Genomic DNA, 1153433 nt, shown 5'->3' with positions numbered 1-1153433 from the left:
TAAGAGACTGATTGCTGTCTTGTTCATGGGTGTGGATTTCAAACAGTCCTCCAAGTAGAATTTTTTTTCCACAAAGTATCTGACATCTGACCCATACTTTGCTTCACCCTCTCAGGTTGAATGTCTGAGATCAAAAATAGCAACTGCAGGGGAAGGACTGTTTCCAAAAATGCTCACTCTCATTTGGTACTCTACAATGTCTTCTTGGGTTATTGTTGCAATACCAGAAGAACCTCAAGTAGTTTCTATGTTCTTCCTTGACGACGAAGCAGTGGAACATCTGTTGTATGTCGGCCATAAATGCTGCAGAATCTCTTTGAAAGCGTAGAAGCACCTCCAGAAGTCTGTTGTTGAGGTCTGGACCAGACAGTAAGACATCATTTAGCGAGACGCCTTGTTCGTTCTGGAATATTCTTTCCATGAAGGTAAATACATTCTCTAGTGTCCTCTGAAGTTTGTGTTTGAGGGAGATAAATCAACTGGAGACAAGTTCTTTGTTGTTAGGTAAGTGTCGTCTGTAGTTTAAACAGTAAAGGTGCAACCCAGCTTTTTGACTTTTTTTTTACTATTCCTTGATCCATGATATCCAAGAACAGCCTGTATTCTATGGACATTGCGACCCTGTTGTCTTCTCTTGTCCTGTGGAAGACTGGGCACCCTAAATGATCTTGCTCACCATCACAGGTGTGGTCTTCATAGAAGGTATCTGTGAAAGTACAAGGCACAGGAGCTCTGTGTGGCAAGTCTTTTTTCAGGAAACTGCTTGGCTAAAAAAGGAAGGATTTCCATTTTCAAGTGTGCTGGTGAGCATACTGCTGACTGAGGTCAGCTTGTGTGCTCCTCCTAGACAGAAGTCCCCTATGATGACCCATCCTAGGTCAAGTCTCTGGGCGTAAGGAGGGTTTTGAGGACCATTGATCTGTCCTCTAGCCTTATAAACTCGTAGTATGTCTCTTCCAAGGAGTAAAACTATCAGGGCTTTTGGGTCCAGTTCTGGTGTCAGGTGAGCTATACGCTTCAGGTGGGGGTGGTATGCCGCTACCTCTGCTGTAGGTATCTCAGAACGGTGGGTCAGGAATGTGATTGCACTCCAGTATGGTTGGCAGGGGCAAGCACGTCTGACCATCTATGGACTCTACCTTGTGTCTAGTTGCCTTTCTCCCCGCCGTCACAACGGTATCAGCACATGTCCTTAAGGAGTATGGAGAACCTAGCCCTACGATGTTGAAGGTGTCGAAGAAGATGGATTTAGCTAAAGACAGGTTGCTTTGATCATCTATAATTGCATACCTTGATTGCTTTATCTCAGTGGCCGACCGGATAAACTCTGACAAGGCAGATTTTTGATCAGAACTTCCCTCTTGCGAATCCTTTACAGATCTCTGTACAGTGAGAAGTGACTACTGTGGGGTCTATGTCAGTGTCTATCTGCTTCCCGTCATGCTCCTCTGCTTTGGGTAATACCTGAGAGGGTGGTCCATGGTGTAAAGCCGTAATGTGTTCTATGCTACCACATATGCTGGGTTGCATCAAAAGGGGCATAGATGCCCGTGATGAGAACATAGTCCTACCACTTTACAAATAATTAGTCAGACCACACATGGAGTACTGTGTACAGTTCTGGGCTTCTGTGAACAAGGCAGACATAGCAGAGCTGGAGAGGGTCCAGAGGAGGGCAACTAAAGTAATAACTGGAATGGGGCAACTACAGTACCCTGAAAGATTATCAAAATTAGGGTTATTCACTTTTAAAAAAAAATACGACTGAGGAGAGATCTAATTACAATGTATAAATATATCAGGGGTCAGTACAGAGATCTATCCCATCATCTATTTATCCCCAGGACTGTAACTGTGACGAGGGGACATCCTCTGCATCTGGAGGAAAGAAGGTTTGTACACAAACATAGAAGAGGATTCTTTACGGTAAGAGCAGTGAGACTATAGAACTCTCTGCCTGAGGAGGTGGTGATGGTGAGTACAATAAAGGAATTCAATGGGGGCCTGGATGTATTTCTGGAGTGTAATAATATTACAGGCTATAGCTACTAGAGGGGTCGTTGATCCAGGGAGTTATTCTGATTGCCTGATTGGAGTCGGGAAGGAATTTTTTATTCCCCTAAAGTGAGGAAATTTGGCTTGTACCTCACAGGTTTTTTTTTTTTGCCTTCCTCTGGATCAACTTGCAGGATGACAGGCCGAACTGGATGGACAAATGTCTTTTCAGCCTTATGTACTATGTTACTATGTTACATTCTGTGCATGTCCCACTGACATTACAGTTCCTGGCGAAGTGTGATGTTGTAGCGCAGCACCTGAAGCAGATGTTGTTTTATTTGAGTAATTCTTTGCGGTCCTCTAAAGACTTCTCCCTAAAGGCTCTGCATTTTAGTAGATGATGTGGTTTCTTGTGCAGGGGGCATTGTTTGGTAAGATCTTCTTGAGAAGACTTAAACGGCCTGTAAGGATAACCTTTGGAGGCAACGTTAATTTTGTGGACTGCCACTGTTGTTTTATGAGGTTTGACACCAGGGGTAGTGGGACATAATGTAAAGTCAAAACTGGGATCATTTCTGATCCTTGCCTGTTCACTGACAAAGTCTACAAACACCATAAAGGGGGGGATGTTACATTGTGAACCTGTTTATAATGGGAACCATGCGTGATCCACTTCTCTTGTAGATTATAACAGAGTTTTTGGACAATCGGATTGACACCTCTGGTGGTGTCCAGGAATGTTATCCCTGGTAGATCTTCTCCTGCTTGAGCAAACTGTACATCTATCAACAAGTCACTTAGTTCCCTGAGCTTCTGGTAACCCCTACTTACTATTCTGGTAAAATTATTAATTCTGCTATATAAACCATTTTCTTTAGCCTCTATTGATCCATAACACTCATCAAGTCTTTCCCACACCATCTTTAGGCCTTTGCCCTGATAGTTTATGTTAATGTCTCTGATTCTTTTGGCATGTTCAGAAGACTCGCTTCCAAGCCACTTTACCAAGAGATCTAACTCCTCACTACAGGAAATATCTAAGTCCCTTATGGCTTTCTGGAAGGAGGCTCGCCTTGCCCTATAGTTCTCGGGACGATCGGTGAACTTTATAAGTCCTTTGGTAACCAGCTCCCGTTTAGCAAAGAACTTAGTGAGAGCCTGGTTAGCGCCAATATTACCCAGTGTGTTGTTGTTATGCTGCATGTGTAGTGTATCACCATATCTTTTAGGGGTTTCTGGCTCAGAGAAGTCTGTATAATACTGTTCTGACGTGAAAGTTGTCCCTTTAAGTCGAAACAAAGGCATCGCTATGCTTGGCACATGGTGGTAATCTGCCAAGTACCGCATGTACTTGAGCGCCATGCTCTAGTCTCCTCCCCGCACGTTTCACGGCTGCTAAGCAGCCAATAAAACTACAGGTAAGTACTGTCATCACTGTAATGCCAGTAGCCATGTTGGCTACTGGCATTACAGTGATTTGCTGGCCGGGTTTGGCTCATTGGGAGTTAGGAAGAGCTGCGCTTAGGAAGGAACAGATAGTGTAGGGAGTGTGATCGCAATATATTTAACCTGAAAAATGTTTCAAAGACCCAAAAGTCCCTTTAAGGACTATTGTGTGTGGTGGCAGGCTATCAGCAATATAAATTAGCCAGCAATTTTTTTTTCCATACTTTGCATTACTTTTTCGAAAGAGGGTGCCTGCAGTGACTTGTGACAACTGTGCTGCAATACCTTCTGTGTGTCAGGGCCAGACATTGGGAAAAATATTAGCAAAAACAATCATATTTTTCCACAATGTATCCACACTTTGTCTATAAACTGTGTCTGCAGTGAATTGTCACATCTGCGCTTCAATAGCGTCTGTCAGGGCCAGATATTGGGAAAAATATTAGCGAAAACAATTATATTTTTTTCCATAATTTATCCACACTTTGCTTATAAACGGTGTCTGCAATGAATTGTCACATCCGTGCTGCAAGATATTGGGAAAAATATTGGCGAAAACAATTATTTTATTTCCATTTATCCAAACATATAACTACAGTTGAGCGGATACCTGGATGTTCGGGATCGACGGGTTTGGCCGAACTTCACAAAAAGTTTGAGTTAGGGACCCAAACTTGACCTCGATCACAACCCCAATGGAAGTCAATGGGGACCTGAACTTTGGAGCACTAAAATGGCTCTAAAGTCATGGAAAGGGCTAGAGTGCTGCAAATGGCAGCAACATGTGGTTAAGAGCATGGCAAGTTCTCTGCAAACAAATGTGGATAGGCAAATGACTTAAAATAACATAAAATATATAAAAATAAATTAATCTTGATCTTGGAGGACAAGGTCCATATGGAGTATGAGGTGTAGGTGGAAGTGACGGTGGAGGAAGAGGAGGTAGCCTATACTGCTTTTTGGTTTTATTTTTATTTGTTTAAATTAGGGTACACCCCCAAAACATTGGGAAATATAACCTGTCATAACTCCCTCCAGCCGTGCTAAACAAACGTTCAGACAATACACTGGCTGCAGGGCAGGCCAGCACCTCCAAGGCGTAAAGGGCAAGCTCAGGCTATGTGCCCAATTTGGAGACCCAGAAGTTGAAGGGGGCAGACCCATCAGTCAGCACGTGTAGGCGTGTGCAAACATACTGCTCCACCATGTCGCACGTCCCCGTGATGTCCACGATCCAATTGCATATCTTCTCTATCAACATTCGATATTCTTTTATGCGCCTACCATGGTGATAACGGGTAGCAGGGAATCAGGGTTCCAGTCTGGAGAGGGAGCCTGAGAAAGGGATATCACATCCAAGGAAGGTCAATGGATGAAATGAAATGTAATCGAGCGGAAATGTGGGACAAAGTATTGAAGCAGAAGGTTCCAAGTTAAGAAGGGTGCATGCGGCAATTACCATCTCCCGACTTGGGGAAGTACTGAAGATAAATAACAATACAGGAATCTTAAGATGCCCTGTTATTGGAATGAGAAAAAAAAATTATAGGGAATGTCACTGGGGCATTTTGGATTTTGAAACGTTAGCGGCGAATGAGGGTTCCACGCCGGAGAGGGAGCGTGAGAAAGAGATACCACATCCAAATGAGGTCAATGGCTCCAATTGTGATTGAGCGGAAATGTGGGACAAGTTGTTAAAGTTGAAGCATTGAATAAAAGGAGGGGGCACGCGTCAATTAAAGACCATTTTTTTTTGAAATTTTATTCCTTGTCACCGATGCAGAGCAGGGGTTTTTTATTGCCAAAAATGGGTTAATGTCACCCACCAATGGAACAGACGATTTGTTAAAATTTTGGTCCCTGTCAGCTATGCAGAGCAGGGGTTTATTCATGGCACAACTGTGTTCATGTCACCCACCAATTGACATGAATATTAGGTCCCTGTCAACTATGCAGAGCAGGGGTTTGTATACGGCAATATTGGTAAAATGTCACCTGACAATGTAACTGACGATTTTTAGAAATTTATGTCCCTGTCACCTATGCAGAGCAGAGGTTTATTCATGGCAAAAATGGTAAAATGTTACCTCCGAACTAGACAGGTCACTCGCATGACCTTGATTCCATGTGGGGTCTAGTATCTCATCATCCTCCACATCATCTTCCACCCAGTCTTCACCCCTGCCCTCCTTGTCGGTCTGCACACTGTAGAAAGCAACAGTAGTTGGCACCTGTGTTTCGTCATCATCCGAGACGAGCTGCGGTGGTCCTCCCATGTACTCATCTTGAAACATAAGTGGTTGGACATCCGTGCACTCAATCTCTTTCACTTCTGGGGCAGGGCTATGTGGATGGCCATGGGAAAGCCTGCTATCAGAGTCATCAAAAAGCAGAAGAGACTGCTGCATGACTTGGGGCTCAGACTGCTTGGCTGGTTTGCAAGGGGGTTAGCTGAAAGACTGATGGACATCAGCTGCAGGTGCCAACTCTGATCTTTCAGCAGGAGACTGGGTGGGAGACAATGTGAAGGAACTGGAGGCACTGTCAGCAACCCAATCTACTATCGCCTGTACTTGTTCTGGCCTCACCATTCGTAGAGCCACATTAGGCCCGACAAAATGACGCTTAAGGTTCTTATTATTGCAGTATTTCAAGCTTGTATTTCACACTGAAAAATGCAGCAAAGGCCCCAGATGTAGGATATTGGCAAAATGGCAGTTTTTTTAAACCAGAATATAATTGCAATATTTCAAGCTTGTATTTCACAGTGACAAATGCAGCAAAGGCCCCAGATGTAGGGTATTGACAAAAATGGGTGTTTTTTTTAATCCAGAATATTATTGCAGTATTTCAAGCTTGTATTTCACACTGACAAATGAGCAAAGGCCCCAGATGTAGGGTTTTGACAAAAATGGGTGTTTTTTTAAACCAATAATATTATTGCAGTATTTTAAGCTTGTATTTCACACTGTCAGAGGCAGCAAAGGCTGCAAATGTAGTATTTTGCCCAAAATGGGTGTTTTTTTTAATAACAAAAATGTAACAGCAGTATCTAACGCTTGTATTTCACACCAACAGATAGAGCAAAGGCCGCAAATTTAGTATTTTGCCCAAAAGGAGGATTTTTTTTAATAACAGAATATTGTTGTAGTATTTCAAGCTTGTATTTCACACTGACAGATGCAGCAAAGGCCCCAGGTGTAGGTCTTTGCCAAAAATGGGTGTTTTTTTAAACCCATAATATTATTGCAGTATTTCAAGCTTGTATTTCAAGCTTGTTTTTCACATTTTGTATAGGTAGTAGATGTATTGATTATATTTGCTCAGATAACACTCCCCTACAGCGGGAGCCTCCAAGCGTATATAGATTGGACGGATCTGACCACTAGCGGCTCCATTCAATCTACAATAGCTTATTATGTACTCTTAGCGACCATCACTAGTTTTATATTTATTGTTTAGTATAATTTTATTGTGTATTTTATTGGGCAATGACAGGCTTGTATTTTATACTGTCTGAAGATATTAACTGATAGTTCCTACACCAAGCGCTTGCACTTTTGGCACGATTCGAAATTTTCTCTACTACAACAGTGCGAGAGGCCGCGGTCGGCGGATTCGACTCGGGACCCTCACGCTGCTTACACACTCTGAAAAGGCTTACCCGCACTTACTAAAGTGGCGACCCCTCTTGGGGGCCACCACACCAAGCACTTGCACTTTTGGCACAATTTGCAATTTTCTCTGAACGCACCTGCACTTTGCGGAATCTGCCTAAGAACACCCCCAAGCCCGGCTCCAGCGCCGTGGCACGCCAAGGGGAGGGGCGGAGCCGACAGAGGGACAGCGTTCGGCGTCTTTACGCCGCCTCACACATAAAAAATGTACACGTACCACAGACGGGTCCGGCGGACGGGTCCGGCGGTCCAGAGGACACGCCCGTCTGAGCCCGTATGGGCCAGGAGGGACCAGAGAAACCAGAGCGGTCAACCTGGGTCTCATACCTCAGATCTGCGAATCAAGTATGATTCACAACAACTGTTGGCACTACAAAACAGGGGCACAGATATCCCTGGTACTATTTTAACCAAAGCTTTTAAACTTAAGATTTTAAAAACACCTATTTTTAACCATTCGCCACAAACCATAGATAGCACAGACCCAAAATATCCAGAACAAAATAAACGGCCCCCGAAAAGAAAATCCCTCCACACTGACTTAAGATGTGCCTTAATAAACGCCAGATCGGCAGTTAAGAATAAATATGAAATTCGCGATTTATGCATAGATAGAAATGATGAATGTCTGTTCATTATGGAATCATGGTTTACAGAAAAGTCCAGGGTAGACATCGGGGAAATGCTCCCACCAGACTACAAGATCATCATAAAGAACAGACCTAACAAACAGGGGGGAGGGATAGCGATTGTACATAAAAACACAATAAAAATAACAGAAATTAACCTTCCTACGGAAAACCCATCATGGGAAACACTCACAGCACGTTTGACGATCGAAAATAAATACACAATAATAATAGCGTTATGTTACAGACCCCCAGGACCCCGCACTCATTTCACAGACAACTTCATAGAATGGGCCACGGATCTCACAATAAAACATCATAGACTCCTTATTCTAGGGGACCTTAACCTTTGGTTCAACGATAAGCAAGATACCCCAGCCCAAAAAGTTATCACACAGCTCGACTTAGCCCAACTCACCTTAAGGGTCGACAAACCCACACATAAAGCGGGTCACCTGCTCGATCCGATTTTTGAAAAAAATCTAAACTTAACGGTAGAAGATCCAGAAGAATTGCTCTGGACCGACCATAGACTCATAGCCTTCGAACTCCACATCCCGATTAACATGAAGCAGCTAACCACAGGAGAAAAAAAAAATTGGCGAAGAAATAACAACAACCTGACATATGACAAAATCCTACCTACCCTAGAAGAACACATCAGTAAAATCGACTTCAAACTGCCCTGTGAGAAACTCACATTACAATTTGACGACATCGTCAAAAAAACGGCGGACCAACTTGCCCCCTTGATACTGGTAAAGAAATCAGGGAAAAAAGGCACCGTGGTATACGAGAGAACTAAAAATAGTGAAAATAGAATGCAACAGACTAGAGAGGGCATGGAGGAAAAATCCGATAGAAGAATCACAGCTAAAATATAAGACCCAACTGACGATTTACCACAAAGCAATCTTTAAGGCCAAACAAGATCATTTTGCTAGCGAGATCGAAAACGCTGCTCAAAAGCCTAAAAAGATCTTTCAGATCATTTTCGATCTGGCTAACCCCGATGGCCTCAAAACCACCATCCCCGAATCCCAAGACCTCTGCAACGACATCTCGAAAAATTTTTAACAAAAAGTCGACGATATCCAAAACAACATCCTGCTAGCTCAACAGGCAACTGTCCCCCCCATAGAGAACAACGTGACAAACCCTACTCACACCTTCACCCTATGCCCATTAAAACTTGAAGACCTAACAAAAAGCATGAAAAACATGTCCAAAGCAACTTATCCCCTCTCCAATATCCAAACTAAATCTCTTATTGAATGCACGACCACCATTGCCCCGTTAATTCTAACAATTATAAATGACTCCTTTCTCAGTGGCAACGTCCCTGAGACTCTCAAGTTAGGAATCATAACTCCCCTCCTCAAGAAACCAGGAGCAGACATAAATATAATGGCCAACTTCAGACCGATTACCAACATCCACCTAATAGCTAAAATCATGGAGACAGCAGTGGCAAGCCAACTCCAGCTGCACGTAGAAAAGCATCGACTTCTAGATGAACACCAGTCGGGCTTTAGGCCAACACACAGCACGGAATCAGCCCTGGTCAGCCTATGGGATGAAGCCCTAGGGGTCGCAGACGAGGGAGGGGGGACCTGGTTGGTCCTCATAGACATGTCGGCAGCTTTTGACACTATCAGTCATCCCATCCTCCTAAATAGATTAAAAGCTGACATCGGAGTAGATAGCCACGGACTTACCTGGTTTGACTCCTTTCTGAAAAACAGAACTCAGAGAGTCAAACTGGGCTCATTCTTTTCCCCAGTCGAGAAGGTGGAGTGGGGAGTCCCTCAGGGATCTCCCCTCTCGCCATTACTCTTTAACATATATGTCCGACCTCTGCTCGCTATTCTGAAGGAGTATAACATCAGCTATGAGTCTTATGCGGACGATACACAGATTCTTTTGAGAGTATCGAAATCCGCTGATGACAACAAGCTCACGCAAGAAGGACTAAATAAGGCCAGGAACTGGCTAGCACATAACCACCTCAAACTCAACCCGACCAAGACTGAGCTTATTGCACTACATAAAACACCTGAGGCTGCCGCCCCGTCTATCTTTGGGGAAAACGTTGCCATCGCCACACAAGGAAAGAGTCTGGGGATAATCTTGGATCAAGAAATGAGCCTCCGTCCCCAGATTAAAGAAGTAATACGGAAAGCAAACTTCGCCCTATTCCTTCTAAAAAAAGCCCTACTGTTTCTCCCCAACACATGCAGACAGGTCGTGGTGGGAGCTCTAGTCAACTCCCACCTGGACTATGGTAATGCAATGTATGCGAGGCTGCCAGAGAAAGATCTGGGAGCTCTGCAACACTGTCAAAACAGAGTCATCCGGCTCATCAAGAAACTAGACTGGACAGATTCTGCGACAAAAGCACGCAGGGAACTCCACTGGCTCCCAGTGAAAGAGAGAGTGCAGTTTAAGCTGTGCTGCTTAACACACAAAGCTCTCTACAAAACAGGTCCCATCTACCTGCAAAAAAAGATAACACGTCACCATCCTCCTAGAGAACTGAGATCCACCTCAGCCTCCCTTCTGTCGGTGCCAAGAACCCGCATCAAGACAAGGGGGGACAGACGTTTCTCAGTATTGGCCCCCAAGATCTGGAACTCCCTCCCAGAACACATTAGAACAACATCAAATTACCTGGAATTTAGGAAGTTGGTTAAGACCTGGCTTTTTGTGTAGGATGACGTAGGGGCCCACCAATATAGCCGTCGACAAGCGCTTCGATCGGATTGAGTTCCTCTAGAGCGCTATACAAGGACTTAGTAACATAACATAACTGTCAGAGGCAGCAAAGTCTGCAAATGTAGTATTTTGCCCAAAATGGGTGTTTTTTTTAATAACAAAATATAACAGTATCTAACGCTTGTATTTCACACCAACAGATAGAGCAAAGGCCGCAAATTTAGTATTAGTAAGTTCGTCGCTTTCTTGGCGCTTTTTGAAAGGCTGCAAAGCAGCCAATCAACAAGCGTCATACTACTTGCCCCAAGAGGCCGTCACAGCCATGCCTAATATTGGCATGGCTGTGATTGGCCAGAGCACCATGTGACCCAGCCTCTATTTAAGCTGGAGTCACATAGCGCCGCCCGTCACTCTGCTCTGATTAGCGTAGGGAGAGGTTGCAGCTGCGACAGTAGGGCGAGATTAGGCTGATTAACTCCTCCAAAAGACTCCATCCAATGATCGATCTGCAGCTGTGGATGATTGAACTGCTGCTATTGTATTGCTCACTGTTTTTAGGCTGCCCAGAGCGTTTTCCAGTCACTTTTTTCTGGGGTGATCGGCGGCCATTTTGTGTCTTGTGTTGCGCCAGCACAAGCTGCCACCAAGTGCATTTAACCCTCAATGGTGTGGTTGTTTTTTGGCTAAATCCTACATCAGGGTGAAGCTGTCACACCAAGTGCATTTAACCAGCAATAGTCTGTTTATTTTTTGGCCATATACTACATCAGGGGCAAGCTGTCACCAAGTGCATTTAAACCTCAATGGTGTGGTTGTTTTTGGGCTAAATCCTACATCAGGGTGAAGCTGTCACACCAAGTGCATTTAACCAGCAATAGTCTGTTTATTTTTTGGCCATATACTACATCAGGGGCAAGCTGTCATCAAGTGCATTTAACCCTCAATGGTGTGGTTGTTTTTTGGCTAAATCCTACATCAGGGTGAAGCTGTCACACCAAGTGCATTTAACCAGCAATAGTCTGTTTATTTTTTGGCCATATACTACATCAGGGGCAAGCTGCGCCTGTCATCAAGTGCATTTAACCCTCAGTAGTGTGGTTGGTCAAGCTGTCACACCAAGTGCATTTAACCAGCAATAGTCTGTTTATTTTTTGGCCATATACTACATCAGGGGCAAGCTGCGCCTGTCACCAAGTGCATTTAACCCTCAGTAGTGTGGTTGGTCAAGCTGTCACACCAAGTGCATTTAACCAGCAATAGTGTGGTTATTTTTTGGCCATATCCCAGTCTAATTCTGTCAGTAAACGTATACCTGTCACCCAGCGCCTAAATACTACGCCTCAAATTTATATCCAGCTAAATCTGTCGTTTCTGCTGTACTGTTGTGGCTGGGCAAGTTATTTAGTGTCCGTCAAAGCACATTTTTTGTTCTGGGTTGAAATACAATTCCCAATTTAGCAATTTCCTAATTTAGTGGTTTCTGCTGTATCAGAGCTATTTGAAATCTATCCCTAAAAGGGTATATAATATTCAAGGTGCACATAGGGTCATTCTGAATAACTTCACACACACGCTACTGTGCATTTCTAAGTCTAATTCTGTCAGTAAACCTATACCTGTCACCCAGCGCCTAAATACTAGGCTTCAAATTTATATCCAGCTAAATCTGTCGTTACTGCTGTACTGTTGTGGCTGGGCAAGTTATTTAGTGTCCGTCAAAGAACATTTTTTGTTCTGGGTTGAAATACAATTCCCAATTTAGCAATTTCCTAATTTTGTGGCTTCTGCTCTATCAGAGCTATTTGAAATCTATCCCTAAAAGGGTATATAATATTCAAGGTGCACATAGGGTCATTCTGAATAACTTCACACACACGCTACTGTGCATTTTTAAGTCTAATTCTGTCAGTAAACTTATACCTGTCACCCAGCGCCTAAATACTAGGCCTCAAATTTATATCCAGCTAAATCTGTCGTTACTGCTGTACTGTTGTGGCTGGTCAAGTTATTTAGTTTCCGTCAAAGCACATTTTTTATTCTGGGTTGAAATACAATTCCCAATTTAGCAATTTCCTAATTTAGAGGTTTCTGCTGTATCAGAGCTATTTGAAATCTATCCCTAAAAGGGTATATAATATTCAAGGTGCACATAGGGTCATTCTGAATAACTTCACACACACGCTACTGTGCATTTCCAAGTCTAATTCTGTCAGTAAACCTATACCTGTCACCCAGCGCCTAAATACTAGGCCTCAAATTTATATCCAGCTAAATCTGTCATTACTGCTGTACTGTTGTGGCTGGGCAAGTTATTTAGTGTCCGTCAAAGCACATTTTTTGTTCTGGGTTGAAATACAATTCCCAATTTAGCAATTTCCTAATTTAGTGGTTTCTGCTGTATCAGAGCTATTTGAAATCTATCCCTAAAAGGCTTTATAATATTCAAGGTGCACATAGGGTCATTCTGAATAACTTCACACACACACTACTGTGCATTTCCAAGTCTAATTCTGTCAGTTAACCTATACCTGTCACCCAGCGCCTAAATACTAGGCCTCAAATTTATATCCAGCTAAATCTGTCGTTACTGCTGTACTGTTGTGGCTGGGCAAGTTATTTAGTGTCCGTCAAAGCACATTTTTTGTTCTGGGTTGAAATACAATTCCCAATTTAGCAATTTCCTAATTTAGTGGTTTCTGCTGTATCAGAGCTATTTGAAATCTATCCCTAAAAGGGTATATAATATTCAAGGTGCACATAGGGTCATTCAGAATAACTTCACACACACGCTACTGTGCATTTCCAAGTCTAATTCTGTCAGTAAGCCTATACCTGTCACCCAGCGCCTAAATACTAGGCCTCAAATTTATATTCAGCTAAATCTGTCGTTACTGCTGTACTGTTGTGGCTGGGCAAGTTATTTAGTGTCCGTCAAAGCACATTTTTTGTTCTGGGTTGAAACACAATTCCCAATTTAGCAATTTCCTAATTTAGTGGTTTCTGCTGTATCAGGCCTACTTTAAATACATCCCTAAAAGGGTATATCAGAATCAAGGTGCTGATAGGGTCATTCTCAATAACTTCACACACACGCTACTGTGCATATCCCAGTCTAATTCTGTCCGTAAAACGTATACCTGTCACCCAGCGCCTAAATACTAGGCCTCAAATTCATAGTCAGCTAAATCTGTGGTTACTGCTGTGCCTGTATTAGTGTAATACGGTACCTAAATAGATAGCCAGATAGTGTTAGGTGTGTGTAAAAAAAGGCCTGAATTTGAATTCAATACATTGGGCCAAATAATATTTTTGTTGTTGTGGTGAACGATAGCAATGAGGAAAACATCTAGTAAGGGACGCGGACGTGGACATGGTTGTGGTGGTGTTAGTGGACCCTCTGGTGCTGGGAGAGGACGTGGCCGTTCTGCCACATCCACACGTCCTAGTGTACCAACTACCTCAGGTCCCAGTAGCCGCCAGAATTTACAGCAATATATGGTGGGGCCCAATGCCGTTCTAAGGATGGTAAGGCCTGAGCAGGTACAGGCATTAGTCAATTGGGTGGCCGACAGTGGATCCAGCACGTTCACATTATCTCCCACCCAGTCTTCTGCAGAAAGCGCACAGATGGCGCCTGAACCCCATCAGTCTGTCACATCACCCCCATGCATATCAGGGAAACTGTCTGAGCCTCAAGTTATGCAGCAGTCTCTTATGCTGTTTGAAGACTCCGCTGGCAGGGTTTCCCAAGGGCATCCACCTAGCCCTTCCCCAACGGTGGAAGTCATAGAATGCACTGACGCACAACCACTTATGTTTCCTGATGATGAGGACATGGGAATACCACCTTAGCAAGTCTCTGATGATGACGAAACACAGGTGCCAACTGCAGCGTCTTTTTGCAGTGTGCAGACTGAACAGGAGGTCAGGGATCAAGACTGGGTAGAAGACGATGCAAGGGACAATGAGGTCCTAGACCCCACATGGAATGAAGGTCGTGCCACTGACTTTCACAGTTCGGAGGAAGAGGCAGTGGTGAGACCGAGCCAACAGCGTAGCAAAAGAGGGAGCAGTGGGCAAAAGCAGAACACCCGCCGCCAAGAGACTCCGCCTGCTACTGACCGCCGCCATCTGGGACCGAGCACCCCAAAGGCAGCTTCAAGGAGTTCCCTGGCATGGCACTTCTTCAAACAATGTGCTGACGACAAGACCAGAGTGGTTTGCACGCTGTGCCATCAGAGCCTGAAGCGAGGCATTAACGTTCTGAACCTTAGCACAACCTGCATGACCAGGCACCTGCATGCAAAGCATGAACTGCAGTGGAGTAAGCACCTTAAAAACAAGGAAGTCACTCAGGCTCCCCCTGCTACCTCTTCTGCTGCTGCCGCCTTGGCCTCTACTGCTGCTGCCGCCTCGGCCTCTTCTGCTGCTGCCGCCTCGGCCTCTTCCTCCGCCTCTGGAGGAACATTGGCACCTGCCGCCCAGCAAACAGGGGATGTACCACCAACACCACCACCACCTCCGTCACCAAGCATCTCAACCATGTCACACGGCAGCGTTCAGCTCTCCATCTCACAAACATTTGAGAGAAAGCGTAAATTCCCACCTAGCCATCCTTGATCCCTGGCCCTGAATGCCAGCATTTCTAAACTACTGGCCTATGAAATGCTGTCATTTAGGCTGGTGGACACAGACAGCTTCAAACAGCTCATGTCGCTTGCTGTCCCACAGTATGTTGTTCCTAGCCGGCACTACTTCTCCAAGAGAGCCATGCCTTCCCTGCACAACCAAGTATCCGATAAAATCAAGTGTGCACTGCGCAACGCCATCTGTGGCAAGGTCCACCTAACCACAGATACGTGGACCAGTAAGCACGGCCAGGGACGCTATATCTCCCTAATTGCACACTGGGTAAATGTAGTGACAGCTGGGCCCCAGGCGGAGAGCTGTTTGGCGCACGTCCTTCCGCCGCCAAGGATCGCAGGGCAACATTCTTTGCCTCCTGTTGCCACCTCCTCCTACTCAGCTTCCTCCTCCTCTTCTTCCACCTGCTCATCCAGTAAGCCACACACCTTCACCACCAACTTCAGCACAGCCCGGGGTAAACGTCAGCAGGCCATTCTGAAACTCATATGTTTGGGGGACAGGCCCCACACCGCACAGGAGTTGTGGCGGGGTATAGAACAACAGACCGATGAGTGGTTGCTGCCGGTGAGCCTCAAGCCCGGCCTGGTGGTGTGCGATAATGGGCGAAATCTCGTTGCAGCTCTGGGACTAGCCAGTTTGACGCACATCCATTGCTTGGCGCATGTGCTGAATTTGGTGGTGCAGAAGTTCATTCACAACTACCCCGACATGTCAGAGCTGCTGCATAAAGTGCGGGCCGTCTGTTCGCGCTTCCGGCGTTCACATCCTGCCGCTGCTCGCCTGTCTGCGCTACAGCGTAACTTTGGCCTTCCCGCTCACCGCCTCATATGCGACGTGCCCACCAGGTGGAACTCCACCTTGCACATGCTGGACAGACTGTGCGAGCAGCAGCAGGCCATAGTGGAGTTTCAGCTGCAGCACGCACGGGTCAGTCGCACTACGGAACAGCACCACTTCACCACCAATGACTGGGCCTCCATGCGAGACCTGTTTGCCCTGTTGCGCTGTTTCGAGTACTCCACCAACATGGCCAGTGGCGATGACGCCGTTATCAGCGTTACAATACCACTTCTATGTCTCCTTGAGAAAACACTTAGGGCGATGATGGAAGAGGAGGTGGCCCAGGAGGAGGAGGAGGAGGAAGAGGGGTCATTTTTAGCACTTTCAGGCCAGTCTCTTCGAAGTGACTCAGAGGGAGGTTTTTTGCAACAGCAGAGGCCAGGTACAAATGTGGCCAGCCAGGGCCCACTACTGGAGGACGAGGAGGACGAGGATGAGGAGGAGGTGGAGGAGGATGAGGATGAAGCATGGTCACAGCGGGGTGGCACCCAACGCAGCTCGGGCCCATCACTGGTGCGTGGCTGGGGGGAAAGGCAGGACGATGACGATACGCCTCCCACAGAGGACAGCTTGTCCTTACCCCTGGGCAGCCTGGCACACATGAGCGACTACATGCTGCAGTGCCTGCGCAACGACAGCAGAGTTGCCCACATTTTAACAAGTGCGGACTACTGGGTTGCCACCCTGCTGGATCCACGGTACAAAGACAATGTGCCCACCTTACTTCCTGCACTGGAGCGTGATAGGAAGATGCGCGAGTACAAGCGCACGTTGGTAGACGTGCTACTGAGAGCATTCCCAAATGTCACAGGGGAACAAGTGGAAGCCCAAGGCCAAGGCAGAGGAGGAGCAAGATGTCGCCAAGGCAGCTGTGTCACGGCCAGCTCCTCTGAGGGCAGGGTTAGCATGGCAGAGATGTGGAAAAGTTTTGTCAACACGCCACAGCTAACTGCACCACCACCTGATAAGCAACGTGTTAGCAGGAGGCAACATTTCACTAACATGGTGGAACAGTACGTGTGCACTCCCCTCCACGTACTGACTGATGGTTCGGCCCCATTCAACTTCTGGGTCTCTAAATTGTCCACGTGGCCAGAGCTAGCCTTTTATGCCTTGGAGGTGCTGGCCTGCCCGGCGGCCAGCGTTTTGTCTGAACGTGTATTCAGCATGGCAGGGGGCGTCATTACAGACAAACGCAGCCGTCTGTCTACAGCCAATGTGGACAATCTGACGTTCATAAAAATGAACCAGGCATGGATCCCACAGGAACTGTCCATCCCTTGTGCAGATTAGACATTAACTACCTCCCCTTAACCATATATTATTGTACTCCAGGGCACTTCCTCATTCAATCCTATTTTTATTTTCATTTTACCATTATATTGCGAGGCTACCCAAAGTTGAATGAACCTCTCCTCTGTCTGGGTGCCGGGGCCTAAATATATGCCAATGGACTGTTCCAATGTTGGGTGACGTGAAGCCTGATTCTCTGCTATGACATGCAGACTAATTCTCTGCTGACATGAAGCCAGATTCTCTGTTACGGGACCTCTCTCCTCTGCCTGGGTGCTGGGTCTAAATATATGACAATGGACTGTTGCAGTGGTGGCTGACGTGAAGCCTGATTCTCTGCTATGACATGCAGACTGATTCTCTGCTGACATGAAGCCAGATCCTCTGTTACGGGACCTCTCTACTCTGCCTGGGTGCTGGGCCTAAATATATGCCAATGGACTGTTGCAGTGGTGGCTGACGTGAAGCCTGATTCTCTGCTATGACATGCAGACTGATTCTCTGCTGACATGAAGACAGATACTCTGTTACGGGACCTCTCTCCTCTGCCTGGGTGCTGGGCCTAAATATATGCCAATGGACTGTTGCAGTGGTGGCTGATGTGAAGCCTGATTCTCTGCTATGACATGCAGACTGATTCTCTGCTGACATGAAGACAGATTCTCTGTTACGGGACCTCTCTCCTCTGCCTGGGTGCTGGGCCTAAATATATGCCAATGGACTGTTGCAGTGGTGGCTGATGTGAAGCCTGATTATCTGCTATGACATGCAGACTGATTCTCTGCTGACATGAAGACAGATCCTCTGTTACGGGACCTCTCTCCTCTGCCTGGGTGCTGGGCCTAAATATATGACAATGGACTGTTGCAGTGGTGGCTGACGTGAAGCCTGATTCTCTGCTATGACATGCAGACTGATTCTCTGCTGACATGAAGACAGATTCTCTGTTACGGGACCTCTCTCCTCTGCCTGGGTGCTGGGCCTAAATATATGACAATGGACTGTTGCAGTGGTGGCTGACGTGAAACCTGATTCTCTGCTATGACATGCAGACTGATTCTCTGCTGACATGAAGCCAGATTCTCTGTTACGGGACCTCTCTCCTCTGCCTGGGTGCCAGGGCCTAAATATCTGAGAATGGACTGTTCCAGTGGTGGGTGACGTGAAGCCAGATTCTCTGCTATGGGACCTCTCTCCAATTGATATTGGTTAATTTTTATTTATTTTATTTTTATTTTAATTCATTTCCCTATCCACATTTGTTTGCATGGGATTTACCTACATGTTGCTGCCTTTTGCAGCCCTCTAGCCCTTTCCTGGGCTGTTTTACAGCCTTTTTAGTGCCGAAAAGTTCGGGTCCCCATTGACTTTAATGGGGTTCGGGTTCGGGACAAAGTTCGGATCGGGTTCGGATCCCGAACCCGAACATTTCCGGGAAGTTCGGCCGAACTTCTCGAACCCGAACATCGAGGTGTCCGCTCAACTCTAGTCATTACTAAAAATTGGTGTTTTTTTTAAACCCAGAATATTATGGCAGTATTTCAAGCTTGTATTTCAAAGTGACAAATGCAGCAAAGGCTGGAAATTTAGTTTTCTACCCAAAATGGGTGTCTTTTTAATAACCAAATATAACAGCTGTATCTAAGGCTTGTATTTCACATTGACAGATGCAGCAAATGCAGCAAATTTAGTATTTTGCCAAAAATGGCAGTTTTTTTTATAACAGAATATGCAGTATTTCAAGCTTGTATTTCATACTGACAAATGTAGCAAAGGCCCCAGATGTAGGGTATTGCTAAAAAATTGTGATTTTTTTCATCCCAGAATATAATTGCAGCATTTCAAGCTTGCATTTGACTGTCAAAAAAGCACATATGCTGTGCTGGTGCACTGAACTTGCATAAAATGGCTACCGATGCCCACCTAACTAACAGAAGGATAATTAAATATAATTTCCAATTCTCTCCCTCACAGCAGCAGCATCCTATCCCTACACTAATAAGAGCAGAGTGAGGTACAGCGCTACGTGACTTCAGCTTACTTAGAGGCTGGGTCACATGCTGCATTGGCCAATCACAGCCATGCCATTTGTAGGCATGGCTGTGATGGCTTCTAAGGGCACACGAGTTAAACTCTTGTTGATTGGCTGCTCTGCATCAAAAAGTGCCATTAACTCGCCGAACTTTTACTGAAAAGTACTCAAAAATTCGAAAGTTTGGTACGAACCAGAATATGAAGAAGGCGAGCATTAAAGGGGTTGTCCGAGTTATTTTGTTGTTCTTTCTATGTTCCTAACTAGGCAAATATAACAACTTTACAATTAACTCACTTTATCTGCAGTTCCTGGTTTATCAGATTTGACTGAGGGTCACATGACATGTGATGTCAGCTTCTCTCCCTGCTCTGATAAAGTTTGTTGCACAAGCCTGTAAACGAGACGTCACTGTGCTGGCCACGCCCCGTCACTGACGGGCTGTCTGCTCTCTCCTAGGATTCTTAACCCCTTCAGCTGCACAGACTGGGTAGCTGCAAGCAGTGAGGAGACAATGCTGGGCACTGGAGCTGACAGACTAGAAAGAGCATTGCACAAAAAGGTAGGGGGAAGACCCCGTGTGTATTAGCAGTGTCATTATACAGCTGGGACTTGTAGTTCTACACATACAAGTTGCTGTTGATTCTCCCAGCACTCAGGGCAGCTCTTGTATCCACTCCCTTAGCAGTGTCATTATACAGCTGGGAATTTTAGTTCTACACATACAAGATGCTGCTGAGTCTCCCAGCACGCAGGGCAGCTCTTGTATCCACTCCCTTAGCAGTGCAGGGGGAGGGGCAGAGGTTGTTGTTATTGCATGTAAACAAGGGCCAGTTGAGAACCAGGGAAATGAGGAAATATATGCCTGAAACTTGCTTAACTTAGTTATATATTGCTGCCCATCAGATTTTCAGTGCTATATATTTTTTTTTCATAACTAGGACAACCCCTTTAAGGGACGGGCATGTGGCTGTGATGCTGATAGTGCACGCAGTGGCCGTGGCCCTAGGCACGGTGAAACTGTGTCTGCTGCCAGAGCACAAGAAAAACAATCATCCAAGATACCTAGCTTTATGTCCCAGTTTGCAGGGCGGCGCAGGACACCACTCTTGAAGTCAGCCCATTGTGAGCAGGTCGTCGGTTGGATTGCAGCAGATAGTGCTTTCAGTCAGTTAAGCACCACCCTGTCTTCCACCAAGTCCAGTCTCAGTAGCCAGGAGTCTGTTCCACACAATCCTCACCCTGATCCTCCTTCCTCCCACCATTTACAGTTGGCGAAACAAGTGATCCCACACTTGGATATTCCGAGGACCTCTTTGCATCGCCATTAATAGATTTTACCCTCTCGCCAAGCATGCTTGGAGAGGGACCTGAGATCTTGTGCCCCGATTCCCAACCTCTTGAGCATCCAGAGTCACAAGAACATGACGCTGGGTAACGGCAATTAGTGTTTAATTAGGTGGATGATAATGAGACACAGTTGCCAATGACAATTTACTGTCTTAAGAGGTTGAGGAAGAGGATGACACACAGTTGTCAATCACTGAGGTTGTCGTTAGGTAAACAAATTAGGAGGATGATCAGAGTGAGGAAGTAGAAGAGGAGGTGTTGGACGATGAGGCACTGACCCAACCTGGGAAGGTGGCAAACAGTCGAGCGAGGAGAGAAGTACAGAGGGCAAGGGATCTGCAGCACTGCAACAGGCTGGAAGAGGCAGTGGGGTTGCAAAAGGTAGAAAGCAGGCACCACTGAACAGGCCTGCAACTGTCCCACGGAACACCCCCTTGCGGTAATCTCCCTTGCCAAGGGGTAGGTGTTCAGCAGTCTGGCGCTTTTTTGAGGAAAGTGCGGACGACAAAAGAATAGTAGTTTGCAACCTGTGCCACACCAAAATGAGCCAGGGCGTGAACACTAGCAACCATATCACCACCAGCATGACCAAAGCACCCTAATAGATGGGCCGAACGCCTGGGTCCACAATCAGTGTCTGCGGGTTACACCACTGCCTCTTCTTCCCCTGTGTTATGTGCTGGCTAATCCCCTGTCTAAGAAGCATCCCGCCCTGCACCTGGACCTTTGCAAGCATCATCAGCGACCACATCCACTTCCTTGTCCCAGCGCAGAGTCCAAATGTCATTACCCCATGCATTTGAACGCAAGCGCAAATACCCAGCCACCCACCCACAGGCCATAGCACTAAATGCACATCTTTCCAAATTACTGGTCTTTCAAATGTTGCCATTTAAGCTTGTGGACACTGAGGCCTTCTGCAGCCTGATGTCGGTGGCCATCCCTCGTATAGCAGTCCTCAGCCGCCTCTATTTTTCAAGGTGTTCCGTGCCAGCCTTACACCAACATGTGTCCCTTAACATCACACGTGCCCTGACCAACGCAGTTACTGGGAAGGTCCACTTACCCACGGACACATGGACAAGTGCTACATTTCCCTGACAGCACACTGGGTAAATGTTGTGGAGGCCGGGAGCGACACGTACCCTGGAATGGCACAGGTGCTAACGATGCCAGGGATTGCGGGCCCCAATTCCATCAGGGTTTCTGCCACCACCTACATTAGTGTCTCCAACCCCCACTTCTCCTCCTCCGCCCCCTCCTCCACTTCCACATCCAAAGTATCCGCGTGCAGCACCAGTCAGTCATCAGTCAGTAGCTGGAATCAGTGCAGCACTGCAGTGGGGAAGTGTCAACAGGCCGTGCTGAAGCTGATCTGCCTTGGTGACAAAGAGCACACCGCCGCAGAGCTGTGGCAGGGGATAAGAGACCAAACTGAGCTGTGGCTCTAGCCACTCAACCTAGAACCAGGCATGGTTGTGTCTGATAATGTCCGTAACTTGGTGGAGGCTTTGGAGCTGGGCAACCTTAGACACATCCCATGCCTTGCCAACATATTCAACCATGTGGTTCAGCAGTATCTAAAAACATACCCCAATTTGCCTGAGCTATTGTTGAAGGTGTGCCGCGCATGTGCACATTTCCCCAAGTCACCGACAGCTTCAGCGTTTTAAATTGCCAGCTCACCGGCTGTTGTGCGACATAAGCACGAGCTGGAACTCCCCGTTTGACTTGTTGGCCAGGCTTAGTGAGCAGCAGAGAGAAGTTGTGGAATACCAGCCGCAATTGCTCCAAAATTTTCCACCTGACAACGCTGGCGGCGGAGTCCATATTTTCTTGGCCAACCGAGGAGGGGAGACAAGGGGGACACACAGCAGCTCCAACAAAAGCAGGGCAAAACTCTCCAAAGCCTGGGACAGTTTCATGACACCCCGCCAGCACCCTCACCCTGTGTGCGGCCTAATGCCACAAGGAGAGAAAATTTTTGGAAGATGGTGAAGGAGTACATAGCAGACCATGTCAGCATCCTCAATGATCCCTCAGTGCCTTACAACTGGTGCCACTGTTTTGTCTGAACGTGTATTTAGTGCTGCTGGTGGCATTATAACAGATAAGCATATCCGCCTGTCAACTGAAAATTCTGACAGGTTGTCTCATATAAAAATGAACAAGACCTAGATTAACCATGACTACAACTCCACCAGAGGAATGCTGATGAACATAAAGGCACTTTACATGTGTCAGCTCAGCTGAGGGCCCCGCAACTCAAATCTTTTACAGGGTCAGCTCACATGTAGGTGATCGCATATAATTTTTAAGAGGGTCAGCTCACCTGCAGGCCCTCAAATATAATGTTTTACAGGGTCATTACAGGATCAGCTGACCTACAGGCCCGCAACTCATGTTGGCTTGCTTTGAAATAGTAGCCGTTTATCAGGCTTCCTCTCCATAATCAAACAATGATTCCACATTACCGGTGGTCACCATGTTAGGCGCATATAAGAACATCGAAAGTTGATAGAGAAGATATCCAGATGGATCGTGGACGTCACAGGCATGTGCGATCAGGCAGAAGTTATCTATAGTCAAAGCGGCAGCAGGGCCTCTACTGTATAACGCTTCCTCATCCAAATGCCGCAGTGACATTCCCTGTCATTTTTTATTACTCATTCCAATAACAGGGCACCTTAAGAGTCCTGTATTATTTATCTTCACTACCTCCACGAGTCGGGAGTGTGTGATTTGCGCGCCACCCTCTTGCCTTCCCTCTCCAAAACCAAACACTTATTCCCCATTACACGTGGTTTTCAGCTAACAATTACATCAACAGTTGATAGGCCAGACATCCGAATGGATTGTCGCCGTCACGGAGACGTGCCATCGACCCCAAGTTAACTAGAGTCACCAAAGCAGCAGGCCACCACCCATAATGTTTTAGATGGTCAGATCAGCAGGCCATTGCTCCTAATGTTTTTGAGGGTCACCAGCAGGCAATCAATCACAATTTTTAAAGGGTGTGTATGATGCCCTCCTTTATATGCAACTAAGGGTGTATTTGAGTGCCTCCTCCTTGTAATTTTTGGCAGCACTTGCACTTTATATACAAGTAAATATTCAGGAAAGAATGTTTTCTATACATTTTTCCTCTAAAATTTATTTTTTTTACCCCTTGGCTTTGTGCGCATTATGGTCATTATGTAAAAGTTATGTACTATTTGGACAACATAGTTCGAAGCAGCAACCAGCGAGTCCAAGATGCATCCATACATCATCCCTATACTGTTACAGAACCATTTCGGTGGTGCTACCAACAATTTCTGACATTTTCTTATAAACCAGGCACCCTCCCCTCTTCAGAGCAGGGGGTACCTGGTTTAATGCTCGGGTTCTCCTATTGACTTCCATTATACTGTGTTCGGCCCGAGCCCCCAAGCACCCAACCACTACGGTGCTCGATCAACACTAGTGTCAGCATCGGTTTGTCACATACTGTCCTGCTCAAGGTACTGTGGTTCAAAGTAGGATCTTTGACACTCTGTATAGGCTGTTTGATATTCTGAATCATAGTCATCATCTGTCTTAGTATGCTGATGGACGTATTCTGAGACACGCTGTGTTGGATCTTGTTTATCTAGGTCTGGCCCAAGTACTTGGCTGTGTTTCTCAGATTCGGCAAACCCCAAGGCTTCTAGGAACTATGCTTTGCCCACTGAGGCTGCGGCTTCTTTCTCTGCGGGGAGTTTTTCCAGTGACATTTGTAGGCATGCATTCTCTTCATCCAGTGACGCTTGCAGGAGTGCTCTCTCTTTTTCCTTTGATGCTTGCAGTCATGCTTTCTCTTTTTACCTTGATGCTCTCTATTTAGTTGCATCTCTTGTGCAGCAAAAGACCTTACTTTTGCAGCCTCAGTTTCTGCATGGGCAAGAGCAGCCTTTTCTTTTATTGAGGACTTGCTAGAGCAGCTTGCTCGTGACTTGGTCCTGTATGATGATGCCTGGCTAGCAGCCATTGTGTGCCTTTTGCTGGCTGCATAATGTCTCTGTGCAGACTCAGTCTTGGTAGGAACGAACCTCAGCGTGGTATGGATTGTGCTGTACTTGCTGGGGGCTGCACTCTCACTTTTTGTGACTGTATGGCAGCTGCTGAAACCTTGTACGGAGGACCGCATGTGTGATGGTGGCTCCATATAGTCAGATCCACTATTGCTGGGGACTAGCATCTGTTTTACTGTTCTGTCTCCATACACATTCACATAGTGCGCAGTCTGACATCCAGCAGAAACCATTCCTGTCTTCCAAATAAGTGGACTGTTCTTTGTAGTCTAACTTGTTTATTGGTAAAACAGGATTGTTGATTGACAAAACAGGATTGTTTGCTAAAGCTACAAGAATACAAATAGCAAGTATAAGTATAAAGCATAGATAGCATGTACTATAACATTTGCATTAACACTGAAGCACATGGTAAAATAGAGACTGGAGGATTCTCTTTCCCAGGATGCTTTGAACTCCCACAATGCTTTGCACAACCCACAATGCAGTCATCTTTGAAACAGGAAAAGCAAAGTGTAATACAACCATATATATAGAAGGCAGGTCCAAACGGGCCCCAACATGCATATAGAAGACAGGTCAAATCCTGCTCTATCTAATAATTAAGTTAACTATCTAGCCCTCTATATATAAAAATAATGATCCTATTTACCCCAATACCAGATCTTCTCTGTGTGCATGGTCTGGTTTGTACTTACCCAGAACAGCCACATGGGTACTGACTTAATAATAAGTGTTTAAATACAAACATGACAGTAATCAAAAAATCGCATTATAACACTCAGGATAGACAGGGTTAACATATTCCCTCCTGTGAGTGTCACTATAGATATTTCTTAGTAAATTAAACTGAGCCCATAATGACATCCAGCGATCTCCAATATTGCTATACATAGAGCCGGCCGGAGACGCGGTGTGAGATCCCCATGACAACTAGTCACACCCAAGTACCACGTCACTTCGGCCTTACAGCGGAGCATAGCAAGGCCGCCCGATCCAAGAGGCGGAATCCTACTGCGCATGTCTCTGCTCAGAAGTTGACAGGTAACTGTGTGGGGGGGATTTACTAGTGCACAGCGCTCATACTAACTGATTGGTCAACCTAATTATGGGTGGAGCGGGACGCACTTAAAAGAGACGCACAAGCACAACCAAGTTGCCACTGCCACATGATCGTTACAGGTGCAGAGCCACTGCCTCCAGCGCCTGGACATCCTTTCTCCCTGAAGAGCCAAACCTGGCGAAACGTGTCGGGGGATGACACAGGACATCAATTTTAGAGAGGGAAGAGCATAGGGATCTTTAGTACAGGGCCAAGGTTCCTGAGGCTGGGGGTCGTCCTTTTAAAGACGAGTGCCCTGACTACAGCCATTTAGGCATTCACATTGACTAGACTAGGTCAAGTAGGGCAAGCGTATAGGGAGATTTAGCAACTCAATTAGGCTCCTCCCCTATACATTTAATACGCCTACCATACGGGAACACTACTTGGCCCATTTCTATGCACCCTGACCCTGTCCTCCTTCTCTAAAAAAAAGCGCAGGAGTTCCCTTTACTCCATCGTCTCATCTTATTTTAAATGATAGAAATAAAAGTTAAATCTTAACTTAAATATAACAAGGCATACTCGGTAAACAATACATACCGTAATACTACTTAACAACGCTAGATGGTGCTATAACCACACTAATCACTACAGAAATACCAAAACTGAGGCAGACATAATCTGTAATGATTCTCAGACTCTACTGAGGAGAAGACAGGGTTCTCTAGCAAAGCTTAGTCAGGGGCTTCTGCCCCTCCCAGTTTACCATTATGCAGGGGTCAAACACTCTTAGAAATTGGTGAGCCCTGTTTTCCACATTGACTAACACATTTACATATTTTTAAATTAAGTCAAAGTCATTTTTAATGAAAAAAATATATAATTAAAAAATGTTGCCCTCCATCTCACCCACTTTATCCAACTTCTATCTTGGAAAAAGTAGAGCAGTCAATTATTCTGGACACAGACAACTGGCATAAAAACATTGATAAATCTCCATGATACATCTGTACTGTATGTATGCTGCTTCCCTTCAGTATGTGATAAAACTGGCTGCCTGCTGCCACCACTAGAGGGAGCATAGGAATTTCTTTATTATTAGGGATGCTACAAAATGTAAAAAACTTCAATAAAAATTATTGTTCAAAAAAAAAAAAAATGTAATTGCACTGAGCTCTTCCTAGAGGTAGTTGCTAGAAAATGCAGTGGATTAATATCAGAAAGATAAGCAGGGGTTTAATGCTGCCCTCCTCCCCCAGGCCCTGTAGCAATCATGTGGTTTGCCTCCATGATAGTTATGACACTGATTTTGGGATACTCTGATGTGAGATGCATATGTTAATTGTGTATATGTGTGTTCAGCCAGTGGTTGCAAATTTCTGACTGTCAAGTGATTACTATTGCACATAATGCTAATGCATTTAATTTGTACCTGTAATTATTTGCTACTCTGCTGTGATGCTGGCAAAGACTAGGGAGTGGAGTCTAAGGGATTCCCATATTTTAACCTTTTAACCCGTATAGTTATAGTACAGAAAAACCTATTAGTAGAAGAAGTAGCATGTGCAAATGAAACATAGTCTTAACCATAGCCTAGGTTCATTACCAGAAGTATTGCAGATGTATCCTACTAGAGCCTATATTTAATATGAGAAGTGCTACAGATGTTTTCTCATAATATTTAGAAGATGAGGCTGGGCCACACTGCATGTGTATGGGCAGAAATTTAGTGGGGTTAGGGGTGTAGCTTAAAAAAAAAAAATTACACTTCTAATGTTGTACAGCATTGGCCAGAGTTTTATATGAGCTTGAAAGACTATGAAATTAAATAAAAAAATACTCTATTTTCCGCAAAACATATCCTTGAAGAAAAGATTTAAAAAATCACAGCGACCACCATTTTGAACTGCTTCACTACAAAAATTAGCATGCTGTACAAGTCAGTATTGATTCCAGACTCACAATGTCTATAAAAATGTTGATTTTTTTTAATTGTAGAAAGTGCTGAGTAGGACTCCATTTGATTGAATCGATGGGGCTCTGTTCATTATGTACAGTATAGATGCCTTCAAAGTAGCCTACATAATTTTAAGGTGCTTTGAAGTGTTAGTCTGTGGATATAAAGCACAAAAGGAGGTTGTATTGTACATGCAAGGTGCTGATCATTCTCAATGGGCTTTTTCTTTAAGAATTCTGCTGCCAGTTTGTAATTTAATAAGAAAGAAAGTCTAATTAGTGATTATGCTTATAGTCCTCCTTGATGTGTCTGCAACACCACATGTAACATACAGTATATTATAAATTTTTTAGGTTGCCTGTAGTTTTGAAAAATTAGATTCGGATGCTTCACGTTATCGGTGACCATGTTTCCAATCTTAAGTTGATGAGACAGCCAGGATTTGATTTCTTGGTTGATGAGGCAGAGCAGTTCCTCCCCGGTTTGACTCCATTCGCCCAGGCTGGCCAGGCGCAGAACAGCCTGACACAATCGTGATCTGCATAGGTGGTATGCTGGAGGACCATTTTGCATTGTGCCTACAGTGGAGGCTGAGAATAAGGTGCAAAGGAGGACATTGGTGCCAGAATCAAAGCATGAGAACACGAAGGAGGCATTGCCATCACCTGGCCAAATTGCTGGTATGCTTGGGCAGAACCACATTTACACATTGGCCCGTAAAGGACATATATTGCTCTTGACCATAGTTTCAACTTCACATATTGGTGCTGCCATGAACTGTACCAGACACTGACAGGCTCAAGAACTGGCCCACCTTCTACAGTACATATGTATTCAGGGCTTGGGACCCTCCATTTGGCTCGACACAAGTCATCAGTTCTCTGAAATGTGCAGAGTCAACCACATGGAGGGACTGTAGTACCAGCAACTTGACCGTGTGCACATTCAGCTTTACTGCCACTGGATGAGTGCACGCATACTGTTGTCTTTATGCAATCACTTAGGTCATGGATGGGCAAATTGCGTCTCTCCAGCTGTTGTAAAACTACAACTCCCAGTATGTCCGGTCTGCTTACAGCTATCAACCTACAGCAGGGCATGATGGCAGTGAGTAGCCAGAACCTGGTCCTGAAAGACGTTCCCTCCGCCTACAAGGCCTTCCAAATAGTCAGCAGGCTGCTGGGGAAGAAGTACAAGGAGATGGATGACCAGCATGTAGATCCTGTATCCTACTGTGGGATGGCTCTCATGAATCCTGCACAAAGGGAGAGCAATGTCCCGGCTGACCCTCTGGAGGGAATGCAAGAAGATAAGGAGTCTGTTATAGACCCTGGTGTTCCCCGTACCTCCAATCTTGATAAGAAGGAAAAGAAGAAGTTAAGAGGGCCGGTATATAATACCCTGTCCGAGAAGGATGAGAAGGCTCACAAAGTGAGTGGAGCCAACAAAGAGACAACAGCTGAAAGAGCTAAGACCAATGACTTGGAGTGGGACAAATCATCAGATGTTGCAGGGATCAACGAAATGGCTGAAGGAGAATCTGCCGAGTGGAAAAAGTCACTGAGGAAGCAAAAGACTCTGAAACTGCCGCCAAAGCTGAGGAAACCACTGCTAAGTTAAAGGATGAACTTGAAAGTGGAACTTATGGTCGTTACAGAGCTAGCAAGTCTAGAAGCAGAAATGCAAAAAGAAAAAAATTTAAAAAAAAAAGAATAGTGACAAAGTGGAGGTTCCCGGAAGGACACGGGCGAGAGCAAAAGAAACAAAGAGAGCGAGACCAGAGAGTAAAACAAAAGTGTTGGGCCATTAGATGGGCAATCGAGTCCCTTAGATATTTTCTACTAGGTAGAAAGCCAGTATTAGTGGCAAACCAAACTTGGCTGTCCTGGGCAGGGCAGAATAAGGGTAAAAAGGTGATACTAACCACATATTTCAGCGGGAACATTGAGCCAGAAGGTTGTAGGATAGGGCGGATGCCCTGTCACGAGCATCCGGTGGGAGCAAGTGTTCACCCCCCACAGGTTTGAACAAAAACGGGTGGGGGGTGGGGGGGTTATATGGTGATGTGAATGCTAAAGTGAATAAGGATCCCGGAAAAGGGGTATATCTTACCCAGGTTCCTCAACTGGGTTAGATAAGCTCTAGAGTGGTGTTGGCTTTAGCAAGACATAGTTTCTGGAGCTATTTTGCTTAGTATTTAAGGGCTGGATTTTACTTGGATTGGGAGCTAGGTTGGTAGAGGAGGCTGCCAATACACCCCTCCCATTCCAGGGCAGGATTTCCCTAGCATAAGGAATCCCCCGGTGTAATCACCTGGGATCATTACTGGGGAGTAAAAGCGATGCCAGACTGTCAGTCGGGGGCGTGGTTGAAAACAGAGGACGGTTGAGGCTAGGCTGAGAGACCATGAGGCTGGGACATAGCCTGGACTGACCGTGTTATAGCCTGGTGGGCTGGTATACAGTTGGCTGAGAAAGCCGGACCTGACACTGTGTCTGAATAGCAGTCTATAGGTGAGTCAGGGATTCTACCATATGTTTAGTTAGAGCCAAGCCGGGCAGCTGCTTGTTTTGTATTATGTTTTTTTTTTGCTGAGGTGCCAAATAAAATCAATATTTGGTCCTTAAACTTGGTGTCTGGCGAAGAAACTTGTGTGAATGACACCCGGAGAAGAGCTAATCCCCCACAGTTGGAAGATGAATAAAAATCCTAATTAGAATTCAAGGGGTTCTGGTTCCTTAACTTGAAACAATAACCATATTATTCAGAAAAATTATATAATGTCTGTGAAACAGAGCTGCAATATAGCTTGAGTTTTAGAGCACTGACGTATATGGCACTTATTTAGCTTTTAATTCATTTCTTTTTCATATATTCTAACTGCAAATAGCTTACAGACAACCTGCTAAATAATATGTTAATTGTTTTTCTTGACATATGCTTGAAGAAATTGAGAATTCCCCAATGTGTTCACTTATCTACATCTGTCTATTTATTGGCTGAACCAGCCTGACCCCCAAAAAGCCTTTTTTAATCCAATGTTAAACATTAAAATTGACTAAGGCACCATGCTTCATTTATATATTTACTTTTACTACTAAGCTGTCTGGCTTTAATCACTCTACGACAAGGTTAGTATTCCTTGGTCCCTGATGTATTATGCCTGTTAGATTCAGCACAATGCTGAGGTTAAAAACTGTTTCAAAAGCAACCATGGCCGTAGATCACAATAAAAAGCTTCCTTGGTGTTCAGACCAATAAATAAATTAGAAGGAGGGCTTTAAGCGCTGCATGATAAAACAAACTGAAAGTGGGGCAGGGAATGAACAACCTCTGCACTGAGTCTCGCCCCGGGCTAGAAAGAATCAGACGTTCTTTTGTATAACAATGTATGGTGCTATAACAATACAAAGAGTTGGTGACTGAGATTTTCACAGCCTCGGGATAGAGGTGATTTGGCAGAATATAATGATATTGATGGCCAGAAATTCACTAAACAAATCTTGTCTTCGCGACTCATATTTTCAACCTGCAGCTCCAACAAGAATAGAAGTTTTCACTTGATGTGTTTATCGCCGCGAGCATGGATATTCTCATTATACTTACAGTATCTCTAGAAAACATAAGATAGTTTTTAGTGTGATTTAAAAATGTTATAAAAAGAAATGAGAAAATTAATGACATGTGACATCATTTTAGTTTGGGTGTGTGGGAAGTAAAAACTAGCTGAATATGAAAATTTTGAAAAAAAGAATTACCTTTCCAAATATAATTTGTGTAATCATTGTGTCATAAAGTATCAGAAGTACTTTTTCTGTTCCTAAAATACTAGAAATGATAAAATAATTGTAGTAAATATTGATTTCTTTATCAGTGAGAGAATGATTCCCACACCAGTCTGAATGCTTTATAGAGTGGGTAAAAAATCTGTAGAACTGTAAAATGTATCACCGTTTCCAGTGTCAGTAAATTTCCCATAAGCTTTTTAACAATAAAATATATATTATTTTCATTTTTTTTAATGACAATATTATGTCTGCTGAATTGTTTATTTATTTAATATCTAAGAAAAAATTAAGCCTCCTAAAAATATTTTAAAATAAGGGTACTTTCACACTTGCGTTTTTCTTTTCCGGCATAGAGTTCCGTCATAGGGTCTCTATACCGGAAAAGAACTGATGAGTTTTATCCCCATGCATTCTGAATGGAGAGTAATCCGTTCAGTTTGCATCAGGATGTCTTCAGTTCAGTCGTTTTGACTGATCAGGCAAAAGAGAATACCGCAGCATGCTACAGTTTTCTCTCCGGCGAAAAAAACTGAAGACTTGCTTGAATGCCGGATCCGGCATTTTTTCCCATAGGAATGTATTAGCGCCGACCGGTAAAAATGCGCAGACCGGTAAAAATGTGAAAAAATATCCAAGACGGATCCGTCTGTCCGCATGACAAGCGGAGAGACGGATCCGTCCTTGCAATGCATTTGTGAGACGGATCTGCATCCGGATCCGTCTCACAAATGCTTTCAGTCAGCGGCAGATGGGCGGATCTGGCGGCCAGTTCCGACAACGGAACTGCCCGCCGGATCACACTGCCGCAAGTGTGAAAATAGCCTTAGACTAGCATCGTTGATCGAGCACCAAAGTGCTCTGGTGCTCTGGTACTCGAGTAGAAAACTTTGAGCTGCTTGGGTGCTCTACAGAGCACAATGGAAGTCAATGGGAGAACCCGAGCATTAAACCAGGCACCCCCTGCTCTGGAGAGGGGAGGGTGTCTGGTTCACAGGAAAAGGTCATAAATTGATGTAAACACCACTGAAATGGTTCGGGAACAGCATGGGGAGGATGTCTGGATGCATCTTTGACTCCCAGGTAGCTGCTGGGAACGATGTTGTCCCAGTAGTACGGAAGTTTTACAGACTGACAATAATACACACAAAACCGAAGATCGATTTTAGAGGAAAAATTGTTAGGACAAATTCTTTCCTGTATATTTATTTATATATATAAAGTGCAAGTGTTGCCAAAAATTACAAGGAAGAGGCACTCCGATACATGCTGTATATCACATAAAGGAGGGCCTCATTCACATTGTGGTACAATTGCTCAGGTAGTTGGACTCCTACACTCATAAAGCATATGCACTAAGTAAAAGAGCTGCCAAAAATTACAAGAAACCAGCACTTCAATACATCCATTATTACACTTAAAGGAGGGCATCATACACACCCTTTAAAAATTATGATTGATGGCCTGCTGCTGAGCTGACCCTCTAAAACATTAGTGGTGAGGGTCTGCTGCTGAGCTGACCCTCTAAAACATTAGGGGCGAGGGCCAGCTGATGATCTGACCATCTAAAACATTATGGGCGAGGGCCTGCTGGTGACCCTCTAAAACATTAGGAGTGAGGGTCTTCTGCTGAACTAACCCTGTAAAACATTAGGAGTGAGGGCAGCCTAATAAGCATGTTGATATGATGGAGGAGAAGGAGGACGACGAGAAAAGGAAGATTAAACCATATACCCTTTTTTGTGGTGGAAGGGGTGCATGGGAATACAGTGAATTCAATACACCATAAAAGCCACATTTAAAGTGCCTTTATGCTCAGACTTTTTTCCTCTGGTGGGGTAGAGAATTCAGGGGCAATCCAGGCCTTTGTTCTTTTTTTTTTGAGTCAACCTGTCAGCATTTTCAGTTGACAGGCGGATGCGCTTATCAGTTATTATGCCTCCAGCAGCACTAAATACCCGCTCTGACAAAACACTGGTGGCAGGGCAGGCCAGCACCTCCAAGGCTTAGAGCGCCAGTTCGGTCCACATGTCTAGCTTGGACACCCAATAGTTGTAAGGCACAGAGGGATCACTGAGGACGCTAACACGGTCTGCTACGTACTCCTTCACCATCTTGCAAAACGTTTCCCTCCTTGTGACACTAGGCCCCGCATTAGGGTGAGGGTGTTGGCGGGGTGTCATGAAACTGTCCCAGACCTTGGAGAGTGTTGCCTTGCCTCTGTTGGAACTGCTGTGTGTTCCCTTTGTCTCCCCTCCTCGGTTGCCTAAAGAACTACGTACTCTGCCGCCAGCATTGTCAGCTGAAAGTTTTTGGAGCAATTTTTTCACAAGGACCTTCTGGTATCGCACCATTTTGCTAGCCTTCGCCACCACAGAAATGAGAGATGAGAAGTTCTCTGCAGCAGGGGTTGAGAAGGGTGAACAACCAGTAATCGGTGCTGTTCTTCTTATTATTATTATTTATTATTAAAGCGCCATTCATTCCATAGTGCTGTACATATGATAAGGGGTGCACATACATAATATAGACAATTGCACTAATCATAAACAAAATGAGTTACAAACTGGTACAGAAGGACAGAGGGCCCTGCCCGTGAGGGTTTACAATCTACATGGTATGGGAGAAGGACACAGTAGGTGCGGGTTAAGTTGGTCATGGCGGTATAGAGGCAGCAGGGTCATTGGTTGTAGGCTTGTCTGAAGAGGTGGGTTTTCAGGTTTCTTTTGAAGGATTCCACTGTAGGTGAGAGTCTGATATGTTGGGGTAGCAAGTTCCAGAGTATGGGGATGCACGGGAGAAATCCTGGAGTCGATTGTGGGAAGAGGCAATAAGAGGAGAGGAGAGAAGGAGGTCTTGTGAGGATCGGAGAGTGCGTGTGGGGGTGTATCGGGAATTTAGCTCAGAGATGTAGGGAGGGGACAGGTTATGGACGGCCTTGTATGTATTTGTAAGTACTTTGAAGTGAATTTGTTGGGCAATGGGGAGCCAGTAAAGGAATTGGCAAAGGGGAGAGGCAGAGGAATAATAGGGTGAGAGGTGGATTAGTCGGGCAGCAGAGTTGAGGATAGATTGGAGGGATGCGAGAGTGCTAGATGGAAGGCCACAGAGGAGACTGTTGCAGTAGTCCAGGATGGAGATAATGAGGGCATGTACAAGTATTTTCGCAGATTCAAAGTTAAGGAAAGCGTTGATGCGGGAGATGTTTTTGAGTTGGAGACGGCAGGTGGTGGAAAGGGCTTGAATGTGCGGTCGGAAGGAAAGGGCAGAATCCAAGATCACTCCAAGGCAGGGAGAGTGTGCAACCATTGATCCTGATAGATAGGTCTGTTGGGGGGGTCGAACAAGATGGGGGAAAGATTATGAATTCTGTCTTATCCATGTTAAGTTTAAGAAAGCGGGAGGCGAAGAAGGATGATATAGAAGATAGACATTGTGGGATTCTAGATAGTAAGGTGGTGATGTCTGGACCAGAGATGTCTGTTCAAAATTAGCATAAGGCGAGGGTCACAGGAAAGGCAGCATAACTGTAACGGGGAGCCGGCTTACTCTTTGTGAGCCCTCCGGCATCCCCACATCTGTGCATCCTCGTCTCCATGGGGACCAGGGGATGGGGAGGACCTGGCCGCAAAACGCCTCCTCAGGGCGGCCAGAATCCTCCTAGCTGAAAGAGGTACTGAGCGCCAATCACAATTTATTGGTGCTCAGATGTTTGGGCTGGACTTGGGTCACGTGACGTTGGCCAGATCATGTGACCCACTTGTTCTGCTATTTAAACAGCCAGTCTGCTGGCCACAGGTTGCCTGTGAATGGTCTTGCTACCCTCACCAGCATTCACATATTGTGCCTTATGTGTGTTTTTGACCTCGGCTCTGTTTTTGACCTCAACCTTGTGACCTCCCTGGGATTGATGTTACCTCTTGGCTTCACACTCCGGATTGTGTTTTGACTTATTATCGTATTGCTTCCTGTGTACCTGCGTGACCTCCTGGCTTTGACTTTGGCTTGTCTGACTCTGTTACGGTACTTCTGTTATCTTCTTAGGCCCCTGCACATATATTAGCGAGGGACCTCCGCCAAGTTGTACGCCGTCGGTTAGGATGGGCCGTGCAAGTAGGCAGGGACAGAGGTGGGGTTGCGTTTAGGACTGCACTTATTCCTACCCCCTGTGGTGGCAGATTCACAGGCCTTACCTATACTATGGACCCTATGCGAGTCCTCACAGGCCAGATACATAGTCTCGTCCAAATGGTGCAGGATTTGGCGGAGAGGCTACAGCGGCAGGAATTGCACTAGGCCCCACTTGTAGTGGCCTCCTCCTCTCAAAATCTTGAACCTCATATCAAACTGCCTGACTGTTTTTCAGGGGATAAAAAGTATTTCCTGACATTTAAAGAAAGCTGCAAACTTTATTTTCATTTACATCCACATTCTTCGGGTTCTGAACAGCAAAGGGTAGGCATTATCATCTCTTTGTTGCAGGTAGATCCACAAGAATGGGCCTACTCCCTCCCCGTGGACTCCCCCTGCCTAACTACTGTTGATGTAGAAATACAAAAAGAGGATTACGGTACAATTTGAACTCTCTGGTCCTAGGAGCAGACCAGGAATTGCGAAAAAGGTACCTAGAATAGAGGCTATCAGAGGCGCCAAGGGGTGGAGATGAGTTCTATAGAGAACAATGTATATATATATATATATATGTATATGTAGGTACTGCGCGACTTGTACTCCCTATTACTTTCTCAATCAGAATGGCACCATGAAGATACGTAATGGTTATAGCAGGGACTTACAGTTTGGTTGTGATGTCTTAATCCCAGATGCTCCTCTGTGGGTGCTGTTCTCCTGCGTCTTTCCAATTTTCTTCTTTTCTTTTTTTCTTCTTTTTTGTTTTTGGTGCCGTTCGGGATCCCGAACGGCACCAAAAACAAAAAAGAAGAAAAAAAGAAAAGAAGAAAATTGGAAAGACGCAGGAGAACAGCACCCACAGAGGAGCATCTGGGATTAAGACATCACAACCAAACTGTAAGTCCCTGCTATAACCATTACGTATCTTCATGGTGCCATTCTGATTGAGAAAGTAATAGGGAGTACAAGTCGCGCAGTACCTACATATACATTACTTACATCATTCACTTGATATCAAACGGTGGCGATACCGTTGCGGTACCGCTGCGTCAGCTAAACTCATTGCAAGCGCCGGTGTACTACTATAATATATATATATATATTTACAGTACAGACCAAAAGTTTGGACACACCTTCTCATTCAAAGAGTTTTCTTTATTTTCATGACTATGAAAAGTGTAGATTCACACTGAAGGCATCAAAACTATGAATTAACACATGTGGAATTATATACATAACAAAAAAGTGTTAAACTACTGAAAATATGTAATATTCTAGGTTCTTCAAAGTAGCCACGTTTTGCTTTGATTACACTCTTGGCATTCTCTTGATGAGCTTCAAAAGGTAGTCACCTGAAATGGTCTTCCAACAGTCTTGAAGGAGTTCCCAGAGATGCTTAGCACTTGTTGGCCCTTTTCCCTTCACTCTGCGGTCCAGCTCACCCAAACCATCTCGATTGGGTTCAGGTCCGGTGACTGTGGAGGCCAGGTCATCTGGTGCAGCACCCCATCACTCCCCTTCATGGTCAAATAGCCCTTACACAGCCTGAAGGTGTGTTTTGGGTCATTGTCCTGTTGAAAAATAAATGATGGTCCAACAAAACGCAAACCGGATGGAATAGCATGCCGCTGCAAGATGCTGTGGTAGTCATGCTGGCTCAGTATGCCTTCAATTTTGAATAAATCCCCAACAGTGTCACCAGAAAAGCACCCCCACACCATCACACCTCCTCCATGCTTCACGGTGGGAACCAGGCATGTAGAGTCCATCCATTCACCTTTTCTGCGTCGCACAAAGACATGTTGTTTGGAACTAAAGATCTCAAATTTGGACTCATCAGACCAAAGCACAGATTTCCACTGGTCTAATATCCATTCCTTGTGTCCTTTAGCCCAAACAAGTCTCTTCTGCTTGTTGCCTGTCCTTAGCAGTGGTTTCCTAGCATATATTCTACCATGAAGACCTGATTCACACAGTCTCCTCTTAACAGTTGTTCTAGAGATGTGTCTGCTGCTAGAACTCTGTGTGGCATTGACCTGGTCTCTAATCTGAGCTGCTGTTAACCTGCGATTTCTGAGGCTGGTGACTCGGATGAACTTATCCTCCGCAGCAGAGGTGACTCTTGGTCTTCCTTTCCTGGGGCGGTCCGCATGTGAGCCAGTTTCTTTGTAGAGCTTGATGGTTTTTGTAACTGCACTTGGGGACACTTTCAAAGTTTTCCCAATTTTTCAAACTGACTGACCTTCATTTCTTAAAGTAATGATGGCCACTCGTTTTTCTTTACTTAGCTGCTTTTGTCTTGCCATAATACAAATTCTAACAGCCTATTCAGTAGGACTATCAGCTGTGTATCCACCTGACCTCTCCACAACGCAACTGATGGTTCCAACCCCATTTTTAAGGCAAGAAATCCCACTTATTAAACCTGACAGGGCACACCTGTGAAGTGAAAACCATTTCAGGTGACTACTTCTTGAAGCTCATCAAGAGAATGCCAAGAGTGTGCAAAGCAGTAATCAAAGCAAAAGGTGGCTACTTTGAAGAACCTAGAATATGACATATATTTTTAGTTGTTTCACACTTTTTTGTTTTGTATATAATTCCACATGTGTTAATTCATAGTTTTGATGCCTTCAGTGTGAATCTACAATTTTCATAGTCATCAAAATAAAGAAAACTCTTTGAATGAGAAGGTGTGTCCAAACTTTTGGTCTGTACTGTATATATATATATATATATACAAAGGAAAAATGGCGGCACTGGTACGCAGTCTAATGGAAATAGGGTGCACGTCTCCAGGGGATTAGGCTTCTTACCCCAATTTTGTAGTCCAGAAAAATGGGCGGCACTCCAAGAAAAAGTACATGTGAACTTTATTCACCCAGGTGGTGCAACGTTTCGGTTCTGCACTAGAACCTTTTTCAAGCAGAATTACAACTCAAATCACAGCATTTTATACAGGTGAAACAATTAGCTAGCTGAACATGTGATCACACTCCACCCTGTGGGTGTGTTACAAATCTTGATCATCCAATAAAAAAAGGGAGATATATACAACAAAAATAAACACAATACAGATGCAGTGAAGCATATATGTGACAGAATATATGAGTGACATATACATGTTTACACATAGTGTATAAATGACCACAGAATGTATCGATCATTTATAAAATCGATCTGTCCGATCGGTGCACTGTGATGTGATATATTTTATAAAAAAGAGAGAGTAGCAAAGAGGGGGGAGGGCGATCAAAAAAACACATACCAGAGGGACAAAAGGAGCCTGTCATGCCGTTGTTTAGTGTTGTTTGTTGTTCACTACGCACCACTCTGAGATGTGCCGGCCGGAGACCTCTGATGTCATCAAGTCGGGCCGCAGCGTCATCTTCCCGAGTCTCACCCCATGCGCATGCTCAGTGGATAGAGACTGCTCCCAGCGCCATCTTGCTTAATGGAAAACAGATCGCTACGCCAATTCACTAAGTGTAATGCATCCAAGCCACTTGTTCAAGGGTAACAGCACATCAGAAAGAGAGGGACAATCTAGAAACCAGAATGTCACCCCTCATACCCACATGAAGCCATGCTGCGGCCACGGAATCCGCGGCCCCTGCAAAGGCGACCCTATGGTTACTGAGTGCCCTCATACCCGGGAGGGATCTCCTCTTCTGGGCATAAGGATGTCACAAAGTGTGGACAGTAGCTGGGTGTCTTGTCGCTCAAGTTTCACATGGTGCTTATCAAAAGTAGGCATACGGCACTTCAAAAATTGTAATACAGGTATCAGAAAAACAGTAAAATCAATCATGTGGGGCAAAAACGTCCCACATAACCCTCTGGTATATGGTATGTCACGATCAGCCCAACCGCCTCCGCCAATCTTCCAGTAGTGAAATGTGAATGATCTGTGTAGAAAAAAGAAAAATAAGTTAATAGGGCAAGAAAAATATTGGTTGAGTTAATTAACTCTCTTAGTGTACACATGACGGGCCTAATTGCACCCAACCTGACACAAGGGGCAAACCACCCTACATCACATCCCCAAAGTTATAATCTACATTTAAGCCTTGAGGCTTCAAACTGCCTAACCTGTGAATCCAGCTAAGCTCTCTATGTCTCAATACCTTAGATCTATCCCCACCTCGCCTAGGTTGGGGAATCTGATCCACTATCCAACATCTCAGGTCGCCTTCCCTGTGCTTGGCTTCCATGAAATGTTTGGATACCGGTAAGTCCATCCTCTTTTTTCTAATACTCAAACGATGGTTGTTGAGGCGAGTCTTAAGCTCTGTGGTCGTCTCCCCTACATACAGTAAATTGCATGGACAAGATAGTACATAGATAACGTAGCTGGAATCACAGGTTAGGTGAAATAAAATTTTGAAAGATTCACCGGTCCCAGGGTGTACAAAATTCTTCCCCTTACGAATGTACTTACAGTTGACGCAGTTGAGGCAGGGATAACATCCCAAACCCAACTGTGCCAACGTGGTCTGTTTCAAGGATCCTTTTGAACCAATATCCGCCTTTACCAACTGATCCTTCAAATTCCTGGACCTACGGTAGGAGAGAAGAGGAGGACGCTGAAATTCAGAGATCTCACTAAAACATGTGCCTAATAGGCCCCAATGTTTTTTCTGGACTATATATATATATATATATATGTGTGTGTGTATAGGAGTTATGCTCGTCTACAGTTATGGAACAAGATAGGCAGCTCAATAGGCAGCTCAAGGATAACCCTTGCCCACTTTTGGAGAGATAGAGGCGGTGTGGAGAGGAAAAAGAAAGAGAAGCCCTTCACACCCATGGAAAAAAGGTTGAAACATGTACTAGGCGCCAAATCACTGGGTCATTGATCGTGATGAAGATACAGATTGGATCTTGTTTGTATATAAGATATAAAAAAGACCCTCACCTGGGTCTGGTAAAAGAGCTAAGAGTTTAGAAAGGGCACCACAGCTCTATAGTGGTGATGTTAGAGATCATAAAATAATAATAATAAAATCAAATGCACTCACTTCACAGGGGGGCAGTCACCAGGATAAGCTCAAGACACCTGGGACTATTTCCTCCCCTGGCCAGGATCGCATGTAGAGATATAAATAATTGAACGCCGCCTACACACGTGGCTTCTGGTCAATCATTTTAATAATATAAGGCTCAACGCGTTTCGAGGGTCTGAAGCCCTCTTCTTCAGGAGCAATAAATACATTTGGTTACAACAGAGAAAGGAGAAAATAAAATAAAACAATTATTTTACATAGACAAAATAAAATAGTAGTATAAATATATATATATATATATATATATATATATATATATAAATATGTATATGTATGTATATGTATGTGTGAGTGTATACACACAAAACACACACATAACCATACGTCCACACCCGTGTGGGAAGTGTTTTGCCTCAAGTTCTTCATTGGGCACATTAAATGGATCATGAAAATATATATGTATAAAATATAGTATATGATATATATCAAGCTTATTTATAATATATGAGTAGGGATGAGCGAACTCGAACTGTATAGTTCGGGTTCGTACCGAATTTTGGGGTGTCCGTGACACGGACCCGAACCCGGACATTTTCGTAAAAGTCCGGGTTCGGGTTCGGTGTTCGTCGCTTTCTTCGCGCTTTTGTGACGCTTTCTTGGCGCTTTTTGAAAGGCTGCAAAGCAGCCAATCAACAAGCGTCATACTACTTGCCCCAAGAGGCCATCACAGCCATGCCTACTATTGGCATGGCTGTGATTGGCCAGAGCACCATGTGACCCAGCCTCTATTTAAGCTGGAGTCACATAGCGCCGCCCGTCACTCTGCTCTGATTAGCGTAGGGAGAGGTTGCGGCTGCGACAGTAGGGCGAGATTAGGCAGATTAACTCCTCCAAAGGACTTGATTAACTGATCGATCTGCAGCTGTGGATCATTGAGCTGCTGATCCTCAATTGCTCACTGTTTTTAGGCTGCACAGACCGTTTGTCAGTCACATTTTTCTGGGGTGATCGGCGGCCATTTTGTGTCTTGTGGTGCGCCAGCACAAGCTGCGACCAAGTGCATTTAACCCTCAATGGTGTGGTTGTTTTTTGGCTAAAGCCTACATCAGGGTGAAGCTGTCACACCAAGTGCATTTAACCAGCAATAGTCTGTTCATTTTTTGGCCATATACAAAATCAGGGGCAAGCTGCGCCTGTCACCAAGTGCATTTAACCCTCAATGGTGTGGTTGTTTTTTGGCTAAAGCCTACATCAGGGTGAAGCTGTCACACCAAGTGCATTTAACCAGCAATAGTCTGTTCATTTTTTGGCCATATACTAAATCAGGGGCAAGCTGCGCCTGTCACCAAGTGCATTTAACCCTCAATGGTGTGGTTGTTTTTTGGCTAAAGCCTACATCAGGGTGAAGCTGTCACACCAAGTGCATTTAACCAGCAATAGTCTGTTTATTTTTTGGCCATATCCCAGTCTAATTCTGTCACTAAATCCATACCGGTCACCCAGCGCCTAAATACTAGGCCTCAAATTTATATCCAGCTAAATCTGTCCCTAGTGCTGTAGCTGGGCGAGTTATTTAGTGTCCGTTCAAGCACATTTCTTGTTCTGGGTTGAAATACAATTCCCAATTTAGCAATTTCATAATTTAGTCGTTTCTGCTATATCAGAGCTATTTGAAATCTATCCCTAAAAGGGTAGATCATATTGAAGGTGCACATAGGGTCATTCAGAATAACTTCACACACACGCTTCTGTGCATTTCCAAGTCTAATTCTGTCACTAAATCCATACCGGTCACCCAGCGCCTAAATACTAGGCCTCAAATTTATATCCCGCTGAATTTGAATACAATACATTGGGCCAAATAATATATTTGTTGTTGTGGTGAACCATAACAATGAGAAAAACATCTAGTAAGGGACGCGGACGTGGACATGGTCGTGGTGGTGTTAGTGGACCCTCTGGTGCTGGGAGAGGACGTGGCCGTTCTGCCACATCCACACGTCCTAGTGTACCAACTACCTCAGGTCCCAGTAGCCGCCAGAATTTACAGCGATATATGGTGGGGCCCAATGCCGTTCTAAGGATGGTAAGGCCTGAGCAGGTACAGGCATTAGTCAATTGGGTGGCCGACAGTGGATCCAGCACGTTCACATTATCTCCCACCCAGTCTTCTGCAGAAAGCGCACAGATGGCGCCTGAAAACCAACCCCATCAGTCTGTCACATCACCCCCATGCATACCAGGGAAACTGTCTCAGCCTCAAGTTATGCAGCAGTCTCTTATGCTGTTTGAAGACTCCGCTGGCAGGGTTTCCCAAGGGCATCCACCTAGCCCTTCCCCAGCGGTGAAAGACATAGAATGCACTGACGCACAACCACTTATGTTTCCTGATGATGAGGACATGGGAATACCACCTCAGCATGTCTCTGATGATGACTAAACACAGGTGCCAACTGCTGCGTCTTTCTGCAGTGTGCAGACTGAACAGGAGGTCAGGGATCAAGACTGGGTGGAAGACGATGCAGGGGACGATGAGGTCCTAGACCCCACATGGAATGAAGGTCGTGCCACTGACTTTCACAGTTCGGAGGAAGAGGCAGTGGTGAGACCGAGCCAACAGCGTAGCAAAAGAGGGAGCAGTGGGCAAAAGCAGAACACCCGCCGCCAAGAGACTCCGCCTGCTACTGACCGCCGCCATCTGGGACCGAGCACCCCAAAGGCAGCTTCAAGGAGTTCCCTGGCATGGCACTTCTTCAAACAATGTGCTGACGACAAGACCCAAGTGGTTTGCACGCTGTGCCATCAGAGCCTGAAGCGAGGCATTAACGTTCTGAACCTGAGCACAACCTGCATGACCAGGCACCTGCATGCAAAGCATGAACTGCAGTGGAGTAAACACCTTAAAACCAAGGAAGTCACTCAGGCTCCCCCTGCTACCTCTTCTGCTGCTGCCGCCTCGGCCTATTCTGCTGCTGCCGCCTCGGCCTCTTCCTCCGCCTCTGGAGGAACGTTGGCACCTGCCGCCCAGCAAACAGGGGATGTACCACCAACACCACCACCACCACCTCCGTCACCAAGCGTCTCAACCATGTCACACGCCAGCGTTCAGCTCTCCATCTCACAAACATTTGATAGAAAGCGTAAATTCCCACCTAGCCACCCTCGATCCCTGGCCCTGAATGCCAGCATTTCTAAACTACTGGCCTATGAAATGCTGTCATTTAGGCTGGTGGACACAGACAGCTTCAAACAGCTCATGTCGCTTGCTGTCCCACAGTATGTTGTTCCCAGCCGGCACTACTTCTCCAAGAGAGCCGTGCCTTCCCTGCACAACCAAGTATCCGATAAAATCAAGTGTGCACTGCGCAACGCCATCTGTGGCAAGGTCCACCTAACCACAGATACGTGGACCAGTAAGCACGGCCAGGGACGCTATATCTCCCTAACTGCACACTGGGTAAATGTAGTGGCAGCTGGGCCCCAGGCGGAGAGCTGTTTGGCGCACGTCCTTCCGCCGCCAAGGATCGCAGGGCAACATTCTTTGCCTCCTGTTGCCACCTCCTCCTTCTCGGCTTCCTCCTCCTCTTCTTCCACCTGCTCATCCAGTCAGCCACACACCTTCACCACCAACTTCAGCACAGCCCGGGGTAAACGTCAGCAGGCCATTCTGAAACTCATATGTTTGGGGGACAGGCCCCACACCGCACAGGAGTTGTGGCGGGGTATAGAACAACAGACCGACGAGTGGTTGCTGCCGGTGAGCCTCAAGCCCGGCCTGGTGGTGTGTGATAATGGGCGAAATCTCGTTGCAGCTCTGGGACTAGCCAATTTGACGCACATCCCTTGCTTGGCGCATGTGCTGAATTTGGTGGTGCAGAAGTTCATTCACAACTACCCCGACATGTCAGAGCTGCTGCATAAAGTGCGGGCCGTCTGTTCGCGCTTCCGGCGTTCACATCCTGCTGCTGCTCGCCTGTCTGCGCTACAGCGTAACTTCGGCCTTCCCGCTCACCGCCTCATATGCGACGTGCCCACCAGGTGGAACTCCACCTTGCACATGCTGGACAGACTGTGCGAGCAGCAGCAGGCCATAGTGGAGTTTCAGCTGCAGCACGCAGGGGTCAGTCGCACTACAGAACAGCACCACTTCACCACCAATGACTGGGCCTCCATGCGAGACCTGTGTGCCCTGTTGCGCTGTTTCGAGTACTCCACCAACATGGCCAGTGGCGATGACACCGTTATCAGCGTTACAATACCACTTCTATGTCTCCTTGAGAAAACACTTAGGGCGATGATGGAAGAGGAGGTGGCCCAGGAGGAGGAGGAGGAGGAGGAGGAAGAGGGGTCATTTTTAGCACTTTCAGGCCAGTCTCTTCGAAGTGACTCAGAGGGAGGTTTTTGGCAACAGCAGAGGCCAGGTACAAATGTGGCCAGCCAGGGCCCACTACTGGAGGACGAGGAGGACGAGGATGAGGAGGAGGTGGAGGAGGATGAGGATGAAGCATGGTCACAGCGGGGTGGCACCCAACGCAGCTCGGGTCCATCACTGGTGCGTGGCTGGGGGGAAAGGCAGGACGATGACGATACGCCTCCCACAGAGGACAGCTTGTCCTTATCCCTGGGCAGCCTGGCACACATGAGCGACTACATGCTGCAGTGCCTGCGCAACGACAGCAGAGTTGCCCACATTTTAACCTGTGCGGACTACTGGGTTGCCACCCTGCTGGATCCACGCTACAAAGACAATGTGCCCACCTTACTTCCTGCACTGGAGCGTGATAGGAAGATGCGCGAGTACAAGCGCACGTTGGTAGACGCGCTACTGAGAGCATTCCCAAATGTCACAGGGGAACAAGTGGAAGCCCAAGGCCAAGGCAGAGGAGGAGCAAGAGGTCGCCAAGGCAGCTGTGTCACGGCCAGCTCCTCTGAGGGCAGGGTTAGCATGGCAGAGATGTGGAAAACTTTTGTCAACACGCCACAGCTAACTGCACCACCACCTGATACGCAACGTGTTAGCAGGAGGCAACATTTCACTAACATGGTGGAACAGTACGTGTGCACACCCCTCCACGTACTGACTGATGGTTCGGCCCCATTCAACTTCTGGGTCTCTAAATTGTCCACGTGGCCAGAGCTAGCCTTTTATGCCTTGGAGGTGCTGGCCTGCCCGGCAGCCAGCGTTTTGTCTGAACGTGTATTCAGCACGGCAGGGGGCGTCATTACAGACAAACGCAGCCGCCTGTCTACAGCCAATGTGGACAAGCTGACGTTCATAAAAATGAACCAGGCATGGATCCCACAGGACCTGTCCGTCCCTTGTCCAGATTAGACATTAACTACCTCCCCATAACCATATATTATTGGACTCCAGGGCACTTCCTCATTCAATCCTATTTTTATTTTCATTTTACCATTATATTGCGATGCTACCCAAAGTTGAATGAACCTCTCCTCTGCCTGTGTGCTAGGCCTAAATATATGCCAATGGACTGTTGCAGTGGTGGCTGACATGAAGCCTGATTCTCTGCTATGACATGCAGACTAATTCTCTGCTGACATGAAGCCAGATTGTCTGTTACGGGACCTCTCTCCTCTGCCTGGGTGCTGGGCCTAAATTTATGACAATGGACTGTTGCAGTGGTGGCTGACGTGAAGCCTCATTCTCTGCTATGACATGCAGACTGATTCTCTGCTGACATGAAGCCAGATTGTCTGTTACGGGACCTCTCTCCTCTGCCTGTGTGCTAGGCCTAAATATATGCCAATGGACTGTTGCAGTGGTGGCTGACGTGAAGCCTGATTCTCTGCTATGACATGCAGACTGATTCTCTGCTGACATGAAGCCAGATCCTCTGTTACGGGACCTCTCTCCTCTGCCTGTGTGTGTGCTGGGCCTAAATATATGCCAATGGACTGTTGCAGTGGTGGCTGACGTGAAGCCTCATTCTCTGCTATGACATGCAGACTAATTCTCTGCTGACATGAAGACAGATTCTCTGTTACGGGACCTCCCTCCTCTGCCTGGGTGCTGGGCCTAAATATATGCCAATGGACTGTTGCAGTGGTGGGTGACGTGAAGCCTCATTCTCTGCTATGACATGCAGACTAATTCTCTGCTGACATGAAGCCAGATTGTCTGTTACGGGACCTCTCTCCTCTGCCTGTGTGTGTGCTGGGCCTAAATATATGCCAATGGACTGTTGCAGTGGTGGCTGACGTGAAGCCTCATTCTCTGCTATGACATGCAGACTAATTCTCTGCTGACATGAAGACAGATTCTCTGTTACGGGACCTCTCTCCTCTGCCTGTGTGTGTGCTGGGCCTAAATATATGCCAATGGACTGTTGCAGTGGTGGCTGACGTGAAGCCTCATTCTCTGCTATGACATGCAGACTAATTCTCTGCTGACATGAAGACAGATTCTCTGTTACGGGACCTCCCTCCTCTGCCTGGGTGCTGGGCCTAAATATATGCCAATGGACTGTTGCAGTGGTGGGTGACGTGAAGCCTGATTCTCTGCTATGACATGCAGACTAATTCTCTGCTGACATGAAGACAGATTCTCTGTTACGGGACCTCTCTCCTCTGCCTGTGTGTGTGCTGGGCCTAAATATATGCCAATGGACTGTTGCAGTGGTGGCTGACGTGAAGCCTCATTCTCTGCTATGACATGCAGACTAATTCTCTGCTGACATGAAGACAGATTCTCTGTTACGGGACCTCCCTCCTCTGCCTGGGTGCTGGGCCTAAATATATGCCAATGGACTGTTGCAGTGGTGGCTGACGTGAAGCCTCATTCTCTGCTATGACATGCAGACTGATTCTCTGCTGACATGAAGCCAGATCGTCTGTTACGGGACCTCTCTGCTCTGCCTGTGTGCTAGGCCTAAATATATGCCAATGGACTGTTGCAGTGGTGGGTGACGTGAAGCCTCATTCTCTGCTATGACATGCAGACTGATTCTCTGCTGTCATGAAGCCAGATTGTCTGTTACGGGACCTCTCTGCTCTGCCTGTGTGCTAGGCCTGAATATATGCCAATGGACTGTTGCAGTGGTGGGTGACGTGAAGCCTCATTCTCTGCTATGACATGCAGACTAATTCTCTGCTGACATGAAGACAGATTCTCTGTTACGGGACCTCCCTCCTCTGCCTGGGTGCTGGGCCTAAATATATGCCAATGGACTGTTGCAGTGGTGGGTGACGTGAAGCCTCATTCTCTGCTATGACATGCAGACTAATTCTCTGCTGACATGAAGCCAGATTGTCTGTTACGGGACCTCTCTCCTCTGCCTGTGTGTGTACTGGGCCTAAATATATGCCAATGGACTGTTGCAGTGGTGGCTGACGTGAAGCCTCATTCTCTGCTATGACATGCAGACTAATTCTCTGCTGACATGAAGACAGATTCTCTGTTACGGGACCTCTCTCCTCTGCCTGTGTGTGTGCTGGGCCTAAATATATGCCAATGGACTGTTGCAGTGGTGGCTGACGTGAAGCCTCATTCTCTGCTATGACATGCAGACTAATTCTCTGCTGACATGAAGACAGATTCTCTGTTACGGGACCTCCCTCCTCTGCCTGGGTGCTGGGCCTAAATATATGCCAATGGACTGTTGCAGTGGTGGGTGACGTGAAGCCTGATTCTCTGCTATGACATGCAGACTAATTCTCTGCTGACATGAAGACAGATTCTCTGTTACGGGACCTCTCTCCTCTGCCTGTGTGTGTGCTGGGCCTAAATATATGCCAATGGACTGTTGCAGTGGTGGCTGACGTGAAGCCTCATTCTCTGCTATGACATGCAGACTAATTCTCTGCTGACATGAAGACAGATTCTCTGTTACGGGACCTCCCTCCTCTGCCTGGGTGCTGGGCCTAAATATATGCCAATGGACTGTTGCAGTGGTGGCTGACGTGAAGCCTCATTCTCTGCTATGACATGCAGACTGATTCTCTGCTGACATGAAGCCAGATCGTCTGTTACGGGACCTCTCTGCTCTGCCTGTGTGCTAGGCCTAAATATATGCCAATGGACTGTTGCAGTGGTGGGTGACGTGAAGCCTCATTCTCTGCTATGACATGCAGACTGATTCTCTGCTGTCATGAAGCCAGATTGTCTGTTACGGGACCTCTCTGCTCTGCCTGTGTGCTAGGCCTAAATATATGCCAATGGACTGTTGCAGTGGTGGGTGACGTGAAGCCTCATTCTCTGCTATGACATGCAGACTGATTCTCTGCTGTCATGAAGCCAGATTGTCTGTTACGGGACCTCTCTGCTCTGCCTGTGTGCTAGGCCTAAATATATGCCAATGGACTGTTGCAGTGGTGGGTGACGTGAAGCCTCATTCTCTGCTATGACATGCAGACTGATTCTCTGCTGACATGAAGCCAGATTGTCTGTTACGGGACCTCTCTCCTCTGCCTGTGTGCTAGGCCTAAATATATGCCAATGGACTGTTGCAGTGGTGGCTGACGTGAAGCCTCATTCTCTGCTATGACATGCAGACTAATTCTCTGCTGACATGAAGCCAGATTGTCTGTTACGGGACCTCTCTCCTCTGCCTGGGTGCTGGGCCTAAATTTATGACAATGGACTGTTGCAGTGGTGGCTGACGTGAAGCCTGATTCTCTGTTATGACATGCAGACTGATTCTCTGCTGACATGAAGCCAGATCCTCTGTTACGGGACCTCTCTCCTCTGCCTGTGTGTGTGCTGGGCCTAAATATATGCCAATGGACTGTTGCAGTGGTGGCTGACGTGAAGCCTCATTCTCTGCTATGACATGCAGACTGATTCTCTGCTGACATGAAGCCAGATTCTCTGTTACGGGACCTCTCTCCTCTGCCTGTGTGTGTGCTGGGCCTAAATATATGCCAATGGACTGTTGCAGTGGTGGCTGACGTGAAGCCTCATTCTCTGCTATGACATGCAGACTAATTCTCTGCTGACATGAAGACAGATTCTCTGTTACGGGACCTCCCTCCTCTGCCTGGGTGCTGGGCCTAAATATATGCCAATGGACTGTTGCAGTGGTGGCTGACGTGAAGCCTCATTCTCTGCTATGACATGCAGACTAATTCTCTGCTGACATGAAGACAGATTCTCTGTTACGGGACCTCTCTCCTCTGCCTGGGTGCCGGGGCCTAAATATCTGAGAATGGACTGTTCCAGTGGTGGGTGACGGGAAGCCAGATTCTCTGCTATGGAACCTCTCTCCAATTGATTTTGGTTAATTTTTATTTATTTAATTTTTTATTTAATTCATTTCCCTATCCACATTTGTTTGCAGGGGATTTACCTACATGTTGCTGCCTTTTGCAGCCCTCTAGCTCTTTCCTGGGCTGTTTTACAGCCTTTTTAGTGCCGAAAAGTTCGGGTCCCCATTGACTTCAATGGGGTTCGGGTTCGGGACGAAGTTCGGATCGGGTTCGGATCCCGAACCCGAACATTTCCGGGATGTTCGGCCGAACTTCTCGAACCCGAACATCCAGGTGTTCGCTCAACTCTATATATGAGCACATAAAACCAATAGAATAAATATAGAGAAAATCCAATAAGATATTAATAGAAAATAAATATCCATGTGTATAAGGATGAACAAACATATGCTGTACACCAAGGATATGAATATAGATAAATTGTAAAAATACATGTACATAAAATCTACATAGAAAAAACCTAAAAAAATTCTAGATTAATAAATCCAAAAAAGATTAAGTTGATCTGTACCTTCAGGAGTGCTTAAACAGATTTAGAGACCAGTCTGGAGTACTTGGGATGGGTTATTCTGGTGGAGTATTTATAGTTTGCACGTGTATTTCAGCTAGGGTCTCTAGAACCTCTGACTTCCTGTTTGTGTGAATCAAACTAAATCTTTTTTCTCGGGTTGTCTGGTTTATATCTGGTTTGTGATCTTTTATTCTGTTTAACTAAGGTAACCCTCATAGGCGTGCGCACGGGGTGTGCCGGGTGTGCCTGGGCACACCCTAATAGCCACCTTCGTGCTCACTGCCCGCCGCTGATTCCCCTGTCTGTTATGCTGGCTGCCGCCGCCCGCCGCACTGTAAATTAATTTACAATACCTGGCTGTGGGCGGGCGGCGGCTAGTATTCACATAGGGGGTGGAGTCCTGGACCCAGCGGAGGCAGAGAGGGAGCCGTACGGTGCGTGCTGTGCGGCGCAGGAGTTGACGTCATGTCACGTCACGTCACACTGCGTCTGTGTGCACCTAGCGCGCCTGCAAGTTGGTGAGGTGAGGTGGGGGTGAGGGCTGAGGCGGGCACATAAAAAAAGAAGTATGTACCTTTGTAACCCCCTGTCCCACAGTGCTACGCCTCCTCTGTTGTCCCCTGTTTTACCCTGATACCCCTCAGTTATATAATATATCTGAGGGGTATCAGGGTATATTATACAGGGGGTAATATAACTAGGGGTATCCGGGTACATGAGGGGTAATATAACTGAGGAGGGCTAGGCTACTATCAGACATTATACAGGGGTAATATAACTTATATTACCCCTCACCCCTGTATTATGTCCCTGATAGCCCTCCTCAGTTATATTACCCCTGTATAATGTACCCTGATACCCCTCAGTTATATAATATAACTGAGGGGTATCAGGTTAAATTATACAGGGCAGGGTAATATGACTAAGGGGTATCAGTGGACATTATTATACAGGGGTAACATAACTGAGGAGGGCTATCAGGGGACATTATACAGGGGTAATATAACTTATATTACCCCTGTATAATGTCATTGATAGCCCTCCTCAGTTATATTACCCCATGTATAATTTACCCTGATACTCCCTGGTTATATTACCCCATGTATAATTTACCCTGATACCCCTCAGTTATATTACCCCCTGTATAATATCCACTGATAGCCCTCCTAAGTCATATGTAATCCACAGGTCCCCCATATCAGTGTGTCATCCACAGATGCCCCCATAACAGTGTGTCATCCACAGATCCCCCATAACAGTGTGTCATCCACAGATGCCCCCATAACAGTGTGTCATCCACAGATCCCCCATAACAGTGTGTCATCCACAGATGCCCCCATAACAGTGTGTCATCCACAGATCCCCCATAACAGTGTGTCATCCACAGATGCCCCCATAACAGTGTGTCATCCACAGATCCCCCATAACAGTGTGTCATCCACAGATCCCCCATAACAGTGTGTCATCCACAGATGCCCCCATAACAGTGTGTCATTCACAGATGCCCCATAACAGTGCACCTGCGCACTGAGGAGAGACTGAAAGCAGGGGAAGATCCGCGGAAGCAAGCAGAGGAAGGCACAGCAGACGACTGAACAGCTTCTTTTGTAAGTAAATTATTTTATTATAGTGATGAAACGCTTTAAACTCTAAAGAAAAGTTTTGGAGAGTGTTTCTCTCTTTCTCAGGTCTGAAGCAATACCGCGGAAGAAAGGAAAACTCTTGAAAGCTTGTCTTTTAAGTATTAGGATAGTACAATAAAAAGGTATCCCTGCGTACCGCAATACTCTCGTATTTTGTAATCTTATTTATATATACTTATTTAGTTTTTTTCAGTAGTATGATTAAGTGGTAAAAATTATTAGTGACCCCCCCATTTTTGACTGTGGTATCTTATGTGCCCCCCCCTATATATTGTTCCTAGGCGCAGAGGCGGAGTCACGACAACACTAGGGTGAGGCCCGGCCTGTGTGTGTATGTATATAATATATATATATATATATATATACACACACGTGCGCGGGGCGTGTGTGTTTGTGCTTTAGGGTGCACACCCTAATGCAGTAGGCTGCGCACGCCTATGGTAACCCTCCACCCAGAGTTGTCCACCCATCCAATGCAATCTCAAGGGAAAATCCTCTTTTTATCCCCTAGAGAGCAGGGGAGCTCACATAGAATGCTTCTACAATATAGTGCTGGAAGATTTAAAGACTGCACTCACTGAACAAAAAGGAGATAGTAAAAAAGGTCCCTCTGACCCATATTTAAAAACACCTAGAAAAAAAACTAGATTCAAATGAACAGAAAGCACTAAAAAGCCTTAAGGCCAATAAAGAAATTGTTATAAAGAGTGCGGATAAAGGAGGAGGGGTGGTAGTTATGAATTCTATCTGACTCTGACTACTATAAACCATTAAAAGAAGATCCAACAAAACCCTTCAAGAAATCTTTATTTGATCTAATAGACTCAGGATACTCCGGGGGAATTATCGACAAAAAACTAAGATCTTTTTTAAAAACTGCACATCCGTCAATATCTAGGTTTTACTTTCTACCCCAAATCCATAAAAATCTCCAAAACCCACCCGGAAGACCGATCATTTCAGGAGTGGGCTGTCTGACCACTAATCTTTCTGCCTATGTAGATAGTTATATACAGAAGTTTGTACCCCTACTCCCATCGTATATAAGAGATACATCACACCTCATAGATTCTTTAGAATCTTTTCAGTGGGAGGATAACTATATCTAGGTTACCCTTGATGTTTCAGCTCTGTATAGCAACATCCAACATATTCTAGGTATTGCTGCCATTTCCCAGACCTTACTTCAGGATCCCCTTATGCCAGATCATCAAAAATAATTCCTTCTTAAATCAATCGAATTTATACTCCAACACTAAGTTTGCCCCATCCTATGCAAACCTTTTTATGGGGGTGTTCGAACAGAGATTTGGCTTGCTAACACATCCACAAATTAGGTTCTACCTTCCATTCATAGACAACATCATCTTCATCTGGCAAGGAGACAGTAATGACTTAGTCAAATTTATTTAACATATCAATTCCAACCATTGGAATCTCTCATTCACTATGGAACAAAATCCAGAGGAGGTGGTGTTTCTTGATCTACATCTAAGTATTAGAAATAAGAAAATCATCAGTAAAACCCACTTCAAAAGTGTAGATGCCAATAGCTTTCTTGACTATAGGAGCTGCCACCATTCCAAATGGAAACGCAACATCCCCTATGGTCAAATGGAAAGGATCAGGAGAAACTGCACAGATGACCGAACTATGAAGACCCAGGTTAGGGAATTAAAGGAAAGGTTCAAAGAAAAAGGCTACCCAAAAAAACTGCTAATGGATTCCAGCAAGAGAATATACCAAATTTCACAAAAGGAGAGTCTTAAACCCAAACCCAAATTCTCCACACTGGAAAAAACTAAAAATAATGATAAGTTTCAGGGTTCAAGTCTAATTACTCGTTATAATTCCCAACACTCTCTTATCAGGCAGACCCTATAAAAAAAATTGGACAATCCTACTAAAGGACCCCATATTGGGAAAATTGATTCCCCCGACACCTATTCTGATATTCAGAAGGGCAAAAACCCTGAAGAATTTGTTAGCCCCTTCTTGCCCAAAAATAGAGAGAAGCCCCTCCCATTGCAAAAAAGAACATCGTAAAAATGTCAAAAAAACCTTTGGGAAATTTCAAATGCAACAACATAAGATGTAAATGCTGCAATATGTTAACGGTAGAGAAGAAGTAACCATTCCCTCCAACAATGAAGTTTTTAACATTAAACACAGGTTAGATTGTGGGTCAACTAATGTCATCTATCTCCTACGCTGTCCCTGCAACCTTTTCTATGTAGGACGTACCATTCAATCTGCACGTGAAAGGATGGACGAACACCGTTCGAACATTGCGAGGAAGGTCACAACTCACAGTGTATCAAGGCATTTTGCTATGTTTCATGAGGGAGACCCATCAGGCCTAACAGTCACACTACTAGAAAAAGACATGAAATCCTACCAATCTCTATGCCGCAGGGAGATGTATTCGATCTTTCGTCTCAACACCTTAACACCATTCGGTTTGAATGAATCACTTGAATATATAAACTACTGAAAATAATATCTGACCTTCATAATATAACAAATATCTGGTTTCATTTATTATTATGTAGCACAATTCCCTATGGTGTATATAGTTCATGTGTCTGTGTCACGACCATGTTTATGGCCGTGACTCCTTGGGAGCCGCATAAGTTGCCCGCGGTTTGGTTTGTTGTGTCAACCGCAGCTGGGGGCAATTTGCTGTCTGCCTCATGTGCGGTTGCCGCGGACAACACAAGTTTGTGTGTATTTCCCTTTATGTGGTCTCACTACACTTCCTGGTGTTGGAAGGGTTAATTCCCTTCTGTGTGTGTGAACACTGGGTGTGTCTGTGTGGGTGTGACTACTTAGGCCTATAAAGCCTCAGTGTATATGTCTAGTCTGAGGGGTACTTCAGCCATGACTAGCTGGAGTAGACTCCTGTGTTATTTCACCTGCCAGTGGGCGCCACCCTTGTGGTCATAAGTTTAAGTTTGTGTGATGTTAAGTTGATGTTTTCCTTTATTATTCAGTGCAGCTATGGATCTGGGTTCCTGTGTGTGGATGTGTGTGTGCTGAGTTCTGTTTGTATTGTTGTGGACTTCAGCTTGCCTACACACGGATCCAGTCAGCAAGGCTGTGGCAGGTGGCTGGAACTAGTGCAGTTCACCTGCCATATCCATAGGCCTGTTTCTGTTCCCCTTTTTCCTGCAGCTTGGCCAGTGAGACTCCTGTTCCTCCGTGTCCATAAGGAACAGGTTATCTTACCCTTCACTCCTAGTTCAGGGACCGGCAGAGGGTAAGTAGGGATAGGAGGTTCCTGAGCATGGGCACTCATCCTTCAAGGTCGGCCCGTGCAGCTAGGAGTTAGGGACGGATTAGGGATGCGTTAGGAGGTGACCTGCTCCCTAATCCTCTCGTCCTGGCCGAGCAGTGGATTACATCTTCTGGCATCGCACGGCTGAGGGTTTTCCCCCTCCTCAGCCGTAACAGTTTGCCTTCTATATATAGATGTACTGCATATATAGTATATGTCCATCAATGTGTCTATACACATGTATATTAGCACTATTGCCATTTAACCTGACACTCTGGTATAAACGGCTGACATCGCTGCGATGTCAGCCGTTTCACTCTTTCTATACCGCGGTCCGTACGGACCGCGGTATGGAAAGGGTTAAGTCAGGGAACCCCCCCCCTCTGCCATCAGGAGGCTGCTGTGCCTTTGCAGCCCCCAGATAGATGGGGGGACAGAGGGAGGGAGCTCCCCTCCTTCCCCTTCCCCGTCTACTCAGTTGTGGCAGACGGGAAAGGTTCCCATGGCAACAGAACGCCTTCTCACGCGTCCTATTGTCCATGGTGCTGAATAGATCTATGCTAAAAGCATAGATCTCTTCAGTGTAAGTAAAATACAGTACAGCACAATATATATTGTACTGTACTGTATTATACAGACATCAGACCCACTGGATCTTCAAGAACCAAGTTGGTCTTGGTAAAAAAAAAAAAGTAAAAAAAAGTAAAAATCAAAAAACACATTTATCACTGAATAAAAATTACAAAAATAAAATACACTACACATATTAGGTATCGCCGCATCCATAATGACCTGATCTATAAAACGGTCATGTTACTTTCCCCGCACGAAGAACGCCATAAAAATAAAAAAATAAAAATATCAGGAAATTGAAATTTTGCCCACCTTACTTCCCCAAAAAGGTAATAAAAGTGATCAAAAGAGTCGCATGTACGCCAAAATAGTACCAATCAAACCGTCACCTCATCCCGCAAAAAATGAGACCCTACATGAGACAATGGCCCAAAAAATTAAAAAACTATGGGGACACTATAACATGATTTTCTTTTTGTTTCAAAAATGATATTATTGTGTAAAACTTACATAAATAAAAAAGTATACATATTAGGTATCGCTGCGTCCGTATCGACCAGCTCTATAATAATATCACATGAGCTAACCCCTCAGATGAACACCGTAAAAAATAAAAACTGTGTAAAAAATGCCATTTTTTGTCATCTTATGTCACAAAAAGTGTAATAGCAAGCAATCAAAAAGTCATATGCACCCCAAAATAGTGCCAATAAAACCGTCATCTCATCCCACAAAAAATGAGACCCTACTTTAGATAATTGCCCAAAAACTGAAAAAACTATGGCTTTCAGACTATGGAGACACTAAAACATATTTTTTTGTTTCAAAAATGAAATCATTGTGTAAAACTTACATAAATAAAAAAAATTGTATACATATTAGGTATCGCCACGTCCATGACAACCTGCTCTATAAAAATACCACATGATCTAACCTGTCAGATGAATGTTGTAAATAACAAAAAAAAAAAGGTGCCAAAAAAGCTATTTCTTGTTACCTTGTCTCACAAAAAGTGTAATATAGAGCAACCAAAAATCATATGTAACCTAAACTATTACCAACAAAACTTCCACCCTATCCCGTAGTTTCTAAAATGGGATCACTTTTTGGGAGTTTTTCTGGGGTGCATCAGGGGGGCTTCAAATGGGACATGGTGTCCAAAAAAACTGTCTAGCAAAATCTGCCTTCCAAAAACCGTATGGCATTCCTTTCCATCTGCGCCCTGCCGTGTGCCCATACAGCGGTTTACGACCACATATGGGGTGTTTCTGTAAACTACAGAATCAGGGCCATAAATAATGAGTTTTGTTTGGCTGTTAACCCTTGCTTTGTAACTGGAAAAGAAATAGTAAAATGGAAAATTTGCCCAAAAATTGAAATTCTGAAATGTCATCTCTATTTGTCAATAACTCTTGTGGAACACCTAAAGGGTTAACAACGTTTGTAAAATCAGTTTTGAATACCTTGAGGGGTTTAGTTTCTTACATGGAGTCACTTTTATGGAGTTTCTACTCTAGGGGTGCATCCGGGGGGCTTCAAATGGGACATGGTGTCCAAAAAAAACTGTCTAGCAAAATCTGCCTTTCCAAAACCGTATGGCATTCCTTTCCTTCTGTGTCCTACCGTGTGCCCGTACAGTGGTTTACGACCACATATGGGGTGTTTCTGTAAACTACAGAATCAGGGCCATAAAAATAATGAGTTTTGTTTGGCTGTTAACCCTTGCTTTGTAACTGGAAAAGAAATTGTAAAATGGAAAATTTGCCCAAAAATTGAAATTCTGAAATGTCATCTCTATTTTCCAATAACTCTTGTGGAACACCTAAAGGGTAAGCAACGTTTGTAAAATCAGTTTTGAATACCTTGAGGGGTGTAGTTTCTTAGATGGAGTCACTTTTATGGAGTTTCTACTCTAGGGGTTCATCGGGGGCTTCAAATGGGACATGGTGTCAAAAAAATAAACTGTCTAGCAAAATCTGCCTTTCAAAAACGTATGGTATTCCTTTCCTTCTGCGCCCTGCCGTGTGCCTGTACAGTGGTTTATGACCACATATGGGGTGTTTCTGTAAACTATAGAATCAATCAGAGCCATAAATATTGAGTCTTGTTTGGCTGTTAACCCTTGCTTTGTAACTGGAAACAAAATATTAAAATGGAAAATATGCCAAATAAGTGACATTTTTTAATTGTATCTTTATTTTCCACTAATTCTTGTGGAACACCTAAAGGGTTAACAAAGTTTGTAAAATCAGTTTTGAATACCTTGAGGGGTGTGGTTTCTATTATATAAGCCTCACAAAGTGACTTCAGACCTGAACTGGTCCCTAAAAATTGGTTTTTTGAAAAGTTCAGAACAATTTCAAGATTTGCTTCCAAACTTCTAAGCCTTGTAACATCCCCAAAATATAAAATATAATTCCCAAAATGATGCAAACATGAAGTAGACATATGGGGAATGTAAAGTAATAAATATGTTTGGAGGTATTACTATGTATTATAGAAGTAGAGAAATTGAAACTTGAAATTTTTTTTATAAATATAATTTTTTTTTTACTTCATTTTACCAGTGTCATGAAGTACAATATGTGCCGAAAAAACAATCTCAGAATGGCCTGGATAAGTTAAAGCGTTTTAAAGTTATCACCACATAAAGTGACACTGGTCAGATTTGCAAAAAATGGCCTGGTCCTTAAGGTGAAAATGAGTCGGGTCCTTAAGGTGTTAAAAAAAAATATATATATAAGACTTCTACTGTAGGTAACTTTGATACCTAGTGTACATACACATGACAGCTGCCCCAGCACACTGTGTATGGATGTAGCAGAGCTGGGTGTGTTGGGGCAACTGTCATGTGTATGGTTGTACACTATCAAAGTTATCTACAGTAGAAGTCTAATTTTTTTTAAGTAACTGGGTGTACAGCTCTTATGGTTGTGTGGTTAGGTGCTTTGCTTCTGATACAGAAGGTCATGGGTTGAAATCCCATCTTAAACTTTTCTGAAAGACAGGCTAAACAGGAACACTAGAGGCTGCTCGCCGACGTGGAGGTAAGTAGATTTTTTTTTCTTTTTTTAATACCGGACTGTTACTTTACTGGCACATGGAGGGGGGAGGGGGAGGAGAGAGTCACTTGATACTGGCACATTAGGGAGCAGTTGGAGAGGATGGCACTAGGATATTGGCACATGGGGGGGGGAGAGGAGAGAGGCACTTGGCACTTAATACTGGCACATTAGGGGGCAGGGGGAGAGGATGGCACTATGATACTGGCACATGGAGGGGGGAGTAGAGAGGCACTTGATACTGGCACATTAGGGGGCAGGGGGAGAGGATGGCACAGTGGCACTATGATACTGGCACATGGAGGGGGGGAGGAGAGAGACACTTGATACTGGCACATTAGGGGGCAGGGGGAGAGGATGGCACAGTGGCACTATGATACTGGCACATGGAGGTGGGAAGGAGAGAGGCACTTGATACTGGCACATTAGGGGGCAGGGGGTGAGGATGGCACTATGATACTGGCACATGGAGGGGGGAGGAGAGAGGCACTTGATACTTGCACATAAGGGGCAGGTGAGAGGATGGATCAGTGGCACTATGATACTGGCACATGGAGGGGGGGAGAGGGGCACTTGATACTGGCACATTAGGGGCAGGGGAGAGGATGGCACAGTGGCACTATGATACTAGCACATGGAGGGGGGGAGGAGAAAGGCACTTGATACTGGCACATTAGGGAGCAGGGGGAGAGGATGGCACAGTGGCACTATGATACTGGCACATGGAGGGGGAGGAGAGAGGCACTTGATACTGGCACATTAGGGGGCAGGGGGAGAGGATGGCACTATGATACTGGCACATGGAGGGGGGAGGAGAGAGGCACTTGATACTGGCACATTAGGGGGCAGGGGGAGAGGATGGCACTATGATACTGGCACATGGAGGGGGGGAGGAGAGAGGCACTTGATACTGGCACATAAGGGGGCAGGGGGAGTGGATGGCACTATGATATTGGCACATGGGGGGGGCAAGAAATGGACATGAATCATGAGGGGTAGAAATGTGAAATTTAGGGGGGGGGGGCACCAAAATGTAGATTCACTACCGGCCCTGGATAGGTGTATAGTGTGAATCCAGCACTATGTGTGGTGTGTGTGGTGTATGTAGCAGAGCTGTATGCGACAGAGGCATGTATAATGTGCACATCACGGCTGTGTATGTAAAATGTATAACACAGTGATATATAATGTGCCACTCAGAGCTGTGTGTGTAGCAGAGCTGTGTATGTAAAATGTGCAAAAACCCTGATGCTCTCAAAAAGAGCAAGCAATATAAAACATTGTAGTTTGATACCTTTTACCCCTTAAAGACCGGGCCCATTTTCATTTTTACATTAGCCATAATCTTTTTATTTTTCCAGTCACATGAGGGCTTTTTTTGTGTGGGACAAGATGCATTTTTAAAATTTTGCCACTTAATTTGCCATGTCTTGTATCAGAAAGCAGGAAAAAAAATAATTCTTTGTGGGTTAAAAAAACAAACAAAAAAAAAAAACACAATTCCGCCAAGGTATTTGAGGTTTTGACATCATGGCGTTCACTAAAAATGACGTCTTTATTCTGTGGCACAATATGATACAAAACTTGTATTGTTTTTATTTGGTTTAATTACTTTAAAAAATTGCTTTTCTATATTTCGGTCTATGTGAGGGCTTGTTTTTGTGTAACGATCAGTAGTTTTCTTGGGGGGGAGGGCGCCCATACAAAAATTTGCTTATTAAAGATTGTGTAGGGTGTGGCTGGAGGCGGGGCATGGAGGTGGGACAAGGGTGGGGCTTGCAGCAGAACATGGGTGGGGCCTGTAAGGGGGTCCTTGATTTATTTTGCCCGGGGGCCCTGAGGGTTCTCAGTCCGCCCCTGCCTGCTCTCAAGTTACCACTCTCCCACCCGCTGCCACCACCACCACTACCACCACAGCCACCCCAGAAGCTTCACTTGATCCCTCAGAGGAGTTATTTACACATCAGTTGGATGAAATTAGTGATGCGCAACCATTATTGCCAGAGGATGTAGATAACAGGGATATGTCTCAGTCAGGCAGCATTACACACATGGACGTATAGTGTGATGATGATGATGATGATGATGATGTTGTACCCGCTGCTGCTTCCTTTGCTGAGGTGTCAGATACAAGTAAAGTGGTTGATGATGTGTCCGTGGATGCCACGTGGGTGCCTGCTCGAAGAGAAGAAGAAGAGGGGAAAAGTTCAGAAGGGGAGACAGAGAGAAGGAGGAGACGAGTTGGAAGCAGGGGGAGGTCGTCGCAAGGAGCTAGTGGCACAGTCAGACAGCATGTATCGGCACCCTGGGTCAGCCAGACGGCACGCCAATCAACGCATGCTGTTGCCACCACCAGAATGCCATCATTGCAAAGCTCAGCAGTGTGGCATTTTTTTGTGTGTCTGCCTCAGATAACAGCGATGCCATTTGCAACCTGTGCCAAAAGAAACTGAGTCGTGGGAAGTCCAGCACTTTCCTTGGTACAACTGCTTTGCGAAGGCACATGATCTCACATCACAAACGCCAATGGGATCTACACATGAGTACAAGCAGCACACAAACTCAAAGCCACCATCCTCCTCCTGGTCCAGCATCTTCAGCCACGTCAACCACTGCTGTCCTCCTTGCCCCCTCTCAACCACCCGCCACTCCGCTTCTCACCTTCAGCAGTTCCATCTCATCTGCCCACAGTCAGGTGTCTGTGAAGGAAATGTTTGAGCGTAAGAAGCCAATGTCACAGAGTCACCCCCATGCCCGGCATCTGACAGCTGGCTTGACGGAACTCTTAGCCTGCCAGCTTTTACCATACCAGCTGGTGGAGTCTGAGGCCTTTAATTTGTCGCTATTGGGACACCACAGTGGAAGGTACCCGGACAATTTTTTTTTTCAAAAAAAGCAATCCCAAACCTCTACTCAGTGTTTAAAAAAAGGAAGTCATGGCTTCTCTGGCATACAGTGCTGGGGCAAGGGTCCATCTGACCACTGATACCTGGTCTGCAAAGCACGGTCAGGGCAGGTATATCACCTACACTGCGCATTGGGTCAACCTGCTGGCGGCTGCCAAGCATGGAATGCGTGGCTCTGCAGCGGAGTTGGTGACACCGCCACGACTTGCAGGCAGGCCTGCTGCAACCTCCTCTACTCCTCTTACTCCATCCTCTTCCATAACCTCCTCGGCTGAGTCCTCTTCTGCTGCGGCGTCTGGCTGCACATCAACTGAATGCCCCCAGCTCCCCAGGGGTTATTCCACATCCCGGATATGACAGTGTCACGCTGTCTTGAGGTTGACTTGCCTGAAAGCAGAGAGCCAGACCAGCACTCCTGTCTGCCCTGAACACACAGGTGGATCAGTGGCTGACCCCGCACCAACTGGAGATTGGCAAAGTGGTGTGTGACAATGGAAGCAATTAGAATTTGGGCAAGTTGTCACATGTGCCGTGCATGGCACATGTGTTGAATCTCATCGTACTACACTTTGTGTTTAAGTACCCAGGCTTACAGAACGTCCTCAAGCAGGCCAGGAAGGTCTGTGGCCATTTCAGGCGTTCCTACATGGCCATGGCGCACTTTTCAGACATTCAGCGCCGAAACAACATGCCAGTGAGGCTCTTAATTTGCCCGACACGTTGGAATTCAACACTCCTAATGTTTAACCGCCTGCTCCACAAGAAAAAGCCGTCAACTAGTATTTGTATGACCGGGGTGCTAGGACAGCCTCTGTGGAGCTGGGAATTTTTTTGCCACGTTACTGGACGCTCATGCGCAATGCCTGTAGGCTCATTCGTCCTTTTGAGGAGGTGACATACCTAGTCAGTCGCACCGAAGGCACCATCAGCGACCTCATCCCATTTGTTTTCTTCCTGGAGCATGCCCTGTGAAGAGTGCTGGATCAGGCTGTAGATGAGCGTGAAGAGGAAGAGTTGTGGTCACCATCACCACCAGAAACAGCCGTGTCATCATCGCTTGCCAGACTTGCAGCAACGCTGGAAGAGGAGTTTGAGGAAGAGGAGTCAGAGGAGGAATGTGGCTTTGAGGAGGAGGAAGACTGTAACGGACCGTTTCAGCAGACAAGGGGTTAAAATCCGTTTAGGCGATATGCCCCTTTCCGAGAGACAGGCACAGCTACTGCAGAACACCAACCTCCCGAACTGGATACAAAATAGCACTCCAAACTGGAACCTCGCAAATAGCTGTCAGCAGACGAACAGGAAAAGCGTACAGTCAGCTTACACTCCTGGCAATCAGTCTCCAACAGCATACAGGGAATCCCCCCAATAACGAGACAAGGCTCTGTCTTGAGGGTCAGCAGTGGTCTGATGTGCTGGCACACCCAGCCTGGTTTTTATTGCAGTTTTGCAAATACAGAACAGATACAACACATCCCCACAATGCATCATGGTTTCCTCCTCTCTGTCCCAGAGACAACCGAAGGCAATCCAATTATCTCTCAGGACAAAGGGAGATCACCAATACACATGTGGACAACAGGACAGACATCACCATTTAAACACACAATGGCACACCCCCACAGCAAACACAGACATTTAACATATCCCCAGATAGCTCAAGTCTGAGTGCATATCATTAGGTGAATGGCACTCAGAATACACGAATACAATAATATTAGCTATCTGGGTGCCCTCACATAACATACAATTTAACCGAACGCATAATAACATAAAATACAATTCTACAGACAGATTTAAGCTGTGCGGCCTGTCTGTTTTCTCCTTTAAAGTTACTATGGGCCATAATCCTGAGGCAAGAGGCCTTCAAACAGCCCCAAAAATCCAGTGGCGAGGTTGGTTTCGCCACAAAGACCAACCACAGCAGGCATCCCAGGGTGCTCGTTGTTGTCACCTATCTGGGACCCATCTGACTCTAGCACACAGTCGCGGTTCAGAGGTGGGCAGACTTGCGCCATTCCATCGCTGGTGTTCTTGGTGATATCAGACATTGGGCTGCCCTCACTGGGATCACATAGGCGGAAGGGCGGAAGTTCCAGATACGCCATGCTAATGAACTATCGCGAAGCGCCGACAACTGAGCAGACGTATTTTTGATCACATGGAAGCTATGGAGATAGATCATTGGCTGTTAGGAAAATTAAAAATACCTCCATGGAAATAGTGTAGCCACTCCTCCTGAAGAAGCTACCGCGAAACACGCGTAGAGGGGTACGCCAGCTAGCGATTGAGAGCCATCACACATACCAGAGTGACTAGATAAGAGTGGATAGGATTGTGCAGTTATATTCCAAGGATACGTTTTGGATGCATGAGTATACTGGTGAGAGTGGTCCCGGTCTGCGTGGACTAATTAATCAGTATAGATATAGGTTATGATGCACTGAATAGGGCAATTCCTGTGCTCTTTGTAGTCCTATATGACATTACGGCATGTTAACTATATATGGCTACATAGTAAGTCTGAGAGGACATAGACATATGTTAGAGATATAGGGTTTGTATTATCACACTACATGTTGTTACATCGATAGTATGTGGAGATTCTCCTATACTATGAGATAATTTATGGTAGTAAATTGTGATTTGACTCACCCATACATAACTCTTAGATATTATATTTACGATGAAATTTACGATTTCAGATAGTATGATATTATATTATGGTGTCGTAGGATAGATGTGAGCAATCGCTTGTTGGCACTTTATTTGTTTCCACGTTATTGTATGTATGTATGTTTTTTTTTTATGAGAATATAATAAATTTTGACATGTTTATGGGTATATTGGTACTTTATTTATTGTGTTGAGGAATATTTGGAGTAAGTACAACCGTGTACGCACCTGCTATATTGATCCAGTAGAACAAGATAATACATTTGCTGCCTTTACTGCATTTATGACAGTCCAATATAAGCGTTAAATATTGCTGTTATATTCTGGTTTTAAAAAAACAAACAACCATTTTGTGCAAGATCCTACATTTGGGGCCTTTGCTGTACTTTTGACAGTCCAATACAAGGTTTAAATGCTGCTGTTATATTCTGGTTTAAAAAAAAACACTCATTTTTTGTAAGATAATACATTTGGGGCCTTTGCTGCATTTGTGACAGTCCAAAACAAGCTTTTAATACTGCAGTTATATTCTGGTTCTAAAAAGACACCCATGTTGTGCAAGACCCTACATCTGGGGCCTTTGCTGCATTTGTGATAGTCCAAAACAAGCGCTAAATACTGCTGTTATATTCTGGTTTAAAAAAAAAAGAATACATTTTTCCTCTTTATGACACCGGCACTGCCTTACTGTCAGTGAACCTAATTGCTGACTATTGGCTGTTACATAGTCGCCTGACATAAACCATCTGTTAGTTTGGTTGGTAAACACAAAGAATGAGGAGAGCGTCAAATAAGGGACGTGGCTGTGGTTGTGGTGCTGCTGGTGTTGGTGGATCTCCTGTTTCAGCAAGAGAACGTGGTCGATCTGTGCCTGCTTAACACACAAGTGAATCTCCTTCCTTAGGTGCGAGTAGGTGACAGAACCTTCAGCGTTATTTGGTCAGGCCTAATGCGGCTCTGCGAATGGTGAGGCCAGAACAAGTACAGGCGATAGTAGATTGGGTGGCTGACAGTGTCTCCAGTTCATTCACATTGTCTCCCACCCAGTCTCCTGCTGAAAGAACATAGTTGGCACCTGCTGCCCATGGCCATCAGTCTTTCACCTCACCCCCTTGCAAATCAGCTAAGCAGTCTGAGCCCCAAGTCATGCAGCAGTCTCTTCAGATTTTTGATAACTCTGCTAGCTGGGTTTCCCAGGGCCATCCTCATAGCCCTGCCCTAGAAGTGGAAGAGATTGAGTGCACTGATTCCCAACCACTTCTGTTTCAGGATGAGTACATGGGAGGACCACCGCAGCGCGTCTCGGATGATGACGAAACACAGGTGCTGTGGCTTTCTGCAGTGTGCAGACCGACAAGGAGGGCAGGCGTGAAGACTGAGTGGAAGATGATGTGGAGGACGATGATGTCCTCGACCCCACATGGAATCAAGGTCATGCAAATGACCTGTTTAGTTCAGAGGAAGAGGCGGTGGTCGCACAGAGCCACCAGCACAGCAGAAGAGAGAGCAGGGTGAAAAAGCGGAGCAGCCATCCCCTAGACAGTACACCTGCTACTGCCCACTGCACCATGGGACCGAACACACCAAAGCCAGCTCCAAGGAGTTTCCTGGCATGGCAGTTCTTCAGACAATGTGCTGACGACAAGACACGAGTGGTTTGCACACTGCTCAATCAGAGCCTGAAGCGAGGCATAAACGTTATCAACCTGAGCACAACCTGCATGACCCGGCATCTAAGTGCAAATCACGAGCTGCAGTGGAGTAGATAACTCAAAAACCAAGAAAGGTCTATGGCTCCTCCTGCTTCCTCTTCTGCTGCAGTCTCAACCTCTTCACCCCCCTCTGGAGTGACAGTGGCACCTGCCACCCTGCAAACAGAGGATGTGCCAGCAACTCCACCACCTGGGTCACCAAGCATCTCCACAATGTCCCATGGAAGTGTTCAGCTGTCTATCTCCCTAACACTGGAGTGAAAGAGGAAGTACCCCCCTATCCTTCCGCAATCCCTAGCCCTGAATGCCAGCATATCAAAATTCCTGGCCTTTGAAATGCTTTAATTTCATCTGGTGGAGACAGAGTTTTAAAAGCCATATTGTGGTGGCTTTCCCACAGTATGTCGTTCCCAGCCGCCACTACTTTTCCAGGCGAGCCATCCTTTCCCTGCACAACCAAGTGGGGGACAAAATCAGGTGTGCACTGCGCAACGCCATCTGTGGCAAGGTCCACCTAACTACGGATACAAGGATCAGTAAACACGGTCAGGGACGTTATATCTCTCTAACTGCACACTGGGTAAAGCAGTCCTTCCACCACCGAGGATTGCAGGGCGTTTCTCTTTGTCTCCTGTTGCTCCCTCCCCTTACTCCGCTTCCTAATCCTCTACCGCCTCCTCATTCGGTCAATGTAACACCTTCAGCACCAACTTCAGCACAGCCAAGGGTAAACGACAGCAGGCAGTTTTAAAACATATCTGTTTGGGGGACAAACCCCACACCGCACAGGAGCTTTGGATGGGCATTGAACAACAGACAGATGAGTGGTTGGTGCCAGTGACCCTCAAGTTTGGCTTGGTGGTGTGCGACAATGGGCAAAATCTCATAGCAGCTCTGGGCCTAGCCCGTTTGACGCCCATCCCTTGCCTGGCGCATGTGCAGAATTTGGTGGTGCAGAAATTCCTAAAAAAATTACTGGGTCTCCATGCAAGACCTGTGTGCCTTGTTGTGCTGTTTAGAGTACTCCAGCAACATAGCAAGTGCCGATGATGCCGTTCTCACCATTACTATCCCACTTCTATGCCTCCTTGAAAAACCACTTTGGGTGATGATGGAAGAGGATGTGGCACAGGAGGAGGAGGAGGAAGATGGATCATTTCATAGGGTTTCAGGCCAGTCATTCACAAGTGGCTCTGAGGGTGGGTTTCTGCACCCACAAACGCCAGGTACAAAATTGTCCAGCCAGGGCACAGTTCTGGAGGATGACGAGGTGGAGGATAAGGAGATGGAGGAGGAAGAACTGCGTTCACAGCAGGGTGGCACCCAAACCATCTCATGGCAATCACTGGCGCGTGGCTGAAGAAATACAGAGCACACATACGATACACCTCCCACAGAGGACAGCTTTTCGTTGCCTCTGGGCAGCCTGGCACACATGAGCGATTAAATGCTGCAGTGTTTCTGCAATGACCGCCGAGTTGCCCACATTCTAATTTGTGCTGATTACTGGGTGGCCACGCTGCTGGATCCCTGTTACAAGGACAACATACTGTCCTTAATTCCATCACTGGAGCATGATTGTAAGATGCGCTAGTACAAGCACATGCTGGTAGACGCGCTGCTGGTGGCATTCCCACCTGACAACAGGGGCACAGTGGAAGCACTAGGCGAAGGCAGAGGAGGAGGAAGAGGTCACTAACGCAGCTCAGAAGGCAGGGTTAGCATTAGTGTTGAGCTCGAATATTCGAATATCAAATTTGTTTTGCGAATATCGGCACTTCACTAATTCGCGAATATTTCAAATATAGTGCTATAAATTCGATATTTCGAATATTCATTTTTTTTTTGTTTTTTCTTTTTTCTTTCCCACTTCCCTAAAGTTGTTCTTACCTGTCCTTTGGATTCCTGGCTTCCTGGCTGCTCCAGTCAGTGCCCGTTGCCGCTTCTGCCGACTTCCGTGCTCATGGAGCGTCCCCATCACCATGGGAACGTCTCTATATACTAGAATGTACTGTCGGATTTGAGAATTACGTTGAAATCGCAATTCGATTATTTCAAGTTATAATAATCGAATTGCGATTTCAACTTAACACTGCTATATTCCATATTCGTTAATTCTAGTCCAATATGGAATCGTCCAAGTTGAAATCGTAATGTGATTAATATAACTCGAAGTAATCGCATGGCGATTTCAACTTAGTACTGCTATATTCCATATTCATTAATTCTAGCCTGATATGGAATATAGCAGTGCTAAGCTGAAATCACATTTCGATTAATTCAAGTTATAATAATCGAATTGCGATTTCAACTTGGACCTGGTTTACTATGGTTGGCTTGGTAGAAATTAACGAATATGACGAATGTATTCGTCATATTCCACAAAATGAAGATAACGAATGTATTCTGCATCTTCGTTTTAGCTACCTATTCGTCAACTTCGCTAATTCTAGCAATCATATAGGAAAGTTGACTATAGAGACAGCTAAGTTTAAATCGCTATGCGATTATATTACTTTGCTTTTTTTTATAAATAGAATAATTATAATAATTATCAGGTATTATAATTATTCTATTTATTTTTAAAAAAAGCAAAGTAATATAATCGCATAGCGAATTAAACTTAGCTGTCTCTATAGTAAACTTTCCTATATGATTGCTAGAATTAGCGAAGTTGACGAATAGGTAGCTAAAACGAAGATGCAGAATACTTTGTTATCTTCGTTTTGTGGAATATAACGAATATATTCGTCATATTCGCTAATTCTACCAAGCCAACCATAGTAAACCAGGTCCAAGTTGAAATCGCAATGAGATTAATATAACTCGAAGTAATCGCATGGCGATTTCAACTTAACACTGCTATATTCCATATTTGTTTAGAATTAACAAATATGGAATATAGCAGTGTTAAGTTGAAATCGCAATTCGATTATTATAACTTGAAATAATCGAATTGCAATTTCAACGTAATTCTCAAATCCGACAGTACATTCTAGTATATGGAGACGTTCCCATGGTGATGGGGACGCTCCATGAGCATGGAATATAGCATTACTAAGTTGAAATCGCCATGCGATTACTTCGAGTTATATTAATCGCATTGCGATTTCAACTTGGACCTGGTTTACTATGGTTGGCTTGGTAGAATTAGCGAATATGACGAATATATTTGTTATATTCCACAAAACGAAGATAACAAAGTATTCTGCATCTTCGTTTTAGCTACCTATTCGTCAACTTCGCTAATTCTAGCAATCATATAGGAAAGTTTACTATAGAGACAGCTAAGTTTAATTCGCTATGCGATTATATTACTTAGCTTTTTTTTAAAAAAAAATAGAATAATTATAATACCTGATAATTATTATAATTATTCTATTTATAAAAGAAAAAAGCTAAGTAATATAATCGCATGTCTGTTCCATGTATAGCTTGGCAGTGCTCCACTGCGTCTGTTCCTATCCTGTATATGTTCTGCCTTCATGAGAGGACTCCTGGGTTTTCCGGAGGGAGGACACTTAGTCTGTGTGCAGCTCTGCCTGTGACCGCTATGGTCTATTCCACCTGGGGCCCAGGCGTCTGCATATGTGCTGGTTCCTGTTTGTCTTGTCTGATCCATGTTCTGAGTTTGTTTGGGTTCCAGTCATTCTGTTGTTGTCTATGGTTCTCTGCTGGTAGCTGCAAAGTATACCGGGACAATCCTGGAGGTGCGACTAGTGAGCCCTCGGCCAAGTTCAAGGTACACTTGGTTCAGTGGTAGTGCTACCACTATTGCCTACCTGCTAGTCCTGCATTACTGTCATGTTCCTTTATTATATGTGTAATAAAGTATTCAGTTGGTTCCTGGTCTGCCATTGTCCTGTTTGTGAGACGTTCCGGGGGTCTGCTCGGTCCTCCAGAACGTGACATGCGTGTTCAACACATTGAACTAGCTCATGCGAAACCAGCCTTACTTAGTGCACATATCATAGGTGGCAACAAAATGCAGAACATCCTGTCATAGAGTAGGCCAAAAATAGTTCTTGGAGATGACTTCATTGGTCTTATCAACCCCTGGATGAAAAGCCACTTTAAATGTATGCACCCAGTGCAGTACGCAGCCCTGCAGGGTGAGCGATGGTGAGGTCACAGGGGTAGTTACTAACCAAGGGTGTTTTTGGTACTCACAGTTTTTTATATAGCTTGGGCAGGCGTACAGCAGTGATGGAGAGGCTGGCACATGGATCCTCTGGGCCACTCTCTATGTATAGGGACCAGGACGGGTGGTAGGTGTGGTGCCTTGGGTGTTGCAGGTTTAATGTGCCGGTGGCAAGATCCCTTTAAGTTTGTGACGCCAGTGCCGGTAATGGTGACACACTGATTTGTTGTAGGAATAATTGAGGAACACAAGTTGCAGTGAACCAGAACTTCCTTTTACTGAACAGTTCAACTATTTACAGTCTTTAGTCAGTTCCGCATGTAAAAGGTTGTGACAGGCAGGCTTTATATAAAACGGCAGGCAAAGTCCTTGCAAGATACTCAGAGGGAATAACACCTACAGATCAGGCTGTATTTTCCTCAGTTCCTGTCTGGCCCTCCTACCACCAAGGTTGGCTCATACTGTCACGGCTGGCGGTGGGGGAAACCCCCAGCCGTGCGGTGCCAGGAGAAGGTAGGGTTACCCCTTGGCCGGGACCACAGAGTTAGGGAGCAGGTCACCTCCTATTGCGTCCCTAACGCCGACCCTGTCTCCTGTCAGTATGAGCCGACCTTGGTGGTAGGAGGGCTCATACGCCGGAACCTAAGAGTCCCTGCAAGCCCTCAAGTCGGCCCTGAACTAGGGGACAGAGTAAGACGACCTGCTCCTCCTAGACACGGAGGAGCAGGAGTCTCAACGGCCAAGCAACACAGGGGATACAAAAACAGCTATGGCAGTGGCAGTCAAATGGAACCAACTCATCACTCACCTGCCACAGACAACACAACCAGGAACCCATGTGCAGGTGCTGTAAGTACAAGACAACAACGGACACAGCACACACCAGACATCACACAGGAACCCTGGACCATAGCTGCAATAACACAAAACCCCACACACACCTAGATAACACCGTGTAACAAAGGTTTTAAACTTATGACCGGAAGGGTGGCCCTTACAAGAAGGATGGAATCCACAGGAGGCTGCTTCAGCCAAGCATGACTGAAAGCAACCTACTGAGCTGTGCTCCAGACACAGGCTTTATAGGGCAAAGTGGCCACACCCACCGGTCAACCACACCCAGTGACACAACACACACACTGGGAAGGAAGTTAACCCTTCCAGCACACAGAAGGGAAAACACACATACAGGGGAAGTGACCAACCTGATCACCCTGTGGCTGTTGCCGCTGGCAACAACATGGGTGGCAGCCGTCCTGGGAGACAGCCCGAAGGCCGAGACACTGCCACCACATGTACATAATACCAAACGTTGCCACGGGCAGCCACAGTGAAAGGACGATGTCCGTGCGCACCAAACAACAACACGTGCATCCACACACGCACACAACTCCCCGGGAACCGCACACATAGCTGTTGTCCGCGGCAACCGCACTGAGGCCAACTACAATATGCCTCAGCTGCGGTTGAAACAACAACCACAACCGCGGGCAACTGTATGCGGCTCCCAAGGAGTCACGACCATAACCGTGGCCGTGACAGCACTGTACTTTTAAGGGAACTTCAGGAGGCAAACTCTTCCCCTGGATGCAAGCTAGAACCCTGGACTATTAGAAGCTGCACTTCAGCTAACCTCTAGCTAAAGTGTCCAGTGGCTTCTAACTAATACACTCCTTCACTCTGGACTGACTCTTTCCTGTCTGGGCCTACCTATATATACTAGGGGGTTCCCTAGCTCCCTCTACTGCCTAGGAGGAGGAACTACCCCTAACAGGCCTGGTACAGGAGATAACAGGGAAAATACACATAAAAAATACCATATAAAATACAATGACCCTGTTCCACAGAAGGTGGGGAACAACGTAGCCCAATTGACCCTTGTGTAGTGCCCACATTTACCTAGTGGGACACTACACCTGGAATATGCATTTGTTTGGCCAAAGCAATATATTTTTTCCACAGAGGGAGCTGCTTAAGCTCTACTGGAGCAATATAAACAATGTGGGCTAACTGGTCAGCAAGCTCAAATGAGCAAGCATTAGCCTTTGTATTCTTGTTGGCTGGATGGACAGTGTAGATTATAATTTAATGACTGATGCCTTCTAGAAGGAGACACCACTGTCTGTAGTAGTTGTGAAGCCTAAGAATCACTGGGCAGCATGCAGACCAGAAGGATGAGGACAATCCAGAGAGGCAGAGAATTTCTCAGAATCCATTTCTATGCTTTGGTCAGATAACATGTTGTCCAGAAAGTGAAGTTTTTTTTAAAGAAGCACTTTGCACATTTTAGCATAGAGTCTATTTTCTCTCAGGAGCTGTGAATACATGTTTCCAGTGTGAGATCAGATCAAGGTAAAATACCGAAATGTTGTCCAAGTAGACCACTACATAGGTATACAAGAGATGATGGAAAACATAATTCACAAATTCCTGAAAAACCACAGGAGAGTTACTTAGGCTGAACAGCATGACTAGTTATTCTTAGTAACTGTCTTGAGTATTAGGCCTCTCGCACACAAATGTTTTTTCTTCCGTTTATGTTCATTTTTTTGCGTTCCAAATACGGACCGTATATGGAACCATTCATTTCAATGGAACCACAAAAAAAATTGAAGGTACTCCGTATGTCTTCCGTTTCCGTATTTCTGTTTTTCCGTTCAATTCAAAAATAGAACATGTCCTATTATTGTCCGCATAACGGACAAGGATAGTACTGTTATATCAGGGGCCAGCTATTCCGTTCTGCAAAAAACTGAATGCACACAGACGTCATCCGTATTTTTTGCGGATCCGTTTTCTTTGTGGACCGCAAAATACTGAAAAATCCATAGGCCTCTTATACACAGGTGAGATTTCCACGCCGGTGCAATGCGTGAGGTGCACCCGCACTGAATCCGGACCCATTCATTTCTATGGGGCTGTGCACATGAGCAGTGATTTTCACGCATCACTTGTGCGTTGCGTGAAAATCACAGCATGCTCTATTTTGTGAGTTTTTCACGCAACGCAGGCATCATAGAAGTGAATGGGGCTGCGTGAAAATCGCAAGCTTCCACAAGCAAGTGTGGATGCGGTACAATTTTCACGTATGGTGGCTAGAAGACGATCGGGATGGGGACCCAATCATTATTATTTTACCTTATAACATGATTATAAGGGAAAATAATATCATTCTTAATACAGAATTCTTAGTAAAATAGTAATGGAGGGGTTAAAAAATAAATAAAACATAATTTAACTCACCTTAATCCACTTGTTCGCGCAGACCGTCTTCTCTTCTTTCTTCTTCTTTGAGAAAAAGGACCTGTGGTGATGGATCATGTTAGAGTGCAGTGACATCACCATAGGTCCTTTTCCTCAAAGAAGAAGAAAGAAGAGAAGCCGGGGTGTGCGAACAAGTGGATTAAGGTGAGTTAAATTTTATTTTTATTTTTTAACCCCTTCATCACTATTTTACTTAGCATTCTGTATTAAGAATGCAAATTTTTTTTCCCTTATAACCATGTTTTCATTTTTTGTTCATTTTTTATTTTTTTATTTCATTTGCCTACTTGGGGGGGACACAGGAGGACCTATTAGGGAAGATAAATCGATTACATGGGGGGGAATGTGGGGGCTGTATGGGGCCAAATTATTATGGGAGGGAATACTATGTGGGGGCAAATTACTAGATGGGGCAGTGTGGGGGCAAATTATTATGAGGGAATACTATGTGGGGGCAAATTATTATAAGGGAATACTATGTGGGGGCAAATTACTAGATGGGGCAGTGTGGGGGCAAATTGCTATGTGGGGGCAGTGTGGGTGCAAATTATTATGAGGGAATACTATGTGGGGGCAAATTACTATGTGGGGGCAAATTATTATGAGAGGGACTACTATGTGGGGGCAAATTACTAGATGGGGCAGTGTGGGGGAAACTATTGTGTGGGGGCAAATTGCTGTGTGGGGGCAAATTATTATGGGAGGGACTACTATGTGGGGGCAAATTTCTATCTGGGGTAGTGTGGGGGAAACTATTGTGTGGGGGTAATTGCTATGTGGGGGCAAATTACTATGTGGGGGAAACTATTGTGTGGGGGCAGTGTGGGGGAAATTACTATGTGGGGGCAGTGTGGGGCAAATTACTATGTGGGGGCAGTGTGGGGAAAATTACTGTGTGGGGGCAAACTACTATATGGGGGCAGTGTGGGGCAAATTACTGTGTGGGGGCAAACTACTATATGGGGCAGTTTGGGGGAAATTACTGTATGGGGGCAAATTACTATGGGGGATTACTATGTGGGGGCAGTGTGGTGGAAATTACTATATGGGGGTGTTGCTATTGGGGAGGCACTATAGGGGCAATTCTATTATTTCTGGGGACACTATACAGGGATTATTGCCTGGAGCACAGTAGAGGGTGGTATTATTACTGGGGGTCTCTAGGGGACATTATAGCTGCTGTGGACACTATAGGGACATTTGGGGTAATTTATCAATCTGGTGTAATGCAGAACTGGATTAGTTGCCCATAGCAGCCAATCAGATTCCACCTTTCATATTTGACAGCTCTTTTGGAAATCCAGTTCTACTTTACACCAGTTTGATAAATTACCCCAATTATATCTAATAGGGTCACTATTTTTTCAGCAGTATAGTTCCTGGGACATTGGGGAGCACAACGGGCACAGTATTGGGGGTGGCAGGATGACACTGTGGGGACACCAGGATGAAGAGGTTGATGGAAAAATTTAGAAATCTAATGTCTGTGTTACAAACTGTAGAGACGAGATGCGGCTAAAAGAATTTGCCATGGTGGTCTGGGTCAAATGGAGGAGAAGAGGAAATAGAAGGTCTACATGACAGGAGATGTCACTGGATGTAACAGGTATGTGGTGCTGTATTCTCCTCCATGTCTTTTTTATTACAATTATATGTATTTTAAATTTGACGACCACATTTTTCAGTTTAGGACCAATTTGGGGTATTTTTTTTTTGTCTGAAGATGTCATATGGCCTAAGAAGAGACTGTGGCGCCCATGAAGCTCCGCAGCCTCTTCATACAAAAAAAAAAAAAAAAAAAACTAAACTAAAATGGAGGGGGGCCCAAGTTGGGTAGACAGCCCAGGGCTTATCATGCACTTAATCCGCCCCTGATACAGTCGTGTGCAAGAGGCCTTAAAAGCTTTTTATTCAGAATAGATTGTAGGCCCCTGCAAGATCCAATTTGGTAAACATTAGGGCTGCGCAGAGCCAATCAAAGATCTCAGGAATCATTGGTAGAGGGTATTTGTTCTTTATGGTGATTTTATTAAATCTACAGTAATGAATGCATGGACAGTGACCTGTCCTTCTTTTTGGCAAATCCAACTGGCAAATGGGACTTTCAGATAAAATCTTTGTCAAGATTCTCTTTTATGTAGTCAGATATAGCCTGAGTCTCAGCTAAGGACAGCGGGTAGACCAGGTGATGTGGTGGAGTAGTCTCTGGCAACAGGTCAATAGGGAAATCATAGGGATGATATGGTGGCAAGGTCTCCACCTCCTTTTTGGTGAAGACATCACAGAAACTGGCGAAGGCAGGAGGTAATCCCAGAAGATACTATGGAACTTTCCTAGTATCTGCCTAGAGCTACAGTCAACGACAGGACTATGCAAACCAATCCAGGGCAGTGCCAGCAGAAGAGGGCTGGTGGACATAGGCAGGACATAAAATAAGATCTTCTATGTATAAATTATTCCCACTTGAAGCTCCATAGGCACATTGACATACTGTATGGAATTCTGGAAGTGCCCTCCCACAGATCTCACCACCAAGGACTTCTCTAAATGCAGGGTTGGTATGTGGTATTTGTTCATAGAGGCCTGATACAGGAAGTTTCCTGCCATGCCAGAGTCCAGGGAGATCTGCGCGGTAATCCTAGTTTCACCACAAGACAGAAGTACAGTCTCTGTAGTCTTAGAAATCTCCTTTCACATACAACCGCCTTGACAGATTCTCTGAATCAGAGGTCAAAGTAGGTAGCTAAAGAAATCAAGTCATCTGATGTAGATGGGATGTCATGGCCTGTCAACATAGTAACAGTTTATATGACTGAAAAAAAACACATCTGTCCATTCAGTTCAGCTTGTTAACCTGCAAGTTGATCCAGAGGAAGGCAAAAAAACAAAACAAAAAAAAACCTGTCAGGTAGAAGCAAATTTTCAGCACTTTAGGGAGAAAATAATTCAGAATAACTCCAATCAGAATAATTTCCTGGATCAACAACCCATGTCTAGTATATATTATAACCTGCAATATTATTACACTCCAGAAATACATCCAGGATCCTCTTGAACTCTTTTAGTGAATTCACCATCACCAAAAAGTAAGGCAGCGGTTGCAAGAGATGGAAAAAAGGATTCCCACCCTAGAGAAATCCGTCCAGAAATTAGAGAAGGAGGTGACACTTTTAAAACAGACAAACGCCAAGATGGAACAAAAATTGGTAGACCAGGAGGATAGATCAAGAAGGTCAAATATAAGATGTGTGGGGCATGGAGAGAGAATTCCTTATTTATTTTTTTTCTCCCCCCGGATAGATGGTTAGGGTCCTTTCATTGAATGTGAGAGGGCTCCGTGAGAGGGTTAAAAGGTTTGCTATCCTTGAGTGGATCAAGAGGTTTCTGCCAGCCGTCATCTGCCTCCAGGAGACACATTTAGATAAGGAATCAGTAAGGTGGTTGGAGAGGAGATGGATGGTGGCGGGATATCATTCTGTATATACTACCTACTCCAGAGGGGTCTCAATTTTGATACATAACAAGATTAAATTTGAGGCTCTGGCATGTGAGGCCGATGATTGTGGCAGGTACCTCTTTTTACATTGTTATGTAGATGGGGAAAAAAACGTACTCGCAAATATATATATTCCACCACCATATAAATCAGATGTTTTGTATCAATTGTATAGATTTATGCTGAACAAACAGGAATGTATACTGATTGCGGTCGGCGATTATAACGCGGTTATGGATCCACTCAGGGATAGGATGTCTAGTAGAAGGGGAGGAGCACAAAATGTAGAGTTATGTAAATTAGTACATGAATTTAATTGGGTAGCTGTTTGGCGGGTGCAGAACCCGGATGAAATTAACTATTCTTGTTATTCAAAAACACACCAAACCTGGTCGAGAATAGATATGATTCTTGGAAACAAAAATCTAATATCTCAAAATAGGATTAGGATAAAGTACATACCCATGGCTCTGTCGGACCATAGTGCAATGGTAATTGAGTTGGATCTGAATAAAAATAATACTTTGCCGTTGTTTAAGTTTAATCCCCATTGGCTATTATTAATCTCAGATAAAGAGAGTATAATAGAGGAGTTAAAACTCTTTTTCATGGAAAATAATGGTTCTGCCGGTAGACTTGTGGTTTGGGACACTTTTAAGGCATTTTTGAGGGGAGTACTGTTTAAAAAAGTAAACTACTGGAAAAAAAATACTAGAGAGAACGGGAAGGTATTGGAAAAAAAATTACAAGAGGCTGGAATGGTATGTATGAGATACCCTACCGTACTTAATAAGAGAGTTTGGGAGGAAGAACAAGAAAAGTTGAGGATATATCAATTAGAAAAAAGTGGGAAAGAATTGCTCCTTCAGGGGATTAGGCTGGCCTTGGAGGGTGAAAAGGTCGGTAAAATATTAGCAAATATAGTGAGAAATCAAAAAGGGAAATCATGGATCGGCGCGATTAAAGATAAAAAGGGGAAATTACTTACCGTACCTGAAGATACTCTTGGAAATAGTCCCCTGTTTGGGGACTATTTCCAAGAGTTATATAAGTCCAGGGTACAATACTCAAAACAAGAGTTAGATTCATATTTAGATAAGATTGCTTTTAATAGGATATCTGAGGTCCAAAAAGAATATTTGGAAAAAGAAATAACGGTGGCAGAAATAAATTTAGCTCTGGGTAAGGTTAAACTTGAGAAAACACCAGGTGGAGATGGGCTCCCCTTTGAAATATATAAAACCTTCTCCCAGGTATTAGTTCCAGAATTAAAAATAACACTGGATGAGGCCCAAAATTAGGTGATTTACCGAGTTCTATGAAGGAAGCAATTATTACATTAATTCTAAAAAAGGGGAAGGAACAAACAGATCCCGGCTCATATAGGCCTATATCCCTCTTGAATACGGATGCGAAAATTTTGGCAAAAGTTTTAGCAGACAGGCTCTCAAGGGTTATTAAAGAAATAATAAACAAAGATCAGACATGATTTATACCGGGTAGAACAATATACTCTAATATAAGAAGGTTATTCCTTAACATCGAAGCTAATAGATTAGATGCAGGGGAGAAAGCGATACTCTCATTGGATGCCCAAAAGGCATTTGATTGCATTGAATGGGAGTATCTATGGGCAGTATTAAGGAGGTTTGGCATAGGGGAGGGATTTATAGGGTGGATTCAGTTAATATATCGTAACCCTAGGGCTAGAGTGGTGGTGGATGGGAGCTTGTCCCTGCCGTTTGCCCTATCACGTGGCACAAGGCAGGGATGCCCTCTCTCCCCATTGCTATTTGCAATTGCAATTGAACCCTTGGCAAATATAATAAGAAATGATAGGGAGATTAAAAGTTTTACATATGTGGGTGGAGAAGAAAAACTGTTGATGTATGCAGATTATATTTTACTTTTTTTGCAAAACACTGGGGAACAGTTTAACAAAGTGGTAAAGATAATAGATAAGTTTGGGTTCTTTTCCAGTTTAAACATTAATTGGGGAAAATCACACATGTTATTATTAGGAGATGGGCAACTACAGAGAGATACACGGGTGCACGTTCTAAAAAGACACGAAAATTTCAAATATCTTGGTATACAAATCTCCGGAAACATAGAAGAATATGAAAAATTTAATGTTCTCCCTCTTAATAAAAGAATTAAGAACTAAAATACACATATGGAAAAGATTACCAATGTCAATGCAGGGTAGGGTAAATTTAATAAAAATTATCTTTCTCCCAAAGATACTTTATGTACTGCAAAATGCCCCAGTAAGAATACCACAGAATATTTTCAAATTATTTGATAGATTAATGGGGGACTTTATCTGGAAGGGTGCGATTCCTCGGATAAAGAAGGAAGTCCTTCAGCTCCTAGTGCAAGAAGGAGGACTAGCGCTTCCCAATCTGTTCTTTTACTATTTAATAACACAATATGGGAATATAAAGGATAGTTTAGATAGTCAGATGGGTAGGCAATAACTAAATAGATGGGGATGGAAAGAGGAATTTAATCACTTAGAGGTGTTGGAGTCAGGTTTTTTTGGGAAAAAAAATACTGGTAATAGGATATTAAATTTGGTAGAATACGTATGGGGGGAAATTAAGAAGATATTGGAGATTAAAGGGTTTTTGAAGTATACACCGATATGGAAAAATCTTAATTTAAAGGAATTGGAAACAATAAGAGATTATATAGATTGGGAGAAAAAAGGAGTGAAATATCTAGATCAGATTTTCGAGGAAGATAAGCTGAAGGACTTTAATATAATGGTGTCGGAATTCGGGATCCCCCATAGTGACATGTATAAATATTTCCAGCTTAGGAATGCATTGCGGATAGTGGCACAGGAGGATAGGTACAGAAGGGAAAGATCAGATATGTTGGATAAGTTTATTGTAGCAGGGGAAGGAGGTGGAATAACTGCAAAGAGATATAGGATTTTGATGGAGGAAAAAAGAAAAACAATTACAATGCTTGCCGCGAAGAAATGGGAGAAAGATCTAGATTCCTTTACAGAGGAAAAATGGAGAGATGCCCTTAGAAATTATGCGACAGTTTCGGATAGGGGTTCGCATAAGATTTCACAATTTTTTATAATGCATAGACTACATCGATCTCCATGGATGCTAAAAAGAATGGGGGTGAGAGCAACAGATAAATGTCCAAAATGTTGGGAGGAGAGAGCTGATTTGATACATTGCTTTTGGAGGTGTCCCAAGCTTCACAGATATTGGACAGAAATTACGGAAATTGTGTTTTTGCTCCTGAAGGTCCGGTTGCCAAATGATCCAGTAATTTGTATTTTAGGGGCAACTGAACATTTGAAATTAAATAAAAAAATACGATTGGTTTTGAACAAAGTATTATTTCAGGCTAGACTCCTTATACTTAGGAAATGGATAAAGGTAGATCCACCGACGGTGGGACAGTGGAGGAAAGCAATAGACAATCTAATTAAAGAAGAACGTGGGAGGAAGAATTATACCAAAAAGTCACCAAATCTCGACCAGGTCTGGAAAAATTGGTTACTTTAGATTTTTTTTTTTTTTCTCTCTACGCCCCACCCCCCTCTCTCTACGCCCCCCCTCCTCCTTTTGAGGGGTGGGAGGGAAATGGGAGGGGGGGAGATGGGAGGTGGTTGGGACAGGGGAGAAAGAAAGAAAAAATGAACAGCAATTATCAACTGTCAATAATTATTTTTTCATGTATTGTTGGAGCAACGTGTTTTTTCTATGGATGTATTTATTGTACGAAATCAAAATAAAGATATATAAGAATAAAAAAAAAGAATTCACCATCACCATCTCCTCAGGCAGAGAGTTCCATAGTCTCACTGCTCTTACCGTAAAGAATCCTCTTCTATATTTGTGTACAAACCTTCTTTCCTCCAGACACAGAGGATGTCCCCTCAACACAGTCACAGTCCTGGGAATAAATTGATGATGAGAGAGATATCTATACTGACCCCTGATATAATTATAAATAGTTATTAGATCTCCCCTTTAGGCATAGCTTAGGGTCCCCTTCATAGAAGGAGGGAGTGGCAGATGTAACCGGAAACCTCCAAAAGCTGCAATTGGGTTACAGATGTGGTGGCTGGAGGTTGTAGTACCACAGTAGAAGAGCACAAGGTATCCAAGTGGGCATAAATATTATACAGATTGGACAGGAGATGCTCCTGGCATCTGTGCTGGTTTTCCCACATCCTTAAATATCTCAGGCAGACCCATCTAAGGTGGGCCTGTGTGTTCTATGGTCTGAGTAAACCATCAGGGTAGTAGGTGTGACTTTGGGCTATTCCTAAGAGCATTATCCAAGCAGTCCCCTGGATTGCACCCTTTACAGGTATCTGTACTTCGCTGTAGAGGAGCCACCAGGTCTTTATCTCCTGGAATAATCCCTGTGTGGTTGACAGATGACCCAGGGGTCATAGACACTTTTGCATAGCACTGTGGGATCATGAATAGAGTTGAGCAGAAAAAGTTTGAGTTCGGGACCTAAACTTGACCCGAATTTGACCCCGAACCCCATTGAAGTGAATGGGAACCCGAACCTTTGAGCACTAAAATGGCTGTAAAATGTCATGGAAAGGGCTAGACGGCTGCAAATGGCATCAAAATGTGGTTAAGAGCATGGCAAGTGCTCTGCAAACAAATGTGGATAGGGAAATTACTTTAAATAACATAAAAGAAAAATATTGATCTAGGAGGACGAGGTCCATATGGAGTAGGAGGTTGAGGAGGCGGTGGATGTGGCGGTGTAGGTGGAAGCGGCGGTGGAGTAGGAGGTAGCCTGGTTTTTTGTTTTAAATTAAATTTTTTAAATTAGGGTACACCCCAAAACATTGGGAAATATAACCTGTGATAACCCCCTGCAGTTGTGCTAAACACACGTTCAGACAACACACTGGCTGCAGTGCAGGCCAGCACCTCCGAGGGGTAAAGGGCAAGCTCAGGCCATGTGCTCAATTTGGAGACCCAGAAGTTGCAGGGGCTGACCCCTGTCAGTCAGTTCGTGTAGGCGTGTGCAAACTTACTGCCCCACCATGTCGCATGTCCCCATGATGTTCACGATTCAATTTGATATCTGCTCTATCAACTTTTGATGTTATTTTCTGCGCCTACCATGGTGATAACGGGTGGCGGGGAATCAGGGTTCCACGCCAGAGAGGGAGCGTGAGAAAGAGAGACCACATCCAAAGGAGGATTAATTTTTTCTAACTTAAAATTATAGAGTTGAAATATGGGAGAAATGATTAAAGCAGAAAAGTGTGACAACTTTTTAAAGATTAAGCATTAAATGAAAGGATGTGGCGCGCATTAATTACTGAAGAATTTATTAAATTGTATTCCCTGTCAACTATGCAGAGCAGGGGTTTATTCACATCTAAAATAGTATAATGTCAACCCAAGAATGTAACAGAAAAATTTGTGAAATTTGTGAAATGACAGAAAAAAAATGTTTATTGTCACCCGAAAATGTTAAAGAAAAATAATTGAAATTTGTTAATCGGTCAACTAGGTAGAGGAGGGGTATATTTCACCCAAAAATGTAACAGACAATTTTTTTATTTTTTTTTACCTGTCTACTCGGTATAGTGGCAGTAGTAAATCACACCCAAAATTCGGTGAATTTCACCAGAAAATGTAACTGACAAATTTATATATATTTTTTTAACCTGTGTGGTATAGCAGTGGTACATCACAACAATTTCAACTGAAAATGTAACTGACTTTTTTTTTTTTTTAACCTGTCTACTAGGTATGGCTGTGGTACATCACACCCAAAAATTGGTGAATTTCACCAGAATATGTAACTGACAATTTATTTTAATTTTTTTTACCGGTCTACTACGTATAGCAGTGGTACTATACACACAAAAATTGGTGAATTTCACCCAAAAATGTAAATGACAATTTATATTTTTTTTGTTTAACCTGTCTATAGCAGTAGTACTATACACCCAAAAATTGGTGAATTTCACCAGAATATGTAACTGACAATTTTTTTATTTTTTTTTACCGGTCTACTAGGTATAGCATTGGTACTATACACCCAAAAATTGGTGAAATTCATCTGAAAATGTAAATGACAAAGTAGTGAAATTACATAAAATAAAATACATACAAATGAAAAAAAAATTGATTTATGAGGTGGAGTTCCATATGGAGTAGGAGTTTGAGCAGGCGGTGGACGTAGCGGTGTAGGTGGAAGCGGCGGTGGAGGAGGACAAGGTAGCCAACACAGGTTTTTGGTTTTAATTTTATTTTTCAAAATTAGGGTACACTGTAAAAGAGTGTGAAATATCCAGAATACAAGAATGAGCAATTGCGCTGCAGTATAACAAATGGCTGGTTAGTGCCAGTATAAATGTGTATTCTGCACAAGGTACGGACAAGTCCTGAGGGATTCATGCCTGGTTCATTTTAATGAACGTGATCTTGGCCACATTGGCTGTGGACAGGCGGCTGCGCTTGTCTGTGATGATGCCCCCTGCCATGCTAAACACACGTTCAGATAATACACTGGCTGCAGGGCAGGCCAGCACCTCCAAGGTGTAAAGGGCAAGCTCAGGCCATGTGCCCAATTTGGAAACACAGAAGTTGAAGGGGGCAGAACCGTCATTCAGTATGTGTAGGCGTGTGCACACATACTGCTCCACCATGTTGGTGAAATGCTGCCTCCTGCTAAGACGTTCCATGTCAGATGGTGGTGATGGTTGTTGTGGCGTGCTGACAAAGCTTTTCCACATTTCGGCCATGCTAACCCTGCTTTCTGAGGTGCTGGCGGTGCCCCAGCTGCGTTGGCGACCTCTTCCTTGTCCTCTGCCTTCACCTTGTGCTTCCACTGTGCCCCCACTGTCAGGTGGGAATGCCACCAGCAGCGCGCCTACCAGCGTGCACTTGTAGTCGCGCATCTTACGATCATGCTTCACTGAAGGAATTAAGGACGGTACGCTGTCCTTGTAACAGGGATCCAGCAGCGTGGCCACCCAGTAATCAGCACAAGTTAGAATGTGGGCAACTCGGAGGTCGTTGCAGAGACACTGCAACATGTAAACTGTGGGAGGTGTATCGTCTGTGTCCTCTGTATCCCCCCAGCCACGCACCAGTGATGGCCATGAGCTGGTCTGGGTGCAACCTTCCTCCATCTGGTTCCTTCTCCTCCATCTCCTCCTCCTTATCCTCCTCCTTGTCATCCTCCAGAACTGTTCCCTAGCTGGACAATTGTGTACCTGGCGTTTGTGGGTGCAGGAACACACCCTCGGAGCCACTTGGGAATGACTGGCCAGAAACCATATGAAATGATCCTTCTTCTTCCTCCTCCTCCTCCTATGCCACATACTCTACCATCATCGCCAGGAGCGTATTTTCAAGGAGGCATATAAGTAGGATAGTAACGCTGAGAAAGGTGTTATCGGCACTAGCCATGTTGGTGTAATACTCAAAACAGCGCAACAAGGAACACAGGTCTCGTATGGAGGCCCAGTCATTGGTGGTAAAGTGGTGTCTTCCGCTGAGCGACTCACCCGTGCGTGCTGCAGCTAAAATTCCACTATTGCCTGCTGCTGCTCGCACAGTCTGTCCAGCATGTGCAAGGTGGAGTTCCACCTTCTGGGCACGTTGCATATGAGGCGGTGAGCGGGAAGGCCGTAGATACGCTGCAACGCTGACAAGCGAGCAGCAGCAGGGTGAGAACGCCGAAAGTGCGCACAGACGGCCCGCACTTTATGCAGCAGCTCTGACATATCGGGGGAATTTTAAAGGAATCTCTGCACCAACAAATTCAGCACATGCGCCAGGCAAGGGATGTGCATCAAACCGGCTCATCCCAGAGCTTCTACGAGATTTCGCCCATTATCGCACACCACCAGGCCAGGCTTGAGGCTCACTGGCACAAACCACTCATCGGTCTGTTGTTCAAGGCCCGTCCACAGCTCCTGCGTGGTGTGGGGTTTGTCCACCAAACAGATGTTTTAAAACAGCCTGCTTTAGTTTACCCCTGGCTGTGCTGAAGTTGGTGGTGAAGGTATTACGCTGACCTAATGAGGAGCCGGTAGAGGATGAGGAAGTGGAGTAGGAGGAGGAAGCAACAGGAGGCAAACTGCACTCCTCGTGGTGGAATGACATGCACAAAACTGCTATCTGCCTCAGGCCCAGCCGCCACTGCATTTACCCAGTGTGCTGTTACGGAGATATAACGGACCTGACCGTGCTTACTGGTCCACGTATCCGTAGTGATGTGCACCTTGCCACAGATGGCGTTGCAGAGTGCACACCTGATTTTGTCCTCCACTTGGTTGTGCAGGGAAGGTATGGCTCGCCTGGAAAAGTAGTGTCGGCTGGGCACGACGTACTGTGGGACAGTCACCACCATAAGGCCTTTGAAACTATCTGTCTCCACCAGATGGAATGACAGCATTTCAAAGGCCAATAATTTTGAAATGCTGGCATTCAGGGCTATTAATCGCGGGTGGGTAGGGGGGTACTTCCTCTTCCTCTCCAGTGTTTGGGAGATGGAGAGCTGAACCCTTCCGTGGGACATTGTAGATATGCTTGGTGACCCAAGTGGTGGTGTTGCTGGAAGATCCTCTGTTTGCAGGGTGGCAGTTGGCACTGTCACTCCAGAGGTGGATGAAGAGGCCGAGACTGCAGCAGAAGATGAAGCAGGAGGAGCCAGAGACCTTTCTTGGTTTTTGAGGTGTCTACTCCACTGCAGCTCATGCTTAGCACTTAAATGCCTGTTCATGCAGGTTGTGCTCAGGTTGAAAATGTTTATGCCTCGCTTCAGGCTCTGATTGCACAGTGTGCAAACCACTTGTATCTTGTCGTCAGCACATTGTCTGAAGAACTGCCACGCCAGGGAACTCCTTGGAGCTGGCTTTGGTGTGCTCGCTCCCTTGCTGCGGTGGGCAGTAGCAGGCGTTCTCTCTATAGGACGGCCGCTCCGCTTTTGCACCCTGCTCTCTCTTTTGCTGTGCTGGTGGCTCTGTGTGACCACCGCCTCTTCCTCCGAACTACATAGGTCACTCGCATGACCTTGTTTCCATGTGGGGTCTAGGACCTCATCGTCCTCCATATCATCTTACACCCAGTCTTCTCCCCTGACTTCCTTGTCGGTCTGCACACTTTCACAAGCCCCAGCAGTTGGCACCTGTGTTTTGTCATTATCCGAGACGTGCTGCGATGGTCCTCCCATGTACTCATCTTGAAAGATAAGTGGTTGGGCATCGGTGCATTCAATCTCTTCCACTTCTGGGGCAGGTCTAGGTGGATGGCCCTGGGAAACCCTGCTAAAAGAGTCATCAAAAAGCAGAAGAGACTGCTGCATGACTTGGGGCTCAGACTGCTTGGCTGATTTGCAAGGGGGTGAGGTGAAAGACTGATGGACATCGGCTGCAGGTGCCAACTGTGGTCTTTCAGCAAGAGACTGGGTGGGAGACAATGTGAATGAACTGGATCCACTGTCAGCAACCCAATCTACTATCGCCTGTACTTGTTCAGGCCTCACTATTTGTAGAGCCGCATTAGGCCCGACCAAATACCGCTGCAGGTTCTGTCGCCTACTCGCACCTGAGGAAGGATTTTCAGTTGTGCGTGTAGCTGGCACATATCGACCACGTCCTCTCCCTGCAACAGGAGCTCCACCACCAGCACCACGACCTGGGCCACGTCCTTTATTTGAAGCTCTCCTCATATTTCTTGAATTTAGAATCTTGCCCTAAATGGGTGTTTAATTAATAGTAGAATAGAACGACAGTGTATCTCACAGGGCCTGAACCAGACTAGGCCTCAATTAGATTTGTTTGCCCAAAATGGCTGTATTTCAAATACCTAAATCAAACCCCTGTATTTAAAGGGTGTATTTCACACGCCCTGAACCAGAATAGGCCTCAATTAAAGATTTGTGCACCAAATGACGGTATTTCAAATATCTGAATAGAACCACACAATGTAAAGGCTGTATCTCACAATGACATATGCAGCAAAGGCTGCAAAAAAAAACTTTTGTTTGCCCAAACGGGTGTTAATTTATTAACTGAATATGACATCAGTATTTAACCCTGGAATTGCAAACGTCGAGATGCTGCAAGGCCTGAAAAATTGTGTATTGTGCCCCAAAAAGGGTGTTTTATTAATAGAAGTATATACGCCCTGTATATACAGGGTGTATCTCACATGGCCTGACCCACACTAGACCTTAATTAAATTTGTTTGCCCAAAATGGCTGTATTTCAAATACCTGAATAGAAGCCCTGTATTTAAAGGGTGTATCTCACACACCCTGAACCAGACTAGGCCTCAATTAAAGATTTGTGCACCAAATGGCGGTATTTCAAATATCTGAATATAACCCAAATATATAAAGGGTGTATCTAACAATGACATCTGCAGCAAAGGCTGCCAACAAAAATGTTTTGCTGATGCTGCAAGGCCAGAAAAATAGTGGACTCTGGCAAAAAAGTGTGTTTTTAAAAACTGTAAGGGATCGTTTACTTTTAGGGGGTCGCCATCACAGATTACTTCACCAGACAAGGGTAGAATGTACAAACTCGTGTTTTATTACGGACGTTTCAGCAAAACAGGTTATAAAGTTGCAGCTTCAACTTATCACGTGTGACATCCACACAAAAATACAAACCCTGACTCACATAAGTGTATCCCTGACTCACCTAGAGAGCCCTGTTCACACATGGAACACAAATGCGGCTTTCCTCAGCCATTCAGTCCAGCAACCTCCAGGCTGTAACACTTAAATACCTTTTGGGGGATTGTAGCCCAGTAGTCCTCCCGACTTTGGCCTCGTGATCCTTGTTTCACAGGCGTCACCGCATCCCCCAAAGTTCAGGCTATCACCTAGCCTCGTGGCCCCTAAGCCCACCCGGCTGAGACCACTCCCACAGAGCCTCACCACCAGGACTCTGCTTCACCAAACACTCCAGAGTGAGTCCCACTCAAGATCCAGTAGCAGGATTAAATAGGATCCCTGGACATGAGCATGCCCTAAGTCCTGGACTTCTGCATGGGGAACAGGCACCCACCCAAAACATTGACTGTTCCCAGTAAAAGCACGCCCTGAAATAGCTGAACCAGCTACACTATCTATATGGTGTCCCCCAACTACTTTAGTAGACACCTGAACTAGGGTTTTTACTCCACCAAGGCCGGGCCCCTTGGCGATACGCTCCTAACGTACAACACCCCTTTTATCCTGCTTCCCCTGTGACTTTACTGCACACCTCAATGTTCACATTGCCACAAAACCCAGAAAATGATGGCTGTATTTCTAGTTTAAATTGCACACTGACTAATCCAGATGTTGTATACAGGGAGTGCAGAATTATTAGGCAAGTTGTATTTTTGAGGATTAATTTTATTATTGAACAACAACCATGTTCTCAATGAACCCAAAAAACTCATTAATATCAAAGCTGAATATTTTTGGAAGTAGTTTTTAGTTTGTTTTTAGTTTTAGCTATTTTAGGGGGATATCTGTGTGTGCAGGTGACTATTACTGTGCATAATTATTAGGCAACTTAACAAAAAACTAATATATACCCATTTCAATTATTTATTTTTACCAGTGAAACCAATATAACATCTCAACATTCACAAATATACATTTCTGACATTCAAAAACAAAATAAAAACAAATCAGTGACCAATATAGCCACCTTTCTTTGCAAGGACACTCAAAAGCCTGCCATCCATGGATTCTGTCAGTGTTTTGATCTGTTCACCATCAACATTGCGTGCAGCAGCAACCACAGCCTCCCAGACACTGTTCAGAGAGGTGTACTGTTTTCCCTCCTTGTAAATCTCACATTTGATGATGGACCACAGGTTCTCAATGGGGTTCAGATCAGGTGAACAAGGAGGCCATGTCATTAGATTTTCTTCTTTTATACCCTTTCTTGCCAGCCACGTTGTGGAGTACTTGGACGCGTGTGATGGAGCATTGTCCTGCATGAAAATCATGTTTTTGTTGAAGGATGCAGACTTCTTTCTGTACCACTGCTTGAAGAAGGTGTCTTCCAGAAACTGGCAGTAGGACTGGGAGTTGAGCTTGACTCCATCCTCAACCCAAAAAGGCCCCACAAGCTCATCTTTGATGATACCAGCCCAAACCAGTACTCCACCTCCACCTTGCTGGCGTCTGAGTCGGACTGGAGCTCTCTGCCCTTTACCAATCCAGCCATCTAGCCCATCAAGACTCACTCTCATTTCATCAGTCCATAAAACCTTAGAAAAATCAGATTTTGAGATATTTCTTGGCCCAGTCTTGACGTTTCAGCTTGTGTGTCTTGTTCAGTGGTGGTCGTCTTTCAGCCTTTCTTACCTTGGCCATGTTTGTGAGTATTGCACACCTTGTGCTTTTGGGCACTCCAGTGATGTTGCAGCTCTGAAATATGGCCAAACTGGTGGCAAGTGGCATCTTGGCAGCTGCACGCTTGACTTTTCTCAGTTCATGGGCAGTTATTTTGCGCCTTGGTTTTTCCAGACGCTTCTTGCGACCCTATTTTGAATGAAACGCTTGATTGTTCGATGATCACGCTTCAGAAGCTTTGCAATTTTAAGAGTGCTGCATCCCTCTGCAAGATATCTCACTATTTTGGACTTTTCTGAGCCTGTCAAGTCCTTCTTTTGACCCATTTTGCCAAAGGAAAGGAAAGGAAGTTGCCTAATAATTATGCACACCCGATATAGGGTGTTGATGTCATTAGACCACACCCCTTCTTATTACAGAGATGCACATCACCTAATATGCTTAATTGGTAGTAGGCTTTCGAGCCTATACAGCTTGGAGTAAGACAACATGCATAAAGAGGATGATGTGGTCAAAATACTCATTTGCCTAATAATTCTGCACGTAGTGTATTGCCAAAAAATTGTTTGTTTGGTAACAGAACATAAAAGCTGTATATATTAAACTTGAATTTAACACTTGCAGATCTGTAAAAAAAGTGTTTTTTTGGCAAAAAGTCAGTTTTTAAAAACCCAGAAAATGATGGCTGTATTTCTAGCCTAAATTGCACACTGACTAATCCAGATGTTGTATATTGCAACAGAATATGAAAGCTGTATATATTAAACTTGAATTTAACACTTGCAGATCTGGAAAATAGTGGCAAAAAAAAAAGTGTGTTGAAAATGATGGCTGTATTTCTAGCTTAAATTGCACACTGACTAAGCCTGCAAATGCACCAGATGTTGTAAATTGCCCAAAAAATTATGTTTTTAAAGCTTGGTTTCTATGTCCCAAAAGCTCAGATGCAGTGCTGGTGCACTGAGCTTGCATAAAATGGTCGCCGCCCACCTAACTGACTTATAAAAGTTTTTTTTTTTTCCGTCACTGGGCTCAGGGCAGGATAAAAAAATTGTGCCCTGCACCCACACAACACAATATATGTAGATCGCTGAGTCAGATTCACGTTTTGAGCAAAGATTCTCTCCTATTCTCCACCTGAAATAACCAGCAGCATCCTCTTCCTACACTAGTAACAGCAGAGTGAAGTGCAGTGCTACGTGACTCCAGCTTATATAGAGGCTAGGTCACATGCTACACTGGCCAATCACAGCCATGCCATTAGCAGGCATGGCTGTGTTGGCTTCTAATGGCACATAGTTAAACGCTTGTTGATTGGCTGCTCTGCAGCCTTTCAAAAAGCGCAGAGAAATTGCCGAACACCGAACCCGAACTTTTACTGAAATGTTCGGGTCCGGGTTCCAAAAATCCTAAAGTTCGGTACGAACCCGAACTTTACAGTTCGAGTTCACTCAATCCTAACTATTCAATATGGTAATCAGGCAGATGTCAGGTCAGTCAGGGGAGAATCAGAACCAGGAATCATGCAGAGATCAATACACAGGCAGACAAACGGAACACCACATCTTTACAAAGGTCAACAAGCTAGATACTCCTATTGCTCAGGCACCCTCCCACAGGGGAAAGTGTCTAAAGTATCCCAGGGATGCTATTCATTGGTTGGTGAACATTAAGTTGCTTATGTGCTAAGTCCTTCAGAGCTGTGGAGCTTGCACATGTCCTTAGGGCAGACTGGAGAGGCCTGCAGCAGGAAAGAGAACATGGGAAGCTGGTGGCTGGAGTAATGGGGTAAGAGGAGCAGGATGGCCAGAGGCTTGTGCCCAGTCCAAAATTATTCATACCCTTCTCAATAATCAATAGAAAAGCCTTTATTGGCTATTACAGCAATGAAACACTTCCTATAATTGCAGACTAGCTTTTTGCATGTCTCCACAGGTATTTTTGCCCATTCATCTTTAGCAATGAGCTCCAAATCTTTCAGGGTGGAGGGTCTTCTTGCCATCACCATGATCTTTAGCTCCCTCCACAGATTCTCAATTGGAATCAAGTCTGGACTCTGGCTGGGCCACTCCGAAACTTTAATATTGTTGTCTGCTAACCATTTCTTCACCACTTTTGCTGTGTGTTTTGGGTCATTGTCATGCTGAAATGTCCACTGGTGCCCAAGACTAAGTTTATCTGCAGACTGCCTGATGTTGTCGTTGAGAATCCTCATGTATTGCTCTTTTTTCATGGTGCCGTTTACTGTTATTAGGGTCCCTGGTCCATTGGCTGGAAAACACCCCCAAAGCATTAGGTTCCCACCACCATGTTTGACATTAGGTTTGGTGTTCTTTGGGTTGAAGGCTTCTCCTTTTTTACGCCAAATGAAGGAAACATCATTGTGACTAAACAATTCCATTTTTGTTTCATCTGACCATAACAGTCTTCTTCTTTGTCCAGATGAGCTTTTGCAAAGGCCAAGAAGGCTTTTGTGTGCCTGGTATGCATCCGTGAAACCCAGCAGTGTGCAGTGTCCGTTGGATTGTCTGCCTTGAGACATTGCCACCAGCAGAACCCAGATTCACCAGGATGGCCTTGGTGGTAATCCTTGGATTCTTTTTCACTTGTCTAACTATCCTCCTGGCCAGCGCAGGTGTCATTTTTGGCTTCCGACCACGTCCTCTGAGATTTTCCACAGTGCGGAACATCTTGTATTTTTTGCTCAAATGTAAATAAGAGCTGAGAAATGTTTTTTTTCCCCCACAATAATGCCTCTTGTACATCGTCTTATTATCTTTTGGGAGACACCTATGTCATTTCCCATCAAAAAGTTACTTGCTGGTTGAATAAAATTTACTTTAAGTCAAAATTTGCCAGGGGTATGAATAATTATGGGCAGCACTGTATATACACACATGCACTCAGCTTTATATATTAGAGAGAGAGAGAGAGAGAGAGATATAGAGAGACACTTTGCAGATCTTTATTATACAATATCCTTAGCATGGCTCCCCTCTCCTCAGTTTCCAGCATAGCTCACCTCTCCTTAGTCCCAGCTGAAGTTGAAGCTGAAAGCTATAAACCATATATTTTTTTTTATTTTTTTATAAGAATAATGATATATTAGTAAGAGATAAAAGCTGGCCAATATAAGATCACTGCCAGAGCTTCTATTATAAATTTGACTTCATATTTCCATTGAAGCTTTACCTTTAAAATCATTGAAATATATACATAATGACTGCTTGAAATGTATTGCTCTGTTTCATCTAATAAAAAAAACTGTCTCTTGTAAATATAAAGATCAGAAAATTAATTATTGCAATAAATTACTTTGCCGTAAGATGTAACCTTTTCAGCAGACGGCATATGAGGAAAATGTCACAGAGCATGCTGTTTTTTGAGCACTGGCAACAGTATTTACTACAGCTGTGGAAGTAGAATCACCTGTCATCAGAGAGCTTTGTTATCTAATTTGCCCTGTTTGATATTATTGACCCTGCTCTTTACTGATCCGTTAAAGAATCTTAACACTTTCCAAGCTGCAGAGTTCCCCAAAACTTTATGAATACTGCCTTGTTCTAGTGTTATATGAAGGTATTAATCACCTCTATAGATTTTTATGTGAGTATTGAAGATTTTCACCTAGTGCAATTTCATTTATGTATTAGCTGGAGGAAACTGTCTTTCTTGTCACTGAAGTGAGAAGAAACCAAGTTTTCTTAAATGGCATTTGCTAATTTGTCACAAAGTGTCCCTAATGTCTGCATTCCTTGAGCAAATGTATGATCTTGGTATAAATCCTGCCTTTAAGATAATCTTGTCTGTTGAAGTGGAAAGAAGTTTAAGGGAATGGCTTAGAAATTTATAGCAGCAAATAAAACATATAGATAAGAACACAACCTAACCCAATGTAAAGCTTGTAAAACTTTTCTGTGACCACAAATGAAATCACCTTTCACCCAGAGAAGTAACTACCATATTACAAACTCAACAGTAGCTATAGGCCCTTCCAGCTAGAGGACCCTTCTAAATTCCTACATGTCCAAAGATAAAATATTCTCTCTCCCTAGACTATGTAGTGAATGTATAACTGCAATATTAGCAGTCATCGACAAAAGATAAAAGAACATTCCTGGGAAAACTGATAAACTATGTTTAAAGCAAGACCGCCTCTGGTCTTGCACTGGGCTTAGCAAAGTGTAGTATGTAGCATTCCTGCAGGGTTTCTAATAAACAAAACAAAACAAAAAAAAAACTTAAGAAGTAGCACCATGGACAGAAGCAATTAGAATTGTAGCCTTGTAGTGAAATTTGTATGCTCTACTGTGTTTCCACACAATTACAAATCATACTGAAGTGTTAAAGTTAGTGTTGATTGAGCACCAAAGTGCTGGTTCATAGGAAAAGGTCAGAAATTGATGGAAACACCACCAAAATGGTTCGGGAACAGCATGGGGAGAATGTCTGGATGCATCTTGGACTCCCAGGTCGCTGCTGGGAATGATGTTATCCGAGAAGTACGGCACTTTTACAGACTGACAATAATGTGCACCAAGCTGAAGATAAAATTGATTTTAGAGGGAAAATTGCCTGTATATCACATAAAGGAGGGCCTCATTCACATTGTGGTACAATTGATCAGGTAGTGGGAATCCTACACTTAAAAAGCCTACGCACTAAGTAAAAGGGCTGCCAAAAATTATAAGCAACCAGCACCTCAATACATCCTTTATTACACATAATGGAGGGCATCATACACACCCTTTAAAAATGATGAATAATGGCCTGCTGGTGACCCTCTAAAACATTAGGGGCAAGGGCCTGCTGATCTGACCATTTAAAACATTAGGGGCGAGAGCCTGCTGCTGATATCACCATCTAAAAAATTAGGTGTGAGGGTCTGCTGCTGATCTGACCATCTAAAACATTAGAGGTTAGGGTCTGCTGCTCAGCTGACCATCTAAAACATTAGGGGTGAGGGCCTGCTGCTGATCTGACCATCTTAAAAATTAGGGGTGAGGGTCTGCTGCAGAGCTGACCAACTAAAAAATTAGGGGTGAGGGTCTGCTGCTTATCTGACCTTCTAAAACATTAGGGTTTACTGCTGATCTGACCATCTAAAACAGGGATGTCAAACTCGTGGCCCTCCAGCTGTTGCAAAACTACAACTCCCATCATGCCTGGGCATACTACAGCTATCAGGGAATGATGGGAGTTGTAGTTTTGCAACATCTGGAGGGCCATGAGTTTGACATCCATGATCTAAAACATTAGGGGTGAGGGTCTGCTGCTGATCTGACCATCTAAAACATTAGGGGGTGAGTGCCTGCTGTTGGTCTGACCATCTAAAAAATTAGGGGTGAGTGTCTGCAGCTGAGCTGACCATCTACAAAAATTAGGGGTGAGGGTCTGCTACTGGTCTGACCATCTACAAAATTAGGGGTGAGGGTCTGCTGCTGCTCTGACCTTCTAAAACAATAGGAGTGAGGGTCTGCTGCTGATCTGACCTTCTAAAACATTAGGGGTGAGGGTCTGCTGCTGAGTTGACCATCTAAAACATTACGGGTGAGGGCCTGCTGCTGATCTGACCATCTAAAAAATAATGGGAAAGGGTCTGCTGCTGATCTGACCATCTAAAACATTATGGGTGAGGGCTTGCTTGCGTCCCTCTAAAGCATTTGGGGTGATGATCTGCTGCTAAGCTGACCCTCAAAAACATTAGGAGCGAGAGCAGCCTAATAAGCATGTTGATATGATGGAGGAGGAGGAGGACGAGAAAAGGAAGATTGAACCATATACCTTTTTTTTGTGGTGGAAGGGGTGCATAGGAATACAGTGTATTCAATACACCGTAAAAGACACATTTAAAGTGCCTTTATGTTCAGCCGCTTTCCTCTGGTGGAGTAGAGAAGCCAGGGGCAATCCAGGCCTTCATTTTGATAAAATTCAACCTGGCAGCATTTTCAGCTGACAGTCAGATGCGCCCAGCAGCACTAAATACCCACTCTGACAAATCGCTGGCGGCAGTACAGTCCAGCACCTTCAAGGCGTAGAATTTGTACCACATGTTCAGCTTGGACGCCAAATAGTTGTAAGGCACAGAGGGATCATTGAGGACGCTGACACTGTCTGCTACGTACTCCTTCACCATCTTCCAAAACTTTTCTCTTCTTGTGACACTAGGCCGTGCATCAGGGTGAGGGTGCTGGGGGGGTGTCATGAAACTGTCCCAGGCCTTGGAGAGTATTGACTTGCCTCTGTTGGAACTGCTGTGTGTTCCCCTCATCTCCCCTTCTCGGTTGCCCAAGGAACTACATACTCTGCCGCCAGTGTGGTCAACTGGAAATTTTTAGAGCAATTTTTCACAATGACCTTCTGGTATTGCACCATTTTGCTAGTCCTCTCCTCTCCACCACATGAATGAGAGATGAGAAGTTCTCTTTGTAGCAGGGGTCGAGAAGGGTGAACAACCAGTAATCTGTGTTGGCCAAAATGCGTATAACGCAAGGGTCACTGGAAAGGCATCAGAACATAAAGTCAGCCATGTGTGCCAGAGTCCCAACAGACAAGAATTAGCTGTCTTGATCAGGAGAATGACTCTCAATCTCCTCATCCTCTTCCTCCTCTTCGGCCCATCCATGCTGAACAGATGGAATAAACCTGCTATGGGCACTACCCTCTGTAGCAGAGGCAACTGTCTCCTGTTCATCTCCATCCAATTTGCGCTGAGAAGACAAACAGAGTATGGTCTGGCTATCACCCTGTGTACTGTCTTCCCCCATTTCCACCTCTTCCACATGCATAGCGTCTGCCTTTATAGTGAGAAGCGAGCATTTCAGTAGACACAGAGGTGGGCTGATTACGCTGAAAATAGTGGCATCGCCGCTCACCATTTGTGTTGATTCCTCAAAGTTATGTAAAACCTCACAGAGGTCAAACATCCATGCCCTTTCATCGCTGGTTGTAGGTTGTGGTGAGGGCCACAGCTCTGTCTGGTCCCTTATACCCTGCCACAGCTTTGCGGCGGTGTGCTGTTTGTCACCATAAGCAAATTAGTTTCAGCGTGGTCTGTTGCCTCTTCCCCACTGCAGTGCTACACTGCTTCCAGCTACTGACTGAGGGCTGACTGGTGCTGCAAGATGAGAGTTCAGAGGTGGAAGTGAAGGAGGAGGTGGAGGAGGAGGGACCGCGATCCTTGGCGTCGGTAGAACCTGTGCCATCCCAGGGTATGACTCGCTCCCGGCCTCCACAACGTTCACCTAGTGTGCCGTCAGGGAAATGTAGCGTCCCTGGCCTCAAGCACTTCTCCATGTGTCAGTCGTTAAGTGGACCTTCCCAATTACTGCATTGGTCAGGGCACGGGTGACGACACCGAGAAAAATAGTGGCGCTAGGGACTGAGTAACGAGGGAAGGCCACCACCATTAGGCTGTGTAAAGCCTCGGTGTCTACAAGCCTAAATGGCAACATTTCCAGGGCCAGCAATTTGGAAAGGTGCGCATTTAGTGCTATGGCCATTTAATGCTATGGCCATGTGTGGGTGGCTGGGTATTTCCAGTTTTGTTCAAAGGCCTGGAGTATGGACATCTGTATGCTGTGCTGGGACACAGAAGTGGATGTCATAGATGATGGTGCTTGCGAAGGTCCAGGCGCAGGGTGGGAGGCATCCAGGCTTGGATTGGACAGGGGATTGGCCAGCACGTAACACAGGGGAAGAGTAGGCAGTGGTGTGACCCGCAGACACTGATTGTGGACCCAGGCCTTCGTCCAACCTATTAGTGTGCTTTGATGCCATGTGGTGGATCATGCTGGTGGTGGTGAGGTTGGTAGTGTTCACGCCCTTGCTCATTTTGGTACGGCAAAGGTTGCAAAAGACAATTCTTTTATCATCTGCACTTTTCTCAAAAAAGCACCAGACTGCGGAACATCTATTTCTTGGCAAGGGAGATTGCCACAATGGTGTGCTTTGGGGAACAGTTGCGGGCCTGTTTGGTGTGGCCCGTCTTCTCCCTTTTGCCACTCCACTGTCTCTTCCAGCCTGTTGTAATACTGCGGATCCATCCCCCTCTGTACTGCTGTCTTTGCTAGGCTTGTCACCTTCCCAGGTTGGGTCAGTGATTTCATAGTCCACCACCTCCTCTTCAACTTCCTCACTCTGGTCATCCTCCTGACTTGTTGACCTAACAAGAACCTCACTTATTGACAACATCAACCTCTTGAGAAACTAATTGCCATTGACTTATTGGCAACTGTGTATCATTATCATCATCCAGCTTGTGAAACACTAATTGTCATTCCCCACCATCATCTTTTTCTGACTGTGGATGCTCAAGAGTTTGGGAATCAGTGCACAAGATCTCCTCATGTCCCTCTTCAAGCGGGCTTGGCGAGAAGGCCAAATCAGGGAATGGCACTGAAAATAGTTTGTTTCCCAAGATTCTCCATGGTTGGAGGAAGGAGGATGAGGGTGAGGATTCTGTTGACTGTTGGCTACTGAGACTGGACTTTGTGGAACACAGGGTGGTGCTTAACCGACTGGAAGCATTATCTGCTGCAATCCACTGCTGCAATCGCACTGGTATGATGTCGAGAGTGGTGTTCTGCGCCGCTCTGCAAACTGGGACATGAAGCTAGGTATCGTGGATGAGTGTGTTTCTTGTGCTCTGGCAACAGAGACAGTTTCACTGCGCACAGGGCCCCGGCCTCTGCGTGCACCATCAGCAGCACGGCCACTTCCTCGTCCATTACTGCTCGCCTTGAGCATATTAAATGGTATATATGCTTGCAAGTATGTCACACGTACAGTAGCGCAGGTTTTGTAAGTGTATGCGCAAATAAATTTGACGGAATGTCACTGATATTTAGGATGGGCAAACATTATACAGGAGATTTGGCACAGGTAATATCGCTGCCACCAGCAGCAAAAAAATTAGACTGATTGTCGCTGATATTTAGGATGTGCTAAAGTTATACAGGAGATATAGCGCAGGTAATGTCGCTATCACCAGCGGCAAAAAAATTACACTGAATGTCCCTGACGTTTCGGATGCGCTAACGTTATACTGGAGATGTAGAGCAGGTAATGTGGCTGTCACCAGCGGCCCAACATTTGCCCTGAATTTCACAGCCAAATGTAACACAACAGATGCAGAGGTTGTGTCACTGTCAGCAGCGGCCAAACAATTGCACGCAATGTAGCGCAGGTTGCGCTAATAATATATATGGCAGCCAGATAAAACAATAGTCCTTAAAAGGACTTTTGGGTCTCTAATACCTTTCAACAGTAAAACCTGCCTAACAAACAAATCAATTCCTGTCCCTTCACTATCTGTCCCTTCTGCTGCAGCTCTCCCTGACTAAGACTGAGCCGAAACCACGTGACATCGGGTGCTATATAACACCCGATGACGCGTTCCGCCAGCCAATCACTGTAATGCCAGTAGCCAACATGGCTACAGCATTACAGTGAGTGCCAGTACCTCCAAGCACGTTTATTGGCTGCATAGCAGCCAACAAACATGCGGGGAGGAGACTCGAACATCGTGCTCCAGGGCTCGCGGTGTTCGGCAAAACACTGCAATGTGTCAAGCATCATATTGCTTGAGTAAAAAAGTGCTCAGCCAAGCATGCTCGCCCAACACTCGTTAAGGGGCTTGTCCAGTTGGTATAAACTAAAAGAAATAAAAGTCATACTTACCTCCACTGATCCGCAATTTCTCACTTTCAGACACTCCTCAGATACCAGATGGTCTCTACTTTGTGGTCGCTTTAGCACTTTTGTGATTGCCTGAGGAGCGCCACTGCAGCAGCCAGTAATCGGTTGAATGACCATTTCAAGAGGGAGCAGAGACCAGCGGGAGCCAGAGACCAGCAGGAACCAAAAATGTGTCAGGGATCTTTGGAAGTGAGCATGACCTCTTTTTATGTCACTCTGAGCCGTTTAAAAGGTAAGGGCAGGCAAACCCTTTAATTTGGAATTTAGATTGTGAGTAGGGATAAGCGAACCCGTCGAATTTTGGGTTCGCCGGGTTTGGCCGAACTACAGCTTTCCCTCAAACCCAGATTTCATTAAAGTCAATGGGGACCCAAACTTCAGTTTATTATTTTTTGCTATAACATGGTTATAACGTAAAATATTAGCATTCTTAAGACAGAATGCTAAATAAAATGGCCATGGAGGGTTTAAAAATAATATAAAAAAACTCACCTCATCCACTTGATCAAGCAGCCTTGATCGCACAGCCTGCGAAACGACCTGCAATGATGTCACTGCGCTAACCACGTGACGAGTGCGGTGACATCAATGCAGGTCCTCCTGAATGAAGATAGAAGATTCTATCTTCATTCAGCAGGACCTGCGGTGACGTCACCACGCTCACCACGTGGTGAGCGCTGTGACGTCATCGCAGGTCCTTTTGCAGGTCCTGAAGAAAGGAGACCTGCGCGATCAAGGCTGCACGATCAAGTGGATGAGGTGAGTTTTTTTGTTATTTTTAACCGCTTCATTGCCATTTTATTTAGTATTCTTAAGAATGCTATTATTTTCCGTTATAACCATGTTATAACGGAAAATTATAAAATCAACTGAACACCGAACCCAAACCCGAACTTCAGTGAAAAAGTCCGGGTTCGGGTCCGGGTACCTGAACTCGCATAGTTTGGTACGAACCCGAGCATTGCAGTTTGAATTCGCTCAACCCTAATTGTGAGCACTAAGGAGTAGTGATGATCGAGCATGCTCGGCCGAGTACCGGTTTGGCTCGAGCATCACTATGCTCGGCAGATCCGAGCTCTCTGCCGAGTACCACATGTGCTCGAGCGCCATGCTCGAGTCTCCTCCCCAAACGTTTGGCGCCTTCTAAGCAGCCAATAAACATGATCGTAAGTATTGCCATCACTGTAATGCCATTAGACATGTTTTCTACTGGCATTACAGTGATTGGCTGGCCGGAACACGTCATCGGGTGCTACTCGGGTTCGGCTCATTGCGAGTCAGGGAGAGCTGCTGTTAGGAAGGGACAGAGCGAGTGTAGAGCGAATTTGATCTCAAACCTTTCAGGGACCCAAAAGTCCTTTTAAGGACTATTGTTAGAGGTGGCAGCAAAATTTATTTTGGGGGAATTATTTTTTTGTGTCAGGGCGACTGTTAGTGGCATTCATTTTCTGCATTTTACAAACGCTGCTTGCTGTGACCAGTGAGAACCAAATCAGCACTGATATCTAGGCCGTGTGTGACGCCTATATTTAATCCAAATTGCAGTTACAGTCAGTTTCTGTATTATACAAACTCTGCTCGCTGAGACCAGTGAGAAGCAAATCAGCACTGATATCTAGGCCATGTGTGACGCCTATATTTAATCCAAATTGCAGTTACAGTCAGTTTCTGTTTTGTTCAAACTCTGCTTGCTGTGACCAGTGAGAAGCAAATCTAAACTTATTTCTAGACAGTGTGTGAGGCCTATATTTAATCCAAATATCAGTGACATCCAGTGTCAATATGAAGAAGGCGAGTATTAAGGGACGGGGAAGTGGATGTGATTCTGATGGTTCACGCAGAGGCGGTGGCTCATGGCGCGTTGCAACTGTGCCTGCTGCCAGAGCACAAGGAAAACAGTCATCCACGATACCTAGCTTCATGTCCCAGTTTGCAGGGCGTCACAAGACAACACTCTTGAAGTCAGACCAGTGCGACCAGGTGGTCGGTTGGATTGTAGCAGATAATGCTTCCACTGGGTTAAGCACCACCCTGTCTTCCTCCAAGTACAAAGGCTATCACTAAGCCGAAACGTTGCATCTGGAATAAAGTTCCGCTTTTTGGACATGCTGTCTCAATTTTTTTATTTTTGGGACATCTATGAGTTGTTATTTTTGGGGGTCTTTTTACCACCTCCCTTGGAGACGAGCACCCGCAGCATCATTACTTAGGAGTGCTGTTCACCCGTGTTTTTTCCACCAAGTCCAGTCTCAGTAGCCAACAGTCTGGTCAACAACACAATCCTCACCCTGATCATTCTTCCTGCCACCATACAGAGTCTGGCCAAACAAGCGATCTGGTACTCGGATGTTCCGAGGAGCTATTTTCACCCCCATCAATTTGCCCTCTCCCCAAGCACTCTTGAGATCTTGTGCCCTGTTTCTCAACCTCTAGAGCCTTCACACTCACAAGATGATGTGTTTAAGGAGGTGGATGATGACGAGACACAGTTGCCATCAAGTCAACCACAATTACTGTCTGCAGAGGTTGATGAAGAGGATGCTATACCATTGTCAATCACTGAAGTTGTGTTGGGGTCAGCAAATGAGGAGGATGATCGGAGTGGGGTAGTTGAAGAGGACTTGGTGGACAATGAGGTCACTGACCCAACATGGGAAGGCAGAAACACGAGCGAGGACAGCAGTCCTGAGGGGTAGCAATGTGCAGCACTGCAACAGGCTGGAAGAGGCAGTGGGGTGGCAACAGGGAAAAGGCAGGCCACGCCAAATAGGCCCGCAAGTGTTCCACGTAGCACCCACTTGCGTAAATCTCCATTGCCAAGGGGTAGGTGTTCCTCGGTAATGCGCTTTTTTGCGGAAAGTGCAGAAGTGCAGACGACAAAAGGATAGTAGTTTGCAACCTGTGCCACGCCAAAATGAGCCGAGGTGTGAACAGTAGCAACCTCACCACCACCAGCATGATCCGCCACATGGCAGCCAAGCACCGCAATAAGTGGGAGGAACGCCTGGGTCCACAATCTGTGTCCGCGGGTCACACCACTGCCTCCTCTTCCCCTAAGTTGGGTGAAGACTGTAAAAAGGCGCAGGCCCGGGGATAAAAGACCAGACTGAGCTGTGGCTCTCACCACTCAACCTGCAACCAGGCATGGTTGTGTGTGATAATGGGCGTAACTTGGTGGCAGCTTTGGAGCTCGGCAAGCTCACACACATCTCATGCCTAGCCCACGTCTTTAACTTAGTGGTTCAGTGGTTTCTGAAAAGCTACCCCAATTTGCCCGAGCTACTGGCGAAGGTGCGCCGTGTGTGTGCACATTTCCGCAAGTCATCAACAGCTTCAGCCGGTCTGTTGACGCTACAGCAGCGCTTGAAATTGCTAGCTCACCGGCTGTTGTGCGACGTGAGCACGCGCTGGAACTCCACGTTACACATTATGGCCAGGCTTTGTGAGCAGCGAAGGGCAGTAATGGAATACCAGCTGCAGCACGGTCATCGCCTTTCCAGTCAGCTTTCGCTCTTCACAAGCAAGGAGTGGGCATAGATGTCTGACCTCTGTGAGGTGTTAAGAAACTTTGAGGAATCAACACAGATGGTCAGCGGCGATAAAGCTATTGTCAGTGTAACCATCCCACTTCTGTGTCTACTCAAATGCTCGCTGTTCACAATTAAGGCTGACGCGGTTCGTGGGGAAGAGTTGGAAATGGAGGAAGAAGACATGACCCTGGGTAATATCCAGAACACCCTCAGTTTGTCTTCTCGGCACGTATTGGAGGAGGAGAAGCAGGGGACGGTTGCCTCTGAAACACCGGGTAGTAGCCATGGGTGACTGGGCCGGGCGAGCCTTGCGTAGTCAGATTAAGCCGCATCTCCACTCCTGGTGGTGCCCTTCCATCAATTAGTTTAAGTTTCAGCTTTGCAATCATACTCCCCCCGGAACCCAAAGACTTTAGTTTCCCAGAAAATGCTTGGCGGGAAATGGGAATAATGCTGCTGGGGATAGTCTTCGAACCTCCAACTTAAGTTGTTGATTAATGAAAACATTCTTGGCAACAAAGGTTTCGGCTGTAGTTCGACTTGCTCCGGTCCAAAAATTTCACCTCCACAGGTGCAATACGGATGCCACCGGCCGTTCCTCTTCCAATGAGTTCAGTTTGATCGTCCCAGAGTCCGGTCAACATAATCTAAACCACCAGCCGTCCCTCTTAGTCATGGCCCCAGTTCCCAAAATCACAAAATTTTTGGTCTGAACTTGCTCTTTATATAAAAGTAAATATACAGGAAAGAATGTTTCCTACCAATTTTTAATCTAAAATAGCTTTTATCTTCGGTTTTGTGAGTTTTATGGTCAGTCTGTAAAAATGGTGCACAACTCGGGCAACATTGTTACCAGCAGCGACATTGTAGTCAAAGATGCATCCAAACATTCTCCCCATGCTGTCCCCGACCCATTTCGGGGGTGTTTCCATCAATTTCTGACCTTTACCTATGAACCAGGCACCCTCCCTTCTTCAGAGCAGGAGGTGCCTGGTTTAATGCTCGGGTCCTCCCATTGACTGCTATAGGGCTCGGGTGCTTGGTAGAGCACCCAAGCATCTCGGTGTGCTCAGGCAGAGCACCCGAGCATCGGGGTGCTCGATCATCACTACTAAGGAGGACAGGAGCCAATGCGAGAGATAATCTCTGTATAGCACTGTGGAATATGTTGGCATTACATAAATTAATAAATAAAGCATGGAGCACCTATTGACCAAAGTACTACGAGTGCTAGAAAGGGTATAAAGTAGAGTGTTTGAATAGTTACTTTTGTTTAGTATGGTCAATAGGCAGAATCGTGACTTGGGCATGGCAGTGTATTTGGAGGCTGATGTTATAGGTGAATTGGCACGCTTAACCCCTTACCAATCAGTTCCATACATGTACGGCGCTGGCAGCATGCTGCCATCGTGTGCCTGCTGTTTCATACAGCATACACCTACGACTAAAGACTGCGACCAGCGGTAATGCCAGTCGCTGACTTTTAACCTTTCAGATGCCGCAGTCAAATGTGGCCATGGCATCTGAATGCTCTAAAACCCGGAAGCAAAGCCCTCTGGATCAGATCAGTGGAGTGGATGCATTGTGGGCCACTTCCATCCTCTGGAATGAACTGAAGCTGCTACACATTAGTTTCTATGACACTCCTGCCTGTGGCAGGGCTCAATAGGAATATATTGTAATTGTCATACACTCGAATGCTAATGGATTAGAGTGTATTAGAGAAGAAATCTAATGATAGCTTGTTATAGGTCTCTATGGAAACTATAAATAGTGTCAAATTTTTCTTTTAAATAAAAGAAATATAAAAATTCAAATCAGCTGCCCCTTTCCCCAAAATGTCAATAAAACATGTAAGCAATAATAATAAAAATAAGTATCATGGGTATTAGCGCATATGAAAATGCCTGTACTATTAAAATATGAAAATAATTTTCCTATACAGCAAACACAAAACGGAAAAAAAAAGTCAAAATGGACAATTAGCATTTTTGGGGGGTCGCTTAACCTCTCACAAAAACTTAAATAAAAAAGTTAACAAAGGATCTAATATATCTGAGAACGGTATCAATGAAAAGAACAGATCACCCTGTAAAAAATGAATATGGCGATGAAAAGAAAAGAAAAATTCCAATTTTTTTTATATGCAGCTGTGGATCATTGAACTGCTGCTATTCAATTGCTCACTGTTTTTAGGCTGCCCAGAGCATTTTTCATTCACTTTTTTCTGGGGCGGACATTTTGTGTCTTGTGGTGCACAAGCACAAGCTGCCACCAAATACATTTAACAATCAATAGTGTGGTTGTTTTTTGGCTATTTCCTACATCAGGGTCAAGCTGCCACCAAGTGCATTTAACCATCAATAGTGTGGTTATTTTTTGGCCATATACTACATCAGGGGCAAGCTGAGCCTGTCACCAAGTGCATTTAACCCTCAATAGTGTGGTTGTTTTTTGGCTATATCCTACATCAGGGTCAAGCTGTCACCAAGTGCATTTAACCATCAATAGTGTGGTTATTTTTTGGCCATATACTACATCAGAGGCAAGCTGAGCCTGTCACCAAGTGCATTTAACCCTAAATAGTGTGGTTGTTTTTTGGCTATATCCTACATCAGGGTCAAGCTGTCACATCAAGTGCATTTAACCATCAATAGTGTGGTTATTTTTTTGGCCATATACTACATCAGGGGCAAGCTGAGCCTGTCACCAAGTGCATTTAACCCCCAATAGTGTGGTTGTTTTTTGGCTATATCCTACATCAGGGTCAAGCTGTCACACCAAGTGCATTTAACCATCAATAGTGTGGTTATTTTTTGGCCATATAATACATCAGGGGCAAGCTGAGCCTGTCACCAAGTGCATTTAACCCTCAATAGTGTGGTTGTTTTTTTGGCTATATCCTACATCAGGGTCAAGCTGTCACACCAAATGCATTTAACCATCAATAGTGTGGTTATTTTTTGGCCATATACTTCATCAGGGGCAAGCTGAGCCTGTCACCAAGTGCATTTAACAATCAATAGTGTGGTTGTTCTTTGGCTATATCCTACATCAGGGTCAAGCTGTCACCAAGTGCATTTAACCCTCAATAGTGTTGTTATTTTTTGGCTATATCCTACATCAGGTTGAAGCTGTCACCAAGTGCATTTAACCATCAATAGTGTGGTTATTTTTTAGCTATATCCTACATCAGGGGCTTGGCTGTGCTTGCTATTTTATTGAGGGGTGAAATACAATTGCCAAAATAGCAGTACCCTAAATCTGGTGTTTCAGCTGTGACCAGCCAATTGTAATACTGTCTGATGTCTGACAAAGGATATATTTTTGTTCAGGGTTGAAATACAATTCCCAACTTAGCAATTTCCTAAATTAGTGGTTTCTGCTGTATCAGGGCTACTTTAAATCTATTCATTAAAAGGGTATATAAGATTCAAGGTGCAGATAGGGTCATTCTCAATAACTTCACACACACGCTACTGTGTATTTCCAAGTCTAATTCTGTCTATAAACGTATACCTTTCACCCAGCGCCTAAATACTAGATCTCAAATTTACATTCATCTAAATCTGTGTTTATTGCTGTGGCTGGTCAAGTTATTTAGTGTCCGTCAAAGCACAGTTTTTGTTCTGGGTTGAAATACAATTCCCAATTTAGCAATTTCCTAATTTAGTGGTTTCTGCAGTATCAGGCCTACTTTAAATCTATCCCTAAAAGGGTATATAAGATTCAAGGTGCAGATAAGGTTATTCTCAATAACTTCACACACACGCTACTGTGCAATTCCAAGTCTATTTCTGTGTGTAAACGTATACCTGTCACCCAGCGCCTAAAAAATAGGCCTCAAATTTATATTCATCCAAATCTGTCATTATTGCTGTAGCTGGTCAAGTTATTTAGTGTCCGTCAAAGCACAGTTTTTGTTCTGGGTTCAAATACAATTCCCAATTTAGCAATTTCCTAATTTAGTGGTTTCTGCTGTATCAGACCTACTTTAAATCTATCCTTAAAAGGGTATATAAGATTCACGGTGCAGATAGGGTTATTCTCAATAACTTCACACACACGCTATTGCGCAATTCCAAGTCTAATTCTGTCCGTAAACGTATACCTGTCATCCAGCGCCTAAATACTAGGCCTCAAATTTATATTCAGCTAAATCTGTAGTTACTGCTGTGCCTTTATTAGTGTAATACGGTACCTAAATAGATAGCCAGATATTGTTAGGTGTCTGTAAAAAAAAGCCTGAATTTGAATTCAATACATTGGGCCAAATAATATTTTTCTTATTGTGGTGAACGGTAACAATGAGGAAAACATCTAGTAAGGGACGCGGACGCAGACATGGTCGTGGTGGTGTTAGTGGACCCTCTGGTGCTGGGAGAGGACGTGGCCGTTCTGCCACAGCCACACGTCCTAGTGTACCAACTACCTCAGGTCCCAGTAGCCGCCAGAATTTACAGTGATATTTGGTGGGGCCCAATGCTGTTCTAAGGATGGTAAGGCCTAAGCAGGTACAGGCATTAGTCAATTGGGTGGCTGACAGTGGATCCAGCACGTTCATATTATCTCCCACCCAGTCTTCTGCAGAAGGCGCACAGATGGCACCTGAAAACCAAGCCCATCAGTCTGTCACATCACCCCCATGCATACCAGGGAAACTGTCTGAGCCTCAAGTTATGCAGCAGTCTCTTATACTGTTTGAAGACTCCGCTGGCAGGGTTTCCAAAGGGCATCCACCTAGCCCTTCCACCTAGTTTCCCTACGCACAACCACTTATGTTTCCTGATGATGAGGACATGGGAATACTACCTCAGCACGTCTCTGATGATGACGAAACACAGGTGCCTACTGCTGCGTCTTTCTGCAGTCTGCAGACTGAACAGGAGGTCAGGGATCAAGACTGGGTGGAAGACGATGCAGGGGACGATGAGGTCCTAGACCCCACATGGAATGAAGGTCGTGCCACTGACTTTCACAGGTCCGAGGAAGAGGCAGTGGTGAGACCGAGCCAACAGTGTAGCAAAAGAGGGAGCAGTGGGCAAAAGCAGAACACCCGCCACCAAGAGACACCGCCTGCTACTGACCGCCGCCATCTGGGACCGAGCACCCCAAAGGCAGCTTCAAGGAGTTCCCTGGCATGGCACTTCTTCAAACAATGTGCTGACGACAAGACCCGAGTTGTTTGCACGCTGTGCCATCAGAGCCTGAAGCGAGGCATTAACGTTCTGAACCTTAGCACAACCTGCATGACCAGGCACCTGCATGCAAAGCATGAACTGCAGTGGAGTAAACACCTTAAAAATAAGGAAGTCACTCAGGCTCCCCCTGCTACTTCTTCTGCTGCTGCCGCCTCGGCCTCTTCTGCTGCTGCCGCCTCGGCCTCTTCCTCCGCCTCTGGACGAACGTTGGCACCTGCCGCCCAGCAAACAGGGGATGTACCACCAACACCACCACCTCCGTCACCAAGCATCTCAACCATGTCACACGGCAGCGTTCAGCTCTCCATCTCACAAACATTTGAGAGAAAGCGTAAATTCCCACCTAGCCACCCTCGATCCCTGGCCCTGAATGCCAGCATTTCTATACTACTGGCCTATGAAATGCTGTCATTCAGGCTGGTGGACACAGACAGCTTCAAACAGCTCATGTCGCTTGCTGTCCCACAGTATGTTGTTCCCAGCCGGCACTACTTCTCCAAGAGAGCCGTGCCTTCCCTGCACAACCAAGTATCCGATAAAATCAAGTGTGCACTGCGCAACGCCATCTGTGGCAAGGTCCACCTAACCACAGATACGTGGACCAGTAAGCACAGCCATGGACGCTATATCTCCCTAACTGCACACTGGGTAAATGCAGTGGCGGCTGGGCCCCAGGCGGAGAGCTGTTTGGTGCACGTCCTTCCGCCGCCAAGGATCGCAGGGCAACATTCTTTGCCTCCTGTTGCCACCTCCTCCTACTTAGCTTCCTCCTCCTCTTCTTCCACCTGCTCATCCAGTCAACCACACACCTTCACCACCAACATCAGCACAGCCCAGGGTAAACGTCAGCAGGCAATTCTGAAACTCATATGTTTGGGGGACAGGCCCCACACCGCACAGGAGTTGTGGCGGGGTATAGAACAGCAGACCGACGAGTGGTTGCTGCCGATGAACCTCAAGCCCGGCCTGGTGGTGTGCGATAATGGGCGAAATCTCGTTGCAGCTCTGGGACTAGCCGGTTTGACGCACATCCCTTGCTTGGCGCATGTGCTGAATTTGGTGGTGCAGAAGTTCATTCACAACTACCCCGACATGTCAGAGCTGCTGCATAAAGTGCGGGCCGTCTGTTCGCGCTTCGGGCGTTCACATCCTGCCGCTGCTCGCATGTCTACGCTACAGCGTAACTTCAGCCTTCCCGCTCACCGACTCATATGCGACGTGCCCACCAGGTGGAACTCCACCTTGCACATGCTGGACAGACTGTGCGAGCAGCAGCAGGCCATAGTGGAGTTTCAGCTGCAGCATGCACGGGTCAGTCGCACTGCGGAACAGCACCACTTCACCACCAATGACTGGGCCTCCATGCGAGACCAACATGGCCAGTGGCGATGACGCCGTTATCAGCGTTACAATACCACTTCCATGTCTCCTTGAGAAAACACTTAGGGCGATGATGGAAGAGGAGGTGGCCGAGGAGGAGGAGGAGGAGGAAGAGGGGTAATTTTTAGCACTTTCAGGCCAGTCTCTTAGAAGTGACTCAGAGGGAGGTTTTTTGCAACAGCAGAGGCCAGGTACAAATGTGACCAGCCAGGGCCCACTACTGGAGGACGAGGAGGACGAGGAGGAGGAGGAGCTGGAGGAGGATGAGTATGAAGCATAGTCACAGCGGGGTGGCACCCAACGCAGCTCGGGCCCATCACTGCTGCGTGGCTGGGGGGAAACGCAGGACGATGACGATACGCCTCCCACAGAGGACAGCTTGTCCTTACCTCTGGGCAGCCTGGCACACATGAGCGACTACATGCTGCAGTGCCTGCGCAACGACAGCAGAGTTGCCCACATTTTAACGTGTGCGGACTACTGGGTTGCCACCCTGCTGGATCCACGGTACAAAGACAATGTGCCCACCTTACTTCCTGCACTGGAGCGTGATCGGAAGATGCGCGAGTACAAGCGCACGTTGGTAGACGCGCTACTGAGAGCATTCCCAAATGTCACAGGGGAACAAGTGGAAGCCTAAGGCCAAGGCAGAGGAGGAGCAAGAGGTCGCCAAGGCAGCTGTGTCACTGCCAGCTCCTCTGAGGGCAGGGTTAGCATGGCAGAGATGTAAAAAAGTTTTGTCAACATGCCACAGCTAACTGCACCACCACCTGATACGCAACGTGTTAGCAGGAGGCAACATTTAACTAACATGGTGGAACAGTACGTGTGCACACCCCTCCACGTACTGACTGATGGTTAGGCCCCATTCAACTTCTGGGTCTCTAAATTGTCCACGTGGCCAGAGCTAGCCTTTTATGCCTTGGAGGTTCTGGCCTGTCCGGCGGCCAGCGTTTTGTCTGAACGTGTATTCAGCACGGCAGGGGGCGTCATTACAGACAAACGCAGCTGCCTGTCTACAGCCAATGTGGACAAACTGACGTTCATAAAAAAGAACCAGGCATGGATCCCACAGGACCTGTCCTTCTCTTGTGCAGATTAGACATTAACTACCTCCCCTTAACCATATATTATTGTACTCCAGGGCATTTCCTCATTCAATCCTATTTTTATTTTCATTTTACCATTATATTGCGGGGCAACCCAAAGTTGAATGAACCTCTCCTCTGTCTGGGTGCCGGGGCCTAAATATATGACAATGGACTGTTCCAATGTTGGGTGACGTGAAGCATGATTCTCTGCTATGACATGAAGACTGATTCTCTGCTGACATGAAGCCAGATTATCTGTTACGGGACCTCTCTCCGCTGCCTGGGTGCTTGGGCCTAAATATCTGACAATGGACTGTTCCAGTGTTGGGTGACGTGAAGCCTGATTCTCTGCTATGACATGAAGACTGATTCTCTGCTGACATGAAGCCAGATTCTCTGTTACGGGACCTCTCTCCTCTGCCTGGGTGCCTGGGCCTAAATATATGACATTGGACTGTTACAGTGGTGGGTGATGTAAAGCCTGATTCTCTGCTATGACATGCAGACTGATTCTCTGCTGACATGAAGCCAGATTCTCTGTTATGGGACCTCTCTCCTCTGCCTAGGTGCCTGGGCCTAAATATATGACAATAGACTGTTACAGTGGTGGGTGACGTGAAGCCTGATTCTCTGCTATGACATGCAGACTGATTCTCTGCTGACATGAATCCAGATTCTCTGTTACGGGACCTCTCTCCTCTGCCTGGGTGCCTGGGCCTAAATATCTGACAACGGACTGTTCCAGTGTTGGGTGACGTGAAGCCTGATTCTCTGCTATGACATGAAGGCTGATTCTCTGCTGACATGAAGCCAGATTCTCTGTTACGGGACCTCTCTCCGCTGCCTGGGTGCCTGGGCCTAAATATCTGACAATGGACTGTTCCAGTGTTGGGTGACGTGAAGCCTGATTCTCTGCTATGACATGAAGACTGATTCTCTGCTGACATGAAGCCAGATTCTCTGTTACGGGACCTCTCTCCTCTGCCTGGGTGCCTGGGCCTAAATATATGACAATGGACTGTTACAGTGGTGGGTGATGTAAAGCCTGATTCTCTGCTATGACATGCAGACTGATTCTCTGCTGACATGAATCCAGATTCTCTGTTACGGGACCTCTCTCCGCTGCCTGGGTGCCTGGGCCTAAATATCTGACAACGGACTGTTCCAGTGTTGGGTGACGTGAAGCCTGATTCTCTGCTATGACATGAAGACTGATTCTCTGCTGACATGAAGCCAGATTCTCTGTTACGGGACCTCTCTCCTCTGCCTGGGTGCCTGGGCCTAAATATATGACAATGGACTGTTACAGTGGTGGGTGATGTAAAGCCTGATTCTCTGCTATGACATGCAGACTGATTCTCTGCTGACATGAAGCCAGATTCTCTGTTATGGGACCTCTCTCCTCTGCCTAGGTGCCTGGGCCTAAATATATGACAATAGACTGTTACAGTGGTGGGTGACGTGAAGCCTGATTCTCTGCTATGACATGCAGACTGATTCTCTGCTGACATGAAGCCAGATTCTCTGTTACGGGACCTCTCTCCGCTGCCTGGGTGCCTGGGCCTAAATATCTGACAATGGACTGTTCCAGTGTTGGGTGACGTGAAGCCTGATTTTCTGCTATGACATGAAGACTGATTCTCTGCTGACATGAAGCCAGATTCTCTGTTACGGGACCTCTCTCCTCTGCCTGGGTGTCTGGGCCTAAATATCTGACAATGGACTGTTCCAGTGTTGGGTGACGTAAAGCATGATTCTCTGCTATGACATGCAGACTGATTCTCTGCTGACATGAAGCCAGATTCTCTGTTATGGGACCTCTCTCCTCTGCCTAGGTGCCTGGGCCTAAATATATGACAATAGACTGTTACAGTGGTGGGTGACGTGAAGCCTGATTCTCTGCTATGACATGCAGACTGATTCTCTGCTGACATGAAGCCAGATTCTCTGTTACGGGACCTCTCTCCGCTGCCTGGGTGCCTGGGCCTAAATATCTGACAATGGACTGTTCCAGTGTTGGGTGACGTGAAGCCTGATTCTCTGCTATGACATGAAGACTGATTCTCTGCTGACATGAAGCCAGATTCTCTGTTACGGGACCTCTCTCCTCTGCCTGGGTGCCTGGGCCTAAATATATGACAATGGACTGTTACAGTGGTGGGTGATGTAAAGCCTGATTCTCTGCTATGACATGCAGACTGATTCTCTGCTGACATGAATCCAGATTCTCTGTTACGGGACCTCTCTCCGCTGCCTGGGTGCCTGGGCCTAAATATCTGACAACGGACTGTTCCAGTGTTGGGTGACGTGAAGTCTGATTCTCTGCTATGACATGAAGACTGATTCTCTGCTGACATGAAGCCAGATTCTCTGTTACGGGACCTCTCTCCTCTGCCTGGGTGCCTGGGCCTAAATATATGACAATGGACTGTTACAGTGGTGGGTGATGTAAAGCCTGATTCTCTGCTATGACATGCAGACTGATTCTCTGCTGACATGAAGCCAGATTCTCTGTTATGGGACCTCTCTCCTCTGCCTAGGTGCCTGGGCCTAAATATATGACAATAGACTGTTACAGTGGTGGGTGACGTGAAGCCTGATTCTCTGCTATGACATGCAGACTGATTCTCTGCTGACATGAAGCCAGATTCTCTGTTACGGGACCTCTCTCCGCTGCCTGGGTGCCTGGGCCTAAATATCTGACAATGGACTGTTCCAGTGTTGGGTGACGTGAAGCCTGATTTTCTGCTATGACATGAAGACTGATTCTCTGCTGACATGAAGCCAGATTCTCTGTTACGGGACCTCTCTCCTCTGCCTGGGTGTCTGGGCCTAAATATCTGACAATGGACTGTTCCAGTGTTGGGTGACGTAAAGCATGATTCTCTGCTATGACATGCAGACTGATTCTCTGCTGACATGAAGCCAGATTCTCTGTTATGGGACCTCTCTCCTCTGCCTAGGTGCCTGGGCCTAAATATATGACAATAGACTGTTACAGTGGTGGGTGACGTGAAGCCTGATTCTCTGCTATGACATGCAGACTGATTCTCTGCTGACATGAAGCCAGATTCTCTGTTACGGGACCTCTCTCCGCTGCCTGGGTGCCTGGGCCTAAATATCTGACAATGGACTGTTCCAGTGTTGGGTGACGTGAAGCCTGATTCTCTGCTATGACATTAAGACTGATTCTCTGCTGACATGAAGCCAGATTCTCTGTTACGGGACCTCTCTCCTCTGCCTGGGTGTCTGGGCCTAAATATCTGACAATGGACTGTTCCAGTGTTGGGTGACGTAAAGCATGATTCTCTGCTATGACATGCAGACTGATTCTCTGCTGACATGAAGCCAGATTCTCTGTTATGGGACCTCTCTCCTCTGCCTGGGTGCCTGGGCCTAAATATCTGACAATGGACTGTTCCAGTGTTGGGTGACGTGAAGCCTGATTCTCTGCTATGACATGAAGACTTATTCTCTGCTGACATGAAGCCAGATTCTCTGTTACGGGACCTCTCTCCTCTGCCTGGGTGCCTGGGCCTAAATATATGACAATGGACTGTTACAGTGGTGGGTGACGTGAAGCCTTATTCTCTTTTATGACATGCAGACTGATTCTCTGCTGACATAAAGCCAGATTCTCTGTTATGGGACCTTTCTCCTCTGCCTGGGTGCCGGGGCCTAAATATATGACAATGGACTGTTACAGTGGTGGGTGACGTGAAGCCTGATTCTCTGCTATGACATGCAGACTGATTCTCTGCTGACATGAAGCCAGATTCTCTGTTACGGGACCTCTCTCCTCTGCCTGGGTGCCTGGGCCTAAATATCTGACAATGGACTGTTACAGTGGTGGGTGACGTGAAGCCAGATTCTCTGCTATTGGACCTCTTTCCAATTGATATTGGTTAATTTTTATTTATTTAATTTTAATTTTTATTCATTTCCCTATCTACATTTGTTTGCAGGGGATTTACCTACATGTTGCTGCCTTTTGCAGCCCTCTAGCTCTTTCCTGGGCTGTTTTACAGCCTTTTTAGTGCCAAAAAGTTCGGGACCGGGACGAAGTTCGGGTCGGGTTCGGATCCCGAACCCGAACATTTCCGGGAAATTCGGACTAACTTTTCGAACCCAAACATCCAGGTGTTCGCTCAACTGTAGTAATGATATATTTCTCACCCATTTCTTCCTCTATTTCTTGTCTTTGTTCTACAGTAAAGATTAGGCCACCGTATTTCAACTATAGAGATATAACTAATGGGGTCCACATAGTACCCACTATTTTTTTTTTCCAATCACAGTTTCCTAATAGTGCCTAGAAGTATGCCCCAAAAAGTTGGTGCCCACATGGTGTCCCTCAATACCATTGTCAACCAGAATTCATGCATCAGAAATAGTGCAAACAGTATTCCTTAAAATAATTGTTCTAATCATAGGAACCCGAATAAAATTAGTGTCTACTTAGTGCCACCTGAAATAATTGTACCAAAGTAGAGGTCCCACATAGTGCCCCAACATTAATACTGTTCATAAGAAATAGTTCCCCCCAAGTAAAGTGCCTAACTCTGTGTTCCAAAAAGAAATGTTACCTAACCAGTCAGTCTGGAGATTTGATCTAGGATAGGGAACGGTGAACTGAGCCACTGAGCAGATAACTCCTGAGCTTTGCCATATATTTAAAGTCCGTCTGCATTCTGAGGATGAGGATAATATTAATGCTTCTTGGCCTGTGTTCTACGCAAGATCTAATGACGTTTGACCTGCTGATCACAAAGGACAGGTTGCCAAGCCCTGGTTTAAAGAGGACCTTTCACCGATCGTGACATTGTGAACTAAGTATACAGACATGGAGAGCGGCGCCCGGGGATCTCACTCCACTTACTATTATCCCTGGGCGCCGCTCCGTTCTCCTGCTTTGCCCTCTGGTATCTTCGGTCACTAAGTTATAGTAGGCGGAGTCTGCCCTTGTTCTTCTGTAGCGCTGGCTAATTGCATTGCAGAGCTCACAGCCTGGGAGAAAATAACCTCCCAGGCTATGAGCTCTGCGCTCTGATTGGCCAGCGCTACAGCAGAACAAGGGCAGACTCCGCCTACTATAACTTAGTGACTGAAATCTCCGCCTACTATAACTTAGTGGCCGGAGATACCGGAGGGCATAGCGGGAGAATGGAGCGGCGCCCAGGGATAATAGTAAGTGCAGTGAGATCCCCGGGCGCCGCTCTCCATGTCTGTATACTTAGTTCACAATGTCAGGATCGGTGAAAGGTCCTCTTTAAGCTAATAAATTATCAAAGCTTCCATTTAATTAACACTATCAATGCAATGCAGGATGCATTGAATCTATTTTTCTTTCTTTTCCATTATTATTGTAATAAAATATATTCTACCACATAATACTTGGGGAAAAAAATAAAGTAAATGAAATTGCATTGTCTGGCTTGTACCAAATCAGATAGGTGATTGCAAAGTAGGAAAGATGTAATTGAATTTCCTCAGGCATGTGTGTATTCAAGCAAAGAAAGTTTAAGCCACTTGCCATCCACAGACATTTGACTATGGCAAGCAGCTAAGACAGGATTTTCGTTCTGAAAGCTGTATGAAGTTGTTTGCAGTTTTTATATGCAAAATATATTGCAATAAAATCTACCACATCATAACAGTAATAGCCCTGGAAATATACCCAATCAAGAACGGGAAAGAAAACACACAAAAGCTTATGTGTGTTTGTAGATTATTATGGCTTTTTTTTCGCCAACACAGTGATAACATACACATTATACACATAATAATTTTAAGACCATTTTCCTATTTTTCTGAATCAGACGGCCTGAAAAGCTGGAATAATTTCAGATAGATCATCATCACTCAGGCAGTCTGAAACTACAATCACAAGTATAAATTTAAAGGCACACAGTATAGTATAAAAATGTACATTAACCGCCTCCGGACCGCCTAACGCAGGATCGCGTTCCGGAGGCGGCAGCTCCAGGCACAGTCACGCATATACGCGTCATCTCGCGAAACGCAAGATGGCGTGCTTTGCCAGCCCGTGCATGCGCATCGCGGGCCGGCAAAAGTTAGAGGGGGGTCACGTCACCAGCCTGCCAGCGAATGATCGCTGCTGGCAGGCTGGCGATTTTTAAAATCTCAAATCAGAAGCCATCTAACACATTATATTTGTAAATATGATGTGTTAAATGGCTTCCCTGCTCCTCTGCTGGTCCTTTTTCGTCGGTTGGTCTCAGCAGAGGAGCAGGCATCACAGTGAGTAGCAGCAAACAATTCACTTAGCCCCAGATCACCCCCCCCAGCATCCAAATTAACCCCTTCATCGCCCCTGTCAATCACCTAGTGAAAGGAAAAAAGTGATCAGTGTAAACTGTTTTTTTTATTTTTCACTGGTATTGACTGTTAGGTTTTAGGGATAGTTTAGGCCCCTTGGTTAGGTAGTTTAGCGATCGTTTAGCGCCCAGCCCACCGCACCGCAGTCACTTATTCGCTGATTAGCGTATCGCTAATCAGCTTTTGTACTTTTATAGTATCTGTAAGTGATCAAAACTGATCACAGTCAGATCTATAATAGTATTAGTGTCACCTTAGTTCGCCCTCCACCCAAAACACAGTGTTCGCCCACACGTGCATTCACACACGCCTGCCCCGCCGCAGTGACAAAAAAAATATTTTTTTTGATCACTGCAGAATCACTTTACAAGTGCTGCGGCGATTAAAAAATCAGTTTTGATATTTTTTATCAACCGCAGCGGCCTCCGGTACTTCGCTAGCCTCCCATTTGTAAGACAGGCTTGCTTTTTTTCTTGGGTAGTCTCAGGGAATACCCTTAAATTTAGTAGCCCAAATGTCAAACAGGGGGTATTCTTCTGAAGAGGCCTACAGGCTTCTCACCCAGTCGGATGAGGAATGGGAACCCTCATCTGATGAATCTAGCGGGTCAGAATATGAACCTGTAGAAAGCAGTGGCAGTCTGACCCAAAGTTCTGACGAGGAGGTTGCGATCCCTGATACCACCAGGCGCACCCGGCCCCATGTCGCTAGACCACAGGTTGCGCAGGATCCGCTTCAAGGGCAGCAGAGTGGGGCTGGCGCTGTCGGATTACGTGGTGAGGCATACACCAGCAGCGCAGCCCTCCCTGGACCTAGTACCAGCACTGCCGTACAACATGGTGAAGTGGCGAGCACCAGAAGGGCAGTTGAAGCTGGTACGGTGGCACGTGCAGTAGTTACCCCGTCGCAGCCACCGCACAGACAGGCCCGTAGACCCCCTAGAATCCCTGAGGTGCTGGCAAATCCTGATTAGCAGTCCCCCAACTTCAGCTGCACCATTAGTTCCCCCTTTCACCGCCCAGTCTGGAGTTCGGGTTGAGACAGCTCAGATCGGTTCGGCCCTGGGATTTTTTGAGCTGTTCTTGACTGCGGAGCTCTTGGACTTAGTTGTGGCAGAAACAAACCAGTATGCCACTCAATTTATATCCGCCAACCCGAGAAGCTTTTATGCCCAGCCTTTCCGGTGGAAACCAGTCCAAGTTTCCAAATTAAAAAAATTTCTGTGCCTTCTCCTCAACATGGGTCTAACCAAAAAGCATGAATTGCGGTCATACTGGTCCACGAACCCAATTCATCACATGCCCATGTTCTCTGCTGCTATGTCCACGATTTGAGGCCATCCTGCGTTTCCTGCACTTTAGCGATAACACCACCTACCGTCCCAGAGGCCACCCAGCTTTTAACCAGCTCCACAAAATTCGGCCCCTCATAGACCACTTCAACCAGAAATTTGCAGATTTGAATACCCCTGAGCAAAACATCAGCGTAGACGAGTCCCTAATACATTTTACCGGGCGTCTTGGCTTCAAACAATACATCCCAAGCAAGCCCGCCCGGTTTGGGGTCAAATTGTATAAGCTCTGTGAAAGGGCCACAGGCTATACCCACAAATTTCGGATCTATGAGGGAAAAGATCAGACCCTGGAGCCGGTCGGTTGCCCTGACTACCTGGGGAGCAATGGGAAGACTGTCTGGGACTTGGTGTCACCCTTATTTGGCAAGGGGTACCATCTTTATGTGGACAATTTCTACAAAAGTGTGGCCCTCTTCAGGCATTTGTTCCTAGAACAGATTGGCTGCTGTGGTACCGCGCAAACTAGTCACGCGGGCTTCCACCAACGGCTCGTTACCACCCGTCTTGCTAGGGGGGAGAGGGCTGCCATGTGTAACCAAGAACTGCTCGCGGTGAAATGGAGAGACAAGCGTGACGTTTACATGCTCTCCTCCATTCACGCAGACACGACAATCCAAATTGAGCGAGCAACCAGTGTCATTGAAAAGCCCCTCTGTGTCCACGGCTATAATTTGCTCATGGGAGGGGTGGACTTCAATGACCAGATGTTGTCTCCGTATTTAGTTTCCCAACGCACCAGACGTTGGTATAAGAAGGTGTCTGTATATTTAATTCAATTGGCTGCATATAATAGTTTTGTTCTCTATAGTAAGGCTGGGAGAACAGGATCCTTCCTTTCAGGAAAAGATCATTGAGAACCTCCTGTATCCAGGAGGTTCCGTGGCCCCATCCACCAGTGTAGTTAGCCATCTACACGAGCGACATTTCCCCAGTGTCGTTGCCGGTACCTCAACCCAACCGTCACCCCAAAAATGATGTTGTGTCTGTAGCAGGAGTGGAATAAGGCGTGACACCTGCTATTTTTGTCCTGACTGCCCTGACCACCCTGCCCTATGCTTTGGAGAGTGTTTCTGGAAGTACCACACACAGGTACACTTAGCATAGGGATCACATCTCACAGGACAGGCACACAGGGCTATTAGGGCCCATTCACACACAGCTGCTGCAAACCTCTCCTTTCACCTGGGACAAAGTGCATAACGCACTTCGCCACATCTTTGGGCGATTTGCGCTTTGCAGATTGTCCCATGAGGAAGGAGAGGTTTGTCCTATAAAGATAAAAAAAAAACACCAGTAAGCAAAAAAGTTAACGTTCAGTTTCAAAAGTTAAAAAAAGTTTATATGTTCTATTCAAAAGTTATTTTAAAGTTAATAAAATTTATTGCATTGCGGCCTGTTTTTTTCTTTTTTGTTATGTTTTTTTTACCTTCCAGGTGGACCAACCGATCGACTAGCTGCAGCACTGATGTGCATTCTGACAGAAGCATTGCGCTGCTGTCAGATTACACAAAAGTCGGTGTATGCGGCACTGCAAGACGAGATTTCTCCTCTGCAGTAAAAGATACGTTTGCCGAGGCATATAAGCTGAGGAGGCGGCGGTGTCTAAAAATGCCCTCCTAAAAGGAATTTGTGCACCTTTGCGCATCTAGGCTGCAAAAAAGTGTCACACATGTGGTATCGCCGTACTCAGGAGAAGTTGGGGAATGTGTTTTGGGGTGTCATTTTACATATACCCATGCTGGGTGAGATAAATATCTTGGTCAAATGCCAACTTTGTATAAAAAAATGGGAAAAGTTGACTTTTGCTGAGATATTTATCTCACCCAGCATGGGTATATGTAAAATGACACCACAAAACACATTCCCCAACTTCTCCTGAGTACGGCGATACCACATGTGTGACACTTTTTTGCAGCCTAGGTGGGCAAAGGGGCCCACATTCCAAAGAGCACCTTTCTGATTTCACAGGGCATTTTTTACTGATTTTTATTTCAAACTACTTCTCACGCATCTGTGCCCCTAAAATGCCAGGGCAGTATAACTACCCCACAAGTGACCCCATTTTGGAAAGAAGACACCCCAAGGTATTCCGTGAGGGGCATGGCAAGTTCCTAGAATTTTTTATTTTTTGTCACAAGTTAGCGGAAAATGATGATTTTTTTTTTCTTACAAAGTCTCTTATTCCACTAACTTGTGACAAAAATTAAAAACTTCCATGAACTATGCACCTACCATGGTGATCACGGGTGGCGGAGAATCAGGGTTCCAGGCTGGAGAGGGAGCGTGAGAAAAAGAGACCAAATTTAAGGGAGATAAATTTATTTTAAAAATTTGGGATCGAGCAGAAATGTGGGAACAGCTATTGAGGTGCAAATGTGGGACAAATTACAGAAGCCCAAATGTGTGCCAAAAGAGTCAAGCAGAAATGTGGGAAAAGGTATTGAGGCGCAAATGTTGGCCAAAAGAGTATAGCAGAAATAGTATAGCAACTTGTTTAAGTTTAAGCATTGAAACAAAGGAGGTGGCGTGCATCAATTAAAGAAACATTTCAGAAATTTTATTTCCTGTCACCTATGAAGAGCAGGGGTTTATTCACATCTAAAATTGTATAATGTCAACCCAAGAATGTAACAGAAAAATTACAGAAATTTATTAACTAGTCCACTTGGTAGAGCAGGGGTCCATGACAGAAAACAATTGTTTATTGTCACCCGAAAATGCAAAATAAAAATTATTGAAATTTATTCAGCTGTCAACTAGGTAGAGGAGGGGTATATTACACTGAAAAATTGGTGAATTTGACCCCAAAAATTGCTGAATTTCCCCAGAAAATGTAACTGACAATTTTTTTTATATTTTTTTTTACCGGCTACTAGGTATAGCAGTGGTATTTCACAGCCAGAAATTGTTGAATTTCAACTGAAAATGTAACTGACAATTTTTTTTATTGTTTAACCTGTCTACTAGGTATAGCATTGGTACTTTACACCCAAAAATTGTTGATTTTCAACTGAAAATTTAACTGGCAATTCTTTTTTTCTTAACCGGCCTACTAGGTATAACAGTGTTACATCACACCCAAAAATTGGTGAATTTCACCCGAAAATGTAACGGACAATTTTTAATTTTTTTAATTTTTAACCGGCCTATTAGGTATAGAAGAGGTACATCACACCCAAAAATTGTTGAATTTCGGACTGGCTGACCTTTATTTCTTAGAGTAATGATGGCCACTCGTTTTTCTTTACTTAGCTGCTATTTTCTTGCCATAATACAAATTCTAACAGTCTATTCAGTAGGACTATCAGCTGTGTATCTACCTGACTTCTCCACAACGCAACTGATGGTCCCAACCCCATTTATAAGGCAAAAAATCCCACTTATTAAACCTGACAGGGCACACCTGTGAAGTGAAAACCATTTCATTTGACTACCTCTTGAAGCTCATCAAGAGAATGCCAAGAGTGTGCAAAGCAGTAATCAAAGCAAAAGGTGACTACTTTGAAGAACCTAGAATATGACATATTTTCAGTTTCACACTTTTTTGTTATGTATATAATTCCACATGTGTTAATTCATAGTTTTGATGCCGTCAGTGTGAATCTACAATTTTCATAGTCATGAAAATAAAGAAAACTCTTTGAATTAGAAGCTGTGTCCAAACTTTTGGTCTGTACTGTATATGACAATATTTTAATTTTTTTTACCGGCCTACTAGATATAGCAGTGGTACATCACACCCAAAAATTGGTGAATTTCACCCAAAAATGTAAATGACAATTTTTTTTTTTAAATGGCCTACTAGGTATAGCAGTGGTACTATAGACCCAAAAATTGGTGAATTTCACCCAAAACTGTACAGCGCATCCCTCGCCTCCCACCTAACTGCTCTTTGCGGACTCCTCTGGTACTTCTCTACTCTCCTGGTATTTGAGCCCGGCTTCTCCTGACCATTCTTTGCTTAACCCTTTGTACTGCGTAGCTCTCTTGGTTCTGACCCGGTCCGTTAACGTTCTGTATTTTGTCTTGTCTGTCTTCCCTGCACATATCCTAAGTAAGGGACTGTCGTCCAGTTGTCCCCTGTCATCAGGACTCGTGAGGCAAATAGGCAGGGCTAGTGGTGAGGGTGGGGCGCTGTGTGTGTGTGGACATGACCGTTACAGTATAGCAGTGGTACTATACACCCCACAATTTGTAAATTTCACACGAAAATGTAAATTACAATTTATTATTTTTCTTTCACCGGCCTACTAGTTATTGCAGTGGTACTATACACCCCAAAATTGGTGAATTTCACCCGAAAATGTAAATGACAATTTATTAATTTTTTTAAACCTGTCTACTTGGTATAGCAGTGGTAATATACACCCAAAAATTGCTGAATTTCATCTGAAAATTTAACTGACAAAGTAGTGAAATTATATAAAATAAAATAAAAACAAATAAAAAAATATTGATTTATGAGGTGGGGTTCCATATGGAGTAGAAGTTTGAGGAGGCGGTGGACATAGCAGTGTAGGTGGAAGCGGAGGTGGAGGAGGAGGTGGAGGTAGCCAACACAGGTTTTTGGTTTTAATAATTTTTTTTTAAATTAGGGTACACTCTTTGCCTTGTGCTTCCACTGTGCCCCCGCTGTCAGGTGGGAATGATACCGGCAGCGCGTCTACCAGCGTGCGCTTGTACTTGTGCATCTTACGATCACGCTCCAGTGACGGAATTAAGGACGGCATGTTGTCCTTGTAACGGGGATCCAGCAGCGTGGCCACCCAGTAATCAGCACAAGTTAGAATGTGGGCAACTCGGCGGTTGTAGGCGGAGACACTGCAGCATGTAATTGCTCATGTGTGCCAGGCTGCCCAGAGGCCACAAAAAGCTGTCCTCCGTGGGAGGTGTATCGTCTGTGTCCTCTGTATCCCCCCAGCCACGCACGAGTAATGGCCATGAGCTGGTCTGGGTGCCACCCTGCTGTGAACATGGTTCCTCCTCCTCCATCTCCTCTTGCTCATCCTCCACCTCGTCATCCTTTGGGTTTGTGGGTGCAGGAACCCACCCTCGGAGCCACATGGGAATGACTGCCCGGAAACCCTACAAAATGATCCCTCTTCCTCCTACTCCTCCTGTGCCACATCCTCTTCCATTATTGCCAGGAGCGTTTTTTCAAGGAGGCGTAGAAGTGGGATAATAACGCTGAGATCAGCATTTTCGGCACTCACCATGTTGGTGGAGTACTCGAAACAGCGCAACAAAAAACATAGGACTCTCATGGAGGCCCAGTCATTGGTGGTGAAGTGGTGCTGTTCCGCTGAGTGACTCACCCGTGCGTGCTGCATCTGAAACTCCACTATCGCCTGCTGCTGCTCGCACAGTCTGGCCAGCATGTGCAAGGTGGAGTTCCACCTTGTGGGTACGTCGCATATTAGGCGGTGAGCGGGAAAGCCAAAGTTACGCTGCAGCGCTGACAGGCGAGCAGCAGCAGGGTGAGAACACCGAAAGCGCACACAGATGGCCCGAACTTTATGCAGCAGCTCAGACATATCGGTGTAATTTTAAAGGAATCTCTGCACTACCAAATTCAGCACGTGCGCCAGGCAAGGGATGTGCGTCAAACGGGCTAGTCCCAGAGCTGCTATGAGATTTAGCCCATTATCGCAGACCACCAGGCCAGGCTTGAGGCTGACTGGCACAAACCACTCATCGGTCTGTTGTTCAAGGCCCGTCCACAGCTCCTGCACGGTGTGGGGTTTGTCCCCCAAACAGATAAGTTTTAAAACTGCCTGCTGTCGTTTACCCCTGGCTGTGCTGAAGTTGGTGGTGAAGGTGTTACGCTGACTGGTTGAGGAGCTGGTAGAGGATGAGTAAGCAGAGTAGGAGGAGGAAGCAACAGGAGGCAAACTGAAGCGCACTGCAATCCTCGGTAATGGAAGGACATACACCAAACTGCTATCCGCCTCAGGCCCAGCCGCCACTGCATTTACCCAGTGTGCTGTTATAGAGATATAACATCACTGACCTTGCTTACTGGTCCTCGTATCCGTAGTGAGGTGCACCTTGCCACAGATGGCGTTGCGCAGTGCAGACCTGATTTTGTCCCCTACTTGGTTGTGCAGTGAAGGGATGGCTCGACTTGAAAAGTAGTGGCGGCTGGGCAGAGCAAGGGATCGTGGGTGGGTAGGGGGGTACTTCCTCTTCCTCTCCAGCGATTGTGAGATAGAGAGCTGAACTCTTCCTTGGGACATTGTGGAGATGCTTGGTGACAGGTGTTGGTGTTGCAGGCAGATCCTCTGTTTCCGGGGTGGCAGATGGCACTGTCACTTCAGAGGTGGATGAAGAGGCTGAGACTGCAGCAGAAGAGGAAGCAGGAGGAGCCAGAGACCTTTCCTGGTTTTTGAGGTGTCTACTCTACTGCAGCTCGTGCTTTGCACTTAAATGCCTGGTCATGCAGGTTGTGCTCAGGTTGAGAACATTTATGCCTCGCTTAAGGCCAAGGGCGTACACAGAAATCATTGGGCCCCATAGCAAGAATTTAGATTGGGCCCCCATGCCCGTTCCTAGTCCCTCCTACTATGCACCCTGGCTCCTCTCACTACCCTCCCTAACTTCTCCCCTGCCCCACCTCATGCAGAAGTATTTTGTTCTACAAAATGGCAGTACTCATGCCGGATCCCAACAGACCCATTAGGGTACTTTCACACTTGCGGCAGGACGGATCCGACAGGCTGTTCACCATGTCGGATCCATCCTGTGGCTATTTCGCCGTGCCGCCGGACCGCCGCTCCGTCCCCATTGACTATATGGTGCACGGCGAAAGTGGCCGGACTAAAAAGTCAGACATGCAGTATCTTTTAGTCCGGCGGCTTTCGCCGTGCACCGCCATGCTGCGCCACAGCTCCGCCCCCGTTATAGTCAATGGGGACGGAGCGGCGGTCGCGCTAAATAGCCGCAGGACGGATCCGACATGGTGAACAGCCAGTCGGATCCGTACTGCCGCAAGTGTGAAAGTAGCCTTATAGAGAATGGGATCTGATAGGTCCCGGCGGTGTTCAGCATATATTGACAAGTATCTGGGGCGTTACATGATGTAATACCACCCAACTTTCCTGCTGTCCAGCATGGCACATGCACATGCGCATAGACATGAGAAAAGTTTGAGGAAGCAAGTGCCCCCCTTCCCATATCCTCTGTGTCATGCAGGACAGCTGGGAGACACTGTCATTACTCGCTATCCTGCATGACACATGTGCAGAGACAGGAGTCTCTGGGAAAGCTGGGTGAACCCCTCCCCCCTGCCTTTCCATGTTCTTATTATCTGCATTTATGCCTTGCAGGATAGCAGGAAATCTGAGTGACATTACATGATGTAATAGCACCCAGCATTTTTGCTGTCCTGCATGGCACATGTGGAGAGACATGAGAATAGTCTGAGAAAGCTGAGTGACACTACTCCCACCTCCCCTCATATCTTCTCAGGCCTCTGCACTTGTGCAATGCAGGACATCAGGAAAGCCGAGTCACATTACATAATAGCACCCAGCTTTCCTCCTGTTCTGAATGACATATGTGCAGAGGAATAGCCTGGAAAAGCTGAGTGACCCCCGCCCCCCCCCACCCCCCCTGCACTGTCCTCACCAACAAGTGGTCACTTACTTCATTACTGGTGGGGTAGTGGCAATCCAGAGAGGAATCAGGCATAATGGAGCTAACATGCGGGAGGCGGAGCTAGCCGACGGGAGGCGGGGCTAGGAGGCGGGGCTAGCAGACGGGAGACAGTTAGGAAGATAGACGGGGCGGGGAATTCTCCTCCACTGCGGGCCCCTCTTCCTCACGGGCCCCATAGCAGCTGCGTGGTCTGCCTATATGGTAGGTATGCCCAGTGGCGTACACAAAATCCATGGGGCCCCGGTGCGAAACTGATCCATGGGGCCCCCTCCCTGTCGCCCACCCCACCTTCCCCCCCAACCCGTCGCAAGAATTTACTTGGGCCCCCTGGATTGGGATTAATAATGCTCCGTGCCTCTCTGTGATCTCTTTACTACAAAATCACAGTGAGATAAAGTTGTCACTGTGATTTTGTAGCAAATAGATCACAGAGAGACAAAGAGCATTATCAATCATGTTAGTGCTCTGTTTCTACGCTGTCCAGTACGGGGCTTGGCTCTCTTTCACACAGCGGATTACCCGCACAGGATCTGCTCATGTGAAAGAGCCCTGAGCCCAACGCATTGCTACACTCACCCAGTCCTAACTAATAAAATCTGGTCCTACCTCATCCAGGGTGTCGCTGGCGTGATGTCCACTGGATCCAGAACAAGGTCCCTGTGGTGATAGAGAAAAAAAAGAATAATCACATAAGGAAGGGACGGTGACTGCCCCTGTGAAATCACCAGCAGGGGGCGCTGTGCTGGCCTGTGACACTGAGCCATGCCAATGTATAGCATGCATTTCCCCTAAGTACTACTACACAGTACTAATGCCCACCTTGTGGTCCCTTTAAAATAGTTATGTCCTCCTTGTGGCCCCTCACAGTAGTTATGGCCAGATATATGCCCCCCTTACAGTAGTTATGGCCAGGTGTATCCCCCTCACAGTAGTAATGCCCAGATATCTGGCCCCTCACAGTAGTAATGGCCAGATATATGCCCCCCTTACAGTAGTTATGGCCAGGTGTATCCCCCTCACAGTAGTAATGCCCAGATATGTGTCCCCTCACAGTAGTTATGGCCAGAAATATGCCCCCCTTATAGTAGTTATGCCCAGATGTGTCCCCCTCACAGTAGTAGTTATGTCCAGATATGTGCCCCCTTACAGTAGTTATGGCCAGATGTGTCCCCCTCACTGTAGTTATGCCCAGATATGTGTCCCCCCTAGGACAGCGGGCAAAATGGAATATATATATAGCGGAGGCAAAAAATGGAATACATACACAGGGGAAAAATGGAATATATACAAAGGGGGCAACATGGATATATATACAGGGGCCCTGTGTATATATATATATATATATATATATATATATATATATAATATATATATCCATGTTGCCCCCTTTGTATATATTCCATTTGTCCCGTGTATGTATTCCATTTTTTGACTCTTCTGTATATATTAAATTTTTGGTATTACTATTTTGCCAAGTATTTCGGGTCGGGCCCCTATGAAGGATTTGCCGCACTGCCAGATGCTCCCTGTGTTCCCTGTGAGCCGGCACATACAAAAAAAAATTAAAAAAAATTACTTACCTACTCTGAACCTGCTCTGCTCCCGCCGTCTTGTTCATAATCCCTTCTTCTGGCGTGCGTCGGCCGCGTCATACCGTCAACCGGCGTGATCCCGCGAGACTTGGCGCGAGGCTCACGGGTCTGGAGCAAGGGTGGAGGAGGGGCCGTCGCGTAAGGTAGTAACTGCGAGTGCGCAGTGCTGCACTGCCGGCCAGACACAGAGGCCGGGGCCCAACCGGCCATATACTCTTAAAACCTTTTTCAAAATCATTTGCGGTGGGGCCTTGGGTACAGCACTACTGCAGGGGCCAGGGGTCCACAGGCGGCCGGGCCCCCTGGAGTGCCGGGCCCGGTCGCAACTGCGACCGCTGCGACCCCTGTATGTACACGCCTGGGTACGCCACTGCTTAAGGCTCTGATTACACAGCGTGCAAACCACTCGTGTCTTATCGTCACTACATTGTCTGAAAAACTGCCACGCCAGGGAACTCCTTGGAGCTGGCTTTGGTGTGCTCGGTCACTTGCTGTGGTGGGCAGTAGCAGGTGTACTTTCTAAAGGACGGCCGCTCCGCTTTTGCACCCTGCTCCCTCTTCTGCTGTGCTGGTGGCTTTGTGCGACCACCTCATCTTTCTCCGAACTACATAGGTCACTCGCATGACCTTGATTCCATGTGGGGTCGAGGACCTCATCGTCCTCCACATTATCTTACACCTAGTCTTCACCCCTGCCTTCCTTGTTGGTCTGCACACTTTCGAAAGCCGAGACGTGCTGTGATGGTCCTCCCATGTACTCATCTTGAAAAATAAGTGGTTGGGCATCGGTGCATCTCTTCCACTTCTGGGGCAGGGCTAGGTGAATGGCCCTGGGAAACCCTGCTAATATAGTCATCAAAAAGCAGAAGAGACTGCTGCATGACTTGGGGCTCAGACTGGTTGGCTGCCATGGCAAAGACCTAGAGGAAAGAAAGAGACAATGCAGCAGCACTCTGCAAATCAGACAAAGTACAACAATGCTTACAAAAATTATTGTGCTAATACTGCGCTTATTATAAAGGCGTCTAACAGAGATCGCCTTGACGTTCGGCAGACGGGCTTAGATGGTTTTGTACAAAATGCATTGTCCAAGCATCTCGCTTTTATAAATAGGCGTAGTATTAGCACAATAATTTTTGTAAGCATTGTTGTACTTTGTCTGATTTGCAGAGTGCTGCTACATTGTCTCTTTCTTTACTCTAGGTCTTTGCCATGGCAGCGTGCACCTGCGCACTGGGAGGTGCTGACTGACCCCCTTTTTTTTGCTGATTTTCAAAGGGGTGAGGTGAAATACTGATGGACATCGGCTGCAGGTGCCAACTGTGGTCTTTCAGCAGGAGACTGGGTGGGAGACAATGTGAAGGAACTGGATCCACTGTCAGCAACCCAATCTACTATCGCCTGTAATTGTTCAGGCCTAACCATTCGTAGAGCCGCATTTGGCCCGACCAAATACCGCTGCAGGTTCTGTCGCCTACTTGCACCTGAGGAAGGGTTTTCACTTGTGCATGTAGCTGGCACAGATCGACCACGTCCTCTCCCTGCAACAGGAGCTCCACCAGCAGCACCACGACCTGGGCCACGTCCCTTATTTCACTCTCTCCTCATATTTCTCGAATTTCGGATCTTGCCCTAAATGGGTGTTTAATTAATAGTAGAATAGAACAACAGTATGTACAGGGTGTATTTCACACGCGCTGAACCACACTAGGCCTTAAATAAATTTGTTTGCCCAAAATGGCTGTATTTCAAATTCCTGAATTAAATCCCTGTATGTAAAGGGTGTATTTCACACGGCCTGACCCACAGTAGGCCTCAATTAAAGATTTATTTGCCCAAAATGGCTGTATTTCAAATGCCTGAATCAAATTCCTGTATTTAATGGGGTGTATTTCACACGGACTGACCCACAGTAGGTTTGAATTAAAGATTTGTTTGCCCAAAATGGCATATGCAGCAAAAGCTGCCATTTTTTTTTTTTTTCCCAATCGGGTGTTTGTTTAATAACTCAATATGGCAGCAGTATATAACCCAGAAATTTCAAATGTGCTTATGCTGCAAGGCCTGAAAATATTGTGCATTTTGCCCCAAAAAGGATGTTTTATTCATGAAAGAATATAAGCCCTGTATATACAGTGTTTATCTCACACGGCCTGACCCACAGTAGGCCTGAATTAAAGATTGGTGCACCAAATTGCGGTATTTCAAATCTCTGAATCTAACCCAAATGTATTAAGGGTGTATCTCACAATGACATCTGCATCAAAGGCTGCCAACAATTTTTTTTTTGCCCAAACGAGTGTTTGTTTAACAACTGAATTTGACAGCAGTATATAACCCAGGAATTTCACACGTGCTGATGCTGCAAGGCCTGAAAATAGTGTTTTTTGGCAAGAAAAGTGTTTTTTTTAAAACCCCAGAAAATGATGGCTGTATTTCTAGCTTAAATTAAATAAAATAATCTTGATGTTGTATATTGCCAAAAAAGTGTTTTTTTTGGTAACAGAATATGAAAGCTGTATATATTAAACTTGAATTTAGCACTTTCAGATCAGGAAAATAGTGTTTTTTTGGCAAAATAGTGTGTTTTAAAAACCCAGAAAATGATGGCTGTACTTCTAGCTTAAATTGCACACTGACTAATACAGATGTTGTATATTGCCCAAAAAATTTGGATTTTCAATGTCCCAAAAGCTCAGATGCAGTGCTGGTGCGCCGAGCTTGCATAAAATGGCCGCCGCCGCCGCCCACTTAACTGCCTTATTAAAGTATTTTTTTTCGTTCAATGGGATCGGTGCAGGAAAAAAAATGGTGCCCTGCACCCACAAAACGCAATGTATGTAGATCGCTGCGCTAGATTCAGATTTTGAGCAAAGACTCTCTCCTATTCTCTCCCTGAAATCACCAGCAGCATCCTCTCCCTACACTAAGCACAGCAGAGTGACGTGCAGCGCTACGTGACTCACGCATATATAGAGGCTGGGTCACATGCTACACTGGCCATTCACAGCCATGCCATTAGTAGGCATGGCTGTGATGACTTTTAAGATCAGACAGTTAACCGCTTGTTGATTGGCTGCTCTGCAGCCTTTCAAAAAGCGCCAAGAAAGCGCCAAACACCGAACCATAACTTTTACTGAAATGTTCAGGTTCGGTTCCGGGATCCCAAAATACTAAAGTTCAGTACGAACCCGAACTTTACAGTACGGGTTCGCTCAACCCTAGTGATGAGCGGCAAGTTTCATATTCAAATTTGTGATATTTCGCAAATATTTTGTAGAATAATCGTCATATATTCACAAATTTGTATATTCGTTATATTCTACATTCTTTTTTGCGCAAAAATTGGCAAGGCAATGATTGCGTAATATGTGGATATTGTGCGCTCAATGCAGGTGTGGGTCAAAAACGAATATATAGCACTATAGAATATAGTGTTCTATATTTGTTTTTAGAATATTCATCATTTTTTCTATCTGAACATATGATTCCTCCCTGCTTCTTGCTTGTGAGCCAATGAGTCATTGGCCCACTAGCAACTTAAGCAGGGAGGAATCATGACTTCAGATCGAAAGAAATTATGAATATTCTAAAAAAACTAATATATAGCACTATATTCAATATTTTTCGAACATTCGTCATATTTTTCCATTAGAACAGTGTTCACTCGACATGGCCTTAGTTTTTTATTTTATTTTTATTTTTTATTTTTTTGTTGCTTTCATAATACAAAATTAAAATACAATTTGACAATGCAAAGTCTGAGTGCCTCTATATACCATCACCAAGAATAGCCATTACAACAAGTTACAAATCACTATAAACAAAAATGGTACAAAAGATATTAAACAATCTGTTCAATTTTAGGGGATTACCAGACTCCCCTCTAAACACTGCATTAGTTGGGCTCAGACTTCTCATTGTCTATCCAAATTATCCCCCACCTTAAATCAACCCCCCCAAAACCCCCACCCCATGATGGTTGTCTCGGTGGGCATCATAAACGATCCCCCATAAGGGGTATACCTTATTTTCTATTATTTTTTATCTCTCTCCCCTCCTCCAACCAACCCCCCACCAATCCGGGGCAACAGAACCGCCCTTAAGCAACTGCTTACACTGCTTCTTGCATATTCCTCAAACCTTTCGATCTTTACCAATAGGTTTTTCCACTCAATAATATTGGGCACTCTTTTGGAACCCCACTCTCTTGCGATAGTCACTCTTGCCGCCATAAGACCTCTTATCCAAATATTTTTGTTCCTTTTTTCCCTAATTGACGATGGAATACTTCCCAGAACAGCCACTTCCGGTTTCAGTGGGAGGGATACTAGGGACTCTATGCTTATAAAACCGAAAACCTTTCTCCAAAAGGATTGCATTTTTGATCAAGTCCAAATCATATTCATATAATCTGCAGCTTCTTCTATGCATTTCCAACAGTTTGATTTTTGTTCTTTATAAATCTTACTTAACAATAATGGAGTCATATAAATTCTATGGCCAATATTAAAGTAAATTATCCTAACATTACTAGAAATCGTTGCCCTTTTTATATTTTTATATATATTTTCCCATTCTATTGTGTTTATTCCTATATCCTTTCCCCATTTTTCCTCACTGTTGAACTTTACTATTTTACCCAACCCCTTCCTTATTATCCTATATTCTTGAGAAATAGTGACCCTGGTTGTAGTGCATTGATAACAAAAATATTGTGATAAAATATTCCCTATTTTGTGTAGCTTCAAGCATGTTTTAATTGGTGATACCAAAACCAACTCGTTGAGTCTAAATGTATTCCTGGGCATATTACTCCATTCTTAACTAACTGTGATGTTTAAATAATACCGTACTTTTCCCAATACTTGTGTTCTGCAATTAGTTGAAATTGTCTCATATTGTTATTACACCACAAAGGTGAAAACTGTGAAGTATTTAGGATTCCTAGTATTCTTAAAATTTTTCCCCAAGCCAAGTCAACCATTCAACATATTGGACACTTTTTCCCTTTACTAAATAAATAATAAATCCTGTCTCTAAGATACTAAATATATTGTATTTTGGGCCATTTAAGCCCCTTTCTAAATATTCTTTTATATTATTTCCCCCAGATTTTAACCACTGAACTTGGGAGGCCAAATAGTATCCCTAGAAAAAGGGAACAGATAGCCCCCCTTCCTCTTCCGCTAACCACAGATATTTTTGTTTTAGTTTCACCCTTTTTCTTCCCCAGATTAAGTCATTCAGCAGCCGTGCCAGATGGTTGAAGAAACAGTCCTCTATCCAAATGGGACAAGCTGCCAATATATCCAAAATCTGGGGAAGTAACACCATTTTTATTAATGCAATTCTATCCGCTTGTCCTATCGGTAACTTCTGCCAGACACTTATTTTGCTTTTGCATCTAATCAGCAAAGGGAAAACATTTAGAACAGTGTTCACTCGGCATGGCCTTAGTTAATCTTACATCCTGTATGTCTTTCCTCCGCACTATGATATAATCAATTAGATGCCAGTGCTTGGAGCGTGGGTGCATCCAGCAAGTATTTTTGTGAGTAGGTAGACAGAAGATGGCATTAGTAATAACCAAGTCATGAGCAGCACATGTCTTCAATAGTAACAGATCATTGCTGCTACATGTGCCGATTCCTTTTTTGCCAATGACGCCATCCCAGGAATCCAATAAAGGATTCACTAGAGATGCTGCCGCTACCTTTCTTCATTTGCCATCCCAGGTGGAGTGATCGAATCTCACTCTCGCATTAAAATCATCAAGTAGAATAATTCTGTCAGTGGGCTTCACAGATAAAAGTAGGGCATCGAGATCATTATAAAACTTGTCCTTTATTTTATCAGGCTTTGTCATTGTGGTTGCATAGGCACTGATCAGCGTAGCTTGTTTTCCACTTAGTAATGTAAATTGCAGTGACATCAGACGAACATTTACAACCTTAGGAAAGATTGGCAAGTTGGTGAGCAAGATGATTCTAAACCGCAAAGCCAACTCCAGACTCACGACGTTGGTCACTGCCATGTCCACACCAAAATAATGTATACCTGCCTCTTGTTTCTGTTAGTTGACCTTCATTTGCTAAGCGAGCTTCACACAGGTCAGCAATGTCGATGTCAAATCTTGCAAGCTCTCTAGCTAACAGAGCTGTTCTTCTTCTGGGAAATCTGCTAATGGGTTGTCTTGAAGCGTACGTACATTCCATGTGCCAATAGTAAGAGGTAATACCTTTTGCCCCATTTTGGGTTTTGTATTTTGACTGCATAAAATGGGATTCCCTCCAGCCGCGGAAAGCTGGGCAGGGTTTTGAGAGAAGCAACAATGTTTAGGGCATCTTTTATAGCCCCTTCCTCATACTACGAAGGTGAGCAGTGTTATACTAAAGAAGGCTGCTCAGTCACTAAGGTAGACGCCGAATCCAGCTGTTGATTCGTCAGCATATAACATTTCTGTAAAAGCATCCTAGGAATCCATGAACTGTGATTTTGGACATGGCTAGACAACACCTTGAATGGAAGCACAATGCGTTGATCTCAGAGTTTTCTTTCACTGTAAGTAGGAAAGGTTACTTGACATCCCATTTTTTCTATATCTTTTAATATTTTTTAAATAGTTTTGTTGCTTTATTTTAACTCTTTTTAGTGTTTTAGGCTTTGCTTTATTTTTGGCTAATTATTTTGATACCACTTTATTAACTTTACTCGATTATTTTAATGGAAATTAGAGAGAATCTATTACCTGGAAATGGCACAAATTAATTAAAATATGTAATGTTTTTCTTTTCTACTTGCATTTATTTGCAGTAAGTCTACAAATAGTCTGTGCACTATATACTAATATATACAGAGATGAGAGAAGTTTGAAAAATTAGTTTTGGGTCTGATTCGCCAAATTAACCAATAAATTCTATTCGGACCTTCTGCAGGATGCAGGTAAGAAGAAAGATAAAATTTACGTATTCTGAATTGTTTGGTCCTTTGAAGTACCCAGCCATTACAGTAGTTGATATGGTGGCTCTGTGCTACTAAAGTCTAATTAGATAATTTAAAAAAGGTGGTCTCTTACTTTTACACACTAATGTATGACTTGAGAATGCAAATCTTTTCTCAGACTGTATGAAATTTGACAATTTGAATAAATCTTTTAAATGGTTGTTCCTTCGGTGCGATGTACTTTAGAAGAAGCCAGTAAGCAAATGGCAACTACATTAGCGACTAACTTATGTTGTATTCAACAGCAAAAAATTTGAATGAATGATTGAATATTTAAATCCAGATGGAGATGTATCATGAGAGGGAGCTCCTGACTTATTAAAGTTCTGCCCCACAACAAATCTCTTAATGCAATAAATACTATTTCTGAAAGCTCATGCAGATCAAAACAGCGCTTTGCCTATAGAAAGAAATTTGTTGTGTCATTTCCTAGTTGAGTTTAAAATGAAACATCTGCTTTTACACTATACTACCACTTACTCCCTATACTAATTTTCATAAATGCACCGAGTTAAAATGTAACTCTCGAGTAAAATTATCAAATTACTCTAATTTTGCAAGTTCTTATGTTTATATTTTGCTTTAAATATTGTTATATATAGCCTTTAATCCTTTCTACCCAGGGCCAGTTTTCACCTTCCTGCCCAGGCTATTTTTTGTAAATCTGACATGTGTCACTTTATGTGGTAATAACTTTGGAACACTTTTATTTATCAAAGGCATTCTGAGATTGTTTTCTCATGACACATTGTACTTCATGATAGTCATAAATTTTAGTCAATATATTTTACCTTTATTTAGGAAAAATACCAAATTTTCCAAAGATTTTGAAAAATTTGCAATTTTCTAAATTTTAATTTCTCTGCTTTTAAAACAGAAAGTGATACCGCATAAAATATTTATTACTTAACATTCCCCATATGTCTACTTTATGTTGGCATCATTTTATAAATGTCATTTTATTTTTTTAAGATGTTAAAAGGCTTAGAATTTTAGAAGCAATTCGTAACATTTTTATGAAAATTTCTAAAACCCACTTTTTAATTACCAGTTCAGGTCTGAAGTCACTTTGTGGCGCTTACATAGTGAAAACTCCCCATAAATGACCACATTGTACAAACAAAGAAAAAAAGAGGAATGCAGCAGCACCCTGCAAGTCAGATAAAGTACAGTAATGCCATAGTCACAAAAATTATTATAGTGCTAATGCTACACTTATTTATAAAGTGAGATGCTTGGCAAATGCATTTTGTACAAAACCATCCGAGCCCATCTGCTGGAAAATCAAGGTGATCTCTGTAAGACGGGTCCTAACACTAAATACTACCTGTTATGCACCAGAATGGCCGCCATAAAAATCAGGGAGTGTTGGATCCATGCCGCTGCATTCCTCTTTTTTTTCAGCCATGGCAGCGTGCACCTGCACACTGGGAGGTTCCGACTAACCCCCTTTTCTTTGCACATTGTAGAAACCACACCCCTCAAGCTACTCAAAACTGATTTTGCAAACTTTTTTTAACCCTTTAGGTGCTCCACAAAAATTTAATGAAAATGGAGATTAAATTTAAAAATTGCACTTTTTTGGCAGATTTTTCATTTTAATCCATTTTGTCTTTAACACATCAAGAGTTAACAGCCAAACAAAACTCAATATTTATCAACCTGAATCTGCAGTTTACAGAAACACCACACATGTGGCCGTAAACTGATGTAAGGGCGCACTGCGGGGCTCAAAAGAAAAGGAACACCATATGGTTTTTGGAAGGCAGATTTTGCTGGACTGGTTTTTAGATGCCATGTCCCATTTTAAGCCCCCTGATGCACCCTTACAGTAGAAAGTCCCAAAAAGTAACCCAATTTTGGAAACTAGGGGATAAGGTGCCAGTTTTATTGGTACTATTTTGGGGTACATATGATTTTTAATTGCTCTATGCTACGTTTTTGTGAGGCAAGGTAATAAAAAAATGGCTGTTTTGGCACCATTTTTATTGTTTGCAACATTCATCTGACAAGTAGATCATGTGCTATTTTTATAGATCAGGTTGTTTCGGATGTTATCAAATATGTCTACCTTGTTTGTTTGTTTGTTTCAGTTTTGCATAATAAAGCATTTGTGAAAAAAAGTATGTTTTTGTGTCTCCATTATTCCGAAAGCCCTATTTTTCTTAGTTTTCTGCCGAAAGTATTGTGCAGGGGCTCGTTTTTTGCAGGAAGAGTTGACGTTTTTATTGGTACCATTTTTGGGTACTTATGATTTTTTGATCATTCATTATTACACTCTATGGGGCAAGGTGACAAAAAAGGTAATTTTGGCACAGTTTATATATATTTTTTTCTCAGCATTCACCTGAAGGGTTAGGTCATGCAATATTTTTATAGAGAAGATCATTACGGATGTGGCAATATTTAACATATAATGTTTTAGTGTATCCATAGTCTGAGAACCATAGCTTTTTTATTTTTTGCCGGATTGTCTTAGGTAGGGTCTCCTTTTTTGCGGGGATGAGGTGACACTGTGGTTCTATTTTGGGGGACATAAGTCTTTTTGATCGTTTGGTGTTGCAATTTTTGTGAAGTATGTAACAAAAAATAGTTTTTTGGCACTTTTTATTTTATTTTTATTACAGTGTTCACGTGAGGGGTTAGGTCATGTGGTATTTTTATAGAGCAGGTTGTTACAGACACAGCAATACCTAATTTGTCTACTTTTTTATTTATTTCACTTTAACACAATAATAGCATATTTGAAACAAAAAAATGATGTTTTAGTGTCTCATGTTCTGAGAGCTATAGTTTTTGTTATTTTTCTAGTGATTTTCTTATGTGGGGGCACATTTTTTGCGGGAGGAGGTGACAGTTTTATTACTATCATTTTGTGAGACATGCAACTTTTTGATCACTTGGTGTTGCACTTTTTTATTTTTTTATGGTATTTATCGGACGGGTGGATCATGTGATAGATTTATAGAGCCAGTCGTTACAGACGCGGTGATACCTAATATGTGTGTTTTTTTCATATTTTTTACATTATAAAATCAGGAGAAAAAGGGCATTTTTCTTTTTCCACTTGAAACTTTTTTTTATTAAAAACACAGTTTTTACTTTTTTTTTACTTTACTTCTGACTTTAACATTTTGGGGTCTGATCCCCTCTGCAATGCATTAGAATACATCTGTATTGTAATGCATTGCCTGTTAGTGTATAACACAGAGTAATACACTAACAGGTTGCCTAGGAGACCCAGCCTGAGGCTGTATCTCCTAGGCACCCGGAGAAGGCAGGTCCTGATGCCGTGCAAGGCATTGAGCAGCTTCTGCATGGCATCGGGCTGCATTCTCACCCATCTGGTCCCCGCCACAGCAGCACGGGGACCCGATGGGATTCCTCACCCGGAGCAAACTCCCCCTTCTATGGCGCGGTCAGCAGAAATCCGGCTAACAGGAACATCCGGTCCCCTGCAGCTGATTGGGCGGGCGCAGCTCCCTCACCCGCCCGATCAGCGGGCCGTAATAGTACGGCGCTTGGCGGCAAGTCACATCTCGCTGTGCAGTACTATTACGGCGCTGGTCGGGAAAGGATTAACCAATAACATTAGGGCTTATATATTCTATATGTAATATATTCTAATATTTTTTGCTTTACCGAGTAAGTTTTAAAAGTAGCTATATTATAATCATATTCAAGGAAGAAAGGGATAGTTCTGAGAGCAACATTATAAATGCTTTTAGTCAGCAAAGAGTCTGTGAGCCAACAGGGAGTATAGTCTGCAGTTTTATAGAAATCCGTACTCTCTATCTTAGCTGTAAAGCCTCAAAGGCCTCTGTAAATCACACTTTGACAGAATTATATATAATATTAAAAAAATTTTAGTAGAAAATGTTACAGCCAGGATAAGAATAGTGAATAACAAACTGAAGGCCATTTTGTACTCACAAATTTCTCTGCTACACATCCACACTTAACATAAAATAAAGTGCAATTTAATACAGCCATTAAATGTCATATGCTTATTTGTTTCATAAGATATAACAATATATTTTCTACAAAATTATGAATTTACTTTTGAGATCTGTTTCTTGAGTACTGAGTAGATAATATGCACATAATTAGGTCTATCATTTCCAATACTGCATCAGCAATTTGCTAGGAAGCAGCAGTAAGAAATATTTTCAGGATGTTCTAATGTGCATTAACAAATCTCATGCATTTTATTGATTATGTCAAGGTTCAAGTTATCACATGAAGTGACAGTTGGAAAAAATGATCTCACGGAAATGTTTAGTTGCTATTGATCCTTTTGATTAACATTTCCAAAAGAAGTATTTAAAATTAGATGTCAGGAATTGTCGTTAATTCTAAAATTTGTAAATATCTCTGTAATTTATTCACTATTACACAGTAATAAAAAAAAATCCAACACATTGAACCTTTGGATGACCTTCCATCACATAAATTCCTGTTAGTAAACAGAAAAGCTAAAAGTTAAAGGGAAGAAAACTTGAGACACTTTGAGTGAGTGAGTGAGGAATCCTGGCCACCACAAAAATAAAAAGAGTTGACTGCACTGTGCAAGCATGCCCACTATTCCTAGATTGCAGTGGTCATAATCCCATGACAATGAGTATTCTACAATGGGGTATCATATTAACATATTAAAAATGTATAACGTTGAAAAAAGACATATGTCCATCCAGTTCAGCCTGTTGTCCTGCACAATTGAACCAGGGAAAGCAAAAGAATCCTCATGAGGTAAAACCCAATTTACCTCAATTTAGGGGACAAAATATCATACCGTCTTCAGTCACTCAGAATAATTCCCTGGATCAACAACCCTTCTCTAGAATTCTAGTAATTATTACCTGTAATATAATTACACCCCAGAAATACATCCAGACCCCTCTTGAACTATTTTCTTGAATTCACCATCACCACCTCCTCAGACAGAGAGTTCCATAGTCTCACTGCTCTTAGCATAGAGAATCCTCTTCTATGTTTTTGTAGAAACCTTCTTTCCACTAGTTGTAGTGGATGTGACCTTGTCATGGTCACAGTCCTAGGTATATCCAGTCCTGACCTTTGAAATATGTATATATAGGTACTAGATCTCCCCCTCAGTCATCTTTTTTCTAAACAAAATAATGTTTTTTTTTAAAAATCTTTCTGGGTACTGTAGTCCACCCATTCCAGTCATTACTAGAGTTGAGCGGACACCTGGATGTTCGGGTTCTAGAAGTTTGGCCGAACTTCCCGAAAATGTTCGGGTTCGGGATCCGAACCCGATCCGAACTTCGTCCCGAACACGAACCCCATTGAAGTCAATGGGGACCCGAACTTTTCGGCACTAAAAAGGCTGTAAAACAGCCCAGGAAAGGGCTAGAGGGCTGCAAAAGGCAGCAACATGTAGGTAAATCCCCTGCAAACAAATGTGGATAGGGAAATGAATTAAAATAAAAATTAAATAAATAAAAATTAACCAAAATCAATTGGAGAGAGGTCCCATAGCAGAGAATCTGGCTTCACGTCACCCACCACTGGAACAGTCCATTCTCAGATATTTAGGCCCCGGCACCCAGGCAGAGGAGAGAGGTCCCGTAACAGAGAATCTGGCTTCATGTCAGCAGAGAATCAGTCTTCATATCATAGCAGAGAATCAGGCTTCACGTCAGCCACCAATGCAACAGTCCATTGTCAGATATTTAGGCCCAGCACCCAGGCAGAGGAGAGAGGTCCCGTAACAGACAATCTGGCTTCATGTCAGCAGAGAATCAGTCTTCATGTCATAGCAGAGAACAGGCTTCACGTCAGCCAACACTGCAACAGTCCATTTTCATAAATTTAGGCCCAGCACCCAGGCAGAGGAGAGAGGTCCCGTAACAGACAATCTGGCTTCATGTCAGCAGAGAATCAGTCTTCATATCATAGCAGAGAATCAGGCTTCACGTCAGCCACCAATGCAAAAGTCCATTGTCAGATATTTAGGCCCAGCACCCAGGCAGAGGAGAGAGGTCCCGTAACAGACAATCTGGCTTCATGTCAGCAGAGAATCAGTCTTCATGTCATAGCAGAGAATCAGGCTTCACGTCAGCCACCACTGCAACAGTCCTTTTTCATAAATTTAGGCCCAGCACCCAGGCAGAGGAGAGAGGTCCCGTAACAGACAATCTGGCTTCATGTCAGCAGAGAATCAGTCTTCATATCATAGCAGAGAATCAGGCTTCACGTCAGCCACCAATGCAACAGTCCATTGTCAGATATTTAGGCCCAGCACCCAGGCAGAGGAGAGAGGTCCCGTAACAGACAATCTGGCTTCATGTCAGCAGAGAATCAGTCTGCATGTCATAGCAGAGAATCAGGCTTCACGTCAGCCACCAGTGCAACAGTCCATTGGCATATATTTAGGCCCAGCACCCAGGCAGAGGAGAGAGGTCCCGTAACAGAGAATCTGGCTTCATGTCAGCAGAGAATCAGTCTGCATGTAATAGCAGAAAATCAGGCTTCACGTCAGCCACCACTGCAACAGTCCATTGTCAGATATTTAGGCCCAGCACCCAGGCAGAGGAGAGAGGTCCCGTAACAGAGGATCTGGCTTCATGTCAGCAGAGAATCAGTCTGCATGTCATAGCAGAAAATCAGGCTTCACGTCAGCCACCACTGCAACAGTCCATTGTCAGATATTTAGGCCCAGCACTTAGGCAGAGTAGAGAGGTCCCGTAACAGAGAATCTGGCTTCATGTCAGCAGAGAATTAGTCTGCATGTCATAGCAGAGAATCAGGCTTCACGTCACCCAACATTGGAACAGTCCATTGGCATATATTTAGGCCCCGGCACCCAGACAGAGGAGAGGTTCATTCAACTTTGGGTAGCCTCGCAATATAATGGTAAAATGAAAATAAAAATAGGATTAAATGGGGAAGTGCCCTGGAGTACAATAATATATGGTTAAGGGGAGGTAGTTAATGTCTAATCTGGACAAGGGACGGACAGGTCCTGTGGGATCCATGCCTGGTTCATTTTTATGAACGTCAGCTTGTCCACATTGGCTGTAGACAGGCGGCTGCGTTTGTCTGTAATGATGCCCCCTGCCGTGCTGAATACACGTTCAGACAAAACGCTGGCCGCCGGGCAGGCCAGCACCTCCAAGGCTAGCTCTGGCCACGTGGACAATTTAGAGACCCAGAAGTTGAATGGGGCCGAACCATCAGTCAGTACGTGGAGGGGTGTGCACAAGTACTGTTCCACCATGTTAGTGAAATGTTGTCTCCTGCTAACACGTTGCGTATCAGCTGGTGATGCAGTTAGCTGTGGCGTGTTTACAAAAGTTTTCCACATCTCTGCCATGCTAACCCTGCCCTCAGAGGAGCTGGCCGTGACACAGCTGCCTTGGCGACCTCTTGCTCCTCCTCTGCCTTGGCCTTGGGCTTCCACTTGTTCCCCTGTGACATTTGGGAATGCTCTCAGTAGCGCGTCTACCAACGTGCGCTTGTACTCGCGCATTTTCCTATCACGCTCCAGTGCAGGAAGTAAGGTGGGCACATTGTCTTTGTAGCGTGGATCCAGCAGGGTGGCAACCCAGTAATCCGCACACGTTAAAATGGGGGCAACTCTGCTGTCGTTGCGCAGGCACTGCAGCATGTAGTCGCTCATGTGTGCCAGGCTGCCCAGGGGTAAGGACAAGCTGTCCTCTGTGGGAGGCGTATCGTCATCGTCCTGCCTTTCCCCCCAGCCACGCACCAGTGATGGGCCCGAGCTGCGTTGGGTGCCACCCCGCTGTGACCATGCTTCATCCTGATCCTCCTCCACCTCCTCCTCATCCTCGTCCTCCTCGTCCTCCAGTAGTGGGCCCTGGCTGGCCACATTTGTACCTGGCCTCTGCTGTTGCAAAAAACCTCCCTCTGAGTCACTTCGAAGTGACTGGCCTGAAAGTGCTAAAAATGACCCCTCTTCCTCCTCCTCCTCCTCCTGGGCCACCACCTCTTCCATCATCGCCCTAAGTGTTTTCTCAAGGAGACATAGAAGTGGTATTGTAACGCTGATAACGGCGTCATCGCCACTGGCCATGTTGGTGGAGTACTCGAAACAGCGCAACAGGGCACACAGGTCTCGCATGGAGGCCCAGTCATTGGTGATGAAATGGTGCTGTTCCGCAGTGCGACTGACCCGTGCGTGCTGCAGCTGAAACTCCACTATGGCCTGCTGCTGCTCGCACAGTCTTTCCAGCATGTGCAAGGTGGAGTTCCACCTGGTGGGCACGTTGCATATGAGGCGGTGAGCGGGAAGGCCGAAGTTACGCTGTAGCGCAGACAGGCGAGCAGCGGCAGGATCTGAACGCCGGAAGCGCGAACAGATGGCCCGCACATTATGCAGCAGCTCTGACATGTCGGGGTAGTTGTGAATGAACTTCTGCACCACCAAATTCAGCACATGCGCCAGGCAAGGGATGTGCGTCAAACTGGCTAGTCCCAGAGCTGCAACGAGATTTCGCCCATTATCGCACACCACCAGGCCGGGCTTGAGGCTCACCGGCAGCAACCACTCGTCGGTCTGTTGTTCTATACTCCGCCACAACTCCTGTGCGGTGTGGGGCCTGTCCCCCAAACATATGAGTTTCAGAATGGCCTGCTGACGTTTACCCCGGGCTGTGCTGAAGTTGGTGGTGAAGGTGTGTGGCTGACTGGATGAGCAGGTGGAAGAAGAGGAGGAGGAAGCCGTGAAGGACGACGTGGCAACAGGAGGCAAAGAATGTTGCCCTGCGATCCTTGGCGGCGGAAGGACGTGCGCCAAACAGCTCTCCGCCTGGGGCCCAGCTGCCACTACATTTACCCAGTGTGCAGTTAGGGAGATATAGCGTCCCTGGCCGTGCTTACTGGTCCACGTATCTGTGATCAGGTGGACCTTGCCACAGATGGCGTTGCGCAGTGCACACTTGATTTTATCGGATACTTGGTTGTGCAGGGAAGGCACGGCTCTCTTGGTGAAGTAGTGCCGGCTGGGAACAACATACTGTGGGACAGCAAGCGACATGAGCTGTTTGAAGCTGTCTGTGTCCACCAGCCTAATTGACAGCATTTCATAGGCCAGTAGTTTAGAAATGCTGGCATTCAGGGCCAGGGATCGAGGGTGGCTAGGTGGGAATTTACGCTTTCTCTCAAATGTTTGTGAGATGGAGAGCTGACCGCTGCCGTGTGACATGGTTGAGATGCTTGGTGACGGAGGTGGTGGTGTTGGTGGTACATCCCCTGTTTGCTAAGCGGCAGGTGCCAACATTCCTCCAGAGGCGGAGGAAGAGGCCGAGGCGGCAGCAGCAGAAGAGGCCGAGGCGGCAGCAGCAGAAGAGGTAGCAGGGGGAGCCTGAGTGACTTCCTTGGTTTTAAGGTGTTTACTCCACTGCAGTTCATGCTTTGCATGCAGGTGCCTGGTCATGCAGGTTGTGCTCAGGTTCAGAATGTTAATGCCTCGCTTCAGGCTCTGATGGCACAGCGTGCAAACCACTCGGGTCTTGTCGTCAGCACATTGTTTGAAGAAGTGCCATGCCAGGGAACTCCTTGAAGCTGCCTTTTGGGTGCTCGGTCCCAGATGGCGGCGGTCAGTAGCAGGCGGAGTCTCTTGGCGGCGGGTGTTCTGCTTTTGCCCACTGCTCCCTCTTTTGCTACGCTGTTGGCTCGGTCTCACCACTGCCTCTTCCTCCAAACTGTGAAAGTCAGTGGCACGACCTTCATTCCATGTGGGGTCTAGGACCTCATCGTCCCCTGCATCGTCTTCCACCCAGTCTTGATCCCTGACCTCCTGTTCAGTCTGCACACTGCAGAAAGACGCAGCAGTTGGCACCTGTGTTTCGTCATCATCAGAGACATGCTGAGGTGGTATTCCCATGTCCTCATCATCAGGAAACATAAGTGGTTGTGCGTCAGTGCAGTCTATGTCTTCCACCGCTGGGGAAGGGCTAGGTGGATGCCCTTGGGAAACCCTGCCAGCAGAGTCTTCAAACAGCATAAGAGACTGCTGCATAACTTGAGGCTCAGACAGTTCCCTGATATGCATGGGGGTGATGTGACAGACTGATGGGGTTGGTTTTCAGGCGCCATCTGTGCGCTTTCTGCAGAAGACTGGGTGGGAGATAATGTGAACGTGCTGGATCCACTGTCGTCCACCCAATTGACTAATGCCTGTACCTGCTCAGGCCTTACCATCCTTAGAACGGCATTGGGCCCCACCATATATCGCTGTAAATTCTGGCGGCTACTGGGACCTGAGGTAGTTGGTACACTAGGACGTGTGGATGTGGCAGAACGGCCACGTCCTCTCCCAGCACCAGAGGGTCCACTAACACCACCACGACCATGTCCACGTCCGCGTCCCTTAATAGATGTTTTCCTCATTGTTATCGTTCACCACAACAACAAAAATATTATTTGGCCCAATGTATTGTATTCAAATTCAGCTGAATATAAATTTAAAGCCTAGTATTTAGGCGCTGGGTGACCGGTATAGATTTACTGACAGAATTAGACTTGGAAATGCACAGTAGCGTGTGTGTGAAGTTATTCTGAATGACCCTATGTGCACCTTGAATATTATATACCCTTTTAGGGATAGATTTCAAATAGCTCTGCTACAGCAGAAACCACTAAATTATGAAATTGCTAAATTGCGAATTGTATTTCAACCCAGAACAAAAAATGTGCTTTGACGGACACTAAATAACTTGCCCAGCCACAACAGTACAGCGGTAACAACAGATTTAGCGGGATATAAATTTGAGGCCTAGTATTTAGGCGCTGGGTGACCGGTATGGATTTACTGACAGAATTAGACTTGGAAATGCACAGTAGCGTGTGTGTGAAGTTATTCTGAATGACCCTATGTGCACCTTGAATATTATATACCCTTTTAGGGATAGATTTCAAATAGCTCTGATACAGCAGAAACCACTAAATTATGAAATTGCTAAATTGGGAATTGTATTTCAACCCAGAACAAAAAATGTGCTTTGACGCACACTAAATAACTTGCCCAGCCACAACAGTACAGCGGTAACGACAGATTTAGCGGGATATAAATTTGAGGCCTAGTATTTAGGAGCTGGGTGACCGGTATGGATTTACTGACAGAATTAGACTTGGAAATGCACTGTAGCGTGTGTGTGAAGTTATTCTGAATGACCCTATGTGCACCTTGAATATTATATACCCTTTTAGGGATAGATTTCAAATAGCTCTGATACAGCAGAAACCAATAAATTATGAAATTGCTAAATTGGGAATTGTATTTCAACCCAGAACAAAAAATGTGCTTTGACTGACACTAAATAACTTGCCCAGCCACAACAGTACAGCGGTAACGACAGATTTAGCGGGATATAAATTTGAGGCCTAGTATTTAGGCGCTGGGTGACCGGTATGGATTTACTGACAGAATTAGACTTGGAAATGCACTGTAGCGTGTGTGTGAAGTTATTCTGAATGACCCTATGTGCACCTTGAATACTATATACCCTTTTAGGGATAGATTTCAAATAGCTCTGATACAGCAGAAACCAATAAATTATGAAATTGCTAAATTGGGAATTGTATTTCAACCCAGAACAAAAAATGTGCTTTGACTGACACTAAATAACTTGCCCAGCCACAACAGTACAGCGGTAACGACAGATTTAGCGGGATATAAATTTGAGGCCTAGTATTTAGGCGCTGGGTGACCGGTATGGATTTACTGACAGAATTAGACTTGGAAATGCACTGTAGCGTGTGTGTGAAGTTATTCTGAATGACCCTATGTGCACCTTGAATATTATATACCCTTTTAGGGATAGATTTCAAATAGCTCTGATACAGCAGAAACCACTAAATTATGAAATTGCTAAATTGGGAATTGTATTTCAACCCAGAACAAAAAAATGTGCTTTGACGGACACTAAATAACTTGCCCAGCCACAACAGTACAGCGGTAACGACAGATTTAGCGGGATATAAATTTGAGGCCTAGTATTTAGGCGCTGGGTGACCGGTATGGATTTACTGACAGAATTAGACTGGGATATGGCCAAAAAATAACCACACTATTGCTGATTAAATGCACTTGGTGTGACAGCTTGACCAACCACACTACTGAGGGTTAAATGCACTTGGTGACAGGCGCAGCTTGCCCCTGATGTAGTATATGGCCAAAAAATGAACAGACTATTGCTGGTTAAATGCACTTGGTGTGACAACTTGACCAACCACACTACTGAGGGCTAAATGCACTTGGTGACGGGCGCAGCTTGCCCCTGATGTAGTATATGGCCAAAAAATGAACAGACTATTGCTGGTTAAATGCACTTGGTGTGACAGCTTGACCAACCACACTACTGAGGGTTAAATGCACTTGGTGACGGGCGCAGCTTGCCCCTGATGTAGTATATGGCCAAAAAATGAACAGACTATTGCTGGTTAAATGCACTTGGTGTGACAGCTTGACCAACCATACTACTGAGGGTTAAATGCACTTGGTGACGGGCGCAGCTTGCCCCTGATGTAGTATATGGCCAAAAAATGAACAGACTATTGCTGGTTAAATGCACTTGGTGTGACAGCTTGACCAACCACACTACTGAGGGTTAAATGCACTTGGTGACGGGCGCAGCTTGCCCCTGATGTAGTATATGGCCAAAAAATGAACAGACTATTGCTGGTTAAATGCACTTGGTGTGACAGCTTCACCCTGATGTAGGCTTTAGCCAAAAAACAACCACACCTTTGAGGGTTAAATGCACTTGGTGACAGGCGCAGCTTCCCCCTGATGTAGTATATGGCCAAAAAATAAACAGACTATTGCTGGTTAAATGCACTTGGTGTGACAGCTTCACCCTGATGTAGGCTTTAGCCAAAAAACAACCACACCATTGAGGGTTAAATGCACTTGGTCGCAGCTTGTGCTGGCGCACCACAAGACACAAAATGGCCGACGATCACCCCAGAAAAAAGTGACTGACAAACGTTCTGGGCAGCCTAAAAACAGTGAGCAATTGAATTTCAGCAGCTCAATGATGCACAGCTGCAGATCGATCGATTAATCAAGTCCTTTGGAGGAGTTAATCTGCCTAATCTCGCCCTACTGTCGCAGCCGCAACCTCTCCCTACGCTAATCAGAGCAGAGTGACGGGCGGCGCTATGTGACTCCAGCTTAAATAGAGGCTGGGTCACATGGTGCTCTGGCCAATCACAGCCATGCCAATAGTAGGCATGGCTGTGATGGCCTCTTGGGGCAAGTAGTATGATGCTTGTTGATTGGCTGCTTTGCAGCCTTTCAAAAAGCGCCAAGAAAGCGTCACAAAAGCGCCAAGAAAGCGACGAACACCGAACCCGAACCCGGACTTTTACGAAAATGTCCGGGTTCTGGTCCGTGTCACGGACACCCCAAAATTCGGTACGAACCCGAACTATACAGTTCGAGTTCGCTCATCCATAGTCATTACTTTATTTGCCTTTCTCTGAAACTTCTCCAGATCTGCTATGTCTTTTCTTGTGCACAGGAGCCAAGAACTGTCTGACTAGTGATTTTTGAAGTGTCAGGATTATGTTCTCATCGTGTACATCTATGCCCTATTTTATGCCACCCATAAGCTGATTGACCTTGCCAGCAGCTGTCTGACACTGGTTTTCCATAGTCTGTCCACTAAAATTCCTAAGTCCTTTTCCATGCCCATTGTTTTGCCGCTTAGTGTGCACTGGCGACATGTATTTTCCCTTCCTATATGCATAACCTTACATATATCATTGTAAAAGTTTAAATGTCTTTTTTTTTGGTAATGTGCAGGTGAAGTGATACAGAATATTTATTTTATATACTTTTACTGAAATTGCACATTTCTATTGGGAAAAATAGCTCTAAAGTGGTCCAGTTTGAGATTTAGCCATGCCTACCTATCTTCTGTTTACTTAACATAGTCAGTGTTGAGCAAATATCCACAGTTAAGTAAACAGAAGACAGTGGAGTGTTGTTTTACAGCTTTTTTTCTGATGCACAATCAGTAATTAAAGTAATTACAAAAATGGTCAGTATCACTTTAGTATCACTGCCCCACATTAAAAAATAAAGATTGTGTTACAGTTTAACCAACCTCATTTGCCACTTCTCTGCCAAGTTGTCAATCTATCCAGATCGATCTGTAGCAGTATACTGTCCTTTTTTGTGTTAATTACTTTACATACTTCAGTATTGCCTGCAAAATTTAATATTTTACTATGCTGCCCATCTACAAGATCAGAAGGAGAGATTTCCGCTAAAAATATCATTTAGGAAGGGCCTTCTAATAGTTTGGGCTACAGGATGGCTATGGTTTGCTCTCCGGTATGAGAACGGAACATAATGCATTTTGGAGCATTCTGCTCTATTCAGTTATGTTTTGTCCCCATTGACAATGAATGAGGACAAAACTTTTTTTTTTCTGGTATTGAGACCCTATGACGGATCTTATTACCGGAAAATAGAAACACTACTGTGAAAGTAGCCTTACACCTTAAAAATATTGTTAATATGACAATGACAAGCTAATGTTTCTGAGAGCAGTACCACTATCCCATGACATCTGATACTGGCAAAAATAAGTACATTATGTTACAATTTAATATTTATACTTTAAAGAAAGAAGATGAACTATAGGTGCCTGGCATAATAAATACATGACTGGGGGAGATATAGAAGGAGGGACTAGAACAGCTCAGAAGGAAAATTGAAGGGTAAAACATATACATAAACCTCTTAAACGTATGCATACTAATGCCAGAAGCCTGACTAATAAAACTGGGGAACTAGAATTAGTGATGTGTGAGGAGGACTATGACATAGTGGGAATAACTGATACATGGCTGGATGTACAGGGTTAAAGTCTGTTTAGAAAGGAACGCCAAAACCGGAGAGGGGAATGGGTCTGCCTTTATGTAAAGGATAACACCTCTTATATGCACTGATTGTATTTTTCAATATATACTTTTGCACTTGCACTTTATTTATATGAATTGTAACTGCCACACATCTGAAGTCTAACTGATAATTTAAAATGTTCTTAATGTCTGCGAGGCCAGAAATGGTCATAACTCTGTAAGTACTAATAAAATTGATGATTATTTAAAAGTAATGATTGATGGAGTTATGATTTGTGATTCAATTTGATCTATGTATCTATGGATTGGTTGCGCTAATGGTGATACTGGATTGCTGATATAGCAAGTTTAAGGGAAACAAGTGTTGGTTGTTTATGTATATTTCTTGTATTTTAGGATTCCCCAAATAGAATGGATTTTCGTGCGAAGGAAAGTGATTGGCTATCACAGGTCACCACAATATTCAGGAATGGTGCTGCATTGACAAGTAACACTGCCCAACCGGATGTGTTTGAGACACAAAAACTACTGAAATATTTATATAAAAGTCGCACCAAGACTTGGTGGAATAAAGTCACATTGGAGCAATATCTTATTAAGGACTTAACTCCACGTGGTCTCCGTGTAAAGGTATATCCTTCATTTCCCTTGGAAGATGAGACATTAAAACAAAGATGGGAGGGCTAACGCCAGAGCCGGATGGCTGTGTGATGTGAAGCTCTCCTGACAACGATTCCCTCAGAAGCTTTAATCTTCAGCTATTCAAGCTCAAAATGGTCAAGATCGGGGGCCCTAGATCTGCTGACACCCCAGAACCGCCCAGATCGACTTCTCAAGCGGGCGGCATGGAGAAATTTATAAAGAAAGCGGCTCAGTCCTATGCGGCCAGAGACTCCAAAATGGCGCCGGAACCGCCACGCACGCCGAGGAGTAAGCAGCAAGCCGAATGCACCGCTGAAAAGGTGAGGGACGACTCCCCTGAGGCTGACACGCTTGCGCTCTCTCGTTCCTTCCTAAAGAGAGCACTATCAGAGGCCCTGGAACCGCTTAAGTCCGACCTCAGCACCATTAAGGAAGATATGAGGCATATTGGCAGACGGGTGGAGGCACTGGAGGAAGCGAATATTGCCCTTACCTCGCACCAGGCTGCAGTCTCTGATCACTTAAGCGCTCATCAGAAGCACCTTAACACCCTCTATATTCAGCTAGAGGACCAAGATAACAGAAGCAGGAGAAATAACCTCCGCTTCAGAGGAATACCAGAATCAGTAAGCACTGAAGAGATTCCTGAAACGGTGATGCAGATATGTATGAAGCTCCTGGGCCCTGACTCCACACATGAAGTTCTCATGGAACGAGCCCACAGAGCATTGCGCCCCAAGCCTCAGACCACAGAACCGCCCAGGGACATAATCTGCAAGTTTTTGCATTTTCCTGTCAAAGAGGCAATCTTAAATGGGGCAAGAAACACCCCTCTACTGTCATGGGATGATAACCCAATCTCCATATTCCAAGACCTAGCCCAATCCACGCTTAAAAAACGTAAAGCCTTGAAACCGCTCACCGACCTACTGAGGAACAAGAAAATCACATACAGATGGCTATTCCCGTTTGGGCTATCCTTCTTTCACAACGGTCGCAGAATCTCCATTCAATCACACATCGATTTGGAAAGAGCCTATGACGCCCTGCAAATCTCAACGCTCCCAATTGAAAACTGGGACTTAGTACAAGATATCTCTGAGCTTTCTACCCTGACGTCAGACGGACCGTGGGAGACCCCTCGCACCCAAAGGTCTCAAAAGACGAGAAGAAATCGCCAATCATCTTCCTCCAAGAGACTGACACTTACTGACGACTGACCAACATCAGGTTAACCCTCCCAATCCCCAAGTGGGGAAAAGTTATCTTATCTGACTTATATGCAGTAATTCCCCTGATAGTTAATATACCACTAAGGTTAAGTAAATGGTTGAAAGAAGATCATTACTGAATATTCTTACCCCTTATTCTTACTCAGAAGTGTTATATTTCTCTTCCTAACCTTAGAATATTATTTTGACTGTAACTGGAGCTTGTATTTTTCTCCTTAAAGAGGGATCGTAGTAGTTGCACTCTAATAAGAGTAATGCAATACCCCCCCTTGCCACTAACCATAGCTGGCTTTCACAGTTTGGTGCCATTTTGGCGCTATTTTTGGTTATGTTTGTGTTTTTCCTTCTGTTTTGTTAACCTATTTTTGTCCCCAGATAGGTCTCAAGAATACATTACTATGTTTGTTCCATTTGCCGATATACATCTGCTGATCTGCGACACCCTCTTCCTTCTCTGGAGTCATCGCTTACCTCGAGGTGGCACCCTCCCCTCACTCTGGTCAGTTGATTATACACATTTTCCTCTTGCACTTTTAGATTCACCTATATTTTACATCTCTTATAAACATGTCGGATTTGAGAGTTGTAACTTATAATGTGAAGGGGTTGAGGTCCCCATCTAAGAGATGTCAGATTCTATCTCAACTAAACAGAGAGAGATGTTCGGTAGTTTTCCTACAGGAAACTCACTTTAAGCACGGCAATTACCCAAATCTTTCCTTTTCTAAATTTCCTACTTGGCACCACTGTGGGGCTGGGGGTGCCGCCTCGAGGGGAGTTAGTATTGGCTTCCATAGAAATTTACCCTTCCTCTATAACTCCCATGTGCAAGACCCTGAAGGCAGATTTTTAATACTTAAAGGTATGATAGGATGTTCACTTTATACACTTGTGAATGTATATGCACCCAATACGGAACAGATCAGTTGGTTAGCTACTCTACTATCGCTAATAGAAGCTCACAGAGAGGGCATTCTAATTATAGCCGGTGACTTCAACATAGCCTTTAATCCGCTACTGGACACCACTTCCAAGAAATCAGCCATCTCCCAAAAAGCCCTGGGTTTTCTTCAGACTGAACTTCTGGAGCTCGGCGTCTCTGACATATGGCGTTGTCTTAACCCACAAAGCTTAGACTACTCCTTCTATTCCCCCGCTAACAGATCCTATAGTAGGATTGATTATATCCTTATTTCAAAAGAACACCTACAACTATGCTCGCATGCTAAGATTGGTGACATAACACTCTCGGACCATTCCCCTATTTTCTGTGATATACACCCCCCCATCAGATCCAATAGAAAGTCCAATTGGAGGTTCAATGAATCCTTGCTAGGGAATGAGAGACACATTACCCATATTTCCGCCCTCCTCGTTGAATATTTCTCAATCAATAATACTGAGGATATCTCCCCCCATACACTTTGGGATGCTCATAAGGCTTTTATAAGAGGCAGACTGATTAGCCTATGCTCTTTCCTGAAAAAACAGTCTGAGAAAAAACTTTCCATTTTGCTATCTAAAATCCACATGCTGGAAAAAACGCACAAACAGTCTCTATTAGCCCAACATCTTTCAGAACTCACCTCCCTTAGAACTGAATTAAAAAATCTCCTTAATGAGAAGTCCGCTAAGTACTATCTCTCTGCACAGCAGAAAGTTTTCGCCCATGGAAATAAAGCCTCTAAATTTGCTATTCAAAGAATTAAACAGAGACGAACCTACCGTTATATTCAAAGCATTAGATCCCCTCAGGACTCCTTATTGTTTAAAGCTAATGAAATAGCTGACCAATTCAGAAAGTTTTATGAGTCTCTATATAATCTCCCCCCCTCAGTACTCCCTGACCCCTCACTAAATAGACATTCTAATATCAATACCTTCCTATCTTCCCTCAGACTGCCGTCATTATCTATGTCCCAAAAGGAATCTCTGTCCAAACCATTTACCACTTCGGAAGTAGTAGCTGCCATCAAGGCGACCCCCAAAGGGAAATGCCCAGGTCCGGACGGGCTTCCTATAACTTATTACTCTACGTTTAAAGACACTCTCCTCCCCTTTTTGCTCCCAATCTATAACCTGGCCTTAGACGCTTTCTGCAGATATGACTAAAGCCACAATCACCGTTATCCCCAAACAGGGCAAAGATCCCACCTCATGTTCGAATTATCGCCCTATCTCCTTATTAAATGTGGATCTTAAATTACTTTCGAAAATGTTAGCCACTAGACTGCAATGCCTTGTACCTCAATTAATTAAACCAGACCAAGTCGGTTTTGTTAGAGGCAGAGAAGGCAAGGATAATACCACCAAAGTTTTAAACGCATTATATTATGCCTCCCACAGATCCTCCCCCCTAGTTTTGCTTGGCACAGACGCCGAAAAAGCATTTGATAGACTAGACTGGACATTCATATCTTTAGCTCTATCAAAATTCCAAATACCAACACCATTTATTAATGCTATTTTCGCTATGTACAATCATTCTTCGGCGTCTGTGTCAGTCAACGATACACTATCACCTAGTTTCCCCATTAGAAATGGGCCAAGACAGGGCTGCCCACTTTCTCCCCTTATTTTTGTCCTAGTGATGGAAACTTTATTACAGTCCCTTAGACAAAACCCAGATATTAAAGGCCTGAGGGTTGGTGGCTGTGACTTTAGATTGGCTGCATTTGCAGATGATTTATTAATTATTATCACTAACCCACTTGTTTCCATTCCCGTAATTTTATCCAGTCTCAACCATTTCGGTGCTTTGTCTAATTTCAAAGTTAATGCATCCAAATCCCAGATAATCCACATGGGCCTCTCCTCGCAAACTCTCTCATCTCTAAAAAGGAACTCTCCTTTTAATTGGCAAACCCAGCAACTGACTTACCTGGGAGTGAAGATATCCCCGAATCTAGGTGAACTATTCAATCTTAACTACAAGCCTCTTTTATCATCATTAATTTCCCAACTGGATTCCCTAAATTTTCCCTACTTGTCTTGGTTTGGGAGAAAAAACATTCTTATGTCTCTGGTAATACCTAGACTCACGTACTTGATGCAAGTACTTCCCATTGAAATCCCCAAATCCTACTTTTTCTCCCTAAACAAACACATTCGTAAATTTATATGGCAGGGGAAAAACCCCGTATTTCTTTCGAAACCCTAACCAAGCCAAGATCCGATGGAGGAATTGGACTCCCTGATCCAGAGACCTACATGAAGGCAATACAACTGGCTAGAGTAATAGATTGGATTAGGAATCCCCCTCACAAATTGTGGTTAGCGTTAGAAAATGCTTTCCTACCCTCCCCTATTAGGGCCCTCGTTCTGGCCGATAGACCCCCTTTAGCCCCTAGCTTTATACCAAATCCATTGATTCGAAATACTCTAAAGGTCTGGAGGTGGTTCTCGGCCAGCATGGGTGCTCTGACTCTCCCTTCTCCTTTCATCTCTATTAAAGATGTAATTGCACTAGCTCCCAAGGATTTGAGAGATAGCTGCCCCCTCTCCCTTGTGAATCTAGGGCTTGAGGTGTCCAAACTTTTCAAGGAGGATGGAGGTATCCTTTCGGATCAAGAAATTTGTAGCCTTTTCAAGGTTACTATTAAAAATCCCTTTCTCTTAAGCTTTATTAGAAAGGAATCACTCCTTATTGCGAAAAAAACCTCACCAGCCCAAGACCTTCTGTGGTTTGACAAGATGATCGGAGCTTCTTTGTATCCCTCTAAAGCCATTTCAAATATATATAAACAGCTTAAGTCTCCCCCCCTTTCTGTCAAACCAGCCGCGATTGGGCTCTGGGAAAATGACTTGCAGCGGAAATTAACACCCTCTGAAATATCAAATTTATTGATCACCCCGCACAAAATTTCCAGATGTATTCTCATCCAAGAAAATAGTTACAAAATCCTGATGCGCTGGTACAAAACCCCGGTTAAGACATGTCTTTATAATGCCAACTTCTCTGACATTTGCTGGAGATGCAGCAAAGACAGGGGTTCTTATTTTCATGTTTGGTGGTCCTGTTCCCTGATCCAGCCTTGGTGGTCCAATATTGTCAACCTCAGTAATCGGATTTGCCAGACCTCTTTCCCTTGCATTCCTGAGATCGCTTTGTTAAGCCTGGGTCTGAAGGGAACTAAGTCTCGGAAATCAGCCCTTTTTTCTTTTATGATGGTAGCCGCTAGACTGTTGATTCCTAAACTCTGGCTATCCCCAGACATCCCTAGTCAGGAACACTGGATTAGTAGGCTTGACCAAATATATCGGCTAGAAGAAATCTCCCACTGGGAACAACGGACCAGACACATCTTTCTCCAGATTTGGACCCCGTGGAGGGAATATAGAAAGTTCTCTTAGACTCCTGGAGTCATTCCCTGCTTTATCAATTCCGAACAAATACGAATTTTACACTCCTATACACCCAGAGAGGTCTGATCCGAAAAGGCGGGTAGGTCTCTACCCTACCTCACTGGGATATACACTAACAGGTGTGCTTCTGATAAAAATTGTGACTTGTACATAGAGATGTATCTTGAGTGTCGTTAATTGCCTATCATATTGAGACCAACTCGGTCCCCTTCTTAGTTTATGTTTCTTTTTATTTTCTTTTGTACATTTTGTTGTCCTGCTTTTATTTCTGTGAAGATTGTGCTGTTTTATTGCCTGGTCTAATATTATGGATCTTTACTGATTGTCTGTACAATCTAATTGACCATTGTCATACTTTTTTGTGTATGTACTATGAAAAACAATAAAAATTGTTAATATAAAAAATAAAAAAAACAAAGATGGGAGGATGCATGTAGAGTATGTTCTCGTACATTTATAGAGCTTTTAATTGGATATGAGAAAAAACATCTGGAAGAAATTGAGAAATCAATCAGCCCTTTACAGGAGAAATTGCATGGCCTTGTAGACACTGAGGCATTAAATCACTTTGTACAAGAACTGAACTCTGATCATGGAAGTTGGGATAAGGAAATCCAGGATATGAAGGCCAAGAAATTTCAGCGTGATGTTGCGGACCACCAACAAAGTAAGGTATTCCGCTGGCAATATAAACGTAGTCTGACAGCCTCTGACAATAGCTCTTCAGTATCTGTAAACAGCAACATATCTCAATAATCCCAACGATCCCAAATACCACCTCAGGATGGACAGAGATTGAATGCTCCACCCCAGGATCTATCTAGGCAGTATCATGCACGAACACCTGTGAAACGCAAATACAACTCTGATGATAATCGTGGTGGTGAATTAAAGGTAATTAACCTGTCTGATGCACCACTAACCGCGGCACAGGTGGAGGTGTTATCACTTGGACTGACTTTCAGTCCGGTCCCCACCTATGACAATTTTGCTGCAATTAAGGTTACATTCCTTTTTGCACCCAAATTGATCTATAAAAAACATTTCTCTAAAAATGATCATGATGTCTTTTCAGCTCCGGAGGAATTGGAGGTGCTTCGAGCGTTAGAGTCACTACTTATGGAACAAGAGGTAGGCATACCCAAATTTCCTCCCTTTACCCGTGGTCGGTCAACCACATTTCCACCCTTGTCTTGTAACTCCGCCATTGAAACATTTGTTAAGATGGTGTTGCAGGAGCTGTATAAATTGCCTGCAAGGAGGTCCTATGATAACATCTCTAGAAACCAGCGGTTAGCTATGCAGGAACTTAAAAAGATGAAGAACGTGGTGATAAAAACAGCCGACAAGGGTGGAAATGTGGTCGTCTGGCCGACAGAAATGTATGAGACCGAAGTCTTTAGACAAATGCATGATAGGGCATGTTATGAACGGTTGCCTAACAGTCCAACCATTGGGTTTAAATCCCAGCTGGAGGATATCTTGATAGGGGCGGTGGAAGATGGTACCATCACAAAATCGGTATATCACAGTCTCTTAATAAAATTTCCGGTTATTCCAACATTGTACATACTGCCAAAAGTTCATGAATCAACCACAAAACCCCTGGGGAGACCGATTGTCTCCGGCTGTGGTGGTTTGAACGAACCGGTATGCTGGTTTTTGGATTATTATCTGAAGCCCTGTGTAGAAAGTTTGCCCTCATATATAGAGTTTAGCGAACACCTGGATATTCGGGTTCGAGAAGTTCGGCCAAACTTCCCGGAAATGTTCGGGTTCAGGATCCGAACCCGACCCGAACTTCGTCCCGAACCCGAACCCCATTGCAGTCAATGGGGACCCAAACTTTTCTGCACTAAAAAGGCTGTAAAACAGCCCAGGAAAGGGCTAGAGGGCTGCAAAAGGCAGCAACATGTAGGTAAATCCCCTGCAAACAAATGTGGATAGGGAAATGAATAAAAATAAAAATAAAATAAATAAAAATTAACCAATATCAATTGGAGAGAGGTCCCATAGCAGAGAATCTGGCTTCACGTCACCCACCACTGTAACAGTCCATTGTCATATATTTAGGCCCCGGCACCCAGGCAGAGGAGAGAGGTCCCGTAACAAAGAATCTGGCTTCATGTCAGCAGAAAATCAGTCTTCATATCATAGCAGAGAATCATGCTTCACCTCAAACAACACTGGAACAGTCCATTGTCAGATATTTAGGCCCAGGCACCCAGGCAGAGGAGAGAGGTCCCGTAACAGAGAATCTGGTTTCATGTCAGCAGAGAATCAGTCTGCATGTCATAGCAGAGAATCAGGCTTCACGTCAGCCACCACTGTAACAGTCCATTGTCATATATTTAGGCCCAGGCACCCAGGCAGAGGAGAGAGGTCCCGTAACAGAGAATCTGGCTTCATGTCAGCAGAGAATCAGTCTTCATATCATAGCAGTGAATCATGCTTCACGTCAGCCACCACTGTAACAGTCCATTGTCATAAATTTAGGCCCAGCACCCAGGCAGAGGAGAGAGGTCCCGTAACAGAGAATCTGTCTTCATGTCAGCAGAGAATTAATCTGCATGTCATAGCAGAGAATCAGGCTTCACGTCACCCACCACTGTAACAGTCCATTGTCATAAATTTAGGCCCCGGCACCCAGGCAGAGGAGAGAGTTCCCGTAACAGAGAATCTGGCTTCATGTCAGCAGAGAATCAGTCTGCATGTCATAGCAGAGAATCATGCTTCACGTCACCCACCACTGTAACAGTCCATTGTCATAAATTTAGGCCCCGGCACCCAGACAGAGGAGAGAGGTCCCGTAACAGAGAATCTGGCTTCATGTCAGCAGAGAATCAGTCTTCATATCATAGCAGTGAATCATGCTTCACGTCAGTCACCACTGTAACAGTCCATTGTCATAAATTTAGGCCCCGGCACCCAGGCAGAGGAGAGAGGTCCCGTAACAGAGAATCTGGCTTCATGTCAGCAGAGAATCAGTCTTCATATCATAGCAGTGAATCATGCTTCACGTCAGCCACCACTGTAACAGTCCATTGTCATAAATTTAGGCCCCGGCACCCAGGCAGAGGAGAGAGGTCCCGTAACAGAGAATCTGGCTTCATGTCAGCAGAGAATCAGTCTACATGTCATAGCAGAGAATCATGCTTCAAGTCACCCACCACTGTAACAGTCCATTGTCATAAATTTAGGCCCAGCACCCAGGCAGAGGAGAGAGGTCCCGTAACAGAGAATCTGTCTTCATGTCAGCAGAGAATTAGTCTGCATGTCATAGCAGAGAATCATGCTTCACGTCACCCACCACTGTAACAGTCCATTGCCATAAATTTAGGCCCCGGCACCCAGGCAGAGAAGAGAGTTCCCGTAACAGAGAATCTGGCTTCATGTCAGCAGAGAATCAGTCTGCATGTCATAGCAGAGAATCATGCTTCACGTCACCCACCACTGTAACAGTCCATTGTCTTAAATTTAGGCCCCGGCACCCAGGCAGAGGATAGAGGTCCCGTAACAGAGAATCTGGCTTCATGTCAGCAGAGAATCAGTCTTCATATCAAAGCAGTGAATCATGCTTCACGTCAGCCACCACTGTAACAGTCCATTGTCATAAATTTAGGCCCCGGCACCCAGGCAGAGGAGAGAGGTCCCGTAACAGAGAATCTGGCATCATGTCAGCAGAGAATCAGTCTGCATGTCATATCAGAGAATCAGGCTTCACGTCAGCCACCACTGTAACAGTCCATTGTCATATATTTAGGCCAGGCACCCAGGCAGAGGAGAGAGGTCCCGTAACAGAGAATCTGGCTTCATGTCAGCAGAGAATCAGTCTACATGCCATAGCAGAGAATCATGCTTCACGTCACCCACCACTGTAACAGTCCATTGTCATAAATTTAGGCCCCGGCACCCAGGCAGAGGAGAGAGGTCCCGTAACAGAGAATCTGGCTTCATGTCAGCAGAGAATCAGTCTTCATATCATAGCAGTGAATCATGCTTCACGTCATCCACCACTGTAACAGTCCATTGTCATAAATTTAGGCCCCGGCACCTAGGCAGAGGAGAGAGGTCCCATAACAGAGAATCTGGCTTCATGTCAGCAGAGAATCAGTCTGCATGTCATAGCAGAGAATCAGGCTTCACGTCACCCACCACTGTAACAGTCCATTGTCATAAATTTAGGCCCCGGCACCTAGGCAGAGGAGAGATGTCCCGTAACAGAGAATCTGGCTTCATGTCAGCAGAGAATCAGTCTGCATGTCATAGCAGAGAATCATGCTTCACGTCACCCACCACTGTAACAGTCCATTGTCATAAATTTAGGCCCCGGCACCCAGGCAGAGGATAGAGGTCCCGTAACAGAGAATCTGGCTTCATGTCAGCAGAGAATCAGTCTGCATGTCATAGCAGTTAGCTGTGGCGTGTTGACAAAACTTTTCCACATCTCTGCCATGCTAACCCTGCCCTCAGAGGAGCTGGCCGTGACACAGCTGCCTTGGCGACCTCTTGCTCCTCCTCTGCCTTGGCCTTCCACTTGTTCCCCTTTGACATTTGGGAATGCTCTCAGTAGCGCGTCTACCAACGTGCGCTTGTACTCGCGCATCTTCCTATCACGCTCCAGTGCAGGAAGTAAGGTGGGCACATTGTCTTTGTTCCGTGGATCCAGCAGGGTGGCAACCCAGTAGTCCGCACAGGTTAAAATGTGGGCAACTCTGCTGTCGTTGCGCAGGCACTGCAGCATGTAGTCGCTCATGTGTGCCAGGCTGCCCAGAGGTAAGGACAAGCTGTCCTCTGTGGGAGGCGTATCGTCATCGTCCTGCCTTTCCCCCCAGCCACGCACCAGTGATGGGCCCGAGCTGCGTTGGGTGCCACCCCGCTGTGACCATGCTTCATCCTCATCCTCCTCCACCTCCTCCTCATCCTCGTCCTCGTCCTCCTCATCCTCCAGTAGTGGTCCCTGGCTGGCCACATTTGCACCTGGCCTCTGCTGTTGCAAAAAACCTCCCTCTGAGTCACTTCTAAGAGACTGGCCTGAAAGTGCTAAAAATGACCCCTCTTCCTCCTCCTTCTACTCCTCCTGGGCCACCTCCTCTTCCATCATCGCCCTAAGTGTTTTCTCAAGGAGACATAGAAGTGGTATTGTAACGCTGATAACGGCGTCATCGCCACTGGCCATGTTGGTGGAGTACTCGAAACAGCGCAACAGGGCACACAGGTCTCACATGGAGGCCCAGTCATTTGGTGGTGAAGTGTTGCTGTTCTGCAGTGCGACTAACCCGTGCTTTCTGCAGCTGAAACTCCACTATGGCCTGCTGCTCCTCGCACAGTCTGTCCAGCATGTTCAAGGTGGAGTTCACCTGGTGGACACGTCGCATATGAGGCGGTGAGCAGGAAGGCCGAAGTTACGCTGTAGCGCAGACAGGCGAGCAGCGGCAGGATCTGAACGCCGGAAGCGCGAACAGACGGCCCGCACTTTATGCAGCAGCTCTGACATGTCGGGGTAGTTGTGAATGAAGTTCTGCACCACCAAATTCATCACATGCGCCAAGCAAGGGATGTGCATCAAACCGGCTAGTCCCAGAGCTGCAACGAGATTTCGCTCATTATCGCACACCAGCAGGCCGGGCTTGAGGCTCACCGGCAGCAACCACTCGTCGGTCTGTTGTTCTATACCCCGCCACAACTCCTGTGCGGTGTGGGGTCTGTCCCCCAAACATATGAGTTTCAGAATGGCCTGCTGACGTTTACCCCGGGCTGTGCTGAAGTTGGTGGTGAAGGTGTGTGGCTGACTGGATGAGCAGGTGGAAGAAGAGGAGGAGGAAGCTGAGTAGGAGGAGGAGGCAACAGGAGGCAAAGAATGTTGCCCTGCGATCCTTGGCGACGGAAGGACGTGCGCCAAACAGCTCTCCGCCTGGGGCCCAGCTGTCACTACATTTACCCAGTGTGCAGTTAGGGAGATATAGCGTCCCTGGCCGTGCTTACTGGTCCACGTATCTGTGATCAGGTGGACCTTGCCACAGATGGCGTTGCGCAGTGCACACTTGATTTTATCGGATACTTGGTTGTGCAGGGAAGGCACGGCTCTCTTGGTGAAGTAGTGCCGGCTGGGAACAACATACTGTGGGACAGCAAGCGACATGAGCTGTTTGAAGCTGTCTGTGTCCACCAGCCTAATTGACAGCATTTCATAGGCCAGTAGTTTAGAAATGCTGGCATTCAGGGCCAGGGATCGAGGGTGGCTAGGTGGGAATTTACGCTTTCTCTCAAATGTTTGTGAGATGGAGAGCTGACCGCTGCCGTGTGACATGGTTGAGATGCTTGGTGACGGAGGTGGTGGTGTTGGTGGTACATCCCCTGTTTGCTAAGCGGCAGGTGCCAACATTCCTCCAGAGGCGGAGGAAGAGGCCGAGGCGGCAGCAGCAGAAGAGGCCGAGGCGGCAGCAGCAGAAGAGGTAGCAGGGGGAGCCTGAGTGACTTCCTTGGTTTTAAGGTGTTTACTCCACTGCAGTTCATGCTTTGCATGCAGGTGCCTGGTCATGCAGGTTGTGCTAAGGTTCAGAACGTTAATGCCTCGCTTCAGGCTCTGATGGCACAGCGTGCAAACCACTCAGGTCTTGTCGTCAGCACATTGTTTGAAGAAGTGCCATGCCAGGGAACTCCTTGAAGCTGCCCTTGGGGTGCTCGGTCCCAGATGGCGGCGGTCAGTAGCAGGCGGAGTCTCTTGGCGGTGGGTGTTCTGCTTTTGCCCACTGCTCCCTCTTTTGCTACGCTGTTGGCTCGGTCTCACCACTGCCTCTTCCTCCGAACTGTGAAAGTCAATGGCACGACCTTCATTCCATGTGGGGTCTAGGACCTCATCGTCCCCTGCATCGTCTTCCACCCAGTCTTGATCCCTGACCTCCTGTTCAGTCTGCACACTGCAGAAAGACGCAGCAGTTGGCACCTGTGTTTCGTCATCATCAGAGACATGCTGAGGTGGTATTCCCATGTCCTCATCATCAGGAAACATAAGTGATTGTGCGTCAGTGCATTCTATGTCTTCCACCGCTGGGGAAGGGCTAGGTGGATGCCCTTGGCAAACCCTGCCAGCGGAGTCTTCAAACAGCATAAGAGACTGCTGCATAACTTGAGGCTCAGACAGTTTCCCTGGTATGCATGGGGGTGTTGTGACAGACTGAGGGCTTGGTTTTCAGGCACCATCTGTGCGCTTTCTGCAGAAGACTGGGTGGGAGATAATGTGAACGTGCTAGATCCACTGTCGGCCACCCAATTGACTAATGCCCGTACCTGCTCAGGCCTTACCATCCTTAGAACGGCATTGGGCCCCACCAAATATCGCTGTAAATTATGGCGGCTACTGGGACCTGAGGTAGTTGGTACACTAGGACGTGTGGCTGTGGCAGAATGGCCACATCCTCTCCCTGCACCAGAGGGTCCACTAACACCACCACGAGCATGTCCGCGTCCGCGTCCCTTACTAGATGTTTTCCTCATTGTTACCGTTCACCACGATAAGAAAAATATTATTTGGCCCAATGTATTGAATTCAAATTCAGGCCTTTTTTTACAGACACCTAACACTATCTGGCTATCTATTTAGGTACCGTATTACACTAATAAAGGCACAGCAGTAACAACAGATTTAGCTAAATATAAAATTGAGGCCTAGTATTTAGGCGCTGGATGATAGGTATACGTTTACAGACAGAATTAGACTTGGAAATGCACGGTAGCGTGTGAAGTTATTGTGGATGACCCTATCAGCACCTTGAATCTAATATACCCTTTTATGGATAGATTTAAAGTAGGTCTGATACATCAGAAAACACTAATTTAGGAAATTGCTAAATTGGGAATTGTATTTCAACCCAGAACAAAAACTGTGCTTTGACGGACACTAAATAACTTGACCAGCCACAGCAATAAACACAGATTTAGATGGATGTAAATTTGAGGCCTATTATTTAGGCGCTGGGTGAAAGGTATACGTTTACAGACAGAATTAGACTTGGAAATGCACAGTAGCGTGTGTGTGTAATTATTGAGAATGACCCTATCTGCACCTTGAATCTTATATACCCTTTTAGGGATAGATTTAAAGTAGGTCTGATACAGCAGAAACCACAAAATTAGGAAATTGCTAAATTGGGAATTGTATTTCAACCCAGAACAAAAACTGTGCTTTGACGGACACTAAATAACTTGACCAGCCACAGCAATAACCACAGATTTAGATGAACGTAAATTTGAGATCTAGTATTTAGGCGCTGGGTGAAAGGTATACGTTTACAGACAGAATTAGACTTGGAAATGCACAGTAGCGTGTGTGTGAAGTTATTGAGAATGACCCTATCTGCACCTTGAATCTAATATACCCTATTAGGGATAGATTTAAAGTAGGTCTGATACAGCAGAAACCACTAAATTAGGAAATTGCTAAATTGGGAATTGTATTTCAACCCAGAACAAAAACTGTGCTTTGACGGACACTAAATAACTTGACCAGCCACAGCAATAAACACAGATTTAGATGACTGTAAATTTGAGGCCTATTATTTAGGTGCTGGGTGAAAGGTATACGTTTACAGACAGAATAAGTCTTGGAAATGCACAGTAGCACCTTGAATCTTATATACCCTTTTAATGAATAGATTTAAAATAGCCCTGATACAGCAGAAACCACTAATTTAGGAAATTGCTAAGTTGGGAATTGTATTTCAACCCTGAACAAAAATATATCCTTTGCCAGACAGCAGACAGTATTACAATTGGCTGGCCACAGCTGAAACACCAGATTTATGGTACTGCTATTTTGGCAATTGTATTTCACACCTCAATAAAATTGCAAGCACAGCCAAGCCCCTGATTTAGGATATAGCCAAAAAATAACCACACTATTGATGGTTAAATGAACTTGATGACAGCTTGCCCCTGATGTGGGATATAGCCAAAAAATAACCACACTATTGATGGTTAAATGCACTTGGTAACAGCTTGCCCCTGATGTAGGATATAGCCAAAAAATAACCAACTATTGATGGTTAAATGCACTTGGTGACAGCTTGTCCCTGATGTGGTATATAGCCGAAAAATAACCACACTATTGATGGTTAAATGCACTTGGTGACAGCTTTCCCCATATGTAGGATATAACCAAAAAACAACCACACTATTGAGGGTTAAATGCACTTGGTGACAGCTTGCCCCATATGTAGCATATAGCCAAAAAATAACTACACTATTGATGGTTAAATGCACTTGGTGACAGCTTGACCCTGATGTAGGATATAGCCAAAAAATAACCACACTATTGATGGTTAAATGCACTTGGTGACAACTTGCCCCTGATGTGGGATATAGCCAAAAAATAACCACACTATTGATGGTTTAATGCACTTGGTGACAGCTTGAACCTGATATAGGGTATAGCCAAAAAATAACCACACTATTGATGGTTAAATGCACTTAGTGACAGCTTGCCCCATATGTAGGATATAGCCAAAAAAATAACCACACTATTGATGGTTAAATGCACTTAGTGACAGCTTGACCCTGATGTAGGATATAGCCAAAAAATAACCACACTATTGATGGTTAAATGCACTTGGTGACAGCTTGCCCCATATGTAGGATATAGCCAAAAAACAACCACACTATTGATGGTTAAATGCACTTGGTGACAGCTTGCCCCTGATGTAGGATATAGCCAAAAAATAACCACACTATTGATGGTTAAATGCACTTGGTGACAGCTTGCCCCTGATGTAGGATATAGCCAAAAAATAACCACACTATTGATGGTTAAATGCACTTGGTGACAGCTTGCCCCTGATGTGGGATATAGCCAAAAAATAACCACACTATTAATGGTTAAATGCACTTGGTGACAGCTTGCCCCTGATGTGGGATATAGCCGAAAAATAACCACACCATTGATGGTTAAATGCACTTGGTGACAGCTTTTCCCATATGTAGGATATAACCAAAAAACAACCACACTATTGAGGGTTAAATGCACTTGGTGACAGCTTGCCCCATATGTAGCATATAGCCAAAAAATAACTACACTATTGATGGTTAAATGCACTTGGTGACCGCTTGACCCTGATGTAGGATATAGCCAAAAAATAACCACACTATTGATGGTTAAATGCACTTGGTGACAACTTGCCCCTGATGTGGGATATAGCCAAAAAATAACCACACTATTGATGGTTAAATGCACTTGGTGACAGCTTGAACCTGATGTAGGATATAGCCAAAAAATAACCACACTATTGATGGTTAAATGCACTTAGTGACAGCTTGCCCCATATGTAGGATATAGCCAAAAAAATAACCACACTATTGATGGTTAAATGCACTTGGTGACAGCTTGACCCTGATGTAGGATATAGCCAAAAAATAACCACACTATTGAAGGTTAAATGCACTTGGTGACAGCTTGCCCCATATGTATGATATAACCAAAAAACAACCACACTATTGAGGGTTAAATGCACTTGGTGACAGCTTGCCCCATATGTATGATATAACCCAAAAACAACCACACTATTGAGGGTTAAATGCACTTGGTGACAGCTTGCCCCATATGTAGGATATAACCAAAAAACAACCACACTATTGAGGGTTAAATGCACTTGGTGACAGCTTGCCCCATACGTAGGATATAGCCAAAAAATAACCACACTATTGATGGTTAAATGCACTTGGTGACAGCTTGCCCCATATGTAGGATATAGCCAAAAAACAACCACACTATTGAGGGTTAAATGCACTTGGTGACAGCTTGCCCCATATGTAGTATATAGCCAAAAAATAACCACACTATTGATGGTTAAATGCACTTGGTGACAGCTTGACCCTGATGTAGGATATAGCCAAAAAATAACCACACTATTGATGGTTAAATGTACTTGGTGGCAGCTTGTGCTGGCGCACCACAAGACACAAAGTTGCCGCCGATCACCCCAGAAAAAAGTGAATGAAAAACGCTCTGGGCAGCCTAAAAACAGTGAGCAATTGAATAGCAGCAGTTCAATGATCCACAGCTGTAGATCGATCACTGAATTAAGTCTTTTGGAGGAGTTAATCACTGCCTAATCTCGTCCTATCGTCGGAGCTGCAACCTCTCCCTACACTGATCAGAGCATAGTGACGTGCGGCGCTACGTGACTCCAGCTTAAATAGAGGCTGGGTCACATGCTGCACTGGCCAATCACAGCCATGCCAATAGTAGGCATGGCTGTGACGGCCTCTTGGGGCAAGTAGTATGACGTTAGTTGATTGGCTGCTTTGCAGCCTTTCAAAAAGCGTCAAGAAAGCGACGAACACCGAACCCGAACCCGGACTTTTACTAAAATGTACTATACAGTTCGCTCATCCCTACTCCTGACCTGAACCCCATAGAGAATCTGTGGGATATTGGGAAGAGAAAGTTGAGAGACGCAAGACCCAACACTCTGGATGAGCTTAAGGCCGCTATCGAAACATCCTGGGCCTCCATAACACCTCAGCAGTGCCACAGGCTGATTGCCTCCATGCCACGCCACGTTGCAGCAGTCATTTCTGCAAAAGGATTCCCGACCAAGTATTGAGTGCACAACTGAACATAATTATTTGAAGGTTGACTTTTTTTGTATTAGAAACACTTTTCTTTTATTGGTCGGATGAAATATGCTAATTTTTTTAGATAGGAATTTTGGGTTTTCATGAGCTGTATGCCAAAATCATCAATATTAAAACAATAAAAGGCTTGAACTACTTCAGTTGTGTATAATGTATCTAAAATATATGAAAGTCTAATGTTTATCAGTACATTACAGAAAATAATGAACTTTATCACAATATGCTATTTTTTTTAGAAGGACCTGTATATATATATATATATATATATATATATATATACATATATGCTCATTGACAAAAATAACACACCCAGGTAGAAATGCTGGCTTGCTGCAAAACTCAGCATGCAGTTATGTCTCACACAGATATGTTAACAATACAGGTATGATCTGATTAAACACTAATGTCTTGCAACAACAGGACGTAAAAGTGTGTCTCCACACTGCCCTATAAAAAAAGCATTCAGAAGATACTTTTTGGTAGTGTATCTCTTCGTGAGAGATTGTTGTCTGCTATGACACTCAAATACATTTTGCCCAGTTGACAGAATTTGAGTGGGAGAGCATCACTGGATTGAGAGAAGCAGAATGGTTGTTTCAATGAATTGCCCATCATCTAGGCCATTCTGACTTACCTGTTTGGAGATGTTGGGATCAATGGTTACATGAGGATATTCACACACTTCAAATAGGCTCCAGATGGCCCAGACAGACTACCAGTAAAGAGAGTTATTTGATCTGCTGATAAGCATGAGCAGCTACCACTGTTTTATAATCCACAATTCAAAGGTACACACCCCTGTCATCAGTTTCCATCTAATTAATATTTATTAGATCAAACACTCATGTAACAAGGGAGGGAAGAAGAAGAACATTCCACACATCTTGCTGGCTGCTCTGTAGATGTTGGGACCTCCACAGATAAAGTGCCATAGAGGAGTTGGTAGTGCAGGAGAATGAGGCTGAGGATGATGAGGACAACGATACTGGCCATGATGAACAACAATGTAGTGGGGGTCAGAACTGGAAAAACACTGTGTCCGTGTGCACACTGGAGAGCATTTCAAGCTGTATAGTTGCTTGCTTATGTTCTGACAGGTGTTAGTATGAATAAATCTGATGATTAATAGGTAGCGATGAGTTTAGACCCTTACTAGTGTTGATCGGGCATGCTCGGCCAAACACTAGTTCAGCTCGAGCATCTCGATGCTCGGCAGATGGCGGTACTCAGCCGAGTACCGCATGTACTCAAGCGCAATGCTCGAGTCTCCTCCCAGCATGATTCTTGCCTGCTATGCAGCCAATAAACGTGCAGGGAGTTACTGGCACGCACTGTAATGCCATACCCATGTTGGGTACTGGCATTACAGTGATTGGCTGTCCAGAACGCATCAGTATTCGGCTCAGTCTTAGTCAGGGAGAGCTAAGCATAGGAAGGGAAAGACAGTGTAGGGAGTGTTATTGGAAGATTTTTATTACAAAAACTTTTCAGAGAACAAAAGTCCTTTTAAGGACTATTGTGTGTGACAGCAATATATGTTTGTAGCTTAACCTGCGCTAAATTGCTCAGTCTTAGGCCTCATGCACATGACCGTGCATTTTTCCGCAAACCGCGGATCCGCAAAAAATCGGAAAATGCCTATTCTTAGCCGCAAAGAGCGGAGAAGAATAGTACATGTTATATTTTTTGCGGATACGCAGAACGGAGTGCTGTCCGCATCTTTTGCGGCTCCATTAAAGTAAATGGGTCCGCATCTGAGCCACCAAAACAGTGGCTCGGATGTGGACCCAATCAACGGCCGTGTGCATGAGGCCTTAAGGAGAGCTGTCCATGGGAAGGGACAGAATGTAGGGAATGGTAATGGGAGATTTTTATTATAAAAACTTTTCAGAGACCCAAAAGTCCTTTTAAGGACTATGGTGTGTGACAGCAGCGGATCCTGCGCTAAAATAGCGTCTAATAGGCTGCTGCGGACAGTTAAATTATCCGCGCCACTTCTCTTGTGTAAAGTGTGTGCATCACTAAGATATCAGTGACATCAAGTGCACTTTTTCTGTAGACGGTGTCTGCTATGGACAGTTAGATTTTCCGCGCCACATCTCCTGTGTAAAGTATGCGCATCCCTAAAATATCAGTAACATCCAGTACACTTTTTTCCGTAGACGGTGTCTCCTGTGGACAGTAAAATTATCCGCGCCACATCTCCTGTGGAAAGGGTGCGCATACCTAAAATGACTTGCAGTGTACTTTTTCTGAATACTGTGTCCGCTGCGGACAGTTAAATTATCCGTACCACATCTCCTGTGTAAAGTGTGCGCATCCCAAAAATATCTGTGACATCCAGTGTACTTTTTAAATAGATGGTGTCAGCTGCGGACAGTGAGATTAGCTGCACCACATCTCCAGTGTAAGATGTATGCATCCAAAAAATATCTGTGATATTGTCATCGCCAGATCTCTGAGAAGTTCTGCTAGACGTTCTTCAGTACCTCCTGCATGATGTTCTTTTGTTTTGGTTTCGCTTTGACATCTCTTCTCCCTCTCCCAGTTGTCATCTATTAGCAGTGATTGCCTCCCTTTATATCCCCTCCCATACTGCCTTCACTTTGAGGTTTATACTACTTCCTGGATTGTGCTCACTGCTAGAAGTTTGCTACTGCTGGTTTCTCAGATAAGTCTATCCCTTTATTTTTGTTTTCCTGTTGGCTTGATTCTAGGTGACCCTGACTCCCTCCGTATTAAGTGCAGGGAGCCGGTGGTCGTGTCCCTTCACTATTATAGGGTTTTCAGGGGTCACTCAGTCTAGGTACGTGGACATGCAACTTTCTATCACAGAGATCTTTGCATGGGCTGAGCAGTCAGGGAGAGCTATAGGGCTTTAATAGGGCTCACCCTTTTGTTCCTTAGTTTGGGATCAAGTCAGTCGGATCATTATTTGTTACTTCTGATTTTTTTGCAACACCATCCGTGACAGGTATCCAGTGTACTTTTTCAGTAGATGGTGTCAGCTTCTGACAGTGACATTACCAGTGCCACATCTCAAGAGTAATGTGTGCGCCTAAAATTTTTATCTGTGACATACAGTGTACTTTTTACGTAGACGCTTTGGACAGTGACATTACCGGTGGTACCTCTCCTGTATAATGTTTCCTCATCCCAAATACCTGTGACATTCCCTATAATTTTTTAATAGCCGCTGATGACAGCATTGACATTTTCTGTGGGATATCTTCTGTGTGACGTTTCCACATCCCAAATACACTTCCAAATCCTACGCTACTGTATGTGTGACATACTTTCAAGCATATATCATATTTAAAATTAAGAAGGTGAGCAGTAAGGGACGAGGAAGTGGACGTGATGCTGATGGTGCATGAAGAGGACGTGGCCCTGGGCGCGGAGAAACTGTCATCCACGATACCTAGCTTAATGTCCCAGTTTGCAGGGCAGCACAGGACACCACTCCTGTAGTCATACCAGTGCGACCAGGTCGTTGGTTGGATTGCAGCAGATAATGCTTCCAGTCGGTTAAGCACCACCCTGTCTTCCACCAAGTCCAGTCTTGATACTCCTTCCTCCCACCATGGAGAGTCTGGCCAAACAAGTGATCCCACACTCGGATATTCCGAGGACCTCTTTTCCTCGCCATTCCTTGATTTGGCCCTCTATCCAAGCACGCTTGAAGAGGGACAGATGTTCCGGCCTGATTCCCAAACTTTTGAGCATCCACAGTCACAGCAAGATGACGATGGGGAATGGCAATTGCTGTTTAATGAGGTGGATCATGATGAGACACAGCTGCCAATAACTCAACAGCAATTACTGTCTCAAGAGGTTGAGGAAGAGGATGAAACACAGTTGTCAATCACTGAGGTTGTGGTTAGGTGGACGATTAAGTCACTGACCCAACCTGGGAAGACGAGCGAGGACAGCAGTACAGAGAGGGAGGGATCTGCTGCACCACAACAGGCTGGACGAGGCAGTGGGACGATGCAGGTCACACCACTGCCTCCTCTTTCCCTGTGGTACGTGCTGGCCAATCCCCTGCCCAAGACGCAGGCCCGGATGCCTCCCGCCTGGCACCTGGACCTTTGCAAGCACCATCAGTGACCACATCCACTTCTGTGGCCCAGTGCAGTGTACAAATGTCCTTACCCCAGGCAATTGAAAGCAAGTGCAAGTACCCAACCACCCACCCACAGGACATAGCACTAAATGTGCAGCTTTCCAAATTACTGGCCCTGGAAATGTTGCCAATTAGGCTTGCGGACACTGAGGCCTTCCGCAGCCTGATGTCAGCGCCCATCCCGCTTTACACAGTTCCTAGCCGCCACTATTTTTCAAGGTGTGCTGTGCCCGCCTTACACCAACATGTGTCCCATAACATCACACGTGCCCTGACCAACGCAGTTACTGGTAAGGTCCACTTAACAACGGACACATGGACAAGTGCAATTGGCCAGGTATGCTACATTTCCCTGACAGCACACTGGGTGAATGTTGCGGAGGCCGGGAGTGAATCTGAAATGGCACAGGTGCTACTGACGCCAAGGATTGCAGGCTGTGCTGAAGCTGATATGCTTAGGGGACAAACAGCATACCACTGCAGAGCTGTGGCAGTGGATAAGAAACCAGACTGAGCTGTGGCTCTCGCCACTCAACCTAGAACCATGCGTGGTTGTGTCTGTTAATGGCCGTAACTTGGTGGCGGATTTGGAGCTCGGCAAGCTCACACACATACCATGCCTAGCCCACATATTAAACTTAGTGGTTCAGCGGTTTCTCAAAACCTACCCCAATTTGCCTGAGCTACTATTGAAGGTGTGCCACGTGTGTGCACATTTCCGCAAGTCATCGGCAGCTTCAGCTGGTCTGTCAACACTGTAGCAGTGCTTGAAATTGCCAGCTCACCGGCTGCTGTGCAACATGAGAACGAGCTGGAACTCGACGTTCCACAAGTTGGCCAGGCTTTGTGAACAGCAGAGGGCAGTAGTGGAATACCAGCTGCAACATGGTCGTCACCTTTCCAGTCATCTTCCACTATTCACAAGCAATGAGTGGGCATGGATGTCTGACCTCTGTGAGGTTTTAAGAAACTTTGAGGAATCAACGCAGATGGTGAGCGGCGATAGTGCTATTATTAGAGTAGCCATCACACTTCTGTGTCTACTTAAATGCTCGCTGCTCACAATTAAGGATGGCGCTTTGCACGTGGAAGAGGTGGAAATGCGGGAAGACATTACACAGGGTGATTGCCAAACCACCCTCATTTTGTCTTCTCAGTGCAAATTGGATGATGATGATGATGATAAGGAGTAGCAGTAGACGGTTGTCCTCCACTACAGAGGGTGGTACCCATGGAAGTTTAATTCCATCTGTTCAGCGTGGGTGGGCAGAAAAGGAGGAAGTGGATGAGGAGATTAAGAGTGATCCTCCTTATGACAACAGTGAAGCCTCCGTGTTAGTACTCTGGCACACATGGCTGACTTCATGTTAGGCTGCCTTTCCCGCAACGCGCACGTTATACGCATTTTAGACAACACAGCTAGAGTTGAGCGGATGCCTGGTTTGGTCGAACTTTGGGAAAAAGTTTGAGTTTGGGACCCAAACTTGACTCGAACTTGACCCCGAACCCGAACCCCATTGAAGTCAATGGGGACACAAACTTTTGAGCACTAAAATGGCTGTAAAAATGTCATGGAAAGGGCTAGAGGGGCATAAAAATGTGGTTAAGAGCATGGCAAGTAATCTTGATCTAGGAGGGCGAGGTCCATATGGAGTAGGAGGTTGAGGAGGCGGAGGATGTGTAGGTGTAGGTGTAGGTGGAAGTGACAGTGGACGCTGCTTTTTGGTTTAAATTTTAAATTTTATTTTTTATTAGGGTACACCCCAAAACATTGGGAAATACAACCTGTGATAACCCCCTAAACACACGTTCAGACAATACACTGGCTTTTTCTCTTTAACAGTCTACTAGGTATAGCAGTGGTACATCATACCCAAAAATTTGTGAATTTCACAGGAAAATGTAACTGACAATTTTTTATTTTAACCTGTCTACTAGGTATAGCAGCAGTACTTCACACCCAAAAATGTGTAAATTTCACCCGAAAATGTTACTGTCAAAGTAGTGAAATGACATAAAATAAAATACGTACAAATAAATAAAAAAAATGATTTATGAGGTGGAGTTCCATTTGGAGTAGGAGTTTGAGGAGGCGGTGGACGTAGCAGTGTAGGTGGAAGCGGCGGTGGAGGAGGACGAGGTAGCAAACACTGGTTTTTGGTTTTAATTTATTTTATTTTTATTAAATTAGGGTACACTCCAAAAAGAGTGTGAAATATCCAAAATACATGAATGGCTGGTTAAGGCCGGTATACATGTCTATTCTGCACAAGGTACAGACAAGTCCCATTGGATCCATGCCTGGTTCATTTTAATGACCATGAGCTTGTCCACATTGGCTGTGGACAGGCGGCTGCGCTAGTCTGTGATGACGCCCCCTGTCGTGCTAAACACACGTTCAGATAAAACACTGGCTGCAGGGTAGGCCAGCACCTCGAAGGCATAAAGGGCAAGCTCAGGCCATGTGCCCAATTTGGAGACCCAGAAGTTGAAGGGGGCAGACCCGTGTGCACACATACTGCTCCACCATGTTGGTGAAATGCTGCCTCCTGCTAAGACGTTCCATATCAGCTGGTGGTGCTGGTTGTTGTGGCGTGCTGACAAAGCTTTTCCACATTTCGGCCATGTTAACCCTGCCTTCTGAGGCGCTGGTGGTGCCCCAGCTGCGTTGGCTACCTCTTCCTCTGCCTTTGCCTTGTGCTTCCACTGTGCCCCCGCTGTCAGGTGGGAATGCCACCAGCAGCGCGTCTACCAGCGTGGGCTTGTACTCGCGCATCTTACAATCACTCTCCAGTGACGGAATTAAGGATGGTACGTTGTCCTTGTAACGGGGATCCAGTACCGTGGCCACCCAGTAAACAGCACAAGTTAGAATATGGGAGCAACTCGGCGGCCATTGCAAAGACACTGCAACATGCAATCGCTCATGTGTGCCAGGCAGCCCAGAGGCAACGAAAAGCTGTCCTCTGTGGGAGGTGTATCGTCTGTGTCCTCTGTATTCCCCCAGCCATGCACCAGTGATGGCCATGAGCTGGTCTGGGTGCCACCCTACTGTGAACATGAATCCTCCTCCTCCTCATCCTCCACCTCCTCATCCTCCTGAACTGTGCCCTGGCTGGACAATTGTGTACCTGGCGTTCGTGGGTGCAGGAACCCAACCTCAGAGCCACTTGGGAATGACTGTCTGGAAACCCTACGGAATGATCCCTCTTGCTCCTCCTCCTCCTGTGCCACATTCTCTTGCATCATCGCCAGCAGTGTTTTTTCAACAAGGCATAGAAGTGGGATAGTTATGATGAGAACGGCGTTATCGGCACTGGCCATGTTGGTGGAGTACTCGAAACAGCGCAACAAGGAACACATGTTTTGCATGGAGGCCCAGTCATTGGTGGTGAAGTGGTGTGCTGACTTGCTGCTGCAGCTGACACTCCACTATCGCCTGCTGCTGCCCGCACAGTCTGGCCAGCATGTGCAAGATGGAGTTACACCTTGTGGGCACGTCGCATATAAGGGGGTGAGCGGGAAGGCCGAAGTTAAGCTGCAGAGCTGACAGGTAAGCAGCAGCAAGGTGAGAACGCCAAAAGCGCGCACAGACGGCCTGCACTTTATGCAGCAGCTCTGACATATCGGGGTAATTTTTAAGGAATCTCGGCACCACCAAATTCAGCACATGCGCCAGGCAAGGGATGTGCGTCAAACCGGCTATTCCTAGAGCTGCTACCTGATTTCATAAGGCCTTTTTAACTATCCGTCTCCACCAGACGAAATGACAGCATTTCAAAGGCCAGTAATTTTGAAATGCTGACATTCAGGGCTAGTGATAGCGGGTGGGTAGGGGGTACTTCCTCTTCCTCTCTAGAGTTTGGGAGAAGAAGAGCTGAACGCTTCTGTGGGACATTGTGGAGATGCTTGGTGACTCAGGTGGTGGTGTTGCTGGAAGATCCTCTGTTTGCAGGGTGGCAGGTGGCACTGTCACTCCAGAGGTGGATGAAGAGGCCGAGACTGCAGCAGAAGAGGCAGCAGGAGGAGCCAGAGACCTTTCTTGTTTTTTGAGATGTCTACTCCACTGCAGCTTGTGCTTTGCATTTAAATGCCTGGTCATGCAGGTTGTGCTCAGGTTGAGAACGTTTATGCCTCGCTTCAGGCTCTGATTGCACAGCGTGCACACTACTCGTGTTTTGTCATCAGCACATTGTCTAAAGAACTGCAACGCCAGGGAACTCCTTGGAACTGGCTTTGGTGTTCTGCAGTGGGCAGTAGGAGGCGTACTGTCTAGAGGATGGCCGCTCCGCTTTTGCACCCTGCTCCCTCTTTCTGCTGTGCTGGTGTCTCTGTGCGACCACCGCCTCTTCCTCTGAACTACATAGGTCACTCGCATGACCTTGATTTTTTATGTGGGGTCGAGGACCTCATCGTCCTCCACATAATCTTCCACCCAGTCTTCACCCCTGCCTTCCTTGTCGGTCTGCACACTTTCAAAAGCCCCAGCAGTTGGCACCTATGTTTCGTCATCATCAGAGACGTGCTACGATGGTCCTCCCATGTACTCATCTTGAAAAATAAGTGGTTGGGCATCGGTGCGCTCAATCTCTTCCACTTCTGGGGAAGGGCTAGGTGGATGGCCCTGGGAAACCCTTCTAACAGAGTAATCAAAAAGCAGAAGAGACTGCTGCATGACTTGGAGCTCAGACTTTCAGCAGGAGACTAGGTGGAAGACAATGTGAAGGAACTGGATCCACTGTCAGCAACCCAATCTACTATCGCCTGTACTTGTTCAGGCCTAACCATTCGTAGAGCCGCATTAGGCCCGACCAAATGCCGCTGCAGGTTCTGTCACCTACTCACACCTGAGGAAGGGGTTTCACTTGTGCGTGTAGCTGGCACAGATTGACCACATCCTGTCCCTGCAACAGGAGCTCCACCAGCACACCACGACCTGGGCCACATCCCTCATTTGACACTCTCCTCATATGTTTCAAATTTAGGATCTTGCCCTAAATGGGTGTTTAATTAATAGTAGAATAGAACAACAGTATGTAAAGGGTGCATCTCACGCCTGAACCAGACTAGGCCTCCATTAAATATTTATTTGCCCAAAATGGCTGTATTTCAAATGGCTGTATTTCAAATGCCCGAATCAAACCCCTGTATGTAGAGGGGGTATCTCACAGGGCATGAACCAGTGTAGGCCTAAATTAAATATATTATTCCCCCAAATGGCTGTATTTCAAATGGCTGTATTTCAAATGCCTGAATCAAATCCCTGTATGTAGAGGGTGTATCTCACATGGCCTGAACTAGTGTAGGCCTAAATTCAATATTGATGCACCAAATGGGGGTATTTCAAATGCCTGAATCTAACCCCTGACTGTAGAGGGTGTATCTCACACGGTCTGAACCAGTGTAGTCCTAAATTAAATATTTCTTTGCCCAAAATGGCTGTATTTCAAATGCCTGAATAAAACCCCTGTATGTAGAGGGGGTATCTCAAATGGCATGAACCAGTGTAGCCCTAAATGAAATATTTCTTTGCGCAAAATGGATGTATTTCAAATGGCTGTATTTCAAATGCCTGAATCAAACCCCTGTATGTAGAGGGAGTATCTCACAGTGCATGAACCAGTGTAGGCCTAAATTAAATATGTCTATGCCCAAAATGGATGTATTTCAAATGCCTGAATAAAACCCCTGTATGTAGAGGGGGTATCTCAAAGGGCATGAACCAGTGTAGGCCTAAATGAAATATTTCTTTGCACAAAATGGATGTATTTCAAATGGCTGTATTTCAAATGCCTGAATCAAACTCCTGTATGTAGAGGGAGTATCTCACAGTGCATGAACCAGTGTCGGCCTAAATTAAATATGTCTATGCCAAAAATGGATGTATTTCAAATGACTGTATTTCAAATGCCTGAATCAAACCCCTGTATGTAGAGGGGGTATCTCACAGGGCATGAACCAGTGTAGGCCTAAATTAAATATGTATTTGCCCAAAATGGATGTTATTCAAATGTCTGTATTTAAAATGCCTAAAACAAACCCCTGTATGTAGAGGGGGTATCTCAAAGGGCATGAAACAATGTAGGCCTAAATTAAATATTTATTTGCACAAAATAGATGTTTTTCAAATGGCTGCATTTCAAATGTCTGAAACAAACTCCTGTATGTAGAGGGAGTATCTCACAGGGCACGAACCAGTGTAGGTCTAAATTAAATATTTATTTGCCCAAAATGGCTGTTTTTCAAATGGCTGTATTTCAAATGCCTGAATTAAACCCCTGTATGTAGAGAGGGTATCTCACAGGGCATTTGAAATACAGACATTTTGGGCAAAGAAATATTAAATTTGGGGTTTACTAACAATGGTATGAAAAGGGAAAAACATCCAGTATGCGGAGGTCCCCCAAAAATTGTGATTTGCAATGTTCCAAATGCTCAGATGCAGTGCTGGTGCACTGAGCTTGCATAAAATGGCCGCCACCGCCCACCTAACTAACAGAATTATAAAAGTTGTTGTTTTTTTGGTCAATGGGCTCAGGGCAGGGTAAAACGATTGTGCCCTGCACCCACACAACTATTTATCTGTAGATCGCTGAGTTAGATTCTCTCCTATTCTCTCCCTGAAATCACAAGTCCAGCACACTTGTAACAGCAGAGTGACGTTCAGCGCTACGTGACTCAAGCTTATATAGAGCCTGGGTCACATGCTGCTCTGGCCAATCACAGCTGTGATGGCTTCTAAGGTCAGACAGTCAACCGCTTGGTGATTGGCTGCTCTGCAGCCTTTCAAAAAGCGCCAAGAAAGCGCCGAACACCGAACCCGAACCCAAACTTTTATGGAAATGTTCGGGTTCGGGTCCAGGGTCCAAAAATCCTAAATTTCAGTATGAACCTGAGCTTTACAGTTCGGGTTCGCTCAACCCTAGTGATATACCACTGCTTTACCTAGTAGACAGGTAAAAAAATGGCATTAATTTGTCTGTTACATATTCGGGTGAAATTCACCAATTTTTTGGTGTGATATAACTCTGCTCTACCTAGTAGACAAGTAACATTTCACTAATTTGTCTTTTACATATTTGGGTAAAATTAACCCTTTTTGGGTGTGGTATACCCCGGCTGTATCTAGTAGACAGGTAAAAACATTTTACTAATTTGCCTGTTACATTTTTGGGTGAAATTCACCAATTTTTGTCTGTGATATACCACTGCTATACATAGTAGAAAGGTTTAAAAAAAAATCATTAATTTGTCTGTTACATATTTGGGTGAAATTCACCAATTTTTGGCTGTGATATACCCCTGCTCTACCTAGTAGACAGGTTACAAAATTTCACAAATTTTTCTGTTACATTCTTGGGTGACATTTTACCATTTTTGCCATGAATAAACCCCTGCTCTGCATAGGTGACAGGGAATAAAATGTGTAAAATACATCTTTAATTGGCCCTTTCATTCGATCCTTCTGCTTTAATAACTTGTCCCACATTTCAGCTCGATCACATTGCAGCCATTGACCTCCCTTGGATGTGGTATCATTTCTCACGCTCCTTCTCTGGTGTGGAACCCTGATTCGCTGATAACCGTGATCAACATAGTGGGCTCAGAATAGAACATCAAAAGTTGATAGAGAAGATATCCAAATAGATAGTGAATGTCAATGGGACGCGCGATCAGGCAAAAGTTATCTAGAGTCAAGCGGCAGCAGTGCCTTACCTGTCTAACGTTTCGAAATCCAAATACCCCAGTGACATTCCCTATAATTTTTTGTTAATCATTCCAATAACAGGGCATCTTAAAAGTCCTGTATTATTATTTATCATCACTAACTCCCTGAGTCAGGAGTGGGTAATTGCCGCGCGCCCCCCCCCCCTTTCCTTCAATTCTTCTGCTTTAGTAATTTGTCCCACATTTCCACTCATTCACAATTAAATTTCATTTATTGATCTCCCTTGTATGCGGTCTCTATTTATCACGCTCCCTCTCCGGCGTGGAACCTTGATTCGCTACTAAACGTGATCAACATGGTAGGTGCGGAAAAGAACATGGAAAGTTGATAGAGCAGATATCCAATTGGATCGTGAACATCACGGGGACGTGCGACATGGTGGGGCAGTATGTTTGCACACACCTACACAAACTGACTGTTGGGTCTGCAACTTCCGGGTCTCCAAATTGGGCACATGGCCTGAGCTTGCCCTTTATGCCTTGGAGATGCTGGTCTGCCCTGCAGCCAGTGTATTGTCTGAACGTGCGTTTAGCACGACTGGAGGGGGTTATCACAGGTTATATTTCCCAATGTTTTGGGTGTACCCTAATTTAAAAAAATATAAATAAATTTAAAACCAAAAAGCAGTATAGGCTACCTCCTCCTCCTCCACCGCCGCTTCCACCTACACAGCCACATCTACATCCTCCTCAATCTCCTACTCCATATGGACCTCGTCCTCCTAGATCAAGATTATTATTTTTTATTTTTATGTATTTTATGTTATTTAAAGTCATTTCCCTATCCACACTTGCCATGCTCTTAACCACATTTTGATGCCATTTGCAGCCCCCTAGCCCTTTCCATTACATTTTTACAGCCATTTAAGTGCTCAAAAGTTCGGGTCCCCTTTGACTTCAATGGGGTTCGGGTTCAGGGTCAAGGTGTCCAAGTGTCCGCTCAACTCTAGTCAGGGGCAATCCAGGCCTTGTTTATTTTTTAAAGAGTCGACCTTTCAGCATTTTCAGTTGACAGACGGATGCACTTGTAAGTTATTGTGCCCACAGCAACACTATATACCCGCTCTGACAAAACGCTGGCGGCAGGGCATCCCAGTAGCTCTGAGGCATAGAGTGCAAGTTTGTGCCCCATGTCCAGCTTGGACACCCAATAGTTGTAAGGCACAGAGGGATCACCGAGGATGCTGACACGGTCTGCTATGTACTCCTTCACAATGTTTCCCTCCTTGCGACACTAGGCTGCGCATCAGGGTGAGGGTGCTGGTGGGGTGTCATGAAACTGTCCCAGGCCTTGTAGAGTGTTGTTCTGCTTCTGTTGGAACTGCAGTGTGTTCCCCTCATCTCCCCTCTTGGGTTGGCTAAGGAACTACATACTCTGCCACTAGCGTTGTCAGCTGTAAATATTTCTGCAATGACATTCTGTTCTGTTATTATTATAGTTTTTTGTTTGTATTATAGTTGGTATTTTAATTGTTATTATGGTTTTTGGTTGTAAAAAATGTTATGGTTATTTATGTGTTAATTAACAGGCCCTGCCATTGGTTTACCTACAGTCTCTGCCTCTACTGTTGTCATATGGAAATTTTCTAAGCAATTTTAAAACAAGGACAATCTGTTATTACATTGTTTTGCTTGTCCTCTCCACCACAAGAATAAGAGATGAGAAATCCCCTTTGTAGGAGGGGGGGGGGGGGGGGGTCGATAAGGGTGAACAACCAGTAATCCGTGTTGTCTAACATGCGTGTAACGCACGGGTTGCGGGAAAGGCAGCCTAACATGAAGTCAGCCATGTGTGCCAGATTCCCAACAGGCAAGACATCGCTGTCGTCATCTGGAGTATGACTCTCATTCTCCTTATCCTATTCCTCCTCTCCTGCCCATCTATGCAGAACTGATGGAATAAACCTGCTTTTGCTACTACCTTCTCTAGCATAGGCAACTGTATATAACAATAAAGATAACCAAAGAATTGGACTAGACCACATGAGTCGTACAGCAAAAAATGGATGGATGATCAATATAAAACGTAACTTTGAATTTTATCAGATAAGAAAATTTGGCCCCAAGATAATTAGATAATACAATGTACACATATCATACAATATTAAATCAAGGTAGGTCACCCCACAGATGATTGTGGCACTAGGTGGCCAGAAAATACTTATAATGGAAAAAGTGCTCGGCAGCACCAAAAAGTGTAAACTGATGGTCCTACCGCTACGATGAAACGTTCCTTATGCAATGATTGCCTCACCAATGATGTCAGTACACAGAGACTGGAAACAGTTGCAAAAGACGGGGTTAGGGATACTAGCCTAGCTTGCTCTAAAGATGTCCTGCAGGAACCTACACTAGCCCTGGTGACTTGATCACAGACCCCAGTAGACAACTGTCTCTTGTTTCTCCTCCTCATCATCATCCAATTCACACTGAGAAGCCGAACTGATGGTGTTCTGGCTATCACCCTGTGTAATGACTTCACCCTCTTTCCACCTCTTCCACATTCATCGTTAGCAGCCAGCGTTTCACTAGACACGGAAGTGGTATGGTTCGGCTGATAATGGCGGCATCGCCACTCACCATCGGTGTTTATCCCTCAAAGCTGCATAAAACCTCACAAAGGTCAGACATACAAGAGTATGTTGCAGCTGATATTCCACTACTGCCCTCTGCTGCTCACAAAGCCTGGACCACACGTAGAATGCAGAGTTCCAGTGCGTGCTCATGTCGCACAATTGTCTGTTAGCTGGCAAATGCAAGGGCTGCAGCAGCATTGCCAAACCGACGGCAACTGTAGATGACTTTTGGAAATGGGCATACACATAGCACACCTTCACCAGTAGCTCAGGCAAAATGGTGGAGGTTTGGAGAAAATTGAGAACACGTGGCCTAGATATGATATGGCCGGATACCGGACATTGAGGTGGGATCCACATGGCTATATCAGCATGTGCCCTATATAAAATGTTACCTTCTTCACTGGGCAGAGGTTGTTTTCTGCCCCTGTGATGGCCCTGATTCGCTGAGGGCTGGGCCTGTTATGTTCCAGGGTTTCATGTTTGATTTTCAGACTAGGCTGTAAAATAAAATATGTTATGGTTATTTGGTTATTTATGAGTTCTTAAAAAGCTCATGCCATTGGTTTAACTCCACTCTTGTTTGTTAGGTTTTTAGTTATATTAGTGTATAGGTATACGGATGTTTGTTGTGCATGGTACATATATGCTGTATGACTGCCATGTGTGTGAGCTTGCCAAGCTACAAATCTGCCAACAACGTATGGCTATTATCAGACACAGCCAACCTGGTCCCTTTTACCCTGCGGCGGTGTGCTTTTTGTCACCCAAGCAAATTAATTTCAGCTGGGCCTGTTGCCGCTTCCTCATGAAAATTCAGAGTTTGCAGTGGAGAAGGAGGTGGAGGCGGAGGAGAAGAAGGGGGGTTGCTTCCACTAATGTAGGTGGTGGCAGAAATCCTGATGGAAGTAGTGCCCTTTAAATCCGCGGCGTCGTGGCACCTGTGCCATCCCAGGGTCCGACTCACTAACGGCCTACACAATGTTCACCCAGCGTGCCGTAACGGAAATGTAGCGTCACTGGCCAAAGCACTTGTCCATGTGTCAGTCGTTAAGTGGACCTTCCCAATAACTGCATTGTTGGTGTAATGCGGGGACGGCACACCATGGAAAATATCGGCGGCTGGGGACTGAGTAATAATGGACGGCCGCCGCCATGAGGCTGAGGAAAGCTTCAGTGTCAGGGGTTCGGCCCACCATTTAGGGTTCTGTGATGCCATGTGGCGGATCATTCTGGTGGGGTTGAGGTTGCTACTGTTCCCACCCCTACTCATTTAGCCTCCAGTGTACAGTGAAATGTTGAGTTCTTATTTAGGTATAGCACAGTTACAGTTAGCAAATTCCAATTCTTTTATCATCTCCACCTTCTTCAATAAAGCCCCAGACTGCGGAACACCTATCCCTTGTCAAGGGAGATTTGAACAAGGGGGAACAGTTGCTGGCTTGTTTATTGTGGCCCACCTCCTCCCTTTTACCACAACACAGCCTCTTCCAGCCTGTTGTGGTGCTGTGGATCCCTCCCCCTCTGTCCTGCTGTCCTCGCTTGGATTTCCACCTTCCCAGGTTGGGTCAGTGATGTCATCGTCCCCCATCTCCAAATCCACTTCCTCACTCTGTTCATCCTCCTAACTTGTGTTGACCTAACAAGACCCTACTTATTGACAACTGTGTCTCATCCCCATCATCCACCAAGTGAAACACTAATTGCCATTCCCCACGTCATCTTCTTCTGACTTTAGAGGCTTAAGAATTCGGGGATCAGTGCATAAGATATCCTCATGTTCCTCTTCAGGGAGAGTCAACTCACCTGCAGGCCCTCACCTTCAATTTTTTGGGGGGTCAGCTGATATGGTATATTATTTTCTATGTTTCAGACTTGGAAGGAAACATAATTTGGTTTTCTTTCCTTCAGTGGTGAATCTTTCACGCATGTGTTTTTTACAGGATTCAGTTTTTTATATAGTGGCACAGGGGTAAATATTTAAATGTTTTTTTTTTAATATGTCAGGCTTGACTCCATTTTCTCCTCTCCCTATTGCAGATGCCTTTTCAGAAGATATTAGACCCTTTCGCATTTGGGGCCTGGAGCAATTACAATTGTATTCCTTTTTTTCATTGTATATGCCACTTTCCTTAGATCTTTCTTTGGGGTAGACAATTGAATTCCAAGATAGTCAGATAGCAGCTTGTAATTGTAGTACAGTTTCATAATGTAAAGAGGCAACAAATGCTGTCCGCCATTCTCTGCTATGTGACGTTCTCTGGAACCCAAAGGAACATTACGAATAGAAATTGGTCATTCTTTCTTGGTTGCCTGTGCTGACTGCCTTTCCCTGTGCTAACTCTGCTATGTGATGTTCTCTGGAACCCAAAGGAACATTACGATTAGAAATTGGTCATTCTTTCTTGGTAGCCTGTGCTGACCAGGTCAATTAACTTCTAAGGTGGTCAGATCAGCAGGCCCTTGCTTCTAGTGTTTTTCTAGTGTTCTAGTGTTTTTGAGGGTCAGCAGCAGGCCATCAATGATACATTTTAAAGGGTGTGTATAATGCCCTCCATTATGTGTAATAAAGGGTGCATTGTAATGCCAGTTCCTTGTAATTTTTGGCAGCCCTTTCACTTAGTGCATAGGCTTTATGAGTGTAGGAGCCCCACTACCTGAACAATTGTAGCACCATGTGAATGAGGCCCACCTTTATATGATATACAGGCTGTATCTCTTCTTCCTTGTAATTTTTGGCAGCATTTACACTGTACATACAATTGAATCTACAGGAAAGAATGTTTCCTAACAATTTTTTATCTGAAAAGGATTTTTTTTGGTGGGGGAGTGGTTTTGTCAATTTTTTTTCTCAGTCTGTTAAAGTGGCGTACAACTTGGACAACATGGTTCCCAGCAGCGACATTGGTGTCCAAGATGCATCCAGACATGGTCCCCCTGCTGTTCCTGATCGATTTCAGAGGTGTCTCCATAATTTTTAGACCTTTTCCTATGGTCCAGGCACCTGCCCCTCATCCGAGCAGGGGGTGCCTGGTTGTTTCCTATTGACTTCCATTATACTCGGGTGCTCGGCCGAGCTCACGAATATCGCAATGTGTTCGGACCGAACACCCGAACACCCTAACACTTTGGTGCTCGCTCATCACTAGTGACAACCTGTGCTCCTTTAGACCCTGCTAGTGCAAAGTCCGACTGTGGAGGCTCATTTTTATAAATAGTTGATCTAAACTGTAAAGGTCAATATTAATTATATTCAAAGTTGCACGTGAAAGACACTGTTTATTCAGAACATTCAGTTCTGTGTTTTTAAATATTTAAAAGACAGTATAGCTCTTTTAAACAGTTGTAAAATGTTTTCTCTTCCCTGAATTACACTCATTTCGTTTTCAGAATTTTAACAATGATACCTATTTTATCTTTGATCTCCAACACCATGAATTTAGGGGGATATTGATATCACTACCCAAAACAGCTTTGTTTGTGGTAAATGTTACTTTATAGAGGTGGATTGTCCATAGCTCTACCCCAAAGAGCTTTTTGAGGTAACTGCAACTAAATCTAATTTAGGGACTAGTTGTCAGTAGCTCTACACAACAGCTTTCTTTGGTGTAATGCTAGTAATCTTATCATTGTAAACTCTGAAGTAATACTGTTATTACTGAAACTAAATATCAGCATCAAATAAGCTTTATTGGCAGGACTAAATACATTGTAGCATTGCCAAAGCAAGTGGAAAAAAATTGGATAGGGTTGGGGGATGGGGATATGTACAGGGTGGGGGTATAGGAGTCCATGGTATATCAGGCTCCTCTCAGTCTATGGCAGGCAGTAATATATTGTGCTGCTGTAGCCTCTGTGTTCTCCTCTTCCCCCAGCAGTATGGAGAGTATCTCTTCCTCCTCCATGGAGATAAAGTCTGGACAGAGATCAGACAGTCTCCTGATATGAATCTCCCTCGCTGCTGAGTATTTGGGGCACCGCAGCAGGAAATGAGCCTCATCCTCCACGGCCTCCTGGTCGCACTGCTGGCACAGTCTGCTCTCCCTGGGCATGTACCTCTGTCGGTGATGCCCGGATTCAATGAGCAGACTGTGGGCGCTCAGTCTGTACCGACTCAGGATCTGTCAGTCTTTTGGATTGGGGAGTTTCTCCAGATATGGGGCCAGTTTGTACTCCCTCTGCAGGCTCTGGTATACTGTCAGCTTCTGGGATGTTCTTATGTCGTTTCTCCAGACCCTAATATACTCCTCTTTGTACTTGTGTATCGTCCTCTGGATTTCGCCCTTTGTCAGGCTATATTGGTTGGTGACTTGGGCAGGCTGGGTTTGGGTGACTTGTTGCAGGGTGCTTTGTTTTTCTGGGGCTTCTTGGTGTAGCAAGGCTTTGTGATGGTAGGAGCTGGGACTGCTGCTATAATTATGGGCTCTGAATGATAGCGCCCTCTTCTGTACAGAAAAGTAGAGTGGGAATCTGCCCAGTTCTGCTCAACAGGAGCTGCTTGAGGTGCTCCTGTGGACCTGGACAAAGTGTTTCCAGAGTTCTAGGTGGAATAGTTCTGTTGGCCCAGAGTCCCACTTTGCCCGGTCTGGGTATATGTCTGGGCCCTAGACTTCACTGCCATACAGGAGGATTGGGGTGATGATGGTGTCAAGGATTTTAAGCCAGACAGTCACTGGTGCTTTAAGGTGATACAGACGCCGTCTGATGGCGTAGAAGGTTTTGCTCGCCTTGTCTTTCAGTGTTTACATGATGTTTTCTTAAAACTCCCTGATTGGCTAGATCTTTATTTGTAATATTGTCATATACTTGAGCTAAATCTAAAAGCAATTGCAGTGGATCTCCCCAAGCCTCATAGATGTCTCTACTTGAGATAGATGTCAATTCAGTCCCTGCTGAAATAGCCTTGCACTCTTCTATTAAACCATCTGAGTTAGAGTGTGAAGCAGTGGTGATAGTAACTCTTGTGTAATTTAGTTCAAGCCATAATAACTAATTTCTACTTGGTTGCTATAAAGAAGAAAATTTGACCTGTTAATGAAAATACAGTTTCTATGGCAATCACTGCTTCTTAAAACAGCTTTTTACTGCATTGGTAAATGGAACAATAATACACTCTACTAAAATTAGTAGTTGCCATATACTGCAGTGAGTGATAATGAAATTACTCTTCCTCAACTTATTCATCTATAACTGAAGTATTGACCTTGATTAAAGATAATAAAATGTACAACACACAATTTGAAGAAAAATTTAAGAATATATATATATATATATATATTTTTTACATATAATTAAAAAAAGGAACAGCACCTCCAGAGATAATTGCAGGTGCAAGCTACCAAGGCAACAATGTAGAAAAATGAAAAAAGTAGCAGCACACCACTAAATGCACTAAGAAAGGGTACACAAGTGAATGTGTGAACAGGGTCAAATACATGACTCCCATACTTATTATTAAGCGAAGTAGAAGTTCTTAGTGCATATAATTGATCAAAAATATGTCGGGCCCATCTACCAGATGTCAAGGTGGCTTCTCATCAGATGGGACCTGTTTTTTATTATATGTATATATGGTAGAGGATTGTGCATCCTCTGTGGAACTTAGCACTCCCCCCCCCCCCCTGGTGCTTTTAATCAGAGTAACAATGGAGCTGGACACTCCGTGTTAGAGTAAGTCCCATCTGATGAGAAGCTACCTTGACGTCTGGTAGATGGGCCCGACAAGCCTTTCTCAAGCTTCATGTTGGAGCCGAAACGTTGCATCACCAATGGGTGAATAAACCACTATTTTGCACATTATCCTGGAGTGCTGCTCTTTTTTTTGTACTGGATTTTTGGGTAAGCATGCCCTTTTGAGCTTGCACCCGCAGTATTGTTTATAGGTTGGCTTACTTTTTCTATTATAAATATATATATATATATATATAGATATATATATATCTATATATATATATATATATATATATATATGTATATATATACACATTTTCCCCCAAAACAAACTTATGCTGCGGTCAAGAAGAAAACTCAATGACTGGCTATTAAAAGCTACTATCAATAAAACAGCAAGCATTATTCTTTGCAAGTTCAATTTCCATTAATGCTCATGAATGGAAAACTATTTATTCTGTCTACATTAGAAAGTCAAAAGTGTTTTCATTTTTAAAGTTTTGAGTTTCTGGGGTGCCAGCATACGATTGCAAATGGGTTTTAGGCCTCTGGCTGTGTCAAATATATTTCAATGCATTTTAATTTGTACTTTGTTCCAATAGGATGTCACAAAATATATTGTTAAAACCAGAAGGTGTACTAGTTGAACAGTAAAAGTTCTCTTTCTGAATGAATATTATTTTAAAAGTATGATTTATCAGGCATTGTTGTGGAATCTGAAAGGATATTTTTTTTGAGCAATTATTTTGATGAGGAAAGCACCATTTCGTGTTTTTGCATATTTCAATGTAATAGTGGCTGAATGGAGCTATGACTGCACATTTTCTTAATTATTATTTAGGAACATTAGCTGTATTGAGTGTTAAGTAATGAAAAGTATAATTCCTCTCAGTTTTACATATGGGATTGACCATTATGTCATTGTTTCTGTGGAAACTGTATTGTGTTATATGGACGTTATGTTAATATTTACAACAAATATAAAAAAAAATCCAATAACATTTCATCACAATGGCTGAAGTGCAAAAGCTAACAACAGTACTCTTCAATCACTGACTATATGAATTATACATTTTACTAATGCTATATTCACTACATTAATGAACGAGGTACTTAGCAAATACGTTATCTTTTGATCATCGCCACATAATAAAAGTGCAGCCAGGTACTGCCAAGGGGTTCAAGAACATGCTTTTATGTGGTAAATGCATTCCTGTATTTATATGCACATTGTGTTAATAGATTATATCTACATCCAACACTGGATGGGGCTGTTTCCTACCCTTATGGGAAGGACAAGTTATAAGCCAGTCCTGGATTAGATAATAGTCAGAATAATGCAAGCGAAAAATAACTTTATATAATCGAAAAGTATATCAGTCTTGCAAGGAGGTGCGAGTAGTAGGCCTATATACATAAACTGCTTGACAAGAAGCTTATAAGCTCTAAGGTAAATTGTTGAGATGTTTAAAGGCTTCTGACCCTGGACAAGCTTAAACAGGGCAGAAACTGGATACAATCACCATACTACATCCCTCAGAGGAAACCTGTAGTAACTTTAACTTTGAGCACGGCATGTAAAGTCTAGGGAAATGCAGTATGAGGATAATCTTCTTGGCATATTAGCCACCTGGGCAGTTGTCTAACTTGTAAGATCTGTGTAACATGCACTTGTGTAACATCTGCCAGTCCGTGCATACTGAGAGCTGTAACTGATGTGCTTGTACTTGATTCTTCAGTAAGGCACTGTTCAACTGCACAACAGCCTCATCATTGCCTCCTCCACCACTGCAGGGGACCCTGACTTGCTCCTCACAATTCATCCCTATCAAGATAACCCTGAACCACCACCAGGCAGGAGAAAAGTGTGCACTTCCTGTTACTCAATTGTCAGAGTGGGTAACAACTACAACCACAAATAAATGCACAAGTAAATTGCTCTTTCTCTGTCTTCTCTTTGATTGTTCTGGAGATCACATTGGCAATGTCATGAAGAGGCCTTCACAGGGGAATGTCACACCATCCTACTCCTGGGATTATGGTATGGTGTGGCATTTTTTATAGTAGCTGGACCCCTCTAGTCTTCATTTAAGATACACTGTAACTCTGTGTTACATTAGTTTGTTACATTACTCAAAAGTGTCCTAGGAGCAGTTTTTTAACAGCAACATCTGGCCTAAACATACAACCATGGTCTGCAGAGTCTTCAGACTTTTCTCCTCTGAAGCATTATTGGTTAGCAACTGCAAAGGGAGCTGCCAGCAGCAAATCTTGATAATTTGTGTGCACAAGTGCATTCAGTGGGAAGAACATTCCTTAGGTAGCCATTAAAAACCTCACTGATAGCATGCTAAGGCATGTAAATGTGTGTATTTATGCGCTTATACTCGATACTAAATAAGATGATATTTTTTCTATTTGCATATCATTAACATGTCTATCATGTCATTTACATAATTATATTCTTAGTGTTGCAGTTTCAATGCTGAGCAGTGTATATACAGTTACAATTCTTAAACAGTCCAGCACTTATTAGACATTGCACCATTCTAAATTACTAGGAAAGCTCTAGAGCAAACTGAGTGCTAGTAAAATAATAGGTAAAAAAAAAATATAATATGCTTTTCATCCTCATACTGTAGGGTATAGAACCATACATGAAAAAGGTTTGATTTTATATTGTCCTGTACCTGTAATGTATGAATGAGTGCCATTCAAATATTGAAGTCAGTGGGCCAGATTTATCATGACTCTGACAGCTCACTCCACTTTCACATATGGCTAAAGTCAGTTTTAGCCAAGTCAGATTTATGATCGGCCCTTTAAGACTGTAATAAATGTGGTTTGACGGTAGCAGTTTATCCGTCAGTAAGCGGCTTTACAAAAGTCGCACATCTTTACGAAAAAGTTGCAAGTTTTTATGAAAAAGTTGCATGTTCTATTAAAAAGTCTCATACGATAAGCATGGTCCTCACTGGAGTGAAATTGCGCATTTTTGGGGACTTTTTTGGGACTTTTTAAATAGTCCCAATAGTAACTCTGTCTAGAGATTAATTTACATAGGAAAACACACCCACTTTCAGAAAACTGGTGAGCATAGTGCAGAGCAGAAAAAAGTCGCAAATTTGTGCGCAGTTTTAGCGATTGCGCCAAAAATTGCGACTTTTTCACTCCATTATTCTGACTTGAGCTAATGATAAATCTGGCCCAGTATGTGTAGCCATACGTGGTCACTGGATAAAATAATTCACTGTACTTAGAAGCCATGTCAGGCTCTACACATTACTGTACAATATCTGGTAAAAAAATAAAAATAAAACATAAACCTTAGGGGTTTTATACTATTTCAGAATTCATACAATATCCTGCTCCTTAGCCACAAGGAAGAATAACAAGATATAACATATGCACTTCAGCTGGGGTTGACACTGATCTGCAAATAAAAGAGCTGAGTCAAGTTATACATAGTGCATTGTATTAATGATCACAGGACCTAAAATAGAAATTCTCTTTTAGAGAATGATCTAGAGAGTTAGCGAAAAGGACCTGATGAAAGTGAGCATAATCTGAAAGAAAGAGAGCTAATGGAGTATTGTATGCAGGTATTGTAACATCACCATCTTTTTTTAAGACAAAAATACATTATTTATAAGGCCATTTTTCTTTTTTAAGCACAGCACAAAGCTTATTCTTCACAAGGAAAATTACTTACATACATACTCATAGATTATTATGTCCATACTGTGTATTGGGGATTGCAGTATAAGCAATTATTCATGCATTGTTACAAAAGTGTGGTCTAAAGTTTAGGTTTTCCTTTAAAAAGAAAACTTATTTCTCTCAATTAAAATTCTGTCAGATGCAAATGACAAATTCTGTAAAAAATGGCAGTTTGTTAAAGGGAGTCTGTCACCAGGCACAATGCCTTGTAGGACTACCTCAATTGGATGTAATGATAGCCTTCATTTAGCGATCTGTTGTCTCTCTCTCTGGAGAAAGACTCCCTATAATCCATACTGTATGTAGATGAGCAGTTAAGTTCCCCGAGAGTGGATCCTCAGCCATTCTATGCCCTCTGCTTCTGCTGCCAGCCATTTAGTCTAATTTACATGACCAGGTTCATGCACAGTCACCTGCCTGGCCCTGTCACTAGCCATCCTATCCCATTCTCATATAGAAGGTAACTATTTTCTGCCTACAATGATAGATGCCTCTTTACTGTCTTGATTCCACCCAAAGAGTACCTATTAACAGAGTCAACTCTATCAAACAAGACATACTGTCTGGTAGGCTTGATCCTGTTGATTTAACTTATACCTGTCTAACCCTCCTGTGCACTTCAGCTTCTTAGCTTCCTAGTGCCCACCATTCTCTTCTGTGCACTGAAGCCCTCATTTACATAATGAATGAAAGTCTTTTTTTCTCAGGAATACTGCTACTGATTTTCACAAGACAGGTTACATATCATTTTAAAAAGCAGGATCCACCCTACCAGACAGTATGTCTGATTTAGTAGGGTTGGTTCTATTCAAGTATAATAGTTAGCAAATGGTGGGTGACCTTAGTAAAACTTAGCTTTTAATAAATAAATCAATTTAACCGCCTCCGGACCCCCTAACGCAGATCTGCGGTCCGAAGGCGGCAGCTCTGCGCAGAGTGACGCATATATACGCGTCATCTCGCGAGAGCCGAGACTTCCTGTGAACGCGCGCAAACAGGCGCGCGCGTTCACAGGAACTGAAGGTAAGAGACAGGATCTCCAGCCTGCCAGCGGCGATCGTTTGCTGGCAGGCTGGAGATGTGATTTTTTTAACCCCTAACAGGTATATTAGACGCTGTTTTGATAACTCTCTGGTGGTCCCTTTTGTTTGGATTGACCACCAGAGGACACAGGTAGCTGTGTAAAGTACCACAAAGCACTACACTACACCCCCCCTGTCACTTATTAACTCCTTATGAACCCCTGATCACCCCATATAGACTCCCTGATCAGCCCCCTGTCATTGATCACCCCCCTGTCATTGACCCCCCCCCCTGTCAGGCTCCGTTCAGACGTCCGTAAGATTTTTACGGATCCACGGATACATAGATCGGATCCGCAAAACACATACGGATGTCTGAATGGAGCCTTACAGGGGGGTGATCAATGACAGGCGGGTGATCACCCATATAGATTCCCTGATCACCCCCTGTCATTGATCACCCCCCTGTAAGGCTCCATTCAGACGTCCGTATGATTTTTACGGATCCACGGATACATGGATCGGATCCGCAAAACGCATACGTACTTCTAAATGTAGCCTTCCTGGGGGGTGATCAATGACAGGCGGGTGATCACCCATATAGATTCCCTGATCACCCCCCTGTCATTGATCACCCCCCTGTAAGTCTCCATTCAGACGTCCGTATGCGTTTTGCGGATCCGATCCATGTATCCGTGGATCCGTAAAAATCATACAGACGTCTGAATGGAGCCTTACAGGGGGGTGATCAATGACAGGGGGGTGATCACCCCATATAGACTCCCTGATCACCCCCCTGTCATTGATCACCCCCCTGTAAGGCTCCATTTAGACATTTTTTTGGCACAAGTTAGCGGAAATTGATTTTTAATTTTTTTTAGTTTTTTCTTACAAAGTCTCATATTCCACTAACTTGTGTCCAAAAATAAAATCTCACATGAACTCACCATACCCCTCACGGAATCCAAATGCGTAAAAATTTTTAGACATTTATATTCCAGACTTCTTCTCACGCTTTAGGGCCCCTAAAATGCCAGGGCAGTATAAATACCCCACATGTGACCCCATTTCGGTAAGAAGACACCCCAAGGTATTCCGTGAGGGGCATATTGAGTCCATGAAAGTTTAAATTTTTGTCCCAAGTTAGCGGAAAGGGAGACTTTGTGAGAAAATACTAAAAAATAAAAAATTTCCGCTAACTTGTGCCAAAAAAAAAAATTTCTATGAACTCGCCATGCCCCTCATTTAATACCATGGGATGTCTTTTTTCCAAAATGGGGTCACATGTGGGGTATTTATACTGCCCTGGCTTTTTAGGGGCCCGAAAGCGTGAGAAGAAGTCTGGGATCCAAATGTCTAAAAATGCCCTCCTAAAAGGAATTTGGGCCGCTTTGCGCATCTAGGCTGCAAAAAAGTGTCACACACCTGGTATCGCCGTACTCAGGAGAAGTTGAGCAATGTGTTTTGGGGTGTCCTTTTACATATACCCATGCTGGGTGAGATAATATCTTGGTCAAATTCCAACTTTGTATAAAAAAATGGGAAAAGTTGTCTTTTGCCAAGATATTATTCTCATCCAGCATGGGTATATGTAAAATGACACCCCAAAAACACATTCCCCAACTTCTCCTGAGTACGGCGATACCAGATGTGTGACACTTTTTTGCCGCCTAGGTGGGCAAAGGGGCACACATTCCAAAGAGCACCTTTAGGATTTCACAGGTCATTTTTTACACATTTTGATTTCAAACTACTTACCACACATTAGGGCCCCTAGAATTCCAGGGCAGTATAACTACCCTACAAGTGACCCCATTTTGGAAAGAAGACACCCCAAGGTATTCCGTGAGGGGCATGGCGAATTCCTAGAATTTTTTATTTTCTGTCACAAGTTAGCGGAAAATTATGATTTTTATTTTTATTTTTTTCTTACAAAGTCTCATATTCCACTAACTTGTGACAAAAAATAAAAACTTCTAGGAACTCGCCATGCCCCTCACGGAATACCTTGGGGTGTCTTCTTTCCAAAATGGGGTCACTTGTGGGGTAGTTATGCTGCCCTGGCAATTTAGGGGCCCATATGTGTGAGAAGTAGTTTGCAATCAAAATGTGTAAAAAATGGCCTGCGGAATCCGAAAGGTGCACTTTGGAATATGTGCCCCTTTGCCCACCTTGGCTGCAAAAAAGTGTCACACATCTGGTATCGCCGTACTCAGGAGAAGTTAGGGAATGTGTTTTGGGGGGTCATTTTACATAAATTCATGCTGGGTGAGATAAATATCTTGGTCAAATGCCAACTTTGTATAAAAAAAATTGGAAAAGTTGTCTTTTGCCAAGATATTTCTCTCACCCAGCATGGATTTATGCAAAATGACACCCCAAAACACATTCCCCAACTTCTCCTGAGTACGGCGATACCAGATGTGTCACACTTTTTTGCAGCCTAGGTGGGCAAAGGGACCCACATTCCAAAGTGCACCTTTCGGATTTCACCGGTCATTTTTTACAGATTTTGATTGCAAACTACTTCTCACACATATGGGCCCCTAAATTGCCAGGGCAGTATAACTACGCCACAAGTGACCCCATTTTGGAAAGAAGACACCCCAAGGTATTTTGTGATGGGCATAGTGAGTTCATGGAAGTTTTTATTTTTTGTCACAAGTTAGTGGAATATGAGACTTTGTAAGAAAAAAAAAAAATCATCATTTTCCGCTAACTTGTGACAAAAAATAAAAAGTTCTATGAACTCACTATGCCCATCAGCGAATACCTTAGGGTGTCTACTTTCCGAAATGGGGTCATTTGTGGGGGTTTTCTACTGTCTGGGCATTATAGAACCTCAGGAAACATGACAGGTGCTCAAAAAGTCAGAGCTGCTTCAAAAAACGGAAATTCACATTTTTGTACCATAGTTTGTAAACGCTATAACTTTTACCCAAACCATTTTTTTTTTGCCCAAACATTTTTTTTATCAAAGACATGTAGAAAAATAAATTTAGCAAAAAATTTATATATGGATGTCGGTTTTTTTTGCAAAATTTTACAGCTGAAAGTGAAAAATGTCATTTTCTTGCAAAAAAAATCATTAAATTTTGATTAATAACAAAAAAAGTAAAAATGTCAGCAGCAATGAAATACCACCAAATGAAAGCTCTATTAGTGAGAAGAAAAGGAGGTAAAATTCATTTGGGTGGTAACTTGCATGACCGAGCAATAAACGGTGAAAGTAGTGTAGTGCAGAAGTGTAAAAAGTGGCCTGGTCATTAAGGGGTTTCAGCTAGGGGGGTTGAAGTGGTTAAAATAGGCCCATAAAGTATATCTCAAAATTATACAAAACATGGTGCAAAACACACGCATGCATGAAGTGTTCCTGCATAAAAAAAAAAAGAGAAAAAAAGACTGAGAGGGGAATATGGAATAGTAAGTTGCATTGAGGAAGAGAAGTTGGTGGAACACAGATGCTGGGTCTCTTCTCTTATGTGTCCCTATACCTTCCTCCAATTACCACCTCTCCAGGTGTCCCTGATTGTCCCTGTATAGTGGCGATGACTGCCCAGCGTTCGTCAGGGAAACAACAGATCAGGGGTACACTCATGCCAACTCCACATGACGTTCCAACTCTTTTCAATGGCCCACAGCCAAATCATCAGGGGACTGGTACAACAACATTGGCAACCAAGTGCCCAATAGCCACAATACAAACCGGTCTCACAAAACAACAGTTTCAGAAATCAAGAATCAGCTATGATCAGTAGAGATGGCCTTAAGGTTAATCCGGCGGTCGTTTTGCAGCGAACTTTGCTCATTTGCAGTTCGCCGAACAGGCGAACATATGGCGATGTCTGCCGGAGCCATATTCTTTGCATTAAACAGAACTTTGACCCATGACACATCCATCAGGTTGGACAGGGCAGCCAATTGAGAGGTTTCAGCACATAGACATACCCCCTACCCTAAAAATAAACCTGATCTGGCAGCCATTTTACATTCTGTTTTTTGCCAGTGTAGGAAGAGGTTGCTGTGTGGAGCAGGGACAGGCTGTTAGTGACACCAAACGATAGCTAATAGGGCCACAAAAGTCCTTTTAAGGACTGGTATAGGTGTGCTATTGATAGGTGTGACTTACAGAGGAGTGTGATATGCAGTTCACAGTTTGTGGAAATGTTGTAAATAGAATAAAACAAAAAATAGAACAAAGTTTATTAGGAATACATTAAAATGAAGGGGAAGGGTATGCAAGCCCTACCTCAATGTGTACAAACAAGCGCACCACACGAGGCACATGCCGTTCTATATGTTTGTATGTCCTGAACTCCGGTTACCTAGCTCCTGATGAGCCTACAGAACAAAACGTAGGGCAGTGAATAGGGTACAGGTTCAGCACAACCCCTTTATGGGGACATAGGGTAGATAGCTGCTATGTTCTTGTAGCCAGACAATCCTACTGCACAACAACAGAGGCAGCGAGGGGACTAGACAGCATTGGTGGGGAGGCTAGTTTTGTGTTACCCACTGATTTCAAGTACATCCCGGCCCTGCAGTCTATAGGTGTCTGGTGACTTGCTACTCTTGAACTGACAGTGGCTGGTAATATGTTGAAGATACACTGCGTCAAAGCAGCTTCATCAATAGATAGCAGTTTGTATACACTGTAGATTGTAGTGCGTTATTCAGCTGCATACACTCTGGGTTATATCCCTTTAGACAGCCAATAATCCCACTGTTGTTAAGAAAGGGAACTCTGAGGGGATATTTGGTGGTCTGTCATTACAGTTCAGCGTATCGACCAGTTTAGTGTTGTTTTTTTGTTTGTTTGTACACATTAAGGTATGGCTCGCATACCCTCCCTCGTCATCTTAACGTATACCTAATGAACTTTGTAGTTTTATTCTATTTACAACATTTCCACCCACTGTGAATATGATTTAACTGTGAAACGTAACTTGTATTACCAATTCAGTGTCGAATATTATAGTGTGATATACTTATAAAATACATTCTAACATAAATAAATATATTATAGTGCATTTGTATTGTGCAGCAGTTGTGTGCGCTTCTGCTGCAATACTGCAGCTAGATAGAGGGACAAACTCTATTGGCATAACTAATTGCAATTGATGTGAGATACCTGTTGACCCCCCCAAAAAAAACTGATTAAGGGGTGTTATATACCTATAATATACCTTCTAACATAGAAAGTATATTATAGTGCATTTGTATTGTACAGCAGTTGTGTGCGGTTCTGCTAAGATATCGCAGCTAGATAGAGGGACAAACACTATTGAAATAACGAATTGCAACCGGTGTTATATACCTGTTTGCCCCCAAAAAAATCTGATTGAGGGGTGTGATATACCTATTATATACCTTCAAACATAGACAGTATATTATAGTGCATTTGTACTGTGCAGCAGTGTGTGGTGCTGCTGAGATACCGCAGCTAGATAGAAGGACAAACGCTATTGGAATAACTAATTGCAACTGGAGTGATATACCTGTTGCCCCCCAAAAAATAAAACATATTTAGGGGTGTGATATACCTATTATATACCTTCAAACATAGAAAGTATATTATAGTGCATTTGTATTGTGCATTAGTTGTGTGCGGTTCTGCTGAGATACCGCAGCTATATAGAGGGACAAACGCTATTGGAATATCTAATTGCAACTGGTGCGACATACCTGCTTACACAATTTACTGATTGAGGGGTGTGATACACCAGCTTCCACAAAATATTGATTGAGGGGTGTGATACACCGGATTCCACAAAATATAGATTGAAGCCTACCATATACCAGCTTCCACCAAATATTGATTAAGAGGTTTGATATACCAGCTTCCAGGAAATATGCATAATTGGGTTCTATATGCCTGTTTCCACAAAATACTGATACAGGGTATTGATATACCAGCTTCCACCAAATATTGATTGAGGCCTGCGATACACCAGCTTCCACCAAATATTGATTGAGGGGTTCGATTTACCAGCTTCCAGCAAATACTCATTATTGGGTTCTATATACCTGTTTCCACCAAATGCTGATACAGGGTATTGATATACCGGCTTCCACCAAATATTAATTGAGGCTTACAATACACCAGCTTCCACCAAATATTGATTGTGGGGTTTGATTTACTGGCTTCCAGCAAATACTCATATTTGGGTTATATATACCTGTTTCCACAAAATACTGATAGAGGGTATTGATATATTGGCTTCCACCAAAAATTGACTGAGGCCTGTGATACAGCAGCTTTCACCAAATATTAAATAAGGGGTTTGATATACCTCTTCCAGCAAATACTCATTATTGGGTTCTATATGCCTGTTTCCACAAAATACTGATACAGGGTATTGATATACTGGCTACCACCAAATATTGATTGTGGCCTGCGATACACCGGCTTTCACAAAATATTAATTAAAAGGTTTGATTTTCCGCCTTCCAACAAATACTCATTATTGGGTTCTATGTACCTGTTTCCAAAAAATACTGATAGAGGAGATTGATATGCCAGCTTCTACAAAATATTGATTGAGGCCTATGATATACCTGCTTCCACAAATACTGCTCTTCTATAGGTAATTTGTCACAGGGTCATTTTGAAAATGACAGGCAGAGCAAGAGGCAGGCTATTCCACAGGGGTGGCAGGGGTCGGGCAGGTGCACCAGGCCAGAGCCTAAGTGGGAAGTTGGAGAAGATGAGTGAGATTACGTCAAAGGATGTACCAGAGTTGGTTTAGTGGCTCACTCAGCCTTCCGCTTCTGCACCCTCCTCATTCTCTGTATCAGCACCCTCCTCACTCTCTGCTGTGTGCACCCCCAAAGACACCATCACCACCATAGACCCTACACCCGAGTCAGAGGAATTATTTTCCCATTCATTCCCAGACCTTACCAATGTGCAGCCATTCTTGGCATCGGATCAGGAAGAGGAGGCAGCAACGGCTGCCACCCAGTGGTCTGACAACAGTACCCAGATAAGCCCAAGGAGGGTGTTCCCCGCTGTTGCTGCCTATTACAAGATCTCTAATGTTAGTGGTGGTGAAGGTGACGATAATGACATGTCGATGGACGTCACGTGGGTGCCCACAAGAGAGGAAGAGGAAGCGTGTTCAGAGGGAGAGACGGAGCAGCAGATAGGGAGGAGAAGGAGGAGAAGCAGGCAGAACTCGCAGTGCATAAGAGGCAAAAAGCAGACTGCAAAGGTATCTGGAGCGAGCTATTCACCATGCACGGTCATATCTGGTGCTTCCAGGATGGTGGCACATGGCTACGCAGTGTGGACTTTTATTAACGTGTCAGCTGCTGACAATAGTGTTGCCATCTGCAGTCTGTGCTGTCAACGCATAAGTCGTAGTAAGCCCAACACTCACCTAGGGAACAACCACCTTAAGAAGGCACCTGGCCTCTCATCACCGAGCCCAGTGGGAGCAACACCATCAGAACCCACAAAGCCACACTCCTGGCACTCCACGTCCTGCCTCATTTCCTTCTCCTCTCTCCTCTCATTTGTCCTCCACTCCACCTTCCACCGTACCGTCGTCACATTCATCAGGCAAAAGGCAGGCTTCCGAGGCCCAAATGTTTGAAAGTAAAAAGTTGATGACACCAGATAACCCTCTTTCCCAACGGCTGACCGCCGGCTTTTCGGAACTGCTAGCCCGTCAACTACTGGCATATAAACTGGTGGACTCGGAGGCCTTTAGAAAATTCATGGCCATTGGCACACCGCAATGGAAGGTCCCCGGAAGGAACTATTTCTCCCAGAAGGGGATCCCAGAGCTATATGTCAATGTTCAGCGGCAAGTGAATATATCTCTGGCACACAGTGTCGATGCCAAGATACATCTGACCACAGACACTTGGTCTAGCAAACACGGTACAGGGCAGGTACATAACTTTTACTGCCCACTGGGTGAACCTTCTGATGGCTGTCAAGCGTGCAACCCGTGGCACGCGTGTGGATTTGGTGTTACCGCCATGGATTGCATGGAGGCTCTTCTTCTCCTCCTCCTGCTCGATCCTCCATCTCCTCCTCGACTGACTCAAACTATTCCACTGTTAACTGCCTATTCCGCTGCACCCCCCCAGCTCCCCAGAACCTATTTGACGAGCCAGGTCAGATGTTGCCATGCTGTGCTGCGGCTGTTGTGCCTGGAAGCCCAGAGCCACAGCGCTCCTGCACTCCTTTCAGCTCTGAGGTCACAGGCCGATCAGTGTCTAACTCCGCTCAATTTGACAGTTGGTAAAGTGGTGTGTGACAATGGTGCCAATCTGCTGAGCATGCTGAAACAGGTAAAAATGACACACCGTCAAGGAGCATGGCACACATCCTGAACTTAGTCGTGCAGCAATTCGTTGCCAAGTACCCCGGGATCCAGGATGTCTTGCAGCAGGCCAGGAAAATCTATGGCCATTTTGAAGATCTTACACAGCCATGGCTCGCCTTGCTGACTTTCAGCAGTGACACCACTTGCCTGTCAGACGTCTGATTTGTGACTGCCCGACGCGGTGGAACTCCACCTTTTATATCCTTGATAGGCTGCAGAAATGTGCCGTTAATGACTACCTGTACGAACTCTTCGGCAGGACAGGTTCTGGGAGCTTGGTTTTTTCACCGCACCAGTGGCTGCTCATGCACGACGCATGCAGACTTCTGCGGCCATTTGATGAGATCACCAATCTGATCAGTCACAGCCAGGGTGCCATCAATGACATTGTACCTTACGCCTTCTTTCTGGAGGGTGCATTGCGTTGTGTCATTGATCAAGCCGTCAAGGAGCAGGAGCAGGAAGATGAGGAAGTTATAATGCTGAATGAATTCCCAGGGGGGCTACTCCATCTGAGACAAGTCAGTAGGAGTCTGACATAGAGTAAGAGGAGTATGGTGCCTGAGGGGAGGAGGAGGAGGAGGAGGAGCAGCAAGAAGAGAAGGCTTTAAACTTTTCTGGGATCCCTGGTGTTGTCTGTGGCTGGGGGAAGTAGACCGAGGATGACATTCTCCTGGGCGGACATGTTACCAGCATCACAGAGGGCTTTCAGAATGCAGCATTTCCAGGCCTTGCTTTGAGAGATGCTGCATTCTGCTGTTGCGGGTGCTGGCAGAGGAATTTCAACCCACAGAGGAACAATTGCGGGTACCAATCCCACAGCGCATGCAAGAAGAGGGCAGTTTGAAGATATGTTGGTCACTTCGGATATGAGATCATTCTTGCAGCCAACCCATCGACAGACGCCATCTGGATCCAGCCTCAGTGAATGCCTAGACCGACAAGTGTCCGACTACATCGGGTTAACGGCCCTTGACTACTGGGTGTGCAGGCTTGACCTGTGGCCAGAGCTGGCACAATTTGCCATGGAACTCTTGGCTTGGCACTCGTTGAGTGTCTTTTCTGAAAGGACGTTCAGCGCAGTAGGGGGGATCATGACCGATAAGCGCACTTGCCTACCTCACAAAATTGTTGACTACCTCACATTTCAAAAAATGAACGAGGTATGGATCTCAGAGGAAATCAACATCTGAGACGACCACGTTTAATTGAATTTCTTTATGCCAGTGCACACATATCCACCATCACCCAGAACAAAAAATGGTCTCTGTCTTATATAAATACAGTGGCATAACAGGTCTTTCTGTCCTGTGAATGCCCAATTTTTGGGGTAATGGAGGAAAACATATTTTTAATCCAATTTTAAATTTTTTGTTCTTTTAAGCATATGTATTTGACATATATTTGTACTGGCCCGCAGTAAAATTGATATCCAATGACCATCTATTATACCTCCAGCCACATAATCACTTGTTCTTTTCTGTAAGTTGAATGAATAATTTTTGGGGCCTGTACTCCACTGGCCTGAAGTAAAATTGTTATCCAATGACCATCTAATATATCTCCAGCCATTTTTGGGGCCTGTAGTTCACTGGCCTGCAGCAAAATTGATATCCGTCGACCATTTGTGACACTTCGCGATCTCAGAAATACGAAGAAATTGTGATTGTGTCTGGTTTTAAAATCACACAAAAACACAAGAGCCCTCTCCTGCACACAAAGAGTTAAAATCTTTTTTTTTTCAAGCCAGAAGTAATTCGCCTTGCTAGCACAGCTCACAGATCAGAGTCAATTAGCACCTCCGTGCCAAAAGAAATTTCCTAGATTGAGGAGCAGCCCCTGCCAGGTTATACATCCATCACTCTGATATCATCATGACAAAACCTCATAAAAAGTGTATCTTCCCAGTCTGTGTGGCTCCTGCATCCCAGGAGGTATCACAACTTTAGCATGGGCAGCGAACTTCAGAAGAAAAGGACAGATCCTTATCACACAGCTGGTTGGTACAAGAAGGAAGATGACTTAAAAGTCACCTCCAATCCATAGACTTCATATTATTCCCATATATTCCTCATATTTCATGGGTTAGGAAAATATGAAAGCAACCATCTCTTTAGAAGTTGTTCGGGTTATTCTAACACTTCCTGGAAATCCGCAAACAAATCGGAAATTCCCTCTCTGAGATATGACGGTTCCCAGACACACTGTATTATCTTTCAGTCATATTTGATATTAGATGATGCGCAAAATTGTCCTGATTATAAATATGAACTTTATTTCCTAAATTGACCTACGGGTACAGAAAAACTGGCAAAGCAATGATGCTGCCAGATTTTCTCCCTCAGGGCAAGGACTGCCCCTCTTCCAATTACACAAGACTGGACTTGTGCGTGTCACAGCCACTCCCAGCTCCAGAGTGGGTAAAACAGAGTGACCCACGCAGATCCTGGTGCTTCACCTACCATCTGAAGTTGATTAACATCACAACCGCCAGCTGGACACGGGCACCCCACCATCTTGGATTATTCCTTCAAAGACTATCTTTTACTGGACTTTACCACAGTAATTCTGAATTTACAGACATTCTATTCTCTTCCACCTCTTACCTATTTCTATCCAACCAATCTGTTCGACTGGCAGGTATATCAGGTTTAATGTATATATTTTTGTGTATAGTTTTTTTAGAATAAAACTAACAATTTAATTGTTCCAGTTTTGCCCTTGTTACTTGATTATCTGGTCTGTGACAGAAGAGACATACTACCGCATTGACTTAATTTTATAAATTGTTAATTGTTTAGCTAGGTTGCAAATAACCGTTTTTTCCCTTTAGGATTAGCTGGGATCTCTTTGCCTCAATTCAATATGAAGAGTGGTGGCAGCAAAGTAATTTGATTTCCAGCACAAAATAAATCATTTTATTTTACCAATTGTACATACAATCGTGATTGTATCATGTATGCGCACACCAACCAATCTTAAATGTCTGCTGTGCTTACAGTGGATTCGCCTCCAGAAGTCTCAAGTGCAGGAGACCTGTATGGCAACTGTGGCATAGTACAACGGGATTGGCGGGTGGTTGTCACACTGTCTAATATACCTCCAGCCACATAATCAATTGATCTTTTATGTACGGTGAATGCATAATTTTTGGGGCCTATAATCTAGCTGGCCAACAGTAAAATTGTTATACGGTGACCGCCTAATCTACCTCCAGCCACATTATCAATTGTTCTTTTTTGTACAGTGAATAAATAATTTGTTTTGCCTATAGTCCACTGGCCTGCAGTAAAATATGTGGGCATAGCAATGTGGGAATAGCAGGAGGATGTTCCTATATATCCCTGTATGACCCTAGGGACCCTACAATAGCCCTATTGGCCTAGCCACGGAGTATCACACTAGTTGGGCCCCCGTCCGTAACCTAACCTAAAACTGTTTAGGGTTGCAAAAAGGCATCTATTGTTGCAAGAAGTCTTAAAAGAATGTTTTTTGAATGTGACATATCATAGGGGAAATGCAAGCTTGACCAAACAGACTTAACAGGACGCTGAAAATACCCCGCATAAGAAGAAAAAAACCTGTTAAAAGTATATCCTGTTAGCTCAGCGAGGTGAAGCTTGTTGGTTGAATTCCCAAGCTCACTGGTTTAAAATGAAAGCCTGAGGCACTGTCGAGTGCTCAGCTCCTGCAGAATCCGCACAAGTCATCTAATCCCAATGCATATAAATACTGTCAGAAGAACTCTGACAATGATCTATTATTCCAATGTCAGATTGATAGGGATAGAAATGTCAGTGTATTTTCCATGAAAGAGAAACAGTAGTAAGTCTTCAGTGTGGTCAGTGACGACAGGCAGGGAGAGATAATTACTGCACCAGCAAAGTGTGAAGGGGCAGCAGTCGGGAGATGAAATGTAACTTATTGTTTTCTCACTATGTATCCCGGTACAGTGTATGTCGAGGATTTCTACTTATTCTATTTACATTAAATCTACTCCACTTAAATGCCACTCATACCAGAAATAAACAATATATATATATATATATATATATATATATATAATACTTTGGACTCTTGAATAGGGATGAGCGAACTCGAACTGTATAGTTCGGGTTCGTACCGAATTTTGGGGTGTCCGTGACACGGACCCGAACCCGGACATTTTCGTAAAAGTCCGGGTTCGGGTTCGGTGTTCGTCGCTTTCTTCGCGCTTTTGTGACGCTTTCTTGGCGCTTTTTGAAAGGCTGCAAAGCAGCCAATCAACAAGCGTCATACTACTTGCCCCAAGAGGCCATCACAGCCATGCCTACTATTGGCATGGCTGTGATTGGCCAGAGCACCATGTGACCCAGCCTCTATTTAAGCTGGAGTCACATAGCGCCGCCCGTCACTCTGCTCTGATTAGCGTAGGGAGAGGTTGCGGCTGCGACAGTAGGGCGAGATTAGGCAGATTAACTCCTCCAAAGGACTTGATTAACTGATCGATCTGCAGCTGTGGATCATTGAGCTGCTGATCCTCAATTGCTCACTGTTTTTAGGCTGCACAGACCGTTTGTCAGTCTCATTTTTCTGGGGTGATCGGCGGCCATTTTGTGTCTTGTGGTGCGCCAGCACAAGCTGCGACCAAGTGCATTTAACCCTCAATGGTGTGGTTGTTTTTTGGCTAAAGCCTACATCAGGGTGAAGCTGTCACACCAAGTGCATTTAACCAGCAATAGTCTGTTCATTTTTTGGCCATATACAAAATCAGGGGCAAGCTGCGCCTGTCACCAAGTGCATTTAACCCTCAATGGTGTGGTTGTTTTTTGGCTAAAGCCTACATCAGGGTGAAGCTGTCACACCAAGTGCATTTAACCAGCAATAGTCTGTTCATTTTTTGGCCATATACAAAATCAGGGGCAAGCTGCGCCTGTCACCAAGTGCATTTAACCCTCAATGGTGTGGTTGTTTTTTGGCTAAAGCCTACATCAGGGTGAAGCTGTCACACCAAGTGCATTTAACCAGCAATAGTCTGTTCATTTTTTGGCCATATACAAAATCAGGGGCAAGCTGCGCCTGTCACCAAGTGCATTTAACCCTCAATGGTGTGGTTGTTTTTTGGCTAAAGCCTACATCAGGGTGAAGCTGTCACACCAAGTGCATTTAACCAGCAATAGTCTGTTCATTTTTTGGCCATATCCCAGTCTAATTCTGTCACTAAATCCATACCGGTCACCCAGCGCCTAAATACTAGGCCTCAAATTTATATCCAGCTAAATCTGTCCCTAGTGCTGTAGCTGGGCGAGTTATTTAGTGTCCGTTCAAGCACATTTCTTGTTCTGGGTTGAAATACAATTCCCAATTTAGCAATTTCATAATTTAGTGGTTCCTGCTATATCAGAGCTATTTGAAATCTATCCCAAAAAGGGTATATAATATTGAAGGTGCACATTGGGTCATTCAGAATAACTTCACACACACCCGCTACTGTGTATTTCCAAGTCTAATTCTGTCACTAAACCCATACCTGTCACCCAGCGCCTAAATACTAGGCCTCAAATTTAAATCCCTCTAAATCTCTCGTTACCCACCGCTGTACTGTTGTTGCTGGGCAAGATATTTAGTGTCCGTCAAAGCACATTTTTTGTTCTGGGTTGAAGTACAATTCCCAATTTAGCAATTTCATAATTTAGTGGTTTCTGCTATATCAGAGCTATTTGAAATCTATCCCTAAAAGGGTATATAATATTGAAGGTGCACATAGGGTCATTCAGAATAACTTCACACACACGCTTCTGTGCATTTCCAAGTCTAATTCTGTCACTAAATCCATACCGGTGACCCAGCGCCTAAATACTAGGCCTCAAATTTAAATCCCTCTAAATCTCTCGTTACCCACCACTGTACTGTTGTTGCTGGGCAAGATATTTAGTGTCCGTCAAAGCACATTTTTTGTTCTGGGTTGAAGTACAATTCCCAATTTAGCAATTTCATAATTTAGTGGTTTCTGCTATATCAGAGCTATTTGAAATCTATCCCTAAAAGGGTATATAATATTGAAGGTGCACATAGGGTCATTCAGAATAACTTCACACACACGCTTCTGTGCATTTCCAAGTCTAATTCTGTCACTAAATCCATACCGGTGACCCAGCGCCTAAATACTAGGCCTCAAATTTAAATCCCTCTAAATCTCTCGTTACCCACCGCTGTACTGTTGTTGCTGGGCAAGATATTTAGTGTCCGTCAAAGCACATTTTTTGTTCTGGGTTGAAGTACAATTCCCAATTTAGCAATTTCATAATTTAGTGGTTTCTGCTATATCAGAGCTATTTGAAATCTATCCCTAAAAGGGTATATAATATTGAAGGTGCACATAGGGTCATTCAGAATAACTTCACACACACGCTTCTGTGCATTTCCAAGTCTAATTCTGTCACTAAATCCATACCGGTGACCCAGCGCCTAAATACTAGGCCTCAAATTTAAATCCCTCTAAATCTCTCGTTACCCACCGCTGTACTGTTGTTGCTGGGCAAGATATTTAGTGTCCGTCAAAGCACATTTTTTGTTCTGGGTTGAAGTACAATTCCCAATTTAGCAATTTCATAATTTAGTGGTTCCTGCTATATCAGAGCTATTTGAAATCTATCCCAAAAAGGGTATATAATATTGAAGGTGCACATTGGGTCATTCAGAATAACTTCACACACACCCGCTACTGTGTATTTCCAAGTCTAATTCTGTCACTAAACCCATACCTGTCACCCAGCGCCTAAATACTAGGCCTCAAATTTAAATCCCTCTAAATCTCTCGTTACCCACCGCTGTACTGTTGTTGCTGGGCAAGATATTTAGTGTCCGTCAAAGCACATTTTTTGTTCTGGGTTGAAGTACAATTCCCAATTTAGCAATTTCATAATTTAGTGGTTTCTGCTATATCAGAGCTATTTGAAATCTATCCCTAAAAGGGTATATAATATTGAAGGTGCACATAGGGTCATTCAGAATAACTTCACACACACGCTTCTGTGCATTTCCAAGTCTAATTCTGTCACTAAATCCATACCGGTGACCCAGCGCCTAAATACTAGGCCTCAAATTTAAATCCCTCTAAATCTCTCGTTACCCACCGCTGTACTGTTGTTGCTGGGCAAGATATTTAGTGTCCGTCAAAGCACATTTTTTGTTCTGGGTTGAAGTACAATTCCCAATTTAGCAATTTCATAATTTAGTGGTTTCTGCTATATCAGAGCTATTTGAAATCTATCCCTAAAAGGGTATATAATATTGAAGGTGCACATAGGGTCATTCAGAATAACTTCACACACACGCTTCTGTGCATTTCCAAGTCTAATTCTGTCACTAAATCCATACCGGTGACCCAGCGCCTAAATACTAGGCCTCAAATTTAAATCCCTCTAAATCTCTCGTTACCCACCACTGTACTGTTGTTGCTGGGCAAGATATTTAGTGTCCGTCAAAGCACATTTTTTGTTCTGGGTTGAAGTACAATTCCCAATTTAGCAATTTCATAATTTAGTGGTTCCTGCTATATCAGAGCTATTTGAAATCTATCCCAAAAAGGGTATATAATATTGAAGGTGCACATTGGGTCATTCAGAATAACTTCACACACACCCGCTACTGTGTATTTCCAAGTCTAATTCTGTCACTAAACCCATACCTGTCACCCAGCGCCTAAATACTAGGCCTCAAATTTAAATCCCTCTAAATCTCTCGTTACCCACCGCTGTACTGTTGTTGCTGGGCAAGATATTTAGTGTCCGTCAAAGCACATTTTTTGTTCTGGGTTGAAGTACAATTCCCAATTTAGCAATTTCATAATTTAGTGGTTTCTGCTATATCAGAGCTATTTGAAATCTATCCCTAAAAGGGTATATAATATTGAAGGTGCACATAGGGTCATTCAGAATAACTTCACACACACGCTTCTGTGCATTTCCAAGTCTAATTCTGTCACTAAATCCATACCGGTGACCCAGCGCCTAAATACTAGGCCTCAAATTTAAATCCCTCTAAATCTCTCGTTACCCACCGCTGTACTGTTGTTGCTGGGCAAGATATTTAGTGTCCGTCAAAGCACATTTTTTGTTCTGGGTTGAAGTACAATTCCCAATTTAGCAATTTCATAATTTAGTGGTTCCTGCTATATCAGAGCTATTTGAAATCTATCCCAAAAAGGGTATATAATATTGAAGGTGCACATTGGGTCATTCAGAATAACTTCACACACACCCGCTTCTGTGCATTTCCAAGTCTAATTCTGTCACTAAACCCATACCTGTCACCCAGCGCCTAAATACTAGGCCTCAAATTTAAATCCCTCTAAATCTCTCGTTACCGCTGTACTGTTGTAGCTGGGAAAGTTATTTAGTGCCCGTCAAAGCACATTTTTTGTTCTGGGTTGAAGTACAATTCCCAATTTAGCAATTTCATAATTTAGTGGTTCCTGCTATATCAGAGCTATTTGAAATCTATCCCAAAAAGGGTATATAATATTCAAGGTGCACATTGGGTCATTCAGAATAACTTCACACACACGCTTCTGTGCATTTCCAAGTCTAATTCTGTCACTAAATCCATACCGGTCACCCAGCGCCTAAATACTAGGCCTCAAATTTATATCCCGCTGAATTTGAATACAATACATTGGGCCAAATAATATATTTGTTGTTGTGGTGAACCATAACAATGAGAAAAACATCTAGTAAGGGACGCGGACGTGGACATGGTCGTGGTGGTGTTAGTGGACCCTCTGGTGCTGGGAGAGGACGTGGCCGTTCTGCCACATCCACACGTCCTAGTGTACCAACTACCTCAGGTCCCAGTAGCCGCCAGAATTTACAGCGATATATGGTGGGGCCCAATGCCGTTCTAAGGATGGTAAGGCCTGAGCAGGTACAGGCATTAGTCAATTGGGTGGCCGACAGTGGATCCAGCACGTTCACATTATCTCCCACCCAGTCTTCTGCAGAAAGCGCACAGATGGCGCCTGAAAACCAACCCCATCAGTCTGTCACATCACCCCCATGCATACCAGGGAAACTGTCTCAGCCTCAAGTTATGCAGCAGTCTCTTATGCTGTTTGAAGACTCCGCTGGCAGGGTTTCCCAAGGGCATCCACCTAGCCCTTCCCCAGCGGTGAAAGACATAGAATGCACTGACGCACAACCACTTATGTTTCCTGATGATGAGGACATGGGAATACCACCTCAGCATGTCTCTGATGATGACGAAACACAGGTGCCAACTGCTGCGTCTTTCTGCAGTGTGCAGACTGAACAGGAGGTCAGGGATCAAGACTGGGTGGAAGACGATGCAGGGGACGATGAGGTCCTAGACCCCACATGGAATGAAGGTCGTGCCACTGACTTTCACAGTTCGGAGGAAGAGGCAGTGGTGAGACCGAGCCAACAGCGTAGCAAAAGAGGGAGCAGTGGGCAAAAGCAGAACACCCGCCGCCAAGAGACTCCGCCTGCTACTGACCGCCGCCATCTGGGACCGAGCACCCCAAAGGCAGCTTCAAGGAGTTCCCTGGCATGGCACTTCTTCAAACAATGTGCTGACGACAAGACCCGAGTGGTTTGCACGCTGTGCCATCAGAGCCTGAAGCGAGGCATTAACGTTCTGAACCTGAGCACAACCTGCATGACCAGGCACCTGCATGCAAAGCATGAACTGCAGTGGAGTAAACACCTTAAAACCAAGGAAGTCACTCAGGCTCCCCCTGCTACCTCTTCTGCTGCTGCCGCCTCGGCCTATTCTGCTGCTGCCGCCTCGGCCTCTTCCTCCGCCTCTGGAGGAACGTTGGCACCTGCCGCCCAGCAAACAGGGGATGTACCACCAACACCACCACCACCACCTCCGTCACCAAGCGTCTCAACCATGTCACACGCCAGCGTTCAGCTCTCCATCTCACAAACATTTGATAGAAAGCGTAAATTCCCACCTAGCCACCCTCGATCCCTGGCCCTGAATGCCAGCATTTCTAAACTACTGGCCTATGAAATGCTGTCATTTAGGCTGGTGGACACAGACAGCTTCAAACAGCTCATGTCGCTTGCTGTCCCACAGTATGTTGTTCCCAGCCGGCACTACTTCTCCAAGAGAGCCGTGCCTTCCCTGCACAACCAAGTATCCGATAAAATCAAGTGTGCACTGCGCAACGCCATCTGTAGCAAGGTCCACCTAACCACAGATACGTGGACCAGTAAGCACGGCCAGGGACGCTATATCTCCCTAACTGCACACTGGGTAAATGTAGTGGCAGCTGGGCCCCAGGCGGAGAGCTGTTTGGCGCACGTCCTGCCGCCGCCAAGGATCGCAGGGCAACATTCTTTGCCTCCTGTTGCCACGTCCTCCTTCTCGGCTTCCTCCTCCTCTTCTTCCACCTGCTCATCCAGTCAGCCACACACCTTCACCACCAACTTCAGCACAGCCCGGGGTAAACGTCAGCAGGCCATTCTGAAACTCATATGTTTGGGGGACAGGCCCCACACCGCACAGGAGTTGTGGCGGGGTATTGAACAACAGACCGACGAGTGGTTGCTGCCGGTGAGCCTCAAGCCCGGCCTGGTGGTGTGTGATAATGGGCGAAATCTCGTTGCAGCTCTGGGACTAGCCAATTTGACGCACATCCCTTGCTTGGCGCATGTGCTGAATTTGGTGGTGCAGAAGTTCATTCACAACTACCCCGACATGTCAGAGCTGCTGCATAAAGTGCGGGCCGTCTGTTCGCGCTTCCGGCGTTCACATCCTGCCGCTGCTCGCCTGTCTGCGCTACAGCGTAACTTCGGCCTTCCCGCTCACCGCCTCATATGCGACGTGCCCACCAGGTGGAACTCCACCTTGCACATGCTGGACAGACTGTGCGAGCAGCAGCAGGCCATAGTGGAGTTTCAGCTGCAGCACGCACGGGTCAGTCGCACTACAGAACAGCACCACTTCACCACCAATGACTGGGCCTCCATGCGAGACCTGTGTGCCCTGTTGCGCTGTTTCGAGTACTCCACCAACATGGCCAGTGGCGATGACACCGTTATCAGCGTTACAATACCACTTCTATGTCTCCTTGAGAAAACACTTAGGGCGATGATGGAACAGGAGGTGGCCCAGGAGGAGGAGGAGGAGGATGAGGAAGAGGGGTCATTTTTAGCACTTTCAGGCCAGTCTCTTCGAAGTGACTCAGAGGGAGGTTTTTTGCAACAGCAGAGGCCAGGTACAAATGTGGCCAGCCAGGGCCCACTACTGGAGGACGAGGAGGACGAGGATGAGGAGGAGGTGGAGGAGGATGAGGATGAAGCATGGTCACAGCGGGGTGGCACCCAACGCAGCTCGGGTCCATCACTGGTGCGTGGCTGGGGGGAAAGGCAGGACGATGACGATACGCCTCCCACAGAGGACAGCTTGTCCTTACCCCTGGGCAGCCTGGCACACATGAGCGACTACATGCTGCAGTGCCTGCGCAACGACAGCAGAGTTGCCCACATTTTAACCTGTGCGGACTACTGGGTTGCCACCCTGCTGGATCCACGCTACAAAGACAATGTGCCCACCTTACTTCCTGCACTGGAGCGTGATAGGAAGATGCGCGAGTACAAGCGCACGTTGGTAGACGCGCTACTGAGAGCATTCCCAAATGTCACAGGGGAACAAGTGGAAGCCCAAGGCCAAGGCAGAGGAGGAGCAAGAGGTCGCCAAGGCAGCTGTGTCACGGCCAGCTCCTCTGAGGGCAGGGTTAGCATGGCAGAGATGTGGAAAACTTTTGTCAACACGCCACAGCTAACTGCACCACCACCTGATACGCAACGTGTTAGCAGGAGGCAACATTTCACTAACATGGTGGAACAGTACGTGTGCACACCCCTCCACGTACTGACTGATGGTTCGGCCCCATTCAACTTCTGGGTCTCTAAATTGTCCACGTGGCCAGAGCTAGCCTTTTATGCCTTGGAGGTGCTGGCCTGCCCGGCAGCCAGCGTTTTGTCTGAACGTGTATTCAGCACGGCAGGGGGCGTCATTACAGACAAACGCAGCCGCCTGTCTACAGCCAATGTGGACAAGCTGACGTTCATAAAAATGAACCAGGCATGGATCCCACAGGATCTGTCCGTCCCTTGTCCAGATTAGACATTAACTACCTCCCCATAACCATATATTATTGGACTCCAGGGCACTTCCTCATTCAATCCTATTTTTATTTTCATTTTACCATTATATTGCGATGCTACCCAAAGTTGAATGAACCTCTCCTCTGCCTGTGTGCTAGGCCTAAATATATGCCAATGGACTGTTGCAGTGGTGGCTGACATGAAGCCTGATTCTCTGCTATGACATGCAGACTAATTCTCTGCTGACATGAAGCCAGATTGTCTGTTACGGGACCTCTCTCCTCTGCCTGGGTGCTGGGCCTAAATTTATGACAATGGACTGTTGCAGTGGTGGCTGACGTGAAGCCTGATTCTCTGCTATGACATGCAGACTGATTCTCTGCTGACATGAAGCCAGATCGTCTGTTACGGGACCTCTCTGCTCTGCCTGTGTGCTAGGCCTAAATATATGCCAATGGACTGTTGCAGTGGTGGGTGACGTGAAGCCTCATTCTCTGCTATGACATGCAGACTGATTCTCTGCTGACATGAAGCCAGATTGTCTGTTACGGGACCTCTCTGCTCTGCCTGTGTGCTAGGCCTAAATATATGCCAATGGACTGTTGCAGTGGTGGGTGACGTGAAGCCTCATTCTCTGCTATGACATGCAGACTGATTCTCTGCTGTCATGAAGCCAGATTGTCTGTTACGGGACCTCTCTGCTCTGCCTGTGTGCTAGGCCTAAATATATGCCAATGGACTGTTGCAGTGGTGGGTGACGTGAAGCCTCATTCTCTGCTATGACATGCAGACTGATTCTCTGCTGACATGAAGCCAGATTGTCTGTTACGGGACCTCTCTGCTCTGCCTGTGTGCTAGGCCTAAATATATGCCAATGGACTGTTGCAGTGGTGGGTGACGTGAAGCCTCATTCTCTGCTATGACATGCAGACTGATTCTCTGCTGTCATGAAGCCAGATTGTCTGTTACGGGACCTCTCTGCTCTGCCTGTGTGCTAGGCCTAAATATATGCCAATGGACTGTTGCAGTGGTGGGTGACGTGAAGCCTCATTCTCTGCTATGACATGCAGACTAATTCTCTGCTGACATGAAGACAGATTCTCTGTTACGGGACCTCTCTCCTCTGCCTGTGTGTGTGCTGGGCCTAAATATATGCCAATGGACTGTTGCAGTGGTGGCTGACGTGAAGCCTCATTCTCTGCTATGACATGCAGACTGATTCTCTGCTGACATGAAGCCAGATTCTCTGTTACGGGACCTCTCTCCTCTGCCTGTGTGTGTGCTGGGCCTAAATATATGCCAATGGACTGTTGCAGTGGTGGGTGACGTGAAGCCTCATTCTCTGCTATGACATGCAGACTGATTCTCTGCTGTCATGAAGCCAGATTGTCTGTTACGGGACCTCTCTGCTCTGCCTGTGTGCTAGGCCTAAATATATGCCAATGGACTGTTGCAGTGGTGGGTGACGTGAAGCCTCATTCTCTGCTATGACATGCAGACTGATTCTCTGCTGACATGAAGCCAGATTGTCTGTTACGGGACCTCTCTGCTCTGCCTGTGTGCTAGGCCTAAATATATGCCAATGGACTGTTGCAGTGGTGGGTGACGTGAAGCCTCATTCTCTGCTATGACATGCAGACTGATTCTCTGCTGTCATGAAGCCAGATTGTCTGTTACGGGACCTCTCTGCTCTGCCTGTGTGCTAGGCCTAAATATATGCCAATGGACTGTTGCAGTGGTGGGTGACGTGAAGCCTCATTCTCTGCTATGACATGCAGACTAATTCTCTGCTGACATGAAGACAGATTCTCTGTTACGGGACCTCTCTCCTCTGCCTGTGTGTGTGCTGGGCCTAAATATATGCCAATGGACTGTTGCAGTGGTGGCTGACGTGAAGCCTCATTCTCTGCTATGACATGCAGACTGATTCTCTGCTGACATGAAGCCAGATTCTCTGTTACGGGACCTCTCTCCTCTGCCTGTGTGTGTGCTGGGCCTAAATATATGCCAATGGACTGTTGCAGTGGTGGCTGACGTGAAGCCTCATTCTCTGCTATGACATGCAGACTGATTCTCTGCTGACATGAAGCCAGATTCTCTGTTACGGGACCTCTCTCCTCTGCCTGTGTGTGTGCTGGGCCTAAATATATGCCAATGGACTGTTGCAGTGGTGGCTGACGTGAAGCCTCATTCTCTGCTATGACATGCAGACTGATTCTCTGCTGACATGAAGCCAGATTCTCTGTTACGGGACCTCTCTCCTCTGCCTGTGTGTGTGCTGGGCCTAAATATATGCCAATGGACTGTTGCAGTGGTGGCTGACGTGAAGCCTCATTCTCTGCTATGACATGCAGACTAATTCTCTGCTGACATGAAGACAGATTCTCTGTTACGGGACCTCCCTCCTCTGCCTGGGTGCTGGGCCTAAATATATGCCAATGGACTGTTGCAGTGGTGGCTGACGTGAAGCCTCATTCTCTGCTATGACATGCAGACTGATTCTCTGCTGACATGAAGCCAGATTCTCTGTTACGGGACCTCTCTCCTCTGCCTGTGTGTGTGCTGGGCCTAAATATATGCCAATGGACTGTTGCAGTGGTGGCTGACGTGAAGCCTCATTCTCTGCTATGACATGCAGACTGATTCTCTGCTGACATGAAGCCAGATTCTCTGTTACGGGACCTCTCTCCTCTGCCTGTGTGTGTGCTGGGCCTAAATATATGCCAATGGACTGTTGCAGTGGTGGCTGACGTGAAGCCTCATTCTCTGCTATGACATGCAGACTAATTCTCTGCTGACATGAAGACAGATTCTCTGTTACGGGACCTCCCTCCTCTGCCTGGGTGCTGGGCCTAAATATATGCCAATGGACTGTTGCAGTGGTGGCTGACGTGAAGCCTCATTCTCTGCTATGACATGCAGACTGATTCTCTGCTGACATGAAGACAGATTCTCTGTTACGGGACCTCTCTCCTCTGCCTGTGTGCTAGGCCTAAATATATGCCAATGGACTGTTGCAGTGGTGGGTGACGTGAAGCCTCATTCTCTGCTATGACATGCAGACTGATTCTCTGCTGTCATGAAGCCAGATTGTCTGTTACGGGACCTCTCTGCTCTGCCTGTGTGCTAGGCCTAAATATATGCCAATGGACTGTTGCAGTGGTGGGTGACGTGAAGCCTCATTCTCTGCTATGACATGCAGACTAATTCTCTGCTGACATGAAGACAGATTCTCTGTTACGGGACCTCTCTCCTCTGCCTGTGTGTGTGCTGGGCCTAAATATATGCCAATGGACTGTTGCAGTGGTGGCTGACGTGAAGCCTCATTCTCTGCTATGACATGCAGACTGATTCTCTGCTGACATGAAGCCAGATTCTCTGTTACGGGACCTCTCTCCTCTGCCTGTGTGCTAGGCCTAAATATATGCCAATGGACTGTTGCAGTGGTGGCTGACGTGAAGCCTCATTCTCTGCTATGACATGCAGACTAATTCTCTGCTGACATGAAGACAGATTCTCTGTTACGGGACCTCTCTCCTCTGCCTGGGTGCCGGGGCCTAAATATCTGAGAATGGACTGTTCCAGTGGTGGGTGACGGGAAGCCAGATTCTCTGCTATGGAACCTCTCTCCAATTGATTTTGGTTAATTTTTATTTATTTAATTTTTATTTTAATTAATTTCCCTATCCACATTTGTTTGCAGGGGATTTACCTACATGTTGCTGCCTTTTGCAGCCCTCTAGCCCTTTCCTGGGCTGTTTTACAGCCGTTTTAGTGCCGAAAAGTTCGGGTCCCCATTGACTTCAATGGGGTTCGGGTTCGGGACGAAGTTCGGATCGGGTTCGGATCCCGAACCCGAACATTTCCGGGATGTTCGGCCGAACTTCTCGAACCCGAACATCCAGGTGTTCGCTCAACTCTACTCTTGAAACATTGGAAAATAGCATTTATGGAGAAAAAAAAATCTAGCCTTTACACATAAAGGCAGGTATGCTCATTTTATTGTTTCTTAGCAATGGAACTCAATTTTTTTTCTTAGAGTTGTTCAGTAAAAAAATAACACATGGAGGAAATGTATCATTGTTGGTATATTTGAACTTAGCTTTAAAGGGATTGTGAAGCCAGTACATATTGATGACCTATCCTCAGGATAGGTCATCAATATCTGATCGGTGGATGTCTGACTCCCGGAACCCCCGCTGACCAGCTGCTTAAAGAGGATTAGGTGCTCGTGCAAGCACTAGTTCTTCTTGAAGATTACATTGCACATCCCCTTGGAAATCTCTGCGGTGCAGTGTATTTACAAGTGCTTGTTCCAGTCACTTGGATGGAACAATCACTTCTAATAACAATGTGTCACCACTGTAAGTGAGACGAAACGCAGGGAAATCTTGAAGAGGAGCCAGCGCTTATATAAGCAGCTGATCGGGAGGGGGGGTGCTCGGAGTCAAACCCGCACCAAACAGATATTGATGACCTATGTACTGGATTCACAACCAGTTAAAAAAATATATATAAAAGTAGTCCATGGTTTTAATAAATTCAGCCCAAGTGCAATGTTGTTGCACCTATTTTAGCGAAAGTATGCTGGGGGGAGGGGTTAGCTGGCATGGAGTTGTGACTTACTGTTTGTAACAGCATTTAAAAAAGCATGATGGCTCAGTGGTTAGCACTGGTGCCTAGCCTCGCTGGGGTCCTAGGTTCGAATCTGACCAAGAACAACATCTGCATGGAGTTTGTATGTTCTCCCCATGTTTGTGTGGGTTTCCCACACTACAAAGATATACAGTACTGATAGAAATCTCAGATTGTAAGCCCCACTGTGGACAGCAAGTGATACTAAATCTGAAAGCGCTATAAGTGAGTAAAATAAATAAAGATTGAGATATGGTTACACCACAATTCTAAGGTTGCAGATTTAATCAATGTGCTCCATAATTTTAAAGTATATCTAATGTAGACCTTGGCCCCCTGGTTTCTCATGCCTTCACTTCAGAATTCTGGCTTCAAAAAGTTGAAAAATGTGGCTTTTGTGAGTTTTTGAGCTCACGCAAAAAAAAATTGTGACTTTTTGCCTTTTTACACCACTCACTCCTGTTCTGAAATATCAGTGGGAAAGTGAGCATTGCTAGCTATTTTAATGAGTTTTACTCCAGATTTATCACTAATTTTTTTAAAGTCTACACAAAAGTGTTTAAGGATAAAACAAATTATTCAAACAACATGCAATACCTGATAAATGTGGCATCAAGTACGCCAAAACGGACATCAGCTATTTCCCTCATGATAAATTCTCTCCATAACTTTTTTTCATTGTTCATTTGCTTTCTAAAGATTTTACCTGGGCAGATTCATCTCTGTAATGAGTGCCAATCAATGACAGAGCACTTGCAGATAACTGGCTAAATGAACAGCTGCCTGACTGATCATTCACACTTACATAGTTGTGTGACCGTTCATTTGCATTACCTTCGGAACATCCCCAGGTTACACAGGGTGATACACGGCAAAAAAAATAAGCATTTTGTACTCTCATGTAAAAGATCCACTCAAATGAGCAAGCTCTCATTTGCCAGATGATCGGCCGATGCTTAGACATATCATAAATAGGGTGAATGAACTCTCCAATGAACATTTGTACCCATGTAAAAGGCCCTGAAGTGCAAAATGTGTAGTAGAATATGACTCGTGCTGTTGCTTCTGACATTGGGCAGCACTCTGTTCCCAGTTGCTGCTGGCTCTGTCTGCTCTCCCTCCATCTGTGATGGTAGTCCACTATTAGAGATTGCAGTAAGAGAGAGGAGGTTGTACACAGCAGATCAAATCATAGAGATGGAAATCATCCAAGTCTTCAAGGGAGAAGATCACACAAGTTGTACTGCAACATTTAGATAGAGAGAAGAGCAAACAAAGCAATCTGCCTGGAGAAGAGAGGCAAGATCACACAGGCAGTGAATTGGTTCAGAGAGAGAGGAAAGCACCTAGGGAAGACTGCAGGGCTGGGGAGGGGGAAATCACACAATCTTTAGCATCAGTGTGTGTCAGCATAAAGGAGAACATATCTCATAGGCTCTAGATAGGGGAAGCAGTGCAGGAATAGAGCTGTTCTATAACATATACCTTAAAACAGAGCACACCCACACGAGGAAAGTCTGAAACTAGGAGCTGGTTGAAAATGTTTTTTTTAGGGTGTCTGAAATGAATAAAGGCATGGCAATTTCAGTCTGATGCTTACTGCAATCTAACTTCAGGAAACCACTAACATATAAAATATCCATGGTTATAGAATGTATATATACAGTATATATATATATATATATATATATATATATATAAACAGTGGCTACCAGATAAGGATGGTTATGGTGCTATTATTTCCCAGACACACATTATCCATTGCATTTGAAAAATGTTTCATTTTATAATGAAATTCTTTAATGGTTACATGAATTATTTAGCATCAGATCCACTAAAAATACTATAAATAATTTGTACTTTTTTATTTTTATTAAATCATGTTGAAATGTATTACATAAATGGTTAATTGGATAAATTAATTTGTATTGTAACACCATATTGGCAATATTGATATGACAATATGTAGCATTTTAAAGAAGTTCTCTCCAAAGCTCCAAAGTACCTAGGGAAGAAAAGTCACTGTCAAAAACTAAAGTAATGTCGGACAGTTGAAAACAAAGTCAGTGACAGTAACTGACAGAGCATCTCCCATAGCCCACTAAAGAAAACAAATGTGACACAGCAATAAGCCAGGGACTATTATCACATGTTACACCAATGTAACTTGCTCCATTGCATCTAATGATATATATATATATATATATATATATATATATATATATATATAATTAATTCTCTATAATAATTTTGTATTATTTCAAAAGTATTGTCAGCATTTGCTAATGTGCTTTATGTTTTCCATGATGATATCAATTACATATTTGCTGTAGCTGTTGACTGCCAACAAAATTAAATATCACAGCAAAAATCTAAAAATGTCAGGTTTTCAAAAATAAAATTGTTAAATATGTTTTGGTGTCTGTTCATGCAGGTTCACACTGCATGATGTATTCTTGCTAATCAGAGTACTTTGATGCTGAGATGTTGAGGTTACTGATTTTTAATGGCTAAGTGGCAATGGCCAATACAAGGTATAATGTAATCCACAGTCCAGCACCTGAATGTCAGTAATGAGAAAGTGTTGCACCCTGATAAGGTAGAGAAGGAAGATAACAAATGTGCGTTTTTCATCACCTAGAGGCTACATCTTTTTATAAATAAGCTTTTAAGCTTTTTTTGCCATGATAAGGGGATTTAAGTCCTGAAAAACTGTTTTGGATACTTACTAGACCTTGCTAGATATGTGTTAAGGTGGATACGACACTCATTTTATCTTATATATTGTTTTACATCAAACTTTAAGTTATATAAATCAAGTAGTAGTATTTTACTGTATACTGTAAGCAACAACCCCTGTAAAGTGACTGTTTATAATACTTTCAAGGTTTTCCTATGCATACTGTAAATGTCTACTATAATTACTGTAACTGTGCAAAAACATTAAACAATTATAGATAGAATAAAGCAACTTTAAAAGAATCATTAAAAGCAAAATGTCAAAGAACAAATGTGCACACAATGTAAAATTTTTGGGGGGAAGATTTACCAATGCTGTCTAAGTAAGATAGTGTAAACATGTATCAATTTCACGGGAATTGTGATTTTGTCTGTTGTGTCAGATGAGTTTGCATATACATCAGATTTATTATGCATATATGCCATTTTTAGTGGCGTTTGTTCACAGCAAATTGCATTTACTAAGGGTCAAACAAATGTTTCGTGCGTGGGGCTTAATTTTTAGCTAGATTTATGATCGTTACTTTTTGTCAACACAAATAGCAAGTCATGTCAAAAAGTTTCAAGTGTACTTCTGTCCCCTAGTGGACTAATACAAACTTGTATAATAAATTTAGATTTTAGACCGAAAAATCTATAGGTATTCCATGTGACAAATGTAACAAATGGCGTGCAATATTTTGTAAATCAGTCACAAAAATTACAACCCATGACAAACACTCCAAAAACATGGAAGCAAAGATTCACATGTTAAGAAATTAACACACTTAGACAGACAGCCTTAAACTGCACCATATTTATCACAGTGGCTGATGCTGGGTGATAAATCTGGCACATCGTTTAACTGTCTAGTCTCTATACCAACTACTTGTTGGCTTAGTTTTATTTTTCCAAAAATGTACCAAATTACTAGCACACAATGTGTCATTTAAGTCATGCCCCTAGAAAATAGTGTCTAAATAGTGTTATTAACTGCAGTGATAGACCTCATGCACACGACCGTTGTTGTGTTCAGTGTCCGTTGTTCCGTTTTCCGTGATTTTCTGCGGACCCATTGACTTTCAATGGGTCAGTTGAAAACTCGGAAAATGCACCGTTTGTCATCCGCGTCCATGATCCGTGTTTCCAGTCCATAAAAAAAATAGGACCTGTCCTATTTTTTTCACGGACAACGGTTCGCGGGCCCATTTAAGTCAATGGGTCCGTGAAAAAACACAGAGGCACACAAGATTGTCATCCGCGTCCATGATCCGTGTCCGTTTTTTTCCTATCATTTGAAAGGCAAACTTGACTTAGATTTTTTTTTTCACTTTTCATGTCTGGTGATCCTCCAAAAATCAAGGAAGACACACGGAAACAGAAATGGATCACGGAACAACGGAACCCCGTTTTGTGGACCGTGAAAAAATACTGTAGTGTGCATGAGGCCATAGTCAGGTTTATTTTTCATTTTTATTTCTTTTTTTGCGCATTTTAAATATTACAACTGTCCCACTATGTTTTAACCACTTTTCGACCAGCACCGTACATGAAGGTAGCTATTCAGGACTTTAAATATGGCACAACTTGCAAGCATGGTGGGCACCATAGCCCTGGGTGCCTACAGTTTTAAGCAGCATAGACCAGGGACTAATGTATGCAATTGTCAATAACGTTGATTGCATACTTTTAACCCCTCACATTTGACCTAGGCCCCTGCAAGTATCCAGAAGGATACATTTCTGGGTTTGTACTGGCTATGGGAACTATAAAAAATAGTGTAAAAATAAATAAATAATATATATATATATATATATATATATATATATATATATATTCAAATAACCCCACTTTCCCAAAATAAAAATACATAAACAATAAAAAATAAATATCACGGGCATCGCCGCATACAAAAACGCCCATACTATATAAATATGTGGTTTTGCGGTCCGTTTTAAACGGATCCCTTTTTCATTTTTCTGTTTCAGTAGTGTTTCTGTTTCAGTTTCGCTTCTGTTCCGTTTTGCCGTTCCATTTTTTCATTTGGTTTCTGTTTGTGACCCATTTTTTTGCGGATCGCAAACAGAAACGGAAGCATACAATAATATTTAAACAGTAAGTATATTAACAAATTAGGCTGGGCATACATTTTTGAATAGATGGTTCCGCAAAAACAGAATGGATACGGAAGACATACGGATGCAGTTCGTATGCATTTAGTTATTTTTTGCGGAACCATCGACTTGAATAGAGCCACGGAATGTTATTGGCGGGCAATAATAGGACATGTTCTATCTTTGAACGGAACGGAAATATGGAAATGGAATGCATACCGAGATTCCACATACGGACCGCAAACAAAATCCACAAAAACGGAATGGAAACGGAAAAAATAAACGTTCGTGTGCAAGAGGCCTTAAAGGCTTCGTTAGATTTCCACACAAAAAAAATGAGCCCTCACACAGCTCCGTATACATAACTATAAAAAGTTATAGGGGTTTAGAATATGGCGACGAAAAGATTTTTATTTATTTTTTTAAAGGTTTGGTATTGGTATTTCACCTCATTTGGAATTTTTTTCCAGCTGCCCACTACATAGTATGTAACGTTAAATAGTGGCATTAGAAAGTGAAACTTGTCCCACAAAAACCAAGCCCCAATACAGCTATGTCAACAGAAAAATAAAAAAAGTTATGGCCCCGGAAGGCAGGAAGTGAAAACTGAAAACGCAAAAATGAAAAAACCTCTGGGGCTGAAAAGGTTAAAAGGAATATTAACATAAGGTCATATCACAGTATTATAGAGTAACAGTTATATAGAGTAAATTTGCAACACAATCGTTGAATTAATCACTGAATCATTGAATGACCTATTGATCTGTTACGGTAGCATATAACAAGAAGAATTTATATTTGTTAGGCTACTTTCACACTAGCGTTCGGGCGGATCCGTTCTGAACGGATCCGCTCATAATAATGCAGACGGAGGCTCCGTTCAGAACGGATCCGTCTGCATTATTTTTAGCATAGAACAGCTAAGTGTGAAAATAGCCTAGTACGGATCCGTCCAGACTTTCAATGTAAAGTCAATGGGGGACGGATCCGCTTGAAGATTGAGCCACATTGTGGCATCTTCAAACGGATCCGTCCCCATTGACTTACATTGAAAGTCTGGACGGATCCGCACGGATCCGCACGCCTCCGCACGGCCAGGCGGGCACCCGAACGCTGCAAGCAGCGTTCAGCTGTCCGCCTGTCCGTGCGGAGGCGAGCGGAGCGGAGGCTGAACGCCGCCAGACTGATGCAGTCTGAGCGGATCCGCCTCCATTCAGACTGCATCAGGGCTGGACGGCTGCGTTCGGGTCCGCTCGTGAGCTCCTTCAAACGGAGCTCACGAGCGGAAACCCGAACGCTAGTGTGAAAGTAGCCTAAAAGCCACAAAAGAACCATGGTTACTAAAGGACTTTTTTTGGGATTCAATTTAAGCCTGGAAACAGCATATACAATATTTCACAAAAGAGAGTACACCCTTCACATTTTTGTAAATATTTTATTATATCTTTTCATGGGACAACACTGATTATATGACACGTTGATACAATGTAAAGTAGTCAGTGTACAGCTTGTATAACAGTGTAAATTTGTTGTGCCCTAAAAATAACTCAACACACAGTCATTAATGTCTAAACCGCTAGCAACAAAAGTGAGTACACCTCTAAGTGAAAATAGCCAAATTGTCAATATTTTGCGCGGCCACCATTATTTTCAAGCACTGCCTTAATTCTCTTGGGCATGGAGGTCACTAGAGCTTTACAGGTTGCCACTGGAATCCTCTTCCACACTCGGCACATCACAGTGTTTGGCCAAATACCTCGTGAGCGATCCTTGAGTTAGTGTATTTAAATCCAATTTATCCTCTATTCCTGAAAAGCTTCTGCTGGGATTTGAACTCACAACCTTCTACATTGGAGGCAAGGACTTCAACCACTCAGCTATAAAGCTGAATGATAAACTATATCAGAAAGAACTTATAATAGTTTGTCATGTAGTACGCATTCCTATACAGCAGAAGTATCATTTCATATTTAACTGTAGGTAAACATGTAGCTGTATAGAGTAGCGGTTAAGGTTCTTGGCTCTAATGTAGAAGGTTGTGAGTTCAAATACCAGCAGAAACATTTCAGAAATGAAGTCAAATTTAATTTATATGTTTTCAGCCATGATATATTTACTTATATTTTTATATAAAAAACATATAAACATCAGTAGTAGTTTCCCACATATTATGCATTCACATATATATCAGAAGAATAATTTAATATATATATATATATATATATATATATATATATATATATATATAGTAATTACATTTATTTTGTGCCATACATTTTTTACAATTACAAAAAATATATATAAATTAAATTTTAGCCTCTTTTTCTGAAATGTTTCCACCAGGATTTGAACTCACAGCCTTCTACATTAGAGCCAATAACTTTAACCACTATGCTATACAGATACATGTTAACCTGCCCTGAAATATGAAATGAAACTTCTGCTGTATAGAAATACTTACTACATGTAGTTTTTCTGACGCAGATTATCATTCAGCTTTATAGCTGAGTGGTTAAAGTCCTTACCTTTAATGTAGAAGGTTGTGGGTTCAAATCCCAGCAGTAGCTTTTCAGAAATAGAGGATAAATTAGATTTAAATACACTGGGTGCACCCAAGCACTGACTCCATATATGGACATAGCTATATATGGAGTCAGAGCATGGACTCCTAAGCCATGGATTTACACTGGGAGCTTCCCTCACTGTACAGCGATCTTCTGCATAGACCTCAGTGAGACCTGGCACCCTCCCCTCTTCAGAGCAGGGGTTGCCTAGTTTAATGCTCGGTTTCTCCCATTGACTTCCATTGTTCTCGGGTGCTCTGCAGAGCATCCTAGCATCACAAAGTGTTCTACCCGAGCTCTACCTGTCCTCGATTAACACTAGACATTATGTTGGAATACTTCCCTGCGGCCCAGATTCTGAAGGGAGGGCATCATACTCTGCTTCCGTATGTCACAGTACATGTTGGCATTCATGGTTCCCTCAATGAACTGCAGCCCCCCACAGCCGGCAGCACTCATGCAGCCCCAAAGATGACACTACCATGCTTGACTGTAGGCAAGACACACTTGTCTTTGTACTCCTCATCTGGTTGCTGCCACACACGCTTGACATAATCTGAACCAAATAATTTAATCTTGGTCTCATTAGACCTCAGGTTCCAGTAAATCTGCTTGTCTTCAGCAAACTGTTTGCAGGTTTCCTTCTGGGACAACAGCCGTGCATGCCAATTTTATGCAGTGTGCGGCATATGGTCTAAGCACTGATAGGCTAACCCCCCAACCCTTTAACCTGTGCAGCAATGCTGGCAGCACTCATACGTCTGTTTTGAAAAGACAATCTCTGGATATGATGCTGAACACACACACTCAACTTCTTTGGTCGACCAAGGCGAGGCTTAGTCTGAACTGAACCTGCCTTGTTAAACCACTGTGTGATCTTGGCCACCTTGCTGCAGCTCAGTTTCAGGGTGTCGGCAATCTTCTTATACCCCAGGCCATCTTTATGTAGAGCAACAATTCTTTTATTCAGAGCCTCAGAGAGTTTTTTGCCATGAAATGCCATATTGAACTTCCAGTGACCAGCATGAGAGAGTGCTAACACCAAATTTAACACACCTGCTCCCTATTTACACCTGAGACCTTGTAACACTAACGAGTCATGTGACACTGGGGACAATGAATGGCTAATTGGGCACAATTTGGCCATTATTACTTAGAGGTGTACTCACTTTTGTTGCCAGCGGTTTAGAGGGCACACCAAATTTACAATGTTTTACAAGCTGTACACTGAATACTTTATATTGTATCAAAGTGTCATATCTTCAGTTTTATCCCATGAAAAGATATAATAAAATATTTACAAAAATGTGGGGGGTGTACTCACTTTTGTGAGATCATATATAGGTAAGAGAGTGAATTCTGAGGAGAGCAATTGGATTCTAAATATATTGAATTCATCACAAATTTCACAAAAAAATCTTCATCCAAATGAATCCAAAGGCTATTTGTTTTGGACAAAATGCGCAAAATAGTGCTTGCCATTTTATTGTTTATACTGAGTACACTAGTATTGGAAATGGGACATGGAAGATGAATACATATAATCACATGACCTAGTGTTGCTGACAATGCTTTGCAATCAGCCTAGGAGGTCGGATATTGACTCGTCTATGAGAAAAATAGTTTATACGATGAAAAAAAGACATGTGTCCATCCAGTTTAGGCTGTTATCCTACAAGTTGATCCAGAGGAAGGCAAAAAAAAAACCTGTGAGGTAAAAGCCAATTTTCCCCACTTTAGGGGGAAAAAAATTCCTTCCCGATTTCAATCAAGCAATCAGAATAACTCCCTGAATCAACGACCCCTCTCTAGTAACTATAACTATAACCTGTAATATTATTACACTCAAGAAATACATCCAGGCCCCTCTTTAACTCTTTTAGTGAATTCACCATCACCACCTCCTCAGGCAGAGAGTTCCATAGTCTCACTGCTCTTACCATAAAGAATCCTCTTCTATGTTTGTGTAGAAATCTTTTTATTCACATTCCTGGGAATAAATAAATGATGGGAGAGATCTCTGTACTGACCCCTGATATATTTATACATAGTTATTAGATCTCCCCTCGGTAGTCTTTTTTCTAAACTGGATAACCCTAATTTTGATAATCTTTCTGGGTACTGTAGTCCACCCATTCCAGTTATTACTTTAGTTGAACCGTCTCCAGCTCTGCTATGTATGCCTTGTTCACAGGAGCCCAGAACGGTGCAGAGTACTCAATGTGTGGTCTGACTAGTGATTTGTAAAGTGGCAGTACTCTGTTCTCAGTAAAGATGAAGAGGGTCACGGCACTCCAAAAGCTTGTTCAATGTTCTTTAATACACCAAAAGTTCAGCAGCAACGTTTCGACAACAGTCTTTATCAAGCTACCAAGCTGGTAGCTTGATAAAGACTGTTGTCGAAACGTTGCTGCTGAACTTTTGGTGTATTAAAGAACATTGAACAAGCTTTTGGAGTGCCGTGACCCTCTTCATCTTTACTGGTATTTTTGGGGTCTCTGAGGCCGAGACCTGACGTCACGAGCACCGCCGCAAAGCCTCTTGAGTGTATCCAAGTAAGTGGTGCTGTCCTACCATTCATTTTTTGTTTAGTACTCTGTTCTCATCACAGGCATCTACAGTGGGATGCGAAAGTTTGGGCAACCTTGTTAATCGTCATGATTTTCCTGTATAAATTGTTGGTCGTTAAGATAAAAAATGTCAGTTAAATATATCATATAGGAGACACACACAGTGATATTTGAGAAGTGAAAGGAAGTTTATTGGATTTACAGAAAGTGTGCTATAATTGTTTAAACAAAATTAGGCAGGTGCATAAATTTGGGCACTGTTGTCATTTTATTGATTCCAAAACCTTTAGAATGAATTATTGGAACTCAAATTGGCTTGGTAAGCTCAGTGACCCCTGACCTAGATACACAGGGGAATCCAATTATGAGAAAGAGTATATAAGGGGGTCAATTGTAAGTTTCCCTAGTCTTTTAATTTTCTCTCAAGAGTAGTAACATGGGGGTCTCAAAACAACTCTCAAATGACCTGAAGACAAAGATTGTTCACCATCATGGTTTAGGGGAAGGATACAGAAAGCTGTCTCAGAGATTTCAGCTGTCTGCTTTCACAGTTAGGAACATATTGAGGAAATGGAAGACCACAGGCTCAGTTCAAGTTAAGGCTCAAAGTGGCAGACCAAGAAAAATCTCGGATAGACAGAAGCGACGAATGGTGAGAACAGTCAGAGTCATCCCACAGCCCAGCACCAAAGACCTACAACATCATCTTGCTGCAGATGGAGTCACTGTGCATCGTTCAACCATTCGGCGCACTTTACACAAGGAGATGCTGTATGCGAGAGTGATGCAGAGGAAGCCTTTTCTCCGCCCACAGCACAAATAGTGCCGCTTGAGGTGGGCTAAAGCACATTTGGACAAGCCAGCTTCATTTTGGAATAAGGTGCTGTGGACTGATGAAACAAAAATTTAGTTATTTGGCCATAACAAGGGGCGTTATGCATGGAGGAAAAAGAACACAGCATTCCAAGAAAAACACCTGCTACCTACAGTAAAATATGGTGGTGGTTCCATCATGCTGTAGGGCTGTGTGGCCAGTGCAGGGAATCTTGTCAAAGTTGATTCTGGAGACCAATGTCCAGGAATCAGTGACAAAGCTGAAGCTGCTCCGGGGCTGGATCTTTCAACAAGACAACGACCCTAAACACTGCTCAAAATCCACTAAGGCATTTATGCAGAGGAACAAGTACAACGTTCTGGAATGGCCATCTTAGTCCCCAGACCTGAATATAATTGAAAATCTGTGGTGTGATTTAAAGAGAGCTGTCCATGCTCGGAAGCCATCAAACCTGAATGAACTAAAGATGTTTTGTAAAGAGGAATGGTCCAAAATGCCTTCAACCAGAATCCAGACTCTCATTGGAACCTACAGGAAGCGTTTAGAGGCTGTAATTTCTGCAAAAGGAGGATCTACTAAATATTGATTTCATTTCTTTTTTGTGGTGCCCAAATTTATGCACCTGCCTAATTTTGTTTAAACAATTATAGCACACTTTCTGTAAATTCAATAAACTTCATTTCACTTCTCAAATATCACTGTGTGTGTCTCCTATATGATATATTTAACTGACATTTTTTATTGTAACAACCAATGATTTATACAGGAAAATCATGACGCTTAACAAGGTTGCCCAAACTTTCGCATCCCATTTTGATACAACCCATTTTCTTATTTGGGTAAATAGTATAGATTTATAGTGGCTCACCCTTCTGATTACCAGGGTAGGTGCTCTAACTAAGATGTGGTTCACCCTGACCACACAAGGAGTTAACAATAAGGAAATAAATTATAGTGAGCACTCAATATCTGTTGCTATACATCAGGTCCAATATGTTACAACTCATTTATTAAATCATAAAATTATGCATACAGTAAAATAGAATAAGATAGAAAAGAACAGTATATAAATGGACAGTATATGAAATATATGGACAGTATATAAAATATAACTTGGTCTTTTACATATGATATAAAATGATATAAAATCACAGTTGAGTTATATATTATTAAGAACGATCATATGTCCTTATGAGCGCTAAAACTTTGTTCCTGACGTTACAGAGTCTCAATTGTATGTTGCGTTAAATGAAGAAGATAGTTCACTGGTTTGTGCGGTATATCCGTGAGTATCTATATCCAGTAGTACTCACTATTTGAAGTCCGGATTGTGTATAACTGTCCGTGGTGGCGTCCCACCACAGGTCAGTGCACTCACCCGGTTTCCTTGTGGAACTATGGGGTATCTCCCGATGCTCGGTGTCCGCGGTGTCATTACGGTAATTTAGAGACCTGCTCCCAAGTAACTGCTGTGCGTCCCACGTGTAGCTGGCGTCCTGCGCTTTTGCCGGCACTTCACGCAATCAGGGTGCCGGGGAAGTCTTTGCCTGTTAGTTGGTTCAAGGCTCCTATGGTGAGTCAGGGATAATCTCGATCACCGTCTTTGCTTTTATGTCCGTAACTGCGCGTGCTGATCAGCTCCAGTGTATTAAGGTGTCTTGTCCACTATAAGGGTCCCACCCGCTAGCGCGTAACTGCGCTAGCGCGTAACATCCGCTAGCGCGTAACTGCGCGTGCTGATCAGCTCCAGTGTATTAAGGTGTCTTGTCCACTATAAGGGTCCCATCCGCTAGCGGATGGGACCCTTATAGTGGACAAGACACCTTAATACACTGGAGCTGATCAGCACGCGCAGTTACGGACATAACCGCACAGACGGTGATCGAGATTATCCCTGACTCACCATAGGAGCCTTGAACCAACTAACAGGCAAAGACTTCCCCGGCTCCCTGATTACGTGAAGTGCCGGCAAAAGCGCAGGACGCCAGCTACACGTGGGACGCACAGCAGTTACTTGGGAGCAGGTCTCTAAATTACCGTAACGACACCGCGGACACCGAGCATCGGGAGATACCCCATAGTTCCACAAGGAAACCGGGTGAGTGCACTGACCTGTGGTGGGACGCCACCACGGACAGTTATACACAATCCGGACTTCAAATAGTGAGTACTACTGGATATAGATACTCACGGATATACCGCACAAACCATTGAACTATCTTCTTCATTTAACGCAACATACAATTGAGACTCTGTAACGTCAGGAACAAAGTTTTAGCGCTCATAAGGACATATGATCGTTCTTAATAATATATAACTCAATTGTGATTTTATATCATTTTATATCATATGTAAAAGACCAAGTTATATTTTATATACTGTCCATATATTTCATATACTGTCCATTTACCGTATTTTTCGCCGTATAAGACGCACCGGCGTATAAGACGCACCTAGGTTTTTGGGGAGGAAAATAAGAAAAAAAATATTTTTAACCAAAAGGTGTGCTGTGGGTTTGGAACTAGGTGGTCTGTGGATGGCACTATTACTGGGGATCTGTGGATGACGGACACTGTTATGGGGGGATCTGTGGATGACGGACACTGTTATGGGGGGATCTGTAGATGACGGACACTGTTATGGGGGGATCTGTGGATGACTGACACTGTTATGGGGGGATCTGTGGATGACTGACACTGTTATGGGGGGAACTGGGGATGACGGACACTTATGGGGGGATCTGTGGATGACGGACACTGTTATGGGGGGAACTGTGGATGACGGACACTGTTAGGGGGGAACTGTGGATGACGGACACTGTTATGGGGGGATCTGTGGCTTTCACTGTTACAGGGGGATCTGTGGCTGGCACTGTTACAGGGGGGGATCTGTGGATGGCACTGTTATACATGTGTCATCCACAGACCCTCCCAGCCCATAACTGTGCCATCCACAGATCCCCCGCCGCTCCTGTATACTAATATAATATGTCTTATTCAATTAATAGTTATTAAATATGCCTCTTTATTCCTAAAAGTACCTTAAATCCGAAGCGCTTCAGTACAATGCCGGCAGGCCGGGCAGCCGGCGCGGCGCGGCGCGGCGCGTCACTCACTGACGTCACTTGCCTGCGCCGCCTGCTTCATTCATAAAGTAAGCGGCGCAGGCACGTGACATCAGGGAGTTACGCTGCCGCCCGCCCAGCCTGCATACTACTGAAGCGCTAAGGATTTAAGGTACTATTAGGCATAAAGGGGCATATTTAATAACCATTCATTGAATATGACATATTTTATTAGTACACCGGAGCGGCGGGGCGGGCCTTTAGTACAGTGACTGCACCGCCCCGCCGCTATTGCCGGCCCCAGCTCCTCCTCCCAGTCCCTCCCCGAGTCCTCGCTCTCTTTACATCGCTGCCAGCGATGTAAAACTGACTGCATTCGCCGTATAAGACGCAGGGGCATTTCTCCCCCATTTTGGGGGAAGAAAAAGTGCGTCTTATACGGCGAAAAATACGGTATATACTGTTCTTTTCTATCTTATTCTATTTTACTGTATGCATAATTTTATGATTTAATAAATGAGTTGTAACATATTGGACCTGATGTATAGCAACAGATATTGAGTGCTCACTATAATTTATTTCCATTTTCTTATTTGCCTTGACATCAGTTGACTGACACCGGCTTCAACAGTTTAGTTTGCTGTCCACTGAAATTCCTAGATCCTTTTCCATGTCAGTGTTACCCAGTGTTTTACCACTTAGTGTGTACGGGTAACATGCATTACTCCTTTCCATATGCATAACCTTACATTTTTCAGTGTTAAACCTCATCTGACACGTCTCTGCCCAAGCCTCCAACATAGCCAGATATATCTGTAGCATTATACTGTCCTCTTCTGTGTTAATTACTTTCCACAGTTTAGTGTCATCTGCAAAGATTGCCATTTTACTGTGCAAGCCTTCTACAAGATTATTAATGAATATATTGAAGAGTATAGGACTCAATACTGACCTGTGGAAGCTCACTAGTGACGGTGACCTAATCTGAGTGTGCACTATTAATAACCAACCTCTTTTTTCAATCACTGAACCAGTTACTTACCCACATACAGACATTTTCTCCCAGTCCAAGTGTTCTCATTTTATATACTAACCTTTTATGTGGAACAGTATCAAATGCTTTGGAGAAGTCAAAATATGTGACCTCCATTGACTCACCAAAGTCAAGTCTAGAACTTACCCCTTCATAGAAACCGATTAAATTAGTTTGACATGACCGATCCCCCATGAAGAAATGCTGATTCCATGTTATTCATTTTTTTCACTGAGATACTCCAAGATAGCATCTCTTAGAAAACCTTCAAACAGTTTACTCATCACAGATGTTAAAACTTACCAGCCTATAGTTTATCTGTATTTGACCCTTTTTTATATATATATATATATTGGCACCACATTTAAGTGCCAATCCTGTGGAACACTCCCTGTCAACATATAGTCTTTAAATATCAGAAATAAGGGTCTGCCTATGACATTACTTAATTCTCTTATGATACAAGGGTGTATGCCATCTGGTCCCGGCGATTTGCCTATTTTAATCTTTTTAAGATTCTGCTGCACTTTTCCTGGGTCAGATAGGGCACTTCTAATGGGAAATTTACTTTCTACAAATTCTACATTTCATCTGACAGTTTATTTTCCTCAGTAAATACAGTGGAGAAAAAATATTTAATAGGTTTGCTTTTTCCTTATTAGTCTCTGCAACTCCCCCTCATCATTCTGTAAAGGGCTAAGACCTTCACATTTAGACTTTTTACCATTTAAATAATTGAAGAACATTTTAGGGTTAGTTTTATTCTCTTTGGCAATGAATCTCTCTGTCTCCAGTTTGGCTGCTTTTATTTGTCTTTTACACATTCTATTTTTTTTCCTTATAGTTTTTCAATGCTTTCTTGCTACCTTCCTGTTTAAGCAATTTAAATGCTTTCTTTTTGTCCTTTATTGCCTCCTTTCTATTTATCCACATAGTTTTTTATTTTTTTTCTTATTCCTCACCTTTTTATTCTCATAAGGTATATACTTCTCACAATCAGAGTTTAGGGTGTTTTTAAAAATATCCCATTTTGTGGCTGCATTTTTATTTTTGAGGGCATTATCTCAGTTTGGGCTTGTTCACATCACCGTTATGAATTCCGCTAGAACGGAAAATAACAGAATCCATAATACTGAAATCAAAACGAAAACCTTTAGAGGTCATCCATTTTGATCCGTCATAATCAAAGTATATGGGCAATCATAACGGATCCGTCTGGTTTCCATTATGCTGGACGGAAAATAAAGTTCAGATGCTGCACATCTGTTGTTCTGTCAGGCCTATTGGTTAGTACTAAGTCCAGTATGGCCGTCCCTCTAGTCGGATCCTGAACCAGTTGGGAAAGGTAATTGTCTTTGGTTATTGCCAAGAACCTGTTCCCTTTATGAGATCTACAGATTTCAGTTTCCTAGTCTATATCTTGGTAGTCCCCCATAATAACGACCTAATCTATTTAGTTTAGTAGTACATTTTCTGTGGACTCAGGTATATTAGGTGGCTTATAACAAACTCCTACCGGTATTTTATTATTGTTTTTTATTCCATTTACTGTATTTCTACCCACAGTGACTCCACATGTTAATTTCCCTCACTAATATGTTCCCGGAGTATGGGCTATAGACAAGACTTTACATAAAGTCAAACCCCTCCCCCTCTCCAGTTTTAATGATCCTTTCTAAACAGACTGTAATCCTGTATGTTAACTGCCCAGTCATAGCTATCACCCAGCCATGTGTCAGTTATTCCCACTATGTCATAGTTCTCCTCAGACATTACTACTTCCAGTTCACCAGTTTTATTAGTCAGGCTTCTGGCATTAGAATATATACAATTAAGAGGTATTTGTATATTTTTCACCCTACACCTTTCCTTATGAACTGTTCTAATCCCTCCTTCCACTCCTCCCCAGTTTTATTATCTTGCCCCAGGTTTCTATCTGCACCTCCTATAATGTAATTACCCTCCACCCAGTCCCTAGTTTAAATACTCCTCCAACCTTCTAGACATCTTTTTCCCTAAAACAGCTGCACCTTCCCCATTGAGGTGCAGCCTATCCCTATGATAGAGCCTGTAGCCGCCAGCGAAGTCAGCCAAGTTCTCCAGGAACCCAAGCCTCTCATTTCTTCATCATTTCTTGAGCCACTTGTTAACCTTCTTAATCTCCCACTGCCTTTCTGGTGTGGCTCGTGGTACAGTAGTATTTCGGAAAACGACTACATTTGAGGTCCTTGCCTTGAGCTCATGACCAAAATCCCTAAAATCATTTATAAGGATGCTCCACCTACCTTTGTCATTAGTTACAATATGGACCATGACTGCTGGTTCTTCACCAGCACCTCCCAGTCACTTGAGCGCCAGGAAGACAACACAGCGTTCAATGATCCTGGTCTTTGTGACAAATTCAATCTCCCACTACCAGCACTTGTCTGGCCTGATGTGGACTCATGGTCCCCTGCTTACTGGAGCTCACATTCCCCTAACTCGCAGAGGATGTGTCTTGCTGTAACAGTGCTATCCCTGAACTGACAACCCCCTCATCTGCCAATCTTGCAAACTTGTTGGGGTGTGTCAGATCCAGGCTAGCCTCCCTGGCATTCTTCCATCTACCCCACTTTCTAAGGGCTCATGCACATGGCTGTTGGTCAACCCTTCCTGCGTGGGCAACATCCGTGTGGATTCTGCAGATGGATCCAGAGTTCTGTCATCTGTCTGCACCACAAATAAATAGAACATGATATTTTTTTTATATTTTTTTGCGGTGCGGAGGCACGGAGAGAAACCCCACGGAAGCACTCCATAGTGCCTCCCTGGCAGTCTTCCATCAACCCCACTTTCTAAGGGCCCATGCACATGACCGTTGGTCAATCTTTCCATTCATTGGGGACCTTAATTTGTGGTCTCCAATGCACGGACAACATCCGTGTGGATTCTGCAGATGGATCCAGACTCGTTCAACTTGATTGTGTCTGTGATCCATCCACATCACAAAAAAATAGAACATGTTCTATTTTCTTGCAGTGCAGAGGCACAGAGAGAAACCCCACAGAAGCCCTCTGTAGTGCTTCCCTGGCAATCTTCCTTCTACCCCACTTTCTAAGGGGTCATACACATGGCCGTTAATCAACCTTTCCGTGCCTTGAGGACCGCAAATTGCAGTCCCCAATGCACGGGCAACATCCGTGTGGATTCTGCAGATGAATCCAGACTCATTCATTTTGAATGGGTCTGTGATCCGTCCGCACCACAAAAAAATAGAACGCATTGGACCTTCCAGATTGCGGACCCTTTCAAGTGAATGGATCCGCATCCGTAATGAGGGGTGCACACGGCCGGTGCCCGTGTATTGCAGACCCGCTGTTTGTGGGTCGCAATATGGGCACAGCCGGGCAACGGCTGTGTGCATGAGCCTTTACTGTTATCCAGCTACCTACTTCACTTTCCTGAGCTTCCATGCTACCACCCTCCACCGCATCTACCCCATAGAGTGCCTGCTCAGTGAGCAGCAAACTCTTTTCCAAATGGCCAACGCTTCTCTGTGTCGAAAGTCGCTCGTTTAGATACACAATGTGCAATTCCAAACAAGCAATTTGCTCACACTTTGAACAAAGATATTTGCCCTCAAATGGCTGTTCCAGGACTGCATACATTTGACAAGATGTGCACTGGACTGTGTTGTCAATAATGGAACACTTACTAATGGGGATTACACAAGAAATGTGAAAGAAAAAATACAATAATAAAATGCAATGATAAGCAACTGAATTACTGTAGTTTTCCCCCCAAGTCCCTGAATCTCAAATCACTTAATCTAAAGTCAGACCCTTAAAACAAACACACACTTTAAATCAAACACGCAAACGTTCACAAACTCGCATTGTTTGTCTGCTTGTATAGGTAGGTAATGCTCCCAAACAACTTCAAACCAGACTGCAGTTTTTTTTCCCTCTCCTGCATTCAAAGGCCTGAGCTTCCTTAAAGACTGGCTATTTAGCTTCTCTTAATTAGACAGCTACACCCTAATTACTCACCTGTGCAACACAGTGGAGGAGGAGAAAAAAAAACCTGTAATATACTGTAATATATTGCAGCATATTCTGCAAAATTGCACAGTTTGCAAAGATTATACAGTTTACACTTGTGCAATAAGCATATTCACTAGTGTTGATCGAGCACCAAAGTGGTTGGGTGCTCTGGCCGAACACATCGGTATGCTCCTGTGCTCTACCGAGCACCCGAACACAATGGAAGAACCCTAGGCACCCCCTACTCAGACGAGAAGAGGGTGTCTAGTTCACAAAAAATTTTTAGAAATTGTTTGGAAATAGCATTAAGAGAATATCTGGATGTGTCTTAGACTCCTATTATCTGTGACATACAATAGACAACCACACAAAGGCTATATGCCAAGAGCCAGGTCTATGCAAGCCATCAATCTATCCATGAGACAGATAACAGGCTTAGTCAGCATACCTTACAATGGCAGCCTTGCGCACTATGAGACATTCCAAACCAGCTCTCATCTGACAGAGACCCAGTAAGCCTCAGATTTGTTGGATGGCTTGGGTGGACCTGCGCACGTAGATCAATATCATTAGGGAGACAAAAAGTTTTCTGATTGTCCTAACATAATATTCAATAACCTTTCTATACAGTTTTGTCATGTAAAAACTTATTTGCATAAACATGGGCATATGGGAAAGACATGCAAAGACAGAATCTGCCTTGTTTTTCAGCTGGAAAAACATTTGCATGGAAAATGTGCGATCTAGACTACTCATGAACAGCGCCATCTATTGGTTTTATAGTTTTATGACATGAGTAATAGTCTTGTCATAAGACTGAATCCAATAGATGGCGCTGTTCATGAGTAGAGTATTGTAATCGCAAAATTTTATTTCAAATTTTCCATGCAAAAGGCTACACTATTTATCTTGTCATAAGACTATGAAACCAATAGATGGCTCTGTTCATGAGTCATTACAAGCAGGACAATAGTCCTCAGATACACCCTAGCAAGCTAATATTACCGCAGATAAAGTGCTAGAAGATGTGTGAATGATAGCAGCAATCCGATATACACCTCAGTGTTAGCACATGCTATTATAGGCTAAGTGCTACAAGGTGTGTGGACTCTGTTGAGCAGTGTGCCCCACTTACTAGCGCCCCAACAAGATGAACAGCGTCATCCATTGGTTTCATAGTTTTATGACAAGAGTAATAGTCTAATCATAAGACTATGAAACCAATAGTTGGCACTGTTCACAACTCATGAACAGCAGCATCTATTGGTTTCATAGTCTTATGACGAGACTATTACTCTTGTCATAAAACTATGAAACCAATAGATGGCGCTGTTCATGAGTAGTGTAGATCACAAATTTTCCATCCAAATGGTTTTTCAGGCAGATTCTGCTCATTTGTATGTCTTTCCCATATGCCCATGTTTATGCAAATTAGTTTTTATATGACAAAACTGTATAGAAAGGTTATTGAATATTATGTTTGAACAATCAGAAACCTTTTTTCTCCTTAATGATATTGATCTAGGTGCGCAGGTCCACCAAAGCCATCCAATAGATCTGAAGTAACTTTGAGGCTTACTGGCTCACAGTCAGATGAGAGCTGGTTTGGAATGTCTCGTAGTGCACAAGGCTGCCATTGTAAGGTATGTTGACTCAGCCTGTCATCTGTCTCATGGATTGATTGATGGCTTTCATGTACCTAGCTTTGGCATATAGCCTTTGTGTGGTTGTCTGTTGTATGTCGTAGATAATCGGAGTTCAAGACGTATCCAGCCATCCTCTTGATGCTGTTTCCAAACCATTTTAATGGGGTTTCTAAAATTTCTAAACTTTTTTTGTGAACCATATACTCTCTCTTCTTCAGAGCAGGGGGTGCCTGGTTTGATGCTCGGATCTCCCATTGACTTTCATTGTAATAAATTGTACTCAAGCAACTGCAGTATTTGGTCGAGCACTCGGATGTGCAGAGCATAGCGATGCTCGAGCCGAACAGCAGTTCAGCCAAGCATATTCGCTCAACACTAGTATTCACCGTCAACTATGCATTTACCCATAGTTATATACAGTACAGACCAAAAGTTTGGACACACCTTCTCATTCAAAGAGTTTTCTTTATTTTCATGACTATGAAAATTGTAGATTCACGCTGAAGGCATCAAAACTATGAATTAACACATGTAGAATTATATACATAACAAAAAAGTGTGAAACAACTGAAAATATATCATATTTTAGGTTCTTCAAAGTAGCCACCTTTTGCTTTGATTACTGCTTTGCACACTCTTGGCATTCTCTTGATGAGCTTCAAAAGGTAGTCACCTGAAATGGTCTTCCGACAGTCTTGAAGGAGTTCCCAGAGATGCTTAGCACTTGTTGGCCCTTTTGCCTTCACTCTGCGGTCCAGCTCACCCCAAACCCTCTTGATTGGGTTCTTTGTAGCGCTTGATGGTTTTTGTGACTGCACTTAGGGATACTTTCAAAGTTTTCCCAATTTTTCGGACTGACCGACCTTCATTTCTTAAAGTAATGATGGCCACTCGTTTTTCATTACTTAGCTCCTTTTTTCTTGCCATAATACAAATACAAATACATTCTAACAGTCTATTCAGTAGGACTATCAGCTGTGTATCCACCTGACTTCTGCACAACAAAACTGATGGTCCCAACCCAATTTATAAGGCAAGAAATCCCACTTATTAAACCTGACAGGGCACACCTGTGAAGTGAAAACTGTGCAAAGCAGTAATCAAAGCAAAAGGTGGCTACTTTGAAGAACCTAGAATATGACATATTTTCAGTTGTTTCATAAGTATATAATACTTATGATAAGTATAAAATTCCACATGTGTTAATTCATAGTTTTGATGCCTTCAGTGTGAATCTACAATTTTCATAGTCATGAAAATAAAGAAAACTCTTTGAATGAGAAGGTGTGTCCAAACTTTTGGTCTGTACTGTATGTCAGTGTCAATCTGACATTAATTATTATTGTTGTCTTTCAGTTAAAGAGATTCAAGCCCTTCTTTAAGCTCTTTAACTCAAAGACAACAATAATTAATGTCAGATTGACAGATTGAGGGAGAAAGAAAACATTTGGAAAAACATAAAAGCACTTTTGATTTGGGTAAAATCAATTAAGACCAAAATCAAATATTCTGACTTGTTAGAATCAGACCCAAAATGAATTTCAAGAAATTGGCTCATCTCTAATTCTGACCTTGAAGTCAGATGTTTTCCCCTTACTTCACACTATAGCATTGCATTGTTAATGTATGGGTTTTCAGTTTCCACCCATATGACCACATGACCAACTGGAAAAAACTCTCCGCACAAGTTCTTCCTATTTATGCAGTTTTGTACCAGGTAACCTACTACCTCAATGATGTCAACCATGAATTACTGAATTACACTCCAGAATTTGTCATTTGAAGCTTTACATGTATGATAATTAAGATTTTAAAGAAACACACTAGTTTTAAACATGGAAGACAAATATTAAACTAAGAGAAAATGAGGTGCTGGATGAATAGGAGAGATGACTGAGAAGAAAGAAAGTTACATACACACCAGGGTCTGCTGGTGACTGCAGAGCAGCGGTATACCGCAAAACTGGGATTAAAACTGTATTTCTTGTGTATTTCTGTATATATGTATGCACAAGGTATTAATAGGCCATATATACACCCACCAACCACTAGTTGGTGCTGTTCTTCTTCCCTATGGGGAAATGTGAGTTAGTGTCTGGATAGCAAAGAAAGCAGATGCAAAATGTAGTGCTGACAAAGCCACCCCAGGACCTAAGTATCAGCCAGGGCAAGACCAGAAAGAACTTTACCTGGAAAATAAATCCAGAAGAGAGAGAAAGAGAGAGATTGGAAGATGGAAGAACCCTAGCATTAAACCAGGCAACCCCTGCTCTGAAGAGGGGAGGGTGTCTGGTTAATAGGAAAAGGTCAGAAATTGATGGAAACACCACTGAAATGGTTCGGGAACAGCATGGGAGGATTTCTGGATGCATCTTGGACTCCCATGTTGCTGCTGGTAACGATGTTGTCCGAGTAGTACGCAACTTTTACAGACTAACAATAATACGCACCAAACCGAAGATAAAATCGATCTTAGAGGAAAAATTGTTAGGAAACACTCTTTCCTGTATATGAACTTGTATATAAAGTGCAAGTGCTGACAAAAATTACAAGGAAATGGGCCAATACAACCTGTATATTACATAAAGGAGGCCTCATTCACATTGTGGTACAATTATTCAAGTAGTAGGACTCCTACACTCTTAAAGCCTATGCACTAAGGGAAAGGGCTGCCAAAAAATACAAGGAACCGGCACTCCAGTACACTAATTATTACATATAAAAGAGATCATCATACACACCCTTGAAAAATTATGATTAATGGCCTGCTGGTGACCCTCAAAAACATTAGGAGCAAGGGCCTGCTGCTGAGCTGACCATCTAAAAAATGTTGTGGGCGAGGGCCTGCTGCCGAGCTGACCATATAAAACTTTTTTTTGGCGAGGGCAAGCTGTAGGGCTGACCATTTAAAAAAAATTGTGAGCGAGGGCCTGCTGCCGAGCTAACCATCTGATACATTTTGTGGGAGAGTGCCTGCTGCCAAGCTGACCATCTAAAAAAAATTGTGGGTGACAGCCTGCTACCGAGTTGACCATCTAAAACGTTTTGTGGGCGAGAACCTGCTGCCGAGCTGACCATCTAAAACATTTTGTGGGCAAGGGCCTGCTGTTGAGCTGACCCTCTAAAACATTATCGTTGAGGGACTGCTGCTGAATTGACCCTCTAAAACATTATGGTTGAGGGTCTGCTGGTGACCCTCTAAAACATTATGAGTAAGGGCCCTCTGCTGAGCTGACCCTCTAAAACATTAGGAGCGAGGGCAGCCTAATAAGCATGTTCATAAGATGGAGGAGGATGATAAGGGAGATTGAACCATATACCCTATCCATTTAGTGGTGGAAGGGGTGCATGGGAATACAGTGTATTAAATATACCATAAAAGCCACATTTAGAGTGCCTTTATGTTCAGCCACTTTCCTCTGGTGGAGTAGAGAAGTCAGGGGCAATCCAGACCTTGTTAATTTTCATAAGAGTCAACGGGTCAGCATTTTCAGTTGACAGGTGGATGCGCTTAGTTATTATGCCCCCAGCAGCACTAAATACACGCTCTGACAAAACGCTGACAGGGGGTCAGGCCAGCACCTCCAAGGCGTAGAGCGACAGTTTGTGCTACGTGTACAAATTGGACACCCAATAGTTGTAAAGCACACAGGGATCATTGAGGATGCTGACACGGTCTGCTACGTACTCCTTCACAATCTTCCAAAATGTTTCCCTCCTAGTGACACTACGCCGCGCATCAGGTTCAGGGTGCTGGCGGGGTGTCATAAAAACTGCCCCATGTCTTGGAGAGTGTTACCCTGCCTCTGTTGGAACTGCTGTGTGTTCCCCTCATCTCCGCTCCTCGGTTGGCCAAGGAACTACTTACTCTGCAGCCAGCTTAGTCAGCTGTAAATTTATGGAGCAATTTTTCCACAAAGACCTTCTGGTATTGTACCATTTTGCTTGTCCTCTCAACGACAGGAATGAGAGATGAGAAGTTCTCTTTGTAACGGGGGGCGAGAATGGTGAACAACCAGTAATCGGTGTTGGCCAAAATGGGTTTAACGCGAGGGTCATGGGAAAGGCAAAAAAATCACAGAATGAAGTGGCCTAAATGGGAGGAAGTGCTCAAAACCCCAAACACTGTAGAGTGTTTATACCCGGGGGAAGCAATCCCTCCACATGTGATCCACTGCTTACGGCAATACCCAGCAAAAATGCATACAATGGAGGATGTCGGCAGCGGACCACATTCACCACAAAAACATCCTGCACAAGATGGAATAATGTGTGTATAACAATATAAAAATCCATAAATCAGTGCAAAAAGTGCACCACAATAATATGCAACTGACAATACTGGCCAAACCCTCACGCTGATGTTAAAAACTGAGACTTTAGCCAATATATTCCAGTCAGGAACATATCGGAGCCCAAGGCACCCTGTCAAGGTATCTCAGTGTGGCATGGGTCCTACCACTAACCTACCTACAGTGTGTTAACACAGTCCGATAGGCGCTGATGCTGAGGTCCGACTCACAGCCAAACTCCCACATATCTCCATAATAAGATCACTAATACAGTGGGAGGGTAGGAGGAGGCTGCGAGCCCCACCTCAAACAGGCCATGTGACATAGGCTACCAGGTGCACAGAATGTTACCAACGATAAACTATCAGCTTTTAACATGAGTGTGAGGGTTTTGCCAGTATTGTCAGTTGCATATTATTGTGGTGCACCTTTTGCAGTAATTTATGGATTTTCATATTCTCATCCACACATTATTCCTTCTTGTGTAGAATTGTTTTTCTGGTGCATGTGGTCCATTGCTGACATCCTCCAGCGGATCACATGCGGAGGAATTGCTCCCCCGGGAATAAACATGCTACATGGTTTGGGGTTTTAAGCACTTCATTCCATTTAGGCTACTTCATTCTGTGATTTTTTTCTTGCTATACTGTATATGGAACGTGCCATAGTTTATCGTTGGTAACATTCTGTGCACCTGGTAGCCTGTGTCACATGGCCTGTTATAGGTGGGGCTCGCAGCCTCCTCCTAGCCTCCCACTGTATTAGTGATCTTACTATGGAGGTATGTGGGAGTTCAGCTGTGAGTCGGACCTCAGAACCTATCGGACTGTGTTCACACACTGTAGGTAAGTTAGTGGTAGGACCCATGCCACACTGAGATACCTTGACGTGGTGCCTTGGGCTCCGATATGTTCCTGACTGTGTCTCATCCTCATCATCAACCTCTTGAGACACTAATTGCCATTGACTTATTTGCAACTGTGTCTCATCATCATCATCCACCTCGTGAAACACTAATTGCCGTTCCCCACCGTCATGTTCTTGTGTCTGTGGATGCTCAGAGTTTGGTAATCAGGGCATAAGATCTCCTCATATCCCTCTTCAAGCGGGCTTGGTGAGAGGCCCAAATTAAAGAATGGCGATGAATATCCGAGTGTGGGATCACTTGTTTGCCAAGACTCTCCATGGTGGGTGGAAGGAGTATCAGGGTGAGGATTCTGTTGACCAGACTCTTGGCTACTGAGACTGGACTTTGTGGAAGACAGGGTGGTGTTTAACCAACTGGAAACATTATCTGCTGCAATCCAACCAACCACCTGGTTGCACTGGTCTGACTTTGAGAGTTGTGTCCTACGCCGCCCTGCAAACTGGGACATGAAGCTAGGTATCGTGGATGAGTGTGTTTCTTGTGCTCTGGCAGCAGGCACATTTTCACTGCGCCCATCTGCGTGCACCATCAGCAGCACGGCCACTTCCCCGTCCCTTACTGCTCATCTTGCGCATATTAAATGGTATATATGCTTGCTAGTATGTCACACGTACAGTAGCGCAGGTTTTTTATGCGCAAATAAAGTACAGAGAATGTCACAGATATTTTCAGGATGCGCACATGTTAAACAGGAGGTATAGCGCTGTCACCACCGCCTAATAAAAAATTACACTGAATTAATTTCATTGATATTAAGGATGGGAAAATGTTATACTGGAGATGTAGCGCAGGTAATGTCGCTGCCACCAGCAGCAAAAAAATTAGACTGAATGTCACTGATATTTCGGATACGCAAACGTTATACTGGAGATGTAGCGCAGGTAATGTAACTGTCCACAACAGACCCCGTCTACAGAAAAAGTACACTGGATGTCACAGATATTTTTAGGTTGCGCACATGTTACACAGGAGATATAGCGCAGATAATGTCACTTTCACCAGTGGCGAACACTGAATGTCACTGATATTTCAGATGCACTAACGTTACGTAGGAGATGTAGTGCAGGTAATGTCGCTGCCACCAGCAGCAAAAATTTTAGACTGAATGTCACTGATATTTCAGATATGCAAACGTTATATAGGAGATGTAGCGCAGGTAATGTAACTGTCCGCAGCGGACACAGTCTACAGAAAAAGTACACTGGATGTCACAGATATTTATAGGCTGTGCGCATATTAGACATGAGATGTAGCGCAGATAATGTCGCTGTCTGCAGCGGCCAAACTGCAAGCTATTTAGCGCAGGTTGCGCTAAAAATATATATTGCTGCCAGATACAACTTTAGTGCTTAAAAGGAATTTTGGGTCTCTAGCAAGTTTTAGCAATTTAGTGCAGGATATATATATATATATATATATATATTGTAGGAGAGTCCCCGGAATAATAATGGACGGACGATACGTGCCACCAGAGGTCCTGGCCTCGGTGGAGTAAGAACCGGATCATTGTGGTTACAGCGGCGAATGCTGCTGGCGCAGCGTGTCCGGGCCGGTTCTTACTGGGAACAGGTAAACAGTGGGGGGGTGCCTGTTCCCCACGGCCAGCCCAGGTTTTTGGTGGAGCTGGGCCTTTAAGAACCCAGCCTGCGGATGATGGGGGTGGGGTGTGTCTTGCTGTGCTAGAGATTTCCACAGACAGAGTGAGTGCTGGTGGAGGAGAGTCTGGGCGCAGCACACATTGAAGGATAGCCCTGGGACCTGTGGTGCTACGAGCCGAAGGGGCTCTGGCCTGAGGGAGACAAAGGCTGTTAGCCTAGAAGCCTGCAGAACTGCTGTGGTCTGTCCAAAACAAGGTGACTCAAACCTGCTGTTTATTTTCTATGGAAGGACTTTTGTTCTATGCACTATGTGGATATGCACCTGTGTGGTCTGCACATTGCCTGTTATGCCGTTGGTGTGAATAAAGTCACAGTGTATCACAAAGACTGTCTATGATTGCCTCAATACTGCTGCCGCTACCGTAGCCTACCACGAGCACATCCCCACAATTGGTGGCTTGGAGCGGGCATTCCTGCAGTGAGGCAGGCCTGAGGCAAAAGTTGTGTTGGACTGCATGTCATATATCAGGCCTGCAAGTTTTATGGTTCCTGACAAGATGGAGGAGGCCATTAAGCACCTGATTCAGAGTAATGTACAGCAGCAACAGGCATTGCAGGCTCAGAGGGAAAGTAATGAGCTACAGCAAAAAAGACATGAGGAGGCTATGTGTGCACAGCAGCAAACAAACACTCTCCTAATGCAGCAGCTGGTAGCCATGCAAGAGTCGGTGCGAACATCCCTGCAAGGAGTTTTAACTGCGACAACCCCGACTGTGTCTACCGCCAGGGACAAAGTCCGATCCGCCCTGAGGAAAATGGGTCCGGGAGATGATATAGAGGCATTCCTGATGGTATTCGAAAGAACCGCGGAGCAAGAGAGGCTGCCGTTGGAGCAGTGGGCCGAGGTGGTGGCGCCTTTTCTGGTGGGGGACGCACAAAAGGCCTATTTTGACCTCAGCTGCGATGAGGCCAAGGACTATGAGAGGCTAAAAGCTGAGGTGTTGGCCAGGTTGGGGGTAAACACCTATGTGCGAGCGCACAGGGTGTATCAGTGGGTGTTTGCCGAGTCCCGACCCGCCCGGTCACAAGCCTATGACTTACTTCACCTAGTAAAAAAATGGCTTCAGCCTGAGATATTGAGCCCTTCTCAGATGGTTGAAAGGGTCGAGGTCGACAGGTTCGTGCGTACCCTCCCGAGAGCCATACAGCGCTGGGTGGGACAAGGCGATCCAGGCAACCTGGAACAACTGGTTAGCCTGGTGGAGAGGTATATGGCCACTCAGGATTTGGGGCGGGACTCAGCGGTACTACCGAAGTCACGTCAGCCCCCGCTGCCGACCCGGGATCCTGAAAAAGGGATCCCACCACATAAGGAGGGGAGTGGATCTCCAGTCCGTGGGAGGAATACCCTGGGGAGGAGGGAGGCTGCGAGGATCAGATGTTGGCATTGTCAGGACTGGGGACATGTGGCATCCAACTGCCCTAGGGCATCCGAACCCATGGACTGCGGGTTCGCTCGCCGGTCCTCTTTTTATGCCCAACCGGTGTATATAGCTGACCCCCTGCTGGCGGCGGACAACCCTCCGGTGTGTGATGTCGTTGTTAATGGACACTCCGTGCAGGCCCTGCTGGACTCTGGGAGCCTGGTAACTCTGGTCCATGAGTCGCTGGTAACGGAAAAACTCCCAGAAAGGCGAACCCTTACCATTGTCTGTATACATGGGGATCGCAGGTAGTATCCCACCACTAAGGTTACCCTGGCAGTGTGTGGAAAGGAGGTACCACATGTCGTCGGGGTGGGGAGACGGCTCCCTTATGCCGCAATATTGGGGAGGGACTTTCCCCTGTTCTGGACTTTGTGGAGGAACGGGTTGCCTACCTATGGGGAAGGAAAATGTCCAGGTCCCGAGCCCGAGGACCCCGAGGCAGGGACCCCAGCTGTAGGGGTCACCGTAGAGGAGGTAGAGTGTAACCCTGACCGGTTTCCCCTAGAAGTATTGGCGGGTGAGACAGTAGAAAGTTCGTCCATCCTGGATCTGGAGGTACCCCGAGAAACCTTCGGGACCGCACAGCTCCAGGATTCGACGTTATTGCGGGCTAGAGAAGGTGTGTCGGTGGTTAATGGTGTTGCCCAGCGTCCCGGCGCCGATACCGTATTTCCTCACCTGGCCTATAACCAGGACCTGTTATATAGGGTAGACAAGGTGAGGCAGGAGGTGGTGGAACAACTGGTGGTGCCCCAGCCTTACCGGCAAATGGTCTTGGATTTAGCGCATGCGCATGTGTTGGGTGGTCATCTGGGGGTTAAGAAAACGCTGGAGCGAATTCTACAACGGTTCTATTGGCCTGGGATATATGAGGAAGTCCGGAGGTTCTGTCAGTCCTGTCCAGTGTGTCAGCTGACTAGCCCCCAACCTCACTATCGCAGTCCACTGGTACCTATGCCCATTATAGAGGTGCCCTTCGAAAGGATCGCCATGGATCTGGTAGGCCCCATTATTAAGTCAGCCCGAGGTCACCAACACATCCTGGTAGTGTTAGACTATGCCACTCGCTATCCGGAGGCGGTCCCATTGCGCCATACGTCGGCCAAGGTAATAGCTAAAGAGCTCATGAGTATGTTTGCTGGGTGGGGATACCAAAGGAGATTCTGACGGACCAGGGGACACCCTTTATGTCCAAAATAACAAAGGAATTGTGTAAGCTATTAAATATTAAACACCTGCACACGTCCGTCTACCATCCCCAAACCGATTGAAGGATAGCCCTGGGACCTGTGGTGCTACGAGCCGAAGGGGCTCTGGCCTGAGGGAGACAAAGGCAGATAGCCTAGAAGCCTGCAGAACTGCTGTGGTCTGTCCAAAACAAGGTGACTCAAACCTGCTGTTTATTTTCTATGGAAGGACTTTTGTTCTATGCACTATGTGGATATGCACCTGTGTGGTCTGCACATTGCCTGTTATGCCGTTGGTGTGAATAAAGTCACAGTGTATCACAAAGACTGTCTATGATTGCCTCAATACTGCCGCCGCTACCGTAGCCTGCCACGAGCACATCCCCACAATATATATATATATATATATGTATTGTGGCACATCTGGTGTCAGGTGTGCCACAAATATTAAGAAGTGCATGCCTGTGGTGCACACTTGCAGGTCTATGCCGCAAAACGAAAATCTGCACCAGGTGTAGATTTTTCCTATAATTAGAATTGATTATAATAAATGTGCCAGGCTGGATATAGCCACCCCTGCACTGACCACTGCCTGCCGACTTTGCCCACTTTTTGGAGAACCGCCAAAAAGCCACAAAATTTTGAGTAACCATAACATGCATAAAACTGCAACTGCATTTCGGAATAACTGCCCCCCATAGTGTATTATAAAAGACATTATGGATGTAAAGTAAACTAAAAAACAAAAAAAGGAACTTGAAGTATAGTAAACTATAACAAGCAATGTGAATGGTATGTGAACCTACCCAAAGTCCGGGGATGTGACTATAGGGCAGAGGTGAACAAACTATGCCACTCTGGTGACTGCGCAGATGTTTCTTCCATATCAGAAAGAAGAGGAGTGGCAAAGAAGGATTTCACACAATTCCAGGAGCAGGGACAGATAAGTACTAATGGTGAACTGCGTGACTGGGACTAAAGCAAGGCACTGCATGGCTGGCACTAAGGGTGTGTACTGTCTGGTTTGCAATATGGGCTTTGAACCCTGTTTCATGCACTACCCCATTGTGCTCTGCACTAAATATAATATGGTGCATACATTTATACCCAGATTGATTCTTTTAAGGGTTACATTTATTGCAAACCACAGAATATTCCATAAATATGTTATAAGTGGGAGTCTGATCTCTGGAACCCCCATATATCAGGGCTTCTCTAAAGGGATCTCAGTATATATATTTTTTCTTATTCTACCTACTTAAATAGTGCCCACATATTCCACAGGGCTTTACGGACATTTTCATCAAGTGCTATCCCTAGTGGAGCTCACAATCTAAATTCCCTATCAATATCAGTTTTGGTGTGTGGGAGGAAACCTATGCAAACATGGGGAGAAATACAAGTACATTAGGATGACATATTTGCTCAGAGTCAAACCTAGAACATCAGCACTGCTACTGCTAACCACTGAGCCACTATGTTGCCCAATGACATGATCTGATCTCTTCCTCAGGCTTGGGCAACCGGTGCCTAAGGAACAGGTTGATCCTGTTTTCCCAAAAATATTTCTAGAGATCATTATTATCTCTCTACTCTGACATCACTGTGTATTATCCCTGTACAAACTGTGTGCATTACATTTTCAGTTTATCACTATTATGCAGGGATGGGATTTAAATTATTAACAACAGGTTCCCTACTTAACAGCAGACACGACATATACACTGTCACTGTCACGACATATACATATACCATATATATACAGCACACATACTCAAAAATACACCATATGTATGGTACACATACATAAATACATTATATATACACACTATACACATACCACCCAACTAAGGAGCTAAACTGTCAGCAAAGCAATGGAAGCGAACATCTCCAGCTGCCCTGCCACCGCCAGAGCACCGGATCGGGAGTCAGCCAGTAACATGGTTCATGTTACTGATCCAGTTGTAATTTTACAATCTGATCCAGTTGTAATTTTAACAACCGGATTAGGAGAATTGGAGGGAACTGGCTGAATCCCATGCCTGCTATTGTGCCTATGCTGTGAAGTTACTGTGTACATTGCCTCTATGCTACGCTGTCACATAGTTATTAGCAGTGAGATTCCAATGTGTAATATCCCTGTTCTGTGACATTATTTCAGTTTTATGACATCAGTGTTTGTATCTTGTAACATTACCTTACTGTGTCTTTACAACTTTTTTTTAATCCATGTTTCACCATGAGATCCCCTTCATTGATACTCCGGGCATTATGACATTACTTTGTGCATTAGCCATGGAAACTGATATATTGTGAATAATCACTGTGTTGTGGCATCACCGTAACTCTCATTCCTGTTAATTCACTTTTACCTATGTGATGTTATATGATTATTTGTTTTCTGACATCACTGTATTTACTGTGTCTATTATTCATATGTAGAGATGAGCGAATTGAAGTTGACAAAGTAGAATTCGATCCAAATTTTAGGAAAAATGTGATTTGCACCTAATCCGAATTTCCTCACACTTCGTGGTAACAAACCACAGTCTTTTTCTAAAATGGCTGCTGCATGTGTTAGGACATGGAGAAAAGAAATCTGGGAATGAGGGATCACCCACAATGCCATGTATGCAGCCAATCAGCAGCCAGCCAGCCCCTGTGATGTTACAGCCCTATAAATAGCCTCAGCCATCTTGGATATATGTTCTAAAGCCTTTTTCGGTGTGTATTAGTGCCCAAAAAATATATATAACCAAATGTAGAAGAAAACATGAAAAAGAGGTCAGCACTCACCACTGCTGAATCTAATTAAATCCTTTATTCTTCATGGATAAAAGCAGTTCGGCAAGAGCATAGCAGCAAAGTATCACGGACACAAGAGTGGTGACGGCCGTTTCGCATGAATTTGCGCTTTGTATGGCCTCTGACCTCCTTGCGCTGGTATGCATCAGTATTTATTGTCACGGTGTCCAGTTGTGTCTTTATGCATGCTTTGTGTTGTTGCAAGTAGAATTAAGTGTTTCAACCTACAAGCGTCTATGTTGCCATAACAACTGGACGCCGTGTCAATACTGCCGCATACCAGCGCAGTTAGGTCAGAGGCCAGACGAAGTGCGAATTCGAAATAAAAAATATATATTATTTGCCGTTCAGCGGAGCAGTATTTGTTCTAAAACCCTTTTTGGCATGTGTTATTGGCAAAAAAAATATATTATTTGCAGTTCAGTTATATGTTCTAAAGCCTTTTGTGGAGTGTATAAGTGGAAAAAAATAAGGGCATATTTGCCATTCAGCAGTGCAATTATATGTTTTAAAGCCCTTTTTGGCATGTATTAGTGGCAAAAAATATATATTATTTGCCGTTCTGCGGTGCAGTAATATGTTCTAAAGCCTTTTGTGGGGTGTATAAGTAGAAAAAAGTAAGGGCCTATTTGCCATTCAGTGGTGCAGTTATATGTTCTAAAGCCTTCTTTGGCGTGTATTAGTCAGAAAATTACAGACTTTTTTGGGGTGTTTAATTTCCATTTTAATTTATTTATTTGACCTAACAGTATGTCAGACAGAGAAGTGCCAGGCCCTGCACAGCAGAGTGGCAGAGGCCTAAATGTTTCTGGCGCAGGCACAGGTCGCAACAGAGTAAGGGGACGTGGCAGCAGGAGTCACAGCGGGAGGCCTGAGCTCCAGTGTCATCTAGCGATAGTGTCTTGACCAGCAACCCAGCAGTTCTTAGATGGTTAACTCGGTCATCCATTTCATCCTAAGTGACATCAGACACCCCCAGCCAAGATTCGGTGGGTTCGTCAGACAGAACCCTTAGTTGGCATGGCCTGGGAGTAGGCCCTGTGCCCTCACCTGTCCTCAACCTGCCTCTGTCCTGTTCCCTCAGCCAGACAAGTGTTATATGCTGTGGGCTCAGCTCCACTATACAGCAAGGACGAGCTACTATAGGACAGTCAGCAGCTACTGGCCAGGAAAGATGTGGAGGAGACATACTCCGCTTCCTCCGGTAGGCGGGCAAGTAGTGATAAGGAGAGTGGCGTGGGAGCTGGTGTTGTGAGCGTCATGCTCCTGACTCAGAGACCATTGAGGAGGACATCAGTGACATGCAGACAGTACTCGATGATGATGATGTAGCCAATCACACTTGGGAGCCAGATGAATTAGGGGCTTTATCATAATTGGGAGAAGAAGGTGGCAGCTTGCCCGTGAGGCAGCGGCAGAGCCTGCAAGTCACTAGCATGGCCGGGAGTCAGCAGGGTGGCAGCAGTGGGAGGTTGGGAGCCAAACGTGCCCGGGGTAGACCACCTGGTTCACAGGAGCCTACCTGCCCAGAAAGTAGTTGTGCAGGTGTTCACGGAAGCAGCAGCAGTAGCAGTCAGTCAATGCGGAGTGTTGGGGGTAAAATCACCTACTTGGCGGTGTGGCAGTTTTTTGTTAAGCCATCAGAGGAGGAGGTGAACATGGCCATTTGTAGAATCTGTGGGCAAAAGGTGAAGAGTGGCTAGGGTGCCAATGTTGGAACCATGGCCCTGCGTCAACATATGCAGCGTCACCATAAAGTGGCCTGGGAGAACCATGGCTCCAATGTGGTGGTCCAGCCTGCCGCAGCAACCGCTGCATCACTTAGTGGTATGCACCTGAATTTAGGCAGACAAGGCTCTACCACCTCAGCCGAAGGGAGATGTCTGTCCCTCCTATCATCTGCTGGTGTTGGTACTCCTGCTTCTCTTCCTACTACTTTTCAGTTATTCCATCAGCAATCGATCACCGAAGCGATTGCCAAGAGACAACTGTATGCATGCACTTATCCAACGACACAGAAGCTGAATGTGCTCCAGGCCAAGTTGCTGGTGCTGCAGTCCCATCCTTTCCAAGTGGTGGACCTTTCAGAGAACAGATGGCTTGTGCCGAGCCGAGGTGGAGAGCCCAAAGCCGTCATTTCTTTGCCAAAAAGGCATTACCAGCCCTGTACACGTATGTAGAACAGAAGGTGGGCCAGTCCTTGAGCCTGTCGGTGTCTGCCAAAGTGCATGACAGCACTGACGTGTGGAGCTTTAACTGCAGTCAGGGACAATACATGTCCTTTACAGCCCACTGGGTGAATGTGGTTCCTGCACAGCCACACCAGCAAGGTAACTCCACTTCTGCCTCCGCGTTCTCATGCTGTTAGTCCTGAGAAAATGTCCTGCCTCTCCCTCCTCCTCTCCCGCCTCTCCACCATGTCCTTAGCCTCCACTGCAGGGACAATTCACAGTGCTTCTCCAGCATACCACATGTGCAGGGCACGGCAGTGTCACGCTGTTCTGCACCTCGTTTGCCTGGGCAAACAGAGTCACACAGTGGAGGAACTGCTCCGTGTCCCTCATCAAGAAATCAAAACCTGGCTTTCTCCACAACAACTCAAAATCGGAACCATGGTGACCAACAACAGGAAGAACATGGTGTCAACGCTGCATCAAGGAGGGCTGAGACATGCGCCCTGCGTGGCATACGTGTTCAATCTGGTTGTCAAGCGGATCCTGAAGTCTTCCACCCATCTGCAAGACATCATAACAATGGCCAGGAAACTTTGCATGCACTTCAGCCACTCGTACACCGCAAAGCACACCCTCCTTGAGCTGCAGAACGGCATCCTACAACATAGGCTGATATAGGACGTTTCCACCAGTTGGAATTCCACCATCCATATGGTGGACCGACTATACGAACAGAGAAAGGCCATAAATGATTTATTGATGATCCAAGCAGACAGGAGTTCTCCCCTGTGTAACTTTGATGTCAGCCAGTGGCAGCTCATGAGTGACACCTGCCGTTTGCTCAGGCCCTTTGAGAAGGCCACGTTATTTGTCAGTCGCCAGAACTGTGGGATGAATAACATCTTTCCACTGCTTCATGTCCTGGAACAGATTCTGGTAAATCTGGCTGGTCAGGGAACTGGAGACATGGCCACATGAGCCCTGTGGGTGCTGAACTGGAGGAAGAGGAGGAGGACATTGGAGCACAAGCAATGTGTAGTGGTTTTTATACACAGGTGACAGGAGAGGAGGAGCAGGAGCAGCCAGAGGAGCTACAGGGTGATGAGGCGATGAGGCAGATGAGTCAGAGAACCGAGACACACCGTGGCACCATGGCAATATGCAGTGGAGATGGAGGCAGGGAGTCCCTCCGAGTCACTTGCACAAATGGCCCGATGCATGCTCACTTGCTTGTGTAGTGACAGCTGAATTGTCAGCATTCAGCAGAGGGATGACTTCTGGCTCTCCACCTTGTTGGACCCTTGCCACCGATCCAAAATAGGGGCCTTTTTTACACCCGCTGAGAGGAAGGACAAACTGAACTACTATAGAGACATCCTATGTAGTCAGTTGGCTGCTGTCTCTCTGCGCCATCATCCATCCTCTTGCAGGTCTGGCCGGGGGGCCCTCTGCACTCACATTCCTCTGCCATGGCTTCTGTGGCAAGGTGGGGAGGTAGCAGCAATTCCAGCTCCATCAGCAACAACTTAGTCGCTGATGGGAAGCTTTCTTCACCCGCCTAGAGAATAAACTACTCACCAGCAGCAGCTAGACCTGGAGCAGGACCTGAACCAGCAGGTAGTGGCATACTTGGACAGTACCCTGCAACCCCACATTAAAGATCCTCTGGACTACTGGGCAGCCAAACTGGATTTGTGGCCGAAACTAGCAGAGTTTGCCATGGAAAAGCTGTACTGCCCGGCCAGTAGTGTGGCATCAGAGCGGGTGTTTAGTGCGGCGGGGGCCATTGTTACCCCAAAAAAAACTCGCCTGTCCACCCAAAATGTGGAGAGACTGACCTTTGTCAAGATGAATCAGGCGTGGATCAGCCAGGATTTCCACCCACCAATGCCTGATGCATCACACTAGATCATTGATGGCGAACCTTTTACAGACCGAGTGTCCAAACTGCAGCATAAACCCACTTATTTATCACAAAGTGCCAACACAGCAATTTACCTTGAATACTACAGTCTAATATAGAATATCTTCCATGTACTTTATCATTTATCTACAATAGCCTGCCTACATTCAGTGCGCTGCCTGTGCTGTTCATAGTGCGCCCTGCGCTGCTGAATGGCAGGAAAAGTCTAAGGCATATTGGTACACCATAGACTTTTTCCAGGGTGTGGGTGCCCAAAGAGAGGGCTCTGAGTGCCGCCTCTGGCACCCGTGCCATAGGTTCGCCATCACTGCACTAGATCATCCATGGTGCCACACAAACACTTTGACAAAAGAGATGTGTTTCTTCTGGCTGCCTGCCACAGCTACTATTCTGATGCTGCCACCCACCTTATGCCACACATCTGATGCCAAGTGCTCCTTCTTTCACCCACCATCTTCAGCTGGTACTGGTATTGTCACCCAACTCCCCACTCTGTCACTAGGTCACTCTGTGGTCTTCTGATGCTGCTGCCACCTCCACACTATGTCACCTTGCCACTCTGTGGTCTATTGGTGCTGCTGCCACCTCCACACTTTTTCACCTTGCAACTCTGTGGTCTCCTCATGCTGCTGCTGCCGCCGCCTCCACACTATGTCACCTTGCCACTCTGTGGTCTTCTGATGCTGCTGCCACCTTCACACTATGTTACCTTGCTACTCTGTGGTCTCCTTATGCTGCTGCCACCTCCACACTATGTCACTTTGCCACTATGTGGTCTCCTGATGCTGCTGCCACTTCCACACTATGTCACCTTGCCACTCTGTGGTCTCCTGATGCTGCTTCCGCCTCCACACTATATCATCTTGCCACTCTGTGGTCTCCTGATGCTGCTGCCACCTTCACACTATGTCACCTTGCAACTCTGTAGTCTCCTGATGCTGCTGCTACCTTAACATTATGTTACCTTGTCACTTTGTTGCCTCCTGATGCTACTGCTACCTCCACACTCTGTTAATGTGCCCCTCTGTGGTCTACTCATGATCCTTCTTCCATCTCAACACTGTCATTGTGCCACCCTGTGGCCTCCTTCTGATACTGATGCTGTTGCCACCTCCACACTCTGTCATTGTGCCACTCTGTGGCCTCCTGATATTTCTGCCATCTCCACACTGTCATTGTACCACCCTGTGGCCTCCTCCTGATGCTGCTGTTGCCACCTTTACACTCTGTCATTGTGCCACTCTGTGGCCTCCTGATGCTGCCGCTGCAGCCAACTCCACACTGTCATTGTGCCACCCTGTGGCCTCCTCCTGATGCTGTTGCTGCCACATCCACACTTTGTCATTGTGCCACTCTGTAGTCTCCTCATGCTGCTGCTGCTGCCACCTCCACACTGTCATTGCACCACCCTGCGAACCCTCATGATGCTGCTGCTTCAGCCACCTCCGCACTCTGTCATTGTGCTACTCAGTGGCCTTCTGATGCTGCTGTCACATCCACACTGTCATTGTACCACCCTGTGGCCTCCTCCTGATGCTGCTGCTGCCATCTCCACGTTCTGTCATTGTCCCACTCTGTGGCTTCCTGATGCTGCTGCTACCTCAACATTATGTCACCTTGCTACTTTGTGGCCTCCTGATTCTGCTGCCACCTCCATACTCTGTCAATGTGCCACTCTGTGGTCTATTCATGATCCTTCTGCCTCCTCCACACTGTCATTGTGTCACCCTGTGGCCTCCTCCGGATGCTGCTGCTGTCGCCACCTCCACACTCTGTCATTGTGCCACTCTGCAACCTCCTGATGCTGCTCCTGCCACCTCCACACTGTCATTGTGCTACCCTGTGGCCTACTGATGCTGCTGCCGCCACCTCCACCCTCTGTCATTGTGCCACTCTGTGGCTTCCTGATGCTGCTGTCGCCACCTTCACACTCTCATTGTGCCACCCAGTGGCCTCTTCCTGATGCTGCTGCCTCCACTTCCACACTCTGTCATTGTGCCACTCTGTAGTCTCCTCATGCTGCTGCTGCTGCCTCCAAACTGTCATTGTGCCACGCTGTGGCCTCCTGATGTTGCTGCTGCCATCTCCACACTGTAATTTTTCCACCCTGTGGACTCCTCCTGTTGCTGTTGCTGCCACCTTCGCACTTTGTCAGTGTGCCTGTGGCCTTCTGATGCTGCTGCCACCTCCACAGTTTCATTGTACCACCTTGTGGCCACCTCCTGATGATGCTGCTGCAGCCACCTCCAAATTTTGTCATTGTGCCTCCTGATGCTGCTCCTGCCACTTCCACACTGTCATTGTGCCACTCTTTGGACTTCTCATGCTGTTCTCACCCTCCCCACTTCATGACTGGACCACTATTTTACCTTTCGGCCTCGCTGGCATCATCATTTATTTTACCCTTCTTCTGATCTGTTAGAAGGAAAGAAAAATGAGACGCACAACGGATCTTGTCTATGTAACAGCTGTAAGGCCTGCATGACATGGTCCCTATTTTGCATCAGAATTGGCTTATGATTTGGTAGCCAAAAGTAGGAGTGTTTACAAAACACAGAAGACATGCAAATATTCCATTCACGTGTCATCTCTGTTTTGGATCCACTCCTGTTTTCTTTGGCTTTAGCAATACTGATGGATTACTTACCAAATGCTGACCGAGTGACGGCGGATGCTCCACAGACAGAATCCGTTTTTTCGTGGTTATTGTTCTAATGGATCAGAGGAAGGGCAAAATAATAAGTGATGTCAAAACAAACTTACTGCTGACACCCACTCCACTCTGTAGGGGGGGCTCTACATGTATAAGCGTTTAATAGAACAGGTTCTGTAGAAAACTATGTGGAATCAGTTAATTGGTGTAAAAGGAGTGCACTCTTTCACGCTATCATGGATCTTGTGGCCTCTGCATGGTTCTTTATACCTGGGGCTAACATTGCCCTGTAAGTCTGAGTTCACACCTGTGTTATTTGGTAAGTTTTGGCCCCATAACTGCCCAAATAAGTGACGTGTGCAGAACGATGCCTGTCATCTACATGTCATACTGAGTCACAATATTGTTTCACTTCCACAGAAGACTCCCTATGCTTGTTACTGCAAGGCACAGTCTTCTACACCACTATAAAGACTCTCTGCAGCCAGGAAATAGCAGTTTTTAACGCGATTAGCCACAAACAAATTCGGATCAAACCAAATTTTTTGGGAAAATGTGGCAAACCGGCAGAATTGAATTTTTTTGAAATGTGCTCATCTCTATTCATATGCATTACACCTGTATTCAGACACACTTTGACCACGATTACTATGTGTATTGACCCATCAGCATTATTACAGTCCTACATACCCATTCATGCTATGGTATCATTACATCTCTTATCCTTGTGATAAGATATGACTGTTTATTATCTTTATATTGTGACTTCACTGTGTTTATTTTCTCTGGGCTGAGATATCATTGTGTGAATCACCTATATTCTGTGACATAACTATAAAGATGCATTTACACTGTGCAGATGAACAACGATTGTCAAGAAGAAAGCATTCCTTCCCAACAATTGCCTGCTCGTTAGTGAAGGTGAAGTGCTGCATTTACATGCAACAATCAACTCCACAGTATGAGGACAAACAATGGCTACTGTTATCGCTTGTTCTCATACAGCTACCTTATTTCTGTCCAACAGATGACTGTTCACGCAGCACAATTTGCTGCCCAGAAACTGATGATTGAGGTGTCCACAGTCACTTATGTAGCATTTCTGTTAATACTTGATAAAGAAGTATTTAGGAACTAAAAGATAAATAAATATTTAAGGAAACACTCCAGGATATTTTTACTTTGCCTGTATAGTGCAGGATAGGCCATTATTTAGGAGTAAGATAGAGGATTTTGTGTGTGTAATTGGATGTGTAAATTGTGGATTGGCAGCCATCTTGATTCCGTCTCCCCCTCAGATATGGTTTTCCTAATGAATCCTACATTTCCTATCAAGTCTGGCTTTGCAGAGACAGAGGGGCAGAGTCTCCACACTGTACTGTCAGCTATGACACAGAATTGCTGTCCCTTCACACTGCAGGATCTCCATGCTTTACTATGTGATGAAGTTTGAGCCTGTCTGCCCTGTCAGCTCTTACATTCAGGAGGCAGGAGACCAATGTGAAGTTACTTCCCATAGAACTACAATGGAAGGATAGTACACATAGGCAGTGTGAGTCGGGAGGTTTATATAACTGCAGTTAATCACTGTATACACTCACTTTTTTATATCTGCCCTTCTGGTTCTTTAAATAGTGGGGACATTATATATTCAACAACGTACAGGGATATACAGAGGAATTTGGAGGGTGGGGAGGGGCCTGAGAGCTGCTAGGAGGGATTTGATTGGTGATGACGTCATCCTGTAATTCACAGGAAGTCAGCGACAGGGGAGAGACCAAGTTCCTGTTTACACATTAGAGCGAGCTCTAGGTTGTTGGTATGACTTGAATCACATAACTAGGTTCTCATAATGAAAGGGTCCCAAATGCATGGATGATACTAAGTTACGGTGAGACAAATAAAAATGAGTTTTAAAAAAAATAAGAGAACATTTTAAATGTATGTGGATATATTTTGACTCATTTTTCTATGGTTATTTCATTGTGTCTAGTTACAGAACAAACTGTAGACTACCTAAACCATACAGTAGGTTAAATGGAGATGGGATAATTCAACTTTCATCTGCTTCTGTCTAATTTGTTACCAGGATATGATTCCATTAGCACAGTAAGACCAGCTGAAATAGAACATCATGAAAGATGCCTTGTAAGTGATGCCAAGACTCTCATCAAGATATAAACCTTTCCAGGCATAGTCACTATGACTGCTTAGCATTGGTTGGTAAAGAATGCTTTCAGCTCACTCACCAGCTACTACAACGTAGAAAGATATTAACTATGTGTGCAAGGCCTGTGCTTATCAGTAATACACTATAAAACCATAGCGTGTAGCATGCAGCATTTCATCCAGAAAGATCTCTGGGCTGGAAAGTCTTGACGCATATGTTGTCAATCCGTCCAGGTTAACTAACCCTCAGCATACATGAGAAACATATATTGGCTAACATATCAAATGTATTGACAATGTTACAGTTCAGGATGTTCAACCATTGGGTATCTATGGATTTTTCATGTTTTTTGTTTTTAAATATCAGCAATTAAAATAAGGGTGCTTTCACGCTACCATTATTATTTTCCGTTATTGAGTTCCATCCTAGGGGCTCAATACCGGAAAAAAAATGATCAGTTTTATCCTAATGCATTCAGAATGGAGAGAAATCCATTCAGTATACATCAGGATGTCTTTAATTCCATCCCTTTTTACGGCTTTTGGCAGGAGAAAATACCGCAGCATGCTGTTTTTTTTCTCCGGCTAAAATTCCGGAACACTTGCCGGCATACATTTCCATTGAAATGCATTAACTCCGGATCTGGTACCAAATGTTCTGCGTCGTTGTCTCTGATTTTAAAGTCTGTGCCTGCGCCGGGATATAGGAGGAGCTGGTGGCGCAGCTTCCTCTTTGTCTCTTTGCTCCAGCCTGTGACTTAGGAGGAAGCACAGCATTGAAGGTGAGTACAACATGTTTTTTTTTTTCTTGTTGCAACAATAGAAAAATTTAATATAAGAAGATCCTATGTACTTATACATAGGAGCTGTATGCTATAAGTACATAAGGGATGCTAGGAGTAGTAGTACCAAGAAACTATGACTCCTAGCATCCCTTATGAACCTATGATACCTGTAGTCCCTATGTAAAAGTACATAGAGATTGCAGGTAGTATAAGAACATAGTGGATGCTAGGAGTAGCAGTCCTAGGTAGTGCTACTCCTAGCATCCACTATGTACTTATGCTACCTGCAGTCCCTATGTACTTTTGCATAGAAACTGCAGGTATTATAAGTATATAGGTGATGCTAGGAGTAGTAGTTCTTGGTATTACAACTCCTAGCATCCACTATGTAATTATACTAACTGCTGTCCCTATGTACTTTTGCATAGGGACTGCAGGTGGTATAAGTAGATACTTGATGCTAAGAGTAGTAGTCCTAGGCACTGCTACTTCTAGCATCTACTGTGTACTCATACTACCTGCAGGCCATATGTACTTTTGCATAGGGACTGCAGGTAGTATACCTATATAGTGGATGCTCCGAGTAGTAGCCTTTGGTACTACTACTACTAGCATCCACTATTTACTGAAAGTACCGGCAGTCCCTATGTACTTTTGCATAGGGACTGCAGGTAGTATAAGTAAATAGTGGATGCTAGGAGTAGTAGTCCTAGGTACTTCTACTCCTAGTATCCATTATGTACTTATACTACCTGCAGTCCCTATGTACTTTTGCATAGTGACTGCAGGTAGTATACAGTCATGGCCAAAATTTTTGAGAATGACACAAATATTAGTTTTCACAAAGTTTGCTGCTGAACTGCTTTTAGATCTTTGTTTCAGTTGTTTCTGTGATGTAGTGAAATATAATTATACGCAATTCATACGTTTCAAAGGCTTTTATCGACAATTACATGACATTTATGCAGAGTCAGTATTTGCAGTGTTGGCCCTTCTTTTTCTGCAATTCGACTGGGCATGCTCTCAATCAACTTCTGGGGCAAATCCTGACTGATAGCAACCCATTCTTTCATAATCACTTCTTGGAGTTTGTCAGAATTAGTGGGGTTTTGTTTGTCCACCCGCCTCTTGAGGATTGACCACAAGTTCTCAATGGGATTAAGATCTGGGGAGTTTCCAGGCCATGGACCCAAAATGTCAACGTTTTGGTCCCCGAGCCACTTAGTTATCACTTTTGCCTTATGGCACTGTGCTCCATCATGCTGGAAAATGCATTCTTCTTCACTAAACTGTTGTTGGATTGTTGGAAGAAGTTGCTGTTAGATGGAGTTTTGGTACCATTCTTTATTCATGGATGTTTTGGTGCAAAATTGTGAGTGAGCCCACTCCCTTGGATGAGAAGCAACTCCACACATGAATGGTCTCAGGATGCTTTACTGTTGGCATGACACAGGACTGATGGTAGCGCTCACCTTTTCTTCTCCGGACAAGCCTTTTTCCTGATGCCCCAAACAATCGTAAAGAGGCTTCATCGGAGAATATGACTTTGCCCCAGTCCTCAGCAGTCCATTCACCATATTTTCTGCAGAAGATCAATCTGTCCCTGATGTGTTTTTTTGGAGAGAAGTGGCTTCTTTGCTGCCCTTCTTGACACCAGGCCATCTTCCAAAAGTCTTCGCCTCACTGTGCGTGCAGATGCGCTCACACCTGCCTGCTGCCATTCCTGAGCAAGCTCTGCACTGGTGGCACTCCGATCCCGCAGCTGAATCCTCTTTAGGAGACGATCCTGGCGCTTGCTGGACTTCCTTGGACGCCCTGAAGCCTTCTTAACAAGAATTGGACCTCTTTCCTTGAAGTTCTTGATGATCCTATAAATTGTTGATTGAGGTGCAATCTTAGTAGCCACAATATCTTTGCCTGTGAAGCCATTTTTATGCAACGCAATGATGGCTGCACGCAGTTTCTTTGCAGGTCACCATGGTTAACAATGCAAGAACAATGATTTCAAGCATCACCCTCCTTTTAACAGGTCAAGTCTGCCATTTTAACCCAATCAGCCTCACATAATTATCTCCAGCCTTGTGCTTGTCAACATTCTCACCTGAGTTAAAAAGACGATTACTGAAATGATCCCAGCAGGTCCTTTAATGACAGCAATGAGATGCAGTGAAAAGGTTTTTTTGGGATTAAGTTAATTTTCATGGAAAAGAAGGACTATGCAATTCATCTGATCACTCTTCATAACATTCTGGATTATATGCAAATTGTTATTATAAAAACTTAAGCAGCAACTTTTCCAATTTCCAATGTTTATGTAATTCTCAAAACTTTTGGCCACAACTGTACATACATAGTGGATGCTAGGAATAGTAGTCTTTGGTACTACTACTCCTAGCATCCAATATGTACTTATACTACCTGCAGTCACTATGTACTGATTGAGGGCTGCAATATACCTGCTTCCACAAAATACTGATTAAGGGGTTTGATATACCTATTTCCACCAAATATTAATTAAGGGGTTTGATATACCTGCTTCCACAAAATATTGATTAAGGGGTTCGATGAACCTGCTTCCATCAAATATTGATTGAGGCCTGCAATATACTTGCTTCCACAAAAAAATTGATTAAGGGGTTTGATATTCCTGCTTCTACAAAATACTGATTGAGGGCTACGTTATAACTGCTTCCAGAAAATACTGATTAAGGGGTTTGATATGCCTGTTTCCACCAAATATTGATTAAGGCCTGCGATATACCTGCTTCCACAAAATACTGATTGAAAGGTTTGATATACCTGCTTCCACAAAATAGTGATTGAGGGCTACAATATACCTACTTCCACAAAATATAGATTAAGGGGTTCGATATACCTATTTCCACCAAATATTGATTGAGACCTGCGATATACCTCCTTCCAAAAAATATTGATTAAGGAGTTTGATATACCTGCTTCCACAAAAATACTGATTGAGGGCTACAATATACCTGCTTTCACAATTATACTGATTAAGGGGTTTGATATACCTGTTTCCAACAAATATTGATTGAAGCTTGCAATATACCTGCTTCCACAAAATATTGATTAGGGGTTTGATATATCTGCTTCCACAAAATTCTGATTAAGGGCTATGATATACCTGTTTCCACAAAATACTGATTGAGGGCTACAATATACCTGTTTCCACAAAATAGTGATTAAGGGGTACGATATACCTGTTTCCACCAAATATTGAGCTAAACTATACCTGCTTCCACAAAAAAACTGATTGAGGGCTGCAATATACCTCTTTCCACAAAATATAGATTAAGGGGTTTGATATACCTGCTTCCACAAAATAATGATTGAGGGCTGCGATAAACCTCCTTCCAAAAAATATAGATTAAGGGGTTTGATATAAATGCCTTCACCAAATATTTATTGAGGGCTAAGATAGGCCTGCTTCCACAAAATACTGATTAAGGGGTTTGATATACCTGCTTCCACAAAATATTGATTGAGGGCTGCAATATACCTGCTTCCACAATATATTGATTAAGGGGTTTGATATACTTGTTTCCACCAAATATTGATTGAGGCGTGCAATATACCTCCTTCCACAAAATATTGATTAAGGGGTTTAATATACCTGCTTCCACAAAATACTGATTGAGAGCTACAATATACCTGCTTCCACAAAATATTGATTAAGGGGTTTGATATAACTGCTTCCACAAAATATTGATTGAGGGCTACAATATACCTGCTTCCACAAAATATTGATTATGGGGTTTGATATACTTGTTTCCACCAAATATTGATTGAGGCCTGCGATATTCCTGCTTCCACAAAATATTGATTAAGGGGTTTAATATATATGCTTCCACAAAATACTGATTGAGAGCTACAATATACCTGCTTCCACAAAATACTAATTAAGGGGTTTGATATAACTGCTTCCACAAAATATTGATTGAGGGCTACCATTACCTGCTTCCACAAAATACTGATTAAGGGATTTGATATACCTGTTTCCACCAAATACTGATTGAGGGGTTTGATATACTTGTTTTCACCAAATATTGATTGAGGCCTGCAATATTCCTGCTTCCACAAAATACTGATTAAGGGGGTTTGATATAACTGCTTCTACAAAATATTGATTGAGGGCTACCACATACCTGCTTCCACAAAATATTGATTAAGGGGTTTGATATATCTGTTTCCACCAAATATTAATTAAGGCCTATGATATACCTGCTTCCACAAAATACTGATTAAAAGGTTTAATATACCTGCTTCCACAAAAAACAGATTGAGGGCTGCGATATATCTCCTTCCACAAAATATAGTTTAAGGGGTTTGATATACCTGCTTGCACAAAATAATGATTGAGGGCTGCTATATATCTTTTTCCACAAAATATAGATTAAGGGGTTTGATATACCTGCTTCCACAAAATAATGATTGAGGGCTGCAATATCCCTCTTTCCACAAAATATAGATTAAGAGGTTTGATATTACTGCTTTCACCAAATTTTGCTTGAAACCTGCTATATACCTGCTTCCACCAAATATTGATTAAGGGTTTGATATATCTGCTTCCACAAAATACTGATTGAGGGCTGCGATATACCTGTTTGCACAAAATACTGATAAAGGGTACAATATACCTGTTTCCACCAAATGTTGATTGAGGGCTAAGATATACCTGCTTCCACAAAATACTGATTAAGGGGTTTGATATACTTGCTTCCACAAAAAACTGATTGAGGGCTGCGATATATCTCCATCCACAAAATATAGTTTAAGGGGTTTGATATACCTGCTTGCACAAAATAATGATTGAGGGCTGCAATATCCCTCTTTCCACAAAATATAGATTAAGAGGTTTGATATAACTGCTTTCACCAAATTTTGATTAAAGCCTGCGATATACCTGCTTCCACCAAATATTGATTGAGGGCTAAGATATACCTGCTTCCACAAAAAACTGATTTAGGGCTGCGATATACCTCCTTCCACAAAATATAGATTAAGGGGTTTGATATACCTGCTTGCAAAAAATTATAATTGAGGGCTGCGATATACCTCTTTCCACAAAATATAGATTAAGAGGTTTGATATAACTGCTTTCACCAAATTCTGCTTGAAACCTGCGATATACCTGCTTCCACAAAATATTGATTAAGGGTTTGATATATCTGCTTCCACCAAATATTGATTGAGGGCTAAGATATACCTGCTTCCACAAAATACAGATTAAGGGGTTTGATATACCTGCTTCCACAAAAAACTGATTGAGGGCTGCAAGTATACCTCCTTCCACAAAATATAGTTTATGGGGTTTGATATAACTGCTTCCACAAAATATTGATTAAGGGGTTTGATATACGTGTTTCCGCCAAATATTGACTGAGGCCTGCGATATTCCTGCTTCCATAAAATATTGATTGAGGGGTTTGATATACCTGCTTCCACAAAATACTGATTGAGGGCTACAATATACCTGCTTCCACAAAATATTGATGAAGGGGTTTGATATACCTGCTTCCATAAAATATTGATTAAGGGGTTTGATATACTTTTTTCCACCAAATATTGATTGAGGCCTGCAATATTCCTGCTTCCACAAAATATTTATTAAGGGGTTTGATATACATGCTTCCACATAATACTGATTAAGAGTTACAATATACCTGATTCCGCAAAATACTGATTAAGGGGTTTGATATAACTGCTTCCACAAAATATTGATTGAGGGCTACCATATACCTGCTTCCACAAAATATTGATTAAGGGATTTGATATACCTGTTTCCACCAAATATTGATTGAGGTCTAAGATATACCTGCTTCCACAAAACATTGATTAAGGGGTTTGATATAACTGCTTCCACAAAATACAGATTAAGGGGTTTGATATACCTGCTTCCACAAAAAAACTGATTGAGGGCTGCGATATACCTCCTTCCACAAAATATAGTTTAAGGGGTTTGATATAACTGCTTCCACAAAATACAGATTAAGGGGTTTGATATACCTGCTTCCACAAAATACTGATTGAGGGCTACAATATACCTGCTTCCACAAAATATTGATTAAGGGGTTTGATATACCTGCTTCCATAAAATATTGATTAAGGGGTTTGATATACTTGTTTCCACCAAATATTGATTGAGGCCTGCGATATTCCTGCTTTCACAAAATATTGATTAAGGGGTTTGATATACCTGCTTCCACAAAATACTGATTGAGAGCTACAATATACCTGATTCCGCAAAATACTGATTAAGGGGTTTGATATAACTGCTTCCACAAAATATTGATTGAGGGTTACCATATACCTGCTTCCACAAAATATTGATTAAGGGATTTGATATACCTGTTTCCACCAAATATTGATTGAGGTCTAAGATATACCTGCTTCCACAAAACATTGATTAAGGGGTTTGATATACCTGCTTCCACAAAATACAGATTAAGGGGTTTGATATACCTGCTTCCACAAAAAACTGATTGAGGGCTGCGATATACCTCCTTCCACAAAATATAGTTTAAGGGGTTTGATATAACTGCTTCCACAAAATACAGATTAAGGGGTTTGATATACCTGCTTCCACAAAATAATGATTGAGGGCTGCAATATACCTCCTTCCACAAAATGTAGACTAAGAGTTTTTATATAACTGCTTTCACCAAATATTGATTGAAGCCTGCGATATACATGCTTCCACAAAATATTGATTTGGGGTTTGATATATCTGCCTCCACAATATACTGATTGAGGGCTACAATATACCTGTTTCCACAAAATACTGATTAAGGGGTACAATATACCTGCTTCACAAAAAAATATTGATTGAGGGCTAAGATATACCTGCTTCCCCAAAATTCTGATTATGGGGTTTGATATACCTGCTTCCACAAAAAACTGATTGAGGGCTGCAGTATACCTCCTTCCACAAAATATAGATTAAGGGGTTTGATATACCTGCTTCCATAAAATAATTATTGAGGGCTGTGATATACCTCCTTCCACAAAATATAGATTAAGGGGTTTGACATACCTGCTTCCACAAAATACTGATTGAGGGCTACAATATACCTGCTTCGACAAAATACGGATGAAGGGGTTTGATATAACTGCTTCCACAAAATATTGATTGAGGGCTACAATATACCTGCTTCCATAAAATATTGATTAAGGAGTTTGATATACCTTCTTCCACAAAATACTGATTGAGAGCTACAATATAACTGCTTCCACAAAATACTGATTAAGGAGTTTGATATAATTGCTTCCACAAATTATTGATTGAGGGCTACCATATACCTGCTTCCACAAATTATTGATTAAGGGATTCGATATACCTGTTTCCACCAAATATTGATTGAGGTCTAAGATATACCTGCTTCCACAAAATATTGATTAAGGGGTTTGATATGCCTGCTTCCACAAAATACTGATTGAGTGCTGCGATATATCTGCTTCCACAAAATACTGGTTAAGGGGTTTGATATACCTGCTTTCACAAAAAAACTGATTAAGGGGTTTGATTTATCTGTTTCCACCAAATATTGATTGAGGCCTATGATATACCTACTTCCAGAAAATATTGATTAAGGGGTTTGATATACCTGTTTCCACCAAATATTAAGGCCTGTGATATACCTGCTTCTACAAAATAGTGATTAAAAGGTTTGATATACCTGCTTCCACAAAATAGTGATTGAGGGCTACAATATACCTACTTCCACAAAATATTGATTATGGGGTTCAATATACCTGTTTCCACAAAATTTTGATTGAGGCCTGCAATATACCTGCTTCCACAAATTATTGATTAACGGGTTTGATATGCCTGCTTCCACAAAATACTGATTGAGGGCTACAATATACCTGTTTCCACAAAATACTGATCAAGGGATTTGATATAACTGCTTCAACAAAATATTGATTGAGGCCTACAATATACTTGCTTCCACAAAATATTGATTAAGGGGTTGATATAACTGTTTCCAGCAAATATTGATTGAGGTCTAAGATATACCTGCTTTCACAAAATATTGATTAAGGGGTTTGATATACCTGCTTCAACAAAATATTGTTTGAAGGCTGTGATATACCTGTTTCTACAAAATACTGATTAAGGGGTACAATGTACATGCTTCCACTAAATATTACATAGTTACATAATTAATATGGTTGAAAAAAGACAAATATCCATCAAGTTCAACCAAGGGATAGGTGGGGATGCGAATTCCAGAAGGAAGTGATACTCAGATTTCTACACATTTTCATAAGCATTTATGTTTTTTACTTTTATGAATTTGTGTAAACCAGTGATGCCCAAATCAGGCCCGCGAAGCTGTGTTATGCAGCCCGTGCAGTTACCGAAGACAGAGCTTGCGACGCTGTCATCTATACAGGGGGGTGCAGTGCTGCCAGCATCAGGAAGCGAACTGTGAGTGAGAGAGCATCTCGGCTGGCCATTGCCATTCAGTGAATCTTTTACTGAATGGCTCAGGCTTGATGAGAGCAGCCAGCAGTGACAGAGGAGGGGAAGTCACGTGGGCAGCTCTGCAGCAGGGGGATCAGCCTATGAAGTAGCGTGTGTGCTCTGAGTCAAGGAGATTGTGCACACCTATCTCACTCACTTGTATGCTTGCCACCAGCCGCAGCTCACCCTCCTCCAGGTAGTGAAAAATTCCATCTTTGCAGCCGCTTGCTCGATCCAGTACTCCTCTCTAGTACTCCTGAAAACGGCTGTGTGCCTTGTAGTGAATTGAAGTGACCACCAGTGTTGTGTGTCACAGACCATGTGTGCAAATATAAACTGTAGCAGAGCTGAGCACGCTGCTGCTTCAGTTAAAAACACCACTGTGGTGTGTGGGTGTGTGACCGTGCATTTTTGCTGTGAAGGGGACACAGAGGACACTATTACTATTAAGGGGGCACAATGGCCATTATTACTATGGAGGGGGAACCATGGGCATTATTACTGTGAAGGGGGCACAGATGGAATTATTAATATGAAGGTGGCACAGAGGGCATTACTATTATAAAGGGGGTACAAAGGGCATTACTACTAGAAAATGCCCAGATGTGCCCCTTCACAGTGGTAATGCCCTGATATGCCACCTTTACAGTGGTAATAATCAGATGTTCCCCCTTCACAGTGGTAATGCCCAGGTGTGTTCCCTTCACAGGGGTAATGCCCAGATGTGCCCCTTTCACAGTGGTAATACCCAGATGTGCCCCCTTTACAGTGGTATTGCCCAGCTGTGCCCCCTTCACAGTTGTATAGCCCAGATGTACCCCCTTCACAGTGGCATTGCCCAGATGTTCCCCCTTCACAGTGGTAATATTCAGATGTGCCCCACTCACGGTTGTAATGCCCAGATGTGCCCCTTTCACAGTGGTAATGCCCAGATGTGCCCCCTTTACAGTGTTAATGCCCAGATGTGCACCCTTCACAGGGGTAATACCCATATGTGTCCCCTTCACAGGGGTAATGGCCAGATGTACCTCCTTCACAGGGGTAATGCCCAGATGTGCACCTTCACAGAAAAAATGCCCAGATATTTGCCCCTTTACAGTAGTAATACTCACACATGCCCCCTCACATTTCTTTCAGGCAAAGCTACCTTGTTCTGGTCCGCTAAATTTATACCATGTCTAGTGCGGCCCTCAGGCAAGAAAAGGCTGGACACCACTGGTCTAAACCCTTTTTGAAACTGTCCACTGTTCCTGCTGTGACCACGTCCTGAGGAAGTCTATTCCATAGATTCACAGTTCTTACAGTAAAGAAGCTTTGACGCTTTTGGAGACTGAACTTTTTCTTCTTCAGTCAGAGGTAGTGCCCCCTTGGCTTTTGAGCGCATTTTACATGGAACAACTTTTCTACGTATTTTTTGTATGGCCCATTTATATACTTGTATAGGTTAATCATGTCCCCCCTTAGACGTCTCTTCTCAAGACTAAATAAATTCAATTATTTTAATCTTTCTTCATAACTAAGACCCTCCACACCCCTTATCATTTTAGTCGCTCTCCTCTGTACTTTTTTCAGATGCAGTGTATCCTTTCTATGTACTGGTGCCCAAAACTGGACTGCGTATTCCAGATGAGGTTGCACCAGCGCTTTGTAAAGTGGTAGTATTACATCCCTGCCCCGCGAGTCCATGCCTCGTTTAATGCATGACAATATCGTGGTGGCCTTAGAAGTAGCTGATTGACATTGTGTGCTGTAATTTAATCTACCATCCACAAGGACACCCAAATCCTTCTCTATAAGTTACTCTCCCAGTGCTACATCACCTAGGACATATGAAGCTCAGAGATTATTACAACCAAGATGCATAACTTTACATTTGTCCACATTGAACCTCATTTGCCAAGTTGATGCCCAATCACTCTTAGTGTCATCTGCAAAAATAGATATGGTGCTATTAATCCAGTCCTCAATATCATTAATAAATACATTAAATAAAGGGCCCAGCACTGAACCTTGGGGATACCACTTATAACCTGTGACCATTCTGAATAGGAATCATTGACCACAACTCTTTGGACACGGTCTTTCAGCCAGTTTTCAATCCATTTACAAACTATACTTTCCAAGCCAATAGACCTTACTGTACTTATTAAGCATCTGTGAGGGACAGTATCAAAATCCTTTGCGAAATCCAGAAACACTACATCCACAGCCGCCCCATGTTGCTATGGCTGAAAACAACACTGTAAAACAAAACATGCAATACAACAGCTCTCTGCAAACCAAATAAAGTACAAAAATGCATAATAATTGCTAGTGCTATACTTATAAATTAGAGATGCTTGGCAAATCATTTTGTACAAAATTATTTGAGCCCGTCTGCCGCACATCAAGGCGATCTCTGTAAGACGGGTTCCTAACACTAAATTCTACCTGTTGTGTGCCATGACGGCTACCATACAATTCAGGGAGTGTAGGTTCCACATGCATGCTGGGCCTGCTTTAAGTTCTGTCATCTTTGGTGCCAAGATGGCCTCTATTATATCCAAGGAATGCAGGTACCAACATGCATGCCGAGCCCACTCCGCACCACTCCTGGTGCCAAATGGCGACCAAAGAATGCAATGAGAGTCCACACTATACCTCTCCTGGTGCCAAATGGCTTCCAGTGAATGAGGGAGAGCAGGCTAAGCTATATACTCACACTAAACGAGCTGGTCAGTAGTGCACGACTGAGGTGTCAGCCACACCTCCAGTGCAAACTGCAAAGAGCTGGTTATCACTTATTATTTAGTCACATACTCCTGTATAAATTCCTTAAGATTCCTTCAAGCATTTTTCCCACAACAGAAGTTAAACTAACTGGTCTATAATTACCTGTGGAGGACCTTGATCCTTTTTTGAATATGGGCACCACGTTTTCCTTGCGCCAATCACTTGGCACTGTACCAGTCCCTAGAAAATCCTTAAATATTATAAACAGGGGCACAGCAATGACTGTACAGAGCTCTTTAAGCACTATTGGGTGTAATCCATCTGGAACCGGAGATTTGTTCACATTTACCCTATTTAACGTCTCTTGGACCATATCTACAGTTAGCCAATTAAGTATATCACTGGATGTACTAACAACCCTGGCGCCACAGATATCAGCTCCTTTCTTTTCTTTTGTATTTACAGAGCTATAAAAGCTATTTAGGAACTCTGATTTTTCCTTATATTTAGAGATTACCCCCCCTTTACAATTATTTAGGGAACCTACCTGCTCAGACCTAGGTTTTTTAGCATTTATATATTTAAAAACTTTTTAGGATTTACATAGTAACATAGTACATAAGGCCGAAAAAAGACATTTGTCCATCCAGTTCGGCCTGTTATCCTGCAAGTTTATCCAGAGGAAGGTAAAAAAAAAAAAACTGTGAGGCAGAAGCCAATTTTCCCCACTTATGGGGAATAAAAAATTCCTTCCCGGCTACAATCAGGTAATCAGACTAACTCTCTGGATCAACGACCCCCTATAGCAGTTATAGCCTGTAATATTATTGCGCTCCAGAAATACATCCAGGCCCCTCTTGAATTCCTTTATTGTACTCACCATCACCACCTCCTAGGGCAGAGAGCTCTATGATCTCACTGCTCTTACCATAAAGAATCCTTTTCTATGTTTGTGTACAAACCTTCTTTCCTCCAGACGCAGAGGCTGTCCCCTCGTCACAGTCCTGGGGATAAATAGATGATGGAATAGATCTCTGTACTGACCCCTGATATAATTATACATATTAATTAGATCTCCCCTCAGTTATCTTTTTTCTAAAGTAAATAACCCTAATTTTGATAATCTTTCGAGGTACTGTAGTTGGCCTATTCCAGTTATTACTTTAGTTGCCCTCCTCTGGACCCTCTCCAGCTCTGCTATGTCTGCTTTGTTTACAGGTGAAAAGACTGCGCAAAACTAAAGTTTATAGGCATCCAATTATGAAAAATAGTTGTATTTTTTTGTTACAAAATCAAAAATAAATAAATTACTGTAAAAAAAGGGGGGATAAGGAGCAGGAACACCATCCCGGCAGTACAGATCAATAATTACAGGTGTATGCGTATTAAAAAACATACATATATAATCCTTAAATGCATGAAAAGTGAGTCCTAGTGAATACGTCCAGAGAATACTGAACAATACAGCTACTAAATTACAGACAATGCTCACAGAGGATATTTATAATGAAACGCAACATAGACCTCCGGTATGTACCCTCTAGAGCACATACAAATTGTATGTAACAACACATGAATGAAGATAACATGGATTCACCAAAAAATCGAGACCTGAGGAGGAGGGACACAGAGCGCGGCCCCGCGTCACCGCACGTGCCATGTCAGGCAAGTGAATCAATACCCGAGGTGCACAGTCTGAAAATCAAACAGAGCACCATATATCAAGATGGAACATATAGAAAGCCATGATTTATAGATAAATAATCATAGAAATATAATATAATATACAGTACAGACCAAAAGTTTGGACACACCTTCTCATTCAAAGAGTTTTCTTTATTTGCATGACTATGAAAATTGTAGATTCACACTGAAGGCATCAAAACTATGAATTAACACATGTGGAATTATATACATAACAAAAAAGTGTGAAACAACTGAAAATATGTCATATTCTAGGTTCTTTAAAGTAGCCACCTTTTGCTTTGATTACTGCTTTGCACACTCTTGGCATTCTCTTGATGAGCTTCAAGAGGTAGTCACCTGAAATGGTTTTCACTTCACAGGTGTGCCTGCCAGGTTTAATAAGTGAGATTTCTTGCCTTATATTTGGGGTTGGGACCATCAGTTGCGTTGTGGAGAAGTCAGGTGGATACACAGCTGATAGTCCTACTGAATAGACTGTTAGAATTTGTATTATGGCAAGAAAAAAAGCAGCTAAGTAAAGAAAAACGAGTGGCCATCATTACTTTAAGAAATAAAGGTCAGTCAGTCCGAAAAATTGGGAAAACTTTGAAAGTGTCCCCAAGTGCAGTCACAAAAACCATCAAGCGCTACAAAGAAACTGTCTCACATGCAGACCTCCACAGGAAAGGAAGACCAAGAGTCACATCTGCTACGGGGGATAAGTTTATCCGAGTCACCAGCCTCAGAAATCGCAGGTTAACAGCAGCTCAGATTAGAGACCAGGTCAATGCCACACAGAGTTCTAGCAGCAGACACATCTCATGAACAACTGTTAAGAGGAGACTGTGTGAATCAGGCCTTCATGGTAGAATATCTGCTAGGAAACCACTGCTAAGGACAGGCAACAAGCAGAAGAGACTTGTTTGGGCTAAAGAACACAAGGAATGGACATTAGGCCAGTGGAAATCTGTGCTTTGGTCTGATGAGTCCAAATTTGAGATCTTTGGTTCCAACCACAGTGTCTTTGTGCGACGCAGAAAAGGTGAACGGATGGACTCTACATGCCTGGTTCCCACCGTGAAGCAGGGAGGAGGAGGTGTGAAGGTGTGGGGGTGCTTTGCTGGTGACACTGTTGGGGTTTTATTCTAAATTGAAGGCATACTGAACCAGCATGGCTACCACAGCATCTTGCAGCGGCATGCTATTCCATCCGGTTTGCGTTTAGTTGGACCATCATTTATTTTTCAACAGGACAATGACCCAAACACACCTCCAGGCTGTGTAAGGGCTATTTGACCATGAAGGAGAGTGATGGGGTGCTGCGCCAGATGACCTAGCCTCCACAGTCACCGGACCTGAACCCAATCGAGATGGTTTGGGGTGAGCTGGACCGCAGAGTGAAGGCAAAAGGGCCAACAAGTGCTAAGCATCTCTGGGAACTCCTTCAAGACTGTTGGAAGACCATTTCAGGTGACTACCTCTTAAAGCTCATCAAGAGAATGCCAAGAGTGTGCAAAGCAGTAATCAAAGCAAAAGGTGGCTACTTTGAAGATCCTAGAATATGACATATTTTCAGTTGTTTCACACTTTTTTGTTATGTATATAATTCCACATGTGTTAATTCATAGTTTTGATGCCTTCAGTGTGAATCTACAATTTTCATAGTCATGAAAATAAAGAAAACTCTTTGAATGAGAAGGTGTGTCCAAACTTTTGGTCTGTACTGTATATATATATATATATATATATATATATTATATATATATATATATCCCGTAAGTGCAATTCATCTACAGGTTTCATACAGTTTATAAATACATATGCATATAGTGCCATTACATATTCAAGTATCAGGTATATTCATAGAGCCCATCTTACAAAAACCAAATACAACATATTTAGTCTCACATATCATGGCACTGTTACAATAAGCAAATGTGAAATAAAATGTAAAATTAACTGTAATAATAATAATAAATATGAATATGAATAAAAATAATAATGAAAATAAGAATAAATATGAAAATAAATAATAAATAAATAAAAATGGTAATAAATGTTGCTAAAAATGCAGATAGGTGCTAGTCAACATGGAATTCATGAATAATAAATAAATATGCGGATAAAAAATCAAAACATACATGTGTTGTATATATACGTGAACAGCATACATTATCATTCAATAGTACGATCCATTGTCTAATATATATATATATAAAAATGATGATGTAAAAAAATACCAATTCACCAATTTTAACTATAACGAAGGGTGAAAAGGGTGAGATGAATAAAAAGGCGGAATATTTATGAACTAATCCAAGAGAGGAACTCTAGGAAGGGTGAAAATGTGAGCTCACCATAAGGTCAAAAAACTAGGTGAAAAAAATGCAGGAAATTGCAGAATATAGAAGTAAAAAAAAAATGACTATATTTATGCTACATCTAAGTGCCAGGCAATGGACCGAAGTGTAATGAACAGTGAACAGTGAACTACGGTGTACATTTACAAAAATATTTCAGAGATGCAAATAGGTATTAAGTGAACACTAAAAAAAGAAGAAAGGAAAACAAACAACCCAAGCAAAAAATTAAAAATTCATAAAAATTGACTCAATAATACAGGCAAAAAAGTCCATGGAATATGTTATCTACTACAAACACCCGCTCTAGATAGATCTAGGGTGATGCAGAGCACAACCGCTAATGTACGTATGAACATCCGACGCAGAAAAGTTGCCGATGATATAGGTTAACACCAATTGCTAACTTCACTGATAAATGACCTAAGGCAAAGAGAAAAGAGAAGAAAAAAAATAGTTAGACAATAAAACCTTAAAAATGTGGGAGGAGAGAGATGAACTAACGAAGATTTTGGTGATAGCCCTGGAGAAAGACATCATCTCCAAGGAGCTACATGATGTCCTTAGTACTCAGGAACCCACTATTCCGACGCTATATTTACTTCCCAAAATTCACAAAAATCCTTGCATACCACCAGGTAGGCCAATAATTTCGGGCCAGGGAACTTTAGTAGATGGCATTTGCAAATTTATAGACCATCATTTGAAACCTATGGTGGAATTACTACCATCCTATATACGGGACACATCTGATTTGTTACAGAAACTGCAAGGGATATGTCTAGAGAAGGACACTTTACTTGTAACATGTGATGTGGAGTCCTTGTATACTAGCATCAGGCATTCTGATGGACTCCAGTCAGTTGAGTTTTTTCTCAGGGCGAACAATGTTGATCAGGGAACAGCGTCCTTTTTATTACAGTTGATTCAGTTTGTGTTGGCCAGGAATTTCTTTACATTCAATGGATCCTTCTTCCTGCAGCTCCAAGGGACAGCAATGGTGGCGGCCTGTGCGCCCTCATATGCTAATTCGTTCCTGGGGCTGTGGGAGAGAGACCTATTTATGTCAGATGGACATGTCATCATGGACCGCAGCCTTTTTTGGGGCGTGGTAAATAGACGACGTCTTCCTTATCTGGCAAGGAACTCCTGCACTCCTACAGGAATTTTTTGAGATCCTCAACACAAACACACGTAATATTAGACTCACTTATGTATATCATAAGGACAAAATAGACTTCCTGGATGTCTTCCTGAGCAGAACTCACGTGGGGGAATCAGCCTTCAAAGTTTTACTGGGCATGGCAACCCCCTTAAAGGGAATCTGTCAACAGAATCATCACCATTAAACTAAAACTATTGTCTTGTAGCACTTACTACCTCCTGTCTAGATGTGCTTTTATTTCCTTGCTGCTTGATTTCTATCTTGAAAACATCCACTTTATTCCTTTTGCAAATGAGGCAGTAAGGTGCCCATAGGGGTGTCATTTTTGTTCAAAGGTGCCCAGGAACACCCCCATTGAGTGCCCAGGCCCACCCTCCAACAGAGCCAAAGCACGCCTCTGCTCGGCTCACACTCTATGCCCCCAGCAGCGCCGTTGTCCCCTCCCCCACTATATCACTGACAAATCTCGACGCATTCTCACAGCAGAGGATGAAACAGTCACTGGGCTCAGCGCATGCCCAGTGAAACATTTGAGGCTGATGCCCTAAGTTCCAAACACTGCCTGCGCCTCCACTCCTTTATTTCAAGTGGGGGAATCAGCCTCCAATGTTTTACTGGGCATGCGCCGAGCCCAGTGATGGATTCATCCTCTGCTGGAAGAGCGTGGTGAAATTTGTCAGTGACACTAAAGGCAAGGGTGCACGGGGTTCTCTGCTGTTAGTGAAATAGTGGGGGGAACAACGGTTCTGCTGGGGGCATATAGATGAGCCGAAGAGAGGCGTGCTTGGGCTCTGCTGGAGGGCGGGCCTGGGCACTCAATAAGGGTGTTCAGGGGCACCTTTGAACAAAAATAATGCCCCTCTGGGCACCTTACTGCCTTATTTGCATAAGGAATAAAGTGGATTTTTTCAAGATAGAAACCAAGCAGCAAGGAAATAAAAGTACATCTAGACAGGAGGTAGTAAGTGCTACAAGAAAATAGTTTTAGTTTAATGGTGATGATTCTGATGACAGATTCCCTTTAAGGGGTTTGATATACCTGTTTCCACAAAATATTGATTGAGGCCTACGATATACCTGCCTCCACAAAATACTGATTTAGGTTTTCATATACCTGTTTCCACCAAATAATAATTAAGGTCTGCAATATACCTACTTCTGCAAAATCCTGATTAAAAGGTTTTATATACCTGCTTCCACAAAATAGTGATTGAGGGCTACAATATACCTGCTTCCACAATATACCTGCTTATTGATATGTGGAAGATATACCAAATATTGTTTGAGGCCTACAATATGCCTGCTTCAACAAAATATTGATTAAAGGGTTTGTTATACATGCTTCCACAAAATACTTAATGAGGGCTGAGATAAACCTGTTTCTAAAAAATATTGATTAAGGGGTACAATGTAAATGCTTCCACTAAAAATTGATTGAGGCCTACGATATACCTGCTTCCACAAAATACTGAATAAGAGGTTTGCTATACCTGATTCCACAAAATAATGATTGAGGGCTGCGATATAACTCCTTCTACAAAATATTGATTAAGGGGTTTGATATACCTGCTTCCAGCAAATTCAGATTAAAGCCTGCTATATACCTGCTTCTACAAAATACTGGTTAAGGGGTCTGATATACCTGCTTCCACAAAATACTGATTAAGGGGTTTGACATACCTGCTTCGACAAAATACTAATTGAGGGCTACGATATACCTGTTTCCACTAAATACTAATTAAGGGGTACGATATACCTGTTTCCACCAAATATTGATTAAAGGGTTTGATATACCTGCTTCCAGAAAATACTGATTGAGGGCTGCGATATACCTGCTTCCACAAAATATTGATTAAGGGGTTTGATATACCTGCTTCCATAAAATGCTGATTGAGGGCTACAATATACCTGTTTCCACAAAATACTGATTGAGTGCTGCGATATACCTGCTTCCACAAAATTCTGATTAAGGGGTTTGCTAAACCTGCTTCCAAAAATTCTGATTACGTGGTTCGATAAAACTGTTTCCACCACAAATTGATAAAGGTGTTTGATATACCAGCTTCCAAAAAATACTGATTAAGGGCTGCAATATACCTGCTTCCACAAAATACTGATTACAGGGTTTGATATACCTGCTTCCACAAAATATTGATTAAAGAGTTTGATATACCTGCTTCCAGAAAATACTGATGGAGGGCTGTGATATACCTGCTTCCACAAAATTTTGATTATGGGGTTTGATATACCTGCTTCCACAAAATACTGATTGAGGGCTACAATATACCTGCTTCCACAAAATACTGATTAAGGGGTTCGATATACCTGGTTCCACGAAATATTGATTGAGGTCTAAGATATATCTGCTTCCACAAAATATTGATTAAGGGGGTTGATATACCTGCTTCCACAAAATACTGATTGAGTGCTGCGATATACCTGCTTCCACAAAATACTGATTACGGGGTACGATAAAACTGCTTCCACCACATATTGATAAAGGAATTTGATATAGCAGTTTCCACAAAATAATGATTGAGGGCTGCGATATACCTGCTTCCACCAAATACTGATTAAGGGGTTTGATATACCTGTTTCCACCAAATATTGATTGAGGCCTACAATATACCCACTTCCACAAAATACTGATTAATTTGATATACCTGTTTCCACCAAATATTAATTAAGGCCTGCAATATAACTGCTTCCACAAAATACTGATTAAAAGGTTTGATATACCTGCTTCCACAAAATAGTGATTGAGGGCTATAATATGCCTGCTTCCACAAAATACTAATTAAGGCGTTCGATATACCTGTTTCCACCAAATTTTAATTGAGGGCTGAGATATGCCTGCTTTCACAAAATATTGATTAAGGCGTTTGATATACCTGCTCGCCCAATATACTGATTGAGGGCTGCGATATACCTGTTTCTACAAAATATTGATTAAGGTGTAATCATTTTTTTATTATCTGTTATATAAAAAACATATACAATATCAGACCACCCAAAGGTCCATATTACAATAATCAACAATATATTAACATTTTTACCCCAAATACCCTATCCCCCACCCATTTGGAGAGAGAGAGAGAGAGAGAGAGAGAGAAGAAAAATATATATTTCAAACACCTCGGCCCTGGTTCAACCATTTCTTCCATATTTTTTCAGTTTTTTTCAGGTCTATCACTATATCTCTCGGTCACCCGTTCCAATTCAATCAGATTAAATACTGCTTCCTGCCACTGTCCCACTGTGGGGGGATCTTTATTTATCCATTTCCGGAGTATGAGCAGTCTAGCCTGAAAAAGTACTTTACTTAACACTGATTGTATCTCTTTCTTTAGTTTAAGATGTTCAATAGCCCCCAAAATACAAACTACAGGATCTTCCAAAACTTGAATACACAAAGTTACTGATGTAATCTCTAGAATCTATTTCCAATACCTTAAAAGTTTAGGACATCTCAAAAAACAATGTATAAGATCCGCCTTCTCACCCTTGCATTTTGGGCACTTATCCAAGGTTCTAACCCCCATTTTCTTTAACACCCAAGGAGATCGATGTAACCTATGAACTATAAAAAATTGGGAGATTTTATGTGAGGCCCTTTCCGACACCTTAAAATAACTTCTAAGGGCATCATTCCATTTTTCTTCCGTGAAAGACGAAAGCTCTTTTTCGCATTTACCTCTGGCTAGTATTGTAATCCGCTCTTTTTTTGCATCCATCAAAATCCTGTATCTTTTTGCCGTTATTCCTTTTTTTTCTCCTCCGTTGGTAAATTTATATATTCTATTTGATTGTTCTTTTCTATATTTATTTAAATTCGCTGGTATCCTAACAGCATTTTTAATCTGAAGATATTTATAGCTATCCTTTTGGGGGATTTCAAACTCCATTACCAGGGTAGCAAAGTCCTTCAGTTTATCTTCCTCGAATACTTGACCTAAATCTTTTACCCCTTTTTTTCCCCAGTCTATATAAGGCCTAATCCTTTGCACTTCCTTTAAATTCATATTTTTCCAGATAAGTGTGTACTGCAAATACCATTTAACATCCAGTGTTTTTTTTAACTTCCACCCATATGTATTCCATTAAATTCATTATCCTATTTCCTATAATATTTTTCCCCAGTGTTCCTGACTCCAACACCTCTAAGTGGTTTGTGTCCCTAATCCACCCCATTTTTGTTAATTCCTCTCTCTCCACTAATCCTTTTAAACTTTTAAAAGCCTGCAATATATCTACTTCCACAAAATACTGATTAATGGGTTTGATATAAATGCTTCCACAAAATACTAATTGAGGGCTGCAATATAAATGCTTCCACAAAATATTAATTATGGGGTTTGATATACCTGATTACACAAAATAATAATTTAGGGCTACGATATACCTGCTTCCACAACATACTGATTAAGGGTTTGATATACCTGCTTCCACAAAATACTGATTAAGAGAATTGAAATACCTGCTTCCACAAAATTTTGATTGAGGGCTGCGATATACCTTCTTTCACAGAATACTGATTAAGGGGTTCGATATACCTACTTCGAGAAAATAACAACAAAGGGGTTGAATATACCTGTTTCAACCAAATATTGATTAAGGGGTTTGATATAACTGGTTCCACAAAATACTGATTGAGGGCAGCGATATAACTGCATACAAAAAATAATGATTAAGGTGTTCAATATACCTGCTTCTACGAAATATTGATTAAAGCCTGCAATATACCTGCTTCCACAAATTATTGATTAATGGTTTTGATATACCTTCTTTCACAAAATACTAATTAAGGGGTACAATATATATGTTTCCAATAAATATTGATTGTGGCCAACAATATACCTGCTTCCACAAAATACTGACTTGGGGTTCGATATACCTGTTTCCACCAAATATTAATTCAGGCCTGCAATATACCTGCTTCCACAAAATATTGATTAAGGGGTTTGATATTCCTGCTTCCACAAAATACTGATTATGGGGTGCGATATACCTGCTTCTAAAAAATACCAATAAAGGGGTTGAATATACCTGTTTTCACAAAATATTGATTGAGGTGTGCATTATACCTGCTTCCACAAAATGCTGATTAAGGGGTTTGATATACCTGCTTCAACAAAATACTGATTGAGGGCTGAGATATACCTGCTTCCACAAAATATTGATTAAAGCCTGTTATATACCTGCTTCTACAAAATACTGATTAAGGGGATTGATATTCCTGATTCCACAAAATACTGATTGAGGGCTGAGATATACCTGCTTCCACAAAATATTTATTAAGGGTTTGATAAACCTGCTTCCAGAAAATACTGATTGAGGTCTGTGATATACCTGTTTCCACAAAATACTGATTAAGGGTTACAATATACATGTTTCCACAAAATATTGATTGAAGCCTAAGATTTACCTGTTTCCACAAAATACTGATTATGGGGTTTAATATACCTGCTTTCACAAAATACTGATTGAGGGCTACAATATACATGCTTCTACAAAATCCTGATTATGGGGTTTAATATAACTGCTTCCACAAAATATTGATTGAGGGCTACGATATACCTGCTACCACAAAATATTGATAAAGGGGTTTAATGTACCTGCTTCTACCAAATATTGATTGAGGGCTACGATATAGCTGCTTCCACAAAATACTATTTAAAAGTTTCATATACCTGCTTCCACAAAATACTGATTGAGGGCTGTAATATACCTGCCTCCACAAAATCCTGATTAGGGGGTTCGATAAAACTGCTTTCACAAAATAGTGATTGATGGCTGCGATATACCTTCTTCAACAAAATACTCATTAAGGGGTTTGATATGCATGCTTCCACAAAATATTGATTGAGGGCTACGATATATCTGCTCCCACCATCTCGTGGTCGTGGAAAAGATTTTAGTCTGTTTCAGAAGGGTCAAATCATTGGCATGCATCAAGCAGAGAAAACATCTAAGGAGATTGCAGAAACTATTAAAATTGGGTTAAAAAGTGTCCAACGCATTATTAAAAACTCAAAGGATAGTGGGGACCCATCGTATTTGAGGAAGAAGTGTGGCGGAAAAAAAAATCCTGAATGATCGCGATCGGCGATCACTTAAACTTTTGGTGAAATCAAATCGAAGAAAAATAACAGTAAAACTCAGGGCTATGTTTAATAGTGAAAGTAAGAGCATTTCCACACGCAAAATGCAAAGGGAACTCAAGGGATTGGGACTGAACAGCTTTGTAGCCGTAAGAAAACCACTAATCAGTGAGCTAAACCAGAAAAAAGGCTTCAATTTGCTAGGGAGCATAAAGATTGGACTCTGGAGTAATGGAAGAAGGTCATGTGGTCTGATGAGTCAATATTTACCCTGTTCCAGAATGATGGGTGCATCAGGGTAAGAAGGAAAGACAGATGAAGTGATGCACCCATCATGCCTAGTGCCTACTGTAAAAGCCTGTGGGGCCAGTGCTATGATCTGGGGTTGCTGCAGTTGGTCAGATCTAGGTTCAGCAACAGTATGTGCTCCAAGAATGAGATCAGCTGACTACCTGAAGATACTGAATGACCAGGTTATTCCATCAATGGATTTTTTCTTCCCTGATGCCACGGGCATATTCCAAGATGACAATGCCAGGATTCATCGGGCTCAAATTGTGAAAGAGTGGTTTAGGGAGCATGAGACATCATTTTCACACATGGATTTGGCACCATAGAGTCCAGACCTTAACCCCATTGAGAATCTTTGGGATGTGCTAGAGAAGGTTTTGCGCAGCGGTCAGACTCTACCATCATCAATGCAAGATCTTGGTGAAAAATGAATGCAATAATGGATGAAAATAAATCTTGTGACATTGCAGAAGCTTATCAAAAAAATGCCACAGCAAATGTGTGCCATAATCAAAGCTAAGGACGGTCCAACGAAATATTAGAGTGTATAACCTTTTTTTTGGTGGCCACTTTTTTTTGGACAGGCAGTGTATATCAGGGGTCAGTACAGAGATCTCTCCCATCATCTATTTATCCCCCGGACTGTGACTGTGACAAGGGGACATTCTTTGCGCCACAATGAAAGAAGATTTGTATACAAACATAGAAGAGGATTTTTTTCATTAAGAGCAGAGAGACTATGGAACTCTTTGCCTGACGAGGTGGTGATAGTAAGTTCACTAAAATAGTTCAAGCTGGGCCTGGATGTATTTCTGGAGTGTAATGCTATTAAAGGCTATAGCTAGTAGAGAGGGTCGTTAATCCAGGGAGTTATTGTCACGGCCTTTGGTGTGTTTTGTGACACTTTCCTTCACTTGGTTGCCCGTGGCAACGTGTGGTGTTGTGTGCATGTGGTGGCAGTGTCTCAGCCCTATGGCTGATCCCCAGGACATGGTTGCCACGCATGCCGTTGCCCGCGGCAACAGGTGAAGTATATGTTTATGTGTGTACTTCCCCTTTAAGTGGCCGTCTTCCCTTGCCTGGTTTTGGAAGGGTTAAATCCCTTCTGTGTGTGTGAACACTGGGTGTGTCTGTGTGGGTGTGGCTACTTGGGCCTATAAAGCCTCAGTGTATATCACTAGTCTGAGGGGTACTTCAGCCATGGCTAGCTGGAGCAGCCTCCTGTGTTATACCATCTGCCAGTGGGGGCCACCCTTGTGGTCATAAGTTCATGTATGGTGTTTAGAAGATGTTTGTTTGGTCTCTTTGTTATTGCAGCATATGGTTTCCTGGGTTCCCATGTGATGTCTGTTGTGTGCTGTGTCCTTTGTGTTTTTGTGGACAGCAGCACTTGTACTTGGGTTCCAGATTGTGTGTCTGTAGCAGGTAAGTGTGGTACTAGTCTCACTTACCTGTCATTGCCATATGTCTGTTTATGTTCCCCTTTCTATGTAGCTTGGCCAGTGAGACTCCTGTTCCTCCGTGTCTAGGAGGAACAGGTCGTCTTACCCTGCTCCTAGTCCAAGGCCACCCTGAGGGCTAGCAGGAATATCAGGTTCCGGAGTATGAGCCCTCCTACCATCAGGGTTGGCTCATACAGGCTAGGAGACAGGGTCAGAATTAGGGCTTGTTAGAAGGTGACCTGCTCCCTGATTCCTGTCCTGGCCTTGTACTGACCAACCATCTTCTGGCATCGCACGGCTGAGGGTTTTCCCCATCCTCAGCCGTGACAGTTATCTGAATGCCTGAATGGAGTCAGGAAGGATTTTTTTTTCCCCTTTAGTGGGAAAAATTGGCTTCTACCTCACAGGGGTTTTTATACCTTCTTCTGGATCAACTTGCAAGATAACAGGTCGAACTGCATTAACAAATGTCTTTTTTTGGCCAGATATACTATGTCACTATGTTACTATGAGGGCTGCAATATATCTCCTTCCACAAAATACTGATTAAGGGGTTTGATATACCTGCTTCCAGAAAATACAATTTGAGGGCTACGATATACTTGCTTCCACAAAATATTAATTAAGCGGTTTGATGTAACTGCTTCCACAAAATACTGAATGAGAGCTGCAATATACCTGCTTCAACAAAATACTGATCAAGGGGTTTAATATACCTGTTTCCAACAACTTTTGATTGGGACCTGCTATATACCTGCATCCACAAAATACTGATTGAGGGCTGCGATACACCTGCTTCCACAAAATATTGATTAACGGGTTTGAAATAGCTATCACTAAATACTTAACAAGTTTTAAATAGCTGCTTTTGCTAAATACTGATTGAGGGCTGCGATATACTTGCTTCCACAAAATACTAATTAAGGGTTTTGATATACCTGCTTCCACAAAATACTGATAGAGGGCTGCAATATACCTGCTTCCACAAAACACTTATTAAGGGGTTCGATATACCTGTTTCCATCAAATATTGATTGAGGCCTGTGATATATACAGTGCTGAACATAATTATTCATACCCCTGGCAAATTTTGACTTAAAGTTACTTTTATTCAACCAGCAAGTAATTTTTTGACGGGAAATGACATAGGTGTCTCCCAAAAGATAATAAGACAATGCACAAGAGGCATTATTGTGAAAAAAAATACATTTCTCAGCTTTTATTTACATTTGAGCAAAAAATACAAGATGTTCCGCACTGTGGAAAATCTCAGAGGACGTGGTCGGAAGCCAAAAGTGACTGTGCTGGCCAGGAAGATAGATAGAGAGGTGAAAAAAAAATCCAAGGATCACCACCAAGGTTATCCTGCTGAATCTGGGCTCTGCTGGTGGCAATGTCTCAAGGCAGACAATCCAACGGACACTGCACATTGCTGGGTTCCACGGATGCAGACCAAGGAGGACGTCACTTCTCCAGATAAGGCACACAAAAGCTTGCTTGGCCTTTGCAAAAGCTCATCTGGATTAAGAAGAAGACTTCTGGTCTTCTGTGCTATGGTCAGATAAAACAAAAATTGGTTTGGTCACAATGATGTTTCCTTCATTTGGAGTAAAAAAGGAGAAGCCTTCAAACAAAAGAACACAATCCCCACTGTCAAACATGGTGGTGGGAACCTAAAGTTTTAGGGGTGTTTTTCAGCCAATGGACCAAGGAACCTAATCACAGTAAATGACACCATGAAAAAAGAGCAATACATGAGGATTCTCAACGACAACATCAGGCAATCTGCAGAGAAACTTGGCCTTGGGCACCAGTGGACATTTCACCATCATAATGACCCAAAACACACAGCAAAAGTGGTGAAGAAATGGTTAGCAGACAACAACATTAACGTTTTGGAGTGGCCCAGCCAGAGTCCAGACTTGAATCCAATTGAGAATCGGTGGAGGGAGCTAAAGATCAGGGTGATGGCAAGACCCTCCAACCTGAAACATTTGGAGCTCATTGCTAAAGATAAATAGGCAAAAATACCTGTGGAGACATGCAAAAAGCTGCAATTATATGAAGCGTTTGATTGCTGTAATAGACAATAAAGGCTTTTCTATTGATTATTGAGAAGGGTATGAATAATTTTGGACTAGAAACTTTTAGCTCAAATGTAAATAAAAGCTGAGAAATGTTTTTTTTCCACAATAATGCCTCTTGTACATCGTCTTATTATCTTTCGGGAGACACCTATGTCATTTCCCGTCAAAAAAATAATTTCTGGTTGAATAAAAGTAACTTTAACCCCTTAAGTACACATGACGTACCGGTACGGCATGTTTTGCCGAGTCCTTAAGGACACATGACTTACCGGTACATCATGTGTTGTTCTGATCACTGCCGCCCGGCGGGCGGTGATCGGAACAAGCTGCCTGCTCAATTCATTGAGCAGGCACCTCAGCTAAATGCGCGGGGGGTCCCGTGACCCCCCGTGTCGGCGATCGCAGCAAACCGCAGGTCAATTCAAACCTGCGGTTTGCTGCGCTTTCTGCAGTTTCTGATCGGGGATCAGAAACTTTAACATCCCCAAAATAGGCTGACATCTGTGCTCAGATGTCAGCCGTTTAACCCTTTCCATACCGCGGTCTGTACGGATGGAAGAGCAGAGGTTAACAGTTGAGAGCTCCCTTTGCAGCCCCCAGACAGGATGGGGTCACAGAGGGAGGGAGCCCCCCTCCTTACCCTTCCCCGTCTGCGCAGTTGTGGCCACAACTGAGCAGACGGGGAAGGTACCCATGGCAACAGGACACCTTCTCAGGCATCCTGCTGTCCATGGTGCTGAACAGATCTGTGCTAAAGGCATAGATCTGTTCAGACAAAGTGTAAGTAAAATACAGTATAATACACTATATATTGTACTGCACTGTATTATACAGACATCAGACCTACTGGATCTTCAAGAACCAAGTGGGTCTGGGTCAAAAAAATGTAAAAAAAATGTAAAAAAAGTAAAGCAAAAAAACACATTTATCACTGAATAAAAATTTTAAAAAATAAAATACACCACACATATTAGGTATCGCCACGTCCATAACGTCCTGATCTATAAAACGGTCATGTTACTTTCCCCGCACGGTGAACACCATAAAAAAAAAAACTATGAGAAAGATGAAATTTTGCCCATCTTACTTCCCAAAAAAAGTAATAAAAGTGATCAAAAAGTCGTATGTATGCCAAAATAGTACCATTTAAACTGTCATCTCATCCCGCAAATATCATACCCTACCCAAGATAATCGCCCAAAAGCTGAAAAAACTATGGCTCTTAGACTATGGAAACATTAAAACATGATTTTTTTTGTTTCAAAAATGAAATCATTGTGTAAAACTTACATAAATAAACACAGCGTGTGGCAAAACATGTCGGGAGGGGTGGTATAGTGTTACATGTTTTAATACAGTGTCTGGTTCGCAGGGAGAAACAGTTTTCAGTACGCTGCAGCAGCAGCATAGTATACAAAGGAGAGTGTTAGAGCGAGCCTAATAGGTAATCACAGCGCTAACTGAGACCTCTATGAATAGTAATAGAGGACCCAGCAGAGTTTGAGAAGAGAGAGATAGAAGGGAACTAGTAGAGAGAGAGGGAGACTAGTGATTTAGAGGCAGCCCTGTGTTAGAGGCAAACAGTTAGCTGCATGGCTATCTTGATCACAGAGGCAGATAATAGAGATTCTCAGCAGGAGCGATACCCTCACTAGTACACCATATGTGATCACAAGAAAACAACAATTATCACAACTGCTAGTGTGAATACCACCCTATAACAAAAGGTGGGATGAGTCACACCCACCAAGGGATCCCATGAAATAAAGGTGAATGCAATTACACTACTCCGGATCTATCCCATATGATACTAGACACTGATAATTTTAAAAGAATTTTTTCTTCAGAGTGTGTGTTTCCCTAAAATTTATTTTTAAATAAATAATTAATAAAGAAAATTTTTTAACATTAGTTAGGGACACCTACAGGGATTCTAGGTCTCAATAGACCAACGTTGTATTAATAATAATATCCCGAGGGTCTCTAAAAGGGATTTTGACTAATAAATTCTATTATGTGAGCCTCAGAAAGGTGACTCCAGACCTGAACTGGTCCCTAAAAAGTGGGTTTTTGAAAATGTCTGAAAAATTTAAAGATTTGCTTCTAAACTTCCAAGCCTTGTAACATCCCCCAAAAATAAAATATCATTCCCAAATTGATCCAAACATGAAGTAGACATATGGGGAATGTAAAGTAATAACTATTTTTGTAGGTAATCCTACCGCACCTGCAAGAAGATGGCGGTTTGAAGATGTGTTGGTCACTTCGGATATGAGATCATTCTTGCAGCCAACCCCTCGACCACTGCCCTCCAGATCCAGCCTCAGGGAACGCCTAGAACGACAGGTGTCCGACTACATCGGGTTAATAGCCAATGTGGACGCTCTGAGAAGCGAGGAACCCCTGGACTACTAGGTGTGCAGGTTTGACCTGTGGCCAGAACTGGCACAATTTGGATTGTGACCGATAAGCGCACTCGCGTAGCTCACGACATTGTGGACTACCTCACACTTCTAAAAATGAATGAGGCATGGATCTCGGAGTAATTTAACACCTGTGACGACCACGTGTAATTGAATTTCCTCATGCCCACACATATCCACAAGAATGGTCCTTGTCTAATGTATATACAGTGGCATAAAAGGCCTTTTCTGTCAGGTGAATGCCTAATTTTTGGGGCCTGTACTCCAGTGGCCTACAGTAACATTTTTATCCAGTCTGACCGCCTAATGTACCCCCAGCTACATCATCACAAGTTCTTTTCTCTCAGGTGAATGCCTAATTTTTGGGGCCTGTACTGGCCTACAGTAAAAATGTTAGCCAGTGACCGCCTAATGTACCTCCAGCCACATCATCACAAGTTCTTTTCTGTCAGGTGAATGCCTAATTTTTGGGGCCTGTACTCCAATGGCCTACAGTAAAAATTGCATCCAGTGACCGCCTAATGTACCTCCAGCCACATCATCACAAGTTCTTTTCTGTCAGGTGAATGCCTAATTTTTGGGGCCTGTACTCCCGTGGCCTAAAATAATTTTGTAGGCTCCAGCAGGGCTAATTTTTGATAGTTTTCCTTTAAGACTCTAATGACCCCTGATTAAAATACATATTTTTGTGGGAATTTTTGCCAATGATTCCCCTCTGGTATGTCACTGTCCATGTTGTCGGACTATTTGTGCTCTTCTAGTAAGTATTTGGTGGCTGCAAATATGACCTGAAGGTTTTTCAGGTTCCCCTGCTATTAAAGTCAATGGGGCCTGCCGCAAACAAGCGGTTCGCAAACATTTGATCGCGAATTACGCATTTGCATTTGCGAACGGTTCCGGTCGATGTTTGTCCATCACTATTTTTTACTAGTACCACTTACTTTTCCAGCCTTCTGTTGGCCTGGCCACAACTTTTTTGAGATGCATTGCTGCCATCAAGTTCTAAATAAGAAAATGTTTTCATGAAATGGTAAAGTGCCTCACTTTCAACATCTGATATGTGTTCTAAGATTGATTGTGAATAAAATATGGATCAATGGGATCTGCAAATCCTTGCATTCTGTTTTTATTACATTTGTTTATATTTTATACAGCGTCCCAACTTCTTTGGGGTTGTATATTCTGATTCAGTTCACTCAACAAATGAAGACACTTGGAAATGTGTTATTACTTGAGCCACAATGCTAATTAATAGCTTGGCAGGTCAGTGTCACTCGGCTTGTCTTCTAAATCCCAAGTTGAATATCATCAATCAGTATGATGTTAGTCATTTATGAAAAGTAATGATTAACAGACCAAGCGAGCTTAATTCTATAAATATAAATACATAGAAAATGATTTTGCCATTAATTACTGGTGTCACAAATGCATTTTTATTTTATTTGTGGAACTATTATATACATCCTTTCTTTCTAAGTATATTTTGTATATTTAAATTGTCATTTAGTTTGTTATTTATTTGTCTTATGGTTTATTAGTGAATGCTTGTTATCTATAAATGGACTACAATATATATTGTGGAAATTACGTTACTTGGTTATAATGAGAAAAAAAGTTATGTTTTTAACTGAGCTTGCACTTTATTACCCCTTGTAAATCAGCAGTTACTATAATGTATAATTAATCAGTATTAGTCCCATGCTGTTACAGAACTGCTGGACTAACATGAGCCACTGTCTATTTAATAACCAGAATCCTCGTTTCTCCATGCAGTTTCTGGCATTTTCTGCATTTCTCTGAAGAAATGTATTGGTAGCAGGTTTATACTTTTTATTGCATACATAAAGATTTTAGTAAGGTATTGAATGTTACAGAATAATCCATTAAAACATGGTAATATTGATGCACATAAATTAGTAATATATGGTGTATTATTCTATTATTTATAATGTAACTCACTGATGTTCTAGCCACATGAAAAGTGGGGCTACCCTAATATATATATATATATAGATATATACAGACGTGGACAAAATTGTTGGTACCCTTTGGTCAATGAAAGAAAAAGTCACAATGGTCACAGAAATAACTTTAATCTGACAAAAGTAATAATAAATTAAAATTCTATAAATGTTAACCAATGAAAGTCAGACATTGTTTTTCAACCATGCTTCAACAGAATTATGTAAAAAAATAAACTCATGAAACAGGCATGGACAAAAATGATGGTACCCCTAACTTAATATTTTGTTGCGCAACCTTTTGAGGCAATCACTGCAATCAAACGCTTCCTGTAACTGTCAATGAGACATCTGCACCTCTCAGCAGGTATTTTGGCCCACTCCTCATGAGCAAACTGCTCCAGTTGTGTCCGGTTTGAAGGGTGCCTTTTCCAGACTGCATGTTTCAGCTCCTTCCAAAGATGCTCAATAGGATTGAGGTCAGGGCTCATAGAAGGCCACTTTAGAATAGTCCAATTTTTTCCTCTTAGCCATTCTTGGGTGTTTTTAGCGGTGTGTTTTGGGTCATTGTCCTGTTGCAAGACCCATGACCTGCGACTGAGACCAAGCTTTCTGACACTGGCTAGTACATTTCTCTCTAGAATTCCTTGATAGTCTTGAGATTTCATTGTACCCTGCACAGATTCAAGACACCCTGTGCCAGACGCAGCAAAGCAGCCCCAGAACATAACAGAGCCTCCTCCATGTTTCACAGTAGGGACAGTGTTCTTTTCTTGATATGCTTCATTTTTTCGTCTGTGAACATACAGCTGATGTGCCTTGGCAAAAACTTCGATTTTTGTCTCATCTGTCCACAGGACATTCTCCCAGAAGCTTTGTGGCTTGTCAACATGTAGTTTGGCATATTCCAGTCTTGCTTTTTTATGATTCGTTTTCAACAATGGTGTCCTCCTTGGTCGTCTCCCATGTAGTCCACTTTGGCTCAAACAACGACGGATGGTGCGATCTGACACTGATGTTCCTTGAGCATGAAGTTCACCTTGAATCTCTTTAGAAGTCTTTCTAGGCTCTTTTGTTACCATTCGGATTATCCGTCTCTTAGATTTGTCATCAATTTTCCTCCTGCGGCCACGTCCAGGGAGGTTGGCTACAGTCCCATGGATCTTAAACTTATGAATAATATGTGCAACTGTACTCACAGGAACATCTAGTTGCTTGGAGATGGTCTTATAGCCTTTACCTTTAACATGCTTGTCTATAATTTTCTTTCTGATCTCTTGAGACAGCTCTTTCCTTTGCTTCCTCTGGTCCATGTCGAGTGTGGTACACACCATATCACCAAACAACACAGTGATTACCTGGAGCCATATATATAGGCCCAATGGCTGATTACAAGGTTGTAGACACCTGTGATGCTAATTAGTGGACACACCTTGAATTAACATGTCCCTTTGGTCACATTATGTTCTGTGTTTTCTAGGGGTACCATCATTTTTGTCCATGCCTGTTTCATGAGTTTATTTTTTTACATAATTCTGTTGAAGCATGGTTGAAAAACAATGTCTGACTTTCATTGGTTAACATTTATAGAATTTTAATTTATTATTACTTTTGTCAGATTAAAGTTATTTCTGTGACCATTGTGACTTTTTCTTTCATTGACCAAAGGGTACCAACAATTTTGTCCACGTCTGTATATATATATTTTACTTTTTTTTTTGCAACTTATGAGGGCATAATATTTGAGCTTTATTCAGGCAATAGATAAAGATGATGTACTGTAAATTAATAAAAAATCACAACATGACTTAACAATCATTTATAACATCACCTAAATGCCTAAAACTAGAATTATTTTCAAATGATTAGAGCATTCTTAGAGGTGACATTGGCCATGACAAGCATCACGCAACCAAAGATCACTGTGTAGCACTGCCTTTATCGTAAGTAATGTAAGTGAGTTGAGTTATGGCAGCTACAACCCTAGAATCACAAAAAAATCCTGCAGTGTGTTTGCGGGGTCGTGGGAAATTTGCTGGTCACCCCATTCAACTTGCATTACTTCCAATTCAGGCAGTGCTACATTGTATCTGTTTTTGTGGTCTGAAAATCTTTCATCCGCAAAACACGTCCACTGGCCGTGTGCTTCCTGCATTTTCCCCTTCCACAGGTCCCACGCTTTTATAAGTGCCTATTCTTGTCTGCAAAGTGAATAAGAATAGGACAAGTTATTTTTTTTTATTTTTATTTTTTTGCGGGGCCAGGAAACAGATGCTGGATTTTTTTATTCAAGGAATCTATTAGAAAAACAACCTGTGCAATTATGCATCATATAACATATTACGGAGGCATTGTCCTGATAAGTTTTGTTTCCAGGAGAGAAAATGGTCAGTTTCTGAGGCACAATACAGGAAGAATACAAATCTGAAGCTTCTGTGCCCCATTGCAAAATTTATAAAAGCCTCCCTACTTGTATTTATAATACTGGTGTCTTAAGTGGTAGAAGGGCTTTAGGACCCTCAATGTCCAGGATCTGAGAGCAACTGCTTAATCTGTATCCCCTCTAGCTCTCTTGAAAATGTGTGCATATACACTGACCAATGCATGGGTCTTTGCAAATGGAATAGGTATGTGGATGAGCCCCTATATCACAAATCACCCCACATTTATCCAGAATATCAAAGACTGTATTGTACCTAGCCAAACTACACAATTTTACTGGGGTTACAATAGCAAATGTTATTTTAAAGGGGGTGTCCGGGTTCAGAGCTGAACCCAGACATACCCTTATTTTAACCCAGTCAGCCCCCCTGAGGCTAGCATCAGAGCATCTCATGCTCCGATACACTGCCTTGCCCTGCTCTAAATCACGCAGGGCACGGGCTCTTTTGTTTACATTAAAACTCTGCAGGGCGGAAGCTTCCACCGGGCAGTGTGTTTGGGGGCGTCACCGGCTGTGATGGGCGAGCTTTAGTGCTGGCTTAGCCGTTTTACTGGCTAGGGCAGTGCTAAATCCCGCCCATCAGTGCCAGTGATGTCACCGGGCTTCATGGCAGCCCCATGGAGAGCCTGGTACATCACCGGATCTCCAAAAAATGCCTTTGCCCTGCTTCGATGCTCAAGTCAGGGGGGCTGCCTGGGTGAAAATGGAGGAATGTCCGGGTTCAGCTCTGAACCCGAACAACCCATTTAATGTATTATTTATTTAGGGTTTGAACTGTTGATTTTGTGTTTAAAATAACGAAGGAGAGATTGTTTGATAATAGGCCATATGTAGACTTCTTATTCAGAGTGTGTGCTCATCATCAATATTAATTTAATTCACTTTAAAATTCTGTTTAATTTTTTTCTCAAGGATAGATTGCAACTGAACATTTAATTATGCTTTACTCTGAGATATTAATGATATTATTTAAAACAGGACAATGTTAATATCTGTTATTAATATTGTACAGATTGACGTGTAAATGTTAATATGTGTTATTAATATTATACAGGTTGACATATACAGCTAAATATTTCATCTGCCGTAATTATCTATGTAGACGTTCATGTTTCTTAATAAATATATTTATTTCATGTAATGCATATATTTAATCAAGTTATGCATACATTAATTGACTCTGTCACAGATGGTCATTTTGCATATAATATAAATATAATGTTAGAATAGCTGCAAAACCAGACAGTTTATGCCTCATTTCAATATCACAAGCCCATACCCTATATCATGTGAACTTTTAACACTCCACTTTGACATATGATGCCACAACTACCAATACTGATAAGGATTTTTAAGCACATTTTAGTTGAATTAATTCAGTTTTTATTTTTTTAGCCAAAACTTGTGTGTAATATGACAAGTAACATATTAACACAAACTGACGCTACTGAAAATTGAATTAAAATGCTATGTAAATTAGGCTTTTTGATAATCATAAACTATTCAATAAGCCCTTTAAAGATTAACACAGCTTAAGGACGTGTTGTTAACTACTGTAGGATAGCACTTAGCATTAGAGACGCCAAAGATAACAAATTTCCCTTCTTTAGAAGATCAATTCCTATGTAATAAACTTACATGGCATGAGTCTTTTATATATGGTATGCTTAGATAATATTACCATATTCTATAGCATTACAAATAGATCCTAGGAGGGATGAAATGCAAAATGAGCTCTTAACAAGCTTTGCCTCTAATGCCACCAGATGTAAGGCAGCTATCCTATAAGTCAATATTCAGCTCTTAAAATAAGCCTTGATACATGACTTGGATATTAAATAAGCCAGCACCTCATCTGCAGACAGCTGTTTCGGGGTGATTGCCCCTCATTAGAGGCAAAGCTTGTTAAGAGCTCATTTGCATTTCTTCCCTCCCAGAATTCCAGAGGAGCATGTATGGCATATAATTCTCCTCACACTGATTAAGGTGCTCTCTCCCTAAGGAGAGTGACTTCCCCCCTTGCTTGAAATAGATCCTAATCACTCACATGAGTCCCTGTCTCCAGTGGAGCTTACAGTCTAAAAACACACTAAAGTTCTCTTTACATGTGCCAATGATCTGGGCAGGAGCGTAGAAGTGCTCGTTCTCGATAACTGCTCTGTGACAACAATCAACTGTTAAAAGAGGAAACGCTCATTCATCAAGTAAAAGCATGTGGTCACCTAAATCATTGTTACTGAATAGAAGATCGTCCTGACTAAACAGCAACCCGCTGGTCATAAATAATTGAAAAACACCCGCTCTGATGCCACACTACTGATCGGGCAGGACAGATTTTCCAGGGCAAACTCGGCCACAAATCCCAGTAGTCAAGCGGATCTTCAATGATAGCTGGAAGGGTGCACTCCAAGTATGCCACCACCTGTTGGTTCAGATTCTGCTCTGTCTAGGTGCTGGTGAGTAGTTTCTTCACTATGCTGGGGGAAGAAAGCTGCTCATTAGCGACACATTCTGCTGCTGATGGAGCTGATACTGCTCTTGCCAACCCACCCCTCCCTAGCAGTCATGGCAGTGGAACGTGAGCGCAGAGGGCCCCCCCGGTCAGACCTGTGAGCGGATGGACAATGGTGCAAATAGGAAGCGGCCAACTGACTATATAGTATGTCTCTATATTAGTGTAAAAAAAGGCCCCCATTTTGGACTGGCAGCGAGGGTCCAACAAGGCAGAGACCCAGAAGTCATCCCTCGGCCGAATTGTAACAATTTGGATGTCACTACCCAAGAAAGTGAGCATGCAGTGGGCAATTTGTGCAAGTGACTTGGAGGGACTCCCTGCCTCCATCTCCACTGCATACTGCCACAGTGTTTCTGGGTCCTCTGCCTCGTCTTCCTCATCACTCTGTAGCATCTTTGCCTGCTCCTCCCCTCATGTCACCTGTGTAGAAAAACTACCCAATTCTCTACACATTGCTTGTGCTCCAATGTCCTCCTCCTACTCTTCCAGTTCAACTCCCACAGGGCTCATGTGGCCATGAGATCTAGGCGCCATGTCTCCAGTCCCCTGACCAGCCATATTTACCAGCATCTGTTCCAGGACATGAAGCAGTGGAATGACGTTGTTCATCCCGTAGTCCTGGTGACTGACAAATAACGTGGCCTCCTCAAAGGGCCTGAGCAATCGGCAGGTGTCACGCATGAGCTGCCACTGGCTGACATCCAAGTTACACAGGGGAGTACTCCTGTCCGCTTGGATCATCAGGAAATCGTTTATGGCCTTTCTCTGTTCATATAGTTGGTCCAGCATATGGAGGGTGGAATTCCAATGGGTGGAAATGTTGCATATCAGCCTATGTTGGGGGATGCCGTTCTGCCGCTGCAGCTCAAAGAGGGTGTGCTTTGTTTTACTGTGTAGGAGTGGCGAATTGCATGCAAAGTTTCCTGGCCATTTTAAGGATGTCTTTCAGATGAGTGGAAGACTCAGGAACCAATTGACAACCAGATTGAACAAGTCCGCTATGCAGGGCACATGGCTCAGTCCTCCTTGATGCAGTGCCAACACCATGCTCTTCCTGTTGTCGGTCACCATGGTTCCGATTTTCAGTTGTCGCGGAGGATTTGATTTCTTGATGAAGGACCTGGAGCAGTTCCTCCCCTGTGTGACTCAGTTTGCCAAAGCAAACAAGGTGCAGAACAGGGTGACACTGCCGTGTCTTGCACATGTGGTATGCTGAAGGGGCACTGTGAATTTTCCCTGCAGTGGAGGCTGAGGACATGGTGGAGGATGAGGAGGCAGAGGCAGACCAATGACGTGACAACGTAGAGGCGGAAGGGGCGTCACCTGGTAAAGTTGTTGGTGTGGCTGTGCAGAAACCACATTCACGCAGTGAGCCGTAAAGGACATGTATTGTCCCTGACTTTAGTTACAACTCCACACGTCGGCGCTGCCATGCACTTTGGCAGGCACCGACAGGCTCAAGGACTGGCCCACCTTCTGTTCTATATGTGTGTGCAGGGCTGTTACTGCCATTTTGGCAAATAAATTATTGCTTGGGACTCTCCATCTCGGGTCGGCACAAGCCATCAGTTCTCTGAAAGGTGCAGAGTCCATCACTATGAAAGGGAGGGACTGCAGCACCAGCAACTTGGACAGGAGCACATTCAGCTTCTGCGCCATTGGATGAGTGCACGCATACTGTTGTCTCTTGGCAATTGCTTCGGTGATCAATGGCTGATGGAATGACTGACGAGGAGTAGGAGGGCGAGGAGCAGGAGCATCAGGACCAGCAGATGATGGGAAGAGCAGACTACTCCCTTCATCTGAGGTGGTAGAGACTTGACTGCCTGAAATTGGCTGCGTGCCACTGGGTGATTAGCGGTTGACCACCACATCGAAGCCACGGTTCTCCCAGGCCACTTTATGGTGATGCTCCAAATGTTGGCACAGGGCCATGGTGTCAACATTGGCACCCTGGCCACACTTCACCTTCTACCCACGGATTCTACACATGGCTATGTTCACCAACGGCGGCTTAACAAAAAACTGCCACACCACCGAGTAGGTGATTTTACCCCCAACACTAAGCACTAACAAATTGCTACCGCTGCTGCCTCTGTGAACCCGTGCACAATTATTTCCCGGGCAGGTAGGCTCCAGCAAAGCGGGTGGTCTACCCCGGGCATGTTTGGGTACCGACCTCCTACTGCTGCCACCTTGCTGACTCACGGCCACTCTAGCAACTTGCTGGCTCCACTGCTGCCTCATGGGCAAGCTGCCACCCTCTTCTCCCGATGATGATGAAGCCCCTTCGTCAACCGGCTCCCAAGTGCGATCAGCTACATCATCATCGAGTACTGTCTGCACATCACTGATGTCCTACTCAATGGTCTCTGTGTCAGGAGCCTCACCGCTTGCAACACCAGCTCCCATTCCACTCTCATCATCACTACTTTCCTGCTTAGCAGAGGAAGCAGCGGATATCTCCTTCACATCTTGACTGGCCAGTAGCTGCTGAGTGTCCTCTAGTAGCTCGTTCCCGCTGTATAGTGGAGCTGAGCAAACAGCATATAATACTTCTCTGACTGAGGGAACAGAAAAGGACAAAGACAGGTTGAGGACAGGTGAGGGCACAGGGCCTGCTCCCGGGCCATACCAACTTAGGGTTGAGGCTGACGAACCAACCGAGGCTTGGCTGTGGGTGTCTGATGTCACTTGGGATGAAGTGGATGACCGAGTCAACCATTTAAGAACCACTGGGTTGCTGGTCAAAACACAACCGCTAGATGACACCGGGAGCTCGCTCAGGCCTCTCGCTGTGACCCCTGCTGCCACGCCCTCTTACTCTGCTGCAACCTCTGCCTGCTCCAGAAACATTTAGGCCTCTGCCACTCTCCTGTGCAGGGCCTGCCACTTTTTTGTCTGATATACTGTTAGATAAAATAAATAAATAAAAAGGAAATTAAAACACCCCAAAAAACTGTAATTTTCTCACTTCAGCACACAATGACTAATAAGCCCTTTTTTACCACTAATACACCCCAAAAAGGGCTGTAATTTTCTCACTTTAGACACAACGGCAAATACTTTTTTGTGCCACTAATACACGCCAAAAAGGGCTTTAGAATATATAACTGCACTGCTGAACGGCAGATAGGCCCTTATATTTTTCCACTTATACACGACACAAAAGGCTTTAAAACATATAACTGCACCGCTGACCGGCAAATATATTTATCTTTTTCCACTAATACACGCCACAAAAGGCTTTAGAACATATAATTGCACTGCTGACCGTCAAATATATTTTTTCATTTTCAACTAATACATGACAAAAAGAGCTTTACAACATATAACTGCAGTGCTGAACGGCAAATATATTTTACTTTGGCCACTAATACACGACAAAAAGGGATGTCATTTTAGCACTTCACCACACAACGGCTAATAAGCCCTTTTTTCCCACTAATACAAGCCAAAAAATGCTCTAGAACATATAACTGCACCGCACAAAGGCAAATAAGACATAGAAATATTGATTTGCAATAAACCCTGTTAGTGCCTGTTTCAAACAGCACTTGCACTCTAATAAGAACAGTTTTCTGGAATTGCAGAGCTGTATAATGCCAATTTGGAACCCCAGTCAGTGCAGCAAGGTGTAATAGGATTGTTCCTATTACCCAAACTGTAACCTCCCCTACTGAACCCTGTTCAACATAAATGCTGTGGAATGATTCCTCCCTATCCTTTCCCTACACCTTGAGTATTCTTTCCCTGCACTTGTAAATAGTTTTTTTAAGCACAATGACGTTTTTTCTAACACTAGCTCTAGCGCCTGCTGACGTCTCTCCCTGCACTAAGTAGACTGGTAAATGGCAGAATCTCAGCTGGCTCACGCGATTTACAGGGCTGTGACATCATAGGGCTGGCTGGCTGCTGATAGGCTACATGCATGTCATTATGGTTGATCCCGCCTTCCCAGAGTTCCTTTCTCCTCGTCCTCACATGTGCAGCAGCCATTTTAGGAGAAAATACGATTCGTTTACACGAAGCGAGAGGAAATTCGGCTTTGGTGCGAATCCAATTTTTCCTGAAATTCGATTCCAATTCCCCTTCATCAGCTTTGATTCCCTCATCTCTAATTGTAGTACATAGCAAGCACTAAATTCATATTTAAACCTTTCAAGACCGGGTTATTTTCTGTGGTTTTGCTTTCAGTTTTACCCCCAGCCCTCCCAAAGCCATACATTTTCTTTCTTTTTTTCATTCACATTGCCGTCTGAGGGCTATTTTTTCGCGGGACAAGATGCAGTTTCTAATGGCACAATTTTCAGTTGCATACAATGTGGTGGGAACTTTAAAAAAAATTGTGGAGTGGAATTATTAAAAAACACCATTCCACCAGTTTAATTTTTTTGTTTTTTTTTCACACCATTTACACATTTCCTATGCGTTAAAACTGACCTATTACTTTCGATTACAAATATATCACATATGTATTTTTCTTGCATTTTTATTTAAAAAAATTAAAAACTTTGGAAAAAAACTTTTTTTATGTGTAGATCTGTTTTAGGGCTCATTTTTTGCTAAATTCTCAGTATTTTTCATTGATACCATTATCATGTGTGTATGACTTTTTTATGAGAGGTGAAGCAACCAAAAAATGGCAAATCGTTTGCCATATGGGATAAACATTTTTAAAATTGTAATAGTACAGGCATTTTTACATGCAGCAATGCCCATGATGTTCATTTTTTGAATTATTTATGTATTTTTATTTTTGGTAAAGAGGGGTGATTTGAATTATAATTTTTTTATTTTTATTTTATTTTATTTATTTTACACATTTTATAGTTCGCCTAGGGAACTATAACAAGCAATTATTAGATTGCTTCTTCATAGACTCCAATGCACTGGATCGGGCTCACCCCATCCTCGCTGGGGGGAGCTAGAGAACAGCTGGGAGATGCTGTGGTCCCGATGTCCCGGTACTTAAAGACACCCTGTGTCGGTAATCGGAACAAAATTCATTCAGTAGGCACTTGTAACCCCCCCGTATCGGCGATCGCAGCAAACCGCAGGTCAATTCAGACCTGCGGTTTGCTGCATTTCTGGGTTATTCGGGTCTCTGGTGACCTGATAACCCGGAATAGGATGGTGATCGGTGGTGTGAAGATACCCCACCAATCACCATCCTTAGATCCTGAGAGGTGATGTTGACATCACCTCTCAGGATCGCTTCCTATTGGCTGCACGGATGGGCGGGGGGGTTGACTTCCCCCAGCTTGGCTCTCCTCCTCCATTTTGCGACCTGGAGCCGTGGAGAGAAGAGCCTTGTTGATCTCTGTGCCCAGCACCCCCATCTGAGCCACCACAGGTACCTAGGGATAGGTTTAGGGACAGCTTAGATTAGGCAGGGAGATTAGGGAGAGTTTAGGGGCTGTGTGACCCTAGACCCCACAGGGGTGCTACAGCTTCCCCCCACACACACTTTTTTTGGGTGCAAGCATTTTTGTTTTTTTGTGTGCGTTGACTGTGGCCGGCACGCTTAGCTTCCGGCCACTGTTAGCGCATCGTCCATTTGAATTATTTATTTATTTTTTTCACTTTTTTGGGGCTTTCATTTTTTAAATTTCTTTTTCTGTTAGGTTTAGGGATAAGTGTACGTGAACACCCGTCCCCCCACACACACTAAATAAAGTTTTACACACACACGCACCCACACACTCCCCTATGGCCCGCCAGACGTTCTTGGCCGAGGAGGCATACACCCTGCTTGCCTCCGACTCTGAGAGCCCCAGTGAGGGCGAGGATGACCCCACTTTCCTCTCGTCATCCGCATCCTCCTCATCATCTAGCGGAGCAAGGGGACCCCCATGCCAGGGAGCCTGTGGCCCACACCTAGGGCTCGTACTAGTTTTCCGGCCCACCAGATAAGTCCACCTGAGCCCCCTACTGGTGAACTTGCATGGTGTACCCCAGAGGATTTTGAGCCCATGATTCTTGACTTTGTTGGCCAAAGAGGAATCCAGATTCCCACAGTAGACTTCACTGAATATTACTATTTTAGTTTTCTTTTTCAGTGACAACTTTGTGAATCTGATGGTGGAGCAAACAAACTTGTACACCCAACAGTTCATTGCTCAACACCCGGGCTCCTTTTTGGCTAGGTCCGGTGGCTGGAGTCCGGTCAGTGCAGCCGAGATGAGGATGTTTTGGGGCCTCGTGCTGCACATGGGCCTAGTAAAAAAAAACTGTGTCAGGCAGTACTGGAGTGGGTACGTCCTCTACCAGACCCCACTCTACTGTATGGCCATGACACATTCCTGTTTTGAGGCCATTCGGAAATGCCTGCATTAGGCAGATAATGCAGCATGTCGTCATCCCCCAAGGTGATCCTGCCTATGACCACCTGTACAAAATCAGGCCGGTCATCGATCACTTCGGAGCCTATGTACCTGGAAAGGAGGTCGCTGTTGATAAGTCTCTCATTGCCTTCAAGGGGAGACTCATTTTCTGCCAGTATGTTCCCTCTAAGCGGGCAAGGTATGGCATGAAGCTGTACAAACTTTGTGAGAAAACCTCAGGGTACACTTACAAGTTTTGTGTGTATGAGGGGCGAGATTCTTGTATTGAACCCCCAGAATGTCCCCCCCCCCAACTCTGGGTGTTAGTGGGAAACTTGTGTGGGACCTTATGCACCCACTGCTAAATAAGGGTTACCACCTGTACATGGATAACTTTTATACTAGTATCCCCTTGTTCCAGTCCCTCGCCGCCAGATCCACGTCCGCTTGTGAGACCGTGCGGAAAAATCAACACGGCCACCCTACATACCCCCTCCAGGTACCTACCCCCAGGGGTGAGACCCATGCCCATACCAGTGGAAACCTGGTGCTGGTCAGATATAAGGACAAGAGTGATGTCCTTGTACCATCCACAATGCACGGTAACGGCATCACCCCTGTCCCTGTGTGAGGTACCGCGGCAACGGTCCTCAAGCCCGATTGTATTGTCGACTACAATCGGTATATGGGAGGAGTTGATCTCTCTGATCAAGTCCTCAAGCCATATAACGCTATGCGCAAAACCCGGGCATGGTACAAAAAAGTTGTGGTCTACTTGGTACAGGTTGCCTTGTACAACTCTTTTGTACTGTCCCAGAGCACTGATAACACAGGGCGATTCCTGCAGTTCTATGAGGCAGTCCTCAAAGCCCTGATCTTTTCTGACCAGAAAGGAGCAGGCGGGAGTACCTCGGGAACTCGAGGCGCCCGGATCGTCCCTGGCCAACACTTTCCAGGTGTGGTTCCCCCATACTGGAAAGAAGGGATGGTCCCAAAAAAAAGTGCAGAGTATGTCACAGCAGGGTGATACGGAAGGACACCACCACTCAGTGTGACATGTGCCCCGATCATCCGGGCCTCTGCATTGACGGTTGCTTCAGGGAGTACCACACTTCCATGGAGTACTAAATCTATGATCCACTTCCCCAATTTTTATTTTATTTAGCCACAGACAATCGTCCAGAAAAAAATAAATAAAAAAATAAATAAAAATAAACTATAGCTCTCCGACTTTGGAGACACTAAAACTTTTTTTTTATTTTTTTATATTATTTTGTAAAACAAAAATAAATAAAAAAGTAGACATATTAGGTATCGCAGCGTCTGTAAGAACCTGTAAGAACCTGAACTATAAAAATACCCCATGATCTAACCCCTGATGAACACAGTCAAAAAAATAAAATAAAAACAGTGTAAAAAAAGCTTTTTTTTTGGTCCCCTTACATCACAAAAAGTGAAATAGCAAGCGATCAAAAAGTCATATGCACCCCAAAATAGTGCCAATAAAACTCCTCTCATCCCACAAAAAATTAGCCCCTAACTAAGACAATCAGCCAAAAGATGTAAAAAAAAAAACTGACTCTCAGACTATGGAGATACTAAAATGTTTTTTTTTTGTTTAAAAAAGGATATTATAGTGTAAAACCTAAATAAATTTAAAAAAGTTGACATATTAGGTATTTCCGCATCCGTACGAATTTGCTCTATAAGAAAAAAATCCCATGACCTAAGCAAGGGTTAACATCCAAACAAAACTTAATATTTATTGCCCTGATTCTGCAATTTACAGAAACACCCCAAATTTGGTCTTAAATTGCTGTTCGACCAAATGGCAGGGTGCACAAGGAAAGAAGCACCATATGGTTTTTGGAAGGCAGATTTTTGGACTGGTTTATTTACACCATGTCCATTTGAAGCCCCCCTGATGCACCCCTAGAGTAGAAACTCCATAAAAGTAACCCCATCTAAGAAACTACACCCCTCAAGGTATTCAAAACTGATTTTACAAACGTTGTTAACCCTTTAGGTGTTCCACAAGCGTTATTGGCAAATGGAGATTAAATTTATGTAAAATCTGGAGATGAAATAAAAAAATCTGTTTTTAATACCTTGAGGGGTGTAGTTTCTTAAATGGGGTCATTTTTATGGAGTTTCTACTGTAGGGGTGCCTCAGGGGGTCTTCAAATGGATCATGGTGTAAATAAACCAGTTCAGCAAAATCTGCCTTCCAAAAACCATATGGCGTTCATTATCTTCTGCGCCCAGCAGTTTACGACCACATATGGGGTGTTTCTATAAACTACAGAACCAGGGCAATAAATTGTGTTATGTTTGGCTTTTAACCCTTGCTTTGTTACTGAAAAAAATGGATCTGGAAAAGTTCTTGGCCTTCTGTCGGATGTCAGTGTCTACCTTTGATTGCCTGCTGTCATCTCTACGTACTATCCTCAGCTTCCAGGACACCAACATGAGGCGCTGCATTACTCCTGAGGAAAGGCCACGCTGAGGTAAGCAATATGTTCTTTTATTGCTAACAGTAATGTCTAGGGCTTCTGTCATTAGTAACATGGTTCTTAAAGTGCCTGATGCTAGACATGTGCTAATGTCAGCTCAAGTTACCAGTCTTTGTCCCTTATTTCTTTGTGTCATTGCCTATTTCAATGTTTTATTTTATTTTAACAGCCAAATGACATGCAAAGATTAAAGGTAGTGTTGTCTGAGAAGCTCTGTTGTTTTTTTTCTTTGGGCACGCCATCATCATGCTGATAGAGTGTACAGATCATCCTGTGTTGTCCATACATTCTGCATGAAAATAGCATGGCCACAGTAGGCGTAAAATAGCCTGTAGGAGTAGGGCCCACAACCCCATTGTTGTTAGTGTTTCATTCTGTAGTACAAATTTTCGGTATTAAATTAGGCAAAAAAAAAAACAACCTGATGCCAAAAACCTTAGCAAGCTAATTATTAATCCTTTTTTTCCCTATAGATTCCTGGCAACTGGGAACTCATTTGCATCCCTGCATGTTGAGTTTATTTTGGGAACCTCAACGATTTCTCAGATTGTGTGTCACACTTGTCATGTCATCTGGCATAGACTCTGAGAGGTGGTGATGCCAAAGGCGGAGGATTGGGCTCGAATCACTAAGGGCTTCAATGTTTCTGCACAGTTTCCAAAATGCATGGGGGCACTGCATGGCAAACACATTAGTGTTAAGAAGCCTCCTCATTTAGGGACACAATTCTTCAAATATAAACAATATTTATCGGTAGTGCTTTTGGCTTTGGCTGACAGTAACTACCGGTTTATAATAGTTGATATTGGGGCCTATGGAAGCACATCAGATGCTCGCATCTTTAGTGCTTCTAGATTGGGTAAGCGGCTTCATGTCAACCAGCTTGCCCTGCCCGAGTCCAGAAGACTGCCTGGATATGCAGGTCCGCCAGCTCCTTTTGTCATTGTGGCTGATGAAGGGTTTGCATTGACTCCCCATATTATGCGGCCCTTCCCAAGATGTGGTTTGGATGTCAGGAGGCGTATTTTCAACTACTGGTTGACTTGTGCCCGTCGGTATGTTGAGTGCACTTTCAGAATACTCTGCAGCAAGTGGAGAGTGTTCTTGTCATTCATACAGATGGATCCGGAGAATGCTACCCTGGTCATTCTAGCTTGTGTTGTTCTACACAACTTCACCAGGATTTACAATACCTCCTCTTCTGTTGACCAGAACCAATTTCCAACATCAGGTGTGGGTTTGGATCTGACCCTGCATAGACAACCTGGTACTGGAGGCATTGCAGTTTGGGAACTCTTTGCAGACTTCTTCGGCAGCCCAGAGGTTGCCTTGCCATGGCAGATGGATACTATTTGTGGCAGGGTTTGATATCTTCTGGATTCAGTATTTTTTTTATTTATTTTTTACAGATAGCTTCTTGAATTTATGTTGTAGTTGAGTGTAGGGACTCGCAAGGAAATGAGGACCCTTGACGTGGGCTTGCGGGCTGAGGTTTTTGGCCATAAAACAATTAAATCTGAAGATAATTCCTAAAGATGCATTTCAAAGTGTACTTTGGAATCCATCATTAATCTATTTGAAATATGGGCCAAAAAACCTTCTAATACCTAATTGAAAGATTACTACTTTTCAAAGTATGTTGCTTATTAATCTTATAGTATGTGTGTGTCTATCTTATGTTGAAACATGTAGAAATGATTAAATAAGTTTGGTAATCAGCAAGAACATTAGCCAAGCCATTTAGAAATTTGCGTTTTACTTGCCCTAACCCCCCAAACAAAAAAATAAAGACAAACCATCTCTCAAATGTGACAATATACATAAATAAAATAAATTAAAAATACACAATCACAAATCTAACAGATCCATTGTAAAGGAGGTTAGTCCATATGAGGGTCCAGGCCGAACATTTCTGGGATCCGGGGCCCCTCATTTATAAGGGGCCGGATAATTGTCATGAACAAAGGGGGGGGGGGTTGTTTTAGGGACATGGGCAAACGTTAGGGCTGGACAGATGGACCTTGGGCTGGGGGCTGCCAAGGTGGATAGCTGTTGGGGATTGGATTTTGGAGGAATATCACCTGGCTCCTTACTCTGTCAATTAGAAAATGTATGTCCCCTTGGTACGGGGAGGCATACATCTCTAACACAAGGGCAATTGAGGACATACAAGTGCTCTGCCTCTTTGGAGGTACCCGATACAACAATGGAGCCACCCCCCTCATAATTATTTCCTCCTGCACTTCATCTCTCTTCCGGGCTAGGTAGTCAATGACTTGAGCATCTATCAATTCACAAGTACCTAGCACAGAAGAGAGCTGAGTGTCACCCCTCCTTCGCCTCATCTGTGGCCGGGGTGCTAGTTCAGGGCTCCATTCCGCAGGCCTAGAAGTTTCCCTTGGCTGGTGTTCGGGATCTTCAGCCGGGGTCTGTGTGGGAGTGAATGCTGGGGAGAACAAGGCTAGAGTTTCAGCACCTTCCACATTAGAACTCTGGGATTCCTCCGGCTCTGGATCCTCAAGACTGTCCACAGTACTGTAGGGCAAATCAGATAAAAATATATAGTACAATAGACAAAAATGACATTCAAAATACAATGCAATTATGGCAAGCATAGTGGTGCATGTCCACAATAAGGTGAGCCTGCACAGATCCAACAAGGTTTACAAATGTTCACAATTGCCGGACTGTTGCTTTGTACAGTGTTCAAATAGCACCAGAACATTTTGTAGGCTGCTGGGTGTTTAGAGGTGTCCAACTCTAACCCTAAGTTTACACTTGAGCGTTTTACAGCGCATTTGAACGGGCTGTAAAACGCCCGACGCATAAACAAGTTCTTGAGCTTTTTTTGGGGCGTTTGTGGCGCGTTTTGGCCATAGACTCATTGGACAACACTGCAGTCAATCACACAAACGCGCGTCAAACGCGCGTTTACTATTGCAAAAAACACGCATAAAAACGCGCGACAAATATGCACGTAAAACTCGCGTCTCAGAAACACAGGGTAAAACATTTAGACACATTCAGGAGCTAACCAACTGCTGAAATTCTCTCAGTCTGTAAAGGGAGAGGGAAAATCGCATTGCCTGCTATACTTTGCAAACAGTGATTTGGGAGACTTTGTTACTGGTGGGTTGGAAGCCAACCTTAAAAAGAACTGGCAAGCATCAAGTAGAAATCAGCACAAACCCAAACTGTGCATCCTCTATAAAAACAAGAGAATCTGATAGATAGGCCACTGCCATCATATATTGCAGATAAAACCCCAAAGAAAGGTCTGCAAATATTCTTATAGTGGCCACTGACATATAGTTCAAAACGTGATTGATTTGGGAAAAAAAAACTTATGGCCTCAAATCCATAACTGGTCAAAAGAACCGTAACTGCTGAGTGTAGAAATACAGCCTTTTTCTTGATCCATTATCACCACTGCGCCCCATGTCAGTTAATTCCCGAGGGAACTGATCCGACAACTATTCCATCAAGTTTTTGATTCTTGACTGTGGGAACATAATATATATATTTTTTTTAATGATATAAGTTATATAGAAATCAATTCAAACATTACAAGTAACATCAAATGATAACCCCTAAACAAAAAAAGGTTGAAAACCATGCTAAAAAAGGGGAGAATGAACAGCACATGGTACAGTAGGGCATAGCTCACTAACAGCCCACAACCTACATATCAGTCACAGATGTCCATGGACGGCCCACAATAACTACACGGCAGAGGCATGTCCCAGTCTGAGTTTGTTATGTATACACAGCTAATGATTTTCAACATCGTCTAGCAGGGATTAGTATGCTCACCGCTTACACTGTAACCTCACCAGGCCGAATTCCACAGCAGCAAAACAATGTCCTGTCCAACATGGCGGGGCAGGTATGGGTATCAACAGCGTTTGAAAACGTATATGAGCTTCAAACGTTTCAGAAAATACACACCAGGGCAATGTCAGACAGTACATTGTGGTACTGATGTTGAGCAATGGATACTAATGTGAGAGAATTGGATGAAAGAGGTGAATATTTTGTCTAGGCCTTAACAATAATATTTTATGGGAAGGGGAAAGATGTTGCCATATCAATTAAAAACAGGGCCACATGTGTCGTCCAAAACTCTAAAGGTTGCATGCTGTGTACACATTACTACTGTGTGCTGGTGCAATAAACATGTTGGTCTTCACACATTTTAAAACACAAAATGTATAACAAAAATGTGCAGGCCAGACCAGAATTACCCTATCCACAAAAGAGACACAAATATGACCTCATGGGACTACTAGCAAAAGAATTAGGGAAAACACAGGGGCAGAACACGAGGGACAGGACAAAAAACAACATAGCTTGCACTAATCTAAATCAGCACGACCTCTGCTGTCTGATCTGTCCCATTTAGAAGGCTTCATGCGTTGAGCCACTTCCTCCTAGGACCTATCTTTTTTTATATGGTCACGGTACACATTGGTCCTGGTGTCTCAGAGCTCTGGCCGTTCCTGGACAAATATTATCAGCTTCTCAATATCCCAACAGGGCATTATTTCCAAAGACTGACAACCACTCTTCTCTAATGTCAAAACTCTGGCAAAACTGAGTTTTAACTTCCTGTGGACCCATTGACTTGAATGGGGCCGCGGACCGTTTATTGCGGACAAGAATAGGACATGCTTTACTTTTTTTGTGGAATGGAACCACGTTCGACAGACACGGAAAACACATGGTTGACTATCCGCATTTTCAACGGCTCCATAGAAATGAATGGGTCCGCATCAGAATCGCAAAATATGCGGAACGGATGCGGAAAAAAACTACGGCCGTGTGCATAAGGCCTTAAATGTAGGTTCTTTTGGGTCTCTTATTTAACTGCAAGAATAAGGGTGCAGGCTATGCTATTCTTATCATAAAAAATAAAAGAAAGCATGATACAAAAGACTAAATAAACCTCCAAGTCTTAGCGTGAACAGAAGCTAAAGATAATGCACAGTGGTGTAGATAAAGGGCTGCATAAATAGCAGTCACATACGGGCACTGGTATCTCTGGAGGCAGCTACTCTGCCACCTAAGAAAATGCATATAAGGTGGGAGTAAAACATGTTGAAGCTTTTGCATATGCTTTGATAAACACTTTTCTCTATTTGCAAAAGTATGCAAAATGTGTGTAATTTCATCCACCCTTAAAACATATTGATTCTAAGACATTAGTTTAAAGGGAACCTGTCACCTAAAAAACGCCTCCCAAACCGCCAGCATTGCCTTAAAGTAGCCAGCAGTATGTTCCTAAAGATCCTTTTCTTCCTCCGACCAGAAGCACCAAAATCTTGAAAAACAAACTTTAATCCCCTGCATGTGCTATGTAACAGCAGAGTTTGAAGTCAAGGGGGCAGCGGCCTCCTCGATTCAAGTCAGGATAACCACACCCCCTTTCCCTGCCCCTTCGCCTCTGATTGACAGCCGCGTACGTGAACGTCTGACGCGTACTCACACTCGGACGGCTTTGCTGAACAGCCGAAAGCTATCGGATGTCAATCAAAAGCGAAGGGGCATGGAAAGGGGGCGTGGTTATCTTGACTTTAAGTTAGGAGGCTGCTGCCCCCCCCCCCCCTTCCTGTTACATAGCTCGTGCAGGGGATTAAAGTTTGTATTTCAAGATTTTGGTGCATATGGCTGGAGAAAGAAAGGGATCTTTAGGAACATATTGCTGGCTACTTTAAGGTAATGCTGGTGGTCTGGGAGGCTTTTTTTAGGTGACAGGTTCCCTTTAAATTCATACTAAAAGCATGATGCCATCTTACAAATGTCATGTGTACGACAGGTCAGAGCTTGTGCCATTCTCAGTCTTCAGGTTTTGAGTCCATTATTAGGAGTCGTAAGAAATAATTCACATATTGACAGTTTACTGTAGCACCAGAACTTACAGATATTATTGTTATGTTTCCCTACTGTTCTGTGAATCACAGACATTTGCACATACAAGTACTCATTTAACACATGCTTCTATGGTCAGGGTTGTTCCTTACTCTATTTAATATTTTTACAAGCTAAACTCTTTATTTTTTTATTTAACCAAGAAAAATATACACATGTATTGCATTTTTCTTTCAATTCTAATAATTGAAATGTATTTATTTATTGTGAATGGGATAGTTTTTACAAATTCAGAACTGGATATTTCTATGATATCTACATGATGTCCATTTGGAAGCTCCCATGTGGTTCCCTTAAGGGGCTACATGCAGTATTTAGAAATGAAACCTGTGAATTAAACATATAACTAAAAATATAATGGGATACCTGGGGACATGTTTCTAAATTTAGATTCCAGTAGAATTTTAGTGGCCTAGTTTTTTTTATCTATATTTTGGGTTATTTGCCATTTTTTTCTTCTAATGTATAGCTAATATATAGCTAATATGAAAGATTTCATTTTTTTGTTTCAAACTTGTTTTGATTCTTGCTATTTTTTTTAAACACACAATTGAATGTCATATATAGTGTATTAGCTTTGTATTTTTAAGTCTTATTTACGTATGATTTCTGTGTAGTAAAACTTGAATACTTGCAAATACAAAATCTAATAATATTTAATGTGACTTTTTTCACCATTTTTTCATTTATTGTTGGTGACATACCATCGTCGATAACATCTTTTTGATGCACATATATTAATTTCCTCTTTTTGACATACTGGGGAATATTTTGTAACTCTGGCACATTTCACTCCCATTCAGCACATGTCATATAAATGTAGGGTTAGGTAAAAACAGGGGGTCATTTACTAATAGATATATGCCACTTTTGTAGTACATCTGTCGCACATTGGGGCGCAAAGGTTATTTGCGCTTCAATCTGCAACTTTTCCCAGCTCACACCAGGTCTAAAAGCAGCGTGCAATGGGCGGGATGGGCCAGTAGGCTCATCTCATTTATCATTTTCTACTCCTGTTTTAGGCTCACAGGAGATCCTCATATATGATGTATTTTCCACTATATTTATTCCAGAAAATTACTTAAATGTAAATAATCTTTAGCAGTGAATTTACAGCAGCTTCTTCCTGCAAAAAGGCATACTATTACCTCCTAACCTTGGCTGTTTACTAACAGCAAAAATTACCTGTGTCCTGGTCATTTAATGCCATAGATGTCACAAAAGGAGTTTGATAGAGGGATAGGGATCTCTCCATCAGTGCCTTGTTCTGCCATTGGTATTAGCCTATTAAGCCAAACCAGAGGAATTGCATAATAAATTGCTTGTCAGTGACAGATAATAAACCAATATTGACCACACCCCCATTCTAAAGGGGCCCTCCCATGGTCCTGGACTGTTAGGTCATTAATGGTTTTCAGTAGAAATGAACAAATTTCTTGAAATTAGTTTTGGGTTTCAATTAGTCAAAAAGTTAGGTTTAAGTACAAATCGATTTAACCAGAATCAAAAGTGCTCCAACTGGCCTGAAAATTGGTGTATGATATTACAATGTTAATTATGGACTCATATTCTTTCTCTTGTGTCTTTGTCTCTCTCTCTTTTATCTTTTCATTTTTATTTATTTTTTCGCCCCTTTCCTTTGAAGCTCTTTAACACAATGACAGCAATAGTAAATAATGTCAGAGTGACATTGACCTATATAGCTATGGGTAAACACAGTGGATGATACTAACCAACAGGCTGTTTAAAAGTACGCTGTGTCATCTGATTTGATATGCTTTTTAAAACTGGCTTTAAAAGTGACTTGTGACAAAAATTATGCCTTAAAGAGGACCTTTCACTGGTCCTAACATTACAATATTGGTGCCTGGCAGTGTAGGGCATGATGAGTAGATGTCATTGTGCATTTTGTTTTAGATGTGTTGCTCAAAGTGTCACACTCTAGTTAGCTAATTAATCCATACCCCCTGAGCAAAGGGTACCTCAAAATTGTGACTTTGGGGTTTCATAAGCTGTAAGCCATAATCATCCAATTTATAACAAATAAAGGCTTGAAATATCTCACTTTGCATGTAATGAGTCTCATATATTAGTTTTACCTTTTAAGTTGCATTACTGAAATAAATGAACTTTGCATGATATTCTAATTTTTCGAGTTTCACCTGTATATTCAGTTTACACATGGTTGGTGTTTAAATTGTTTTGGATTGTTAAATTTAATTTAACCAGCATATATATCTGATTACTACAAGACACGAGGTATAGCAGCAATCTACCAGTGTATATTAACGAGAAATTGAGCGTCAAACCTCAATAGTCCATTTACTTATATATTTCGTTTCCATACAATTGCAATAAAAAAATTTTTGTGGATTGTTAAATTTTATTAAATCAATATAGATATGATTAACTACATGACAGGGTAGGGCAGCAATCTACCTGTGAGTAATAACGAAATAACTGAGCATGAGGCCTGGCCCTTAATCATCCGTTAACATTCATTTATTTCTCCACAAGGTTGTAATTTTTTGGGACTTGTTAAACTTAATTAAACCAGCTTGTAGGTGATCAGTTCACCAGTAGACAGGCTAGGATAACAATTTATCAGGGAATATTAACACAATATTAAGGGTCAGACCTCAATGGTCCGATTACATATGTTTAGTTTCCACACACTTGGAAAGAAATAATATTTTCTTGGGACTTATTCTATTTAAACAGTGATTATTACATTAATAAGCAATGGATAGCAGCAATCTACCTGTAACTGATAAAGTGAAATTGATTGTGAGGCCTTGCCCTTAATCACCCGTTAACGTTCATTTATTTCATCACATAGTTGCAATAAAAAAAATATATATATTTTTTTTTTTTGGGAGGGTTCAATTTAATTAAGCAGCAGATATATGTGTTTACTACACTAGTACACAGGGTAGTAGCAGCACCAACTATCCAGCCGGAAATAGCAGTAGTAGTAGGCTGCAGTTATCCCTGTTAGCTTCGGAAAGGCATAACATTATAGTTGAGGACAAAGAGGATGAGATTGTGGATTGGATGGTTCACTCCTTCGTTCAGTCACAGCAAGACGATCTGGAGGTGACTTCAGAGTTTGACACAATGCCATGGAGCTAGGGGTTACAGTGTTTCTCCTGCTGCTCCTCCTTGCAGACCCAAAGAAGGTTTTCAATGGAGTCCTACCAGTCTTCATTACCCCTTTCTAGATGGGCACCTTCCTTTTTTTCCTAAGAACTGACAAGAAGATCCTGAGAAGGTTCGAGAGGAGGTTGGTGACCCCATGCAAACCTATGTTGATGGTGGTGGTAATAGTGGCACCTATAGCCACAGCATTAGTGGTGGGGGCAGCAACACTGGCAACAAGGGAAAGCGCAGAGCAGGGGAGGGCTGCCCAGGAGCCCATCATGATATCTTACAGTCTGATAAAAGTGGCAGGGAGAGTGAGGACAGGACCTAGGACCTTAATCAGGGTGCTGAGGAGAAGGCAATATCAGTGGAGAAGGGCGGTGGTAGCAGCAATAAATAGCAGAGGCCATGTACCTCCCAAGCCGCTAGAGCCACGTCTGCTGCAGGATCTAGTTCTGCCGCCAACACTGTGAGTGGGTTAGTCCCAAAACGTGCCAGAGCTAAGCCCAGCTTGGCTGCCTGTGCCATGGTGGACACCTGGAGCAGCTGTTATGGGCAGGGACAGTACATGCCTTTCATGGCCCACTGGGTCAATTTTTTTTTTTTCTGGCAGTGGAGAGACAGCAGCCCAGCAACATGGCCAGGTCCTTTTTACCACATCCCACCATATCATGGGGCTGGCTCCCACAGCAGGCACTTATCTGCCTCCTCCTCCATGGAAATGGTCCCATCACCTTCAGCAGCAGGGCACAGCATTGCTCACAGTACCCATCCTTCCTTTCACATATGTCAAGTCAAGCATTGCCATGCTATGTTGGAGCTGATCGGCCTGGGAGAGAGTAGCCACACTGAAGTACTGTTGCTCAAGTATATCACGCAGCAAACATCCCACTGGCTGTAACCCCACCGAATCCAACTGAGCAAGGTGGTCAGCGACAATGGGTGGAACATTGGGACTTCCCTGAACCTGGACAAAAAAACACATGCCTCCCTGTATGGCTCATATCATCAACCCAGTGGTGCAGCACTTTCTAAATAATTTCACTGGCTTGCACAAGGTGCTGGCAAAGTCCAGGAGCATTCAGCCACTCTTACATGATGAGGAACGCTCTCCTGAACCAGTCAGCAAGACGACACCTCCCACCTCAACACCCAGGTTCAATTTCTTTAAACAACATATGTACCTGCTGCATGCTGCGGCATGCATCATCCCACTAATGCCTCTCAATTGTCAGTTTACGTGTATTCAGTTTCCATACAGTTGAATTTTGAACATTTTTGGGAGAGAGGGGGTTGAAATTTTATTAAGCAGTATATGTACATGATTACTGCATCAATACGGACATTTTCTCACAGCTCAGGATGATTCTGACCTTGTTTCGCTGGCTCTGACCCATCTTACCGCTGTTGCTGTCTGTGTGCCTTCCATTACATTCTGTAGGGCTGCTGCTGTGGAATGCCACCAATGCCTCAGTGATCCATTTACATATATACAGTTTTCACACGGCTGAAATTAAAAAAAATAATAGTTTTTTTTGGGGGGGGGTTAAATTTCATTAGGCAGCATACCTACGTCATTACGGAATCAATCAAAACACTTTCTCACAGCTCAGGCTGATTGCAATGAATATGATTATCTTAAGTATGATAATCTTGTAGACGTGAATGAGACGGAACTGTTCTCAGTGGTCTGATTTTAAGGTATCAGCGGATGACCTTGAAAAACGGTTTGTTGAGAAGGGGTACCCTAAACCCGTTTTGAAAGAGGCCTATCAACATGTGGCTGCACAAGGAGATGCGTGCACTGTTGACTTAACACTGGGAGATTTTAAAAACTGACCCAGATGTCGGACATTTAGTAGGTGGTTATCCCATGATCACATACCGTTGTGGTGGAAACATTAAGTATAAGGTGGTCCATAGTGCCTTTAACTCTCCTATGAATGAGACCTGGTTAGGGGCAAATATACCAAATGGCACATATAAATGTGGGAACTGCATAGCCTGCAAAGTGATCTTAAAGGGTACACATTTTACGAGCTCAACCACAGGACATGAGTACAACATCAAATCCTTTATTTACTGCAAGACAGTAGGAGTGGTATATCTTGCGACCTGCATTTGTGGTTCACAATATGTAGGGAAAACTAAGCGTGAATTTAGGAGGCGCATGGGGAACACTTATTGAAGATCAGAAACTCTGGTGATACCCCCCATTGTGCAACACGTGGCAACTTGCCATTCCAGAACAACAGATTGCTTTAAATTTCAGGGCATCGAACATGTAAGACCACCACCCAGGGGAGGTGATATTGACACACTGCTTCTCAGAAAAGAGGCACAGTGGATCTTCACATTAAACACTGTCAAGCCAAAAGGTTTAAATGATGCGATTTCATTCGCATGTTTTATTGAATGAAGGACTTTTCCCTCCACTCCTGCTGGCCAGTGTATGAGATTCATCCTCTGTCTCTAACCTGAATAGATATTTTGTCCCCTCTGATGACTCTCCTCTACTGTGATCTCTCCCTATTGATTATATATGGAGACTATCCACGAATTGGGACCCAAATGTGTCCCTATTGTCCTGAGTATGTCCACAAAGTGGGACCTAAATATGTCCCTAATGTCCTTAGTATGAGTGTCAGTGGTTGACGCTTCTGCGATTTATGGGGACTTTTAAGGGACTGTATGCATATCTTAAGCAGGATTTGTTTCTATATTTTTTCTGCTTCAGGCAGGATTGATTTTCTCTGCTTATATTCTGGTAACCACTTATGACAGTAAATATTCTTATTTGTTCTGATTATCTATGCACTGGCTTTACCTGGACATGAAGAAATCCTATGGATTATATGTCCCAGCCCAGATGGTGACTCAAGCAAACGTCACGACTATTCACTCCCCCTTGTCATAGCGACGAATGATGATAGGAGCAGGCGGAGTCAATGCTAATGGCTGTGCAATGGGCTGTCTGTCCACGGGTGATGTGTCACGGAAGGTGTTAAAGAAAACTAGAAGACACAAATGAAGATCCGACTGACTTGATCCAAAACTAAGGAACCAAAGGGTAAGCCCTGTAACAGCCCTAGCTCTCTCCCTTACTGCACAGCCTATGCAAAAATCTCTATGGTAGATAATTGCATACCCTCGTTCCTTGACTGTATGACACCTGAACGACCTATAATAGTGAGGGGACACGACCACCGGCTCCCTACACTTTATACGAAGGGAGTCAGGGTCACCTAGGATCAAGCAAACAGGAAAACACAAATAAATGAACAGACTTATCTGTAGAAGCATCAGTTGTAGCATCCAGCATGCACACACTTCAGGAAGTTGTATAAACCGCAAAGTGATGCAGTATGGGAGGGGATTTAAAGGGATGCAATCAGTGCAACTAGATGACAGCTGAGAGAGGGAAACGAGATGACAAAACGAAAGCAAAACAAAATAACCTCAAGCAGGAGGTTCTGAAGAACGTCTGTCAGAGCTTCTCAGATGTCTGGCGGTGACAGTACCCTTCCTTCTACGAGTGGAATCCGGACACTCAGAGCCCACCTTCTCAGGATGGGACCTATGGAAAGCCCTGATGAGACGAGTGGCCTTAATGTCCGTCACTGGGACCCACATCCTCTCCTCAGGACCATAACCCTCCCAATGAACGAGGTACTGGAGAGAACCGGAGGAGGAGGCAAAGAGAAGGGTACAATGGGTTGGACATAAGGTTTTAATAGGGACTTTAATGAAAAACATTATGGATCTTCCAAGTTGGAGGAAGATCAAGACGGTAGGCAACAGGATTGATGACGGAGGACAAGATTTTGTAAGGCCCAATAAACTTAGGACCCAACTTCCAGGAGGGAACCTTCAATTTGATATTCTTAGTAGACAACCACACCAGATCACCAACATTCAGGTCCGGACCAGGCACACGTCTCTTATCCGCCACACGCTTATATCTCTCACTCATGTCTTTAGATTATCCTGAATCTTTTTCCAAATAGATGACAAAGACGAGGAGAATCTCTCCTCATCAGGTAAACCAGAAGACCCCTCTCCAGAGAATGTCCCAAACTACGGATGAAACCCATATGCACCAAAAAATGGTGACTTATCAGAGGACTCCTGACGACGGTTATTTAAAGCAAACTCAGCAAGGGAGAGACAAGAACACCAATCCTCCTGATTCTCCGCCACAAAACAGCGCAGATATGTCTCCAGATTCTGATTGACGCACTCCGTCTGGCCATTCGACTGTGGATGGAAAGCAGAAGAGAATGACAACCGAACCCCCAAGCGAGAACAGAAAGCCTTCCAGAATCTGGAAACAAGCTGCATGCCCCTATCAGAGACTATGTCTGAAGGAATACCATGCAATTTGACAATGTGATCAATAAATGCCTGCGCCAGCGTCTTAGCATTGGAAAAACCAGGAAAATGGATGAAATGCACCATTTTGCTAAAACGGCCCACCACCACCAGAATCACAGTCTTCCCCGAGGAACGAGGCAGGTCCGTTATGAAGTCCATGGACAGATGTGTACAAGTACGGGAAGGAATGGGTAAGGGAAGGAGAGGACCTGATGGCCGTGAATGAGGGACTTTGGCACGAGCGCAAGTCTCGCAGGCTGCCACAAAACCCTCAACCGACTTACGAAGCGCAGGCCACCAGAATCTCTGAGCGATGAGATCCACTGTGGCTCTTGCCCCCGGGTGCCCAGCAAGGACCGTATCGCGGTGTTCCTTAAAAATCTTTCTGTCTTAAAGCGAGAGGCACAAACAACCTCCTAGGAGGACAAAGATCAGGAGCGTCTGACTGGGCTGCCTGCACCTCTGCCTCCAATTCAGGAAAAAGAGCAGAGACCACCACACCTTCAGCCAAAATGGGACCCGGGTCTTCAAAATTCCCACCTCCCGGAAAACAACGTGACAGGGCATCTGCCTTCACATTCTTAACCCCAGGGCGGAACGTGACAACAAAATTAAACCTTGAAAAGAACAAAGACCATCTGGCCTGTCTTGGGTTCAGACGCTTGGCTGACTCCAAGTAGGCCAGATTTTTATGGTCAGTAAACACGGTAATAGGGTGTCTGGCTCCCTTTAGCCAATGGCGCCATTCCTCAAAAGCCAACTTGATGGCCAACAATTCCCTATCTCCCACATCGTAATTTCTCTCTGCGGAGGAGAGTTTCTTTGAGAAAAAGGCACACGGTCGCCATTTGGCAGGAGAGGAACCCTGAGACAAGACCGCACCCACACCCACCTCAGAAGCATCAACCTCAACTATGAAGGGTAGAGAAATATCAGGTTGTACCAAGATGGGAGCGGAAGCAAAACTCTCCTTGATATTAGAAAAGGCCTTACGCGCCTCTACCGACCAGGAAGAAAAATCTACCCCCCTTTCTGGTCATATCAGTGAGTGGTTTAACAATAGAGGAATAATTCAAAATAAACTTCCTGTAATAATTGGCAAAGCCCCAAAAACGCCTTCTGATTCTCAGGAAGCTCCCACTCAAGCACAGCGCGGACCTTCTTGGGGTCCATGCGAAAACCAGAAGCGGAGAGAAGAAACCCCAGAAATTTAATTTCTGGAACCGCAAACACACATTTTTCCAGTTTTGCGTATAATTTATTCTCCCGCAGGATGAGCAAGACCTGACGTAAGTGTTCCTTATGAGTTTTGAAATCAGGAGAAAAAATCTAAATGTCATCCAAATACACTAATACAAATTTTCCCATTAAATGATAAAAAATGCTGTTCACGAAATGCTGAAAAACGGCTGGGGCATTCATCAAACCAAAAGGCATAACCAAATTCTCAAAATGGCCCTCAGGGGTATTGAAGGCCGTCTTCCATTTGTCTCCTTCTCTGACCCTGACCAGGTTGTATGCCCCTCTTAGATCTAATTTGGAAAAGACTTTAGCCCCAACAATCTGGTTAAACAGGTCCGGGATCAGAGGAAGCGGATAAGGGTCACGAATAGTGATACTGTTCAGCTCCCTGAAATCCAGACAAGGTCTTAAAGAACCATCTTTTTTCTTAACAAAGAAAAAAACAGCGGCAACAGGTGACTTCGAGGGTCGTATGTGTCCTTTTCTCAGACTCTCAGAGATATAAGCACGCATAGCGACCCTTTCAGGTTGGGAAAGATTGTATAAACGAGATTTAGGGAGCTTGGCACCTGGGATGAGATTAATAGGGCAATCGTACTCCCTCTGAAAATTCAGAGAGAAAAGGTGGGACAGTCTTAGTAGAAACCTCAGAAACAGATGTCGTGAGGCAATTCTCTCTGCAAAAGTCACTCCAACCATTTATTTGCCTCGCTTGCCAATCAATGGTGGGGTTATGTTTAGTGAGCCAGGGTAGCCCCAACACAAGAGGAGTAGGTAATCCGCTAAGGACGAAACATGACACATCCTCAACATGAGCATCACTCACAATTAAACGAATATTGTGAACTATGCCCTTTAATGATTTCTGAGAAAGTGGAGCGGAATCAATAGCAAAAACAGGAACATCCTTTCCCAAAGTGCACACCTGGAAACCATGAGTTATCGCAAAATGATTATCAATGAGATTGACAGCTGCTCCACTATCTACAAAAATCTCACAAAAAATGTTCTTGCTCTCTAGCGCCACCCTGGCAGGCAGGACAAAACGGAAACTACAAGCAAACGAAAACCTTCAATTTCCGCCTCAACCCTGCCAATAGTAACAGATGGGACATTTTTAAAAGATTTTTTCCTTTTTGTTTCTTTATTACTCCCAGAAAACTGCCTGAATCCCCTAGAGGGACAAACATTTGCCAAATGATTTATACCTCCACAACAAAAACAAACCTTCCCATGCGGGCTGAATCTTCTATTGTCAGAGGCAATCAACCCCAGCTGCATGGGCTCCTGCTCAGAAGGGGCTGACAGCGACTGAGACCCCTGCGCATAGAATGAGACCGCTGCACTGTCCTGGGACTGAGTATGACAGGAAGGAGAGATCTCTCCTCTCTCTCTAAGACGCCTGTCAATACGAACGGCCTGAGACATAGCACAGTCCAAGGAGATAGGCCTCTCATGAAAGGCAAATGCATCTTTCAATCCCTCTGAAAGACCATGGCAAAAGTGACTTCGGAGTGCAGCATCATTCCAACCAGTATCAGCTGCCCATCTCCGAAATTCTGAGCAGTATATCTCTGCGGATTGTTTACCCTGGCATAACAGACGTAGTCTAGACTCAGCCAAAGCAACACAATCCGGATCATCATATATCTGACCCAGGGCTAAAAAGAAATCATCCACTGAACGGAGGGGCCGTGCCCCCACCGGCAGCGAAAAGGCCCACGACTGAGCGTTACCCCTGAGCAGCGATATAATGATCCCCACCCTCCGTTCCTCATCACCAGAGGAATGGGGAAGAAGGCGAAAATGGAGTTTGCAAGCCTCTCTGAAACGCACAAAATTCTCACTACCCCCGGAGAACGTATCCGGGAGCGAGATCTTAGGCTCAGAACAAACTCCATGAACGCAAGCTGAACCGGTCACTAGAAACTGAGAAAGAGTCTTACGGAGATCAGCTACCTCCAATGAAAGACCCTGGAAGCGTTCAGTCAAAAGTGAAACCGGATCCATGCTTGAGACGGTTTTGGCAGCTTATAATGTCATGGAAGGTGTACAGGAAACAAGACAATGCAAAATGAATATATGACTCACTGGATCCAAAACTAAGGAACAAAAGGGAGACCCCTGCATAAGACCTGGCACTCTCCCTGACTGCTCAGCCTATGCGAAAATCCCAATAGTGGATGATCGCATATCCACGTACCTCGACTATATACCACCTGAACACCCTACAATAGTGAGGGGACACGACCACCGGCTCCCTACACTAGACACGGAGGGAGTCAGGGTCACCTGGGATCCAGCAAACAGAAAATCACAAATAAATGTACAGCACTTATCTTGTAGAAGGCTGGAAAATAGGATCAGCATGCGCACACACTCCAGGAAGTTGTATAAGCCGCACACTAATGCATTATGGGGAGGAATTTAAAGGGATGCAATCAGTCCAACTACATCACAGCTGAGAGAGGCTAACGAGATGAGGAACTGAAATTCAAAACAAAGAAAACTCAAGGAGGAGGTTCTGAAAGGCTTCTGTCAGAGCTTCTCAGCTGTCTGGTTGTGACACAGGCGCGGCCATCTAGCGATTGTGTGCCTATTGGATGCCTGATAGAGACTTGGCAAGAGAAGGCGAGGAGATATCGCCATTTAAACAGTGCACACCTCGCGCGCTACGGCCATTACAATGCCGGGAAGCTCGCTGCTACACGCACGATATCAGGAGCGTGCAGCGTCTTTCTAGTCAGCAGAACTAAAAGTGCTTGACAAAATCATTGCATACCCACCATCAGGGGCGCAATATATGACGTCTGCCAAACACTAGGTCTAATGCTCCTGATGAATTACCGACAACAGTCGGAAGGTAAACACGTCGAGCATTAGACTGCAGTACAGGAAATACGTGCAGACTGACTCTCGCTTCCATATTGATCCTGTTAGGGAATAATCCTCTAAGTGTGAGATCCTATATAGCACTTACTAAAGGGTCTACAGCCCTGTATATGGAGTGCAAAAAATATCCTCTTAGGATCACTCCATTATTCATATACTCCTAAATATAAAGGAGTCCTTGTGGTAGGGTGTTACTAGGAACCAGCATATAATTAGTCTGTAAAAATTGCAGTTCACCTTATCAGCCTATTCATGTGGATATTTACTTTTAATATTATCAAATAAAGTGTTTTTAACTTACTTTAGCTAGGCAGTAAATGCAATGAATACACCCCAAAAAAAAATCATAAAAGTAAATAAAAAGAGATAACAAGTTTTCCTAAAAAATATGAACCCTGGAAGTATGGAGTGGGTTATATTCCAACTTTCAGGGCAACTGGAGCAACTTTAGTTCAGTCCAAATTAACGTTTTAAAAAATTCGGCGAACCAGTCCTCAAATTAATCTTGACTGGTTCGCTCATCTCTAGTCTGATCCCTTTTCCAATGCAGTACAATACATGCTAAATTGTACTGAATTGGAACTGTCAGTTTCACACTGACAGCTCGACTATGAGACTCAGCTTGGGATAGCACCCATCGGCACCCTAAAGGGCTAGTGTTGCCCGAAACGCATCAAGAAAAGAACGTATTTATTGCATGAGTATACTTCAATAAAGTTTCCAGTTTGAAGAGCGGCAGTGCTGGATTTTCTATATCTAATCTCAGGAGTCTCTGCTCACCGTGACACGCCGACTACACTATCATATACCTCGGTCCTGTGTTGGAGCTGATAAGGGGGGTTCTCTGCCACGTTTGTTCATCAGCACTCCATGATGGCGTTGCAGAGAGTGGATGGAGTGAGCAAGGGATCGTAAATGTCTTAGGCTAAATGTTGTAAATGCCTTAGGCTACTTTCACACTAGCGTCAATATTTTCTGGTATCGATATCCGTCATAGAGTCTCAATACCGGAAAAAAACACTTCCATTTTGTCCCCATTTATTTTCAATCGGGACAAAACGTAACTTAACAGAATGGAATGCTCCAATATGCATTCCGTTCCATTCTCACACCGGAGAGCAAACCGCACAATCTGACACAATAGAAAACGGATTAATCCCCCATTGATTTTCAATAGAGTTCATGATGGATCCGTCTTGGGTATGTTAAAGATAATACAACCGGATCCATTCAAAATGGAAGCAGATGGTTGTATTATCAGTACCGGAAGCGTTTTTTGCTGAACCCTGCAAGATCCAGCAAAAACACTAGTGTGAAAGTAGCCTTAGATGCGGCAGTCAGCATTAATCACAGCATCTAAGGGGTTAATTTGCAGGCATTGGAGTTTTCAGCAATGCTGGGGCCCAGCTATTAGTAAAACACTCGGGCAACCCCTTTAATACAGAAGTGTGGTTTGAACTGAGATATGCATAATCAGCCTCAAATGATTATGTGTTAACAGTAAATTATCAAAAATAATTTTTATTTGTGTGACTATGTGGTACAGAATTTTATAAATAAATCATTTTAACCCCAGGTAGTGAATGATAATTATATGTATATTGTATGCATGTTTTAAAACTAGAAAAGCAAAGTTGGTTCCACCTAACAATGAGGGAGTACAGAGATGCGTTGATAGATGATGCACGGACTGGATAATTTATACAGTGAATGACAATACAAGAGTGATGATGAAGGCCAGAAGGTGATTAAACAGATTGCAGTGATACAATCTTAATTTGTTGGGTTCTTTGTGCATTAATGGCAGAATTTAAAATGTAATTATGGTGGCATGTAATGTAAGGGACGACAAATGAGTAACAACCCTTTACCTATATGAATGAGGCTGGCAATATATTCTAAATGCACATTAAGAGACTGGACAGGCTATTTATAAAGAACTGGTAATAGCGGGTGCAACTAGGCCTAGCATATTGGTATTTGTCTATATTTATCAAGACCCCATTATACATTTTTATTTATTATTGATTTATTATATATTTACATTTACATTTTTGTTCAGTCATAGAAAACTGTTGCACCCTTCCTAGGCATCTATATTGCATGACCCATACCACAAGCTAGTGTAAATTAATATTCAACTAGATCAATACAGCAGGTGCATACACAGGTGTACTTCCTCTATATATTACTCAACTCAACTGAAGTACATAAATACCAATACATATGTAAAAATGTATTGACTTATCATTAAAAACACATATACATATACAAAATGTGGAAACAAGATAAAGTGCCAACGTGCGATAGCTAGCATTCCTCTAATAACACCACCATATAGAATCCTGCATAGATAACAGCCCACGATACAGCCTCGAACAAATACGTGTCAATGTCCTCTAGGACTAACCATGCCGCTATATGTGGTGCATAGTGTGTGACCACACACAACCATCAAGGGTATGGGACCAGATTAGTACCATGCCTCATATCTATCTACCAACAGACCAGTATCATGTAAGTCTAGGAGAGATAATTAGAGACACATGTCTAGGGAATCTGAAAGTGTGGTCATATGTATTCTTACCTAAAACCCTCCATGGTGTGTGGAGATCAAGATCGCTTGTTGGTATGCTCCTCAATGCGCGTTTCGCATTCGCTTCTTCAGGAAGAGTGGCTACATTGTTTCTATAGAGGTCTTTTTAACTGTCCTACCAGCCAATAGCAGTCTTCCTATCGTTCATGTGATCACTATTCCGTCTGCTCAGTTCTCTGCGCATCGCGATAATTCATTGGTAAGGCTGGTATGGGACTTCCGCCCTTCCGTCTACGCGATCACAGCGAGGGCAGCTCTATGTCTGACATCACTGCGAACACGAGCGACCGCCCACCTCCAAATCGCAATGCGCACTAGAGTCAGAAGGTGGAAAGTCTAAGTTTATATGGGAATCTATTATCTAGCTATAACCCTTCGTTTTCTTATCTCCAATATATGGATGTATAAATAACATTCGAGGGTTAGTGGTGCTAAAGGGATATATAAATTATACACCCGTGATGTGATACATAAATATATAAATAACATTAAAAAGTTATGGGGCGGGGGGCGTGGCTTGGCTGCTGAGAGGAATGGCCGCTTGAACGAACGGCTCCTGCACCTCGGCGACTACAAAGCAGCTCCCTAAAGCTACGACCGCTGCCACCTCCACATCCTCGCCGGCAATTAAGCTGGACAACATCCAGGAAGCTATGGGGAAGTCAAAAAGGCAGCTCCCTAGGCTGCACAGCGGCAATCTGGACAGTTTCTTTGAACGGGGCCCGGCCAAAGATGGCGCAGGCTCCCGCACCGGAACCCGTGCATCGTCTCCTCGTGACAGCGCATCGCCAAGGAGCGCGTCCAGATCTCCATCACCCCCGCTGGAGCCCGATGCCTTTTCCCTGACGGAGGCAGAGTTCCCCTCGCTCCCACCAAATCCGAGCGATTTAGGGACTCCAGGGAACACGGAGGCACATAATGGCGCCGCTGCAAACCGGATTGAGGCCTCACCCTCCAGCAGCCCTCAGAAGCAGAGGCCACGCCTGGACACTGAATGCTCCTCTAAAGTCAGTGAGGGACCCTGGGCTCAAACAGTGGAGCCTCTTGCTGCAATCCCCATTGTCGCCTATCGTACCTCAGACAAGCCACTCTGTAAGGAATCCATTAAAAACATGTTGCTGGCGTTACATCAGTCCCTGCGCTCAGACATGGCTGGGTTAATTAACCCTCTGGCGGCTAAAGTCAAAGACAACGCAGATAAAATCCAGCATGTAGAGAACAAAATGGCAGACTTTGCCATGTCGCAAAATAGCATTATTGATTCTCACAACGATATGGCGGATGAACTAGAAACCGTCAAAAGCAAGCTAGCAGATCTGGAAGATCGTTCCAGAAGGAACAATGTTAAATTTAGGGGCATCCGTGAAGATGTAGCACCCCGAGATTTGCAGCCATATCTTAATAGTCTCATCAAGGCATTGCTACCCAAAATCCCTGTCCCTGACATGATAATAGACAGGGCTCATAGAATCCCGAAACCATCGCACCTAGGTGCGGATATACCAAGGGACACACTCGCTAGAATCCACTTCTTTCACACTAAGGAGGCCCTAATGATGGCGGCTAGGGATAAGGGACTCTTGCCCTTAGGGATAATGGCATCCAGTATAAATGGGGCTATCCACAAAAGCTGCTAATCCGGAAAGACGGAAAAACCCATGTGGTAAAATCGGTCTCAGATGGACGTGAACTGCTTTTAGCGTGGGACATTCCTCTTCAAATGGAAAAAAGAGGGAACCGAAGAAGGGATGATCAGATAAATGCGATTGGAGCTCAAGTTGGCTGATGCCTTCAATGAGACTACCACAGTTCCGAATTGGTGTTGTAGGAGACGTCATAATTAGCTGACGTCGGTTTATCAGCAGTCTGGAGGAGTGGAGTTATTTTCGCTATTTTCGCTTTCTTCTTGTGGGGTTTGATGTCTAACCTTTTTATTTAGGTGCAGATTATGTTATATGCTTACACACCTAATACTCTTCTCAGCCTTACTAGTGGACTTACGCCACCTATGCCATACAGGCGAGTTTTACCGTCTGGAGTCGTAGTACTTTTCTTTGTCTTTGTCCTTTTCTCCTGATTATCTTGACTCCTCATTTATCTGCTGCTTTGATATATTTGCACAGAGTTTTGTAAAACCTGCATATTGTTAGACGTTTGTCTGTTGTTAACAAAGTTGACTTGCTGATATTTGGTTGCCTGTCTACCCGCACAGACCTTGGCTCCTCCCCCCACTCTAATGGGTCTTAAAATCTTGTCTTTGAATGCTAAAGGACTTAATTGTCCGCAAAAGAGAACATATGTGTGGCGGGAGGCAACCAAAGCTGGAGCGGACCTCATCTGCATTCAAGAGACTCACTTACTTCAGGAGGATGCTAAACGTATTCATAATCGTTTCTTTCCTCATATATTTTATTCTCATTTTAGCAAGAAGTCTAGAGGGGTATTCATAGCTGTCAAGAATTCAGTGGCGTTTACTACCTTGTCCTCAAAAGTGGACCCCGGCGGCCGATACATCATTCTGGTATGTTCCATCAACAACATCACCTACACCATAGTCAATGTTTATGCACCTAACGATCACCAAATCTCCTTCCTGCGGAAAATACTGAAACAGTTAACCCGCTTGAAACAGGGGAAGGTGATTATCTGTGGGGATTTTAACATGGTGATGGATCGGTCGTTGGACTCCACTAGCCTTAACCGGCGTATGGGGGGTGATGCTGCTTCTTTGTTGAGAACAGAGGGCCTCATTGATGTGTGGAGGGCTCAACACAGTGGAGAAAGAGATTACACCTTTTTCTCTGCCCCTCATCTCTCTTACTCACGTATTGACATGTTTTTTGTTGATCAAGCTACCTTGCTGCATACAATATCTTCTGATATTGGTCTTATACAATGGTCAGACCATGCCCCAATTACATTGTCTCTGGAGGATATATATCAATTCCCACCTGCCCCTATTTGGCGTAACGATACGTTTTTATTTTCTAACCCTGACGCAGCTAAAGAGATATCCGCTGAACTGAAGGAGTTCTTCACCTTCAATGATGGTTCTGTCACGGATAAGTACGTTTTGTGGCAGACCCATAAGGCGTTCATAAGAGGTTCCCTGATTAGATTAAAGTGTAAACTAAGGAAGGTCAGAGAGAAAGAGGTTTCTCGGTTGCTCCAATCCATTGCGGACCTCGAGACCCAAATTAAGATGTCCCCTACAGCTCCGATAACTGCCCTTCTGAAAACAGAGAGGGACAAATTATGTAGTCTACTGTCCCATAATTATTCTAAATGCATGCTTTGGTCTAAAGCGAAGTATTATGCTCAGGGAAACAGAGCGGGTAAGCTATTGGCTAACAAACTTAAGACTCAGCAAACTAAATCAAAAATCCCTTTCCTTATCCACCCGTCCTCCAAAGCTAAATTGCTAGACCCTAGGGATATTGCAGAACAGTTCCGCACCTATTATCAGAGCCTCTACAATCTCAAGGACGGAGTTGACCTACCTCAGAACTACTCTGAATTAGTGGAAAACTTCCTGTCCCAATCTGAATTGCCCACTCTATCTCAAGACCAACTCCATTCATTGAATGCCCCTCCTACACCTATTGAACTCCAGAAACTTATTGCTACTCTTCCATCAGGTAAATCCCCAGGCCCAGACGGGTTGTCTAATGAATATTATAAGCATTTCTGTCCTACATTGTCCCCATATATCTTGGATATTTTTATAAAGCTCTGGCAGGTACCCCGTTCCCACCAGAAATGCTCGCAGCCCTTATAGTCACCTTGCCAAAACCTGGTAAACCCCCAGAGGTACCACAAAATTTTAGGCCGATTTCGCTGTTGAATTCAGACATCAAAATCTTTGCCAAATTGATAGCCAGTAGATTATCAGCTATGCTTCCTTCTTTAATCAAAGATGACCAGACGGGGTTTGTTAAGGGCCGGTTGTCGTCAGATAACACTAGACGACTGATTGATTTATTTGAACACGTTGAACGGAATAGACTTTCTATGGTAGCAGTGACCCTAGACGCTGAGAAGGCGTTTGACCGTCTTCACTGGTCATTCGCATTCTCAGTCCTTAGTAAAATGGGATTTCAGGGCAGCATTTTAAACGCCTTCTATAGCTTGTATGCCTCCCCTTCAGCTAGCGTATGGGTTAATGGGGTAGTATCTGCTCCTTTCCAGATTACTAATGGCTCGCGTCAAGGGTGCCCCTTATCACCCCTCCTTTTCATACTGGCTCTTGAGCCTTTAGCCCAACATATTCGACAAACACCTAGTATTCAAGGGGTAGTTGTTGGAGGGAGGGACCACAGGATATCGCTATACGCCGACGACATTATCCTTACTCTCTCAAACCCCCTTCAGTCATTGGATTCGGCTTTCGATTTGATAACACACTTTGGCACCCTCTCGTACTATAAAATCAACAATTCTAAATCTCAAGCCCTATTGCTTAATATTCCCCGAGAAGATGATAGAATGTTACGGTCCCGTTTTTCCCTAGACTGGCAGGAAATGGAGCTTCTATACTTGGGAATTAAGTTGACATATCCCAGTATGCATTTGTACAAATTAAACTATGAACCTCTTCTCGAAACCATGGCAACTGACTTCTCCCAATATTCCATGAGGGAGATATCCTGGGTTGGTAGAGTGGCAGCGTTTCAGATGATGACATTACCCAAACTGATATACGTATTTAGAGCTCTTCCTATTCCGGTCCCCGATCTGTTCTTCCAAAAAGCACAGGCAGCATTGTCAAAATATGTTTGGAAATCATCTAAGCCCCGGATTGCCCAAAAGCAGCTCTTCTTACGGAAAAAAGCAGGAGGACTAGGTTTACCTTGCATTAGTGATTACCATAGAGCCATTGGCCTGTCGTTAGCCAGGGAATGGTGGGATATAGATTGTAACAAAGCCTGGCACCAAATAGAATCCTACTCGATTAAAGAGGGTTCCTTGAAAGACTGGTTGATTAGCATATTATGGAGCAGGAAGGTCTCTGATGTTTCCCTGCAAACCGTGAGACATGTGGGGAGAATTTGGTTACATTTTCATAGATCCTATGCAGACTCTACGGACACCCTATTCTCCCACTGTGACGTCCGCTCCTTGGAGTGGATTTTGAGAGATATAAATCTTCGAAAGTGGCAGGACCAAGGAATTGAGAAGGTCTCCCAACTCATTGGCTCTGCAGGGGTTCTTCCGTTTGCCACGGTCCAACAGATATTTCAGCTTCCAACAGGCGAAATATTTAATTATCTCAGGGTTAAGCATCTCTTGTCGTCAATTATCACTAAACCCCCTTCTACGCACAAAGGGATCCTCCAACTCTACTGCTTTCAAAACTTGCTGAAAAAAGGGGCGACAGGGCGTATATATGACTACATGGGGGATAAGTCTGAGTTTGTCAAATCCAAATCATTCCAGAGGTGGGAAAGTGTGTTGGGCAGTTCATTTTCCACGGCTGAATGGTCCTCTGCTATAAGCTTTTTGGCCTCTAATTTCAAGTGTGTCACACATTATGAAGCTGGGGTTAAAACGCTTCTAAACTGGTATTATACACCCGAGAGACTGCATGTCATTTATCCTACGTCTTCTCCTATGTGCTGGAGGGGCTGTGGAAGTGTAGGCTCCCTACTTCACGTCCTGTGGACATGCCCGGTTATCACTGATTACTGGAAACAGGTATTTACGTTGCTAGGTGAAATATCTGGCCAGCACAACCCCCCATCTCCAGGAATTGCTCTTTTGTTTTTAGGCATTCAGCAATTCTGCCCATCGTATAGACCAGTGGTGGGGCACGTTTTGCTTAGTGCCAAATTGGTTATCACCCGCCATTGGAAGGAAATGAACCCCCCAGTTGTTGCGGAGGTGATTGCTGAGCTAAATAATACTTGCAGATATGAGAGGATGATTTCGCCTTCTGTGCTTTCTCCTATGAAGTATAAACGCACCTGGAATCCATGGATGGCTCACCCGAAATTCTCCAGGTAGACAATCATTAGTGATTTAACACCATAGGGGAGATAGACGTTGGTGTCTTCCTTTGAGCATCCCTTCTAGAGGTCCCTCCTGTAACCAAGCCTTATGTGTAGACAGATTTGTGTTTGGCACTTGTTACTTATTGTTTTAGTGTTTAATGTGAACTCTAAAGATTGTATTTTGAAAGTACAATTGGCTTGATCTTCTGGCATACTTTCCGCCGGATGTTAAATTAGACATGTCTTTCTAAATACTGGAAACCTTTATAAATGTAATAATTTGTATCCTAGGTGGCTGCGTCCACTTCAATATATCTATGCACTGTATCTATGCAATGCCTTGCTTGCTTTCATTTGAAAAAGAAAAATCTCAATAAAAACGTTGAATTCAAAAAAGTTACTGGGGCTTCAGAAATATATACAGAATACACATATGTAAATAACATTAAAGGGTTAGTGGTGCTATAGGGATATATAGAATATACACCCATGATGTGGTATATAATATATAAATAACATTTAAAAATTACTAGTGCTTCAGAGATACATAAAATATATACCTATACTGTGATCCCTTTTATAGATACGATGTGTAATACCTGTTCCAAATATCACTATAAATCTTAACTTTCTCCTATCTGGGCTGTGTGGGCAATCCTACCCCACCCGATACCCCAAGACATATTGGGCAATATCGCCGGTATCATGCTCGCCCATACAGCACAGAGGAGAAAAAGTGCCATATCCCCTAACTAGTGTAAAATAAATTAAGTAAAATATTAAAAATCACTATCTAAACTATATCATAATGTATATTGCTGCTCTCCGGGGGGATGGTAAGGCGTGGTGCACCCCAATGGGAAATAAGTCCAGAGAGTCAGGGTCTGCAGTAAACCAGGGTGCTTCTTTACTGGAGGAATTCAGGTACAAAACAATACAGGTGAGGCATTGGGCTTCATGACTCTTGAAATAATTATGCTGGAGCATCTTTTCCCTGAACTCTATGTTATCCCACTCCTCTATTATTTCTCCTAGAAATTTTTGAGTTAACTGACAAATGGGTGTTGCTAGTTGGGCATATGGTCTCATCTTGGCATAGAATAAGTATCTTCATATCCACAATTTTATCTTTTCAAGACACTATTTTTAATGAAGTAATAAAAAGTTTGAATTCTATCAGTGGTTGCAGTTACCTCCAATGTTATCAGTTTTCACATGTCAGAAGCTATAGCTGCAGCTTTATGTTAATGGTTGATTTTGCTGCAAGGTAACAGGGGTTACAAAGTTTTCTGAAAAATGCCAGTTTTTGTGAAAATTTTCATGCCATTTTTAGAGGATCTTCTTACAGCCTATGCTAAAATATACACTACATACAATATATTTCAGTTTATTACATTTTTGTGGCCTTTTTGGGTCAGTAACTTTAAGCAAATCACACAAAATGTATTTGGGTTCAATTTGAACAAATTGGTTGACCAGTTCAATGTGGTTTGAATCAATTATACTTGAATCAGAAGTGTTCCACTTGGCCTGCAAATTTCTGTATGACACTGAGGTCTCCTACAACTCTCCTACATATATTTTTCCCTCTTGTCTGTCTCTTTTTTCATTTTCTCTCTCACTATCTCTCCCTTGCTCCATCCATCTCCAAAATTCACCAGTTTTGTGGTACTTTCCCTATTATAAATAGCAGTCCCTCTTTATCTTCAGAAGGGTGGTACCCTGGTCTAAGGCTGGTGATCCAGGGTCTGTGTGTCACCACCAGACATCTGAGAAGCTCTGACAGATGCCTTTCAGAACCTCCTCCTTGAGCTTCCTTTGTTTTGCTTTCAGTTCCTCATCTCGTTAGCCTCTCTCAGCTGTCATGTAGTTGTACTGATTGCATCTCTTTAAATTCCTCCCCATAGTGCATAAGTGTGCGGTTTATAGTTCTTCCTGGAGTATGTGTGCATGCTGATCCTTCTTCCCAGTCTTCTACAAGATAAGTGTTGTGCATTTGTGATTTTCTGTTTGCTGGATCCCAGGTGACCCTGACTCCCTCCGTATCTAGTGTAGGGAGCCGGTGGTCGTTTCCCCTCACTATTATAGGGTGTTCAGGTGTTATACAGCCGAGGTACGAGGATATGCGATCATCTACCATTGGGATTTTCGCATAGGCTGAGCAGTCAGGGAGAGTGCCAGGTCTGATGCAGGGGTCTCCCTTTTTGTTCCTTAGTTTTGGATCCAGTGAGTCGTATATTCATTTTGTGTTGTCTTGTTTCGTGTACACCTTCCGTGACACTGTGGCAGTGTATCCCCATCTCAGCATCTTCTTCTGGTCACTTAGTAGTCTTGCAGAGTCTCCTCTTCCAGGCACTGTTCTCTAACTGCAGCACACTAGGGGCTCTGACTGCTCTTCTTATATGCAGTTTTTGCTAGACTATAACCTTCTAGTAGGAGGGGTGCAGTGGAGAAACTCAGCACAAACAGATACATTGTAACACATTCTGTCTCTCATAGACTTACATTAGAGCTTCAAAGAAACTCAATGGCAATGACACAGACAAAAACAGGTTTCCAGATATAACAACATAGCTAAAACAAGGCATTTAAAACATCAGACTGTCTGCTTTTTGGTGGTAAACAAGCCTGGGTTACTCCCTCCAAAAAATGGTGGTGAACAAGTCTGGGTTTTTCCCTCCAAAACATGTTGGTGAACAAGTCTGGGTGTTTCCCTCCAAAACATGGTCTTCTTTAAACCCTATGGCAGCTATGGAAAATTACCAGCTTCTCAATCAAAGCCCTAACAGTCTCTCAGTATTAATTAACCCTTTCCACAGAGCCATGTAAATACAGTAATAATGAACAGGATATATATCACAACATACAGTTTACTGTATATATATATACAGTACAGCCCAAAAGTTTGGACACACCTTCTCATTCAAAGAGTTTTCTTTATTTTCATGACTATGAAAATTGTAGATTCACACTGAAGGCATCAAAACTATGAATTAACACATATGGAATTATATACATAACAAAAAAGTGTGAAACAACTGAAAATATGTCATGTTCTAGGTTCTTCAAAGTAGCCACCTTTTGCTTTGATTACTGCTTTGCACACTCTTGGCATTCTCTTGATGAGCTTCAAGAGGTAGTCATCTGAAATGGTTTTCACTTCACAGGTGTGCCCTGTCAAGTTTAATAAGTGGGATTTCTTGCCTTATAAATGGGGTTGGGACCATCAGTTGCGTTGTGGAGAAGTCAGGTGGATACACAGCTGATAGTCCTACTGAATAGACTGTTAGAATTTGTATTATGGCAAGAAAAAAGGAGCTAAGTAAAGAAAAACGAGTGGCCATCATTACTTTAAGAAATGAAGGTCAGTCAGTCCGAAAAATTGGGAAAACTTTGAATATGTCCCCAAGTGCAGTCACAAATCCAATCAAGCTCTACAAAGAAACTGGCTCACATGCGGACCGCCCCAGGAAAGGAAGACCAAGAGTCACCTCTGCTGCGGAGGATAAGTTAATCCGAGTCACCAGCCTCAGAAATCGCAGGTTAACAGCAAGCTCAGATTAGAGACCAGGTCAATGCCACACAGAGTTCTAGCAGCAGACACATCTCTAGAACAACTGTTAAGAGGAGACTGTGTGAATCAGGCCTTCATGGTAAAATATCTGCTAAGAAACCACTGCTAAGGACAGGCAACAAGCAGAAGAGACTTGTTTGGGCTAAAGAACACAAGGAATGGACATTAGACCAGTGGAAATCTGTGTTTTGGTCTGATGAGTCCAAATTTGAGATCTTTGGTTCCAACCACCGTGTCTTTGTGCAACGCAGAAAAGTGAACGGATGGACTCTACATGCCTGGTTCCCACCGTGAAGCATGGAGGAGGAGGTGTGATGGTGTGGGGGTGCTTTGCTGGTGACACTGTTGGGGATTTATTCAAAATTGAAGGCATACTGAACCAGCATGGCTACCACAGCATCTTGCAGCGGCATGCTATTCCATCCGGTTTGCGTTTAGTTGGACCATCATTTATTTTTAAACAGGACAATGACCCCAAACACACTTCCAGGCTGTGTAAGGGCTATTTGACCATGAAGGAGAGTGATGGGGTGCTGCGCCAGATGACCTGGCCTCCACAGTCACCGGACCTGAACCCAATCGAGATGGTTTGGGGTGAGCTGGACCGCAGAGTGAAGCAAAAGGGCCAACAAGTGCTAAGCATCTCTGGGAACTCCTTCAAGACTGTTGGAAGACCATTTCAGGTGACTACCTCTTGAAGCTCATCAAGAGAATGCCAAGAGTGTGCAAAGCAGTAATCAAAGCAAAAAGTGGCTACTTTGAATAACCTAGAATATGACATATTTTCAGTTGTTTCACACTTTTTTGTTATGTATATAATTTCACATGTGTTAATTCATAGTTTTGATGCCTTCCGTGTGAATCTTCAATTTTCATAGTCATGAAAATAAAGAAAACTCTTTGAATGAGAAGGTGTGTCCAAACTTTTGGGCTGTACTGTATATATATATATATATATATATATATATATATATATATTTAATGCAGTTACACAGTATTAAATAGTGCAAGCTAACCCTTTTAGGTGAAATAAAGTACAAACCAGATTCCAAAAAAGTTGGGACACTATACAAATCGTGAATAAAAACGGAATGCAATGATGTGGAGGTGCCAACTTCTAATATTTTATTCAGAATAGAACATAAATCACGGAACAAAAGTTTAAACTGAGAAAATGTACCATTTTAAGGGAAAAATATGTTGAATCAGAATTTCATGGTGTCAACAAATCCCCAAAAAGTTGGGACAAGGCCATTTTCACCACTGTGTGGCATCTCCTCTTCTTCTTACAACACTCAACAGACGTCTGGGGACCGAGGAGACCAGTTTCTCAAGTTTAGAAATAGGAATGCTTTCCCATTCTTGTCTAATACAGGCCTCTAACTGTTCAATCGTCTTGGGCCTTCTTTGTTGCACCTTCCTCTTTATGATGCGCCAAATGTTCTCTATAGGTGAAAGATCTGGACTGCAGACTGGCCATTTCAGTACCCGGATCCTTCTCCTACGCAGCCATGATGTTGTGATTGATGCAGAATGTGGTCTGGCATTATCTTATTGAAAAATGCAGGGTCTTCCCTGAAAGAGATGACGTCTGGATTGGAGCATATGTTGTCCTAGAACCTGAATATATTTTTCTGCATTGATGGTGCCTTACCAGACATGCAAGCTGCCCATGCCACACGCACTCATGCAACCCCATACCATCAGAGATGCAGGCTTCTGAACTGAGCGTTGATAACAACTTGGGTTGTCCTTGTCCTCTTTGGTCCGGATAACATGGCGTCCCAGATTTCCAAAAAGAACTTTGAATCGTGACTCGTCTGACCACAGAACAGTCTTCCATTTTGCCACACTCCATTTTAAATGATCCCTGGCCCAGTGAAAATGCCTGAGCTTGTGGATCTTGCTTAGAAATGGCTTCTTCTTTGCACTGTAGAGTTTCAGCTGGCAACGGCGGATGGCACTGTGGATTGTGTTCACTGACAATGGTTTCTGGAAGTATTCCTGAGCCCATTCTGTGATTTCCTTTACAGTAGCATTCCTGTTTGTGGTGCAGTGTCGTTTAAGGGCCCGGAGATCACGGGCATCCAGTATGGTTTTACGGCCTTGACCCTTACGCACAGAGATTGTTCCAGATTCTCTGAATCTTCGGATGATGTTATGCACAGTTGATGATGATAGATGCAAAGTCTTTGCAATTTCTTTGTAAAATGTATTGAATTAGAGGGGTCGTATGAGACAATAAAAAATGGGAAATGTGTTTAAATAACAAAACATACTATACTCACTGTCTATGGACTACTCCAGTCTAGTGCCACCACTACTGTCCACCCTGCCATGATGTGTTCACATGGCTACAGTGGTGACTTGCTCATATGCCCCACTTGACCAAGACAGCCATTTACTGGCCTTTTATATGTGAATCATAAAATGTCTTATACAACTATTACTCGTATACATTTTAATAAAAATAACATTGCAAAGGAATTTAACTATGCATATTTATAGATGCCAAAAAACAACTGTGGCCTGTCAGAGACTATTGATAGATGTGTCTTACAAGTAAAATTATGGAAAAGTGGCAATTTACTTGAAAATAAAGACAAAGTTTGATAAATCAGGGCCATAGACTTTCTGTATATTACTTCACAATTTGCTTCCAGAAATATGGGTGACCAAAGCCTGGGACAACTTAATTTAAGTATCTACTTTTGTGTCTTATTGATGGATATTATAATATAATAGATTTTACTTGTATCTGACTTCAGTGAGTGCCATGGATTTTCCTACTTTGTACAGTAAGAGCAGTGAGACTATGGAACTCTCTGCCTGAGGAGGTGGTGATGGTGAGTACAATAGAATAATTCAAGAGGGGTTTGGATGAATTTCTGGAGTGTAATAATATTACAGGCTATAGCTACTAGAGATGGGTCATTGATCCAGGGAGTTATTCTGATTGCCTGATTGGAGTCGGGAAGGAATTTTTTCCCCCTTACACAACACAATTGTAACAGTTTTGGCTCTATACACCACCACAATGGATTTTAAATGAAATGAACAAGATGTGCTTTAACTGCAGACTGTCAGCTTTAGGCCTCATGCACACGGCCGTGTCCCATGGCCGAGAGTGGACCGTGGAGACCCGGCCGGGATTCCTGCTGACAGCATGAGCACACGGCGTCATTGGATGCTATGACGCCGTGCGCTTCATGCAGCCGCTGCTGTACAGTAATACACTATACCAGTGTATTACTGTACAGCAGCGGCTGCATGTAGCGCACGGCGTCACAGCAACCAATGACGCTGTGCGCTTATGATGTCAGCAGGAATCCCGGCCGGGTTTCCACGGTCCACTCTCGGCATGCGGAACACGGCTGTGTGCATGAGGCCTTAATTTGAGGGCATTTACATCCAAATCAGGTGAACGGTGTAGGAATTACAACAGTATGCATATGTGCCTCCCACTTGTTAAGGAACCAAAAGTAATGGGACAATTGGCTTCTCAAGCTGTTCCATGGCCAGGTGTGTGTTATTTCCTCATTATCCCAATTACATTTGGAATCTGTTGCTGTCAAATCTCAAGATGAGATCCAAAGAGCTGTCACTATCAGTGAAGCAAGCCATCATTAGGCTTTCGGGCAATATTATCTGCTCATATTCAGCCAAATGCTTCAGAACTCATTGGACGGCGCTTCACAGTGCAGATGGACAATGACCCAAAGCATACTGCAAAGCAACCAAATAGTTTTGTAAGGGAAAGAAGTGGAATGTTATGCAATGGCCAAGTCAATCACCTGACCTGAATCCGATTGAGCATGCATTTCACTTGCTGAAGACAAAACTGAAGGGAAAATGCCCCAAGAACAAGCAGGAACTGAAGACAGTTGCAGTAGAGGCCTGGCAGAGCATCACCAGGGATGAAACCCAGCGTCTGGTGATGTCTATGCGTTCCAGACTTCAGGCTGTAATTGACTGCAAAGGATTTGCAACCAAGAATTAAAAAGTGAAAGTTTGATTTATGATTATTCTTCTGTCCCATTAATTTTGTTCCCTTAACAAGTGGGAGGCACATATGCAAACTGTTGTAATTCCTACACCGTTCACCTGATTTGGATGTAAATGCCCTCAAATTAAAGTTTACAGTCTGCAGTTAAAGCACATCTTGTTTGTTTCATTTCAAATCCATTGTGGTGGTATATAGAGCCAAAAATGTTAGAATTGATGTCGATGTCCCAATATTTATGGACTTGGCTGTAAGTAGTGATGTCCCGAATAGTTCGCCGGCGAATAGTTCCCGGCGAACATTGCTTGTTCGCGTTCGCCGCTGCGGGCGAACATATGCAATGTTCGGTCAGCCCTCTTTACATCATCATTGAGCAAACTTTGACCCTGTACCTCACAGTCAGCAGACACATTCCAGCCAATCAGCAGCAGACCCTCCCTCCCAGACCCTCCCACCTCCTGGACAGCATCCATTTTAGATTCATTCGGAAGCTGCATTCTCAGTGAGAGGAGGGACAGTGCTGCTGCTGATTCAATAGGTAAAGCGTTAACTAGGGCATTGTTCTGTGTCCACAGACTCATCTGCTGTAAGGACAGCGTCCTGACAGCACCCCAAAAAGCCCTTTTCAGGGGTGGTACATCAGTGTACTTTTATTTTTTTCTTTTAGATATATATATATATATTGCAGTTGCCTGGCTGCCCGTGTGTGAGAGGCTGCAGGCTCAGTCACAGACAGCACTGTGTGCACAGTGCACACCATTCATACAGGGTGTGACAGAAAATACCTTGCAGATAAAAAAAAATATATATTTAATATTTTTCTGTGACATAATCACATTTGCAAGCCCGTGTGTGTCAGGCCCACACAGACTGTATTGTGGCCACTGGCTAGTGGCTAGGCCTCCACTCATACCGTTACAGGGTGTCATTCACTCAAATACCTTGCAGATAAAAAAAATGATATTAAAAATGTTTCTTTGATATAATCAAATTTGCAAGCCCGTGTGTGTCAGGCCAACACAGACTGTATTGTGGCCACTGGCTAGTGGCTAGGCCTACACTCATACCGTTACAGGGTGTTATTCACTCAAATACCTTGCAGATAAAAAAAATCTATTTCAATTTTTTCTGTGATAGAATCACATTTGCAAGCCCGTGTGTGTGTCAGGCCCACACATTCTGTATTGTGACCACTGGCTAGGCCTCCACTCATACCGTTACAGGGTGTCATTCACTCAAATACCTTGCAAATAAAAAAATTCTATTTAAATTCTTTCTGTGATATAATCACATTTGCAAGCCCGTGTGTGTCAGGCCCACACATACTGTATTGTGGCCACTGGCTAGTGGCTAGGCCTGCACTCATACCGTTACAGGGTGTCATTCACTCAAATACCTTGCAGATAAAAAAAAATCTATGAAAAAATTTCTGTGATATTAGCACTTTTGCTAATTGCAAGCCCGTGTGTGTCAGGCCCACACAGACTGTACTGTGCCCACTGCTCACAACTTATATAGGGTGGCACAGTACCTTGCACGCATAAACCACTTATCTACAAAAAAATGTCAGGCAGAGGCAGGACACCCCGCAGGGGCCGTCGTGGTCAAGGTGCTGTGATTTCCACTGGCCCTGGAATAATGCCCAGTGTTCAGAGGCCACGTACCCTGAACCCAAAAAAGTCAGAGAAAATAGGTGACTGGCTTACACAGGACATCCAATCTTCAACAGCTTCCGCTAAGAACCTTGACGCACCATCCTCCTCCAGCTCAGCTTTGGTCACCACTCTCCCGCCCGCCCGCCGCCACCACCACCACTACCACCACAGCCACCACAGCAGCTTCACTTGATCCCTCAGAGGAGTTATTTACACATCAGTTGTCTGACATTAGTGATGCGCAACCATTATTGCCAGGGGATGTAGATAACAGGGATATGTCTCAGTCAGGCAGCATTACACACATGGACGTACAGTGTGATGATGATGATGTTGTACCCGCTGCTGCTTCCTTTGCTGAGGTGTCAGATACAAGTGAAGTGGTTGATGATGACAATGTGTCCGTGGATGCCACGTGGGTGCATGCTCAAAGAGAAGAAGAACAGGGGGAAAGTTCAGAAGGGGAGACAGAGAGAAGGAGGAGACGAGTTGGAAGCAGGGGGAGGTCGTCGCAAGGAGCTAGTGGCACAGTCAGACAGCATGTATCGGCACCCGGGGTCAGTCAGACAGCACGCCAATCAACACATGCTGTTGCCACCTCCAGAATGCCGTCATTGCAAAGCTCAGCAGTGTGGCATTTATTTTGTGTGTCTGCCTCTGACAACAGCGATGCCATTTGCAACCTGTGCCAAAAGAAACTGAGTCGTGGGAAATCCAACACCCACCTAGGTACAACTGCTTTGCGAAGGCACATGATCGCACATCACAAACGCCTATGGGATCAACACATGATAACGAGTAGAAGCAGCACACAAGCTCAAAGCCACCATCCTCCTCCTGGTCCAGCATCTTCAGCCACGTTAACCACTTCTGTCCTCCTTGCCCCGTCTCAACCACCCGCCACTCCGCCTCTCACCTTCAGCAGTTCCATCTCATCTGCCCACAGTCAGGTGTCTGTAAAGGAAATGTTTGAGCGTAAGAAGCCAATATCACAGAGTCACCTCCTTGCCCGGCGTCTGACAGCTGGCTTGACGGAACTCTTAGCCCGCCAGCTTTTACCATACCAGCTGGTGGAGTCTGAGGCCTTCATAAAATTTGTCTCTATTGGGACACCACAGTGGAAGGTACCCGGACGAATTTTATTTTCAAATAAGGCAATCCCAAACCTCTACTCAGTGATTGAAAAGGAAGTCATGGCATCTCTGGCATACAGTGTTGGGGCAAGGGTACATCTGACCACTGATACCTGGTCTGCAAAGCACGGTCAGGGCAGGTATATCACCTACACTGCGCATTGGGTCAACCTGCTGACGGCTGCCAAGCATGGAATGCAAATATAAAGAAGAAAAAGTAGGTTACTGGTGGCTCACCTGATCAGTACAATGTATAGGTGCTCTGGTTTTAAACTGATTCACCCAATCAGAGAGGAGATATATGCAAATAGAAGGATAAGTAAAAAACGGCACTCTACATCTAGCAGTGATACTGAAGGAGCAATATACACAGATATGGTAATAAAAATGCATATTTATTTATGAGGATACAATCTAAAAATGAGGGATAAAGGGTAAAAAATATAAAATAAAAAAAATAAATGAAAATTGTAATTCGCGGTGGTGCGGATGCACAATGAAAAAATGTGCAGAGGTAGATGCAGAGGTAAGACACTATGGTGGTTGTCCAATAATGGTTTCCACCTTTAGTAGGTTCGATAGTTCAGTAATTCATTGTGTCCATTTATGTATAATTCATAAAAATATAGAAAATATATATATATATTAAGAGTCTTGTGTGGTATCAAATATATGGAAGTACGATGTTGCCCTGTTTGGGGCTTGTTAGCCGGACATTAGTGTTGGTCACAGTAGGAAAAATGTATAGTGACAACAGGATAAAGAATATAAAAATATTGGTAATATATCAGTCGGATACTGCACCTGGTGTGGCGTCCCACACACTAGGGAGGGCTGTATCCTGACTGGTTCCCTTCTCTGTAAAGTGTCGGTGTCTCGGCTGGTGGAGCGTCTTAGCTGCGCTCTGAGATGGCTGTTTCCCGGTCTTTTGTGATCCACGTGGGTGTGACGTCACTTATCTGGCGTCTCACGTGTCTTTACCGATCTTTGTTTTTCAAACTTTCGTGGTCTTTTTACGATCCAGAAAATTCGGATGTAATCGATTATTTAGAAGCGCTTCCAGGATAGAATTTCTTGCAGGTTTTAGAGGGGAGTCACCAGACGTGTTTCGAAGGTCTTAGCTGCCTTCTTCATCAGTGGTAGCCCTCTGACTGCTATTGTGTTGCCTTATATACCGCCTTTAGGATCTTTCAAAGACCTGGACTGGATCCGATTTTTCATGATCCAAACTTTTGGGTATAGTGGTTCCATCGAAAATCTGGATGTGTCCGATTTTTGGATCAGTTTTTTTCGAGAGTTAGTTTAGTTTGTAAAAAATCGGGTGGCGTCCAAATTTCTTATTTCTAAAGATTGGATGGGATCCAAGTTTTTAGATGGGATCCGAATTTTTAAATGGGATCCGAATTTTTAGATAGAATGCGAGTGTTTGCCTGCTGTATTGATTGAATGATTTCCTTTCTATACGCTTGTTCTACTGAATGTAATGTAGTGTCCGAATTTTATGGGATCCGAATTTTTAGATGGGATCCGAATTTTTGGATGGAATGCGAATCTTTGCCTACTTTGCTAGACACTTCTTCTACTGAATACATTATATGTTGTACTGGTTATTGATTTGGTTCTTTATTCACTTAGGGTTTCTAGCTTGATCAGAATTTTTGTATTATTGTGGTACCGCTGCGTTTTCTGCCAATGGTGTATTTTTGGATTAGTTTTGTTTTTGGGCATATTTAATATCTAGGGACCCTAATTTGGGTTTCCTGTGGTACTGTTGTGTTTTTTCAATGGTACGTTTTTGGGATGGTTTTTATAGGCATATTCGATGTCTAGGGGGTGTTGTGTAGGGTGGTGGATCCGATTTTTCGTGATCCGAGCAATTTAATGTGGAGGTTCCAACAAGAGTTTGGATGTGTCCAGTTTTTTCGGGAATTGATTTAGTTTGTGGAGGTCCTGTGGTCTAAATTTATTTGTGACAGGTGTGTGTGGATTTTTTGGTGAAGTCCAATTGGATAGTTTCTTTAGTATTTATATTAAGGGGGTATTAATTTAGACCACAGAGTGCCGGTTTTTACTTATCCTTCTACAAGCATGGAATGCGTGGCTCTGCAGCAGAGTTGGTGACACCGCCACGACTTGTAGGCAGGCCTACTGCCACCTCCTCTACTCCTCCTACTCCATCCTCTTTCATAACCTCCTCGGCTGTGTCCTCTTCTGCTGCGGCGTCTGGCTGCACATAGACTGAATCCCCCCAGCTCCCCAGGGGCTATTCCACATCCCGGATACGACAGTGTCACGCTGTCTTGGGGTTGACTTGCATGAAAGCAGAGAGCCACACCGGACCAGCACTCCTGTCCGCCCTGAACGCACAGGTGGATCAGTGGCTGACCCCGCACCAACTGGAGATTGGCAAAGTGGTGTGTGACAATGGAAGCAATTTGTTGGCGGCATTGAATTTGGGCAAGTTGTCACATGTGCCATGTATGGCACATGTGTTGAATCTCATCGTACAACGCTTTGTGTCTAAGTATCCAGACTTACAGGACGTCCTCAAGCAGGCCAGGAAGGTGTGTGGCCATTTCAGGCGTTCCTACACGGCCATGGCGCACTTTTCAGACATTCAGCGCCGAAACAACATGCCAGTGAGGCGCTTGATTTTCGACAGCCCGACACGTTGGAATTCCACACTCCTAATGTTCGACCGCCTGCTCCAACAATAAAAAGCCGTCAACGAGTATTTGTATGACCGGGGTGCTAGGACAGCCTCTGCGTAGCTGGGAATTTTTTTGCCACGTTACTGGACGCTCATGCGCAATGCCTGTAGGCTCATGCATCCTTTTGAGGAGGTGACAAACCTAGTCAGTCGCACCGAAGGCACCATCAGCGACATCATCCCATTTGTTTTCTTCCTGGAGCGTGCCCTGCGAAGAGTGCTGGATCAGGCTGTAGATGAGCGTGAAGAGGAAGAGTTGTGGTCACCATCACCACCAGAAACAGCCTTGTCATCATCGCTTGCCGGACCTGCGGCAATGGTGCAAGAGGAGTATGAGGAAGAGGAGTCAGAGGAGAAATGTGGCTTTGAGGAGGAGGAAGACCAACCACAGCTTGCATCCCAGGGTGCTTGTTGTTGTCACCTATCTGGGACCCGTGGTGTTGTATGTGGCTGGGGGGAAGAACAGACCGTCAATGACATCAGTGAGGAGGAGGAACGGGAAATGAGTAGCTCGGCATCCAACCTTGTGCAAATGGGGTCTTTCATGCTGTCATGTCTGTTGAGGGACCCTCGTATAAAAAGGATGAAGGAGAACGACCTGTACTGGGTGGCCACGCTACTAGATCCCCGGTATAAGCAGAAAGTGGCGGAAATGTTACCAAATTAAAAGTCAGAAAGGATGCAGCAGTTCAAAACCAAACTAAAAAATATGCTTTAGACAGCTTATAAGGGGGATGTCACAGCATAACGGGAATCTAACAGGGGAAGAGGGGAAAGTAATCCTCCTCCTACCATGACCACGTCGGCAAGGACAGGACGCTTTACAGATGTGTTGTTGATGGAGGACATGCAGAGCTTTTTCAGTCCTACACATCGCCACAGCCCTTCGGGATCCAGCCTTAGAGAACGACTCGACCAACAGGTAGCAGACTACCTCGCCTTAACTGCAAATATCGACACTCTGAGGAGCGATGAACCCCTTGACTACTGGGTATGCAGGCTTGACCTGTGGCCTGAACTATCCCAGTTTGCGATAGAACTTCTGGCCTGCCCGGCTTCAAGTGTCCTGTCAGAAAGGACCTTCGGTGCAGCAGGAAGCATTGTCACTGACAAAAGAAGTCGCCTTGGTCAAAAAAGTGTTGATTACCTCACCTTCATTAAGATGAATGAGGCATGGATCCTGAAGGGACTGACAGTAGGGGATACATTTGACAAACAAAAGACCTGATAACATGCCTTGGCCTCAAAATGGTCCCCACGCTGCTGTATTTAATGTCTGCATACCGGATGACTTTCGTGAATTCTACGCCACCAACTGGGGTTCAAGCCGCAATGTTTTAGTCACCTTTCTGCCTGGAAAACATCAATTTTTCCGGCCGCTGCTGCAGCAGCGGCTGCAACAATACCTAATTTTTCAGGCATGTGTAGTGCTGCACTGTGGCTGCAAAAACAAAACAAAAAAAAGGCACATACATGTGTCAATTCCCCTTCGTGATCGGTACCTTGTTGTGGTGAAGGGGCTTGCGTATAACAATAAAGCGATCATCACCTCTATGAGTGTGTTGGCAATGTTACCACACCCCAGATAAGGCCGTTGCTTCATTATGATCAGACTAAAAGCGTTCGGCTGGATAATTTTTCATGGAAAAAACATTATTTTTCTTTTTTTTTAAGTTGTATGGGTTTTTAATACATAAAATAAAAAAATCATAATAAAGTCTCTTAATAGTTTATTAGAAATAATGCAGACAATTTAAAAAATCCCCATCAATTCCAATACAAAGCAAGTACAGAGCTCAGAACAAAATTATTTCAGGATGTCGTTAATTCGACAACGATTAATCAGTTTGACACACGTCCCCGGATAGGGGACATAACAGGGATTAAACTGATGAGAATAATACTACAGAAAATACCACTCATATCGGGTGTGACAGTAAATTGCACGGCGCAGACGCAGTGACCGTGGCGTGGATTCAAACAAAGGGGAGGGAGCCAGCATTTTTTTAACCATCTCCCCGTTCGAAAAATCTATTTAATAAATGGACCCCAGATTGGGGATGTCACGTAACAGGGATTAAACTGATGACAATAGTACTACAGAAAATACCACTCATATTGGGTGTGACAGTAAATTGCACGGCGCAGACGCAGTGACCGTGGCGTGGATTCAAACAAAGGGGAGGGAGCCAGCGTTTTGTTAACCATCTCCGCATTCGAAAAATCAATTCAATTCACCTTTCGGGGACCCTTGGTGTTGTACGTGGCTGGGTGGAGGAAGAAACCTTCAATGACATCAATGGGACATGGCTAGCTTGGTATCCAACCTTGTGCAAATGGGAAGTTTGCTGTTGGGCAAATGGACTGTTTGCAGTTGTTTGCGGTGCATTAAAAGGGGAGTTTGGTCTGTCAATGTCTGTGAAGCAGACGTAACCCTTACACTACCTGATCGATACAACATCATACCTGATCGTATACACACACTGGATGTTTTAAACCACGTTGTTCAAAAAAAAAATTGGATTGTTAGGTGATTTATGCCCTTTATGGATTAAAATCCAACTCTGCGTCAACTATGTAATTTTCCATGGGAGTTTTGCCATGGATCCCCCTCCGGCATGCCACAGTCCAGGTGTTAGTCCCCTTGAAACAACTTTTCCATCACTACTGTGGCTAGAAAGAGTCCCTGTGGGTTTTAAAATTCGCCTCCCTATTGAAGTCAATGGCGGTTCGCCCATTTGCGAACATTTGCAGAAATTCGCGTTCGCCGTTCGCGAATGGAAAATTCTATGTTCGTGACATCTCTAGCTGTAAGTAGGCTCACTGGCAAAGCAACAATATACCAAGTACCACATGTATCATGACCATATGATCTGACTAATATAAACATGCAATGTAGGTACTGCACTGCTGACCAGAAGCAGACCACTTTTACAGTATCTCTTACATTCTTACACGACATGAATGTGATGAGTTATTAGTTACATTTTCGCCAAATCTAATCTTTGTACTGTAGCTTCTTAGCTTTCATGATTCCAGAGGTATCTTTACTGCAGATTTATTGAAGTTTATGTTTGTTCCTTAAATTCCAGCCACGTTGCTAAAGTCTGTAACCCACAAATGGATCATTTCTGCTTTCATAACATAATATGTTTTTGATTATATCTTTATCATATTAGTTTATCTTAATGCAGTAAAGGGTCATTGATGTCTATAAGTAATTACCTAACCTAAATACTGCTTGAACCAAACATCCTGCCAAATATAAACTGTGTTTTATCTTTAGTGTGTCACTTTCTTTTCTTAATATAGCATTTCGATATATTATTTATATGTAAACAAAATGTCTCTTAGCGTCTTCCCCTTGAGTTTACATTATTCATACATTTAAGATGCAATTCTCTTTTCAAGATCTCATGCATATATAAATGAACTTGAGCAGAAAGAACACAGTAGATAGTGTGCAATAACATAAGGATCTTTCTCTATGAAAAGACATGTGCGTAAATCACATGCATTATCAAATACTGCACATTTGTTTTTAGCACGCAGTGGGCTTGGGATTTCCTGATGTCCTTGCATCTGCCATATTATATATTAGAAATTTCATGCAATTCTGTCTAAAAAGGTTTTTCCATTAACAATACTAAGCTTCTATTCCAGTAATAACAAAAACTGAATTCCTAGTGGTATGCCTTGAGAATAGAGTGATGGTGGCTTGTGTGATCCCCACTACAATGACTTCTATAGGACTATCAGAAAAAGCAGGGTAATCTACTGGCTAAGTCCTAAAAGTGAACTTAGTCACGCATTCCACCACCTCTCCATTCTCATGGGGCACTCGTTGGCCTCTATTTTCATTGGTGCTGGTGTTGTTGGACCCCTAAAGGTCAGGCACTTATCCCCTTTACTGTGGCTAGAGGATAAGTATTGTTGGTGGGGAAACCCAAGAACCTGTCATGACTCTTGAAATAATTATGCTGGAGCATCTTTTCCCTGAACTCTATGTTATGCCACTCCTCTATTATTTCTCCTAGAAATTTCAGAGTAAACTGACAAATGGCTGTTACTAGTTGGTGATATGGTCTTATCTTGGCATAGAATAAGTATCTTCATATCCATAATTTAATCTTCTCAAGACACTATTTTTAATGAAGTAATAAAAAGTTTAAATTTTATCAGTGGATACAGTTACATCCAATGTTATCAGTTTTCACATTAGGTGAAAATTCAATTCCTGAACTAAATTGTCAGGATTATGTGGTTTTTGGCAGAACGTGACTGTAGGAAACTTGACTGGATGGTTAAAACACAGGACAACTGCCCCACAATCACAGAAGCAGTCTGGACAGTTTCTAATACTGGATCTTCAGATAATGACAACTCAGAACTGGGGATAACAAGACAGCTAGCAATCTGGGTAGTGATGGATGCAAGAACAAGGCAGGCAGGAACCAAGACTGTAGTACAGGCAGGCAGACAGACTAGGAGAACCTAAACACAAACGTAAACTGAAATCTGAGATCTGGACTACACAAGCAGGATGGGTACATGGCAGAAACACAGTACGGGAGAACAGACTAGATAACGCAAGATAATCACTGCTGCACAGGACTTCCAAACACCTTTGCTGATCACAGGAAACCTTAAACTCATGCACCCTCTGCTTGGAGCGAGAGTGACTTATTTATCCATGGACCCTCAGCCATTTGCTGGGGAGGAATTTGCAGATGCATGGACTGTTCACAGATACAGTAAGTGTGTGTGACCCCTATGGGAACAGATACTGAAGCAATGGAGACAGCAACTTGCAGAGGATGCCAGGCAGCATGGTGAGTAGCATGGCAGCGGCAGGCATGAACCGTTGACCTTACAATAGATACTGATAATGCTTTTAGTTCGGATCAATAGACCAACAGTCAAGTTGGGACTTGTGGACATAACAGGGGTGCAGAAATGTACCAGTATTATGCTCAGTAATGAACACGAATGTAGTATTACATGGTCAGCCACAGCATTTAATGTGTGTGGACAGGGTTTGTACAAAAGAGAAAGTTGACACAATCAAAAACCATTTTGGTTTTAAAACTGCCAAAGAACAATCACACATCTGCTGCTCATACTGAATGCCATATTAATGCAATAAGGCTATCCGATTTTTTTCTAGCTATCATGATATATTAAAATTAATCTTCAGGATTACAAAAAATCTGTGTAACCCAGGCCAAATCTAGATAACTGGCATAGTCACATTTACACCATCCCAAACTATGTGAAAGAGTGACACCTATTTAAAAACAAACATTATTATAATTAGTGAGCCAAATATACTGCATAACAGCAGTAAGGCTAAAAGAACTATCCATATCTTTATTGACAATCCATGGATATAGGGATTAAAAGGGGACCTGTCACCACGTTTGAGGCCACTAAATCACCGCCAAGTCATTATGCTGCTGGGGTTTAGCTTTCTAAATATGTCCAAATCGTCCATTTCACCATTAGGTAGTGCATGCAAGGTGAAGAGAGATGCACTGTCCTCAGTTTTAGGACTCATGTCCAGGAATGTGTGCCGGCCGTGTCTGTATTGCAGGCCCACAAACAGCAGGTCTACAATATACGGGCAACAGCCATGTGTGCACCGTATCACGGATGCAGACCCATTGACTTGAATCTGGAAGATATGGTAAGGAATGGAGCACGGGTAGGAAACCCATAAAAGCACTACGGAGTGCTTCCGTGGGGTTTCTGGCGGTGCAGAGCAAAAAAGTAGCGCATGCACTAATTGAATGGGTCTGCTTCCACGTCATCTCGGATTATTTTGCAAGTTCATTTACAATGACAGCATGCAGGTGGTTTCGTGACCCCAACCCTAGTGACAGGTTGCCTTTAACATAAGGATGTTATACTGTACATTTTAAAAGAGCTACACTGTCATACTAGGATAATATGCAACATGCAGTTATCGTTCATATCAGATTTCAAAATTGTGCTCCGGTGATCCTTTACTCTGATGCTAGAATATGGCAGCATTGGTAAAGAACAAGTCAATTTAAAGTTACATGATGCAGTAATGAACTAGAAAAAGAATTGTATTTCTTTACTTGCCCCTGGCTATGGAAGTTAATAGTAAAAACAGAAAAGCTACTTGCTGTGCACAATACATATGTAACTTTGCGAAACAAGGAATAAAACATAATGTAAAAAGCATTGCTAAAGCGCTCAGCATCAAGTAATAGCTTTTGTGTGCAGGTGAAATCTGAGACATAGGTGGATAATTGCGATTAACACGAGACCATACCTGAAATATATTCACTTGAGGATGTAAAGATTCAGTTACAAGACTGCCAGCTCAAAGAGCACAGCCAGAACCTTGAAGTTTGCTCATCTTTTAAAAACAATTGATTCTCTAACCACCGGAAAATAGAATCAAATAGACTTCTTTGCATTATTATTACTTGAAGGCCATATATGCGAGGAAAATCTTCAAAGATTCAATTGCCCTAAATCTGAACGGCTCAAAACTCAGTGGATCTTCACTCTCTCTATATAGGTGATTTTAGCAAATTTTTCAATATATCCCCAAAAAGTTATATGTGTGAGCAATGGGACATGATATCTCACTGTTTTCCATAGTGTGAAGAGATAAACTTATCACTCAGCTGCTGAGCTATATACAGTGGGATGCGAAAGTTTGGGCAACCTTGTTAATCGTCACGATTTTCCTGTATAAATCGTTGGTTGTTATGATAAAAAATGTCAGTTAAATATATCATATAGGAGACACACACAGTGATATTTGAGAAGTGAAATGAAGTTTATTGGATTTACAGAAAGTGTGCTATAATTGTTTAAACACAATTAGGCAGGTGCATAAATTTGGGCACCACAAAAAAGAAATGAAATCAATATTTAGTAGATCCTCCTTTTGCAGAAATTACAGCCTCTAAACCAGGCATGTCTAAACTGCGGCCCTCCAGCTGTTGCAAAACTACAACTCCCAGCATGCCTGGATAGCTTACAGCTATTATGGCATGCTGGGAGTTGTAGTTTTGCAACAGCTGGAGGGCCGCAGTTTGGACATGCCTGCTCTAAACGCTTCCTGTAGGTTCCAATGAGAGTCTGGATTCTGGTTGAAGGTATTTTGGACCATTCCTCTTTACAAAACATCTTTAGTTCATTCAGGTTTGATGGCTTCCGAGCACGGACAGCTCTCTTTAAGTCACACCACAGATTTTCAATTGTATTCAGGTCTGGGGACTGAGATGGCCATTCCAGAACGTTGTACTTGTTCCTCTGCATAAATGCCTTAGTGGATTTTGAGCAGTGTTTAGGGTCGTTGATATGTTAAAAAATGCAGCCACGGTGCAGCTTCAGCTTTGTCACTGATTCCTGGACATTGGTCTCCAGAATCTGTTGATACTGAGTGGAATCCATGCGTCCCTCAACTTTGACAAGATTCCCAGTCCCTGCACTGGTCACACAGCCCCACAGCATGATGGAACCACCACCATATTTTACTGTAGGTAGCAGGTGTTTTTCTTGGAATGCTGTGTTCTTTTTCCTCCATGCATAACGCCCCTTGTTATGGCCAAATAACTAAATTTTAGTTTCATCAGTCCACAGCACCTTATTCCAAAATTAAGCTGGCTTGTCCAAATGTGCTTTAGCCCACCTCAAGCGGCACTTTTTGTGCTGTGTGCGGAGAAAAGGCTTCCTCTGCATCACTCTCGCATATAGCATCTCCTTGTGTAAAGTGCGCAGAATGGTTGAACGATGCACAGTGACTCCATCTGCAGCAAGATGATGTTGTAGATCTTTGGTGCTGGTCTGTGGGTTGACTCTGACTGTTCTCACCATTCGTCGCTTCTGTCTATCCGAGATTTTTCTTGGTCTGCCACTTCGAGCCATAACTTGAACTGAGCCTGTGGTCTTCCATTTCCTCAATATGTTCTTAACTGTGGAAACAGACAGTGGAAATCTCTGAGACAGCTTTCTGTATCCTTTCCCTAAACCATGATGGTGAACAATCTTTGTCTTCAGGTCATTTGGGAGTTGTTTTGAGACCCCCATGTTGCTACTCTTCAGAGAAAATTAAAAGAGGAGGGAAATTTACAATTGACCCCCTTAAATACCCTTTCTCATAACTGGATTCACCTGTGTATGTAGGTCAGGGGTCACTGAGCTTACCAAGCCAATTTGAGTTCCAATGTTTAGTTATAAAGGTTTTGGAATCAATAAAATGACAACAGTGTCCAAATTTATGCACCTGCCTAATTTTGTTTAAACAATTATAGCACACTTTCTGTAAATCCAATAAACTTCATTTCACTTCTCAAATATCACTGTGTGTGTCTCCTATATGATATATTTAACTGACATTTTTTATTGTAACAACCAACGATTTAAACAGGAAAATAATGACGATTAACAAGGTTGCCCAAACTTTCGCATCCCACTGTATAAGGTATCCTAGGATAGGAATTCTACAAATCCAGAGGCCCCTTTCCAGAGAAGCGTAGTAAGGCCATCAAATCGCTGCCTTCTGACAGTCTATAAAAGGCTAATAGATATAGTCTTATGGTGCAATGAAGGATAGAAAACCTTTAGCAGGACATCAGAGTTACAGTACGTGGAGCACACCCTAGACTACTACCAACACTAGCCATAAGTTAACACTTATGTCCCCTTTGTGAATTAAGAAATCACAGCTAAGACGATATCCCGTCAGAGGGAGAATAATCACGGGTGGTATGTGTATATTGTTTAGTCACAGGCTACCCCCTGTTATAAAACATAGCCTTTAATGGTCTATACGTATAAAATAACAAACTTCAACAGAAAACAACACACAAAAAGAAAAAGAAAAGAAAAACTACACGGCATGAGTGGATATGCACTTAGTATACTCTGAGGAAATGTTCCTGGTACTCTCCAGAGTGTTTGAGGAGACCGTGATATAGGCAGGGTGGTTGCGTCTTGGTTTGGGCCTGTCCCTGATTATGACCCTATACTGCGTGGTCCCTGCCTAAAAAACGGAATGGCCGCCTCGACAGGGGTGATCCCATGTTCAGGAACCTCCTGAAATGCCCTAGACTGACCCTATTAAGGAATGAAACGGGCAGAGCCAGAAATGATGCCTAGTTGATAAGTGGCCTAATCTAGGTACAAAAAATAATAAACCTTCGGTATATAAAGTTGTATAATAACTACTGCTATGTATGTACTGTATACTGGATGATAAGTGCTCAATACAGTATGTCGTTTTGTATAATACAAAAGAGTAAAGATGCTCAGTATATATGGTTATCTATGTACATATTCTGAACAGCTACTGAGTACATTTGGTAGCCAGAAGTAGAAGACGTAGAAGGAGCCCGATAGGCCCCGAAACACGTAGGTAGCTTTTTGTCCTACGGAGGCCCCTGTACTCTGTACGGTGACGTCACCACAAGCGGTTTCTCGGGCAACACAGACACACAAGCTCCCTCGCGCTGCTTCCGGCCGGGGCCGTGCTGCTGCTGGTAGGTGAGCTAGGAGGACGCCGCGATTTAAAAAGAACAGCATCAGTAGAAGAAGACTACGGCAACCGACCAACAGTGAATGTCACATGGGATCACTAAACAAAGGACCATTTTGCCCAAAGACAAGGTAATTACGGCAACATTACTACTAACAGTTATTTAGTTTTGAAATTCCAGAATCAACACTTGTAATACTTTTTTTCCATTCCCACAACACTCACTTTCTGCACCAGCCGTTCTGTCATACTGGCTGGTACTGATTGATAGTATCTATTCAAAAGGACTAACTGTTTTAACTGTGTTACCCAGCGCTTTTTGTCTCATATCACCCACGGGTGATTTACCTTTTTTATATATTTATCTGAGGGGAACAATAGCTCCTTGTTAGACAGTAAGCAGCGGGATCTCCTTAATCAGGTAGATTTACACATGCTAACAATAGGAGCGCAGGGGGGGCCTTATACTTTCTCTCTACTACATTATTGGTTTAGATGCAATGTTTTAGGTGCCTAAGATTGCTGCCCTGAAGCAACAACACATTTATAGGCTCCTCGATCCCAATGCGTTTCGCCCACACCAATAACCTGGGCTCATCAGGGGACACCAGATTCAGTGTCCTAACAGGCATCAATACTTAAGTGAAGATAACACAATATTCCTTCTCACTGATGACACTAGTAAAGTTGTCATCCATAACAGGCTGTCATTAGTTACAACAGTACATTAATCATTCACAACAGATAACTCTTATGATATAATATATAGTCCTGCCAGACCTATGGACCAGAACAAACCCCTACACACTTGTTATTGGTAGAGATGATTCCCGTATAATCAAGAACCAAAGAGGACAAGATGCTTTAAAGGTACCACACCATGTTAAAGTAAACAATGCTAGTAGCGTGCCCAGGAATGACTAAATAGGGGTGGTCCCATATGATCACTGATGTATACCACATCATATTAGAGTAAACAATGTTACTTGCGTGCCCAGGATTGACTAAATAGGGGTGGTCTCATATGATCACTGATGTGTATGACAGCCAAAATGTTCCGGTTTTACCATTGGTGGTCTACACCGGTGCCTCAGTAGATTCAATGTGAGGTCTTTGTGAATTAGCAGAACTGTCCTTAACCCATTAAGGACTCAGCCCTATTTCACCTTATGGACTTGGTTATTTTTTGCAAATCTGACCAGTGACACTTTAACTGCTGATAACTTTAAAACGCTTTGACTTACCCAGGCCGTTCTGAAATTGTTTTTTCGTCACATATTGTACTTCATGACACTGCTAAAATTGGGTCAAAAAGTTAATTATTTTGCATAAAAAAATACCACATTTACCAAAAATGTTGAAAAATTAGCAAAGTTCAAAGTTTCTGTTTCTCTACTTCTGTAATACATAGTAATACCCCAAAAAATTGTGAAGACTTACATTCCCCATATGTCTACTTCATGTTTGTAGAATTTTGGGAATGATATTTTATTTTTTGGGGATGTTACAAGGCTTAGAAGTTTAGAAGCAAATTTAGAAATTTTTCAGAAATCTTCAAAATCCCACCAGTTCAGGTTTCAAGTCATATTGTGAGGCTTAGATAATAGAAACCTCCCCTCAAGGTATTAAAAACTGTTTTTACAAACTTTGTTAACCCTTTAGGTCTTCCACAAGACTTCATGGCAAATGGACATAAAATTTAAGAATTTAGATTTTTTTGAAAATGTTCCAACATAATCAATTTTTTCCAGGAAAAAAACAAGGGTTAACTGCCAAACAAAACTCAATATGGGTTGCCCTAATTCTGTAGTTTTCAGAAACACCCCATATGTGGTCATAAACTACTGTTTGGCCAAACGGGAGGACATAGAAGGAGGGGAACACCATATGGGTTTGCACCCCTAGAATAGAAATCTCAAAAAAGTGACTCCATCTAAGAAAGTACACCCCTCAAGGTATTCGAAACTGGGTTTACAAACTTTGTTAATACTTTAGGTGTTCCACAAGAGTTAATGGCAGATGGAGAAACAATTTAGAAATTTCTATTTTTTGGAAAATTTTCCAATATAATCAATTTTTTCCAGAAATAAAACAAGGGTTAACTGCCAAACAAAACTCAATATGGGTTGCCCTGATTCGGTAGTTTGTAGAAACACCTCATATGTGGTCGTAAACTACTCTTTGGCCAAACGGGAGGACATAGAAGGAGGGGAACACCATATGGGTTTTGCAAGGCAGATTTTGCAGGACTGGTTTTGTTTATACCATGTACCATTTGAAGCCCCCTGTGGCACCCCTAGAATAGAAATTTCAAAAAAGTGACTCCATCTAAGAAAGTACACCCCTCAAGGTATTCAAAACTGGGTTTACAAACTTTGTTAACCCTTTAGGTGTTCCACAAGAGTTAATGGCAGATGGAGAAACAATTTAGAAATTTCTATTTTTTGGAAAATTTTCCATTTTAACCCTTACTTTATTACTGTAAAAAATGGGTTAACAGCCAAACCAAACTCAAAATGGGTTGCCCTGATTCTGTAGTTTGCAGAAACACCCCATATGTGGTCGTAAACTACTATTTGGCTAAACGGCAGGACATAGAAGAAGGGGAACGCCAGATGGTTTTTGGAAGGCAGATTTTGCTGGACTGGTTTATTTACACCATGTACCCTTTCAAGCCCCCTGATGCACCCCTAGAGTAGAAACTCCATAAAAGTGACCCCATCTAGGAAACTACGGGATAAGGTGGTTGTTGTTTTGGGACTATTTTAGGGGTAAATATGATTTTTGGTTGCTCTATATTACACTTTTTTGAGGCAAGGTAACAAAAATTTTAATTCTAAAATTGTTTCTACATTCGCAACTTAGTTTTGTGGAACACCTAAAGGGTTAACATAGTTTGTAAAGTAACTTTTGAATACCTTGAGGGGTTTAGTTTCTTAGATGGGGTCACTTTTTTGGAGTTTCTAGTCTAGGCTACATCAGGGGGGGCTTCTAATGGGACATGGTGTAAAAAAAAAACTGTCCATCAAAATCTGCCTTCCAGAAACCATATGGAGTTCCCTTCGTTCTATGCCCTGCCGTGCGGCTATATAGCCATTTACGACCTTATATGGGGTGTTTCTGCAAACTACAGAATCAGGGCAATAAATATTTAGTTTTGTTTGGCTGTTAACCCTTGCTTTATTACCGGAAAAAAGGATTCAAATAGAAATTTTGCCCAAAAATTTGTGTTTTGGCACCGTTTTTATTTTATATTTTTAACGCTGTTGATCCGAGGGGTTTGGTCAAATGTTATTTTTATAGCGACGACTTTTGCGCACGTGATGATGCCCAATATGTATGGCTCTCAGACTTTGGAGACACTAAGCAGGCATCCTAAAACTGCGGCCCTCCAGATGTTGTAAAACTACAATTCCCACCATGACCTGCTGATGGCTGTAGGTTGTCTGGGCATGCTGGGAGTTATAGTTTTACAACATCTGGAGGGCCGCAGTTTGAGGATGCCTGCACTAAAACTAATCATTTTTTGGGAATTGTTTCTGTGTCTCTAAAGTCTGAGAGCTATAGTTTTTTATGTTCTCTAGTGGACTGTTGGGGATTATAAAAATTTTGTACTCCATGGAAGTGTGATACTCCTTGAAGCAATCTATAACACAGAGGCCCGGATGATCAGGGCAAATGTCACACTGAGTGGTGGTGTCCTTCCGTATCCCCCTCTTGTGACACACTCTTCTTTCCAGTATGGGGGACCACACCTGGAAAGTGTTGGCCAGGGACGATCCAGGGCGCCTCCAATTCCCGAGGTACTCCAGCCTGCTCTTTACCGGTCCGAAAAGATCAGGGCCTTGAGGACTGCCTCATAGAACTGGAGGAATGTCCCTGTGCTGCCAGCGCTTCGGGATAGTACAAAAGAGTTGTACATGGCAACCGCAACTTTTTTGTACCATGCCCGGGTTTTGCGCATGGCATTATATGACTTGAGGACTTGATCAGAGAGATCAACTCCTCCCATATACCGATTGTGGTCGACGATACAATCGGGCTTGAGGACCGTTGCCGCTGTATGTCGCACAGAGACGGGGGTGGTGCTGTTACCGTGGATTGTGGACAGCATAAGGACATCCCTCTTGTCCTTATACCTGACCAGCAACAGGTTTCCACTGGTAAGTGCACGGGTCTCAACCCTGGGGATAGGTACCTGGAGGGGGTGGGCAGGGAGGCCGCGTTGATTTTTCCGCACGGTCCCACAAGCGAACGTGGATCTGGCGGCAAGGGACCTGAACAAGGGAATGCTGGTATAAAAGTTATCCACGTACAAGTGGTAAAGTAACCCTTATCCAGCAGTGGGTACATAAGGTCCCACACAAGTTTCCCGCTAACACCCAGAGTGGGGGGACATTCTGGGGGTTGAATACGGGAATCTCGCCCCTCGTACACATGAAATTTGTAAGTGTACCCTGAGGTACTCTCACAAGTTTTGCATAGCTTCACGCCATACCTCGCCCGCTTTGTGGGAATGTATTGGTGGAAACCGAGTCTCCCCTTGAACGCAACGAGAGACTCATCAACCGCGACCTCCCTTCCAGGTACATAGGCCTGTTCAAATTTGGCCCTAAAGTGATCGATGACCGGCCGTATCTTATACAGACGGTCATAGGCAGAATCACCTCAGGGGGACATGCTGCATTATCGGAATAATGCAGACATTTCCGGATGGCCTCAAATCGGGGACGTGTTATGACCATACTGTACAGTGGGGTCTGGTATAGACGTCCCCACTCCAGTATTGCCTGACACTGGGTTTTTGCACTAGACCCATATGCAGCACAAGGCCCCAAAATGTCCTCATCTCGGCTGCACTGACCGGCGTCCAGCCACCGGGTCTAGCCAAAAATGAGCCCGGGTTTTGAGCGACGAACTGGTGGGCGTACAGATTTGTCTGCTCCACCATCAGATTCACCAGTGGGTTACTGAAAAAAAAAACTAAAAAAGTCAATTTCAGTAAACCCCACTGTGGGAATCTGGATTCCAGGATTGCCAGCAAAATCCGGAATCTCGGGCTCAAAGTCCACTGGGGAACACCAGCTAAGTTCATCGGCAGGGGGCTCCGGTGGGCTTATTTGGTGGGCCGGGAAACCAGTACGAACCCCAGGGCGGCTCGTACTAGGGTGGGCCACAGGATCCCTAGCACGTGGGGCCCCTGGCTCCACCTGGCGGCGTCTCCGCCGCTTTGGGGGCTCATCATCAGATGATGATGATGAGGAGGATGCGGATGACAAAAGGAACGTGGGGTCATCCTCATCCTCACTGGGGCTCTCGTAGTCGGAGGCAATCTGGGCGTATGCCTCCTCGGCCGAGAACATCCGGCGGGCCATGGGTGTGTGTGCGTGTATATGTGCGTGTGTAAAAACCTTTATTATATGTGCGTGTGTGTGGGGGCAACGGGTGTTTGCATACTAAAAAGTCCAGGCAAAAAATGGGCAAGTGTTAGAAAAAAGAAAAAAAAAGTTAAAACTTGCTGATCAGCGGTACAACGCTGATCAGCTGTGGGGCGGGCGATGCGCTAACAGTGGCCGGACAGTCAGCGCACGCAGAAAAAAAAAAAAGTGGTGGTAAGGGGGCTGGTGGTGGGGGGCAAGTGGCAGGGGGGGGTCTGGGGTCTGAAAGATGGAACGAAGAAAGTTTAGATAAAAATGCTTTTTTTTTTTTTTTCCTAACTAACGTTTCCCTTCTTTCCCTGCCTAACGGTGCCTCTCCCTCACTGACCCTAACCTACCTGGAGGGCAATGGGTGCAGGAGGGTGATGGATGGCGATTAGGGGGGACTCAGGAGCTGGTGCTGAACGGTGCTGCAGGGTGCTCGTGCAGAACAGGAAGAGGAGGGGAGAGAGGAGCGCAGGAAGTTTGAATCTCGTGCCTCTCTCCCTTGCACCAATCAGCACCCTGGACAGCGGCATTCAGCACCAGGGCCAGCACCGCCTCTCCAAATGCACGGACTGTGATTGGTGGTGTGTAATCACACCACCGATCACAGTCTTTTTCCTGTTCATCGGATCACCGGAGACCCGAAAGGTCCAGAAACGCAGAAAACCGCAGGTCTGAATTGACCTGCGGTTTTCTGCGATTGCGGATACGGGGGGTCAAATGAACCCCCCCCACCCCCACCCTCAGGATGTTACAGGATGCCGGCTGAATGATTTCAGCCGGCATCCCGTTCCGATTAACCCCCGCGGCGCCAGAATCGCGATTTAAAGCCATGACGTACCGATACGTCATGGGTCCTTAAGGACTCGGGAAACATGCGTACCGGTACGTCATGCGTCCCTAAGGGGTTAAAGTGTATTCTACCCCCTTGAGAACTATAGGACTGGCCTTAAAGGGCATCTTTCAACAGATTTGTTCCCATGAAACTGGCTGACCTGTTGCATGTGTGCTTGGTAGCTGTAGGCATCTGTGTTAGTCCCAAGTTCATATGTGCCCGCATTACTAAGAAAAGCCTCTAGGAGCAACGGAACGTTGCCGTTACAACTAGAGGCTCTGCTATCTCTGCAATAGCCACGCTCTCTGCACTTAGATTGAAAGAGCCAGGCATGATGATGCCTCTCCATGTCAATTAAAGTGGAGAGTTGCAGAGAAAGCAAAGTCTCTAGGAGTACCCCCTTGTTGCTCCTAGAGACTTATTTGCATATATGTAAACGTCATTTTTCTCAGCAATGAGGGCACATATGAACGTGGGACCAACACAGATGCCTTCAGCTGCCAAGTGCACATGCAACAGGTCAGCCAGTTTCATAGGTACAAATCTGCAGATCGTCTTTAAAGTTTATGCTCTCCTGAGAGCTAGCAGAAGTGGCTTTACATTTTATGATCCCATTGCAAATTATCAAAACTGTGCTTAAAGTTTATACCTCCTTGAGAAAAAGCAAGACTGGCTTTAAAGTTTATGCCCCTTTTTCTGAAAAGCAGAACTGGCCTTAAGTGTACATCACTTTTGAGAGGAGGAGGAGGAGGATTGGCCTTGAGTCAGGGGTGGACATAACAAATATACATCTTGTGCAAGTGTAAATAGGCCCTGAAGGCCCTCCAATCTTAAAAACAGCTTCCTTCTGATGGATTACGAGTATGTGACTGAATTAATGAATGTCTTGTCTCACAAATGCAGGTGGATTGTTAGAGAGGCCTAAGAGGCAGCACTATGATGAATTGTTGGTGAACAAATAAGCACATATGGTTCTTGCACAGGGGACTTCTGCCTTAAAGGCTATGTGCCCCTTTGGGGGGCCAAATTAAAATAGGATTTGTAGTTAAAAATGAGTAAAGTGCAATCAAACAAAAATTGACTCCAAAGGTGTACATAGCCTTTAAGTGTACTTGATATAGAGCAGGACTGTCTTAAATTATATTCCCCTCTGGAAGAAATTATAATAATAGTATGTGCTTTTCTTGAAAAATGAGTAGTAATAACTCCATGTAGGACAAACCTTATCATTGCCATTGGCTTCTTCAGAGGAGACACAGCGACCATCAATAATCCTCAACATCATTAGAATAAAGAAGGACTCCTCTTCCACAGGGTGGGACTATATGGTTACATAAGGTGATTGACTCCAGTACGGTATTATTAATTGGTGTACAAGAGTTACTTCGAATAAGGCTACATGCACACGACCGTGCTGTTTTTTGCAGTGCGAAAACCGCGGATCCGCAAAAAATGGAAGCCGCCCGTGTGCATTCAGTGTGCGGAACGGAACGGCCCATTGTAGACATGCCTATTCTTGTCCGCAAAACGGACAAGAATAGGACATGCTATATTTTTTTTGCGGCACCGCGGAATGGTGCAACGGATGCGGACGGCACACAGAGTGAAGTGAATGGATCCGCACCCGAATCGCAAAAACTGTGGCTCGGATGCAGACCCAAAAAATGGTCGTGTGCATGAGGCCTAAAGGCTCATGCACATGACAGTATGTTTTTTTCAGTGTTTTGTGGTCCGTTTTTTACAGATCCGTTGTTCCGTTTTTTGTTTGTTTCCTTTCCGTTTTTCCATTCCGTTTTTCCATATGCCATATACAGTATACAGTAATTACATAGAAAAGATTGGGCTGGGCATAACATTTTCAATAGATGGTTCAGCAAAATCGGAACGGCTACGGAAGACATACGTATGCATTTCCATATGTGTTCAGTTTTTTTTGCGGACCCATTGACTTGAATGGAGCCAAGCACCATGATTTGTGGACAAGAATAGGACATGTTCTATCTTTTCACGGTACAGAAATATGGAAATACTGAAACGGAATACACACGGAGACAGTTTTATTTTGCTGAACCATTGAAATTAATGGTTCAGTATATGTACCGCATGCTGAACTAAAAAAAACGGCCAATATACTGAACGCAAATTACTGTCGTGCGCAAGAGCCCTAAGGGAGAGGATCAGTTTAGTAGGCTCAACAGAAGTTCAGAGATCAATTGTATTGTATGTAGTGCATTAAAGTAGAACTCCCGGCAAAATGTTTATTCTCTGACCTGCTAGAAAGTGATGTCATGTGACCAACTCTCTGATCTCCAACTGACACAGGACAGGAAGTCAGTTACTTCTCTATTCATTCCTATGACACTGGGAGTGAGGCTGCCATAGGAATACATAGAGAAACTGACTTCCTGTCTACACATAAGAAGCTGTGTTATTTGGAGAGTCTGATTGCTGGTCACATGATGAGAAGCATTAGGGAGGTATAACTCACAAATACAGACACTGGTAAGAAAATGACATTCACTACATATTACATCATGGACCTTTCTAACAGGTCAGAGTTTATCTTTAATTTATAGGTCCAAGAACTGAAAATACGTTTTTCCAGGGGTTATCCCATCGTTAATGTAAAAAACGAAAATCAGATATCATATAGTACGTGACAATCTCTTTCTAACAAGTCTAGAACCATCCCCTGTGTCTCACACATCCAGAGATATCTCTGTTCATTGCTCTGCTAGATTTATATGAAGCTGGCAGCTCAAGGGAAGTTGTATCAAATCAGCGGGTGTGTATCCACAGTGCCACTGACTGGCAATACTCTGGAGGGGCGTAACTAAGCAACACCAGGTCTTCACTAGCACCTCTGGTGGTGAGGATAGACTTGAGCCAAAGTAGTTGCCTGGGGCGACTCCAGAGCGTAAACTGAGTCAGTGGCAGCTGGTCCAGCAGACCAGAAGATACCAACAATAGTACCCTCAGAATCAGACAGCGATATCAATACAGATACAGATTCAGATACAGATACCACAGACAGGCAAGGCATAGCAAAAGCAGAAGCAGTTACTTGGGCTTCAAGCGATAGAAGCTAAGTGCACCACGCAGAGCTGCACACGGATGACGATTCCCCCTCCGGGGAAGCTAGGGACCCTCTTCTGAAGGCAAACATAACACAAGCAGATACAGACATGGAGAGAAACTGACATAAACAGAACAGGAACAGAAGCCAGAGACACAACAGGACAGACATGGGACAGAATACATCGAAAGCAGTTAGGCGCTGCCAGGCTCTCAGACACAGTTACACACTGCTAGGCGATCAGATGCAGTTTCGCACTGCTAGGCGATACATGGACCAGACATAGATCATAGACAGGATACAGAACAGGAATGAAGCATAATACAGGGCAGATACAGACAGAACAGGACATGGCATAAACAAGATGCCAGATACAGAATACAACAATAAAAACCTAGGCTGAACCATACAAACGGGCCGATGGTAAGACCCCTTGGGTCAGCAGCAAAGAGCTACACTTGGAACGGAACAGGACAATTATTGTAAGGTGAATATTATACATTTACATAAGATTCTTTTGCAACTTAAAATACACTGAACAAAAATATAAATGAAACACTTTGGTCTTGCTCCCATTTTGCATGAGCTGAACTCAAAGATCTCAAACACATCTGTCTAAATCTGTGTTAGTGAGCACTTCTCCTTTGCCGAGATAATCCATCCCACCTCACAGGTGTGGCATATCAAGGTGCTGATTAGACAGCATGAATATTGAACAGGTGTGCCTTAGACTGCCCACAATAAAAGTCCACTCTTAAATGTGCAGTTTGATCACACAGCACAATGCCACATATGTCGCAACGTTTGAGGGAGCATGCAATTGGCATGCTGACTGCAGGAATCCCTACCAGAGCTGTTGCCCATGCAATGAATGTTCATTTCTCTACCATAAGACGTTTCCAAAGGCATTTCAGAGAATTTGGCAGTACATCCAACCGGCCTCACAACCGCAGACCATGTGTAACCACACCAGCCCAGGACCTCCACATCCAGCATGTTCACCTCCATGATTGTCTGAGACCAGCAACCCGGACAGCTGCAGTAACAATCAGTTTGCATAACCAAAGATTTTCTGCACAAACTGTCAGAATCCATCTCAGGGAAGCTCATCTGCATGCTCATCGTCCTCATCGGGGTCTGGACCTGACTGCAGTTCGTCATCGTAACCGACTTGGAGAGGCGTTCTGTTCACGGATGAGTCCCGGTTTTCACTGTTCAGGGCAGATGGCAGACAGAATGTGTGGCGTCGTGTGGGTGAGCGGTTTGCTGACGTCAACGTTGTGGATCGAGTGGCTCATGGTGGTGGTGGGGTTATGGTATGGGCAGGCGTATGTTATGGACAATGAACACAGGTGCATTTTATTGATGGCATTTTGAATGCACAGAGATACCGTGAAGAGATCCTGAGGCCCAATGTTGTGCCATTCATCCACGGCCATCACCTCATGTTGCAGCATGATAATGCACGGCCCCATATTGCAAGTATCTGTACACAATTCCTGGAAGCTGAAAACATCTCAGTTTTTGCATGGCCAGCATACTCACTGGACATGTCACCCATTGAGCATGTTTGGGGTGCTCTGGATCGCACAGCTATTGAAGAGGAGTGGACCAACATTCCACTAGCCACAATCAACAACCTGATCAACTCTATGTGACGGAGATGTGTTGCACTGTGTGAGGCAAATGGTGGCCACACCAGATACTGACTGGTTTTCTGACCCACCCCCCAGTAAGGCAAAACTGTGCACATTTCAGAGTGTACCTTTATTGTGAGCAGTCTAAGGCACACCTGTGCAATATTCATGCTGTCTAATCAGCACCTTGATATGCCACACCTGTGAGTTGGGATGGATTATCTCGGCAAATGAGAAGTGCTCACTAACACAGATTTAAACAGATTTGTGAACAATATTTGAGAGTAATGGATCTTTTGTGTATGTAGAAAATGTTTCAGATCTTTGAGTTCAGGTTGCGTTTATATTTTTGTTCAGTGTATATGCATATTGATTTATATGAATTAACATAGATGTAGAGGTTTTGTGTCATACAGTATCTGATCTAGCATAAGATGCTAAGTTACATTGATTAGTATTGTGCATCGATTTTTAAAGCCTGCAGAGGAAAAAGTGTAAGAGAATAAACTACCAGCTAACTCTTCATAATTGCATGTCTTCCTACGCATGGTTCCCACTAGACCTGTGAACAATGTAGCAGGAAACGATCCAGCACTTGGTAAAATCAGAAGTCCCTATCTTTATTTCCCCATAATTAAGAAAATCGTAACAGCACAGCATAACGTTACATCAGCAGCTCCTCTGACTGTCAGCTTGTTGTAATGTTGTGCTGTTACAATTTTTTTTAAACAAGAAGAGATAAAGATATGGGGTGAGATTTATCGAAAGTGGTCTAAAGGAAAACTGGCTTAGTTGCCCATAGCAACCAATCAGACTCCACCTTTCATGTTTCAAAGCTGATTTTCGAGTCTGATTGGTTGCTAAGGGCAACTAAGCCAGTCTTCCTTTACACCACTTTTGATAAGTCTTCCCCATGAACTTCTGAACTTACCAAGTGCAGGATAATTTATTTTTACATTGATTTTATAAAGTATGATGGAAACATTTATACATGCTCTCTATTCTCACCCCCCCCCTCCCCGCACGTTCCTGTTTTTGAAAAAAACAGAAGCAAAATATTATTTGAACCTACAAATGTGATAGGGAAATGTGACAACTCATCACCTGCAATTATTAAATGAGATTCCAATGCATATGATAAATACATTGCTATGTCAAATGATTTACCCCTTAGTGAACACCAATATGCCCTTTTTACAGTGGCCACTAAGGGGCCTTAGGCTAGGCTGCTGCTTTTTTATGTACTTTTTTAAGTGTTACATGGGTCTCCTGGGTAGGGAAGAGGAGGGGCTCAGATGTCTTACGATAGCCAGGGTCCTGCTCTAAATGCCCGGAAAAGGCAGAACAGTCATTTTGTGCCATTTAAAATCTCAGATGCTGTGGTCAATAGTGACTGTGGCATCTTAGTGATTTCAGTAGGAGAGGGCTCCCTTTGACACCTATGGAATGTGATTGTGAGATGCCAATGTCTTTACATGACAGCTGGCAATCTAATGAAGGCCCATATGTCTGCCTTCTGTGCATACCTATTAATCTATTTCAGATGCATAGCATAATAGATTGCCTGTCAGTTTATACTAACTGCCTAATGCATTTGGACTAGTGAGAAATATAATTAAAAATTAAATCAAGCCTTTTAAATACACTGACAAGCAAAAGGGTAACAATGTTTTGAACTTTTGATTTTCAGGCTTTATATCTCATCATCCACTACAGCCTTGAACGTGAGACTACCATCATTTGATAGCCAATCTTGTCAATATCATACATAAATTGGACTTGCAACTATTTTGCATATGATTAGTTATGCAGATCTTTTCATGTAACTGCATTGTTACTGTTTTGCTCCTAAAACTCTAAATTTTAATTTTATTATTTTGATAGTATTTTGTAAATCCCCCTTTGGCTTACAACACTGCCTAAATCCTTCTGGGCATGCTCTCGATCAGATTCAAGCATGTCTAGACTGAAATACACTCACCTAAAGAATTATTAGGAACACCTGTTATATTTCTCATTAATGCAATTATCTAGTCAACCAATCACATGGCAGTTGCTTCAATGCATGTAGGGTTGTGGTCCTGGTCAAGACAATCTCCTGAACTCCAAACCGAATGTCAGAATTGGAAAGAAAGGTGGGCTACAACAGCAGAAGACCCCACCGGGTACCACTCATCTCCACTACAAATAGGAAAAAGAGGCTACAATTTGCACAAGCTCACCAAAATTGGACTGTTGAAGACTGGAAAAATGTTGCCTGGTCTGATGAGTCTCGATTTCTGTTGAGACATTCAGATGGTAGAGTCCGAATTTGGCGTAAACAGAATGAGAACATGTATCCATCATGCCTTGTTACCACTGTGCAGTCTGGTGGTGGTGATGTAATGGTGTGGGGGATGTTTTCTGGGCACACTTTAGGCCCCTGAGTGCAAATTGGCCATCGTTTAAATGCCACGGGCTACCTGAGCATTGTTTCTGACCATGTCCATCCCTTCATGACCACCATGTACCCATCCTCTGATGGCTACTTCCAGTAGGATAATGCACCATGTCACAAAGCTCGAATCATTTCAAATTGGTTTCTTGAACATGACAATGAGTTCAGTGTAATAAAATGGCCCCCACAGTCACCAGATCTCAACCCAATAGAGCATCTTTGGGATGTGGTGGAACGGGAGCTTCGTGCCCTGGATGTACATCCCTCAAATCTCCATCAACTGCAAGATGCTATCCTATCAATATGGGCCAACATTTCTAATGAATGCTATCAGCACCTTGTTGAATCAATGCCACGTAGAATTAAGGCAGTTCTGAAGGCAAAGGGGTTCCAACATCGCATTAGTATGGTGTTCCTAATAATTCTTTAGGTGAGTGTATGTTTCCAGGTCTTTTATACACGTTCCCAATGTTGGTGCATACTGGTCGACTCACTTGAGTACGAACACAGTCTGGGGACTGGGGGGAGGGAGGCAATCCAGCGCCTCTACTTCATTGTCATTGAACCATTTATTCGCCAATCTCGATGTATGCTTCGGGTCTTTGTCCTGCTGGAACACTATTTTGTCCTTTTCATACCCATAGTACTCAAGTGTACACAGTAACTTGTCTTATAGGATACTCACATATAGCTCATTATTCCACCATTGATCCTGGTCAAGCATTCAACACCTTTTGCTTTGAAAGAACCCCATATCATCAGGCTTCCTCCACCAGACTTGGCAGTTCCTTCAGTTTCTCGATCCGTTAGCCCCCTTTTCACTTGTTTCTTCCAGACCCATTTGCATCCATCAGAGCCCAGTCTATTGACTTTCATCTCATCACTCTAAATCACCCATTTTCCAATCTTCTACTGTCCACTGTTCGTACTTTTTTGCAAACTCGAGGCAACGCTTTTTATGACGATATTGAAGTTGAGGCTTCTTCATCTTTTTTCATGCCACCATTCCAGAATTGTGTAATGTACATTGCACAGTGGTTGCATGGACACCTGTGATCTCATTATTATGAAGCATACTAGCCACTTCCACTGCCATTTCTGCTGAGCCAGAACTAATAGACCTTGTGATGATCCAACTTGTTGACTCCGATATTTTGCCTGGACATCCACCTCTTGGCTTTGGAATGGATGGACAGACTTCATTTCATATTCTTCCAACTGTCATGGCACTCACATGATGCAGTTTGGCAATTTTCTTGGCCGAGATACTGCTATCGATGAGCTGGATAATGCTGTTTCTCTTTTCTTGGGAAATCTTTTTCATGGAAGATCCTGGATTATAACCAGTGACCTTTCGCTTGGTAATCAACCTAATAACACACTGAGATATTAAAGGAAATGTGAGAACAGGTTGTAATTTATAATATACAAGAAGAAAAAGATTGTTCCACCACTAAGAGAAAATCTGTGACAATGTAGTTACATGACAAGAATCTGCATAACTAACCATATGTTAAATAGTTTCAAGTCTAATTTATGTATGAGATAGCCAAGATGATTGTCTATAAAATGACGGTAGTCTCATGTTTGAAGCTGTAGTGGAGGGTGACATATGGAGCCTAAAAGTCAAAAGTTCAAAACATTGTTACCCTTTTTCTTGTCAGTGTAATTTCCAAGTAAAGGAAAATCAACCTTTTTCCATGGAAAAAAAGAGAAATGAAAAAACTGTAACAACCCAAACTATACAATTTTCATGTCCTTTTCCCCACAGGGGCTAAAAAAAATGGGAGAACTGCTATTTTTTGTTTTCCTACCACTCAAAATATGGAATAAAAAGTAATCAAGTCTTATGTACCCTAAAATAGTACCAATGAAAACTACAAGTTGTCCCGCAAACATCAAGACTTTGTGCACCTCTGTAGAAAGAAAAATTAAAAAGTTATGGGTCTTAGTATGTGTCAATGGAAATTCCTTTTCCTTTTTTTTTTAAAGATGTTATTTATTATGCAAAAGTAAGTAAAACTTAATTTTTTTTATTTTGTATTGTTGTAATCATCATCAACCATGCTGACTAGTGATGAGCGAAGCGGGCTTCGCATGCTACAACCAAAGTTGCTTCCTTCAAAACTTAGAATCAATACTGTATGGAGATATGTCTTTGTACAGTATTAAAATGTATGGGCTCCGATAAGCATTTATTTGCGAAGTCGCGCAAGACTTTTTTGAAAAACTTCGGTAGTTGATTTTTAAAATAAAGTATTAATCTGAAGTTTTGAACAATGCGACTTTGGATGTAGCATCTGAAGCTTGCTTCGGTCATCACTAATGCTGATCCAAAGAATACGGTTACGTTATTTATCTTGCAAAATTCAAAAAGTAATATGACAATGCAATTCAATGAATTCAATGAATGGTGCCATAAAAACTACCACCAGTGCCTAAAAAACAAGCCCCAGTAGGGTTTCATTGATAGAAAAATGAAAAGTTATAGTTCGTGGAATGCGACAAAGAAAATTATTGCCTGATCACTAAGGCCCAGAACAAGCTGGTAACTATGGGGTTAACATTAAACTTTCTGTGATTTGGTGATAAAACCTTCTTTCTAATAGTCATTAAAAGTACAATGCATTATGGGGGGTGGAGCCTGCACCGGAGCTAGATGGTAGCCTGAAGTGCAGCTCTGCTGTATAAGACTCACTCACAGCCTTATATAATCGGCAATTTGGATCCAGCATGGTCAAAATAGGTGGTCCCAGACCCACTGATGCACAGGGACACACTAAAGAATCAATCCCAAGCGAGTCCATGGATAAATTCATAAAGAAAGCAGCTCAAGCACATGTGGCTAAAGAATCCAAGATGGCACCCGGAACGCCGCGAGCAGCAGGACGCGCTCTGAAAATAACGGCTGCCTCTGAGAAGGTAAGGGAGGTCTCCCCTGGGGCCGATACCCTACCCATCTAAAGATCGTTCCTGAAGGACGCTCTGCTTGAAGCCCTAGAACCCCTCAGAACGGACCTTGCCTCCATAAAGGAAGACATGCGTCAAATTGGGAGGAGGGTTGAAGTTTTAGAGGACACGCAGTCAGCGATAATATCGCATCAGAGTGCGACATCCTCTACTCTGACCCTGCATCATAAACATCTGAACTCTCTATACACACTCCTGGAAGATCAGGGGAACAGGGGAAGACGCAATAATCTGCGCTTTAGGGGCATCCCTGAAACTGTGGGTACAGACGACATACATGAGGCAGTTACTGGGCCCAGATTCCTCCCATGAAATTATCATTGAGAGAGCCCATAGGGCATTACGTCCCAAGCCTCAACCTACAGAGCCTCCGAGAGACGTGATCTGCAAATTTCTTCATTATCCTGTTAAGGATGAAACTCAGCAAAGCACGTAATACCCCACAATTGATTGTGGACGATAGCCCAATTACAATCTTTCAAGATCAGGCTCAATCCACTTTAAAGAAAAGGAGGGCTTTGAAGCCACTTACTGACTGGCTACGCAATAATAAAGTTCTGTACAAGTGGCTATTTCCTTTTGGAATATCCTTTCTCTATAACGGTCATTCCATGACCTACCCAAAGCATTTTGGGTACGTCTTGCAAATCAACCATCTCCCCATTGAAAACTGGGACATTATTTAAGGCAATACATCATCGTCCAACCTTCCTTTAATCGTCCCGTGGGAGACGCCGCGCTCTGCCAAGCCCCAAAGATCAAGAAGAAGTCGCCATTCCTCCACGCCAAGACGCCTCCCTCTTACTGAAGAATGAGAGACTCTTTGCTTAAATGGATGGGATCATCTACCTCCTATATATCAGTGTCATCAGTGCTTTTATTCACTAAGTATTCCTATTAGGGATAATACCTCCCTGGTTTAATGTTTAACCCCTAGTTTTACTAGCAATATGCCTTACTTTCCACCTATTCTTGTACCTACCAGAGATCTAATCTCTAGATTCCTATGAGGGTGCTACACTATGTCACAACATGTTGTGTACTACTTCCCCACTCTCCTACTTTTGGAGCGTAATTGCTCTAATTTTCAAGGTTTATACAACCGTTCAACTCTATGTTCCTTATTTTATGTTCCAATTTTTTTTGTTATTATGACAGGTGTTTTCAATTACCTAGGATATACTCCCGAAGAAGAGGGGGACGTCTCTGGAACTCTGATGCTCCGCCTAGGGAGGCTAAGTACCTTCATTAATCATTCACACAGAACATTTTTGAAATCCACAGCTGTACATGGGTAGACATTCCATTGATAGATGGCTGACCTGTGTATAGCTTCTTTTAATGTCAAGGGTTTCCACGCCCTAGCCAAACGTTGCCAAATATTCACACATATGAAAAAAGAAAAATGTTCAGTCCTGCTGCTTCAGGAGACACATTTTAAACTTAACAAATATCCTAACCTCTCCCGGTCTCTATTCCCACATTGGTATCATTGTGGATCTAATTCTGCAGCATCTAGAGGCGTGAGCATCGGGTTCCGGAGAGGTCTTCCTTTCACATATGTCTCACACATTCAAGACGTGGAGGGTAGATATATCTTGCTAAAGGGAACTATTGCCAACTAACTATACACTTTTGCAAATATATATGCTACCAATGTTAATCAGGTGTCATGGTTAGATGAGGTGCTCTCCCTTTTGGAGACATATAAGGAGGGTGTGGTGGTGCTTGGAGGAGATTTAAATACTGCACTGGATCCTTTAATGGACAAGAAGTCTGCAATATCTACCAAGGCCCTTAGACATCTTAAGAGAAAACTACATCACGGTGTTATGTTTGATGTCTGGCGTCTCCTCAATCCCTCCATGCAGGACTACACCTTCTTTTCGCCTCCCCACAAATTATACCATAGACTGGATGATATATTCTTGTCCAAAGAACATCTAAGCCTATGTACTCAGGCATATGCAGCACACAGTTTTACTTGTTGCTATTAAGTTTTAATTTCACATTTTTTTCTTTTCACATTTTTTACACATGGTTAAAGTGTCGGTGCTATATTTCACAGCAATGAGAAGAAAAACGACCAGACGTTTCGGCCTTTCACGGCCTTCCTCAGTGGTCTAAATCTATGAAGATAATGTATATTTGTATGAGTTATATAATATATGCATTGGTACCTTCGTTACATGAAAACAATGTTTAGGAAAAGTTTTCTAGTATACATATACAGACACCCACATATGCAATTAAACATAACAAAAATTGTAGAAAAAATTATATACAAAGGATATAGTATAAAAACAATAGATAGCTCATTGTCATCTGTGAGTAAATAAGATTTATCAGCGATTATAGTCAATGAAGTTTAGTATGCTACTATTGGTAAGTGGGTTATAGAATGTGGTGCCTCACAGTGTCGTAGTTGCACACCTGGCGGTTTTGCCCAATGTAAAACACATTTGCACTATTGAACCGGTATATCATATAGAGGATCCACTAAGAAGGCAGAGGGTCTTGTGGAATATTTGTATATAACCACAGAGATGTATACATAAGGTTAGTGCGCTGTGTCTATCACTGGGCAGCCCCATGAGTGCACATCATTTAGTCTATAATCTAGAGATTATTCACCAGTTGTAATTACTGGCTGTTGTCCCCTCATCTTACTGATTAAGCATATACAGATCTCTTGAGAATATATAGGTAGCCGGTATGTGGGCTTCTAAGTAGCATATAAGCAGGCATCAATATATTGAGTAGCACGCCAGTGGATATGCAGTAATTACCTTGTATGCTGTATGTCAGGGGTGAAGCGCCGGATGCACTGAATGCGCGCCAGTCTAGTGTCTTTTAAAGACGAGGGGAACGCTGCTGCGCTCTGAATTCTGGGGCATGTCCGGTCATGTGATTCGATAGCCGGGCGTGTGTGCATTCCACTTGCGTGTCAAGCAAGTGGATTTGGCCGTTCACCGGGCTGTACTGCGCATGCGCAAGCAGGGCGGAACTGTCCTGCGTTCCACCTGCGTGTCACTCGTGCGGCTCTATGCTGGTCAGAAGGAAGGAAATTTATGTGATGTGACATAATGATATATTATGCATTAGCGTTGCGCTAGATACCCTTATGTGTCTAGATAGTGGGGCCATATATAGTTAAATATAAATCCTAGGCAAAATTCATAATAGGGGCTAAATTGGCACATGGGAATAACTGGTACAGCATCACATATAATATCAGATTATATGACAGGGGATTAATTGGCACACTGAAATAAACGGCACATCACCACATATTATATCCGAGCATACTTTAGTTAAACTTGATTTAAGATAGAGAACTATTAGTATATAGTAAACTATAATGTCCCTAATGTAATGGATGGTTTGTGGGGTGGATAACAGGAAAGGGGGGTAGGGAAAAGCTGAGGAAGGGGAAATAGGGGGGGGGGGGAAGAGGTAGGGAGGGAAAAGGGAAAATGGGGGTAGGGAAAAAAAGCGGGGGGGGGGGGGTTTGGTTGGTTATCTAACCCTCGCAGGTCGTAATATCAGCGGGTCTGTAATGGAAAGTAAGAATCTGTTAATCATACATAGAAATTGTAATTGATCCAATACATTAGATATTAATAGAAAAATCACATTCCCGATTGAGGCCATGTGGTGAGAGAGTCCCGAGTGTGTGGATCCAATACGCTTCTCTTTGTTTTAAATGTAGGATCCGATTTCCGCCGCGTCTCGGAGGGTCCACTTGTTCTAATATCTGGAACCGTAATTGGGATACCCGATGGTTTTTCTCGTTAAAGTGGTATGGGACGGGTAGTAGGGTGTGTCCAAGTCTGATTGTGGATTTGTGTTTACTTACACGATCTCGCACATGTTGAGTTGTCTCGCCCACATACGCCAGTCCGCATGGGCATTTCAGTACATAAACTACAAAACTAGAATCACATGTAAAAAATCCCCTTATCTGGTATGGACGTCCAGTTCTTGGGTGGGTGACATGTTCACCTCTAGTGACGTTAGAGCATTGTGCGCAATGTAAACAAGGAAATGTCCCTTGTCGTTGACTCCTCAGAAAAGTTTGTTTTGGTAACTTGGTAAGACTGCCTATGTCTGCCTTTACCAATTTGTCTTTGACATTATGGGGTCTCTTATAGCACGTGATTGGTGGTTCGCTGAATTCCGGAATGTTAGGGTATGCTTTTATGAGTAGTGGCCAGTGTTTTCTCAATGCCTGGTGGATCTTAGGTATCAAGGGCTGATAAGTTGTGACACAGGCTAACCTTTTGAGTTCCTTTTGACGTGGTTGGACTTTTTCAGTAATGTTATTCAGTGTGGAATTGAGGAGTGTTTGTGGGTAACCTCTTGTCTGGAATTTCTCTGTCATCTCCTTTAACCTGGTTTCTCTCACATTGGTGTCGGTGACAATGCGGTTGACTCTTATATACTGAGATTTGGGCAGAGAGTTTTTAGTGGCCCTAGGATGGCAGCTGTTATAGTGGAGGAGACTGTTACGGTCGGTGGGTTTATTATATAGATCAAATGTTATGTTGCCTGTTGGGTCAAGTTTGACTATTGTGTCCAGGAAGCTTATTTTTTCTTTGCTTGACTGTGTGGTGAAGCCTAATTCTGGATAAACAGAATTGAGATCCTGTACGAATTTGTCAATCGAGGTTGTGGGGCCCCCCCATATGCAAAAAATATCATCGATGAATCGTAGCCACGTGATTGAAAATTGATTGAACAAAATTGATTGAACAAAGGATGGGTATATACGTGATCTTCCTCGAAGGCTATCATGTAGGCATTTGCATATGGTGGGGCCACATTTGATCCCATGTGAAATTAAAACTTAATAGCAACAAGTAAAACTGTGTGCTGCAACTTCCTTATTATTATAGTGCGACTGAATAAGTCCTTGCAAGCACCAGTGAACCATACAGGTGTGCGGTACTCCAAAACTCAACACTGTTAGCAATACTGTGAGTTACTGGCACCCTACCTGAACATGACAAATGTGTTTTCCTATGATACCAGCACCGCTGATAGCATTGTCTCTGGAGTAAACCTCTCCAGCGACTTTCTTCATATACCCAGTCATGAACTGAAGATACGAGACTACGAAAGAGACCGAAAACGTTTGATAGGCTGGGAGCTCCACTGTAGCACCCTTGCCGAATATTACCGTACTAACCGTATACCGAGAGGTCTGCGATCAAGATTAAGACCCACACTTTTTTCCGACAATACAGAATTCTCCACACGCTTTGAAAACATCTTAAATAAATGCTCTTTTGATATAATCTTGCTCACCCTAGAACAACTACAGAAATCAATAGAGGAATTATCCAAGAAAATCGAGATTACAGAGACAACCTTAACCACAACAGCACCAGAAGAAGAATGGAAGAAAGCCAAAGACAAGATTGACAAACAACTGAGTGAATATAAGAAACAAACTGAATTGAATAAGCGACAGAAATTCATTCGCGACGCGGAGGATTATCGCCTTGACAACGTCTATCGATGGAAAAAGAATCCCCAGCACAACCCGTGGAATAACAGATACCAACAGTATTCCGGTTCATCATCAGACAGTGACCGATCGGGAAACTACAAACATCCGGCTCGTTTTTTAGGCAACCGACGGAGAGGACGGGGACCAGGACCAGGCGCACCAGGAGAGGCGGGAGGAGACGGACAAGGAAGCCAAGTACAGACCAGATCGCAGGTAAGGAGAACAACTTAGTTGTAAATATCTCCTCTACCAATCTATCCCCCGCACAGACTCATATTCTCCAAAAGGGACTTTCCTTCTGCCCAACACCAAGCCTAAGCACATTCACCCTGGAACAGGAACTCCAGAGGTTCTACCGAACCTTAAGACTGAAGGCACATTTTAACGAGGCGGAACCCGGACCACTCAATACCATAGAATCACCAGGGGCATTATCCCTGGAGACATTAGGCCTAAGAAATAAAAGCTCATTTATGCCACCACGCAATAAACACCCGATAGAAACATACATTTCATTTGCCCAAAAATCCGTACAAGAAATTATAAAAGACCACAAACAAGGTCATTATAAACATACAAACAACTTGACGGCGGAGGAAAAGATGGCCCTAGATTCACTACAAACACAGAGCGACATTATAATTAAACCAGCCGATAAAGGTGGTGCCCTTGTGGTGATGGACAAGATTAAATACATGTGTGAAATAAGGAGACAACTAGATGATGAAATAACATATGAAATCCTGAGACAGAATCCAACATCACAAATCCAGGAGTTGATCTCCAATATTCTAAATACATATAATAATCTAGAGATAATTGATTCCAAGACCGTAACGTTCCTCACCAAACAAGATCCCATCATACCAGTATTTTATACCTTGCCCAAAATTCACAAAAATTTACAAGATCCCCCAGAACGCCCCATTGTTGCCTCCACAGATTCCATATTTTCCCCGTTGGCCATCTACCTAGAGAAATTCTCACTCCTTTGATCAAAACATCCAGATCGTTTCTTCTTGACACAACAGATTTCATTTCCAAATTACAACAGATTGATAAACCACTGGATTGCACACTAATCACTCTAGACGTAAACAGCTTATACACATCAATCGAACATGAAAAGGGAATTCAAGCCACAGCCAGATTATTATGTAATCATTCAAATCTGGAAACAAGACAACAAAAATTCTGTATAGAATTATTAACTACCATACTGACCAAAAACTATTTCATGTTCGGGGACACATATTACGGTCAGAGAAGAGGTACCGCCATGGGATCAAATGTGGCCCCACCATATGCAAATGCCTACATGATAGCCTTCGAGGAAGATCACGTATATACCCATCCTTTGTTCAATCAATTTTGTTCAATCAATTTTCAATCACGTGGCTACGATTCATCGATGATATTTTTTGCATATGGGGGGGCCCCACAACCTCGATTGACAAATTCGTACAGGATCTCAATTCTGTTTATCCAGAATTAGGCTTCACCACACAGTCAAGCAAAGAAAAAATAAGCTTCCTGGACACAATAGTCAAACTTGACCCAACAGGCAACATAACATTTGATCTATATAATAAACCCACCGACCGTAACAGTCTCCTCCACTATAACAGCTGCCATCCTAGGGCCACTAAAAACTCTCTGCCCAAATCTCAGTATATAAGAGTCAACCGTATTGTCACCGACACCAACGTGAGAGAAACCAGGTTAAAGGAGATGACAGAGAAATTCCAGACAAGAGGTTACCCACAAACACTCCTCAATTCCACACTGAATAACATTACTGAAAAAGTCCAACCACGTCAAAAGGAACTCAAAAGGTTAGCCTGTGTCACAACTTATCAGCCCTTGATACCTAAGATCCACCAGGCATTGAGAAAACACTGGCCACTACTCATAAAAGCATACCCTAACATTCCGGAATTCAGCGAACCACCAATCACGTGCTATAAGAGACCCCATAATGTCAAAGACAAATTGGTAAAGGCAGACATAGGCAGTCTTACCAAGTTACCAAAACAAACTTTTCTGAGGAGTCAACGACAAGGGACATTTCCTTGTTTACATTGCGCACAATGCTCTAACGTCACTAGAGGTGAACATGTCACCCACCCAAGAACTGGACGTCCATACCAGATAAGGGGATTTTTTACATGTGATTCTAGTTTTGTAGTTTATGTACTGAAATGCCCATGCGGACTGGCGTATGTGGGCGAGACAACTCAACATGTGCGAGATCGTGTAAGTAAACACAAATCCACAATCAGACTTGGACACACCCTACTACCCGTCCCATACCACTTTAACGAGAAAAACCATCGGGTATCCCAATTACGGTTCCAGGTATTAGAACAAGTGGACCGTCCGAGACGCGGCGGAAATCGGATCCTACATTTAAAACAAAGAGAAGCGTATTGGATCCACACACTCGGGACTCTCTCACCACATGGCCTCAATCGGGAATGTGATTTTTCTATTAATATCTAATGTATTGGATCAATTACAATTTCTATGTATAATTAACAGATTCTTACTTTCCATTACAGACCCGCTGATATTACGACCTGCGAGGGTGATATAACCAACCAAACCCCCCCCCCCCCCCGCCTTTTTTCCCTACCCCCATTTTCCCTTTTCCCTCCCCACCTCTTCCCCCCCCCCCCCGATTTCCCCTTCCTCAGCTTTTCCCTACCCCCCTTTCCTGTTATCCACCCCACAAACCATCCATTACATTAGGGACATTATAGTTTACTATATACTAATAGTTCTCTATCTTAAATCAAGTTTAACTAAAGTATGCTCGGATATAATATGTGGTGATGTGCCGTTTATTTCAGTGTGCCAATTAATCCCCTGTCATATAATCTGATATTATATGTGATGCTGTACCAGTTATTCCCATGTGCCAATTTAGCCCCTATTATGAATTTTGCCTAGGATTTATATTTAACTATATATGGCCCCACTATCTAGACACATAAGGGTATCTAGCGCAACGCTAATGCATAATATATCATTATGTCACATCACATAAATTTCCTTCCTTCTGACCAGCATAGAGCCGCACGAGTGACATGCAGGTGGAACGCAGGACAGTTCCGCCCTGCTTGCGCATGCGCAGTACAGCCCGGTGAACGGCCAAATCCACTTGCTTGACACGCAAGTGGAACGCACACACGCCCCTTTCGAATCACATGACCGGACATGCCCCAGAATTCAGAGCGCAGCAGCGTTCCCCTCGTCTTTAAAAGACACTAGACTGGCGCGCATTCAGTGCATCCGGCGCTTCACCCCTGACATACAGCATACAAGGTAATTACTGCATATCCACTGGCGTGCTACTCAATATATTGATGCCTGCTTATATGCTACTTAGAAGCCCACATACCGGCTACCTATATATTCTCAAGAGATCTGTAAATGCTTAATCAGTAGGATGAGGGGACAACCGCCAGTAATTTCAACTGGTGAATAATCTCTAGATTATAGACTAAATGATGTGCACTCATGGGGCTGCCCAGTGATAGACACAGCGCACTAACCTTATGTATACCTCTCTGTGGTTATATACAAATATTCCACAAGACCCTCTGCCTTCTTAGTGGATCCTCTATATGATATACCGGTTCAATAGTGCAAATGTGTTTTACATTGGGCAAAACCGCCAGGTGTGCAACTACGACACTGTGAGGCACCACATTCTATAACCCACTTACCAATAGTAGCATACTAAACTGCATTGACTATAATCGCTGATAAATCTTATTTACTCACAGATGACAATGAGCTATCTATTGTTTTTATACTATATCCTTTGTATATAATTTTTTCTACAATTTTTGTTATGCTTAATTGCATATGTGGGTGTCTGTATATGTATACTAGAAAACTTTTCCTAAACATTGTTTTCATGTAACGAAGGTACCAATGCATATATTATATAACTCATACAAATATACATTATCTTCATAGATTTAGACCACTGAGGAAGGCCGTGAAAGGCCGAAACGTCTGGTCGTTTTTCTTCTCATTGCTGTGAAATATAGCACCGGAACTTTAACCATGTGTAAAAAATGTGAAAAGAAAAAAATGTGAAATTAAAACTTAATAGCAACAAGTAAAACTGTGTGCTGCAACTTCCTTATTATTATAGTGCGACTGAATAAGTCCTTGCAAGCACCAGTGAACCATACAGGATTGCGGTACTCCAAAACTCAACACTATGTACTCAGGCATAAATAGGCAACATGACCCTCTCAGACCATGCGCCTGTGTTCATTACTATCCTTGCTCCCTCACTAGAACCCCGTGCATTTAGATGGAGACTAAACGAACAACTTATATCCACAGAAGAAAACTTAAAGGGCATACAAACCTTATTAGAGGAATTATTTTCCTTTAACTCCCTCCCTGAGATCTCTCCACATATATTGTGGGATGCCCATAAGGCATACACGAGGGGCCAATTTATTAGCATGGGGGCCAGAATAAAAAAATAGAGGAAAAAACGAGTGGACGGACTTTTATCTCAGATCCAGCGTTTAGAAACTATACATAAAAAATCCTTATTGGAGTCACATCTTGCCGAGCTTACTGAACTGAGAACAATTTTAAAAAACATCCTCAACACGACATCTGCTATTGAGATCCTATGATGGATCTTAATAGCGGAATTGAAAACGCTAGTGTGAAAGTAGCCTAACATCTGGAGCTGTCATTTTTACTAAGAAAAAAGCAGCTAAATTCAGGTATAAAAAAAATCACTAAATGCACAAAAGTGCAGAAAAACACCAGAAAAAAAATAAATATGTGAAAGCAGTTTTAAGGCTGTATTACATTAAAAGATCAGGTAGACTATTGTCGGGAGGGAAGCATTCCTTCCCAGCAATTGCCTGTTTGTCAGCGGAGGAGACCACTGCTATTAAATGCAGTGATCTCCTTCTCAGTATGCTCGTCCCAATCCTGACTAGTCTGTGCGCAGCAGATTATGATTAGTCGGCACGTTCTGGCACCGGCATAAAAATCTGGATTGTTCGATGAATGAGTGTTTATGTTTTGGCGCAGTATGACACTGCCAGATCATCGCTAACGAGCATTACTACGAACGCTCATTAGCGATGATCTGTCAGACAATCTGCCTGTAAATAGAGCTCAATCAAATATTATAGACAAATGGGTAACCTCTTTCAACACCAGAGTACTGAGTTCATGCAAATAAGCAAACATCTGCACCTTTTAACATAGTTCCCTGACTTTTCCATGTTGTGAACTCCATTAGGCCTCATGCACACGGCCTTGCTATTTTTGCGGTCCGCAAACCGCAGATCCGCAAAAAACGAAAGCCGCCCATGTTGCCTTCCGCAATTTGCGGAACAGGCGCCGGCAATATAAATGCCTATTCTTGTCCGAAAAGCGTGGACAGAAATAGGACATGTTATTTTTTTTTAAAGGGGCCGCGGAACGGAGCCACGGATGCGGACAGCACACGGAGTGCTGTCCACATCATTTGCGGCCCCATTGAAGTGAATGGGTCCGCATCCGAGCCGCCAAAATGGCGGCTCAGATGCGGACCCAAACAACGGCCGTGTGCATGAGGCCTTATATAAACTCTTGGAACCATTTCCTTTAGGCTACATGCACACAACCGTTGTGTGTTTTGCGGTCCGCAAATCACGGATCCGCAAAACACGGACAGCCTTTAATATAACTGCCTATTGTTGTGCTGTCCGCATCTTTTGCTGCCCCATTGAAGTGAATGGGTCCGCATCCAAGCCGCCAAAACTGCGGCTCTGATGCGGACCAAAACAACGGCCGTGTTCATGAGGCCTAAGTCTGGTAGAAATATGTCTTCTATTAGGGTCCATTCACACGTCCATAAGTGTTCTGCGGATCCGCAAATTGCCGATCTGCAAAACACGGACACTGGCAATGTGCATTCCGCAATTTGCGGACCGCACATCTCCGGCACTATAATAGAAAATGCCTAATCTTGTCCGCAATTTGGGACAAGAATAGGGCATGTTCTAATTTTGTGCGGAAATGGAAGCACGGATGCGGAAATGCAGAACCGCAAATGCGGATCCGAAAATGCGGATGCAGACAGCACATTCCAGCCCCATTAAAAATGAATGGGTCTGCACCTGTTCCGCAAAATTGCGGAACGGATGCAAACTCATTTTGCGGACGTGTGAATGGACCCTTAGCTGGTGTTAAACAGGGACAAACAGGCAAAAGTTTTATGCTCTTGCTTGTGATTCTTCTCCGAGCCACTTTTGCATAACATTGATGTGGAGGGATTTGAATCAATGCATATTGTTTCACTGGCTGCACTGAATCATCCGTCAGCAGCTGGCTCTCTCCACTTTCATCATAAGCCCATTCACTAGCTGATGCAATGTCCACAATGTATATATTTTCATTGTGCAAGTAAAATAGCAGAGATACTGTCAGCATAATACAGATATATAATATATAGCTCTTTCCCTTATGCTGCTCATTTTTAAAGGGTTTTTGCAGGAGTAAAATATTGACGACCTATCATCAGGAGAGGTCATCAATATCAGATCATTGGGGTCTGACTCCTGGCACCCCCATGATCAGCTGACTGTTGAGCACTGCTGCCTCTTCCTAGGTCAGTGATGTCACACTCATCGGTTACATGACCTGTGTGCACCTTTCAGATGATTGGGCATCAGCTGCAAGACCAAGCACAGCTGCTTTTCAGTGTTTGAAGATGTGAGGAGTCTGCAGCACTCATCCGAGAGCTACTGCCCTTTCATACAGCGGGAGTCGTACCTCCACTGATCTGATATTGATGCACTACCCTGACGGTACGTCATCAATATTCTACTCCAGTAAAAAACCTTTATGCTTACCTTTGTTGAATTATATTTGTACGGGAAGAATGGGTGGAAGAGATGTTCAGTATCTGAAATGAGTACAAACAGAAAAAACTTCCAAAATGTCTATATTAACCCCTTCAAGACACAGCCTTATTTCACCTTAAGGACCAGGTCATTTTTTGCAAATCTGACCAGTGTCACTTTAAGTGCTGATAACTTTAAAACGCTTTGACTTATCGAGGCCGTTCTGAGATTGTTTTTTCGTCACATATTGTACTTCATGACACTGGAAAAATTAAGTCCCAAAATTAATTTTTTTTGCATAAAAAAATACCAAATTTACCCCAAATTTGGAAAAATTTACAAATTTCAAAGTTTCAGTTTCTCTACTTCTGTAATACATAGTAATACCCCCAAAAATTGTGATGACTTTACATTCCCCATATGTGTACTTCATGTTTGAATTATTTTGGGAATGATATTTTATTTTTTGGGGATGTTACAAGGCTTAGAAGTTTAGAAGCAAATCTTGAAATTTTTCAGAAATCCAATTTTTAGGGACCACTACAGGTCTGAAGTCACTTTGCGAGGCTTACATAATAGAAACCACCCAAAAATGACCCTATTCTATAAACTACACCCCTCAAGGTATTCAAAACTGATTTTACAAACTTTGTTAACCCTTTAGGTGTTGCACAAGAGTTATTGGCAAATGGGGATGAAATTTGAGAATTTCATTTTTTTGCCTAATTTTCCATTTTAACCCATTTTTTCCACTAACAAAGCAAGGGTTAACAGCCAAACAAGACTGTATCTTTATTGCCCTGACTCTGCTGTTTACAGAAACGCCCCATATGTGGCCGTAAACTACTGTACGGCCACACAGCGGGGCGTAGAGTGAAAGGTGCGCCGTATGGTTTTTGTAAGCCAGATTTTGCTGGACAGTTTTTTTGACACCATGTCCCATTTGAAGCCCCCTGATGCACCCCTAGAGTAGAAACTCCAAAAATGTGACCCCATTTTGGAAACTACGGGATAAGGTGGCAGTTTTGTTGGTACTAGTTTAGGGTACATATGATTTTTGGTTGCTCTATATTACACTTTTTGTGCGGCAAGGTAACAAGAAATAGCTGTTTTGGCATCGTTTTTTTTATTGTTATTTACAACATTCATCTGACAGGTTAGATCATGTGGTAATTTTATAGAGCAGGTTGTCACGGACACGGCGATACCTAAAATGTATACATTTTTTTTAATTTATGTAGGTTTTACACAATGATTTCATTTTTAAAACAAATTTTTTTTAGTTTCTCCATAGTCTAAGAGCCATAGTTTTTACAGTTTTGGGGCGATTATCTTAAGTAGGGTCTCATTTTTTGCTGGATGAGATGACGGTTTGATTGGCACTATGTTGGGGTGCATATGACTTTTTGATCGCTTGCTATTACACTTTTTGTGACGTAAGATGACAAAAAATTGCTTTTTCTACTCCGTTTTTATTTTTATTTTTTTACGGTGGTCACCTGAGGGGTTAGGTCATGTGATATTTTTATAGAGCCGGTCGATACGGACGCGGCAATACCTAATATGTATACTTTTTTTTATTTATATAAGTTTTACACAATGATTTCATTTTTGAAACAAAAAAAATGATGTTTTAGTGTTTCCATAGTCTAAGAGCCATAGTTTTTTCAGTTATTGGGCGATTATCTTAAGTAGGGTCTCATTTTTTGCGGGATGAGATGACGGTTTGATTGTTACAATTTTGGAGTACATGCGACTTTTTTGATCACTTTTGTTATCTTTTTTGGGGAAGTAAGGTGGGCAAAATTTCAATTTCATCATAGTTTTTTATTTTTTATTTTTATGGCGTTCACCGTTCGGGAAAAGTAACATGACCGTTTTATAGATCAGGTCGTTACGGACGCGGCGATACCAAACATGTGTAGGGAATTTTATTTTTCTCATGTTTAATCAGTGATAAATGTGTTTTTTGATTTTACTTTATTTTTACTTTTTTCACTTTTTTTTTTGACCCAGACCCACTTGGTTCTTGAAGATCCAGTGGGTCTGATGTCTGTATAATACAGTACAGTACAATATATATTGCACTGTGCTATATTATACTTACACTGAACAGATCTATGCTTTCAGCACAGATCTGTTCAGCACCATGGACAGCAGGACGCCTGAGAGGCGTCCTGTTGCCATGGGAACCTTCCCCGTCTGCTCAGTTATGTTCAGAACTGCGCAGACGGGGAAGGGTAAGGACGGGGCTCTGGGGGGGCTGTCTGGGGGCTCTCTCCCTCTCCATCGGGGGGCTGCAAAGGTACAGCAGCCCTCCGATGGGAGAGAGAGGGAGCTCCCTGAGCTGTTAACCTTTTCCATACCGCGGTCCGTACGGACCGCGGTATGGAAAGGGTTAAACGGCTGACATCGCATCACCGATGTCAGCCGTTTATACCAGGGTGCCAGCAATGTGCTGGCACCCTGGTATAACCCACTAGACGCCAACGATGATTATAATGGGAGGCGGGCGGGGGATCGCGATCCCGCCTGCCGCACCGCCCGCCTCCCGCAACTGCCGCACCGCCCCGCACCGCCCACATACCGCCCCCCTGCACCCCGCCGCATAAATGAATTCAGGGGTGCAGGGGGGTTAAAAAAAATCTGTTTGGGGCAATTTTTAGGTTTCTGATCCCTGCGGTCAGGGACCGCAGGGATCAGAAACTACATAAAGCGATCGCCCATAGTGGGAGGGGGGGTGCCTAACTACCCGATCGCCGATACGGGGGGGTCACAGGACCCCCCTCGGCATTGAGCCTGAGTGCCTGGCTGTGTGTAACAGCTGGCACTCAGCGCTGTCACCATGTCTGCAGACATGGTGACAGTTAAATGCGATGAGGAGTATACTAGTCATGGAGCGCTAAGTAGCAGTGCTCCATGACTAGTATACATATGTCAGGTACAGCAGAATGTCACTCTCTCCTTCTCTGATCGCTTCCCTGACAGGAATGGGGACGATCAGAGAAGGAGAGGCACACAATCCCTCCCTAACCCCCCTTACCTGCCCCGATGCGCTGCGATTGGTCCCTCTGCAGTATTGGACCAATCACAGCGATCGTGGGCGGGTCAGGGGGCCAATACATCTCCTTCCGGCTTCTCTGGTTGCCTAGCAACCCCAGCACGCCGGCCTCACTGAATCTTCAGCGCTTCGGTCCCTGCGCTGACAGTGAAAGCCGATCACGTACATGCACGTGGGGATGCGGTGAGGCACCACATTCCCCCACGTACATGTACGTGATATTGCGTGAAGGGGTTAAAGCAGTTGATAAGAAATGTGGTTTAAATGTTCTCAATTGCAGGTTGTGATCATATACAGTCCTGATCAAAAGTTTAAGACCACTTGAAAAATGGCAAAAAATCATATTTAGCATGGCTGGATCTTAACAAGGTTCCAAGTAGAGCTTCAACATGCAACAAGAAGAAATGGGAGTGAGACAAAACATTTTTTGAGCATTCAATTTAATGAAAACAACAAATAAACTGAAACAGGCTGTTTTTCAGCTGATCAAAAGTTTAGGGCCACATGCCTTTAAAAGGCCAAATCTGTGCAAATATGTGGATTCATTGTCATTTTCTGTCAGGTAGTCACACGTTGTGATGGCAAAGGCAAAAAAACTCTCCCTTTTTGAACGTGGTCGGGTTGTTGAACTGCATAAGCAGGGTCTCCCACAGCGCGCCATCGCTGCTGAGGTGGGACGCAGTAAGACAGTCATTTGGAATTTCTTAAATTCTTAAATTATCCTGAGGGTTATGGAACAAAAAAGTCAAGTGGAAGACCCAAAAAAAATTCATCAGCACTGAGCCGGAGGATCCAATTGGCTGTCCGTCAAGACACTGGACGATCCTCGACCCAAATTAAGGCCCTTACTGGTGCTGACTGCAGCCCCATAACCTTCAGACAGCATCTGAGACTGAAGGGCTTCAAAAACAAAAAACGTCTTCAAAGACCTCGTCTCCTTGAATGCCACAGAACTGCTCGTTTGGACTTTTCAAGAGAGCACCAAACATGGGACATTCAAAGGTGGAAGAAAGTTTTATTCTCTGATGAGAATTTTTTTTACCTTGATGGTCCTGATGGTTTCCAACGTTACTGGCATGACAAGCAGATCCCACCTGAAATGTTTTCTACGCGCCACAGTGGAGGGGGCGCTATAATGGTCTGGGGTGCTTTTTCCTTCAGTGGAACAATGGAGCTTCACAAAGTGCAGGGGCGTCAAACGGCCGCTGGCTATGTCCAGATGTTGCAGAGAGCATTCCTCATGACTGAGGGCCCTCGTCTGTGTGGTAACGACTGGGTTTTTCAACAGGACAACACTACAGTACACAATGCCCGCAGGACAAGGGCCTTCTTCCAGGAGAATTACATCACTCTTTTGGCCCATCCTGCGTGTTCCCCTGATCTAAATCCAATTGAGAACCTTTGGGGATGGATGGCAAGGGAAGTTTACAAAAATGGACAACAGTTCCAGACAGTAGATGCCCTTCGTGTGGCCGTCTTCACCACTTGGAGAAATGTTCCCACTCACCTCATGGAAGCACTTGCATCAAGCATGCCAAGACAAAGTGATAAACAATAACGGCGGAGCTATTCATTACTGAGTTCATGTTTGGAAGTTGGATTTCTGTTTTGGGGGGGTTTAGGTCTTTTTTGGAGGTGTAGTCCTAAACTTTTGATCAGCTGAAAAACAGCCTGTTTCAGTTTATTCGTTGTTTTCATTAAATTAAATGCTCAAAAAATGTTGTCTCACTCCCATTTCTTCTTGTTGCATGTTGAAGCTCTACTTGGAACCTTGTTGATGCTTAGCCATGCTAAATATGATTTTTTGCCATTTTTCAAGTGCTCTTAAACTTTTGATCAGGACTGTATTTGTCAAATGTATTTTTTTTTTGTTTATTTTGTTTGTTATGATTTTCATGAAATTGAGGCACAAAATGCAGCTGTTTTCGAGGAGAGCATTCAATTTCTGCTATGATATTTTTTTTTGTCTTTTTGTTAGACTCCATACATATCTGCTGGAAAATCTGGCATGCTGCATTCAACACTGTACGTACAGTATGACGGTATTCTCTCATGGGGCCACTGCTTTTAGAGGAGAAAATCTCTATACATGTCAACACCTGTAAGACATGTACAAGGGAGCTGTACATCTTCTGAGGTACACACAGTGTACATGGCTCTGTACAAATGTGCTAGTTTGTGCCCTAAAGAGAATGTATCAACTAGAATGTTTTTTTTTCTGCCAGATAAAACCAAATAGTGACACACATATTTTTTTCTGCACGTCCCCCAATGTAGTTTTATTTTATTTCTTGAACATGACTATGGGGGCTGTTACCTTGCCTTTACAGCAGCCACCATGAGCCACAAACAAAATAATCTGGAAGGGGACTCATTGACTTCTGTGAAACAGTTTTGTAGACATTCTCTGTGAACTGTGCAGAAGCCACTGTACAGAGATAGGGAGTATATAAGCTGTGATAATCACCTATTGTAAATAGTGAATTCTGTGTTATCTATATATGTTATTGTTCATTGTAAACCTACTTGTGATGATAATGAGATGACTGCAGGAAAGGGATCTCCACAGAACAGGAAGTCTTAAAGGAGTTATCTTGGCTTTTAATATTGACCTCAGGATAGATCATCAATATCAGATCAGCCGGGGTCCGACACTCAACACCCCCACTGATTAGCTGTATGAAGGGAAGGCATGCACAGTGCGAGAGTGCCATCTCCCTTTTCTCCTCCTGCTCTCCATAGACATAGCAGCAGCAGCATAGACATAGCAGCAGCAATCTGTATGCCAAAGTATTATTGCTTGTCATGCAAAACTGACAGCCTGTCTATTAAGATGGGCCATAGGCACGGCCTAATAGGCATACCGTTAAGGCAAGCCTGGAGGCCAACTCATGCCATCATTGTTTGTCATTGGTGAGTGTGGCATGGTTACAAGTCATCAGCTCCATTGTTGGGGTCACACCCTTAAGCCTCATGCAGACTTCCATGGAACGCGGTCCGTGAGATACCGGACTGACATTGCAGAAGCGCATGGCGTCATTGGTTGCTATGACTCCATGCGCTTTATGCCGCCGCAGAACAGTGATACACTCGTATGATTTATGCGAGTTGTGACACAGTGAGGGGTTGTGTCTGGCAAGGCAGGTATTTTCCTCCCAGCATGTGCCGCTGGGCTGGTTTCTAGTTTAAGTGCCAGTCCGGGTTTTGGCAGCACCTGACTGTCCTTAAATAGGCAGCTGGGCTCAGCAGAGATGACTCTGTTTTTGGGATCTGAGGCTTTGTGCCATGCTGGAGGGCTGAGAGCCGTATGCTGGGGAAACAGGCCCCCAAAAGCCTGCTGTGGACTACTGGAGGCAGAACTGCCAGCAAGGTGACTTGTGTTATATGAACTTTCCATTGGGTGTGAATTAACACCAAGAATGCAACGTTACGTGCTGTTTTGTGCAATAAACACTGACATTTTGAGTTAAGAACTTGTATTTTGCCTCGCCCACTTACCCTATCTACCAGAGTGAAATCACACAGAGTGTATTACTGTACAGTAGCGGCGGCACGAAGCGCACGGCGTCCTAGAAACCAAAGACGCCGTACGCTCCTGCAACGGACTGTGTTCCATGGACGTCTGCATGAGGCTTTAGCAGTTCTGAGAATTATGGTAATAAGTAATAAATATGTTGCAAATGCAACTTTAAAGAGAATGGTTAGGGAGCTGTTAGTGAAATCATTTCAAACTGTTTTGTTTAAAAAGAAAAAATGCCACTCACAACTGTTATTGATGCTGAAATCATAGAGACCATTTCTGATGCATCTTCTTTAACCATAGCCAGAATGGAAAATATAGAGGCAGAACATATACTTCTTCCTACTGGATCCACTCTTGTCTCTGTTATATTTATCGTTAATTTTTTTTTTTCTAAAAGTCACAAAAAAGGGCACAAAATCACTGTAGTGCAGTCATAAAAGTAGCATGGTTTAAAGATGTGCCAAATTTAACAAACATTAGGCGACTCGATAAATTAGGCACACTTTTCGCCAGCTCCAAGTCAAAGCAAAACTGACTTGAAAAAGTCCCATCATGATACATTCCCCCGAAGTGTGAAGAAAGACTCATCCTAATAACCCCACGCTATTGATAAACACCTTTGCTTGTCGTGGCTTCGCTACAGGACTGATGCCAGCCTCACATGCTAGCATCAGCAGAACAGGTTGTCCCTGACAAATTCCATCGCCAACCTTAACTGTCAGGCAATATCTATAAGAGCTAATTAATCATGACATGCCAATGTGGCCTGATGCTCCAGATAACAACCTAACAGCCCTGTGAATACAAAATATGTGTTTGGGGTTTGTTCTCCAGTATATTAAGAACACTTAAAATAAATGCATGATTCATTTATAGGAACGATGAGAAATGAATATCACATATATATATATATATATATATATATATATATATATATATATTCCTGTTTAATGTTTGTGGAGGACAAACTTTGGAAAGTTGAAATGTAGTTAGAACTCAGTATAGCGTTCATTCCCTTAGGTTATCCACTGACACATTTCAGATAAACAGATTCCCTGTGTCATTTTCTTTATGTTTTTACAAGTGACTTCCATCTCAGTTCTTACCCAGAGCATATCAGCGAGCTGTTCGTGAAGCCAACCTTTGGTGGCACTAGAGATTTAGAATTTGCTGTGCAGAGGTGGTTATTACTAGAAAGGCAAACAGTCAAATGTGCAATGATGTAATTATTATTATATTTTATTTTTTATAGAAACAGAATACACTTGTATGTACATAGATATGCAAGGACGTGAAGGTGGAATGAAAGCACCAGAGAAATATTACAGCAATGGCATTCATGCACATTGTTCAGACGGTCATGGGAGAATTTATCGTAGACCGGTGTTTTACGCCGGTCTATGATATCCCTGTGCACGCCTCATCATAGAGGCGCAGCTACAGTAGTCCGTGAGCCTAAATTGAAATCTATGCCAGCACTTAGCTGGGGTTGATTTCAGGCTTCTACACCAGAAAACTGGCGTAAAAGAATATATATATATATATATATATATATATATGACAGGGACCCTTCTGGAAAATGGCGATGACGGTGTAATTGAAAAAGTCGCAAACACAATGTGGGAAGAATGAGAAATTCCCCCCATAGTGTAATAAAGAAACACCTGCAGATTTGCCATAAGTGACCATACACGCTCCTCGTTCTACTTACGATCAGTGCATTTCACGGTCCACTGGCCGAGTGGTAGCACCTTTATTAACTGATTTCGGAATGTGTTAATAAAGAAAGTATGAGGATCAGGAAAATGCAACATGAGCAAATTCAGAATGTAACATAGCTATAAGGTTATTACTACTGCAGTATCTCTGCTGCTCCCTTTAGACGGGAAAGCGATTCTGAAAAGAAGTCTATGTGTTTATAGGGAAATGTGATTCCTGCAGCTTCTGACAGGTGCCCGCAGCAGAATACGGCTGCTGTTTCTAATCAGATGCAACTCTCTCCATTTTTATTTGTTCTTGAATAGATTAATATCTAATTATATTGTGATTTAGAGTAATACACATTTGTTTAATATAGTACTTACGGCTTAAAGGGCATCTGTCAGTAGATTTGTACCTATGAAAGTAGCTGACCTGTTACATGTGCACTTGGTAGCTGAAGGCATCTGTGTTGGTCCAATGTCCATATTTGTCCGCATTGCTGAGAAAAATTATGTTTTACATGTGCAAATGAGCCTCTAGGAGCAACAGGGGCGTGGTCATTACACCTAGAGGCTCTGCTCTCTCTGCAACTGCCGCACCCTCTGTACTTTCATTGACAGGTCCAGCCAGTTGCAGAGAGAGCTGGGTCTCTATGTGTAACAGCAACATTGCTCCTAGAGGCTCTGCTCTCTCTGCAACTGTTGCACCCTCTGTACTTTCGTTGACAGGTTCAGCCAGTTGCAGAGAGAGGTGGGTCTCTACGTGTAACAGCAACACCCCCATTGCTCCTAGAGGCTCATTTTCATATATTACAACTTCATTTTTCTCAGCAATGAGGGCACATATGGAGGTGGGACCAACACAGAAGCTTTCAGCTGCCAAGTGCACATGCAACAGGTCAGCCAGTTTCATAAGTATAAATCTGCTAGTGCTGACAGATGCCCTTTAAATAGGTTATTCACCTTTCTGCACTTTTTTCTACACACCCGAGAATGTGGACCGACCCACCGTGGTAAATCCCACTTACCTAATCCTCACCTGCCAGCTCTGCAGGTCTCAGGTCTCCTCAAGTCAACATCTAGTTTGACACAGGGTCTTGTGACCAATGACTTACGGCTTGAGAAAGGCTTACAATAGGCCAAAACGTTGGCTTTTTGATGTACTGATGGGTGTGGAATAAAGACGCAAGGTGAAGATGCTGGCTACATGTTTTTTTTTTTCTGTAGACTAAAGGAGACATAACCCGTTCTTCACCCAGGCAGTTCCTCTGAGGTGAGCATCAGAGCATTTCATGCTCCAATGTTCTCCCTTGCTCTGTGCTAAATCGCACAGGGAAAGGGCTTTTTCAGGAGATTCAATGACGTACTGGGTGTCACCATGGGAATGCTAGGCGGAGGCTTCCATCTAGCAGTGAGCCAGGTGACTTCACTGGCACTAATGGACGGGTTTAGCGCTGCCCTAGCCTGTAAAACAGCTAGTCATTGTGGCTACAGAGGTCACATGACACATCATTAATTCAGACCAAGAATAAACCCAACAGCAGGGATCCAGTAAGTAAGATTAGCACTGTGGGGCCAGCCATGCAATGGGGTCTGTAGAAAAAGTGCAGAAACTTGGACACCCCCTTAAAGGGGTTTTCCGGAAGTTTTATACTGATGACCTATCCTCTGGTATCTGATTGGTGGGGGTCTGACACCCGAGAGAAGCTTGGTGAGCTGTGAGAAGGCAGTGGTGCTCACAGGAGCGCCGATGCCTTCTCAAACAGCTAATCGGTGGGGGGTCCTGGGTGTCGGACCCCTACCCACCAGATAGTGATGACCTATCCATTAGAATATTCCTGTGAAAAGCATCGGAGCCTCAGCAGACCCGGCTTTTCACAAGCAATGAATGGAATAGCATTTCTATTCATGGAAATGAGAAATGCCAATCTGCCAGTTACATAACAGATTTCCAGATTTTGCAAATCCGTGCTTTACTGACAGAAATACGGATGCAGATGTGTGCATGAAGGGTGCGGGTAACTACTGGCTTGGCTAAAATACTAAGCGTTAAGTCCACATCATGTTTTGCTCTGGATCTTCCACTACAAATGGAAGTATGTTATGGGAGCCTCTTATCCTTATGGTGGGATAGCTATAAGCCTACACTTCTTCCTGCCATGTACAGTAGCTCTGTGTCCTATGATCTTCAAAGCTTTTGAAGTACTCCATTAACAAAGCCACTTTAGCAATGCATTAGTTCCACTTGGGTAAGGTAGCACGTTGCCACTTATTTGTATATGTGTTGTGTATTCCCTTGCTTCGTGCTTGCTATACATTTTAAATGAATGCTATATTATGTGCAAATGTTCAGAGTGACATGGAATGGGTACCAGGGCTTTCACTTTGCAGAAAACCATCTAAGCGTTGTCATAGGGGAACATGCCATCAAGGCACCTTTACTATTACTCAAACAAATCTGACAGAATATTTTTTTTCTAAATCACCAAGTAACCTATGAAGATGTTTCATGATGATTTATCGCTTACTGCCCAGAAGTGCTGTTTTACATTATTTAACCCTTTTAATATGTCAAGCACAGGCATCAACATAGAAACAACTCTAGTTAAAGTGTATCATTGTAGTCATATATTGGCTTCAGGCCGTGTTCACATCTGCAGCAAAGGCTCCGTTAGAGGCCTCTGATACACATTGTGAGTAGTGTAAAAGATGTAAAAAGATGTAAAAAGTCAAAAAAACACCCAGAATTCTGGAGTGCAGGGCGTAATAAACTCCTTCGCATCTCCCAGGCCGTCTGCAGCTCCCCTTACCCAGACTGACATTTATGATGCAATACGTTTGTATCTGATCGCGGGGCACATGATGACGTGAGTACACGGCGATAGCCTCGCAATCAGATAGAGACGGACTATGATACAGTCGGGTCAGGGGAGCTTTGGTTGGCCCAGGAGATGCAACTGACGCATGAACTGTGTTTCCTGGCTTATCAGTCATGTGCATGTACCTTTATACTAAGAATACTACCTACTGCCCATTTAAAGCCCATTTTTTAAAAGAATATTACTAGGGATGAGTGAATCGACTTCGGGAATTACATAAACTTCTTTGTAATACTGTACAGAGTTCCGCTCCGTACAGTATTAGAATGTATTGGCTCTGATAAGTTATTACTTTGCGAAGTCTCGCGAGACTTCGTGAAATAACTTCAGGAATTCATTATTACTGTAAAAAACTTGTAACCAAACTCGGGTTTGGTTCCAAGTGGTACCAAGGTTTTTTTGCAGTAATAATTTATTCCCAAAGTTATTACACAAAGTCTCTAATACTGTACAGAGCGGGAACTCCATACAGTATTACAACATCGTTTTTAGCGAATCGTCTTCGGATGTACCATCCGAAGTCAATTCGCTCATCTCTAAATATTACCAGGGGTGTGTACATTTATCAAGTTGGGCATATGCTGCGTCGGTCCTGATAGGACCTGCACTGCCTCGTGCCTCATCATAAATTACATGGCTCCTCCAGCAGTCTGAAATCTACAGCAGTTTATAGTTGCCATAGTTCTAAGTCATTATTTAAGCCAGTTTATGGCGTAGAACTGGTGAGGACATTATAAAAATGCCAGTTGCAACTAGTAATGTCGAAAAAACGTTTGGTGTAGGGATTCACCCCATAAACCTTTATTAAAAACAGGAAACAAAAGAACTTCTATTTTCATGCCATTACGGTATATTACAACCATATTAAAAGATCCCATGGTTGCCCTTACTCTTATTGATTTGTCAGGGAGAGAAGAGAGGGAGGGAGAAGGTCTCGAAGTGATTAAGTAGCAAACAAATTAGTCCCATTACAGCTACTGCGGCTGATGGTACCAGTCAGACAGCTACCTCTTGCTTGAAGAAAGAAGATATTTGAGACACGTCTGTACTTTAATTTAGGAGCATACAAGATTTAATTTTGTGACTAGAAGTACATTTTGAATTTCCTATATATACTATTAATCTCTTACCTATTTGTGAGCGAAGATCTAGAATTGGTTTGTGTTGCTTCTCCAACCCTTTGATCTTTGCAGGGCTCTGTCGATACCCTGGCCACAAATACAAGTGATATATTCAGTGAACAATTCCTGGAATAGAAGCATTGCTGAGCATATGATTTTATTAGCAGAGTTAAATGGTGCCAAGGTAGTATTTCCTCATTACTTATGCCCTATTGTAATGAATTCATTTAATGTAGATGCTTTCCTCATCATGCACTGTGGTTTGACTAACTAAAGAGACAAATATCTTCCAGTTTAATATTAAGCAGCGGAGATTTAATGAAGTAATTTTAATGTGAACCGTGCTTGTATGCAACAAAGATTTAAATATCTAATGTCTGTCAAACACATGTAAGTAGACAGTAATAATCTTCCCCTAGACAAAATGTTATACCACAGCTTAGTTGTTAGTAATTTCACATCCGAACGCAGGGGCTTTTTGTTTTACCAGAGCATGAAGGTTTTATATTCTCTCACATGTCAATCAGACTAATTGAAATAAGCCTCAAATTATCATCCATCATTTGTAGCTTAACCTTTCCTCATAAGGAGCATATATATATTCATTTGTGCCCCCTCAGACACCAATGCCTGGGTTCCACTTCAACTATCGGTTCCCCTATACCCGTGCTTAATACTTTTCCATGTACAGAAAATGTCCAATCAATCCCCCTCATCCATCAATAGACTTTTGTAGGCACAATTAGTTCTAGCCGATAAAGCCATGATCACCTTATACTGGAGGAACATTACTGCTCCACCAACTCCAACCAGATACAAATTTCTCAAGTAAAGGAAATATTCTTCCTAGATCTCTGAGCCCCCCATAAATTCAAACAGATTTGGAGCCCTTGGGTCCCTTTTATGAACAACCCTGGCTCCACTTTGCTGTTGCAATAGCTCCTGCTATCCGCCTTAGGGCCATGGGACTCGCTTTACCAAATTTTGTAAACAGTTTGAAGCCTACTCTTATTACAACATATGCATTAATGGCTTATGGATTGATATGTCATGGGATTCCATTGTCACTGTACTGTTTGTAACTGGTTTCAATGCTTCATATTTAAAGGAACTTATTAAAATGTATAAAGAGAAAGGAAATTTTTGGTTAGAGGTGAAAAATAGCATGTGATCTGGAGGGGTGGCAGTCACACCAGTCTGAGGGGACCCAAAGACCCTTCTTCCACATAAGAAGACCCCCCCCCCCCCCTCCTCAAAGAAATCCAGCAGGCATTTCTGGCAGAGAAAGCCTACCAGAGTTCTCAGGATCTGGCATAGCCGGATAGTGCCGTGTGAGCATCGGACCCCATTGACTATAATGGGATGCGGCAAGGATCTGGCCACTCTCTGGCCTTTATGCCAGGATTTGGCTGGACAAAAAAACATTCCATACGGCCAATTTTGTCCAGCTAATATGGGGGGAGTGGTTGGATCCCCAGTGCATTCCATTATAGTCAATGGAGTCCAGCGGGCACACAGATCCGGAGAACCTTGACAGGCTATCCTTTGCCGGAACAGCATGCTGGATTTCTTTGTTGCACATGTGAAAGTAGCCTTAGAAATGACACATGATAAAACTGTCCATACCAAAAGATAAATATCAGCCTGAATCTGCTCAATCAGCGCAAAATGGTAAATGATTTGCTGCATTAGGACAATAATGCCATACACTTGCATTCAATCGATCATCTTTTTGGGCAGACAACATTTGTGTATAATGTTATAAGATCTTTGGCTGAAATAGTCAAAATTGGCCATCTTTTTTGGAGGCCTTTTACAGATGCTGCATTTGGGCCCAGAAGCTCCACGTTATGGCCTCTGATCTGACTTTATACATTGCCGAGGAAAATCAGTAAATACATGTAACAGGATTTTACTCTTTTCTACCAGGGGTTCTCTCATGCTTAATCCTGTCTAGCCACAACCCTGCAAGTGAAATCAAACCATAACCGTTTGATAACAATAGATCAATGTACAGATGTACTTTCATAAAATGTAGCAAATAAAACTATACAAAATTTCAACCTACATTAAGGGTAATTATCACTCCTGAGATTAAGTAGAACATGTAGCTCAATCTGTGACTTTATCATACATCTTAACAATAATCTTTTCTCTGTTGGAATGTTACCTTCTTTTAGTAGGGAACTGAATGTATCCTAAGATTTGGTTATTTTACATATAAATGTGCTGATGTGTAAGACAAAGAGAAGGCGATGAACGGAAAGCAATTCCTTGTTGAATATACCCACAGCAGGGTATTTCACAGCTACAGTACACTCTATTTAAATTGTTCTTCTGCCTGCTGCTTAATTTAAGCCTCCAGTTTTCCTGATGCAATGTGTTTGTTTCTGCTATTAGTGTTGCTTTTAACATCTTCACAGTTATTGTACTTAGGGGTGTAAATGATTACATACATATGTAGCTGCTGCTTCTCTGTCGCATTGTGACTGCAAAGAATTAGCTGCGGTAGTAAAGTTCTTTTGTCAGCTCCTGCGTGATAATGACAGCTGTGACACATCAGCCCGTGATGACATTTCTGTCTTGTTACATGTATGGAATATTATATTGGACAATATCTGACTCAGGGGATCATATAACGAACTGAGAACAATAAGCGTCTCATGTTTGGTTTTGTTAGTAGATTACAGTAAATGGGTTCCGGGTAGAAATGCTTCATTCATTACGTGAATGCACAGCTCAAAAATAACTATCAGGTTATTAACCTCATGCCGGATTGTCCTTTTCTTTGCTTTTCTTCCTTGTGGATTCAAACGTCAAAGAAAAATGTCTTACTTAAAACCATCTGAGCTCTGTCATGTGCACAGTGTTGACGTACTACCATATAAAACGAGTGTGTGAAACCCCGCGTTAAAAGAAACATCACTTTTTTTTATTGTTAACTATTGTTAGAGAGTCAGTATGAAAAAGACTTCAATACAGCAGCATGTTCCAAGAGGAAAAAGGTGATTATATGTCTGGATGTCGCAAGATGTTTTCAGTTCCTCCTCAAAAATGCGCTGTTAAGGCCGGGTTTACATCACTGTTTAGTTTTCCGTTCTGCTGATCCATCAGAAGAACAGAAAAATAAAGAAGAAAACAGATCCTGCATTTAAAGCATCTGTTAGGCTCAGTTATACACATTTGGTATCCGTTTTCGGCTGAAATCCGTTATTTTCGACAGAAAAAAAGTCCTGCATAATGGGCAGATAGCTAAAATAACGGATCTCAGACAGAAATGGCAAAGACGGGTGCCAAGTGTGCATTACTGAGCATAATGGATGTTTTAAATATAGGATCCATTTTTTTCTTTATTTTTCTGTTCTTCCGATGGATCAGAAGAATGGAAAACTAAACAGTGATGTGAATTAGGCCTAACTTTGGCCAAGAATAGGTGATTGTAAAGGTTTGGTAATTTATCTTCCAGTAAACAAGTTACATTCACTAATAAGCTGTTTATTTGAGACTATGATAAAACTCTTATAAACAGGCCTCAGGATAGAAGAGAGTATGCTACAACGGTTACCAATGGACGATGAAACATATTTTTTGTAATTTACACAATGTTCAACTGAAAGCGTCACTGAGCTTTCAACAAACTTTGCAATAACCAAAAGTTCAGTGTGTGCACATGAGGAATAACGCTATTTTTTAGCTGTTTTCGGCTGTTCTTGTTAATTATCTTGTTTGTGCTTCTCTCAGACATGGTGGGTGAAGACTAGCTGCACACACAGAAAGTAGAGGAGAATATCCTTCCTAACTGTCTAATAGTCACTCAGAAGCAGCCCCAGGAAAATGGAGGACATTATAGAGAAGTCCTGACCTATATTAAGAAAAATTCTGGTTTGCAACCCTGTATAGAACAAATCTCCTTGACTCACCATCCCCATGGCCTGCTGCTTCATGTTCCCTCTTGTGTGTTGTCCTGTAATATCTGTCTTGTCCTTCCCCTTCCATTTTTGGCTGTCTGTAGAGCCAAGTGGCATGGAGCGGACAGCAGTGTGTTACAGGATGTGGTCATCTACTTGGTCAGATTCTTGAATGCCAGTGTGCTGGAGATGCACCATGTCCTATGACAGTACTAGGTCTGAATGGGAAGGAAAGTCAGTCTGTAAGGAACATCTATACAGTGATCAGCCTCACTCCACATTCTCCACCTGATTGAAGGTAGGCCAAAGCACTCCTGTCAGAGGTTATCCTGCACTGTCTCCACATGGTTGTAGTAGAAGCTGAATGTGCTAAAACCCCATTCCGCATGCATGGAAAAGGGGGCAGACCATTAAGGAGGGGAAGAACACTGGCCTATAAGTGCTTAACTCCACAGACTGATGGAAGCGCTCATTGGTATTTCTGTCTTACTGACACTGACCAGTGAACGTTTCCATCAGTCTAATGGGAAACTAATAATTGACCAGTGTTCTTCTTCTTCTTCAAGGCTTGCACCCTTTCCATGTCTGCATATGGAGCTGTGGTTCTAGTAAACTCAGCTTCTAGATCAATGATGGAGAGATGTGCAGGACTGGAGAGCTTTGGTCGATTGGTGATCCAAAGGAGCATGTGGAGTGAGATTGAATGCAGGGTTGGTGCTCAAAAATGTATATATTTTTTATTTAAAAAAACATTGTCTCCACCTGCCTGAAATGAGGTGGTGCCCTTGGCAGTGGGTGAAGTTGTTAGTCTATGCTACACTGTTATTATTAATCTACAGTGCATGGGCTTAGAGGTGAGGGAGCAGATATTTAGTAGTAGACCACACTGGACCAATACATTTTCTGGTTAAATGAAGTTACCAGAATCACATTATTAGAGGGAATCTGACCGCAGTTTTGACCATGGAAAACTGCTGACAGCAATATAAAGAGGCTCAAAAGAATAAGATAAACATACTGTTTGTGAAGCTGTTATCATCAGGAGTAGTGAAAATATGAACTTTATTCTGCCAGACTCTGCGTGCACTGGAGGTGGAGCTTTACTGGGAAGTGCTTTCTGCTTTGATCTGCTTCACAACCCCTCCCATCTGTTCTGAGTAACAGCTGTAGTGGTATTATGGTTGGATGCTAGAGCTGTAACTCAGAGCAAAGGGGAGGGACTGTGAAGCAGATCAATGAAGAGAAGATGGCACTTCACAGTGCAGCACCAGCTACTAGGCACTTGCAGAAGCACTATTCCCGATAATAACAGCTCCACAAAAAGTATGTTTGTCCTACTCCCCCCAGTCTTTACCTGGTGCTCTTATGAGCTTTGCATGGTGAAAACTGCTGACAGACTCCTTTAGGGTATGACCACCCCTTAGGGCAGTGGTGGTGAGCCTATGGCACGAGTGCCAGAGGGGACACTCAGGGCCCTCTCTGTAGGAAAGCGCAAGGGGCCATCATTGATGGAAGATATGTGTGACCGAGGTTTCTGGCCTCGGTGAGGTAAGAGCCGGTAATTTTAAGTGTCAGCAGCAGCTAGTGCTGACAGACACTATTGATTATTTAGTGTGGCTGTAAAGCCGATCCGGGCCACCTCTTACTGGGAGCAGCCATAGTGCAGGGTGGGTGGCTGTTCCCTACGTTCCATGGCGGGTTTTGGTTTGGGATAAAAACCCAGCCAGCAGTCTCAGCTGTGTGGATTATCCTCCATCTAGAGCTTTGTCAGTCTGGGTGTTGGAGCTTGAGAGTCTGGTCCGGGACTAAGGCCTGCTATATTGTTTGGGAAAAAGCATGTGGACTTCTGCTTCACCCAAGGACTTATGTGCTGCAGCCTGGTGTGAACAAACACCAGACTCAAGGTGACAGTTTTTCCTTGAAACTGACTTTTTGTTGTCACTTTACTTATGTGTGAATAAAACACTGAACTGTTTAAGTTAAAGACGTTGTCATTGCCTCTGTACTGCGCCTGCAAACCTGTCTACCAGAGCAAATCCCCACAATTGGTGTCGGATGCGGGCAAACGCAGTAAGGCAGGCCTGAAGGCCAAAAAATTTTAGTTTTTCCCCTCACAAGCGCATGTCCTATATTAAGCCGGCAAGGTTAAGACCCGTGTCCCTTGATAAAATGGAGGCGGTCGCGAAGGCCCTTGTGGAGGCTAACGTGCAGCAGCATGAGGCTAACAAGCAGCAACAAGAAACTAACCAGCTGCTATTGCAACATGTAATTGCGTTGAAGGCGGCAGGAGCGTCCCACAATGTCCACGATGCCCGGAAAGCTGTCCCTGCGGCGATTCCGAAGATGACCCCCTCGGATGACGTTGAGACCTATCTGGCGGTCTTCAAAAAAGTGGCCGTGAGGGAAAAGAAAAGTTACCCCGAGACCAGTGGGCTGAGGTCGTTGCTCTGTTCCTGGCTTCTGGTCCCCAGCAAGTATTGTTTGATCTCCCTGATGATCAAGTGGCCGACTACCCGACATTAAAAGGTGAGATGCTGGCGAGACTTGGGGTGAATGTATTGGTCCAGGCCCAGGGGGGGAATCAGTGGGAATTTAACCCGGCTGAACCTGCCAGACCACAATATTATGATCTGCTCCACTGCTATGTTGTATCGGCTGTTGGCGGATGTGTTTTGGAAGGCTTTGCTGTACCCTCTCCAGCACTGGATCGGCCAGGTGTCTTCAAATAATGCCTTGGAGATGGTCGACCTGGTGGAGTGCTATGAGGCCACCAGAAATCTGCAGGGTTTTTTTTTGGGAGGGGGCCAGCTAAACCCTGGAAATCTCCACTCCAAACCCGGCGGCTGGTGTCAGCCAAACCCGCCCGGGACGTACCCCCTGCAGACCCAGCCCCGGTGGTCTGCTGGCGGTGTCACAAGCCTGGACATATAAGAGCCGGCTGTCCTCATTGGGGTGAACCCATGGATACCAACTATGGCTACCGCCACTCATTGTATGCCAGGAAGCTGTGCGCCACAGGTACCTCCAAGACTGTAGACAATAGTCACCTGTGCCAGGTGGAAGTGGGGGACACTCTGGCGGTGGCACTGCTGGATTCAGGGAGCCAGGTGTCCCTGGTAAAAGCTGCCCTGGTGCGGCCCGCCGAGTACACTGGACGAAAAGTCGGCGTTGTCTGCATTTATGGGGACTTAAAGGACTTTCCCACGCCCTGGTCTCTCTGTCAACGGTGGCCGGTAGGTGGATGCATGAGGTGGGAGGGGGATCTGTGGATGGTACTGTTATGTGGAGGGGATCTGTGGATGACACATATAGCATACGATGCTATATAGTGTCATCCATAGATCCCCCATAGCAGTGTCATCCACTGATCCCCCTCCCCATAACAGTGCCATCCACAGATCCCCCTCCCCATAACAGTACCATCCACAGATCCCCCTCCCCATAACAGTACCACTGCCATCCACAGATCCCCTTCCCCATAACAGTGCCATCCAAAGATCCCCCTCCCCATAACAGTGCCATCCACAGATACCCTCCATAACAGTACCATTCACAGATCCGCTCCATAAAAGTGCGATTCACAGATCCCCCTCCCAATAGCAGTGCACAGATCCCCCTCCCCATAACAGTGCCATGCACAGATCCACTCCATAACAGTACCATCCACAGATCCCCCTCCCCATAACAGTGCCATCCACAGATCCCCCTCCCTATAACAGTGCCATCCACAGATCCCCTCTATAACAGTGCCATCCACAGATCCCCTCCATAACAGTGCCATCCACAGATACCCTCCATAACAGTGCCATTCACAGATACCCTCCATAACAGTGCCATCTACAGATATCCTCCATAACAGTGTCATCCACAGATCCCCCATAAGTGTCATCCACAGATCCCCCAAAAGTGTCATCCACAGATCCCCATAAGTGTGTCATCCACAGATCCCCCATAACAGTGTGTCATCCACAGATCCCCTATAACAGTGCCATCTACAGATCACCCCCATAACAGCGCCATCGACAGATCCCCCATAATAGTGTCATCCACAGATCCCCATAACAGTGTCATCCACAGATCCCCCATAACTTGTCTTTTTTACATTGTAATGCAAAATTTTAATAATTATGTAACTCCTAAATTTGTTTTAATATGGCCTTTGAACATAATTTTTCAAGTAAAATCATATAAACCCCTTTTTTTGTCATTTTGGTGTTTTTCCCGATTAATCGATGAAATTATCGACAACTAATCGATTATTCAAATAATCGTTAGCTGCAGCCCTATGGGATACTTTATGACAGTGATGGCGAACCTTTCAGAGACAGAGTGCCCAAACTGCAACCCAAAACCTAATTATTTATTGTAAAGTGCTGTGGTAATGGGAACAGTGCTGGAAGGTGTGTATGTCCCACTCAGTCTTTGTTTATTAATTCTGGGCTGGATTTTAGTTGGATTGGAAGATAGGACTGGAAGTGGAATCTGCCAATCCACACCCTTCCAGGACAGGTATTCCCTTCTACCTGAGGTGATCGCAGGTGAGGCCTGCTGTAATCTGGCTGGAATAAAGCACCTCCCAGTATGTCAGTCTGGGGGAGAGAGCGATTTGGAACAGAGACCTGCAGAGGCTCTGAGTGGTCTCAGCCAGGGGGACTGAGGCGCCACGAGGCTATATGAAGCCTGATCTCTTCCCGGTGTGAACTGTTGGTTGATAAGCAAACCGACTAAGGGCTTGGAGCCTGAGACCCTGACCCTATACTATGTTCTTTAGGTGAGTCAGGGATATGATGTTTGTATTACCAAGTGCCTAGATGGGCCGGTGTTTATTTTGTATTATGTATGTTTGGGCTGGTGAAAATAAGTCATTTGGACTTTAATCCTGGTGTACGTGAGGATATCTGTGATTGTGACTCCCTGAAAGAAGGCGATCCCTTACAGTGCCAACATGGCAATTTTACCTGAATACCAATATAGTCTATCTTCCATGTACTTTATCATTTAGCTACAATAGCCTGCCTACAGTCAATGTGCTGCCTGTGCTGTTCATAGTGATGAATGGCAGGAAAAAGTCTAAGGTGAGTAAAAAGAAGAAAAACTGGAACTCCTTTATCTCTTGTGGCGCTGCTAGGCTGGATACATCTCGCAGGTAGTGCAGTAAAAGGTTAAACTTTATTTGTCTACACGTCTTCTTTAGGACAATCAAACTTAGACTAGGAAAATGTCTAAGGCATGTTAAGGCATGTTGGTACACCATAAGACTTTTTCCAGGGTGCGGGTGCCCACAAAGAGGGCTCTGAGTGCCGCCTCTGGCACCCGTGCCTTAGTTTTGCCACCACTGCTATATGAGGTTTGTCCCCCACTTTGCTACAGTCGCTGCACCATTGACAGGCCTTTTGAAGGGACGCAAGTCAGTGACGGTTCATTGGAATGAGCAGGTGGAAAAGGCTTTTTTCCTAGGTACTAGGTACAGTATAGTGGAGAGAGAGTGCCTGGCCATAAAGTGGGCACTCGAGTCTCTCCGCTATTACTTGTTGGGAAGAAAGTTCAGTCTGGTAACTGACCACTCCCCTCTCAAGTGGATGAGCCAAGCCAAAGAGAGGAATGCTCGGGTCACCAGGTGGTTTTTGTCTCTACAGAACTTTAAGTTTTCCGTGGAACATAGGGTAGGCAGGTTACAGGGTAATGCAGATACCCTGTCCCAGGTACACTGTCTGGCAGGTGTTCACCCCCTCAGGGTTGAACAAAGGAGGAGGTATGTAGGAAAGCGCAAGGGGCCGTCATTGATGGAAGATATGTGTCACCAAGGTTTCTGGCCTCGGTAAGGTAGGAGCCGGTAATTTTAAGTGTCAGCGGCAGCTAGTGCTGACAGACACTATTGATTATTTAGTGTGGCTGTAAAGCCGATCCGGGCCGGCTCTTACTGGGAGCAGCCAAAGTGCAGGGTGGGTGGCTGTTCCCCACGTTCCAGGCCAGGTTTTGGTTTGGAATAAAAACCCAGCCAGCATTCTCAGCTGTGTAGATTATCCTCCATCTGATACTGGAGCTATGTCAGTCTGGGTGTTGGAGCCTGAGAGTTTGGGCCGGGACTAAGGCCTGCTATATTGTTTAGGAAAAATCACGTGGACTTCTGCTTCACCCAAGGACTTATGTGCTGCAGCCTGGTGTGAACAAACACCAGACTCAAGGTGACAGTTTTTCCTTGAAACTGACTTTTTGTTGTCACTTTACTTATGTGTGAATAAAACACTGAACTGTTTAAGTTAAAGACGTTGTCATTGCCTCTGTACTGCGTCCGCAAGCCTGTCTACCAGAGCAAATCCCCACAGCACCCATGCCCTGGAAATAGTCTAAGGTACACCAATATGACTTTTTCTGCCATTCATCAGCACAGGGCGCACTATAAACGGCACATGCAGCGCATTGAATGTAGCTAAGTGATAAAGTACATGGAAGATATACTATATCGGACTGTAGTATTCAGGGTAAATTGCCATGTTGGCACTTTGCAATAAATAAGTGGGTTTTGGGTTGCAGTTTGGGCACTTGGTCTCTAAAAGGTTCACCATCATTGCCACATGGTCAGATTTCCTGATGCAGTTTTGAAAGTCGAAGCTAGGAGAGAATAAAAAAAGAAAACAAAAAAGTTTTATCTGTCCTTCATACTTTCTTTCCTTTTATGATCCACTCCTGATATTGGCTTCCAAAACTGCATCAGGTATTCAATATACCAGTAAGAAAACCGAAATAGTGTTGGCACAAAAAATCTGAAAACACGCAAATTAGGAGGCAAATGTTCCTGAAACCTCAAAGGGTCCTGACTCTTCTGCTGTAAAGATGCCTTAACCCCTCCTCTCAGCTGTTAATCCAGTGGATTCCATTGTGCCCGATCCTTTTATTCTCAGGGGGCATAAGTCGAAACCAGAAGTGTCTGGCAATGGTTTACTCCCCCATTTAGAACACAATCTAGCGCATTTGTCTTTTTTTATTATTCTTTTCACCAGGCAGGAGAAAATGAAATAGTAAGTTCCTTATATCAAGTTTTAGATATTTGCTTGTCGTTCACCCTGCAGATAAATATAGGGAAAGATCTAAACTCATTCCAGTTCTGAATATTACAGCTAAGCCTGATTAAATAACGGACACATCAGGTGGACCTTTGTGGAGCAGCAGAATACTGTACAGTCAGTGATTTGGATATAATCTTCCCATGAGCGCAGAAGCTGGTAAAGTATAGGCAGAGCATAGGTCAATATGTTCAATAAGAGAAAACAAATGTGCTGGCACCCTGCGTGATGTGGAAGTTTAACAAGAGCTCTCTGCCACCTTGCATGGATGGGATAATACTAGTTATTCTGCCTCACATAGCTTTCAGTGTTCCTCATTACTACAGCACCGGCTTCAGTGGACAGCTCCGTCAGTATGGGAATTACTACACCCTGTTACACCTCCAATCCACTCCATATCAGGCCTGGTGCAGCCATGCGTGCAGGGACGGCGAGAGCTCTGCATTCTCCCAACTGAACGTCTCACGCCACCGCAATCCAAGTGACAGGCTGCTCCTATAATTGCAGAATGAATGTATTGTGCCCCTGAAGGCTTAATAAACCTGCACGTCACTGGCTTTTTATTTAAAGTGTGCGATAGTTTAATAAGCTGCGAGGAGATCATTTTTGACACGTGGAACAATGGCTATTCACAGAGAGCAGGTGTCATTTCAGTATATTCTGCATACTGGACAATCAACGGAGTCTAGGATTTGCTCATATCTCCAGATATTGTCTCAATGGTTTCCTTTATGATTCCAGATCGGTGGAGGGGCTCATCAAGCCCTGCACGCTAGCCTTCTGGCTTTTAACAGCTGCAAAATACCAGCTCTGCAACGTTTTGGGCTTATTGACGCAAACTGTGTGTGGCATTTGGCACTTTAACATTACTCATTGCAGCTTTCAAGTGGGGAAGCAGACATAGTCACATTGATAGACGCCAAGTGTCTTAAAAAGTCACAAAACGTGGCAATATTATTGTAGTAAAAAGGTGGCTTACAAAGTGGAGTCGCATCTAAAGACAAGAGTGTTAGGCTTAAAGATGTACCAACTTTATCAAACAATATCAAAACTGGCACAAAGGAAAGCTGGCTTATTTGCTCATAGCAACCAATCAAATTGATCTTTTCATTTTCCTAAGGAGCTCTGACAAATGAAACGTGGAATCTGATTGGTTGCTATGGGCAACACAGACAGCTGTCAAATTGACTTAAAGGGGTTGTCCGGGTTCAGAGCTGAACCCGGACATACCCTTATTTTCACCCCAGCAGCCCTCCTGAGCCTGGCATCGGAGCATCTCATGCTCCGATGCGCTCCAGTGCCCTGCGCTAGATCGCACAGGGCACAGGCTCTTGTGTTTTCAATAACACACTGCCGGGCGGTAACTTCCGCCCAGCAGTGTGTTCGGTGACGTCACCGGCTCTGAGGGGCGGGCTTTAGCTCTGCCCTAGCCGTTTTACTGGCTAGGGCAGAGCCAAATCCCGCCCATCAGTGCCGGTGACGTCACCGGGCTGCCTGTCAGCCCCATAGAGAGCCCGGTATGTCACCGGAACTCAGAAAAATGCCTTTGCCCTGCGCGATTTAGCGCAGGGCAAAGGAGAGCATCGGAGCATGAACTGCTCCAATGCTCATGTCAGGGGGGCTGCCGGGGTGAAAATGGAGGGATGTCCAGGTTCAGCTCTGAACCTGGACAACCCCTTTAAAGGGAACCTGTCACCGGGATTTTGTGTATAGAGCTGAGGACATGGGTTGCTAGATGGCCGCTAGCACATCCGCAATACCCAGTATCCATAGCTCTGTGTGCTTTTATTGTGTAAAAAAAAACGATTTGATACATAGGCAAATTAACCTGAGATGAGTCCTGTCCATGAGATGAGTCCAGCGTGAAGGAGCCCAGCACCGCCTGCATCCACAGAATCTCCTCCTTGCTCCCCGTCAAAAAGTTAGAGCCCCGCAATCTCGCGATGTACGAGCTAGTGCATGCGCAGTTTGTTCCCTGAGGCTTGTGCCAGCATAGGGAAGGAACACTATGACGACATTGTGCATGCGCTAGCTCGCGCATCGCGATATTACGGCACTCTAGCTTTCTGAGGTCAGGGAGCAAGGAGGAGATTCTGGGGATGCAGGGTGGTTCTGGGCTCCTTCACGCTGGACTCATCTCACGTACAGGACACATCTCAGATTAATTTTCATATGTATCAAATCGTTTTTTTTACACAATAAAAGCACACAGAGCTATGGGGACTGGGTATTGTGAATGTGCTAGCGGCCATCTACCAACCCATGTCCTCAGCTCTATACACAAAATCCCGGTTCCCTTTAAAGGGGTTGTGTCACTTCAGCATGTGGCATTTAATATTTAGAGAAAGTTAATACAAGCCACTTACTAATGTGTTGTGATTCTCCATATTGCCTCCTTTGCTGGCTGGATTCATTTTTCCATCACATTATACACTGCTCGTTTCCATGGTTACAGACCACCCTGCAGTCCACCAGCTGTGGCTGTGCTTGTGCAATAAAGGAAAAAGCACCAGCCTATGTGCGCTCCCGCAGCCCCGGCCACCATAGAGGCCGATGCTTTTTCCTATAGTGTGCAAGCACAGCCACCGCTGATGGATGGCAGGGTGGTCCTAACCATGGAAACTATCAGTGTATAATGTGATGGAAAAATGAATCCAGCCAGCGAAGGAAGCAATATGGAGAATCACAGTAAGTGCCTTACATTAACCCTCTCTACATGATAAATACCACACGCTGAAGTCAGGCAACCCCTTTAAAAAATTCCTCACAGGAAAAATCTCTCTCTGTGTTTTAGCATCTTGATTTAGACTCCTAGCTACTGGTAATGCAACCCCTTTGCGCTTAAAGGGGTTGTCTAGAATATTAAGAATCTTCCATAAGAGCAGGAACTGAAATAAAATAAAGAAATAGCTGATACTCACCCGCTAGTCCTGTGACGGTGACATCATACACATGACCACTGTGGTGCTGAGTGCTGCAAGCATCACCACTGAGGCCAGTCACTGACTGCAGGGCTGGCGGGAGAAGCGGCACTGGAGCAGGACTGTGTTCTATATTCATTTCCAGCTCTTATCCACCTGGACAATTCCGTCAACGTTCTAGGAAATCTATTTAGACTGCATAGAAAATGACACTTTCGCAGTTTATTATATTTAAACCTGTGTTTGAAGTATAGTTCTTTTTTGGAGGTCCCCGGCTCATAGAGAATTATATTAGCTACTAGTGCTGGGCGAATGAAAGTATCCGAAGTGTAATGCGATTTGCCACGAAGCTGAGTTTCCTCGTGCTTTGTGGTAACTTATCAATTTTCACTGAAATAGCGGTAAAAAAATTATACTTTACTCATCCATTTGAGCACAAAGAGGCCTCTGCGGCAATCTTGATTCAGGATGCTGCGTGAAATCTTGTGCGCAGTGACATATGAAGTCACCACGCCGGACAGTGCGATGACGTCATCACGCACTGCGCGGCATATTGCGCGGGATCTTTAACCCCTGAAAAGCTCTCATTTTTCATCTCAGATGCAGCGATCAGCGATGAATGCGGCATCTGAGGGGTTCAGTGATGGGGAGGCTCAATCGCAGTTCCCCGTCAATGCACCCACTACTTACAAAGAAATGCGCTTCATGACTAAGTAATTTGTCACAAAGCAAATTTCTTTGTGGATTTTTGTAAACTTCGCTCATTTCTAAGAGTACTTTCACACTAGCGCTTTTCTTTTCCGTCACAGGGGCTCAATATCGGAAAAAAACGGTTTTATCCGAATGCATTCTGAATGGAGAGCATTCCGTTCAGGATGTATCAGTTCAGTCCTTCTTACGTTTTTTGGGCCGAAGAAAATACCGCAAAATGCTGCAGTTTTCCTTTCGGCCAAAAATCCTGAACACTTGCCGGAATGCCGGATCCGGCATTAATTTCCATTGTATTCGGCCCCAAATTCTGGAAAAACAGATCCAGCTTTGTGGTCTGCGCATGCGCAGACCTTTAAAAATGTGAAAAGGGTAAATACCGGATCCGTTTTTCCAGATGACAACCAGAAAGACGGATAAGGTATTGCAATGCATTTGTCCGATGGATCCGCAAATGATTCCTTTTGCGTCTGAATCTGAACTGCCGGAATCCTCTGCCGCAAGTGTGAAAGTACCCAAATAGCGCCTATTCCTTTATATACACTGATTTAAAGGGGTATTCCCATCCCAGACAATCACGGCTGAGATCGGACTACTCCCCGTAGACAGAAGCCAGAGACAGCTGGGGTTATGGATTGCTGTTTCCAGAGCTCCCATTCACTTCTATGGGAATTGAGGAATCACATATCGCGGCCCGATTGACGGTTTCCATAGACCTGGCCGCCTCTCACCACCACACACACAATACCGCTGCAGGATTTTCTGCTTCTGCCCAAGTCACCTGGACGTGGCTTATAGACATCAATGCACATGTTCATGAATGGAACTCCTTTTCAGTCACAGCAATTTCTGGCACAAATCTGAGACGTGAATACACTCGGATCCGATAAGAATAACATTCTCTGCACCGAAATCCAGCTTTACATAGTGCGCCAGTAATAAAACGCCATCTGTGTAATGCATGGATTCCAGCTGTTCTCAAAGGTGAGAGTCTTCTTCTGGCGAGGCTCTCCGCTCCGGATGAGATGTGGTTTTAATGGATGGCCTCCCAGTAAAGACAACTTACTGTAACCTACCCACCTTAGGCTACTTTCACACTAGCGTTCGATCGGATCCGTTCTGAACGGATCCGATCATAATAATGCAGACGGAGGCTCCGTTCAGAACGGATCCGTCTGCATTATATTAGCATATAAAAGCTAAGTGTGAAAATAGCCTCGTACGGATCCGTCCAGACTTTCAATGTAAAGTCAATGGGGGACGGATCCGCTTGAAGATTGAGCCATATTGTGGCATCTTCAAACGGATCCGTCCCCATTGACTTACATTGTAAGTCTGGACGGATCCGCTCGCCTCCGCACGGCCAGGGGGATACCCGAACGCTGCAAGCAGCGTTCAGCTGTCCGCCTGTCCGTGCGGAGGCGAGCGGAGCGGAGGCTGAACGCCGCCAGACTGATGCAGTCTGAGCGGATCCGCTCCATTCAGACTGCATCAGGGCTGGACGGCTGCGTTCGGGTCCGCTCGTGAGCCCCTTCAAACGGAGCTCACGAGCGGATTGACCCGAACGCTAGTGTGAAAGTAGCCTTAGTAAGTCTATGTCGCTCCCACCAGCAAATCCTCTCCTGACAGGTCTTAGTTGATTTTTGAATTACCAAAGTTTTGGAGCACCTTTCCTTAGAACTCTGGATTGTGTCGATCCTCTATAATTCCTCCTGGAAATACATGACCTTGATATGAAAATCCAAGTAAATTGACAACTGGGTGTTACCATTCCCTTTATCTATGGGTGTCTCTACACATTCACACTCTCTTATTACATAGGGACACACTCTCTTATTACATAGGGACACACTCTTTTATTACATAGGGACACACTCTTTTATTACATAGGGACACACTCTTTTATTACATAGGGACACACTCTCTTATTACATAGGGACACACTCTCTTATTACATAGGGACACACTCTTTATTACATAGGGACACACTCTCTTATTACATAGGGACACACTCTTTATTACATAGGGACACACTCTCTTATTACATAGGGGCACATTCTCTTATTACATAGGGACACACTCTCTTATTACATAGGGACACACTCTCTTATTACATAGGGGACACACTCTTTTATTACATAGGGACACACTCTCTTATTACATAGGGATACACTCTCTTATTACATAGGGACACACTCTCTTATTACATAGGGATACACTCTCTTATTACATAGGGATACACTCTCTTATTACATAGGGACACACTCTCTTATTACATAGGGACACACTCTCTTATTACATAGGGGCACACTCTCATTACATAGGGACACACTCTCTTATTACATAGGGACACACTCTCTTATTACATAGGGATACACTCTCTTATTACATAGGGACACACTCTCTTATTACATAGGGACACACTCTCTTATTACATAGGGACACACTCTCTTATTACATAGGGGCACACTCTCTTATTACATAGGGACACACTCTCTTATTACATAGGGGCACACTCTCTTATTACATAGGGACACACTCTCTTATTACATAGGGATACACTCTCTTATTACATAGGGATACACTCTCTTATTACATAGGGGCACACTCTCTTATTACACAGGGGCACACTCTCTTATTACATAGGGGCACACTCTCTTATTACATAGGGACACACTCTCTTATTACATAGGGATACACTCTCTTATTACATAGGGATACACTCTCTTATTACATAGGGGCACACTCTCTTATTACATAGGGACACACTCTCTTATTACATAGGGGCACACTCTCTTATTACATAGGGACACACTCTCTTATTACATAGGGGCACACTCTCTTATTACATAGGGACACACTCTCTTATTACATAGGGACACACTCTCTTATTACATAGGGGCACACTCTCATTACATAGGGACACACTCTCTTATTACATAGGGACACACTCTCTTATTACATAGGGATACACTCTCTTATTACATAGGGACACACTCTCTTATTACATAGGGACACACTCTCTTATTACATAGGGCACACTCTCTTATTACATAGGGACACACTCTCTTATTACATAGGGGCACACTCTCTTATTACATAGGGACACACTCTCTTATTACATAGGGATACACTCTCTTATTACATAGGGATACACTCTCTTATTACATAGGGGCACACTCTCTTATTACACAGGGACACACTCTCTTATTACATAGGGGCACACTCTCTTATTACATAGGGACACACTCTCTTATTACATAGGGATACACTCTCTTATTACATAGGGGCACACTCTCTTATTACATAGGGACACACTCTCTTATTACATAGGGACACACTCTCTTATTACATAGGGACACACTCTCTTATTACATAGGGACACACTCTCTTATTACATAGGGGCACACTCTCATTACATAGGGACACACTCTCTTATTACATAGGGACACACTCTCTTATTACATAGGGATACACTCTCTTATTACATAGGGACACACTCTCTTATTACATAGGGACACACTCTCTTATTACATAGGGACAACCTCTCTTATTACATAGGGACACCCTCTTTTATTCATAAAGACTTATGTTTCCAGAAAGAATAACTGAGGAACAAATCAATGCAGATTTCTAAATGCAAATTATTTCACCAAAACTATCATGTGTAACTCACTGCATTCTCCATGTAATAGAGCCTGTGTTCTTATGACTCTGTGTTGTGACCTTCCGACATTAGGCTACTTTCACACTTGCGGCAGGACGGATCCGACAGGCTGTTCACCATGTCGGATCCGTCCTGCCGCTATTTCGCTGTGCCGCCGCTCCGTCCCCATTCACTATAATGGGGACGGGGGCGGAGCTCCGGCGCAGCTCTTTAGTCCGACGGCTTTTGTCGTGCACCGCCGTAGCTCCGCCCCGTCCCCATTATAGTCAATGGGACAGAGCGGCGGCACGGCGAAATAGCGGCAGGACGGATCCGACATGGTGAACAGCCTGTCGGATCCGTCCTGCCGCAAGTGTGAAAGTAGCCTTATCCTTTCTGGAAGTTCAGGAATGAATTACTAGCAGATCCAGTAGGGTGTTACCAGTTGGGGGGGGGGGGGTGTTCCTGCAAAGTCTAACACTGGCAGGCACTGATTGGATAGTGTCAAGAAGTGCATGGACACTCCCACAACTGGTAACACCCATCTGGACCTTCACTGCAAACAGCTAGCAATTCACTCATAAACTTCTAGCAGGAATAATAGAGGAATGGCACAACACAGAGTCATAAGAGCAGATGCTCCAGATTTCTTATTACATGGGGAATAGAAGTAGTTACTAAAACAGACATGTCAGGAGAGGCGACAGGTGGCACAGCGTCCATACAATTGCGCAGTAGCCCAGCAGCCAATCACACACTGACTTACACTCCTCATTTAGAACATTGTTACGGATCCTTCACACTTTTTTGACACAGGTAGCGCCATTGATTTGTGTCGATTTCCAGGGAGAATGACTGCACATGGATGGCCACCTCTCCCCTCACACAGGATTGCCGGACCACCACTGGTCACACTGTATGACATGTCTGACCCAGGAGTATAAGGGTATACCATATGTATGAGCAATGCCTGGAGGCACAGGGTCTATGATAATGAATACGTCCGCCTCTTGGCTCTACGTGGATGGGTCTAATAGTAACGGCGCAATCACACGCAGTTGCGGACAAGAATAGGACATGCTTTATCTTTTTCTGCGGGGCCACGGAACGGAAGCACGGATGCCGGCAGCACGCGGTGTGCTGTCCACATCTTTAGCGGCCATATTGAAATGAATGGGTTCGCATCCTATCCACAAAATTGCAGAACGGATGCGGACACAAATATATGGTCGTCTGAATGAGCCCTAAATCGGAGTCGACCAGAACTATATAGAAGATTTTCTTATATGTGTGATGACGCAGAAGATTTAGGCTAGCCAGTGATGGCTAACCTCCGGCACGCCAGTTGTGGTGAAACTACGACTCCCAGCATGCCCCACTCATTTCTATGGCGTTCTGAGAACAGCCAAGCAAGTGTTCATCTTGGGAGTCGTAGTTTTACCACAGCTGGAGTGCCAGGGCTAGGCTACACAGCGACTCTGCCCGTCACATACACCCAAAGATCATGGCACTGCGATGCTACTGTGCAGTATTTCTCCTCATAATGAAAGTATATGGCGTCAGTTTGCTGGACTTTCTGCCACTGTAGGGTCGCAGTCGCTTGCAGGTTCACTGGTTGCGATGCTGCAGGGCTACGTTTGGCATGCCAAAAGCCGCCCCAGTCTTCTATGCTGGGGGGGTGTATGGTGCCAGGAGCTTTCCACTGGATGATGCAGCGTGCACATGGCCTGTATCCGTGTTTTGCAGACGCGCGGTTTCCAGACTGCTAAACACGGCCGTGTGAGGGCACTCTTAGCTGGACAGACGCCATACTGCCACATCAAGCACAGGACTGTAAGGACAAGGGACAGCCTCCAGGAAACTTAACATCCATCAGTCTCTGCTATAAAGAGCCATGAAAGAGCTCATTCCCCTCATGTGTCCTAGACAACCAGCCACTATGTGCATCACTATGGCGCCAGACACCATGCCAGGATTAGCTGCCCATTCACACACAATAGGCAGCCACAGACTGTACATTTCTCAGGCCGCACCGTTAACGCAGCACCACTGTGAGGTGGTACTGGGTACCAGGCTGCTGGCACAGGTCTGGTGGAATCCCAGTGCCGGGATTGTCCTGTTCTGTAGGAGGGGGTGACAGCTCGGGGGGAGGAGAGGGGGTATAGACACTGCTGTGGCGGGGGGCGCACCGTGACGTCACAGTCTCCTCACAGGGAAAGTTGCGCTGAGCTCGGGCACTGTTCAAATAAGGAGGCAGCGGACAGCGGGCACTGACACAATAAATAAGCCACCTCTATTACCAGCCAGCCCTGTACCCGCCGAGGGAGGGAGCGAGGGAGGAAGGGAGGGCAGCGGCATCGCACATTCCTCCCTGAGAACAGGAGGGAGAAGCAGCGCAGCCTCCGCAATCAGCAGCAGAAGCCTGAGCTGCGGCGCGGACCGTCTCCAGCTCTGCCCGCTCCTCCCCACCGCCGGATCCCTGCATCGGAATGAGCGCCTGAAGCCCGGTGCCAGGGAGGACAAGTTGCAGCAATCCTGGGGGCACCCCGAGCCGAGAGGAAGGGGCATCTGGGGGGATGGCCAGGAATTATTGACCGGGATCTTTGATGGCTCCTATCTATTGCCAACTCTGAGGAACAGAAAGCTGATTCATGGATGGTCGGGGGCTTCCTGGGGCAGAGCATGAAGCCTGAGACTTTGCTGTGAGCTCCTTCATGCGTGGCGGTGCTGCTGGGGATCCACTCTGTCACTTTGTGGGGATTCGCTGACTTGGGGAGCGACATGCAGCTGCTGAAGGCTCTATGGGCACTAGCAGGGGCGGCCATCTGCTGTTTACTTCTCTTTCTTATCCACTCTCAGTTCCTTAAAGAAGGTAAATATGCTGCGACTTTTCTCCGCGCTGGAGCTATGCGGTAAGATGCGTGGCGCGTTGGGCACAGCTCCCACTGAGCGCCAATCGCCGGTGAAGCAGGTGGAAGGACCGAGGAGGGCGAGCTATAGGGAGAAAATCCTGTTGAGTAATTGGCTTGTTTGGCATCCAGATCAATAGGTGCCCCGATCCCCTTTTATTCTGCAAGTTTTCAATAGATGGCACTAAAGTTCTATGGAAAGGGCAGGAGGAGGCAGCCATTCTGCGGCTCAGGCCACTAAACTCCATGAAGTGGGTTTTTTGGGTGGTCTCTGAGCCTTGGAGATGCACAGTGTGAGAGTTGTGTGGTGTCCTCTTGACATGGAGGCATCTGCAGCCTGGTGAGGACCTAGGGCTCGGTACACTATGCCAGTCTTTGCCATCTGTGCACCTCCAGAACTTATGGTTGCCCTCTCCCTCCCTTCCTAATGTCGCAGTGGTTGTCCTCAGCCCTTGTGTTGGTGGTGCCAGTCAGCCTGTTACTTGTGGTGCAACATGGCTTGTTGTCACTGAGGGAAGACAAAGCTCCCATCTGTTGCTATAGCAGTGTTTTTCACCAGGCAGATTTGATGGAAAGTCTGGATCTTCTGGGATGTTCTCAGCAAACATCACCGGAGATGGCTCATTGGGTTCTTCTCCTATGTCTGCTTCTGAAAGGGTTTCTGGGGCTATGTCTCCTCAGTGATGTGGCTGGTGCTAGCTATGGAGAGATGCTGGATGTGTGGCTCCTGCCTGAACCTTGCCATGCTCCACTTGGTAATACAGGCTGCTCTCACTGCCATGTCTGGAGGTTGGCTGCTCAGATACATCCTTCTCCCATTTCCCAGCCAGCCCTTTCCCTATTACACTTTTGCTTTCTTCTGTCTTAATGAAGCACCAGGTTTTTTTTTTCTCCACAAATGTCAAGGAGAACTTGCCAGGGGGGTGTTTCCTGTGGTGCAGAATTTTGATCCTTGAAAAACAAGAATATGGAAAGTTCAGAGGAAGAAGCCTCCTAATTGATCCCACATCATTCCTGTCTTGTCTGTGTGTTTGGAAGCACAGTTTAGAGGAGGCTTCTTCTTCTTCTCCTTCCTGGCTGCTTTAATGAGGATTGCACAGTGGGCTTCATGATGTGTTTAATGATTGCAGTCGTGGCTTAGGACATGATTTCCCCTCCAGAGTAGATCTGTGGCCAAACTCTCCATATCAGTCTCGTTCAGAGTCGCATCTTGCGGAATATGCACAGATGTGATTTACAGTGTGTGGTCCCTATGCAGCCATAGACACCTTCCACCACCATGATGCCTGGTTAGAGAGCGTATTGTTGGGGTGAAACCATACGCTCTGTGCAGAATGATGCCTATTAGCTACACTCTGACCTCCGTGACAGCAGTAAGTGGCCGTGTCCTAGGTGAAAACCGCCACAAAAGTGCATTTCCAGCATCTGACCATCATTTGTGTACAAGAGAGATCATCCTTCTGCAATTTACCATACCTCATTCTGCATTGTTAGATTGCATTTGTGGGTCTATTAAAAAAATAAAATAAAAAAATACTCCTTTTTATTTTGCACGTTTTGTGTAACCCTTTCCTCTCCCCGGAGGAGGCCCTGTCTCAGTGCTGGTGATTTTCTTCTGCTTTGATACGTGCGGGGGAGACAATCAGCACTTGTTCTGCCAAGAGCTGTTTAAATGGCCTTTTCCGTGAATATGTTTTTTTTTCAGGAAGTGAAGAATGGGTGACACAGGGTGCCATTTTTCCACACTTAGGCTTTTGTGTAGAAATACAGGTCGTCCTGTGGCTTACCCGTTCCCTGATGTCCAATCTGTCTCTCAATGTTTCAAAAAGATGAATAGAACTGTGAAGTGAGGAAAGGGCATTGTAATTTATAATTGCAGTCCCATGCCTGTCCGGGCAATACCCCAAGCTCCGTCTATTACATATTTAGCCTTCCTCAGCCTATCCGTGAAGGTAAAATAACTTCAGTAGGACTAGCTACATAAGATATATATATAGATATATTATATAAAAATATATATAAAAACTATATATATATATATATATATATATATATATTATATATTATATATATATATTTATATATACTCTAAAATACAATAAATATATCCAAGCTGTGTATGTCTCAGTATAATAATATGGTGTCCAGTGACCAATTTTCTATGCTCTTCTAGGAAATAATGGCGGTCACATGATTGTCACATAATGCAGCTTTTGTTTGTGAGGGTGCCCGTCACCTAAACTTACAGCAGGCACATTTCCTGGGTTTTGGGTACAGACAGCTAGGTAGGATAGCCGTTTCCTGTGTAGACTACTAGTAGTCTTTCTTTTCAGCACTGCATCATATTTGGTACCTATCTTAAGGCTGCCCCAGATAAAAATGAGGGCAAGTGCTGTCAAATGAGGACGTATTCCAGCAGTGCAACCTAAAATGATCGTTCAGTGGTAATTACACCTTCTGCTTGATAGAGAGTCGCTAATACTGTCACCAAATGGATGTCAATAGCCTGGACATACTGACGTCTAAGTGGATGGGGATGGGCTGGATATTGTAATGTTCAGACTGACCTCAGCGTTCTCTTCTCACCCATGTTTGCCTTCAGGATGGACTAATTCATAAAGATTTAGGAGCCACTTTGAGTTTTTAGTAGCCAGACAGTAACAACTTCAGAGGAGCAGTGACAACCTAGTGGGGCCAGGACTCTATTAGAAGTGCTATCCTCTTACCGTACATGCATTGGAATATTTCTGCTCCCATTATCAGCATGCACTGTAAGTGCTTTGTTGGTGTTGACGTGTCACCTTCTCCTTGCTTTTTGCAATTTCTTGTTCTTTCATAAAGTCTTCTTGAATAACCTCCAGAAGAACGTGCAAACTTCATGTAGAGCTTAGTCAAGGCCACTTAGGAAACAGACACGCATATACATATATTGTGCCAGCTCCTGCTACCTTCACTGATTGCACTTTGGAAGGGGTTACCATGTAATGACAGTCGTTTTGCTGGATTTGCACATTCTGCGCATCCATTACACTATTTTATGATAAATGAATGGAAGAAAGGTAACATCTTGTACTACCATGAAGCAGATTTGCAAAAATTCAGTTTTTATGGTCTATTTGCGATCTGGAAAATCTTACTGTCTATATTAATATTGGACAGATTTGGAGACGTCTGTGCTTGACGTTGTGTTTGCAGTTGGTGCCACCATTGATCTGGCTTTATTGAGCAAAATATGTTCTTGCAGTTGTTCTTTTCTGATTTGTTCATTTATCCTCCTCCTGCAATCACAACCTCATTAGTTAGTTTGCTGCAGTTGACTAGGGTCTAATGAGAGGGCACAGCCTTTGTTTAGTATCTGATGAGATTACATGACAGGTGTTTGATGTTCACATGCTACAGGGAAACAATTCGGTATTTACTCCAACCACCATTACCATAATTGGCCATATGAATGGCTTTCTGAAGACTCAAAAGTCTCAAGACTATTCTTCAAGATTTTAAATGACACCTCTGATTCCACCAAGAAGGCTCTGAAGAGGTAATGACTAGAAGCAAGGGTGTCCTGATATGCAGATGATGATACCATTCAATGCCCTTTTCACATTAGGCGAGAGCATCTTCTGCAATGGTTCTTTTCACTAGACAGTCTCGTAAAATACTATCTACTCAATATGCATTGTGTTACATTGTCATGGGAAGACTTACTGTATGTACCTAAATGTTTAGTGATGTCCTGCATTTGATGAAAAAGAGCAAAACTGGCTTCATATTTTGAAAGTAACATTTTTTAAATATTCATTGATGATGAATATTGTACCTGACTAATGGTTGACAATAAGTACAGTATGTCTAATGGCACAGAGAAATTATATGGACAAGAAAGCAACTCCCTACACAGGACCTTTAAAACCAGATGAATCTTCTAACAATCCAGTCTTAACCATCATTAGTGGCAGTAGGTTCAGGTTTACTGCCTAGAGAAATGTCTGGTTGCAGGATTATCAGATCCCAGTGAAGCTTAGGCAGGGTGCCAGTTCTCCTTAAGGAGACCAACCCTGAGTGGAGACTTACTAGAAGTATGGAGACTTATTGGCAGTGCTCCATGGGAAAGCAATATGCAAAGTGGTATCCCCTGAGAAAGGAGAACCATCTCACCAGTGCCTCCCTATGAGTTACAATCTCTTTTACATGCCTTGGGACATGACCAGGGAATATAGCCAGAATAGACATCCATCTGTAGACAGCTGTTTTTGGGTTGCTTACCCACTCATCAGTATGGAGTAGGATTCTGGCCGGCTGGCTAGGTTCCTATAAAATAAAAATTTACCCGAGTCTATATATATTTTTTTTTAATCAGCTCATTTTACTTATCTATAATCACTTTTCCACATAAAAAAAAATGTGATTTTCAAAGTATTCCAACACAAAGGCATCCATGAATTAACAAATCAGGTACAGATCTAACCAGTTCCATTCCATCCGCCTCCCTCAACCATCCACCCACTCGAACTGAAAGAAGATAATGCACCTGGGGCGTAAAAACCCAAGAGCAGAATATAAAATCTGTGATACAGTCCTAACCTCAGTATCTGAGGAAAGGGATTTAGGGGTCATTATTTCAGAAGACTTAAAGGTAGGCAGACAATGTCATAGAGCAGCAGGAAATGCTAGCAGAATGCTTGGGTGTATAGGGAGAGGCATTACCAGTAGATAGAGGGAGGTGCTCATGCCGCTCTACAGAGAACTAGTGAGGCCTCATTTGGAGTATTGTGCTCAGTACTGGAGACCATATCTCCAGAAGGATATTGATACTTTGGAGAGAGTTCAGAGAAGAGCTACTAAACTGGTCCATGGATTGCAGGATAAAACTTACCAGGAAAGACTAAAGGACCTTAACATGTATAGCTTGGAAGAAAGACGAGACAGAGGGAATATGATAGAAACTTTTAAATACATAAAGGGAATCAACAAGGTAAAAGAGGAAAGAATATTTAAAAGAAGAAAAACTGCTACAAGAGGACATAGTTTTAAATTAGAAGGGCAAAGGTTTAATAGTAATATCAGGAAGTATTACTTTACTGAGAGAGTAGTGGATGCATGGAATAGCCTTCCTGCAGAAGTGGTAGCTGCAAATACAGTGGAGGAGTTTAAGCATGCATGGGATAGGCATAAGGCCATCCTTCATATAAGATAGGGCCAGGGGCTATCCATAGTATTCAGTATATTGGGCAGACTAGATGGGCCACATGGTTCTTATCTCATATCAGGCACTCAGACATTAAGACTACTACTGGTCGTCCATTGAGACCACAACTTGTTGTACTTATGGGGGCACCCCTTTTTTCAGAAACACTAACCTGAGCATCATTTTGTCATGATACCATAATATAGAATCCATATAATGTGGTATCTCGGCATAGAAGGATTATTGTCCTTCAACATAGGGGCATTGTTCTGACAGTAAGCTCTGCATCCCTTTACCTCTGTCTTTTCAGGTCAGGCTTCTTTCACACTAGCGGAGGTCGGCGCCGCTAGTATGAAAGTAGCCTTACGATGCCTCATGAAGGCTTCAGGTAAAGATTGCCTAGTGGATTAGTGGCAATTTATGCTTATAACAGTGGAGTCAATTGATACTGCCATATTTCAGCTTCTACAATATGAAGCAATAGACTTCTTATGTTTCTACATAAACTAAAATAAGATTACTCTTTTGCTCTATAGTGATCCAAGTTCAGTTCAGAAGCACAGAAGAGTTAAAGGGGTTGTCTCACTTCAGCACATAGCATTTATTATGTAGAGGAAGTTAATACAGGGCACTTACTAATGTATTGTGATTGTCCATATTTCTTCCTTTGCTGGCTTGATTCGTTTTTCCATCACATTATACACTGCTCGTTTCCATGGTTATGACCACCCTGTAATCCATCAGTGGTGGCCGTGCTTGCACACTATAGGAAAAAGCTCTAGTCTATGTCTGCTCCCATGGTCCAGGCCACCAAATAGGCCGGTGTTTTTTCCTATAGCGTGCAAGCACGGCCACCACTGATGGTTTGCAGGATGGTCGTAACCAGGGAAACAAACAGTTTATAATATGATGGAAAAATGAATCAAGCCAGCAAAGGAAGCAATATGGACAATCACAATACATTAGTAAGTTGCTTCTAGTAACTTTGTCTACTTGATAAATGCCATTTGCTGAAGTGAGACAACCCCCTTTAAGTGCCATGCCCATAATACAACCGTCTGAAACTGGCCTAAAACAATTAAATGAATAAAAACGACATAAAATACTGTCACAATAACTGTACAATAAGTCTTATTCGGATGGTTATGATTGGCGCACTGACATATCACTTGTATTGCATTCTCTTTGTGACTGTGATTTTGCATGGAAAGCTTCCATCTGGATTATTAATACCTGCAAAGTGCTTTTTCGGCTTGTCCCCTATCATAACTACTTATTCTCTTTCAGGTATAATGGGGTCATGTATATCAAGCGCAATATAAGCGATGGTTTTTGCCAGCAGCAAGCAATCTGCTGCTTGCCTTTCTTTTGCAACTTTGCCTGATTCTGATTGGGTTAATAACACCTTCTTTCTCTATCTTTTTTTCTTTTCCTTTGGATAAACTAACTTGCTATATCACGCCATTCTTCATGTATGCTAGATTACGGGTTTACAAAACACAGTTACCTCTATGTATGAAAGCAGTTGCCACTTTTCTGGTCCATTGTGCTCCATAATAGTGTTGGATATTGTGTCCAATATATGTATTGTCCGGGCATGCCTGAATGTGGAGGTACTTCCAAACTCATCTCATTGTTAAAGCAGTAGAATGGAGGGTCTGGCTTACTGTTTGGCAAGGTCTTCAAAACATTTCTGAAATGGGACAGAAGGCCATACTTTATCCTTCTCAGTACTTCCGTATCACTGGTCTATGCTCAGACTAGGCAATCAATATCTGATGGCTGGGGGTCCAACACTCCGTACCATTGCTGGTAGGAGTCAGCAGCAGAAGTGAATGGAAGCTGCAGTAACCGGCTCCATCCACTACAGAAATCCACAAAGCTTTGTGCAGTTGTGGTACTGTAGCTACTGCAAAACAGCGTATTGGTGGGGATGTGGTGTATCACCCCCCCCCCCCACTGATCACATATTGATGACCTATCCTAAAGTACTAGAAAACGGTAGAATAGTGTGGGTATGCATGTTGAAAGAAACCTAATAAAATGGCACACATACATACATTTGTTGCAACCTGTATCACTACCTTTACCTTGAGACTCTTTTGATAACACCGGGGCCAATGCGTCAAAGCAGGAGCTCATTTTGGCCCGTCTTTGTGAACACAATGACTTGATGACCTTGCCTTATCATGTATCTAAAGATGGGTTGGAGGTGCAATATCCGTAAGCGTCAGTAAATAACCTCCAGCTGGCTGTAGGCTACATAGAGGTTGAATAAGGTCACTGCATTGTTTTCATAATTGCTTCTAATTAAATTCTGCTTTCTGAAGAAGTCATTCTAGGTCTTCTAGGGATAGATCAAGAGTCTGCTAGTTGGTATTGATCAGCATGCTAGTAAGACAAATAAGAAACCTCTTTCTAGACACTCTTGGATGTGGAACAGTGGTCAGATTTGACATTGCTAACAGTGGGATTGGCCTGATCCATAGTAGTCCATCAGATTAGAGCTTTCATGCTCAATAACACCAGAAACCTGAGTAGTTATCCGTTATTTTTATTATAAACCACCCAACACCCTCCTGTAACATTTTAAGAGAACCTCTAGTCATGTCATAGTGTGGAGTTACTATGTGCCCATGCTTAACCCATCACAGCTAATCTCAGGCATACGGTACGGCAGCGGTTTGATTCTGTGGTATAAAAATGATGCGCACTGAACGGTTTCTACCATGAAATTGATTCCTGTTCTTCCATAGCCTGTGGGAAGTGAAATCACACATCTAAATTGGGAAAAGCCCATTGTTGGAAAACACCCCCCTCTCTGTGCAAACCTATTGATAATGTGGGAATATACAAGGTTATTGAGATGAGTCTGACTCTATTGCCCCAGGATTCTTAAAGGGATTTTCAGGCTCCTGATATTGATAACCCATCATCAGGACAGCTCCTAAATATCCGATCGGTGAGGGCCCAACACTCGGCACCCCCACCGATCAGCTGTTGCCTGCAGCCTCCGGTGCTGACACTAGCTCTTGAATGGAGGAGGAAGCACATGTCCATTCTTAGTGTGGTGTCTGTGCTAAGCTACTGCAGCTCAGCTCTCTTCAATGGGAACTGAGCTGTAGTAACTTAGCACAGCCACTCACTTTGAACAAAGCTTTGCCTCCTGCTCCATTCAGCAGCTAATTCTGGCATTGCAGTCTGCAGGTAACAGCTGATTGGTGGGATTGCGGGGTGTCGAACCCGCAATGGTCAAATACTAATGACCTGTCCTGAGGAAAGGTCATCAATATCAAGCCCCCCTCCCCCATAGACATTAATATATTGTCTGGCAAACTCAATTTGTACAAATGCTCATTCCCGATTATTGACCCGTGTAAAGGTGCAGCTGATCACCCAATGAATGAGCAAATGTTCATTCATCAGGTGAAAACATTGTTGCTTCTGATACCTAAATCCTCATTTCTGGTCAGCAGATCGTGCTGTGTAAACAGGAATCTCCTGCCACAGACAATGAATTTGTATGGCAACATAGCCTTTGACATATTCCCGATAATTGCCTACTCAGTCAGTCCGTTTAAATAGGCCCTCTCATGAAGCGCTACTATGCAGATAAGGTTAACACAAATCGCTAGGTTTTCTTCTTTTGTGTAAATTACCTTACAGCATCATTCATTGTGGCATCCACAGTTAAACTGAATGCATTTTAGCAGATTATTTGCACCTTACTTTGTATTTAGTGCACCAACCAGAATCATTCATTCATTTCGAATTACCGTCAAAATCACATCCTACAATATTCACCTCTATCTTTTCACTGTTGACTAATTAGCCCTAGAGTGGCCACAATAGCAGAATTTAGAGTTTGATTCTGATACCCCAAAAATTATTGCCATTCTTGATACCATTTGATACCACACAAAACAAAAAATACCCACACATGAACCCTGTGTTGTCGGGAAACTTGAGGTGAATGTGTATTTTTTTTATCTATTATGTGAGGAGGTACTTGCTTGATGGGGTCACTGATAAAACCATGTGCCTCACATTCATAGTAACTACCTACTCACACAATGGATACCATGGGTTAATGAGTGAGGTGCATGATGGTGTTACTATTAATGTGAGGCACATGAAGGTACTAAAGTAATAACAGTATGTACCTCACATTAATAGTAAGTAACCCCATCATGTACCTCACATTAATCCCATGTTGCCCATTATGAATAGAGGTGCATGACGGGGTTACATACTATAAGGCCCCATGCACACGGCCGTGTTTCGCAGCCGTGTGCGGGCCGTGGAAGCGCGGCCTGGATCCCTCCTGAGAGCAGGAGCGCACGGCGTCACTGGTTGCTATGACGCCGTGCGCTCCCTGCTGCCGGCACAGAACAGTAATACACTGGTATAGATCATACCAGTGTATTACTGTATTGCGGCGGCAGCAGGGAGCGCACGGCGTCATAGCAACCAGTGACGCCGTGCGCTCCTGCTCTCAGGAGGGATCCAGGCCGCGCTTCCACGGCCCGCACACGGCTGCGAAACACGGCCGTGTGCATGGGGCCTTAATGTGAGGCACCTGATTTAATCAATTCGGACCTCCATATGCCTAAAATTAATAGTAAGTAACCCCATCATATACTTCACATTAATCCCATGTTGCCCATTATGTTATGCGGTTACTTACTATTAATGTGAGGCACATCATTTTATCTATTTGGACCTCCATGTGCCTCACATTAATAGTAAGTAACCCCATTATGTACCTCACATTAATTCCATGTTGGCCATTATGAGAGGAGGTGCATGATGGGGTTACATACTATTAAGGTGAGACACCTGGAGGTACTAAAGTAAGAAGACCATGTGCCTCACATTAGTACAGGCCTACAGCAGTGTCTCCATGGAGCACACACCTGTCACCTGCTCCTGCAGCATAAACCTCCTGCACATTGTAGGATAGAGGACCTGTGATCATGTCATCACCAGGTGACCAGTAATGTGGATGTGATGACATCTTCACAGGTCCTTCATCCTGTGAGCATCCAGCACCGCGATGAGTGTATCTCTCCCCTTCCCTCCTATTCTCCACTGTGCGGCCGCTGATGAGAACATGGCTTGCTTTGCACGTGCCATGTTCTCTGATAGTATCGAGAAAAAAATGTGTATTAAAAAAACAATGCCATCACTGGTATAAAAGTGTATTGAGACTTCGATACCCGATGCAACTCTAATTTAATTACAAAAAAATAAAATACCCCTTCAGCTTTGTCATATTTTTCCATACAGTTGGTAGTACGGATACAGCATTACAATGTAAGTATTTGAACAAATCGACTTCGGATCTATGATCCGAAGGTCAATTCGCTCAAGCCTAGTAGTGGTCAACAGGGAGTCAACAGGGAGTCTGATTGGCAGACATTTGGCATGTTTCCATCACTGGATTTGAGAAATTGTGGCTGCAGAACGTTTCAATATAACACCAGAAAAATAGTATACTTTAAGTTCTGCTTTCTTTTTCTAATAGAAGTCAATGGCAGGCAGATCCAGATGCTTACATAAGTTCACACAGTATGGGATTGTGTCCTTCTGAAAAAGTCCTGAACATTCACTTTCTTCTTTATAAAAGAGAATCCATTGCAACAACTTATCCCCTGAACACAGTATAGGGGATGTGTCTAATCAGAGGGGGCCAATCACGAGACTGAGGACCCATGTTCCCCCATTTAAATGGAGCCGCTTCATTCAAACGGTGGAACGCGTTCTCCATTCTCGTGATCGGACACGTCCCCTATCTTGTGGATAAGAAATACGTTACTGTAAGCTAACGTGTAAATGTATGCCAACTCTTTGCAGCCTTTGTTCAAAGGATCTCTTAATACAGTTTAAAGTTGCTTCACTTTTTGTACTATATCTCTTTTGGTAGTTGTTATAGGGGTACAGCCGCACGGCCAGCTTTCAGGAGTGAATTTAAAAAAGAGAGCAGTGTATGTCCTGATCCACTTTTGATCTTGGCTGTACCCTAATGCATACATCTGAAAATCCACACACATGTGATGTGAACCAGAAACGAGCCATCATTATCTTTTCATTCACTTTGCATCTTACAATTTGCCTTAGTGATGTTATAGTAAAACCAGCCCAAGACACATTACCTCATTACCTACCTCTTGATACTGCATAATGAAGTGAAACTCATGATTATTTGTTAAGAAGAAGAAACTACCCTCTATTAGTCTGGGAAATGGGGTATAGAAATTATTTTGGCACTTTTAACTTTGAAAATGTTCCATTATGCACATATCCAAATGATGTAAATTCATCTTAGGGAACACATTGCATGGCCCATAATATTCTGGTAATTTGATAACTGCATCTCGTTTCTTAATGAGTGAGTGAAAGTGATCTTTCTGGGACTAGACTATATTCTGGTATTATGCAGTATTATGTTTACTAGTATAAAAATATATATATATGTGTATAGTAGCCATCAGGTGTAATACTACCACATCTTGCATTCAGATATGTAACAGTAGACATATTTTATTATTTAGGATCTAATTTTGCATATCTTGTTCACATAGACCATAAATGGGTATAGCCATCTCAGCTGGGCATGGACTGCCTGTTGTATGCAGTGGCCAGAGGTGCCCAGGGTTTCCTTAACTCCCATAGAAGAGAATGGGGTGTCAAGGAAGCAGCATATCTTACCGTGTTACCCATTTCTGTAACTTTGGCCGTTGCATAAAATAGGTATTCCAATCTAAGCTCGGAATGGCTGAGATGGAATACCCCTTTAAAGGCTATGAACATCTCAGCCTTGACTTTTAGTTTATCTGCAGACTAGCCTGCTTTCTGTGTAGCCCTTATCTTGGAACACCTGACAGCTCATGAATACTCATTTAAGGTATATTCTTATTGGTTTCAACAAGAATATAGCCTGATAAATTCTCTGTAAAACAAAAAGCAAGTTAGGGTGGGGTCACACTAGCATTAGGGATTCCGTTATGGCTTTCCGTTATAACGTGGTTATAACGGAATACCCAGCCAAAGAGCAAAATGGAAGCCATTCCGTTTTCTTTCCATCCTAATAGAAGTCTATGGGAAAGTATAACGGATCCGTCTGGGTCCCGTTATGCAAGAGAGTTTCCGTCTTGCATAACGGGACCCAGACGGATCGGTTTTGATTTCCATAGACTTCTATTAGGCAAAGCAAACTGAATGCCTTTTAAAGGGATATTTCCATTTTAGCTATTCCTAGCTTATATCAGAATAACCAAAGTGTAACACAGCAAGTTATGCTGCTTCCTTGACTCTCTTTAAAGGCTATGTACGCCTTTGGAGGCATTTTTTGTTTATAATTGCATTTTACTCATTTTTCGGCAAAAAAAAAAATCATATTTTCAATTGGCCTTTATTACAAATATTGAGCCATTCTGTCGCAAAGGGTTAACTGTTTTTCTAGCTGTGTGACTGGTACTTTCCCTTTGTACCTGTCATCTAATAACCCTTATCTCCAAATTACTAAGAGGTCATAAACACTTGTATAAGCCACATTCTTATCAGTAACATAAGGTTTGAACTTTAAGGAATGTTTATAATGTCAGAGATCAGAGATAAGGAGCCCATCGGCTCCACAAATGACGGAAAAGAGAGGAAATCCACAGGCAGCTAATATAGCATCTCAGCTGTGTACACAAAAAAGGATTCCATGTTGTTGTTAAAATGATTTTTAGCTCAAAATATGTTGAAGGCAATAATAATAAAATAAAAAAATAGCCCTCAAAGGTGTACACAGCCTTTAAGGCTAAAAGGAGAGCTACGGATTGATTTTAAATATTAAGTTATGTTTGTAGTCTAAAATAATACATTGACTTGTATGCAATCTTGTACATTGAGCGGTCACTTTAGAGATATAATCAATCCGTTTCAGCCTATCTGTTTACTAGGTGTCTATTAACACTTAACGTGCAGGCCTGTCACAGAAGTGCACTGAACCTCAACTAGAGGGTATTATTTGATATATTTGTTTCCAATAATAATAAAAAAAATGTTAAAATTGCTAGCAACCAGGTTAACCACCATAATTACATAGCTACCTCTGCTGCGTAGCACATATGTGTGTGGAAATTCACAGCTGGACCTCTATACCTCCCAGCAATTCCTGTCATATTCACTAACAGGGAACTAAAATGTATTCTGCAGAGGTTTGTGGCATTAAGCAAGTTCCTATTTCTCGCCCAACAATACACAGAAGATATCCTGACCTTACAGCCTGTGTTACAATGGGTTTGCTATATAAATATTAGTTATATAGCTGTATATTGGGACCCAGCCATTGAATAGAATTGTGAATATGGAACAATATTGTATCATATATATATATATACCGTATATATATATACATATTTGCTAGACCAATACAATTGATGATGCATTATATAAGTATACATGTATTCTACATTGTCACAGGTATGAAATCGGTTTTCTTTAGCTTTGAAAAATCAATGCACATATTTAAGCCATATTTGCATTTGGTATGTTGGGCTCCGAAGACTCCAGAAGGTATTTTGAAATGCTTTGCTTGTTCACCACTGTATTTCAAATCAAGAGAAGACAGAGGCAGACAGTTCCTAATGATGAAGGACATCCCTCACAGTAGAAAACGCTTTCCTCTCCAGTTTTGTTAGGTTAATTTAGGTTAGCTTTGATGACCTGAAGATGAGGGTTTCATATATTTTTTTTTCTTAGAGAAAAGTAGAATGTAAATGTATAAACTCATTTAAAATTGTGGAGCTGTATTTCATTTCATCGTTCACTGGAGCTGATCCAAATCTCTCTGTATGGAAGGCTGCCATTTACCACTGTTACTGCTTATACAGATATATTTATATATAAGAGCCTTCATGCTGGAGAAACCACAAGGAAAAGTGAATCTTGGTTCTGACTTAAATAGGCATTTCCTTTGTTACAAGCACATAATAATAATAAATGTTTTTTTATGGTTTATGTTTTTTGTATAAGCAGATCCATACCTGCTCATATATATTTTTAAAATATATTATAATAACCTGTTGGCGTGCATGTGTATAGGGACAGGATAGGGGATGAGATGGGAGAAAAATGTCTGCTTACTGATGGTCCCACCGAACGGATCCCCAGTGATCAGAAAGAGGTATTGGAGTCTACCATGAAACTGGAGTGGGGTGCACAGGTATGACTACCACTTCATTCCACTACCATGAGTGGGGGGACCCCAGCAATCAGACTGGGTATGGGATAAGTGTTGTTAGTGAGAAAACCCCTAACATCTACCATCAAGGGAGATGGTTGACTGTAGTAACTTCCTACTTCTCTGTCTGTAAGCTACTAGTCCTTTCAAGGCTCAACGAGTAGGCGCTGTTTTTCATGTAAATTACCCCAAAGTAGCAAACAAAGGTTCATAAAAAATCAGGTCTCTGCTGAGAATTTCTAAACAAATGAACCAGGGAACTGTGGGATTGGTATGTTGTGCTAAATTCAAAGACCCTTCAATATTAGGCTACTTTCACACTAGCGTTCGATCGGATCCGTTCTGAACGGATCCGATCATAATAATGCAGACGGAGGCTCCGTTCAGAACGGATCCGTCTGCATTATTTTAGCATATAAAAGCTAAGTGTGAAAATAGCCTCGTACGGATCCATCCAGACTTTCAATGTAAAGTCAATGGGGGACGGATCCGCCTGAAGATTGAGCCATATGGTGTCATCTTCAAACGGATCCGTCCCCATTGACTTACATTGTAAGTCTGGACGGATCCGCACGCCTCCGCACGGCCAGGCGGACACCCGAACGCTGCAAGCAGCGTTCAGCTGTCCGCCTGTCCGTGCAGAGGCGAGCGGAGCGGAGGCTGAACGCCGCCAGACTGATGCAGTCTGAGCGGATCCGCATCCATTCAGACTGCATCAGGGCTGGACGGCTGCGTTCGGGTCCGCTCGTGAGCCCCTTTAAACGGAGCTCACGAGCGGACACCCGAACGCTAGTGTGAAAGCAGCCTTAGATGATATCACGAAGGTCACTATTCAATAATAGTACATTGGTTAGAAGTGTAAAGGCCCCTCTGCATGGCCCGATGTAGCAAGCGACTGTCGGGAAGGAAGCGTTCCATCTTGATTATTGCTTGCTCGTCGGTGGAGGAGACTGCTGCATTGTTTGCCAGCAGCAAAGCCGGTTTAGACAGTACGGTCTGCTGCCGACAAAACGTGATTTAGGTGACCGCACCAACGATCCGTTACCGATCGGGTAATTGGCAGCATCTTTACACTGACAGATTATCTCTAACACTTCTCCATGTGAACGCTCGTTAGAGATAATCTGTCCGGATATCAGACCCCCTAATTCCTGTGGTCGTATGTATGGCCAATGATGCTGTACATCAGCGCTGGGTGCGCTTGTCAAATCATAGTTACATTGTTTGACTTTAGTATTTGTCGGAGAGCTGCTATATTTTTGAAGTATGACTTTAAGGCTTGATTGACATACTGTTATGTGTTTTTTGTTACTTAGTTCAAGTATTTTTGGTGACTTTTTAGTTCATTCATTTAACATGCTTTTATTTTTCCATGTTTTCTGTTTCCTATAGTGAAGCCTATGGGGAAAAAATGATAGACTCAGGGAATGCTGTGTATTGGAAAAAATACAGTGAGCCCAAAAAGATGCACCAAAAGTGCCATAAAAAGCCTGCACTGTTTGCGGGCTGTTTAATATTTTCCTACTGATTTACAGCATCTGCATCTGAAAAAAATCTGCAGAATTAACAGTGGCGTTTTTCTTAAACACGCTATGTTAAAAATACCCTTAGGGCTCATGCACGCAAAGGTGTGCTGCCCGTTCCGTGCATTGGGGACTGCAGCTTGCGGTCCCCAATGCACGGTCACCATCCATGTGGCTGGGACAGACGGATGCAGACCCATTCAACTTAAATGGGTCCGTGATCAGTCTGCGCCGCAACAATAAAATAGAACAGGTTCAAGAGAGTGGGTCCACATCCGTGATGCGGTGCACAAATGGCTGGTGCCCATATATTGTGGACTCGCTGTTTGCAGGACGCAATACGGGCACCATCCAACAACAGTCGTGTGCATGAGCAGTTTGGATTATCTAGATTTATATAAGTGGACCTGCCTTTAACTCATGCACAATATTACATTGCTATTTCAGATTCTAACATACGTCATAGCAGGGACTCCTTAAAATAGATGCATATATTTAAATACATTAAGTAGGTCATTGCCATTACTGGTGTTTGTATTAATTTATTTGCATTTATATCTGTTGCATTGTAAAGTAATGGGTGAATATATGAATTTTCACCCCCCCCCCCACTTGATTTATAAATTGAGTAATCACTTTATTATTCCTTTGTTACAATATAAGAGAGTCTGTTATTAATTACTGAGTGTAAGGGATTAGGATCTGCATGGATTAATTCATTTCTTAAAGATCAAAGTGTTATATATCTTGCCTCTCATGTTTGGAGGATATTCTTTGTTCTGATGTTTTTATAGTCTAAAAGCTTTTTTCATTTTTTATTTTAAATGCTCTTACTAGAGATTGGCGTTGATCGAATTTGAGTCTGTAACCATACCATTCCACGTATGAAAGAAAATGGTCTACAACCTGTCAGAGCAGCTTCACATGTGACAGGTTAATTGCAGAACTTTCCAAGATGCAGTTTGTTCCTTTCCCTTTTTCTTGTACATGGCTAAAAGGTAGATATTACCAATAATGATGACGATATTTCAATACATTGGCAGATTTACATAAAGCATATTTCAATATGATGTCGGATTTTCATTTTTCACATCAATCATGGCATTTTAAGGGAATGTGTTACCTATCATTTTAGTAACATAGTACATAAGGCCGAAAAAAGACATCTGTCCATCCAGTTCGGCCTGTCATCCTGCAAGTTGATCCAGAGGAAGGCAAAAAAAAAAAACTGTGAGGTAGAAGCCAATTTTCCCCACTTTAGGCCTCTTTCACACTACCGTATGGCTATTTCAGTGTTTTGCGGTTCGTTTTTCATGGATCCGTTATTCTGCTTTGTTTCCGTTTTGATTCCGTTTTTCCATTCCGTTTTTCTGTATGACATATACATTATACAGTAATTACATAGAAAAAATTGGGCTGGGCATAACATTTTCAATTGATGGTTCTGAAAAAACGGAACGGATACAGTAGACGGATGCATTTCCGTATATGTTCTGTTTTTCTTGTGGACCCATTAACTTGAATGGAGCCATGGAACGTGATTTGCAGGCAATAATAGAACATGTTCTATCTTTCAATGGAACGGAAATACTGAAACGGAATGCATACGGAGTACATTCAGTTTTTTTTGCGGAACCATTGAAATGAATGGTTCCGTATACGGAACGCAAAAAAACGGCCCGCAAAACTGAAAAAAACGGTAGTGTGAAAGAGGCCTTAGGGGAATAAAAAATTCCTTCCCGACTCCAATCAGGCAATCAGAATAACTCCCTGGATCAACGACCCCTCTCTAGTAACTATAGCCTGTAATATTATTACACTCCAGAAATACATCCAGGCCCCTCTTGAATTCCTTTATTGTACTCACCATCACCACCTCCTCAGGCAGAGAGTTCCATAGTCTCACTGCTCTTACCGTAAAGAATCCTCTTCTATGTTTGTGTACAAACCTTCTTTCCTCCAGACGCAGAGGATGTCCCCTCGTCACAGTCCTGGGGATAAATAGCTGATGGGAGAGATCTCTGTACTGACCCCTGATATTCTGATAGTTAAAGCCAGATACTAACATATAACACATATCTTAAGGGTCCATTCACACGTACGTTGTTTCTTTCCTGATCTGTTCCGTTTTTTGCGGAACAGATCTGGACCAGATCTGGACCCATTCATTTTCAATGGGTCCTGAAAAAAATCAGACAGCACAATGTCTGATTTTTTTTCTGGACCCATTGAAAACGGAACAGATCAGGAAAGAAACAACGGACGTGTGAATGGACCCTAAGGGTGCACTCCCGCGCAAAATTGTTTTCTCTGACCTGTTAGAAAGGTACATGATGTAATCTGTAGTGAATTTAATCTTACCAGCATCTGTATTTGTGAGCTATCCCCTCCCTTCTGATCCTCAGCTGTGTCATGTGACCAGCACTCAGACTTTCTAAATAACACAGCATCTTACGTGTGGACAGGAAGTCAGTTTCTCTATGTATTGCTATAGGAGCCTCAATAGAGAAGTATCTGACTTATTTTCAGATTTTTATATTTCCTGTATATAGGGACAACCATCTTGCCTGATCTGTTGTTAATAGCAGTCAGATATATGCTTTACGGCAGCCACATGGACCATAGACACAATGGACAGGAGCTGATCTCATTGACTTCTATGGGAGAGTTTTGGGAGAATTTTTTTTAGACGTGCAGTGACCTGTGCAGAGGTCAGGAGGGAGTATTTAAGCTGTGATATCACCTGTGAATGGTGGATCCTGTTTTGTCTATCAGAATCCTGCCTGTAATGATAAGATGACTGCAGAAAAGTGATCTGAACTAAGAAGTGGTACCTATTATTAGTCTTAGTGGCCAATAAAAAAATAAAAATAAATGTTTAACATAATAACTATGGTTAAATAATAAGGTCATTTTCAGATGATAAATTCACAAGCAGATCAGAAATGTAGCCGCCCTGGCAGTCAGTGGCCTCAGTAGTCTGGGTGATGGGAGCCATGGTGGTAGTCGTATGACGCATGAGAACAAAGGCCACTGATAGACTGCAGCGATCATGTTCTGGCCACTTATTAAAGGTACTGGGCCTTGTACACAGAGAGCGTTAAAGGGCCTAAGCATAAATTAGAACAGAAAGCCATAAATACTGTATATTATATAGATGCTAGATGTGTTTATGGAGCAGTTGGCCAGTGCTAGTCAGGGCTTGATCTGCACGTTTCGGCATGATTCTTGAAACACTATAATGGATGTCCTAACTACAGTACTTCCATGATACGTCATACTAAGACATGAGACTCCAATACGATCTTTGTTAGATATTTTTATAGGATTTTCGGCACAATTTCCTGTTACTGCACACAGTAACCTAGGCAGCTCGGCGCCAATTTTTGCACTGTTTTTCTTCAGTGTAGTTCATTAGCTTGAAGTATTTATCTGTAACATAAAAGGTTTTAATCCTGATCCATGTGACAAAAAAAAAAAAAGTACCACAGGACAAAGAAAGCAAAAAAAAAAAAACTGGGCCATTTTCTGCTGCTGCTTGATGGTAACGTTGAATAAACTCCTTGCCAACTAGGTCAGCCAAATGTCGGATTTCTCTGGCAGAAATGATTGCAAGTTTCTATTCTGTGACATTTTACAAAGAAGATAAAATGCATGTTTCCTATAAAGAACGCATTTTACAGAACACAACATTTTTGACGGGGATAAATTCTCAAATGCCCAACAATTGACTAATTTCCACGGCGTACATATTAAAAGCACCATGCAACAAGAAATAAAATAGAGATGTATTAAGTATAATGCAAACCCCTTGACGGTGTGGCTGTACTCGACGTATCATGTGGATATTTTGTATACCTCGTCATTTCATGGTAATAATATGCTGGAGGTGGTGTTCGACACTCAAACAATGTCATTTTTGTAAAAAGCCTCTTACTTTGGAATTGCAGCTAAATACTAGATGTAGATTCCATAATGATTTGCGCTTTCTAGCGCTCTGATTAACTTTGATTGCTGCTATTAAGAATTGTGATTATCTACGGTATTTAGCATATATTGGCACCTGCTCCTTCACTTGTAAATGGATTTGTTTCATCGATGCTGGAAATCTTTTGATTAGTGTTTATTAACACAGCAATACTATGTGACTAGTTCAGGTAAATTTCTGATATTGGCCAGCATGCTAGTTTGGGGATACAAAAGTAATTATAGGTTCTAACAGTTGTTTGGTGCTTTTCATTTATTACATATACGACATGAGAATTTCTGTGGCAGTGATGTATTTTATACATACATACATACAGCACATAGTGTTACAGTGGTATACAGCACATTTGCATTCGGTATAAAGTTTTCTAAGTAAATTATTACAGGAGCTACTTTAAAAGAATAACTAGCATTTCAGATATTTTGGTAAAAACATAGGGGGAGATTTATCATCTCTATATTCCATAAAACTGGCATTAAAAAGTTGCAAACCCCAGGTCATAAATTAAGCTCATCATCCGGCATCACAGGGATATCAAGACCAGTGTTGAAAAGGCAGGTCTTAATAAGTTTCCCCTATAGTCTGAGATTCACAGTCTGTCTATATGGGATATACTGAATTGTATTCCCAGTAGAGTGCGCTTGCTTTTAGCAGTGCCTCATTTCTTGAAAACTGCATTGCAAAGAGGTAAGGTTTGTGCAGATTTGATAGTACCTTATTTTCAGGTGTTTTCTATCTTCTGAAAATCCAGTTTATTTGGTATGCAAATGAGCCAGTAAGGTGCCATTCTCACATGAAGAAGCCCACGCACGCCTCCTGCTAGTGCCCAAGCTCATCCTCATGCAGAGCCGAAGCCCGCCTCCTCTCTGCTCTGACATGACGTCTCCTGCCCCAATGTGTCCACCAACCCCCTCCTACATCACATTCAAGCCATAAGTTACACTTATTACCTTCCACTGGTTCTAACTGTTGTGGTTGGCCACTTTTATCAGTGCCAAAGACTTTGAAGGCATCAGCAGGGCCAATGCTCCATTCAGACTTTTCCTAGTCGGAGTCTTATGGCTAGAGGGAATAAAACACCAAGGTTTCATTTTGTCTATTCATGGGGGCCCCAGCAGTCCGAACACCAGCAATCTAGCATTTCCAGATCAAACTGTAGTTGATAAATGCTGTTGGCAAGAATACCCTTTTCATTGTGTATACAGCGGCTTCATAATACATAGCTCTTTTATATACATAACTAGGAGTATAACCACAAGCATGAATAGAGGTGGGGGAAGGGGGGTTAGACATCTATTGTCTGCCACATACAATGATTTCTTGACACCTTTTTCTGGGAGGTCATTATCACCTACTGACTCCAATTAGGATAATGGATTCAACACCTTTGACCCCATGCAGGGTATAGTGACCTCTGACCCAATGCTGGGTATAATTACCAGATGTTGATTCAGTTACATATTTATTCCCACAGAATTATTGTACAGTCACTCAGAATTGAGAAAGCTCGTTGGAAGAATGAGTGAAACGTTTTCAAGAAATCTACAGTACGTCCAGTTGCCTTGATTTATTCTTTACAGATATACCATGACCTGGATAAATGAGAACCTTCACAGACACAAGAAACAGGAAGATTTTGAGCCCTAGAGATGTATAGAGCCCTAGTGAAAATATCTGGAATACTGTGTTCAGTCTTGGAGACCTCACCTCAACAGGCATTGATAGAACAGGTCCAAAGACAGGCTACAAAAATGGTGGAAGGTGACAAGAAAACCTATCAAGAAAGACTTAAAGAATCTAGGGGGAATTTATCATGAGGGGAATTTTTATAGACAGTTTTTCTTGAGGTTGCCTTTCCATGATTTGCACCAAATTTATGAAACGTGAGTTGGTTGATAACTTTCATGTATCTTTACATATTGTAGACTTATTACTCCAGTTTTAGAATACCACTCCTGCTGGAGTAAATGTGCAACATGTGTGTGACTTTTTAGTTTCCTAACTGTAGCTTAATCCACATTACATAGCTAACCATACCCACGTGAATGTTGTGAACGCATAAAAAAACACGTTTTTTGCAAGTAACAGCAAAAAATTGCAAAAACCCACCTCCTTTAATTCATATAGCCTGGAGGAATGGCGGGATAGGAGGGAATTGATCAAACATGTCAATCAGTTAACCTTTAGAGGACCTTTCAATTTTCACTTTTAACTCCCCACCTTCCCAGAGCCATAACTTTTTTATTTTTCTATTCATATGAGGACGTATTTTTTGTGGGATAAGTTGTACTTTCTTATGTCATTTTTTATTATCACAATTTTTTTAAATGGAATATCCTATGTGGTAAAATTGACCTGTTACCTTAATTTTCCAGGTCAGTACCAACGATACCTCACTTGTATACTTTTTCTTGTGTTTCAATACTGAAAAAACAATACTGAAAAAACCTTAAAAAATGAATTTTTTTCTGTACATCGTCGTATTCTGACCCCTATAACGTTTTTGTAGTTATGTGTATGGAGCTGTAAGAGGGCTTATCTTTTTGTGGTTGTCACCCAGGGTGACTGTATCATTAGATCATTAGATTAACCATTGTGTTCTGTGATCATAGAACACTCCATTTACAATATACCAAGTGCTGTCACCAGCTGGCCTGTATTGGTATATTTTAGTAACAGCTATCAGAATCTGCTTGAGGCTCTCGGCTATTAGTATACCATAACAGGTTCCCAGATGTCAGACGGGGAACACTGTTACGTACATGTGAGTGTGCGGCTCCCGCTTCCAGACTGCTCAAATGCCTTGGTCACATTTGACAACGGTATCTGAGGGGTTATATGTATGTGATCAGCCGTAGGGCTGATAACACACATCCACAGCGGGTTTCTGCTGTTTTAAACAGCAGTAACCCGCCGGCTCCTGCAACAGGCGCCATCTTTGATGTGGCGACTTTTGCAGTGCATGTATGGCGGGGGTTGCCAAGGGGTTAAATAAGGCTCAGGAGCATGTTGTTTTTAAAAAGAAACTGAATGCGAGACCAAGGCATCACAATCTTAAAATATTACATTCTGAAAGATTAGAAGATGCTTGGAACAAACCCAACAGGTAGGTGTGGTTAGAAAATCTACAATAAGTGAATTTAAAAATACCTAGGATAAGCATATATCTACCGTAAGATCACAATAAGAAGGAAATATAAGAGAAGACTAGATGGATTGTGTGTGGTTTTTGTGCTCCCTATTACATCCTTGTAGGCACATCAAGAAACTATTTTATTAGAGCTGTGTCTCATGGAAGAAGAATATTGTGTCCCATAAAGGCATTATATGCTATGATATATGATATTATATAACCCTATGCCTGGCCAAAGAGACCCTATATACTGCAAGACAAATTATTATGGCCTGCATGCGCTAAACAACATGATACTGACGGTGTTTGCACTTTAGCTTACATAGCCTACATAGTTATGGTCAAGCAGAATTATCCTACACAAATATTCAAACAATAGACAAATAATGTGTAACGTTACACTTTTGCACTTCTGCACTTTACTTATGGGTATGTTTATTACTTTTTTTTTTTTTCATGCACTGTCATTTTAATGTGAATCATGTTTTTAAAAATTATTATATCATGTGTTCCAGTCAAATAACAATATTTTCACAATTAAATGTATATTATGAGTATGTACCCATGGCTCTGGCTTGTTAGTTATATAATGGATGGAGTTTTCAGTTACATATGCTGAAATACCTCAATTCATCTTTTGATCATGCTTGGGAATAGGAATACACTGGACTGTTTATGTTTGTATCCATGACGGCGGCACCCATGCGCTTTGTATGAGCGAGTCACTGAGGTGCGCTGCGTGGCTGCGCGGTGGCGTCGTTATAGGCCTTGGTGGGGGAACTGGATCGCTGATGCGCTCCTCCCTCCAATGCTGTGTACATATTTGACCTCCTCACGAACCTGTGAGGGCGAAAGGCACGTTGAGGTGTTTTTCTGGTTCACCCACTGTCTCCTTCCCCCCAATCATGTCCACAGGTGAGTTTAGAGGTGGCTGATATTTGTTTTTTATGAAAAAATTTCCGTCCTCTATCCATTATGCAACGTCCTTTTTGGAGATACTAGCTACTATTGGATATCTGCTGGGGCTTTATATTACTTAATTTGTATATATTTTTCCTCTATCTCATCGGTGATTATTTCCACCGTTGCGGACATGTATTACATTCTCTTCTGGGGCAGTGAGACTTGGGGGGGGGCTGTGATTCTACATAGCATATTTAGGTCATTGTTACCTTTCTGACAGTATTACCCCTGAGTTATTTATATGTGCATTCATTATTTTTTGCTTTATTTGATGTAATAAAGCTGTTTATTTTTACCCTAAAAAAGAATTGTGTGCGCATGGCTGTGTAGGAGTACACATTTGTAGGTTGTATGGTTGTATATGCATGCCTTTGTTGATGCTGGATGGGGCTTTTTTGTTTTTTCTTAAATAAATTACTTTGTAATAATAGTCATAAGATAGAGTATTTACCTGCACAGTTGCAACACCTACATTTCCTTTTTAAAATGACGCTAAAAGGCATATCATTTAATTAAAAGAAAACGTAGCAGTCAATTTATTCACTGTAAATAGAGTGAAAACATATTTTACGCTGCACTTGGTAGCAATACAAATGCATTAAACGTGTGAATAATGCTAGTAAAAGTAATAGAATTGTTCCTGGCTTGGTAATGTCATGAGCAGAGCAGAACAGTTGTAACGTGAAGTGTTTTTCTGATATTTTGATCCTTTCTTTGCATTTTTTAAATACCCTTTTGTCATCAAGCTTTCAGTCTCTGTATTGGTGGTGAAACAGTGTTAGAGCTGCTCTTGCAGTATGATAAGTGTGAGATATTTCATATCTCGAGAGACAAAGGTAAACAGTAGCAGCAGCTACACCCAGATAGAGATGCAGTTGTTGGGTGTGACAGATCCTCTTTAGCCAATATGTAGAAAAAAGGGCTATGTACTAGTTGCTTTTCTCACCATGTCACCTTCTTGTTAAGCAAAATATTCTTCTCCTTTTGAAATGACTGTTGATGATGGGTCAAGTGACCAGACCATCTATCAGCAACCTCCTTTGAGAACACTGTGTATGGGAAACTAGTACATTGTGACGAGGCTCAAGCTGACAGATGGGGCTTATCTCATAGACTTCTATTAGCTGCCATTTCAAGACAGAGGCTCAGTGAGGAGCAAGGAAAATACTTTGACAATGCAGTAGTTCTTAAAAAAGTAAAACATTGATGCAGAACTTTTAATAATACTGTATATTAGTAACTTCCATATAGTCCAGTTTCCTACACATCAGTTAACTCAGCTCTTTTAGGCATTACGGACTCACCATTTTTTTTTATCATCGCGTTTTGAAAGCCATTACTTTTTAAAACATTTCTGAAAGAAAAGCCATTGGTTTTTATATTTAAAATTTAGCATTATTTACTATGTGGCATAAATAATGTGATAACCAGATTCTGTGGGCCAGTACGATTATGGTGACACCAAATTTATATATATATATATATATATATATATATATTGTAGGAAGGAACAAGGGGCCGCCATTGATGGTCGGTATGTGTCACCGAGGTTTCTGGCCTCGCTGAGGTAAGAGCTAATTTTTCTCAAGTGTCAGTATTGCAGATTGCAGTCTGACACTTCAGCTGTTTAGTATGGCTGTAAAGCTGATCCGGGACAGCTTTTACTGGGAGTAGCCAAAGTGCTGGGTGGGTGGCTACTCCCCACGTTCTAGGCCGGGTCTTGGCTGGCTTGAAAAGCAGTCACCACTATCAGGTGGTGTGGGTTTTTACCTCCATCTGACAGTGAAGCTGTGGAGCCTCTGTGCTGAAGGCTGAAGACTGCAAACAGGCGTGCAGGCCGCCTGCCAGTGAACTTTTCTGTGGCTGAGCATTGAGCTAGGTGTGAACTGACACCTAGGATTCCAGGTGAACACTGTTTTGTTTTGCTGTGTATGAACAAGCACCAAGCCTGTTATGTTTCGCTGGATGTGAATAAAGCACTGAAGTTTGATTTACAACCTGGTTCCTTACCTCTATACTGCGTCCTCTAACCTGTCTACCAGAGCAAATCCCCACAATATATATATATATATATATATATATATATATATATATATATTTCTTTTTCTTTTTTTTTACTATATATGCACAACAAAAGCAGTTTAAGAAATCATACTTTTGAGGTTCACACTGACGAAGGATTGACAGGGCTTGTTTTTGTGAGATTAGCTGTAGCTCTGCTTGGTATCTTTTTGGATTACATATTTTTTGATTAATAAATTCAGCTTTCTAGAGGCAAGATGGCCAAAACCAGCATTATTCTTGTAAGGCTACTTTCACACTTTTGGCATGCGTTCTGGCAGGCTGTTCTGGCAGAAAACAGCCTGCTGGAGTTCTCCGGATCCACTGCTGGATGCAACTGGAATTAAGTATAATGGGGTCCTGTTTAGATTCAGCCGTATTCTGGCAAAAATGCAGAGAATCGGACAGATTCCCGGCATGGTCTGCCGAATCGTAGTGCGTACTGTGAAAGTAGCCTAAAGCTATCACTGTGCAGGATATCTTTTTTGGTATGGGTCATTACAGATGCAGTGATACCAATTATGTGTATTTTTTATTTATTTTTTATCGAATGTGTCATCAGAACAGCCATAATTTGTAATGTATTTACACCAGAAAACTAGACATAATACATTGGTAAATCTTTAGCTTGGAATTAACGCCACCTATTTGAACTTACAGATCAGCCTTTTCTACATCTACCCATGTGTTGTAGTTTAGCTGTGGTTTTGAAATTAATTATACACAGATGAATAAAAACCTGATTAATGAATCAAATTATGTATTACACATGGATTCTTTTCAGCTATCAAGAAAGCCACAATAGAATTTCCCTTTCCTTCTAATCTATTTATAAGTCAGTAGCATCCATCTCATATTTACCTGCTAACACCTGATAATTATACATAGCTTGCTGCAAGCCTCACAATTAATCACATTCTGCAAAGCATGGGACCGTTAATCATCTAGCAGATTAAGTCAGTCAACACTATTGAGATCATTGACTCTGGTTACAAAAAAATTCATGTTTTTTTCCTGGTAAGGAATATAAATGTCCTTCACCATCGCAAGTAGTGACAAATGTCATTGTGACTTTTAAACTTCAAAATTAGAAGTATACTGTATTTTTTGCTTTATACGACACACCCCAGGTTTTAGAGGAGGAAAATAAGAAAAATATTAGTAATAATATCAGATTCTCAGATCAGGCCCCCATAAATATCAGGACATCACATCAGACCCCCATATCAGCCCTCCATGTCAGAACCCCAAGTGACCTCATAACAGCTCTTTTCTTTCAGACCCCCATCAGCCCTTTTTTTTTCATTCTCTAATCAGACCTCAAATCAGTCCTTTTCTTTCAGACCCCATCAGCCCTTTTCTTTCAGACCTCAGATCAGTCCTTTTCTTTCAGACCCCCATCAGACCTCTGTACTGTCACCTGACTGCGTGCAGCGTCAGGTCATAGTGTGCGGACTATGTCCTGATGCTGTACTGGGTGAGGACAGTGGAGTGTGTGCCCTAGCAAGAAGACCAGGGAGGGTGAGTATCGTAATCACTTGCAGTGCTTCTTTCCCGCTCCCGGCACCTAATGCATACTAGTGAGCCCTTCCATAATGGAAGTGCTCACTAGTATTCGCTTTATAAGATGCACGGCTATTTTCCCCCTACTTTTCTGGGGGGGGGGGGGGGGAGTGTGTCTTATAAAGCGAAAAATACGGTATATATTCCTGTTATTAAAAACTCAACTTTTTGCATATACAACTTTGCTAAATGATTGTTCACTTTCTGCTTAATATATCCCATCCCTTGGAAGGTGCCATTGTATGGAGATATTGATATTCTTGTCACCTGTCAGTGGGGTGAATGATTAGTATAATTCTAACATATTTCTCACTTTTTATTCTGTTTCTACTGTACACAAGCTCTTTAGATTTAGTTAAGGCTGTTTTCACACATGCGGCACAATCTGGCTGAATGTTTCTGCCTTCTATTTTGGATCCGGCATAGCCGGATAGTGCCACGTGCCTGCCAGACCACATTGACTATAAAATAAATATCAGGTTGTGGCAGGTCAAAAATTGCTGCACCCAACGGTAGCTCTATCCAGTTTCTAGGCATGTGAAATCTGGAGGATTTGACAGTAAAATGAAAGGGGATCTTAGTGATTGTCATTCAACTTCAAAATTTCATTCTTTTTAAAGGGGTTTTCTGAGAACTTTTTACATCAGTATCTGATTGATGAGGTCCAACATCAGCTGTTTGAGAAGGCAGCAGCAGTCACAGTAGTGGCACGGCCTCCTGACCAAAAACACAGCTTTGTCCATTGTATAATGGCTGTGCTTGGTTTCACTTCAATGGGGCTGAGCTATGCCTAGACCAAGTGACTGATAAACGTGAAGCCACATTGCCGAGGCAAAGCTGAAGAAGGCCACAGCGATACTTTGAGCTATGAAGCCTTCTCATAAAAGCTGATCAGTGGTGGTCCCGGCAGTCAGACACCCACCGATCAGAGGAAAAAGTCAAAAGCTCTTGGAAAACCCCTTTAAAATGCAACTTTCAGTTCAGATTATTTTTAATATAACGTAGGGCTAGGGATGTTAAATAATGTTATAATACACTTTATAAGGAAAAGTTGTATCTTTGTACTAGTAAACAGTATAAAGAGTCTTCTTAGCAAAGCTCTAATTTAGCGTTGCTAAGGAGAGTCTGCTTTTAGTCTACATTTCTTCTGATGGCTGAAGACACTTGTGTGGGACATACAGAGGCTTCCAGCCCGTGTCATTACCCCAGTCCCTGACTATGCACATGTGCTCTCTCCCTGCCTATCCGACCTGTTGTACTTTATGTAACGCCCAAGACTCTCCTAAGTAATAGTCAGTTAGAGCTTTGCCAAGAAAACTATTTACTCCCTGTATTCTAGTACAAAAAGAAATCTTTGCCTAATTAAGTATATTACAAAAATGTTCCCTTTCCCTACACTATATTAAAACTAAACTGGTTATACTTTAAACCCTCATATTCATTGCATGAATATGATTAAAAAATTAATAAAAAAAATCACATTTTTAAAAATGTTCCTTATCATCATATTCAAATGATTTAAGAAGAACAACAGTTTTCCAACTATCGTGGATGCACCCAACGGTAGCTCTATCCAGTTTCTAGGCATGTGAAATCTGGAGGATTTGACAGTAAAATGAAAGGGGATCTTAGTGATTGTCATTCAACTTCAAAATTTCATTCTTTTTAAAGGGGTTTTCTGAGAACTTTTTACATCAGTATCTGATTGATGAGGTCCAACATCAGCTGTTTGAGAAGGCAGCAGCAGTCACAGTAGTGGCACGGCCTCCTGACCAAAAACACAGCTTTGTCCATTGTATAATGGCTGTGCTTGGTTTCACTTCAATGGGGCTGAGCTATGCCTAGACCAAGTGACTGATAAACGTGAAGCCACATTGCCGAGGCAAAGCTGAAGAAGGCCACAGCGATACTTTGAGCTATGAAGCCTTCTCATAAAAGCTGATCAGTGGTGGTCCCGGCAGTCAGACACCCACCGATCAGAGGAAAAAGTCAAAAGCTCTTGGAAAACCCCTTTAAAATGCAACTTTCAGTTCAGATTATTTTTAATATAACGTAGGGCTAGGGATGTTAAATAATGTTATAATACACTTTATAAGGAAAAGTTGTATCTTTGTACTAGTAAACAGTATAAAGAGTCTTCTTAGCAAAGCTCTAATTTAGCGTTGCTAAGGAGAGTCTGCTTTTAGTCTACATTTCTTCTGATGGCTGAAGACACTTGTGTGGGACATACAGAGGCTTCCAGCCCGTGTCATTACCCCAGTCCCTGACTATGCACATGTGCTCTCTCCCTGCCTATCCGACCTGTTGTACTTTATGTAACGCCCAAGACTCTCCTAAGTAATAGTCAGTTAGAGCTTTGCCAAGAAAACTATTTACTCCCTGTATTCTAGTACAAAAAGAAATCTTTGCCTAATTAAGTATATTACAAAAATGTTCCCTTTCCCTACACTATATTAAAACTAAACTGGTTATACTTTAAACCCTCATATTCATTGCATGAATATGATTAAAAAATTAATAAAAAAAATCACATTTTTAAAAATGTTCCTTATCATCATATTCAAATGATTTAAGAAGAACAACAGTTTTCCAACTATCGTGAAATTACATTTTGTGCAAAATTAAAATGCATGAAGCTTAACATCTTTGTTAAAACATAATAAGTGTCAGGATTATGCAGAGAATATCTAAGTTGGCTAATAGATTTTTTTGTGCAATTTGTTATAGGACAGCTGTTATCCGACAGTGTTCTTTGAGACAAGTCATGCTTTCACTTAGTGGCATTACTGAAGAAAACCATTTTACCCATCTTTTTCTCCTCATATCAGGACATTCATTAGCTTGCATAATGCATCTTCAAAGATTATTTGATGTTAAAGAAGCTCAACAAGGAAAAATAATAATAATAGTATCTGAAATGCTTCAAATTGCAGCCATTCTTAGTATCTATATCATCATGTTGCAGAATAAAGAAGATTGCTGAGGCTATGGCATGATTACATCATGAAATTCTTCTGCAAAGAATTACTTTTTATTTTGTTTTATATTTAAATCAGATGTACAATATTCTTCTTGCATTATTGATTTGTTTTAGTATCTGCAGCTCTGACTCTTTTCCCATACAGTATTGATTTTCACAGCTTATTCCTAGGGGCCAACATCTCGAGGAGACTATTAAAGATCTCTTAAAGCAAAAATGTAATGTGTTTCAAAATAAACGCATGTAGTGCTTCTTGTAAGAGAGCGTTCTAAGTGCTGTAATGGCGCCGGATGTATTTTCAGAATCGGTGATCTTTGACAAACATTTTTGGTGAATGATGACCCTTGAAAGGGGAATAAAGTGTGGGCAATGGTACAGCTTATAAAGTAGTCAGAAGTAATTTATATACTTTGGATCTCTGCAAAATGACTCCGACATATTATCCCAGAATGACATGCTATCTGAGCTAACTGTTGCATGGTAAAAGAGATTATGGGAGTGCCCACACCATAAATTCCTGGAGCTCATTTTGTAAAATGAAAAAAGCCACATGACGAATTCTAATGACTGGACAAGGTAGAATAGAAAAGGCTGAAATGCTAACACCTATGTAATATAGGGACTATAATTAAGTGGTAAAATGAAAGATTCAGTTTACAGGTGAAAGCAAGAAAAAACTACCCTATTTTTCGCCCTATAAGACGCACCTGCCCATAAGACGCACCTAGGTTTCAGAGGGTGAAAATAGGAAAAATAATATTTTTACCAAAAGGTGTGTTAAAATATGTTGGAGGATCTGCTGCTGACAAACTTATGGGGGGAATCTGCCGCTGACACAAGTTTAGGGGGGTTATCTTCTGCTGACACAATGTTATGGAGGGGATCTGCTGCTGACACACATATGGGGTGATCTGCCTCTGACACACTTATGGGGGGGATCTGCCACTGATGAAAGTTTATGGGGGTAATATGCTGCTGACACAATGTTAGGGGGGTAACTGCTGCTGACACACTTAGGGGGGTATCTGCCACTGACACAAGTTTATAGGGGTACCGTAATCTGCTGCTGACACAATGTTATGGGGGGGTTGCTGCCGACATACTTATTGTAAAAGGGGGGATCCAGTGACATTTTAATAACGGGGTCACTTTATTAGTAGTGGGGTCACTTTATTAGGAGTGGAGTCATTAGGGGTACAGTACCTTAGGGATAACTTTCTGGCAGGGCACAGCTCTCAGGACACAGCTCGTGGCCGTAGTCAGGAGTAGGCACGTGTGAATACTGAGAGACATGTGTTACAGGGAAGTCTGCTCCGCCCCTCGTCTTTCTGCTCCTGCGCTCCCATTAACTTTCCTCCTCCATAACAGCGCATCTTCAGGCCGGCCGGTCCGTACTTCCCAGCACTTGCTGCGGTCCGCCAGTCCCTACTACAGAGTACCCGCAGAAGCGACCAGCCCCTGCATTTTCAGTGGCGGCCGGTCCCTGCTTCCCAGCACCCGCAGCGCGCCCAGCCCTTTCCACCCAGCACCAGAAGCACGGCTGGCCCTTTCATCCCAGCACTGCACGGCAGCCAGGTAACAGAGGCCATAAGCAAAGCGACGGACATTTTTTTTCCTATATTATTTTCAGGTAATAACATATATATATATATATATATATATATATTATTTTTTTATCCAAAATGTTGCAGTTTTCACACTGAGATTTATAATAGACTGACATTTCCTTTTCCGAAAAGATATGTTTTCTGAAGTTATCTCATTATCACCAAAGGCAGGGTTACAATAGAAGGTAACTTCTCTAATATACTGTACATAGGAAGCTAACACATTGAAAATAGGTGACGGAGACCACTCACTGTCCCCTCCTTGAATAGTGATATGCGTACAGGTCACAGATCATGCACACAGTAGAGACTGCAGCCTCCTATTTCCATGTGGCTGCTGTAAACCAAATCTCTGAATTACAGCTCAAGCAAGAACAGCTTGTTAGAAAAAAATATATCTGGGTGGGGTAACTGGTTAAAATGAAACAAAATCTAGGCAATACATTTACTTTTAGTGGATATTGCCATAATTGAATCCAGTTGAGACGTGCTTAGCAACAGCCCATTTGACAGAAATATCTGTCTCTTTCCCTTTGTTGGAAGTCAAGCAAAAATGTTTCTTAGTCATTTAGGCATTAAGGGCTGAATTTCTCCTTGTACGTGTATTTATGGTTAGTTTTTACATTGGAGTTGCGCACCAGAGCCAAATTTATAACAATATCTCATGGCAATAATTAATTTGCCTCTAGTGCAATGCAGTTGCACTTATTTCAGTTTAAAAAAGTCTCATTTCATATACAGTATGTGACACAAACGTAATTCTAGCCAAAATTTCATATTCTCAAAAATGTTTGAGCAAGTGACCCCAGAAAGTCACAAAGCCCCTATTAGCGACTTTCTGAAGCCAGTATCCTGGAAGGCTGGGCTTCGTAATTCCCCCCCTAAGTGATGAAAACAGGGACTTCCATAAAAATAGAAAATAGAAATATTATTGACGGACTCGTATGTGGCAACAAGGCTTCTGATATTCTGAGTTGGTCTTCAGTTTTCGACAGCAAAATCTATAACGTTGTGAACTGTTTCAGCAAGAAGTGAATTTTGGGAAGGTTGCTCTCTAATGAATTGTTCCACCACTCTAATTATGCTTTGTCTATGTCATATGCAAATATGTGCCCACCTAGGATGACAGCTGCAATCACTCAGGACTGTTCCTAGGTCACAGCATGAATCTTGGGATAAACCACTTGTTTAAGAATCTTGTCAGGCTCTGCTAAGGTATTTAATGTTCTTGAGAGATAATTAAATGGTTACTAAATATCAAAGATCACTAAGGTAATGGAGCTGTGCACAGCCATTGTACATGGAAAGTCATTTGGAAATATTTATTAAGACAAGTGCTGTAGGCTCAAATGTATTACACCTAGCCCACCATATGTTAATGTGATGCAAAACTGCAGATTTTTATTTAAAGTAAAAAAAGTGTTAGAAATTCGGTAAGATATTCAAAGGATATAAATATAAATAAATCTCCTACTGTGGCATTTTTTTTTCACCACGTTGGTGGTCTATATAGTCAAATTTTTTAGCTATACCTAGTCAAACATCTCTAGAAAGGTGGTCACCACTTTTAAAGCCGTTGAGTGGCTTTCTAAAGTGATAAAAATGGACCTGTACTATTAGAGTATTGCTAAAATGTCTAGTATTCTCGTATGCATATCTGATCCTAGTTTAGAATTATTATAGCTATCTTAGGTTAGAATTTTACACAAACAGGTGTTGTCTCAGATTTCTGTCACCGACAAGATGTTCCATGTTAACACTTTCTCAAGTATGCCATCAAGAAGAAAAAAAAAAACTGAAAATGTCTGAAACTCAAAACACCTTGAATATGTTCACAGAGCTGAGAAAAAAGTTATCTGGAATAGTGATGTCATTTGTAAAAATAGCTTCTGATGGTAATAGTTACAAAATGAAAGCGGAAATTAGCAAGGGTCAGTATGTAAAAACAAGAAACAGGAGTCATTTGGCTTTCTTACTGACTGTGAAATTGCACTTGATAAGTGTCCACGGCATAGATGAAGGCCATGCTCCTATGGGGCCCTTTTAGAGAGTAGGCCCAGGTCTGCTTAATCCATTCTTTTCACTATTTAGTTTCAAGAACATGTGTTATGCTATGTTGGTCTGTAGGACCAGATAATCCCTTTAGGGATCTCTCTTTAGCAGTTAAAAAGCTTTACTTTATTATTTTTAATATTTACTCACAAACATAGACATAGATTAGAGAAAATATAAAGAAAAATTAAAACTCTCAGTTGTAAGGAGTTAGGAGACAAAAATAACTGAACCTGGTTGCCTAGTTTTTGCAACCTTTGTTGGCAATGTCTTTATATATGGCTAGATACAGTTATTATCTATTATCGCATAGCGTGGTGACTGTTGGTGTGTGGCAGCCTAACCTTTATTTGAGATTCACTTGGAATTCTAATTATGGGTTTTGCACTGGGACTATATGCCTTATTTTATTAGGAGTGCAATTAGAGAACCTTTATTGAGGCCTCCTGTATTCAGTTATTATCATACTGGGGCTCACAGATTGTTACCAGTCCCCTGCTTTTGATACTTTAATATCTGCACAACAAATAGTTCAGATTGGCTTACAATGTTGCCTTTATTTATACCATAGAGGTCAGTGTAACCATATCTCTGTGTCCGTACAGCTGCTAAACTTTCCTGAACCTGCTATTCAGGCTGTCTAACACTAGGGGTAGGTACTGCACACCGCATCAACACTGTCACACTCTGCCACTCTATGCTTATCTATGATCTCTGTATCTCAGCGCCAATAACTCCTCTTATTCCCTCACAGACTGCCTAAAAACGACATCACATAACTACACCCCTCCCGACATGTTTCGCCGCTGTTGCGGCTTCGTCAGGGGATGCGGGGTATATGTGCGCGCGCGCTCGCTGCGGCCTCCCTTTATGCCCTCCAGAGTCCGATGTGTTGTACTAACATCTAGAAGGACTGCATTACTAGACTGTGGGTCATGGAATTAGCAAACAAAGTACCAGGCCCTTCTGTCTTGATTGGCAAATAGTGGCTCATGATGGGGTGCATTTTGACCTTGGCTTTGAGGTGGCCTCTAGTATATTCTCCACTTACTGAGTACTTGATCACAATAAAACAGCCACTTCTTCCATAATAATTCAAACTATACAGTCGACTAACAGTATGTTCTACTTAGCACTAACCCTTGTAATTTGATGGTGATATCTGAGAAATGTATTGTTTAGATAATCCCATAATCTCTTTTACAATGCAACAGTTAGCTCAGACAGCATGAACATCTGGGATGATATTTCATATGTGAAGAGTTACATATATCCCACAGTACCGATAACAAGAAGCTTTAAAGTATCATAATTCATTGATTCTCATGTGATGTCTTTTTTAAACAATGGTTGTGGACGTAGACAATGATGAATTACATGACCTAATGGTTTATATTAGTATCACATAATTACTATTAGGTCTTCTTTAGGTCATTGGTGGAGTATATTGTCTTTTCTTGTTCATTGTCGCTTTACAAAAATAGCAGATGGAATCCATTGATATATAGGATTTGTGTGACTGTACACTTATATCTGACTTTTAAAGGGGTTTTCTGAGATTTTGATACTGATGACCGTTGCTCAGGATCAGGAGTGTTGAGCAAATTCAAGCATCTGAAGTGAAATTTGATCCAAAGTTTAGAAAAAATTTGATTTGCTACATATGTTACAAAGTGAAAGTAAGAAAACCATGAATGCGAGATCACCCACAATGCCGTAGAGCCAGCCCTTCTGCAGTTACCCCTGTCATGTCATAGCTTTATAAAAGCTTCATCCCGCCCAGTCTCTGCCATTTCACTGTGAGCTGAGCATAGGGAGAGACAAGGTAAGGGCTCATGCGCTAGGGAAATTGTTGCTGAAAACTATTTAAAAAATATATTGGAGAGGGAGAGTGCAGGGACAATGCAGGGATATTGTAGGGAGAGTTTTTTGAGACTGTACAGAAAGCATAAGGAGACAGCAGCGAGACTGCAGGTTGAATGTAATCATTACTGATACAGTTATTGTACACTATGGCCAACAAACAGTTCCCTGGGCCCTCCAAACGAAGGGGCAGTGGCATAAATGTTGTAGCCCTTAGAAGTAGCAGCAGAAGAGGGGGTGATGGTAGCAGCAGCCACAGCAACAGGCCAGAGCTGCCACTGTCATCAAGCAGTCGTGTTTTGACAAACAGTCCAGCTGTACTGGAATGGTTGACTTGCTGTTCAGCATCATCTCAAGTGACAACAGATGCACAGTCAGGAATCGGTGGTTCCTCTGACACCAAACTTTTTGGGCATGTCCCAGGAACTGCCTCTGTGCCATCACCTGTCGTGAACCTACCTCTTGCTTTTGCTGCTCCTTCTGCTAGCCAAGTCATGTATGCCATTGGCTCCGCTTTTCAGCAAGAGTGAGCTCTGTGAGGACTGCTAACAATTACAGGCCAGCACAGACCGCAGCGGACTCAACTACTGATGAAGATAGTCGGGTGGGAGCACATGTTTCGGGAGGTCAGGGAAGTGCGCAAGAGACAGGTAAGGGTGACACACATGACTACCAAACAGATGCAGATGATGATGTAGCTGTTCGCACATGGGAGTAGGTTGAAGAGGGGGCATCAATATCATTAGGGGGCATAGGTGGCACCGTGCCTGTGAACAACGGATTGCAAATGTGCCCGTAAGACAGCAGGGTGGAAGCAGTGAGACATCTGCAGCCAAACGCACCAGGGGTACACCGCCTGCTACTCAGGAGACTACCTGTGAGGAACACACTAGCAGTGCACAGATTCATAAAAGCAGTGGCATGCAGGCATCATGCAGTGGTGGAGGGAAAATGCCATACTTGCCAGAGTAGGAATTTTTCCCAAAGTTGGCATGGCAGGATGCGTGGGCAGAAGGTGAGGCATGGGCAGGGTGCTGATGTTTGCATGACAGCCCTGTGTCAACACATGGACTATTACCATAAAGTGGCGTGAGAAAACCGGGCCACTCATTTAATGTTACAGCCTAATGTCCCACTGGCCCGCACCCCCTCTCCAATGTCAGCAGAATGAAGCTTTCATTCCTTCCCATAGACCTTAAAGAGGACTTTTCACCAGAATAAAACTTCTAAACTAACTATACAGGCATGTAGAGCGGCGCCCAGGGACCCCCCTGTACTTCTTGTTATACCTGGGCGCCGCTCCGTTCTCCCGTTATTGCCTCCGGTATCTTCATAGTTAGGCTCCACCCAGGGGAACCTGCCGGCGCCTCCTTCTCCCATGCTGCAGCGCTGGCCAATCACAGCGCTCAGCTCATAGCCTGAGAGGCTTTTTTCTCTCTCAGGTTATGAGCTGAGCGCTGCGATTGGCCAGCGCTACAGCATGGGAGAATAAGCCGGCAGGTTCCCCTGGGTGGAGCCTAACTATGAGGATACCGGAGGCAATAACGGGAGAACGGAGCGGCGCCCAGGTATAACAGTAAGTGCAGGGGGGTCCCTGGGCGCCGCTCTACATGCCTGTATAGTTAGTTTAGAAGTTTTATTCTGGTGAAAGGTCCTCTTTAATGTCATCTGTCAATTCTTTTTAACACAGTCGATAACCGAGGTGAATGCAAAAAGACAACAGTATACATTCACTCATCCAAAGTCTTAGAAGCTGAACATGCACCTGGCCAAGTTGCAGGCACTGCAGTCCTTCCCTTTCCATATAGTTTACTTTTCCCAAAAATCTGTACATACATACATTGAGCAGAAGGTGGGGCCAGTCCTTGGGCCTCTCGGTGTCTGGTAGAGTTCATGCCAGCACTGACTTATGCAGTAGTAAGTATGGTCAAGGACAATACATGTCGTTCACAGCCAACTGGGTTTATGTCTTCCCGAACCAGGCACATCAGCAACTTGGCCAGTTGATGCAAATGCTTCCTCAGAGCTGTAATGTTGGGATTTCTGCACCATGTACTCCTCTACACAGTGTCACGAAGTTCTGCGCCTTGTCAGCCTTGGCAAACTGAGCCACATCGTTATTAATAAAGAAATTGAACACTGGCTGTCTCCTCGGCAACTGGAGATAGGAATCATGGTTACTGATAACGGGAAGAATATTTTGTCTGAGCTGAGACAGGGAGGGCTGACCCATGCACCCTGCATTGCTCACATCTTCAATGCTGTTTTCTCCCGGTTCTTTAAGTATTCCACTGAACTGCAAAAGCTGTTGAAAATGTCCAGGAAACTGCATACACTTCAGCCACTGTTACTATACAAAACACCCACCTTGAGCTGCAAAGGCAAAATGTTTAGATGGACAGGTTTACTCCCAATTGTAACTTCCATGTTAGCCAGTGGCAGCTCATGCGTGAAACATGCTGTTTGCTAAGGCCCTTTGAGGAGGCCACTTTATTTGTCAGTCGGCAGAACTATGGGATGAATGATGTCATTCCAATCCTTCATATCCTGGAGGGGATGGTGACAAATGAGGGGAGTGATGAGGGGACAGAAAATGTTGCACCTACATCTCATGGCCACCTGAGACCTGAGAACGCTGAAATGGCAGAGGAGAAGGGTGAGGACATAAACTACCAGGAATTTTATGCACAACTAGGTGATTTATCTACCCATGCAACAGGAGCAGGACATTGAGGAACTGAAGGGCGATGATGACAAAGCTAACCCCAACAGACCGTGGCAGTATGCAGTGGAGATGGTGGTAGGGAGGTCCTCTGAGTCCTTTGTGCAAATTACCAGATGCATTCTTTCTTGTTTGTGTAGTGACAGCCGCATTGTCAGGATTCGGCAGAGGGAAGACTACTGGCTATCCACATTGTTAGCCCCTCACTACTGGTCAATTTTCTGTATGCTATATTGAAATTTCTTTGAAATTCTAATAAAAATTATTTTGTTTAAAAATGAGTGCATTTTTTAGACCTTTTGAGAGGAATGCAATAATGGACTACTATAAAGTCTGGAGTCTCTGCTGGGAAGTTTTCTTTGGCCGCCTACTAAAGAAACCACCCAGCAGGTGGTGGTATACTTGGGATGCAACCTGTCACCCATGATACAAGATCCCCTGGAATACTGGGCATGCAAACTTGAATTGTGGACACAACTGACTGAGTTTGCAATGGGCATGCCTTCCTGCCTGGCCAGTAGTGTGGCATCAGAGCGGGCATTCAGTGCAGTGGGGGGCATAGTTAACCCAAAGAGAGCTCATCATTCCTCCCAAAATGTTGAACCTAACCTTCATAAAGATGAATTAGGCATGGCTAACCAGGATTTCCAGAAACCATTTCCTGATGCAACAGAATAAATCCATTCTGCCACTAATGATCATACTATAGTGTGCTCTCACATCAGAATATTCTGCAAAATGGGGTGTTACTTCTGGCCATGTGCTGCTGCCACCATTCTGATGCAGCCACCTACCTGATGCCACCCAACTGCTGCCTCTAATGCCATTACTACAATAGGGCTTCTTGGCCTACTGATATGTACATGTTAAATTTTTTTTAAAGGATATGCATGCAACTGGACCTTGCTATCACACCGCTGTTGTTGGGTTCTGCTACTACTGTGGTCTGCCGCCATCTTATGCTGTATGCCACTGCTGTTGCCCCCTCTCCCCATGGGGCCACTACTGTCACAGAACAGAAAGAAAAATGAAAGGATTTCTTATTTTGAGCATCCGTAAGACCTCTTTCACACAGTCAGTATTTATTCAGTGTTTGGGTCCAAAACACAGAAAATATGCAAATATTTTCTTTATATTTTATCTCTGTTTTCGACCCACTCCTGTTTTTGGCTTCTAAATACTGATAACATACTGATGCAAAACAATTAGCACATTCTGACTGTGAATAATCATTAAAGTCCTGCATGCAGGACTTTTTTCCATTGTTAAAAATGGCGTACATGGCCAAAACGGATGAAAATTGAGCATAAGCCCTCTTTCACATGGTCAGTATTTGGTCAGTATTTTACATCAGTACTTTTTTTTTTTTTTTTTATTAAATCTTTTTATTTTCATAACGTAACAAGGTACATTAATATAAATTTACACATCATGCAAGGTGTGTAGCAGGAGTATAAATGTCATTACATATGATAGACATCGTAGCATACAAAAGATAGAAGGTCACAGATTACACAAAAGTGGTATTCTCAGTGGATTGGACATTGCAAAAGATAGGCAGTCGCAGTTACAGAAGAGTGAAATTTTCATTATATAACGTTACAAGGTACATTAATATAGATGTACACATCGTTCAAGGTGTTCGGCAGGAATGTAAACGTCATTTCATATAACGCACTTCACATCACGCAAAAGAAATGCAAAGGAAATGCCTAAGAAATGCCAGAGAAATAGGGACTCCGACCACACAAACATGTCCTCCTCGGTATATAGAGCAGAGCAAAAGGTAGGTAGTCGCATATATTGAAGAACAGAACTTTCATTATAATGAGTCTGGGGACATTGTAACCACATGGTTTGGTTAATTTTAGTATAACCCTAAATGTAAGAGCCTCCTGTAGTAGCAGAGAAGGGGAGGTTGGCAAGGGGTCTAGATTCCCTTTGTGATGACCCTAAACTGGTGTAAGTCTTCTAACTCAAGCAGAGCGAAGGAATAGGACTTTACGTATAGCTCGGGTGTCTGAACTTCTGCCATAAGTGCCATTGTTGTCGAAATTTCGAATGGTTCCTAGCTTCCCAGGAAGAGATCTCCTCAAATCGGAAGATCTGATCCACTTTTAGTTTCCAGTGCTCTATGGAGGGAAGTGCAGAAGAGAGCCAGTGTTTTGGGATTAGCAATCGAGCCGCCATCAGAAGCTGTTTGAAAAGGAATGGCGTCGGATGATCTGTCTTGCTCGCTTCAAGATTGAGTAGGGCCCTACTCGCAGTCACCGGTATTTTAGTTCCACATATTGAATTGCTAACTTGAAATATTTCCTCCCACCATACCTTAATAAGTGGACAACTCCACCAAACATGAAAAAAAAGTTCCCCTATCCGCACTGCACCTCCAACATGTGTCATTGGCTGTTACCGAATACAACGAGGTAATATCAGGCGTTTTGTACCATCTGGTCAGGATCTTATATCCATTCTCTTGTATGCGAACACATCTGGATGAGCAGTGCGGGGAGGACAACAAATCCGGCAATATGGAGTATGACAGTTCCTGTCCCAAATCCCTTTCCCAATGGTGGACAAAGGCTATTTTACATCAGTACTTGATCAGAATTTGTAAGCCAAAAGTAGGGGTGGGTCCAAAACACAGAAGAGATGCAAATATTTCCATTACATTTTATTTCTGGTTTGGACCCAAATACTGATGCAAAATACTGACAGTGTGAAAGGCTTTTTGGATGCTCAAATTTTTTATTTTTTTTATTCTAGTTTTCTATTCTTCTAACGGACCAGAAGAATGGAAAAATAAACAGTGATGTGAATATAGCCTTACTGCCACTGCTGCTGTCCCCTCTCTCCACTCTGTCATGAGGCCACTATTGTTCCTGTTACTGTCACTGCTGTTGTCCCCGATCCCCATTCTGTTATGAGGCCACTATTGTCACTGTTAATGCCACTGCAGCTGATGCCAGCCTCCCCACTCTGTCATGGGGACACTACTGGCACTGTTAGTGCCACTGCTGTCACCCTCCCCACTCTGTCATAGGGCCACTACTGTCTTGTTACTGTCACAACTGCTGCCACCCTCCTTACTCTGTCATGGAGTCAATAGTAGAATTTTGGTGCACTGCTTGGTTAAGTCCACAGTGATAAATTAGTGGCTGTGAAGTGAATGGGACTGAGCGCAATACCAAGAACAGCCGCTATATAATGTACGGCGCTATGCTTGGTAACCTGCAGAAAGGCCGCAGCCTTCTCAAACAACTGATTGTCAGGGGTCCCGGGTGTTGGATCCCCACGGATCAGATATTGAGGATAAGTAATCAGATTCAAAATCTCGGAAAACCCCTTTAAAGTTTTCAAATTATTGTTCTTTCCAAAAAAGAGAAACAAAAGAATAGAAAGCCGTGCCTCCAGTGCCAACTGTTGGATGGAAGCTGTCTTGATGTCTGACCATTCCAAATAGGCCTTAAAACACAATTTAGCATTATGGCTAAACCACACACTGATTTACAGATAGCTGTTTCAAGGTGCTCCTCACCAGTGCAGAGGAAAGTACTGGTTTGGCTGGGCAAGAGGCTTTTTACGGGATCTTAGGATTACTATTTTTCTTATGGTTTATAAGTCAGATAATGCTGCTCTGGGGGGAAAAGTTTGCAAATTGGCTCGCTTTCCAACAAAATATAAAAAAAATAGCTACCTTAGCACCACCTGTTAGAAGGAACGTGTTATATAAATAAATGGCCAGGCTTTTGAAACAAGCCTTGAAATATAAGTAACTATTATAGTTAACCCGGCATTCAGCTGAAGACATCTCCTTCAGGGTAGTTGTCCTAACAGTGCAGAGCTGAGTAGAGGTTTGGTAAAATTTTTAAATGTGGACCATAACAGTTATGTGACTGTTGTACCATGCATCCATTGTCGGGTCCTTAAAAGTGTTATCAGGGACACTATGTTGTAAAAATAAAAAGAGTTATAGGCACCTTACTGATTTTCTGCTTATTCTGATGCTTTCTGAGTCCCCTGTTAGTTTCTTTTTACAAGTCCCTCTTAACCTGCCCGTGTGACCTCTCAGCTAATCACTGAGCAGGTGTCCTGTGTCAAGGGAGTCCAGGAAGTCGACCTGGTAAGGGCAGGGTGAGGTGAGTATGACTTGTATTTATTTTTTATAGCATTCATTTTCTGACCCATTTTTTATTTTCTGGTTGGACAATCCATTTTTTATTTTCTAGTTGGACAATCCTTTTAAAAACAGCTGTTATATGGAAGCTTTCTTGATTATTTTCATGCAGGCGGTATGATATGCTGATATTATGTTTTTAATCATGTGCAGATTAAGTTACCTGTATTGTCCAGGCTGTCTATATGTGTGAAAAATGTAATTGCTGCCTGTAAGACAAAATATAATGAATGCATTCTGTCTGATTTGATACATTAGTCCATGTGATGAACAGGATTCTTAGAAATTACATGATAATTAAGGTGTGCTTGCTGTTATATGACTATAATCCTTCCAAATCACATGGGTTAATTAGGGAACAGAATACCATGATGTCCATATCTAAGGGTGATATACTTACTGTATTGTGACCAGGGGCGATAATTTTTTTTTATTTAAATCAGATTTTTTTGTATTAAATGCTTTTTGAGGAAAATATATTACCCTCCAGAGGTTATTCCATCATGAAATAAAGATTAGTTTTTTAATTATGTAGAATTAGGCTACTTTCACACTTGCGTTCGTCGGTCCGCTCGTGAGCTCCGTTTGAAGGAGCTCACAAGCGGAACCGAACGCCTCCGTCCAGCCCTGATGCAGTCTGAATGGAGCGGATCCGCTCAGACTGCATCAGTCTGGCGGCGTTCAGCCTCCGCTCCGCTCGCCTCCGCACGGACAGGCGGACAGCTGAACGCTGCTTGCAGCGTTCAGCTGTCCGCCTGGCCGTGCGGAGGCGAGCGGATCCGTTCAGACTTACAATGTAAGTCAATGGGAACGGATCCGCTTGAAGATGACACCATATGGCTCAATCTTCAAGCAGATCCGTCCCCCATTGACTTTACATTGAAAGTCTGAACGGATCCGCTCAGGCTACTTTCAGACTTAGAAATTTTTCTAAGTTATTAATGCAGATGGATCCGTACTGAACGGAGCCTCCGTCTGCATTAATATGATCGGATCCGTTCAGAACGGATCCGATCAAGCGCAAGTGTGAAAGTAGCCTAAGGCTGTACGTGGACTCCCATATTGTCGAATGGATTAGGCAGTGGCTGAGGGACAGACAACAGAGGGTTGTAGTCAATGGAGAATATTCAGACCATGGTCTTGTTACCAGTGGGGTACCTCAGGGATCTGTTCTGGGACCCATATTGTTTAATATCTTTGTCAGTGAAATTGCAGAAGGCCTCGATGGTAAGGTGTGTCTTTTTACTAATGACACAAAGATTTGTAACAGGGTTGATGTTCCTGGAGGGATACACCAAATGGAAAAGGATTTAGGAAAACTAGAGGAATGGTCAAAAATCTGGCAACTAAAATTTTATGTTGATAAGTGCAAGATACCGTATTTTTCGCTTTATAAGACGCACTCCCCCCCCCCCCCCCCCCCCCAAAAGGGCCTGGTGCAGTGACTCTACTCTAATACACCGGGCCCAGCAACTGTGAGATAAGCAGGCAGGCGGCGCATGACCGAGGGAGCTGGGGCAGGCGGCGCATGACCGAGGGAGATGCCACTCTGCGCCGTCTTAATGCTTTACTTACGGTACTACAGTAAGTACCGTACAGAGCATATACAATTAGATATAGATCAGATTGAATGTATTTAACAGTTGCTGGGCCCAGTGTATTAGAGTAGAGTCACTGCACCAGGCCCTGCCATGAGTGTCCCCACCTCCTCCCTCCACACTGATACTTCACTGGCCAAGCTGTGCAGCATAGAGTAGAGTCACTGCACCAGGCCCTGCCATGAGTGTCCCCGCCTCCTCCCTCCACACTGATGCATCTGATGGGGGATCTGTAGATGACACTTATGGGGATCTGTGGATGACATAAGTGTCATCCACAGAGTCCCATAAGTGTCATCCACAGATCCCCCATCAGTGCAATGCACAGATCCTCCCTCAGTATAATTCACAGATCCCCTCTCAGTGTCATTCACAGATCCCCCCTCAGTGTTATTCACAGATCCCCCCTCAGTGTCATTCACAGATCCCCCCTCAGTGTCATTCACAGATCCCCCCTCAGTGTCATCCACAGATCCCCCATAACAGTGTGTCATCCACAGATCCCCCATAACAGTGCATCATCCACAGATCCCCATAACAGTGCGTCATCCACAGACCACCATTAGTTCAAAACCTACCAAAAAGCACACCTTTTGGTTCAAAATATTTTTTTCTTATTTTCCTCCTCAAAAACCTAGGTGCGTCTTATAAAGCGAAAAATACGGTAATGCACCTGGGGCGTAAAAACCCAAGAGCAGAATATAAAATCAGTGATACAGTCCTAACCTCAGTATCTGAGGAAAGGGATTTATGGGTCATTATTTCAGAAGACTTAAAGGTAGGCAGACAATGTCATAGAGCAGCAGGAAATGCTAGCAGAATGCTTGGATGTATAGGGAGAGGAATTACCAGTAGAAAGAGGGAGGTGCTCATGCCGCTCTACAGAGCACTAGTGAGATCTCATTTGGAGTATTGTGCTCAGTACTGGAGACCATATCTCCAGAAGGATATTGATACTTTGGAGAGAGTTCAGAGAAGAGCTACTAAACTGGTACATGGATTGCAGGATAAAACTTACCAGGAAAGATTAAAGGACCTTTAACATATATAGCTTGGAAGAAAGACAAGACAGAGGGGATATGATAGAAACTTTTAAATACATAAAGGGAATCAACAAGGTAAAAGAGGAGAGAATATTTAAAAGAAGAAAAAACATTCTATGTTTCTATATGTGTAATTTGTTTGGTAAATAAATTCCATTAATCCATTCACAATGTCATGCTCTTCCAGAGGTTTTTGTAAGATTATTGGGCAGTTTCTCTGCCTACAAGATATTATCACAGATGCTTGGTTTACTTTTGCAGTTCTCAAAACTGAATTTGACTCAGCAGAGATCACATGCCTCTTCTTCACAGCAAAAATGTTATAACATGAACAGAGTTGAGAAAAATACCTTAATCCTAACTTCTACAAACCTATGAATGCAGAATCAACCTAATCAAACTAATATGAAAAGTTATTCTAAAAATCTTCATCTTCTTGCATGTTATACGTTATACCAGCAAGAATTAGTCTTTATGTAGAAAACTTAGATTTAAATCAAGCCTTAGTGACTAGTGATTTAAATTGTGATGGAGTAAGAAATGACCTTTGAATGAGTCATATAGCAGCAACCCATTCCACAGCACTGTACAAAGATCTCACATTATGAGATCTTCATAACTATTGAGGTAATATCACTGACTTTAACAAAAGTGATAAAGAAATGATATAAGAATTTACAGATATACTGAAGTACATTCACTTGCCTGTCATTTTCATTAGGTGACTTGGTTTAAAACAGTTATTAATAATAGGCTTCAATTTTCAAACACATATTTTTTCTAGCCATTTGCTGGAATTAATTACCATTAACTAAATTAATTAATAATTATAGTTACATTTTTATACTTTAATTATTTCTATAGGTGAAATGACACCTGTCTCAGGTTTCTTCATTCATTTCAGCAATAATATAGATATTTCTATTTACATTTGGTTTGACATCAAAATGAAATGTCTGAACTATATTTTGGTGAATGCCGTAAAGGAAAAAAAAAATTTTTTTTTACTCACCTTTTCCCCCCAAAACATTTAATAACAGTCATCAAAAAGTTGTACATACAACAAAAATTGTACACGAATAACTACAGTTTGTCCCGCAAAAAAAAAAAAAATCCCTAATACAGCTCATTGTACAGAAATATAAAAAAAGTTATGGCTGTCAGTACATGGTGATGCAAAGATTTTTTTAAAGGTTTTTTATTTTATTAACAGTATTAAAAACAAAACTATACAAGTTTGGTATTGCCATATACATATTGAGTCGCAGAATAAAGACAACATGGTATTTTAGAGCACAGTGAACGCTTTGATGTCAAAACGGAATTGCATTTTTTTTAATTTTATTTAACCCCACTAGGGATGAGCGAACTCGAACTGTATAGTTCGGGTTCGTACCGAATTTTGGGGTGTCCGTGACACGGACCCGAACCCGGACATTTTCGTAAAAGTCCGGGTTCGGGTTCGGTGTTCGTCGCTTTCTTCGCGCTTTTGTGACGCTTTCTTGGCGCTTTTTGAAAGGCTGCTAAGCAGCCAATCAACAAGCGTCATACTACTTGCCCCAAGAGGCCATCACAGCCATGCCTACTATTGGCATGGCTGTGATTGGCCAGAGCACCATGTGACCCAGCCTCTATTTAAGCTGGAGTCACATAGCGCCGCCCGTCACTCTGCTCTGATTAGCGTAGGGAGAGGTTGCGGCTGCGACAGTAGGGCGAGATTAGGCAGATTAACTCCTCCAAAGGACTTGATTAACTGATCGATCTGCAGCTGTGGATCATTGAGCTGCTGATCCTCAATTGCTCACTGTTTTTAGGCTGCCCAGACCGTTTGTCAGTCACATTTTTCTGGGGTGATCGGCGGCCATTTTGTGTCTTGTGGTGCGCCAGCACAAGCTGCGACCAAGTGCATTTAACCCTCAATGGTGTGGTTGTTTTTTGGCTAAAGCCTACATCAGGGTGAAGCTGTCACACCAAGTGCATTTAACCCTCAGTAGTGTGGTTGGTCAAGCTATCACACCAAGTGCATTTAACCAGCAATAGTCTGTTCATTTTTTGGCCATATACTAAATCAGGGGCAAGCTGCGCCCGTCACCAAGTGCATTTAACCCTCAGTAGTGTGGTTGGTCAAGCTGTGACACCAAGTGCATTTAACCAGCAATAGTCTGTTCATTTTTTGGCCATATACTACATCAGGGGCAAGCTGCGCCCATCACCAAGTGCATTTAACCAGCAATAGTGTGGTTATTTTTTGGCCATATCCCAGTCTAATTCTGTCACTAAATCCATACCGGTCACCCAGCGCCTAAATACTAGGCCTCAAATTTATATCCCGCTAAATCTCTCGTTACCGCTGTCCTGTTGTGGCTGGGAAAGTTATTTAGTGTCCGTCAAAGCACATTTTTTGTTCTGGGTTGAAATACAATTCCCAATTTAGCAATTTAAAAATTTAGTGGTTTCTGCTGTATCAGAGCTATTTGAAATCTATCCCTAAAAGGGTATATAATATTCAAGGTGCACATAGGGTCATTCAGAATAACTTCACACACCCGCTACTGTGCATTTCCAAGTCTAATTCTGTCACTAAACCCATACCTGTCACCCAGCGCCTAAATACTAGGCCTCAAATTTATATCCAGCTAAATCTGTCCTTAGTGCTGTAGCTGGGCGAGTTATTTAGTGTCCGTTCAAGCACATTTCTTGTTCTGGGTTGAAATACAATTCCCAATTTAGCAATTTCATAATTTAGTGGTTTCTGCTATATCAGAGCTATTTGAAATCTATCCCTAAAAGGGTATATAATATTCAAGGTGCACATTGGGTCATTCAGAATAACTTCACACACACCCGCTACTGTGTATTTCCAAGTCTAATTCTGTCACTAAACCCATACCTGTCACCCAGCGCCTAAATACTAGGCCTCAAATTTATATCCTGCTAAATCTCTCGTTAGTGCTGTAGCTGGGCGAGTTATTTAGTGTCCGTTCAAGCACATTTCTTGTTCTGGGTTGAAATACAATTCCCAATTTAGCAATTTCATAATTTAGTGGTTTCTGCTATATCAGAGCTATTTGAAATCTATCCCTAAAAGGGTATATAATATTCAAGGTGCACATTGGGTCATTCAGAATAACTTCACACACACCCGCTACTGTGTATTTCCAAGTCTAATTCTGTCACTAAACCCATACCTGTCACCCAGCGCCTAAATACTAGGCCTCAAATTTATATCCTGCTAAATCTCTCGTTAGTGCTGTAGCTGGGCGAGTTATTTAGTGTCCGTTCAAGCACATTTCTTGTTCTGGGTTGAAATACAATTCCCAATTTAGCAATTTCATAATTTAGTGGTTTCTGCTATATCAGAGCTATTTGAAATCTATCCCTAAAAGGGTATATAATATTCAAGGTGCACATTGGGTCATTCAGAATAACTTCACACACACCCACTACTGTGTATTTCCAAGTCTAATTCTGTCACTAAACCCATACCTGTCACCCAGCGCCTAAATACTAGGCCTCAAATTTATATCCTGCTAGATCTCTCGTTAGTGCTGTAGCTGGGCGAGTTATTTAGTGTCCGTTCAAGCACATTTCTTGTTCTGGGTTGAAATACAATTCCCAATTTAGCAATTTCATAATTTAGTGGTTTCTGCTATATCAGAGCTATTTGAAATCTATCCCTAAAAGGGTATATAATATTCAAGGTGCACATTGGGTCATTCAGAATAACTTCACACACACCCGCTACTGTGTATTTCCAAGTCTAATTCTGTCACTAAACCCATACCTGTCACCCAGCGCCTAAATACTAGGCCTCAAATTTATATCCTGCTAAATCTCTCGTTAGTGCTGTAGCTGGGCGAGTTATTTAGTGTCCGTTCAAGCACATTTCTTGTTCTGGGTTGAAATACAATTCCCAATTTAGCAATTTCATAATTTAGTGGTTTCTGCTATATCAGAGCTATTTGAAATCTATCCCTAAAAGGGTATATAATATTCAAGGTGCACATTGGGTCATTCAGAATAACTTCACACACACCCGCTACTGTGTATTTCCAAGTCTAATTCTGTCACTAAACCCATACCTGTCACCCAGCGCCTAAATACTAGGCCTCAAATTTATATCCAGCTAAATCTGTCCTTAGTGCTGTAGCTGGGCGAGTTATTTAGTGTCCGTTCAAGCACATTTCTTGTTCTGGGTTGAAATACAATTCCCAATTTAGCAATTTCATAATTTAGTGGTTTCTGCTATATCAGAGCTATTTGAAATCTATCCCTAAAAGGGTATATAATATTCAAGGTGCACATTGGGTCATTCAGAATAACTTCACACACACCCGCTACTGTGTATTTCCAAGTCTAATTCTGTCACTAAACCCATACCTGTCACCCAGCGCCTAAATACTAGGCCTCAAATTTATATCCTGCTAAATCTCTCGTTAGTGCTGTAGCTGGGCGAGTTATTTAGTGTCCGTTCAAGCACATTTCTTGTTCTGGGTTGAAATACAATTCCCAATTTAGCAATTTCATAATTTAGTGGTTTCTGCTATATCAGAGCTATTTGAAATCTATCCCTAAAAGGGTATATAATATTCAAGGTGCACATTGGGTCATTCAGAATAACTTCACACACACACGCTTCTGTGCATTTCCAAGTCTAATTCTGTCACTAAATCCATACCGGTCACCCAGCGCCTAAATACTAGGCCTCAAATTTATATCCCGCTGAATTTGAATACAATACATTGGGCCAAATAATATATTTGTTGTTGTGGTGAACCATAACAATGAGAAAAACATCTAGTAAGGGACGCGGACGTGGACATGGTCGTGGTGGTGTTAGTGGACCCTCTGGTGCTGGGAGAGGACGTGGCCGTTCTGCCACATCCACACGTCCTAGTGTACCAACTACCTCAGGTCCCAGTAGCCGCCAGAATTTACAGCGATATATGGTGGGGCCCAATGCCGTTCTAAGGATGGTAAGGCCTGAGCAGGTACAGGCATTAGTCAATTGGGTGGCCGACAGTGGATCCAGCACGTTCACATTATCTCCCACCCAGTCTTCTGCAGAAAGCGCACAGATGGCGCCTGAAAACCAACCCCATCAGTCTGTCACATCACCCCCATGCATACCAGGGAAACTGTCTCAGCCTCAAGTTATGCAGCAGTCTCTTATGCTGTTTGAAGACTCCGCTGGCAGGGTTTCCCAAGGGCATCCACCTAGCCCTTCCCCAGCGGTGAAAGACATAGAATGCACTGACGCACAACCACTTATGTTTCCTGATGATGAGGACATGGGAATACCACCTCAGCATGTCTCTGATGATGACGAAACACAGGTGCCAACTGCTGCGTCTTTCTGCAGTGTGCAGACTGAACAGGAGGTCAGGGATCAAGACTGGGTGGAAGACGATGCAGGGGACGATGAGGTCCTAGACCCCACATGGAATGAAGGTCGTGCCACTGACTTTCACAGTTCGGAGGAAGAGGCAGTGGTGAGACCGAGCCAACAGCGTAGCAAAAGAGGGAGCAGTGGGCAAAAGCAGAACACCCGCCGCCAAGAGACTCCGCCTGCTACTGACCGCCGCCATCTGGGACCGAGCACCCCAAAGGCAGCTTCAAGGAGTTCCCTGGCATGGCACTTCTTCAAACAATGTGCTGACGACAAGACCCGAGTGGTTTGCACGCTGTGCCATCAGAGCCTGAAGCGAGGCATTAACGTTCTGAACCTGAGCACAACCTGCATGACCAGGCACCTGCATGCAAAGCATGAACTGCAGTGGAGTAAACACCTTAAAACCAAGGAAGTCACTCAGGCTCCCCCTGCTACCTCTTCTGCTGCTGCCGCCTCGGCCTATTCTGCTGCTGCCGCCTCGGCCTCTTCCTCCGCCTCTGGAGGAACGTTGGCACCTGCCGCCCAGCAAACAGGGGATGTACCACCAACACCACCACCACCACCTCCGTCACCAAGCGTCTCAACCATGTCACACGCCAGCGTTCAGCTCTCCATCTCACAAACATTTGATAGAAAGCGTAAATTCCCACCTAGCCACCCTCGATCCCTGGCCCTGAATGCCAGCATTTCTAAACTACTGGCCTATGAAATGCTGTCATTTAGGCTGGTGGACACAGACAGCTTCAAACAGCTCATGTCGCTTGCTGTCCCACAGTATGTTGTTCCCAGCCGGCACTACTTCTCCAAGAGAGCCGTGCCTTCCCTGCACAACCAAGTATCCCATAAAATCAAGTGTGCACTGCGCAACGCCATCTGTAGCAAGGTCCACCTAACCACAGATACGTGGACCAGTAAGCACGGCCAGGGACGCTATATCTCCCTAACTGCACACTGGGTAAATGTAGTGGCAGCTGGGCCCCAGGCGGAGAGCTGTTTGGCGCACGTCCTTCCGCCGCCAAGGATCGCAGGGCAACATTCTTTGCCTCCTGTTGCCACCTCCTCCTTCTCGGCTTCCTCCTCCTCTTCTTCCACCTGCTCATCCAGTCAGCCACACACCTTCACCACCAACTTCAGCACAGCCCGGGGTAAACGTCAGCAGGCCATTCTGAAACTCATATGTTTGGGGGACAGGCCCCACACCGCACAGGAGTTGTGGCGGGGTATTGAACAACAGACCGACGAGTGGTTGCTGCCGGTGAGCCTCAAGCCCGGCCTGGTGGTGTGTGATAATGGGCGAAATCTCGTTGCAGCTCTGGGACTAGCCAATTTGACGCACATCCCTTGCTTGGCGCATGTGCTGAATTTGGTGGTGCAGAAGTTCATTCACAACTACCCCGACATGTCAGAGCTGCTGCATAAAGTGCGGGCCGTCTGTTCGCGCTTCCGGCGTTCACATCCTGCTGCTGCTCGCCTGTCTGCGCTACAGCGTAACTTCGGCCTTCCCGCTCACCGCCTCATATGCGACGTGCCCACCAGGTGGAACTCCACCTTGCACATGCTGGACAGACTGTGCGAGCAGCAGCAGGCCATAGTGGAGTTTCAGCTGCAGCACGCACGGGTCAGTCGCACTACAGAACAGCACCACTTCACCACCAATGACTGGGCCTCCATGCGAGACCTGTGTGCCCTGTTGCGCTGTTTCGAGTACTCCACCAACATGGCCAGTGGCGATGACACCGTTATCAGCGTTACAATACCACTTCTATGTCTCCTTGAGAAAACACTTAGGGCGATGATGGAAGAGGAGGTGGCCCAGGAGGAGGAGGAGGAGGAGGAGGAAGAGGGGTCATTTTTAGCACTTTCAGGCCAGTCTCTTCGAAGTGACTCAGAGGGAGGTTTTTGGCAACAGCAGAGGCCAGGTACAAATGTGGCCAGCCAGGGCCCACTACTGGAGGACGAGGAGGACGAGGATGAGGAGGAGGTGGAGGAGGATGAGGATGAAGCATGGTCACAGCGGGGTGGCACCCAACGCAGCTCGGGTCCATCACTGGTGCGTGGCTGGGGGGAAAGGCAGGACGATGACGATACGCCTCCCACAGAGGACAGCTTGTCCTTACCCCTGGGCAGCCTGGCACACATGAGCGACTACATGCTGCAGTGCCTGCGCAACGACAGCAGAGTTGCCCACATTTTAACCTGTGCGGACTACTGGGTTGCCACCCTGCTGGATCCACGCTACAAAGACAATGTGCCCACCTTACTTCCTGCACTGGAGCGTGATAGGAAGATGCGCGAGTACAAGCGCACGTTGGTAGACGCGCTACTGAGAGCATTCCCAAATGTCACAGGGGAACAAGTGGAAGCCCAAGGCCAAGGCAGAGGAGGAGCAAGAGGTCGCCAAGGCAGCTGTGTCACGGCCAGCTCCTCTGAGGGCAGGGTTAGCATGGCAGAGATGTGGAAAACTTTTGTCAACACGCCACAGCTAACTGCACCACCACCTGATACGCAACGTGTTAGCAGGAGGCAACATTTCACTAACATGGTGGAACAGTACGTGTGCACACCCCTCCACGTACTGACTGATGGTTCGGCCCCATTCAACTTCTGGGTCTCTAAATTGTCCACGTGGCCAGAGCTAGCCTTTTATGCCTTGGAGGTGCTGGCCTGCCCGGCAGCCAGCGTTTTGTCTGAACGTGTATTCAGCACGGCAGGGGGCGTCATTACAGACAAACGCAGCCGCCTGTCTACAGCCAATGTGGACAAGCTGACGTTCATAAAAATGAACCAGGCATGGATCCCACAGGACCTGTCCGTCCCTTGTCCAGATTAGACATTAACTACCTCCCCATAACCATATATTATTGGACTCCAGGGCACTTCCTCATTCAATCCTATTTTTATTTTCATTTTACCATTATATTGCGAGGCTACCCAAAGTTGAATGAACCTCTCCTCTGCCTGTGTGCTAGGCCTAAATATATGCCAATGGACTGTTGCAGTGGTGGCTGACATGAAGCCTGATTCTCTGCTATGACATGCAGACTAATTCTCTGCTGACATGAAGCCAGATTGTCTGTTACGGGACCTCTCTCCTCTGCCTGGGTGCTGGGCCTAAATTTATGACAATGGACTGTTGCAGTGGTGGCTGACGTGAAGCCTGATTCTCTGCTATGACATGCAGACTGATTCTCTGCTGTCATGAAGCCAGATTGTCTGTTACGGGACCTCTCTGCTCTGCCTGTGTGCTAGGCCTAAATATATGCCAATGGACTGTTGCAGTGGTGGGTGACGTGAAGCCTCATTCTCTGCTATGACATGCAGACTGATTCTCTGCTGACATGAAGCCAGATTCTCTGTTACGGGACCTCTCTCCTCTGCCTGTGTGTGTGCTGGGCCTAAATATATGCCAATGGACTGTTGCAGTGGTGGCTGACGTGAAGCCTCATTCTCTGCTATGACATGCAGACTGATTCTCTGCTGACATGAAGCCAGATTGTCTGTTACGGGACCTCTCTCCTCTGCCTGTGTGCTAGGCCTAAATATATGCCAATGGACTGTTGCAGTGGTGGCTGACGTGAAGCCTCATTCTCTGCTATGACATGCAGACTGATTCTCTGCTGTCATGAAGCCAGATCGTCTGTTACGGGACCTCTCTCCTCTGCCTGGGTGCTGGGCCTAAATATATGCCAATGGACTGTTGCAGTGGTGGCTGACGTGAAGCCTCATTCTCTGCTATGACATGCAGACTAATTCTCTGCTGACATGAAGACAGATTCTCTGTTACGGGACCTCTCTCCTCTGCCTGTGTGTGTGCTGGGCCTAAATATATGCCAATGGACTGTTGCAGTGGTGGCTGACGTGAAGCCTCATTCTCTGCTATGACATGCAGACTAATTCTCTGCTGACATGAAGCCAGATTGTCTGTTACGGGACCTCTCTCCTCTGCCTGGGTGCTGGGCCTAAATTTATGACAATGGACTGTTGCAGTGGTGGCTGACGTGAAGCCTGATTCTCTGCTATGACATGCAGACTGATTCTCTGCTGACATGAAGCCAGATCCTCTGTTACGGGACCTCTCTCCTCTGCCTGTGTGTGTGCTGGGCCTAAATATATGCCAATGGACTGTTGCAGTGGTGGCTGACGTGAAGCCTCATTCTCTGCTATGACATGCAGACTGATTCTCTGCTGACATGAAGCCAGATTCTCTGTTACGGGACCTCTCTCCTCTGCCTGTGTGTGTGCTGGGCCTAAATATATGCCAATGGACTGTTGCAGTGGTGGCTGACGTGAAGCCTCATTCTCTGCTATGACATGCAGACTAATTCTCTGCTGACATGAAGACAGATTCTCTGTTACGGGACCTCCCTCCTCTGCCTGGGTGCTGGGCCTAAATATATGCCAATGGACTGTTGCAGTGGTGGCTGACGTGAAGCCTCATTCTCTGCTATGACATGCAGACTAATTCTCTGCTGACATGAAGACAGATTCTCTGTTACGGGACCTCTCTCCTCTGCCTGGGTGCCGGGGCCTAAATATCTGAGAATGGACTGTTCCAGTGGTGGTTTCAAAGGAAAGGACCGGCACTTCGCTGATGTAGATCACAATGTAGATTTATTCAGTCACATATTCAAAATGGCATAGTGACGCGTTTCAGCACAGATGTGCTTTCATCAGACTGCATAAAACATCTTACACTCCAGCTATTTATACATAAATGAAACACAAAGGAACTGACATCATCAAAGAAGCTCCGCCTCCCTCATTAAATAAAATTCGCATATCAAATAATCGCAATGAAAAATTCGCATTGAAAAATTCGCAATTGAAAATTCGCAACTGAAAATTCGCAATTGAAAATTGAAAATTCGCAATTGAAAATTCGCAACTGAAAATTCGCAACTGAAAATTCGCAATTGAAAATTCGCAAAAAACATATCCACTCTATACTGGCGAAGATTTTCAGTCACATAGTCCATTCTTGCAGTGATTAATCACGCTGAAGAAAAAAAGAAATATATTTATCAGATTGCATAAGGCCGAATGCCTTATAGGAAGCAGGACACATTGTACTCACGATTGAGGCCCCTGGGCTCCATTGTCTGAAGACGATGGATCCAGTAAGCCTCCCTTTTCAATAACAATTTATTTCTGTCACCCCCTCGACGGGGTAATGATACACCTTCAATAATCTGATACCTCAACTGCGAGATGTTGTGTTTTTTATCATAAAAATGAAGGGGTATTGGGAGTAATAAATTCTGTTTACGGATAGTAGATTTGTGTTTACTTAGTCTGTCCTTCATTCTCATTGAGGTTTCCCCCACATATAGTAATCCACATGGACATTTAAGAATGTAAACCACAAATCTACTATCACAAGTGAACGTGCCCCTTATTGGAATATTTTCACCTGAGTGAGGGTGGGAGAAACATGAACCCTTTATAACGCTGGAACAATTGACAAGGAAAAGTGCCCCGTCTAGGTGTAGATAAAGTACTCTGTCCTCTTTCTATTTTATTACTTCCCACATCCGCCCGGACTATTTTATCCCTAATATTTTCTGCCCGTTTATAGCATATCATGGGTGGCCTCTGGAACTCTCCTATCCGTGGATAGGACTTAGATAATATGTGCCAATGTTGATTAACAATAGTCCTAAGGCGCTGGGACCAGGGATGGTATTTAATCACTAAGGGGATCCTTGTTTCTTTCTTAGTTCTATCTGGTGGTGTAATCTCAGCTTTATTACGCTGTATTTTCAATAGATCAGGGGGGTAGCCTCGCTCTCTAAATTTATTGGTCATATCGTCTAATCTTGTTTGACACATATCCCTATCACTAACGATCCGTCTAACCCTCTGGTATTGCCGCCCTGCTTCTTACTAGAATTGTTCCAGTGGTGGGTGACGGGAAGCCAGATTCTCTGCTATGGAACCTCTCTCCAATTGATTTTGGTTAATTTTTATTTATTTAATTTTTATTTTAATTCATTTCCCTATCCACATTTGTTTGCAGGGGATTTACCTACATGTTGCTGCCTTTTGCAGCCCTCTAGCTCTTTCCTGGGCTGTTTTACAGCCTTTTTAGTGCCGAAAAGTTCGGGTCCCCATTGACTTCAATGGGGTTCGGGTTCGGGACGAAGTTCGGATCGGGTTCGGATCCCGAACCCGAACATTTCCGGGATGTTCGGCCGAACTTCTCGAACCCGAACATCCAGGTGTTCGCTCAACTCTAAACCCCACAAATAATTTTTTCCCATTTTCCAATAACAGATATGGTAAATTAAATGGTGCCTGTGAAAAATACAACTTATCCCACAAAAAATAAGCCCTCATATGGCTATAGGAATGGAAATTTTAAAAAGTTATGGCTATTGTAACGTTAGGAGGAAAAAATGAAAATGCAAAGCTAAAAATGGGCCCTTTATATAAGGGGTTAATCTGTGGGAGAACCTGGCATCAAGTGTTTCTCTTGCGCAGTGCCACCACAGAAAAAATGAAACATTTCAAAATGTCTATTGACATTGGTTCAAATTGTTCAAAGACACACCAAGCCCACCGAAGTAAAAGATGTTCTTTCCATTGGGTAAATAGATAAGAGACTTCCCTCTGTGAACTGATGATGCACTGACTAGGGATATTTAGTATAGGGTGTACTAGGATATAACTGGTTTTCCAAACCAGACAACCTTTAATGGCTAGTTTTCCTTTTTCTACAACTATTAAAGAATATTGTTTGTTTTTTAAGCTAGCATGAAATTAGGACTATAGAGCGAGTGAATCGATTCTAAACAAATTAAATTCTTCTCAGATTTCCCAATTTTTTTTATTCCAGCCAAATCCAAATGTTTTGTAATTTGATTTAGATGAATCTGTCAAAATGGTGGCCACTATTTTACAGGTCAGTAAACTGGCACCAAAAAGGGATGAAACCTGACAATGCAGTGCGTTTTTAAACAGGCTGTTTGTTACCACCAGCTACCTTGCCATTTACCTATAGCCATATATGTCACTGTCACTTTGACATTACTAATGTTGTTTTGATGTGAAAGAGCTTGAATACAGTCCTAGGAGACCTCAGAGTTATAAAAAAAATGTTTTATGGCAATCTAAGCACTTTCGATTCGGGTCAAATTTATTCACACCAAAATCAAATCTTATAACCAATTCGTTCAGACCTGAAACACATTTAAAAAAATGTGATCTCTAATTAGGACTATTTTTAAAACATTAATTAAAGGTGTTTTCCGTTTTTTTTTTTTTAATGCTGTTGACCTATTCGCATGATAGTCCACCAGTATCTGATCAGTGGTGGTCCAACACCCAGGACCTCCACTGATCAGCTGTTTGAGAAGCCTGCAGCACTCCTATGAGCGCCATGACCTTTTTGCAGCTAACTCTAGGCCAATGACTTCATGTTCATGGGTTATGTTGCCTAGGCACAGCTTAGTCCTATTCAGGTGAAAGGGGTTTAGCTATGTTACCAAGTACAGTTGTTATACAATGTACGGTGCTGTGCTTGGTAAGCTGGGAGGAGGCAGAAGCGCTCACCAGTGTGCCGCGGTCTCATCTTAACAGCTGATCGGCAGGGGGTCCCATCTGTTGAACCCCCACTAGTCAGATACTGATGACCTATCCCGAAGATAGCATTATTGCAGATATTTTTTTAAAAGCAGCTCCCAATGGATCTACATTCAGCGCTCAGAACTCCAAAAAATGTCATGGACATCAGCATCTCCCTCAATGGTTCCTTTTATTCAATTAATCAAAAAATGTACAAATAAAAAGTGTTTTTTCAGCTGCATCATAGCATATGATATCGCAAAAATGTAGCTTTTTAATATATTTTTGTATTGATTAAATACATGGAACCACTGAGGGAAATGATGATGTCCATGGAAATTGTTTACTATCCTGAAGATAATCAGTATAAAGAAGTTGGAGAACCACTTTAATAATGCTATGCCCATTTTTTCCACACATAAATTAGCACAACTTGTCTGCTCCCGTACTTTCAAATGAATAACAATTTTGACTGCCTATTGCCGCTCCTTTTTGAAAGATACACGTATCAGTAGGAGCTGGCCAACTGTATACGGATTGACGTCTTAGAAGTGCTTTGTAATGGTAGGCACACTTTAAAGTACATGTCTAAAAAATACTAATACATATCAATATACATGCAATGATAAAGGAGATATTTTTGTGCTGTCAATGTTTTTGGGTCCTGGTAGAAACTGCTGGTGGATACACAGCTCTAATTCACAGATAATGTTTGCATTTGTTTTTCTAATTCCCTGCTGTAAATACTGCTGCCATAATAAGCTGAATTAACAAGCACAATAACTAAATTAACTAGCTACTCATCTTCCAAGAGATTTGCTTACAGAATTTGAATATTTTTTAAAGCATTTGGAATATATCCAAACTGTAATAGCACAGATTTGGAGACTGTCAACTGTAAAAAGAGTCGGTGAATCTGAATGCATTCATATGACTTCAGTTCTATTGGCTGCTTCATTTTAACAGCTCTTTAAACTTTATAGAGTGATTATTTACATTTATACCTTTGTAGTCCCGGGACACACGCTTGCATTTATTGGACATTTTACTGAAATTAAATAGGATTGGTTGTATTCTTGAGACGCAGTGAGTGTAACATAGGAAGCTGCAATGAAGCAGAGTACAGCCGGTGTTTACTATGTGTTTCTTCTACTTTATATGTCTGCTGTTGTTTTTATTTCACCTTTTTTCTATATCTGAGTAAAATGATCTATTTAGAGGATACATGATTGTTAATTTAAGAGATAGGAGGCTTGTCATTTGTCAACAGTTATGATACATGGCGCAAATCACTTAAAATTATTCATTTATATAATCTTTGAAATACATTGAAATGGATATTTTACTATATTTGTAAAGCTTCCCATGTAGCATCTTGTTATGAAATCGATCCAGTAGTAATTATCATGCATATAAAATCATTTTTTTGCAATAGTAGGAGACAAATGTGAAGGTGCATGATCTTCCTCAATGGCCAGTGTATTTCGTTTTCCAGACAATTAAATATACTATTAACACTGTCCATTTTGATGAAAATATACACCACAAATGGGAGGTGATAGCAGCACTTTTGAATTCACAGCCAGGATTTTAGAAAACTCCGATCCTGCCGGTTCAGCTGCTTAAACACTGCAATCAGTAGTCAGTGCTCTTTTTGTGAAGCAATTATGAACCCCACCATTACAATCACTGTCCTACCATGGTTGTTGTCTTAGCAGATACATGTATGTTTTACTGCACAAAGATAATGTGTTTGCATATAGACATACAGTTAAGAAAAATATATAAAAAGTTAAATTATCTGTCAGTAAAAAAAACTAATAAAATCAGGGTGATATTCTTATATGAAAATATCCAATGTGTATTGCTGCCATGAAACTCAAAGGCTTATCCAGGGATGTCTGCCACGGTTAGCAGTTTGCACTGCCCCAGAATCTACTCACGGATTAGTCCCATTCAATGGGACTAATCTTTATGTGACCACTTGGAGCAACCATCATGGTTTGAACCAGGAAACCATGCAAAAAAATGGATGTGTTCATTATTTTAACTAGCGCAGATTCCCATAAAAAACAATGGGAGGCTAATAGCACCCGGTTTTTGAACATGGACAGAAATCCATGTCAGATAGCTACCATGTAAACATACCTTTAAAGACATCATTTCATTTAGCCACATTAGCCATATTTTTTTAAATTAATTTATAAATGGAGCTATGAATTGTTAAAATAAATGTGTTATAAAAGACGTCAACGAAAGTCATGAGTACATTCTGTTTTCTACATTAATTTGTATATTATCCATGATGATAACATTAAAATATATTATTGAATGCAAGAAGAAACGTGTTAATAAAGGAAAGAAAACAATTATCAGTGCCCCAAACTCTGTACAGAATTTCCAAAAACGTACTAATATTTTGAGAATACCAGAAAGTCAACAACAAAAGATGTAGATATATTTTTCACTTGGTTTAACTTTTAAATTATATACATAAAATCTTGTACCATTGCTTCTCTGAGGGCTAAAAGAGAATAAGATGTTGGCTAAAGACCTCCATCAGAAGCTATCCCTTTGAGTATACTGCTTTTAGCTTGCCATTGGATGAATCAGGAAGATTACATTGAACCTGAGCTAGAAATAGTATAGCAATTTTGAAGAAATTAAATGAGTTCAAAGCCAAAACACATCCTGCCGCTGGCTACGAGGGAAAAGGAAAATGTATCTAGTGTTGAGCAAAAACTGGCACACAGAAGAAGACAATGAGCTGTTATCAGAACAGCAGTACACAATTTCACCATGGATTATACTGTACACCCACCGTCTACTCAGGAAAAACCTAGATTCATGAATGTAGCTTTCATTCATTACATTTTGTTTGAAAATCTAGGTGACAAGAATGGTGTTATAGTTCTGCAGAACTCGTCAAATATGACAATATCATGAGAATTGTTAAGTGGTTACTCTTTGCTTCAGACAACTTTGCAGAATTCAGTGGTACACGTAAAAATAATACACTTTCAGAGAATAATGCCTTGTTATCACCTGCCCCCTTTTCTAAACTATTTTTCTAAAATGTGTGAGAAATCTGTCTTGTAAGATGAAGATTAGTGTTGAGCAATACATTTTACTGCTATATGGACACAGGTCTTCGTATAGCATTAAAACCAAGTGTTAGAACGAATCGACTTTGGATCTATGATCCGAAGCTCAATCCACTCAACACTGATCAAGATGGATTGGCTGCTGATTATATCCATCAGCCAATCGTAGGTGTTATATATAACCCAAGTGCTTTATTGACATCACTACTGCTCAGTATGCCTCTATAATAGTCTATATGGTGTTTCTGAGTGAGTTCATTATTCTGAGGAAGTATAATCTCTTGTCTCTATGTGTACTCTATAGGGAGATATAATTACAGCTGGTTTCCACCCACGAACACAGAGACAACTGCTAAACAGAGGTATAGCATGTAAAGAATGTATACACATATGCCAGGTTATTCTGAAAAGTTATCCAAAAAGTTTTAAGAATATGGTGTGCCTTATGACGTGTTAAAAATATATCAACAGCTTAAAATAATATGAAAGCAAGTAAAAAGCACATACTTATCACAGCAATTTAGATCTTTCTTGCAGTAGTATAGCTTTTGGTGGTTATAACTTGCTGTAAGGTATTCAATAGATAGATAGAGAGATAGATAGAGAGATAGATAGATAGATAGATAGAGAAATATATATAAAAAATCATAGCTATAGATGCAGCCAAGCTAAACTTGATGGTTAAGGTGTTAAGTAAAAAATGGCAAGAAAAAGATAACTAATTTTTCAGTGGATTTCAATGGCTTTTATCGTAAGATAACCGAGATAACACTGTGCCATGTATTTTCAAAGTCAATTTTAGCTCTGCTACATGGCTTAGTTTGCCGTGGTGATATATGCTGATCATCATATCACAATGTTGTATCACATGCTGTAAAATATCACTATTTTCTATTGAGGGTCATGGACAGATGATGTTTGACAAATACAGGAGCTTTTAGACAGCAATCATGAGTTGCTGCCTCATTCATGCTGGAAGGAAAGCTGAATGTGTGGTTTTTGGTGCAGAAAGTTACTTTTTTCACCATAAATAGTTTTCTTGTTGATATATATTGATTTTCTTACTTTATGATTACTAAACAGGATACAGCACCTCATATACCTTTGATTAGTTTTTAAAAATGTACCTTACCACATAGGTACCTTATTCTAATGATTAAAATGAGGGTCGAAATACTGTAGATGATCCATCAGTAAGAATTCTGTTATGCACTGACCCATGTATTTTTCTGTACTTAGTTCTAATATTTATTGCTGCTATGCTAGACAAGTTAAAAAAAGACACATGCCTGCAAAGTTCAACCACAAATATATGGAACCTTAATTAACACTGGTTGACCTAGAGAAAGGCATGATCCAATTTACCTTTACATGGCAAACATTCCTTCCTTACCCTAGAGGCAATCTAGATCAATATTTAGCTAAGTATTTTTTTTTTTACATATAAATTAGTAACCCTCTATATCATATTGTAAAGTGTTAATAGTTTTTCACATTACATTATAAAGTTGTAGTTTACATTTAACCATTTAAGTATATTATAGGGATCCTCTTCAGAATAAGTCATCAATCTGAGATCAACGAGGGTGCCAAAGGTCTGCTGCTTACCAAGCACAGTGCCATCCATTTGACAGTGGCTGTGTTTTGTAATGACATGACATTCACGTGACTTCACATGGCCTTTTGAAAAGGCCTAAACGCTCTGGCCTCTTGTTACAGCTGATCGTGGGGTTTGCGAGAGTCAGATCCTCACCAATCTGATATTGATGACCCATCCTGAGGATATACCATCAATAGAAAACCCTAATAACGATGTGCTACAAGCATTGGTACTGCAATAGCAGCTACTGTCTCTTTTGTGTATACAGAGCTAAACTTTTAATTTTTATAAATATGATCTTGGCAATTGTCCATGTCATACGCTCTCATTATCTGAAAGATCAAAAAACAATAATCAATATCTGTCACAAGGTAAACGAATGGTCCAAGTGAGTGTTATGGTCAGCAGTGTTTGCAAGTCTCAGAACAGCAACAACATATCCTGTAACAAAATGCAAGGTCATATTAACATTGCCTCTTGCTATCCACACAGCTTTGAAATATTGAGCTTTCAGGAGCTCATTTCTCATAATTTTCTTTGTAAAGCATTCAGGGACTTGATTTTTCTTCTGCTGATAATGCATTACAGAAAAAAACAAATGTTAAATCTTGCTGAGACTAAACATATTGTATGACTTAATAGCTATTGCAATCAATGTGTGCTTTATGATGATATATATATTATACAAATGTTAAAGGGGACACATTTTCTATACACTTGCTGCTTCATAAAATTCTAGTGATTCATATATGGAAATGTAAGAATATCACTTTGACATTAGTATTTATTTGATGGGACTCATTTATGGTGCTATCACATCAGCTTTCAGCTATTCCTGTGTACAATAAATACATTTAATGAATCACTTTGGGCCCACATCCTCTACCTTTAGAACATTTGGCTTGACATTGCCAAGGATATATCATTTTCACTGCTTGCATTATGCCAAACAATGAACTTCAAGTAAAAGTTATAAACGGCGTTAGGACGAATTTCTTGCACTGCCTCCTGGTGCACAATGTTATGGTATTGCTTGTGCCATTATTTTGGTGCACCTCATTGGAGCTATATCTGTTATTCAGATGCGCTAAAATGAATGACATTTTCTGGCATCCTCAACGTTTCCTGATTTTAAACTAAAAACTGCATATGGCCAGCTGTTGTCTATTTTCTAGACAAATTTATGAAGTTTAAATCTCAGAGTCTGTATAAAACGGTAAAAATTAGACCAACTTAGAGTTTGTCTACAGTTTTTGGTGGACAGAATTTGGGTGCATTGGGGCATATTATTGTTTGGGAGACAGAATTATGGCAGATTGGGACACACTTTTGGCTTGGAAGCAGAATTTTGGTGCTTACGACAATTTTTGCAGACAAAATTTTGGTGCATTAAAGGGCATCTTAAATCGGATTTGTACCTATGATACTGGCTGACCTGTTACATGTGCACTTGGCAGCTGAAGGCATCGGTGTTGGTCCCATGTTCAAATGTGTCCGCATTGCTGAGAAAAATGATGTTTTAATATATTCAAGTGAGTCTCTAGGAGCAATCTGAGGCTTTCTCTGCAAATGCCTCATCCTCTTCACTTTTATTGGCATGGTGACGCAGTGAGAACATCAAGCCAGGCCCTGACTACTCCTCCAGAGAGAGTGGAGCCTCTAGGAGTAACGGCAATGTACCCGTTGCTCCTAGAGGCTCATTTTTTAAACTTAAAACATTTGTTTTCAGCAATGCAGGCACATATGAACATTGGACCAACACAGATGCCTTCAGCTGCCAAACGCACATGTAGTAGCCCAGTCAGTTTTATAGGTACAAATCTGATGACAGATGCGCTTTAAGATATATTTTTGGCTCGGGGACAGAATTTAGATGCATTGGGACTAGAGTTGAGCGAACACCTGGATGTTCGGGTTCGAGAAGTTCGGCCGAACATCCCGGAAATGTTCGGGTTCGGGATCCGAACCCGATCCGAACTTCGTCCCGAACCCGAACCCCATTGAAGTCAATGGGGACCCGAACTTTTCGGCACTAAAAAGGCTGTAAAACAGCCCAGGAAAGAGCTAGAGGGCTGCAAAAGGCAGCAACATGTAGGTAAATCCCCTGCAAACAAATGTGGATAGGGAAATGAATTAAAATAAAAATTAAATAAATAAAAATTAACCAAAATCAATTGGAGAGAGGTTCCATAGCAGAGAATCTGGCTTCCCGTCACCCACCACTGGAACAGTCCATTCTCAGATATTTAGGCCCCGGCACCCAGGCAGAGGAGAGAGGTCCCGTAACAGACAATCTGGCTTCATGTCAGCAGAGAATCAGTCTGCATGTCATAGCAGAGAATCAGGCTTCACGTCACCCACCACTGCAACAGTCCATTGTCATAAATTTAGGCCCAGCACTAGTGTTGAGCGGCATGTCCCATATTCGAATTCGCGAAATTTTGTGAATATTCGAAAGAATATTCGTAAAATATTCGCGATTATTCAAATTCGTTATTATTTCGCATATGCGATAATTCGAATTATCGCATAATACATATGCTATGCAAAATTCACATGTGCGCTAATGAAATCGCCTTACGAAGATTCGCAACTCAATTCAATCACTAATGTATGAATGCAATGCCCTTTGCCTCTGTTCTGGGACAAGTGTAGATATTCGCATGTGCGCTAATAAAATCGCCTTACGAAGATTCGCAACTCAATTCACTAATGTATGAATGCAAAGCCCTTTGCCTCTGTTCTGGGACGTGCCGATATTCGCATGTGCGCTAATAAAATCGCCTTACGAAGATTCGCGCCTCAATCACTTTCTAGGCAATGTGAGTAAGATCTGAGCTGTTGGACCTTTGGGAAACAATCAATTATATGTGTACTGTAATTTTGTGGGGGGGGGGGGGGAAACAAAAAACGAATATTCGTTTTTACGAATATATAGCACTATATTCGAAATATTCGCGAAATCGCGAAGTTGCGATATTCGCGAAAAAAATTTGCTTTTCGAATATTCGCGCTCAACACTACCCAGCACCCAGGCAGAGGAGAGAGGTCCCGTAACAGAGAATCTGGCTTCATGTCAGCAGAGAATCAGTCTTCATATCATAGCAGAGAATCAGGCTTCACGTCACCCACCACTGTAAGAGTCAATTTTCATAAATTTAGGCCCAGAACCCAGGCAGAGGAGAAAGGTCCCGTAACAGACAATCTGGCTTCATGTCAGCAGAGAATCAGTCTTCATATCATAGCAGAGAATCAGGCTTCACGTCACCCACCACTGCAACAGTCAATTGTCATAAATTTAGGCCCAGCACCCAGGCAGAGGAGAGAGCTCCCGTAACAGAGGATCTGGCTTCATGTCAGCAGAGAATCAGTCTGCATGTCATAGCAGAGAATGAGGCTTCACGTCACCCACCACTGCAACAGTCAATTGTCATAAATTTAGGCCCAGCACCCAGGCAGAGGAGAGAGCTCCCGTAACAGAGGATCTGGCTTCATGTCAGCAGAGAATCAGTCTGCATGTCATAGCAGAGAATGAGGCTTCACGTCACCCACCACTGCAACAGTCCATTGGCATATATTTAGGCCTAGCACACAGGCAGAGCAGAGAGGTCCCGTAACAGACAATCTGGCTTCATGTCAGCAGAGAATTAGTCTGCATGTCATAGCAGAGAATGAGGCTTCACGTCACCCACCACTGCAACAGTCCATTGGCATATATTTAGGCCTAGCACACAGGCAGAGCAGAGAGGTCCCGTAACAGACAATCTGGCTTCATGTCAGCAGAGAATCAGTCTGCATGTCATAGCAGAGAATGAGGCTTCACGTCACCCACCACTGCAACAGTCCATTGGCATATATTTAGGCCTAGCACACAGGCAGAGCAGAGAGGTCCCGTAACAGACAATCTGGCTTCATGTCAGCAGAGAATCAGTCTGCATGTCATAGCAGAGAATGAGGCTTCACGTCACCCACCACTGCAACAGTCCATTGGCATATATTTAGGCCTAGCACACAGGCAGAGCAGAGAGGTCCCGTAACAGACAATCTGGCTTCATGACAGCAGAGAATTAGTCTGCATGTCATAGCAGAGAATGAGGCTTCACGTCAGCCACCACTGCAACAGTCCATTGGCATATATTTAGGCCCAGCACCCAGGCAGAGGAGAGAGGTCCCGTAACAGACAATCTGGCTTCATGTCAGCAGAGAATTAGTCTGCATGTCATAGCAGAGAATCAGGCTTCACGTCAGCCACCACTGCAACAGTCCATTGTCATAAATTTAGGCCCAGCACCCAGGCAGAGGAGAGAGGTCCCGTAACAGACAATCTGGCTTCATGTCAGCAGAGAATTAGTCTGCATGTCATAGCAGAGAATGAGGCTTCACGTCAGCCACCACTGCAACAGTCCATTGGCATATATTTAGGCCTAGCACACAGGCAGAGCAGAGAGGTCCCGTAACAGACAATCTGGCTTCATGACAGCAGAGAATCAGTCTGCATGTCATAGCAGAGAATCAGGCTTCACGTCAGCCACCACTGCAACAGTCCATTGTCATAAATTTAGGCCCAGCACCCAGGCAGAGGAGAGAGGTCCCGTAACAGACAATCTGGCTTCATGTCAGCAGAGAATTAGTCTGCATGTCATAGCAGAGAATGAGGCTTCACGTCAGCCACCACTGCAACAGTCCATTGGCATATATTTAGGCCTAGCACACAGGCAGAGCAGAGAGGTCCCGTAACAGACAATCTGGCTTCATGACAGCAGAGAATCAGTCTGCATGTCATAGCAGAGAATCAGGCTTCACGTCAGCCACCACTGCAACAGTCCATTGTCATAAATTTAGGCCCAGCACCCAGGCAGAGGAGAGAGGTCCCGTAACAGAGAATCTGGCTTCATGTCAGCAGAGAATCAGTCTTCATATCATAGCAGAGAATCAGGCTTCACGTCACCCACCACTGTAAGAGTCAATTTTCATAAATTTAGGCCCAGAACCCAGGCAGAGGAGAAAGGTCCCGTAACAGACAATCTGGCTTCATGTCAGCAGAGAATCAGTCTTCATATCATAGCAGAGAATCAGGCTTCACGTCACCCACCACTGCAACAGTCAATTTTCATAAATTTAGGCCCAGAACCCAGGCAGAGGAGAAAGGTCCCGTAACAGACAATCTGGCTTCATGTCAGCAGAGAATCAGTCTTCATATCATAGCAGAGAATCAGGCTTCACGTCACCCACCACTGCAACAGTCAATTTTCATAAATTTAGGCCCAGAACCCAGGCAGAGGAGAAAGGTCCCGTAACAGACAATCTGGCTTCATGTCAGCAGAGAATCAGTCTTCATATCATAGCAGAGAATCAGGCTTCACGTCACCCACCACTGCAACAGTCAATTTTCATAAATTTAGGCCCAGCACCCAGGCAGAGGAGAGAGGTCCCGTAACAGAGGATCTGGCTTCATGTCAGCAGAGAATCAGTCTGCATGTCATAGCAGAGAATCAGGCTTCACGTCACCCACCACTGCAACAGTCAATTGTCATAAATTTAGGCCCAGCACCCAGGCAGAGGAGAGAGCTCCCGTAACAGAGGATCTGGCTTCATGTCAGCAGAGAATCAGTCTGCATGTCATAGCAGAGAATGAGGCTTCACGTCACCCACCACTGCAACAGTCCATTGGCATATATTTAGGCCTAGCACACAGGCAGAGGAGAGGTTCATTCAACTTTGGGTAGCCTCGCAATATAATGGTAAAATGAAAATAAAAATAGGATTGAATGAGGAAGTGCCCTGGAGTCCAATAATATATGGTTATGGGGAGGTAGTTAATGTCTAATCTGGACAAGGGACGGACAGGTCCTGTGGGATCCATGCCTGGTTCATTTTTATGAACGTCAGCTTGTCCACATTGGCTGTAGACAGGCGGCTGCGTTTGTCTGTAATGACGCCCCCTGCCGTGCTGAATACACGTTCAGACAAAACGCTGGCTGCCGGGCAGGCCAGCACCTCCAAGGCATAAAAGGCTAGCTCTGGCCACGTGGACAATTTAGAGACCCAGAAGTTGAATGGGGCCGAACCATCAGTCAGTACGTGGAGGGGTGTGCACACGTACTGTTCCACCATGTTAGTGAAATGTTGCCTCCTGCTAACACGTTGCGTATCAGGTGGTGGTGCAGTTAGCTGTGGCGTGTTGACAAAAGTTTTCCACATCTCTGCCATGCTAACCCTGCCCTCAGAGGAGCTGGCCGTGACACAGCTGCCTTGGCGACCTCTTGCTCCTCCTCTGCCTTGGCCTTGGGCTTCCACTTGTTCCCCTGTGACATTTGGGAATGCTCTCAGTAGCGCGTCTACCAACGTGCGCTTGTACTCGCGCATCTTCCTATCACGCTCCAGTGCAGGAAGTAAGGTGGGCACATTGTCTTTGTAGCGTGGATCCAGCAGGGTGGCAACCCAGTAGTCCGCACAGGTTAAAATGTGGGCAACTCTGCTGTCGTTGCGCAGGCACTGCAGCATGTAGTCGCTCATGTGTGCCAGGCTGCCCAGGGGTAAGGACAAGCTGTCCTCTGTGGGAGGCGTATCGTCATCGTCCTGCCTTTCCCCCCAGCCACGCACCAGTGATGGACCCGAGCTGCGTTGGGTGCCACCCCGCTGTGACCATGCTTCATCCTCATCCTCCTCCACCTCCTCCTCATCCTCGTCCTCCTCGTCCTCCAGTAGTGGGCCCTGGCTGGCCACATTTGTACCTGGCCTCTGCTGTTGCAAAAAACCTCCCTCTGAGTCACTTCGAAGAGACTGGCCTGAAAGTGCTAAAAATGACCCCTCTTCCTCATCCTCCTCCTCCTCCTCCTGGGCCACCTCCTGTTCCATCATCGCCCTAAGTGTTTTCTCAAGGAGACATAGAAGTGGTATTGTAACGCTGATAACGGTGTCATCGCCACTGGCCATGTTGGTGGAGTACTCGAAACAGCGCAACAGGGCACACAGGTCTCGCATGGAGGCCCAGTCATTGGTGGTGAAGTGGTGCTGTTCTGTAGTGCGACTGACCCGTGCGTGCTGCAGCTGAAACTCCACTATGGCCTGCTGCTGCTCGCACAGTCTGTCCAGCATGTGCAAGGTGGAGTTCCACCTGGTGGGCACGTCGCATATGAGGCGGTGAGCGGGAAGGCCGAAGTTACGCTGTAGCGCAGACAGGCGAGCAGCGGCAGGATGTGAACGCCGGAAGCGCGAACAGACGGCCCGCACTTTATGCAGCAGCTCTGACATGTCGGGGTAGTTGTGAATGAACTTCTGCACCACCAAATTCAGCACATGCGCCAAGCAAGGGATGTGCGTCAAATTGGCTAGTCCCAGAGCTGCAACGAGATTTCGCCCATTATCACACACCACCAGGCCGGGCTTGAGGCTCACCGGCAGCAACCACTCGTCGGTCTGTTGTTCAATACCCCGCCACAACTCCTGTGCGGTGTGGGGCCTGTCCCCCAAACATATGAGTTTCAGAATGGCCTGCTGACGTTTACCCCGGGCTGTGCTGAAGTTGGTGGTGAAGGTGTGTGGCTGACTGGATGAGCAGGTGGAAGAAGAGGAGGAGGAAGCCGAGAAGGAGGAGGTGGCAACAGGAGGCAAAGAATGTTGCCCTGCGATCCTTGGCGGCGGCAGGACGTGCGCCAAACAGCTCTCCGCCTGGGGCCCAGCTGCCACTACATTTACCCAGTGTGCAGTTAGGGAGATATAGCGTCCCTGGCCGTGCTTACTGGTCCACGTATCTGTGGTTAGGTGGACCTTGCTACAGATGGCGTTGCGCAGTGCACACTTGATTTTATCGGATACTTGGTTGTGCAGGGAAGGCACGGCTCTCTTGGAGAAGTAGTGCCGGCTGGGAACAACATACTGTGGGACAGCAAGCGACATGAGCTGTTTGAAGCTGTCTGTGTCCACCAGCCTAAATGACAGCATTTCATAGGCCAGTAGTTTAGAAATGCTGGCATTCAGGGCCAGGGATCGAGGGTGGCTAGGTGGGAATTTACGCTTTCTATCAAATGTTTGTGAGATGGAGAGCTGAACGCTGGCGTGTGACATGGTTGAGACGCTTGGTGACGGAGGTGGTGGTGGTGGTGTTGGTGGTACATCCCCTGTTTGCTGGGCGGCAGGTGCCAACGTTCCTCCAGAGGCGGAGGAAGAGGCCGAGGCGGCAGCAGCAGAATAGGCCGAGGCGGCAGCAGCAGAAGAGGTAGCAGGGGGAGCCTGAGTGACTTCCTTGGTTTTAAGGTGTTTACTCCACTGCAGTTCATGCTTTGCATGCAGGTGCCTGGTCATGCAGGTTGTGCTCAGGTTCAGAACGTTAATGCCTCGCTTCAGGCTCTGATGGCACAGCGTGCAAACCACTCGGGTCTTGTCGTCAGCACATTGTTTGAAGAAGTGCCATGCCAGGGAACTCCTTGAAGCTGCCTTTGGGGTGCTCGGTCCCAGATGGCGGCGGTCAGTAGCAGGCGGAGTCTCTTGGCGGCGGGTGTTCTGCTTTTGCCCACTGCTCCCTCTTTTGCTACGCTGTTGGCTCGGTCTCACCACTGCCTCTTCCTCCGAACTGTGAAAGTCAGTGGCACGACCTTCATTCCATGTGGGGTCTAGGACCTCATCGTCCCCTGCATCGTCTTCCACCCAGTCTTGATCCCTGACCTCCTGTTCAGTCTGCACACTGCAGAAAGACGCAGCAGTTGGCACCTGTGTTTCGTCATCATCAGAGACATGCTGAGGTGGTATTCCCATGTCCTCATCATCAGGAAACATAAGTGGTTGTGCGTCAGTGCATTCTATGTCTTTCACCGCTGGGGAAGGGCTAGGTGGATGCCCTTGGGAAACCCTGCCAGCGGAGTCTTCAAACAGCATAAGAGACTGCTGCATAACTTGAGGCTGAGACAGTTTCCCTGGTATGCATGGGGGTGATGTGACAGACTGATGGGGTTGGTTTTCAGGCGCCATCTGTGCGCTTTCTGCAGAAGACTGGGTGGGAGATAATGTGAACGTGCTGGATCCACTGTCGGCCACCCAATTGACTAATGCCTGTACCTGCTCAGGCCTTACCATCCTTAGAACGGCATTGGGCCCCACCATATATCGCTGTAAATTCTGGCGGCTACTGGGACCTGAGGTAGTTGGTACACTAGGACGTGTGGATGTGGCAGAACGGCCACGTCCTCTCCCAGCACCAGAGGGTCCACTAACACCACCACGACCATGTCCACGTCCGCGTCCCTTACTAGATGTTTTTCTCATTGTTATGGTTCACCACAACAACAAATATATTATTTGGCCCAATGTATTGTATTCAAATTCAGCGGGATATAAATTTGAGGCCTAGTATTTAGGCGCTGGGTGACCGGTATGGATTTAGTGACAGAATTAGACTTGGAAATGCACAGAAGCGTGTGTGTGAAGTTATTCTGAATGACCCTATGTGCACCTTCAATATTATATACCCTTTTAGGGATAGATTTCAAATAGCTCTGATATAGCAGAAACCACTAAATTATGAAATTGCTAAATTGGGAATTGTACTTCAACCCAGAACAAAAAATGTGCTTTGACGGACACTAAATATCTTGCCCAGCAACAACAGTACACCGGTGGGTAACGAGAGATTTAGAGGGAATTAAATTTGAGGCCTAGTATTTAGGCGCTGGGTCACCGGTATGGATTTAGTGACAGAATTAGACTTGGAAATGCACAGAAGCGTGTGTGTGAAGTTATTCTGAATGACCCTATGTGCACCTTCAATATTATATACCCTTTTAGGGATAGATTTCAAATAGCTCTGATATAGCAGAAACCACTAAATTATGAAATTGCTAAATTGGGAATTGTACTTCAACCCGGAACAAAAAATGTGCTTTGACGGACACTAAATATCTTGCCCAGCAACAACAGTACAGCGGTGGGTAACGAGAGATTTAGAGGTATTTAAATTTGAGGCCTAGTATTTAGGCGCTGGGTCACCGGTATGGATTTAGTGACAGAATTAGACTTGGAAATGCACAGAAGCGTGTGTGTGAAGTTATTCTGAATGACCCTATGTGCACCTTCAATATTATATACCCTTTTAGGGATAGATTTCAAATAGCTCTGATATAGCAGAAACCACTAAATTATGAAATTGCTAAATTGGGAATTGTACTTCAACCCAGAACAAAAAATGTGCTTTGACGGACACTAAATATCTTGCCCAGCAACAACAGTACAGTGGTGGGTAACGAGAGATTTAGAGGGATTTAAATTTGAGGCCTAGTATTTAGGCGCTGGGTCACCGGTATGGATTTAGTGACAGAATTAGACTTGGAAATGCACAGAAGCGTGTGTGTGAAGTTATTCTGAATGACCCTATGTGCACCTTCAATATTATATACCCTTTTAGGGATAGATTTCAAATAGCTCTGATATAGCAGAAACCACTAAATTATGAAATTGCTAAATTGGGAATTGTACTTCAACCCAGAACAAAAAATGTGCTTTGACGGACACTAAATATCTTGCCCAGCAACAACAGTACACCGGTGGGTAACGAGAGATTTAGAGGGAATTAAATTTGAGGCCTAGTATTTAGGCGCTGGGTCACCGGTATGGATTTAGTGACAGAATTAGACTTGGAAATGCACAGAAGCGTGTGTGTGAAGTTATTCTGAATGACCCTATGTGCACCTTCAATATTATATACCCTTTTAGGGATAGATTTCAAATAGCTCTGATATAGCAGAAACCACTAAATTATGAAATTGCTAAATTGCGAATTGTACTTCAACCCAGAACAAAAAATGTGCTTTGACGGACACTAAATATCTTGCCCAGCAACAACAGTACACCGGTGGGTAACGAGAGATTTAGAGGGAATTAAATTTGAGGCCTAGTATTTAGGCGCTGGGTCACCGGTATGGATTTAGTGACAGAATTAGACTTGGAAATGCACAGAAGCGTGTGTGTGAAGTTATTCTGAATGACCCTATGTGCACCTTCAATATTATATACCCTTTTAGGGATAGATTTCAAATAGCTCTGATATAGCAGAAACCACTAAATTATGAAATTGCTAAATTGCGAATTGTACTTCAACCCAGAACAAAAAATGTGCTTTGACGGACACTAAATATCTTGCCCAGCAACAACAGTACAGCGGTGGGTAACGAGAGATTTAGAGGGATTTAAATTTGAGGCCTAGTATTTAGGCGCTGGGTCACCGGTATGGATTTAGTGACAGAATTAGACTTGGAAATACACAGTAGCGGGTGTGTGTGAAGTTATTCTGAATGACCCTATGTGCACCTTCAATATTATATACCCTTTTAGGGATAGATTTCAAATAGCTCTGATATAGCAGAAACCACTAAATTATGAAATTGCTAAATTGGGAATTGTACTTCAACCCAGAACAAAAAATGTGCTTTGACGGACACTAAATATCTTGCCCAGCAACAACAGTACAGCGGTGGGTAACGAGAGATTTAGAGGGAATTAAATTTGAGGCCTAGTATTTAGGCGCTGGGTCACCGGTATGGATTTAGTGACAGAATTAGACTTGGAAATACACAGTAGCGGGTGTGTGTGAAGTTATTCTGAATGACCCTATGTGCACCTTCAATATTATATACCCTTTTTGGGATAGATTTCAAATAGCTCTGATATAGCAGGAACCACTAAATTATGAAATTGCTAAATTGGGAATTGTACTTCAACCCAGAACAAAAAATGTGCTTTGACGGGCACTAAATAACTTTCCCAGCTACAACAGGACAACGGTAACGAGAGATTTAGAGGGATTTAAATTTGAGGCCTAGTATTTAGGCGCTGGGTGACAGGTATGGGTTTAGTGACAGAATTAGACTTGGAAATACACAGTAGCGGGTGTGTGTGAAGTTATTCTGAATGACCCTATGTGCACCTTCAATATTATATACCCTTTTTGGGATAGATTTCAAATAGCTCTGATATAGCAGAAACCACTAAATTATGAAATTGCTAAATTGGGAATTGTACTTCAACCCAGAACAAAAAATGTGCTTTGACGGACACTAAATATCTTGCCCAGCAACAACAGTACAGCGGTGGGTAACGAGAGATTTAGAGGGAATTAAATTTGAGGCCTAGTATTTAGGCGCTGGGTCACCGGTATGGATTTAGTGACAGAATTAGACTTGGAAATACACAGTAGCGGGTGTGTGTGAAGTTACTCTGAATGACCCTATGTGCACCTTCAATATTATATACCCTTTTTGGGATAGATTTCAAAGAGCTCTGATATAGCAGGAACCACTAAATTATGAAATTGCTAAATTGGGAATTGTATTTCAACCCAGAACAAGAAATGTGCTTGAACGGACACTAAATAACTCGCCCAGCTACAGCACTAGGGACAGATTTAGCTGGATATAAATTTGAGGCCTAGTATTTAGGCGCTGGGTGACCGGTATGGATTTAGTGACAGAATTAGACTGGGATATGGCCAAAAAATGAACAGACTATTGCTGGTTAAATGCACTTGGTGTGACAGCTTCACCCTGATGTAGGCTTTAGCCAAAAAACAACCACACCATTGAGGGTTAAATGCACTTGGTGACAGGCGCAGCTTGCCCCTGATTTTGTATATGGCCAAAAAATGAACAGACTATTGCTGGTTAAATGCACTTGGTGTGACAGCTTCACCCTGATGTAGGCTTTAGCCAAAAAACAACCACACCATTGAGGGTTAAATGCACTTGGTGACAGGCGCAGCTTGCCCCTGATTTTGTATATGGCCAAAAAATGAACAGACTATTGCTGGTTAAATGCACTTGGTGTGACAGCTTCACCCTGATGTAGGCTTTAGCCAAAAAACAACCACACCATTGAGGGTTAAATGCACTTGGTGACAGGCGCAGCTTGCCCCTGATTTTGTATATGGCCAAAAAATGAACAGACTATTGCTGGTTAAATGCACTTGGTGTGACAGCTTCACCCTGATGTAGGCTTTAGCCAAAAAACAACCACACCATTGAGGGTTAAATGCACTTGGTCGCAGCTTGTGCTGGCGCACCACAAGACACAAAATGGCCGCCGATCACCCCAGAAAAATGAGACTGACAAACGGTCTGTGCAGCCTAAAAACAGTGAGCAATTGAGGATCAGCAGCTCAATGATCCACAGCTGCAGATCGATCAGTTAATCAAGTCCTTTGGAGGAGTTAATCTGCCTAATCTCGCCCTACTGTCGCAGCCGCAACCTCTCCCTACGCTAATCAGAGCAGAGTGACGGGCGGCGCTATGTGACTCCAGCTTAAATAGAGGCTGGGTCACATGGTGCTCTGGCCAATCACAGCCATGCCAATAGTAGGCATGGCTGTGATGGCCTCTTGGGGCAAGTAGTATGACGCTTGTTGATTGGCTGCTTTGCAGCCTTTCAAAAAGCGCCAAGAAAGCGTCACAAAAGCGCCAAGAAAGCGACGAACACCGAACCCGAACCCGGACTTTTACGAAAATGTCCGGGTTCGGGTCCGTGTCACGGACACCCCAAAATTCGGTACGAACCCGAACTATACAGTTCGAGTTCGCTCATCCCTAATTGGGACACATTTCTTGCTCAGAGACAGAATTCTGGTGCAATTGCACACATTTTTAACTCAGGTAGACAGAATTTTGGCACATTGGGACAGATTTTCATAACATTTCAACAAATTTTGGCAGAAACGAATCCAACTAGCAGGTGGTAGAGTAGACAGTCTAAAGCTGCCCCAGAATTATCACCCAGAATCAGTGACTATGATAAATTTGGCCCATTTTTAATCGGTCTGTCTTCTGTTTATACAAATTAGACAGGACTATTAGTAAATGGGAACCATTGCATCAGTTTTTCCCATATTAGAGTTGTAAAAGTAAAGAGTTTTTAATCATAATGGCTATTGCAAACTGAAGCTGAATCTTTTTTCTGCCTTGTATTTTCTCAGATAAACATTAGACGTGAAAAACATAATGATCTGCCTGAAAAGGGCAATGAAAGACAATCATTAATGATTTTTATGTGTTGCTACAGCAATCTGTTTAGACTGATGGAAGCCTGCTCCATTCTAAAAAAAAAACACTTGTTTTACATGCTTTAAATGTTTCCTTAATGGTTAGTGGTAAATGCTAAAAATCAGCGTTTACTCCTCTGTCAATTGAGTGCAAAAATGCATGTGGAATAGTGCAAAGGTAAAGAATGTTCATACCATGCAGATAAATGATAAATTAATCAACAGTCTGTGGTCATTAGTACAAAGGGAATAGTGTTTTTGAATATTCTACTTTCCTGATGCATTTAATTAGGGACACATTGCCCATGTGCGGTGAACCAAAGGTACTGACCATACATGCAGTGAATCACTGGGGCAATTGTGTTGCAATTATGACACAATAATTGGTCAAAGAAAAGGGTCTGAAGTCTCTTTGATATACAGGTGAAACATTGATTATTGAAAAATTAGAATATCGTGCAAAAGTCCATTTATTTCAGTAATGCAAATTTAAAGGAATTGCATTAACGCAGCTTAAAATTAAAATTTTGTGAAAAGGTTCAATATTCTGGTCTCAAAGTGTCACACTCTAGTCAGCTAATTAATCCATACCCCCTGAGCAAAGGGTACCTCAAAATTGTGACTTTGAGGTTTCATAAGCTGTAAGCCATAATCATCCAAATTATACAAAATAAAGGCTTGAAATATCTCACGTTGCATGTAATGAGTCTATCTCATATGTTAGTTTCACCTTTTAAGTTGCATTACTGAAATAAATGAACTTTGCACAATATTCTAATTTTTCGAGTTTCACCTGTATGCATTGGGTAGGGTATTCACAGCTGGACCCCATGAAGCTATGGCAATACCATATCTAGTCGACTTGCCCACAGTGCTCTTAATGGAAATATGGCTTTAAGGTCGTCCTTCAGAATCTTCTGTAGACAGATGCCCCTTTTCAGTTAATTTGTCTCAATGTCATGAACATGTGTGTTGCTGTTAAATTAATGTTCTGATTGGTAACAATGGCCCAGTTTTACTAATGTATCTGCACCAAAAATCTGTCTAAAAAGTGGTGCAAATTGGCACATCTAGGTTGTCTACACTTTTTTCCAACATGCTTGACAAGGGGTGGGGCTAGTAGAAAGGGCTGGGGCTTTTCAGAAAACAGACAGGGCCTAAGATTTGCCATTTTGTGTTAAAATTGTACCAAAATTCTGACTTAAAAATATGTCTCCAAGTCATCCAACCAATAGTTGTTACAGAGACAGAGAAAATTTCTATCCCTGCACCGGATTTATCATCCAGCCTGAGCCAATGTGATAAATCTGGTGGAGGTCTAAACAGCCTGTCTAAGCGTATGCCATCTTTAGGATTAGTAAATCTGGGCCAATGTGTATTGATGTATAAAGATCACTATACATCAGGTTGGGTTCCCAGTTGGCAAAGAGAGTCAGGGACCCTGAGGAGAAGACATGAGTGGTGTATGTTTGTATTTTTACCCTAAAACGTAGGGTAGAAAAGAAAGAAGCATTTCCATAAAAATGTAAAAAAATAAATAAAATAACACCCATAGAAATATCAATGTTAAGGATAGTAAACCATTCTGTGCTCAAAATTGCTAAAAATGTGGTCAATTCTGACTGAAACACTTACTGAAATAGTATAGTTTAACTTGCACTCCTGAATACATTCCCTCATGATACCAGTGTGGGCTGGTAAAAATATTTATGAGTATGCATTTTGTATAGTTTCCTAATGCTAATTTTATACTCCATTCATTGTAACCGTTTTCCATGGTTTCCGCAGAAATGCCTGATTATGACTAATATTGACTCTTTGCTTTAATGCCTCCTACATAAGATACTTTACTTAGCCTGCAGGGTGTCTTGAGAACATTTTCAAGAGCAGCATTGTTGGTAAATCACTGGAGGTTTTCATTTTTTTTGTACATTTTGAGCTCAGCCTTATTAAATTTCATACGAGAACACTGCAGAGACTCTTGGCTTATCCCGTGGGTTGTTCATTATGCAGGAGAAGTTAATTTCTAAACATTAAAAACTGTTATCTCAACTCCTGCCCAACTTCACTTCAGGTGTGTTCTGTGTATGTGAGTAATTTTCTGAAACTATTAGTCTTTCTCTGTGACGAACGGTTTTATGCGTAGAGAGTAATTAAATGTGCAAAAACGACCATTCTCAGTTCATGGCATGCATCATTTACCGGTTCAGTCAATTGAAATCCGTAGGCAATGGCTGAGTTTAATGTGTCTGTGTGTATGTACAACTGGAGTTAAAAACCCTGATTATTATAGACTGTAGTCTGTTGATCTTCATGGATTTTTGCATTTTGCTTACAGAGTCTTGATTGTTTAACCCCAAAGGACAGTATATTATTCCATGTGTCTACAATTAACTTCTATTTCTAGCAGATTTAAATACACAAACCTAATTCTGATACGCAAATGAGATGAGTCATAGTACCTTTTGTTCTTGCTACGCTCATTGCACCTTTATAGAAATGATGCCCATGCCCTCTTAGCCTTGCTGCTGTGCACACATTCTGCTGTGCTTTATCTCACTTTAGACAAATGTCTAAAACACATGCATAAAACAGTGCTGGGATATAGGGCACTACTGCTGGAGTTCATCAAGCACCCTGAAATCCAACCAGTCTATATCTCTGATGACCCTGCCCACCACCCCCACATACTTCCCGACACTCAAGCGAACACATAAGGGTTATTTTTTTTATACCATACACACTCACTAGCTATGACCTATAATTGCTCCTAATATGTAAAGTCTGATCTACCAATTTAAAGAGGAACTGTTAGCAATCCTGCCATGTCTGTTTTTGTAATTGTATTGCCCGTGAAACTATTCTGGAGTCTTTTTCTCTTAGAGTCCTGTATTGTGTGGTTCCCCTGTTATTTTATTATACCTCCTAGGAATTTAAGAATAAATTGACAACCGGGTGTTACCAGTTGAGGCATGTCCTTACAGCATCTGACACTGCCCAATCAGTGATGGCATTGCCAATCTGTGTCGGGGCACATCAGTTTGAAAAAGTGATGGTAACACCCAGAGGCCAGTTGTCAATTTGTTTTCAAAAATTTCCAGGAAGAATAAAAAGAACGGCACAACACAGAGTCCTACAAGAACACGAGCCGGAATTGTTATTTCATGGAGAAATACAAGTATTTACTAAAATAGGCACCTCTTTAACCTACCTGTATATTTTCGGAGTGTGGGTTAATACTAGATAAGGCTACTTTCACACCAGCGTTTTTGCTGGATCCGTCATGGATCAGCAAAAACGCTTCCGTCATGACAATACAACCGTCTGCATCCGTTATGAACGGATCTGGTTCTATTTCTTTAACATAGCCATGACGGATCCGTCATGAACTCCATTGAAAGTCAATAGGGGACGGATCAGTTTTCTGTTGTGTCAGAGAAAACGGATCCGTCCCCATTGACTTACATTGTGCACCACATCGCAGATAGAATAATTGTGCTTGCAGCGTTATTCTCTCCTCGATGGGGACGCAACCAAATGGAACGGAATACATTCTGGTGAGTTCCGTTTCCTTCAGTTTTGTCCCCATTGACAATGAATAGGGACGAAACGGGAGCGTTTTCCCCGCTATTGAGATCCTATGACGGATCTCTATAGCGGAAAGGGAAATCGCAAGTGTGAAAGTAGCCTAACCCAGGGGAAACCCATGCAAACTGAATGCAGATGTTGTCCTTGGTTACATTTGAATTCAGGATCCCAGTGCTACAAAATGACAACATGTACCAGGGATCCATCTTCCTGGCCAAATAGAGTTACAAGGGTTTTCCAACATCTTTCACGTTTCCAAATTATAGGTCATAAATGTTAGCTTAACCAAGGCCCACCTACTGGGACTGTGACAATCACTTCTAAAGGAGCCCCAAGTTCCCCGTTGCAACTCACTGGTAAAGGACAGAAACCAGACATCTTCTTAAAATGTAGCACCTTTTTTTCACCAGCCATGCTGTAGGACACGTTTGTCTTCTGAAAGCCTTTATTCAAGCCAATGCAGCTCAGTAGCATAGCTGGACAAGCATGCAGTTGGGTTAATTTTTTGAGCAAAAGAAAAAAGTAAACGCTTGAAACATGGAGTCACCATGCAACATTCATAATTCAAAATTCTCACAGATGCTCTAAATACAGATCCCTCCCATTTTACAGCAGTCGGCAGCAAACTCTCTTTAAAAGTTGACTAGCTGCTGTGTACAGCTTGTACTGATGGGCAAAGATGAGGATTTTCAAATCTGTCTACTACATGTCTACTAAGGTTATCTGGTTATGTGCACATAATAGGACATTGCTACAAGCTAAACATTAGATTATTATATCTAGTGTTGGAGGCGAATATTCAAATAGCGAATATCAATCGTGAATATCGGCACTTCGAGAATTTGCAAATATTTAGAATATAGTGATATACAGTACAGACCAAAAGTTTGGACACACCTTCTCATTCAAAGAGTTTTCTTTATTTTCATGACTATGAAAATTGTAGATTCACACTGAAGGCATCAAAACTATGAATTAACACATGTGGAATTATATACATAACAAAAAAGTGTGAAACAACTGAAAATATGTCATATTCTAGGTTCTTCAAAGTAGCCACCTTTTGCTTTGATTACTGCTTTGAACACTCTTGGCATTCTCTTGATGAGCTTCAAGAGGTAGTCACCTGAAATGGTTTTCACTTCACAGGTGTGCCCTGTCAGGTTTAATCAGTGGGATTTCTTGCCTTATAAATGGGGTTGGGACCATCAGTTGCGTTGTGGAGAAGTCAGGTGGATACACAGCTGATAGTCCTACTGAATAGACTGTTAGTAATTTGTATTATGACAAGAAAAAGCAGCTAAGTAAAGGAAAACGAGTGGCCATCATTACTTTAAGAAATGAAGGTCAGTCAGTCCGAAAAATTGGGAAAACTTTGAAAGTGTCCCCAAGTGCAGTCACCAAAACCATCAAGCGCTACAAAGAAACTGGCTCACATGCGGACCGCCGCAGGAAAGGAAGACCAAGAGTCACCTCTGCTGCGGAGGATAAGTTCATCCAAGTCACCAGCCTCAGAAAGCACAGGTTAACAGCAGCTCAGATTAGAGACCAGGTCAATGCCACACAGAGTTCTAGCAGCAGACACATCTCTAGAACAACTGTTAAGAGGAGACTGTGTGAATCAGGCCTTTATGGTAGAATATCTGCTAGGAAACCACTGCTAAGGACAGGCAACAAGCAGAGGAGACTTGTTTGGGCTAAAGAACACAAGGAATGGACATTAGACCAGTGGAAATCTGAGTCCAAATTTGAGATCTTTGGTTCCAACCACCGTGTCTTTGTGCGACGCAGAAAAGGTGAAGGGATGGACTCTACATGCCTGGTTCCCACCGTGAAGCATGGAGGAGGAGGTGTGTTGGTGTGGGGGTGCTTTGCTGGTGACACTGTTGGGGATTTATTCAAAATTGAAGGCATACTGAACCAGCATGGCTACCACAGCATCTTGCAGCAGCATGCTATTCAATCCGGTTTGCGTTTAGTTGGACCATCATTTATTTTTCAACAGGACAATGACCCCAAACACACCTCCAGGCTGTGTAAGGGCTATTTGACCATGAAGGAGAGTGATTGGGTGCTGCGCCAGATGACCTGGCCTCCACAGTCACCGGACCTGAACCCAATCGAGATGGTTTGGGGTGAGCTGGACCACAGAGTGAAGGCAAAAGGGCCAACAAGTGCTAAGCATCTCTGGGAACTCCTTCAAGACTGTTGGAAGACCATTTCAGGTGACTACCTCTTGAAGCTCATAAGCTCATCAAGAGAATGCCAAGAGTGTGCAAAGCAGTAATCAAAGCAAAAGGTGGCTACTTTGAAGAACCTAGAATATGACATATTTTCAGTTGTTTCACACTTTTTTGTTATGTATATAATTCCACATGTGTTAATTCATAGTTTTGATGCTTTCAGTGTAAATCTACAATTTTCATAGTCATGAAAATAAAGGAAACTCTTTGAATGAGAAGGTGTGTCCAAACTTTTGGTCTGTACTGTATATATTCGTAATTTCGAATATTCTAGATTTTTTTTTCCATCAGTAACCTCCCTTCTTGCTTGTGGGCCAATGAGAAGGCTGCAATATCTTTGTCAGAGCTTAGCAACATCCCTAGTAACCAATAGGAAAGTTGCCTACCCCTTACTAAGAACCTCCCCAGCAGCCCTTGTATGCAGTATTTTGCAGATCTGAGAGAGACAGCAGTGTTATTCTGCTCTCTGCTTTCCGGTGTCATTACATTAGATAGTTAGTTAGCTCATATACAGTCAGGTCCATAAATATTGGGACATCGACACAATTCTACATTTTTTGGCTCTATACACCACCACAATGGATTTGAAATGAAACAAACAAGATGTGCTTTAACTGCAGACTGTCAGCTTTAATTGGAGGGTATTTACATCCAAATCAGGTGAACGGTGTAGGAATTACAACAGTTTGCATATGTGCCTCCCGCTTGTTAAGGGACCAAAAGTAATAGAACAGAATAATAAGCATTAATCAAACTTTAACTTTTTAATACTTGGTTGAGAATCCTTTGCAGTCAATTACAGCCTGAAGTCTGGAACGCATAGACATCACCAGACGCTCGGTTTCATCCCTGGTGATGCTCTGCTAGGCCTCTACTGCAACTGTCTTCAATCCCTGCTTGTTCTTAGGGCATTTTCCCTTCAGATTTGTCTTCAGCAAGTGAAATGCATGCTCAATCGGATTCAGGTCAAGTGATTGACATGGCCATTGCATAACATTCCACTTCTGTCCCTTAAAAAAACTCTTTGGTTGCTGTTGCAGTATGCTTTGGGTCATTGTCCATCTGCACTGTGAAGCGCCGTCCAATGAGTTCTGGATATGGGCACCGTCCAATGAGTTGGCTAAATATGAGCAGATAATAATACCCGAAACACTTCAGAATTCATCCTGCTGCTTTTGTCAGCAGTCACATCATCAATAAATACAAGAGAACCAGTTCCATTGGCAGCCATACATGCCCACGCCATGACACTACCACCACCATGCTTCACTGATGAGGTGGTATGCTTAGGATCATGAGCAGTTCCTTTCCTTCTCCATACTCTTCTCTTCCCATCACTCTGGTACAAGTTGATCTTGGTCTCATCTGTCCATAGGATGTTGTTCCAGAACTGTGAAGTTTTTTTTTAGATGTCGTTTGGCAAACTCTAATCTGGCCTTCCTGTTTTTGAGGCTCACCAATGGTTTACATCTTGTGGTGAACCCTGTGTATTCACTCTGGTGAAGTCTTCTCTTGATTGTTGACTTTGACACACATACACCTACCTCCTGGAGAGTGTTTTTGATCTGGCCAACTGTTGTGAAGGGTGTTTCCTTCACCAGGGAAAGAATTGTTCGGTCATCTACCACAGTTGTTTTCCGTGGTCTCCCAGGTCTTTTGGTGTTGCTGAGCTCACTGGTGCATTCCCTCTTTTTAAGAATGTTCCAAACAGTTGTTTTGACCACGCCTAATGTTTTTGCTATCTCTCTGATGGGTTTGTTGTGTTTTTTTTAGCCTAATGATGGCTTGCTTCACTGATAGTGACAGCTCTTTGGATCTCATCTTGAGAGTTGACAGCAACAGATTCCAAATGCAAACAGCACACTTGACCTTAAACTCTGGACCTTTTATCTGCTCATTGTAATTGGGATAATCAGGGAATAACACACACCTGGCCATGGAACAGCTGAGAAGCCAATTGTCCCATTACTTTTGGTTCCTTAACAAGTGGGAGGCACATATGCAAACTGTTGTAATTCCTACACCATTTACCTGCTTTGGATGTAAATGCCCTCAAATTAAAGCTGACAGTCTGCAGCTAATCTTGTTTGTTTCATTTCAAATCCATTGTGGTGGTGTATGGAGCCAAAAATGTTAGAATTGTGTTGATGTCCCAATATTTATAGACCTGACTGTATATAATACAGATAGTTAGTGGGAGATAGTCAGTGTAGGTTAGATAGTGATATAGTGTAGTTGATAGGTTCCAGTGCAGGGTTTTTGGTAGTGTGATAGGTTCTGCTGTCCATACATACATGCTACATACATAGTGCTGTGATGTTGCAACAATACATAGTGCACCAATCAGTAATATGTAGTCAAGCCTGCTAAAATGTGAAGTTGCATGTATTGCGCCAAAATATTTGCATCATTAGTGCCGATTTCGCAATAGCAAATATATGGGAACACTCTAACTGCATATAAAGCTATTGTAATGTTCTGCCATGCCAACCATTTTCTCCAGTCTCAGGAAACTTCTAGCAGCTTGAAAAATGTAACTATAGTGACCCAGGCCTGTATTTCCCGCTCATTAAGCGACTATTCCATTGCCGATTTTTCGCGATCAAGAGAATAATTTCGAATTTGCGAATATATGACAAATATTCTACCAAATATTTGTGAGATATCACAAATTTGAATATTGCCCCTGCCGCTCATCACTAAATATATCTAGTTAGGGTTGATGTAGGTCTTCAAACGCAGAATAGTTTTTTCCACTTATATACGTATTTATTGCATCACGAAAAAGGCTTTGTGCCTTTAGGTTAAATCATTTTTCAACCAAAAGTATCTGAAATATCTCCATCCATGTGTAAATATAACATAAGTGGTGTTTTTTTTTTCTAAACCACCATTAAATTTATTTTCACGGCTTCAGAATCTGTGTTCATCACGGTTTTACATTCCGGCTCCTGCTCTATTCCCCCTCATTGCATTGTGTGTGAAAGGAAGTGACAATTCATGCTCACAGTAGCAGTTCCTTATTTCAGCCCCCAAGCAGTATATAAATTATTCCTTTTTTCTCGTTTTCACATGAGTGCATCGTATGTAATACCATGATCTATCTATTTGTCTGTCCTTCTATCTATCTATTTTTTTTTATCTTTCTATCCATCTATCTATCTTTATATCTGTCTTTCTATTCTATCTATCTATCTATCTATCTCATATCTATCTATCTATCTATCTATCTATCTATCTATCTATCTATCTCATATCTATCTGTCTAATATCTATCTATCTATCTCATATCTATCTGTCTAATATCTATCTATCTATCTCCTATCTATCTGTCTATCTATCTCATATCTATCTATCTATCTATCTCCTATCTATCTATCTATCTATCTATCTCATATCTATCTGTCTAATATCTATCTATCTATCTATCTATCTATCTCATATCTATCTGTCTAATATCTATCTATCTCCTATCTATCTATCAATCAATCTATCTATCTATCTATCTATCTATCTCCTATCTATCTATCTCCTATCTATCTATCTATCTATCTATCTATCTATCTATCTATCTATCTATCTATCTCATATCTATCTGTCTAATATCTATCTATCTCATATCTATCTATCTATCTATCTATCTCCTATTTATCTATCTATCTATCTATCTGTCTCATATCTATCTGTCTAATATCTATCTATCTCTCTATCATATAAACATTATAAAGCACACATTTTACCAGTTTATTTCAGGCAGCTGTCAAAACACAGTGATTAGATGGAAGGATATTATTGTCTCTCTTGCTGATATGGTAAGTGGCATAGATATTTTAGAACATATGGCTCTAGTAACGCTGCTACATGGGAATACTAAATGCCACAAATCTTCAGACAGAATCCCGGAAGTTTACTGATTTGATGCATTTTGTGATTAGGGTGAGGTATCAGACAGTTCCTAGTGATTTCTTGCCAAATATTTAGTAGCAATCAGGCAGTGTGTTAGTAGCTCACTGGGAAATATTTTCAATATATGTACAGAAAAACCTATGCACCAAACATGAGAATTGTAAAATAGATTCTAGGGACACTTTGTAGAAGGGATGGTGCATCTCAAACATCACAAGTGACACATGTTCGCCTGGATTTACCATATTATATTATGCCCTTTTTTGCATTCCTTCTAAATAACTACTAATGTTTAAATATAAACCTGTAGCTGAATCTGTACTGCCTAAAACCTAACTTTCATTCTTTTGATAATCGCTTCAAACATAATTTTGTGGCATTTTTGCTGACTTTTGCAACTGTTGCTGCATTTTATAGCTTCTTTTTTTGCGGGGGTTTGTAAAAACCTCCACCTCCAGATGTTAGCTGTAAATTTATGGGAAATATGAAGCACGGTACAGTTTTTGTAGTGCCATTTTTCTTTACTTGCAGTGTATTTTGACTTTTTTTAAAAAGAAATCCAATTATGGTTGTAGCATGTTTTAAATGTTTTCTCATAGACTTCTTTATAAAGTCAAAAGTGCATACAAAAGATTTTTAAGAGATTTATTAATTGCCCACAGCAATCAATTAGATTCCACCTTTCATTTTTAAGAGCTGCTTTTGAAAATGAAAGGTATGATCTGATTGGTTGCTATGGACATCTAAGCCAGTTTTCTTTTGCCCCAATTCTGATAAATATCCCCCATAGAATGTCTTAAAAAAAAGAAAAACACATGCATGTATCAGTGTTTTTTTACAGGCACAAAAAAAACTGCGACAAATGATGTGTGAAGGAAGCCTATAGGATAAAATAGCAATAACAAACACAACACATATGATAAGATGAGGTGTAAAGAATGGACACAGTGACATTTATAGGCTTTTACTACCAAGTTTTAAGGAAAGAATGGAGATAAAAGGTTTGTATCAAGTAAATGAGTAAAAACTTCAAATCTATCATGAGCCCCAAATAAGTTTAGATCATTACCATAACAACATACCAACCTTTCAAATGATATTTTAGAGATTACTTTTGCTGCTAAAAAATGTTCCTCAAAAGTAAAACTCAGCCTAAGTGCTTTCTTTATGCATTTACCTGTAGTTACCTTTAGTGGTAAGTCGTCAGATAACAATGGCCATAATAGCCAGAATTAGACAGAGTAGGTTGCCTAATGGTTAGGCGGATCTGTCCATTCATATAACTCGGAGAACCTTCCCACCATTGGGCAGGCAGCACTAGCCCAGCTCCTGGGATGTGATGTGAACAAGAAAGAGCAGATGGTCAGTGGTTTCTTGAATAATTGATACCTCTTCTCTATTGATAGGCAATGATCTGCAACAGGCATGGCACAGGCTGTTGGAACAACCAATGGAGGGAAACCATGTCAGGTTGTGAAAGCAACGTTTGATAGTTTAACATTAACCTGTCAAGCTAGTCTCACACAGGAAACTGATCAGATTGCCAAAACATTGTCCACATTGGCCAATAATAGGCCCATCATCCAAAGTGTATAAAAACATCTACCTATCCAGCAAAGTCTCTATATTATCAGTGAAACGTATGGAAGAATGATAACACCACCAATGACAATCTACATATCTGGATCAATATCTGATGGCAAAGGCAAACGTCACATGTGTGATCATGAAGTATTACTACCTCAGCAAGCCTGAACCTTTGCTTCTGTAAAGATGATGAATGAATAATATCACCATGACTAGATAAAGGGAGTCTAGCACAGCAATGCATGTACAGACGTAGTCGAGCTAAAATGGACTCTGATAACACATGGCACAGTGTTATCACGGTTATCTCGCCACAAAAGCTCTTGAAATTCATTGAAAAGTCAGTTATCTTTTTCTTTCCATTCTTTACTTAACACATTAATTATCAAGTTTAGCTTGGCTGCATCTGTATCATGGTAGAGATTTACATATGTTGGCACATAGAAGCTCCCTAAAGTGGTCCCAATGAGCTGGGGGTAGATCTCATGATAGAAAAGAAAATGATCACTTGAAAGGAAGAATTCCAACAGTTACATTACAAAGGGGCTATTCAAATTATATTGCTTTTCAAGAATTATCGAACCATCTAGAGATTGGCATAATGTGGTAGAGTTCTGTATAAAGCTTTCAGATCAAGACTAGCAAGCCACATCTCTGGTTTTAAGTACATTCATTGTGCAATGCTTAATTTCACATATAGTGGTGGTAATGCGGGAAATTTTCAACCCCTATTACAGCTGATCACGGATGGTCTCAATAACGGGATACCCTGTGATTAGTGTTTTGCATGAGAGATTTCTGTCAGAAGGGAATTGTACATGTGGGCATCAAAGCAGGTATTTGAATGCTGGACAGTGTCTATTGACTCTACAATTTGTCCCTCATGGGTGGGAATTTCCTAGTAAAAGACATTTGATAATTTAAAAAATATTCAATCCCATTCTCCTTTCAAGAGTGCCACATGTGACCATTAGACGGCTAAAGCTTGTCATGCGCATAAGAAATTCAGCTGAAGCCAATGATTTTAGCGGGCTCAGCAGACCATCCTTTGTATATCATTGCCTCACCTGTCTACCACAAGAGCAGATGATGGGAGGAACGAGGGACCAGGGCATGTTAGATTTCAACATGCCTAATCCTTTGTTTCTACAGAAAATTAGACATTAGTTTGTAGGAATGAGCAATTAGAAGAATCTGGAAATGGTGTAAATGGTGTGGTCCCATGTCTTTATGGAAATGGGGATTGACCAATGTTTTCTAAAATTGAAATACCAATACAGTAAAATGCTACACAGTGCATTTGATGCAATATACATTTTTCTTCTAAACACTTTATTATTCAGATGCTTATAATAAATTAATTTAACCTTTAACAAGAATCAATGATATATGTTTGAAACCCACATTAAGATTAGATAATGTTTAATTATTCTGGGACATGGTTTATTTTCAGCAGCTCATGCTGTGTTCAGTAACTTATGGTTGTAAATCATACTAGGGCTTAAAATATGTAATGATATTGCAGTGCAAAGGCAATGATTTATGGATTATGGTATAGCACTCTATCAGCATCACATAGAGTACAGCAATGAGTACATGCAAAATGAGGAGACAAATAGATGTTCTTTAATTCACAGCAATTTTCTTTTTTCATGTATCCCTTTGCTAAAGCTTTGAGATAAGAATACCTGAAATTATTTGAATTACATCCAGGCATTTTCTGGCACTGCTCAGAAAAAAAGATGAAAGGTCAAAGACAACTCTTAATTCTGTACACATACAGCTCTGGTCCAAACTCATGTCCTGTAGTCCTTTTAATGCCACGTTGAAGATGTTCTTTTATCATATAGATACCAGCTGAAAATTTTGCAGATCAAAGCCACTATGATTTTATAGTATGCAGATGGCACAGTGAATCGGTACAATGCATAATTCTAAGAAAATATGCGCCAAGTATTTACTAAAACAGGCATGTTAAGGGAGGTGACATGTCCTCTTTAAATGAATAGACAAACCTTGAAGATTATCCAGTAATTACATTTCTTAAAGGGAATCTGTCAGCTTCAAAACAGCCCCCAAACTAGAATAAGTGGTGTACAGTGTAAGTGATGCTGAGTCCGGTTATGTAATTTTTATCTTTATGCTCACATGCATTCAGACACTGTATTCCTACAAACTAGCAGTAAAATGCATTGAGAGGACTCCTGTGCTCACAGGTAATAGAGAGGATTTATAGAGGAGTCCTCTCAAAGCATTTGTCACGATCAGTGTGGGGGGAAAACTCCACACTGAACACAGGAAGGAAGGGGAACAGTAACTGGGCCTGGAAACTAGGGAAGAAACAGGTCACCTCCTGGACAACCCTAATCCGGGCCCTAACTATCTATCAATATGAATAGACCCTGAAGGTAGGAATATTCATATGCAGGATACCTAGGCCTTTATACCCCTATAAGGCACTGGAAAAAGGTTAGGAACAGAGACAACCTATTCTTCCCAGATAGAGGAATGGAAGTCTCTGTCTCAGACCTATATACAAACAACAGGGAATATAACAAACACAAACAAACGCAACACTTAACTTCTGTAGAGACGGATGAACAGGAACACCAGAGACAAACTCACACCAGCTCAGCCAAACCCAAATGAAGCTATCTACTGCATAGTCAGAAGGGTGGGGTCAGACTATAAAGGGTAGAAGTGATGACCACTGAGCAACAGCTCAGAAAAGGGAAGTGGTCTTTAACCCTATCTACACTGAATCAATAGAAATCAAGGATGCTGTTAGATTTCTGCACGCTCAGCCAATCTCCTTGATTTCCAGACATCAGTCACCTGAGGGACCGTGACAGCATTTTACTGCTGGTTTGTGGTAGCACAGTGAGTGAAAAATTGCATAACCAGACCCGACATCACTTGCTTTCTTCATCACTCACTCTAGTTTAGGGGTGTTTACTGGGAATTTAGTGTCCGTGGAAAAACTTTTCCTAGCCTTTAAGATTTTAAAAAAGACCTCCAAAAGTGCACTTTATCAAGAATGCTAGATCCTGTTAACAAAGAGTGCCTTATCCTCTTTGGTAATAAGATTTAAAAAAATAAAATTGTAGAACTGATCGAAAGCCCCTTATTTAACATTGGGCACTTAAATGTTTATGAGAGACAGAAGGGTCATGTAAAGGTTCTGCTATAGGCAGGCAAGAGTTGAAGACATTAATGTGCCAGGTTTTAAATGTATCCCCTATATATAGGGATAGGTGTCTGATCTGTGGGCGTCTGACCCCTGGGGCCCCAGCTCTTTGTGAAAACAGGGTGCTATGTCTGAATGGAACAGCAGTCTAATATGTGCGCAGCTTCTCTGTTGATCTGTATGGTACTGCTGAAGAGAAGCCAAGTAGAGCACTCAGCAAATTCTGGCAGTTCTATGGAGAGGAATACAATGGCAGGACTCATGCTAGACTGCCACTCCATTTATACAAGGAGACATAGGAACCTTGTTGTGATTGGTTGGGGTCCCAGCTGTGGATACGTTTAAAACGTGACACAACCCCTTCAATTACCATTTAGTGACAACTAGGCTGGAAGTCCATCTGAATGTGTTCTGTCTCTAATGGAAAATATTAGTTTCTTTGCTTTTTCTCTTTCTCCGCAGACTGAAACTGTATAAATGCTGCCAAATGATTGCCGCACAGCTACATACATAAGCGCTGGTTGCTAAAACTAGAGGGCCTTTCAGTTCTTGAATACTTTAACTATAAGATACAAAGACCCATAGCACGCAATGATTTTACTATTGTGTGGATGTGCTGCACAGAATATGATTTCCCGCATATTCTCTCATTTCTGAATGTCCTCATGATTCACCACTGCAACAACATGATACACGACAATCAAGATAAATGTAGACTGCATCTAGATTAAAATCTAAATTCATTTCTGGCGCCTCATTATGGTTGAATATTTGTATCAAAGCTTCCTAATATGGATTATTTTGGGGATTTACATTCACCATTTATCCTGCATACATTGGCTATTAGTACACACACATGCAAACACATACATTTAGCATGTAAAAATGTTGCAAATGATTTGAATAATGCACTTACTTTTTTTGCATAAGTTCTACATTGGGGGCCATTTTTTTCTAATGTTGGTGTACCACTAAGCAACTACATGTAAGTTTCACACTAGCGTTAAAGGGGTTATCCCATCTTAGACAATGGGGGCATATCGCTAGGATATGCCCCCATTGTCTAATAAGTGCAGGTCCCATCTCTGGGACCCGCACCTACAAGGAGAACGGAGCCGGGGAGAGTTGTGGCTGGAGTTTCCGGGGTCCGTCCACCACCAGGCGCATCTCCACGCCTCTGCCATTGAAGTGAATGGGAGCCACCGGGCATGCGCTGCCGCCGCTCCCATTCATTTCTATGGGGCCGATGGAAATTGCCAAGCCAGCGCTCAGCTATTTTCGGTGGCTCCATAGAAATGAATGGAGGGCAGCTGCTTTCTCCGCTCCGTTCTCCTTGTAGGTGCAGGTTCCAGAGGTGGGACCCGCATCTATCAGACAATGGGGGCATATCCTAGCGATATGTCCCCATTGTCTAAGATGGGATAACCCCTTTAAACTTTACCGGCAGGCAGTTCCTCGTATCTGGCTTAGCCGGATACTACCTTTCGCCGCCAAAGCCCATTGACTACAATGGGACACGGCAGAGATCTGGCATTAGTGTCAGGATTTGGCCAGACAAAATTAGCTGCTTGCAGTGGGATTTGTCCAGCCGAATCTCGGCACTAATTTTGGAAACAGGCCAGATCCCTGCTGGGTCTCATTATAGTCAATAGGTTCTGGCTGGGGCTCCGGCAGTTTTCTGCTATGGCAGATGCGATGAACTCCGGCAGACTGTTCCTCTACTGGAACAGCTTGCCGGAACAGTTTAGCACTAGTGTGAAACTAGCCTAAGAAGAAACATATTTCTCAGCGTGGTGCACCCTGTTGAGGAATACCTTGTAGCTAATGACAAAATGGCATAAATGCCAAAGCACAATTTTTTCCATGCAAATGAGCCAGTAAACTTGCATACCTCCAAAATATGCCCTAGTATTCCTATGATGTCTTCCTTCTCACTTTTTGTATGTGTATGCTTTCGATTTTCTCCACATTTAAGCATTTTCAAGGCATATTAGACTTGAATTATAATTTACAGTATTTCAAAGCTACACAATAAAGGAGTTGTCTGAACTTTTCTGATGATGACCTATCCTCAGGACACCCAACACCTCCTTGTTCAGCTGTTTGAGGAGACGGTACATGCAGTGCACGCGTATCATCTCCCTTCTCTCTTCCAGTTTGCTGCTGCTGTTCCACAGACATACAGCAGCGAACAGGAAGAGAGACGGGAGATGGCACGTGCGCACTGCGCGCGGCATCTCCTCATATGGCTGATCAGCGCGGGTACCAGGTGTCGTACCCCCGCCGATCTGATATTGATTGCCTATCCTGAGGATAGGTCATCAATATTAAAAGCCTGGACTACCCCTTTAAGTTGTATGACTGAATCAGTCTTTAGGTGACTTGCAGAGAGTTTGCTTCACCTTTCAGTAGTAATTTGCTTTAGCACCAGCATAAGCACACATGGGCATGGTTGTACAATGTTGTTTTTATCATATAGTCAACGTATCTACAGTGAGGCAACCACATGTAATTTGGGTTTTTGTTGAAATGTATTTTCTTTTTCTAACATATACTGTTTATCAGTAAAGTTTTATTCATGTGTCAGTATTATAGCTCATCATGTATACTTAGTGCTTTACATTGGATTGGATTCCTCCAGGGATTTTCTGTAATAACCGTTCTTACTTGGGTATGGTTTTCCTGCTTTTCACAATGGCTTTTGGTACAAAATGCTCATAATTTGTAATGCTTGTAGGGAACAATAGCTCAACATGTAATGGTGCATACTATCATTTTGTTATGAATCTATATTAAATTCATGAGGAAAAATACTCTGGAGTAATATGAACGGAGAAAACAGGTCCAAGGGGCTATGTGCTTCACATTAGTGATCTGTGCCACAAGAATCCATCATTTGGTCCGGTGCATTGGATGCTCATACTCCTTCAAACAAGTGTAAAGGTGCATTTACAAGCTCTGACTGTGCAGGCAATTATCGGGAAGGAACCATTCCTGATAATTTCTTGCCAGTGTAGGTAAGAGCTGCATTTACATAAGGCAATCACCTCCACTGTATGGTGAGGAACGATGGCTACTGCCATCTCTCATCATTATGCAGATTCCTTGTTTCTGGGCAGCAGATTGATCTTTACACAGCACAAAATGCTGCCCAGAAATAATAATTTAGGCATCTGCATCAGTGTATTGCTTGCTTATTGGATGATCTTCGGCTCCTTTACACCATCTGATTATTGAGTGTTCATATTAATGTTCATGCCTGATAATTGGACTGATAATTTCCCCGTATGAATCCGGCTTCAAGCTGACGGCTATACTGACACCCCTGCCAAATACACATTCATGCTTGGCTCAGCCAAGCATGCATTTTTTCTCAATGTGGAGAAGACAGAGGGCAGCTGGCAGAACCTCTACTCTTTGCTACCACCCTTGAGAATCAAATAATTGGGCATTGAAACTCTACAGTTCCTTCTTATCCCTGATATTTGTTAGGGAATAGTCAGCAGGCCCCTGTACACATTAGATGGTTGGCCGGTCCGGCTGCAGTTGTATAGTTGGCATGATAATACACTAATGTATAGCACACCCCTGTACACATTAGATGGTTGGCCGGTCCGGCTGCAGTTATATAGTTGGCATGACAATACACTAATGTATAGCACACCCCTGTGCACATTAGATGGTTGGCCGGTCCTGCTGCAATTATATAGTTGGCATGACAATACACTAATTTATAGCACACCCCTGTACACATTAGATGGTTGGCCGGTCCTGCTGCAGTTATATAGTTGGCATGACAATACACTTATGTATAGCATGCCCCTGTACACATTAGATGGTTGGCCGGTCCTGCTGCCGTTGTATAGTTGGCATGACAAAACACATATGTACTGCACGCCTCTGTAAACATTAGATGGTTGGCCGGTCCTGCTGCAGTTGTATAGTTGGCATGACAATACACTTATGTATAGCACACCCCTGTACACATTAGATGGTTGGCCGTTTCTGCTGCCGTTGTATAGTTGGCATGACAAAACACATATGTACTGCACGCCCCTGTAAACATTAGATGGTTGGCCGGTCCTGCTGCAGTTGTATAGTTGGCATGACAATACACTTATGTATAGCACACCCCTGTACACATTAGATGGTTGGCCGTTTCTGCTGCCGTTGTATAGTTGGCATGACAATACACGTATGTATGGGCACCTTTAGTCTTAATACAACATACATATAAAGATGGTTATTGTGCAATGGAATATAACTGTATGGGATACTAATGTGGTGTGTTCAGAAATGGTTTCATATAATTGGGGATACAGCTAAAAAATGGCTTCTCTTTAAAAAAAAAAATAAAAAATAAATAAATATATATATATATATATATATATATATATACAATTTTTGCAAGCGATGAAATCCTGGAGTTTATGGAACTGTTATTAGATTCTGTTAAATAATCCAGGAATAAAAGGCACCTGGCTTGATGCAGTCCTATTTTGTTAATATCATTGTGATGAAATGCGCTACTTAGAAGATTAACATTTGAAAAATAGAACATAGTTTTTTATTGATCATACAGACTAAACAATGCCTTTTATAATATTAAAAACCATCACATTGACAATGAAAATCAGACACTGAGCTGGAAGCTGGAGAAGGCAAATCTGTGCAAATGCAAGTGCAGACTCAACGTGGCACAGCAAATCCTGTAATAATGAGCTTTCAAACTACAGACATGACAGCATAAGCCATTTTCTTATGATTGCAGTACAAAGGAGCTAGGAAAGGAAGCTATTTAAGGAAGCTGCTCATGCTATTAAACCTGAGAATTCCACTTTTCTTTTTAAGATTTCTCTTTATTGAATAGTTTTGCCTTTTGAAAAAAAAAGTATGACGGCTATGCATAATTTCTATTACTGGACATGTACACCCTGCAAGCAATATACTGTACGTAATATGCTTTTCATAATGCCATCTTGTGGACAAAATGTGTATTAAACAGCACAATATTATGTGTAAGTCTTATTAGTAAATGAAAAAGTTACTAAATATGTATATATCAAATATGTGTGGAAGTAAAGTGGTGCACATGTAACAGAATCTGTATGTGATGTGAACAAATATGCATTATAAGGCAGAGCAGAAAGCCCCTGCATATATCAGTTCTCCCTCTTTGCAGAACCTCTGACGTTCATATATTACATGGATACTTATTGATACAGTTCACTCGCTGAGCACACTCTTAACGTGGCAGGTGCCAGCTGTATAATACAACCTGCGCACGGACACAATGGCTGGGATTCGCGTTATCGCCATCAATAGTGATCACGGCTTCTGTGAGGTTAGGCAGAGGGAGGGGCTCTTGCTGCCTTTTGATTGGAGCACCTGCGGCCTAGGGCCTTGGGAATCTGACCAGGTCTGTCATAGCTAATTGCCTGAAAAGAGCATGAGGCGCTATAGCATTCTGTTGTCTGTGGGATAGGTGATTAGAAAGTCACAAGTCCAAGCCCCATAAAGGGACAAAAAATGAATAAGAAAAAATAACACTTACAAATTGTAAAAAAAACACAAAAATAATAAAAATTCAATTAATTCGCTTTCCAAATTTTACACATAAAAATAAATAAACAAAAAAGTATAAACATAACAGATATTGATGAGTCCAAAAATGTCTGGACTGTGTACAACTGGCAAAAAAAAAAAAAAAAGTTAGGGCTGTCAGAATATTTTTTAAAAGGTTTTTAACTTTTTATTATTTTTAAAGTGGTAAAACTATACATATTGGGTATCACCATAACTGTACTGACCTGCAGAATAAGGTTGTCATGTGAGTTTTAGCGCACTGTGAACATTGAAAAAACAAAACCAAAAAACCTTGGCAGAATTGACATTTTTTTTCACTTTCGCGACGCAAAGATTTCTTTCCCATTTTCGAATACAATCTATAGTAAAATGAACAGTGCTACTAAAAAGTACAACTTGTAATACAAAAAAAACAAGCCCTTAAACATGTGAACAGAAAAATAAAAAAATAAAATGACTTTTGGAAACAAAAATAAAAATGTTAAAATAGGCCTTGTTCCAAAAGGGTTAAGTTTTCATATCAGCTGCAGACAGGGATAAACGCCTTGTCGTAACAGCTGGTTTAGGGGGGTCCAGTTAATTTCGCTAATACTGTAAGTGGAAAACAAACTCTTTTGAAGGACTATTTCTTACTGAGAGTTATTTATAGGACCATTTATTCTTTTGCAGGGACAAATGGCATGATCACAGCATGAATATTTCATTTCTGTTATCTCTGAGAACGTTGTACCTTGCTACAGGTCCTTGACAGTAAGAGGTTAAAAGAATTCTCCATGATTTTAATTTTATTATTATTATAATTATTATAATAATGAATTATTAATGGAGGTTCAACTCTCACCGATGAGCTGTTTGAAAGGGGCTCTGGCGCTTGGAGGAATGGAGTGTCCTCTTCATTGTTTACCAGGCACAGTTCTGTACATTTCATAGTGGCTGTGCCTGGTACTGCAGTTCCATGAAGAACCTCTACAAAACATACGGATAGGTCATGAATATAAAATTCCCAGAAAATCACTTTAAAGGGAATTACATCACCACAATCTTTGACTATTTTCTGCAGTACTACAAAAGTAGTACTTCAAATAAGGAGGCCGAATCACTATTTTCTATTTTCCAGTTATCACTGGTCGCAGGTGCCTGTCAGTGCCTGCTGCCGTATATGTACAGTGCTGGGATGAAAGGGGTTAATTTTCTACGTAATTTTTTCAATTTTATTTAAAAAAAACGGATGTATTGTTTTCTGAATCTATTTTTTTAAGTCACTCTTTGAATTATACGTCCTGCCCTGGCTCTTTAAGGTCCTCTTTGCTAGGGCTTTTAGCACAGCAAACAGCCTCCCTTGACTTTCTCAGTCAGACCATTCCCTGTAACCAGATGGGAAGGGGGATGAGTGACTCAAGAAGAGCAGGACACATTACACTGATAAGTGAAAGGCTCTTCTGTGGACATCTTTATCGAGGCCTATCAAGAGAACAATGCTGTCACCCCAATCCTACATTTACTGTTATACTACCAGATAACATCTTCCCCTTACAGCAGCAGTAAGCCGACAGTAGATCACCTACCTATCTATATAAGAGGTTTGCTATTTGTGGTGACAGGAGGACACTATTTAGTATTTAAGTGGTATAGTACTGCTGAAATGAAAAACAGCCACAGATTAAAAAATTATATATATATATATATATATATATATATATATATTTCTATGAATATTGAGCTTAAAAAAAAAAGTAGCCCATTCTGGTGGAACTGTTCATTTAATTGCATTTAAGGTGAATTTACTTGTGTTCTCTTGTTACTGTATATCAGGGAACTATTAAGGTCGTATTTCCATCTTATCTCTAGGATATGCCCTTACTTTATGACTGATGTGGGTTTGGCCTCTTGGACCCTGAAATTCCTCAGATTGAAGGCCCTAAACCAGAGATGCAGCTCCAGATCAATGTCTTTCCATACACAGTGGCGTCTTGGCCAGCTAGATTGAAGTGAATGAGTCTGACTGAGGTTCCCTCCATAGCCAGGTGCCCAGGAGCACTGCTATGCAGGCAAAGCTTAGAAGTTGCCAAAGGTCTAAACCAGGCATCCTCAAACTGCGGCCCTCCAGCTGTTGTAAAACTACAACTCCCACAATGCCCTGCTGTAGGCTGATACCTGTAGGCTGTTCGGGCATCCTGGGAGTTGTAGTTTTGCAACAGCTGGAGGTTCCGCAGTTTGAGGATGCCTGGTCTAAACCAATCCTTTGGCCCCTTCATTCTCAGGATTGGTAGGCATCACAAAGGTCAGACAATGTTCTAGTGGAATGTCATCTCTTTATAAGATAGGAATACCCTATACCAACTTACATTACTAGTACACTGATGGGCATATGTGCACTGAGATCTTATGGAAACATATGCACACTGAGTTCTTATGCACAACTGAACCGCTTTACAAGCTATTGTTTCTCCTCCTTGCCACAGTGGTTGGTGCCATGTTTGGTGCCCTACTAAACATGTTTCATATCAGTATGTGGGTTGACTGTGAACTGTTTTATTCTCCTCTTCATTTTACAGAGCCAAAAATATCAGCCTTCCTTACAGCTGGTCATAAATAGTGTGTATCTCTAATAATACATATTTATATGTGTATTTTTTTTTTATATCATAGCAAGTGTGATTAAAGTGGCTTTAAACCTAGTGACAGGTCCCCTTTAACCCCTTAGTGACTAATGACGTACTGTATACGCAATTATGTGGTGTTAGTTACCGCATCATGACGTGCACAATACTTCATGAGATCAAAGTGTCACTGCAAGCATACCGGAATCTTAACGGGTGCTATGGACAGCTGAGCCATCCGGCCACCCGGCAGGGGACCAATCACAGCAGTCCCTGCCTTTGGATCACTGTAATTGGGCAGTCAGATTTGACTGACCAATCGCAGCATTCAGCAGTGCAGCTCCAATCTCCTCAGTGACTGTTGAGATCGGGGCTATGCTGCTGTGTTTACTGTGTCCCAATCTCCCCCCCTTCAAGATGGCCGAGCGGGACCAGGTAATAATGAGGGGACTGACCCCCTCACCCTTCTCTGCCCCCACAATTTTTCAGGATGGCCAAGCGGTAGTAGATTGTCAGCTGTAACATACAGCTGACAATCTACTGTAACTGCTGACATCAGTGCTGGCACGGGTGTCAGCAGTTTAACCCCTTCCATGCTGTGGTCCGTAGGGACCGCTGTGTGGAAGGGGTTAACAGAGAGAAAGCTCCCTCCCTCCCCCATCGGGCGCTGCGCTGCTGTGGCAGCATCCTGATTGATCATAACAGAGGAAGGGAGCTCCTTCCTCTCTCCCATCAGGCTGCTGCCCTGCTGTGGCAGCGTCCCAATGGTTACCATGGCAACTGGATGCCTTACATAGACATCTAGGCTTGCCATGATATGTAAGCCTGACAGGGTCCTGCCAGAGGCAGGAGCCTGATCAGGCTTACAGTGAATGAAAATTCACTGCAGTACGCTATACATTGTACTGCAGCATATTGTAGAGCCATCGGACCCACTAGATCTTCAAGAACCAAGTGGGTCTGAGTAAAAAAAAGTGTATAAAAAAAACAAGGAAAAAAAATATTGAACATTTTCCCATATACGCACATTTATAATTGGGTAAAAATGAAGAAAATAAAATACCCTAAACATGTTTGGTATCACCACGTCCATAACAACCCCTAAGGTGAACACCGTAAAAAAATAAAAACATATATGGCTCTCAGACTATGGAGACACTAAAACATATTTTTTTTGTTTAAAAAATGCTATTATTGTGTAAAACTTAAATAAATAAGAAAAGGTATACATATTAGGTATTGCCACGTCCGTAATCACCTGCGCTATAAAAATATCACATGACCTGAGCCCTCCGGTGAACACCTTAAAAAAATAAAAATAAAAACAATTCAAAAAATACATTTTTTGTCACCTACTATCACAAAAAGTGCAAAACCAAGCGATCAAAAGGGTTTATGCTCCCCAAAATAATACCAATCAAACCATCACCTCATCCCGCAAAAAAATGAGACTCTACCTAAGACTATCGGCCAAAAAATAACAAAGCTATGGCTCTCAGACTATGGAGACACTAAAACATTATTTTTTTTGTTAAAAAAATGCTATTATTGTGTAAAACTTAAATAAATAAGAAAGCGTATACATATTAGGTATTGCCATGTCCGTAACGACCTGGTCTATAAAAATATCACATGACCTACCCCATCAGGTGAACGCCATAAAAATAAATAAATAAATTGCCAATTTTTGGGTCACCTTGCGCCAAAAAGTGTAATAATGAATGATCATAAAATCATATGTACCCATAAATGGTACCAATAAAAACATCAACTCTTTCTGCAGAAAACGAACCAATGCAAAAGACGATCGGCAATTTTTTTTTAAAGATATGACACAAAATCATTAAAAAAAAAAAGAAAGTAGACAAATTTTATATCTTCGCGTCTGTAACAACCTGCTCCATAAAAATAGCACATGATCTAATCTTTTAGATGAACGTTGTAAAAAACTAAAAATAAAAACGGTGCCAAAACATCCATTCTTTGGTTACTTTGCCTCACAAAAAGCATAATATAGAGAGATTAAAAATCATATGTACCCCAAAATAGTACCAATAAAACTGTCATCTTATCACGTAGTTTCCAAAATGGGGTCACTTTTTGATTGTTTCTACTGTAGGGTGCATCTGGGCGGCTTCAAATGGGACATGGTGTCTAAAAACCAGTCCAGCAAAATATGTCTTCCAAAAACCATATGGCGCTTCTTTTCTTCTGCGCCCTGCCATGCGCCCATACAGCAGTTTACCACCACATATGGGGTGTTTCTGTAAATCGCAGAATCAGGGTAATAAATATTGAGTTTTGTTTGGCTGTTAACCCTCGATGTGTTAAAGAAAAAAATATCAAAATTAATATGGAAAATCTGCTAAAAAAGTGAAATTTTGAAATTTCATCTCCATTTTCCTTTAATTCTTGTGGAATACCTAAAGGGTTAACAAAGTTGGTGAAATCAGTTTTGATCAACTTGAGGGGTGTAGTTTCCAAAATTGGGTCATTTATGTGGGGTTTCTACTATGTAAGCCCCACAAAGTGACTTTAGACCTGAACTGGTCCTTAAAAAGTAGATTTTGGAAATTTTCTTAAGCATTTTAAGAATTGCTTCTAAAATTCTAAGCCTTCTAACGTCCCATAAAAAATAAAATTATATTTACAAAATGATGTCAACATAAAGTGGACATATGGGGAATGTTCAGTAATAAATATTTTATGAGGTATCACTTTGAAAATTGCACATTTTTCTGAATTTATGGCAAATTTGGGATTTTTCATAAATAAAGGTGAAATATATTGACTCCAATTTATGACTGTCATGAATTACAATGTGTCACGAGAAAACAATCTCAGAATGCCTTGGACAAGTAAAAGCATTCCAAAGTTATTGCCACATAAAGTGATACATGTCAGATTTTCTAAAATAAGCCTGGTCACGAAGGTGCAAAATGGCTCGGTCATTAAGGGGTTAAGGTGCTTTTTGGGATATTTATTAAGCTATGTATGAACTGTATGCAGTTTTTTTCAGAATAGTACAGTACCTTTCAAATATCTCTTCCATGCCCTTGCCATACATTATTTAGAATCCGGCATGATGAAGTGTCATAAATACTTATAAAACTTTACAAAATAACCATGATGTCTCCATGGAAACACAAAATGTGATGACATCATAATGGATTACATGAAATCAAGTCCGATTCTAAACACCATGTGTCAGGATTAATGGGAATCCATAAGTAGAGAATGGAGACTAATCTGGAGGGTACAGTAAGAATAATATATTTATTTATTGTATTTATTTTTCTTAGCTTTATAGATACATTATGTTACTTTATTTTAGTATGTTGTTTTTTATGGGTCTTGAAGGAACTTTTTGCATACTGTGAGTAGGTTGATATGAACAGACTGTACCTCTGCCTGACTACATTTGGGAACATTTAATAGCTATTGCTTTATGTATGGCGTTTTCTCTCTTTCTACAGTATGGTTGTCTTTTTGTACACAAGCGACAATGTTATGATGTATATTTTCTATACCAAGTGATGCAATTGTGTGCCCTCAGCTAATACACTTCCTGGCAAGACATCATCTGCAGAACTGTGATATGCCAGATAGCCATTCACATCATGTCAAATGGTGTCAGAATGCGAGCTACATCTATATTGCAAGACGGTGAAAGGAACGTGCTGTTAGTCATATTTTACTTGATATCAAGAACTGTTTTTGTCAGTAGAACGTGACGTGTATTTTTTTCCTATTAGTTTTATCTGTCTTTATAAAAGCCTGCCACTTGTTCCCCTTCTTTCGTCAGCTTGCTCATGCAGGTAAAACGCATTCATTTGTGTATTTTTAGAACTGTGACTAACTGTGGATTATTTTAAGAGGCAAACGAGGTACATTTGTAAAATCAATAGCTAGTGATGAATAAAGTACTCGGGTGTTATTCTATTTATTCGATACTAAGGGCTTACCACTAAATTTAGTCGCAGTCTCCTGGCACCCCTCACCACTTTCTATAACAGGGTAGTGTGGCAAGAGCGGGACGTGGGTAGGGTCATCGGCGAGTATATTTAATTTAAGATGAAGCCTGTGCCTTTTCAGAAATGAAATTCCTCCTCCACTGGTGCACGGGATCTCAAGATAGTGTAGCATGCACCAGTCTTGATGAATCAGGGCCCTAGGGGAAGATTTATCAAAATTGGTGTATAGGAAAACTGGTTTAGTTGCCAGCGCAATCAGTCAGATTATGCCTTTAATTTTCAGAGCTCCTTTGGAAAAATGAAAAGTGGAATCTGATTGGTTGCTATGGGCAAGTAAGCCAGTTTTCCTTTACACCAGTTTTGATAACTCTCCCCCTTAAGTTTTAAACATTACAGTACACTTCCTGGTAAAAAATTGTCTATCGTTGGGTGTAGGTAGATGAATTTGTTACTTACTGTAATCTTGAAGTGGGTACTTTTATTTGGAGACAGTTCTGATATCACAAATCAGCGTTCTGTGTCTAGATATGCATAGCAAATTATAGCCAGAAGTAAAATGGATACAGCAGAAGCACAGCCGAGCTAATATTAGATGCGCTTCTTACAAAAACACAGCTAAAGAAAACAAGTGGCATTTAGTCATTTTGACTAATAGTTGGAAATGTTTAAGGAAATTGTAGCATGGTTGTTCTTATTCTGTCAGATGAAATTGTTTTCCAGTGGTTTCTAACGGTTATTACTAAAATATAATGTATAATGCTGTAGTTTTACTTACATTTCTTGAAAATCTGTAGATGCGCTAATTCCATTCGGACCCTACCTTGTTTGAGATGCCCGGGATGAGGGAGAATAAGGGTGCCATACATGGCATGGTTCAGCTCCGGGATCAGAATGTGGATTTCCGCTAACTGCCTGGCAGCACCTGTATGGTACCTGCCAGGTTACAACTGTGACTGCTTTTGCTTCAAATGCCAAGTCCAGCGGTAATGCACATGCCAATCCTGCAGACCGCACCGTGTATGGCCCATTATTTTGTAGTTAATGCAAAATGCAGATCCAACATACCGTACACTCTTTGACAAAAGATTAATAATGCACCCAGATGAAAAATGTCGGATTGCTGCAAAACTTGGCATGCAGTTGTCTCGGGCAGATATGTAACTGATTACACGTTTAATTATACACTGGGTCTTGCCACAAGGGGGCGTAAAAGTGCTCCCTTCGCTGCTATATAAAAAAGCTCTCAGAGGCTTCTTTTGGGTAATGGACCTCTTGGTGATATATCGCTGACTGCTAAGCTTGCCTCTACAATGATGACATATGGCTAGTTGACAGATTTGAGAGAGTGAAGATCATTGGACAGAGAGAAGCAGGATGGTTATTCTAATTGCCGACTATCTAGGCTTTTGTGACCTGGCTATTTGCAGGTGTTGAGAGCAATGGTTATGTGAGGGCACACACACAGGGTGAAGTGGCTCAGAAAGACCACAGTAGAGATCATAGTTTCATCTGCTGACATTGTCCATCATTCAAACAAAGGTGGCCCCTAGACCTTTTCTAGGCACATAGCTGAAGGAAATTTTTATGTCACAGCACCCATTATGTTTCCTACCATTGACAGACAGCCCTTGTCAGTATCTTTTATAGTGTTGTTGTGAACAAGAAACCTGGACTGCTATGGACTGTAACTGCATCATTAGTGACAAATCTAGGTTTTGCTTGGGATCCGACATAGGTCGGATCAAAGTTTGGAGGCCTCATGGTGAGCAATTTAATCCGGCCTCTACTGTGGATATGACAGTCAGTCCCCCAATTTGTGATATGAGGGACATTACCAGCTCGGTTATATGTGCAGGACATCCTGAGACCACATGTGTTGCCTGTCCCGGCAAGGCTTCTAACTGACATTTCTCAGCAGGATAATGCTTAGGCACACATGGCAAGGGTTTCCCAGGAATGTCAGATTGCAATACTTCCTTAGGCTACTTTCACACTAGCGTTCGATCGGATCCGTTCTGAACGGATCCGATCATAATAATGCAGACGGAGGCTCTGTTCAGAACGGATCCGTCTGCATTATTTTAGCATATAACAGCTAAGTGTGAAAATAGCCTCGGACGGATCCGTCCAGACTTTCAATGTAAAGTCAATGGGGGACGGATCCGCCTGAAGATTGAGCCATATTGTGGCATCTTCAAGCGGATCCGTTCCCATTGACTTACATTGTAAGTCTGGACGGATCCGCACGCCTCCGCACGGCCAGGCGGACACCCGAACGCTGCAAGCAGCGTTCAGCTGTCCGCCTGTCCGTGCGGAGGCGAGCGGAGCGGAGGCTGAACGCCGCCAGACTGATGCAGTCTGAGCGGATCCGCTCCATTCAGACTGCATCAGGGCTGGACGGCTGCGTTCGGGTCCGCTCGTGAGCCCCTTCAAACGGAGCTCACAAGCGGACCGACGGACGCTAGTGTGAAAGTAGCCTAAGCCTGCTCCGTCACTGGATTTTTACCTAATCAAGCATTTATGAGACCAGCTGGGATGTCAGTTCCGTCAGCCGCTAGTGACAGCTCAATAGGGCACTAAAGCCTCCTTTATATTTTCACCAATAAACGTATCCTTTTGCTCCTTTACTGTAATCACTTACATATATCATCATTACATTCACATAGAAAGTTTAATTTGATCCCAACAAGTCCTTCATGGTGCTTTTTTTGTAAATTAATGTAGTTTGAAACAGTATTGTGATTGATAACATAAAATTGGTTTACATTTGAATATTCAGCTTTTTTCCCGTCCTCAATATTGCTAAAGATGGACCACATCTTCATCTTTTTTTCCCTTTGCTTATTGTTACCCCCTTGCTGGGTAATGCCTTGGGTAGAGTCAGTGAATACAGAGCATAGGCACTATGGAAGATTTATGAAGACTGGCACTTCATACACCAGTCTTAGCCTGAAGTATGTTGGAATAAAATGCTACTTATTGAGGTTTATGCCTCTTAATAAATTAAGCACATCTTGGGCTGTTTTAAAAACAGAAAATGTAACCTTTTAAATTATTGTGCAAAATGGCATGCATCGTTATATCTGATATTTCAATGCCAAAGAATGGGCTCAAATCGAATGATAACTCTGCCTCTTTATCCATATTTATGCCACAATTTACATTTGATTCAAATAAAAAATTATAATAGCAACTTTTGCTAATGTTTTTAGCATTGGAAACTCTGTGCTTTGTCCCAACAAGCCAGACAGCCAACAAAACATGACTAATTAGCTGGCTGCCAGTATAAATAAGTCATTTGTAAAAATCTCCGGCAAAACACAGATTTCAATATACTATTTTTCCACAGTCTATCTCCAGTGTTAAAAATAATAGAGACTGAGTTGGATTTGATTGTATTAATTTTCCTGTTAGTAAACAAAACAGAGTGACTTTGAATTTAAGCTTTTCAACTTAAAGGGCAAGTCTTACAATTTGTCTTCTTGTGTTGGCCCCTACATCTTTGGTGCTGCCGTGCCTGTGTTGTGGACCGCAAATGGTAGGTCTGCATAACACACACACCGGTCATGTGCACTGCGCATCATGGTGGGACCCATTGAAGTCACAGCGGCCCCACGGTCACGTGCATGAGGCCTAATCAACATGTATATTCAGGACAGCAACTTAATGAGGTTATAGATCATTATGATTTCTTGTTCATAAATATTCGGCAGAACAGGACATTGAGCTCATGGGAGATTGAAACCCAAAAAACGAGTTTGATTAAATTTAGACCCTAGTAGTCACAAGTTTCAAAGATGGATACAAGATAGAACATTAGCATTTTCTTTGAGCATGGAGTCCCACAAATTTAAAGCTGTTTTTTACTCACATATCTAGAGGACTTCCATTTCTGTGGGTGGGCAGCAGAGCTTTCTCCCCTGCCTAGACGATAATCCCTCACATATATGGCATGTTATGGTCCTACAATTTCCTACATATTTCTATATATTTTGATGTAGAGATGAATGAATGGTGTCTAGAGCACTTCACTACGCCAGCACTGGAGGGAGTAGAAGCTACCAGGGATGCTACTGGACAACTTACCCCAAAATCACAGACAGACAATATTTTTTACAAACAAATTTCAAAATCATAATAAAAGAGAAAGCTCATTAGCAGCATTGCCAGTGAGCTGTAAAATGATAGTAATTACCTCCAAGGTAACCAACTCAAGAACCACAAGCCTCAAAAAGAATCACAGACACATTTTTATTTTTTTTCATGGACACAGGACACCTATTTTTACAGACTGTTTAGAAATTTTGGGATGGTTAGCAACCCTGCTACTGAGAGAGGAATGTAGCATACATTAAAAAAGAACATTTTTAATGCATGTATATTGCAATACTTATTATAAAAATGCCCCAATTCATTGCGTCGTAATATTTTTGCTGGCATAACCCTTTAACTTTTTTTTTTTTTTTTTTTACTTGTGTGTGAAGTATAGGGATTGGGGCAGATTTACTAATACTAAGGCAGACTGAGACTAGACAGTCTAAAAGTGCACCAGTAGCTGATGATGTATCTGCTGCACCTTTGCACTGTCTAGTCTACACTTCTACCACCAACTTTCTGAGTACATTGTTGCATCTAAAGCCATGCCCACTTAAGTCATGCCCAGTTTCCTTACAGCCGTGCTGTGGAAAAAGTGTCTGAAACCCTTAAGAAATTTGATATAATGTATGTGCACCAGAATTCCGCCACATTTGCACTAGTAAATGTGCCCCAATGTATTCAAAAGACACTTTGGCTAAGTGCTAAAGGAAATCATATTATTTCCCAGGAGGCATGAATCGAAAAAGAATTTATATGAATTGAGAAGAATTTATTTATAAAAATAATTTATATTTCTTGACAAAACAAAAAAACTAAAATATATATATATATATATATATATATATATATATATATATTTGTTTAAAAGATAACATCAATGTTTTATATTCAAAATGCTAAATATACGTCATTACTTTTTCAGACTGGTGTACCTCTGACTGTTGTGCCAATTCTAACAAATGTGCAACATTAAATCTGTCAGCAGATTTGTCCCTATGCAACTGGCTGACCTGTTACATGTGTGCTTGACAGCTGAAGATATCTGTGTTGGTCCCACGTTCATATGTGCCTTCATTGCTGAGAAAAAAATTAAGTTTTAATATATGCAAATGAGCCTCTAGGAGCAATGGGGGCTTTGCCATTACTCCTGCAACTGTGTCGGATACTGAAACACAAGGCACAGACTTTAGGAAAAGTGGGAGCCAGGAGTGATGGCGTTTTCACTGCCTGGCCCTGTCAAAGTGCAGAAGGTACAGCAGTTGCAGAGAGAGCTGAGCCTCTAGGTGTAATGGCAACACCTTTGTTGCTCCCAGAGGCTCATTTACATATATTAAAACATTTTTCTCAGCAATGCGGGCACATATGTACATGGGACCAACACAGTTGCCTTCAGCTGCCAAGTGCACATACAACAGGTCAACCTGTTTTATAGGTATAAATCTGCTGACAGACGCCCTTTAAAGTTTAGTTTTTTTCAATAAACTTACCTTTCTTCATACCTTAGAATAATTTAAAAAAGCATGAGTGATAGCAGTGTAGAATACTCCTTTAAAAAGTGATGAATATACATAGCACACAGTTACACTACAAAAAGTTTTTTTTCTTTTTTCACTCTATTATATGATAAATAGAGGCTAGTATTTTTCATCTGCATGCCTTTACTTCATCTGGTTTGTCTTCCTGATTTCTAACCATATTAATTGTAATTTTATCTGTACACTCACTCATTTGCTTACAGTTTAGGGAGCCAGGCAAGGTTTTATGTATTAGATGTTTCATTTTTTTGAAGTTAAATCAGTCGACAGCAATTTTAAGAAAGATGAATGAGAATTTGGTCCAGGATATGTTTCTCTTGATGAAATTAGTTATTGCAAACGTCTGTGTTATGATTTTTTGCACTAGAATGCTGAATATGAACTTTTAATAAAATTTCATTAAGGATACGGTGTTTTCAGCCTAGTAAAGTGCTTTGGAATACATGGATATCTGGGGTGCATACTAATAAACAACCAGAAGAGCCACTGTGGCTTCATTTTGTAAAATAATTCACATGACTATTGTAGAAAGAAAAATATGTTTAAAATTTTCAGTCATGCTGTACGACATTTCAATTTTCCTTCCCTCGTTTTAGTTAATCTTTAATCTCTGTTCTAATGTATCCCTTGTCCTTAAAAACTAAGCAGACAACCACAATCTGCTTGGAAGATGGTGACTTCCACTATAAATGCCATATGCTGTGTATTGAGTATGTGTGAGTACTTTGATAATTATGTTTATATATAATTATATATTAAAATGTATACATAATTATATATTATTATTAATAATTATTATTATATGATAAATCAACAGAGACAGATCTGTGTTTGTGTTGCATTTGTTGTATTAAAGGGGGTTGTGGGGGATTTTGAAATTGATGGCCTATCCTCGCGATAGGTCATCAATACCCGATCGGCCAGGAACCCTTGCCGATCAACTGGGGACTCTTCCTAGGCTAGTGACATCAAATTCATTGAGTTGGCCTTAGGCAAAGATCAGTCTGTTTCAAATGAATAGGCCTGAGCTAGCAATACCAAGCACAGGTGCTTTACAGTGTATGGCATTGTGCTTGGTAAGCTGTGAGGAGGCTGCAGTGCTCACCAGTTCACAGAGCTGATCGGCGGTGGTGCCTATCCTGAGAATAGACCATCAATATCAATATCAAAATCATGGCTAACCTCGTTAACCCATATGTTACTATTACGACTTTACCATCAACTCCAAAGTTAGTTATCATCCCTGCTACCATTACCTTTCAGTTTACATATTGAACTGTGTGGTAGCCTCGAGCCTATCAGAGCTATACCTTAGGAAGATTTCCCAATATGTGCCTCTAATTGGAGACTCCATCATATTCCACTGAAAATCTAAACAGAGTACTGCATCAGCTTAATAAAACAGGATCTTTATTAATATGAAGATTAAAATGCAGACATTGCTTACGTATTTTGGGCTATTCTAGCCTAATAAAACGCTCCGGAGTATAGATATACATCATCATATGTTGCCTGTTGATTCAATTGTTTTTTTTTATTTTATTTTTTATCAGAGAGCCTCTATCAAGTGAATGAAACCATATGGATATGTTTGATGTGTTTACTGGGATTTTTGACCAATTCCATCATTTATAGGATCAAAAAAATCAGCAGCGAGTAATTTGAGTACCTTTTTATCCTGGGGAGAACTGAGATGCTAAAGCCCTTCAGACCTTCGGTGTCCTTTAACTCTATAGTGATGGTAATTAGAATGTGAAGTACTTTGTCACCTACAACATAAGCCACTCTAAACACCTTCCTTTGGCGTATCTGTTCTTTAAGCAACCATTTTAATTTGTTACTCTTTTCTTTAACAACTTCTTAGTTTAATTTAAAATGTCCTCAGGCTGATTTTTCTACAATGTAACACTATCTGTATGCTATCCAGAATGTGTTCAATGTGGCAAGACGTAAACATTTTACTTCCTCACATTTTATTTCACACTTTGGATAAGATTTCCTGTCAATTATCACTTAACACAACACTTTTGATGTACTTTTTTCTATTTTGCTGTTCCTGACATACAGTACTCTAGAACTGTATGTAGGTATTTAAATTGTTAGTTTTCAGTCCATATACATGAACATAGCGCCCGACATTAGGACAATTACATATTTAGACAGTACAATTTGAAAATGCTTCACCAACATAACTATCGGTAAATGGAAAGCACTTTATATATAACAATGTGCTACCTTCATACAAACCTACTAATGATACAAACAGACTGAAGATGTTTCACATATTTGTGACCTATTTGGAAAACTGCATAACTTTGTGCATGTGCAGTGGTACCAATGGGTACTGTAATTTTTTATTCAGCTTCCTGGGGTTATGAGAGTCATTGAGTGAACCCTCAGTTTAGCTCTCACTAAGAACGTGCTTGTCAGGTCCTATGACTTCTAGGTTCTGTCTGTCAGTAGTTCATTTAAACTATTCCTACAAATGCCTTTCATCATAATTAGAGATGAGCAAAGTTCTTAAAAATTTGATTCGGCTGCTTTGCCAAATTTGACCAAAAAAATTGCTTCGTCAGGAGGTGCATTTTTGGAAGTAGTGGTCGCAATGAAGGGTACTGTGATTGCACCGTTCCCCATTATTGAACCCCTTTAGATGCTGCGTTCATCACGGATCACGGTATCTGAGATTAATATTATGGCCTTTCAGGCGTTAATCATTTAAAAAAAAAATTGGTACTTACCTTATGCATTTGAGCAAGAAGAGGCTGCCGCGGACATCTTGCTTGAAGATCCAGGGTCAAATATCCTGCAGTGCGTGATGACATCATCACGCTGGGCGGAGTGGAGACGTCATCGCGCTGGGTGACGTGGTAACGTCACACGTCAACGCGCACAATATTTTGCGCTGGATCTTTAAGCAAGAAGACCGCGCCGACCTCTTTGCGCTAAAATGGATGAGGTATGTTTTTTTTATTATCACATTTTCAGGGAAAATGTATTCTTTACCACGAAACACCAGGAAATTTGTATCGAAGTCCACTTAAGATACTTCAATTTGCTCAACACTAATCATAATCTTCATATGACTCAAGTAAATTGGACAAGCAGTAGCTCAAGTGTACTAATGAGCGCACCTACATTTTAGCATAGTGTCCCAAAATATGCCACAATTTAGCACATCTAGGTTTTGCGAAAGGATCCGTCACTAGTTCGAAAAGAAGGTATTGCGTACTTGGAGAAGAAGCATGGTTTTGCTCAAAGGGGACATGGTGTAACATGCAATGTTTTGCACCTAAATTGTACCACAATTCTGGTGTACAATTCTGTCACAAAAAAGCCAACCAATAGTTACTGCAAAGTTATAGAAAAGTGTCTAACCCTGCATCACATTTATCATCCAGTCTGAGCCACTGTGATAAATTTGGTGTAGCTCTAGACAGCCTGTCTAAACTTATGTCATCTATAGGATTAGGCCAGTTTCACATATCTCCGGTGATCCGTTTCAGTTCCCATCCACCATGAAGTAGAAAACACCAGAGGGAAACTGAAACTAGAACTGATTCACTGAAGTGCTGTACATATATGTCGGTTGTATCCAGCTTCCAGCCTAAGGTAGCTGGACAGACACAACAGATATATGTGATGGGGGCCTTAGTAAATCTGCCCTAGCATTTTGTGCTGCAATAAATGCTCAGTGGTTTTGGTTATGGCTATTAGAGATGAGCGAAATGTTGAAAAATTTGATTTGACAGCTTATGCACCCATCTAATGGCTGTTAAAAATACGCTACTGCAATATGGGCTTTTGGGTTTCAAAAAAAAAATCACTCACCTCATCCACTTGCACAGAGGCAGTCCGTTCCTCTCTTGATTGAAAACGACCTGCCTGAGTGGTCACATAATGAGTTTTTTTTTTTTTGTTCTTTCTAAGACAACTCCATCCGCCATTTTATGAAAAAGGGTTACCATTGTCCCCTATTGTACCAGTGTCAATGAATTATAAAATTAACAACTCTACTCTGATATATCATGCATATATCACATATATTATAATGGCTATGCTTAATTTGTTAAATTGCTAACTTTAGGTTAGTATTATGATATAACTTATATAAAACAAATAACTATTTATATGTTAGTATTATATTATTCAAGTCAATGTTTTATGAAACAAATTACAAATTTTAAGTTAGTATTATAAAAATATCACTATGATATAAAACAAATCAGTAATTTTAGGTTAGTATTATAATAATATAATCACTGTTATATATAACCAGTCACTAATTTTAGGTTAATATTATAATAATGTAATCACTTTTATATATAACCAGTGGTTAGTATTATCATAATGTAATCACTGTTATATATAACCAGTCACTAATTTTAGGTTAATATTATAATAATGTAATCACTGTTATATATAACCAGTTACTAATTTCAGGTTAGTATTATCATAATGTAATCACTGTTATATATAACCAGTCACAAATTTTAGGTTATAATAATGTAATCACTGTTATATATAACCAGTCACTAATTTTAGGTTAATATTATAATAATGTAATCACTGTTATATATAACCAGTCACTAATTGTAGGTTAGTATTAAAATAATGTAATCACTGTTAGGTAAAGCAAATCACAAATTTTAGGTCAGTATTATATTAATATACGTATGTTATATATTTAGGTAGTGCGCGATGCGCTCCCTGTCCACCTTCACAGTTTGTTAGTGCCAAAAAACACACGGTATACAGTAGCTCTACATCCTCAGATTCTGAATTCAGAATCAGGTCATTACCAATCTGAGGTTGTAGAGCTACTGTAAACGGTGTGTTTTTGGGCACTAACAAACAGTGAAAGTGGACAGGGAGCGCATCGCGCACTACCTAAATATATAACATACGTGTCACTTGTGAATAGCAGCGGTGGCGATACCGCTGCAGTACCGCAGCGTTGGTGATTGAAAGTGTAAGCGCCTGTGTAACAAAAACATTTTTTTAATAATATGATCACTATTATATAAAACAAATCAGTAACTTTAGGTTAGTATGATAATAATATGATTACTGTTATATAAAACAAATTACAAAGTATTTGCTACGTTGCCTTGCTTTTTCTCTCTCTCTCTTTTTAAACTTCAGTTTCGGTCAGAAAGGTTATTCAGACCTTCCCTTTAACATCTTCTAGTCTCTTCCTAAGGAAAAGGTGCCTTAGCTATTACTATTATTATACTGACTTTTAAATACCTGAGTGGTGTATTTATAGACGAGCTAATAAAAGAAATGCTAGCCAGAAAGGTCAGGTACTAATGTGTAAATGATTTAGCACAGGAGAGTATTTCTTTCCTGGTACATAAAATATAGATGAGCATTGCAGTGTTCAGTGATACCTTTTTTTGTTTAGACTACAGTATTTTAGAAGAAACTACTTCCTTCATCAGATCTGAAGAAACACAGATCCCACAATTCAAAAAGACAGCAGGCTGACATTTAAAGTTGTCTTTCTAACAGGAAGTAACATTTGTGGGTTTGAAGATTTATTAGAGCAACTCTCACTTTGTATACTTTAATTCTACAACTTTTTGTGGAAAGTGAGCCCTGCAATTAAAGTATAAATCTTTCATATGGTATAGGAGATGATATGATAAAAAAAATACCTCTATGCCTTTTTATAGCAATGACATTCATGAGTCATAAAGCTATCCAATTACCCTGCTATCCACAGAACAGACATGTGATGCTTGCAACCGCTACCAATCATTTGATTTTTAATACCAGCTTAGGCTTTTTTCAGATTTGCGGCACAGCTTTCCGGCAGGCAAGCTTTTCCGGCATAGAAGGCCGGGAATTCACTGGACAAAAATGGTTGCGTGCAAGTTTTTTTTTTGAGCCGAAGCCCAGCAGATCTCTGCCTGACCCCATTTTAGTTGATGGAGCAGGCGGACGTTTCAGTACTGTCTGACAATTCTAGATCCGGAGAAATACGGCAGACGGTTCTCTGCAGGAACAGCCTACCAGAATGATGTGCCGCAAATGTGAACTAGCATTAGAGTAGCATGGGTAATGTAATTAGAGAAACTGGTTGCTGGGGTGCAAAGGAGGAAATTTATAATGAGGGGAATTGATGAGTCTGTGTTTCCCTAATTTATAAAGGTCATACATTGAGAAATTTAACGCTTCTTTAAATATATCACTTTTGTCTAGAGATGCTACTCCAGTTTTGTTATGCCACCCTCCCACTCCAACTGTAGCAAGATTGTACAATTTTTGCTACTTTAAAAAAAGTTGCAATTAATAAATTTTCTGAGCACCTAAGTAACATAGCTAACCATGCCCATGCTCCCACCCACGTTTTAATGTCAATATTCTGGTGCAAAGGGAATAAAAATAGTTATAACTGAAATTTGCAGTATATTATTGATTAGTCACAATGCCATGCCCTGAGTCTTTTTATCTGACATAACTAAATCTGATACACTAAATATTCATATAGGGATTCACCTTCTATTTCAACATCTTTCGGCTAGCAGTTGAAAGCAAGGTTGTGATATAACAGCCAATCGGGTGCAGGAATTTAGATCACTTACTCTAGTGAAGCCAAAGGACCTTATTCTAAAACCTATTGAAAATATTCACAACCGAGCCACTTTTCACCTTAAATCCCAGGCCGATTTTTGCAAATCTGACATGTGTCACTTTATGTGGTAATAACTTTAAAAGACTTTTACTTATCCAGGCCATTCTGAGATTTTTTTTCTCGTCACATATTGTGCTTCATGACACTGGTAAAATTGAGTTAAAAAAAAAATCATTGTTATTTATGAAAAATACAAAATTTACCCAAAATTTGGAAAAATTTCCAAATTTCCAAATTTACGTTTCTCTACTTTTATAATAGATAGCAATAACCAAAAATAGTTATTATACACTATCATTTTTTAAACAAAAAATATCATGTTTTAGTGTCTCCATAGTCTGAGAGCCATAGTTCTTTTTATTTTTAGGTAGGGTATAATTTTTGTGGGATGAGATGACGGTTTGATTGGCACTATTTTGGGATGCATATGACTTTTTGATTGCTTGCTACTACACTTTTTGTGATGTAAGGTGACAAAAAATGACCTTTTTGACACTGTTTTTATTTTGTTCACCTGAGGGGTTAGTTCATGTGATATTTTTATAGAGCCGTTCGGTACGGACGTGGTGATACCTTATATGTCTACTTTTCTTTTTTTCTCTATTTTAAAAAAAATATGTTTTTACTTTATTTTTGGAAAAGGACGCTTTTATTTTTTTACTTGAAACTTTTTAAATATTTTTTGTAAAACTTTTTTTTTACTTTTTTTTTTTTTACTTTTTTTTTGTCCCACTCTGGGGCTTCAACTTTTGGGGGTCTGATCCCCTTTACAATTCATTACAATACTTATATATTGTAATGCATTGGCTGTCAGTGTATTACCAGTGTGATACAGGGGGCTGGATCTCACAAGTATCTTCCCTGTCACAGCAGCGCGGGGACCTCATGTATACCGGCATTGATGAGGATATCGCACGTGCCGTAGTCAGCGCTGACAGCGGCCATGCAAGGGTTGATGGCCTATCCTCAGCAACCATACCAAACCACTGTTTGAAGTGGCTGCTGCACTTGTGTGGGCACTACACACTAGCTTTACATTGTTCTGTACTTCACAATGCCATATTTCAAGTGAATGAAACAAAGCCTCTTTAAAGGGAATCTGTCGTCATACAATGGCCTATAGTTTAATTCACTTTTTTATATATTAAACGTGTTTTTGTATTGTTGGTGTTTTTTTCATGTCAATATCTATATTTTAAAAAATGCATATATTCCTACACATTTCATACTGGTCACTAGGTCTATATAGGTCATGATTTCCTGTTTTGTACAAGTAACTTTTCAGCAGCTATTATTACCACAGGTAGGACTAGAATGACAGATAACAGATATATACAGTACAGACCAAAAGTTTGGACACACCTTCTCATTCAAAGAGTTTTCTTTATTTTCATGACTATGGAAATTGTAGATTCACACTGAAGGCATCAAAACTATGAATTAACACATGTGGAATTATATACATAACAAAAAAGTGTGAAACAACTGAAAATATGTCATATTCTAGGTTCTTCAAAGTAGCCACCTTTTGCTTTGATTACTGCTTTGCACGCTCTTGGCATTCTCTTGATGAGCTTCAAGAGGTAGTCACCTGAAATGGTCTTCCAACAGTCTTGAAGGAGTTCCCAGAGATGCTTACCACTTGTTGGCCCTTTTGCCTTCACTCTGCGGTCCAGCTCACCCCGAACCATCTCGATTGGGTTCAGGTCCGGTGACTGTGGAGGCCAGGTCATCTGGCGCAGCACTCCATCACTCTCCTTCATGGTCAGATAGCCCTTACACAGCCTGGAGGTGTGTTTGGGGTCATTGTCCTGTTGAAAAATAAAAGATGGTCCAACTAAACGCAAACCGGATGGAATAGCATGCCGCTGCAAGATGCTGTGGTAGCCATGCTGGTTCAGTATGCCTTCAATTTTGAATAAATCCCCAACAGTGTCACCAGCAAAGCACCCCCACACCATCACACCTCCTCCTCCATGCTTCACGGTGGGAACCAGGCATGTAGAGTCCATCCGTTCACCTTTTCTGCGTCGCACAAAGACACGGTGGTTGAAACCAAAGATCTCAAATTTGGACTCATCAGACCAAAGCACAGATTTCCACTGGTCTAATGTCCATTCCTTGTGTTCTTTAGCCCAAACAAGTCTCTTCTGCTTGTTGCCTGTCCTTAGCAGTGGTTTCCTAGCAGATATTCTACCATGAAGGCCTGATTCACAGTCTCCTCTTAACAGGTGTTCTAGAGATGTGTCTGCTGCTAGAACTCTGTGTGGCATTGACCTGGTCTCTAATCTGAGCTGCTGCTAACCTGCGATTTCTGAGGCTGGTGACTCGGATGAACTTATCCTCCGCAGCAGAGGTGACTCTTGGTCTTCCTTTCCTGGGGCGGTCTGCATGTGAGCCAGTTTCTTTGTAGCGCTTGATGGTTTTTGTGACTGCACTTGGGGAAGCTTTCAAAGTTTTCCCAATTTTTCCGGACTGACTGACCCTTATTTCTTAAAGTAATGATGGCCACTCGTTTCTCTTTACTTAGCTGCTTTTTTCTTGCCATAATACAAATTCTAACAGTCCATTCAGTAGGACTATCAGCTGTGTATCCACCTGACTTATCCACAACGCAACTGATGGTCCCAACCCCATTTATAAGGCAAGAAATCCCACTTATTAAACCTGACGGGGCACACCTGTGAAGTGAAGACCATTTCAGGTGACTACCTCTTGAAGCTCACCAAGAGAATGCCAAGAGTGTGCAAAGCAGTAATCAAAGCAAAAGGTGGCTACTTTGAAGAACCTAGAATATGACATATTTTCAGTTGTTTCACACTTTTTTGTTATGTATATAATTCCACATGTGTTAATTCATAGTTTTGATGCCTTCAGTGTGAATCTACAATTTTCATTGTCATGAAAATAAAGAAAACTCTTTGAATGAGAAGGTGTGTCCAAACTTTTGGTCTGTACTGTATATATATATATATATATATATATATATACAGTATATTATATAGATAGATAGATATAGATAACACTGAATCCATCATTAGGTGATATCAGTGCTTATCAACTCCCACCTGACCTCTGCACAGGTCACACAGCATGCTAGAAAACTCTCCCATATCAGTCAATGGGGCCATCTCCTGTCCATTGTTTCTATGACCAAAGTAGCTGCTCCCAAAAGGCAGGAAGTCTTAAGATATTTTAGACCTAGTGGTCAGTGTGTCAAAATTGCAGGATCCATTTTTATATATAGGTAATGACATGGAACAATAAAAAAATCAAAATAAAAATCAAACATGATTTATATAAAAATGTTATTTAAACAATAAGTCATTTTCTGATGACACTGATATAATGTTGATGACCTATCCTCAGGGAAAAATTTAGATGACCCTTTGCTATTTTGTGTTCACATTACTTACATTCTACATATATGATTATAAAAACAGATTTCATATTCCAAATTTCCAGATTTCCTGCAAAATGGTTAACTAACTACATATTTACCGTAATACTAATTAGTTTTGCTTGTGATATAATGAAGTGAACCATATTGTGTAGCTGACCATTATCTCCGTGAATTTGGTTAGGTACAGTATGCAGACATGTCAGTAGACCTTTGGTAAGGTGTACATTAAGAATGCATATCTCAGACTTTGTGAACAATAAGATGCCTGAGGATTTTATGTAGGAAGACTGTATTTTAATCCGCATGGAATAGGATCCACTTATTTACATTGCCAAGAAGATAATGACATGGTAATTCAATTCTAGGATCATTTTTATGAATTTGCATACTTCAGAGGTTATTCTCAGCCTACTTTTTGTTGATTTTACTGTTAGAGTGTACTTTTATATACAGACTGAATGTATTATTTTTAAAAAATACTCTACCTAAATTAATAATGAGTTGCACATCAAATGAACTTTGTGAAATTGCCAATATTATTTTATGAAAATGCATGAATTCGATCTGAAAACACACAGAGCATTATCTACTGTATTTTTTTTACCCAAAAGTGTACAAATGTAAATATTACAATAGTTAGAAAATATAAAAGCATGATTTAAACTAATACATTTCTGTTGTGGGTAAACTGTTCGAAGGTTTTCTAGTAGATGCTATACTGAAGTATCTCAATAAAAATAAGTGTCTAACGCCGTATCAGCATGGCTTCATGAGGGATCGGTCATATCAAACTAATCTAAACAATTTGTTTGTGGCAAATAAGGATTAAGACTAATAAATGTAAGGTTATGCACATGGGAAGGAATAATGCAAGTCACCAGTACATACTAAATGCTAAAACACTGGGTAACACTGACATGGAGAGGGCCTAGGAATTTTAGTGGACAGCAAACTAAGCTGTAGAAACCAGGCAGCTGCTGCCAAGGCCAATAAGATAATGGGTTGCATCAAAACGGCATAGATGCACAAGATAAGAACATAGCCCTACCACTTTACTAATCACTAGTAAGACCACACATGGAGTACTGTGTACAGTTCTGGGCTCCTGTGAACAAGGCAGACGTAGCAGAGCCGGAGAGGGTACATAGGAGGGCAACTAAAGTAATAACTGGAATGGGTGGACTACAGAGATGACTGAGGAGAGATCTAATAATCATGTATAAATATATCAGGGGTCAGTACAGAGATCTCTCCCATCATCTATTCATTCCCAGGACGGTGACTGTGACGAGGGGACATCCTCGGCGTCTGGAGGAAAGAAGGTTTGTACACAAACATAGAAGAGGATTCTTTATGGTAAGAGCAGTGAGACTATGGAACTCTCTGCCTGAGGAGAATTCACTAAAAGAGGGGCCTGGATGTATTTCTATAGAGTGTAATATTATAGGTTTTAGTTACTAGAGATGGGTCGTTGATCCAGGGAGTTATTCTGATTTCCTGATTGGAGTCAGGAAGGGATTTCTTTCTCCTAAAGTGAGGAAAATTGGCTTCTACCTCAGTTTTTTTTTTGCCTTCTTCTGGATCAACTTGCTGGATACGGCCGAATGCACACGGCCGTTTTTCACGGCCGTGAGAAGTCCGTGGAACCACGGGCTGGATTCCTGCTGAGAGCAGGAGCGCACAGCGTCATTGGTTGCTATGACGCCGTGCGCTCCCTCCTGCCGCCGCTGTACAGTAATACACTGGTATAGATCATACCAGTGTATTACTGTATTGTGGCGGCAGCAGGAAGCGCACAGGGTCATAGCAACCAATGACGCCGTGCGCTCCTGCTCTCAGCAGGAATCCAGCCCGTGGTTCCACGGACCGCTCACGGCCGTGAAAAACGTCCGTGTGCATTCGGCCTAACAGGCTGAACTGGATGGACAGATGTATTTTTTCAGCCTTATAAACTATGGTAAACAATACATACAAATAAACTATTATGCAATTAATGTAAAAATTACAACAGTAAATGACCCGTGCCCTTAGATATTTGTAATCTTCAAATGGAATTTTCTCTAAAGGGAACTTGTGAGCTGCATTTTTACTATACTATAATACCAAAAGTGGTTGTGTCACAAAACATATTGTATTTTTTTAAAACAAAATCTGGATCTAAATACTTTTGTAATTGCATGCAATTAAAAATGTAGCATAGCCAGTGAGTCATTCAATAAAATGTGTCTGTATAGCGCACCTGCTGTTTGTTCGTTTCTTTTTTTGCCGTCTCACTGACCTGGTCAAACATACTTAGTTTAAATCTTCAAATGCCACCAGCCGTATGTTATGAAGAAAGGACATGCTCCCTAAGCTGTGATAGGGGGAGACCTGCAGCAGAAATGGCACGCCCCTAAGCTACCAACCTGAAGATAACCAATCAGAGTAATTGGAGCATTAAATGGGGAGATCCATGTTCGATACAGTTCTGGTTCTAGCTTTGTTAGAAAGGTATTGTCATGTACTAGATGATATTATGTCTGATTTTCATTCCATGGCATAACCCTTTTAATAGCTGTACTAGCATACTGTTAGTTATGCTGGTTGATAATGAATACTGCAGAAAATAACCTTTAAATCAGGGTGGCACTGTATCAGATTAAACCCAAACTATTGGCTGACGCATTTGTCTCGTGGGGTGAGTCACTTATCCAAAAGGCTTCGATGTCAGTGGGATCACTGGAAATCTTTAACATGTTCTGTAGATTCCTGCTTCCTGGGCATGTGCATCGAAGCCGTGTGTACTTGCTTTGGCTTCATTTGTACACTGCACATGCACCATAAGACTGAGAACAAGTGGAACAGGACACACTAGCGCATGTGCAAGACTTTAGTATTCTGCTCACACCGAACCCTCTTTGGCAAGTCATTCATACCTAATTGCAGCAGGGACTGCGTAACTATTGAGACAAAAGGCCTCACCCACTGGTTTCGACTAATTATAATAGAGTGTGTGCTCAATTAAAAGTTCAGTTTCTTAAAGAGGACCTTTTTACTCGGATCATCTCTGTCTCTCCTTGGCCTGGCAGGTTTAGATGTGTAGAAGCCATACAGCTGATCTCAAGGAAAGCTGTAAAAAAAAAAAAAAAATCTCCCAAGGGGAAAAATGTTCCACAAAGTAGTTCTGCCCACTTGTTCTTGCAAAAAATGTTCATCTCATCACTCGCTGGTCAAAACCTCTGGAACCTCACTCATCACCAATACTCATTAATTATCAAAGGCAGTATCATCTTACTTTGTACAGTGCTGATACTCTTTATTAGGTTGGGCAGATAATATAGATAGCTCAACGAAATTGTAGTGATCTACAACAGTGATCAACAGATCATCATTTCTCAAGAAAAAAACAACTTTTTAGAGGTCCATTTTCAACAAACCCACTAAGGACTGGAGCACATGACATCCACTTTAGTCATTGAAATGTGACAAATGATGGTGGTAGTTGTTGCGGTAACCACAGACCAGATGGTTGTAATTTAATTTATTATATTACTGCCCATCTACGTGGTTATATGTGGGTGGGTGGATTCTGTCCTGTGTTACAGTTTTCGGGTTTTTCTGACCAACACTGTATGCTAACTAATGTGTTAATTAATTAGTTGTCAGGCAAATAGTCTTGTAATTAATAATGAAGCATGGCTTACCAGCAGTCATGAAATGTTCTGATTAAGCAGAGGTAGGTGGGAGTAGGGGCGCAGTTATTTTTTAATTACTTAGACGGGTTACTATAAGAGATAACCCTTAATAGACTGATTAAAGATTCACTGCAGCTTCCCCTGTGACATTTTAAATGCATCAATTATTCCAAGTGCGTAATATATATTATAAATGTAGTGTGTCTTATGATTTTCTCTTGTTATTTCCCATGAATTGCTTTGTGTGCTTTGATCCGTGTGTCATAAATTGAGTACTGCTTATAAAGTGTGGAGTCATGAATGGTCCCCAGAGAAATGACATTTGTTTAAATGTGTGATTTGGAAGGCTTATAACTATACGACATTAAGTTTGTGTCATTAATTTGTATTACACTTCATTAGCTGCAGACCTGGTTTAATTTCCACAGTTTGAGGCAAATTTAAACTATGTTATTAGACTGAGAACAGGGATACCCTTTGTGATCAGTCTTTTCATTTGTCATTCACAATGACACTATTTCAGCAGATTTAGCATCTTTGTAGTCTTGAGAATTTCCCCCTTCTTGGAGACAAACATCTAATGTTGGCCCATATGTATGACATAGTCTATCTTTTCTGGTTAATTGATTTGCACACTGGCATGGAGCCTTAAAAGGAACCTGTCACCATGAGAACGCAAAATAATCTTCAGGCAGCATGTTTTAGAGCAAGAGAAGCTGAGCACATTGATATATAGTTCTAAATTCTTACTCATTCTGGACTTTGAAGCGGTCCTATCAGTGATTGACAGACTTCCCTCTATGACTATGTATACAGAGAGAGCTGTCAATCACTGATGGGACAACCTTCAGTAATTTCAAAGGTTTGCTGAATCTCTTCCCATAAAGCTATATATAAATCTGCCCAGCTCCTCCTGCTCTATAACATGCTGTTAGCAGCTCAGATACCATGTTTAACATAACATGTTCCCTTTAATGATTGGTAAGGAGTCATATAGCCTCAATGCATGACTGTACAAGCTCTGTCATATACAGATGGGTAGGATTTTTTGTAATTTTTCATTGTATGTGAAATCATAAGAGAGCCAGAGTGACCCCTTGTTATAGAGAAGAGGCTGTCTAGCTGTAACAATGCTATGAAATGAGTACGACGGTTTACATTTATAATAAAGAAAACTATAAATATGTCACAAATCATTGCACATATATGACTAGAGATGGCCTTGCGGTTTGCCCGGCGGTCGTTTTGCAGCGAATTTTGCTCATTCGCGATTCGCCGAACATGCGAACGTATGGTGATGTCCGCGCACGCCATATTCTTTTGCATTGCGCCAAACTTTGACCCATAACACATCCATCAGGTGGGACAGGACAGCCAATTGAGACATTTCAGCACATGGACACCCCCCCAACCCTATAACAGAACCCGATCTGGCCGCCATTATACATTATGTGATTTGCGAGTGTAGGAAGAGGTTGCATTTTGGAGTAGGGACAGGCTGTTAGGAACTTAGGGACACCAAACGCTAGCTAATAGGGCCACAAAATGGTAACGTTGTGCTATTGATAGGTGTGATACACAGAAGAGTGTGATTGAGGCCTTTCATATATCAGCTTCCACAAAATAGTGATCGAGGTTTTCCATATACCTGCGTCCACAAAATACAGATTTCGGGTTTTGATATACCTGCTTCAACTAACAACTGATTGAGGCCTGTCATATATCAGCTTCCACAAAATAGTGATATAGGTTTTCCATATATCTGCGTCATTGAGGGTGATATACCTGCTTCAACTAACAACTGATTGAGGCCTGCCATATATCAGCTTCCACAAATACTGCTCTTCTCTAGGGACTTTGGCATAGGGTAATTTTGAAAGTGTCAGGCAGAGTAAGAGGCTGGCTGATCTGCAGGGTTGGTAAGGGTCTGGCAGGTGCACCAGGCCAGAGCCTAAGTGGGAAGTTGGAGAAGGAGCGTGCAATTATCTCAAAGGACACATCAGAGTTGGTTGAGTGGATCATTCAGCCTTCCGTTTCTGCACCCTCATTATCCTCTTCATCTGCACCCTCCTCACTCTCTGCTGTGTGCACCCCCAAAGACACCACCACCACCATAGCCCCTCCACTCGAGTCAGAGGAATCATTTTCCAATCAATTCCCAGACCTTACTGATGCTCATTCTTGGCATCAGATGAGGAAGAGGAGGTAGCAACATCCGCAACCTAGCGATCTGACGACAGTACCCAGATCAGCTCAAGGAGGGTGGTCCCCGCTGTTGCTACCTACTCCGAGATCTCTAATGTCAGTGGTGGTGAAGGTGACGATGATGATGTATCGATGGACATCACGTGGGTGCCCACAACAGAGGAAGAGGAGAGGAGTTCAGAGGGAGAGAAGGAGCAGCAGATAGGGAGGAGAAGCAGGCAGATCTCGCAGTGCAGAAGAGGCAAAAAGCAGACTGCAAATGTTTCTGGAGCGAGCCATCCACCATGCACGGTCACATCTTGCGCTCCCAGGACGCCGGCACATGGCTCCGCAGTGTGGGCTTTTTTTAACGTGTCAGCTACTGGCAATAGTGTTGCCATCAGCAGCCTTTGCTGTCAATGCATAGGTCGCGCTAAGCCCAACACTCACCTAGGGACGACCTCCTTAAGAAGGCACCTGGCCTCCCATCATCGATCCCAATGGGAGCAACCCCATCAGAACTCACAAAGCCACACTCCCGGTGCTCCACATCCTGGCTCTTCTCCTTCTTCTCTCTCCTCCCATTTGTCCTCCACTCCACCTTCCACCGTGCCGTTGTTGCGTTCATCTGGCACAAGGCAGGCTTCCTTTTCCCAAATGTTCGAGCGTAAAAAAATGATGACACTGGATAATCCTCTTGCCCATCGGCTGACCGCTGGCTTGTTGGAAAATTTGTGGCCCTTGGCACACCACAATGGAAGGTCCCCGGATATTTTTCCCAGAAGGGCATCCCTGAACTATATGGCCACAACCAGCGGCAAGTTACTATATCTCTGACACACATTGTCGGTGCCAAGATACCTCTGACCACAGACACGTGGTCTAGCAAACACAGGCAGGGAAGGTACATAACTTTTACTGCCCACTGGGTGAACCCTCTGACGGCTGTCAAGCATGTAACCTGTGGCTCCCATGTGGATTTGGTGTTACTACCAAGAATTGCATGCAGGCCTGCCTCTTCTCCTCCTACTCCATCCTCCGCCTCCTCCTTGGCTGACTCCTCCTTTTCCACTGCTACCGCCTCTTCCGCTGCACCCCCCCTATGCTCCCCAGAACCCATTTGACATGCCAGGTAAGACGTTGCCATGCTGTGCTGCGGCTGTTGTGCCGGGAAGCCAAGAGCTACACCGGTCCTACACTGCTTAAAGGTCTGCGGTCACAGGCCGACCAGTGGCTAACTCCGCTCAATTTGACAGTTGGCAAAAGTGGTGTGTGACAACGGTGCCAATCTGCTGAGTGCACTGAAACAGGGCAAAATGACACACGTGCCATGCAGGGCACACATCCTGAACTTAGTCGTTCAGCAATTCGTTGCCAAATACCCCGGGGTCCAGGACATCTTGCGGCAGGCCAGGAAAATCTCTGGCCATGGCTCGCCTTGCTGACGTTCAGCGGCGACACCACTTGCCCATCAGACGTCTGATTTGTGACTGCCCGATGCGCTGGAACTCCACCTTGTATATGCTTGATAGGCTGCTCCAGCAGAAACTTGCCGTTAACAACCACCTGTACGACATCTGTGGCAGGACAGGTTCTGGGGAGCTTGGTTTCTTTTCACCTTGACGGCTTGATCAATGACACAACGCAATGCACGATCCAGAAAGAAGGTGTAAGGTACGATGTCACTGATAGCGCCCTAGCTGTGACCAGTTTGGTGATCTCATCAAATGGCTGCATAAGTCTGCATGCGTCGCGCATGAGCAGCCAATGCACATCCTATTTTTGACATCCATTTAATGCATACCAAAAATGTATGTGTTAACACATGCTTCAGACTGATGCCGTACAGTGGCGTCCATTCACCATACAGTTCCATGGTAGAAAAAAAAATTACGTTAACGTATGCATTTTTTAAATGAACTCTGCAGGATACAAAAACGTGGAGTGCTGCACATTTTTATACATCAAACCAATAGGAAATAAAGAAAAAAAAATTACACTCCAGCAGAGGACATTTTTGAGAGTTTCCCTTTAAGATGCATAAAAATAGCCCCTGATTAAAATACATATTTTTTTAGGGAATTTTTGCCAATGATCCTCCTCTGGTATATCACTGTCCATGTTGTGGGACTATTTGTGTACTTATAATAAGTGTTTGCCTGCCATTAAAGTGAATAGGGGCTTGCCGCAAACTCGCGGTTCGCGAACATTTGATCGCAAACGTGTATTCACGAATCGTCCTGGCCGATGTTCGTCCATCACTAGATATGACCATTTAGATATACCAATGTTAACGATGTGTAATCAGTTGTCAAAAGTCACAAAACCTTTTGTTTTCCATTTCTTTATTTTTTACTAATTCAAACTACTTTGTCCTGGAAAAAATAATAAAACCACTTCCAATCACTTTTCCAGCCTGCTGCCACTCTTTTTCCCCCCTGGGCTACGGCTAGTGACATATTGATGTGGCTACAGTTGTGACATTCAGTATTCTGCTACAGCCAATAACTGGCCTCAGTGGTATCAAATCACACACTACCAGACCAGTGATTGGCTGCTGCAGTATACAGTACACCACTGGCTGTAGCTCCAAGTGTTTTTATTATTTATCAGAACCCAGGCTGTTTGCATTAATAAAATAATAATGTGGATAACCCCTTTAAGGCCAGATTCATATTATGTCACATTTAACTGTGGCACTAAATGTATGCCCCAAACATATATCCTTTTGATATTGAGAAGTATACAGATTTATGTGACTCACAGAACTCTGAGGGCATATTAGATATATACATTGGAAACATTTCATGGCATATTTGCTGAACGTAGTGCCCAAAGCAGTGTGAATAGAGCAATGCTATGTCACAATCAATCATTTAATAAAAATGTATGAAATCTTCTATTGTATCATTTCATTTTATTCAGTTGAGTTAGTTATTTAATATTAGTGGGCATTCAGTAGATTTTTTTTTTAAACACATAAATTTATATCTGTTTTACCAATTTTCATCATCAATGTCCCTATAACATCAGTTGCTGCATATCTATACTAATAAAAGCCCTGTGTACGTGGTGTCCATGCGTGTGTGCCGATTTTTTAAGTGCGCATGCGCGGCGCACAAACCAGTCAGCACACACTCCACACACACACAGCAGGGACCGCCCAAAGCACCGCGCCGCCGGCCAATAAAAACACGGCGCATCATATGCAGCTCGGATAGCCAACAGCAGCGCAGCCGTCCAATCAAAGTCGCCGTCCGGACCGGTGCCGCACCTGAGGGGTTAATTGTGCGTATCATAACCCCCTGTAAGAGATCAGGTGCTGCCAGGCAGCAGGGGGCCCGACCACCCTCCCTACCCAGTTTTAAATTCATTGGTGGCCAGTGCGGCCCCCCTCCCTCTCTCCCCTGTATTACATTCATTGGTGGCCAGTGTGGCCCCCTCCCTCTCTCCCCTGTATCAAATTCATTGGTGGCCAGTGCGGACCCTCCCCCTCCCTAGAATTAAATTAATTGGTGGCCAGTGCGCCCCCCCTCCCCTGTATTAAATTAATTGGTGTCCAGTGCAGCCCCCCTCCCCAGTATTAAATTCATTGGTGGCCAGTGCGGCCCCCCCTCATCATTGGTGGCAGCGGAGAGTTCCGATCAGAGTCCCAGTTCAATCGCTGGGGCTCCGATGGGTTACCATGGCATCCAGGACACTATTGCAATCCTGGCTGCAATGGTTACTTAGCAATTTTAGAAGCATTATACTTACCTGTGCGGTCTGTGGCCGGCCGGTCGCTCCTCTTACTGGTAAGTGAAAGGTCTGTGCGGCGCAAAGACCTGTCACTTACCAGTAGGAGGAGTGCCCGGCCGGCCACAGACAGCGCAGGTAAGTATAATGCTTCTAAAATTGCTAAGTAACCATGGCAGCCAGGACTGCAGTAGCGTCCTGGCTACCATGGTAACCGATCGTAGCCCCAGCGATTAAACTGGGACTCCGATCGGAATGATGGGGGGTGGAGAGGGGAGGCCGCACTGGCCACCAATGAAATTAATACTGGGGAGGAGAGGGGGGCCTCACTGGCCTCCAATGAATTTAATACTGGGGAGGGGGGGCACACTGGCCACCAATGAATTTAATACTGGGGAGGGAGGGGCAGCCGCACTGGCCACCAAAAAATTTGAAACTGGGCAGGGGAGGGAGGGGGGCCGCACTGGCCTCCAATTAATATAATACTGGGGAGGGAGGGCCGCACTGGCCACCAATGAATTTAATACTGGGGAGGGAGGGAGGCCGCACTGGCCACCAATGCTTTTAATACTGGGGAGGGAGGGGGGCGCACTGGCCACCAATGCTTTTAATACTGGGGAGAGAGGGGGGCCGCACTGGCCACCAATGCTTTTTATACTGGGAAGGGAGGGAGGGAGGGGGGCCGCACTATCCACCAATGCTTTTAATACTGAGGAGGGAGGGGGGGGTCGCACTGGCCACCAATGCTTTTAATACTGGGAAGGGAGGGAGGGCACACTGGCCACCAATGCTTTTAATACTGGGGAGGGAGGGGGGCCGGACTGGCCACCAATGCTTTTTATACTGGGAAGGGAGGGAGGGAGGGGGGCCGCACTATCCACCAATGCTTTTAATACTGAGGAGGGAGGGGGGGGTCGCACTGGCCACCAATGCTTTTAATACTGGGAAGGGAGGGAGGGCACACTGGCCACCAATGCTTTTAATACTGGGGAGGGAGGGGGGGCACACTGGCCACCAATGCTTTTAATACTGGGGAGGGGGGGGCCGCACTGGCCACCAATGCTTTTAATATTAGTGAGGGAGGGAGGGGGGCCGCACTGGCCACCAATGCTTTTAATACTGGGGAGGGAGGGGGGCTGCACTGGCCACCAATGCTTTTAATACTGGGGATGGAGGGAGGGGGGGGCTTCACTGGCCACCAATGCTTTTAATACTGGGGAGGGAGGGGGGGCCGCACTGGCCACCAATGCTTTTAATACTGGGGAGGGAGGGGGTGCCGCACTGGCCACCAATGCTTTTAATACTGGGGAGGGAGGGGGGTCTCGCCCCCTGCTGCCTGGCAGCACCCAATCAGGGGGCTGAGATCCGCACAATCAACCACGCAGGTGCGGCACCTGAGGGGTTAATTGTGCGGATCACAGCCCCCTGTAAGAGATTGGGTGCTGCCAGGCAGCAGAGGGCAGTTATGTACACAGTTCTTAGTATATTCTAGCTTGAAGCGTCCCCATCATCATGGGAACGCCTCTGTGTTAGAATATACTGTCGGATCTGAGTTTTCACGATAGTGAAAACTCAGATCTGAAAAAGCTGTTGTGCAGACGGATCCGCACTGAACGGATACCATTGTTTGCATTTATAGGTGCTGATCCGTCTGTGCAGATACCAGACGGATCCGCACCTAGCTATATCCACTTGGGTTATCCACAGGTGGATGTTTACTGTGCACCTGAGCCAGTTTTGCATGTATTTGGAGGTTTAAGCTGTCACCACAGCTGCAATTGTGGTATCTGACCATTTGATATGGTGACTTCTTATGCACTTGCACTTTAACTTTGTATGTATTTGGAGGTTTAAGCTGTCACCATAGCTACAATTGTGGCATTTGACCATTGATATAGTGACTTCTTATGCACTTGCACTTTAACCTTCTGTTGGCTGTTATATGGTCCCATAACTTGGAACCATCAGACATCCATATGTCGCGGTGTTATCTGCAACCACTTTTTTGATATGGTGTTTTGCCACTTAGTATTTGCACTTTTGCATTTTTATATCTGTGGTTGCAGTTATACATACAGAAATCAGTGAGGTATTGTACTCCTTTTTTCTACCGCCTTTTGTACATTGCATACTCCAAAACCCCTCCCCCCATGTCTCATTTGTGTTAACATACCTCAGATGTAGCCATTTTGTTATCTGTTGTTCATGTCTCGTTTTTATGTGTCATTAATTCAATAAAGGATTTATTTTTGATGATATACCCGTTTAATCTCAGTTTATTCTTGTTGGCAGGTGTGAAAGTAGCCTAAAATAGGGACTCCTGACTTTACATTGAAAGTCAATAGGGGACGGATCCGTTTACAATTGCATAACAGTGCGTCATCCACAGATCCCCCATAACAGTGTCATCCACAGATCCCCCCATAACAGTGCCTTCCACAGGTCCCCCCATAACAGTGCCATCCACAGATCACCCATAACAGTGCCATCCACAGATCCCCCATAACAGTGTCATCCACAGATACCCCATAACAGTGCCATCCACAGATCCCCATAACAGTGTCATCCACAGATCCCCCATAACAGTGTCATCCACAGATCCCCCCATAACAGTGCCTTCCACAGGTCCCCCCATAACAGTGCCATCCACAGATCCCCCATAACAGTGTCATCCACAGATACCCCATAACAGTGCCATCCACAGATCCCCATTACAGTGTCATCCACAGATCCCCCATAACAGTGCAATTCACAGATACCCCCATAACAGTGTGCCATCCACAGATCCCCATAACAGTGTCATCCAAAGATCCCCCATAACAGTGCCATCCACAGATCCCTCCATAACAGTGCCATCCACAGATCCCCCCATAACAGTGCCATCCACAGATCCCCCCATAACAGTGCCATCCACAGATCCCCCAATAACAGTACCATTCACAGATACCCCCATAACAGTGTGCCATCCACAGATACCCTCCATAACAGTGCCATCCACAGATCCCCCATAACAGTGCCATCCACAGATCCCCCATAACAGTACCATTCACAGATGCCCCCATAACAGTGCCATCCACAGATCCCCATAACGGTGTCATCCACAGATCCCCCCCATAACAGTGCCATCCACAGATCCCCCATCACAGTGCCAGCACTACTGTTCTAGCGCCCATTATTGTAACGTGCTTAATGTCTAGTAACTATATAATTTTCCTTCTCTGTTTCTTCTCTGAAAACTGTTTGTTGGACGATATAGATAAAGCTATCCAACAGTATGGAAGGAACTGATATAAAAATCTAAGTATCTTTCTTAATGTTTTCTTTTTAAATATTTTGACAGTTACAGGTACATGCACTGAAAATAAAAATGCAAAAATAATATACAGTTTCTACTTGGAATAACTTTACACCAGTCTGGTTTTTACACTTTTAATAGATGTAGATGTTCTAGCAGCATTTTCCCTTCAGTTTCCCATACAATATGGTAATCTTCAATAACTCCTGACTCCCATTATCCCAAGCATTGCCTTATGACCTCAGGATAATTGGGAAATGTCACAATCTGAAAAGTATTAGCCACTTGGTTGATTTTTTTTTCTACATTTTTATTAATAGAACTGTATCATTTTGTTAGATAGTCTCATGTTTAAAGAACACTCAGGGAAAACCAGATCCAATATAACATGCTGAGCTTGTGGGGGTGCTACATGAAACAGGGAGTCTTTATGAACCATCCCCTCAATCCCTGCACTAAGCATAGAACAGTGGGCAGATTTCAAATTTAGACAATATTAAGATGTGAAAATGTATCACAGTGAATGATTCTTGATAATAAATATAGCTTGCTTTTAGACTGCCTAATATTTTATAAACTATCTGTTGGCTTACTTTGCATCAGAATATTTTGCTAGAATTTTTGTTTTACACACTGTCACACTTTAACCCATACCTCTTCTGGTAAGCTATATTCCTTTTCCAGTAAGCCACACACTCCTTTCTTGCGCAAGACTTGTATAATAAATGTAGCGCAAGGTATATGTGCCAGATTCCAGACCAGAATCATTGTTATGAATCTGCCCCATTGTATTGGTTTTGCATACATAAGGTATTTTTTTTAACAAAGCCACTATTTTGGCATTTTATCATGTTATTCTTGCATATGTAAAGACAGAAATGTGCACCCTATATCCAATGAGTAAGGGTATATGCAACACCAGTTTGAAATGAAGAAGACCCTTTATTTCTAATCCTGGACAACTCCTTTAAGTGCAAAGAGTATACAAGTTGTCTCTACTAGCCAGTTCCTTCCAGATTTAATTTTGTGTTTTGAGCTTATGAGATCATTTAATTTTTAATTATAACTTCTCTCTGAATTATTACACAGTGCATTAGTGGTTTCTAATCTAAGTAACACGTTATTAACATATTATCATATGTATAACTTTACTTATGGTTAAGTTGTAGGAAAATAGAAATCTAACCAACTCACACTTTAATCAACTACTGTGACAATTACACATATAATGAATTGATACCAGCAATTAGAATGATACTGTGTATATTTAAGGGTAAACTAACATACATGCATTAGACATAATTACATATAAATAAGCAGAGGATGGCATTCTAAGAATACTGAAACTCAAAGGATACTAAAGACCATAATGCACCAAGAGATTAAATATTATTATTGCTATGCTGTCAACTCTATCCCGGGGATAGGGTGGGGGGGGGGAATCAAATTGTACTTAAAAATACTTTACCTTCTGATTAGCACTTGTGGTATTGTTTATATGACGTACTTAAAAATATTTTTTTCTGGATTTCTTTTATGTGTAATTCTCAATAGCTATGTTACTTCTACTGGACGCAGTAACAGATGGCCACCGTGGTAGTGGATCCTCTGGGTTGCTATGATTTAAGGTCAGCACATCTGGTATGGATCCACCTAAGGTAGGTAGAACTAGTTTGTAGCAGCAAAATCAGGAGATATAATTCATAGTAGATCAAGTAGAAGGTTGGTGTTGGCCTACTCCATGCAATACAGTTATCCAAGAAGAAGGTTGAGACTGGTATAATTAATGTAATACAGGACTGGCAGAATTTGTGCAATACAATAATGCAAGCAGGCAAGGTTTAAGGCCATTAGAATGTCTATCGCCGGAAGAATCTGCTTCAGCAGATTCTTCCGGCGATTGGCGGGAGGACACTCGCCCACATGAAGAGAAGGCATAAAGCCTTGGGATAGCCTCCCACACGTTGTTGCCTGCACGCCATCCCCTGAAGAAGCCGTTGATACGGCGAAACATGTAGGGATGCAGGAGTAAGGCTACTTTCACACTAGCGTTCGGGCGGATCCGTTCTGAACGGATCCGCCCATAATAATGCAGACGGAGGCTCCGTTCAGAACGGATCCGTCTGCATTATATTAGCTAAAAAAAGCTAAGTGTGAAAATAGCCTGGGACGGATCCGTCCAGACTTTCAATGTAAAGTCAATGGGGGACGGATCCGCTTGAAGATTGAGCCACATTGTGGCATCTTCAAACGGATCCGTCCCCATTGACTTACATTGTAAGTCTGGACGGATCCGCACGCCTCCGCACGGCCAGGCGGACACCCGAACGCTGCAAGCAGCGTTCCGCTGTCCGCCTGTCCGTGCGGAGGCGAGCGGAGCGGAGGCTGAACGCCGCCAGACTGATGCAGTCTGAGCGGATCCGCCTCCATTCAGACTGCATCAGGGCTGGACGGCTGCGTTCGGGTCCGCTCGTGAGCCCCTTCAAACGGAGCTCACGAACGGAAACCCGAACGCTAGTGTGAAAGCAGCCTAACACTGGTTTTAGTTCACAATTGGAGAGAAGGGAACCCCAACAGGGGAGACAGTATACACAGCGAAATAAATAGCTGGTATAGAAAACAGTATGACTTGAAGGAGTAGGACACATGAAAAGAAGGGGGATAGTCCTGAGGAGATATCAGGCACCCCAGCAGGGAACAAGTCCATGTATCAGTATTAGATACAATTCCCATCTCTCCAAGTTCTGAGGAATTTTAAATCTTAGGTATTTAGAGTGAAAATAAATATTTTAAAATGAATCATTAAAATGTATCTTTTATTAAAATAATCAGTCAGTGAGGTGACAAAAAGCCACACTTTGGTCCCAGTGACCGCTGAATCTCACATATAAATAAATATAGTGTGGCCACCTCCTGAAGAACCCAAAAGTCTGTTGAATAAAGGATTAGAATGTTTATAGCACTCCTGAGGAAGCGTGGTGCAAAATCTCCATGCGGAAACACGTTGAGCGTATACAAGAGTATTATCTGTAGCTATACAGCAGGCAGGGCAGTATGAAAACTATACCTTCAGCTAGGAACCTTTAGACGACTAGTGTCTGTTAAGGCTCTCTCGTCTACAGATATATTGTACCGTGTTGGATACTTAAACACCAGGGATTTGAATTGGGGAGTGTATGACTCTATTTTTATTCCTGCCCTGCTGGAATAGATAGGGATACGCTGACCATTATTAATAGTAATTGACTATTATATCCCTACTAGCACGGGTATATTTCATCTATTTCATTTTATGTTTCCGTGTGTCGTAAAAAGATATCGACAGTTTCCCCCATAACAGTGACCTCTACAGTACCTGCCCCTTTAATAAAGAGACCCACAGTGCCCGCCCCTTTAACATTGACCTTCACAGTTGTCACCCCTTCAATATTGACATCCACAGTGCCCCTTCTTTAACAATGACCTTTAGAGTGGCCGCCCCTTTAACAGTGCCGCCCCTTTAACAGTGACCTTCACAATGCCCGCCACTTTAACAGTGACTTACATAGTGCCCGCCCCTTTAACAATAACATTCATAGTGGCCGCCCCTTTAACAGTGACTTTCACAGTGCACGCCTCATTAGCAATGACTTACACAGTGCCCGCCCCTTTAACAGAGACCTCTACAATGCCCGCCCCTTCAAAAGTGACTTTTACAGTGACGGCCCCTTTAACAGAGACTTTTACAGTGACCGCCCCTTTAACAGTGACTTTCTCAGTGGCCGCCCCTTTAACAGTGACTTTCACAGTGACCGCCCCTTTAACAGTACCTTTCACAATGACCGCCCCTTTAACAGTGACTTTTACAGTGACCGCCCCTTTAACAGTGATTTTCACAGTGACCGGCCCTTTAACAGTGACTTTCACAATGACCGCCCCTATAACAGTGACTTTCACAGTGACCACCCCTTTAACAGTGACTTTCACAGTGACTGCCCCTTTAACAGTAACTGCCCCTTTAACAGTGACTTTCACAGTGACCGCCCCTTCAACAGTGACTTTCACAGTGACCGCCCCTTTAACAGGGACCTTCCTAGCGCCCGCCCATTTAATAACAGTGACCTCCACAGTGCCCGCCCATTTAATAACAGTGACCTCCACAGTACCCGCCCTTTTAATAACAGTAACCTCCACTGTGCCCGCCGCTTTACAAACAGTGACCTTCACAGTGCCCGCCCCTTTAAACAGTAAAGAAAAATGGCTGGGTTGTTATGGAAACCTGGAGTAAAACTGTGTTTATGGCAGTTGGGATTTGAAGAGAAAGACTTGCAGGCTTATATTGGCTAATAGGGGTTATTTTGGGGGAATATCTAAGAAACGGTACGTCCTAGAGAGCTGAGACCCGATCTAAAACCTTTCCGGACACCTATTGTACCTGTGTGCCAAATTTGGTGAAGATTGGTTGCGCATAAAGAACGTCCAGACAGACAGATGTCTAGACAGACAGACAGAAATTCATTCAAATTCAAGAGATATACTACAGATGCGTCATTTCAAAAATTGGAGCATGTAGACGGCGTATACAGAGGGTCCAGCTTTACACGCCCCATTCCTATATGCCTGTTGCACATTAACAAGGGTGGAGTAGCCCAATTTTATAGTGCTTTTTAATAAAACATGTATTTTGTTTTTGTTTTAACGTTCAGGCTGTGAACTTTATAATTGAAATAGGAACGTACATTACTGGACATTCTTTAGTGTGTTTTGAGGGTTTAAGGTATGTGACAATCCAAATCAATTCAAGTAATACAGAAACTAATCTGGTTGATTAGGCAAAAGCAGGGGAATGGGTCCTTAAATAGCCTGTTCTGAAAGACTTAAGAACTTTTTACACTATCACTGAAAGCAACCACCTAAAACTTAAAGGGGTTGTCCAGGTTCAGAGCTGAACCTGGACATCCCTCCATTTTCACCCCGGCAGCACCCCTGACATGAGCATCGGAGCAGTTCATGCTCCGATGCTCTCCTTTGCCCTGCGCTAAATCGCGCAGGGCAAAGGCATTTTTCTGAGATCCGGTGACGTACCGGGGCTCTTCATGGGGCTGACAGGAACCCCGGTGACGTCACCGGCACTGATGGGCGATCTAGCACAGGGCACTGGAGCGCATCGGAGCATGAGATGCTCCGATGCTAGGCTCAGGGGGGCTGCCGGGGTGAAAATAAGGGTATGTCCGGGTTCAGCTCTGAACCCGGACAACCCCTTTAACTTTTAATCGAAGGTTTTTTAACAATAAAACATGTCCCAGTCCTATTTGGGACTTGTTTTATTGTTAAAGAACCTTGGATTAAAAGTTACGTTTTAGGTGGTTGATTTCAGGGATAGTGTTTTTTGTCATAGCAACTATCCTTGAGATATATATTTTTTTCAGTGATTTTTTACTGTATTTTTTTAAGAACTTTTTAGTTGCTGAACTGGATTTGGTCAGATAACATAGTAGAGTCAGTGAGCAGAGCTGAAATTGAAGTATGGCATCTTGTAAATGGTGATAAACAGCCGGGGGGGAGCATGACACCCAGAGTCTGTTGTGTCATATATTTATTTTCGAATTGTAATATTGTTGAGCAAATATTTAATGGCAGGGCAATTTTCTTGCAAAATGATCACTATTACTTAAATTTTTACCTAATTTGTGGGTGACTTATGGCTTGTCACGCAACTTTTTCCCCTGATAGAAATATTATGGTTCCACAATAGTCATTGTAACTTGCTAATTTGTAGCAAGCGACAAAAAGTAATTGTTTATTGTGTATCATATTATTGCAAATGTTGCATGTTATTTTTTTGCCAACATTTACTAAGATTTCATAAAATATACTACAAAGCCATGTTTATACAAACACAAATTATCCACAAATATAGTAAACAGATTTAAGGTTATATCTGTGGCAAATCTTCAGTAAATCTACATGTTTATCTGCATATTTATACCTTATGAAGTTATTGCTGAGAATTGCATGCAAAGACACAAAGTTCAAATGTACCCTAATAATCCTTGATATTTATATTTAATGTACCTACTTCTTCAAGGCATTGTTAGCCATGATCTGTCATTCCATATGGATAATTATCTTGTTAAAATTGTGCACCAGATGTAGACCTAAAGCATAAAAATTAAGTTTTAATGTACAGGCTGGATAAGTTGAATACAAGTGGTAAAAATAGAGATAATTTGTAACATTTGCTTCAAAATATTATCTATACATCTACACACAAATATATATATATATATATATATATATATATATATGTATGTATATATGTCACGATCCCTACTCAATAGGTCACGTCACTGGGTGAATTATATTAGTGAGCTCATCAAGTTACCATATAAAATCCACCCACATTTTCTAGATAACAGGATTATGCTAACTTACTCCCCTAGATTCTAACACCCCAATATTTTCTATAACAATGGCTGCTACCACCTATACTATAAGGCAATAGGGGCCTATACTCAGATATTCTGTCAACCCAAAATTAACACAGTAACACAGGTTATCTACATGGGACCTAAAATCCTCTGAAACACTACTGGCAGGGCCGTTTCTAGGGGCGGGCGGGCCGGGCGGCCGCCCGTGGCGCTGTCAGAAGGGGGGCGCCGGCAGGGGCGCCCTCTTGTCGTTTCTCTGCCGTGCGCCCTGGCTCCCTCCCTCTGAGATCTCGCCTGCCCTGCGCCCGAGTGCCGAGTCCTCTTCAGACAGTGCCAGTACGTACGTGCGGGCGGCACTTACTGACGTCACGCGCCTGCTCCTCCCACTAGGCGGCGCAGGCGCGTGACGTACAGTGAGTGCGTGAGCGCCGCACTGCCTGCCTGTTACCGTCCTCCCTGAGCCCCTGAGCAGTACTGATGCTGAAAAGAAGCCTGCTGTGAGGCGAGTCATGGTCTGGGGGGGGGGGGGGCATTAATTACAATGGGGGGCGGGGGCCACTGTGGGAGACATGAAAATGGGGGCCACTGTCACTGAGGGGGACATTAAGTTTAATAAGGATCACTATGGACATTACTTAGAATGAATGCTGCTGTGGGTGTCATTACTCATTATAACTATAATGTCTGATAGGCCTAGTCCTGAGCTGAGTTATATTACCCTGCCCATGCCCTGTATAATAATGTACCCATCCCTGATACCCCTTAGTTATATTACCCTGCTGGGATAATATAACTAAGGGGTATCAGGGTACATTATTATACAGGGCAGGGTAATATAACTCAGGACTAGGCCTATCAGACATTATACAGTTATAATGACACCCACAGCAGCCTCCATTCTAAATAATGTCCATAGTGATCCTTATTAAATATAATGTCCCCCCACAGGCAGGCTCTGCAGGCGGCGGCGCTCACTCACTGTACGTCATGCGCCGCGTGACATACAGTGAGTGAGGTGAGCACCGCCGCCCGCACTACCTGCCTGTTACCGCCCGTCCGGAGCAGTGCTGATAAAGAAGCCTACTGTGAGTGAAAGCCTGAGTCTGTGGGTTACTGGGTGCGTCACTGTGAGTGCGAGCCTGAGTCTGTGGGTCACTGGGTGCGTCACTGTGAGTGCGAGCCTGAGTCTGTGGGTCACTGGGTGCGTCACTGTGACCGTCCGTGCAATGTGGTTACACATTTTTTACAATGCATTTCATCGAGCAGTTTTGAAGGGGGGGGGGGGGGGGTTTTGACACTCGCCCTGAGAGAAATTTTACCTAGAAACTGCACTGACTACTGGTAGCGTTATTCCCTCCAAAAGAGCAAGTTCTATAAGACCACAAGGTAGGGACTTATTAATGTTTAAATTTAATACACAATAGTGCAGTGCAATACAAAAAGAAAGTGTCAGATAAACGATAAAAACAAAATATACATAAAATAACAATGCAGTGAACAGAAATAAACGGGATAAAATACGGAATATTGGCTTACTGAGATGCAGCAGTTATATTCCGGCTGTAGGGACAGCTGAAGATATGGGCAGTCACTCCAAACAATGTGGATCCCCAAAATGGCTGACAATTACCTGTTCCCAAACACCCATTTTTATCCCCACCTCAGCCGAGGGGTGGGCTGTGAGGGAACCTCCCTCCTTTCGCTCCGGCCTTTTGGGACATCTGATATAATTCAGGTTTCTGCCCCACCTTCCCAGAAGACTGACTGAGGTGGCAATATGAATCACGGCGATTCCTCGCTGTATGACAGGCACTGCGGGTACAGGTATGATCCCATAATCGCTTCGTCCTGGTAATACAGACACCAAATATGATTGAGTTATGATTTTCAGAAGGCCAGATCTTGAATACCACGAAATGCCTCCTGTCCAGTATGGCTTGCATAGACTCTGCCCAAAGCCAATGTCAGACTGAACACAATTATTAGGGTTCTGAGGCTGTGGGTGCCATGAGGTCGGAGTTATGGCTTCTCATATTATTTCTTTCATCTACTGAATGGGTTAGACCACCCACTGGTCTAGCATCCAACATGTCTAGGGTGGCTGTGCATTTTAAGTATCCCCCTCCCAGGTCTTAATTAGGATGCCCAAATGGTTTGCAAGTCAGTGCTAAATGGGGGCTTCCTCTGAGATTGTGGAGTGTCTCACCTAGTCTTCAGATGGGCTGGCATCTAGAGGTCTAGAGGTACAGTTTGCATTTACTTAATAGCTCCATAGCCACTGCTATACAATCAGCTATTGATAATACGTTTAGGAAAATATGAAATCAATCTATCTATATATCTATCTATCTGTCTATTTACCTCGGATTTAGTTACTATATATATATATATATATATATATATATATATATATATATATTCAACAAATGATGAGGCAGCACTTCCAGCTTTTGGTGGTAGGGTGACCACCCCAAACTTTATTCCCAGCCAGGAATAAAGTTTGGGGTCGTCACCCTACCACCAAAAGCTGGAAGTGCTGCCTCATCATTTGTTGAATATATATCTTGGAGGAGAAGCCTGCACTTTGCACCCAGTGCACAACTTCTGACTGTGCTGCTGCAATATTTGTGGTATTATATATATATATATATATATATATATATATATATATATCCCTTGTGCTTTTACAGCTATAAAATAGTTGTTTATGTTTTTAGAATGAATTGGTACATTCTTAGTTTTCAGTGTACTAACCATAACAGCCTGGTGCTATATAATGTTCAAGTAGTATTCTTCTCATGTACAGTGCTGCCCATAATTATTCATACCCCTGGCAAATTTAGGCTTAAAGTTACTTTTATTCAACCAGCAAGTAATTTTTTTTATGGGAAATGACATAGGTGTCTCCCAAAAGATAATAAGACGATGTACAAGAGGCATTATTGTGGGGGGGGGGGGGGGGGGGGATTCTCAGCTTTTATTTACATTTGAGCAAAAAGTGTCCAGTCCAAAATTATTCATACCCTTCTTAATCATCAATAGAAAAGCCTTTATTGGCTATTACAGCTATCAAACGCTTCCTCTAATTGCAGACCATTTTGCATGTCTCCACAGGTATTTTTGCCCATTCATCTTTAGCAATAAGCTCCAAATCTTTCAGGTTGGAGGGTCTTCTTGCCATCACCCTGATCTTTAGCTCCCTCCACAGATTCTCAATTGGATTCAAGTCTGGACTCTGGCTGGGCCACTCCAAAACATTAATGTTCTTGTCTTCTAACCATTTCTTCACCACTTTTGCTGTGTGTTTTGGGTTATTGTCATGCTGAAATGTCCACTGGTGCCCAAGGCCAAGTTTCTCTGCAGATTGCCTGATGTTGTCGTTGAGAATCCTCATGTATTGCTCTTTTTTCATGGTGCCGTTTAGGTTCCCTGTTCCATTGGCGGAAAAACACCCCCAAAGCATTGGGTTCCCACCACCATGTTTGACAGTGGGGATGGTGTTCTTTGGGTTGAAGGCTTCTCCTTTTTTACGCCAAATGAAGGAAACATCATTGTGACCAAACAATACATTTTTGTTTCATCTGATCATAACACAGAAGACCAGAAGTCTTCTTCTTTGTCCAGATGAGCTTTTGCAAAGGCCAAGCGAGCTTTTGTGTGCCTGGTCTGCATCCGTGGAACCCATCAGTGTGCAGTGTCCGTTGGATTGTCTGCCTTGAGACATTGCCACTAGCAGAGCCCAGATTCACCAGGATAGCCTTGGTGGTGATGCTTGGATTCTTTTTCACCTCTCTAACTATCCTCTCTAACTATCCAGGTGTCACTTTTGGCTTCTGACCACATCCTCTGAGATTTTCCACAGTGCGGAACATCATGTATTTTTTAATAATATTTTGCACTGTAGCCACTGGAACTTGAAAACATTTAGAAATGGCCTTGTAGCCCTTTTCTGACTTGAGAGCAGACACAATGCACAGCCGCAGGTCCTCACTGAACTCCTTTGTCTTAGCCATGACTGTCCACGTATTTTTTGCTCAAATGTAAATACAAGTTGAGAAATGTTTTTTTGTACAATAATGCCTCTTGTACATCGTCTTATTATCTTTTGGGAGACACCTATGTCATTTCCCATCCAAAAATTACTTGCTGGTTGAATAAAAGTAACTTTAAGTCTAAATTTGCCGGGGGTATGAATAATTATGGGCAGCACTGTATGTAATATGTGACCACCAGTGTCTGAGTGTCCTTTTGGCATACGTTTGGCCAATATATATCATCATACTTTTTTTTTTACAGCAAGAGTTAATGGCAGATATATAGTATAGGCATACAGTTGCTTATGTATGAGCATATGCCTGGCACACTTACAGTATAACCTTCATGCTGATGGAAACAAGGCTAGACAGTAAAACTGTCAAACAAGGTTTATTTTGGCAGCGCCACTATAAATTATTTCAGTTTAGTAATTTCCTTTTCCAAGTTTTTTTACAGGGTGCAAAAACATGAATGATGTATATTTTTAAAATTAGTTATAGAGATAAGGAAATTTCTTGAAAATTGTTTTACGTTTCATTCCAAATTTTTTGATTTGGGTTCAATAATGAGTGCTCTAACAGAAAAAAAACTGACACAAATGGAAGTGTAGGAAGATGCAGTGACTTCTGCTTAAGTATCCAAAAATGATGCCTTAACAGGGTCAGATGCCTGCCTGTATTTATACACAAACAGGTATTAATTACAAAAACAAAATTTGGCCTGTTGTGAACATGCCTTTTTCTATATTTGGGAGCAGCAGGAGTACAGTGTGGATGTGACAAGTTTAAGGTAAAGTAAACGGTGGGTAGTGGGCTCCTTGGCCGCCTCCTCTGCCTTTGCTTTAACCGCCACATGGAGACTATATTGAGACTATATTGAGCATCTTCCATAGCATATGGGATTTTGTTACCTTTTCTTAGGAAAAAAAGAAGGCACCCCCACTAGAAGGGGGCAGTAAAGACAAAGATAATGCTTTTTTGGGCTATATTAACTGAAACTGGTATATTACTGCAGTTATTGCAGGCACAATGTGTTCATTAAAGCTGCAGGTATTTTGATGCATAACAATGTGTTAACTGAAACTGTTATATTAAAGGAAAGCTGTCACCATGAAAAATGCAAAATAATCAGTCAGAATGCTATAGAACAGAAATTACGGAGCAGATTAATACATAATTTTTTTGGGGAAAATTCAGTATACCCTGTATTTTATTCATTTAAATTCCTTCTGATTCTTGGCTTCAAAGTCAAGCAGGCGGTCCTAGCATTAACAGACAGCTGTCTCTGTATGCATAGTCATAAAGGGAAGGCTGTCAATCACTAATAGGACCATGTCCTTGAACTAAAAGCCTAAAAGCAGGAATTTTAAGAAAATACAAGTTATACTGAATCTTTCCTACAAAACTATACACCAATCTGCTCAGCTCCTCCTGCTCTCTAATATGCTGTTTTCAGCTCAAATACTATGTTCAATGTGATAGGTTTCCTTCAGTGCAGTTACTACAGCAAAACACATTCACTAAAGCTGCGGGTATCTTACTGCAATACAGTGTGTGGAATGAAACTGTTACATTAATGCAGTTATTGCAGTACAATGCATTTACTAAGACTGTATGGTATCTTGATGCAATAGAATATGTTAATGCAATTATTGCAGCACGGTGCTTTCACTAAAACTATGGGTATCTTGACCTTGCAATTTGTGGAATGAAACAGCTATATTACTGCAGATACTGCACTACAGCATGTTCACTAGCACTGGTATTTTGATACAGTATAGTGAATTTGCAGCAGATCGTGCACTATTAACCCGAGCCACTTTTAAATCCCAGGCCGATTTTTTAAAATCTGACGTGTCACTTTATGTAGTAATAACATTAAAACACTTATAATTATCCAGGCCATTCTGAGATTGTTATTGTAACATATTGTTTTTCATGACAGTGGTAAAACATTTACCCAAAATTAGCAAATTTCAATTTATCTACTTTTATAATAGATAGTAATAGCTCCAAAAATAGTTACTACTTTACATTCCCCATATGTCTACTTCATGTTTGGATAATTTTGTGAATGCCATTTTATTTTTTGGGGACGTTAAAAGGCTTAGAAATTTACAAGCAATTCTTAAATGTTTTCTGAAAATTTCCAAAACCCACTTTTTAAGTCTGAAGTCACTTTCTGAGGCTAACACAATAGAAACCACCCAAAAATGACCCCATTTTAGAAACTACACCCCTCAAGGTATTCAAAATTGATTCTACAAACTTTGTTAACCTTTTAGGTGTTCCACAAGAATTAATGGAAAATGGAGATGAAATTTCATAATTTCACTTTTTGGTCAGATTTTTTTCATTTTGATCAATTTTTTTTACACTAACAAAGCAAGGGTTAACAACCAAACAAAACTCTATATTTATTGCCCTGATTCTGTAGTTTACAGAAACACCCCATATGTGGTTGTAAACTGCTGTACAGGCACGCAACATTGCGCAGAAGGAAAGGAACACCATACGGTTTTTGGAAAGCAGATTTTACTGGGATAATTTTAAGCTGCCATGTCACATTTGAAAACCCCCTGATGCACCCCTAGAGTAGAAACTCCCAAAAAGTTACCCCATTTTAGAAAAAAACACCCCTCAAGGTATTCAAAACTGATTTTACAAACTTTGTTAACCCTTTAGGTGTTCCACAAGAATTAATGGAAAATGCAGATGGCATTTCAGAATTTCACTTTTTTGGCAGATTTTCTATTTTAATCATTTTTTTCCACTAACAAAGCAAGGGGTTAAGCTGCCATGTCACATTTGAAAACCCCCGATGCACCCCCATAGTAGAAATTCCCCCAAAAGACCCTATTTTGGAAACAACAGGATAAGGTGGCAGTTTTGTTGGTATTATTTTAGGGCACATGTGATTTTTGGTTGCTGTATATTACACTTTTTGTGAGGCAAGGTAACAAAAAAGTTTTTTTTGTTATTTACAGTGTTCATCTGACAGGTTAGATCATGTGCTATTTTTATAGAGCAGGTTGTTACGGACGCGACAATACCAAATATTGCACTTTTTGTGATGTAAAGTGACAAAAAATTGCTTTTTTTACACCTTTTTTATATTTATTTTTTTACTGTGTTCACCTGAGGGGTTAGTCCATGTAATATTTTTATACAGAAAGTTCTTATGGTTGTGCTAATACCTAATATTTATATATTTTTTTATTTATTTGTGCTTTACACAATAATAGCATTTTTAAATAAAAAAAAAATCATGTTTCAGTGTCTCCATATTCTGAGAGCCATAGTTTTTTTTTATCTTTTGGGCGATTGTCTTAAGTAGGGTCTAAGTTTTTGCGAGATGAGATGATGGTTTGATTGGTACTATTTTGGGGTGCGTATAACTGTTTGATCACTTGGTATTACACTTTTTGTAATGTAAGGTGACAAAAAATGGCTTTGTTTTACACCGTGAGGTCAAGTGATATTTTTATAGAGCAGGTCGTTACGGATGTGAAAATACCTAATATGTATACCTTTTTTTTAATGTAAGTTTTACACAATGATATAATTGCTTTTTTGACACTGTTTTAATTTTATTATTTTTTACGGTGTTCACCCGAGGAGTTAGGTCATGTGTTTTTTTAATAGAACAGGTTGTTACGTATGTGGCAATATTGAGGGAGCTGGATCTCACAGGCGCTCTCGGAAGGCATCCATGATGCCTAAAGTAGGGCATCGGACTGCCTTCCCTGCCATGGGGTCCCCGTCACAGCAGAGCGGGGACCCCATGGACACTGGCACCTGTGAATATACCGCACGTGCCACATTCAGCACTGACCGCAGCCATGCAAAAGTTAATGTGGCGGCATCAGTGTTTTCACCAATACCGGCTAGCAGTGGTAGCCAGACCCCTGCCTCTGATCGGGTGGGCGCAGCTCCTGCACCCGCCTGATCAGCACACCGTACCTTTACTGCGCTGGAATTACCGTCCCACATTTCTGCGCCATACATTTACGGCACTGGTATCCTAAGGTTTAATGCTGGAGGTGCTGGCAATAAGCTATAAAATGCAAACTGTAGAAGCAAAGTTTTTACAATTGAAACTGGATGGCTGTTCATTTACATATAAAAATGAGGTTGTTGAAGGATTTGGACTACAGAATTTGCAGTGTAACATGAGCTTCTCAATTTTCAACATCTTTTTTTAACACAGAATTCTATGTGAACAGTCTTCCCATTCTTATGCTTTGTCTGATAAAACTCTGAACTACCTAACTAAATATATCCATTCCTACCACTCCTAGATTACTGGCTTGTGTCTATAATTGTTTTTTGGGTTTTTTGGCACACACAGTTAAGTTACATATACGCTCAGGTCGCAAGCGGCACTCAGAATGTCGTCTCTCCATGATTTCCCTGCCAGTTTTCATTGTAAGAAAGATTCATTGTCGTTTAGAAGGAGAATTTTTGTAAATATTGTCACAAATCGGATTCATTTAGAATAGTTTTGCTTATCTTTAAGTATTTAAATATATATGTCTGAATTATGCTGCATTTATATACCTTATATTATGCATTTATATCCATTTATATTAGTTGGGTTATATGTACTGTTTATGTTCAGTATGTAGCCAGATGTTACTTTATTGTAAAGAAGTTTATGTATTATCATGTTTTTGGGGCATTGTAAGCTTTTGTTGCAGACTTCTCATGGTTTTGCTTCGGTGAAATGTCAATTGTAAAAGGCAGCACAGAAATTTACTTTAACGTTGTCTTACCACCTAAAAAAAGAAAATGATTCATGGTTAAGGACAAACCCAGAGGCAGGACAAGCTCTTTCGGTGCCTAAGGCAATAGTTTCAAAATATGTCCTATGCGAGCGCCTACCTTTGCCTACCCCTCATCCTGGCCATGTTCAAACCACTATTCTACACATGTTTTAATAATTTCTATACATTTGTAAGACTTGTGAGACAATAAGTGCATCAATGTCCATCAATTCCATTGAGATCAGTTTTTATTACAGGACCTGCCGTGATCTTTTTTTTCTTTTTTCATTGCGGTCAACAGTTGATGGATTGAAAAATTGATGGAATCTGATGCAAACTGATGTCAATTTGTCATAAGTTTTCCAGTCATTTTAGGTCAGCTGCAAAGGAAAAACATATTGCAAGTAAGCACAGTGTGAACCCAATCTAAGGCCACTTTCAGGCAGCCGTAATGGTGCTTTTTATGCCCCTACTATGGACATAACGCCCAGACCGCCAACAGTTCACCCTGTGGTGCTCTAACTCTGGTTCTGATGAACCGTAGGGTGTCTGGGTGTTCCATTCGTAATGTTTTTACTTTAAAACAACTGCATTAAAAGCCATTATCCTTTGTCTGCTTTAATTTACAAATGCAAAGTATCCTAATTAGTATACAGATTGATTTCGTGTGCAGATTCACTTTGATTTAACCCCGCTGTACGCTTCATTTTTATTTGGTAAGAAAGGAAATATTTAAACAGTGCTACACGACTTCGAATTTCAAACAGCGATCCATCTGCGCTAATGTTTTTGCACAGCACAGCTTGATAGTTTTATTACATATGTAGTCCCATTTAAAATAAGTAACCTCATGCTGCAGAACTTACTATTTCTATTTTCCATGGGGCAGGCTGAGATTGAAATGTAATTTGCAGAAAAATGATGCATTCTTGCCCTTTGATTGAACGGTTTGCATTGTTTATAAAACACATCAATGAAATTGCGCTTTCTTAGACGTAGAGATATATTCAATATATTTATATTCATGTAACTGAACTCTATTCCGGTCTGATAACTACTATACCAAAGGTACAGTGAACAAGTACATTTATTTTCCAGAGAAGCCTCTGTATGAAGCACAGACTGTCAGAGTATGTTGCTCTAAATTACTGATGGTTCAGTTAGTTGCCTAATCAGTCTTAACTGACAGCCTGCAAGATAAAAATCACTTCTCTCTTAGCATAGTAACATTTGGGATTTGGTTGCCATTTTGTTTCTCCCGGCAAATTACAGTGTATATAAAAATACCGACATCCAACTCCTATGTTACTATTTTTATTTTATTTTTAATGCATAGAAAGGAAATGCATATGCATTACATACTTATAACATGCAGACATATTAATATCTATATCATGGTTACTAACATTTTCGACTCATTTCCAGGGGCTTTTTCATGCTAAGTTGGCGTGTCTAAGCCTCTTGTGCATGATAATGTCTTCCATACCGCGCATTGTCCATCAGGAAAAGATCATTGAACTTCATTTCAAATGTTTTTCTCTTTCTGTTCAGGAGATATAAATGGAGTGATAGTAGTGAGCGCAGAATTGGAATTGACTATTTAATAACTATTAAGGAAAAGGTGCACAATATGATGTAGTATACATAAAGCACAGGGACAGTTGATGAATGTGCATTGTCCAACATCTTCAGTTTCATGGCATATATGTTTTTCTTGTTTTTGCATAAATTAGAATATATGCAGTGTATCTTATTAGTCAGAAATGGCATCTTCTCCACTTTTCAAAAGCTTGGGGTTACTCCTTTCCCAGTATTAAGGTGGCCATACACCTTCCATAGCTGTTAGATGAACACCCCTAGTTGGGAGCTTTTTCTCCTTAGTTAAGCCAAGCCTGTGTATGTTCTGAATGGGGAGAGGACACTTCTGGTTTTCCCCAGCATAGGCCAAATGAAAGTCTCTTGAACAACAGATACACACCACTTGGTCATATGGCTCCCACCAAAATCACAGTGTAATGTTTTGAGCACTGTTAAATAGTAATTTACAGAAGAAAATGAGCAAACTGTGCAGAATAGTCTCAATTCTGACTGTATTATATCTAATATTACATCACCAGTTGCCTAAGGAGGTTGTTTTTTTTTATAATAGGTATGTCTTAAAGTAGAATTTAAAAAGACCTTCTACAGAATATATCATAAGGGTTGAGATTTTCTGGGTTCAAATGGTTCTGCTTTGGGTGCAAATTATACATTTCTATAGAAACTACAGTTATTGGCTCCAAAATTGTACTTCTGGTTCTGTAAATATTATTTCATGTTATATTAGTTTCCTTTAGAGACCCATAACATCTCATGCTCGGAATTGTATGTGAGATAAATTGCCACATCTCCCTTTTTTTTAAGTCACCTTCAATATAAAAGGATTGCAATACATGTACAAGAAAAACATAGGGGAGCCTTTAATCCGACCAAAAAGCATACCGTAAGCTTCAGTGCCAGACTTTGGAAGGTGATTAAATTACAGCATTTGTGCACAAATAGTGCGAAAGGAATCAATGTATGTTAATAGTTTATGTAAATAAACAAGTATTTGATGAATCTGCATCTAATTGCCTGCAGTTATTTTACATAGGACTACTGTACAGCTATTATTTAGCATTCCACAGATGCCCTTTCTGTATGGATGTTTCTGATACAAAAAAATTCTACATTCAAAATATTCAGTGTTAATTTCTGTTTTATCTTGATGCTTGTTGCCAGGCAACATTCTGTTAGAAGGGAAATATCACAAATAGCAACTACACCCCCTCAAACAATGCAATGGAAATGAGACAAAAAGCACAGAATAACCAATATATGCGAATAATCTCACTCCGTGTCTGCATTCAAATTAAGATGGAAATGTATATTATATTCCAATAATTATGTAAGGTTAAGGCAGATGCTTAATGTTCATTGTACCCATAAGGCACATTTTCCTCCACATGCTTCTTTAGTTCATATGAAGCTCTTGTATGTACTGTGGTCTCTCAAGTTACAATATTAACCAGTTCCAGGACGATGACTGTAGGTTGGAACTATTGTAATTTGAGGTCAAAACTTTATGGAAAGCTAGTAGTTTGTCCTGAGGCCCCCAAAATAATAAAAAAATTACATAAAAAAGTAGATAGCTAATATAGATAAAGGAAGTCTTTATACATGAAAACGGCAGCTTCAGAATCCTGCACAAATCATACTATTTACCACAGATTGCTTTGTATTCTCATATTCCCATATTCTGACACATTTTTATTTTTCTGCTGTTGGAGCTTTCATTTTTTTTCAGGACTAGCTATAGTTTTTATTAACACCATTTTAGGATACATGAGAAATTTTGATGACTTTTTATTTAATTTTTGGGGGAGGCAAGATGATCCAAAAAATTCAATTAAAAAAGTTTTATTATTTTGTAATTTTTTTTTTCTTATACTTAAAAAAAAGTTTGCATAATGGCTATGCTTCTTTGTGCAAACATTACTTCCTTAAGCTTCCCTAATTTTGTTCAGCCATATTATTCCCTGTTTCATTTGCACAGCTAGATGCATTTCACTCAGAATCTGGGGTCCTCTACCTTCTCCCAGCACTGTACTACTCTGACATCATTTCCCTTAATTCCCACTATGTTTGTTTATAGCTCTGGAGCGCATAGAACAGATAAGGAGGGGTAAATTACACTTGCAGAAACATAGGAGGCTGTGATGTTCAGAAGCTGTGTAGAAGCAGTTGTTTTATCAGGCTCAGGATCTCAGCTAGCTCTGACAGGTCCCTACTTCATCTCAGCCGTCTTTTGTCTTCTGAGTCTCTATTACCGGGGATGGATCTTGGATGACAGCAGGCAGTGAACTACAAGTTAGATGGAAGCGAGACCCCTAGTGGCATTGACTTTGCAGCTTTTTTTCAGGTGGATGAAGGCATATTTTTAAATGAAGTGATTTAGAAATTTGACAGTTACACCAATCTCAATTACATTAAATGAAATTCTGTGGAAGTACAGTGACTCTTTAAAAAAATTAACTAATTCTAATCCAGTTAGGGGACATGAACATGAAATCTTTTGATTACTTGCACTATGCACTCTAATAGTCCTGTATTACAGTGCATAGTTATTTTGACAGGCAGGCTAATATATCCTGCCAGAGGAAAAATCAATATTAGCCAGAATGTTACAGGCCCGGGGGAACTTCAGAAGGCCATTGGCTGCTTTGCCAAATACTCAGCACCTTGCAATTGCATTTGTGTAGGGTGCTGATCATAGGACAGAGGGAGTGCCCCCCCCTCTAACTACTTAAATGCTGTGGACACTATTTACTTTAACATCTAAGAGATTGAACTACCACACTCTGAGTTATCCTTGTTTCCAGTAGTGAGAACCAGATGCCTTCTATATAATATAGCCGGCACCCACAAATAATGGCGTGGGCCAGGTCCTGAACCTGCATCATCACTGTGACATACTAACATACTATTACGACACATAGTGTAAAATACCTTCACTCTGTGATGTAATGGTACATTACAGATCGGGAATGGGTTAAATGAGGCCATTGTAACTTGTGGGACCTTGGTATATTCTTTTCTCAGACTTTCTAGACGTTATAATTGCAGTCAGCATACAGCAGGCATCTGTATTCTGTTACTGTGTACAAGGTATTATTCACCAGAACACACTGTAGAATTTCCATACATCGTGACTTTCTCAAAGTTACAATGAGCTACAGTGCCACTAGAATGTAATAGGATAACCTAAATCAGCAAAACAAGAAAATATGTGACAATAATGTGAAACATTATGTACTTACCAACAGAAATTAGAGTACACACTTATACATCTATCACTAAAACATAAGCTTTGTTGGTAAGTGTAAAAATGTATTCATTTTCTGGAATGATTCACAGCAACACAAGAAGACAAACAGATAGAATGTAATAAACCATAGCCTCATTGTTAGGCCTCGGGTTCTATTCTTTTCCGAATTCCACTCAGTCTGGCCCTATTTTTGCCCTCATGGATGGTTGAGTGATCATCTTGATGGGGGCAGGGTGCACTGCACCACTAACCTTCAAATGTAATACTTAAAGCTCATCTGATCTCATCTGATGTTGTTACTAAAGATGAGCAAAGTTTTGAAAAATGTAATTCGGCAGCTTTGCTAAAGTTTGCCAAGAACTTTGATTTGTTATGAATTAATTTATCTTGAATCGCTATATCAGGTATATCTAGACCACTCTGCCTTAGGGAATGGCTGCATGGAGTGGCGGTGCTTCAGGTGGATTGCGGCCATGCTGTAGTAAAGAACTGCATGGCCAATTAGCCCGCAGATGCCTTTCATTTAATAATAAAGACTGGACTGTATAGTCTGTCTTCATTTTTAATGGTCACGTGGCACATTTAATGCACCTTTAACAGGGGCTGTTGATGGTATAGGGTTTAACTGGTTAAGAAGCGAACAATATGCTGGTATACCCACTTCTCCAACTCCCACCCCAACAGGTGGGAGCCCTTCTTCTGTCATCTGCTTTTCCTTCTTTTCCACATCATCTGAGAATATGTCATAAGGAACATCCAGCTCCTTCTCTCTCTGCATCTTGCTGACTTTTCTAGGAAGTAAAGCCAACAAGAGATGAGGATGATCATCATAAAGATTCAAATCACCACGCTTTCCTCAAAATGGAAATAAAAATATGATGAAATGGAAAATAGTCAAAATGGCTGATTTGCCGATTTTGGTCGCTTCACCTCCCACAAAAAATTTAATAAAAAGTGATCAAAAAGTCATACACACCTAAGAATGGAATCAATGAAAAGTATAGACCACTCACACATGAGCCCTCACACAGCTCCATACAATGCAAAAAAGTTACGGAGAAGAGAAAAAAAAATATGTTTTCAACTTTTTTGTTCAGTATTAAAACGCAAGAAAAACTTAACATATATGATATTGTCTTAATTGTACTGACCTGGAAAATAACAGGTTGGTTTTACTGCATAGGAAATGATGTAAAACAAAGCAAAACATTAAACTGTTATGGATTTTTATTTATTTAATTAACCCCATTTTTTTCAAGCTTCCCACCACATTTTATGCAACCATAACTGGTGTCATTAGAAAGTGCATCTAGTCCCGCACCAAAACAAGCCCTCATACGGCTATGTGAATGAAAAAAGTTACTGCTTTGGGAGGACTGGGAGTAAAAAAGGGGTTAAAGGGAATGTGTCATCTATATATTTTCTGCCAGTTAAATGCGGATAGTAAAACGTATCCGTTAGGCTACTTTCACACTTGTGTTTGGTGCGGATCGGTTCAGATAATACAACCGTCTGCATCCGTTCAGAACGGATCCGTTTGTATTATCTTTAACATAGCCAAGACGGATCCGTCTTGAACACCATTGAAAGTCAATGGAGGACAGATCTGTTTTCTATTGTGCCAGATTGTGTCATAGAAAACGGGTCCACCCCCCATTAACTTACATTGTGTGTCAGAACGGATCCGTTTGGCTCAGTTTCGTCAGAAGCAGCGTTTTGGTGTCCGCCTCCAAAGCGGAATGGAGACGGCGCCAAACTGATGCATTCTGAGCGGATCCTTTTCCATTCAGAATGCATTAGGGCAAAACTGATCCTATTCGGACCGCTTATGAGAGCCCTGAACGGATCTCACAAACAGAAAGCCAAAACGCCAGTGTGAAAGTAGCCTAATTCTAAGCTGCCTTTATTTTCTGATTGTAGATTATTTGTTCGATTTCCTGAACATGATTACAGGGGCTGCCATCTTATCTGACCTGTTAAAAGCATTTAGAGATATACTTTATAACCGCCATGGGCCATAGACATAATAGCCTGGAAGGGACTCATTAACTTCTATAGGAGAGTTTTCTAGACATGCTCTATGACCTATGCAGGGATTGTTGTCCAAGAAAGTAGATAAGCTGTGACCATTGCCTATTGTGATTGATGGATCTTGGGTTATCTATCTCTCTATCTAGCTATCTATTATCTTTCATTGTAATCCTGACTGTGATGGTAATGAGGTGATTGATGACACTTATTAGCACTTATAATTAGGCATAATGGCCAGTAAGAAAACTGCAGAATTTTAGGATTTTTTTTTTCCATGAAAAGTTAAACCACCAAATATTCTTTAGAAATCTGTTGAACCTATAAACTTGATTTTAAACAGTATGTCATTTTTTTATTATTACATATTCCCTTTTGAAAAGTAGACCACATAAAAAGAGCATTTATACATACAAAATATAAAAGGACAAAGTCAGACAAATGTAAATAAACCGAAAGAAAAGGCAAAAAAAGGTATACGTGATACATGAGTAAACAAACAAGTCTCCGAGCAGAAATGTAAATGAATATAAACACAATCAAGTATGAAGACAATAATAATCAAAACAAAATCTGTCTGTGAAAAATGAACAGTCAAGGGAGATATAGACACAATGGCTGCAAAAATGTACATAGCAGAAGTCCTTGTATGCTTTACATGCTCACACTGCCTTGAGTATTCTTGTTTCTGAAGAGAAAGTAACTTTTTTTATTTCTGTCTTCTTCTAGTATGATGTTCCGCAATATGCAGCAATTTGCAGTTCTCAATAATAATAAAAAAAAATACCATACATTAGATTAGATGTCACCAGTAACCTCCCTATCCAATTGTTTGCATAGACACATAGCTGTGGTTCAGCTTAATAAAACGCCATTTTTATTTGTTAATACCAGGCTCTGTTCCCACGTTTTTTCCTAATATGAAAATTTGGCCCTTAGGGCAGAAGCTTTTGTTTCTCCAAAGATCCGCTCCTTTCTGTGGCCAGCCCCTCGATCGCTGCTTTGATTGACAGGGTAAGGCAGCGGCAAAGCAGCAAGGGAGGGGCTGGCCACAGAAAGTAGCAGAGATTGGGTGCAAAAGGAGCAATGGTGATGCCCTCATTGCACCTAATATCTAATTTGCATATTAAGAAAAAGTGCCATAACTCGGAAACAGAGCGTTTGATAGAGAGGTTGCTGGCAACAGATTCCCTTTATGACTGGGTTTCCACAGGGTGGCTACGATCTGCAACCGCATTCACATGCTGGGATGAAAGGCCAGTATAGTGTTAGATGCAGTTTCTTGAGCTTCTTGGTTTTTTGGTTTCCCTTGGACATTTCATTTAGCGTTGGCCCCGTGAACAGACTGATCTTTGAGTAGGGTGTTCTAGGTATGTGTTACTTATACTGGGGATGAGAAGGGTGACATGGGCACCTTCTGTGCTTGATTTAATCTGTAACTAGTGCCGATCCCACCGGACCTAATAGAACCACAGCCACATGAATCCAACTAGGCACCTTTGAGAGAGGAAGTGGCAAGATTTGAAGATGTCAGAAGAAGCCCTTCAGGAGTTATGTGATAAAATCCAGATTGTTGTGTCATTACTGTATTATCAAAGACATTGAATAAGATTTGCACCACATTATTTGAATCCTTTTTGTGATGCTAATTTAATTTGATGTTATGATATAATCTGGAAGAACACATGTATAAATCATCTCCCTTGGTATCTATAACACATAGCACTTTGTGCAGGATTTAATGGAAATCCCACTTTCCTAATCTTTTTTTCATTATGTATCTCCTTTGCGTGAATCTGGTCTGTGTATCTGTAAACTAGGAATGACAAAAGCTAATACAGGGCACATCCGCTCTCAATGCCTGGCACAGGCAGCCTGGTTATAGTCGCAAAATGTCACAGGCAGGACTGCATTTATGCAGCAAAAGGTATGTTAGAAAAAATCCTTCTGTACTGTAGGTAAGCAGAACCCGTCTTCCATCCTCGCACCTCATCTGCACTAATTCTCGTCATGACACCTGTCTCCGGATTGTGAGAAATTGTTGTGTGTCCTAGTTGCTTAGCAACAACGTTCCCATTATTTTCTTTGTAGTCACTTTATTGGCTGCCTAGTTTCTGCAGTGTCTGTACTGTCATACTACTCTGCTGGTTTGCTGTTTCTTACTTACTGGGCGCATATGTTAGACAATGCACTGCAATAGTTTACGTAAAGCACCTGGTAAGAAGATGGATGAACCTCGATGAGCAGTCTTCTCACGATACTTACCCTACATTGTGGTCTGATCATTAGAATATTTTGTATGTAATACCTCTAATGTATAACCACTCATTTGATGTAATTGTAAGTTTCTGTTTCCTCTTGGTTTTAAAACCGTTAAACAAGTGTTTTAGAAGAAAAAAGATGGATGAGAGATACAAATATTCCAGGCTTGTTACGTATCAGTGATGCTCACATTCAGCACCCAAACTTCATCTCATAAATGGGCTCAGCCTGCTTGCAATGCAGAGGTTGCTGATACAATCAATGGGGGTCATTTACAAAGGTTTTACATAGGCGTTTGATTTCCCCCTGCGCTGCCGGAAGATGCTCCTAATTAACGACCAGATGTGCGCCTTGCCATAAATGAAGTGCATCTATGGCAGTCCGTGTGCCTGGAGTATTAACGTTTCCAGGCTATGCAGAGGCTGATGCTCTGGCACCCTTCACTGCCCTGCCACTTCCAAGTGGTGGGGATGGCATAAAAACACCCATGTGACAAAAATAGCATAAAGGTGTTAGTAAACTATCCCCACTGTCTTTTTAGTGGTGTTTTATCTGACTTTTGGCACTTTTTTGGGTCCATCATAGAGATTCAAATCGATTTAGATCTAAATAAATTTGACCTAAATCGAAATTGCTCAGAATTCCCGGAAAATGTCTCTACACCTGTCACTCTCTCTTCTGCTTGATTTTCCCAAATTGAATCACACAAAATTCGAAAGTATCAGAGGTTTTTGAAAAATGTGGGTCAGATTTCAGAATTTTAGAATTAACTCACATTTACTAATCTGAAATATCGGTAGGCCCGTCTCATTCATTATTTCATACACCTGTTTTAGGCGTAGAAAATGGTCTAAATGTAAGACAGCTCGGAAAAACTGGCAGAGGATTCGCTGAAGTTATGGAGAGAGTCCGGCGCCTCTTCATAACTTCAGTAGAATCTCCGCCAGCTATGGAGCTTTATTAAAACGGTCTTAATAAATGACGGTCTTAATAAATGTGCCCCTTTGTTTTATTTTTAAATCTCAACATGTTCTAGGTATGATTTTTTTTTCTTCTGTATTTTGCCTTAGGGAAAAAAAATACATCTAAAGAAAAGCTAAAAAAAAATACAAAGGCATGTACCGGTATTTCATTGTGTTTTGTACAAGCCCAAAAAATCTCTGAAAAAAAAAAAATATATGTGTGAAGGAAATCCAATACACCACACTTTTTCATAAAACACCAGTTTTTATGGCAGGTCTTCTTGCATTTTATTTTTTTTAACTAAAGCCAGAAGTGGATTTCTGTTGATTCTGTTTCTGGGTTTGGCTCAAGAAAATGCATAAAAAAAGTGCAGTGGCATATAAAAAAATCACGCTGTGTATAAATTCACCCTACAGGAACAAATTGCCTACAAGGCACCTCTCACGTAATATGAGGGTTTAGTTAGAGTATGTTCATAAAATTGCATGCTCACCACTCTTAGGATCATTTTGAACATCACACCTGTCCATAGGTTGCTTCTATTGCAGTTTAGCTCCATTCAAGTAAATGAGGTAGAGCTGCCATGTCACTGACATATGGAAAGGTGTGGTGCTGTTTCTGAAAGAAAGCTGTCATGGTTTTCTAATCATACACAACCCCTTTAACCCACAGACATGTGTGATATTCAAAATGATTTTTGCTTAGATAAGTAAAACCCTAAACCAAAGTTTGTGTCATTGGGGGAAGTTTCTTGTTATTATTGCTTTGTTCAAGTGGTGAGCCAGTCTCCCCCTAACGCTGGGTTCAGACCTGAGCGTACTGAACGTACACTCTGTATGCGCGATTGTACGGGCGTTTACAATCGCGCATACAGAGACAAGCGAACGCCCATTGTCGCGCGTTCCCGCTGAAGTCTATGTACGGGAACGCGCGACAAGACGCCCCAAAGCTCATGTACTTCTTGGGGCGTCGGGCGTTTTACAGCGCGATCGTACGCGCTGTAAAACGCTCAGGTGAGAACCATTCCCACAGGGAATCATTGGTTCTTGCCTGTTGAGCGTTTTACAGCACGTAGGAACGCTCAGGTGTGAACCCAGCCTCAGTGCAGCAGAGCTGTATTCAATGCCGGCTTCTTGTATATATGCTGATACTCTAGTGGAAAAAAAATGCAATAATTACTCTTGGTTTATTTCCTTCCATTGTAGTCATACTAAATCAGCATCTGCACTTACTCCATACTGTTATAGTTATTTTAATAAACATAAGAGAAGTAATAATAATCATAATAATCAATCTTTGTATAGTTTTATACCAAAATCTATGATTAATGTAAAAAATACTGTCATTCCTCACAATAGTCTCCATACCTACAATGCACAGTGTGCACATTTCTATGTAGACTTCATAAATTTATAGAATAGTTTCATATCACATTGAAAAGTGAAATTAGGATTATTTGTGTTCTAGTTGTGGCATGTTTGACGTAGTCTGAATTATTTTAGACCATGGAAAGATGCCTTTGGGATACTATTAGCTTTTCACATGCTCCCAAGTGAGGCAAGCAGCCGTGTTCCTTGAGATATACAGTCCTGAAAAATAGTGCTATAAATTATAAAATATAATCAATTGCTTTTGAGCTTTGTCAACAAATGCTGTAAAAATGCCTTAGTTTTACAATTAAGTAGTGAAATGTTACTAGATTTCTACAAATTATATGTTATCATCTCTAGGGTTTTGCAGTAATGATGTTGCCAAATATGATCCATGTTGCAATATGTCATTGGTATGTAAATCATTTTTGACGTAGCTTTGTGGCATGGAAGTTTAATAGCAGATCAATAGTGGGTTTAGAGGAAAAGAATGGAGATATCCTTATGGAAATATATTGTAAATAGCTTCTACTGGACACATAGAAGAAACAATTACAAAGCATATTTTAAATGGCACTTACCCTCTATTAATACATGCAAAGCATATATTGTAAAGAAGAATGGAACAAGTTATAGTCTGGATAAGATCTTTGTGAGCCTCTATATGCTTCATAGCGCTGAAGGGTCAGTCCTCAAGGGCTGATCGTTTTTAATCTATGCATTACATTATTGGAACTGAAATTACTCCAGCAGAATGGTCTCATTGGAAAGTTAAGATATTCTGTAACCCCCATTGAAAACTTTATGCTGATGTAGTGATGTTAGATCTATACCTACAATTTGGAAATCACAGAAGCAAAGGGATTCCACGAACACTTCACTGAAGATATTAAAGCATATAGCTTGATATTATGAAGTAGAGAAGTACAACCAATTAGCATTATTCATTTGAATAAAAATGACTTCTGAAAATTAGATCTAGATTCACATTTTTCTGGTTTGTATCGGCAACTGCTCCACTTTTTACAAATCTCCCATAATGTAGTATATTTATTTCAAAACTTACTTAAGATTACCTTCAGTAGGACAGATACCTTTAAGGGTCCATTCACACATCCGTGTGTGTTTTGCGGATCTGAAAAAAAAAGGACACCGGCAATGTGCTTTCCAGCACTATAATAGAATATGCCTAATCTTGTCCACAATTATTTTTTTCTGAAACAGAATGGGGACCTGGAAGTGCGGGTCCGGATCCCGGCAGCGCATTGTGCGGCCCCATAGAAATGAATGGGTCCGCAATTCCATTCCGCAAAATGCAGAACAAAATTGCGGATGTGTGAATGGACCCTAACTATGAGCATTTTCATGAGATGAGACACTGGATATGTGTGCTCCCACCAAACTACCACAATTGTTTCAATTGAAGGTCCTAATTAGTGATGAGTGAATAATACAAAAGTTTGTATTCAGCTGCTTTGCCGAATAAAAAAATAAAATAAATTATCTTTGTGACAAATTACTTCGTCATGAAGGGCATTTCTTTGTAAGTACTGGGTGCAATGACAGGGAGTGCAAATTGATCTGCTCCCCGTCATTGTACCCCTCAGATGCTGCCTCCTGCAAACATGATCGTGATATCTGATTTAAATAACAGTGTCAAATAAATAAAAAATATATAAAATATCATAATTACCTAATCCATTTGTTTGGGATGGGATGGCCGCCGCCATCATGCTTGAAGATCTGGCGTGAAATATCACGTCCCATGATGACTGTTATAGAAGTGAAGCACCGCACACCGTTATTGCTGGTGCCAGCAAAGACTTGTAAGTCGCAGCTAAATAGTAGAGAATTGCGGCACACAGTCTCTTTTTGTCTGCAATTAATTATTTATTTATATTACATCACATAAAGTTCATGATCCAGTTCTGTCATAGGAAATTTACAGTGATCACATTCATAAGATATAGCGACCGGACGTTTCGGCCCGTGAAGACCTTCTTCAGCAGTCTATTATCATTATGTGGCTGCCTGTCGGGAATGGTGCTGTGTCCCATGGTGACGTCATATGGTGACGTCACACAGACTTTCGTGCGAGATCTTCAAGCAAGATGGCAAATGGATCAGGTAAGTATGATTTTTTTAGTTTTTTTACACTATTACAGGTTAAATCAATTCGCTACCACAAAGCATGAGGAAATTTAGCTTTGTGGACTTCGATTCGCTAAACACTAGTCATAAGGTTCCACATACTACTGTATCTGTATATGGTGAAGCCACATGTCTCTCTGAGAAGGCTCATGTATTCTTTGGAGGCTCGGTAAAGGGCATTCATTGCAAATTCAGTCAAAAATATCCTATAAAATAGTGCAGCATTCTGTGTTATTTTCTCTGGTAAAATGACGGGCACCTTGGTGAAAACTCGATGACCCTAATGGGAACTGGCAATTGGTACCTGTCATGTGACTGATTCATCTTTGTTTTGCATCCCTTAACAGTACAGAATTCTCTAGGTCTGTGGATCTATGGGGTGGAAAAGTACCCACAACTGAGCCCATTCATAGCATGTGACTGCATGTGCAGACTATTTCTATGAAACAACACACAGTATGGTGTCTTCTTGTAATAATCTGTAATGCTTTACTGCTATAACTTATCAGCATTCTCGCTGTATGTCATAATGGGAATTTACTAAATGACTGATAGACCTGTTTTAATTGGCCCAGAGCAGCAATAAACAGATAAATGTATACCTTCAGTGATGAGCAGAACAATCAATGTAGAATAGATGATTGTTACTTAAGCACAAGAAAGACAAGTCTTTTATCACGCTCCTTTATCACTATAAAATCTCCTGCTCTAATACTGCATTTTTTTTTTATTCTTCAGAATAGAAAGAGTTAAATGTACTGTGCTGCAGTCTTGTCTTCTATACATAACATTATATAGATATGTATAGAAAGATGAGATACAAACACTATTATTTTTATTATTAATATGCCTCAGTATGACTGCAGCAATCACAGGACACAATCCTTCTATATCATTCTCTGTCATACAGTGGTCATTCCTCTAACAGAAGTGAGCTGCATGTTCTCAATGTTTTCATATGGTGTGTACTTTGTGTGGAACTAATAAATAGAATGGGAAAAATAATATTATGCATTTGTGTGTATAGTTTTCTACTATCTACTTGTATGTTTTATGAATTAGTGTTGAGCGAATCAAAGCCAAACAAATTGACTTCAATTTGAGTTTCAGGGAAATTTTATTTGCCGAATTTCCTCGCGCTTTGTGATAATGAATCTATTTTTCCTGAAATGTTGGTAACATAAAAGATACATACTCATCTCATCCATTTGCTTGCGGAGAGGTCAATTGTAGCTTCAGATGCCGTGATCATCAATAAACGCGGCATCTTAGGAGTTCAGTAACGGGGGGACGGTGCGATCGTTCCCATTATTGCGCCTGCTACATACAAAGGAATGCGCTGCATGACAAAGTAATTTGTCACAAATAGAATTTGTTTGTGAACTTCGGTGAAGCAGCCGAATCAAATTTTTCATAACTTCGCTCACCACTATTTTGAAAAACAGAGATATTTATTTCTAATGAAGTATGACTAACCTAGTATCTGTATTTTACCAATGCAGAAGAAAGTGCACCTGATTAACTTACTTATTTACTTCGATGTTATTAGTTGGACATTAAATATGTGTATAGATTAAAATCAGTGAATGGATGCAAATGAGCTCTTAACAAGCTCTGCCTCTAATTCCACCAGATGTAAGGTGGCTATCCTATAAGTCAATGTTCAACCCTTTAACTAGGCCTTGAGACATTAGACATGACAGGGATATTAAATAAGCCAGCACCTCATCTGCAGACAGCTGTTTGGGATGATTGTCCCTCATCAGTGCAGAGCAGAGAGTATTGGCATTTGCATCCCTTCCCCCCTTTCTTCCCAGAATTCCAGAGGAGCATGAATGGCCTGTCAGAGATTATCAGTTTGATTGACACGACACCAGAAGGAAAAAATTGCTTTTGAAGTATGGTAAACATAATATCATGATCATCTTTAGATGAGCATAAGGCTGGTGTCACATTATGTTTTTGTGTTCCGTTTTGTGTTTGTTACAAAAACAAAAAATGTATATGTTAAGCGGATGCGAACAACCAATAAGAGAACGCCAGTGCCATATGTATAATACAGTCATGGCCAAAAGTTTTGAGAATGACACAAATATTAGTTTTCCCAAAGTTTGCTGCTAAACTGCTTTTAGATCTTTGTTTCAGTTGTTTCTGTGATGTAGTGAAATATAATTACACGCACTTCATACGTTTCAAAGGCTTTTATCGACAATTACATGACATTTATGCAAAGAGTCAGTATTTGCAGTGTTGGCCCTTCTTTTTCAGGACTTCTGCAATTCGACTGGGCATGCTCTCAATCAACTTCTGGGCCAATTCCTGACTGATAGCAACCCATTCTTTCATAATCACTTCTTGGAGTTTGTCAGAATTAGTGGGTTTTTGTTTGTCCACTCGCCTCTTGAGGATTGACCACAAATTCTCAATGGGATTAAGATCTGTGGAGTTTCCAGGCCATAGACCCAAAATGTCAACGTTTTGGTCCCCGAGCCACTTAGTTATCACTTTTCCCTTATGGCACGGTGCTCCATCGTGCTGGAAAATGCATTGTTATTCACCAAACTATTGTTGGATTGTTGGAAGAAGTTGCTGTTGGAGGGTGTTTTGGTACTATTCTTTATTCATGGCTGTGTTTTGGGGCAAAATTGTGAGTGAACCCACTCCCTTGGATGAGAAGCAACCCCACACATGAATGGTCTCAGGATGCTTTACTGTTGGCATGACACAGGACTGATGGTAGCGCTCACCTTTTTTTCTCCGGACAAGCCTTTTTCCTGATGCCCCAAACAATCGGAAAGAGGCTTCATCAGAGAATATGACTTTGCCCCAGTCCTCAGCAGTCCATTCACCATATTTTCTGCAGAAGATCAATCTTTCCCTGATGTTTTTTTGGGAGAGAAGTGGCTTCTTTGCTGCCCTTCTTGACACCAGGCCATCTTCCAAAAGTCTTCGCCTCATGTGCGTGCAGATGCGCTCACACCTGCCTGCTGCCATTCCTGAGCAAGCTCTGCACTGGTGGCACTCCGATCCCGCAGCTGAATCCTCTTTAGGAGACAATCCTGGCGCTTGCTGGACTTTCTTGGACGCCCTGTAGCCTTCTTAACAAGAATTGAACCTCTTTACTTGAAGTTCTTGATGATCCTATAAATTGTTGATTGAGGTGCAATCTTAGTAGCCACAATATCCTTGCCTGTGAAGCCATTTTTATGCAATGCAATGATGGCTGCACGCGTTTCTTTGCAGGTCACCAAGGTTAACAATAGAAGAACAATGATTTCAAGCATCACCCTCCTTTTAACAGGTCAAGTCTGCCATTTTAACCCAATCAGCCTAACATAATGATCTCCAGCCTTGTGCTTGACAACATTCTCATCTGAGTTAACAAGACGATTACTGAAATGATCTCAGCAAGTTCTTTAATGACAGCAATGAAATGCAGTGGAAAGGTTTTTTGGGGATTAAGTTAATTTTCATGGCAAAGAAGGACTATGCAATTCATCTGATCACTCTTCATAACATTCTGGAGTATATGCAAATTGCTATTATAAAAACTTAAGCAGCAACTTTTCCAATTTCCAATATTTATGTAATTCTCCAAACTTTTGGCCACGACTGTACACTGGGGTCTAGTGTACAATACTATAACCAATAAAAACAAACCAATAACCCAAAAGAAATAGGAAAATAGTCATATAAAAGTTATGCAGTTTTATTAATAGATCAAATATACGCGAGAATAGCATAGGGCACAAAATCATGGGAAGACGGGGGACCCCGTGTAGCGTGGAAATACCCCCACCCTCACACGTATCACAATAACAAGGAGACAAACCCAAATAAATCTGACACTAGTCAGCCACACATAATAGGCCCAATAATATATATCCATGCATTAAATATAACTAGATACACATCCAAGTAAATAGATATGTTTAATCCACTGCCACCAATGCTGTGTCAAAGTTACCACATGAAAAATCAATGACCAGCCACCAAATACTAAATAGCAAGGGGTCTGGTCACAGCTATACAGACATATGATCAAGCAAAGACACGGCAGTGGTAAATACTCTACAACAATCACTAATTAATATCTCATAATCACACAAGGAAAGAGCATAGGAGTGTATAAATTACCCATGATTTGTGGTAGCGCCGGATGTTTGGGCAGAGCAGTACCTCGACACGCGTTTCACCAGGAAAAAGCTTTGTCAGGAGGAAAGGAGTATGTGCAAGTGTCCATCTTAAATAGTGAGGTCCACGCAGGGGCATAGCTAGAAATGACTGGGCCCCATAGCAAGAAAATGTATGGGCCACCCTCCCAGATCTCCCACCCCCACATACCTCTCAGACCTCCCACCCCTTCCAGAGCTCCCACCCAAACACCCCTCCAGTACCTCCCACCCCAACATCCCCACACTCCTCCAAGACCTTCCACCCCCACACCCATCCTAAATCTCCCACCGCCAGACCCCAGATATAATGGTCCAGACATCAAGTGTCCTGCTCCCCCCCACAATTTAATGGTTTAGACCTTGGAGATCCTGCGGCTCCCCCCTCAATAAATTGGTTTAGACCTCTAGGGTCCTGCTTCCCCCTAAATATAATGGTCCAGACCTCCAGGGTCCTGCTCCCCCTCCTCCCAAGATATAATGGTCCAGTGTCGTGTTCCCCTCTATATAATGGTCCAGACCATACCTCCAGGTCCTGCTCCCCCCTTCTCCTTAAATGTACTGGTCCAGACCTCAGGGTCCTGCTCCCCCCTCCTCCCTAGATATAATGGTCCAGGACTCCAGAGTAAATTTTACCAGTCCCAGAGTTAGCCAGCCCTCACAGCCACTTGAACGTCTGTGCGCACACACTCCAGCAGTGCTGCCAGGCCCAGCAGCACGCAGCTTCGCTGTACGCTCCGCCTCTTCCACTTCCGGCCAGTAGGACTGCCGCCCAGACTGGGAGCGGGACCACTCCCTCTCCTCACTGCAGGTACACCTCTCTGCCTCCGGCCGCCCCCTATCGCACTGCCCACAGCCTACAGGCCCTGCAGATAGCGCTTTCTCTGTCTGTCCTGGAGGGGCCTGCGACCCCTGTAGCTATACCACATGAATTAAAAAAATTATAATAATCCTCAGCAGGCAGCCCGGGCCCCCAGTGGCGTAGGGCCCCATAGCCATTGCTATGGCTGCTATGGTGATCCCTACGCCCATGGGTCCACGTCAGATAATAGTAATGCGCATGGTGAATGAGGATCCGACGCCAGGGGAACATGCCGCCAGTCACCAAAGAGCCACGTATAGCGCACACCATGCGCCGCACGACCCAGCTGCCGGGTGAAACCACCCACTAGCAATGCGCCGCACAACACCCTCTAGTCCAATGCACGTGTGGCATCATTCACCATAGAGTTTCATTGTAAAAAAAGGTATGTTAATGTAATTTTTTAAATTTTTTTGCTTGACTCTGCATGATAGAAAAGTTTAGTGTACTGCGCTTTTACATCCTATTTCTTCCCCAAAGTATATGTTAAACACAAGACAAAAGCATGACGTCAACCCAGACTAAAATGGATACAGAATTGCAATGCCCTGTAAGGAGTCTCATAGATAAATACCTAATTAAATGAGCGGCAGTGCTTGGTTTCACAGCTTAGTCCTATTCACTTGAATGAGACTGAGCTGCACCCAGGCCATGGGAGCGATGATTGTGACGTCACTGGCCTAGGTAGAAGCTTAAGACTATGTAGCGCCATGACCTCTTTGTACAGCTGATCAGCGGGAGTCCTGGGAGTCAGACCCCCACCGATCTCAAAGTTGAAAACACAGGATATGAGACTTTTTTATGCCCCAGAACTGGTGTAGTGGGTAATGACAGGTTTTCCCCAATATGTCTGATCACACTTAAAAAAAAGGGGTGAAAAATCAGGGTGACACAACTGCTCTCCTACACTGAATACACTACACTTTTGCTGTTGTGTTATTTTGGCACTTTCCTATTATGTGTACAGTATATCTGAAGAAAGGCGCTATATGTATAGTACATAATAAATGTGATCTTCTGAAGCTGCTGGCATTCACATCTTCACTTTAGGTAAAGCACACTCTTATTATCTGGCATCATATTACTTCTTCTATCTTCTAGAGTGGTTAGAATTGTTACCTTGTAGCATCAAATAAAAAAAATGCATTCTGTATAGAGTTTGTATGTTCAGTGGGTTTCCTTAGGACATCCTATCACTATAGAGTTTTACTTACAATACTTCTAGTGCAATTGACCATAGTATCTGTCTTATATAGGAAAATCTGACAGCGAGCAACTGATGTGAGAGATTATAATCTGCGTACAGCCCTGTGGAATATGTTACCGCTATCTAAGCAACAGAAAAAAATAAGTTTCCTCTTCACGTTTCTTACCAACCTATCAGATATTTTTGGAATAGTTACAGGATACGACTCTTTAAAGCATCTTTAGGGGTTTCGCCTTTCTGCTGAAGTCGGACTAGAAGATCTGCATACAGATATAACTGCATGCAGGATAGCTTAACTCAAACATCTATAATGAATTCATTAAATTCATACACAATAAATAGCCCAAATTAATAAAACCACCACAAAAGCCCAACTGCCCACCATCCGTTAGAGGTTGGTGGGTTAATTTCTTCTAGATCTGATCTTCTAGTTACTGCAGTTCTTTTAGACTGTTTCGATTCTTTATGTGTTTGTTTTATTTCACCACAGATATTCACAGCTCTCTAGACATATTAATATGCTCCAAAGCTGCCAGATGAATATGTATCACTTTGCAAGAATAAGGCCTCAGTGATTTGATTTGAAGAGAACTTATGAAACAATTACATCTGTGTTTAAATGGAACCTATGTTGCCTGGTTTGCAAGAAAGCAATATAGGAATATAAATAGTAATAAAGCCGAACAGTTACAATCCTGGTGGAAATTGAGTTTAATAAACAGTAAACTGTTATCTGATTATTTATTTGTTACAGCACTATTTTATGTGCAATTACAAAAAGCAATTATGATTCTTGTGAAATCATAAACCTTCTATTTTCCATTAATGAGAATGATGGACCTTCTGGAATCTGAATTCAATTAATTGCACATCAGCCCCCATTTCAGTCATTCAGACAGTATAATTCTCAGATTGGCTCTGTATACAACTAGGAGATATCTGGATATATAAATTCTGACATAACAAAGTCATCTTTTAGGTGGAGACATCACTCAGACTTGTGTATGGCTAAATAGATTATATTTACTCACTTTTCAGCACGCAACAAAAAGATTTATATTAAATTGGATATATCAATCAATTAACCACATTCCCAGATTTTATATATTTTTTTAATATGGAATATTTATAAGATTTAAAGGATTTTATATATATTTTTAAATAACTATTCCAATCTTGTACTTAGCCTGATTACTGCTTTGTTGGGCTGCCAAGGTTTAATCAGTAGCCAGGGTCAAGAGAGCATCGGTAATCAACCAGCAGTTGCTTACTAGAAACCGTTCATTACCCCTCTGCATTGACTTCCTGGTCAGGAAAAGAGATTTGGACATTAGTCAGATACCTTACTTACATGTGTTGCTTTCAGAGATGTCGGAAATGCATTGACCATCCACAGGTTGATGTATCTGCAGGGCAGAGTAAATTGTTTCTGCTCCTAAATTCAGTGATTCAATTACTAACATAAGTTTGGGAAACGCCATGCAGTTCCCTAATATCTCATTAAAAAGGCTGCAAATAAGGATCTTTGCTTTAACAATATTACAGTATTAATGTGACAGTATTAGGTCTCCCATGCTTCCGTATCTTATGGAGAGGATAAAGGAGGAAAAAGGAAGCCGTACGTCTATGTCGTTTTATTTTATTTCATTTAGTATTTCCCATCAAAAAGCTTACATGCTGCTAGGACCGGTCTCATTCAGACAGGTGTATTAATTGCCTATATTTTGGATGCAAAATCCAAACCATATACTAAATAAAGTTCATCAAATGGTTCTCTGGTTCTATATGTTGGGTTCAGAAGAACTGCAGGTTTCTAGGTGTCACATGGCTATTAAACATGTGGCAGAGTAAAAGATCCCCAACCGGTGATGCTCCAGCTATTACAAAGTTACCACTAGGAGTATATCCTTGTAGCTCATGGTAGTTTCCCTGAGAGTTGTAGTTCTGAAACAACCAACAGTCACAGGTTAAAGTCCACTGCTCTAACTTTAAAACATCAATCTGTGATTAGGAGAATATTTTATATTCAGAATCATTGTATACACACATTTGCTAGTTATAGTATGTGGTATTGCTGGTAGTATTAAAGCAGTTGGCCTATCTCACACATTGATGGTAGCGCTAGGATGTGGCACCAATGTCAGATGCAGGTCCTACGTCTAGGACCCTCACCTATCTCTAGAATGGGCCTCACAAAATGAAGGAGAGCGGAGCCACCTCTCCATTCACCTCTATGGGGGTTCAGTCGAGCGCCAGCACTCCCATAGAAGTGAATGGAGGGTGGCTGCACTTGCACGGTACACCCTCATTCACTTTGGGGTCCCTGTTCTAGAGATAGGGGCCCCATTCTAGAGATAAGTCTGATACGCTAGATGGGCCAGCCACTTTAATTGAATGACTATAACTTTCTTCAACATATTTCTGATAGCTGTACAGTTGTGTGAGGTATTATTATTTGTGGGACAAGTTGTAATTTTATGGGTACCATTTTGTAGTATGTTTGACCTTTGGATCACGTGTTCTTATGCTCTTTGTGCAGCAGCATGAACAAGAAACATCAGTTATGGAATATTATTTTTAAATACTGTGATAACTTTAAAGTGCAATTTTCTTTTACTATACTAGTCCCACATAAGATCCTTTGATCTCTTACGTAATACACGGCACTACGTATGAGTATTTGAATGACAGGCTGTTTATTAGACCTAATAGACTTCCATTGTTAGGTCATTGTTATTGTTAAATGTAGGTTACATATAGTTACATAGTTAATACGGTTGAAAAAAGACAAACGTCCATCAAGTTCAACCAAGGCATAGGTGGGGACGTGAATCCCAGAAGGAAGTGAGACTCAGATTTCTACACGTTTTCATAAGCATTTATGTTTTTTACTTTTTAAAATTTGTCTAAAACCCTTTTTGAAACTGTCCACAGATCCTGCTGTGACCACGTCCTGAGGAAGTCTTTTCCACAGATTCACAGTTCTTACAGTAAAGAAGCTTTGATGCTTCTGGAGACTGAACTTTTTCTTCTTCAGTCGGAGGCAGTGCCCCCTTGTCTTTTGAGCACATTTTACATGGAACAGGTTAAGGTATGGGAAGTTAGTCCCCTACATACAGTTACAGATGCAGCCGAGCTTGAAGTTGATGGCTAACGTGTTAAATAGAAAATGGCACAAAAGGTTAACCAACTCTTTCAATGTATGACACGAGATAACACAGTGTTATCAGAGTTATCAGAGTCAATTTTAGCTTGGCTACATCAAGATTCTTTGAGGACTGACCCCTTTGTTCAGATGATATTTCCTGTGACAGATTTTTAGTTCCACTACATATTATGTATACTGGTCATCTTCTTTGAGAATACCACCCCCTAGAAGACTATATTTTCTAGAATTTTGGATTTTGGCTTGCTGTCTCTAAGAGGTTTCACAGTGTTTCATTAGGAAATTGCTATTTATACAATTATCTTCATGTGAAATTTTCATTTAGTTTTGCTTTGTTCAGTAATGGATGTGACAGACAGCTTTTTCAAGTTCCTAATCAGTTGTATAGGTAAAGAGAATTAAGTAAGCCTCACTCATCAAAACAGTCTAAAAGAAAAGCTGCCTTTGTTCCGACAACAACCTAACATAAATTGACTTTTGTTTCTTAAAATGAGCTGGGAAAATGAAAGTTCTACTGTGATTGGTTATAATGAATAGTATGGTCAGCATTTCTGATAGACAGTCTTGATAAATGAGGCCCAGCAGGATATTGAATGTACAAGTTGAGTTATCCCCTAGTTTGCTCAACTAAACAAATGTACTTTATTCAAATGAAATATATATATATATATTAAAAAAAAGAGATTTACACTCTTTTAACCAAAAATATGACATATATGGCTGTGTTTGTGAGTCCTAAAGCATAATATGAAAATCATTTATTTTTAATGAAATTCATACAGTATTACTATCTGTAAGTGCAATGAAAAAGGTTTGGACTCAAAGCAACTTGACAATTAAAGATGTATCACATCTGTTTAATCCTTCAGTGCTGAGGGGAGTTGCTGCATATTGCCAAGCAATAAACTATAGCCCCAGCAGCACTGAAAGGCTTAATAAAAAAAAAACCGCACATCCTATCCCGAAGACGTGCCTGCTATGGCTGCAGCTGAGTCGTGTTGGATCTTTAGAAAGACGGGCCTATAGGTTTATAGGTTTCCCTTTATGACAAAAACTTTTAAGAATAGCACCATTAAAGTTCATCTTTTGACTTTGCTCGGAATGTAAATCTTTTGCTTCAGAGAGTGTCCATTGCCAACTTTTTCACAATAAAAGACTTCAGAGTGTTTTATTTGATTCTTGCCCTTCAAACACTCCATTGGGAATTGTGACCTGACCGAAAAGCTGCAGTTGTGGTACTTGTTACATTTCAAACATAGAGGGTCAAACTGTGTGTTTCGGCAGCAGAGGGAGTTTTAAGCTCTTTTCTTTTCAATACATCTGATGTTTAATTCTACATTAAATTCAATAACCTTAACTGTGTCAACATCCCTGCACATCCCTGTCCACATTACTTTTAAATGTCTTCAAGGCAGTATCAGGCTAATGGAATTCTCAACCAGAGAAAGCCATTTTATTACTTGTTTCTCTAACATGTTGAAGAACCTACAAAATGAGTCGTATTAGAAATGCACTTTTATATATTTTAAAGGGCTGGACAGATTTGTTAACCCACTTTCGAAATGCAGGTAAATGACAGACATGTGTAAAGCATAATAAGGCCAAGCAGGCAAATAGATGAATGGAATGCCCCCAGTTCTAATAACCCATGTCTGAGTCACTACATTGAGTTTCCAATCTTGAAACCGTTTTGTGGGTGTAAATCAAAAGCACACATAGTGTGTTACTGTGTAGTGTGGATATCATGAATCGCAAGCATATGACACAGAGGAAGAGGAATATTGGGCATGGTTGTGATACCTATATGTTAATTCACTCTCATTACCAGCTACATAGGAATAAACTAATGACAAAAGTCTAAACACTGCAGTATTCAATATTTATTTAAAATACTATATACGGAAAGGCTTATAGGGAACAGTTTGTATCATACATAAAAACATTACACCACCTGTCTAATATTAGTTAAAGGGGTATTCCCATCTGAGATAATTGGGACATATCGCTACGATATGCCCCCATTGTCTGATTGGCGCGAGTCCCCCCCCCCCCCTCTTGGACCCGCATCTGCACCAAGAACAGAGCAGGGAAGGTGGTGGCCAGAGGACCCCGGTCTTCCCGGGGTCCGGACACCGCCAAGCGCTCTCCCCATAGTAGTGCTCGTCTATATTCTGCAGCCGCCTAGAAATGAATGGAGGGTGGCTGTGCATGCACAGTGCACCCTCCTCAACTTTTTGCGCTCCATTCTCAGTGGAGGTGTGGATCCCACAGGTGGGACCCACATCTATCGGGCAATGGGGGGCATATTCTAGTGATATACCCCATTGTCTGAGATGGGAAAACCCCTTTTAGTCCCCATGGACTCCACCAGACCTCTACAGACCCATTGAGTAGTATCTGGTAGCGAGATTGTTAGGTGCAGATCCTATATGTACCATTAGCTGTATTATGGGGCTTCAATGTGCAAACATTGAACTCTGTTGCTTGTTCAGCAATTTTTCTTCCTTGTAATGTACTAACCATTGCGCACCTTGCAAGACCTGCTGTTCTGGAGATGCTCTGACCCAGTCATCAGGACAGATCATTAAAGAGGATCTGTCAGCAGGTTAAACACTATTAAACAAAGTATACTGGTTTAGTTGATCCTGTGAATTAAAATGATTCTTGCCTTGTGAAAATCGGTTGTGGTGTTCCTAAGAATAAAGACTTTTATTCTTTACGCAAATGAAGCCTTCAGTGCACCAAGGGGGGGACTAGGCCTTGCCCCTCAGTGCACGGAAGCCCTCATTTGCCAAAAGAATAAAAGTAATTTTCTCGAGAAAACTTTTCAAAAAGTAGGCGTATTCCCACCTGAGACAATGGGGGAAATGTTCCTATTATCTAATAAAGGTGGAACCCGCACCTTTATTGAAAATGGAGCGGGGAAAGTGGTGACTGGAGGATTTCAGGTTCCCCCAAGTCCAGCCACTACCAAGCGCTCTACCCATAGAAAGGAATGGGAGTGCACTGTGCTTGCGCAACCACCTCTCCCATTCATTTCTATGGGGAAATCACCCTCCAGGACATGTCCGTCTGCTTTTAGGTGAGAACCGCACCTAACAGACAATTGGGGCATAGCCTAGCAATATGCCCCCATTGTCTGAGATGGGAATACCCCTTTAATTAGATCTACCCTAAAATACACTGTACAAGGTTTTATATCTTTGATTCTGCTGACAGGTGCTTTTAAGCATGCCCATTTTTCCAGCTTCCAACAACTTCTGACTGTTAACTTGATTCTAATATAGCCAGTCCCATTGACAGGTTGACTGGAGGTAATCAGTGTTTATTCTCTTTAGATGTCAGTAGGTTTAATGTTGTCATGGATCAGTGTATATTACTCACTGTGATAATCAATTCACAAACTCAAATTTTGTTCAACTATTTGACTGACCATTGAGTAATTGTTCTCTTTGAGAGCTTTGTTCTGCATATAGGTGTGGGTCTCAGAGGTGGGACCCGCATCTATCTGACTTTGTTGACATATCCTAGTGGCATGCCACCAATGTTTTTGGTGAGACAACCCATTTGACGGACGTTTGATGTTGGACGTAATTTACCATTGTTGGGTAGAAACATTGGTCCACATTTACCATGGGTAAATTTATCGTATTGTTAAACGGATGAGTCAAATATGCTATTTTGCGCCACAATTTTATCGCCAAATTCTCAAAGTAAGCCAACCAATAGGTGGTGTAAGGTCAGACAAAAGTTTCAAGCTATGCAGCAAGTTTATCATTAAATGTGAGCCTCTGTGATAAATTTGGTAGATATTTAGATCACCTTGTCTACATTTACACTGTCTATATTTTAGACTACAATGTCGTCATTATTCATTGTTGATCTGAGTAATTGTCTGTTTAACAATATGTATTAGTTGATATACACGTGATGCTTTTTATTGATTCTAGTATGTCTGGAGATATAGCATACCCTTACCATCTTGTAGTGATGTATATTACAGTTGACAGGATCACTCTACAGTTGTCTTCACAGCAAGGCTATAAACTGACTGCCGACTGTATCTACATAAATGTAACTACAATGAAATCCTTACTTTTCTTATAGAGCAGTGGGGAGGTAGAGAGGCTTCAGATAATTCTCTGTGGAAATATATGCAAATAGTTCAATTCCAGGAGAAAAACTGTCTCTAAAGTGCTATTTACATGGCTATCCTGCAAGTGCTCTGCAGCCTGTGGATCAACTGCCAGCATGTTCTCTTAAGACATGCTGGGAGGTTTAGTTTCACAGCAGCTATGTGCAGACCACAGTTGTAAATCCATGTTTCACTCCAGTTTAAAATTGTGCTTTAGAGACCTTATTTTCTTGGAAGAGAGATATTTGCATGTTTTCCCCAGAGAACGTTGGCTGAAGCTTCAATATCTTCCTTTTTCTTCTCCCTATGAGAGACATTATTCCTGTAAACCATAACTATAGATACTTGGTCTATACTGATGAGGCCCAAGTGACCAAAATACATCTCATTATAGATGGGTGTCTGTGCTAAGGTAGTACCTGAGTCTTGTTTGAAGGCACGTTCTATAAAAATATGTTTACTCATTGGTTAGTTGAGTAAAATAGCACCTTAGAATACATTTATGTTCCTTTTCTTAAAAGAGGACCTGTCACCACAAAATGCAGTGCAATCTGCAGGAGAAGCTCAGCAGACTGCTGTATAGTTAAGTGTGAAATTTTCAGCAAAACTTAAAATATAAGTCTGTATACATAGATATAAGTCAGTTACTAATATCTGTACATGGAGGAGGTGTTATGAGTGATTGATAGCATTCTCTGTGTAAGTGTGTATACATAGCTGTCAGTTACTGATAGCTGTACATGGGGAGGTGTTATCAGTGATTAATAGCATTCTCTGAGTAAGTGTGTATACATAGATAGCTGTCAGTCACTGATAGCTGTACATGGGGAGGTGTTATCAGTGATTAATAGCATTCTCTGTGTAAGTGTGTATACATAGATAGCTGTCAGTCACTGATAGCTGTACATGGGGAGGTGTTATGAGTGATTGATAGCAATCTCTGTGTAAGTATGTATACATAGATAGCTGTCAGTCACTGATAGCTGTACACTGGGAGGTGTTATCAGTGATTAATAGCATTCTCTGTGTAAGTATGTATACATAGATAGCTGTCAGTCACTGATAGCTGTATACGGTGGAGGTCTTATCAGTGATTGATGGCATTGTGTGTATAAGTGTTCATACAGAGATAGCTGTCAGTCACTGATTGTTGTACCCGAGAAGGTGTTATCAGTGATTAATAGCATTCTCTGTGTTAGTGTGTATACATAGATAGCTGTCAGTCACTGATAGCTGTACACAGGGGAGGTGTTATTAGTGATTGATGGCATTGTGTGTATAAGTGTACATACAAAGATCGCTGTCCCTCACTGATAACCCCTCGGCCCTGTACTGATAGCACTTCACAGTCCTGGAGATATAGATGTAAAAATTATAAGTTTTACTGAACCTTTTCCTACAAAACTATATATCAATCTGCTCCGCTCCTCCTGCTCTATAACATTCTGCCTGCAGATTGCATTTCATTTTGTGGTGACAGGTCTTCTTTAACTATATCTTTAGCATACATTGACATGCCACAGATTTAGAATCTGCACCACAGGTTAATTTACACTGAAGATTTCTTAAAATCTTGTCTACTTTGCTAGTATTGGGAAAACATCAAGGATTTACCAAGTGGTGCATTTTGAATTTTGGCACAGATGCCAGACGAGTATTCCAGCAATGCCCACATGGTATCTGCTAATGTTGCTGTTAAATCTGTGACCGCTTGACGAAGGTGACATGTTTCTTCTTGGCCCTGACAACCTCTGCTTGGAGCCACAATGGGTGTCTGCTCACAGTTTAGCACCATCCAAACTGAACAGCTGGTCAGAGACCGTGGTGGGGCAACATCAAAATCACCCCCGTTAACTTGCCCTAAAAGGTCGATGTTAACATGTTAATGCTTTACAAGCCTATCTCATGTTCTGGTTGCCTAACCTAGCACTAGAAATTGAACGTAAATCATTCTTGTATTATACTTTTCCTCCTGGCTAAGTTATAAGGGTCATACCAGGCATCTGGGATCGCAGCACATAGCACATAGTTCTGTAATTGTATCCAGAGAATGGAGCCACTAATTGGGATGAATTGCCTTTTTTTATAATTTTCTATATATTCTTCTGTCAGCTTCTAGCATAGTTTCAAAAAGATGACTTATGAGTTTTTTGCTTTTTCTTCTTAGGGCTTACAGGTCTCATACTGTATGTAAATGGGGAATGCGACTAAGAGCATTTTGCTCTTGGCTGTCTTTAACAGTGATTATATGCAGGAAGACCATTTGCTTTTCTCTATGACACAAATTAAACTGCAAACATGGTGGTGGCATCTGTTTCATTCAGACATCCACTTATATTTTTAGAGCAAATAAAACATGACAGTCAGGTTCTTCAAGTCAGAATTTTCCTAATGCTGTCTGATAATGTCTTAATTATTCTGTTTGATTCAGAGCATGCCAAGCGAGCATTACACTCAATGTATTCCGATGCTTAAAAATCGGAATATGTCCAGCTTTATCTGTAGCTCAGGATGGCTCTAGCGTGAATGGTCAGGTAGAAATCTAAGTGCCAATGGTTAGCCAGGTAGACTAAGGTGTCTACATGTATTAATGTATGTCAGAATGAGTGATGTATACTTGAGATTTGTAGGACATAGAAAAGATTTTTTTTTTGTTAATCTGTTTAATCCGTGGAACTTTCTATTGCAAAAATGAAATTGTCTCATTTATCAAAACTGTGTCAAAGCAAAACTATCTTTGTTGCCCATGGGAACCAATCAGAGCTCAGCTTTCATTTCATTAACATCTTTGGACATTTTTTATATAGTTGTTTTCTTGCTACTTAACGTGTTATGTGGAGAAAATCACTTCTCCATTTGGTTATATGTATTTTTGAGGCTTTCTTTCACAGCCAGCGTGTACCTCCTATACACAGCAGGCTGTTCTGCTTGGTTTTAATGAGAATCCCTCATCTGACAGGTTGCCTGTAAACTCATGTCACTCTATGATAGGGACCATCCATACTAAACACTGGACTTGTAACTGGGACCTGGCTGCGCAAGAGCGATGTAAGCATCCTCTAGTCTCAGCTACATGATGTGTTTTGCTCTTCTACAAGTGCTCGGAGCACAACACTTCATCGTGTAGCTAACTTCATAATCCTAATCTTGCACAATCCAATCCCTCACTAGGATATATTCACACCATGCAGCACTTCACCATTCTGTGCATACATAGCATCAAGTAACTAGGAGAGCACCACACTGCTTCATACAGGATTCTGTGCAGGATTAGACTGCTTCATACAGCAGAGACTAGGACTGAACTGTGCAGGATTAGACTGCTTCATACAGCAGAGACTAGGACTGGACTGTGCAGGATTAGACTGCTTCATACAGCAGAGACTAGGACTGGACTGTGCAGGATTAGACTGCTTCATACAGCAGAGACTAGGACTGGACTGTGCAGGATTAGACTGCTTCATACAGCAGAGACTAGGACTGGACTGTGCAGGATTAGACTGCTTCATACAGCAGAGACTAGGACTGAACTGTGCAGGATTAAACTGCTTCATACAGCAGAGACTAGGACTGAACTGTGCAGGATTAGACTGCTTCATACGGCAGAGACTAGGACTGGACTGTGCAGGATTAGACTGCTTCATACGGCAGAGACTAGGACTGGACTGTGCAGGGTTGGACTGCTTCATACAGCAGAGACTAGGACTGGACTGTGCAGGATTAGACTGCTTCATACGGCAGAGACTAGGACTGGACTGTGCAGGATTAGACTGCTTCATACGGCAGAGACTAGGACTGGACTGTGCAGGGTTGGACTGCTTCATACAGCAGAGACTAGGACTGGACTGTGCAGGATTAGACTGCTTCATACAGCAGAGACTAGGACTGGACTGTGCAGGATTAGACTGCTTCATACGGCAGAGACTAGGACTGAACTGTGCAGGATTAAACTGCTTCATACTGCAGAGACTAGGACTGGACTGTGCAGGATTAGACTGCTTCATACAGCAGAGACTTAGCTGTGCATGATTAGACTGCTTCATACAGCAGAGACTGGGACTGGACTGTGCAGGATTAGACTGCTTCATACAGCAGAGACTAGGACTGGACTGTGCAGGATTAGACTGCTTCATACGGCAGAGACTAGGACTGAACTGTGCAGGATTAAACTGCTTCATACAGCAGAGACTAGGACTGGACTGTGCAGGATTAGACTGCTTCATACAGCAGAGACTTAGCTGTGCATGATTAGACTGCTTCATACAGCAGAGACTGGGACTGGACTGTGCAGGATTGGACTGCTTCATACAGCAGAGACTGGGACTAGACTGTGCAGGATTAGACTGCTTCACACAGTAGAGACTAGGACTGGACTGTGCAGGATTAGACTGCTTCATACAGCAGAGACTGGGACTGGACTGTGCAGGATTAGACTGCTTCATACAGCAGAGACTAGGACTGGACTGTGCAGGATTAGACTGCTTCATACAGCAGAGACTAGGACTGGACTGTGCAGGATTAGACTGCTTCATAGAGCAGAGACTAGGACTGGACTGTGCAGGATTAGACTGCTTCATACAGCAGAGACTAGGACTGAACTGTGCAGGATTAAACTGATTCACACAGCAGAGACTAGGACTGGACGGTGCAGGATTAGACTGCTTCACACAGCAGAGACTGGGACTGGACTGTGCAGGATTGGACTGCTTCATACAGCAGAGACTGGGACTGGACTGTGCAGTATTAGACTGCTTCACACAGCAGAGACTGGGACTGGACTGTGCAGGATTGGACTGCTTCATACAGCAGAGACTGGGACTGGACTGTGCAGGATTAGACTGCTTCATACAGCAGAGACTAGGACTGGACTGTGCAGTATTAGACTGCTTCACACAGCAGGGACTGGGACTGGACTGTCCAGGATTAGACTGCTTCATACAGCAGAGACTAGGACTGGACTGTGCAGGATTAGACTGCTTCATACAGCAGAGACTAGGACTGAACTGTGCAGGATTAGACTGCTTCATACGGCAGAGACTAGGACTGGACTGTGCAGGATTAGACTGCTTCATACAGCAGAGACTAGGACTGGACTGTGCAGGATTAGACTGCTTCATACGGCAGAGACTAGGACTGAACTGTGCAGGATTAGACTGCTTCATACAGCAGAGACTAGGACTGGACTGTGCAGGATTAGACTGCTTCATACAGCAGAGACTTAGCTGTGCATGATTAGACTGCTTCATACAGCAGAGACTGGGACCGGACTGTGCAGGATTAGACTGCTTCATACAGCAGAGACTAGGACTGGACTGTACAGGATTAGACTGCTTCATACAGCAGAGACTAGGACTGGACTGTGCAGGATTAGACTGCTTCATACAGCAGAGACTAGGACTGAACTGTGCAGGATTAGACTGCTTCATACGGCAGAGACTAGGACTGGACTGTGCAGGATTAGACTGCTTCATACGGCAGAGACTAGGACTGGACTGTGCAGGGTTGGACTGCTTCATACAGCAGAGACTGGGACTGGACTGTGCAGGATTAGACTGCTTCACACAGCAGAGACTGGGACTGGACTGTGCAGGATTGGACTGCTTCATACAGCAGAGACTGGGACTAGACTGTGCAGGATTAGACTGCTTCATACAGCAGAGACTAGGACTGGACTGTGCAGTATTAGACTGCTTCACACAGCAGAGACTGGGACTGGACTGTGCAGGATTAGACTGCTTCATACAGCAGAGACTAGGACTGGACTGTGCAGGATTAGACTGCTTCATACAGCAGAGACTAGGACTGAACTGTGCAGGATTAGACTGCTTCATACGGCAGAGACTAGGACTGGACTGTGCCGGATTAGACTGCTTCATACGGCAGAGACTAGGACTGGACTGTGCAGGGTTGGACTGCTTTATACAGCAGAGACTGGGACTGGACTGTGCAGGATTAGACTGCTTCACACAGCAGAGACTGGGACTGGACTGTGCAGGATTGGACTGCTTCATACAGCAGAGACTGGGACTAGACTGTGCAGGATTAGACTGCTTCATACAGCAGAGACTAGGACTGGACTGTGCAGGATTAGACTGCTTCACACAGCAGAGACTGGGACTGGACTGTGCAGGATTGGACTGCTTCATACAGCATAGACTGGGACTAGACTGCACAGGATTAGACTGCTTCATACAGCAGAGACTAGGACTGGACTGTGCAGTATTAGACTGCTTCACACAGTAGAGACTGGGACTGGACTGTGCAGGATTAGACTGCTTCATACAGCAGAGACTAGGACTGGACTGTGCAGGATTAGACTGCTTCATACAGCAGAGACTGGGACTGGACTGTGCAGGATTAGACTGCTTCACACAGCAGAGACTGGGACTGGACTGTGCAGGATTGGACTGCTTCATACAGCAGAGACTGGGACTAGACTGTGCAGGATTAGACTGCTTCATACAGCAGAGACTAGGACTGGACTGTGCAGGATTAGACTGCTTCACACAGCAGAGACTGGGACTGGACTGTGCAGGATTGGACTGCTTCATACAGCATAGACTGGGACTAGACTGCACAGGATTAGACTGCTTCATACAGCAGAGACTAGGACTGGACTGTGCAGTATTAGACTGCTTCACACAGTAGAGACTGGGACTGGACTGTGCAGGATTAGACTGCTTCATACAGCAGAGACTAGGACTGGACTGTGCAGGATTAGACTGCTTCATACAGCAGAGACTTAGCTATGGAAGATCAAGATCGGCAAGTCTCAGTTACATGGTAAAGCACTGTGCACTTGCTCAGAACACAGAGTTTCATTGTGGAACAGAGACTTTGGGAGCCAAACCTTGCACTTGCGCATGTTGTTCCTATTCTATGAAGCAGCACTTGCTCTCCTAATCAGGGTACTAAACACACAGAGCTTTCACTTCCCCACATCTGTGCATGCGCATGCATTCCTCTCTCATCCTCGCTGTAAATTGCTGATGCGCTCCCTGATGCTGCCGAGGACTCCGCAGAGGTTATAGTAGGTGAGTGTGTGGGCAGCAAGTACGGTATTATAAAGGTTATTTTATAGCTGTTTTTATATATATATGTGTATATATATATTATTATTTATTTATTATTAAAGCGCCATTCATTCCATAGCGCTGTACATATGATAAGAGGTGCACATACATAATACAGACAATTGCACTAATCATAAACAAGACGGGTTACAAACTGGTACAGACGGAGAGAGGGCCCTGCCCGTGAGGGCTTACAATCTACATGGTAATGGAGAAGGACACAGTAGGTGCGGGTGAAGCTGGTCGTGGCGGTATAGAGGCAGCAGGGTCACAGGTTGTAGGCTTGTCTGAAGAGGTGGGTTTTCAGGTTTCTTTTGAAGGATTCCACTTTAGATGAGAGTCTGATATGTTGGGGTAGCGAGTTCCAGAGTATGGGGGATGCACGGGAGAAATCTTGGAGTCGATTGTGGGAAGAGGCGATAAGAGGAGAGGAGAGAAGGAGGTCTTGTGAAGATCGGAGAGTGCGTGTGGGGGTGTATCGGGAAAGTAGCTCAGAGATGTAGGGAGGGGACAGGTTATGGACGGCCTTGTATGTGTTTGTTAGTACTTTGAAGTGGATTCGTTGGGCAATGAGGAGCCAGTGAAGGGATTGGCAGAGGGGAGAGGCAGAGGAGTAATAAGGTGAGAGGTGGATTATATATATATATATATATATATATATATATAAAAAATCATATAAGAAAATAGAGATGCTGCAGGCCATGTTTATATAGCAGATATTGATAATGTCAGAATCTAATTTTCGGCAAAAAACACACCTCGCTGCCTGGGAAGGGTTTTGAAAACACAGAGAAGGGAGAGGCGAGCAGAGCTGCAGTGCTCCTTCATATACCAAAGATAGTCAGTGAAGAGACCATGTGACCAGTGCTAAGCCCCCAGAGCCACAAATCAGTATGTAAGAATGATTGAAAGCCCTGAGCATTGAGCAGTGCATACAAAGTCAAACTGATTCCAAAAACCAAAGAAGAACACATTTTTTCCTGCTGCATTCATTTTTCACTCACAAAGGTTTCCATAGACTTTACCTGCTCTGGTAACATGAGGGCTCCACAAAAGACAGATGAGTTTGATAAATCTGCCTGACTGCTCCTATTACTTTTTGTAGTATAACATTTATGGTAATAATTATAATGTATAATATAGTATCAAAAATGTCACATCGGTGACAGAAGATGTAGGCTCCTTTGACAATTTCCAGTGGTGATGAGATCGAAGTAAATCATACTACTGATCTGCTTGACCTCAGCATTTTCACGTTGGAGAATCTCGCCACTAATCCTTCGAATGCAATTTAACTCTGTCACTGCTGAATACTGAATCCAAAGGTTCAATTCTACAATTTGTGTCACTTTAGAAATTGGTTTTAAACAATCATGACTGTTGAAGCAGTGAAGAAAATACGAGGAAACAACCCAAAATTGAATGTTGTAGTCACCATTGTTATGGTGTCCTAACTAAAGGAAGCCGGAGTAAGCCAGAAGCTGATGAATATCGTTGGCATGCACTGGAGCTGTTAGAAAATGGCAGCATAAACTGGTGACACATTCCCTTTATTTTCTGATTGTACATTTTTTATTGTATTTACTGAAAAATGATTATGGGGGCTGCATTCTTGTCTGAGCTATTATTAACAGCATTTATAGATCTGCTTTACAGCAGCCCCATGGGCCATAGACACAGTGGCCGGGGAGGGGGGGCTCATTGACTTCCATGGGAAAGTTTTCTAGGCATGCTCTGTGACCTCAGCAGACAGTGTAATAGCTGTGATCTTTCCTATTGTGACTAGTGGATCCTGTTATATGTTAACATTCTAATCCTGTAATTCTAATCCTATCTGTAAAGATAAGCATATAACTGCAGAAATTTACAGACCAAGGATTGGCACCTTATATTAGGCTTAGTGGCCTAAATTGCAGGACTTACAGATGTGGTAAACACTCAAACTCTTAAATTTCTTAACTCATTGTTACATCCTGTAAAAAAAAGCCATTTAAAAGCAATTGAAGGTGTCAGCTTAACAAAACTACAGTCGTTCTGTTAGCGCATCTAGTTAAGCACGTGTGTTAACTCTACTATATCTGTAGAGAAATAGAAAAGTAAAGTAATATCGCCAAAAATTCCTTAAAAATATGGTTAATATAACAACTTGATTTAACCAGTGGGTCATTTTCAGATGACACGTTCCCTTTAAGAAGATGGCCAACCTGCATAATAAATAAGATCGAAATTGCACCTCCCTATTGATACTAGCCCTCAATCAGCTTTACTAGTACTTTTGACACCCTTCCCCCAGTTTGGGCACTTGACAGACACCACAATGACCTATAATGAGTCTCTTGAGTTTCTATTATGTTGTCTGTCATTTTGACATGAAGTATGGCGGAGCATAATACGGTATTTTCACCATTAAATATGACAGATTTTAGAATGAAGGCTCCTAACAGAGGCGGCAATGCAAATGTGAATAAAGCTTTACTTTCCCTTTGATTTAGCCATTCTTTGTTATTATACTTAATTATATTGTGACAAATTATGACCCTTTTAATAATGAGACATTGCATATAGTTTTTTCATTTGGTGTGAAAATAGTTATGTAGAGTGAGGGCTTATATACGTAAACACATTACAGCTCCACACAGCATCCACTCTGCTAACAGAAAAGACCGGGAGATAATTGAATTTCTTCAACTTGTCAAAATTCATGATACCTTATCAGTGTCAATGAAAAAAAAAAAAAAAAAAAAAACCTGCATTGTAAGCAATAGCTTTATATGTAAAATTGCAATATATTGTTAGTTACTATTGGACATGTTTAAAAAAAGGTAAGAATAAGTTTTTAATTGAAATTTAGTTTCTTTGAGATGCAAAATATAATATTAAAGGGGTTTTTTGAGATATTTTTACTGACGGCCTATCCTCTGGATAGGTCATCAGTATATAATCCGTGGGGGTCCGACACCCGGGACCTCTGCCGATCAGCTGCTTTGGAAGGCGTCGGCACTCTCTGCTGACCAAGCCCAGCGCCATTTATTTGATAGTGGCTGTGCTTGGTATCACAGCTCACTCCCATTTACTTCAATGGGGCTGAGCTGTGCCTAGGCCACGGGATCAATGAATGTGGCATCAAAAGGCCTAGAGTAAGCTGCGAGAATGCCACTGCGCTACTGTGAGTGCCTTCTGAAACAGCCGATCAGCGGGGGTCCTGGATGTCCCACTGATCAAAAACTGATGACCTACCCCGAGGATAGGTCATCAGTAAAAATATCTTGGAAAACCATCTTAAGTATTCATTTGCTCAATATTGGTGACAAGGTGAAAATGTTTAACAGGTGTCCTGGAAGTTGTCGAATGTCATTCAGTGGTCTTTCCACCAACTTTATTAGCAGGCCAGTCTTCACCGATATTGGCTTGTCTGCCAAGTGTTCCTAAAATAAAAACCAATCATCTATAAAGGATAAAATTGAGATGTCAATGCTGATTTGTTGCTTTAGATGTATTAATAAGTCTCACATGTAACTGCATTTTGTGTTCCAATAGCCGAATTCAGTGGTGCGCACAGGCAAATTGCAATGATCTAATGAATCGTCTGTGCAACTTGAAGTAGTTTATCACCTTATTGAGTCGCTTAGATGGAGATTTGAAAAGACATCTGCAGTGTTGTGCTGTTTGGAAAGAAATTGGTAATCTTAATGCATTGTATCTTTCTGACAGCTCTGATCATTCGGAGTTAGCGTTTATGGATGGCTAGTCTTGCCATGTCAATTAGTGAGGTGATATTTTATATAGCAGTAGCTGCTTAAAGAACTAATTATCACAAAAATAGGCCACAATACCTGGTAAAAATCTCAATTGTTACATTGTTACATAATAATATACATGAGTAATATGGCCATTTTATGGAGGAAAATGTAAAATTTGTAAAAACATACATATTTTCATTAACCTGTTCAGGTCACATGTCATTACTGACATGTGCATGGTTCTGGACTTTAAACCAGCATAATTGTAAATGAATGGTGTGCAGATTTAAAGCCTCATGTTACTGTAGTCTAGCAATTAGAAACAGTATGGGACTGTGAGAAGAAGACAGCAGTAGTTTGTAACTACTTTTTACTCCTCTTTTCCAGCTAATGGTGTGCTCTGTGAATGCTATGTATTGAGTAGAGGCAGCACCAATTGCAGAGCTGCTGGATCTTAGCATACCAAAATCAGCTCTGGAAGTAAGTAATGCCATGAGAGGGGGATTCTTATGAGGTTTTTTTATGACCCCCTAGGAGGATATAATACACTCCTGAACATTCAAATTGCAACACCAAGAAGGAAAAGTTATGGAATTATGGAAATCACAGGATTTATAGATAATATGCAAATGATAATGGAAACAAAATATAAAATATCTTGATTTATTCAGTACCATTAGTTGCATGTGCAGAAAAACATACACTTACATGCCTTGTAATGCTATCCGTGAGGTTATTAAAGATTGCTTGAGGAGTGTTCTACCACTCTGAATGCACTTGGGCATGCAAATCATCAAGATTCTCTGCTGGCAGCTCCCTTTGCAATTGCCAGGTAATGACATTCTAGATATTCTTCATGGGAGACAAGTCCAGTTATTGCAGGTCGCAGTAGCATGACCACCATAATCCCAGGAATAGGAGTGATGTGATGTTTCTTTATGAAGACTTATTCATAGTTCCTTGCCACCATGCTCTCCAGACCAATCTCCGGCTATCATTGCATTCAGGACAAAAGTGAAACTCATCATTGAAGAGTATATACCTGTATTCTAGCCTCTATTGCCGTATTGTTGTGTACCATGATAGCTTTTGAGAGCAGTGGCATTAAGCCAATAGTACACCTGTATCTGTAAGTCTAGCTCATAGCCCGTGTCATGCGAAAACCCTCTGATGGTTTGTGTAGACATAATTTGCCGCCCTAGGCTTGGGATGTGGCTTCCAATTTCACTTGCAGTGCAGAATGGATCACTATGCTTCATTTGTTATTTTTACATACAAAAGTTCACCTCTGTACACCTCTTGCTTTCATTCCCATTTCTCATTTTTCTACCAACCACTGGGATACATACAATGTTGAACAGTGCTGACATTTTGGCCTAACTGTCAGTAAAAAACCAAAGTCTCTCAGTTCCAGGATTGTGTCCCTCTCAGTTTGCGACAAGTTGCACGTTGATGAATTGGAGGTATTCACACAATCATCCCACATGACTTGATCAGATTTTTTTATGTGGCTAAAAAACTTTGCTTTTAATCTCCATATGCAACAGATTGGAGTTAGGCTTCTTTTTACACTCAAATTTTTACTGGATCCGGCAGGGTTCAGCAAAAACACTTCTGTTACTGATAATACAACCACCTACATCCGTTATGAACGGATCCAGTTGTATTGTCTTTAACATTGCCAAGACGGATCTGTCATGAACTCCATTGAAAGTCAATGGAGGACTGATCCGTTTTCTATTGTGGCAGATTGTGTTAGAGAAAATGGATCCTTCCCCATTGACGTCTTGCTCTGTATCCCAACAACCCAACTCTCCGGTATGGGAACGCAACTAAATGGAACAGAATGCATTTTGGAGCATGCTGTTCTGTTCAGTTTTGTCCCCATTGACAATGAATCGGGACAAAACTGAAGCTTTTTTTTCTCGGTTTTGAGCCCCTATGACAGATCTCTATACCGGAAAACTAAACACTAGTGTGAAAGTAGCCTTAGGTGCTTGGAAATGTGATCATCTGCAGATCTCAGCGACACCTTCCACTTCCTCGATTTGCATAACTTTACAGCTTGTCCTTTTTAGTGTTGCAATCTCAATGTTTAGGCGTGTATTTTACCTGCAAAAAAGCAAGCTCAAAAACCACATTGCAAGAGCCAGTATAATTCATGGATGAAACTGTTCCTTATTTGTCTTCTATGTTACATCAGCACCCCTTTTCATGTTCCAAGGTTTGCTGCTCCCCATACATGTTCTCCAGTTAGTTCCTCATGTTTGCGTGTGCCCCCAATCACATGATTATCTTTATTTGTCCTCTACTTCTTTGATCTGACTCATGATTTATGATTTATGTATGTTTTTACATGTTATCTATTTAAAACTTTAAAAAGTCACATTTTTGAATATTTGGACTGTGAACTTTATATCCAAAGTGTTCAATGACAAATTCAGTTATGTTCTATTCATAAATTGGTTTACAAGGATAAAATGTGCTTTAACAACTATGTGCATTGTGTATCAATAATTTATACTTGCCACTTTAAGTGATTTGTATTTATTGAGTTTTTCTCATTAAGCTATGACTGTAATGTTGGCATTCTCCTAAACATAGTATATGTGCCATTTGCGACGTCAATTAAATATTCTGTGAATGTAAGCATCCTAACCTTAGCATTCCCGTATGCTGAGTTACGTTGTATCGTGGAAGACTTTTTAGAACATTTTTTCTATGGCATATCTGCTCTTTTGTTAAATGTTATAACTTCCGCTTCACTGACTCTATTCTTGTCTCTAGTTCGGTGCCTTACCCTCAGCCACTACTGTATTTTCTCAGTATCTTTATATCAGTGTTCCCACAATGTAACACTGTAGTGCTCTGAATTGCTCAATTTACACTGTATGTAATCTTACATTCCCTTCAACTATTTCAGTGTTCTTCCCGCAACGCATTCTTCAGGATACCATAGAAATGATAGCTTTGTTATAAATTTAAGTCTATAAAACCCTCACCTTAATGGTATCCATTTTCAAGGATCAGTAAAGGAACATTTGCACTTTAGTAAATAGCTTTGTCATTATTGTAGCATTTCTTCCAGACACTGTGATGTCTTCAAGACAGACAATGTACTATATTATTATCTATGTGCAGCTGCATGTGATCATACATTGTGAGATATATACAGTAGGTACCAGGATGTGGGATAAGAAGACATCAGAGAGCAGGAATCAAATTCCAGATTGTCAGTCTTATCATAAATGTAGATATTACAAGTAATGCCTAACTTTTCTATGGTTATAAATAGTGTTGAGCAAATTGAAGCACCCAAAGCAGAATTCGGTCCGAAGTTTAGGAAAACTTTGATTCGCAATAAAGCCAAATTTCCTTGTGCTTCAATGTAACAAATCTATTTTTCCTAAAATGGCTGCTGCACGTTACAAAGTGAAAGTAAGAAGCCCAGGAATGAGTAACATAGTAACATAGTATATAAGGCTGAAAAAGGAGATTTGTCCATCAAGTTCGGCCTGTTATCCTGCCAGTTGATCCAGAGGAAGGAAAAAAAAACTGTGAGGTAAAAGCCAATTTTCCCCACTTAAGGGGGGAGAAATTCCTTTCCGACTCCAATCAGGCAATCAGAATAACTCCCTGGATCAACGACCGCTCTCTAGTAGCTATAGCCTGTAATATTATTACACTCCAGAAATACATCCAGGCCCCTCTTGAATTCCTTTATTGTACTCACCATCACCACCTCCTCAGGCAGAGAGTTCCATAGTCTCACTGCTCTTACCGTAAAGAATCCTCTTCTATGTTTGTGTACAAACCTTCTTTCCTCCAGACGCATAGGATGTCCCCTCGTCACAGTCACAGTCCTGGGGATAAATAGATGATTGGAGAGATCTCTGTACTGACCCCTGATATATTTATACATAGTAATTAGATCTCCCTTCAGTCGTCTTTTTTCTAAAGTGAATAACCCCAATTTTGATAATCTTTCAGGGTACTGTAGTTGCCCATTCCAGTTATTACTTTAGTTGCCCTCCTCTGAACCCTCTCCAGCTCTGCTATGTCTGCTTTGTTCACAGGAGCCCAGAACTGTACACAGTACTCCATGTGTGGTCAGACTAGTGATTTTTAAAGTGTTAGGACTATTTTCTCATTATGGGCATCTATGCCCCTTTTAATGCAACCCATTATCTTATTGGCCTTGGCAGCAGCTGCCTGACACTGGTTTTTAGAGCTTAGTTTGTTGTTCACTAAAATTCCTTGGTCATTTTCCATGTCAGTGTTACCCATAATGCCATGCAGCCAGCCAATCCGCGGATAGCAATCCCCTGTGATGCCACAGCCCTATAGAAAGCATCTAGTGCGGTGTCCGCGAATGTTCTATGAGCTGAGCATAGGGAGAGACGTGACAATTGCTCATGTGCTAGGGGCAGTGTTGCTGTTGCAGTGATAACACATTTGTATAGGTTTTCCAGTGTTTTAATACTGAAAAAATATTATAAAAAGCTATGGAAAGAATATTTTATATTTGCATCATCATATTCTGACCTCCCCCCCTACATTTTTTTTTTAATATAGGTATGAGTATGGAGATGTGTGAAGGCTTATTTTTTTTACAGGGAAATATGCAAATAGGCTATTTAGAATTTTTTTTTCATTCAATAATATGGGTGTTTTGGTATGCAATAATGCTTTTGATCTTTAATTTTTTATTGTTTATTTTGATTGATGGGGAAAGGGTGGTGATTTTATTTTGTATATATTTTTTTCAATTAAATTGTTTTCCTTCTTTTTGCTTATATTTAACCCCTTATGGACACGGCCATATTTCACCTTAAGGACCAGGCAATTTTTTGCAAATCTGACCAGTGTCACTTTATGCGTGAATAACTTTAAAACGCTTTTACTTATCCAGGCCATTCTGAGAAAATCATTTTTATGTATAAAAAATACCAAATTTACCAAAAATGTGGAAAAATTTCCAAATTTCAATTTCTCTACTTTAATAATAGATAGTAATACCTCCAAAAATAGTTATTATTTTACATTCCCCATATGTCTACTTCATGTTTGGATCATTTTGGGAATGTTTTTTTATTTTTTGGGGACGTTACAAGTCTTAACATTTTTCTGAAAATTTCTAAAACCCACTTTGTCAGGTCTGAAGTCCCTTTGTGAGGCTTACATAATAGAAACCACCCAAAAATGACCCAATTTTACAAACTACCCCTCAAGGTATTCAAACTTTGTTAACCCTTTAGGTGTTTCACAAGAATTAATGGAAAATAGAGATAACATTTCAAAATTTCACTTTTTTGGCAGATTTTTCATTTGAATCTATTTTTTTCAGTTACAAAGCAAGGGTTAACAGCCAAACAAAACTCAATATGTAGGGCCCTGATTCTGTAGTTTACAGTAACACCCTATATGTGTACGTAAACTGCTGTACGGGCACACAGCAGGGCGCAGAAGGAAAGGAATGCCATACGGTTTCTGGAAGGCAGATGGACTGTTTTTTTGACACATGTCCCATTTGAAGCCCCCCGATGCACCCCTAGAGTAGAAACTCCAAAAAAGTGACCCCATTTTGGAAACTACGGGATAGGGTGGCACTTTTGTTTGTACTATTTTAGGGTTCATATGATTTTTGGTTGCTCTATTTTACACTTTTTGTGAGGCAAGCTAACAAGAAATAGCTGTTTTGGCACTGTTTTTATTTTTTGTTATTTACAACATTCATCTGACAGGATAGATAATGTGGTATTTTTATAGAGCAGGTTGTCATGGATGCGAAAATACCAAATATGACTTTTTTTGGTTATTTGTTTCAGTTTTACATAACAAAGCATTAAAAAAATATATTCTTTAGAGTCTCCACATTCTAAAAGCCATAGTATTATTTATTTTTAGGGCGACTGTCTTGTGTAGGGGCTCATTTTTTTCGGGATGAGATGACGGTTTGATTGGCACTATTTTGAGGTGCGTATGACTTTTTGATTGCTTACTATTACACTTTTTGTGATGTAAGGTGTTCACCTGAGGGGTTAGGTCATGTGATATTTTTATAAAGCAGGTTCTTACGGACGCAGCGATACCTAATATGTATACTTTTTTTATTTACTTAAGTGTTACACAATACCAGCATTTTTTTTATAAAACAAATGATATTTTAGTGTCTCCTTATTCTGAGCCATATTTTTTTTTATTTTTGGGTGATTGGCTTAGGTAGTGGCTCATTTTTTGCGGGATTTGGTGATGGTTAGATTGGTACTATTTTGGGGGGCATATGCCTTTTTGATCACTTGGTGTTGCACTTTTTGTGATGTAAGGTTACAAAAATGGCTTTTTTTTACACCGTTTTTATAAAAAAATAATATGATATTTATCGGACAGAGTGGATCATGTGATATATTTATAGAGCTGCTCATTACGGACGCGGTGATACCTAATATGTGTTGTTGTTTTTTTCTGTTTTTAATTAAAAAATAAGGGGAAAGGGGCTTTTTTTTTTCTTTTTTACTTTATTAAATATATTACTTTATTAATTTTATTTAAAACATTTTTTTTTTACTTTTTTTGCTCTACTTTATTTCTGATGTTCACTTTTGGGGGTCTGATCCCCTCTGCAATGCATTACAATACATTTATATTGTAATGCATTGCCTGTTCGTGTACTACAGTAAATAGTACACAAACAGGTTGCCTAGGAGACCCAGCCTGAGGCTGGATCTTCTCAACTCCCGTATAAGGCAGGTACTGATGCTGTGCAAGGCATTGGGCAGCCTCTGCATGGCATCAGGCTGCCTTCTGACACATTGAGTCCCGCCAAAGCAGCACAGGGACTTGATGCACTCTTTCAAACACAAACCCCTTCTATGCCGCGGTAGCTGCATAGAAGTGGTTAATCCGCAGCAATCGCCGATGAAGGGGGAGTCACAGGACCCCCCTTGGCATTGACCCAAGGTGCCTGCTCAGGTATGTACAGGTGCGCCCTGTGTCTTTAAGTACCAGGACATCAGAGCGTACCTGTACGCCCTGTGTCCTTAAGAGGTTAAGGCTATGTACACCTTTGGTTACAATTTTTTTTTATTATTGCATTGTACTCATTTTGAACTAAAAATCGTTTTTTTATTTGGTCTTTATTAAAACTGATGAGCCACCAACAAATTCCACCCCATTAGGAATGTTTTCCATCTTCCCACTACATCATATGCAATATTAAATGGTGCCATTAGAGATTACAATTTGTTCCACAAAAAAAAAAAAAAAAGTCCTGATATGACTATGTGAACAGAACAGTAAAAAATGTTATGACCCGAGACAGGCAGGGAGTGAAAAATAAAAATGTAAAAATGAAAAATCCTCCAGGGTAATACACACATTACTGGTACTTTAAAATTGATTAATTTCCTGGTTTTATTAATTGTCTGGTTTTATGGACAGGTTTAATAACTGTAACGACCAATATGAACTAAACTGTTTATGGCTATGTCTGCAAAACAAAGGTTCAATAGATGTTTGTTTGTTCAACCATCAACCCATTTCTATCTAATGTGTATGACCACCTTTAATCACAGGAGGATCCAACAGGACAGCATGGCATTTAAGATTATCTATGCTTGCTCTGTAGACTGGTCAGGTAAAAGGATATTGCTGTTTCCAAGAACCTGTATTTAGCCAATGACCCGTACATGCAGGTTTTTGTAAAGTAGCCTGTGTCTGATGGGTCTTGTGGGCAACTGCTTTGATTTGAAGTTCCCTATTGGCCCTAAAAGTTGGAACATTTTAAAATTAGACTTCCTTTTATTGCATTGATGTAGATGTGCGCCAGTATGTTGCTTCTTATTTTTTGTGTCACCGTCTTTTGTTTCCTAGGTTGTTACACACAGTGGATTATGAATGAATGATCATTGTAGTATTACTGTTGGATTGAGATAAGCATGCCGCTTACATTTCTATCATTGTTCAGATGTTTCCGCTAATAATGATTTTAATGTTCACTGACTGTCGACAAAACATTTGTCCCCCTAGACAGTTGTTTTGGATGCCATTGTAAAATTACAGAATTCTTATGTGTTCAGTCTTAGGAAGCACACCTGATCTTACTCACTTGAATATGTTCATTTGACAAATATGTCTATAGCAAGGGTTAGACTTCTTTCATACTTCATTGGTGCAAACGCTTGTATACGTTCATAACGGATCCGTTTGCATTATTCATTCAAAAAAAGTCAACAAGTCAACAAAAGTTACATTGAAAGTCAATGGGGGACTGATCCGTTTTCAATTGCACCAAATTGTGTCAGTGAAAAACGGATCCGTCCCCATTGACTTACATTGTAAGTCAGGACGGATCCGTTTGGCTCCGCATAGTCAGATGGTCACCAAAACACTGCAAGCTGCGTTTTAGTGACCATCTAAAAACCGTAGCGGAGACCAAACGCAGCCAAATTGATGCATACTGAACGGATCCTTATCTATTCACAATGCATTGGGCTGAACTGATCCATTTTGGGCTGCTTGTGAGATCCCTGAAACGGATCTCACAAGTTGACCCAGAAACGCCAGTGTGAAAGTAGTCTAAGCAAGGGATAAGCTACCTGAACTTATGCAAGGTGCTGAACATTTAAAATAATTTTTTAATGTATTTTTGACTTCTTTAAAGAAGGAGCAGTAATTGTTTTTTTATACCAATATACTGTATGATCACTTATCGTAATTATTAATTTTGAGGAAACAAATTCAATTCGCCGGGAAACCAAATTTACTCGTGCTTTGTGGTAACTAATCAATTTCCCCTAAAATGGCAGTAAAACAAACAAAGAAATCATATTCACCTCATCCATTTACATGCATCAGCCATACTGATTGAAAATCCCACGTGAAATCTTGTGTGTGGATCTTTAAGTGAGATGGCTGCAGTGGGCTCTTCATGATCAAATAGATAAGGTGAGTGTTTTTTTCATCACAACGCAAATTTCTTAGTGAAATTCAGCGAAAAAGCCAAATCAAAGTTTTGAGAACTTTTCCCACCTCTAGAAACCATGCATATGTTTTTTTTCTACAATGGAGCAAATATACATCTTGTATGCAGCATAATCATGTCCTACCACAGACTAGGTAATTTACTGGAACACAAGAAGTATGTTTAAGGCACTGTGGTAATAAAAACAAAAACAGTTACCCAGTTATACTATAGTAATGGCAATTCCCAGTGCTTCTGTCCAACGTTTGCCAGTGATGACCTATGAGTCCAAGACTTGACACATCATCATTGTTGAACTAAGGGGAGGTGGGGTAATGGAGCCTGGGGAGTGAGAATCTGGACTTCTAGAAAGTACTTATGTACTTTCCAACAAAAGTACTGTACTTATTATAAAGACTGCTCCATTGAGCTTTTTCTTTTTCAGGACACGGACAGCAGGTTGAAAGGGTCAGGTACCTTGACGGAGAAAAACAGTTGGAGACAGTGAGGTGTTTCTATTCTCTGGCTTCCTGCTGCTAAGCATACTTCTTAGCTTTTTCTGACCAGTGAAAGAAGGAGGAACTCTGACTATATTTAGTTCTGTCTTAAAGACAATTTTCTTACAAAAAAAAGTAAAAATGTGCAGAAGAGATTGATTGATTCAAAGCCTGGCCAATTCATAACTGATTACTTAGTCACAGGGCTTCTGCCCTCCTGTGTGTTTTTCAAACAGGCAATACATTTTATTCTACTCATAGATTGAATTCAAATACCAAATTATTCTGATGCTCTTTATGATGCTGTTACTTGAGCAGTATACTTTATAGTACTTTATGGTTTACCTTCACTCACTTCTCACTATTATTTAGGTGCTGAATGGGAGTTTATGACAGTATCAGTTGGGCATTTTTTGGAATTATTATTTTTTAACAGAATGTCCATGATTTTGAACATTGTAAAGTACTTTTAGTTGATGGTTGACCAGACCACTTTTTAGTTTACTGAGTTGCTCTTATATTCAAGTATGTGATTGCAATATGGTTACTAAATACAAGTTACATGAATGTTTCAGTTTATCTTAGTCTTTTTGTTAGCATAAAGTTTGTGACTTTGGTGTGACCATATGGATTAGGTAGAGGATGAAACTCAACACATGTCTTCTGGATTGTAAATATGGTGCAGCCAGAAAATCATATCCTTAAATTATTTTAAATTAATTACAGTTTTAGTTTCTTTGCATCTAACATTGTACATTTCAAATAAAGTAGTTTCAAGGGGTTGTGTGGGATCCTAAAAAATTTCATTTAATTGTATAAACCTTATCTAGTCTCCTAAAAAGCACTATAGTGTATCTGTCAACTTTTTCCGAGTCTTCACTTCAGTCTCCATGCTCCCGCAGTACTTGATTGTATATAACCTGAACTTCCAGGATGTGGGAGTAGATGAGCTGCAGCCACAACACTTCCCATAGTGCCGTGTGCTGTAAGATCAGGCAGAAATGTAAACTCCTACTATGCCTCTCCAAAAACTCTGCCCATTACACCCTTCATTATTCCTTTGTTGCTTCCTACTAATTAGGGTTGAACGAAGCACACTTTGGATATTAGATCCAAAGCCACTTCGGTCAAAACTTAATTTTAATGCTGTGCAGAGGTCCGTTGTGGTACAGCAGTCAAATGTAAGGACCATTAATGTGTGTTAATTGTCAGAAGAAACAGTGGCTTGTTATGAACAAACATACAAAAATGATCCCTTTTATTTGGATGCAGCAGCAGTGCAGTGTGGATGAGGAAAGGGTAAGGTTACTTTCACACTAGCTTTTTTAATTCCACCATTAAGATCCATCATAGGATCCCCAAAGGGGACGAAAACGCTTCAGTTTTGTCCACATTCAAATGCATTCCGTTCCATTTGGTTGTGTCTCCATTGCAGACAGAATAAGGCTGTGAGGAGATTTTTTCTGTCCACAGTGTGGTGCAGAGCAAGATGGATCCGTCCTGACACACATTGCAAGTCTCTAAGGTTGGATCCATTTTCCCTGACACAATAGAAAATGGATCCATTCCCCATTGACTTTCAGTGGTGTTCATGACGCATCCGTCTTGGCTATATAAGACATAATACAACCGGATCTGTTCATGACATATGCATGCGGTTGTATTATTGTAACAGAAGTGTTTTTGCAGATCCATCACGGATCCTCAAAAAAACGCGAATGTGAAAGCAGCCTAAGGTGTGTAGGGGTAGTATATTTTGACAAAAGTGATGCTTTGTCCACTGGGAGGGGACAACTTTTTCCATTTTAGTGTGACATTTGCTGTAACTTCACGGTATCTTGGAGTAATACACTGTTATACTGATGCAGTTATTGCAGTAAAACATGATCACTATCACGGGTATACTTATGCAGTTATTGCAGTAAAATGTGTTCACTGTAACTGCATGGTATCTTGAAATAATACGTGTTCATTAACATGGATTTACTAATGCAGTTGTTGCAGTAAAATACATTTGCTGCACGGTATCTTGAAGTAATACAATGCATTACTGAAATGCTCTATTAAAAATTGTTGATAAATTGAAGACAGCTTTAAAAAAAAAAGAAAAAAGGGGGGCCACTTGCTTTGTGTTGCGTTTGCAGCAGAATGTATGCTATTAATGCCGAAGGTATTGACAGTAAACCCATGAACTGTAGAAACTTGAGATTTAAAAAGAAGTCTGGCTGTCCATTTACAGAAATAGGATTTTATAATGCAGAACTTGCCAGCAGCTGTATGCAACTATGACACACACAATTCTGAGTGACCAGTCTCTCTCTCTATGCTTTCCATGATAAAACCCTAAATCTACCTAATAATATCCATATACTGTCCCTATACTCTTCTATCACACCTAGATTGCTAGATTGCGTCTACAATTGCTTTATGGCAGACACCGCCAAAACACATGCTTTCAGATACCCGGTTGAGCACAGAATGATGTTTTGCTCCATCTGAGCAATAGGACCTGCGAGAATCCTGCTCCCTGATTGGCTGATCAGGCTATATGCCAGCATCTGAGCTAATCAGGGCAAGCCCTCCTCCCTCCATTGTTATGTCATTCTTCATCTTCATCAACTTTCACAGTAAAATGGTGCTGGCTGTGTTTTTGCTTGTGTTTTCAGAAACAAATAAAAAAAAACCTTCAAATTTGTTTGGCAAACAAGTTTTTGTGAAATTCTTGACAAATTTGATTAGTTTTGAATCGATTCACTCATTTCTAGTTTGGTCTGGATCCAGTACCTTAAAAATATTGTACCTGCAATGTATTGGCATGTTTTTGTGACCTTAATATCTCATATATTTGAACCACGCTGTGTGTTATTGCCGCTGTGTGCTAATGGTTTAAAATAAGCACTTTAAGCAATGCGTTTAGAAGAAAGATCCCCTTTAATCCGCCACTGAATGTTAAGTGAACTGTAAACATCAGGCCGTACCCATTTAATGGTTTTTGTTTGATGTAGTATGTCCATCCTAGTGGTGATTATTTGTTCTTTTCTGTATAAATCAAGGCTTCTAGTAAATCGTGTTTAGCAGGTTTGCACATGTTGTTTATGAGCTAATCCTTGAGTGTGGCTATATGCCATAATTAGGCATGAATTGAAATAGATTGGACCATATATTTGAAGTGCTCCTACATTCTGCAGTGCCGTAGATATACTCAGTACAAGGTGAGCTGTTATAACCTGCAAATTGTAGTCAGAAAGCAAAGTTAGTTTGTGAAAGTTTAATATCATTTATTTAGCCGAGATTCTATTCTAGATACCATTATCTGGTAATAATAAATATTACTGGATATTCATATTTTGTCAGGAAAGGTAATTACTTCCTGTAAATGCGCACTAAAACCTACTGCGGTAAATGGAAGCATACTCTGTGCTTATTAAAGCCAATTTCCTCCAGGGTTCTGGGTGTTCTCTCTGTTGCAGAATATCTTACTTTGTGTTTTATGTAAATCAAACACAAAGGTGACATATTAACTCAACATATTATACATTATTGCCCTCAACTTTTTATGCTGCTAAGCTCCTGGGACCTTTTATTCACAGTGTCCAGTAATATTCATCTGTTAAATGCTGTGCAAATTACCTTGCTATAGTGCTGTCAAAATGAGCACAACATGTGCTAAAAATATTTATTTTTATTTTTATTTGCTAACAGGCAAATAACAGCACTGCAGGTAGAAAAATGCTATACTTTTGCTAAGTTAACCTATTTTGATTTAGTGTCTGATCAACTGTGGATGGTTGACCCATTGTTACCCAAATAAAATAAAATAAACTTTTAGGGTTCGCACATGGCGTAAATGCTGTTTATTTTCTGATGTGGAATTGCAAGCATTTACAGTGACAGGAAACAAATGTCATCTTTACGTCACAGGGTGGGTTTTACATCTGCAACATGTCAATTTATGCTACAGATATCTGCATTGAAAAGGGTGAAATCTATGGCAAATCCACATTTTTATACCAAAATCTGCCCAAATTTTTTCACAGTTTGGTATAAATTTTAACACTGTAGATTTCGGCTGGATATGCTACAGATAGTCAGCTGAGAAGAATATGCAGCATGGCCATAGCCTTAAATGGATTTCAAAATTATTTTTATTTCACTGTGTAGAACATGACTGCTGAAGCCACAGATTGGCTGCTGTGGTGTATGGGACTTCACCACTGCAGCCATAACAATGCATCACTGAATTCAGTCCGCGAAAGAGGACAGAGTGGTACTGCTGGATTTGAGTGGGCTGGGAAAGTAAGTGTGAGGTTGTTTATTATTTTGACAGGTGCCCGGCAGTTCAGTCAAATGAAAAAATAACTTGGACAACAGCTGCCCCTTGACTTCAAGCTGACTCTGAAGATGGCAAAAACACAGATTAAAACAGCATTTTTATAAAGTATACAACAACCAGTGGAGGAATGAAAAACATGATTAGGAACACTACTATAAGGTGACATTGTCGGTTTAAATTGTGTTTTCAAGGTGACAGGTTCCCTTTAAGTTGAATTACTGAAATAAATGAACTTTTGCAAAAAATTTCGAGTTTCACCTGTACTTTGCCGCAAATCACTTTCCATTGTGTGGAGTGGGTGCAATGACGGAGAACAGCGATTGCGCCGTCCCCCTCATTTAATCCCTCAGATGCTGTGTTCAATGCTGATCACGGTATCTGTGACTCATATTCAGCCTTTCAGGTGTTAACCAGGGGTAAAAAAATAAATAATACACACCTATTCCACTTGCTCTTAGAGATGCCACCCGTTCCTGTGTGATTACGTGGTGAGGTAAAAAAATAAAAAAATTAATTTGATATTCCATATTTTTAGGCAGACAAAGTGACATAAAAATGGGTTTGATGTTCCTTACTTTGCTGTCTCTTTTCAGACTCTGTAAAATATTGTGGTGACTAACCTTTCTTCAAAGTACTATGGTCAGAGTCTCACTGGAGATTAACATAAAAGATACCATAGGTTTAGATGTTCTGAGCTGACATGATAACTCAAATGCTATTCACAAAGCATGTTTATGAGAAATCTCCAAAAGTTGGTTTTCTTTTTAACTTTGTAATGTTTACTTATCACCTGAAATTATGTTTAAATGATTAAACATTTGTCTACTTCTAAAACTGGAGTGAAGGAATCCATTTATAGTATATGGTAACTAAGTCTAATTATTGTCAGGTGAAATAAAACATAAAATGAATGTAATTAGTGATAGTAATTATGAAATCTTACTGCAAAATGTATCTTGCCTGAAAATCTTTCTGATTACATTTATTCTTCAGTGTACTATGTAACTACAATTTTATTTTTTTCTCTGTGATCATAACTTCAAAGTTTAATCACGGTCACAGAACGGAGGCAAAGCATCTGCTAACATAATTAATTAAAATGATCATTACCGTAAACAATTTACAAAGATAACAATGTATCAAACTGGTCAGAACACATTGTATGTTACTCAAAAGTCTTTAAAGTTTAGTTTTTACCTTTGGATATCCTACTAAAATGCATGTCTAGTGGATATAATTCATTTTCTCAATATGACATGGTGTAGGGCCATGGCCACTCATTGGGCATTGAAATTAATAACATTTTTTGGACTTTAACAAGAAATTCAAAACTAAGAATTCCTTATAAATTTATATATTCAGCTAGGGGGGTGGGTGATCTATCATTTTGCGGTGGTTTTGGTGCCAGTTTTAAGCCTATCTTTGTCTGTGTTCTAATCTAAAGGTGTTCTAGTCTAAATTTCTGATCTACTTTTTACTCCCTCTGAAAGTTGCAAAGCTCACGCAATTTCACAAAAATATGCACAAAATGTTGGACGCGGGCATCACTTGTAACATTTTTATGGCACAAAACAGCGTAGTAGATTTCACAAATGTCCCTCTACATCTTTTTTTTTTTCATTTAAATAGGTATTCTCCTACTAATTTGAATAATTATAATTTTCCTTTATAGTTATGTGTTTGGTAGGAATGTCTCTAGCTAACTCATTTCTATATTGAACCAAACAGTAACTCAAGTTCCACACTCAACCAGTACTCCAGATATGATGTTAGGTAAGAAGCCTATTCTACCTCCGATTCCCAGAAACAACTCACTCCAGGTCATAAGATTTCACCCAAACCAGGCACTGTGTCTCCCAGTTAGCAAAGTTGATTTTCAGCTGTTCAGCAATGTGAACACAGTTCAATGGAAGAATAAAAACAAGACATATTGCAATAATGCATGGGGCAGTCAGAAAGTCTTTAAAAGTGTTTATTCATACTCACAAACAACAGGTGGAAAACCATACATAAACATAATTAACATCCATGTCATATTCCAGGTCAACCCCGGAAGAATCCAAGTGATGGCAAGTCAGGTTGCTTGAATTTTAGCCCCTGCTATGTCTGCTGGCATCATTGAAAATGCCATTGCCACAGTCAGTACTGACTGATACATCTATGGGGTTTGCAGGGGGAAGAGGCTCCCTCTCTGAAACCATTGGCTCCCCCTTGCTGCGATGACAGGGGACCAATGGTTGTCATGGCAGTCCTAGGTTTTGCAAAGGCCTGCCAGCTACAGAGGCCTATGAGGCCCAGCCCCCAGGCTAGGTCTTATAGGCTAACTGTCAGTGTAATATTAACAGTTCTGTGCAGTACAATATGGCATGTATTGTACTGCAGTAAAACAGGGATCAGACCCTAAAATGTTGCAGTCCCACACTGGGGCAAAGAAAAATGTAAAAAATTTGTTTTATAAAAATAAAAGTAGCAAGGAAAAAAAGTGCATTTTTCCCATATAAAGCAAAAAAAAGACATATTTTTCTGTAACCACCTCATTAAGATCAAGTAAAAAAAAATAAAAGCAATGCCAGAATAGAGATTTTCTGGTCACTTCAACTCACAAAAAGTGTAATATCCAATGATCAAAATATATTGCTCGAATTTTTTTTTTAAAATATGGCTCCCTGAAAATGGTAACACAAAAACATTTTTTTTGTTTTAAAAATGTATTGTGTAAAACTGAAGTACATACAGTATTTGGTATCACTGCGTCCATAATGACCTCTTCTTTAAAAATATCACATGATCACCCCCATTCAGGCAAATGCCGTAAAAAAAAAAAAAAAAACTGTGCCAGAACAGCTGTTTTTTTGTCACCTCACCTCTCAAATACACTGCCTGTCCCCCAAAAAAGTCACTACCAAAAAAAAAAAAAAAAAAAAAAATAGATTCTGGATTTTGGTTAAGGTCTGGACTCTGTGGTGGCCAATCCATGTGTAAAAATGATGTCTCATGCTCCCTGAACCACTCTTTCACAATTTGAGCCTGATGAATCCTGGCATTGTTATCTTGGAATAAGCCTGTGACATCAGGGTAGAAAAAATCTATTGATGGAATAACCTGATCATTCAGTATGTTCAGGTAGTCCGCTGACCTCATTCTTGGAGCACATACTGTTGCTGAACCTAGACCTGACCAACTGCAGCAACCCCAGATCATAGCACTGCCCCCACAGGCTTGTACAGTAGGCAGTAGGCATGATGGGTGCATCACTTCATCTGCCTCTCTTCTTACACTGATGCGCTCATTACTCTGGAAAAGGGTAAATCTGGATTCATCATACCACATGACCTTCTTCCATTGCTCCAGAGTCCAATCTTTATGCTCCCTAGCAAACTGAAGCCTTTTTTTCTGGTTTGCCTCACTGATTAGTGGTTCTCTTACGGCTACACTGCTGTTCACTCCCAATTCCTTGAGTTCCCTTTGCATTTTGTGGGTGAAAATGCTCTTATTTTCACTATTTAACATAGCCCTGAGTTCTACTGTTGTTTTTCTTCGATTTGATTTCACCAAATGTTTAGTTACAGTTAGCACTAGGTATATCAGTGTCAATCTGCCGGTGTCAATTGGCTGAAATGGTTTGCAAGAACTCATTTTATTTATCTGTTGAACAGTGGAGATAAAAAGCTGCGTTGACATTGTATAGCTGACAATCCAACTCTACTACCTGTAAGACAAAGGGGGAGATTTATCTATATTAGTGCAAAAGAAAACTGGCTTAGTTGCCCATGGCAGCCATTAAGATTCTGCCTTTCACTTTTCAGAGCTCATTTGGAAAATGAAAGGATAAAAGTGATTGGTTGCTACTGGCAACTAAGCCAGTTTTCAGTTGCACCAGCTTTAATAAATATCCCTAAAGTACCTGGCTTTGGGGAAATTTTATGTTGTGGAATAAGAGTTACTGTATTTCTGGGAAATGAGGGACCATAGGTCTCTTTACTAACACCATATGTGAAGAAAAATATATACGCATTTCACTTCTGCCGTTTTTTCTGGTGAAAGCGTAGAGAAGCGTATTACAGTAACAAAGACAAACATATACTCCCTGCACTGTTGCAGTTATTTCTGGTAAAAGTGTATAGGGGCGTATTTCAGTACTAACAGAAAAAATATATACACACTTCACTATTTAATTGTTTTCTGATTAAAGCGTATAGTAGCCTATTTCATTCGAACAATAAATATATAGTCTCAGGCCAGTTCTGCAATTATTTCTCGTGAAAGCGTATAGGGGCGTATTTCATTAAAAAAAGAAAAATATATACGCAATGCACTGTTGCAGTTATTTCTGGTGAAAGCGTATATGGGCGTATTTCATGAAAACAAATATATGCACTGCACTGTTGCAGTTATTTCTGGTGAAAGCGTATAGGGGTGTATTACAGTAAAAAAAAAGAAAAATATATTCTCAGTGCATTTCTGTTGTTAATTCTGGTGAAAGCATATAGGGGCATATTACAGTAAAAAAATAAAATAAATTCTCAGTGCATTTCTGCAGTTAATTCTGGTGAAAGCTTATAGTGGCCTATTTCAGTCCAACAAGAAAAATATATGCTTAGATCACTTCTGCAGTTAATTCTGGTGAAAGCGTATAGGGGCGTATTGCAGTAAAAAAAATAATATATATACTGTATTTCACTGGTGCACTTATTTGTGGCAAAAGCGTTCAGTGGCCTATTTTAGTACAGAAAGAAAAATATATACTAACTTCACTGGTGCATTTATTTCTGCTGAAAGCGTTTACTGGCCTATTTCAGTACAAAAAGAAAAATGTATTCTCAGTTCAGATCGGCGGTTATATGTGTTGAAAGCATGGCTGGGAGTCAGCAGGGTGGCAGCAGTGGGATGTCGGGAGCCAAACGTGCCCGGGGTAGAGCACCTGCTTCGTTGCAGCCTACCTACCCGGGAAGTAGTGGTGCAGGGGTTCACGGAAGTAGCGGCGGTAGCAGTCAGTCAGTGCGGCGGTTATATGTGTTATTTTGTATTTCAGTACAAGCAGAAAAATACAGTCTCAGTTCCCGTCAGCGGCGGTTGTATGTGTTGAAAGTGTTTAGTGGCCTATTTCATTACAAACAGAAAAATACATTCTCAGTCCACGTCAACGGCAGTTATATGTGTTGAAAGCGTTTAGTGGTCTATTTCATTAAAAACAGAAAAATGCTTTTTCATTTCACGTCAGCGGCAGTTATATCTGTTGAAAGCGTTTAGTGGCCTATTTCAGTACAAGCAGAAAAATACAGTCTCAGTTCCCGTCAGCGGCGGTTGTATGTGTTGAAAGTGTTTAGTGGCCTATTTCATTACAAACAGAAAAATACATTCTCAGTCAACGGCAGTTATATGTGTTGAAAGCGTTTAGTGGTCTATTTCATTAAAAACAGAAAAATGCTTTTTCATTTCACGTCAGCGGCAGTTATATCTGTTGAAAGCGTTTAGTGGCCTATTTCAGTACAAGCAGAAAAATACATTCTCAGTTCACGTTGGGGGCAGTTATATGTGTTGAAAGTGTTTAGTGGCCTATTTCATTACAAACAGAAAAATACATTCTCAGTCCACATCGGCGGCAGCTATCTGTGTTGAAAGCGTTTAGTGGCCTATTTCATTAAAAACAGAAAAATGCTTTTTCATTTCACGTCAGTGGCAGTTATATCTGTTGAAGGCGTTTAGTGGCCTATTTCAGTACAAGCACAAAAATACATTCTCAGTTCACGTTGGCGGCAGTTATATGTGTTGAAAGCGTTTAGTGGCCTATTTCATTACAAACAGAAAAATACATTCTCAGTTCATGTCGGCGGCGGTTATATGTTGTTGAAAGTGTTTAGTGGACTATTTCAGTACAAATAGAAAAATACATTCTCAATTCACGTCGGCGGTTATATGTGTTGAGAGCATTCAGCGCTGCACTTATATGCGTTCAAATCTTTTGTGAATTATTTTGGTGGAAAAAAAATTGTATTCAGTATTAAGCATTGCACTTATATGCGGTAAAATCTTTTGTGACTTATTTTGGTGGGAAAAAAATAATTTATTCAGCGTTAAGCGCTTCACTTCCTCCATTAACTTCCTCCTCTTTTCATTCTCATCCCACTGACTTGACCCCCCCCCCAGCTATAAATATAAGTGGTGCCAGCACCACCTAGGGGAGAACAAAGGTAAATGACACTGCCAGCCTGTTAAAGGGAATTACAGCATGATACCACAATACATTTGAAATTTCATTTAACATCAGTTTAAAGTGCCCACATATAGCACATAGTGGGACACTGCATCAAGATGAATGAGGCCTGATGCATCAGACTAGATCATCCATGGTGCCACAACAATAATTTGACAAAAGATACAGTTCTTTTCTGGCTACCTGCCTCAACTACTATTCTGATGCTGTTTCCCACCTGATGCCACACATCTGATGCCAAATGCTCCTTCTTTCACCCACCATCTGATATTGCCACCAACTTCCACAGTATGTCACCTTGCCACTCTGTGGCCTCCTTATGCTGCTGCCACCTCCAGACTCTGTCATTGTGCCACTCTGTGGCCTACTCCTGATGATGCTGCTGCTGCCGCAACCTCCAGACTCTGTGATTATGCCGCTTTGTGGTCTCCACATGCTGCTGCCACGTCCAGACCCTGTCATTGTGCCACTCTGTGGCCTACTCATGCTGCTGCCACCTCCACACTTTGTCATTGTGCCACTCTGTGGTCTCCTCATGCTGCTGCCAACTCCAGACTCTGTCATTGTGCCACTCTGTGGCCTACTCATGCTGCCAGCATCTCCATACTCTGTAATTTTACCACTCTGTGGTCTCCTCATGCTGCTGCCATCTCCACACTATGTTACCTTGCCACTCTGTGTTCTCCTGCTGCTGTTATATCCACACTAAGTCACCTTGCCACTCTGTGGTATCCTGCTGCTGCCATATCCACACAATGTCCCCTTGCCACTCTGTGGCTTCCTGATGCTGCCGCCACCTCCAAACTATGTCACCTTGCCTCTCTGTGGTCTCCGGATGCTGCTGCCACCTCCAAACACTGTTGTTGTGCCACTCAATGGCTTTCTCCTGATGCAGCCACCTCCAGACTCGGTCATTGTGCCACTTTGTGGCCTCCTAATACTACCACCACCTCCAGACTATGTCATTGTGCCACTTGGTGGTCTCCTCATACTGCTGCCAACTCCAGACTCTGTCATTGTGCCACTCGGTGGCTACCTTATACTACTGCCAACTCCAGACTCTGTCATTGTGCCACTTAGTGGCCTTCTCCTGATGTTGCAAACTCCAGACTGTGTCATTGTGCCTCCCCATACTGCCATTGGGCCACTGTGTGGTCTCTTCATGCTGCTTCCACCTCACCACTATGTAATATGTCCACTCTGTGGACTTATCATGCTGTTTCCACCATCCCTACTTCATGGCTGGTCCATTCTTTTGGCTTTCGGCCTGGTTAACATCATCATTTATTTAACCTTTTATCTGACTTGTCAGAAGGAAGGAAAAATGAGATGCACAACGGATTCTGTCGGTGTAGCAGCTGTAAGCCCTGTATGGTCCCCTATGAATTGGCTTATGATTTGGCATCCAAAAGCTGGAGGGGGTACAAAACACAGAAGACATGCAAATATTCCATTCACGTGTCATCTCTGTTTTAGATCCACTCCTATTTTTGGGGAATTAGCAATACTGATGGATTATTGAGCAAATGCTGACCGAGTGAAGATGTATGCTGCACAGACAGGATCTGTTTTTTGTGGGTTATTGTTCTGACCGATCAGAGGAAGGGCTAATTAATCAACAAAAAATTACTACTGACGTCTCCACTCTGTCGTGGGGGCTCTACTTGTATAAGTGTTTAATAGAACAGGTTCTGTTGACATCAAAGTGGAATCAGCTGGCGATGGTGTAAAAGGAGTGCGCTGCTGTTTGGCGCTAACATCGACCTGTAAGGTTGAGTTCATATTTGAGTTATTTGGTTATTTGGCCAGTATTGGCCCTGTGACTGCCCAAATAAGTGAAGTGTGCAGTCATTCTAATAGCGACGTCTGTCATCTGCATGTCATAGGGACACACAGTATTATTTCACTACTAAAGCAGACTCCCTATGCGTGTTACTGCAAGGCACAGTGTTCTGCACCATTATAAAGGCTCTCAGCAGCCAGGGAATAGCCACTTTTTAACGTAATTCACTGCAAATATATTTGGATCTAATTCAATTTTTCCCGAAAAATTTGGCGAACCGGTGAATCGAATTTTCGAAAAATTTGCTCATCTCTACTGAGAATCATAGCAATACAGAGATTTTACTGTTGTCATTTGAAATGTATACTATAGCATTAGATTAGGTATATTGCAATTTGAGATATTCATAATATTTTCTCGTAGAACAAATTGCATTATTAAATGTATTTGTGTTTTATTTGAAGTATGTAGCAAAATCTTAGAGTTTAGAGAACTTAGCAGGATCTGACATCTTTTATTTCAAACCTTCCAATTTTTTACCATAAAGACAGTATGAATAATGTTCCCATTTTAAAACCAGAAGCAGTAATATATTAGACAAATTATGATTAGTTCCTTAGAGACATCTAAATGTAATATGCAACATACAGAAACCAAATGTTGCAGTATGAATTTTAAAACTATTATACAGTAGATGCTACTACTTAGCAGTTCACATTAAGTTCCATTGGTTTTCTTGTGTTTTCTGATTAGATCATTTCAATTATTTAATATATACAACCAACTGCTCACTTCAGGAAAGCAGCTAGGGTAACAACAATCCAATTAATTTAGCCTTATGGTACATATTTTTTTATTTTATTTTTATACATTTACACATTTAATTGGGAGATTTATCCACTTTAACAGCTAAGTAATCACATTTCCTGTTAATGAAATGGTGTTTATTAAAACCAATGTGATTTATATTTTATATTAAACAAGACAAGCATTCCCTGCACAATTAGAAATTCAAGAGAACAGAAGCATCAAAGTTAGAATCAGTAGTTATAATAAGCACATAACTGTTTAGGGTTAAACTGGAACTAATGTGAACAAAAATATATAAATATAGACATATAGTGGATATAAAAAGTCTATACACCCCTGTTAAAATGTCAGGTTTCTGTGACGTAAAAAAATGAGACAAAGATAAATCATTTCAGAACCTTTTCCACCTTTAATGTGACCTATAAACTATACAACTCAATTGAAAAATAAACTGAAATCTTTTAGGTAGAGGGATGAAGCACCTTTACATTTTATTACAGCACTCAGACTTTTTGGGTATGAGTCTATCAACATAACACACTTTTTACTTGGCAAGATTTGCCCACTCTTCTTTGCAAAAACACTCCAAATCTGTCAGATTGCGAGGGCATCTCCTGTGCACAGCCCTCTTCAGATCACCCCACAAATTTTCAAATGGATTCAGGTCTGGGCTCTGGCTGGGCCATTCCAAAACTTTAATCTTCTTCTGGTGAAGTCAATCCTTTGTTGATTTGGATGTATGCTTTGGGTCGTTGTCATGCTGAAAGATGAAGTTCCTCTTCTTATTCAGCTTTCTAGCAGAAGCCTGAAGGTTTTGTGGCAATATTGATTGGTATTTGGAACTGTTCATAATTCCCTCTAGCTTTAACTAAGGCCCCAGTTCCAGCTGAAGAAAAACAGCCCCAAAGAATGATGCTGCCACCACCATGCTTCACTGTGGGTATGGTGTTCTTTTGGTGATGTGCAGTGTTGTTTTTGGGCCAAACATATCTTTTGGAATTATGGCTAAAAAGTTCAACCATGGTTTCATCAGACCATAACACCTTTTCCCACATGCTTTCGGGAGACTTCAGATGTATTTTTGCAAAATGTAGCCTGGCTTGGATGTTTTTCTTCGTAAGAAAAGGCTTTCATCTTACCACTCTACCCCATAGCCCAGACATATAAAGAATACAGGAGATTGTACAGGAGATTGTTGTCACATGTGCCACATAGCAGTACTTGCCAGATATTCCTGCAGCTCCTTTAATGTTGCTGTAGGTCTCTTGGTAGCCTCCTAGACCAGTTTTCTTCTTGTCTTTTCTTCAATTTTGGAGGGACGTCCAGTTGTTGGTAATGTCACTGTTGTGCCACTCCACTTAAAGATTATTGTCTTCACTGTGTTCCATGGTATATCTAATGCCTTGGAAATTATTTTTTTACCCTTCTCCTGACTGATACCTTTTAACAATGAGATCCCTCTGATGCTTTGGAAGCTCTGTGGACCATGGCTTTTGCTGTGAGATGCGACTAAGAAAATTTCAGGAAAGACCAACTAAAGCAGCTGAACTTTATTTGGGGTCAATCAGAGGCACTTTAAATGATGGCAGGTGTATGCTGACTCCTATTTAACATGATTTTGAATGTGATTGCTTAATTCTGAACAACGCTACATCCCCAGTTATAAGAGTTTTTTTTTGTTTCCTTCCCTCTACCTAAAAGATTTCAGTTTGTTTTTCAATTGGGTGGTACAGTTTATATGTCACATTAAAGGTGGAAAACGTTCTGAAATGATTTCTCTTTGTCTCGATTTTTTACAGCACAGAAACCTGACATTTTAACAGGGGTGTGTAGACTTTTTATATCCACTGTATATTACATTGATAGAAAAATAGATAGAGCAGGAGCCCTGTGTCTCCCTTATATAGTGCTTCCTTCCCCTTGGTCTGTACCCCCACACTGGACCTCCTGCTTTGTGCCCCTATACTGTGCATCTATTCTGTGCCCCCATACTGTGTCTCTTTTATGTTTCACCATACTTTGCCTCTTCTCTGTGTCCCCATACTGTGCCTCATGCTCTGTTCCCACTTATTTTACCTCTTGCTCTATGCCCCCACACTGGGCCACTTCTCTGTGCTCCCATACTGTGCCTCTTTTCTGTTCCCCCATACTGTGCCTCTTCTCTGTGTCCACATACTGTGCCTCCTGCTCTGTGTCCCCATATTGTATCTCTTCTTTGTGCCCCCATACTGTGCCTTATTCTCTTTGCCCCATACTGTACCTCTTATCTGTGTGCCTCCATATTTTGCCTCTTCTCTGTATCCTCATACTATTCCCCTTGCTCTGTGACTTCATGCTTTTTCTCTTTGTCTGTGCCCCCACACTGTGCCTCTTCTCTGTGCCCCATGTTGTGACTCTTTTCTGTGCCCCTATGCTGTGACTTTTCTCTGTGCCCATATGCTGTGACTCTTCTCTGTGCCCCCATACTATGCCTCATGCTCTATGTCCCCATACTGTGACAATGTGACTCTTCTCTGTGCCCCCCTACTGTGCTTCCTCTCTGTGCCCCAAATACTGTTATTCTATTATGTGGCCCCATATTGTGCCAGTTTGCTTCTTCTCATTCCCCCCATGTACTGTATGCAGGGCACACATTTATAATACTTTTCTCTGCTCCCACACCATCCTCCAGCAATTCAACCCTGGCCTTTTCAGGCCAGTCTGGCATCAGTGGAATATTACATTGCGCTACACAAAGCTCAAAATTGCAGGAAACTAGTGGATCCCTTGTCCTGCAGGTGCTAAAACAAATGCTCAAATATTTCTGTTTGCTGTGGCTGGACACTTGGACATTGTGTGAATTGACCTGGTGACCAGTTGGTCAGGAGAGGGGACTGTTTGGTGCCCACTTCAGATCAACGGGTAATGTGCCCTGTGCAGCAGCACAGGTTGCACACTCTTAATGTTGGTCCTGTGTGTAAGAAATCTCAGTTTTTATTGCTAGCTTTATTATATAAATATTATATTGCTATTTTATATATAACGAAAGCAGTTTAGAAGTTGGTGAAAATTTTATAAAACACTATGATCAATGCTAAGAATTTAACCTATTCTTGAGTGTATAATTATTGGTAAAACGATTTCCAAGCCATCAGTCTAACTCAGGCATCCTCAAACTTTGGCCCTCCAGCTGTTGTAAAACTACAACTCCCACAATGCCTTGATGTAGGCTGATACCTGTAGGCTGCTCGGGCATGCTGGGAGTTGTAGTTTTGCAACAGCTGGAGGGCCGCAGTTTAAGGATGCCTGGTCTAACTGATACGACTCTTACACATATCAGCAATACCCCATGCTCATGTATGAAAAAGGTTGTGTAAAGATGATCTACTATATCATTTGTGAATTTCTCAATCATTGATTGCATTTCTGGGATAGTATGACGTATATGTATCTAAAAATATGCATGCCTTAAATTATCATTTTATATTCAGGTTATCTTGGTATATTAGCATAATTAAAATGTATGAAAATATTTTTACATTTACATTGCCAAATGCTTTTTACATTTTCTTCTAAGTTTATTGAATGTGAGATCTTTCATAGCTGCCAGCACCATTCTGTTTTTTTTCTAAACTTTATCTCCAAATTTATTTATGTCATGGAGATCATAGACAAGGCTTAACATGAGCTATCAGGTCATAGGATTGAGTACTGATTGATTTTTAACACTTGTATCTCAAAAACAGCCGAACATTTTGAAGAGACTGTCTCCTCTCTGCCTACTGACAACACATGCATATATGATTGAACCAGATATGTATACATGTGGAGAAGTAGTTGTAGGGCCAAACAATCATTTGGTTCACAGCTATTTACATGTATGGGCATATTTAGAAACAAAAAAAGAAAACTACTTACTCCCATTTTAACCCTGCAATATGCAGATCTGTGCTGAACTGGTCATTTAAAGTATTGTTTTAATTCACCATCATATAACTGGATGGCGCTTCCTCAGATATAGAAAGTTTCTAGGTCAACTTCCAGGTATCTATTATCTGCTGCAGCTATCATATGTGCTAATAGGATTTAACCTTTGCATAACAAATACAAAATACGAAGAGGAGTAAGAAATGGTATACCATGATTAGGAACTTGAAATGAGTCTGAAACGTGTAAACATGTCCTTTGGATATTGTTTCCAACTTTTCCAAGAAATTATTTTCCCCATATGTTACGATTCATTGAGTTATTATATTGTCGTAGATTTTCTAGCAGTCCTATGGCAAACCCTGCTAGTTAACAAATCATCTGCTGCTACCTGTATATCAGTGCAGGAAACAAACTGAAACTATCATGCCTGCAGTCAGGCGGATGTGCAGCGTAGGATAATTGGCAGCACCAACAGAGCTCATCCACTAATTAGCTCATACTGCATCTCTGTTTGCAAGCTTGAGTAGGAAATGCAACATACCTCCCCCGAGTTGGCTTTTGGGGGAAATCTAGGCAATGCTAATTAGTGCTCACTATTTTTTGCCCTAAAGAGCATCTGAAAGATATTCTCATTTATGCAACCTATTCTAGTGACAGGACAATATGAAATAATACATTGGGTAGAGCATCTTTATGTGCAATGCTTTCACCTTTCATTAACAAACAATAGACTTTTATCTAGATGTGCTGCAAGTCATATTGAGCCCTATTCATCTGCAGTAGTTGAAGCTACCTAGAGTAGTTCACACGGAATACATGCAATCTCAGTGATGTATCAACAGGAGCATGAGCATTGGCATCTGTTTTTAATGAAATTACATTGATTCGCAATTGAGGTTTCTTTGAATAATCACTGTAGGACCATGAATGATTGCTCTAAACTGTCTTAGCAGAGAATCAGATTACAATCCTATTGTAGGAAAATTGAAATATTACTTCTTGAAGACTATCTAATCTGAGCTACAATATTTGCTGTGTCTTTCTTTGGCTCAGATGGTAATGACAATGCACAGCTTAATTAGCATATCCATTCTTTGTTTTATTGAAGAAGGATTTCTATTGTTAAGAATAATTGGTTTGGAGAAATACTTAATAAGTAGCGGTGTTTACTACATAGACGGGGCTTATGAAAAATATGTTGTCATTAGGTTTGATAGTCTTGAATATATTGCTGCTGCACTCATATTTATTTAACAATATGCAGCTAATAAAACTTTTATGCATTAGAGTTTTCTTGTAGAGTAAAAATGGAGAGGCTTTATGATTTTAAAAATAGCTTTGCACATTATATGAGACAAGCTAGAAAAGTCATAAAAAGCATCCATATACAAGTATAATTAAAAACTGTAAGCACTTTACTGAAAAAGAATATTCAAACAGGAAAAGTGATTAGATTTGCATACATATTTTCATCAGATATATGCATCTTGTTCTTTTATATCAAGAAGACATAAAAGAATCACAAATGTAGATAATAGGTATTTCTGATTATATCTTTATTAACATCAAGATATATCAACCAGATTAAGAAATGCAATTATAGCAGAATTGCAAAATTTATGAATTTTATCCATAAGTGACTTGATGCCGTCACCCATGGAGGATAAGATACATATTTTTTTTTTTACAGGGAACACTACATATGGTACTGGGGTTAGATTAAGATTGTTTTTCCTGAAAATTTCTGATAATATTACGATGGGGCTACTCGGTGATCTTGGACACAGCACTCATCATGTGATAAAAGATCGTTAGCAGTGCAGCCATTGAATAAAATTGTGTTGGAGCACAACTCACAAGTTGCCAAGACCCCAGAATTGCAAAAAATCCAGCAGAGTTGTGAGTTGTGTTGCAACCTCTTTCAATTTTTGGATGCACAATGGGTGTCATGGCAAGATCACCCTGTAGCTCCAGCCTTAAATAATAGCTGTTATCACCCAGTTACATGCATGTTGAAGGCTTACTTTAGTGTGAAGTAAGAACTGGAAAGTTGTACTACAAAGTTCTCCACATAGCCCCAGCATAAAATGTTTAACCCCTTAATTACCACCTTATTGTGTTTTGTGCAGGATGTTCAAGGGTTCTCTTCTGATGTGTTACCTTTATGGTGCTGCTTTAGACACTGTATAGTCCCAATAGCCACTCTCTTTAATGTATATCAGATGCAGAAACGTGAAGGATAATTTTTTTTTTTTTTTTCTCATTTCATGGCATGGCAAACAAATGGGTGAATGTTCAAAAAATATGTTTTTTATTTATTCTCTAGGTGACTAATCATGACACTGTATGGCAGATGTCAAAACTAGGAAATCAATTCCTCATCTTCTGTAGATGTGCAAATATTTAAAAAGTTGCTTCCTTATTGATATGGATCAGCTTAATTCACTTTGAATTGCAGACCTGAAATTGATCATGTTATCTCTAATAGAAAGTATGACATTAATTTAAAAAATCCATAAAATAACCTCTCAGAGACCTCTATATATCTTCATCCACGGTATATATTGTCTATAAGCAATTGGAGCATTCTGGTATTTTAGTTAGTTTTCTATGAGGGGTTAATAGCTAAGCACTCTGTGGATTTTCTTTAGAAAATAGCAATGTGCTGTCCAAGCTGTAATATCAAAGCCTTGAACTCTTGATTCCTCCATGTAATTTCTACTTTCTGAATATTTGCTCTTTAAGGCAATGCCAACTTCTATATTACAGCTTATATAAATTGAACATATACAGTAGTCTCAGACACTTGTGATAAAACCTGCTATATTAGCCAGTTACTTTTCGTTAAATCAGAAGTATTTTCAAGAGTTTGAATTAGCTGGAGTGAGCCGAATCCCACAACTTTGATTACAGGTCAAGGACTACATTTCAACAAGGACTATAATATTTTCTGGCAGCCCACAAGTCCTTTTGTTCCAGTCTATGGATACAGAGATTTGAATCATTCTGAGTACTATTCGGAAAACAATTTGAGATGTTATTTTACAGTATCCAGCTGTCAGAACTGTACAACATGCAGATTCCTTACATAGAAAACCTTTTTGAGGTCTGAAATCTGAAGAGTGACTAAATTAATAGCCTGAAAAAACACAGAATAAAAGAGAACTTTCCTGCCAAGTATTATCTCTCGGTAATTAAGGTAGGGTAATTCTTTTTGATCATTTCACATATTATGATGAAATAAATGCTCATGAATATTACAAAATTTGTATAAAACTAAAAAGAGTCCAATCTTTCAGCTATATTTTTCAGTATTCCAATATATATATACAGACGTGGACAAAATTGTTGGTACCCTTTGGTCAATGAAAGAAAAAGTCACAATGGTCACAGAAATAACTTTAATCTGACAAAAGTAATAATAAATTAAAATTCTATAAATGTTAACCAATGAAAGTCAGACATTGTTTTTCAACCATGCTTCAACAGAATTATGTAAAAAAATAAACTCATGAAACAGGCATGGACAAAAATGATGGTACCCCTAACTTAATATTTTGTTGCGCAACCTTTTGAGGCAATCACTGCAATCAAACGCTTCCTGTAACTGTCAATTAAACATCTGCACCTCTCAGCAGGTATTTTGGCCCACTCCTCATGAGCAAACTGCTCCAGTTGTGTCCGGTTTGAAGGGTGCCTTTTCCAGACTGCATGTTTCAGCTCCTTCCAAAGATGCTCAATAGGATTGAGGTCAGGGCTCATAGAAGGCCACTTTAGAATAGTCCAATTTTTTCCTCTTAGCCATTCTTGGGTGTTTTTAGCGGTGTGTTTTGGGTCATTGTCCTGTTGCAAGACCCATGACCTGCGACTGAGACCAAGCTTTCTGACACTGGCTAGTACATTTCTCTCTAGAATTCCTTGATAGTCTTGAGATTTCATTGTACCCTGCACAGATTCAAGACACCCTGTGCCAGACGCAGCAAAGCAGCCCCAGAACATAACAGAGCCTCCTCCATGTTTCACAGTAGGGACAGTGTTCTTTTCTTGATATGCTTCATTTTTTCGTCTGTGAACATACAGCTGATGTGCCTTGGCAAAAACTTCGATTTTTGTCTCATCTGTCCACAGGACATTCTCCCAGAAGCTTTGTGGCTTGTCAACATGTAGTTTGGCATATTCCAGTCTTGCTTTTTTATGATTCGTTTTCAACAATGGTGTCCTCCTTGGTCGTCTCCCATGTAGTCCACTTTGGCTCAAACAACGACGGATGGTGCGATCTGACACTGATGTTCCTTGAGCATGAAGTTCACCTTGAATCTCTTTAGAAGTCTTTCTAGGCTCTTTTGTTACCATTCGGATTATCCGTCTCTTAGATTTGTCATCAATTTTCCTCCTGCGGCCACGTCCAGGGAGGTTGGCTACAGTCCCATGGATCTTAAACTTATGAATAATATGTGCAACTGTACTCACAGGAACATCTAGTTGCTTGGAGATGGTCTTATAGCCTTTACCTTTAACATGCTTGTCTATAATTTTCTTTCTGATCTCTTGAGACAGCTCTTTCCTTTGCTTCCTCTGGTCCATGTCGAGTGTGGTACACACCATATCACCAAACAACACAGTGATTACCTGGAGCCATATATATAGGCCCAATGGCTGATTACAAGGTTGTAGACACCTGTGATGCTAATTAGTGGACACACCTTGAATTAACATGTCCCTTTGGTCACATTATGTTCTGTGTTTTCTAGGGGTACCATCATTTTTGTCCATGCCTGTTTCATGAGTTTATTTTTTTACATAATTCTGTTGAAGCATGGTTGAAAAACAATGTCTGACTTTCATTGGTTAACATTTATAGAATTTTAATTTATTATTACTTTTGTCAGATTAAAGTTATTTCTGTGACCATTGTGACTTTTTCTTTCATTGACCAAAGGGTACCAACAATTTTGTCCACGTCTGTATATATATATATATATATATATATATATATATCTTTTCTTGAAGTGAGCGTGTTTGAGACAGTAAAATTGGCAACTGAGTGACAAGGGCTAAATAGTAATGACTAGATAATTGGGCATCTCCAAAATATTAGGTCTTATGGGGTTTTTCCAGTATGCAGTGGTAAGTATTAGTGTTGAGCGAAGCAAAGCATTAGAAGCGGAATTCTGTCCAAAGTTTGGGAAAACTTTGGGAAAATTCCTACATTTGCTTATTCCTACATCAGCTGAAAACTAAAATATATAATAAAGTACCAATAAGATGGAAGCCTTTATTATAGCATGCCAGCCAATACCATCCAGCCTTCACCCCTCAAGGAAGCTAGGTCTTAATGATGACTATCTTCATCTTTTGCTGGCTTTACTTCTTCCAAATCATCCTTCAACGTCTCCACTTTCTTGAAAAGTTAGCAAGATTCAGAGATAGGAAAAGCTGGATGTTCCTGATGACATATTCTCATCGATATTAGATGATGTAGAAAAGGAGGAAAAGCAGATGGCAGAAGAAGGTCTCCAACCTATCTTCATCTTTTGCTGGCTTTACTTCTTCCAAATCATCCTTCAACGTCTCCACTTTCTTGAAAAGTTAGCAAGATTCAGAGATAGGAAAAGCTGGATGTTCCTGATGACATATTCTCATCGATATTAGATGATGTAGAAAAGGAGGAAAAGCAGATGGCAGAAGAAGGTCTCCAACCTATAGGGTTGCCAGAGCTGATTAATATTCTGTTTATTGTCAAATAACCTTCAGGAGATTGCAAGTAAGAACAGCAATAATATGCATATTGTGCCCCCACCTAACCAGCCAAATCCTATACCAGTAACAGCCCCCATTTAAAGGTGCTGCACAGCCATTAATAATGAAGAAGGACTATACAGTGTTGACTTCATTATTAAATAAAAGTCAGCTTCTGGCTAATTGGCAGCGTGGTTCTTCACCGCAGCATGGCCGCAACCCGGCTGCAGCATGGCCGCTCTGTGTGGCTGTACCATAAGACAGTGGCCTGGGTATACCTGATTTAAATTTCATAGCGAACTTCAGTGAAGTTGCTAAATCGAGTTTTTCAAAACTTTGCTTATCTCTAGTTAGTACTTACCAATAGTGCTGAAGGCTCATTAAAACAAATGAGCAGCTGAATCCAACATAAAAGATAATGTAAAACTTATGTATGGCCATATGGTCAGGTTTCTGCTTGCAGTTTTGGAAGCCAAAACCAGAACTGAATAAAAAAAAAAAGAGGATAAGTCATATAGGTCCTGTGTATTTTCTCTCCTTATAAGATCCACTCCGTTTTGGCTTTCAAAACGGCATGCAGAAACCTGACCCATAATGTCATGCAGCCAGCATATCCACAGAGAGTCAATCCCTTTGATGTCACATCCCTAAAAAACCCTCATCCCGCACAGTCTCCCCCATTGTGAGCTGAGCATAGGGAGAGACGATGCAGGTGCTTATTCGCTAGAGACAGTGTTGCTGTAAACGATTGGAGAGGGAGCGTGCAGGGAGAGTACAGGGAAACTTATACTACATTAGTTTTATTTATTTATTACTACTTTTACTTATTCCTACATCAGCCGTAAACTAAAATATGTAATTTAATACCAATAAGATGGAAGCCTTTATTATTCCAGTTCCCTTAAAGTAACACATAAACTTTAAGTTAATGCTTGGTGACAGAAAGAGTGTACTATAGCTTGTGAACTTCCCAGAGTGCCTATGCTGATCCTTGTGCACTGTTGCATGTGCCTACAGTGTGCCTACAGTGGGCAAACCATCATAAGTGGACACATCATAAGTGTGATCTGCTTTTATGAATGATTTTTTTTTATTTATATCATATGGACAGCTGGTTGTGTCACTTACCTGGGGAAAAGATGGCACCAGAATTCAATATGGGAAGTGGCAAGACGGCAGAGGCATTATGATGCTCTGCATAACATTCTTGTGTGAAAACTGTGGTCCTCATATTGATGTGTTTGGTACTTTCACATGTACCACCTGTCTAAATATTGTTATAAAACAAGTACACTCCTTCATGGCAATGATACTCCCTAGTGGTAGTGACATCTTTCAGGAGAATAATGCATCCTGCTACACATCATAAATATAGAAATATTTTGAGGTACATGTGTCACGTTCAGGTGTGGGAGGGAAACACCACACAGAACATAGGAGGGAAAGTAGTGAGGCAATAAGGCCTAACTCACCCTATAAGACCCTGATACTAATGTCAGGACTGAGACAACCTGTTCCTCCAAAAGGAAGGATGAACAGGAGTCTCACTCAGGCCTTAATACAAATGACAGGGAAATGTAACACAAAATAACCCAAACAAAATACAAAAGGGAATGAAAACACTTAACTTCAAGTGGCTATGGCAGCACCAGGAACTCAGCTGAGATCCACACACCAGCTATCCACAACTCAAACTGAAGCTATAAACCACATAACATAGTGGGAGAAACAATAATAAATAGAGAAGGTTAAATGACCATAATAGCCACACCTGGGGAAGGAAGGTGTGGCAAGCACCAGAAACAACCCAGACGTCATTTGATCCACACAGAAAACATGTCAGATGAAAGCACATGTTGCCAGTCTCACCGATCTCCTGTCGTAGGAACGTCCGTAACAACAGTACAAAAAGTTCAAGGTATAAACTTGCCCCTGAAATGAACTCATTCACATATAGAAGATATTTGTATCCCCCCTTCTTTGGCATTTAAGTACTGATGAAGGACACTGGACAAATTTGTAATGATGCCTTATACTCTAGCTCTAGATTTTCAAAGTTAATATAGATAGTTATGAAAGAATACTACAGGTGAATCTCGAAAAATTTGAATATCGTGCAAAGTTCATTTATTTCAGCAAGGCAACTTAAAAGGTAAAACTAATATATGAGATAGACTCATTACATGCAAAGCGAGATATTTCAAGCCTTTATTTGTTATAATTTGGATAATTGTGGCTTACAGCTTATGAAAACCCCAAAGTCATAATCTCAGGAACCCTTTGCTCAGGGTGTATGGATTAATTAGCTGACTAGACTTTGAGCCTAGAATATTGAACCTTTTCACAATATTCTAATTTTAAGTTTCATTAATGCAACTCCTTTTAAGTTGCACTACTGAAATAAATGAACTTTTGCACAATATTCGAATTTTTAGAGTTTCACCTGTATATATTTGGTGTTAAAGGGGAATTTCCCATATTTGCATTTATGACATTCTAATGGAATATTCCATAAATATCAGATTGATGTGAATCCCACCTCTGTCTCCAGAATAGGGCCCTCCATTTCCTATGAGTCTAAAAATAGTTCTGACTCTTGCCATAGCTGGAAGCTCCATAGTGGTGAATGGTGGCTTGGTCGTGCTTGCATGTCTTGATTTCAATTCATTACTATCGGACTTTGGAAAAGAGACAAGTGTGCTTGCTTGGCTATTTTGTAAGTTCCATAGCAGTGAATGATGTGCATGCATGTTGTGGCCTCTGTTCAATTTGGGGCTCTGTTCTTGAGATAGGAGCAAAGTTACTAAAGTTACCAAGGTAGGATTCATACCTATCTGACTTTTATGGTTTATGCTATTGATATGCTATAATATATAAATGTCCCATATGGGAAAACTATTTTCTATTCTAATGTACACCTACTAGGAAATATCTGTTTGGAAATGCTAAAAAATAAATAAAAAAAAAATCACAACCAATTTGTATAGGTGAACAGACATGATTCAAAGGATATTGACTTTCTAATTTGACTTTTCTAATTTGTAAAACATTTCTTTACCTTTTTCCATTTTTAACTAGTAATAATTTTATCATTATTCTATATAATAAAAAATATTAAATCACCCATGAGGTTTTTCCTATTATTGAAAATACAGTACTTAATACAGTATAATGTTTTGCTGATTCACTTAAGGCATAGTAATGCATAAAATTACAAATTTAGACTACTCTTCCATAAACAAAAAAATATATATATATTGAGTCTCCTTGCAAGTGATGTTGCATCTGTTGCCTGGTTGTTTCCACACATGAGAAAAACAGGTCCTTCATATACTGGCCCTTTGAGGCCATTGTTATAAACAGGTACAAACTCCACTAGGATATCTGAACATATGTTCCTTTGCTCCTATGCTTATTGTAATTTATGTGTCAGAACATCTGAGCAATATATCATTTCTAAACCAGTCTACTATATCTAAGGTAAATTAAAACAACTGAAAAAAACATATTTTCTTTTAGTTCTTACATCTTTCTAGAGATGATTGGAATTTTATGTAATTTAATGATTATTGTTTTTTTTTGGTCCGTAACAGAGAATCCACAGATAAAATAATACGTTTTATTATATTCTGCTTGTATTGAATGCAACAAAAGTTCCATACTATAGCAGATTTGTCATTTTAAAAGATTTGTTGATTTATATAGATTTAGAATCGTTTTGCCAACTTTGAGATTGGAAGCAGAAGGATCATAGGAAGAGAATTTTTTTTTATGACTCATTTAATAATATTTCATTAGAAATTATATAAATGACCAATTTTTGTAGAGACATATCTCTCAAAGATTTATTTTCTACCTGGGTGGATATTGTTTCATATATTCTTTTTTGCAGTGGGTTTCTCAACATTAGATATTTATGGCATATCTACAGGTTGCTTGGCTGGGTCCATAGCGTCTATAGGCTTCAAAGTGAAGAGTAACACATACAACTTCCTGTTTTATCACCCAATGGATAGATGAGGGCTTCAGGGGTGGGATCTCTACTTCTTTATGATATGTACCATACCTATGCTATAAAAGAGTGGGAGGCTACACTCAATTAAGCTTTTTGATCACAAGAATTGGGTGTCAGGAGCAGGAGATCATTTTGTGTTGATCATGCTTCTATCGGCATTTTTGCTGCTTCAGTTATTATTGAAACACTAGAAAGCACTCAAGGTGTTGATTTATTCCCAACATAACTTCATTCAGGTTTACAAGATATTCTGGTACTCCGATGACCAATAAAACTTGAAGTTTATATGAATTTTATCTGCCAATAATAAAATGTACGTTTTATAGATGAATGGGTCCTGTCTATTGCCTCTTGGTCTACAGTTTCTGAGCACTTCACCAGTGTGGTAAGCTGATTTCATATGACTTCTCCCAAGGGCTACTTTGTACATCCCAAATAAGTAAAAGTGAGCTATATAGATCTCAGGAAAATATTTACTTTGGTGAAGCGTATTCTGGTTAGGTATTTATTTGTCTAAGGAACAAGAAACCTTTACCTAACCTAGTCTAGGGTTATTCAAAGGATCACAAGATAATAGGTCAATCTACATATTTTATCAAATATGTATTTGGCTTAGCTCTCCGATCATAATATGTTTTTGTGATCAACATGTACATGCAGTTATGAGAACCGGGACAAGGGCGGACAAGAAAGAAGGTTGAAATGTTTATCATACAGCTGTGCCAAAAGTAAAAGCTGAATGAATGAGATGGAGATTAAAGCCAGTAGTCTGAGCCTGTATTCAATCATTGCAGTCACTCTGTTTGCGTGCTGCATGCTGATGAAGTGTCATGAATGGTCCCATGTACTTTCATTCCTCTATATTTCAGGCAATAGTGATTATTGCTTGTACTCCACCAACACTTGAGAAAAATGGCTTAGTAGCTAAATTTATTTTTGAAGACCCCTGAGGGTTACTATATCACTTATGTAGTCAGTTGTAATGTACACACATTTAAGCTGCCTTTTCAACTTTTCTTCTGCTTTTGAGAGCAATTTTATGTATGTATGCATGGACCTTCAATGTTTTTGCACAATTTTGAAAAAGGGCTACGGTGTGTGTGGTTTAAGATTCTTCTTGCCATGGTAAAGCTGGCCATACACATTAGATTAATATCAGCCAAACTTGCCAATGGTTGACCATTTAAAGGGATTCTGTCACCTCCCCTAAGTCAAAAAACGATTTTAAAGCAGCCATGAAGCACAGCTTACCTGGATTAGGCTGTGCTCTTTTATCTTGCAATCCGTCCAGCAGTTACTGCAAAAAACAACTTTTATTCATATGCAAATGTGTCCTGAAGGTGCCCAGAGGGGCGTTTTGTTCTTCTTAGAGAGCCCAGTACCGCCCCTCTTACAGTGCCCAGCCCGCCTTCCTTGCACTGTCTAACCGCCCCCAGCTTGCCACAGCCTCTCCTCCCTCTCCTCCCCCTCCCTCACGCCGAGCCCCTGCTGACTGAGGGAAGAGCGAGCATCGGACGTCACTGGGCTTGGCGCATGCCCAGTGACGAGGATGAAGCTCCTGCCCTCAGTCTCCTGCTGATCGCACAGGCGCAGCCCTCAGTGGGGACTGCGCCTGTGCGAGAGTTCGTTCGGCGTGAGGGAGGGGGAGGAGAGGGAGGAGAGGCTGTGGCAGGCTGGGGGCGGTGGTTAGACAGTGCAAGGAAGGCGGGCTGGGCACTGAAAGAGGGGCGTTACTGGGCTCTCTAAGAAGAACAAAACGCCCCTCTGGGCACCTTCAGGACACATTTGCATATCAATAAAAGTCGTTTTTTGGAGTAACTGCTGGACGGATTACAAGATAAAAGAGCACAGCCTAATCCAGGTAAGCTGTGCTTCATGGCTGCTTTAAAATCGTTTTTTGGCTTAGGGGAGGTGACAGAATCCCTTTAATGTGAGAGAAGTGTCTGGCAGTGGTTTACTCCCTCTTCCTATTGAGACTACATGAATGCTCAGCCAAGCTGAGGGTGCAAGTGTATGGAGCCCAGGAAAGATGAATGTGAGCCAAACAAGCATTTGACTGACCGCTATCTAATTTGTGTTACGGGATGCCTTTTTTAATGGAATATGGGAAGGAATAGCACCCTGGATGGTGTAAAATGGAATAAAGTTCTATAGTCTGGTCTAAACATTTTTTACATTCAATATCATAGCTGTGAAACCAAAAATATTCCATAGAGCTACCAAGTATCAATTCCAATGGAAAAAAAAAATCTTCAGCAGTAGGTTCCAGTTCAGCTCACTGGATAGTTTAAAGTTAAAATGTGCCTGTTTTAGGGGTTATTTTGTGGCCTCTCAACTCTGTTTGTTTAATGAGTGGGAAAATAGCCAGTTCTGCAGTAAGGTGGTGAAAGATTCAGGCTTTGCAGATTTTTTTTACAGTACTTGAGTCTGACTATTTATTAAATGCACTAAATGGGTATACACTCTTCTGCAGAATGGCTATAAAGTCTTGGCGAAATATAAGGAACTGGTGTGGAGCTGGGGCATCACTTATTTGTACTCCATTATGGCATAATCCAAAGCTTTTGAACTTAAACGACCTGAGTTGCAGCCAGTATTGGAGGACCAAGAATGTTCAGTACCTGCATCAAGTGGTCATTGGTGGACACATTTTGCCCCTTGCGGAATTAAAGGGCAATTAGGGGGGGCTTGATAATATTTTCAATTAAGGTCAGCACTTTCTAGCACTGCGAATCGCTATCTTCTTACTATAGATACTCCTGAATTTTTACATGAGTTAATTTCCAAGAAAATTGTCACGAGAATTAAAGTATCTCACTGTTATAGACACTTAATGAAAAAGTTTTTTCCTGATGTTTTTTCACCAGGACAGAGAGCCTGGTCATCTTCGCTTTCAGCGACGGGCTCTCCAAACTGGGAGAATATAGGGGAAAGCTTAAAATTGGTTTCGCATAATTTTAACCACACTGTTGTACAATTTAATATTTTGCACAAGATATATGTGACACCTATATGGTTATATAGGAGAGGACTTAGAACCTCCTCTGACTGCCCATGCTGTGGTGAATCCGAGGCAGATCATTTACATCTGTTCTGGGACTGCCCAAAGGTGAGCAGGTACTGGAGATCGGTTCAAACCAACCTGGCTCGCAAACTCAACATTGCTGTTCCTTTTACTCCCAGGATATGGGTCCTGGGAGACTTATCGGAGGTCAACTACCAACCTACAAACGGTCGATTGTTGATTAAGGTGATGTTTCTGGCTAGGCTTCTCATCTCTAGAGCATGGTTTTGCTCCTCCGCTCCAGATTGTAATAATTGGCTGGGTTTGGTTGAGAAGGTGAAAAGCTACGAGAAGATCTTGCACAAAAATCGAGGATCCTACTTAAAGTGGGATAAACTGTGGAAAGACTGGGATACGATCAACTAATTAGGATTTTTTTTTTTTTTGTTGTTGTCTGCAAGGTGGGGGGTGGGGGGGATGGGGGTGGGGGGGGGATGGTGGGGGGGTTTTGGGGAAGATCCAATTAGTCCGGCTTCTTTTTGTACGCAATGTATTAGTGCAGAATGTGAAGTCATAATAGAGCATTGGAGTATCTCTAGAAATGTTGGGGGTTGGCAGGACTCACCGGCATCAGATATCGGTTAATTTTTGACCTATCTAAAATATTGAGTAATACTCGGGTGAGGGTTCAGGGCTCGGGATCTTGGGGGGTCCGGGCATCGGGTGCGACCCGGGATGCGGTTTTTCCTCTTGGACATGAGTTTCAACTACGGGCAGTGATCTGACACGGGTGTGGTTTGGGTCCCACCATTTGTCCTTTCTTAATGAACTGGAGTCGGTGTTGGGCTCTGCTCTCTTAATGAGACAGTGCTGGTTGGCTACGTTTTTCTCCTCAATTGCCGGAGATTGCTGAGTGACATTTTGACTCGTGTCCTCTTTCCACGAGACACCGTGGTAAACCCATGCGAGTTATGCTTAAACAGGGCATCAACATTTAATCTAACTATATGGGGATGAGGCAGGAAATCCTGTGAGTGGGCTTTATACCACTGTGATAGAAGACTGCTGGACCCCCCTTTGTTTTCCTTCGGTTCTACGGAAGTGTGCGATCAAAGATCGCTGTGAGCCTGCCCCGCACGGTGTATGTGAGCACCAGAGGATTCGCCACACGGGTGTTGATCCTGTCGGTGGTGCCTACTTATGTCTGAGGGAGGCCGTATGAGGTGTGTGTTCGTTGCATGGTGGGCCGCCCGGGCCTCGGGCCTCTGTTCCCTCCCAGTACAGAGATAATAACATTAAATAAGATGTCTTTCTCTATCTGCATTGTTAAAGCTCTTGATGTCGGGTGGGCCCTGCTTTCTCCCCAGGTAGTGAGACCTCTATTTGATTTAGCTAATATGCATATAATTATGGGTACCTGCATGAAATCATATTTAACTATGGTTAAAAAACTAGAACTGACGGACTTTTGGATTTTATAGTACTGTAAATGGAATATTGGTATGTATTTTTTTGTATGATAATTAAAAAATAAAAGTTTATAATAAAAAAAAAAATGTGCCTGTTGTTCTAATATTATATATCACATTCCTCTAGATTGTTGAAAGTTTGTGGCCAGTGTCTTTTTATATTTGTTATGCTGTGTTCACACTAAATGGAGTCTATTGGGAATTTCGTAGGGCTGTCTAGCATATTATTATTTTTTTTTAACCTGGGAAGAATAGTGCAATGTGCACTGATATTCTTACCTTTAAAAATAATGGAGCTCTGAGGGAACCCATTAAAGTCAATGGGGTTCATCAGGATTTGTCAGAGGAGCTTTGGAGTCTACTGCATATAGTATAGTTTCATTACATAGCTCATCTGATCAACACTAAGCTTCTAAGCATGGCTGTTACCAGCCAGAATTATTCTAGACAACTCTTTGGAGGAGAAGAATTTACCATGAGGGGAAGCCAGGAAGTCAGTTTTTGCTGTATTTTGTGGCAAATTTATCAACTGTCACACATTGAAATAAATAACATAGCTAACCGTGCCTATTTTTCCATCCACTTTTCAAAAGTGGTGACAGTGGTGTTGAAGGGTGGAAGTTCTCTTTGAGACTAGGTTATTCTGAATGCATCTCATACTATGGAAGTAAAAGAAGTCAGAAGAGGTCCTGTAATACATTAATCCATGGCTAGACAAACTGGTTGCTGGGTGAAGTCTGATAAAGCTTTAGCTGAAGTCGTAGCAAAATGTAATCAGAGGCTGATTGTTCATAACCTGTTTTACAATTGCAGTGTTACAATTTAAAAGAATCTCTTGAAGACCAAGTAAAATCTTAGTATTATGAGAATTAAGGCATAGTACCCTAGTGACTAAGCTAGCCCATGAGTTCACTAAATGTTATTAAAAATGCAACTAGCTTTCTTATTTGCTGTGATGGGAGAGTAGATAAAGCCCTATAGTCACTAAATACTATAGTTGACAGATCATGCCACAATTGTCAGGTTTTGATGATTATTATAAAATATACAATGGCATGCAAAAGTTTGGGCACTTCTGGTCACAATTACTGTTACTGTGAACAGTTAAGCAAGTTGAAGATGAAATGATCTCCAAAAGGCACAACGTTAAAGGTGACACATTCCATTTGTATTTAAGGATCCCCCCCCCCATCTTTTATATTTTTAAAATAGCAAAAAAGAAAAAGGGCACAAATCAAAAGTTTGGGCACCCTGTATGGTTAGTACCTAGTAGCACCCCCTTTGGCAAGTATCACAGCTTGTAAAAGTCTTTACAAGCTGTGATACTTGCAAGAGGGGTTGGTGCTAGGCACTAACCATGCAGGATGTCCACACTTATGTTTTGCGCCCCCCTTTTTTTTAATTAAATGTATGCCTTTTGGGGATAATTTCATCTTCAACTTGCTTAAATGTTTACAGTAACAGTAATTGTGACCAGGGATGTCCAAACTTGCATTCCATTGTATCACCATCTTAAAGAGATTGTTCAGTTTAGAAAAGCCATGTCCTTATACTCAGTAAGGGATTTCTGAGTAAATGGATGGGGGGATGGGGGGGGGGGGTCCTCAGCTCTGCATCATAATCCCTTGGCTGGAATGGAGAATGGTTACAAAGAGGATCTCATGTCCTGGAGGACTGTCATGTCCTGTATTACGCCCATTAATGTATTAACACATTAATTTGAATGGGCAGTACAGTTCTTTATTTCCCCTGTGGTGGCACTGCAGGGAAATAAAACACATTGCTAATTTTCTGCACAGATCAAGGCTGATCTCCCTTTCAGGGTAAGAGATAAAAAACATTTTCTAACTATTATATAATCTGAGGGAAAATGAACTAATAAGAAACACAAATTTAGTTGGCATACATTTGTTGTCCTACAGACTTATTTCTTGAAAATAGACTGCATACTGTAGTACTTTGTAAAGTAAAGCAATTTTGTTACCTACAGCATATCCAAAGAACTTATTTTAAATGCCTAGCCACAATAACTTAGCACAAGATATAAGGAACTGAAAATGCTTGCCTAATCAATTCAAGCAGCAGTGTGAGCCACAAAGGGCAGAAAATCTCTCTAATTGATCTTCTATTATACAATCTCATTTTCTGGCTGGTGTTATTTTGTTTTGACTTCCTGACATGATTTATGGGGATCAATCCTGTGCTTGACAATCGGTAACAATGTTCTAATTATTGATTCTCTCCCTGAGGGTGGACCATCTCCTTCTCTTTAGACAGCAAGACAAACGAGTTTAAACCACAGGACATATGCTATGGATAACTACTTAACAGGCGGTAGAAATATATAATGTATTTACATATTGTTTTTCTATTAAATTTCCATCTCATTATGTCTTATATTCATAGCTAAGATGTTTGAGTAGGTACATTTGCCATAGATGCATAGATAAATTGACAAATTTGTGTGAAACCTGTTCAGGTTTGCAGTGGGATTACTGCAATTCTTCACTTAAAAATAAAAATAAAAATCCCCCCAAAAGTGGAGGGAAAATGGCACTATGTCTTATCAAGTGAATATTAGTGAGCGCTTCCATTATGGAAGTTCTCAGTAGTATGCAGTAGTCACCTGGAGCAGTGAGTGATGCACTTCAAGCACTGCCTGTACTCACCGCTCCCTGGTCCTCGCTGGGCCTGTGCTCACTGTCCTGACTGCGTACAGTGTCACGATGTCTTGTGTGCACTATGACCTGATGCTGTATGCAGTCAGGTCACAGTGCACGGTGGGCCCGGAGAAGACCAGGGAGTGTGACTAGGAGAGACTACTGTATTTGCAGAGTAGCAATTGAGCAGGTGGGGGTCTGATCTGAGGTCTTATATGGAGGTCTGACATGCAGGTCTAAAGGGAGTCTGATCTGATATTATGGTGTAACATGGAGGTCTGATAGGGGTCTCATGTGGTTTTATATGGGAGTCTGATCTGAGGTCTGATATAGGGGTCTGATCTGAGAATCTGATATGGAGGTTTGATATGGGGATCTGATTTGTGGTCTGATATGGGGATCTGATCTGAGGATCTTATATGGGGGTCTGATCTGATTAAAATTTTTTTTTTATTTTTTTACATTTTCCTCCCCTAAAACCTAGTTACAATGCCATGTATCAGTGGTGGACATTCCAAGTGAGCATCCTGTTCAACTGTGCAAATACCCAGTGGGTAAAACGGCACAATGCCACCCTAAAAGCAACCAGCTGCTTATTATGGTTCATTACTAATTAGTTTGCATGCAAGCAGCTGTGCAAATGAATTTAATAGCTCACAATACATGATCCAACAATATTTAAGTTACCTGGAAATCATTTTTATTTTTTTTTCATAAATTATCTAAAAAAAATGTATTTATTTTACTGACACTTGCTACTGGATGCATTGACTTCAGTAAAAAATAGGAATAGGCCTGCACTCAGCACACATAAATAGAAGTCATAACCAACAGATAGCCCTAACTGTGATTTGTATAGAATTATCTGGGCAGTCAAGTCCACAAGAAAACACACTTATACTAGCTGCATTGCACTGGAAAAAATGCCCCATACATTCTGCATGGAGACCTTAAAGGGAACCTGTCACCGGGATTTTGGGTATAGAACTGAGGACACGGGTTGCTAGATGGCCGCTAACATATCCGCAATACCCAGTCCCCATAGCTCTGTGTGCTTTTATTGTGTAAAAAAACTATTTAATACATATGCAAATTAACATAAAAGAGTCATATCTTACTTGTGTGACCAGAGAAGAGTCATATTTTCAAGCTCTGACTCATCTCAGGTTAATTTTTCATATATATCAAATCGGTTTTTATACACAATAAAAGCACACAGAGCTATGGGGACTGGGTATTACAGATGTGCTAGCGGCCATCTAGCAACCCATGTCCTCAGCTCTATATCCAAAATCCAGGTGACAGGTTCCCTATAATGCTGGAAGCTGGATCTCTATCTCTATCTCCAGAAGAGTAGCAGTCTAACAACAATGTTGCATCTAGTGACTGAATCCTTACAATGGCTCCAGCTCAGTATCACTATGTAAAGCTGTCAATGGTTAAAGTTACAAGCCTCTGCCTGAGCTAGAGTGGAATGTTATTGCATGATAGTTCTTCCTGCCTGTACCCCAGCAGCTCAGTATTAACATCGGGCAGTAAGTCTCAACCATCTTCCATGAGAGAACCACTGAGGAACACTCACTTGAACGTGTCACCTATAATTTTCTTTTGCCAGTTAACCCTTAGGGCTGTTTCATATGAGTGTGTGCAGTCCAGAAATCATGCTCTGTGCATGAGTGTGATCCTCCGCTGTGGACTTGCAGGAGTGCATGGCATTATCATGATTTATAATGCTATGTGCCTTGCTTGACCTTATTGCTACAGAATCATATTGATATCTTTATGTCAGTATGATCCTGTAGAAGGAAGATCATGCAGAGGCACACAGAATTATAATTCATTATAATGCTATGTGCTCCTGCAACACAGCAGAGGATTACGCTCACACACGGAGCGTGATTTCCAGACTACACACACTCATGTGAAACAGCCCATAGAGGACCTTGCGATTTTCCATTTTTGCTTTTCACTCCCTGCTTTCCCAGGGCCATAACTTTTTATATTTTTTTGTTCACATAGCCTTATGAGGGCTTTTTTTTTTTTTTTTAGGACAAGTTGTACTTTCTATTGGCATAATTTAATATTGCATATGATGTGGTGGATTTCTTTTTTTGCAGTTTTTTTAATGGTGTTCCCTATTTGGTAAATTGACCTGCTATCTCCATTCTCCAGGTCAGCACTATAAAAACAACACCACACTTGGATAGTTTTTCTTGCAATTTAATACTGAAAAAAAGAACAAAAACCTTGAAATATTTTATTTTTTTCTTTTATCTGCTGTATTCTGATCCCTCAAATTTTTTGTACTTATATTTACTGAGCTGTATGGGGGCTAATTTCGGGTGGGGTGATCAGTGATGCCATTTTGAAGTGTGTCTGACTGATCACTTTTTATAAATTTTTTGGGGGGAGGTGAAGTGACCAAAAAATGTCCATTTTGAATTTATGCCACAAAAAAACTAATCCCTAATATGGCTATTTGAACTGAAAATAATAAAGTTTTTGCTCCAGGAAGGCATGAAGCCTTAACAGAAAATCACAAATAAGGGGATAAACATAACATAAAAACTGGATTTAATCAATAGGTCATTTTCTGGTCACACATTCTCCTTAAATTGCAGTCACCTGTATCACACTGGACATATGTACACAGAAACTCCTTGCAGGGGCTACCACATACACATCAAATGTTATATGGCTCAGTCTTATAAATTTAAATGTTAAGGGGGCGTGGGCATGGATAGGGACAGGTCAGCAGGCCTGTCACATTCATAATTTTCTACGCCTGGTTTAGGTGTAGAAAAAGGTCTAAATATAAGATGGCAAGGAAGCCTGCGCCTCCTTATAGCTCCGGCAGATCCACCTCCAGTGCAAGGCCTTATTAACACTGGCGTTTTAGATGGTGCCCCTAAATATTTATATAGTTAAATATTTTGTCTCCCTTTTGACAAGCATATAGAGGGTGGCCCATCTTGCACTTTGCTGGCATATTTCTGTATATACCTGCAGTGTCTGATACGTGCAGGTCACACCTCTGGGACCTGCACCTATCTCTAGAATGGGGCCCCCAAAATGAAGGAGAGTGCACAATACATGCATGGTGTGCTCTCTATTCACTTCTATGGTAGTTCCAATAAGTGCAGAGTGAGTGTGCTCGTCTATTTCCAAAACTCCCATAGAAGTGAATGGAGAGTGCGCTGTACAAGCACGGTCATCTTTCTATCCACCCAGTGCTCGACTATTTTCGACACGCCTATAGAAGTGAATGGAGGGTGGTCGGCTTGCACGGTGCACTCTCATTTGCTTTGGGAGCCCCTTTGCTTTGAACTCCAGGGTTACATCGAATTCTGGCTGGGGCCAGCGACCTCATAGCAACGTGTTAGCTCTGTTTTTTTTTTCAATCTTAATTGTGTTTAAAAAAAAAAAAGCAAATTCTAACTGGTTTCGAAAAGGTCACCCAACTTTCTAAAATATAAAGCTCCTGCTCCCATATTAATTCTTAAAAAAGCAGATTTTCAGTTCATGATTCTAGAATAGCCAGCCGACAAACTGCGGGAGCTGTAACTTGGCAGAAGCTGACAATTCAATTATTTGTATTTACTGGATTTTTTTTTCTTTTAAAATGGAAAATGCTCTTTAACCACTTCCAGACTGCCATGCTGCTATATACGTGCTATTTGCACATGCCCCGTGCAGCTACCACGTGTATAAACGTCAGGCAGCTATTTAATCCAAGCGCTGCAAAACGCTTGGATTAAAGCTTCTGCCCCTGCACTGCTGCTGTCACGGACAGCATACAGTGCAGAAATGCCGACAAGGGACCTATCAGAGTGGTCCCTTGCCAGAGATTGACCTGATTGGTTAGTCTAGTTGGTTAGTGCAGACTAACCAATCAGATCAGGGCAGTATAAAAGTGCCTGTTTCAGGCTCTGATCTGCATTCTGAGGATGAGAGCCTAAAATCAGGTAGCGTATGCTCCGTGCCCCCGATCTGTAGGCCCCATCTGCGCCCCCTGCATGGATCTGACCATCGATTTCCCCCAACCCCCCCTGCCTCGAACCTATTCGCCTGCCATGCGCTCTTGCGCACTTCTGTCCCGGCATCTGTCCCATCCGTGCCCCCTACATGCTGGCTGTACCTCCTCCTTTCCAGCCCTGCCCCCATTTGTGCCCCCTGCCCCAGATGCAGTCCCACTGCTGTATTTGATGGCGGCGGCCCCGTTCGTGACACTGCTGTAACCCCTTAGATGCCATGGCAGGAGGATACATATGGTTAAAAGAGGGAGGGGGCTCCCTCCCTCAACCATCGGGGCTACCGCTCTGTGGCGGCAGCGGCTTATGGGTGCCATGGCAACCGGAAGCCTTGCAAAGGCGTCCTGTGTTGCCATCTATCAGGAAACCTGATAGTATATACTTTGCAATGCAAGAGCATTGCAAAGTAAAGTACAGCCATCAGCCCCACTGGATCTTAAAACAAAAGTTAATAATAAAATAATAAAAATAAAGAAAGATAAATAAATTAAAAATTTAAAATAAAAATTGCCCTTTCCTATAATAAATTAAACAAACAATTAAAAAATAGACATATTAGGTATCACCACATCCGTAACGACTGTCTCTATAAATATATCACATGATCCACCCCATCCGATAAACACTATTAATTTTTTTTAATACTGTGTCAAAAAAAGCTATTTTTGTCACCTTGCATCACAAAAAGTGCAACACCAAGCGTTCAAAAAGGCATATGTCGAACAAAATGGTACCAATTAGACTGTCATCTTATTCCACAAAAAATTAGACCCTATGTAAGAAAATCGCTCAAAAAAGAAAAAATATATATAGCTCTCAGAACATGGACACATTAAAACATATTTTTTTTATTTCAATTATGCTATTATTGTGTTAAAGGGAAATACATTACAAACGTAGACATATTAGGTATTGCCGCATCCGTAACAACCTGCTCTATAAAAATATCACACGACCTAACCCCCACAGGTGAACACCTTAAAAAAATAAAATAAAAACAGTGCCAAAAAAGCTATTTTTGTCACCTTACATCACAAAAATTGCACCACCAATCGATCAAAAATGCATATGCCCCCCAAAATAGTACCAATCAAACCGTCACCTCATCCTGCAAAAAAAGTAGATCCTACCTAAGACAATCGGTCAAAGAATAAAAAGGCTATGGCTCTCAGACTATGGAGACACTAAAACATCATTTTTTAGTTAAAAAAATGCTATTATTGTGTAAAACTTAAAAAAATAAGAAAAAGTTTATATATTAGGTATCACCACATCTGTAACGATCTGCTCTATAACAATGTCACATGTCCTAACCACTCAGGTGAATTCTGTAAGAATAAATAAATAACAACTGTTCCAAAACTTATCTTGCCCCAATAAAGTGTAATAATGAATGATCAAAAAATCCTATGTACCCAAAAATTGTACCAATAAAAACCTCAACTCTTTCTTAAAAAAAACAAGCCTCTGCACAAGACGATTGGCCGAAAAAAAATTACAAATATGGCGTTCAGAAATGCTTTATTATGTAAAACTGAAACAAACAAAGAAAGTGGACATATTTGATATAATTGTGTCCGTAACAACCTGCTCTACAAAAATAGCAAATGATCTACCCTGTCAGATGAATCTTGTAAGAAATAAAAAATAAAAACGGTGCCAAAACAGGCCGAACTGAATGGACAAATGTCTTTTTTCGGCCTTATGTACTATGTTACCTTGCCACACTAAAACATAATATAGAGCAATCAAAAATCATATATACCCCAAAATGGTACCAATAAAACTGGCACCTTATCCCCTAGTTTCCAAAATTTGGTCAATTTCTAATGTAAGGTTACATCAGGGGGACTTCAAATGGGAAATGGCATCTAAAAACTAGTCCAGCAAAATCTGCCTTCCAAAAACCATTTGGAGCTCCTTTTCTTCTGCGCCCTGCTGTGTACCCTTATATCAGTTTATAACCACATGTGGGGTGTTTCTGTAAACCGCAGAATCAGGGTAATAAATATTGAGTTTTGTTTGGCTGTTAAACCTCAATGTTTTAAAGAAAAAAATGGGTTAAAATGGAAAATATGCCAATAAATTAAAATTTTGAAATGTCATCTCCATTGTTCCTTTAATTCTTGTGGAACACCTGGGTTAACAACGTTTATAAAATCAGTTTTGAGTAACTTGAGGTGTTTAGTTTCCACAATGGGGTCTTTTATGGGGGTTTCCACAATGTTAGCCTCACAAAGTGACTTCAGACCTGAACTGGTGCTTAAAAAGTTGGTTTTGTAAATTTTCTTAAAAATTTTAATAATTGCTTCTAAACTTCAAAGCCTTCTAACGTCCTAAAACAATAAAATGACAATTACAAAATGATGCCAACATGAAGTAGACATATGGGAAATGTTAAGTAATAAATATTTTATGAGGTATCACTTTCTGTTTTAAAAGCAGAGAAACAGAAATTTTGAAAATTGTGAATTTTCCTTAATTTTTTAGTAAATCTGGAATTTTTTCATAACTAAAGGTGAAATATATTGACTCAAATTTATGAATGCCATGAAGTACAATGTGTCACGAGATAACAATCTCTGAATGGCTTGGATTAGTAAAAGCTGTTTCAAAGTTATTACCACATAAAAGGACACATATCAGATTTGTATATTTTTTTCTGGACACTGGGGCATGAAATGGTTAATAAGATTTATTTGGAACAAGTGAGCTACCATATAGCTCCAATACAAGATTGTGATCCGCAGAACATTCATGCTTCATCTTCAGCTAATAGCATATTATAGTTAATATACACTTGTGCTGATGAACATCTCAAGTGCACTTAATTCATGATTTCTTATATGGTCATGGCTTTTGCGTGACAATAGTGAAACTAGAGTGGACATCATACATCTCAATATGTTTTAGCTTTATGGTAACATCAAGGCTCAGCAGGAGAGACAATCTCTACAGAAAAAAAAAATTAAGATTACAGTCCTTGAGTAATGCCAATGATATAGTCACATTGTTCCTGACATACACACAAAACTGTTCATATAGAGCTTAATCTATAGCTGGTGTCCTTTACTATTATTCCCTGAATTGCTCAAATGGGTTTTCTCACTTCAGCAAGTGGAATTTATCATGTAGAGAAAGTTAACACAAGATTCTTACTAATGTACTGTTATTATTAGTGATGAGCTATGAGTGCCATATTCGATTTTGCGATATTTCGCAAATATTCTATTGAATATTCGTCTTATAATCGTCGAAATCGAATATTCATAATTATTCTATTTATCACAATGAATATGAGATTTAATTATTCACGTATTGCAATAAGTCTATAAGGCAACTTTCCTATTGGTTGGCTATAGGTGTATTTTACGGATATTCGCTATATTGCTATATATTCTTGTTTTGGAATATGACAAATATTCTAAAAAATGAAGTTATAGCAATATAGAGAATATTCGTAAAATACACATATAGACTGCAATTTAACTAATATAGTGCTATAATCTTTTTTTGTATAGTCATTTTTTGTCTCTTCTGAACTTCAGATTTTGAAAAAAAAATACTATAGCACTATATTAGCCAAATTGCAGTCTGTATGTGTATTTTACGAATATTCGCTATATTGCTATATATTCTTATTTTAAAATATGATGAATATTCTAAAAAACAAATATATAGCAATATAGCAAATATATTTGTTAATTAGAATATTCGTCAAATTTTATTTATTTTTTATATGAAAAAAACATTCCTTCCTGCTTAATTTGCTTGTGGGCCAAAGACTCATTGGCCAACAAGCAAGAACCAGTGACAAATCATGTTTCCAGATGTTTAAAAATCCCTGAATATTCGAGATAGCGAATATATGACACTATATTTGAAATAATAGCAAATTCTCAAAGTTGCGATATTCTCTAAAAATATTAGTTATTCGAATATTCGCGCTCAACACTAGTTATTATCCATATGGCCTTCTCTGCTGGCTTGATTCATTTTACCATCACATTATACACCGCTCTTTCTAGGGGTTATGACCACCGTGCAATCCAGCAGTGGTGGTTGTGCTTGCACACCATAGTAAAAGGTGCCAGCCTCTCTCGTGGCTGGGACCGTGGGAGTGTGTATAGGCCAATGCTTTTTCTTATAGTGTGTAAGCATGACCACCACTGCTGGATTGCACGGTGGTCGTAACTCTTGGAAGCAAGCCGTGTATAATGTCATGGAAAAATGAATCCAGCCAGCAACAATTGCAATACGTTAGTTAGTGTCTTTTATTAACTTTGTCTACATGATAAATGCCATTTGCTGACGTGAGACAACCCCTTTATGTCTATTCAATGGGTAAATTTCATGGAAGTGAAGGAGCTATCTGTGGAAATGACACAAGAAAAGTGACAACTATACCTTTAATAAATGAAAAATGTCAACCTATGCAAATGCAGTCCTTATCCAACAATCTGCAGCCATCAGCCGAACATCTCGAGGGTCTGTTTGGATGTAAACATAATGAAATCTTTTCCATGTTATTATACATGACCCTGATGATTGCTTTGACAAAGCCTATCACATTGTGTGGGACATTTGCTGAACTTTCACCTTTACCGCATGGTAATTAAAAATTGGTATTGCATCTGTCATCCTATTGTGGATTAGCATGTGGTGTCATTTACCTTCCTACAAATTACATTTCTGTCCTCTCTTTTGATATGTACATCGGTCTATACTACATGGCAATCTAATTTGCTGGTATTGCAGATGATGGAATATAGCATTTATAGACAAGAATAGACAAGATATACATGTTCAGATAGGCCTGTCTCGGATTGTTGTGTTTATTCCTATATCAGTTTATTCAAGGCTTTGCCCTGAGTATTTAAATAGCATAGGATGAGACAGAAAGGACAGGTGTAAATAGGGATTTCTGCGATATGTTTAATGTCACACTGCTCTTTTCAAAGCAATGGTTCTGCAGCTGTAAATCAATTGAATGGAAATGCTGTCATTCGTGATGTGTCACCTGTACATTCCCTCTGATGCACAAAGCGCACTCCATTGATAATGGAAATGTTTGCTTACAGGTCACTCTCTGTCTTAAAGGGAATGTGTCATCAGAAAATGACCTATTGTTTAAATCATGTTTTCATGTTAAACATATTTTTTAAGAATTTTTGATGGTGTTATTTTTCATTTTCCATGTCACTATCTATATTTAAACAAAAACCATAAAATCTGTCAGTTTGCGCACTAGCCACTAAGCCTAATAATAGGCGACACTTCTTATTCTATAAAGTTACCTTTACCGCAGTTACCTGCTTATCTGTCATTCTAATCCTGCCTATAATGTTATCATCTCCATGTATAGATAAGACAGGATACATCATTCACAGTAGATGATTGTCAGAGCTTATCCATTCTTTCCTTGTGCAATGACCTCTGCCCAGGTCACAGAACATGCCTAGAAAACTCTCCCATAGAAGTCAATGAGGTCCTCTCCTGTTCATTGTGTCTATGGCCCATGGGGCTGCCCTAAATCCTGAGATTTTCCCCCAAAATAATTTTGCCAATAGAAGCTTGGTCACAAGATCCTTATCAGCCGATAGATTCTTGCAGGTTCTTAGTCTCCACATACACACAGTTCTACTCCAGGTTTCCATAACAACCCAACCATTTTTATTCACTGCTATAAGGCATCTTTAGGCTAAGGCTACACGACAACATGCACAGCTCAGCAGACAGTATCACACAGTAGACTTAGATACATAGCAGACAGTATCACACATGATAGGATTAGATACACAGCTCAACAGTCAGTATCACACATGATATAATTAGATACACAGCTTGGCAGACAGGATCACACATGACAGAATTAGATACACATCTCAGCAGACAGTATCACATAGAATAGTATTAGATACACAGTTCAGCCGACAGTATCACACAGGATAGGATTATATACATAGCTCAACACATAGTATCATACACAGCTCAGCAGACAGTATCACACAGGATAGGATTAGATATAGAGCTCAGCAGACAATATAACACAGGATAGGATTAGATACACAGCTCAACAGAAAGTATCGCGCAGGATAGGATTAGATACATAGCTCAGCAGACAGTATCACGCAGGCTAGGATTATATTCACAGTTCAGCAGACAGGATCACACATGACAGAATTAGATACACAACTCAGCAGACAGTATCACATAGGATAGGATTAGATACATAGCTCAGCAGACAGTATCACACAGGATAGGGTTAGATACATAGCTCAGAAGAAAGAATCACACAGGATAGGATATTAGATACATAACAGAAAAAGGAGGGGGAGAAGCTTAAAGTACCAAACTTATGATTAGAAAAATACAAAATGTTTTTATTATGAAATACATGATAAAAAAGTACACATGTAATACATGCCACAGACAGGGTAAGGGAACAGGGAGGAAAAAAGAACGCCACCCTGGAAAGACACACTGGTCACAATGGAATATATAAGGCATATAATAGGAAAAGATTATAATGTTGTGAGCATGAGGAACATACAGCAGTGTGTGGTACAATGACCACCTCATGAACACACAGTATAAAGGAAGAGTAAGTAAATGGATAAATGGAGGGTGGGTGAAGATCACAGAGTCTCAACCGGCATGGCAGTAATGCACAGAATACAAAAAACCAGATAAATGCAAATATATCAATTGCAAAGATGATGAAGAGCCGAGTGAGGAATCTCAACAACGGCAGCATAAAGTCATGACGGGAGAGCTGCGATCTAACACTCACCTAAGAAGGACCAGGTGTGAATGAGAACCAGGGTGGCGTTACCCCAACGCGCGTTTCGGCGTGCCTTCGTCAGATACATAACTCAGCAGAGAGTAATACACAGGATATTAGATCCATAGCTCAGCAGACAGCATCACACAGGATAGGATTAGATACACAGCTCAGCAGACAGTATCACACAGGATAGGGTTAGATACACAGCTCAGCAGACAGTATCACACAGGATAGGATTAGATACATAGCTCAGCAGACAGTATCACACAGGATAGGGTTAGATACATAGCTCAGAAGAAAGAATCACACAGGATAGGATATTAGATACATAACTCAGCAGAGAGTAATACACAGGATATTAGATCCATAGCTCAGCAGACAGCATCACACAGGACAGAATTAGATACACAGCTCAGCAGACAGTATCACATTGGATTAGATACATAGCTCAGCAGACAGTATCACACAGGATAGGATTAGATACATAGCTCAGCAGACAGTATCACACAGGATAGGATTATATACATAGCTCAGCACATAGTATCATACACAGCTCAGCAGACAGTATCACACAGGATAGGATTAGATATAGAGTTCAGCAGACAATATAACACAGGATAGGATTAGATGCACAGCTCAACAGACAGTATCGCACAGGATAGGATTAGATGCACAGCTCAACAGACAGTATCGCACAGGATAGGATTAGATACATAGCTCAGCATACAGTATCACAAATGATAGGATTCGATTTGCAGCTCAGCAGACAGTATCACATAGGATATAATTAGATGCACATCTCAGCAAGGATTAGATACACAGCTCAGCAGAGAGTATCACACAGAATAGGATTAGATATAGAGCTCAGCAGGCAGTATCACACAGGATAGGATATTAGATATAGAGCTTAGCAGACAGTATCACACAGGATAGGATTAGATACACAGCTCAGCAGACAGAATCACACAGGATAGGATTAGATACACAGCTCAGCAGACATTATCACACAGGATAGGATTAGATACACAGCTTAGCAGACAGTGTCACATAGGATATGATTAGATGCACAGCTCAGCAAGGATTAGATGCACAGCTCAGCAAGGATTAGATACACACCTCAGCAGAGAGTATCACACAGGATAGGATTAGATACATAGCTCAGCAGGCAGTATCACACAGGATAGGATATTAGATACACATCTCAACAGACAGTATCACACATGATAGGATTAGATACACAGTTCAGCAGACAGTATCACACAGGATAAGATTAGATACACAGCTCAGCAAACAGTATTACTCAGGATATGATTAAATACACATCTCAGCAGACAGTATCGCACATGATAGGATTAGATACACAGCTCAGCAGGCAGTGGGGCGGGGTGCTGTAGAGGTCACTGTTATGTGGATACTGTAGATATCTTTTAACGATGCACAGAAACATTAAATAAAAAAGATGAAATATACCCATGCAAAGCCGGGCAGAGGTGACTCTTGGTCTTCCTTTCCTGGGGCGGTCCGCATGTGAGCCAGTTTCTTTGTAGCGCTTGATGGTTTTTGTGACTGCACTTGGGGACTCTTTCAAAGTTTTCCCAATTTTTCGGACTGACTGACCTTCATTTCTTAAAGTAATGATGGCCACTAGTTTTTATTTACTTAGCAGCTTTTTTCTTGTCATAATACAAATTCTAACAGTCTATTCAGTAGGACTATTTGCTGTGTATCCACCTGACTTCTCCACAACGCAACTGATGGTCCCAACCCCATTTATAAGGCAAGAAATCCCACTTATTAAACCTGACAGGGCACACCTGTGAAGTGAAAACCATTTCAGGTGACTACCTCTTGAAGCTCATCAAGAGAATGCCAAGAGTGTGCAAAGCAGTAATCAAAGCAAAAGGTGGCTACTTTGAAGAAGCTAGAATATGACATATTTTCAGTTGTTTCACACTTTTTTGTTATGTATATAATTCCACATGTGTTAATTCATAGTTTTGAGGCCTTCAGTGTGAATCTACATGTTTCATAGTCATGAAAATAAAGAAAACTCTTTGAATGAGAAGGTCCAAAATTTTGGTCTGTACTGTATATATATATATATATATATATATATATAATCGAAGAAATAGGACTGCACTCCAGGAGTGCAGTCCTATTTCTTCGATTATACTATTGGGGACTGCCGTCACCCCCCTTGGATTTTGCACCCACTCTTCAGGTTGGTGCTCCCGCTGGACTTTCTTTTTATATATATATATATATATATATATTTATTTTCCTGTGTGTGAAAGCTGACTATTTGGATTTCTACCATATTTAACTGTTTGACATTAAAGAGAATATGTCACCAGTGACCTCCCTATCTATCGGCATAGACACATAGCTGTAGTTCACCAGATTAAATGCTTTTGTTGTGTTGATCTGAGGCTCCGTTCCTGAGTAATGGTACTTGTTCTTAACATGCAAAGTCAGCCTTTGATACAATGAGGGTGTCACCATTGTTCTTGTTACACCCCAGCTCCACTCTTTCAGGGGCCAGCCCCTCCGTGGCTGATGTAACTGACAGGGCCAGGCCGTGACAAAGCAGTGAGAGAGGGGCTGGCCAAGAAATAGGCAGAGCTTACATGAGCCAATAGTAATTGTGGAGCCCTCATTGCACCGAGTGCCTAATTTACATACTAAGTAAAACTATCATAACTGAGGAATGAAGCCTCGTATCCATAAAAAACTGTGTTTTAATCAGGTGAACTACAACTATATGTCTATGCAAACATCTGGATAGCGAGGTCACCGATGACAGATTCCCTTTAAGAAGCACACTCATGGTGAATGATCTTGGTTATTCAGATTTTAGTCTTGAATGTTGTGTGCTTAGAATGATATTTCATTTAACAGCTCTTCCATATACTCCATAACCCTGTTTTAGTTAAATAACTTCTCATAAATGTGTTTCTAAAGTTTGTGTGAACGGTTGAGATAGGACAGTAAAACTCTTGCAAGTGCATTTTCCTTACAGTGCTGTGTAATGCGTCAGCATCTCTAAAAATATGTCCATGAAAAGTATGCACTGATGGTGCGTAAACCCAAAAAATGAATTCATCTCAGTAGATTCTGTCTGTCAGGCAGACGTAGAAATAGCATAGACCTTTACAATATGAAGCATTCCACATAAAGTTTTATCTATCCAATTAATTGAAAGTGATTGCCATTTAGGCAATGTAAACTATAATCAATTTACGACCAATAAATAGGTCAACATAATGTTTTGTTGAATTACTGAACCCATGACCTTTCTTAAATTAATCATGGAATGATTTACAGTCTGCGAGTTGGCAAAATCTCCCAGGTTCTTAGGAACCACTGACTGCCTGCCTTTAGCAATTTGTGCACAAAAGCAGAAGAACCTGAGGCCCAGGTGAGAAAGCTACATATGTTTTTATTCCCTTGACATTCATCAAGATTACTGGTTCAGGATGCCTATCATGCCCTTCTAAAAGCAATATCTCATCCACCGACTGAATGACTAAACACAGTAACAGAAGAGCACAAAAAGTAATATGTATATATAATGTACTATAGAAAACAAAGGGACATGCTGAATTTTAATCTTAGACGCTAACCTTGTTTTGGAGGTTATTATGATTTTTTAAGGTACAAAATTAAGGCTGAGTTTGGAGATGATCACACATATCAATGCAGTAGAAGGCACCACAACCAAACCGCAAAAGCTATGGTGAAAGCGTTTTTGGTTTGATCAGATATCGTGCTTTCTAGCATTCTGGAATGTTATATAATTATGATAGCTATTTACCTTTTTTATGATGCCACATACAAGGAACATGTGACCATGTCCTGGCCAATTGTGCACTAGCATTATGAATTTGTTCTTTAGATAAATAATGTGGCACACCATAGCGCCGTGTGCCCCCAGAAATAAAATAAGTGGGTAAGGTCTCTCCTTGTGGCCACACTGAGCAATCCAGGAACCTGGAAGCTGCTGCTCATTCAACCATTAGTGTCGGAAGATATTGTAATGTGATGGCGCCTCTTCTTAATTAACGAATGCTGGACATTTTCTCTTCTTAGTTAGCAAGGGTCGAATGATTGTGTTTTACAGCTTGCAATTAAGATTTGTGTCAAAGGAAAGAGTTCTGTCAGTTTTGCATCCTCGCATCCAGGACCACACCATTGCATTTTTGAGGTACAGTGCAGCTTGCTTTATTTTTAATAGGGTTTTGGTTGTTAACGTCTTAATTTATTGTTCTTCAGATAAGGCATCTGCATCTCCATCCAATTAGTTTAATCCATATGTACTGTATGAAGACTTTTGGATTAACCTGTAGGATAATTAGCATTTTAGAAAGGGCTTAAGTCTGTGTTACACCAGGTGATTGTCGGACCAATCATCGCTAACAAGCATTTGTATGAACTCTCATTAGCAATGATCTGACAGTCGAGAGGACATTTCTGTCCAGCATAAAATAAACCAGAAAGATCCGTTATGCTTGCCCAGACTTCTATTATGACGGATCAAAACCAAATGCCTCTTAAAGGCTTCCATTTTTATTTTCATCTTATGGATTCGGTTATTTTCCGTTATATCCATGTTATAACAGAAAGCCATAACGAAATGCATAACGGTGGTGTGAACAAGCCCTAATACTGGCGCAGATTACCCGATGATTGAGCAAATGCATGTTCATTGGGCAATCGGGATTTTTCAGCAGGTTGAAAAATCGTCATTTTTAGACAACATGGGGATAAGCAATGGCATATGGATTGTTCTCCCCTGCTGTGGAGGAGAACTCTGCATGTAATAGCAGCAGTATCCTCCGCTAGAGAGCAGGTGATTGCCAGGAAGGAACACTTCCGTCCCGACAATCACCTGGAGAATCAGAAACATCATCATATGTAAACATTGTACAACAGTTATTATATGATATTGTTGCATTTTGGAAAATATATTTTCCATTAATTGACCTTTTTACAGTTAACAGCAATTTATGCAGATCAATTCAAGTCCTGGCAAAACTTGCATTTTCATTTTTGCAGGCCTCCATAGATTTATGCAATATATTAGTTCTAATACTTATGCACTTGAGTAAAGAGTAGAGCCGCTGGGAGTACCACTGTTAATGAGCCATAATGGAATTTGTTTAATAACTTTGCTGTATTCACAAACTACCATAGGAAAATCGGATAATTTAATACACTGGCAATTTGTAAGTATTGCACAGAGCAACAATGGGGTAAATATAATTATGTGTTTATGGCTGCTTTGGAGCATTGTGTACCAACATTTAGACTATAATGTGACAAATACAGCATGAATAATACTATGTGGAGATAAGACATTCCTATTGAAGGCAGAATATGCATATCTCTTTATAATCCAGGTCAGTGATGGAAAGACTGCACTCCTGCAACCAGCGATTACATTATTCCATATAGTACTTGCTGTGATTTATCAGAAGATAGAATACATTAGAGAATATCATTATGACCAAACAATGACCCTCTTCCTCTGTATTCATAACTGAAGGAACGTACAGACTAAATAAGCAAATATTATGAAGACGTTGTGAGCAAATCTTCTTGTGCTCACTTTTCCAGTCACATACTAAGATGAATGCACGCTGAGTGCTAAATTATAATTGCACCTATCACAATCAAAATGAATTTTTCTGCAATGACTTTATATAATTGTTCCCTGTTTTGCAGAAAGTTGATCATGTGTGTGGTGGGTGACATTAACTCGTTAGGTGTCATCAGAATTGAGCTCTGTTCTTTTTCTTGCTTTGGATTTACTTCTTTTCGGAGTTTCTTTTAGCTTTACCCTCAGTACTTACTGATTAAGAATATAGTAATGTAATATCAATGTATAGTTTTCTCTAAAACAGGACTTCTGAAAAAAAAAAATCTACTCTGGCTTCACCAGCCAACCCATTGGACTCAAGTCACCAGTAAAAAATATTGCTGTGGTGTTCCAAGTGGATATCACCATACAGCTCTCATACCAGCATGCAGAGTACATGATACCTCCTAGCAGCGCCAAGTAATGGTACTGCAGCACAAAAATACACCATCAAAAGTGCCAAATAACACATTGTAGAGTGAAATGCCTCTCCAGAAGCACCAAACAAATATATGTGCACCAACTGAAGAAATACTTTTCATTTTATGAGAGGCACGACAATAATTGAGCTTTTTTCAAACATAACTTTTTTTTTTTTAACTTTAAGTGGCTGTGTGGTTTTGCAGTAAATTTACCATGAAGTCATTAGCAATTTACTTGCTGTATTTGAAATCAGGCTAAAAACCATGCCACTCAGTATGTCAGCACAGTTTTGGCTGCAACATTTGTACCCTGCCACAAAAATGCGTATCATTATGAAACAAAAAGACAAACAGCACTTGTCTTCTCAGCCAAATGCGACCTCAGTGCTCTATTATTGGTGACTGTCCCATATGAAGGAACCTCATATTACATTATAGCTCAAGTGCCCCAAGGTATGCAAGAGAAATGGAAATATGATTAAGGTGTGAACACTGGGCTATGTATAGGCTGCTGTGTGTGTCTGAGAGTATTTCTCTGTTTATATTAATACATAGATGCATAGCTGCCACCAAACCCACGTTTTTCTATTTGTCAGCTTAGGGTAGGACAACCACTGCTTAATTCCTCTGCCTGTATCCAACCATATTAGTTAAGAAGTTAAGTTTATGCCCTGGTATAACAACCACACACAACAGTTACTGAGAAGAAAGGTGCATTGTGTTGCCCATACCAGCTCCTAAGAGCAGACAGTGCTCTACATGTGGAACTATAATTGGATCTGCCCAGTGTTCCTCTAACCTTTGGTCATTCCTCCCTAGGCTATATAAATATAAATATATATTATTTTTAAAGGGGTTATCTCATCACAAACAACTGCATTCGTATTGAATTGCTGTTTTCCTCCCCAAAACCACCAAACAGATGTGGCCACACATGAAAGCAATGACATGAAAGTGACTTTAGGTCAGGCATGTCCAAACGGCGGCCCTCCAGCTGTTCCAAAACTATAACTCCCAGCATGCCTGGATAGCTTACAGCTATTAGAGCATGCTGGGAGTTTTGCAACAGCTGGAGGGCCGCAGTTTGGACATGCCTGCTTTAGGTTCTTCCTTTTTGAATGTTTTAGGAAAAACTCATGAAACCTTCTTTTCCATAGCTTAATCTTATTGAATGAGAAAATCCTACATGTCTGTGTTGCTAATTACATGATATATATTTAAACATATATTTGTTTTTTAAGGCTGAGTTTACTCGTTCAATTTTTTTAATGCAGTTTTTTTAAGTCAACGATAGGAGTGGATTCAAAAGAGGATAATGCTCAGTCTTTCCTTTTTACGTGTCCTTCATTTATGATCCATTCCTAGTTTTTTCTTCAAAAGCTGCATCAAGAAACCTGATCATGTAACCCAACCTTAGAACAGCACCATAAACACTGTACACGATCATTTGTCCATTAACTGGTAAATCAACTTCAATAGCTGTTCTTTCCAATCAAGTTCAGTAGTCTGATGAGACCAGTAGATTTAGACATGTTGGATTTGCTTCAGGATCAGGTGCTTCTCAAATATGACTCATATAGATTTCCAACTAGCATACGCCACACCTACTGATTATGGTCTCAGGAAGCCCTGTTGAGTTTGAGGTCTGGAAGATGCCTCTTTGATTCTCTTTCTCAGAGTACTATATTTTCATGTATGATATTTTTTAAGGATGACTAAAAACAAAAAAATAATATATTATATGTCATAGTGGAACATATCAAAGGTTTTGATTACATAGTGCACTCAGGCTCAGTATTTTGATTCAGTCTCCAGAATTGAGGCGAGAGAACACACTATGTAAGCACCTATGGCTCCTCATTTTACCGATTGGAAGGTGTTTCAGCAATCACACCTCCACATGTCAAACCCTTTGATATGTTGCTATGACATATCAAAAGGTTTTTTTTGAATTTCAGTGACCCATTAATAATAGAGCATATAAAATGTTGGAAAAATAAATTTGTCTTTGAACCTCTTTCACCAAAATATATTTCTTTAAAAAAAATCCCTGTCTGTTCAACAATGTAGAGATATAATTATTAAATACAATCCAAAAATATTTTGAAAAAACATATTCAATATATCATATTTTAAAGCATTTGCTGTACAGCAGGACATGGCATTACTGCACATAACCCTAAATGGCTTCATTAGTCAGTCACATGAAGCCTCTATTCTGGGGACCTTGTGGCATGTAGGATGTGTCTTTCTATAGAATAGCATTGTGCAATTGGTCAAGTTGACATTTCATAATTTATATTTTATCTCTTTAAAATCTTAAAATCTATGTGTTTCTTATATAGATATTATACCAGTATTCAGTGGGCCATATGCTTTTATTTCTAAGATTTATATATCCACAGAGTTTTGGTATTTAGCGAAAGAATGGTAGCTAATTAAAATAATATTATTTATAGCTACAGTAAGAATTGAATTTCCCTCTTTTGATAAGGTTTTATTATTTTTTTATTTATAAAATGTATTCATTTTTATCTTTCAACTTTCGGTAGACCTATTTAAAGGGTGTTTACATCTTTGCCCCTGCAAAATTTCTACCAGCGCTAGGTAGGAACCAGGGTTAAGTGGCCAATCATTGCCTTTATTACAGCTTTTATTATTATTGGAGGGACTGACAGACTGAAGTTTTAATTGCCTCTTGTTCTCATAAGTACAGGAGGTGAAACTTTACTTTAAACTACTTTCTTCATTGAGGTTCTCTACAACCCTTCTCCTATGCTTTGAATGACATAAGTAGGATGCAACCAGGAGACCACTTCAGCTGTCACGCAGAGGGAAGAGCAGGGGTTGTGAAATAACTCAATGCAGAGAGCACTTCAGTGATGGACTGCTTCCTGGGGTCTTGCCAGAGCGGAAACTGGCAGAATAAAACTTCAGTTTATCAATCCTCCTGATGATAAAAGCTATGGGTCAAAACTGCTTAATTCTCCTTTTAAAAATGGACTGGTAGGACTCATACCCAACCTCTCAGATGAACTCTCAAAAATATATTGGGCCCTACTGAACTTCAGTAGCCTGTCAATTTCATACAATGGAACATAGCTGTTTTCTGTTGACTTCCTAGCAAATAATAACTTTATAATACTGGTTGATTATAATAGTAATTTCAGTGTTTAAATAGGGTGAAGTATCAAATAGTGAATATTTCTTGGTTAACAGTTATTGTTCATACACAAAACTATAACTGATTTCAATGTTGAATGTAGTCAATATATTTAATAAATTTGTCACTGCCACATGGCTGAAAGTGACTTTAGTAATGTTGGATCAAAAAACTTAAATGGATCTTCCATGCAAAGTCTGCCAGGGAGATGGCACTCCACTTGTATACAGAAGTTTTAGGACCCATTTACATAAGGTACTGATTGGGCTGGTTATTCGGACGACTGTTTGTACGAATACTCATTCCCAGTATTTTGCCTATGTAAATGTGCTGGTGATCAGCTAATTTGTTGGAGGAGACTATTCTTAAAAGCAGGACAAATATTCATTAGTTGGCCCCACATTGTTGTGAGTAAACTGCATGGGAATGAATGTTCACAGTAAGAATGGTTCATCCAGATATAGCTGCAAGGATTGCTATATGTAAATGCAGATAATGAAGGAGGAATGATTACAAATGAATGTTCCTATAAATGTTCATTCCAGTTCATTACCCTTTATCAGTGATCACTTATTGGCAGTTGCTTTATATGAACTTACTTTTAGGGCAAGGGCCCTTTTACATGGGCTGAGGATAGGGACAGACATTATAATTTACTCATGCTAAGAGCTGACAATCATCTGACAAATGAGCAAGTGTTTGTTGGGTGGTTGCATCTTTTATGTAGGAGAAAAAAAATCCTTGTTTGTCTGTAGCACATCATCCTTTGTAAGGGGGGAAGTTCTGTTGACAAGTTCTGGGATCAATGATCATAATAATAATTGTTCATCCCCATGCATCAGTGATCATTGTTGCATGTAGATGTATTGCCTGAGAGGGTAATGATCGGGAATGAACATTTTTTATTCCCAATCATTGACCACTCTGTAGACTCTGTATTAGAGCCCTAAGGATTTGCAACACCCGTACTTGGCCAACATCTCATCAACATGCATTGGCCAATGGCTGCATGTTTTTGCAGGTAAAACTGAGGTATTACTTTACAATCATGTGGCCATTGGTGATCACATGTAGTTGAGGTAGCAACCATATAGGGCAGCTGGACTACCTGTTCATGCCCTTAGCCAAAAGCAATTTAGTTCAATCAATTGGTTTTAATGTTGCCAGAAACTATGCTAAATCTTGTATAATGTTTATAAAAGTGTTTTAACCATGAGTGTAAATGTAGCACGCTTATTTGCTACTGTATTTTTCCCATTCATTTAGAAAAAATATACAAAATTAATAAAACATAGCTTTGACCATATGCCGTGTGTATGAATGTGTAATCGAACGGCTATATTTCATTTAAGCTTCAATTTCTCATCCTGTGTTTGTGTTTCCCTTTTCCTTTTTGTTGCTATAAAATGTTACATCTGAGACAGCAATGCAGATCTTGTTTTCTATTCTCAAGCTGGATAAGCAGTTGAATGCCAAGAGTTCATATTGCAATTTTGTCCTTATGACTGAGGCCAAGTGAATGCCAACTGAATTGCCATTTCATAGCTCCGATAATGGTTCGTTTTTAATGCTTTGCTGCCATGAGATGTCTCCTGAGAGTATGAACCAATAGTAGCATGTGTTTTATTATTTGTGCACAATTACATAATAAACAATTGTCTTGGCCTGCTATTTTTCAAAAGCTAAGTCACTTGCCATTAGCAGTGAAAAGCAATTTAAGGTTCATTATTTCACACTAGATCCATTGTTGTAATGTGCTATACTGTTTATTTTTTCTACAATATGTGGGGTAATGGGAGGGCAGAACTAATAAGTTGGATATAATAAAACATGTTCTCTATGGCATCCAAACAACATACATAAATTATCTCCTTGCCAGTGTATACAATAATGACAAGAATCTCATCATGCAATAAAAGAATTATGCCATCACAGAAAGCTTTGAGCATTCAATTAATATATTCAGAGGATTTTAGTAATACCTTGGGGTACACCTTTAAGAGTGGATATACACTTATGGCATACCTTCTTTCTCATTTATGTTTTGTACTGTAAATTAAATTCTGTGCAGAACTTACGTCAAGGGACTCATTGAAACAACTAAGCACAGCGATGGTTTATTGAGATACAGTAAAATATCAATAACAATTTTAAAGAGTTTCTTATATGGTTGTAATGTGGCTTTTTATCAGGACTTTACTATGTCTTATATGGATAATCAAATCGACCTGTCCAAAGTTGAAATTCAAAAGAGCTTATTAACATACAAACTATCAGAACAGTCTGCAGATCAAGGCTGCTTATTAAAAGATCTGGGAAATAAACAAAAAAGAGAAAAGGGTCATAGACATTGAACTCAAACGTAGGATTTTTTTTTTCTTGAAAGAGACTAATGAGAATGTAGCAAAATCTTGTACAAATGCATTGTGGGCCGATCTCATGTCTACCACTCAGGTGAAATGTAGTGTTATTTCACTCCTAGTTAAATAAATATTGTGACCATATAACACATGATGGGTGGGCAACTGGGTATATCTAAAAGAGGCTGGATATGACAAAACTCACAGGATCTATTTTTGTGGTCACGACTACGTAAGGCTACATTCACACTAGGGGCACGGACCTCCGGCCGGCTGTTCCGTCGGGTAAACAGCCTGTCGGATCCGTCCTGCCGCTAGTGACCGTGTGCCTCCGGACTGCCGCTACTTCCCCATTGACTATAATGGGGGCTAGGGCGGAGTTCCGGCGAGGCACGGCGAGAGGCTGCCGGAATAAATGTCGGACATGTCGTAGTTTTATTCCGGCAGCCTCTTGCCGTACGTTGCCATGCCCCGCCAGAACTCTGCCCCCACCCCCATTATAGTCAGTTGGGATGGAGCGGCAGTCCGGAGGCACACGGTCACTAGCGGCAGGACGGATCCGACAGGCTGTTCATCCGTACCGCTAGTGTGAAAGTAGCCTAAGTTATGTCTACCTGACGGATCTGACAGGTTGTTCACCCGTACCGCTAACGTGAAAGTAAACTGATTCTACATGCCATAAAGCCTTATTTTAGATCCTCCACAAAGGAGAGAAGTTTTAGGATCCAAAACAAGCAGGAGCTAGGTCAATGGGAAAGGGAAAAGAAAGGTTACTGATATCTGATATCTCTTTATACATAAGATTCTCTATGCCCTCATCATTTTGGTTGCTCTTCTTTTAAATTTATCAACTCCAGAGTTTTTTTTGCTTAATTAATGCCCAAAAAGAAAGCTCTATATTCAACTATATAACAATTATACTTTACAACATTGTTGCTTTCTTTTCTGTCCTTTTCTGCAGTTTACAATACCCCTACAGGCTTTCTTCAGATTATTATTTTTCCCTCCAAGTGATATAATTAGTTGGTCATCCCAGATATCAACCATTGATTGTCTGCATTATAATATTAGAGAATAGATGTTCCAGCTCGTATTTTTGGCAGCGCTACACATTCAATCACACTCTAAATGACTGGTCTGTTCCAAATGGTTCAGACTTCAACAGATCGGTGCTAAATTGAGAAGCAGAAGCATATAATCATTACTGAGCATCATTGTGTCAGACTTTCAATTTAAATATGGAAGATACCATGTCAAAATAGACAACCACCTTGTTATATACAGTAATAGGTAGCAGTTGTGGACTTCAGCTTCAGAGAATGAACTACATTTTTATTGTTTAATGACTCATTACTCTATCTAGGAACGACTTACTGAAGCGCAGTCGTTGAATCTGCAGGAATTTCTTGATAAGCAGAAAGAGACCACGTAGAATCAATTAAAACATTGTCTATACTTTGTTACTTTGCTAGGGGGGAAATAGTGGTGATCAATCCATTGCTGCTGTTAGTTGTTGTTTATCTCCATATTATAATTTAAAAGTGCTCAAACATAAAAGATCAAAGTTGGCTGATCCTGGCGATTTCACTGGGACCTTCATGAATATGGAGGTGTGTGAACTCTCATTTGGCTTGGTAATTCGGCTTTAGCTCTAGTTGGATGTCAGTCAGTAACTAGGACTAGTCATCACTGCAGCAGCACCTACATAATTATTAGGCATTAATGCCACTATTTGCAACTACTTTTATTCCCTCATAGCAAAAGTACTGATTTTAAGAGAAGCATCAAGAGAACATCATTCACAAACACTATAACAACATGCTGGTGTTTAATTACATAAACTCTAATAACAGGTTCCTTTTAATTCTAGGCAAACATAATTTTGTTTGAGTGGATTGAGAAAGTCCATATATTTAAATAATTGCATTTTCTTTCATATAACATTTGCTTTGTATACTTAAATCATCCAAAAGGTTGAGTTTGCAGTAAAATTGTTTCAAGCCTTTGGTTAGAGGTATAACAAAGTATTACATATGTAAAAATGCTTTTCAAAAGAGTGAATTATTGTGTTTATAACACTGTTGTCTGAGAACAAGAACAATTATAGGAATTGAGCTATAATATTGGTATTTTGTGGACATCACATCAAGTAGGAATCGTTATTTTCAATATTATTTTAATTAAATTTTATTTATTTTTATTTAAGTGTGCTTTTGGTGGGATTTGGACTAATGGTGGTCTGTGGATGACACTGTTATGGGGGATCTGTGTATGACACTCTTATGGGGGATCTGTGGATGAGACTGTTATGGGGGATCTGTGGATGACACTATTATGGGGATCTGTGGATGAAACTTATGCAGGATTTGTGGATGACACAGTTATGAGAGATCTGTGGATGACACACTGTTATGGTGGATCTGTGGATGACACTGTTATGGAGGGGATCTGTGGATGATACTGTTATGGGGAGGGGGATCTGTGGATGGCACTGTTATGGGGAGGGGGATCTGTGGATGGCACTGTTATGTGGGATCTGTGGATGACACATATCTAGCTTCTTATGCTATATATGTGTCATCCACAGATCCCCCCATAACAGTGTCCCCCAAGACACGGGTCCCTCCTCTCACAGCAGTATTCATATGTAAACTGTATTCCTTAACCTCTTCTTAACTTTTGTTAAAGTAGCGCTATCCCGTGTACATCTACTTACTATTAAGCTCCCTGTACCGTAGCAGGCAGAGCAGCAGGCAGCGTAACGTCACTCACTCACATCACGCGCCTGCTCTGCCTGCTTCATTCATAACGTGGGAGGAGACATGTGCGGGATGTGAGTGATGTTATAGCTGCCGGCCGCTCTATCTGCTACGGGAGCTTCATAGTAAGTAGCAGTACACGGGATAGCGCTACTTTAACTAAAGTTAAGAAGAGGTTAAGGATTACAGTTTACATATGAATACTGCTGTAAGCAGCAGGGCCCAGTGAAGAGTGCAGTGACTGCACCGGGCTCTGCCGCAATTCCAGCAGTTGCCGGACTCCAGTCTCTTTCCCCCCAATCCAGCCCCCCCTCCCCCCCCGATTCTATCCAAAGTTTAGGAAAAAATTGATTTGCCACAAAGCCAAACTTCCTTGAGGTTCATAGTGAATATTTTTTCCTAAAGTGGCAGCTAGCGTTTTCTTATAAAGAACAGAAAAAAATACTCACCTTTCTTGAGTGGAAAAGACCTGCTGAAGGATGCTTTTCCAGCGTGATGACATCATCGTCACCACATGAACTTGCTAAGAGGGTGTTGTGATGTCTCTCAAGCATGAGTTGTGATGTCAACTCATGCTCCATGAGGTCCTTAAGCAGGTATTTTTTAATCAAGAGAGGAGCGGACTGCCTCTGTGTGAACGAGTGGATGAGGTAAGTGACCCATTATGCCATCATTACGTCAGCCGGCGTGGTGATGTCATACGTTACCGCGCATGGGATTTTGTGCAAAATTTTCAATCATGATGGCGGCGGTCTGCTCTTCACCCTTAAACAGATGAGATAAGTATGATGTTTAAACTTTTTCCCCCAATATTCCGGGAAAATCGATTTGCTAACACGAAGCATGAGGAAGTGCGGCTTTGCAGCGAATCAAATTTTCCCTGAGATTTAGATTGAATTCCACTTTATGGAGTTCAATTTGCTCAACCCTAGATATCACAGAAGCTATATCGCAAAAGCTATAAAAGCTGAATGGATATTGTAAATCATTAACATACAATAGAACTATGGGATGACCAAATTGCTGGACTACTGGATTTTCTAAGTCATAAGATGTCCAGATATTATGAATTAAAGATATCAGTTTGTTTGAGCATAGCTGGAGTATCTATATCATCCTTTACATGATAAAATAAAAATTGTCCAATTTCAAACGTACTTTGACATCCCCATACAACCCCATACACATTCATTGTTTGTCAGCAGCATAGCCCTGTTTAAACAGGGTGATATGCCACCAAAAATGTCTATGTAGGTGCCGCATACCGTATGTAGTGACATAGTGAGTGAACATTTGCTCATTTGTTGAGAGAATGGTGGCACAAAAAACAACTATGGGGAGTGAGCATTTGTATAAACATTCATCCTAACAAATTGGCACTTTCATGCAAGATTCAAATTAGCCATTTCTAGACACTGATTCATTCATGAATGTGGCAAATACCTTACAACGATACAAAGTGCATTTAATTAAAATAGATTATAGAAGACTAACTAAATACAATATCAGATTAACTTTTTATATTGGAAAGAATACTGTGATATAAACAGCTTCTGATGGTAAGTACTCTTTACTGCACTCAGGGAACTTCAAACATATTGAGCAATCTTTGCATTATACACCTGATAATTCTATTATCATAGAAAATAGTAGGATGGTTTTCAAGCCAGATACACTAGTGTGATCTCACAACAGCCTCTAGGCACAGAAAGAAGGGATGACAATGATTGGCAGATAGAGCAGAAGAGTTTTGCTGTTTAGCCAAAGGGGCATTTTGCCAAAACTTCATGACATCACTGTGCAATAAATATTGTGATTTAAGGAGTATTCAAATGGCCATGAAGATTATGAGCCTAGAGAACCAATCCAAAGTCCTGCACAGATAAGCTCATCATATGTGAGATTGGGTTTCGAAACCTAACATTGTTTGCTGACTTGAAAAAGAACCAGACTTTATTTTCCAGAAAAGCTTCCAAAGCCTAATATCCATTCTAAGTTGACTTGGAAATTAACCTAATTGATTAATGTTTTGGGGCAAATGTCCAAACAAGGCCAAGGATATCGAGAAGAACAGTATAAAGTTCATGAAAATCTTATTAAAACAACTAAGTAAATATAGTAGACTTAAGATGGACCTATACATTAGATGATTTGTGGCTGAACCCATTGTTTTTGGTGGCTTCTGTGTATAGAGGTGTCCACACTTTCTCCTGATAGCATGTGTTGAAAATCAACATATCCAATCTTTTTTTTTCTCAAAGTAGATAAGTCACCACCAGAAGCTTACACCCAACTTTCCATTCAGAAAAAGGCAGAGCCGAGTGTGTGTACATATGTTGGGGTCAGGAGCAATAGCTGTTGGTGAAACAAGTGTATGGCCACCTTTACCTGAAATAGTAATGCATATAATAAGAAAGCTAAAGAACCTGCCTGTAAACAATTATTGCCATTTATCGTTGAGGGCCACTTTTCTTTTCAGAGTTCGTTGAATGCAAAGCAATTAAATCTTCAAACTAAATCTTGATTGTCATAAAATCAAAAACAAATTCAGCATTTGTCTCTGTTATAAATAGCTTGCTGCAGAAAACAAAATATGATTTGCAAATGCACATGTTGATTTGATGAAACAATTATGTCTTTTCTCTGAAAAACTAGCATGTTGTCATTTTTCTCTACTGGAGCAGAAACAAACCTGAATTTGAATCAGTCATTTCTTCCTCTCTTTTTATCTCTCACATTCATCTTTCGCACAAAGAACCATTTCTTTTCCTACCTACATACCAATTATTATAACAAGCTAAGCTTTTGTCTCTTTTCCCTTTTCCTTCTAGTGAAACATAATGGACAAAGTAACTCTCTGTGGCTTTTTGTACCATATTCAATTTGGTAAAGAGGCAGTTTTTTAATTTTTAATTTATATTAGTGCATAGGGATAAGGCCTTTATACATAACAATGATTGTGTGACCACATAACATAAATAATTTCCACAGCGTTCCTAACATTACTTTTCTCAGTATCATGATACAGCAGAGATTGCTCAGTCTGTACTTACATAAAATATAGCATTTAATCTTGGACTGTTGATACTGACCTTAACCAGATGGTTAGCAGGAATAGCAATAGAAACGCAATAAAAACTTTTTGAAATAATCTCTTGCTGAAGCTGGCAAGGAATCACGGTTGGGAGAGGGGGGACTAGGAAGCAAGCCAATTTGCCTTGACTAGGATATTTCGAAACAAGGTTAATATAGAAAAGTAAATCTGACTCTGGCTCTAGTCCTTTCATATACAGATATTATTGCAATATAATATTGTGAATCATGATCTAAATGTTCAAGGGGGGCTCTGTCCATGCTCTAATAGATGCAATGGCTGAGAGACACACATAGAGTTCTCCTGGTTGACGTAATGTCAGTCCCTCTACAGGCTGCCCAACTATAACCAATGAAACATCACTAATCATGTTTGAGTAGCACCCCATTCACTCATTGATTGGAGGGCAGAACTTGCTCAGGGGTTTTGCGTGTCCTGATGGATAAAATGATTACTAATGCAGATGCACAGGCCCATTCCTGTCTGCACTCGTCAACATTGTCGAGCCCACCAAACTGTACTCGTGACATTGCAATTAGCATACAGGATGCAGTAGCCTGCACAATAGCACACCCATACCAGTCCTTAAAAGGACTTTTGTGGCCCTATTAGCTAGCGTTTGGTGTCCATAACAGTCTAGCTCTGCTCCACACAGCAACCTCTCCCTACATTGGCAAAAGACTGAATGTAAAATGGCCACCAGATTGGGTTTATTTATAAGGGAGGGGGTATGTCCATGTGCTGAAACGTCTCAATTGGCTGTACAGTACCACTTGATGGATGTGTCATGGGTCAAAGTTCTTCATAATGTAAAAGAATATGGATCCGGTGGACATTGCCATATGTTCACCTGCTTGGCGAACCGCGAACGAGCAAAGTTCGCCGTGAAACGACCCCTGGGCGAACCGCAAGGCTATCTCTACTGATCTCCTCCTTTAATTCAAAGCCCAGAATGAGCAGAAATATAAATGTATAAAATAAAAGTTTTACTGGATGTTTTCCCATAAGACTATAATTAATTTGCTCCACTCCTCCTGCTCTATAACTCATTGCCTACAGCTCAACCACCATGTTCAACATGACAGGTTCACTTTCAAAAACAGCTTTAAATGGATTACTGTATTCCTTTTGCGGAACTTACAAATATACTCAGTGGCATAGTGTTGCCAATCCAACAGTTATAACAGGGCCCACCACTCTCTAGTGTGGCTTCTTCCTCTTTATTCTTAGAGCTACAACCCTGAATATACTTATACTTTGCTCTTTTTCCACTTTATTTTTATGTGAGTTCTTATTTTCTTGTTTTTGTGTTTGTATACTAACTCTATTCCACATTAAAAGTTGTTATATATTTCTTCAACACCTGTATATGAATATGTGAATGCTAAATATATTTTAAGGTTCAATGTATTTAAATCTTTGCAAATACATTCAAAGCCTACAGATATATTGACGAACAAAAATCTCTAAATAGAGAAAACTTCAGAATCACATACTTCTTGATGCTCCTCTTGGTTTAGAGGCATGTGAAAACTTATTACAGATAATAAAGTAGAAAAACCTTTGTAATCTACAAAATTGGTGTCATCCTAGTATATATTGTACAAAGTATAATAGTAGGACTGTGGCATTAATTGGATAACAGTTGAGAGATTAACTGAGTAATGGTGTCTTATGACACTTATACAACGTGTTTGAGAGGAAAGAACTCAGTAGTGATTCATTGCTTTACTAACCCTAAAAAGCATCTTTGATTTTCATGTACTCCAGCAGACACAGCTGCCCTTTTCATTGCTGATCTTGTTTTATTCGGTAGACTTACCATGATCTGTACAGCACAGATAAACTTTGTGGAACAAGACTTTTATAGATATTACTCAAATTAATTTCTTTGTATTTGCAGGAATAATTTTAATTTGCCAGAGTTCTTAAGCTGCTAGAGAGAGTATCTGGAACTGCATCCATTATTGTGAACTGCAGTAGTGATAAAAGTTTTGTTCCTTGGAAACAAATTGGATTACAATGATGTACATTCAAGGTTATTTGTAGGTGAAAACCTTTTAGGGTCCATTCACTCGTCCGCGTGTGTTTTGCGGATCCCAGGATCCGCGGATAAGGCAAAACACGGACATCGACTATGTGCAATCCGCATTTTGCGGACCGCACATCGCCGGCACTTAATAGAAAATGCCTATTCTTGTCCGCAATTGCGGACATGTTCTATTTTTTTCGGGAACGGAATTGTGAAGTGCAGCATAAAAATATTGTAAACACAACATATATAAGATAGATAGATAGATATAAGAAAAAATAACAGCAGCACTCTGTAGGTATGCCAGGTGCAAATCTCACAACGGTTCCTAGACATGGAACGGTGAACAAGGCAGAAAAATTAAGGCAGCACTCCGGTCTTCAGGTGAAAAGGTGGATTTTATTACACCCAACACTTAAGTGATTTGCCTTATTTAAATATGTTGGGAGCACTAAGTTCACTAGCTTGACAAAGCCTCCATTCAGAGAGCTGAAATGCTGCATTGCTTTTATATATATGATTTTTTATTTTTTGTAATTACAAATTTATTTAGTGGCATATATGTTTTACAATTACAAAAAAATATAAAATATATAAATTTAATTTCCACTTCTGAAATGTTTCAGTGAGGATTCAAACTCCCAACCTCGTACATTAGCGGCAAGGATGTTAACCACTACACTATAGAGCTACAGGTTAGCCTGCACAGAAATATAAAATAAGTCTTCTGCTGAATAGTGATGAGGAGCAGGGGTCATATTGGAATTTGCGATATTTCACGAATATTTCGTAGAATATTTGCAAATTCAAATATTTGTTAGGAGTAGTGTTGATTGCAAATTTTCAGAATACTAATTTTCGTAATGAGAATTTAGTAATGCAAATTTTTGTGAAAACTTAGATCCGAGTGTATATTCTAATCCCCAGGCGTTCCCATGGTGACGGGGACGCTTGTCTGGGAGGAGTATGCCAAAGGGAAACAACTGTACATTTTTTTTTAAAGACGAATATTCTAAAAAACTAATATATTAGTTTTTCAGAATATTCGTAATATTCTAAAACAAGAATATACATCAATATAGCGAATATTCGAGATTTTTTTTTTTTAATCAGTACACATGATCCCTCCCTGTTTCTAGCTTGTGGGCCAATGAGAAGGCTGCAATAGCTTTTACTTTAGGAGTAGTGTTGATTGCGAATTTTCGCAATGCTAATTTTCGTAATATTATAATTTGCTATATTGCTATATTTTCTTGTTATAGAATATTACAAATATTCTAAAAAAATATATATAGCAATATAGTGAATATTTGAAAAAAATCTAATATAGAACAATTTAGCTAATATAGTGCTACAATCTTCTTTAATAGTTGTAATTTCTTTTTCATCTGAAGAATAGATTGGAAAAAAATTACAACTATTAAAAAAAAGATTATAGCACTAAGAATATATTTGCTTTTAAGAATTTTTATTTTAATCTGTACAGTTGTTCCACTTTGGCATACAGTTGTTCCTCTCCGACAAGCTTCCCTGTCACCATGGGAACGCCTGGGGGTTACAATATACCATCGGATCTGAGTTTTCACCATCTCTTTAATTCTCATTACAAAAATTCACAATACAAAAATTCTCATTGCGAAAATTAGCATTACAAAAATTTGCAATCAACACTACTCCTAAAGTCAAAGATATTTCAGCCTTCTCATTGGCTCACAAGCCAGTAGCAGGTAGGGATCATGTGTACTGATTCAAAAAATTCTCGAATATTCGAAACAACGAATATATATCACTATATTCTACATTTTCGTGAATTCTCAAAGTGCCGATATTCACAATAAAAATTTGCAATTTAAATATTCGTGATCAACACTACTGCTGAATAGGGATACTCACTAAATCAATAACTACTATGAGGTTTTTCTGATGCAGTTTAGCATTTAGCTTTATAGCTGAGTGAATAAGGTCCTTGCCTCTAATGTAAAAGGTTGGGCGTTTGAATCCTAGCAGAAACATTTAAGGAACAAAATTTATATATTTTATATATTTTTTTGTAATTGTAAAAAATTTATGGCACAAAATAAATGTGTAATTACTTTAAAAAAATATATACCTATATAAATATATAATATATTATAATATATGTATATTATATTTTCTAAATATATAATACATTATGGCTAAAAACCTATATATATATATATATATATATATATATATACACTCACTTTTCACCAGGATTCAAACTCCCAACTTTGCACATTAGATACAAGGTTGTTAACCACTACACTATAGAGTTATAAGCTAGCCTGCACAGAAATATAAAATAAGTATTCTGCTAAATAGGAATACTCACTTTATCAGAAACTACTATGAGGTTTTTCTACTATATACTATATAGATAAAATCATACTTCTGATATATATATATATATATATATATATATATATATATATATCTGAATGCACATTACGTGGGGAACTACTACTGATGTTTTTAGCCATAATATATTTACATATATTATAATATATTATATATTCTAAATTATAATAATATATGTAAATATATTATGGCTAAAAACTTAAATATATATAAACATTTCTAAAATGATTACACCGGGATTAAAACTGCCAACGTTGTACATTAGAGGCAAGAACATTAACCACTTCACTATAGAGCTATATGTTAATTTGCACAAAAATATAAAATAAATCTTCTGCTGAATAGGAATACTCTCCACATCAGAAACTACTATGAGGTTTTTGCTGACAAAGCTTACCATTCAGCTTTATAGCTGAGTGGATAAGGTCCTTGCCTCTAATGTACAAGGTTGTCCAAATCCTGGCAGAAACTTTTCAGAAATTAGATTTAAATACACTGAGGTGTCCCCGAACACTGACTCCATATATGGATATAGCTATAGATGGAGGCAGAGCGGGGACTCCTAAGCTAAACTAGAGTCTCAACACCCTCCCCTCTTCAGAGCAGTGGGTGCCTGGGGTTCTCCTATTGACTTCCATTGTGCTCGGGTGCTTGGTAGAGCACACAAGCACTTTGGTCCTTGCCTAACACTAATATACACCCCTTCCAGGGCTTCACCATACACATCACTGTTCACATTGCCACATATACCCCCCTCTTCTTCAGACCAGAGGTCTGGGGAATTTCTCACATCGTACCATGCCCTCTGAAAGATTTGAGAAAAAGAAATAAAATTTCCTAGGGCTCAAGAAAGCCGACCACAATCCAGTCCAGATGGTAATGGTAAAGATGATACTTTATTGCAGAAGTACAACGTGTTTCGGGGAGTAACTTCCCTTCATCAGGTACAGAACACTGCAAACAAACTAAACATACACACAGCATATATATATATATATATATATATATATATATATATATACACACATTTAAAAAAACACCCAAACAAAGGGGGCAGGGGTAGAGGGGGAGTGGTATGTGGAGATGGGTCCTCAAAATGTGTGGACAGATATGATGAATAGAATAAGGTTTAATTAGGGAATGGTTAGCGCTCGCACTGAGGGGAAGGTCATGTGATCAGGTTCCGATCATGTAATCGTAGCTCGCCAGCACAAGACAGCCCCCCGTTTGTTGCACAACCAGTACACTTGAAGCCGTGCAGCTGTGCTGCAGAGACTTGCACAGCACAGTCAAGGCGCCGGAGCAGGATGGCTTTAAGGGGGAGGAGGTGGGGTGGTGCTAAGTGGCCTCAGGGTTTGGTGGTTCGAGACCAGAGGCAGTGGAGGGGAATAAATGTCAAGGTACATAATATAATATAAGGACGAGGACCTTACTAGTGCAACTGGGTGGAAGTTCAAAAAACTAAAATACAATAATAATAATAATAGATATAATAATAATAAATAGGGAATAAATAGATAATATATAATAGATAATTAATAATAAAAGGAAAATCCAAGTGACCAAAAACTCCAATTTATGGAACACCATGCCCAAATATGTATACAAGACAAAATGACAATGGTAAAACATGTTAAAATAAAGTTTGAAGTATAAAATCTTGAAGATTAAAATCTTAGAGCGACCCTGACTGTTCAGACTAGGACAGGGAATGGGAAGGGAACGGCTTAAGGTTTAGCATAGCTCGGGGTATTTCAGAGGTTTATCTCAAAAGCCTCATTAAGACCAAATGGGTTAAGACAGTTGAGTTTATATATCCAAAACATCTTGTGCCTTTTAATGATCTGCATCACATGATGGCAATCAGAACCGATTTGTGCAATGGGCATAATAAAAAAGCCTGCGACAAGGCCCTGATGGCGGATGGTTGTGTGTCCAGACACACTGTGCTGTAAGAAACCCTTTTTAATATTGGACCGGTGTTTGTTAAGCCTGTTTGTCAGGGTTTGGATTGGCCGCCCCACATATTGCAGTCCACAAGGGCACATCCATAATCCAAATGTTGTCTATCCCCATTAGATCTACTTTGAAAAGAAGTGGAGACCCGTATAGCGGTACAGCAGAGACATTTTGGCTGGTTGCATCTGAAACTACCCGGTGGTTCCGAGGGGTGTGTTCCAGTGGGGGGAGGTTTGTGATCTGGTTCATGGGCATGCAGTTTACTTGGAGCTAGTACATTTTTTAGTGTTTTAGGGTGGATGGGTAGTGATTTTAATAAAAATGGGTGATTTCTAAGAATATGCCAGTGTTTAGAGAGGATGCTCCTAATGTCTTTATGATTGTTGCTGTATGTGGTAATAAAATTTGTGCTCCACTTATTTTCATTTTTTTTAATTTTTTTATTTTATCATCTGTATTTTTGTTGAAAGGTAGGCAGTTTTCCTGTGAAAGTTTTTTTTGCTTTGTTAAAGTCCGCTTCTATAATTGAGAATAGATAACCTTTTTGTATAAACCTTTTGCGGATGATTTCACTCTGGGTGATAAAGTCTTTGTCCATGGAGCATTTTTTTCTTATTCGCTTAAACTGGCCAAAATATTTCCATTTTTTTATGGTGTGAACTGGTGAAGTCCAGGTAGCTATTACAATCCACCTTTTTGAAAAAAGTGCATGTTTCTAATTTATTATTGATGACGTTCATTTCTAGGTCCAAGCACTCAATGTTCCGGATAAAGTAATACCTCAATCAGTGGAATTGAGATGTGAAATGAAATTATTAATAGAACAAATCTCACCATTCCAAACAAATAAAAGGTCATCAATGACTGTCGATAAAAAATTATGTTTTGCCCCCAAAAGCTGGAACTATATTTGAATCTGGCTTTAAAGGCCCCCATAAACAGATTAGCGAAACTCCTTACACATAACGTGTTTCATTTCCAGGATCAGCTTTATCTGCAAACTAGGGGGACCGCTATGGTTTGCTCCGAGTTTCGCTACTCTGTTTATGGGGCCTTCGAAATCAGATTCATATATAGTTCCAGATTTTGGGTGCAACTTATTCATCATCATTATTTATTAGTAACACCGCTCCGGCTTCACCACGCCACCAATGGTTCTACCTCCCTAATTAAACCTTATTCTATTCATCATATCTGTCCACACATTTTGGGGACCCATCTCCGCAGACCACTCCCCCTCTAGCCCTGCCTCCTTTGTTTTGGCGGTTTTTTGAATGTGTATATATATATATGCTGTGTGTATTTTTAGTTTGTATGCAGTGTTCTGTATATGATGAAGGGGAGTTACTCCCCGAAACGTGTTGTAGTTTTGCAATAAAGTATCATATTTACCATTACCATCTGGACTAGATTGTGGTCGGCTTTCTTGCGCCCTGAGAAATTTTATTTATTTATCTCTGGAATCTTACCACTTCTTGGAGACCCCAGGTATCTCCAATAAGAAGACCTCCCTCCATAGCTGCAGATCCACCACCAAACCGTGACTCCAGTACATGTCCTGACAAGCTTTCACTAGAGTTGTGCCTACATGTAGCACAACCATTAAAGGTGAGCCTTGCACTGGAACCATCTGTTTTACCTGTTCACAAACAGTATTTCCTTATGGTGCGCCCTGTTTTGTCTTTAACAGCATAAAGTAAATCCTGTGGATTTGATCTCTGGAAGATGTGGTCAGTGTCATATTTTTCCCTCTATTCTGTCACCCCCTGTCTAGCAGAGCTTGGTTTTTCATAAAAACGAACTTTCTACCTAGCCTACAATGTCTAAGGGACTCCTTAGTCTCCTCTTCGCTGGCGAACTTCTTCTTGGCTTTCTTCTTTTTCAGATTTCTTCTTAGTTCCATGACCTTTAACTTCCGTAACCTTTATAGCCACGTTTTCCACGGTGAGCTCTCGCCTCCTCCTCTTGTTGGAGATCTGGCTGGTCGGTTTTATACCACCCTTCAGCTGCTCTGGTGTCATCTGGTGTTCACTCTCGCTTTGTTTATTCTATCAACAGTATCAACAGATAGCATCTCTCTTTTTCCTTTTCTACCCCCAGGGGTTAGCTTAGATTTGGCTTCAGTTTTAGAGACCTCTGGTTCTTTAGTGGCTTTTCCACTTCAGCAGACTCTCCTTCAGCCTCTTCTTTGATTTCTGCAATATCTGAGGATTTCTCCCACTCCAACTCATCAGCATTAGCTTCTTAAGCCTTTGTCTCTTTGGAGTCTCCATTCACTTTGTGAGCCTTCTTATCCTTCTTGGACATGGTATCATATACCTGACATCTTAACTCCTCCTTTTCTTTCTTATCAAGGTTGGAGGTACTGGGGACACTGAGGTATTTAACAGACTCTTCATCTTCTGGATATTGTTCCCCATTCATGTAGACTCTAGGAGAGCAATCTCACAGTAGTAGACAACATCTGCATGCTATAAATATAAAATAATGTCGCACTCGAATGAGGTGGGGATCCAGCAGAGGTGCTCCCACTAACAGACGACACCCAATCTGAGAAGGTAGAAATAAATATAAAAGTGGAAGTGGGGCACTCTCTTAAGTAAAGGGATCTTTATTACACAATGATATATATATATATATAAAATACAATAAAATTTGATACAGCAGCAGATAAAACAAAGTATCAGTCCTATAATGATGTTAAAATTTATATTAAACAAAGTATCAATCCTACAATAATGTTAAAATTTATATTAAATAGTGACCAACATGAATATGGATCCCAAAGATATATAAATTATTCCATTATTTTTCCACTCAAGTAACTATTCGAATAAAGTATTCATATAAACACTTTCATTAATAGTATTAGTTTGTTTATGTGCCTGCAGGCAGGTGAAAGATAGTTCCTTAGTATGACCAGTCTCTTGTAAACTTCAGTCTATGACTGAGCAGAAAGTTCTCCTGTTAGGAATAATGACAAGCTGCAATTCATTGTGTCTGCAACATTGTATCAACACATATGCGTATGGTGTCCAAAGTTCAAAGCAATGTAGCTATTCAATGGTTGCGATAAGTATTAGAAAAGCTACTAATGCATACAGCGGCGTCCCGCTGTGTTTGATAGGAAAGCGATCGCTACAGGATCAGTGTAATCTTACCCGGCGGTCTTCTGGCTGGACAACAAGCCCTCGACTCGGCACACTTGACTTGTAAAATCCCGGTCTCAAGGGCTGCTGCTTTGGATTTGAATTATGGCGCCACTTGGGTTTGTTTGTTCCATGTGTTCTTGCCGTCTCTAGTATCGCAGTTAATGGATATAATGAATCCTTTTCGTATGGCAATGTCCAGGTCACCGGAGTTACACAGTCCTTTCTTTAAGGGGGGATTCGTACCAGACGCGTTTCAGGGATTTGAGATATTGACCCCTTCCTCAGTGGTTAGTATCCCCCTTCTGTTATCCCGTTTTTATAATGGTTAGAGCATGTGTGAAAGACTGGTCTGGAATGTCAATTTTTCAAAGATTGGGATCCAAATGTGTTACTTTTCAACTTAAAACTGAACATGTTATTAAATGTTATACTTACATCTGCATGCTAGTCATCTGTCCCCTTGTGTTTCTTCCCCAGCATACCGCTGGCTTTCTAGAAGACATTGACGGCAGAGGGAATGTCTTTCATGATCAGTTCCTGGCTACTCACTACCACATGTCTCTTGGATTCAGCATCCATATCAGCTACATTACCTGGTTCCACAGAACCATCTTCCATCTTCTCTGCCTCGGCCGGCACCACGGCACCACAATCTCCAGACCCATTCTTAACAAGCTCTGACTTAGACTTCTGGGCATCTTTGCCTGTTCAGCCTCTCAAATTCATCTCGTTCCTCAAACACTTCTTCAAGGGCTTTAGCCAAGGAGAGGGCCTTAGTCTCCTTCTCCTGAGCATCAGTCTCCGCTCGGTTATGTTCTTCGGAATTCTGGGTCGAGGTGTTTTTATCTTCAGCCAGGAGCTGGTCAAACTTCTTCTGTTTCTTCTCCAACTTAGACACAATTTGTCTCTGGTGGTCCAGGTCCACCATCCGATCACGCAACATTTGATCAACTTGAGCAATCCTGGCTTCCAACTGTCTTTTCTCCTCCAAGAGAACAGATTTTCCTGAGATTCTGTTTGAGACTTTCTCAGACAGGTCATCTCTTTCCTGCTCCACATGACATCTTGATTGCTCAGAAGCTACAAGTTCCTCTTGAAGTTGGAGAATTTCCACTTCTATTTGTTACTCTAGATCCTTTAGTTTATTCATCTCTTTCTGAGACTCTTCTGGAGCTTTCTCCAGTTGCCATGTGAGAACAGCTAGTGCCTTCTCTAGTGTGTCAAGGGACTGTGCAGAGCGAGCGAAAACATCTTCAAGTTTGCAGCTGTACTGACCTGCCAGGCCCAACTGGTAGTGAGCCTCTACCAGCAGTCGGTCATGATTTTCTACATGCTCTTTTTGGTTGGTCATACCTGCCAGGAAGTCTCATGCGCCAGCGCACTGTGAACTAAGGGACGCCGATATACAGAAGTTTTTGGGCGCGTATTCAGTCCCGGCACTCCTGCGCAAACGCACAGGAGCAAAGGGGACAATGACCTACTGGCATGACGCCTCAGGATTTGATGGCCATACATCCCAACAGCATTCCACCGGGTGTTCCAAAGTAAGTGCTGATTTGCTGATTTGAAAGGATGCCTTACCCTATACTATTTTAACATTGCTGTGATTTGTTATGAAATGTGTGGTAGCCCCTCCTATAAGGAGAATATTTAAGCCTGGTAATGATTTATTGTCAGTTGCTTGAAAAAGACCGCTCAGGTCAAAATGTCACATGAATTTGATGGAATAAAGGATACAAAGAGACAAGAGAGAGCAGCGGTTTTGTTGATTTATGGTTGCCTGCTTGGAGGGACGCTACGGACACAGAGTGCACTACACAGAGTGCACTACCACATATAAGACCAGTGTACCCCTATGTGCTGCTACTCCTACTATACCGTTCTGACCTAGTGACCGTATTTCCACAGGGGTCACTGCGTCCCCAAACTTCAGGCTGTACTCTAGCCTTGTGGCTCCTCAGCCTTGCTGGCTGAGATCACACACCCAGAACCTCAGCAGGACTCTGCTTCACAAACACTCTTTCTCTCCCTCCTCAGACTGACACACTGGGAGGTGCTTTATGTCAGCCTGATTACAGCAGGCCTCACCTGCGATCACCTCAGGTGAAAGGAAGACATGCCCTGGAATGAGGGGGGTGGATTGGGAGGTCTCACTGCCATACCTACCATCCCAATCCAAGAAAATCCAGCCCTAAATAAATAAATAAAATAGCTTCAGCAACTAGGTTTGGTGAAGCCAGCGCTATCTTCCTGGACTTTACTTATCTCACCTAGATGAGATATACACCCCTTTCAGGGCTTCACCGTACATATCACTGTTCAAATTGCCACACAAAGTTGTCTTTCGCTTTTCACCATTTTTGTATGAATGCTCTTCAATCACGTTTTATTTGATGTATTGGTGGTTAGAGAGAGCACTGGGGATTAGTATTGTGAGACATAAGTACAGTTTTTTCCTGCTAGTTTATCTAGACTTACAAGTGGTGTCTACCTTTATTTTAACATTTTCACACTAATATTTTTTATTTTATTTTTTATGTTTCTATATGCAACAATTTTGATATTATTATCAGTACCTACTGAATTTATAAGCTATAGTACATAAGAACAGCAGAAAATGACTTTTTGCAAAGTAAATTCTATTGACCTTTTTTGTGTTATTAAAGGACCTAGAACAATTGCATAGGTGTGTAGCTTTCATGTTGTACAGATTGTACATATTAGTATTATAAATAAAATAACTTTTTTCTTTGGTTTTCTGAAATCTCTGACATGCAGATGTAAGACCTGCATGACCGTTGCAAGACTATCGCAACTTGTAAGTCTTCACTAAAAATAAATCTCCATATGGTGTTATATTTGTCTTAGAGCTATTTGGAAGCTGGCAAACCTTTACAATTGGCAGTAACTGTTTTGTCAATGGTTTAGATAATGACAATAGTGGCTTCAGGACTCGTGGTCTTTCCCTGGCTTGGAGAAAATTTTGTATTTTATGGTACCCATTAAACTCATTGGAGAAAATCTATCAAAACTGGTGTATAGATAAAATGGCTTAGTTGCCCATAGCAACCAATCAGATTCCACCTTGCATTTTTTAGAGCTTCTTTGGAAAATGAAAGGTGGAATCTGATTGGTGTCTATGGACAACTAAGGCATTTTTCCTTTACACCAGTTTTGATAAATCTCCCCCATTGGGTGTGCATTGCTTGATTTGTGCATCAGCATGTTTCCAGATGTTCTGGGTAATGGATAAGTGAATATTATGTAGTCGTTGGTGTCCAGCGTTTTTCTACCTGTTCTATTCCATTGCATTTGTTGACAGAGCTGTTATCATCATCTTAATGACTCTCATCAACCGTGCATTGTTGGAGAACTACCATCAACCTGCCAGTCTTGATCCTGCCATTGCTAAACATAACTATCTGTGATTTTCTGTGATTTTTCTCTCACCATACATACTTGAAATGTCAAATTAATTCATTCATTGTAACTGCAATGGCAGTAATATAAACTATAAAGCTTTATCAGCTATACGGTTCCTTTTTATATAGATATTTTTGCTATGTTATCGGATGAATTTACTGTGTTGTCTCCTTTTCCTAGACTCCTAAGTTCTGTGACCCTTTCAGATGTGGGAAGCACTTATCTGTCACTTGTACATATCTTTTGAAAAGAAACATTAACAAAAAAAAAATCTGAGAAACTATTGAAATATTTTTAATACAAATGATTCCATGGAAGAAATATCATTTTTTGAAAAGCATAACATGACTTAAAAGCTTTCAGCGAAGGAGGGAACTGCTATATTTTTATTGCAACAAGCATGGCAAATCCTTTTATGTTTTATCTCAGCGTTACTGTAGTTATCTATTAGCCTTTGTTTGACAATCTACTATAGGAAAATTATTAGGCAGCAACTGCTTTTTGCTGTGCAATTTGGCCTTCTGATTTCTCCATTTTTCAAAGACGTGCATCAGGCAGTGAGTGATTATCCTTTTCTTGTTGTGAAGATTATAATTTTCTGCATGTCTGGTGTAGCTAGTAGGGATAAAAGGATGTTTTCAAATCCATTTAAATGGAAGAAAAAAATCACAGGAAAGTCGATTGTATGGAAATAAACAATGAGAAGATACATCTTAGCTTTTTTCTCACAACTATGAATAGATGACTAAAAATCTCTTTTGTGCCACTGTGAATTAGCAAGTGGGGATTTTTCAAATGGTGATTCCTTCATCATTAAATAGTCTTAAGGCTGGGAAAGTAGACTGTCTTTGTCAGTCACTTAAGTCCTGCACATAAATGGGAATTTTTATGAAGCTTGAGGAGACTTTTAGCATTTCATTTTTATTTGCACTGTTAATGAGGTGTTTCCTTCTTAAAGCTCTTATTTAAAGAATGATGATAATTGTTTTGCCATCCTTGCAGGGTGTTTAAGGAAAGCTTCCCAGACAAGACACAAAGAAAACAATTATCAGTGCTAATAAGAGGTCCATCTAGCATTCCAAAGACATCTTGCAAATGTCATGCTTTAAAACTCTTTTTACAGCAATTCCTTAGGCTAGAACATTAAGGTCTTTGTCTAATTAGCATTATTGTGACCTTCCAATTGTTCAAGGAGTTTAAAATAGTTAGCAACAGGAATGACAAGTTCAATAAAAATTGCACTGAGGTGATTAAATATCAGTCATGTAAATCAATGTATTCTCACTGTCCATAAAATTTGTGTTTTACTATAAAACACTATGGTTCGTGAACTTTTCCAGTAGAGCACAGTAGTCAATTACTCAAAAGATGATTTCAATTCTGCTGGTGTAAACATGTAAGAAAGAAAAAGAGAGATACATAGATAAATAGATGGATAAACATTTGATTTAGTTTTGTATATGGCTGCCCATATATTGTACATTAGCTATTCTTTCAGAAGACAACTAGTTCTTCTGACCCCTCATTCACATTCACACTCAGTTTAGTCAAATATGCATGAGTTTACAATAGGGAGAGTAAAGTGAGAGCTGATATCAGACACCTCTGGTGACAACTTATCTCAATTGAGAGAAAAGGATTGGGCATGTTCAAATCTAGCTACCGGATACTTCTTTCCCAAACATCTGCCACCAGGGAGAGTGTGGAACTCCCCATACAAGTAAGGCTACTTTCACACTGGCGTTTTGGTTTCCGTTTGTGAGATCCGTTCAGGGCTCTCACAAGCGGTCCAAAACAGATCAGTTTTGCCCTAATGCATTCTGAATGGAAAAGGATCCGCTCAGAATGCATCAGTTTGCCTCCGTTCTGTCTCGATTCCGCCTGAGCCAAACAGATCTGTTCTGACAAACAATGTAAGTCAATGGGGATGGATCCATTTTCTATGACACAATCTGGCACAATAGAAAACGGATCTGTCCTCCATTGACTTTCAATGGAGTTTATGATTGATCCGTCTTTGCTATGTTAAAGATAATACAAACTGATCCGTTCTGAACGGATGCAGATGGTTGTATTATCTGAGCCGATACGTCTGTGCAGATCCATGATGTATCCGTACCAAACGCAAGTGTAAAAGTAGCCTTAGTCATATGGCCTAAAATTGCCAGGCTTGGCTGACACTTTTCTAATGTGTATTCCCACCTTAAAGCAGTGTTATACAATATCTGAGTTAGACCTTACAATGTTCCCCTCAGTTGTTGGGGTAACATAGATGGGGTTCCATATAAATGATCCTTAAAGGGAACCTGTCATGTGGATATTTGATTATAATCTAACTAATTATATTCAATCATTAACTACTAAAAAGTACCTTAGATGTATTCACTTACTGGTGTGACAGATGGTTACCTGATAATATACACACAAAGATGCCACATGCCGCATCTAATGAGCTGATTTGAGTCCAGCGTGATGTCATTGAGTCCAGCGTTTTTTTTAGTTCAGAGCTATAGCCACTCCCCTGCCAACCTGCTGCTGATTCATATGGAAAAAAATGTCAATCAGCAGCAGGTAGACGTGGAGAGTCAGGAGCTCATGGATATTCAGGACTCATCATTATCAGCTGTAGCTTTTCAATACAAGATGTTGGAAGATTGACTGGGTCAGTTAAAGAAAGTGACCCAGCATTTTGCTAAGAGAATCAGTCACTTATTTATGTTGCCCTTAGTTAGGACACAATAACACTGGTGACAGGTTCCCTTTAACTGCAAAGCTCTCTCTGACTGCAGTACCTTGTGATTTACCAACATAATTAAATATTTGTGGTATTTCTTTAATGTTGTATTTGTTCCAAAGTCAAATTAAAGGCTATGGAGATCTTTGGAGATTTTTTAATAGTGCATTCAAGTTCTGAGTGGCTAAAAATCATTTTTTCCAATATTTTTTTATAAAATCAGGTTCAGTTTCACTGTATCTGCAGACTGTTCCATTCTTATCAGTTTAATATTAATGAATGTTTAAGGGCTAAAGAATGAGACAACAGAGCAGCATTCTGGCAGGCTTCACTGAGAAGCAGAATAAACAGTCTGTGGTTATAGTGGAACCAAAACCTATAGAAGACAAACTGATCAAAATGTATTTTGAAGACCAATTGGAAAATTAGTTTTTTGTCAAAGACAAGCATTGATAAAAATGTCCCAAAGATGCCTACATCCTCTAAAGATGTTTTGAGAAAATAAAATATTTTTGCAAGTAGTGAATGGTGAAGACCACAAATCACCATATAACAACAATAATAATAATATATTGATGTTAATATTGTCTGCCTTGGCTTGAGTCCAAGCAGGAGAACACCTGTATGGGTTCTAACTTTTGTGACTATTTTCCAAATAGTCCATATTCTGATATTCAGCTATCATTCTATGTTATTTGCTTTAGCATGTGTGCATTCTTGTTTGTATTACTGAGATATAGAAATTAGATTGTAAAGCCTCTGCAAATAGAGATTACCATGAGGCTATGATTGCAATGCGAACCTTCACCGTATGGTGCTGCTCAGTATGCTGTCTCTGTGTAAATACAAGAGCAGTAATAAATAAATACAGGGAATACATATGTATCCAACTGTGGACTCTTCATGAATCTTATAAACCTTAGTAGCATAAAAGTACAAAGAACTCTAAATATGCTATTTTTCTTTTAACTAGTTTAAATTTGTTCCAATTTTTGTAATATATTGTCTCAGCGACATGCCATAGTGGTACTAATTATATTTTCACTCAATTTTAAAGATTAAATCCAATCATCTTTTCCTTCTGAAGCAAGTATGTCGTTATGCATATGCAAAAACCAGTCATATAATTTAATTACATTTCTATCTAAATGAAATATTCTTGTTTCAATTTAGAAATTCATTCTATTTTACTTTCATCAAAACATTACATTTGCATGGTAGATACTTATCCAACCAGACTTTATAAACTATTCAGAAAAGAGAAGGAAATGGACATTGTTAAGCACCGTTACAGTATCAATACTGAAAAAAAGCTATTGAACTATTTTATCAACTGATAGTCCAAGTTAACATATATTGTACATAACTGGTTAATACCTTGTTTTATTCATTACTTTAAGGACAACATCTGTCATCGTGTCAGTATTAAATATTGGAAGGGACCCTTATTGCCTAAAAATGTATTTATTTTTAAATTGCCAGGCATAGGGCAAAGGGTCCACTGAGTACTAATCTCTAGCTTCCCCCTGTCTGCCCTGTTGTGATTAACATGTCTGTTCCTATTAGTGATGAGCGGCAGGGGCAATATTCGAATTTGTGATATTTTGCGATGATTTGGGCGAATATTCATCATATATTTATGAATTTGAGAATTTGTGATTATTTTCTTGATTGCAAAAATCGGCAATGTAATATGCGCATATTGCGTGCGCAATACAGGTGTGGATCAATGTTGCTACATTTTTCAAGCTGCTAGAAGTTTCCTGAGACTGGAGAAAATGGTTGGCACGGCAGAACATTACAATAGCTTTATATGCAGATAGAGTGCACTAATATGTTCGTGATTGCGCACATCGGCAATTAATGATCTCCATATTTTTGCGCAATACGGGCAACTTCACATTTGAGCAGGTCTGACTACATATTACTGATTGGTGCACTAAGTATTGTTGTGAACTTGTGACATCACAGCACTATGTCTGTAGCATGTATGTATGGACAGCAGAACCTATCACATTACCTAACACCCAGCTACACTATATCAGGATATAACCTACACTGACTATCTCCCACTAACTATCTGTATTATAAATATAAGCTAAGTATCTAATGTAATTAAACAATTCTCTCTCAGAAGTCCTTAAAACTACAGAAAATGGCTGCTGGGGAGGTTCTAATAGTAAGGGGTAGGCAACTTTCCTATTGGTTGCTAGGGATGTTGCTAAGCTCAGACAAAGACATTGCAGCCTTCTCATTGGCCCACAAGTAAGAAGGGAGGTCACTGATGAAAAACAATCTAGAATATTAGAGAATACGAATATATAGTACTATATTCTAAACCTTCCCGAATGATCAAACTGGCGATATTCGCAATTAAAATTCACGATTTAAATATTTGCGCCCAACAATAGTTCTGATGCACAAACAATGTTTTTTCTGAAATAAGACAGTCCTTTGTGAGGAGCATAGCTATCAGTATTTGATGTTGCCAGTAGTCAGAGTTACATAAATCAGCTTGTTCCCTTTATAAATACAGCATTTTAGCAATTATTGTTGTTAAGAAAGGTCCAAATATTTTCTTATGATCTATAGAATAACATCAACATATCCCCATAAACATTGCAATACAGTCTAAAGTCTCAATAGATTTAGAGAGACAAGACCTCCTAAAAGTATTATACAAATTCCCCTTTATTGTACATGGCAAATGTGAGAAATGTGGTTAAATCATTTGCTTCTAGGCCAGTGACTAGGCATGCTCTACTGCTGCCCAAGTTCGTGGCTTCACAATGTGCCTCTCCACCCCTTTTTCCCTAAATTTCAGAAGGAACGTTATTATATTCACTGAAGTTTTTTTTAAATTTATATAGGAAAAATATTGCAAACGTTTGGGTATAGTTATATTTTTTAATTTACAGATTGTGACCCTTTATGTCACCCTAGCTGACTGTCTACTTTTCCTACCTATTATCAGTACTTAATTTACTGTATGTCTCAATGACAACGCTTTCTGTTTGTGTTCTGTCTTTGTTCAAACTTTATATATTGATGGTGATTCAGATCACTAGCCTTATGAGTGAACATCTAATAGTAATGGTGATAATGTTTCTGTGACAAGCCTGTGTTATCATGGAGGCATAGAACTTGTGTTAGAAGTTATCACTTTCTGATAACTTTTCAAAAAATGTTTTGTATGTGTATATGAGGAATAACACTATGTCTGAACATTACATGGCTTGTATGCTGCACTTTGTTAACAGTTTTGGCCTCTTTAGATTCCATCTATTATTCTCAATTGCCCCTGACATAATGGGTGGAGACTAACTTATATAATGTATCCTCATAGAATACATATAGTAGCAGGAGATATTGCTCCCTAACTTTCTCTCTCTCATACTCATTAGGAATCATGAAAAAGTACCATATAAGACATTATAGACAATTTGGAGCAGTAGTGAGGTGAGATATAACACTAAATATTAGCTACTCCAGCTCTGTCAGTCTTGTCCCCCACCTCTAAATGGATTTCCATGGGATGATATAATTTAATCCTTCGGTGAGCAGGCAGCCTGTCATGGTTTTACAAGACAGAATTGTCACATTTAGAGTGAATGCTAGTTTGGGAAAGGACAGGTGCTAACAAGGCATTTTTTTCTGATATAATAGATTACAAAGTTTCTCGTATTCCCTGTATTATTGATTTATGCAAAGTTATGTGAAAGAACAGTGACCATATAAAAATAATTTCAAGTAAACCAGTACTATGAGCCTTAACAGTGCTTAGTGGTGAAAAGCAACAGTACATTGTTGATTGCTAAAGCATGAGCGAGCACATTTGTTTTCTGACAGGTTTACAGTTTTCACAAAGATATGTGGATCTAAATTTTCATCTACAGTGACAGCAATGTGTATATATGCATGTATTTGGATATGAATGGTGATTTGAATGCAGACAAGATCTCCATGGCACTACTTCACCTTATAAAAACTTCAAGCAATTTTATCTCAAATTATATATTAATCAATTATACCTTAAATAAAAAATAATATATTAACATGATCATATTTTCAATTTTTATTAATGTCTTCTGGTAAATCTACTATGACATTTAAAAGTTATATACCTTTGCTTGGTTGATTTATATTTGGAAAAGTTAAGCAGTTGATCATGTAACACTTTAATGTTTAATTTGCAGTTTAACAGCTTCACAAATGTGGGTGTAAATCCTCAACTGTAGAGCAAAACAACAAGAATAATGACATGTAAAACATATGCAGCTTTATTTTATGACCTACTTAAAACTGATTCCAAAGTTTCAGTGACGAGTGCTGAAATTCACATAATATAAGAGCCAGGACTGAGATGCTGCTGTAATCTTGTATATAGTGTTCTGTATGAAGTGTATAGTTTCATATTTTATGGGTCATGCCCATTGTATATCAGCTGCATTTATTGATGCCATAGAAACTCTTTAAGAAATGTTGAAGTATAATAAAAGGTAGTTCATTAAACAGAACATATGAGCTTGGCATCCAGATAAACAGGCCTGTGCCTAAAGAAGCACTGAAACATCATCAGCTGAACTACACCCAGCCAATAAACTGAATGCAAGCAACGACTAATCAGTCAGAACCACAAGCCTTTAATAAGTAGTGGCCATTTGGCCAATAGTAACTAATCTCAGACCACCCTAAAGCTCCTTTTACATGGACCAATATTTCTGGCAATTATCAGGAATGAACTAAACATTCCAAATAATTGCCTAATCATCAATGAAGAAGGGGGTTTCATTTACATGGTGCAGCGATCGCTTGTCACCATAGAATGTCATTGTTCCTGTGCAGAAGATAATTGTTTTCACTGCTTGATCTGCTGTACGCAAACAATGATTTTAGGTGCAGGGCGAAAGACAGATTGAACATTTTTTCATTCATCGGGTGTCAGCACCTTTTACACATATATATGCCATATTTATAGAAAATATTATTCAGAATATGTCCCATGTGATTACTAGTAGAGATGGGTGAATCGAAGTCAAAAAAAATTGACTTCGATCCAAATTTCAGGAAAAATTCCAAGGAATGAGAAGTTGAAAGCAGTGGTTCACAACCTCTTGACGGCTTTAAAGAGTTTCTGAGACAGGAGCAAAAAATTACCAGTGACTATTCTTTGAGTAACTGGTCACATGTAACCTCCTTTTAGTTAAGGATAGAGACCCATGGGGCTTGGAGGAGGGGTCACTGTCTTAATGTAATTTAATGGTATGACTGGAGCTTATACAGAGTAGTGCGCTTGGCTGTCATTGTTATTGTGGTCTGTGTTTCCTCTTTTAGGCTACTTTCACTCTCGAGTTTGGTGCGGATCCGTCATGAATCTGCACAAACGTTTCCGTTCAGATAATGAAACTGCATGTATCCGTTCAGAATGGATCCGATTGTATTATCAGTAACATAACCAAAACGGATCCGTCTTGAACACCTTTGAAAGTGAATGGGGGACGATCCGTTTTCTATTGTGCCAGATTGTATCATAGAAAACAGATCTCTCCCCATTGATTTACATTGTGTGCGAGGACGGATCAGTTTGGCTAAGTTTCATCAGACGGACACCAAAACGCTGCAAGCAGAGTTTTGGTGTCCGCCTCCAAAGCGAAATGGAAGCGGAACGGAGGAAAACTGATGCATTCTGAGCGGATCCTTTTTCATTCAGTTTTGGAAACCAAAACGCCAATGTGAAAGTAGCCTTATAGTGATATTATGCTGCTGATTATTATTAATGGGGTACTGTAGCTGGTACTGGTAGAGAGATAATGACTGGTAATGTTATATTGGTTTGCATTTCCTGTAACTATTGTACTGTAGTTGGTACTGTTGTGGAGATAATGACTGGTAATGTTATGGTGGTTTGCATTCCTGTAACTATTGTACTGTAGTTGGTACTGTTGTGGAGATAATGACTGGTAATGTTATATTGGTTTGCATTCCTGTAACTATTGTACTGTAGTTGGTACTGTTGTGGAGATAATGACTGGTAATGTTATATTGGTTTGCATTCCTGTAACTATTGTACTGTAGTTGGTACTGTTGTGGAGATAATGACTGGTAATGTTATATTGGTTTGCATTCCTGTAACTATTGTACTGTAGTTGGTACTGTTGTGGAGATAATGACTGGTAATGTTATGGTGGTTTGCATTCCTGTAACTATTGTACTGTAGTTGGTGCTGTTGTGGAGATAATGACTGGTAATGTTATGGTGGTTTGCATTCCTGTAACTATTGTACTGTAGTTGGTACTGTTGTGGAGATAATGACTGGTAATGTTATGGTGGTTTGCATTCCTGTAACTATTGTACTGTAGTTGGTACTGTTGTGGAGATAATGACTGGTAATGTTATATTGGTTTGCATTTCCTGTAACTATTGTACTGTAGTTGGTACTGTTGTGGAGATAATGACTGGTAATGTTATATTGGTTTGCATTTCCTGTAACTATTGTACTGTAGTTGGTACTGTTGTGGAGATAATGACTGGTAATGTTATGGTGGTTTGCATTTCCTGTAACTATTGTACTGTAGTTGGTACTGTTGTGGAGATAATGACAGGTAATGTTATATTGGTTTGCATTCCTGTAACTATTGTACTGTAGTTGGTACTGTTGTGGAGATAATGACTGGTAATGTTATATTGGTTTGCATTTCCTGTAACTATTGTACTGTAGTTGGTACTGTTGTGGAGATAATGACAGGTAATGTTATATTGGTTTGCATTCCTGTAACTATTGTACTGTAGTTGGTACTGTTGTGGAGATAATGACAGGTAATGTTATATTGGTTTGCATTCCTGTAACTATTGTACTGTAGTTGGTACTGTTGTGGAGATAATGACAGGTAATGTTATATTGGTTTGCATTCCTGTAACTATTGTACTGTAGTTGGTACTGTTGTGGAGATAATGACTGCTAATGTTATGGTGGTTTGCATTTCCTGTAACTATTGTACTGTAGTTGGTACCGTTGTGGAGATAATGACTGGTAATGTTATGAATACATGGTGACTTCTTGTCAATTTGGTATAAAATATGATAATTATCATAGATTGGTGTTTTACAAAGGTCTATGATATCACCTGCACTGCCGGACAATTATTTTTGCCAAGCTCCATGAGGAAATGTGGCTTACTTGGAAAGGAAGTGTGGCCTAAAATGTATCTTTTATATCAAACTTTTAAACAGGCGGTCTACAAATGTGACAGATTCTTCATACAACTGAGCCACTGTGATAATTCTGGTCCAAATAAAGACCCTCTGTTTAGATGTCTACTCTGAGTTACTCATAGTAAATCTGGGCCATTGAGTCTGAAGCTTTTGCCACAGTCACATACATTTATGTATGCAGATCTGTAATGCATAACTCTGTTTGCATTGCCTTTGCATAATTTTGCCAACATCAAATCCCAGCAGAGAGAAGAAGGAAAACATTTGCTGGGGTCCAATCATTTCTTGCAAAATAAAAAAATAAAATAAAAAAAATCGAATCCACAGAGGAGTATTCTCACACAAACAGCAAAACTGAAAATTGGTTCCATACAGTTTGATTGTTTGTTTTTACAACATGTGCATGGATTTCTGCAAACTCTATCCAGATCAATAAGACAGTTAGACATTTCTACAATGTATCTGCTGTGTGTGAACATGCCTTATATGTGTACGTCCTTAGCTAACCGTAATGGGTGTCCAAATCCCTTTAGCATGTAGATTAACATATTTAACAACATAAATAGGAAATAATCATGGGGAGCTTAAAAAATTCAACTAAAAGTGGGATCTGTTTAGATTTCTTATTCTTCATAGAGAAAAGTAAAGGATTCTCATTGTTGAAATAAACAGACTGCACAGAATTAGGTTAACTGTGCTTTACATTTACAACTGCACAGAATTAGGTTAACAGCATTTTGCATTTACAAGTTCTACGAATCTGAAATTTAAAAAACAGTTGTATGACATCTCCAGCTGATGTTCTAAATAATAGCAGTTGCCTCATTAGCAACAGTTTTTCACCTTCATTAGATACTGCATAATTTATACATTTCACACCTAGGAAGATAATAATTCACAATTACAATAGCATTTGAAGACAATGCATGCTAATGAACGAACAGGCAGAAGAAGAACAGTCCATATAGGTTCAGTAGACTGCAGCCTATTTTGTAGTCTAAACGTAAACTATATATAGTTAATATACTGTATATATTTCCTACCATGTAGCCTTATTTCAAGGAACATATCTGCCTTTTACCAGTGTTCGAAACTACATCACAGTAACTCTGACCTGATTGACCCAAAACTCCTTCTGTAGGCCAATAACAATTTTCTTGACAGCATCACTTTGCTGGGTTTTGACATGTCCAACTCTGAGAAAAATTATATGTCATCTCAGTTTGATTACATCCTCTAGCTTATTTCCCATTTGAAGAGAAGTCGCTTTTGCTGCATGGGGGCTCACTCTGTTTACCTATAATTGATTGCTCATAGTACCTTCTCTGACATTGGTACCTGTTGTTGGCTCTTTTTCAGGTCAACTGGCTGCAGGTACGTGTGAGGTTGTTACATACGACAGAGATAGCAGTCAGCCCCGAAGGACCATAGCCCGACAAACTGCTCGCTGTGCATGTAGAAAAGGACAGATTGCCGGCACAACAAGAGCAAGGCCAGCCTGCGTAGATGGTAAGAAGGCTAAATTGCATTGATGATTATTATTGTATTACCTGTATGTGTGCAAAGAGATAGCAGCCAGAATTTGCAATGAGTCCATGCAGAAGACTTCATGATACACACATGCATTTCCAACCATGTTTATGTTTCTCAGTTGTGTGTATCAGAGAGTTGTTTTATAGTAGTACAGCTGAGGATAAAGATATAAAAGAGCAAGCCAGACATTTAATGGAGCGTTCTAATATTCTTTGAATTCTGAATAACTGGACTCAAAACATTTTTGAATAATGCAATAAAAATGAAGCTTATGAGATGTACCCACTGCTACCCGATTAGTAGCTTAAAAAATGCATTTTGCTCCAATTCAGATTCAGAGTTTTAATGCCACCCTTAGGCTAATGTGGCGTCTCCTGCATGAAAGCTAATGTGGGTAGAAAAAAAAACACTTGCAGTATAGTGAGAATAGCATTTTTTCCTTATTTCTAGTATTTTGTCTCATTAAAATTATCACTGCATATGACTCACTGCCAAATAGTAGCAGCCTGGAGCCTCCTCGCATACTTATCCGGAGACGGAAATGTTTGTCTTCAGAAAGAAATAGCAATTTGTTTGGCATAAGCAAGTCATAATTGTCTTGCAGGTACTGCCATTTTAAAGGAAGGTTTGTTTTTTATTCTTGAAAACACAAGGCTTCCTAAGGAATATGTTCTGAACCTGTCAGGGCAGAAGTCTGATTGAATCTCTGTTGGCTTTAGCCTTATGGTCATATTAAAGTGCACCTACTGTTACAATTTATTTACAAGTAAAAAGTAATATAATCAATTTTTTATAGTGTACTACTATAGAGTTGTTTTGTTACAAAACAAAAATACTGATATACTGTAAATCAAGCATGCTCAACCTGCGGCCCTCCAGCTGTTGCAAAACTTCAACTCCCAGCATGCCCGGACAGCCTACAGCTATCAGCCTACAGCAGGGCATTGTGGGAGTTGTAGTTTTACAACAGCTGGAGGGCCGCAGGTTGAGCATGCCTGCTGTAAATCTTTATGCAGATCCTAGTCAGATCCATAACGACCATATACTGCTCTATTAAGATCTGCACTATAGTCATGGCAACAAGTAGATGAGATGTTTAGTATGTGTGGAAGTGAACAGAGAGACATGCTCCAAATCATTCATGTCACACTGTACCCCACCCTCACATACCAAACATCCTATCTGCCGGCTGCCACTACTAGGGGGTAGATCTTTACCAAGCTATATATGGAATTGATCTGACTAGGAGCTGCATAAAGATTGGCCTTACTGAAATCTATGTACTTAACACCATATGTATGAAACTAAAATGATAGATATGAGCATAAAAAAATTATTGCTATAGCTTGACATACAAATTAGTCTAAAGTTGATCAAAATGGGATTTTCAACTAAAATCATCATTGTTCACGAGAAATGTAACAACTAAATTTACCAGGGTTAAATTGTCACTTTCTGATAAAATGTTTGCCTGTAGGTCACAGTACATGACTGTACATGGTGTTGTCAACTTTACTTAAATGGTAGCAAAGCTCTTCAGAGAATGATAGTTTGTCCTTTTGCCCAGTGTCAATAAACACGTATGGTCAGTTTGGAAAACTATATGGACTAAAGTGCATGGAACATGAGACCAGCATTTAGAAACCTAGTATATATTTTACTGGTGTAAAGAAAATTTTGATTTAAGTCCCTAATAAAAAAGCGTTATTCTTTTACGGTATTGAAATCTGGTCAAGGGTCTCAATACTGGAAAAAAAAATCGCATCAGTTGTGCTTTATTGCATTCTGAATGGAAAGCTATCCGTTCAGTATGCATCAGGATGTCTTCTGTTCCATCTCTTGTACGCTTGCTGCGGTATTTTTTCTGGCCAAAATCCCGGAACAATACCGCACTTAAGAGATGTATTAATGCCCTAATCCGGTACCAAGTGTTCCAGAAATTGCCGCATCGCCAGATTCGGTTTTCCAGTCTGCGCATGCGCGGGGATATTGGAGAAGCTACTTTTGCTTTTGATCTTAGATAAAAAAGCTCTCCGTTGCCGGAACTGCCTGCCGGATTCTAACAACGCTAGTGTGAAAGTTCTTTTTTGCAGCCTTGTTGAATCATTGTTTTTTTTTTCAATGGATATTAATACTCTAATACTGTATCCTATAGGGATTACCATGCACAATCTTATGATAGATTCTTTGTGAATAAGATAAGGCAGTTATTGTTTTCCTAAATGGTAATAGGTGAATTTAATTACTGTGCCAGGAGCACTTTGTATAACATGGTGGATAATACTGTTATAATTAACTACATTAAACAATCACTTTAAATAGACAGTTGTGTTATATAACAAAAACATGGTTACAACCCCTCTATAGGAGAGGATAGTAACAGCTGGGATTTGCAATCCTTTCACATAGATCATTATCTTCCTGGTCATTTACGGAAGTAGAAACACCAATTCCACTTTCCTAGAATGTTAATTCCTAAATCTTCCCTTGGTCACAGCCCAGACAAGGCTCTTTGGAGTATTACATGTGATAAATTATTGTTAAATTGTGACCATATTCTATTTGTCCTGTTGTCTAGGATTAAATTATTTTTCATCAATTAATACACATTTCCTTACCTGCACACCTACTTTTTTTTTCCAGAGTTCATCCTTTCTTAGCTCTTTGAGTAGATCATGTGATGCTCACAGCATTGTCTGGCTACAGTCCTGCTTGCGTCACGTGAATGGGTCAGGTGCCTTCATGTTTCATTGGTTCTGATTTGCCAGTGGAACATCGGCCACAACTTTCCTGCTCATAACAGACTCTAGAGATGTCCCTGATGTGCATAATGCATGTGGATAAAGGAAGTGGCAGTTCTTAGGATAGGGAACAAATGGAGAGACATCAGGCAGAGAACAGATGAAACAGGATGTAAGAGAAGGGTGGGCCTTGTAGCCAATTCAGAAGTATGACATGTGTGCCAGGAGAGAAAGGATCAGCAAATGAGCTGATCCTGTGGACACATCCCACCATTTCAGTGCTAGGATGAAAGCAAATAACGTATGGAATGCAACTGAGTAACCACAGGGTACTCAAAGTACACCGAAAACGTAATACCCATGCTACTACTATGGGTTAAGGCTGAATAAGTTTTATTTTTTATTTTATTTTTTGGGGGGGGCCCCTTTAATGTGTATATTTTAAAAGTGAGTTCATAATAAATTTTGAGATGGGTGTAAACACAGATTTAGGGAATCCACAATGCAAATTACTACAAAATACAGCCTTTATATATTGTATATGTATCTGTTATTTGAGTTTACAATATATGCAAGCACATTTCTGACATATACTACTATTAGGGTCATGTATGAAATGCCACTATTATAGTCATTTCAATTTAACTGCTGTATGTACTTAACACCAAATGTATGAAACTAAATCCAATCTCCTTCTGACAGGAGCAGTTTTTATGATAAGTTGTATCCATTTCATTATATCTTTATAAAGACATGTGTGATAGAGTAGTGGGCCTTTTATTTGGTGTTGCCATCACAAAGGACTTTGGTTGCCACACAACAATCAACAACGTTCAACACACATGTATTAAAGTCAGTTTATCTCGGTTCTTATGCTCAGTTCTGACTATCATGTATATGTATTCCGGCAATCGCTTCACAGGTATGTGACATTACAGTTGACCCTTTCACAAGTCTTCACACAGCCAAGACATTAGCATAGGTCATACATTAGAATTTAAAAGGGTTTTTCAGATCTGAACCTGGACATACCCATATTTCACCCAGGCATCCCCCCTGATGTTAGCATTGCTCCGATGCACTCCCTTGCCCAGCGCTGGATCATGGAATGCAAGGGAATTTTTAATTTCCAATAATACACTGCTGGGCAGAAGCTTCCGGCCAGCAGTGTGTTAAGTGACGTCGCCGACTCTGATGGGCCGGCTTTAGTGCTGTCCTAGCCATTTAAAAAATATTTGTATAAGATAGAGCCTTTAGCAATGACATCCAAATGCTTTTCAATTCTGTCACCAAATGATTATCTCTATAATATATTTTCTTGTTATAATATTGATATTCACTACTCTTTTCTAGTGAAAAAGGGAAGTGGCTTTTCAAACTCAATTATGTAAAATTAATTTGCAGACAATAAAAACAAACTCCCAAAACAACCATTTTGGTTTATTTATTCTCTAATAATTTGGAGTTTTCACCCTGTATAGCACACATGATGCTGTACTGTGTTAGACAAATCTATGTGATATTAAAGTAAACCTCTGGGTCAAGAATAAAAAAATAAAAAAACACATTAACTGGGGAACACACAGAACATTTACCTGGTGACCTCATTTTTTTCTTCTTTTTTCTGCTGCAGATCTGCCAATTCCTGGGTTCCTCCTCTGCCATCCAAGATGGCTGCACTAGTTCTCAGACTATCTCATGCATATTCCCCAGTTAATGTTATTATTTTTTTCTTAAATTGGAGGGTTGCTCTAAACACTTTTATGTTGCAAAAAGATAAAAGTATTATAAGGAGTAATGAAATCCTGCAAATGTAGTTTTTCTAGTTAGCAACTAAAGATATGACTTCAATAACACTTTTGTGTTTTTAACACAAGTATTTGCCATTACCAAGATGTCACCGAAAATCTAAGGAAATATGTATGTGAAACATATGTAGAACACATACTATTCAGTAATATCTGTCCAACATCTTTTCAGGTTATGAGATCTCCAAAAAAGTTGTATTTGCTCCTCTTCACTAATTTTACATTTGTCACACAAAGCATTGTTCCTCCATTTAATTTCAAATAGAGCAGTGGACCCGATGCTAAGTGAAAAATTAAGTAACGACATGAGCTGACCATTTTCAATGTACTGTATTTTCCTATCATTAGATGTATCATACATACATACATGATCACTTTCCAATGCTGCATTGTGGATAGCATGTTAAGAAATCAACCTACTTGAATAGCTTAGGACTAAAATATCATCTTACAGCATTTTATAGCTCTCCTATCATCACTTTATGTGCTGTTGTACATGACTCTGTTTATTCACTCACAATTAGAAAAGATGAGCCCCACGAGTCCCTTTCCTAATTTACTCTGCGCACTGAGGACTCAATTTTACTATTTTCTTCTGTGACCTATTGGGTGAATAATATATGCTTTATTGATCACTGCTGTCACATCTAGAGGAAGGCAGGGCATAGCGACTATGCAGGGAACTAATAGAAAACATTCAGCTAGTTCAGCAAAATTAGACAGCGGGTAAAAACATTGATATGTACAGACTCACTTTTCTAATCCACAAACAGAGCAGGTATTTCTTCATGGAGTGGATAGAAATATAGGGGGATTGAATCACATTAGCAATGCTCAATATATTCCTGTGTTGTCTACTCATTATGTGCAAGGGAAATGTGGGGGTCAAATATTGATTTATTTAAAGAAAAATACTATTCCAACCCTATTTCACCTCTAAAAGTGTTACTCTGCTGTGTGTCTATATTTGTGGCTGCAATTGATTCTGAGCAAAGGGTAGTTTATTCAGTGCAGATTTATGGTGGGTCTATGTCAATATACTAAGAAATGGCAACTCCTCTACATTAATGTGTACTATCCAATGTGATTAATGGTGCACCAATTTAGAAAAGTATTTATATTAACCCATTAAAAAACAACCAGTCTAATATCAATTAGAAACACCATTTACTGTATCAAAATTCCAAAATGAGACACCCAATAATAAGGATTATTTTTCAAGACATGCAGTTGTGAGAAATAAGAAATATTGACTCCTTGCTTACCTTTAGATTTGAATAAACCATTGAGGGAGTTTCCAAATATGGACATTTATAACCCATTCGCAAGAGAAGTGGTAGAAATATAACTACTGCTGTATTCAAATTCATTACCCCGGTTATAAATGCAGTGAACTCCCACTAGTGGTGGCTTCAGGCTGGCAGAATTATATCATTTAACTATAGTGTGAAGGAAGCTCTTTAGCAGGAAAATCAATCTCCAATCCATACAATAAAATATTAATGTGACATTTTCGTCAACTTGTTACAGCATAGGTTGTTATTAAGAATAATGTAGAGGATATTTTTATGTCATGTGAATATATATTTTATTTCATGTGCTGTTTATGGGTTGTCTATCACCTTAATTTATCCTCCACCTCAGATATGGTTTCCCTAATAATATCTACATTTCCCATTATGCCTCCTGCTGTTTAGAGACATGGTCAGAGGGATCAAATCACATTTACTGAATCTACAACGCCTCAGTGTATTCCTAAGTGATACAATGGTGCCGTGTGCAGATTCTCCAGTGTATTCCTGTGTAATACAGTTTTAGCCTCTATTACTTTCCCACTGTCTGTGATTGTTTTATTTATTTATTTATTTTTAATTTTTTTTCTTGTGAGCTGTTACACACAGGAGTTGCAGGAGAAAGCTGTATAACTGCAATTGATAGATATGCACAGGAGATCCTACACACAGCACAAACCCATTGTACAGAGAGTGTGAGGAGAGTTTCACTGCACCCAGGGCAGAGATAATAAGGAGTACGGATCTGTGTCTGAAAACTGCCAGAAAAAATTTCTTCAGCAATACGATATGCATGTGAATATACAGAAAATTAAGGATGGTAGAGCTGGGTGTGGCGGGAAAATGTCTGAGAGCTGCCAGGTAGGGTTTGATAGACGATTATACAATCATATAGTTCATATGAAGTCAGTCACGCAGGCCAGAATGACCTCCTGTCTACCCAGGAGAACATGACTAGTCATGTGATGGGAATCACCTAGATGCCTATAATTAAAGGGTTCAAGTTGTCTGAATATTACTGAGCAAGCATGAAACAAATTATACTGGTGAAATATTGATTGTGAGTTAGCATTATAAAGAGTCAAAAGTCCAAGGACACCCTTTTATTTCGGAAATGAAAGGGAAAATCAAATATCTGAATACCTCAACAAGCAATGAGTGAAGGGGCATGTCTTTTAGGCTATATCCGGAACATGCCCTTCATCTTGAAAGCGCCATATTGGATCAATGGCAAATTTTTTCAATGGGAAGAGGGTCATATAGCATATCAAAGAAGACCAGAATTTTATCAGAAATCAATTTACAATATCTCTTGGGGTTGAGAAGTTTCAATCACATTTTTGTATTTAACATATTTTTAAAGAATAGGGGGGAACTAATTTAGTTGATTATGGTATTTTTAATTTTCCATATCAATATCTATTTAAAAAACAAAAACAAAAAGAAAACATAAAATCCTGCAGTTTTTGCACTGGCCACTAAGCCTAATAATAGGCACCACTTCTTGGTCTATACAATCACTTTATTGCAGTAACCTGCGTATCTGTCATTCTAATCCTGCCTGTAATTTTCTCAATAAAAATCTGCAATTAAAAAATAAAAAGTGATTAAAAAAATGGTATGTGTCATTGGTTTTAACTGGCAGATAAACTTTTTGGTGATACATTTCATAGTTACATATAGTTGCATACATTGAACAAAAATATAAACGCAACACTTTCGGTTTTGCTCCCATTTTGCATGAGCTGAACTCAAAGATCTAAAACATTTTCTACATACACAAAAGACCCATTACTCTCAAATATTGTTCACAAATCTGTCTAAATCTGTGTTAGTGAGCACTTCTCCTTTACCGAGATAATCCATCCCACCTCACAGGTGTGGCATATTAAAGGGGTTTTCCCATTTTGCTAAATAAGCCTGAGCTGCAGTTACAGCAGAATTTACTTCCTTGTTTCCTGCTTCTAAAGCTGGGCGGGCTTAGGCAGCTAGAGTGAAGGCTGGCCACGCCTCCTTATGACGTCACACTGAGAGCTGAGTCCTGCGTGCTCGTTCATGTGAATAGTATGAGTCATCAGTCTGACTGGCTCCCGGCAGTGTCTGTGAAGCTCATCTCTCCTGGTGTGGATTGCTATCACTCAGCAAGCAACAGCACAGGGGGAGTCGTGCAGGGACTCAGAATCGTCTGAGAGTTTATTAGTTAAAAGAATCGAATAGGGACAACCCTAATACAAAAACTCCGCCCAGTACAACAGAGGGAGCTGCAGACACCGGAGCCTATACCGGGCGAACGGAGCGGCGCCCAGACATACTAGTAAGTGCAGGGGGACCCCTGGGCGCCGCTCTGGCCACTGATATAGTTCATTTTTAGTTTTTAAAAGAATCGTGTCACGAGTCCCTGCCAGGCTTCCTGCTCTGCGGCTCCCTGTCTCCCGACAAGTCCGTCGGGGGGGGTGGGGGGGGCATAGTATAGCATGTAGCGGAGCTCTGTGTGTACAGGTCCGAACTTCCCATCTCTACTTCCGCTGACTGGCCGCCCGATACTGCTGAAGACGTGCGCATTCACTTTTTACAGCATAGGCTGGCCGTTGGATAGGTTAGGGTGTGGTGCGCAGGCATGGCCCATGGATGCGGCCATCGAGATGTGGCCGTATCCATGGGATACCGGCATAAACACAGGGGAGTGAAAGGAGCATTTTTATGCCGAATGGTATGTTTTTTTTATTACATGAATAATAAGAAATGTTCAGTGGGGGGCAATGATTTAATGTAACCCTATTTAATGAAGTGGGAATACTCCTTTAAGGTGCTGATTAGACAGCATGAATATTGCACAGGTGTGCTTTAGACTGCCCCCTAATTAGTATGACACCCCACCCTCCCCAGAGATCCTAGTTTAAAAGCTCCTCCAGCCATCTAACCATTTTTTTTAATTCAGGGCAGTTGCACCCTCCCCATCAAGGTGCATCAATCCCTACTCTAGCGCCTGTAACCGACAGAGAAGTTGGCCCAGTTCTCCATGTACCCAAACCCTTCCTTCCTACACCAGCTTCTGAGCCACTTATTTAACTCCCTAAGCTCCTGTTGTCTCTCTGGTGACGCTTGTGGCATTGGTAGTATTCCTGAAAACACTACCTTGGAGGTCCTGTAGTTGAGCTTCTCTCCTAGTTCCCTAAAATCATTTTTAAGGACCTTCCATCTCCCCCTGACCTTGTCATTGGTGCCAATGTGTACCATGACTGCCGGCTCTTCCCCAACCTCACCCAGCAATCTGTCAATCCGATCCTTTAACTACCCATTTTTAATGTATATTTTGCAAGTGCATGACTTATCTTCTTTTTTTACTTCTTGTACAAAGACAAATATAGTTCCAAAAGGCTTTTAACATACAGTCAATGTTTCGCTTGTTTTGCATGATATTCATATTGTGGCCATTATATAATGACCATATCCATTTACACATACTGATGAACTATTCAAAATAAAAATAAACTTAATTATCCTTGTAGGAAATTAACGGAACTATACTTACATTTTTGCAGTGACCTCCAACAAATGTATATACAGTGTCACCTGGGAATGGCATGCACACAGGAGTTGTGCCTGCACCATCTGCAGAAGGAGCTGGCTATTGTACCAAGCTCCTACTGCAATTGCCAACATCAGAGATAACTCTGATCCAGACTGTTTAAACCCTTAGATTCCATGGTCAATAGGGACCATGGTTTCTAAAGAGTTTGAAAGGGTTAACTTACCACCCCATGCAATAGCAGGTGCTAATGGCTTCTGTGGCAGCCTGGGGCCTAACAATGGACCTCCATGGCTGCCATCTTAGCATACCTGTTAGGCCCAGCCAAAGGCAAGGTCTCTTAATGTGTCTGTCTGTATTTCTTAAAAGGCACATTATACTGCAGTATACATGTATTGCTACATATTATTATAGTTCTCCAAGCTCCATGTGGCAAGAGCATAGACTAAAAACATTTAAATAAAAGGTTAAACGTATAAAAAAAAATACATAGACCTCTTTTGCTCCATAAAAAAATTATCATGTAAAAAATAAGAATTAAAGATTCAAATATTAAGTACACATTATTGGCATTGCTGTTTGTGTAACAATTCCAACCACTAACTGAATTCACTGCTGCTTAACCTTCATGATGATATCCATAAAAATAAAATAAAAAAGCCAAATAAAACTATATATCGCTCCAGAAAAAAAAAAACTGTTCACAAACTAATATTTTATAACGCTCAGAATATGGTGACATAAAAAGTTTTATTTTTATTTTTTATTTAATGGTTCTTATCCTCCTAAGAGGCCATTAATATGTCATTGTTGTTGGTCTGACAACCTGGACCCCACGTCCAGCTGTTCCTGAGTAGCTCTGTAACCAGAAGTTGGTGCCAAAACTACATAACTCCATCCACTGTGTAGTGGTTACAGAAGCTCTGCTCCCATTGAAGTAAATGGGAGCAGCACTACAGTCACCAGAGTTATCCACTAAAATTTTTGTTGGTGGAGCTACTCAAGAACAGCTGATTAGGGGAGTTGGGTGTTGTGTACCCAATGATTAAATATTGACAGCCCATCCTAAGAATAGGCTTTCTATAGTAAAATATTGAAACACCATGTTAAGGCTCAGTCCTTGAAGGGAGTCTGTCACCTTCAAAATCAAGCAGACTGTCCTATGTTTCTGGGCAGCTACCCCATCATGCCATTATGCTTATTTGGAAACCAACTTTGGAGGTGACAGACTGCCTCACCCCCTTACAGTTTATTTTAGCTTTGCATTCAACCACAGATGCCTCTGCCTTGTTATGTTCACTCAATAGTTATTGTGTTACTTTGATCTGATCTGCATAATATTTTTCTATCTTCTGTTATTTTGCATCCGTCATTTATTACCCTGAATGATTTCAAGGAATGACATTATGCATTATATCTGCGGAATGTTGATAGAATTCTCAAAAGCATATGTTCAAGAATAATTTATTAAACTTGATTGCTGATTCAATGAATAATAAAGCTATAAGTCTTCTTCAGTTTATTAATAGCAAGACATTACTGCCACGAGAATATTTACATAAATGGAACATTCTGCAATAACATTATTTAAGTGACATATTCACGTCTTAATTGCAAATTATTAAATACCACCTGCTGAGCCATTCATCTTTATTTGTTCACGTGTTTATATTTTATCATTTCCAAATTAACCTAGTATAATCTGAGAAGATTACAAAGTTCAGCACTTTGACCTATAGTATATGCAATAATTTTATTAGTTCAAATAAATGACACTTTTGCACATAGGATGCGTTCAGCGGATGACCTTGTCTTGTGTCCCTCAGAAATTTGTCATGGCTTGCACCGCTACACATGTAGTACAGTTGTGTGTTATGGCTAGATGGTACCCACAACCAATATGACATCCACCATAGGATGAGGCAATAACAACACAATTACAAGTTCGACATGGCTGCTTCGCCGAACTTCAACCAAAAATCGGATTTGTTACGAATTACTTCGCCTCAACACCCAGCTCCATTATATGGAGCTGGTGCAATGACGGGGAATGACGATCATGCTACCCTGTCAATTAACCCCTCAGATGCCGTGTTCAACACTGATTGTGGCATCTGTGATTTGCATTAAGCTGTTCAGGGGTTAACCAGGTATTAAAAAAGCCATAAATTATACTGACCTCATCCACTTGCCATCCGCTTCTGTCTTGATTGAAAAAAAATAAAAATAAAGAACCTGCGGAGAGCGTGATGACCTCACCACCTCATCACACTGGGAATATACAACAACGTGATCACGCTCAGCGCAGGTCCTTTGGCAGGTCTTTTCTACTCAAGAAAGGAGCAGACTGCCTCTGCATGAACAAGTGGATGAGGTGACTATTTCTTTTTTCCATTCTGTCAACGACAACTCCAGCTACCATTTAAAAAAAAAAACGATTCATTACCACAAAGCTTGAGTAAATTCGGCTTTGTGGTGATTAAAATTTTTTCAAAACTTTGGATCAAATTCTACTTTGGATGCTTGTATTCACTCAACACTAGTTATCATGATCACATTACATGGGAAAAATGCAAAATTTTAGGTTACAATATAGGAATAGCAGCCTATTGATTCCACACTACATGGACAAATAACATTGTCATAGGAAAGAGTCATTGTACATAGAGTAAATAGCACAGAGTAGTTACTACCTTCTTTAAGTGAGAATAAATAGCACTAAAAGAATTACCTTTGGATAAATGAGAATCTTCAAAATAATAACTGCATTCCAAAGCCTTTTCAATGCATTTGTAGATGTAGAAAATACAATTTCTAGGAACAGATTGATTTCTAGTGTATTTAAAACTCACAATGATGTCAGTGAAGTTAAGTCTCATCTCTATGAAGCTCCATATACTGGTAAGATGCAGTAGCTCTTGCTACAGTGATTGTTCCTTCCCTTTGTTCTCCTCCAGTATTTTATAGGTATGCCTATTCTGCTGCCCGCCACTAAGTAGTGATATTGATTTCTTTCTCTGTATAAAAAAGAATCATCACATATACTGTGCCTTTAATCGATAAACCTAAGATAAGACATCATTTAAGGTATAGCTTTATGTCATGGAATAGTATATACCCAATTTAATCACAGTGGATGCATGTCCAGTGGGATCTGTATGGTGAACTAATAATGTTCACATCTTTACACAATGAACTTAATGAGTAATTTCAAATTGCTATAGCAAAAATATTCAGACAACTATAAAGGTTTATCAGAAATGAGTGCACAGTGGTACATGTGAACAGTTGAGAGGTGGCTCTAAGACTTGGTGTATATTAACCCCCTAACTAGACAATAATATTTGAGATCTTTTTTGCATCATCAGTGCTTGACATTACAGATGGGAAATTTTGACTGCTTTTTAGTTCTTTTCAACTTGGTCATACTATTCACATCAATGTCCACTCATAACTTTCACTATTCAAGCCAGTAACTGTGTTATTCAAATTCATGGTCATTTCAATCCACAACAGTTCCTTATACCTAAAGACACGATGACATAGCGTATTAGTCCTATATTCAGAAAGTGGCGCAAAATTATCATTCAAGACATAACAGCATAACATAATTGTTCCTTGAGTTCTCTTCCTTTCTTGATGTTCGGGGTTGATAACTGCAAAGCAGTACATTTAGAATGTAATTCTTTAGGCATGCGCCTTATGGTGGATCACTTCACTTTATGAATCTGTTTTTACCTGGAACTAGATAATCAGGGGTGAAGTTCCCAACAAATATCATGTACTGAAATACCACTGGACTATTGGGGATGGGGAGGGCTACTTATACTAGGGAGTGAAAGCTTGATATGCTATTGTCAACCAGAGATTAAACACTTTTACTCTTCACCAACAAATATGCGTTCAAAAAATGCTTCAAGGCTAAAGGCTAAATATGTTATACTACTGGCTATCACCAGTGGCTAACCTTAACCCTAAGCAAATAAAATTCATGAATGTCTTGGAAACTAGATGGACAGATCCTCAAAGGCAAAACTAAGCAGATAAAATAAAAAAGCAAAATATATATTTTTTTACATTCAGCTATTTGAAAATTAAAGCCACTGGCTATTTTTCCTTGTGATGGTACTGTACACTCACCATACATTTTTTGGTAATATATTGGGTAGAACCATATTCCCATAATCGTTCCAAATAGTGAGCAATTACCATACAGATTTTTACATTCAGCTCTTTGGAAATTAATGCCACTGACTATTTTTCCTTGTGATGGTACTGTACACTCACCATACAGTTTTTGGTAATATATTGGGTAGAACCATATTCCCATAATCGTTCCAAATAGTGAGCAATTTATGTTATGCATTCAGCTCTCTGGTAAATAAAGACATTGCACTATGCAGTGTTGTGTTAGCACTATAGAGTTCTGGCACTATTATGGGTACAACTATGTGAACTTTGCCCTTCCATCACTTTTTAGAACCAAAGCCACAGTAAGATCGGGAGCATGTGCCTGTGGGGGCATTGTTCCCAATTATGCTACAAGGTTGATGGTGCCATTTGTTGCAACATACAGTATAGTATAGTACTATAGTATAGTATATGGCTACTAATTGTATACAGAATGTGCATTGAGTTTTAATAATACCCTATATTTACCACAATGAAAGAAAGTGGCTAAAATATAAGGTATATGTACTTAGGGGGTCATTTATTAAAACCAGCATTTTAGACGCTGGTCTTAATAGCCCCTATATTTGGTGGTGGATCCACCAAAGTTATGAAGAGGCGCCAGCCAACTTGCATTAAATATGTTCAGGCATATTTATATGTCTATGTATGCATACAAAATAGGGTGAGTTTATTACATGAGTCCTTTCTTTTCGATCCACCAAATTTAGACAGAATTGTCCTATTTTGACATACTGGTCAAGCTGCGTTTGTACACATAAAATTGTATAATATTATTTCCAATAAATTTTGATTATTTATTATTTATAATTAATGGGTTGTTTATCTGGTTATTAGGGTATGCATGTTTTATTTATAAAAATATAGGTGTTCATTTATGAAGCTGAAATATGCCTATATTAGGTGTATTTCAGGCGCAGATTGCGGCACAATGGTTAGTTGCACCTCAATCTGTGACTTTTCCACACTCACGCCAGGTCTAAAAAATGGGCGTGGCATGGGTGGGGAAGGGAACGGCCAGCAAGCCCCTCTCATTTATTATTTTCTACACCTGAAACGGGCACAGAGAAATGTCAAAATGTAAGACAGCAAGGAAGCTGTCTTACTTTTAGAAGTGGCGGTGGATCCGTCTAAGTTATGAAGAGGCAGGCACTTCTTTAAAACTCCGGTGGATCATCCGCCAGCACGAGGGTTTATTAAGACTGGCGTCTAAAATGCTAATCTTGAAAAATAACCCCCATAATGTTTTAATTGCAGCCTGTAATATGATTTTATTGCTATTAATGACCAACAATGTATATGGGCAATTGATTGCTGCTTCTGATATACCCTATAAATAGTCCACTTGTGGTGCTAACAATTGATAAAAGATTATGTCATGTGCCGCTTGGTTTTATGTAACCCCATTCCCCATAGATCACATGCATAGTGCTATATTTTATCTATGGTTAACCTTTAGATACATTATTGCTGCCTATGTAAGATATGTACATTGTATCTATCTTTATAATAGTGAATTAACTGGAATAGAAGATTATGCCTTGTATAATATGGTAGGAATAAGTGGACAGACCACTTAGTTCTGAAAGAAGGCTGCTTACCTTTTACAATAAAACATAACCCACTCTTGGGGGGAAAAGTTTGCAATGATCACTGTGCTAAGTGTCCTCACTTTTGTTCCTTACTGACAAACAAAATGGGACCACTGTACCAATTGGGGTGGACTGGCCATAGTCCCTACAGGGGGTCACCTAAGCCCTCCTCATGGCCGCTGTCCAGGTACATAACAATCTGATGCTCTCAGCATTAATTAATGCTAGGATCATCAGGTACTTATGCTTAGAGCCAACATGCACTGATGCCCTACTGAATTCAACTGTATCAGCATCCTCAGTATTGTGATAGAGCAGTATTTTATGGTTTTGCAGGGGCAGTATTTTTTGCAGCACTACAGTATTGTTGGTTCACCTACTTATGTTGTTCCTGCCTATTCCTACTTGTATTGCATCCTATCAATTTTGACTCGCCTACAACATGAGGCCACTTAGGTTTTTTCCAGGGGCACTTCAAGTTCCCAGTCCGCCCCTGTGCACTGAAGTAGAGAGAAGTGATGCAAGATGATATCTATAGTGATGCTGTAAATGTCTAGAAGTGATAGCATCATAGTGTGTATACAATCTGTGACAGTGTCTCTTTGATCTGAGGAAGAGTAGAGATCCCCAAATCGTACTAGTAATATAATAATCTTTGATACATTTCAATTTGAAATTTAAAGTATACAAAAGAAAACAAAATAACTATTTTATAAAGATTTGTATTACCTTCTTTAGGGTACTTTCACACTGTCTGCTGGATCCGTCAAAACGTATGCAAACTGATGGCATTTGTCAGATGGATCAGGATCGTATGAAAAATGCATTGAAATGCAGAATCCGTCTCTCTGGAAAAAGGAATCTGTCAGTTATTTTTTTTCACATTTTTTTGATCATGTGCAGACCACAATGCCAGATCCATTTTGCAGAAACACTCGGGGCCAGATCCGGCATAAATGTATTTCAATAGGAAAAAAAATTGGTTCCGGCATTCCGGCAAGTGTTCCGGAATTTTGGATGGAGATAAAACATCAGCATACTGCTGTATTATCTTCTGTTTAAGCCATTCTGTTCTGTTGTTGATATATTTCTATGCTTTGGGTCGTTGTCCTGTTGCAACACCCATCTTCTGTTGAGCTTCAGCTGGTGGACAGATGGCCTTAAGTTCTCCTGCAAAATGTATTGATAAACTTGGGAATTAATTTTTCCTTCGATGATAGCAATCCGTCCAAGCCCTGACGCAGCAAAGCAGCCCCAAACCATGATTCCCCCATCACCATACTTCACAGTTGGGATGAGGTTTTGATGTTGGTGTGCTGTGCCTATTTTTCTCCACACATACACATACACAAACTGTAAACGTGCAACAATGTTTTTTTTTACAGCAATGGCTTTCTCTGTGGTATCCTCCCATGAAATCCATTCTTGTTTAACGTATTGTACAGGGATGTTAGCATATGCCAGAGACTTTTGTAAGTCTTTAGCTGACACTCTAGGATTCTTCTTTACCTCATTGACCATTCAGCGCTGTTCTGTTGCAGTCATCTTTACAGGACGGCCACTCCTAGGGAGAGTAGCAGTAGTGCTGAACTATTTCCATTTATAGACAATTTGTCTTACCGTGGACTGATGAACAGCAAGGCTTTTGGAGATTCTTTTATAACCCTTTCCAGCTTTATGCAAGTCAACAATTCTTAATCATAGGTCTTCTGAGAGCTCTTTTGTGTGAGGTATCATTCACATCAAGCAATGCTTCTTGTGAAAAGCAAACCCAGAACTGGTGTGTGTTTTTTATAGGGCAGGGTAGCTGTAACCAACACCTCCAATCTCATCTCATTGATTGGACTCCAGTTGGTTGACACCTCACTCCAATTAGCTCTTGGAGATGTCATTAGGGTTTCACATACTTTTTCCACCTACACTGTGAATGTTTGCATGGCATGTTCAATAAAACATGATAACATTTAATTCTTTGTGTGTTATTAGTTTAAGCAGACTGTGATTGTTGTGACTTAGATGAAGATCAGATCACATTTTATGACCAATTTGTGCAGAAATCCATATCATTCCAAAGGGTTCACATACTTTTTCTTGCAACTGTATATTTGAAAAAAAAAAAAAAAAACTGTCTTTGCCAACAAAAGCCATGTACAGAAGCAAACATGATGAAAGGAATATTGTCTCCAGAACTGGATGCATATACTCTTTAACCTACATAACAATGTCTATAACCTACATAACAGTGATAGATATTGTGATATTCCCATAAATTGAGGAAATATTTTAAATAAACGTATGTCAAGGATTATACTACTTGACAGAATCTATTGTTATCTGAATATCCAAGACCTTTTTCTAATGAGCTGATTTTGCACAGCACATTCAAGAGTAAGGTTATATACATCTTCAGTGTGAAAATGGGTGTCACACAAGTGGTTATTGTATGACAAACACCTTCTGCCTTGTTTCTGAGCTTCGTTGCCTCAAAAGACATGAAAGACCAAGGACCAGATGGCTTTATACAATGAACAAGGACTCAGGAGAGGAGAACCATAATGTTGTGAGGATGAAACATCTGGCATGCAGCCGGAAGATGATTAGACAGGTGAAGCATAGTGCAAACTATATAAAAGAAAGAAGACAGAAAATGGTAGAAAGTTAACTGGCAAGTGGAATGTTATTGAATCTTAAAAAAGAAAGATATTTTTATATTATAAGCATTTTATAAAGTTATTCTGGCAGTCGGTTCATTTCATACTGCACGAGTGTTTTAGAAATCTATCACCTTAATGAGGACCATGATACAGTGTAATATTTTAATCTGTATAAAAAGGATGACTTGTTAATGTTTCCAACTATTATAAAATGGTAGAATAGTTTTAATGATGGACTATTTTAGCCTAACAGTGTGAAGGAATATCTGACAACTGTGTTGGCTGCACCACACATATATAGTCACAGGAGAAATTTATCAAGCCTGCACTCTAGAATTCTGGCTTAAAAAAGTCACAGATAGGGGGCCACTTTTTGGCGTCACTTGTGCAAAAATGTTGCAACTTTTTAAGCACTGTTCCTTCCAGCTCCAACTACAGATGTGAAGTGAAAATTTGGTCAGAATTTTAGAGTAGAACTCCTTGCCAGTCATCACTGAAATAGATACAACTACGTTGCATTTGCCCGAGATTTATTACCATACACCATTTTCATAAATTTCGTGCAGATGCTCATAGCAACTCCATTCCAAAAACTAACCTCAAATACACCTACAATGATAATTTACATGAACAAACTGGCCCAACAGAGTACACAAGAATTAGGGCTCTGACTAGGGTTGAGCCAAGAGAGCTTTGGATCACAGATCCATACAAAGATCCATACAGCTAGTACCTCAGTTCCGAAGCCAACTTCGGATTCAAGTTTTAAAATGGTTTTCAAGTTTAAAAATCAAAGTCTGAAGTTATTTATCGAAGACTCGCAAGAGTTCGGTGATAGCGAATTTCACCTCGCTGGAGCCCATACATTTGGATGCTATATGGGGACGGATCTCCATACAGCATTCAAACAAAGTTTTGACCGAAGCGACTTCAGATTTGTGATACCAACTCTGACACTATAATGAGCCCTTTACACAAAAGAAGTTCCAGCAGATGCCAACAGTATTTAGAAGTGGCTTTGGAGGCATGTCTTATCACAAATGATTTATTTGACATTACTAATGATGTGACTTTATGTGAGCAGTGGTAACAACAAAGATAGAGTATAGAATATGGTTGTATCCCCCAAATCACTTTCTTTGGTGGGCCCAATGAACCCAGGAACTACAGCATTAAATCTAGTTGCTAGCATGTGGGTAGACTGAGATAAGGACTACTTATTCCATGTCAGCAATGGAGTTCCTTGGCTTATCTCACTAACTATTTAATATATTTTTTTTTTTTATAAAACCAAGTGCATATCTGCTGCTGGGTATCTTTGCTGACTTTTGAGATTAATGTCTCCAACAAGTGGGCAAGTTATAATGACAATCCACCATTACACTGTGATAAGAAAGTGTCTGTATTTATTGCTAGCAGTAAATCTCTGTCACTTGAAAGCTTAAATATCAGCTGGTGCTTTTTGACCTAACACTCTTCACAGATGGGTTCTTAATGCCTAAATCAGCTGAAAATTTAGAAATCTCACAATTTATAATATTGTCTTAATACAAGCTTCGCTAATATCTTAAAAGTTAAAGGTGTTCTCTGGGATTTTTTATGTTGACAGTGTTTCCTTAGAATAGGTCATTGATATCAGATTGGCATGGATCCATATGCAGACACCCCTACCAATCCATGGTTCTACAGTAGCACTTGCACTAGAAACAGCTGCTGGAACTGCAAAGCTCTGTCCTCTGTGTAGTGAATGGAGCTGGTTACTGCAGTGCCTCTCCTATTCACTTCAATGAAAACAGTGCTGCAGTAATCAGCTCCATCCACTACACAAAGCAAAGAGCTGTGTAGTTCCGGCGCTGTTTCTGGTGGTATTACAGAGCAGTTGATTGGTGGGGATGCCGGAAGTTGGACACGCCGCTCAGATATTATTGACCTATTCTAAAATTAAGCCATCAATATAGATAGAACCACTTTAAAGTTTAAAGAGGTAGGCCCATGAAAAACATTTAGCATCTATTCATAGGTGATAAAAGTATTAATGTATGATCACTGGGGAATGACTGCTGGGACCTCACTACTCATAAGAATTGATGTTCCATTTCCCTGATTTGAATGATGTTGGACTCTGCTATCTCTCATGGAATTTGATTGATTGAGTGATTGTCTGCACGCCTAACCGCAATTCTATTCAAATGGAGCACACAGCACCCTTGTTCTCGTGATAAGTGAAGTGTTGTCGTATAAATAGTACATAGTACCTAGTACATAATTGACTGGGCTGACCATCTTTCCTCATAGATTGTAAGCTCTTGTGAGCAGGGCCCTCACCGGGCGGGGCAAAGTCGCAGATAGCGGCACAACTAACCAATGCATCACTATCTGGGCCTGAAATATGCCTAATTTAGGCATATTTCATATAGTAAATGAGCCCCTAATGTTTTAGTTGTTTATAACCCTGTCATTTTGTGATGTCTTTTCATTTGTACATGAACCCTCTGAATTGTAAAGCACTGCAGAATATGGTGGCACTATATAAATAAAGATTATTATTATATCCTGTTGATGGGTAATAACAGTTTTTCACTGGCCATTCCTTTCAAAGGATTTATCTCATCTCACTGTTACTAAGGTAAGATGAGACTAAGCTCCAACACCAGAATAGCTTTCATTGGAATGCATGGAGCTACGGAAACAGCGTAGAACAGGAGGCTATAGCTTTATGTGCTAAGCTGTTTCCGTAGCTCCCATGCACTGCAATGGGTGCTACTGAAACAGCACAGCACCATTCCGCTCCACTCTTTCCCAACCACCTGGTGATCAGAGAGTAGTCCCATCTGACCTTAGTAATGGCAAGATCAAACAGCCCCTATAATTTTCCCTTGAATTGTATGGTTTTTGTGGATAGACTTTTCAATGGTTTCCTATGCCCTTTATTTAGAATATTCCTACCAGAGGGATAAATAGAACTTATAAGACCAGATAGCAAGGTCAAGATTGGACCCCTCCACATATTGTTGCATAGCAACTTTTACTGTAGAAGGTCAAGCAGCATAGCTACTATTACTTGAATAACAATTTAGGGTTGGATACTAGTGTCATACTTCAGAACATCTACACAAAGAAAAGGAGAACCTACATAGGAGTCATAGACAATGTCTTTTTCACACCTGATTGGATCAATGGTGGCACTATATAAATAAAGATTATTGTGGTTCCTGTAGGAACTGCTGTGTCCCCTACATATTTACCTGCCAATGCTTCCTAGAGAGCTAACAAAAAACTGTTATTTTAATATGAGATATGTCTCATACAAATGTCTACATATTATTAGCAACATTTATTCATATGTGTGTCTAGAAACCTGGAAGCTGAATTAAGAGATAGAATTGTAGGATATATATCAGGCATAGCTAGGAGTGAGCTTGTGGGGAATTTTCCCTCGGTGCTGGATGCCAGAGGAGTTTAATAAGTTACTCCACCATCATTAGGTTATTTAACTACAGTGATAAAGAAGCGATATAGGTATTTGATCCATGTAAAGGGAAGCCATGCCGCAATTCTAGGATAGATTTATAAGCGTTAATAAGATGGAGAGTTCATTCTGCATGTTATTTCTCACTTATATTCATATCTATGTCTTACTAATATGATTAGTGTTGAGTGAAGTTCTGAAAACTTTGCCGAATTTCACAAAGAAATTTGCTTTGTGACGAATTACTTTGTCACAAAGCACATTTCTTTGTAAGTAGTGGTGGTGCCGCGCCCCCCCATCATTGAACCCCTTAGATGTCGCATTCATCACTGATCACAGCATCTGATGTATAAATGGAGGCCTTTTAGGGATAAAAAAATAGAATAATACCCACCTCATCCGTTTCAACGCTAATATGCCGCCGCTGCCACCTGGATTGAATATCCTACGCAAAATCTTGCGAAGTGTGTGATGATGTCATAATGTTGGCCAGTCTGGTGACGTCATACATCACCACACATGAGATTTCTCGCAGGATCTTCAATCAAGATTGCTGCCACAGCCTCTTTGCGCTCAAACAGATGAGGCGAGTATGTTTTTTTTTTTTTTTATGCCATTTCAGGGAAAATGAATTTGTTTCCAAGAAGCACAATGAAATTTGGCTTTGCAGCAAATCTAATTTTCCCTGAAATTCGGATCAAAGTCCACTTCCGATACTTCTACTTTCTCCACCCTAAATATTATAATATTAGCATTATGTCTACATAGGATCATGAGCCAGAAGAACTTGATAAACTTTAATATATGAATGATCATTGCAAAGTAATGTAAAAGGTGAAGCCATTGTAAGAAAGTGTATGCATTAACCAAGTGGAATTGTCGTCATTTGATGACTGCATATTTAGATGGCGTTATGTTATATGGTAAAAAGTCATTTGATGGCTGCATATTTAAATGGGATTATGGTATAGGGTAAAAAAATCTTTTGACCAGAAAATTAGCTTCTGTCTATATAAAATAAAAGTTGGCTATCTTGTTTTGCAATAAACTTTGGTATGATAACTTTTTTTTTTTTGTAAGAATCAGGGAATCCAATATAGCATTTTCAGTTTAAAACTTGAAGTTAATCAAGTTCTTACATATCCAGAAATGTTCTATTGCTCCAGGCTATTTTAGGGAACAAAAATACTCAGTAGCAATTTTAATATGGAAAGACTACCCTAAGTACAGCTGTGTAGTAAGTTAATTGCTTCTCTATATATTATTCATTGATTTATAATTGTGCAACTGAATCTTACTGTGATAAGCTTATACAACTGGGAACATGCATTATCCCAAAGGTCTCATACATTAGGATGAAGTCCTAGTTCCCACCATTTTGCAAATCTATGATAAATTTGAATAAAATGCTATTTTATTGCCAGTGTGAAGCTTATAGCAGACTAAACTGCTAGATTTATTATTCATGATGGTTAATTTTTATTACTATGATTTTGTGCAAGTTCTTCACAGTATCCATCTGTCTTTCTGTCTATCATTGTTCACTCTACCTGTCTGTCTACAAAACTGGGGGTCACTTATGGATGAACAATACGCATATAATGTTATTTATATAATAATTTTTCCTTAAGTTACAAGTCACTGTATCTTCCCCCCCCCCCCCCCCTGACAAGGTCCTGGTAGTTGCTTAAGGAGGTAGGAAGGTACACATAGGTTTGGAGATCTTCTGTGAATAAATGATTGTTCCTTTGAATAGTATATCAATAATTAAGTTTTATTTCACATTAAACTTTCACTGAGAAACCTTGAAATGCTTGCTGCCTGATAAGTCACTGCAGTACAAAAATAAAGCAACTTGTAGAAATGAAAGGTAGACAACCTCTGGGGAATTTGTAGATTTGAAAGTCCCAAATTAAAATGAGAAATAAAAAGAATAATGAAATCATAACCCAAAGGATGCATCTGTCACACATGCACAGTTTATGGTATGATGAAAAATAACCCCAAATCATGCCAAGCATGGGTGTCCAGTATCTGCTTTAGATCCTTTTGTGTCATTCCTTTATCACGGGGACACCTTGATGGGAGAAAAGAAAGCTTTTCACTTTTTGAAAACTGATATTTTGTAGTATGTAGTGGGTTATTAACATAAAGTTATAAAAAAAATACAAATATATATATATATATATTTATATATAATAAAACAAAAAACAGGAGGCATCACCGATGTACTATGAAACCACCGGGTGCACGTTCTGAGGGCTAAAGCTTACCCAATAATCACATGTAAAAAAGAGAGGAGCACTCCAGTATAGGATAAAACAAAATCCAAAAGATTTATTCACCCATAGTGCGGCGATGTTTCGGCTCTACAATTGAGCCTTTCTAGATGTCTCAAAATGTGCCATTTTGTGCCAACCTTTGAGACAGATTTTGGGTGCAGAGGAATTAGTAAATGTGGGCTTCCATGCTCTACCTGGTCCATAGGATGATGTAGACCATGGAGGTTTTGTTGTTTTAGCGAGAAAAATACTGCATAAATGTAGAGAACATTTAATAAATCACAGCAAAGCCTTTTTGTACTAGTACAAACACAGAAGCTGTTTGTGTTGGCATGCTAATAAAAGTGGTGGAGGACCCTCATGCGTATATCTGTACATGACTCCCAGGTTTGAGTATTGAAGAAGTAAAAAAAACATGAAATGTATGTATCAAATTTATGGACAGTGGGGGATATTTACCAAAACTGGTTTAAAGTAGAACTGGCTTAGTTTCCCATAGAAACCAATCAGATTCCACCTTTCTTTTCGAAAAGAGCTGTGAAAAATAAAAGGTGGATTCTGATTGGTTGTTATGGGAAACTAAGCCAGTTTCCTTTACATAAGTTTTGATAAATCTCACCCATAAGTGTTTTCTTTATTAAATCTATATGTTTTTTAATTCAGACAACAAAATATAAAAATGTTGCATTAAATTGCAATTGTTATCAAATAATATTGCGGAGAGTCCTGCATACCCTCTAAGCACTGGTTATAGCACTAGTTACCATATATATATTATTACTTTATATACTCTATACTTTATACCTCATGAAGCTATTAGGTGACATTCTATTCTTTTATTCTTTTCATCTCTTTCACCCTTCTCTGGTTTCCCATTTTTATCATGTTCTTGTTTGCCAACAAATAAATTTACATTTATTACTTGTATCTTTGTCTGTACCACTTGCAAAGACACACTTACCAGACGCAGATGCAAGTTGGCAGATGTGGTCTATGAATCCTGCTGTGAAAAAAGATAAAAATGACATTCTTAGCAAAACATTGTTGCACATTGTATGCATTTTCTATAAAAGTACTGTTTATAAAATGAATCAATATAAGCAAAGAAATAACTTGGGGGATGAAGTAAAGATTACAGACTGGATGTACATATAGCATGTCTGCTATAAAGATTAATGGTGTGTAAACAAATAAACAACTGCAACTTCAATGCCTATATGTCCACTATTGATGTTGGGCCACCTCATTCTCGTTTCTTTTCCTCTATTTTTTGTCTTTGTTCTCCTCTCATTTTCTATCTAAAGGAATGTGTCAACCTTTTTTTCTGTTTTAAATTTACTTTTTTTTTTTTTTTTTTATTGTTAATTCCCGCACACTATTATGAGGGCAGACTGAGATGCTGTTTCATTCATATCTGTGCTATACAATAACCAGATTTTTACATGTAGAACCAAGAATGCAGTTTATACTATATATTGAAATGTCCATGTGGTAAAGTTTACCAAGGCCAGACTTCTAGGATGGTGAAGGTCCAATTGAATTGGTCAACTATTAGACTGTTCACACATTAAAAGGAGACACAGGATTTGTGAGACCATTGGGGTTAGATATTTTGCAGAAATAAGCCATAGCCCACTGTAATTTTAAAAGAGATAGAAGGGAGTGATGAACTGCAGGTCATTACAAAGGGGAGGGTATTGGATTTATATGTTGACCAGCCTGAGCCCTAATGGACTAAATAAAGCTTTATAGTGGTTGTTATTTTAGGCCTAATCCATTAAAATTGGTTTAAAATATTAAAGCAATAATATTAAAGCAATATTTAATGATAGTTATTTAAATTTATTTTCCTGGACAATGCATTTTTTGAGATTTATTGTATGGGAATAATTTTTAAATGTTGCCATGAATTTGAGATATAAAATAAATTGATGAATTTATTTTAGGTGTATTGTTCATATATTTGCAGACGTAAGAGCATATGAGGGTCTCTAGATACACAAGATTGTGGTTTCCTATTCTCTTGGATAAGTACAAGGAAATATATATAGGATCTGTTAATTGAGTGTCCTGGGCATGCTGTGGTAGGGGCCATTGTGTAGAGAGGAAGAGATAAGCTGTGACCATCGCTTATTGTGAATGGTGATCCTATGTTATCTAAATATAGGCAATGCTTGTTATTAGAATCCTGTGTTTGATGATGATGATGATGAGATGACTGCTGAAAATTAATCCGAACAGAACGTTTCAACATATTCTGAGGTGCAATATTTTAGGATATACAGTACTGACCAAAAGTTTGGACACACCTTCTAATTCAAAGAGTTTTCTTTATTTTCATGACTATGACAATTGTAGATTCACACTGAAGGCATCAAAACTATGAATTAACACATGTGGAATTATATACATAACAAAAAAGTGTGAAACAACTGAAAATATGTCATATTCTAGGTTCTTCAAAGTAGCCACCTTTTGCTTTGATTACTGATTTGCACACTCTTGGCATTCTCTTGATGAGCTTCAAGAGGTTGTCACCTGAAATGGTCTTCCAACAGTCTTGAAGGAGTTCCTAGAGATGCTTAGCACTTGTTGGCCCTTTTGCCTTCACTCTGCGGTCCAGCTCACCCCAAACCATCTCGATTGGGTTCAGGTCCTGTGACCAGGTCATCTGGCGCAGCATCCCATCACTCTCCTTCATGGTCAAATAGCCCTTACACAGCCTGGAGGTGTGTTTGGGGTCATTGTCCTGTTGAAAAATAAATGAAGGTCCAACTAAACGCAAACCGGATGGAATAGCATGCCGCTGCAAGATGCTGTGGTAGCCATGCTGGTTCAGTATGCCTTCAATTTTGAATAAATCCCCAACAGTGTCACCAGCAAAGCATCCCCACACCATCACACCTCCTCCTCCATGCTTCACAGTGGGAACCAGGCATGTAGAGTCCATCCGTTCACCTTTTCTGCGTCACACAAAGACACGGTGGTTGGAACCAAAGATCTCAAATTGGACTCATCAGACCAAAGCACAGATTTCCACTGGTCTAATGTCCATTCCTTGTGTTCTTTAGCCCAAACAAGTCTCTTCTGCTTGTTGCCTGTCCTTAGCAGTGGCTTCCTAGCAGATATTCTACCATGAAGGCCTGATTCACACAGTCTCCTCTTAACAGTTGTTCTAGAGATGTGTCTGCTACTAGAACTCTGTGTGGCATTGACCTGGTCTCTAATCTGAGCTGCTGTTTACCTGCGATTTCTGAGGCTAGTGACTCGGATGACCTTATCCCCCACAGCAGAGGTGACTCTTGGTCTTCCTTTCCTGGGGCGGTCCGCATGTGAGCCAGTTTCTTTGTAGGGCTTGATGATTTTTGTGACTGTACTTGGGGACACTTTCAAAGTTTTCCCAATTTTTCGGGCTGACTGACCTTCATTTCTTAAAGTAATGATGGCCACTTGTTTTTCTTTACTTAGCTGCTTTTTTCTTGCCATAATGCAAATTCTAACAGTCTATTCAGTAGGACTATCAGCTGTGTATCCACCTGACTTCTCCACAAGTGAACTGATGGTCCCAACCCCATTTATAAGGCAAGAAATCCCACTTATTAAACCTGACAGGACACACCTGTGAAGTGAAAACCATTTCAGGTGACTACCTCTTGAAGCCCAACAAGAGAATGCCAAGAGTGTGCAAAGCAGTAATCAAAGCAAAAGGTGGCTACTTTGAAGAACCTAGAATATGACATATTTTCAGTTGTTTCACACTTTTTTGTTATGTATATAATTCCACATGTGTTAATTCATAGTTTTGATGCCTTCAGTGTGAATCTACAATTTTCATAGTCATGAAAATAAAGAAAACTCTTTGAATGAGAAGGTGTGTCCAAACTTTTGGTCTGTACTGTACATAATGACATACAAAATAGAAAGCATAAAAAAAAATAGTCAAAAAATATATTTAACATAAAAGCTTGATTTAAAGAATAACACATACACTTTAACCTCTGCTAGAGTTCTAAAGGGTCCTTTTATATTGCTTAAAGGGGTTGTCCGGGTTCAGAGCTGAACCTGGACATACCCTTATTTTCACCCCGGCAGCCCCCCTGAGCCTAGCATCGGAGCATCTCATGCTCCGATGCGCTCCCATGCCCTGCGCTAGATCTCGCAGGGCACAGGCTCTTGTGTTTTCAATAACACACTGCCGGGCGGTAACTTCCACCCAGCGGTGTGTTCGGTGACGTCACCGGCTCTGAGGGGCGGGCTTTAGCTCTGCCCTAGCCGTTTTACTGGCTAGGGCAGAGCCAAATCCCGCCCATCAGTGCCGGTGACATCACCGGGCTTCCTGTCAGCCCCATAGAGAGCCCCGGTATGTCACCGGAACTCAGAAAAATGCCTTTGCCCTGTGCAATTTAGCGCAGGGCAAAGGAGAGCATCAGAGCATGAACTGCTCCGATGCTCATGTCAGGGGGGCTGCCTGGGTGAAAATGGAGGTATGTCCAGGTTCAGCTCTGAACCTGGACAACCCCTTTAAGGCAGGTATCATAACCACATTTATTATCTATTGGTAAGGTGGATCATCTGCAGGAAATCTTCAATTACATAAATTTTACCTTCTGTGTATGACTTGATTGAGCAAATGGTAAAAACAAAACAAAAACTTTCTTCTCTTATCAGCTGTTCTTTTTTTTTTTCCTTAATATATGGACGCTCACAACTTTGATTCTCAGAGGATAAATATGCTGGATAAGATTGACAGCTATTATACTGAGAAAGGTAGTAGTGGAATAGATGGATATAAAGTATTGTGAAGACAGACTGTAAAGAGGAAACATTGTAAAGTGTAGTAAAGGAATTTTTTTTTAAATATCTATCCTGAGAGACACCCCTGACATATTCCTTTCCTGCATTTGCAAACTCATGATTTATGCAGGAAAAAAGACCATCACTCACGGCTTGTATTGAGTTTGTACAATGTATGACTGAATAATAATAGTGTGTTGTGTGGTGATAAGACAGAATAGGTTATTGAGCGTCATTGTCATCATTCACTCAACAGGGATGGTCAGAGAGAATGAGAATAAGGATGTATTTCAAGCTGTAATGTGCACAAATACACAGTTAAGGCTACTTTCACACTAGCGTTCGGCTGTCCGCTCGTGAGCTCCGTTTGAAGGGGCTCACGAGCGGACCCGAACGCTTCCGTCCAGCCCTGATGCAGTCTGAATGGATGCGGATCCGCTCAGACTGCATCAGTCTGGCGGCGTTCAGCCTCCGCTCCGCTCGCCTCCGCACGGACAGGCGGACAGCTGAACGCTGCTTGCAGCGTTCGGGTGTCCGCCTGGCCGTGCGGAGGCGTGCGGATCCGTCCAGACTTACAATGTAAGTCAATGGGGACGGATCCGTTTGAAGATGCCACAATATGGCTCAATCTTCAAGCGGATCCGTCCCCCATTGACTTTACATTGAAAGTCTGGACGGATCCGTCCGAGGCTATTTTCACACTTAGCTTTTATATGCCAAAATAATGCAGACGGATCCGTTCTGAACGGAGCCTCCGTCTGCATTATTATGATCGGATCCGTTCAGAACGGATCCGATCGAACGCTAGTGTGAAAGTAGCCTAAGTCACATTATTATGACCACCAGCTAACATCTAGAGTAACCGCAGTACGGACAGCAGCTAGACAAGCTGGGAGTGACTTGATAAGGTCCTTGTAAGTTGTAGGTATCTGGAGCCATGCTGACTACCGTGTATCCTGCAGATTCTAGAGAGTGTGTGGGGGAGGATCCTTAGAGTGAACATAATGATTAGGGATTTTAGGATAAATTCAATTCGCAGTGAAGATAAATTTCCTTGTGAGGTGTAAAAAACAAAAACAAAAAAATATTGCTTAACTGCTCCATTTGCTCGCAAAGCTGCCATCTGGTGTGAAGATCTTGGTCGAAATCCTGTGCGCAGTGACGTATAAAATCATCTCAGGCCGCGTGAGATTTTGTGCCAGACCTTCAAGCAAGACGACGGTTGCTGGCCCGTCCCAAGCAAATAGAACAAGTATTTTTTTGGTTGTTTTTTTTTATTTTAAACTCTTTTATGTATATCAGATACTATGATCATTTATGAACGAGGCATCTGAGGTGTACAATGACTTTGAGCGCTGCAATCGCCGCTTCCTGTCATTGCACCCACAACTTACAAAGAAATATACTTCTTGATGAAGTAATTTATCACAAAGTGGATTTTTTATTTTTTTTATTCGGCGAAGCAGCCAAATCGAGTTTTACCAAACTCTAATAATGATTATTAGGGGTGCAGGGTAGTACTTGTAAGTTTAGTCCTGCTCCTACAATCAATGACAGACATTTCTAGCCATGTGACATTGCATTGTCTTGCTAGAAGATTCCATCCACCTTAGGAAAGACAATCAGCATGTATGGATGTACATGATCTGCAAGGATGGTTCCATAGCAAAATTAGTTGAGAGCGCCTTCCAAATCGATAAATGGGCCCAGAGAATCCAACAAAAACATTCCAGACCATAACATTGCCACCACAACGTTGTATTTTTCCAGCATTAATTGCAGGGTATTTGTTCTCTGATATTTCTCGCCTGACACGCCAATGTCTATCCGTTCGATGAAGCAGAAAACATGACACATTGGAGAAGGCAACCCTTTGTCAAGAAACCGAGGTCCCATTCTGATACTGCTGTAAAAATTTAAGACTTTTCTGCTGATGCAGCTTTGTGAGCAGAGGTGGGGTGATGATTAGTCTGATTCAGAGTCCCATATGCAATAGGTAGAGATGAGCGATTTTTTTATATTATTTTCTGAACATGATTATGGGGGCAGCCATCTTACCTGAGCTGTTAAGAGCATTTTGATATATGCTTTGCAGCAGTCATAAGGGGCCTTAGACACATGTAGACCTACACTGTGACTGTTTCAGAGGTACAAAGGTGGAGTAGATACGCTTTGACAATAACTTAATGTGAAAGATGGATCCTGTGCTATATATATTATATATACAGTGCTGCCCATATTTATTCATACCCCTGGCAAATTTCGACTTAAAGTTACTTTTATTCAACCAGCAAGTAATTTTTTGACAGGAAATGACATAGGTGTCTCCCAAAATATAATAAGACAATGTACAAGAGGCATTATTGTGGGAAAAACAAACATTTCTCAGCTTTTCTTTGCATTTGAGCAAAAAATACAAGATATTCCGCACTGTGCAAAATCTCAGAGGACTTGGTCGGAAGCCAAAAGTGACACCTGTGCTGGCCAGGAGGATAGTTAGAGAGGTGAAAAAGAATCCAAGGATCACCACCAAGGCCATCCTGGTGAATCTGGGCTCTGCTGGTGGCAATGTCTCAAGGCAGACAATCCAACGGACACTGAACACAGCAGACCAGGCACACAAAAGATCGCTTGGCCTTTGCAAAAGCTCATCTGGACAAAGAAGAAGACTTCTGGTCTTCTGCATTATAGTCAGATAAAACACAAATTGAATTGTTTGGTCACAATGATGTTTCCTTCATTTTTCAGCCAATGGACCAGGGAACCTAATCACACTAAACAGCATAATGAAAAAAGAGCAATACATGAGGATTCTCCATGACAAAATCAGGCAGTCCGCAGAGAAACTTGGCCTTGGACACCAGTGGACATTTCAGCATGACAATGACGCAAAACACACAGCAAAAGTGGTGAGGAAATGGTTAGCAGACAACAACATTAACGTTTTGGAGTGGCCCAGCCAGAGTCCAGACTTGAATCCAATTGAGAATCTGTGGAGGGAGCTCAGAGTGATGGCAAGAAGACCCTCCAACCTGAAAGATTTGGAGCTCATTGCTAAAGATGAATGGGGAAAAATACCTGTAGAGACATGCAAAAAGCTGGTCTGCAATTATAGGAAGCGTTTGATTGCTGTAATAGCCAATAAAGGCTTTTCTATTGATTATTGAGAAGGATATGAATAATTTTGGACTGGACACTTTTTGCTCAAATGTAAATAAAAGCTGAGAAATGTTGTTTTTTTTTTGACACAATAATGCCTCTTGTAAATCGTCTTATTATCGTTTGGGAAACACCTATGTCATTTCCAGTCAAAAAATTACTTGCTGGTTGAATAAAAGTAATTTTAAGTCAAAATTTGCCAGGGGTATGAATAATTATGGGCAGCACAGTGTATATATATATATATATATATATATATATATATATACTCTGTCATTTTAATCCTGCCTATGATAATTATGAGATGATGGCTGAAAAGTGAGGCATACAGACCATATGTGATTCCAATTATTAGGTTTAGCGTCCAGTGTAAAACATAGGACTTAATGTCTTACATTCTTAACCTAGTAAAACAAATTTTTTTACAAACCGGATTCCAAAAAAGTAGGGAAATAAAAAAAAAATTGTGAATAAAAACTGAATGCAATGATGTGGAGATGGAAAATGTCAATATTTTATTTGTAATAGAACGTAGATGACAGATCAAACGTTTAATCCAAGTAAATGTATCATTTTAAAGGAAAAATACGTGTCTCTCAGAAGCCAAGATGGGTAGAGGATCACCAATTCCCACAATGTTGTGCAGAAAGATAGTGGAGCAATTTCAGAAAGGTGTTACCCAGCGAAAAATTGCAAAGACTTTGCATCTATCATCATCAACTGTGCATAACATCATCCGAAGATTCAGAGAATCTGGAACAATCTCTGTGCGTAAGGGTCAAGGCTGTAAAACCATACTGGATGCCCGTGATCTCTGGGCCCTTAAACGACACTGCACCACAAACAGGAATGCTACTGTAAAGGAAATCACAGAATGGGCTCAGGAATACTTCCAGAAAACATTGTCAGTGAACACAATCCACCGTGCCATCCGCCATTGCCAGCTGAAACTCTACAGTGCAAAGAAGAAGCCATTTCTAAGCAAGATCCACAAGCTCAGGCGTTTTCACTGGGCCAGGGATCATTTAAAATGGAGTGTGGCAAAATGGAAGACTGTTCTGTGGTCAGACGAATCACGATTCAAAGTTCTTTTTGGAAATCTGGGACGCCATGTCATCCGGACCAAAGAGGACAAGGAAAACCCAAGTTGTTATCAACGCTCAGTTCAGAAGCCTGCATCTCTGATGGTATGGGGTTGCATGAGTGCGTGTGGCATGGGCAGCTTGCATGTCTGGAAAGGCACCATCAATGCAGAAAAATATATTCAAGTTCTAGAACAACATATGCTCCCATCCAGACGTCATCTCTTTCAGGGAAGACCCTGCATTTTTCAACAAGATAATGCCAGACCACATTCTGTATCAATCACAACATCATGGCTGCATAGGAGAAGGATCCGGGTATTGAAATGGCCAGTCTGCAGTCCAGATCTTTCACCTATAGAGAACATTTGGCGCATCATAAAGAGGAAGGTGCAACAAAGAATGCCCAAGACGATTGAACAGTTAGAGGCCTGTATTAGACAAGAATGGGAGAGCATTCCTATTTCTAAACTTGAGAAACTGGTCTCCTCGGTCCCCAGACGTCTGTTAAGTGTTGTAAGAAGAAGGGGAGATGCCACACAGTGGTGAAAATGGCCTTGTCCCAACTTTTTGGGGATTTATTGACACCATGAATTTCTGATTCAACATATTTTTCCCTTAAAATTGTACATTGTCTCAGTTTAAACTTTTGTTCCATGATTTATGTTCTATTCTGAAAAAAATATTAGAAGTTGGCACCTCCACATTATTGCATTCAGTTTTTATTCACGGTTTGTATAGTGTCCCAACTTTTTTGGAATCCGGTTTGTACTACCTGTTTTTGTTCTTAACCCATTATGGACCTGTGCCGTACATTTGGCTGATCGGGCGGGTGCAGGAGCTGCATACGCCATCATCGGTGAAAACACTGATGCTGGCATGTTAAACCCTTGTATGCTGTGGTCAAAGCTGACCGCGGCATGCAGAGGGTTAGCGGAGGGTACGGGTGCCCTCCGCTTCCCAATCGGGTCCCAGCGCTGCCATGGCGGGGACCCGATAGCAGAGAAGGCAAGCTTGATGCATTTTATAGGCATTGGAGCTTGCCTTTTAGGGAAGCCTTTGATATCCAGCCCCTTAGGCTGGGTCTCATAGGCAGGCTGTCAGCTTTAATGCAGTACAATAACTGTTGTATTGTAATACATTGCAGAGGGGATCAGACCCAAGAAGTTGAAATCCCAGAGTGGGACAAAAATAAAAAGTTTCAAAATAAAAAAAATAAAAAAATAAAACACATAAAATTTTTAAAAAAAATAAAAAATGCCCCTAAATAGTACTAATCAAACATTTACCTCATCCTGCAAAAAATTGTCCCCTACATAAAATAAAAAATAAAAAACTTATTAGAATATGGAGATACTAAAACATGATTTTTTTTTGTTTTCAAAAATGCTGTTTTGTGTAAAACTTAAATAAATAAAAAAGTATACATATTAGGTATTGCTGCATCCATAAAAACCTGCTGTATAAAAATTTCACATGACTTAACCTCTCAGGTGAACACCGTAAAAAATATAAAATAAAAACGGTGTCAAAAAAGCAATTTTTTGTCACCTTACATCACAAAAAGTGTAATGCCAAGCGATCAAAAAGTCATACGCACCTACCTAAGAAAATCACCCAAAAAACTAAGCAAAAACTATGGCTCTCAGAATATGGAGACACTAAAACATGATTTTTTTTTTAAATGCTGTTATTGTGTAAAATTTTAATAAATAAAAAAGTATAAAGATTTGGTATTGCCGCATCCGTAAGAACCTGATGTTTAAAAATATCACAAGAACAAACCCCTCAGGTGAACATTGTAAAAAAATAAAATAAAAAAAGCCATTTTTGTCATCTTACATCACAAAAAATGTAATACCAAGCAATCAAAAAGTCATATGCACCCACAAATCATACCAATCAAACTGTCATCTCATCCTGCAAAAAATGAGACCTTAAGACAATCGCCCAAAAAATAAAAAAACATGGCACTCAGATTATGGAGACACTAAAACATGATTCAAATGTGACATGGCAACTTAAAATTATCCCAGTGAAATATGCCTTCCAAAAACCATATGGCATTCCTTTCCTTCTGCGCCCTGCCATGTGCCTGTACAGCGGTTTACGATTATATATTGGGTGTTTCTGTAAACTACTGAATAGGGTTAATAAATATAAAGTTTTGTTTGGCTGTTAACCCTTGCTTTGTTGCTTAATTTTTTTTTATAAACATTAAATATTTTGACTCAAATGTACCACTGTCATGAAGTATAAAATGTAACGAGAAAGCAATCATAGAATGGCTTGGATAAGTAAAAGTGTTTTAAAGTTATCACCACATAAAGTGGAATATGTCAGATTTGCAAAATATAGCCTGGTCCTTAAGGTGAAAAACTGCAGAGTTCTGAAGGAGTTAATATTCATAGCTATAAATGTGGTGTCTATTACAAATATGCAGTATTTGCCAACAATCTAAATAAGGCTCAGCATAAGCAAGATACGAAGATAAGACAAGTTACCTGTCAGTCTCCCTTTCTAGAGCACTTGTGGGACATACAGACAGAGAAATATTAAAAGATCTAATATAAAACCTTGTAGGATTTTTTAAAGGAAGGAAAGAATTCTAGTCAGGTCTAATAAGTTTCAGGAAGCCATTTTTCAATGTAAAAATACTCAACTTTATAGTTTTGAATTTATTGTAGAAACTTCTTAAAAACAGCAAAGTCCTTGTAGTGGCAAGTCTGATACTAGATAAATACAAATTTTACTTTTCGGACCGTGAAATGTTTGGCAGAAGAAATATTATTTTGTATATAGATTATCAAATCTGTATACTACTTAATCATATATTGGTACACAGCAGTGTCCTTCAAAAAATGTTCCCTGCTGAAATCTTTGTTTCAAAGTCTCATACGGTATCAATATCACAATTTATGAGATTAATACAATTCTAATGTTTTATTTGTGTTTCTTTTCCAGAAATGTTTTTACAGTTATTCTGTCTGTCTGTAATGCTATGTCACGGTGGTTGAGGAAATGTATGAAGCGGGCTTCTGCAGTGAGCTCGCTCCATACATGGGGGGCGCCAACTGTATCATACAACAGACACCTGTTCACAGTGACAGGGAATGACCATGGTGTCAAACCCATCATTTAACCCCTTCGATACCGCGATTAACACCAATTGTGACATCTGTGAGGCAAGGCAGAGGGATATGGTTCCCTCTGCCTTTCGATCAGAGAACCCACAGTGAAATCACAGGGCTTCGATCAGTTACAATGGCAGCCTGGATGCTTCTGAAGCTTACCAGACTGCCATGGTAAACTTCCTGCTAAGCTGTGAATGAAGCACAGCTCAGCAGGGAAAGTGTCAAGATTTCATTCACATGTCAAGGGATCAAAAGATCCCAGGTACTAGCCCCCTAAATGGGTTAAAAGTTATTACTGTTAAAAAAAAAATATAGATTAACAATAAAGAAAATAAACATATTAGGTATTGCTGCATACGAAAAAGAAAAATTCCTGTGCGGTGAACACCGTAATGAAAAAAAAACAAAACGAAAACCACATTGTTTAGTCACTTTCCCCCAGAAAAATTGAATAAAAGTCATCAAAAAGCTGTACGTACGACATGGATGGTACCAATAAAAACTACAGTTCATTTTGCAAAAAAACAAGCTCTCATACAGCTCTATGGACAGAAATATAAAAAAAAGTTATGGCTGTCAGAAAATGGCGATTCAAATGTTTTTATGTTTGAAAAAATTTGTCAAACAAAAAAAAACCTATACAAGTTTGGTATCACATTATTTGTATCGAGCCATAAAAAAAGGATGTTATTTTTAGCACACATTGAACGCCGTGATATAAAAACTCCCAAAAGCTGGGTGGAATTGTGGGTGGTTTTATTCAGTTTAACCCCAGAAAGATTCTTTTTTTTCACATGTTCCAATAACAAACCTGGTAAATTGAATGGTGCCATTAAAAAAATACAACGTATCCTGCAAAAAATAAGCCTTCATATGAACGGGAAATTAAAAAAAGTTATGGCTATATGAATGTGGGGAGGAAAAAAATGAAAATGTAAAACCAAAAATGGCTGGTTAAACAAATTATTTTCTTGTGGCAGTATTTCTATGTAATGGTTAGACAGTGCAGTATTTATGCCATTATTTTATCACCATTATTCTAACACATTACGGAAGCTTTATTGTTTATTTATAGTAGACATATTGGCATTAAGCCTTTGCACATCTAAATGTGCGTGTGCTTATGATTTGATCTATGTAACTGCAGGTACAGTCATACCACAGGGGTGCAAAATGTGTGATGCCATGGTCAACCGTGTTGCCTTTGCTGTTTCTTATTTTTTGGTTTGTGTAGGTTTCTAGGCCTCAGGGAGATGCAGGTTCCTTCATTCTGGAAGCAACCAGCTGTCTCATCCTCTGCTACCTACCCTAGGGCTCGTCAGTTTTAGCACGGCTTTAGATATCCGGTGTATGAGTATTTCCACCATCAGGATCTGCTCATACGGGCAGGAGTTAGGGAAAGGCATAGGGATTACTAGGAGGTCACCATCCCTCTTACTTAGCTTTTGAGGCCTAGATTATTGTCTAGGAAAGAATAGATAAGATTTGACAATCACCTATTGTGAATGGTGGATCCTGTCTTATCTATACACAGAGGTGATATCATTATAGGCAGGATTAGAATGTCAGATAAGCAGGTAACTGCAGTAAAGTGATCTGTACAGATCAAGAAGTGGTGCCTATTATTAGGGTTAGTGACCAGTGTGAAAATTGCAGGATTTTCTGTCTGTTGTTGAAATGTCGATATTGACATAGAAAATAAAAAAAAATAACCTCATCAAAAATTCTTGAAAAATGTTAAACATAAAAACGTGATTTAAACAACAGGTCATTTTCTGATGACACTTTCACTTTAAGATAGAGAAAGATATTTGTGTAAAGGTCCACATACACATTGGACTATTGTCAGACAAACCCATCACTTTCCGGAGAGCTGTACAACAATCTGATGTGCATGCACCATCCAACTCTCCCCAACAAAGAGAGAAGGATTGGGACATTGCATTTTAATGGCATGCAAACATTGTTGAGTTGAGCATGTGCACACATGGGGTATTCGGGAGAGATTGCTTTCAAGCGTTTGACATTTATTGAAGGTGTATGAGAACATTAAGATGTCTGGGAAGGTGAGCCAATTTTATCTTACAATGTGCACAGTTTTAATTAAATATAGCATTCTTAGACTTATAAATGCATGTGTCCTACCTACCTATCTACTGATAAATCTCTCATTACAATGGCTTTTATTTATTTAAATAGTGATCACGCATCATTCTCTAGTAGTATATCAGTCAAGTTATTCAGGAGCCTGGTTATGTTTACAGCTATGTGATACAGTCTGCTGCCTATGATTACCCTACCTTTATAGGTTTTCAAGGAGATTCTGTAGATGGCAATGGCTGTAGCATTAACTTTAATGGATTAATCAAGATGAGAGAGAAGGAGAGAATGATCTGTTCAAATGTTCATTGATTCATCTCCAAAACACTTTAAAATGAGAATTCTATGTAAAGCCCAGGCAATGCAGATATATCAGAAAGTTAAACCCAAATCTAATCCATTCTAAAATGGGGAAAAACAGTACAGCTCAATTAGTGTCTCAGACCCTATTTTCAAACCAATTTGATGTTCCTTCAAGCAATAGAAAGTCACTGCACTAAGGGCAGATGTTATCAAATCCTCTACAATTGCTTCCAGATTAGTACTTAGAACTAAGTAGATTCATTACATCATTAACATATCAATATCAAACGTACATACAATGCCGAAAATAATTGACATTCGGTGTCATTGTCTCTCTGACTCTGCTTGCAGCTACGGAAACTGCTGAAATTGGAACCTCTGCCTTGTTTATTCATTGCCCGATATAAAAATAGTGAACAGAAATTGCATTCGGAATTGAATATTTTAACTAATTCAGTAATGAGTATTTTCTTTAGTGCTGAGTAGTGATGATCGAGCATGCTCGGCCAAACACCAGTTCGGTATTTGTGCTATATAGCACCCGATGACGCATGTTCAGCTCATTCTTAGTCAGGGAGAGCTGTGATGAGGAAGGGACAGACAGTGTAGGGAGTGATTTAGGAATATTTTTCCACCAAAACTTTTCAGAGACCCAAAAGTCCTTTTAAGGACTATTGTGTGTGGCAGCAGCAATCTATATTTTTTGCGCAACCTACGCTAAACTTGCTAAAACTTTACAGACCCAAAAGTCCTTCTATGGACTATTGTTTGTGGCGGAAATATCTATTTTTAGCGCATCCTGAGCTAAATAGCGTACAATAGTTAGGCCGCTGCAGACAGCGACATTAGCTGCCCCACATCTCCAGTGTAAAGTGCGCACATCAAAAAAATATCTGTGACATACACTGTCCTTTTTTCGTAGACGGTGTCCGCTGCAGACAGTAACATTAGCTGCGCCATATCTCCAGTGTAAAGTGTATGCATCCAAAAAATATCTGACATCCAGTTTACTATTTCCATAGACGGTGTCCGCTGCTTACAGTGACATTAGCTGCACCACATCTCAGTGTGAGCATCCAAAAAATATCTATGACATACAGTGTACTTTTTCAATAGACCTTGTCCAATTCTGACAGCGACATAACCAGTGCCACATCTGCAGTGTAACATGTGCGCTGAAAAAATGTATCTGTGATATACAGTGTCCTTTTCCCGAAGATGGAGTCCGTTGCGGACAGTGACATTAGCTGCACCACATTTTCAGTGTAAAGTGTTTGCATCCCAAAAATATCTGTGACATCCAGTGTACTTTTTACGTAGAGGTATCTGCTGCGGACAGTGATATTAGCTGTGCCACATCTCCATTGTAAAGTGTACACATCTCAAAAATATCTGTGACATATCTGTGACAAGCACCATCAGCGACCACATCCACTTCCGTGTTCCAGCGCAGCGTCCAAATGTCCTTACCCAGGTATTTGAACGCAAGCGCAAACACCCAACCAACCACCCACAAGCCATAGCACTAAATGCACAGCTTTCCAAATTACTGTGGGCACTGAGGCCTTTCGCAGCCTGATGTCAGCGGCCGTCCCGCGCTACGCAGTCCCCAGCTGCCACTATTTTTCAAGGTGTGTCGTGCCCGCCTTACACCAACATGTGTCCTGTAACATCAACGCAGTTACTGGGAAGGTCCACTTAACCACTGACACATGGACAAGTGCATTCAGCCAGGGATGCTATATTTCCCTGATGGCACACTGGGTGAATGATGCGGAGGCTGGAAGTGAGTCGTACCCTGGGATGGCACAAGTGTTACCGACACCAAGGACTGCAGGCCCTAATTCCATAAGGGTTTCTTCCACCACCTACGTTAGTGGCTCCAACCCCACTTCTCTTCCACCTCCTCCTCCACTTCCACCTCCGAATTATCCACGTGCAGCACCAGTCAGCCATCAGTCGGTAACTGAAAGCAGTGTACACTGCAGTGGGGAAGCGGCAACAGGGCGAGCTGAAGCTGATATGCTTAGGGGACAAACAGCATTCCCACGCAGAGCTGTGGCAGGTGATAAGAGACCAGACTGAGCTGTGGCTCTCACCACTCAACCTAGAACCAGGCATGGTTGTGTCTGATAATGGCCGTAACTTGGTGGCGGCTTTGGAGCTCGGCAAGCTCACACACATCCCATGCCTAGACCACATTTTAAACTTAGTGGTTCAGTGGTTTCTCAAAGCCTACCCCAATTTGCCTGAGCTTCTGGTAAAGGTGAGCCTCGTGTGTGCAAATTTCCGAAAGTCATCAATAGCTTCAGCCGATCTGTCAACGCTGCAGCAGCGCTTGAAATTGCCAGCTCACAGGCTGTTGTGCTACCTGAGCACGTGCTGGAACTCTATGTTCCACTTGGCCAGGCTTTGTGAACAGAAGAGGGCAGTAGTGGAATACCAGCTGTAACATGGTCGTCGCCTTTCCAGTCAGCTTCCGCTCTTCACAAGCAAGGAGTGGGCATGGATGTCTGACCTCTGCAAGATTTTAAGAAACTTTGAGGAATCAACACAGATGGTGAGCGGCGATAACACTATTATCAGCATAACCATCCCACTTCTGTGTCTACACAAACGCTCGCTGCTCACAATGAATACGGACGCTTTGCATGTGGAAGAGGTGGAAATGGGGAAGACAGTACACAGGGTGATAGCCAGACCACCCTCACTTTGTCTTCTCAGTGCAAATTGGATGATGATGAGGAGCAGGAGACGGTTGCCTCCGCTACAGAGGGTAGTACCCATAGCAGGTTTATTCCATCTGTTCAGCGTGGATAGGCCGAAAAGGAGGAAGAGGATGAGGAGATTGAGAGTCATCCTCCTGATGAGGACAGCAAAGTCTTGTCTGTTGGGACTCTGGCACACATGGCTGACTTTATTTTATGCCGCCCTCCCTGTGACTCTCGCAATATACACATTTTGGCCAACACCGATTACTGTTTGTTCACCCTTCTCGACCCCCGCTACAAAGAGAACTTCTCATCTCTCATTCCTGTGGTGGAGAGGACTAGCAAAATGATGTAATACAAGAGGGTACTTGAAAAATTGCCTTAAAGATTTCCAGTTGACAATGCTGGCGGCAGAGTACATAGTTCCTTGGGCAACCGAGAAGGGGAGACAAGGGGAACACAGCAGTTCCAACAGAGGCAGGGCAACACTTTCCAAGGCCTGGGAAAGTTCCATGACACCCCACCAGCACCCTCACCCTAATGTGCGGCCTACTGTCACAAGGAGGGGAAAATTTTGGAAGATGGTGAAGGAGTACGTAGCAGACCACGTCTGCGTCCTCAATGATCCCTCAGTGCCTTACAACTATTGGGTGTCCAAGCTGGACATGTGGCACGAACTGGCGCTCTATGCCTTGGAGGTGCTGGCCTGCCCTGCCACCAGCATTTTGTCAGAGGGTATTTAGTGCTGCTGGGGGCATAATAACTGATAAGCGCATCCGCCTGTCAACTGAAAATGCTGACCAGTTGACTCTTATCAAAATTAACAAGGCCTGGATTGCCCCTGACTTCTCTACTCCACCAGAGGAAAGTGGCTGAACATAAAGGCACTCTAAATGTGGCTTTTATAATGTATTGAATACACTGTATTCCCATGCACCCCTTCCACCACAAAAAAAGAGTATATGATTCAATCTTCCTTTTTTCATACTCCTCCATGCTTATTAGGCTTCCCTCACTACTAATGTTTTAGAGGGTCAGCTCAGCAGCAGTCCCTCGACCAATTTTCTTTTCGATGGTCAGCTCAGCAGCAGTCCCTCGCCCATAATTTTTTGGATTGTCAGATCAGCAGCAGGCACTCACTCGTAATATTTTAGAGAGTCAGCTCACTAGCAGACCCTTAAGCATAATATTTTTATGGTCAGCTCAGCAGCAGGCCCTTAACCATAATTTTTTCGATGGTCAGCTCAGCAACAGACCCTCACCCCTAGTGTTTTAGAGAGTCATATCGGCAGCAGACCCTCACCCTTAATGCTTTAGATGGTCAGGTCAGCAGCAGGCCGTCGCCCATATTTTTTTTCCATGGTTAGATCAGCAGCAGGCCCTCGCCCCTAATGTTTTAGAGGGTCACCAACAGGCCTTTGCTACTAATGTTTTTGAGGGTCACCAGCAGGCCATCAATCATAATTTTTCAAGGCTGTGTATGATGCCCTCTTTTATGTGTAATAAAAGGTGTATTGTAGTGTCGGTTCCTTGTCATTTTTGGCAGCTCTTTCCCTTAGTGCATAGGCTTTATGAGTGTAGGAGTCCCACTACCTGAACAATTGTACCACAATGTGAATGAGGCCCTCCATTATGTGATATACAGGTTGTATCGGAGTGCCTCTTCCTTGTAATTTATGGCAGCACTTGCACTTTATATACAAGTAAATATACAGGAAAGAATGTTTCCTAACAATTTTTACTCAAAAATAGATTTTATCTTCGGTTTTGTGTGTATTATTGTCAGTCTGTAAAATTGGCGTACTACTCGGTCAATATCGTTCCCAGCAGCGACCTGGGAGTGCAAGATGCATCCAGACATCCTCCCCATGCTGTTCCCGAACCATTTAAGTGGTTATTTCTATCAATTTCTGACCTTTTTATGTGAACTAGACACCCTCCCCTCTACAGAGCAGGGGGTGCCTGGTTTAATGGACAGGTTCTCCCATTGACTGCCATTGTGCTCGGATGCTCGGTAGAGCACCCGAGCATCCCGAGGTGTTCTACTTCAGCATCCGAGCACTTTGGTGTTCGATCAACACTAGTATTTTTCTTTTAACAGCAACATTAAACATTGGTGGTAGAATACTTATTTTAATGCAACTATATGACAATATCTGGAGTTTTATGAGTCATCTAGGCCTGAAGAACATAAAAAACAATCATTCTGTAGAAGGTTGTATCAAAGAGCAAACCAGTCATCTGTATATCAATCAGACATGACATGAAAGTAAAACAATGGGAGTAGTAGAAGTAGTCAGACCACCATCTATCTGACCTTTATACAGTGTCTTATTCCAAGAACAGGCCAGTTTTTTTTATTGATTATCTGAGTCTGGACTCTAATCTCCAGCATGTGGAATCAAAACTAATCTTTTATGACATATCTAATTGGCATATTGTTAAAGTTTTTTTTGGGGGGGTCAACTATAAAACAAGATGTGTATGATTGATATGATAGCTTTGTGACACAGAAAATTAGAAGGCAACTGGCAATGGACTTAGATAAATCAGAATGGAAGGAGAACTCTAACCAGTAATTCAGCACTCTTGTACTGTGTTATTTCCTGTCTTGCCACTATTATCCCTTCTATTTTAGCTGAGATCACTTTGCAATTACTGACCTAAAGAAGAGATTTTGAACTCATATACAGGTCTTATGTGGTATACCAGCCTTTAAATACATATTTACATAACAGGAATGCCATGCACGAGTGAAGATATACAAGTATATCCATGTTCATAGCCAACTCATTGTACTACTCGAAGCAGAATGGTGAGGATCTTGGCATATATCCTTCCCATTGCAGTTGCTGCAGGAACATATCTTCCCTTGATGACCAATTCCACCAGAAATACCAAAGACAAACAAAATACAAATCAAAATAATCCATTGAGTGATCTGCCCTGATCAGTTCTTCTCACAAAACCATGGTGATTATTTTTTTTAAAGAAGCTGACAAGAAATTAGTGTCATGAAAGGTTGTATATGCCATCCAGTTGGCTATTTTGCAACATTTTACAAAGCTTAGTGTCCCTAGCAACTCAGTCCTGAGCACTTAGGATCAAACATGAACAATGTAACAATCTGCAGGACATGTATGGTGGTCATTTATCTAACTGATTTAAAGTAGAAATGGCTTATAGTTGTCCATACAACCAATCAGATTCCACCTTTCATTTTCCAAAGGAGCTGTGAAAAATGAAAGGTGGAATCTGATTGGCTGCTATAGGCACCTAAGCCAGTTCTACTTTACACCAGTTTGATAAATGACCCTAATAGTATTTTAAAATGAACTTACTACCCCCTGCAGTCAGCGTGCAGTGCTGGCATAGATATTCTTACCTCACCCCATGGACACTGCCACCCTAAACACACCATGGTTTATATTTACTTTCAAGTCTCTAAGTATATGACAATTTCAGTTGTATGAGTAATGTAAATTCTAGTTGGTTATTTGTTGTTAGGTCATTTACTAATTCTATCTATATAAATGTGCAAGCTGTCACTTTAATGATGAAGCTGCTTTGCACTTGAAGAAATTCCAGGCACAATGATAGTAAAGGGCATGAGACTGAGTTCATAGGAACTGAAGTCTGGAGCTATTTAACAGCAGCACGACTACAGCTTCTGATTACATGAGACCTTTACTTCATAATGACAGTTATTAACACTCTGATTTAATAAATGATATTAACATCTATTAATATGAATAGCACATTGCTCCCTCCATACCGTTTAATAGCATTTGCTTCACACACTTTCCTCAATTCTCCATGACACTGCAATCTTTGTATTTCCACATTAACAGAAACCTTTAGATTAGTGAGATAAAACTTCAGATTCTCACAAGACCTGGAAGAATAATTTACTTCTTGTCCTCATGGTGATTACACATATTGGAAAACAATAACCTATAAAATATCTATCTATCTATCTCTCTTCTATCATCTATCTATCTATCTTTGATTATATATCTACAGTGCTGCCTATAATTATTCATATCCCTGGCAAATTTTGACTTAAAATTTCTTTTATTCAACAAGGAAGTCATTTTTTGATGGGAATTACATAGGTGTCTCCCAAAAGATAATAAGATGATGTACAAGAGGCATTATTGTGGAAAAAAAAAAATCTCAGCTTTTATTTACATTTGTGCAAAAAATACAAGATGTTTCGCTCTGTGGAAAATCTCAGAGGACGTGGTCGGAAGCCAAAAGTGACACCTGTGCTGGCCAGGAGGATAGTTAGAGAGGTGAAAAAGAATCCAAGGATCACCACCAAGGCCATCCTGGTGAATCTGGGCTCTACTGGAGGCAATGTCTCAAGGCAGACAATCCAACGGACACTGCACACTGCTGGGTTCCACTTCTCCAGATAAGGCACACAAATGCTCACTTGGCCTTTGCAAAAGCTCAACTAGACAAAGAAGAAGACTTCTGGTCTTTTGTGTTATGGTCAGATGAAACAAAAATTGAATTGTTTGGTCACAATGATGTTTCCTTCATTTGGCAAAAAAAGGAGAAGCCTTAAACCGAAAGAACACTATCCCCACTGTCAAACATGGTGGTGGGAACCTAATGCTTTGGGGGTGTTTTTAAGCCAATGGACCAGGGAACCTAATCACAGTAAACACACCATGAAAAAAGAGCAATACATGAGGACAACGACAACATCAGGCAGTCTGCAGAGAAACTTGGCCTTGGGCACCAGTGGACATTTCAGCATGACAATGACACAAAACACACAGCAAAAGTGGTGAAGAAATGGTTAGCAGACAACAACATTAACGTTTTGGAGTGGCCCAGCCAGAGTCCAGACTTGAATCCAATTGAGAATCTGTGGAGGGAGCTAAAGATCAGGGTGATGGCAAGAAGACCCTCCAACCTGAAAGATTTGGAGCAAAAATATCTGTGGAGGCATTCAAAAAGCTGGTCTGCAATTATAGGCAGCGTTTGATTGCTGTAATAGCCAATAAAGGCTTTTCTATTGATTATTGAGAAGGGTATGAATAATTTTGTACTGGACACTTTTTGCTCAAATGTAAATAAAAGCTGAAAAATGTTTTTTTTCCACAATAATGCTTCTTGTAGATTGTCGTATTATCTTTTGGGAGACACCTATGTCATTCCCTTATAATTATTGTTCCCGTGCAGTGAACCAAGCTGGTCTTGTAGATGGGATTTCAGAACACTGGGACATTTTTAGTAGTGCTTTATCAAAAATAGAAAATCAATAATGTTATTAGGATCTACCTTTTAAAAAATGACTTGCTGGTTGAATAAAAGTAACTTTAAGTCAAAATTTGCCAGAGGTATGAATAATCATGGGCAGCACGTTATAAATCCATCTTCTATTTATCATCTATGTATTAATCTATCTATTATCTATCTATCTGTCTATCTATGTCTGTCAATCTGTCTACCTACTATGGACTACCGGTCCTTTCATAAGGACTGATTTCTGTTCAGTTCCCAACAACTGGCCTATGTAATCTATCCAGTAGTCAAACAAATATGCTTATCATAAGTTTGATCACATCCTTCATGTGGACATTCAAATGATCATTTGTTGGCATCACCATGGGTATACAGGAATGTGCCGCTGACAACAATGAAAGTGTATGTGCTAAATGATCACATGAGCAATTTTTCGGCACATAGAATGCTGATTACTGCTCCGCCTAAATGGAGCTAAATGAACTCCGACATGTTATATCACATACAGCATTAGAGATGAGCAAATTAGCAGAAGTTTCAATTTGGGTACTTATAAATGCAACTCAAATCAAAAGTGCTCAGAATACCCTGTAAAGTCACACACAACACTATGTGGTCTCCTAGGACTGTAGGCAACCCCTTTCAGGAGCTTTAACACCAAGACAGCATTAGTAATGTCAAATTGACATATTTGGCTGTAGATAAACAGATGCCAGCTGGTGGTAAAATATTTGTCTATGTGAAAGGACCCTTAAAGAGGTTTTAGCTAGAAAAGCTTTGCTCTATATCCGAAGGGATGGTGAGTAGATGAGTGCTTAGAGTGTCATTTTCATGAGGATGCAATATATTTTTAATTGTTCTCTCTTTAATGTATTCTATTCTGTACCAAGCAGTGTGTCCCTGAATAAACAGGAATGCTGCAGTATGGTAGGGACATGTGCCCCAAATGAATCATTGCCGATCTTATTTTATATATGCACTGTAATTACAGATAATTTACTTCCTCCAGCAATGTCTAAATATTTAAAAATCCAAATTGACATAAATTGTCAATCATAAAATATCAATAGTCTTGTTTCCATTCATTGGTCATGTTAGAACACTGAGCTCCTAACTGGGCTGTCACTTTTAGATACAATCAAATTAAACTTGTATGGTTCGGTTTACAAAGACCATTATTTTAAAAGGTAGATCCTAATAACATTATTGATTTTCTATTTTTGATAAAGCACTACTAAAAATGTCCCAGTGTTCTGAAATCCCATCTACAAGACCAGCTTGGTTCACTGCACGGGAACAATAATTATAAGGAGTGTAGAACGAGCATTGTCAGTAATTACCATTAGCAAGGCTGCATTTTGATATTTTTTTCTCTAGTCATTCTGAATAAGAGCTTGTTTATCCACCCCCTTACTACAATAAATAGTATTTTCTACTCTGTTGTTTGGCACAGTTATCTGCTAGCTAGACTTCACTGCAGAGGGGATGGGGGGGAATGATTGTATTTTAGCTGCACAAATCCATAAAAAAACATTTATTTCCTCCAGGTCATGTGGGTTCATGGCACGCACAAACCTGGTTCTTCATTTATTTGCATGCAACATATTACATACAGTATATTTACTAGAGTGAAGAAACAAATATGCTAGCTCACCCCACAATAACATTGAAGGTGCTACAAAGTCCTATTGATCCACCACGTCAACAAGGAAAAATGTATCAAAACAGCTAGTAATATGGACCGAGCACTCACATCCAGATATCAAGGTAAAGTATAAATGTATTTAAAAACTTTAAAACACATAAACCAATTAAAACTAGAGAACGGTCATTCAAACAAGAAGCCGGATGTAGTCACTGCAATTTCAAAACACTTAAAATGGAGGTAATCACTGCAATTTCAAAACACCTAAAATGGAAGTATGTTACGGCAGGCACATTCACATATATATATATATATATATATATATATATATATATATATATATTAGCAGATATAATGTCTTCCTTTAGGTAGAACTGTCTTTTGTATACTTTATATAATAAAATCATAAATTAGACCTCAGTGACATATATGGCCCCCTTTCAAGGATATATCCCCTTTAAAGGCAGAGTAATGAAATTTCTACAGAGGACCAGAAATATGATTTGACCAGCTTGTGAAATCTCAACCACAGCATGTGTTAGTATACTGACAAAATTGTTAGTTATATGACACACAGTGATACGGCATAGAGTTCGGCTCTTTGTGGCATCCCACTATACCTGGACTGCAGATACCGCGATTACCTCTCCAGACGATTTTCGTATTAGTTTCCTTTCCCAACAAACGGAGAACCTGTGGTGTATCACATGCTGTGTCATGTGATGTGAGCTTGAGGGCAGATCCTTCCAATTGAAATCGTCACAGATTGGATCCTTCCAAGTAAAGTATTCGTTTGGCTAGCCAAAAAGGGCAAATGAGAAACAGTCCAGTAACGTTACCACTGGGATCACAATATAACACTGAATCAGACACAAGGACAATTCCACAACAGGCCTACTTATCAAGAAGGAAGGGAAAAACAAGGAGAAGTAAGTGGGAAAAATTGCAGTCACAACAGATAACAGATACCACTACAACTTTAGATTCTACAATTAATTTAAGTAAAACCACATTAACTACATCACAATGGAGGTACCTATCAAAAATCGACAGCTAGGAATAACTTTATCATAAACTCGAGTTGCCACCTCCCGAGGTAGCTCTTCAGTGTGCCAGTTGGTCAATTTAGGCGTTTCAAACCCAACTCTACTAAAAATGAGGAACAAATAGTAGAATCTATACATATTATTTTGCCTTTTAGTGCACAATATACAAAAAATTGAGAATATGATAAATCAACATTGGCATTTTATTTTGAGAGGCAAATTAATAGGACCACTAATGTCTACAACCCAAGATTGCTTACGCCAGAGCTACAAATTTGGGTTTAAGGATTGCACCAACTGTGAATCCCCTAAAAGATCTTTGAGGAACCCTATGGGCAGTTGGTTGAAATTAAATGGCTTCTTTAGGTGTAATAGTTCTTGCAATTGTAAAGCCACTGATTTCCCTAAGAAGTAAACTAAAATCTTTTCCACCACGAATGCCTTTACATATGAGATACAAGAATTTCTCACATGCAGCAGTAAAAATGTTATTTACATCTTAAAATGTCCATGTAATAAACAATATGTAGGTCGTACTAAAAGAACATTGAAAAGAGGATCTCAGAGCATGTGACAAAGATTAGAAATGGTTTTGAAAACCATACAGTTTCTAAACACTTTAAAACGTGCCACAATCAAGATCCGGCTGGCCTTTCATTTGCTGCTATACGAAGTGTCAACCCAGATTGGAGGGGTGGGGATTTTATTAAAAAAATATCCCGTGTAGAGTCAATATTCATGTTTCATTTTAACACATTGGTACCAGAGGGTTTGAATGCCAAATTGTAGGTGTTTGGTTTTCTGTAGGTGGACGCCCCCCAGCGATGGGAGACCAAAGGTGCTGTGTTTTTTGCACTCTGGTCCCCCTTGTCGTGGGGTCAAGCATGCCATCCAACTCCCCCCTGTCAATAAAATTTGTATATAACTGTTTTCTGCCTGACATGAGATAAGAAGTCCATTCTCTATGTATATCTTATAAATGTATTTTTTACATTTTATATGGGAACCACATTTCGTGAATGGATGCCTTTCGGTTGATGTGAGCCTGAAGGTGCTTTGTTTCACACACTCTAGGTCTCTCCTTACCATAAGGCCTCCCTCTATCTATCATATATGGGATACATGGAATCAATACCCTTTGAATCACAGTATAGAATTGATATTTTAAGCTATAAACCAAGTTCCTTTTTGATAGTTGAAAAACTGTTCATAGAGTTTTTTGGGAAAGGAAACAAATATGAAAATCGTCTGGAGAGTTAAACGTGGTATCGGCAGTCCAGGCCTAGTGGGATGTCACAGAAAGCCAGACTCTATGCTGTATCACGTTGTGTCATATAACTAACAATTTTGTCAGTATACTAACACATGCTGTGGTTGAGATTTCACAAGCTGGTCAAATCATATTTCTGGTCCTCTGAAGAATTTTCATTACTCTGCCTTTAAAGGGGATATATCCTTGAAAGGGGGCCATATGTGTCACTGAGGACTATTTTATGATTTTATGATATCAAGTTTACAAAATACCGTTCTACCTAAAGGAAGACATTATATCTGCCATCATATATATATATATATATATATATATATATATATGAATGTGCCTGCAGTAACATACTTCCATTTTAAGTGTTTTGAAATTGCAGTGACTACCTCCTTTTTAAGTGTTTTGAAATTGCAGTGACTACATCCGGCTTCTTGTTTGAATGACTGTTCTCTAGTTTTAATTGGTTTATGTGTTTTAGAATTTTTAAATAAATTGATACTTTACCTTGATATCTGGATGTGAGTGCTCGGTCCATATTTCTAGCTGTTTTGATACATATTTACTAGAGTATTGATTCAAAAACATTAGCTTTTTAGATTAGAACCCACATCTAACTTATTAGCACAGTTTAGGCCTTATCAACTCACTGTCCCTTGTCTCTGTCAATCTGCGTATACTTCGGTTGTTTTCAGGTATAATATGAAAATATGTAAATGGCAGATACATTCCAGTTACCACAGATGCAACTACAATGAATAAAGCTGATCATAGCCACTCATAATTGCTACCAGATGTCAAGTTTTGGTGCTGTTAAAAATTCAAAAAATAAAAAAAGGTTCTTATAGATACACAAATATATTTATTTGCTAGAACAACAAACAGGTCTCCATGTACTTAATTCTATACTGAAGGATCAGAGGAGTAGCCTAAAGATGGCCATGCACAAAGGAGAAAGTTGGCCAAATCTACATATTTTCAGCTACATTGACCGATTTTCTAATATGTAAGGGAATCTCCTGACACTACCACAACAACAGATGTCCTTTATTCTTGTGGGAGATTATCACTAGGGTTAAGCAAACCTGAACTGTAAAGGTCGGGTTCGTACCGAACTTTAGGATTTTTGGACCCTGGACCCGAACCCAAACTTTTCAGTAAAAGTTTGGGTTCGAGTTCGGTTTTCGGCGATTTATTGGCGCTTTTTGAAAGGCTACAGAGCAGCCAATCAAAGAATGTTTTACTCTTGTGCCCTTAGAAGCCATCACAGCCATGCCTACTAATGGCATGGCTGTGATTGGCCAGTGCAGCATGTGACCCGGCCTCTATATAATCTGGAGTCACGTAGAACTGCACGTCACTCTGCTCTGATTAGTGTATGGATAGGCTGCTGCTGCTGTGAGGGAGAAAATAGGAAATAATCTTTAATCTGAAGTGCTTTTGTTTTGTGGGTGCAGTGACACTTTTATCCGTCTGCTAGTTAGGTGGGCGGCGGCAGCCATTTTATGCAAGCTCAGTGCACCAGCACTGCATATGTGCTTTTGTGACATTCAAATCCAAGCTTGAAATACTGCAATAATAATCTGGGTAAAAAGAAAACACACCTATTTTTTAGCAATATTTTACATCTGGTGCCTTTGCAGCATTTGTCAGTGTGAAATACAAGCTTGAAATACTTCAATAATTTTCTGGGTTTAAAAAAAAAAAAACATACATTTTTGGCAATACCCTACATCTGGGGCCTATGCTGCATTTGTTATTGTGACATACAAGATAGAAATACTGCAATAATATTCTGGGTTTTAAAAAAAAAAAACTTTGGGCAAAAAAACTAAATTTGCAGCCTTTGCTGCATCTGTCAGTGTGAGATACACGCATTAGATACTGCTGTTCTATTCTGTTATTTTTAAAAAACACCCATTTTGGGCAAAATACTTATTTTTGCAGCCCTTGCTGCATCTGTCAGTGTGAGATACAAGCTTGAAATACTGCAATAATATTCTGGGTTTCAAAATACACAAATTTTTGGCAATACCCTACATCTGGGGCCTATGCTGCATTTTTTAGTGTGACATACAATCTAGAAATACTGCAATAATATTCTGGGTTTAAAAACACCCATTTGGGGCAAAATACTAAATTTGCAGTCTTTGCTACATCTGTCAGTGTTAGATACACCCGTTAGATACTGGTGTTCTAGTCTGTTATTAAAAAAACACAATTTTTTGGCCAAATACTAAATTTGCGGCCTTGGCTGCATCTGTCAGTGTGAGATATACACGTTAGATACTGCTCTTCTTTTCTGTTATTAAAAAAACACAAATTTTGGGCCACATACTAAATGTGCGGCTTTGGCTGCATCTGTCAGTGTGAGATGCACGCGTTAGATACTGCTGTTCTATTCTGTTATTAAAAAAACACCCATTTTGGGCAAAATACTTAATTTACAGCCTTTGCTGCATCTGTAAGTGTGATATACAAGCTAGAAATACTGCAATAATATTCTGTGTTTAAAAAAACTAAATTTTTACCCTTTGCTGAATCTGTCAGTGTAAGATACACGCGTTAGATACTGCTGTTCTATTCTGTTATTACAAAAAATATATATTTTGGGCCAAATACAAAATTTGCGGCCTTGGATGCATCTGTCAGTGTGAGATACAAGCTAGAAATACTGCAATAATATTCTAGGTTTAAAAAATAAATATTTGCAGCCTTTGCTGCATCTGTCAGTGTCAGATACACGCTTTAGATACTGCTGTTCTATACTGTTATAAAAATAAAAAAAATAAACATTTTGGGGCAAATACTAAATTTTCAGCCTTGGCTGCATCTGTCAGTGTGCGATATACACATTAGATTCTGCTGTTCTATTCTGTTATAAAAAAAACACCCATTTTGGGCAAGCTCCAAAATTTGAGAATATGAGGAGCGTGTCAAATAAGGGACATGGCCCTGGTCGTGGTACTGAAGGTGGAGCTCCTGCTGCAGGGAGAGGACATAGTCGATCTGTGCCAGCTACAGGCACAAGTGAAACACTTTCCTCAGGTGCGAGTAGGCGACAGAACCTTCAGCGTTATTTGGTCGGGCCTAATGCATCTCTACGAATGGTGAGGCCAGAACAAGTACAGGCGATAGTAAATTGGGTTGCTGACAGTGCCTCCAGTTCCTTTAGATTATCTCCCACCCAGTCTCCTGCTGAAAGATCAGAGTTGGCACCTGCAGCCCATTTTCATCAGTCTTTTACCTCACCCCCTTGCAAATCAGCCAAGCAGTCTGATCCCCAAGTCATGCAGCAGTCTCTTCTGCTTTTGATGACTCTTCTAGCAGGGTTTCCCAGGGCCATCCACCTAGCCCTGCCCCAGAAGTGGAAAAGATTGAGTGCACCAATGCCCAACCACTTATCTTTCAAGATGAGCACATGGGATGACCACCACAGCACGTGTTGGATGATGACGAAACACAGGTGCCAACTGCTGTGACTTTCGAAAGTGTGCAGACCAACAAGGAGGGCAGGGCTGAAGACTGTATGGAAGATGATGTGGAGGAGGATGAGGTCCTTGACACCACAAGGTCATGCGAGTGACCTGTGTAGTTTGGAGGAAGAGGCAGTGGTCACACAGAGCGACCAGCACAGCAGAAGAGGGAGCAGAGTGCAAAAACCGGGAGGCCGTCCCCTAGACAGTATGCCTGCTACTGCCCACAGCAGCAAGGGACTGAGCATACCAAAGCCAGCTCCAAGGAGTTCCCTGGCATGGCAGTTCTTCAGACAATGTGCTGACGACAAGACACGAGTGGTTTGCACGCTGTGCAATCAGAGCCTGAAACGAGGCATAAACGTTCTAAACCTGAGCACAACCTGAATAACCAGGCATCTAAGTGCAAAGCACGAGCTGCAGTGGAGTAGACACCTCAAAAACCAAGAAAAGTCTCTGGCTCCTCCTGCTTCTGTTTCTGCTGCAGTCTCGGCCTCTTCATCCACCTCTGGAGTGAGAGTAGCACCTGCCACCCCGCAAACAATGATCTGCCAGCAAAACCACCACCTGGGTCACCAAGCATCTCCACAATGTCCCACGGAAGCGTTCAGCTCTACATCTCCCAAACACTGGAGCGGAAGAAGAAGTACCCCCCTACCCACCCACTATCCCTTGCCCTGAATGCCAGCATTTTGAAATTACTGGCCTTTTAAATGCTGTCATTCCGTCTGGTGGAGACAGAGAGCTTTAAAAGCCTTATGATGGTGGCTGTCCCACAGTACATTGTGCCCAGCCGCCACTAATTTTCCAGGCGAGCCATCCCTTCCCTGCACAACCAAGTGGGGGACAAAATCAGGTGTGCACTGCGCAATGCCATCTGTGGCAAGGTCCACCTAACTACGAATACGGTAAATGCAGTGGCGGCTATTTGGTGCATGTCCTTCCACCACTGAGGATTGCAGGGAGCTTTAGTTTGCCTCCTGTTGCTTGCTCCTCCTACTCCACTTCCTCATCCTCTACTACCTCCTCATCCGGTCTGCATTACACCTTCACCACCAACTTCAGGACAGCTAGGGGTAAACGACAGCAGGCAGTTTTAAAACTTATCTTTATGGGGGACAAACCCCACACCGCGCAGGAGCTGTGGAAGGGCATTTAACAACAGACCGATGAGTGGTTGGGGCCATTGAGCCTCAAGCCTGGCCTGGTGGTGTGCGATAATGGCCAAAATCTCGTAGCAGCTCTGGGACTAGCCGGTTGGATGCACATTCCTTGCCTGGCGCATGTGTTGAATTTGGTGGTGCAGAGGTTCCTTAAAAATTACCCCGAAATATCAGAGCTGCTGCAGAAAGTGCGGGCCGTCTGTGCTTTTGGCGTTCTCACCCTGCTGCTGCTCGCCTGTCAGCGCTGCAGCGTAACTTCAGCCTTCCTGCTCACCGCCTCATATGCGACGTACCCACAAGGTGGAACTCCACCTCGCACATGCTAGCCAGACTGTGCGAGCAGCAGCAGGCGATAGTGGAGTTTCAACTGCAGCACGCATGGATGAGTAGCTCTGCGGAACAGCACCACTTCACCACCAATGACTGGGCCTCTATGCAAGACCTGTGTTCCTTGTTGCGCTGTTTCTTGTACTCCACCAACCTGGCCAGTGCCGACAACACCGTTCTCAGTGTTACCATCCCACTTCTATGCCTCCTTGAAAAAACACTTCTGGCGATGATGGAAGAGGATGTGGCACAGGAGGAGGAGGAGGAAGAGGAATCATTTCATAGGGTTTCTGGCTAGTCATTCACAAGTGGCTCCAAGGGTGGGTTCCTGCACCCACAAATGCCAGGTACACAATTGTCCAGCCAGGGCACTGTTCTGGAGGATGACGAGGTGGAGGAGGAACCGTGTTCATAGCAGGGTGGCACCCAAACCAGCTCATGGCCATCACTGGTGCGTGGCTTGGGGGATACAGAGGACACAGACAATACACCTCCCACAGAAGACAACTTTTCGTTGCCTCTGGGCAGCCTAGCATACATGAGCGATTACATGCTGCAGTGTCTCAGCAACGACCGCCGAGTTGCCCACATTCTAACTTGTGCTGATTATTGGGTGGCCACGCTGCTGGATCCCTGTTACAGGGACAACGTACCATCCTTAATTCTGTCACTGGAGCGTGATCGTAAGATGCTCGAGTACAAGCTCATGCTGGTAGATGCGCTGCTGGTGGCATTCCCACCTGACAGCGGGGGCAGAGTGGAAGCACAAGGCGAAGGCAGAGGAGGAGGAAGAGATCGCCAACGCAGCTGGGACAACACTAGCACATCAGAAGGCAGGGTTAGCATTGCCAAAATGTGGAAAAGCTTTGTCAGCATGCCACAGCGACCAGCACCACCAGCTGATATGGAATGTCTTAGCAGGAGGCAGCATTTCACCAACATGGTGGAGCAGTATGCGTGCACACGCCTACACATATTGAATGACGGGTCTGCCCCCTTCAACTTCTAGGTCTCCAAATTGGGCCCATGGCCTGAGCTTGCCCTTCACGCCTTGTAGGTGCCGGCCTGCCCTGAATCCATTGTATTGTCTGAACGTGTGTTCAGCACGGCAGGGGGCATTATCACAGACAAGCGCAGCCGCCTGTCCACAGCCAATGTGGACAAGCTCACGTTCATTAAAATAAACCAGGCATGGAACTCACAAGACTTGTCCGTCCCTTGTGCGGAATAGACATGTATACCGGCTTTACCCAGCCATTGTTACACTACAGCGAAATTGCTCATTGTTGTATTTTGGATATTTCCCACTCTTTTGGGGTGTACCCTAATTAAAAAAAAATAATTATAAATAATTAAAACTAAAAACAGTGTTGGCTACCTCGTCCTCCTCCACCGCCACTTCCACCTACACCGCTACGTCCACCGCCTCCTCAAACTCCTACTCCATATGGACCTCCACCTTATAAATCAAGATAATGTTTTTAATTCAATTAAATTTTATGTCATTTACCTAATTTGTCTGTAACATTTCTGGGTGAAATTAACCAATTTTTTGCTGTATTATGCCACTGCTATACCTAGTAGACAGGTAAAAAAAAAACATTATTTTGTCTGTTACATATTCGTGTAAAATTAACCAATTTTTGGGCGTGATGTACCCCTGCTCTACCTAGTAGACAAGTAAAAAAAAAATCACTGTTACATTCTTGGCTGACATTTGACCATTTTTGCCATGATTAAATCCCTGCTCTGCATAGGTAACAGGGACATACATTTCTAAAAATCATTTGTTACATTGTCAGGTGACATTTTACCAATTTTTCCATATACAATCCCCTGCTCTGCATAGATGACAGGGAAGTAAATTTCAAAAATTATTCTTTGATTGACTTGCGCTACCTCCTTTACTTGTAAGCTTCGGCTTCAATAATTTGTCCCCACTTTTCCACTCGATCAACATTTAATTTTATCCATTGATGTCCCTTGGATGTGGTATCTCTTTCTCATGCTCCCTCACTGGTGTGGAACCCTGATTCGCCGATAACCGTGATCAGCATGGTAGGCGCAGAAAAGAACATCGAAAGTTGATAAAGAAGATATCCAAATGGATCGTGAACATCATGGGGACGTGCGACATGTTGGGGCAGTACGTGTGCACACGCCTACACGTACTGACTGATGGGTCTGCCCCCTTAACTTCTGGGTCTCCAAATTGACCACATGGCCTGAGCTTGCCCTGGCCTGCCCTGCAGCAAGTGTATTGTCTGAACGTGCGTTTAGCTCGTCTGGAGGGGGTTATCACAGGTCATATTTCCCAATGTTTTGGCATGTACCCTAATTTAAACAAAAAAATAATAATTAAAACCAAAAAGCAGTGTAGGCTACCTCCTCCTCCACCGCCGTTTCCACCTACACAGCCACATCCACTGCCTCCTAAACCTCCTACTCCACATGGACATTGCCCTCCTAGATCAAGATTATTTTTATGTATTTTATGTTATTTAAAGTAATTTCCCTATCCACATTTGTTTGCAGAGCACTTGCCATGCTCATAGCCACATTTTTCTGCTATTTGCAGCCCTCTAGTCCTTTCCATGACATTTTTAGAGCCAGTTTAGTTCTCAAAAGTTCGGTCCCCATTGACTTCAATGGGGTTCGGGTTCGGGGTCAAGTTCAGTTCCCGAACTCGAACTTTTTTGTGTTCCCTCAACTCTATCACCTAAAGGGGTCTGGCATTTACTTATTCCCCTCTCCCTAATGAAAATTGTATATTGTAAATTGATACTTATTTGATTCTATGAGAGAATCTTTAAAGAGCATAAAGGTTCATACAACCTCGAGTTGTATGGCTTCCTGGTACACCATCCATACAGGTATTTGGATCCTAACTGAACCTCTGTATGCTTACAATTTCATATAGGCTTTTTCTGATTGACATTTGACAAACAGACAATCCTGACATTTCCCTTCTGATGCAGGACATTTGGAGGTATCCTTTCTAGAGTTATTTCTAGAGAGAATAGAGTTCTACATATAGCACCCAACAGAACATAGCACAATAGAAGGACCCTACAAATTTTGTGCACAGGGTGTTGCTGTGTGAAAGAGGCCTTACTTTGAGGTTAGATTTTTATGTGAAGTTAAAATATCCACATAGACAACTGTCAGTAACTATGTGTAGTCAAAAACCTTTGGTTAATCTATTGAACAGCCAAACATGAACAGCAAAACACGATTCATCTGTAGGTGTTTTATTTTGAGGTTGTGCTTTGGTGACAGTGCTTGAAAGCTGACTGATAGGGTTCATTACAAGGAATGAAAGGATCCATCTCTTTCAGTAATCTGAAATTTATTATTTATATGGTTTTATTTATATGTGTATGAGGTGCTTGGAGCACCAAGGGGTTGGTCTAGTTACTTGAAGCATCACATCACTTCTGCCTAGTCACTCCATCTCTCCCAGTGATTGACAGGGCTAGGCATCATTACTGTTCTGATGCCTGGCACTGAAATGTTACATGTGCACTTGCAAGAGGACAGTCATTGTAGTTTGGATCTCAGTAGCAGGAACAGCTTTAAGTCTTGCATGCACAAGATTTTAGAGCCAGGAATCAGAATGGTGTTGATGCCTGGCCCTGGGAGAGAGGGAATAACTAAGGCAAAAAGGTGTTGGTAATGTAGTGCTCTGAGGAACTAGGCCCTTCCCTTGGTGCTCTGAGAATGTATTTACCATAAAAATAAAGGCAAGAATTTCTAAATAAAGACACATTGGATTGCTATAAGAGAGGTGACCAGGCACTCAGCATGGTCAACCCTACCATGTAGTATGCTTGGCTAACTAGGGATGTTCATGCTGATAGATACTCCTTTAGGCAGCACTGCTTCAACCAAAGAAAGGAACTGGTAATACACATTGTCATTTTTGGAAGAGAATATTCAAATAATGCTCTTGTTTGGACTGCAAATACTTTCTGTGTAGAATACCAATTGTAGACTTGAACATTACCACTTTTTTCCATCTCTGATTGAAAATAAATTGGTCATCTGCATAGTTAAATTATTTCTGGAACATTGGATTAGGTTTACAGAATTATAGGAGCATATTGCACAATGCCCAATATGAAGCTCAAAATGACATTGCTGGAAAAACTCAAAATTTATGGTATGAATATGAATATAAATGTGCCAAGTGCTGCTTTTTTTCAAGCAAAACCAAACATCTATTTTCAGCTTGTAGAACAAATAGTTAGTGACTTACCAAGGGATGTGAAATCTAAGTGTCCTTGGCCAATTAAGAGCTTTTTAACTTCTTCTGTGCATGCTCAAAATACATTATGATAAATGTACTTTTCCTCTAGAAACATATTAATGGGACAAGAGGGAGATGAGAGCTGCAATTGTGATTGATCATCAGTACACCTTTATCTATTACCATAGCTTTTATTTTGGGAGAGAACAGTTTTTTTTTTCCCAATGATTGTAATATGATATTTTCTCCCTTCCATTTTTATGTGAGTATTAAATAAATGTAATAATAATAATGAAAATATTAAAAAGAAGAAGAAGAATGAAAGGATATCTAATACCTTTTCTAAAACCCTGGGTAGATTTTGATTGCTGGTCTTCCAGAACTGTTTTATGGGTTTCACGGTCACACAGTCTGGCCTTTTGAGCAGCCACGTGGAAGGAATGGTGCTCTTCAGAACAATCAAAGTGAAGCATTTGCCATAGCAGTTGGAATTTGCTTTCAAAATACTACTGGATTGGTTGTTAACAGGCTTGAAAAATACCGGCATGACAAAGATTAGGAACCTTGACTAAAACATATGTTGATGGTAACTAAAGATGAGGAAATTTCTAAAAAATTTGATTTAGCCGGTTTGCCTAATGTTCCTGAAAAAAATTTGGTTCGATCAGAATATATTTGCGACAAATCCCAATAAAAAAATGCTATTTTCGGGCTGCATAGAGCCTTTATATGGGTGTAGAACACTGTGCTGGGATAGTGAAATAATACTGTCAGTCAGTATGACATGCAGATGACAGGCATCGCTATTAGAATCACTGCACACTTCACTTATTTGGGCAGTCACTGGGCCAAAACTGACCAAATAACTCAAGTATTAACTCAGCCTTACAGGTCCATATTTGCATCAAGAAGAAGCGCACTCCTTTTACACCCTCGTCAGCTGATTCTGCATAGATGTCTACAGAACCTGTTCTATCAAACGCTTATACAAGTAGAGCCCCTCTGACAGAGTGGAGAGGGTGTGAGCAGTAAGTTTTTGTTGAAGTCACTGATTATTTTTCCCTTCCTCTGATCTGTCACAACAATAACCCACAACAAATGGATCCTCTCGGGGGAGCATACGCCTTCACTCGGTCAGCATTTTCTCAATAATCCATGAGTATTGGTAATGCCCAAAAAAACAGGAGTGGATCTAAAACAGAGCTGACACATGAAGGTAATATCTGCATGTCTTCTGTGTTTTGTACCCACTCCTGCTTTTGGCTACCAAATCATAAGCCAATTCTTATGCAACCATACAGGCCTTACAGCTGCTACACAGACAGAATCAGTTGTGCGTCTCATTTTTCCTTCCTTCTGACTGATTAAAAGAAAGGTAAAATAAATGGTTATTTCAACAAGGCCAAACAAGGACAATAGCAACCCCATCATAGAGTGGGGGGTGGTAAAAGCATGAGAAGTCCACAGAGTGGTCCTATGACATTGTGGTGAGGTGGAAGCAGCATGAGGAGACCACCAAGTGGCACACTGACAGGGTCTGGAGGTGGCGGCAGCATCAGGAGGCCACAGAGTGGCACAATGACAATGTGTGGAGGTGACAGCAGCAGTATGATTAGGCTACAGAGTGGCACAGTGACATAGTGTGGAGATGGCAGCATCAGGAGGACACAGAGTGGCAAGGTGACATAGTGTGGAGATGGCAGCAACAACAGCAGCATGATACCACAGAGTGGCAAGGTGACATAATGTGGACATTGCAGCATCAGGAGGCTACAAAGTGGCAAGGTGACATAGTGTGGAGATGGCAGCAACAGCAGCAGCATGATACCACAGAGTGGCAAGGTGACATAGTGTTGAAATGGCAGCATCAGAAGGCCACAAAGTAGCACGGTGACATAGTGTGGAGATGGCAGCATCAGGAGGCCACAGAGTGGCATGGTGACATAGTGTGGACATGGCAGCAGCAGCATGATACCACGGAGGGACACGGTGACATAATGTGGAGATGGATGATCTAATCTGATGCATCATGCATTGGTGGGTGGAAATCCTGCCTGACCACGCCTGATTTATCTTGACAAAAGTAAGTCTCTACACATTTTAGGTGGACAGGTGACTTCTTCTTGGGGTAACTATGGCCTCGCTGCACTAAACACCCACTCTAATGCCACACTAATGGCCAGGCAGGACAGCTTTTCTAGGGTAAACTCGGCCAGTTGAGGCCAAAAATCCAGTTTTGCTGCCAAGTAGTCCAGTGGATTTTCTATTACGGCTGGCAGGGTGCTGTCAAAGTATGCCACGACCTGCTGGTTCAGGTCCTGCTTTAGGTCTACCTGCTGCTGCTGGTGAGTAGTTTCTTCACTATGTGGATGAAGAAATCTGCTCATCAGCGACTCTAGACTCAGGCTGCTGGTGCTGCTGTCACTTGCGACGAAGTCGAAGATCCAGTCAACCAAATCAAGAACTGCTGGGTTGCCGGTCGAGACACGACCGCTAGCTGACATGTGGACCTGAGGCCTCGGGAAGAAACCCCTGCTGCCACGCCCACTTACTCTGCTGCGACCTGTACCTGCGCCGGAATCATTTATGCCTCTGATACTACTATGTGCAGGGCCTCGCCTGGCCAACTATATATTTCCTTATTTTACTGAGATAGGCAACTAAAGGATTTGAAATTGGCAACAAAATGATTTCAGCGTAAATAATAGCAAAAGGGAACTGCATATACTGTATATTTCTTGTATTGGACTAAAATAGGCCACTAAACAATTTCTAAGTAAATAACAGAAAAGGTTAACTGTGAATATTTTTCTCTAGAAATATGACAATAAACGCTTTTAGCGCAAATAACATCAAATGTGAACTGCGTCTATTTTTCTTGTATTGTAGTAAAATATGACAAATGCTTTAAAGGGTTTCTACCACTTAGGTGTCACATATTTAGCTGTCAGACACTAGCGATCCGCTAGTGTCTGCTCTGGCCAACCATCCTAATATAATTGCTTTTGGGCCGGTGGTTTGGCTAAAAAAACTACTTTTATTAATATGCTAATGAGCCTCTAGGTGCTATGGGGGCGTCATTAGCACCTAGAGGCTCCGTCTACCTTCAGAAACTGCCGCCGCCCAGCGCGTCCCTCCAGCCCGCCCATCTCCTCCTGAATGCGATCCTCCTTGTGAGCGCCTGTATTCGGCGCATGCGCAGTAAATGTCTGACAGCTTCCCTGCTCAGACATCTCCACTGCGCCTGTTCCTCGGAGCACTATGGCGTCATCGCGCAGGCGCAGTGGAGATGTCTGAGCAAGGAAGCGGTCAGACATTCACTGCGCATGCGCAGAAGACATACGCTCACAAGGAGGATCGCATTCAGGAGGAGATGGGCGGGCTGGAGGGACGCGCTCGGCGGCGGCAGTTTCTGAAGGTAGACGGAGCCTCTAGGTGCTAATGACGCCCCCATAGCACCTAGAGGCTCATTAGCATATTAATAAAAGTAGTTTTTTTAGCCAAACCACCGGCCCAAAAGCAATTATATTAGGATGGTTGGCCAGAGCAGACACTAGCGGATCGCTAGTGTCTGACAGCTAAATATGTGACACCTAAGTGGTAGAAACCCTTTAAGTGCAAATAACACCAAATGTGAACTGCATCTGTTTTATCGTATTGTAGTAAAATATGACAATAAACACGTTTAGGGCAGATAACAGAAAATATGAACTTAGTCTATTTTTCCCTAGAAATGTGGCAATAAACGCTTTTACCGCAAATAACACCAAATGTGAACTGCATCTATTTTTCTCATATTGTAGTAAAATATATGACAATAAATGCTTTTAGCGCAAATAACCCCAAATGTGAACTGCGTTTTTTTTTCTCGTATTGCAGTAAAATATGACAAGAAACGCTTTCAGCACAAATAATACCACATGTGAACTGCGTCTGTTCTTCTTGTATTGTAGTGAAATATGACAAGAAATGCTTTTAGCGCAAATAACAGCAAATATGAACTTAGTCTATTTTTCTCTTTATCTCTGGAAATATGGCAGTAACCGCTTTTAGTGCAAATAACAACAAATGTGAACTGCGTCTATTTTTCTCGTATTGTACTGAAATATGACAATAAACGCTTTTAGGGCAAATAACACCAAATGTGAACTGTGTCTATTTTTCTCGTATTGTAGTGAAATATGACCAGAAACGCTTTTAGCACAAATTACACCAAATATGAACTAAGTCTATTTTTCTCTAGAAATATGTCAATAAACGCTTTTAGCACAAATAGCACCAAATGTGAACTGCGTCTATTTTTCTTATATTGAAGTGAAATATGACAAGAAACGCTTTTAGCGCAAATTACACCAAATATGAACTAAGTCTATTTTTCCTTATTTGAACTGTGTCTTTTTTTCTCGTGAAATATGACAATAAACGTTTTTAGCGCAAATAACACAAAATGTGAACTGTGTCTATTTTTCTCGTATTGTAATGAAATATTACAATGAACGCTTTTAGGGCAAATAACACCAAATGTGAACTACGTCTATTTTTCTTGTATTGTGGTGAAATACGACAAAAAAACGTTTTTAGCGCAAATAACAGCAAATATGAACTTAGTCAATTTTTCTCTTTTTCTCTTTTTCTCTAGGAATATGACAATAAACGCTTTTAGCGCAAATAACAAATGTGAACTGCGTCAATTTTTCTTGTATTGTAATGAAATATGACAATAAACGCTTTTAGCGCAAATAACACCAAATGTGAACTGTTTATTTTACTCTTTTTATCAAAAAATATGGCAATAAATGCTTTTAGAGCATATAACACCAAATGTGAACTACGCCAATTTTTCTCATATTGTAGTGAAATACGTCAAGAAACGCTTTTAGTGCAAATAACAGCAAATATGAACTTATTCTATTTCTCTCTTTTTATCTAGAAATATGGCAATAAACGCTTTTAGCGCAAATAACAACAAATGTGAACTGTGTGTATTTTGCTCATATTGTAGTGAAATATGACAAGAAATGCTTTTAGCGCAAATAACACCAAAGGTCAACTGCATCTATTTTCCTCGTATTGTGGTGAAATATGGCAATGAACGCTTTCAGGGCAAATAACGCCAAATGTGAACTGCGCCTATTTTTCTCGTATTTTAGTGAAATATGACAAACGCTTTTAGCGCAAATAACAGCAAATATGAACTTAGTCTATTTTTCTCTTTTTCTCTAGAAATATGGCAATAAACGGTTTTAGCGCAAATAACAACAAAAGTTACCTGCGTAAATATTTCCCGTATTGTATTGAAATAAGTCACTAAATGATATCAGTGCAGTTAACAGCAAAAGTGACCTGCGTATATATTTATCTTTTTCCACAGATAAAAGCCACTAAAGGCTTTTCAATCTAGCACTTGCACCCCAATAACAAATTGCTGGAATGACAGAGCTGTATTATGAGACTATCTGGATCCCCAAGTAATGTTTCCCTGCACTTGTAAATCACTTTTTTTTCACAATGAGGATTTTCCTATGACTCTCCCTAGCATCTACCTGCCTGTGAAATAATTCCTCTCACTATCCTTTCCCTGCACTAGTAATTCACGTCTTTCCCTTTTTTTTTTAAGCAATTCGTTTTTCTTTCCCTCTCCCTTGCGCCTGCATACACGTCTGTCCCTGAACAAAGTGCGATAGTGAATGGCAGACTCTAAAATGGCAGCCGTATTTATAGTGCTGTGACATCACCGGGCTGGCTGCTGATTGGCTGCATGCATGGCATCCCGCCTTCCCATTGTTGCTTGCCCCATGTCCTCACACGTGTAGCCACCATTTTAGCCGCCATGTTAGGAAAAATTACGATTTATTACCACAAAGTGCGAGGAAATTCGCATTCGTTCGAAATCAAATTTTTCCTGAAATTCGGAACGAATTCAACTTCGGCAGCTTTGATTCCCTCATCTCTAATCATAACATATGATATTAGAAACTACAAACCAGCAGTAACTATTGGTAATTAACCGATAAAAATAATGTTCTCTCAGAGGGGTTAGGCTTCAATGCATTATCATGCCTAACTAAGAATCCTAAGCTTTATATTTTAAACCTATACACAGTGATTACATAGTTGAAAAAAAGATCTAGGTGCATCAAGTCAATAAATAAATATATGTATGCATATACTAGATATATATATATATATATACAGGTCCATTATTTTCTGTAATGTACTGATAAACATTAGACTTTCATATATTTTAGATTCATTACACACCAACTGAAGTAGTTCAAGCCTTTTATTGTTTTAATATTGATGATTTTGGCATACAGCTCATGAAAACCCCAAATTCCTATCTAAAAAAATTTGCATATCATGAAAAGGTTCTCTAAACAAGCTATTAACCTAATCATCTGAATCAACGAATTAACTCTAAACACCTGCAAAAGATTCCTGAGGCTTTTAAAAACTTCCAGCCTGGTTCATTACTCAAAACCGCAATCATGGGTAAGACTGCCGACCTGACTGCTGTCCAGAAGGCCATCATTGACACCCTCAAGCAAGAGGGTAAGACACAGAAAGAAATTTCTGAACGAATAGGCTGTTCCCAGAGTGCTGTATCAAGGCACCTCAGTGGGAAGTCTGTGGGAAGGAAAAAGTGTGGCAGAAAACGCTGCACAACGAGAAGAGGTGACCGGACCCTGAGGAAGATTGTGGAGAAGGACTGATTCCAGACCTTGGGGGACCTGCGGAAGCAGTGGACTGAGTCTGGAGTAGAAACATCCAGAGCCACCGTGTACAGGCGTGTGCAGGATATGGGCTACAGGTGCCGCATTCCCCAGGTCAAGCCACTTTTGAACCAGAAACAGCGGCAGGAGCGCCTGACCTGGGCTACAGAGAAGCAGCACTGGACTGTTGCTCAGTGGTCCAAAGTACTTTTTTCGGATGAAAGCAAATTTTGCATGTCATTCGGAAATCAAGGTGCCAGAGTCTGGAGGAAGACTGGGGAGAGGGAAATGCCAAAATGCCTGAAGTCCAGTGTCAAGTACCCACAGTCAGCGATGGTCTGGGGTGCCATGTCAGCTGCTGGTGTTGGTCCACTGTGTTTTATCAAGGGCAGGGTTAATGCAGCTAGCTATCAGGAGATTTTGGAGCACTTCATGCTTCCATCTGCTGAAAAGCTTTATGGAGATGAACATTTCATTTTTCAGCACGACCTGGCACCTGCTCACAGTGCCAAAACCACTGGTAAATGGTTTACTGACCATGGTATTACTGTGCTCAATTGGCCTGCCAACTCTCCTGACCTGAACCCCATAGAGAATCTGTGGGATATTGGGAAGAGAAAGTTGAGAGACGCAAGACCCAACACTCTGGATGAGCTTAAGGCCGCAGCAGTGCCACAGGCTGATTGCCTCCATGCCACGCCGCATTGAAGCAGTCATTTCTGCAAAAGGATTCCCGACCAAGTATTGAGTGCATAACTGAACATAATTATTTGAAGGTTGACTTTTTTTTGTATTAAAAACACTTTTCTTTTATTGGTCGGATGAAATATGCTATTTTTTTTTTAGGAAATTTGGGTTTTCATGAGCTGTATGCCAAAATCATCAATATTAAAACAATAAAAGGCTTGAACTACTTCAGTTGGTGTGTAATGAATCTAAAATATATGAAAGTCTAATGTTTATCAGTACATTACAGAAAATAATGAACTTTATCACAATATGCAATTTTTTTTAGAAGGACCTGTATATATATACAGTGCTGCCCATAATTATTCATACCACTGGCAAATTTTTACTTAAAGTTACTTTTATTCAACCATCAAGTAATTTTTTGATGGGAAATGACACAGGTGTCTCCCAAAAGATAATAAGACGATGTACAGGAGGCATTATTGTGTGTGTGGGGGGGGGGACATTTCTCAGCTTTTATTTACATTTCAGCAAAAAGTGTCCCGTCCAAAATCATTCATACCCTTTTCAATAATCAATAGAAAAGACTTTATTGGCTATTACAGCAATCAAACGCTTCCTATAATTACAGACCAGCTTTTTGCATGTCTCCACAGGTATTTTTGCCCATTCATCTTTAGCAATAAGCTCCAAATCTTTCAGGTTAGAATGTCTTCTTGCCATCACCCTGATCTTTAGCTCCCTCCACAGATTCTCAATTGGATTCAAGTCTGGCCTCTGGCTGAGCCACCCCAAAACGTTAATGTTGTTGTCTGCTAACCATTTCTTCACCACTTTTGCTGTGTGTTTTGGGTCATTGTCATGCTGAAATGTCTACTGGTGCCCAAGGCCAAGTTTCTCTGCAGACTGCCTGATGTGGTCGTTGAGAATCCTCATGTATTACTTCTATTTCATGGTGCATTTATTGTGATTATGTTCCCTGGTCCATTGGCTGAAAAACACCCCCCAAAGCATTAGGTTCCCACCACCATGTTTGACAGTGGGGATGGTGTTCTTTGTGGGTTGAAGGCTTCTCCTTTTTTACGCCAAATGAAGGAAACATCATTGTGACCAAACAATTCAATTTTTGTTTCATCTGACAATAACCCAGAAGACCAGAAGTCTTCTTCTTTGTCCAGGTGAGCTTTTGCAAAGGCCAAGCAAGCTTTTGTGTGCCTTATCTGGAGAAGCGGCATCCTCCTTGGTCTGCATCCGTGGAACCCAGCATTGTGCAGTGTCCATTGGATTGTCTGCCTTAAGACATTGCCACCAGCAGAGCCCAAATTCACCAGTATGGCATTGGTGGTGATCCTTGGATTCTTTTTCACCTCTCTAACTATCTTCCTGGCCAGCACAGGTGTCACTTTTGGCTTCCGACCACGTCCTCTGAGATTTTCCACAGTGTGGAACATCTTGTATTTTTTAATAATACTTTGCACTGTAGCCACTGGAACTTGAAAACATTTAGAAATGGCCTTGTAGCCCTTTCCTGACTTGTGAGCAGCCACAATGCACAACCGCAGGTCCTTACTGAGCTCCTTTGTCTTAGCCATGACTATCCACAAACCAACTTCAGAGAGCTGTTTTTCACCTGATGAGTTGATTAAAACAGCTGTTCCCAATTAATAAGGGTAATTAGGATGCTTTAAAACAGCTTGGACTATTTGGAATGGTATAGAACTTTTGATTATCCCACAGACTGTGACAGTTTGTGAAGAGTATGAATAATTTTGGACTGGACACTTTTTGCTCAAATGTAAATAAAAGCTGAGAAATGTTTCCCCCCACAATAATGCCTCTTGTACATCGAGACACCTATGTCTTTTCCCATCCAAAAATTACTTGCTGGTTGAATAAAAGTAACTTTAAGTCAAAATTTGCCAGTGGTATGAATAATTATGGTCAGCACTGTGTATATATATATATATATATATATATATATATACACCTATTGTGTTGATCCAGAAGTAGTGGATACCGAACCACATATTAGAAGTAAAATTCCTTCCCAATTACAAATATGGCAATCAAAATAAATCCCTGGATAATTGTCCCATCTCTAGAATCTAGTACATAATTTTTGACATTATTAGTTTTACAGAAAAGCATGCATGTCTTTCTGGAACTTGTTCAATTAATCAGCCATCACAACATTTTGTGGTAAGAGTTCCACAGTCTTGCTGCTCTTGATGTTTAAGCGATTAGTGTAACTGGGACAACTTCACTAATACTGTTTAATTTTTAGAGAGTGTTAAGAGTCAAAGTGCCAGATGCTGGATGCCACCTCTGGTGCAGCTTTAGACTGTTTTGTCTTAGTCTCAGCCACCTATTAACTGATTTTACACCAGAATTTTGCACAAAAATGGCGGTGCATTTTTTACAGACAGTGTTGCATCTAAACCTGTGCCGCTTTTCTGATAAGAACCCCCTATTTCCTGCTAAATCATGCCTTTGTTGAACCACAAAAGTGGCTATAACCCTTATGAAATATGGTGCAAAGCATTTATGCCAGTTTGTTGGTACAAATTGTGCTACAAGTTTAGTTCATTTTGGTTATTAAAAAGCCATCAACAAGGTTTTTTAATTAATATATACATATATATATATATATATATATATATATATACTGTAAGTAACATGTTTTAAAAATATTTAAGGGCTACAGCATTATGTATTGTAGGTTATTTAACTGTTATGATAAAGAATTATACAGTAGTTCTTTTAAAAAACAATCCGCAAATGTAAGTTTTTTTTTTAAGTTATGCCTAATTTGTCTGTAGTAGCAACTCATTGCAAGGCAGTTTGAACTTGTCTTAGACAAATGTATTACCAAAGGTAGGAGATAAAGGTTAACCTGCAAGAATGTGATATCCTTCCTTCTTCATGAGGTTCCTCACACAGAAAAGTAGCAAATTTAATATCATTTTATTATATAGACTATATGCATGTTTCACAGCAGCTTTTTCATAAAGACATAGAAGAAAACATTGACCTATACAACATGTCAGGCTTCTATATACTCTTGATATGAAAGAGATGTGTTTCTACTCTTATTTCCCTCCATAACTGTTTTGCAAGGGGCTGATGCTTAGTTATGGAGGTGATTTAAGTTGTGCATGAGAGAGTTTCTGACGCAGAACGTTTTAAGCTGTGGCAAGATGAAAAGCAGGGAAGAACAAATGACTCTTGGGAAATATATTGGTTGTATTTTATTGTACACTTTAAGTAATTTATAACTTTAATTTAGAATAGGATAAAAAGAAATTGTTATTTTGGTGCTACTATTTAATTATTCTTAGGGTTTTTTCATTTATATTTTACAGCAAACTCATGGAAAAAGGCACTATGGAAAATTCCTATACTTATAGTTGTCACCAGATATTAAATTTATCCTGGTGTCCTTTTACATTGTAATTTCCTTCCTACATATTTTCAAATCACTCAGAGGTTTGTGACCTTTGTGTAAGCTTCATGTGATGGCTACTGTAAAGTCTTTCAATCACTGTTGTCAGTCTATTCTTTGGTGGCTGAATAGATGTTAATTATAATCATAATCAATACTATGTCAATCAATACTATGTCATCAAAGTCAATTTTCTTAGGAGTTCTGAATGCTGTTTTTCTTATAATGATCATGATATTGATGCTCTCTGATGAAATATACAGTACTAATGGAAAAAAGGAGTCTTCATATGTTCTTTTGATGTATTAATCTAAATAGCATTTATTATTATTATTTATTATTTAAGCGCCATTCATTCCATAGTGCTGTACATATGATAAGCGGTGCACATACATAACAGACAATTATACTAATCATAAACAAGATGTGTTACAAACTGATACAGAAGGAGACAGGGCCCTGCCCGTGAGGGCTTACAATCTACATGGTATGGGAGAAGGACACAGTAGGTGCGGGTTAAGTTGGTCATGGCGGTATAGAGGCAGCAGGGTCATTGGTTGTAGGCTTGTCTGAAGAGGTGGGTTTTCAGGTTTCTTTTGAAGGATTCCACTGTAGGTGAGAGTCTGATATGTTGGGGTAGCGAGTTCCAGAGTATGGGGGATACACGGGAGAAATCTTGGAGTCGATTGTGGGAAGAGGCGATAAGAGGAGAGGAGGAGGTCTTGTGAGGATCGGAGAGTGCGTGTGGGGATGTATTGGGAAAGTAGCTCAGAGATGTAGGGAGGGGACAGGTTATGGACGGCCTTGTATGTGTTTGTCAGTACTTTGAAGTGGATTCGTTGGGCAATGGGGAGCCAGTGAAGGGATTGGCAGAGGGGAGAGGCAGAGGAGTAATAAGGTGAGAGGTGGATTAGTCGGGCAGCGGAGTTGAGGATAGATTGGAGGGATGCGAGGGTGCTAGATGGAAGGCCACAGAGGAGAATGTTGCAGTAGTCTAGGCGGGAGATAATGAGGGCATGTACGAGCATTTTCGCTGATTCGAAGTTACGGAAAGCACGGATGCGGGAGATGTTTTTGAGTTGGAGGCGGCAGGTGGTGGAAAGGGCTTGGATGTGCGGTCGGAAGGAAAGGGCAGAATCTAAGGTCACTCCAGCGGGCTTTTTTGACTGGGGATAATGTGCAGCCATTAATCGTGATAGATAGGTCTGTTGGGGGGGGTTGAACAAGATGGGGGAAAGATTATGAATTCTGTCTTATCCATGTTAAGTTTAAGAAAGCGAGAGGTAAAGAAGGATGATATAGAAAATAGACATTGTGGGATTCTTGATAGTAAGGTGGTGATGTCTGGACCAGAGAGGTAGATTTGTGTGTCATCAGCATAGGAGTGATACTGAAAGCCATGGGACTCTATGAGCTGTCCCAGGCCAAAAGTGTAGATTGAGAAGAGCAGGGGTCCTAGGACAGAGCCTTGCGGGACACCAACAGAGAGGGCATGAGATGAGGAGGTGGTGCGGGAGTGGGAGACGCTAAGCGTCCGGTCTGTGAGGTATGATGTGATCCAGGAAAGAGCCAGGTCAGTGATGCCAAGAGAGTTTGCAACAGAAGGGAGTGGTCAACAGTGTCGAAGGCAGAGGACAGGTCAAGGAGAAGGAGGACAGAGTATTGTTTCTTGGTTTTGGCTGTCAGTAGGTCATTGGTGACTTTGGTAAGGGCAGTCTCGGTTGAGTGGTGGGTTCGGAAGCTGGATTGTAAGCGGTCAAAGAGGGAGCAGGAGGAGAGGTGGGAGGGCAGTTCTGAATGGACATGTTGTTCAAGTAGCTTTGAGGCATACGGAAGTAGTGATATGGGGCGATAACTGGACAAGGAAGATGGGTCAAGTGAAGGCTTTTTGAGGATAGGTGTAATGGTAGCATGTTTAAAAGCAGAGGGGAAGACACCAGAGTTTAGTGATAGATTGAAGAGATGAGTTAGGGTTGGGATAAACACTGCGGTGAGGTTAGGGATGAGGTGGGATGGGATCGGGTCAAGTGCACAGGTGGTGAGATGTGATCAGAAGAGTAGAGTGGAGAGTTTTTCTTCTGTAATGGTGGAGAAGCGGGTTTTGGGGGGAGAGGACCGAGCAGTTGTGTAGAGGGTCTGTGGGGACTGTGTAGTAAAGCTTTCTCTGATGTGGACTATCTTTTGTTTGAAATATTTGGCAAAGTCCTCAGCTGAGAAGAGAGGAGAGGGTGGGGGCGCTGGGGGGCGGAGAAGGGAGTTAAAAGTGCTAAAAAGTTGTTTAGGGCTATGTGACAGGGAAGATATGAGAGATGAGAAGTAGGCCTGTTTTGCATCAGCAAGTGAGGATTTGAATATGAGAAGGGATTGCTTGTATGCAGTGAGATGATCTATAGAAGGGGATTTTTTCCATCGTCGCTCAGCAGCCCTGGAAGCTTGTCTGAGTTTCTTGGTCAGGTTGGTGTGCCAGGGTTGTCTGTTGATTTTCCAGATTTTGTTATGTGTGAGGGGGGCAACAGTGTCCAGAGCTGTACTTATTGTGGTGTTGTATAGCATTTATTAAAAATTCCACTCAAAAGTACCCTATTTCTATTTTGTTATTCTTAGATGTATCCATGTAGCCATTTAAGATTTTAACCATGTAAAATTCCAGAAATCACACATAGCAGTTATATAACAGCAGTCTGTATTTCATGGAAGCTGTTGTGGTTTTATCATGATCGAATAGCTGTGATTTAATAGGATTATACTGAGCATTTTAATGTGTAATGATGTACTGTATGTGTTAGCAGAGGATCACTTTTCCCAAATGTTTCTTTAACTAATGTTCAGTTTTCAGGATCCCTGGATATTATTAACTTTATTATACTACTTGATCTAAACATGATGCATTTTGTTGTTTTTGGTGAAGAAATAAAAATATTATGAAACAATGGGGGATATACATCAAAACTGGTTCTAAGAAAAAACTGGCTTAGTAGCCAATCATAACCAATCAGATTCCATGAGCCACTTTCCAAAGATCTTTAGGAAAATTAAATGATCAACAGTGATGGTCAGTTCGCAGTGTTCGCCAGCGAACACATGCCGGCTGCCATCTTTAGTAAGGTAGACTCACCTGTCCGGTGATGCACAGGTAAGATGCCGCGCGCCAGTCTGAAATCAAATGCATTCAACGGGAGCAGGCAGTTTTTTTATTTCAGACCGGCTCGCTGCACAGGCACAGGTAAGGGCTTACCTGTGCATCGCAGGACGGATGAGTGTACCTTACTAAAGATGGCAGCCTGCATGTGTTTTTGCTGGCGAACACTGCGAACTGACCATCACTGATGTTCAGGTCACCAGCCATAGGCCAGAACAGATCATGGCATGTGCTCTGACCCTTTAAGAGTGAGCAAGATTGTGTGTGACCCTGTAGGAAGGGACATTTACAACAGCAGCAGAACATGGCCTAAAGGAGAACAGAGTTGTAAGGAACTGGTGGCTATGGAACCTCAGGACCCCAGTAGCAGCATCAGCAGGAGGGTGAGAGGTGTGGTGCCCATGCCTGCCCTGGAAAGCAGGACAGCGGCAGGCATGGAGCACTGCCATAGCAATATTGGTAGTGTCAGGCTGTTGTGCCTTGAATCCACCAAAAAAATAGGTGCCTACATCATGAATTGCAGTGTTTTTGCTTTGCCCTCACCTACAATCTTTTAAAGGGTCAGCTCACCTGCAGGCCCTCGCATATAATGTTTTAGAGGGTCATTTCACCAGCAGGCCCTAACCTACAATCTTTTAGAGGGCCAACTCACCTGCAGGCCCTCACATGTAATTTTTTAGAGTGTCAGCTCACCTGTAGGCCCTCACCTACATTCTTTTAGAGGGTCAGATCACCTGCAGGCCCTTGCAGGCAATGTTTTAGATGGTCAGCTCACCAGCAGGCCCTCACCTACAATCTTTTAGAGGGTCAGCTCACCTGCAGGCCCTTGCATGCAATGTTTTAGAGGGTCAGCTCACCAGCAGGCCCTCACCTACAATCTTTTAGAGGGTCAGCTCACCTGCAGGCCCTTGCATGTAATGTTTTAGAGAGTCAGCTCACCAGCAGGCCCTCACCTACAATCTTTTAAAGGGTCAGCTCACCTGCAGGCCCTCACATATAATGTTTTAGAGGGTAATTTCACCAGCGGGCCCTCACCTACAATCTTTTAGAGGGCCAGCTCACCTGCAGGCCCTCACATGTAATATTTTAGAAGGTCAGCTCACCAGCAGGCTCTTACCTACAATCTTTTAGATGGCCAGCTGACCAGCAGGCCCTTGCATGCAATTTTTTAGAGTGTCAGCTCACCTGTAGGCCCTCACCTACAATCCTTTAGAGGGTCAGCTCACCTGCAGGCCCTTGCATGCAATGTTTTAGAGGGTCAGCTCACCAACAGGCCCTCAACTATAATGTTTTAGAGGGTCACCAGCAGGCCCTCACCTACAATCTTTTAGAGGGTCAGTTCACCTACAGGCCCTCGCTTGTAATGTTTTAGAGGGTCAGCTCACCAGCAGGTCCTCACCTACAATCTTTTAGAGGATCAGCTCACCTGAAGGCCCTCACATATAATGTTTTTGAGGGTCAGCTCACCATCAGGCCCGCAATCATAATGTTTTACAGGGTCAGCTCAGCAGCAGCCACTCGCCCATAATTTTTCAGATGCTCTGATCAGCAGCAGGCACTCGTCCCTAATGTTTTATAGAGTCAGCTCTGCAGCAGACCTTCACCCCTAATGTTTTAGATGGTCAGTTCAGCAGCAGGCCCTCGGCTGTAATGTTTTAGAGGGTCACCAGCGGGTAATCAATCATAATTTTTCAAGGGTGTATGATGCCCTCCTTTATGTGATATATAGGTTGTATCGTAGTGCCTCTTCCTTGTAACTTTATATACAAGCAAATATACAGGAAAGAATGTTTCATAACAATGTTTCCTCTAAAATTGATTTTATGTTCGGTTTTGTGCATATCTGGGAATTCAAGATTCATCCAGATATCCTTCCTATGCTGTTCTCAAACCATTTCAGTGGTGTTTCCATCAATTTCTGACCTATGAACCAGACACCCTCCCCTCTTCAGAGCAGGGGGTGCCTGGTTTAATGCTCACGTTCTCCCATTGACTTCCATTGTGCATCCTGAGGTGTTCGACCCGAACACCTGAGCACTTTGGTGCTCGATCAACACTAGTTATAACCAAACGGCACAATATTTTTTCTGACATTTGGTCTAATAGGACAGTGGAAGTCCCCATCCTATGATGCCCTAGACCTCTTAGTGCCCAGCCTGTTTTGGGTGTTAATGATCAATCAATATTTTTATCTATTTATAATTTTTTTCATCAATGTAGCTGTTTGGGCTTATTTTTTGAAGGACAAGTTCTAGTTTTTAATGTTACCATTTTGGGGAACACATAGCTTTTTCTGAGAGGTGGAATGAAAAAAAAAACAGCATGTTTTTATAACCATGTTATAAGGGAAAATAATACAATCTACACAACCTTGAACCTAAACCTGAACTTCTGTGAAGAAGTTCGGGTCTGGGTACCACATCTTTTATCACGTGGGTGCAAAACGCATTGCACCCGCGCAATAAAAACTGAACAACGGAACGCATTTGCAGTTAAAACTGACTGCAATTGCGTACATACTCGTGCGGGTTTGCCGCAATGCACCGGGATGCATCAGGACACGCTTGTCTGCAGGGGGCCTTAGGAGAAACGACCTTAGATGACATCATCACCATGTGACCAGTAACCTATCAATATTACTGTTCGCATGGCTATGAGGTCATCAAAGGTCCTTTCTTTCTACTCGGAGTGTTGCTGCAGGAGAAGTTTGCCTTAACTGTGGAGCTTTTTTTGTGAAGATTACATCAGGAAAAGGTGACAGGGGGAAGCTACAGTATACTGTGGGGTGCTGTATACGGTGGGGTGCTGTAATCTGTGGTGTGCTGTAATCTGTGGTGTGCTATACTGCTCTACTGTATACTGTTGGGTGTTGTATACTGTGGGGTGCTGTAATCTGTGGTGTGCTATACTGCTCTACTGTATACTGTGAGGTACTATATAGTTTAGGGTGCTGTATACTGTAAAGTGATTTATACTATGAGGTGCTGTATATTGTGGGGTGCTATACTGCTCTACTGTATACTGTGAGGTGCTGTATACTGTGGGGTGCTATACTGCTCTACTGTATACTGTGGGGTGTTGTAAACTGCGGTGTGCTATACTGCTCTACTGTATACTGTGGGGTGCTGTATACTGTGGGGTGCTATACTGCTCTACTATATACTGTGGGAAGCTGTATACTGTGGGGTGCTGTATACTGTATAGTTTGGGGTGCTATACTATATACTGCATACTGTGGGGTGCTTTATACTATAGGGTGCTATACTGCCTACTGTGGGGTGCTGGGGTGCACTGTAACGCTGGGGTGAGCCGAGCCAGAGTCTCCTTCCTGCATAGCGGTGCCCACTTCCAGCCTGAGCCCAGCTGCCCAGAGCACTGATCCTGAGCTGCTGGAGTCTTCAGAACTGGAAGTATTTACAGTGATTCACTGTACTCTACCAGGTGTGTGGATTTTTTTTGTGTGTGTGTTGCCTGCTAGGGTGTTGGAAGGCGGGATCCAGGGGGCCCAAGTAAATTTTTGTCCAGGGTCCAATCAATATTAAAGACGGCCCTGCCTGCTCCCAGTGACCGCATTTGATTTTAGACTGGCTCCCAGCACAGGCACAGGTAAGGGCTTACCTGTGCATCGCCGGACGGGTGAGTCAAGATGGCAGCCCGCAAGTGTTCGTTGGTGAACACTGCGAACTGACCATCACTGCAAAGGGTGGCATAAAAGACGAGAGATGCAACACTTTTTTAAGAAGTTACAGTTAAAAAGTCGCGAACACATAACATAATGGGGGACAAACCTCAGCATGTACTTACCAAACAAAGCAATGTGTGGCAGGTGAGTGCTGGACTGGATACTGTATACTGAAAAAACAGTCAGCATCTCTAGGTACAGACTGAGTGTGAAAAATAGGCATATGAGCATGGTAATATATGATTAATGAGTTTTACTCCAGATTTACCTACTGAGACTTATAAAAAAAAAAGTGGCAAAAAAAATGGCAAACTCACTCCAGTGTTTGCATAAAATTTAACAATAAACTTGCCATGTTTGATAAATTTGATGCCAAAAGAACCATAACCAAAACTATCTTCAAATATGACCCTCATGATAAATCCCCCTCTATGACTTTTAGATGTTACTGTAATAAAAGACCTGCAGACTTTATTTGGTTTATGTTTTGGTCCATAATGCATCTTATTTTAATGCAACATTGTTGTTTATTTATATCACAAGGCCTTGAGTAAAACATGAAATATAATGCAAATACATAAGCATTGTCTGGGATATTACAGAATGTAAATATGTTTGGCCAGTAAGGGTTCTGTGATGACTCTTTATGTAGAAAACAATGAATCTGGAAGCATAAAACAATAAAACTTTTGAGGAATATGCTCTACTGTACAGGAGATTGTCTATATACATTGCAAGGTAGGAGAAAAAGCAGTCTTATTATTTTAATAAGCACTAAATCAATGCACACAGATGACAAACATGTACAAGAATATGCTCTATCATATAGGAGATTTTTATAGATTCTTCACTAGGGAAAAACAATACATTTCCAAGAAGGTTGAAAATGCAGAATTATTGTAAACAGAATGAGTGACATGCATTTGCCAAAAGTAGATTGAACATAAGGAGCAGATGTAACGGGGAGCCGGCAACATGCTTCCCCTCTGCAGCGCTGCCAGCCTCCCGCTAGTGAAGAGGATCAAGGACGCGGCCTGCGTCCTCATCTCCATAGCAACCAGAAGGCGGGGAGGACCCGGCCGCACACGCTTCCTTGGCATGGCCGGCGACCTCCATACCCTAGGCAATGAGCATGTCAGGAACTGAGCGCCAATATTGATGAGTCGGCGCTCAGCTGTTCTGAGTTGCGTGGGACGGTTCATGTGATACTGGCCACGTCATATGACCCATCAGGAGGACCTATTTAAACAGGTTGCCTGTGATCAGTCTTGCTACCCTCACCAGCATTTTGTATTGCGCCTTTCTGTGTGTATTTGGACCTCGGCTCTGTTTTTGACCTCAACCTTGTGACCTCCCTGGAATTGACGTGACCTCTTGGCTTCTGACTCCGGATTGTGTTTTGACCTTGTTATTGTATTGCTCCCTGTGTACCTGCGTGACCTTCTGGCTTTGACCTTGGCTTTCCTGACTCTGTTATTATACTTCTTTATCTTCTTAGGCCCCTGCACGTGTTTAAGAAAAGGACTGCCGCCAAGTTGTACGCCATTGGTTAGGACGGGACGTGCAAGTAGGCAGGGACAGAGGTGGGGTGGAGTTTAGGGCTGCACTTATGCCTACCCTCTGTCGTGACAGCAAAATGATACTCAATACGTTGAACATGATAAATCAGATTTAATTTTCCATATTCAAAGTTTTATTGAGTTTTCAAATGTAAGACACATCAATTAAAGGAGGCACAAAAAAGAAATAACGCAGTAAACGGTAACAGAATATGGTGATTCTAATAAAGGTAAAGTACAAATCTTACCTTTTAAGTGCATTTTTTAAGAATCATAGCTGGTGAAGGAAAAGTTGCCAAGGTTGTGAAGAGAATTTGCTGTTTTGAAATGGTTAATTTATAGATCAGGAGACCATGAGAATTTAAGCGATGGTGGAGAACAAAGATTAACTAAATTATGAGCTCTATGAGCTCTATCAGGGTGAATAGGACAAGGGCTCTAGCCCCTAAGGGGGCTAAAAGTTAGTAAAAAAAAAAGTAAAAAAAACCCCCACAAACTCCAAAATATTAAGTATGAATGAAAAAGAAAGATTTACAAAAAAAAAAGCTACATGTTAACAATAAACATGTTCATTTTCAGCAGATTTGTGGATTTTTTTTTTTTTTTTTTTTAAATGAAAATGCACAGAGTATTGGTATAAATTATCGGCTATTGGCCTGAAAGTTCACAGATTTTCGGTATCGGCTCTTAAAAATCAATATCGGTTGATCCCTACATCATATATATGTATATATTTTGACAAACTGCATTTGTTTTTGGGTAGATATTTAACTTATCCATATTAATGCAATTACATATAGCGAAATGCAATATGATTATTTAGTAAGCAGGAAAGATGCCTTGAAAATATACTTGCTACTTCCTTCCACGCTATGCCAAAGCTTGTTAATGGGCCTAGCATCATATTAGTAATGATTGCTGTATAGAATATCGTGAGAGAATAGTGAAACAGCAATCCACTAATGTGCTTCCTTCATATTTGGAATACTTTCTATATCATACTGTGATGTACTCTGCAATTCAATGAGAAAAGGACGTTCTTATTTAGCATTCATTTTGTATAGTAAGGTTTTGAATGCAACATATTCAGCTGAGTACATAAAAATGTCTATTGCTATGCCAACATTTTAATGCTATTTTCTAGAACAATGGTAGTATTTATTGTCTGTAATGTTAAGGTAAGCAATAATTAGTAGATGTAATGAATGCGCTGCATTTATCCAAGAGAATGATTGCTTTAGGCACAAATATAGTGGTATGTAGTGGTAAAACAATTAAAACTATGCAAATAAATGCTTGGTAAGCTGAATAGCTAAAAATGCCACTGGAGACCGAAAGGTATTAAAAAGCTATACTTATTTATTCCAGCTTAGGAAAACGTGTCATCTTCTTTTTGTGTGCAGCCATCAAGTGCTGGAGGATTATTCATCATGAAATCGCCACTCAGCATCTTTATATTTGTAGCAATATAATGATCCCCATTAAACACTGCTCTACCACAATGTAGGTTTAAAGGTATGAAGAACAGTTTGAGATAGAAGATGAAGGAGTTGTCTAGCTTTAATTATCTAGTTCATCTCTAAGCATTGTATAGTTTAAATCTATGTTCCCCAGTATAGATCTATATCAGGGAATGGAGATATTCCCCATTGTTCCCCAGTCAATGGCTCTTGGTTCCACTGCATGTGTTGTTGGCAGCAACAGATTATATCATTTCTAGAATTTGGAACTAGGGTCAAAACTATATCACTGGTGGTTGATGCTATGGTTGGTCATATAGTATTTTTACCTTTTAATATTAATTTTAGCTCAATATCACTTTTTTTATTTGGACATTTCTCACAAACCAGAAGTTTGGGGACCTCTGTTTTACAGGTCTGTACTTCGATAACATATCTATATTATGTGACCTCAATGTATAATCAGTGTAATGTGACTACTTGGATCCCACCTATCAAGAGAATAGGTTTGGATTATTGCTCTGCCCTATTAAGTTTTAATATTAAACAGAAGAATATGTGGTACCCATATGCTTTTGGGTAATATAACTGATCAGTGACCTAATGGGATTGATTGACATGGGGCACATTTTTGTTTGGACATGATATGATTTGTTTGGATTTGAAATTTATGTGACTGTCTCATTTATCTGAAAGAGGCTTGCACTTGCCACCAATTAAAAAAAAAACAATCAGATGAATGGAACTGATTTTCATTCACAAACATTTCCGCTACAGATTTGTCAATAGTAAATATAACATTAGATCTTGATCTGTAGTAACAGTATATGTCCTATTATTTCTACTTGTTCCTGGAAACACGTAGACATAAAGTGCTAGGTGGGAATATAGGTGACATTATTGATTTTCCAGGTTGAAAATTTAAAGGCAATCAGATTAATTTTAATTTTGCAGATTTAGTGGGAATATAATGTTTAATAAAGATTTTTAAACATTCCCACCATCATCAGTTTAGGGGGAAACATAATGCTTCCCTCCACTGAAACACTTGGTCACGCAAGCAGCAAAGTGTGTAGGAATCCCTGCCTATTTTCCTCATCTCAGTGACTCTGGAATGAATCAGGAATGCCAAGCGGGTAACACATGAATGATGATTTGCAGAGCACAGAATGAGTGACAGGCTATTTTTTGATAGATTCATGTTATAAAATAGTTGACTGCCCTCAAGACCAGTTCTGGAAGTAGGAGCAAAATGCTGCCACCAAGGTACATTTAATACCTATGGATTTAACCCTTTAGGGGCGTCTTTGATAGCCAGTGAGTTATTCAATAAAATATATCTGTATAGTGCCACCTGCTGTTTGTCCTTTCCCTTATTTCAATGAGCTGGTTGAACATGCTCAGTTTAATTCTTCAACTACCACTAGCCATATGTTCTGTTAGAAGCTGTGGCAGTTACAGGGAGAGAGCTGTAGCAGAAAGGACACTGAGTTGCCCAACTGAAGATAATGTAGCAGAACAACTGGAACGATGAATGAGGAGATCTCTGGATCCATGTGAGGTACAGGGCTGGTTCTATCTTTATAATAGAATAGAAATAGACTGTCATGTACTGTATGATGTCTGATTTTAATTTTTTACATTAGTCATGGAATAACCTCTCTAAGATAAAACAACTATAATAATGTATTGCTGTGTTTTTTTTTTTTTTTGGAGGACCGGATCGTGAAGTCTACCACGCTTTTGTATTGTCCAAAAAATATTGATATTTTTTTCCATATCAAGCAGATGCTTATTTATTTTTTTATATTTATTTACTCCGACAATGCAAGTGGTTTATAAAATAGACATCTCAGGAGAGGTAACAGTTCCTATTCAATGTACTAAACTTTATGGTTGAAGAATAGGTTCAGTGTCTCTGAGATTTCTTGCATACTATGCATACATTTTCTTAGTCGCATTTCATACAGATGATAAACTTTCTGCAGTGCTAGTATAGTGATGACCTGTCCTCATAAAGTCATTAATATCAGATCAGGATAAGTGACAGGTCCTCTTTAAAGAACAGGTTTAGTGTTTTGAGATTTCTTGCATAATGTGTGCACATTTTCTTAGTTGCTTTTCATATAGAATATAAACTTTTACTTAAAGAATAGATCATCACTATAAGACTGGTGGAGGTTTGACTCACGGAATCCCTGCCGATCAGCTGTTTGAAGGGGTAGCAGTGCTTCTGTGACCGCTGCTTCCTCTTGAAAATTTCCTGTATGCTGTCTCCTTTGCAGTGGCTGTGCAGTGTAATGACCACTGCTTGTCCCATTCACTGACACATTCAACTATAATTAGAAAAAATAAAAAGTAAAATGATTTATAACTTATAACCTTGGCACAACTTTTAAAAATGTGTAATCAAGACCAAAATATCTGTATGGCAGCTTGCCACAGCTATCCTTCTGTACAATTTGTAATACTGTATGTAAAAGTTGCTCTGAAAATCGTTAATTTAGTTGTAGAGAATTGACTGATTGATCATTTGTAATTTGGAAAGGCCCCATTATGGGAAATCTTTTTTTGCTTAGAGTTTTTTACATCAAGGTGGATCAGATTGTTGTAAAATTGAGAGGAGATTCACCCCTAAATATATTAGGGGTATTCCCCTTCTTATATAGTGCATTGGTTCTTCTTTTGATCTAAAAAGGCATGCAGCAGAAGAAATCTCCCATGTGTAATGTGAATGGAACTATGTATTTCAGATTTTTCTATTATCTTCACAGCTGTGTTTGAGATGATTTTAATATGGCAAAATCATGACACAATTTTTATTAAAATTGTTAAATTGTTGAAATATTCTTTACAGTAAATCTGGCAGAAGGCAATACGAGTTTGTTTTTGTGTATATTATAACTAAGCAATAATGTGGGTTAATGTATAATTAATTAAGGAGTCCGAGAGTAATCTTTTAGTGGATTGGAAACATGTACTGGACATATTATGAGCTGTGGCTATTAGTCAGTAGACTGATAATTCTTACAGTATTTTAACATATTAATGGTTTGACAATCATCTAGATATTGATGTATTCACTTCAATAATGTTAAATATAGAGGAAAAAACAAACATATATACATACACAGTCATATAAAGTGAGGCAAGGAAGCAAGAAGATAAAAGAGCCTTAAAGTTTTTTCAAGTAGGTTGCAGAGTCTTAAATGGGTTGTGTGTGCATTTGTTAAGCAGTCAGCACACATATATACAGTATGCTATGCCCCATTAACCAAATTCTAATGATCTGTTAGAAAAGCTATTTCGGTACACCCTTATTAGTCAACACTTAGTTACCCCAGGGAAAATAATGACCATTCCACTGTCAGTTAATGGAGTGTTCACTGATTTAATCCTGCCTAGTGATGCACTCTGTGTTGTTGTAACTCTGCACTCCATGAACCTGTGTTTTTATAACTCTTCACATGATGATTTATGTTTCTTGTACAGTAGATAAGGAGAACACTATGCAAATGATATAGATGATATCAAGATAACAAATGAATGGATAGATAGATAGATAGATAGATAGATAGATAGATAGATAGATACTGGAGAATGCAAAAGTTTGGGAATCCCTGGTCAAAAGTACAGTCACTGTGAACAGTTAAGCAAGTTAAGGATGAAATGATCTCTAAAAGACATAACATTAAAGATTACATATTCCCTTTGTATTTTAAACAAAAACATTAGAATTTTTACTTTTTACATTTTCAAAATAACATAAAAGGAAAATGCAAAAACACAAATGCAATGGCACTCTACAACCAGCACTCTGCCCTGCCTTTATGCTGGATGTTGAATGAGGCATTAGTGTACATTTTGGCCAAAGCATAATAAGCCGCTCACCACGTCAAGGTCGCCTTCATGAGTGGTCCCTAACACTAGTTCCTACCTGTTATGGGCCATGACAGCCTCACAAAGTCCAGGGAGCGCAGGTACAGCATGCACGCCAAGCACACTCTGCTTTTAACCCCGTCCGGTGCCATTACAGCTTTCATCGGATCCAGGGATGAAAGTACCAACATGCATGCTGAGCCCACTATATACTTCTCCTGGAGCCAAATGGCTACTGGTAGGTGCTGTATAAGCAGACTCAGTTTTATACTGACCTTGAAACCAGCCTCCAGGGCAGATTAACTGGTCAGGTGTGCATGGCTGCTTGGAGATAAAAGGATAGTTAGTACCTAGTAGTACTCCCTTTGGCAAGTACATTATCACAACTTATAAATGCTTTTTGTAGCCAACCAAGAGTCTTTCAATTCTTTTTTGAGAGATTTTCATCCATTCTTCCTTGCTCCCAGTTCTATGAGCTTCCAGGGATGTTTTTTGAGGTCTATCTACAGATATTCAATGATTTTCAGATCAGGGGACTGTGAATGCCATGGTAAAACCTTCAGCTTGCACCTTTTGTGGTAGCCTATTGTGGATTTTGAGGTGTGTTTAGGATAATTATCCATTTGTAGATGCCATCCTTTTTTCAACTTCAGCTTTTTCACAGTTGGTGTTATGTTTGCTTCCATAATTTGCTAGAATTTAATTAAATCTATTCTTCTTTCTACCCGTGAAATGTTCCCCATAACACTGGCTCAAATCCCAAAGCATATTTAATTGTTGGTGTTCTTTTCATGAAATTCTGTGCCCTTTTTTCTCCAGAAATACTTTTGCTCATCGTGGCCAAAGAGTACTATTTTATCCTCATCAGTCCACTTGACTTGTTTCCAAAATGCATCAGGCTTGTTTACATTTTTTTTTGCAAACTTCTGATGCTGAGTTTCGTGATGAGGACATAGAAGGGGTTTTCTTCCGATGACTCTTCCATGAAGACCATAGTTTTGCAGGTGTCACTGAACAGTATAACTATAACAACAACTCTGGTAAATCATCCTGAAGATTTTTTTCCCGTCAACCTGGAGTTCTGATTTCCCTTTCTAGTAATCCTATGAGCACCTGTCTCTGAAAATATTCTTGCTCTTCCAGACCTTTTCTTGACCTCCACTGTTCCTGTTAACTGAGAATTTGTAATAACATTTCGAACTATGGAAATGGCAACCTGAAAACGCTTTGTTATTTTCTTATAGCTTTATCCTTTGTGGGCCTCAAACATTTTTAGGCAGCTGCCTAGAAGAACCAATGGCTAGATTTTTTTGGGACAAGGTTAGATGAATCTGTGTATTTATGAGGTTAGATGAGTCTGTGTATTAATAAAGCTTTGATGTTTGCATTGCCTTGCTTTTCCTAACGATGATTGTGAACAAGCCTTAAACCTAACAGACTATTTAAGGTCTGAGATCTCAGTCAAAGATATCTGAGCTCTCATATCTCCTTGGCTTCCCATACTTTTGCAAGGTTTGCAAAACCAAAATACTATACTGATACTGCTTAAAATGTTGAAAAGTGTGTTTTATTTTTAACTTTATGCCTTTTGGTGATCATTTCATCTTCAACTTGCCTAACTGTTCATAGTAATAGTAATTTTGACCAGGGGTGCCCAAACATTTGTATGCCACTGTAGATAGACAGATAATAGATAGATGGCAAGACATTCAGTGTCTAGACGTTTTAAATTCTGACGTACTGTAAATGGACAAAATCATATATTATTATAAAAGCAAATAGATGAATGGCCAAATGGAAATCAATTTTTCTTTAATTCAACAGATAAGAGATAAGCGGTTTATGCGATTGCTGAATTCTTTTATTTATTATCAAGTAATCATAATTTTGCAATTAAAATAGTGGGGGAGATTAATCGTTTTGCAGTTAATTTATGACGAGGTGCAGGCTGCTGTAGATTTCTGTCTTCATTTATGCTGGAAAACAGGCGCTAATAAAGATACATGTGTCAGGCCCGTTGGCCCTAGGAGGGCATGGAGGCAGCAAGGCCAGCAGGTCCAGTGATTTTATATTATTTTATTGCAGTTATTTGCCATAACAAAAGACTGACATCTAAGGCAGCTTCAAGCTGCCATACATTTCAGTCTAGGCATATTGAGTGCCGGAGGGTGTGCCTAATTTATGAGAAGGTGTACATGTACAGTGATAATTATGAATGTATCTTTACAGTGGAGATGTATTGCACATACATTATGCAAATATGTTTTAAAGGGGTTGCAATACCAGGCACAGCTAATGTAAAGAAGCAAAACTGTTCCTAGAAAAGAAAGAAACATTTTTTAATCCAGGACAGCCCATTTAGAGCTCAAAAACCAGCCAACCTTGTTAGTGGTAGAAGAAGATTCAGTCATGGTGGTGCACCATGATTGTTTTCTGTAGCATGTACCAGTGACATATTCTAGTTTACTTACTGAGAGCACTAGAACAAATCAGTTGGAGAGAACAAATTGCGCAACTAAGGTATTTTTGTACTGGCTACAGAATATGTCATTTTTGGACATCAAAGGGGTTGTCTCATCATGGACAATGGGGAGATATCACTATGATATGCCCCCATTGTCTTATAGAAACGGGTCCCACCGCAGGGACCCGCACCTATATTGAGAACTCAGTCCTGCAAGTGAAGGAGGGCACACTATGCATGCGCAGCCGCCCTCCACTAATTTTCTATGGGGCCAACGAAAATAGCCCTCGGCCCCATAGAAATGAATGGGAGCCGGGGCCGCACATGTGCGGTACACTCCTATTAACTTCAATGGGGAGCCGGCTTGGTGGTGGCCAGCCACCTCCTTGTGGTGCTCCTTTCTCTATATAGGTGCGGGTCCCAGCTGTGGGACCTGCATCTATAAGACATTGGGGGCATATCCTAATGATCTGCCCCCATTGTCTATGATGATACAACCCCTTTAATAGGTCAAAAAAAAGAAAAGAATCTATTGTTCCTCATTCATATAATATCTAAAATAAAGACCAGCTAGTCAAATTGGAATTATTTGTTGGGGTCTTAGGATGAAGAAATATATCATTTTCTATATGAGCACCTCTTATATTAAAGTTATGGAGTGAAACTTGTGGCAGCCATATTATTCCCTTATCAATCTGTCAGTTCATTTCATTTAAAAGTGTGTAAAAAAGGTTACCTGTGTTATGATGGTAATTTTATGTAATTAGATTCCTCTGCCTGCTAATACATACCAAAACCTGGATTTAAATCATTTTCTACACATTCTAAATTGAGGAATTCACAGAAATCTGATATTTAATTTAAATTCGGTTGACATTGAAATTGAGGCGGGTTTCTTGAGAGTACTGTGTGTATGCACATTTAAAGTGGTTTAATATTGAGGCTGTTTGATGGTTGTGGAAGTGTGTCATTTCACACTACAATGAAGAAGCTGTGAACATACCCTTAGAGTAGATCAATTCTGACATAATCTCTGAAAGTGTTTTAGAGTTAGATACCTAATCTGTACTGTATGTTATTCCATCTCTCTCACTGTCTCTTTGTCTGTTATCCATATATACACCTATTTATTTTATATATTGGAGTCCATTGTTTGTCCCAGTTATGTGCAGAGCAGAACAATAGAAATTCTAATTGCTGATGTGAACGAACCCTTATACTGTATTTCTCATCGACTCAGATGTGTAAACAGAAATTAATGTGTATTTGGGGCTTACTAGGCCTTATCACACCTCATATTTTAACTCTTTATGCTTGTTGGAAATATTTTTATTGAGATATATTCTTTTAGGAATGCACTTTTATTAGTGGGATAATATTCTGCCTTGTGTGAAAACAGATTTAATGACCATACTGCCCATTTTCAAAAACTATAAAGAAAAAAGTGATCTATGGTCTGATCATTAGGCTAGAGCTACATGGCAACCTTGGGTGCAACAGGAGTCGCATGAACAAGGGTCGCAGTGTAGGAGGGAAGTCTTAGAACTAGCAGGGATTCTGGGGTTGCAGTTATAGCAAACATGTGAGTTGTTCTGTGACCTCATTCATTTTGATAGCTGCCCAGCTGCACTGTGATCCAGTGTCGGACTGGGGTAACTAGGGCCCACCAGTAAAATTTATTTTGAGGGCCCACCGTACGGATACATTCAAATATAATAAATAATCGAACAAGTTTTTTATATGAACATAGGCTGGTTGAGGTGCTGTACATTGAATATATGTAGTGCAGTAAATCTACTGTGTTATGTGCCATTTTTGCAGGGGGTGGGAGACTAGGGGCCAACCTTGCTCAGTGGCCCACCGGGGGATTCCCCTGTACCCCTGTGGGCCAGTCTGAGCCTGCTGTGATCTATGGTCGCGTGACTCCTGTTACTCCCAAGGTCACCATGGAGCCCTAGCCTTTAAACTAGCCACATTCTATCTTCCTTACTTTAGTACACTATTAGATAAAGACAGGAATAACCAGAAACCATTTTGGAGCATTATGTTTTGTGTAGTTTGCTGATTATCTGTTCATATCTACCGTATGAATTTTAACCAGATGAAAGGAAATAAATTATTCTATGTACTATGCTTCAGAATTCCAGTTTACTAGTGATCTCTATTTAAAATACATTATTTAGGCTGAGTAAAGGTTAACAAACACACTTGGTGAATTATCACGTTTAGTTCATGTGTTATGATTGTGACTGTTAACTCCAGTCCAACTCAAAAGAGACCTACCCAAGTTGACCATTAAAGGGGTAGTGTCATCTTGCCATTACTAAGGTGAGATGGAACTAAGCCCAGACCACAAGGTAGCCAGGAAACAAAAAGTGGACTGGTCCTCTGCTGTTTCAGTAGTCCCCAGTTCAGTGGATAGACACTATGGAAACAGCATAGCACAGCAAGCTATCCTTATTCTGAGTTAGGGAAACAACATACCTTTCTGTGCTACTATGTTTTAGTAGCTGGCGAAGTGCTGGCCTTCTCCTGATTGTACAGGCTTAGTTTCATCTCACCGTAGTAATGGTGAGATGAGACATTTCCTTAATATATTTTTCTTTTTGTGTATTTTTACCATCATGCTTGGTTTTGTGTTGATTTTTTAATATAATATAAGAAAATATAAAAATAATATAGGAATGCAATATATACAGTATCTCTATAATATTTTCATAACAATTTTCTGATGTTTTGATTTATAGTAGTTGAAAATATTTGGCTGAAAGTGACTCTATGATACATACACCAATGGCAGGAAATAAGAGGATAAAAAAGCTGCCCCATGTAGCCAATGTAAAGTATATATTCAGGTCTATAGCCATGAGAGGATGCTTTCTTTACTATATCATATGACCAGTTGACCAGTATTACCATTATTACCTTATTTTATATGGGCGGTGGCTACAGTATTGGAGTCAGACATCAATGGTTCTCTTTATTAATGCCACCTGTCCTATCCACTACCACCCCAGTATACCTAAGTACTGTTGACAATAAATTTGAATGGGTAATATAAAGTCATTGTACTTTCTAAATTATTACCTCGAAAATATCTAATTACACAGGCCCAATAAACTTAATCTTACTACAATGTCATATTATAAACGGAAGGGTCCAATTGTCCTGGGTACATACAGAAATGCAATGTAATATCTAAAATATAAGATCTGCCAGTCTTGTACAGTTTATTGTATTATAAATTTATAATGTGTATGCTGCAAGCATTTATAGCAGCTACAGTATAGTGTAATATACTGCTCTTCTTGATTATATAAATCTCTTGTGATGTACATTGTTCATTTGAATCTGTGTTCATGCATGCAGAATACATTCTCTTCAAATAAGCATATTTATGATGTTTGGCAGGGATGTGATAAATCAATTTAATTGCTCTACAGTATGGTCACAGTAAAAAATAATATATATATATATATATAAATATATATATATATATATATATATATTCATAATACAATGAACCCATATTGTACATATCCATACAATTATATATCAAATAATAGTAGTAATAATAATAATAAGTATCTACGCTATATGGACAAAAGTATTGTAACACCTACAAATAACACATACAGGAACTTTTATGACATCCTATTCTAAATCCATAGCCATATGGAATTCCCTCCCACACCCCCTCCCACTCCACTAAAGCAGCTCCCACTATTCTTTGACACCTCCTTTCTATGAGACTTTGGAGTGTGTCTGTGGGAATTTTTGCCTGTTCATCCAGAAGAGCATTTGTGAGGTTAGACACTGATGTTTGAAGAGAGGTCTTGGCTTGCAGTCTCTGTTGTAGTTCATCCAAATTGAATTAGAAGGGGATTTAGGGCTCTGTGCGAGCCAGTCAAGACCTTACACACCAAAATCAAACAACCATGCTTTTATAGACCTTGTCATAAGACTATGAAACCAATAGATGGTGCTGTTCATGGGCAGTGTAGATCGTGAATTTTCCATGCAAATGGTTTTTCAACTGAAAAACAAGGCAGATTCTGCTCATTTGCATGTCTTTCCCATATGCCCATGTTTAGGCAAATTAGTTGTTATATGACAAAACTGTATAGAAAGGTTATTGAATATTATGTTGGGACAATCAGAAAACTTTTTGTCGCCCTAGTAATATTGATCTAGGTGCGCAGGTCCACCCAAGCCATCCAACAGTTATAAAGCAACTTTGAGGCTTACTGGTTCTTAGTCAGATGAGAGCTGGTGTGGAATGTCTCATAGTGCACAAGGCTGCTATTGTAAGGTATGCTGGCTGTTATCTGTCTCATGGATAGATCAATGGCTTGCATATACCTGGCTTTTTGCATATAGCCTTTGTGTGGTTGTCTATTGTATGTCGTAGATAATAGGAGTCCAAGACGCATCCAGCTATCCTCTTAATGCCGTTTCAAAACCATTTTGATGGGGTTTCCATTAATTTCTAACCTTTTTTTGTGAACCAGGTACCCTCTTCTCTTCCGAACAGGGGGTGCCTGGGGTTCTTCTATTGACTTCCATTGCTCGATCAACACTAATATATATATATATATATATATACATTTGCAAGAAAAAGTATGTGAATTCCCAAGTTTATCAAGACATTTTGCAGGAGAACTTACGGCAATCTGTCCACCAGCTGAAGCTCAACAGAAGATGGGTGTTGCAAAAGGACAACTACCCAAAGCATAGAAGTAAATGAACAACAGAATGGCTTAAACAGAAGAAAATACACCTTCTGGAGTGGACAAGTCAGAGTCCTGACCTCAACCCGATTGAGATGCTGTGGCATGACCTCAAGAAAGTCATTCACACCAGACATCCCAAGAATATTGCTGAACTGAAACAGTTCTATAAAGAGGAATGGTCAAGAATTACTCCTGACTGTTGTGCACATCTGATCTGCAACTACAGGAAATGTTTGGTTGAAGTTATTGCTGCCAAAGGAGGTTCAACCAGTTATTACATCCAAGGGTTCACATACTTTTTCCACCTGCACTGTGAATGTTTACATGGTGTGTTCAATAAAAACAAGGTAACATTTAATTCTTTGTGTGTTATTAGTTTAAGCAGACTGTAATTGTATTGTTGTGACTTAGATGAAGATCATATTACATTTTATGACCAATTTGTGCAGAAATACATTTTATTCCAAAGGGTTCACATACTTTTTCTTGCAACTGTATAACTTATATCCATTAGTTAATAAGTTAATAATATGTTATCAGGAGCAATAGAGGTATTCCTGTATTGCTAAAATTGCAGAGCTTTTGGATGTGCTTTTATACCCGACACTTCCCTTCCCATTATTTTTAATCAAAATGTGCAGACAATAGTAATAGTTATATTACAGTGCATGTAATGGGTGACTGTGAGCACACAGGGATATAGTCACATCAGATTTAACAGAGATATAAAGGACAGTTAAATACTGAATGTCCCTTTTCATCGATCTTATGTTGCTGAAATTTGACAAGGAAGAAGATGAAATGTAGCACATCACATAAAAGGTTAGGGATGGTGCACTGCTTTCATGTGGTTATGCAAAAAACAGAAAATGCATGTTGCATATTTCCTTTTTACTCCATTTAGACTGTTTTACTAGGAGAGAGGGGAAAAAATCAGGTCCCTGCCGTTTAAATTGAATTCTTTTTTTGAAGTTGTTGGTTTTTGTTCTGATGTTTTGGACCTCTGTTCATTGCTGTATGAAGCATCCATCAGTTTGTTTTAATGTTCACAACAGCAACTGTCCAGCAGTGATTTGATGATTGACAGTAATGATAACTGCCACTGCAGTGTAGCCTCTGTTATGTTCAAATAAGCATTCATTTGTAAAAACTATAGAACAATAGAAAATCTCAGTTCAAAATGAACATATGTGCACAGCCAAACAGGTAGCAAGAGATGGAGACAAGAAACACAATTATATTATGTGTCATTGTAATAAAATAACCCATCTAGTCTGTGCACGGTTCTGTTTATGGTATGAAAAAAATAGGAACATATCAAATGCAGTCAAGTGAGAGCAAAAAAATGCAGAATCAACTATTTACTAATGAAACTAGTCTCTTCTTTTGAGCTTTAGTTTATGGCCTCGGGTTCTGTTAGTTATTATAAGATCCATTACTTTTTGTTTTGTCTTCTCTTCTGCCAGGATCTTTCAAGATCTTTGGGACTATTACACTGTCTATTGCCTGATCCCCCTTTTTGCCGCCGGCTGTATTTGTTTAATGCAATTGTGCTCCAGATGATAGCTTATAGAATGAGATATCTCTTCAGACAAAAAAGTAACTATAGTGCCTATTATGACAGTGTTGTTTTATGCAGTTCTGTGGTCATATTGATGACAGTTTTCTCTAGAAATGATGATTTTATTTTTCTATTTATGATACAAATATCATAGGACAGATATAGCCATTAACTTTTAATAAAGGAGAACAATATAAAACTCAAACATCAGGAAGCTGATAGACCACAACAGGACTTGGAAACCTGGGGAACTTATATCCTCAGGAGCACTTGAGATAGATACTAGGAATACTCTAATGTCACTTTAGTTCAATGTACTTGTAAAAATAGCTCACTGCATTATCTCTAGTTATATGGGAACAAAAGTAAAAGCTGGGTGTATTTCTTTTTTGTTTCTTAATAGTAGCTCGTTTTGGTATTATATGTACTGGAATCAGTAGCACCGTAGCTCTCCTCTGCGATTGGACCACGCTACAGGCAGGGAGAAGGAGACGCCCATGGAGAAACCCAGTTGTTTCCTCCTTCCTGTACCGATAGCTGTAGATGGTCGCTTCCATTGCTTTGTGCACTGTGGATAGTTTAGCTCCTTAGTTGGGTGGTATGTGTGTGTAGTGTATGTATAGTCTATTTATGCATGTGTACCATGTAAAAGGTGTATTTATGTGTTTGTGTGTTGCATGTCCACCGTTTAGTAGGGAATCTGTTATTAAAATTAGAATCTAACCTCTGGGCTTAAGCTCTACAGAACAGGGAATGTCAACCTATCAGAGGATAAGTGGCCAGTGTGAAAACCACAAGATTTTACCTTTTTTAAGTATAGCTATTGTAATGGAAACAAGAAAAGAAATTCTTAAACACATGCTTAACATAAAACTTAATTTAAATGATTGCAGCTATATAGAGGGACAAATGCTATTGGAACAACTAATTGCAACGGGTGTGATATTCCTGTCGCCCCCCCAAAAAAAATAATTGAGGGGTGTGATATTCCTGCTTCCACAAATTACTGATAAGGGGTTTGATATACCTGCTTCCATCAAATATTGATTGAGGGCTGCAATATACCTGCTTCCACAAAATACTGATTACTGGGTTCGATATACCTGTTTCCGCCAAATACACCACACAACAATGATGTGTTAACACAGGCTTCCAATATCCGTAGTTTCAACACAATGGGCAGCACATTGAACATATTGAGCATTGAGCATATGCTGTGAAGATACGAGATGTGCAGCACCTGAAACTACGGATACTGGAAGCCTGTGCTAGCATTTCTCCTGCGCTGTCGCTATCAGTGTGTGAAGAGTGGGAGAAGAGGGTTTCATTGACAATCCAACACAATGGGCAGCACATTGAACACATTGTATAAGTGGTCAGAAACTTGTAAATTACTCATGAAAAAATAAAGTTACGTTAAAACCAAGCACACCATTGTGCTTGTGAAATTCCCAATAAGTTTGATATGTCACATGACCCTCTTCCTATTGAAAAAACAAAAGTTGGATTCAAAATGTCCGACTTCAAAATGGCCGCCATGGTCACCACCCATCTTGAAAAGTTTCCCCCCTCACATATACTAATGTGCCACAAACAGGAAGTTAATATCACCAACCATTCCCATTTTATTAAGGTGTATACATATAAATGGCCCACCCTGTACTTTGATTGTAAAATTGGAGATCAAGATAAAAGCTGTGCACCTCATGTTTGTTGCACTGTGTGTTACTCTGGGCTAACACAGTGGTTGAATGGTAAACAAAAAGGAATGGCTTTTGCAATACCTATGGTTTGGAGTGAGCAGAAAAATCAACATTCAGACTGTTACTTTTGCATGACTAAAATCGCCAGATATTCAAAGAGAAACGAGTCACAAATTGTGTATCCTGACTGTGAGTCCGCTCTTAAACCAGTACCACACGATGTAGAGAATTCAGTGCCTGCCCCTCTCACAGCAGGAATGGCAATTGAAACAGACGGGTCTGATCCTGATGAAGAAGAAGATGTTGATTGTCACAATGTATTTCCTGATGCAGAATAACTGGAGGGTCAGCCCCACTTGCTGAGCAAATCAGATTTAGATGATCTGGTAAGAGATCTGTAATTATCTAAAGAAAAGTCACAACTGCTAGCTTCTAGACTTTAGGAATGGAATTTGCTACAACGAGGCACCACAACGTCACACTCTCGTCATCGACACACCAAGTTAGCTGCATACTATGCAATGGAAAGCGATGTCTGTTTCTGTACTGATGTAAATGGTCTTATGATGGAGTTAGATGGTACACATGTTCCCGATGAATGGAGGCTATTCATAGACTCTAGCAAAATAAGTTTCAAAGCTGCCTTGTTGTACAATGGTAACGAAAAACCATCCGTTCCATTGGCTCATGCGGTTGGAATAAAAGAGACCCGTGCTTCTATAGAGTTAATTTTGAAAATTATTAAATACTCAGAACATAAATGGAAAATTTGTGCTGACCTCAAAGTGGTAGCACTGCTGCTTGGCCTACAGTTAGGGTACACAAAGCATATGTGTTTTTTGTGCCTATGGAACAGTCCAGATGACAATAATCATTACAAAATGAGACAGTGGCCTCTCAGAGTCAAGCACACAGTTGGTCAGTACAATGTACAACACAAATCACTGGTAAATCCACTTCAAGTTTATCTTCCACCACTTCACATTAAACTTGGTTTAATGAAAAACTTTTTAAATGCACTTGATCATGATGGAAATGGTCTCCAGTATTTGAAGTTTAGCACACTGTAAACTGATGCTAAAATAAAGGCCGAAATTTTTATTGGCCCCTAAATCAACAAACTAATGCATGATGACACATTCAAAATAAAACTCAACCTCCAGAAATTGCAGCTTAGGATGCATTTGTGCAAGTAGTGCAGAACTTCCTTGGGAACAGATAAGCTGCAAACTATGCTGAATTAGTAGACAACATGCTTACAGCATATGAATAACTTGGCTGCCGAAAGTGCATTTCTTACATTCCCATCTTGACTTTTTCACACCGAATTTGGGACTAGTAAGTGACGAACATAGAGAGTGGTTCTATAAAGATATTTCTACAATGGAGAACAGGTATCAAGGCCGCTGGACTCCCAACATGATGGGAGACTACTGCTGGTTTTTGCAATGGGAAAATATGACCATTCACAAACGCAAAAGCAGATGCCTGAAGCACTTTTAACAGTACTGGGCTTTGCTCAAGTAGGACTTTTAAACTGGAAAACAAGACTTTTTGAAATGTTGTCATTCTATTACATTTTCATACACTGTTTACTAAGCAAACTTTGATGTAGATCAGGTAATTGTTGGAGTAAAACTCGTTCTGTTCAAAATTATTTAATGCTTTCCAAGTGCTTATTTCATTTAGGCATACTTATGCATAGCTAAATTTTGTGACTGATTGATGCCTGTGATATACCTGCTTTCACAAAATATTGATTAAGGGGTTTGATATACCTGCTTCCACCAAATATTGATTGAGGCCTACGATATACCTGCTTCTACAAAATACTGATTAAGGGGTTCGATATACCTGTTTCCACCAAATATTGATAGAGGGGTTTGACATACCTGCTTCCACCAAATATTCATTGAGGCCTGCAATATACCTGCTTCCACAAAATAATGATTAAGGGGTTTGGTATAGCTGCCAAATTTTTAGGGCCTGTACTGGCCTATAGTAAAAATTTTAGCCAGTGACTGCCTAATGTACCTCCAGCCACATAATCACAAGTTCTTTTCTGTCAGGTTAATGCTTATTTTTTGGGGCTTGTACTGGCCTATAGTAAAATTATTATCCAGTGACCGCCTAGTGTACCTTCAGCCACATAATCACAAGTTCTTTTCTGTCAGGTAAATGCCTAATATTTGGGTCTGTACTCTAGTTGCATACAGTACATTTTTTATCCAGTAACCGCCTAATGTAACATAGTAACATAGTATATAAGGCCGAAAAAAGACATTTGTCCATGCAGTTCGACCTGTTATTTTGCAAGTTGATCCAGAGGAAGGAAAAAAAAAATGTTAGGTTGAAGCCAATTTTCCCCACTTGAGGGGAAAAAATTCTTTCCCGACTCCATTCAGGATCAACAACCCTTCTCTACTACCTATTGCCTGTAATATTATTACACTCCAGAAATATATCCAGGCCCAGCTTGAACTCCTTTAGTGAACTTACCATCACCACCTCCTCAGGCAGAGAGTTCCATAGTCTCACTGCTCTTACCGTAAAGAATCCTCTTCTATGTTTGTGTACAAACCTTCTTTCCTCCAGAAACAGAGGATGTCCCCTCGCCACAGTTACAGTCCTAGGGATAAATAGATGATGGGATAGATCTCTGTACTGACCCCTGATATATTTATACATAGTAATTAAATCCCCCTCAGTTATCTTTCTAAAAGTGAATAACCCTAGTTTTGATAATCTTTCAGCGTACTGTAATTCCCGTTATTACTTTAGTTGCCCTCCTTTGTGCCCTTTCCAGCTCTGCTGTGTCTGCCTTGTTCCCTAGGAGCCCAGAACTGTACACAGTACTCCATGCGTGGTCTGACCGATGATTTGTAAAGGGTTAGGACTATGTTCTCATCACGGGCGATATGCCCCCATTGTCTAAGATGGGATAACCCCTTTAAACCTCATCTGCCACTTATCTGCCAAAGCCTCCAATCTTTCCAGATCCATCTATAGCAGTATACTGTCCTCTTCAGTGTCAATTACTTTACATAGTTTAGTGTAAAAAAAATATATTTTACTGTGCTAGCCTTCTACAAGATCATTAATAAATATATTGAAGAGGATAGGGCTCAGTTCTGACCCCTGTACCTCCAGTCACATCATCCCAAGTTATTTTCTGTCCGGTGAATGCCTAATTTTTGGGGCCTGTACTCCCGTGTCCTAAAATAATATTTTTCTGGGCTCCAGCAGGGCATATTTTTGAGAGTTTCCCTTTAAGATGCATAAAAATGGCCCCTGATTAATATATATATATATATATATATATATATAATATTTTTTTTTATCGTGAATATTGGCACTTCGAGAGTTTGCAAATATTTCAAATATTGTGCTATATATTCGTAAAATCTTTTTTTTTTTAACACAGTACACATCAGGGGATTATCCCTCCCTTCGTCTAGCTTGTGACTCAATGAGAAGGCTTTGTCACAGCTTAGCAACATCTCTAGCAACCAATAGAGAAGTTGCCTTCCCCTTACTATTGCCGCAAATATATTGGAGCACGCTTTCTGCATGTAAAGCTATTCTAATGTTTTGTCGTGCCAACCATTTTCTCCAGTCTCAGGAAACTTATACCAGCTTGAAAAATTTAGCATAAGTGACCCACACCTGTATTTCGCGTGCATTACGCAAATATTTCATTGCAGATTTTCACAATCAAGAATATAATCTCGAATTTGCGAATATATGACATATAGGTCTGACCCATTATTCCAGTACCTATTCAATGATTGCAATTTTATGGAAAACTATTTACAAGGCATTTTCTTAATATCTTTCTTTTTAGTAAAATATTTAAGCACAACTCTACTGCTAAAACTGTCTTAATTCTGTATATTTCATAGTAATCTAAAGCCAAAACACACAAATTTCAATAATTTTAATGTAATGTTTCTGTAAAGCTTTATTAGCTGCCAGATTGGTAATAATTACTCTGCCTTGTAACTGCCAAGTTTATAATATAGACTTGTTTTTAATCCTTCATATTCTGGTTTCATCTAGGTAGATTAAAATGTTTAACAATTGTTTTATAATTCATAGAATGCATTATTGTATCATGGTAATGCATTACTGCTTTGTCTCCATGATGCATTTTGACAGCTGTTTGCATAGGCACTACGCATTCCCATTCCATTCTCTCTCACTTTTAAGTACTTCATATCTATTCTTCTAAAAGTGAGTTTTAGCAGTCAGCGTTTCTGCTGAGTTCTAAAATCTAGATGACCTATAAATGTGTTTTTTTTTCTTTTGAATTTCTATGCAAGATTACACTGGGAATTGAATATATTAATGTAAAACAGTGACTAAGTCTGTACTAAATCTATGTACCACTACAGCTTTAGAATTTAGAATGTAAAAGTTATTGAAAAGACCTAATATATATATATATATATATATATACATATATATATATATATATATATATATACATATATATATATATATATATATATATATATGGTCAGTAATAATTCCGTCTTGCTGTCATTGGGAAATACTGACAAGTAAGTTGAAAGATTGGTGCAGTAGAAGAGAGTTGGAAAACAGTCTCTTTGAATTTACAGCTCACAACATTCTGCTGAGTAAGATAAATTAGAAACATTGGTGAAGACCCAGGCAGTCACATTTTAGTACTGGAGCCTAATTTACACCCTCTGACATCCATACTACCAAGGTACAGAGAGTGCTGCGGGCAATCAGAATTTTCTTATTTTTTTTCTTACCAGTATGGATATGTCTTCTCTAGGCTCAGCCAATAAGAGGGGGGAGAATATGTGAAATATACAGTATGAAGGCATAACTGAAGCTAAAGTTTAAATTGAGGCTAATGTGTAATATATTTTGAGAGAATCCCTGAATAATTTGACTTATCAATGGGTGTGTTTCACATTGTGGAGTTTTTCCCACTTAATAATAGAAAATAGAAGATGCAATACATATTCATATTTCAGCATTTAATTCCACCATCTTCTATCATGACTCCCTAATAGAAAATTCACGTTTACTCTATTTTGTTAGTCAGGAAATGAAATCCATGACTAACCTACTTATCCCGGCCATGTCACTGCTGATGATTGTTGTAAGATATTGGGATAGGGCTAGTACGCAGTCTTAGTTGCAGAAATGTATGCAATATATGGTATAGGCCACATTTGAACTTATTCTAAAACATTTCAGTTAAAAAGTCAGATTTTATACCAGTTATACTTAAAGTGGTTCTCTGGGAATAAATAAAAATGGTCGCCAGCAACCTGCCTTTAAATGTGAGTAGGACTGGTTGCCATTTCTTGCAGAGATCCCTATGGGGTGAGGGGGTGATGCTTCACTACACTATACGCTCTAGATCTTGCATGTACTACACATTGGTGAGTTTTCCTGTCAGGCTGCTCAGCCATGATGACATATCATAGACAAGATGGCATTATTAGCGTCTACTGTTGAGCAGTGTAATGTGTAGTGAGGCTCCACTCCCTGACCCCCATAGTCAGCTTTGCAAGTAGTGGCAACCAATAATACTCACATTCTAGAACAGGTTGCTGGTGGCCATATAAATTATTTCCAGAGCACCACTTTAATGGTTCTTACAACATTCACAAGTGTCTAAGAAACTAGATATGTTTTTTATTTATAATCCATTCCCAGAGAAGCAATGATTTATTGTTATATGTGTATGCCCACTGGCCCACCAGAGTACCAGAAGATCATTCAGTGGGCCCAGGCTCTGATGCCATAGTGGGTCCCAAGGATCCAGTGATTTAGAACCCATTTGAGCAGACTTTTGAACCATTTGCACTTTGGTCTGATTATTTGAATCAAACCCTATTAGACATTATTGATGAAATGGGGGTGGGTGTCAAGCATAATTTGCTCTGAAGAGCCCAAGGAACTCCAGTCTAACATTGTGTCTGCCTATGACTTAGAGAGTGCATGGTGTTCCCAGCATGGGTGTAACTATAAGGAATACAGGCAAAGAAGCTTCTGTTGGGGTCCAGCAGCTAAAAGGCACCATCTGCACTAAGAGATGAGGTGAATTTAGGGATTACTAAGGATAATTCTGGTAGGTTGTTTTCGAACGCTGTTTGCATAGCTCCCATTCACAGCCATGGAAGTTGCTGAAACAGTGGAGTGCAACCCATTTAGCCATTTTTATAATACTGCTCACTCCCAACCAGCGCACACTCGGTTTTTCTCATCTTGCCAATGAAAGGTTGAGATGGTAATAACCTTTAATCTACTGTATAATGCTAGCAGCTAAGAAAAGGAAGAAAAGAAATTGGGTGCATAACAAAGACAAAAATAACCATAACAACCATATTTAAGTAGGAAATTATATATATAGCACCCTACTAGCAATAGAGCTTAAAGGGGTTCTCCGGGAATTTAGAAAATGAAAATACTTAAATATTACTTTATTATAAATACAGTATATTCCAAATGCCTTTTATTAGTTCTAATGGCTCTTTTTGTGTAGCAAGCAATCATCAGGGAAAATAAAATGGCAGTTGTCCTCTTAGCACACACAAAATCTATCCTAATCACACAGAAGCACAAGTTACTTTACAACACTGAGCTAAAGAGCTGCCTCATCCTCCTCTACGCTCTGCTTCTCTGGGATCATAATGCCAAATACAGCTGATAAGAACTTAATCTGAATCTCTTTAGGAATTTATTTCATGAGGAGACATGAAGTACAGAGAGGAAGGACAGGTCAAACTGTGGTAATATGGTAATGGAGACTGCATACAAGTGCTACTCATGTCATCTCAACCAGTTACTTACCTTAGACAATTATATACTAAATTCAGGAGGCTATTGAGTGAGAGGCCCCATCAGCCCTCATTTATAGGCCTAATTCTAATGGTGACCATCAATAGAGGGCCATTGTGGATGAAATAACTATATCTGGACCTGTATGTTGGTGTGCTCTTTTAACGTATGCGATTCTGTGTGCAAGTTTTTAGAGCTATTTTATGAAGTGGCATTTATTTTATTTTATTGTAGGAATTGGCATTTATTTTACGAATTGGTATTTATGTACAATTGTATGTGTCCTTTCCAATTGAGGATCTGTCTGGTTCTTGATTTTACAAATAAATTGTAGTTTTAATCTACACCTCCACATCATCAATGTATAGTATCAAAGGTTGCGTGCCTGTCGCTACATTTTATTTAAAATGATCCCTTATATCCTTTGACTGGGTGGGTCAACACGTGACTAGAGCACCTATCCACACTTACAGGTGGGTGAGCCTCTATAACTATTTTTTTTGCTCCTCATGTCATGTCTCCTCATGAACTCCATTCCATTTTTATCATCTGTATTCAGAATTAAACAGAGCAGAGAGGAGGATGAGGCAGCTCTTTAGCTCAGTGTTGAAAAGTAACTTGTCCTCCTGTGTGATTCAGACAGGTTTTATGTGTACTAATAAGACAGCGTCCATTTTATTTCGCCTAATGAATTGCTCCCTGGACAAAACACACCATTATAACCAATAAAATATATTTGGGGATGTATTTATAATAAAGTAATATTTAAGTATTTTCTATAATTTTATATTCTTAATTCCCGGAGAACTCATTTAAGTAAAGCACCCATCCCAATAGTGGTGGTTAGCACTTGACACTACTGCTTTACTCTAATATGTTCTTTTGAGTGCCGAGCATTACTTTCTCTTCCATATACAATTTTAATGTCATGAACTAACTTCCCAGCATACCTGGTAAACAGAGATCACATACCTTATGTGAATATAGCCTAAAACATGGGAAAGATGGATAGGACATCCCTCATTGCTACTAATATGATAAAAACAATATGAGTATGTCTTAGAGACATGTTATTTTAACAGAGACAGCATTCGGTAATAATTATTGAATTGTAATCATCTACAATTCACATACGTTCTTATATGAACCCGTTCTATGCATTGAGGTTCAGGATGCTGCACTGCCCTTTATTTGAGAACAGACTGCGTTCCAAACTATGCTAATTGTAATTTATTTGATGGAAGTTCACTTTCTGACATTTTCCTCACTCACTGTAGGACACAAAATAGGAAATGAATAATAACATAAATTAGATTTTACACTTGTATAGTTATGTTATATTCATTTTGCATATCCATGCATCATTATATTAAGTTGCTGGCATTCTGCTGAGTCTGCTATAGTTCAACCTAATTGATGCATGCTTCCTTTAGCAGCATTTCACAGCATATGTATTTTGCATTAATGATACATGTAAATGATTGGGTTAATGTGCCAAAAGGACCAAATACTGCAGGCTCCTGAAATAATTACTCAATTATTTATGTAATGTCTTTTTTTTTTATAATGACAGTTTTATCATGAAAATAGCTTGACATTCCTTATTATCATCTACTTATCATTGTTTGCCAATTGAAAAATTTTGCACAATTAGGAAAAAAAAAATCAAAAGGCTACTGGGCCAATTCATAGGCCACATTTCAATGAGTACATTTTCAGACCATATACTATATTTCAGATAATATTACATCTCATTATCTTTCTGTTTTCCAAATATAGTGAACATATTCCAGTGGGATAAAATGTAATTTTGTCAAAGATTTATATTAAAAATATTGATTTAAATTATGCATAAAAAGAGAAAGTTATTAGCATTCCTAACCCTCCAAATGCATGTATATACATGTGATATACATTTTTGTCATGTAAAACCAAATTTGAGTAATAAAAGGAAAAATAAATAGAATGTCATTTGTTTTGTGAGTTAAATGTAGCAGTTTTATTAAAGGGATTTCTCCTTTTTTTATCTTCCAGGGAGACATTATGGAATCAGAGGTTATTGCTACTGCAATTCATCTTCTGTGATATATTTGCTTAATTTCCTCTTTTGCACAATACTGAGGAATATATTGTGCTTTATATACATAGAAAGCTGTGGTTGGACGTAAAAAACCTGATAAATGTCAGGAATGTAGCATCCCCTTGTCTCTCTCGCTATCATATTATATATATATATATATATATATATATATATATATATATATAAAAGCATAAATATATCTGAATCTTTCAATTCCTATCTGTATATTTCATTGCAATTGAACCAAAATACCATTCTTTTGTTGCTAAGCAACAAACATGTTGCTAAGCAGTATGCAGATATTCAAATTGCATAACTAAATGAAGTAATTTTAACACATAACTGCATACAAAAGACAGAAAATGCAGAAAAAAGAAGAGCATTGATGAGTGGTTGAATTTTTCATTTTCTATTTATGGATTTTTCATAAATTAGAGAACATAAGTCTTTGATTGATGGGTTCATTATGCTACCCATTAATGGCTATTGTTTTTCTCTTCATTTTTTGTATATATATTTTGCATATGGCATACTTTAACATTAAAGTTCACATTATCTATATGCCTGTCTTCTTTTCTATTATACAGAATAAAGGGAAACATATAGACCAGAGTATAAAAGAATTTAACATTTTTAAAATGGTTTTCCGGGATTCATATATTTATGATCTCTCCTCAGAATCGGTGAAGTATGACTCCCAACACCCCCACGATCATCTGCTTCAAGAGGCTTTGGTGCTCCAATGAGAGCTGTGGCCTCTTCCTAGGTCAGTGGTATCATGCTCATTGGTCACATGGCCTAGTGGAAGCTCCCTCCCATTCAAGTGAATGGGTTTGAGCTGCAATGCCATGCAATGCGCTGTGCTAGTATGCTGTGAAAAGGCCACAGCGCTCACCAGAGTGGGGGTGCCTGATGTCAGACCCTCACCAATCAGATAGAGCGTCAATAAAGAAATCCAAGAAAACACCTTTAAAGCAGAAAATCATAGTTTTCTAATGAGTGTTAGAATAAAAATTCAGCCGGTTCATTAAAATATATAATTTTGTTTTATATAGTTTTAATAAAAACATAATTGATTGCACATAATAGCATTAAAACTTTTAGTACATATAGTAGAAATATCCATCCCCTGGCATCCTACCACTAGACATTCTGGTTGGTCACAGCGTTAGTTGGTCACAGGTCCATTACACAGGATAATTATTGATGGAATAAAATGCTTGTTACCGATCGTTGGCACACCAATCAGCCATCATATGAGCAAATGCTCCTTTTATTGGCTGATCATATCTTCAATGCCGGCATAAAAATTATGGGGCATATTTATTAAAACCAGCCCACGCCATGCCCACAATTTTAGACCTGGCATGACCAATGCGCTAGTACATTTCAGATTAATAAAATAACCCTCTATCTTTTTTCTACAACACATCACCCTGTGTAAATAGTGGATGCATATGCTAACAATAATGTAAATGAATAGCTAGTCCAAATGTTCATGCGGCCGTTCATTCAGGCAGTTATCTGCTTATGTGAAGATTTTCAGTTGACTTCCTGTATTGTCGATTTCCTATGATTATTGTAAAAGGATCCTTAGTAGAGATAAGCAAATCAATGCTTTAGAAATCAAGATTTTAACTGAGTTTTTCCAAACATTCTGATTATTTTTAGATTAGTTAGTTTATTTTTTGAGATTCAATTTGAGCCAATTAGAGAGAGAGAGGAGGGAGGGAGAGATAGAGCCTTATCCTTAGCCTTATCTCTGCCTTAGATACAGAAATTCAAAATAAGATCATTATCATTCTGAACTGCAGTTTCTTTCCAGACAACTTCCCATTGCTTAGAAAGTTATAATTAAAGAATTAGGAAAGTTTACCTCTAATGGACCTCATGTAGTTTCTCGCTTCATATACAGAATATATCCTTTTTTTTTCTTGTCAGCCAGCTATTCAGTATGCTTGATGGTCTATTAGACTCGGGTGGAAATGCTATTTACACATCCCTTTGGTGAGGTCCAACATGAGTCCATTAAATGGAAATGACGAGTGACACACTGCCCGTTTCATCCATGTATCACTTGACTTGTACTGTACTTTACACAGCAGCTGGCAGGTCAGGGGTATGCGCTAGCATGCCGGAAGTACAACATTTTTAACGGCAAAAGTAGCAACAATTAGTTCAGCCCTTTAGCTTTGCGCCATAACCCAGCTTGGCATTGGAAAGGCTATTGTTTGTTTCAGGGAATGATTTCTGAATGACTTATTTCTGTGCCCATGAGATATATATTCCTCTCCACTGCCTGCTAAATATTTATATGCAAGAGCAGTTGTTCACTTTTGGCTAATACCTCATGTAACAGCTTCCAGGCTGTTGACCTTATTTTAAGACATTTACATTTAAAATATTTTTATATAGTAAAATGTGAAAAAAAGGAATGTGCCAATATCATTAAATGCTATTTACTGCAGTTTTCTGAATATAAATATGGAGTCAATATTTGGCAGGAATACCTGGAAGTTTAAATCACTGAAGTGTCTTTGTCAAACAGGATATTTTTATAACTAGCTAGAACTAATTATCTCATTATAAGGATTAGGATATTTTTGTCATTTGTATAGCACCATTATACACAGAGAAAATATCCATTCATAACAACTGCAGTTGAGCTCACAATGCAAGATCCATAATTCTGACAGTAGAGTTACATTTATAAGAAGTCAAATTAAGCTATCAGTATATTTTGTAGTGTGGGAGGAAAATGGTGTACCCATGGAAACCTATGCAAGCATAAGGAGAACATTAAAATCATGTTTGCGGTCAGATACCTTTCAGGATTCCTTAGTACTGCAGTGCAACAGCTGCGACTCCATTCTTCCTAGAATGTACTATAGCTCCTCCATATATTACTCTGTACAACATATTGAACTCTTTGCTGGTGTATGCCTATTATGTTTTTCTGATTTGATTGCAAATTTGCTGAATGACTAGTTATATAACATTGCTTTAGGATAAAGACTAAGAAACAATTTTACTCGGGGTGCATTAAAATAACACGGAAAGCACATTTAAAGTAACAATTTAAAAATGTAAAATTAAAAAATTAAAGGGGTTGTTTCACTTCAGGAAGTAGCATTTATCATGTAGAGAAAGTTAATACAAGGCATTTACTAATGTATTGTGATTGTCCATATTGCTTCTTTCACTGGCTGGATTTATTTTTTCATCATATTATACACTGCTAGTTTCGAGGGGTTATGACCACTTGGAAATCCAACAGTAGTGGACGTGCTTGCACATTATAGGACAAAATTGCCCAGTTTCTCTAGTGGGTGGGACCATGGGGTCATTTATAGGCATGCATACACATTATGTGTTTCCTCTACAATGCTGAAGTCCTTATGGGAAGCATGTATCAAATATAGTGGCTACCCTTTCACCCTATGAAACAAATATGCACATAAATTGTTTAAAGATGGCTGAGGTCATCGATCTGTGTTGCATAGCCTATGGTGTAGGTAATAGAGATAATGCCACCTCTTATAACGTGGTTCCTTCTCACATTACCTATTATGTGATCTTAAGTCACATCCAATAAGCTAACAGCATATTGGACATGCCTAAGCTCTATGTTCAGAGAATCATGATTGGCTGTTTTTTTTTATATATGGAGGTTTGTTGCCTATACAACAGTAGACCACTTGAATCCCTGGTAGAGATGAGCTAATCACTTTGTGCAATCAGCCTTGTTGAGCAGCGATCGTCTGACCCTACTTGATTGAAACAGCTAGAAATCCCACTTGCCCTTGTTAACCTGGTTGCTGTGCTGTTGCTATGAGTAACAGTACAAGTGCAAAGACTCCGGAGGAGAGTAGATGCTAACTGTACATGCACTGATACACTTCTTCGATTTTTATGAATCAATTCACTCATCTTCAGTCCTTAGCAATGTGCCTTTCTTTGAATATTTTGGCAGTATCATGGTATTATTGCATGACAACCTGACCTTACATAGAATGAATATAATATATTTGCCAACCTAAGATAGTATCAGTACTGTATTCTTGCTTGGTAAACAACATGTATACCATTTGTATACATACTGTGAGGGATTATCTCTTTCTCGGGGGTCATTTGCACAATCATCTCCACAACAGCCAAATTGCAGGTTTCACAGAACAAAATACAAAACAACAAAACAAACACCTTGCCCTTCTGGGCTCTATCTAAACAGGAGTATTCCTACCTCTCTTATAACACTATTCACACACAGTACGACCATGCGGCTTTTCCAGCCTGTGCTCCAGCACTTCCTAGGTTGTAACAAAGTCCAGTCTTTTTGGAGGATTGTGGCCCAGGGGTCCGCTTGTCTCTGGCCTTGCGACAGTCCCTTCCCGGACCTCGCGGAGTCCCCCAACATTCCGGCTAACAGTAGCCCCGTAGCCTCTCAGCCAGCACGGCTGAGACCACTCTCTCAGAGACTCCAGCAGGCCTCAGTTGCACAATAAGAAATATACTTATATTAGGCGGCTCAACCGGGAGTTACAATGGTTAAGGTGCAACTCCAGTGACTCACCCAGTCAAATTACAACAAAATGTGAATAAATTGTGGTAGCAGGCACTCTCTCATCTAGAGTTGCGTATTTGTTAAAAAAAAATAAAAAAAATAATGTATACAATATGTATAGATCAAGAAATAGATGTATTGATGTATCCAAAATATAATAAATATCACAGAGTGATTGTAAATAAATACAATAAGAATAAGTGGCCTAAAAGAAAAGGATCAGAAATCGAGCAAAAAATGGTTTTGCAATACATCCATAGTTCATACATAATCCAATACAATTGTAAGGAGTATATATAGTTCTAGTTTTGTAGTGTTGATAATGCCATTTAGACACTGGTTTTCAACTGGTCAGAGGGGATTGTACTGATAATTGAGAGGTAAATATATTATTCCAAATAGGCTAGCAATAGCAACCCTCCTTTAGTTCGCTTATCAGGGGGAATTAGTGTGAGAACTTAAGTACGGGGTAGGTATTCATGGTTCGCTGTACCTAGAGGCGGCGTCCGGCGTGTTCTTCGGCACTTAGCTGCGCTTACCTTTCGATACTTATTCTCCCCCTACATAGCTCTCCGGACTTAGTCAGCTGTATATCTCTGCCCTGACGAGTCTTCGGCGTCCCACGTGGAGTCTGGTGGCAGCGCGTCTGTTTGAATGTGCGGTTGTCAGCGCTTGCCTCAGCAAGCGTCTCTCCCACTCTATTGGAGTAACTAATTGCAACGGGTGTGATATACCTGTTGCCCTGAAAAAACTGCTTGAGGGCTGCGATATACCTTCATCCACAAAATCCTGATGGAGGGAGCGCTATATACCTGTTTCCGCCAAATACTGATTGAGGGGTGCCATATACCTTCTTCCAAAAAATACTAATTGAGGGCTGCCATATACCTGTTTCTGACAAATACTGATTAAGGGGTGCTATTGCTATATACCTTCTTCCACCAAATACTGACTGAGGGCTGCAATACACCTGCTTCCGCAAAATACTGATTGAAGGGTGCCATATACCTGTTTCTGCAAAATACTGATTGAGGGGTGCTATATACCTGTTTCTGCCAAATATTTATTGAGGGGTGCCATATACCTTCTTCCACAAAATACTGATTAAGGGGTGCTATTGCTATATACCTTTTTCCACCAAAAACTGATTGAGGGCTGCAATATACCTTCTTCCAGTAATACTGCTCTTCTCTACGTACTTAGGCAGAGGGTCATTTACAAAATGACAGGCAGAGGAAGAGGCAGACCGTTCCGCTGGGATGTTAGGGGTCGGGCAGGTGCACCAGGCCAGAGCCTAAGTGGGAAGTTGGAGAAAGCGCGTGCAATAACTTCAAAGGGCGCACTAGAGTTAATTGAGTGGCTCACTAAAGCTTCCGCTTCTGCACCCTCCTCATCCTCTGTATCTGCACCCTCCTCACTCTCTGTTGTGTGCACCCCCAAAGACACCACCACCACCATAGCCCCTCCACCCAAGTCAGAGGAATTATTTTCCCATCCATTCCCAGACCTTACAGATGCGTAGTCATTTTTGGCATTGGATGATGAAGAGGAGGTAGCAATGGCCACCACCCAGCGGTCTGATGACAGTACCCAGATCAGCCCAAGAAGGGTGTTCTCTGCTGTTGCTGCCTACTCCAAGATCTCTAATCTCAGTGGTGGTGAAAGTGATGATGATGACGTGTCGATGGACATCACGTGGGTACCCACAGGAGAGGAAGAGGAGGGGCTCCACAGTGTGGGCTTTTTTTTTAAGTGTCAGCTGCTGATGATAGTGTTGCCATCTGCAGCCTGTGCTGTCACCGCATAAATCGCGGTAAGCTCAACACTTACCTAGGGATGACCGCCTTAAGAAGGCACCTAGCCTCCCATCACCAAGCCCAGTGGGAGCAACGCTGTCAGAACCCACAAAGCCACACTCCCGGCGCTCCACGTCCTGCCTCTTCTCCTTCTCCTCTCTCCACCCATTTGTCCTCCACTCTACCTTCGTCGTCGCGCTCATCTGGCACAAGGCAGGCTTCCCTGGCCCAAATGTTTGAGCGTAAAAAATTATGACGCCGGATAATCCTCTTGCCCTACTGCTGACCTCTGGCTTGTCGGAACTGTTAGCCCACCAACTACTGCCATATAAATTGGTGGACTCGGAGGCCTTTAGAAAATTTGTGGCCATTGGCACACTGAAATGGAAGGTTGCCAGAAGGAAATATTTCTCCCAGAAGGGCATCCCTGAATTATATGGTCACGTTCAGCGGCAAGTGAATATATTTCTGGCACACAGTGTTGGTGCCAAGATACATCTGACCACAGACACATGGTCTAGCAAACATGGACACAGAAGGTACATAACTTTTACTTCCCAGTGGGTGAACCTTCTGACAGCTGTCAAGCATGTAACCCATGGCACCCGTGTGGATTTGGTGTTACCGCCAAGGATTGCATGCAGGCCTGCCTCTTCTCCTCCTGGCATTAGCGGGAAAAATATGCAGATTGCTGTGCTAAGGACCTTTGCGCCACAATCTGTGTCAGAAATACGCCTAACATAGACGTATTTCTATATAATAAATGACCACCTAATTGTATTATTATTCGGGGGTAGGGATAATATCTTTATATTATATAGATTCTTGTGCAATTATACTGTGCCCTTTATAAAATGATCCTTGGGAAACAAAGTCCTCATCCCTGACCACCAGGACCAGGTAGCGCTCTGTCAGTACATGGCGGCCTCCCCTCTGCGCCACTCTTCTCTGCTGTGTACTGGTGCTTATTCTCACACAAGGGCAGGGTTTACATCCTATTTTTGCCATCCATTTAATGCATACCAAAAATGTATGTGTTAACAGAAGCCTCAGACTGATGTCGTTCACGATACGTTCCATGCTAGAAAAAAAAATATGCATTTTTTTAAATGGACTCTGCAGGATACAAAAATGTGCTGCACATTTGTATACATCAAACAATAGGAAATACAAATTTTCTAGTCTCCAGCAGGACACATTTTTAAGAGTTTCCCTCTAAGACGCATAAATATAGCCCCTGATTAGAATACATATTTTTTGTGGGAATTTTTGCCAATGATCCTCCTCTAGTATATGACTGTCCATGTTGTGTACTTCTATTAAGTGTTTGCTGGTTGCAGATATGACCTGAAGGTTTTTCAGTTTCGCCTGCTATTAAAATAAATAGGGCCTGCTGCGAACGCGTGTTTTGCGAACATTTGATCTGGAATGCGCATTCGCAAATCGTCCCGGCCGATGTTCGTCTATCACTACATATATATATATATATATATATATATGTCTGCTTTAAATTAGTTTGGTAGGATAGAGCATTTTCCTAGTATTACATCCTCTGTTCTGTTCTGTGCAGTTTTTATCACATAAATAATTTCCCTAGGTAATTCACTATTACATTCCTAAAGAGACTTGCACAGACAATGTTTTATGCAACTAAATTATTTATAAGATATGCCTCGCATTTAACCTCCACTAGCAGTTGCAATGTGTTACTATATGTAGGAACTTAGCCTTTAAAAAAGGGCAAATCATTTAGATGTCGACAGGTTTGTAGCTTTTTAATTAATACCCTTTTAAGTAACTAGGCAGGTTAGCCACAAACTATTATCAGTTCCATATCATGTCTAAGGCAAAATACTATAATGTTTATGATGTTTACTTAGATTGCGCTGTATACAAAATATGTATGAAATATGGGGACTTTATTTTTATTGGATCCCCAATAAAGGCATCATGGACACGGCCGTTGTTTTGGTCTGCATCCGAGCCGCAGTTTTGGCGGCTCGGATGCGGACCCTTTCACTTCAATGGGCCCGCTTTTCGGACAAGAATAGGCAGTTATATTAAAGACTATGCATATTGCGGAACGCGCACAGATGCCATCCGTGTTTTGCGGATTAGCGGTTTGCGGACCACAAAACACACCATGGTCGTGTGCATGTAGCCTAATTCCAACATTTTATGTCCCCATCTGAATGTTAAAGAATAACTCTGAACAAAGGATGAAAAATCTACTTCTGTTCAAATTCATGTGGTCTACTGACCCCGAAAGTTTAAACGTATGGTCTGATACTTTTGCAAGATACATCGTTAAGTTGGATAAATGGTACAATTAAGTTTAAATCAGACTGGCCATAGACCCTACAGGGAGATTTCCTGGTAGGCTGATGTCCAAGGGACCAAAGTATTGCCACTTTTATTTTTATTTTTTCTAGGGCCACTTTAAGTTTTTAGTCCGCCCCTGGATTAAAGTCATCCAAAACCACCACATTTTAGCAGGACAGGACGATTGTGAAATGTATGCTTCAATAGTAGATGTCCCTCTCTACAGTCAAAGCATTTGCAGGGACTTCAGAGTAAAAGCAGGCTTCAAAAGACTTGGCCGAGCCACCTGTGGATGTATATAGGGTCATTGGGATGATTAACTGTTAACTGAACAACTATTTGAAATATATGGCCAGACTTAACGTATGTTTAGAGTTTTTTTGGCATGGTTTTTAGCATGGATCTGGTGGCAAAATCCAGGCTGAATGTGTGCTGAATCCACCTCCCATTTTTTCTTTTCAAAATGAAGGCATGCTGCAGTCATTCAAGGGTTTTTGCTGTGCAGTTTTCCAGACTGTGCCAAAAATATACAGGTTTATTCTTGGCACATTTATCGTTCTGATCCCTTTCAAAGCCACAGTTATAGCCTGCAGATTTTGTCATGTCTGAACCTATCCTTAGAGTTAGTTCCTTCTCCTATTCCGTTGTTGTGAATGATAACTGATGCCAGGGGCTTCAGGGCAAGTGAAGTCAATTGTCTTCCAAATTAATGTGAGAAATCTTAGCACTGGCTTCAAGTGGGTAATGCAAACTTGGTTTGCTTGGTAGACCATATGGAATCCGAGCAAAGGCATGTATACTTTACGTTCTGTGACAAAGCACTTGTGTATTAATGTTTTATTTTTTTAACTTTTGTATTATTACCGTATATACTCGAGTATAAGACGAGTTTTTTGGCACATATTTTTGTGCTCAAAAAGCCCCCTCGTCTTATACTCGAGTCTAGGTCTGTATTATGGTAACTTACATTGCCATAATACAGACCATGACATGTTGGGGGCCTGGAGAAGCTGTTACTTACCTTTACAGCTGCTCCGGTCAGCTCCCAGCACGTCCGCGCGGCACCTCTGTTAAGCTCCCAGTGTAAATCTCGCGAGACACGCGGGCCGCAAGATTTACACTGGGAGCAGACCGCGAGATTTACACCGGCAGTAAGTACCGGCCCCTGCACAGCCTCCCCTCCCCCTGGACAGCCCCCCCTCCCCCTGGACAGCCCCCCCTCCCTGGCCAAGTATGTAGTAATGCTATGGATGGCAAAGAAGACAGCGCTTTGTATGAGGACAGCAGTGATGGTGATGACTGCGAACTCAGTGATGATGACAATGTCTACGCTGATAACGCTGCATTTCCCACCCTAGTCTTATACTCGAGTCAATAATTTTTCCCATTTTTTGGGGGTAAAATTAGGGGCCTCGGCTTATATTCGGGTCGGCTTATACTCGAGTATATACGGTATATTATTATATACGAAGATGGTATTAAGAAGAAAATACAGAACTGTCACCATTAATATTACACATTTAACATATCAATATATTTCACTTTACTTATTAAAAAATAAAATGAATACATCATTTCAGAATTTACAGTCTATGTTTTTGGTCTGAATATTACAATACCCTGAGCCTAAACTATGTAGACAGTACAGTATCTATTTTAATGCAGATTATGTGCTTTGAGTTCCTCGTGCAGAGCTCAAGTCATTTTTTGCCCTGGGAGAATGTTGCAATCTATCAGATATGCGCCATTTTGTGAGAGATTGCATATCTATGTGAACTTATTATAATGTTTAAATGAGATGTGTAATGTATTCATCTAAAGTTGTAAATGGAGCTATGGTAATCCATCCTGCACTAATATGCTAAGAAGATTCCTAAAGCATTTCAATGTTTGGGTTCATTAGTAGCACAGAGAATAGTTGCCATTTACAGAGCTACGCTGCCTAAGCCATGTTAAGTCACACAAAGGACATCCTATTAAAAAGTGTTTTCTTTACCAGGCCATGCCATAAGTGCTGCTTATTTGGAAATCTAAATAAGTTCCTATGTTATATCACATAGTTCATAGGGATGACAGATTAGATATGACAAGTTACGTTGGCAAAGGTTAACAATCATAACAAGTCATTCAGATGTATAGTACAGCATGAGGCTTTGTTCCTCTTGTCCGAAAACATACAGCATAGAGTAAAGACTAAAGACATTCCCTTCTCAGATAAAAAGCCCAAAGATCAGAGAACTCAATAATAATTATGATGACTAGTAAGGCTAGGTCTACTAGCCACACCGATGTCTTTAGTCATACCAATGTTGCGCGCCAATTTTTATAATGATAGTCTATGGTATCGCACTGCAACATGCGACATGCTGCGACTGCGAAAGTCACGAAAAATCCATTTGAGATGGATTTTTCTGCGACTGTTGCGTCACAGTCACAGCATGTCGCATGTCGCATTGTGACACCATACATTAACATTGTCGCACGACAAATGTTGCAGTGTAGTTGTGTCCTATCTGTCGCGCAACACGTGTCCCCGTGTAGACCTAGCCTGAATCTACTGAATTTGCTGTGAAAATTGCAAGCAGCTCAGATATTCTTAAACAATGTTCATTTGGACATATTAAAGGAACAAAAAAACTTGATTACTGGTAAAAGTAGACTGGAGATCATCTTCACCAGTGTTTCTCAGTCTTCAGCATTTTCCATCTGTTATTGACCAAATATTCTTGTAGTTAATCTCCTTCTGTTTGTTCCATCTTTGTCTAGAGACAATTTGATGGGTGGTGCTTTTCCAAATGAAAGGGCTTAAAGGGGTTCTTCTCACTTCAGGAAGTAGCATTTATCATTTAGACAAAGTTAATACAAGGCACTTACTAATGTATTGTGAGTGTCCATATTGCTTCCTTTGCCTGGCTGGATTGATTTTTCCATAACATTATACACTGCTTGTTTCCATGGTTAAAACCCCCCTGAAATCAATGGTGGCCGTGCTTGCACACTATAGGAAAAAGCAGTGCCCTCTCTGATGGTTGTATGGTTGTAACGATGGAAACGAGCAGTGTATAATGTGATAGAAAAATGAATCCAGCCAGCAAAGCAAGCAATATGGATAATAACAATACATTAGTAAGTGTCTTGTAACATTTTCTACATAATAAATGCCATTTGCTGAAGCGTGACAACCCCTTTAAAAGAGTGTTTTGCATCAGATGGGGGGCTCAAACGCCAGCCAATTGTCTTACACACACAGCGCACACAGGGCAATGAGAAGGAAGGGGGGGGGGGGGGGTTGCTGGTCTCTTACATACAATATAATATATAAAGCTGAGTGTATGTGTGTGTGTATGTCCGCTAAATGAATCTGCACCGTCACATTTACAATCACAAAATTTGGCACACAGGTACATCAGGTGCCCGGGAAGGTTTTAGAGCAGGTCTCAGCTCTCTAGGACGTACTGTTCCTTAGATATTCCCCCAAAAAATGCATTAGCCAATAGAAGCTTGATCACTTGACCCCTATCAGCCAATAGAAGCTCGCAGGTCCTTCAGCCTCCACATACACTTTTACTTCAGGTTTCCATAACAACCCAGCCATTCATTTTCACTCCTGTAGATGAGCTTTAAAGGAAATCTGTCACCAGGATATCTGCTATTGAAGTAAAGCCATGGCCTAATAGCACTTAGTACCTTATTTCAAGACGTGCCTTTGTTCCAGCAATAGGTGTTTTTATCCTCTGAAAACCCTGTTTATTTAGCATGCAAATGAGCCAGTAAGGTGCCCAGAGGGGCATCACTCTTGCAGGAAGGAGCCCAGACACGGCCTCTGCCACAATGGGTCCCCCCTCAAAAGACTTAAAACCCGCCCCAAGGTCCCACTAATCCATGTCCCTGATCTGGTTAGGCCACGCCCCCTCCCACTCCTGAGCCAACAGGGATTGAAAAATAAAGGTAAAAATCTACTTCTATTAGCTGCATGGGTGGGAGGAAGGGTGACTTTCTCCCTGTAGCTCACACTCAGACAGCACAGTGCTGCTATATTAGAGTGAGCTGTTCAAAGGACACGCCCCTGAACTAGTTAGGCCACGCCCCTATCACTCATCCAACCACGGTTGAAAAAATTAGTTAGAAATCGACTTCTTTTCCCACTAAGCCATGCCCCTGCTCTGGTTAGGCCACGCCCCCTCCCACTCCTGAGCCAACAGGGATTGAAAAAATGAAGGTAAAAATCAACTTCTATCAGCTGCAGGAGTGGGAAGGAGGGTGACTTTCTCCCTGCAGCTCACACTCAGATAGCACAGTGCTGCTGTCTTAGAGTGAGCTGTTCAAAAGGACACGCCCCCGAGCCAGTAAAGGCCACTGTTAAGGGGGCAGGCGCCTGTGGAGGTTACTGTCAAGGGGGTGGTATGCTGTGAAAGTCACTGTTAAAGAAGGCTGCTGTAAAGGTCAAAGTTAAGGGGGTGGGCTGCTGTGGAGGTCCAATTTTAAGGGACAGGGCACGGTGAGGTGGGTTTTTTAGAGCATGCAGAACGTCTCCCTCCCTGTCATGTAATATGCGCTGTTGCATGCTGGGATATTTACTTCTAGAAGCATTATCTTTAAGGGAAATGCACATTTGAATGCAAAGGAACTCTGAGCGCTGCTTTACAGCTCGCATGCACACAACTAAATTTGTATTATTATTTTTGTCTCTGTACAATTCTTTTCATGTATCCATCTCTTGATTTTATTTTTTATTTTTACAGTAAACCATCTGGAAAAGAATACACTACAACATATTTTTGGGCTGATAAACTATTAGGGATCATCCTTTGTTGCTTTTTCCCTTTAAGGTTAAGCTTCAGTATTGATTGAAAGTTAGCTTAATGTTCCTGTTATTATATAAGTTGTGTGCTTTCTTTTTTTTACAATTTTTCACAATAAAATGGAAAAGCTAAGCCTTAGATTGTTTAGTTCCTTTAAGAATAAAGCACAGAGAGCACAATTAACATCAGAAGAATGACTTTGTGTAAATTAGCTTTGAAATGTGAACAAAAGAATACAATTAATGTTTTTTAGAACAAGAATCTTTAAAAGTATGTACCAGAAACAAGCTACAAGGAACAATTGACCAACCACGTGATCAGCTCTAAGGAGTTTATTTATTCTTGGCTTATTTTATGTTTTTGGTATTTTTTACATTCATAGCAGTGAGCACTTCAAGGGATTGTGTGGCTTAGGACAGTATTTCTAATTTATAGTCCATGAGTACGATTAAGAATTCATATGCTAAGCCCCAAGTTATAGTAATGCCGGAAATCAAATTGTAAATAAATATTCAATATATGAACTTTTTACAGAGTTGAGAAACACTGATTTAGAAAACCTATATTATCTGCCTCGTTGTTAGGACATGCTTAATCAACTTAAGAAGTTCTTTAAATGAGACAATCCTCTGAAGTCTAAAGTCTGTTATCTTAGGTCATACAGTGTATAACATTTGAAATCTAGAATTTTTTATATTAGTATTAATATAATAAAAAATCAGTCTGTGGCAGAATAGGGCAGAAGTTCACTTCTTACTTAGGTGAAGAGATTGATACATAGTTTAATAGATAGATAGAAGGATACTGTAGATAGATATAGTCAATCAGTTCGTATTTCTTTCTAGCAGTCGGCAGGGAGAAGGGCGAAGTGTAATTTGAGTTAGCAGGCTTGTAGATAGAGTGACTGTGACTGGATTGCAGCTCCAATGTATCTGTAACATGTCAGGTAGGGATGAGCGATGTTTTATCCGAAGTCGATTTGCATAAAATTTTGTTTGAATACTGTATGAAAAATTAATTTCTTCTCTTAAAAACCTATTTGGTTTTGGTTCCAAGTTCGGTAAAAGGTTTTAAACAGTTGAAATTAATTTATGAAGTTATTACCCAAAGTCTCGCAAGACTCCAAAGTAATAACTTTATCTTACCTGAGCCAATACATTCTAACATTGTACGGAGCACTCCGTACAGTATTCTAAAGAAGTTTTATCCAAATCGACTTTGGATGTTTCTTCCGAAGCCAATTCGCTCATCTCTAATATGTCAGCCAATGATAACCTGCTAGTTAATTAAGAAGGCAAGGTCAGCCGCACAAATTGTTTTCTAAACAGTACACAATGGTCTAGAAGCCTATGTTTTATTATTTTATGTTATCTATCTATCTAGCTATCTATCTATCTATTTTGCACAGGTTTTCCAGATTCTCTACAGTAAGAATTGCAGGGTAGCGTAAATGTCTTCACTATGCAATATTACCTTTAGAATCTGCTTAACATAGCCCCTAGTAGGAAATAAATTACTTCAAGGGCCAAATGCAAATGATCTTTTATTTATTTTATGAAAGATGTAGATAATTTCTTAATAAGGTGTATAGAAATTTTATGAATACAGGAAATCTTTAGGTTAATTTTACCTAAAAATCCTTTCAATATCATGGCATATCTCAGAGCAGTTAGTATTCTTCATTTTTAATTAAAGTTTTATGGAGCATAAAGACTTGAACTCAGCAATACTAAAAATTGCCTTATTCTGCTTTGCATAGCATTGAGGCCATGCATTTTTCATCAATTGTTTGCCTCAACTATTTTTTAACACTTGTTAAGACATTTTATATTAGGTACTTCCTCTACTTAAGTTCTTTTGAAGATGTACTGTATCTCATTTCAGTTCCTAACTATACTATCTGTAGGAAATTAAATCTACAGCTTCTTTTATTAATTGTTCACAATTATTTTTGCAAAAGGGTTAGTTCAATCAACATGTCCTACAGAGTTCCAAAGAGAAATGTTATGTCTAATGATATACATTTTTATTAAAGAAAGTTTGCATTACTATATCTGTTATTATAGTTGTTCTCAGACAGTTCAAGAGTTTTCATGAAATTGATTTCAAAAGTAGTGAATATACATTTTTTATATGCTTCGGGTTCCAGAAAAACTATAATTAAGGGTATTACAACATAAAAAAGGTTAATGGGACCCATACATTAAGGGTCATATCAATAAGGATTTGTTGTCTATAATGTGTTTTGTACTGATTTACAGTAAGTTTATTATATACATCAATTTCAATAAAGAGGTGACAGTTTTTTAACCCCCTTTCCAATTGCACCATGTAAATTTACAGCGGCAGTCAGGGCTTTAAATATGGTGCTCAGTCGTGAGTTCAGTGGGCACCATAGCCATTGGGTGCCTACTGTTTTAAATAGCAGGAACCCAGGACTAATGTATGCGATTGACGATAACGTCGAGCACATACATTTAAGGCCTAGTTCACACGAACGTTTTTTTTGCGGGTGTACGGGCCGTTTTTTTGTGTTCAGTATACGGTCCGTATACGGAACCATTCATTTCAATGGTTCCGCAAAAAAAACGGAATGTGTTCCGTATGCATTCCGTTTCCGTATTTCCGTTTTTCCGTTCCGTTGAAAGATAGAGCTTGTCCTATATTTGGCCGTAAATCACGGGTCGTGGCTCCATTCAAGTCAATGGGTCCGCAAAAAAAACTGAACACATACGGAAATGCATCCGTATGTCTTCCGTTTCCGTTCCGTTTTTTCTGAACCATCTATTGAAAATGTTATGCCCAGCCCAATTTTTTCTATGTAATTACTGTATACTGTATATGCCATACGGAAAAACGGAACGGAAAAACGGAACAGAAACGGAAACACAACGGAACTCAAAAACGGAACAACGGATCCGTGAAAAACGGACCGCAAAAAACTATAAAAGCCATACGTTCGTGTGAACTAGGCCTAAGCCTTTATATCCCCAGCAGTGATTTGGGGAGCCAGATATAGTGTGTAGCAGCCCCTCTCCTCAGGAGTGGTGCTGCAAACTAGTTCCTATAGAGAGTCTTCCTGTGGCAGGGCTGGACAGGAACACATTGTAATTCTAAAAGACTCCAATTTTAATACATTGGAGTCTATTAGAGAAGCAATGATTGCTTGTTATAGTTTCCTAGTGGAACTACTAAAAAGTGTAAAAAAAAGTTGAAAAAAATATTTTAACAAATTTAAAATATGAAAATCCAAATCATCCCACTTTCCCCAAAATTAAAATAAAAAATATATACATCATTTTTAAAATTAACATCATGAGCTTTGCTGCGTGCATAAAGGCCATACTATTCATAAAAAATGAAATACAAAGTGATAACAAAATCTTATACACCCCAGAATGGTAGCAATGAAAAGTAAATATTGTCCTGTAAAAAATGAGCCCCCACACAGCTCAGAACACATAAAAATAAAAAAAGTTATGTGGGTCAGAATATGGCAGTACAAAGAAAAAAAAATATATTTTCAGTATTAAAAATCAAGAAAAACAATACAAATGTGGTATTATTGTAATTGTAATGACTTGAAGAATAAAAATAACAGGTCAGTTTTACTGCATAGGAAATTATGTTAACCCTACCGCCCCCACACACATAAAACTGTGGAGGAATGTAGTTTTTTTTTAATTATTCCACTCCATTTGAAATATTTTCCCGCTTCCCACCACATTGTATTCAACTGTAAATGATACCATTAAAAAGTGTATCTTGTCCTGCAAAAAACAAGCCCTGATACGACTATGTAAATGAAAAAATAAATAAAAGTTATGGCTTTGGGAGGGCTGGGAGTAAAAAACAAAAAAATCACCTGGTCTTCAAAGTGTTAAATGTAGAATCAGGACCTAGCTACAGATGTGTTTCTTTATAGATAGTTGAATCATTTGACAGTATGTCAATAGAGGAATGCTAAATATGTAATTAAAGCATCTTATCCATTATGCTTCATTCATGCACGTTCATCTATCTATGCAAAAGGGAATGTGTCACCAAAATGTTTTTCTGCCAGTTAAAATCATATAGTAAAACGTATCCTTTTTCTGACCTGTTTTATTTTTTGTGTAGCAAAATTTGCCAATTTCAGCATAACTGGCCAACCATCTAATATGGTTGTGGCCTCCAAACTTTCCATGAATGGCAGATGTCACGTGAGAAAAGGATCTGGTAGTTGGATTTGAAAATTCTTGATGTTTTTTTTCTCAGGAGTAAGGCTAGTTTCACACTAGCGGTAGAAATCTGTAAGACTGTTCAGTCAGGGAACAACCTGCTGGATCTCTGTGTACTCTAGCATTGACGGAGGTGTCTAAGGCTCCGTTAGGCCCCATTCACTATAATGGGGACTTACAGAGATCCTTCCGCGTTCTGGCAAATATACACGGAACCAGTTTTCTTCTGGCCAATTCTCTGCATATTTGCCAGAATGCATTCGGATCTCCGCCAGTCCCCATTATAGTGAATGGGGCCGGATGGAGCCTTACAAACCTCCGGCAATGTCAAAGTGCGCAGAGATTCAGCAGGCTTTCCCCTGCCAGAACAGTCTTCCAGATCTGTAGCTCTAGTGTGCAACTAGCCTAAGCTGTCACCAACTACCCAATTTGTATGACTAGCCTGAGGTGTTGGCTATTGTAGTCTATTGGTGTCAGATTGGATAATGGCTCTTTTCCTGTCTTTGGGCCTTTATACTTCTCCTTTGTATTTTTTTATGATTTCTGAGTAATATTATTTCATTTTTTCTTCCCTCATGGTATTTTTCATAACTTTTTTGTTTTAAAATCAATATTAATGTTTACTGTTTTTGTTTTAATATACTTTTTGTTTTAATATATATTTTTTTGTACAGTAAAATTTTACACAGGCATTTTTTTCAGGCATGTTTCAACTCCCATAGGAGCTAAAGGGAAAATAAATACTTGAAAAATACCATACCCTGGGCATGCTGCATATTCAGAAAGACACCAAAAATGCAAAAAACATTTTGTAATTCACTATATATTTTAAAGCAATGTGCATGCATAAAAAATTATAAAAAATGAAAAACGCTAAAACCAACAAAAACACAAAAAATGTATAAAACCAACTGTAAGATTTATATTATGATATAGATTTTTTTTTTTTATAATATACATTACATTGCCAAGGATAAAAACTTAACTATGTTCCTGAACTCCCTTGTCTTGGAAAGACCAGAGATCTTACCCATATTTAAACAGATTGGACACCTTCTGGATACTGTGGGGATTTTCTCTGGTAGACAGGCTTGCAGACGCAGTATAGATGCAACGACATTGTCTTTAACTTAAACAGTTCAGTGTTTTATTCACACATAAGTAAAGTGACAACAAAAATTCAGTTTCAAGGAAAAACAGTCACCTTGAGTCTGGTGTCTGTTCACACCAGGCAGCAACACATAAGTCCTTGGGTGAAACAGAAGTCCATGTGCTTTTTTATCCAAACAAGATAGCAGGCCTTAATCATGGCCCAAACTCTCAGGCTCCAACACAGAGACTAGCAAAGCTCCACTGTCAGATGGAGGATAATTCACACCAGCTGAGACACACCAGCAATTCCATTTGGCCTTGATTCTCATGTTGGGGTGAAAAACCTGTCTACTTCTACTGTTAGTGGTGTTTTATATACCTAACCAAAACCCGGCCTGGAACGTGGGGAACAGCGACCCACCCTGCACTTTGGCTGCTCCCAGTAAGAGCTGACCCGGATTGGTTATTCAGCCACACTGAATAACCAATAGTGTCAGTCACCACTAGCTGCCGCTGACACTTAAAATTATCGGCTCTTATCTCACCAAAGCCAGGAACCTCGGTTACACATATCTTCCGTCAATGACAGCCCCTTGCGCTTTCCTACAATACTTTTGTCCAAAGTGTATCCAAGATGACTGTATGGCACTTACTAATAAAGCCTTTATCAATATTCTATGCAGTTTGCTATATTTAATAAGCCAAGTCCCATTGTTTAGTAAAAATTCTGTGCTATCTGCATAGAGGTCCTGTACATATGATGGCCACTGATGGGGGGTCATGTGACCAGATATTTGATTACAGTACAAATAGATATTATGTTATGCACCCCAATTTGAGAATCAAGGCGTAATATAATTGTTTCTATACTAATCAATTTGGACACACCACTAACAGTAGAAGTAGACAGGTTTTTCACCCCAACATGAGAATTTAAGGCCAAATGGAATTGCTTATGTAATAAATTAGGAGGACACCCCAATAACAGTAAAATTAGAAAGCTACATCACACCAATTTGGTGTGACAATCAAGGCCTAATAGTATTGCTTATCTATTAAACAAGGAGGACACTGTTCAATTAGATAGCTCTATGCCCTACACATGGATTGATGCAAACTCCACTGTCTCCTTTGGATCCCTTCAGCTTCAGATCACAGTTTCTGCACTGTTCTTGCAATCTACCTATACTTTTTCTTCAGTGTGTAAAAAATTTCCTTACGATCTCCCTACACTGTCCCTGCACTCTCCCTATCCAATATTCTACAATTAAAAGCTTTTAGAAACACTGTTCCTAGAGCTTGTCCTGTCAATCCCTATTCTCAGCTCACAGTGAAATGGCAGAGACCGTGCGACATGAGGCTTTTAAAGGGCTTTAACATCATAGGAGCTGGCTCGCTGCTGACTGGTTGTCTACATGCCATTATGGATGATTTATCATTCCTGGGCTTCTTACTTTCATTTTGTAATGTGTGGGGCAGCTGTTTTAGGAACAAAATGATTTATTTCCACAAAGTCTTAGAAAATTGGGATTAGTTGGAAATAAAATATTTCCTAAACTTCTGATTGAATTCTATTTTGGATGTTTTGATTATTTGCTCAACACTAGTCGGCAGTAACCATAAAGTGGCTAATCGTTTTATAGAATAAAAGGTAGTATGTATTGTTCAGTATTGACTTTTTAGTGACCCAGTAATTAACTTTTTTAAGTATAATATAAAAGCAATATAGATTCCAGTCTGTGAGATAATTTTAGGAAAACATAAAACATGCCCTTTAACAAAAATGTAGTCTTTTTAATGTACATAAAAAATAAAACAGTGAATAAACATTGGCCACCCTAAGGATACAGAAAGATCTGAACTTAATACAGACTATGTGTTTTTCTGTTTAGTAAATGCCAACATAATTGATCATTAAATTTGTTATTTATTTATAGAGAAATGGATAAAACAAATATTTGTTACTGCCATAGTTACATTTGCAAGGAGAAGTCACTTACATCTTTAAATTATATACATAACATTTTATAGGAAGTCTGGGGAACTACATCTCATTTAAATAAAAGGCAGTAGATTAATAGAATTGCTTCCAGAAAAGGTGAGAGGCTAATACAATAAGAAAAAAAAATGCTTGGGCTAGCAATACATTTTGAATATTCAGCGAAGTGAAGGGTCAGGCAGCAAACTGACTATGAAGTTATGAAGTTGGTAGGGAAGAGAGCCCATAGGTGAACCATATAACAATTTTAGAAGGAAATATCTATCACATAATGTGGGATTTGGTAGGATTTTTTTTTTTATTTCAGACAAGGACATGCTAAAATATAAGTGCTATGAAAGCTTTGAAAGCAAGTAGCATCTAGTCAGCATCTATATTAGTATGTTAACTGGCTATATAAATTTACTCTCATAACTTCTTAACATTGCCTAATTTTCAGATATGACATAAGATCAATCATTCAATGTGAGTAATGGCAGATAGGATACAGATAAATAGATATGAGATAGATAGATAGATAGATAGAAAGATATTGGTTAAAATGCATCACTAAAATGCTCTTTTAGGAAATATTTTTGAATGATTATATTTATCCTGCTATTTTTTAAGTTATTTTTTTCATATATCTCACTATAAACCTAAGTATATCTTAATGAAAATGGTGGCTCATAAATAACCATTAAAAGTTCTGCCCCTATCTGGTCCTAATGATTGGCATGTAGTGCTGAGAAAATTTCAGGAAATTCTATTTTGGCCCAATTAGTCCGAATCGGGCATCTGATTCAGTTGGGATGTGAAGTCCTCACTGATCCAGGTCCCACCTTTAGACACCTTCAACTATCATCTAATTGTTTACTCCTAAGTCAAATTTCCTGAAAATGATTCTTTTAAATTATCACTTCCATGGGAATTCATGTTTTACTGTACATTAATGTCCATAGTTACAGTTAAAGGAATGGTCTTCTTTTGACAGTCCATTATTTCATTACTAATAGGGCACAAAAAGATGCCCGAGAATCCTTCCTAAGAGCTGTATTCGGTTATTGGTATTAGAAGGCTGCTGGTCTCACATTATAATTATCTGATTTCCATAGAAGCGCCCTAAAGCTTCATTCCCTCTGCAGGAAAAATGAGAATTTACATTGTGTCTCTCAGCAGGAAACATATTATAGTGGGGGCAGCCAGCTGTGAGACCCCCTGTTATCAGCTGCAGTGGGGGAACCCACAATTAGACATTGTGTTGTATACACTGAACATCTTCTATTATGGACATATTAATTAGGAACTATTTCTCTATTATTTAGATATAAAGTTTCCATCACCCATAATATATGTTAGTTCATTAAGACAGCCTTTTGAAGCAAAAAGGAAGAACTAAAATAAATAAATATATTAGATCAGTTTAAAAGTAATTTATCTTCAGCACAATGAAACATCAGAAATATGTAGACAAATAGTATAGCTGTCTTGCGTGTTTTTTCAGTACAAGCACACATTTAGCATCCATTTAGCTATTTGTAACCAAGGAGATGTAAGCAGAAATAGCAGATAAATAAAATGCTGTAAATTCTTACATTTAAGAAAAAGAAAATCATAACAAGAGCTTCAAGAAAGTCTCACACCTGTTGTCTTTGTAGATGATAAAAACAAGACATTCAGCTATGAAAATGCAGATTTATATCATGTTCTTCGTGCAGGAGGAAATATAATTACTGTGGTGTTTGTTGTTGGCATATTGATATTTTGCAAATTATATTTACATAGTTTTGGTCGTTTTCTACGCACCCAGTTATTATATGACAGTTATGTAGACATAGCATTTTATACCCAATAGTTGCTTTGGGGGTTTAAGCTTAAAAATGCCCAAAAAGTGATTTAACACTTTAAACCTGATAACTAGTTTTAGCTCCCTTTAATTGATGTTATGCGAATCCTGGAGTGTTACATACTACGCAATTCTTACATCTAATTTATGTAAGGCGAGGGTGATAGAAGGCAGTTAGATCTTCAACAGAATAACAGTAACAAGTAGTATTTCCACAGACATGTTTCTTAAAAATTGATGTTGTATCAATAGCTTGCACACAACGGAGGATAGTACCTTATCAAACTATTCCTTGAACATGTGAATGAAGAGCATGAAGGCTTGGATTCTGCCCAGATAAAGTGTTCCTATTTGCCTCATGGACAGAATTGATCTCTTTTGGGACTCTATTTTTCAAGCTGTACATCATAGGGCTGTAATACAATGATACAAATTGAATTGTACTGGCTATATCTGTTTAACTATAACATAAATCATAAATTCAATGTTGACAGCATACCAACTTAAAGAGGACCTTTCACTAGTTTAAAAAATAAAAACTAACTATATCAGTGGGCAGAGCGGCGCCCAGGGGTCCCCCTGCACTTACTAGTATGTCTGGGCGCCGCTCCGTTCACCCAGTATAGGCTCCAGTGTCTGCAGCTCCCTCTGTTGTACTGGACTCCCAGGCTATGAGCTGTGCGCTGCGATTGGCCAGCACTGCAGCAAGGGTCAACCCTAATACAAAAACTCCGCCCAGTACAACAGAGGGAGCTGCAGACACCGGAGCCTATACCGGGCGAATGGAGTGGCGCCTAGACGTACTAGTAAGTGCAGGGGGATCCCTGGGAGCCGCTCTGCCCACTGATATAGTTAGTTTTTTGTTTTTAAACTAGTGAAAGGTCCTTTTTAAAATATAACACTATGCAGGGAATTTATCATTCCCATTGCACCAGAATTATGATAGAAAAAATATGTTAATTTTGGTATTCACCAAAGTAGTCATATCTAATGTTTTAAGTGCATGCCCCATGCATAAAAATATCTAGACAAAAGATTTAGGTTTAAAGATCACCTAATTTATCAAACAATGTGCAATGGTTATAAATGTGCCATTATAGCAACACAACAAAAAAGTTTAAAGACAAGATTTCTGGCAAAAATGTTCTTAAATGTGCAAAAATAAAAGGAAAGCATTGCAGAGCCACTTAGAAATGCAAATTAGTACATTCCAAAAAGGTTATAACTTCTTACACCAGCGACAGTAGATGTCAGGAGTTTGGAAATGGTGTTGGCTCAGGAACTGAGCCAATACCATAGATAGCAGATCATGGCTATGTTACACAGCTGGCACCTACAGGCATTGGCTATGAGAGATACAGAGATACTGTAACTCAGATCACAGACTCTTAAACCCTCAGATTCTGAAGCCATGACCAACAGTGGAATCTGAACGGTTAGTCAAAGCGTGTGGGATCTCTCTGACCCTGATCACACCTGGGGTAATGACCCTTTTTTCATCTCAGCCTTTAGTCTTGTATAAGCCCCCAGGCTTGCTATTGTAAGTCACACTTATTTCACAGTTTTACATAGAAAACTAAAGAAAAGAAATCAACTTAATTCTTATCATAATGTCTGAAAATGTCTGAATGTAAAGGAAAAAAAATCTAAATGTCTGAATTAATGTTTTTGGTTACCTCACCCCCCAAAAAATGAGTATTTGCAATCCATATATGATGCATATTTTATGTACTGGAATATGCTGCTATTGTTAATGAATATGGCTATTCACATGGGCGTATCATTTCCGTCAGTATTTGAAATCTGCAGCATATCCGAGTGAATGGAGCTGAGCATGATACCAAGCACAGCTGCTATACAATGTATGGCACTGTGCTTGGTATGCTGTGAGAAGGCATATCACATACTGACCTATACTGAGGATAGGTTATCGATACCAAAATCTCCGAAAAACTCTTTAAGGGAGAGGTTTTCAAAAAGTTGGGAGAGAAGTTGATTAAATCTAACCAGCGAAAGACTTTATGGTATGTACATTGCTCTCATCACTTTTGCCGTTGTTAAAAAGGACCTACCACCAAATGTAGTATCCATTTTGCCTAATGAATTTCCCTCTATAAGGGCTCATTCACACGGCGGTATGAATGGATCCACACCCGTTCTGCAATTTTGCAGAAGGCCTGTGGATCCATTCATTTCTATGGGCCCTCAAAAGATGCGGAAAGCACACTGTGTGCTGTCCACATGCATTATTCCGTACCATGGCTCCACAGAAAAGATAACAATCGCGGACAAGAATAGACATTTTCAAATGCGAATGCGAAATTGCAGAACGCACATGGCCGGTAAAAGCACTACGGCCGTCTGAATGGGCCCTAAAGTCTATATGTCCTAGAAGAGCATATGAAAAGAGGCTGGTCTCATGAGGAACCCCTCTAAAGACACTTGAAAAATAAGTGCCCAGAGCTATCAAAGTGACTCTGTGGATCTATTATGCTTTTACTTTAAAGCAAAATAAGAGTAATAATAATAGGTTTTCAAGCTGCACGTCAACGGTCTATACATTTTTTTCAACAGTTTATATTTGTATGCCATATGAAAGCTAAGTCATGATGTTCCATATGAAAGCTAGATCCTGACTCTTCACAGAATACAGACTGCTGTATATAGGGCATACATAAATATGAAGCACAAGTCCAGCTCATCTGTGGGTAATTCCTGGAAGCACGGATAACACCTGGATCGGGTGTATCAATCTTGACACAAAAATATGGAGAAAACAAGCATCCATAAATATCCATTGCTTATTTATGCAAAAAGATAAAAAGCCATGCATGCAGACAACAGTGTCTATGTCTATGTTTCATGTCATTATATACAGACCCTTACCCATGAAATGGGTCTGTATGTAATGACCTAAAACGCATAAATGCTGTTGTCTGTGGATATGGCTTTTTATCTTTTCGCATTAATAAACTGCGTATTTTTATGGGAGCCGTATTTCTCTGTATCTTGTGTCAAAACGGGGCACTGACCGTGTAGGCAGTAATTTTATTTTCTCACCTCTGCTCGATCATTTAATACAGATTTCAAAAGGAGCAGTTCTAATATGACATTACGGCATAGCTGATAACATTATTCCTAGGATCCATTCATAATTTCAAATACTATATGTTGGTGATGCAGTCTGTATTGTGCTTATATCAATCACTTTAGTCAAAATAAATGAGCGCATTGGCAAGCTGGAATATAAAAACTTTTTATTATACAAGAACAAAAAAGGGTTACCTATGGTGAAGACTACAAACGTCAGCGAGAGTGTCCTTGAGGTCTTGTCGGTAATCAAAGTGATGCCTGCATATGTTAGTGGAGAGAAGGCAGAACATACATCATTAACCCTCATCATCCATCTAACCACAAAGACTGTTTAAGCATACAAAAAGTACTCAGCCTCCCTCATTGTTTCCAAGTGCAATTTTTATTAAGCACCATCATAGGGCATCTACAAGCCAGAGAAATTCATTTTGCTGTCAACCAGCATGTGTAAGTGAAGTTGCATTTTCTTCCAAAGATTACTGCAAATTGATATAAATTAAGGTCTGGTTTCTGTGGAGGGGGAAGTTAATCGAAGCAGGATTAAAGCTATGGGTTGCTTTCATTCTGTGGAGGTGCTTCACTGATTTGTTAAATAATGGATTATTTGATGTACTGTACTGGGACTTATGTAGGTCACTTTCAGATGAAAGTGCTTTATACATAACAAGAAAGAGAAAATATTGATACATTACTTAGTCTGGATGATTATACATCCTGGTCCATCTAGATATCTACATATATCAAGAATATATTATTTTTTTCAGCTAGAATAATTTTTCAATTTTGGAGCAATTTGGAATTGTAAATTATATTCAAATTACAATGTAGACACTTTATTCACTATGAAAAAAGTGTAATGTATTTAGAAGTTTTGAACTAGCTTTCATTTTTTTCCTGTATTTTTTCAGACCGGTATTGTCTTATAGCCTTCATACTTTATACTACAGATGTAGCAATCATTAACTTGACATTTAAAGGGATTTTCCAGGAGTAGAATATTGATGACCAGTCCTTGGAATATGTCTATAATATCTTATCAGGGGAGTCCAACTTTCGGGACCCCTGATAATCAGCTCCAATGAGCTCCACAGCTTCTTCCTAGGCCATTGATTGTCATGTTCAGCGGTCACATGGCCTATACTGCTCAGTCCTATTCAAGAAAATGGGCCTGGGCTGTAATAAATACAAAGCATAGTCGCTACTAAATGTATGGTACTTGGTAAAATGTGATGTGGTTGCAGTGTTCATCAGAATGTCACAGCCTCTTCAAACAGTGGGGGTGCTCCAATCAGACTCCCTCCAATCAGATATTGATGACCTATCCTAAGAATAGGCCATCAATATTGTACTATCGGAAAACCCTTGTAATGCATTCAATGTATAGTTAGTGCAAACTTTAAAGGTGTTTTCTGAGATTCTGATATTGATGACCTATCTTCAGGTGAGTGGCACTGAGCTGAAATACCAAGCATGGTCGCTGTCCAACAGACAGCACAATGGTTAACAAGGATGCTATGGCAATCATTAGAGCACCGCGGCCTCCTCATACAGCTGATAGTGGTGCCGGGTGTCAGATACTTGCTGATCTGATGACCTATCCTGAGAATAAGTAATCAATATCAGAATCCTGGAAAATCCCTTTAACTGGATCCATTCAATGTTTTTTTATTGTGTTGCATCAATTTAAAGTTGGATACAGTTGTGTATATAACGCATTGTCAAATTCATAACACCATAAATTAGCAGCACAATGCTGACATCCACCTGTATAGATCCAGTCTGTCACACTTATCGGTACTCGCAGTGTTAGGTCCCAGCCTCCAAACCTTAGTTAACATTAATGTTGATCAAATCAAAATCCACAGATTTTCTCATGCTTCGTAGTAGCAAATCGATTTAACCTCAAATAGTGTAAAAAAAAAAAAAAAGAAAATCATACTTACCCGATCCATTTACTCACGACGGGCCGGCCGCCAACATCTTGCTTGAAGATCTCGGACGAAATCTCATGCATGGTGACATATGACATCACCACGCCGGACAGCCTGATGACGTCATCACGGGCTGCGCCAGATCTTCAAGCAAGATGGCGGCAGCAGGCCCGTTGCGAGCAAATGTATCTGGTAAGTATGATTTTTTATTTTCATTTTTAATGTGACACTTTTTTATCAGATGCCGCGATCATGTATGAACGTGGCACCACTTGGAACCGAACCAAGTTCAGGAAATGTTTTTTTACAGTACAGATTAATTTATGAAGTTATTACCCAATGTCTTCGCAAAGCAATAACTTTGGCTCATCGGAGCCAATACATTCTAATACTGTACTGCGCTCCTGCTCCATACAGTATTGGAACAAAGTTTTATGCAAATCGACTTCGGATGTTTCATCCGAAGTTGATTCTCTCATCCCTAATATTTATGAAGCCACTGCACCTCTACCCTCATCATTCTTAGGAACCTATCATATTCTGCATTACAGACAACTTTTTGATTTATATGGGCACTGTGCAATGCTTAATTTCCCATTTTGTGGCACTGCAGGAAAATTGAACAATTACTTGCAACTGAATACTAAGCGGTGGGGTGCTTTGTGATCAGCATATTGTCAATAAACACTTCTAACAAGTATGGGTTGTATGAAAGTGTACTACCTCTTTAAAGAGGTTATGCTAAGTTTATAAGTTATTCATTATCCACAGTATAGGGCATAACTATCTGAATGCTGGGACCCCCAACAATTCCAAGAACCACTATGTTGCACCTATTCCATTGGATGTATTTTGGTTTAAGTTTGTATGGTCGTTTATGTTTATCTTTGTTGTGTATATGTTTGTTTTTATGTATGAATTGAGTGTGTATGTTTATGTGTGCACTGAATTTATTATTTATTAAGGTTCCCAAACAAGAAGCCTCTTTAAAATGTATTACTATTTACTAATGATGGCCTATCCGCACAATAGAATAAAGTACATGGGGGATCAGCACTACTTATACTTCAATAGGTGTTATACAAATAATAATCCTCCAGGGAAAGATGTGTACAGGCAGTGTCTGTCCCTGGCCTCTGGTCCCAGACAATAGGATTTAAAAATAGGTAAATTGCAGTAGGGCTGAAACGATTACTCAATTGTATGGAGTAATTTGAGACAAAAAAATCCTGATGCAAATTTTTTGCATCGAGGATTCGTTTATGTCATGTGACCACAGAGCGGGAGTGAAGTGCTTGCTATTACTCACTGCTATGTGGTCACCCGCCGGCCCGTACTGCGCTGCACTGGATCCTGACACATCATTACGCACACGTAAGTGCGCACTATGACCCAATGCTGTCTGACGTCAGGAGAAGAAGATGGAGGAGCTGTGGAGCCGTGCCCCTTCAAGAAAGGTAAGTATTTTATTTCACTGGCGCTGGGGACAAGACACTGAAGAGGGACAGCCTGGTGGCACTGTGGGGGGACATCCTGGTGGCACTGAAGGGGGTCAGTATGGTGGCAAAGAAGGGGTCAGCCTGGTGGCACTGTATGGGGACAGCCTGGTGGCACTGAAAAGGGACAGGCTGGTGGCACTGAAGGGGGCAGCCTAGTGGCACTGAAGGGGGACAGGTTGCAATGGCGGCACTGGGGGAGGAGACCTGGCAATGGATGGCATGGAGGGACAGATGGCACTGGGGGAGTGGGGGACATGATGGATGGCATGGAGAAACTGGGGAGAAGGACAGACGGCAATGGAGGCACTGGGGAGGGGGACATGGCAATGTATGGCATGGAGGAGCAGATGGCACTGGGGGAGTGGGGGACATGGCATGTAGGGGCTTATCTGATGGCACTGAGGGAGTGGGGGACATGGCATGGAGAGGCTGATCTGATGGCAGTGGGGGACATCACATGACAATGGATGGTATGGAGGCACTGGAGGAGTGGGGGGACATGGCAATGGATAGCATGGAGGGGCTGATGGCACTGGGGGAGTGGAGCTGAAGCCAATGGGGTGGGGGAGAGCTGATGGCACTGGGGTAATGGAGCTGATGGCATGGGGGGAGCTGATGGCACTTATGGATAGTGGAGCTGATGGCACTGGAGGGAATGGAGCTGAAGGCACTGGGGGAACTGATACACTTGGGCTGATCGCACAGGGGGGAAAGAAGGGTGTTGGAGACTGATGGCAGGGGGTCTGATGAGTTTTTATAAAGGAAAACAGTCTACTAATTCATTTTTTTTCTTATTAGAGTACTGGATTAATCGAAAAATAATTGAAAGACTGCTAAATTTCTCAAATAATCATTTACTGCAGCCCTAAACTGCATTAGTGTTGAGCGGAAATTTTCAAAAAGCTAATTATTATTGCGAATATCGGCACCTTAGAACATAGTGCTATATAGCTTGTGGGCCAATGCAACCAATAGAGAAGTTGCCTACACCACACCGGTATTTTGTGCGTATTACCCGAATAATACATTGCCGATTTTCACAATCAAGAATATAATCTCGAATTCGCAAATTCACGAATATATCACAAATATTCTACAAAATTTTCTCAAAATATGGCGAATTTGAATATTGCCCCTGACGCTCATCACTAAACTGCATCAATCCTCTAATTCAAAGACTCGTTATAGTTTATTCAGACGTTTCAAAGCGTCGCTTTGTACTGATGCCTTCTGAATAAACTACCACGATGCTTTGAATTGGAGGAGTGCTGCAGTTTCACTATTTTTAAATGCTATTCTCAGGATAGGCCATCAATATCGGATGGGCAGAGGTTGAACCACCGATCAGCTGTCTCAGAGTATCTCTGCCGCCAGAACTACACAGCTCCATCCATTGTGCAGTGGACAGAGCTGGTTACTGCAGTGCTGCCCTCAGCAACTTCAATGGGAGCATAAACCTCAACCACAGGAATGTCAATCACAGTGTACATGTATGTGCTACTCCATACATGCATATGTGTATGCACATGATCATACCATTACAGTTATTGGTAGCCTGACTTTTTATGTACATTCTTTATCAAGTAACAATAGATTAATAGAATAACCAAAAGATTATTCTACCTTATTACAATTCAGTAGTTACAGGATGGTTGTGTGTTGTATCAGCTGCTAAAAATATAGATCCATTTTTTTTGTGCAGTGAGTCATCATATTTTCACACCAGGAAATCGTAATATACACTGCAAACAGTGAACTACAACACAAAAATTAGCAGTACATCTGGAAAGTGACTAAATATATGACATTCTCTACAACCAGAAACCCTAGCATTAACCCATAATCATCACTTCTCTGGTGGAAAATAAATCATGAGGAATATAAGACTAGCATGTTTAAAGTGTGTTCCCATTAGTTTTAGAGAACTGCATGAAGTTTCTGAGAATCTGGGTCATTGTACGATGGGTTTTCTTTCTCCTTTTCCTATGAAAGAACATTGATATGATTAGAATATATTAAACATAATGCATATTTCTTCATGATATTAAAATAAAACTCATCTCAGAGGTAAGTTTCCCAAACATATTGGAATTACATATGATAAAAAGATACAATGAATAAACGTAATAGAATGTGTGATCAGTGAGGACTACATTAGAGTCATGCATATGTATCAACCTGGCACCTTTTAATATAATGCCCATCAGATCACTTATAATCACTGCTGAATAGGTAATTATTTCTAAATTGATCTGGTAGATATTGAAATATCTTAAAGTCAATTGTCAATTAATGATACTAATATGGAATATTCTCTACAAAGTATATTATCTTAAAATGGGTATTCTTATATATAAAAAAATGACTTAAAAGGCATAAATTTTGATAATATAAAAACACTCTACTGACCAGTTAATCCCCTTCAGCTTTCAGTGCCAGTGCCCTGAACCTTGCCACCATACTTTGTTTACTTGGATGGCGCAGTGCAATGACATGCCTATATATTCCATGTCACTGTCACAGCCAATCATTGATCTCAATGTTATACAGCACAACAATATTAAGGCCATTGATTGGCTACAGTAGTCACAGTGGCCAAGTAAGCAAAGCCTGGTGGGGAGGATTGGAGTGGCAGCGTTGGACGTAGAGTTAGATTAAACTGCTGCATATAGCTTATTTGTTTTAATATTTTGTCACAATCCCTGCCTCTTGGCTTCTTTTTAAAATTAATCAGATAACCTCTTTAGTTATGCTCTATATTGGAGGGTTTCTTTATCTTTGTTAAGCTCTATATTGGAGGCTTATCTTTATCTTTGTGCTGCAAATGTCTTGTGCCAGAGGACAACCTAGAGGGTTTGTTGAGTTAATGCCGCCATGGCCTAGAGCTGTTTTGGTGGTGTGAGGCGGACTGAAACAATATCCGGTTATAATATTATGGCTGATCCGTGTATTCACCAGAGGCCATATGGATGGCCCATTATAGCCTTTGGATAATCATGTGGTCTTTAGGGCATTCAAATCAGAGTCATCTAGAGACAACATAACTTTGAGTTATTATGTAGGAAATCCATTACTTGCCATCTTACATTGATTACATGACCTGTAATATGCCATAAACATCTCACCTGAAAAAAAAAACATTAAAGATAATGAAGTGCAGCTTCACAAGTGAATATAATAATACATGATAAAATATACAACTAAATAAATAAAAAACTAAATGTCGACAGACACAACAATAAGATGACCTTTTCATGATGTCCTTTCTGTACTTATCAGAGAGAAGTACAAGACCCTTTGTCTATGATTCCAGGATGAATACAGATAGGCAGTAGTGTGACTTGTTTCTGTCTCATCACAAATACAAGATAATGTAGTATATATAATAAATCTTTATTTGTAATTTTTCTAAAATTATATGCAACTTCAACTTGAAAGCAAATCTGTCACCAGTTTTTTGCTGCCCTAACTGATTACACAGATCATTGGGGAGAAGAAAGGCAGGGAGAGCTAAATGACTCATTCGTTTCAATCAAGGTCTCTGTCACCAGTGTATGCTGCCGTCAGATAGGGCAGCATAAAATTGGTGAACATTTCCTTTAAAATAAGTTATATTTTGACTACATTTATAAAATTGTCAATTTGTTTGATTTAGCGGCTCACCTCCTTTTTTGCTGTGGATAAAGTGCTCTGGCTTTTTGACTCACTCCGTCAAACTAGATTAATTTATAGACAGGCACACTTCATTTAGAGTAACCCAGAGATGTCTTTTTTTTATATAAATACATTTATTGATCAATACAAATTAAAATTAAAAAGGATAAGAATATCAGAAATATTATATATATATGGTACAGACCAAAAGTCTGGACACACCTTCTCATTCAAAGAGTTTTCTTTATTTTCATGACTGAAAATTGTAGATTCACACTGAAGGCATCAAAACTATGAATTAACACATGTGGAATTATATACATAACAAAAAAGTGTGAAACAACTGAAAATATGTCATATTCTAGGTTCTTCAAAGTAGCCACCTTTTGCTTTGATTACTGCTTTGCAGACTCTTGGCAGTCTCTTGATGAGCTTCAAGAGGTAGTCACCTGAAATGGTTTTCACTTCACAGGTGTGCCCTGTCAGGTTTAATAAGTGGGATTTCTTGCCTTATAAATGGGGTTGGGACCATCAGTTGTGTTGTGGAGAAGTCAGGTGGATACACAGCTGATAGTCCTACTGAATAGACTGTTAGAATTTGTATTATGGCAAGAAAAAAGCAGCTAAGTAAAGAAAAACGAGTGGCCATCATTACTTTAAGAAATGAAGGTCAGTCAGTCCAAAAAATTGGGAAAACTTTGAAAGTGTCCCCAAGTGCAGTCACAAAAACCATCAAGCGCTACAAAGAAACTGGCTCACATGCGGACCGCCCCAGGAAAGGAAGACCAAGAGTCACCTCTGCTGCGGAGGATAAGTTCATCCGAGTCACCAGCCTCAGAAATCGCAGGTTAACAGCAGCTCAGATTAGAGACCAGGTCAATGCCACACAGAGTTCTAGCAGCAGACGCATCTCTAGAACAACTGTTAAGAGGAGACTGTGTGAATCAGGCCTTCATGGTAGAATATCTGCTAGGAAACCACTGCTAAGGACAGGCAACAAGCAGAAGAGACTTGTTTGGGCTAAAGAACACAAGGAATGGACATTAGGACCAGTGGAAATCTGTGCTTTGGTCTGATGAGTCCAAATTTGAGATCTTTGGTTCCAACCACCGTGTCTTTGTGCGAATGCAGAAAAGGTGAACGTATGGACTCTACATGCCTGGTTCCCACCGTGAAGCATGGAGGAGGAGGTGTGATGGTGTGGGGGTGCTTTGCTGGTGACACTGTTGGGGATTTATTCAAAATTGAAGGCATACTGAACCAGCACAGCATCTTGCAGCGCCATGCTATTCCATCCGGTTTGCGTTTAGTTGGACCATCATTTATTTTTCAACAGAACAATGACCCCAAACACACCTCCAGGCTGTGTAAGGGCTATTTGACCATGAAGAAGAGTGATGGGGTGCTGCGCCAGATGACCTGGCCTCCACAGTCACCGGACCTGAACCCAATCGAGATGGTTTGGTGTGAGCTGGACCGCAGAGTGAAGGCAAAAGGGCCAACAAGTGCTAAGCATCTCTGGGAACTCCTTCAAGACTGTTGGAAGACCATTTCAGGTGACTACCTCTTGACGCTCATCAAGAGAATGCCAAGAGTGTGCAAAGCAGTAATCAAAGCAAAAGGTGGCTACTTTGAAGAACTTAGAATATGACATATTTTCAGTTGTTTCACACTTTTTTGTTATGTATATAATTCCACATGTGTTAATTCATAGTTTTGATGCCTTCAGTGTGAATCTACAATTTCCATAGTCATGAAAATAAAGAAAACTCTTTGAATGAGAAGGTGTGTCCAAACTTTTGGTCTGTACTGTATATATATATATATATATATATATATATATATATCAAAGCAAAAGAACCTAGAATATGACATACTTTCAGAATATGACAAATGTGACTGCTAGACGTTACGATTAGCGTTGAACGCTGCATCTGAGGGGTTCAATGATGGGGGGGGGGCAGTGCAAGCACCTTTCTCCGTCATTGTGCTCGCTAAATACAATGGAATGTGATTTGTGACTAAGTAATTTGAAACGGGTCGAATTTCTTTGTGAACTTTGGCGAAGCAGCCAAATTGAATTTTTGATAACCTCGCTAGTCACCATCATAAAAGCCCTTCTTTAATATTCTACCTATCCTGCTCCCTTTTGCACCAGTGCTTGCATTTGATCATTTGGCGTAGTGTCAGCTTTGCACATTGATTAGGACTTAATCTGGTCCATTCTCCAAAGCCAAAGGTTGTGCAGGTTAGTTGAATAAGCCTCAGATTCTTAATTGGATACAAATTAGTATAATTATTTTCTTATAAGCCACAGCTTCACATCTCTGACGAAGTAATATTCCTAGTGACAATTTGGCTGTCAGACAGAAGGTGTTAACACATATCAGCAATGACACATTAGCAGAACTGAATATTTATGGATTCGCAGAACATGCAGCGTGTGAATCCTGGTTTAGTCTTAAGTTTATCTTTTTCATGTCTGAAAACAATGAGCCCCTTATGACAGATGCCAATAGCATCTCATTAGCAATCTGCAAACATTTTATTAAACCAAAACTGGACTCATGTTTCAGCTGGCGTGTTGTATCTGTATTTGCTAACTCGCCTATAGTGAAGAACACAAATGTGCTCCCTGTGAGCTATAAGTGGGTGTTGTTTACTAGAAATCTTCCATGCATAATTTCACCAGTTACCAACTGCTTTGTCCTTCACGATATAACAACGAGATGTAAAGCAAGAAATCATTGTACAGCACCTAATATTTGTCACAAACACAACAACCAAGACATTGTTTGTCACCGTTAACAATATAACCCTACACAATCCTAATGAGCTGCATATTCATATTGCATTCATTTTCACCTTTCATGTAGCAGAATAACGTTCTTGTCTATACCTTTAGATTGAAATAGCCCTGCATTAGCTTAGGTGCTAACAAAAACCACTCTGTTTCCAACAGAGTATTTCTGAGGAATTTCTGTATAAAGTGACAATGACACACATATTTGGTAGTTTAATAAATACTAGGAAGGAATTCAAGCAAAGCAAGTGAATTGTTAAAAAGGGAGTTCTCATGCATAGGGTTCTTTTGGACCATAGGTGGCCACAGTACTGTAGCTCAGCCGTACAAGTGGCTATGCCTGGGCCGTCAGCTCATCCCATTCAAGTGAAAGTACAGATGACCTGACCCAATGTGCCTAGGTAAACAATGAAGGGGCACAAAATACTCTTCTTTGCGCCAATTGGCAAAGTTCCCGGAGTTCAGGCCCCCACCAATCAATGGTCTGCGCTGAAGATAGGTAATTTTTGCTTCAAGAGATGAGTGAATCAGTTCTAAACAAACCAAATTCAACCCAAATTTTCCAGACATTCGGATCAAATCTGAATATTTTGCCGATTCAGTTTGGGCAAATTACTAAAAATAATAACCTCAGCTATTTCTGTGATTAGAAGACAGGAAAGATGAAAGAGGATCACATGAGCCCGGGTGGCGAGTGTATATAGAATGGAAGGTATTTGTTGCGAAAAAGCAAACATCATTTACACCATTTTTTTTTTTCAAAAAAATATCCTACTGGGCAGTTTATTTTTAAAGAGGTTGCTTGTTAACAACAGCTGCCATGCATTTATCTAGTCATATATGTTGCTGTCTGCTACTAATGCTATTAGTTATGAATTGCATACAGTCCAAAAATGTCATCCATAACTTTTCAATTGGAGCACTTTTGATTTTAGTCTATTGTATTCAGGCCAGAATTGAATTGCCCGACCAATTCACCCGAAAAGAATCTGACTCGAATTCTAAGAAATTTGCTCATCAGTAATTGCTAATTACGTCCTCTTTAGGCCCATGGGGGTCATTTACTAACAGATATACAGCACTTTCTGGCATCTATCTGTGATAGACTGCAGCGCAAAGCTTATTTGCACCACAATCTGCAGCTTTTCTAAAAAAAGGGCGTGGGCGGGGTAGGAGGCAGGCCAGTAGGCTTGTCTCATTTATCATTTTTTACGCCTGTTCTAGGCATAGAAAAAAATCTAAAGATACGTCAGTGAGGGCTGGCATATGTTTAGACAGGCGGTGGATCTGCATAAATTCGACCGCCATCTAAAAGGCTGTTAAGATATGCATCTAAAATGCTGCTCTTAATAAATGACCTCCCATGTGTCATGAAAGAGTAAGGAACAGTGCAGTCCTGTACACCAGCAGCAGCACTGTCCCTACCTACTTGCATGATCCGCCCTAAGTGGCCCACAAGTGGATGACCATCCCTTCTTAGCTGTTCCAAAAATGGGAACAGACAGAAAGAGGTGAAAACCAGGACCAGATCAGAATCCAAAATCTGATGCAAATACACAACAGAGTGAAACCAGGAGAAAGCCTCAAAGACAAGCACAGTCAAATACCAGGAAGTCGCGACAGAGGCAAAATCAATAATCAGAGGCAATGTTAAAGAATCACGCAAAGGTCCGTAATCCAAAGTAGTGAACATACAACTAGCTAGGTACATTACCTGACATTACCATATAAATACCTGGCAGTTTAAGGCATATTGATAAGATGTGATATTGCTTTTTTTTTCTGTGGGCTGCTCCGTTCCCCTATTTTGCCCCCCATTCTGGTTTCCCATCCTGTATGTGAATCCATACAATGGTTTCTCACAGGGTGTCTCCTTCTCCCTGGCTATGAGTAGTGTTGAGCGCGAATATTTGAATTGCGATTTTTAATTGTGAATATCACCACTTCGAGAAGTCGTGAATATTTAGAATATAGTGCTATATATTCGTATTCACAAATAGAGTTGAATATTCTAATCGCGAATTTATTGCAAAATTATGATGAATATATTACAATGCCGATTTTCGCAATCAAGTAAACAATGACTGGAGATCACAGATTCTCGGATTTTCGAATTTATAGAGAATATTCGTCCCAAAATTGGCTAAATATTGCAAATTAAAATATTGCCTATGCCGCTCATCACTAGCTATGAGCTGCCCAATCACAGAGGAGAGCATCACAGCCAGGGAGAAAAAAAAGCTCACCTGCCTTACACGGTCAGGTATTTATATGTCAGGACTGGTGAAAGGTCCTATTTACATAGCCCAACCTCAGGAAGCATATGACGCCAGCACAGAATCTGATTGGTCCGGTGTCCCTTCTGCCTGACCACAGCCAGCAGAGCTGGTTGCCATAGCAACAGAGCACTACAGCCATAGTTCGTCTGGGCTTATTCCAGGAGCAGAGACAGTTAAGTTCATGAGACCATGTTAAGAATGACTGTGCCACAGATCCACATGTAATCTCAACAATCATCTCTATACAGCTCCATTAATGGATGGTATTAGAGAGCAGGGTTCTTTTTTTTTATTTTATTTTTTTACGGCTTTTCACAACATCCAACATAAATTAATCAATTTAATCCATTCATCAAAAGTCAGTAATAATGAAAACATGTCCTCTAATGACCCCTTATTCTTGTAACCTTTTTTTCATATAGCTTCATTTCTGAAAAATATATGCAAACCGCGTAGCTGGAGCCAGTCTTTAGGCTTATCCTACAGTACTTTGTTGCGTCCATTGGTCATTTTGTTGTCTTGAATTCACTCATTCTAATTAATGGGAAGAACACATTTTCATCGATGTAGAAGAGATTTTACACTACATATTTTACATAAATCCTCAGATCAATTCATATTTCTACTTGGAAGAGTGCAGAAAATTTGCTTGATGGAGAAATGTTTCTGCTTCACTAAGTATTCTGCATGCTTTAGCCTAAGAGCCTGTGTGAATGACCTTTGTGATCTTCATAATAATGATCTCTTTGGAAAGTATTTCTTAATTTTATCCGTCTGGAGTCCATAAACCAGACAGGGAAAGAGTCCATCTACGTATTGTCTTCAAGTGTTTCAAACCTACTGCTTGATAAAATAAATGACTGGCACAATAACTATTCAGATGACTTGGTTTTGGGTTGATTAGGTCCTTTACATATTGAATTTATCAACATTTGATATGCAATACTGTCTATTCATATAGTTTGCTTTACCCATATTCCTTATGGGCTGTTCTGCTGTTCTTGACGTGGGGTCAAATGGTGGTAAAACTGCAAGAACTGCAGCTCAACCTTTAGGGTCTAAATAAATCTGAATGCTATACCGATTTTGTAACTATTCATTAAACATACTATTTTATTTGGTTTTATTCATATAGACCAATTTCTGGCTTTTTGTATTGATTGTTATGCTCAGACTGGCAATAAAGAAGTGGCATGCCACTTCTATCAAGTGTTTTTTTTTTTTAAGTTATCTATGCTTTATATGCTTGTTTGCTATTTCGTAGGTACTTTGCAGGTGTTTACATACTGTAGATAAAAATTTACTGAAAAGAGGAATACACCAGAAATATGCCTAGATTTCAGAGGCAGATCTGTGTAATAACTACCTATCACCTACCTATCACCTGATGGGTGCCATGCTGCAGTTTCCTGCACAGTGGATGACTGCGGCTCTGCCATGCAGGATAAATCAGTGAAGGGAATACAGCACTACACCAGAACTGTAACCCCCTTATTTGCAGGATCACTGGGTGTCCAACCTCTGGTATAGTCAAGTGATATGCCATTACTTTATAAGGGCTCATGCACACTACTGCATCGTGTTTTGTAGTCTGCAAAAGACGGATGCCGCCCATGTATAGTCCACAATTTGTGGAACGGAATGGGTTGCCTATCATAAATATGCCTATTATTGTCTGCAAAACGGACAAGAATAGGACATATTCTATTTTTTGCGGGGCCACCGAACAGAGCAATGGATATAGACAGCATATGGTGTGGCTTGGATGCGGACCCAAACAACGGTCGTGTGCCTAATAGGGATAACCCTTTAAATGACAGATACAATTTACGTAGGGACATATTGTAATTACATAGAAAATATGCATATAATAAATTTGAATGATTCTGCCACAAGATTAATTTATGGCCTCATGCACACGACTGTATCCATTTTGAAGTCTTCAAAGCGCGGATCTTTAAATACGAATACTGGATGTGTGCATTCTGCGATTTTATCACTCCCATCATTAAAAATGTCTATTCTTGCCCTCAAAATGGACAAGGATAGGACAGGTTCTATCATTTGTGGCTGACATCTGTGCACTGTCCACATTTTTCTGTGGGTCCGTATCCAATCAGGTTGTGTGTATATTGTATTATACATTCTTCACTCATATATAATGTTTGTGTTTGTACTAATGCGTTATATTAATTAATATTATTTAATATGAATCACTTTGTTCGCACTGATTTATACCTTATTGCCAAACATTAAAATGGATGGGGTTTAGACCAATCAAATAGAAAAGCAGCACATGAAATCATCACATTAGCTCTTCAGAAACAAATATTAGCAGGTGTGGACTGTGCATAAATGCATATTAATGTGCATAATTTGCATTGTATTAAACATACATAAAACAACCTTATTTCTGAAATGGATTTGTAGTGTAAGGAAAGTAAACTGCAATAATACTTTTAAAGTCGTAATACATTTAGCATGAAAAAATGTGATAAATTTGTTTGCTAGACTAAATAGATGATATTTGGGGCTTCCAATAAACCGCTAGTGGAAAAAAAAAAAAATATATTTTTAATAGGTGAATGATTTATTTATTTTTGAAATATATTTCAAGAATTAGGAACCTAGTTTGAAATATGGAGCAAAGTGGGCTAAATTAATAATTAAAGCAAATATGGTATTTAGATTAAAATTGGTTCTAGGAAATCAAATTGTGATACTAGTGGGTACAATGGTAATGGTGTTAATTGACAAATTAGGTTGCATTGAATATTTCACAGTCAATGGACCATGACTTTCAACTGTGGTTCTGGAGAACATTAAACAAGATTCTCTATGAGATGGTCATAAAGACTTTTTCACTCTTCAGCTCCTATAACATATATAATATGTATACTATGTTTGGCATCCACCTGGAAAGGATGTTTGAGAGTGACTTGGTAAGCAGAGTCCATTAATTTAAAGAAAACCTGTCATCAAGATCAACTCTACTAAGGCTGAGTTCACATTAGCGTTCAGCCTTTCCGTTCTCCTGCAGATTTGGAACATAACTGAGCAGAACGGAGCCCATGGGCCCCATAGACTATAATGGTGTCCGTTAGGTTTCCGCTCAGAGCAAGATTTTTGAAGCAGAGACAAAGATCCTGTTATAGTTTATGGGGCCCATGGCCTCCTTTTGGCTCAGTTATGTGCCGAATCTGTCCTTTCCATTTTCCTGCTCCATTGTAGGAATGAAAATGCTGATGTGAACTCAGCCTAAACCAGACATACCATCTGGTAGGGTTGATCTTGGTGATTCAAATGATACCTGTCTTCTGAAAATCAGTTGCAACATTCCCTAGAAAAGACTTTGATACTGTACTTTCTGGAAATGAGGGTTATAGTGCACCAGTGGGAGGGGCCTAATGATTTGGTTCACCCTAGCTCCTCATCTTTCTAGTGTTGACCACACCCCTTGGTGCATTGAAGCCCTTATTTACATAAAAAATGAGAGAGAAAAAATTCTCAGGAACAATGTAACTGATTTTGACAAGACAGGTATCATTTTCATCAGCAGGATCAACATCACCAAGCTGTATCCCTGGTTTAGGTTTGATCCTGATGAAAGGTGCACTTTAGGCTCTTTTACATAGGCAGGTTATAGAGATGATTAGCAGAAGCAAATGTTCACATGAACTCTCATTCCTATAATCAGCCAGCGTAAATGAGCCACCAATCACCTGATGAAATAGCAAATGCATGTTCATTGGGTAAAAAACATCTTTGATTCGCCAAACATTGTCCTGTGTACGCAGAGGTGTGTTGCCCAGAAACAATAAATCTATCTGGAGACAAGTAAACATATAAAATAAGAATTGTGAACGCTCGCCTAGATGGCATAAGGCATAACACAGAATTTGTACTAGAGAACCATTTATTCAAATGTAGCAGATGAACTCACTATAAGCTTGGCGATCTCTTGACACTGACGCAGTCGTAGCCATAGTTCATGTCATTCATTGCACATCAGATAAGAACAAGAATCATTGCTTCTTCGACTTCTTCAATATTTTAGAGATTGGTGTTTTAATAAGGTATCGGACAGAACCAAATAGCTAGGAATGTTCTATATTAAAATTTTTAGGAATGTTCTATATTCATATTGCGGCATGACTTTTCCCTAGTTTATATCAATTGTCATTCTGCAAATCACATCTGACAAGACGTCATTCACCCAGTTTGTCTTGTTAGTAAAACAGATTTCACCATCTGCAGGGGTTCAGGGAGCAGGGTGGCTCTGATTAGTGGTGTAAACCTCACATTTTTATCATTTCTGTAATGCAGCTTAGAATATTAGTTGCAATGATTAGTAGTTTTACAATGTTTTATACTGTATCTATTTTATTTTGTATTGAAACTTTTCAGGATAAGAGTGAAACATTTTAAAGTAGTTAAACTCTCTTTTTATAAGTATTGGTGTTGTAGAAGCTGAAGAAATTTTCACTTTGCTTTTCTTACACATGGGACAGTTGTGGCGCAGGGGAGTCAGTGGCTGAGTTATAGGTGCTCATCCCAACCAACTTCATAGGAAACCAGTCTACCACATTTTAGCATATTTTTGGCATGTAGAAGTAACTGAATAACATGCTCAACCTGCGGCCCTCCAGGTGTTGTAAAACTCCAACAATGCCCTGCTGCTTAGCTCTGAGCCACCATACTGCCCATGCTGATTATATCTCTTTATATGAAGATATCAAATATTCTGGCTACATGTATGCAAATAAAAATGTTGTGTCCTCCTTTACATTAAAAAGGTAGTCACTGACATGTTTAAAGGTATGACCACATGGCACAGTCATCATAAATCGTGAAGCCAATTAGCCTGCAGCTGCCTTTTATTTAACTAATGAAGACTGCACTGTTTAGTCATGTTCATTGTTAAAGGCCGTGCGGCAACTTCAATACCGCACAGCCATTAACAATGAACATGACTAAACAGTGCAGTTATAAGCATATTAGTTATATTGGCCGCACAGTTTATGACAGCAGCACTGCCGCAACTCGACCGGATCACGACTGTGCCGTGTGGTTGTACCCTAATAGTTAATGGAAATATTAGGCTATGGTCAGTTGCTTGCATTTTCTGTTTATGAAATTTTATTTAATTATTTTGTTTAAAATAGATTTAAAATATATAAAAAAAATCTATAATGAAACTTTATGAAGTTTACAGCACCATAAACCAACTTTGAACCAAACCATATATATTTGCAGTGCAATATGAATAACCCTTTTCATTCCATTTTTTTTTTTTATCGAAGTTTCATTGTAAAGACATGAAAATAATGAAGGAAAACATAATTAAGTAGTAAACAAAAAGTGCTAAAGGGATTGTCCTACTAAAATTATTCTACAGTTTTCAAACCAGCACCTGGATCTGAATTCTTTTGCAATTTCATGTAATAAAAAATGTATGTAGCTACTGAGTTATTCAATAAAATGTATAAACTGCCTCCTGAGCTGTGATAGGGAGAGCTGAGACACGCCCCCTTAGCTGCAGAAGAAAAGACACTCCCCTTGAGCTGTGATAAGGAGAGCTGAGACACACCCCTTAGCTGCAGCAGAAAAGACACTCCCATTGAGCTGTGATAGGAAGAGCTGAGACACGCCCCCTTAAGCTGCAGCAGAAAAGACACTCCCATTGAGCTGTGATAGGGAGAGCATGCACATGCCCCCTTAGCTGCAGCAGAAAAGACACTCCCCTTCAGCTGTGATAGGGAGAGCTGAGACACGCCCCCTTAGCTGCAGCAGAAAAGACACTCCCCTTGAGCTGTCAACTTGCTATAAATCTAGCAGAGCAATGTATGGGGAGATCTGTGGATCCATGTGAGGGACAGGGCTGGTTCTAGCTTTGTTAGAAATAATTTTTCATCTTCTATATGTTGTCTGATTTACAGTTTTTACAATAGTCATGGGATAACCCCTTTAAGTCAAAATATGTTTTTATGTTTTATATTTTAGATTCTTTAAAGTAGCCTCCTTTTGGTTGATGACAGCTTTGCACACTCTTGGCATTCTCTTTATGAGGTAGTCATCTAGAAGGGTTTTCCAACAGTGTTAAAGGAGTTTCTAGGGGAGAACTAGTTGGCTGCTTTTCCTTCATTATGCCATCTAACTCATCCCAAACCATCTCACGTGGGTTAAGGTCATGTGATTGCGGAGTCCATGTCACCTGACACAGCACTCCATCACTCTCTTTCTTGGTCAAATAGGTCTGAAGGTGTGTTTGGGGTCATTGTGTTGGTGAAAAACAAATTATGGTTTCACTAAGTTCTTGTAATGTAATGAAGAAGTAATGATGGCCTGTAATTTCCCTTTACTTAGTTGAGTGGTTCTTGTCATGATGTGGATTAGAAAAATAGTAGAATCAGATTAAACACTGTAACTGTGCACCAATCCAATCTTGGCACAGCAAAACCGATGTTCAAAAACACATTATGAAGGAAAAAACTTAAACCACAAATTAACTGAGGATAGGCCATCAGTGTTAAAATCTTGAAAAACCTCATAAAATCTCTGCTGTTTCAGAGCTCAGTTGTACACTGGGCTTATCTTATTAGTAACTAACAGCTATCTGTGTCTACATACATCACTAATAAGACAATCCCTGTGTACAAATTAACTTAGATTTCCCTTCTCTATGACATGCTGCCCGCAGATTACAATTCATTTTTTCGGTGCAAGTTACCTTTCAGGAACCCTGAGCAGGTTATGTAGTGAGGGAGGATCAACTTAATTGACATTTCTAGGTCCTGCAATAGTTAAAAGGATTACTCGTGTTCATCAATTTCCAGTCGCTGCCGTTCTGACACTTCTTCATTACTGCTACCTTCCACTTTATGCATTGGCTTAACAAACTGGAAAGGCAGAGAAAGGCCCACTAAGCACATCACTGGCCTTGGCAGTAGTCTATCTCCACCAGTAATGAGTGGACCTTTGCTGGCATTTCCACTGTATTGTATTTCCACTGGGCCAAAAAGTGGAGAGTAGTGGAGACCGATCCGACATCAACACATCAAAGGAAGTGGATCTGTGGAGGTGATAATGATTTTATTTTTATTTTTTTACATTTGGTATGGTTTCTTTTTTTAGAAACAAATTCTGCCTAGAAAACTCCTGTTATCAGGCTCTTAAGAATCAGTTTGGCAAGAGAATGGTTGTCAAATAATGGCTGTCAAGAGAATGGTCATCTGAGTAGGAAGACCTTGTGTTAAACACTATCTAAATACAACCTTGTGCTAAATACTATCCAAATAATGCATTCAATAAATATGAAGTACTAAGTGCTTGCTCTTTTACTTCTCCGGTAGCTATTTCTTATGATATGATAATAAGGTCACAAATATGCGCACAAAGAATATATAAGATGCTTAGAACTATTACCATTTTATTTTAGTGGTACAATTCTATGAAAGTTTGATCTATGAACTTATTTCTGCCCCCTACTGTGCATATTTTAAAGTGAAGCATGAAGGATATATGAATTCTCAGCGGGATAAAGCACTGTGAATCATGCTTTTCAAGACACAAAATAAAGACCCCCCACTAGTAGGCACAGTGCTGAATAAGTATTCATAACCTCCCCTATGGATTTCCAGGCTCATAAAACTATAAAATTAATGTGTTTTCCAAATGAAGTACTCATATGTCAAAATCGTTGTTGAAAGTATGTCACTATGGTCACAGTTTAGTGGTTGTATGCCTTTCATATTTAGGTTACATTGATGTAGAAATATAACTTTCTATTGAGTACTTTATGTAAATCTTATGAAGTGTTTTATATATATATATATATATATATATATATATATAAAACAGGGGTGACTTTTACGGTTGCAACCAGTGGACTAAAGCACTCTGTGACGAGGTCATCTGTCAAGGGGGGAGATAAATTTTGTATCAACAGAGCCACTACTGATATGTCACGTTTGATTTATATAGCACTTGGCATTGTGTGTGAATGTAATATATCAAGATTATTAGATTATAGATAATTTAAAAAAGGCTGAAAGGACATTTAGAAAATTTACTATAAGTATAGTTATGAACCGCGTCATTGCTTGTGATGACAGTGTTGTAGGTGAAATGTATAACACAGTAGAAGAGGGTGATTTTGCTAAATAAATGAAATATGACATTAAAGGGTCATCTACAATCATGGCCAACCAGTATTTTGATTCTGCTTAAATGGCAGTAAACATTATGATAATACAACTGTCTAATAAAATTAGGGAATAGCTATTAAATGTATAATCTTCAAAGTGTTTGGAAGTATGATAAGATATATCATATATCATTTGTGATAGAAACTATTATCCAGTTTTGGGCTTTCTTGAAGTATATTTGCACATAGCAGATTTGTTGAAGAAATATCTAGGAATTAAAGAAGAACTCACACAAAAATGTTATTCTCTGACCTGTTAGAAAGGTCCATGATGTAATCTGTAGTGAATGCCATTTTCTCACCAGTGTCTGTATTTGTGAGTTATACCTTCTTTCTGCTTCTCACCGGTATCAGGTGACCAGCAATCACTCCAACTCTCCAACTGACAGCATCTTATGTGTGGACAGGAAGTCAGTTTCTCTATGTATTCCTATGGGAGCCTCACTCCCAGTGTCATAGGAATGAATAGAGAAGTAACTGACTTCCTGTCCTGTGTCAATTGGAGATCAGAGAGTTGGTCACATGACATAGCTAAAAATTAGAAGGGAGGGGATAACTCACAAATACAGTGACTGATGAGAAAATTACATTAAATACAGATTATATCATGTACCTTTCTTACAGGTGAGAAAAAATAACATTTTGTGGGAGTTCTACTTTAATCTACCATGTGTGTACCTTATTTTGTTACTGACTGCTCAGTGTGTCATTCCAGCCTCCCCGATCTAAGGGTCTCTTTGCTTTTCCTTCCTGCTAAATCCATTTTGACATTGGCTCTAAGAATGCCATCAAAAACGGAAGTGGTATTTTTCTAAACAATGTTGTTTGTAAAACCATCCTAAGCCTACAAATAATCGAAAATGAGGAACATGTGTGGCACCATAGTAAAGTCCTGTAGCCTCCATGTGCTGTAACACAGGTTCCATTGGATGCCATATATATGATATAGTCTTCCCTATAGGCAGTGCTTTTGGGTGAAATACCACTGTACATACAGCATCTGATGAAGAAATGTTTTTTGTGGGATTTGAATTAAATTCAATAGAAAAAACTGTGGGGGAGATTTATCACGTGTAGTGCAAAGGAAAACTGTTGTAGTTGTCCATAGCAACCAATCAGATTGATTCTTTCCTTTTCCAAAGAAGCTCTGAAAAAGGAAAGGTGGAAACTGGCACTAACAATGCCAGTTGACCACATGACCAAAGAACTGGACCTCGCCTGTAGTACTCACCTTTCCCTAGTACCAATGGTGTCACTTGGTACTCAGATACCCACAGGACTTACAGAAGGGCTGGAGAGCACAACAAGCAGATGGTTGCATATATGAAGCATGTACAACGAGGAACAGAAGTATTTGAACACCCTGCGATTTTGCAAGTTCTCCCACTTAGAAATCATGGAGGGGTCTGAAATTCTAATTTTAGGTGCATTCCCACTCTGAGAGACAGAATTAAAAAAAAAAATCAGGACACTTTAGAGTGTTCAAATACTTCTGTTCCTCACTGTATCAACACCAGTAATGGAATATAGATTAAGAGCATATCAATGACAGTGAACATAAGTATAGATACACTAAACCTAACCTGTTCTGAAATACAATCCAGCAATAAAATACAGCCAAGAAGAATTAATGAAGAACCACAGGTTCCAGGATACACTGGTACAACACAACAGACAATAATATGAAACTAAAAAGCATTGTTGTCCCCCACAGCAGAGAAGTAAAAGACCTGGAGTAAGCAATCAACAGCATCTACCTAAATTAACCAGGCCAAGCTAGACGATAGCCTAACCCAGACTCATATGTAAGGCAGATGCATAGCATAACAGTGCTAGTACAGAGGCAAGCATAAAACAAAAGAGAAATCCCCTTTTGTTGTAACTCTTACCATATGTCCCTCTATGACTGCCTTCTTATAGATCCACACAAGTGGAGCCAGACATGGTGGCCTACTAATTCAGATGTAGCAGGGTTAAGAGTCCCACTTGGTGAGTTATGACAACTAGTTAACACGTCATGACTGTGACTGTTAAGGAGGACCTTTCATTGGTTTGTAGTAAGTGACATAAATATCTGTAACTGTGGGGTACCCCCCCCCCCCCAGCTGTGCTGCCACCCTGCCTGTTTTTTTTTAAATAGCGCTCCTGCACCCCGTTATGGCCCCCCGGCAAATTTCAAGCTCATTATGCTAATACTGAGCATCAGAGCAATGGGGAGGAGACACAGTCTTTCTCTGTGGGCGTCTCTGTCTCCCCTGGCTGTAGCGCTGTCCAATCGAGGCGCAAAGCGTCACAGCCAGGGGAGAAGGAGATGCCCACAGAAAAAGATTGCATCTCTTCCCCATTGCTCCAATGCTCAGTATTAGCATCCTGAGTGTGAAATTTGCGAGGGGCCATAACAGGGTGCAGGAGCGCTATTTTTAAAAAAAAACATTCAGGGTGGTAGCACAGCGGGGGGTACCTCCTAGGTACAGATATTTATCTCACTTACTACAAATCACTGAAAGGTCCTCTTTAACTCTGCTGCATCTGTAATTTACATTGTTACAGTAAATGTTGCCAATAATACTGTATAGTCAGGCAACCAACACCTCATTTATTATAGAGGTGGACTGAATTAGTAACTAGCAATGTATGCTTTATGGTTGTATATCCTTATTTTTGTTTGTTTACTTTCCTTTCTTTGTTCTGATTTCCTTGTTAATTCTTAAATCTTATGCGCATAATGTATGATTCAGAAAGAGGTCAAATGTCTCATTTATGGCGATATAAACTTCATGTGGACCATTTGTCCTTTGCTGCAATGTAAAAAAAAAAAATATTGCTTGCAAAAATTTATTTTAATAGTGCTGGTTCTATAAAGATAGGTAAAGATAAAAGTAGTCAAGCTGCTTTTTGGTGTATGGCACTATGTGTCATTTGGTTTATCCGGGCATATGATCCAGCTCAGCTATATGTCTACTAATCTTTCAGCTTTATCTTTTACGTAGTATTTTACTTGAATTAGCATACTACAAAACACGTACATTGCCTGAACGTTATGTAGAAGAAGGGTTTAGTAGAACATTATGGTAAGCAGTCCCTGTAGGAAGGCGAGTGTCTTTTGAAGCATTTAGCATATCTTGTGGTTAGATAGTATATGTGTGAGGCAGTAAGATATGGCCATTAGGTGGTCCCTATAAAGGATTCTGCAGCCAAAGAGTAGGCTCTTGGTGTGCTGATTTGCATGCACATGGCACGATGCCATTGTGTCTCCGGTGTTCAGCACTGTGGGATATTGAGCCTGCTTGAGCAAACTATAAAAGTCTGTATTCAGTGTCATGAATATATGGAAACAATTTTCGTTTTTTGCAATGCTGGGTGTTTCCTGTGCAGTACAAAATTAATGTGAGCTTGTAGTAACATGCAGACTATGGAAATAATTAAATTCAGGCTGTGGCTGTTAAAAAATGTGAATAGATAGTTTATATGTCAGTGTGATAGGTCACCAAACAATGTAATGACATAATAAAAACATAAAAGATAACAGAAGAACTCTGAGAACAAAATGATATAAAGTAATGTTTCGTTGTTGTCTCGTAAAGTAAATGAATCCTTGGGGCTCAAGGGCTATCATGGCATAATTAATGCTCTCAATTTGCTTCTTACGAAATACATCGATTAATTTGGATTGTTTCAGAATTCCCTCTAGAGGTAGCATAGCAGAGGTAATATATATTTAAACTGGAAAGAATGTATATATGTTTTATATGTAGGAAACCCACGGATGCCATAGAGGGGCTTAAAAAGATTGTCCGGTTTCCGATATTGATGATCTGCCAATGATAGGTCAACAATATCAGATTGTTGGGGGCCGACTTCAGGGACCCCCAACAATCTGCTGTTTGAAGAGACCACGAAGCTCTCATTCTCATCCAGTTCTCTCCACTGTTTACTTACTCGGCGTTGACATTGCAGCGGTGAACAGTTGGATTACAGCTCCAGAGTGTAACTACAACTGCTCCTTGAATGGGATGGAGGAGCTATAATTACTTGCTGCTGCAATGTTGACAGCGAGCATGTAAACAGTACGATCATATGATTTAGACCCTCACCAATCTAATATTGATGACCTATTGTGAGCATAGGTTGTCAATATCAAAAACCAGACAACCCCTTTAATATTCACCGTTTCAGCTGTCACCAATAAAGCACAATCTTCTTAATGCCTTGCTTAGATAATACAAGTAGGAATTGTGGAAGATTTTTCCCTGTGTTTTAATCATTCAGATCTTACTAGGCGGATAAGACTGATCAAATTTATGGCTGACGGACAAGGTTTATCTCACTTTTTTGTGTCAAAAAAATATGCGGCATCCCACTTGGGAGATTTACCATGGCTTTGGCAGTTGGTGACTGCATGAATGAATGATCAGCAGATGTAGTGTTCAAAGCTATCCAAAAACACATATTTTGACAACACTGGTTTAAGTAGAAAGCAAGATGGTCAAAGGACTCGAGTAAAATCTGTTACCATATGGAGCATTATTTGACTTTTAAAGTGTTGTTAAATACTAATATTCCAGTAAGGATGTCAACAGATATGTTAAATAAAATGCGTAAGACTATTGTGAATTATTTGATTATTTAATGCATGAAGTTTGTGAATTGTTTGAATATATAATATATCGAGAAAGGCATTTCAATAAAATGATATTTGAATAGGTTCATTCTTCTTTGAAAGGAGGCTGTCACCCTTTATGTTACTATAACATTTTATGAGTCACATCCTGGTATTGGTATGTGTAACATATTAAAGGGGTACATATACATGTCAATATGTTTCCATGAACATGAGCACTACTGCCTTATTCAATGAGGGGACTTCAGACCCTTCTTTTTTAGGATCTCAAGAGGTCCCAACATCTGGACACCTGGGATCCATTATTTATCACCCATCCTGTAGATAGGTGTTACATAAAGACCCCTTTACAATGCCTGATATTTTGACAGATTATTGCTACGAGCACTTATAAATAATAAGCCCATTTAAAGGTGCCACTGGTTACTCGATGAACAAGCAATATGATCATTGGGACAGTCACCTAAATTATCACTTGTGGGCTGCAGATCGTGGTGTATAAAAACTCTGATGCCGGCAAACAATGATTCTGTATGAGGACGATCAATGGCATTAGTGATCACTCCTATCCATACAGTGGAGGAGATCGCTGCAGGTAACTGATCCTCTTCACTTTCACTGAAAAGGAGGCAATTGTTGGGAAGGAATGCTTCCTTCCCGACAATTGTATGCTCCGTCCAGCTGTTTAAAGGTACCATAAGTTTTGTTGGATAACCTCATAAAGCAGAAAATAACGGGCTAAATAACAAAGGTGCTTCAATGACTCAGGGATGTCCTTAATTACAAATACCCTTTGGCTTGAATTTTGTGTCAGATTTCCCGTAACTGAAATCACTGAGCAATGGCAATGTTAAGCACTCTATAGAGCCCTTATCCCCCCCCCCCCACCACCACCCTTTAGCATTGTATGGCTACTATCCATGTAAACGAGCCACTAATACATGACGGTTTTCTACATTGGATCCCAGTAGAGGAAGTGCCTTGCTCGGGTGTCCCCCAAAGTGATGGCCATACGCCCATGTAAGAGAAGATAAGATGCAACTGTAATAATGCAACTTCGCTGAGATGATTTGTTATGGTCAAAATTCTGAACAATGATGATGTAGCCTGTCACTTTGTGCAATCCAAGTGTTTGTCATGAACATTTCCGTATTGTCTTTGCTATATTTTCTTTTTTTTGTATGCAAGAGCCTCGATGTAGCATGTGTTACTTTATAGAAATGTGTGCAATCTTTGTCAAACTATAATACATGCTATATTTGTCCTTTAATGAATCATTCATGTAACAAAGCGAGAATCGGTCATTTAGTGTTATCATGTGACAATAGTTTATCATTTGTTAATTGTTATTTAACTGGGACAAGTCATTGACCCATTTTTCATTGAACTAGTTATTATAAAGGATGATGATTACACAGACATGTAAAATCTCAGAGGCACAAAATCACCACATTTCTCCATCTTTTCTTCTTACAGCACGTATTATCCGAACGAAACAGTGGTGTGAAATGCTTCCATGTTTAGAAGGGGAAGGCTGCGATTTATTAATCAATAAGTCAGGTTGGACCTGCACGCAACCAGGTGGGCGAATAAAGACAACTACGGTAAGTATAAAAAGTGTGCAGTATTTGTGTGAAGATATAAAAGAGGATTTATAAGGCCTACAGATTTTTCTTTCCCCTAGCTAGATTGTTTCTCCTGGACGTCTTCTTTCTCCATGCATAATTTAGTCCTAATTGAGGCAAAATGTAAAAATGTTTAAATAATACATCAATTATACATAAAAAAAGAATGTGTCTTTACTGCCTCCTGCTAGCAAATGCAGTCTTTCTAGTAATATGGCCCTTAGGTTTTTGAAAAATAAAACTAATAGACAAATGTGCATTACAACATGTTTGTCTGTAAAATGTAATTTTTAGGCTTTTGAAATAAAGCTTATGGCCATGCAGGGTACCAAATAAACTGACTGAATGCACATCAAAGTCAGGAATAAAACTATAATTTCGTTACAGATATGGTAATAAGTAAATTTAGGATGATACCTATGATCTTGCATCATGTGTACAGCAGTGAATGAAAGAATAGAGGGTGAATATTGGGACACTTTTATTATTACTTTGAAGGCACTTAAGTCTAACTATTTGGTTCATCTTGGTTTTCCATGCTCTCAATGATGGGATTTGTGCTTATTCTATAATATATACAGTAGTATTCACACCATGTTAGGAAGAAGCCCAAATTTATCCTGTAAAATTTCCAAAGGATTCTGTGGCAAAAGTGTCCGTTTGGCAGATGTTTATTGTATATCTGGATAACCTTTTAAACAAAACTGAAAAGAGTAGCTTTAGTAGTAGTAGTAGTAGTAGAATAATTTTTTTTGTAGTAGTAGTAGTAGAAGGTTTTTATTTTAAATTTTTGGCATTTTCTATAATTTGAAAGAAAAAAAAAAAGCTTCAAACACATGATCAAAGTAACCATCACAAAATCCAAACAAGAAATGCAGTAACAAAAACATCCACATTTCTTAAAAAGATTATCCAGGAAAAAGATATATATGATTTATCCTCGGGATAGGTCATCAATATCAGATCTGTGGGAGCGTGGCACCCCCACCGAGACCTTGAGTGCTGCAGCCTCTTCCTAGCCCAGTGACATCACTCTACAACGGTCACATGGCCTAGTTGTAGCTCAGCCCCATTTAAATCAATGGGGCTGAGCTGTAGTACCAAGCATAGCCACTATACGATGTATGGTGCTGTCCTCAGAAAGCTGCCAGAAGCCTGTGTCTCTCACCAGAGCTGTGTTGAGTGAAGCAGCTCTCTGAAAAAGCTGATTGGCAGGGATGCCTGGACTTGGACCCCCGCTGATATGATAATGATGACCCATCCTGAAGATGTTATCACTAGCTTTACCAGGATAACCCCTTTAAGTGTAGTGCTTATGACCAATGACCCTTATGTGAAAGGGGAACACCAATAAAGTACAAATGTGCAAGATAAATAAAAAAAAATACAAAAAAGAATCAATTAGGCAAGGATCACCTTTCTTGTGCAGGTGTTTCGATGTCTCTTGCACTTTATTGGTTCACCACTCTACACAATAGGCATTGTTCTTACTGATGCCTAGTGGAACACTTATGGAATTGGGATTGATTTTGATTTTATATTATACCAGTAGAACAGGTATCAAAGGAGAGCTATAAAATCATTTACTGTACTTAACGTACTCTAATTTATCTGATTTTCTTACATTACCTATGAACATAGCAAAGGTGTAGAAAAAAAAAGTAAAGTGTATGAAATGTGGCATCTTATGTGTGGATTGTCTTTACTTTTAGTAGTGTCTGTTATACTTGACAAGATCCATGCTAATACAAATATTCCTTTCTCAGTTTATCTACTAGGTTCAGTCAGACAACATCAAATCTTCATATGATACCACTATTAATTGTAATATGTGCCCTTTTTATTAAATGTCCTTAATTAAAAAAACACATTAATAGCAGTGACTAAACACACAGAATGAAGCACAGAGATGAATAGTAGGCAATGCTCAGTAAATATTAACAATGATCAGTATGTCCGCAATAGTTATTGATGCTCCCACATAACATCCAAAATAAGGTAGCGTCATATACTCAGACCAACATAAACCAAGTGCATAAAGCTAATACATTACCTAATGAGTATCTTACCCTGGCATGTCAAAACCCCAGGTAAGCGTGTGATGCCTCATAGAGATTACCAGTTATGCACTGTTTATGTCTTTCAGTATTGGTCTTAGCATATGATGCTTTTATATGCGCTGGTACTTCATTTTAGATGAAACATACAGATCATTGTTAATCCTTATAGAGTATTGCCTGCCATTCCTCCTTGTGCTGTGTCGTGTGTTTGGCCACCACTTTTAATGTGGATATTTAAACTCTTCCTGTAATAGAAATTTTCTTATTTTTTCATTTTCATTTTTTACTTACTTTTTGCCTTGAATTTTTCCCATTCACATAGCCATATTAGTGCTTGTTTTTTCAGGACAACATATACCGTACTTTCAAAAGGCACCATTTACTATTGTATACCTTGCATACCATTTGGGGTCCATTCACACGGCCGTAGAATGGGTCCACATCCGTTCCACGATTCTGCCGAATGGGTGAGGGACCATTCATTCTCAATGGGGACGGAAAGGATGCGGACAGCACACACTGTTCTGTCCGCATCCGCATTTCCGGTCCTTGGCTCCGTACTACTGCGGCTCACCAAAAAAATAGAACATGTCCTATTCTTGTTCGCAATATTGGACAAGAATAGACATTTCTATAGGGATGCCGGCCCGGTGTATTGCGTATCCGCAATACACTATGGACGTGTGAATGGACCCTAAGTGTGAAGCTGTAAAAGGCATTTTTAGATGCAGCAATACTAATGATCTTTATTAAATTTATTTTTTTAATGGAAGTGATTTGAATTTTGATTTTTATTATTTAAAAAATAACTTTTCTTAGTGTTTTTTTATATATATATATATTTTTTAATTTATTATAGCTCTCCCAATGGACTTTAGCAAGCAATTGTCTAATCACTTATACCATAGACTGCTATGGTTTATTATTGCACTTTGTGGCAGAATCACTATGTTTGGTCCCCAGGAGCACAGTTGACCACTTACATGCCATGGCTGCAAAATATCACGGCATCTGAGGAGTTAAAAGTCTGTGATCGGTGTCTATGATCATGGACTCTGCCAGAGAGTGTCTGCGTTTACCATCTTTTGTGCCTACTCAGTTCCGGAGTAGGTGCCATTTTTAAAAACCCAACATCCGCCATGCATATATGGCAGCTGTCAGTAAGGGGTTAATAAAGATTACATTTATATTAAAGTTGACAAACATTGCCAGAGTCTATTGGAAACAGTGAGTTACTTAGTGGGAGAGGACAGTTACTTTAATATATTGTAGGGTTGTTATCTTTCAAACACATTGGTTTAAAATCCAATGAAACTGGATCAGTCGCCCATAGCAACCACAATATCATAGTAGCTATTATTATTATTCAATAGATATTGACAGCTGAAAGCTGATTGGTTGCTCCCAGTAACACCACACCTTCATATGGGACTTGTTTCTTAGAGCAATCAATGACAATATCCAACGTATGATTGCCTTTCAGTGCACTGGAAGAATAGAACATGGGCTCATTATTTGTATTTTATTTGCACCACTTCATTCTTTAGTTTTGATCACCGTGCTGGAATCTTCAATCTTTTTCTTTCCAGATAATAGGGCAATGTTATCACTGACAGTGTTACTTGTGTAAAGGGCTTAGTCAGCACTAAACAATGGATAACAAAATGTCCGCCATCTCACTGGTGCCAACATGTGGTTTTATTATCAATCATTTGCTTTCTTTATCTCAATTAACACAGATTAAATGAACCTTCAAAATCTAATCTTATTTGTTGCATTACCAAATGTTCTATACCGTTGCGAAAATAAATTAATTTTAGTATCAAACTGTATATATTTTGTCAATGATCCATTTCTGCCTAATTGTTATTTAATGAATTCTTTCTTTTAGATTATGTGATTTCATTGAATTGAACCTAAAAGAACATTCATGCTCCACTTCCTTAGTAGCTAACCTCACTAAACCTCTGCAATTTTATTGCTAAATTAGCTGAAGTGGGAAATTAAAGAGTATTGGGAACCTAAAAAGAGAGCTCACAGTGGATAAAAGGTGTAATCACTCTGACACAGATTTCCATGCTTAGCTAGTAAAATATACCAAAGACACACTTTCTACTAGAGAAGATCATTTCCTAATAGACTTTATTTACAGATAAAGCAACAAAACACTCCTCTCTATTAGCACAATTACATGCTATCTGAGCTAGAAATTAAATTAGGTTTTCTTGGAGATTAAACTGTTATTTTTATTATTATTGTATTCGGTTTAACACTGATGCTGCATAAAAAGTTGTAATTGCGCAAGTCTACGCTCTTTGTCACAAACATAATGCTATAACATCCTAGTAATTGGCATATTTTCAGTTTCTGTTCATTTCCGATGATCAGAAAAAAAAACTAGAGAGAAAGATTTTGTATGATTTTTTAAAAAAATCCAACATTTTTGTGATTATAAGCTTTTCTATGTAAAAGTCAGCTCAAATTACTGTTGCACCTGCAATTCCATGAGCAAACTGGAGATCTGGAAATCAGTAGAAGTCTCACCGACAATGGGTGCCTTCTAATGAGTTAGATTTTGTTTTAGACATTTTTGAGACTAATAACCAGTTCCGGCCATGGAGTTACCTTGGCTGCAACCACATAGATTTATATAAGCCTAATTCACATCAATAGTACTAATTTTCAGCTATTGAAATTTCTGCACAAAAATCTGTTGTATGTAAAGGTGCCCTATAGGTATAAAGGGACAATATGTCAAGTGTGGTATATTTTTAACAGCTCCTTCACATTTAATTTTACAACATATGATAAAGCCATGCATTCTATTATTTTTGTGTAGATTTTTTTTTTTCTTACAGGTTTTTTGGTGGCATTTTTAGCCCATTGAGTAAAACACCAGAAAAAACTTTATTTTTATTTTTTATATAAAACATCACTGACCACATAAATGCAATAAAATATTAAAAACAAAAAAAGCTATAGGGATTTATTATTACTTTCTTTAGGCAAGGTAAAACTAAACCAGACAGACAGAATATTTATCAATCTAAATTTATCACAGTGGCTCATGTTGTTCTCTTCCTTATGCCATCTCTTGGTTGGCTTACTTTAAAATGTTATTTTGCAAAAAAAAAATTGGTCAATTTTGACACAATTTGACCCATTTAGCCTATGGCCCCTTTATTTAAAGGGAACCTGTCACCGGGATTTTGAGTATAGAGCTGAGGACATGTATTTGCACTGCTGGTAGGGACCAATCCATATATATCTGTTACTTTTTGATATACAGAATATCCTGGTGTATGTTACTGTTTATACACTGAGTACCTGACAGAACTTAAAGAAGGTTCCATTAAGATCTGTTACACAATGCAGTTGCACCACTTACAACTGTCATGACTAATAGGGGAGTTTAGAAATAAGTTAATGGGGTCTTAATTGTGATATATGACTAATTATTAATCATGTAATATATTTATGTCATTATTATTATTATTATTAGAAGTGATGTAATAAAATTCACAATTATTATACTAATAATGCAGAATAGTTTACTGTGTACTGTCTACCGATACCAAAAGCAGTTACAGTGCGACAGTGTGAATATTTCCTATGATCACTGTAATTATCTTCAAGATGATAATAGCTTTAAAACCCTGTTCTTCATAAGCATGCTCTTCTAGCTAATAATGTTGAAATACTTGTCTATGAGTATTTTCAATGACACGAGGTGTAACAGTCCTTTTTACATGAAACCTTTAGTTCTATGTTTAGAAGATGAGCGAACCATTGAGTAATGCTGACCTTGTGGATGGCCAATCTGTTCACAAATCTGTGATGTTGCATTACTAGATTACTGCCAATTCAGTAATGGGCTGAAATAGGTGTTCTGTATGTTTAGCCTTCCTTCACTGGCAACAGGACAATTTAATGTCACTTTCCCAACCTGAAGACATTTGCTGGTTAAGTTTATACAATTAAGCTGTTGTCTATGTAATTAACCTTGTGCACTCAGTATTTCACTGTAATGTTCCATTATAATGCTTGTAAAAAGTTAGCATATACTAATATTTGCCTTTTAACTCTTTAATGAGCATGGTATTTACAGTAAATATCTGTGTGATCATATGACTAATGATTTTCGACCAAACTTTGTAAAGACTAGTGAAATAATAGCATTTAAAATCATAGGAGCAATTTTAGTAGCACCATGTCATGACCAAGGAAGATGATTTGCTATCTTCTAGAAGGCACCACGAGCAGAATACATATTCTCTTTAGGGTCCATTCACACGTCCGTTGTTTCTTTCCTGGTCTGTTCCGTTTTTTGCGGAACAGATGTGGACCAGATCTGGACCCATTCATTTTCAATGGGTCCTGAAAAAAATCAGAACAGATCAGGAAAGAAACAACGGACATGTGAATGGACCCTTAAAGAGGTTTTCCAGGTGTTTAATACTGATGGCCTATTGGTGGTGTCTGAAAGTTTGAGGAGGCTGTGGCACTTCCACACAGCTTACCAAGCACAATGCCATCTATTGGATATTTGATATACCTGCTTCCACAAAATACTGATTAAGGGGATTGATATACCTAATTTCACTAAATATTGATGGAGGCCTGCTATACACCTGCTTTCACCAAATATTGACTAAGGGGTTCTATATACCTGCTTCCACAAAATACTAATTGAGGGGTGCAATATACCTGCTTCCACAAAATACTGATTAAGGAGATTGATATGCCTGCTTCAACCAAATATTGATTGAGGCCTGTGATACACCCGCTTCCACAAAATACTGATTAAGGGGTTTGATATACCTGCTTCCACCAAATATTGATTAAGGTGTTCTATATACCTGCTTCCACAAAATACTGATTGAGGGGTGCGATACACCTGCTTCCACCAAATATTGATTAAGGGGTTCAATATTCCTGTTTCCACAAAATGCTGACTGAGGGATGTGATATACCTGCTTCCACGAAATACTGATTAAGGGGGTTGATATACCTGCTTCCACTAAATATTGATTGAGGCCTGCGATATTTGTTATCCACTGAATGTCTAATATACCTCCAGCCACATAATAATTTGTTCTTTTCTGTCAGATGAATGCCTAATTTTTGGGGCCTGTACTCTCGTGGCCTAAAATATTTTTTTTCTAGGCTCCAGCAGGGCACATTTTTTAGATTTTCTCTTTAAGACGCATAAAAATGGTCCCTGATTAAAAAACATATTTTTTGTGGGATTTTTTGCGATTGACCCTCCTCTGGTATGTCACTGTCCATGTTGTGGGACTATTTGTGCACTTCTAGTAAGTATTTGGTGGCTGCAAATATGACCTGAAGGTTTTTTAGGTTTGACTGCCATTAAAGTGAATGAGGCCTGCCGTGAACATTTGATCGCGAACGCACATACACGAGGCTTCCCGTTCTATGTTCGTCTATGACTATTTTCTAGTCAAAGCGTATAGTGACCTATTTCAGTCCAACAAAAGAAATATATACGCACTGCACTGTTGCAGTTATTTCTGGTGAAAGCGTGTAGGGGCGTATTTCAGTACTACTGGAAAAATATATTCTTAGTGCATTTCTTCAGTTAATTGTGGTGAATGCGTTTAGTAGACTATTTTAGTACAAAAAGAAAAATATATTTGTCGCTTTTAGGGGTGTTTTAATTTCCGTTTAATTTGTGTAGTTCCGCTATAAGTATGTCAGGCAGAGAAGTGCCAGGCCATGCAGGAGGAGTGGCAGAGTCTTGAATGTTTTGGGTGCAAGCAGAGGTTGTAGCAGAGTAAGGGGGGCATGGCAGCAGGAGTCACAGCGAGAGGTCTGAGCTCCCGGTGTCATCTAGCGGTTGTGTCTTGACCAGCAACCCAGCGGTTCTTGATTGGTTAACTTGGTCATCCATGTCATCCCAAGTAACATCATACATCCCCAGCCAACAGTCAGTGGGTTTGTTAGTCACAAAACTTTAGTTGGCATGGCTCGGGAGCAGGCCCTGTGCACTCACCTGTCTTCAACCTCCCTCTGTCCTTTGCTGTTCCCTAAGCCACAGAAGTATTATATGCTGTGGGCTAAGCTCCACTATACAGCGAGGATGATCAGCTAGAGGACAGTCAGCAGCTACTTCCCACCCAAATTCTGGAGGAGACAGCTGCAGCTTCCTCCGCTAGGCGGGCAAGTAGTGATGATGAGAGTGGCACAGGAGCTTGTGTTGAAGGCGGTCAGGCTCCTAACCCAGAGACCGTTGATGAGGACATCAGTGACGTGCAGACATTACTTGATGATGATGAAGCCGATCGCACTTGGGAGCCAGGGGCAGAAGGGGCTTCATCATTATCAGGAGAAGAGTTTGCCTGTGAGGCAGTGGGTAAGCCAGCTGGGCGGTAGCATGGCTGGGTGTCAGCAGGGTGGCAGCAGTTGCAGGTCGGGAGCCAAATGTGCCTGGGGTAGACCATCTGCTTCGCAGAAGCTTACTTGCCCAGGAAGTAGTGGTTCAAGGGCTCACGGAGGCAGCGGCGGTAGCAGTCAGTCAGTGCGGACTGTTGGGGGGAAAATCACCTACTCGGCGGTGTGGAAGTTTTATATTAAGCTGCCAGAGGAGGTTAACATGGCCACATGTAGAATATGTGGGTAGAAGGTAAGCGTGTTGGCACTATGTCCCTGCATCAACATATGCAGCATCGCCATGCAGTGGCCTGGGAGAACCGTGGCTCAGATGTGGTGGTCCAGCCTGCCGCAGCTACCGCTGAATCACCTAGCGGCACTCACCCGGTTTCAGCCAGTCAGTGCTCCACCACCTCAGCCAAAGGGAGCTGTCTGTCTTACCCATCTTCTGCTGGTCCACCTGCTCCTATTCCTTGTCAGTCATTCCGTCAGCAATTGATCACCGAAGTGATTGCCAACAGACAACAGTATGTGTGCACGCATCCAACAGCGCAGAAGCTGAACGTGCTCCTGTCCAAGTTGCTGGTGCTGCAGTCCCTCCCTTTCTGAACTGATGGCTTGTGCCAAGCCGAGGTGGAGAGTCCCAAACCGTTATTTCCTTGAGCCTGTCGGTGTCTGCCAAAGTGCACGGCAGCTCTGACATGTGGAGCTTTAACTATTGTCAGGGACAGTACATTTCCTTACGGCCCACTGAGTGAATGTAGTTCCTGCACAGCCAGACAAGCAACTTGGCCAGGTCATGACACTTCCGCCTCTATGTTGTCACGCCCTTGGTCCTGCAACAGTGTCCGCCTCTACCTTCTCATCCTCCACCGTGTCCTCAGCCTCCACTGCAGGGACAAGTCACAGTGCCCCTCCAGCATACCACATGTGCAGGGCTTGGCGGTGTCACGCTGTTCTTCACCTGGTTTGCCTTGGCGAACGGAGTCACATGGGAGGATCCTGGCTTTCTCCACGTCAACTGAAAATCGGAACGATGCTGAGCAACAATGGAAAGAACATGGTGTCGGCTCTGCGTCAAAGAAGGCTGAGCCATGCGCCCTGCATGGAACACGTGTTCAATCTGGTTGTCAAGCGGTTACTGAAGTCTTCCACCCATCTGCAAGACATCCTAAAAATGGACAGGAAACTTTGCATGCACTTCAGCCACTCGTACACCGCAAAGCACACACTCCTTGAGCTCCAGCGGCAGAACAGCATCCCCCAACATAGGCTGATATGCAACATAGGCTGACATGCAAAGGTTTTTAGTGCAGCAGGGCCATAGTTAACACAAGGAGAACTCATCTGTCCACCCAAAATGTGGAGAGACTGACCTTTGTCAATATGAATAAGGCATGGATCAGTCAGGATTTCCATCACCAATTCCTGATGCATCAGACTAGATCATCCATGGTGCCACACCAACACTTTGATAAAAGAGACCGGTTTCCTCTGGCTACCTGCCTCAGCTACTGCTCTGATGTTGCAACCCACCTGATGCCACACATCTGATGCCAAGTGCTCCTTATTTCACCCACCTTCAGCAGCGGATACTGGTATTGCCACCCACCGCCCCACTCTGTTACCGGGTCACTTTGTGGTCTCCTGATGCAGCTGCTGCTGCCATCCCCAAACTATGTCACCTTGCCACTCTGTGGTATTCTCCTCATGCTGCTGATGCTACTGCGATCTCCACACTATGTCACTTTGCCACTCTGTGGTCTCCTCATGCTGCTGCCATATCCACACTATGTCACCTTGCCACTCTGTGGCCTCCTGATGCTGCCACCACCTCCAAACTATGTCACCTATCCACTCCGTGGTATCCTACTGCTGCCATTTCCATACTATGTCACCTTGCCACTCTGTGGTCTCCTCATTCTGCTGCCATATTCACACTATGTCACCTTGCCACTCTGTGGTATCCTCCTGATGCTGTTAATGTTGCCACCTCCAGACTCGGTCATTGTGCCACTCTTTGGCCTCCTGATGCTGCCGCCACCTACAGACTCTGTCATTGTGCTATTCTGTGGCCTCCTCATGCTGCTTCTACTTCACCACTATGTCATAGGTCCACTCTGTGGACTTCTCATGCTGTTCCCACCCTCCCCACTTCATGACTGGGCCACTATTTTGCTTTGCAGCCTGGCTGACATGATGATTTATTTGACCTTTCTTCTAATCTGGAAGGAAAAATGAGATGCACAACGGATCCTGTCTGTGTAGCTGCTGTAAGGCCTGTATTGGCCCATCAGAATTGGCTTATGATTTGGTAGCCAAAAGCAGGAGTGGGTACAAATCACAGAAGACATGAAAATATTTCATTCACGTGTCATCTCTGTTTTGCATCCACTCCTGTTTTCTTTTGGCATTAGCAATACTAATGGGTTACTGAGCAAATGCTGACCGAGTTAAGGCGTATGCTCCACAGACAAGATCAGTTTTTTGTGGGTTATTGTTCTGACGGATCAGAGGGCAAAATAATCAGTGACGTCAACACAAACTTACTGCTGACACCCTCTCCACTCTGTCCGGGGGGCTCTACTTGTATATGCGTTTAATAGAACAGGTTGTGTAGACATTTATGTGGAATCAGCTAATGACGGTATAAAAGGAGTGTGCTTCTTCTTGACGCTAAAATCGACCTGTAAGGCTAAGTTTATACTTGAGTTATTTGGTCAGTGTTGGCCCTGTGACTGCCCAAATAAGTGAAGTGTGCAGGGATTTTAATAGCGACGCCTGTCATGTGCTTGTCATACTGACTCACAGTATTGTTTCACTACCACAGCAGACTCCCTATGCGTGTTTTTTACACGATTCGTCGCAAATAAATTCAGATTGAAGCAAATTTTTTCCAAAATTTCAAGAAACCGGCCAAATCGAATTTTTGAAAAATGTGCTCATCTCTAGGGATGAGCGAACTCGAACTGTATAGTTCGGGTTCGTACCGAATTTTGGGGTGTCCGTGACACGGACCCGAACCCGGACATTTTCATAAAAGTCCGGGTTCGGGTTCGGTGTTCGTCGCTTTCTTGGCGCGTTTGTGACGCTTTCTTGGCGCTTTTTGAAAGGCTGCAAAGCAGCCAATCAACAAGCGTCATACTACTTGCCCCAAGAGGCCGTCACAGCCATGCCTACTATTGGCATGGCTGTGATTGGCCAGAGCACCATGTGACCCAGCCTCTATTTAAGCTGGAGTCACATAGCGCCGCCCGTCACTCTGCTCTGATTAGCGTAGGGAGAGGTTGCGGCTGCGACAGTAGGGCGAGATTAGGCAGATTAACTTCTCCAAAGGACTTGATTAATCGATCGATCTGCAGCTGTGCATCATTGAGCTGCTGAAATTCAATTGCTCACTGTTTTTAGGCTGCCCAGACCGTTTGTCAGTCACTTTTTTCTGGGGTGATCGGCGGCCATTTTGTGTCTTGTGGTGCGCCAGCACAAGCTGCGACCAAGTGCATTTAACCCTCAATGGTGTGGTTGTTTTTTGGCTAAAGCCTACATCAGGGTGAAGCTGTCACACCAAGTGCATTTAACCAGCAATAGTCTGTTTATTTTTTGGCCATATACTACATCAGGGGCAAGCTGCGCCTGTCACCAAGTGCATTTAACCCTCAATCGTGTGGTTGTTTTTTGGCTAAAGCCTACATCAGGGTGAAGCTGTCACACCAAGTGCATTTAACCAGCAATAGTCTGTTTATTTTTTGGCCATATACTACATCAGGGGCAAGCTGCGCCTGTCACCAAGTGCATTTAACCCTCAATGGTGTGGTTGTTTTTTGGCTAAAGCCTACATCAGGGTGAAGCTGTCACACCAAGTGCATTTAACCAGCAATAGTCTGTTAATTTTTTGGCCATATACTAAATCAGGGGCAAGCTGCGCCCGTCACCAAGTGCATTTAACCAGCAATAGTCTGTTCATTTTTTGGCCATATACTACATCAGGGGCAAGCTGTGCCCGTCACCAAGTGCATTTAACCCTCAGTAGTGTGGTTGGTCAAGCTGTCACACCAAGTGCATTTAACCAGCAATAGTGTGGTTATTTTTTGGCCATATCCCAGTCTAATTCTGTCACTAAATCCATACCGGTCACCCAGCGCCTAAATACTAGGCCTCAAATTTATATCCCGCTAAATCTGTCGTTACCGCTGTACTGTTGTGGCTGGGCAAGTTATTTAGTGTCCGTCAAAGCACATTTTTTGTTCAGGGTTGAAATACAATTCCCAATTTATCAATTTCATAATTTAGTGGTTTCTGCTATATCAGAGCTCTTTGAAATCTATCCCTAAAAGGGTATATAATATTCAAGGTGCACATAGGGTCATTCAGAATAACTTCACACACACGCTACTGTGCATTTCCAAGTCTAATTCTGTCACTAAATCCATACCGGTCACCCAGCGCCTAAATACTAGGCCTCAAATTTATATCCCGCTAAATCTGTCGTTACCGCTGTCCTGTTGTGGATGGGCAAGTTATTTAGTGTCCGCCAAAGCACATTTTTTGTTCTGGGTTGAAATACAATTCCCAATTTAGCAATTTCATAATTTAGTGGTTTCTGCTATATCAGAGCTATTTGAAATCTATCCCTAAAAGGGTATATAATATTCAAGGTGCACATAGGGTCATTCAGAATAACTTCACACACACGCTACTGTGCATTTCCAAGTCTAATTCTGTCACTAAATCCATACCGGTCACCCAGCGCCTAAATACTAGGCCTCAAATTTATATCCCGCTGAATTTGAATACAATACATTGGGCCAAATAATATTTTTGTTGTTGTGGTGAACCATAACAATGAGGAAAACATCTAGTAAGGGACGCGGACGTGGACATGGTCGTGGTGGTGTTCGTGGACCCTCTAGTGCTGGGAGAGGACGTGGCCGTTCTGCCACATCCACACGTCCTAGTGTACCAACTACCTCAGGTCCCAGTAGCCAGAATTTACAGCGATATATGGTGGGGCCCAATGCCGTTCTAAGGATGGTAAGGCCTGAGCAGGTACAGGCATTAGTCAATTGGGTGGCCGACAGTGGATCCAGCACGTTCACATTATCTCCCACCCAGTCTTCTGCAGAAAGCGCACAGATGGCGCCTGAAAACCAACCCCATCAGTCTGTCACATCACCCACATGCATACCAGGGAAACTGTCTCAGCCTCAAGTTATGCAGCAGTCTCTTATGCTGTTTGAAGACTCCGCTGGCAGGGTTTCCCAAGGGCATCCACCTAGCCCTTCCCCAGCGGTGGAAGACATAGACTGCACTGACGCACAACCACTTATGTTTACTGATGATGAGAACATGGGAATACCACCTCAGCATGTCTCTGATGATGACGAAACACAGGTGCCAACTGCTGCGTCTTTCTGCAGTGTGCAGACTGAACAGGAGGTCAGGGATCAAGACTGGGTGGAAGACGATGCAGGGGACGATGAGGTCCTAGACCCCACATGGAATGAAGGTCGTGCCACTGACTTTCACAGTTCGGAGGAAGAGGCAGTGGTGAGACCGAGCCAACAGCGTAGCAAAAGAGGGAGCAGTGGGCAAAAGCAGAACACCCGCCGCCAAGAGACTCTGCCTGCTACTGACGGCCGCCATCTAGGACCGAGCACCCCAAAGGCAGCTTCAAGGAGTTCCCTGGCATGGCACTTCTTCAAACAATGTGCTGACGACTAGAGTTGAGCGAACACCTGGATGTTCGGGTTCGAGAAGTTCGGCCGAACATCCCGGAAATGTTCGGGTTCGGGATCCGAACCCGATCCGAACTTCGTCCCGAACCCGAACCCCATTGAAGTCAATGGGGACCCGAACTTTTCGGCACTAAAAAGGCTGTAAAACAGCCCAGGAAAGAGCTAGAGGGCTGCAAAAGGCAGCAACATGTAGGTAAATCCCCTGCAAACAAATGTGGATAGGGAAATGAATTAAAATAAAAATTAAATAAATAAAAATTAACCAAAATCAATTGGAGAGAGGTTCCATAGCAGAGAATCTGGCTTCCCGTCACCCACCACTGGAACAGTCCATTCTCAGATATTTAGGCCCCGGCACCCAGGCAGAGGAGAGAGGTCCCGTAACAGAGAATCTGTCTTCATGTCAGCAGAGAATTAGTCTGCATGTCATAGCAGAGAATGAGGCTTCACGTCAGCCACCACTGCAACAGTCCATTGGCATATATTTAGGCCCAGCACCCAGGCAGAGGAGGGAGGTCCCGTAACAGAGAATCTGTCTTCATGTCAGCAGAGAATTAGTCTGCATGTCATAGCAGAGAATGAGGCTTCACGTCAGCCACCACTGCAACAGTCCATTGGCATATATTTAGGCCCAGCACACACACAGGCAGAGGAGAGAGGTCCCGTAACAGAGAATCTGGCTTCATGTCAGCAGAGAATCAGTCTGCATGTCATAGCAGAGAATGAGGCTTCACGTCAGCCACCACTGCAACAGTCCATTGGCATATATTTAGGCCCAGCACACACACAGGCAGAGGAGAGAGGTCCCGTAACAGAGGATCTGGCTTCATGTCAGCAGAGAATCAGTCTGCATGTCATAGCAGAGAATCAGGCTTCACGTCAGCCACCACTGCAACAGTCCATTGTCATAAATTTAGGCCCAGCACCCAGGCAGAGGAGAGAGGTCCCGTAACAGACAATCTGGCTTCATGTCAGCAGAGAATTAGTCTGCATGTCATAGCAGAGAATCAGGCTTCATGTCAGCCACCACTGCAACAGTCCATTGGCATATATTTAGGCCTAGCACACAGGCAGAGGAGAGGTTCATTCAACTTTGGGTAGCATCGCAATATAATGGTAAAATGAAAATAAAAATAGGATTGAATGAGGAAGTGCCCTGGAGTCCAATAATATATGGTTATGGGGAGGTAGTTAATGTCTAATCTGGACAAGGGACGGACAGGTCCTGTGGGATCCATGCCTGGTTCATTTTTATGAACGTCAGCTTGTCCACATTGGCTGTAGACAGGCGGCTGCGTTTGTCTGTAATGACGCCCCCTGCCGTGCTGAATACACGTTCAGACAAAACGCTGGCTGCCGGGCAGGCCAGCACCTCCAAGGCATAAAAGGCTAGCTCTGGCCACGTGGACAATTTAGAGACCCAGAAGTTGAATGGGGCCGAACCATCAGTCAGTACGTGGAGGGGTGTGCACACGTACTGTTCCACCATGTTAGTGAAATGTTGCCTCCTGCTAACACGTTGCGTATCAGGTGGTGGTGCAGTTAGCTGTGGCGTGTTGACAAAAGTTTTCCACATCTCTGCCATGCTAACCCTGCCCTCAGAGGAGCTGGCCGTGACACAGCTGCCTTGGCGACCTCTTGCTCCTCCTCTGCCTTGGCCTTGGGCTTCCACTTGTTCCCCTGTGACATTTGGGAATGCTCTCAGTAGCGCGTCTACCAACGTGCGCTTGTACTCGCGCATCTTCCTATCACGCTCCAGTGCAGGAAGTAAGGTGGGCACATTGTCTTTGTAGCGTGGATCCAGCAGGGTGGCAACCCAGTAGTCCGCACAGGTTAAAATGTGGGCAACTCTGCTGTCGTTGCGCAGGCACTGCAGCATGTAGTCGCTCATGTGTGCCAGGCTGCCCAGGGATAAGGACAAGCTGTCCTCTGTGGGAGGCGTATCGTCATCGTCCTGCCTTTCCCCCCAGCCACGCACCAGTGATGGACCCGAGCTGCGTTGGGTGCCACCCCGCTGTGACCATGCTTCATCCTCATCCTCCTCCACCTCCTCCTCATCCTCGTCCTCCTCGTCCTCCAGTAGTGGGCCCTGGCTGGCCACATTTGTACCTGGCCTCTGCTGTTGCCAAAAACCTCCCTCTGAGTCACTTCGAAGAGACTGGCCTGAAAGTGCTAAAAATGACCCCTCTTCCTCCTCCTCCTCCTCCTCCTCCTGGGCCACCTCCTCTTCCATCATCGCCCTAAGTGTTTTCTCAAGGAGACATAGAAGTGGTATTGTAACGCTGATAACGGTGTCATCGCCACTGGCCATGTTGGTGGAGTACTCGAAACAGCGCAACAGGGCACACAGGTCTCGCATGGAGGCCCAGTCATTGGTGGTGAAGTGGTGCTGTTCTGTAGTGCGACTGACCCGTGCGTGCTGCAGCTGAAACTCCACTATGGCCTGCTGCTGCTCGCACAGTCTGTCCAGCATGTGCAAGGTGGAGTTCCACCTGGTGGGCACGTCGCATATGAGGCGGTGAGCGGGAAGGCCGAAGTTACGCTGTAGCGCAGACAGGCGAGCAGCAGCAGGATGTGAACGCCGGAAGCGCGAACAGACGGCCCGCACTTTATGCAGCAGCTCTGACATGTCGGGGTAGTTGTGAATGAACTTCTGCACCACCAAATTCAGCACATGCGCCAAGCAAGGGATGTGCGTCAAATTGGCTAGTCCCAGAGCTGCAACGAGATTTCGCCCATTATCACACACCACCAGGCCGGGCTTGAGGCTCACCGGCAGCAACCACTCGTCGGTCTGTTGTTCTATACCCCGCCACAACTCCTGTGCGGTGTGGGGCCTGTCCCCCAAACATATGAGTTTCAGAATGGCCTGCTGACGTTTACCCCGGGCTGTGCTGAAGTTGGTGGTGAAGGTGTGTGGCTGACTGGATGAGCAGGTGGAAGAAGAGGAGGAGGAAGCCGAGAAGGAGGAGGTGGCAACAGGAGGCAAAGAATGTTGCCCTGCGATCCTTGGCGGCGGAAGGACGTGCGCCAAACAGCTCTCCGCCTGGGGCCCAGCTGCCACTACATTTACCCAGTGTGCAGTTAGGGAGATATAGCGTCCCTGGCCGTGCTTACTGGTCCACGTATCTGTGGTTAGGTGGACCTTGCCACAGATGGCGTTGCGCAGTGCACACTTGATTTTATCGGATACTTGGTTGTGCAGGGAATGCACGGCTCTCTTGGAGAAGTAGTGCCGGCTGGGAACAACATACTGTGGGACAGCAAGCGACATGAGCTGTTTGAAGCTGTCTGTGTCCACCAGCCTAAATGACAGCATTTCATAGGCCAGTAGTTTAGAAATGCTGGCATTCAGGGCCAGGGATCGAGGGTGGCTAGGTGGGAATTTACGCTTTCTATCAAATGTTTGTGAGATGGAGAGCTGAACGCTGGCGTGTGACATGGTTGAGACGCTTGGTGACGGAGGTGGTGGTGGTGGTGTTGGTGGTACATCCCCTGTTTGCTGGGCGGCAGGTGCCAACGTTCCTCCAGAGGCGGAGGAAGAGGCCGAGGCGGCAGCAGCAGAATAGGCCGAGGCGGCAGCAGCAGAAGAGGTAGCAGGGGGAGCCTGAGTGACTTCCTTGGTTTTAAGGTGTTTACTCCACTGCAGTTCATGCTTTGCATGCAGGTGCCTGGTCATGCAGGTTGTGCTCAGGTTCAGAACGTTAATGCCTCGCTTCAGGCTCTGATGGCACAGCGTGCAAACCACTCGGGTCTTGTCGTCAGCACATTGTTTGAAGAAGTGCCATGCCAGGGAACTCCTTGAAGCTGCCTTTGGGGTGCTCGGTCCCAGATGGCGGCGGTCAGTAGCAGGCGGAGTCTCTTGGCGGCGGGTGTTCTGCTTTTGCCCACTGCTCCCTCTTTTGCTACGCTGTTGGCTCGGTCTCACCACTGCCTCTTCCTCCGAACTGTGAAAGTCAGTGGCACGACCTTCATTCCATGTGGGGTCTAGGACCTCATCGTCCCCTGCATCGTCTTCCACCCAGTCTTGATCCCTGACCTCCTGTTCAGTCTGCACACTGCAGAAAGACGCAGCAGTTGGCACCTGTGTTTCGTCATCATCAGAGACATGCTGAGGTGGTATTCCCATGTCCTCATCATCAGGAAACATAAGTGGTTGTGCGTCAGTGCATTCTATGTCTTTCACCGCTGGGGAAGGGCTAGGTGGATGCCCTTGGGAAACCCTGCCAGCGGAGTCTTCAAACAGCATAAGAGACTGCTGCATAACTTGAGGCTGAGACAGTTTCCCTGGTATGCATGGGGGTGATGTGACAGACTGATGGGGTTGGTTTTCAGGCGCCATCTGTGCGCTTTCTGCAGAAGACTGGGTGGGAGATAATGTGAACGTGCTGGATCCACTGTCGGCCACCCAATTGACTAATGCCTGTACCTGCTCAGGCCTTACCATCCTTAGAACGGCATTGGGCCCCACCATATATCGCTGTAAATTCTGGCGGCTACTGGGACCTGAGGTAGTTGGTACACTAGGACGTGTGGATGTGGCAGAACGGCCACGTCCTCTCCCAGCACCAGAGGGTCCACTAACACCACCACGACCATGTCCACGTCCGCGTCCCTTACTAGATGTTTTTCTCATTGTTATGGTTCACCACAACAACAAATATATTATTTGGCCCAATGTATTGTATTCAAATTCAGCGGGATATAAATTTGAGGCCTAGTATTTAGGCGCTGGGTGACCGGTATGGATTAAGTGACAGAATTAGACTTGGAAATGCACAGAAGCGTGTGTGTGAAGTTATTCTGAATGACCCAATGTGCACCTTGAATATTATATACCCTTTTTGGGATAGATTTCAAATAGCTCTGATATAGCAGGAACCACTAAATTATGAAATTGCTAAATTGGGAATTGTACTTCAACCCAGAACAAAAAATGTGCTTTGACGGGCACTAAATAACTTTCCCAGCTACAACAGGACAGCGGTAACGAGAGATTTAGAGGGATTTAAATTTGAGGCCTAGTATTTAGGCGCTGGGTGACAGGTATGGGTTTAGTGACAGAATTAGACTTGGAAATACACAGTAGCGGGTGTGTGTGAAGTTATTCTGAATGACCCAATGTGCACCTTCAATATTATATACCCTTTTTGGGATAGATTTCAAATAGCTCTGATATAGCAGGAACCACTAAATTATGAAATTGCTAAATTGGGAATTGTACTTCAACCCAGAACAAAAAATGTGCTTTGACGGACACTAAATAACTTTCCCAGCTACAACAGGACAGCGGTAACGAGAGATTTAGAGGGATTTAAATTTGAGGCCTAGTATTTAGGCGCTGGGTGACAGGTATGGGTTTAGTGACAGAATTAGACTTGGAAATGCACAGAAGCGTGTGTGTGAAGTTATTCTGAATGACCCTATGTGCACCTTCAATATTATATACCCTTTTAGGGATAGATTTCAAATAGCTCTGATATAGCAGAAACCACTAAATTATGAAATTGCTAAATTGGGAATTGTACTTCAACCCAGAACAAAAAATGTGCTTTGACGGACACTAAATATCTTGCCCAGCAACAACAGTACAGCGGTGGGTAACGAGAGATTTAGAGGGATTTAAATTTGAGGCCTAGTATTTAGGCGCTGGGTGACAGGTATGGGTTTAGTGACAGAATTAGACTTGGAAATACACAGTAGCGGGTGTGTGTGAAGTTATTCTGAATGACCCAATGTGCACCTTCAATATTATATACCCTTTTTGGGATAGATTTCAAATAGCTCTGATATAGCAGGAACCACTAAATTATGAAATTGCTAAATTGGGAATTGTATTTCAACCCAGAACAAGAAATGTGCTTGAACGGACACTAAATAACTCGCCCAGCTACAGCACTAGGGACAGATTTAGCTGGATATAAATTTGAGGCCTAGTATTTAGGCGCTGGGTGACCGGTATGGATTTAGTGACAGAATTAGACTGGGATATGGCCAAAAAATAAACAGACTATTGCTGGTTAAATGCACTTGGTGTGACAGCTTCACCCTGATGTAGGCTTTAGCCAAAAAACAACCACACCATTGAGGGTTAAATGCACTTGGTGACAGGCGCAGCTTGCCCCTGATTTTGTATATGGCCAAAAAATGAACAGACTATTGCTGGTTAAATGCACTTGGTGTGACAGCTTCACCCTGATGTAGGCTTTAGCCAAAAAACAACCACACCATTGAGGGTTAAATGCACTTGGTGACAGGCGCAGCTTGCCCCTGATTTTGTATATGGCCAAAAAATGAACAGACTATTGCTGGTTAAATGCACTTGGTGTGACAGCTTCACCCTGATGTAGGCTTTAGCCAAAAAACAACCACACCATTGAGGGTTAAATGCACTTGGTGACAGGCGCAGCTTGCCCCTGATTTTGTATATGGCCAAAAAATGAACAGACTATTGCTGGTTAAATGCACTTGGTGTGACAGCTTCACCCTGATGTAGGCTTTAGCCAAAAAACAACCACATCATTGAGGGTTAAATGCACTTGGTCGCAGCTTGTGCTGGCGCACCACAAGACACAAAATGGCCGCCGATCACCCCAGAAAAATGAGACTGACAAACGGTCTGTGCAGCCTAAAAACAGTGAGCAATTGAGGATCAGCAGCTCAATGATCCACAGCTGCAGATCGATCAGTTAATCAAGTCCTTTGGAGGAGTTAATCTGCCTAATCTCGCCCTACTGTCGCAGCCGCAACCTCTCCCTACGCTAATCAGAGCAGAGTGACGGGCGGCGCTATGTGACTCCAGCTTAAATAGAGGCTGGGTCACATGGTGCTCTGGCCAATCACAGCCATGCCAATAGTAGGCATGGCTGTGATGGCCTCTTGGGGCAAGTAGTATGACGCTTGTTGATTGGCTGCTTTGCAGCCTTTCAAAAAGCGCCAAGAAAGCGTCACAAAAGCGCCAAGAAAGCGACGAACACCGAACCCGAACCCGGACTTTTACGAAAATGTCCGGGTTCGGGTCCGTGTCACGGACACCCCAAAATTCGGTACGAACCCGAACTATACAGTTCGAGTTCGCTCATCCCTAATTTCAACCCAGAACAAGAAATGTGCTTGAACGGACACTAAATAACTCGCCCAGCTACAGCACTAAGGACAGATTTAGCGGGATATAAATTTGAGGCCTAGTATTTAGGCGCTGGGTGACAGGTATGGGTTTAGTGCCAGAATTAGACTTGGAAATACACAGTAGCGGGTGTGTGTGAAGTTATTCTGAATGACCCAATGTGCACCTTGAATATTATATACCCTTTTAGGGATAGATTTCAAATAGCTCTGATATAGCAGAAACCACTAAATTATGAAATTGCTAAATTGGGAATTGTATTTCAACCCAGAACAAGAAATGTGCTTGAACGGACACTAAATAACTCGCCCAGCTACAGCACTAGGGACAGATTTAGCTGGATATAAATTTGAGGCCTAGTATTTAGGCGCTGGGTGACCGGTATGGATTTAGTGACAGAATTAGACTGGGATATGGCCAAAAAATAAACAGACTATTGCTGGTTAAATGCACTTGGTGTGACAGCTTCACCCTGATGTAGGCTTTAGCCAAAAAACAACCACACCATTGAGGGTTAAATGCACTTGGTGACAGGCGCAGCTTGCCCCTGATTTAGTATATGGCCAAAAAATGAACAGACTATTGCTGGTTAAATGCACTTGGTGTGACAGCTTCACCCTGATGTAGGCTTTAGCCAAAAAACAACCACACCATTGAGGGTTAAATGCACTTGGTGACAGGCGCAGCTTGCCCCTGATTTTGTATATGGCCAAAAAATGAACAGACTATTGCTGGTTAAATGCACTTGGTGTGACAGCTTCACCCTGATGTAGGCTTTAGCCAAAAAACAACCACACCATTGAGGGTTAAATGCACTTGGTCGCAGCTTGTGCTGGCGCACCACAAGACACAAAATGGCCGCCGATCACCCCAGAAAAATGTGACTGACAAACGGTCTGTGCAGCCTAAAAACAGTGAGCAATTGAGGATCAGCAGCTCAATGATCCACAGCTGCAGATCGATCAGTTAATCAAGTCCTTTGGAGGAGTTAATCTGCCTAATCTCGCCCTACTGTCGCAGCCGCAACCTCTCCCTACGCTAATCAGAGCAGAGTGACGGGCGGCGCTATGTGACTCCAGCTTAAATAGAGGCTGGGTCACATGGTGCTCTGGCCAATCACAGCCATGCCAATAGTAGGCATGGCTGTGATGGCCTCTTGGGGCAAGTAGTATGACGCTTGTTGATTGGCTGCTTTGCAACCTTTCAAAAAGCGCCAAGAAAGCGTCACAAAAGCGCGAAGAAAGCGACGAACACCGAACCCGAACCCGGACTTTTACGAAAATGTCCGGGTTCGGGTCCGTGTCACGGACACCCCAAAATTCGGTACGAACCCGAACTATACAGTTCGAGTTCGCTCATCCCTACTGACGACAAGACCCGAGTGGTTTGCACGCTGTGCCAACAGAGCCTGAAGCGAGGCATTAACCTTCTGAACCTGAGCACAACCTGCATGACCAGGCACCTGCATGCAAAGCATGAACTGCAGTGGAGTAAACACCTTAAAACCAAGGAAGTCACTCAGGCTCCCCCTGCTACCTCTTTTGCTGCTGCCGCCTCGGCCTCTTCCTCTGCCTCTGGAGGAACGTTGGCACCTGCCGCCCAGCAAACAGGGGATGTACCACCAACACCACCACCACCTCCGTCACCAAGCGTCTCAACCATGTCACACGGCAGCGTTCAGCTCTCCATCTCACAAACATTTGAGAGAAAGCGTAAATTCCCACCTAGCCACTCTCGATCCCTGGCCCTGAATGCCAGCATTTCTAAACTACTGGCCTATGAAATTCTGTCATTTAGGCTGGTGGACACAGACAGCTTCAAACAGCTCATGTCGCTTGCTGTCCCACAGTATGTTGTTCCCAGCCGCCACTACTTCTCCAAGAGAGCCGTGCCTTCCCTGCACAACCAAGTATCCGATAAAATCAAGTGTGCACTGCGCAACGCCATCTGTAGCAAGGTCCACCTAACCACAGATACGTGGACCAGTAAGCACGGCCAGGGACGCTATATCTCCCTAACTACACACTGGGTAAATGTAGTGGCAGCTGGGCCCCAGGCGGAGAGCTGTTTAGCGCACGTCCTTCCGCCGCCAAGGATCGCAGGGCAACATTCTTTGCCTCCTGTTGCCACCTCCACCTTCTCGGCTTCCTCCTCCTCTTTTTCCACCTGCTCATCCAGTCAGCCACACACCTTCACCAACAACTTCAGCACAGCCCGGGGTAAACGTCAGCAGGCCATTCTGAAACTCATATGTTTGGGGGACAGGCCCCACACCGCACAGGAGTTGTGGCGGGGTATAGAACAACAGACCGACGAGTGGTTGCTGCCGGTGAGCCTCAAGCCCGGCCTGGTGGTGTGTGATAATGGGCGAAATCTCGTTGCAGCTCTGGGACTAGCCAATTTGACGCACATCCCTTGCTTGGCGCATGTGCTGAATTTGGTGGTGCAGAAGTTCATTCACAACTACCCCGACATGTCAGAGCTGCTGCATAAAGTGCGGGCCGTCTGTTCGCGCTTCCGGCGTTCACATCCTGCTGCTGCTCGCCTGTCTGCGCTACAGCGTAACTTCGGCCTTCCCGCTCACCGCCTCATATGCGACGTGCCCACAAGGTGGAACTCCACCTTGCACATGCTGGACAGACTGTGCAAGCAGCAGCAGGCCATAGTGGAGTTTCAGCTGCAGCACGCACGGGTCAGTCGCACTACAGAACAGCACCACTTCACCACCAATGACTGGGCCTCCATGCGAGACCTGTGTGCCCTGTTGCGCTGTTTCGAGTACTCCACCAACATGGCCAGTGGCGATGACGCCGTTATCAGCGTTACAATACCACTTCTATGTCTCCTTGAGAAAACACTTAGGGCGATGATGGAAGAGGAGGTGGCCTAGGAGGAGGAGGAGGAGGAAGAGGGGTCATTTTTAGCACTTTCAGGCCAGTCTCTTCGAAGTGACTCAGAGGGAGGTTTTTGGCAACAGCAGAGGCCAGGTACAAATGTGGCCAGACAGGGCCCACTACTGGAGGACGAGGAGGACGAGGATGAGGAGGAGGTGGAGGAGGATGAGGATGAAGCATGGTCACAGCGGGGTGGCACCCAACGCAGCTCGGGTCCATCACTGGTGCGTGGCTGGGGGGAAAGGCAGGACAATGACGATACGCCTCCCACAGAGGACAGCTTGTCCTTACCCCTGGGCAGCCTGGCACACATGAGCGACTACATGCTGCAGTGCCTGCGCAACAACAGCAGAGTTGCCCACATTTTAACCTGTGCGGACTACTGGGTTGCCACCCTGCTGGATCCACGCTACAAAGACAATGTGCCCACCTTACTTCCTGCACTGGAGCGTGATAGGAAGATGCGCGAGTACAAGCGCACGTTGGTAGACGTGCTACTTAGAGCATTCCCAAATGTCACAGGGGAACAAGTGGAAGCCCAAGGCCAAGGCAGAGGAGGAGCAAGAGGTCGCCAAGGCAGCTGTGTCACGGCCAGCTCCTCTGAGGGCAGGGTTAGCATGGCAGAGATGTGGAAAACTTTTGTCAACACGCCACAGCTAACTGCACCACCACCTGATACGCAACGTGTTAGCAGGAGGCAACATTTCACTAACATGGTGGAACAGTACGTGTGCACACCCCTCCACGTACTGACTGATGGTTCGGCCCCATTCAACTTCTGGGTCTCTAAATTTTCCACGTGGCCAGAGCTAGCCTTTTATGCCTTGGAGGTGCTGGCCTGCCCGGCGGCCAGCGTTTTGTCTGAACGTGTATACAGCACGGCAGGGGGCGTCATTACAGACAAACGCAGCCGCCTGTCTACAGCCAATGTGGACAAGCTGACGTTCATAAAAATGAACCAGGCATGGATCCCACAGGACCTGTCCGTCCCTTGTCCAGATTAGACATTAACTACCTCCCCTTAACCATATATTATTGTACTCCAGGGCACTTCCTCATTCAATCCTATTTTTATTTTCATTTTACCATTATATTGCGAGGCTACCCAAAGTTGAATGAACCTCTCCTCTGTCTGGGTGCCGGGGCCTAAATATATGCCAATGGACTGTTGCAGTGGTGGCTGACGTGAAGCCTCATTCTCTGCTATGACATGCAGACTAATTCTCTGCTGACATGAAGCCAGATTGTCTGTTACGGGACCTCTCTCCTCTGCCTGGGTGCTGGGCCTAAATTTATGAAAATGGACTCTTACAGTGGTGGGTGACGTGAAGCCTGATTCTCTGCTATGACATCAAGACTGATTCTCTGCTGACATGAAGCCAGATCCTCTGTTACGGGACCTCTCTCCTCTGCCTGGGTGCTGGGCCTAAATATATGCCAATGGACTGTTGCAGTGGTGGCTGATGTGAAGCCTCATTCTCTGCTATGACATGCAGACTAATTCTCTGCTGACATGAAGCCAGATTGTCTGTTACGGGACCTCTCTCCTCTGCCTGGGTGCTGGGCCTAAATTTATGAAAATGGACTGTTGCAGTGGTGGGTGACGTGAAGCCTGATTCTCTGCTATGACATGAAGACTGATTCTCTGCTGACATGAAGCCAGATTGTCTGTTACGGGACCTCTCTCCTCTGCCTGGGTGCCGGGGCCTAAATATTTGAGAATGGACTGTTCCAGTGGTGGGTGACGGGAAGCCAGATTCTCTGCTATGGGACCTCTCTCCAATTGATTTTGGTTAATTTTTATTTATTTAATTTTTATTTTAATTCATTTCCCTATCCACATTTGTTTGCAGGGGATTTACCTACATGTTGCTGCCTTTTGCAGCCCTCTAGCCCTTTCCTGGGCTGTTTTACAGCCGTTTTAGTGCCGAAAAGTTCGGGTCCCCATTGACTTCAATGGGGTTCGGGTTCGGGACGAAGTTCGGATCGGGTTCGGATCCCGAACCCGAACATTTTCGGGAAGTCAGGCCGAACTTCTCGAACCCGAACATCCAGGTGTTCGCTCAACTCTACTCATCTCTACTGATTACCTATCCTGAAGGTAGGCCATCTCAGACAACCCCTTTAACCCCTTAAGGATGCAGGGCGTATCGGTACGCCCTATTTCCCGAGTCCTTAAGGACTCAGGGCGTACCGGTACGTCCTAACTTTAAATGCAGATTCCGGCGCCGCGGGGGTTAATGGAAACGGGATGCCGGCTGAAATCATTCAGCCGGCATCCTGTGACAATGCCAGGGGGGGTCATGTGACCCCCCCCTATCGGCGATCGCCGCAAACCACAGGTCAATTCAGACCTGCGGTTTGCTGCGCTTTTTGCAGTTTCTGATCCCCGCGGTCCCTGACCGCGGGGATCAGAAACTTTAGTGTACCTCAAATATAGATTTTACATCCCCCCCTGCACCCCTGCATGATTTTTTGCCGGCGGGTGGTGCAGGGGGGGGAGTTGTGGGCGGTGGGGGCGGTGCGGGAGGCGGGCGGTGCGGCAGGCGGGATCGCGATCCCCCGCCCGCCTCCCCTTGAAAATTCGTTGGTGTAGAGTGGGTATACCAGGGTGCCAGCACATTGCTGGCACCCTGGTATAAACGGCTGACATCGGTGATGCGATGTCAGCCGTTTAACCCTTTCCATACAGCGGTCCGTACGGACCGCTGTATGAAAAAAGTTAACAGTAAGAAGTAGCTCCCTCCCTCTCCCATCGGGGGGCTGCAGTGCCTTTGCAGCCCCCCGAATGGAGAGGGAGGGAGCTCCCAGACAGCCCCCCCAGAGCCCCGTCCTTACCCTTCCCCGTCTGCGCAGTTCTGACCACTACTGAGCAGACGGGGAAGGTTCCCATGGCAACAGGACGCCGTCTCAGGCATCCTGCTGTCCATGGTGCTGAACAGATCTGTGCTGAAGGCAGAGATCTGTTCAGACAAAGTGTAAGTAAAATACAGTACTGTACAATATATATTGTACTGTACTGTATTATACAGACATCAGACCCACTGGATCTTCAAGAACCAAGTGGGTCTGGGTCAAAAAAAAGTGGAAAAAAAAGTAAAAATCAATAAAACACATTTATCACTGAATAAAAATGAAAAAAATAAAATTTCCTACACATGTTTGGTATCGCCGCGTCCGTAATGACCTGATCTATAAAACGGTCATGTTACTTTCCCCGCACGGTGAACGCCATAAAAAAAAAAAAAAAAAACTATTAGGAAATTGAAATTTTGCCCACCTTAGTTCCCAAAAAAGGTAATAAAAGTGATCAAAAAAGTCGCATGTACGCCAAAATAGTACCAATCAAACCGTCATCTCATCCCGCAAAAATCATACCCTACCCAAAATAATTGCCAAAAAACTGAAAAAACTATGGCTCTTAGACTATGGAAACACTAAAACATGATTTATTTTGTTTCAAAAATAAAATCATTGTGTAAAACTTAAATAAATAAAACAAAGTATACATATTAGGTATCGCCGCGTCCGTATCGACCGGCTCTATAAAAATATGACATGACCTAACCCCTCAGGTGACCACCGTAAAAAAATAAAAATAAAAACTGTGTAAAAAAAGCCATTTTGTCATCTTACGTCACAATAAAGTGTAATAGCAAGCGATTAAAAAGTCATGTGCACCCCAAAATAGGGCCAATCAAACCGTCATCTCATCCCGCAAAAAATGAGACCCTACTTAAAATAATCGCCCAAAAACTGAAAAAACTATGGTTCTTAGACTATGGAGACACTAAAACATTTTTTTTGTTTTAAAAATGAAATCATTGTGTAAAACTTACATAAATAAAAAAAATTGTATACATATTAGGTATCGCCGCGTCCGTGACAACCTGCTCTATAAAATTACCACATGATCTAACCTGTCAGATGAATGTTGTAAATAACAAAAAAAAAACGTGCCAAAAAAGCTATTTCTTGTTACCTTGCCACACAAAAAAAGTGTAATATAGAGCAACCAAAAATCATATGTACCCTAAACTAGTACCAACAAAACTGCCACCCTATCCCCTAGTTTCTAAAATGGGGTCACTTTTTTGGAGTTTATACTCTGGGGGTGCATCAGGGGGGCTTCAAATGGGACATGGTGTCAAAAAAAACAGTCCAGCAAAATCTGCCTTCCAAAAACCGTATGGCATTCCTTTCCTTCTGCGCCCTGCCGTGTGCCCGTACAGCGGTTTACGAACACATATGGGGTGTTTCTGTAAACTACAGAATCAGCGCCATAAATAATGAGTTTTGTTTGGCTGTTAACCCTTGCTTTGTAATTGAAAAAAAAATATTAAAATGGAAAATCTTCCAAAAAAGTGAAATTTTGAAATTGTATCTCTATTTTCCATTAAATCTTGTGCAACACCTAAAGGGTTAACAAAGTTTGTAAAAATCAGTTTTGAATACCTTGAGGGGTGTAGTTTCTTAGATGGGGTCACTTTTATGGAGTTTCTACTCTAGGGGTGCATCAGGGGGGCTTCAAATGGGACATGGAGTCAAAAAACCAGTCCAGCAAAATCTGACTTCCAAAAACCAAACAGCGCACCTTTCATTCTACGCCCCGCTGTGTGGCCGTACAGCAGTTTACGGCCACATATGGGGTGTTTCTGTAAACTACAGAATCCGGGCCATAAATAATGAGTTTTGTTTGGCTGTTAACCCTTGCTTTGTAACTGTAAAAAAAATATTAAAATGGAAAATCTGCCAAAAAAGTGAAATTTTGAAATTGTATCTCTATTTTCCATTAAATCTTGTGCAACATCTAAAGGGTTAACAAAGTTTCTAAAATCAGTTTTGAATACCTTGAGGGGTGTAGTTTCTTAGATGCGGTCACTTTTATGGAGTTTCTACTCTAGGGGTGCATCAGGGGGCTTCAAATGGGACATGGTGTCAAAAAAACAGTCCAGCAAAATCTGCCTTCCAAAAACCATACGGCGCACCTTTCACTCTACGCCCCGCTGTGTGGCCGTACAGTAGTTTACGGCCACATATGGGGTGTTTCTGTAAACGGCAGAGTCAGGGCAATAAAGATACAGTCTTGTTTGGCTGTTAACCCTTGCTTTGTTAGTGGAAAAAATGGGTTAAAATGGAAAATTAGGCAAAAAAATGAAATTCTCAAATTTCATCCCCATTTGCCAATAACTCTTGTGCAACACCTAAAGGGTTAACAAAGTTTGTAAAATCAGTTTTGAATACCTTGAGGGGTGTAGTTTATAGAATGGGGTCATTTTTGGGCGGTTTCTATTATATAAGCCTCGCAAAGTGACTTCAGAGCTGTAGTGGTCCCTAAAAATTGGGTTTTTGTAAATTTCAGAAAAATTTCAAGATTTGCTTCTAAACTTCTAAGCCTTGTAACATCCCCAAAAAATATCATTCCCAAAATGCTACAAACATGAAGTAGACATATGGGGAATGTAAAGTCATCACAATTTTTGGGAGTATTACTATGTATTACAGAAGTAGAGAAACTGAAACTTTGAAATTTGCAAATTTTTCTAAATTTTTGGTAAATATGGTATTTTTTTATGCAAAAAAATTCACTTTTTTGACCCAATTTTAGCAGTGTCATGAAGTACAATATGTGACAAAAAAACAATCTCAGAACGGCCTGGGTAAGTCAAAGCGTTTTAAAGTTATCAGCACTTAAAGTGACACTGGTCAGATTTGCAAAAAATGGCCAAGTCCTTAAGGTGAAATAGGGCTGAGTCCTTAAGGGGTTAAGGAAGGCTGTATTCTTTGAATGGACCACTTATGGAGGCCTAGGCTAAAAATTTCATGACCGTGATGCAATTTACATCATTTGACTTACAGGCAGCCCTGCAGGTTTATCAATACCTATTTTGCAATTGCTATGAAACAATTAGGGAATTGTTCATGAAAAATTGCTATTTCTAACAAACAATCACATTCTGGGCTTGTTCGGTATGCCCTATCATGATATGATAAAACATATAGCGTGTATTGATTCATAACGGTAAGGAACCTGTCTATCTGTGACTCTAGTATACCGTGTTGTATACTTATGTACATAGACAAATCATATACACAGAGGACCACACTGTTGGCAGCTAATATATTTTACAGTCTCAATATTATAACTCTTATTAAAAATGGCCGTCATCATCAGATATTCCTTACTATTATATCTCTAATTCTGATGCCTATGAGAAGATTACTATTATAGGGGCATAATAAAGACTGTTAGCGATTCTTTTTCAAGAGTAATATCAATTTACAGGTTATATGTGCAGTAAGTTTTGAAATGCATAGCTTGTTGAGTTACTGTCTGTGCATTCTGGTATACCAGATTCTGTCTAGTAGTCTAAGGTAGAAAGAAAAGATTTTTTTATTTTTTTTTGCATTATAGGTGTTTTTCTAACTTAGTGATATGTCTGACAGCAAGCTTGTTGACTGTTTCTATCAGCAACCAGCAGGATTAAGAATATAGCAATGGATTACAATGAAGACTGGAACTCAGGACCAGTAGAGGTTGGCAAGTTGTGTTCAAGGGTGAACATACATGTTGATAAAAATATTTGTGTAAAATGTAGGTGCTTTTTAATGCATATAACAAATACACAATGCATTTAGAATGCTAGAAAACTCTGGTATAGTCTTAAGAATGAATAAAAAAAAATAATAATATAAGAATGAATGCATACATATGTTTGGAATTGCAGTGCTTTGTATAAATGAGAACAATCTGTTTTCACAGGGAATCAAAGTGTAGGGATAGTCATGTGGCTGGGTAGGCTCCCTGGGAAGTCAGTGGCTGATATATAGGTGCTCGACCCCAACACACACTACTTTTGTAGTAAGCCAATTTGCCTGTTTTTGCAGTGTGGGAGGAAACCAGAGTACCTGGAGGAAACCCACACAAGCACAATAGAACACGGAGAGAGCATATTAACTCCGTGCAGATGATGTCCCTGGTAGTACTTGAACCCAGGACCCCAGCGCTAACCACTGGGCCACCGTGCTGGAGTAATATTTGTGTGCAGATACTGATGTTTCACACTTTTGTTATAAAGCTGACATTGTAAGGTCATTAATAAAAGTGCATTTAATCTAATTTAGAAAAAAAAAGAAAACTAGAAATATGTTAAGCAGTGTTTCTATAATATCTTGGATTGTGTCCCAACATCTGCTCCTTCCCTTGCCTCCTGTCATGCTTGATTATTCATATACACAACATATGTTAAAAGTAGTTTTTCTTACTTATAAAGAAATTAGTACAATTTTCTGCAAAAACAACAGTACAAAACTTTAGGACTTTGGAATATGTTGCTTTTTAAAACTGCATCTTATATCTAGATTTATTTGAATAGAAGAACCTTGGATGCTCACTGGTCCTGACCCCGAGCATACACTTGCACAGTGACAGCTGCATTATCATAATGTCTTTGAGAAAAATAACATACAAGCCTGGAGTCAGTAAATCTTTGTTCTTACTGGAAATAGTGTCTGCGTTAGTCAAGTTCTTTACTAATTGTAGGCTTTTTGTATTCTGATGTCAAGGGCAGCCATTTAACAAGGCACAAAAGAAAATTGTTATTTTATTGTTAAATCATTTTATGTTAAAGGCCTTTTTCAGGGTTTAAAAATAAAAAGAATACTACATTATTTAAGCATACCAAATTCATGAGACACATCTAGGTTTTGGAGGCGGAAAATAAAAAAAAATATATTTTACATCAGACCTCCAAATCAGACCCCCAATCTTCATCAGACCTCAAAATCAGACCCCCAATCTTCATCAGACCTCAAAATCAGACTTGCAATCTTCATCAGACCACCAAATCAGACCTCAGTCTTCATCAGACCTCAGTTCAGACCTCCAAATTTTTATCAGACCCCCATTTTTTTTTATCAGGTTTCAAATCAGAACGCCCCAATAAGACCTCCAAGCTTTATCAGACCTCAGATCAGGCCCACCAATCAAACCCTTAATCTTTATCAAACCTCAGATCAGACCCCCCCAATCAGAGCCCCAATCCTTTTCAAACATTCCGATCAGACCCCCAATCAGACCCCCTTACGTCACCAGACCTCAGATAAGAAATTAAAATAAATAAAACAACCTCTCCTGCTCCATGGCTGCCGTGGTCCCCAATAGTCTTCATATGTTATAGAAATCAGTGTATTTCCACTCTATTAGGGCTGATGAACACGACCATATGGCTTTTTCAGTGTTTTGCAGTCCGTTTTTCACGGATCTGTTGTTCCGTTTTTTGTTTCCGTTGAGCTTCCATTCAATTTTTCCGTTCCGTTTGGCATATACAGTATACAGTAATTACATAGAAAAAATTAGCCCGGGCATAACATTTTCAATAGATGGTTTCACAAAAATGGAATGCATACAGAAGACATACAGAGTACATTCCATATGTGTTTCGTTGTTTTTGGACCCATTGACTTGAATGGAGCCATCGAACGTGATTTGCGGGCAATAATTGGACATGTTCTATCTTTCAAAGGATCAGAAAAAGGGAAATACGGAAACGGAATGCATATGGAGTACATTCCGTTTTTTGGTGTAACCATTGAACTGAAAGCAGCCCATATACAGAACGCAAAAAAAACCTTAGGTTTTATCATCCTAGACAACTAAAGGCTCACTGGTGGCATTCAGTGAATGCTCACTGTGTGTGAACTAGCTCCCCTTTTCCATATGTGCACTTCATAGTAAACATCTTTGTGGGCACGCTCTGCAGCTCTGCATACATATTTTGCTTTGTACATACATAGCTTAGTCTAAGTATGCAGGAAATTAGAACATGCTCAAGAAGTTGTGTTCCATACATATCATAAAATGTGGTATCTTGAGAATCTAGAGTGGCAGATAATTAAATTTTTATTCATAAAGGCCTGCTGTTTTTGTTCTCTCTCTCTTTTTTACATCAATAATAAGAAAGAGGTTTTCTAGCATACAGATTTATAACAAATTGTTAATATCTGTCTTTATAGTTTTATTGGTGACAATCCGACTTCTTAGTCCCAGATACAACTTGACAGAAAGAATCTTGAGTCTCGTGTTTGTGTATGCACGGCCACCTATTTTTTGCTAATGGGAAAATACATGCATTCATTGTAATATGCAGGCCATTGATGGAGTCAAGAGCTGCAGTCCTCAAAATGTGTTAGTGTGATCAACACTGCCTTAAAACAGTTGTGCAAGAAGGGGCGGTCCTGTAAAGGGAAGATTACATAGCTGCTTCCTGGTGCTTGCTTCCTGCTTCTTCTCCTCCAGGCCTGCGATGCTCCACTGGGCCTCATTTATGTCATACCAGATGTCTATAGCAAGGGCAGAGCATTGCAAGTCTGGAAGGGAAGGAGTGGGGTGACAGCACCGGGAAACAGGTAAGTAAGCTTCCATTTACAGGTCTGGCCAAGTGGCTTACCCCCCCATCCCCCAATTCTTGCACAAACCCCTTAAATCTCAGTGACCTACCTGGTTTGCAGATGGGGTAACCAATGGTAAATTCTGTTTAAAATTATTGCTCCACCTTTATACTGCTGCTTGAGCTATTCCCAAATATTAGTCATCAGCAAAGAGTGCAATGCGGTTAGCAGAGCCATTAGTTAAGTCTCTTTGAAAGACAAGGCACACTTTATTTGATTAAGAAATTAGTGAAGTTATAAAATAAAGGCCTTTCAGGGCTAAAACAGGAGTTTAAAACAAACATTGTAAATCTTGTGCGTGCTGACCTATTGACGTCACTGTGCCAAGCCAGCGTGATGATGTGGTTATGTCACAGATTTTCTTCAACCAAGGTGGCCCCAACTGCCTCTCTATGAGCAAATGAATGAGGTATGTATGTTTTGTTTTTTACAGCCATTTCAAGAAAAACTGATTACCGCAAGGAAATTCAGCTAGTATGATTCAAATATGAATCAACACTAGTATGATTGATTTTGTCAATTTTACCCCTTATCTATAGGTACATACACAGTGTGACATAGTCTGGTTGACTAACTGATCCTTTAATAGTAACATTTCAAAATTTTTATTAATGCCTTAGATGTAGAAATGATAAGTAAAAAATCATGTTTTGAATTACAGTAGACAATTATAATTTGCATTTGTATGTGTTTTGTAATTTCATGTAAAGCATAGAAACAGGTGCAAGGTCTGTCAACAGAATTCTATGTCATAGCGTAGGTTTGTACATGCACTTGACATCTGTCCTATGAATGCTTATTTAAACAAAGGTTTAACGTTTCAAGCAATAGAGAAACTAAGGGCTCTTGACAATGTTTTGTGCTAGTTGTGCACCCCCACACCTCATTGCATCCTGTTTTTCAACTATTCACTTAGTGCAAATGGAATTAATAATTATTAGCATATGCACTAAGTTGTTGGAAAAAAATAACAGATGCAATAATATTTTTGAGGTGTGGGAAACCCTTACGTTTTTCATTGGTGATATCAATATGTAGCTCATAAATAGCAACCTTCTGCGTACACATATATAAATTCTCATAATCAGAAAATGATCTATAGTTTAAATCAAGTTATTATGCTAAAGAGGTTTTCCCCACTCAACATTTGCAACCTGCTTGTATCACCAGAACATGGTCCCTGAACTGAAGGGAAAGCAGCCACACAAGCGCAGCCACCCTCCATTAACTGCTATGAGAGTTCTAAACATAACTGAGTGCTCGCTCAGCAATTTCTGGCAGTCTCATAGCAGTGAAGGAAGAAGTGGCAGGAGAGTAATGGGAGTTATGATTTTATTGCATGTTACCAAATGTTTACTAATCTTCCAAAACTTCTTGAAACAACCAGATGGAAGGAAAGGAATATGCATATTATTATCTACAGTAGACTTTCCATGCTCATGGCACAAATGCCAATATGCCAATACAATTTCACATTGTTTCTTGAGCTAATCAGCTTCAAAACTAGAGATGAACAAATTTTAAAAAATGTGTTTTGAGTCCAATTGTAATTGATTCTACCCAAATTGAAAGTGCTCCAATTGGCCTAAAAATGTATGTATGACATTCTGAGGTCTCCTAGGACCTTTATGTATGACACTCCTAGGTCTTCTGGGATATTTTTCTCTTCCTCTTTTTTATTTATTTTTTCAAATTTTTTAATTGGATGTCCTCTGGTCCAACTAAAATATACTCTGCTGTTAGCGCACTAAAATATATTTAATTTCTTTGTCCACTAATAAAATGTAGAAAAATTGCAACAGGTTTTTCGAAAAACCACAGGAACAATAGGACATCCCCTGGGTGCAACCAAAATCTAGAATACATTGTTGTTGATGCACAAAAATATGCTTATTGCAATACTCACTTAGTTATCTCACCTCAGATATTAGGGACATATCGCTAGGATATGCCCCCAATGTCTGATAAATGTGGGTCCCACCTCTGGGACCTGCACCTATCTTTAGAATGTAGTCAGCAAAGTGAAGGAGGGTTCACTGTGCATGTGCGGCTACCTTCATTTATTCCTATTGGAGCGACGAAAATAGCAGAGCTGCATGCTCGGCTATTTTTGGCAGTCCTATCTAAATTAATAGAATGCACACATGTACAGGTGCTGCCACCACTTTATTTAGTTCTATGGGTCTTACGGAAATAGCCCAGCCAGCGCTTGGCTATTTTTGGCGCTCCCATAAGAATGAATGGAGGATGGCAGCGCACTTTGCAGGCTCTATTCTAAAGATAGGGGTGTAACCCACACTTATCAAACATTGGGAGCATATCCTAGTGATATGCCCTCAATGTCTGAGGTGAGACAACCCCTTTAACTGTAGAAACTTTGTGACAGTCTTTTGGACAAAAAGCCTGGTTCTGGTTTTTGGACATAAAAGAGTACTGTCTCTTCAAAAGCTCATGTCTTTCTCTAGTGCTACACATTAAGTCATGGAAAGCTTCAACCCTTGGCTATACACAGTACGCTAACTGTCCATAGGCAAAACCTGACTTTTTACCTAGTTATTCAATTTAACTAAATATATTTGCTTGAGAATATCTGCACTCTGTCCCTTTAAGACCCTAAAATGGTTGGTTGTGTGTATTTTTGCTGTGTCTGTGACAGACATGGCAGTCATGGGTGATGTCATCATCATCCGCCTTGTCCTTCTGCATAGGCAACATCTCCCCATTCTGTGGCAACTCTTCATCCTCCACAGGAAGTTATCTGCGTGGGTCCCCAACAGCTGCAGGATTGCCAAAGAGATTCATAAGCTGTTAGTATTTTGTCATCACTTGTTGCATCAGCATGAGCATCTGTTCTAAAAAAAATAGGGATGACATTGTTGTCTCTACTGACAGTTGTCCCTACTAACAAAGGGCTTAGAGTATACAATAAGTGTCTTTGATGAGCTGCCACTGCCTGAGTTTTAAACGCAATATGCTCCCTTCTGAGATGGTCTGGTTCAATACAAAATCATCCATTGTTATTATACACTGCTCGTACAGATACTCTAGCATATGCAGGATGGAGTTCCAGTTGAAACTTCACAGATCAAGTGGTGCAAAGGCAGATTGTTTTGCTGCTGCAAATCTAGCAGGGTGTTCCTTGCCACATAAGAATGATTAAAATGCGAGGACCAACTTCTGGACATGGCCTGCACACTGTTCAAGCCACTGTATATTTTCAAAATGTGTTGCACAACTAAATTTATCCCGTATGCCATACAGGGAGCATGTGTTATTTTTCCCAATTACAGTGTGGCCATGATGTTCCAGACATTGTCATTGACCAACTTGCCCATTTGAAGATGGCAGGGAGACAGCCATCAGGATGTTTGCTGCTTGATGCTCTTCAGCAAATGATCGCCTACACGCTCCCAGGTTGATCAACTCTAACATGGCATGGCAACACTTTGCTTTACATATATAATAGGAGTGAAGAAAAGTGATGCCCCACCCTGCTTCTGTTGGGGAGGCTGTTCATGGAGGAGGATGTGGAGAAGGAAGATAAGTGACTAGTGTAGGAACCAGAGTGACATAAACATGAAGGTGTCATCTAAGTGGAAGAAGCAGTAATTGATTATGATGATGAAAAGTAGACCAGGAGAAGGAGGGCACTCTTCTTGTGCTAGCTGATAGAGTTCAGCGGGCACCTGGATGTTCGGGTTCGATGGGTTCAGCCAAACCTCAGAAAAAAGTTTGAGTTCGGGACCCGAACTTGACCCCGAACCCCATTGAAGTCAATAGGGACCCGAACTTTTGAGCACTAAAATGGCTGTAAAAATGTAATGGAAAGGGCTAGAGGGCTGCAAATGTCGTCAAAATGTGGTTAAGAGCATGGCAAGTGCTCTGCAAACAAATGTGGATAGGGAAATGACTTTAAATAACATAAAATACATAAAAATAATAATCTTGATCTAGGAGGACGAGGTCCATATGGAGTAGGAGGTTGAGGAGGCGGTGGATGTGGCGGTGTAGGTGGAAGTGGCGGTGGAGGAGGAGGAGGTAGCCTACACTGGTTTTTGGTTTCAAATTTATTTTTTATTTTTTTAAATTAGGGTACACCCCAAAACATTGGGAAATATAACACTCTAGTCGTGCTAAACACACATTCAGAGAATGCACTGGCTGAAGGGCAGGCCAGCACCTCCAAGGAGTAAAGGGCAAGCTCAGGCAATGTGCCCAATTTGGAGACCCAGAAGTTGTAAGAGCTGACCCCTGTCAGTCAGTTCGTGTAGGCGTGTGCACACTTACTGCCCTACCATGTCGCACGTCCCCGTAATGTTCACGATCTAATTTGATATCTGCTCTATCAAATTTCAATGTTCTTTTATGTGCCTACCATGGTGATCACAGGTGGCGGGGAATCAGGGTTCCAGGCCGGAGAGGGAGCTTGAGAAAAAGAGACCACATCCAAGGGAGGATTCATTTTTTCATATTTAAAATTATAAAATGGAAATATGGGACAAAGTATTAAAGCGTAAAAGTGGGACAACTTTATAAAGTTTAAGAATTGAATGAAAGGAATGTGTTACGCATCAATTAATGAAGAATTTCTTAAATTTTATTCCCTGTCAACTATGCAGAGCAGGGGTTTCTACCCGGCAAAATTTGAAATATGTCACCTGGCAATGTAATTGATGATTTTTTTTTTAATTTATGTTTCTGTCACCAATGTAGAGGTGCCCCAGTGACATCCACCATCCATTTGGATATTTTCTCTATCAACTTAGATGCTCTTTTCTGAGCCTACCATGTTGATCATGGTTATCGGCGAATCACGGTTCCACGTCGGAGAGGGAGCGTCAGAAAAAGAGACCAAATTTAAGGGAGATAAATTTATTTAAAAAAATTGGGATCGAACAGAAATGTGGGAAAAGCTATTGAGGTGCAAATGTGGGACAGATTACAGAAGCCCAAATGTGGGCCAAAAGAGTCAAGCAGAAATGTGGAAAAAGCTATTAAGGTAAAAATGTTGTACAAATTACAGAAGCCAAAATGTGGGCCAAAAGAGTCAAGCAGAAATGTGGGAAAAGCTATTAAGGCGCAAATGTTGTACAAATTACAGAAGCCCAAATGTGGTCCAAAAGATTTAAGCGGAAATGTGGGAAAAGCTATTGAGGCGCAAATGTTGGCCAAAAAGAGTATAGCGGAAATGTGGGACAAATTATTGAAGTGCAAATGTGGTACAACTTGTTTAAGTTTAAGCATTGAATCAAAGGAGGCGCACATCAATTAAAGAAGCATTTCAGAAATGTTATTCCCTGTCACCAATGTAGAGCAGGGGTTTATTCACGTCTAAAATTGTATAATGTCAACCCAAGAATTTAACAGACAAATTACAGAAACGTATTAACCTGTCTATTTGGTAGAGCAGGGGTCTATGACAGAAAAAAATTGTTTATTGTCACCCGAAAATGTAAAATAAAAATTGTTGAAACTTATTAAGCTGTCAACTAGGTAGAGGAGGGGTATATTACACCCAAAAATTGGTGAATTTGACCCTAAAATGTAATTGACAAATGTTATTTATTTATTTGTTTACCGGTCTAATAGTTATAGCAGTGGTACATCACACCCAAAAATTGGGCAATTTCACCCGAAAAAGTAACAGACAAATTATAGATTTTTTTTTTAACCTGTCTACTAGGTATAGCAATGTTACTATACACCCAAAAATTTGTGAATTTCACCAGAAAATGTAAATGCCAATTATTTTTTTTTTTACCTGTTTACTAGGTATAGCAGTGGTACTATACACCTAAAAATTGGGGAATTTCACCAGAAAATGTAATTGACAAAGTAGTAAAATGATATAAAATAAAATACGTACAAATAAAAAAATATATATTTGATTTATGAGGTGGAGTTCCATATGGAGTAGCAGTTTGAGGAGGTGGTGGACGTAGCGGTGTAGGTGGAAGCGGCGGTGGAGGAGGACGAGGTAGCCAACACATGTTTTTGGTTTTAATATTTTTTTTTTAATTAGGGTACACTCTAAAAGAGTGTGAAATATCCAAAATACAAGAATGAGCAATTGCGCTGCAGTATAACAATGGCTGGTTAGTGCCGGTATACATGTCTATTCTGCACAAGGTATGGACAAGTCCTGAGGGATCCATGCCTGCCTGGTTCATTTTAATGAACGTCAGCTTGTCCACATTCAGATAGTACACTGGCTACAGGGCAGGCCAGCACCTCCAAGGCGTAAAGAGCAAGCTCAGGCCATGTGCCCAATTTGGAGACCAAGAAGTTGAAGGGGGCAGACCCGTCATTTAGTACGTGTAGGCGTGTGCACACATATTGCTCCACCATGTTGATGAAATGCTGCCTCCTGCTCAGACGTTCCATATCAGCTGGTGGTGCTGGTTGTTGTGGCGTGCTGACAAAGCTTTTCCACATTTCGGCCATGCTACACCACGTGCTGTTGGTGCCCCAGCTGCTTTGGGGACCTCTTCCTCGTCCTCTGCCTTCGCCTTGTGCTTCCACTGTGCCCTTGCTGTCAGGTGGGAATGCCACTAGCAGCGCGTCTACCAGCGTGCGCTTGTACTCGCACATCTTACGATCACGCTCCAGTGAAGGAATTAAGGATGGTACGTTGTCCTTGTAACGGGGTTCCAATAGCGTGGCCATCCAGTAATCAGCACAAGTTAGAATGTGGGCAACTCGGCGGTCATTTCGGAGACACTGCAGCATGTAATCGCTCATGTGTGGCAGGCTGCCCAGAGGCAATGAAAAGCTGTCCTCTGTGGGAGGTGTATCGTCTGTGTCCTCGGTATCCCCCCAGCCACGCACCAGTGATGGCCATGAGTTGGTCTGGGTGCAACCCTGCTGTGAACATGGTTCCTGCTCCTCCATCTCCTCCTCCTCATCCTGCACCTCATCATCCTCCAGAACTGTGCCCTGGCTTGACAATTGTGTACCTGGCGTTTGTGAGTGCAGGAACCCACCCACGGAACCACTTGTGAATGACTGGCCAAAAACCCTACGAAATGATCCGTCTTCCATCATCGCCAGGAGCGTTTTTTCAAGGAGGCATATAAGTGGGATAGTAACGCTGAGAACGGCGTTATTGGCACTGGCCATGTTGGTGGAGTACTCGAAACAGCTCAACAAGGAACACAGGTCTCGCATGGAGGCCCAGTCATTGGTGGTGAAGTGGTGCTGTTGCGCTGAGCGTCTCACCCGTGCATATTGCAGCTGAAACTCCACTATCGCCTGCTGCTGCTCGCACAGTCTGGCCAGCATGTACAAGGTGGAGTTCCACCTTGTGGGCACGTCGCATATGAGGTGGTGAGCGGGAAGGCTGAAGTTTAACGCTGCAGCGCTGACAGGCGAGCAGCAGCAGGGTGAGAGCGCCTAAAGTGCGCACAGATGGCCCGCTCTTTATGCAGCAGCTCTGACATATCGGGGCAATTTTTAAGGAATCTCTGCACCACCAAATTCAGTACATGCGCCAATCAAGGGATGTGCATCAAATCGGCTAGTCCCAGAGCTGCTATGAGATTTTGCCCATTATCGCACACCACCAGGCTGGGCTTGAGGCTGACTGGCACAAACCACTCATCGGTCTGTTGTTCAAGGTCTGTCCACAGCTCCTGCGCGGTGTGGGGTTTGTCTCCCCAACATATAAGTTTTAAAACTGCCTGCTGTCCTTTACCCCTGGCTGTGCTGAACTTGGTAGTGAAGGTGTTACGCTGACTGGATGAGGAGCTGGTAGAGGATGAGGAAGCTGAGTAGGAGAAGGAAGCAACAGGAGGCAAACTGAAGCGCCCTGCAATCCTCGGTGGTGGAAGGACATGCGCCAAACTGCTATCTGCCTCAGTCCCAGCCGCCACTGCATTTACCCAGTGTGCTGTTATGGAGATATAATGTCCCTGACCGTGCTTACTAGTCCATGTATTCATAGTGATGTGCACCTTGCCACAGATGGCGTTGCGCAGTGCACACCTAATTTTGTCCCCTACTTGGTTGTGCAGGAAAGGGATGGCTCTCCTGGAAAAGTTGTGGCGGCTGGGCACGACATACTGACAGCCACCGCCATAAGGCTTTTAAAATTATCCGTCTCCAGCAGACGTAATGACAGCATTTCAAAGGCCACTAATTTAGAAATGCTGGCATTCAGGGTTAGGGATCGCGGGTGGGTAGGGGAGGTACTTCCTCTTCCTCTCCAGCATTTGGGAGACGGAGAGCTGAACGCTTCCATGTCACATTGTGGAGATGCTTGGTGACCCAGGTGTTGGTGTTGCTGGCAGATCCTCTGTTTGCGGGGTGACAGGTGGCACTGTCACTCCAGAGGTGGATGAAGAGGCCAAGACTGCAGCAGAAGAGGAAGCAGGAGGAGCCAGAGACCTTTCTTGGTTTTTAAGGTATCTACTCCACTGCAGCTCGTGCTTTGCACTTAAATGCCTGGTCATGCAGGTTGTGCTCAGGTTGAGAATGTGTATGCCTCGCTTCAGGCTCTGATTGCACAGCATGCAAACCACTCGTGTCTTGTCATCAGCACATTGTCTGAAGAACTGCCACTCCAGGGAACTCCTTGGAGCTGGCTTTGGAGTGCTCGGTCCCTTGCTGCGGTGGGCAGTAGCATGCATACTGTCTAGAGGATGGCTGCTCCGCTTTTGCACCCTACTCCCTCTTCTGCTGTGCTAGTGGCTCTGCGCAACCACCACCTCTTCCTACAACTAAATAGGTCACTCGCATGACCTTGATTCCATGTGGGGTCGAGGACCTCATCGTCCTCCACATCAGCTTTCACCTAGTCTTCACCCCTGCCCTCCTTGTCGATCTGGACACTTTCAAAAGCCCCAGCAGTTGGCACCTGTGTTTCGTCATCATCCGAGAAGTGCTGCGATGGTCCTCCTATGTACTCATCTTGAAAGATAAGTGGTTGGGCATCGGGGCAGGGCTAGGTGCATGGCCCTGGGAAACCCTGCTAACAGAGTAATCAAAAAGCAGAAGAGACTGCTGCATGACTTGGGGCTCAGACTGCTTGGCTGATTTGCAAGGGGGTGAGGTGAAAGACTGATGGACATCGGCTGAAGGTGCCAACTGTGATCTTTCAGCAAGAGACTGGGTGGGAGACAATGTGAAGGAACTGAATTCACTGTTCTCAACCCAATCTACTATCGCCTATACTTGTTCAGGCCTCACCATTCGTTGAGCCGCATTAGGCCCGACCAAATACCGCTGCAGGTTCTGTCGCCTACTCGCACCTAAGGAAGGGTTTTCACTTGTGCGTGTAGCTGGTACAGATTGACCACGTCCTCTCCCTGCAACAGGAGCTCCACCAGCATCACCACGACCTGGGCCACGTCCCTTATTTGACGCTCTCCTCATATTTCTTGAAATTAGGATCTTGCCATAAATGGGTGTTTAAGTAATAGTAGAATAGAACGACAGTATGTAAAGGATGTATCTAACACGGCCTGAAGCAGACTAAGCCTCAATTAAAGATTTGTTTGCCCAAAATGGCCAATCTATCTGCAAGAAGCCCCCGCAAAGTCCCACTGTTAAAAAAAGACGTGCTGAAGAGGTTACAATTTGCCAAAGACCACATTGACTGGCCTAAAAAGACATTTTGTGGACTGATGAAAGTAAGATTGTTCTTTTTGGGTCTAGTGGCCAGAGACAGTTTGTCAGACGACCCCCAAACACTGAATTCAAGCCACAGTACACTGTGAAGACAGTGAAACATGGTGGCACAAGCATCATGATATGGAGATGTTTCTCATACTACGGTGTTGGGCCTATTTATCCCATACCAGGGATCATGGATCAGTTTGAATACTTGATCAGAATACTTGAAGATGTCATGCTGCCTTATGCTGAAGAGGAAATGCCCTTGAAATGGGTGTTCCAACAAGACAACAACCCCAAACACACCAGTAAATGTGCAACATCTTGGTTCCAGACCAACAAGATTGACGTTATGGAGTGGTCAGCCTAATTCCCAGATCTTAATCCAATAGCAAACTTGTGGGACGACATAAAAAATGCAGTTTATGAGGCAAAACCAAGAAATAGAGAAGAACTGTGGAATGTAGTCCAATCTTCTTGGGCTGGAATACCTGTTCACAGGTGCCAGAAGTTGGTTGACTCCATGTAACACAGATGTACATCAGTTCTCAGAAACAGTGGTTATACAACTAAATATTAGTTAAGTGGTTCAAAGGAAAGCTAAATCTTCAAACATTTTTCAGTTTATTTAGTGAATGTTTTAGTTTGTAAAGAAGAATACAAACACTGCTATTTTTATTCACTTTTCTTACATTTTTTTAGAGGAACAACACACATTTTATATATTTTTCTTTACGTTTTGATTTGGAATAAATGTGTAGTGTTCCCAATGCATTTGTGTGTATGGAAATTAAAGCTATTAGAATGATTTTGAGCTGTATTCACTTTTTCAAACACATTATTTATTGTGCATTGTGTATATAATAAATAATAAAGTTGCTATACTTGATGTAATTTAAAGACAGAGGCACAATTAAATATTTCTCCTCTTCTACAAACACACTGCACATTGGTATAGACATTTTACCTTGATACTATTGAAATGTTTGTAGTAAAATGTCTTTGATTTATGTGTTATGTTATTGTGAAATATCTTTAAACTTCACAGTTGTTGCAGTAATGCATTCACTAACATAGATATAACAATGCAATTTTTGTGGTGAAATGTATTTGAACTATGTGTTCAATAATGTGAAGAGACAAATTGGATTATTGCTTTAAAATGTTTTTGCTGTAAAGTAATGTTTAATAACACAGATATAATGCACTGAAATGGTTTTTAGAAGAAAAAACATGAAAATGTTCAACATTTGCAGCAGAATGCTATTAGTGTGCTGGCATTAAGCCTGGGAACTGTAGAAATACATTTTTGTTTTGTTTAATTTAAAAACTCTCTGCTCATAAACAGATTTTTTTTATTGCAAGGGATTTGTGAAAGGTTTTGCAATGAAGAACTAGCTACCAGCAGCAACTTTATTAAACACAGTGTGAATAGCCCCTCACTACCTCAAAGCTTTCTCTAAAGCTTTCCATGAACAAATTCCCTAAAATCTACCCAATTATGTCTTCTTATTTTCTATCTTTAGTGTTCTACATTGCACTACATTAATTGGTTGTATTTGTAGCAGCTTATTGTCAGCCACTGCCACATAACACCCTTCTAGGTCACAAGTTCAAGATAGAATGGTGATTCTTCTATCTCAACATAAGAAGCTGCCTGTCCACGGCCCTTTGATTGGCTGATCCAGGCTGTCTGTCAGTCTCTGAACAAATCAGTTCAAGCCCACCCCTTCAATTTCTCCCTATGTCATGTGATTCTCCCTCATTTTTCCCCGCCAATTTTCACAGTAAAATGGCACTGGGCATGGTTTTTAAACTATTTGTCAGAATCAATTAAAGAAATCATCAGAGTTGCTTGGCAGATGTATTTTTTTTGAAATTAGTAACTAATCTAATTAGTTTACAATAGATTTCCTCTCTAGTGGGACCCCACACCTATTAAACAATTATGGCATATTCTGTGTATGTTGGAAATATCATTATTAGTCAAATCACACATACTAAATGCTTCAATCCAGAGATTTCTTACCTGCTGCTTTGAGGTTCCTAAGCTTAAGTGTTTTCTGTTCATTATACTGCTTTCTATATTTTTTTTTTGGATACATAATCTCTCTTTTCTTGGTTATAGTCACACGAACAGACGATCAGATAGGATCCCTGAAGGGAACTGGCAGAATATACAAATTTTCTAGTCAGGTTTAGAATTTATCCACCATTTGCACTTAAAAAGTAAAAAAAATGACCAAATCTTGATCCATAATCTCCACTTATGCTAAATATTGCCCAAAAATAATTTTATAGTAGCATCTGAGTCTTGGCTCAGAAATTACCAACTCAACAGATGATTATTGCACCTTCCTCATAATCATGAATAGGTTGCAGCTAAGGCTTTCATGTGCGAAATTTACTACCCTCTTCTTGCTAACTGATACAAATATATCTCCAAATAATCTATGGGAAAATGTGGCATTTTATTGCTGCAAGTAAATCCTCATATACTGCTTTGATGTCAGACCTCTGAAATATTAAATCTGGTAGTTGATATCTATGTCCAGTACCTTTGTAAAGAGTACATATTAGTGAACAGGTATAGTCTAAAACAGAAAATGGCTGAGACAGTATAAATAATGCATAATAATACCTAATAAGAGAAAGAGTTAATTTAAGCATCCATAGTTGTCACAGGCATTAAAGAGTTACTTTTAGCACTCTTTGCGGCCCTAAAAATAAGGGATTAATGTCACCTTCCTTGGTGGTCTGGGTCATTAAAGGGTTAATGTTTGTATCCATGGTGGTCTAGTGCAGTGAAGATGTTAGTTTGGAATGTGCCTAGTATTGCAGTTCACCTTCATTTGATTTGTAATAAGTTGGAGTATTATGCACAGGGACTACAAAATGTACAGAGCCATGCCTAGGTAAACAATAAAGAGCTCCACAACCTCTTCAATCAGTGTGGGTGCCTGGAATAGAACCTTTGCTATAAGCTATCAGTGTTAAAGTGCTTTACAACGTACCATTCCATACATACCTAATTACCATTCCATACTCATATTAGAGCATATGGACAGGAAATGTTTGCCCATTCATTTGAGAATACACAGAGATTACTTGAGTGTAACATTAAATTGGCAGGGGTTAGAGAAGCCGGACCTGTTATCATTGATTGCAGGATAATCTTCATTCAAAAAGTGTCATCCTGGTTGGACAAACCTATTAAGATTGAATCCTCCAGTATATCAATGATATCTACTGGAGGATTTTAGTATATGTTTTTAATCTTCTGCACTTTCGGTATGAAAACCATGGTAAGCAGTAGTAGTTAAATATTTCTTCTATTAAATATCCCTGAATGTGTGAGATTTGTATGGCTCTGTTGCTTCTGCAACGGAAGGCAATAAACAACTTGCTTACGCTACTTGCTTACTGCAGTAAAAGATAGCTTTTTTTCTTCTGTACTTTTTATCTGGCATCAGAGGCTATAAAAAATGGGCTGTGCACATATCTTGGTTTTTACATCACAACTCCTCATAGTATTGTCCCTGTAAGTTGAAAGCACGGAAGCTGCATATTTCTTTTCCTATTGTACCAAGACAAATCTTCATAAATCAAAGCTGAATTCCTCTTATTCCTCATTTACTCTTTAATGCTTTGGATTTTATTTAAACATTTAAAACCGTTACAATAAAACAATTAATGAGTGACAGAATGACAAATTCCCTGCAGTATCACTCTTACTTAGTGCTCGGTTTTTACATGCATTGCTGCTTAAACATAAAGTGCAGGGAGGAAGATAAAAAACTATAATCCCAATAATTATCTTTTCACTATAGTTTCACTTCATTAACATGAGGCAAACACTCAACATATGACATGTAATCCGATAAAATAAGAAAATGAAAGATTTTCTTCAAGTTTCACATTCATAAATATATGTCAGATTAATTTTCCATTTATTTTATTAATTCATAGTGAAAGCGGCGGTTAACTATCATTTATAAGAAAATGAATTGTATTATCATTTCATTTTGCTGCAATAAAATGTATCCAATGTTTGCAACATCCTAGTGCTGGAGTTTCTTTCTGTTCTTCACTTGTTTTGGTACTGTGTTTCCTAAGCATCTGAGCTCAGGTTTGTAAGTTTAAGTGACATGGAATGTTGAGATCACTATATCACTTACAGGTGCATCTAAAAAAAATAGAATATCATTGAAATTTTTTTTTAGTTTAGCAATTCAATTTAAAAAGTGAAACTCAAATATTATATAGATTCATTACACACACAGTGATCTATCTATTTCAAGTGTTTATTTATTTTAATGTTAAAGATTGTGGCTCACAGCTAATGAGAACCCAAAAGTCAGTATCTCAGAAAATTACAATATTGTGAAAAATTTCAATATTGTAGACTCATGGTGTCACACTCTTAGCTAATCAACACAAAACACATGCAGAGGTTTCCTAAGCCTTTAAAAAATACCTTAGTCTAGTTCGGTAGGCTACACAATCATGGGGAAGACTGCTGACTTGACAGTTGTCCAGAAGACAGTCATTGACACCCTCCACAAGCAGGGTAAGCCACAAAAGGTCATTGCTAAAGAAGCTGGCTTTTCACAGTGCTATATCAATGCATATTAATGGACAGTTAAGTGGAAGGAAAAAGTGTGGAAGTAAAAGGTGCTCATGCAACAAAGATAACCACAGCCTTGAAAGAAACGGCCATTCAAGAATTTGGAAAATATTCACTGTAGCTACAGTCAGTTCTTCAAGAACAACCACACACACAGATATATCCAGGACATGGGCTACAAATTATGCATTCCTTGTGTCAAACCACTCATGATTTAGAGACAATGGCAGAAGTGTCTTGCCTATGCTAAGGAGAAAAGGGACTAAACTGTTGCTCAGTGGTCCAAATTCCTGTTTTCATATTAAAGTAAATTTAGCATTTCATTTAGAAATCAAGGTACCACAGTGTAGAGGGAGAGTGGAGATGCACACAATCCAAGTTGATTGAAGTCCACAGTCAATCATGTCATCTGTTGGTGTTGGTCCACTGTGTTATAATCTTAATCAGCGCAGTTGTCTGTCAGGAATTTTTTTGAGCACTTCATGCTGCCCTCTATGGAAAAGCTTCATGGAAAAACTGATTTCATTTATCAACAGGACTTCGCCACACTGCCAAAAGTACCAAAACCTGGTTTAATAACTATGGTATCATTGTGTTTGATTGCCTTGCAAACTTCCCGGACCTTAACTTTATAGAGAATATATGGGATATTGTCAAGAGGAGGATGAGAGATACCAGACCTAACAATACAGATGGTATGAAGGCCGCTATCAAAGCAAACTGGGCTTCCATAATACCTTAGCAGTGGCACAGGCTGATCGCCTCCATGCCACACCACATTGATGCAGTAATTCATGCAAAAGGATCCCCAACCAAGTATTTTTCACACCTGTGACAGGTGTTAGAAGGTCTGAAAGACTGACTGCACATGAGTGATCTGACAGCCTGTTTTAGTTTCAATTTGTCTGTGTGTTGCTGGTATGTCCACACCTCCTGTTCAGGTGTGGATCATTTGACCTTTACCTCTCCCTATTTAGTCTGACTTTACACATCACTCCTTGCTCTGGATAGCTTCATTTGGCTTTGGAAGAGCTGGAGTGTGGTTCTTGTTGAAGTCCTGTACATCCATCATCCTCAGAAGTTAAGTGTTCTGCTTGGTGTGTTTTGTATTCCCCCCCCCCCCCCGCTGCTTGTTTACTAGGCCTCAGCGAGGCACTGATTCCTTCACCAGGGAAGGAAAGGGTTGTCTCTGCCCTGTCATTACCTTTAGGGCATCCAAGGGTCACCAGGGTTTTCTAGGTTCCTGTGTATGGGCATCTCTAATATCGAAAGGTGCCCATATTGATATGAGTTATGGCCAGGAGCAGGGTTTTATAGGTGGTGACCCTTTTCCTTCCCTAGCAGTGAGGCCTTGTATCTTTCCCCCTTCCTTCTTTTTGTCTTTTGGCGTTCTCCCCTACTACATCCTTGACAGTATTGAGTGCATATACTGTACATAACATTTTTGTATTAAAATTTAAGTGGTCTTGTAAAATAGATTTTCTGAGATACCAACTTTTGGGTGTTAATCATAATCATCAACATTAAAAGAAATAAAGGCTTGAAATAGATCACTCTGTGAATTTCACTTTTTAAATTGAGTTACTGAAATAAATTATGTTTTTGATGGTATTCTAATGTATTGAGATGCATCTGTACTATTATCCATTGCAAAGAGTCTATATTATTTATGAACAGAATGTAGCAATTCTAAACTTGAGTGTGATATCACGTCGGATCTTGATAGTTACGTCACGGTTACGTTTCCTGATGCAGTTTTGGAAGTCAAACACAGGAGAAGTTGTATCAGTAATTTATACTTTCTCTCCTTTTATAGTTCATTCCTGATTCTGCCTTCCAAAACTGCATCAGGAAACCTGACCATTTGGCCATACCATTTTCTTTGCCATTGTTTAGCTAAGTTGTTAAGAATCAAGATGAGGATCACTATATATTTGTATACTTAGGGAAGCCATTTACTATTATAATATTCCCAGCACTCCTTTTAGGCCACAAACACATGGCAGAGCCATTTGCATGGGGTCTATATGGAGGCACGCAGAATCTGTATATCTCTGTATTCCAGAGTTGTAAGTACTCTGTCTGTTAACAGTTGGTGCCTCTAATATGGTACTTTACAGAGAAAGTCCTCCTTTGAAGCAATGCTGAAATTAGGGTACAGCCACACGGTCAGGTTTCTGCATGCAAAAGAGAGAAAGTATAAAGGGCAGATATGACTTTTCATTTTTTAAATTCACTCCTGGTTTTGGCTTCTAGACCTGACATGGTGGCCATACCTTAAAGAGTAGGAGATCCAGAAAACCATTATCTGATGGAAGATGGCATGGCATGAGACCAAATCTGTTAAAAACATTGAGGGCTGTTAGTAATTTCAAATTCCCTGTAGATATCCTTCAGACCCATTAAACTATTTTCAAACAAGGCAGATATGTTAAAGACATTTCTCTAACTGAAAATCTGTTTCAATCATCTGGGATTGTTTCTTCAGCAAGCATGTGAAATTCTGAAAACCTATTCAAATGATTGGGACAGTTGCAGGAATGTGTTCAGCAAATCTGCTGTGTGTGAATATACCCTAAGGCTACCAGAGTCTATTAGAATTGATCTTCAACCCTGAATTGTATTAATAGAGCTATTGAAACAATAACATTATATTAGGGAATAGCAGTTTATGTGACCCCCTTATATCGATTAGAGAGAATCTATGATGGAGTTTCACTTGGGTCCATACATCTTTGGAAAACATAGACATTGCATTCACAGTAAAAGGGTTAAAGGACTTGCTGAAGTTTATTGTTTTAATATCTCTTCACTTATAAAAGCGAGATGCCATATGCGAAAATAAAGATTTACAGAATAAATAAAAAGAAAGCCTGCACATATGGCGATCGCTGTAAAAGATTAGAATAACTGTTGACAACAAATCTCAGAATATCCTGATATAAGAAATAGGTGGAACTTGCAATATTTGTGAGACTTGTGCACCAGATAAACTATTATTAGATATCAGTAATATGATATGCTTATTTTTCTATGTTATACATGTAGATCTCTTAATCATTAAAGGTGCACTTTTCGTCCAAAAAATGCATTGTCAGTATTGATAGAAACCATTTTTTTTTTGTTTGTCTGTTGCTTTTCTGCTTTTTTTCAGACTTTTAGCTGTTTTTCATTTCGGCAGTACTGTACCATTGACAATTAAATATGAAACACTGTCCTTTAGCAGTCAGCACCCAGATATAAAACTCCTATATAGATAAGGGTCCCAATGTTATTTGACTGCTGATGTAAAGGAAGATGGTATTTGTTAATATAATAGTACTGTACTGTTCCCCTATTATTCCTTAGAAATGTATGAATCAAATGAAAACTGGGCATCATTATTCTCCTTGTAAAGGGTTGTGTCTGTACACAGAATAACATTGTCAGCACTGATTGTGCAGTGTCAGAGCATGTATATACACCCGCCAAATGATAACCTACAGTTTCTTGGAAGGGTAACAGGAACAATACAGCTCGGAAATCTTAGAAAACGTGATTCAAAATTGTAATTGCATGGGAAAATTCATGTATTTACTAAAACGGACGTGTCAGGAGGGGGGTGAGAGATCCTCTCTTTTTTTTTTCTTTTTACATTTTAGAGTTGAGCTGAACTTTATTGGGACTAATTTAGGGTTGCATATAGCGTTTTTCAATTTACAGGCCATTCTATTTTTTTCCTCTCTACCCTTTGCCAACACTGAGGTGACCACAGACCGCTCCGAAACACCAGCACCAAGCCAGCTGCCACCATGATTATTTGCAAGGATATTATCTCTCTATGTCTCAAAAGAGTTATACTAAGCTGTGCATTGAGGTTCATGGAAAGATGGTCACTAGAATTGAAGGTCAGATGCTCTGATTGGTGGCAATGCATCTGCAGAGTGTGTGAATGAAGGATGAGAAGCAGCAACAGTCACTGAGTTTGATATAATATTAAACCACAAATCTCGAGAAACTGGCTTCACCAAGGAAAGCCATCAAAAGCAAACTTGAGGAAAATAATCCAGAAAGAGTAAAGCCATTTATATGACTGATGCTGCAGAAAAAATCAGCCATTCTTCAAAACGTGAAAAATGAGTTTTGGAGTGTAGAGACAATGAATTCAGAAGGAAAGGCTGCTCTTCTAGTTTTCAATGACAAAAGAATAACACCTTATTTGACAGGTCTAATGTTGATCGAGCACCAAAGTGCTCGGGTGCTCGGGTCGAACACCTTGAGATGCTCGGGTACTCTATTGAGCATCCGAGCACAATGGAAGTCAATGGGAGAACCTGAGCACTAAACCAGGCACCCCCTGCTCTGAAGAGGGGAGGGTATCTGGTTCATAGGAAAAGGTCAAAAATTTATGGAAAACCCACCGAAATGGTTCAGGAACAGCATGGGGAGGATGTCTGGATGCATCTTGGACTCCCAGGTCGCTGCTGGGAACAATGTGGTCCGAGTAGTATGTCACTTTTACAGACTTACAATAATATGCACAAAACCAAAGATATAATTGATTTTAGATGAAAAGTTGTAAGGAAACATTCTTTCCTGTATATTTACTTGTATATAAAGTGCAAGTGCTGCCAAAAATTACAAGGAAAAGGCACTCCGATACAACCTGTATATCTTACAAAGGAGGGCCTCATTCACATTGTGGTACAATTGTTTAGTTAGTGGGACTCCTACACTCATAAAGTCTATGCACTAAGTGAAAGGCCTTCCAAAAATTACAAGAAACCGGCACTTCAATAACCCTTTATTACACATAAAGGATGACATCATACATCCTTCAAAAATTATGATTGATGGTCTGCTGGTGACCCTCAAAAACATTACGGGCGAGGGCCTGCAGGTGAGCTGACACTCTAAAAGATTGTAGGTGAGGGCCTGCTGGTGAGCTAACCCTCTATAACATTATATGTGAGGGCCTGCAGGTGAGCTGGCCCTCTAAAACATTGTAGGTGAGGGCCTGCTGGTGAGCTGACTCTCTAAAACATTATATGTGAGGGCCTGCAGGTGAGCTGGCCCTCTAAAAAATTGTAGGTGAGGGCCTGCTGGTGAGCTGACTGTCTATAACATTATATGTGAGGGCCTGCAGGTGATCTGGCCCTCTAAAAGATTGTGTTGAGGGCCTGCTGGTGAGCTGACCCTGTAAAACATTATATGTGAGAGCCTGTAGGTGAGATGGCCCTCTAAAAGATTGTAGGTGAGGGCCTGCTGGTGAGCTTACCCTCTAAAACAATATATGCGAGGACCTGCAGGTGAGCTGACCCTCTAAAACATTAGGATTGAGGGCAGACTTATAAGCATGTTTATATGATGGAAAAGGAGGAGGACAAGAAAAGGAAGATTGAACCATATACCCTTTTTTGTGGTGGAAGGGGTGCATGGGAATACGTATTCAGTACATTATAAAAATCATATTTAAATTGCCTTTATGTTCAGCCACTTTCCTTTGGTGGAGTGGAGTCAATGACGAATATTCTAAAAAACAAATATATAGCACTATAATTTTTTTCCATCTGAAGTCATGATTCCTCCTTGCTTAAGTTGCTTGACAAGCAACATAAGCAGGGATAAAATAATAACTTCATATGGCAAAAAAATGATGACAATTCTAAAAAATATTATAGAGAAAAAATATAGTGTTAACTGGTATGGAAATAGACAATAGCAGCGGTGCCCTTAAGGGAGTAGGGTCAAACTCCTAAAGTATATAAAGTTAAAGGATGCGGGAACCGCGCTCTAAATACAAAGTAAATGTCAGTGAGTCTCTCCTGCTAATATAGGGAAAAAATCCGGTAAAGTGTCCAGTTAATGAAGATGGAAAGTTCACTGGACCAGGATGTTCATAAGATGTTTAAACAGTTCCCCTGCTACTGATCCATAAGTAGCATAACTGACCAAATTCCGAACCCAAAAGAGAGGTGAAAGCTGCTGAAAAATGTCAGTAATTCATCCACAGACACCTCCTGCTGATCCACAGATCTCGTGCTGAGTGTCCAGCCTCTAAATCCAACCACCGAACCTTCAAAGGAATAAAGACAGATGGTGCAGTACCCTCGGTATCTTCAATAGTCAGGATTTTATTATACTTACAATCAAGAAGTTTAAAATTTGCACATAAAAAAGGCCCGACCCGGGTTTCGCTGTTCGCTTCGTCAGGGCCTACCGCAGCCCCTGACGAAGCGAACAGCGAAACCCGGGTCAGGCCTTTTTTATGTGCAAATTTTAAACTTCTTGATTGTAAGTATAATAAAATCCTGACTATTGAAGATACCGAGGGTACTGCACCATCTGTCTTTATTCCTTTGAAGGTTCGGTGGTTGGATTTAGAGGCTGGACACTCAGCACGAGATCTGTGGATCAGCAGGAGGTGTCTGTGGATGAATTACTGACATTTTCCAGCAGCTTTCACCTCTCTTTTGGGTCCGGAATTTGGTCAGTTATGCTACTTATGGATCAGTAGCAGGGGAACTGTTTAAACATCTTATGAACATCCTGGTCCAGTGAACTTTCCATCTTCATTAACTGGACACTTTACCGGATTTTTTCCCTATATTAGCAGGAGAGACTCACTGACATTTACTTTGTATTTAGAGCGCGGTTCCCGCATCCTAAAAAATATTATGCATATTACGCGATCATTACCTTGCTGATTTTTCGAGTATGAAAAAATTACGAATATTCATAAAATTAATATATTGCACTATATTCTAAATATTCTCAAATATTGCGATATTTGCTATAAATATTTCTAATTTGAGTATTCTCTCTCAACACTATCGGTGTTGTCCAATATGCATATAACTTGTGGGTCATGGCAAAGGCTGACTCTCAATCTCCTCATCCTCTTCCTCCTCTTCTGACCATCCACGCTGAACATATGGAATTAAACTTTCATGGGTAATACCCTCTGTAGCAGAGGCAACCGGCTCCTGCTCCTCCTCCTCCTCCTCTTCATCATCTAATTTGCGCTGAAAAGATGAACTGAGGGTGGTCTGGCTATCACCCTGTGTAATATCTCCCCCCATTTCCACATCTTCCACAACCAAAGTGTTGGCCTTAATTGTGAGCAGCGAGCCTTTGAGAAGACACAGAAGTGGGATGGTGATGCTAATAGAGTTATCGCTGCTCACCATCTGTGTTGATTCCTCAAAGTTTATTAAAACTTCACAGCGGTCAGACATCCATGCCCATTTCTCGCTTGTGAAGAGCGGAAGCTGACTGGAAAGGCGACGACCATGTTGCAGCTGGTATTCCACTACTTTCCTCTGCTGCTCCCAAAGCCTGGCCAACATGTGGAACGTCGAGTTCCAGCGCGTGCTAACGTCGCACAACAGTGGGTGAGCTGGCAATTGTAATCGCTGCTGCAGCGTTGACAGACCGCCCGAAGCTGTAGATGACTTGCGGAAATGGGTAGACAAGCGGCGCACCTTCACCAGTAGCTCAGGCAAATTGGGGTAGGTTTTGAGAAACCGCTGAACCACTAAGTTGAAGACGTGGTCTAGGCATGGGATGTGAGTGAGCTTCCCGAGCTCCAAAGCCGCCACCAAGTTACGGCCATTATCAGACACAACCATGCCTGGTTCTAGGTTGAGTGGCGAGGGCCACAGCTCAATCTGGTCTCTTATCCCCTGCCACAGCTCTGTGGTGGTGTGCGGTTTGTCACTTAAGCAGATCAGCTTAAGCACGGCTTGTTAATGCTTCCTCACTGGAGAGCTACACTGCTTCCAGCTACCGACTGATGTCTGACTGGTGCTGCAAGATCATAATTCTGAGGTTGAAGTGGAGGAGGAGGCTGATGTGTAGAAGTGGGGGTTGGAGCCACTAACGAAGGTAGTGACGGAAACCCTGATGGAATTATGGTCCGCAATCATTGGTGTCAGTAGCACCTGTCTCATCCCAGGGTACGACTCGCCCCCGGCCTCCAAAATGTTCACCCAGTGAAATGTAGCGTCCCTGACTGTATGCACTTGCCCATGTGTCATTGGTTAAGTGAACCTTCCCAGTAACTCCATTGATCAGGGCACGGATGATGTTACGGGACACATGCTGGTGTAAGGCGGGCATGGCACACGGTGAAAAATAGTGGCGGCTGCACACTGTGTAATGAGAGACGAATGCCGACATCAGGCAGCAGAAGGCCTCACTGTTCAAAAGCCTAAATGGCAACATTTCCAGGGCTAGCAATTTGGAAAGTTGCACATTTAGTGCTATGGCCTGTGGGTGGGTGGCTAGGTAGTTGCGCTTGCGTTCAAGGACATTTGTACACGTGCTGGGAAATGGAAGTGGATGTGGTCGCTGATGGTGCTTGCAAAGGTCCAGGTGCAGGGCAGGAGGCCTGCACCTTCGACAAGGGATTGGCCAGCACGTAACACAGGGGAAGAGGAGGCAGTGGTGTGACCCGCAGACACAGATTGTAGACCCAAACGTTCGGCCCACCTATTAGGGTGCTTTGATGTCATGTGACGGATTATGCTGGTGAGGTTGCTAGTAGTGTTGAGCGAACCCAAACTTTACGATTATTTGACCCCGGACCCGAAACTGAACATTTTAGTAAAAGTTTGGGTTCAAGTTCGGTGTTTGGCGATTTAATGGCGCGTGTTGAAAAGCTGCAGGGCAGCCAATCAACAAGCGTTTAACTCGTCTGCCCTTAGAAGCCATCACAGCCGTGCCTACTAATGGCATGGCAGTGATTGGCCAGTGCAGCATGTGACCCAGCCACTATTTAAGCTGAAGTCACGTAGCATCGCACGTCACATCAGCTCTTACTAGTGTAGAGCGAGGATGCTGCAGCTGTGAGGGAGAGATTAGGAAACAATTCTGGTGTTCTTGGTGTTAAATCTGCAAACTACAGCGATTATTTTTGTGGGTGCTATGCTACATTTTTGTACCCCTGAGCCCAGTGCCACAGAGAAACAAGCTTTAATCAGTCTGTTTGTTAGGTGGGCGTCTGTGACCACTTTTGCAAGTGCAATTTTTAAGGACACCTGCACTGCATATGTGCCAGGGGAAGGGAAAATAATATAGGTAATCCGTCTGTGACTTTAGGACCCCGAGGGGGGGACATATTCACATATTTTTTCTGTGAAGTACCCGTGTGCTGAATATCTGACAGGGAAAATCTATTCATTACATCCATCTGTTAGATTCCCTTTTTAAGTGATGAGCGGAAGGGGTCATATTCGAATTTGCAATATTTTGCGAATATTTTGTTGAATATTCATCGAATATTTGCAAATTCAAATATTCGTTAGGAGTAGTGTTGATTGCGATTTTTTGTAATACCAATTTTGGCAATGAGAATTTTCGTGATGCAAATTTTCGTAATGAGAATCAATGAGATTGTGAAAACCCAGATCCGATAGCATATTCTAAACCCCAGGTGTTCCCATAGTGACGGAGATGCTTGTCAGGGAAGAGTATGCCAAAGTGGAACAACTGTACAGATTAAAAAAAAAAAGACAAATATTCTAGAAAACGAATATATTCATTTTTTAGAATATTAGTAATATTCAAAAACAAGAATATATAGCAATATAGGGAATATAAAAAAAATGAATATAGAGCAATTTAGCTAATATAGTGCTATAATCTTCTTTATCTAACAGTTCATCTGGAGTTCAGATTGGAAAAAAAAGACAACTATAAAAAAAATGCATAGCACTATATTAGCTAAATTGTTCTACATTCGTTTTTTTCCGAATATTCGCTATATTGCTATATATTCTTGTTTTAGAATATTACAAATATTCAAAAAACGAATATATAGCACTATATCGAATAAATTAGTTTTTTTTCTATACTGAAGTCATGATTCCTCCCTGCTTAAGTAACGTAAGCAGGGAGGAATCATGACTTTAGATGGAAAAAAATAACGAATATTTAAAAAAAACTTATATATTCAATATAGTGCCATATATTTGTTTTTCGAATATTCGTAATATTCTAAAACAAGAATATATAGCAATATAGCGAAAATTCAAAAAAACAAACAAATGTAGAACAATTTAGCTAATATAGTGCTATAATCTTTGTTTTTAATAGTTGTAATTTTTTTCCAATCTGTACAGTAACACAAAGAAATCAGCCTGGTCACTAGATGAACGGGACGTATGAGATCGCATCATTGAGGCCGGATGGTTTGATGAAATCAGCCTGGTCAATGATGCGATCTCATACGTCCCGTTCATCTAGTGACCAGGCTGATTTCTTTGTGTTACTGTACAATGCACTATGAGAAGTGGATTCATGTGTGTGATCATTGATACAAGTGGCTACACACATGAATCTATGTGTCTGTCCGTTTTTACACACTTCTCTTGGAGTGACTCTCCTTCACTGTATATTATAATAAAGATGTCCATGCTGCGATAAATATATAAAGCCGCTTTGTAAATTCCTTGCTTTGTTTATGTGGCGCTTGCTGCGCTTTCCCTGTGACTCACCTTGTTCCTCCACCCTTCAGCCTTTAGTTTGCCTTGTGCCGTGCCTCCTGGCCGGATTGGCTGATTGACGGAGGCGTGTCTAACAGGGCGGGGTTTCACCCTGTAAAGCTCGGTGTTCTGTGGGCCGCTTTGCGGCCATCACAGTGCCGGATTACATGCACACTAGCACGCAGCACCTCAGCCTAGAGGTTGCTAGCTCAGGCAGGATAGTGACTGTTTGTAAAGCTCCGTACCTCACACTAGAGGAAAACGGTGCTAGGCAGGGATCTCTATCACTGACTGTTTGTTTGTCCATTACCTCGGTTATTAAAACAACACTGAGGCTCTGGGCTCTAGTATTAACCTGGTGCACATAGCTCCTGATGAAATGCATTCCCAATGCATGGAAACGCAGCGTTGAGCTGTTGCAAATAAGGGACATGTCAGGGCAACCATTGCTCCTTTAATCCACCTGGAGTGAATGCTATTGCTCTGCCATAGTCCAGCACCTGTGATTATTAGTGCAGTGAGAGTCTGCGCGCTGGCTCTCACTGTTTTGGAGTGGTGTTTGGTGAAATTCCCATACCAATACATCCCCTTGATACCTTTCACCCTGGGATACACATCTTGAACCCTGTGGTTGAATGAGCCCCTTATGCTAGTAGCTTGTGAGACTACACTGGCAATCCAGATGGTGGTGCTATTTGGTATATATCAGTGTTTTCACAATTGTTAAAGTCAGTTTTGCACATTATACTGACGGTTGATACCCCTTATTTCTTAATCAGACAATTAATAAAGACATTATTATTTTGTTTTAGCGCCTATCCCCATGTTATTTAGTCCAATAAAACCATTAAATTCTGCTGTTACATTGTTGGTTGACAAATTCAATTCTTTTTTGTGCTAAATAGTACATTTTCAGCCTGCGGTGCATTTCTGGCAGTCCAATAAAACCAGTAAATACTGCTGTTACATTGCTGTTTGACAAATTCACATTTTTTTCAGCTAAATAGTACATTTGTGACCTGCGCATCATTTCTGGCAGTCCAATAAAACCATTAAATACTGCTGTTACATTGTTGGTTGACAAATTCCCATTTTTGTGCTAGATAGTACATTTTCAGTCTGCGCATCATTTCTGCCAGTCCAATAAAACCATTAAATACTGCTGTTACATTGTTGGTTGAAAAAAAATCACACTTTTTGTGCTAGATAGTACATTTGCGGCCTGTGCTGCCTTTCTTACAGTCCACTAAAACTGTTAAATACTGCTGTTACTTTGTTGGTTAAAAAAAGCATACTTTTTCTTCTAGATAGTACGTTTGCGACCTGCGATGCATTTCTGTCCAATAAAACCAGTCAATACTGCTGTTACATTGTTGGTTGACAAATTCCCATTTTTTGTGACAGTGAAGTGATTGTTTTAAATTCGCCTGTCACACTGTTGTGTGACCTCAAGAAATGTTTTCGCTTTATGACACCGACACAGCCAAATTTTTGACTATTGGTGGTTACATTGTCACCTGACATAAGCCATCTATTATTTTGGTGGGTGAACGCAAAGAATGAGGAGAGCGTCAAATAAGGGACGTGGCTCTGGTCGTGGTTCCGCTGTTGTCGGTGGAGCTCCTGTTGCAGGAAGAGGATGTGGTCTATCTGTGCCAGCTACACGCACAAGTGAAACACCTTCCTCAGGTGCGAGTAGGCGACAGAACCTTCAGCGTTATTTGGTAGGCCCGAATGTCGCTCTACGAATGGTAAGGCCAGAACTAGTACAGGTGATAGTAGATTGGGTGGCTGACAGTGCATCCAGTTCCTTCACATTGTCTCCCACCCGGTCCCCTGTCTTTCACATCACCTGCATGACCAGGCATCTACATGCAAAGCACAAGCTGCAGTGGAGTAAGCACCTCAAAAAAGCACCTCCTGCTTCCTCTTCTGATGATGTCTCAGCCTCTTCCTCCACATCTGGAGTGACAGTGGCACCTGCCACCCTTCAAACAAAGGATGTGGCAGCAACGCCGCCACGTCCTTCACTGTCCCCAAGCATCTCCACACTGTCCCATGGAAGTGTTCAGCTGTCCATCTTCCAAACACTGGAGATAAAGAAGAAGTACCCCCCAACCCACCCGCGATCCCTGGCCCTGAATGCCAGCATTTCAAAATTCCTGGCCTTTGAAATTCTGTCATTCCATCTGGTGGAGACGGACAGTTTTAAAAACCTGATGGCGGTGGCTGTCCCACAGTACGTGGTTCCCAGCTGCCACTACTTTTGAGGTACTACCAATGAGTGGGCCTCCATGTGAGATCTGTGTGCCATGTTGCGAGTACTCCACTAACATGGCGAGTGCTGATGAAGCCGTTCTCAGCGTTACTATCCCACTTCTACAGTACAGACCAAAAGTTTGGACACACCTTCTCATTCAAAGAGTTTTCTTTATTTTCATGACTATGAAAATTGTAGATTCACACTGAAGGCATCAAAACTATGAATTAACACATGTGGAATTATATACATGACAAAAAAGTGTGAAACAACTGAAAATATGTCATATTCTAGGTTCTTCAAAGTAGCCACCTTTTGCTTTGATTACTGCTTTGCACACTCTTGGCATTCTCTTGATGAGCTTCAAGAGGTAGTCACCTGAAATGGTTTTCACTTCACAGGTGTGCCCTGTCAGGTTTAATAAGTGGGATTTCTTGCCTTATAAATGGGGTTGGGACCATCAGTTGTGTTGTGGAGAAGTCAGGTGGATACACAGCTGATAGTCCTACTGAATAGACTGTTAGAATTTGTATTATGGCAAGAAAAAAGCAGCTAAGTAAAGAAAAACGAGCTGCCATCATTACTTTAAGAAATTAAGGTCAGTCAGTCCGAAAAATTGGGAAAACTTTGAAAGTGTCCCCAAGTGCAGTCACAAAAACCATCAAGCGCTACAAAGAAACTGCGGACCGCCCCAGGAAAGGAAGACCAATAGTCACCTCTGCTGCGGAGGATAAGTTCACCTGAGTCACCAGCCTCAGAAATCGCAGGTTAACAGCAGCTCAGATTAGAGACCAGGTCAATGCCACACAGAGTTCTAGCAGCAGACACATCTCTAGAACAACTGTTAAGAGGAGACTGTGTGAATCAGGCCTTCATGGTAGAATATCTACTAAGAAACCACTGCTAAGGACAGGCAACAACCAGAAGAGACTTGTTTGGGCTAAAGAACACAAGGAATGGACATTGGACCATTGGAAATCTGTGCTTTGTTCTGATGAGTCCAAATGTGAGATCTTTGGTTCCAACCACCGTGTCTTTGTGCGATGCAGAAAAGGTGAACGTATGGACTCTACATGCCTGGTTCCCACCGTGAAGCATGGAGAAGGAGGTGTGATGGTGTGGGGGTGCTTTGCTGGTGACACTGTTGGGGATTTATTCAAAATTGAAGGCATACTGAACCAGCATGGCTACCACAGCATCTTGCAGCGGCATGCTATTCCATCCGGTTTGCGTTTAGCTGGACCATCTTTTATTTTTCAACAGGACAATGACCCCAAACACACCTCCAGGCTGTGTAAGGGCTATTTGACCATGAAGGAGAGTGATGGGGTGCTGCGCAAGATGACCTGGCCTCCACAGTCACCAGATCTGAACCCAATCGAGATGGTTTGGGGTGAGCTGGACCGCAGAGTGAAGGCAAAAGGGCCAACAAGTGCTAAGCATCTCTGGGAACTCCTTCAAGACTGTTGGAAGACAATTTCAGGTGACGACCTCTTGAAGCTCATCAAGAGAATGCCAAGAGTGTGCAGAGCAGTAATCAAAGCAAAAGGTGGCTACTTTGAAGAACCTAGAATATGACATATTTTCAGTTGTTTCACACTTTTTTGTTATGTATGTTCCACATGTGTTAATTCATAGTTTTGATGCCTTCAGTGTGAATCTACAATTTTCATAGTCATGAAAATAAAAATAAACTCTTTGAATGAGAAGGTGTGTCCAAACTTTTGGTCTGTACTGTATGTCTCTTTGAAAAAACACTACGGGCGATTATGGAAGAGGATGTGGCACAGGAGGAATAGGAGGAGAAAGAGGGGTCATTTCTATGGTTATTCGGCCAGTTGTTCGCAAGTGGCTCAGACGGTCGGTTCCTGCACCAGCATAGGCCAGGTACACAATTGTCCATCCAGGGCACAGTTCTGGAGGAGGAGGAGGAACCGTGTTCACAGCAGGGAGGCACCCAACGCAGCATGGGCATCACTGGAGTGTGTCTGGGGGGGATACAGAGGGCACAGATGGTACACCTCCCACAGAGGACAGTTTGTCCTTGCCTCTGTGCAGCCTGGCACACATGAGCGACTACATGCTGCAGTGCCTACCGCAACGACTGCCGAGTTGCCCACATTCTAACTTGTGCTGATTACTGGGCAGCCACCCTGCTGGATCCCCATTACAAGGACAACGTGCCGTCCTTAATTCCCTCAATGGAGCGTGATCGGAAGGTGCAAGACTACAAGCGCATGCTCTGAGGGCATTCCCAACTGACACAGGCGGCTCAGTGGAAGCACAAGGTAAAGGCAGAGGAGGAGGAAGAGGTCGCCAACGCAGCTGGGGCACCACCAGCACTTCAGAAGGCAGGGTTAGCATGGCTGAAATGTGGAAAAGCTTTGTCAGCATGCCACAACAACCAGAACCACCAGCTGATATGGAACATCTTAGCAGGAGGCAGCATTTCAGCAACATGTGGAACAGTATGTGTGCACACGCCTACACGTATTTACTGATGGGTCTGTCCCATTAAAATTTTGGGTCTCCAAATTGGGCACATGGCCTGAGCTTGCTCTTTATGCCTTGGAGGTGCTGGCCTGCCCTGCAGCCAGTGTATTGTCTGAACGTGTATTTAGCATGGCAGGGGGCATTATCATAGACAAGCACAGCTGCCTGTCCATAGCCAACGTGGACAAGCTCACGTTCATTAAGATTAACCCGACATGGATCCCACAAGACTTGTCCGCACTTTGTGCAGAATAGACATTTACACCAGCCTCACCCAGCCATTGTTATACTCAAGTGCACTTGCTCTTTGTTTTCTTTTTTTATATGTAACAATATTTTGGGGCTACACCAATAAAAAATAAAAATAAATAACTGTGTTGGCTACCTCTTCCTCCTCCACTGCCGCTTCCACCTACATTGGCACAGTCACTGCCTCCTCAACCTCCTCCTCCACATCCACCTCCTCCTCCTAGTTCAAGATTATTATTTTTAATTTGTATGTGTTTTATGTTATTTTAAGTTATTTTCCTTTCCACATTTGATTGCAGGGCACTTTTCCTACTCGTAACCCCATTTTGCTTACTTTTGCAGCCTTCTAGCCCTATCCAGGATTTTTTTCGAGCCATTTTAGTGCCCAAAAGTTTGGTTCCCCATTGACTTCAATGGAGTTCGGGTTCAGGGTTAAGTTCAGGTCCCGAACTCGAACCGTTTTGTGAAGTTTGGCCGAACCTGGCAAACCCGAACATCAAGGTGTCTGCTCAACTCTAGTTGCCCCTGCTCATTTTTGTATTGCACAGGTTGAAAATTACAATTCTTCTGTCGGCCGCACTTTCCTCAAGCACCAGACTGTGGAACACCTACCCTTTGGCAAGGGAGATTGCCGCAAAGGGGTGCTCCGGGGAATGGTTGCGGGCCTGTTTGATGTGGCCAACCTTCTCCCTTTTGCCACACCACTGCCTCTTCCAGCCTGTTGTGGTGCTGCGGATCCCTCCCCCTTTGTACTGCTGTACTCTCTCGGCTTTCCACCTTCCCAGGTTGGGTCAGTGACTTCATCGTCCACCACCTCCTCTTCCACTTCTTCACTCTGCTCATGCTCCTGACTTGTTGACCTAACCACAACCTCAGTGACAACTGTGTCTCATCCTCTTGATCAAACTCTTGAGACAGTAATTGCTATTGAGTTATTGGCAACTGTGACTCATCATCAACCACCTCATTAAACAGTAATTGTCGTTCCCCACTGTCATTTTCTTGTGACTGTGTATGCTCAAGAGTTTCGGAATCAGGACACAAGATTAGAGTTGAGTGGACACCTGGATGTTCGGGTTCAACGGGTTTAGCCAAACTTCACAAAAAAGTTCGAGTTCGGGACCCGAGTTTAACCCGAACTTGACCCTGACCCCGAGCCCCATTGAAGTAAATAGGGACCCAAACTTTTGAGCATTAAAATGGCTGTAAAAATGTCATGGAAAGGGCTAGAGGGCTGCAAAATGGCAGCAAAATGTGGTTAAGAGCATGACAAGTGTTTTGCAAACAAAAGTGGATAGGGAAATGACTGTAAATAACATAAAATACGTAAAAATATAAAATAATAATAGTGATCTAAGAGGACGAGGTCCTGTCTACTAGGTATAGCAGTGGTATATCCCACCCAAAAATTGGTGAATTTCAACAGAAAATGTAACAGACACATTTTTTTTTTTTTTTTACCTTTCTACTAGTTATAGCAGTGGTATGTACATCACACCCAAAAATTGTGGAATTTCACCCAAAAATGTAAATAACTATTTTATTTTTTCATTTTTCACCTGTCTACTAGGTATAGCAGTGTTACATCACACCCAAAACTTGGGGAATTTTGAAACAAAGTAGTGAAATTACATAAAATAGGATAAATACAAATAATTGATTTATGAGGTGGAGATGGAGTTCCATATGGAGTAGAAGTTTAAGGAGGTGGTGGACGCTACGTAGGTGGAAGCAGCGGTGGAGGAGGACGAGGTAGCCAACACTGATTTTTGGTTTTAATTTTTTTTATTTTTTTATTAGGGTACACTCCAAAAGAGTGTGAAATATCCAGAATACAAGAATGAGCAATTGCACTGTAGTATAACAATGGCTGGTTAAGGCCGGTATACATTGTGCACAAGGTACAGACAAGTCCTGTAGGATCCATGCCTGTTTCATTTTAACCCCTTAAGGACCAGGCTCATTTTCACCTTAAGGACCAGGCCATTTTTTGCAAATCTGACCAGTGTCACTTTAAGTGCTGATAACTTTAAAACGCTTTTACTTATACAGGCCATTCTGAGATTGTTTTTTCGTCACATATTGTACTTCATGACACTGGTAAAATAAAGTCAAAAAAATTAATTTTTTTGCATAATAAAATACCTAATTTACCAAAAATTTGGAAAAATTAGCAAATTTCAAAGTTTCAGTTTCTCTACTTCTGTAATACATAGTAATACCCCCAAAAATTGTGATGACTTTACATTCCCCATATGTCTACTTCATGTTTGAATTATTTTGGGAATGATATTTTATTTTTTGGGGATGTTACAAGGCTTAGAAGTTTAGAAGCAAATCTTGAATTTTTTTAGAAATTTACAAAAACCCAATTTTTAGGGACCACTACAGCTCTGAAGTCACTTTGCGAGGCTTACATAATAGAAACCGCCCAAAAATGACCCCATTCTATAAACTACACCCCTCAAGGTATTCAAAACTGATTTTACAAACTCCGTTAACCCTTTAGGTGTTGCACAAGAGTTATTGGCAAATGGGGATGAAATTTGAGAATTTCATTTTTTTGCCTAATTTTCCATTTTAACCCATTTTTTCCACTAACAAAGCAAGGGTTAACAGCCAAACAAGACTGTATCTTTATTGCCCTGACTCTGCCATTTACAGAAACACCCCATATGTGGCCGTAAACTACTGTACGGCCACACAGCGGGGCGTAGAGTGAAAGGTACGCCGTATGGTTTTTGGAAGCCAGATTTTGCTGGACAGTTTTTTTGACACCATGTCCCATTTGAAGCCCCCTGATGCACCCCTAGAGTAGAAACTCCATAAAAGTGACCCCATCTAAGAAACTACACCCCTCAAGGTATTCAAAACTGATTTTACAAACTTCGTTAACCCTTTAGGTGTTGCACAAGAGTTATTGGCAAATGGGGATGAAATTTGAGAATTTCATTTTTTTGCCTAATTTTCCATTTTAACCCATTTTTTCCACTAACAAAGCAAGGGTTAACAGCCAAACAAGACTGTATCTTTATTGCCCTGACTCTGCCGTTTACAGAAACACCCCATATGTGGTCGTAAACTACTGTACGGCCACACAGCGGGGCGTAGAGTGAAAGGTGCACCGTTTGGTTTTTGGAAGGCAGATTTTGCTGGACTGGTTTATTTACACCATGTCCCATTTGAAGCCCCCTGATGCACCCCTAGAGTAGAAACTCCATAAAAGTGACCCCATCTAAGAAACTACACCCCTCAAGGTATTCAAAACTGATTTTACAAACTTTGTTAACCCTTTAGGTGTTGCACAAGATTTATTGGAAAATAGAGATACAATTTCAAAATTTCACTTTTTTGGCAGATTTTCCATTTTAATATTTTTTTTCCCAGTTACAAAGCAAGGGTTAACAGCCAAACAAAACTCATTATTTATGGCCCTGATTCTGTTGTTTACAGAAACACCCCATATGTGGTCGTAAACCACTGTACGGGCAAACGGCAGGGCGCAGAAGGAAAGGAATGCCATACGGTTTTTGGAAGGCAGATTTTGCTGGACTGGTTTTTTGACACCATGTCCCATTTGAAGCCCCCCTGATGCACCCCTAGAGTAGAAACTCCACAAAAGTGACCCCATTTTAGAAAGTACGGAATAGGGTGGCAGTATTGTTGGTACTAGTTCAGGGTAGATATGATTTTTGGTTGCTCTATATTACACTTTTTGTGCGGCAAGGTAACAAGAAATAGCTTTTTTGGCACGTTTTTTTTTTTGTTATTTACAACATTCATCTGACAGGTTAGATCATGTGGTAATTTTATAGAGCAGGTTGTCACGGACGCAGCGATACCTAATATGTATACAATTTTTTTTTATTTATGTAAGTTTTATACAATAACTTCATTTTTAAAACCAAAAAATTGTTTAGTGTCTCCATAGTCTGAGAGCCATAGTTTTTTCAGTTTTTGGGCGATTATCTTGAGTAGGGTCTACTTTTTTGCGGGATGAGATGACAGTTTGATTGGCACTTTTTTGGGGTGCATATGACTTTTTGATCGCTTGCTATTACACTTTTTGTGACGTAAGATGGCAAAAAATAGCTTTTTTTACACCGTTTTTTTTTTTTTTTTTTTTACGGTGGTCATCTGAGGGGTTAGGTCATGTGATATTTATATAGAGCCGGTCGATACGGACGCGGCAATACCTAATATGTATACTTTATTTTTATTTATGTAGGTTTTACACAATGATTTTATTTTTGAAACAAAAAAATGATGTTTTAGTGTTTCCATAGTCTAAGAGCCATAGTTTTTTCAGTTTTTGGGCGATTATCTTGAGTAGGGTCTCATTTTTTGCGGGATGAGATGACGGTTTGATTGGTACTATTTTGGCGTACATGCAACTTTTTTGATCACTTTTATTACCTTTTTTGGGAAGTAAGGTGGGCAAAATTTCAATTTTCTCATAGTTTTTATTTTTTTATTTTTATGGCGTTCGCTGTGCGGAGAAAGTAACATGGCCGTTTTATAGATCAGGTCGTTACGGACGCGGCGATACCTAATATGTGTAGTTTATTTTATTTTTTTAATTTTTATTCAGTGATAAATGTTTTTTTTTTTATCTTAACTTTTTTCACTTATTCTTTTTATTTTTTGACCCAGACCCACTTGGTTCTTGAAGATCCAGTGGGTCTGATGTCTGTAAAATACAGTACAGAACCTATATAGGTGTCTGTTCTGTATTTTACTTACACTGAACAGATCTATGCTTTCAGCACAGATCTGTTCAGCACCATGGACAGCAGGACGCCTGAGCAGGCGTCCTGTTGCCATGGGAACCTTCCCCGTCTGCTCAGTTATGGTCAGAACTGCGCAGACGGGGAAGGGTAAGGACGGCGCTCTGGGGGGGCTGTCTGGGGGCTCTCTCCCTCTCCCATCGGGGGGCTGTAAAGGCACTGCAGCCCCCCGATCGGAGAGGGAGGGAGCTCCCTCTTACTGTTAACCTTTTCCATACAGCAGTCCGTACGGACCGCTGTATGGAAAGGGTTAAACGGCTGACATCGCATCAACGATGTCAGCCGTTTATACCAGGGTGCCAGCAATGTGCTGGCACCCTGGTATACCCACTGTACACCAACGATTACGCAATAGGAGGCGGGCGGGGGATCGCGATCCCGCCTGCCGCACCGCCCGCCTCCCGCACCGCCCCCACCGCCTGCGACACCCCCCCTGCACCACCCGCCGCCATCAAATCATGCAGGGGTGCAGAGGGGGGTGTACTGTATTGATTTTTGGCACTCTAAAGTTTCTGATCCCCGCGGTCAGGGACCGCGGGGATCAGAAACTGCAAAAAGCGCAGCAAACCGCAGGTCTGAATTGACCTGCGGTTTTCTGCGATCGTCGATGCGGGGGGGTCAAATGACCCCCCCCTGCATTGTTACAGGATGCCGGCTGAATGATTTCAGCCGGCATCCCGTTCCGATTAACCCCCGCGGCGCCGGCATCGCTATTTAAAGCCATGACGTACCGGTACGTCATTTGTCCTTAAGGACTCGGGAAACATGCCGTACCGGTACGTCATGTGTCCTTAAGGGGTTAATGAACGTGAGCTTGTCCACATTGGCTGTGGACAGGCGGCTGCGCTTGTCTGTGATTAAGCCCCCTGCCATGCTAAACACACATTCAGATAATACACTGGCTGCAGGGCAGGCCAGTACCTCCAAGGCGTAAAGGGCAAGCTCAGGCCATGTGCCCAATTTGGAGACCCAGAAATTGAAGGGGGCAGACCCGTCATTCAGTACGTGTAGGCGTGTGCATACATACTGTTCCACCATGTTGGTGAAATGCTGCCTCCTGCTAAGACGTTCCATATCAGCTGGTGGTGCTGGTTGTTGTGACGTGCTGACAAAGCTTTTCCACATTTCTGCCTTCTGAGGTGTTGGTGGTGCCCCAGCTGCGTTGGCGACCTCTTCCTCTGCCTTTGCCTTGGGCTTCCACTGTGACCCCACTGTCAGATGGGCATACCACCAGTAGCGCGTCTGCTAGCGTGTGCTTGTACTCGCACATCTTACGATCACGCTCCAGTGAGGGAATTAAAGATGGTATGTTGTCCTTGTAACGGGGATCCAACAGCATGGCCACCCAGTAATCAGCACAAGTTAGAATGTAGGCAACTCGGCGGTCGTTGCGGAGACACTGCAGCATGTAATCGCTCATGTGTGCCAGGTTGCCCAGAGGTAACATAAAGCTGTCATCTGTGTGAGGTGTATCGTCTGTGTCCTCTGTATCCCCCCAGCCACGCACCAGTGATGACCATGAGATGGTCTGGGTGCCACCCTGATATGAACAAGGTTCCTCCTCCATCTCCTCCTCCTCATCATCCACCTCGTCATCCTCCAGAACTGTGCCCTGGCTGGACAATTGTGTACCTTGGGTTTGGGGGTGCAGGAACCCACCCTTGGATCCACTTGGGAATGACTCGTCGGAAACCCTACGAAATGATCCATCTTCCTCCTCCTCCTGTGCCACATCCTCTTCCATCATCGCTAGCAGCGTTTTTTCAAGGAGGCATAGAAGTGGTATAGTAACGCTGAGAACTGCATTATCAGCACTGGCCATGTTGGTGGAGTACTCGAAACAGCACAACAAGGAATACAGGTCTCGCAAGGAGGCCCAGTCATTGGTGGTGAAGTGGTGCTGTTCCGCAGAGCGACTCACTCCTGCGTGCTTCAGCTGAAACTCCACTATCGCCTGCTGTTGCTCGCACAGTCTGGCCAGCAGTCAGAGTTCCGCCTTGTGGGCACGTTGCATATGAGGCGGCGAGCGGGAAGGCCGAAGTTAAGCTGAAGCGCTGACAGGAGAGCGCAGCAGGGTGAGAATGCCGAAAGCACCCACAGGCGGCCCGCACTTTATGCAGCAGCTCTGACATATCGGGGTAATTTTTAAGGAATTTCTGCACCACCAAATTCAGCACATGCACCAGCCAAGGGATGTGCGTCAAACCGGCTAGTCCCAGAGCTGCTACAAGATTTTGCCCATTATCACACACTACCAGGCCAGGCTTGAGGCTCACTGGCACCAACCAGCCATCGGTCTGTTGTTCAAGGCCTGTCCACAGCTCCTGCTGTCACAACCAGACAGCTGAGAAGCTCTGACAGAAGCCTTTCAGAACCTCCTCCTTGAGTTTTCTTTGTTGTGCTGTTCAGTTCCTCATCTCGTTAGCCTCTCTCAGCTGTCATGTAGTTGGACTGATTGCTTCCCATTAAATTCCTCCCCATAATGCATTACTGGGCGGCTTATACTTCTTCCTGGAGTGTGTGTGCATGCTGATCCTGTTTCCCAGTCTGCTACAAAGTTAAGTGCTGTACATTTATGTTTGCTGGATCCCAGGTGACCTTGACTCCCTCCGTGTCTGGTGTAGGGAGACGGTGGTCGTGTCCCCTCACTATTGTAGGGTGTTCAGGGGTTATATAGTCGAGGTACGTGGATATGCAACCATCCACCTTTGGGATCTTTGCATAGGCTGAGCAGCCAGGGAAAGTCTCAGGTCTTGTGCAGGGGTCTCCCTTTTGGTTCCTTAGCTTTGGATCCAGTGAGTCATATATGCATGTTGCTTTGTCTTGTTTCCTGTACACCGTCCGTGACACCTGCGCGGTGTGGGGTTTGTCCCCCAAACAGATAAGTTTTAAAACTGCCTGCTGTCGTTTACCCCTGGCTGTGCTGAAGTTGGTGGTGAAGGTGTTACGCTGACCATATGAGGAGCCGGGTGAGCATGAGGAAGCGGAGTAGGAGGAGGAAGCAACAGGAGGCAAACTGAAGTGCCCTGCAATCCTCGGTGGATTTCAGAATCATGGCCACTTCCCTGTCCCTTAATGCTCGCTTTCTTCTTTTAAATGTTATATATGCTTGAAAGTATGTCACACATACAGTAGCGTAGGATTTGTAAGTGTATGCGCAAAAAAATAAAAAAAAGGTATTTGGGATGTGGAAACGTCACACAGGAGATATACCACAGATAATGTCGCTGATTTCAGCAGCGGCTAATATAAAATTACAGGGAATGTCACAGGTATTTGGGATGTGGAGACGTTACACAGGAGAAATACCGCAGACAATGTTGCTGATGTCAGCAGCGGCTAATATAAAATTACAGGGAATTTCATAGGTATTTCGGATGTGGAAACGTTATACAGGAGAAATACCACAGATAATGTTGCTGATGTCAACAGCGGCTAATAAAAAAATTACAGAGAGTGTCACAGGTATTTGGGATGTGAAAACCTTACATAGGAGATGCACCCCAGATAATGTCACTGTGCACAGCAGATACTGTCTATGGAAAATGTACACTGAATGTCACTGATATTTTTTGTATGTGCATACGTTACACAGGAGATATAGCACAGCTAATGTCACTGTCTGCAGCAGACACCGGATATCACATATTTTTGGGATGCACACACGTTACATAGGAGATGTAGCACAAATAATGTCGCTGTCTGTAGCGGCCTAACTATTGCACACTATTTAGCGCAGGATGCGCTGAAACTAGATATTGCTGCCACATACAATAGTCCTTAAAAGGACTTTTGGGTCTGTAAAGTTTTAGCAATCTAGTGCAGGTTGCGCTGAAAATATATATTGCTGCTGCCACACACAACAATAGTCCTTAAGAGGACTTTTGGGTCTGTAAAGTTTTAGCAATTTAGCGCAGGTTGCGCTAAAAATATATATTGCTGCTGCTTGTCTCTGACAATTTTTTTAACTAATCTTTCCCTTCTTCAGCACAGCTCTCCCTGACTAACACTGAGCCAAACACGTGTCAATGGGTGCTATATAGCATCCGATGACCAGTTCCTGCCATCCAATCACTGAAATGCCAATAACCATCATGGCTACGGCATTACAGTGAGGGCAGTACTTACCTGCACATTTATTCGCTAAGTAGCAGCCAAAAAACGTGTGGGGAGGAGACTCGAGAATTGCACTCGAGCACATGCTGTATTCGTCTTAATACCGCCATGTGCCGAGCATCGAGATGCTTGAACCAAACTATTGTTTGGCCTAGCATGCTCAATCAACACTAGACAGGTCCCTTTTAAAGTCAAGACACATTTACAGGGTCATTTCCAAAGCAGTAATGTATTTGGTGATGCCTTCTCACAGTAAACTGTGCATGCTCAAAATTCTCCACAATGCAGAATTTACTTGATATTGCATTTAAAGCCATCATGTCTTATCTACTAACAGGTCTGTTTTATTATCTACTTGAATTCTTCATATTATAGAAATTCTGGGGCATCTTTCATTAGAACACTGCATTTTTCCCTTGATTTGTTATTCCTTCTAAAAATGTATACATACATTTATAGCTAGGCATTACCTACATAGCCTAGTGCCTACATAGCCTGGCCTTGTCAGTCAGGCATCATGTCATTGTGTGCCTAGGGACACCCCCCAACTGATAACACCCAGTCATCAACCGATTCTTACTTTTCTAGTAGGAATGATCTAAAACAAGATGTTCCAGAATACTTATTTCAAGGGGAATACAAGTTTAAGTATGCCTTTACTGAGATTTACTACATTGCATTCAAGGACACATGGCAGCAAAACCCTACTAAAAAAATGCCACTTAGAACAAAAAAATATGTATGGCAAGGAAGTGATTGAGCTTGTAGTCACAATATGTTATTCTACTGTCAAAGATTTGAATGTCACATGTAAAATCCCAACAAGCTGGCCTACAAAATCAGTGCTCCAAATCAGCAGAGAAAATTGGAACGCTGTTAGATAATAAACATTCAATTTAGTGGAAGCAGAGAATATCCCCTTTACAATAAATGTCAGCATTTCTTTGGTGATTTTAATCAGAAAAACTAAATAAAATATCTATAATATAATATCTTATATAGCATCTACTAATTCAGCCACACTTTAAATAGGGGAAATTAGCGTACAGTATAAACAAAGGAGAGGCGTCTCTGCCCATAAAAGCTTACTATCTAAATAGAGGAATGGCATAAGTGGCATAATTTTGTCTAGGGGACCATTCTTTGTGTTGGCAAGATGACTATAAAAAAGTTAAACCAGTCACCCAACCAGGGTACAGCTGAAACAGGTACCTGTATAAAATGTAGAGTGATACATGAAAGAGAACCAACTGAGTACAGAATATGATGGAAATATCGGAGCTCGGGTTGTGTAGAGACAATGGATTATGGTTAAGTGACATTTGCCTCCTTGAAGAAATTCATTTTCAAGTCCCACTTGAAAAACATGCTTGCGTTTTGAACAATGCAGTTCATTTTCTCTTGCAGAATTACAGATACACATGCAAATACTCAAAAACACAATTTAAGAATTGGAAGTAAACGTATATAATACTAGAAGCTCAGTAAAAGTTATTTTTAAATACCAAATACACGGCAATCAGACCCTACTTTTTCTCATTTGTCAACTGAATTGAATGCTGTTTCTATTTTCTACTGACTTTTAAGTCTCATTTTCTCAAGTAGCCATTACAAATGATATTTCACATTGATCTGCATTACTGTTTTCTACTTGTAATACAAAATAATGAATGATTAGGGCATGTGTATGAGTCAATACAATGGACAGGATAATGGTAAATTCCATTGCTAAAGGTTTACACTACCAGGATATGACTGTAAGCTGCTGGCACCACTCTGGATATAAAGTCTGATATGAACGTAATAATAAGTACAGATCTCTTGTTATACAGATTATTAGTAGCATAGAAAATCTTTCACTGTAAAATAAAACAAAATATTTCTCAGAAACGATGGTATGGTAACTAAATGTCGCTAACATAGGTCAAAGGTGCCTAATTACAAGAGGATCTACACTTCCATTCTTGGAAATGCTTGGAAAAAAAAAAATGCATACTTACCTTATCCATTTGCTTGCGGAGAGGCCGTCATGGCCATCTTGATTGAAGACACATATGGTGATGTAATGACGTCATCACACTGGCCAGGTGCAGTGACATCATCACTAATGATGTCACTGCGCCCAGCCAGCACGCCAGCATGGTGACGTTACACGTTAACGCCACACGGGATTTCACGTGGTAGCTTTAATCAAGAAGGCCAAGGCAGCCTTTCCATGAGCAAATGAATGAGGTGAGTATGTTTATTTTTTGCTGCCTTTTCAGGAAAAATAGATACGTTACCACGGAGTGCAAAGAAGTTCGGCTTTGTGGTGAATCAAATTTTTCGGACCTGAAATTCAGACCTGAGTTAATTTATCTTCGATTCACTAAACACTCTTAATAAACATAGGGATTAAGCTATGAGATAATATATTTAGTTTTGTTTTACGGTACACGGATAATAAACTGATGCCAAATAAGCAAATAAATAAACAGAGGCATATCACAGTACGAGGATATTTAGAGCAGTATTGTCACTCTTTAAAAAAAAAAAAAAAAATACTCAGCTCAACAATTGCTTACTACAACTTGGGTCCATATCGGTCTTTTCTTCCTGTTCCCTCTCAACACAAAGGAAATGTCGACTGATCAGCCAGTCACTACCTGAGGTGGGTCGCCGCTATATCCAGTAATTGGTTGAGTGGTCATTCTCTGTGTGTTTGAGAGATAACAGGTAGAAAAGACCAGGAAACATGATAATGGGTGGGACAAGGGGTCAGTGAGGTAAATATAACTTTTTAGCTGGTTCTTTAAAAAGTACTTATTGAATAAGCTCTTTAAGTTGAGGCGTATGCTCATTTTTACAATTTTTATTTTTTTTATTTATTATTGGAGCACAAGCTATAATGTCATCTACCACCTCATATTACTGGAACACCTAGGCATTATACATACTTTGGCTACTATATGTTTTTTATATGTCCATTTACTATTGTAGTAACATATCAAGGACTAGTAGAAGCAATGGAGTTGATTACACTGGACCTCCAATGCTTCTCAATAAATGTTTTGTAGTGTGTGATGGATAACAGCCTTCTGTGCATGTTCTTTTCAATGAATCTAGAGAGCAGTGTGTAGCACAAGGTTATCAAGTGATGACTTGTTTCACGGGAAGACTGCCATAAAGAGTGCATTAGATCTACAAATTATATTAATGCATTTGCCATAACCATTAGCAATCATTTTGTTTTCATGTGAAACATGGATAGAAGGTTATAACACCTCACCCAGTGGTAACATGTTATTGTCCAACAGCAATTACAAAGTTTACCATGTTCACATTGACACATAATTGCTCCATCATTGTAAATTTCCATATGGAGCCTTTTACAATAATCTATCAAAATCCTTTTTAGAATTACACAATTGATTTGGACTGTTAAAAATGTCTATTGCGTAAGTATTACTAGTATATCTTTACCATTTATGTCCATGTTCTGTTCACCACTTAAGTCAGTTTGATAATTGTTACATTTCTTGAAGCTTTTGATAACACTCAAATATTTCCAGGCACAGTATGTAACTAGCGCAACACAAAAGCTCAAATCTATTGGCCATGAAAGCAACTTTGATTTTGGCAGAAATGTTGGGCAGGCAGCAACAAGAAGCTTTGCCAAGAACTGTTTACAATAATTATAGAACATTAGCCTCACATTTCTTTTATTGAACAGTTCATAAATATAAACACCTTTAATAACTGAATTAAATGCAGTATTAGAGACCATTCACGTGGTGTCACTCTGTTTTTAAAAGAGGGTCCTTTAAAGTGTAAATTGAAATATATATTTTAGAGAATTGTATAGCATTTTTATCCCAGTCATGCTTGTTTTAGTTATTTTCTCTGTAAATTTATTAAACTGGCTTAAAAGTTCAACCAGGAATAAAATGAAAAGGAAAAACTAAGACATATCTCAATTTGCCTTAAAGGGGTTTTCCGCGACCCAGCAGGACCCATCAACCCATCTTAATTAATCCTAACTTGACTGCAGAAGAAGGTTTCCAATATATTTACCATCCCGAATTTGCAACCACTCTTCAACCTGGTCATGTGGTATGTCTTTCTTTGGAAATCCTATATCCACTCAGAATACCAGCGTATCATAGTTATTTCCTTCAAATCTGTGGCAACTGTCAACAGAGAAAAAGTCTTTCTCAGCACTGCAAAGGGAACCTAATATATATATTTTTTTATTTATAAACCAGTTGTAAAAGTAAAAATGAGCGTTGTCACTAAAGAGCCCCTTTTATTTTGTTTAAAATTTTAAGCAACCTTTTAGGTTATGTGCTTTCAACAGAAGCAACAGTAATACAAACCGGATACCCAAAAAGTTGGGACACTATACAAATCGTGAATAAAAACTGAATGCAATGATGTGGAGGTGCCAACTTCTAATATTTTTTTTTCAGAATAGAACATAAATCACGGAAAAAAAGTTTAAACTGAGAAAATGTACCATTTTAAGGGAAAAATATGTTGAATCAGAATTTCATGGTGTCAACAAATCCCCAAAAAGTTGGGACAAGGCCATTTTCACCACTGTGTGGCATCTCTCCTTCTTCTTACAACACTCAACAGACGTCTGGGGACCGAGGAGACCAGTTTCTCACGTTTAGAAATAGGAATGCTCTCCCATTCTTGTCTAATACAGGCCTCTAACTGTTCAATCGTCTTGGGCCTTCTTTGTTGCACCTTCCTCTTTATGATGCGCCAAATATTCTCTATAGGTGAAAGATCTGGACTGCAGACTGGCCATTTCAGTACCCGGATCCTTCTCCTACGCAGCCATGATGTTGTGATTGATGCAGAATGTGGTCTGGCATTATCTTGTTGAAAAATGCAGGGTCTTCCCTGAAAAGTGATGACGTCTGGATGGGAGCATATGTTGTTCTAGAACCTGAATATATTTTTCTGGGTTGATGGTGCCTTTCCAGACATGCAAGCTGCCCATGCCACACGCACTCATGCAACCCCATACCATCAGAGATGCAGACTTCTGAACTGAGCGTTGATAACAACTTGGGTTGTCCTTGTCCTCTTTGGTCCGGATGACATGGCGTCCCAGATTTCCCAAAAGAACTTTGAATCGTGACTCATCTGACCATTTTGCCACACTCCATTTTAAATGATCCCTGGCCCAGTGAAAACGCCTGAGCTTGTGGATCTTGCTTAGAAATGGATTCTTCTTTGCACTGTAGAGTTTCAGCTGGCAACGGCGGATGGCACTGTGGATTGTGTTCACTGACAATGGTTTCTGGAAGTATTCCTGAGCCCATTCTGTGATTTCCTTTACAGTAGCATTCCTGTTTGTGCTGCAGTGTCGTTTAAGGGCCCGGAGATCACGGGCATCCAGTATGGTTTTACGGCCTTGACCCTTACGCACAGAGATTGTTCCAGATTCTCTGAATCTTCAGATGATGTTATGCACAGTTGATGATGATAGATGCAAAGTCTTTGCAATTTTTCGCTGGGTAACACCTTTCGGATATTGCTCCACTATCTTTCTGCGCAACATTGTGGGAATTGGTGATCCTCTACCCATCTTGGCTCCTGAGAGACACTGCCACTCTGAGAAGCTCTTTTTATACCCAATCATGTTGCCAATTGACCTAATTAGTGTTAATTGGTCTTCCAGCTCTTCGTTATGCTCAAATTTACTTTTTCCAGCCTCTTATTGCTACTTGTCCCAACTTTTTGGGGATTTGTTGACACCGTGAAAATTTGAATCAACGTATTTTTCCTTTAAAATGATACATTTACTCGGATTAAACGTTTGAGCTGTCATCTACGTTCTATTACAAATAAAATATTGACATTTGCAATCTCCACATCATTGCATTCAGTTTTTATTCACAATTTGTTTAGTGTCCCAACTTTTTGGGAATCCGGTTTGTAGTATTTGTTACTGCTGAGGCCATGATCACATGGCCAGCACATGCATAGCATATTCACAAGCAATTCTACATGGAAGCCATACTTTGTCCACAGATTTTTCTGCTAATTTGGCCATTTAAGCCTTTGCAATGCCTTGAAAATCCACAAAATGTTGTTAATCATCAACCATAGGCATTGCAAAGTGATTTTCCAGCCAAAAGTCTAAACAATGATGTTTCTTAGCAATGTGACCTAATATTGATATCTTTGTTAAACCAATCTATAACTTCCTAGCTCTTACAGTAAAAGTACAGTTTCACAATAGGAAATGTATCTCTTTTTTGTCAAGAAAGAAAGGGTCTGTAAAGAGGACCTCAGAGTGGACAGATTTTTTAAAATATTATTATGGGTAAAATAGTATCTCAGAATTAAGTAAATTCATCTCTGTGAATCCTTATATACACCATTCTTATGTACTCAATTCTTTATATGCAATGTTTAGGTTGTAATAGATCACTATATTTGCCATCACTAAAATGGTAGATATGATATGTGCTATTACTCAAGTCTAGGACATTTACAAAGTGAAAAATATATTAATAGTTTATTAACTTCTTAGAGAGAATCTGTCAGCAGTACTGACATGCTTAACTGCTGACATAACTAGGTAAGGGCTAGGGAAAGTGGGACAAAGGTTTTGTGAATCTTTTAAAAAAAAATAAGAGTAATGAGTATATGACATTCTATTCTACTCTTAAGTGCACTGGATGTGAAGCTTCATTGTCTAAGTGATAGCTGTAGTGATCTCCTGGTTGAACGCTACACCTGTCTCAGAGCAGAGGGGCGGGACTGCAAAGCAGCTTAATGTAGAGAGCACTTCACAATAAAGCACTTCCTGCAGGGCACTTGCAGGAGCAGACTATGGCAGAATAAAATGTCATATTTACACTACTCCTGATTATGAAAGCTCCACAAATGGCATGTTTATATGGCTCCCCCATGCCCTACCTAGCAATGTGATCAGCTAAGCATGGTCAAAATGTGCAGATGGGCGTCCAATGATTTGCATTGAATAATTAGTCTCATAATCTATTAGTTTAATCTGTGATACTGTATTTACACACACATAGTTGTTGTTTTTCTTCAGTAGCACATATGATGTATGAATAACTGTTGCTGCTGTAAAATCCAGAGTAATCTAGCTTGCAACTTATTGATCTACAGATTTCAGCATGGGAGAATGATTTTTGTCAGCATCCTCATATCCTAATGAGGTCTCAGAGTTATTAATACAATTGTGTTATATTCATCTTGGTCATTGTTGTAGCAAAAGTAGAACTGTTCACATAATTATGTTGTCCTTGATGGAGAGAGTTACAAGGAAATAAGATGGGGAAATATTGGAGCAAAGTCTGAGAATGGTTGCTTTATTTTTTGTAGACACAAGATAGATACCTCCATACTAGAGAATGCAATAGATGATGTAACAGATTATTTTTCTAATAGATACAGTATAAATGATCAGTATGGTCCAGACATATCCAGGGTATGAATGGAGAATGCCATATCCTACATATGATCTACACTAAACTGTAATATGTATATATAAGTAGGTGAAGCACCAACTGCTCTCTTGTTGCCTAGTAGGAAAAAAAGGTATTTCTTTTTTCTAGAAACAATGTCACTCTTGTCTTTATACTATATAGCAATACAGCTCAACACCACTCATCAAGTGAAAAATAACTGAAATACAATACCAAACACACCCAAATTAAAACTCTGTTTCTAGAACAAAAAAATCTGAGCCTTAATGTGTAATCACACTTTGTTTCAGAACTAATCTCGGAGACCACTGTGGAGGTGGCCACAAAGCGTGTTTTGAGCATCAGTCCCACAATTGTATATATAGTTCTGTGTCTTTGTGAACATTGAATGGGCCAGAGAACTAAGGGAGGGTTGTGGCTATTGTCAGTAGTCCTATGGTTGAACCTTCAACAATAAAACATTGATGGCTTAAGAAGACCCGGTGAAGCCCATTCATTTTTATTGAAATGTATAGAGGTTAACACATTATTTAATGCACACCTATAAGTAAGGCTTCATTCATACGACCATATTGCTTCTGGACCTGTTCATTTCAATGGGGCATTAAAAAATGAAGATAGCACACCATGTGCTGCCTACACCCTTATGTTAGATCCCTAGTTCCACAAAAAAAGATAAAACATGTCCTATTCTTGTCTGTTTAGTGAACAAGAATAGGCATCGTTATAATGGGTCCACAAAAATAAAAGGATGCAACATGGGCATTACACAGACATCATCCATATTTTACAGATCTGCATTTTGCAGACTGCAAAATACATGTGGTTGTAAATGCACCCTAATTGTGTGCTTCTTTTTTCTACTGATGAATATACATGACTGTGTGATTGACAGTCTAAATTGTGATAGATATTGCCTTCCTAATCTAAATCAGGAAGTACCCTGCCCAGAATCTTAATCTATATTTTTTGAGTTTCTATTGTATATTGGAAAAATGAACTAGCCTTAAACAACTGAAGCATGCTTGGAACAAAGTGATAAAAACAATATTAAAATAGTAAATTTCTTTTTTTATGTTGCTGGAGTCATAAAATGATTCAAGTATGTCAAATATAGTCTTCCAAATCGATTACAAAAATAATGATAAAATGTTTCAATAGGGACCCAGAATACTGTGTCTTGTATCTGAGGATTATAAACCAGTTTCCAGACTATTCAATATTGAAATAAAAAATAAAATTACTTATGTTTCAATATATGTTGTTATACTACATTCAATTATAAGAAATCAAATAAAGTTTGAAAATGTGTCATTTCTTGAGACAAAATAAAATTTTTAGAGCAAAAAAATGGTGAGACATTCAGCAGTTCAGGCTTAAAGAATAACTCCACCCAGCAGCTGAAAACTGAATTTTCATTGAACTTGCAGAGAAGTACAAAACTTAACAAATTACAATTTAGTTGATAACCCTGTCCTTGCCATATTTTCTGCCTTTTTCCTCTTATACTTTAGTATTATGCATTGTTGTCTATTCTGTTACCCAGTGTATTTCAGTCTGATAACTTTGAGAACTTACTGCTGTCATTTACTGCTGTCACATATACTTCCCACTGGTATTCTCTAGGGTCTTCTATTCTTTTATTGCTTTGTATCTAACATTTACTTATAGGCTTCATCTCTCCTAATATTTCAACAAGATGCACTTCTGTCTGATGCAATGTGAAATAAAATATTAAGATATCCTAGAATGACACTTTCCAATAAACTGGACCAGGATAATCCAGTAGCATGGATGTAATAATATGCTCTATCAGATCTACTGGAAAGATGGTAGTAATCATAAGACAATGAAATGTTTATTTTTAGATCAATAATTTGTTTTATTTACTATACTGAATGTGGAATATTACCTGTGCAGAGCTGGCTTATAGAAATATTTTCCATCTTTTGCCCTGGAATAATAAATCTTGGACAAATGCATGATATTTATAGTACAAATCAGAAAGTCACATCTTCCAAATACATTTATACCTATGTGTATTTCAAGATTATGAATGCATTCAATGCATACATATCATTCTAACTGCTTGTACAAATCAGTAGAACATATACTATTTTGAAACTCTGCAATATACTTTATTAACCTTTTAGTGACTGCCAATATGCCTTTTAACAGTGGTCACTCATGGGCCTTAGGGTAGGCTACCACTTTTTTTTCGTGGTATATATAGTCTATTCATATTAGGCTGTGCCTTTCTTATATAGCCTGTTGGTGCCTGTCAGTATAGCACTGACAGTATAATATACTGTACTGCACATGCACATTATAGAAGCGATCAAAAGATAGCCATGGTCAAGGTCCCCCTTAGTTAAAAAAGTTAAAGTTTTATTAAATAATTAAAATCTCCAAGTTAAAAAATACCTTCCCCATTTAACCAAAAGCATTTCAATGGAAAAAAATGTGTTAGAAATCGCAGCAGGAGATTTCATAGAGCAGATGTGTGATATGGGAGGAGATAATCCAAGGAAGACAGCTCACACAGGCTATAGATAGGGATAAAAGCACATATAGGGCAGTTTGCATGGAGAAGGCAGCAGAATCCTGGACACACATGTCTATAACTATAATTAAAAGCAGATTCAAAGCTGTCAAAGATTTCTTAATTTTCACAAACCTCCTCATTCTTCAATGCGAAACTGTGAATCACTAACTGCCGTTCCCTGTTTCAGAACAATTTGCCATATATTCTGATCTATTTACCCCCCATTTTGGTGTGCCATGTGACTTATAACTTTAAATGTTTCCACTCATCAGAAACCTTGAAAACCACATGGAATAAAAATTAAGGGGCACATTTATTAAGACCAGCGTTTTAGATGGTGGGTCCGCCACAGTTGTGTAGAGGCACCGGCCTCTTCATAACTTCGGTGGATCCTCTGCAACTTCTAAATGTAAGACAGCTTCCTGCAATTTTCTATGTCTAAAACAGGAAAAGAAATTGGCAAATGAGACAGACCTGCCAACTTGTCCCCTTCCAGGCCCACACCACTAGTGTTGGGCAAGCATGCTGGGCCAAACACAAATTTTACTCAAGCATCTTGATGCTTGGCACATTGTGGTGTTCGGCCGAATACCACGTGTGCTCGAGAGCGATGCTCGAGTCTCCTACCCGCACGTTTGTTGGCTGCTACGCAGCCAATAAACGTGCAGGTAAGTGCTTCCCCTCACTGTAATGCCATATCCATGTTGGTTACTTGCATTACAGTAATTGGCTAGCCGGAACGCGTCATCGGGTGCTATGCACCCCATGACACGTGTTCGGCTCAGTCTAAGTCAGGGAGAGCTGGAGAGCAGAAGAGAGAGATAGTGTAGTGAGTGACATAGGAATATTTTCGTTTTTATACTTGTTATAGACCCAAATGTCCTTTCAAGGACTATTGTGTGTAGCAGCAATATATATTTTTGGTGCGACCTGCACTAAATTGCTAAAACTTGTTAGAGACTCAAAAGTCCTTTTAAGGACTATAGTTGTATCTGGCAGCAATATATATATTTTAGCGCAACCTGCGCTAAATAGCTTTCTATTGTTTGGCCGCTGCAGACAGCGACATTATCTGCGCTTCTTCTCCTGTTTAACGTGTGCGCAGCCTAAAAATATCTGGGACATCCAGTGTACTTTTTCTGAAGACGGCGTCCTCTGCGGACAGTTACATTACCTGTGCTACATCACTTGTATGTCACCTCCATTTGCGTATTCGAAATATCAGTGACATTCAGTCAAATATTTTTGCTGCTGGTGGCAGCGACGTTACCTGCACTACATCTCGAGTATAACCTTAGCACATCTGAAATATCAGTGATATTCAGTGTAATTGTTTTTGCTGCTGTTGACAGTGACATTATCTGCGCTACATCTTCTGTGTAACGTGTGCACAGCCAAAAAATATCTGTGACATCCAGTGTATTTTTTCTATAGATGGTATCCGCTGCGTAAAGTTACATTACCTGCACTACATCTCCTGTATAACATTTGCGTATCCGAAATATCAGTGACACTTAGTCTAATTTTTTTGCTGCTGGTGGCAGCGATATTACCTGCACTACATCTCCTGTATAACATTTGCCCATCGTAAATATCAGTGACATTAATTCAGTGTAATTTTTTATTAGCCGGTGGTGACAGCAGCATTACTTGTGCTTTACCTTCTGTATATTGTTTGTGCATCCTAAATATCAGTGACATTAAATCAGTGTAATTTTTTATTAGCCGGTGGTGACAGAGACATTTATTTGTGCTATACCTGCTGTTTAACTTGTGCGTATCCTAACTATCAGTGACATTCATTCAGTGTAACTTTTTATTAGGCGGTGGTGACAGCAACATTACTTGCACTATACCTCCTGTTTAACACGTGCGCATGGTAAAAATATGTGACATTCTGTGTACTTTATTTGTGCATACACTTACAAAACCTGCACTACTGTATGTGTGACATACTTGCAAGCATAGATACCATTTAATATGCGCAAGGCGAGCAGTAAGGGTGTCACGGTGGGGAGTAGGGGAAACCCCCCACCGTACAATGTAAGGTATAATACGGAAGCAGCTAGGTCAGGATCAGGGAGCAGGTCACCTTCTACAGCGTCCCTATCCTTACCCTAACTCCTCACCGTATGAGCGGACCTGGTTGGGTGGACGGCTCATACCCAGTATACCTTTGGCCCTGAGTTGCCCTGATAATCCCTCATATATTAGCAGGGGAGAGGTGACCTGTTCTTCCCAGACACGGATGAACAGGAGTCTCAAATGGCCTAGCAGCAGGGAAAGAAAGCCAAGTGGAATGACAGATAAACACCACACCAAGGTAAACTGGAATCCATACAAACGTACTGCAATCCAAACACCAAGCGGATGCAGTACATACTGACACACAGGAACCAGCATTCCAGCAACAGCACCCAGACTTGGCTTCTGGTTCACCCCTCTGGGAAACCATGGAGCCCCCTTACGGAGACACAACTAACAGGGTACGACTTGCATACATGCTGGACATAAAACGCCAACTACCGGACATGTAACAACAACAAGATGAGACACCAAACCCTGAACATACACCCACACCAAACATCCACACAGGTAAGGTAGGGGAACATGGAGTATAGAATGGGAAGACATCGCTGGAGACATCGATGTCCCACTAGGTGGCCCTCACACAGAAAGATGGAACATCCAGACAAGGAGCATAACTCCAGCACACACCAAGGCTGGAGTACAACTGACTCCTGACCTTAAGCCACAGGTATAAGAAGCACCTAGTGACCACACCCAGCAAGGTAGTTAATCATTACTGCACCAGACAGGGGAAGGCTACAACTTAAAGGGGAAGTGCACACTCCAGCCACAACATTGCCCCCGGCAACAGCATGCGTGGCAACCTTGTCACGGTGCATACAGCCAAAGCCGAGACACTGCCACCACATGCCATGACAGCAACATGTTGCTACCGGCAGTAGCAAGCATGGCACCAGTGTCACGGCGCACACAGCAAAGGCCGTGAAAAATGAATGAGGAAGTGGCCATGCAGCTGATGGTGCACGCAGAGGTCTTGGCCCTGGGCGTCGTGAAACTGTACCTGCTGCCGGAGCACAAGAAACACACTCATCCACAATACCAAGCTTCATGTCCCAGTTTGCAGGGAGGTGCAGGACACGGCTCTCGAAGTCAGACCAGTGCGACCAGGTGGTTGGTTAGATTGCAGCAAATAAAGCTTCCAGTTGGTTAAGCACCACCCTGTCTTCCACAAAGTCCAGTCTCAGTAGCCAAGAATCTGGTCAACAGAATCCTCACCCTCATAATCCTTCCACCCACCATGAAGATGCTTGGCAAACATCTGATCTCACACTCGGATATTCTGAGGAGCTGTTTTAATCGCCATTCCTTAATTTGTACCTCTCGCCAAGCCTGCTTGAAGAGGAACATGAAGAGATCTTGTGCCCTGATTACCAAGCATCCACAGTTAAAAGAAGATGATGTTGGGGAACGGCAATTAGTGTTTCACGAGGTGGATTATGATGATGAGAGACATTTGCCAATAAGTCAATCGCAATTAGTGTCTCAAGAGGTTTATGATGAGGAAAAGACATAGTTGTCAATAACTGAGGTTGTTATTAGATCAACAAGTCAGGAGGATGGCCAGAGTGAGGAAGTGGAAGAGGAGGTGCTGGACAAAGAACTGACCCAACCTGGGAAGGTGGCAAGCCAAGCAAGTACAGCAGTACAGAGGGGGAAGGATCCACAGAACCACAACAGGGAGTGGAGTGGCAAAAGAAAGAAGGCAGGCCACATTAAACAGGCCCCCAACTGTTCCCCGGAGCATCCCCTAGCAACAATCTCCCTTGCCAAGGAGTAGGTGTTCCGCAGTCTGGCACTTTTTTGTGGAAAGGGCGAACGATAAAATAATTGTCATTTGTAACCTGTGCCGTACCAAAATATGCACAGTCATGAACACTAGAAAGCTCACCCCCCACCAGCATGATCTGCCACATGGCATCAAAGCACCCTAATAGGTGGTCAACAATCTGTGTCAGCGGGTCACACCACTGCCTCTTCACCTGTGTTACGTGCTGGCCAATCCCCTGTCCAAGAAGCAGCCCCTGATGCCTCCCACCAATCACCTGGACCTCAGCTAGCACATTTACTTCTGTGTCCCAGCGCAGCGTACAGAAGTCTATACCCCAGGCCGTTGAACGAAAGCGCAAATACCCAACCTCCCACCCACAGACCATAGCACTAAATGCGCATTTTTCCAAATTGCTGGCACTGGAAATGTTGTCATTTAGGCTTGTGCACACTGAGGCTTTCCGCAGCCTAATGTCGGCAGCTGTCCCACGGGTCTCTGTCCCCAGCCGCCAATATTTTTCACGGTGTGCAGTCCCAGCCTTACACCAGTATGTGTCCAGTAACATCACCAGTGCCCTGACCAACGCAGTTATTGGGAAGGTCTTCTTAACGACTAACACATGAACAAGTGCTTTTGGCCGGGGACGCTACATTTCCCTGACGGCACACTGGGTGAACGTTGTGGAAGCCGGGAGCGAGTCGTTCCCTGGGATGGCAAAGATGCCACCGACGCCAAGGATTGCGGGCCCTACTTCCATCAGGGTTTCCACCGCCACCTACGTTAGTGGCTACAATCCCCCCTTCTCCTCCTCTTATGCCTCCTCTTCCACCTCTGAATTATCATCTTGCAGCACCAGTCAGCCATCAGTCAGTAGCTGGAAGCAGTGTAGCACTGCAGTGTGGAAGCGGCAACAGGCCGCGCTTAAACTGATCTATTTAGGTGACAAACAGCATACCACCGCAGAGCTGTGGCAGAGGATAAGGGACAAGACTGTGCTGTGGCTCTCAACACTCAACCTACAACCAGGCATTGTTGTGTCTGATAATGGCCGTAACTCGGTGGCGGCTTTGGAGCTCGGCAAGCTCACATACATACCATGCCCAGCCCACATGTTCAACCTAGTGATTCAGCAGTTTCTCAAAACCTACCCCAATTTACCTGAGCTACTGGTGAAGGCTTGCCGCGTGTGTGCCCATTTTCTGCAAGTCATTGACAGCTTCCGCTGCTTTTTCAATTACTAGCTCATCGACTGTTGTGCGTTGTGAGCATACACTAGAACTCAACGTTCCACATATTGGCCAGGCTTTGTGAGCAGTGGAGGGCAGCTTCCGCTCTTCACAATTGTCAAGTGGGCATTGATGTCTGTCCTCTGTGAGGTTTTACGCAACTTTTAAGAATCAACACAGATAGTGAGCTGCAATAACGCTATTATCAGCATAATCATCCCACTTCTGTGTCTACTTAAATGCTCGTTGCTCACAATTAAGACTTTGCATGTGGAAATGGGGGAAGAAAGTACACAGGGTGATAGCCAGACCACCCTCAGTTTGTCTTCTCAGGAGGAGGAGGAGGCAAAGGAGTAGGATATGGTTACCTTAGCTACAGAGGGTATTACCCATGGAAGTTTAATTCCATCTGTTCAGCATGGATGGATAGAAGAGGTGGAAGAGGATGAGAAGATTGAGAGTCATCCTCCTGATGAGGACAGCAAAGTTTTGTCTGTTGGGACTCTGGCACACATGGCTGACTTTATGTTAGGCTGCCTTTCCCGTGAACCTCGCATTGTACGCATTTTGGCCAACAGTTATTACTGGTTGTTCACCCTTCTCGACCCCCGCTAAAAGGAGAACTTCTCATCTCTCATTCCTGTGGTGGAGAGGATGAGCAAAATAGTGCAATACCAGAAGGTTCTTGTGAAAAAATTGTTCCAGAAATTTCCAGCTGACAACGCTGGCTGCAGAGTACGTAGTTCCTTGGCCAACCGAGGAGGGGAGATGAGGGGAGCACACAGCAGTTCCAACAGACGCAGAACAATACTCTCCAAGGTCTGGGGCAGTTTCATGACACCCCGCCAGCACCCTCAACCTGATGCTCGGCCTAGTGTCAAAAGGAGGGAAACATTTTGGAAGATGGTGAAGGAGTACTTAGCATACCGTGTCAGCGTCCTCAGTGATCCATGTGTACCTTACAACTATTGGGTGTCCAAGCTGGACACGTGGCAAGAACTGGCACTCTATGCCTTGGAGGTGCTGGCCTGCCCCGCTGCCAGAATTTTGTCAGAGCGTGTATGCTGGGGGCATAATAACTGATAAGTGCATCCGTAGGTCAACTGAAAATGCTGACCGGTTGACTCTTATAAAACTGAATAAGGCCTGGATTGCCCCTGACTTCTCTACTCAACCAGAGGAAAGCGGCTGATTATAAAGGCACTTTTAATGTGGCTTTCATGGTGTAATGAATACACTGTATTCCCATGCACCCCTTCCACCACTAAAAAAGGCTTATAGTTCAATCTCCCTTTTCTCGTCCTCTTCCTCCTCCTCCTTCATACTTCAACATGCTTATTAGGCTGTCCTAGCTCCTAATGTTTTAGAGGGTCAGCTCAGCAGCGGGCTCTCACCTATAATGTTTTTGAGGGTTGCCAACAGGCCATCAATCATAATGTTTTAGAGGGTTAGCTTAGCAGTAAACCCTCACCCCTAAATTTTTAGATAGTCAGCTCGGCAGCAGGCCCTCACCCACAAAATTTTTAGATGGTCAGCTGGGCAGCAAGCTCTTGCACACAAAATATTTTAGATGGTCAGCTCGGCAGCAGGCCCTCACTCATAATGTTTTAGAGGGTCACCAGTGGGCCATCATTCATAATTTTTCAAGGGTGTGTATGATACCGTCCTTTATGTGTAATAAAGGGTGTATTGGAGTGTCGGTTCCTTGTAATTTTTGGCTGCCCTTTCCCTTAGTGCATAGGCTTTATGAGTGTAGAAGTCCCATTACCTGAACAATTATACCACAATGTGAATGAGGCCCTCCTTTATGTGATATATACAGGTTGTATTAGCTTTCCCTTAATGCATAGGCTTTATGAGTGTAGAAGTCTCACTACCTGAACAATTATACCACAATGTTAATGAGGCCCTCCTTTATGTTATATATACAGGTTGTATCGGAGTGCCTCTTCCTTGTAATTTTTGGCAGCACTTGCACTTTATATACAAGTACAAATACAGGAAATAATTTTTCCTAACAATTTTTCCTCTAAAATCGATTTTATCTTCAGTTTGGTAAAAGTGACGTACTACTCGGACAACATCATTTCCAGCAGCGACCTGGGGTTCCAAGATGCATCCAGACATCCTTCACATGCTGTTCCTGAACCATTTCAGTGGTGTTGCCATCAATTTCTGACCTTTTCCTATGAACCAGACACCCTCCCCTTTTAAGAGCAGGGGGTGCCTGGTTTAATGCTCTGGTCCTACCATTGACTTCTATTGTGCTCAGTAGAGCGTTAATGCTCTGGTCCTACCATTGACTTCTATTGTGCTCAGTAGAGCACCTGAGCATCCCAAGGTGTATTACTTGAGCGCACAAGCACTTTGGTGCTTAACCAACACTACACACCACATACCCTTTTTTAGACCTGGTGTGAGTGGGGAGAAGTCGCAGATTGAAGTGCAAAGGACCTTTGTGCCGCAACATGCAACAAAAATAAGCCTAATTTAGGCATATTTCTGTTTGATAAATGGCTCCCTAAGTGTTAAATAATTGCATAACTTTTATTTGAGCATTAAATGAGGAAAAATGAATTCATAGTACAGTAGTAAATATAGTGGAAAGATCCACATTTGAGTTTAGAAGCAGTTACTGTGACTAATGAAAAATAATAGAAAAACTTGTGCAAACCATAGAGACAGTTTAATGTGATAAATGTCTGGATTGTCCAGATAACAGAAGCATTTTCACTAGGGGTTTCAATGTCCACAATGCAAGCTACTTCAATGTAACAAGTGCTTCCCTTTGAAGTCTTGAATGCCATAGGCTTTATTATTGTACCTGTCGGTATTGTCATTTAGTTATATTTTCTCAATACCTTGCTTTAGTCAGTATGATGTATTATTTATTAGTTTCCATTCTGAAAATGTAGAAGCAATATACTGGCATAAATCTAAAAATAATTAAAAAAAACTGAGAAATTGATGACTGAAAACACTAAAATAACTCTACATAAGAGATGTTAATCATAGAATGGTCAGTTAGGTGTAAAATATCGGCCAGAGTATTATCAAGTTGTCAATGTTGATTTTAGATGCAATTTTGCAGTGGAGCTGTAGTTTGAAAAAACATATTAGTTTACTCTGTGATACACTTTTTTAGTAAATTTGTAATTGTTCACAGTGACATTAAACATGCCCTGATTAAGATTTGACATTTCACCAAAGTGGCATGTTTTCCCTTATGTATATCTATATGCTAATTAAGAAATTGAGATGATTAAAAGGGTTAGTGAGTTTTCTATCTTTAAAACTCATTACAAAAAATTAATAATTTGGTTACTAATTGTTAACTAGGGACCAGTGACCTATTGTGGATATTGTACACCATTGTGTAAAGCCTATATTATATGATAAGTTTTAACTTTTGTGTATCTGTCTTTGCCCTTTTAGCAACTATAATGATGGCGACCTCAGAACATTTTGACATCAAATCAATTGCAAACGACACCAATTATAATTTTCTATCTCACTCAGCACTCACGGTTGACATCTCTTTTGGTGAAAGGTTGAAATTGAGAATGTTTTAGTTTCATTGTCTCAATGGCATTTGAAATTACTCAATTTGATTGTAATTATTAAATCACTGAAGCGTTATAAAATAACTTTTGAGTAATTTGAAGGTAATTTTTTTTTGCAGGAAGCTGCTTGATAAACCTGGTGCAGTAATTTACAGACTGCCTTCTACATATCAAAAATGGAAATAAAATTTAGATTCATTTGAGGCAATTATCCACATGCCTATTATGAAGGATAGGATCACTACAATATTATTATTGTTTATTTAAAAGCATTCCTTCTGAATTTGAGATGTGATGCGACAGAAAGGGGTATTAAAGGAAAATGGCCGGGTGCACGCTCTGGGGAATGAAGCTTACCAAAATGTATAATGTCTAAAAAAGAGCAGCACTCCAACACAGGATAAAATAAATGACGAAAATGTATTCACCCATGGTGTAGCGACGTTTCGGCTCCACAATTGAGCCTTTCTCAAGCAATAAAAGGGACAAAATATATACCCCCACATCATTAATAAAGTGTCACATGATCATTACAAAACATAAAACTTTTAACCATTTAATACATCAATATTATATCATGATTACAACAAAATAAATAAAGTGTCTCTGTACCATTAATCTAGTGTTGCAACTTATTTGTGATGTACATACCATATATACACAATTCATCAAATACTATATAGAAATACGATATCATAAAAATACATATAAAAAGTGCAAATGCTTATGTGTACTAGGATACAATGGGTTAAAAACCAAAAAAGTGCCAAGTGCTATTAATTGTTATTCGCTGAGGTTAAGTAACCAGCAATCTCCCCCGGATTGCATACAAATCATCCACGTCATTGTGATGACACGGAACTTCAGAGTATGCGCAGATGGATTCTTGCATTCGTTGGCCATATTAATTAAGGTCTATGCCCACACTTGTTGCAGCCCAAACGTTCAGGCAACAATGTATCTCAGCAACTACCTTATAGACCAATATCATTCACATTGTGCATACATATAGATTGTTCTGTGTACGGACCACTGTCGGGACCAGCTGTTCACTGTCAAGTGCATGCTGTCTCCAACATACGGAAGGCAAAAGTGGGCAGACCTCGACAACTGAATGCCATATCTATCCCCATAATCCTCCGGATCCAAAAGTACAGTCGAGGAGGGATCTCCTCCATTACATACATGTTATTACACACCATATAAGCCGAACCATCTATAACTCCATATTGCAGTCTGGATACATACAAATATTTTTCACAACAGGAAATTATTCACATTAACCAGGTCTGCGCCAACACCAAGTGAGTGTATACCAGATTCAACATCTGTCACTCTATCTCAGTGAAACTTGTGTATGGATATCTGTGAAAAGTAAAAAAAAGGAAATAAAAAATACATAATTATATAGTGAAAAATAAAATAATTTATTAGTTTGTCCCAAACAAACACATACTACCTAACACATAATGCCTCGGGATTCCTAAAGGGCAAACCACCCAAACCAAAGACCCATTTGGTCTCAATGTGTTGAATATAAAGATCCACTGTAATTCCTTCTTTTTAAGTAAATTTATTCTATTGCCCCCTCTCCTGGGCATGGATACATGATCTTTGACCCAACAAAAAGTAAGTCTCTTTCTTGATGTTTCTGTTAAAAAAAAAAATGTTTAGTGACAGGTAGTATCTATCTTGCTGAAGAGCAGCTTTCTTCACTTGTCTAGTGAAGCATGACCTGAACAAGCAGGTAGTGGCATACTTGGACAGCACCCTGCCACCCCACATTGAAGATCCGCTGGACTATTTGGCAGCCAAACTGGATTTGTGGCCGCAATAGTCAGAGTTTGCCCAGGAAAAGCTGTTCTGCCCTGCCAGTAGTGTGGCATCAGAGTGGGTGTTTAGTGTGGCGGGGGCCATAGTTACCACAAGAAGAACTCGCCTGTCCACCCAAAATAGGGAGAGACTGACCTTTGTCAAGATGAATCAGGCATGGATCAGCCAAGATTTCCACCCACCAATGCCTGATGCATCAGACTAGATCATCCATGGTGCTACACCAACACTTTTACAAAAGAAATCAGTTTATTATGGCTACCTGCCTCAGCTAATATTCTGATGCTGCCACCCGCCTGATGCCACACATCTGATGCCAAGTGCTCCTTCTTTCACCCACCATCTTTAGCTGGTTCTGGTATTATGTCACCTTGCCACTCTGTGGTCTCCTCATGCTGCTGCCACCTCCACACTATGTCACCTTGCCAATTTGTGGTCTCTTGATGCTGCTTCCACCTCCACACTATGTCACCTTGCAACTCTGTGATCTCCTGATGCTGCTGCCATCTCCACACTATGTCACCTTGTCACTCTGTGGTCTCCTGATGCTGCTGCCACCTCCACACTATGTTAACTTGCCACTCTGTGGTGTCTTGATGCTGTTGCCGACTTTACGCTATGTCACCTTGCCACTCTGTGATCTCCTGATGCTGCTGCTACATTAACACTATGCCACCTTGCCACTCTGTGGTCTCCTGATGCTGCTGCTACCTCAACACTATGTCACCTTGCCACTCTGTCACCTCCTGATGCTGCCACCTCCACACTCTGCCATTGTGACATTTTGTTGCCTCCTTATGATGCTACTGCCACCTCAATACTGTCATTATGCCTCCTCCTGATGCTGCTGCTGTCTCCACCTCCATACTCTGTCATTGTGCCACTCTGTGGCCTCCTGATGCTGCTGCCACCTCCACACTGTCATTGTTCAACTCTGTGGCCTCCTGATGCTCCTGCTACCTCCACACTGTCATTGTGCCACTCTGTGGCCTCCTCCTGATGCTGCTGCCGCCACCTCCATGCTCTGTTATTGTGCCACTCTGTGGCCTCTTGATGCTGCTGTCACCTCTACAGTCTTTGTGACACCCTGTGGCTTCCTCCTGATGCTTCTGCCACCTCCACACTGTCACCGTGCCACACTGTGGCCACCTCCTGATTCTGCTGATACCTCCAGATTTTATCATTGGGCCACTCTGTGATCTCCTCATGCTTCTTCCACCTTACCACTATGTCATATGGCCACTCTGTGGACTTCTCATCCTGTTCCTACTGTCCCCACTTCATGACTTGGCCACTATTTTGCCTTTCAGCCTGGCTGACATCATCATTTATTTGACCCTACTTCTGATCTGTCAGAAGGAAGGAAAAATCAGACACACAATGGATCCTGTCTATGTAACAGCTGTAAGGTCTGCATGACATGGTCCCTATTTTGCATCCAAATTTGCTAATGATTTGGTAGCCAAAAGCAGAAGTGGATACAAAACACAGAAGACATGCAAATATTCCATTCACGTGTCATTTCTGTTTTGTATCCACTCCTATTTTTTTTGGGCTTAAGCAATACTGGTGGATTACTAACCAAATGCTTACCGAGTGAAGGTGGATGCTGCACAGACAGGATCCGTTTTCTGGGGGTTATTGTTATAATGGATCAGAGGAAGGGAAAAATATTCAGTGACGTCAACACAAACTTACTGCTGACACCCACTCCACTCTGTTGGTGGGGACTTCCTTGTATAAGCGTTTATTAGAACAGGTTCTGTAGAAATCTATGTGGAATCAGTGAATTAGTATAAAAGGAGTTTGCTCTTTTATGCTATAGTAGGATCCTGGGCCTCTGCATGGTTCTTTATACCTGGCGCTAATAATGACCTGTAAGGCTGAGTTCACACTTGAGTTATTTGGTTATTTTTGGCCCTGTAATTGCCCAAATAAGTGAAGTGTGCAGTGATTCTAAGAGTGACGCCTGTCATCTACATGTCATACTGACTCATAGTATTGTTTTAATACCACAGCAGACTCCCTAGGCACAGTGTAGACTCCCTAGGCACAGTGTTCTACACCACTATAAAGGCTCTCTGCAGCAAGGAAATAGCAGTTTTTTAACGTGATTTGCCACAAATAAATTCGGATCAAACCAAATTTTTTCAGAAAATTCGGCGAACAAGCTGAATCTAATTTTTGAGAAGTTCCCTCAATTCTAGTCATAACCATGGATATGAACAGTAAATAATGTGAAGGATAAATGAATCCAGCCAGCAAAGGAGACAATGCAATAATAAGTTCCTTGTATAAACTTTATCTACATGATTAATGCCACTTGCTGAAGTGACACAACCTCTTTATGTTTTTGCAGTCCCAGCTAAAATTGTAGATTTTTCAGACACAATCCTGGCCTACAACTCATTTATATTATTATTTGCCACAATTTTACAATTCTGCTCAATATAATAATTAAACATTGGGTTTTCTCTTCATCATACACTTTCTCCATATTTTTTCTAGTTAAACTTGTTCTTACTAGAACAAACATTAAAATGGATTCACATTTGAGAAAAAATATAATCTATATATAGGTTTTTGCATGACTAAACGTATAGCACTGGGATGTTAAATTATCTGCATAGAAATCCCCAATTATTAAAGATTTCTACTGAAACTTACATTTATGCAGATTATGTGTGCCATTGATTCATGAACCTCAGTAGAAAAAAAACCTCCAGGCAACAACTGACAATATTTGCCCAGGCATGGGCCAATTTCTCATTTTCCACAGTATTACTCGTATCTTCACCCTGCTTGTAATGATCCTGCATGAAGCAATTTTAATAGGACACTTACATCATTCTTTATTGCACAGTAGCAGCCTATATGTGACGATTCTATAAAAAAAAAAATATATATATATATATATATATATATATATTAGGTGAATGGTTTTCTTGGTATAATTTTTGAAGTCACTCCATTTATTATACTTCCTGTCTTGACTCTTTAAACTCCTCTTTTGTTTAGACTTTTAGCATGGCAAATAGCCTCACTTAACCATCACTGCAACCAGAGAGAGCCCCTGAAGTGGATCAATTAGTATATCACACATTACACTGATAAGTGCAATGCTTTTCTGTGGGCATTTTCGTTTTATCAAGATCCATGAAGAATAATAGAGTCGCCATACTGTTTTTAACCTGGCAATTATTGGGATTATTACCCTTCTGATAACACATTCCCCTCACAGCAGCAGTATGCTGATAGATGATTACCTAACTATATAGAAGGTCTTGACAGCTACAGTATTCTGTTTCTAATTTTCAAAAAATTGACAAAATTAAAGACAGGACCAAGATTTAACAAAAAGAGAGGAAAAAAATTATTTAAAAATAATTGTTTATGAATGCTGAGATTAAAACAAATGTCCTTTTTTGATGAAAGTGTCCATTTAACTTTCTAAATTTTTTTGTTTTTGTTTTAGAGAAAATGATTACCGAATACATCATGTATTTATTACTCTACCCAATATAAACATCCATTCAATTCCTTTTTTTAAAGTCTCTAAGATCCTTAGCAAATGAAATGTGCTTAAAGTAAGATTATTGTATGTAATGCTATTTACAGTGAAGTGGAAAAAGTAGCATCCTAATTAACTGCTCGATTTGTAACATGCAAGAATATGCTCTTGCTTCTCTTGAAATTATCTCCATTGCATCCTCTTAAAAAGAAATATTTGCCATTTATAGCCATTATAGTTACATAACACTTGGAAATAATAAAAAGAACAAAAATGTACATTGAGATATCTCTCCGCATTTACAAGCAAATTTCAGTGAAGGAGAACTGCATAAATTGAAAAACTAACAGCAGTATAAACATGTCAGCAAAAGCGATCGTTATTACAAATAGATTTAAATTTTGAGTTTTGTGATTACAACATTATATTCTTTTGTAGCATTTAATTTACACTGTAAACACCTGTAAGTGAATTCTATTTTACCGTTATTTATTTTACAGTGAGGATGCAAGCAATGAATCTCTGTTGACTGTTTGACTAATATATACTATGAGCATTAGGCTTTGTTTTAGTTTATAGGAAAACGTTTGCTAAGGAGAAGCAGTAGCGATCTGACTAGAATTGAATGTGCATCCTGGGCTCTGTTCATGACTTTATGACTTTCATTTACAATGGAGCCAGGTCGGTTATAAGTGTATACCTACACAGGACATGAAATGCTGCAATGAATCCACTGCTAAATTCCCATAAAGCTGAAGATTTCACCCTTTGCATTGAAATCCACAATATAAATTAATATGAAATATAGAAGTACAGATTTATTTTTGCAGCACGTGGATGAGATTTCTTAAAATCCTGTCCATTTGCCACAAAATATGATGGTATAACTCACATATGGATTTACCCTTATGGATGAGTTTGCAAATAGATCCCAATAAATCGTAATTAATCCCAATACATCGTAATTAATATGGACCAATTGAGCTGCAATATTTTTAACAACATGAATAGTGCTTCAAATGATTGCCAAACCCTGACAAAATGAAAAAAAAAAATACAAATGGACAATCCTACCAGAGATGAGCACATTTCTTGAAATTCGTTTTGAGATAGATTCTAACGAATGACTCCAAGAATTCAGGTACATGTCGATTCTGCCCAAAGTACTCTAACTGTCCTGAAAATTGTTGTATTGCACTCTGAGTTCTCCTAGGACTCATATTTATTTCACCCTTTTTTTTCCCATTTTCTCTTCCCCCTTTATGCTCTTTAATACAATGACAGTAATAATAATTAATGACAGAGTGACACTGGCCTATAATGTATAGCTATGGGTAAGCACATGCAAATAAAAAAGATAAAGAGAGGAGGCAGTGCCTCGTGTGGTTTTGTTTCACAAATAGGTAAAATTAGGTAATAGATTGCGCTTACCGAAAGGTGTTGAGATAGAGTCACAACAGCTAAATTCGATTTGCTGGTAATTTTTGGATCCCAACCAGCATCTGGAAGGTTCGTGTGACTGCAGCCCTGGTTCCCAACTGCACTTTCCTTTGGATTTTTTGCAGTGACCAAATGAGAAGGAGAAAAATCCGGAGGTATCGGAACCACTTGTTTCGGTGCTGTCAAGCACGATGTTGTAGGCAGGACTTGTCTTTTCACACAAGGTTTATTTTGGTCAATGTGTTTCAAGGGCTTGCAGCCCGATTCATCAGGACGATATTCACATACCGGGTAAGCGCATGGGTAAGTGCATGGTTGACAGTGGTAACAAACAGCCTGTTTAAAAACACATTGAGCTGTTGCATTTGTTGCATTTGGTGTTGCGATATTTAAATGTAGATTTTTTTTAAAAAAGTGTCCCTTATTATGATGGTGTTTAAACAGTGTTTTCAGAGAAAATGTGTGGCTTGTTGGGACCAAGCATCAAAATATTATACCTTGTCTGCCCCGTTTACACACAAATTAATGTAAGAAGAAACATTGGCTTGTTTCGCAACAGGTGTTCCAAAAGTAAGCCATAATGGAGGCAGATGTCTACCGATATTTATACACACAAATGGTAGTGTTGTAAGAAACAATGGCTTATTATGAACAAGCCTTGAACAATTCTCCCTTATCTTTAGGAGCAGCAGCAGTACAGTGTAGATGTGGAAAGGGTAACAAAAGGTCAAAAGTGTGTTCTATAATAGTGGTATGTGGCAACAATAGTAGTTGCAGTAAGAGCAGCAGAACATGGAAAAGATAAGGCAGTAAATGTGTGCGTGGCAGTGTAGGAGTAGTATGGATGACTGCTTAGAAGTAATGATACTGGCACAGTAGGGGGTGTAGCAACTGTGGTGGTGGCAGCAGAAGCCGTACAGTACAAAATATATTTATTAGACTTATTGTGATCTTGGGGAAGTTGCAGATTTTGCCACAAAAGGGCGTGCAACAAAATCTGTGATAGCATACAGAGGCTGTTTATAGGTATTAGGTAATAATTGCAATTAACATCAATATAATAAACTTGTAGGTCATCAGTAACTGATTGGTCGGATCCAACACACAGGACCCCTGGTAATCACATATTTGAGAAGGCACCAGTTCTTGCAGTAACTCTGTGGCCTTCTCAAAGTTTAGCCTAGGCCTAGGCGCAGCTCAGCCATAACGAAGTGAATGAGCTGAACTGCGTTACTAAGCACAGCCGCTATCAAAAGGACGGCACTGTGCTTGGTGAACAGAAGGAAGGCTGCAGTGCCTTCTCAAATAGCTGATCGGTAGCAGTCCTGGGTATCGAACCCCACCAATCAGTTCCAAAAACTCGGATGTGTCACATCCCTTTAACCTTAATTAATAAGTTAACCTTTAGTTCAGTGAAAAAAAACACTAAAAGCACATCACAACACACTGTGTCAAAACTCTACTGCATTAACAAATTTAGCACCTCTACATCTGAATTGCCTTGTAGTGGAGTAATTTTTATTTAATTTGATTTTAGTTTTTGTTAAGTATGAGTGTTTATTCTGGTTACACTATTTTCCAGAATATGTAAAATCAATGATACACCAGAGTATATCAATAAATCAAATAAAGAATAAAATATAATGTACTATTGTTACAGATGAATAGTGTGGATATGCACAAATGCAAAAATTAGACATTGGTGATATTGCATAGAATTATAAAAAAAATGCTCTTTTGTTTGGCTAAACTTGCTCGCACTGTTGTGTTCATAATGTAGTCTGTGAGAGCTGTAGTCTTGGCTGTTGTCCCAGATCACTGTATACTTGGTAGTGTATGAGGCATTGCCCCTTGGGGACCAAGGGGCTGAATCACAGCATTTAATTCTTAATGATTGTTCTGCTTGGTCAAGAGGATACCAAGGCAGGAGTGTTCTTTATTTATTACTTACTGCTGTATCACTTGGCAACAAGCCCTTTTAATTTAGTCATCACCATGCAATGCTTTTTAATCTATTACACACGGAATTCTGTAAAATGCATCTCAAAGATTATAATACTAATTAGAATCTAAAAAAAGAGCAATATAAAGCATATGAATAATTAATCAATATTGTAATTAGCTATTCTAAATATTTACTAAGGTTATAGCCCTAAAAAGGTAAATATTTAACTATAGTTGTGCTTCCTGTTCACCAAACTGTTTACTTGAAATGCACATGATATACGCATATAGGTATGTATCATATGTTGGAGATGAAAAAAGTGTTAATTGCAGTCTGCTCCATTGTTGACTGTATAACGTGGCATGACGTGAGCAATTATCCCGGAACTTTATATATGGTATATTATTGTTTAGCTTACATTTAGCACTCTGGGGATTATATGTCAGACTCATTTCAAATAATTTATAATTTACAGTAGTGTCTATCAGTTGTGATGTAAATCAATTAATACACCCTAGATCATTGCTTCCTAACTAGGGCTCAAGGGTTCTCCAAAAAACAGCAGCGTACGTTTGTTACTCATCACATTTTGTGAGTGACAAACCTGCATGAGCTACATTTGGATTTGGCACAGACTTTGCTGCAGATTTGCTATATATTTAACCCCAAATGAACGGTGTATCTGTGCCATAGGAAAATGCCTTTGGGGTATGGCCACACAGTGAGGTTTCTGCATGAGTTTTTGGAGGCCAAAATCAGGAGTAGATCATGAAAGGAAAGTAAGTACAGGGTGGGCCATTTATGTGGATACACCTTAATAAAATGGGAATGGTTGGTGATATTAACTTCATGTTTGTGGCACATTAGTATATGTCAGGGGGGAAACTTTTCAAGATGGGTGGTGACCATGGTGGCCATTTTGAAGTCAGCCATTTTGAATCCAACTTTTGTTTTTCAATAGGAAGAGGGTCATTGACTATACCTCAACGTGAGTGTTGAATTGTAGCAATAAATAAATGGCAATATATGCTATATTGTGCCTTCATGTATTAATAATTTATTTGTAGATGTTCTGTTCATATACCTATGTATGTAACAGTCATTCTCATTAAAGATAGAGAGAGCTACGATATTACAATAAAATTACAATGGTGTGTAACTCTACCCTCATCATGATTATGGCTGCTACATCTGAAATTGGCCCATTAGGCTATATTCATTTTTTTAATCATGTTTTTTTTCTTCAGTCTTAGAATTTTTGGTCTGGATATTTACCTGAAGATCCAGAATGAAGTACAGAACAATGTGTTTGAATGGGGTTTTAAAGAATCATTGTTCAAACATAGCAGAAAAAAAATCCACATTAGTATTAGGACATGTTGCAGTTTTTTTCTATTATGTTATAAATAGCTTTAATGCAGTTGTCAATCTGCAATGCAATTTTACAAATTAACACCATAACAAAATCTGCTTTAGTGCATGCTGGATTTGCAGCAACATCTGTTAGAGAATATTCCCACCTCATCTGAACTTACTTTGTGCACACAGAGCATGATGACACATTGCCAGATGTGTTGCAGACAATTCTAGGATGGTTTCAAACATCTGTAAAAATGTTTTCACATGTTCCAGAAACAAGCCTGAACAATGCTCTTCTGGGAAACATTAGGTCCACGCATTTCAATTGACATGTGCCCCCAAGACAGTGTTGCAACCTATTCATGGCAACAAAATTTTCTTTTAGCAGGATAATATGGATTGCCACAAAGCAAAAGTATTACATCTTTTAGGCGCATTTTAAGTAATGAGGAAGATGACAAAGAGTTTATGGTGTTCCTATATGTGTGGGTGCATATGCAGTGCCATGCAAAGGTTTAGGCACCCCGGACCAAAATAACTTTTACTGTGAACAATTAAACAACTTGAAGATGAAATGATCTCCAAAAGACATAAAGTTAAAGATGAAACACACTTTTCAACATTTTAACCAATATCAGTGTATTATTTTGGTTTTGTACATTTTTAGAGTGAAAAAGGAAATTAGTAACTTGTAAAAGTATGGGAACACAAGGAGATTTGAGTGCTCAGCTAACTTTGACCGGTCTTGGACCTTAACTAGCCTGTTAGGGTTAAGGATTGTTCATAGTCATCATTAGGAAAGGCCAAGTGGTGCAATTTTTAAAACTTTATAAAAACCCAGTCTCCTACAACCATGTCCCCAAAACAGTGGTCATGGGTTCTTCTAGGCAGCTACCTAACACTTTGAAAATGAAAAGTGTTGAGGCCTACAAAGCAATAAAAGGCTACAATAAGATTGCAAAGCATTTTCAGGTTGCTATTTCCTCAGTTTGAAATTTAATTAAGACATGTCATAATTCTGCAACCATAATGACAAAATGAAAACAGAATTTTAAAAATGTTTTGCACATTTATTAAAAAAGAAAAAAACAATGCATGGACATAAGTATTCAGATCCCTTGCTGTAGCACTTAAAATTCAGCTCTTCCTCATTTTTCTTGATTATCTTTAAGATGTTTCTATAACTTGATTGGAGTCGACCTGTGGTAAATTCAGCTGATTGGACAGTAGTGTTGAGCGCGAATATTCAAATCGCAATATTTAATAGCGAATATCGACACTTTGAGAATTTGTGAATATATAGAATACAGTGCTATATATTAGTATTCATAAATAGTGTTGAATATTCTAATCGCAATTTGAATATTGCCTATAACACTCATCACTATTGGACAGGATTTAAAAAGACACGCTCCTGTCTATATAAAGTATCACAGCTAACAATGCATATTAGAGCAAATACCAAGCTATGAGGAGGAAGAACTGCCTGTAGAACTCAGAGACAGGAATATACAAATCTAGAGGCAAGTAGAAAAAAAATATTCTGTTGCACTGGAAATTCCCAAGAGCACAAATGGTCCATAATCCTTAGCCGTAGGTGAAAGAAGTTTAGAACAATCAGGACTCTTCTAGAGCTGGCTATCCCATGAAACTAATATTGAAAAGGGCCTTGTTAAGAGAGGTGACAAAGAACCCAATGTTTACTCTGGCTGAGCTCCAGAGATCCTTTGTGCAGATGGGAGAACCTTCCATACAGTCAACCATCACTGCAGCACTACAATCTGGGCTTTATGGCAGATTGGCCAGAAAGAAGCCTCTCCACAGTAAAAGACACATGAAAGCCTGCCTGGAGTTCACAAAATAGTAAATAAAGGACTCTCAAACTGTGAAATACAAGATTCTCTGGTCTCATGAAACCAAGACAGAACTTTTTGGCCTCAATTTTAATCCTCAGGTCTGGAGCAAACCAGGCACTGTTCATCACCTGCTCAATACCATCCGTACATTGAACTATGGTGGTGGCAACATCATGCTGTGGGGTGTTTTTTTCAGCAGCTTGGACAGATAGGCTCTTTAGGGTTTAGGGGAAGCTGAATGGAGCTAAGTACAGAGATATTCTTGATGAAAACCTGATCCACAATGTCATAACTATTTGACAAAAAGGAATCCATATTGTGAAGGCCTATACAGATCACATTGCAGATTCTTATATGAACATTATGGTCAAAGTGAGTTGATTTTCCCAGACAGATCAGTGCAAAAAAACGTAAAAATCTTTGTAAAAACATTTCCCTGGTCGTAAATCGAGGGGGGAAGGTAGAGACATATACTATTAAGATGTTTCATGCATTGAAAACAATGGACTGAATATGCAAAAGTTTTTTTTTTCTCCCAATAAATAGAAGGGGATAATTTTATTATTCATTGTATAATTAGAGTAACCATAATGTGAGTGATATTATATGATTTATCCTATAGGTGCATGTTTTAAGAAACTGAATTCACGTATAATCTTGTGATCAAAGTATATTCTTTCACTATAGAAAATGAATGAAAATCATGATTGCAAAATAGCTAAAAGGTATCTGGTCAATTAGTAGTGAAATATTCTGATCATTAAAGGGTTAACTAAACATAACTATTAGTGATGATCGAGCATGCTCGGCCAAACACCTGTTCGCTCGAGAATCTCGATGGTAGGCGCTTGGCAGTACTCGGCCAAGTACCGCTTGTGCTCGAGGGCAATGCTTGAGTCTCCTCCCCACATATTTCTTGGCTGCTATGCAGCCAATAAATGCACAGGCAAGTGCTGCCCTCACTATAATGTCAGTAGCCATGTTGGCTACTGGCATTACAGTGATTGACTGGCCGAAACGTGTCATCGGGTGCTATATAGAACCCAATTACGCACGTTTTGCTCATTCATAGTCAGGAAGAGCTGAACATAGGGACAGAGAGTGTAGGGAGTGTAATTGAATATTTGTTTTGTAAAGAAAACGTTTCAGTGACCCAAAGGTCTAATGTGTGTGACAGCAGCAATTTATGTTTGTAGCGCAACCTGAGCTAAATTGCTCAGTGTTAGGGAGAGCTGTGCATAGGAAGGGACAGACAATGTAGGGAGTGTAATAGGAAGATTTTTATACAAAAAACTTTTCATAGACACAAAAGTTTGTCACCACAATTTGCCCTTATAGACCACTTACATAGCACTATAGCATAACTATACATCAGTCAAATGGTACCTTTGTCTTTTTGTCTGGATGTTCACCAGGGGCAAAAACTGAGTTTTGTTCATATGTAAATGAGGGCTCGCAAGTGCCCAGGGGCGGCATTCGGGCTTTAAGTGCCCAGGCCGCTCTGCCTTCTTCTCACATAACTCCTCCCCAGCCTGTTGCTTGGCCCTCCCTGTAAGCCTCTTACATCATCCAGTGTATTGGCCGATATCCCGACAGCGCATACGCACTGCATATAATTATGCTGCTGCCCACAATGGTCATCACAGTGTACATGCGCCGGCGGGATATCGGCCAGTACACTGGCTTACCTGCAGGCCCTCACCTGCAATCTTTTAGTGGGTCAGCTCACCAGGAGGCCCTCACCAACAATCCTTTATAGGGTCAGCTCACCTGCAGGCTCTCACCTAATTTTACCTAATAGGTAATTTGCGCGCGTGCTGCCTTGCTTGGATGTGGTAGCCATAGCCGTTTCTCAGGCTCCCTCTCCGGAATCGAACACTGTTTCCCCCCTTACCCGTGGTCACTGTGGTTGGCGCTGAAAATAACATCAAAAGTTGATAGGGCAGACATCCGAATGGATCGTCGCCATCACGGGGACGTGCGATCTGCCCCGGGTTGCAAAGAGTCACCAAAGTGGCAGCAGGACCTCGCCCATAATGTTTTAGGTGGTCAGATCAGCAGGGGCTTGCTCCAAATGTTTTTGAGGGTCACCGTCAATCATAATTTTTCAAGGCTGTGTATGATGCCCTCCATTATGTGTAAAAAAGGTGTATTGGAGTGTTGGTTCCTTGCAATTTTTGACAGCCCTTTCACTTAGTGCATAGGCTTTATGAGTGTAGGAGTCCCACTACCTGAACAATTGTACCACAATGTGAATGAGGCCCTCCTTTATGTGATATACAGGTTGTATCGGAGTGTCTCTTCCTTGTAATTTTTGACAGCACTTACACTTTATATACAAGTACATATACAGGAAAGAATGTTTTCTAAGATTGTTTCCTCTAAAATCGATTTTAACTTTGGTTTTGTGCGTATTATTGTCAGTCTGTAAAAGTGGCGTACTACTCGGACAACATCGTTCCCAGCAGAGACCTGAGAGTCCAAGATGCATCCAGACATCCTCCCCATGCTGTTCCCAAACCTTTTCGGTGGTGTTTTTCTATCAATTTCTGACCTTTTCCTATGAACCAGGCGCCCTCCTCTCTTCAGAGCAGGGGGGTGCCTGGTTTAATACTCGGGTTCTCCCATTGACTTTCATTATACTCAGTAGCTCGGTAGAGCACCCAAGCATCCCAATGTTTTCGGCCCGAGCCTCTAACTACTGTATCTTGTGGGTACAAAAACCACATGTAACATAGACAGTCCCAATTACTGTATGAGTAACTGTGAGCTATGGGAGGGAAATTGGAAAGAAGTAACAGTGTCTACAGTAAGTGACCTTCATTGCGTAGCCTGATTCCATATGTGTATGTGACTTTTGAAAGAAGCACCTTTGTTGAAACACTGGTAGGAAGATTTAAAAAAAAGTTGACTAATAAAATACTTTGAGCATTGTGATAGTTTGAAAATACTGCATAAAATGCTGAGAAATCAAATCTTTTCTAAAAATATTTCATTCAATATTCAGGTGATGAGGACACATCTTCTACAGCTTTCAACAAGGTGTCATTATTTGTCATTTAAACCTCAGCAAAAAATAGCTAATTTTTTTAGGCCTTGAATAAGTAAGTGCTTTAGACTGGATAATTGACATGTAATATGGTTGAGAATCACCATGTATACTCATTTTTAAATTAATAATCGCACCATACACTTAGGTCTCATGCACACGAACGTTGTGTGTCCATTCCGTGCATTGGGGACCACAATTTGCAGTCCTTAATACGCAGGCCATGTCTATACGGCGGCCGGGACGGATCGAAACCCATTCAATACGGCATTCCAGCACGTGCACACAACGGCCGTGTGCATGAGGCCTTAAATGTTCACTAACGTTTCACAAAACGTTTGATATGTCATATCAAAAGTTGCAATAGGCGGGAGTCTGAGTGCTGAGACCCCCACAGATCGATAGTGTGAAGGGATAGAAGCACATGCATATCATGTTCCCTCTGCTCGCTGCCAAAGACAGGATAGAGATAGGCTCATAGACTTTCTATAGAGCCCATCTTGTGTAGCGAGGAGAGAGAGTGCAATATGATACACTTCTTTTACTGCTTTCTAGCGGGTTTAAGCCCTGAGACCCCCACCAGCCACACATTTTTATGTCTCAATGGTGTATCAAAAGTTTTATGAAGTTAGTAAACCTTTGAAAAAGCAGTAAACCCCAAATTTGAAATTTGTTTTAAAACCCATTTTTTGTTTTTCTGCTAAGATAGTTGTATGAAAGCTTATATTTGCAAGAGGAGTTGTGTTTTTTTAATGACATAATGATGTGGGGGTTTATCTAATGTATTATACAGTATACTTTTGAAAACAGTGTTTGGGTTGATGGTGTTAAAGAACACAACAATTCAGCCTTTTTTTTTAGGTTTTATTTTTATGTTGTTCACCAAAGTTGTGAACAATGCTTTATTTTTATTTTTTTTGAGGGGGGGGGTTACTTATGTTTTTCTACTTTTGAACAAAATACTTTCTCTTGGATTTTTTTGTGTCCCCAATTCAAAGACCCATAAAATTTGTATTTTTCCATCGATGGAGATATGTGAGGACTTGGTTTTCGCTGGGTGAGTGATAATTTTCACTTGTGTCATTTTGAGGTACATATGACTTTTTGAGCTCTTTTTATTGTATTCTCTAGTAAGGTGGAATGAACCAAAAACAGTTCCTTTATATTTATTTTTAACACTGTTAACTGTACGGGATAAAAATGTGATATTTCTTTTTTTGGGGACCATTACAAATGTGGCAATACCAATGATTTTTTTATGCAATATTACATTTGGAGACTCCTCCATATCAATATTTCAGGACTTATCTCCTATCACTTTACAAAAAAGAAGGGCCATCAAACCACTCACTGATCTTCTTTGCAACAAGCGTATCCCTTATAGGTGGACCTTTCCTTTTGGCCTAGCCTTCATGCCCTCTGGAAGAAACATCAGAATATCCTCATACACAGATCTACAGAAAGCATTCTCCACAAAGGACATTCCCCCACTGGACATTGCGAACTGGGATGCAGTGACTGACATCACTTCACTACCAGAACTTCCTAAACTGATCCCTTGGCAAAGATCCTATACACTGAAGCAACAGCGTATGAAGCGGCACAGTGGTATCCTGACTCCTAAGAGGATTACCTGTTCTACCTCCTAAATCCTCATTGTTCTTGACTTTAAGAACGTTTAACTATCTCCATTGTCCTTGTACTTATACTTTCTATCATCTCACTATAGCTCTTTTCAACTTTCTCCCCTCTTAGGGGTTTTCTCAACATACTGCACTCTCTCTACTTTTCACCTTCCTCCCTTTTCTAAAGTCTCTGTTTTTCTCCTCTTCCGGTCCCAATAAATAGCAAGGCCTTTGATTTGGGTCAAACCCTTCTTCCCCCCCAAGAGAAGTCCTCAGGCTTCACAATGTTATTATTATGGCATTTCACCCAAGTACAGTTGTATTATTGTTTTGGTTCTTGTTCTGTTCACCTTTTGTTTTCACATAGGTGTGAAATGCGTGTTCATCCTACAAAATCAGCTGTCAGTTGATGCTCAGAGACCTACTCTCCTTGGGGCAGTCATAAGAACCTTTTCTCTTCTGCTGCAACATGTTCCCCATGTTTACGGTTTGACTCCCCTAGTACCTACTCCTACTAGTATTCATGACTGATCTTTGATTAGTATCCTACAATGTAAAGGGGCTTAGGTCTCCATCTAAAAGGTTTCAAATTTTCTCCCTTCTCTGGAAAGAAAAATGCTCTGTGATCTTCCTCGAGGAAACCCATTAAAAACATGGTAAATACCTAGACCTCTCCTTTTCTAGATTTCTGGTATCACTGTGGGGCAGAAGATGCAGCCTCAAGGGGAGTAAGTATAGGCTTTTGGAAAGATGTCCTTTTTACTTATTTCACTCATACGCAAGGCCGATATATCATATTGAAGGGACTCATTGGTCATAAGATGTATACCTTTGTCAATATTTATGCACCTAATTCTAACCAGATCTCATGGCTACTATCTGTCCAGACTCTAGTAGAATCTATTTATGAAGGTACTCTTGTCTTGGCGGGTGATTTTAATGTGGATTTGCAACCCCTCATTGAAAAATCCTCCAAAAAATCCACCTTCTCTGCTATATCGTTGAAAAAACTTAACACTAGGTTATATGAGATGGGTCTTATTGATATTTGGGGATGTCTCAACCCTTCTTGCATTGACTATTCCTTTTATTCTGCTGCAGGGCTCTCCTATTGTAGGATTGACTATATTTTGATGTCCAAGGAGCAATTGCATCTCTGTGTTGACCCGAGGATCGGAAGTATCACTATCTCAGATCATTCCCCTGTCTTTTGCACAATACGGCCCTCATCTGACCCAGATAGGTCTTCCACCTGGAGGCTTAATGAGTCCATAATGAGTAGCGATGTCTACAGAAATCACTTGACCTCCCTCTTGGAAGAATACTTCTCCATCAATAGCCCAGAAATATCTCCCCATATTTTTGGGAATGCCCACAAAGTATTCATCCGAGGCCACTTTAGCAGTAAGTGTGCCTTTTTAAAGAAACAGGCTGATAAGCGCCTTTCCTCCCTGTTACACCAAATACTATAGATGGCCTTACGGTTCACCCAGCGGACATTTCGTGATAAACTATGCTCATTCACTGTTCACCAAACAGGCGAACATATGGCGATGTCAACCAGCGCTATATTCTTTGCATTATTCAGAGCTTTGACCCATGACACATCCATCAGGTGGAACACGACAGCCAATTATGACGTTTCAGCACATGGACATACCCCCTACCCTATAAATAAACCCAATGTGGCCACCATTTTACATTTAGTCTTTTGTCAGTGTAGGGAGAGGTTGCTGTGTGGAGCAGGGATAGACTGTTAGAGACACCAAACGTTAGCTAATAGGGCCACAAAAGTCCTTTTAAGGACTGGTATAGGTGTGCTATCGATAGGTGTGAGATACTGATGGGTGTAATATAATTTCTATAGAGTAAATTTGTATAGTGCAGCATTTGTGTGCGGTTCTGCTGGGATACCACAGCTATACAGAGGTACAAACGCTATTGGAACAACTAATTGCAATTAATGCGATATACCAGTTGCCCCCCAAAAAAAAATCTGATTGAGGCAGGGGTGTGATATACCTATAATATAATTTCTATATAGTGCATTTATATTGTGCTCCATTTGTGTGCGGTTCTGCTGAGATACCGTAGCTATACAGAGTGACAAACTCCATTGGAACAACTAATTGCAACTGGTGTGATATACCAGTTGCCCCCCAAAAAATCTGATTGAGGTGCGATATACCTATAATATAATTTCTACACAGTGCATTTGTATAGTGTTGCATTTGTGTGCGGTTCTTCTTAGATACCGCAGCTATACAGAGGGTCACACATCATTGGAACAACTAATTCCAAGTGGAGTGATATAACAGTTGTCCCCCCAAAAAATCTGATTGAGGCAGGATGTGATATTCCTATAATATAATTTCTATAGATTACATTTGTATAGTGCAGCATTTGTGTGCAGTTCTGCTGCGATACCGCAGCCATACAGAGGGACAAACGCCATTGGAACAACTAATTGTTATTAATGTGATATACCAGTTGCCCCCCAAAAAATCTGATTGAGGCAGGGGTGTGATATACCTATAATATAATTTCTATATAGTGCATTATGTATTGTGCAGCATTTGTGTGCGGTTCTGCTGAGATACCTTAGCATATACAGAGGGACAAACGACATTGGAACAACTAAACGCAACTAGTGTGATAAAACAGTTACCCCCTAAAAAATCTGATTGAGGCAGGGGTGTGATATACCTAAAATATTATTTCTATATAGTGCATTTGTATTGTGCAGCATTTGTGTGCGGTTCTGCTGAGATTCCGTAGTTATACGGAGGGACAAATTACATTGGGACAACTAATTGCAAATGGTGTGATATAACAGTTGCCCCCCCAAAAAATCTGATGGAGGCAGGGGTGTGATTATACCTATAATATAATTTCTATAGAGTAAATTTGTATATTGGAGCTTTTGTGTGTGGTTCTGCTGAGATACCGCAGCTATATTGAGGGTCAAACGCCATTGGAACAACTAATTGCAACTGGTGTGATATAACAGTTGCCCCCCCAAAAAACTGATTAAGGGGTTCTATATAACTGCTTCCACAAATACTGCTCTTCTATAGGGACTTTGTCACAGGGTCATATAGAAAATGACAGTCAGATGAAGAAACAGGCCATTCTGCAGGGGTGGTAGGGGTCGGGCAGGTGCACCAGGCCAGACCCTACGTGGGAAGTTGTAGAAGGTGCGTGCGATTATGTCAAAGGATGCACCAGAGGTGGTTGAGTGGCTCGCTCAGCCTTCCACTTCTGCACCCTCCTCCACCCCTCCCGTGATGTCAAACCAGCTGTAATAGGTCTATGGGAAAAGGATCTGGGGAGACAATTCTCACTGACGGAGATTAATAAACTTTTCAGCACTCCCCATAAGCTTTTGCGATGTGTCAGAGTGCAGGAAAATGGATAAAAGGTTTTGTCTCGGTTTTATAAAACCCTGGATAAGACTTCTCTTTTCAATCCTACTGTCCCAGACTTATGTTGGAGATGCGTATCTGATAGAGGCACGTTCTTCCATATCTGGTGGAAATGCCCCCTTATAGCTGTCTGGTGGGAAAAGATCTTTCAACTGAGCAACACTATCTGTCAATCCAATTTCCCTTGGCACTCCCAAAATTGCTCTTCTGTCCTTTGGCATCCATGGAGTGGGCATTCACAAAGCAGCCCTTTTTTTCCTTTTTAATCTCGGCCGCCTGTCTTTTAATTCCTACAGTATGGCGTTCCTCGGAGACACCCAGTGTTGACCAGTTTATTAACAAAGTAGACCAGTTTTACTATCTGGAGGAGATCTCACATTGTGAGCTTCAGTCTAGAAATGTTCTCCTTTCTATCTGGACTCTTTGGAAGTCCTATATGCACTTTACATAATATAATCTATCTCTGGTATGTACCCATGCGTTTCCCACGATAGGCACTTTAGATTGTTGTACTGATATATTGGCATATCATTTTTTTAGTTGATGTTGTGTTTATAATCTGACAGTCACCTCAATGTAATCCCTATTCTTTTGACTTTTTATGCCATTACAAAATCAATAAAAACTGTTTAAAAAAAGAAAAGTTACAGCACTTCCAAACAATATGAAAAAATAAATTACATATGTCATATGCATTGCACCATGGCTGCAAAGCAAACAAACACTATAGGGGAAATGTATCAAACTGGTGTAAAGTAGAATTGGCTTAGTTGCCCATAGCAACCAATAAGATCCCACCTTTAACTTTTACAGGTCCTTTGAAAAATTAAAGGAGGAATCTGGTGGTTGATATGGGCAACTAAGCCAGTTCTACTTTACACCAGTTTGATAAATCTCCCCCTATGCTGTTCCATGCACAAAAACACTGGAAAAATTGATAAATCTGAATTGCAATACTGCTATACTTACAATATGAAAATTAAAAGCTCTTAGCGCACATTTTTATGTTGGGCCCCTCTACAAGCGACAAGATGGCTTCCAACAGATGGGACTTAAACTATCAGAGACTTTCTTCTTCTGGGCCTAAACCTACAAAATTCAGAGCAAAGTAGAATCCCATGCATGAATTCCATCAGGGCAATAGGTATGCTTTGATTCATATTTTTTAGATGTGCTAGTCTTTGTTTTTTGCATTGTACATTGGGGGAGTGGCTGCCTCCATTTGGACCTTGCACTCCCACCTATCTGCCTAGTGATTTTAATTATGTATAATATAACTGGATTCTACATTGCCCTTAATTGTGTAAGATTAGGCCTAGGAGAAGCAGGTCAAATAGTTTATGCCCTGTCTGTTAGAAACCACCTTGTCTCTAGTAGATTTGGGCTGCACTAGGGATAAAAATATGCACAAAGAGTTTCTCATTTTTATATAGTAAGTAGAGCAGCAATGCAATTAAGATATATCCATGTTTCCAGTGTTGGCACGTGGCAGTCTGCTGCCATAGTGTGTCTTTACAAATTGTGACACAAAATGGCTCTTGAAACAAAATGCATTACTTTTCTATTCCAAAAAACTGGCATGGAGTTATAGTAAATGATACCCACTTTTTAGAATGTATTGTGGATTGCCTAGATTTAAAGTCTAATTCTACACCTTTGGAGGCAATTATTGTTTATGACTACATTTTACAAATTTTTAGCTAAAAATACTATTTTCAATTAATCTATTAAAAAAATATTAGGCCATTCTGTCACAAAGAGTTAACTGTTTTTCTAACTGTGTGGCTAGTACTTCCACTTTCACTTTGTGCTGATCATCTAATAAACCTTATCTCTAAACAACTAAGAGATCATAAACACTTATTTGAGCTACATTCTTATCAGTGAGACAAGAACTGAGCTATAATGAGTGTTTAGGAGGTCAGAGATCAGAGATAAGGAGTCTGTCAGCTCACCAACTGACGGAAAGGAGAGGAAATCCAGAGTCTGCTTTTAGAGCATCTCAGGTATGTACACAAAAAAGAGCTCCATATTTTAATAAAGACCAATTGAAAAAATGATTTTTAGCTCAAAATGAGTACGATGCAAAAATAAAAAAAGGTGTGCATAGCCTTAAATCATCTAGTCTTATTGTATAACTCTGGCTAGCCCCGGACACAATTTTCTAATTAATTATGTGGCAATATTGCATGCACTGATATGAACAGTAACCGAACTGCATAGCAGATCTAGTCTATCCAGTGTCATGCAAAATATGACAGGAGAATAGACATTCTGTGTGAGCTTCAGCATGCTAATACGTTTGCAAATATGTCTCAAAAACTAGTTTTCTATATAAATATGAAAAGTGATTGAGATGATGTACTGTAGGCTAATCTGATGCAATCTGAAAATGTATTATAGATGACTGACTGAACAACTCCAATTATACAAAATCCCGTATTCTCTCAAGTGCAGGCATCACCGTTGCATACTACACCAACCCCAGAATGGAGGAGCTGTCTATGAAGGGATTTTAGTAAGCATTTTGTTAAAATGACTTCACGTCGTATTCCAGACAGAGTAAAGCATGTACAACATCTAGCTGGCATCAGGATAATTGATTTTGGTCCCATCCCTTATCTTCTGTTTGGACGAATAGTGATTTAAAAAGAAAGAAAAAGATCAAAGCTAAAGAATGGAGCTTGCATAATGGCCCCATGGTTCTTCTCGTTCTGCTCATGTAAACAGCACAGGGATGGGGACACAAAGTGCCAATGATCCTGATGTATGGGTGTGATACTCCAAGAGCTTTCCTCCTGCTGGGCAAGCATTTGCTCACATGTGCTTAGTAAATAATTGTGTGCATTAATCCCAAGAAGGAAGCATATTCTATAACAGCGTATCTATAGCACTAAGTGCATTTATGCCTAGTTATTATGTTTACATGTCCGTTCATGCAATTAAATGGAAGGTGAGCCCTGCAAACCTTCTTGCAGCAATTCATCACATACTATAATCAGGATAATTATACCAGTCTGCAAATTGTGTGGACATCATATGATAATTAGCCTATAGGAGAATCTTCAGAAGTTTAGCTCAAGGCAAATATGTATTTAAACACATTTTGTTTATAAGGAACCACACGGCTGACCCTCTATTAGTTGTGATCGGTACTACCTGACTAAAAATTCTGAGGGTATGCTGAATGTGAAAATAACAGGCACTACATACAATTATAGGAGTCATTTGTCTTTGGTTATTATAAAGTGTATATTTTTATTTGTCATGATTTATTCTATCTGTGTCTATCTATCTATATATCTATCTTTCTATTTATCTTCTATCTTCTAATAAACCATATACAAATCTGTGCTGTCTTCCCTCTATCTATCTATCTATCTATCTATCTATCTATCTATCTATCTATCTATCTATCTATTATCTATCTATCTCATATGTATCTATCTATTATCTATCTTTCTATCGATTTATGTATCTATATATCTGTATGTCTCTGTCTTTCTACCTACTATATCTATCTATCTATCTATCTATCTATCTATCTATCTATCTATCTATCTATCTATTTCCTTCTGGGTGCACATATTGGCCCCATTTGTACAATTACAGTAATTCATTTATTATTTAGTCAGTGAAGTGGATGAAAATACAGTGTATGCTAAAGTTGTTTTGCTTGCTTTTCTACATTTTACAAGCATGCATGATACACTGAGGGCACAGCATGGCTTGACTTTTATGAGATATTCACATAAACATGTATGTTGGTGGAAAAATACCTCTAATTGGAATCTGGGCTCTTGCAATCTTTACTTTGGCCAGCAGATGTCTCTTTTGTCTGTGCTTCAGATCTGAATCATTGTGAATGCACAGCAAATAGCTTTAGAGAAATGCAAGCGGTTTTGGAAATAACCCAGAAACATTTTAGATGTCCTCCATCTATGTTGCCACTTTTTCATAGACATTTTTCAACTGGTCACATTTCATTGATTTCATGTCACACCAAAATTCTTATCAATTTTTTTTCAGGAAAGCTCAAGTACTTAAGTACAAGAAAATCTATACAACATTTTCTTAAAAAATGATGTCTGATTTCATGTCAAGGATATCTGTTTTTTAAGACACGTTTTTTTTTTAGCAGGTTAGATGAAGTCCTTTATTTAACTCAAGCTAGTTTAGGACAGAATGATATAGATACGCAAACAGCTATTATAATATTACTCAGTAGACCTCTCCTACAGATTATCTGATGTATGGAAACAGCAAACAAAATAAGAAAATATATACTGATATCTCCCTTCTTACCTTTCCTTTTGACTCAACATATCTCATGTGTGGCATCAGATGAAAAACAACAAATGATTTTATGATACAATGTGGGAGATATACCAGCTTAGTGTGGCCAGTCACTGGTCTTTATGGGAATTGCAGCCAATAAAGGGTTTATTTTAATTTGTTAATATTCTTAAATATAGTATCAACATATTCTACAAGGCTGTACAGAAATTTGCATTATTCACATTGGTTCCTGAACCTAGTAGGGCTCAAAATTAAATACCGGTATTAGTATGTTTTTGTTGTACATAGAAAAATCTCATACAAAAATCACCATCATTTTTTGAATTTGTATGGTGAGAAACTAGAATTTTTAACAAAATATTGAAAGGTTAACAAGATTTTCCAATAATTTAATATTCATGAGCTGTCCTCAGGATTGGTCATCAACATGTGATTGGTGGTGGCAAGACATCCGTGACCCGTGACAATCAGTTGTTTTACGGGCCAGAGTGCTCAGACAAGCAGCGAGGCCTCTTCCCCAGCCTGTTTTGTCACATCCATTGATCACATGGTCTCTGTAATATCAAGCATAGCTGCTATGCAATGTACAGCATTGTAGCCTTTTCAAACAGCTGATTAGCAGGGGTGTCTGGAGTTGGACTCCCACCGATCAGATATTGATGACCTGAGGATAGGTAATCAATATTTCCTTCATGGAAAACCCCTTTAAGGGTTGACATATCTGTATGCTAAGAAAGCTTTTGCTAAATAAAACACGGTCTTGCATGTGTAAAAACAACTTTCTAGTACATTTAGATCCACTTTGAGCCACCATTTAACCACCTCAGCTCCCCTAGCTTAAACCCCCTTAATGACCAGACCACTTTTTACAATTCTGCACTACACTACTTTCACGGTTTATTGCTCGGTCATACAACTTACCACCCAAATGAATTTTACCTCCTTTTCTTCTCACTAATAGAGCTTTCATTTGGTGGTATTTAATTGCTGCTGACATTTTTTGATATTAATCAAAATTTACCGAAATTTTTTCAAAAAAATGAAATTTTTCACTTTCGGTTGTAATTTTTTTAAAATAAAACTACATTTCTATATACATTTTTCTCTAAATGTTTTGTTCTACATGTCTTTGATTAAAAAACTGCAATAAGTGTATATTTATTGAATTGGATAAAACTTATAGCATTTGCAAACTATGGTACAAAAATGTGAATTTCCGCAAGTTGAAGCAGCTCTGACTTTCTGAGCAGCTGTCATGTTTCCTGAGGTGCTAGAATGCCCAGACAGTAAAAACGCCCCACAAATGACCCAATTTCGGAAAGTAGACACCCTAAGGTATTCGCTGATGGGCACAGTGAGTTCATGGAAGTTTTTATTTTTTGTCACAAGTTAGCGGCAAAGTTTTTATTTTTTATTTTTTTCTTACAAAGTCTCATATTCCACTAACTTATGCCCAAAAATTTAATTTTACATGAACTCACCATACCCCTCACAGAATACCTTGGGGTGTCTTCTTTCCAAAATGGGGTCACTTGTGGGGTAGTTATACTGCCCTGGCATTTTAGGGGACCTAAAGCGTGAGAAGTAGTTTGGAATCCAAATGCGTAAAAAATGCCCTGTGAAATCGTAAAGATACTCTTTAGAATTTGGGCCCCTTTGTGCACATAGGCTGCAAAAAAGTGTCACACATGTGGTATCGCCGTACTCAGAAGTAGGGCAATGTGTTTTGGGGTGTTTTTTTACATATACCCATGCTGGGTGAGATAAATATCTCTGTAAAAGACAACTTGTCCCATTTCTTTATACAAAGTTGTCATTTGACAGAGATATTTCTCTCACCCAGCATGGGTATATGCAAAAATACACCCCAAAACACATTGCCCTACTTCTCCTGAAAACGGCGATACCAATGTGTGACACTTGCAGCCTAGGTGGGCAAAGGGGCCCAAATTCCAATGAGTACCTTTTAGGAGGGCATTTTTAGGCATTTGGATTCCAGACTTCTTCTCACGCTTTAGGGCCCCTAAAATGCCAGGGCAGTATAAATACCCCACATGTGACCCCATTTTGGAAAGAAGACACCCCAAGGTATTCCGTGAGGGGCATGGCGAGTTCCTAGAATATTTTTTTTGGCACAAGTTAGCGGAAAATGATTTTGTAAGAGAAAAAAAAAATAATAATCATTTTCCGCTAACTTGTGCCCAAAAAAAATTCTTGGAACTCGCCATGCCCCTCAAGGAATACCTTGGGGTGTCTTCTTTCCAAAATGGGGTTACTTGTGGGGTATTTACCCTGCCCTGGCATTTTACGGGCCCTAAAGCGTGAGAAGAAGTCTGGAATATAAATGTCTAAAAAAAATTTACGCATTTGGATTCCGTGAGGGGTATGGTGAGTTCATGTGAGATTTTATTTTTTGTCACAAGTTAGTGGAATATGAGACTATGTAAGAAAAAAAAAATATATATATTTCCGCTAACTAATGCCCCCCAAAAAATATTCTTCTATGAACTCGCCATGCCCCTCAAAAGTGATCTTTTTATAGCGCCGCAGCAATTTTACGGTGTTTTTGCAGTGATCAGAAAAAAAAATTCTGGCACTGCGGTGGGGCGGACTGAACGCAAGTGTGCGCACACGATTAGGCCTGATCGGTCGAACACTGCGTTTTTTGTAGAGCCTATAGAACATGTCCTATTCTTGTCCGCAATTGCGGACAAGAAAAGGCATTTTCTATATAGTTCTGGCAATGAGTGGATCCTAAAAATGCGGAAAGCACATTGCCGGTGTCCGTGTTTTTCAGATCCGCGGTGTCCGTGTTTTTCAGATCCGCGGTGTCCGTGTTTTGTCTGCAGTGGTTCTTGTCTGTCTGATTCTCCGTATTGTCTGCCAGAATGCAACCGGATCTCCACCAGACCGCATTTAACTTAATGGATCTGGTGGGCTTTTCCTTTGTATTTGGTAGTATCTGATCAGGTGAATTCCAGCAGGCTGTAGCAGAAGCCAGTTGAAGTTGCAACTACTTTAGTTAAGCATATGTGTTATCTCTAGTGTTGAGCAAAATCGGATCCGAATTTCAGGATAAATTGGATTAGCTGCAAAGCCAAATTTCCTTGTGCTTTGTGGTAGCAAATCAATTTAACCTGAAATATTGTAGAAAACAAAAAAGATCATACTTACCTGCTCCATTTGCTCATAACGGGCTGGCTGCTGCCATCTTGCTTGAAGATCTCAGCTAAAATTCTGTGCGTAGTAACGTATGATATCATGACGCTAGGCAGCATGATGACGTCATCTCGGACTAAGCAAGATTTTGCGCCGTTGTGACCAAAAGGAGCAATTAAGTATGATTTTGTTTTTAAATTGTACACTGTTATTTATATCAGATGCCACGATCACGTATGAATGCGGCATCTGAGGGGTACAATGATGGGGGCGTGCAATTTTCGCTCCCTGTCATTGCACACATTACTTGCAAAGAATTGCGCTTCATTCATGACGAAGTATTTAGTCACAAAGCACATTTTTAAATTTTTAGATATTTCACTCATCTCTAGTTGCTTCTACTAGATCTATACGACCACCTGAGCAAGGCGGACAAAGAAATTAGGAAAAGAAAAGCAGCAGGTGGCGCTATATGTATACATTTTACTGAATAACTCAGTGGCTACACAAAATGTTTAATTGCATTCAATTTTAAAAGTATTCAGATCCAGGTACTGATTTGAAAAATGTTGAATATGTTTCCTAGCACAACCCCTTTAAGGCCAATTAAATATAAAAATATAAGTAATCTATTATTTTCTAAAGATAATTTTAATAACTGTCATTTAGATCCTTTTTTCACACATCACAGATAATGAATGATTCATGCTAATCTCACCATTACATTTATCATGTATCTAAAGGGCAGTGATAAATGTTAGATTGGTGTGGTACTGCAGTATAGTCTGCTGAAATTTCTGCCATTTGGTGGCACAGTCCTTCCTTACTAGGACAGTCAAAATTACTGTTTTCCTATCCTTCATAAAGTTATTTAGATCAGTAAAATGTTTGGACACTTCTCTATCTAGAATTTGTTCAAATTTTCCCAGTTTTCTTATATAGGAACTACCTGTGGAACTAGGCTTGATTCTTTTTAGTTGTATTTCACATAGGCTCTTAGGTTAACTTCCTTTCATATTGTCCAAAATTTTAAAATTCTAAATTGGAACTGCTATCCTCCTTAAACCTCTTTTTCCTGAATTTGCACTGTGCCTATGGAGCAACCATGCGCCTAAAATGCTCCCCCTATTGAATCACTTTTTAGTTGAAAAAAAAAATTATAATAATATCTACTGCCACGTTCTATAGACCTCAGCAGGACTTAGGATGTTGTTGTCTAAAATTGTATTCTAGTCAATCAAATGCTATACAATGTCCATCTTTAGGTTTGTATCTTGGTTGAAATTTGAAATATCCGTATTTCTTGTGTCTGAATCACTTTAGATTGTTTACAGACAGATTTGGATGCTCTCTGCTAACTAGGTGATTTTTCATCTGAGCATTTCCTTAGAGACTAATTACCACTGACTAAGGTCAGTGTTTATCACATAATTATTTCTTGAAACCATGTGAGTGTAAGGGTGTCACTGCAGAATCTGCACCTCTGCGGAATCTTATATAAAACTGGGAAAATGTGAGACTCGAACCACAAATTGCTTAGGGACTTTTTAATGAGTGAATCATTTAATCAATTTATAATGAACAGAGTAAAGAATTGTAATTACATTTTACTGGATACTTCTGTGTGACAGTCAACCAGAAGAATATATATATATATATTTTTTTTTAATTTGTTCATTTTGTAATTTTCATGTTGCATTGGATATTGTATTTCTAGTTAATAATTAGAGATCAGTGAATTATTCAAAAACTTGATTCGGTTACTTTGCCAAATTTTACAAAAAAATTTGCTTTGTCACAAATTGCTTTGTCACGAAGTGCATTTATTTGCAAGTAGTGGGTGCAATCATAGGGAGCGGCGATTGCGTTGCTGCCCATCATTGTACTCCTCAGATGCCATGTTCATGCATGATCGTGGCATCTGATATAAATAAGAGTGTACAATTAAAGAAAAAACAAAATAAAAATAATTATTTTTTAATCCATTTGCTCGCGACAGGCCGTCAGCCGCCATCTTGCTTGAAGATCTTTTGCAAAATCTGATCATACATAGCCACGCATTTTATGCGAGATCTTGAAGTAAAATGGCAGCGGCTGGCCTGCCATCAGCAAATGGATCAGGTAAGTATGATTTTCTTTTTTGCTTTTTTTTACACTATTTCAGGATAAATTATTTTGCTACCCTGAAGCACAAAGACATTCGGCATCACGGTGAATCAAATTTATCCTGAAATTCGGATTGAAGTCTATATGGTGGAGTTTGAGTCGCTCATCAATACTAATAATGGTAAAACAATATCTTGGGATGCTGCCGTGTGATTGTAAAGGTTCTTCCTATACTATGACATGAGTTGATATATCTACAAACTTTTCTACATTATCTAAGATATTTCTTCAGTTATACTCATTTGTTCAATCTTTCTGATATCTCTGAACATTCAGCATATGTTTAGAAATGATATAAAATATAAAAAAAAACTTGGGAAATAATATTTTATTTGCATTCCTATTTTCTGACCCCCACAACTTTTCATAATTATGTCTACAGAGCTTTGTGAGGCCTCATTTTTTGCAGGACAAGCTATATCATTTTGGGGTGTGTATGACTTTTGTATCACATTTAATAAAAAATAATTGGGTACATAGAGTGATGACAAAATGGCAAATTGGCAATTTTTTTCCCCCATTACACCATTCACAGTATCGGATAAATATTTTTCTATTTTAATAGTTCAAGCAATTTGGGACATAGAAATGCCTATAATGTTTATATTTTTTTATTATTTATTTTACTTTCATTCTGGAGAAAAAGGGGTGATTTTTTATTTATTTATTTTTTTAAACTTTATTTTATTTTTTTAGCTCCACTAAGCGGCTAGAACATGCAATTGTTAGATCACTTTTAGTATACTTTGTAGTTAATTAGCACTACATTGTAAGCTTGATTTTCTGTTATCCTATAAAGCCCTGCCACAAGCAGGCCTCAATAGGAGCTAAAGCTCCGATACATTATGTCTTTTCAAAGAGACTCAGCGTATCAGAGTGAACAAACAGATCCCCCACCACATGGGAAAGTTGTTCCTGGCACTGAAATGCAGTGCTTCCAGGTTTTCAACATTTAGATACCATAGTCACATTTTGCCATGGAATCTGAAGGACTAAATATCTGCAATCAACGTTATCACCAGTAACAAACAGCCTTAGGCGGCTGCTGTTTAAAACAGCAGAAAAACTAGAGCCTATTGCGCCCACTATGTTCGCAAACAAGTGCCATATGCAAATTATTTCCTTCTGCCATTCATATATGGTGCTGGAACTCAAGGGGTTAACAGTTAATTAAATAGTTTTTTTTTTTCAAATAAATACATAAAAAAATGATTATAGCCATAATTGATTGACTCCAAAGACAGTTCCAAATGAGCATTTCTTTTGAATTTTTCAGTCTCATTATTGTGTCAGACCTGGAGAATCGTCTGGTCCAACCCTGACCATATAACCCTATCCAAAGAGAAGAGATATTGTCTGCTGTGGTTTGCAAATGATTACAACATTGATATAGGAAAAGGCAATTAGCCAACATTTTCTGACCAGCATCCACATTTACTAGATACCCTATTAATCGTATAGCAAACCATTAAAGTGTCCACTGGCTGCTCCCAAAACAATGTAAAAATACACCTTAACACCTGCTGTATGAGGATGAAGCAATGTGAGAATTAAAGATGGGTATAATGGGAAAGTATTCAGCATTATTCTTCTGTTTGAAATGCTGTCAAACCTTTTAACCCCCTTATTTACCTGTTGGTACCTTCATACCTGTGTGTGATTGGTTATATTTAGACAATTTTTGTAGGGGGGCACAACGTTTAATTAGGAGACACTGTTAAGTCATTGCGATTTAGGTCAATCTCATGTTGTGTATTCAGTGTGAGAAATATGCTCCATGGGAGAGAACTATCATCTCCCTGTACTTTTTTTTTCATGAAAAAAATGTTTTAAACCTTGTGGTTACAACTGTTTAATTGCCACTAATAACACATATTCTGTGCCATCCTCTCCACTTTCTGAAGAGGGGGTATGATGGGGGCATGGAGTAAGGCACAAATGATAGCCAGTAAGCGCCTTATTTATGATGAGGTCTGCCCCTTATCATTAGTGGCTTCCTCTACCCCCATGTGTAAGAAGTATTTTCTAAGCTGAACACTACTTGTGTGACAGGGACCCACAGCATATAATGACCCACAGTATAATGATTTATAATGCTATGTGTTCCTGGCTGACATTAAATATAATTAATTTTACTCACATAGTGCCATCAGTACAGTTTATTAAAGCCAAGGTATGACAGCAACATACAGGATTAAAAATCATTTTAATGCCATGGATCCCTGTCATGTTCAGTATGGGAAATACCTATGATACATGGCGTGTGAAATTGCTTGTGTGAAATTGGCCTTAGAGTGTTTCAATTAAGATGCTTTGCAATAAGAGTATTTAAATCATACAGTATTTCAATTTGGTATTGTCTTTATTTTTATTTTTTTCTAATAAAATCCTGTAAGATACACAATGTAGAAAGGGTTATTAAGCACAGGAATCCTGGTTGGTAAACAAAGTGCCTTGAGGACATTTGTCCTTATCACAGAGTGTCTATAAAATTTGGCATCTTTCAACACAAATGTCAGTTTTTGATCAAGGAATCTGTAGAGTGGAACAGTATTATTAATGTAGGTCAGATCTGAGAAGAAATGCCAGAGCTGTGGAAAGAACTTAAACCTTTCAAACAATCTTAATGGGGATATACACTGAAAAATATATTTTGCAATAGTAAATGGCATCTAAACAACGATACATAGAATTATGTTAGCCATACTTGTAACAGTCACATGGAAATATCTTCTACAGTTGCAAGAAAAAGTATGTGAACCCTTTGGAATGATATGGATTTCTGCACAAATTGGTCATAAAATGTGATCTGATCTTCATCTAAGTCACAAAAATAGACAATCACAGTCTGCTTAAACTTATAACACACAAATAGTTAAATGTTACCATGTTTTTATTGAACACACCATGTAAACATTCACAGTGTAGGTGGAAAAAGTATGTGAACCCTTGCATTTAATAACTGGTTGAACCTCCATTGGCAGCAATAACTTTAACCAAACGTTTCCTGTAGTTGCAGATCAGACGTGTACAACGGTCAGGAATAATTCTTGACCATTTCTCTTTACAGAACTCAGCAATATTCTTGGGATGTCTGGTGTGAATCACTTTCTTGAGGTCATGCCACAGCATCTCAATTGGGTTGAGGTCAGTACTCTGACTGGGCCACTCCAGAAGGCGTATTTTCTTCTGTTTAAGCCATTCTGTTGTTGATTTACTTCTATGCTTTGGGTTGTTGTCCTGTTGCAACACCCATCTTCTGTTGAGCTTCAGCTGGTGGACAGATGGCCTTAGGTTCTCCTGCAAAATGTCTTGATAAACTTGGGAATTCATTTTTCCTTCGATTATAGCAATCCGTCCAGGCCCTGATGCAGCAAAGCAACCCCAAACCATGAGGCCACCACCACCATACTTCACAGTTGGGATTAGGTTTTGATGTTGGTGTGCTGTGCCTCTTTTTCTCCACACATAGTGTTGTGTGTTTCTTCTAAACAACTCAGCTTTGGTTTCATCTGTCCACAGAATATTTTGCCAGTATTGCTGTGGAACATCCAGGTGCTCTTGTGCAAACTGTAAACGTGCAGCAATGTTTTCTTTTTTTTTTTTTTTTTTTACAGCAGTGGCTTCCTCTGTGGTATCCTCCTATGAAATCCATTCTTGTTTAGTGTTTTACGTATTGTAGATTCGTTAACAGGGATGTTAGCATATGCCAGAGACTTTTGTGAGTCTTTAGCTGACACTCTAGGATTCTTCTTCACCTCATTGAGCAGTCTGCGCTGTGCTCTTGCAGTCATCTTTACAGGACGGCCACTCCTAGTAAGAGTAGCAGCAGTGCTAAACTTTCTCCATTTATAGACAATTTGTCTTACCGTGGACTGATGGACAGCAAGGCTTTTGGAGATATTTTTATAACCCTTTCCAGCTTTATGCAAGTAAACAATTCTTAATCGTAGGTCTTCTGAGAGCTCTTTTGTGTGAGGCATCGTTCACATCAGGCAATGCTTCTTGTGAAAAGAAAACCCAGAACTGGTGTGTGTTTTTTATAGGGCAGCTGTAACCAACACCTCCAATCTCATCTCATTGATTGGACTCCAGTTGGCTGACACCTCACTCCAACTAGCTCTTGGAGATGTCATTAGTCTAAGGGTTCACATACTTTGTCCACCTGCACTGTGAATGTTTACATGGTGTGTTCAATAAAAACATGGTAACATTTAATTATTTGTGTGTTATTAGTTTAAGCAGACTGTGATTGTCTATTGTTGTGACTTAGATGAAGATCAGATCACATTTTATGACCAATTTGTGTAGAAATCCATATCATTCCAAAGAGTTCACATACTTTTTCTTGCAACTGTACATGTTGTGCATACCCTGTTAAAAACACAACGACAGAGCTAAATGCATCAGAAATCCGTCTCAATTTGCACAAAAAAAAACTTTGTGCCAGATATATTCTATGTTTATGGCACCTCTTGTGGCTACCTAGACCACTTTGATAAGTGTCTAAAAAAGGGTGCATGACTTAGAAAAGGCATACAATTTTATGGTGCATAAACTATTTTGGTGAAAAATACTGCCCTAAAGTAAGCTAAGAGGTGGTTTGAGATTGAGTAAAGCATCAAAGATACCTAGCAAGATCCATCAAATCTATCACACAGTGTCACCCATTGTAATACTTTTAGTGCCTCTCATGCCTACCTATTCTAGTTTAAGACAATAATAAATATCCCCAGTAATGTAATTTGAAGTTGTAAGAGTGTCAACGGTTGGAATCAATGGGCAGTGGTAGGATTCCAAAAAAAGGCCAGTGCTGCTCCTAAGAATGGAGGACTGTGAAGGTTTTTCTAAATACTAGTCATTTAAAGTGTTTTTGGACAAGAAAGTTAGAAATTTGTTGGTTAGATAGATAGACGTGCAGCCAAGATACAGTACACTTGATGGTTAACATGTTAAATAAAGAATGTCAAGAAAAAGATAACTGACTTTTCAATGGATGTCAATGGCTTTTGTCAAGAGATAACCAAGATAACAGGGTGCCATGTGTTATCACAGTCAATTTTAGCTTGGCTATATCTGTAGATAGATAGATAATAGATAGATAATAAATAGAAGATAGATAGATAGATAGATAGATAGATAGATAGATATGGATATAGGTAGATACATTATGTATTATTCTGATTTACCCACAAATTATTTTACATTCACAATTTATGTAGAACTGTAGTTTATTACACAAAATGTTTATTCTCATTATAATGTAACAGCCAATCTTTAAATTGAATTTTTATAAAGGTTTAAAATTACCTTGTCTGCAAGCTGTTTATATTGCAGCTTGGCACTGTCATATCCATCTTATAATATATTCACCCTTTTGACATTGCATTCAATTACCTTCTCATCCAGCTAGTGCTTTTAATCATATTTTTAGTAAAGAAAAAATGCAATTATTAAAAAAATATCTCTGTTAACGTTTGTTATTATTGCAGTAGAATGCATACAAAGATAGATAGATAGCTAGATAGATAGATAGATAGATAGATAGATAGATAGATAGATACACAAAAAGGGAAAAATGGCAGCACAAGATAAAAAAGCAAAAAGAGCAAAAAGGAAAGAGGTTCAAGTCCAAAGGGACAAGAAAATCGCCCAGAAATGCAAAATATGAAAACAGGTAGCACTCTCAAATAGAAAAATAAATTGACAGAGTTTATACACTCATGCAGGAGGTGACGTGTTGGCTCTATACTAAAGCCTTTCTCAAGTATAGAGCCTAGTATAAAGCTGAAATGTTGCGTCCTGCATGGGTGAATTAACTATGTTGATTAATTTTTTTCAATTTGAGAGTGCTGCCTGTTTTCATCTTTTAGATAGATAGATAGATAGATAGATAGATAGATATATGTTTTATTTATTTATAACTTTTTATTTTATCTAAATAAAACAATGATTTGATTACGTAAAAATCTTCACCTTCTAAAGCTATATGGTAACAAACATGACATTGGAGTTGGAATTTAAAGTGTTTGTGACATATGGCTACACTTGCAAAGCTACCTTTCTTATGTGTGGGAGATAGGCAAGAGCTGCAATGGATGTTATCAAGTTGACTCACCAACCGAATCACCTAATGTGTTTGACATGTCAGCTGAGCTAATCTGTTACCTAATTTACAAGGACGGGTTTTTAGGTGGGGACTTTTTTTTTTTTTTTATTGCATTAATATTGTGCAAGGGGAAGATAACATGTCCTATGAATGTGGCACTAGCTGAAGAATCTGCAGCTGATTGAACTAGTGTTATTGTGTAATTAATGATAAGACCTATATCCTCTAAGTTTACTTCTTTTAAGTATAAAAGTCTCTTCCTCCAGTTTAGTTTGATTTTATAGTACTCCGGAGCCCACATTCACATTTTTTATAGTTAAAGATTCAGTGGTTGACTTAGCGTGTTAATTTATTCCAAACACTTATACAGGTGTGCAACAAATATCATTCTGGGAAAGAAGACAATATTTCTGCTTACACCATGAATCATCCAGTGCATGAAATATGGTAATGTCCTTGTCTGCTGTCAGCTTCCGTGTTGTAAACATATATGCCAAAATGAATCATTGACAGCCTTTTCAAGTTGCCTTAAAGAAAAATATGTACAACTTCTCAAAGATATGTCCAAAACCAGGGGAGCACCGAGTAACCACGGAGCCCAATAGCAAAACTTGTGATAGGAACCCACTCCACTATCTAGACAAGACAATAAAATGTGTAAAATTATTTTGGTCGTCCTAATGAATATGGGCAGTGCCCACAGTAATGCCATAGCCCAGGGATAATGACTACAATAATGCGCAATAGTGAAATAACAGGCACAGTATTGTCATAGTGCAGTGATTGTGCTCACAGGATTGTTACAATATTGGGATAATGTACACAATAAAGTTATAGCACATGAATAATGCGCACAGTAATGTCATGTGTAGGAAGGCGCAAGGGTCCATCGTTGATGGAAGGCATGTGTCACTGGCCTCGGTGAAGTAAGAGCCGGTAATTTCAGGTGTCAGCGGCAGCTAGTGCTGATTTGCTATTGTAGTATGGCTGTATAGCTGATCTGGGACGGCTCTTACTGGGAGTAGTCGAAAGTGCTGGGTGGGTGACTACTCCCCATGTTCCAGGCCGGGTCTTGACTGGCCTATATCAAACCCAGCCAGCAGTGTCAGCAGGGTGTGGATTACTCCTCTCTGACAGTGGAGCGCTGTCAGTCTCTGTGTTTGGGATCTGAGGCTTTGTGCCGTGCTGGAGGGCTGAGAGCTGCACGCTGGGAAACAGGCCCCCTAAAGCCTGCTGTGGACCACTGGAGATAAAACTGCAAACAAGGTGATTTTGTTCTGTGGACTTTCCATTGTGTGAACTAACACCAAGACTGAAAAGTGTTGTTTTTGTTTTGGCCTTATGTGTGAATGAATAAACACTGAAGTTTTGCTTTACAAACATTTTTTTTTTGCCTCTGTACTGCATCCGCTTACCCTGCCTAACAAAGCGAATCCTCACAAATGTTACAGGAATAATTAACACAGTGATTTCAAGGTACAGTGATATTATTCACAATGATGTTGTAGTACAGGGATAATGCAAACAGTAATGTCACAATATTGAATTAACAGGTAAAGTAATGTCACAGTGCAGTGATGGAGCACACAGTATTGTCACTAGAGATGAGAGTTTTGAAAAACTTAATTCTGTAACTTAGGCAAAGTTAGCCAAGAAATTTGATTTGTTACAAATTAATTTGTCACAAATCTCTATAAGTCAGGTATGCGCAGGCCAATCTGCCTTAGAGTACGGCCACACAGAGCGTCCATGCTGCAGGTGGGTTGACGCTATGCTGTGGTGATGAACCATGTGGTCAATAAGCCGGCAGCTGTCTTTCATTTAATAATAAAGACCACACCTTTAAATATGGGCTATTGCTGGTATAGGGTTTGGCTATTTAGGTTGGGGGGACAATATGCATATTATTACTGTTCTTGACTGCAATCTGCCGGTTGACAGTAATGAATATTAATCAGCTCTGGCATACCAACTTCTCCAACTCCATCGCTCTCCTGCTCTATAGGTGGGAGCCCTTCTTCTTCCATCTGCTTTTCCTCCTTTTCCACATCATCTAATATTGATTGGAATATGCCATCAGGAAAATCCAGCTCTTCCTCTCTCTGTATCTTGCTGACTTTTCTAGGACATGGAGACTTTGAAGGATGATTTGGAAGAAATAAAGCCAGCAAAAGATGAGGATGGTCATCATTAAGACCTGACCCCCAAAAGGGGTGCAGACTGGATGGTATTGGTTGCACTGGCAGTGGAATTATTAACCCTGGGTTCACACCTGAGCGTTCTGAAAGGAGCGCTCTGTATGCGCGATTGTACGGGCGTTTGCAATCACGCATACAGAGACAAGCTAACGCCCATTGTCGCGCGTTCCCGAAAGTCTATGTACGGGAACACGCGACAAGACGCCCCAAAGAAGCTCAAGAACTTTTTTGAGCGTAGGGCGTTTTTCAGCGCATTCAAACGCGCTGTAAAACGCTCAAGTGTGAACCAGGGCCATAGGGAAACATTGGTTTTCATGTGTTGAGCATTTTACAGCACGTTTGAACGCGCTGTAAAATGCTCAGGTGTGAACCCAGCGTAAGGCTTCCATCTTATTGGTACTGAATTACATATATTAGTTTATGACTGATGTACAAATAAGTAAATTTACGAATAAATAAATAAAATTGATGAAGAATAAGGGTCCATTCGCAAAATGGGTCCGGATCTGTTCCGCACTTCCATTTTGCGGCCCCGCCAAAAAATAGAACATGTCCAATTCTTGCCCGCAGACTCAGACAAGAAAAGGCATTTCTATTATAGTGCAGCCATGTGCGGTCAGCAAAATACGGAACACACTTGGCAGGTGTCACAATGCGGACGTGTGAATGGACCCTTCCTCTCTAATATTCTTCTATTAATCGTTTTTAGCAACATTGTCCCTAATGCATGAGCGCATGCTGCATCTCTCTCTATGCTCAGCTCACAGGACAATGGTGGAGACCTTGCGGGATGAGGGTTTTTTAGGGCTCTGACATCACAGGGGATGGCTATCTGTGGATTGGCTGGCTGCACAGGATTATGGGCTATCTCGCATTCCCGGCTACTGACTTTCACTTTGTAACACGTCCAGCTGATATTTTAGGAAAAATTGGTTCGTTACCATGAAGTGCAAGGAAACTTAAGACCAAATTCCGCTTTGTTTGCTTTGCTTCACTCAACACTAATTGTCACAATAGTGGGACAATGTACAATAGAGATACTTCACAGGGATAATGTACACAATGATGTGTCAGGGAAAATATACTCAGTGGGCCAGATTTATCATTAGCTCAGGTCAGAATAATGGAGTGAAAAAGTCCCCCAAAAAGTCCCAAACGCTAAAACTGCGCACAAATTTTTCTGCGCTGCACTATGCTCACCATTTTTCTGAAAGTGGGCGTGTTTTCTTATGTAAATGAATCTCTAGACAGATTTACTATTGGGACTATTTAAAAAGTCGCAAAAAAGTCGTAATTTCACCCCAGTGAGGACCATGCTTATCTTATAAGACTTTTTATTAGAACATGCGACTTTTTCATAAAAACGTGCGGCTTTTTCGTAAAGATGTTCGACTTTTGTAAAGCTGCTTACTGACGGATAAACTGCTACCGTCAAACCACATTTATTGCAGTCTTAAAGGGACGATCATAAATCTGACTTGGCTAAAACTGACTTTAGCCATATGTGAAAGTGGAGTGAGCTGTCAGAGTCATGATAAATCTGGCCCTGTGTGTTTATAGCAGAGGAAGTATGCAGAATACACATGTATAATGTAACCCATGCTATATCACAGGAAAAATGCATATAAAATGTGCACTGAGATATCATATTATTGAAAAAAATAAACTGTGTAATGGCATAGCGATAATTCAAAAATAATGTAAGAGAGCAGAATGGAAAAAATAATCAGTTGGGGTAACCATTAGGCCCCAGAGTGAAACTTAAAATAGGGCCACATTCATTTATCCATATTCCCACCTCTTCCCATCATCCATAATTACCATTAACTGCACCTTATCTCTCATTGGCAAGGGCATACATTTTTTTGTATGCATAGTTTATTAAGATGTCGAAAGGATAAATTTAATGTATTCACTAATAAACAATAAATTGACAAAAGTTTTATATACTGTATCTATAAAGAAGACTGAATTCATTGCATGGTAAACTTTTGGTAAACTATCAGTGCAACATTCTTATCGTATTATTTTTAGATGATCTATTTTTTATGACTTGTGATGTTCACTGGTTACTTTATACAGAAATAAGCCAAATATGACTGCAAGTTTTAGCATACTGCCCTGTCAATCATCTGTCACTCTACGAATGCTCAAATACAGCTCAGTTTGTTAATTAGAATGTGGATTCACTTACTTGGTTCTCTAGTAAAACATTAAAATCATTGTTACTTCGAAGTCAATAGTAAACTGTTAATAAGCAGGTTTTGTGTAGTTCAAGCAATATGTTCTTATTATAATGAGCGCTTCAATTGAAAATCAGAAACTAAAATAAAAATCTCATATAGAAATCCATGCATTCTGTGAAATATTATGACTTGTGTGTTACACCTTTACAAATGGTTGGCTTATATTGTGCAAAGAAAAATATTCCCTCTGCACTATTGCAATGACTACAAACATGGTGTAGCAGACAGTGGTCAGATGGTACAGGATTTCATGAAAGAATCTCTTTGGATCAAATTAACCAATTAGAGCTTTTGCTCTTAAAATATTTCAATTTGCCACCTGTTTGCTTCCAGTTTTGTCAAAAATGTAATTCTTTTAAAGGGCATCTGTCAGCAGATTTGTACCTATGAAACTGGCTGACCTGTTACATGCGAATTTGACCGCTGAAGACATCTGTGTTGGTCCCAAGTTTATATGTGCCTGCATTGCTGAGAAAAATTATTTTGCAATATATGCAAATTAGCTTCTTGGAGCAAAGGGGGTGTTGTATCTAAAGGCTTAGCTCTCTCTGCAACTGCTGCACCTTCTCCACTTTGACAGATCGAGGCAGTGTAAATATCATTACACCTGACCCTGACTTTTCCTAAAGTACAGAGGGTGCGGCAGTGTACAGTAGGTGAAACGGTAATGACTCAGTTGATCTTAGAGGCTCACTTGTATATATTAAAACATCATTTTTATCAATGCGGGCACATATGAACATAAGACTAGTGTTGATCACGAATATTAGAATTGCAAATTTATATTGCGATTATAAGTACTTTGATAATTTGCGAATATTTAGAATATAGTGATATATATTCGTAATTTCGAATATTCAAGATTTTTTTATTGCAAATTTTCATAATGCAAATTTTCATAATGCTAATTTTTACCACAAATTTTCAATTGCCAAGTAAGAACATGATTCCTCCTTGCTTCTTGCTTGTGGGCCAATGACTCATTGGCCCACAAGCAAGAAGCAAGGAGGAATCATGACTTTAAATGGGATAAATGATGAATATTCTAAAAAACTAATATATAGTTCTATATCGAATATATACATTTTTTTAAAATATTCGTAATATTCTAAAACAAGACTATATTGCAATTTAGTGAATATTGAAAAACAAACAAATCTAGAGCAAATGAGCTAATATAGTTCTATAATCTCCTTTGTCTAATAGTCGTAATTTTTTTCTCATCTGAAGTCCAGATTGTAAAAAATGTCAACTATTGAAAAAAAAATATTATAGCACTATATTAGCTAAATTGCTCTATATTTGTTTTTGTTTTTCAAATATTTGCTGTATTGCTATATTTTCTTATTTTAGAATATTACGAATATTTGAAAAAACTAATATATTCAATATAGTGCTATGAATCATTGGCCCACAAGCAAGAAGCAGAGCAGAATCATGTTTTTGCTCGGCAATTGAATAATTCACAATAAAAATTGGCATTACGAAAATTCATATTATGAAAATTTGCATATTACGAAATCATTACCTTGACGATTTTTTGAGTAAATGTAACCCTCTTCTCCCACTCTTCACACACTGATAGAAACACCGCAGGAGAAATGCTAGCACAGGCTTCCAGTATCTGTAGTTTCAGGTGCTGCACAGCATATGCTGTGAAGATACGAGATGTGCAGCACCTGAAGATACGGACACTGGAAGCCTGTGCTAGCATTTCACCTGCGGTGTTGCTATCAGTGTGTGAAGAGTGGGAGAAGAGGGTTGCATTGACAATCCAACACAATGGGCAGCACATTGAACACATTTTATAAGTGGTCAGAAACTTGTAAATAACTCATGAAAGAATAAAGTTACGTTAAAACCAAGCAGACCATTGTTTTTCTTGTGAAATTCCCAATAAGTTTGATTTGTCACATGACCCTCTTCCTATTGAAAAAAACAAAAGTTGGATTCAAAATGGCCGACTTAAAAATGGCCACCATGGTCACCACCCATCTTGAAAAGTTTCCCCCCTCACATATACTAATGTGCCACAAACAGGAAGTTAATATCACCAACCATTCCCATTTTATTAAGGTGTATCCATATAACTGGCCCACCCTGTACAATGTCACTTCTAAATGATCACTGAAACAGAATGCTGGTTTTAGAAGTTGTATCACTATGGAACTAAATCAGTTTTGGGTCAATTTATCAGAGATTTATCAGAAAGTAGATACACATTTTTTTTTTTTTAAGTACCACATTTTGGCCATACAATCTTCATTTTCATGAAAGTTACCATGCTTGACTAAGGCCTCATGCACACGACCGTTGTGTGCATCCGTGGCCGTTGTGCCGTTTTCTGTTTTTTTTCGCGGACCCATTGACTTTCAATGGGTCCGTGGAAAAATCGGAAAATGCACCGTTTTGCAGCCGAGACCGTGATCCGTGTATCCTGTCCGTCAAAAAAATAGGACCTGTCCTATTTTTTGGACGGACAACGGTTCACGGACCCATTCAAGTCAATGGGTCCGTGAAAGAACATGGATGCACACAAAATTGGCATCCGCGTCCGTGATCCGTGGCCGTAGGTTACTTTCATACAGACGGATCCGAAGATCCGTCTGCATAAAAGCTTTTTCAGATCTAAGTTTTCACTTTGTGAAAACTCATATCCGACAGTATATTCTAACACAGAGGCGTTCCCATGGTGATGGGGACGCTTCTAGTTAGAATACACTACAAACTGTGTACAAGACTGCCCCCTGCTGCCTGGCAGCACCCGATCTCTTACAGGGGGCCGTGATCAGCACAATTAACCCCGTCAGGTGCGGCACCTGAAGGGGTTAATTGTACTATCATATCCCCCTGTAAGAGATCAGGGCTGCCAGGCAGCAGGGGGCAGACCCCCCCCCTCCCCAGTTTGAATATCATTGGTGGCCAGTGCGGCCCCCCCCCTCCTCCCTCCCTCTATTGTAATAATTCGTTGGTGGCACAGTGTGCGCCCCCCCCTTCCTCCCTCTATTGTAATAATTCGTTGGTGGCACAGTGTTCGCCCCCCCTTCCTCCCTCTATTGTGATAATTCGTAGGTGGCACAGTGTGCGCCCCCATCGGCCCCCCTCCCTCTATAGCATTAACAACATTGGTGGCAGTGTGCGGCCTCCCATCTCCCCCCCCCCCCCGATGATTGGTGGCAGCGGAGTTCCGATCGGAGTCCCAGTTTAATCGCTGGGGCTCCGATCAGTAACCATGGCAACCAGAATGCTACTGCAGTCCTGGTTGCCATGGTTACTTAGCAATAGTACAATAGTAGAGGATTCATACTTACCTGGCTGCCACCAATGTTGTTATTGCTATAGAGGGGGGGGGGGCGATGGGGGGCGCACACTGTGCCACCAACAAATTATTACAATAGAGGGAGGAAAGGGGGGCGGGGGGCCGCACACTGTGCCACCAACGAATTATTACAATAGAGGGAGGAAGGGGGGGTGGGGGGCCGCACACTGTGCCACCAACCTATTATTACAATAGAGGGAGGGAGGGGGGGCCGCACTGGCCAGCAATGATATTCAAACTGGGGAGGGGGGGTCTGCCCCCTGCTGCCTGGCAGCCCTGATCTCTTACAGGGGGATATGATAGTACAATTAACCGCTTCAGGTGCCGCACCTGACGGGGTTAATTGTGCTGATCACGGCCCCCTGTAAGAGATCGGGTGCTGCCAGGCAGCAGGGGGCAGTCTTGTACACAGTTTGTAGTATATTCTAACTAGAAGCGTCCCCATCACCATGGGAACGCCTCTGTGTTAGAATATACTGTCGGAAATGAGTTTTCACGATCTAACTTATATCCGACAGTATATTCTAACATAGAGGCGTTCCCATGGTGATGGGGACGCTTCAAGTTAAAATATACCATTGGATTGGAGAAAACTCCGATCCGATGGTATAAAAGGGACTCCAGACTTTACATTGAAAGTCAATGGGGACGGATCCGTTTGAAATGGCACCATATTGTGTCAACGTCAAACGGATCCGTCCCCATTGACTTGCATTGTAATTCAGGACGGATCCGTTTGGCTCCGCACGGCCAGGCGGACACCAAAACAACTTTTTTTTCATGTCCGTGGATCCTCCAAAAATCAAGGAAGACCCACGGATGAAAAAACGGTCACGGATCACGGACCTACGGACCCCGTTTTTGCGGACCGTGAAAAAATACTGTCGTGTGCATGAGGCCTAAAACACACAATCCACAAATCATGGTGATCGTAACATAATTTTGTTAAGATGCTTCTCTGTAAGAGGCCTAAGAAGGTAGAGGGCTAAGTGAAAGGTACAATTAAGTAAATATACAGAGAAACCCTTGAGTAAAATCTGCTGCAGTCTGCAAGAGAACTGCAACTTGGTTTGATTCATATTTCAGCAAGTCCACATACAAAAATAATTAATAAAATATTAAATATGCCAAACTAAAGGTTTTCTCTTTAAGTCAAATGCATATATTTCATTTTGTTATGCTTTCATCTATTTCTCCATTAATAGTGTAGCGTTTAAAAGTTAGATTGTTTTAACCAAGATTTCTTCAAATTAGATTATGAAGTATTATAATTAGTCATTACCGGCGGGGCAATATTTGAATTTGCAATATTTTACGAATATTTGGGCGAATATTTGTCTTAAATTAGCAAATTTGAGAATTCACAATTATTTTCTTGATTACAAAAATCGTCAATGTAATATGCACGCATTGCGCGCGCAGTACAGGTGTGAGTCACTGTTGCTACATTTTTCAAGCTGATAGAAGTTTCCTGAGACTGGAGAAAATGGTTGGCAGGGCAGAACATTACAATAGCTTTATATGTAGTGATCTATTGCAATGCGCTGTATAGTGTGTATTATATTTACACTATTTACTCCTGACGATGCCTTTCCAGGCGAAACATGTGTCGAGGTGCAGCTCCGGTCACATACTCTTGGTTCCAGCATACCATGGGTAACTTTGCATCTGTTGTCATGCCTTGTTAGTTAGTTTGTTATCTTAAGGATACTGATTACACCTAGCACTTTTGCCCTGCCTTATTCTGTGTGATTTGGCTACCTGCAATTTCATGCAGCCTTTTTATTATTCTGGGGTGGGCAATCTTGGCTACGTGTGACCTTTTTTACCTTGTATAAGCATGCAGCATACTTACCATTATATGTCACTTTGAGTGTACCTACAGTTCACCCATATCTATGCGGTCTCATACCCAGGGGTGTGACCCCTCTTTCCCTGTCAGTTGGGTTTTGTGAAGGTGGTTGCTTTTGACCCTGCTACGTGGGGGCCCCCCACCCTCCTCTATCCTTGTGCCTTATGTCATTCAATTTTTTGTTATTTGATTATGTCTTAATAAATTACATATATTTTATATGTGCATTTTTCATCTTCTTTGGGGTTATTGGTCTGGTTCTTTTGTTTGGTTGAGTATACTATACCAGACCCCAGTGTTATCTTACATACCATTTGAGTGAGTTCTTCTTTATAGGTTGGTCTTATATTTACACTAAGGCTGATCATACCCTCAGGGTCTGAGCAGCCTTAGGTACATGGCATCCTGGATGCCTTTGCAAGCTCCCTCTCTCTCAACCCCATAGTATCTGCGGGCAGCTGCTGACCACAGCATCTATGAGGTTAAAAGGCCAAGATTGGTGCCAGCACCGATTTCGGCCATAGCAGCAAGTTATGTTACAGCTGATGCTCTCTACAAATGGCAGCAGCTCCGTTCCTGAGCCACTGCCATCAATGCTAGTACAGAGGAGCAGGGGGTATCAGGGGAAGGGGTGAAATGACAGCATATGGGAGTGCTAATGATTATCAAGACCACGCAGAGAACAGTAACATTCATGCCTGACCTCAGACTGTGATCTCCATGCTATAGATCACAGCCTGAAATCAGATATTTTCTCAATGAAGTCCTGGTTAGTCTGCAGAGACTAGCCAATCGCAGCACTTGTCAGCAAGTGACCACTCTGATTGGTCCCTTGTCAGTTTCCCAGTGTCTCTACTGTCTGGGAGAGCGGAGACTCCAGGGCTTTGACAGTTTGGATGTGACTGTATGTCCAAATGCAATAGATTACTTGAAATTTGTACGTACAGTTATGTCTAAATGAGTGAAGAGGTTAAATTGAAAAAATAAAATAAAAATTAAGATATGAGAATCACTATATAGTAAAATTAAACAGCAAAGTGCAGATTTGTAGTTATTCTATGTAGAACACTGGGTAAACATATATGTTTGCAGTTTATTTTATGCACACATGTGATTGATACTTTTATTGTCAATCTTACAATAAGTTTATATCATTAATCTTTGCTGCTGTAATAATAAAAAGTATCCTTGTATTTTTGCTGTCCAACTTTAAAATAGCATTTATGCCAGCTGAGATCAAAAGCTAAAAGCTAAAATTATGTTTCTCTTCTGTTATGCTAGCAACTTAGAAGAAACCGATACACAGCCTTTCATGCATTTTCATAATGAAGAGTGATTTAGCCACCACCACCAAATGGAAATTGTCTGATGCAGGTGGTGAATTGATGGCTATTTGCTATAACACAAGTAAATATAAGTTTTCCCCTGCAAAAACACATCAGAAATACCATATGAGAAGCTAGATACACAAAAAAAAAATCTAAAGCAACAAGTAGAAGTTATAGCATAGCATGTTGTCTGATGTAATTTTTATGTGACATTAATAAAGCAATTTATTAATAGGTATATTTATGCAATGAAGTACAAATGGTAGAATTGTGACATTAAATGCAGCAATTCAATACACCGTCTAGTATATTGATTCCACTTATAAAATGTTATATATGCATTGTGCTTAAGCTTCAAGTCTATGTACATTCAAGGGCAATTTTTTATGATTGCATTTTACTTATTTTTGGACTTAAAATAATGTTTTCAGTTGGTCTTAATTAAAAATATTCTGTAGCTTTGTCATAAAGGGTTAACTTCTGCCTAGCTAGGAGGATCATACTTTTACTTTCACTTTGTGCTGGTCATCTAATAACCCTTATCTCTAAATTTCTAAAAGGTCATAAATTCTTATTTATGCAACATTCTTATCAGTAAGATAAGAACTGATCTATAATGAATGATATAGAGCTCATAAGTGACATCGCCTGAGTTGCCTAATGGAACACACTAAAAATAGAAAGCAACCACTTGAGAATCTCAAGGTTTTACAGAGAAAGGGGCTCAAAATTCTTAATAAAGGCAAACTGATTTTTTTTTAGCTCCAATGAATAAAATGCTAAAATTATAAAGAAAATCCCCCAACTGTGTCTTATCTTTGAATATGCTAATCAAAAGCATTATAATTATCCATTAGTAACATTCTTATCTCTTTATGAATTATTTAAGTTGTTTGTGCTGTGTTTTTTTATAGTGTTTTATGCAACATTATTTATTGTAATGCTAGTCATAAGCAAATATTTAGAAATTTGATTCATGTCCGATTTGTCCGATTCAAGTAGCTTTCTGAATCTAATATGCTCCAGTCTTTCCAAAAGCTAGCAATGACATTCTAGTCTCTCTTTCTCTCACTCTCCTTCTTTCTTTCTTTCTTTCTCTCTGCAAGAAAATCACCCAAATTGAATCACATATAATTCAGATTTTACTGAATCCAAATATGTGTAAACATTTGGGCCAAATTTTGATTCTATAGAATCAATTAGCTTATCACTATCTATGACCATTATATTTTTATGACTACAAGATGCACAATATAAGGAATGAACGGATACATCTCCAGGCCTAAACAGTTAATTTCCTTTTAAATAACTATTTAGTCAAATCAAATACCCATGTACGTTATTTAGATTATCTTAAGCCACGTAATGGAAGGACTTTATCTTCATGTTATTTTTCAAGTTGTTTTTATACCTCTAGAATGAGTGTTGTTTTGTTCATTATAGTTGCCTTTGAGATCTGAGCATACTTACTAAAGGTTACATTTAGCAGAGAACAATAGAGACTTGAAAGTAAAATATTGACTTACAGTGTGTGTGTTTATTGATCTACAGGTCTCCTGACAAATGCAACAACCATACTCTGAAAAAGGAGTTCAGGCTTGTGAGAGCTATGTACTTTAAACAAATTCTCTGCTGTGGATCCTCATCTTGTATGTCATCAACTCTGTCTGTTCCCCGGTATCTCATAAAAGACGGCATAATTCTCTACGTTATGAGCAAAACTCTGTCCTTCCATGTAAAGGATCACTGGCAACAAGAAAACTGTATGTTGATATGAGATATGCTTGGGCATTAGCAATACAGTTAACATTTCATCTATGATGTGTACACCACTGCTAGACTTGATGATATCAACTTCTCTGAAACTGAATATTCTACCATTTTGAAGAGTATTCTTCCCCTTATCAGCCTTAGAAAGAAGACTGTTTTATCTACAAGAGGACTAAAAATAAAAGAGTGACTCCTTGTGCCCTGGACTGTCTGAATTGCTTTTATTTTCTTATATGTTGGATATAAATACAATAGACCAAAGAGTAAAGCCTATGTTCAAAAGGACACGGACCTAATATCGAGCATATTGGGGTTAAATGTAAAGGTTAAACATGAATGCTTCTTATGATTTATCAAAAGGACATGTTTTGAGCCTTTTCAACTTGGGAGTTTTACTATGTAGTGGACATCAGTATGGACAACTGCAGCAAAATGGATGCAGAGATAGCTCTTCACTAGAACATCTAAAGAACCTAATGGAGCATGGAGAAAACAGTAACAGCCTATGTTTCAAAACACATTTCACAAAACAGAAACTGTCTTAATGATATCTTTATTCCTCTGTACTTAGAATGACATTCCCATACTAAACTCATTTTCAGTTTTAACCAGTAAAATATGCCTCTTCTACAATTCCATTTTGATAGTTGAAATTGGATAAAACGGTATTTGCTAAAGAGCATGTTTGGTCACCTGGCCTCATTCAGTCCACCATTTAGCACCAGAAAGAAAATTCAAGAAAAAAGTGATACTTGTTTGAAAGAGATCATTAAATGTATTTTGAAAAGCCTAAAGTTATATATTTAACAGTTTTTATATGTTGTATATTTGTAGAAAATCCTATTTAACAATTAACGTAGTAACTCTACAATGGGAAAATGTCAGAGTTCTGTTATGTTTATTACTTCAGTTGTCTCTGAAGTCACCAGTGTAGTTTTGCTTTCTTCCATTGGGACGTTTTGGATGTAAAGCATGAGCAGAGAGGACTCTGTAGAAAAAGCAAAGAATATTGTTTATATAATATAAATGCATTCAACCATTGCAATGTTGACAGGCATTTTTTTTTGTCTTTGCGTACTGGTGAAAATAGTCAAAAAACATATCTACATTGCTTTTTCAAATAACTTTCGATCCTTCTTAAGGATGCACATATTCTACAGTTTATGGGGATGTGTATGAAGAGTATATATAGTCCTATTGCTTATGCAGAAGGTAATGATATTTGTCATTATAGACCATGGCTATATGTATCTTAATAGATATTACCCATATTCTGTACAAGATTTACCTCATCTTTAGAAATCTATTTTTATTCTTCAGTTTCATGAAGCAAGCAGTTACATTTAAATTGTGTGGAATCTAGTCATTCAATAGGAAGCCCAAATCTTTTTGTTGTATTCTCTGAGAAGTTAGTGCATTACAAATTAGTGTTCTGTCTTCCTTGCAAATTTTTATTTTTTTTATTTTAGTTATTTACCTTACTTATGTTTTAATTGTCTCAACAAAAGCATTGAAAACTACCACATTAAACATATTTTACATTTGTCTAGCTCTATCATACTAAACTACATGCAACATTAAATTGCAGGTTAAAATTAGAACTTTACTAAGGTTAAAAATGATCTGGGAGGTAATGGTAGTAACACACGTTGTGGATACTGAACGGCTATGGATGGATTAAAGGTTTCCAATTATTTTATTGTAGGGCTGCTGTTACAATTGTTTAAGTTATCATGAGATTAAATATATTTTGGCATAATCACTTTTTGTTCCCTTTCGTTTGACTAATATGAGTTTTTTGGGTGTTTGCCCAGTGTTTTTGACAAACACCATTTCATAGTATTAGGTAGAAGAACCTGCAATAAATAGTGTTCTCAAATTGAATTGACATGATTCTCTTGACCATGTTTCCAAATCATTGCGTTAACTCCTTCACCTCACAGAGTTAAGTCATCAGCGTTTTTTTAAAATAAAATTTTATTTAGATGCAAGCTCATTATTTGAATTTATATCCCTCAAGTGATCATATGATGCTGTCAAAAAGTAATAGAATTAACTTTTCTACTGAGTTCTGATCAATATTGTGCCAATAGGAAAACTCTTTCAACAACAGAAGACCAACTTATGTTAAGTAGTGAAAAGATTAGTGTCTAGGCTTTCAGGTTCTTATTTATTTTCCACCACACAGAATATTGCCCATTTATTAAATTTTAGTTTACTTTGTCATAGCTTAAGTATTTGGATACAAAGATTGCCAGCTGTTTCCACGTATACATCAATTGTGGGATATAAATTTAAAGAACAGTAATGCATATATACTTCATATAAATTGCTAATAATAAGTATCTAAACTTCGTTCAAATGTGACACAATGCAGTACATTGAAATTCATTTTGTAGTTAATATTGTGTCTTTTTTGGAAGACTTTAAACTCAGGGATGAAGGGGTTAATGTGCATACAATGGAGCAAAGTAGTTATATTTTATGCACTCAGAACAGCTGAAGGTGTTCCATTTTTATTGCTTTAAAGTATTTGCTGTTGTATTGGTATAGCTAAATTATAAAAAAAAATAAAGATAAGTCTTTTTATGGAGCCTTTTGTTCACTAAAACACTATGTGGTTAGCCCCATTTCTTCAGAGAGGTGTTTTTTTTTTATATACAGCTGCCTTTCACAATGCTTTTTGTTTTAAGAAGAGACTTGCCAGGTGGAAGTGTGGAATTGTGCTGAATTATGATTTTTAAACAAACCAGATTAATTATTAAAGGAAGTCTGTCACCAACAACCTACCTGTCCAACCAATTGCATAGATATATAGCTATGGTTTATCTGCAGTGCTGTTTTTCTTTTGTTGATCCAAGGCTATGTCCACGAGTTATGATTCTTTTTTTGAATATGCAAATTAGGTGATTGTTGCAAACGGGGTGTTACCATTGCCCTTGTTACACCCATGTTCTGCTCCTTCTTGTAACCAGCTTTTACCTTGCTGCTTTGATTAACAGTACCAGGCAGTGACAAAGCAGTGAGGTAAGGGTTCAACACAAAAATAAGTGAATCTAGGGTGCATAAGAGCCACAATGATGCCTTCATTGAACCAAAATCCAAATGCCAATTTTGCATTTTAGGGAACAGTATCATAACTCTGCAACAGAGCCTGTGAGTAACAGAAAATATAGTTTTAATCAGGTAAACTCTAGCTATGTGTCTATGCAAACAGTTGGATAGGGAGGCCACTGGTGACAGACTCCGTTTATATATATCTTATTGTATATATATACAGTACAGACCAAATGTTTGGACACACCTTCTCATTCAAAGAGTTTTCTTTATTTTCATGACTATGAAAATTGTAGATTCACACTGAAGGCATCAAAACTATGAATTAACACATGTGGAATTATATATGTATCAAAAAAGTGTGAAACAACTGAAAATATGTCATATTCTAGGTTCTTCAAAGTAGCCACCTTTTGCTTTGATTAATGCTTTGCACACTCTTGGCATTCTCTTGATGAGCTTCAAGAGGGAGTCACTTGAAATGGGTTTCCCTTCACAGTTGTGCCCTGTCAGGTTTAATAAGTGGGATTTCTTGCCTTATAAATGGGGTTGGGACCATCAGTTGCGTTGTGGAGAAGTCAGGTGGATACACAACTGATAGTCCTACTGAATAGACTGTTAGAATTTGTATTATGGCAAGAAAAAAGCAGCTAAGTAAAGAAAAACTAGTGGCCATCATTACTTTAAGAAATGAAGGTCAGTCAGTTTGAAAAATTGGGAAAACTTTGAAAGTGTCCCCAAGTGCAGTCACAAAAACCATCAAGCGCTACAAAGAAATTGGCTCACATGCGGACCGCCCCAGGAAAGAAAGACCAAGAGTCACCTCTGTTGCGTAGGATAAGTTCATCCTAGTCACCAGCCTCAGAAATCGCAGGTTAACAGCAGCTCAGATTAGAGACCAGGTCAATGCCACACAGAGTTCTAGCAGCAAACACATCTCTAGAACAACTGTTAAGAGGAGACTGTGTGAATCAGGCCTTCATGGTAGAATATCTGCTAGGAAACCACTGCTAAGGACAGGCAACAAGCAGGAAAGACTTGTTTGGGCTAAAGAACACAAGGAATGGACATTAGACCAGTTGAAATCTGTGCTTTGGTCTGATGAGTCCAAATTTGAGATCTTTGGTTCCAACCACCGTGTCTTTGTGCGACGCAGAAAAGGTGAACGGATAGACTCTACATGCCTGGTTCCCACCGTGAAGCATGGAGGAGGAGGTGTGATGGTGTGATGGTGTGGGGGTGCTTTGCTGGTGACACTGTTGGGGATTTATTCAAAATTGAAGGCATACTGAACCAGCATGGCTACCACAGCATCTTGCAGCGGCATGCTATTCCATCCGGTTTGCGTTAAGTTGGACCATCATTTATTTTTCAACAGGACAATGACCCCAAACACACCTCCAGCCTGTGTAAGGGCTATTTGACCATGAAGGAGAGTGATGGGGTGCTGTGCCAGATGACCTGGCTCCACAGTCACCGGACCTGAACCCAATCAAGATGGTTTGGGGTGAGCTGGACCTCAGAGTGAAGGCAAAAGGGCCAACAAGTGCTAAGCTTCTCTGGGAACTCCTTCAAGACTGTTGGAAGACCATTTCAGGTGACTACCTCTTGAAGCTCATCAAGAGAATGCCAAGAGTGTGCAAAGCAGTAATCAAAGCAAAAGGTGGCTACTTTGAAGAACCTAGAATATGACATATTTTCAGTTGTTTCACACTTTTTTGTTATGCATATAATTCCACATGTGTTAATTCATAGTTTTGATGCCTTCAGTGTGAATCTACAATTTTCATAGTCATGAAAATAAAGAAAACCCTTTGAATGAGAAGGTGTGTCCAAACTTTTGGTTTGTACTGTATATATATATATATATATATATATATATATTCACACTGTTACAAAGCTCCAAATTCCCTGTTGTTATTCAAATTGCCATAGAGTTAAATGATAACATTCTATCTGGCTGCAGCCGCCACTAAGGTAAGCTGAATTGAAGCCGTATAAATATGCACAAAGGAAGTGACTTACAGGTAGTAATTATAGTTAGCTCTCTAACATATATATATATATATATATATATATATATATATATATATATAATGGAGCTTCAGCTCTTTTCAAAAATATTTTAAAAATATATCAGGAAAATTGTTTGCCATTTAAATTAAAAAAATCTGGAATTTTCATTAAAGAGCAAAAGTGTTGGCCTACCACAATATAAAGCATAGACTTGTTATGTTCATATTGTTTTTTCTTTGTGTCCACTGTTTGCTTATTGTATATAAAAATAGCACTCAAGAGACTACCTTTGTACACTTCTAAATGAACTGTAAGGGAATACGACTTATGTTTAACTACAGAGTATAAACACAAAATCTAAACATTAATATGAGCAAGCCTTCATGATTAGAAGGTACTCTGAGTGGCACTCATCGGATAAGGTAAGTGAAACTCAATATTATTAGGAAGCAACCAAGTTAAGTAACATGAAGAATTATTTAAAGAAATTAGGAGTGGAGACAATCCAGTGTATAAAATCAATATCAAATATGTAAGTAATAAGGTAAGTGAAATGTTATGATTCACTGGTAAACATCAAAAACACAAAAAAACTGGTGGTTTATTTTTTTACACATACATTTTATTAATATAGAAATATCCATGCTTGTCAATAAAATGTAATCCATTGAAAACACTGTCTTTCTAATAGCTACCTATGAGATGTACATTACAATAATGTTGCTGGACAATGAACTACTATGTGGTTGGTAATTAAAATATGAGGTGAGTAAAGGTTGATAGGACAAAGGTGTAAGTTCCGTACTGGGCTGACAAAGACATATTCACCATAAATTAATATGGAATGTTAATAAATATACAAATAAATCCAGTACTGATCAAAATTAGCAATGACATTTATGGACTCTTCTCTAACTTTAGGTGATTTCTTCTCTGATTTTAGTTATTTTCTTACCAGACCTCCATAGTGATTTTTCCTAGCCTTCGAACATCTTTGTAGATGTCTCTTCCCATGAAAATAACACTGACAGATCCTGCTCCCCTAGAAACAACAGTGCCACAGGTGATGATTACTGAAGATAAAAATGAGACACACAGTGCCCCTTGAAAATAATATTATCCTGCAATGCCCGTGAAAATAATACCACCAGCCATAGTTCTCTCTGAAAATATTAAACTTAGCATTTGAACCATTAGAGAAACACTTCCTTTCAGAAAGAGTTATTTTTTGAAAAACTCAATATTCATAGAAAAGATTTGTTAAAAAATAGTTTTGCCTTTTTTTATTTTGCACTTCTATGGCATTGAAAACTAAATACTAAATATTGTCCTTTTATAGCAAACATCACAGAGATAAAACCATATAGATAGGTAATTCATTGTCAATTTACTGTTGTGAGAGAAAGATGTTACATATATATTAGTAATTTAGAATCGGGATGACAGTTTAATGGCTCTAATAATTTATTGATAGGTCTAGGTATAAAGGCCTACAGAAGAGCATATCAGTGCCACTGTCCCCACTCTGTCACGGGGCCACTATTGTTACAGTTACTGCCACTGCTGCCACCGTCCCCACTTTCTCATGGGGCCACTATTGTCACGGTTACTGCCACTGCTGCTGCTGCCATCCTCCCCACTTTGTCATAGTGCCACTACTTGAATCTTGGGGCACTGCATGGTTAAATGTATGGTGCTAAATTAGACTAGACACTAACATTGACAGGTAATACTGATGCTCAGTGATTCAACAGCTAATAGAAGGGATTAAAAAGCATGTTTTTGGACTACCACAACATGCATTAAAAGAAAAAAAAAAAATCTCCACTACTTTATTGGCACACCTCCATTTCTTTATTTAGATACAGCTCCTGCATGGGCCCACATTGTTTTTTAAGATGTACTGAAGGGTGCTATATGCTTTTTTTTTTTTTTTTGTTTAACAAGAGATTAGCTATAAATCTTGGGGCACACTGTTACTGCCACTGCTGCTGATGACTTGAATCCTGGTGCATTACACAAATAAGTCCTGATGCTTTTTATTGACCTATAATATTGACACACAGTAATTTGGCAGCTAACTGAAGCGATTAGCTATGAAACTTGGTGCCCTGCACAGTGATGTGGATGGCGATAAATCATAAGTGCTGGTAATGCTGATGGCACAGTACCTAAAGAATAAATTAACTATGAATGTGGGTGCACTAGAACAAAATGCACATGATGATACACTACCCCTGCACTTTCTCTGCAGTCTCCATGCTGTTTAAGTTCCAAGCCTTCACACTGAGAATATGCCGCCAAGTGGGATGAATATAATTAGGCAGAGGGGCTTGGGTATATCACATTTATCACGATTCGTGACAAATTAATTCAGAATGAATCAAACTTTTTAATGAAGCGAATCATCCGAATCATATTTTTCTAAACTTTGATCGTCTCTAGTGATCACTAAAGACATAGCTAAGCAGTGAACTGACATTTAAAGATGAGGGAGAAAGGAAAAGGGGCCTGATAACAGAAGAAGAAAACATCCAATTCTGCTATAATATATTGCACATTTTCTTGTATTTGCCTATACTATTCTTTTATGGAAAAAAAAGATATAGCAACAGTTACTCTTTTACTAAGATTTTAAAGACATGTCCATTGTTGGTTACAGGAAATTATTGTGCTCTTGATGCACAAGTATGCTTTCTGGTTGATAAGGAAAGGACAATTGATAAGATGAGTGAAAATCCATGTTATTTCCCCCCTGGGGACATGTACAGTTACATAGGAAGAGGGAATCTATGTATCTTCCTCTATACTAGCCTGTGCAGCCTATCCGCATGTCACCAGCTGATCGGCCCTCTTGTCTCTCAAGCAAGCTGATGTCTTAGCCAATCTGAAAAACGGGTTGGCTGTTTATCAGGGCATATCTTAGGCTGTGTAGCAGCTACAGATATGAGCCTAGTCTTTTTTTTTTTTAAAGCTGACAGTCTAGACTAAAATCATTACTAGCTGCTCTACATTGGGAGATACAACCTTTAGAAATCAGGTTGGGAGTCAAAGCTGCTCAGAGATACATTGCTTGGCGGAGTACCACTAACTCCTTGGACTACCACCTATCAAACCCTTTTTATATATGAGTAGATTGCCATTCCCCACCCTTTTTTCTGTCTATGGCATTAAATTAGCTCAATTGCATTATACATATAACAGTCAGCCAAAGTTATTTCTACCAACTTCAGCATATGTATATACATATTTATTTCAATGGGGATAGGGGAACAATGGTGTAACTCTTATAATTCTTGTTTTTTCATGGAAGGAAGAAAATAAACAGAATTACTAATCACCAGATAGATAGACCAGGTAGATATTTGTATAAACATGGTCCAAAGCCACAGATATGCCTTAGAAGAAAGTTGTCAGGATTTTATGATTTGACAGGATTGTCTGATTTCTGATTTGATAGGATGAGGGTGTACTGACTGCAAGAAGGAAGCAGCAACCAGAAGAGAGCCATAGGGCAATGCAGTGCTATATTTATTTTTCAACCCCATAATTATCTATAGAAATAAGCGAATCAAATCCCACAAAGTGGAATTTGATCCGAATATCAGGAATTAATCGATTCGCCTACAAGCCAAATTTCCTTGTGCTTCGTGTCCTGAAATTCAAACTTACAGCCTCCATTTGCGTGCCAGCCTCCATTTTGCTTGAAGATCTTGGCTGAAATCCCATGTGGCGCAAGATTAAATCATCACCCCAGCAGGCTTGATGATGTAATCTCGTGCCACACGTGATTTCGGCCGAGATCTTCAAGCAAGATGGAGGTGTCCGGCCCAATGCGCACAAATGGACACGGTAAGTTCCAAGTAATGTTTTTTTAATGTTAATTTCACATTGTTTGTACACTGAGATGCCGCGATCATTTATGAACGCGGCCTCTGAGGGGTACAATGACGGGTGCGGCGCACTCGTCATTTTTTATTTTATTTTATTTGGTGAATCAGCCGAAATCGAATTTACAAAAAATTCGCTCATCTCTAATTATCTATTAGGGGACCTGAAAGCAGTTATGGGGCAGTCAGTTCAAAGAGAATGTGGCATCAATACATTTTAAATGCCAGTTTTCCTATTAAAAAAATAAATAAATGAAACCATTACTTACCCATCACTAGGCCAAAAAATGGTGAGATTTTCTGTTTTATATGGATATATTGGATACAATGACAGAATTCACCTGGGCATAGATAACAGAGGATCCACAATTCACAATAGGTGATGTCATCGGTTATCTCCTCCACCTCTGCCCAGGTCACAAAGCATGTCTAGAAAAATCCCCCAAAGAAGTTACTGAGCCCTCCTTCATTGTATTGTGTTTATGATCCATGTGGTTTCTCTTCGAGAACAGGAAGTCTTTAAAGGGAACCTGTCACCTGGATTTTGGGTATAGAGCTGAGGACATGGGTTGCTAGATGGCTGCTAGCACATCCGCAATACCCAGTCCCCATAGCTCTGTGTGCTTTTATTGTGTACAAAAAAACGATTTCATACATATGCAAATTGTCCTGAGATAAGTCAGAGCTTGAAAATATGACTCTTCTCTGGTCACACAAGTAAGATATGACTCTTATGTTAATTTGCTTAAAAGGCGGGAAGTACAAAAACATATATATATATATATATATATATATATATATACACACACACATTATATAAAAAAGAGTGTATGCTCTTAAAAACACTAAAATAGAGACCATGTAATATTTGTCTGTCATCAAAAACATGTTTAAAATGTATACTGTACATGGTAAAAAGCTGCAATTTTATAAAAATATATTTTTTCAGAGAGCACAGCGTACCATGAAAAATATATTTTCTAATAACTAATACACACAACCACATTGATGCAGCCTTACAGCAAACAGTGTTTATTTGCAAAAATTGGACAAAAATTTGAATTTGAGACTCAAATGTCTAACCCAGTAGAGTCCTTTTGCAACTAAAATATTGTGTGCAAAAACTGTAACTGTAGCTACACTTAATACTGCATTTGTTTAAAAAAAAATGCAAAAAACAAAGGCTACACCAACTAACTTATCCATGCAAATTATATAGTTTATACCTTTCCATCACCCTGTAATCTATATATACAGTATAAAAGAGTCTGTCAGAGTGACACTGACATACGTAGCTACAGTATGGGTAAACGCATAGTTAAAGGTGTTAACGAACAGCGCATTTAAAAACACACTGCATCATCGCACATGTTTTGCTTTTTCATATTCCAAAGCTTCCAAAAATTGTCTCTTATCAGGGGCAGAAGGTGTTTAAATGCACACAGTATTATGGGGGGAAAAAAATGACTTGTTGGGGGCCAAGCATCTAAAAAGTATGCCCTAGTGGGGACAGAATTCCTGCCCATGTAACACACATACACGTGTGGGTCAGAAGAAATAGTGGTTTGTTGAGACCAATACTCAAAAAATGATGCATTAACGGGGCGGAATGCTTGCTCATATTTATACACATGCATTAGAAGTGATAATTGTGAGAAGAAAGAATGGCTCATTCTGAATGAATGAAGAAGAATTCTCACTTTTAATTGAGAGAAGCAAGAGTACAGTGTGGAAAGGGTAAGGTAATAGCGGCATGTGGCCAGAAAAATAGTGGCAGCAGTAGCAACATAACATGGAACATATAAGGCAATAGATAGGCTGTTTATGAGGAGTATTAGTAGTAATGGTGGATGTCCCTCATTCTCTCAAACTGCTTTCCCTTATCAAAGTCCCTCAATTTATTTATATTCTTTCCCTACACTGTCCCTGTTGCACTAGGAGAGATGCTTGCTTTTGTCTCTTTATACTGTCTAAGATTGTTTACTGTTAGACACAACGTACACAAACTTCCCCTCCCCTTCAGGCCCTACGACAGCAATATAGCAATGCAGGAAAGTCCAGTATAAGATTTGAATACTTTTTATTTGCATTCAAAAACCAATTTCAGAAAAGATCTTTCTCTATTATATAACAAATGTTGCAAACCTGCAATATGATTACTCCCCCTCCCTCCACAACACAAATATAACGATGCAGAAAATGTCAATGTTTTGACAACTGTTTTATTTATATTCAAAACTGCAGTTTCAGAAAAAGACCTTTTCCTTCTGTAAAACACACATTGCAAACTACAGTATGTTTGTAATGCATAATACTGTCGGACACTGCATACACAAACTTATAATCCGATAACTCTCCCCTACCCTTCCGCCCCCACAAGAGCAATATAACAATGTATGAAAGCTGGTGTAAGATATTTGACAACTGTGTTATTTGCATTCAAAAATGTAGTTTTAGAAAATACCTTTTTCTACTGTAAAACACACGTTGCACACTTGTAATGTAATGTATCCCCCCCCCCCAAACACACACAAAACATCAATATAACAATGCTGAAAAGGGTTGTGTAGGATTTGACTACAGTGCTATTTGTGTTTAAAAAAAGCAGTTAAAGAATAGATTTTTATTCTGTAAAACAGTGTTTCCCAAGTGTGCCTCCAGCTGTTGCAAAACTACAACTCCCAGCATGCCCAGACAGCCAAAGGCTGTAGTTGTAGTTTTGCAACAGCTGGAAAGACACTGGTTGGGAAACACTGCTGTAAAACACACATTGCAAATTTGTAATACGATTATTCTCCCCCCACACCAACTATATAGCAATGCAGGATAGGCGGTAATATTTCTGTCTACAGCGTAATTTACACTTAATTTCACTGGTATAAAAATGTTGTTATTGCCATAAAATGATTTCACTATAATGCAACATGTTTAGTACCACCAGACAGATATAATGTACTGAAAAAGATTTGTAATTACTTAGCAGCAGAATTCTATTAGGGGGCTATGCTGGCAATAAAGTGTAGAAACTTGAGATTTTGGAAACCAAAAACAGCTGTCTCTGTTCAAATGACAAAAAAAAAGTTCTTGAAGGTAGATGGCTTTGTAGCACAGAACAGAAAGAATGAGGTTCTGCAGCAGCTGTATTAAGCACTGTGCCCCAGCCCATCACTCCCTCAAACCGCTTTCTCTGATCAAGGTCCCTCAATTATTTCTTTCTTTTCTTTCCCTAAACTGTTCCTGTTATGCTAGAAGGGATGCTTGCTTACTCTATATACCAAGATAGTTTACTGTAAGACACTGCATAAATCAATTAATAACAGCTCAACACAGAATGCCATTCTGCTAGTTCAGCACAGGCATCTCCCTGCCTGCTGCCACAATGATTGGCTGATCCAAGCTGTTTGTCAGCCTGGGAGCCAATTAGGACAAACATTCCTTCCCACTTCCTCCAAGGGTCATGTGAGCATCCTTCTTCTGCCTCTCTTGTTGTTTTGCCTGCCAAGATGTGCAATAAAATGGTGCTCCGTAGTATGCACTAATGTTATTATAACTGCTGAGGCATTGCTTCTTACTCTGCCTCTCACCCAATAGCAACCAATCACAGAAAAGCTTTCACTTTCGCCCATAGCAACCAATCACAGCCCAGCTTTCATTTTACTCCATTATTTGTCACTTTTTGGCCTTTTCAATGGCCACTCTTTTCAAAAGTTGGGAGGGTCGCTACAGAACTTTTTACAATACAGTAAAACTATGTTTACCAATCTATGACTTTACAACTGTTGTAGAACTGAAGCTCTCATCATGCACTGATGGTTGCAGGCTGTCAGGGCATGATGGGAGTTTTAGTTTTGCAACAGCTGGAGAGCCAAAGGTTGTTAAACAAAGGTTTATAGTATTGTAAGGAGCATTGTAGAATATCTCCCAACTTTTGAAAAGGCCAAAGAGGGGCAATGGCAGCCAGCCCCATAGAGCCCCCACACAATATTTTTACCTCCATAGTTTCTCTTGCATGGTATGTATGCCCCCATAGTTCCCCCAAACTGTAGTTATACCCCCATACTGCCCCTAAACAATATTTATATGCCTATTGGGCCCCCAAACAGTAGTCATGCCATCATAATGCTCCCACACTGTAGTCATGCCCCCATAGGTTCCCTATACAGTAGTCAGGTCCCCATAGTGCCACTGCACAGTAGTTATGACCCCATAGTGCACCAACACAGTATTCATGCCCCTATAGAGCCCCCACGCAGTATTTATGTCTCCATAGTACCTCACAGAATTTATGATCACATAGTATGCAGAGTATTTATGCACCATAGTGCCCCCATAGAGTAGTTATGCCCCCATAGTGCCTCCCTGTGCTGTTAAGGAAAAAAAAATACTCACCTAGCCCTGCTCCCCCGATGATTGGAACACATCCTGCTCTCCCCAGCAGGTATTATATGGTGACTGCAAATAAAATTAAATTGGGGGTTAGTTAGCACTAGTGATGAGCGGCATAGGCAATATTCGAATTGGCTTAGCAAATTTTTGGCCAAACATTCGCCACAAATTCGCAAATTCGAGAATTCATGATCTCTACTCATTATTTTCTTGATTGCGAAAATCGGCAATGTAATATATTTGCGATAAAAAAATTGCGATTAGAATATTTGCGATCAATACTAAGGGGTAGGCAACTTTCCTATTGGTTGCTAGGGATGTTACTAAGCGCTTATATTTACAATAAATTTGCGATTAGAATATTCGCAATCAAAACTATTCGCAAATACAAATATATAGCACTATATTCTAAATATTCCCGAATTCTCTAAGTGGTGAAATTCACTATTAAAATTGGCAATTCAAATATTTGCGCTCGCACATCCCAGTGTGCATATGCACGTCGCCATGGCTGGAAGCACAAAAGCAAAGGTCGAGGGAGATTTACTGTAGTACAAATGAAAATAGTGTTGTGATTGCTTGATATGGGCAAAAATGAAAGCTGTGCTATGATTGGTTGCTATGGGCAATAAACAGTTTATCTGTTACACAGCATATGCAGGGAGATGAGAGGCATACTAACATGCAGGGAAGGTGTAAGATCCATCAGTTTCTACGCAAATGGACACTCCCAAAACAGCTACAAAGATGTTTCCTCTGTGAATGGACACCTGGAGCAGCAGCAACTGTGGCAAAGTTTCCAGGCATGACTAAGTGTTAAGGCAGCCATACACATTCAGTAGCTATTGGCCGAACAAAAAGCTAACTCTCCTGACTCCCTCCCAGCTCCCCCATACACATTTGCGTTGCCGAACAGGTATGTGTATTTAATGGGGGAGAGGAAAATGCCACCACAGCTACTCTCCCAGGGAAAGCAAAGAATGAGGCAAAAAAATATTTATTTCGCCCGATCCTTCTCTCCCTCATCTGTCAGGGGAAAATTGGGAGCTCCCCATACACATTTAACTGTTCGCTGAACTCGTGGGGAGACCAGTGGGTTTAGCAAACAAATCACTAATATAAAGAAAAAATAGTTAAAAAAATAAAATAAAAAATGTTTTCTTTACCCCTCTGTAACTGTGCCAAAGATATCAATGAGTATTTTAAGGAAAGAAATAGCTTTGTAAAATATTTATAAAGGTAAATTTACACCCGAGCAATGCTGGGTATATACACTAGTCATAATTAAAATAATAAATTCCTGCACCTAATATAATACATTAACTAAGACCGATTTCAGATGGGTAGTGATATTCATGTTTGATTTCTACCGTACTATGGGCCAAACACCTGAATCTCCTGTAGTTCATCAGAAAATGAATTAGAGCAGCATACTTCTGGAGGAAGTTCGGGTGTAGCATCCATAATATGGGCACAAAAGAGCCTGAAATAAATCTGAATACATAATATATCTAATTATTGGGCTATGGACAGATAAACAGGGACAGACAATCTATGTATACGTTCTGTGCAATCTCTCCCCCACTGGCCCCCCTTTCCTACTCCATGCTGACTGGTATAAGGGAGGGTTGCTTTTTCCTCGACTGCATATCTTAGCTGCAAATCTAAACTTTAAAACAAGTCACAATAAATTAGAACTTGTTTTAAATACATAAATTGCAAATTGCAGTCCTTAGAATTCAGGTCAGGAGTAAGAGCTACAGGTATATGCAGCTTTTACTGGGACTCAACTGTAAGTGCTGTATCTCACAATCTATCATAGCTAGAGGAGCAATTTTTGTTTTTTGTTTAAAGCTTAGATTGTCAACTTTAGAACAAGTTGTGCTACATAACCTGAGATTCAGCCATCAGTAGTAAGGGCATGTGAGATATGTCCTTGGTTACTGAAGTACCAACCTGCAAGGACATAAAAGTTGAAAGAACTTTAAATAATAGGTCATTTTCCAATGACACATTCCCTTCAAGACATAATTTTGAACAGTAAATAATAATAATAGGAAGAAGTCAAATAATCAAATATTTTAGTGCTAGCGGTAAAATTCCTTTTAATAGCGGTTCTGACCATGAATATATATATAGAAGATAAATAAAAATGAAGGACAAATGTAAATACAAAGGGAGCTCAACCACAGAGCAATAGTATATCAGGGGGTTCAGAGCCTAATAAAGAGGAAAAAAAAGGTTATAGAAAGAAAGGCAGGAAAACCCACATCTAGTATTGTAGATGAAAGTTTTAAATACACTACTCACTAATTCCTCCCAAATTGATGGGTACATGTAGGTTAAAAACATAACATAGAAATGAGAGTATCATAAAAGCATGGTTAACGAAATCCCCCTTAAGTAAAGAAAAAGCACACTTGTTAATACCAGACTGCTAATCCAAATGGTGGCGTTATAGCTAGACACTATACATTATTCTAGATAAGTACAAATACATATATATAGATATAGATAGACCTAGTTTTGTGGCAGTCATATGTCCTTTAATGTTCAATCAAGGATCCAAAAAAGGGTATATTATAGTAATATCCACTTTAAGATGTGCACTCCATTTATCAGAATTTGTGTCAATATAAATGCACATAAAAGATACTAGGAAAAAGCAATCAATTGAGGAAGTTTGTATTAAAAAAGGGGGGTAAAAGCCTTTATATGAGGCAAAAGATATCTATCTTACAAAAGATACTTACCTAAAATATGAATATATAGAAGGAGGTAAAGTATGCTATTGATTGGAACTGCAACTTTGGAATAATACCTGCAGTACTAACCAAAGTATACAGCGTCACTGTGCCCTACATCTATTAATACAAACTACCTCAATCGATTGCTTTTTCCTATTATCTGATATGTGCATTTATATTGATACATTGGAGGTGTCCTTATATGAAACATAATGTGCCAATATTCTGATAAACGGAGTGCACATCTTAAAGTGGATATTACTACAATATACCCTCTTTTTGGATCCTTGATTGTACATTAAAGGACATTTGACTGCCACGAAATGAGGTCTATCTATATTTATATCTAGACGAAAACGGACAGCACATCCAGTAGAAAAAGTAGTAGTTTATTGGGCCACAGTGGCACAGTGAGGCGACGTTTCGGCTCAAAACACAGAGCCTTTCTCAAGCTTGAGAAAGGATCTGTGCTTTGAGCCGAAACGTCACCTCACTGTGCCACTGTGGCCCAATAAACTACTACTTTTTCTACTGGATGTGCTGTCCGTTTTCGTCTACATTTTGTGGGTAAGCAGTGACACCCTTGGACATAGCACCTGCTATTTATGCTGTGAATTGGTGCTGCCATACATTTCCTCTTATATTTATATCTATATATATTTGTTCCTATCTAGAATAATGTATAGTGTCTAGCTATAATGCCACCATTTGGCTTAGCAGTCTGGTATTTACAAATGTGCTTTTTCTTTAATTAGGGGGTATTTCGTTAACCATGTTTTTATGATACTCTAATTTTTATGTTATGTTTTTAACCTACATGTACCCGGCTTGTTTTTAACATATGTACCCAGCAATTTAGGAGGAATTAGTGAGTAGTGTATTTTATTTTTAAAAAAACTTGTTGTCATCTACAATGGGTGTTCCTGCCTTTCTTTATATAAAAATGAAAGATAAATAAAAAAATTAAAAACTGTAGTTACCTTGTTTGTGAACATATACATGCAGATTGTTTTGTTATGAAAAAAGATACATCAGATACATTTTCTGACTAATGTAACAGCTTTGGGTTGATAGAAAACAAGCACTTTGTTCCCATGGACACAGTTTATCGTCAACATGTTCTCTTCACACAATATTAGCTTGCCTCAGTTTGAAAAATCGCAGATAAAGTTTATTTGTGACAAAGGTATATAATGAATTATGATTCAGAATATATAATGAATATGAGTTGGAAATGGCTAAAGACTCTCTTTGGTCCCATTTAGAAGCAGAGTTAAATGGTAAATAGTAATAATCATTTTATTAGGTTGGTTGGTTAAAAGGTTATTGAAAAGGCTATGTTCAAATCTGCATAAGGATTAAGATTTTATGTTGAAACACGTGGACCATTTTGCTCTCCTGTCGGCTAATGGATTTTAAGAGAATGAAAAAAATGTTGGAATTTTAACAGTGGCCTGATTGCTGGAATTTTTGCATTGTTGCACTTTGGCTGGATTGTTCCCTGGTTCGGGGTTTCCATGCACAGTCGTGGCATGTAGGGGTGAGCTAAAATTATTTTTTTGTTTGTACAAAGCTTTTTTTGCCAGAAAATTGATGGATCCCAGAATAGTGAATAGAGATCTGGCAGGCCCTGGTGGTGTCTGGCCATGCCAGATACGACAATTATCATATTCTCCTCTGCTGGAAGTACTAGAAGCCCTAACGCAGACATGGACATAGCCTAAGTTGCTTTTCTTCTTCTTTTGTGTTTTTTTTTGTACCCAGCACTATATTTGTTGTTTATTGTTTATTTTGCTATCTATGAGGTTTAGTTGGAATATTTATCTAGTATATAAAGCTGAGTGTATGTGTGTATGTATGTATGTCCGCTAAAGTTATCCGCACCGTCGAATTTACAATCACGACATTTGGCACACAGGTACATCAGGTGTCCGGGAAGGTTTTAGACCAGGTCTCAGCTCTTTAGGATGTACCGTTCCTGAGATATTCCCAAAAAATGCATTAGCCAATAGAATCTTGGTCACATGACCCTTATCAGCCAATAGAAGCTTTCCATAACAACCCAGCCATTTATCTTCACTGCTGTAGGAGAGCTTTAAAGGTAATATCACTAGGATCATTTCTATTGAAGTAAAGCCATGGCCTGATAGCACTTAGAACCTTATTTCAAGATGTGCCTTTTTTTCCAGCAATATAATTGTTTATCCTCTGAAAATCCACTAAGCCACTCCCCTGCTCTGGTTAGGCCTTGCCCATCCCACTCCTGAGCCGACAGGGATTGAAAAAATGAAGTTAAAAAACAACTTCAGCTGCAGAGGTTGGAGTAAGGGTGACTTTCTCCCTGCAGCTCACACTTAGACAGTACAGTGCTGCTGTGTTGGAGTGAGCTGTTTAAAAGGACATGCCCCTGATCCAGTAAAGGCCACTGTTAAGGGGGCGGGCCCCTGTGGAGGTCACTGTCAAGGGGTGGTATGCCGTGAAAGTCACTGTTAAAGGGGAAGGCTGCAATAACGGTCAAAGTTAAGGGGGTGGGCTGCTATGGAGGTCCAATTTTCAGGGACGGGGCATTGTGGGGGGGTCAGTGTTAAGCGGTGGGAGGCTGTGGAGGTCACTGTTATGGGGGCAGGGTGCTGTAGATGTCACTGTTATAGTGGATAGTGTTGATATCTTTTAACAACAAACATTAAATGAAATAGATTAAATATACCCGAGTGAAGCCGGGTCCTTCAGCTAGTACTTGTATAAAACAAATATTTCTGGTAGAATATATAGTCAGTAGATACAGCAATGGAATATTGCTAGTATATTATTTCTATCTGGTGGTACACGTGAGGTTGTTACCTCTGCTACTGTATCCTACCATCCAAACTGCAGTCTTTTTGTTTTCTTCACATGCCATAAATCACAAACCTTACATTTATCATCTAGAGTGGGAATAGGATTAATATATGTAGCCTAGAATAGGTGTCAGCAAGGCAAGATGGAAACAATGTCAACTACTCACATGAGCCACTGAAATACAATGATTCTGCATGTTACAGTAATTTGAATTTCTTGCACAAAATGTATAATACCCATTTAATATGTTTATATTACACATTCTACAGAAAAAGATTCACTTTACGGAGCAAAACTTGCAATATAAGGTACACTAGTTAATTTAATTAAGATAATCAATAAAGTAAATGAATGCAAGATTAGGGCTAACTACAATTCATAAATGCATATACTTATACATTATATTTCATGTATATTGGTGCAGGTTACAGTGTTATTTTATTAATTCTTTGATATTGCATTGATATCAACAGCATATAATCAGTGCATTCAACCAGTGTCCAGATGAGGCACAGAGATATTTTAAAACAGCATTTACTAAAAAATAGGCCAGTCTGATATGCAGATCTGATAGTTGGACATACAGTTTGAAATGCAGTGGTTGACAGCCTCGCCATCATAATTACCATAATAAAAGTATTATTTGACAGTCTAGGGCTGTAATAACTAATCTCCGGCACTCCATCTGTGGTAAAACTACAACTCCCAAAATGCACACTTGCTTGGCTGTTGTTAGAACTCCATAGACATGAATGGAGCAGGTTGGGAGTCAAAGTTTCACAAACTAGGGTCTCACAAACTCCCTAAAGGCTGTCCCGTAAGACTGCCTGCTTTGACATACTTTAAAAAGATACTTCCATTAGAAAGGGGTTTTAAAAAAAACATAGAAACATGTTCTATATACATAGAAAACTAATCCTTTACAAATTTTTTGATGTTTTTCTTTTTCATTTTGGCAGTACTATGCCATTGAAAATTGAATAGAAAACATTGTCCTTCTGTAGCAGTCAACATAGATAGATACAACTCCTATATAGAACGATAACTCATTGTTTGTTTACTTCTACTGCAAGGGAATTAGGATCAGTGATGGCCAGTTCGCCGTGTTCGCCCGCGAACACATGCGGGCTGCCATCTTAACTCACAAGTCCGACGATGCACAGTTAAGCCCTTACCTGTGCCGCGAGCCAGTCTGAAATCAAATGCGGTCACCGGGAGAAGGCTGTTCCAAGAACAGCCGCCGGGGGCCTTCATCTGGCTGTTCTCTGAACTGCCTGCTCCCGGTGACTGCATTTGTTTCAGATCGGCTCGCGGCACAGGTAAGGGCTTACCTGTGCATCGCCGGACTTGTGAGTTAAGATGGCAGCCCGCATTTGTTCGCGGGCGAACACGGCGAACTGGCCATCACTGATCCTAATTCCCTTGCAGTAGAAGTAAACAAACAATGAGTTATCTTTCTATATAGGAGTTGTATCTATCTATGTTGACTGCTACAGAAGGACAATATTTTCTATTCAATTTTCAATGGCATAGTACTGCCAAAATGAAAAAGAAAAACATCAAAAAAATTTGTAAAGGATTAGTTTTCTATGTATATAGAACATGTTTCTATTGTTTTTTTTAAAACCCCTTTCTAATGGAAGTATCTTTTTAAAGTATGTCAAAGCAGGCAGTCTTACGGGACAGCCTTTAGGGAGTTTGTGAGACCCTAGTTTGTGAAACTTTGACTCCCAACCTGCTCCATTCATGTCTATGGAGTTCTAACAACAGCCAAGCAAGTGTGCATTTTGGCAAACTGGCTATCACTGAATAGTATGACTGGTTTAATGCTCTCTTGATAGGCCTAGATAAAGAAGTGCACAGAAGATCTTTCTACAGTACTTATCAGTGTAATGTGTGATGTGCAAATTGAGTCACTCATCCCCCTTCCCTTTCTGTTCAGAGTGAATAGTCTGACTGGGAAAGTCAAGTGAAGCTGTTTGCCATGCTAAAAGTCCTAATAAAGAAGGACATTAAGAGCAATGACAGGAAGCAGAATACATGGAGTGACTTAAAAAATATATGTATAAATTAATGAATATATATATATATATATATATATATATATATATATATCTACAGACGACCATCGACCCATTTTATTATGAAAAAAGTATACATCATTTTCACATATAGGCTGTTAATATGTGGTAAAAATGTTAATGATCACTTTAAATATATCATATTTTTTTCTGTCTAGATGATATTAAAATGCAATATATAAGTATAGGAAGTTTATTTCCATACTCATTTTGGAGAGATGACCAGCTTTCTTAAAAAAGTAGACTACATGTCTAATATTTAATAGAACACGTATAATCAATGCACAGTCTTACCTGTAAAAAGTGTAAAACATAATTTAGTAAATTGGTGACTATACTAAATAATGTCATTGATACAGAACTTCAAGAATAAGTACGATGTATGTTATCTTATTTCAGCATAAAAAAATTCAAAAAATCAAAGGACAAACAAACCAAGTGCCTATCACTTTGTAGTACAATATAAATTCTTTACTTTTATTACAAAGTGTTTAAAATAACATTTCAGCATTTAAGCCTTTGATACCTGAGAGTGTTTTCATTTTATTGCTTGACATAAAAGTTATGTAGACTGCATTAATGATGAGAAATAGCAATTAAGAAGTAAGCAAAACTTTTTTTATGCTTAATATATCAAGGATGCAAGGATTAGATGACCTTGTCATTTGTTATATGAGAATTAAAGTCATCTCCTATATTCATTTGAATAAAACACATTACCGTTGTAAATGAATATTCATATCACATTGATTGAATTGTTTTATTTGCACTTGCCGTACCGCATCAATAAATTCTTTTTTTTTTAAATGTATGACATAGCAATAAAGTAAAGACTTTCCCACAAAGACTTGTAATTAAAAAATCTGCAATGTATATTTGAGAGTAACCATTCAGATTACACATAAATTGCAAACACCTGGTATGCAGATAATAGCGGAGTGGATTGTGTCCACAGACATTGTCTGTAGTCTAAATCTAATTAAAGACTATTCAAAAGTGTGTAAAAAATCAATACCTAATATGTTTTTCACAGCTGTTTTCCTCAGCATTGCGAACATGAAGGGGGAGATGCCAATACTTTGAACTCATACATGGTCTTTGTTGTGTTTCCAATGATAGAGACAAGGTCAGAGAAGATAAAATAGGTTCCAAATTCACAAGTTCCTCAATTAATAGCTTAGTTATCAGAGAACTTAATCAAAGGCAAATATCAATACATGGTGGATGTTTACTCTGGTATCTCTACACATACAAATTTAAGCTTTGATTTTCACCCCTGGAGCATAAGCTGGCAATAGGCTTCATGCAGAATAAACTACAAATGAAATTGGGATATGGTTGTTACCTGATAACCTATCATGTCATCCTTTCATTGCATAGGTAGTAGAAATCCTTAAAATTGATCAGCTCTTTAGCTACAAAAAAAAGGTTGCATTCACTGCAGTCTGCAATATCAGTTATCTCTCTGAATATTTTTTACATCTTGTATTATACATGGAGGATCTACTACATTTTTTAAAGGTACACATGGTAGAGTTTTGGTACTCCAGAGTGTGTACTGAGTGTCTATGGAAAAGAGAGTCTGATAGACAAGCTATTTTAGCTTCTATTTTATTCCTCAATTACCGTAACAATTTTCTATTATCTACAATGTGATCATGCCTTGTAAATAAAATGTAAAAATATGGAAAAACTGTGTGAAATTCTCTAGAGTTTGCTAGATAACATTGTCATCTGTAGGAATGGATAAATGACTGATTGATGGTTTGAATTGTCCTTACACAACCACCATAATCTAATGTGTAACATTTTAACTGTTACAATGGTGGTTCATGCTTACTGCTGCCTTGTGTGCATGAGTGCTGGCTTCCTATATGTGAATTAGGGCCATTGCTTTTGGTATCTTACCTCAATGCAGTACTGCAAGGGTTAACCTCCTCTTGCTCTGTGAGCTAATGCAAAGCTATTCCCAATTTCTAATCAGCCTGGCATATATAAGCTGTGCGGATTCCTCAATTCCTTGACTGAGCATTTGGTCTCTACAGATCTTGCTAAGTCTCTCCATTTTGCAAGAGCTTTTAAAGATCTCTAATCCATTTGTCTGCATTCTAATCCATTCTGACTCTCTGCCGACCTGACCTGTGCCTGTTCACCATACTGATCCTATGTCACCTACCCTGACCTTTTTTCTCTTGTCTCTTATCTTTGTGGGTCAGCAGCAAACCATATCAGAACTATTCCATATTAAAATAGTACAATGCATTCAGAAAGTCTCCAGACCCTTTCACTTTTTTCACATTTTGTGATGTTGCAGCATTGCAATTAAAAAAAAAAAAAAAACATATTTCCTCCTATCAATTAGTACTCGATATCCCATAATGAGAAAGTGAAAACTGATTTTTAGAATTTTTTCCAATTTGTGAAAAAATAAAAACTTAAAATTTGCATGTACATAAGTATTCAAACCCTTCGCTATAACACTTGCAATTTACCTCTAGGGGGCTCCCATTTCTCTAAATCATATTTGAGATGTTTCTATTTCTTCATTGGAGTCAACCTGTAGTAAATTCAATTGATTGGACATGATTTGGAAAGACACCCTCCTGTCTATATTTAAGTCCTCAAAGCTGACACTGCATATCAGAGCAGGAGGAAAGAGCTGTAGAGTCTGTAGAGCTCAGACACAGAATTGTGTAATGGCACAGATTTGGAGAAGGGTGAAAAATTCTGCTACACTAAAAGTTCCAAAGATCAACGTAGGCTCTGTTATTCTTAAATGTAAGAAGTTTAGACCAACCAGTAATCTTTCTGGAGCTGGCTGTCCCACTAAACCAAGTAATTATGGAAGAAGAGCCTTAGTAAGAGAGGTGACCAAGAACGCAATGGTCACTGTGGCTTAGCTCCAAAGATCCTGTGTGCAGATGAGAAAAACTTACAGAAGGTCAACCATCACTGTAGTACTGCACCAATCTTTGTGATAGAGTGGCCAGTAAGAAATCTCTCCTCCTTTCAAAGAAACATGAATGCCTGCCTGGAGTTTGCACAAAAAAAAACAAAAAAATAAATAAAAAATACATAAAGGATTCTCAAACTGTGAGAAACAAGATTCCCTGGTGTGATAAAAACAAGATTGAACTCTTTGGCCTGAATTCTAAGCACCATTTCTGGAGGAAACCAGGCAGGCACTACTTGTCATCTGCCCAAAATACCATACCTACAGTGAATTATGGTGGGGTTATCATCATGTTGTGGGGGGCTCAGCAGCTGGGGCAGGGAGACTGATCAAGCTAAAGGAAAGCTAAATAAGGAAAAGTAGAGATATTCTTAATAAAAACAGATGAAGAGTATTCTGAACCTCAGACTAGGTCAAAGGTTTACCTTCCAAAAAAAAATAAAAAATTATCCTAGGGACACAGCCAAGGCAACAAAGGAGTGGCATAGGGACAACTCTGTCACTGTTCAGAGCCCCTGACTTGAACCCAACATCTCTGGAGATACCTGAAAATGGCTTTCCACCTACAGTCCCCATCCAACCTAACAGAGCCTCTGAGCATCTGCAGAAAAAATTGGAAGAAAATCCCCAAATCCAGGTATGCAAACCATTTGGCCTCATACCCAGGAAGACTGGAGTCTGTAATCACACCAAATGGTGCTTCAACTAAGTACTGAGTAAAGGATCTACATACTTTCAGTCATTATGGGGTATTGAATATTTTTTTTATTATTTTAGCACAAGGCTACAACATAAAATATGAAAAAGTGAGCAGGTCTGAAACTTTCCGAATGCATTATAGAATAGTAGATTTAGTAGAATGAGTAGATAACCCCATCTTTCACACCATGTGTGAACATGCAATATTTCAGCTTTAGACCTCAAGCACATGAATGTATTTTAATTCCGTGTCCATTCCGTCTTTTTTGCAGACCGTATACAGAACCATTCATTTCAATGGGTCTGCAAAAAGTACTCTGAGTACCATTTCCGTATATACGTATTTCCGTTCCACAAAAAAAATAGAACATGTCCTATTATTGTCCGCATTACGGACAATGATAGTACTGTTTTATTAGGGACTAGCTATTCCGTTCCGCAAAATGCGGAATGCACACGGATTTCATCCGTATTTTTTGCAGACCGCAAAATATATACGGTCATGCGCACGAGGCCTTAAACTGAGCCTTTGCAAAGCAAGTGGATCAAGTGGACCATATACAGTCAGGTCCATAAATATTAGGACATCGACACAATTCTAACATTTTTGGCCCTATACACCACCACAATGGATTTGAAATGAAACGAACAAGATGTGCTTTAACTGCAGACTGTCAGCTTTCATTTTAGGGTATTTACATCCAAATAAGGTGAACGGTGTAGGAATTACAACAGTTTGCATATGTGCCTCCCACTTGTTAAATAACCAAAAGTAATGGGACAGAATAATAATCATAAATCAAACTTTCACTTTTTAATACTTGGTTGCAAATCCTTTGCAGTCAATTAGAGTCTGAAGTCTGGAACGCAAAGACATCACCAGACACTGGGTTTCATTCCTGGTGATGCTCTGCCAGGCCTCTACTGCAACTGTCTCAGTTCCTGCTTGTTCTTGAGGCATTTTCCCTTCAGATTTGTCTTCAGAAAGAGAAATGCATGCTCAATTGGATTCAGGTCAGGAAATTGACTTGGCCATTGCATAACAATCCACTTCTTTCCCTTAAAAAACTCTTTGGTTGCTTTTGCAGTATGCTTTGGGTCATTGTCCATCTGCACCGTGAAGCGCTGTCCAATGAGTTCTGAAGCATTTGGCTGAATATGAGCAGATAACATTGCCCGAAACCCTTCAGAATTCATCCTGCTGCTTTTGTCAGCAGTCACATCATCAATAAATACAAGAAAACCAGTTCCATTGGCAGCCATACATGCCCACGCCATGACACTACCACCACCATGCTTCACTGATGAGGTGGTATGCTTAGTATCATGAGCAGTTACTTTCCTTTTCCATACTCTTCTCTTCCCATCACTCTGGTACAAGTTGATCTTGGTCTCATCTGTCCATAGGATGTTGTTCCAAAACTGTGAAGGCTTTTTTATATGCTGTTTGGCAAACTATAATCTGGCCTTCCTGTTTTTGAGGCTCACCAATGGTTTACATCTTGTGGTAAACCCTCTGTATTCACTCTGGTGAAGTCTTCTCTTGATTGTTGACTTTGACACACAAACACCTACCTCCTGGACAGTGTTCTTGATCTGAGTATATATAAAATATAACTTTTACTATACCTATACTTATAGTAAAAGTTATATTTTATATATACTCAGTCCAAATGTGGTAAAACAAGTTATTAGAGGTGTGACATATCTCTGCACATATATACCTAGTGCATAGAGATACATTTCTGTACATAAGTGTTCTTGATCTGGCCAACTGTTGTGAAGGGTGTTTTCTTTACCAGGGAAATAATTATTCAGTCATCCACCACAGTTGTTTTCCGCGGTCTTCCGGGTCTTTTTGGTCTTTTGGTCTTGCTGAGCTCACGCCTCATTCCTTCTTTTTAAGAATGTTCCAAACTGTTGTTTTGGCCACGCCTAATGTATTAGCCATCTCTCTGATATTTTGTTTTTTTCAGCCTAATGATGGCTTGCTTCACTGATAGTGACAGCTCTTTGGATCTCATCTTGAGAGTTGACAGCAACAGATTCCAAATGCAAACAGCACACTTGAAATTAACTCTGGACCTTTTATCTGCTTATTGTAATTAGGATAATGAGGGAATAACACACACCTGGCCATGGAACAGCTGAGAAGCCAATTGTCCCATTAATTTTGGTTTCCTAACAAGTGGGAGGCACATATGCAAACTGTTGTAATTCCTACACCGTTCACCTGATTTGGATGTAAATACCCTCAATTTAAAGCTGACAGTCTGCAGTTAAAGCCCATCTTGATCTTTTCATTTCAAATCCATTGTGGTGGTGAATAGAGCCAACAATGTTACAATTGTGTTGATGTCCCAATATTTATGGACCTGACTGTATAAATAGTGTCACAAAGTAATTAATTACTACCATTAATGCATGATGCATGATATAATAATCAAGGAAGACATTTATCAAAGCTACTATGCCAGTTTTGTGACTAAAAATGTCATAATGATGCAACATTTGGTGCATATTTTTTGACATTTGGGAAAGTTTTGCAACATTTGGTAAGCTTCACCTCTTTTAGAAGTGGAGTGAAAAGTATATCAGGCTTTCAGATTAGAAAACCTTTAAGTTTTAGTTATAATTTGCAACTTTATTAAAAGTCACAAAAAAGTTGAATCTCCATGCCAGGTAACCCCCTGGTGTGCTTTCACAGACAAAGGCATACGCCACATTACACTTACGTCAAATACATTATTACTATGTGCCATTTCATCTATTTGGCGCAATCTTACAAAAACAGACTTAAAACTGACACCAAAACCACCGTAAATTACAAGGCTTTGTCATAAATTACATGGCTCCTATGACATTCTGTGCTCTAGAAAGGTGATGGCGAGCGTTTGCGATCTGCCGAACATGCAAACATATGGCGATGTTCACGTGCACCATATTATTTTGCATTGCGCCGAACTTTGACCCATGACACATCGATCAGGTGGGACAGGACAGCCAATTGAGACGTTTCAGCACATGGACACACCTCCATCCTATAACAGAACCCGATCTGGCAGCCATTATACATTTTCTATTTTGTCAGTGTACGGAGAGGTTGCTTTGTGGACCAGGGACAGGCTATTAGGGACACCAAACGCTAGCTAATAGGGCCACAAAGTCCTTTTAAGGACTGGTATAGGTGTGCTATTAATAGGTGTGATATACAGAGGGATGTGATATACTTATAGTATACTTTCTAACATAGAAAGTATATTATAGTGCATTTGTATTGGGCAGCAGTTGTGTGCGGTCCTGCTACGATACCGCAGCTATATAGAGGGACAAACAGTATTGGAACAACTAATTGCAACAGGTGCGATATACCAGTTGCCCCCCAAAAAAACAGTTTGAGGCAGGGGTGTGATATACCTATAACATACTTTCTTTATAGTGCATTTAAAGTGTGCAGCACTTGTGTGTAGTTCTGCTGCAATACCGCAGGTATATAGAGGGACAAACACTATTGGAACAACTAATTGCAACGGGTGTGATATACCAGTTGCCCCCCTCAAAAAAGATTGAGGAGTGTGTTATACTTGCTTTCACAAAAGACTGATTAAGGCCTCTTTCACAAAAGACTGATTAAGGCTACTTTCACACTAGCGTTCGGCTGTCCGCTTGTGAGCTCCGTTTGAAGGGGCTCACAAGCGGACCCGAACGCTTCCGTCCAGCCCTAATGCATTCTGAGTGGACGCGGATCCGCTCAGAATGCATCAGTCTGGCGGCGTTCAGCCTCCGCTCCGCTCAGCAGGCGGACACCTGAACGCTGCTTGCAGTGTTCGGGTGTCCGCCTGGCCGTGCGGAGGCGTGCGGATCCGTCCAGACTTACAATGTAAGTCAATGGGGACGGATCCGTTTGAAGATGACACACTATGGCTCAATCTTCAAACGGATCCGTCCACCATTGACTTTCAATGTAAAAGTCTGGACGGATCCGCTCAGGCTACTTTCACACTTAGAAAATTTTATACAATATAATGCAGACGGATCCGTTCTGAACGGAGCCACCGTCTGCATTATATGAGCGGATCCGTTCAGAACGGATTCGCTCTGAACGCTAGTGTGAAAGTAGCCTAAGGCCTCTTTTACACGGTTGAGTTTTCCACACGGGTGCAATGCGTGAGGTAAACTCATTGCACCTGCACTGAATCCAGACCCATTCATTTCTATGGGGCTGTGCACATGAGCGGTGATTTTCACGCATCACTTGTGTGTTGTGTGAAAATCGCAGCAAGCTCTATATTATGCATTTTTCACGTAACTCAGGCCCCTCAAGTTTTTAACTTAACTTATTGGGACCCGATCTTTATTGTTTTCCCTTATGACATGGTTATAAGGGAAAATAATAGCATTCTTAATACCGATTTTAGGGATGGAGGGGTTAAAAAATAAATAAAAAGAATTAAACTCACCTCATCCACTTTTTTGCGCTGCCCGGCTTGTCTTCTTTCTTCTTCTTTGATTACCTGGGAGGAAAAGGACCTTTAGTGACGTCACTGCGCTCATCACATCGTCCATCACCATGGTGATGGACGATGTGATGGACCATGTGATGAGCGTGGAGTCATCGCATGGCCATCACATGGCCCATCACAATGGTGATGGACCATGTGATGAGCGCAGTGATGTCACCAAAGGTCCTTTCTCTCAGGTCTTCAAAGAAGAACATGTGAATGAGATGAGTTGAATTTAATTTATTTTTTTAACCTCTCCATCCCTAATTTACTTAGCATTCTGTATTAAGAATGCTATTATTTTCCCTTATAACCATGTTATAAGGGAAAATAATAAAATTTACACAACACCGATCCGAAACCCGAACTTCTCTGAAGAAGTCTGGGTTCGGGTCTGGGTACCAAACATGCCGATTTTTTTCACGCGCATGCAAAACGCATTAAAATGCTTTGCACTCGCAGGGGGAAAAAATTGCATTTTCCCGCAATGCACTCGCATTTTTTCCAGAACGTCACCTGCAACGCCCATGTGAAAGAGTCCTAAGGGGTTAGATATACCAGCTTCCACCAAATATTGATTGAGATCTGTAATATACCTGCTTCCACAAATACTGCTCTTCTCTAGAGACTTGGGCACAAGATCATTTTGAAAATGAGAGGCAGAGAAAGAGGCAGGCTGTTCCGTAGGGGTGGTAGGGGTCAGGCAGGTGCACCAGGCCGGAGCCTAAGTGGGAAGTTGGAGAAGGCACGTGCGATTACTTCAAAGGATTCACCAGAGTTGGTTGAGTGGCTCACTAACCCTTCCGCTTCTGCACCCTCCTCATCCTCTGTATCTGCACACTCCTCACTCTTAGCTATGTGCACCCCCAAATCCATATATAGCCCCTCCACATGAGTCAAAGGAATTATTTTCCCATCCATTCCCAGACCTTACCAATGCGCAGTCATTCTTGACATCGGATAAGGAAGAGGAGGTAGCAACGGCTGCCACCCAGTACTTAGATCAGCACAAGGAGGGAGTTCCCCACTGTTGATGCCTACTTCGAGATCTCAAATGTCAGTGGTGGTGAAGGTGAGAATGATGATGTGTCGATGGATGTCACGTAGGTGCCCACAAGAGAGAAAGAGGAGGGGAGTTCATATGGAGAGACAGAGCAGCAGAGAGGGAGGAGAAGGAGGAGAAGCAGGCACAGCTTGCAAGTCACAGTAGGCAAAAAACAGACTGCAAATGTATCCGGAGCTAGCCATCCACCATGCACGGTCACTTCTGGCGCTTCCAGGGCGCTGGCACATGGCTCAGCAGTGTGGGCTTTTTTTAACGTGTCCGCTGCTGATAATAGCGTTGCCGTCTGCAGCCTGTGCTGTGAACGCATAAGTCCTGGTAATCCCAACACTAACCTAGGGACTATAGCCTTAAAAAAGCACCTGGCCTCCCATCACCGAGCTCAGTGGGAGCAACACCATCAGAACCCACAAAGCCACACTCCCGGCGCTCCATGTCCTGCCTCTTCTTCTCCTTTCTCCTCCCATTTGTCCTCCACTCCACCTTCCTCCATGCCATCATCGCGTTCATCTGGCATAAGGCAGGCTTCTATGGCCCAAATGTTCAAGCGTAAAAAGATGATGATGCCGGATAACCCTATTGCCCAACGGCTGACCGCTGGCTTGTCAGACCTGCTAGCCAGCCAACTATTGCCATATAAACTGGTAGACTCGGAGGCCTTTTAGAAAATTTGTGGTAATTGGCCCACTGCAATGGAAGGTCCCTAGAAGGAAATATTTATCCCAGAAGAGCATTCCAGAGCTATATGGCCATGTTCAGCAGCAAGTTAAAAGGCTTCTGTCACCCCCCAAAAGTCATTTTTCGTTTTTGGGCTACTTAACCCCTTCACGACCGCAATCTGTATTTATACGTGGTAGCTGCACATACCCCGTGCAGCTACCACGTATATATACGTTCTGGCAGCTCTTTAATCCAAGCGCAACAAAGCGCTTGGATTAAAGCTTCTGCCCCTGCCCTGTATGCTGTCACAGACAGCATACAGTGCAGTAATGCCGGCAAGGGACCAATCAGAGTGGCCCCTTGCCGGCAATCGATCCGATTGGTTAGTCTGTGCAGACTAACCAATCGGATCGCGGCAGTGTTAAAATGCCGGTTTCAGGCTCTGATCTGCGCTCTGCAGATCAGAGCCTGAAAGCAGATAGTGTTCCTCATGCCCCCCCGATCTGTGCCGCTCTAAGCCCATGGTGCCTCTCTGTGCCTCGCCTCTCTGTGCCCTCATCTCCTTCCTGCGATGCGATCGGCCCCCTCCCCGCCCCTTGCATTAATTTTCTAGCCGCCCCTCCGCCCCTCCTGTAGTCTGTACCCCCCGACTTATCCCCCCCCTTCCAGCGCTGCCCCCGATTCCCCATTCTGTGTGTGATGGCGGCGGCTCCATTCCTGAGCCGCCGCCATCAGCAGAGTGTCAGCTCTATGCTGACACTCTCCTGTAACCCCATAGATGCTGCGGTTGCGGCATCCATGAGGTTAACAGAGGGAGGGAGCTCCCTCTCTCCACCATCAGGGCTGCAGCGCTGTGATTGCAGCACCCGATGGTTGCCATGGCAAAGGTGTCCAGTGCTGCCACCTACAGGCAATCTGGAAGTATTATACTTTGCAATGCAAGAGCATTGCAAAGTATAGTACAGCTATCAGCCCCACTGGATCTTCAAGATCCAAGAGGGAACTGATAAAAAAAAAAAGTGAAAATAATAAAAGTAAAAATAAATCAATAAATAAATAAAAATGTGAATAAAAAAAAAGACATTGCCTTTTCCTATAAAAAAATGAAAAAATAAAATACACATATTAGGTGTCACCGCGTCCGTAGCGACCGTCTCTATAAATATATCACATGATGGACCCCGTCCGATAAACACCATAAAAATAAAATAAAAAAAACAGTGCCAAAAAAGCTATTTTTGTCACCTTACATCACAAAAAGTGCAACAGCAAGCGATCAAAAAGGCTTATGACCCCCAATATAGTACCAATCAAACCGTCACCTCGTCCCGCAAAAAATGACACCCTATTTAAGACAATCGCCCAAAAAATAAAAAAGCTATGGCTCTCAGACTATAGAGACACTAAAACATAATTTTTTTGGTTTCAGAAATGCTATTATTGTGTAAAATTTAAATAAATAAGAAAAAGTATACATATTAGGTATTGCCACGTCCGTAACGATCTTCTCTATAAAACTACACATGACCTAACTCCTCAGATGAACGCTGTAAAAATAAATAAATGAAAACTGTTCCAAAACAGCCTATTTTTGGGTCACCTTGTCCCATAAAGTGTAATAATGAATGATCAAAAAATCCTATGTACCCAAAAATGGTACCAATAAAAACCTCAACACTTTCTGCAAAAAACGAGCTCCTGCACAAGACGATCGGCAGAAAAATAAGAAAAATATGGTGTTCAGAAAACCAATCCAGCACAATCTACCTTCCAAAAACCGTATGGCATTCCTTTCCTTCTGCGCCCTGCCGTGTGCCCGTACAGCAGTTTACGACCACATGTGGGGTGTTTCTGTAAACCGCGGAATCAGGGTAATAAATATTGAGTTTTGTTTGGCTGTTAACCCTCAATGTGTTATAGAAAAAAAATATATAAAATGGAAAATCTGCCCAAAAAGTGAAATTTTAAAATTTCATCTCCATTTTCCTTTAATTCTTGTGGAACGCCTAAAGGGTTAACAAAGTTAGTAAAATCAGTTTTGAGTAACTTGAGGGGTGTAGTCTCTATAATGGGGTCATTTATGGGGGTTTCCACTATGTAAGCCCCACAAAGGGACTTCAGACCTGAACTGGTCCTTAAAAAGTGGGTTTTGGAAATTTTCTTAAAAATTTTAAGAATTGCTTCTAAACTTCTAAGCCTTCTAAGTCCTAAAAAAATAAAATGACATTTCCAAAATGATGCCAACATAAAGTAGACATATGGGGAATGTTAAGTAATAAATATTTTATTAGGTATCACTTTCTGTTTTAGAAGCAGAGAAATTGAAATTTGGAAAATTGTGCATTTTTCAAAATTTTGGGTAAATTTGGGATCTTTTCATAAATAAAGGTGAAATATATTGACTCAAATATATGACTATCATAAAGTACAATGGGTCACGAGAAAACAATCTCAGAATGGCATGGATAAGTAAAAGTGTTCCAAAGCTATTACCACATAAAGTGACACATGTCAGATTTTTTAATTTTGACCTGGACACTGGGGCATCAATGACCCTTGGTCATGAAAGGATTAAAATCCTTATACTGCGATTTTTCACTATATAGTGCTCTTACCCTTTTTCGTTCAGTAGTTTCTTTAAAAACGGCACTTTATAATATGTAAATTACCTCTCTACCAGCAAGTAGGGCGGTTACTTGCTGGTAGCAGCCGCATCCTGCTTTAAAAAAAATGCCCCCTCCTCCTGTTGATTGACAGGGCCAGCGAGTGCTCTCGTCCCCTGGCTGGCCCTGTCTGCGTTCTAAATCTCCCGCCTGCGCTGTTCCAGTCTTCAGTCGGCGCAGGCGCACTAAGAGGAGGACTCTCGCTCGGCCGCTTCTTCCTCAGTGCGCCTGCGCCGATGATGTCACATCTACACCCGGCGCAGGCACACACTTTTGAGGGGTGACTTTGATATATCTATGGCACACAGTGTCGGTGCCAAGATAAATCTGACCACAGACACGTGGTCTAGCAAACACGGGCAAGAAAGGTACATAACTTTTGCTGCCCACTGGGTGAACCTTCAATCATGTAACCTGTGGCTCCCATGTAGACTTGGTGTTACTGCCATGAATTGTATGCAGGCCTGCTTCTTCTTCTACTCCTCATACTCAATCCTACGTCTCCTCCTCAGCGGACTCCTCCTTTTCTACTGCTAACGCCTCTTCCGCCGCTCACCCCAAGCTCCCCAGAGCCTATTCGTTGTGCCAGGTGGGACGTTGCAATGCTATGCTGCGGCTGTCGTGCCTGGAAGCCAAGAGCCACACCGATCCTGCACTGCTTTCAGCTTTGCGGTCATAGGCCGATCAGTGGTTTACCCTACTCAATTTGACAGTTGTTAAAGTGGTGTGCGACAACGGTGCCAATCTACTGAGTGCGCTGAAACAGGGCAAAATGACACACGTGCCATGCATGGCACAAATCCTGAACTTAGTCATGCAGCGATTCGTTGCAAAATACCCCGGGGTCCAGGATGTCTTGTGACAGGCCAGGAAAATCTCTGGCCATTTTAGAAGATCTTACACTGCCATGGCTCGCCTTGCTGACATTCAGCGGCAAAACCACTTGCACATCAGACGTCTGGTTTGTGAGAGCCTGACGCACTGGAACTCCACCTTGTATATGTTTAATAGGCTGCTTCAGCAGCAACGTACCGCTAACAACTACCTGTATGAACTCTGCAGCAGGACAGGTTCTGGGGAGGTTGGTTTCTTTTCACCGCTCCAGTGGCTTCTCATGCGAGAGGCATGCAGACTTCTGCAGTCGTTTGATGAGATCCCCAGACTGGTCAGTCACAGCCAGGGCACTATGAGTGATATCATACCTTACGGCTTCTTTCTGGAGCATGCATTGCGTTGTGTCATTGATCATGCCGTTGAGGAGCACGAGCTGGAAGATGAGGAAGTTGCAATGCTGAATAAATTCCTGGGTGAGCTACTCAATTGGAGACAAGTCAGCAGAAGTCTGAAGAGGAGTCAGAGGAGGATGGTGCCTGGGGGAAGAGGAGGAACAAGAAAAGCAGGCTTTGAGGTGGACTTTAAAATGTTTTTAGCCATAATATATTTACATATATTACTATATATTTAGAGTATATAATATATTATAATATATGAAAATATATTATGGCTAAAACATCAATCGTAGTTTCTCATATATTATGCATACATATATATCAGAAGTATGATTATATATATATGGTCCTGATCAAAAGTTTAAGACTAGAGTTGAGCGAACCCCTGGATGTTTGGGTTCGAGAAGTTCGGCCAAACTTCCTGAAAATTGGAGAGAGGTCCCATAGTACGGCATACATATTAGGACATCGTCAGACATCATCCACAACTCCATCCTCCATCAGGCAAAACTCCATCAGCCCTCAGACATCAGACAAAACTCCGTCCTCCGTCAGGCAAAACTCCATCAGACAAAACTCCGTCCTCCGTCAGACAAAACTCCATCAGCCCTCAGACATCAGACAAAACTCCGTCCTCCGTCAGGCAAAACTCCATCAGACCTCAGACATCAGACAAAACTCCATCCTCCGTCACCCAAAACTCCATCAGACCTCAGACATCAGACAAAACTCCGTCCTCCGTCACCCAAAACTCCATCAGACCTCAGACATCAGACAAAACTCCGTCCTCCATCAGGCAAAACTCCATCAGACCTCAGACATCAGACAAAACTCCATCCTCCGTCACCCAAAACTCCATCAGACCTCAAACATCAGACAAAACTCCGTCCTCCGTCACCCAAAACTCCATCAGACCTCAGACATCAGACAAAACTCCGTCCTCCGTCACCCAAAACTCCATCAGACCTCAGACATCAGACAAAACTCCGTCCTCCATCAGGCAAAACTCCATCAGACCTCAGACATCAGACAAAACTCCGTCCTCCGTCACCCAAAACTCCATCAGACCTCAAACATCAGACAAAACTCCGTCCTCCGTCACCCAAAACTCCATCAGACCTCAAACATCAGACAAAACTCCGTCCTCCGTCACCCAAAACTCCATCAGACATCAGACAAAACTCCGTCCTCCCTCACCCAAAACACCATCAGACCTCAGACATCAGCCAAAACTCTGTCCTCCGTCACCCAAAACTCCATCAGACCTCAGACATCAGACATCAGACAAAACTCCGTCCTCCGTCAGGCAAAACTCCATCAGACCTCAGACATCAGCTAAAACTCTGTCCTCCCTCAGACATCAGCCAAAACTCTGTCCTCCCTAACTCAAAATACGCCCTACTACACACACTCTTCACCTGACGGAGCTGCTAGCTGCTGGAGAGGCAAAGGACCTGTGATGACGTCATGACCATGTGACGAGTCACGTGTGTGGGAGGGGTCAGATGTGCACAGCAGCTGGTAGAGTGTACAGAACAGTAGCCATCAAATAGAACTCTGTACTAGAGATGTGTGTGTAACCTGCATGTAGCAGAGCTGTGTACTGTGTTACAGAGATGTATGTGTAACCTGCATGTAGCAGAGCTGTGTACTGTGTTACAGAGATGTAAGTGTAACCTGCAGGTAGCAGAGCTGTGTACTGTGTAGCAGATCTGTATGTGTAACCTGCATGTAGCAGAGCTGTGTACTGTGTAGCAGAGCTGTATGTGTAACCTGCATGTAGCAGAGCTGTGTACTGTGTTACAGAGATGTACGTGTAACCTGCAGGTAGCAGAGCTGTGTACTGTGTAGCAGATCTGTATGTGTAACCTGCAGGTAGCAGAGCTGTGTACTGTGTAGCAAAGCTGTATGTGTAACCTGCATGTAGCAGAGCTGTGTACTGTGTAGCAGATCTGTATGTGTAACCTGCATGTAGCAGAGCTGTGTACTGTGTGGCAGAGCTGTATGTGTAACCTGCATGTAGCAGAGCTGTGTACTGTGTAGCAGTGCTGTATGTGTAACCTGCATGTAGCAGTGCTGTGTACTGTGTAGCAGAGCTGTATGTGTAACCTGCATGTAGCAGTGCTGTGTACTGTGTAGCAGAGCTGTATGTGTAACCTGCATGTAGCACAGCTGTGTACTGTTACAGAGATGTATGTGTAACCTGCAGGTAGCAGAGCTGTGTACTGTGTAGCAGATCTGTATGTGTAACCTGCATGTAGCAGAGCTGTGTACTGTGTAGCAGAGCTGTATGTGTAACCTGCATGTAGCAGAGCTGTGTACTGTGTAGCAGTGCTGTATGTGTAACCTGCATGTAGCAGAGCTGTGAACTGTGTAGCAGAGCTGTATGTGTAACCTGCATGTAGCAGAGCTGTGTACTGTGTAGCAGAGCTGTATGTGTAACCTGCATGTAGCAGTGCTGTGTACTGTGTAGCAGAGCTGTATTTGTAACCTGAATGTAGCAGAGCTGTGTACTGTGTAGCAGAGCTGTATGTGTAATCTGCATGTATCAGAGCTGTGTGCTGTGTAGCGGAGCTGTATGTGTAACCTGCATGTAGCAGGCTGTGTACTGTATTACAGGGATGTATGTGCAACCTGCATGTAGCAGTGCTGTGTACTGTGTTACAGAGATGTGTGTGTAACCACATGTAGCAGAGCTTTTTACTGTGTAACAGAGATGTGTGTGTAACCTGGGAACTATAAAAAAGTGTAAAATAAAACATAAAAATTCAGATCACCCCCCTTTTCCCAAAATGAAAATAAAAGAACTAAAAAAATACACATCATGGGTGTCGCAATGTGTAAAAACACCCATTGTATAAAAATATATTCCCCATACGGCAAACGGCGAAACAGAAGAAAAAAAAGAGTCCAAATGTCCGATTCGCCGTTTTTGGTCGCTTCATTTGCTACAAAAATGTAAATAAAAAGTGATCAAAAAGTCTTAAACACCCCAGAATGGTATCAGTGAAAAGTTCAGATTGCCCTGCAAAAAATGAGCCCCCATCCAGCTCTGTACACATAATTACAAAAAAGTTATAGAGCTCAAAATATGACGACAAAAAAAAAGAAAATCTGATTCTGTAAATCTCCTCACTCCGAGTTACTCAGAATTGGTAGCCCTAATTAATAAATACATGCAACATGAATGCATATATGCCGCTTCACACAGATCACAAGTGTTAGGCCTCTTGCACATGAACGTTGTTGGTCCATTCCGTGCATTGGGGACAGCAATTTGCAGTCCCCAATGCACGGGCAACGTGCGTGCAGCGGCCGGGACAGATCCAGACCCATTCAACTTGAATAGGTCCGTGAATATGTTCTACTTTTTTGCTGTGCGGAGGCACGGCCAGAAACACCACGGAAGCACTCTGTAGTGCTTCTGTGGGGATCCGATCCGTGTTTCTGTTCCGTTCAAGTGAATGGGTCGACATCACGGATGCGGGATGCACATGGCTGGTGCCCTGTGTATTGCGGAACCGCCGTATGTGGTCCACAATACGACCACAGGCACACAGCGACCATGTGCAAGAGGCCTTACAAAGATGGGATTTATGGTGCACGTCCTCTTGTGCTTCCCATATTCCACAGATTTAGATCACACAGCTACTTACAGTTGTGCTGATAAGTTTACATACCCTTGCAGAATTTATGATTTCTTAAAGGGGTATTCTCATCTTCCCTTTTTCATACTTACCTTCCTTGAGCGTGACGTTCACTTGCTGTATTCTTCTCCCGGCCGGGCCGGGCCGCGCTTGCGCAGAAGACTGAAGATTCTCTCCCGGCCGGGCCGCGCAATGTCCTGAACGCGCACGGCGCCGCGCATGTGCCATGGTGACTTATTACTGGCCTGTATAGTACAGAGTCGGCGTGCGCATTCGCGGCTCTGTACTATACTGGCCAGGAAGAAGTCATCATGGCGCATGCGCGGCGGCATGCGCGTTCAGGACATTGCGCGGCCCAGCCGGGAGAGAATTTTCCGTCTTCTGCGCAAGCGTGGCCCGGCTGGATTCGACAGGAGAGGTGGCCGTGACCAGGGGAGACCAAAGACAACATCAGGTAAGAGGGGACTTATTTTCTAAAAAAGGATGGGAATTGGGTAATAAAATGTATTTAGAAAAATTATCACTGTCAAATCATTGCCAGATTTACCAGTGATCATTCAGATGAGAATACCCCTTTAACCATTGTGCAGAGAATATGATTGATACCACAGACACTTCTCTCTCGCTCGTGGTTAGTGGTCGGCTGAAGCCATTTATGTTTACTCTTTATAAATCATAATCACAACACAAACTCCCCAAATGACCCTGATCAGAAGCTTACACACCCCAGTTATTAATACCATGTATTGCCCCCTTTAACATCAATGACAGCTTGAAGTCTTTTGTGGTAGTTATGGATGAGGCCCTTTATTTTCTCAGATGGTAAAACTGCCCATTCTTCCTGTTGAAAAAAAAAAGCAATTCCACCACAGTTTTACGTGATTTTTATTGACGACATTCGATGTGCGATAAAACTGACTGGTTACTTTTATTCTACAGGTCAGATCGAATCCGGCAATACCTTATATGTATAGTTTTTCTTGCGTTTTAATAGTGATAAAAAAATAAAAATATACGATTTTTTTTTTGTCGCCATATTTTGAGCCCCATAACTTTTTTGTAATTATGTGTACAGAGCTGGATGGGGGCTCATTTTTTGCGGGGCAATCTAAACTTTTTACTGATACCATTCTGGGGTGTTTAAGACTTTTTGATCACTTTTTATTTACATTTTTGTAGCAAATGAAGTGACCAAAAACGGCGAATCGGACATTTGGACTCTTTTTTTTTTCTGTTTTGCTGTTTGCCGTATGGGGAATATATTTTTATACAATGGGCGTTTTTACACATTGCGAAACCCATGATGTGTCTTTTATTTTAATTTTGGGAAAAGGGGGGTGATCTGAATATTTATAATTTTTTTTTTACACTTTTTTATAGTTCCCAGGTTACACACACATCTCTGTAACACAGTACACAGCTCTGCTACATGCGGTTAGACAAACTGCTCTATATACACAGTACACAGCTCTGCTACCTGCAGGTTGCACATACATCCCTGTAACACAGTACACAGCTCTGCTACATGCAGGTTACACATACAGCTCTGCTACACAGTACACAGCACTTCTACATGCAGGTTACACACACACATCTCTGTAACACAGTACACAGCTCTGCTACATGCTGTTACACACACTGCTCTATATACACAGTACACAGCTCTGCTACATGCAGGTTACACACACATCTCTAGTACAGAGTTCTATTTGATGGCTACTGTTCTGTACACTCTACCAGCTGCTGTGCACATCTGACCCCTCCCACACACGTGACTCGTCACATGGTCATGACGTCATCACAGGTCCTTTGCCTCTCCAGCAGCTAGCAGCTCCGTCAGGTGAAGAGTGTGTGTAGTAGGGCGTATTTTGAGTTAGGGAGGACAGAGTTTTAGCTGATGTCTGAGGTCTGATGAAGTTTTGCCTGACGGAGGACGGAGTTTTGTCTGATGTCTGAGGTCTGATGGAGTTTTGGGTGACGGAGGACGGAGTTTTGTCTGATGTCTGAGGTCTGATGAAGTTTTGGGTGACGGAGGACGGAGTTTTGTCTGATGTCTGAGGTCTGATGGAGTTTTGCCTGATGGAGGACGGAGTATTGTCTGATGTCTGAGGTCTGATGGAGTTTTGGGTGACGGAGGACGGAGTTTTGTCTGATGTCTGAGGTCTGATGGAGTTTTGCCTGACGGAGGACGGAGTTTTGTCTGATGTCTGAGGTCTGATGAAGTTTTGGGTGACGGAGGACGGAGTTTTGTCTGATGTCTGAGGTCTGATGGAGTTTTGCCTGATGGAGGACGGAGTATTGTCTGATGTCTGAGGTCTGATGGAGTTTTGGGTGACGGAGGACGGAGTTTTGTCTGATGTCTGAAGGCTGATGGAGTTTTGTCTGACGGAGGACGGAGTTTTGTCTGATGTCTGATGGAGTTTTGCCTGACGGAGGACGGAGTTTTGTCTGATGTCTGAGGGCTGATGGAGTTTTGCCTGACGGAGGATGGAGTTGTGGATGATGCCTGACGATGTCCTAATATGTATGCCGTACCATAGCAGAGATTCAGGCTTCATGTCATAGCAGAGAATCAGGCTTCACGTCACCCAACACTGGAACAGTCCATTGTCATATATTTAGGCCCCGGCACCCAGACAGAGGAGAGAGGTCCCATAACAGAGATTCAGGCTTCATGTCAGCAGAGAATCAGTCTTCATGTCATAGCAGAGAATCATGCTTCACGTCACCCAACACTGGAACAGTCCATTGTCATATATTTAGGCCCCGGCACCCAGACAGAGGAGAGAGGTCCCATAACAGAGATTCAGGCTTCATGTCAGCAGAGAATCAGTCTTCATGTCATAGCAGAGAATCATGCTTCACGTCACCCAACACTGGAACAGTCCATTGTGAGATATTTAGGCCCTGGCACCCAGGCAGAGGAGAGAGGTCCCATAACAGAGATTCAGGCTTCATGTCAGCAGAGAATCAGTCTTCATGTCATAGCAGAGAATCATGCTTCACGTCACCCAACACATGAACAGTCCATTGTCAGATATTTAGGTCCAGGCACCCAGGCAGAGGAGAGAGGTCCCATAACAGAGATTCAGGCTTCATGTCAGCAGAGAATCAGTCTTCATCTCATAGCAGAGAATCAGGCTTCACGTCACCCAACACTGGAACTGTCCATTGTCATATATTTAGGCCCCGGCACCCAGGCAGAGGAGAGAGGTCCCATAATAGAGATTCAGGCTTCATGTCAGCAGAGAATCAGTCTTCATGTCATAGCAGAAAATCATGCTTCACGTCACCCAAAACTGGAACAGTCCATTGTCAGATATTTTGGCCCTGGCACCCAGACAGAGGAGAGGTTCATTCAACTTTGGGTTGCCCCGCAATATAATGGTAAAATGAAAATAAAAATAGGATTGAATGAGAAAGTGCCCTGGAGTACAATAATATATGGTTAAGGGGAGGTAGTTAATGTCTAATCTGCACAAGGGATGGACAGGTCCTGTGGGATCCATGCCTGGTTCATTTTTATGAACGTCAGCTTGTTCACATTGGCTGTAGACAGGCGGCTGCGTTTGTCTGTAATGACGCCCCCTGCCGTGCTGAATACACGTTCAGACAAAACGCTGGCCGCCGGGCAGGCCAGCACCTCCAAGACATAAAAGGCTAGCTCTGGCCACGTGGACAATTTAGAGACCCAGAAGTTGAATGGGGCCGAAGCATCAGTCAGTACGTGGAGGGGTGTGCACACGTACTGTTCCACCATGTTAGTGAAATGTTGCCTCCTGCTAACACGTTCCGTATCAGGTGGTGGTGCAGCTAGCTGTGGCGTGTTGACAAAACTTTTCCACATCTCTGCCATGCTAACCCTGCCCTCAGAGGAGCTGGCCGTGACACAGCTGCGTTGGCGACCTCTTGCTCCTCCTCTGCCTTCGCCATGGGCTTCCACTTGTTCCCCTGTGACATTTGGGAATGCTCTCAGTAGCGCGTCTACCAACGTGCACTTGTACTCGCGCATCTTCCTATCACGCTCCAGTGCAGGAAGTAAGGTGGGCACATTGTCTTTGTACTGGGGATCCAGCAGGGTGGCAACCCAGTAGTCCGCACACGTTAAAATGTGGGCAACTCTGCTGTCGTTGCGCAGGCACTGCAGCATGTAGTCGCTCGTGTGCCAGGATGCCCAGAGGTAAGGACAAGCTGTCCTCTGTGGGAGGCGTATCGTCATCGTCCTGTGTTTCCCCCCAGACACGCACCAGTGATCTGCCCGAGCTGCGTTGGGTGCCACCCCGCTGTGAACATGCTTCATCCTCATCCTCCTCCACCTCCTCCTCATCCTCGTCCTCCTCGTCCTTCAGTAGTGGGCCCTGGCTGGCCACATTAGTACCTGGCCTCTGCTGTTGCAAAAAACCTCCCTCTGAGTCACTTCGAAGAGACTGGCCTGAAAGTGCTAAAAATGACCCCTCTTCCTCCTCCTCCTCCTCCTCCTGGGCCACCTCCTCTTCCATCATTGCCTTAAGTGTTTTCTCAAGGAGACATAGAAGTGGTATTGTAACGCTGATAACGGCGTCATCGCCACTGGCCATGTTGGTGGAGTACTCGAAACAGTGCAACAGGGCACACAGGTCTCGCATGGAGGCCCAGTCATTGGTGGTGAAGTGGTGCTGTTCCGCAGTGCGACTGACCCGTGCGTGCTGCAGCTGAAACTCCACTATGGCCTGCTGCTGCTCGAACAGTCTGTCCAGCATGTGCAAGGTGGAGTTCCACCTGCTGGGCACGTCGCATATGAGGTGGTGAGCGGGAAGGCCGAAGTTACGCTGTAGCGCAGACAGGCGAGCAGCGGCAGAATGTGAACGCCGGAAGCGCGAACAGACGTCCCGCACTTTATGCAGCAGCTCTGACATGTCGGGGTAGTTGTGAATGAACTTCTGCACCACCAAATTCAGCACATGCACCAGGCAAGGGATGTGCGTCAAACCGGCTAGTCCCAGAGCTGCAACGAGATTTCGCCCATTATCGCACACCACCAGGCCGGGCTTGAGGCTCACCGGCAGCAACCACTCGTCGGTCTGTTGTTCTATACCCCGCCACAACTCCTGTGCGGTGTGGGGCCTGTCCCCCAAACATATGAGTTTCAGAATGGCCTGCTGACGTTTACCCCGGGCTGTGCTGAAGTTGGTGGTGAAGGTGTGTAGCTGACTGGATGAGCAGGTGGAAGAAGAGGAGGAGGAAGCCGAGTAGGAGGAGGAGGCAACAGGAGGCAAAGAATGTTGCCCTGCGATCCTTGGCGGGGGAAGGACGTGCGCCAAACAGCTCTCCGCCTGGGGCCCAGCCGCCACTACATTTACCCAGTGTGCAGTTAGGGAGATATAGCGTCCCTGGCCGTGCTTACTGGTCCACGTATCTGTGGTTAGGTGGAGTTTCCACCGATGGCATTGCGCAGTGCACACTTGATTTTATCGGATACTTGGTTGTGCAGGGAAGGCACGGCTTTCTTGGAGAAGTAGTGCCGGCTGGGAAGAACATACTGTGGGACAGCAAGCGACATAAGCTGTTTGAAGCTGTCTGTGTCCACCAGCCTAAATGACAGCATTTCATAGGCCAGTAGTTTAGAAATGCTGGCATTCAGGGCCAGGGATCGAGGGTGGCTAGGTGGGAATTTACGCTTTCTCTCAAATGTTCGTGAGATGGAGAGCTGAAAGCTGCCGTGTGACATGGTTGAGATGCTTGGTGACGGAGGTGGTGGTGTTGGTGGTACATTCCCTGTTTGCTGGGCGGCAGGTGCCAATGTTCCTCCAGAGGCGGAGGAAGAGGCCAAGGCGGCAGCAGCAGAAGAGGTAGCAGAGGGAGCCTGAGTGACTTCCTTGTTTTTAAGGTGTTTACTCCACTGCAGTTCATGCTTTGCATGCAGGTGCCTGGTCATGCAGGTTGTGCTAAGGTTCAGAACGTTAATGCCTCGCTTCAGGCTCTGATGGTACAGCGTGCAAACCACTCGGGTCGTCAGCACATTGTTTGAAGAAGTGCCATGCCAGGGAACTCCTTGAAGCTGCCTTTGTGGTGTTCGGTCCCAGATGGCGGCGGTCAGTAGCAGGCGGAGTCTCTTGGCGGCGGGTGTTCTGCTTTTGCCCACTGCTCCCTCTTTTGCTACGCTGTTGGCTCAGTCTCACCACTGCCTCTTCCTCCGAACTGTGAAAGTCAGTGGCACGACCTTCATTCCATGTGGGGTCTAGGACCTCATCGCCCCCTGCATCATCTTCCACCCAGTCTTCCTCCCTGACCTCCTGTTCAGTCTGCACACTGCAGAAAGAAGCAGCAGTTGGCACCTGTGTTTCGTCATCATCAGAGACGTGCTGAGGTGGTATTCCCATGTCCTCATCATCAGGAAACATAAGTGGTTGTGCGTCAGTGCATTCTATGTCTTCCACCGCTGGTGAAGGGATAGGTGGATGCCCTTGGGAAACCCTGCCAGCAGAGTCTTCAAACAGCATAAGAGACTGCAGCATAACTTGAGGCTCAGACAGTTTCCCTGATATGCATGGGGGTGATGTGACAGACTGATGGGCTTGGTTTTCAGGCGCCATCTGTGCGCTTTCTGCAGAAGACTGGGTGGGAGATAATGTGAACGTGCTGGATCCACTGTCGGCCACCCAATTGACTAATGCCTGTACCTGCTCAGGCCTTACCATCCTTAGAACGACATTGGGCCCCACCAAATATCGCTGTAAATTCTGGCGGCTACTGGGACCTGAGGTAGTTGGTACACTAGGATGTGTGGCTGTGGCAGAACGGCCACGTCCTCTCCCAGCACCAGAGGGTCTACTAACACCACCACGACCATGTCCGCATCCGCGTCCCTTACTAGATGTTTTCCTCATTGATACTGTTCACCACAATAAGAAAAATATTATTTGGCCCAATGTATTGAATTCAAATTCAGGCCTTTTTTTACAGACACCTAACACTATCTGGCTATCTATTTAGGTACCGTATTACACTAATACAGGCACAGCTGTAACGACAGCTTTAGCTGACTATAAATTTGAGGCCTATTATTTAGGCGCTGGGTGACAGGTATACGTTTACGGACAGAATTAGACTCGGAAATGCACGGTAGCGTGTGTGTGAAGTAATTGAGAATGACCCTATCTGCACCTTCAATCTAATATACCCTTTTATGGATAGATTTAAAGTAGGCCTGATACAGCAGAAACAACTGATTTAGGGAATTGCTAAGTTGGGAATTGTGTTTCAACCCAGAACAAAAACTGTGCTTTGGCGGACACTAAATGAATTGACCAGCCTCAGCAATAACCACAGATTTAGCTGAATATAAATTTGAGGCCTATTATTTAGGTGCTGGGTGACAGGTATACGTTTACGGACAGAATTAGACTTGGAAATGCACGGTAGCTTGTGTGTGAAGTTATTGAGAATGACCCTATCTGCCCCTTCAATCTAATATACCCTTTTATGGATAGATTTAAAGTAGGCCTGATACAGCAGAAACAACTGATTTAGGGAATTGCTAAGTTGGGAATTGTATTTCAACCCAGAACAAAAACTGTGCTTTGGCAGACACTAAATGAATTGACCAGCCTCAGCAATAATCACAGATTTAGCTGAATATAAATTTGAGGCCTATTATTTAGGCGCTGGGTGACAGTTATACGTTTACGGACAGAATTAGACTTGGAAATGCACGGTAGCTTGTGTGTGAAGTTATTGAGAATAACCCTATCTGCACCTTCAATCTAATATACCCTTTTATGGATAGATTTAAAGTAGGCCTGATACAGCAGAAACAACTGATTTAGGGAATTGCTAAGTTGGGAATTGTATTTCAACCCAGAACAAAAACTGTGCTTTGGTGGACACTAAATGAATTGACCAGCCTCAGCAATAACCACAGATTTAGCTGAATATAAATTTGAGGCCTATTATTTAGGCGCTGGGTGACAGGTATACGTTTACGGACAGAATTAGACTTGGAAATGCACGGTAGCTTGTGTGTGAAGTTATTGAGAATGACCCTATCTGCACCTTCAATCTAATATACCCTTTTATGGATAGATTTAAAGTAGGCCTGATACAGCAGAAACAACTGATTTAGGGAATTGCTAAGTTGGGAATTGTATTTCAACCCAGAACAAAAATATATCCTTTGCCAGACAGCAGACAGTATTACAATTGGCTGGCCACAGCTGAAACACCAGATTTAGGGTACTGCTATTTTGGCAATTGTATTTCACCCCTCAATAAAATAGCAAGCACAGCCAAGCCACTGATGTAGGATATAGCAAAAAAAATAACCACACTATTGATGGTTAAATGGACTTGGTGGCAGCTTGCCCCTGATGTAGGATATAGCAAAAAAATAACCACACTATTGATGGTTAAATGGACTTGGTGGCAGCTTGCCCCTGATGTAGGATATAGCAAAAAAATAACCACACTATTGATGGTTAAATGGACTTGGTGACTACTTGCCCCTGATGTAGGATATAGCAAAAAAATAACCACACTATTGATGGTTAAATGGATTTGGTGGCAGCTTGTGCTGGCGCACCGCAAGACACAAAATGGCCGCCGATCACCCCAGAAAAAAGTGACTGAAAAACACTCTGAGCAGCCTAAAAACAGTGAGCAATTGAATAGCAGCAGTTCAATGATCCACAGCTGTAGATCGATCACTGAATTAAGTGTTTTTTCAGAGTTAATCACTGCCTAATCTCGCCCTAACAGTCGCAGCTGCAACCTCTCCCTACACTGATCAGAGCAGAGTGACGTGCGGCGCTATGTGACTCCAGCTTAAATAGAGGCTGGGTCACATGCTGCACTGGCCAATCACAGCCATGCCAATAGTAGTAGGCATGGCTGTGATGGCCTCTTGGGGCAAGTAGTATGACGCTTGTTGATTGGCTGCTTTGCAGCCTTTCAAAAAGCGCCAAGAAAGCGACGAACACCGAACCCGAACCCGGACTTTTACGAAAATGTTCGGGTTCGGGTCCGTGTCACAGACACCCCAAAATTCGGTACGAACCGAAACTATACAGTTCGGGTTCGCTCATCCCTATTTAAGACCACTTGAAAAATGGCAAAAAATCATAATTAGCATGGTTGGATCTTAACATGGTTCCAAGTAGAGCTTCAACATGCAACAAGAAGAAATGGGAGTGAGATAAAACATTTTGAGCATTCAATTTAATGAAAACAGCGAATAAACTGAAACAGGCTGTTTTTCAGCTGATCAAAAGTTTAGGACCACACCTCCAAAAAACTAAACTCCCCCAAAACAGAAATCCAACTTCCAAACATGAACTCAGCAATGAGTAGCTCTGCCGTTATTGTTTATCACTTAAAAAATTTGTTTCGGCATGGTTGATGCATTTCCATGAGGTGAGTGGGAACATTTCTCCAAGTGTTGAAGATGGCCGCACGAAGGCCATCTACTGCCTGGAACTGTTGTCTATTTTTGTAAACTTCCCTTGCCATCCATCCCCAAAGGTTCTCAACTGGATTTAGATCAGGAGAACACGCAGGATGGGCCAAAATAGTGATGTTATTCTCCTGGAAGAAGTTCCTTGTCCTGCGGGCATTGTGTACTGTTGCGTTGTCCTGTTGAAAAACCCAGTCGTTACCACACAGACGAGGGCCCTCAGTCATGAGGAATGCTCTCTGCAACATCTGGACATAGCCAGCGGCCGTTTGACGCCCCTGCACTTCCTGAAGCTCCATTGTTCCACTAAAGGAAAAAGCACCCCAGACCATTATGGCGCCCCCTCCACTGTGGCGCGTAGAAAACATCTCAGGTGGGATCTGCTTGTAATGCCAGTAATGTTGGAAACCATCAGGACCATCAAGGTTACATGTTTTCTCATCAGAGAATAAAACTTTCTTCCACCTTTGATGTCCCATGTTTGGTGCTCTCTTGGAAAGTCCAAACGAGCAGTTCTGTGGCGTTCAAGGAGACGAGGTCTTTGAAGACTTTTTTTTGTTTTTGAAGCCATTCAGTCTCAGATGCCGTCTGATGGTTGTGGGGCTGCAGTCAGCACCAGTAAGGGCCTTAATTTCGGTCGAGGACCGTCCAGTGTCTTGACGGACAGCCAATTGGATCCTCCGGCTCAGTGCTGATGAAATTTTTGGGGGTCTTCCACTTGACTTTTTTGTTCCATAACCCTCAGGATTATTCCCACCTCAGCAGCTATGGCGCGCTGTGAGAGACCCTGTTTATGCAGTTCAACAACCCGACCACGTTCAAAAAGGGAGAGTTTTTTTTTCCTTTGCTATCACAACGTGTGACTACCTGACAGAAAATGACAATAAATCCACATCTTTGCATAGATTTGGCCTTTAAAAAGGCACGTGGTCCTAAACTTTTGATCAGCTGAAAAACAGCCTGTTTCAGTTTATTCGTTGTTTTCATTAAATTGAATGCTCAAAAAATGTTTTGTCTCACTCCCATTTCTTCTTGTTGCATGTTGAAGCTCTACTTGGAACCTTGTTAAGATCCAGCCATGCTAAATATGATTTTTTGCAATTTTTCAAGTGGTCTTGAACTTTTGATCAGGACTGTATATATACAGTCATGTGAAAAAATTAGGACACCCTTTGAAAGCATGTGGTTTTTTGTAACATTTTTAATAAAAGGTTATTTCATCTCCGTTTCAACAATACAGAGAGATTAAAGTAATCCAACTAAACAAAGAAAACTGAAGAAAAGTCTTTTCAAGATCTTCTGTAAATGTCATTCTACAAAAATGCCTATTCTAACTGAGGAAAAAGATAGGACACCCTCACATGTATTCCCTCTTAAATTGGCTCAGATCTCACACAGGTATATCACACCAGGTGCACATAATTAGTAGATCGTTACTCTGCATGTTGAATGAGGCTTGCCCTATTTAAACCTCAGACATTTAGTTTGGTGTGCTCCTGACTGTTGAAGTGAGAGTGAGCACCATGGTGAGAGCAAAAGAGCTGTCAGAGGACTTCAGAAAAAAGATTGTAGCAGCCTATGAGTCTGGGAAGGGATTTAAAAAGATCTCAAAAGATTTTGAAATCAGCCATTCCACTGTCCGGAAGATAGTCTACAAGTGGAGGGCTTTCAAAACAACTGCCAACATGCCCAGGACTGGTCGCCCCAGCAAGTTCACCCCAAGAGCAGACCGCAAGATGCTAAAAGAGGTCTCCAAAAGTGTCATCTCGAGAACTACAGCAGGCTCTGGCTACTGTTGATGTAGAAGTACATGCCTCTACAATCAGAAAGAGACTGTACAAGTTTAACTTGCATGGGAGGTGTGCAAGGAGGAAACCTTTGCTTTCCAAGAGAAACATCGAGGCCAGACTGACATTTGCCAGAGATAAAGTTGACAAAGACCAGGACTTCTGGAATAATGTTCTTTGGACAGATGAGTCCAAAATTGAATTATTTGGACACAACAGCAGAGGACATGTTTGGCGTAAACCAAACACAGCATTCCAAGAAAAGAACCTCATACCAACTGTTAAGCATGGAGGTGGAAGTGTCATGGTTTGGGGCTGCTTTGCTGCAGCAGGACCTGGTCAGCTCACCATCATAGAATCCACGATGAATTCTACTGTGTATCAGAAGGTGCTTGAAGAACATGTGAGACCATCAGTTAGAAAATTAAAGCTGAAGCGGAACTGGACCATGCAACATGACAATGACCCAAAACATACTAGTAAATCAACCAAAGATTGGCTGAAAAAGAAGAAATGGAGAGTCCTGGAATGGCTAAGTCAAAGTCCAGATTTGAATCCCATTGAGATGCTGTGGGGTGACTTGAAAAGGGCTGTACGTGCAAGAAACCCCTCAAACATCTCACAGCTGAAAAAGTTCTGCATTGAGGAGTGGGGTAAAATTTCCTCAGACCGATGTCGAAGACTGGTAGATGGCTACAAGAACCGTCTCACTGCAGTTATTTCAGCCAAAGGAGGTAACACTCGCTATTAGGGGCAAGGGTGTCCTATCTTTTTCCTCAGTTAGAATAGGCATTTTTGTAGAATGACATTTACAGAAGATCTTGAAAAGACTTTTCTTCAGTTTTCTTTGTTTAGTCGGATTACTTTAATCTCTCTGTATTGTTGAAACGGAGATGAAATAACCTTTTATTAAAAATGTTACAAAAAACCACATGCTTTCAAAGGGTGTCCTAATTTTTTCACATGACTGTATATATATATATATATATATATATGTATATATACATATATATATATATATATATATATATATACAGTTGCAAGAAAAAGTATGTGAACCCTTTGGAATGGTATGGATTCGGAATATTTTTTTTTTTTTTAGAAATCCTGCAGAGAACACAGAGGTTGATTTCCTGCCATTTGCTTGGCCAAGTGAGAGGGACTAAATGAGTTTTCTTTATGCATGGGTTCGTTCACACAAACATATTTTGCTTTCCGTATACAGGCCGTTTTCTGCATTCCACATAAGGTCCATATACGGAACCATTCATTTGAATGGATTTGCAAAAGATGCGAACATCACTCTGTGTGTTGTCCGCATCCGTTGCTCCGTTCCGTGGCCCTGCTAAAATTATAAGTCCTATTCGATTCTTGTCCATTTTGCAGACAAGAATAGGCATTTTTATAATAGGCCTCCTGTTGCATTCTGCAAATTGCGGAAGGCACACAGGCTCCATCCGTTGTTTGTGGATCCGCAATTTGTGGACCGCAAAAAACGGCATTGTCATGTGAACGAGCCCTAATTCTAAGTTTTAATTGCAATTTGTCACAAACTATGGATAACTGAACGGATTAGTTGAGGGGAGGAACTGGCATTTTTTTTTTGTTTTGTTTTTTCATTTTATGTTTAGTTTGTAAAAATTGTATTATCCCTTAAGATTCTAAAATATTTTAGTCTTTACTTTCATTATTTTTCTAGCATTTATAGAAACAACATTACAAGTAGCCCAGGCACAATCATAACTTTGTTTCACGTACGGTAAATGGCTAGATTTTCAAAAACAGTTTTGAAATGTTTCATTGTTTTATGAAGGGTAAAGTATAGGTCAAAAAGTTAAATATGATTCTTATCTTTAAATTAATCGATGGTGAAATGCTTAAAGTTAAAGATTGCATGTCACAACAAAATGATGGAAGTGTTGATACTGTTTCAGGCTTCAGTAGTTTTCTAGATTAATGGCTGGAGACCTTGTGTTTTTATTGCTTTATTCCACTGATATAACACATTTTGTACTAAATAACAATTACTATAAGTTTTGTGACATATCTTTAAAGCTATGTCCAATAGCTACACCATGTCTCAATTAGATATAACAAAATGTACAGTTAAATAATAATACAAAAATCTTCTGAAAAAGTGGCATTTTTTATTTGTCCAAAATATGTTTTAATTAATCCATAATTGTCATTCCTTCACATAATTTTTCTGTTTCTTATGTTCATCTATCCCTGTCATAAAAGTTGAAGTTATATCCTGCTCCTGAGTCAATTCATTTTTAGGATTCAGTGTAGCTGCCTGTCACCTTATGCCCCTCTCACACATAAGGGGAACAGAACAATAATATTTATAAGTTAATGTGATCTTCCCAGAGCCATAATTTTATTTTATTTTTCTATTCACATTTTTTGCGGAAGAAGTTGCATACGAGGTAGTTGAAACCTGGAAAGAATTACAAATGGAATGGAATTATAAAAAACAAACAAAAAAACACAATTCTCCCACAGTTTTATGAGCTTTATTTTTATAGCATTTCCTATGTTGGAAAACTGACTTGTTACTTTCCTTCTTGGGGTCAGTATAAGTACAATGATACCATATGTATATAGTATTTCTTTTCCTGATTTTGTGTTTTCATTTTTATTCCCTATCTTCTTTGAGCCATAATTTTTTTATATTTCCATTCACATAGCTACATGAGGGCTTATTTTTTTTTTGCTGGACAAGTTGTACTTTCTAGTGCCACCATGTAGTGGTAGCGGGGAAAAAAATTCCAAATTGGGTGGAATAAAAAAAAAATGCAATTCCTCCACAGTTTTGCGGGTTTTGTTCACATAGCTTTTTGTTTGCTGCAGAACTGACACCTGCTCTTCATTCCCTGGGTCAATACTATTGCAATGATACCCTATTTTTATAGTTATTTTTATGTCTAAATTGTGTAGAAATACATTTAAACTAAAAAATGTTTTATCACCATAACTTTTTTTGTGGGACAATCTGTAGTATTCATTAATACCATTTTGGAGTGTGTGACTTTTTGATCACATTTTATTATATATATTTTGGGTAAGAGAAACAATGTAAAAATAGCAAAATGGCCATTTTGACCCATTATTTTAATAGTGTGGGTGTTAACGATTACGGTGATAACCATGATGTTTATATTTTTTGCTATTTATGTATTTTCTTTATTTTACAGAATAGGGGGTGATTTATACTTTTATATTTTTTACCAGTTTATTTTAAAACTTTTTTATAATGATTTTGAAGCTCGTATATGAGCGTACAAAATGCATTTTTTATTTTTTATTTTGAGCAATTATGGGTTTTTAAAATGTATTTATTACTGACTGACTGACTTCAGCGTGACTGAGAGCATTGAAATCAATTACCACCATCCTCATTGGCTACAGAGGATGCCGTTAACAAGCCCAAGCTTTTGGGTTTTTAACCGTTTTGATGACGTGATCTCACTTGAACATTGCATCTAAAGACTTTAATTACAGCGATCAGCATCATTGCCAGTCACGGTAAGTAGCTGCAGGTCTCTACTGTTTGAAACAGAAAGGAGAGATAGTGTAGGGAGTGAAATAGGAATATTTTAGCTTTTATACTTGTTATAGACCCAAAAGTCCTTTTAAGGACTATTGTTGTGTGTGGCAGCAATATATATTTTTAGTGCAACCTGCGCTAAATACCTTGCAATTGTTTGGCCGTTGCAGACAGCAGCATTATCTGTGCTACATCTCATGTGTAACGAGTGTACAGCCTAAAAGTATCTGTTACATCCAGTGTACTTTGTCTGTAGATGGTATCCGCTGCTGACAGTTACATTACCTGCGCTACATCTCCTGCATAACGCTTGCCCATCCTAAATATCAGTAACATTCATTCAGTGTAATTTTTTATTAGGCGGTGGTGACAGTGACATTAGTTGCGCTATACCTTCTGTTTAGCCCTTTTGCTACCAGCGCCTTACATGTACGGCACTGGAGCGATGTGCGAACATGGCGCCCAGTCATACGTGCAGTGGGCGTCATAGCTGGCAGATCTCTGCTATTTCATACAGCAGTGACCTGTGGCTAATCACCCTGACCGGCAATAATGCTGATCGCGGTAATTAAATTCTTAAGATGCAGTGACCAATTGAAGTCACGGCATATAAATGCGCAAAAACAAGGAAGCTCACGCTTCCGGGCTTGCTACCGATGCCCCATGTGGCCAAATGGGGCATTGGTACTTGCACTAAACACTTTCAGCCTCACTTATTCTTATTTTGGCCACCAGATGGCAGACCAAGATTAGAAATGAGCAATATTGACTTTAAAAATCCCTGAGAAAAAATCACTGAAAAAACAAATTAAAAATTAAAAAACATAATTAATGAGCCACAAAATGATCACAACAAGAAATGTTAAATATTATGAAAAAAATATATATAAAGGTTTAAATCACCCCTCTTTCCATATAATAAAAAAAAATATAACATTAAACATAAACATCATGGGTATCACAGCAACTGAATACTATTTAAATAGAAAAAAAAAGATACAATACGGCGAATGGCGTAACAGAAAAAGGGGTCATAATTAGGGTTGAGTTTCCGTACTGAACTTTAGGATTTTTGGACCCCGAACCCGAACATTTCAGTAAAAGTTCGGGTTCGGTGTTCGGCGCTTTCTTGGCGCTTTTTGAAAGGCTGCAGAGCAGCCAATCAACAAGCGGTTAACTCTATGACCTTAGAAGCCATCACAGCCATGCCTACTAATGGCATGGCTGTGATTGGCCAGAGCAGCATGTGACCCAGGCTCTATGTAAGCTGGAGTCACATAGCGCTGCACGTCACTCTGCTGTTACAAGTGTAGGGAGAGGATGCTGCTGGACTTGTGATTTCAGGGAGAGAATAGGAGAGAATCTAACTCAGCGATCTACAGAGAAATAGTTGTGTGGGTGCAGGGCACAATCGTTTTACCCTGCCTCGAGCCCATTGACTAAGAAAAAATAAATGTCATCCATCTGCTAGTTAGGTGGGCATCGGCCATTTTATGCAAACTCAGTGCACCAGCACTGCATCTGAGATTTTGGGACATTGTAAATCACCGCTTTTTTTTTTGACAATCTACAACATCTGGATTAGTCAGTGTGCAATTTAAGCTAGAAATACACCAATCATTTTCTGGGGTTTAAAAACACACTTTTTTGCCAAAAACACCTATTTTCAGGCCTTGCAGCATCAACATGTGTGAAATTACAGGCTTATATACTGCTGTCAAATTTAGTTGTTAAACAAACACTCGTTTGGGCAAAAAAAATTGGTCGGCTGGAAAAGGTCAACGCGGAGGGGGAATAAATGAATAGAGAGGGGGGAAAAAAACAAAAAAAAAAACATTTTACTTTAAGGTTTATCATGCTTGTCTGTTTGGGATGGGTAATGAAACTTACCTACACCTGCAACTATACTGCTGAGGGGCGATATGCCATTTAAATATCAAGGGGCACAGGGAGCTATAGCATGGTAAATTTTTTTGTAAGGATGTGTTATTCTGCTGATCTAGCTTTCAGCAAGTCTAGACAGAGATGGGCGAAAAAAGTGGTCTAGAAAGAACGTTAGCTGGTTTTGGTTAACTCCTATTAGGAGTAAAATTATGGGTTGTTGGGGGGAAGGGTTAATGTTATTATATTGTTATGTTTCACTTCTCCAATATTGTGTCCAATTGATAAAAAACCTGATGAACCATTATATGCTCCCTCCAGGTCGGTTTACTGCTAGGTTTTTGACATGTCCACATGCTTTTATCAAATGATGAAAATAGTGACATGGAATGTCAAGGGGTTGAGAGCCCCTCAAAAGGAGTGTCCATATTGAGACATCTTAGGCGGTTGGATGTGGATATTGCCCTCCTGCAGGAGACCCACCTGGAGGAACCGGACTTCTGGCGTATGAGACACATGTGGGTAGTAAATTCACAGCCTGATGAACGTTTAAAAATGAACAAAACAACCTTTTATTGTAGTCCATTTAAAAGGGGGCAAAAGACTATATGTCACAACTGTGACCATCAGGCACCAGTTTCACAGCGGTACAGAGGACGGTCATAAATAAATCCTCTGGACAGGTGAGAGACTGGGCTAAAAAATTACTTGCTAGCTGGTGGTAGCTAATATGCAAGTCCAGATTTGGAGCACGGATTCGCTGTAAATGGACGCTAGTGTACTAGTAGTACTGAGAGATGTGTTTAATTACAGGTGCGGTTGCGCCACTTAGGTCATCGGTCGCATAATACTACACACACTTGATCGCACTGTCACTACATAGAAGGGTCTCAAAGGACATGTTCACATTACCATGTAGTGCAGTGATATGATCAGTTTTTGTGTGCCGCTGCGGCCAGTATATACGTTACAACCCTGCACCTGAAGCCAGTAAATCGAGGCTAAACACAATCACTCATAGCCAGTATATTTTGGCTCCATTCATGCGTCACATACACACTCTCAGGCTTCAGGATCTATTATTGCATCAGGTGCACCCTGCCTAGAGAGCCGTGCTCCAACAGATAGCAGCAGCTCTACGCGTTTCAACGCGACATGTAACTGTCACGTATCTTCAGGAGCTAATATGCCTTTAGCAGGACGAGATTGCCACACTGTAGCGTGTTATGGCTACGGCGTTGTAATGGCCGCGCGCGGCCAGACACACGCCGACGTCATATGGCCGAAGCCCCGCCTATCGAGAGGGGTGTGCGGTTCCTGAACCAATCAGAGCTAGGGGGCGGACTAATTAGTTCCGTCCTCTGACCGGAGGAAGCCGTTCTGATGCTTACCCCTCTCGGCAAGTATAGCGCACTCGCGCAATTTATTGGGGAAATATAATTGCGGCCCATATATTGTCTGATGATACAGAGACGTTTCCAGCAATCGAGACCCACAAAGCATAGCGGTCTCTGAAGTAGCTAATGCCGATCACCGTCTGAGCTGTATACCACCAGCGGGGAAGGGCAAATACCACACAATCCAGGCTATAGCCTTGTTACTGACCTCAAAATCAAAACAAACAAATCAACCATAGCCAAATGATGTGCGTTATGATATACAACCATGCACAAACATAAATGCACTGAAAAATGAAAAAATGAAAAAAAGTAATAAGTAAATAATGCCATGGAGCAATACAGTAACAGCAAACATGCAACTCAAAAACTGGGATACAGCACATCCTCCCAGATTATAGTGTGGCTGATACATCAAATAAAGCTGGCAAATGATATGGCCTCATTAAGCCCCTGTGGTTGAACCGTCTGCAACTTATAAGTCCACATTGCTTCTTTGCGTAGGAGGGGTATATCAATATCACCTCCACGAACAGGTGTTTTCACTTGATCAATTCCCTGTATTTTCAACACATCAGGGTTACCGTCATGCATCTCACATACATGACGTGCCACTGATGTGTCGCGCTTGTTCCGGATATCAGACATATGTTCTCCAAATCTACGTCTCATTTCACGTTTGGTTTTACCAACGTATTGTGAGCCGCAACGACAACTAATCAGATACACAATACCTATAGACGTACATCTAATAAATGAGAGTATTTTGTATCTTTTTCCCGTTGTATTACTGGTAAAAAATCCGCCTTTCAAGATATACTTGCAAATAATACATGAACCGCAAGGGAAATTACCTTTTAGAGTATTTTTCAACCAGGTCTCAGGCTGCGGTTGTGTATATAGGCTGTGTACCAGGCGGTCACGTAAGTTAGAGCTGCGTCTATACGTAATTGAAGGATAATCCGGAACAAGCTCACCAATATCTGGGTCTGATTGCAATATGGACCAATGGTTCTGTAAAATGTCGCGGACGTTTTTATGGGCTTTATCAAACGTTGCGACAATTCTGGGTGTAGGGTCATCACAATTTCTAGGTTTTGGAACTAAGAGCCGTGTACGGTCTGTACTCATAGAGTGATGGAACGCATTCTTTAGAGTATATTCTGGGTACCCCCGATTCATAAATCGGACTCTTAGGTCAGAAGCGACGGCTCTAAAGTCCCCCAGCTCTGAACAGTTCCTCCTGGCCCTCAGGTACTGACCTTTCGGGATACCTCTTTTGAGGGCCAGTGGATGACCACTTTCCCAATGCAGGAGATTATTAGTCGATGTTTTCTTCCTGAATAGGTTCGTAGTGATCTTCCTGTCAGTGCCAATGGTAATCATTAGATCCAAAAATGCAATCTGTTGTTCTTGTACCTCGAACGTGAAAAACAGACCCATCTGGTTCACATTTAGTGTTGCCACAAATGCCATAAAATGCTCTCGTGTCCCTTTCCACAGTATCAGCACATCATCGATGTACCTGATCCACAGTTGCACATTTGATGTGTATTGCTCCATGGCATCACCAAACACAACCTCCTTCTCCCACCAGCCCAGGTACAAGTTAGCAAACGTCGGGGCACAAGGACTGCCCATAGCGACGCCCCTGAGCTGGTGGTAGATGTGTTGGTCAAAAAGAAAGACGTTGCGGGTGAGAACAAATTCCAGCAGTTGTATCAGGAATGCATTGTGTCGGCGACAGTGTTCACCTCTCTGCTGGATGAAGGCCTCGACACAATGGTCGCCGACACAATGCATTCCTGATACAACTGCTGGAATTTGTTCTCACCCGCAACGTCTTTCTTTTTGACCAACACATCTACCACCAGCTCAGGGGCGTCGCTATGGGCAGTCCTTGTGCCCCGACGTTTGCTAACTTGTACCTGGGCTGGTGGGAGAAGGAGGTTGTGTTTGGTGATGCCATGGAGCAATACACATCAAATGTGCAACTGTGGATCAGGTACATCGATGATGTGCTGATACTGTGGAAAGGGACACGAGAGCATTTTATGGCATTTGTGGCAACACTAAATGTGAACCAGATGGGTCTGTTTTTCACGTTCGAGGTACAAGAACAACAGATTGCATTTTTGGATCTAATGATTACCATTGGCACTGACAGGAAGATCACTACGAACCTATTCAGGAAGAAAACATCGACTAATAATCTCCTGCATTGGGAAAGTGGTCATCCACTGGCCCTCAAAAGAGGTATCCCGAAAGGTCAGTACCTGAGGGCCAGGAGGAACTGTTCAGAGCTGGGGGACTTTAGAGCCGTCGCTTCTGACCTAAGAGTCCGATTTATGAATCGGGGGTACCCAGAATATACTCTAAAGAATGCGTTCCATCACTCTATGAGTACAGACCGTACACGGCTCTTAGTTCCAAAACCTAGAAATTGTGATGACCCTACACCCAGAATTGTCGCAACGTTTGATAAAGCCCATAAAAACGTCCGCGACATTTTACAGAACCATTGGTCCATATTGCAATCAGACCCAGATATTGGTGAGCTTGTTCCGGATTATCCTTCAATTACGTATAGACGCAGCTCTAACTTACGTGACCGCCTGGTACATAGCCTATATACACAACCGCAGCCTGAGACCTGGTTGAAAAATACTCTAAAAGGTAATTTCCCTTGCGGTTCATGTATTATTTGCAAGTATATCTTGAAAGGCGGATTTTTTACCAGTAATACAACGGGAAAAAGATACAAAATACTCTCATTTATTAGATGTACGTCTATAGGTATTGTGTATCTGATTAGTTGTCGTTGCGGCTCACAATACGTTGGTAAAACCAAACGTGAAATGAGACGTAGATTTGGAGAACATATGTCTGATATCCGGAACAAGCGCGACACATCAGTGGCACGTCATGTATGTGAGATGCATGACGGTAACCCTGATGTGTTGAAAATACAGGGAATTGATCAAGTGAAAACACCTGTTCGTGGAGGTGATATTGATATACCCCTCCTACGCAAAGAAGCAATGTGGACTTATAAGTTGCAGACGGTTCAACCACAGGGGCTTAATGAGGCCATATCATTTGCCAGCTTTATTTGATGTATCAGCCACACTATAATCTGGGAGGATGTGCTGTATCCCAGTTTTTGAGTTGCATGTTTGCTGTTACTGTATTGCTCCATGGCATTATTTACTTATTACTTTTTTTCATTTTTTCATTTTTCAGTGCATTTATGTTTGTGCATGGTTGTATATCATAACGCACATCATTTGGCTATGGTTGATTTGTTTGTTTTGATTTTGAGGTCAGTAACAAGGCTATAGCCTGGATTGTGTGGTATTTGCCCTTCCCCGCTGGTGGTATACAGCTCAGACGGTGATCGGCATTAGCTACTTCAGAGACCGCTATGCTTTGTGGGTCTCGATTGCTGGAAACGTCTCTGTATCATCAGACAATATATGGGCCGCAATTATATTTCCCCAATAAATTGCGCGAGTGCGCTATACTTGCCGAGAGGGGTAAGCATCAGAACGGCTTCCTCCGGTCAGAGGACGGAACTAATTAGTCCGCCCCCTAGCTCTGATTGGTTCAGGAACCGCACACCCCTCTCGATAGGCGGGGCTTCGGCCATATGACGTCGGCGTGTGTCTGGCCGCGCGCGGCCATTACAACGCCGTAGCCATAACACGCTACAGTGTGGCAATCTCGTCCTGCTAAAGGCATATTAGCTCCTGAAGATACGTGACAGTTACATGTCGCGTTGAAACGCGTAGAGCTGCTGCTATCTGTTGGAGCACGGCTCTCTAGGCAGGGTGCACCTGATGCAATAATAGATCCTGAAGCCTGAGAGTGTGTATGTGACGCATGAATGGAGCCAAAATATACTGGCTATGAGTGATTGTGTTTAGCCTCGATTTACTGGCTTCAGGTGCAGGGTTGTAACGTATATACTGGCCGCAGCGGCACACAAAAACTGATCATATCACTGCACTACATGGTAATGTGAACATGTCCTTTGAGACCCTTCTATGTAGTGACAGTGCGATCAAGTGTGTGTAGTATTATGCGACCGATGACCTAAGTGGCGCAACCGCACCTGTAATTAAACACATCTCTCAGTACTACTAGTACACTAGCGTCCATTTACAGCGAATCCGTGCTCCAAATCTGGACTTGCATATTAGCTACCACCAGCTAGCAAGTAATTTTTTAGCCCAGTCTCTCACCTGTCCAGAGGATTTATTTATGACCGTCCTCTGTACCGCTGTGAAACTGGAGCCTGATGGTCACAGTTGTGACATATAGTCTTTTGCCCCCTTTTAAACGGACTACAATAAAAGGTTGTTTTGTTCATTTTTAAACGTTCATCAGGCTGTGAATTTATTAGTAATAAGGAACGTCTACCTACTTATCTTCTTAGTGTGAAATACACATGTGGGTAGGCCAGGTCCTGGGATCCTCGTCCGTGGGAAGAAAGGCGGGGGTTTTAACCCTAATGCATAGACGTGTACGGCATAACATTATTGAAAGTCATAGCGATGACTCTGGGCGCCTACTATCTGTTACACTAGATGCGGATGTGGGGAAGCTAAAGATTATTAATGTGTACGGCCCTAATACAACTCATGCAACGTATTTTAAAGAACTAACACCGATGGTACTGCAGGAAGGAGATGGTCAGCTGCTGGTGGCTGGAGATTTAAACGTAGTCAGGGATGCAAGAGATCGCAGACACACACAGAATGAACAGCCACTTACTTTGCGAAGCGGCTTTTCGATAGACCCATTTTTACAGGCCACAGATCTGACAGATGTATGGATATTTTTCAACCCCATCGAGAGAGAATTCACCCATTTCTCTCATGCACAGAATGCATGGTCCAGGATCGACTACATTTTAGCCTCACAGCAACTAATGCGCAGGGTTGAAAGGGCCGAGATCTTAGACATGGTCATATCTGACCATACCCCAGTGATGATTTATTTGGCAGATGCCATCCCCAGAGGTCAAGATATCACATGGCGACTCCCTAGCCACCTATTTACTGATGAGGATTTCTTAGCTAGACTAAAGGGGTGGTGGTGGGAATTTTCGGAGGACAAAGTCAGTGCTGAGAGGCTGTGTCATTTCCCACGTTTCCGCCAAAAGGAAGAAGATCGGGGCGCAATATAAACTGGCATCAGAAAATGTACGGAAAGCTTATACGCTTTTCATGGAGGACCCTTAGGACCAACACAAAACAGGTTGGGTGACAGCCAAGCATACATATGATCATTATGTAGAGGTGCAATCCAGGCTATTCCTAAACCAAAAAGCTGCCACTTTTTATAAATTTGGTAATAAAGCTGGCAAGATGCTGACATCCTTGGCAAAGTCACATAGAGGTACATTAAGTATAACCAGTATCTTAGACGAGTCAGGTGGGAAATTGCAGGATATGAAAAGTATAACAGATTGCTTCGCACGATTTTATGCTAAACTATACTCGCAAGGCCCATGGGATAAGCAATAAAGCTAAAGAGTTATTATCCAAACTTAGAATCCCCCAGATCTCAGAGAAAGCTCTAACTAATATTAATGCCCAGATCACAGAAGACAAAATAAAACGAGCAATTAAAGCATTGTCAAATGGGAAAGCACCAGGGCCAGATGGCTTTCCGAGCGAATTTTATAAGATGTTGGTCTCGGAAATCGCCTTGCCCCTGAAGTCCATTTTTAACTCGATAATGCAAGGGGGATAAATGATGCCTACGGGAAACACGGCCCATATTAAATTCATTTTAAAGCCAGGCAAATACCCCAACCTAATGGGCTCCTATAGGCCGATATCATTAATCAATCAAGATCTGAAAATCTTTTCGAAGATCTTAGCAAATAGATTAGCTGACTATATGCCGGATCTGATTGGACGTCATCAGGTTGGATTTACCAAGGGCAGAGCAGCAGTTGTGAATATTAGAACGGTACTCACTGTGCAGGACTATCTCGGTCAGAGCGGTGCCACCAGGGATCATACGGCCCTTCTGTCATTAGATGCAGAAAAGGCTTTTGACAATGTCAACTGGCAGTGGTTGCGATGGTCCCTGGACGCATTTGGTTTTAAAGGCCAGATTTGCTCGGCACTGGAAGGTTTGTACAGAAGACCACAGGCAAGAGTCAGCTTCCCGGGTTTTCTATCTGAGACTTTTCAAGTTATGAGAGGCACCAGACAGGGTTGCCCTCTCTCCCCACTCCTCTTCAATTTGGCTCTGGAACCGTTGGTTTGATATCTAATATAGATTAATGTTTTCAGGGGAATTAAAATACGAAAGCAAGAGGTAAAGTTAATATGCTTTGCTGACGAAATACTAATTTTCCGTGACTCCCCAAGAGACCATCTAAATATGGTGTTAGACACTTTCTTTTACTATGAAGAGGGCACAGGTTACAAAATAAACGTGAGCAAAAGCCAGCTCCTCTACATGCAGCGGTGCAATCCACAACCAGACTCCAATTCTAGAGTTGAGATAGTTTCAAACTATCTGACGTATTTGGGGGTTAAAATAGGGAGACATCTAACTTCTCTTTACTCACTAAATTATGACCCTTTGATTAGGAAAATAGAAGTGGAGCTGGAGAAATGGTCTAACCTCCCACTATCCTTATTCGGAAGGGCGCACCTCTTGAAGATGATCAGTTTTGCTAGACTATTATATTTCGATGCAAACTATACCCCTACTTATAAAACATCAAGATGTAAACAAAATTAGAAGGGCCTTCATACAATTTCTGTGGAAAAACAAAATGCCCCAGAATTAGTTACGAAAAATTTTGTCTGACAAAATGGGAGGGTGGGATCCATTTACCAGATATTAGAAGATATAATTTGGCAGTCCTGACAAGACATATAAAGGACTTGGTTGCTCTTTTGCACTCTAGAATTAGAGATATGCCCCCAGTAGTAAAATGTTATACCTTGATAAAAGATACATTAGCTGATTGGAGAGCAATGTATAAATTACCTATGTATATCACCCCTTACATGCCACTGTGGACGCTTCCTGCTTTCCAAGCAGGGAGACAATCCTCACTATTCCATAAATGGAAGGAGAAAGGAATCTATACTCTAAAACATATTCTAACCCTTACGGGACACAAACTGATCCCCTGGACCCAACTCCCAACTCAATATTAGCTCCCGCCATCACATTTTCTAGCATACGCCCAAGTTAGTTCATATTGTATGGACCAAGCAAAAGGTTTGGGAGACTCGGACAGACTTGCTTGGTTTGAGGGCATGATAGGGCGGGACAACTCGGCTGGTACACTGTCCGAAATGTAGAGCAGACTCCAAAGTACTCACTCTATAGGGCTGGGCAACAAGGTGTTTAGACACTGGGAGAGAGAACTCAAGGATGACTCGCTGACAACAAAGCTAAGGGCGGGACTGGAAAGAGTGAGACAGGCTGTGAGTTGTGAGAACTGGAGAGAGATGCAATTCAAAATCCTTCATAAGGCGACATATGCTTTTTATTTATCCTACAAGGATGCCCGGGCACATTATATAAGAGCCTGTCCAAAATGTAAATTACCCAAAGCCAATCTTCTTCATGGTCTCTGGGAGTGTCCTTCCTTATCCCAGCTATGGGGAGAAGTGGTCGCCCATATCAAAGAGATATGGGACATTGGTTTGGCTCTCTCTCCCCAACAATGTATTTTTCACTATACCCCGATAGACCCGGAGGGGAACACTTCGCAGGTGATTGGCATCAAGGGAATACATGTCATGCTATTGTCCGCAAAGAAGAGTATACTGAGACATTGGCTGCACCCCTCGGTGCCCAATATTGAGGAGGTTTTGGGCATAGTAAAACAGATATTGTACATGGAAAGATTAGATACAGAACAGTGTAAGGGTAGAGCCACGAAGGGTTTTTTCAATAAATGGAGATGATTCATAGTAAAGGTACTGCCCCAAGATGAGATAAATGAGCTGGTAACCTCGTTCCTAGGTACTCAGTGGTATCTTCTGGAGAAAACAAAGGGCACGCTTGGAAGACTGGACAGCGTTTGGCCTGAGGGAGGAGATATGTCTTAACCTGTGAAACCCAGGTTTATGTAATAGGTGACACATGTGGTGAGCCACATGGAGCTAATTTTGTTAGTTTTGGGGTGCATGTTGATCTTGGGGGGAGGGGGGAGTTTGACATATAAAAAACAAAAAATTGAGAAAATGATCATACATTGTTTTTGATGTCTTGTCCCTCAATAAATAGTAAAAATGGAAATGCAATAAATTCTTGATCAGATGTAGTTTATTATATCTACCGATATGCAAACTATTCCCACATCAATTGTTTGGTGGGACATGTCATGACATATATTGTATTGTCATTTTCTGCCAATAAAATGTATTAAAAAGATATATATATATATTTTTATTTCTTAACATTTCCCATATGTCTACTTTATGTTGGCATCATTTTGGAAATGCCATTTTATTTTTTTAGGACGTTAGAAGGCTTAGAAGTTTAGAAGCAATTCTTAAAATTTTTAAGAAAATTTCCAAAACCCACTTTTTAAGGACAAGTTCAGGTCTAAAGTCACTTTGTGGGGCTTACAAAGTTGAAACCCCCCATAAATGACCCCATTGTAGAAACTACACCCCTCAAGTTACTCAAAACTGATTTTACAAACTTTGTTAGCCCTTTAGGTGTTCCACAAGAATTAAAGGAAAATGGAGATGAAATTTCAAAATTTCACTTTTTTGGCAGATTTTCCATTTTATTAAATTTTTTCTTTAACACATTGAGGGTTAACAGCCAAACAAAACTCAATATTTATTACTTTGATTCTGCGGTTTACAGAAACACCCCACATGTGGTCGTAAACTGATGTAAGGGCGCATGACAGGGCACAAAAGGAAAGGAACGCCGTATGGTTTTTGGAAGGCAGATTTTGCTGGACTGGTTTTTGATGCCATGTCCAATTTAAAGCCCCCCTGATGCACCCATACAGTAGATACTAGGGGATAAGCTGACAGTTTTATTGGTACTATTTTTGGGTACATATAATTTTTAATGGCTCTATATTAAGTTTTTTGTGAGGTAAGGTAACTGAAAAATGGCTGTTTTGGCACAGTTTTTTTTTTTTTACAAGTTTCATCTGACAGGGTAGATCATGTGCTATTTTTATAGAGCAGATTGTTACGGACGCAATGATATCAAATATATCTACTTTCTTTGTTTGTTTGTTTGTTTTACATAAAGCATTTTTGAAAAAGAAATTATGTTTTTGTGTGTCCATTTTCTGAACGCCATATGTTTCTTTATTTTTCTGCCGATAGTATTGTGCAGGGGCTCGTTTTTGGAGAAATAGTTGAGGTTTTCATTGGTACTATTTTTGGGTACATAGAATTTTTTGATCATTAATTATTACACTTTATGGGGCAAGGTGACCAAAAAATTGGCTGTTTTGGAACATTTTTTATTTATTTATTTTTACAAAGTTTATCTAAGGGGTTAGGTCATGTGACAGTTTTATAGAGCAGATTGTTACGGACGTGGCAATACCTAATATGTATATTTTTTCTTATTTATTTAAGTTTTACACAATAGTAGCATTTCTGAAACAAAAAAAGTGATGTTTTAGTGTCTCCATAGTCTGAGAGCAATAGCTTTTTTATTTTTTGGGCGATTGTCTCAAATAGGGTATCATTTTTTGCGGGATGAGGTGACGGTTTGATTGATACTATTTTGGGTGGTCATAAGCCTTTTTGATCGCTTGCTGTTGCACTTTTTGTGATGTAAGGTGACAAAAATAGTTTTTTCGGCACAGTTTTATTTTTTTATTTTTTACGGTGTTCACCTGAGGGTTTAGGTCATGTGATATTTTTATCTAGCAGGTTATTACGGTTATGGCAATACCTAGTATGTACACTAATTTAAATTTATTTCACTTTAACACAATAATAGCATGTTTGAAATAAAAAAAATATGTTTTAGTGTCTCAATGTTCTAAGAACCATATTTTTTTTTATTTTTTGAGCGATTTTCTTATGTAGGGTCTCATTTGTTGTAGGACGAGGTGATGGTTTTATTGGTACCATTTTGTTTGATATATACCTTTTTGATCGCTTGGTGTTGCACTTTTTGTGATGTAAGGTGACAAAAATGGTTTTTTTTACACAGTTTTTATTTTATTGTTTTTATGGTGTTTATCGGACGGGGTCTATCATGTGATATATTTATAGAGATGGTCGTTACGGTCATAGTGATACCTAATATGTATATATTTTTTTCATTTTTTATAGGGAAAGGCAATTTATTTCTTTAATTTTAAATTTTTATTTATTTGTTTGTTTTTGCTTTTATTATTGTCACATTTTCATTTTTTTTATCAAGTCCCCCTTGGATCTTGAAGATCCAGAGGGGCTGATGCATGTACTATACTTTGCAATGCTCTTGCATTGCAAAGTATAATACTATCAGATTCCCTGTAGGGGGCAACCATCGGGCGCTGCCATCGCAGCGCGGCAGGCCCGATGGTAGAGAGAGGGAGCCCCCTCCCTCTATTAAACCCATGGATGCCGCTCCCGCGGCATCTATAGGTTTACAGCAGAGTGTCAGCATAGAGCTGACACTCTCTGCTGATGGCAGCGGCTCAGGAATGGAGCCGCCGCCATCACACACAGCAGGGGGACCGCATCGGAGGCAGGGGGCAGCGCTGGAAAGGGGGGGTATGGCCAGCATTGAGGGAGGCTGAGGCAGTGCAAATGGGGGCAGGCAGGAGGAATGTATGGGCTGGGGAGGGGGCGGACTGCATCAGGGCACTGGGAAGGCTGCATGAATATGGAGATGAGCGGGGGAAACTGCTTCAGGGGCAGGCGGACACAAGGGGGGGCTTGGAGGCGCACAGGAAGGGGTCACAGATCGGGGTCACAGATCGGGAGGCACGAGGACACTACCTGATTTCAGGCTCTGGTCTACAGAGCGCAGATCAGAGCCTGAAACCAGCATTTTTTCACTGACGCGATCCAATTGGTTAGTCTGCATAGACTAACCAATCGGATTGATTGCCGGCAAGGGGTCACTCTGATTGGTCCCTTGTCGGCATTACTGAACTGTATGCTGTCCGTGACAGCAGCAGGACAGGGGCAGAAGCTTTAATCCAAGTTCTTTGCTGCGCTTGGATTAAAGAGCTGCCTGACGTTTATACATGTGGTAGCTGCACGGGGCATGTGCAAATATCACGTATCTAAACGGATTGCAGTCAGGAAGGGGTTAATTCAGGCCTTCACTGATTCAGGACGTGTGAGATACACCCTCTACATACAGGGGTTTGATTCAGGCATTTGAAATACAGCCCTTTAGTGCACCAATATTGAATTCAGGCCTACACTTATTCAGGCCGTGTGAGATACACGATCTACATACAGGGGTTTGATTCAGGCATTTGAAATACAGCCATTTGGTGCACCAATATTGAATTCAGGCCTAAACTGATTCAGGCCGTGTGAGATACACCCTCTACATACAGGAGTTTGATTCAGGCGTTTGAAATACAGGCATTTCAAATACAGTGATTTTGGGCAAATAAATCTTTAATTCAGGCTTACACTGATTCAGGCCTTGTGAGCTATACCCTCTACATACAGGGGATTGATTCAGGCATTTGAAATACAGCCCTTTGGTGCACCAATATTGAATTCAGGCCTACACTGGTTCAGGCCGTGTGAGATACACCGTCTACATACAGGGGTTTGATTCAGGCATTTGAAATACAGGCATTTGAAATACAGCCATTTTGGGAAAATAAATCTTTAATTCAGGCCTACACTGATTCAGGCCGTGTGAGATACACCCTTTACATAAAGGGGTTTGATTAAGGCATTTGAAATACAGACATTTGATGCACCAATATTGAATTCAGGCCTACACTGGTTTAGGCCGTGTGAGATACACTCTCTACATACAGGGGTTTGATTCAGGCATTTGAAATACAGCCATTTTCGGCAAATAAATCTTTAATTCCGGTCTACACTGATTCAGGTCGTGTGAGATACACCCTCTACATACAGGGGTTTGATTCAGGCATTTGAAATACAGGCATTTGAAAAACAGGCATTTTGGGCAAATAAATCTTTAATTCAGGCCTACACTGATTCAGGCCGTGTGAGATACACCCTCTACATACAGGGGTTTGATTCAGGCATTTGAAATACAGCCATTTTGGGCAAAGAAATCTTTAATTCAGGCCTACACTGGTTCAGGCCATGTGAGATGCACCCTCTACATACAGGGGTTTGATTTAGGCATTTAAAATACAGGCGTTTTGTGCAAAAAAATATTTAATTGAGTCCTAGTCTGGTTCAGGCCGTGTGAGATACACCCTTTACATACTGTCGTTCTATTCTACTATTAATTAAACACCCATTTAGGGCAAGATCCTAAATTCGAGAAATATGAGGAGAGAGTCAAATAAGGGACGTGGCCCAGGTCGTGGTGCTGCTGGTGGAGCTCCTGTTGCAATGAGAGGACGTGGTCGATCTGTGCCAGCTACACGCACAAGTGAAAATCCTTCATTAGGTGCGAGTAGGCGACAGAACCTGCAGCGGTATTTGGTCGGAACAAATGCGGCTCTACGAATGGTGAGGCCTGAACAAGTACAGGCGATAGTAGATTGGGTTGCTGACAGTGGATCCAGTTCCTTCACATTGTCTCCCACCCAGCTGAAAGACCATAGTTGGCACCTTCAGCTGATGTCCATCAGTCTTTTTACCTCACCCCCTTGCAAATCAGCCAAGCAGTCTGAACCCCAAGTCATGCAGCAGTCTCTTCTGCTTTTTGATGACTCTGTTAGCAGGGTTTCCCAGGGCCATGCACCTAGCCCTGCCCCAGAAGTGGAAGAGATTGAGTGCCCCGATGCCCAACCACTTATCTTTCAAGATGAGTACATGGGAGGACTATCGCAGCACGTCTTGGATGATGACGAAACACAGGTTCCAACTGCTGGGGCTTTCGAAAGTGTGCAGACCGACAAGGAAGGCAGGGGTGAAGACTGGGAGGAAGATGATGTGGAGAACGATGAGGAGCCACCAGCACAGCAGAAGAGAGAGAGGGGTGCAAAAGCGGAGCAGCCATCCTCTAGACAGTACGCCTGCTACTGGCCACCGCAGCAAGGGACCAAGCACACCAAAGCCAGCTCCAAGGAGTTCCCTTGAGTGGAGTGCTGACGACAATTCACAAGTGGTTTGCACTCTGTGCAATCAGAGACTGAAGAGACGCATAAATGTTCTCAACCTGAGCACAACCTGCATGACCAGGCATTTAAGTGCAAAGCACGAGCTGCAGTGGAGTAGACACCTTAAAAACCAAGAAAGGTCTCTGGCTTCTCCTGCTTCCTCTTGTGCTGCAGTCTCGGCCTCTTAATTAACCTCTGGAGTAACAGTGCCACCTGGCACACCGCAAACAGAGGATCTGCTAGCAACACCAACACCTGGGTCACCAAGCATCTCCACAATGTCCCACGGAAGCGTTCAGCTCTCCATCTCCCAAACGCTGGAGAGGAAGTACTCCCCTACCCACCCACGATCCCTAGCCCTGAATGCCAGCATTTCTAAATTACTGCCTTTGAAATGCTGTCATTCCGTCTGGTGGAGATGGATAGTTTTAAACGCTTTATGGCGGTGGCTGTCCCACAGTACGTTGTGCCCAGCCACCACTATTTTTCCAGGCGAGCCATTTCTTCCCTGCACAGCCAAGTAGGGGACAAAATCAGGTGTGCACTGCGCAACGCCATCTGTGGCAAGGTGCACCTGACTACGGATACGTGGACCAGTAAGCACGGTCAGGTCCATTATATCTCCATAACAGCACACTGGGTAAATGCAGTGGTGGCTGGGCCTGAGGCGGATAGCAGTTTGGCGCATGTCCTTCCACCACCGAGGATTGCAGGGCACTTCAGTTTGCCTCCTGTTGCTTCCTTCTCCTACTCTGCTTCCTCATCCTCTACCAGCTCCTCATCCGGTCAGCGTAATACCTTCACCACCAACTTCAGCACAGCCAGAGGTAAACGACAGCATTCAGTTTTAAAACGTATCTGTTTGGGGGACAAACCTCACACCGCGCAGGAGCTGTGGACGGAACTTGAACAACAGACCGATGAGTGGTTTGTGCTTGGTGGTGTGCGATAATGGGCAAAATCTCGTAGGAGCTCTGGGACTAGCCAGTTTGACGCACATTCCTTGCCTGGTGCATGTGCTAAATTTGGTGGTGCAGAGATTCCTTAAAAATTACCCCGATATGTGAGAGCTTCTGCATAAAGTGCGAGCCATCTGTGCGTGCTTTCTGCATTCTCACCCTTCTGCTTGCCTGTCAGCGCTGCAGCGTAACTTCGGCCTTCCCGTTCACCACCTCAAATGCGACATGCCCACAAGGTGGAACTCCACCTTGCACATGCTGGTAAGACTGTGCGAGCAGCAGCAGGCGATATTGGAGTTTCAGCTGCAGCACGCACAGGTGAGTCGCTCGGCGGAAGAGCACCACTTCACCACCAATGACTGGGCCTCCATGCGAGACATGTGTTCCTTTTTGCGCTGTTTAGAGTACTCCACCAACATGGCCATTGCCGATAACACCTTTCTCAGCGTTACTATCCCACTTCTATGCCTCCTTGAAAAAAATGCTCCTGGCGATAATGGAAGAGGATGTGGCACAGGAGGAGTAGGAGAAAGAGGGATGGTTTTGTAGGGTTTCGGGACAGTCATTCCCAAGTGGATCAGGGGGTGGGTTCCTGCACCCACAAACCCAAGATACACAATTGTCCAGCCATGGCACAGTTCTGGAGGATGAGGAGGTGGAGGATGAGGAGGAGGAGATGGCGGAGGAGGAACCAGCTGTTCACAGCAGGGTGGCACCCAGACCAGCTCATGGCCATCACTGGTGCGTGGATGGGGGATACAGAGGACACAGACGATACACCTCACACAGAGGACAGCTTTTCGTTGCCTCTGGGCAGCCTGCCACACATGAACGATTACATGCTGCAGTGTCTCTGCAACGACCGCCGAGTTGCCCACATTCTAACTTGTGCTCATTACTGGGTGGCCACGCTGATGGATCCCTGTTACAAGGACAACGTACCGTCCTTAATTCCCTCACTGGAGCATGATCATAAAATGCGCAAGTACAAGTGCACGCTGGTAGACGCGCTGCTGGTGGCATTCCCACCTAATAGCGGGGGCACAGTGGAAGTACAAGGCGAAGGCAGAGAACGAGGAAGAGGAAGCACCTCAGAATGCAAGGTTAGCATGGCTAAAATGTGCAAGAGCTTTGTCAGCAAGCCACAACAACCAGCACCACCAGCTGATATGGAATGTCTTAGCAGGAGGCAGAATTTCACCAACATGGTGGAGCAGTATGTATGCACATGCCTACACGTACTGAATGACGGGTCTTCCCCCTTCAACTTCTGGGTCTCCAAATTGGGCACATGGCCTGAGCTTACCCTTTACGCCTTGGAGGTGCTGGCCTGCCCTGCAGCCAGTGTATTATCTGAACGTGTGTTTAGCATGGCAGGGGGCTTCATCACAGACAAGCGCAGCCGCCTGTCCACAGCCAATGTGGATAAGCTCATGTTCATTAAAGTGAACCAGGCATGGATCCCTCAGGAGGACTTGTCCGTACCTTGTGCAGAATAGACATGTATACCAGCACTAGCCAGCCATTGTTATGCTGCAGCGCAATTGCTCATTCTTGAATTTAGAATATTTCACACTCTTTTAGAGTGTACCCTAATTTTAAAAAATAAAATTAAAACCAAAATCCTGTGTTGGCTACCTCGTCCTCCTCCACCGCCGCTTCCACCTACACCGCTATGTCCACCGCCTCCTCAAACTCCTACTCCATATGGAACTCCACCTCATAAATCTAATATTTTTTTTTATTTGTACGTATTTTATTTTATATCATTTCACTACTTTGTCATTTACATTTAGGGTGAAATTCATTAATTTTTGGGTGTATAGTACCACTGCTATACCTAGTAGGCCGGTAAAAAAAAAAAAATGAATTGTCATTAACATTTTCGGGTGAAATTCACCAATTTTTGGGTGTATAGTACCACTGCTATACCTAGTAGGCTGGTTAAAAATAAAAAAATAATTGTCATTTACATTTTTGGGTGAAATTCACTATTTTTGGGGTTTATAGTACCACTGCTATACCTAGTAGACTGGTTAAAAAAATGAATAATTGTCATTTACATTTTCAGCTGAAATTCACTTATTTTCTGGGTGTATAGTACCAGCAGTATACCTAGTAGGCCGGTTAAAAAAAAAAAATTTGTCATTTACATTTTCAGGTGAAATTTACCAAATTTGGCGTGTATAGTACCACTGCTATACCTAGTAGACTGGTAAAATTAAATAATTGTCAGTTACATTTTCTGGTGAAATGAAAAAAAAGGTTTGGGTGTATAGTACCACTGCTATACCTAGTAGACAGGTTAAACAAACAAAAAAAATGGTCAGTTATATATTTTGGTGAAATTCACCAATTTTTGGGTGTGATGTACCACTCCTATACCTAGTAGACCGAAGAAAAAAAAACATTTTCAGTTACATTTTCTGGTGAAATTCACTAATTTTTGGGTGTAATATACCCCTCCTCTACCTAGTTGACAGCTTAATAAATTTCAATAATTTTTATGTTACATTCTTGGGTTGACATTATACAATTTTAGACTTGAATAAACACCTGTTATGCATAGGTGACAGGAAATACAATTTAATATATTATTCAGTAATTAATGCGCGCCACATCCTTTCATTCAATGCTTAAACTTTGAAAAGTTGTCACACTTTTACTCTTTAATAATTTCTTCCATATTTCAACTCAATTTTAAATTTGAAAAAATGAATCCTCCCTTGGATGTGGTCTCTCTTTCTCACACTCCCTCTCTGGCCTGGAATCCTGATTCCCCGCCACCCACATTTCCGCTATACTCTTTTGGCCAACATTTGCGTCTCAATAGCTTTTCCCACAATTCCGCTTGACCCTTTTGGCCCACATTTGGGCTTTCTGTAATTTGGCCCACATTTGCACCTCAATAACTTTTCACACATTTCTTCTTGATCCCAATTTTTTAAAATAAAAGTAATCTCTCTTAAATTTGGTCTCTTTTTCTCAACCTCCCTCTCTGACCTGGAACCCTGATTCCCTGCCACCCGTAATCACCATGGTAGAACCTTGAAAGTTGATAGAGCAGATATCAAATTGGATCGTGAACATCACAGGGACGTGCGACATGGGGGGACAGTAAGTTTGCACACTCCTACACGAACTGACTGACAGGGGTCAGCCCCCGCAACTCCCTATCCACATTTGTTTGCAGAGCACTTGCCATGCTTAACCACATGACACCATTTGCAGCCCTCTAGCCCTTTCCATGACATTTTTACAGCCATTTTAGTGATCAAAAGTTCGGGTCCCCATTGACATCAATGGGGTTCGAGTTCGGGGTCAAGTTAGGGTCAAGTTCGGGTCCCGAACTCGAACTTTTTTCTCAAATTCGGCCAAAACCGTCGAACCCAAACATCCAGGAGTCCGTTCAACTCTGGTCATAATGGTCAATTTTCCATTTTTTCTTTGCCTCTCTTACCTAAAAATAATAATAAAATGTGATCAAAAAGTCACACACACTCGAAAATGGTATCAATAAAAAGTACAGATTGTTCCCCAAAAAATAGCCCCTAAACAGCTCAGTAGACATAAGTATAAAAAAGTTATGGGGGTCAGAATACGGTGATTTCAAAGTTTATATTTATTTTTACACTATTTAGACATAAAAAACCTATACAAATGGGGTATCGTTGTAATCATACTGACCCAGAGATTGCCGTAACTGAAACTAAAAACCCATAAAACAGTGGAGGGATTGCGTTATTTTTATTTTTTTTCAAATTCCACCCCATTTGGAATTTTTTCCCTGCTTCCCACTACATTTGATGACATAATGAATGGTGGCATTAAAAAGTACAACTTGTCAGATATGACAACTCCACATATATTATGGGAAGCACACAAATCTGTCATCAGAGGTGACTTCATATCTACAGTGTAACATATTAACAAGCTAAGACGCGCCAGAGCTGACGAGCTCTACGACAAAATATCCAAGTTGGAGATTGCTCAAAAACAGTCTCTAACAAATTCCCATCTGGTAGAACTTGCTGTTACCAGAGATGAACTTAAGGGTCTTCTAAATAAGCAATCAGCTAAGCTATATCTCGCCCTTAAGCAGAAATTTTTTGCCCATGGCAACAAACCTACCAAATTTATGCTAGCCTTAATAAGACAATGAAAACGGAAGTCTAGGATCTCGGCAATTCTGAACGATAAGAAAGAAGTAGTAAAAGATGACGTAGAGATTGCAAACGCCTTCCATGGCTTCTATTCAGCTCTATACAATATAGCTAAATCCGACCCTGAAATCATTTGTGCAGAAAAAGCAGCATGGACCTCGGCATTTTTAAATTAACTTATACTTCCCTCTCTGACTCCTGAACAAACCACCGGTGTATGCACACAAATTAAACCCTCTGAACTCTCTGACACACTAAAACAAATAGCGAAAGGCAAATCCCCGGGACCAGATGGTATCCCTTTTCTATATTATCTTTCTTTCAAAGATATGCTTATGCCCCACTTACTCAACTCCATTAATGCAGCTTTCTCTGGCAAGGCGTTTTTATCACAAACTGTGAATGCTCATATCACCCTGATCCCAAAGCCACAGAAGGACCCTGGTCTTTGTTCCAGCTACAGGCCCATTTCTCTGCTGAACCTTGATGTAAAGATCTACGCAAGGATTTTGGCTAATAGAATAAAACCTTTACTGGAAGATCTGGTGCACCCTGATCAAACTGGATTTGTCCCTAACCGTGAAGGCAAGGACAATACCTATAAAGTCATCAATACTATAGCCTTAGCAAAAAAGATCAGGTCCCCTTTGGTGGTTCTGGGAAAAGACGCTGAAAAAGCATTTGACCGTGTGGCCTGGGCCTTTATCAAAAGTGCCTTGTCTAAGTTTGGCTTCCCTGAACCCTTCATACAGGCTATCTTCTCTATGTATGGCTCCCCTAGTGCAAATATAAAAGTAAACAACATCCTCTCTCACCCAGTCCAGATAAACAACAGGACGAGACAAGGCTGCCCACTCTCACCAATACTCTTTATCCTTACAATAGAACCCCTATTACAGTTCATTAGACAGTCTAAGGAGATTAAGGGGTTGGGCTGCGGAGGCTTGGAGATCAAACATGCGGCATATGCTGATGACCTTTTATTAATGGTTTCCAACCCTCTTCAGGCCTTTCCTGCCATTATTAGGGTGTTTACAGAATTCGGCTTCATCGCAAACTTCAAAATTAATCTGCCAAAGTCTGTGGCTATGAACATAAATCTCACATCCAGTCTTCTAAATGAGCTTAAGGATAACTCTGCATTTGAATGGACGCAGTCATCTATAAAGTTCTTGGGTATAAACATCACATCTGACCTAGCTAAACTTTATGAGACCAATTTCCCCCCTCTGCTAAAATCTATACCAGCAATTTTAAACTCCTGGTCTCCCTCCTTCATCTCATGGTTAGGTAGACACAATACATTTAATTTCCTTATAGTCCCTAAGATTACCTATTTATTGCAAATTTTACCTATAAAACTCCCTAGCAGCTTTTTTAACTCTTTCAGGAAGATTTGCTCCTCTTATGTTTGGGGGAATAAAAAACCCAGAATCTCCAACAAGATCCTTCTTCTCCCCTTTACAAAAGGAGGAATTGGTTTTCCCTCAATCAGAAGATATCACAGAGCGGTTCACATTAATAGAATTGTCGATCTGTTGATGCAACCTAAACACAAACTCTGAATCCCTCTGGAGGAAAGACTGATCGGTTGCCCGATCAGACCTCTGTTACTGTCGGAGGTAGGGAAAACCACATTCCACAACAATAAAGATAACCCACTTGTATCAACTACTCTGTCAATATGAAACAATCCAGACGTTGGAAAAAATTGTATGTCTTTCCCTTCCCCCCTCATGAACATCAATGATTGCCTTAGCCTTAACACAGAGAGCTTTAACATTCTAACTTCACAAATAAGAAGTTCCACCCTCCCATTAGAAGAACTCCTAGATAATGATGGCACCCTTCTAAGTTCTATGGATATAATAAAGAAATTCCAACTAAATAATCTGAACCAGGTGCAATACTCCTGTCTAAAAAATACTGTAAGCCCTATTTGTAAGAAAATTGGAGAAAACACAACACTATCTTGGTTTGAAAAACTAGTTTCACAAACCCTATATCCTATGAGGATTATCTCTATAGTCTCTAAGAACCTATTGTAATTGGATCTTCCCTCCTCCTTGTATTTCATAATGGAATGGGAAAGGGATCTAAACTTAAAATTCACAGAAAAGGAAATGCAAACGATATTGTGTGCGCCTAGATTGTCATCTAGATGTGTGTCAATACAAGAAAACGCATACAAAGTTCTCACCAGGTGGTATTTAACCCCAGTGAGATTGAGTTTGATGTACGGCAACACTTCTGACAGATGTTGGAGATGCCTCGTAGGAAAGGGTTCCTTTCTACACATTTGGTGGTCATGCCCTCAAATTAAATTGTACTGGGGGAAGGTGTTTAATCTAATTAGAGACATTCTAGTATTAAAAGAGGATCTACTCCCCACTTGCCCCAATATAGCCCTCTTGTCCTTATTATCGCTTCCTTTAGCAAACTTAAAAAAATCTCTATTGAATATTCTTCTGGCAGCAGCCAGACTGTTAATTGCTTCTAACTAGAAGTCTACCTCGCCACTGTCAATCTCCCAATGGAGAGAGAAGGTAGAAGCTTTAGTTATATTAGAGGAATTATCCCACTGGGAATCACGCTCTCATCATAAGTATCTGGAAATTTGGTCTCCTTGGAGGAGAAGAAAAGATTGCATCATCACACACCAGATCATAGAGATGGATCCCTCCTCCTCTAGGTCTTAACTCACTGGAGGTTATTGTATAAATCCCCCTCTGCTTACAACGTCAAATTTTCAGAGTTGAATGTCACAAATCTCAAGCGCAGCAATACGGCTGGATGCCTGATCACTTCGGCTTGTTTTCAGAAAAGCTAACTTCATACGTCCTGATCTTGAAGATCGCGTTCTCTCTCATGCATTGGTAGTTATTGGGTGTCAGCCCTTTCTTTGCCCTTATCCAACCCCTCCTCCTTCCCCCCCTCCCCTTCCCCCCCACCTTACTGTTACATGTTTAAGTTTATTCGAATTATCTTTTTACGTGGAAACATCAGATTCAAATGTATGGTGCTTACTCTTAGATTCTTTCTCCAGCTGGATAGATGGTACCTTTATTGTTGTGCTGGCATTGATCGGACGGATTCATTGCAGCATCACTGATGACCCACAAGGGATTGCGTCCCATACATGCCATGGCCTCATGGCGAACGGTTATTACCTGGTTTTCTCTCAGTAACTCAGAAGTACCAGATTACAGGTCTCTAAGGCTGTTTTTGGAACTGATTTGGCACTATTGTGTATTTCACTCCAATTTTGACTTGTTTCTCCCTGTAACAAACTAGCATTATACTTATGTCATGTAATTGTTCTACATCATTTTGTACAAATGCACTTGTATGCCACTGTACAAACTTGCTTTACTGCACCACTGTTTTGTATACTTTCATCTTTGCTACAAAAGCTATAAAAAGATTTTGAAAAAGAAAAAAAGAAAAAGTACAACTTGTCCATAAAAAAAAATCAGCTTTAATACAGCTATGTGAATGTAAATATAAAAAAAGTTATGGCTCACGGAATATAGGGAAGAAAAATGAAAACGAAAAAACAAAAAAAATCTGCGGTAGGTATCAGTGACATTCATTCAGTATAATTTTAAATTAGGCGGCAGTGACAGCGACATTTCTTGCACTATACCTCCTGTTTAAGGCTGCCATTTCTGGGTCCGCCTATGAGATCTGCTTCAAGTTCAGCCCCAATGCATTCTGAATGGATAAGGATCCGTTCAGAATGCATCAGTTTGCCTCCGTTCAGCCTCCATTCCGCTCTGGAGGCGGACACCAAAATGCTGCTTGCAGTGTTTTCATGTCCGTCTGACGAAACTGAGCCAAACGGATCTGTCCTGACTTACAATGTAATTCAATCGGGACGGATCCGTTTTTACTGACACAATATGGTGCAATTGAAAACGGATCTGCCTCCCATTGACTTTCAATGTAAGTTAAAACTGATCCGTTTGCATTATCATATGGGTAATGCAAACGGATCCGTTCTGAATGGATACAAGTGTTTGCATTATAGGTGCGGATCCGTCTGTGCAGATACCAGACGGATCCGCACCTAAACGCAGGTGTGAAAGTAGCCTAACGTGTGCGCTTGCTAAATATCAGTGACAATCATTCAGTGTCCTAGTGCAGCATACAGATGTCTATACCCCAGCCACCAACCCACAGACCATAGCACTAAATGCGCACCTTTCCAAATTCCTGGCCCTGGAAATGTTGCCATTTAGGCTTGTGGAGACTGAGGCTTTCCGCAGCCTGATGGTGACGGCTGTGCCGCGGTACTCTGTCCCCAGCCGCCAATATTTTTCACGGTGTTCAGTCCCAGCCTTACACCAACATGTGTCCCGTAACATCACCCATGCCCTGACCAACGCAGTTATTGGGAAGGTCCACTTAATGACTGACACATGGAAAAATGCCTTTGGCCAGGGATGCTACATTTCCCTGATGGCACACTGGGTGAACATTGTGGAGGCCGGGAGCGAGTCGTACCTGGGAATGGCGTAGGTGCTACTGCCGCCAAGGATTGCAGGCCCTACTGCCATCAGGGTTTCCACCGCCACCTACATTAGTGGCTGCAACCCCCCCCCCCTTCTCCTCCTTCGCCTCCTCCTCCACTTCCACCTCTGAATTATCATCTTGCAGCACTAGACAGCCATCAGTCAGTAGCTGGATGCAGTGTAGCACTGCAGTGGGGAAGCGGCAACAGGCCACACTTAAACTGATCTGCTTATGTGACAAACAGCATTCCATCGCAGAGCTGTGGCAGGGGATAAGGGACCGTAACTTGGGGGGCGGCTTTGGAGCTCGGCAAGCACACACACATAAAATGCCCAACCCACGTGTTCAAATTAGTGGTTAAGCGGTTTCTACAAACCTACCCCAATTTGCCTGAGCTACTGGTGAAGGTGCGATGCGTGTGTGCCCATTTCTGCACAGCCTCCACCGATCTTGCAAATGCCGGCTCACCGACTGTTGTGCGACGTGAGCACGGATGGGTAGAAGAGGATAAAGAGGATGAGGAGATTGAGAGTCATGCTCCTGATGCTCCTGATGAAGATAGCGAAGTCTTGTCCGGCACACATGGCTGACTTTATGTTAAGCATGACCCTCGCATTTTACCCATTTTAGCCAACACCGATTACTGGTTGTTCACTCTTCTCGATCCCCTACTACAAAGACAACTTCTCATCTCTCATTCCTATGGAGGAGAGTACAAGCAAAATGTTGCCATACCAAAAAAAATTGCTCAAAAAAAATTGCAGCTGACAGCGCTGGCTACAAAGTACGTAGTTCCTTGGCCAACCAAGGAGGGGAGATGAGGGGAAAACACAGCAGTTCCAACAGAGGCAGGACAACACTCTCCAAGGCCTGGGACAGTTTTATGACACCCAGCCAGCACCCTCAATCTGATGCTTGGCCTAGTGTCACAAGAAGGGATACATTTTGGAAGATGGTGAAGGAGTGTCAGCATCCTCAGTGATCCCTGTGTGCCTTACAACTATTGAGTGTTCAAGCTGGACACGTGGCACAAACTGGCGCTCTAAGCCTTGGAGGTGCTGGCCTGCCACGCAGCCAGGGTTTTGTCAGAGCGTGTATTTAGTGCTGGTGGGGACATAATAACTGATAGTCGCATCCACCTGTCAACTGAAAATGCTGACCGTTGACTTATAAAAATGAACAAGGCCTGGTTTGCCCCTTACTTCTCTACTCCACCAGAGGAAAGTGGCTGAACATAAAGGCACTCTAAATGTGTATTTTATGGTGTATTGAATACACTGTATTCCCATGCACCACTTCCACCACTAAAAAGGGTATATGGTTCAATCTCCCTTTTCATCATATCAAGATGCTTATTAGGGTGCCCTCGCTCCTAATATTTCAGAGGGTCAGCTCAGCAGAGGGCCCTCACCCATAATGTTTTTGAGGTTACCAGCTGGCCCTCAACCATAATGTTTTAGAGGGTCAGCTCAGCAGCAGGCCCTCAACCATAATGTTTTAGACGGTCAGCTCAGCAGCAGGCCCTCGCCCACAAATTTTTTAGATGGTCAGCTAGGCAGCAGGCCCTCGCCCACAAATCTTTTTAGATGGTCAGCTCGGCAGCAGGCCCTCGCCCACAAAATGTTTTAGATGGTCAGCTCGGCAGCAGGCCCTCGCCCACAAAATGTTTTAGATGGTCAGCTCAGCAGCAGGTCCTTGCCCACAAATTTTCTAGATAGTCAGCTTGGCAGCAGGCCCTCGCCCACAAAATGCTTTAGATGGTCAGTTCGGAAGCATGCCCTCGCCCACAAATTTTTTTAGACGGTCAGCTTGGTAGCAGGTCCTCGCCTACAAATTTTTTTAGATGGTCAGCTAGGCAGCAGACCCTTGGCCTCAAATTTTTTAGATGGTCAGCTCTGTAGCAGGCCCTTACCCGCAATTTTTTTTAGATGTTCAGCTAAGCAGGCCCTGGCACACAATTTTTTTTAGATGTTCAGCTCAGCAGCAGGCCCTCGCCCACAAAATTTTTTAGATCGTCAGCTCAGCAGCAGGCCCTCACCCACAACATTTTTTAGATGGTCAGCTCGGCAGCAGGCCCTCGCCCACAAAATGTTTTAGATGGTCAGCTCAACAGCAGACCCTTGCCCACAAAATGTTTTAGATGGTCAGCTCAGCAGCAGGCCCTTGCCCACAAAATGTTTTAGATGGTCAGTTTGCAAGCAGGCCTTCGCCCACAACATTTTTTAGATGGTCAGCTCGGTAGCAGGTCCTCGCCCACAATTTTGTTTAGATGTTCAGCTCAGCATCAGGCCCTTGCTCTAATGTTTTCGAGGGTCACCAGCAGGCCATCAATTATATTTTTTCAAGGGTGTGTATGATGCCCTCCTTTATGTGTAATAAAGAGTGTATTGGAGTGCCAGTTCCTTGTAATTTTTGACAGTCCTTTCACTTAGTGCATAGGATTTATGAGTGTAGGAGTCCCACTACCTGAACAATTGTATCACAATGTAATTGAGGCCCTGCTTTATGTGATATACAGATTGTATCAGAGTGTCTCTTCCTTAAAATTTTTGGCAGCACTTGCACTTTATATACAAGTACATATATACAGGAAAGAATGTTTCCTAACAATTTTTCCTCTAAAAATTGATTTTATCTTTGGTTTTGTGCATATTATTGTCAGTCTGTAAAAGTGCCGTACTACTCGGACAACATTGTTTACCGCAGTGACCTGAAGATGCATCCAGACATCCTCCCAATGCTGCTCTCGAACCATTTCAGTGGAGTTTCTATCAATTTCTGACCTTTTTCTATGAACCAGACACCGTCCCCTCTTAAGAGCAGGGGATGCCTGGTTTAATTCTCGGGTTCTCCCATGGCCTGCCATTGTGCTTGGGTGCTCGGTAGAGCACCCGAGCATCCCGAGGTGTTCTACTCGAGCACCCGAGCACCTTGGTGCTTAACCAACACTAGTTTTGATGCATTTTTCACACAAGTGATAAAAAAAGGAAGGTTTACAAACAACATCTCTTAGCAACCATCAATGAAAAACCTTAAGGCCCCTTTCAGACAAGCGAGTGTTCTGTTCGGGTGCAATGCATGATGCGAACACATTGCGCCCGCATGGAATCCGGACCCATTCATTTCAATGAGGCTGTGTACATGGGTGTTGGTTTTCATGCTTCACTTGTGCATTGCGTGAAAATCGCAGCATGTTCTATATTTTGAGATTTTCATGCAACATTGGCCCCACAGTGAATGGGGCTGTGTGAAAATCGCAAGGCATCTGCAAGCAAGTATGGATGTGATGCATTTTTCACGGATGGTTGCTAAGAGATTTTGTTTGTATACCTTCAGGTTTTTTTTGCACGTGCAAAACGCATTAAATCGGATTGCACCCGCGTGATAAAAACTGAACAACTGAAAGCGATCGCATGCAAAACTGAAAGCCCTTGCTTGCAAAATCGCACATTTTTCACTGAACGCATTTGCAACGCATCCATCCATAAGGGACGAGCGGGTGCAATGCGTGACGTGAACGCATAGCACCCGTACTGAATCCAGACCCATTTTTTTTTCACACATTAGTTCTGCGTTGCGTGAAACCGCAGCATGTTCTATATTCTGCGATTTTCACTCAGCCCTGGCCCCATAGAAGTAAATGCGTCTTCAGTGAAAAACACATTCGCACCCTGAATGCATCCGGAGCCAATCTGTCACGCTCGTGTGAATGAAGCCTAAGGCCCCTTTCACAAGAGCGTGACGGATTAGGTCCAGATGCGTTCAGATTTTTCCACGTGAGTGCAATGCGTTTTGATGTATTTTACACGCGCGTAAAAAACCCTGAAAGTTTACAAACAACATCTCCTAGCAAGCATCAGTGAAAAACACATTACATCCGCACTTGTTTCCGGATACAATGTGTTTTTCACTGAAGCCCCATTCACTTCTATGGGGCCAGGGCTGCGTTAAAAATGCAAAATATAGAACATACTGTGTTTTTCACACAACGCAGAACTGATGCGTTAAAAAAAAAATGCTCATGTACACAGACCCATTGAAATGAATGGGTCAGGATTTAGTGCAGGTGCCATGCGTTCACGTCACGATTTGCACCCGCGCAGAAAACTTGCTAGTGTGAAAGGGGACTAACTCCTTAGGCTTCCCATGCATGTTGAGCTTTTAATCAGGTTTTGTTCATGTCTTCTGATGTAGTTTTCAAGCAAAACGCAGGTGTGGATTCAGACAAGAGGAGGCCTGTTGTACTTCCTATCTCTTAATGATTCCTTTATGTTCACCACATAGGTTTGGCTTTGGTGCTTTGGTAAACCTGGTAAAAACCTGAACATGTACAGAAAGCCTTATTTTTATGAGTTATACTACAACTTGTTTGCATGAGGCCATTTTAACCCCTTCAAGAGACAGCCAGTGTGGACCAAATGCCGGAGCCCCATTTTTCGAATCTGATATGTGTCAGTTTATGTTGTAGTAACTTTGGAACGATTTTACTTATCCAAGACATTCTGAGACAGTTTTCTTGTGACACATCATACGTATTATTAGTGGTGAATTAGAGTTTATACGTTTTACCTTTTTGCATAAAAAAATCCCAAATTTTCAGAAATTTTCGAAAAATTAGCTATTTTCAAAATTAGAATTTCTTTGCTTTTAAGACGGATAATGATTCTTTATAAAATAGTTATCATTTTACATTCCCCATATGTCTACTTTATGTTGGCATCAGTTTGAAAGCATCATTTTATTTAGGAAGTTTGGAAGGTAGAAGTTTAGAAGCACATTTTTACATTTTTAAGAACATTTTCAAAATCCACTTTTTTATGGATCATTTCAGTTATGAAGTCACTTTGTGGGGCTTACACAGTAGAACCCACCCATAAATGACCACATTTTAGAAATTACACCCCTCAACTGATTTTACAAACGTTATTAGTAGGGATGAGCGAATTCAAACTGTATAGTTCGGGTTCGTAAAAGTCCGGGTTCGGGTTCGGTGTTCGTCGCTTTCTTGGCGCTTTTGTGACGCTTTCTTGGCGCTTTTTGAAAGGCTGCAAAGCAGCCAATCAACAAGCGTCATACTACTTGCCCCAAGAGGCCGTCACAGCCATGCCTACTATTGGCATGGCTGTGATTGGCCAGAGCACCATGTGACCCAGCCTCTATTTAAGCTGGAGTCACATAGCGCCGCCCGTCACTCTGCTCTGATTAGCGTAGGGAGAGGTTGCGGCTGCGACAGTAGGGCGAGATTAGGCTGATTAACTCCTCCAAAGCACTTGATTAATTAATCGATCTGCAGCTGTGGATCATTGAGCTGCTGATACTCAATTGCTCACTGTTTTTAGGCTGCCCAGACCGTTTGTCAGTCACTTTTTTCTGGGGTGATCGGCGGCCATTTTGTGTCTTGTGCGGTGCTGCGACCAAGTGCATCCAAGCTGCGACCAAGTGCATTTAACCCTCAATGGTGTGGTTGTTTTTTGGCTAAAGCCTACATCAGGGTGAAGCTGTCACACCAAGTGCATTTAACCAGCAATAGTCTGTTTATTTTTTGGCCATATACTACATCAGGGGCAAGCTGCGCCTGTCACCAAGTGCATTTAACCCTCAATGGTGTGGTTGTTTTTTGGCTAAAGCCTACATCAGGGTGAAGCTGGCACACCAAGTGCATTTAACCAGCAATTGTCTGTTCATTTTTTGGCCATATATATACTACATCAGGGGCAAGCTGCGCCCGTCACCAAGTGCATTTAACCCTCAGTAGTGTGGTTGGTCAAGCTGTCACACCAAGTGCATTTAACCAGCAATAGTGTGGTTATTTTTTGGCCATATCCCAGTCTAATTCTGTCACTAAATCCATACCTGTCACCCAGCGCCTAAATACTAGGCCCCAAATTTATATCCCGCTAAATCTGTCGTTACCGCTGTACTGTTGTGGCTGGGCAAGTTATTTAGTGTCCGTCAAAGCACATTTTTTGTTCAGGGTTGAAATACAATTCCCAATTTAGCAATTTCATAATTTAGTGGTTTCTGCTATATCAGAGCTATTTGAAATCTATCCCTAAAAGGGTATATAATATTCAAGGTGCACATAGGGTCATTCAGAATAACTTCACACACACGCTACTGTGCATTTCCAAGTCTAATTCTGTCACTAAATCCATACCGGTCACCCAGCGCCTAAATACTAGGCCTCAAATTTATATCCCGCTAAATCTCTCGTTACCGCTGTACTGTTGTGGCTGGGAAAGTTATTTAGTGTCCGTCAAAGCACATTTTTTTTGTTCTGGGTTGAAATACAATTCCCAATTTAGCAATTTCATAATTTAGTGGTTTCTGCTATATCAGAGCTATTTGAAATCTATCCCTAAAAGGGTATATAATATTCAAGGTGCACATAGGGTCATTCAGAATAACTTCACACACACACGCTACTGTGCATTTCCAAGTCTAATTCTGTTAGTAAATCCATACCGGTCACCCAGCGCCTAAATACTAGGCCTCAAATTTATATCCCGCTAAATCTCTCGTTACCGCTGTCCTGTTGTGGATGGGAAAGTTATTTAGTGTCCGTCAAAGCACATTTTTTGTTCTGGGTTGAAATACAATTCCCAATTTAGCAATTTCATAATTTAGTGGTTTCTGCTATATCAGAGCTATTTGAAATCTATCCCTAAAAGGGTATATAATATTCAAGGTGCACATAGGGTCATTCAGAATAACTTCACACACACGCTACTGTGCATTTCCAAGTTTAATTCTGTCACTAAATCCATACCGGTCACCCAGCGCCTAAATACTAGGCCTCAAATTTATATCCCGCTGAATTTGAATACAATACATTGGGCCAAATAATATTTTTGTTGTTGTGGTGAACCATAACAATGAGGAAAACATCTAGTAAGGGACGCGGACGCGGACATGGTCGTGGTGGTGTTAGTGGACCCTCTGGTGCTGGGAGAGGACGTGGCCGTTCTGCCACATCCACACGTCCTAGTGTACCAACTACCTCAGGTCCCAGTAGCCGCCAGAATTTACAGCGATATATGGTGGGGCCCAATGCCGTTCTAAGGATGGTAAGGCCTGAGCAGGTACAGGCATTAGTCAATTGGGTGGCCGACAGTGGATCCAGCACGTTCACATTATCTCCCACCCAGTCTTCTGCAGAAAGCGCACAGATGGCGCCAGAAAACCAAGCCCATCAGTCTGTCACATCACCCCCATGCATACCAGGGAAACTGTCTCAGCCTCAAGTTATGCAGCAGTCTCTTATGCTGTTTGAAGACTCCGCTGGCAGGGTTTCCCAAGGGCATCCACCTAGCCCTTCCCCAGCGGTGAAAGATATAGAATGCACTGACGCACAACCACTTATGTTTCCTGATGATGAGGACATGGGAATACCACCTCAGCATGTCTCTGATGATGACGAAACACAGGTGCAAACTGCTGCGTCTTTCTGCAGTGTGCAGACTGAACAGGAGGTCAGGGATCAAGACTGGGTGGAAGACGATGCAGGGGACGATGAGGTCCTAGACCCCACATGGAATGAAGGTCGTGCCACTGACTTTCACAGTTCGGAGGAAGAGGCAGTGGTGAGACCGAGCCAACAGCGTAGCAAAAGAGGGAGCAGTGGGCAAAAGCAGAACACCCGCCGCCAAGAGACTCCGCCTGCTACTGACCGCCGCCATCTGGGACCGAGCACCCCAAAGGCAGCTTCAAGTAGCTCCCTGGCATGGCACTTCTTCAAACAATGTGCTGACGACAAGACCCGAGTGGTTTGCACGCTGTGCCATCAGAGCCTGAAGCGAGGCATTAACGTTCTGAACCTGAGCACAACCTGCATGACCAGGCACCTGCATGCAAAGCATGAACTGCAGTGGAGTAAACACCTTAAAACCAAGGAAGTCACTCAGGCTCCCCCTGCTACCTCTTCTGCTGCTGCCGCCTCGGCCTCTTCTGCTGCTGCCGCCTCGGCCTCTTCCTCCGCCTCTGGAGGAACGTTGGCACCTGCCGCCCAGCAAACAGGGGATGTACCACCAACACCACCACCACCTCCGTCACCAAGCGTCTCAACCATGTCACACGGCAGCGTTTAGCTCTCCATCTCACAAACATTTGAGAGAAAGCGTAAATTCCCACCTAGCCACCCTCGATCCCTGGCCCTGAATGCCAGCATTTCTAAACTACTGGCCTATGAAATGCTGTCATTTAGGCTGGTGGACACAGACAGCTTCAAACAGCTCATGTCGCTTGCTGTCCCACAGTATGTTGTTCTCAGCCGCCACTACTTCTCCAAGAGAGCCGTGCCTTCCCTGCACAACCAAGTATCCGATAAAATCAAGTGTGCACTGCGCAACGCCATCTGTAGCAAGGTCCACCTAACCACAGATACGTGGACCAGTAAGCACGGCCAGGGACGCTATATCTCCCTAACTGCACACTGGGTAAATGTAGTGGCAGCTGGGCCCCAGGCGGAGAGCTGTTTGGCGCACGTCCTTCCGCCGCCAAGGATCGCAGGGCAACATTCTTTGCCTCCTGTTGCCACCTCCTCCTTCTCGGCTTCCTCCTCCTCTTCTTCCACCTGCTCATCCAGTCAGCCACACACCTTCACCACCAACTTCAGCACAGCCCGGGGTAAACGTCAGCAGGCCATTCTGAAACTCATATGTTTGGGGGACAGGCCCCACACCGCACAGGAGTTGTGGCGGGGTATAGAACAACAGACCGACGAGTGGTTGCTGCCGGTGAGCCTCAAGCCCGGCCTGGTGGTGTGCGATAATGGGCGAAATCTCGTTGCAGCTCTGGGACTAGCCAATTTGACGCACATCCCTTGCTTGGCGCATGTGCTTAATTTGGTGGTGCAGAAGTTCATTCACAACTACCCCGACATGTCGGAGCTGCTGCATAAAGTGCGGGCCATCTGTTCGCGCTTCCGGCGTTCACATCCTGCTGCTGCTCGCCTGTCTGCGCTACAGCGTATCTTCGGCCTTTCCGCTCACCGCCTCATATGCGACGTGCCCACCAGGTGGAACTCCACCTTGCACATGCTGGACAGACTGTGCGAGCAGCAGCAGGCCATAGTGGAGTTTCAGCTGCAGCACGCACGGGTCAGTCGCACTACAGAACAGCACCACTTCACCACCAATGACTGGGCCTCCATGCGAGACCTGTGTGCCCTGTTGCGCTGTTTCGAGTACTCCACCAACATGGCCAGTGGCGATGACGCCGTTATCAGCGTTACAATACCACTTCTATGTCTCCTTGAGAAAACACTTAGGGCGATGATGGAAGAGGAGGTGGCCCAGGAGGAGGAGGAGGAGGAAGAGGGGTCATTTTTAGCACTTTCAGGCCAGTCTCTTCGAAGTGACTCAGAGGGAGGTTTTTGGCAACAGCAGAGGCCAGGTACAAATGTGGCCAGCCAGGGCCCACTACTGGAGGACGAGGAGGACGAGGATGAGGAGGAGGTGGAGGAGGATGAGGATGAAGCATGGTCACAGCGGGGTGGCACCCAACGCAGCTCGGGTCCATCACTGGTGCGTGGCTGGGGGGAAAGGCAGGACGATGACGATACGCCTCCCACAGAGGACAGCTTGTCCTTACCCCTGGGCAGCCTGGCACACATGAGCGACTACATGCTGCAGTGCCTGCGCAACGACAGCAGAGTTGCCCACATTTTAACCTGTGCGGACTACTGGGTTGCCACCCTGCTGGATCCACGCTACAAAGACAATGTGCCCACCTTACTTCCTGCACTGGAGCGTCATAGGAAGATGCGTGAGTACAAGAGCACGTTGGTAGACGCGCTACTAAGAGCATTCCCAAATGTCACAGGGGAACAAGTGGAAGCCCAAGGCCAAGGCAGAGGAGGAGCAAGAGGTCGCCAAGGCAGCTATGTCACGGCCAGCTCCTCTGAGGGCAGGGTTAGCATGGCAGAGATGTGGAAAACTTTTGTCAACACGCCACAGCTAACTGCACCACCACCTGATACGCAACATGTTAGCAGGAGGCAACATTTCACTAACATGGTGGAACAGTACATGTGCACACCCCTCCACGTACTGACTGATGGTTCGGCCCCATTCAACTTCTGGGTCTCTAAATTGTCCACGTGGCCAGAGCTAGCCTTTTATGCCTTGGAGGTGCTGGCCTGCCCGGCGGCCAGTGTTTTGTCTGAACGTGTATTCAGCACGGCAGGGGGCGTCATTACAGACAAACGCAGCCGCCTGTCTACAGCCAATGTGGACAAGCTGACATTCATAAAAATGAACCAGGCATGGATCCCACAGGACCTGTCCGTCCCTTGTCCAGATTAGACATTAACTACCTCCCCTTAACCATATATTATTGGACTCCAGGGCACTTCCTCATTCAATCCTATTTTTATTTTCATTTTACCATTATATTGCGAGGCTACCCAAAGTTGAATGAACCTCTCCTCTGTCTGGGTGCCAGGGCCTAAATATATGCCAATGGACTGTTCCAATGTTGGGTGACGTGAAGCCTGATTCTCTGCTATGACATGCAGACTAATTCTCTGCTGACATGAAGCCAGATCCTCTGTTACGGGACCTCTCTCCTCTGACTGGGTGCTGGGCCTAAATATCTGACAATGGACTGTTGCAGTGGTGGCTGACGTGAAGCCTGATTTTCTGCTATGACATGCAGACTGATTCTCTGCTGACATGAAGCCAGATCCTCTGTTACGGGACCTCTCTCCTCTGCCTGGGTGCTGGGCCTAAATATATGCCAATGGACTGTTGCAGTGGTGGCTGACGTGAAGCCTCATTCTCTGCTATGACATGCAGACTAATTCTCTGCTGACATGAAGCCAGATTGTCTGTTACGGGACCTCTCTCCTCTGCCTGGGTGCTGGGCCTAAATTTATGAAAATGGACTCTTACAGTGGTGGGTGACGTGAAGCCTGATTCTCTGCTATGATATGAAGACTGATTCTCTGCTGACATGAAGCCAGATTGTCTGTTACGGGACCTCTCTCCTCTGCCTGGGTGCTGGGCCTAAATTTATGAAAATGGACTCTTACAGTGGTGGGTGACGTGAAGCCTGATTCTCTGCTATGACATGAAGACTGATTCTCTGCTATGACATGAAGACTGATTCTCTGCTGACATGAAGCCAGATTGTCTGTTACGGGACCTCTCTCCTCTGCCTGGGTGCTGGGCCTAAATTTATGAAAATGGACTCTTACAGTGGTGGGTGACGTGAAGCCTGATTCTCTGCTATGACATGAAGACTGATTCTCTGCTGACATGAAGCCAGATTGTCTGTTACGGGACCTCTCTCCTCTGCCTGGGTGCTGGGCCTAAATATATGCCAATGGACTGTTGCAGTGGTGGCTGACGTGAAGCCTCATTCTCTGCTATGACATGCAGACTAATTCTCTGCTGACATGAAGCCAGATTGTCTGTTACGGGACCTCTCTCCTCTGCCTGGGTGCTGGGCCTAAATTTATGACAATGGACTGTTGCAGTGGTGGGTGACGTGAAGCCTGATTCTCTGCTATGACATGCAGACTGATTCTCTGCTGACATGAAGCCAGATCCTCTGTTACGGGACCTCTCTCCTCTGCCTGGGTGCTGGGCCTAAATTTATGAAAATGGACTCTTACAGTGGTGGGTGACGTGAAGCCTGATTCTCTGCTATGACATGAAGACTGATTCTCTGCTGACATGAAGCCAGATTGTCTGTTACGGGACCTCTCTCCTCTGCCTGGGTGCTGGGCCTAAATATATGCCAATGGACTGTTGCAGTGGTGGCTGACGTGAAGCCTCATTCTCTGCTATGACATGCAGACTAATTCTCTGCTGACATGAAGCCAGATTGTCTGTTACGGGACCTCTCTCCTCTGCACGGGTGCTGGGCCTAAATATATGCCAATGGACTGTTGCAGTGGTGGCTGACGTGAAGCCTCATTCTCTGCTATGATATGCAGACTAATTCTCTGCTGACATGAAGCCAGATTGTCTGTTACGGGACCTCTCTCCTCTGCCTGGGTGCTGGGCCTAAATATATGCCAATGGACTGTTGCAGTGGTGGCTGACGTGAAGCCTCATTCTCTGCTATGACATGCAGACTTATTCTCTGCTGACATGAAGCCAGATTGTCTGTTACGGGACCTCTCTCCTCTGCCTGGGTGCTGGGCCTAAATATATGCCAATGGACTGTTGCAGTGGTGGCTGACGTGAAGCCTCATTCTCTGCTATGACATGCAGACTAATTCTCTGCTGACATGAAGCCAGATTGTCTGTTACGGGACCTCTCTCCTCTGCCTGGGTGCTGGGCCTAAATATAGGCCAATGGACTGTTGCAGTGGTGGCTGACGTGAAGCCTCATTCTCTGCTATGACATGCAGAATAATTCTCTGCTGACATGAAGCCAGATCCTCTGTTACGGGACCTCTCTCCTCTGCCTGTGTGCTGGGCCTAAATATATGCCAATGGACTGTTGCACTGGTGGCTGACGTGAAGCCTCATTCTCTGCTATGATATGAAGACTGATTCTCTGCTGACATGAAGCCAGATTGTCTGTTACGGGACCTCTCTCCTCTGCCTGGGTGCTGGGCCTAAATATATGCCAATGGACTGTTGCAGTGGTGGCTGACGTGAAGCCTCATTCTCTGCTATGACATGCAGACTAATTCTCTGCTGACATGAAGCCAGATTGTCTGTTACGGGACCTCTCTCCTCTGCCTGGGTGCTGGGCCTAAATTTATGACAATGGACTGTTGCAGTGGTGGGTGACGTGAAGCCTGATTCTCTGCTGTGACATGCAGACTGATTCTCTGCTGATATGAAGCCAGATCCTCTGTTACGGGACCTCTCTCCTCTGCCTGGGTGCTGGGCCTAAATTTATGAAAATGGACTCTTACAGTGGTGGGTGACGTGAAGCCTGATTCTCTGCTATGACATGAAGACTGATTCTCTGCTGACATGAAGCCAGATTGTCTGTTACGGGACCTCTCTCCTCTGCCTGGGTGCTGGCCATAAATATATGCCAATGGACTGTTGCAGTGGTGGCTGACGTGAAGCCTCATTCTCTGCTATGACATGCAGACTAACTCTCTGCTGACATGAAGCCAGATTGTCTGTTACGGGACCTCTCTCCTCTGCCTGGGTGCTGTGCCTAAATTTATGACAATGGACTGTTGCAGTGGTGGGTGACGTGAAGCCTGATTCTCTGCTATGACATGCAGACTGATTCTCTGCTGACATGAAGCCAGATCCTCTGTTACGGGACCTCTCTCCTCTGCCTGGGTGCTGGGCCTAAATTTATGAAAATGGACTCTTACAGTGGTGGGTGACGTGAAGCCTGATTCTCTGCTATGACATGAAGACTGATTCTCTGCTGACATGAAGCCAGATTGTCTGTTACGGGACCTCTCTCCTCTGCCTGGGTGCTGGGCCTAAATATATGCCAATGGACTGTTGCAGTGGTGGCTGACGTGAAGCCTCATTCTCTGCTATGACATGCAGACTAATTCTCTGCTGACATGAAGCCAGATCCTCTGTTACGGGACCTCTCTCCTCTGCCTGGGTGCTGGGCCTAAATTTATGACAATGGACTGTTGCAGTGGTGGGTGACGTGAAGCCTGATTCTCTGCTATGACATGCAGACTGATTCTCTGCTGACATGAAGCCAGATCCTCTGTTACGGGACCTCTCTCCTCTGCCTGGGTGCTGGGCCTAAATTTATGAAAATGGACTCTTACAGTGGTGGGTGACGTGAAGCCTGATTCTCTGCTATGACATGAAGACTGATTCTCTGCTGACATGAAGCCAGATTGTCTGTTACGGGACCTCTCTCCTCTGCCTGGGTGCTGGGCCTAAATATATGCCAATGGACTGTTGCAGTGGTGGCTGACGTGAAGCCTCATTCTCTGCTATGACATGCAGACTAATTCTCTGCTGACATGAAGCCAGATTGTCTGTTACGGGACCTCTCTCCTCTGCCTGGGTGCTGGGCCTAAATATATGCCAATGGACTGTTGCAGTGGTGGCTGACGTGAAGCCTCATTCTCTGCTATGACATGCAGACTAATTCTCTGCTGACATGAAGCCAGATCCTCTGTTACGGGACCTCTCTCCTCTGCCTGTGTGCTGGGCCTAAATATATGCCAATGGACTGTTGCACTGGTGGCTGACGTGAAGCCTGATTCTCTGCTATGATATGAAGACTGATTCTCTGCTGACATGAAGCCAGATTGTCTGTTACGGGACCTCTCTCCTCTGCCTGGGTGCTGGGCCTAAATTTATGACAATGGACTGTTGCAGTGGTGGGTGACGTGAAGCCTGATTCTCTGCTATGACATGCAGACTGATTCTCTGCTGACATGAAGCCAGATCCTCTGTTACGGGACCTCTCTCCTCTGCCTGAGTGCTGGGCCTAAATTTATGAAAATGGACTCTTACAGTGGTGGGTGACGTGAAGCCTGATTCTCTGCTATGACATGAAGACTGATTCTCTGCTGACATGAAGCCAGATTGTCTGTTACGGGACCTCTCTCCTCTGCCTGGGTGCTGGGCCTAAATATATGCCAATGGACTGTTGCAGTGGTGGCTGACGTGAAGCCTCATTCTCTGCTATGACATGCAGACTAATTCTCTGCTGACATGAAGCCAGATCCTCTGTTACGGGACCACTCTCCTCTGCCTGGGTGCTGGGCCTAAATTTATGACAATGGACTGTTGCAGTGGTGGGTGACGTGAAGCCTGATTCTCTGCTATGACATGCAGACTGATTCTCTGCTGACATGAAGCCAGATCCTCTGTTACGGGACCTCTCTCCTCTGCCTGAGTGCTGGGCCTAAATTTATGAAAATGGACTCTTACAGTGGTGGGTGACGTGAAGCCTGATTCTCTGCTATGACATGAAGACTGATTCTCTGCTGACATGAAGCCAGATTGTCTGTTACGGGACCTCTCTCCTCTGCCTGGGTGCTGGGCCTAAATATATGCCAATGGACTGTTGCAGTGGTGGCTGACGTGAAGCCTCATTCTCTGCTATGACATGCAGACTAATTCTCTGCTGACATGAAGCCAGATCCTCTGTTACGGGACCTCTCTCCTCTGCCTGGGTGCTGGGCCTAAATTTATGACAATGGACTGTTGCAGTGGTGGGTGACGTGAAGCCTGATTCTCTGCTATGACATGCAGACTGATTCTCTGCTGACATGAAGCCAGATCCTCTGTTACGGGACCTCTCTCCTCTGCCTGGGTGCTGGGCCTAAATTTATGAAAATGGACTCTTACAGTGGTGGGTGACGTGAAGCCTGATTCTCTGCTATGACATGAAGACTGATTCTCTGCTGACATGAAGCCAGATTGTCTGTTACGGGACCTCTCTCCTCTGCCTGGGTGCTGGGCCTAAATATATGCCAATGGACTGTTGCAGTGGTGGCTGACGTGAAGCCTCATTCTCTGCTATGACATGCAGACTAATTCTCTGCTGACATGAAGCCAGATCCTCTGTTACGGGACCTCTCTCCTCTGCCTGGGTGCTGGGCCTAAATTTATGACAATGGACTGTTGCAGTGGTGGGTGACGTGAAGCCTGATTCTCTGCTATGACATGCAGACTGATTCTCTGCTGACATGAAGCCAGATCCTCTGTTACGGGACCTCTCTCCTCTGCCTGGGTGCTGGGCCTAAATTTATGAAAATGGACTCTTACAGTGGTGGGTGACGTGAAGCCTGATTCTCTGCTATGACATGAAGACTGATTCTCTGCTGACATGAAGCCAGATTGTCTGTTACGGGACCTCTCTCCTCTGCCTGGGTGCTGGGCCTAAATATATGCCAATGGACTGTTGCAGTGGTGGCTGACGTGAAGCCTCATTCTCTGCTATGACATGCAGACTAATTCTCTGCTGACATGAAGCCAGATCCTCTGTTACGGGACCTCTCTCCTCTGCCTGTGTGCTGGGCCTAAATATATGCCAATGGACTGTTGCACTGGTGACTGACGTGAAGCCTGATTCTCTGCTATGATATGAAGACTGATTCTCTGCTGACATGAAGCCAGATTCTCTGTTACGGGACCTCTCTCCTCTGCCTGGGTGCCGGGGCCTAAATATCTGAGAATGGACTGTTCCAGTGGTGGGTGACAGGAAGCCAGATTCTCTGCTATGGGACCTCTCTCCAATTGATTTTGGTTAATTTTTATTTATTTAATTTTTATTTTAATTCATTTCCCTATCCACATTTGTTTGCAGGGGATTTACCTACATGTTGCTGCCTTTTGCAGCCCTCTAGCCCTTTCCTGGGCTGTTTTACAGCCGTTTTAGTGCCGAAAAGTTTGGGTCCCCATTGACTTCAATGGGGTTCGGGTTCGGGACGAAGTTCGGATCGGGTTCGTATCCTGAACCCGAACATTTCCGGGAAGTTCGGCCGAACTTCTCGAACCCGAACATCCAGGTGTTCGCTCAACTCTAGTTATTAGCCCTTTAGGTGTTCCACAAGAATTAAAGCAAAATGGAGGGGAAATTAAAAAATTAAATTTTTTGGGGCAGATTATCCATTTAAATCCAATTTTCCTGTAACACAGCAAGGGTTAACAGCCACAGGAACCTCAATATTTATTACCCTGATTCTGCAATTTACATAAACCCCCCATATGTGGTTGCAAACTTCTTTATGGGCACACGGCAGGGTGCAGAGGGAAAGGAGCGCATATTGATAACAGAGGGCAGAACAAGAAAAAAATCAATGCTTTGACCCAACAATCATTTCATAGAATTTAGAAACACATGCCTATGAAAATAAAATATTAACTTTTATTTCCAATATAAAGTTGGTTTAGCCCCAAAGCGTAAAGGGGGGCGTGACCCCCGAAACGTCGCGCTTGAATATGTGGTTTACAACTCGGCGAACTCTGAACAAGTGGGCCTGAGAGCCATGAAACACTTTTTAATTGTGAAAAATAAAGTAAAGAAAGTACCATGAGGTCTTTTGAAGCGTGAGTAGTATCCTTCTCATCTAACAACATATATTCAAAATGTTATATGGCTGAATTATATATGAAGTATGCATGTCATGATCGTCATCATCATCAACAGCCAAGTCCTGTTCTTCCTCCACCATTCACCCCTCCTCCTTTATTGGTACCTCCTCATTCTCTTCTTCCTTCTCCTCCATGGAACTTTCTCTGTGTGGGTCCCCAACAGCTTCAGAGTGTCTAGCAAAATGAATAAGCTGTTCTTCTTTCATTGTCATCCCTTGTTGCATCAGCATGAATATCTGAACTACTGTAAGATAAATATCAGGGGATTAACATAGCTTTAGTTGTCCCTGTCAAATCTCATAGCCTGAGTATGTGACAGTTGTCTTTGATGAGCTGCCACATCCTGAATACTAACAACACATGCTCCCTGATGACATGGCCTGGTGCATTACAAAATCATTCATATACAAGATGGAATTACAGCGAGTTAATATGTCACTGATCAAGTGGTGCAATAACAAACTGTTTTGTCACTGTAAGTCCAGAAGGGTGTTCATTGACACATATTGGCTGACATGTGAGGATAGTCATCTGGACATAGCCAGCACCCTCTACAATCCAGTGTACTAAATTGATCATGTGCACAATGCAGGGTGCATGTATTATTTCTGCCAAATGAAACATGGCCATGATGTTTCTGCCGTTGTTGCTGACCACCTTCCCAGTTGAAGTCAGTGGAGAGACAGTCAGCAAGATGTTTGCTTCTTGATGCACTTTAGGGAGGGGTAGTGGGTGCAACACTCTGCCCTGCTTCTGTTGGGGACTGGAGGATGTCCACATGGAGGATGCGGATAAGCACCTGGTGTGGGAACCAGACTGATACAAATGTGAAGGTGTCAATAGTACCTGGTAAAGATTAGCAAATCAATTCTATCTGTTCAGAAGGTCGGATTCAAACAAAGCTAAATGTTTGTGATTCATTTTGGGTGAATTGCAAAGAGAGAGAGAGAGAGATATTTGCATTTACTCTTCCTATAAACCAAGAAAAGTGTCACCTGAAATACAATATTCATGCTTATTTGGTTTCCAAAATGACAAAGAACACCATAAAATGCACCCCACGAGGCCAGTCAACCAAGCAAGGCAGAGGTCTCTTTATCAGAGCAAAGCATTGTCTGCTCTGTATTTGCATTGCAGTTGCTCTCAATTCCAATGCAGTACACCAGACCAGGGTAGTTGCATATTGTTTTGTTATTTAATGCTATTTACTGTTATGTTAATGTCTTGTAATACACCAGCATATTTTGCATGGATGACGCAAGGTTAATTATCATGACTCAGCCCTGCAGAAAGTAAGGCACAGGCTTAGGTCCACCCCTAGTTCAGTCTACGTAGTCTAGAGTTAGAGAAGATAGCTGTGACTTGTGTTTTATTCCTCACAGGACTAGACCAACAATTCAGGGAATCACTTTCTTTAAGGATTATCTACTTGAGAGAAAGACCTCACCATTTCAAAAGTACTCTAGGAAGAGAGATAGAGTTAAATGAAAGAACCAAGAAGGTCCAGAATCTGCATGAGTGGGCATTGGAGTCAGTCAGTAAGGTACTGTATTTGCTTATCAAGGCTGATAGACTTTACTGCAGTGAGAAGGATATTGCTAAAACACCCTAAACACTTGGGCAGGGTCAGGCCAAAAGTATCTTAAGCCCTGTATCCCTTATATATCCACCATTGCAAGAGCAATATCACCCAGGGTAGATTCTGCAGAAGGAGAGTGCTATAATTCCAATTCTTGCTCAAATACATACAGTGCTATCTGGGAAGCCTTGCAGTGTGAAATATTTGGAACAGTGTTTTGTGTTTTACTGTTGGATGCATTGCAACTCCCATTCTGTGCTTTAGTAAATAGATACATTTATTTTCTATATCTGGCCTGGTTACTGATTCCTGCACCATAAATCTGTAATTGCACCCTATACCTTTTAACTTGCAGCTACACCAAACCTATAACATCAAGGACACCCTAACTACCATCTGGCGGGAGCCCTAACATCAGGGTGTGCCCCAAGGGAAGAAAGGGTTCACCCTCCTAACACCTCTCTGGCCCTAGAGAACATTGGTGTGAGAAATGCCACTGTGATTGACTGTTACAGCCAGAACCACTATCACTCCCATCCTCTTCTCCACTCCTCCAGGGCTTGTGGCATCCCTACCACTACCACTGTAGCTACAGGTGCCACTACTACCACTACTACCACCAACATGTATGCATGGGGTCCCCCACCTCCCGTTAAACCTCCTCCTAATGGCAATCCAAACACTGACTGCTCTCACGCAAGTCATCAACATGGAAACTCTTCTGACTACCGGCCATAATGTGTGGTAGGGTTCTGTTGCCTCTTCTTAAAAAAATAAGGCACCCCACTAAGAAGGGGCAGTGAAGACAGAGAGGATGCAACTGAAAGGTTATTCTACGGCTGCAATGAGGAAGATCAGGAGGAATGCTGTGGTCCCCTGGCTCCAAGACACAGTGGCAGAGGTGACCTGCACATGTGGCTGTGTGAGCCATAATTCTTTCTTTCTTCTCAGAATTGAAAATATTGTAATCTAAGGTCACATTTAAGGTTAATATAATCCATGTTAAAAGTTAAGCATGAAAATTACCCATGTTGACCTCCTGACCAATTTAAAGGGACTACCCTCTATTAACGAGAGAAGAGCAGCTGTAAGAAAGAGTGTCTGCCAAACCTTTACTATATGGCCACAAAGAGGCAACAAAACCTTACCACACATTATTTTAGCAGCTGCCGTGTGATGCTGATGTTTCCCTCCAGAGTGATCAGCTGTCTTGAAAAGGGTGGTTACCGTATATGTAAAGATAACACATTTAAATATGCTGGTACAACAAAGAACAATCATTTTGACTTTAGTTTTTTTTTTTTAACACTTCATTTCACAATTACTATGTGACCTAATGTTCCAATTTATGAATTTATATTTAAAATGTATTTCACATTTAATTAATCTCGGTTATAAAATATCTTCAATTTTTTTTCTATAAATAAACAGACAAGAAAGAGAAGGCTGTTGTTATTAGAAAATAAACTTTCAGAAGATTTTATGTGCAGTAGCAACAGCAGTAAGTGATCAACATATTATGATCATGGAAAAAATGACTGCGATTATTATGACAAATTAATTGCAACTTGGCTTGTATGACTGGAATGTGAAATTATGGTAGAACACCAGGAGTGTGCTTATCATTAATTTTATGTGTCACAGTCATTTATGGATGAGAATTATGTAATTATGTAAATAACTCTCTCTCTAGATGATGTAATCTGTTTTTCCATTTAAATCCTCCCTATACACATACTTCCTTTTTACTAAAGGGGCATTTATCAAATCTATTACGCCAGTTTTGTGGCATAAAAACTTCACAAGCGTGTAATTTCTTGTGCATTTTTGCAACTTTTGGTGAAATTTTGTGACACTTGATAAGCTTCTCGACTTTCAAAAGTGGAGTGAAAAGTTGGTTGGGATTACAGATTAGAACAGGTTTATAGCTTATTTAGAATGTGCAACTTTTTAAAAAGTCACATCACCACGCCGGCAACTGCCTGTCATACTTTCACTGACAGTGGCAAAACCACGTCGCACTTGCAACAAATTCATTATTACTCTGCTCCCTTTCATAAATTAGTTGCACCTGCACAAAGTAAAGACAGACATGAAGGGGTTGTCTCACTTCAGCAACTGGCATTTATAATTTACAAAAAGTTAATACAAGCCACTTACTAATGTATTGTTAGGATGCATATTTTCTCCTTTGCTGGCTTGATTCATTTTTACTTCGCAATATAAATTGCTCTTTTCCATGGTTATGAAAAAGCTCTGTCCTCTCTGGTGGCCGAGAACACGGAAGCGCACATCGGTTGGTGCTTTTTCCTATAGTGTACAAGCACGGCCACCGCTGATGGATTACAGTGTGGTTGTAACCATGGAAACAAGCAGTGTATAATGTGATGAAAAATTTAATCCAGCCAAGGAAGGAAGCAATATGGACAATCACAATACATTAGTTATTGGTTTGTATTACCTTTCTCTACATAATAAATGCTAAATGCTGAAGTGAGACAACTGCTTTAAAACTAATGTAAAAAACACCACAAATTATAAATTCCCCCTAAATGTGTAAAATAATAAATGGCATATTCCACTCCAGAAAATTAGTGCATTCTGTGATAAACTTAAGACTAAAGCATATGGATTAACATAATGCTATGTCCAAGATATAGGTGGGAAGGATGGAAACCGAACAATATCACTAATGTTTGCATGTTTACCAGTTTGTGACTTTGTTCAAATGAGCATATTACTTAAAGGGGATGTCAAAAGATTTAAATATATCCCCCATCTAACCATCAACCACCACTCCTTTCATATAAGGGGATACAGGATCTAACTGATCAAGGGAACGGGAGTCCTGTGTCCTCTACACTAATGCTGGACAATCATGCTCTGTGCAGCATCATTCATTCTTCAGTAGTGATGGCCGTACATCGGCCGGGACGTTTCGAGAACGTGCGTTTGCGATCAAATGTTCGTAAGGATGTTTTGAGAATGCACGTTCGCGATCAAATGTTCGGAAACTGCTCGTTTGCGGCAGGCCCCATTCACTTTAATGGCAGGCGAACCTGAAAAACCTTCAGGTAAGATTTTCAGCCAACAAATATTTACTAGAAGTGCCCAAATAGTCCCACAACACGGACAGTGACATCGCAGAGGGGGATTAAAGGCAACAATTCCCACAAAAAATATATATTTTAATCAGGGGTAGGAATGAGCGAACCCGAACTGTATAGTTCGGGTTCGTACCGAATTTTGGGGTGTCCATGACACGGACCCGAACCCGAACATTTTCGTAAAAGTTCGGGTTCGGTGTTCGTCGCTTACTTGGCGCTTTTTGAAAGGCTGCAAAGCAGCCAATCAACAAGCGTCATACTACTTGCCCCAAGAGGCCATCACAGCCATGCCTACTATTGGCATGGCTGTGATTGGCCAGTGCAGCATGTGACCCAGCCTCTATTTAAGCTGGAGTCACGTAGCGCCGCACGTCACTCTGCTCTGATCAGTGTAGGGAGAGGTTGCAGCTGCGACGTTAGGGCGAGATTAGGCAGTGATTAACTCATCCAAAAGACTTCATTCAGTGATCGATCTGCAGCTGTGGATCATTGAACTGCTGCTATTCAACTGCTCACTGTTCTTAGGCTGCCCAGAGTGTTTTTCATTCACTTTTTTCTGGGGTGATCGGCGGCCATTTTGTGTCTTGTGGTGCGCCAGCACAAGCTGCCACCAAGTGCATTTAACCCTCAATAGTGTGGTTGTTTTTTGGCTAAATCCTACATCAGGGTCAAGCTGTCACACCAAGTGCATTTAACCATCAATAGTGTGGTTATTTTTTGGCCATATACTACATCAGGGGCAAGCTGTCACCAAGTGCATTTAACCCTCAATAGTGTGGTTGTTTTTTGGCTAAATCCTACATCAGGGTCAAGCTGTCACACAAAGTGCATTTAACCATTAATAGTGTGGTTATTTTTTGGCCATATACTACATCAGGGGCAAGCTGAGCCTGTCACCAAGTGCATTTAACCCTCAATAGTGTGGTTAGTCAAGCTGTCACACCAAGTGCATTTAACCATCAATAGTGTGGTTATTTTTTGGCCATATCCCAGTCTAATTCTGTCTCTAAACCTATACCTGTCACCCAGTGCCTAAATAATAGGCCTCAAATTTATAGTCAGCTAAATCTGTGGTTATTGCTGTGGCTGGGCAAGTTATTTAGTGTCCGTCAAAGCACAGTTTTTGTTCTGGGTTGAAATACAATTCCCAATTTAGCAATTCTCTAAATTAGTGGTTTCTGCTGTATCAGGCCTACTTAAAATTTATCCCTAAAAGGATATATTAGATTCAAGGTGCAGATAGGGTCATTCTCAATAACTTCACACACACGCTACTGTGCATATCCCAGTCTAATTCTGTCCGTAAACGTATACCTGTCACCCAGCGACTAAATAATAGGCCTCAAATTTATAGTCAGCTAAATCTGTGGTTACTGCTGTGCCTGTATTAGTGTAATACGGTACCTAAATAGATAGCCAGATAGCGTTAGGTGTCTGTAAAAAAAAGGCCTGAATTTGAATTCAATACATTGGGCAAAATAATATTTTTGTTGTTGTGGTGAACGATAACAATGAGGAAAACATCTAGTAAAGGACGCGGACGCGGACATGGTCGTGGTGGTGTTAGTGGACCCTCTGGTGCTGGGAGAGGACGTGGCCGTTCTGCCACAGCCACACGTCCTAGTGTACCAACTACCTCAGGTCCCAGTAGCCGCCATAATTTACAGCGATATTTGGTGGGGCCCAATGCCGTTCTAAGGATGGTAAGGCTAGAGCAGTTACAGGCATTAGTCAATTGGATGACCGACAGTGGATCCAGCACGTTCACATTATCTCCCACCCAGTCTTCTGCAGAAAGTGCACAGATGGCGCCTGAAAGCCAAGCCCATCAGTCTGTCACATCACCCCCATGCATACCAGGGAAACTGTCTGAGCCTCAAGTTATGCAGCAGTCTCTTATGCTGTTTGAAGACTCCGCTGGCAGGGTTTCCCAAGGGCATCCACCTAGCCCTTCCCCAGCGGTGGAAGACATAGAATGCACTGACACACAACCACTTATGTTTCCTGATGATGAGGACATGGGAATACCACCTCAGCACGTCTCTGATGATGATGAAACACATGTGCCAAATGCTGCGTCTTTCTGCAGTGTGCAGACTGAACAGGAGGTCAGGGATCAAGACTGGGTGGAAGACGATGCAGGGGACGATGAGGTCCTAGACCCCACATGGAATGAAGGTTGTGCCACTGACTTTCACAGTTCGGAGGAAGAGGCAGTGGTGAGACCGAGCCAACAGCGTAGCAAAAGAGGGAGTAGTGGGCAAAAGCAGAACACCCGCCGCCAAGAGACTCCGCCTGCTACTGACCGCCGCCATCTGGGACCGAGAACCCCAAAGGCAGCTTCAAGGAGTTCCCTGGCATGGCACTTCTTCAAACAATGTGCTGACGACAAGACCCGAGTGGTTTTCACGCTGTGCCATCAGAGCCTGAAGCGAGGCATTAACGTTCTGAACCTTAGCACAACCTGCATGACCAGGCACCTGCATGCAAAGCATGAACTGCAGTGGAGTAAACACCTTAAAAACAAGGAAGTCACTCAGGCTCCCCCTGCTACCTCTTCTGCTGCTGCCGCCTCGGCCTCTTCTGCTGCTGCCGCCTCGGCCTCTTCTTCCGCCTCTGGAGGAACGTTGTCACCTGCCGCCCAGCAAACAGAGGATGTACCACCAACACCACCACCTCCGTCACCAAGCATCTCAACCATGTCACACGCCAGTGTTCAGCTCTCCATCTCACAAACATTTGAGAGAAAGCGTAAATTCCCACCTAGCCACCTGGCCCTGAATGCCAGCATTTCTAAACTACTGGCCTATGAAATGCTGTCATTTAGGCTGGTGGACACAGACAGCTTCAAACAGCTCATGTTGCTTGCTGTCCCACAGTATGTTGTTCCCATCCGGCACTACTTCTCCAAGAGAGCCGTGCCTTCCCTGCACAACCAAGTATCCGATAAAATCAAGTGTGCACTGCGCAACGCCATCTGTGGCAATGTCCACCTAACCACAGATACGTGGACCAGTAAGCATGGCCAGGGACGCTATATCTCCCTAACTGCACACTGGGTAAATGTAGTGGCGGCTGAGCCCCAGGCGGAGAGCTGTTTAGCGCATGTCCTTCCGCCGCCAAGGATCGCAGGGCAACATTCTTTGCCTCCTGTTGCCTCCTCCTCCTACTCGGCTTCCTCCTCCTCTTCTTCCACCTGCTCATCCAGTCAGCCACACACCTTCACCACCAACTTCAGCACAGCCCAGGGTAAACGTCAGCAGGCCATTCTGAAACTCATATGTTTGGGGGACAGGCCCAACACCGCACAGGAGTTGTGGCGGGGTATAGAACAACAGACCGACGGGTATAGAACAACAGAACAACACGACCAGCTCTGGGACTAGCCATTTTGACGCACATCCCTTGCCTGGCGCATGTGCTGAATTTGGTGGTGCAGAAGTTCATTCACAACTACCCCGACATGTCAGAGCTGCTGCATAAAGTGCGGGCCGTCTGTTTGCGCTTCCGGCGTTCACATCCTGCCGCTGCTCGCCTGTCTGCGCTACAGAGTAACTTCGGCCTTCCCGCTCACCGCCTCATATGCGACGTGCCCACCAGGTGGAACTCCACCTTGCACATGCTGGACAGACTGTGCGAGCAGCAGCAGGCCATAGTGGAGTTTCAGCTGCAGCACGCATGGGTCAGTCGCACTGCGGAACAGCACCACTTCACCACCAATGACTGGGCCTCCATGCGAGACCTGTGTGCCCTGTTGCGCTGTTTCGAGTACTCCACCAACATGGCCAGTGGCGATGACCCCTTTATCAGCGTTACAATACCACTTCTATGTCTCCTTGAGAAAACACTTAGGGCGATGATGGAAGAGGAGGTGGCCCAGGAGGAGGAGGAGGAGGAGGAAGAAGGGTCATTTTTAGCACTTTCAGGCCAGTCTCTTCGAAGTGACTCAGAGGGAGGTTTTTTGCAACAGCAGAGGCCAGGTACAAATGTGGCCAGCCAGTGCCCACTACTGGAGGACGAGGAGGACGAGGATGAGGAGGAGGTGGAGGAGGATGAGGATGAAGCATGGTCACAGCGGGTTGGCACCCAACGCAGCTCGGGCCCATCACTGGTGCGTGGCTGGGGGGAAACGCAGGATGATGACGATACGCCTCCCACAGAGGACAGCTTGTCCTTACCTCTGGGCAGCCTGGCACACATGAGTGACTACATGCTGCAGTGCCTGCGCAACGACAGCAGAGTTGCCCACATTTTAACGTGTGCGGACTACTGGGTTGCCACCCTGCTGGATCCACACTACAAAGACAATGTGCCCACCTTACTGCCTGCACTGGAGCGTGATAGGAAGATGCGCGAGTACAAGCGCACGTTGGTAGACGCGCTACTGAGAGCATTCCCAAATGTCACAGGGGAACAAGTGGAAACCCAAGGCCAAGGCAGAGGAGGAGCAAGAGGTCGCCAAGGCAGCTGTGTCACGGCCAGCTCCTCTGAGTGCAGGGTTAGCATGGCAGAGATGTGGAAATGTTTTGTAAAACACGCCACAGCTAACTGCACCACCACCTGATACGCAACGTGTTAGCAGGAGGCAACATTTCACTAACATGGTGGAACAGTACGTGTGCACACCCCTCCACGTACTGACTGATGGTTCGGCCCCATTCAACTTCTGGGTCTCTAAATTGTCCACGTGGCCAGAGCTAGCCTTTTATGCCTTGGAGGTGCTGGCCTGCCCGGCGGCCAGCGTTTTGTCTGAACGTGTATTCAGCACGGCAGGGGGCGTCATTACAGACAAACGCAGCCGCCTGTCTACAGCCAATGTGGACAAGCTGACGTTCATAAAAATGAACCAGGCATGGATCCCACAGGACCTGTCCATCCCTTGTACAGATTAGATATTAACTACCTCCCCTTAACCATATATTATTGTACTCCAGGGCACTTCCTCATTCAATCCTATTTTTATTTTCATTTTACCATTATATTGCGGGGCAACCCAAAGTTAAATGAACCTCTCCTCTGTCTGGGTGCCGGGGCCTAAATATCTGACAATGGACTGTTACAGTGGTGGGTGACGTGAAGCCTGATTCTCTGCTATGACATGAAGACTGATTCTCTGCTGACATGAAGCCAGATTCTCTGTTACGGGAACTCTTTTTTATTAGAAAAATACAAAACTTAACAGACAAGAAAAAAAACAAGACAAAACAGAACAGCTTCTCAGCTGGCCCAGCCTCACTCATACTAACATTCATACCAACACCCTATAAAAACTATATACAAACGCTAAAAAAGAAATGAAACTTACTTAGCCGGTTCAGCTGTAAAACCCAAGAAAGAAAAACTTGACTACTCGTCAATAAAACAGAAACGCAAATGAGACAAATAAAACAATAATAACAATAATAATAATAGTACAAAACAAACAAAAATTATTATTATTATTATTTTTTTTTCATCACCAATTTTTTATTTAAAAAAAAAAAAATTTTTACAATTTTTTTATTTTCTTTTTTAAATATAACACATAAAGCAAAACAAACCTCACCTCGCTAATCTAGCCCTAACCCCCACTACCTACTCCATCACCCTTCACCCAAGGCTGACCTCCGCCTCACGTCTCTCTCGTGTCCGCATAGTCCGAGGCCAGCCCTACCTCCACCACCCACAACTAGCCCCTCGCCCCATGTCCACCCATGTCCGCATAGTCCAGGGATAGATGCAGGCCTCCCACTTCAATACACACATAAAACACTTAAAAGCACAAATAAAAGACCCCTTCCCTCACCCACCCAACCTAACTAGCCCCAACTCATTCTATCCTAATAAACAACATAAACAACATAACTATTTAACACACACTGCAAAATATTTTAATATACAGAACTACCCGAAGGCCCAAGCTCGGTCTCTGTAAGCCTTTCTTCAATGCTCAACATCCCACAAAACAAAAATCTACGGTGAAAGCATCAGCCCACCACCAGGAAACGTATGACTAGGCTAGGGTACGCTAAAAGCAAAGCCTCTCCAGAGGAGAGAGGCCCTACTGGTACCCAGTCTCTCATACTCCAAAGAACGCACCTTCACCAGGTCACCCAGAATGTTCCTACATACCACGTCCACTGGGAGGACTTTCTGCTGCGTTTAAACTAAGCACTGTGCATTCCACGTGTAGAACCTAACCACTATACTGACTAAAAAACATGTGCACAGGTCCCTTCTACCAATGTCTCTGAGCACCTGCCGCCCAGCAAACAGAGGATGTACCACCAACACCACCACCTCCGTCACCAAGCATCTCAACCATGTCACACACCAGTGTTCAGCTCTCCATCTCACAAACATTTGAGAGAAAGTGTAAATTCCCACCTAGCCACCTGGCCCTGAATGCCAGCATTTCTAAACTACTGGCCTATGAAATGCTGTCATTTAGGCTGGTGGACACAGACAGCTTCAAACAGCTCATGTTGCTTGCTGTCCCACAGTATGTTGTTCCCATCCGGCACTACTTCTCCAAGAGAGCCGTGCCTTCCCTGCACAACCAAGTATCCGATAAAATCAAGTGTGCACTGCGCAACGCCATCTGTGGCAATGTCCACCTAACCACAGATACGTGGACCAGTAAGCATGGCCAGGGACGCTATATCTCCCTAACTGCACACTGGGTAAATGTAGTGGCGGCTGAGCCCCAGGCGGAGAGCTGTTTAGCGCATGTCCTTCCGCCGCCAAGGATCGCAGGGCAACATTCTTTGCCTCCTGTTGCCTCCTCCTCCTACTCGGCTTCCTCCTCCTCTTCTTCCACCTGCTCATCCAGTCAGCCACACACCTTCACCACCAACTTCAGCACAGCCCAGGGTAAACGTCAGCAGGCCATTCTGAAACTCATATGTTTGGGGGACAGGCCCAACACCGCACAGGAGTTGTGGCGGGGTATAGAACAACAGACCGACGGGTATAGAACAACAGAACAACACGACCAGCTCTGGGACTAGCCATTTTGACGCACATCCCTTGCCTGGCGCATGTGCTGAATTTGGTGGTGCAGAAGTTCATTCACAACTACCCCGACATGTCAGAGCTGCTGCATAAAGTGCGGGCCGTCTGTTTGCGCTTCCGGCGTTCACATCCTGCCGCTGCTCGCCTGTCTGCGCTACAGAGTAACTTCGGCCTTCCCGCTCACCGCCTCATATGCGACGTGCCCACCAGGTGGAACTCCACCTTGCACATGCTGGACAGACTGTGCAAGCAGCAGCAGGCCATAGTGGAGTTTCAGCTGCAGCACGCACGGGTCAGTCGCACTGCGGAACAGCACCACTTCACCACCAATGACTGGGCCTCCATGCGAGACCTGTGTGCCCTGTTGCGCTGTTTCGAGTACTCCACCAACATGGCCAGTGGCGATGACCCCTTTATCAGCGTTACAATACCACTTCTATGTCTCCTTGAGAAAACACTTAGGGCGATGATGGAAGAGGAGGTGGCCCAGGAGGAGGAGGAGGAGGAGGAGGAGGAAGAGGGGTCATTTTTAGCACTTTCAGGTCAGTCTCTTCGAAGTGACTCAGAGGGAGGTTTTTTGCAACAGCAGAGGCCAGGTACAAATGTGGCCAGCCAGTGCCCACTACTGGAGGACGAGGAGGACGAGGATGAGGAGGAGGTGGAGGAGGATGAGGATGAAGCATGGTCACAGCGGGTTGGCACCCAACGCAGCTCGGGCCCATCACTGGTGCGTGGCTGGGGGGAAACGCAGGATGATGACGATACGCCTCCCACAGAGGACAGCTTGTCCTTACCCCTGGGCAGCCTGGCACACATGAGCGACTACATGCTGCAGTGCCTGCGCAACGACAGCAGAGTTGCCCACATTTTAACCTGTGCGGACTACTGGGTTGCCACCCTGCTGGATCCACGCTACAAAGACAATGTGCCCACCTTACTGCCTGCACTGGAGCGTGATAGGAAGATGCGCGAGTACAAGCGCACGTTGGTAGACGCGCTACTGAGAGCATTCCCAAATGTCACAGGGGAACAAGTGGAAGCCCAAGGCCAAGGCAGAGGAGGAGCAAGAGGTCGCCAAGGCAGCTGTGTCACGGCCAGCTCCTCTGAGTGCAGGGTTAGCATGGCAGAGATGTGGAAATGTTTTGTAAAACACGCCACAGCTAACTGCACCACCACCTGATACGCAACGTGTTAGCAGGAGGCAACATTTCACTAACATGGTGGAACAGTACGTGTGCACACCCCTCCACGTACTGACTGATGGTTCGGCCCCATTCAACTTTTGGGTCTCTAAATTGTCCACGTGGCCAGAGCTAGCCTTTTATGCCTTGGAGGTGCTGGCCTGCCCGGCGGCCAGCGTTTTGTCTGAACGTGTATTCAGCACGGCAGGGGGCGTCATTACAGACAAACGCAGCCGCCTGTCTACAGCCAATGTGGACAAGCTGACGTTCATAAAAATGAACCAGGCATGGATCCCACAGGACCTGTCCATCCCTTGTACAGATTAGATATTAACTACCTCCCCTTAACCATATATTATTGTACTCCAGGGCACTTCCTCATTCAATCCTATTTTTATTTTCATTTTACCATTATATTGCGGGGCAACCCAAAGTTTTTTTTTTTTTTTTTTTAAATATAACACATAAAGCAAAACAAACCTCACCTCGCTAATCTAGCCCTAACCCCCACTACCTACTCCATCACCCTTCACCCAAGGCTGACCTCCGCCTCACGTCTCTCTCGTGTCCGCATAGTCCGAGGCCAGCCCTACCTCCACCACCCACATCTAGCCCCTCGCCCCATGTCCACCCATGTCCGCATAGTCCAGGGATAGATGCAGGCCTCCCACTTCAATACACACATAAAACACTTAAAAGCACAAATAAAAGACCCCTTCCCTCACCCACCCAACCTAACTAGCCCCAACTCATTCTATCCTAATAAACAACATAAACAACATAACTATTTAACACACACTGCAAAATATTTTAATATACAGAACTACCCGAAGGCCCAAGCTCGGTCTCTGTAAGCCTTTCTTCAAAGCTCAACATCCCACAAAACAAAAATCTACGGTGAAAGCATCAGCCCACCACCAGGAAACGTATGACTAGGCTAGGGTACGCTAAAAGCAAAGCCTCTCCAGAGGAGAGAGGCCCTACTGGTACCCAGTCTCTCATACTCCAAAGAACGCACCTTCACCAGGTCACCCAGAATGTTCCTACATACCACGTCCACTGGGAGGACTTTCTGCTGCGTTGAAACTAAGCACTGTGCATTCCACGTGTAGAACCTAACCACTATACTGACTAAAAAACATGTGCACAGGTCCCTTCTACCAATGTCTCTGAGCACTCCATAAGCCCACTCCGCATAGGAGAGGCTGGCTAGCCTAGGCCAGCCAATGGAAGCTCCCACCCGTTGGTAAACCTCTGTATTAAAGGGACACTGAATCAGGAAGTGATCCATACTTTCCAGTATGGAGCCACACTCCTCCCGGGGACAACCCCTTTCATCAGAGTTCCTGTATTTCAAGTTGTCCCTCACATACAGCCTCCCGTGAAAGCAGCGCCAAGCCAAGTCCCAAAACTTCAAGGGGATCCTTGCAGAATTTAGCAACTGTAACCCCTTGTCTAGATCCCGGCTTGGGCAATCCCTGAGGGCCAGGGGCTTCTGGAAGTGGGACAACAAGACCCTCTCGTCAAGGGACCTCCTTGACAGAGTCCTGATCTCCCTCACCTCCAAACCCCACCGGCGGATCACCTTCAGAATCGGGGTGACGTAAGTCGGAAGATATCCGTAAGGCGTACGCAAGTCCTTCACTTGCCCTCCTGTCTCCCATTCCTGGAAGAAAGGCCGAAACCACCCCCGGGGTTTCATGAGACTACCCACGGAGAAGCCCTCTCCATCCAGAGGTTCGCCAGATTCGCTTTAACAAAGGTGTTTACAAGAAACACCACGGGGTTGACCATAGATAACCCCCCTAGTCTCCTCGTGCGGTAAGTCACTTCTCTCTTGATCAGGTTCAGTCTATTCCCCCATAAGAGCTGGAAGAACAGACTATAAACCCGAGTCCAGAGAGGCTCTGGCAAGATACACACGCTACCCAAATAGATAAGCAAAGGGAGTAAGTAGGCCTTGATCAGGTTTACCCTTTCCCTGAGGGTCAAAGACCAACCCTTCCACTGGTTGACTTTCTGATCCTAAGCCTGTCGTCCCAATTTTGAGTGGGATAGTCCCCATGGCCAAAATGGATGCCTAGGACTTTGGCTGACGACTTGGGCCCTGGGAGGGTGTCCGGGAGATCGAAAACTGGATCACCCCCTCCCAGCCAGAGAATCTCACACTTATCCCGATTGATCATGGACCCGGATGCCTCCGAGTAGCGATCCACTTCAGACATCACGTACTCCGCCTCCCCTCTCGAGGATACGAAAATGGTGACATCGTCAGCGTACGCTACTACCCTCAGAGTGGCTTCCTGCGCCGTCCGATCCATCCCGACTCCCGCCAACGGTCCACGATCGATCCGTTTAAGAAAGGGATCAATCGCGAACACGTATAAAAGCGGGCTCAAAGGACAACCCTGGCGGACGCCAGACCCAACCTCAAAAGAGCAGGCAGACCAACCGTTCACAAGCGGGAAACTCTCTGCCCCTGCATACAAGATCTTTAACCAATCGACAAACCCCCCCGGCAGGCCATACTTCAGAAGGACCGACCAGAGGTATTCATGGTTCACCCGATCAAACGCCTTTGCTTGATCTAAGGACAGCATGTACCCCCTCCAGTAGCCTGCTCTACTCTGCTCCACTGCCTCTCGGACACCGAGTACAGCACTAAAAGTGCTGCGGCCTGGAACCGAGCAATGCTGGGCCACCGAAAGGAGTTGGGGTGCAAATTTTACCAGCCTATTAAAAAGTATCTTGGCCAGAATCTTTCTGTCCGTATTAAGAAGTGCTATGGGACGCCAGTTCTCAATACGGCTCGGATCTTTACCCTTTGATAGAAGGATCAGAGCTGACCTCCTCATTGACCGAGGCAGAGTGCCCGAGGATAAACACTCATTGAATACCTCAGTCAAGAGGGGACATAAAGAGTACTTAAAGGTCTTATAAAACTCAGATGTTAAGCCATCCGGGCCTGGCGACTTCTTCAGAGCTAACCCTTCCACCGCCAGGATAACTTCCTCCTTCCTGATCTCTTCTACCAAACCGTCAAAAGAGAGGTGAGCTCCTGACTCAGGGGTGACCCCAGCCAGGAAAGCCGACATCTTGTCCCGATCCAGATCCCTCCTCCCCAAGAGGCACGAGTAAAAGGATCTAACGACTTCCAGGATCCCTGATCTGGACCTGCTCAGAGATCCCGTACTATCGACCAGTCCTGTTATTAACTTACTCTTCACTGACATCTTACAATTTCTGTAGGGGTCGGGCGAGCGGTACCTCCCAAAGTCCCTCTCAAAAACTAAAGATGTGTGCCTATCATACTGGCACCTCTTGAGCAAAGATTTCACCCTGGAGATATCCTCGCGGCTACCACCAGTCGAGACCAGATGCTCGAGTTTCCTCCTCAGACCCTGATACAGGCGGTACCTGTCCAGGGACCTGAGGCTCGAGAGGCGGCGGAAGAACCTTGCAGCCCGATCTTTGAATATCTCCCACCACTCTGACTTAGTATCACAGAGATCCAGTAAAGGTACCTGACTCTGAAGGAAGTCCTCAAAGGATTGTCTCACCTCCGCTTCCACCAAGACACCCGAATTCAGCTTCCAATAACCTCTTCCCATTTGGGGGGATTCTGAAATATTCAGAGAAAACATAATCAAACAGTGATCGGAGAAGTCCACCTCCACAACCCTTAAGGGCGAAAAGGTAGCCTCCTCCTTCAAATAAAACCTATCTATTCTAGACCTTACCTGACTACCTCTATAGAAAGTGAAACCCCCGTGGCCTGGGGTATGCCTAATGTGGACATCCTCCAGACGAGCCTCACTAGCTACTCTATTCAGAAAAATACTATCATAAGTCAGCTGGTTTCTGGTGCCTCCCCTGTCTTGGGGCCTTGTGACAGTATTAAAGTCCCCACCAAAAACCACCTGCCGGCTTGTAAAAAGGAAAGGCTTAATCCTCATAAAGAGACATTTCCTGTCCCACCTGGACTGGGGCCCGTAGATATTAATCAGGCGCAGTTCCTGTCCCTTCATGAGGACATCCAAGATCAAACACCTCCCCATTTCTAATTCAATTACTCGTCGGCATTCTACCGGTGCGGTAAAAAGGACCGCCACTCCGCTATACGGCTCAGCCGCAAGAGACCAGTAGGAGGGCCCTGGTCTCCACTCCCTCTTGGCTTTATAAATCGCTGCCAAATCTGGCAGCCTGGTCTCTTGCAAAAACAAAATGTCAGCTTCAACACGGCTGAGAAAATCGAAGGCTGTGAAACGAGCCGCATCCGACTTAATGCTGGCGACATTAATGGTCGCCAGAGTCAGCAGAGCGGGTACCGCCATAAAGAGTAGTTAAATTAGACGGCCTTCTTCCCATCCTTCTCCCCCCTCCTGGGGCTGCCTTCTAGAGCAGCACGACCTCTCTTGAGGGAGATAGTGGTATCCATCTCTGCCACCACCACCTCCCTCTGCGCACCACTCCTGGCTTTCTCAGTCTCAGGGCCCGGTTTTGCCACCCCTCCTGAGGACCTTGCATCCCCACCAGAGGGGGGCGCGGGGCCCCCTGAAGGCCCTTCCTCCTTCGCCTCCGGCCCCTCACCTTCAACCTCCTCCTCAGCAGAGGAGGCAAAGGTCTCATCCAAGATGAGGTACCGGTTGGAGAGCTCCAGAGGGGAGCCGGTTACACCTTCCCTGGCAACTTTGGTCGGGCTAGATCTTTTTTTAGTACGCCGTTTCCGTCTACTTTGGGACTCTGCCCCACTACCCTCTGCAGAACTTTCGTAGTGCGAGGACAGAGTCTCTTCGGCCCGATCCAGTCTCTCAATCTCCTCCTCCAGCTCGCTGCCCCCTAGGGTCTCGGATTCAGGAGGGGCAGTCGCTTGGGAAGGAGCGGGCATCACCCCAGGACGGGGTTCCTCCCCCTCCCTCTCCGCCTGACGCCTCTCTCTCCGCCTCTGCCGGGACGGGTTGTTCCGGTTCCTCACTGACCCCTTAACTCCACTGCCTTTGCCAGCACCCGCCTCAGCCGAAGGGACCTCCCGGCCCGCTCCTGCATGAGCTCGGGCTGCATTGGCCTCAGAGAGAGGACAGCGACTGAAGGCGTGCCCGAGCTCCCCACACAGGTTGCATCTTATCTCCTCACAAGATGCAGCAAGATGACCTGTCCCCCCACACAACGCGCACTTCTGCACTTGGCAGCTGGCGCTGAAGTGTGTGCGGCTGCCGCACTTGTGACAGAGCTTAGGCTGCCCCCTGTAGAAAACCAAGATCCTGTCTCGGCCGATAAAGGCAGATGATGGAATGTGGGAAACTGTACTACCCAGACGCCTAAGCTTGATATTAAACGTCCAGGCACCCGACCAAATGCCAAACTCGTCCAGGTTTTTAGCTGGTATTCCCTGGACCTCTCCGTACCTTCCCAGCCAGGTCATGATGTCAATACAAGAGAGAGACTCGTTACGGGTCAGCACGGTCACTCTCTTGACCTCACTCTGGCGGGTTATCGCTTTTGCAACGAAACCACGCCAGTCCGGCATGTTCTTCACCAGCTCATATCCGGACCAGAAGAGCTCAAGCCCCTCCGGCCGGACAAAGCTGATGTCAAACTCCTTGGAGCCAAAAGGATGGATCAAGGCAAAAATGTCAGTAGCCTTGAAACCCATCCCAAGCAGGAGCTCCACTACCCTCTTTCTAGTAGGGCAAGCTTCATCGCTACTCCACTTGAGACAGACCACATTCCGTCTGGCTCCAGGGCCGGTTGTGGGTGAAGACCAGGCGGTCTCGCCCCCGTTCTGTTCTCGGAAGGTCCGAACGCCATGTCTGTTGAACCAGAATGAACATTCCACCTTCTCTCCCTCTACGGAAAAGGAACTCTCCCCCTTTTTGAGGGCCTCCAGCAGTCGCCGCTGCAAGTCACCGTTACCAGACCCTGAGAGCGAGGAAGCCAAAGAAGTCAGCCCCTCCCCCCCTACAGCCGCAGCCACACTGGCATAACTTCTGCCAGGCGCCATGGATGCAGGAGGGGCAGCAGAACCGGCTCCCCCCCCCCTACCTGTCACGCCGGACCCCTCTGAGGAGGCCATACGGGGGGACCCCGCCACTTTTCCAGCAGCAGGACAACCCCCCGCATTCACCCCCCCATCAGGATCCGGAGCGACCCCTGACCTAACATTCCCTCTGTAACCATTTTTTTGGGTAACCACTTTTTCAGTAGCCACCTCCATCTCCTCTCCCACCCCCAAACACTCAGCTGGGCCAGCTGGGACCATAACATTCTTATTATTATTAATATTCACATTCTTTGCCTCAGCCTCAGTAGCCCTTGTCACCACTTCCTTGGCTTCATTGGCATTATTTGCATTGTGGTGGACCATGGCCTCCGCCACTATCACCCCCCTCCCCCCCTCTTCAGAGGAGGACAGAGAGGATGCAGCGGCGTCCACAGCCCTGAGAACCTTGTACCTCTGGTGTTTCATTGCTAGCTTAGCTAGCTTTTTTTCACTTAATTTAGTGTTTGCAGTGCTTTTTATCACGTCCTTAACAGTTCCTATGAGCCAGTGCTCCATGCTTGCTCCAGCCACGTCGCCGCTCTTGGCCACGCCCCCGGCCATGCCCCCGGCGGCGCGATCTCCCCCGATGCACCCCCAACACCCCGCTCCACCCCCTCATCCCCAACCCTTTCCACCCGCCCACACACAGCAGGGGGAGGGGTACCGGGGACCCCAGGAGCAGAGGGGGCAACGGGAGCCACAGCGGGAGCCGCAGAACCGGCGGGACCATCCTCCAATTTGCGGGCAGACACAGGGGAGGAGGAGGTAACCCCACCACACCGCCGCAATTCAACCGAGCACTTTTCCAGTGGTATAGCTGATGCGACGGTGGGCGGAGCCACACCGGATGTAGCCACGCCATCTCCCCTCGTCACTGACTCCTCAATGTTCGGCTTTTCAGCCGCTCCACCCACAAACATCAAACCGCCCCTGTTACTGCAAACAAGGACGGTGTCCTGTGCCATCTTTTTAATAGCTATACTTTCCCCACTCCCACGCTCTGGTCTCACTTCAGAAACCAGGCTAGGGGGGGTAGTGGGGTTAGCCCCCTGGACTGACTTTGCAGTCAGTCCAGAGGGCAGTGGGTGAGAAACATAGACCAATTTCATTTCTTTGTTCTTTTCTTGTTTCTTTGCCTTTTTCCTTTTCTTTTTTCTTGCAGGCTCGTCCTCCAGGAGCTCATTCCCAAAAACAAAGTTTTCAAGGTGAGCCCGGGGGGATTCTAGGTTACGAATTTGCTCCATTAATTGCCCCCCTACCCCACTGCTCTCACTATCCTCCTCCTTCTCTGAGCTTGTGGGGGGGAGACAGACCTGCTCAGGCCGGATCCCTGAGTCCGCAGGCCCTGCAGACTGACCCCCCAGGCTCACCACAGACCTTTCCTTCTCATTATCTGAGGGGTCCATTGCTTTTTCCTCCTCCAGTTCTCCTTTAAACCTTTTCTCATTTTTAAGTTTTTCCTCAAAAGGACCACTATTCTTGAGGATAGCGGCCCTCCTGTCCTCCAATATGCATATTTCGTCTTTTAGGACTCTAATCTTAGCCGATATTTCTGGCCTCTTCACCTTAGAGGCTTTGTCCGCTTTTCGTCTTTCACACTTTAGCTCGCCTCTGAGCCTCTTTAAGGCTTTTCCAGCCTCCTCGTACTCCTGGAGATAGGCTGCTATACGGGAGCTATATATGGCGACAGGCTCCCTGGGCCTCATGCAGCCCCAGTCGGCCTCCACCGTTCCCGACCCACCTCCAGGAGCACCCTGCGTACCTTTAGGAGATTCCATTCTCCTGGACTTGCCGGCGATCTTCACGGCTTCGCCACTGGGGGCCACAGGGGACACTTCCACATGACCCCTGCTTGATCTTCTGACCCCCGGAGCGGAAGATGGAGCAGAGGCCGGTAACTCACCTCCCCTACCTCCCGCCGGCCTACCCCGGGAAGCAGGATCCTGGGCCTTGCCTGAGCGCATAGCCCAGGCCCTTACCAGCTCCCTAGGGAGAGGCAGGGCCTGGGCTGGGGAGAAAGGTGGAAAACCTCCCCAAAAGCCTGGTCCCTCCCAGGGGATTAAGGTGATGAAAAATCTCCCTGGGGCCTTAACGAGGTGGAAGTCTCCTGGAGCTGCTGCACGCACACCTTTCCACCTCAGCTGCAGGAAACAGACACGCCCATGCCAGATTGTCTGTTACGGGACCTCTCTCCTCTGCCTGGGTGCTTGGGCCTAAATATCTGACAATGGACTGTTCCATTGTTGGGTGACGTAAAGCATGATTCTCTGCTATGACATGCAGACTGATTCTCTGCTGACATGAAGCCAGATTCTCTGTTATGGGACCTCTCTCCTCTGCCTGGGTGCCTGGGCCTAAATATCTGACAATGGACTGTTCCAGTGTTGTGTGACGTGAAGCCTAATTCTCTGCTATGACATGAAGACTGATTCTCTGCTGACATGAAGCCAGATTCTCTGTTACGGGACCTCTCTCCTCTGCCTGGGTGCCTGGGCCTAAATATCTGACAATGGACTGTTCCAGTGTTGGGTGACGTAAAGCATGATTCTCTGCTATGACATGCAGACTGATTCTCTGCTGACATGAAGCCATATTCTCTGTTATGGGACCTCTCTCCTCTGCCTGGGCCTAAATATCTGATAATGGACTTTTCCAGTGTTGGGTGACGTGAAGCCTGATTCTCTGCTATGACATGCAGACTGATTCTCTGCTGACATGAAGCCAGATTCTCTGTTACGGGACCTCTCTCCTCTTCCTGGGTGCCGGGGCCTAAATATATGACAATGGACTGTTACAGTGGTGCGTGCCGTGAAGCCTGATTCTCTGCTATGACATGCAGACTGATTCTCTGCTGACATGAAGCCAGATTCTCTGTTATGGGACCTCTCTCCTCTGCCTGGGTGCCTGGGACTAAATATCTGACAATGGAATGTTACAGTGGTGGGTGACGTGAAGCCTGATTCTCTGCTATGACATGCAGACTGATTCTCTGCTGACATGAAGCCAGATTCTCTGTTAAGGGACCTCTCTCCTCTGCCTTGGTGCCTGGGCCTAAATATCTGACAATGGACTGTTCCAGTGTTGGGTGACGTAAAGCATGATTCTCTGCTATGACATGCAGACTGATTCTCTGCTGACATGAAGCCAGATTCTCTGTTAAGGGACCTCTCTCCTCTGCCTGGGCGCCTGGGCCTAAATATCTGACAATGGACTGTTCCAGTGTTGGGTGACGTGAAGCATGATTCTCTGCTATGATATGAAGACTGATTCTCTGCTGACAAGTAGCCAGATTCTCTGTTACGTGACCTCTCTTCTCTGCCTCGGTGCCTGGGCCTAAATATCTGACAATGGACTGTTCCAGTGTTGGGTGAGGTAAAGCATGATTCTCTGCTATGACATGAAGACTGATTCTCTGCTGACATGAAGCCAGATTCTCTGTTACGGGACCTCTCTCCTCTGCCTGGGTGCCTGGGCCTAAATATATGACAATGGACTGTTACAGTGGTGGGTGACGTCAAGCCTGATTCTCTGCTATGACATGCAGACTGATTCTCTGCTGACATGAAGCCAGATTCTCTGTTATGGGACCTCTCTCCTCTGCCTGGGTGCCGGGGCCTAAATATATGACAATGGACTGTTACAGTGGTGGGTGACGTGAAGCCTGATTCTCTGCTATGACATGCAGACTGATTCTCTGCTGACATGAAGCCAGATTCTCTGTTACGGGACCTCTCTCCTCTGCCTGGGTTCCGGGGTCTAAATATCTGACAATGGACTGTTCCAGTGTTGGGTGACGTTAAGCCTGATTCTCTGCTATGACATGCAGACTGATTGTCTGCTGACATGAAGCCAGATTCTCTGTTACGTGACCTCTCTCCTCTGCCTGGGTGCCTGGGCCTAAATATCTGACAATGGACTGTTCCAGTGTTGGGTGACGTGAAGCATGATTCTCTGCTATGACATGAAGTCTGATTCTCTGCTGACATGAAGTCTGATTCTCTGCTGACATGAAGCCATATTCTCTGTTACGGGACCTCTCTCCTCTGCCTGGGTGCCTGGGCCTAAATATCTGACAATGGACTGTTCCAGTGTTGGGTGACGTGAAGCATGATTCTCTGCTATGACAGGAAGACTGATTCTCTGCTGACATAAAGCCAGATTCTCTGTTATGGGACCTCTCTCCTCTGCCTAGGTGCCGAGGCCTAAATATATGACAATGGACTGTTACAGTGGTGGGTGACGTGAAGCCAGATTCTCTGCTATGGGACCTCTCTCCAATTGATATTGGTTAATTTTTATTTATTTTATTTTTATTCATTTCCCTATCCACATTTGTTTGCAGGGGATTTACCTACATGTTGCTGCCTTTTGCAGCCCTCTAGCCCTTTCCTGGGCTGTTTTACAGCCTTTTTAGTGCCGAAAAGTTCGGGTCCCCATTGACTTCAATGGGGTTCGGGACAAAGTTCGGGTCGGGTTCGGATCCCGAACCCGAACATTTCCGGGAAGTTCGGCCGAACTTCTCGAACCCGAACATCCAGGTGTTCGATAAAAACTCTAATCAGGGGCCATCTTTATGCGTCTTAAAGGGAAACTCTCAAAAATGTTAAAATTCTATTTTAGGCCACGGGAGTACAGGCCTAAAAAATTAGGCATTCATCTGACACAAAAAAACAAGTGATTATGTGGCTGGAGGTACATTATTCGGTCACTGCATAACAATTTTACTGTTGGCCAGTGGAGTACAGGCCCCCAAAATTAGGCAGTCATCTGACAGAAAAGAACAAGTGATTATGAGGCTGGAGGTACATTAGATGGTAACTGAATAACAATTTTACTGTAGACCAGTGGAGTACAGGCCCCGAAAATTAGGCATTCATCTGACAGAATAGAACAAGTGATTATGTGGCTGGATTTATATTAGGCGGTCACTGGATAACAATTTTACTGTAGGCCAGTACAGGACCCAATCATTAGGCATTCACCTGACAGAAAAGAACAAGTGATTATGTGGCTGGAGGTACATTATTTGATCACTGTATAACAATTTTACTGTTGGCCAGTGGAGTACAGGCCCCAAAAATTAGGCAGTCACCTGACAGGAAAAAGTGATTATCTGGCTCGAGATACATTAGGCAGTCACTGAATAGCAATTTCACTGTAGGCCAGTGGAATATAGGCCCTAAAAATTAGGCATTCACCTGACAGAAAAGAATAAATGATTATGTGGCTGGCTGGAGGCTTATTAGGTGGTCACTGGATAACAATTTTACTGTAGGCCACTACAGGCCCCAAAAATTCAGCATTCACCTGACAGAAATGAACAAGTGATTATATGGCTGGAGGTACCTTAGGCGGTCACTCAATAACAATTTTACTGTAGACCAGTGGAGTACAGGCCCCAAAAATTAGGTATTCATTTGACAGAATAGAACAAGTGATTATGTGGCTGGAGGTACATTAGGCGGTCACCGGATAACAAATTTACTGTAGGCCAGTACAGGCCTCAAAAATTAGGCATTCACCTGACAAAAAAAGGCCTTTTATGCCGCTGTATATACATAAGACAAGGACCATTCTTTGTTCTGGGTGGTGGCATATGTGTGGACTGGCATGAGGAAATTCAATTAAACGTGGTTGTCACAGGTGTTCAATTCCTCAGAGATTCATGCCTTATTCATTTTTAGAAATGTGAGGTAGTCCACACTGTTGTGAGCTAGGCGAGTGCACTTATCGGTCACAATACCCCCTGCTGCGCTGAACGTCCTTTCGGACAGGACACTCGAGGGGCAAGACAAGAATTCCATAGAAAATTGTGTCAGCTCTGGCTACAGGTCAAGCCTGCACACCCAGTAGTCCAGGGGTTTCTAACTTCTCAGAGCGTTCTCATCGACAGTTAACTCGATGTAGTCGGACACCTATCGGTCTAGGCGTTCCCGGAGGCTGGATCCGGAGGGCGGCTGTCGATGGGTTGGCTTCAAGAATGATCTAATATCCGAAGTAATCACCACAACTTCAAACCACCCTCTTCTTGCAAGCGCGTTAGGATTGGTATCCGCGCCTGTTTCACTGTGGGTGGAAATTCCTCAGCCAGCGCTTGCAACAGCAGAATTCAGCATCTCTCGCAGCAAAGCCTTGAAATGCTGCATTCTGCCAGCGATCTGTGATGCTGGTAACATGTCCTAGAAAAAATGTATATAGCAGCACAACAAAAAAATATATAGATAAAACCTTTTCTTGTGGTGGTGCCAGCCATGTTAGGAGCCAGTCTGAAGTTCCCCCTTGGATGCGTCATATATAAAAAACAGCAGCACTCGCTTGTCTTCAATTATGTAGGATTTATTCACCAACAACAATGCAACGTTTCGACCATAATGGTCTTTCTCTGGCTTGAGAAAGACCATTACGGTCGAAACGTTGCATTGTTGTTGGTTAATAAATCCTACATAATTGAAGACAAGTGAGTGCTGCGGTTTTTCAGATATTTTTCATATATGGCGCCATTTTATGTTTGTTGGTCCCCGGGGTATTTGGCAACGAATCGCTGCACAACTAAGTACAGGACGTGTGCCATGTGTGTAATTTTGCCATTTCAGTGTGCTCAGCAGATTGGCACCGTTGTCACACACCACTTTACCAACTGTCAAATTGAGTGGGGTTAGCAACTGATCGGCCTGTGACTGCAGAGCTGAAAGCAGTGCAGGATTGGTGTGGCTCTTGGCTTCCAGGGACAACAGCCACAGCACAGCAAGGCAACATCTCACCTGGCATGTCAAATAGGTTCTGGGGAGCTTGGGGGGGCACAGCAGAAGAGGCAGTAGCAGTGGAAAAGGAGACGTCAGCCGAGGAGGAGACAGAGGATGGAGTAGGAGGATGAGAAGAAGAGGCAGGCCTGCATGCTATCCGTGGCGGTAACACCAAATCCACACAGATGCCATGGATTACATGCTTGACGTCCGTCAGAAGGTTCACCCAGTGGGCAGTAAAAGTTATGTACCTTCCCTGCCCGTGTTTGCTAGACCACGTGTCTGTGGTCAGATGTATCTTGGCATTGACACTGTGCCAGAGATATATTCACTTACCGCTGAACGTGGCCATAAAGCTCTGTGATGCCCTTCTGGGAGAAATATTTCCTTCCAGGGACTTTCCATTATGGTGTGCCAATGGCCACAAATTTTCTAAAGGTCTCCAAGTCCACCAGTTTATATGGCAGTTGACAGGCTAGCAGTTCTGACAATCCAGCAGTCAACCGTTGGGCTAGAGGGTTATCCAGCATCATCAACTTTTTACGCTCGAATATTTGGGCCACAGAAGCCTGCCCTCTGCCAGATGAACACGATGATGGCACGGTGGAAGGTGGACTGGAGGACAAATGGGAGGAAAGAGGATAAGGAGAAGAAGCAGGACGTGGAGCGCCGAGAGTGTGGCTTTGTGGGTTCTGATGGTATTGCTCCCACTGGGCTCAGTGATGGGAGGCCAGACGCCTTCTTAAGGTAGTGGGCCCTAGGTGAGTGTTGGGTTTACCGCGATTTATGCGTTGACAGCACAGGCTGCAGATGGCAACACTATTGTGAGCAGCTGACACGTTAAAAAAAGCCCGCACTGCGGAGCCATGTGCCGGCGTCCTGGGAGCGCAAGATGTGACCACGCATAGTGGAAGGCTCCCTCTAGATACATATGCAGTCTGTTTTTTGCCTACTGGAGGGGCTATGGTGGTGGTGGTGTCTTTGGGTTGCACACAGCGTAGAGTGAGGAGGGTGCAGAAGCTGGAGGCTGAGTGAGCCACTCAACCAACTCTGGTGTGTCCTTTGACATAATCGCACACACCTTCTCCAACTTCCTACTTAGACTCCGGCCTGGTACACCTGCCCGACCCCTACCACCCCTGTGGACCAGCCTGTCTTTTCCTCTACCTATCATTTTGAAAATCACCCTGTGCCAAAGTCCCTAGAGAAGAGCAGTATTTGCAGAAGCAGGTATATTGCAGGATTTGTGGAAGCAGGTATATTGCAGGCCTCAATCAGTATTTGGTAGAAGCTGGTATATAAAACCCCTTAATCAGTATTTTGTGGAAGCAGTTGTATCGCAGGCCTCAATCAATATTTGTGGACGCAGGTATATCAAACCCCTTAATCGGTATTTTGTGGAAGCAGGTGTATCATAGGCATCAATCAATATTTTGTGGAAGCAGGTATACCATTCCCTTTAATCAGAATTTTGTGGAAGCAGGTATATCAATCCCCTTATTCAAATTTTAAAATTTTGTGAAAGCAGGTGTATCGAAGGCCTCAATCATTATTTAGTGGAAGCAGGTACATCAAACCCCTTAATCAGTAATTTGCAGAAGCAGGTATATTGCAGGCAGCAATCAATATTTGGTGGAAGCAGGGATATCAATCCCCTTAATCAGTATTTTGTGGAAGCAGGTATATCAATCCCTTAATCAGTATTTTGTGGAAGCAGGTATATGGAACCCCTTAATCAATATTTGGTGGAAGCAGGTATATTGTAACCCTCAACCTTTTGGGGACAACAGGTATATCACACCCATTGCAAATAATTGTTCCAATAGCGCTTGTCCCTCTACATACCTGCAGTATCGCAGCAGAACAGCACACAACTGCTGCACAATACAAGTGCACTATATACTTGTCTATATTAGAAAGTATATTATAGTTACACCCCTCAATCAGTTTTTTGGGGGGCAACAGGTATATCACACCAGTTGCAATTAGTGATTCCAATAGTGTTTGTCCCTCTATATAGCTGCGGTATCGCAGCAGAACCGCACACAAGTGCTGCACATTACAAATGCACTATAATATACTTTCTATGTTAGAAAGTATATTATAAGTATATCACACCACTCAGTATATCACACCTATCAATAGCAGACCTATACCAGTCCTTAAAAAGACTTTTAATAGGTATAGGCCCTATTAGCTAGCGTTTGATGTCCCTAACAGTCTGTCCCTGCTCCACAAAGCAAACTCTCCCTACACTGCCAAAACACAGAATGTAAAATGGCTGCCAGATCGGGTTCTGTTATAGGGTGGGGGTGTGTCCATGTGCTGAAATGTCTCAATTGGCTGTCCTGTCCCACCTGATGTGTGTGTCATGGGACAGGACAGCCAGGCGAACCTCAAGGCCATCTCTATTTTTCAGTACTGCCAAAGGTATCCAATAACAGTTCTCAGCTATCTCCTTTAGTCCCACAGAGATGAATTGAGTGACAGAGTGCATGCTCAACTTCTGCTCCATTCATACAAGAGAAAGGGGGCACAGGAACTCCTATGCTCATGATCAGACACGCATTCCCTATTCTGTGGATAGCTTGGGCCAAATGCTTTAAAGGCTATGTACACTTTCTGTGGCTTTTTTTTATGACTGCATTACTCATTTTGTGCTAAAAATAATTTTTCTATTGGACTTTATTAAAAATGTTCAGCCGTTTCTGAGATACAAGGGTTAAAAATCAGTCTGTTTGCAAGCCATCACAGTTTGCCTTCTTTGCGTCCCGCGATCTGACAGAACACGGGTAGCTCATTTCTCTGATCTACCTCTTATTTCTTGAGCTATGATGAGTGTTTTTGAGGCTAGTAGATCTGAGAGAAATTTCGAGAGGTATTCAACTCTAAGGGTTTGGCCAAAAATTAGATTTCTATTTCTTCCTGGGGTTTCAGTTTATGGCTTGCTACTTTTTTCTCAGCTCCAGAAGGGACACACTCTAGCTAATGTAATGTTCTTTCACTGTCAGAAGCATTGCTTGTCCCTAACTGTGAGGGGTAGCTATTTTTCAGATATGGCTTCAGAACACCAGGTTTCAAATCCAAACAGTGCATTCATTGTGGCACACTATTGTGGCTCTAACTAAAACATTAACCCCTTCCCGACCCATGAAGTACTACTACGTCATGTAAACCACTGCGTTCCCGCAATTTGACGTAATAGTATGTAATGGTGATCGGGTGGACGCCGGAGCCGTGTGCACACACGATCACTGCAGGGGCCTGGCAGTCCCTAGTAGCTGGGCCATTGCTGTATCCGCCGGCATTGCTGTAAAAGCCGATGCTGGCTGATTAACCCTTTCTATGCCACAGTCCGCGCTGACCGCAAAATAGAAGGGGTTTGTCTCGAGTGAGTGAGTGCATCGAGTCTCCGCGCTGCTGTGGCGGGGACTTGATGTGTCAGAAGGAAGCCCGATGCCATGGAGAGGCTGCCCAATGCCCTGCATGGCATCGGGACCTGCCTTCCACGGGTGCCGAGTAGATCCAGCCTCAGGCTGGGTCTCCTAGGCAACCTGTTTGTATACTACTCACTGTAGTACACCAACAGGCAATGCATTACAATACAAATGTATTGTAATGCATTGCAGAGGGGATCAGACCCCCAAAAGTGAACATCAGAACTAAAGTAAATAAAAAAATGCAAAAAAAGAAGTGTTTTTAATAAATTTAATAAAGTAAAAAAAGATAAAAACAAAAAAAACGCCCTTTCCCCTAATTTTATAATGAAAAACAGAAAAAAAAGAAAAACACATATATTAGGTATCGCCGCATCCGTAATGAACAGCTCTATAAATATATCATATGATCCACCCTGTCCGATAAATACCATAATATTTTTTTAAGTAAAGACGGTGTAAGAAAAAAAGCCATTTTTGTCACCTTACATCACAAAAGTGCAACACCAAGCGATCAAAAAGGGGTATGTCCCACAAAATTGTATCAATAAAACCGACACTTTATCCCACAAAAAATTTGCCCCTACCAAAGATAATTGCCCCAAAAAAAACAAAAAAAAACTGTAGCTCTCAGAACATGGAGACACTAAAACATAATATGTTTGTTTCAAAACTGCTATTATTGTGCTAAATTAAAATACATAAAGAAATATATGCATATTAAGTATTGGCATGTCTGTAACAACCAGCTGTATAAAAATATGACATGACCTAACAAAAATAAAAATAAAAACTGTGTAAAAAAATCTACTATACAAGCCATACGGGTGCTATATTCTAACCCTTCAGTGTCTTAACGAATGGAGTATTGTCTGACCCGTTTACACTATCTAATGGCACGAGATAGGGATGCCCTCTATCTCCCTTTATATTTATCTTATCATTAGAACTATTGGCGCAGGCGATCCGTCAGGCGTCCGACGTGACGGGAGTATAAATTGGAAATAGGCAACATTGTATTTCGATGTATGCAGATGATATTATTTTGTCCCTAACGAACCCCAGGAAATCCTTGAGGGCGGTGATGGATATCATTCATTCTTATGGAGCCTTATCATATTATAAGATTAATGAGGGCAAATCCCAGGCGCTATCGTTGGGGATCCAAGGGACAATCTTGGCTCGAATGAAAGCAGAATTCTCTTTAGATTGGCAGGAATCTATGGTCCAGTACCTAGGTTTTAAAGTGACAGTTACCCCCAGAAACGGTATAAAGCTAATTCCCCCCCCCCCCTCCTGCTTTCGCTTCAATCGGAATTGAATAGTATGGCCAAAGCGGAGCTATCTTGGTTAGGGCGTATTGCCGCGTTCCAACAACATATTTTGCCAAAATTATTATACTTGTTCCGCCCTATCCCTATTCCAGTTCCAATTTCCTTTTTTAACCTAGCTAAAAGAATGCTAAGCGCCTTCATTTGGAATAAAGCTAAACCAAGAATAGCGAGGAGCATTATGTGCAGACACAAAAGATGCGGGGGCCTAGGTATGCCTAACTTGCACGATTATAATCTAGCCTCTAGGATAAATCAACTTAAAGATTGGTGGAAAGGAGAAGTAGGAAAATACTGGGTGCATATCGAACAATCACAAATCCCAGGTCGTAATTTACGCACTCTTCTCATGGCTGCGTTGCATGATGACTATTCGGGCCTTCATCCCGCTTTTTATGTTTCTACATCAGAAGCACACTTGACCCCCATAGAGTCTCTCCAATATCTGGTTCCAGAGTTAAACATTAAGGTGTGGAAAAATAGCGGACTTTCCATTGTGGCGAATATGGTGTCGGGTTCAGTTTTAAAAACCTTTAATGATATTGAGCAATCTTATAATATTCATCCACAGGAGGTGTTTTCGTACATCAAAATCAGACATGCATTGTTGGGTAACCCCTCTTTTATCCTCAAGAATCATACTCAATTGCTGGTCCAATGGTCCATTCAAGGCTCAGCTCAAAAAGGGAGTAAGCCTTTATATATTTTATTAGGGGATAAGGATCGGTTTCTAAAAACTACCCCATTCCTAGCATGGGAGAATGAGCTTAAAACAACCTTCTCCACGGCTCAATGGTCAGCAGCAAATAAGCTTGCTATCTCCACTCTTAAGTGCTCTGCACATTTAGAAGCTTTTCTCAAAACGACATTGAGATGGTATTACACTCCAGTTAGGTTACATATGTTTTTTCCGGATACTAGCATAGACTGTTGGAAGGGTTGTGGACATAACGGTACATTATTGCGCATACTGTGGTACTGTCCTGGAATTTGCTCTCTCTGGTCTCAAGTGTTTTCTAAGATATCTGGAGTCGCGGGATTTCGGATTCCCCCGGATCCAGCTCTAGCCCTGCTACTGATAGACTTGGATAAAATCCCATTCAAGTCTAGGACAGTAGTATTACACCTATTACTCGCCACCAAATTGGCAATCATGAGAAGCTGGAAAAGTACTAATATTAGACAGGAATAGACAGGAATTGGGTGTATGCACAAATGTGTTTTTATTGAATATGTCTCTTAAACAGGTTGCACATGTATCTTATGTGGAAAAGAGGACGCGGCACTAATTACTGTATGATTATTGTTTAATTATTAGTTTATTTGTTATAATTTGCATGACATGCTCTTGCTATGTAAATTTATACTTGTCTGTACATCTTAATTTTGTACTTATACAAAAACTAGGAGTACTCTGCTCATTGCCTGTATTTTATATAATGTTTCATTTTTGGCATGAGCCAATAATCTGACAATAAAAAACTATTGAGAGTAAAACTGTGTAAAAAAAAAGCACATTACATCACAAAAATAGGAACAGCAAGTGATCAAAAAGGCATATGCCCCCCAAAATAGTACCAATAAAACCGCCACCTCAACCCTCAAAAAATGAGACCGTAGTTAAGAGAATTGGTCAAAAAATTTAAAAGCTATTCCTCTCAGACAATGGAGACACTAAAATATGATTATTTTTTGCTTCAAAACTGCTATTATTGTGCTAAAGTGAAATAAATAAAAAAAAGTATACATATTAGGTATTGCCACATCTGTAACAATCTGCTCTATAAAAAAAAGTCACATGACCTAGTTCCTCAGGTAAACGCTGTAAAAATAAATAAATAAAAACTGTGCCAAAACATCACATTTTTGGGTCACCTTGCCCCATCAAGTGTAATAATGAATGATCAAAAAATCATGTGTACCCAAAAATGGTACCAGCAAAAAATAATAATAGGGCGTTCAGAAAATGGAGGCCCTCACCCGTCCTGAACCTGCCTCTTGCTGCTCCTTCTGGTAGCCAAGTAATGTATGCCGCCAGATTTTCTCTGCTTTTCAGTGAGGACTGTCAGCAGTTATAGGCCAACAGAGACTTGAAGGAGAATTCTGCTGCGGACTCCTCTAGTTGTTATCACGACCGGCGTACCGATCACATACGTGACGCAAAGGGAAGGAAAAGGAAGGCCCTGTCCAAGGGAGAGGGAAAGATGGTGACCCCTGACTCACCTTGAGGCTGGCACCTGACTGCTCTGACGTCCCTAGATGGGTTTTTCACCCGTACGCTGATCACGTGCCTAAACCCTGGCTTTCCCTAAGATGAGCCCTAAGTAGTGAATAGGGCGGTGGGAACATTAGTCTGCACCACTAACACTAAAGGGAAACACCAGGGAAAGGACAGACAATACTGACGAAACATATAGTCCCAGATGGGCGACAACAAAAAACCAACAGGGATCTGGAGGGTAATGCTCTGGTACGACAACCAGGAATAACAGCGACTCAGCTCCAGTGGGTCAGTATAGAAGTCCAGGCTGGAATCTCTATCTGGCAACCAGAGAAGTGGGAAAGGGGAATATAAAGAGGTTAGGAGTGTCGGACAAGAAACAGCTGAGAAGAAGAAGCTACGGATCCCTGAGTGAGACAAAAAGAATTGCAAGGCAAACACAGAAAGCTACCATTGAGTAACAGCGCAATCTTTAGGGCTGTTTCACATGAGCGGATGCCGTGCGTGACATCCGCTCCGTGAATGACAGCCAAGACCCGATGCGGACAGCAGAAGCACAGAGCATTAACATGATTGATAATGCTCCGTGCCTCTCTGTGATCTCTTTACTACGAAATCACAGTGACAACTTTATCTCACTGTGATTTTGTAGTAAAGAGATCACAGAGAGGTACGGAGCATTATCAATCATGTTAATGCTCCGTGCCTCTGCAGTCTGCATCGGGTCTTGGCTGTCATTCATGGAGCGGATGTCACGCACGGCATCCGCTCGTGTGAAACAGCCCTTAGACATAGAGCCACCCTCTGCGACTTTCTGACCCCGGGTATAACGGAGTCAAACGTAGCTCTTGACACCCTCGTGACAATTGTGCAACCACTGATGATAACAGCTGGGTGGGAGAACATGTTGCAAGAGCTCAGGAATATGCTCAAGAGATAGGTGAGGGTGACTTTAGTGAGAAACAAACAGATATAGATGATGATGTAATCAATCGGATGTGGGAGCAGGGTGAAGAGGGGGCATCATCATCATCAGGGGTGAGGATGGCAGCGTGTCCATAAGACAGCAGATGAGATATGATTGGGCATGGAGGCATACAGGTTCTGTAGGGTATCCTGTAGCATAATTGCCCACAGATGTTGCAATTTGGCTTTTACATCCTGCAAACTCATAGGTTCTCAAAGCTGGCATCCTAGCTTTTCCCATAAATGCTTGATTGGTGATAAATCTGGTGACCAGGAAGTATAAGGAATTGTTGAAATTAGAATAGACATTCTTGGAAAACCCTTGCTGAGTGTGGATGTGCATTATCCAGTTGAAAAATGCCAGTTGGAAGCCCTACCCTGAGAGGCAACTCAAGTGGCTTCAGGATGTCCTGCATGTATTGTTGAGCTATTAGTGTGCCTTATATCACTGGTATGGATGATTGACTATCAAATACATCATCACACCAGAAGTTGGAGCCGTGTGTTGCTCCACAGCAAAGACAGTACTGAAGAGCTCACCTTGAAGCCTCTTCTATACTCAATCCAGACCCTTGTGGGATCTCAAACAGAACATGGATTCATTGGTAAAGATGATATGGTTCCAGTCTGTAGCAGTCCAGGTTTCTCTTTCACAACATCTCTGCAAAGGCAACGGTGGTGGGCTTTAAATGGCAGGACACATAATGAACACCAAATTCCCTTCTGCTAAGCACCTCAAAATGGTTCAGATGGAGACTGAGGTGTGTAATGAAGGTGCCACCTGTGTCTGCATGGTGGATAACAAAACTGTGGCAGCTGCTTGTGCTTGTTGGTGAATGAAACAATCCTCTCTACTGGTGTTCTGTCTGTGCTGTCCAGATCCTGTTTGTGCATGGTCAAAAGTAGCCTTTCAGAGTCTTTTTATAGGGCAGCAAGGGAAGTATTTGTATGTTCTCATGTGGCAGGGCCCAGCGTCTAATCAGACCACTGTCTGAGACATAACTGTATTACAAGTTTTCCTGCAATCCAGAATTTCTATCTGGTTGCATTTTTTTTTCCAAAGTGTGTATATTGCTTAATACAAATTTGATTCAGCCAATTCGATGAACTTTCACAAGAAATTCTATTTGTTATAAATTAATTTGACAAGAATCATTATACATCAGGTATATGCAGGCCTCTCAGTGTCAAGGCTTGGAAGTTAACTCTTTCCCAAGGGCTGACAGTATATTTACATTGGCAGCTGGGAATTTAAAAATGGCACCTGTTGGCATGTGCAGCGGCCGCCATGGCCAATGAGTGTCTGTTGTTTTAAAAAGCAGACACCCAACACTAATGTTCATGACCGGCACTAATGGCAGTCGCAATCTTTTAAATCATTAGATGCCATTACACCCTACCAGCAACAGTCCCTGTTTGGTCATCATATTATATGGCAGCTAGTTTTCAGGTTCCTGTCCCTTATGGCAATAATCCAGCGGCCATGTTTGGTCCATCCACAATATTTGGCCATCTGGTTTTAACTACATTTTTTTATCGTGTATGGAGTGATTCCAGACATTATGGAAGGATGCACATGGGTTAAAATTTTGTTGTACTGCACAGAGACATAGTTTTAAAAAAAAAAAAAATATGTTGTGGCTGTCATAGTAACTCAGAATAAAATGTTCTCTAACAGAACTTATATATTATAAATATCTTGCACTGCAAAGTGACGTAATATTAGTTTGAAGCAAAATAACATTTTCACTAATAGAATGCATTAGTTATAAATGGCGTTGCTCTGCAAATTGACGTAGAATTTGATAAAATTTGTTGCGGCTTTCATTCATTTCGCTCATTCATCAGGCAATATGTGGCACCTTTACTCGTATGGACTAGTGTTGATCAAGCACCAAAATGCTCGGGTGCTCTGCCCGAACACATCGAGATGCTTGGGTGCTCTACCGAGCTACTGAGTATAATTGAAGTCAATGGGAGAATCCGAGCATTAAACCAGGCACCCCCTGCTCTGAAAAAGGTAGGGTGCCTGGTTCATAGGAAAAGGTCAGAAAATTATGGAAACACTACCTAAATGGTTCGGGAACAGCATGGGGAGGATGTCTAAATGCATCTTGGACTCCCAGGTCGCTGCTGGGAACGATGTTGTCCGAGTAGTACTTTTACAGACTGATAATAATACGTACAAAACCGAAAATTGTTAGGAAACATTCTTTCCTGTATATTTATTTGTATATAAAGTGCAAGTGCTGCCAAAAATTACAAGGAAGAGGCACTCTGATGCAACATGTATATCACATAAAGGAGGGCCTCATTCACATTGTGGTACAATTGTTCAGGTAGTGGGACTACAACACTCATAAAGCCTATGCACTAAGTAAAAGGGCTGCCAAAAATTACAAGGAAATGGCACTCTTTGCTACACATAAAGGGGAGCATCATACACAACCTTGAAAAATTATGATTGATGGCCTGCTGGTGACCCTCAAAAACATTTGGAGCAAGGGCCTGCTGATCTAACCATCTAAAACATTTTGGGCAAGGGCCTGCTGCCACTTTAGTGACTCTAGATAAGGCAGTGATGGTTAGTTTGCAGTGTTCGCCTTGCGAACACATGCATGCTCCCATCTTTAGTAAGGTAGACTCACCCGTCCTGCGATGCACTGGTAAGCTCTTACCTGTGCCTGTGACGGGAGCCGGTCTGAAATCAAATGCGGTCACCGGGAGCAGGCAGTTCCGACAACAGCCTGTTGAAGGCCCCCGGCGGCTGTTCTCGGAACTGTCTGCTCCCAGTAACCGCATTTGATTTCAGACCAACTCCCAGCACAGGCGCAGGTAAGGGCTTACCTGTGCATCACCGTACAGGTGAGTCTACCTTACTAAAGATGGCAGCCCGCATGTGTTCGCTGGTGAACAACTACGGCTACCACATCCAAGCAAGGCAGCAAGCGCAAATTACCTATTAGGTATAATTAGGTGAGGGCTTGCAGGTGAGCTGACCCTGAAAAAGATTTTAGGCGCAGGCCTGCTGTTGAGCTGACCCTGTAAAAGATTGTAGGTGAAGGCCTGCTGGTGAGCTGACCCTGTAAAAAATTATATGCAAGGGCCTGATGGTGAGCTGACACTGTAAAAGATTTAAGGTGCAGGCCTGCTGGTGAGCTGACCCTATAAAACATTATATGTGAGGGCCTTCAGATGAGCTGACCCTGTAAAAGATTTGAGGAGCGGCCTGCTGGTGACCTGACCCTCTAAAAGGTTGTAGGTGAGGGCCTGCAGGTGAGCTGACCCTCTAAAACATTATATGCAAGGGCCTTCAGGTGAGCTGACCCTGTAAAAGATTTGAGGTGCGTGCCTGTTGGTGAGCTGACACTGTAATAGATTTTAGGTGTGGGCCTGCTGGTGAGCTGACCCTTTAAAAGGTTGTAGGTAAGGGCCTGCAGGTGAGCTGACCCTCTAAAACATTATATGAGAGGGCCTTCTGGTGAGCTGACCCTCTAAAAAATTATATGAGAGGGCCTGATGGTGAGCTAACCCTGTAAACAGTATATATAAGGGCCTGCTGGTGAGCTGACCCTCTAAACAAATTTATGCGAGGGCCTGCTGGTGAGCTGACCCTGTAAAACATTGTAGGTGATGGCCTGCTGGTGATCTGACCCTGTAAAACATTATATGTGAAGGGCACATATGCGAGAGCATTATATGCAACAAATAAGCATGTGTTGATATGATGAGAAGGAGGATGAGAAAAGGAAGATTCAACCATATACCCTTGTTTGTGGTGGAAGGGGTGCATGGGAATACAGTGTATTCAGTACATTCTAAATAACACATTTAAAGTGCCTTTATGTTCATCAGCTTTCCTCTGGTGGAGTCGAGAAGTCATGGTCAATCCAGACCTTGTTCATTTTTATAAGAGTCAACATGTCAGCATTTTCAGTTGACATGTGGATACGCTTCTCTGTTATAATGCCACCAGCAGCAATAAATACCCACTCAGACAAAACGCTGGCGGCAGGGCAGGCCAGCACCTCCAAGGCGTAGATTGCCAGTTCGTGCCACGTATCCAGCTTGGACACCCAGTAGTTGTAAGGCACTGAGGGATCATTGAGGACGCTGACACAGTCTGCTATGTACTCCTTCACTATCTTCCAAAATGTTTCCCTCCTTGTGACAGTAGTCCATGCAGCAGGGTGAGGGTGCTGGCAGAGTGTCATGAAACTGTCTCAGGCTTTGGAGAATGTTACCCTGACTTTGTTGGAACTTCTGTGTGTTCCCCTTGTCTCCCCTCCTCTGTTGGCCAAGGAAGTACAGACTCTGCTGCCAGCGTTGTCAGATGGAAACTTTTGGAGCAATTTTTCAACAAGGATCTTCTGGTATTGCACCGTTTTGCTCGTCCTCTGCACCATAGGAATGAGAGATGAGAAGTTCTCTTTGTAGCGGGGGTCGAGAAGGGTGAACAACCAGTAATACGAGTTGTCTAAAATGCAAATAATGCGTGGGTCACGAGAAAGGCAGCCTAACATGAAGTCAGCCATGTGTGCCAGAGTACCAACAGGCAAGACTTCGCTGTCGTCATCACTTAATCTCCTCATCCTCTTCCTCCTCTTCTGCCCACCTATGCTGAACAGATGGAATTAAAATTCCATGGGTACTACCCTCTGTAGTGGAGGCAACTATCTCCTGCTCCTCCTCCTCCTCTTCATTGTCCAATTCACAGTGAGAAGACGAACTGAGGGTGGTCTGGCTATCACCCTGTGTAATGGTTTCCCCCATTTCCACCTCCTCCACGTGCAAAGCGTTGCCTTTAATAGTGAGCAGCGTTTGAGAAGACACAGAAATGGGATGGTTATGCTGATAATTGCTTCATCGCCGCTCACCATCTGTGTTGATCCCTCAAAGTTTCTTAAAACCTCACAGAGGTGAGACATCCATGCCCACTCCTCACTTGTGAATAGTGGAAGCTGACTTGAAAGGCAACGACCATGTTGCAGGTGGTATTCCACTACTGCCCTCTGCTGCTTACAAAGCGTGGCCAACATGTGGAACGTGGAGTTCCAGCGGCGTGCTCTTGTGGCACAACAGCCGGTATGCTGGCAATTTTAAGCGACAGACAGACTAGGCATAGGATGTGTCTGAGCTTGCCAAGTTACGGCAATTATCAGACACAACCATGCCTGGTTCTAGGTTAAGTGGCGAGAGCCACAGCTAAGTCTCGTCTCTTATCCCCTGCACAGCTCTGTTGCATGTGCTGTTTGTCCCCTAAGCATATCAGCTTTAGCACGGCCTGTTGCAGCTTCCCTACTGCAGTGCTACACTGCTTCCAGCTAACGACTGATGACTGACAGGTACTGCACGTGGATAATTTGGAGGTGGAAGTGGAGGAGAAGGCAGAAGAGGAGAAGTGGGGGTTGGGGCCACTAGCATAAATGCTGGCGGAAACCCTGATCGAGGGCACTCAATCCTTGCCATCGGTAGCACCTGTGCCAACTTGCTCTCGTCCTCCACAAAATTCACCCATTGTGCTGTCAGGAAAATGTAGCATCCCGGGCCGAAAGCATTTGTTTATGTGTACGTGGTTAAGTGGACCTTCCCAGTAACTGTGTTGGTCAGGGCACGTGTGATGTTCCAGACACATGTTGGTGTAAGTCGAGCACAGCACATCTTTAAAAATAGTGGTGGCTGGGGACTGAATAACGTGGAATGGCCACCGACATCAGACTGCAGAAGGCCTCAGTGTCCACAAGCTAAATGGCAACATTTACAGGGGCAGTAATTTGGAAAGCTGCACATTTAGTGCCATGGCCTGTGGGTGGGTGGTTGGGTATTTTTGCTTGCGTTCAAAGGCCTGGGGTTAGGACATTTAGATGCTGCGCTGGGACACAAAAGTAGATGTGGCCGCTGATTGTGCTTGCGAAGGTCCAGGTGCAGCACGGGAGGCAGGACGTAACATAGGGGATTGGCCAGCACTAGGGATGAGCGAACTCGAACTGTATAGTTCGGGTTCGTACCGAATTTTGGGGTGTCCGTGACACGGACCCGAACCCGGACATTTTCGTAAAAGTCCGGGTTCGGGTTCGGTGTTCGTCGCTTTCTTCGCGCTTTTGTGACGCTTTCTTGGCGCTTTTTGAAAGGCTGCAAAGCAGCCAATCAACAAGCGTCATACTACTTGCCCCAAGAGGCCATCACAGCCATGCCTACTATTGGCATGGCTGTGATTGGCCAGAGCACCATGTGACCCAGCCTCTATTTAAGCTGGAGTCACATAGCGCCGCCCGTCACTCTGCTCTGATTAGCGTAGGGAGAGGTTGCGGCTGCGACAGTAGGGCGAGATTAGGCAGATTAACTCCTCCAAAGGACTTGATTAACTGATCGATCTGCAGCTGTGGATCATTGAGCTGCTGATCCTCAATTGCTCACTGTTTTTAGGCTGCACAGACCGTTTGTCAGTCTCATTTTTCTGGGGTGATCGGCGGCCATTTTGTGTCTTGTGGTGCGCCAGCACAAGCTGCGACCAAGTGCATTTAACCCTCAATGGTGTGGTTGTTTTTTGGCTAAAGCCTACATCAGGGTGAAGCTGTCACACCAAGTGCATTTAACCAGCAATAGTCTGTTCATTTTTTGGCCATATACAAAATCAGGGGCAAGCTGCGCCTGTCACCAAGTGCATTTAACCCTCAATGGTGTGGTTGTTTTTTGGCTAAAGCCTACATCAGGGTGAAGCTGTCACACCAAGTGCATTTAACCAGCAATAGTCTGTTCATTTTTTGGCCATATACAAAATCAGGGGCAAGCTGCGCCTGTCACCAAGTGCATTTAACCCTCAATGGTGTGGTTGTTTTTTGGCTAAAGCCTACATCAGGGTGAAGCTGTCACACCAAGTGCATTTAACCAGCAATAGTCTGTTCATTTTTTGGCCATATACAAAATCAGGGGCAAGCTGCGCCTGTCACCAAGTGCATTTAACCCTCAATGGTGTGGTTGTTTTTTGGCTAAAGCCTACATCAGGGTGAAGCTGTCACACCAAGTGCATTTAACCAGCAATAGTCTGTTCATTTTTTGGCCATATCCCAGTCTAATTCTGTCACTAAATCCATACCGGTCACCCAGCGCCTAAATACTAGGCCTCAAATTTATATCCAGCTAAATCTGTCCCTAGTGCTGTAGCTGGGCGAGTTATTTAGTGTCCGTTCAAGCACATTTCTTGTTCTGGGTTGAAATACAATTCCCAATTTAGCAATTTCATAATTTAGTGGTTCCTGCTATATCAGAGCTCTTTGAAATCTATCCCAAAAAGGGTATATAATATTGAAGGTGCACATAGGGTCATTCAGAGTAACTTCACACACACCCGCTACTGTGTATTTCCAAGTCTAATTCTGTCACTAAATCCATACCGGTGACCCAGCGCCTAAATACTAGGCCTCAAATTTAATTCCCTCTAAATCTCTCGTTACCCACCGCTGTACTGTTGTTGCTGGGCAAGATATTTAGTGTCCGTCAAAGCACATTTTTTGTTCTGGGTTGAAGTACAATTCCCAATTTAGCAATTTCATAATTTAGTGGTTTCTGCTATATCAGAGCTATTTGAAATCTATCCCAAAAAGGGTATATAATATTGAAGGTGCACATAGGGTCATTCAGAATAACTTCACACACACCCGCTACTGTGTATTTCCAAGTCTAATTCTGTCACTAAACCCATACCTGTCACCCAGCGCCTAAATACTAGGCCTCAAATTTAAATCCCTCTAAATCTCTCGTTACCGTTGTCCTGTTGTAGCTGGGAAAGTTATTTAGTGCCCGTCAAAGCACATTTTTTGTTCTGGGTTGAAGTACAATTCCCAATTTAGCAATTTCATAATTTAGTGGTTCCTGCTATATCAGAGCTATTTGAAATCTATCCCAAAAAGGGTATATAATATTGAAGGTGCACATTGGGTCATTCAGAATAACTTCACACACACGCTTCTGTGCATTTCCAAGTCTAATTCTGTCACTAAATCCATACCGGTGACCCAGCGCCTAAATACTAGGCCTCAAATTTAATTCCCTCTAAATCTCTCGTTACCCACCGCTGTACTGTTGTTGCTGGGCAAGATATTTAGTGTCCGTCAAAGCACATTTTTTGTTCTGGGTTGAAGTACAATTCCCAATTTAGCAATTTCATAATTTAGTGGTTTCTGCTATATCAGAGCTATTTGAAATCTATCCCTAAAAGGGTATATAATATTGAAGGTGCACATAGGGTCATTCAGAATAACTTCACACACACCCGCTACTGTGTATTTCCAAGTCTAATTCTGTCACTAAATCCATACCGGTGACCCAGCGCCTAAATACTAGGCCTCAAATTTAATTCCCTCTAAATCTCTCGTTACCCACCGCTGTACTGTTGTTGCTGGGCAAGATATTTAGTGTCCGTCAAAGCACATTTTTTGTTCTGGGTTGAAGTACAATTCCCAATTTAGCAATTTCATAATTTAGTGGTTTCTGCTATATCAGAGCTATTTGAAATCTATCCCTAAAAGGGTATATAATATTCAAGGTGCACATTGGGTCATTCAGAATAACTTCACACACACACGCTTCTGTGCATTTCCAAGTCTAATTCTGTCACTAAATCCATACCGGTCACCCAGCGCCTAAATACTAGGCCTCAAATTTATATCCAGCTAAATCTGTCCTTAGTGCTGTAGCTGGGCGAGTTATTTAGTGTCCGTTCAAGCACATTTCTTGTTCTGGGTTGAAATACAATTCCCAATTTAGCAATTTCATAATTTAGTGGTTTCTGCTATATCAGAGCTATTTGAAATCTATCCCTAAAAGGGTATATAATATTCAAGGTGCACATTGGGTCATTCAGAATAACTTCACACACACCCGCTACTGTGTATTTCCAAGTCTAATTCTGTTACTAAACCCATACCTGTCACCCAGCGCCTAAATACTAGGCCTCAAATTCATATCCAGCTAAATCTGTCGTTAGTGCTGTAGCTGGGCGAGTTATTTAGTGTCCGTTCAAGCACATTTCTTGTTCTGGGTTGAAATACAATTCCCAATTTAGCAATTTCATAATTTAGTGGTTTCTGCTATATCAGAGCTATTTGAAATCTATCCCTAAAAGGGTATATAATATTCAAGGTGCACATAGGGTCATTCAGAATAACTTCACACACACGCTACTGTGCATTTCCAAGTCTAATTCTGTCACTAAATCCATACCGGTCACCCAGCGCCTAAATACTAGGCCTCAAACGCAGCCGCCTGTCTACAGCCAATGTGGACAAGCTGACGTTCATAAAAATGAACCAGGCATGGATCCCACAGGATCTGTCCGTCCCTTGTCCAGATTAGACATTAACTACCTCCCCTTAACCATATATTATTGGACTCCAGGGCACTTCCTCATTCAATCCTATTTTTATTTTCATTTTACCATTATATTGCGAGGCTACCCAAAGTTGAATGAACCTCTCCTCTGTCTGGGTGCCGGGGCCTAAATATATGCCAATGGACTGTTCCAATGTTGGGTGATGTGAAGCCTGATTCTCTGCTATGACATGCAGACTGATTCTCTGCTGACATGAAGCCAGATCCTCTGTTACGGGACCTCTCTCCTCTGCCTGTGTGCTGGGCCTAAATTTATGAAAATGGACTCTTACAGTGGTGGGTGACGTGAAGCCTGATTCTCTGCTATGATATGAAGACTGATTCTCTGCTGACATGAAGCCAGATTGTCTGTTACGGGACCTCTCTCCTCTGCCTGGGTGCTGGGCCTAAATATATGCCAATGGACTGTTGCAGTGGTGGCTGACGTGAAGCCTCATTCTCTGCTATGACATGCAGACTGATTCTCTGCTGACATGAAGCCAGATTGTCTGTTACGGGACCTCTCTCCTCTGCCTGGGTGCTGGGTAGTGTTGAGCGCGAATATTCGAAAAGCAAATTTTTTTCGCGAATATCGCAACTTCGCGATTTCGCGAATATTTCGAATATAGTGCTATATATTCGTAAAAACGAATATTCGTTTTTTGTTTTTTCCCCCCCCCACAAAATTACAGTACACATATAATTGATTGTTTCCCAAAGGTCCAACAGCTCAGATCTTACTCACATTGCCTAGAAAGTGATTGAGGCGCGAATCTTCGTAAGGCGATTTTATTAGCGCACATGCGAATATCGGCACGTCCCAGAACAGAGGCAAAGGGCTTTGCATTCATACATTAGTGAATTGAGTTGCGAATCTTCGTAAGGCGATTTTATTAGCGCACATGCGAATATCGGCACGTCCCAGAACAGAGGCAAAGGGCTTTGCATTCATACATTAGTGAATTGAGTTGCGAATCTTCGTAAGGCGATTTTATTAGCGCACATGCGAATATCGGCACGTCCCAGAACAGAGGCAAAGGGCTTTGCATTCATACATTAGTGAATTGAGTTGCGAATCTTCGTAAGGCGATTTTATTAGCGCACATGCGAATATCTACACTTGTCCCAGAACAGAGGCAAAGGGCTTTGCATTCATACATTAGTGATTGAATTGAGCTGCGAATCTTCGTAAGGCGATTTTATTAACGCAAATGCAAATATCTACACTTGTCCCCAGAACAGAGAGGCAAAGGCCTGTGCATTCATATAGTATAGCACCATATTCGCGAATACGTAGAACTTCGTAAAATTCGATTTACGAATATTCGTATTTTTTATTTTACTTTCCACCTTACAGATTACATTGATCTGTACTCTGTCAACTACTGTCATCACCCCCCACTGTATCTCGATTGATTCCCAAAAGTCTCACATTCCCTAGAAAGTGATTGAGTTGCGAATCTTCGTAAGGCGATTTTATTAGCGCACATGCGAATATCTACACTTGTCCCAGAACAGAGGCAAAGGGCTTTGCATTCATACATTAGTGATTGAATTGAGCTGCGAATCTTCGTAAGGCGATTTTATTAACGCAAATGCAAATATCTACACTTGTCCCCAGAACAGAGAGGCAAAGGCCTGTGCATTCATATAGTATAGCACCATATTCGCGAATACGTAGAACTTCGTAAAATTTGATTAACGAAAATTCGTATTTTTTATTTTACTTTCCACCTTACAGATTACATTGATCTGTACTCTGTCAACTACTGTCATCACCCCCCACTGTATCTCGATTGATTCCCAAAAGTCTCACATTCCCTAGAAAGTGATTGAGGTGCGAATCTTCGTAAGGCGATTTTATTAGCGCACATGCGAATATCTACACTTGTCCCAGAACAGAGGCAAAGGGCATTGCATTCATACATTAGTGATTGAATTGAGTTGCGAATCTTCGTAAGGCGATTTCATTAGCGCACATGTGAATTTTGCATAGCATATGTATTATGCGATGCGAAAATTCGAATTATCGCATATGCGAAATAATAACGAATTTGAATAATCGCGAATATTTTACGAATATTCTTTCGAATATTCACAAAATTTCGCGAATTCGAATATGGGACATGCCGCTCAACACTAGTGCTGGGCCTAAATTTATGACAATGGACTGTTGCAGTGGTGGGTGACGTGAAGCCTGATTCTCTGCTATGACATGCAGACTGATTCTCTGCTGACATGAAGCCAGATTGTCTGTTACGGGACCTCTCTCCTCTGCCTGGGTGCTGGGCCTAAATATATGCCAATGGACTGTTGCAGTGGTGGCTGACGTGAAGCCTCATTCTCTGCTATGACATGCAGACTAATTCTCTGCTGACATGAAGACAGATTCTCTGTTACGGGACCTCTCTCCTCTGCCTGGGTGCCGGGGCCTAAATATCTGAGAATGGACTGTTCCAGTGGTGGGTGACGGGAAGCCAGATTCTCTGCTATGGAACCTCTCTCCAATTGATTTTGGTTAATTTTTATTTATTTAATTTTTATTTTTATTCATTTCCCTATCCACATTTGTTTGCAGGGGATTTACCTACATGTTGCTGCCTTTTGCAGCCCTCTAGCTCTTTCCTGGGCTGTTTTACAGCCTTTTTAGTGCCGAAAAGTTCGGGTCCCCATTGACTTCAATGGGGTTCGGGTTCGGGACGAAGTTCGGATCGGGTTCGGATCCCGAACCCGAACATTTCCGGGATGTTCGGCCGAACTTCTCGAACCCGAACATCCAGGTGTTCGCTCAACTCTAGCCAGCACGTATCATGGGGGAAGAGGAAGCAGGGGTGTGACCCGCAGACACAGATTGTGGACCCAGACTTTCGGCCCACTTATTACATTGCTTGGATGCCATGTGGCGGATCATGCTGGTGGTGGTGAGGTTGCTAGTGTTCACACTCCGGCTCATTTTCATAGGGCACAGTTTGCAAACTATTATTCCTTTGTCGTCCGAACTTTCCCCAAAAAAGCGCCATACTGCGGAACATCTACCCCTTGGCAAGGGAGATTTCTGCAAGGCAAGGGGATTCTCCTTGAAACAGTTGTAGGCCTGTTTCGTGTGGCCTGCCTTCTCCCTTTCGGCACCCCACTGCCTCCTTCAGCCTGTTGCGGTGCTACAGATCCCTCACCCTCTGTACTACCACCCTCGCTCGGCTTTCCACCTTCCCAGGTTGGGTCAGTGACCAGTGATGAGCGGCAGGGGTAATATTAGAATTTGCAATATTTCTCGAATATTTGCTAGAATATTTGCGATATATTCATCAAATAATTGCAAATTCGCATATTCGCTATCCCTTTTAGAAAAAAAAAATCGTGCAAAATCAGACATGTAATATTTGCGTAATTTGCATGCACATACGCATGCGGGTTATTACCGTGGCACAGCGTGGCAACATTTTTCAAACTGGTCGAAAGTTTCCAGAAATTGGTTATAATGGTTGGCAGCAATTTCCGCGACAAAGAGGAAAAACTCATTATCACTGTAAGTACACCCCTGTATTTGATTACATTTCAAATGCATGTTTGAACAATAGCTTAATAGGCAGCTAGAGTGTTATAAAATATTTGCAATGGCGCAAATCTTAAATAATGTTATCTTTGCACAATGCATAGAACTTCATATTTTATCAGGTCTGATTAGATATTCATGATTGTTGCAATAACTATTGTTGTGACATCACAGCACTTTTTCTGTAGCATGTATTTATTTATGTATGGACAGCAGAGAAATATTAATCACATGCACATTGCACATCCATTTTCCTGCCACACACTATATACCACACACCCACACAAACACACACACAAACACACATATAGTCTATAGATTAGAGTTTATTAGTGATGGGCGAGCATGCTCGGCTGAATACCTGTTCGGCTTGAGTACCACATGTGCTCGAGCGGCATGCTCGAGTCTCCTACCCGCACGTTTTGTGGCTGCTAAGCAGCCAATAAACGTGCAGGTAAGTACTGCCATCACTATAATGCTGGCTGCTGGCATTACAGTGATTGGCTGGCCAGAACTGTTATCCAGTGATATATAGCACCTGATGACGCGGGTTTGGCTCATTGCGAGTCAGAAGAGATTCCGTGCAGTTCATATTTCATCTTCACAACTTGATCAGACATACCCCATTTGCAAACACTAAGTCGATTCTTGACATTGACCTGTACGTCCAGTCAAAGCATACAAATAACGTCAAACATCGACCCATGCAAGCTCCTGAGTAATACTGCACAGGAGAGACCGATATCCTATCCAGTCTCGGATCCAAAACCAAATTAAAATCACCTACCGGTAACAACGGGCATGGGGGTTTACTGCAGATAAACTTAGACAACAGAGAAGTTCTGTTTGTAGCGGGGGTCGAGAAGGGTGAACACCCAGTAATCTGTGCTATCTAAAATGCGTATAACGCGAGGGTCGCTGGAAAGGCAGCCTAAAATGAAGACGTCAGGATGACTCTCCAACTTCTCCTCCTCCTCCTCTTCTGCCCATCCACGTTGAACAGATGGAATTAAAGTTTCAATGGGATGGTTACGCTGATAATAGCGTAATACCACTAACCATCTGTGTGGATTCATCAAAGTTTTTAAAACCTTACAGAGGTCTGACATCAATGCCCACTCCTTGCTTGTGAATAGTGGCAGTTGACTCAAAAGGTGATGACTATGTTGCAGCTGGTATTCCACAACTGCCCTCTGCTGCTTACAAAGCCTGGCCAACATGTGGAATATAGAGTTCCAGCGTGTGCTCACGTCGCACAACAGTCGGTGAGCTGGAAGCCGCAAGCGCTGCTGCAGCATTGACAGACCTCGTGAACGAATGATTGCAGTTCACTACCGTTATCTTCTTGAGACTGTGAAGGCTCAAGAGGTTTGGAATCAGGGCACAATATCTCAAGTCCCTCTTCAAGCGTGCTGGGCGCGAGGGCCAAATGTAATAGTAAAGAGCTCCTCAGAATATCCGAGTGTGGTATCACTCATTTGAAAAGCCTCTCCATGGTTGGAGGAAGGATGATCAGAGTGAGGATTCGGCTGACCAGACTCTTGAAAGAGAGGGTGGTGCTTAACCGACTAGAAGCATTATTTTCAGCAATCCAACCGACCAACTGTTCGCACTGGTCCGACTTGGACAGTGTTGTCCTGCGCCGCCCAGCTAAGTTGGACATGAAACTGGGTATGGTGGATGTTTTTTTTTTCTGGTGCACTGGCAGCAGGCACAGTTTCAGGCCTCTGCGTGCACCATCAGCATCACGCCCACTTTCCCGTCCCTTAGTGCTCGCCTTCCTCATATTAATGGTTTTGTCACTAGATGTTGTGTAGATTTTTTTTTACAGTCCGCTAAAGACACAGTTTTCTGATGCAGGACAGTATATGTCACAGAAACACACAGAATATGGACACTATATTAGGCCCAGATTATTGGAATTTGGCCTAAAGAAAGAGTTTTCTGATGCAGGACAGTATATGTCACAGAAACACACAGAATATGGACACTATATTAGGCCCAGATTATTGGACTTTGCCATAAAGAAACAGTTTTCGGATATGGACACTATATTAGGCCCAGATTCATGGAATTTGACCTAAAGAAACTGCTTTCGGATGCAGGACAGTATATGTCACAGAAACACACAGAATACAGACACTATATTAGGCCCAGATTATTGGAATTTGCCCTAAAGAGACAGTTTTCGGATGCAGGACAGTATTGTAAGATCCTCACCTGTCTCAAACTTCGGTGTGACCAAAAAGAGAGCTGCAGGAAAGGATACGCATGTCTCCATTGATACACCAGCTCCGATCCCTTTGCGGACCGACGCGGGGATGCGCTCGCATGTGCGCCGGAGGGGAAGACCACATGGCTTTCGGGAACAGCTTGGCCAGGCTAGTGGCAGTACGCTGCAGCAGAGCTTGTCTCCGGTGCCTATTGCGGATTCCATTCTGGTGTCCATGTCGATGCGCTCGCACACTCTAGCAGAGCCTGTCGTGCATTCGCTTTTACGTTAAAAAATAGAGAGCTTCTGTGAGCAAAATTGGCTTTTGAAGAGTGGAGACATTGGCTAGAGGGTGCAGAACATCCCATTACGGTTTATACTGACCACAAAAATTTTGAGTACCTAGAGACTGCCACGAGACTTAATTCCCGACAAGCTTGGTGAGCATTGTTCCCCCCCCCCTTTAATTTTCGCCTTACGTACAAGCTAGGTTCTAAAAATGTGAAGGCAGATGCTCTGTCCAACTGCTTCCCTGAGGCTGCTTCCATCCTGAGCTCTGAGCCAGAGACTATTCTTCCCATTAAATATTTTCTGGCTGCCCTAGGGACAGCAGAGTTAATGGAGGACTTGTCCTCTCTTCTCGAGCCTTCACTGACAGAGAGTCAGCCTAACAAGCCCGAGGGGCGATGGTTTGTACCAGTTAACCTTCGGTTAAAGGTTATCCAACAGCTTCAGGACTCCAATTTTGCAGGGCATCTGGGTGATAAGAAAACACTTGCCCTTGTTAAACATCACGTTTGGTGGCCCAGTATGTCCGTGGATGTTAAGGCCTACATCCAGGCATGTAATGTGTGTGCTCGATTCAAACCATCCCGGTCCACCCCTTCTGTTTTTTTGCTCCCACTGCCCATTCCTCAGGTTCCATTGACTCACTTTTCTATGGACTTCATCACAGATTTGCCAAGGTTCTCTGGAAGTACGGTAATCTGGGTAGTGGTGGACCGTTTTAGTAAAATGGCCCATTTTATCCCACTTCCCGGATTGCCCTCAGCCAGAGAATTTGCAGATCTGTTTTTGAATCATGTCTTTCGATTACACAGAGCGCCGGATGATATTATTTCAGATAGATGTGTTCAATTCATCTCTCGGTTCTGGCGTTCTTTCTGCTCCCGGTTGGGTATAAATTTGTCTTTTTCTTCCGGTTTTCACCAAGAAACCAATGGTCAGACATAAAGGACTAACCAGACCCTGGAGCAATATCTCCGGTGCTTCGTGTCAGACTGCCAGGAGGAATGGGCCGCGCATCTACCCTTCGCGAAGGTGGCTTATAACAACTTTGAACATGCTTCCACTAAGATGTCTCCATTCGGGGGCCCTCCACTGATTCACCAATGGAGGATCAATGGTTCGAGGATAGACTTCCCATTTGGTCGTCGGTTCAGCTGAGTCTCCACAGTGCGGTGGAGCAACAGAAGAAATTTGCTGATCGTCATCGGACTGTAGAGAAAAAGTTTAAGGTGGGAGATCAGGTGTGGGTCTCCACCCGGAACATTCAGCTGCATCAGACATCTTCCAAGTTGTGTCCTCAATTCATTGTTCCATACCCGGTGACGCAGAACATCAACCAAGTTACATACAAGGTTGCTCTTCCACCGTCGATTTGAGGAGTGAACACCTTTCATGCATAACTTCTCAAATTTGCGGCCGACTCCGCCCCCTTAATTCAGACTCCACCCCATTTGGATGTCCAAGGGGTGCCAGAGTTCGAGGTGAACAGGATTTTGGACTCTTGTTTTGTCCAGAGGTCTCTCCAATACTTGGTAGACTGTAAGGGATTTGGTCCAGAGATGGCGGCAGCCTTCCACCAGGATAATCCGGGGAAAGCTCGCTTGGAGTCTTCTGAGCCGCCTCCTCGAGGGGAGTAATGTTAGATCTTCACCTGTCTCGCACTCCGGTGTGACCAAAAAGGGTCCTCGTGGAACTGCGGGACAGGTTACGCATTTCTTCATTGATACACCAGCTCCGACCCCTTTGCAAACCGACGCGGGGATGCGTTCGCATGTGTGTCCCGGAGGGGAAGACCGCATGGCTTTTGGGGACAACTTGGCCGGGCTAGTGGCAGTACGCTGCGGCCGAGCTTGTCTCCAGTGCCTGTAGCGGATTTCATTCCGTTGTCCTTGTCGACGCGCTCGAGCACTTTTGCAGAGCCTGTCGAGCATCAATGTTTACGTTCAAAAAGGGGATAAGAGGTCACGCGTACGCGCTTCTTATGCACTTCGCCGACCAGCGAAAGGAATAGCACCTGGCCGCAAGTTTAAAGTAGATAAGGAGGCCGACATTAGTCTGTGTGTTCTAGAAGGAGAAAAATGCGGTACATCTCAGCTCAGTTGGCCAATATACGATTGCTCAGATCACACACACATACAATTGGAATACAATCTGATCTTATAACGGTAACATTAAATCTAATATTTTCCCTTCCAACAATTAAATACTTTTTGCTGTGTTGTTATTGAGGACATTTATGCTTAATACTTGTATTTTTAAAAATTTGGGATTTATATGCTTGCATCTTTATCCTACAGCGCATGTTGAAATGGGGATATGATCGGACCCTTATATATATATTTATATTTATCCACACAGCGCAGTAGTGATGTATGATGTAACTGGCTGATTTCCTACTTTGCACACACACACACACACACACATAATAATAAATATACATGTTGTTGTGTGTGTATATACATAAACTGCAATCATCTTTCTGTATTACAGCAAAAAGCCCCGTCTATCATTACATTACATACATCCCCCACTTAGGCTAGTTTCACACTAGCGGCATGGACCTCTGGCAGGCTGTTCCTGTGGGTGAACAGCCTGTCAGATCCGTCCTGCCGCTAGTGTACGTGTGGCCCCGGTCTACCGCTCTGGCACCATTGACTGTCATGGGAGCGGGGCGGAGTCCTGGGGCCGTAATGGCAAACCATACCGAGATGTGGGCACTTACCCACACAGCTATAAAGCTGCATAGCCAGTGACTGAAAAAATATGAGACTTCTACTGTAGACTCTGTTACAGTTGTTATAGCCAGTTTACATCTATACACATGACAGCTGCTCCAACACACCCAGCACTGCTATATCTCTATATGAAAGCTGCCCCAGCACATTCAGCTCTGCTATATCTCTATATATGATAGCTGCCCCAGCACACCCAGCTCTGCTACATCCAATACACATGACAGCTGCCCCAGCTCACTTAGCTCTACTATATCTCTATATATGACAGCTGCCCCAGCACACCTAGCTCTGCTACATCTATACACATGACAGCTGCCCCTGAACACTCAGCTCTGCTAAATCTATATATCTCTAAGTATTACTATACAGTAGTTAGATATATAGAGGTATAGCAGAGCTGAGTGTCTTGGGGCAGCTGTCATGTGTATAGATGTAGCAAAGCTGGGTTTGCTGGGGCAGCTGTCATGTGTATAGATGTAGCAGAGCTGGGTGTGCTGAGGCAGCTATCATATATAGAGATATAGCAGAGCTGGCTGTGCTGGGGTATCTGTCATGTGTATAGATGTAGCCTGGCTGGGTGTGCTGGGGCAGCTCTCATGTGTATAGATGTAGCAGAGCTGGGTGTGCTGGGGCAGCTGTCATGTGCATGGATGTACACTAGCTATCAAAGCTATAAACGAGTCTACAGTAGAAGTCTCATATTTTTTCAGTCGGTGGCTATGCAGCTCTTATAGCTGTGTGGTTAATTGCCTTGCCTCTGATACAGAGGGTCACGGGTTTGAGTCCCAGCATAAACTTTTCTGGAATACACAAGCACTGACTCCATATATGGACATTCAGCCCAGGAAACAGGCCGGAAGAGGCTGCATCACATTGCTGACATGGAGGTAAGTATAAGTGTTTTTTTTTTTTTTTTTTTTATTAATACCCGACTGTTACTGCCACATGGGGGGAGCGGGAGGCACTTGATACTGGCACATGGGTGGGAGGGGTTGGCACCTGATACTGGCACATGGGGGGAAGGAGAAAAGCACTTGATACTGGCACATGGGGGATTGGCACTATGATACTGCCACATGGGGGGGTGGGGGGAAGGAGAGAGACACTTGATACTGGCACATTGGGAGGGGGGGTGGCACTATGATACTGGCACATATGGGGGAAGGTTAGAGGCACTTAATACTGGCACATTTGGGAGGAGATGGCACTGTTATACTGGCACATGTGGGGGGGTGGGAAGGTGAGAGGCACTTAATACTGGCACATTGGGGGGAGATGGCACTATGATACTGGCACATTGGGGTAGATGGTACTATGATACTGGCACATGGGGGGAAGGAGAGAGGCACTTGATATTGACACTTTTGGGGGGGGGGGGAGATGGCACCATGATACTGGGACATGGGGGGAGAGAGGAACTTGATACTGGCACATGGGGGGTTGGCACTATGATACTGGCAAATGGGGGGTGGGAAGGAGAGAGGCACTTGATACTGGCACATGGGGGGTTGGCACTATGATACTGGCACATGGGGGTGGGAAGGAGAGAGACACTTGATACTGGCACATTGGGGGGAGGGGTTGGCACCTGATACTGGCACATGGGGGGTTGTGGCACTATGATGCTGGAACATGGGGGGAAGGAGAGAGGCACTTGATACTGGCACTTGATACTGGCACTATGATACTGGCACAGGAGGGGGTGGGTGGTAAGGAGAGAGACACTTGATACTTGCACATTGGGAGGGGGTGGCACTATGCTACTGGCACATATTGTGGGGGGAGGAGAGAGGCACTTAATACTGGCACATGGGGGAAATGGCACTATGATACTGGCACATGTGGGGGGGGGGAGGAGAGAGGCACTTAATACTGGCACATTGGCACTATGATACTGGCACATTGGGGAGAAAGATGGCACTTTGATACTGGTACATGGGGGAAGGAGAGAGGCACTTGATCCTGGCACTTTTGGGGGGGTGGCACTATGATACTGGCACATGGGGGGAAGAAGAGAGGCACTTGATACTGGCACATGGGGGTTAACACTATGATACTGGCGCATGGGTGGGAAGGAGAGAGACACTTGATACTGGCACATTGGGGGGGAGAGATGGGACTATGATACTGGGACATGGGGCGGGAGAGAGGCACTTGATACTGGCACATGGGGGGTTGGCACTATGATACTGGTACATGGGGGAAGGAGAGAGGTACTTGATACTGGCACATGGGGGGGTGGGAAGGAGAGAAACACTTGATACTGGCACATTGGGAGGGGGTGGCACTATGATACTGGCACATATAGGGGGAGAAGGAGAGAGGCACTTAATACTGGCACATGGGGGGAGATGGCACTATGATACTGGCGCATGTGGGGGGGGGGGAGAGAGGCACTTAATACTGGCACATTGGGGGGAGATGGCACTATGATACTGGCACATGGGGGGGAGATGGCACTATGATACTGGGACATTGGGAGAGAGATGGCACTATGATACTGGTACATGGGGGGAGGAGAGAGGCACTTGATACTGGCACTTTTGGGGGGTGGCACTATGATACTGGGACATGGGGGAAGGAGAGAGGCACTTGATACTGGCACATGGGGGGTTTGGCACTATGATACTGGGACATGGGGGAAGGAGAGAGGCACTTGATACTGGCACATGGGGGGTTAACACTATGATACTGGCACATAGGGGGGGGAAGGAGAGAGACAATTGATACTGGCACATTGGGGGGGGGAGATGGCACTATGATACTGGCACATGGGGGGAAGGAGAGAGGCACTTGATACTGACACTTTTTTTGGGGGGGGGGGGAGATGGCACTATGATACTGGCACATGGGGGGAAGGAGAGAGGCACTTGATACTGACACATGGGGGGAGAGGCACTTGATACTGGCACATTGGGGGAGGAGAGAGGCACTTGATACTGGCACATGGGGGGGTTGGCACTATGATACTGGCACATGGGGGGGAAGGAGAGAGGCACTTGATACTGGCACATGGGGGGTGGGAAGGAGAGAGACACTTGATACTGGCACATTGGGAGGGGGTGGCACTATGATACTGGCACATATAGGGGGAGAAGGAGAGAGGCACTTAATACTGGCACATTGGGGGGAGATGGCACTATGATACTGGCACATGGGGGGAGATGGCACTATGATACTGGCACATGGGGGTGAAAGAGTGAGGCACTTGATAATGGCACTTTTGGGGGGGAGATGGCGCTATGATACTGGGACATGGGGGGGAGGAGAGAGGCACTTGATACTGGCACATGGGGGGTTTGGCACTAAGATACTGGCACATGGGGGGAAGGAGAGAGGCACTTGATACTGGCACATGGGGGGAGAGGCACTTGATACTGGCACATTGGGGGGAGGAGAGAGGCACTTGATACTGGCACATGGGGGGTTGGCACTATGATACTGGCACATGGGGGGGAGGAGAGAGGCACTTGATACTGGCACATGGGGGGGTGGGAAGGAGAGAGACACTTGATACTGGCACATTGGGAGGGGGTGGCACTATGATACTGGCACATATAGGGGGAGATGGCACTATGATACTGGCACATGGGGGTGAAAGAGTGAGGCACTTGATAATGGCACTTTTGGGGGGAGATGGCACTATGATACTGGGACATGGGGGGGAGGAGAGAGGCACTTGATACTGGCACATGGGGGGTTTGGCACTAAGATACTGGCACATGGGGGGTTTGGCACTAAGATACTGGCACATGGGGGGAAGGAGAGAGGCACTTGATACTGGCACATTGGGGGGGAGATGGCACTATGATACTGGCACATGTGAGGGGGTGGGGGGGGAGGAGAGAGGCACTTAATACTGGCACATTTGGGGGGAGATGGCACTATGATACTGGCACATTGGGGGGAGATGGCACTATGATACTGGCATAAGGGGGGTGGGAAGGAGAGAGGCACTTGATACTGGCGCATTAGGAGGGGGCGAGATGGCACTATGATACTGGGACATGGGGGTGGGAAGGAGAGAGGCATTGATACTGGCACATGATGGGGGCATCTATGGGGACACTTACTGGCACATTATTGGGGGCATTATGTGGGTCCCTTTTTACTGGCACATTATTGGGGGGCACTATGGAGGCACAAAGAATGGGTATTTTATATGGGGGGCTCTGTGTGGTACTAGTATTATCAGGGGTTTTATCTGTTTCTGCAGTATAATATTGGGGAGTACAGCGGCACAGTATTGTGGTAGGATGATTTGTCCAGATGATGGAAAAGTAGTAAACTAATATATATATATATTTTTTTTTTTGTCAAACTGCAGAGACGAGAAATGGCTGAAGACTGGAGGTCTTATCTCAAGGTCTGAAAGGAGAAGATGAAGAAAGAGAACATCTGTGTCAAAGAGACATCACTGGATGTAAGAGGTATGTGCGCTGTATTACCCTGTATTTCCAATTTTTTTCGAATAAAAATCTGAATACTTTGTTGAAAAAGGACTCTATTATTTCATATTAAAAGAATATTGAGTTTGGATCACTTTGTTTCTTACACCGTTCACACAATTCTTATGTACAGGATTCGTAGGATTCAAGATTCGAAAGATTCGAGAGATTCGAGAACCTTTTCGGATTCGAATTCGGATTTGAAAAAAATTTGATTTGTCCCACCTCTACTTTAAAGTTAAGTTCTTTGATTATTCTTAGTTCTGACCCAATTGAATCGGATAATGTTCTACTGTAGTGTTTCCCTACCAGGATGCCTCCAGCTGTTGCAAAACTACATTTCCCAACATGCCCTGACAGCCAAACGCTGTCTGGGCATGCTGAGAGTTGCAGTTTTGCAACAGTTGGAGGCATCCTGGTATGGAAAAGCTGGTCTATGGTGATACTATGAACAATGGGGGTTCTACAAAAGAGCTATTGTGGGGCAAAGTTCATATTCGTGTTTACACATGTGTTTTAAAATGAATGCTTTCCCCTTTTATAAACAAGTAAATAATGACGCAATGCCATGGGGCTGGTATGCAACTTTTTCCAGGGCTGGTTTTTATCCCCAGTCCGGCCCTGCCCTCCAAACTGCCGGATTCCCCCACCCCAGCTCCTGTTGAGGAGCAGGAGGAGTTAGTTACCACCCTAATTCTGTATACATTATATATTAAGAAACATTAATTCTTTGTATCCAGGCCAGTTTTTGCCTTCATGCCCTTGTAATTTTTTTTGTAACTTTAAAACGCTTTTACTTATGACGGGGCATAGTTAGATTTTCTCTTCACATTGCATTTCATGATAGTGGTAAAATTGATTAAGGGTACTTTCACACTTGCGGCAGGATGGATCCGACAGGCTGTTCACCCTGTCGGATCCGTCCTTCCGCTATTTCGCCGTGCCGCCGGACCGCCGCTCTGTCCCCATTGACTATAATGGGGACGGAGCAGCGGTCCGGCGGCACGGCGAAATAGTGGGAGGACGGATCCGACAGGATGAACAGCCTGTCAGATCCGTCCTGCCGCAAGTGTGAAAGTACCCTAAAATTATGAATGTCTTATTCTTTAAAAAAAATCTAATTTTCAAAAAAGAGGGAAATTTTTTTGTAATAGTCTACACTTCAATTTCTATATTTTTTTTTGTAATAGATAGTAAGGCCCCATGCACACGGCCGTGTTTCATGGCCGTGTGCGGGCCGTGGAACCGCGGCCTGGATCCCTCCTGAGAGCAGGAGCGCACGGCGTCACTGGTTGCTATGACGCCGTGCGCTCCCTGCTGCCGGCACAGTACAGTAATACACTGGTATAGATCATACCAGTGTAGTACTGTATTGCGGCGGCAGCAGGGAGCGCACGGCGTCATAGCAACCAGTGACGCCGTGCGCTCCTGCTCTCAGGAGGGATCCAGGCCGCGGTTCCACGGCCCGCACACGGCCATGAAACACGGCCGTGTGCATGGGGCCTAATACCGACAAAAAAGTTATTACTTTTCATTCCCCATTTGCCTAATTCATGTTTGGATCATTTTTTAAATGCCATATTAATTTTCTGTGACGTTATGCTTGAGGTTGAGAAGCAAATCATAAAATAATTAAGAACTGTTTCACACCCCAATTTTTTTTCAAAGTCACTTTTTTGGGCTTACATAGTGGAAACCACAAATAAATCACACCATTTTAGAACCTACACACCCTCAAGCTAATCAAAATTGATTCTTCAAACTTTGTTCAACCTTTAGACTCTGTGACAGCGTCAGAGTGGACACGCTGGACGTGACGTCTTCCATTGACAACATCTTTAGAATCGCACGTTCTTTACCAACTCCATTGGAAATTGTATTGTTAAGGTGATTGCAGTTTGTGTGAAACCGCTACCTGACGGGCCAGCAAAGTAGAGGGAAACACGTGTGCCTGGTGTATCTTTTGGAGGACGTGCTTATCGATGCCTGATTACCACTTCTGCAGTTAACATCTTGGATGAGATTTAGGACATGATGTCCTCCACTGATTGCGGATTCTTCACTGGCACTGCCACAATTTATATCTAATCCTTTTGTGGATATTGAGTGTAACACTTGGGAACCAGTATCTACTGGTTCATTACAGTGTCCTTCATCTGACATTACATGGAAGGTTATTTGTTTTGAGTAATCTCTGGAAGACGTGTATAAAATCCATGATTGCCCCGCTGCAGTTAACATGAATTTGTTATATCAATTTATTCCTATTTGTTATATGATAGTGACTGATTAGAACTACCTCCTGAGGAACCCTTAATACAGGGTGAAACGCGTCAAGTTATCACCTATATGTATTGGATAGCCCCTGTTTCAGTAATTTCTCAGCGGGGAAACCCCTAATACATTTAGGTCATTATTGTGTATATTGGTGCTATATGTTGGTATATTAGTGATATATGTTTATTATAGGGACAATCAGGGTATATTTAGTCTAGGTATGAGGACAGGGAGTCCCAACCATTCAGGGTCATCCCTGAGCAGAGGGTTAAATAGGGGCAGTGAAGGGTCGGTTAGGTCCACTCTCCTTCTTCCCCTTCTCTCCCTTTCCTCCTGTCTATACCTGGTAGATCCCACATTTTTGTATGTACGTCTGGTCTTTAAGATAATCACATTATTGGCCAATTTTTAATATCAATTATCGGGATAATATCCCATTTTAAAGAAGATCAATTAAACTTTTAGATTTTAAGAGTATGCTTATTTTGCTGGACCAGCTGTTTTGCTTTGAGTAACTCTATTGCATCAATTGTATCATATTTCTGGATGTTTTATTCATTTTTTCTACACATAAATAAGCTTGATCAGGACAGCAGAAGCAGATAAAGGTAACGGTGTAGAATGAGGCCACATAATTAATCAGCTTGATACGGAAAGCAGCAGCATGTAACATTAATGGTGTAGCATGAGGCCTACACCTAATAAATCAGCTTGATTAGGACTGCAGCACCATGTAAAGGTAACAATGTAGTATTTGGCCTTCACATACCTACGAAGGATCATGATGACATGATGACAACAGCAGCAGGGAGATGTAAAGTTTACGGTGTAGTTTAAATCATACACATAGCTCGGCCTAACTCAGCAGAAACAGATAGCAGCATGTTCTTATTTTACAGCAGGAATGTGCCACTGCCATACTGGGGAAACTAGTAAAATAAACTTACAACCACATCATCAGCATGTTTGTTATTTTGTCTTTATAACTAGAAAGGCGACTTTTTGATCCACACAATGGGACCTTTCTTAAGCAGTTCCTAAAGCCGAATAGTGCCAAGTACAAAGCTAAATATCAAATCTGTCACTTACAAAAATTTTCCTGATTCGTAATGTGTCTATAAAGTAATTACAAATTTTTTTAAAAATAATGTACATAACATACAAGTATAAAATAAATTTGAAGAGAATAATAACTTGACTAACAGTATGTGGATAAATAATAGGTGCATCATTCACTGGCTTGACACATTTAAAAATTTCTTCCAAACCAATAGTGTAAAAAAAAAAAAAATGATTCAAAACATAATGTAGTGGGCTAAGAACTAACCAGCATGGATCACATATAGGGTCCCGTTTTGTTAATAGTGCATGTCGGAGCATAGATTCTGCCTTACAAAAAATAGGTTGTGATGCAATTATATGTTAAAATCAAATGTGGAATGCAAAAAGGTTGCGAGTGTCCAAACACATTGCGTTCACATGAAAAAAAAAAAAACGTGTTCGCACCATAAATTTAACGCAGGGTGAGCCAAAAAAAGCATCATATCGAAGTGGTCACATGATCGCAACCATGGAAATGAGTAGAATTACTCTCAAAATGGTGACATGGATACAAGAAGTTTATATACTCCACAGTTTATACTGTAAAGTTTAAGGTAGTGTTTTTTGTTTTTTTAACTAGCATGTGCAAATTATAATTAAATATTTGTCAAGAATTAACAAAAAATATAAATGTATATCAATATCTACATGTGGCAATAACCCTTCATTTACAAAACCGGATTACCACACTGATGAGTATAACGTCACAACCAAACATGCTGAGAGGTCAACAGGCAAGTCAGGCATCCTTTCCAGGACAACAGACAACACCATGTTTGAACCTAAGTCCGTATGTAAACAAAGAAGAAAATAAGAAATTAATAAACTTTTATTAGGTTTATCAATCAGTCCTGTACAATGTTAACTGCACAAGACCTTTTGACAAGGGAAGGCCACATGCAGTCCCCACCTTGCTACAGTGAGAACCACAACAGGCCAACCACAAACCAAACATTTGCAAAATAATAAAATACTAAATAAAATAAAGTAAAAAATTATATATTTTGTGAATGATTGTATTTTATAAATAATATTTTATATATATATATATATATATATATATATATATATATAATTATATAACTATTGACTATACATAATGAACAGAGCAAATATGTGAATATGAACATGCACACCAGTGTAAGATAATTCAAATACTCAATACTTGAGAAATTCCTTTGGAGAATAAGTGGTCCATGCTGGTTGTCTCCACAATATCAACAGATATTTGGCAGAATAACGGCAGACAGTAGCAGGTAAATATTAACGGTACAGTTTAAGGCCTGCATATTGATGGGCCTAACAAGGCAGTATCATGTCAGACAGCAGCATGCAAATTGTAACTCTGTAGTATAAGGACTACAAATTTGTTGACTCAATTACACAGGATCAGGACAGACCCAAGTAGGTAAATGTTAACGCTATAGTATGAGGTCTACACATAGATGGGACTAACTATGCTGATTCAGTACAGGCTCTCCCCACCCATACACAATCAGCACTGCAGACACGCTGGTCTCTGGCCAATGGCAGGACCCATCCGTCCTGAGCACAGAAGGCAGTGACAAGCCAGCTTGCCTCGGCCAGGGTCTGGAAGTGTCCCCTACTCAGCCGCTAGGATTAGTTCACCTTCCCATCGGTGAAGACTCAGCCGCGGTCCCTGGCTGCTGGTGGACCCTCGGCGGCTGCCACCAGTGCGCAGCCCGGATCATGATCGCAGGTCATGGTGCAGAATAAGCCTTTAGATGCAAATCTTGTCTACACCCGGGGGGCGGTAGTGTCACACAGCCTGTGGCAGACTTCATCAGGAAGGGGCTGACAGGCAAAGTGGAGCACCTTCACTGTCATTCAGCAGAGCGCAGTTTGGAGTCTGTTCTGAAGGCACCATGTTCAGAAGTTACATAGAACTGCTGGTAAACTTTCTTATTCCTTTAAGTTCAAGAAAAACATACATTAATCCGGTCCTCTCCAATGATGATGTCTGGAACTGGAGAATAACGCAGCGCTTCACGGGAGAGATGGGGTAGATAAATATACAGTATATATTAGAGATGAGCAAATTGGAAGGGGATAGGCGCTGCGGCATGACGTGAACAGACGGGCGTGCGGCAATCCTCCCCCCCTCCCATGACGCCGACTCCGGCTCCTGCTCCTGCTCTCGCTGCAACATGGGCGACTCCGACGCGCTGATGCGCTCCCCGATCCGATGAGCCCGATTCCCCGTTGAGAGGCTGACTTACCTGATCGATGTGCCTGCTGCGTCCACTGGTCTGTCCTCCTGCTGTGAAGCTTTGTTACCCTCTCCGCTGAGTCGACTTAGGAGGCCGTATGTCCGGGGTCCTTACCTGGGGTCCTAACTGTCTCAGGCTGCCTTTCTGTGCCCGCTCCGGACTGTTCAAAACTGGAGGTCTCATGCGGTGTCCGAATATTTGGAGTCGCGGTACGGCGTGAGTAAATGCCCCCCTTGTGTGTACTACAGTGTTTCCTTCGGGAGTCTCGTCTGTTTGGCACTGTCTGAGACGGTTCATAGTCTACTGCTCCCGGGTTCCATCTGCCCTGCTGTTGTGTGGCCCTGAAGAGGGGGGGGCAGACATCTTCATTATATGCTCCACTACACGTCGCTCCATACGCCAGCAAGCCAGTTGCTTTGCCGACCTATCTGTGGGGTTGCTGCGACAGTCGCTAAGCTTAAAACAGTTTCTCTTGTCTGGCCCTATATCAGCCTTATATACCCGCTATATATATCAGCCTTATACCAGCCACATCAGTGTAAATCACTACAGCCCCCGTTTTGCCGCTGGACACTGCACCGCTTCGTGGTAAAAACTGCTATACTTACCTGCTATATATATTTGCCATAATACTAGCTGTATATTAGCCATATCAGTATATACCATCATAGCCCCTGCTCTGCCGCTGGAGGAGGGGGGGGGGGATATATACAATGGCTCCAAAATTGCAAAACAGAAAGTCCATTGGATCCTCTCCACCCAAAGGGGGCGCTGGAAGGACGCAGCTTGATAAATATCTTAAATCCCCACCTCCATTACCTAAGACAAGGGGTAATCAGAAACAAACATTACAGATGGGGGACTATGAAGAGAATGAAAACCCTTCAAATAGGGTGGGAGATAACCGGGCAGCAGAAGTAGAGAACCAGATGAGTAATATTGACCATAAATTAGCAGGTATATTGGAAGCAGTTAAAACAACTAACCAATCATTAAATACTTTGACGACAACGGTGGCAGCAGTGCAGACCGATATTGCGGTAATTCGGGATGATCTAAATAAAATGAGGCAGCGTGTTAAAGAGTACGGAACCTTGACCATAGAGCTGCAAAAAGAATCCAGCCAGATTAAAAAAAGGATGGCAACTGTAGAGAATGATAATAAGGCACTGAAGGAAAAAATGGCCGACTTGGAGGACAGATCACGGAGAGACAATCTCAAATTAGTGGGTTTTCCAGAAGGAGCAGAAAAAGATGACCCTATAGGTTTCATACAAAAATGGCTGTTAGATAATATAACAGCCTCAGGAGCAGCTCTAGGACCCATAGTGGAGAGAGCGCACCGTATTCCAACAAGAAAACCCCTACCAGGGCTAGCACCAAGGCCTCTGTTAATTAAAATGACCTCCTCAAGGGATCGGGATAACATCCTTAGGTGGAAGAGAGAAGCGCAAACGGTGAAATACAATGATACCAATATAGGGATATACCCGGACTTTTCGAAAACTACGCAAGACAAAAGAAGAGAATATAAGGATGTTAAAAAGAGACTGATTCAAGCCCAACTAAAATATTCCATGATGTACCCTGCGAAACTACGGATTATCTATAAAGAAACCGTACAATTTTTCTCCAACCCAAGTGACGCCGTCGATTGGATGGACTCTCAGGGCATTAAATAACCCGCTTATGGTCGCGGTGGGGGAGAGCTGGGGGGGTCGGCGGTGGGGGGGGGGGATAGTCTATAGTTAGAGACCTATGAGCCGCGCTTCTGCGTCTCGCAGGTCAGAATGGGATTGGGGTTTTGGGGGTTGGGGGAGGGGATTTCTTTCCGCGGGGGTCTGTCGTGGTGTTGAGGGTATGTCGCTGGTGGTTCCCCTGCTCTTCCGCTCAGTGTTGCCATATTCTTTAAAATGTCTAGCATATTGACATGGAATATCCGCGGTTTTGCGGATAAAATTAAGAGGTGCGCAGTGTTCGATTTAGTTTCTAGACATTTACCAGCAATAGTGGCCCTGTTAGAAACACACCTTACAGGTGAAAAAATAGCAGCACTGGGCGGAAGGAGATGGGCCTCTCACGAATATCATTCCTGCCACTCTATATATTCCAGGGGAATTAGTGTGTATGTTCATAGACAGGTAGACTATGACCCAATAGAACAGCTAATTGATCAAGAGGGCCGGTACATCTTTTTGCACTGCTATTGGCAGGGGCAAAGGATAATCATAGCGTTTATATACATCCCGCCCCCCTTTACTACTACTGTACTATGTAAATTGATGGAATACATTGCAGCACGAGAGGAGTGCCCGGTGCTGGTGATGGGCGATTTCAACTCGGTCATGGACACTAAAAAAGATAGGATCTCCACCATAACTAATTATGAATCAAATCTGGGATCAAGTACAGTGCTATCCAGAATCTGTACGGAGATGGCACTGGTCGATATCTGGCGATCTCTTTACGGAAATAAGCAGGTATTCTCTTGCTTTAGTAACACATATAGGTCCATGTCTCGAGTTGATCTGGCTCTTGCCAGCCCCGGGCTCATTAATAGGGTTAAAAAAATGAATTACGAATGTCATGGCATCTCTGACCATAGCCCGGTCATGGTAATACTGGACAGTCCTAAGAAACCAAACCAAAATAGAATTTTTAAACTCAACCCCCACTGGATGACATTGATAAGGGATCTAGACAAGATTAATGAAGAAATAAAACTCTTTTGGAGGGACAATGTTAATTCAACACATATCCATATGGTTTGGGACTCGCTTAAGGCATACCTTCGGGGTATATATTCATATGAAATCAGGAAACAGAAAAATCTTTTCGCCCAAACCCAAAAAGAAATAGAAGGGAGGCTCAATCAGATAACGAATGAGATTATCTCCGTAAATACCATAGAAAAGCAACTCCAACTTAAAAAGGTACAAGAGGAATATAAACAAAATTTATACAAAAAAGCTCAGAACAAAATGTTTTTTTCAGGGTTGAGGAGTTTTAGCGAGTCCGGTAAGCCAAGCAGATTATTATCTATGATAGTAAAAAATCAAAGGGGAGGTTCCAATATCACTGGAATTAGGACAGAGGCAGGGAACATCCTACGAGACCCTGATGACATCCTAAAGGAATTCACTAGGTATTTTTCTATATTATATCAAGCCGGGTCCCAAAATCAGGGAGGAAAAATAGATCAATATCTGGATAACATCGATATCCCTGAATTTGACCAACAAGACATTGACTGGTTAAATAGACCTATACAACTGACCGAGCTACAGACCACGTTGTACTCCATCAAGGGCAATACATCCCCAGGGGTGGACGGTTTCCCATTCGAAGTATATCGGCAACATGAGGGAACGTTCCTTCCCCCAATGTTGGAGGTACTAAATCAATCTTGGACAATGGGTTCCCTACCCCCCTCATGGATGGAAGCCACCATTACATTGATCCCCAAAAAGGGGAAGGATCCGTTGTTACCT

General features: G+C 42.0%; 1 protein-coding gene across 2 annotated transcripts; it reads left to right on the top strand.

Moving 5' to 3' along the window:
* Window positions 1–414344: 414344 nt before the first annotated feature.
* On the top strand, window positions 414345–993453 carry TAFA5 (TAFA chemokine like family member 5). Of its 2 annotated transcripts, XR_006387627.1 has the most exons (5): window positions 414345–414946; window positions 696669–696818; window positions 852222–852349; window positions 928604–928727; window positions 991556–993453. XR_006387627.1 is itself a non-coding variant. In XM_044276778.1 (4 exons), exons 1-4 carry the CDS (start codon window positions 414856–414858, stop codon window positions 991562–991564), a joined length of 378 nt encoding a protein of 125 aa, XP_044132713.1. In that variant the 5' UTR covers window positions 414345–414855; the 3' UTR covers window positions 991565–993453. The 2 variants fall into 2 exon arrangements, 1 of the variants encoding a protein (XP_044132713.1); XM_044276778.1 differs by lacking the exon at window positions 928604–928727.
* The last annotated feature ends 159980 nt before the right edge of the window (window positions 993454–1153433 follow it).

The sequence above is a fragment of the Bufo gargarizans genome, chromosome 2 (genome assembly GCF_014858855.1).
Source record: "Bufo gargarizans isolate SCDJY-AF-19 chromosome 2, ASM1485885v1, whole genome shotgun sequence".
Classification (NCBI taxonomy): domain Eukaryota; kingdom Metazoa; phylum Chordata; class Amphibia; order Anura; family Bufonidae; genus Bufo; species Bufo gargarizans.
Note: the sequence above shows the minus strand (reverse complement) of the source record. Positions and strands in the feature narration are given on the sequence as shown.

Coding starts and splice junctions, on each gene's coding strand:
- TAFA5 (XM_044276778.1), top strand. CDS start 414,856: ATGCAGCTGCTGAAGGCTCTATGGGCACTAGCAGGGGCGGCCATCTGC. Junction 414,947..696,668: donor CTCTCAGTTCCTTAAAGAAG/GTAAATATGCTG, acceptor GCTCTTTTTCAG/GTCAACTGGCTGCAGGTACG. Junction 696,819..852,221: donor AAGGCCAGCCTGCGTAGATG/GTAAGAAGGCTA, acceptor TTCTTCTTACAG/CACGTATTATCCGAACGAAA.